The sequence below is a fragment of the Panthera onca genome, chromosome C2 (genome assembly GCF_046562875.1).
Source record: "Panthera onca isolate mPanOnc1 chromosome C2, mPanOnc1 haplotype 2, whole genome shotgun sequence".
NCBI classification, from domain to species: domain Eukaryota; kingdom Metazoa; phylum Chordata; class Mammalia; order Carnivora; family Felidae; genus Panthera; species Panthera onca.
In genome coordinates, this window is record NC_138347.1 from 92,078,210 (window position 1) to 93,216,567 (window position 1,138,358).

General features: G+C 35.6%; 1 protein-coding gene and 1 pseudogene across 7 annotated transcripts; one reads left to right on the top strand and one right to left on the bottom strand.

The window, feature by feature from the left end:
• Positions 1-133,698: 133,698 nt before the first annotated feature.
• NLGN1 (neuroligin 1) lies at positions 133,699-961,124 on the bottom strand. Of its 7 annotated transcripts, none has more exons than XM_060639223.2 (8): positions 960,952-961,124; positions 787,628-788,440; positions 787,126-787,185; positions 594,116-594,175; positions 587,604-587,756; positions 141,456-141,668; positions 137,210-137,999; positions 133,699-136,326 (listed from the first exon to the last, which is right to left on the bottom strand). In XM_060639223.2, the coding sequence occupies exons 2-8, from the start codon at positions 788,118-788,120 to the stop codon at positions 135,504-135,506; spliced, it is 2,592 nt and encodes an 863-aa protein (XP_060495206.1). In that variant the 5' UTR covers positions 788,121-788,440; positions 960,952-961,124; the 3' UTR covers positions 133,699-135,503. The 7 variants fall into 7 exon arrangements, with proteins under 7 accessions (XP_060495206.1, XP_060495205.1, XP_060495203.1 ...); XM_060639222.3 differs by having other exon boundaries at positions 960,490-961,124; XM_060639220.2 differs by lacking the exon at positions 960,952-961,124 and adding an exon at positions 959,132-959,512.
• On the top strand, positions 834,888-835,345 carry LOC145712434 (large ribosomal subunit protein uL15 pseudogene; annotated as a pseudogene).
• Positions 961,125-1,138,358: the final 177,234 nt, after the last annotated feature.

Genomic DNA, 1,138,358 nt, shown 5'->3' on the forward strand with positions numbered 1-1,138,358 from the left:
TCAGGGAAGATGCTCCAATGCTTGCCAGTTCCCAACCAGTGGACAGGGGAGCCTCTGCCCAATTATTTTTAGTATGAGACACAAAGTACTTGTTTTTTTACATCTCCTTAGACAAAACTCTCATGTGGCCACGCTTAACTGCAAGATATCTGGAAACTATAATCTTTACTTGGGCAAATATACAGCCACTTAAAACTTTATTACATGGAAAAAGGAGAATGATAATAACAGACAACTAGAGATTTGCCACAGATCTCAACAAAGCCCCAGGCTTTACCAACACCCAGTTGCTTCTTCATATCAATTATACTTCACAGTTGAAATGCAAGAAACTAAGAAGAAAATGGCAAGAAAGTCATGATTTTTTTTGTTATCTTTTTATCTTTTTTGTATATATTAGATGAAGTAATACATAAAGAGTAGTCTGAAGATTTCCATAGTGGGAGTGCTACATATTATAGCTATTTTTATCAATAGTATTTGTAGTATCAATATTGCAGTAGGTTGAATTATGGTCCCTAGATAACATTTCCTCATCTTTGTAGGAAGATTTTATATGCTTATAATTGCTGCAATTACAGTTGTGAGCTGTGGTGCCTCCATGGGAAGAAAATACACAGCTCCTCCATTCATGTTATGCTTGGTCATGTGACATGTATGTGATATGTACCACATCTAAGCAGAAGCTTTGAGAACCATATGACAACAGCATATTTCAACTAGGGGCTCAGACTCACATCCAATTCAATAATGACCCACAGTTGACATGAAATCCAAGTGACTGATAAACATTTGTTGCTTGTTATAAGCTATTGAAATTGTAGAATCAACCCTTACCTCAAGGGAAAGTTGATAAATATGATCATTATTTTACATGAGTCTGGAGCTTTAGAATACAATATAGAGAAGGGGGAGGTAGAGATGGTATGGAGTAAGATAGTGACTAGAGAGATCGTATAGAATAAGAAGAACACCCATGATCAAAAATATGTAAAGAGTAAACCCTGCAAAGGAGACAGAATGAATGGGCTGAAACATAGGAGGAGGATCAAAATGAATACCAAAGCACTTTTCATGGGAGCTGACTAGTAAGGCTTTGGTCAGAACAACATAAACACCTCTGATTGTGACAATAAGGGAGAGATATTTTAGGAGGACTCAGGTGCATACAAAACTTTTGAAAAGGGGAAAGTCAGAGAAGACCACTACCTCAGGGAAACAGGAAGTTTCTACTGCTACTTGGGTCAGGAACCACAGAGAATTGCTGCAATATTCACAGGTATCCACATGTTTGCAGAAGCCTTTGCATATACCTACTGATTTGAAAAGAAGAATCATTGATTTTTGCTTCTTTTCTGTCTTTCCAATCTTGAACAAATTCTCTTTATCAGAATGTAAATCACTTCAGAACTCTGGTGGGAAGGGAATTTGGGAAATACAGTTTCTGGAGTTTCCAGCTGCAGCAATACAGGGAAAAGAATAAAAAGGAGTGGTGATGAATATTTGATGACAAAAACCGAAAACCTGAAAATAAAACAATTTCTAGCACAAAAACCAATGGAGAGCAGGTTTAAGAAAAAATAAGGGTGCCTGGGTGACTCAGTTCATTAAGGGACCACCTCTTGATTTTGGCTCAGGTCATGATCTGACAGTTTGTGAATTGGAGCCCCACATGGGACTCCGTGCTGACAGCGGAAGCCTGCTTAGGATTCTCTCTCTCTCTCTCTCTCTCTCTCAGCACCTCCCCTGCTCATACATGCTCTCTCTCTCTCAAAATAAATAAATAAACCTAAAAAAAAAAGAAAAGTAAAGGAAGAAAAGTGCCATTGTTGCCAAATAATCTGGAAATGAAATATGACATGAACTGGAAGGTGGCTATTAGAATTATGAACTGGGGGAGGGAGGTATTTGGAAATTTTTTCCAAGATAACAATAGTGAAGAATTACACATAGAAATCTTAGTTCAGTAATTCAATTCTACTTTTTAATGAACTTTGGATAAGGAAAGAAACAAAAGAGGTTGCAAGATGAAGGTAAATGCAGGATCAAGAAAAAATAATTTTAAGATCATAGAGACTCATTTGTGTTTCAGGCATAAAGGAAGTAATAAGTGAGAAGGAAAAGATAAAGTTACCATTGAGAGTATGAAACTTATGTAGCAAGTTCCAGAATAAAATGCATGGGTATAGGAATCATATCATAAACAGAAGGAGAAGAAGGGATACCAACAACTTCTAAGGCTTAAGGGAAGGAGATAAAGAGGCATAATTGTAGATAGCCTTGTAGCTACAAAAAAGAGAGAGAGAGAGAGTTAAAGGAATATATACAGATGTGATGTCTCTTTTTTCAATAAAAAGGAAGATATGGTTATATGCCTATCAAGGGAGTAAAGATGAAAAATGGACAATTCACAGTGCTGGTGAGCATATTTTTAAATGGAAATCTTAACACATTATTGGGAGAGGAATATAAATAATCTATTTTTTCCAGTAATAATATGGCAATTTGGATCAAGGCCCTTATGTAATTTAAATATAACTTGGCCTCTTTGTCGATCTCTGCTCTTACCCTGAATCTGTATTGAGGCCGGTCTAGCACAGTCTTCTTGCTAAGCCAAGAAAGCCAACAAACTAATTCCAAAAGCACTGGTAACACATGCGGGTTGTACTGATGAAGACTGCATCACATTCACACTGAAAAAAATTCCTCCAATTTTTCTGTCTTGGGAAAGGCAAGAAGAACTCTTAGACCACTCTTTTCATGCCTCTTAGATTTATCACAAGTCTTGGGGATTTATAAATATAAAGGAAAGGAAAGCCACACAGTGTTGATTGCTACTTCCCCTACCCTGCTGGAGTCTTCGACTATCTCAAGTTCAAGAGATGGTATATTGTCATCAGATGTCCAATACAATGTCTTCTCTCCATGTTAATAAGCAGATTGTCCAGATAGCTATGACTCTAAAACTTAATGTGCAGCATACCTAGTGGATGCAGAAATTGACCTGAGAATTTTTCTCTTATCAGACAAGTTCACAGTTCTGCTTAAAGGGCTGTGTGGGACAGGCTTTTAAAAAAACAACAATAACAAAGTGCTTACTTTATGTCAGGACCTATCCCAAACACTTTACATGTGTTTAAATCAGCCATTTCCAAAAATAACCCATTGAGATAATTTACTACTATGATCTTCATTCTACAGATGAGGAAATTGCTCCACAGAAATGCTAAGTATCTTGCCCAAAATTGTGTACATAGGAAATGCTGGAGACTGACTTAAAAAGAAAATGAGAAAACTTTCAGCATTAACATTTTAAGTAGCACTCAAAAAAATAGCATAGTAAACTCCTATTTACCATTCACTTTACTTCAAGGACTGCAAATTTTTGACTGCTCTTGTTTTATCTATTTACCCCTACTGGTAATCTTTCTCTTCAGTTCCCTTCTTCCTTTCCCTTCTCTCTTTCCTTTTCTTCCCTCTCTCTTTCCATCCCTTCTCAATTTCTTCCTTCCTTCTTTTTTCTGTATTGGAATATTTTAAAGCCAATCTTAGGTATCATATGCTTTCTCCATTGGAATTCCATACAAATACACTTCACTAGCTGGTGCACCCATCTCAGGTTCTGTGTGTGTTGGCTAATATCTTATAGCTTCTTCCCTCTACTGTAGAATTGCCTTGGACAAAATGAGAGTTACCTTGACAAGGAGACTGTCCCACCCCCTGCCCTGTCCCCCACCCCCACACCTAGGTAGGGGAAAACCTTGGCAGACCCAATGATAAACTGATACATGAGTTCACAAGGTTCTTCAGAACTACCTTGGGCATAAGATGGAAGTTAGTCTCCAGCTAAGACTACATTCTTAGCTAGCTATTTTTCACTGCCCTAGACTGCCTTCCTCATTCTTCTTTAGGCACTCCTCCTTTTCTCAAAAAATCACTTGAACACAAATCATTATTCTAGGCTCTGCTTCTAATCTGAACTAAGATAGTTAACAGCAGCAGTTGTGCTAGGAAGCAGATTCTAAGTCTGGGGTTTGGGGTTGGATTACTCACAGTTCAGTGGCAAAGAGGCCCAAAGATGGATGAGAGGTAGACTATTTTATTTATTTATTTTATTTATTTTAGCAATTGTTAACACTTTCATCTATAGTTAACCAGGATGAGGGAAGGACATGCAATAGATGGTACACTGTCTCAGGAATTTTAGAGGTATGGGGTAAATGGCAGCTCTAAACACTGTGGAACTGTTGGCTATTGCTGAATGCCACTGACATATTGAAGAAAGAAATTAATGTATAGAAAGAGAAAGTGACAGGTTCAAATCTATTAATCAACAACTTAAAACAATTGTGAGAATCAAAGAGCCTTCCTGACGGCATATAAAGAAACCACTCATTTGCAGCTGGACAACAAAGCTGAAGATCAAGAATGAGACTTAATTTTTAAAACTTCAGAAAATGCTAAATTCACTATTTATTTGCATCTCCTACACCAAAGTTGGGGTTTTGATAGAGAAGTGGAACTCTGATACTTGTGGTAGGAGTGTCTGGATAGATGTGATTGAAAGTTTTGAATGCTTAGATCCCTTAGACCCTCTTGGTTTGTCAAATTGGCCCATTCTCCCTTTTGGATGATAGAGCCCACCATCCCCATGCTTAAATACGATGCAGAATGAGGAAGGTGGTTTAACAAGACTGTGCTTACCCTCAGCTGAGGTTAACTCATCAATGTTTAGCATAACCCAGTTGGGGAAGTGTTGGACCTGCTCAGGTAGAAGGGAATTGTGCACCAAAATAGCTACTGGATATGGCTAACATGTAGGGGCAAGTGTGGGGGAAATAAACCTGGGTGTTGTTCCCAGGAACGCTGAATGGGGTGGGAGCCAGGGGCGAGGGTTAGGGATGAGTAACAGAATATAAAACTGGGCAAGTGAGATTTTGTTTATATTGGAGAGCAACCCCATGATACAGGGTTTAATATCCTGGTAAGATCCCCAAATGATGTTCCTAGTTCACTGCTGGGATATCTTCTCAAAGCTTGGAAAAATTAATTCTTCCTAATAAATGAAGTACGTTGAATCTAAAGTACACAAGAATCTAAAGTCTTAAGAAGTGGGCATGTTAGAACACATCAAGTATATAAAGCTAAAAAATATCCACAAGTTAACCATGTTCCTCAGGAGGGAAGTGGAAGACACTGTCTGTCAAGTGGAAAAAGAATGCATGGGTGAAGGGTCACTAGCATTGCTGAGTAGGAGATACGGGGCTTACTAGTATCAATGAAAGCGGGGAGGGTGATAGGTATTGGACTGGTACTTGGGAGGGGCATTTAGCTATCAAAAGCAAGGTAGATTGTAGATTTAATGAGCAGCAAAGTTAGAATATTGTAATGTTAGCTAGTGGGTCTGATCTAAAAGGTTTTATTAAAATGGTTCCGAAAACCTGGTTCCTAGGCAGCCAATTGATTGCCTATTGCTAGGAAGCCAATATGAAGTTACACCTTAATATATATAATCAAAATGTAAATATATAATCAAAGAGATCAAGAATGAGTGAGCAAAGGCCAAGTTTAGCTGATCTCATAGAAAGTTCTAATTTTATTCCCAATTTTCAGACCTTAGCCAGTTCTCAGACCCACAATTCACTTACCTAATAAGAGACCTCTCATGAGGAGTAACTCAATGATATCACAGCAAATGTATATAGTCATAATTCTTGTTATTGAAAATGACCTATGACTATATACTGAGATAAACATACACTAGGGCAAGAGTGTATGGCTAACAGGTCTGAATTTATGCTGGACCCAGAGTCCCATCATGAATCCCACATTTAGAACAGAAGATCTGGCTAAGGTCCATCTTGCAGCTGGTTAAAGAACAAAAATGGTGGTAATATTCCCAGTCCTGAATGTAAAATTAGATTGGATGTACTTAGCAATTGGAAGATTCCATGCATTGGTTCACTGAACTTAAAATAAAAGCTATTGTAATAAGAAATCTTCATCATATCCCTTCCCCCCATTTAATTTACCAGGTTGACTACTGCAAAAACTGGATGAATCATGGCAGATGGCAGTGAACTGCTTCAAAGTTAGTCATGTGGTGACCCTAATTACATCTGCTGCACTAGCTGTGGTATCTTCCCAGGGTAGATTGACAAAGCCTCTAGCACATGGAATGAGTTTCCATTCCCAGCAGAAAGGAGGACCAGATGCAGTATGCATTCATTGAATGGACAACTGTACATTGGTGGTTTTACCTCAAGACCATGCAAATTCACATGCTCTCTGTAATAATATATTGAAGAGGGACCTGGGTCATGTGAACAGAGCACAAAACAATACATTGGTATGTTGGTCACAATGTTGGGGTATCTCTTGTCTTCCAAAGTAATCAGCAAGTTATTACACAACGTACAAATAAGAAAGAAGTACAATGCTTGGTAATTCCATTTGTATTCTAGAAGCAGTGTGTTTTGTACCTGGAACACTACCCAAAATGATTTATAGGATGATGTGGAAGGCTACTAGCTTTAGGACTCAGACTCAGAATAAGAGATGTCCTTAGAGCATGTCCTGGTTGTGGTATAAGTAAATCTATTTGGATCGTATAACCTAGAATATCCAAAGGTATTAGAGTTATCTTTGGCAGAGAAAGACGCTCTGTGGAACCTCTGGCAAGCATGAAAAGCAGAGTCAACATGTAGATCCCTACATTCTGAATCATGGTCATGCTATGTTCGCTAGATTGTCCATCTGTTTACCCTCAGTTCTAAATTCCTACCTTTGTCTGCTCTGTTAAAGTACAGCTGAGCCCTTTAAACAACTTCCTTTTGGAAGCTGGCACCAAAGCCTTGTCAGTTGAAGGTACTGGAGAGACACTGCAATGAAAAAAGGGGTGTGCCTCCTGTGTCTGTCATCCCTGGTAGGCAGGCTCCCGCAGTGCATATAGTGTCCCAGTGCCACTAGGGCATGTGAGGCTTTCTCTAGCACCAGGCTTTTGCAGCCCTTGTAGCTTCTCCAGTTCCTGGCTCCTTCAGTGCACACCGCCCATCATCACCCAGTAGCCAGCAGCTTCCCCTAGTATCCCTTCTTAGGGAGGAAGGTAGGGGTTTGTGGTAAAATGCATCCAGTAAGGAATTTTCCTATTCTGTGCTTTGAGTAATGAAGTCCTCTGTCTTTGATTCTAGAGTCTTGTGTTTTTCTCCAGTGTCTACAAATCTGTTGCAGGCTAACCTGTTAGCCTGCAAGGAGGACAAAATATTAAACCCTTCTCAGTTTTTGACAGAAAGCCTATACCTCCTTGCTGGGGTGGAGTAGTGAGACTCTTCCCTAGGTACTTGATCTCAGGCCCAGGCTATATTGGATGTTCCCTGTATTTGCTGTTGCTATATTCTGTTAAGTTTTCTTACTTCTTACTAACCAATTCCTCATTATTCTAATTCCTTATGGTTGATGATTCTTTACATTAAACTTTTCCTGTTCAAATTATTCTGTCATTTCTTTCTTTTAATAGTACTAAGATGGATATAAGATTTACAAAAGAAAGCTAAGCAGCACTTAAAAACAGGTCCTGGCATACTACTGGACTCAGAAACTGAGCTTCTGACTCAAGAACATCAAATGACCATGTAGTAAAAATGATCTGTCTTGAGTCAGAGCTATCAGGTCGTAACATTGGGCAAGGCTGACAGCAATCTGTTGTAAGATGGAAGTAGTATGCTGAGGTTCAGGCTCAACTAGGTCCAGAGGGCACAAGTAACCTGCAAGAACAGATGGCTTAGACCCTCATGCCAGCTGCAGCCGTTGCATTAACAGCTATCCTTCAGCCTCGTGGGACGGGTGCTCCATTGCCAGCTGTTGGAGAAAGTTTAAGCTTAATTCATGAATGGATTGTCTTGGTATACTGTTGCAAGTTGAAAATAAACTTTTTAAAACTGCATCTCCTCCTCAGGAATGACCCTGAAAGACTGGTAAAGGGAAATCGTCTCAATGGGCAGAACCTCAGCCAGTTCATCTGGTCATTCACTTTGTGTAGAGACAGAAGTGGTCCACAGTCACAGTGTACCTGGAATCATAGGCTTTGGTGAGCAGATCAGCTGTTTGGTCAGAAGTCTGGAAAGAGAAGATTGGGGTCCAGGAGGCCTAGGAAAGAGGCATGTGCTCAGGCCTCTGAGACTGGGTGAGCAGTGTGAGCATCTCTGTATTGCGTGCTAACGACTCTCTCACCCTCTTTTATGTCGTTTTACTCATTAAGGCTGTCAGGTCATTTGGTACTTCAGAATCAGTGTGGTATCAATATGTTCCTCCACACCCATGTTTTTTGCAGTAATCTGGCAATAGATCCGGACTGCATTAAATTCAGCTCTTGCTTCTCTCTCTCTTTTATCAGTAACAAACCACAAAGAGGCGATACGGTGCATACTTCCTATTGTGTCTCACCAAGAACATGATATGATTGTCCACTTTTACTTAGGTTAAGATGGTTCAAATGTCATCCATCCATTAAAAGAAAAAGTCCCATAAATCTTTCATCTAACAGCTTTAACATTTGTTATTTGGTTATAAGTTGCAAAATGGTAATGTTTCAATTCTAATATTCCTCCTGAATTTATTAGTTATTATTCTTTTTTAAAGAAGAACTTCCATCTTTTTTGGGGGGGCAGGTGGGGGGAGATATTCTGAAATACACTTTGAAAAGACAGAATAAATAAATGTTTTTTTTTTCTTTTATTTATAAGGTTCCTATATTAGCAACTATCATAGCTGCCCCATTAGTTTCTTTTTTAATATAATTATGAAGTTAAAGACTTATATATATAAATCTTATATATGGGAGACATTTTTTTTTGGTCTAGTGTAGTCACTACTTTTTTTTAAATGTTTGTTTTATTTTTGAAAGAAAGAGAGCAAGGGGAGAGGCAGAGAGAGAAGAAGACAGAGTATCCCCAAGCTGGCAGCACAGAGCTGATGTGGGGCTCGAACCACAAACCCTGAGATCATAACCTGAGCTGAAATCAAGAGTCAGACACCTAATCAACTAAGCTACCCAGGCGCCCCGCAGTCGTTATCTTTTTATTGCTCATTTTGTTCTATCTTTCGTAAATGCAGCTGAGAAATGAATATTCTTTAATAAATATAGTATAAGTTTTTTATTTATTTTACTAATAAGTTTATTATTTATTTTGCTAATGTATTTAATTTTATACTTGTATGTCTTTTCTGTTGCTTTGAAAAACCTGGTTTCTTAATAATATATTCATTTGCTCTATCATTGTATATATGTATGTAATAGTTTCAAAATAATAATGTCAGTATGCCAAATACCAAAATAATGACACCAACATTACTAACAAGACCACTGAAAACAATCTCAGTATGTTTTTGGTATTGTTTGTTTGTTTTCCTTAGGGTATATCTACTAGTGATGTACAGTCAAAATATTGTTTTCAAGTTAATTTGGAATAATTCTTGTTCATAGAGTTATGATTTTAACCAGATATACATTTAGATTGATGCATTTCAATTTGTTTTCAAACGTTAAGCATGTTTTGTTTTTTTTTTTTTTGTCATCCTTTGATTTATTATTTTTTCAAAAAAAATATGCAGGACGTTACATGATTCTGAATTTTTTAGCTTCTGTCCTAGACTATCTCTCCTGTTCTCTTTTTCCTTGTTTTGGTAAACGTTTAAAATTTATTTTTGTCCTTTCCTTGTTTTGGATTTTGGGTTTGAACCCAAGTAGTCTGGTTCCTCAGTCCATGATCTTAAGCACAATGGTAGATTGAAACTGCCCATCAGAAATTACCAAATCCTTTTTTAACACAGTAGGAGTAGAGGTGGGGATGGGGTTGGGTAGTGATGCTGTTGAAAATTGTATATGTTTGTAACTAGTTCTTAAAATGTAAACTTGGAGAATATCATTCTAGGGTTCTTAATAAGCCCCACTCCCACATGTACCTTCCAAATTCAAAACCACTAGGCAGCAGCTAAAAGCCTCTTTTATGGCTTTTTGTGTTCCAGAAGCTTACAGCCTTAACCCAGATACCTACTTTATAGATTCATAGCATGCAAGCTTTGCAGATATTCTTTTGAAGTTTGCATTTATAAGGCTTTGTGTACCAGCTTCTGTAAATTTCCATGTGACCTGTCTGAACTTCTTGAAGACAGAGTGTGAACAAACATTACAAGCTTTTTGTGAAAGAGAATGTAGGCTCCATATAAAAAGATTTTTCCTAAATCCCATTATATCTCCTTTAACCATCCCTGTTCATTCTTACAAAGTTTAACTACCCCTGGTCACTCTCACATCTCTCTCTTCTACTTTTGCTTCACTCCCCGCTCTGTCTCCTTAACTCTGGGTTTCTCAAAAAGTCTATTCAGTGCACCAAGCCCACTCAACATAATAAAAGGCTGCCAGCATGTGGAATAGCTTTAGACTACAAAAGCACCAAAGGCAGGGTTGTTAGCTATTTCCTTTGTTCTTTATGAATGCCCCTGGGGAGTCCTCAGTTTATCCAGTTACACTTCAAATTTTTTCATGACCTTTGTGACCTTTGACATAGCAACTCTTCTGGGAATCTAGCCCAATAAAGTAATTCAAACTGGTACAAAGATGTTCATTGCAAAAATTGTATAATAAAGTTTGCTACTATTTAAGTGTCCAACAATAGGGGGATGATTAAATGATGCTACTTATTTATCCTAGGCTATTAAGGATTCATTATGCTATAAAGACAGACAACCTTAATAATATAAAAACTCTTAAGATGTACTGTTAAGCAATTAAGTATAAACACAGTAATAGCAGTAATAATCTGAAGAAAATATGACAAACTATTAGCAATGTTTTAAAAACATTAATAATGATAAACAGCATTAATTTCTGTGTTTTCCAAGTTTTCACAAATGCGGATACATTACTTTTATTAATAATACACACCCATATATACACAGACTAACCACAAGGGTATAAACATGGGAGCTGATTGCTCAAGCTTTTTATGTCTATAAAAGACAGATCTGAAGGACAATAGTCCACAGAGAAAAAATGGGCATATAAAGAGTTATAATTTGAAGATGTGGGCTTCAAAGGAAACAGTTTCCAGATAAAGTCAAACAAAGTCAAGATCTGGAAAAGATAATGAGAGACTGCAACTGACATCGTCTGGCCTTATGGAAGCTGGGATAGGAGAAAAGCACAGCACACACTGGAGAAAGTGACACGGAAACTGAAGCTTTCAATGGAAAATTAAGGTAGCACTTCTTAAAATGCAACCATTTGGGATTTTTGTCATCTCTACTTTCTACATAAACTATTATTTTTTCAGTATTTTTCTTTAAATCAACTCACCATCTCTCTCCTTTTTTTAATCAAAAAGTTTCCTTTATTTTTAACCTAATCAATAATATGTCTGCAAAGATGACTCTGATACATATTTTTCTAATACACATTAAAAATGTAATTATTAAAATTAAAATATTTACCCAACAGACACCCTGAAGTAATCTTTGAGGCACTACTTTAGAGCAAGGAGATGAAGAGAACTTTCTCTGAAGAGAATGAGTATGCAGAAAAAAAGTTGCCAAGGACATAAGACTCCAGAGAGCAAAGTGAAAGTTTCTGGATGGCAATCAACAATAAGAAAATGGGAGAGGGGTTGGGATGGGCAGCGTAAATCTTTAAGTGACAGAACAGAGTAATACACCAGGAGAATCTGCATTTTGGATGATGGTACTTGACTATTAAGATGAGAAGCATGAATGAAATTATCTGATCTATAAGCATTCACCTTTGGCTTAAAAAAAGAAAAACAAATAGGGGCACGGAAAGAAGGGAAAATTTGGGCCTCAAACAATAGGATCAACTAGAGGTACCAAGAGTGGACCAAACTAGCAGTGCATGATACATTTATAAAAGAGGAGTATGTTGGCCAACAGGGGCAACACTAGGACCCACAGAGTTGGTCACCCCAGGGAGAGCTAACAGGCTGAAACAGACCTTGCAAGCACTGAATCCAGAGTCACTTTGGGGGAACAGACTTCTAGTTACCAAGGCAAGTACCACTGCTCAGCTGTAAGCTGGTGAGGAAGAACCTGATCTCACACATGGGCAAAGTAAAAAAAATATGTCTAGTCTCAAGTATTTGGGTTTACTTATACATATATCGAAATGAATTTCAACTTTATTACACCTGGGCAACAAATAGATATAGCAATGAAATAATTAAAATAATAAATGCTTTGTTAAACATTGACAGGAACTATTCTGTTTTATTTCGTTCATATCACTGAATATTATTTTACTAATGTCCATAAGATCAGGGAATTTGTATGTTTTGTTTCCTGCTATATCTTAAGTGCCTAAAAAAAGGAACTGACACAGAATAGAAGCTCAATAAATAAATATTTCTTATTTCACTGGTGGAATGAAAGAAGGAAGGAAGGAAGGAATGATGGACAAGTACTCCAAGGACTTGTCTTGAGCATTGGGGGAGGGAGGGATTAAGCAGAATTATTAGAAAAGAGAAAAGGATTCAAGATTCAGGATGGGACCTATGAATCGTAAGGATTCAGAATTCACGAGGGAAACAGTTACCCTGGTTTGTACTTAGGATAAAGAATACTCAGGCAAATCTCCAATAGCAGGGTTCATATATTCCCAATCTCCCAGTCTCATATTGGCAATAAGAGGTAAAGGAAAAGCTTAACCAGTTCTATGAACATATTCAGCTTTCTCCTTTCTGAGGGTCCTCTGATCTGCTATTTTCCCTGATTGTAATGTTGTTCCTTTGCCCCACTTTATTTATTTTCTTAAAGACTTTTTTAAAAAGTTTATTTACTGATTTTGAGAGTGAAAGAGCAGGGGAGAGGCAGAGAGAGAGAATCCCAAACAGGCTCCATTCGCTCAGCATGGAGCAGGACATGGAGCTAGAATTCACAGACTGTGAGATCATAACCTGAGCTGAAATCAATAGTCAGATGGTTAAGTGACTGAGCCACCCAGGCACCCCTCCTTTGCCTCATTTTATAAACATGGTGAACTACTTCCCAACTTTCGACTTTCAGGTCTTAGATTTACGGAAATTCCTTGACCACCATCATCATTATCTCTTCCTGTACCCTGTCTGCTTCATACTGCTATCACCATTTGTAATTGCATGCGTACTTATTTGTTTACTGGGTTATCATCTCTCCCACTAGATTTAAGATCCTTAAGGGCAGTTTCTCTCTTTTGTGTTCCTCTCTCAATACTCAGTGCTTAATACGGTGCTAGGTGCTCTGCAGATGTTCAGGAACTTTGTTGATGGTAGTGAAATGAGATATAATGAGTAGTTCTGGCCACTGCATTCACATGAGTTCATACTATATCCATTTTTCTTAAATGGGGGTGGGGGGTGGGGTGGGGAAGACTAGTTTTGCAACTTAATCTATACATTAGCATCAAAGTTAAGAGAATAGAAAAGTTACACAAGGAAGAATAGGGTGACAGATGGTGTTTGGGAAGTTCTTTGTTAACTGCAGTCGAACAGATATAAAAGGTAGTGTTTTCCCTACACAAAATATAATTATTTAGCTTCTTATGATACAGGGACAGTGGCTAAGTTTAAAGAAAATAAAATTATAGTGAAATAATAATATGTGGTTGAAAAGTTAATATAATTGTGCAGGAAAAATTTTTAGGCATTTTACATTGTATAAAATTGAGTATTAGTGGAATGTTTAATCTAACAGTGTTTCCATATTTTTATACACTTATCTGTTGGTATAATACTACTTATTAGTTTTCCCTTCATATTATTATTTTGAAATGGGGCTGGGGAGGCAGGTAGTAGATAGGAATAAACAGAGAAAATTAAGCCACAGAGGGGAAATTTGCCAAGCTCTTGTGTTCTCAGCCTTTATAACTCTTAGAATACTTTGTACTCTTCACTTTTATCAACAAATAAAAGGAGATTTATCAGTGGTGGTATTAATTTGTCCTAAATTTCCTTATTTTTTCTTGCCTTAATTTATCCAATTCCTAATAATGATGACATGACATACGAGATATTACCAAAAATTCCTGACAGACTGTTAGATAACAAGAGAGAAAATTTTCAGCTAAAGTGTCATATTTATAGGAAAGTTTCTTTTTACTCTGTGTTCTTTGGATGGGAACAAAAAACTGAATAGCAATTGTAGTTCCAGGTCATATCAGGAGCATCTGCCTAAGATTCACATTGTACAATGGGAGCTCTGTAGACAACTCTGTGAGGGTACAAGAGAAGAAACCTGAGTTTGTGTTAAGAAGTCAAGGATAAATACACCTGTCCTTTGCTAAGCAATTTGAATTTTTCCTGAAAACTGTAACACAAAAGCTCTTAAAGAAAGCCATTTTCCATTACTTGAAATAGGAAATGTTATGATGTGTTCTTTCTATCTTATTCCAAGGTAACCAAAGAATATTCATAAATGTAAAAAATTTCAATTAAACAACAAAAACAAGCAAGTATAAATAATTAAAAACTAAAAGTGTTTTCAGTTTGTACTTAAAAAAATTTTTTTTAACGTTTATTTTTGAGACAGAGAGAGACAGAGCATGAACGGGGGAGGGTCAGAGAGAGGGAAGCACAGAATCTGAAACAGGTTCCAGACTCTGAGCTGTCAGCACAGAGCCGACGCGGGGCTCGAACTCACGGACCATGAGATCACCACCTGAGCTGAAGTCGGCCGCTTAACCTACTGAGCCACCCAGGCGCCCCAGTTTGTACTTAAAATTTAACTATGATTTATTACACCTCCCAATAAAGGGAGACAAGACTTGATAAAAGATGGTGACTAGCAGGGCAAAGAGAGAGGGTTGGTGCAAGGGAATCATTCTTTGGCAGGTGTATTTTTTTATTCCATTTTAAACCTTTTTTTTTCAGTCCTTCTGAGGCTCATATATGTTTTATATAAAACTTCACTTTTAGGGCAAACAACTTTAGGGCAAAATAAAGCCAAAATATTCAGGGCTACAAAATAGCCCAAGTGGAAATAGCCCAAGTTCACAATAGGGTGAAAAATCAAAGAAGATTCTACCTCTTCATTCCTCTTGTGTATATCCAAACATAGTGCACAATTCAAATTTTTCATATGATATTCTCTCACTAGAAAATCTTGTGATAAATAAATTGGTGTGTCTTTGCCCAAAACCATAGCGTCAAGATTATCTTTTCATATAGAAAATTTATATTAGGAATTTGGAGATTAAAAAAAGGGTTGTAATACTGAGAAAAAGTAGTTGTCTGAAAAGTAGTGTAACTTTTCAAAGATCTTAATGATGAAAGTAGTTAACTGAACCACTGTGTGGTTAAGGCTGTAGTTTTCTACTAACCTCTTTTCTGGATTCCCATCTGGAGATGAAAGAGCAAAAGACTTTCTGAAGCCATTCCCAGGGCTACTGAAGCTCCTCTGCTCAGATTCTTTGCAGGGAGAAATAGAGGCGTATACTATGAAACGGTCTCTCATCCTGACAAACAGAAACAGATTTTTCTGCAAAGAAAAAACTCAACAAGCAAAAACAGAAACTAGATTTGATAGCGCCAACTACATCTTATGCTCCCATTTAATGTGACAATAGACTTTGCCACGTTTGATTTTGTGGCATCACTTAGGTAGTCTCATCCTCCCCTAAGTTACTCTTTGTGTTAGATATCTATATAATGTTGACTTTCATAGTAAGAATTTCCCTAGACCTAAGCAGGACACTAGGAATTCATATTCCCAATGCTTTTTCATTTAAAAATTATCTTAGTAACCCTGTGCAATTTATCTAACTCTCTGTGCCTAAATTTCCTCATCTATAAAATGAGGATGATAATATGTATTTCCCTCATAGCAGGGGTAAACTGAGAGAATACATCAAAGTTTTAGACCTGTGCCTGGAACAGATAATTATTGTCACATGCTTCTACCACCATAAGAACAATTTTATTTTATTTATTCACAGAAAACTTGACTCTTTTTCCTAACATTTGGACAGTTTAAGTGGCTAAGTTAGACTGGGTTTAACCTCTACCTATAAAAGCATGGTTGTTGGTAGTAGGCAAGACATACAAGAGATAAAAATGATAAGAATTATTGCAAATATTCCCTGAAGACACACCTCAGGCCCTGGATAGAACAAAGCAATTGGGAGTACTGAAGAGACTAATCAGTTTCAAAATGAGAATATTTTATGGGTAAGTAAGTCTCTATTCAGCCCTCTGGCCATCATTATGGATTATTTGTGAAAGTAGAAGATGGTAATGATCAGTCAGAGAGCATCACCAGGCTCTTAACAAGCAGAAAGTGGCTGATGTACAAAATATATCATGATTCTAGGGGTGTCTGGGTGGCTAAGTCAGTTGAGCATCTGACTCTTGATTTCGGCTCAGGTGATGATCACAGGGTCATGGGATTGACACCTGTGTTGTGCTTTGTGCTGTGCATGGAGCCTATTTAAGATTCTCTCTCTCTCTCTCTCTCTCTCTCTCTCTCTCTCTCTTTGTCTCTCTCCAATATCCTCTCCCTAAAACTAAAAAAAAAAAAAAAATTACCAATGGTTCTTAACTTATTGTATACAATGGGTCCTTTTTCTCCCCCCAGTGGATCCCTTTTTAAACAAATATTTTGTAGCACTCTCTTTATCATGCAAAAGTTAAATTTATAGTTTATATAACCTATCTACACAATAATAAAAATCAATCAACATATTTAATGTAATATAAAGGAGGAATGAAAGGAAAACAATTCACAAACTAGTATGTACTTCAATATGTAAATGTTCCATAACTTTAATTACTGCAATATGTAATAAAATGTACAGTTGTTTGCACCTATATGTATAATCACTGTGAATGTTGTAACTATAAATATGGACTGATGAAACATGTTTTAATGCCATATTAAGGATTACAACTAGTATTGTCATTGTGAATTTCAGCAATGGTGAACACTCTTAGCAAAGTCTTCCCTCAGTAATTGCTTTGTTGGAAAATTCAGTGTATGTTAAATTTGTCAGAAATAAATTTTTCAACATATAAAATGAAGTCAGGTCTAATATTAGACTGGGAAACCATCTGGCATATTATAAGGTATTATGGAATGCAGGACAATTTTTGGTTTTGCAGAACATCTAACAGCCCTGTTCTACCCAATGAATACCAGTGTCATCTACTGATCAATGTAACTAACAACACTAATTCTCCCCCTCCCCTGCATATTTCCAAAACATCCCCTAGAGGGTAGTACTATCTTCATGGAAAACCACTGATTTATATCCTGCAGATTTCAACCACACATGCTGTTAGGGGAGTAGAAATCAGACAGACAAGAAATGTTCTCAGCAGACAATAGTGCCAAAAAACACAAGTACATTAAATGGATTAAAGGATCTTCATTTATCCTCACTGCCAAGAAGAAACAATAAGGAACTCCCCGCTTTGTACCTAGATGTCATCTTGGAGTGGTTTCTGGAATGGCAATTAATATCTAAGAAACCAGGACTTTTTACCTAAAGAAAATGACCTAATAATGTGGCTTAAATTATTACATAAGACTAAAATTTCACCCCCATTTCCCATTAGGTGAGGACTTTGATGTTCCAGACATTTTAGCTCTACCCAAGAAATAATTAATCATCAGTAGTGTGAAATGCTTTAGGAAATAACACAAAGGCTAATTAATTGTAATACAGAGGATTCTTGCTAACTTAGGGAGAACAATTTTCATGAAGTTATGTGTTGCCATAGGAGATGTGCTTAGGAGGTGAGGGTATGGAGTCAAGGAAGCCCAGCTATGAAAAGGAAGAAAAAAAAAGTGTTTTCTCTTGCTAATCTGTCTTTTGACGGTTTAATTTGCAGTTCCCAAATACTGAACATAAGAGGGTGGAGAATAAATATTTTCCTACCCTGACAATAGCTATGCCAGCTAGAGGAAGCTGAGAAGCAAAGAGGATTTTTGTTTTGTTTTGTTTTGTTTTTGAAGACGGAAGAAGCTTTAAAAGGCTTACATGCTAAGGGGAAAGTGTCAATATACAGGATATTGTTGAGATAATGGAGAATGGAGCTGATCAATGAGAGTGCATTCCTTGGATACACAGCAGGATGAAATAGTAACCCATGGTAAAGGAATTTCTTTTGAATTACGGGAGGAAGCAGCCATGGGAGTAGAACCGAAGCATTTGGGGATTTGAAATCAATTGAAGGGAAAAGCTTGGGAGTTCTTAAGTTTTACCCAACATATGTAATAATTACATTTGAATTATATTCTGAGTAGGCCTTCGGGGGTTATTAACTTATTAACTAGTTTCAATTAATCCTTACTTAATATTTTATTGAACTTTTAAATAAAGTTTAATATGTTTATGTAAAATTGTATAAATCATAAGATTATAGTTCAATAAGTGTTCATCATTCAGTAAATGAGTAAACCCCTATGATCACATCCAAGTCAAGAGGCAGAATGTTACCAGCACCCCCAGAAACTCCCTCTTACCCTCTTCCAGTCACAATTTCCCCCAGGGGAAACTGCTAATCTGACTTCTAGTTTTGGATATTTTTGAACTTAATGACAGATATGGAATCTTACAATATATACACTTTTTAAAAATCTGACTTCTTGTGCTCAACATGTTTTTAAGATTTATTGTATGTGATTATAGTTTTTTATTCTCATTGCTGCATAGTATTCCGTTGTGTATATATACCCCCAAGTGTATTTATCCATTCCAGTCTCGATTGACATTTGGGTAGTTTCTAGTCTGAAATAATAATGCCACTATGAACATTTGTGGTCTTATTTTTTTGTTTATACACTTACACATTTCTGTTGGGTATACACTTAAGAATAAAAATCTAAAGTAAGTTTGGTATTTTTAACTGCCAAAATTTATTGGTCCATTTTACTAGCATGGAGAAACAGTGACATCTGGTGCATGAAATAATAAATTTCAAGTCTTCGTGTATATTTAAAATTTTTTAAGGAATCTGTTCTTATAAGTAGTATGAAATCTTATAAGAATTCATATGAACTGTGAGCTTATAGTTCCTGTTTCTAATATTTAAATTAACCTAAAATTTATTTACTTTGGACACTTAAAAAATTCGAGAATAAAATTCTTAAACTCTTTTAAATAATCAGTAAAACCAAGTAAGTAAAAAGATAATTCGATTTTTGAAGAAATGTTATTTTGATATGTATAGTATCAATGTATCAATATGATAGTTTTTAATGCAAATTGCTACCCTTAAAGTTGCCACACAGTGAAAGATTTTCAGGGTTTGTGAAGTACAAAATTTCTTATCTAACCTAAGCCACTGAAACCTGAAAAAAATGCACACAAATAATATGCTTCTAAGGTAATAAAAAAGTAAAACTAATTTATATATTGGAATTCTGTAGAATTCAGTTAAGGGAGTTCTCTGCCCTTGAGTAACTTTTCTACTTCTGCTGAAGAAGATATTTTTTATTACATTATATGATTAGGATACATACACATGCATACCACTTTATTTTTATGTTTGTATGTGATTTTGCTATCACACGATACAGGTAGAGGGGTTAGGTATGTCATTTAAGGCATTATTTTGATTGATTTCTACAGTTCTAGAAGGATGATACAGGTTTCTTTCTTGACACTGTGAAGCTCATGGGCAGGATTATCACACTGAAACTTAATGCTTTTCAACATTTATTCCACAAATGTTTATCACAACCTTTTATCCGCTGAGCATATTAGCTAGTGGAGTCCTAGACGAAGCTCTCTTCTCCCACCTGCCCCCTTTAACTCCTTCCTTTCTTCTTCCTTCTCTATTTCTTTCCTCTATTTCTTTTTAATATGAGAAAAACATGAGTAAAGTTAAATTCTGAGAAAAATCTTGATCACTGTCGAGATACTGAAGATACAGGAGAGAGATGGCATGATTAATGTAGGAAAGCAAAGATGAAGGTCATAAACTTTAGTTAGGAGAAAGAATTGTTTTCTAATTGTGTCAGGAGGAAGGAAAAAAGAAAGGGGGAATGTAAAATAAAAAATAGAGTGACAGGAAGTTGAGAAAAATCTAGCTGTTGTTTTCTATCAGGTAATGATTGAGATCGTGTTCTAAAAGTAGCATTAGAAGAGATACCCTGGCAGTATGAAGAAAGAAAACAAAGGTTGTGGTAGTAATTGTTAACGATTGAAGGAAGTGGAAGTAACTAGAGGAAATATACAAGATTCCTGAGTAACACTGAAAGCCCAGCTGAGGGAAAAATCTTGAATTTGTAATGGTGCCAATGATCAGCAGTGCTCATCAAGCAATACTTAGGAAGAAGGAGGACAGGTGAATTGACCTGGGTTGAGTGTTTTAAAGAATATATGTACTAGAAGACAAATGGGCCAGAGAGGTGAGGTCTACAGGATGATTATGGAAATATTTCATGGAGTTGATGTGGATTTCAAAATAATTTTACAGGTAGATTATAGACAGATTTTGACGTACAGAGACAATGTTGATGGTTCTTAAGTACTTGGAAATTAAATGAAGAAAAAGTATTATGGCAATAATGAAGTAAGAAAGTTGAAAGGATGAGAGAGGTTAAGGTCAGAAAAAATTGTGAATTTATGACTTTATGAAGCATTGGCAGCATTTGCAACAATAAGTGATGCAGGAGAGTGTGGCAAAAGTGAAGTGGGGATGGAAGTCACAGGAAGTGAGAAAGTCAATAAAATGACAAAGATGTTAGATAGACATTGATTGATAACCAGAATAATTGCAGAACTTCAGAAAGTCTGAGTGATTTTACAAAGCCTTTAATAAATGAGGGACAGTGATCAGGATGTGAGGAGATGAGAGTAGTATTGGTAAGGATCAAAAATAACTCATTGGAAGACATTAATAATTTTTAATAGAAGAAAATTATCTGATTAATAAGCCTATAAAACAATGTCCAGCTTTACAATTAATAAAATAACTGTAAATTAGAAAGATGGGAAACCATTTATTTTGCGTATGAAATTAGCAGAGATTTAAAAAATCATTGTCAAAAAAAATTTGTCAAGGATGTAATGAAATAGATAATTTAATAATATGAGTGCAAACTATTAAAAAATGGAAAACTATTTAACAATATTTATTAAATTGATCCCAAAAACTTTTGATGAAGCACTTCCAATTCTGGAAAACTATTATAAAGGGATTGTACAAAACCACTGCAGTGCTACTTAAAATAATCAAAACCGAAAAGCATCTGAGTATTTAACAAAGGAGGAAATGCTTTTCATACAATGGTAAGTGGAAAAGTATCTTAACAATGTTTTATATGTAATATGATCAAATTGTTTAAAAGCAAAACCAGTGCATATGTAAAAAGACTGGAAGAAAATATCTAAACAAAAATGAAAATGAATGATTTTATCTTCATTTAAAAATATTTTCTTTTGTGTTTTTCAAGATTTCCCTAATTAGTATTTTATTAAACTATACTGGAAATATAAGACCAAGTTTATTAACACTAAAACTAACCACCAAGAGGACCACCACCAACAAAAATTCTAATGGGCTTAGGCTGCCTGGGTGCCTCAGTCACTTATAAGCATACAACTTTGGCTCAGGTCATGATCTCATGGCTCCTGAGTTCGAGCCTGGCATCAGGCTCTGTGCTGATAGCTCAGAGCCTAGAGCTTGTTTCAGATTCTGTGTCTCTGTCTCTCTGCCCCTCCCCCACTTGCATCCTGTCTCTGTCTCTCAAAAATTAATAAACATTAAAAACAAACTTAAAAAAATTCTAATGGGCTAAAAATATAAAAGAAAATTAAGATAAATGTAAAACATACATACAAATAAAATAAGGAAATAATCTAAATTTACATGCTGATGGTATTTAAAGTAGAATTTGATACATTGACTCTCAAGTTTTTCTTGAAGAGTAAATTAAACAGGAAAATATATATTGTAAAGTTTAATTTGATAAAGCCTATAAGTATCTATAAAAATTTTAAATATTTAGGCCATTGACACAGGAATTCCACTTCTGAGACTTTAACCTATAAAATTGTTAGAACAAATGCAAAAGGTACATTTGTAATTCTATTTATCATCACTTTATTTCTAATATAAAATCCTATAGTTACTTAAATGTCTTTCTATGAAAAGTCTTTAAAATAAATGGAGCAATGTTTGTGTTAGGGAATGCTATGCAGGCCCTAAAAAGAATGAGATGTGGTATGCGACATTGATGCAAAATATCTCTAAGACATATTCCAGGTAAAAATAAATAAGTGTTAGGGTTCTGGATTCTAGTAACAGTCCTCCTGCTGACAACAATTATGAATTGAAATTTGAAAAAGATTGCTCAAAGGCAACTGAAATCATACAGAAACTGGAGGGAGTTTGAACTTTGGAGAAGGGGACCCCAGATAGATTGACATATATTTTTCTCTGTGAACTTCCTTATTCTGAATTCTGAAAATTCGAGCTGCATTTGTCTCAGACCTATCTCCTCAATTCAGTGAGAGTATTGGACTCTTTTTGGGTTTGCCTTCCCTGCATCAAAATCTGGCAATAATTTCCAGTCATATAGCCAAAGCAATGTTTCCTTTCCTTTCTTTTTAAAATAAGCACAGTTTTATATTTGTTTTTTAACTTTTTTTAAAGTTTATTTCTTTATTGAGAGAGAGAGAGAGAGAGAGAGAGAAGGAGAAAGAAAGGCAGAGAGAGACAGAAAGAGAGAGAATCTCAAGCAGGCTCTGTGCTTTCAGCTCAGAGCCCCACACGGGGCTTGATTCCATGGGCTTGAAATCATGACCTGGGCTGAAATCAAGAGTCAGGGGCTTAACCGACTGAGCCACCCAGGCACCCCTCTTTCCTTTTCTTAGGGATCACAGTCCTCTGCTACCTACACTCCCTTATCTGAAAATACTTGTTTTCCATAATTTTTCATTTTCTAGTTGACAGCAAGATGCAATTCTGGACCATCTTATTCCCTCATGACTGTAAATGGAAGTTCCACCTAGCATTTTAGATCCAGCAAAAATATCTTTTGAAAAGGAAAGAAAAAATAATATACTTTCAGAGAAATGGAAGCTAAGAGAACATGTTGCCAGCAGAATATGCCATTGTACAAGAAATGCTAAGGGAATGTCTTCAGGTTGAGAAAATTGATACCAGATGGGAATTCAGATAAAATAGGTAAATATAAAATGTTATCTTTTATTCATTTTCATAAGTTCTTTAAGTCATAGACCATGTATACTGTGGGGTTTATAACACATTTAGAAGTAAATATATGACAAAATATTGCAAAAGATAGGAGGATATCAATGGAATTTTACCGTTGTTTCTTACCTAATCTGTGAAGTTGCACAATCATACCTCAAGAAGGCTTTAATTAATTAAGAATGAATATTGTATCCTCCAGAGGAAACATGGCAAAATGAAAAACCAAAGTAAACAAACAAACAAAAAACGTCCACAAGGCTGTATTAGCTAAATAGCCAATAGAAAAGATAATATGGGATATTAAGATTTTATTAACCCAAAGAAAGAAAGGAAGAACAAGAAAACAGAGCAAACAGAGAATAAATACCATGATGAAGACAGTCTTAATTACAGCAATGATTTGAATTCAAATTTATCAGCCTGTATACAAAAGTGAATCCCAACTATTTTCTGTCTACAAGAGATCCACTGGATATATAATGATAAAGATAGAACACAAGAAATGGAAAAGATACACCAGGCAAACACTAAGAGTATGAAGGCTGGTATGCTATAACAACACCAGACAACACTGACTTCAAGACAAGGAGCATTATCAGATGTAAAATGTGTCATTTTATAATCACAAAAGAGTCAATTCATTGAGAAGACATAACAATCTTAAAGTGAATACATTTAATAATAATATTTTAAAATACACCGAGCAAGGGGCGCCTGGGTGGCTCAGTTGGTAAAGCATGTGACTATTGATCTCTGGGTTGTGAGCTTGTGCCCCATGCAAGGTGTAGAAATTACTTAAAAATAAAATCTTTAAAAAAAAGTACAGGGGCGCCTGGGTGGCTCAGTTGGTTAAGCGTCTGACTTTGGCTCAGGTCATGATCTCACGGTTCGTGAGTTCGAGCCCCGCATCGGGCTCTGTGCTGACAGCTCAGAGCCTGGAGCCTGTTTCGGATTCTGTGTCTCCCTTTCTCTCTCTGACCCTCCCCCGTTCATGCTCTGTCTCTCTCTGTCTCAAAAGTAAATAAACGTTAAAAAAAAAAAAAAAAAAAAAAACTACACCAAGCAAAAAATGGACAGAATTAAAGGGGGAAATAGATAAATTCCCAAAGTTACAGATTTTAATACTTCTCTCAGTAATTGATAGAATAAGTAGACCAAATATCAATATAGATCGTCATAGAAGATTTGAATAACACTATCAATCAACTTGGCATAACTGACATTTACAGAACACTATATCCAGTAACTACAGAAAATACATTCCTCTGAAGAGCACCTGGAACATGCACTAAGATAAATCATGTTGAGTCATAAAACAAATCTTAACAAATTTCAAAGTCTTGACATCACGTTCCCTGTCCACAACCAAATTAAATTTTAAAAAGTAGTAGAACAATATGTACAGTGTAATCCTATTTATGTTAAACAATATTGATCACACAAATCAATATACTATAAATCTACAAAATATGCATATACATGTATTAAAAAAACCTGGCAGAATATAGATCAAAGATCACTTCTTAGGAGAATGAGAATGGAAAAGGGATTGAAGAAGAGCATCCAAGCTTTATTTATACGCATTTCTTTACTGTTGGATTACTTTTATCCGTATGTCACTTGTGTATTTAATATTGATAAAAATAAGTCTTAGAATAAATAATATTTCTGAACAAACCATAAAAGTTTTGAACTAGAGGAATAGTGAAAAAGAACCTGCCCTACACTACTAAAAGGTTTTAAATACTTATGGTACCTTAGGTACAGTTATGGGAAGCAACAAGGCGCTAAGTAGAATAGAGTCCTGTAACAGACTACATACGAGAATTTAGTAGATAATAGAGACGCCACTTAAATTTGCTGGGCAAAGGATGTAATCTTTAATAAGTGGTGTCAGAAAAATTGGCTAAATGCTTGGGGGGAAATTAAACACTATTATTATAGTCATTAGTACTGTCCTTCACATACTTTTAGCTCTCTATTTTGGGGTAGAAAATAAGACTATACTTCATCATTACCTTTGAAGCCAGATGTGCCTAGTGATTTGTTTTGGCCAATGAGATGTAAGCATAAGTAGCAGGTGTCATTTCCAGGTGGAAGTAATGTGTATCTGTTCTAGGCAGTGGATGTGCAATTCACCATTTCCTCTCCTGCTATTGCAGTGATAACTGAAATGCATCTTGAGATAACACCTCCGTAAGGCTGGCTTTCTGAGTGCCATATAAGCAGTACACCCCCTACCTGCCTGCACTGGATAGGATACACAAGGGAAAAGTAAATTTTTATTGTGTTAAGTAACTAGATTTTGGTGAGTTTGCCACCACAGCATAAACTGATTAAAATAAAAATTGTTATCTAGAATTTTAGAGAATTTTATTTTTTTAATTTTACTTAATTTTATTTTATTTTATTTTATTTTATTTTATTTTATTTTATTTTAAAGTAGGCTTCACACCAAGTGCAAAGCCCAACACGGGGCTTGAACTCAGTACCCTGAGATCAAGACCTGAGCTGAAATCGAGTCAGACCCTTAACTGACTGAGCTCACATCCTGGCAGCCCTAGAGATATTTTTTTTTAATTTTTAATTTTCAGAATGTTTATTTATTTATTTTGAGAGACAGAGAAAGTGCATGCGAGTCGGGAGTGGGGCAGAGAGAGAGAGAGGGAGAGAGAGAATTCCAAGCAAGCTCTGTGCTGTTAGCACAGAACCCAACACTGGCCTCTATCTCATGAATGGTGAGGTCCTGACCTGAGCTGAGCAGAAGCCAAGAGTTGGACGCTTAACTGACTGAGCTATCCAGGCGCCCTGCCCTGGAGATACTTTAATAAAAACTCAAACTTCTTGCGTTAGCATTGAGGCTGGAAAGCAGGTGGGAAGAAAATTATTACTGGAGTTGGAATATTTCCCATGTTCTGCAGTAGCAAAACTTATCATAAAACTGTTGCTCACAAGGATGTGGATGATTGATTATATATCTAATGAACTTTTTGTCCTGGGGGAAAAGACTAGAAAACAGAATGATAGTAGCAAGCGTTGGTTGACATAACCTGAGTCTGGCAAAATATTACAAGAAAGTTGCTTCAGATAGAAATTGCCACTTTGCAAGCAGAAATGAAGGGGTATAATGGAATCTAGGAATTTATAGATTTGTAGAGATAGAAAAGGTGATGTCTTCTCAATCTCAAACAATATAAAAATGAAAAGTAATTTAAACTATATGAGCAGCTTAAAACTCAGCCTTGGTTTATTTATAATTGCCAAAAACTGGAAATCATTCAAATACCTCTCAACTATAGAATGAAGAACTCCCACAACTTAAGAGTACACTGTAGTGTATTGATTCAGTAGAATACTACTTAAAAGACACAAATGACTGATACATGCTACCACATGGATGGATCCCAAATGCATTATGCTAAATGAAAGAAGTTAGGTTACATGACATATATACAAAAGCAAAACTACAGGGACAGAAAACAGATTGGTGATTGCCCTAATCTGAGGATGAGGGAAAGACCCAGAGGATTTTGTGGGGTTTTTTGAACCTTATTTTTATTATGGTGGTAGTTTCATGACTGTATACACTTGTTAAAATGATAGGGAAAAATCTGTTATAAGATGGCCGACAGGACTGATAGGGGAATTCCAGTCCCTGCCCAAAGACTTTCTGGGTTTTTCTTCCCACCCCGCTTGCTGAGCTCATAAAGACTATAAATTGCCCCCGCTGCTTATGCTCAGGACTCAGACCTCTGGAGAATGATCTCTGAGCCCACCTGTAAAATAAACCTGCTGCCTCCCAAGATCTCCAAGTGCTGCTTGGTTCTTCTGCCATGTGATCCAGTCCAGTTTCTTGAACAAAAGCTCACAAAGTTGTACTCTAAAAAGGGTAGAACATGTTTGTAAGCCCAAGAGGAACCTGTTTTAATCATTAAAAATCCCAGCATGAGTAGAGGACATTTAAAGATGCAAGAAATTAGCCTTGCCAAAGACACTTTGCAATAACCATTTATTAAGTACCTATGAGGTGCCAACTAGAACCACTCTACTGAGCACACTTACATAGAGAAGTAACTGTATCTCCAATCCTTATAGCTTCCTATGGGAGAAGCATTGTTATTCCCATTTTAAGAAAACTCAGGGTCAGAGAGATTAAATAACTTGCACAGGTTGCTTAGATAGTAAGTAATAGTCCCAGGCAGAGCTGTCTGTTAAGCTCTAGCAGCTTCCTCTCTATAATGTGGAAAATAGAATGAATGATGTTAGAGATTTTCAGGTAGGAAAAAGGAAGGAAGCTGAGGAAATTATAATCAGGGTATGTTATCACAGCAACATTGTAAAATCTGGACATCTGTTGGCAGTGAGGGGATTAATGGGGTAAAGTTGAAGCCTTGAGTAAAGTGGGGAAAACTGAAGGAGGTTGTGATGATTTTGACATTGTTCATTCTACTCTTTGTCCCTGTACCATAAGGAGGAGATACATTCCATTCTTCGTTACATTAGCAGAAAGAAATCCTGAGGCAGGATACAAGAGACCCACAATAGTATTCACTGAGTGCAGATTATCATAAGAATGTGCGACTTGAGAGCCTCTTATTTTGCAAGGACCAATTCTTATCCATTCCCCAAGCCCCATTCATTTCTGTCTTCTGTTTATAAAAAATATGTCATTGAAATTATAGTATATTCCTGAGGGTGTGAGAGAAACTTTCAAGTATAAAAAAGAATCATAACTTATAGATGACTGTCCTACGAATCTCTGATGGGTTGATTAACCTTGATTTCTCCCAAATTCTTTAGGATCTCAAAAAATAACTGGAAAAGATGAAGTGTAAGATCATAACTGCAAACCCACATCTTTACTGTTAATGAAACCTAGGCTGGTTTCAGAGAGATCACTGATAAGGGAGCATAAGGCAAGCTGACAGGCCACAAACACCACCACCCCCACTCCCAACCAGGGGGGATATGTGTGATATTCCTCAGGCACTCCTGGCTGCCCAAGCACAAAGGAAAGTGAAAAAACAAATGGTTAACTGATAGAGATCATATTCCTGCAGGACCTAAATCTCCATCATCCCTCCATAGTGAGGTGGGAAACAAAGGAAGGAGGAAATGGCAGATAGAACTAAATTTACTTATAGCCTGCAGCCCATTGACAAATACCTGAGGCTGGCAGAGTAAAATGTTTCTCCAGGAACTGCCTACAGTCTTAATGTTAATAAGGGAAAAACAACCTCAGCTTGACACTAGCAAGGCCTCCAGTATCCTGTGAGTCTTCTTTAGCATATGAACATCTCACTGGAAACTTCCCCTGGACTTTACCTCCCCCAACACCATAGTATAAAACGAGTCTCTCCTCTTGGTCACAGGCAGCTCTTTCTGCCAGTGGGTCCTGTCCCCGTGCTTTAATAAAATCACCTTTTTGCACCAAAGACATCTTCAAGAATTCTTTCTTGGTCGTCGGCTCTGGACCCCACAAACCTGACTATCACCCCAAAAAACCTCATCAATCACTACATGTCAGTTTCCTTTTCTAAAGGTACATATCATGAAGCCTTGGGTATTTTCATGGTGGATATGATGGATGACATTTAATGTTGAAAGCATTAGGAAAACTTTCATAAAATAAGATCAAGTTGATTCAAATAGTGTTACAACGGAAGCAGCCTTAGAAATCATATAGTTCAATTTCTTCATTTTGCTTGTGAGTAAAATAGTCTGGATGAAGCAATTTTCTCTAAACTCACAAGAATTTGTTAACCAATCATAGCATAACTTTTAAAAAATTTTTGTTACATTTACACATTCTTTTTTGAATCCTTCTTATATTGCACCCACAGGGTGACAGAACTAAGGATTTAAAAATTAAAAGAAAATGTTTCTGAATAGTAATGGATGAAGGTACTTTAAAATATTACTGCATGTATAGAGGAGGTAAAATAAATTGTCCTCTACCCTTCTAGGTTCTTGGCTAAGAAAGTTCTTCCTCCCCCTCCCCCAACACAAATGAAAAGTAAAGTAATAAGAAAAACAAACAGAGCTTTAATAACATGAATACTGCTGAATACACAAGAGATAGCCAGGAAAACTGAGTAACTCCCTGAAATGGCCCACATCACCACCTTAAATATCCTCTCCAGCTAAAGACAAAAGAAAGATGTTGGGTTAGGGGGTAGGGAGTCAGAAAATAAGGTTAAGGTTGTTATGCAAATTTAAGTTGTTGTCTTCCCCACTGCTAAGAGTTTTAGATTTGTTCATCCTTTTCCTGGCACTGAGAGGGAGACATTTTTACAAACAGATTTCCCTTATAAATGTAAATGTCTCTTACAAAAGGGTAACTTCTACTCAGTTTTCTCCTATGTCTGCTGTTTCTTAAAAATAACCAACTCAATGGGGCACCTGGGTGGCTCAGTCGGTTGAGCTTCTGACTTCAGCTCAGGTCAGGTCATGATCTCACGGTCCGTGAGTTCAAGCCCCGTGTCGGGCTCTCTGCTGAGAGCTCAGAGCCTGGAGCCTGCTTCGGATTCTATGTCTCCCTCTCTCTCTGCCCCTCCCCTGCTCATGCTCTGTCTCTCTCTCTGTCAAAAATAAATAAACATTAAAAAAAAATAACCAACTCAAGATAATCCTTATGCCAAAGAGAATATTTTTGGGAGGGGGGGATTATGCTCCTTTTCATATGCATTATATTTTTTTGTCCAGTTTTGTGGTGGCATATGATATTGGAAAGAATGTTGAGTTAGCAGTAAGAAAACAAGAGTTCTAATCCTGCTCACTCTCTTCAGGACACAGTTTCCTCATTTTATGTCCCTGGTGATCCTAGAAAATAAAAATCCTATATGTTTTTAAAAAATACATTAAAATAAATGAGATTTTAAGTGGATAAATAGAAGCCCTTCTTATAAGTTGGATGATTTAAAGAACTTGAAAATTATGAAATACGTGTCCTGGAATATGTTTATGAAGAAAACAAACAACCATCAGTCTGGAATGGCATTGAGATATCTGGAGAAAAATGGATAAATCTGAGTCTCTAGAGATTTCTTCTAGATCTATAGTGTTATGATTATGTCACCAGGGTAGTAGACAAAATAAAGCTTAACACATGAATTCTCATCATTGTAGAGTTTATCTACAGGTTCATGAAATTTTACTGCATTGCCATTGGTTCACACATGTGCCATAGCATCCCAGAGGTGGTATCTAGGCTGTAAATAGATGGTCTTTTGAACTTTTATAAGAAAACAATTTATGTAGAGCAGCCACTGAGTAGCTGATGTTGAGTCTTTACTGTGTGACACCCGGCATACTTGTTAGAAGCAGAGTCCTAAAATCATATTTAAAAGTTTTCAGACAGAGACATCTTCATCTTATCAAATGAAAAAAAAAAAAAAAACCACCTTTAGAAGTAAAAGATTTTTCCTTTACACAGGAATGATAATGACAACACCACTGCTCTTTTACAGTCTCTCTGGGAGTTTTTCTCACCACAGCAGTTATAAGAGAATGAAGGCTTCATGCCTTGGGAAGGCTGCATTTTTATGTCTGGAGCTCTTCCATTAGGTCACACTGTTAACCGCACAGTTCTTTCCTAAGGGAGACCTTCCCTGCTTCATAGCAGCCCCATTTATTCTGCCTGCAGCTTCTCTGTTCCCTTGTACTCCATGCAGACCAACCTTATTAAAACAGGGTGAAAACGATTCTTATGGAAAGTGCATCATTGTTGGCTTAACCAGCTATTATAAATATAAAAAATACAGTTTGAGTTTTGGAAAAAAAAGAAAATACCATACAAGTTGTGTCTGGACATTTCCAGGACATAAAAACAAAAGAAGACTGCTGGCTTCTACACAGCTTATATGTTTGGCTTTCTTTTTCCATGGTGCAAAGGAAAAGTACAAAAAGATGATGCCACACTTCCTAGATGATATGGAGGGAAAAACTCAATGTATCAACTTCATTCTCATGTACCCATTTAGTCAACAATGTCAGGATCCTCCCACAGAAGAAAGAGGGACGAGAAAATAAGATGATTCTGTACTCTTTTTAATTTTCAATTACTCACACTTTTTCTTCTCTTCTTTTTTAGTTGTTGAGGATCCCAAGGTATAAAATACCATCTTGACTTCTTCAGGGGAATGTCAAACGGAGTCTCCCTTAACAGAATGCTAACTCTTTCTCCTTGTATGTAGCTCAGTGATGTAATTCCATCTGACCTTTCCCTTCTTTTTTCTGTTTAACATCTGGGCTCTTTATGAAAGCCTAGAGCAGACTCACAGATATTAAACTTAAAAGCTATGTATATATTCCTTATTATCGAGAAAACAACTTCCTGGATTAAAAAAATATGGTGGAGGCCCTTTATTGATACGTGAAGATGGCAACTTGAACATGTGTCCCAAATCCAAATCAGTAGTATACAACTTTTCTTGAGCCAAACAACTGTTGGACCAACTGACTGGGGGCCTGCTGAGTATGAGCCAGGTCTTATCTCCTCCAGGACAGATGAAAGGAAATGGAAGACCTTTTGACCTTTGTTTTATGATGCCTGTGAAGACCAATCATGGAGAGAGCTGAAATGATGATCAAAATTATTTAAATTCTGGAGAGAGTTTGCCCTGTAGAAACTCACAAAATCCAGGAAGATTTGCCCAGGGGGAAAGATGAAGTTTCCTGGGAAAACCAGTTGGCTTCCAGCAGGGAAGTCAAGCAGATGGTGTGGGTTTTTTTGTAACACTAAGGCTTGCAAAATGCTGGCTTTTGCACAGAAGGACGCTGCAAGCAAAATGAAGTTTTTTGTGATGTTTCCATTTGCAACTGACAGACTGCTGGCTGGTACATGCTAATCTCTTGATATATATACTATGATCCTTGATCCCAGCAACAATGGCATCACTTGGTTGTTTAATAACAATACATAATCTCAGGCATCAACCCAGATCTACTGAATCAGACCAGGATTTGAACAAGATTCCCAGATGACCTATAGACACATTAAAGTCGAGAAGTCTACAGACGCAGAGACAGCTGTATCTCCCCTCACCTATGGTATTATCATCATTAAGTTAGATTAGCAACTATACCCAAATCTTACTGAGAAAACTAAAACTCAACCAATCATGGTTCTTAGCCAAGTAGTGCTGGAGGGGACTAATGAGTACTTCAGGAGATAAATAATGTTCTCTCTCTCTCTCTCTCCTCAGCAGAGAGACTTTGTGTTTGAACTAAAAAGTTAATGATAATTTTAAAGAGAAAATGGTCACTGATAAGACTTGAATAAGTGATCCTGAAGATTAAATAAAATAACATCTTAAAACAAAACAAAATAAACAGATAAAAATGTAAATAATAAAGGAAATCATAAAAGATAAAAATTCAAGAATCCTAAAATTCAAGTACTATGGATTCTAGAAAAAGAAAAAACAATAGACAGAAAAAGAGAAATTATTTAATTGAAGAAAATGTCCTATTCTGAAGCTAGTTGGTAGTCTGTAGATTGAAGGGGTTTAGCAAATTCCACACAGGATTGCGGGGGAAAGAGAGATCAGACATTTCATAATAAAATCCCTGAATTCTGAGAATAAAGAGCATTACACACTACCAATGGAAAGAAAAAAATTGCTTACCAAATGAAACAAATCAAATTGGCATTAAACTTCTCATCAGTAGAAAGCTGGTGGCGTGACCACCGTAGACAACTACAAGTACAGTATGCAATTTAGCCTAGATTGCTAGATTGCGAATAGTACCGAACCATCTCAGTAGAAAGTAGGGATTGGCTGGTCAGGGATGTGTGGTGGGAAGTAAAGGCATGCTAAGTTCTCATCTTTTTTTTTTTTTTTTTAATTTTTTTTAACGTTTATTTATTATTGAGAGACAGAGAGAGACAGAGCATGAGCAGGGGAGGGGCAGAGAGAGGGGAGACACAGAATCTGAAGCAGGCTCCAGGCTTCCAGCTGTCAGCTGTCAGCACAGAGCCCAACTTGGGGTTCGAACCCACAAACTGTGAGATCATGACCTGAGCCGAAGTCAGAGGCTTAACAGATTAAGTCACCCAAGTGTCCCCTAAGTTCCCATCTTATGGGAAGGGAAGAAGAAGTAGTTGAGAATTACAGCATCTTTGTTGAGAATATTTGGTACCTTGTGTTCATATTTCGGGAGAGATATATGTTTGATTATGGATGTCTCTAAAAATATAGTGATAGTTGGTAAATAACTATAGATAAATGAAATAAAACTTTAACTTAGAAAAAAAACAAGTAAAGAAAGAACAGTAACTAAAAAACAAAACAAAAAAAAAATAAGTAGAGGACAGGGAAAAAGAGAAAATAATACACTAGGCAGGAAACAAAGTAAGATGAATAATATTAATTATATCAGTTATTGCCTAAATGTGAGTATACTGAATGTTTTGCCTTCAAGATAGAAATGGCACTAAAAAAACCCCAGAAATTACAGTTAAAAAAAACCAACGAAGGTATATGTTGTTTATAACAAGCAATGATAAAGAAGGTGAAATGTGATAAAGGAATAGCTGAAAACAAAGCCAAAAAACCCCTAAAAACAAGCAAGAAGTATAATAATAATGTCAGTCAATATGGAAATTTAAGTTAAAATGATAAAAGCATATTTTAATGAATGAATATACAGTAAATCTCTATGCATCCAATAATGTTAGCAGCAAAATAAATGAAGCAAAACATTAAAAATGTAATACGGGCCCAACAAAAACAATTATAGTGGAAATTTTTAATATATATATTCTTAGAAACTTTATTAAAAATGCATGGTCATAGAAAAATTGAAGCAGATAATCAACAAACTTGATTACAAATGCATATATGTATACATACATATGTGTATATATACACATACATAAACTTTAGATCCTTTGAAGAAAAAAATTTTGTAAGTCCAAAAAAAAAACTGCAAAAACAAATCTCTCTTTGACCACAAAGGAAACTTTAACACTTTTTTTAGAGAGACAAATTTTTACCTTACATTCTATAATATAATTATAATCCAACAAAATTAGAAATAAATAATAAAAGTTTACCTTAAAACCCTAATTGCTTGGAAATCAAGGAATATATATCTTAATTCTTAGCTCAAGGATAAAACTTAATAAAACTTAACAAAAACTTAATACCAACTATCCAGAAATAAATGAAAAGTTTCAAAACCTATGGAACACTGCAAGAATATTTAAAGGAATATAGTTAGCCTTAAATGTCCTTATAGTTAAAAATATAAAGAAAGGAACTTAGCATCCATCTCAAAGCATTTTTTTATTTAAAAAAATTTTTTATGTTTATTTAATTTTTGAGAGAGAGACAGAGTGTGAACAGGGGAGGGGCAAAGAGAGAGGGAGACAGAATCCAAAACAGGCTCCAGACTCTGAGCTGTCAACACAGAGCTGGATGCGGGGCTCAAACTCACGAACTGAGAGGTCATGACCTGAGCTGAAGTCAGATGCTTAACTGACTGAACCACCCAGGCGCCCCTCAAAGCATTTATAAAAACAGCCTCAAAATCAAAAGAAATAGGTGAAAGGAATGCTTAAAGCTATAAGTTGAATTAATGAAATGGAAAAAAAAATTATAAATAGGATAAATAAGTCCAAAATTTGATTCTTAAAAAGTAAAACAAGTAAATCCTTTAGAAGCTTGAGTAATACATTCCTGATGAAATACTTAATAGTTTTTTAAAGATTAGATAATACGAATTAGAAAGAGAAATTTGAAGACAAAATGTATAACTTAGGCTTTAGAGATAAATTTTTACCCAAGATGGGAAACTCAAAATGTATTAAAGGAAAGGTAGGCATATTTAGCTATATATACATTAAGATACATTGCCTAGAAAAACATATCATCAACAAAGTTTATAGGCAAATTATAGATAACAAAACATAGTTGAAACACACATCATAAATAAAGTTGATGTCTATTACACAAAGAACTCATAAATTGGTAACAAGAAAACAAATGTCCCAACAGAAAAATTATAAGAATTTTTTTTTAATATATGAAATTTATTGTCAAATTGGTTTCCATACTACACCCAGTGCTCATCCCAAAAGGTGCCCTCCTCAATACCCATCACCCACCCTCCCTTCCCTCCCACCCCCCAAGAAAAATTATAAGAATATTAAAATGCAATTCACAAAGGAGGACATCATCTAGATGACTGTTAAACACTAAAAATGTGTTAAACATCCCTAGTAGTAAGGAAAATGCAAATTAAAAAACAATGAACTATGTTATTTTATATCCATCTGATGGTAAACAATAAAAATAGTGTTAAGCTTCAATGTTGGTACGATGGAATAAAGCTATATACATTGCTGACAGAAATGTAAAGTTACATTTTTTTTGGAAATAAATATGGCAATAGACTTTAAATTTTAAAATGTATATACACCTTTGATCTAGCAATTCTACTCTTAGAAATCTGTAGAACTAAAAGAAAGCATTAATGTGTAACTATATATATATGCAAGTATATTACAGCATACTGCTTAATGTTAAAAAACCAGAAGCAAGTGAACGTCCCTTGATATGGGTATGTTTGAATACATTTTTAAAGAGAAAACCTCTTGGGGCGCCTGGGTGACTCAGTCGGTTAAGCGTCCGACTTCGGCTCAGGTCACCATCTTGCGGTCCGTGGGTTCGAGGCCGGCTCGGGCTCTGGGCTGATGGCTCAGATCCTGGAGCCTGCTTCTGATTCTGTCTCCCTCTCTCTCTGCCCCTCCCCCGTTCATGCTCTGTCTCTCTCTGTCTCAAAAATAAATAAAAAGCGTTAAAAAAAATTTAGAGAGAAAACCTCATTATGGAAAAATTGAACATACATAAAAGTAGATAGCATAATACAATGAATCCCTACAAATACATAAAATCATATTTAAAAATTATCAACAATGCTTGCTTCGGCAGCACATATACTAAAAATTATCAACATTTTTTTCCCAATTTTATTTTATGTATCTATCCCTTCGCTTTTTTCTTTCCTGGCATATCAAAATATATCCCAGTATTATATCATTTCACCCATAAACACTTCAAATAAGAATTCTTAAAAAAAAGTAATTACCACAACTTCATTGTATCTATGAAAATTAATAGTAGCTGTTCAATATCTAATATGCATTTGATGTTCACATCTCCTCTTTGATTCAAAAATGCTTTTATACAATTGATTATTTAAATTAGAATCCAAACAAGGTCTACACATTGCATTTTGTTGGTATATTTCTCAAGCATCTTTTAATCTATAAGAGTTTCCTCCTTCTAGATTCTTTATGCAATATGTTTGTTGAAGAAACTTGGTTATTCATTCTGTAGCATTTTCTACATTCTTAATTTAGCTCTTTGTTTCCTTGTGGTTTTATTTAACATTCTCTTTGATTCCTCCCTTCTTTGGAAATGAGTCAATCGTTACAGACTGAAGATCTACCAGGTTTTAGTTAAATTGTCTGGAAAGAAATATGTCATAAGTGGTGCTAAATACTTCCTTCGCATCACATTTGCAAGCATACGATATCTAGTTATTCCACTTTCAATGTTAACATTGATTAATGTATTCAGGTATTGTCTATCTGATGACCAATCTACTCTTTACCTAAAGGGTTTAGCATCCATTGATGATCTTTGCCTAGATTCATTATTTCATTAGAAGTTTTCTGGTTGAATGCATTTTGGTACATCTATACTATGAAGTAATATTTTGCAATTATTGCAAATAATAACACCTAAGCCTTTTAAAAGGCTTACTTTGAGTAATGTACTGTTCTAAGCACTCTCTATATATTTATTATACCTAATAGTAACCCAATGAAGTAGATACTATAATTTTACAGGTGAGAACTCAGGAACAGAATGATTTGCCCAAAGTCAAAGCTACAAAGCGTTGGGTTGGGATTTAAAATTATGAGTGAGATCTATAATAGTTGCAAAGATAGTATCAGAGTTGTACATAATAAAGAGTTGTACATAAGATGATCATATTTTTGCAAAATAAAGAATGATAAATTTATGTACATGCTTTCATGAAAAGGCTAAATATTAAATTCTGAATTGGTTACATTGTGGAGGAGATACATGTAATATTGGGGAAGCATATAGATCGAGTGAGGGAATAGAGGGCAAGAAGGATAGCAAGAAAACCCATGAAAGCAGCTTTATGAAAAGTTGAAGATAAAACAGCATATGTGATAGTATTTCTTTTATATAAAATTATGTATGTTTGTATGTATGTATGTGTACATACATTATGGATGTCCACATACATACAAATGTATACAACTAAATATGCATGTGTGTATAGGTTTATATTCATAAAGAAATGCACGAATACACGATTGCTAAATGATTAATGGTTTTTACCTCAGGCTGGGGATTTTAGATGATGTTTAATTTCATCTTTAACCTTTTATGTATGTCTCAACTATTTTGTAATGATCAAGTATTTATATAACAACAAAAATAGTAAATCTATTTTATTGTGCAACATTTTAAGAGAATTGGTAATGAATATTACCTTCCAAACTACTAATATATCAGTTATATAAACCACAAGTTCACACCCTTTGTAATTGTAATTATTAAATACTTACAGCAATAAATAGTTAACACAGAATTTGGGTCAATAGTAAAACTTCATTTATTAATATTATTTGCTAAGGTTTATCCAGATTCATAAAACCTCTGCATTATAGAATGGCAAAGAAAATAAGTGTCATTTTATAAGCTCCAAGCTATTTGAGTAACAAAATAGAGACAGCATCAGTCCAAGTAAACAATTACATTTATTATTTCACTAGGGTGAAAGATAGATATAGAATGAGACTTACCTTCATGCTAGTGTTTCTCAAAATGCAAATTCCTGCATGTTATCTAAGACTTTCTCAGCCGAACAAAGTTTCTAGGAGATTCTTACATTAAAGAAAGTTTGAGAGTTACTGGTTTGTTTCTCTTTTTGCATCTTTTTAACACTGACAATATTAATTTAATTTAATTTAATTTAATTTAATTTAATTTAATTTAATATAATAAGACAATATTAACTGTCATAGTCCTACCAATCCAGCCTGGAGAGAGATCTGACTGGTTTGTATCATTGTTTATGAAACATACTTCTTTGGGGCACCTGGGTGGCTCAGTAGGTTAAGCGTCAGACTTCAGCTCAGGTCACACGATCTTGCAGTTCCTGAGTTCGAGCTCCGTGTTGGGCTCTGTGCTGACAGCTCAGAGCCTGGAGCCTGCTTCCGATTCTGTCTCCCTCTCTCTCTGCCCCTCCCCTGTTCATGCTCTGTCTCTCTCTGTCCCCAAAATAAATAAACGTTAAAAAAAAATTAAAAACAAAACAAAACATACTTCTTTATTTGTAATCAGACTTTTTAGTCCAACAGTTCAATCAGGCTGTTTTAGCCCAAAAGACTAACCATTCAGAGATAATGTTTCTGGGTCTGAAGAAGTTTCTTCAAATATTGAGTACTTATATAATACCACGTGCTTGAAGCATGCTTAATGCATTATCTTTTACAATGTACATGATACAATTTTTTAAGGTAGTTTTTTTTTTATCTCCACTTAACAGATGGGAAAATGGAGATTTATAGTGGTTAAGTAACTGCTGGAGGAGGTTATCGAGAGGACATGACCACCAGTTGACCTGGGAGCTTGACCCAGGTGGCAGTCAGAAGCTCTTGACCCTGCCTGTACTATTGTTTCCACAGCCTACTTGGTTTGCAAGGACCCCACTTGGAGAGAGCAATGTGTTGAGACCAGGCGAGACCACCTGGACAGCACTTGTGACTGAACAGATTTCTTGAAGGAATAAGAAATAACAGTGCATGTAATGTATAAAAAGCAAAACTCCCAAAATACATTTAGATCTTAATTCATGATAGCAGTCATTAAAATTAAGATTATTGTTTCAGGGTTCTCATTGCCCCCATCAAATTTAAGTAAGTCATTGTATTGCCTTATACTTTCAAGAATCTAACCATAAAAAATTTTTACATGAGATGGCAGAATTTTTTTTTTGATACAGTAGAATTTTTTTTTTAAAGTGTCTTTATTTATTTTGAGAGAGAGACTGCAAGTTGAGACAGAGCAGAGAAAGAGGGAGAAAGAGAATCCCAAGCAGGTTTTGTGCTGTCAATGCAGAGCCCCTTGTGGGGCTCAAACTCATGAACCATGAAATCGTGACCTGACAGACCCTTAACAGACTGAGCCACCCAGGCGCCTCATGAGATGGCAGAAATTTTTATTTTTAATCTATAAGAAGTCCCACATGAAAAATGGAAATACTTCCAGGTTTTCCACTTGAGATAGGACAAGGGTTCTAAGTGAGAGAAGATGGACAAATATTAAAACAAACACAAATTATTTATCTTTGAAGAAACTTTCCTGGTAAGTACCCAAAGAAAGCAGACCCAGAAAAAAATGGTTTAAATGCTTTAATGAAGTTTTCTTGAAATTATTGTGAATATTAATGCTTTTCCAGGTTTATATTAGACTTTCCATTTACAACTAGAAAGAAGCCTTTATTATTAATACTTTAAAATATTAGTAATATTACTTATTAGTAAATGATATGGTTAACATTTAGTAGCATACATTTATTGATTATAGATACAATACCTGGTAGTGGTGTTTTGAAATGACAGAATATATAACTAAGAAAATATATATTACTATATTCTAACCACTCAAAGATGACAGAACACATGTTAATATTTAAAAATATTTATTGGTATGCCAGATATTGTCATTTGGGAAACTATACGTTCAGCTTCTTTTTTTAATGGGATGATATATTTTATTTCATTTATTTATTTATTTTGAGAGAGAGAGAGAATGCCCGAGTGCACTAGCAGGGGAGAAGGGCAGAGGGAAAGAGAGAGAATCTTAAGCAGGCTCCACACCCAGCATGGACACAGGGCTGGGTAGCACAACCCTGGGATCATGACCAGAGCCAAAATCAATAGTCAGTTGCTCAATCAACTGAGCCAGCCAGGTGTCCCACTATATGCTTAGCCTTGGAAGCAATTTAGACCCTTCATAATGTATCTTTGGGAACTTTCTAAATTAATACATGTAGATAAACTTTATTTTTAATAACTACTTAGCATTTTATCATATGGGTGTAATTTATCTAAGCATTTCTATGTTATGGAAAATTAAGACTGTTTGTACAGTTTTACATATTTTTAAATAAGAATGTAAAATCCATGAGGGCAGATACTTTTTATTCTGCACGCCAGCTAAAAATAACACTTGAAACCTAGTAGGCAAAAAATAAATTTATTTAATGAGTATGTTGACTAAATAATATCATACTGAGTATCTTCATATAAAACTCTACCTGGGGGTGGCTGGCTGGCTCAGTCAGTAGAGCACCTGACTCTTAATCTCAGGGTGTGAGTTCAAGTCCCACACTGGGCATAGAACCTACTTTAAAACACACACACACACACACACACACACACACACACACACACACATACACACACTTCTGTCTGTATTTCTGATTATTTACTGAATGTAGAACTTTTTGATCAAATAGTAGGAGCTTATATCCATTCTTCACCACGTGCTTTCCAGTCTCTTTGATTAAAAAAAAAAAAACTAGTCGGAAAAAAAGAAATCACTCACATGGTAAAAAATGTACAGAACAGGACATCATTATATTTCTAAATATAACCATTTGTTTTAAATTTTCTGTTTACACATGAAACTCTAAAAATTACTTACATGATTTATATGTACTTTAAGAGATTTTTTTCTGAAAACTATTTTAAGAAAATAAGTAGAAAATACCAAAAACCAAAACATGAGAGAATTAGCATTAAAACTTCAAGTATCAGTCCAGGAAGAGCAAGACCTAACTAACAGACATACCAGAAAGAGCAAAGGTAGAACATATTAATGAGATAACCTAAACAAAGTTCCCCAATCTGAAGATACTTATGACCCCTACTACCACTTGAAGGCTATTGTTCCAGTCTTTAAATAGTAGTTCCTCCTTTAAAGTTTGTACTATATGAGTGCACAGGGGTGTTCTTAGTACCCTGACTAATACTACCTGAGAGTCCTCCCCCTGTTACTTTTTTCCTCCTCCCATTCCTGCTGCCCTGTGAGAACTGGGTTTTATATCTCCTAGTTTCAGCCACTCTCCACCTTAACCAGAGAGTGATAAGCAGATTCAACTTGAGGATACTGTTCTTCAGGATTTTATCAGCTGGAAGACATGCTATCTGAAAAACATTTCAAAGACCTTACAGTTCTTTTGCTCTATTCCAAGGATATCTGCTTAAATCTACAGCCATAGTTTCCCATTATTTTATCTTCTTCACCTAATGGTTGTTGTACCTCATATCTAGAATTTATATACTGAAGACTAAGCAGAAGTCAGGATTGAACAACAGAGCATACGATTTAGTTCATGGCTCCCAAATTTATATTTTGGGTCTGAACTCTTCACTCAAACCCCAAACTCAAATATTCAATTCCCAGCTATTTATTTTCATCTATTTTAAAATTTTTAATGTGTATTTATTTTGGAGACAGAGCACAAGTGGGGGAGAGGCTGAGAGAAAGAGAGGGAGACACAGAATCCGAAGCAGGCTCCAGGCTGTAAGCTGTCAGGACAGAGCCCTACATGGGGCTGGAACCCACGAACCCCAAGATCATGACCTGACCCTAAGAACGATGCTTAACTGACTGAGCCACCTAGGCGCCCCTCAACTGCCATTTATTTATTAGGCACCTCAAACTTCACGGGTTCAGAAATTGCAAACAAAATTGTAGGGATCATCTCTCTATCCTCTAGCCTCTTTTTGCACCAGTGTCTTCCAGATTCATCATATTCCTGACACACTGACCTTTTATTTATTATTAGAAAACACCAATCTTGTGTTTTCTTGGGCTTTCCACTGTCTGCTCTCTCTGTCCTGAAGACTCTTCCTTGAGATCTGTACATACCTGGCTCTTTCACATATCATTCATGTTTCAGCTGTAATGTCATGTCCTCAGAGGACTCTTCCCTGACAAAATTAAATAAAGCTGTCCCTTCTCATTTTTCTCATTTTTGTCTATCTTACTATGGTTTGTTCATTTTATTCATAGCACTTGCACTATTTGAATTTTTATCTTATTTGTTTATTGTCTGCCCGTCTCCATTATTTACATACTCTGTTACAGTAGATACAAGTTCTTTCTTCTTCACCATGTATCTCTGAGCAACGGAAAATAGTGTGGTGCATTGTAGCTAAACAGTTAAGAACTGTTTTTCAATAAATGGTTGAATGACACAATTTTTCAGTAAATCCAATACAACTTTTTTTTTTTACTTCAGACCCATATTACTATTTCTTGTGTTGAACATTAGAAGTAGTAGTTGGTTTGTTAAAGGCCATGCTGTACAAATAGTATGCATGTTTAATCTAAATTTAGGTTGATAAAATGCAGCATAGGGGATCTGAGGCCTACAAAGGAAAAAGCAGATTCATATCTTCTGTTTCACTCTCCCCCAATGGTTTTTCCAATTATGACTTTAGCCTCACTTTAATTTGTCCTTCCTATAGATAAGATTTACTGAGATACCCAATTACAGAATTATCCCTTCCTTCTGACAGCACGTGATTCATGGCAAAGCCCTACTTCCTTGGATCCTGTCCAAAATCACTCAACCCAAATCCAAATCCTATAATAATTCATTTCCGGCCTTCTCTTACTGAGACACCCCAGGATTCCCCATGATGTGTGTTACTTCTTCTGGAAACCAATAATAAACCCAACTTGTTCAAGTGTTCTTGGGTCTTTGGCTGGAAGACATTATTATACCTGACACCTTGTTACACCTTTTGGCAACTGGTAAAACTTCATCTATACCTAGGTAACTCCATATAAAGGGAAATTCTAGGACTCCCCTTTGGGTTACTTGACGTAGCAGCACGTATCTACATGATACAACTAAGTAGAGAGCTACAGCTGCTAAGATCTGTTGATGGAAATACTGTTCCTTCTTTCCCCAAAAGACCACAACCCTGTGTCTGAGGGCAGTGACACTCAAACTATAATGTGCATATGAATCACCTGGAGATCTTGTTTAAAAAAATAAAAGTTCCTATTCAGTAAGTCTGGGTGGGCTCTGACATTCTGCTTTTCTAACAAGGTCCAGGGTAATATTAAGGAATAAACTTTGAGGAGAAAGTTTTTAAAGGAACTAGAGGCTACAGACTTGAGCTCCTATTTCCCATTTTCCCTCAGATAGGATGCTCAGATGACCACTGCATAGGTAAGATGTGAGTTGTGTCCTGAAATTATAGACTTCTCCTGAACTTCCTTTCTATCTTGGAAGAAGGGATGGGAAAAGATGAAAGGCCTTGCATTAAATTAGACATGTATATATGTTTGTGCTCCTAATCTTTAGGTACAACCAAGAGCAAAAAGATTTTGAGATTGGTTTTTATTTGAATGTCTGTGGATACTCCCAGCAACAAATACTGGGACAAAGATTTGAGATTCAGTAGGAAGGTAGTCCCCGGAAACACCAGTAGGGGAATATGAAAGTGAGGCAGGAGAAAGAAGGAGGCCAAGAGAGAGCAAATTATCAACCAAGTTACCACTGTTGACAACTGGAGCATAATCTCATTGGGGAACTCTGTGCAGACTATGACTTAGAATTATCTCAAGAGGGGCGCCTGGGTGGCGCAGTCGGTTAAGCGTCCGACTTCAGCCAGGTCACGATCTCACGGTCCGTGAGTTCGAGCCCCGCGTCAGGCTCTGGGCTGATGGCTCGGAGCCTGGAGCCTGTTTCCGATTCTGTGTCTCCCTCTCTCTCTGCCCCTCCCCCATTCATGCTCTGTCTCTCTCTGTCCCAAAAATAAATAAAAAACGTTGAAAAAAAAAATTTAAAAAAAAAAAAAAAAAAAAAAAGAATTATCTCAAGAGAGGGATGAGTGTTCCTCTTTGGTTGAGGCCGGCTTCTAAGGAAATTAATTCTTTATCACTTTTGTCCTACCTTGATGGCTGGCCTATTGTGCTACTAAGCCAGAGAAAAAGAAAAGGCAGCTCTTCAGTAAGGAGTCATACTTATTCACAGTAAGCAATCTTCAGCTTAGAGGTAAGCAGTGAGAAGATATATAGGTGAGACATGGACAGCAAATGCTTCCTGAGTTGGGGCCTTTGCTAACACAAGGTGAGAAGTAATTCACCTATTACCCTCAAGAAACTTAGATGTTTCTGATCAAGGGAAGAATATGCCTGAAGCTACTTCTTATCACAAATAACCTTTTTCATTAAGGGGTGACAGCAGGGCCCCTTGAGAGACCCTGAGGTGTCATTGCAGATGGATGAAACCTTGCTCTTCAGATAAAAACTCTCCTCTCTTTATCCTCATCAGCTGGAAATGCTATCGGGGAATACCCACTCTGAAAATCTAACAAGGTGAACTCTAGGTGTTCTTTCCAAGTAGTCTATTGATCACTGTGAGTTCAGCTATTAACAGTATGATAATTCACACACTCAATTTTTTCCAGACTCCTTTCTCACTACAAAAATTGGAGAGGCATATGGGCTATGATTCAGTAATGATCCTGTTAGCCAACAGTTCTTTAACATGATCCCTTAGGTAATTAATCTTTCACAAAGTAATCGTCCTAGATTGTTCTGGAAATGCCCTTGAGTCTAACATGATGGTGTGCTGATCCCCTTGGGCAAATCCCAAGCAACCAGGCAGGCTTGCAGGAGTTGACTTCAATTTTCACCTCAACTCATCTTTATGCTCAAATGCTGAAGATACCACAAAGTGCAGGAAGACTGGGCTCAGGCCATGGGTGTTTCTAGGATCGTGCAAAGGAGGAGGGAACAAAGGATAGTTTTCTTTTCTGGCTTCCACTTTTCTTTTCTGACTTCCTCAAGGCATTGTACTTGAGACATGTTTGGTGTGTTTAAATATCTCCTAGTGCTTGGTGCTGACCATGTGTTCTACAAGCTTTAGAGAGAGTTATCCCTCAACAGATCCATTATTATCGAACTTGGTGAAGCAGGACATATAACGGAGCTACTTACTATTTCTTCTTTTACAGTCTTTTCAGGGAATTTCAATATCATGATAAATGTGCCTCGTAGGACTTGTTCATTACAACCAAATCCAATCTTGGTTGGATCAGATGTTAACTCTAGAAACACCTGAACCTCATATTTTTTAATGTTTATTTATTTTAGAGAGAGAGAAAGAGAGAGAGAGAGACACGGAGCATGAGCGGGGGAGGGGCAGAGAGTGAGAAGGAGACACAGAATCTGAAGCAGGCTCCAGGCTCTGAGCTGTCAGCACAGAGATGGACGTGGGGCTCGAACCCACAAGCTGTGAGATCATGACCTGAGCTAAAGTCAGATGCTTAACTGACTGAGCCACCCAGGTGCCCCCTGAGCATCATATTTATCCAGTTTCGTGTGGCATGGTCTTTCTTCCCTCCTAATTTCTGGATGGTCTACAGTTCCTGAGGGTAAACGTAGCAATTCTGAGTTGAGTCTATCCTTAGGAGGGTTTTCCCTGTTTTTCCACGGTTCCACAGGGTTCTTCCACTGTTAAACTACTGTGGTAACTTTCTGACGTGCTCCCTCTAGTCTCTAGTTCCTGACTGTAAGAAGTAGACTCCCTGGTGTTATTATTGATATTGACTTCACTGAAGTTTTTCTACATCTCTTAGCAGAAGGAAAGGTTCAGAGTGACTTTCTAGGCCTTGTTTCTTTATTTTTGGGGGTGACAGAGGGAAAGAAAGGGGGTTGGGTTGTATTCTAGGGAGAGGGAAGAATACCTGGCCACTCATACTTATAGAAGCCTCTACGCCATAGATTCGTCCCACGATATAGACCTATATCCACAGTGGTAGTTCTTCATTTTTACATTTGGTCCCCAAAACTTCTAAAGTTTCTGCTTTTTCCTTCTTCTCTGGTATGAAATTTATTATTAGTGAAAAATGTGGGAAATGGGTCAGTCCTTTAAGTGTTTCACATACTTTTATGTTTCCAAAGATTTTGAAGCTCAAGTTAGTTCCAAAACTCCTATTTTTGCTGATCTAAATGAGACTATTTTGTCAATTGTAGCTCAGAAAAGAGGTTGTTTATTGCCCATCACAATGTTTTTTCTAGTACAAATGTTGAACTAAATACCTTTTTCCTCACTCTTGGTATTTTAATAAATTAAAGTTCCAGATCCCTCTTATAATGTTCATTCATTTGGTTGACATTGACCCAATCAGCTATAGTCCTAGAGATTTCATAAGGTGGTTCCAGTCACCCATAACACATCAAGTATGGAGACTGAATTCTGAGAAATCTTAGAAGGTGAGGATGTTAACTCCTGCTCTGTCTTTCCCACTCCATACTTTCCCTCTCCTTATGCAGTTGTCCATGCAGAAAATGGAATGACCAAAAGAATTCTTTTTTTGGGTGGCCCATTGACATTTTCTATCTACTTTCAGCTTGACTCCTCCACCCAGTTTTCTAAGAAGATTCTGTTTTCACACAAGTGTAGGTATTGTTATCATTGTTCTTCTTCTTACATATAGAGCTGGTTCCTTCTGTTCCCTTTACTTCGAAAATTTGCCTAACCTGCATCGATTAAGATCTGCTGGAAGCCAAGCTATCCCAACCTGGGTGGCAGGGCCCGGGCTGTGGACGGATTGGTGACTGCAGGGCGGCTCACTGACAGTGAAGCTTCTTGTACTCCCGCTTTTAGGTAATTTGCCTTATTAAAGTACCTGGGGTATAGTCTGTTGGGGAATTGCCCTCGACAGGCCCCCTGGGAGAAGAACCATTAGGGAAGAAAATAAAGTTCCGCAAGAAATTGTGCGGCCTTATGTTTAGCCCTTGCCATCCCCTATGGAGACTCCTCTACTGTAGGAAGGATAGCCTCATACCTTTGCCAGCAAAGAGGGTCTGTAAAGGAGAGACATATGGATTTGAAAGCCCCACTCTGGCAACTAAAGAGTGTATCTCTGGGCACAGGTGACTTCAAACCCTAGGCCCATCTGGCCCCCAGAGGCATTCCAGATGATGACTGAACCTAGTCGGTTAAGCTACAGAATGGTTCATTGGTTCCTAGGTGCATTGTCTCTCTGAGAATGTGTGAGGCATGGGTTTCTAAGGCTTTTTCAGCCCCTTTCTGGCACCTCGGACAGAGGCAAACACATTGTTCTGGCCTCATGTGGTTAGGAGGTCATGTCCCTGTAACTGTTCCACTTGAGGTGTTGAGAAATGGAAAGCCTTTCACGAGAACAGCAAAGCAAATGCTTTGTAGATTATAGATAAATGCAGATGCATAATGGAATAATGTAAGAAATTAATCTATAATCAAAGGGTATGTGGGAAAGTTAGGGGAAAATCACCATGTTATTTCTTAAAAGTTGTTTACACATAGGAACATTTTCAAAATTAGGTAATGTTAGAAAAACACAGATGATGTATGCTACAAGGAAATCACTAGCATATATAATGCCATGGTTACTACAAGAAATGGGCCAGTTCTACACACTGCTGTTGTCTGTGTCCATTTTTATTTTTTATTTTAGTTTTAGTTTTTTATTTTAGTTTTTTATTTTCTAGTTTTTTATTTTAGTTTTGTTTTATTTTCACTGACGCCATTCTTCCTTCGGGAAGCCCTGGTTGCTGGAGCTGGTCTCCAGCAAAGATCCATTGCTGTGTCTTCAATAACATCTACATTTTCATCAAATCTTCCTTTATTCTTTGTAATGTACACTGATTCCTGTCCTTTCCCAACTTCAAATATTGAAACTTAAGGTAGAACTGGTAGGAAAAATGTTAATAAACATTTAATGCAACCTATCATTTCATAGATGAGGATACTGAGGCCCAGAGAAGTTCTGAGTAGGCAAATGGCAAATAACTGGTTAGTAGCAGTACTACGACCTGAATCCAACATACCAGAGTTTCATCAAACATTCTTTCCTCAAAGATGGAAGTCCAGGGACACCTGGGTGGCTCACTTGGTTAAGAATCCGACCCTTGGGGTGCCTGGGTGGCTCAGTTGGTTGGGCGACCGACTTCAGCTCAGGTCATGATCTCACAGTTTGTGAGTTTGAGCCCCACGTCGGGCTCTGTGCTGACAGCTCAGAGCCTGGAGCCTACTTCAGATTCTGTGTCTCTGATCTCTCTGCACCTCCCTTGCTCACGCTCTGAGTCTCTCTGTCTCTCAATAATAATAAATAAACGTTAAAAAAATTAAAAAAAAAAAAAAAGAATCCAACTCTTGATTTCAGCTCAGCTTATGATTTCATGGTTTGTGAGTTTGAGCCTTGAGTTGGGTCCACTGACAGCACAGAACCTGCTTGGGAATCACTCTCTGTCTCTCTCTGCCCCTCCTCTGCTCATGCGCGCGCGCGCACACACACACACACACACACACACACACACACACACACACACTTTCTCTCTAAATAAATAAATAAACTTAAAAAAAGAAAGATGGAAGCCCAGTAGGTTGTAAGCACCTGAATTTTTGTCAGCATATGGCACTTTTCATATTCTCCATTAATTTATCATTATTTGTTTTGTTGTCTTATGTCACTAGTGAGATTTTAAACTTTTTACAGGTGGAGGTTGTGCCTCACTCATCTCTGTATTTCCTTTATTGTTAAGAACAGTACTTTGCCCTGGGAAACAGCTGGTGCTCACTAACTGTTTAACCAGTAAACTATGCATGAACAAATGAGTGAACGCTCTTTTGCTAACAGTTATAAGGCAATACAATTTAATTGGAAGAACTAATGGGTGGCTTGGAATGCCAGTTGTCTTGTACCATGTTACTTAAACAGCTGGTTAATTTAAAAGTAATATGAATCAAACCAATGTTTTGTCATCACATAGACAAAAATTGGCTCATTAACTGGATTGTTCACTTTCCAGTTTGTGGCTATTAGTTCATGTAGATAGAAATTTGTAGTGTTTTGTCTTCTTCCTAGATAAAGCAATATTTAATTGGATGATCTTGACCAAGTAAATTAAAATCTCCCTGGATCTTCTTTTCTCCACCTGCTAAAGAGTATAGTCAATTCTGCCTGTTCATTGCCTCACAAGGAAATTGTCATGCTGACAATTTTATAAAAGAGGATTTTATATAGAGAAAGAAAGGATGAAATGGCTTAGTTCCTATCTCTTCCCAAGGAAGATTTTGTAAATGACTTTATTCTAATTCATCAATCCAGTTTGTGTTAGAATTACGGCAATTGTGAGTCATGAATTCCTCAGCATCACCCTTATTTTCACATCTTTATTCTTTGGTTGATTCACTAAGTAATGTGATTACAAATAAAGACATTTTATGGATATTCTTGTGTTCCTTGGTATGTGTGATTCGTTGGACTCTATCATACACACACACACACACACACACACACACATACACACACAGAGAAAAAGAGAGAGAAAGGGGAGAGAGAGAGAGAGAGAAGAGAGAGATATTTGCTTTAAATATCTTTAAACTCTTTGGTTATTGAATTTTATTTTATTTTTTGACCGAGAAAAAAAAATAGAAAGAAAAAACCCAACTAGTGACTTAAACTGACACATAATCTTTTCTTGTGAGTTTTCAAAAGATTAAGTTCTAAGGTTGAATTCTAAAGGGGATCTATGATCTAAACACCTGACATATTCATACCTAATATACATTGGTCTTTGCTGTTCGTGTCTTTATATCAAGTCTGTTAAGTCTTAGTGTCTTAAGGATTCTCTGCCTCTATTTTCTCCCTCCTCCAAATTATAATGTACATTATTACCAAATCTATCTTCAAAAAACACATCAAGTACCTTCAATCACTTACTATTTGACTACAGCAGGATTTGGAAAACTATGGCATGAGAACCTAATCCAACATACTGTCCATTTTCATAAGTGAAATTTACTGCAACACAGACATGTTTATTCATTTATATATGGTCTACGGCTGCTTTTTTGCTACAATAGCTGAATTAAGTACTTGCCACAGAGACTGGATGCCCCACAAAACTTAAAAATCCATTGTTTTGCCCCCACCCACCTTTTTTTTTTTACACAGAAAAAAAGTTAGCTGACCTCTGGACTACAGGATAAAATAAAAATTCTACAGTCTGGCATCTATGGCCTTTCATAAACTGTAGTTGGAATATAGCAGGTGATCAATAAAAGCATAATCTAGGTAAAAATTTATGTTGGAAATATATCCTACACAATTAATTTCTAGCACAGTCTCCTAGCTTCAGCAGTCTCCTGTCCTGTTGGGAGGGACTGTGCAGCAAACAGTCAGGTGTATGCATAGGATTTTGTCAGACACGCCTGGGTTCAAGTTAAAGTTTTGGCATTTACTAGCTGCGTGGCTTTGAGCAAGTTAGTTTTCTGAATCTTGGTTTTCTCATTTGTAAAATGACTTCATGGGGTTCTAAGAATAAAATCAAGTAATACATTTTAAATACCTAATATAACAGTTCATACTCAAGAAAGCTATTGCATAGTTTCTTGTTTAGTCCAAGGACTAGGATTACTTAGAAGATATGGTCTATCAGTCAGCTTGGACTGCCATTAAAAAAGTATCTCAGACTGGGTGGCTTCAACAACAGAAATTTATTTTCTCACAGTTCTGGAGGCTGGGAAGTGTGAGCTCAAGGTGCTAGACAATTTGGTTTCTGGTGAAAGCTATCTTCCTGGCTTGCTGATGGCTACTTTCTCGCTGTGTCCTCATGTGGTGGAGAGAGAGAACAAGCTCTCTGGTGTCTTTTCTTATAAGACATTAATTCTATGGGGTCGGGGGCTCCCCCATATGACTTTATTTAATGTAATTACCTCCTTTTAAAAAATCTTTTTTATATGAACTTTTAAAATGTTTACTTATTTTTGAGAGAGAGAGAAAGAGCAGGGTGAGGCAGAGAGAGGGAGACAGGATGCAAAGCAGGCCTGATGCAGGACTTGAACTCACAAACTGAGGTCATGACCTGAGTTTAAGTCTGACACTTAACTGACTGAGCCACCCAGGAGCCCCATAACCTAACTGTCTCCTTGTAGGTCCTTTCTCCAAACACAGTCACATTGACGTTAGGACTTTAACGTATGAATTTACTGGGGGACACAATTTAGTTTATAGTACATGACATGCAGAGGGTGATGACTCAATCTATACCTGGTGGATTGATCATTGTATTCCCCACAGAGTGGGTTTGATCTTTAAGTGAGGCAAGCATTTGATTTTCAAACTTTAAAACCATTGTCATCTTATTGGCATAATATGATATTTATATATATTGTTAAGCTGCAAAAGTGTATTACAGGACAACGTATTGTGAGATTACATTTTTTGGTAAAAATACACAGAAAAAAATACACACAAGGGATATATGCCCCCAAAGTAACTGAAGTTATTGCTATTTGATGGAATAATGGACAATTAAAAATGCTTTTCTTTTTTACTTCCTGCTTTTTATATAATGGAAATGAATTGCTTATATAAAAGTGGACATACGAGTAGGGCGATCATAAAACAAACTTAAAAATACATTAAAAACCCCACATATTTTGACAGTGTCTATAACTTTTTAGTTATTTAGTTTTTATTTTAGGTGAAATTCTCATAAAGTTAACATTTAAGAGTGGCATTTAGTACATTAAAATGTTATGCCAACATCACCTCTACCTAGTTCCTGTCCATGACTTTTAAAAACGACTTTGTAAAGGTCTATTTACATATCTTATACTCCTCCATTTAAAATGCACAATTCAAAGAATTCTGCATATTTACAGAGTTACACAACCATTACCACAACTCAGTTCGAGAACATTTCCATCACCCTGATAAGATTCTTTGTGTCCATTTAGATTTTACTCCCATTCTCACTTCTAGCTCCAGGCAAATACTAATCAACTTTTTGTCTCATTAGATTTGTCTTTTCTGGACATTTCACATATGTGGAATCATGTAATTTGTTATCTTTTGTTTTTGGTTCCTTTCATTTTGCATAATATTTTTGAAGTTCATTTATTGCATAGCATGTATCAGTATTTCATTATTTGTTTTTTTCTTTTGCTGAATAAATTGCATTGTAGAAATAAACCACATTTTATTTTTCCATTCACTCATGGACACTTGAGTTGTTTCTATATTTTGCCTATTATGAGTAATTCTGCTCTGAACATTCACCTATTAGTCTTTGTGTGGACATAGGATTTCATTTTCACTGGGTAGGATCTTAAAAGTGGAATTACTAGGTTGTAAACTTATATTTAACTTTCTGTGAAACTGCCACATTGCTTTCTTCATAACTTAGTTTTTCATTTCTATAAGCATCAACAACAACTACATCTTTGAGTTCCATAAATTGTGTAAACTGGGTAAGTTTCTTATGACCTCTTCATCTCTTTTCTCATCTATAAAATGGGGATATCATGGGGTTCATGTAAGCTTTAAAGATAATATACAAAACACTTAATATGTGTGAGTTCTAATTGAGTGCTAGCTGTTATCACAGAGTATGTTCAGAAGATTGGGATACTGACTGGAATTTCTTGCATAGACATAATATAAAGCCGTAATATAAAATCATTTATTATTTACTATTTTCTATGGTTCTTTTCAGTAAAATATCTTTGCAAACTCTTCCTACATTTTTAGAATTTTTTTTGCCAGACCTTTCCATTTCACAGCTTACTCCTTATTTAATGATCTTGATTTAGTTCTTCCCAAAGTATCCAACTTAGCTTTTATGTAAATTAGTCTTCATAGAAACATCAACTCTCATTCTGTACTTATATATTATATTCACACTTCATTATTTTATGCAATTATATGCCTCTATGGTTGGAGCTGAGTGGCTACCTGGACATGAGGATTCATATGCTGGGAATATTACTAAGTTTTACAAGGTTAATGAATACTTCTAGTTAATCTGGCAGCTGATTGAGTAGAACTTGGTAAAGATCTCTTACTTTACATGGCAGTGTCTGTAGGAATTTCTACCAGTTACAAAGTTAAAGAAGAGGAAATAGTAATACAGGTTTATCTCCACATTCTGCAAAACATGAAGCAAACTTGGCATATTCATCATGTAAGATAAATACAGCAAAATTTGTGGGTGATTTTTTAAAACATGGGGAAATATAATATTAAGATTAAAAAGTTGAATACCAGTAAGTCTTGAGGAGGAAACTGTGGCTTTAATAGAATTATAGGTTAATTTTTTCCCCTGCATCTCTATACTTTTCTCTATTAAAAGTAATAATGTGGATAGCTTTGACAAATACATGAAAAGTAAATAGAACTTACGGTTTCCGTTACAATATTTAAAGAGCTTGGAAGTTGCCCTCTTATCCTTACAATAAAAAGGTAAACAAATGGAAAATCAACAACTTCTCTTGAACCTATTAGGTAATTGAGGTCACAGGGCAAACTGCCACCCAGAAATATCTAGAGATGGGTAAATCCAGAGTCATAGTCAAGGCCTGCTTGCCTAAAGTAGAAGCAAGCCATAAACTGGTAGAAATACTTAAAAGGTATTGTTAATGAATTGGTGGAGGTTAAGTATAGACACATAAAACCTATGCATAAATATTTATAGTAGCTTTATTCATAATCACCAAAAACTAGAAAAAATAAAATATCCTTCAATCAATTAATGGATAAAAAGTGGGTGGTACATCCATGTAATGGAATATTATTCAGCAAAAAATAAAAGGAAAGGAATTATCAAGCCACAGAAAAAGATATGGGTGAGTCTTAACTATATATTGCTAAGTTAAAGAAGCCCATGTGAAAAGGCTACATATTATAGGAGTCCAATTAAATACCTTTGGAAAAGACAAAACTGTAGCACCTGTAAAATATCAGTGGTTTTCTTGGGTTCAGTGGTGGAGGGAAATAGGTGAATCACAGAGGGCACATTTAGGGTAGTGAAATTATTTGGTATAAGACTGTAATGATGGGGGCGTCTGGGTGGCTCAGTCGGTTAAGCGCCCGATTTCATCTCAGGTCATGATCTCTCAGTCAGTGAGTTCGAGCCCCGTGTTGGGTTCTGTGCTGACTGCTCAGAGCCTGGAGTCTGCTTCAGATTCTGTGTCTCCCTCTCTCTCTGCTTCTCCCCCACTCACTCTCTGTCTCTGTCTCTCTGTCTCTGAAAAATGAATAAACATTAAAAAAAATTTTTTTAAAAGACTGTAATGATGGATGTGTGACACTATGCATTTGTCAAAACCTGTAGAACTTTATAGCCTAACAAGTGAACCTTAACGTATATAAATTTGATTTTAAAAATTTTAGGTTGCAGTTTCCCAGGAAGGATTGCACACTGTGACAAGAGACTTTAACCACGTTACAAATGTATGAAATAACGCCCTGAAGGGGGTGGGAGGGAAAAGCACTGACCTAAGTACTTTTGGAAATGAGCAGCAAAAGGAACTGCCCATGGCATTGTACTCTAGTTGATCATTTTTTTCCCCCATGAGAGGGTGGGTTAATAATTCTGAAATTTTAGTACATGTATACTGGAAATGAACAACTAAGTAAATGTGTGGTGGGCAGCAGGAGCCAGATGTCTCATTGTTGGAGTAGGAATGTACAGATAAACAAGTGAAGGAGTCTAGAATGATCCATGTGGTAATGGATTAGAGATATCAGTATAAATAAGTTTTAACTTATTTAGTTAAAAGATACAGATGGTTATATATGGAAATGTTTATAGCTTTGTGTGTATATATGGGTTTGTGTACACACGTATATTTCCTTGCTCTGTCAGCTGAGAGGACCTAGAAGCAATGACATGCCTAGAGCTCAGATCTGGTTTCTAATACCATTCTCCAATAAAAGGATCCAGGACTGCTTAGACAAATGGCTGATTTGAGTGCTGGAGGAGGAAATATACAAGATGATCCTGGAGAATCCACTAGTGACAAGATGATCCTGGAGAATCCACTAGTGACAAAAATTTAAAAAAAGGGGCTTAGAAATAAAAATCTATAATAATGAGAGTATGTCAGTGGAACACAGGAACCAATTGAGAGAGCTCTCAAGGGCCAAAACTGAGAACATTTGAGCACCCAAATAAGCAAAGTAGTACTGGATTATAACCCAGAGTAAAGAATAAGTATCCATAAGAACATACTGACATAAATATTAAAAAGTAAATAGATGAAGAATTTGGAATGAAGGAATAGATAAGATAAAGCTATGGTAAAGCCAGTACAAAAATTTCATACTGTTGTTCTCCTGTGCTCTCTCATGAAGGTGGACTGCATATTTCTTCTGAGTTTCCTAGCAGTCAAAGCAGAAAATGAAGCAAGTTAGAAGACTTCTAGTACACATAAGCATATAAAAACAAAACAAAACAAAACAAAAAACCAACAACTACTTGTTCGGGAGAAGGGCAGCTTCTCTTAAAAATGAGATTCAAGAGACCTTGCTTTCTTGGGTTTTCACAACATCCTTACAATAAAGATAATAAGGAATTTAAATAATCTTTCAGTATAGACTAATTAATAGGAAATTTGTTTAATTTATTCCTCATGGCACATGTCTGATAATGTTTAAAGATACTATAATCCATACCCCCATAAAACCTATAATCATAACTTGTTTCTAAAAGAGGAGGTTTTAATCTATTTGAATTCTTGAAACCACAGGTGGCAGAAACTGACAAAAATTATTTAAACATGACTTCAAATTTTATTTTTATAATCCTGACCTTTCCTGATAATTAATAAATTGACATGTGAAAAATACATATTTCCAATTTTAATCCTGAGTTTGACATACATGTATTTTAGAAACAAGACCACAGCTACTGACATTAATCCCCCCTTTTAATTTTATTTCATCCTATTATGGTCACAAACCTTTGCCTATTTCCAGTTACTGACAAAGCTTCATCTAAAAGCCAAAATGGTCCCAGATTTATTTAGAATAGGTTGTTTATGGATTGAAAGAGCTCATCAACTCTGAACTCTTTTTCTAAGATTGGCTTGACTTTCTAACCTACTAGAGGTGTAGAACAAAGCTGTGAGATCACACTGGAAGCAGTCAATTGGTGCCTGACAGTACTCTCTTCCACAAGAAGAGCTAGGAGCCACTGGTAGGGTAGCTTACACAACATTAAGTCTAAATTAAAAAAAAGAAAAATACAACAATGTATATTGATCCCCACTGAAGATTGAAACTAGGAGAGCTAATTTGTTCCACGCGGGGAAGAAACACTGTAGACTCCCTGCTCTAGGCTCTGTGGGTTCTTACCATTTAACTCATCATGGGGTGTCCTACAGAAGCTGACCTGGAATTGTTTTGGAGTGAGACTACAAAGACAGGTATTTGGGATGGTACTCTGTATAAGCATTTCCATCAGATGTCGCATTTAAATTACATTATATTTTAATAGTCCTTCAAGTATTGTTTCTGTAAACAGAGCGGCTGCTTAGTTTGCAACACTTTCATTACTTGTAACATTTTATCCAAAATGAGAGTCTGCATCTAAGGAAATGATTGGCAAGTTGACCGAGACTACTTTTCCTTGTGTTAAAAGACCAAGACCTATACACCCTTCACTGTGTAATTTAGTAGCTTATGATTCTAATTATTGTCATTGATCCAATAATTTTGTCAGGTATTAAACTCCAGTAAAACCCAACATTACCCTCTTGGTGTTTGTCGGTAGGGTATTATTTAATTTAAGATAGTTTTAACAATTCCCCTTTCAAAGCTTCAGCAGATACTTTAACTGAGACATGAATTCTTCAAAGTCTGTCCTTCCATTCGTCCAATGCGATGGTGTGTTTTATTTCCATGGGAATACATTTCTTCTAATGTAATTGTGTTTTTTAAAGTACATTATCCCTTGGGGACATATTTTCTTATTTATTACCTAGAAATCTGAAGAGAACAAGATAAAAATACTAGCTTAATCAACAGAATACTTATATAAAACCTAACTATTTATATTTAAAGCAGGTCCTTTTAAAATATTTATTTATGTGTGGTAAACAGTATGATGCATTGGCACACTAGGATGGTAAAGGGCACTGTGCTACTATCACTTAGGTATAGACTAGGCAAAACAGAGCAGCAAATATAGAAAAGGTCATTATGTAGCTAGAGTGGAAGGAAAACAACAGTTGTATACCTTTGAAAAGTTAAGTGGGAAAAAGTCTCCTGTATTGAAGGGACTTTTACTTATATCGTAATTGGATTCCAGATTTCATTCTCTTTTTCCACTTTTAGCAGTTTGCCTCACTTGCCCTCTTTCTTATATCTTCTACCTCTTCCTCTGCTAGCTACTTCTAAAACTTCCTTAAATGATATTAATTAATAAAAAAAACCAATTTCTTCGGAAACTTTTCCTTCTTATTGTTGCATTGTAACTCTTTTTTCATTCACCTATAAACATGGTGGAACTCTATTCATCTACCGTTCATGTTCATGTTTAAATCCTTCACAATCTGTTGTTTCCAACTGTTTGTGATTCATTATCTTCATATTATCAGATCTCTTTATTTTTTTAAGTCAACTCTACTCTCAAGGTGGGACTCAAACTCACAACCCCAAGATCAAGAGTCACAACCGACTGAGCCAGCCTGGCACCCCTGTCAGATCTCTTTAAATTGTCTTTTGACATGAACTCTATTTCCTATATGTGCCCCATCCTCACTTCCAACATGAACTATCTCCTCTTTCTTGGCTTCCTGGTTAATGCTCTATTTTTTTTCCCCTCACGAAACTGTTTTTGTGGGTTTTTTTTTCTTCTTTATTGCTGTTAATATTGACTTGTGATCTCTGTCTTCAATGTGTCCTCTATTGCCTGACTCTAAAGTGTTGGTTTACTCTCCCTAGACTTCTTCTCAGTTTGTGCTCATTCTGAGTGACTTCATCCATTAGCAGAGCAGCCGCTCCCGTTCATGTGCTGATGAATCCAAAATCTAAATGGATCAGATAAAGAAAAGCTGGACTACTTTGAGAAGAAGAAGTGGACATTCTGAGTAATAAAAGTGGGAAGATAATTTTAAATTATGAAAGGACACTCAATACATTCAATTGCAAAGTAGATTTACAGGCTCTAGCTATTAAAGAGAAAAAGAATTAACCCAAGGCACTAAATTCAGAGATTGTATAAGACCATAGGATGACTAAAATTAAGTTCAAAAAGTCATCATAGTATTTTAGAACTCAAAGATGCTCCCTCTTCTTTGGATAGAGCAGGAACTCTTCGCCTATAGCTTGTACTAAGTAACAGAGAACGTTGTGGTATGGAATTTTCTTGCTGTGGTTACTTGTGAAGTAGGGAGAGGAACTAACAAACAATAATAAACATCAGGATTTCTGAATAGCTATAAAGTATACTTTAACCACATCTCAAAGTGGCAAAATGAGATGAGTAGGCAGGTGAGTTAAGATATTAAGACAAGGGGTGCCTGGGTGGCTCGGTTTGCTAAGCATCCCACTTTTGCTCAGGTCAAGACCTCACCATTCATGAGTTCGAGCCCTGCATTGGGCTCTCTGCTGACAGCTTAGAGCCTGGATCCTGCTTCTGATTCTGTGTTTCCTTCTCTCTCTCTGTCCCTCCCCCACTCAAGCTCTATTACCCTCTTTCTTTAAAATAAATAAGCATTAAAAAATTTAAAAAAGATATTAAGACAAAAAGGTCTTTGTTGCTGATTCATTAGGAGGTATGTCAGCTAAAATGTTGAAAGCAAAGCCCGAAAAAATTGCCTGAGTCAGAAGTGAGTTTTGTGGGATAGCAGTAATGTTGTATGAGTGGATCCATACAGAGTATAGTAATTCTTCATATTTTGAAAATAAAGGAAAAGGAGAACTTCACTGATTCAGCAAAGTCATAGCAAGGGTTTACTAACAGACGTTGTATTAGAATTCAGACTTCTGTCTTACGAGCTGTCATAACTGTCAGCCTCTAAAAAATGAGGAGGGCTTAGAGAAATTTAACGAAATTCTTTGTTTGAAAACCATTTTCACAATGATTTGCCCCAACCAAGTAAACATCAACATTTATTTAAAAATATGTCTTAATTTGCAGGGAAAATGGTAAGTTATCAGGGTGGCTGATGAATGTTTCATTGCTCCTTCTACTATTCTGAGCCCTGGAGCCTGTCCAGCATTGTTGGCTGTACGGACAATTTACTTCTTTCAAAGTTCTCTAAATTTAGAGCTGAGATGCTCAGAAAATCATTCATCACACATAAATAAACAGCCTTATTGTTATTTCCAAAACATTGAAAATCTTGGAAAGGAACAGGAACACAAAGTTTCTTTGAAGAATGAAGTGTCTTTGCTGTGTGGCCCTCACCAGTTTAAGAGGCTACTTGGCTACAGTTTTAGATAACTCACTCCATTTGACACATCAAGTGCATTTTTTCAGTGAGATTATCTTTTTGCAGACTTTTCTTTCTCATTTAGCTTATTAGCAATTTAGAAACATTTACAAATGCTGCAAATGATCCAATTTAATTAAAAATACAATATAGATGAGAGGTATATATAGAATGGGGTTTTGTAATAAAGGAAGTCAATCTTTTTTTTTTTTTTTTTACATAAAGGAAGTCAGTCTTCAATGAGAAAGACCCACTTCAGGGGCACCGGGGTGGCTCAGTCAGTTGGGCATCTGACTTCAGCTCAGGTCATGGTCTCACAGCTCGTGAGTTCGAGCCCCATGTCGGGCTCTGTGCTGACAGCTCAGAGCCTGGAGTCTGCTTCTGATTCTGTGTCTCCCTCTCTCTCTGCCCCTCCCCCACTCATGCTCTGTCTCTCTCTGTCTCAAAAATAAATAAAAACATCAAAAAAAATTAAAAAAAAAAGAGAAAGACCCACTTCATACACAGCCCTTGCATAAATTGACTGCTATTTCTGTCGCTCTATTTTTCCAGCACAGAAAATCAGTGCATGGGTACCATACAAAGACTTGGAGCTTTAATGGATAGGCCACGTTGGTTGGGTTCTGGCAGTTGTTTCTTACTGTATTTTGTTATGCTACCTGAAATTCCTATAATTAGAATATTTGGACTCAAAAAAATTACTCTGATATAATTGCAAACATTTCTGGGAATGGTAAATGGCTTAGAGGCATTGGCATGTAAATATGAGTTCATTTAATCAAGTTACTTTCTTCCTAAACCCAGCTGCCCCTTGGCAATATGAATCTTTGTTTGGAGAAAGGAGAGTCTCCTGAATAAATAAAAGGAGAGTCTCCTGAATAAAGGTTAATATCATAAAGTTGTTTTTAGGGTTTAACACCCCAAAAGAGTTTCTTTCTCTTAAAGAACTAGAAAGTTTTTGTTTTTGTTTTTGTTTTTATTTTTTAGTGAGATAGTAAGAATTTTGTCACTCTTTTGTTCTGGTCTCTAATAAATTCAAATTTGAGGCCTAATCATATTACAAACCTGGCTCTTTTGTTGATTTATATGCCACTCACTTTTAAAAATTATTTTGACTTTCAATTTCTAAATAAGCAACCTAATTATAAGTGGCCTTAACTTTTGTTTTGTTCTGTTTTGTTTTAATATGGTAACCAAGAGAAGGAAGAAGAAACAAAATGTTATGATGTGCTACGTGTTATACATGTATTACCTCACCATTCCTCCCAACGTCCTGTGACATAGGTCTTCTTATCCCATTTTTATAAGTGACGCCGGATTCAAACAGATCTGAAGTGACAGTGTTGATATTCAGACTTCCCTGTATATAACCACTTTATAGAATGAGCAATATTCTGATAGGTCATAACCAGGACGCGGCTTTTTTTTTTTTTTTCCTCCCATGTTTGCATTTGAAAAAGTTTGTGTGTGTGTGTGTGTGTGTGTGTGTGTGTGTGTGTGTTTGTGTGTGTGTGTACACGCGTGCACGCACGCGTCTCTCCCTTACCTGATCAGGGAGATTGCACAGCTTTTAAATCACTTTCAGCTTAAGGATACTTTTGATTTTCAGGTATTCGCAAGTCTAATCCTTTCTAAAACAACTCTCCAAATCTCCATCTAATTCAGAGTTTTCCCCCTGCCTCATGTAAGGCCTGAGATGGGCATCAGAGATTGGAAGTGAAAGAGCTGCTATAGGCCTTTTCACTCCTTCTCCCCACTTAGTCTATAGCTGTCTGCTCCAGAGTTTGGGGGAAGGGGACCTGAGGAGAGGGAGCTGAAGAAAGAAGGAGGGTAACAGGAAAAAGCAATGCCTCTCTTGCAGTAGGCTCTAGTAATTCATCTTCCCGGGTCCTCTTTGATGGCAAGCTTCCAAATGCTGGCTGACACAGGGGATTCACTCTCTGGCTGACTTCGTGAAACTTCACTCCCCCCACAGTAAGGCACATTTCCAGCTTCTTCCTGTGGGATGCCCTTTTGGCTGGGCTTCATCAATATGTTTTACACCCTACCTTCTGAGATATCCTTTGGCATGAGGGAAATTAAAGCGCCTTCTTTCACAAAGCAGTGGAAGTGCAGTTTGCTTCCCACTGCTGCCCTTTCCACTTGCCTTGCCATTTAAATTCACTTAAGGATCTTCCCAGCTTTAGCACTGTCCAGGTGAAAGGCAGGGGACAATCTCTATGTTTGCATAGGCTCTAGGAAGATATGTCAGGTTCTCCCAATAGCCAGCTGGGGTCCAAAGTCCCCTTTCAGACACTGTTAATATTTATGCCAATTCTCCTATTCCTTCTCCTTTGTCTTGATTTGTGTGAAGGGAAATACTTCAACAAGGCTGATAACTCTTTACCCTGATTAACCTCTTTAATAAACCCATTGATAGTGTTCTTTTATATAGCCAGGAAGAAGGGGTCAATTACCGCACTGACATTGCTGCCTTAATTTGGTCCACATACATATAGCTAACACTTTTCTTTAAAGTGTAAGGAGTACCTATCATCCATTTTTCTGAGTCTTCGGGGTTCAGCTGAAATTCAGAGGCAATAGGACAAAACCCATTTAATATCCTGCTATGTTGTTTTTAGAGTTTCTAGTCTTTTCCCTATAACATCCTATTTCTCCAAATTCACCTTATGTGGATCTATTCACATTCTTTAAATACCCCACCTTTAAGACGTTCAATATGACAATAAATATATATGTATATTTTTTTTATTTTTTTTAATTTTTTTTACTTATTTTGAGAGACATAGAGCACAAGTTGGGGAGGAGCAGAGAGAGAGGGAGACACAGAATCGGAAGCAGGCTTCAGGCTCTGAGCCATCAGCCCAGAGCCCGACGTGGGGCTCGAACTCACGGACCGCGAGATCTTGACCTGAGCTGAAGTCGGACGCTTAACCGACTGAGCCACCCAGGCGCCCCTAAATATATATGTATTAAAAAGTAACCAGACTTTATATTGTGAAACTCATTTCTATCTGTTTCTTTTCTGAACACAAGCTATGTGTTATCCTCTACAAATATAATATTGAATTGCAGCTACAGATTATCAAAATGTCAGTATTTGCTAAACACAATAATATTTCTATGGAAATAGTTGCAAGCAAGCATTAAGGAATTTACCATTTTATTCTGCTTTTTTCCCAACATCGCCACTAGTTGGCTGGTTAAAAGTGTCCTGCAAAGAACTGCTAATTGAAAAAAGATATAGATCTTACTTTTGGCCTTAGTACTGCATAGCTGTATGAGCCTGGCAAATATGTTAACCTCTCTTCCACTCAGGGTTCCTATAATTAAAGACTCTTACTAAGTAATCTTTAGAGCCACAAAAGGTTAACCATGCACATAGTGCTTAGATGAACCATTTCAACGAAGCACTGAAATCCTTCTAAATAAAGCCAGAGCCATTGAAGCTGCTGACTAGAAAATAACCCCTGACTGATAATATGTCTGGACAAGCCATTATCCAGGATGGGATGCTTTGATTTCAGTAAAGTGAAGTGCTAATCTAAGCAGTTAGTTCTTCAGAGTTCCCAGAGACTAAAGAGGATACAAACCAATAAAACAAGCATATTTACAGAACATGTTATTTCTTAATGTATAGATACCAATATATAGACAATGTATAGAGTACATGTGTGTCCGTGAGTAAATAAACAATATTCTGACAACATTTTCACAAGTAATAAACTGATTTATATAAATAGGTATGTTTCAAAATATGGATGCATATCCATCAGTTCCAGGGTAAAAATCAAACTCTGTGGCCTGAATTACTAGGACTTCCATGACTGGGCCTCTGCTATTTTCTTTAGTCTTGACTCTGGCCTTTCCCTGACTCCTATTCTGTCTTTTGGCAGTACTCAGCTTCTTGTTCTTGCTTGGAAACACCAGGTTGTTTTTCCCAGGCTGCTCCCATTGTCTGCTACTCTAGTTACCTACTGCTATATTATAAATTATGCCAACACCTAGTGGTGGTCCCGGGAGTCGGCAGGGCTTAACTAGGTGGTTCTTGCTCAGTGAGGTCTGTGATGTAGACGCAATCAGATGATGACTGGAACTGGAATTCTCTGAGACTTGCCAACTCGCATGTCTTATTGCTGGGCTTGAGGGACTTGAACAACTGGTATCCAGAATAGCTGGCTTTTTGGGCATCTTTTTATGTGGTCTTTTGAAATGGTCTCTTCATTATAGAAGCTTCAGGGATTCAGACTTCTTACATGCTGGCTTGGGCCTTCAAAATACGTGCCTCAGTGGAGGAGCAGAGTCAGGCAATAGCTGTATCATCTTTTATATTAGCTTTGAAAGTCAGACACTGAGTCACTAAGGACAGCCCATCTTCAGAAAGAAGGGAATTAGACTCCATCTCTTGACAGAACAAGTGTCAAAAAATGTGGGCATGTTTATAGGCCACCATGCACACATGGCAAATACCTGTTACCTTTCAAGACTCCTCTTGATAATCACCTTCACAATGAAGGCTTTAGGCCAAGTCCTCGCTCCACCTGACTCCTTTCCCTTTCTCAAATTGACCACATTCTCCACTGTATGGAGAATTACTATTTCTATTACTACATGTATGATGTGTTTTTTTGTATACATGTTTATCTGGTATTTATTTATTTATTTATTTAAATTCCATTTAGTTAGCACACAGTGTAATATTAGTTTCAGGTGTACAATACAGTGATTCAATACTTCCATACTATCTGACCTGTTAAAATACACATTTCTTTTTTTTAAAATTTTTTTAATGTTTATTTATTTCTGAGAGAAAGAGAGAGAGAGAGAGAGAGAGAGAGAGAGAGAGAGAGAATGAGCAAGGAAGGGGCAGAGAGAGAGAGAGAGAGAGAATCAGAAGCAGGCTCCAGGCTCTGAGCTGTCAGCACAGAGACCAACGTGAGGCTTAAACTCGTGAACTGTGACTTGAGCCAAAGTCAGACGCCCAACAAACTGAGCCACCCAAGCGCCTTTAAAATACACATTTCTTGAGGGCAGAAATTATTTCTATGTTCTTCTCTTCAGCCCGATTATTTGGCCCAGTGCCTGAAAAAAAAAAAAAAGGAGTAGGGTTACTATTAATTTGATAACTAATGCATTGAATAAAAAATTGAATAAGAAATAAGAGAATATATGTGAAACTTATAAATGCCATAAAATTTGTTACAAAACATTTACTTTTTTTGTTGTTAAAAATATTTTTTTCTTTTAATGTTTATTTATTTATTTTGAGAGAGAGTGAGTGAAGCAGAGAGAGAGGGAGAGAGAGAATCTCAAGCAGGTTCCACATTGTCAGCACATAGCCCGAGGTGGGGCTTGATCCCATTAACAGTAAAATCATGACCTGAGCTGAAATCAAGAGTCTGATTCTTAACCGACGGAGCCACCCAGCAGCCCCCAAAACAGATTTACTTTTAAAATTATAATAACCCATTTCTTCCAATACTAAGAACATTTGGCTTTGGGGATTATGAAAAATTACAATTTGCTTACTCTTTTGTCTACATTGAGGAAAAGGTGACTGAAAACCCTAAACTTATTTTTTCCTTGCTAGAATTATGGTCATTGAAAGCAAAGTGTCATAATGGATGAAAAGCTCATGCTCTTAGTTTTGAAGCACTGAAAAAAATTAGAGTATAATGTCAAATATATTCATCTTCTTTTTCTCAGAACTTCAGTCCACGTTAATCTTGTAGGTCCTCCAGTGCTGATTACTGTGAGAGCCATCAAAGGTCCATAAAAGCCTACTACAATAATGGAAGAAGGAACTTTTCCAAGATGAATTTAAGATATGATGGAATAAAAAATGTAATGGTTAACTTCCTGGCAATTGTGTAATGAATGATAAGCAGAAATTAAGCAATGCACTTCTATTTGCTTTAGATTTATATGTTTGCCTTTTGAATACATGCTGGCCATCGAAATTGACAGCATTAATATTTGGCATCTTTGTTTCATTTCCTACATAAAAGCTGGTTTAAAAAGATGTTGCAACTCTTACACAAATTAGTGAAAGCAAGGTTATTTATATTTAATTTTCCCAAGAGCCATACTTTTTACTTCCTATGTATTCCTATATCAATATTAGCATTTTGTATATTGAGATATTTTTAAATTGAATAGTTTACTGGCATATTTTGGCAACTCAAGATCTCTGCTGCCCACAATTGCAATTGCATGGGGAATGGGTAATTGTTCTTTAATAGTAGAAGAATAGTAGGGGTCACATTTGGCTCAGAGTCATGAGTAGCGTTTTCATTAAATATCGCCGTCTAATCATTACTGCACATTTTAGCAAGACAGCTGATGAGGAAGGACGATAGAACAGGGACATTGCCATCAATAGTCAGGGCACGCACAGGCTCAAGAGTATAATTTGGTTCTACTAGTACTTGGAGACACTTACTGTCACATTATGCCACCCTACAACTAAAAAGAGTTTAGGGAATAAAAACTATTGTTTAGGGAAAATGTGTGGTTGTCTGATGGCACACGCTTCCAACTGTTCGAATAAAAACTAAGACAAAGTGAGAGTCTGCTCATCTTATTGTGTCTTCAATGAAATTTAGGACACTGAATCCCACAATTTTATGTTTCCTCAGGCAATACATGCAATAGTGTCCTTCAGGCAAGTCAAGTGATATAAAATGAGAGAGATTGCCCAATCATTGCACATAAAGCTTGAATATAGGGGCACCTGAGTGGCTTAGTCAGTTAAGCATCCGACTTCGGCTCAGGTCATGATCTCACATGGGTTTGAGCCCTGCATTGGGCTCTGTGCTGACAGCTCAGAGCCTGGAGCCTGCTTCAGATTCTTTGTCTCCCTCTCTCTCTGCCCCTCCCCTGCTCGTGCTCCATCTCTCTCTCTCTCTCAAAAATAAACATTAAAAATGTGTTTTTAAAATGCTTGAATATAGAGGGAGGTAGAAGAGGGGCTTTTTACCTGATTTCTCTGTACCTTTAAACATGATAGAAAGGAAACTTTTACACGGATTCCTGCCATTGTCATTTTATGTGATTTTTCCAGCTTAGAAAGATCACTCAGATTCATCACTCAGATCACTATGATCACTCAGCTTCATTTCCAGATATTTTATTTTGTGTTTATAAAATGAAAAGCAAAACCAGAAATCCCAATGATCCAGGTACACAGGATGTTCAGTGTCAGCACACATGAATGGTTTGAGATGATTTATCCCTTTTACAAACTCTATTGGCCACATTCCACTCCTTGAGCTTCCCCCCGCAAAACACACACTCCAATTAGACAGTGAGAACATATGTTCAACATATCTCTCAGATAAGTCCCTGAACCTCATTCTAGCCAAATTACTTCCCCCAAGTCCTTTCATATAGAAATTCTCAAGTGGCCACAGGTTACATTTTCATTGGAACACCTAGCTCTCAAAAAAACTTCTTACTTCTACCTAGATACTTCCAGAGGATAAGAAAAATAGTAAGTAAGTCTGGATATTAACATTTGTAAGAGTCTATGATTTAAAGTGTGACAAAAAGGTAAAATCAGAATTCTTTGAGATCCCTAAGAGGTCTGGGATAAAAACTATTAAAAAAGAATAAAAGGATGGGTAAGGTCATTTATACGCGACAATACTCACTTGAAGCAATTTTAGAGGGTTTTATAAATTGGGGGGGGTTCTCTTTTACTTCAGGCTTTATGTTTTTACTAGTTGTTTTAAATCTGTATGTTGAGATAGAGTGATCAATATTTGTGTAGGATTCTGGACATTGGCGCTTTCTCTCGCTCTAGATGGGAAAAAAGAATAGGAAACAAGGCAAAAGAGTCATTTCAAAAGAGTGGTCACGATTTGGAAAGTGACAGAGAGCAAACAGACTGTGCCTGTATCATTGTCTTATGTACAGTTGTCCTTATGCTTCTCTTTTTCCTACCTATTGTTTGTTTTTAATTTTACTTTTGCCTTTCAGATGATCTTAGTGGCCTTCTATAATCTCTTTTATTTTCCCTTTATTTTTAAAGTTGTGACATATCTTATATAACACATAAAATGTACTGTTTAAAAAAATAATTATATATACCCTGGATCACTATCTACACCAAATGTTAAATCACATCTAGCTCCAATCTTCAATACATTCACAATTTTAGTGGAAAAGTGGAAACAGTAAATGACAAAATATAATGAAATGTTATAGATATTTTAAAAGACCCATGCCTGCATATAAAGAGTAGACACCCAAAACAGGGCATAGATTAATTGTATTCACTGGAGAGAGGAGGGAAAGAAGAGGGATGGCTTCATAGATGAAATTAGAGGTGAGTCTTAACAGACCAACTGGAAATTGTCAAGAGAACAATCAGGTAATCCAGAATTCTGGGCTGAGAAGGTGCAAACCATCAACATGTAAAAAATCTTGGCATATTTTGAAATCATGAGTGGGATTATGGGGTGTAGTGCAGGGAGACAGCCTTAATACCTTAAATTTTCTCTGGAATACCAATTCTAAAGTTTGAGTGGGACAAGCCTGGAGGCAGAGTGACCCAATAGAGGATGTTTGGGTCATCCAGGAAGAGACTAAGTTAGAGGTTAGGGAATATGGAAATATTCCACAAATTTGAGGACTTTTAAAGAAATATAATTTAAGGGGCACCTGGGCGGCTCAGTTGGTTAAGCGTCCGACTTCGGCTCAGGTCATGATCTCGAGGTCCGTGCGTTCGAGCCCCGCTTTGGGCTCTGTGCTGACAGATCAGAGCCTGGAGCCTGTTTCAGATTCCATGTCTCCCTCTTTCTCCTCCCCTGCTCATGCTCTGTCTTTCTCTTCGCAAAAACAAATAAACGTTAAAAAAAAATTAAAAAAAAAGAAATATAATTTAAAATAAGTACAGTTTTAAAGAAGTATAATTTTCAAGAACTGTTGATTAATGGGATGTAGATAGTAATGAAAGGAGAATGTAAGAATCAGCCCCAAGGTTTTATTGTTTAAAAAATTTTTTTTTTAAGTTTATTTATTTATTTTGAGAGACAATGAGGAGAAAGAGCTGGTACACAAGCCAGGGAGGGGCAGAGAGAGAGAGAGAAGGAGACAGAGACAGAATCCCAATCAGGCTCTGCACTGTCAGCATGGAGCCTGATGTGGGGCTCAAACCCACGAACCGTGAGATCATGACCTGAGTCAAAGTTAAGACTGGGGCACTTGACCAACTGAGTCACCCAGGCACACTCCCCTGCCAGTTTTTATTTTAAGTGATATCATTTAGTTGATGATGATACCTTTAGGCAAGATAGAAAATACAGTAAAATTACCCAATAACACAAATTTGGATACAATTGAATTTATCATTGGGTCTAATTTTCCTTCCAGCCTTAGTTCTCAAACAGGGAGAGATGAGGAGGAAAAAAAAAATACAGAAGGCAGGAATACAGAGCAGGAAGTAATTGGGAAGTAAGTGCCATGTGCTCATTTGAGACTTTCTCAGTGTATGGTCATCTATATTCAATACATGTTTCACTATCTTTACTTTTGTGCCTATTATAATTTTATAGCATGACTTTTTAATTAATCTTGCAATAATGTGACCTTGAATTTTAGCTGACACAATTTTTTGGACCCCACATATAGCATTTTGGTATCCTACTAAATAGGAGGGGGTTAGCATCAAAGATGTTGTAATGAGTTTTAATACTGAGTTTGTGGTGCCCTTATCATGCATGAAAATGGGCTGTATATGAACACATATATTTCAAAATCAAAACTGAGATGGATATGCAGATTTAGTGGCTATCAGTATATATCTGGTACTTGAAATCATGATTATATGTTTTGTGGGAAGCTGACATTTTGGGAATAGGCAGAAAAAGAAACCCACATAGAAAATAAGAGAAAAATCATCGTGATTCAAATACATTTCAAGAAATCTAATGAGTGCAGAGTCATGGAAACTAAAAGAATAGGGAGTTGTTTTGAAAAGAAAGAAATGTGGGGCGCCTGGGTGGCTCAGTCGGTTAAGCGTCCGACTTCGGCTCAGGTCACGATCTCGCCGTCCGTGAGTTCGAGCCCCGCGTCGGGCTCTGTGCTGACAGCTCAGAGCCTGGAGCCTGCTTCCGATTCTGTGTCTCCCTCTCTCTCTGACCCTCCCCCGTTCATGCTCTGTCTCTCTCTGTCTCAAAAATAAATAAACTTAAAAAAAAAAGAAAAGAAAGAAATAAGACAGTAACAAACGACTGGAAATTTCCCCTGCATTTAATAATTAGGAAGCAACCTGTGGCCTTGGTTAGAGCCATTTTAGTAGTATTCTGGAGGTGGAGGGCTGATGGTAATGAGATAAGAAATGAATGAAGCTAACAAAGTGAAGACTGAGCATATGTGTTCAAAATGTTTCAATGAGAAGGGGAATTTTTAGGTAGTTATTCAAGTACACAGGGTCAGGAGGTTTAAGATGGAAGAAAGTTGAGCCTACTTGTGGTGCTAGTATCTAGGGAGAGGTCTAAGCCTCAGGAGAGAGAGAGAAAATAGACCATAGGGCAAAGCTCTTGGATATTGACAAGAATGAGATCACGAATGAGAATGGCACTCTTGGCCTTGAAAAGGAGAAGAAGCACCTTTTTCTCAAAGGTTAGCAGAGAGGAAATTAGATGTTTGTAGATCAGAAGGAATCAGCAGTAAAAACTGACCTTGGCTGATGACCTCTATTCTTTCAAGGAGACAAGAGGGAAGGTTAATGACAAACCATAAAAAATGGCTCTTGAACGTTAGCTAACTAAAATTGAAGGCTGGTTGATGTGTGTTAGTGAGAAAATTACCAAAATGTACCCAAGTGCTTTGTTTTCTTAAGCATTGTTATAAATACACTCATCCTGACTACTAGAAAAAAGTGACGAGAAAGGATGTTGTAAATGGAACACTGGAGACTGACTTCTGATTACAGTCTTGCCATATTTCCAGCTCCATTATATTAGACAAGCCAATTTAACAGATTTCTTATCTGAAAGGGAGATGAACTAAATGACCTCTAAATGTCCTTCCTAATACAAACCCAACTTTATCGGCTTTCATTTCCATAAGGGCAACTAAAAGACCTGAAGAAAGGTTTAAGCCACCCTATTTAACATGTGTGCCCATGCCATGCTGTTGGACACCTGGTAGCAGGAGACTTAAATTAGAGCTTCAGGTTTGGGGTAGAATTTTTAATTTATTTCAGAAATATTTATGGCTTTCTTGCTTTGAGTCAAACACTGTGCTAGGTGTTGTGTGAATAAAAAGATATATTAGATGGGTTTGGGTCCTCTAGGGAGCTTACAAACTAGTAAAAGAATTGAATATACATCTTTCAAATGTTGAAACTATAAAACTGAAGACATGAAGAGACAATAAACATTCCAGGACTGAGCATAACAACATAGATAGTCTTTGTTCCCAGGCTGTTTGTTAATTGCCACAGACATTTGCTGTTAATTGGCCAGGACATTTTCCAGTTCAGTTCATGTGATGTGCTGCTAGATCCCTCTTGTCTACTAAATCTGTTGCCACCATAGCCTGCAGAGATTCTAAAAGTATCATAGAAGACTACAGAAATGTTACCTCCCTGCAGAGGGAATTGGCTTGGGCATGAACCCATGAGCAGTTTAATGTCATTCAGCTTATGTCGTGTGTTATCCTTAAGCTAACTAAACTCCGCCATCAGAATCAGGGCCGCTGCTTGGGGGCCGGGGATTGGGGGTGTTGAGGGGATAGTATTCCATTAAACTTGGCATTAACTCCTCTTCTGCATATCTGCAAACCAAATGAATTTTCAGCACTTCCTCTTTCTCTCCCTCTCCCACCTCTTTTCTTCTCTCTCTTCTTTCCTGTCTCTCTCTCTCTCTCTCTCTCTCCTTTGTTTGCTCATGTAGTTTGTAAATTTTTACCTCAATTTTTACTTGGCCCTGTGCTAGCTGATATGCGTGAAAAGATTAAAAAAATACAGTGTTTTTTTTTTCCTCATAGAACTCATAATCAGGAGAATAATATACAAATCAACAGTAATGATATGCCTTGATAACTGTTTGGAGGGTATTGTGCAATAAAAAGAAAGAGGAGCAATCCATCTGGAGAAGGGAAAGGAAGGGATAAGGGTCAGGGAAGACATTCTGAGTTGAGCCTTGAAACATAGCTGTGTGTAACTATGTGCATGTGTATTTCCTTTCTTGGGAGAAATTACTGCATCTGCACAAATCCTGAAGCAAGAAGGCCGCACATGGAAGAATTTGATGGAGAGCTGAACTTTCTGCCCCTGCTCCAAATTGTGGATGAGAAGTTGAGCCTCAATCCTACCACAAAATTCAAATGCCAAACTAGAGTTTTTCCCTCCTTCTCTCCTCTCTTATCACATCTCTCTACTCTTCAAATGACATTGCATCTAAAGACTTTGTCTCTACATACACCTACAGGCCCTAGGACCTTGTCTTAACCTGTTTGTGCTGCTCAAAAGAAAAAGAAGAAAAGTAACTTTTTCTTTCTTTCTTTCCTTTGTTCTGTAGAGGAAGTGTCTATGTGCTGTCACCCATTTTTACTATTTAGGTTGCTGATAAGAACAGGACAAGGTCATCATTAAGGAAAGTGCCAGTAATTTAGAAGGGCTAGAAGGTACAAAGAGGAAAAGAGCACAAAGTATGAGATTGGAAAGGTAGACAGTGGACAGATCTCAAGATGCCTAGTATGCCTCTCTAAAGAAAAAAGATCTTAGCCTGAAGGTGGTAAGAGCCAATGAATATTCAAGGAGGGAAAAGACACAGTCAGACCTACATTTTATAATGGGAATGATTAATCATATTTTGTAGTGTGTGGCATTGCCCAGAGAGAGGTCTGGCTTTTGCCCTCAGTTTGGGAGTTAATCTCCTCAAACCTGAGAGAACTGTCTTTGTTCAGGGTAGGGAATGACCATACCAGAGCTTAGGGTGGAGCCAGTAACATCTGATAATCTTGTGTGAGGGCTGGGACTAATTCTGTCCAGAGAGGCCAACCATATGATTTAGGGTACAGTATCAGTCAACCCAAAGGCTGAGATCGAGCACATGGACAATCAATCAATCCTGTGTAATGAAACTCCAATAAAAACTCTGAAATCTGATGCTTGAAAAAGCTTCCTGGGGTTGGCAATACTCCATGAGTATTATCCCATGTTGGTGCTGGGAGACTAATACATCCCAGCATGTTGGGGAGTGAACCAAGGAAGATAACATCTGGAATTCCCCTGGACTCTGCCCTATCTGTCTCTTCTGTTGTCTGATTTTAATCTCTATACTTCCCTGTATTAAATTATAACCACGAGTATAATAAATTTCAGTGAGTTTTGAGTTGTTTTACTGAATTATTGAAACCCAGGGTGGGTTTGGGAACCTCCCTGATGCTTGCAATTGCTGTCAAAATTGAGGACAGTCTTGGGGACTGTGCCCTCTAACTTTAAAGTTCACTGGAACTTCTTGCACATAGTAATTAAAAGTACAGGCTTTGGAGTCAGACCTGGATATAAATCCTAGCTTGGTTACTTTGCAGTCTGCGTTACCTCTCAAAAAGCTTTCTTTATGAGAAACAGATGACTTTGGTGCTTTGTGTCACCTCCCCTTGGCTTACCTTGGATTTATCTGCAGCTGTGCTTAATAGTTTCATGTGAGCTCAGGCTCACCTTGCCCTGGTACTGGTCCAGCTCAAATGTGTGCTGTGTATCTTTTCTCTTTTTGTCCCTGGGCTGTGGGAGCCTCTCAATCAATGCAAAATTGGCCCAAGGTCAGTCCTCGAATAAGGGGGTTGCCAGCTGTAGTCATATTTTGAATGGCCATTTCTTGGGGGCATTCTGTTCATTTCTCAGATATTCCAGCTTCTGTTGTTGATAGCAGCAATCATGATAATGCACCTTATTTTAGCTTTTCCTGCCCATTCTCTCACCTCTGCTTTCTACCTAAGACCTTTCTCATGCTCTCTTTTAGAAGCTAAATTAAGACATTATCATACTGTTGCTATGAAGATTGAGATATTTAAAAGAGTTTTAGTACTTCATATATAAAGGCTGCTATTAAGATGGTGAGATATGCTAAGGGATAGTGAGGAATCTGAGATGACTTCCAGAATTCTGACTTTACCATTCTTTGAGAAAGAGACTAGGAGAGAGAGACAGGTTAGTGGTGGGAAGTACTGAAAATCATATTTGACATAAGAAGCTTGGTACTCTTGTGGGTGGACAAATGTGACTGTCCATTATGATATTCTTTCTACATATCTAGAGCTAAAAAGACAGGAGGTCTAAAGAACAAATTACCATTGACCCTGAGCAACCCTTAACATCATCAGAGAAATGTATACCGAATAGAGGTTCCAGATTGGACCCCACAGGCCACACACATAGATGGCTTTTATTTGGTCTGACTACTATTTCCCCATATGTTGGTATTTTTGTTGTTGTTGTTGTTGTTTGTTTTCATTTATTTGGAATAATTTTCTAGCTTATTTTACATAAAAATACAATACTAAGCTTGCATTTATGAATGGCAGCACTCAGATGGGTCTGAAGAGCATGTCAGCTTTAGAAAAGGACAAGCTCTCTCCAACCCAATGCAGGACACACCACCTGCTCTACCTCTAGACTGAGAGTCAGTTGCTCTTTATCATGAATGTATTCGTTAGTTTTCCTTGTAACAGAAGCACATCACTCACTTTTGTTATATATTTGCCTCCTTGTAGGCATTTGTGATTGAAATCTGTGCAGAATAAGGAAGTAAGGGATGAGGCAAACCCTGGGGAAGCATTACATTTTAAGGGGAGGATACTTTGGAAGAAGATCTGAGAAAGGAGACTGTACTGGGGTAAAGGGTGTCCCCTTAAAATTCATGTTCATCTTGAACTTGTGAATGTGATATAATCAAGTCAAGATGTAATCAAGTTAAGATGGCATTATACTGATTGAGAATGGACCCTAAATTGACCGTTACTGGTGTCTGTTTAAAAAGAGGGAACACACACGGACACACACGCACAGACACACAGATACACGGACACACACACACAGACACACACAGACACACACCCCATGTGACAACAGAGGCAGAGATTGGGGTGGTGCATCTGCAAGCCAAGGACTGCCAAGGATTGCCAGCAACCACTAGAAACATTCTCTCTTAGAGTCATCAGAGAAAACATGGCCCGGCTGATGCCTTGCTTTCAGACTTCTAGCCTCCAGAAGTGTAAGAGAATAGTACATTTTTTGTTTCGTTTTGCTGTAAGTCACCTATTTCATGGTACTTTGTGATGGTGTTGCTAGGAAACAAGGGTAAGGATAAGGTGAAGAAGAGAAGGGATCAATGCAGAAAGTCTCTTCAAGAAAAAGGGTGTTGCTATTAAAATGCGGAAAAGTGGTCAAATAAAACAGAGACTGAGATTGTTATAAGTGACAAGTAAGAATTTAGTGCTAACCTTGGGTGGAGCACTTTCAAATGAGTGATGGAAGTATCATCGAGATGGAAGTGGGCAGAGGAACTTCTCCTGGAAGGAGATGAGAATAACAAGAAAGAAAATAGAGGCAACAGAAAATATCATGTTGTTCAGATAACTTTCTTCAAAGATAAATACTTGTGCATTTCTGTAGTCACTAATTGCTGAATGTCACCATAAATCCACTCAGCACCCTTCTCTGGCTATTCTATCAGGAAGATGACATGTAAGAACTGCATCAATGAGCTCTCTTGCCCTCTGACTTCTGATTAGGTTTGATCAGTGGGAGACACAAGCAGAAGATGAAACGTTGTCCACAAGTGAGTTCAAGGTATTTGTTGCTCTGTCTTCCTCCCTGTTTGGGACATGGGTTAGAAGGGCTAAGTTCTACACGGCTTTTGTCTGCTGGTACTCTCCACAGCAATGGGAATCCTGCTTTCTGGTAACTGTACCCTTTTCTTTCTCCTTCAGGCCTATGGGTGGAGAAAAGAGAGCATCACTTTCTTTTGATGATTTCCCTTTACCCTTTACATATTCTCATATGCAATCTCTTCATTAAATGTTTTTCAGTTACTCCATTTCAACACATCACCTATTGGGAAGAAGCCCACGGAAAAGGCAACCCATAAGGACTGAGACCATGATTCATATAGGGAGAGAAATCCTGAGAAGTTGAGAAAATGTGAATTTGGAATTTCTTTCTACTTACAGTCAATTGTTCATATAGGCACCAGAGTGATTCCTTTAATAACAGGAGTCAGATCATATAGCTTCTCTACCCCAAGATCTCCAGGGACTTTCCATGTCACTGGGAATGAATCTACAGCTTCTCCCAGGGCATCCAGGCCTATATGACCCAGTCCTGATCTCATTTTCTTATAGGCTCTCTCTTGTTCTCTCAACTGGCTTCCCTGCTCTTCCTAGAGCAAGACAAGCATGCTTGCTCCTCATAACCTTTGCATTACTCTTCCCTCTATCTAGAATGCCCCCTCTCAGATACGAAAGTGAATTACTTCTTCAATCGATTCATGCCGTTGCCTGACATCCCCTATCAGAGACAACTCTGTGTCCCCTATCAGATGACAGCTCTCTCTCTCTCTCTCTATGTATCTCCAGCCATCACATCTACAGAGTCCAGATGACGATGTACAATATTAAAAAATCCCCAGACTACTCTCAAAATGAATATTGACCCATTTTTTTTTTCAACGTTTTTTTTTTTTTTTTTATTTATTTTTGAGACAGAGAGAGACAGAGCATGAACAGGGGAGGGGCAGAGAGAGAGGGAGACACAGAATCTGAAGCAGGCTCCAGGCTCCAAGCCATCAGCCCAGAGCCCGACGTGGGGCTCGAACTCACGGACCGCGAGATCGTGACCTGGCTGAAGTCGGACGCTTAACCGACTGCGCCACCCAGGCGCCCCAAAATGAATATTGACCCATTTTTATCCAAAATGGCAAGTTCAGGATATTTAAGTTGTGGCCATGAAAATGCCTATCTCAGTTCTCTCACCAGAGAAAGAATTCATGTATGGCCTTAGCGGCAGCTCTCTCAAGTATGACATCACATTTATGACAGCGCAGCATTCTGGGGGCTGCTCCCAGCCCTTGACTGACCTTGACCTTCGTTTCTTCCCTGTCTCTTTTACAAGAGTAGATTTACATTGCAGTCTTTTGGCTCTTCCAAGCTCCCCTAGCCTCCTCCTCATTTTCCCTCATAGACACTCCTTCTTGTAAGTCTTCTCCACATTTAATTCCATCTTGCTGTCTGCTTCTTGAAGGACCTGGACTAACACATAAAGGAATCTTTTCCCCAGGGCCCATGACATTCTCCCTTGCTCAGGTCTTTGCTTTCCTGGAAAGCATTTTGATGACAAGTCCCAAGGTGTTCAGCAATTCACATCCAAATCAATGGGTTCCAAAGAAGAATTTCCTCCCATATTTTCCATTAGTGCCATTATTCTATTTTCTGAACTTTTCCCCACACTTCTCCTATTTCCCTCTTTTTCATTCTAGTTCTTTCCACTGCCAGAGAAGGCAAAGTGCTCCACCATGGTTTTAAGCCATGGAATGTGTCCTGTATGCCTCATTTGAGGGAAATACAACACATCACCAACAAATGATGGTGAACTGTGCACACAGAACCAAAGCTCATTATTGAAAGTATATGTGTGTGCACGTGCATGCACGTGTGGGCATAAAAGGGATTTGTTGGCATTCCAGAAGGCAACAATGGAGAGAAGTTTTACTTAATGTGGTTGAAATGTCAGGTTCTTGGCTTTAGTTCATGCTTTGCTAACAAACAGCATATGACCCCTGATAATTCCAGGTTTAGAGTTTTTCTTCCTTTCTCCAGCATTTTGGGTTCCTTTGTCTTGTCCTTCTAAGGGGTCTGACTTTTAGATCCTTCTTTCCCTCTCATATACAGAATCTGCTGCCTCTTGAAGGAGTTCTTCTCTAAAGCCTATAAGCATGCTTAATTGTCTCCTATCTTAACAAACAAAGAAACAAACAAAACACAAAAGACCATACTTTCTCCACCTACTTCACAGGAATGTTATGGATGGGCATGAAGTTGGCTTGGGTATAAACTCCATGTAAGCAGGGATTCTGTCTACTTTAATCTGTGCTGCATCCCCAGACCATTGCCTATTACCTAGATCGTGACAGAAAAGAAATAAACAATTATTGAACAGATACATGAAATAAGATAATACATGTGCTTTTTGAAAGATAATATGTGTGATTTGAAAGTGGTATTCAGTACAAATATAAAGGCACAGATGATAATTTTTATCTTCCTTTTGAGCAAACTTTTAATCAGCTATAAAACACATGCAGAAAAGTGCGCATATCACAGCACAGTTCAATGGCTTTTGGTAAAGTATTTGTGCTTGTATAGCCAGGACCAAGATCAAGGAAAAAAATATTACTGGCACCCAGCACCCCTAAGTTTCCCTTATTTTTTTGTTTTTGTTTTTGTTTTTGTTGGTTTTTGTTTTTTGGTTTTTTTTTACTACAGGCCTCCATATACCACGTTGCCTTGTATCCAGTTTCACTAACTCAACGCTTGTTTTGGAATTTCATCCATATTATTTTGCATAGTTAATTCATTCCCCCCACTTTGTAACATTCCATTGTATGAATATACTCAAATCTACCAGTTCTACTGTTGATCGATATTAAGGTTATCTCCAGTTTTTGGCTACTGTGATAAGTGCTTCTCTGAACATTTTGAGCATGTCTTATGGTGGATCATATCCAGAGGCTGGAATTCCTAGTTTGTTAAGGCTGTGTATTAAAATGCCTCCTAAAATATCCAATAAGTAATAACAACTCCCTCAAATCCACTCAAATAAGAAGGGTTTTATTGAAAGGCGCACAGGTTCCACAGAATTCAAAAAAATGGGGCATCCATCTGAATTCATAGAGCACAGCACTTGGGTTTGAACAACTTGACATATTTTAATAGATCCAGAAGCATTTCAAATTTTATAACTCAGAAGGCTGCTCATGAGGAGGCCACTAAGTTTTCAAGAACAAATTAAATTGTCAGGGTTCTATCATGTATTTTAGAAAAAAATTTATTGACAAATTAAAATATAATTTAGATCTTAATAAGAAAAATATTCAGTAATGTGGAATATCTTCTATTCTAATCTTGCTTTCCTAAAAAGTCTAAATAGCTGCTGTTTTATTGAGAGGAAAAAACCCCACTATCTTTTTATATAATGAAGAAAAATATGAGGAACACCAAAGTTTATTTTTAGCATATTTCAATTTTATATTCTCATATATTTGAATATACAGTTATACATAGTAACCATTTATTAAATATATTGCTATATTTATAAATTATATAATTATCTTCCATATGATATACATATAACGAAGTAGAAGGGCTTTCATTAACATGTGTTGATTACATGATTATAGAGTTCATATAATATGTGCCACGTAAATTTTATCTCCATGTACCTACATTATTAAAAGTTCTATTGGCCACACAGTTCCTCAAGGTAATGAATTTGTGCTATAATCTTTATTCTGATTTCCACAGTGATATCCCATCTACACCACTGGAGAAGTAATTACTGTTTTCTCTAGGTGCTTACATAGGTGACCTCCTGCTTTGTTATGCAACCTTCACTGAAATGTGTCATGAAGTGCAAGAGAGAACAGGTCTATTATATTATTAGATAAGCATACCTGTCCCCTGGCTAGTTCAAAAGAACATTGTAAGAATTAATGAGATTATATCATTGGAGTACCTTTAAATACTGGAAAAATTCAAACTATGTAAATGGTTATGACTTTGAAATGATCACCAAAGGTATATTTCAGGAGTGTGATTGTATTCCATTCAAAAATTATTAAGTCAATAAATTAGCTTTATAATGTCATTTTTCCTAAATTCAAAGGGTAGAATCTTAAATTAATTTAACTTTTGTGAAAGAGACCTTTTCTATAAGCCAGGTTTCTTTTAGTTGCAACTCTGAAAACCCAGCCCAAAGGAGCTTAACTATTAAAGGGAATTGATTGGCTCAAGTAATTGAAGAGGCTGGGGGGTGGTATACCTTCAGGCAGGACTGGGTGGAGAGTCTCAAAGGATAGAATACTGCAATGATCACTCTGTCTTCTCAGTTCTGCTTTCTCCTAGGTTATTGTTATTGTTGGGCAGATTCTCCTACGTGAGAACAAATTTTGTCAGTAGCAGCTGCAGAGGTTTCTCAACCCATGTGGAAACCCCAGAGGAAAAGGATAGCTTATCTTTCCCAGCAGTTTTATGAAAATCCTCAGACTATTATTGGCCTGCTGTGGCAATGAATTTCCCACTGTGGTCAGTGAAATGCAGCCTCTTTTAGCCAGGACAGGTCACTGGTGTGTCCTGGAGTCAGAGGGTTTAATATTGTCTGATCCAGACCAAGAGGAAAAGTATGATAGGAAAAGATAGGATTCAATAGGCAGAGAGGGAAAGATTAGGACCTGAGCTCCCTGGGTGGGGAAAAGCACGTATTTTGCAACAATGCTGGGAGTGTCTGGCCTCAGCAAAACCCCTCAGGCGTAAGGCTCCTCTTGAGAATGTAACAGACCTCACCTACTTCCCCTCAGGTTTCCCTGAGGAATTTGACACAAGACCATAGGCCATTGGCCACCTCTCATACAATGGAATCCTGCCAGTCAGGAATGGACAACTCAGCACCTAGAGCTATAAAGCAAATAAGGGTAGAACCTGAGAAGGAATGAGAGGGCAGGGGGTGGGGCAGAACCTTATAAAACGAAGACCCTTGCCTACAGTCTGCAGGCATTCACTTTTAAATGTCTCCTCTATGTAAAGAGAGCTTTCCTACTCTTCTTACTTTCTGATTTTGTACTCTAATAAACTTTTACCTGCTGCTCATTTTGCATCCACCTCTTCATTCTTCAAAGTTGGGAGACTCCCGGGTATTGAGATAATAACATCCTGCAACAAAAGGGCTGCCTGCCCAAAGGAAGAAAAGGTGCTGCTACCAAGAGTACACTGCCAAAGGCAAAATCAGCAAAGGACCAAGTACCCTTTTACCAGTGTGCAATGTGTAAATTAGAAAGTTCAAAAAAAAAAAAAAAAAAAAGAGAAATGATTCCAATAAACCCAGTTTTATTTTTAACATTTGTTGAAGATTGACAAAACATTTAACGGTTTGTGTCTAAATGTTCTGCCACTGTAAATTACCTCCTGGGTTTAGCAAAACTACTTGTCGAGATTGTATTGACTCGGTGTTGCAGAGATTCACTGCTACATTTCTCCTCAGCAAGATCACAACTCTACACATGTGAGTCAGGATATTTGGGGCTCATAAGAGAACATTCAGTGAATACATAAGGCAAATTGGATGCCCTTGTCGTGTTTGAACATGTATTAGCTAGGGGCACTGCAAGGTTTGAGAGAGCAAGTGACAGGTTAAAATTCTAATGGTTAGAGGAAAACTAGAAGACCAATCAACTTGATTTTATTTGTAGAAGAGATTCTCTACAAATAAATAATTAAAAAGGAATTTAGAGCCTCAAGGGGAAAATTAAAGGTCTTATAAAATAGTAGGAAAAGTAACAAGGGCAAAGAAAGTCAAATTACAACAGATGTACTTGTTGGTGGGTCATTTGAATTTTGCTGGCGGGGCAACCCCAGCAGGAGGGGTATTTTCACATCGTTTAGCAGAGGCCACAGCAGGGATAAGGAGTTCTAATCACTTTATTAGAATCACAAAGTCGTTAAAGGAGGCACAGGCATGTGGGAACTATTTATGGAAATATTCAATGAAATGCTTGTATGACCACAAGAAATAATGGAAAGTAGATGTTGCTTATGGACACATTAAGAGAAAAAAAATGATTTATTTTGGCTGAATAGATGGACTCATGAGCTTCTCTTTGGTGAGGAAAAGAATTGTTCTGAGAATGAGGCATTTCGCGGGCAGCTTTGATGCACAATCTTGGACCATTGACTCCAATTAAGTCCTTTCGTCCCTTTGCTAAGAGTGATGAAAGTATCAATTTACCTTACAATGTTGATTGTAACATATAAACTTGCTTGGAGTTTTTTAAAAATCACTTCTGATGGGGGAATTTTGAACTATTTGGGATTCTGCTCTTCCTACCAAGGAATTCTTTTCTTTCTTTTTTTTTTTTAATGTTTATTTATTTATTTTGAGAGAGAGACAGAGAGAGACCATGAGTTGGGGTGGGGGGAGACAGAGAGAGAGAGAGAGAGAGAGAGAGAGAGAGAGAGAGAGAGAGAACCCCAGTAGACTCCATGTTCAGCATGGAGCCTGACACGGGGCTCAATCTCATGACCAATCTCAATACCATGAGATCATGACTTGAGCTGAAATCAAGAGTTTGATGCTTAATCAACTAAGCCACCCAGTCACCTCCCAAGGATTTCTTAAAAAAAATTTTTTTTAAACCTAGACACAACAGATCTTGGTGATTCTACAAACCTAGCTCTGCAATGTAAAATCTGCTAGCTCATAACACCAATCTCACTCATTTGCATGGTTCAGGGAAGTAAAAGTGTGCCTAAGACTGGCTATTGTCACCAGCTAAGCCCCAAGATCTGACCTTCACTGCTCAACTACTTATACCCATTGACCTTTGTCCCATATATATATATTTTTTTCTTTTTTTTCCTTTAACCTCTTCTTTCCAACTTATCTTATAACAAAAGACCCTACAGGCATAATATCCCATGATGAAATAAAAAACTACCCCTCAAGCAATAAGGACCTCCCTGAGGAAGAGCTCTGGTGGTCCAGACCACCAGACCAGGTTGAGTCAAACCCCCAACTTGTTCCTGTGCAGATGGGCCATAGAATGACCTCTGGAATGACCCACAATTACCTTTACATCATTATAATACTAAAATCTCTGCCCCAGGAGGAGCACCAGCCTCATTTGCATAACACACATGTATGTATAGCATGTTTACTTAAGGCACATTCATGACTTTGTGCCTACTTCTGCATACAATGTCGAGGCTTCCCTATCTAATTACTCATCCTAACCCTAAATAAAAGGGACCCACTCACCCTTCTGAGGAGAGTCACAGCTTTGGAAGTTATTCCCCGTGATCTCCTGATTTGCTGCAGATAAAGTTTCCACTGTGTGACAACTCATATGGTGTAGTTTCTATCGGTGAGTCACCAACGAGTGAACTCACATTGGTTGGGTTATACTATCACAACAGGCCAGAGGCCCTTTTGGGCTAAGGGAATATGTATTAGTGTTCTATTATTGTGAAACAAATCACCATAAATTTAGCAGCTTAAAACAATACCCATTTGTTAGCCCACATTTTCGTAGTCAGAAATTCAGACATGGGAATGGCTGAATTTTCTGCTCAGGGTCTTGCAAAGCTGAAACCAAAGTGTTGGCCAGCTCTGTTTTCATCTGGGGATTCTGGGAGAAAATTTGTTTCCAAGTTCATTGAGATTGTTTCTTTGTGGGCTGTCACCTGCGGGCTGCTCTCTACTCCTATCCTAAAGATTGTCAGCATATCTTGCCACATGGCCCATGGCTTATCTGCAAACCCAGCAATGGGGAATCTTGTTGAATCTCTTTTGTGTTGAATCTCTGATTTCAGGAAGAGCCCAGTCCCTTTTAAAGGCGTACCTGATTAGGTCAGGCTCACCTAGGATAATCCCTCTTTCTTAAAAGCCACTGTCTCGTATACTATAACCTAATAATGGGAGTAAAATCCATCATATTCACAGTATCATGGGTTATGCAGGTTATTTGCAGTGGGTATCTTGGGGGGGGGTCATCTTAAAATTATGCTTACCACAGGAAGGACAATATCTTTCTTTCACCTAAATGTAGGTGGTTAAGTCTACACTGGTCTATATTTCAAACAAAGAAATTATCACTCTAGTGTTCAACCTGTTTCTACCTATCTATCACTGTCCTCCTGTCCCAACAACCGTGAAAATTGCCAAACTATGACACATTAGGCAGTGGTTCCTGTGAGAAGTAAATGAGACTATTCATTTTCAGAAATATGAAATAAAAGCTGTGCTGTCTAGTTAACAATAGGTTTACAACTTATTGGAAATATGCACAGACCCCTCTCCCCCCAGTGGAGTCCCAAACCCTTAGACACTTCACTTCCTAGTTCTTCTTCCCCTCTCCATTTCGTGGGCTTATTTTTCACAGGCTTTTCAATGAGCATGTGCCAAAGAACTGAAGTCTCTGCAACACCTCAAGGAATGTACATTTATTTGTTCCAAACAGACTACTTTTTGGTCTTACATGGGCACAGGTGACTTCTGGGTAAGGCTCTAACCTCTCTAGTACTCAGCCAATGAGGAATCAGGGGAGGGACTCACACCAGGAGATAATTTGCCTGCTGTGACCACCTCAAGTGTGCCTGTCCATCAGACACCCACTCCTGCAAGAATGTTGAAAGCCTCACTTAACTGTGCTCCAAGTCTCCATGTCCCTCCTTTGTTTGGGTCAGTGGGCTTCTTTCTCACATTCCTGAACTTAAGTGTGCATGAGTCTTCTGGGAAAAATGTTAAATTTGTAGCTTGCTGGCTACCAGTCCTAACAAATTCTGGCTCAGTAGGTCTCAGAGAGAAGTCAGGAATATGCATTTTAAAACTGATTCTGTTGTATGCAATCAACAGAACACAGTTCAAGAAACACTATGGTTTCAGAATCTGTGTAGTGATCCTTGCAGTCTGACGGCATGGCCCCTATTCTACTCATAGCCTGATGTACATAGCATTTTTTAAACTGTAAGATTTCTGAAAGTATTTGAGAACTAAATTTGAGATCTACTTTATCTAGTTCTTGCAAATGGCAAAATGTTTTAATGTAAAGCAACTTTGGATGTGAAACATAAAACAGCCAAAAAACCCAACAAACCACCAAATATTATAGAGAAATTGCTTAAAGAGTTTTAATGTTGTTTGAGTGTCATCATTAAAAATGTCATTTTTTTCCATCTGTGCTATATTTTGCTATGTTTACAGTAGGCATTTTTCACTAAGATGAAGCATCATGAATATTGACTGCATTTTGCTTTCATTCATACATAATGATGATCACGGAGCAAAACATGAAAAAAGTGCGGTAGACTATGCGCTCATGCTGAAATAGACATTGTATTTTGGGATCATCAGTTAAAGTCTAAATGCAGAGTTAGAGTTGATTTATGGAGAGAAATGAGAAATGAAAAATGAAAAATAGCACCATAATAAGCACCACACTTAAAAAGACTGCTTTTTTTATACAACAATTTTTTGGAATTACTCTCAACATTGGATTGTTTCATTTTTTCTTAATTACAGTGACTTCAGTTTATTCATATTTTATTTTTACAGGTCTTTCATCCCATCATTAAATTAAACCCTGTTTGTCTCTGGAAAGTATTAAACACTTTAAAGAAGAAATTTGTGCATTTCAACTAACATTTGCAACCAGGCAGGTAGTGAATTTCCTTCGCGATTATGCCAGTCTTTGAAAAACAATGCAGTAGATACACATTCAAATACTCTCTTTAAGAATTGTAAGCTATATAAAGTGCTTACCTTGTCTTACCTGGTGAAATGCAAATAAATCTTTTCAATTGCCATTTGCAAGCAATGACTGTGGTAATAAATGAATATGGATATCCAGCATCACTTACTTACCCATTCACATAAACCAGGATAACATAAATTGATCACATTTTTATGCCTGCTAATTCTACTATTAGATAAAAATAGTGGCTTTTTAAAACCAGAGTTCCATATGACATCTAAATATTTTATGATATTGTTACTGAATTTACTAATTTCAAAATATATGTGATGATAATATTTAAAGATGACCAAATGAAGTGAATTCGGGAACATTAATTCAGCTAATATGGTTGAAAATGCAGCATATATCAATGTGGGTTTTTTTTCCAAGAAAATAATTTTCCCTTTCTTTTTCTTTCTTTCTTTCTTTCTTTTTCCTTTCTTTCTCTTTCTTTCTCTTTCTTTCCCTTTCTTTCTTTCCTATAACTATTTTATTTTATTTTATTTTTTTCAATATATAAGATTTATTGTCAAATTGGTTTCCATACAACACCCAGTGCTCATCCCAAAATGTGCCCTCCTCAATACCCATTGCCCACCCTACCCTCCCTCCCACCCCCCATCAACCCTCAGTTTGTTCTCAGTTTTTAAGAGTCTCTTATGCTTTGGCTCTCTCCCACTCTAACCTCTTTTTTTTTTTTCCTTCCCCTCCCCCATGGGTTTCTGTTAAGTTTCTCAGGATCCACATAAGAGTGAAAACATATGGTATCTGTCTTTCTCTGTATGACTTATTTCACTTAGCATCACACTCTCCAGTTCCATCCACGTTGCTACAAAGGGCCATATTTCGTTCTTTCTCATTGCCATGTAGTACTCCATTGTGTATATAAACCACAATTTCTTTATCCATTCATCAGTTGATGGACATTTAGGCTCTTTCCACAATTTGGCTATTGTTGAGAGTGCTGCTATAAACATTGGGGTACAAGTGCCCCTATGCATCAGTGCTCCTGTATCCCTTGGGTAAATTCCTAGCAGTGCTATTGCTGGGTCATAGGGTAGGTCTATTTTTAATTTTCTGAGGAAACTCCACACTGTTTTCCTGAGTGGCTGCACCAGTTTGCATTCCCACCAACAGTGCAAGAGGGTTCCCGTTTCTCCACATCCTCTCCAGCATCTATAGTCTCCTGATTTGTTCATTTTGGCCACTCTAACTGGCGTGAGGTGATATCTGAGTGTGGTTTTAATTTGTATTTCCCTGATACGGAGCAACGTTGAGCATCTTTTCATGTGCCTGTTGGCCATCCAAATGTCTTCTTTAGAGAAGTGTCTATTCATGTTTTCTGCCCATTTCTTTACTGGGTTATTTGTTTTTGGGGTGTGGAGTTTGGTGAGCTCTTTATAGATTTTGGATACTAGCCCTTTGTCCGATATGTCATTTGCAAATATCTTTTCCCATTCTGTTGGTTGCCTTTTAGTTTTGTTGGTTGTTTCCTTTGCTGTGCAGAAGCTTTTAATCTTCATAAGGTCCCAGTAATTCATTTTTGCTTTTAATTCCCTTGCCTTTGGGGATGTGTGGAGTAAGAGATTGCTACGGCTGAGGTCAGAGAGGTCTTTTCCTGCTTTCTCCTCTAGGGTTTTGATGGTTTCCTGTCTCACATTCAGGTCCTTTATCCATTTTGAGTTTATTTTTGTGAATGGTGTGAGAAAGTGGTCTAGTTTCAACCTTCTGCATGTTGCTGTCCAGTTCTCCCAGCACCATTTGTTAAAGAGACTGTCTTTTTTCCATTGGATGTTCTTTCCTGCTTTGTCAAAGATTAGTTGGCCATACGTTTGTGGGTCTAGTTCTGGGGTTTCTATTCTATTCCATTGGTCTATGTGTCTGTTTTTGTGCCATCCTATAACTATTTTAATTACATGCTCTAAAGTCATTCCTCAATGGGTTGAAAGGCAGATGTTTTTCCTCAAGTTCAGATCTTCCTTCAATATCTCCCTTTACACACATGTCCCTTTCTTTTCTATATCCTCCCCTCTTTTCCTTCTTGATTTAAATTCCTTTTTGGTCTTGAATTTCACTAAGGTGTTGGAAGATAAAGGTGGTACATTACAAAATTTCCATAATCTTCATCACCTTTCTCATTACCCTTATCACCTAAAGACATGGCATATAATCTTCCTCCTATTTTATTGAGTAAAATCCAAGCTCTCATATATAAACTCCCTCTGATTTTTTTTCTTCTTTGCAACTCAAAGTATATTCACTTAGCATCCTCGGCTTGCCTGACAGTAGGAATGCATTATTATATTAATGCTAATCCCTTTGACTCTGGTCCAGATTCCAAACGATAATGTCTTTTCTGAGAACTATTCTATCACCACCTGCTTCTGGATCTTCAGTGTAACCACTAACTTTTTCTTTTTAGCTTTGTAACAGGGGAAAAATAATTTTCCCTCTACCTTTCAAGAGTTCTTGGCTGAGATGCCCCTGTAATAAAAAACAGATTACCAGTAGAAAAAAATTAATTACATATGTAATGTATGAGAGCCCCACAAAATATGAGACTCAGAAGGCAGCCAGACAATTGAGGCTTATACACCATCCACAGCTAAAGAAAGCTCAGACCCCTATGGGGTCTTTGTGTTCAAAAGGAGGAAGGTAATTTATGGGAAGGTGAGAAGAGGAAATGTTTGGTAAACAAAACTTGCTCTGCCTTGCAGATAAGTTTCTCAGGGTGGATGAGTGGCTTCGGGGGTCCAGGTGGGGTGGAAAAAGTGATCTTTGATAATAACTCTTTTCCTGGTACAGGCCCCTTTTCTAATGTAATTTCCCTCTAATATAAAAGGGGGAATATAAAATAATATATAAAGTATATATAAAAACTCTATTTTCAGAGTTTCTCTTGTGCCTGTTGTTTTTCAAAATAGTTCAAGGTAATCCTAATGCCAATGAGGCATATTTTGGGTTGACACAATCTGCTACTTCAGTTTATAAACACACTCAAGCATCTCCTAATTCTCCCACAAAGAACCAAGATTATCTCAACCTGCTGATTACTCTTCCCAGTGCCAAGTTTCCTTAAAAGGGTAGTCTCCATGAACTTCCCCATTTCTAATAAAAAGCTAACAATCTCTTATATTCTGGCTTTTTTTTTTTTTTTTTTTTGCCTTAAACTCACACTTTCCTTCTGAAACATTTCTCTTTCTGCTCTTTTTCTATTCCATCTCTACTCTTTTTGTTATTAATGATGCCATCTTTTTGGAAATTGTTTTATATAGATCAATATCACTTTGATGATATTCAGCATTTTTATTTTCCTATTATTTTATATCCATCTCTATTGCTATTCTAAGTTAGTCTTCTTTGCTTACTTTTACAATGTATATTCATAATTATCACTGTTATAGTTTCTGTTTCTACATGTTACCTCTTATTCTATTCACTTTCTTTTGGTAATTTCATAATAGATAACTGGAAAATTATTTCCTAATCAGATTTCTCTTGGTCCAACTTCTGCTTTGAATTTCAAGACCACCTTCTCTGTTGTTTTTTTGAATATTTCACAAGGGTGTCCTTTGTGAATCAACATTTTACCTTGTCCAGGACTGCTGCCAGAGTCACACCTGTCACTTTTTCAGAATGGTGCTCCTTCCTGATCATCTTTATTTTCCTAGTGGTTGGCACTGGGAAGGATTCAACATATGTTGAATAAGTTACTCCTTCTCTGTATCAGTGGCTTTTCTATTTTACTTGTTATGTAGGTGTAAGGTCATTTTCTTGAAATTCTTGCTTTTCTTGACCATCAATATAAAGAGGGCTCTGTCAACTCAATCTTTGCAATAACTCTTGCTGTCATAGTCTTCTTTCCTATTGCTTTTTCACTCAGTTGCTTATATGTCAGGGATGATACACTATTTTGTTCACAATTTTAGTACTTGGCATACAGTCAGTATCAATAAATATTTGTTGAATGAAATCAAACGTTCATTGTTTTTTTGCATGGAGTGTTATAATAGACTTGGACTCTCTGCACCCAGTCTTTTCTCTAATCCATCCCACACATTGCTAGTGGTCGCAAACTACTACTCTTTTGTCTACGTATAAAAATTTATCCTGCCTCTTGGTTATCATTGACCAAATTCCTGGTTATTTCCCAACATGTGTCCAGGCTTTGGATGTGCAAAATACATTTTTCTTTTCCATTTCAAATTCTTCCATTACTGTGAATACTTCAGTATCTAAGTGTATGACCATTCTATATCAAATATCACAATTTCTAGTTCACTGTACCAATCTTCCAGAAATTCTTTAGTATCTTTCAATTTGTTGAAAGTTTACAGTCTAAGCCTTTGCTGAGGCATCTCTGTATCTTTTAGTTTGTTCAATGTATGTTTAGAAGTTTTCACCCAATATCAGAAAATAGCCTTGATAGCTTAAATGAGCTTTCATAATACTTTGGTTCCACAAAAACACATTGAATATCCACAAGACTGCCTCTTTCTTTCTGATATGGAAAGCAGTGTGATGAGATCAAGAAACACTGTTTTAATCATATTACAAATTACTATCTTAGTATATTGAGAAGATAATATTCCATAAATGATAGTGCCTGACATTGTAGAAGACTGTGCTCTTATGAATAGCTCTCCTGAGAAAAAGAAATCATTTTCTTTATCTGAGTTGCCAATCCATTTATGTTATACTTTAATCAGATTAGTAAGACTTTATTTCTCATTTTATTCTTTGTGTTATATGTAAATATAATATTATCGTAAAACATCATATTTTGATTTTCTTTATAACTGTGATACACTTTGGTCTTGTTTATACTCTGTATCTGTTTTGGAAAAGATATACATAAAATGAACACCATGATCTACACTCATGTCTGTGTTAATATGTCTTTCATTTCATTCCCATGGAATAAGATTCCTTTGACAACAAGCAGAATATGTTCCTTGGACTCTCCATATTTCAACTATAATTTGCATGATTTTTGGTATCCCACAAGTTACAAAACTTGGGTTGTTACAAAACAACCCAGAGATAATTTTCTTTTCACATTGAGTTATTTTCATTCATTATAATTGAGTAGTTTAAGGTATCACTTTGCCATTGCTTGCATTCTTTTGCAGAAAGTTTGGATTAGAAATGTTATCAATGATACTTTGGAAATGGAGCTCATATAACATTAGTAGCCATTTCTTGTATCACCACAGATGCAACAATCTGCATGGTTTAACACTGATTTGATAGATTAAATAACTACTAAGATGAGTTATTTAACAACTCTAGGTAAGGAAAAAAATTACCCAAATTAAAATCAAGAAAGACCACAAAAAGGATAAAAGTTTTAATAAATTGGAAAACCTTAATCAAATGAATAATTTTCTAGAAAAGTATAAGCTACAAAATTTCAGAATAATTTTAAAAGTATAATTAGTAAAATATAGGGATTTCTGGCCTATATCTGGAGGAAGATGGCTTGTTAGCCAATTATTTAAAACTCCAAAAGACATATAATGCTTATAGTACATAATATGTTACATAGCATAGCAAAAAGGAGAAGACTATCCAAGTTGATTTTATAAATTAGAAAACCTTGGTAGTTTTGGACTTGACAAAAAACACAAAGCAAACTTTAGGTCAATATCTTTAGAAATATGTATGTATAAATTATAAATAAAATATTAGCATGTCAAATTCAACTCTACATTAAAAAATATCATCTATCATGACCAAGTACAGTTTATTCCAGTAAAGTAGAGATGATTCAAGCTTAGGAAATCTATTAACGTAATTCATCACTTCAAACTGTCAAGGAAGAGAAGTCTTATGATCATCCCAATTGAGTCCAAAAATGTTATTTCCTGAGAATATCTCCAAGAAAACTCAGAAAGAAAAATGCTTACTTAAAATCATAAACAATATCTACTTTGACCAATGGCTCATGTCACACTTAATGGTGAAACATTTAGAAGATTGCCTTTAAAAATCATGAACAAGATAAGGATGGCTTCTGGTTGTCATTTCTAAAGGAAATATGGCCAGCATCCCTGAGTTTTCTAATCTCTTCCAATCAGCAGGTGTTGATATATCTACCCTTAGTTTTTACATGTGAGAAATGATAGCCAAATGGATACCTTTTCTTGTATGCTATGGCTTCAATCATGTTATCAGGGAAGATGTGTGAATCTGAAGGATCAAACTTAGCCCCTTGTGTGGTTTATCTACTAGTGAGAAGGGAGTCAGTCGAGCAGGAAGTCCCATCAGTTTCAATGTTATGAAACTATTCACATTAGACAAGGAAGAGAAAAAAGATATACAGAGGACAGAGAAAGAAAAATAATTTGAAATGAGTGGCTTCTCCCAATCCATTTCTACTTATTTAACCTGTTAGTATAGTCTGTTTTACTGTAGTTACACATTAACTCTGAAATCTTAGATACTACAATAACACAAGTTTGTTTCTCATTCATGCTACATGTTTAATGAGAATTAATGTGGGGAATTGTTTCATGTAGTTATTCAGCAACCTAGGCTGCCAGTGGCTTCCCCATCTTGTATCTATATCATATGGCACACATGACCTCCTCATATGGCTTCCCTAGAAAAGATAAAGAATGGTGATTGCTCATGGGCTTTTCATTGCCTCAGTCTAGTAGTAATTAGAGTCAATTTCAATCACATTTCATTGGGTAGAAAATCTTATGACCCTTTAGGAAAGCAAGTGGGATATTTGTTGAACACAAAATGTTGTCTAGCACAAAGATCAAAACCAATTTTCTTTGGTGGCCCTCAGACTCTAATCAGTATATGAAATGAGATCACTGGCTAGGATGGAAAAAGCAAGAAAAATGGAATGACTGTTAGTTCATTTATTCCTTACTCTAAGTAGCTGTGACCTCCCAGGTGTTACCAATAAATTGATTTGAAATGTACATACTAAATATATCCTATAATTGTTCACTTGATCAGTATTCTCTGCTTACAAACAAGCCATATGGGATGTCAACATTATCAGAAAGTTGAAGTGACCCTAGACTCAGAAAGTAATAGTAGCACTATGACAACAACAGGTACTACTTGTATTAATCTTCTGTAGTTGCATAACGAATCACCACAAAGTTTGTGGCTTAAAATAACACAAATCTTTTATCTTGCTATTTCCATGTGTCAGGAGTCTGAGTATGGCTTAACTCGGTAATTTGGTCAAGATCTCACCACAGTGAAATTAAGATATCAGCAAGAGCCGTCACCTGATGTTCGAGGTCCTCTTCCAATCTCATTGGTTATTGGAAGAATTTATTTCCATATATATCTTGTAGGTGCCCATTTTGTTGTTTGTTTTCACCTGGGGACCACTTTCAGTAGCTAGAACTCCTTGTCAGGTGCTTGCCCACAGCCACGTCCTCTCACAAAATGACAGTCCACTTAGTCTTTGAAGCCAGTGGGAGAATCCTCCTAATTCTAAAGACCCACCTGATTATGCCAAACCCAATGGGGATAATATTTCATTTGATTAATTTACAGATAATTGATTAGGAATCTTAAACATGGAAGTGATGCCCCATCATATTCAGTGATTCTTACCACAGTCAAAGGGAAGTGATTAGAGAGGGTGCATACATGAGAAGAAGGAATTTTGGGAACATCTTTGAATTTAGCCTACTACACTCATAACATTTACTGAGTAGATACTTTGTGCCAGGCATTATAATAAGCATTTTACATGCCCTGTTTCACTATTTTATTTCACAAAACCCTATGAAGTAGGTAATATTAGTCTTATTTTAGAGATGAAAAATTGAATGTCCCAGAACAATCTACTCAAAGTGTCAGGGGTAGCTATTGCTGAGCCAGAATTTGAACCTAGGTTTGATGGACCCAAAGTCAGTCTGCTTCACTTCTATACTATATTGTACTTCCTTTTATTGCCATTCACTTAATAGAGCAACTGTTGGATGTGCCCACTATGACTGTCCTAGATATTGTTTGCATTGGTGTTGGATATTTTGTTTTTTCTCTATGCAACATCTATGTCCACATCCCCTTCTTTAAAGCCTTTTATTTATTTATTTATTTAATCTTAGAGAGAGAGAGAGAGAGAGAGAGAGAGAGAGGGAGAGAGAGAGAGAATCTTAAGCAGGCTCCATGTTCAACATGGAGTCCAACTTGGGGCTCGATCCCACAACTGGAAGATCATCACTTCAGCCAAAATAAAGAGTCAGATGCTTTACCAACTGAGCCACCCAGGTACCCCTGTCCACATCCTCTTCTAATGGACATATTCTTTAAGGTTTTATATTAGATTCAAGTGTTGCTGATCCTAGAACTATTCTGTTTCCTTAAGAGAGCTTTAGTTACCTCTGATCTGGTCTATCAGTTTTTAATGTAACTTCTTGAAAGCCTGTTTATTTCATCACATGACAGGTAGTTCCTACAGATACAAAAGTTGCAGAAAGGGACATGATGAGAGACTGAGGACTGGAGAGTCTACTTATAAAAATTTCCAATTTTTCTGACAGGCACTGTTCACTGAGAGAGAAGGATGTCTTTTTAAGTAGAGTTGTTGTTTTTAACCCAAGGCTATTGAAATCTTAATTTCATAATTTATCTCCTTCAGGGGCATATCATCTAAGTGTTATGAAATTTACTTGTGATAGTTTCTGAAGAAATGGCACAAAATGCCTGACACCTGGTGGAATTCAGACCCTGGAGCCTTCTTCATCCCTCTTTAGTGATTGTATGCTCCCCTGATTCACTTAATCACTAATTCTCTGATTTAGTATTCAGAATGCTGATTCTCAGGGTGACAAGGAGTATAAATTTCAACTACAGTGCATTCTTTTTTTTTTTCAATTAAAATTTTTTTTTTCAACTCTTTACATGTGGTTGCGTATCCTAAGAAATACTTTCCTTTAGGGGCACCTGGGTGGCTCAGTTGGTTGAGCGTCCAACTTTCGCTCAGGTCATGATCTCACAGTGAGTGAGTTTGAGCCCTGTGTCAGGCTCTGTGCTGACAGCTCGGAGCCTGGAGCCTGCTTCAGATTCTGTGTCTCCCTCTGTCTGCTCTTCCCCTGCTTACATGCTATCTCTCTCTCAAAAATAAATAAAGGTTAAAAAAATTTAAAAAAAAAGTACTTTCCTTTGTGTACCCTTTGTTCATCTCCATACCCTCAAATCACTGCTGTAATGAGCCACCTTACCAATGGCAGTAGATACTATCCTTTGGATGTATTGATATTGAAAAAGTATTTGAAAATAACTGGACTAGAAATGAGGAACTGCGTTGGAATCTTTTACTCAAATTTGAAAGGAAAATACTATTGTAAAGAGAAATATTGCATAGATTAATAGGTGTTAAAGTTGTTACTTTTGTTCTGGGATTGATTGCATTTTTTAAAGTTTGTGGGTGTGGTGCTGACATATTCTTATGTGACTGACTTTGGAAAACATAAGTTTGATAATAGAGTCTTGGAGCTTAAGTCATGCAATTTTTGGAGGTTGTGGAGGAGTAACCCAGCTGTAGCTGTTGAATGAGAAGTCTAACCAGTGACCCTCTGAGTAGGATTCAAGAGAATAGGAAGAAAATTGGGAGGTTGGTGGTGGTTTATGTACAGTTAGACAATTAAAACATACATTAGGTGATTTCACTGACTTAGAACATCAGATAGAGTTGGAAGCTTTATATTTTATGGAATGGAGTGTCAGACAATTGTATGTTGCATTATTTGGATTGAGATGATACTTTTTGGGGGGCAAAGGTAGCATAGAGGGAAAGCACTCCCTCTTTGGAGCCAGACTTCATGGATTCTAATCCCCTCAGTTAGTGGATGAATTAACTAGAGGTAATTACTCGGCCTATGCATTTGCTAATCTATAAAATTAGAATGGTAGTAGCATCTCCTAAATAGGGTTATGTGAGGATCAAATGGATTAATGTCTGTCAAAGTACTCAGCATAGTGCCCAACATGTAGTAATTAATCAATGTTAGATATAAACAGGGTGCCCTTAGTGCAGTAGGACAATAGAGTCAGTAATATTTTGAGAATTGGGAATAGCATAGGGGTGACTGCTGGACTCAGTATGTAAGGCCACCTGAAATATTTCACTAACAATCAGCATTTACAAATGACTACGGGACTGGAAGGAAAAAACTGGAAATAATTCTCATCAAGATGCAGACCCTTTTTAGGAATAATCCTTAAGAGACAAAAACAACAGCCAGAAAAAACTATACATTTACAAAAACATTGCTTTGACTCAAGGAAAAAACAAACAAACAAACATGATTGAGAGTGTGGGTTACAGGATTTAATCTCTTAGGAGAATTGAAGTATTCCCACCCCTCTTGCTACTTTAGTCCTCAGGAAGAGTAACTGAGATGGGAGACAAATACAAAATGGAAACCTCAATCACATTATCTTAGACCAATGGCTTAGGGCTTGATTTTCTGTGGGAGAAATGTTCATATCACAAGTAAATCTGACTCTACCTTGAATACTTTCTGAAACGGGTTGAGTAAGGAACAAACAGATAACTGTCTCAAATTTAGAAACAAATTAAATGGATTCATTTGATCATTCTCTTACACCCCTCTTTGAGCCCTCTCTAAATCTTTCTTGCACTGTGCTCTTTGATTTCTTTCATTAGCATTTGTGACCCGCGGTAGGATCGGCCTGGGAGAACATGAGAAGTCATGAAAGAGACTGGGTGTGTCCAGAGGAAAGAGTAGTGATGGATGCTCACACCTGGCCCAGCTTTCTTCATCAGAGAAGACATGATGAAGATTTGGATCCAAAGCACCAGATGGAAGTAAAGGACATACAAAGCTTAGGATATAACATATATACTAATGATTTGTAGTTGTAAGTCCTTTGGGTCCTGCTATCTTCCTTTTACATTACAAATACTCACCATTACTAGTATTACCATCATTCTCAAATTTCTCCCCAATGTGTAGAGATAATTCAAACTGGCCCCTCAAAATCCATTTTTTTAAATTTTTTTTAATGTTTTATTTTATCTTTGAGAGACAGAGAGAGACAGAGCATGAGCGGGCAAGGAGCAGAGAGACAGGGAGACACAGAATCCGAAGCAGGCTTCAGGCTCCGAGCTGTCAGCACAGAGCCCAATGCGGGGCTAGAACCCATGAACTGTGAGATCATGACCTGAGCCAAAGTCAGACGCCTAACCGACTGAGTCACCCGGGCACCCCTGAAAATCCATTTCTAATGTATCTCCGGTATAGAGGTTGGAAAGTAAATATCTCTGGCAGAGAAACATGTAATCCAGTGATGTGTTGGCAAAAGTCCCCAGGAGGCCTTCCTTTCATAATGGGAAGCAAAATCTCACCAAAAGAAACTCCTTCATTCCTTCCCGGGATTTCAGTCCTTTCCCTGGGGGGAATGCAGAAGTAATGCCTGAAGGGGGAGCAGCCATCCTGAATGATGAGGTAATACAGGCAACAAGCTGAGCTTTAGAAAAGCAGGAAGAAAACCCAGCTGCTAGGCAGAACTTCCTTCTTCCCAACTTCCTTAGATAAATTCTTAGTTGAAGTATAACAGAGGTAGAAAAGTGTAGACATCACGAGTACAACACACATCTGTGTAATGACTACTTGAATCAAAAAAGAGGATATTATTAGCACCAGAGAAACCCCGCTCATGCCATTTACTTGTCATTAACTCTCTCCCCAAAGGCAATTCACTCTTCTGAAATCCATCATCATGAAATAGTGTTTCTTGTTTTGGAACTTTATATAAATGGAATCACACAGTATATATTTTCTTTTTAAAAAATTAAATAGCAATGTGACCAGTACTTTTCTGGACACACTGGAAATATATTGCTGGGTGGGCGTGGGGGTCAGGAAAGATTATAATTTTAAATCAAGTGATCATGAGAAGGAAGTATTTCAGTGAAGGCTTGGGAAGTTGGCAGGGAGACCTAACCTGGGTGTTTGCCAGACTCCTCTGTTAGAAATAACATTTTTATGTACACTCTTATGAACACATAAGAGTACCAGGTTTTCTGTAAGTCATGGGGATAGGCAACGGTTTCCTCTTCTTACCTTGCTGAGAGCTTCTTCACCAGTCATTCGGACTTTGTTTTGCATAACCAAATGGGAGAATTCCACTAATTAGCAAAAAGTGGGAAAAAATAACAACCCTGAAAAGGCCAAGCTTCACAACATGAAAAAGAATGGAAAAATTGGATTATTAACAAATGGAATATGGGACATGTAATATTGAGCCCTTTATCTTCCCTCCCTGCTTAACAGTGACCACACGCTTGACTATTGTTTCTTTCCAACCATATACAGAGAGTATACCAATTGGATAATGCATTTCTCTCCCTTGTCTCCAAGATGCATTGACTCCAGCAGCCCCAGCTTCACTTTCAATCTAGATTTATTTCAATTCTTCCTTTACAGTAGTGTCAGAGGGTCCTTTCTAAAATCTAAATGTGACCCACTTCTCTCCTGAAACGTCTTCACATAGAAAACTCTCAATATAATTTATAAAGCCCTTCAAGCTTAGTCTGTGCCTACTTTTCAAGCCTCCTGTCTCACACTTCTGCCACATTCCTACCATATGCTAGCTAGATATGTCACCCTTTTGTCTTTCTGCGTGCTATTCTATTTTCTTGGATGTCCTTTCTTCTTCGTCTCCTTCAATGATGGAGGGGAGTGGCTCTGCCATGGCGTGCTGGCAGCCTTGCACATATATACATAGGGCATTCAGGCAGAGGCTTGAACCACAGCTAATCTGAAGCTTGAAAGAATGTCTTCATGATCGATCATTCCAGGACTTGAAAGGATAGGACGCTTGTAAGGAGCTCCTATGAGGTCATCTCTTGCTCACCTCCCTATTTCGCCAGGGAGGCTATTAACAGCTTCTCATCACCCCCGAAGTTCTGATGACCTATGAGGCTTTCTGTCCAGTCTCCTTCGGACGAGAGCTGCAGACCATAACACCACTTAGCAGCAGTCTGGAACTGATTCCTCGGCAATGGGGTGTCCAACAACTCATACTGCAGTCAACCAGAATTTTTGTTTTCATGTCATCCTTTCTTGGTGTGTAGCACAGACTCACGGAGCTGGCACTCTCGTCTATTCTTCCTTTCACTGTTAATGCAAATAATAAGCTCCCTAGATCTAGCCGTGGCTCATTATGTCTTCACCGACTGTGTCCTTTGGCTCTCCTGCTGTTTGATGCTCAACTGGTAACTCCCAGGATTCCGTCAAGTCTCAACTCAGTCTTCTCCGCATTCTGAAGACTTTCCTGTTCAACAGCCTGCCTTAAATACCTTTCTCTCCCCACTCTTTTATATCCTGTACACACCTTCCTCTATCTTAACAATTAGAACATAATCTATTTATACCTCCTCTGTGTGGTATGATAGCCATTAGCCAGATGTGAATATTGAGCACTTGAAGTGGGTGTAAAATAAACACTGAAGTGCAAATATTTAGTATGAAAATAAGCATAAAAATTTTATTAATACCGTAATGATATTGATTACATGTTGAAATATTTGGGATCTATTGAGTATATTATTAAAATTAATTTCACTGATTTTTTTTCTTTTTAAATATAGTTTATATTTTAGAGCAGTTTTAGACTTACAGAAAAGTTTCCCAGAAAATACAGAGACTTTTTCATACCTTTGTCCTTCTCAGTTTTCCCCATTATAAATATCTTGCATTAATTTGGTATATTTGTTAGAACTGATGAACCAATACTGATATATTATTATTAACCAAAGTCCATAGTTTACATTAGGTTCACCTTTGTGTTGTATGTTCGAAGAGTCTTTACAAATGAGTAATGTCAAGTGTCCATCATTTTTTTTTAAATTTTTTTTTTTTTTAACATTTACTTATTTTTGAGACAGAGAGAGACAGAGCATGAACGGGGGAGGGGCAGAGAGAGAGGGAGACACAGAGTCGGAAGCAGGCTCCAGGCTCTGGGCCATCAGCCTAGAGCCCGACGCGGGGCTCGAACTCACGGACCGCGAGATCGTGACCTGAGCTGAAGTCAGATGCTTAACCGACTGAGCCACCCAGGCGCCCCAAGTGTCCATCATTAAATATCATGCAGAATAGTTTCTCTGCCATAAAAATCCCCTGGCCCCACCTATTTATCCTTCCCTTCCAATCTCTGGAAACCACTGATCTTTTTACTCCTTAGTTTTGCCTTTTCAGAGTGTTATATAGTTAGAATCATGCAATATGTAATCTTTTCAGACCGGCTTCTTTCACTTAGCAATATGCATTTAAATTTCTTCCATGGGTTTCTCTGGTTTGCTAGATCATTTCTTTTTAACTTCATCCCATTGTGGTTGCAGAAGATATTTTGTATATTATATTTTTAAAATGTATTGGCTTAATTTGTGGCCTAACAAATGGTCTTTCTTGGAAAATGTCCCATGTGCACTTGAGAAGAATGTACATGTTGTTGTTAGGTAGAGTGCTCCATACGTTGGTTAGATCTAGTTGGTTTCTTGTATTAAGTTTCTATTTCTTCACTTACCTTTTGTCTGGTTGTTCTATCCATTATTGAGAGTGCGAGACTGAAGTCTTCAAATATTTTTGTAGAATTGTCTATTTCTTCCTTCAGTTCTGCCAGGTTTTGCTTCATATATTTGATGGTCTGTCATATTTATGATTGTTACATCTTCTGGCTGTTTTGAACCTTTTATTTTTTAAAATATGTAACTATTTAATATATAATGTCCTTCTTTGTCTCTTGAGAAGGTTTTTGATTTAAAGTATGTTTGACTGATATTAGCAAAGTCACCTATGTTCTCTTTTAGCTACTATTTGCATAGAGTATCTTTTCACCATTTCATTTTCAATCTAGTTGTGTCTTTAGATCTAAAAGTGAGCTCTTCTAAACGGTATGTAGTTGGAGTCTGTATTTTTATCCATTCTACCAATCTCTGTCTTTTCTATTTAACTTATAATTCTACCACATTAGTCCTCAGGAAGAGGAACTGAGATATAAGACAAATACAGTATTAAATCTTCCAATTCATGAACATGAATGTCTTTCCATTTGTTTGTGTCTTGCTAAATTTCTTTCATCAGTGTTCTGTAGTTTTTAGTGGGTGTGTCTTTCCCTTCCTTAGCTAAGCTTATTCTCTGGTATTTTATTCCCTTTGGTACTATTGTAAATGGGATTATGTTCCTCATTTCCATTTCAGATTGTTCACCGTTCATCAGTTGCAGAAATACAATCCATTTTGTATCCTGCCACTTTACTCGATTAACATTTTTTAATAGAGTCTTTAGGATTTTCTCTATATAAGATCATGTCATCTGCAAACAAAGACAATTTTACTTCTTTCTTTATGATTTAGATTCTTTTTATTTCTTTTTCTTGCCTAATGCTCTGGTTAGAACTTCCAGTATGATGGTATATGAAGGTGGTGAGAAGGAATTTCTTTGCCTTGCTCCTGATCTTGGAGGAAGAGCTTTTAGTTTTTCGCCACTGAGTATGATATTAACTGGCGACTTCTTGTATATGGTCTTTTAAACTGGGGTACTTTCCTTCAATTCCTAGTCTATTGAGAGTTTTTATAATGAATGCATGTTGAATTTTGACAGTTTTTATCTATCTATAGAGATCATCATGCAATTTTTATCCATTATTCTGCTAATGTGGGGTATCACATTAGTGATTCGCATATGTTGAACCATCCTTGCATCCCAGGAATAAATCCCACTTTGTCATCATGTATGATTCATTTAATGTACTGTTGAAATAAATTTGTTAGTATTTTGCTGAGGATTTTCACATCTATATTCATCTAGGATATAGGCCAGCAGTTTTCTTTTCTTTTAGTGTCCTTATCTGGCTTTGGTTGCAAGGTGATTCTGGTCTCATAAAATATGAGTTTGAAAGTGTTCCTTCATTTTCAATTTTTGGAAAAGTTTGAGAACAATCGGCATTAATCCTTCTTGGAATGTTTGGTAGAATTAGCCAGTGTGACCATCAAATCTTAGATTTTTTTTTTTGTTGGGATGTTTTTGATTAGTGATTCAATCTCCAAACTAGTTATACATCTATTCAGACTTTCTTTAATTTTTTAAATGTTTCTTTATTTTTGAAAGAGAGAGAGAGTGTGTGTGTGTGAGTGGGGAGAGTGGGAGGGAGACAAAGAATTGGAAGCAGGCTCCAGGCTCTGTACTGTCAGTGCAAAATCTGACGTGGGGCTCAAACCCACAAACCATGAGATCATGACGTGAGCTGAAGTTGAACACTCAACTGACTGAGCCACCCAGGTGCCTTGTGACTTTCTATTTCTTCATGATTCAGTCTTGGTATATTACATATTTTTAGAAATTTATTCATTTCTTCTAGGTTATCTAGTTTGTTGGTTTATACTTATTCATAATAGTCTCTTAGGATCCTTTTTAATCCTCTGGCATCAGTTATAATGTCTCCTCTTTTACTTTAGACTTTATTTGAGTCTTTTTTTTTCTTAATATGTTTAGATAAACATTTATCAATTTATTTATCTTTTCAAAAAAATCAATTCCTAGTTTCATTAAAGTTTCCTATTGTTTTCTATTCTCTATTCCATTTATTTCTGCTTTAATGTTTATTATTTCCTTCCTTTTGCTAACAGGGGTTTAATTTGTTTTACTTTTTCTAGTTCCTGGAGTTATAAAGTTAGGTTCTTTATTTGAGGTCTTTCATCTCTTTTAATGTAGATGTTTAATGCTATAAACTCCTCTCTTAATGCCACTTTTGCTGCATTCCTTAAGTTTGGTATGTTGTGTTTTCATTTTTATTTGTCTCAAGACATTTTCTAATTTCTCTTTTGACTTGTTTTAATCCATTGGTTGTTCAAGAGTGTGTTGTTTAATTTCCACATATTTGTGATGGGCCTTTAAATGAATGTTTTGGAAAGTATATGGCTTTCATGATAATTGTTTTTAATTTGAATGCCTGTGGGATATTTAGCAGCTCTTTTTTTCTCTGCAGCATACTGTATCCATCTCAGTCATTATCCATATCACACTCTATTCTAATAGTTGCTTACTCCATTGTACGCAGCATCCTGGATTGTAACTATGTTGGGGATACATTCTCCTTGTGTCTTCACAGTGCCTACCTCAGTGTCTGGTGGCTTATGGGTACAAGTAAATGTTTCTTGAATCAGTGAACAGATGAATGGGTTTAAATGTTTGCACGTCATGTGTGTTCTAATATCCTTTAGCCAATAAGAGTATGTATGAGAAATAATTGTATGCTATACACGTTGGTTCCGAACTCCAGGACAATTTTGAGAAGAATGAGGTTTTGAAAGGAGAGAGTGGCATGCATGTGTTACCCCAGGAGGCACAAAAAGTAATCCCATGTTTGAAGGCATGAATAACACTTCATGACAAAAGTCAATTTCCTGCCATATCCCTAGAGCAGCTAACACAGGAATTGTCAGTTTTTAACCTATTTGCAACTGCTATATTTTATTTTTCTCTTCAAGGGCAATATGGATTTTAGTAATTTTAGTGCTCTAGAGAAGCAACACATTTGAGCACAAGCCTCTGTTCTAATAAAGCAAGTAGCTGACCCCTTAATTCTCTGAATGTCATATTGTTGTTTTGTTGTTTCGCTTAGTGAAATAAAAGATTTTAGAAATTTTTTACAAAAGCTTTAGGAGTAACAGTAGGCCAGAGGACAAAAGAAAAGGAAGAAATCTGGAAAATTGATAAATGTCAACCACTTACTGCATACCATTCAGCTTATAGCAATCAAAGTATGTCTAAATTTGCAAAACAGATGTGTAATATTGTTTTTTTATTTGATTCAAACAGATGTCAAAGATAATTTGCCTTAATATTAATGTCTAAGTTTTTGCACCTTTCATCTAATATTTATATGCTAAAACCATCATATATTAATTCATATGAAAGGGTTTGTTACCAGAAAAGACATTTGTTTGTACCTGTTTATTCTTTGCTTTATATTTAAGTTTTACATGTCTAATTTGGCAAGGTTTTATTCCTACTAATCACAAATAGAGATTTCAATCTATATCCAAGGTATTTAAATATGTATAACTCTGCTGTAGTTGGCACATGCCATTTTGATGACAAATCATACTGATTATTCACTCTTGAACCTACCAGAATAATAGCATATTTAATAATGTAGGAGAAAATCATGGTGAAACATTGGTTTCATATAGTACCAAAATAATGGCAACTTTTTTTTTTTTGGCTGTTTACAAAAATTTTCCTCTAATAGCTGCAAAATGTTTTCACATGTATTTTTTTTTTCACATGTGTTGTTTAGTCTTCAATTCATGTTATTATTATCCTCATAAGAGGTTCAGAGGTTCAGAGAAGTTAACCAACTTGCCCAGCATCGCTCAGCTCAAAGGTACAGTAGAGGTGCCAGTTGAACTCAGGTCACACTAGGGGACATTTTACAGACAACCTGTTAGGAATGTATCTGTTCCATGCATGTTTTATGAAGCATCTTATTTAGCTTTGAGAAGAAAAACAAATGTCCTACTTCTCAGAACCAACTAACCAATCCTTAACAAGTAACAAATACATCCATGCATAAACAAACTTTATTGCTAGCAGTGAAGTAACTGGCATTTCAGTTTCCTCCAAATATTTTTTTTAGGTTTATTTATTTATTATTTTGACAGAGAGTGTGCAAGTGGGATGGGGAGGAGAGAGAGAGAGAGAGAGAGAGAGAGAGAGAGAGAATCTCAAGCAGGCTCTGCACAAGATCATGACCTGAGCCAAAGTCTGAAGCTTAACTCAGCCACCCAGGCACCCCTCAGTTTCCTCCAAATCTTTTAAGGCTTGTAACAGTAGTAGTAGTGTGTTTCAGTTGATAGTATATGGTGTCTCCTTGCAGGAACATTGTCATCATAGGATCAACTATTTCTTTTAGGACTCTGTTAATCATTTTCAAAGGATCAGCTACTTATCACAATGTTACTTCTGAAAAGTAGTTTTCAAATATTTATGGAGTTCTTGTGTATGTTAGATTTTGTTCAGAATATAAATAGCTTAAATCCCTATTACTTGGAGCAGTAGTTCCCAACATTCTGCCACCAAGGGCTTTTTCTTACAAGTTGTCTGTCTGCTGATGGGTCAGACAAATACTTAATCATCCAAACAAACTGTTTAGAGCAGCTTACCATGGCCTCATTTGGGAGAAATAGGGTTTTTTCTCTAAGGATTTTTAAAATACTTATATTTATTTGAGATTTGTGTGGCTACTTTTTGGCTGCTTGGGTTCAAGAATTCTAGGCTGTCAGGTGCCAAGGTTTGGCTCCTTGGCCAACCTCCACACAGCGAGCAGGCAGAAGCTCCGTAATGAGGCTGGGGTGGTAACCATCTACTCCTCTGCCTGGGCACACTCCCTGCCCTAAAATCCCTGCCTTAAAATGTTCACAATTTCCTTGGGTGAAATGAATCCAGACTCCAGAAGAGTCTTATTTTTTAGTTCAGAAGTAGTTTTAAATGAAAGAATGTTGAGAATTAATGGATTAAAAAAAAAAGTCCTGAGCAAAGAATTGGGGAAAATTGAGAGAACCTGACTACATGAGAGGGGGAAGGATGTGGGAAGGTTAGACTCAGGAGGCTGTGGGAAGCTTGGAGACAATTTGGGAACAGTGACCGAGTTAGATGCTTAGGAGATGTTGTTAAGGAGGTGAGTAGTAACCAAGTGATAACTTGTATCACTAAGCTTAGCCCAGCCCTATGGTAACACAACACATTTTCTTCTCTTTCATTTTAGTAGCCTCCCACTGCAACTACAAATGTAGCATTCTTTAGAAAACATTATTTTTCTCTCTCCTTCTTGCATTTTTTAAAAATTTCTTATTTGGTGTGATATTGGTAGGGTAAGATTTCTCTGATAGCGTTTGGGTTCAAGTTTAACGAATGTTGAGAGTTCTTATTCTATTGAACTGAGTTTGTGGATATTGATTATCAGAAAACATTAAAACCTAACATTAAATGAATTATGTGATATTCAAATAGGATTTATTTTTAGTTGTGATATGATATGGGTACTACTTTTGGCCTCAAAAAACCTATCTCTAGTTTTGTAGTCACATATAAGTCATGTATGCTATCCGAACTTTAGTTTTTGTTCTGTTTAGTCTGGACTGGGGAGTGACTAGGAAGACTTCCAGAAGTCATTTCACCTCATGTTCAGTGAGAGAGCACCAGGTGGCCTTGGTGATTTGAGACCTTACAGAAGACAGGTTAGAGAAACTGACTACGAAATATGAGCAGATATTATGAAAAATATAAACCTGAAAAAAGATTAGATTATAATGGTATTCAAACCACAAAGTTTACTCTGAAATACTAGCTGAATGTAGGATCTTCTAGATTTAACCAGATGCCAGAAATATTGCTTCAGGCACATCTTTATTGAAGAAGTAAAACGATGTACAAAAATGTGTGTGTATATACATACTTGCATTAATATAAATATATACTATATCTTTCTGTACATTATTTTTAATGGTGAAATTAGTATTGGAAATTCTGGTTCAGTTTCTGTTCCAAGTTAGTCAGAACTACGGTTAGCAAAACAGATGTATAAATCACAATCCTTTGGGTAGCTGTTTCATTTAAACATTTTTTAAATTGTACAGTATAATATATATTTAAAAAGGGATAAAACATAAATATATAGTTTAATGAATTATTGTAAATGCAAACACTTGGGTAGGCACCTCTCAGTTCCAAAAAGAGAACGTTGTTAGCGCTCTTCAAGCCCTCAGTGTGCCCCTCAATTATAACTGTCTCCCTCTGAGAAGTAACCACTAATCCAGTTTCTATGGTAATCACTTCTTTGTTTTGCTTTATAATTTTAGCACCAAAGACTGCATTCCTAAACAAAGGAATTTAGTTTTGCTTGTTGACAAAAACAATACATTTTTGGCTAGAAATGACTTAGCATATGTGGAAGACCAGGTCATCACCACTCCGTAGTGATTAAGTCAATATAATCCAATCACCATTTTAGAGACAAAGCATGCTCCCACAAACCAGCCTAGCTATGCCTTTATTAACACGAAGTTAATTGATTTTCAAACAATATTTTCTTCCGTTTAGGTTCTTTTCCTCTTAATTTCTCCTTTTAATCTCCCTGCTCCTTTAAAAATGTTACTGGATGTAAATGTGAAACCATAGTTTCATAATAATGTTTTGTTTGTTTTTGTGTTTTACATCTTGGGCTATTTCTACATTCATGACTGTAGACGGTTCCAACCTTGACATTGATTAAGCTAATTGATTGCTGTTGTCTACATAACAGCATGATTGGCAGAAGCCGGAGATACTGATTAATTCAATCTTGCTGATGTCTATGAAGACTGTTGAGCCATTTGAAAGAAAGTGGCTTGGACAGCTCTTAGTACCATTCTGCGATCTCCTGTGTAGATCAGACTATTGATCTCATAAAACTTATGGATGTACTTCAAATTGTGTTACTTGTACAAACCAATCTAAGAAGAGTTTAGCCCTTTAAAAAGCAGCTGCTGGGCATAGAGAGGCTAAGAGTTCAATGCCTCAGAGTATGTGGGGCTAGTAGAAAAAAATGAAGTTATTTTTCTTCAGATCAAAAAAGACTAAAGGGACAAAGACTCTAACACATTAATAAATGAGACATGACCCTTTACACTGATCCCAGATATTAAAGTTGCTTTTCCAAAGTAAGAGTTTTATTTTTCAAGAGAGACAGGGTCATATGGGAAAGAATAAGATCAGAAAATGAAAGGTGATGTCACATCAGAGTAGTTATAATTAATAAGTGCTACTGAAAACACTGTAAGAAATGTCAAGAAGGTAAAAAAAAATAATTTTAAATGACTATTGTAATTTAGAATATTGTTTTCAAAAGAAAAAATACTTTCAAACACAAATTTATGTGTACTTAATTGGATCAAGGTTAGTTATAGTTAGATTAAATACCAGATATACACTGAATGATTTCAGGGCACATGGAATTGATCTTTCTTAGTTCATCATGTGAAAAAGATAAGTCACCCTATAGCCCATGTCTCTTTCTTATTTGGGGAACCATGTGTAGCAACAAGTTTAAAGACTTTGTAGTATTGAAAATTAATAACATATAAAAATAGAATAAAACTAAAACAGAAACACCCTCCCCCCGCCACACACACAAAAGTAGAATAATAATGGCTCCATATTTCCATCATCCAACTTCAAAATGAGCAACTCGAGGGGCACCTGGGTGGTTCACTTTGTTGAATACCTGACTTTTGATTTTAGCTCAGGTCATGATCCCAGGGTCATGGGATTGAGCCCAGCATGGGGCTCCTGTTGAACATGGAGTCTGCTTAAAATTCTCTTTTTCCTTCTGCCTATCTACCCTGCTTGCACTCATTCTCTCTCTCCCTCAAGTAAAATAAATAAATAAATAAATAAATAAATAAATAAATAAATAATAAATAGAAATAGAAAAAAAAAAAAAAAGCAAAAGTGAGCAACTGGGATCATTGTTGCACTACCAAAACACCATGTTCTTTCATTAGTAAAAAACATTCCAACACTTATCTCCAAATATATGGATGTTTATTGTCATTTTCATAGTTATCTTTGACGTTTTACATTTGTAAAATTTTTTCCCTGAAATAATTACTCCATTTTTTTTCTTCTCTTGCATAACAGTTCTCAAACATCAGTGCAGGTGGGAATTATCAGGAAAGCATCTAGGATAGAGGTCAAGAAATCACATTTTATCTTACTTTATTTTATTTTTATTTTTTAACGATTTTATTTTTGTATAATCTCTACACATAACATGGGGCTCAAACTTACAACCCCAAGATCAAGAGTCACATGTTCTAGCCGGCCAGATGCCCCAGAATGTGCATTTTAAACATACATGCTAAAAATTTTTATACTATTGATCTGTGGATCCCACTTTGAAAAGCATGACTATAGAAATTCATACTAGAGTTTCAAAGTATTTCTGTGAAGTTAAAAAGAATGTGTTTCACGTGAAGGCCACTTTTAAGGTGTTTTCTTTTATTCCCCTCTATGTCCATTGTAAGTACTTAGAATCCATCAGTGTAACACTATTTGCCATTTCCTTTCATGATGATTCTACATTTGTTCTCAGTTTAAATGATTTTTAAGTTTGATGTAAATAAAATCTAGGTGTTATATTCTTACATGAATGGAGGTTTTATCACCTCTTTTAGGAGAGGTTTGCTTTAGAAAACAGTTGTTTCTGATCCTGTCTACATTTGCTATGGGAATTATTATTTAATTTTGTGAATTGTGTAGCTGAAGTACTCTTTGGGAAGGAAGAGTTAAATTTGGGTTTCTCTGAGAAAAAAATAAACAGTAGCTAAATACAAAAAGGCATTCCTCTTATTGGTTAAAGAAAAATTAGAAAATTATTCTTCTGGTGGTGAAATGCTTGGGTGCTCTCATTCCACTTTCTGACTCTGCTCATGAAGAGAGATACAAATGAAGGAAAGATGAGTGGGCAGACTTAAAAGACAAGCTAACCCTTGGCCAAAATTCTTGGAGGAGAAGGATCATTGTGAAGAAAAGCTAAAGACGGCTCCTTTATAAGTTGTAAGTAAGCAGGGTTCTCACTAGAGAGATAAAAGTGTTCCCTGTTCAGGAAGATCTAAACAGACTTTGAAAAACGCTCTCAGCAGGTATCATTAGACATGATTTGGATCTCTATTGACCAGAAGTGGAAATCTGACCAGCAAAGGTGTGCAGTTACCAAACATTCCAAAAGAAAAATGAAAACCAAAGATCAACTTTTCTGTCTGTAAAGCACCATTAAGGATTTGCCCTTGTCTTGGCTGCCCATGTTGGACTCCAGATGAAAGAGCCTTCACAGTGAAGACAAATTTTCAACTTATTTTCCTAAATATCCCAACACTGCACATCCTACCTTTTCTTCCTGGTCTCTTCTCTGGCCTCAGACCAGATCTAGATAAGTCCTTGCTTTCTGCTTGCAGCTAGGCTGTATTTCAGACTCTTGGAATCCCAATTCTGTTGGTCCCTTCCCTTGTGCTGCTTCCTGACTATGTAGTAATAGGAAGGTTGAGGAGGTAACTAGGAAGGACAGCTCAGGGTTCCTATGTTAACCCATATGCCACTTCCCCACATCTTTTCCCAGATAAAACAGAAATCATATTTCTTTATGGAATGTTTTAGTCCTGCATGGGGTGTTCCAAATTGTGGAAGGACATTTTTCCACATTTTCCAAATTGTGGAAGGACAGTTTTACTACTGGTCTTTTAGGAATAACAGTTTGTACCGTTAGGAGAGCACCATTTTCTGGGTAACATAGTAGTTTCTCATCTTGTATCATTCAGTGGGGGCTCTGGAGCCCGGGGTATAAGTACACTTATGGACAATGATATGGATATGCCTGTGGAGGAAAATAAAATGCAATTATTAAGATAGAGGCTTTTATCATCTTTAGTCTCTTCTGCTTTTAGGATAAAGGTAAGTGTGAATGTTGTAGGAAGGCCCAAAGAATATCTCACACCAGGCCCTGGTGCTGCTTAATGTAATTCTTGTACAGTTCCAGGTACATTTGAGATCCTTCTAGGTACATTTGAGATCCTTCTAGGTCACCAGTTGTACAGATCAACTGGAAGTTATTAGTAGATGTAAAAGGCAGATGTGGCACTAAGGGTTGAAGGAAAGCAATGAAAAAGGATCTCAATCTCTGTGGAAGCTAATATGATGGGTAAAGGAATGCAAGGAGCCATATTCAATTACTATGGTGTAATTGATAGTTGTGCTAGGATAGTTGTGCTAGGAATGTGCTAGTAGGCAGTAGAGGAATACAGATCAAGGGATATGCTCCACTAGGCCATGAGTTTAATTTCTAAGTGGGAGATTTGTTAACATAGCCTGTGAGTTCCTTAAACAATGTCACCAAAGCCAGGAGACATTTGGAGAATAATACTCTAATTTTATTTTATTTTACTTTATAATTTATTATTTTATTATTTTATTTTATTTTGTTATTTTATTTTATTTTATTTTGTTATTTTATTTTATTTTATTATTTTATTTTTTGAGAAAGCAATTGAGAGACCATGTATATGTATGAGCACAAACAGAGGTGGGGCAGAGAGAGGGAGAGAGAATCTTAAGCAAGCTTCATACCCAGCATGGAGCCCAACATGGGGCTTGATCTTATGACTTTGGGATCATGACCTGAACTGGAGTCAAGAGTTGGTCACTTAACCAACTGAGCCACCTAGGCACTCCCCTCTCCTTTTTAAGAACACCCTAATTTTAGAGGATATGTGCTTAAGTATTTGTAATGTCATAATATGTGCAACCTACATCCAAATAGTTTAGTCAAAAGAGAAGGATAAAACAAATGTGGCAAAATGTTAACAATCAGTGAATCTCTGTGAAAGGTCCAATTCTCTCAGTGCTTCTGTGGCTTTGAAAATTTTGAAAATAAAAGTTGGAGAGTAAAAGAAATTATATATATGTGTATATATATATATATATATATATGAAGGTAAATGCCATATAAAAGAATCAAACCAGATGAAGTTAATTGTCTCTGGGGAGAAAAATCTAATTATAGTGGCTGACTGTTGTTTTTCCTTATGTGACTTTTAGTACTATTTGGTTTTTAAACCCTCTGAACACATTATTTTGACAAAAATTAAACAATAACTTTATTTTTTTCCTTTTTTAAAAAATTAAATGTTAGTTAACAGTGCAATATTGGTTTCAGGAGTAGAATTAAGTGATTCATCACTTACATACAACATCCAGTGATCAACACTAACTTTAAAAGGAAAAAAAAATATCAAATAGACAAACTGGAACACCAGATTGCCAGGTGCTTCATGGAACTGGAAGCCCATTGATAAATATGCTGGAACAGTTTTATTTACATGTGCAAGAAAACAAACAAACAAACAACATCTTGGTGAAAAATACAGCCACCTCAGGGAGAGGATGATAGCCATAATGAGAGAGAGCAAATCAGAGATGAAACAGAAGGAATCTGTCAGGAGAGGGGACAGTATTCTCCTAGCCACTCAATTCAATCTTCCTTAAGAAGTAATATAAGGGGGCGCCTGGGTGGCTCAGTCGGTTAAGCGTCCGACTTCAGCTCAGGTCACGATCTCGCGGTCCGTGAGTTCGAGCCCCGCGTCGGGCTCTGGGCTGATGGCTCAGAGCCTGGAGCCTGCTTCCGATTCTGTGTCTCCCTCTCTCTCTGCCCCTCCCCCGTTCATGCTCTGTCTCTCTCTGTCTCAAAAATAAATAAAACGTTAAAAAAATTTAAAAAAAAAAAGAAGTAATATAAGGTTATTTATTCATGAACAATTACATGACTTTGGCCATTTCACAGATCAAATGAAATCAGTAGATGTTTTTACTGGGTTACCATGTCTTAAAAGCCATTGTCTATAGAGACCTTAGTTTCATGGATAGATTGTAGGTGCCCTAGAAATCTAATTTACTAACTACCGATTCTTGTTCAAGAGACCAGAGACCTCTATGGGTACAAGAATGCAGGGAGATACTTCTCATTTTATTATTGTAATGGTGAAAGAGCTCACTATTCTGGTGTTTATGTTCAATTTTATTGTTGTTTAACAAAAACACAAGGCCTCCTAAGGGGAGAGGGAATCCTGCTGATACTTCTCCGTATTCCGAGGGTTTTATTAGTGTACTTTTAAATGGCCTTATCCTTGATCTCTAAAGGAAAATGTAGTGAGGTGATAGCCAGAGCAGATACTGGACCCTTGAGTAGCTTGGGCAGTGGGTGGATGATAGGACTAAGTGGTTGAAATGCTCTATACCTATAAATTAATGGGAATAATAATTTCAACAGGAAATAGCCTTACATGACCAAGGTTTGGGCCATTATGCTGCTGGATATTTCTGAATCTTGACACCAGTGAATATGGGCTGTAAGTCTTCTTTCTCTGCTCTGTTATTCCATTCTTATTCTTGGTTGAGGTATAAGAATTGTACTGTCTTATTGGTCACTGATCTTGCCTCATGTCGAAGCTGTAGCCATCTCATTATAGATTGTCACAAACTGCAGTTTAGGGCTGAGCTGCCTGGGAGGCCATGTGATCCAAATGACTTTGCTTCATGATGGAGGAGAGATTCTGACTCACATCAGTCTTTATGAAAAAGAGAATGAAATCTTTATTATGTTAGGCTACCATTGAGACTGAGAATTGGGTGTACCTTTATTATGGCAGCTAAAAATGATTATCCTCATTAAATGCAATATGATTTGAAGAAAGAACTGGAAGATCTCCAGGTCCACAGTGAACCACTACAATGGCATTAGGGACCTCAGAGGCACTTGTGGAATAAGGGTTCTGAGTTCTAAAGTAAGAGAGTAGTTTCTGCATCTGTCATTAGATCATGTTTCCTGGCTGACAGAATTAGGTGGGAGCCTTCAGCAGCTGCCACAGTCAGGCTCTGCAGCAACTCTCAGTTGTTCCTTAACCAGAAAAAAATAAGACACAAATCAGACACTGAAGGACACTGAGAGGCTCATGAGAGATACTACTCCAGGGTGTTCTCGTATGTGGATCCCAGATGTCTTCTTAAGGACCCCTGGAGAGTGGGGTGTGAAAAGTGGATTATGAGAGTCACTTGGTGTTGATCTCACATCCATTTCCAGCCTTCTTTTGCTCTGTTTTGTATCACAAGGGTTTGACTTTGTTGGTTTACATTTGGTTTGGCCAATGGAAGGAACTGGCAGGAAATGGAAGGTAGAGAAGTCAAGTAGCCAAGGTTTTATTCCCTTTACTCTGACTTGGGAGAGATTTAGGGCAATGGCCATGTCTCTTCTTGTGGTACTAGCTTAGCATTCTGTTCTTCCTTCTGTGGTCTCATTTTCTATTGACATCCCTGGCTCCTGGATTCTAATAATTCCATATATATATATATATATATATATATACACACACACACACACACACACACACACACACACACACATATATATGTGTATATATATATGTGTGTGTGTGTGTGTATATATATATATATATATATATATATATATATATTAACCCTTCAACCCAAGGCATGATGTCAGCTTTCTGCTCTTGCTAACCTAGGGGTTCTCTTGTCATCCCTTTGAATTTTACATCTCTTCCAATACTTTAGAATTTATCCCTGTATTTAAGGTCCCTTTTGAACTACCTGTCAAGGGCTCTGTTTTCTTGATTCACCCTGACTCACTTGGGCTATAGACCTTGCTGAGGTTCCAGGAACCAGGTATGGATGAAGTAATGCATAGAAATGGACCTTTAGACTTGGGGAAAAGATAAAGAGTGATGCCATGGGTTTGTGGGGGGAGATTTGGAAAAGATTCTTGGCACAATGGGTCATTAGGGGAGGAAGATATCTTTTATGGGGCGCCCACATTTGAGTCTTTGGTAAGATGGTACATATTCTGCATGCCATTAGTCATGTTTTAGCCTCCCAGTTTTGACTAGGTGTGCTTGGGAAATCCTTAGAGTATCTAACTTTCCTTCTACAAGCTCTTTAGCAGGACCTGAATCTGGGTTTCTTTCCTAATGAATAACTATCCTCACTATCCCTCCTGGTGTTTAGGGGAAGACCTAGACCTCAGTAACATAGAAAAGTTGTTTTGGGGATGCTTAAGCTGTTTTGCTTAGGTCAATTTTATTTTCCATCCAGATGGGTTGCCTTTTGCTGATGATAAGGCCCATATGCAGATTCTGACCCACTTGCTAGGTAAAGGGATTGAACTATGCCAATGCTTAAAACATTTGGATTCAGGTTTACAAATGCAATTATTGAAGTGAAAAATAGAGACTAAAAATAATTAAACTAACAGAATTCTCATTTATTTTCTCAACAGTGAAGTATTATTTAAAAGCTAAATGTAATTAACACTGCATATTAATACAATAAAGGTTTATTTATCAACTTAATTATTGATCAAACATGAAAATGCACTATATTCTATCAAAAGTACTTAATATAGGCTTAGCTTGCATTCATTTATTTTTTGAATCATTTAGTTAGTGTTACAGTATTATCTTTAAGCAGTCACTTAGGAACTACTCTAATTGGTTTCATTACATTTCTACTCAGTTCTTCTAATATTATTTACTATTATTTTTTCTTTAATTAAGTGCATGCATGTATTTGTAAAGAATTAATGATGCCATAAAAATATCCTTAAAAATTCAGGTGTAAGTTCTCAGATTTTCTACCCTTAAGTTCACTATTCACACTGAGTATTAGAGAAAAAGAAAAGAAAAACTGAACGTTAATGCCATGAACTTAAATTTGTTGTAAGCTTTTGGAGAGAAGGTATAAATTGCTAAGGAGGAACCTTTAAAGACCAAACTGAAAAACACTCTATTTTATTGTAGCATGCTTCATTTCATGGTTTTTAAACTTAACCAGGGTGCTATGTACTCATGGTGGCAGAGGTGTTCTAGGATTGTTTCCACAATTCCACTCAGGCAAACTGGGTCAAGCAAGGAGGTATGATTGAAATGACATATCATTCAAGTTCTTTTCAATTCTTTTCTCTATCTAGTCATCTCTAACTTGTCATTGAAGACCAACTCAAGAAATAGATATTGAGCTGTAAAACATTCCACTCATCTCACCACATAGTTTCTGCTAGCTGTGCTCCTCTTCTTTCCTTATTAAGTTTTGTGCAAATTAAGTTGGACAAAAGGATACGTGACATGTGTATGTCAAGCAAGACGTGTGTATAATGAAAAAAATTAACTCTCACATACGTTCAACCACTATGCTCCGATACAGAGTCAGAAAATCCTTTAGATAATAGGCTACTTATGCTCTCATAAAAACTGATCAAAAGAAGTAAAAGAAATAAGAAACTTTGAGGATTGGTGTTCCTGTGATGTCACAAAAATCTTTGTTGGGTGGACTGTAGGAAATAAAATTAAAAGCAATTTCTGAAATTTATGTGCTTCAGATCAGTGCTTATCAAGTTTGTAATGTGTAAATGAGTTACTTGGGGATCTTGTGAAAATGCAGATTCTCATTCAGTAGGTCCCTGGGAGGTCTCCAGGTTTTCCTTCTTTAACAAGCACCCTTGTGTGTGTACGTTGTTTGTCCATGGACCATTCTTTTTTTTTTTTTTTTAATGTTTATTTTTGAGACAGAGAGAGACAGAGCATGAATGGGGGAGGGGCAGAGAGAGAGGGAGACATAGAATCCGAAGCAGGCTCCAGGCTCTGAGCTGTCAGCACAGAGCCCGACACGGGGCTTGAACTCACAGACCGTGAGATCATGACCTGAGCCGAAGTCAGACGCTTACCCGACTGAGCCACCCAGGCGCCCCCATGGACCATTCTTTGAGCAGTAAAGCTTTAGACCATGTTGACCATTTCTGGGTTGCTGAAACACTGATATCTTCTAAATAATTGCTAATATTTGCATTTTGAAAAAAATGCATTGCAAGCAGTAAACAATGTCCAAAAAGTGATGGTTTTATCTGGATTAATGATGGTGGAAGGCCAAATCATGAGTCAAAAGTGAACCTTTTGGGCGAGCTTCAGTCACAGTGAAAGCAGCTTCAGACCTGTTTTAATTCATATGAAGATAGGTCTACGTTGCTTCTCATGTCTGTAAGTGTTGAATTATTCATTTGAATGCTTCAGAGAAGCTTTCTATAAATCAAATGAAGAGAAATGAATTGGGAATTGTAATGGTGAGAAATTCTGAGCGTCTAACCTGATTTACCTGGGCACTCTCTCAGTAATCTTTCTCTTGTTCTGACCAAATCATTCCTGGTGATTTAACAGCACCTAAATTTAGCCCCAGAGACTCTTTCATTATGGTATGTGATTTTTAAGCTCTTGATTTTAAAGCCTTGTCAGATGGATATTAGAGTCAATATTGAAATCTCAAGGTGCCATGTGAGAGAACTTCTAGAGAAAGTTTGCAATGGCTCATCCAATTGCTTTTTCTCTGTCAACCATGTTGGATTAATATGGCTGTCTCATAACAATGGTTAATTGTTAAAAGTTCTTAATCCAACTCTTTTTACAGAAACATTTTGTTATTCCATCTAATAATAGTACAATGTTCTCCCTTCTTCCCCTTAAGACAGTTTGGCATATGTAAGGATTGAAATATTTTATATGGCTGAATTTCATTCATTTCTGTTGATTTTCTATTGATAAATGGCTCCTGAATATTAGAGGCTAGAAATATGACCAAAATCCTAATACTCTGATTAAAGTAGTAAGAAACTGAGCACATGTAAAATTATACATAAAGCTTTAAAAGTAGGTTGAAATAATTGTCAGTATCATACAAGTGATTTATGATGATATAAAAGATGTAAGCTTTTGATAATGCTTTGTCTTACTTGCCTCACAAGATTGCTATGAGGATCAAGTAAGACAGTGTCTTTTGAAAGTGATCCGTAAAGTATAAATGGTATTTTGTCTTAAGTCTCATTTCCTACCAACCTATTTTACATAAGGTCACCAGATTAATCTTCTGAAAGCATCTCTTTGATTACATCATTTCCTGGGTCAAATCCCTTCAGTGCCCATCCCAACCTCCTTCTGATGAATTGAGTTTGACTTCTCTTGGCATTTAAGACACATCATGTTGCTTTTCTGGCCTTATCTTCAGCTATTTTCTTATTTCTCTTATATTCAAAGGCTGTTTGATTAAATCACATATCCTGAGCTTCTGGACCAAATTTTCCATTGTCTCCTGGAGACCTCCATCTGGTCATCCATAATGACCCTAATACCAAACATAACCAAAACTAAGACCATAAGCTTTTTTTAAATATATTTATTATTATTCATTCAGTGGCCTAAGCCAGAAAATGAGGACTTTTTGTTTTGTTTTGTTTTGTTTTGTTTGTTTTTTACTTGCACTTCTAAAGCCCACCTTCAGTTAGTAATGGGGAATTTTTTCTTCACCTACCCTTCTCCCTCAAGCCACCCTCTGTTGCTATCAACATCCATTAATTCTCTGTTATTTTGTAGTGTAATATCTTGTGGTTCTTTTAGTGAACAAATATTTGTGAATCATTTGCCATGTGTTGGCTCTTGTATCAGTTTCACATTATTGCCATAATATATTACCACAACCTGGTGGCTTACAATGGCACATTTATTATTTTGGACTTCTGGATGTCAGAAATCCAAATGGATTTTACTGGGTTAAAATCAAGGTGTAGGAAGAACAGTGTTCCTTCTGGAGGCTCTAGGAGGGAGACTCCATTTCCTGGACTTCTCTGGCTTCTAGAGGCCACCTACATTCCTTGACTTGTATCTTTCTTCCATCCTCAAAGCTACCAGTTATATGTTCCAACCTGTGCCTCTATTGTCATAGCTTCTCTAACTCTTCTGCCTCTCTCTTTTATTTGTAAGGACACTTATGATTATACTTAGGTTCCACCTGGATAATCCAGGATAGTCTCTCCATTTCAAATTTATTGACATAGTCACATTTGCAAAGTCACTTTAGCCACATTAGGCAACATATGTACAGCTTCTGGGGATTAGGACACGGCCATCTTGGGAGAGGCATAATTCTGCCTACCACAGCGATCTTCCTAAGCAGTGTGAACACAAAAGTCAAAATGATGATACAGTCCTTGCCCTCAAGGACATCAGAGACAAAGCAGTTAAATGAGTAGGCAGCTATAATATCCTATAATTACTGCTATGGAATTATAATAAAAGCTATAGGAAATCTTTGGGGATCAGGGAAGGCCTTGGAAATAAGTGATATCTAAGACATGATTAAAATTCTATTTGAGACTCTTGTTACATTTTAAGAGGGAGAATAATGGCACTAAATAAGTTTGGTACAACATTTTAGGCTTTAATAAAATCAGACAATCTGATTCTCTCACTTTTACAGTGGTGAGATTGGCTTAATATAGATATTAGTTATACTCCAAAGTTATAAATGCAGGTACTGTATAAACATATTATATTCATATACATATTCTTTATGTATATGTAATATACCATTCAACACATAAATAAGCAATAGAATCGACAAGTATGAGCAAAATCCTTTTCTACGGGCAAAGGGGAATAGCAAAATCAGGCACAAATTCTGCTCTCTGGATGCTCACACTTTACAAAGGGCACAAGATGTGGGTATAAATATTCACAAAAATATGAGGCAAAAGAAATGACTATCATAAGAGAGATATTTGGTATTGTGTATATATAGAGCTGGAAGGAAATACTTTCAGGTTAGAGATAGCAAGAAAGATTTCAAAAATGATGTCTGGGGTATCTAAAGATGGGTGGTTGGGCTTTGGCAATGAGAGAGACATAAAGAGGGGCAAGTGTTTCACTTCTTAGGTAGAGGAGAAAAAAAGTTCTTGTTGGAGATCTTTGAGTCTTTGAAACATCAGTTGAAGATATGCAAATTCTAATTCCAATTTCACTTCTAGTGAACAGAATTATTCACATGCTTCTATTACTCTCACTGGGTCTTCGGAAGGATTTCTGCTGCAGTCTAGTAAGGAAAATATGTATAAATAAATCACATACTTCCTTGTTAGAATGGGAAAGGGTAAGAAATTTACAAATGGGAAGTATTATTATCAAATATTTTCTGGAGAAAACACAGTAAAGTTTATAGCTTTGGGAAATTATTTCATAATAATTCATTCAGTATATATTAAACCCTGAATGCAAAACTCTGTGATAGATGATATAAGGGATACAAATCTATTAAGACTTAGTTCCTATTTTTAATCCATCTATTTTGGGAGAAAAAAACCAGAGATTGAGTATATTGCAAAGCAATGTGTGATTCATGTTACATGGTTAGAATATAAATCAGATCCATTTTAGTTGGTCTGATTAAGCTAGAGTTCATGAAGAAGAGAATACCTCAATCTGACCTGAAAGAATAAGCAGGGTTACAATAGACCAAGGCATGTACATAGGGCTGGAGGGAGAGTAGATTGGTAGGGATGAGATTCAGGCAAAAAGACAACATGTGAAAAATCACAGAGGTAGGAAAGTCAAGACTTTTTCAGGGACTGTACGTTGCTATTTTTGTCCCCAAATTAGAACTGAGCAGTAAGCACAGAGAATACAACTGCAAGTAAGACAGTCCCTGACTTCAAGGAGCTTATAGCCTTGGGAAGGGAAGAGAGAAACAGACAATTACAGTAAAGTGTGATTTACCTTGTGGCAGAGAGAAAACACAGTGTCCCGTTTTTACCTAGTCTAGAAATCACAAATACCAGAGAGAGCCACCCAGAGGAGGTGGCATGTAAGCTAAGTCCTGAGGGATTACTGAGTTGGCTGAGTGAAGAGAGGGAAGCTGGAAAAGTATGTGCAAAGACCCATAGCAGAGAGCAAGAGCACAATGCATTTGAGGAACTTCAGAAAGATTTTTTTGGTTGGAGTCCAGGATTTATGGGAAGAGGTGAGGAAGCCTATTGATGTAAACAGCAGCTGAGTCATACAGGATTTTGGAGACCAGGTAGGAGTCTGTTTTAACATCGAGATCAGAATGGTTAAGGGTCAAAACTATGAAACGGCAATGAGGATTAATAAGAGAATACAGATGAGATAGACATGAGATACATGAAAGAAGATACCTAGAAACCTGGGTTATTAAGGAGGGGTTTTTACCACAGAAAGTCTCTATGAATGTATCGCTATACAGAAGTGATGAAAACTCGCTTAGGAGTAAAGCCAAGGTGAGAAAGACAAAGGTGGTGCATCTAAGGAGAAAGGATGAAACAAGATCGCAATAAAGGTTAGGGTCATGGGAAGGCAGAAGTGAGGGAAGAACTCAGGAAACTGAGAATCTGCAGTGAACTATTCTTTTTCATAGAAACTAGTATAGACAACCGTAGGTCGAAGGTAGCCTTTGTAATGAAGTCACCTTAGCTGGGTAAATGCAACTTGATGAATCTTTTTCCCTACTGTACAGAAGAGTGGTTAGATGATTTGGCCAAGATATTTAAGGCTAAATCTTCATAAGAAAGAGACAATGTCATGAGCCTCAAATCATCTCTCAACTTTTCTGTTTTGTTGGTTTACATGGCAAAGACAGGATGTCATATTCTCTGGTAGGTGAGCATCGTTCCCTTCATGTCAAATGTATATAAAATCTATAGTTTGATATCTCTTGGTTTTTGGTGAATTTCTTGATTTCGGAAAGGGGAAGAAAATACAGTTTAACACTGGATTTTAACTGTGGAAAATTCAAGAGGAAATTGACAAGACTGACTCTTATCTTGATCATTGCTTCTTTCTTCTTAAGATTTTTCTCTATAAATAATTATTTCAGCTTTAGCTCAATCTTTCCCCATGTTTCCTATGTAGTTTTTACAGCTCTTGAAGCAAATGTATGCGATTATTATTCAAAGAACTTTTTTGTTGCCAGGGGAAAAAGATACTTAGAGTTCCCCCTCCTTAACACATCTGTTCACATCTGCTGGACAGCCCAATTCTTTCCTCCTTCCCTTCCCTCCCCCAAAATGTCTTATTGGAAACTGTGCACATATTGCTAAGCTTTTTTTTTTTTTTTTGTCTCCCATAACACTGTGCAGACTTTGTGCAGAATAGCAACCCGATGTAGACGTAAGATAGATGGATGTTAAGTGTACTTGGACCATCAACTAAAAGATTTCTCTATATACAGCCTTGCTCACATGGTACCCAATTAACCTTGTATCACTTTTTAAAACATACACAGCTTCATGGCATGAGCTCATTCATCTTTGCTAAAAGCCTTCATGGAAATCTGAACAAAAGTAGTTTCCATTAAATTTTCTTCAACTCTAATGTTCAGCCTTTTATTACTTCCTTTTAGTTTTCTCTTCCCTTTTTTTTTTTTATTAATAGCTGTTCTTAGGCTCTTTAAGGTTTAGAGTAAAAAAGTGTAGAAATAAGTCCTGTAGCAAAGTGCAGACCCCAAGAGTCAGTTTCAAAAAAATGATGGCCAGAGAATCAGAAATGCAATAGATGTCTTGGGCAATGGATGAGGAAATTAGGCAGAGTGAAATTAGATTTCTCTTAGTAATGTAGAAAACGTGATCAGAAGACTACTCTACAGCTGTACAATTTGGGAAGAAACCTAAGACAAGAAAGATACCGTAAAGATGCCAAGACAACCATTGTTGTCTTTAAGATACTGTACTCGGTAGAAATCCCTGGCAATACTATGGCAGCATCTACCTAGCATTTGGTTTAGGTCTGTGAGTCCAGGGGCAGGTGGAGGTATACTTCTGTTGTAATTTCTCTTTCCCGACTCAATCTAGACCAAAATACTTACCCATTATAGTTCTTTGCTTGCTGCTGATTTTCTGATAATAGGACTCAGCAAACTTGTTATTCTTAATCTATTTTAAAATTGAATGGCAGTTAGAAAATAAGGTCTTTAGACATGAATATATTTTATAATCCAAAGCCCATAGCAGCACATATAAGCAGACTGGGATTATAAACCAGAGGACTTTCCTTTCACTGGCTGGATAATTTTAAGCTTTTTGGCAGCTTCCTATTTGGAAATAAGATGTCACATAGTAACAGGGCAGGCAGGTTTCAGTCATGGGCATGTAAGAAGACAGGCATAGGTAGTAACAATCCACGTGTGGTTTAGTTAACGTCTTGCTCTTCTATAGTCCTGTAGATTTCAAAATCTGAAAATAAAAAGTTCTTATTTTTACAATAAAATACATTACTTTTACTCAGGTCTGAAATGTATTAAAATCTTGACTTAATCTGGGACAAAATAAAGCTTAACTTCCTCCTTAATCTGTTATGACAATATACATTTCAGATGGAGTAAAGATTTAACTATAAACAATGAGGATGTCAATAAAGAAAAAAATATGATTAGATTAAAAATTTTGGAATAGGGAACATCATTCCAAGCAAGACAGAATCCAGAAAACATAAAGGAAACACTGATACATTTAAATAATAAAATGCAACCATTTCCACCCTACACAAAATAACATAAAATTCAAAGGGAAATTGAGCAAAATTATTTACAACACGTGTGACAAAAAGTACTGATTTTATTCATCTATAGAGTGCTCTTATAATTCCATAAAAGATTAAAAAACAAATAGAAAAAATATACAGAAGAAGACATTTAATATAAAAAGAAATACAATGGCTTATAAGCATAAGAAAAGATGCTTTACTTCAATTTAAAATGCAAATTAATACAATAATGATATCCCATTTATATTAAAATGAAAAGCTAAAAAAGTGCTAATTACAATTTTGGCCATAGTATAGGGAAACAGGCACTCAAATACAGTGTTGGTGGGAGTGTAAATTTGTATACCATATTTGAAAATAAATCAGGAAATAGTAAAAAAAAAAGAAAATATCTTTTGTTCTAAACTTTCTATTTGTAAGAATTATTCCTTAAATGTACTTCTATTCATGTGCACAAATATATGTTCAAGGATTATATTCCATTCTTATAATAATTTTTGCTTTTCTCTCATTAACAATGGTCTTTTTGTTTGTTGCTTAGTTTTGTTTTTTTTTTACATCCTTCCCAAATTCAGCAAAGAAAATACAAAACCCGTACAAATAACTTTTTTCTTTTTGCATAATGAAACACATCAGATACTCTATCACTTTCAATTTTATTCTAGTGACATCTCTACCTGGGTCCCCTGTGTCACACTCTGAAGCTGGATTGGTTGTTCTCTGGCTGCCTGAGCAGACATGTTGGGTGTTCCCTTAACTGTCCTCCTGGATCTATGCCTTCTTGGACTAATAGCACTGCACCAATATTTTGTTTAGATATAAATTCTAGATTGATCATAATTTCCCCTAAACAAATGTGAAGGCCATTATTCAAGGCATCTATTCTTATAGCTTCCAGGACTGGTGTTGAGAACCCCTTTTCTTCCTTTCTGGAAGCTGTAAGAACTTTTCTTTTCATCTGATGTCCTGACATTCCTTGATGGTATGCCTTGATAGGGTGCTTTTTACATCCATTATAGTAGGTGGTTGAAAGGCCTTTTCAATTAATAAACTCGTACCTTTTAAGTTTAAAACATTTTTATGTATTATCTCTTTTATAACAATCCTTTTTATTTAATTATAAAATGTAACACTGGCACAGAAAAAACTTATGAAATAAGTGGTTTGAAACATCATCAGAGCAAAACTCGGGAGAAAAACACCCAGATTAAGAAATACCACTTTGGGGGCGCCTGGGTGGCGCAGTCGGTTAAGCATCCGACTTCAGCCAGGTCACGATCTTGCGGTCTGTGAGTTCGAGCCCCGCGTCAGGCTCTGGGCTGATGGCTCGGAGCCTGGAGCCTGTTTCTGATTCTGTGTCTCCCTCTCTCTCTGCCCCTCCCCCGTTCATGCTCTGTCTCTCTCTGTCCCAAAAATAAATAAAAAACGTTGAAAAAAAAAATTAAAAAAAAAAAATAAAAATAAAAAAAAAAAAAAAAAAAAAAAAAGAAATACCACTTTGGAAATTACCCCAAAATCTTCCACATGCACCATCACAACCACTTCTTCTTTCCTATAAATAATCACCATGTTGAGGGCTTACTACTCACCTTGTTTTTCTTTATAATTTTATCCCCCAAAGGTACTTCCCTAAGCAGTATATTTTTTACATTTTTGTAAGTTTCTTTTAATCTACATGTTATCCCATCATATTTTTTCTTTTAATTATTTGTTGAAGAAATCAAGAAGTTTAATTGATAAAACTTCCTATAGTATGGATTTTGTTGATTTCATCCCCATGGTATATATTGACCTGCTCTTTTGTCCTGTGTATTTCCTGATAGTTGGACCTAGAGACGTCATTAGATACAGGTCCATTTTTGGGTGCAAGACCCCTTCAGAGGTAGTGTTAAGTATTTCCATTCAGGAAGCACATAATGACTGGTTGTTTTTTATGATGATATCAGCCACTGATGCTCAATAGTTAGATGCATTAATTCATTAGGAGTGAGAAAAGGGTGAAATTCTAATATGATGATTCCTTCTTTTATTAGCTGCAATAAATTTTATAAAGTGTACTTCCCTTTATCTGCTATTTGGCTACTTAGTTATATAGTTCACAGAAGAATAGTAGGACAGATTCTTTAATGCTTCCTTTTATTTATCAGTTTCAAAACAATGAGTTGAATTCCAGTTATCCTTCATATGTTCAACTTGATTTATTTCAATTAATGGAGATTATCCTTATTGACGTTCAAACTGTCCCGTATTTACGTAGTCAGATCTTCAAGTTGGCTTTTGAGTCTTTTTCATATAACCATACAAGTCTTTGACAAGATGTTCCTGGTTCATCTTGTATAGTTTCTTCCCCAGCTCTCTCTCTCTTTTACTTTCTGTGTGTGTGTGTGTGTGTGTGTGTACATTTTATCATAGGGAATGTTATTTCAAGATTATAATCTGAGCCCAGAGATGCTCTTTGCTACCGGTTTGGTCATTTTTTTGCATAACATTTTTCATGTTTATTCTGATACTTCCACTTTAAAATCCACACCATGGGGTTTAAACTTAACATCACTTATCCTGCCTCAGAATATCCTTTCTTCCACATTAAGATTGTTCATTCTCAAGACAGTGGAGGTGTCAAAATTAGCATATCACAGTATTCCTCATCTGCTGTAATCCTTGTTACACTGGTAACAGTCTCAGGGTAGCAATAACACTATTACCAAAACCAATATGATGACTGAAGGTAACTACAATTTCTGCATATGATTTACCTACTCTCCTCACATTTTTAAAAATAGTTATAATCTGTATCCATTGTCAAAACATATAACCATTATAGAATGTACTTTCCACCTTGCAAACTTCATTTAGTCGTAGTTCTTTGAGCAAATACATACATATATATATATATATATATATATATATATATATATATTAAGTACCATCACCAGTCCTTGCATCAGTGTCACCTTTATGTTTGTCTGAAGGTCATTGTCTGTTAAATTTCTCAGGAAGTGTTCATAGGAATAGTATTACGTGAGCTCTTGAATGTGGATAATAGTTTCTTGTGGCCTTTATATTTGTTTCCTAAGTAAAGTTAGTTTATGACTTAATATAAAAATCATTGACTCACATTCTCTCTTCTTGAGCATCTTACACACTCAACTCAATTTTCTTCTGGCATAAAGCATTGTTTTCAAAAAGTTGGATGATAATCTATTATATTATGAGAGTCTCCCTTATAAGAGACTTGGTCTTTTTATCTGGATGTGAATGCCTGAAGAATTTTTTCTTTGATATTCAATAATCTTCCTGGAATGTCTTAATGGTTTTCTCAGATACTCAGTGCACCATTTCAAAAATGCAATTTTAAATACTTTTCTGTTGCATTGAGAATGTTGTCTTGAATTCTGGTTTTTATTGTATTTGTTCTGTCCTCTATTTTGATTGTCTTTTCTGAAGACTCCCTATATACATATATTGAGTCTTTTTTTGTCTGTCTTTTTATTAGTCAATTACTCTTGAATTTTTTCTTCTATCTTCTCTTTTCTTTTGGACATGTTCTCCCTTTTACCTTATATTTCTTTTTTGACATTTTTTAAGTCTCTTAAGGCATTCTTTGGTCCTGTGTTTCTTTCAACCCAATCTTCATGTTTTTAAAAAACATGTATATTTATTTATTTTGAGAGAGAGAGAGTGTGTGTGAGTGGGGAAGGGGGTCAGAGAGAGAGGAAGAAAGAAGCCCAAGCAGGTTCCATGCTCAGCATGGAGGCCGATTTGGGGCTCCATCCCACCACCATAAGATCATGACCTGAAGTGAAATCAAGACTTGGGTGCTTAACTGACTGAACCATTCAGGTGCCCCTAATCTTTACTTTTGAAATCATTCTGTCTTTTATTTATAATTCTTTCTTGAGTTCTGTTAAAGCATTTCAACTTTTCTAATTCTGTTTTATGTTATTATTTATAGATTTTATTATTTCCTTAATATTTTAGTTTATTTAATTTTAATCTTCCAAAAACGTTTTAGAACTTCTTAGCTGTTATCTCTTCTTCTATTCTCCTTGTTCTGATAGCCTTATGTAATTTTTTCCCTCTTATATTTTTGTGAGGATTAGGGAGAGGAAAGAAACAAAGACATATTTTCAATCCATAATATTTAATCAGCCTCATTTTTCTTGGGGATTGTCTTTTCTTTGATTTATAGAAGTTTTCTATCCAACTCATTAGTGAATTTTTCATTGCTATACATATTATAAATATTTACTTTTAGTATGTACTTGTCATCATTTAAGTAATCTTGTTAATTAATTTATTGAGATTTTCATTTCAATTTCTTATCCTTTCCTTTATGGTTTATACTGTTTTTTGTCTTCTTTAATAAATTGTTTCCTATTCAGAAGACATGGCAATATTTTCCTATGTGTTCTTCTAAAACATTTAAAATCTGCTTTTCATGTTTATGGATGCAATTTATGTAGGATTAATTTTTGTGTGCAGTAGGACATAGAGATTATTTTCCCTCAAGTACATAGCCATTTTTAGCTGAAGAGTTTGGCATTTCCTCTTGGTTTGTAATGTTTAGCATACACCTAATTGTTCCTTTTTCATAGGTCTCTTTATGAGTTTACTATTATTTTTCATTTCTCTCTCTTTAAATTGATACTACTGTTTTAATTACAATAGCTTAATAGTAACTCTGAAGTGAAGTAGTTGCTCCTTGTTCTTTTGCTTCAAAATGATTTTGGCCATTCTCCACCTTTACCCATCTAAGGTCTAAACACAGACACACACAGAAACATGCTCTGTTACAATTTTGATCAGAAAAGCTTTGGGTTTGTGGATAAATTTGAGACTTATTTTAATGTACTTCAATTTTTTCATAAAGCAGACATGTACTGTGCTTTCATGGAACATGTCCAGATGAATTTAAAAAAGAATACATACATATAATGACCCTTGCACATATACATAGTACACATTTGCATGTTTGTATATGGATGGAATATTGGTAGAGATAGATATACAAATTAGCACCTGTCAATGTCTCTGGGGAAGGGGACTGAGGAATTGGGATCTGATGTGAGTAGGATGTTTACTTTTCACTGTAAAATATTTTATCATATTTGGGTTTTATTAACCTTGTGCATGTATTACCTTTTCTCGTAAGCAATTCCATTTGAAGACTACACTTGACTGACCTACATCAGCATCTTAGTTATGACAGGTGACTGGTATGAGAATTGGGGAAAACATCATAGTAGCAGAACCACATTCTTTTTCCATAATTTCTTTCATTTAATAAGCACCAGCAACTCAGAAATCTCCAAATGGGTCTAAAGTAATCTCAATTTTCTTACTTAGGATGACTATCACATCATTCAAATATTTTAAATGGAAGAAAACAGATTCTTCAAATTTATCTGATAATGTAGCTTGTGCTATGTGTGTAGACCAAATGAAGAATTAGTCAGTTACAAAAGAATAAAGGCTACATTTTATTTCCTTTTCTATCATCAGTAGCTCAGTGACTCACATATAATAATAGATCCTTAATAAATAGGTCTAAAACTATTGATACGTTTTTGAGGGTGGCATGTAGTGGTTTATTGTGGGGTATGATACAGAATCTAGGATATAGTAAGTGCTCAGTAAATGTCAGCTGTTGATTTTCTCAGTAATATACATACTATTTCTATTAACATTACTCCAGAACTTTATCATTAACCTGATTCTGCATAGTATCTTTGTATCACCTGGGTGAAGATAAAAAAGGTATATTTATCACTTTATTGGATGTAATTACTCTGGGGTGGGTAAAAAGATCTTCATAGGCTGGAACAATGTGCCGAATCTAATGAGGTGGAATGTAATAGTGTCCGGTATTCTGACGATGAGATAATCCTCAAATGATCAAGGACAGGATGAAGGCATAATTTGCTTAACAGTAGTACATGTAGAAATTTTAAGGAGTTTTAATAGGGAGTAGGTCTCAATCTGAATTACCAGTGCACTGTGGCCACCAAAGAATATAATGTTATCATGTTATATTAAAAGAATACAGTTTCTACAATGAGGATATTGTTAGTAGTGCTCTATTAGGGATCAGTCTATACTTAAATCATTTGTTATATGCAATTATAGACATCACACATCTTAAGAAATATAAGATTGAGAGAATATTTTTAAAAAAATGATTAAAATGGTGAAGACTAAGCTATTATGTATTGAAAATAGGAAATTTGCTTTGAGAAGAAAATGACTCATGAAAGATGTGATAGTTGTCTTTAAATATTTGAAAGGAAGTCATGTGATGGAGACTTTATGACTTTCAAAAGAAAAAATAGAGTAATAGATCAATTTAAGGAAGAAATTCCAAATGCTCTCAAGAGTAGCCACCTGCTTTAGAATTCTAGACCAATGGTATGCAATAATAAAGTTCACAACCACATGTTAGAACTGTGGTAGAGGATTAAGGAATCAGTTAAGTGGCTGGATTGGATGAACTTTAAGCTGGATATTTCATGTTTGATTTATTTTGGCATAGTATAATGTGGCTTCAGATATTGCTATATTTATCATTGGAAAGGATTGTCACACACCTGCCTTTATGGGTGAACTTGGTCAATAGAATTCAACTAATATGGCTGTGAACTCAGCAAATACTGTTTTATATTTACTACTTTGAGACATTTAAAACAGATAAAACAAAGTATTGTGTAATGATTTGGTACAGTGGAGAGTAGAGAAGGATATCTGAATAGTTTAAGTGTTTAAACCTATTCCAAGGGTGGTAATAGTTGTATTTTATGGGGTAAGTGTTTAACATTCAGGCCACTGTATTTAAAATTCAGCACATTGGCCCATGATGAGCACTATTTGTTGAATAAATGAATGACTAATTCTTCTCATTGCTTGAATGATGTACACTAGCTTCTAACCTGTGTGAGGAACAGAGGAAGCCAATTCCTAAGGCACCATTCATTTGGATCACCTGGACACATTCCCTATAAATTCTACATTCTTGGAGAAGAAGTCATAGATAGTTATGGAAGATGGCGTGGAAATAAAAGCTGCTGGTAGAAAGTAGCTGGTAGGAAGATCTCTAGTGCAGAGGACAACTCAAGAATGAGGCTGAATATTTTTGTGGGAGAGAAAGAAATGTTTTAAAGGGATATTCAAGGAAACTCTCCAGATTTGGGGCAGTAAGAAGAACTGAAAACTTTGTCACTCCATTGGTAAATAGTGTTTTCAAATAAACATTTATGGAATATATTTGGGACTGTTTTTTGAACTCAGAAATAACATTCTGTAACCTACAAGGAAATGTAAAGATGTGGTAAGAATGTAATCATGTAAGACATCAAACCCTACAAAACATCTAAACCCTTTTGTGGAATGTGAAACTCTTTGAACGTCTTTTTGACATTTGGTACTGATGGTTATATGTGGCCCCAGAGACCTGCAAAACAAGACAGTTCTTTTATTTAGCAATTTGGAAATATTGATCTTTAGGGCATATTTTGGGAAATTCTATGATGGCTTATTTGTTTAACTGTATTCTTACCTAAGGTTATATATAGACGAGCAATGCCCATACCTCACTCAGTCTTCTCTATCAAGATCACTATTGATTAAATAGAACATGACTAGAAATATATCACTCTAGATTTTATTTTTATTTGTTTCCAGTGAAACAATTTGACCAAGGCCTGGATTAAGGATTAAATTCATTGTCTCTTCCTAAATCTTATTCTCTAAGGACAGTGGATTATGGTTTAAAGAGATTTATTTAAATTTCTACTCTTCTTTATTAGTTAGCTGTCATTAACCTCTAAAAAATAACTATTTGGAGGTATAAAGTCATTAATCTAAAACTGAGAAGTTTTTCTTCTTTTTTTCTCCCTCATTTCCTTACTCCTTCCCTTTTTCTCCTCCCCCTTTCCTCTTTCTTTTCTGACAAGCTGAGCAATAAGTGTTCAAGTTCCCCAAATTCACTCTCTAGATTCTTCCTCTGCATTCACCAAAGGTGAACAGACCATTGCTCTGTCAAATCAGAACTGTCAGCACATGTGTGGGCAATACAAAGAAGTTGGAAAGGAACATTTATCTTGGAAATGTTTTTGTGTGTGTCACACAGACAAGAAATTATTTCTGAGTTTAAAAATAGTCAACACAACTTGGAAAACATGGTAATATTTATTCATGATAATAAATGTGTTTTAATGAAAGCCATGGATGCCCAAACACAAACTGAATCATGACACCCAATGGCCTTTTTTACAAAAACCATGACATATGTCCCATTAATTTGCTAAATGATATGAGTGCAGAAAAGATGAATCAAAAACACTAAAATTCTTTTGAACATACCATCTAATATAGACAACAACCCTAGACATGGCATTCAAAAATAGTCCCTTTTTTTTAACTTCATCTGCTGTGTTTTTGTTACTGTACCTTTACAAATTTCTTTAAAGCTTTAATTGTTATTGTTCATTTCAACACAAAACTGCTAGCACTTTGGCTTGACCTTCTACAGAAGATTAAATTCTATGACATTAGTACATATGTAGAATGGAATACAAAGTCATTTGAAAATATATGAGTCTGGAAGGACCATCACAAACATCCTATAAACCACATACTATATAGGATATATATACCATGTGGTATATATAATGGTTGACTAGAAAAAGTGATATACTTTCTAACTTATGTTTGTCCCTAATAGCTTCAGACTCCTTTTAAGTTAAATTTACTTATTTGGAAAAAGGCTGAAGTTTGTTAGAGATTTAAGTTTCTACACTTAAATACTATTACATCAGATGCCTAAATAATTATTTGTTATTTTCCAAAAATTCACGTTAATCTTTTGTAGGAGTAGTTTGGACCCATTTGCTGTCATACAAAAATCAAATTAAATGCAACAAAAGATCTTTCTAAATAAAATTTTCTTTTTGGAAATTTATAACATGGTCGTCCTATTGTATCTTTTGAGTTGAATTATCAGGATCTGCAAATTTAAAAAAGACAATAAGAAATAAAACCCTAGGAAGAAAGGCACTTATACCCTGCACATGGTAATTCTAGGCTGTATTCTCCATAATTCTTATCAAATGTAATTGATTTTTGGCCTATATACAAACACACCCAAGTGCCAGAATAAAGAGAATCAAGTTGGCTACCAAATGTTTCACATTAGCAAGATTTTTCTTTAGAGGCTTCTGATGGAAATTTGAAGTGTATGTTATCATATCAAGTGCAGGAGAGGTATAAGGCTGTTGGAGAAATTCCCTTAGTTTTTTGACTAAAAAGCCAAAACAATTGTCGTTAACAGTAAAGCTTGACAAGATAATTAAATGAATGATAACAAAAATCTCAGCAGGGAAATGCCCATTAATTGAATTTATTTGGGAGCATGTTTTCACAAGTATATATAACCAAATTATCTAATTTTCACTCACGTTAAAAACTGATAGTCTATAACAACTAATTACTAGAAATGAAGAAAAAGCCCAGTACTTTAAACCAAAAACACAGAGGAAAACAAACATCAAAGGATTGCCATGATATTTGACAGCTTCCTAAAAATTCCATTCATCATTTTGCCCTGTGAAAATCTTTCAGTGAAACTCGCCAAAGAAAAAACCCCAGTAGTTTTTATGTAGTAGTGCTGTTAAAGCTGAAACATATTTGCCACATTCTTTGTATCTTTTCATGATATTAATATGTGTGTCAGTATGAGTATGTCAATAGGTGAAATCACTGAGAAGAATATGATAAAGATACAACAATCGAGTTTTGGCATTTCTTTTCTGTAAGAAAATTAGTGAGTTGTTTTCCTTTTAAGTATTATATATGGTTAATTATTTTTAAAAATTTGTTGCTGTTTTCACATTGTACAGATCAAAAAATCAAATGAAAGCATCATTATGGTCAACTTTTAAATTTGAAATGAGGAATGAAACAATTTACACTTTACTCAGATTTTCTTCTTTGAGCTGCTAGCATGATCTCTCCAAATTCAAATTGACATTTTTAATGCTTTAGCAAATGACTTTCCAATTTTTATAAAGCTAATGAATCTTAGGACACATCTGTAGTAGCCAACCAGATTGTGTTCAGAGTCAACATATTCAATAGAAATTTAAAACTATGGAAATTATCACTTTCATGTTTCTAATCCCATACTCTAGGACAACTTTAATCTATTGATAAATGTCTGGCAATAATTTTATAGAATAGCAAAACAGTGAAATAAAGTCCATTTTGGCTTAATGTTTGTATAAATTCTAAGCAGCCTTGACTATTTGCAATTTAATCTGAGGGAGGAAAATCTGAATTAATAAGTAATGTCAAAAATATTCTTTTAATTTTGTGACTTACTTCTTTCTAAAGAAGATTATCTAAATAAATACATTTTAAAGATATTGGTTAAAATTTAACAATATCCAAAGTCTTTCTTAGATTTAGAAATTATGTTTCAGCTTTAAAAACAGTTCTTAATATTCTGTTTATTGTGGGAAATCATTTTATGTTCAGAAAACTAGCTGCTGTAATTGTAAAACTAACAACTAACACTCCTTCACAATGACTTTATCACAACTTGAGAACAGTAATAAAACCTAGAAATGCTTCTTATCTTTCACAGAGTTGATACTACATTAATTTAGAAAAAAGAGTAGGACTACGCTTTGTTTTACTAAATCACTTCCCTAAATTAATATAACATAGATGTCAGTTATGGCATATATAGGTAGATTGATAGATTAATTTAGAGCAACAGCTACGTAGGTGGACGTAAATATGGCCATTATTAAGATATAACGGAATGCCTGATTTTGCCAAGTGAAGTAATGCATATGAAAGATTTCACTCATATCTCATTTTGTTACCATTTCTATTTCTGCTTTTTAACCAGTGTATTAAAAGACGGGTTTCTGATTAGCAATATTTCAGATGCTAAGCAATTCGTTTTCTTGGTTTACATTGGCAGTTCACAGCCTAAAAGCATAACCACATCAGGCAAAAACTGCAGGTAGACTGCTCTGGGTTTTGAAGACTTTTTGCTTCTAACAGGGATTTTTATTTGAAGTTATAGAGTAATTTCTACATTTAATTGATAGTTAATAATTGGGAGGGGAAATTACAAGCAAAGAAATTCCTTGATATAGAAGATTTTATCTTTTAGTGTCAGCTTAATGTCTTGCTCAGCACTTTTAAATTCTCTTAGGAAGATAACTTCCTATCCATTACTTTATGATAGCTTAATCACCCTTATATTATGAACCTAGCTATTCTCATTCCATGAAATATTGCACATTTATTTCCAATAGACCTTTTCCTTGACAATGAGAATTGGGACCTGTGTTTCTAATTGAAAACAATTGGCACATTTTATTTCTACAACACTTTCACATAAGAGGTATTTAAAAGTACAAAGCTAATATTTTTCATGAGTTCCTGGGCTTATAAAGTTTCATCAATTTCATCTTAGATGACTCTTGCCTTTAAATACACGGTGTGTTTCCTGTAGAAGTTACCTGTATGTCTTCAAAAACCCTACTGGTCTAGAAAAATGACTCTCTGAGACAGTCATGTTTCTTTTCTTTTCTTTTCCTTTTTTTTAAAAAAAGACAAAACAGCAATAAACATTTTAGCTCTTTAATGAGCAAAGATCATGTCTCTTAGCATTGGACTAATAGTCATTATCCAGATTATCTTTATTTCACGCAATGACCAGTGACATGGCCAAGATGTACAAAGTTGTTTCCATCAAGTAGTATACAATTTTTTTTTTTTTGTATAATAAGCTTTCATTCTTGAAAAAGAGTAACTGAAAAGAAAGGTTTCTGTTACTGCAGTTAGTTTGTCAGAGAAAGTTCTTTGCATTATCTTACAAACTATCAAAATTGCTAGTCATCTGAAAAAATGTAAAAAAAAATCACATAACTTTAGTCTAATAGAAATATAGTACAGGTAAGAGAGAAAGTATTTATCAGGATGTGCTCTTTAAGTCCATCTCAATTTTTTTAATATAAATGTACATCTGATTACATATACAAACATTTGGAAAGGTCTGTGATATACTGTTACTGGTAAACAACAGGGGGATGAAGAGTTTCCTGTGGTCTTAAAGTATTCATTTAAAATCACACATACGTGTAAGACTAAAATCCTCTAGGTGTTGACTCTCCTTCTAGGTTCTGTATCTATGTTGTACTCTACTGAGATTGCGTCAGTAAATTCCAGTGGATGAACCTCAGTGAGAAAGATAAGTGATATGAGGAGGGACATAACTGTATATTGAATTATTAGTAGTAAACATTTTGTCATGCAACATGAGTAAATCAATTAACTGAGAACTGTAATCAGAGTGGTAATTTGGGGCATCCTCATATCATAAAAGACTGTTGCAAGTAACTCTTTGGACACACTTCACCTTACCAAAAGGAACAAAATACAGAATAACAAAAACCACAGAAAATTATAGATCCTGTAGCACATGTCCAAATAGGGCTGTATTTCTATAAATTATTTAGGTTGGCATGAAAATAACATTAAAAACACAGGAATGTTTTTTTTCCTGGGATTCATATCAGCGAGTATTCACCACTATAACTATAGTTTCTTCAAATACCTTTAATAACTAATTCTTCCTATTATCAAAACTACTGTGAATTATTTACTTCTAATTACTTTTGCCCCTTACAAATCTTCTTTAGGTTCTGCCAATTGATAGAGGAAGCTTCTATTAAAGACTCCAATGGGATGAGAAGAATTTTAATTACGGCTTAATCAGCAGCACAGCCACCAAGCATATAAATTATCATGCACATCGTGCTAAAAATATCCAGTTTCCTTTATCCCCACAACTTTATACTGACAGCACTTATGTGATAACGTTGTACCTGCCAGTCTTTAAACTTTGTCTTACTGGCAAATTTCAGCATGAGCCTCCGCTAAGGCCATTAACAGCACTGGTGCTTTGTGTACTTATCCAAATATGTAAATATGGTCTACACAATAAAACAGCTCCAAATAAAAACTGGTGAAAATTATCTGACATTCCATTGGTGTGTCCCTTGTGCATATTCATGGTTGTTTTTTTATTTTTATTTTTTATATTTCAGACATAGTTCTTTCCTGTTTGGTGTTCCACATGCCTAATTCCATTATGTAACATAAATCTTCAAAAAATTAATTCTTGAATATGAATGAAAAAGTATCATTCAGAACAATTGCTTCAAGCAATTGAAATTCATTTTTAAAGTTGATTTGTGTATATATGTACAATTTAATTTTTTCAAAACCCCCAAAGTTCTTGATATGTATATTCACATAATATTCCTCCTTATTTAAATAGTAAGAGTCTTGTAGGTTGAAAGCCAAGGAATCTTCAGTAATCTTTTACTGCAATCCATCAAAAAAATAGAGTTTGTTTCTCTTATCTGGCTATACCCTGGTTGTTGAATGTGAATGGGGGTGGGGATGGGGATGGGGCAGAGTATTGTTCTGTCCTCCGGTAAATGTATTGAATGTGTGTAAGGGTTGAATCCCTGGTATAGTATTGGGAATCATTGTAATGGTGTTGGGTGTCATTAAGGGAACATCATCAGGTGACCTCCTCATAGCTAGTGTGTAATCTGGGGGGCAGGCGGTCCGAAGAACCACCTCATGTGGATGGATGGACTCACATTCATGATCCAAATCAGTGTGCTTCATTTGGAGGGACATGATCTCCTCTTCTTGTGCGTGGGTCAGATCGTTGGTTGTAGTACGCTGAGGGCTGCATCTCCTATGAACGTCATGTCTCCTCTTATCCTTTTTGTAGTACAGGGCTGCAAAGGCAAGGATGTTCAGAAACAGCAGTGATGCTCCAACTGCAATAGTGACGCTCAGCTCTGTGGAGTAGTCCCTTTGATCGACTGAAAATGGACTCGGTTGTTGTTTGGGATCATCCTGCTTGGCAGTGGGAAATGCTGATGTGACAGGTACAGAATTCTTTCTTGTAGGTCTGAAAGTGATGTCAGTTGATGGCACTTTAGTTGTTGTCGAGGTATACTGAGAAATGTCATTGAGATTATGCAGATGAGGTACCAGCTCCAACCAGAGGTTCACTTTATTGGCTCTATAATGTTCTTTAACTCTTGGTTTTAATCCAATATGGAGATAAAGTTGATCTTTCTGGGAATATCTGGTCCATGCTACTTCTTCAAAGCGGTTGGGTTTGGTATGGATGAATTTTGTGTCTTGAGGGACTGGTTGATTTGGGTCACTAGGGGAAGAACAAAAGCGCTCATGAGAACAAAGTTGTTTTTGTTTTTGTTTTTTCTTATTCAAAATAGTACTAGTTTAACATCTAATTGAAGAGGTAACTTGGCAAGTTAGCAAGGCCTTAGATTGTGTTTTAATAACAATTTGGGTCAACTTAGAAATATAGATCCTATCATAGGCAGGTTAAATGGATGATGATGTAATGCGAGTAAGCCTCACAATCTTGCTCTCTCTGGCCATTTAGAGATGGGTTACTGTCTACCCAAAGGTTTTTAAATTCACACACATACACATTGTCTCATAGGCAAACTAGCAAGGACAGCATGGAATAGTGGAAAAAACCTGAGTTTTGGAATTGGCAGGTGAGGCTGTAAGTCCTAGTATTGCTATGTATATCATAGAGCTATGAATATCTATATGAGGCTAGGCTCTCATCACCTCAGTCCCTTATTTACAAAATGGATTAACGATACCTGACCTGCCCACCTAAAAAAGAAGTTGGAAGGATCAAAGGACAAACAATAGTCTAAATTGGAAAGCACTATAAAATAATATTTGTCACTACTAAATAACAAGAATAAGTCCTGTGTAATTAAAAAATAAAATAAATTTATTTATTGAGTAATACAACAGAAATATAAGTCTTTCTTTCTTTCTTTTTCCCCAGAGGTATGTCTTTCTTAATAAACTTCTAAGAAGTAAGAGCTAATAAAGCAATGATTTCTGAAACAGCACAATATACAAGTTTGAATAAAGAGACTTAATGTATTATTGGTATTAATCCATTAAGTTAAATCATTTGGACACAAAGTATGTATTATTTTTAAATGCTTACAAGGATATTTTTATTCAATTATAGGTAACTTTATTACTTAGGTACATACCCAGTTTTAGCAAAATTTGTCCAGTATGTCATTACAACTGCACTCAGCATCACATCATTTTTGGAGAAATTGCAAGGAAATAACTCTGTAGGTCCAATCATGGGGATTCCTAGTACGTAGGGAACTTCATCTCCATGAGCTGCATCAGCCCAAGCTGGAACCTGATCTGTTTGGCAATGATGGTAAAAGGCATAGAAATATGTAGGTGAACCAAAGTTTGAGTGAAGATCTGCTGTAGCTACAGCTGGTGCCACCCACTGATGGTCTGTAAACAAAGCCAATAATGTCTTCCTTCTGGTTTCAGGGTTATGACGGTCAGCCCAGTCAGTATACATGAATTTAATGGTTTCTCTCAAAACATCTTTGCCTTCAGGATATCCATATAAATTATCAACAAAATTGGAAACAGCAAAGTCAAAATCACTAGCTGATATACCGTCATCACTATCTACTATATTTTCAACAAATTTTAACCCTTCCCCTTGATTAACTCCTAACATTATATCATAGTTGAGAAACTCTCCTTGCTCCATCAATATCTGAGGGTCATCTGGTATTACATCACCATCAATCACAGGTCCAAAGGCTATGTGGTATCGTGCTGGTTGAATATCTTGGTCAACAAGTTCTTTGTAAGGCTTCTTCTGTAGGCATTCCACTAACTCTACTGTATCTGAAACATTGCAACCAACTTTTGTGGCCAACATTCTAGCATATTTTGCAGGTTGGAAACTAACAGCCCAGCTGGAAAGGGCTGTTCCACTTTGAGCTATTGCTCGTTGAAAAAGTCCTATAGGAAAAACAACAGAGTTTGAGATGACTTTTGAATAATGTTGTGGTAAAACAATAACATCTGATATTTTAGCTGTGTATATAAAAACCCATATACAACTCAAGAAACAGGAAGATAGAGACATTTTTGCTTAAGAGAAGGTACATAAAGACATCCCCAAGGTATAAGGAGTCAAAGAGGTAAAGTCTTATGCTTTGAGTGGCAACTGCTTTAAGGATCAAGAGGTCTAAATTGTTTAGTGTCTCAAAGAGGCAATAAGCAAGGAGAGATGGAGAACATGTAAATATTAGTGGTAAAAAGTCCCGAGTATTTTTTCACCCAACATGTAAACACCCATGTTATTATGAAAGCCAACCAGGTGGGCTTTCTCCCCCTTAACTCTTCATTAGAATTTGTACTGTTTTTTTTTTTTTTTTTTGAGAATATTTCTTCCAATTTGGCTGCATGTATCTTCTTTCAAAATGGCTCTGTATGCTTGTTTTAATCAGATTTATTAAAAAAAAGAATTGCTGGGAGCTCACACAACTACTGGGGCTGGGGAATTTGCTAATACCCTGGGGATGGCCCAGAAGGCACACAGAACAGAATATCACTTTAGACATACTCTTTCCAGCTCTTCATGTCAGACATAGTGTGCTGAATATTCATCTTTCAGAAGAAGATATAACATTTGAAGTGTTTTCACTAGGTTAAAGAAAAAACCATCAGCAGAAGGATTCAGTGTGTGTTTGTGTGTGTGTGGGGGGTGATTTAACTTTTTCTACTGTTGAATACTCACTGCTATATTTTATCATAAAAGATGAAAAAGTCATGGTCCACTGCTTTTTACTTAATTGCGTTTAAGAATTATAAATCATGGTCCCAAATGCAGTTTGATAAGGGCTGCATCCCATTCAAATTTACAAATGCACTTTATCTACTCATTAAGATATTTTCAAATAAAATTTTTGTTTTTAAAACATAATTTATCTATTTTCTTTAAAAATTACATTTATTATCAATTTCCAAAAATACCTGCATAGTTGTTATTTAAACACATGCTCAATTATTCATATGTGTTAATGAGATAAGAATTATTCTTTTCAAAAAGGTGTTAAAGCAGTGTCTGAATTAGAAGCAAAGTTCTAGATTTTTCTCCAAACATGTACATGTATTCAAAGTGTCTATAATGTGTTCTTAGATAATTCTAAAAATATTCAAAAAATCAAACAGTACCAATTTAAATTTGTTTTGGTTTCTGACTTCTTTATGAACATATTTTTAGTTTATCAGAGCAAAGTATGCCAGAGCAAATGATATAAATACAGATAATTTTTAAAAATTACATAGGCTATGTGTTTGTTAAAAATTGTTCAGAAAAATATTTTACTAATTAAAAACTTTACAACTAAAATAAACTTGGTGATTGTTTCCCATTTCAGGGGCTCATTGAGATTAATTAAATATACCAAAGAAGATTTGAAAAAAATATATATTTCATTGTGGTCTGAAATATGCCATCTAGATAGTATTAGAAAAACCAAATACTTTATCATTAATGAAAATGCTTATTATGTTTATATAAGTTGTGGTTGACTCCTGGTAGATACCAGGAGTATCTGAGCATTGCTGTAACCTTGCTGTTTACAGACTTTAATTCAATGTCTGCACTGGAGATAGAATTAGCTTGATGATTTTAAGGTATCTCCTGGGCATCTCCTGCTAAAAATCATGCAGCCTTTTTGTAGAGATAGGCTTAGGACTAAATAAAATATAAGTCCATTTCTCTGGCCCTGCCATGGACAGTCTTCCTTGAAGAGTGTGATGGAATATTATATTTTCAACTATTGGCATAGACATTGGCCACTGTTCATTAAATCATCAATTGATGAATAGCAATGCTGGCCAACTTACTAATTGGTTCATCTCTTTATCAAATGTTAGTTTTATACTAGGTGATTAGCTTTGGTGCCCATTTTTGCTCTACATTTAGAAAAACTTTTAGAATAAATAGGAAGAAATAATATTTGAGATCAAACGACCCTAAGAAGTCTGAACAGATTGTCTAATGTTAACCTACATAAATATTGGCATTCATATAGTCCTCAGCTAGAACAATCTAATCTCTTCAATGAAAAAACAATAACAACAAAGTTTATTTCAAAATAAGTCACTTCATTATAGACCAAAATCCCTATACACTTGGAAATGTTCTCATATGTGTCATTTTGTCATCTCAAATCAGAACTCTATTAACTCTATAACATAAAGAAGATGTCACATAAACTATATCTATAAATTAAGTCTATGAAAATATATGATTCTCCAAATATATATACTCATTTAGTGATAGGCTGTTCTTTTGAAATTCTACATCAATGTATCTTTGATACTGAAAACACATATTCTATGTCTGATGCTCCATATCATAAAACTCAGTCTTACAGATCAAGATGTTTCATGAATTACACTTGACAGTATATACTTCTTTAATATATATAAAATGACAATAAAAAAAGCAGAAAACATAAAATGGTCTGTGTTGATGTGCCTGCTCTGTCTTCCTCTCTGTTATGTATAATAGAGAAAAAGTATTTGCTTTTGCAGTCTTTTCCAACAAAACACTTCTGTTCTTGTGGATATTTCAAGTTAATAATGCAATTAGAATGAGTGAATTAAACTCATGGTAAAATGGAAATTCATAAAAAAAAAACAACATGATGAGCCTTGGGCAGGCACTTTGGAAAAAGGGTGTCAAGGCATGAAAATGGAGACAAGAAAAATGCTTCATGGGTTTAAGCAGCCTCAGTGCTCCAAGCTGCTTTGCCAAGCTTTACAGGGAAAAAAAATAAACACTTTGGAGGTTGAAAATAGAAAAAGCACAAATTCAAACCTAATATTCCTTTTAATGAAAAGCTCTACTAGTGACCTTGATGCTTTGACAATTTTGGATCATGCATGCAAAATAATCAAACATCCATTCTCTATTCAGACAACAAGTGAAAACCTTGTTTCCAGACAAACCAGCTTGTGACTGCTTCCTTATCTTCCTACTGGTGAAGGGTTTTAAATGCCTATTGTCTTGAAAATAGATAATACACAATCCTTGCATTTAAAAAAAAAAAACACCTGTCTTTGATTTTTGATTACTGAATAAACAGAGATGACAGAACTGTGAACATCTTTGATTTTCCCCAAAATCACCTTTTAGAGGAAAGAAAAGTAACTGTAATGCTAACTATTCTGAAGTGTGCTTGAAAGGGCATCCTTACCAAGCTCCACAGGAGACAAAGAAAAGAGTTTGACAAAAATTTAAACATGCATAGAAAAGCTGAAGAAACAAAAATTTAAACAGTTATTGAGCTCAACCTAACACTCAGTTTCAACAGAGAAATATGTACAGAGCATCACATACTACTGATGGTGGTAGCATGCAGACACCAAAATTGTCAAAATTTGCAACCTGCATAATACCTTTGGTTGAATTGCTCCAACGGTTACCTTCAGAATAATGGGATAAAGTCAGCAGATTGACACATGAACCCCCAGCGCCAGATCCAAAAACAGTGATTCTTAAGGGGTCACCACCAAAGAATCCAATGTTCTCACTAGTCCATCTTAAAGCCTGTATGAGGTCAAGGAGTCCATAGTTTCCTTTTGCAGCCTGATCCCCTGTGCTTAAGAAACCTGGAAGATTGAAATAAAAGAATACCTTAGATCACCTTTTTGAGTTGACATGAATCAAACAGACATTCAATTAAAATATAATTAAAGAGGGGCGCCTGGGTGGCTCAGTAGGTTGGGCGTCCGACTTCGGCTCAGGTCACGATCTCGCGGTCCGTGAGTTCGAGCCCCGCGTCGGGCTCTGGGCTGATGGCTCAGAGCCTGGAGCCTGCTTCCAATTCTGTGTCTCCCTCTCTCTCTGCCCCTCCCCCGTTCATGCTTTGTCTCTCTCTGTCTCAAAAATAAATAAACGTTAAAAAAAATTAAAAAAAAATACAATTAAAGCTTGGGGCGCCTGGGTGGCTCGGTTGGTTAAGCGTCCGACTTCAGCTCAGGTCATGATCTTGTGGTTTGTGAGTTCGAGCCCCACGTCGGGGTCTGTGCTGACAGCTCAGAGCCTGGAGCCTGCTTCAGATTCTGTGTCTCCTTCTCCTTCTACCTCTCCCCTGCTCGCGCTCTGACTCTCTCTATTTTTTAATAATAAATAAACATTAAAAAATACAATTAAAGCTTGTATTCATCAAGGTGAGTACAGTACAAATTCTTTAGTAAAAAATTATTTCCCACCAGAATAGAAGAATATACTTGAGGAAGAATAGTAGACACTGAAATCTGAAAAGTGACATTTATCCTCCCCAAGTTACCCAGGTAATAGGTAACAAGGGGCAGATAAAGAGAATGAAAACATTCTGAAAAACCTCAAGGGAGACATTCTATAGGCCAAGTTACTTGGTGGAGATATTTGAGATAGTATCATGGGGAATATGAGAATGTGCTTTTGCATAAAACACTGTGTCAGTCCTCAAGTTGCTCATGATCTAACATGGTTGGAATTTAAGGAATGTGTAGCACAGGGGCAGGATGTGAGGGTGATGAGCACGGGTATTTTTCTAAGACTTGTGCATAAAATTATATGCAACTCTTTGCATGTAGATATATATGCACATTTTTATCAATGATGGTCCATGTTTAAGAAATAATCACTGTGTTGGGGCGCCTGGGTAGCTCAGTCAGTTAAGTGTCCGACTCTTGATTTCGACTCCAGTCATGATCTCGGTGTCCTGAGATTGAGCCCCATGCTGGGCTCTATGTTGAACATAGAGTCTACTTAATATTCTCTCTTTCTGTCTCTTTCTGCCCCTCCCCTACTTGCACTCACTCTCTCTCTCTCTCAAAATAAAATAAAATATAATCTTTAAAGGAAAAGAATGAATCAGTGTGTTAGAGGTAATTTGAGAACACATTTGGAATACCTTAAATGCTAAACCGAGCATATTTGCTCAATTAGAAAACAACATAGAATAATTGGAGGTTTTTAAAAAGTTCAGACTCATATATCTAGAATGTTTAAAGCTCTGCTTAACAGTAAATCTGATAATGAAGAGGAATATATATTGCATAATACAAAGAAAGGAGGTAGAAGAAAGTTTATAGGGATCTGAATTCACAGATTGGCAAAGACCATTGAAAAAGGGGGATAGAAAAAATATTGTGGCTGTAACAGCTGGCTGAGTAACTTTATATATGAAAGTTTTAGAGAGGAGTCAAAGATAGTACTTTAATAATACTTTAAACATATTCACTCATTTCACCGACTTAATAGCTTTTATATTATGTTTATTACAACTTGTAAAACAAATATCTACTCTCTAATATATTTCCACATTTGCTATAAATGAAAAAGTATAAAGTAATTCATAAAAGAATCCATTTTATAGATTATTCACATATTGTGTAGGAAATATTTAGAGATATATTACACATAAATTGATTATATTTAGGGATATACTTTCCAATCTCACCAAGTGTATAGAACTCATCTTTTTAATTAGATATATTCCCTTATTGCAGACCCATTAGAGGAACTCAACATAAAAAAAAGTAAAAATTACTTTGTTCAATGTGAAATATACCTTTATTTTATAACTGACATTTATACCTGACTTTTATTTATAAGTCAGGAAGTCAGTGATACTTGTGAAAACCAGACTGTGATAACAGTACCTATCAGTTAAGTGAATCAATCCATACCCAAAATGAATAAAGGGACAGGAAATTCTTAGGATCACTGTAGGAAGCAATAGATGAAGACAAATCTTTTTGAATAGTTTTGCAAAAAAAAATATGAGTTAATGTTGATTAGTCATTCTTTTTCTATAAGACCAAAAAATTTAAGAAACAAAAACACAATCTCTAGTCCATTATGCGAGCATATGTGTTCACGTGTGTGCACGTGTGTGTGTGTATGTGTGTGCGTGTGTGTGTAACCACAAAACCAATCACCCTTGATACAGAGGTTAATTTTTAAAAAATAGGATTCAAGGGGCGCCTGGGTGGCGCAGTCAGTTAAGCGTCCGACTTCAGCCAGGTCACGATCTCACGGTCCGTGAGTTCGAGCCCCGCGTCAGGCTCTGGGCTGATGGCTCAGAGCCTGGAGCCTGTTTCCGATTCTGTGTCTCCCTCTCTCTCTGTCCCTCCCCCGTTCATGCTCTGTCTCTCTCTGTCCCACAAATAAATAAACGTTGAAAAAAAAAAATTTAAAAAAAAAAAAAATAGGATTCAAATAAATATATCTTTCTGGACATACTCATTACTTTTTTATTAAATATACATAACAATTTAAGGAAATCTTCATGGTATCTTCTTAACATAAAAGCACTTTTGAATATTCAAAGGTCATATAAATGAGAGCATATTAAAATACAAAACAAAACATGGCAAACAGCTCTTTTAACTTTATTTGCTATTAAGTAAATTTTGGTATAAGATAGAACCATTAGTTTAAGTTCCTGAACGGGTCTGTTACACCTTTTTTTCTATAAACATGGACTGATGTGTGAACTCTGAACACAACCTTATGAAAGGATTACTATGCACTAGATACAAGTGACTCTTGAAGGATAAAGTGACTCTTGAAGGATATAATAAGGTGTGTGTGTGTGTGTGTGTGTGTGTGTGTGTGTGTGTGAAAGAGAGAGACAGAGAGAATAAATGAATGAGAGAATGGGAGTACACTCTAGGTAGTTTATTACCTATAATTTTATATCCAGATAGAAATTAGATTTCTGAATATAGCTTATGCCACTCAGCATAAACCCCAGGATTTGTATTTAATTCCTTTTGAAATAATATTGAATAATTCCAGTATTATTCAAATAAATCTCTATATTCATACAAAATTGACTTCCTAATAAAATAATCATAACTCAATATGTAGCATGTAGAGAACCATAGTAATAATATTATTATCTCTAACTTAACTAAAATATAGGGCCTCTATAATTCCAGTTTTAGTAGCATCATTTTAAGGACTCTGGTAAGTTGGTCAAGTAATTTTGTGTTTATATCATAATACTTGTAAAAGCATGTCAATTGGCCAAAAAGCAAGTTCTAATTTATATATGATTTAGTGAAATCTTATAGCATCATCAAGAAAAAATAAAATAAAGTCAATTCAATTCCAAAGTTGCACTGTTAAGTCATAGCATGGAAAATGGAGTAAATCATCAGATAAAAGATTGTGGTCCTAGGCTTGGAATGCCCAAGCTACTCTGTCAAACTTCATTTTTACCTTTCATTACAGAATTTCCTTTACTATTAATTTTTATTTCATGTGTATGCTGTAGTTTATCTATATCTATCTATCATCTATCTATCTCTCTATCTCTCTATCTATCAATCATCTATCATCCTCTAACTAAAAGCAACTGATCATTAGCATGAATTAGGAAAAAATAATACCTACTGCCTTTATTAAGGTCAGCCAGCCAATCAAAATCATATCTCTTTAGACCTGATAAAGTAATACTACATGCTTTTATGAATTCTTTGATTTCTGATGCTATATTCAAACAAGAGTTTGTGGCTCAGCCAAGAGCAATAAATGAGGAAAGTTAAGTAAATCGCTTCCTCAAAAGAGACACAGTTCGCTAATTACCCAAGTGATTTGCATTGGCAGTATTCTTTATACTTTGCTATCCAGTGAAGTGTCATTTAAAGTTCTTTTTAAAATTGACTTAGCTGCTGTGTCCTTAACAGCAGAATCATTTCAGATGACTCTACTTGGAATTTTACATTGGACTTCTCAACTACAGGCCAGCCATGACAGAACTCAGTTTTGCAAAGATCCCAGTGTTCCTTACCTTCCTGATTACTTTCGAGAAGGTTTTTCCCTTAATGTCACTTAAGTCATTCTTTATAGTCATTCAATTTATCAGGCCTTTCCTGGCTTTCAATTGTAAGCTCCTAGAATGTATGACTAATTATTGTCCTAACACAATTACACATTATTTTGTAATATAGAACAATAATGATTACAAGTTCTTCTTCTTTTTGGGGGAGATAGCAACAGAATTCTCCAGAAAACAATATTTACCTATTTAATTTACTTGACTCATGAGTATAAAACCTGAAAACATTATTACATTTAAACTTAAGGTAAACTTTTCAAATTCATAATTACAAGTATGCCAAGAATTGTTTCAGTGGCTCATGTACACACTAGAATTCTCACCAACTATGTGTTCAAATAGAATTTATTTAATGCCTTTTTTTCCCCACCTAAAAATTAGTCCTACTAAAAAAAAAACAAAAAACAAAAAACAAAAAACTTCTCCAATCATTGTTTTTACTACCTGGACTACTAGTTTTACTGATCTGATTAAATTTACTGAGCAGGGTTTGATGTTTACCTGATCTGGCAACTAGGATTACTTTCAGGTGTTAGAAACCAAGCAAACTGAACATGGGTCCACAGGCCCTTGGAATGGAAAAATCAGATCAGGCATAAAATAAATTGGCAAGGGAGAAATAAATAAAAACAGATAATGGCTGTAACCAGCTGTTGGCTTGGGCTACTGATGCCCACCAAATTCAGACAGACCTGAGAGAGTAGGAGAGAAGCTGAGTTAAGCTGTCTGGCAGCAGCCCTGCAGCTTCTTGGTTGACCCGATCTATATTCAGGTCGCTTACAGTATAACTGTAGAGACAACATATTTCGAATGTAAAACAAAAGGAAAGCAGGGTGCTTCTCAGTAAAAAAGATCTAAACATATTCAAGGAGGACACTGAGAGTAGCAAAAATGCAGACTGTTTACATCTGAGATGACATCTAGATTTTCAGAAATTAAGATGTCAGTGATTCTAGGGGCGCCTAGGTGGCTTAGTTGGTTAAGCATCCGACTTTGGATCGGGTCATGATCTCACAGTTTGGGGGTCAGAGCCCTGGGTCAGGCTCTGTGCTGACAGATGAGAGCCTGGAGCCTGCTTCAGACTCTGTGCCTCTCTTTCTCTCTGCCCACCCCCGCCCCCCGCCCCCTGCTTGTGTTCTCTCTTTCTGTTTACAAATTTGTATAAATAAATAAACTTAAAAAAATAAGATGTTAGTGATTCTATGTTGTAGTTATGCTTTCTTTTTTAAGGGCAGAAGGGCAAATCTGAATGCCTATGCTTATAGTGTTTGATATCTGACAGTGTTAAATATATATATATATATGTATATATATGTATATATATATACATATATATACATATATATATATAGGAGTCCTCAGTATGTGTTCGTGCTATAAAAAAGTAAGAAAGAAATCTTGTCTGTTTATCAATGCTGTTGCCTGGATACAGACGGTTGTGGTTGGTCTTTGAGTCAAATTGATAAGAACTTCAAAATAGAGGCCATACTGAGCATTCAAGAGCCTGCCTTCAAGACATGAGACTTTGAATGATAGCGAGGCATCCTTCTAGGGACTTGGGAATATAGATCAGAAAAATAACTCATTAAGGATTTTGCATCTTAAACATAAAAGGATTTAAAACAGTAGGATTAATATCTCAAAACCTCCCAACTAAAAATCCGACTGAAAATCCCATGTACTAACTTTCCCTGTCTTCTTAGCTGCCAAATCCAGTCTGTTCTTCCTCTGTACTCTGTCTCTATTTCTTGCTTTTCACTCCTGTTCCTGACTTACTCTAGTTCCTCCTCTTTCTTTCTTAGACTCATGAAATTCTTTGAGCTAGTCATTCAACCTCCAAACTTTCAGCAAACAAGTCTACCTTGCATTCTGTCACCAGACTCACTTTTGAAAAATATTCTGTTCTAATGGTGGACATTGTTATATCAAATAAAACCCTTATGTTAACACATATTGGACAGTTTCTCCTCAATTTCTCTTTGAGTCAGGATTGTTTAAAATATGATGGTTTAAAATTCCCCAAATTGGACAATTTGGGGTCTGTGTAGGGAAAAAGAATACACATAATATTATTAATTACTCATCACCTCGAGCTTAACTTCCCTGCTAATGTGTTCTTTTGAGAGCTATCATCTAAATTTTTCTTAGAAAGCAATAAAAGACAAAGTCAAAATAATTCCCTTTTTGTATGTATCCTCCAGAAAAAACTTGCTCTGAAATGGGTGATATCTTAATATCAAATAACTTGGTGGTATTTCCAAACTTTATATCTTGGTACATTTACTATCTATCTATCTATCTATCTATCCATCATCATCTATCATCTACCTATTTTTTTTATTGTGAGGTAATTTGCTTTTTAATGGCTCATGTTTGGGAAAAGCAAACTGAATTACTGGCCACATCTCTTGATTGCTGACAGCTGAGATGGAAAAGGTGAAGGTGACCGCCAGCAGATGTCTGGAAATAAGACACCTGTAGATGTCTCTCTATTTTTCAATCTTCAAATTTCCCATATGTTTGCCATCTCCAAGGTAAACAGGTGAGTTTGGTCTGTCTATATTACAGTCAATGGTAACATTTGTGACTCTTTCCCCCGTAAATAGTAATGAAGAAACAAAGGTTCTGGTTTGCTTGGCTCTGAATTGTGTACACTATTCCCATCTCAAGGATAGCCCAAGATACCAGGGAAAAGGTAACACTCGGTTCCTGATCCCATGCCATCACCTCTATTCTTCACCCCAACCTGAGACTGTTAATGTTCACAGTTCTTGGTCTCCATGTCAAGAAATGCTTATGCAACACTCCTTGAGTTAGGCTTTGTGCATTTTCTGGCTATTTGAATCTGGACAACAGACCTAGTACCAAAACTGATAAAATTCCCATCCTTTCTGAATAACTGTTCTCACAAAGAAGTGAAAAAGGACTCTCCCTTCTAAAAAAGCTATTTAGAGGAAAGAAATCACATTGTTAATTTCTAACTGTTCTGATTATGCAGGAATGTGTCTAATGACTTAAAAGCATAATTTACTTCAAAGCAGGACATTCAAGGAGACACAATGGCTGCCATATAAGAAAAATCTTCAACACCTATATATATAGTTCAGAACTATATAGCTTCAGGAACAGTAAAGACTATAAGAATATTCCAACTATCTGTCTAATGCATATTTTGGTCTTGTTATAATGTGTGTGTGTATTTTGTAATTTATCATTTGTATTTACAATTTGTTCATCTTTATTTCCTCTGAACTGGATGCTCCTTTGTACCTGCCCCCAAATGGCCATTCTGTACATGTTTTCTGAATGAAGGCAGGAATTAACATGTTATAATTCTGTTATAATATGGAGACCAACAATTAAATTCTTTCCAAACAGAAAAGGTCTATGTATCTTTCTTTGATGGCAGCACTGAAGTGAGAAGTTAGGAACCTCTCAGCAGCCAATCTGTTTGGAAATTGCTCTTAAATATAGAGTGGATGGTAGCAACATTAAAGGGGGAAAAGTAGAGCCATACTGGGTAGAGACCTCCTGATGGAAGAAGAGGACATGCCAACCAGCAAACTGGCCCCGATATTGACTCAGATTACCGTCCCAAGGACATAAAGTTAGAAAGGCATTTGAGATTCTCTCAATAGTTAGTGTTGTGAAAAAAGCACAAGGCTTTAATAGGACAACTTTGATGTACAAGCAAGTTGCTGGGTAAGTTAGTCAGCCCCTCTGTGCCTCAGTTTCCTAACAGATAATATTAATAGTAGTACCTACCCTACAGAGTTATCATTATTAAAAGATAATGTCTTGACACACAGGAGGGCTTAATATATGTTAGTTAAAACTGCTTTGGTTTTAATTAACTAATTTGACATTTTCCTCATTTTCACCTGTTTAATTAATTTTTTTTTTCCATTTTGATTGAAAAAATATGAACTTCAAAAGGATTAAAAAGAAAAAAAAATTTGGGGTGCCTGGGTGGCTGAGTCAGTTATGCGTCAGATTCTTGATTTCGGCTCAGATTGTGATCTCATGGTTGGTGGGATTGATCCCTGTGTTGGGCTCTGTGCTGACAGCACGGAGCCTGCTTGGGATTCTCTCTCTCCCTCTCTCTCTCTTCCCCTGCCCTGTTTGAGATCTCTCTCTCTCTCAAAATAAATAAAAAACATTCAAAAAAATTAAGAAAAGAAAAACAAATTTCAGTTACAAAAAGTTAAATGTATGTATATAGACAATAAGGTTAAATTAACCAGAGGTTTTTATTTTATTTTATTTTTTATTTTATTGAAGTATAATTGCCATACAATATTATATTAGTTTCAGGCATACAACATAGTGATTCAACTTCTGTATACATTACAAAATAATCAGTTCAGTAAATCTAGTTATCACTCACCACTATACAAAGCTACTACAGTATTATTTTCTATATTCCCTGTGCTGTACATTATATCCCAATATGACCTATTTATATTTTATAACTATATTTTATTTATTTATTTTGATCCCCTTCACCCATTTTGCCCAACTCCCAACCCCACTTCCCTCTGACAACCACCAGTCTGTTTTCTGTCACAGAGGTATTAAAATTGTTCTACGGGCTGTGGTTGGCAAGACAACTGACAATACATATGTTGCCCTCTAAATTCTAGTCAGGTCGTAAGGATATTTGTTGTGACATAAACACATTTAGGGAATCCTATTAAGCATAGAAAGCATGTTTGTATGCATTGTAGATACATCCTTCGAATTCAACTCAAACATATAATTGGGTTGAATTGTAATGAGAACAGTTTCATAAGCCAAAATACTGTGATGATGACTAAATAGAACACGTGGCATCTTGATTTGCTGATCACTCATTATTTTAGAATAGTCAGCAAAATTGCTGAAACATATTAGTAGTACATTTTTTTATGTAGAAGAAAATAGCAGAAAAAAAAAGATAAGTGATTTTTTTAGTAATTTTGACTATTATAAAACAGGCAACAGTATTCAACTGCACATAGCTGAGACCTGAGAGAGACGGAGGGGTGCTGTGTTCTTCAATCCCACACTAGCTGACCTCTGAGAAAGATACAATTAATTAAAAAAAAAAAAAAAGAAAGAAAGAAAGGTAGGAGATAAGGTCTGGGTAATGAATAAATGTCTGGTAATGAATAAACTTAACTAACTTAAGACAATTTAACTAATTTCATATGAATGTTAACCAAACCAGATTGTTTTATGTATTTTGTTTCTACTATAGTAGGAGTTTTTGAGAAGATAATATTGTCCTAAGGTATGACTAATAAAATTTGATAATCTTTAATGCTGCTTCCATTGTATTCTTCTCTACTAAAAGCTACCCTGATTTACCAATTTAAATTTTTTTTTATTTTTGAAAACTTTCAATATTACCAAACATTTCAAAAAATAGTACACAAATTTACCATGTATTCATCACCCAGATTTCCCACATATTAACATCTTCTTTCCTACCTTCCTTCCTTCCTTCCTACCACTAGTTCTCACTCCCCCTCACACCATCAAATCTAGAATCACATGCTGAATTTAGTTTTCTACTTAATCTCCTTAATTTTGAACAATTTGTTGGTCTTTCTTTGTTTTTCTTAACCTTGAAATTTTTTAAAGAATACAGATCAGATCAGTTATTATGTAGAATGTTCTTCAATTAAGATTTATCTGATGTTTCTTCCTGATTATATTTCCTCAGGTTATCAATTTTTGACAGAAGGTCCATGGAAGTAACGGTGTGTTTATCTCAGTTCATCAAAACAACAGGCACACAATGTTGATTTGTCTCATGACCACTTGGTTAAGGTGGTAATTTTCCATGTTTTTTCACTATTAAGTTACATTTTTTCCCTTCACAGTTAATAAATATAAGGTAGGCAGACTATATTGATACTATGTAAATATCTTGTTTCTCATCACACTGTCATCCACTAACTGGCATCTGTTTATGATTCTTATCTGAAACAAATATTAATTTCATCATTTATTTTATTGTTAGTTGGAATTGGCAGCAAGAAAAAGGCCTTCCCTTCTCTGTACTTTGTTTTCACTCATTTATTTGTATTGTAATGGACTCATGCGTTTTTATTTTATTCTAGGAGTTTGAATCTTTTATCATTTACTTTTATACTTAAATTGTTCCTTATTTGGCCAGTAGGATTCCCTCCAAGCTGGCCCCTGTGTCATTTTGACATGTCCTTATCATCTTCGAGCACATGGTTACTTCTCCTTGAAACAATAAAAATAGTATTTTTGCAAGAAACCTCTAACTACTCTTGGGGTGTTGGACTTCCCTTTGGTTAAAATTTCTGAATACTCTTTTCATATATAAAGCAATTACATTTTTTTTAGTAATTGCAAAATTAATTAAATTTCCAAAGTAATTTAGTAAAGGTAAACTAAGATTATGAAAATCATTTACAAAAATAACAAAAATATTTAGTAATACAAAAAAGCAGAAACTGAAGCTTATTCTTGAATTTTGGAGTATAAGGTATCTCATTTGTGAAAAAGTGTCATACAGTGAGGTTGAAGCCACTACCAACTAGTGTTGGAACAACACTAAATAATTTCACCAACACCACATATAAAATATTAACATACCACCACACACACACACAAACACACAACTACATACCAAACAAAAACAATGGCAGTAACAAATCTATGACTTACCCTAGCTAAAAATATTTTAATGCCTCAAAGTATACAGATTATGGAAAGAACATAGTAATATGGGTTACCTGGAGTGAAAATCTACAATATAAAGTAGTGGAAGCTACAATATGAAGATTACACTCAACTACCTTCCAGTAGTCAGATCTCTGATAAAACTTGAATGATAATCCAAATTTCTCACTCTCCCAAATTTAAAATTACAAAGGTTATTTATTTATTTATTTATTTATTTATTTATTTATTTTTTAAACTAACTTTTCCTAAGAAGTTTCAATTAGTGATTCTTAAAAGGCAAGTTTGTGAACCCTAGATTAGGACCATATGGTATGCCTTTGAGAGCAGCTGCTGAGTGTACATAAAGGCACCAGAAGGGACCCAAAATATCCTGAGGCAAACCAATTCCAGGGACCAATGTAGCAGCACCAGCAGCTAGCCTTGTGTAATCTCATTTACTAACGCCAAAGGGATATATGATAGGTGTTACTTAGATGTTAACAATAAATCCACCTAATCTTGAAAATTGGAATAACTTTTGGGTTTGTACTTGAGCATAAGTAACACAGGGCTATTAGCCCCTGCAATCCATCGGAAGTATGGTCTGAAGCCCCAAATCTATTGCTGTGTTAATCTGTGAAAGCTCACCAAGGAGAAAATTACTCATGTAACTTGGCCTTCAGTTGGAGGAATTTTTCAAAAGTCTTCCTAGACCAGCAATTCCTACAGTAGCTAATATGGATCTTCAGCTCAGAGGGTCATGGAATGCTGTTCAATAGTGAAGGAAATATTGAAACAAGTAGAAGGTCAATTTAGAAGAAGCAGTGATCTGAATCTCCCCCAGGGTGCCCTCACATTAAGCTTGGATTTGTAATTGAAAATAAATCTTTCATGTCTGGGTGACAAGTCTGAGGTCCTGTCCTGGGTACAGTTTTCACTAAGCATTATATTTTCCAGTTTGAAGTCACTGTCCTTTTCAGCTGGTTTGACCTGCAATGCCAGAGTAGGATGTTGGCTGCCAAGTGATTAGCTATTCAAGAAAAAAGTGAAACTAATCTCTGTATTAATATACATGAGGGGAAATGAGAAAGAATCGGAGACTCGAAGGCACGGAGACTGATGTTACAAGCTGTGCAGTGAGGCATACTCCCCCGGATCCAGTAACAGAATCAAACCCCACAGAGGAAGGGTGACATGTGGCAGAGGTGGTGCAAGAGACAGCTGCTGTGGGTTGAAGTGACAGCTTGATTCTCTAGCACTTTAATGGAAAGAGTTACTCCTTTTTCAGAATAAAAAGAGCATCCTGTCATTATGGCACTTAGTAAAATGCATACAAGTGCAGAATTCAATTTTTTCCTTTACATTGAGGATTGGAGAAGTGCGATATTGAAGAGAAGCTATGATTTTTCTTTTTTTAATTTGCTGACCTACAAAGCACTTCTACATCACTTTGTGGCTACCGAGGATCTTTATATAAACAATTTTCCCTCTGTTAGAAATACCCCTTCTTTCTCTTAGAGAATTTGATAATCATGGAGATCAATTAATATCACAAATATGAATCTTTTAATGAAAACAGTTGATTAAATCCACATTCGGTGGGACCTACTCTTTTCCAGGCATTCTGCTAGTTTACCCAATATATGTCATGTCCTCTGTCCTTCAGAAAGTTAGTTTTCGTTTGAATGTTTCTTGAATGTATTCCTTGATTTTCCTGCAATCTCACCATGGAGAGAGTGTGTGAAAAAGATTCTGTGGACTCTACCTGTTTAACCAGAATGTCTGAGAGAAGGGCCCAAAATCTGGGGGTGGAATATGCACTTTGAGCAAGTTCCAAGGTGAGTTTGAAGCATACCAAAATTTGAGAACTCTGATGTCTTAAAGGTAAAGAATGTAGGGAATCCTGACCAAAAATATTAGGGCTGGAAGGAACTTTAGTAACTAGTGCAACCACATATGTTACAGATGAGAACACTGAGGGTTGGAGAGTGAATATAAATTATCTGGTGTCACACAGCTGGTTAGGACCCCAGTTTTCCTGTCTTCTAAGCCCAGTGCTTGCAAAGTAAGAACATTGTTTTGGATTTCTTAACTCAAACAATGCATTGTATATGTTCCCCTCTTGTTTTTTATTTAGTAATCAATTATTTCCATCAACTATGATGACAAAAGTTTGGTATATGAAGCTCTCTAGTCTCCTGACCTTTTCTACAGACTACCCTTCATCCACCCTTAACTATCTAAACAAGCAAGGGTATTGTCCCATGCAAAAATTAGATCTCCTGCAACAAAAAATGATTATGTGAGGCCCTCCTATTCTACATACCTTTATTAATTTTTCTTGCAGTTAAAAATGCTAATTTTTATTTACAAGTTATCCTTTTATTTCCAAAGTAAAGTAAAAACTGGATTTTAAAGTGTGAGGCAATAGGGGTGCCTGAGTGGCTCAGTTGGTTAAGATTCTGACTTTGGCTCAGGTCATGGTCTCAGGGTTTGTGGGTTTGAGCCCCGTGTTGGGCTCTGTGCTGAGAGCTTAGGGCCTAGAGCCTGCTTCGGATTTTGTGTCTCCCTCTCTCTCTGCCCTTCCCCCACTCACTCTCTCTCTTTCTCTCTCTCAAAAGTAAATAAACATTAAAAAATTAAATAAAAATAGAAAAATAAAATGTGAGGCAATAAAATCTTTAATCTTACTTTTAAGGTTCTATCTACCTTGGGGGAAAAAAGTTCTCTTCTAAACTAATTTTATTATTCTCTTTGCTAGGAAATTCTTTTCAGAGTTGAAATATCTATGTAGCTTAAGCCAGTTTCCTTTTGTTCTGTGCTCAGAGAAGATGGAAAACATCTGGCAGTTTCTTTTGGCAGGATATCCAAGGAAAATCTTTACTCTTCAGGCAAAATAATCCAATTCCTTTTTGTCTACATTGTGTGGAACTCCTCTCCAACTCTTATATAAATGGATAAATTGCATAATGGAGATGGATATTTGTTGATCAGAGCCAACTTATAGTAGTTTAATTTGCCATTTCTTTGAATAAAGTTAATTATAACAAAAGCAATGTTAATAAATTCTACAGGAAATAATTTGCTCTTTAGGTTTTTCATCTGTTAGCCATGCCAAAAGAAATATCATTATGCAGCATGTTAAGAATTTTTTTTTTTTTTTTTTTTTTAGCTTATCTAAGAGGAAAGGCTGGCTGGTAGCCTGCATTTGACCAGCCTTTACCAGGTGTCGTAGGGGTGCCTGTAAGCAACTTCATGGTGAGGAAATCATCACGGCACAAGGCTGCAAGGGGCACCTTTTTATCTAATTTACACAAAGGTGCCTTATGAGTTAGTGGCACCTGGCCCGAGGTCCGCCACAAGCTTCCACCAGTTGTTCAGCATTGTATTTGTACAGGTTTAGACTCTTTTCCTAGACATAGAGAGGCCATTCTACCATTCTCACAAAGAAAAAATAAGAATAATATATTGTACACTGCAAATTGGTCCAACATTAAATGAACATCATTCGAAAAGTTTTCATTTTTTAGTAGCCATTTCTGTGAATATTTTAGAGTTCTACAATTAGCAGCTTTCTATTTTGTACATAGCTTCCTTTTTTTTTTTTTTTTAATGGAGTTAGTGGATTTTGCTAGCATCTAAGATGAAAAATTCCACAAAAGCACACTTGGTAGGCTGACTCTAAGTTTGGCAATGGAGCAAAGCTTGATTTCCTACTAAGATGGGCTAGTATAATCACACTGTACTCAGTGGAAAAACAGAAAAGCCCTTTCCTTATTAAAACAGCATGTCAGATTCTGCCCAGAGAAATCTTGCTCACAGGAACAAGTAAGGCTCTGAGGGCAGAAGGGGTGATCAATATTTGATTATCTATACATCCTAGGTCACAGCTGCTTCTCTCCCTGAGCTGGGCCATAGTTCTTAAATTATTTACGATCAGAAGTAAGGAATGTTAACTTCTCAAACTCAGCTTGGAGGCCTACCACCAAGTCTGCTCCACTAATATGACCTCCTTCTCCCTCTCTTTCTTTCAGCCTCTTTGATTCAGCCAGGCATACTTTTATTCCTTTCTTTTCCAGAGTCTTCCTCCAGGCTTTCAGTTATGCCAGTGTCCTTCAACTTGTCTCTCCTTTGCCGTTTTAAAGTTTCTCTGCATCAGATTCTCACTCCTCAAGTGATCATTTTTTTCTTTACCATCTTTTTTCTTGAATACAAATAAACCCCTTATTCCAAGCCAAATAAAATAAAATTTAAATTAAAAAAATATAAAATCTTGTGTGTGTATATATATATATATATATATGTAAAATCCTTCCAGAATATGGACTAATTGTGTGATTTTAATAATTCCTATTCTATTACTATAATAATTAAAAATAATGGTGATTAGTCCTGTGTAATATGACTACAAATTACTGAGAACCTCACATCACTCTAGGCACTTAGTTAAGTACTTTGCATGCCACATTTCATTTAACCTATATAATAACTCTGAATAGTAGATAAGAGTTTGAGGTCATCTAGTGAGTTAATGACAGAGTAAGACTTAAGGATTTGCTCTGAAGAATGGTATACACTTAATATTTTGATAATGAAGTGTGTCTTTACTGTATGATCTTTTTTTAAGCAAAATATTCATCTGCTGTAGCAACATAAAAGACAAACTTTTCCTGGGCTTCTAAGCGTCTCTATTCTGAACACTTAACATTTTCCCCCCTTAACAAATCATCCAGCCTACATAACCTCCTTCTATTCCTTGATAATATAATCTTCTCCTTTCCATAGGTCACACACTGGAACAAATGCATGATCCATTTGTGACAATGAAACACAGCAGCCTCCTTCTTATAATACAAAGGCACAATCAGAGAAGAGAAAAATAGCTAGGCAAAAAAAAGGAAAGTGAGAGAAAAACTACTCTGATTTTAAACATAACTCAATAGAAAATTTGTCTTTCATCAAAAGTATTTCCAGGCTAATGACTTGTGGTTTCTTTAGTCCTCATTTAAGTAGAATAGGACTCACTTTTCATAAAGTAGGTAAGTGGATAAAGTACTCATTCAATTCTACATTAATTTTAAAGGGAATGTGAATTAGCTCCACTTGATATGAGCACTCATCTCAAAGAAAGCAGGTTGTCAGAGTTCCTGGGGACAGAACTGTCTAGTCTTATTTCCAGAAAGGGCCATGTTCCCTGGTCATGCAACTTAAAGAAATGGGCATTGGATCTTTGCCCTAAGTGCTCCATTTTTCATAACTTCTGACCATGTGGTTCTAAGGGGGGTAGGGTGGGGGAAAGAGTGTCCTAATTATATTCAGAATGTATAGTTTAGTTCAATGGAAGATTTATTGGAACATGTGACATGCACAGCACTAGGCACTGAATTTGGAGAGGCATAGAACAATCACATTTTAACGACAATGAAGGAAGAAATGCATTTCTTACTTATTGCTCTCCAAAATGGAGCAGTGCCATAATATGAAAGATGGGATGTGGGGGGAGGGCAGTATTACAATAGGTACGTTTTTAACATGTAGAAAATACGGGGCATCTGGGTGGCTCAGTTGATTAAGCGTCCAACTTCAGCTCAGGTCATGATCCCACGGTTCATGGGTTCGAGCTCAGAGCCTGGAGCTGCTTTGAATTCTCTGTCTCCTTCTCTCTCTGCTCCTCCCTCACTTATGTGCTGTCTCTCTCTCTCTCAAAAATAAATAACCAAATTTCAATAAAATGCAATTCTTTTAAAGGAAAACATGTAGAAAATAAGACTTTGGGTGTGCATTATTTTATTCGGAGTCTAAGGCCATAACATGAAGAGACAAAGATATGGGCACTAACATAATTGTTATATCTCCTTTAGGGTTCCTTACAACTCTCATCTGAAACTTTCAATTGTATATAGTACCATTACAAATCTCCTGGACATGGAATTAAGGGGGCAGAGAAGCAAGGGTGGGGAAAATGACAGTATAGAAGTAGTATAAAATACTCTATAGTGTACATTGTATGTATTGTATACTGTAAATTGTATATTGGATTATAGAGCTTACTTTTGTTTCTAACCTCTCAAACTATTATCTGTGAGATACAATCTTTATATTAGAATTCTTTATTGTATAATACAGTAAGTGCTCCTAGTATACTTTCTAATAAATAATAAATACTCAATTAATGCTTGCTGCATTGGTGACTATACATATTTATTGTGGATAATCCCTTTTTTAAAGTTTTTTTTTTAAATTTATTTGGGGGGGAGGGGGCAGAGAGGGAGAGAGAGAGAGAATCCCAAGCAGGCTCCTTGTTGTCAGCACAGAGCCGGATGTGGGGCTCCAACTCAGGTACCATGAGACCATGACCTGAACCAAAATCAAGAGTCAGATGTTTATCCAACTGAGCCACCCAGGCACCCCAATTGTGGATAATCTTTATAAATAATTATGTGCATGACTTTTTTCCATTTTAGACTACAAACATTTGAAGGAGATTGAGGGAAGAGAAAGAGAATTCATCTTTGTATCCCCTCCCAGACTCTGGCACACAGTAGGCCATATTTTATAGAATGGCAAAATGTGTAATTGAATTTGGGTATCTTTTCTTCTAACCCCAAGTGGGGTCTTGGCTCTGCCAACCCCTTGCTTGTTAATGATCTAGCTGAGCTCCACTTGCAAATCTGAAGGTGGAGCTGGAAGTCTGGCACCTACCAGTTTGGAAGCTGAACTGATCGTGCAGTGATCCACATCACTCGCTTACACAGCCAATATGAATGAATTAGTCATGCCTGGTCTGCTTATTTCTTGTGTACAGACACAAGCTAAAAGCATGTCATGTGGATTATTATTTTTTTCAAGAATCTATAATTTACACACATCTGCAAATTTTCAGGCAGCTTTACAGACACTCTCAGCCCTTATTCAGATGAGGTTAGATATTGAGCAAAGCAGAGCAGTAGCCATCACTATGAAACCTGAACAGGCTAGTCTTTCACAGCCAGGGAGGTTTCCAGCTGGGATGGCTGTTAGTGACTTCCTGAGATAGCGGTAATGGACTGTTGGCTTAGGCTCTCTATCTCTTCTCTGACCTGGGCTGCTTGATTGGTGAATGATGAATGCAAGCTGGTCTAGCTGACAGCTGTCTACTGCTGAGGGGCTATAGATAACTGTAAGTACAGTTAAAAGATGGGAGACTTCTCAGCTGCACTGATAAAATCATTTAGATGAGAAGTCTGAGTAAGAGGTGGAGTCCTGAGATAACCAGGACAAGAAAGACCTGTCACAAGGCCCTCGGTAAAGGTTTTGAGAGACAGACCCTTAACAGAGAAATAAAGGTTGGGTTTTTCTCTCAGACATTGAATATACCTTCTGCCAGATAAGGATGGAGAACTCATGTTAAGAAGACATTCACTGAGTGGTGAGCCTGTTGAGGTCAAGGATTATTTTTACAGTTTCCAAGTGATGTGTATCCCTAGGGCTAACCACAGAATAGGCTCCTAATACCTGTACACAGACTTGAACTAAAATGGCCACAGTACAGTCAAGACTAGAGCATCACCTTCGATGTTGATCTCTAATGCCAAAAAAATAATGACAACCCATACATTTTATTGGCATTAGAAAGAGACATATGCAATCTTTCCTACTGTATGATTCACAATAATTTAGAGAATGCTTAATATGTATCAGTCTTCAGAATTGGAAACATTCCAATTGAATAGGCTTTTGTGGTATTGATTCTTAAGAATTATTTTCTATATACCTATCTGACCCATAACATAACTAGGTTAAGAATCAATGGGCATTTGAGTTGGATGAACTCAATTTACTAGTCACTTTCTTACAGTATACTAACTGTGCTCCCTTTAGTTCTTACTGATCACGTCCATCAGTGTGAACATCTGCTGATTATCAAGAGCCATTTTCACCACTGCAAGGAACTTAACCACCCATTCATTCTTGAGTGTGCTTCCTCTAGGATCCAGAAAAGGGTCTTGTTAAAAATGAAACTAGGGTCATCCCAGTGAGTTTTTTCTAAAGCATACCCCTGCCCGTTTTTCCCACAAAATTTTGTCTGCTTGTAGAGCTGGTTTTACACTGATAACCAGATGGGTGTGGAGATCACATATAGAGCAATCAATACACTGAAAGAACAATGACTTCATTTTCATTAAACACGATTTAGGCAAAATAGATAAACAAGAGTGTGGTGGGAATCTTGACATTGCTGCATTTCTTTTAGATCATTCTGCTTTCTTCTATCCTCTACAGGTATCCAGTGCTATCCAGGGCCAGCATTACCATTCTCAGTCCTAAAATATTTGTTCTGGGACTAGGTAAATAATCTGATGAATGACTTTAGGTATGTAAGGGCTTGCCAAATAATGTGCACCCAATAAATGTACATTGCATTTAATTGATGATAGGCACAACTTTGTCAAGGCTAGAGAACCATGTTTGATGTTAGTCTCCAAGTAATGCCAGTTCGGCTCCATATCAGATACCATATTAGGTTACCATATTGGGTAATATTTTCATGTAATAGGAGGCTCTTGGAGACAACGTTCAGAGCTGGCTATAGGTTTAAGAATGTGAAAAGTAATTGGGCAGGATATTTTAATCAAAACATAAACTGATCAATTTGTTCTTATAGAGAATTTACAATTTGGAAAACACCTAGAGGTATCCTTGATATAAATAGTATTTACTAGTAAAGAGGAAAACTGGGAAGCAATTTCATCAAAACTTTATAGTTTTGTACAGTTAATTGTATCTATATCTGTTCAATTACTGTTGTGTTTAGAGGCCAGGTTTATTGTCTTCATGTTTTTTTTTTAATTTTTTTTTAACGTTTATTTATTTTTGAGACAGAGAGAGACAGAGCATGAACAGGGGAGGGTCAGAGAGAGGGAGACACAGAATCTGAAACAGGCTCCAGGCTCTGAGCTGTTAGCACAGAGCCCAACGCGGGGCTCGAACTCACAGACCGTGAGATCATGACCTGAGCCGAAGTTGGACGCTTAACCGACCGAGCCACCCAGGCGCCCCTGTCTTCATGGTTTTTAATTCCAGGTAAAAACTAATAAACCAAGAATATTTTTCCAAATGATACTGGTTATGATAAAACAGAAGACCATAGTTTTAAATCAGTTACCTATTAATATTCAGCAGCTATTGGTGATATGTTCTTCCAGCTGTTTTTAGAATTGGTAGAGTGGAATGCCTAGTATTGAGTTTGCTTGTGTTGCCCTTCCCCACAAACCAGACAGAAAGCTTAACATGTTTTATATATTAAACAACAGCAGCTATGTAGGAGAATTCATTTAAAAAATAACAGAGGTAGTTGCCTTTTGAATTAAAAATCACAGACTCTAAATGCCACTTTGAAAAAAAAATGAGTGCTATTAATCTACACTTCCCAAATGGAATCTGGGGAGATTAAGCTACTGCTGGCTGCACATCTGTTACACAAAACAGCTGCATCAGAGGGTAGAGATTAAAATAGAAATAGATTGTGTAGATGCTCTTTTGGCTCCAGCACATCCTTATAAAACACCTAGTCACACACAGTCTCCCTCTAATTTTCCAGCAACAATTTAAATAAATACAAGATGTCAGACAATAGTCCCAGTTCAGGGAAAAAAAGGGCTTCAATTCCACCCAAGTTAATTGAGGCGAGAATCATTCCTGCAACATCTATGGCAATTTCACATTGGTGCACTTCAATTAAGGAATAATAAGAGTGCAAAGTAATTTATACTCATAGATTAGATGTCGTCTGTGAAAAATTACCGATTAACTCAAAGGCGGCCTCTGGAGTGCTCACCAAGCATTTTAATGGGGGTCTCTCTGTCACCTCTTGTCCTCATATCTGGTCAGAAACTAGCAACACTCTAAATTTGCCTTTTAAAAGACTCAATATACCTGTTTTACACATCTATGACTTCTCCTTTTTAAAATTCCCTAAACGACAAGTGTTTTGCAGTAATAATCAATTTTAATCATCTCCCATTTTTTTTCTATTATTTTGCTTACACTTTTTTCTTTTATTTCAATTCTGGTTTTACTTAGCATTAAAGGACATTTTCTTCAATAAAGTAACAATAAGAAGACATTTTTTGAATAACATTGTTATTCAAATGTTCTGTATTGTGTTTTCACCTCAATGAACATACATAACTAACTTTCAACAATGTGAAAATGTAGTGTTTGTAGTAAAAAGAAACCAGATTCTTAATTACTGTTTTCCTCAAACTAAAATTTTAAGTCTTAGTAGATGATGATCATCATGAAGAAATTTTTGTGCGTAATATGTTAAACTCTCCTCAAATTAAGCAGGAGGATTATCCTTGATTATCTGTTCTCAAATCAGTACTTAAGTGTCTACAGACATGGCTAAGAAACAGTAAAGAAGAGAAGTAAAAATAGCTTTATTGAAACCATCCCTTTCTATTCTTCAGTTATTATCTGAAGAAAAACAAACTGAAATATAAAGAAAACTCACATTTATTGTATTAAGAAAGAAAATGGTCTACTTAATAACTTACTCGTAGATACAAAAGAGCAGAATTAAACACAAGTGAAACAAGTTGATTTTTCCCCTTTTCCTGTGATGATGGAAGTATCCAGAAGCTTGGACCTAATAAAGTCAGACAATCTGTGTCCTCAAGTGAGTTCTACCACTTACTAGCGGTGTGAATTTTGGGTGGACATTTTGATTTCTGTGGAATGGGATTCTCTGGAGAATGAGATGATAGCTCAGGGGGTTGTTATAAGGACTAAATGGATTAGCATATATTGACTGTGTGTAGTAAGGGCAATTGTCATTTTTGCAGGGTACTTTTCAAATAGGACACCAGGATAATTTCTAAAATGTTTCTGAGAGGGGCTCCTGGGTGGCTCAGTCGGTTAAGCATCTGACTTCGGCTTAGGTCATGATCTCACAGTTTGTGGATTTGGGCCCCACAGCGGCCTCTGGGCTGACACCTCAAAGCCTGAAGCCTGCTTCGGATTTTGTGTCTTCCTCTCTCTGGCCCTCCCCCATTCGTGCTCTGTCTCCCTCTCTCTCAAAATCACATAAATAAATAAGTAAATAAACATTAAAATGTTTCTGAGACATTTCTTTTTCTCTCTGTAGCAAGTATTCTACGGTCCTTTTACTAAGAGGAAGGAATCACATTAATTGTAATTAGTGAGCACCTGTAAAACCACCAACCCAATCTGACTTCTAAAGAACATATTAGGAAGGTTTAAAAAGTTGTTGGGGTAGAAAAGGGGTCACAGAGGTTAATTTTAAGGAGATTTTGAGAAAGGAAAGACCTGGGTAATTTAATATTAGGTAAAAATTTCTGCACCTACAGTCATTAAAATGTGGTTCTATGTTTAGTTTAGAATTCTTGCTTTGTGGCAGCAGTTTATTTATATTGCTGACACTGTTACAGCTGTCATTGCCAAAGTGACTAAGTCCCTGGCCTGCCCACCTGTGAGCCTGAAAAGTCACATTCAGTTATTCTGCAAGCCCTGTATCTGGGAAGATAGACACGTTTGGAAGGACAAATTTAAATATGATCTCTGGTTTTCTTGAAGAAAAGGGTTACCAAAACAATAGGCAAAGGGAATAATTTTTTTGAGAAATTAGAAATGTTTGTAAGTGAATATTTAAATACACCAGTAGCTTGGACCTGCTTAGATATCCTATTCAGCTTTGGAAGATTTTTGATTAAAAATGGCATATGATTTAGCCCCAACATACGTTCTCTCAACTTCCCTCAAATAATAAAAAACACATAGAGAAATTAAAAGCTGGAAATGACAAAGAAGTCAAGGCTGGGAGTTTAGGTATAATAAGCATCTTGGAGGATTTGTAACTGATCATGAAGTTGATCGAGCTAGATTTTATTTCTTTAACATCTGTAGATCACATGTGATGTACAAAGCAATCTAAACAACTTACAAATGTTGACTCATTTGATCCCAATGAATCCTATTAGATCAGTATTTTTTTAATAAATTTTTTAATGTTTATTTTTTGATGTTTTATTTTTCATTTTTGAGAGAGAGAGAGAGAGAAACAGAACAAGCAGGGGACGGGCAGAGAGAGAAGGAGACACAGAATCTGAAGCAGGCTCCAGGCTCCAAACTGTCAACACAGAGCCTGGCGTGGGGCTCGAACCCATGAACTGCGAGATCATGACCTGACCTGAAGTCGGTGCTTAACCGACTAAGCCACCCAGGCGCCCCAGATCAGTTTTATTAACATCGGCTCAAAATCACACAACTGGTTAAGTAGTAGAGCTTGGATTTGAACCCAGATGCTCTAATTCCAAAGCCCTCTCAAAAACATTCCACTCTGCGACTGTGAGATAAAGGATTACTTTGGGGAACAGAGCTGCTGTGCTGTGTTAGCACATGCCCAATTGACAAGAATGTGTATGCAGGTAGGTTTATTGTTTTAGTACCTGTATCCCCCAAAGACACAAGATCCTTCAAGACAAAGGCTATGTTGATTTTGTTGTGTTTTTTTTTTTGTATGTTAAATACCAGAAAATGTTTGAAGAAATTTTTTATTTGTGGATAAGTGTATGCCTGAACAATAGCTAGAAAATTGTTTTCAAGGATTCCTGGCTCCAAAGTCCAAGATCAACAATATCTGATTGGGCATCTCTCTCTTTACTGTATGAGAACAGCTTTTTGAAATTTTAATCATCTATTGTTTCTTTTTAATCATAAAAGCAGTAAACTAAAGAATATTTAAAACCTGAAAAGTAAAACAACAAAAATAAAAATAAATTAGAGAAAAAATAAATTACTCAGTTCTTACTAGACAGACAGGGAAACAACAACTTAGTTTATAAGATAAGAATTTTAAAAAGATATAGAAAGATATGATCAAATTTCCTAATAATTATAATGATTAAAATTGAACTTTATCCACCTCCACTTTTCTAGGAGGGAAAGAAAGGATAAAAAAGCTTTATTCAAGATTTTTTTTATAAAAAAGCATTCAAGATGGTGTGTAGCTGTCAAAACTAAGCTTGTCGTTGTTAGCAAGTATTAGACTAGGACAGCACTTACTATTTTAAGTAGTGACCAAATAAGTCAAGAGAGGCCATTTCAGTTGTTGGGGTGCCTGGGTGGCTCAGTTGGTTAAGTGTCCAACTGGCTCAGGTCATGGTCTTATGACTCATGAGTTTGAGCCCTGCATTGGGCTCTGTGCTGACAGCTCAGAGCCTAGAGCCTGCTTTGAATTCTGTGTCTCCCTCTCTCTTTGCCCCACCCCCCTGCAAATAAACATTAAAAAGAGAGAGAGAGAGAGAGGCCATTTCAGTTGTAACGTTGAAGACAATGCACAAAAAACACCTTTTGGAAATTGATGGGAGTGTGGAGGCAGAAGGGAAACAGCTGAAGAAAATATTAGAGCCCAGTATCTCCCTTGGGTTGTAGAATTCCCTTGACATGGCATAGTCCACCTGGATTCCTGAGTTGGGACCAAAGGTATGAAAAGAGCCATAAGTCCTCTTATAGACTTGTGCTTGAATCCTTACTTTTGTTTCAAGATGAATGCAGGTGTGGTGTATATTGTGAGCCTTTGAATATCTGAGAATAGAATATTATCCTCAGGTCACAATGTTTTTGCCTAAAACTATGGATGCTGCTCTGTCATTTTCTGGAATGACGTTCCAGAGAGGGCTGAGGCCAGTGTGATTTCTTTTTTTTCCTTTCCACAATAGGTATACTATTGTGTGTTAGTTTTGTTGTTTTCTTTGTGGATTTTATTTGCGGTGGGGGTTGGGGTGGCCTGGAAAATGAGAGTACGTGTTTTTCATTCTTTGTAATTAAAAATGTTTTAGGATTTATTTAAATATGGGTATCTTTTTTTAGTCATTGCTTACATTGAAAGCTTTTTCAGTTTGGATACTCGAGCCATTTTTATCAACTCAAGAAAATTCTTCCATAATATATTTCATTATACTTCTATTCCAATATTACATCTTTCTTAGAAAACTCTTCTAAGGTTAACTTTCCATATTTTTAATATCATACCTATTTTTTCTCCCTCCTCATGTCAATGCTATTTTCCTTTTTTTCCCTATATTATGAGTAAGCTTTTAAAGTATGACCTCCACATCAATGAATCGACATCAATCATTTTGGATTTAAAATCTGCCATTATTATTTCATTCTCTTGATATCCTTCCTTATCTCACCACCCATTTTTTAATATCAGCCTGCTGCCTTTTATTTCAATCTGTGTTCTCCAAGTTGATTTATACCTCTGTTTCAAAGGTAATGTATTATATATTCTAGGAAAATGTCAAATTTCTAAAATTATATTCTGGTTTCTACATCATTTTCAGAGGTCTGCTTTTCTTTTTGTATGATGAAATCTTTCTCTTGCTTGATAATATTTTAAAATGGGAAAAATGTATTTTTAATGTTTTCTGGTTTTTTAGTTTTCACCTGGAACATAGTATCCAGACAGGAATTTTGTCAAATTATGAATTTTGACTTGTTCTTACTTCTACTCAGTCAACTTTTCAACTGGTAAAATGCCCTTCTTAGATCTAAGACTGGTTACCTGGTTGATGTCCACTCTCCTTAACCCTGCTTTAGTATCTACAATTTTACGGGCTCTCTTTCTGACATAATAAAATACATGAATATTAATAACTATTGTATTAGTCAGGATTCTTTTATAAAAGGGGAAAACATAAAAATGAATCCAGCAAAAAAGAGCAACAACAATAAAAGGAATTTATTGGGGCATATGATGAAATAACTAAAAAGTAATTGGCATCAGGCATGGTTGCATCCAAGGGTTTAACCCCTACCATCAGGACCTTCTCCTGAATATATAAGTTCTAGATACAAGATCAGTACAGTACTAATGCACACTAAAAGCAAAGATGTAAGTTATCAGATTTAGGCAGCATACCATTCTGCCTTTTACCTATAGGTATGAAATTGGTATCTATGCAGCTCTCAGGGTAGTCAGTGATTGGAGCCATAACCTTCTACCCACACTATTGAGTATAGATGATATTTCATTTGACGATAAGTAAAGAAAATTAAGGACAAATTGAAAGAGAGAAAGAGAATTATCTGTATGACTGAAGATGAGTTTTTATCTCTAAAATTATTTACTACAGAGGTTGGAAAACAAATATAGACAGTACTATTTTGCATTCTCTCTAGGGTACAAAAATATATAGTTTATAAAACTGGATTAGGAATTCATAAGAATAAAATAAAGCTTGATTTGAAAATGGAATCTGTAAGGAGAAAGAAAAACTTAGGAAGCTTCCCTATAATAGAAAATAAAAGGACAAAGATACAAAAACAAAAAGAGAACAGAAATTAGATATTGAGAAAATGGCTATGTAATCTTAGAGTTATAGATATTAATTCCAGAGGAAGACATCATCAGGGCAGTTACAAAGTGGGCAATTAGCAGGTACAAATTATCAAAGCAAAAAGTCAAGTACAGGGATACTTGTACTTGATTGAAAAACAAAACAAAACAAAACAAAACAACTAAGTACTCCGATGATCTAGCATGAAAAGATATGAACATATAGGCATGTAGTAGAACAAAATTTTGGAATCAGAAGGATAATTAATACATCCTACTGTCAACTACACAGGTGAAAAGGCTGTCCACAAAGGAATAAAAGTCTGACTAGCAACTAACTACTTTGAGACATAAAATACCTGGAGATAATAGAAAAGGTGCTACAGAGTGTTCAGGGCAGGATATAAACTTATGGCTTAAAATTGTATACTAATGTAAAAACAATGGAATGATAATTTCAGATATGCTTGGCTCAGCAAGTTATGTCCATTTTGCAAATATTACTTAATGATGCCTTTCACCTGACTGATGAACTAAAACTCGGAATTGAAAAACAGGGAAATTATATCACTAAAGGACTAGTGTGATTTAAAATTGTTAAACATAATTAATATTCTAAGTAATTATAAATTTGGGTGGGCAAATGAATAAAACATAACACATTGCTAAAATAAAACTATAAATAAAAATCACTGTAACTGTTTAGATCTAAACACATAGAATATATTAACAAAGTCTTTAAATTGGGAGGGCAGCAAATAGAGGTGAAGATAAAGTATTTGAAATTCCCAACATTAAATTAGAAAAGCAGAAAGGATTTTATTTACTTGTTCACTTTACCAATGAATTAACTGTAATATAACACTTTTTTTTTTATAATTTCTTAAAAGCAACCCATTAGATTGCAAATTCCATAATTTTTGTATTTTGGCTACTGATATACCTCAACTGCCTACAACATTTCCTAGCACATGGTAGATGCTCAATAAATATCTGTTGAATGAATTAATGAACTTAGAGTTAGAAGCACAGTGTATATATGTATTTGTATTTATTTTTATAGGTTTGAAAATAGTTGTACTCATTGGGAAACTGAAAGCAAACCCCCAGAATCCATATAATAAAAACACAAAAAATGAAGATAACAGCCAGAAATTACAAGCAAGATAAAAAACAAATGAAAACATTTAAAACTAGAATAAGGAGGGCCAAGAAGTGGGGTGCCTGGGTGGCTCAGTTGGATGAGTGTCTGGGTCTTGATTTCTGCTCGGGTCACGATCCTGGGGTCAGGGATCAAGCCCCGCATCAGGCTCTGCGCTGAGCATGGAACCTGCTTAAGATTCTCTCTCTTGCTACCCCCCCTCTCCCCACTCATGCATTCTCTCTCTCTCTCTCTCTAAAAAAAAAAAAAATTAAAAAAAGGAAGATCAAGGAGAGTAGCAATCATAATAAACGCAAATGGGATAAATTCTACTTTTAAAAGATGAAGAATTTCTGACTGGTTAGGATGCAAATTCCAAATAAATGCTGATTGCAAGCAATACATTTAAAAATGTAAAAATCAATGGGTGAACAAGATTTGCAAGGTGATACAAACTAAATGGAAGCACTGAAGGCAGGATTAAATTTAGACAAAGTAAAAGTCAAGAAAGAAAGTAGTAAACAATTTGATTTTTTTTCTTTTTTTTTTTTTAATTTTTTTAATGTTTATTTATTTTTGAGAGAGACAGAGACAGAATGCGAGTGGGTTAGGGGCAGAGAGAGAGGGAGACACAGAAGCAGAAGCAGGCTCCAGGCTCTGAGCTGTCAGCACAGAGCCCGATGCGGGGCTGGAACTCACAAACGGTGAGATCATGACCTGAGCCCAAGTCGGACGCTCAACCGACTGAGCCACCCAGGCATCCCTTGATTTTTTTTTTCTAAAGAGGAACTTTTTTTTGTTTGGACCAGAATTATAACCTGCAATGATAATAGTTGTCATGAATCTTTACATGACAAAGAGAAGAACATTAAAATTTGTAAAATAAGCCTCTTAGAAATATAACAAAAAACAAGGGAAACATTGGTAGAAACACAAAGTTATTTTAGAAGACTTTATGTAACTCTGGGCATTTGACAGATTACATAAAAATAAATATGGGTACAGAGAATTTGAATTACATGATATGAATGCATGTTGTTTGGATTGTAGGTTGAATTAACATGCCTAAATAGGACCACAAGCACCCTATAGAGAATACAAGTTCTTTTCAAGCACCTATGTCATATTTACCAAAATTGATTAGACAACAGACCTCAAACCTTTATAGATATCAAAAAGCATATTAGCCATATTCACTCATTTATTTATTACTATTTATTGAGGGCCAGCACTCAATATTTATGAGCCAGATTTCATCTAAGCATTAGAAATACATCAGTAAACAACACAGAATAAATCCTGCCTTCTTGGATTTTATGTTTAGGTGGGGAAAGACATGAATAAACAAATAAGCCAGTAAATATATTGTATATCAGATGGTGGAGAGTGGTATAGAAATAAATAAAGAAAGGTCAGGGGAACGAGGGATGATGATTTTGGAAGAATTCACTTTAAGTACTTGCTTTTTTGGAGTCATTTTTTCTCAAACCTACTGGAAATTTGGGCTATTCTTTAGTTCTGCTGTTTAAGACAACACTATCCTGTTTAGAATTAAGCCTTTTATAATTTCACATAAGCTATCTGACCATAACAAAGAGGGTAAGTTAACAAATCCACACTTTTAACATGTAAGTAGCAACCATATATCCTGTTTGTACCCACAAAGAACTTAAATCGATAGAAAGAATATCAGCCTATTAAGGAGGATTTTCCATTTTTAATTAAAACAGATTCCTTATTTTTTTTTTTTTTTCTGGGTTTAGGAATCTGACCTTATGATTCATCTGACTAGGATATTATAAAAGTACAACTAGGTGGGGCGCCTGGGTGGCTCAGTCAGTTAAGTGTCTGACTTCGGCTCAGGTCATGACCTCATGGTTTGTGGGTTCGAGCCCCGCATTGGGCTCTGTGCTGAATGCTTGTTCAGAGCCTGGAGCCTGCTTCAGATTCTGTGTCTCCTCTCTCTGCCCCTCCTTCACTCATGCTCTGCCTTGTTCTGTCTCTCAAAAATAAATAAATGTAAATAAAATTTGTTTTTTTAATAATAAAAGAACAATTAGGTGATATGTATTTGAAAAGGTTTGATAAATCACTGAGTTAGAGTCACATTGTCTCCCACAGATACAGAAGAATACCGGAGTGTGAACAAGTAATCATATTAAGAAGTATGTGCTCTCCATTGTTCACTTTTCCTTACACCAGACTCACTCGAGTTAATTATTACCACTCCCCAGGACTGAGGTTTTGGCCCAGAGAAAAAGTTCAAGGAAAGGGCAGGAGAAGGACTGGGGGTTACATATTTTCCATATTCCAAAAAGGGGTAAGAAGGGGACAATGCTTATTGGGCTAAATGTTCTTAAGGGGAGATTTCTAAATGAATTTGGGGGAAGCATACTTAAACTTCAGAACATATGAAATCTGAGTTCTCAGTCCAAGTCAGTGACACAGTTGGAAAAATTCAGGTCAAAGGCTCCACATGTTGATTTCATTATATGTTAATACTAAAACAAAACAAAACAGGAAACAAACAAACCTAGCCATCATTAGATCAATGAGAGGAATAATTTCCTTTTGTTGTTGTTGTTGTTGTTTTACAAAGCCCATAAGGGTGGGTTATAAAAATATGCACCAAAGAGAAGAAATGTGAAGGAAAATTATTTTAAAATTCAAGATATAAGATAATTTGGGGAAGAGAAGATTTTATATATATAAATATTTTTTTAAATTGAAGTTATAAACTGCACAATTTTATTTTACATTAATTTGGTGCTAAAAGCATAACTGAGTGATTTAGTGTGGAAGGGTTAAATGCCATATTCTTTTTATTCATATGGAACTTTAAGTAGGTTACTGAAAAAAAAAAAAACTACAGAAAATTAAAGTTTAAATGCCCACATAAAGAATAAAAGGAAAAAGAAACTGTATGTCAGTATGTCACAGGAACAACCAAAATAAGCTAGAAATTAACATATAATACTGCATATAATAAATACTGAATTTGCATTATTACTAAAGAATTAAATGGCTAGGGTGGTAATGGTGACTACTCTTTAGAGGTTGGTATTCACTAAATGCCATCTTCAGTGCAAAGTTCTCTCTGCTGAAATCTCCAAATTTGTAAATCATTCCTTTGGCTCAAGAGGATACTCATCTAAATTTTCCAGTATCATTGTGCCATAAAAACAAGGAATGTGCAACTTCATGATTTTATAGAGGATTAACCCAGACTTAGATGATGCCATTTCTCCATGTAGCCACCATAAACAGGAGCCTCACAGGTGAGAAAAGAGTCAAGTATGGAGCATGTCAGCATCGGCCAGGCCGACTTGAACGTGGCATCCCAGTTTGGGTTCTGGGATGATAGGAAGGCATGAGAGCCCAAGATTGCGAAGCATGAGTGCAGAGGCACCTGGATTGGGGAAAGCGCTACTTTGCAGAGAAGCACTGTTGGCAAGTGTGTTTGCAAGTCTGCGTATTTTACCACTCTTCTAACACCAGTCCTGTTGGCAGCCGTCAATCCTCAACATTGCAGACACACTCCTTGGAAAACCATGGAAGACTTGTCCAGACCTTTTAGGCTCCCTCACGTCTATCTTCAGCACTTCCTGTTTGTCATGAGCTAGTCCTCCATGTCTTAGACTCAGAAGGCCCTAATTTTTCCCACTTCCCCTTATAAATCATTCCTCAGCAAGTTGACCCATTGGAAAGACTGTGACAAACATCAATCAAAAATTAAATTCTATTGGGGGCACCTGGGTGCCTCAGTTGGTTGAGTGTCCACCTTCGGTTCACGTCATGATCTCACGGTTTTTGAGTTTGAGTCCCTCATCGGGCTCTGTGCTGACAGCTTGGAGTCTAGAGCCTGCTTCAGATTCTGTGTCTCCCTCTCTGTCCCTTCCCCACTCCTTCTCTGTGTCTCTCTTTCTCAAAGATAAATAAACATTAAAGAAATTTTTTAAGTTAAAATCCACTTGAATAAATACATACTTTTGAGCACCTACTCCCAGGCACCCTGGGAATATAAATAAGATCTAGTCTTTTTAGGTCAGTGAGGAACATAATTTGTAATAAAATATAGTATGAAAAATTTGGCAATAAAGAATCTAGAAAACAGACGTGGCACAAAAACCTAGGGAAGCCTTTGAAATGATATAGTTGGTTATTGGAGGATAATAATAACAAAAGCTTGCTTTTATTGAGTATTTTCTGTTTTGGGTAGGAGCCATATTATGAAGGATCATATGTGTCATGCTGAAAATATATCTTCTAATCTTACACCAAAGTTCAGTGCAGGGCTTTAATATGCAGGAGAAAACAAGAGGTTACATGGATTTTCCATCAGTTTGACAGCAACATGGAAAGTACATTGGGGAAGCATAAGGCTAGAGGGAAAAAATTTATTTTAAAGATTATTGGATTATTCTTAGTGTAGAATGATATCAACTAAAACTAAAGCCCTAATAAGAAGGAAAATAGTATATGTTTTTTTGCACATAACAACAGTTCAATCTATTACTCTTTGAGGTTTATTTGTGTAATATCAGGGATTACACCTTCACCAAACCAGGACATTTTTGAGAGTGATAGTGGACATTACTAACAATTATATCTAGAGAAGAGGTGTAAACCAAGACTATTCCAGGTAATCTTTTAAATTAGTTTTTAAGAACTAGTGCTAGACTGACAGAAATCATTTGGGGGTAGAAAGAAGAAACATTTCAGAATGTCCAAAGTACAAGTGGTCAACTTTTAAGAACTTCCCTGCTGAATCCTAACTCAACCTATTTTTTGGAAAGCAGAGGACGGATGTGCATAATTTTTCAGCTATGAGTATCAGACATAAAACCACCCAACATTTAGAGGCTTCCAGACTCATTGTGACAACCAACTTTCCACTGAGGTGATTTCTCAATGTCCTGCCCCTGCCTGTGGCTCTAGTTTGCTCCTCCTTTGGACATTCCCTGATTCTCACTGAGTTCCTGGAGGGACAGAACTAAAGGGGCAGGACGTTCCATTCACCTAGCTGTGCGGTGATTGGGATGTCAGAGAGTTGCACAAATCTCTTCTTTAGAGCTTGAGCAGTACAACTTTTAGCAATGGGGCGGATGTGCTTCTGGGTGTTACTGCTGGACAGCAAATTGACACATAAATGAAAGCAGAGGGTTATGTTTCTTTCTCTTTGGATTCATTAGACAACTTCCTGCCATGTGGATGAGAGTTTAAATTAATTTTCATAAACCAATAATATGCTAATATCTTAATATTCTTTGCTATGTTTTCTAATGTCATTTAAATCAGATTTCTATAGTTTTAAAAGGCATTCAGTGACTATAATACCAGTACATGCCATTGTTGAAGAATTAGAAAAAATAAAACTATAAAAAATTAAATTAATTATCACCCATAATTTCTTCACCTGGGTATCTCCTGTTAATCAAGAGAATTTCTTACATTTATGTATATAGTGTGTATAGCTTTCATGTGGCTTTTTAACTTAAAATTGTATCAGAAATAATTCCCTATATCATTAAAGTCACCTCAAAGTATAATATGTAATAACAAGATAATACTTTGTCTTATAAATCTACTGTAACTTATTAATGATTTCTCTATATTTGTACATATAGATGGATGCCAATAATTCACTAAAACAAATAATGCCAAGGTGAAGGCTTCTGGGCATATATCATTTTTTTTCCATATTCTGATCATCTTTAGCTTTTTAGCAGTGAAATTACTGGGGAGATTTGTACTCATATTTTAAGGTGGATATATACTATGAAATTTCTTTCAAGAAAGTTTATATCACTTCACACACTAATACTATTGAATGTTAGATCCATGTTATTATATCACCCTTAGCACTGGTTATTATAGTTTTTGTAATCATCTTTGATAATTTCATGGGGGAAAAATGGCAGCTCATTTTCTTTTAATTTGTATTTCTTTGATTTTTAGTGAGGCTTAAAATTTTCTCATGTCGTTCACGAATATATTTAAGCTCCTTGATTGAAATTTTCCCAGGAAAATACTCATCTCAATTCTCAGGCATCTTTTGAAGTTGAATGTGGTGTTTTTTCAATTTTATACTTCTTCTCCAATGACAGGGCCTCATAAGGCACCAGGAAGGCACTGTGCGCATAGTGGGTGTTTAATATGTATTGGAGTGAGAACCTTATTTGCATCTCACTATATTGCCATGAATGAACATGTAAGGATTTCACTTGTAGGAAACTCTTCTAGAAAAATGTATCTGAAGACTAAAATGAAATGGGGGGAAATGTTTTGATGAGAAGGAATTTAAGGACTTTTCTGAACTTCCTTTAATTTATGAATTTGAGATGAATATGTTTCTTGTGAAATTAGTATCACACAAGAATTGGAGGCTCCCGCATATTCTGTTCAGACAGAAGTGGGGAGACAGATCTCCGTATGCAAGCAATAAATGGCAACAGGAACAGGTTTATGTAAACCAGACCTAAGAACTCCTTTTAAAAGTGACATTACATAATCATAATTACAATAAAATAGAGACTTATTCTATTCTTTTGATTTCTTCTAGTCGAACACTTCCTTAAATTAATGCACCAAAATTCCAACAATATTTTAAAGATATTTGGCAAATTCTGTAAACAAATATATCTATTAGGTTTTTTTTTTTTTTTTTTTAAACATTCATTTGCAGGAGACTGCTAAAGAAAAGGGCCTGAAAGAAAATCTATTATACTTCAAATTAAGCTACTAAAACAAACTTATCATTTGAATTTTATTAATTTTGGCATTACAAAATCTGATTTTGTCTCAAGTTTGTAAACAGAGTTTGAAGAAAAGTGGTGAGGGAAAAGGGTATGTAAGTATTATAAGCCTGGCTTGATGGGTACCTGAGTCCTATTTTTAGATGAGGAAACTGAGACTCACAAATTTTAGAAAACTTGTACAAGATCTCACAGGTAATAAAATGGCAGATTCATAATTAAAACATGGGCACCAAAGCCCATGTTCCTTCTAGTTAATTTTTTGCCTCCCAGGTAGCTCATTTAATTTTCTTAATACTTCTATATGATAGGAACTATAACTACCTATTTTACTGTGGGGAAATTAACATAGAGAGAGGTAAAGAATTTGCTCAAGGTCACACAGCTAGTAAGCAGCAGGGCTAGGAATCAAATCCAGGTAGTCTGAGACTAGAGTCTGCACACTGGATCACAACACCACACTACCTCTTGACGTGCTGTGGAAATAGATGAAATCAATGATCTTCAGTGAATATATGACATCACAGCCTAATTTCTACCATGTGACACTCTCCAGGAAATCATCAATGTCTGCTTTATCCAATGTCTGGATATAATAGTCTACTTACATAATGAATATTTGTACTACTTCTTGGTTCCCACAGAAACCTGGTAGACTAGAAACACCATGTTATTTTCCCATCAATAGATTTGTACAAAAATGCTTATTTGGAGACAGGGCATATTCAGAAGAAAGCTGTGAAAAGAAAGGGCATATTTCAGGCTATAGTTTGAAATGAAATTTTTTCACCTAATGTAGATAAAGGGCAAATGGAATTTTATTTGCAGGAATGTAATATCAGTGGAATTAAATGCAACTGTATAGTTACTATATAGCATCTATGCCACACTTGTTTTCTAAAAGATATTTTCAAAATGTCCACCTTCCCCTTATATGCACAGTGAAGAAAATACATTGGCATCTCTAGTTTTGTTTCCGTAGCCCCTATCATGTAGTAGTATCCTGCAAATGCATGCCTTTGGGGGATTAAGGTAAATGATTTATGCTAATAGAACCATGATTAGACTCATAATTGAGCCAAATTCTGTTATGTGGAACTGCATGCTATTTGATTTGCAAAAGTTGTTCTATCCGACTTTACGGGAAGATACACTGATGATCTATCATTTTAATTTCTTTCATGAGCACTCACTGGAAAAAAAGTAGCAAATGACAAGGTTGTTTATTTGTTACAGTAGTGTTCCTCCAAAATCAAATGAACAAAGGTAATCTTAATTTCATGAATCAATTATCTTAATAAATACCTAAATAATTAATTAAGGAATTCTCTTTGGGAAAGACAATTGAGAAATGATTTCAATGTAAGGAAGTAGAAAGAGATAAACACAATAATTCTAAGGTAATAATAAACTCCCCCCCCCAAATATGGTATAGAAATTTTCCTAGGCATATGTACAAATATACATCAAATATGACTTAAGTATATATAATGTGCGAATTATATCAGGTTTGATTCTGTTATTTGGGCTTATACAGTGGCCAAGTTTCCAAGCAACTAGCCAAATTATATTTTTAATACACTTGGTATATCTAAGACAAATATGTATCAGATAAGGCTAACATTAATTTCTTTCTCCATCTCTGTACTTGAACTATAATTCCACTGAAATTAACTTAGTAATGCTATTTTATAAACATTTAATAAATTTATTAAAAATATTTATTAACAATTATTAACAATTTTGACAGATTGTTGAAATCTGGGTCCCAACACCAGACACATTTGCCACCAGACATTTATTAATCTTTGACATTTTCTTTACCTGTTGTGGTCACAGTTTTCTCATCTATGAAATAAACGGGTTTAACTAGATGAAATCTAAGGCTTGTTTTCTGTTACAAAAATATACTTTTAAAAATATGACTATACTGATAAATTATGAAATCATTAAAAGTAAAAATAAAATAATTATATTAAGTGGTATGACTACTGTGTGCTTAGAGGAATCAAGAGCAGATTTGTGGTCAAATGCCTGCTGTAACTCTGGTGAGCTTTATGACTTTATACTAACTTCTCTGAGTTTTTGCTTCCTCATCTGTAAAATGAACATGGTAGTAAAAATGTTGTTTTTCCCCAGGAGGTAGCAAAAGCGAATATTCCTCTCAGGTGGCCATATTTTAGTCTTACCATTTCATAGGAATTTGATTAATGTAATGAATCCATAGTATTTATAATTACTTAAGTGTTCAATTAGCTACTTGTAAAGGTAATAAACATGGATTTATGCTTTTCACATAAAGTCTATGTGAACCTGGCAGGTAAGTACAAGGATTGTTCATTTCCATGTATAAATTCAGGTAAAGCCTATGAAATTAATCCTCATTACTCTTAACAACTTGTCTACTATAAAACTTACTAGACCAAGCCTAGAATTAGTTTTAATATTTGAATGACTAAAAGTCCAGGATCCTGGGGTGCCTGGGTGGCTCAGTTGGTTGAGCATATGACTCTTGATTTCGGCTCAGGTCATGCTCTCCTGGTTGCGGGTATGAGCCCTGAGTCAGGCTCTGTGGTTGGGTGTGGAGCCTGCTTTAGATTCTCTCTCTCTTCTCTTTCTCCTCCTCTCCTTTGCTCATGCACTCTCTCTCTCTCTCAAAAATAAAATAAAATAAAATAAAATAAAATAATCAAGGGTCCTATCTCTACTTGTTTTCATTTCTTTTATACCAGCAATAAATAATCAAGTCTTTAACTTCATTAAAACATGTGCTCCTTTGCAGCTAGGATAAATGGAAAAAGTTATCACCCCCTGAAGTGAATAATTCTCTGAACTCCCAATTTGGATAAAATAGCCATAATCAGGGAGCCAAGAAGTAGGGGGAATATTCACAAAGGAATATTTCAGCAAGTCACTTCATTTTAGTGTTGTTTTAAATTTTAGTGGATGGTATATAACCTTTTTTAATTGAGTAACAGACATATAGCACCTGGTTCTTATGTCATAAAATACTTCAGAAGTAGAGGAAGTAACAATAAAATTCAATGCATCATGAGTCTAGTAAAATTTGAGTTAAAGAAAAACGAGCCTAAAAGCATCTTATACATAGATTGTCTTTAATAGCACCCTAATGTTACAGCAATAGAGAAATCTCACACAAACTAGCATTTAAAATTACTACTTCAGTATCATGCTAAGTGAACCAGGAAAAAAAAAAACAACCAAAAACAACTCTAGAGAAAATCCCTCTTAAATCATGACCTGTTTAGGTCTTCATACTATGAGAGATGGATGGTCACAGGTACACCTAGCTAACCAGGGGAGCAGCTAATGGCCCATCTCCCTCTATGACTCAGTATGTGCTTTTAATTAGAAACCATATACTTTCTTGGCATCCACAATCGTTTTCTAGTTTGTATTCATAAAGAACTTCCATGCTTTCTTCATAGCGGAGACAATTCCAGCCATCTGTCTCTTAATCATCTCTTTGAACATATTTTGATGATCCAGGGGATAATGAAGACTTGGAGGCCATTAGTGAGTTTCAATTTTGTTTCACATAGGAAACATGACATTCAGTATAACGGAGAAAACTGTATGGAAAATTGTGATCGTATCTGCACAAATTCTAATAAAATAAGATCCTTCTGTTCTTTTGCTATATTTCATATTGATAGTTCTGCTGTAGAAATCTTCTCCTTGACTTGTTTAATATGCTTTGCTACTCTAGAGTTTAACTGTAATGATACAAAATACAAACAACTCTAAATACCCAAAAAAGTAAAAACACTTCATAGTCCTAATTATAAGCTTTGTTTTTCTCCTTGCTTGTATTTATGGTTTGCAAGGCTAATCTAATAGTACAGGGATAAACCAACAGTACAAGGCATGTTATATCACTTTGGTTATCCATGTTACAAGATGGTTGGACCAGATGCTCATTGTTGAATTTTCTCTTCCCCTTATCTACCACACAAAATGAATGCCCATTAATCCCTAGGGTAGGGATTCTCTACATGGGATCCCTGGAAGTGTTTACTGGGATCTGAAAATCCTTAAAATTCTAGACATTTTTTTTATCTGTAGAAAAAGGCCATATTTTTCATTAAGATTTCAAACAAGGCTCTAAACTCTTGTCTTGAGATTATTTAAAAAGATTATTTTATAACTAACATCTCAGGCTGCACAGATAGGACAGTTGTCTTTTCTGTTCTGGGAGAGAGGAAAGGGGCAGGAGGGACAAGGAAGAGCTTGTACTGAACCCCCCCCCCCCAATGATGGGTTATTAGAAGGTTTGGATCTTCATTTTTTTAAAATATTTATTTATTTTGAGAGAAAGAGAGTGCAAGCAGGGGAAGAGCAGAAAGAGGGGGGGAGATAGAATCCCAAGCAGGCTCTGTGTGGTCTGCACAGACTCATGAACCGTGAGATCAGGACCCGAGTCAAAGTCAATAGTGGGACACTTAACCAACTAAGCAACCCAGGTGCCTCAGATTGACTTAACCCATGAAAACTTCTCTAGATTTATACTTATCAATTGTCTCATTTTGGTCTTGGATTCCTTGTCTCTAAACAGAGTGTGTTGGGTTACATCAGTGTGATGTTCAAAGCACGTTCTTTGATGTCCTAAAGGGCCCGGGGGGTCTGGAGAAGTAGTGCAGTGGCCCTCCCAAGATAAAAAACTAGTGTAAAAAAGCTCAGTTAGCTTCACGCACCTCCTAAAAGGAAAGGTAAAGGTGGTAGATGCCAAGTGAGTACATAGATTTACGTCTTCAAGTTCACCAATTTAAATTATGTTAGGTTGTTCCCTTGGATTCTCACATCAGATCTTTTCGAGATGTTGAAATTGCCCGAACTTCTAGGAGAACATTTTATATGTGGTGTGGTAATTATTAGTTTACAATTTTATTTCCTCCACGGGATTGTTAGTAACTCAGGAGAGGCATTATTTATTGCCCATCTCTATAACCGAGGAAGTAGTTGTTATATAGAAGGAGAAAGGTAAACAGAAGGTGAAGGAAAATAATTTGTGCAGCAGTATGGAAGATGGATTAAATGTTCATGAGACAAATAAGACACAAGCAGAGTGTCAGGACTGTCATGCACTAGTCGTCCATGCAGTGGGATGGAAGGATGGGAGTAAATTTGAGAGACAGTCTAGATGTAGAATGCTTCTGACTTCATGGCCAACATGGCAAGAAAGATGAGGGAGGAGAACCCAAAATAACTTTCAGATTTCTCTATTGGGGTCTCATTAACCAGAAAAGAAAATACAGAAGGAGGAGCGATTTGGGAGGTAATGATGATTTGTTAAATTAAGGTCATGTTATTGGGAGCACCCAGTCAGGTGTCCCTTTTGTATCTCTGGGTATACTTTGTGATTTAAGATGCCAAACGTGTTTATTTCTGTGGGCAGCAGTCACCATAGTTTAAAAAACATTTTTTAAAGAAGTACGCATGAGATATTCAGTTGTCAACAAAGTACTTGTTCTCAATTTAGGATACATATTTAGAAGTTAGCAAAAGACATCTGGCTGTGCAGAATAATTTGAGAGTTGCCAGTGGGCAGGTTAGTTGAAGGCAGGTGAGTGGGTGAGACTGGGTAAAGGAAAAGTGAGAAAGAAGAAACTCTGGAGAATACCAACAGTCAGAGACTGAGGAAAAGGAGACAGGAAAAGATACAAAAAAGTGTCCTGAAAGCTAAGAGAGAAGACCCAGCTCATCAGGGAGCTAATTGCGTCTGATTCTTAGGTTTTGTGCCAAGAAAATTACACAGATTTGAAAATTACACAGATTTCCCTGTAGGAACTTATCATCAAATACCAAGTCGACATTGGCCAGATTAACAATAAATATAAAAAGCAGAATAGGCACACTAATTTGGCACAAAGGGAGAGTTAAGATAGATAAAACACATATTTGGTGAGGAAGCCAAGGGTAGGAGGAGATGTGGGAGGTGATGTGAGGGAGGAATAAGAACAATGTGAAGTTGTCAGTTCTCCTCTGATCAATGTGAGAACCCTGTTAGCAGAAGGGAAAGTATTCTCAGTGATTTGCAGAAGAGATATATAAAACCCCAAAGGAGTTGTGATCAGCTACTCACCTCTCTGGTGGCACAAAACATGCAAGAATCTAAGAAAATAAATCAGATGAAATGTGAGAATTGATTTTGAAAATGTGAAAAAATTAGTGGTACACTTCAAAAAATAAAGTACAACCTTAGAATAGTAAAAGTATAGGGAGAAAAAAAGATGTGTTTTCAAATAAACACTTCCATTTATATCAATTCAACAACTCCATATGGTAAAATAGATGCAAACAGCAGCTAGGATGGTCTAATCAACACCTGGGAAGACATGGATGAAAGAAATGAGCCAGTGGTGTGCAAAAGGAGATTACATTTACATGTGTCTTGTGAACCTGAAAAATGGAAGAGAATTGCAAACCCAGAGAAAACATTGCTTGCCCAAACAGGAATCTTATTTGGCCAGATATATTGACTGAGCTGAATCTAATGAGTTCTTGTGCCAATGCAAAATGGACCCCAAACCTAACCTAGGAACCTTTTATTCTACAAATGATTAAGTGAGAGAGAACCATGTTGATTGTGAAAGAGTAAGTTATTTGCTTTGCAAGCCACATATTACATCTGTTTATACAGTAGTATATGCATTGATTTGGGGAGGGGAGAATGCTCTGGTTTAGAAGTTTTCTAAATTCTAAATTAGATTAACTTTTACCTACTGAGTCTCCACATAGAGCAAAAGAATGAACGCTTAACCCTAGAAGTCTTTTGTTAGTTGAAGTATTTGTAAAATAAAGTTCAAGAAAGAATTATAAAATCTGCTTCTATTATAGCTATCTAAGAGGTTTCAAATAAAATAAATGCTGCATAAGTTAACATACCATAAAATCAAGCAGACTGTGTCCATGTATAATACGTATATGCAATAGCCCATTAATGAAAGACTTATGATTTAAATTATTTGAATACTCATGTCTAGTCAGCTCAAAATATTAAAAGATTTGGGGCTATAAATTTAATTCTCCTCATGAAGGGGGCTGAATAGTGTCTCCTCAAAATTTATGTCCCCCTGGGACCTCAGAATATAAACTTATTTAGGAATATGATCTTTGCAGATATAATTAGTTAAGATAAGGTCATACTACATTAGGGTGGGCCTGAAATCCAATGACTAGCGTCTATAAAAGAAAAGAGAGGGACATTCAGACACAAGCATGCCGGGGGAGAAGCCATGTGATGATGGAGACAGAGACTGGAATGGTGCAGGTATAAGCCAAGAGACACCAAAGACTGCTGGGAGTCATCAGAAGAGGCAAGGCTGGTTCTTCCCTAGAACCTTAAGAGAGTACATGGCCTTAGCAACAACTTGATTTTAAATTTCTAGCCTCCAGAACTTAAAATAAATTTCTGGTGTGTTAAACCACCAGTTCGTGGTAATTTATTATGGGAGCCCAAGGAAAGTAAAATACCCAGTATTTTAGAAAAGGAGATGTTTATGTATGTTTACATAAGTACTGCTTATCCAGAAATCTGACTTTAATGAACTTCAAGCATTGTTTGAGTCCAAGAACTTGGGTGATTTGCTCAAGGTTATTTGGTACATGTGTCTTTGTTTTGTAATTGGAACTCAAGACCACCAACTATTGGGAGTGTTTGCAGTAGTCTCTGTCTCTTGCTGCCTCTGACTTTACAAGCATAATTCTATAGAAAAATGACTCTTGTAAATTCTGCTGTCAGTCAGTGGGAGCTGGCAAAGTGCTGGTGCTGATGGCTTTTGTGATTAGAATGCAGGGCAAACAGTCCCACACTCTGGCTTATAAAACAAGCTAAAGTGTCGCCTGCTTCCTCACCTCATCATTTCCAGAATGGTACTTATCTTTCAAGCCACAAAACAGTGCTGATGCCAAGGCCATAAAAAGTATTATATGGTTCTGCCTGCCATCTTTTCAAGGTGGGCTGGCAAAGCAGAGGACCACAGACAGAAAAATGGAGTAATAAAGTTTAAATAGTAGGCAATAATATTAATCTGCTGTGCTGCAGTGCCGATTAAGAGATTGAACGAACTCCCCGCAGTTCTAATTGGATTTTCCTGTGTTTTCTACAACCCTTAGGGCTCTACCCTGATAAATCCTATTTTTGCTTGCCATTTATTCCCCATGAATGACTCTATATAATGGACTTATCTGTAAAAACACACAAACGTTTGTATTGCCGTAGAATATTTTGTGATTTTCTTTGTAGATTGCTGGCATGCAACTTTCTAAAAAGCAAGTAATTAATACACCAAATTGCTGGACTGATTGCTGTCTAAATATTTCATATGCATTGTAAGATAGAAGGCTATAGCTCAAGTACTGAGAAAGCATGGTCATATGTAAAGTGATGTCCTAGAAAACTGTATTATGCTGAGACTAGCAAAATAGATCCATACTTCGTTATGGATAATATCTGAGGTAATCAAATGTAAAATGAAAGAGGAATAAAGCTTTATATTTACACATGTCAGGGATATTTCTCAAATCTGTGAGATCATTTTCACATGGTCAATTCACTATTATTTTTAATAATGCTATCTTTGTCTAAATTTGTCTTCAAGTATGTGTATGTGTGTAGTCAAAGAATGCTTCGTTAGAATATTCTAGTCACTGCTTAGTTATGATTCCAATTACAACCGTTTAGCTCCAGTTATAAGATATTAATTATGTATTCCTAGGTCTAGATCAGAGATGGAGAGTATGTGAAAGAGGGTCTCAGTAGGTGCATTTCTTCAGAAGACCGCCACGCTGATTTACAACCAAAATTTTGATAGAATAGGTCTGCCCAATTTGTTTAATTTTATCATAGAACTACTGATGTTTCTATTTTCTTTTGGTATGTTTTACTTTCAGTTTAATCTGGTACCCTGAAACTACTTACCTCTGACGATTTGTTCACCAGAAATCTCACAAATTCTCAGACTCAGTTAGTCACCCAAATTTTCTGCTTCAGACTGTATGGACAACATCTCTGCTCTCTAGCTTGTGGTGTTTTGCCCATCAGACTTTGCGGACACCTTAGTCCTGACTGCCAATGAGTACTGCATCATCTCTCTGCCTGGTTCCTTCCTGCTACAGTATCCATTCTATCTTCTACCTTCTTCCTTTCACTGTCTTCCAGATGGCTGCTACTTGTGTGATACTTGCTGGCTGCTCTTCTGCCATAAGGCTGACATCTGGAAAAACTGAACTGCAGTCAACAATCCTGCTTCCTTTCTGATGGTATGTCTTGCTTTTATGCTGTTTCACTTGAACCAAACATTCCTTGACCCTCCTGGTTTTCACCTCCAAGTCTGACCAGTGATTTCTAACCATCCATATCAACAAACATACACTAAGCATTTACTATATGCCAAGGCATTGCATATTGGGGATCCAAGGTGGAACAGAATTTGTCCTTATTTTCAAGGAGCTAATAGCTTGTACAAGATTGCTCTGTTTTGTTGTATTCCTACTATGTAGCAGGAGGGTTACACTTAAATACCACAAATGTGAGTTCTCTAGGCTTGGCAGACTTGGCCATCATCTGGGATGTTTGCAAAAATACCAGAGATCTGCACTGCATTCTAGATTTAGTTATTCAGAATCATCATGAATGGGGTCAAAGAAACTGCCTAAGCAAACAACTCCTATGATTATGTGATTATGTAGTAGATGATCTGAGGACCTTACCTTGAGACATACTGTCATAGCAACTCTATGGACTAGGTTGAATAATCCCCATTTTATGGATAAAGAATCTGGGGAAGAGTGGAAAGTTATGTAAGTTTCCCAATTGAAGAATGGAAGAGGCATGAACCAAACCCAATCTATATGGTTTGAAAACCATTGTCATTTCCACTCTCCTTCACAGAGCATCTTACCTGTGGGTCCCTGATTCACCTTCCAGAGTGGTCTCCCAGACAAACTGTATAATAGCAGTAGCTGGTACTATTGACAGCAGTGATGGTTAATTATATGTGTCAATTTGACTGAGCCATGGGGTGCCCAGACATTTGGCCAAACACTATTTTAGAAGTGTCTTTGAGGGTTTTCTGGACAATACTAACATTTGAATCATACGCTGAGTACAGCAGATTGCTGTCCCTAATGAGGGTGATATTTATCCAATCAACTAAAGACCAGACTAAAACAAAAAGGCTGAGTAACAAGGCTTGATTGTTGAGCTGAGGTTGTTGTTGTCTCCTGGTCTTTGGTCTTGGAAAGAGACATCGGTTCTTTTTGGGTCTTGATCCTGCTGGCTTTTGGACTGGAATTACATGTTAGCTTTTCTGGGTCTCCAGTTTGCAGTTTGCAGATTTTAGGGCTTCTCAGCCACCATAATTGCATGAGCCAACCATATATATCATCTCCCCTGTTGTATTTGTTTCTCTGGGGGACCCTCACTAATAAAATAGCATTTTCTAGCATTTTAGAAAATATGGAACCATTTTTTGGATATCTTGACAAGTTGCCTGAAATAAACCTGGACATTCCATACTTGCTTTAAAGAGGGAAGACTGAGTGTGAACAAATATGGCAGAAAATGTTCTAGGTCAGAATGAGTCACTAGCTGAACATAAACCAGGATTGTTCTGTCAGAACTAGAGCATCATCCCAATGTTGATAAATGGCAATAACAGCCCAGAGGCAATCCTTGCACTTGAGGGGACTGATGAAATGCTCTCAAACAATAGAAAATGGGCTACTGTCAGTTGGATCCCTGAACAGAGTGGGAAACTTGGAGAATGCCAAGAATCAAGAAACTACAATTACAATGTAGCCCAAGGGGGGAAATAAAGCTTGAGAAATGTAGGTTACTTATCTGATACAAGGCTCATTGAGCAATGCCTCAATTATGCTGTTCTGATGCACTTCTCCTCTGAGAGGTCTTATTTTAAAGGGTCATGTTAGCTCCCATCAAGAGTTTTCCAAAGATGAGGATGTCTTGTTTTGAAGGAGGTCCACAGCATGGACCTTGGCTACAATACTATTACAGAGTAAGGTTCTCAAAGACATAGTGCTGTTTACTGAAAAAGTTACTCTATGTTTGTGTCGAAAGGTAAAGAAAAGGAGGAAGGATTTTGGTTAAACTGAGAAAAATCTGTAATTCTGAGTGAAGTAAGGCAGCATTGTACTTAAACCATTTCTGATAATCTCCTTCCTATTCCTTAATCTCCCTCAAGGAGAGATGGTACAGCAATACTGGGGGGGGGGGGGGAACCTGTACTGGGAGCATTTTTATTATCTGTCTTAAATCCTCCCTAATGCAATTTTACCTTATTACTCTCGGGAAGGTAAGGGGTGGTCAATGAATGGCATTAGTCATAGTTTTCTTGGTAAGCTATATTCCCCTGGTGGCAGATTCTATTACCATGAATATTCTCATTTTAACCTTGCTTGATTATTTAAAGGGAACTTAAGTGGTATGGATTCAACTCGTCTAAAGCATTAATTTTTCCCATGAAAAAAATGGTATAAGCCATAAAAGAGCTGTGAGAGGGCCAAAGACAATTTTCTGTGGAAATTATTCATTGACTTAATTTACTTTAAATTGCAAAACTCTGCTTCTAAAGTTCATTTGTCTTCTGGCCCAGGCAAACTTATGAAGTAGGTAAAGTTTGTCTTTTTCAGCCCTCCTCACTCCTTTAGCTGGCATAATCTTGTAGCCACCCCCACCTCGATGCCTCACATACTTATATATGTGGATTCTGGGTTGTTGTTATTATACCTCTCTTGGGCCTGGCATCCTGGCTTCACTCTTTGCTCCTTCACGATGCTGCTATACCCTCCTAACCCCCACTTTCACTTTGTGAGAACTTATTCATGTTGTTTATCATTTTTTAAGGGTTCTTGTTTCCTGCTAGGTGAGGTCTGACAAATCTGGTAAACAACTTAATGTGTGTTACTGGAAACTGTTATGGTTTGAATTATGTCCCCCCAAAAGAGATGTTGAAATCCTAACCCCCATTATCTTAGAATGTGACATTATTTGGAAGTAAGGTCATTACAGATGTAACTAGTTAATGTGAGGTCATACCCTATTGGGGGGGCCCTAAATTCAATATGACTCGGGTCCTCATAAAAAGCAGACACATGAAAAAAAAAAACCACCATAAGATGTCAGAGGCAGAGTGATGTTGTTACAAGCTGAGGAATACCTAAGGCTACCAGAAGCTACAAAAGGATGGAAGCATCTTCATCGACAGGCCCTGGGAAGAACATGACCTTACCAACACCTTGTATTCAGACTTCTAACCTCTAGAACTGTGAGAGAGTAATTTTTGTTGTTTTAACACAGAGTTTATGGCAGGCACAGGACACTAATACGGAGACTAACTCACTAAGATGCTATTTCTGAGTAACTTACATACATGTCTATTTTAATAAGGCCTTCAGTAGACAAAGTCATAGCAGAAGCAATACCACCAATGACCCAACCGGTCAATGAGGAAGGTATTTTGCAGTGGAAAGGGATGTGTGGTATCTACCAAGTGCACATGAGAGATTCTGATTTCTGACCTAGCATCACAACCTAACATCTAAACTATCCCGTGGGGCTTCAGTTCTTAAATGTTGCAATACAAAGAGGAACATGGCAAGGGAGGCAGTTGTCACTGGTTGAGAGTCTAAAGTATTAGGCACTCTGGTACATCCTTGCTCTCCTCCCGCACTTTCCCTTCATGCAGTCTTCTCCGATTCAGGAAGGGGCACTTCCATCTACCCAGTTGTTCAAGGCCAACGTAATATTTTTCTTCCCCTTAAATCCCCAGCTCCTTTCATAATGCATAGGACACAGTATGTATTCAAAAATATTTGAAAGAATGAATGAAATAATCAGTCCAGAAAGTCTGAACTGGTTTATCCTTGGGACAGGGGGGGTCACCATTTGTTGTGATTTCATGGGTGCTTTGCTGGGGGACTCTATGCTCCTTTGTTTATCTCTCTCTTTGTTTCTACAAAGCCTTTATTTTATTTTTTATTATTTTAATTTAACTTATCTATCTATCTATCTATCTATCTATTTATTTATTTGGAGAGAGAATGCAAGCAGGAGAGAGAGGAAGAGGTAGAGAGAGAGAGAGAGAGAGAGAGAGAGAGAGAGAGAGAAAACCTCAACTAGGCTCCAAGCTCAGTGCAGAGCCCAATGTGGGGCTCAATGTGGGGCTCAATCTGGGATCATGACCTGAGCTGAAACCAAGAGTTGGATGCTTAATTGACTGAGCTGCCGAGACCCCTACTCCATGAAGCCTATTTAAAAGAAAATCTGAGAATACAGATCAATTGGCTGATAGCAGCATGTATAGAAGGAAGTATTAGGGAGTCAGTGGGAAGAGTCTGGATTCTGGTCTCAGCTCACCTACTAACTAGATACCCAAAACTGGACAGGGCACAATTTAACAGGAATTATTAACAAACACAGTAATGCAATTGAAACTGGATTGGAAATCCACTAAAATTGGATTTCTAATCTCTGTACTGCCAAAAACTCACCCCGTGGGGTTGTCCTGAATCTCCTCTGGGTCACATTTTTCCCCTCAGGATATTAAGGAGATTTGACTAGTTAAGAGGAAGTAAGCATAAAGCCATTTGGCTCTGTGGGGTGAGGGGCTTTGGAAGGATGAGCTGAACGGAGGGAAGAAGGTTGTCAAGCTGGGAGGCTGCGGTAGAAAAGATAAAAACACCATTTTATTTGGAGCCAGTGATGAGTGTAGAAATAGTTTTCTTTTACCGCCCTCAAGTATATTCATTGGCAACACACTGCCCTTCTGTTAGATTTCCATGGTTTTGTGTGACCTACATTTGCTGTGATGTTTTACTGACTGCTTCATTTGAATTAGCTGCTTTTTTTTACATGCTTCCAAATGCCATTATGAATCACTGAAGCTCAAGACCATCTATCACAGTTACAAGGCATATAAAAGATGACAATCATCAGTCAAATATCTTCACTCTGCCTGAAACAAAATTTTCTCAGTACAAAATAAATACTTTCCCTCCTGCTGGATTAGCTAAGATTTATACTCCTTATATGCAAATAGTCCTTAAAGTTTCAGATGAAGGAAAGCATTCAGTGCCTTGGCTCAATCATAGGCAGGAGCTATCATTTTAAATAGGTATTTCTGCTTTGAAGCTTATCCACAGCTTCTGGGAGTGTCACATTTTTTATTAGTGGGACAGCACGTCGCACTCTGTATGCTTAAATATTTCTCCAAAAAGTTCTTATCTTGTGTCTTGAGCATACCAGGAGCCTATATTAGATAATAGTTAAATCCAACCATAATTTGTTTCTTAGACCAAGAAAGAAATGTTACATAATAGGAAAATATAAATAGCAATGCATTGTAAAATTACTGAATTCGGGAACTGGAAGAAACCAACACATGGTCACTGTTAAATCAGTTGATGATTTGTGACTCAAAGTTTAGAAAGAAATCTCCTAATTAATAATACGTGGACCTGAAATTCAGAAGTCTTGACTTTGATTTGAACTCCCTGTCAATTCCATCAGATTCTAATAAATAATTAATTAAGCATGACAGAAACTGCTCATTGCTACTGAATAATCATTTTTATCTTTTCCTGATATTATTCTCAGCAACAAGGCATCTAGTCCAAAAACTACATTTTCCAGGTAACTTTTAGACAATAACATTTAAGTGTGAGACTTTGGCGCATTTTCTAAGAAGTTGCCATCTTGGACTACAAGATGACTTTCAAGGAACACAGGTTACAATTATAGAATCTTGGGTCCCTAGCAACCACAGATCCATTCTACTTATCATCTGTGAATTTCTTTCACTTGAGAAACAAATAATCACCTATTTTATAAGCTACTGTTATTTTGGGTTTTCTATACTGTATAGAGCTAAGACTAATTCAAACTGTATACTATGCTATTGCTATGCTTGAAACAAAACAAAATGAAAATAGAAAGCTTTCTAAAAACTCAATAACTGAATGTTTTGGAATCTGCCATCTTGGATCAACAAAAGGGCACCTAGGTTTATCTCAGAAAATAACACTAAAATGTATGCCCATAACAATGTTAAGAACTTATTAATACTTTTAATAGGGACCACTGTGGCTGCCTGGCAAAGAAAGCTAAGAAGTCACTAAAAGCAGTCTGTTTTTATAAGATAGTTTCACAGCAATTTACTAAGCATTTCAGAATAGCTAATGCAAATCCAGGTAAATAATTACATAATTCAGAAAATCAGAATGTGGTGAAAATAATGATTTTGAGGAAACGATGAAAATAGTGGGTATGTTTAAATTCTGAGGACATAATAGGCACTGCAAAATTTCATCTCTGGTAATGTGGATTACGATTTGCATCCATTAAAACAAATCACAAATATTCTAAAAGACACAAGCTGTATCTAATAAATTACGGTAACATCAAAAAAGCCCTCTAGAGTAGGTCAAAATCTTCCAAGTAATGAGTAACATTGTCTTAAATGATTTATTGTTAAAGTGCTAAAATATTTTATATATATTAACTTGCTAATCCTTTAAAAATCCCTTTAAGACAAATAATTGTAAATTAGTTATGGTAAAATAGCATCACAAAGCCGGTGCTTTATATATATATATATATATATATATATATATATATATATATGTAATTTGCATACATTATAAATATACATTATTTATATACATTATATATACACATATATTATTTATATACATATATATACTATATATATACATATATGTTTATTTAGTTTTGAGAGAGAGAGCAGGAGCATGAAAGGGGAAGGGACAGAGAGATGGAGACACAGAATCCGAAGCAGGCTCCAGGCTCTGAGCTGTCAGCACAGAGCCCGACACGGGGCTCGAACCCACAAACCATGAGATCATGACCTGAGCTGAGGTCAGACACTTAACTGACTGAGCCACCCAGGCACCCCATTCATTCCTAAATTTAAATCTAAGGGAGATAAACACCATGAACCATCACCTGCAAATGTAGTAGTTTTCAAAGGTAAATTGTAACTTTGAAATTATAACTTTTAACTCAATAGTCCTTTTAGAATTTTATTTATTTTAGTTAAGAAAAATTATCCAAGGTTTAGGAGTAGAGCAGAGTGACTATAATCCTTTCCAGTGTCATTATTTTAATAGGCACACCCAGGAATCAAAAAATTATCTAAGAGAATGAACCTAGATGTTTGATGACAGTGCAGGCATTGTAAATGACATCTTAACTAGTAGATTTCTATTTTATAGAAAAGAATAAATCCAAAGGTTATAATTTTATGGTCATATATGTTTCTTAACATTAGCAAAATCATTTAGCATTTCTTTGATTGATTATATACATCTTAGTTCCTCATATACTCCTTTGAACCAGTCTCATAATCATGGTTCTATTATTAGATGATAAGTGAATAAAATCTTTGACATGTGTTTATTTTAAACTTATATGAGAGTTTTATTTTTAACTTTTGATAAAGTATATTTTAACAGAAAAATGAACTATGGATCTGGGCAACTGCTTCAGCAGAATTTATCAGCACCAAAAATTGCCTACAACTCAAATGGTACCACACACTCCAATGTAAACAAACCATAGTTACTTTGGAAGAGAGAGACTTTTCAAAACATTTTTCATATTGCTTCTTGTAAGATGAATAATGCCCCCAAAGATGTCCATAGCCTATTCCCCAGAATTTGTGAATGTTCTACCTTACATAGGGGAAGGTTGCAAATGGAATTAAGATGGTTAATTAGCTGACCTTCAAATAAGGACATTATCCTGGATTATGCAGTGTGGCTCAGTGTAACTGCAAGGTTCTTAAATGTGGAAGAGGGAGGCAGACCAGAAGGTCAGAGTGTTATGGTGTGAGAAGGATGTGACCATGCGTTGCTGCCTTGAGAGATGGAATGAAGGAAGGGCCATAATCCAAGGAACATGGCTAGCTTCTACAAGCCAGAAAAGGCAAGGAAATGATCACCTGTTAGAGTCTCCAAAAGGGAATACTGTCCTCCTAACACTTTAGTTTCAGCCTAGGGAGACCTGTGTGTGACTTGACACACGTAATTATAATGTAATAACTACATTATTTTAATCCACTACCTTTGAGGTAACTTGGTATATAGCAGCTATGGGAAACTAATAAACTTTTCTATATTTAAAAATGTCATTTGTAATAAAGTGAGTAGGAAAACATAGTTTAGAGCCTCAAGGCAGGGGTTGGAAGGGAGAAGGAAAGCAATACATAATGACTTTGGACTTAGTCTCAGCTCTGCCAATTATTAGCCAAAACACTGAATATCTAATTTTCTTGGGCCTCAAGCTCTTTTCAGCTTTTAAATTCTATGGCATTTCAGGGCCTTCGGAAAATTTGGTCATCAGGGAAAATATGCAGTGGTTCTCCCACTTTCACCTTCGCTGACACCAGTCATGTTTATTAATCCTTTCTGCAATACACTTTGAAGGACACATTAATTTATTCAACAAATATTTGTTGTATACCTACTATGTGCCAGGCACTCCTCAGGGTGCTGGAGTTACAACAGGAGGGGATAGAGACAAGGCCTTTAATCTCATAGATCTCTCACAGTGGAGAAGAGAGAAATACACAGGGTAACAAATATAATAAATAGAATAAATTTATATGGCGACAAGTGAAATGAAGAACACCAAACAAGGGGATGTGACAGGTAAAAACCCATGGTAGTGTGCAAGGAAGGCGTTGGGGAACATAGATGATTTAAGTTTCATGGAAGTCATATATGAGCTTGGATGTAAATATTAGAAGGGAACCTGCCATGTGACGAGTTGGAGGAAGAGGCAACAGAAAGTCCCTCAAATAAGAATGAGCTTAGTGGATCTATAAAGAGAGAGAATTCCAGAGGGTCTGAGAAATGGTGATCTAGGTGGGGGTAGTAGGAGATGAAGGTAGAAATGTTGACAGACAAGCAGTGGAGTAGCCAGAGGGGATGTACCAGTGTGGTCAACTTGGTCTTCCTCCAGAGTGATGATGTGTCTACTCAAACACATATTCTTATCTGACCTAACTACTTTATTAAGCATTTACTTGTAGGAACAAGTCTACACTGTGTGGTGGAGTGATCTACTGGAAAACACAAGAAAAACACTATTTTTATGGTGCCAAGCACTGAAACAATAAACTTTGTGTTGTTCTTCCACACCCTGATCTAAAGTATGTATAATGCACAGTGCTAAAGATCTCAGTAAGAAAGAAACAGAACTGCTGCGGTCACAGGGAAGGATAAAGGATTTAACAAATCATCAAAAGGAGAAGTGTCACAGTTAAAAATGTAGAATTACTACCTGCCTATATCACTACTCCCTGTCTGAAATATACTAAAGACCCTCACAAACTCAGAAGAAGAAAGAAAGATGAGTGTTCAGTTCTTTTAGGTCTGATGCTGATTTCCTATGGGCCTTTGCTGATTGAATTGAGGTTCTAGGCGCTGTGCTTATTTTCTTGGCTCTCATGATTGATAAATTATCATTTCCTTTTTTTCCCTGTAAAGGCATTATGTTGGAATAATGGAACACCTTTGAAGGCAACATATGGATAGGCTGTCAAATTTATAAATGCAGGCTACTTAAGGCCGGCTGTGTGCCCACAATATTAGAGAGGGTTAGGGGACTTTCAGAGAGAGCCCAGACTACCTGATCCCAGACTTAGCTCTCTGAAGTAATGCTGATCAGATTTAAATCAGGTGTTTGAAATGGGGGTCATGTCAGCTATAGTAATGGTGTATCATCTACCTTGACATACCATTTGTTTCCTCTTCTTGTCTGGATAAACTCACTGTTAAGCTGTGGTAGCAAATCAGATGGCCCCCATTTCTGTTCCTTGCTTTGTAGGTTTAGTACAAGCTTTGCAAAGAGCAATAAAATTTAACCTGACTGAATTCAACTGTGTCTCCCCACCTCCTACAGACTACTCTCCTTCGGAAATGAGCATACAAAGTTAGGGTGCTGCTTTCCTTTGGGTGGCCATGCAGGAAACACAAAATTGGAAATGAATGATATTTTCATGATCTAGAAATAATGGGGAGTGGATGCTTTTTTTATATCATTCATTCATGTCCCCCAAAGGCATTCTTAAGAAGTCTCTGTGAAAACAAATTGATTTGCCTTTTGCTAAAGCTTTGTTTTATAATGTGTGAAGGGGTCTGAAAAATATAGGCAGTATTCAAAGAAAGCAAAGCAAACACATGCCCTGTTTGCATTATTTACCAATTAGAATTTGGCAAGCAGCTCTAGTTTGCATATATTTGAATTAAGAGAAATTCACTTGTACATCTCTAACAAGAATATTAATTCAACTTTCACTGAAGGCCTAGAATGTGCAAATTTCTATGCTTGGTACAATGAGGGGTTCAAAGAGGAGAAAGATTATGGTTTGGTGAGGCAGGAAGACATACAACGATTTAATAGTCATGAAAAGTTACAAGTAAACATCTTTGGGGACAGTTATTCTTGGCCATCTTACTTGAAGAATAGAATAAGAAAGGTATCCTGGAATACAAAATATCCTTACAGTTGAAATTTCTCATAGTCAGTGACATCCATGTATAGGAGCCACATACATTTGGACTATAATAAAATCCATTCAGTTTACACACTTAGCTTGGCAAGAGAGGATGAATCAATTTCTTCATAATAGAAAAAAATAATCATTTGATTTCTAAATGAATTGAGAACAGACTGCATTCTGTCTGTATCCTTATGTATTTGCTGGGAAGATATGTATTGAGTGTCTACTACCTGTCAGGCCCTGTGCCTATGGCTGAAGAACCTGTTGGGGTCTCACTGTATGTACGGTCTTGGTAGGGCCGCTACGCTAAGAGATACGATAGAGGAGTGCTCTGGTCACCGAATGTTCTCTTTATTCATTATTAGCACGTACTGTTCCCAGATCTTGCCTTCGTCACAAACGAGCTGAACAAAACAATGTAGAGTCCTCACGTATCCCCTAGATTTCTCAAGTCTAAATACTAACCTACTAGGTCTGAGTATGCACCCAGGCATTTCTTATTTATTGTTCTTTCTACTCTTTTCAGACCCCACTAAATCTTAAAAACATAAGCACCATTCAGTTTTAAAATCTTACCACTCCAGAAGAAGAGGAAAGAGGAAGGCAATTTTTAATATCCTTTTACTATTCTTACAAAAGGCTAACCCAGCAGCCCTTGGAGCTGGGCAGGGTGGTCTTAGCCCTTGGCAAGTCTTTGATGTGTGTGTGCTTCCACTGTAACTTTGTGAGCAGTCCGGGGTCTAGGGAAAGGGATGATAAGGCAAGTATGCAGAAGTCCATACTTCATACTCTCAACCAGAAATAGGCTCATAGGCTCTCTTGGATAATCTAGAAGACTCATGCCAATTGGTATCTCTTTTTTTTTCCAGACTTTGTACTAGGTCTCCGTGGGTAAATAAAGGTACATCTGTGCCTTTTGAAGCTTATCAGTTTCACAAGGATAGGAGCATATGGTGTTGCCTGGGTTCTAGAGTTCTTTTCTCCATTCCACACAGGTCTTCAGAATGCCAGTTATGAAGAGAAGACTAGCAAGCAATTCACACCAATAAAATATTTTTTTAAACATGTGTTTATTTACTTTAGAGAGGAGGGGGGGCAGAGAGAGTGGGAGAGAGAATCCCAAGCAGGCTCCTTGCTGACAGCATGACGACACAAATCATGAGATCATGACCTGAGCTGAAATCAGGAGTCAGCTGCTTAACTGACTGAGCCACCCAAGTGTCCACACAACAAAGACCTTAACCTGCACTATTTACCAGGAGCTGCAAATAAAGCCTGTGAAACTCCATGAAGTTACTCCTATAGAGCACTGACAGGTTTCCAGAACATTTTGAAATGCGAGCAGTAATGGAATGAGTCTACACACAGGATGCTTCTTCCTCATCTGGGAGTGGGAACCTTGTGGAGAGCAGTGATTAGATCTCTTGAGTAAATAAAAAAGGTTTGAGGGGAAGCCTATGAGTCACAAAAAGTCGTGTGAAGTGAAAGAGGGGCTCTCTCCAGAAAGATGGAAAGGTGTACACACTAAAACATGATTCATGATTTTGCCAAGGACTGGCTCTGCTTCTGAGGTGCCTGACCATGCCTCCTTGATCTGGATTTGCCTTCCTGATCTTGGTGGCTTAAAGCTGATGTGAGCCCTGAGCCACCATCTGATTTCTCTCCTCTGGCCACAGACAAAAAGATTAAATAAAGAAAGGAACGTGATGCATCTCTAAGGCCTTTGGAAGTCCCTGCTCAAGTGATGATCTGTGGTTATCTTCTTGATCTGAAATCAAGTCATGTGTTCTTATTTTTGACTCGAAACAAATATGGTCATCACATCTGGAGAGTTTTGGTAGACTCGTGCAGACATTAACAATTGAGATGTGTGCTCAGTTGCTCCATTTGTTTTTTGGGTTCTAGGCTGACCAAATTAACCACACAATTTCCATATCCACTTCTTATGTTGATGAAAATAATAAAAATAATCATGGCCACAATCTGTTGGGCACTGGGTACCAGGAACTGCACTGAGGCACTTTACATGTAACCACCTCGGAAATCTTCACAAGAACCTTCTAAGGTTGAACTTAGAAGTTTGGGGAAACAGTCTTTAAAACAGTCCTTCTCCAGAATATATTGGGGAAACATTAAAATTAAAAGAGCACATTTTCTAACCTGAATTTAAGGGCTTCTGTATTTCTTATTTAAAAATATACAGTCCTTTATCTCCGTAATTTTAAAATGCAAATTCATAGAAATAGAAAACAGACATATCTTCTAATTTATATCTTCCAGTTTATTTAGTTAATTATTTTGCTATTGTGAGAATTAGCTTCCAAATTCCTTTGTTAACACAACTTAAAAAGAAATACAAAAGAACTGTGCACACACAGATACTATGGCTGAAGAGTAAAAGTCCCGAAGAATTGAAAACTTTAAAAATGACTACCATAATAAGCATTAAAATATTATTTTCAGTAACAAAATACAGCTACTTTGACTTTTCAATGCTAAGTGAAGTTTAAATTTTTATTTAGTATTAAAGTTGGAGAGGTATAGAGACTAATTTGAAAGAAGTACTGAAGTCATAGTGAGCAATGGAATTTAAGCGTCTCCATTTTCTTTTTGAAAAATGCAATGATATAATATTTAGCTTTAACCTCAGGCTAATTGTATTCTGAAAAGGGAATATGACAGAATCAATGTTAAATCTTCAAGTGCTTTGTTTTGAATATCTTAGTTTTCTAAAGAGAGAAATTCAGTGGATTCCTAAGGGTAAAATTACCACAACTATGTTTTCAAGTCACTTGAGATATTTGTTGAAGATATAAAATGGTTTTTTATTTTGAATCATATTGAAATTAATAAAAGTCTCATAATAATTTGCTAACTATTGGTGTTAAGCACAGTTACATACATTCTGGTCCCAGAGACTTTGCAACCACATGATCACGTGACTAGTTTGCTAAGTTCCATTTCTGTCAATTCATTGCTGGCTATCACATTTAAATCCTTCTTTAATAAGCCACAGCAGGCTAAAATATGATATCTGGAGGTGGGTAATCCAGAAGGATTTACAGGTGGCATCTAAAAAAAAAAACCTGTTTGAAGTTCAGTTAATATGCACTTTAATGTTTTTCATGCCTACGAATTCAGAAGTTGGAAAGTTGTGGTAGATGACAGGCTAAGCTGTCTTAGAGATAAAGGAGTGCCCACCTTAACAACCGAAGTCTTCATCTCTCAAGCTTTTCTGGGAATTAGTCATGGAAACACCACGATCTTCTACAATTTACCATGCATAGATACAAATCCTGCTAATCAGATTACATTTTTGTTTCTTCATGAGCTTATGCTGTCTCAGAACTTTCACCCCAAACTTCATTATTTAGGGGAAAAAAAGAAAAAAAAATCCTATGCTTAGTAGAGCAAATGCCAACAGAATCTGGCACACTCCACTGAGACCACAGGGGCTTCAGTTACCATTCATAGATGAATTTATCTTATGAACTAAGCCAGTGATTGATCAGCTGGAACATTCAATAAAGAGTTCTTTACATCAGCGGAAACACAATTAATCTATGCTTTTGCTTAATTAAATTTTAAATTAAAAATTTGTTTGATACGTGAAGAATATTTCTCCTTTTGGAAACATGTTAAGAGTGTTGTGGAATGTTAAAATATATTCTGATTCACTGTCCTTGAAGAACAAGAAAACTACTCTGGCATTAGAGGTTATTAAAGACTTTAGCTAATGATATGCTAATTTTATAAAAACAAAACAAGAACCCCCACTGCTGTGAAAAAATTGGAGATTTGGAGAAATAACTCTAATTAATAATTACTAACTGATCTAATTTTACTTATGTAGATACAAGTCTGTTGTCTCTTACGTCTAATAGAAAGATATAAAAATGTATTCTTTTACAAAATGAGTTTCTTTCCCTAAAAATGTTAATATTAATGTTAATATTAATGCTTTGAGAAAAATATCTGTACAACCATTATAATTTTAAAATGGTTCTAATAGAAGTTCTATATTATCTGAATCAAATTATAATATCTATTTAAGAAACCTATTTTGTGTCTGTGTTGCTGTGGAAATGTTTTTTTAATAAACAAGGATTGGATTCAGTGTCTAATAATAATAGAATAGCCACAGCTTTATCATTTGAATCTAGAAATTCTGTAGAAATATTCTTTAAAAATCTGCCTCTTTGAAGATCCTATTCCATTAAGTATAATTCCACAACTGTTAGCCTATATGCATGTAACAGGTCATGTTACGTTTGTGATGCTGGAGCAGAGGTGACGGGAGGGTGTTCTCTGGTCTTTCATCCATTTCCTTCATACATCTGGGTACCCTGGGTGTATCAGATCTATATCTGCCTTCTGCAGCTGAAGCAGCATGGCTGATGATGGAATAACAGTGCCCTGGGCAAGAGAAGAAAGTCCTGAGACAAAACACTACAGGAAAGCATGTTTATGATGGCTTCTTTTTCTCCTAAGATCCATCAGCCTCCAGCTGTCCAAGAACAAATGTGCAACTAACTAATCTGTAGGGGTGAATGCCTACATACTCCCCTCACTTTCTGCCCACCCCAGGACCTTCCAACAAGAATTCTAAACATCTCTCAGTGAAAGAAATCCTTAGTGGCAATTGGAATAGTAACCTTTGCCAGACTGCACAGGGGCAGAAAATTACTCCTCTTGTCTAGGTCACTGCAGCATGAGGAAATTTCTACCAGTCAGGGATGTGAGATGGTGGGTAGACATGGCCAAGAACTCCAATAATCATAGGAGAAGAGATCTTAAGTGTGTGCTTCAGTAAGCAAGCACTTCATACAGATAGATCTGTTCAGTGACATGTTCAAATCTGTCAAAAAAAGCCCATAAAACTTGTAAAGGAAGTGCTTTCTTTTTATAAGAAAAAAAATCCAGAACTTCTAGCAGAAAGTAAGGGCAATTTACTTGACTGACATGTTTCAGCACTCACTGAGGGCTAAAATCCTGCCCTCCACAACTCATGTGCAACTCATTGACTTCTGTGAGTGCTGACCTCTATTATTACTGCTGCAGATATTTATTCTTGAATAACAGATTTTTGGATGAGTCACACTCAGTTCTCCTCTAGTTCTTCCCCACAGTAACACCAGAATTCTTCATTTGCATCTCTGTTGCCATGGAAAAATGAACATTCTGAAAATCAGCAGGCAGGATTATGAGTTTAAGGCAAAGTCTAATAGTAGGGGACAGAGAGAATGCAGGTTGAAAACATGCCCCAGCTAATATTACAGAAAAGTGCCAACTTAAATAATAAGAAAAAGAAAATAGAATTCCATTAAATCTCTGATAAGTAATCTTTTAGATAAAATACTCTGTTTCAAAACTATTCTGCAGGTTTTGTTTGTTTTTTTAGTAGAAAACACCCTCATGTTTAGGAATAAAGTAAGCATGCTATTTTCACCACCTGGTGCAGGGCTGGTAGACATAAAGGCCATTGTACCCCAAACAGCAGATAATTGGATTCCATCTACAATGTGAACCTGCTACATCATTAACAGTCTTTTCGTTTGGAAATAGAAATGGCTCTTTAAGAGGAGCAGCAAACAAAAATGAAATACCAAACACTCTGTGTTTAGCTTCTTGGACAAGAAGATTTGTATTTGGATCAAGGTCATTTTATCTCAAATTCCTCCTGTACTATGGGTATTGTGTATAGAAGACATGTTTCAAGGGGGAGAGATAAGAAAAAAGGCAGAGAGACATCAAGAGATAGGGACATGTCAAGATAGTGAAACAAGAAAAAAGGAATTGATGGACTGTATTAAGTAGAAAAGGAGAAGAAAAAAGAGAAAGGAAGAAATATAGAGAGAACAGGGAAGTGAAAGAAGCATAAAAGAAAGAGAGAGAGAGAGACAGAGAATGATCAAAGAATAAGAAGCAGAGAGAGAAAGATGACTGGAAAGAAATTGGAATGAAAAAGAGAACACAATAGGAAAATTCCCACCTTTAACAAGAAACTTCACCCAAAAGATCTGGGCAAATTAGGTAAAATGGGACCATGGAAAGAAGCAAGTAATGGAATGCTACCATCATCCTACACTCATTATCTTGTCCATCCGAATGAGGCTTCTTTCCTTCACACCCCAGGCACAAGCTTTCCTTGGGAGCAAGTGGCAGTCCCGTTGGGAGACCTTTCTAAATGAGAAACCTCTTTGGATGTTGTCTTCTCCTTTTACATTTAAGTTCTGAGAAGAATTTGACATCTTGATCCCTCTACTTCTGGTTAGAATACATCCATTCAAATGTGCAGTCCCTGGATCTCCAGGCTGCAGGGTTTTGTTTTTTGTTTTTGTTTTTAAATTAATTAATATATTTATTTTTTAATTTACATCCAGGCTGCAGTTTTTAACCCACCTATCCAGGGATGAGCAAGCTGTCAGCGACCTGCCATCGCAGAGGAGAGGTGATACGCTGCAGTAAAGAGAAGGCAGAACTGAGAGTCAGGAGACATGGAATCAATCTCAGCACTGCCACTAACAAAAAGAGACTTTAGGAGAGGCAAGAACAAACTGCAGCCGATTTCTAACCTCAGGACATGCACACGTGTAGATTCTAAGGATGCTATTTCTTTCTTTAGGGGGAGAAGAAAAGGTTGTCAGTGCTTTATACCCCATGTGATTGGAATATGTGTGCTTGATGGCTAAGGAGAATCAGTAGTGAGAGGAGGGCTAAGTGGTCTGTTTAGGATCCAGTAAGGTAAAGTTGCCCAATTTAACGGCTGAGAGGGAGGATGGAGTGAGATTTTAGTCCCAGATAAAAGCTCATATAAAAGGAAGGGTTGTTACTATTACTATCTTGTGACCTTTATTAGTTGAAATTAACCTTTCCTCAACATTTGAAAGGCTTTCTTTGAAATCTATCCTATTGAGGGGCGCCTGGGTGGCTCAGTCGGTTAAGTGTCCGACTTCGGCTCAGGTCATGATCTCGTGGTTCACGAGTTCGAGCCCTGCGTCGGGCTCTGTGCTGACAGCTCGGAGCCTGCTTCCGATTCTGTGTCTCCCTCTCTCTCTGACCCTCCCCCCATTCATGCTCTGTCTCTCTCTGTCTCAAAAATAAATAAACGTTAAAAAAAAATTAAAAAAAGAAATCTATCCTAGTGAAGCATTTACCCCTTTCTACTATGTGAACCAATTATTGATGTTCACACTTCACCTTGTCTGCTAGACTGTAAGGACTTTCAGTGCAGAATCTGTCTGCTTAATCGTAATGCCTTCCACAGCCCCTGGATAGTATCTTGTGCACAGGAAACACTCAGTTTACACTCAGTGCATAAATTGCATAAATCTTAGAAGCAGTGAAGGGGGTCTGTTTCTGGGACAGGATATAAAGACTTAAGTTTTGAGTTTATCTCTAATTTTGTTGCTAATTTTGAGGAAATTGAGCTGAGAACATAGTTATTAATAATAACTATCAATTGCTATTATGTGCTAGGATCTTTAAAGCAGTTACCTTTCCTCCGTGAATTAACATTCCTAGCTAGTTGTTATTATCCTCATTTTGAAGATGAGGAAACAGGGAATTAAGTAATTTGTCCAAGGTGATGTAATGAGTAAAAGGCAGAGGCAGAGAGGCTGAATTCAAATTCAGGGCAGCTGGTGCATTAATATTGGACACATATTGGTCAGATCAGGAATTATAAAAGTTCCCCTGCTAAATCCAGACTGCGTGGAGAGCTCTCTATGCATAGATGATTAAAAAAGGTCACAAGCAAGGAAAAAAAAATGCCAGACAAACTTAACTATAACTGTGGGCTTGGGCAGATATTAAACTCCTATGGCATTTGTTTCCTCCTCTGCAAATAGTATTACTCTGTAAATAACAGTACTTCCTCCACAGCTGTTGAGTATTTTTTTGTATCAGGTTAAAATGAGATGCTTGAAAAACTCGCCTAGAGCAGTACCTTGGCACATGATAGGTACGTCAATGAAGGCCATTTGAATCTGTGTTTCTGCAGAAGTAAAATGGTGGCATTTGTGGTACCACAATGATAATTGTGGAACTCTTTCCCCAACATTTGTAGCACTTTCTCCAAAGTCTATCCTATCGAAGCATTTACCACTTTCTAATGGTAAATTATTGAATGTACCAATTATTGATGTTCACACCTCAATATATTTTCATGGTTCAGAGTGCGTATTTGACACTCCTCCACCTCCAGCCCTAACTCCAAGGCAAATAAATCTCATCTAGCTGTCATTCTCATTCATTGACACAGGTGTCTGCCAAGCAAGAGGACAATCCTGAGAGGAGATCTAGATTTTGAGCTCTACGACAACCTTTCTACCCTGTCCAGACTTGCTCTCTGCGAGTTATTCAGATCAATGAGAATCAGAAAATACTGCTTTTAAGAGAAGATAACCTTGACCACACAATCACCTTCACTGTTCATACTATTACCGCTACTACTACTACTGATAGTAACTAACACTTGTTAACTCATAGTGAGTCACATATTGTCCTAAGCCCTTATGTTTTATTTCATTTAATCCTCAAACAAACCTATGAGATGTGTACTATTCTTTTTTTTTTAAGTTTATTCATTTTTGAGAGAGAGAGACAGAGACAGAGCATGAGTGGGGGAGGGGCAGAGAGAGAGGGAGACACATTCTGTGCCCCTTTGTGTGTAAACTTTGTATATGACAGCTTCTACCCTAAGTACTTTAACTATGTTGACATTATTAATCTTTATAACGACCCTATGAGTAGGGAACAGTTATTATTTCAATTCAGATGAAGAACACTGAAGGTTAAGTAGCTTTCTCAAGGTCATTCAGATTGCAGGTGGAAAAGTAGGAATTAATTCCAGGTGGTCAAGCCCCAGAGTCTGTGTTTTAGTGAATATTTCATTCTGTCTATTTAGAACGAAGTCTTTTGTAACATTTCCTGTTACTAGGGATGCATAGATGGCAAAAAAAATCAATTTCCTGTTTAACCATGACTTTTCCTGAAATATGGGGGAAGCTGTGCCCACAGAAGGTGAGAACATTTTATGTACCCAGTTTTAACAAATAGAGCATAGAATTGAAAAGGCAAGGATAAGTTTCAACAACATAGTGTACGTGTTGTGTTCTAATGATAAACTAAAATTCTTTGTATGTCTTAAAACCAACTTATTAGTGTTATTAACTAATAAGTGAAGTGAGTTTTTATTTAGTCATTTCTTCAAGACTGGATTCAATTACAAGCGAAGTGATCTCTGGTTGCAAGCGGCAGAAGACAACTCTGGCTACCCTAAGCAAAAGGAAATGTATTCAAACAATAGAGGGAGGCCACGGAATCATAGGAAGGCTGGAGAACCAAGCTGGGAAACTAACCGGGACCACGTGATCTTGGTGGAGAAGGAAAGCAGAACTATAGATTCAGTTTACATCAGGTAGAGTGGTCGAGGGAATCATACCAAGATGACAGAATTCCAAATATTTTTGGTTCGTTTAGCTACTCTACTCAAATTCTAGATTCAAAGTATAATAAAGAAGGACTTCAATAACATGATTCTTTCTTGGCTAGAAAAGGAAGGGGACTAGAGTACAATCCTGCTAGACTATGTTCAGTGAGGACAATATGCCTTTCCTGAAGACCATTGAGCTTACTATTAGGAAATGGAAATAGATATGGGCAGTCAAAATTCCACAAATATCCATAGTTGTAACCTTCAAAATAATTACCACTGTCTTGTGTGTCTGTGTTTGTGTGTGTGTGTGTTGGTAGGGGAGAGTGTGGTTTAAAACAATCTATTGAGAAAACTGCTTTAAAATCATATTTAGCTTGAGGCACCTGGGAGGCTTAGTCAGATAAGCGTCCGACTTCGGCTCAGGTCATGATCTCACGGTTCGTGGGTTTGGGCCCCACATCTGGCTCTGTGCTGACAGATCAGAGCCTGGAGCCTGCTTCGAATTCTACGTCTCTCTCTCTCTCTCTCTGTCCCTTCCCCTCTCACGTTCTGCCTCTCTCAAAAATAAATAAATGTTAAAAAATATATTTGCCCTGTTAACTTGTTGAGAACAACATTCCTGAGTTACAACAGCTGCACAGTATCACTTATTTCTATAAGAATTTAATATTCTCTTAATTGCATCTTCGATTGGACACCAAGCAGCTATTTGAAAAGGCAATGTTACTCCAAGAAATTACTAGTCATCAAGTAAGCAAAAAACCCTGTGTAATTGATTGAATTCATTTTTCAAAAATAAACTAAACACGTAAACAAGTTTTCTGTTTAAGATTTTGAATTTTTCAAGATAAAATTCCTTAATGTGTTTCAAAAATCCTATGATAGCGTATCTTTCAAGATTTTTTTTTCAAATAAAGCAATTTTTCCCACCCTCTGACACTGTCAAAAACAAAACATATATGTCTGCTCTGGGTATCCTGCTGTATGGTCAATGCACAACAGCATTTCTGGGGTTTAGGCTCAAGGGAGACTAACTGAAGTGTAAGTGTTACTGACTTTGAATAAACCACAGCCATTTTTGTTTGTTTTAACAAACTTCTGTCAAACAGCATTGACAAGAAATTCTAATGGACTTCATTTGCAGAACTGAATAAGATACCCACTTGAAGCAAATTTTATAGATAAACAAAATGCTTACTCAGATTATTTTATTTGAAGATAGACCTTTGAAACTGAAAAAAAAATCTGAAAATGTATGTTCAAGCTTCAAAGCCTGGGATACCGCATTTAAGTAATCTTAATGATTCCATTTCTCTATGCTTTGTTGCAATTATAATTTTGCTAAGCAGACAACACCTGTCAGCACTTTCTTCATAGCTTGAACAAGGTGGCCTGCTCAAACAAGCATACAAACACTATCAAACAACATGTGATTTATAGTTTCATTTTTGGCAACAGACACACTTCTCACATAATGACAGGTCATAGAGTTGCAAGCCAGCCTCACTTTTTGATCTCTGTCAAGAGCAAAACTGGGGAGCAAAAATAGCTTTGTTCATTTGTCTTTTGCTTATTAGCTGTATGATTTGACTAACTGCTTAAAAGGAAGCATAGCTGTACCACTCCACTATGTACTAATAAAATATATACTTTGATTACTTCATTTCCCATGCATAACAGAGCAGTGGTTGTGACACCACCATTTTTACTTTCTAACAGCAGGTGGAATTTAGCTAGAGCAACAGTATGTTAGGGAGATCACTATACAGGTTTGCTTATTTGCATAAGCAAATTTCCTTACAATAAACTGGTGGAGACCAGAAAATGGATTTCTAAGGAAGACTAGATCCATGAATGAGCCAAACAAGGCTGGCAACTTTGGATTCCTTTCATAATGCATGCGATATTAACTATATGCAAAGTCTTCTCTTACATAGAAGTAAAAATGCAATGTATTGGGTGCATGCAGGAAAATAAAAGACATATATTATTTAAATATATGCATTTATATAAAGTACATAAGTATAAAATATGTAAATATATTGATATATAAATAATATATAAATTTTATATGAGTAATATGTATATCAGTATACAGCCTTATGTGTTTATAAATATAAATATATTTACATATATTATAAATATATTCATATTTTAAATTTAAATATATTTATATACTTTATAAAGTATATAAATATAAATATACATTTATATATCAAGAGGAGAGAATACAATAAAATTTCAGTTATCAGAAATTCCTGCAGCCAATCAAACCCTTAATATTTGCCTTTGGAAAGACAGATTTCTGGATAATTAGTTGCTTTGGCTACATGAAGCATCAAATATGACATTCCCTGATGAGTATGTAAACAGAGCCTGTTTAGACACAAGGAAAGGGATTCCAATTTGTGTGGGTAACACTGAGGTGATGACTACCCGAGGTGGGGACTTACATAATAATTATATGCCGTTAACTAATAAATTGTGTGCACATGTGCAAACCAACAGCTGTGTGTAGCAATTAAGAAAACTCTTAAGTGTGTACACATGCACAAATTAATATCTTAATGATTAGAATATAATGATCTTGGTGAACATAATCTATATTAAAAATGTCTGTTTTTATAATTAAAAACATGTTATTGTTGGGGTACCTGGGTGGCTCAGTCGGTTAAGCATCTGACTTGGCTGAGGTCATGGTCTTGTGGTTCATGAATTCGAGCCCTGCATCAGGCTCTGTGCTGGCAGCTGGGAACCTGGAACCTGCTTCAGATTCTGTGTCTTCCTCTCTCTGCCCCTCCCCCAGTCATGCTCTGTCTCTCTTTCTCTCTCAAAAATAAATACACATTGAAAAAATTAAAATAAAATTTATTGTTAATTTTAAACTGATTTCATAGATATATCACCAAAAACAAATGCCTTTCTCTGAGTACTTTAAAAAGTTACATGTTTTCATTTTTTTCTAAAACTAAAAATTAACCATTTGATGACCTTTTCTAATACTGTGAGTTTCACAATAGGGTGAGTTTCAGCCAATCAGCAGGTTCATTTTCTTTGCTTTTTAAATTGTGCAAAATCCTGGTAGGTGCTATTCTGCACTTGAAATTATCTTTCTTTTAAAAAACATGGAGAAAATGTTGCATTTAAAACCATAAACAAGAGTCTAAAACTCTTATTCTCCACGCTACTTAAATACCACTCAATCAAGTAGGAAATGTGTTTTCTAAATCGAATAATAATGCACTGTTAAAAACTGAGTTGTAGCACAGTGCTCAAGTGTTGTACCTTTCTACTCTTAAGTCTCAAGTGGCATCATGTTCTCATTTATTGAATACTCCTGATAGTCAAGTCACCTAGCTGTAAATTGGCTTTCCTCCCGGCCTAATAACTTGGAGACTTTTTTTTGTAAAACAATTGTAATATTAAAATTCAGGCAAGTGACCCAAAAATGGCCCTAGAGGGCAGGCCTGCAATTTCCTGATTTGCACTTTCCTTATTCCCTCATTTGTTAAGTTTCACAACATCAATTTTTATACTGTTGCTGTTTTATCCTGGCCAAATGGTTGTTGAATTTTAATGAACTGTCTCTTTTGACAAATGAGTTATTGTTTGATATATTACATTAGGGATATAGAGAATAAACTACTTATGGATACTAGATATTTGGATAAAATACATTTACATAATACTAGACTATTAGTGTAATGAGTTCTATTAGTTGTAAAAAAGACAATACACAGCAGATTTTGAAACATGCTGAAGAATGATGGACATATACATAATTTAAATCTCAGCACCTCAAATGAAATGGGAAGTATGTTCACATTACAGAACTTGATTTTTTCCCTTTTGTCATGGTGCTAGAGAAAATTTTGCTTTCATGAAACAGATCTGAAGGATGGGGAAACTTTTTCTGGTTATTAGCAATTACTCAAATAGGGTGGTACTTGATTGTGCTGTTAATGAAATGAAATAGGTGTTGAAGAGTAATTTAAAAGGTTGAAACACTATCGCTAAGCGCCCTTTGTCCCATAATGCTTCCATCTCTCTGAGGAAGAGTGGTATTTTTTCTCTCACGTGAGAGCGTAGGGCTTGGATTGAAAGCACTCTTTGCTCTGTGTCTTCCGTTCAGAGTCGACTTCAAAATAATTTACCCAGACACTGGTACAGGAAAGGAAAATGTTTAAAGCCAACTCCCACATATTCAGAAGCTAAATGGCCCAAAGGTTCAAATACCCACACTTTAAAAATATTATTATGTGCTAACTATGTGTATGATGAAGCACTTCAACATTCTGAAGTACCTTTCTAATCACTGTAGAAAGAGGAAATTCTATTTGGTATGACTTTAATGTTAAGTGTAAGTATGTTATTTTGCTCTAGCTATAGTAAAAACTCACATACTCTGAGTATAATAATTTTCTCCTACCCAGAATATTTGATTACCGTTAATAGATGGTGGTGATTAAGAACATTGCTGTCTCTTAGAAGCACATTTGAGTTCCTTCTCTATTCTAACATTGACTAGCTTTGTGAACATGGGAGAGCAGTCACGATTCTTCAAAACTCAGTTTTCTCATCTGGGAAATAGGATGACCACGTACAACTCCCTATTTCTGTTCTGAGGATAAGTAATACAATGAAGATCCAACACATAGAACATAGGATGAGTTTACAAATACTATTAGTTGTTGTTCTTCTTGTTATTTAGGCCTGGGGAAACATTTAGTGGGGGTGGTGAAGAGTCAGGACTTCAGGGGCAGACAAACTTGGCTTCTGTCCTGGACTTGCTATTTCCTTGTTGTATGATCTTTGACATTCTTTTAAGATTTCGAATTCTGAATTTCCCCCACTATAGCAGGGAGCTTCCAATAGTCTCTATTTCATAGAATTGTTGCAGGGATTAAATAAGATGACACATGAGAAGTATTTACCATATTAGTTGAAACATAGCATGAATGGTAGCTCATATTTTTGATGTTATTGTTGTTCCCAGTTTTATTATTATTGGCTATTATTTTATACCTTTTCATTTCTCCAAACATTCTGGGTAAACATATACTTATTTTATACAAATTCAAATATACTGATTTCATAAATATACAAAATACAAAACTAAAACCATAGAAAATGTCCAAAAGAATTTTAGAAAAGCATAAACTATACAAACGCATGGTGATGTAACCGTGAATGTTACTTTCATTATTAAAATCATTTAGCTGTTGTTAGCTCTGGCTTTAAAGTTTTGTTCTCTTTGATAAGTGCTATTTAAACATACACATTATAGAACTCAAATAGTTATTTAAGAATATTTTCCAAGTCTGTGAATTTTACTCTTGGATAAATACTAGAATATAGTTATTCAATACTATGTTGATTGATTGATTCATTTCTACCATGCAGTAGAAGTTGTGCTTAGTGTGGAGGATACAAAGGTAACTGAAGCACAGTCCCTGGCATGTAAGCAACCCATTGTCCCAGCACACCTACAATATCACTTCTCCCAAGGAGAAAGCCACGGTGGAAGTTAGAGATAGGAAATGATTCTCCCAGGAGACCATCAGGTCAAGTGAGGCTAAGAATAGTTGATGTCATCATTCCTGATTCCTAAGAAACTCTTCAGTTAGAGGCTTTACCCTAACGTATGCAGCACTGGTTGACAAATATAAACCAGACTCCAACCTATCAGAAATGATAAATTGAGTATGCTAGTCAGCCTGCTTGGTCTGAAGCAGAAACATCAGGCAAAACTGCAATCTGTCCCGATTAGTCTTTGATGACATTTTCCCCTTGCATAGTGTTAACCTCTTACTATAAGAAAGTAAAAGAAACTCCATACAGGTCATGAAATATTAAAAGAAAATAGTGAAAGAGCCAAAGTGGTTGAAATTAAATGTAAAACTAAAAGCAATGGGACTGTATAGAACAATAGGTAAGGGACAGGGAGAAAACAGCAATTGTGATTTTGTTTTAGGAAAAGTCTTTGGAAATAACATTTACAGGTTTCTCAAGCACAAGGTGTAAATGCACGTATAAAGCAGGTGTTGCAGAATGTTTACTGATGATCGTTATTTATGGCCTTTGCAATAACTATCTTTCCTTTCTGAACATCCAGTCTGCTAGTTTTATTAAAATAGTTTGTTTTCTGTTTTCTCATTCATTTCACTTATCCAGTAAATATTTATTGAGTGCTTACAGTGTTCTAGGCTTTATATTAGGAACTGCAGATACAGTAGAGATTAGAAGTTTCTGTTCTCAAGGGTGTCACAGCATTGTGCGTGAAGACTTAGATATAATGAAGAGAGTACGCTTTAGGGAGATAAATGTATTATAAAACATAAACAGAGAAATAATATAGAGCATCAGTATTTCAGCAGATTTTTAGTTAGTTTGCATTCTAGGCCACCGTTACCAATAATTTTTTAATGTAAACTCTATTCATGTCACATTATTTTTCCTTCTTATCTTTCCATAGTTAGTTTTATAATAAATGTTTATTCACTTTTGAGAGACAGAGACAGAGAAAGAGAGTGGGGAGAGGTAGAGAGAGAAGGGGACAGAGGATCTGAAGCAGGCTCTGCGCTGAGACAATGAGTCTGATGTGGGGCTCGAATTCACAAACCATGAGATCATGACCTGAGCTGAAGTCAACTCAACTGACTGAGCCACCCAGGTGCCCCAATAGTTATTTTTAAGTGCCCTTAAAATTTGTAACATTTTCATGGGATCTAATATTTATATTCATTACTTTGAATACACATTGGGACCCACTCAGATTAGACCATTCATTTTATTGGATACATACCACAGTTGAATATGCTGAGGGATATGGATGATAATTCTTTCCCCTAAGAAGGTGGAAATGCACTGTCTGATACAGTAGCCACTAACCACATGTGGCAAGTTAAATTTTAATTCAAATCTTTGAAATTCAATAAAATTAAATTAGCTCCTTTATAACATTTGCCACATTTCAAATGCTTGGTAGCCAATGTGGGTAGAGGCTCTTGGACAGTGAGGATGTGTTTTCATCATTACAGAAAGTTCTATTGGACAGTGCTGGTTAGAATATGTGTGGGAGGGTTAGTAGTGAAGTTGGTAGTATGATTAGTTTTTAATTATAACCTATAGAAAGAATTGTTAATAGATGTACAGAGTAGGATGGAAATACGAAGATCTGGAAAGGCTTCCCAGAGGTGATAATGTTTGGGTGTCAAAGGATGGAATCAATGTTTGGGTCTCAGAGAGGCTTGAAACAGCATGTGTTCAGAGAGTTGTTCAGTAGGACCTGTGAATACAGTTAAGCAGGTTGTGCATGTCACAACTTTGAAGGGTTCCATTTGTATCTTAGTTGTACTACAGGTGCCCAGCTGTATGCCATACTCATTCTGGTCTCTGGATCTATGATTATGCCCTTTCCTGAGTCTGGAGACATTTACATCTCCTCACATCTCTTCACTCTGGACTGCGTGTCTGGTTCCTCTTGACATCTTTTTGATCTTTCCATCCCCAACCGTAAGACCATGCCTGAACTGTAGAACTTCTCAACACTGAGTCCCCAAAACAATTTCACTCTGAGCTACATTGTAGAGACCATATACTGGCTTTCACAGTTTCTCACTGTTCCCACTGTTAGGCTTCTGACTACACTTTAATGCCCAGGAAAGTAGACAGAGTCCATGTCCTCTGTTTCTTCTATTTTCCTCAGGTCAGTACTTGGCATATAGGTAGATGCTCAGATTGGTTTATATAGTAACTAATTATAAATCATTTTTATTCCACTTCAATACATACAGAGTTTACAACCCAAGTAGGCACTCTAAAATAGTGGGGATAAAAAAAATGAAAATGAAGGAAGATATGGAAAAGTTCTATAATAATTTGGAGGGGGGACTAAATTATATACGACTGCTATAGAAGAATGATGGGATATAGAGGATTACTGAGGTTAATCCTCATGTAATGTGACACCATGCTTTACAGTGTGAACAATCATCCATTGATGTTTCTATGTAAATTAATTTTTGGTGTAGTGGTTTTTGTTTGGGGTGAGATATAATGAAATTTTAAATCATTTTATTCACTGCCAAATTGCTTTTATTCACGTTAATGATGTAAGATTTCTGAGTAACAACAATTCGTATAATATAATTTGTTCAGGGTAAATGACAGGTAATCTTTCAAACGTTCTGTTTGCTTATCACTTTGTCTAGTGTTTTTTTGACTTTCATATTTTTATATGGAGAATTGGTCTAGAAAAGATGCTAAAGATATCCTTTTTTCTTACAAATATGATCATCTGTGTGGCTTTCTCATGAGTTGCTATGGGACATGATTTTTTTTTCATTCAGGATCATCTTTGAATTGCTCCCTGATATTCAAGGTTGAGCTTTGTTTTCAACTGAAAAATAATAGTTCACAGATGTGTCTATACACACAGATATGCCCTCTCTAAGTAGGAGGAACATTGACTCCTCTTGCCATGAGATTTTTCATTTCAGCTCAGTCTAATATTCAAGACACAATTCACAGGACCTAAGCAAATAATGGAGTACTTTGAAAGGAAGGAGCAGTCACACACTTTTCTGTCTTTTCTGCTGATTTCTGGAGATGGGCTAAAATTAGGTTAGATTTTTTTAAGGCAACTTAATTATGAATGTGTGCACATGTGCAGGGGAGTAGAGACTTAACATGTAAGTTAGAAATATGTTTTCCCCTCGTTGCAGTGTTTCTTAGAATTTTCCTCCTCTATTTTCCCTCTCTTCTGCCCTTTCATCCCAACATTTACGTCCTAAGTAAGTAATTAGTTAGGATTTATTCATTCAGTCATTTTTTTAAGCAATAGTTATTGAAACACCTTCTATATTTTAAACATAACCTTATAAGTAGAGGATGCAAAGAAAGATGAGATTCAGACGCTTCCAAATAGAGGCTTATATGTAAGTGTTGACATCAGTGGAAATAAATAGGTGTTATGTAGTATGGAACTAAAAAGAACACTGAATACTTAACTCTTCCTGGCCAGGTCAAGACAGGCCTCAGGAGGAGGGAAATTACCTCAAAGGATGAGTACACTTTGCCTAATAGACAATGGGGACAGAGCTTTCTGGGCAAAGGCAGCAGCCTGTAAAAAGCAGAGGAAAGAAAGGATGGGTGAGGGGCATCTGGGTGGCTCAGTCAGTTAAGCGTCTGACTCTTGGTTTCAGCTCAGGTCATGGTCTCACAGATTGTGAGCTCAAGCCCTACATCGGGCTCTGCACTGACAGCTCAGGGATTCTCGCTCTGTCCCTCTCCCACTTGCTCTCTTGCTCTCTCTCTCTAAATAAATAAATAAATACATAAACAGAACAAATTAAAAAAATAAGAAAGCATGTGGTGAATGCAGGTTACGTGCACTAGCAGTGGTGGCAGATGAGGTGACAGAACTGGGCAGGGCCAGTGTGGGAAGGGTCTTCAAGTCTGGAATGTATACAGCAAGTGATGGATAGACACTAATGGGCTTTAGGTCTGGGCATGGCACAGTCAGATTTGTATTTTAGAAAGAGCTTTCTGAGTGTACTTTAGAGGGTAAGTAAGAAGAGGGTCAGGAAGAAGGGCAGCAGTGTGACTGTGCCAGGGAGTTTCAGGAAGTCTTTGGGGATAACATGAAAAGTGAGTCAAGCCTTATAGGATTAGGACATAAACTGTCATCTTCTCAGCTTACATTCTTCCCTCAACATGGATAGGTTTTCATTATATCTCCTATTGCGTCCACGAAGCCTGTCTGCCTTTAAAATCTTCACTAGGAAACTACTCTAAGGCACTCAATGGGTTTTAATATCTTTCTATTCAAAGGGTGTTTCATGGTCCAGCAGCACCTGCGTCACCTGGGAACTTGTTAGAAATGCAAAATCTCAGCCGTCACTTAAGACCTGTGGAATCTATATTTTAGCAAGCTCCCTAGGTGACTTGTATGCGTGATGAATAGGAGAAGCACATTTCCTGGTGCTCTATGCCCACATTGTATTTTTGAGGGGAGGGGGGTGTAGAGTGGTAGTTTCTATGCTCTGCTTCGTTTGGCTCCCCCGAAGCACATAATAGTGCATGTGGTAGGTGGGCAGCAAGCACTTCCTAGTTGATTTATTTTCAAAATAAGAGTGTTACTTCAAACAGTTCAACCATTTCAATTTAATAGACATTTATTGCAACTGGGAGACCAGTTAAGAGGTTATTGCAATATTGTCTAGGTGAAAAATGAAGTACTGCATTAAGGCAATGATAGTAGAGGTAAAAAAAAAAAAGAAGTGGCAATAGAGAAGAAATATTTAGAAAGAAAGATTGGTAGGCTTGATAATTAAATATAAAAAGTGAGGGTAAGAGAAAGTACAGGATGTGTGGGTGAGGTGAGGACATCACCTGCTGATTTTATCGGCCAACTGAAGATTGGATGTGATTCCAATTTTATTCAGACATTTTCCCTACATTTTTCTATTTTTCTCTCTAGTCAACAAATATTTATTGAGTTGGTGCCTTCCAGAATGTGGGCTCTCTTCCAGGTGTTATAGATAAAAAGGCTCATCTGATATTATTTGGTCTCTGCCCTCAAGGAATTTACAGTCTAATGGAAGGGAGAGAAAAACAAACTGGCAACTGGAATGGAGTAAAGTACGTGCTGTGACACAGGTAACCCCAACAGGCTACATGGCCCCGGGGAGGAGTCTGAATCTAGATTTGGGGTGGGTGGTTTCAGAAAATGCTTCTCAGAAGAGGGGACTCACACAAGACCCCTCAAACTCAATAAGCAGCCAGACATATGTGCATATATTCAGTGGATAAGAAGAGGGGGTGGGTAGACTTTCGCACACAAAGCAAATCATGTAGGGAAGACCCTGGAGAGAGAGTGTGGATGGTTGATTCAGTAAATTTATGTTGTTCTATGTGGCGGCAGGGCCAAGAGGAGGTTTGCTATACTGAAAAATATAGGTAAAAATAGGTAAAATAATGTAATAAAGTGTCACTGATCTGGTTATTGCAGATCAAAGTACAAAGTAATTTCTTGCAAACCACGTCTCTCATAAGGAAAACACAGCAATTTGGTGTTATCCTTGTTGCTTGTCTGCTATGAAGTAAATCAAATTTAAATCTGTTTTCTCTGCACTCCAATCAGTTGATAGAATCCCACTGATCTTTCAGAATCCATTTAAATACATCTTTTTTTATTTTTTAAAGAAGCTAACCCTATTCTCTCTCCCTTTTCTGTAGTTGCAAAGTTTTTCTAGCTCATTATCCATGGACTGCCCTTTTTCTTTCGTGAGGTCTGAGTCTTCTACTTGCTTGCCAGTGATACAATGTCCTTGGTGTTTTACTCTCCTCTCCCTAATGTGTGCTAACGTGCGCTCACATTTTTGCATTGTGTTTAATTTTTCTTTCATCTCTAACTCTTCTGTGACTCTTTTGCCTCCTTACTAAATTGAAAGAAGGGGCTGCGTTCTTTGGCTATAGAAATGGTAGCAGGGAGCATAAATAGTATTTGACAGCTCTTTTATTTTATTTTATTAAAGAAAAATAGATGGCCTCACTGAATCAGCTTGGGATTATATTGCTATAATTCTGTCACTGTTTTGGAAAGAACGTCCCTCCCAACCCAGGGCACCATAAATGATTAACTATGGGCACAGATCAAAAGCTGTTGCTATATAGGTTCTGTGGAAGGAGGTCACAAGTTAAAACGATGTAGTAGAGGATGGCTTTGCGGATGTTGCTCCTTAGAAATGAATTTCAAATTAAAACTCTATTCTTATAAACTGTGAAAGGCCTTGTGAGAAAGCGGAGATCATCTTTGGATAGCAGCTTTAGGGTAATAACCTCCAGAACTGTTTAATTTCTCTAGAGTTCAAATATACCCATTTTCTAAAGTAGGATATAATACTCTGGTTTTGCAATGAACTATGCATTGTCCTCCTTCCTCTCAAGGGCTGACATGGTGTTCTTTAAAAATATACAAAATAAAAGTTGTAAGTGAAAAATACATTTTTACCATCCTAAACTTTTTTCCTGTCAACATCTAACACATAATATTTAAGGTAATATAATCTCAGTCAGAGACACTAAAAAAAATCTACTTGGTATTTGACCCTGGCTATGTATACATCAGAAACTGAATACTGATGTTTTTCATTATTCTATTGCAAAAACTACAATATATTTCTTTTCCACTGCACCCATCACTTTCTCAAATACACAGCTTCAATTTTACCTATTTTTTCCCCTGCAACTTCTAATATTTCTTAATATTCTTGCAGGTACACATGGACCTTGCAATCTCATTTTGTCTGCCCAATTAAAAACAAACAAGCAGGGTACCTGCTACTAACCAAGAACTCAATTTAATCCTATCTAGGCTTTAAGTTTAAGATGCTCTTGTGAGGCACACGATTCATTTAAAATAAGCATGGTGTTTCCTATGTCATAATCTTGGCCCAGAAATTGTTGGATATTTGAGGAATCTAACGAGACCCTTTGGTTTATCACTATGATTATCATAACCTCCACTGCTATTAATAACCTAGTGACTTAAAAAATAATCTGAAAAACAATGATGTGGTAGTTAAAATGAGTTTGAATTACATATTCTTTATAGTCTTCCCAGATGTATCACAGAATTATTTTATAACCTTGGGAAAGTCACTGAACCTCTCTATACTTCTACTCTCATCTCTTTAAAATAAAGATAATGACTTTGCCTTATTACCTAGTTCAGTGATGAAGGTGTGAAGACTAATAACCATAAAAAGTACATCAGGCTTTCTGCAAGCCAGGCTCAGGATAAATATAAAGTATTTATGAAAGAGAGCACACAAGGAGTTTTTAAATGCAAAGAGAAAGGTTTTATATAAAGCGTCTTGGAAAAAGAAAATACATAGAGCGAATAAATCATCTCGATAGTCATTTTCTGAGGTACTCCTGTGTCCACCATATCCCCTGAACTGTTAGTCAAAATGAAAGACCTGGGGGAATTTATATGTCGTTGCATTTAGCATTCAGCTACGGCTTCCCATTGCTAGGCAGTGAAATACTCATCTTCTACTTTAAGCACCAGATTTACTGCTCCTAATGGGAGATTTGCATTTGTTCTAAGATTACAAATAACAATTATGCCAAAGCAATTACTCTTAACCTCAATTTGTAGCTCTTGCTTGCAGCAGGGCACTTTCATCTGTTCCATTTATTTTCATTCTCATTTTGGCCTGGAGGTATTTCTAAATAAATCAATCACGGTAGATGTTGGAACAGGTCTATTGAATAACACCTAGGCTGACTATACACACTGTGTGGAGAATGGAGAAAATTATAACTATAATTCAAGCATACTTCAGGGGTCAGTTATCTGAATAAATCAAGAGATAAAGCTTTTTGCCCTAGATTAGCTAGTGTGCTCTCCTTTCCACTTATTCTGGTGGGTACAGAGACAGCCTTTTATGTGACAAATATAAAACAAATAATGCACTTCCTGTTTAGAAATAATTTGAATACTTCAAATGGTATAAATGAGTTTCCTTTATCAATAACTATAATTGGTAGAAATCACTAATTATAACTATAATAACTGTTCATCTTTATCCTGAACGTCCCACCGTGTCAGGCACTATTAAGCATTTTACCTCCCTACCCCCATTTTGCAGATGGGAAAACTGGGGCAAGGGGAGATGAAATTCATAAAGCTAGTGAGTGGCAGAACAAACAGTCCATCCTGGGCCTGACTCTAGAGCCTGAGCTCTCACTACTTGGCTCTCCTATCTTCCCATGGTGGAACAAATGTGTCACCAGCAGTACCGTTGTCTGGGTTGTCTTTCCATCATGATTAAAGACCGATTCCAACATGGAGAATAAATCAAAGGTTTATTAATTGTGACTATGCTTTTACTTCTATTCTCAAGACTACTCATATTTCTTGGGAATATAACACAATGAGAGGTCAGCAGTAAATGACTATGTTTTGATTGTAGGCAATTATAATTGAATTTAAAAGTCTTACATTTTTCTATCTATTGAGACTTACTAACCAAAGAATAGTCTTTTATTTGGTGTCCTAAAAATGAAAAGAAACTTGTTGCACAAATTTCAATAATGTTCTCCCTTGCTGAAGACACTGACTTTAATTTGTTATTTCATCATATTTATCATACATGATGTATATGGAAAACCAAGAATGGAGGTTATAAACAAAGGAATCGAGCAGCATTGATCACCAATCATATGGTCATAACTTCAAATCAGAATACTAATTAATGTTAAATTTTTCAGTAAATATTAAAATTTTGTACTTGACAATTTCCTACATAGCTTTTAAAACAAAAAAATATAAGATATGTACTTAGCATAGGAAACTTGGGAGAAAGAAACTGTGAAAAAGGAGAAAAATCACCTATAGGTGATACACTCAGTTGGAGAAAAATAATGCGTTGATTTATTTCCTTCTAAAATATTTTCATGAATATTTTAATAAGGAATTGTTAGTTAGTGAAGCAAAATGTCCATGCAGCCCAAAATTCTGAAATCATTTCCAAATTTTTAGTTTCTTACATAGACAAGGGCACAGTTGAATTATAATAGCATATTGGGGCACCTGGGCGGCTGAATTGGTTAAGCGTTGGACTTCAGCTCAGGTGATGATCTCACGGTTTGTGAATTGGACCCCGCATCAGGCTCTGTGCTGACAGCTCAGAGCCTAGAGCCTGCTTCTGATTCTGTGTCTCCCCTCTCTCTGCCCTTCCCTTGCTCACACTCTGTCTGTCTGTCTGTCTGTCTGTCTCTCTCTCTCAAAAATAAATAAATGTAAAAAAATTATAATCGCATATCTTCTACACTAACTGTTCTACAATAGCATCTTTTTAAGTTAAATATTTATAGCTTGTCAGATTATGAAAATCTCTTACTCTAGGCCTTGACCAGATAGCTATTTGATGTATTACATAAAATTTAGCACCTCACAATCAGTAGCATGCACGGATTAATTCTCAGTTATCAAAACCAAGGCAGTGTTGGGTTGAGGCAAGTCATACACATTACTAGTAGCTCTCTTTTCTGTCAGAATGTAATGTATCTAAATTATGGCCAAATTATATTAGCTGTGACTATATGGGGGTGCCTGTATGATTACGTGCACAGGCTTACATTTAAAGATATACGTTTTTGATCTTTAGGTCTAATTAAAATGATATTACTGGCTTCTGTTCTGTTCTGTTTAGACAGCAATCTATATCACAAAGCCATTACTCACTGTTTCTTCACTGTTCTACACTTGAACACACACAACAACTTACAATCCGCAAAAAAATAATATAAAATAAAATAAAAACAATTCAGAGCACGAAGCTGTAATGGTTCTCTCCTTCCCAAGGAGGCAGACTACTCAGTAGAAAAAAGGAATCTTACATCTGATGACTTGCAGAAAAGCTATTTACTTTAAATGCAAATTTCTGTTGTTCTATACATTAGGGTAGGAACTTTTAAAATGCCACTGGTGATTTATTTCACTTATATCTATGTATAGCTGGAGGTAACAAAAGACAATAAAGTTTTAAACATTTATATGGAGATTTTTACTGTAAAAATCCTGAATGTTTGTGTAGGTAACGGAGTCACGGAGATTCTTATTTGGCCACTTCCTATATTTGATAGAAATGTATTGAATGAGGCTCCATTGGATACTCTAAGGTAAAAAGTGAAGGGTATTTTGCACTAAAAATGTATAATTACGTGTTCCCATTTCCTAATGTGACTCGTAAACGATGTAGTAAAATACATTATTCAACAAAGCTGATACCAGAGACAGAAATCTGACCTGAAAACAGAACTCCTGGATGCGTGGTACAGAAGTCCTCCTAATAATGTATGCTTTGAACTGCTAGTGAATGTGGATTTAATATGGGAAGCATATGCACAGTGGATGAAGGGTAAAAACAACTCTAACATTTTCACCATGGGTGGGAGAAGAGAAATATCCCAAAGACGTCTCAGTGGCAATCTGACCAGTGGCAAGCACAGCAGAGTTGGAAGCATTTGTGATATCTCTAGCATGCAGCCACCCAGGATTGGTGTGGCTCTCTTCACCACACCAGGATTACGGTGGGCAAATCTTTACCCTCCTTTGAGCTTTGTTTTCCTCACTCTGAAAATGGTGAAAAACACTTGTGGTCCTTTAAAATAATTAAATATTGGGACGCTTTATAAATGCTAAAGCCATCTGCACATGAGAGGTGGAGGGGTTAATAGATGCCACAGGTTTCTTGCAATGAAAGTTTAATGATAACTTTCTATGCAAAATGCATGCCATTAAAGTAGGGGGTGGGTATTTAAAGGTCAGGAGAACTTCATAAGAGATATTTAGCATGATAGAGAAGGCTTTGGGAAAAACTCTTGAAATCCAAAGATCCAAAGATCTGAGTGAGCTTAAATTCTACCTAAGAATTACATTGGAATTTGGGGTTTAGCAAATAAATTGGGAAACGTGAGGGAAAGAATTAAAATGTGAGGGAAGAATAAAAAAATTGAATTCATGTGAAACATAAGCATCTCAAGGTCACAAAACTCGGATTGAGAGGTAGAACAATTGGTGATAAGGAGAGAGTCCTGGGACTGTTAAACAAGAAGGTAACTGATGTAACTAAATGCTTCATAGTTTGGGAGTAAAGTAATACCTAAAAATTCAGACTCCCAAAGTATGATATGATTTGTGGTACTGGTATTATGAGAACTCCATGAAAATGCTTATGAACTCATTTTACCCAATTTTATTAGTGGCCTCAGAAGGAAATTAAAGACTTTAATATTTAATTTTTCAACATAAAAGATCTCTCTAAAACACTAAAAGAGTTATTAGAAAAAGATAAAAACTAGTTTTTAAAGCTCATATTCTAGATCAGGTTCTCTGCCAATAGTGTGCCACTATTTATTTTTGAATGGCAAATCCTATCATTGAAAAATGATACAGAGGGGGCATACTCAGGATAATAGATATAACAGGTTTTATTGTCAAATTCATTTTATTCATGATGCTTTTTAATTTAGTAGCAAAGAAGAACAGTTACACAGTAAGTCGTTCAAAGCCCATGTTTTCTGCACTTTTTAATGATTACCAATAGTGACACCTGATTTTAAATTATTTTTCAGATTTGTATGAAATGTTCATTTAATTTGCTTGCAAAAATATTTGACTTGTTACTCTCAAAAACATGACATTGCTATACATTTCAAACTGAACTTTAGAAAAAAATGTTTATTTATTTATTTGAGAGACACGTGGGGAACAGAGAGGCAGAGAGAAAGGGAGAGAGAATCCCAAACAGGCTCTGCACTGTCAGCACAGAGCCCAACACAGGGCTCGAACCCACGACCCGTGAGATCATGACCTGAGCCAAAATCAAGAGTTTGGTGCTTACCTGACTGAGCCACTCAGGGGACCCTGAATTTTTTTTTTTTTTTTAAGGAGAGAAGTGAACTTAGAGGTTTAGTCATGCATTTGTCTATCTATTCCTTCCATAGACTTATTAAAACCCTATGAAATGTCAAGTATTGAGTAAATGGATAACAGGGTTTATGATTGGTCTTCCTAAATAAGAATGCAAATTTTTGTTTCACATTTTGTTTCATGTATAAAAATATGTAAAGAAACATGTAAATAGGTACATTTGACTCCAGAGATAATTCTGTCATCTGATAGGAGTACAAATGTACATGTAATTAATTAAACATTTGGGTTAATAGAGCACCAGAGTACATTATTGAAGAACCACAAGTACGCAGATTAAAAAAACTTATACTGATATTACTTAAATCTTTTCTTTAACTCAGATAATTGATCCAAAGTTCCTTGGACGTTGCCAAACACATGGTCACCGTTAACCAACATTAACTGATATCATACTTTTCAAATGAAAAGAAAATTCTATCTTGTGAACCAAGAAAATCTGGTGCCTGATTTCTCATGTATATAATTCAATATACAGTTGAAAGGTATAGTGAGTTTTCCCACTCATCCATATCCTTTCAAAACTTTTTTTCTTTCATTAGGACTAAAACAATTTACGGAAGAGGTCTGTTTGAAGCACTTTCCTTCCTGTCAGCCCTTGGGCTGATGATGTAATACAACAATCCATCATGGAGCCAGGGAGCCCTGCTGATGGATTAGAGTAGTGGATCATCCGTGTGCCATGTGCTCTGTAATACACTCTTACTGGGGCACAAAACCAAAGTAGCTTTGAAAAAACTGAAAATTCCAGATAAAGCTCTCTATTTTTTTCCATTTTAAAAGACATTACCAAAGGTGGAAAGAGGTGAGAAATGTTGATGGACTAGTTGAACACATTTTTAGGTGACACAGAAGAAAAAACAAAAATTTTTCTAGGTTTCTGATCCAAATGGAAATATACTCTGCATAGTTTAAAAATATTTTTAATGTTTTTTTATGTATTTTGAAGGAGAGAGAGAGAGACAGAGCATGAGCGGGGGAGGAGCAGAGAAAAAGGGAGACACAGAATTCGAAGCAGGCTCCAGGCTCTAAGCTGTCAGCACAGAGCCCGATGCGGGGCTCGAACCCACAAACTGTGAAATCATGACCTGAGCCGAAGCTGGGCACTCAACGGACTGAGCCACCCAGGCGCCCCAACTTTGCATATTTTAAAGAAGCAACACAAGTTTTATTAGAGAGATTGGGTTTAGAAATATCCATGGGTAGTGAATATGATTTCATAAAAGGAGAAAAAAAGAAAAAAAATAACTTTCTAACCAGGAGAAGGTTGATGCTTTTTCTCCCAGTCTAGAAAATATTACAGTCTAGCAGGTAGAGATGTCCTGTAATTAGTAATAACCTTAATATGGACAGTACTTATTAATGAAAAGTCTCTGGGGGCTCCTGGGTGGATCAGTCGGTTAAGCGGCCGACTTCGGCTCAGGTCATGATCTCATGGTCTGTGAGTTTGAGCCCCGCGTCGGGCTCTGTGCTGACAGCTCAGAGCCTGGAGCCTATTTCAGATTCTGTATCTCCCTCTCTCTGACCCTCCCCTGTTCATGCTTTGTCTCTCTCTGTCTCAAAAATAAATAAAAACGTTAAAAAAAAAAAAAAAAAAAGAAAAGTCTCTGTATAGTTTAATCTCATCTGCTCTCCACTTTAAGATATAGATTCAGGGTACTTGCTTGGAATGCATAGCTCTCAAGTGGTGGATAAAAAATGTGAGCCTGTCTCTGGATTTTCAATTCAGTGTGGCAGACTACGAAGAGAATAGATATGTTTATATTTACCTCTTAGTGTCAATAAAAACTGATAATTCATACACTTAGTTCTGTGCCAGACAGAGCAAACACAGCCGTAAAGTGATCTTTTTTCTTTCCTTTCCCTAAGCCTCATTTAATTACATGTTTCTTCCTTGAATTATAGGCTCTCACATTATCGTACATTTGAACCCACAGAGAGCTTGCATTTTCACAAGATGGTAGAATAGCCATAAGGATGCTTTAAATTTGTCCCATTTCTTACTTCAAATCCATAGTCAGTATCCATACTCATTCTCTCACTGGGGGCAATCCAATTGTTTCTTTAGAAAATAGCAAAGTAAGATTTACAAGAACAAATAAAAAAATCTTGACTAAATTCAAGACGTCATTTGTATAGTACAGAATGAGATATAATTCAGTTGATACAGTTTATCTTAAAAAGCAGAACAAAAAATAATGGTTTTATTGATCTCTTTTTTTTCAAAATTACAATCCTTTTCTAATCCTATTGCCCAGGGAGGAGATAATATTAATATTCTCCAGCTTGGGTAAAAATGTGGTCATGTCACCTTCCTCCTGTATTATTAAACCCAGTATCTTCACCCTGGGCCTCGCCCTCCTCCTATCCTTTTGTGGGGTTCATTTACTGAGACTAACAGGGTCATCCACCCTGTCAATCACTTTTTTAATAAATGAAAAAACTATGAGGCGACTGCTTTAGAATTAGAGGAATGGCAACAGTTTATATTAGTGTTTTTATTCCCATCAAATTCAATCCATACCTGGATTACTTGGTATGTCTCTGGATGTTTCATTTTGACAAACTAAAGCATGATGTTAGAGTCTGGAAACCATCTCATGTTAGTTAGAAACAGAAAAACTGACTATATAAATCCAACAAATGGGGGACAAAAATCCCAAGAAGAACATGAGAGGTCTTGTCTTTGTGGGTGAGGGGTACAATGTAGTCATGTTTATATTGCTCAAGAAGTTATAGTGAGTACACATGTGTACAAGATCCTGGGAGACCAGACAGTTCCTCAATTTAGACACTAAATTTTCCAGAAGTAGGTTTGTCTGCTTTTTTATATGACTTATGAGGGGTCAACTGTAATTGTTAAATTAAATGATGGAAGACTCCTGTGTTGGATAGAGATTTGGACCAGCCAGCTAAGGCCCTTCCAACCCTAGAATTCCTGTTTTGTGGAAGCAGATGGAAACTGAGGCTCACAATAATGAAAATAACTGAAACACTTTTTATACAAGTATGTACAAGCACACATATGTATTGAGCACACAGTAGGTACTCTATACATATTTTTCTTCCTTGATTCCTCCAGAAGTTTCTTGTAAACACTAAGCCTATGTGAAGTCCAAACAAAATATTCTTTTCTTTTCTGAGTAAATATTGTGCTTTCTGACATGTGAAACTCCGAGAGTGAGTTATGGTTTTCAGGTGAATTGTTTTGGTTGTTATTGCATTTCTAAGCTATGATCCATTGACTGAATATTATTCATATAGTTTTCCATCACAGATTCAGAGTTGATTTCACAATGTTTTACTCAACTGAGTAGAAAAAGGGAAAGATAAAGAAAACACAAATCTACATTATCAAGGTGTTTAGAAATTGGTCACTATTTTCTTTATGAAAATGGAAGTGACTGTATATAGTGTTACAATTGATGTTTAGTTAAATTAACTCCTGAAGGACACAGTAATTTTCATTGTTGTCACATTGGTTCAAGAACAGAATTATATAGGTAATAAAAAATAGAATATTATCCTGATTACAAACTGGAGATGTTAAAATGTAACATGACCATAATATTCCACAGGGAACTTTATAGTCTACAAAGTACATTCACAAATATTCTCATTTAATGGATAGATAATAAGAGAAATAGATTACAGTCAATAGGAGTATTGGAGTGTGGAGGGCCTTGTTTCCAGTGTTTGGAGGAGGTAACCTGGGAATGTAATTTAGAAAGACTAAATGGGGGAGACATAATATGGTGAGGCCTGGCCCGGGCTGGTGGCGGTAATGACAGGAACACATGCCATTACAAAAGCAGAAATAATCAGATGTATTTGCTAAAGGATAGGAATAGGAATGAGGTGGCAGGGACTGAAAGGAAAGCTGCTTATCATTCTAAAAAATTGAACCTGGATGTTTGGGTGCCTCAGTCAGTAAAGCATCCAACTCTTGATATAGGCTCAGGTTGTGATCTTGTGATCATGAGATCGAGTCCCGGATTTGCCTCTGTGTTGGCAGTATGGAGCCTGCTTTGGATTCTTTCTCTCTCTCTCTCTCTCTCTCTCTTTCTGTCTCTTTCTCTGCTTCTATTCCCCCTCCCTGTGCATGCATGCACGCTCTCTCTCTTGAAGTAAATAAATATTAAAAAAAGAAATTGAATGTATGTGGCTAAGAATATGATATAACCAAGGAGAGCAGTAGGAAAATAACAGAAAGGAAAGATGGTTTTGAAGAATTTTTTGATATAAAAATAATAATAGTAGATCTTATATAATACCACCAAACATTGTTCTTAAGTTCTTTACATTGATGAACACATTCAGTCCTCACAAAAACCTTACATGGTAGATATCCACATTGACATGGTTTCAGTGAAGTTAGGAATGCAAAGATTGTTGTTCTAGAATTTTACATTGGCTAACCAAAATAAACCATTTTCAGTTCTTCAAAACACCATTGTTAAAGCGGTATAGTATATTATACTGGTATGATTGAAAGTTATTTAAGATTGAAATATTTGTAGGGTTAAGCCTGGAATTTAAGAAGGAGGTGGGAATAAATATTTAGAGGAAAAACAGTGTCCAAAGTTTTATGCTTTGCAACCATCTCCTCCAAAACGCTTCACAAAAGGATAAGAATGAATATGAAGAGACGAGATGTCAGTAACTGAAAAATGCTCTTGTGGAAAGAAAAGCCAAAATAAAGATGTTTTTTAACCACTGATTTTATTGTAAATAAGACATTCAGTAGTAGAGGGTGCCAATCAATTTTAATAGTAGAAATAGTCTTAAAATAACTGATTGCTATGGTTAAATATAAAAGAATTTCTTTTCTTTTTCCAGGAGGTGGGAGGAGGGAAAGAAGTATTTAGGAGAAAGAGAAATCAGGATGTACAGGTCTACAAGTTCCTCACAAATGGCTCAGACAAAAATAATAAGAGAGACAAAATGCAAAGGTGGTAAAATACTAACGTTTGAAACATCTCAGTATAATTTTTTGAATAATTCTTATAACTCTTCTTTAAACTTGAAATAATTTTAAAATACAAGTTAAAAAAGGAAAAAAGTAATGGCTTCTGTTTGTAGAGGCTGTGTGTGTGCATGAGTGTATATGTGTGTGTCTATTTGGGGATTCTGGAGCTGGATGAAAGGAAAAGTTCCATGCTAAAAATAAGGGAACAAAATGAATATGTGTTTTGCATGAAAAAGAAAATCCCATAAGAAACTGATTTCATTTGGCCCATTCCAAGTACTTATGAAATGATACTGCTATGATTGTAATGCTGCATCTAAGAATAAAATCAATCCCCCATGGAGGCTGTCATGGTATCTTGTTAAATGCTTACTGAAGGTTAAGCATAATAAGTATAGTTGAATAGTAGTGGCTAGTGGATAATTGCTGAAAAGCTCATTGGAATTTCAAAGGATAGGCATAACAGGTGATAACTTACTTTGATGACTATCCTACAAATAAACTGTGGAATCAGACTAGCAGCCTAACTTAATTAACACATCAACCCCATAGCCTAGGGAACTTGTCTCTTGCTGCCTCTCTAAATTTTTTTCTCTTCTGTGTGATCTTCTCTTTATAAATTTTTTTGTCTCTCCACCTCTTTTAGAAAAGCTTATTCTTTATTGGGCTTTCTTTTTCCTTTCCCTCTCGTTACTTTTCACTAGATCCTGTTTGTCTCCCTCTTATCCATTTCTGTCTTTATAAGCAGAACAAACAGGACTTTATAAAATTGAGTTGTTGCAATTGATGAATACAATGTGTGCCTTACTATTTTATACTTAGATCTGAAGTTTTAAAACTTTTCTTGTAATTAAACTGCCCTCAAATTGCTATTTCCTTGGATTTGGTCCTTTATTGGTTTATTTTTTTGGGGGAGGGTGGTTGTTGGTTGTTGGTTGAGTGACATTTAGTTTTTAAAAATGGATCAAAATTTAACAGCAGTCATATAGGGGTAGATACCAAGAGTAAAAATCTCTCAAATATCCTATTTCATACTTGGCTTTAGACACCATGGGTTCAGAGAACTGTGGATAAAGAAGAAGTCTTGCTTTTATGGTAGCAGATATTCCCTAGGGAGCCAGTCAAGCTATTTCACAATAGATACAATGCTACCCAGTGCATACTGGATGAATATCAGCCTGGCTATTCCTGAGTCGACCCAGTGGTTATTCAGTAAGGAATTCTGCACCCTAGAGAAAAAAATTTTAATATCTTTCACATACATTGTGAAGACTTCAGAAGCAAGATTTTAGAAAGGGAATCTAAAAAAAGATGAGGACACCCAGTAGCTGTGAGCATCTGTTACCATAGCCTGGATTAACATAGAAATTGATGGGAAATGCCTGAAGAATGAAGGAAGTTGGTTCATAAGGTGGTGTTCAGAAGCTCAGATATGAGTCTGATGTCTGTACTAAGCAATCCTTGATAGTTTGGTTAACGGCTTTTTCAAACTTGTACATATATCCTGTCCTGGCTCCCCTCATCCTCTTTCCACCTCCCCAGATCCCTCATCTTATAAAATACGTACACACCCACATAAGAAAAATACTGTTCTATGTAAGTGTTTCTCAGACATTGATGTGCATATAAATTACCTGAGGATATTACAAAAATGCAAATTCTGACTCGGTAGATCTGGGACAGAGTCTGAGATTTTGCATTTGTAACAAGTATCTAAGAGGGCCTAGGGCTTCTAGTGGATACGCCACAGAGTAGCAAGATCTATATCTCAATGACTTTCTGGTGATTTTCTACTTTATATTGTCTCTAATGTTTATATGATTATAAATGTTATGTTATCCTTCCCCCCTCCTTAAATATATAAACTATTTAGGATCTGGTTTCTACTTATATTTTATCACCATATCACCATATAATATATTTTATCATACAGTGAAAATAAATAAAGGAAGCTTTATTAAAAATAGAGCTGGGAAGCCCTGAAGGGAGAGCTTTCACATGCTATTGCTCAGACTCCGAATAGGAAAAAGCTTACTTTACATATCCCAGAAGGAGGAAAAAAGAATTTCTCCTTGTACAGCAACAGCTCAGCCAATGAGAAACTGCCACACTTAGTGAATGAGAGGCCATCACCACCTTGAACTTTTTGAAAGAACCCCTCCCGGCTTCCTCCTTTCCTCCATAAAAGCAAGCCCCTCTCTTCTGTTCTCCTGACTTGCCTATGGTTCACCATACTTTGCTTGTCCTGAATTGCAATTCTCTGCTATTCCCAAATAAACCCATTTTGCTGGCAAAATAGCTGAATCTTTTTTTTCTCCAAAGGTTAATAACCTCGAGTTCCAGATGCACAGTAGGCACTTAATGAATGCATTCTCAAGTAAGTTCCACCTTAAATTTTATCAATTTATCTAATTTTTGAATAAAAATTTTCTTCTTTGCACAGGGGAAACTTATAGGTGAAATTTTGTTGGTTAGTACTCCAAAATAAAGTAGAAAAATGATTATCATGATTTGAGGAGAGAAAACACACTTAACAACGTCAGTAAACACAAAACATACTGCTGTTCTTTGTGTAATCTTAATGCCATAGGGACATAGCACTTTATTTATTACAGATATTCTCTCCCACTTACAACCCTCCAGAAGCCTACAATAGATGGACTAGTCTACTGGAAAAGTGCTTTCTACTTAGGACAGTGGCAAAGAAGTAGTTTTAATGAGTGGCATTACAATCTTAGATTGTTGATTAAGACTAAGGAGTAGTGAAGAAAAATTATGTAGTAATGAATAAGAGAGTTCTGAAGAGAAGGAGAAAAAAAGGATGTATCTAAAAAAAAAGTGTCTATTAACATTTCCTCAAAAATATTTTTCTTCCCTGCCCTCATTCTGTTTTTAATATCCTTTCAGAATTCTGTCTGCTTCTTCCCTGTGCTTGAGGAGATGGCTAGAAATCATGACCACGGCAATCTATTTCCAGGAGGTCGAGGGGTTTGGGTTGGAAGTAAAAGTTATCAGGTAAGAGGTATTTGCAATTATCTAGTCCAAATATGCAAGTAGAAATATGTATAAATGTGCAAGTATATATACTTTATATATATATAAATACCATGCAAATATATAATGTGTATATATATATATATCATGCAACATTTAAAAAGCTTACTCTACTTTCATAATGAATATCTCAACTTTATTGAGTACCACCAATGTATTAAGCATTTGTCTCTTATTTACTTTTTGGGGGGGTGGGGAGAGGGGTTATATCAACTAATGTCTGTGGGGAAATTCAAAGCATATATTTTGAAAGTATATCTGAATTGGGGTGCTTGAGTGTCTCAGTCAGTTAAGCATCTGACTCTCAGTTTGAGCTCAGGTTATGATCTCATGGTTCCTGGAATCAAGCCCCACATTGGGCTCTGCTGACAGTGTGGAGCCTGCTTCGGGTCCTATCTCTCCTCGCTCTCTGCCTCTCCCTCTGCTTGTGCTCTATCTCTCTCTTTCAAAATAAATAAATATTCCACATCCGAAAAACAAATAATCCAGTGAAGAAATGGGCAGAAAACATGAATAGACACTTCTCTAAAGAAGACATCCAGATGGCCAACAGGCACATGAAAAGATGCTCAACATCGCTCCTCATCTGGGAAATACAAATCAAAACCACACTCAGATATCACCTCATGCCAGTCAGAGTGGCCAAAATGAACGAATCAGGAGACTACAGATTCTGGCGAGGATGTGGAGAAATGGGAACCCTCTTGCACTGTTGGTGGGAATGCAAACTGGTGCAGCCACTCTGGAAAACAGTGTGGAGGTTCCACAAAAAATTAAAAATAGACCTACCCTATGACCCAGGAGTAGCACTGCTAGGAATTTACCCAAGGGATACAGGAGTACTGATGCATAGGGGCACTTGTACCCCAATGTTTATAGCAGCACTCTCAACAATAGCCAAATTATGGAAAGAGCCTAAATGTCCATCAACTGATGAATGGATAAAGAAATTGTGGTTTATATACACAATGGAATACTATGTGGCAATGAGAAAGAATGAAATATGGCCCTTTGTAGCAACGTGGATGGAACTGAAGAGTGTTATGCTAAATGAAATAAGCCATACAGAGAAAGACAGATACCATATGTTTTCACTCTTATGTGGATCCTGAGAAACTTAACAGAAACCCATGGGGGAGGGGAAGGAAAAAAAAAAAGAAGCTAGAGTGGGAGAGAGCCAAAGCATAAGAGACTCTTAAAAACTGATAACAAACTGAGGGTTGATGGGGGGTGGGAGACTCTTAAAAACTGATAACAAACTGAGGGTAGGTGATGGGTATTGAAGAGGGCATCTTTTGGGGTGAGCACTGGGTGTTGTATGGAAACCAATTTGACAATAAATTTCATATATTAAAAAAACAAAAAAATAAAAAGAAATGGAAAAAAAGACAAAATAAATAAATAAACATTTAAAAATATATCTGAATTATCTAAATCTATTAATGATAAAGGAATTTTTAGGAAACTTGCATTAATCATATTTAGTAATATTACTTGTAATGCTTTTTAATAAACAAAAGCCTGCATATTATATAAATATGTGCTACATTGTTTATTCTTAATATGTTAATGCACAAAAATATGAAAGAGAAAAGAAAAAGTGTTTTGAGGTTACTGATTACACTTGTCATTGTGTTTATGTTACCCATTAAACAAGCATCTTGTTAAGAAACATCCTTGATCTAAAATCTTCTTCAGAGCACTGTGGTCAAATTGGCTTTTGAGTAAAATAACCATTTTCTCTCCAACACATCTCCAGGTCTACCTCTCACCAAGTGCTTTTGAAGTTCTCATGTTAATGAATGTGTAATTAACATACAGGGCGTTTCCATTTTATTTAAAGAGCATAGAGTTTAATTTTTAAAATCGTATGTTTAAAATTAATCTTTACACATGATAAGGAGATATTTCTATTTCCCATCTCAAGTAGTACTCTAGTATAGAAACAGAGTAGTAATATATATTTATAATTCACTTGGTCAGTTAGCTTTGCAATTTTGTTATTTTTGATGTTTTTATTTTAATTTCGGCATAAATTTTTTTTTGTATAAAACCTAGATTTTGTTAATATTACCAATATCACACTTTTTCAAATTTGTTAATTGGAAATTATATTTACCTCTTAAATATGAGGACCTCCTTAAGTGAGATGTACCCCCTTGTGTTTAAATTTAGACTGCGTTAATTAACATCATTCTTAAGACAATTACCTTTGATGCATAGGTATCAAACTTACGTAACCCATAATTTTGTAGGCAAACCTCACTCTGTTGACAGAGGAGTAATTATATAAAGTCACTGAATGAAAGGGGTTTCTAATTTTCAGTATATGTGCTGCTGAAGTGAGCACTTAAGGAGGTTTCTAAATATTCAATTCAAATTAGATCATCTTATTTTCATTCAGAAAACCAGGAGCATTAAAAGAACGAAAACAACAAAATAGGTTTGAAAAAAAAAAACAAAACAAAAAAAACAAACCCTGGGTGCTATGGACTAAATTGTGTCATTTCTCCAAATTCATATGATGAAGCCCTAACCACCAGTGTGATGGAATTTGGAGAGAGAGCCTTTGGGAGATAATTAGGTTAAGATGAGGTCACCAGGGTAGGGCTCTCATGATGGAATTAGTGTTTTTTAAGGAGACATATCAGATAGCTCTTTTTTCCTTCCCTCCCTGTTTCTCTCTCTCCCTCTCTCCCTTTCTTTCCTCTCTGCTCACCACTCCAGACCTCAGCCATGTGAGAACAGAGTGAGAAGGTGGCCAGCTGAAAGCCAATGACAGGGTCTCATCAGAGGACTAAATTGGCTGTTGACTTGATCTTGGACTTCCCTGCCTCCAGAACTATAAGAATACATGTCTATTGTTTAACCCACATTGTTTAATACATGTGATTATTTGGTTATGGCAGTCTAAGCAGACTAAGATATCAGTCCACAGGGATAAACATATTTCTGGAAACCCAACTGACCCTGATTGAAATATCTCCTAGACAGATTTTCTAGAGAAATAAACTGTTCTGGGAATAGCTGTTAAAAAGGTTTACTATGGTATTAAGGCAGTTGACTGGCTTAAAAGATATTCCTAAAGTCATATCCAGGAAACAATGAGTTTCAGCTGCTATAATGCTATAAAGTCCTTAGAGTAGAAAAAAGCAGAGCATGATGTTAATTATTAAAGGAAAATAACTTTGTACACCAAAACTCTACCACCGCTCTTTATGCCTTGACTGGTTAAAGGTGGTAAATTTTCTTCTCACAGCCAACGTATCACGCTCCTTCAAATAATCAACATGTATCCTAAATTTGGCCTCCTGACAGTTTACCTTATCATGGAAAGGTATTTCAAAGTATTGTAGCTAGATTATAAATGAAGACAGAAACACTTGTAAGGGCAAAAAAAATTAAAGGAGTAACTTTCTTTCTTTTCTGTAAGGCTTATAAAAGGGATTTCTCTAAGATCTACTTTACTCTCTGGAAAACCTGCAAGGCTTTCTTTACATTTAAAAAACAATGTGGGGGCACATGGGTGGCTCAGTCGGTTAAGCCCCCGACTTCGGCTCAGGTCATGATCTCACAGTTGGTGAGTTCGAGCCCCGCGTCGGGCTCTGTGCTGACAGCTCAGCTTCAGATTCTGTGTCTGCCCTCTCTCTCTGCCCCTCCCCTGCTCATGCTCTGTCTCTCTCTGTCTCAAAGCTAAAAAAAAAACATTTAAAAAAATAAAAAAAAATGTGAACACACACACACACACACACACACACTCCAGTTCTTGCCATCCTTATTTCTTTATTCATTTTCATACTTCTTCATTCACTTTGCATGCTCTTGCTTATTTTCATTACAATTTATGCTATATACAACTTCTACAATATAAAGCAACTCCAGCTAGGGAGATGTTTCTTTTGTCTGAAAATGAGAACTAAATGGAAAAAAAAATCCATTACACCCTTAGTAACTATATTATTTGACATATCATTGAAACCTGAAAGACATACCAGTAAGATATTCCTATATTGTTTAATGAAAAGTTTGCAAGCATATTTTCACTGTATATTGTTCACAAATGCTTCATTGTCCCCTGACAAATGGTCTGTAGCAAATCTCTAAAATCTTCTTTTGCAGTACTACAGCTTAAAAGATTCATACCATCAAACACTGTACCTCAAAGGCTAATGTCTACTTTCCAAATTTCAAATACCATAGCCTAATAAAAATTTAAAGAGTCCGAGTTCCTCTCCAGGGAGCAGCTGTCAAGCTTCTCTTGAAAGAAAGAAACATAAACAGCTTCCACCTAGAGTACCAATGTCTTGTCTTTGAGAAAAGACATAGTAAGGGCAAGATTTTTTAATAAAAAAAAATCCAAGTTACGCTATTTGATGTTAAAATGATGGACTTTTGATCTCTCAGTAACCAAGGAACAAAAACATTCCAAATATATCAGATGTATTTAGAAAAAAAAATGAAAAAAATGTATATTATATATATATACACACACATATGTATAAAACATGTATAAAACATATATATGTATACACACATGCACAAACACATATACCAAACATATATACATATCTATTCTATTTGGGGGACATTACAGTTTCTTTTTAACTGCTTTCATCGTCAGTTTTTTCTGCAGTTTGATTTATTGAACTCAAAGCTGTATTTCATTAAGTCATGGCTGCCCTGGAGACAAAACAAAGTTCATTTTAGTTCAGCAGCATTTCACATTTTGCTCTCTTCTCAACACATTTCATCAATTATCCTTCATTTACACTTTCTGGTTCAGTAAAATTCTTTGTAGTAATATTCCTTCATAAAAGCTTGATCTGAAAAATCCTGTGTAGATAGGACCAAACCACTTACTTTATTTCATCTACAGAACAATTTGAGAACAGAGAGCCCTAGATTAGATTGGAAAGATTGCCACTTGCTTCCACAGAAAAGGAACTTCATTTTTCCATTATAGCATTTTAAGGTGTATTTATACCATCACCCCAATAAAGAGATTTATTTAAAATCGGTTTAATAATGAAGTTCTTTATAAAATGAAGCACAAACTATCTCTTTTGTAATCCATATTCTAAGATGCTTTCTGCTGACTTCTGCCTTGAGAGGAAAAAATGCACATCCTAAAAAAGATACTTCTAGATTCTTCTTGGTTCTCTAATAACCTAATATGATTCAGTGAAGAGGGGTTGTCTTCAAAATTTTCCATGGGCATTAACCACCTGCAATTACATATTATACCTACTTTTGTAAATGTCAAAGACAACAGAAAACACTAATAGAAAAAAAAAAAAAATAGGCAGCCACTGTGAATTGGTTAGCATTTGAAAATAATGACTTCTTTAAGGAGAAAAAAATTCACTCAAATCATTTGTATATAAATTCAGTAGTTAAACCATATTCATTCATAGTCTCTTATCCAAATTATTTTGATATTTGATTATATCCAAACATTGTAAGCCATTATAATCTAGTACTGTTTAAAAACAAAAACAAAAACTTTAGAGGCACCTTAGGTGGCTTAGTCAGTTAAGTGCCAACTCTTGATTTTGGCTCAAGTCATGATTTCGTGGTTGTGAGATGCAGCCTATGTCAGGCTCTGCACTGACAGCAGGGAACCTGCTTGGGATTCTCGCTCCCTCTCTCTACCCCTCCCTTGCTTGCTCTCACTTTCTCTGTTTCTCAAATAAATAAATAAACATTAAAAAAAACTTTGAAAATGACCATTTGCTAATTAAAATTCAATTATCAAAATGCAACAATAAAAAATTATAAAACAAGATTTAAGTAAAATTTTAAATCCTGGAGGCTCAAAATGCAGCTGATGTTTTTAAAAATATGCTACAACATATTGTGGCTTTATTCTGTGATGATATGCCAACTTTAACTCAATTTAAATTTAATAGAATCGTAAGATTTGAAATATTTTTTAAATCTTAAGTATAAATATGAATGTTGTTATAAAATGGTAGAGTTGACATTAAAGATGAAGAGAAAAGTTAAGACCTCTAGCCAAACTATATGCTATTTTTGGTACTATTTGCTGAATAGTGTTACACATATCTATACCTATGAGTATTTTAAATGTGTGGGGGAAAGTGAATATCACCATGTTCACTTCCACATTTTTTTTTCAAACGTGAAGGAAATAGAGGTTAAAATTGTCCTTGAAATGTAACCTTGCTTACATTAGCTACACTCATCACACTGACCATTGTTCTATAAAATGCAACTGTCACAATATGTCAAAATGATAAATCGGGGTAAGTTCTATGAAGTGCTGAGGAAGACTAATAAGTTAGTGACATATTAAGGTAAACATCTTCAAGGAAGTGCCATTTAAACTAAGACTTGACGATGAGGAAGTCAGCTAACAGAAGAGTCTAGTTACCCATAAAGAGCACCCAAGCAGGTGTTTAAAGGCTGTCTGGTGCACAGTGAGAGAGGGAGATGAGAGAAACGAGGTAAAGCTGGGAAGGTAGGCTAGGGCTAGACCATACAGAGCTTAGCAGAGACTGAAACAGAATTTTCATTTTATTCTGAATGAATGAAAAGCCAGTGCAGACATAAAAGCAAAAGAGTAAAGTAATTTGATAAATTTTAAGAATTGATAGATCATCCAGGCTTATGCACAGGTAATGGATGGTGGTGATGACATGTGGTACACAGAAGTAAATGGTTCAGGATCTTCAGTTATATTATCTGGATTTCTTAGATGAGTATTAAATAAAAAACAGTTTTCCCACAATATGACAGAACTCACTGGATGCAATGAACACCATGTGCAGGCCTAAATGGTGTATCCTTTAAAGCTAATATATTTGATAGGTAACATACCATTCATCTTTAAATTATTTTGCTTTATTGAAATTGAGAACATCCATCCTCTCCTTCTGGTGAAGAATCCTAAATATACTAAAAGTGATTTGATTGTATATTTATGCATACAGACAGACAGGCAGATAGATAGATAGGTACATTTTATATATAAATCTTGTTATATGAATAACATATGGTACATTTGGGATAAATATAGATGAAAAGCTTAGTTCTATTTTCCTTTAAACATTTTAGAATTTTAGTTAATATTATTTATTTCCCACCATTGTATTTTGCAATTTAGAAGAATACAAAAATGAGACCTATTCTGGTTGGCTGCTTTTTCATGTGATTTGTGGTTAAAGCCTTTCCACAATGTTTTGAGATGAAAACTGATACACAGAGGTGTTTGGGGACTTATATTCTTTCCCTCAGAGCCATTTTCTTTTCTATTCATATTATAAGGTCCCCAAAAATGCTAATAAATGTTCATGAGATATTTTTCCTTAGCCAACTTTTAACTTGGAAATGGATTTTTGAAATATGTATTTTGTCCATCTGTAATGTGAGGATCAGTTAAAGAGCTGAAGAGGAACTCTTGACAGTTCAAATACTGTAGGGATATCTAGATCTTATTTAATACACAAATGGTTCAGGCAGCATATTTGATCTAAATCAGTCAATCAGTCCTTAATGCCAAAACCTTTTTAGAACTAGGTTTCACAAAGGAAATCCATCAACATAACACAATGATCTGAATAAATCCTTACCAAGCTATGCTTGTTTTCTGAAGGCTATGTAAAGGTTTACAAAGAACAAACATTCTAGAGATTCATGGGAATGTAATCTGTCTGTGATAAGTTCTTATGAGAAATTTATTTGGGAACATAAATATGTTCTAACTTAGAGGCCTGAGGACAATTCAACTTTTCAGAGAAATGTAAATGAACATATACTATGACAGAGATGTCAGAGGAATATTTTTAATTATGCACATCACCAGCATATTCAACATGATAGCAACTATTTCAAAAGCCTGCAAAGGTTGTCAGAAGGTGATGAAGGTAGAAAATAAAATTTTAAAGTATTGACAAGTATAGAGTGATCAACCAACAGATAGCAACCTATTTAATAACTTTTCTGTTTAATAAACACCTTTTTCTAAGCTATAGTACAAAAGCAGCTTTTTTAAAGCTTGCATAAATAAGAATGAGGAATTAACTTCTTTTATGTAACTCAATATTTCAAAATGAAGATTGTTTTTGTTGTTTTCTATATGTAAAGGTCATCATTTGTCAGCATATAAAACTGCAGCCTAGCTCTGTCAGACATACACACTTAGATAAAATGAAAGAGGGAATTATGTGAGCAAAAGAGATGTTTCCAGACTTGGAGAAAAACATGTCTATGGCCCAAGGAATTCTAAGACAGAGGAGAGTAACTGCAATGGGGAAAATGCTATTAGAGACAAATGACCTGCTAGGTCAAGTCCCGTTCGTTTGAGAGGACTATGTTAGATGCCATAAGTAATGTGATATGATGGTAACATATGAGGGAATTAATTAAAAAAATTTTTTTTGAGAAAGAGAGAGGGTGAGCGTAGAGTGGGGTAGGGGCAGAGGGAGAGGGAAAGAGAGAATCTTTTTTTTTTTTTAATTTTCTTTTTTTAACATTTTTTTTATTTATTTTTGAGACAGGGAGAGACAGAGCATGAACAGGGGAGGGTCAGAGAGAGGGAGACACAGAATCTGAAACAGGCTCCAGGCTCTGAGCTGTCAGCACAGAGCCCGACGCGGGGCTCGAACTCACAGACCGCGACATCATGACCTGAGTCGAAGTTGGCCGCTTAACCGACTGAGCCACCCAGGCGCCCCAAGAGAGAATCTTAAACATACTGTATCTATGCCAGCGTGGAGCCGGATGCAGGGCTCGATCCAACAATCGTGAAATCATGACCTAAGCCACAATCAAGAGTCAGATGCTCAATGAACAGAGACCCCCAGGTGCCCCAAGAATTAATTTTTATTTAGAATTTTTATTAGCAAGAACTTAACGATTGAATATTTAATCTTTTCTTATGCCATTGCATTCTCCAATATTAGAACTTCCTAATCTCTTTCCACATCTACAGTTTCCACTCCAAATAGAACTAGTGATCTGCCATCTCTACCTATATACGTCTCCTCAATCTCTGTAGATCCTGGCCATATCCCTGAACTGTAGCTTCAATAGCAATTAATATGAGGCTTCAGGATTCACATAGTGTCACATTATGTTAGGTTGTGTGATTTTCCTGGTTCTGGCTTACCTGTAGCCCGTGCTCCCAACATAACCCTGGGACACAGGGTTGGCTTTAGACCAGTGGTTCTTAAAAAAATATAAAAAAAACAGCAAAGCAAAACAAAAAACAGTGGTTCTTAACTAGGAGTGATTTTATCCTACAGGAGACATTTGGCAAGGTTAAGAGACATTTTGGGTTGCCACAAGCGAGAGACTGCAGAGGTCAGGAATGCTATTAAACATCCTGAAATGCATAGAACAGCCCCCTACAACAAATAATTAACTTGATACAAGATGTCAATAGTGCTGAGATTGTGAAGAAACTCTGCTCTAGGGGCATTTGTTTTGTAATCAACTTTGCTGAAACACATGAATCTCAGTATGAAAAAGAAAAGGGGGCAGAATTTGTTTTTGTAAGTGTTCGTAAACATTTATACTTCAAATAATAAGAATTTCTACCACATGGCATGATTTCTGATATTTTAGAGGACTAATTAAGTTTCTATCAATGGATTTTCCAGTCTACATGTAATCCAAGTTACTAGCTGATTCCTTCCTTTACGCTGTTAATTACATTGTGACTATTTGGCTCATCCTCAGTAATAGAGTCTAAGAAGATGAGGAAAATAATGCTTTTAAGTTTTCCTGGTAAAAGAGTAGAGATTATCCGTCAATAAAGATTGAAAGCTACCCATGTATTGGAATGCCATATCTTGAGTTTATTTGCAAGAAAAAAATGAGATTGTAAGTCACTTTTGACAGCAGGCAACATCTGTGTAATTCAGCATGCTTTCCTTTTTCTGCCTAGCTGTTCAGAAGCTCTCAAGCAAATTTATTACCCATCCTCCGTGATCTGCTTATCCAGGTTTCTTGTAGTACCCAATTTTGTTTTCTTTAGTCTCTATTCTCTTTTACTACTATCTATCATACGTTGTTCTAGGTTTCACTTGTAAATCACTTCAAATATCTTCAGAGATCTTTGGGTTAAAATTTTTGAATTTTATTGTTTATCAAATATTTGTTAAGTGCCTGTATCATTTTAAGAAAGTGATAAAAGGGGCGCGTGGGTGGCTCAGTAGGTTAAAAGTCAAATTCTTGATTTCCCGTCAGGTCATGATCTCACAGTTTGTGAGATGGAGCCCCGCACCAGGCTCTGTGCTGACATTGCAGACCCTGCCTGGGATTCTCTGTCTCCCTCTCTCTCTGCCATTACCCCTCCCCCTCCCTCTCTCAAAATAAATAAATAAATAACTTCTAAAAAATGCGCCAAAAGGTTTGAAGGCCATAAAAAATAAGAACCAAACTCCTTACATTGAAGGATGTTTAAAATCTGATAAGTAAATGAAGAGAAGCATGCTAATAACTATTAAGCAAAACAGCAAAAGTAAAGGGGGAGATACGGATAGACTGTTCAAAATACAAGAGTCACTCCTTTTTGGGAAGGAGTATGAAAGCTTCAGGTTAAGGCTGGCTATTGAAATGCAGGCTCTTCACAAGTGGAGATATCAGAGGAAGAAGATATTGCAAAGGAATAGGATGTGAGAAGATGAATATTTAAGAGAAAATAGTTAAGTTCGGGTTACAGTGAGTGTTTGTGGCAGATGCTATTGGTGGATACTTTTGGCTGGAGCATGATGTGACCCGATTCTAGCGAATGGAACCTTGGGGAACATGAGGGGTGGTTTTTCCTCCTTGTTAAATACAAAAGTATGAGAGCTGGACAAGGTCATGACTGCTGGGTGAAGTTATACCTTTAGCACTTCCTTGTTCATTAAGTCCTTGCAAATAAAAGTATTCTAATTTATAATATAATCAGATGTGATAGGATCATTGGCGCACATAGAAAAGTAGGGAATCATGTCAGAAGGAGATTATATACTGTTGCGACAGGTGTACAATGATATACTGTGGCAACTTGTACTTCATTTGGTAGATCTGCAGAAGGTGTATAAACAGAGTAATATAACTATGGAAATGTGTAATACAAGTGATAAATGCTTTACTTTATTGCTGTATTATTTACACTTATGCTAGGGTAAGGCACATAGTAGGTGCTAAGTAAATATATGATGAATAAATGAAGGAATGAAGCCACACAAATAGCTATTATAAAGTCTTCAACAATTCTCAATAGCTTATTGTCTTTTATCCCTGTTTAATGATCCTACTTGAATTTATAACATGTAAAATTTCTTAGAATACACGTACAAGTGTAGATGGTGTCTGTATCAAACAGATCTATATACTTAAGTGGGAGGACATAATTAAACACTAGTAAATTCAGTTATGCTGCTGAGTATTAATTACATGTTACTGAAAATGGATTTAAAGAAACATAGGCAAGAGAGTGGGAAGGAAAGAAAAAAATGTAAATGTAGCTATAAGCTTATGGCAATTTGGCATGTGTTTCCAAATCAGCAAGGTGAAAAGCGTTGCATATTTATATTTATTTATTTATGCACCTGGAGAAGAAGTACCTACCTTTTTGGAACAATTAGTTATATTCTACTTCCACAGGTAATGTGTGGCTTCTATAAGAACATATTATCCAGAACACATTATGTTACTTTTGAATGCAATCTAAACTAGTGAGAATGAATAGAAAACCAACATATTCATAAGTGACACATTTTGCTAAGGCCTTCCTTTTTTTTTTTAAACCAGAAAAAGGATGTAACATTTACAAGTGGGAAAACACCAATACTCTTTAATCAGATTGGAGAAAAGCTGATGTTTGTCACTGACAAAATTAAAAATTCATTGTTCAGTTTAGGAGCTTGAAACCCTGTTATGTCACGTTCTTCACAGAATGACACACATTCTTTTGTAGAAGTGTTCTGCTAAAAGCACACCAGAATGTTGGCAATTGGGGCATGCAAATTTGTTCTGCAACTAGGAACAAGAGGAGGATTTAGAAGCTATTTTAATTTATGTGGTGGTACATTTATGTTTAAAGTACAATAATATTCATGTCATTATCATGTATTATTCATATGCAGTGTTAGAAGTAGAGGTCTTTCCAAATATATTAAGAAACTCTTATTCACAATAATCTAATTAATTCCCACACCTCCCTTCCTCTAGCTTCAGCAAGTGTGAATCTTCAGGCTGAATTATATCACAGGCTATAAACTGGCACCTCATGGGCCAGATCAAGCTAGCCATGCGTTTTGCTCATACAGTGTTTATTTTTTTTTTTAAGTATTTGCCAGAATCTAAAAATAGAAAGCATTCCACAAAAATTCAGATTTTCAGCCCCTTTTGCAATAATCTGCCCTAGCTCAGTAGGCCTCTGAGTAGGGCCCCTACAGTCTGATTTTGTGCAGGCCCTACCGCACGCAACTTGTCTTCCCTTGGCTTAAAGAGGACTTCTGCAGACACTGGGAACATACACGGGTGCTACGTCCTTGCACACAGCCCGATTCAATTTCATTATCTATGGCTTTAGCTATAGTTTGGCAGGAATCAAAAACACTGGTGGCAACTAGAATACTGTTTCTGGAAATGTAGATGAATGGTAAAGCTGATCTCTACTATTAGAGGGGCACCTTGGTTATCTATATCCGTAAGCCATCTTGAAGAGAAAAGTTTTCAGTTCTTCAGTTTTTCACCCTTGTTAAAAGACAGTTTCCATGACATGAATTTTATTTTTCTCATAAACCTGTTTTATATAAACCCTACTAAAGAGAAGGGTGAATTATAGATTATGGACTAGTTTGTTAAAGGCTCACTTTGTAATTCAGGTACACGTCAGCTATTTTATAGATATTTTTATTTGAAACTTTAAACATGCAAAAGTATTTGCTTTTGATTTAAAATTAAAACTACCAACACTTTTACTGATGTCTATCATTTGTTGAGCAATTACTATTTGTTATAAAATTGTACTGATTGCTTTATATGCATTATTTTATTTATTCTCACAAAAACCATATGAAGTATGTGTTATTATCATCCTAATTTTATAACTAGAGATTAAATAACTTTCCCAAGGTCTCAAAGTGGTGAAATCAAGTCTTGAGGACAGTTTTGCTTGATTTCAGAGTCATGTTCTTAACCACTGCAGCAGTGTGAGAAAAGGAAGTAATGAAGAAGGAAAGAAGAAGCAGGGAAGAAATGACAGAGTAGAAGAGAGTAGAATAGAATAGGTTAATATTATTGGTTATATCTAGGTCATGCCTATATTAATGGTAAATTTGATTCTGAAACTTTCCATGCAGTTATAAAGTTTGTGCATGTGTGAGTATGTATATGTTTTCATGTGTGCGTACATCCTAGAAGTGGTATATTTTTCCTTAATGTGAAATCTGATCAAAAAAGTTTAAAGGTGGGGCACCTGGGTGGCTCGGTTGAGCGTCCAACTTCAGCTCAGGTCATGATTTCACGGTTCGTGAGTTTGAGCCCCATGTCGGGCTCTGTGCTGACAGCTCAGAGCCTGGAGCCTGCTTCTGATTCTGTGTCTCCCTCTCTCTCTGGCCCTCCCGCACTCACACTCTGTCTCTTTCTCTTAAAAATAAATAAACATTAAAAAAAAGTTTAAAGGCACTACACTATAACCTAATGTCTTCTCCTATTAGAACTTATAATATTTAATGAAATTATATTCATATTTTAGGTATAGAGTTTAGATTTAAACATCTTTTAAAAACACATTATGTTCCTTTAACATTACAGTGCAAAAAATTACTAAAATGTATTGCAACTTTCCAAATTAAGAATAATGGTTATACCTTAGTCTTTTAGGACATTAACTAGTCTTGTAAAAGGAGAATGTTTTTGGAATTGAATCAATGTGCTATAAAATTCAAGTAGCAATGTCAGAGATTTAAGACTGATGACTCAAAAAAAAAAGTACAATATATGTTTTGCCAGTGCTTTTTTTAAACCATTTTGTCTAACTATTTTATTTTAAACATCTTATTTCTTCTGTGAACACAAGGTAGACACATTAGTTAGGCAACGTTGCTTTATTCGGCTCTGTAGATATTGTTAATGAGTAATTAATTTCTGTTGTGAAGAATTTGTTAACAAATCCTGAACTCATGTTTGATGGAGAAAAATAAACACATTGGAGCCTGAAATAACTGACCATATTTTTATACTTAAGCTGTTTCTCTGGGATTGTACCAAAGGGTGCCTTGTGGGGACAGGCGTTAGACCTCAATAATCTCCAATAGCACCTCACAAAGTTGACCCTAAATAAAGTAAGTTTAATCTAATAGCAGTTTCTTCTGCTGGCTGCTTCATAACCAATTTGCACAACAATGGAGTCCGTTTGGAGCAGAGACATTATTAGAGGGGACATCTTGAGGTAGGTGGATTGATTGCATCATATGTTGGAAGAATAATAATTGTAAGGTTTGGGCCAAACATCAATAATAGTACCTTTGCTTTCCGTGGTTTTCTTCCTTTTGGTTTCATAACTTGGATTTATTTTATAAAACACAGATTTCCCAGTGGCTCATGGTGGCTCTGGTTTTCTCCCTGCTCTATGAAGTCTGTAGCAATTTGTAAATTACACACACACACACAGGCACAGGCACACACACACAATATTGTATTATGTTATAGATTATAAATTACTTTATATCAACATATTATATAGCAATATATGTTGCACATTAATATTATTATATATTAATATATCATCCATATATATTATTGATATAAAAGAAATGTATCTATATTTGAAAGTTACCAACAATTTGGTTTAGTGCAAAAAATCATGTGCTTCTCATCCTGATCACTATTTCAAATGTCTTGCAAGACCTCATCTGATCTGGCCCTTTCCTAAGTTTTAGACCTTTAGCTATATTTGGGCTTCTTGGCCCTTTTTTCTCTTCTTTGAACAACAAAGTTCATCCCACTTTAGGGCTTTTGCTTATATTCTCTTTGTGTAGAATATTCTGCATCCAAAGAGTCTCATTTCCAGTGTGCATAAGTACTGCTACTTGAAAAAACAGAAAATGTATCTAGAAAATTTGAACACTAGCATACGCTGTGACTCAGAAATTCCACATCTAGGCACATATCCATAAAGAAACACATATGTATCAGATTACAAGTATCATAAAAAATGATATGTGAGCTATGTTTGCTGTAACAGCAAACAAAGAAAACAAACATCCTGGAAACAATCCAATATCAATAGAGAGCAGAACGGATAAATATTCTGTAATGAACTCATACACTGAAATTTAATATATAGCATTGAAAATAAATGAGTATGCATCAACAAGGATGGATATCAGAACAAAATGCAGACTCAAAAAAGCCAGTTATAGTAAATAGCTATGATTTCATTTTTATAACATTTTAAACACACAAAACAATATATTTTCAGGTAAGTGTGGTAAAATCATCAGGAAAACTAAGCAAATGGCAAGTACAAACTTTAAATGGTGGCAAATTCTGGATGTAAGGGGTAAGGGAAAAGTTGAGATAGGAAGGGCACATAGAGGCTTCAAATGTTTTATTTGTTAATCTTTAAGAACACTTTAAGAACCTATGTGTTTTAGTTTTACACATGTGGTATATACATGTAATAAATAATATAAATAAGAGTATTAAATAATAACAGCTTTATGTATTTAATATTATAAATTAAAACAATGGACCATCAGTCCTTTTTAAAGTCGCCCTGTTTTATTTTCTCATAATGTATCACTATCTGAAGTTACTATATTCATTTACTGCTGAGGCTTCTAGTCTGTCTCTGTCCCTTTCCCTACTAGACTGCAGGCTTCACAGAAGCTGATACCTGGTTCAAGGCTCAAGGTAGGAGAATGCCTCATACTCAGTAAGCACTACATACACTTATTTCTTATTTTAAGGAGTCCGAGCAGATTTGTTTTACAAATAAACTAACTACAGAGAATTGTGAGGGGGGCATTTTTTTATCATGCCCTTTAGTTGGATTTGTTCAACATTACATATCTTCAGTGAATCAAACCATTTTCTCTTATCAAACTGACTTTATGTCCATGTACCCATTGCTCTTCCTTGGATAGCTGACCACTGACACTTGTGATTTTATTTTCTTCACAGCAGACATACGAATTTTGGCATTTAATGAATCCTAATGTGGTAGGATGAAAGATCAGGAAGTGCTTCGGCAACACTCCTCTCATCTATTCTATCACTGGGTAGGAAAATTAGTCACAAATTTCCTAAAGAATATAATCTTATTCCGGTTAACTGCCTGAAAAATAATTTGCTTGTATTAAAGGAATGTCTTTTTCTTGTTAATTTCTTAATGAAAAACAGTGTAGAAACTATTACTTAAATGGCACGGAAAATCCTGAAGTACTTAATTACCAAGAAAGACCAGAAAAATGTTAAGTGAAGTGTAACAACAATTATAAAATGAGCTGAGAAGCCATTAAACAACACTTAACATATGTATTTTAAAATTTTGCTTTTACTCAAATGGTACCATTTGGGTGTTTAATTATTTTAGAAATAATAATTGATAATACTTTAATGTAGAGATTAAAAATAAATTCCTAACATCATTTTCAAGAATTGAGTCATTAGCTAAGATAAGTTTTTTCCAATCACAGAGTTATACAAAATCATTAAAATTTTGGCTATACAATTTATGAACACTTACAGAAAAAAATAACCTAACTGGGGAGATATGTTCCTCCTCAGCTCTTTCGTCAAAATTTAATCTCTGTAAAAAAAAAGAATGATCTACAAGATAGGAAATGGAAGGAGATACTACTAACCAAGAGCAATCATGAATTTTAATGTTGCAGAGAAGAGGAACATGACCTACAGTAATGAAATGTAATAGACAAATCTAGGTTGTTGGACTATATTGATTTCTTGGGTTTGAATACTACTTCTATCACCCATGTACAAGTTATATAGCCTTCAGAGAGTTACCTTCTCTTTGCCTTGTTTCCTCATCCACAAAATGGGGATAATAATAATAGTTCCTGTCTCATAGGATTTTCAATGTTGAATGAAATAATACATATAAAATATCCGGAACACCCCCAGCATATAGTATAAGTTTACTACTACCTATATAAAACATGGAACTTGAAGTGTAAAGATTAATTTATTTAATGCTTAAGTTCTGTGTGAGAGAAATGATGGGTCCCTTACAAAATATTAACTTAAAGCTAACTCTAGTCAATGAATATGTCTAAAATAAATCTGGAAAATATGTTAGGAATAGTCAATTTAACATATAAATTCATCTGGTAAAAAAAAAACACATGGATCAATTTGATGTTTACAGTCTTATAATAAATCTTGTCTGTCCAAAATCAAATCTGTTTAAAATTGAATAAAATAAATAATTTATGACAAATCACCTTAGAGATATAGCTAATATTTCCACAGAAGAAAAGTATCTGGTCAATAGAAGAAGACAAACCAGAGACTAGGAGAAAATATTTGTAAAAGACATATCTGATAAAGGACTGTTATCCAAAATACAAAAAGGAACACAAAGTTCAACAGTAAGAAAACAAACAACACAATCTAAAAAACAGACAAAAGTTCTGAAGAGCTAAAGAAGATCTATAGATGACAAGTGAGCATATGAAAAGATCAGAGATTTGTACATTACAACAATAATGAGATACCATTATACACTCATCAGAATAGCCAAAATCTGAAACATTGACAACACCACAGGCTGGCAATGATGAGGATCAACACCATTCATTGCTTATGCAAAATGGTAAGCCACTTTGGAGCACAGTGTTACAGTTTCTTACAAAATGAAACTAATCTTCTCATACAATCCATTAATTGTGCTCCTTGATATTTACCAAAGTCAAATGAAAACTTATGTCCACAAAAATACTGCACACAGGTATTTATAGCAGCATTATTCATAATTGCCAAAACTTGGAAGCAACCAAGATGTCTTTCAGAGGAGAACAGATAAATAAACTGTGGTGCATGCAGATAATGGAATATTAGATAATGCTAAAAAGAAATGAGCTATCAAGCCATGAAATGAAAAGATATGGAAGAAACTTAAATGCATATTACTAAATGAAAGAAGCCAATCTGAAAAGGCCACATTTCTTTATGATTCTGAAGGGGAGCAGAATATGCCACCCCAAATATGCCACTTTGGCCTATTGATTATTTTATTATATTTTTTATTTTTTTTTAAATATTTATTTTTAAGAGAGAGAGAGAGCAAGGGAGGGGCAGAGAGAGAGGGAGACACAGAATCTGAAGCAGGCTCCAGGCTCTGAGCTGTCAGCACAGAGCCTGATGTGGGGCTTGAACTTGTGAACTGTGAGATCATGACCTGAGCTGAGTCAGATGCTTAATGGACTAAGCCACCCAGGCACCTCTGATTATTTTCATAATTGAGAAATAGTTGGTGCAAGAAGGACACTCTGTCCTTTGTCCCTCCTGAAAGTAGAAAATAAATCTCCCATGTGAAGGTATCCTCCCTATAACAGGAGAGGAAAAGGCATACTTAATGCCAGAGATAGGGAATTCAAGGCCGAGAAGGCTGTATAAACAAACTTTGTTACTTCCTCACTAATATACTGTCTTAAGCCCAAACCTCTTTGTCTTGTCAATTCTTCACATTTTTTTTTCTTTGCCTAAAAGATATAAAAGTTGCCTGCTTTGGTCACTTCTTGGAACCTCATTCTTTGAGGCTCTCATACATATGAAATTTTTTCTTCTCCTGTTAACCTGTTTTATGTCCATTTAATTACTAGACCAGCCAAAGAATCTAGAAGGGAAGAAAAGTTTTCCACACCTATAATTCTCACTGTGTGACAGTCTGAAAAAGGCAAAATTATGGACACAGTAAAACAGTGGTTGCCAGGGATTAGGAAGGCACAGCACAGAATACTTCGGTGACAGTGAAACTATTGTATATGATAATACAATGTAGATACATGTCACCATACATTCGTCCAAAGCCATACAAAGCACAACGCCAAGAGTTATCCTTAATGTAAACTATGGACTTAGGACAATAATGATGTGTCAAAGTATGGTCATCAATTGTAACAAATGTACCACTCTGGTGCAGGTTGTTGATAGTGGGGAGGTTGTACATGTGTGGAGACAAGGATTAATGGGCACCCTCTGTACTTTCTGTTGGATTTTGTTGGGAATCTTAAACTGTTCTAAAAAAATAAAGTTTATTAATTAAAAAAATATCCAGGTGGCCAACCGACACATGAAAAATGCTCAACCTCACTCATCATCAGGGAAATACAAATCAAAACCACAATGAGATACCACCTTACACCTGTCAGAATGTCTAACATTAACAACTCAGGCAACAACAGATGTTGGCAAGGATGCGGAGAAAGAGGATGTCTTTTGCACTGTTGGTGGGAATGCAAGCTGGTATAGCCACTCTGGAAAACAGTATGGAGGTTCCTCAAAAAACTAAACATAGAACTACCCTACGACCCAGCAATTGCACTACTAGGCATTTATCCAAGGGATACAGGTGTGCTGTTTCAAAGGGACATATGCACCCCCATGTTTGTAGCAGCACTATCAACAATAGCCAAAGTATGGAAAGAGCCCAAATGGCAATCAATGGATGAATGGGTAAAGAAGATGTGGTATACACACACACACACACACACACACACACACACACACACACACACAATGGAGTATTACTCAGCAATCAAAAAGAATGAAATCTTGCTATTTGCAACTACATGGATGGAACTGGAGAGTATTATGCTAAGTGAAATTAGTCAGTCAGAGAAAGACAAATATCATATGACTTCACTCATATGAGGACTTTAAGAGACAAAATAGATGAACAGAAGGGAAGGGAAACAAAAGTAATATAAAAACAGGGAGGGGGACAAAACATAAGAGACTCTTAAATATGGAGAACAAACAGAGGGTTACTGGAGGGTTATGGGAGGGGGGGATGAGCTAAATGGGTAAAGGGCATTAAAGAATCTAGTCCTGAAATCATTGTTGCACTATATGCTAACTAATTTGGATGTAAATTAAAAAAATTAAATTAAAAAAAAAAGTATCTAGCATGTAGATATTGACCAAGCAATATACAATAATATCAGTAGAACATAGAATCTGGGTTTTCTGCACAAAGATTTGAAACTAGGTATTAAAATATATTTAGCCTACATACTCTTTAGCCATAATTATAAAATAACTAGAGAATTAAATTCAAATAAACAAACAAAAATGTCTGTTTCAAATTTACTGCCTGGAATTAACTGATCAACCAGATGATTTAATTTTTTTTTTTTACATTTAGCACCCCGCCCTCCCTATTTGTCTTTTTGTGAACAGCCAAAAATAAGGAACTAAAAATAGATATTTGAAGCAATATACTCATTATTTTAAAAAACATTTAGAATTATATGCAGAATGAAGTAAATCTTAGTTCAAGAGTAGTAGGAAGTACTAATAGTAGTAAATGTAGAATAAATTATAACTTTAAAACAATGGTATCATTCATTTTAAATTACAACTAGAATTATGTCTTGAGAAGACAAAAAGCAACCTTATTAAAAAAGTTTGCATGAATTTTGACAATCAACATTTTTTCCTAGTAACTTGAATTTACTTACCAAGAGAACATTGGAGACTAAGTTTCTATGCCAAATTTCACATAAATGCCATATATATACATTCTACTGAGACCAAACTTGCTGTTAGACTATTTAATATACCCAAATGCCAAGTTATTTATAGCTTATCTTAAGCATTATGCTAGATTTTAGGGGACCGAAAACTTACTAGTGTTTGGGATGATTAATAGAATAGTTAGAACATAGTGCCGATTCTGACTGTGAGTCAAATGGATTAGTAGTGCAACTGGAGTGATCAATTTCTTCTATGCTAACAGTGTTAACAAGTAGAATGACACTTGACCAAATGTGACCAGATGAATGGTTTCCACAATAGTTTGGACACCTTATGTACAAATAAAACCTATTTTTGTCTTTCTAGAAATCAGGAGCTGGTATTACCCCTTTCTGCCCATGAAGACCAGAGGGAATCATTTACTTTTCAACATTTAAGTTCCCCCAGATGTAAGATAGCTGAAATAATTCAGAAGTATATGTATTTTCTTACACCCAAAAATGTCAAAATTAACATGTCTGTACGATTCGTTATGTGTAACAGTCTTCTGTTATCCTAGGGCATTAACTGACACATAGTATTTCTGGTAAAGCATAAAAATAGTCCTTCCATGTAAGAGTTTTTAAAGTTGCTTCATATCCATGACCTCATTTGAGAATTCCAATGATCCAGCAAGGTTGCCAAAATAGATAGTATTCCCATAGAATCAATGAAAAAACTAAGGTTCAGAGTCGATATTGCTTTCCCAAGGTCATATGACAAGTAAGTTAGGTAGAGTCTAGATGAAAACCTAGACTCCTAAACTGATCTTCTTAACTACAAAATAATGTTTTCATTCTTAATATTAAAGTGTTATTTTTAAATAGCCTTAGGGCATTGTATAGTTCATATTTGTTTATAAATTTTTATGTTTTGCTTGTCGGTATATTTCATTTTCTTTTAGATTACACAGAAATATATTCCAGGAGGTATTATTCAAAAAATAAAACTTAAAGCAGTGTTTTCCAAACTGTGTTTAGTGGAACACATTGTGTTCTGTGGGACTAAAGTTAATAAGTATTCTAGAAAAACAAGATTCTAGAGTTAAATTAGTTGGGAAATCTAGTACATTAGCCCCTTTTAAACAGTCAGTGTACTAAGCCCTGCAGTAAAGCTACCTGTTTAACTTTGCTGCATATCTGTTGTATACATAGGAATATAACCTAAATTCAACCTATCATTAGCTTCTTTTCTCATGGAATGTATTAATGTATAATTGACCTTGGAACAATTTCTGAAACATTTCCTTAAAGAAAATGGAATGAAACATAAATTTCTGTAGTTTTCTTTAATTTTACTTTTTCTGGTAAAGGCCTTGAATCCTTTCTAGTGTTAATGACAACATTTTCATAACTTTAGGCACTCAGAGGGCAGGGACTATATGTTACTCATCCTCTTACCTCCTACTAACTAATAATTGCTGGACACATAATGGTAAGCTTTATATGAATACAATTACCAGACATTAAGTTACTATGAATAAAATGCTATTACATTAAGAGTAAAAACAAATTTATGATCACTTTGTACTAATTTTCCTAGTATTGAGTAAATCAATGATGAAAAGGAAAGATTAGAGCTCTAACCTTGAGATTTGTCTCTTCTTTTCATATGAGAATACAAATGCATTCCATTCTGATAGGGAATGAAGAAGAGCAAAAAAGCATATTTCCCCAGTGAGCCCCCAGGCTCAATAGGGGAAAACTGGTTCCACTGTTGATAAGATAAACTAGAATCACACACACACACACACACACACACACACACACACACTTTTTAAGTAAGATGAAATCAGAGGATAATAGCACTGGGGGCAGGGCATTGATTGAAGAGTGCTTTCATGATAGAAAGCAAGTGGATCTTCAAGCATTGATTATAATGTTCTTAACACCATTCACAGAATGGTATGACTAAACTCTAACCCTCATGAGGCCGAGACTGTTTCCTTTGCCACACAGTACCTGGAACTTGACTGAGAGCTGACATAAGGCAAACACTGAATGAGTGTACAATTGATCCGGCTCTTTCCAGTAAAATTTAACTAGATTTTTCATTGGGCCAGAAAGTTAAGAGTATTTTTAGGTGAAAACTCCTACTATTTTCTTTTCATAGTTTGTGTGCACTGAATAAGTTTGAAAAAAAAAACAAAAACACACAAACCTCTCACCAAGACTCGAAAAGCAGTAACTTAATACACAATAATGTGTATTCAATTTAATTCTCAGGCATGCAGTTGCACAGTAAGATAATTGCAGGGATAGATCACTGTAAGCTATGCTAGTGGGAAGTCTGAGCCAGGGCCAAAATGGCCGCTAGGTGCTATTACAATTACGAATGATTGCCCCTCTTTGGTAGTATCTGGCTCTAGAGATAGTTAAGAAGCCTAAAGAGCTCAGCCTAACACAGGATCCCAACTCCTTGCCCTAAAGTCTTATGCAAAGCTGCTACGCAGACCTGCCTGGACCAGACATTGTTTTAAATGGAAGAGAGCTAGTTTATTCATAGTAAACTGAGTTGTTTCTCCTGGACCAAATGAAAAATGTCCGTGTATCTTTTCTGCCTCTAGTAGAATCCCCTCCCAACTTCCTTTGAGCCAGATGGTCTGTTCTTGGTGTGTTTTATTATATTGGGGTAATTTTTACTGTCAGAATAATGTTGCAAAGTTTTCCAAAACGTGCAAAAATTTCCCTGTATCTTATCTGGCTTTGTGGTGTCACAATTCTATGACCAAGTTTTATAATACCGAGACACATAAAAACAGGTTCATGAAGGCAGACTTCAGTCTTCATTTGAGTTGGTACCTTCCTGAACTAGCTGGAAAGTGAAGGTAACAAACACCAATAATACAATATGTATTTCTATGTGCCTTTGTTTTCTTGTTCTGAATATTAATGTGAACATCCATCCCACCAAAACACTGGACATATATTTTTGTAGCTTACAGACATCTGCTATAATCCTGTGTGCTGCAAAATATTCAGTAGTTGAAGACTGTCCCAATCTTGCAATTTTTGGAATTCAAGATTTAGCAGAGATCAAAGCCCTCTACATGTGTGTATAGTGTCAAACATATTAGAATAGAAGCTAAGCTATGTGTGGCAAGAAAACAGAAGGGTAGAATTTTAAATTTTAAAAACAATGGTTTTTAAATAATAGTCACTTTTCACTTTATTGACTTTCAACTTTCAATGATACACTAACAGTTTATTTATTTCACCAGATTTAATCTAGAGCTGAATCTTAGAAATGGCTTTTTCAGAAGCTATTAATTTAAAATATTTCAGAACTACTTACTCAAAATAGTTTATGTTCTGTAATTTTTTGGCTACATACTTAGCACTTAGATAAACTTTAATTTTTATTCTAAATGAAACTAACGCATCAAATGACCACAGTGATGAGTGCATATTTTGAACATCATTCTATTCCACAGAAGATCTGGAAGTGACAGAATATGCTTTTAAAAGTCAAGACTGTTAGAACTTTAAACCCATGTACCTAGAACTAGAGTGAAATAATGAAATTGGGTTATTAATAGAAATCATTAAAACCCGCTGAGAGAAAAATATTTGCTGTAAGCCACATATTCTCTAGGCAACTACCAGCCTTCTCCAAGCATGGTTAACACCGTTTACCTTGAAACACATGTAACACCCCATGTCACCTGCTTATCATTAGGATGTAACAGAAAACAATCCTATTGCATGTTCTAGCTAACTGCTCACAATTTTATTTGTCAAAAAAAAATAAAAATTTTACCTCATTCACTCAGCATTTTCAGACATTTATTTAATAAATGATTTAAAATAAACGTTCTGAGAAATATAATCTGTATGAAATTGCCTCAAAAATGGTTAATTTAGGAAATGCAATGTCTGATTAAGATGCATTAGAAATCTTAAGAAACAATAATGTTACATGTGGGACGATCAGAATGATAGCTATTATAATAAAGACATTAGGGAAATGATTTTAATAATCTCAGAACTTTGGCAGAACTCTAAATTGCCTTTTTCTGTATCAGAAGTAGGTACAATTGCTTCTAAAAAGAAAGAATAAATAGCAGGCTCTTGCAGGGAAGGTGCCATCCACTCCAGGAAAACAGTAGAAGGGCACCGCCCTGGATCTCTCTTGGATACCCTTCAGAGAATTTGTGTGATAGTTGGGAAGGCAGGATCAGACAGACCCTGGCTTTTGCTTTCATCTGGGTACCCAGCTATATCACAACTGGTCAGGTAGCTTTTCACTGTGTATGATAAATTGATCCAGTGTTCACACCCCTGGTGGCATAAGAGTGTTTCCTCAGAATTGCTGGGGCCCACACCATGTAGCTTCAAGTCATTTACTTAGAAACTGCAGCCTCCTTGGGGGCCGTGTGGAAATATTAGGATAATCAGGTTTCTCTTAGTACTTCACACGCCTCAGTCTCTTTGTGTAATATCATGTTGGGCATTCACTGTAGGTAGGGCTGGTTTCTCAGCCTCTCAGTACAGGTCAGGAAGGGGACAGTATATTTCATTCAGGTTTACAAAGGAATATAGATTTTTCATCCTCAAAGCCTCAAATGCAGATATAATTTAAATTATAAAGATTCCCCAAATGATCTATTTATTTATTTGGCTAAGTACATTGCTTTGTATACATGAAAGCATTGAATGGATAACCAAACATGGGCCATGCTGCTTTCCCATTGTTTTCAGCTTTACCCTTAGATTTTGTAAAAATGCTGTTGGTTTTTATCTCACCAACTCCTCATGTTCTCTTCACTCCTTAATGTTTTGCAAATTGGCTTTCCCATCCACCATTTTCTAAAATGGTCTTTTTAATTTTCTTCTTAGTATGTTGACTGCTTAGTCTGTTACTCTCTGATTTCTGATTTCTTTTAACTACAACCATTCCTTCTTGGTCTCATGGTTACAATAAAATATAGTTTGTCCTCTTCCTTCACCTTCAAGATCAAAATTGAGGAGAAGGAAGGCCTTGCCTAAGAACCTACTAAGAACCAGGTCTGTTTCGAATTCTTAAAAAGGCTCAAATAAGAGATGTGTGTGTGTGTGTGTGTGTGCGCATATATGCACGTGTTGTGCATGCACATGCACACACACATGACTGGTATCGTGGGGCAGAGATTTAAAAAAATATCACTGTTTTGTGTGATAACAAGATCCATTCATTCCATTGTGAGAAAGATGGCCTTGCTAATTAAGAAGGCAGGCAGGGAGGGGCACCTGGGTGGCTCAGTTGGTTAAGCATCTGACTTCAGCTCAGGTCATGATCTCACGGTCTGTGAGTTCGAGCCCCGCTTTGGGCTCTGTGCTGACAGCTCAGAGCCTGAAGCCTGCTTCGTATTCTGTGTCTCCCTCTCTCTCTCTGCCCCTCCTCTGCTCATGTTCTGTCTCTCTCTCTCTCTCTGCCAAAAATAAATAAACATTAAAAAATAAATAAATAAATAAACATTAAAAAAATTAAAAAAAAAAAAAAAAGAAGGAGGCAGGCAGGGAAAGGTTTTCTCTCTTGGGACTTGACAATCTGCCTCCAAAAACTTGTTTATCTTTGGGAAGTATGTGAATTAGATCTCATGGTGAGAACAGTAATTAACAATGTTTTCAGGTTACCCTGGAGGGAAGAGTCTCAGGGGGACTAGACTAGAAGATCTTATTCAACAGATACTATTTGGCCTAATTGGGAGTACCAAGGCCTCTTTCCCTATCTCTTTGGTGCCTGCAGTTTTATGATGTATAAGAAATATATATTTTGTTATTCAGATGGCCAAACTTTATTTCACATATGCATTTGGTTTGCCAAGGCTCCTGGCTCACAGCTACTAACACACTTGGAATTTTCTGCCATAAGAGCAATAAAGGTGTCTTCTATTATGTTAATGATGTGGCTTTTATAAATTAGCTCCTGGGTAACCTAAGTGTGGGGGGATGGCTGTCAGGAAAACCAAACTTTTGATTAGAGGGTTGGAGCTTTCAGTCCCACACCCTTCCTTACCTTTGAGGAGGGGGAGAAGGGCTGGAGGTTGAATCTATCCCCAGTGGCCAATGATTTAATCAAGCACGCCCATATAATGAAGCTTCCATAAAAACCTGAAAGGACAGGATTTGGAAATCTTGGGGGTTGATGAGCATGTGGAGATACAGGGAGACTGGAGTACCTGAAGGGGACATGGAAGCTCCAATGCCCTTACTACATACCTTGCCCTATGCATTTTTTTCCATCTGGCTGTTCCTGAGTTATATCCTTCCACAATAAACTGGTGATCTAGTAAGTAAATGCTTCTCTAAGTTCTGTGAGCTGCTCTAGAAAATTGATCAAACCTTAGGAGGAGGTCCTGGGAACCTCTGATCTACAGCCAGTCTGTTAGAAGCACAGGAAACAGCCTGAAGTTTGCCTCATTGGTATCTGAAATGGAGAGTGGGGAAGGCAGTCTCATAGTACTGAACCCTTAACCTGTGGAATCTGATGCCTGCTGGTGTGTCTGGTGGGGTGGGGGAATCTCTGTCTCCCAGTTTGGAATTGGGTCTAGGAACCCTAGAAAAACACTTCTCCACATGTCTCCCCCAAAAAGTAAACATTGTTTTTAATTCAAAGGACAAAACCCTCTAAAAAGTGATTGCCAGGTGACCTATAGCATGGATTTACACTGAATTTCCTAGACTTGGAACTTTCACTGTTGGGGAAAGGGGGATGGGTCCTGAAGGAGAGATTAAATGGATGGAGTTTCCTAGAAGGTCATTGGAAATTTAGATGTTAAAGGTTAGAAAGACATTTTCCCAGAGAGGCTCAACTTGAAGATAAGGAAACAGGATAGAATCTACAATTTTTTATGACCTGTGCAGGTTTTAACTTCTTGGATGCTTTTTCTTTGTTTTACATATGACCCTTTCCTGCATAAATTAATGTTAGAGTAGGCATTTCTTGACTTTAACAGGATTCCTGGAGGCCAGCAAAGGGTCATGGCTAGCTATTGGGAGAAGTTAGAGACCTGTCCTGGCAGCACTCCAAAAGCAAAGCCACTAGAAGCCAGATCAAACTAGACAGGCCCAAGGCAAAGAAGATCAGAGACCCTGATCAAGTAAGGAAGAAAAAGGATGAAACCCTGGTCTCAAAGAAATCCCCTCCCCCAAGTAATAAATACTCTACCCCCTAGTTAACAATTGCCAATAAAAGAGAGAGACCCAAACCCTTGGGTTTGGGTTTGAGGTCTCCTTTGGGCTCACTCACTCTTACATCTCATTTTAATAAACTTTCCTATTTGTACCACTCAACCATTGTGTCTAGTCTATCCCTGAATTCTTTCTTGAGAGGAGACCAAGAGCCTTTGGTTGCATCCTGGGGATGGGCTGGATGGAAGCCTCAGGGCCTAAGGGTCTCCCCAATCTACCTGGCAACATATCTGACCACATGATCTCTGAGAAAATTCTAATAAGTATATAAAATCCTTGTTTTCATATGAGAATCAAGGAATCAAGGAGTGGGGACTGAGCTGCCATGGATAGAATAAGAACCGAATTAATTCACCATCAGATGAGCAGAGTCTGAGATGACCATGAGAATCTATAGCACCCAGGAATTCACAACAACCTTGGGGAGGGCCCTGGACTTTCCAAAAATCATGGAGTAAAGGTTAAGTCTAATTTATCTGCCAAAAGATAGAGTGCTTCTAGTAGATTTTTGAATCCCACACTTAGTTAACATTCCCTACAGTTCTCTCAACCTCTGTGTCCTAAATTTAAGCAAGCTCATCCACTCTCTTGGCAGACAGCACTGAGTCTTATACCTGGGACATATTCAGTCATTTGTTAGATTGAATTTCCCAGTTGAGATCACTTAAAATAATCTCATTACTAGATAAAGAACAGAATCATTTTGCTGACACCTGAGGCACAGTGACTGAGTCCACTCTGAACACTATTAAGCCCACTGTGACTAGTAGAGTGCCTTGATCTCTGGGAAGTGCTTAGTAAATGTTTATTGATGATTAATCCAAAAGGTTCCAGAAGCTTTCCAGGAGGTTATAAACAGACTGAAAAAAATCCATAAATCCCTCAAGCCAGGGCCAGTCTTACAAGAGTATTCAAACTATTTTCTCTGAAGCAGTTTTAGAAGAAAAGAACCATGCAAGGACAATTCTAAATATCCTATCTTTACGACATGTGTTTGCAAGTGCAAGCAGAATGCCAAATATTCATATAAAGGGCTTATCTCCTTTTTTGTTGTTTTAACCTTCCCTTATCCCCCATTTGATTATGAAAAATTTCAAACAGAATGCTCATATGTTTATCATCTAAATTCAACAAGTATTAATATTTTGCCACATTTACATGCTCTCTCTCTTGCTCTCTTCTCATTCTGGGAGAAACATGTCTTTCCCATGAATAATTCAGTATTTGTCTCCTAAATATAAGCATATTTTCCTTTGTAGCCATAATACATCATTATCACACTTAAAAATTTAGCAATTCTGCAATATTATTCAATATCTGATTCACATTCAAATACTGTCAATTGTCCCTAAAATATCTACTATAGCTATTTTTTTTCAGACCAAGATCCAATAAATCTTCCCATATTGCTTTTGTTTGTTTTGTTATGTCTAAAGCATTCTCCCCACCACTTTTTTTCCCCTCATTACATTGACTTTTTGAAAACATCAGGGTAGTTGTTTTGTAGAATGGCCTACAATCTGGATTTCTCATATTGTTTCTTCCTGATGTTAAGTAACCTGTTTCTCTGTCCTCTGCATTTCCTGTGAATTGAAAGTTAGATCTAAAGGCTTGGTTAGATATGTTAAACAATATATATATTTTAAATTTATTCATTCATTTTGAGTGGGGGAGGGGCAGAGAGAGAGAGAGAGAGACAGAGAGACAGAGAGAGAGAGAATCCCAAGCAGGCTCCATGCTGTCAGCCCTGAGCCCAACGCAGGGCTTGATCTCATGAACTATAAGATTATGACCTGAGCCAAAATCAAGAGTCAGATGCTTAACCAACCAACTGAGCCACACAGGCACCCCTTAAATTAAACAGTGTTGACAAAAATACTCTCTAGGCAATAATTTGCACTTCATATTACTTCAGAATGCACATAATATCAGCTTCTCCCACTACTAATGAAGTTAAATTTGATGTCTTGGTTAGTGGTTTCCACCAGATTTTCTATAGTAAAGGTAAGTTTTCCCAGTTGTAATTAACAAGTAATCTATAAGGTAATATTTTGAAACTTTACTATTACTCTGTTAACAACCTAAACTTTCATATAATGGTTTCAGCATCCATTGGTAATCCATTTCTGAATCAATCATTTTACTGGGGATTTCTCAGCACTTTTTATTATTACCATAAACACAAGTTAAGTGATATCTTAGAGGAAATACAAAGAGGAAGCCAAACCATTAATAGAAATGTTTTGTCTTGAACTCATCTGGGAGCCTCCAGATTAGCATATAAATAGATAGCAGATGGGATATGTTGAATATATGGCAGAACATGTTTGTTTCTGTGCAAAAGATACTTCAAAATTAGTTCAAAGATTTAAGGAAGTTTGAAGAAGATATCCTTTATCGTTTGTCATATACACTATGGAGGTCTTCATCCATTGTTGGTTATTTTAAGAGAATCTGGAACAGTTTGATAATAAGCATGTTAGAATAACTTAACAAGAAACAAGAAACAAAGGTGGGGGATAAAAAGTAAATACTTTTGAAGTCTGAATAGTAAGACAGTAAAAGTAACTTAAAAAGACCAACTGATACCTTCAAGAATGGAAAGAATTTCTAAATTCTCTAGTGCAGATCATTTCAACACTATCAAAATCAGAAATTGAATAAGTACAAAGGGCTGGAAGTTCCTTGAGTCATTAAGAAACACAGCTCATCAGGGGCGCCTGGGTGGCGCAGTCGGTTAAGCGTCCGACTTCAGCCAGGTCACGATCTCGCGGTCCGTGAGTTCGAGCCCCGCGTCAGGCTCTGGGCTGATGGCTCGGAGCCTGTTTCCGATTCTGGGTCTCCCTCTCTCTCTGCCCCTCCCCCGTTCATGCTCTGTCTCTCTCTGTCCCAAAAATAAATAAAAAACGTTGAAAAAAAATTAAAAAAAAAAATGAAAAAAAATTAAAAAAAAAAACAAAACACAGCTCATCAGCAAACCTGAGTTTGTGAGTGAGAGTGAGTTTGCTGAGTTTGTGAGTGAGAGTGACCCAAGTGACCCAAGTGGTTTTGTTAGCCTGACTGCACAAGGTGGTTTTCTAGTACTATGATCTGAGATAGAAATAAGTTTGCCTTTATTTTTTTCTGCTTTTATACACACACACACACACACACACACACACACACACATATATATATATATATATACATATATATATATATATTTCTAGGCATCTCATTAGTAAAACATGCAAAATTATAAGAAGAATAATAAAGTTATCCCCTAATTACATTTTCTAGATATATCCTTTTCAAATATTTTAGTGTACATCATTCAAGATTTTTTTCTATACATATATATTTTAAGAAAAATACAATGATGCTATTTCACTGTTTTTTTGTAATATGTTTTTTCATCTAATGTATATTATAGACATCTTTATGTGTCAATAATATAGTTTTATATTATCATTGTAATGGTGGAAATTATTACATTGTATAGATGTACTATAGTTTACTAAATAATAACCTGTTGAAAGTAATAGGACATTACTAGATTTCCCTGTTGTGAAAACTATAACAGTGATCTTTCCTGTATTTCATTTTTTTATATTATCATAATATTTTCTCATATAAAAGTTCTAGAAGTAGAATTGCTAAATCAAAAGATACACACTTAAAAACAACTACTTGTGATACATTTAAATCTATTTGTTGCTGCATATTTAGCTTTCTGCTTAATTTTTTTGTTTAAATTTGACTAATTTTATTTTGCCTAAATTTAGTTTTAGAACATTTTCTTATCACATATTGCTTTAAAAAGTCTACCTATTGCTCTATAAGTCTACCATAAGGCTAGATATGACATCACCTTCAATTGTGTCCTTGTTTCGTAAATATCTTTAGCCTAGTAATCTAAGGCAAGTCGAGTTCTATAGATCTCCAGGCTACCAGGTGTTTATTACAATAACAGCAAATCTTACACCAAATTCTTTTACAAGGATTGATTGGCAAGCAGACACAAACATCATACATCCTTTTCTTGTAAGTTCAAGGGAGGCTTCTCTCTGTCCTGAGAATCTTTAGGAAAAAACTGTGAATGAATTTTCCTTTTCTTTTACATTCTAGGCACTTGCTGCAATGGAAGGACCAGCCAATTTTTGAGCTGGGTCAGGCAACAAAATATTCCATGAAATGGGAATGACATAGTACTACATGGTTGTTCAGACCTGAAACACATTTTTGAAAGTATTGAGCTGTTGGGCTTTTTGAATTCTAATACTTGCTTAGGAAAGGGCAGTGATGTCCTTATCGTCTTTCCAGGCAACAGCGAACTTTAAACATCTGTCATTTCACTACATAGATTTCTAACATCCTTCATACTTATTGGCAAACTTTCTGGTGTAGTTTCATTAATAATATTTGAAGTGTTTACCTTGGAATACGGATTCTTGATCAGAGCTTTTCAAATACTAGGGAATAATTTACATTTAATTTAAATAGTCACATATAGATACATATTACACTGTTTTACCAGAATTTTAAAAAAGTAAGTTATCTCAGGCAGTAAAACAGGTGCTATTATTTCTTGTTTTTGTCATTAATATTATCATTATTATTCCCATTTTATAGATGAGAGAATTGATGCTCAGAGTTTAACTAATTTGCTCTAAATCATACAACTAATATGGAAACAACTCTATGTTCATGTAAATCAAAACTTAGCTCTGGGCTTTCATCTTCCACAATAAAGAGGTAAACACTGCAGTTATGTAATTTTCACAGGTAATCAAAGAACTTGGAGAAAAAACACATATATGTGTGAAAACATAGATATTAATCATTTTGGAGAATATAATAGAGAATACACCTGTTGTTAATAGTTTGAACAATGCAGAGATGTTCCCATATATGATTATTTCCCATATTAGCCTTGGAGAAAGGCCAGGGTATCATGCTACCTACAGGAGGAGTTAAAATGCATGATGATGCTTAAAAGCTTCTTGGTAACCTGGCTTAATATAGAGATGAAGCTTAACAAATGAATGATTAATATATCCATTATACTATTTCACTATTTTTTCTCTTCTTGGGAAGAGGGTATGGTGAATAAGAATCTCATGAAGATCTTTCACAATATATGCCTACATCCCTATGACAATTTTTAAAATATTGTCCCAGTAAGCATTTGGCAGGAATGCCAGACATTACAAAACACAATTTCTAGCAAGTAGTTTCAGAATAAGTATTCTCTGCTGTTGACCGAGGGATGTTCTGCATGCTCTAAACTTTCAGTGTAAAAATCAAATTCCTAAATTGAGTTTTTATTGTCTTTTCTCATTTCTCTTTCTTTTTGTACCCCATTTTTTCTGTCTTCATGAATGACCACAACTCTGTTAACATTCTGTCGTGCCCCTTTGCCTTTATTCTTATTGCCTGCTCCATCTGGCACACCTTCGCCATACTGTGTCCTAGCCACCATCTCCCAGCTTTTTTTTATCTTGTGTCTGTTGTATACCACATTATCAGACATATCACAGGTCCTCAAGACTGTGTGGAATGAATAAAGGCATGAATGTGTATTCATTTTTATTTATTACATTTTGCTTGATCGATTTGGATTTCCCAGGCCTTGCAGATGCCAGGAAAGGAAAAGATTTTGGTTTGGTCACTGGAAAAAGATTTAGAGGCATGTGGTGGGTCTGCAACACCTCAGAGAAGTATCATCTGCACTTTATCCTGATGTTCTATTTCTTACCTTGTGTGCACTGTGGCTGAATTCTGTATTTTAGCAATAGACAGGCCTGAACAGAGGCTGATGATTACATGAGAAGCGTGGATTTAGTGACCAACATAGTAAGATCGGTAATAAATGGAAAGGCATTATTTACTTGAAAATTACACATGAGTTTTCAGTGGCAAATGTATTGGAGCAGACACTGAAAAATTATACGTATGACCCATTTAACTTAAATTTAGGTATCTTATTTTATGAGGCACATTAGCTACTTTATTTTTGCATGATTTTAAGCAATTATTATTAAATACAAATATTTCTTTACCTATATAGTGGTATGGACTGGTATAGTTCCCAGTCCTAGGCTTAAAGATAAAGTTACACTATTTCATTGGCTGGGATACCCCAACTAGCTAGCAGCACAGATGATGTCTAGCCCATACAAGTTTTAAAAATGTCAAAGAACCTAATAAACCCATCTTAATCCAAGTGTCATATGCACCTTGATTGCTAAATTTAACTTTGTGAATTTAGGAAAATTCTTATTTCCTAAGATTATATGCATTTTCAGCTCCAATGAACACTTTTTATTAGATACAGTGGAATTAATGAATGTCTGTGTGTGTGTGTATGTGCGTGTGTGTGTGTGTGTGTGTGTGTGTGTGTGCGTGCGTGTGTGGTATACCTGGTGGGGGAACAGGAGGAATAGGTGGTGTATTGAAACTCATTTATTCATCCATTCCATACCAACTGTCTGGGATTCTTATCTCTTTATATTATAAACCAAAAAATGGATTGTTTGGGCCCTAGTACTTCTAAGTCTTGAAGGTACAGACGATTTCCCTGGCAGCCTGAGACAACTGAAACCAAATGAAGGTTTAATAAGGAGCGAAAAGTCACCCACTTTTATATGATGCCTATCTGCTGATATTAGGTCTTTCATTCCAGATTTGACAGCAGACTAACCACACATGCTTGGACATGTTTGAATTGAGGATTGTTACCTATAATGTCTAGGTAATGACCTCAAACAGATGCAGCATTCTTTTGCTCTTCACAGGACAAGGACGCACTCTGAAAATAAATTTGTCTCTAATTTCCTTTGTTTCCCGTTTCTATTTTGATTTCCTGAGACTGCTGTATTTGGCAGGCAGACACATTTTCCAGATGAGGCCGTGAGAAAAGCAACAATCAGGACATGCTTTATGATGTTCTTTTCAGGTTGCTTTATGCAGCACCGTATCTAAAGAAACCAGCCTTCCTGAATGTCCAGGCAGGTGGCTCCTTTATGAAGCCCACTGAAATAGCTCGTCCCAAAATGGACAAGTTACAAGCTACCAACTGAGCAGGTAAAAGCACTGCACTCTGAGTTCTCTGAGGTCAGTCAGTTTGACTAAATGTACAAAGACGAGAACTACACGAACTTTGGGGCTGCTTTTAAAATGGGTCAATAAATAATCACCATTCAATCAGAGCAACAGTGGAAAGACTGGATGTATTCAACAGCAGTAAAATGGAGTTGAAAGCTACTTTCTTTCCATTTAACTGAGCTGTTGTAAGGATCAAGTGAGAATCCAAATAAAAATGTTTCAGAAAATGTTAAATGTAATTCCTATCTATCCTACACATTATCTTTTCTATTATTATTTTAGTATTTTTTTCATGACTCCAGCTGGAGAGAAGCTAGAAGTAATATCTGAATTGATACCCTTTACAAACTTATTAAAAATGAATGCCCTCTTAAAAAAAAAACAAATATAGGATGGATAGTAAATTACTGGCTCTCAGGTTAAGCTTGTAGTTGTATTTGGTCAGAACAGGCTTTTCATCATAATGGACTTTGTCAGTAGAATTAAAAATTCAGAATGCTTCCAACAGAAATGTTGGGTTTCTCTTCTTTATTGAGAAATTGGGATATCTGGAAGCAATGGGTTCTCATTTAGCATTAATTCAGTCACTCATCCAACAATATTTATTGAGGTTCTACTATGTGCCAGGCACATTTCTAAGCATTAAGAAAATGACAGAACAAAATCTTGCAAAAAGCAGCTAAAAATATCAGGGGCTGCTTCTATGTATAAGCACATGCTGTCTAGTTTTATCACAGCACACCCCCATCCATATTCTGAGTACCAAGCCTACTGTATTCATTTAACTACTTGATTCCTGTAAACATTGCTGTCTGTGATGCCTGCAATGCACTTGCACTTTACCCATATACATCTATGTTCTAGAAAAAGCTATTTAATATACAAAATTTATTCATTCCAAATAGTAGTACATGAGAGGTTAGTTTAGGAGGAAAATTGCTGTTATTAAACTCAACTCAAGCCTCTATCGAGTACCTGCTACATGTGTATTTTTTGAGAGGGTGGTCTGGAAGTTGAGCCTTGAAAGGAGTGGAATTTCCACAGTAGAATGTGTGTGGGGAGGTAAGTGATATGTCTGGAGAAGGTGGTAGAACTGGACTATTCAAAAGTGTTGAAGAGACCAGCGTGGCAGGAGCATGGGACAAGGAGAGGAGAAGCAATATTTCCTAACACTCCGCACAGTCAGAAGGGGCCGATGCTACTGTCACTCTGTTAAAGAACTAGCTATTACAGGTAAACAAATCCTCCAGAAAAGAACAGAAGGATAACATAGAATCAAGTAGCTTTAAAATACTATATTCTTATAATGCCTACATAACAGAACATGAGCACACACTTGGATTATGCAGTTGCTACTATACTTGTAAAGCTTTGAAAAGGGGAAAACTGATAATTGAGTTTTTAAATGTCTACCTTTGGTCCCACATAAATCCCACATACTTGGGCGTGATTGAGCCATTTAAATAAGTTTTCTCACACAGTACTCCAACATATTAAGCTTGATGAGTCATCGGGATGAAAATATTGATTAAGCCCGGCTTCAGTCTAGGAAATAGTTTTATTTAGCTTGTTCATGGGTCAGACATAACCTCTGAAATCATATAACTCCCATGACATTAAAGGGTGGTAAGATGTAGTGTATTGTATGTGCACATAAATGATATATAACTATATTACAAATAGAGCTTAGAGCAGTAGTTAAGGAGTTAGAATGCCATGTTAGCACATGACATTTTGTAGTTCAGGAAAGAAAACTTCTAATGTCTTTAGAGGGCAAGAAATCTCTTCCTCATCAACATCCAATTTATTTACCTTATTTTCGTAAGTACTGTGTAAATACCATGTGCCTGGTGCTAGATTAAGTACAATGGAAATGGCAGCTTAGAGACATCACAGAACTTGTCCTTGAGGAGCTCATGATTTTCAGGGGTCTAGTTTTCCAATGTGGCATTTGCACAGGGTTAAGGGAAAGCAGAGTATCTCATTTTCTATTCTCTTCTCAGTCCCAGGGTAAGCAAGTTTTTGTTAGGAGTTGATTGACTCCTAAACTATATTAGCAATTATGATGGGTACAATTAACGGATGAAGAATTTATTATCACTTAACAGTATCCTAAGAATTAAATCTGATATATATTTCATCTTGTTGTGTAAAGCACACTGGGCAAAGAGGGATACAAAGAAATAATAAAAATCACATCCATTCAACACTTGGCTCATCTGTACCTGTCACTCCACTAGACACTTCATGGACATTATAATTTTTAAACTATGACCCAGGTCTGTCAGGTTGCAAAATCTATTTTCTTTCCCCCCTACACTATGCTCTGGTGCTTGCCCTTAGCGAACTCATAAATCTAGTGGGAAAGGCAAGGCTACTACATCCACCTAGAGCAATAACAGAATAAACAGAATCTAGTTCTGTGCCCTTGATTTTAATGCTAAAGCAAGCAAACAAACAAACAAACAAATAGCAACAAGAGAAACAGCAAAACTAATTCAGGAAAGGGCTAAGTCGTGCAGAGCATGACCATAGGACTCCATCTCTCCTGTGTTATAGACTTAGGTTTGAACCTCAGGTTTTCCCCCACCACTTCTTAATGTGTGACCTTGAACACTGATGCTATTTCCTCATTAGCCCCATGGCAATAAAACCTACTGCACTATGAGAATTACAGTTAGATGTGAGGCACCCTGCATGGTGTATGCCACAAAGAAGAACCTCTGTGTTACTGAATTCAATGGGCATTTTTTTTGTTGCCTCATATTATTTGACCACAGTAATTTTTGACAAGGTAAGTGGTGCTAATTCTCTTGAAACAACCTCATTCCTCAGGGCCTAAGATTCCAGTCTTAAAGGTTTTCTTCTATCTCTTTGGATACACTTTTATTTATTTATTTATTTATTTATTTAGGGCTCAGTGCTAGGCCTTTGCTTATTTCTTTTATCATGGTACACTCTCTTTCTATACAATCTCATGTACAACCAACAGATACATAGATACATGCATTCCAAAAATCCATACAGGACATTTCAGACTTTGACTTCTCTTTTGAGTCTTAAACTGGATTATGCCACTGTGTATTGAATACCTCCACTCAATGATGAATCACTACATTCTATTCCTGAAACGAGTATTCCACTACATGTTAACTAACGAGAATTTAAATAAAAACTAAAAAAATACCCCCCAAACCCTCCACTTGAGTATCCATGTGACCAGTATCCCAATAGGAATATGTCCATATTCCTTGAGCTCCTTATATCACACTGACTCCCGCACTCAACCACCTCTTCCTCTACTCCTGTTTTAGAGAATGACACTACTAACCTCCTAGTTGCTCAAACCAGACAGTCAGGTGTCATCTTTAATAATCATTTCCTTGTCCCCATATCAAATTGATTGTCAAGTTTTTCACAATATATTTTAAATATACTTTTGGGGCGCCTGGGTGGCTCAGTTGGTTGAGCAGCCGACTTGGGCTCAGGTCATGATCTCACAGCTTGTGAGTTCGAGCCCCACGTTGGGCTCTGTGCTGACAGCTCAGAGCCTGGAGCCTGCTTCGGATTCTGTCTCTGTCTATTTCTCTGCCCCTCCCCTGCTCGTTCTCTCTCTTCTCTCTCTCTTTCAAATATAAATAAACATTAAAATTTAAAATAAATAAATAAATAAATATACTTTAAATCAAAACTTCAACTTTTTATCTGCCCTCATTGCACCCTTGTGCAAGCCAACTTTGCCTCCAGACTGAACTATAGAATTTTATATACTTTTTCTTTTTTTGATCCACGTCATCCTACACACAGTCATCAAAAAGTTCTTTTAAAACTGAAAACCTACTTATACGGTACCTCTACTTTAAACCCTTTAATGGCTTTCCATTGTTTTTGAAATAAAGAAAAAATCTTAACCTTTGCCTACATTGTAATCTGCCAATTAAGTATTTCTTCAGCTTCACCTCATATCATTTATTCCACATCATGTTCAATGATCTTCAGCTAGATTATCCTTTGTCAAGTTTTTCAAATGCTCTAAGTCCTTTCCTGGGTCAGGTTTTTTGTACCTCCTCTCCCTTCCTCATCTTTGCCTGGTAAATTCCTCATTAAAATTACAAGTTTTAGTTTAAATTTTCTCATAGAAACCTCCAGGAACCTCCAGACTAAGCTTGGTGTGTGTGTGTGTGTGTGTGTGTGTGTGTGTGTGTGATGCTTTCACAGAACTCTGTGTTTCTACTTCCTATAACTCAGCATATTCATAATATATTTGTTTCTTTTCCATTTTTTCTGCTGAAGATTGATCCAAAGAACAAAAATTATGTTAGTTTTATTCACCAGTGCCAGTATATCCCCACTACTTAGTACAGTGCCTTGTATAAAATAGGTGGTCAATAAATACTTGTTGATAGATTTTTTTTAATGTTCAACAAATGGTAGCAAACAAAAGAAAACAGCCACTTGACTACAAACTCAGCATTGACTACTCATCAGCAGAAATCTTTGACCACTACAGTGGCTACATAGGCTCTTACGTATCTATCTCCTATTAATTCACCAGCAACAAATACCACTGTTCTGCCTACTGAGGTGACCATTACTTTTTCTGTCTTTTATTATTGGTTTCCATTTCCAAAACATACTTACAAATGGTTCTCTATCTTTACTTTGGGATTCCCAGTTGTGAATCCTGATGGGTTGGTATGGTATAGAAATATATTTGGTCCTTGTCCCTGGTTCATGGGACAGAGCTCTTAAAACCTTTGGGATTTTCTGAATGACAGCAGTGTCTTTTGTTATTTGTAAGGAGCTCCTTTTGAGCACATCTGAGTTTATGCTAATGAGGTGACTTGGGATGGGGTTGGTCACCAGAAAGACCTAGTGTTTAGAAGGTAGAGTTCTCAGCCCCACCCACCAACCCTTGGGAAGGAGGTGCAGGCAGAGAAAACTGGAGATTAAGCTCTATAAAAAGTATTGAACCATGGGATTTGATGAGCTTCTAGGTCATGGAAATGGGAGAATGTGGTGCATTCAGAGAGGGCAGGGAATCTCCACACCTCTCTCCTTAAGCTTCGCCCTATGCATCTCTTCCCTCTAGCTGTTTCTGGGTTGTATCCTTTTATAATAAATCACTAAATGTTTCTGTGAGTTCTGTGAGCCATTCTAGCAAATTATCAAACCTGAGGAGGGGATTGTGGGAATCCCAATTTGTTGCTGGTTGGTCAGAAGTATTGGTGAGGACCTAGACTTATGATTGGCATCTGCAATGGGAACAGTCATGTGGGACTGAGCCTCTAACCAGTGGGATCTGAAGCTATCTCCAGGTAGATAGTATCAGAATGAAGTTCAATTAGTAGGACACCCAGTCATTGTCAGCTGAGAAATTGGAGAACTGGTTGGTGTAGGAAAACCCCCACATATCTGATACCAGAATTATCAAGAAGAGAGGAGAAAAGTAGTTTTCCCTTCCAGTTGGAGACTACACTAAAGAGCCTCATGTCAGGTGAATTTACCTTAGATTAGGTATCTGTAGTGCCATTTGCCTACTACCTAAATGCGTAACTGGTAGTGTTTGGTATTCTCATTCTTGGTGTTTCTAAATTGTGCTCAAATTATTAATGGTTATTTGAATACAGTTGACCCTTAAACAACATGGGGGTTAGGGGTGCCAAAAATCCACATATAACTTTTAACTCCCCTAAAATTTAATTTCTAATAGCCTACTGTTGACGGGAAGCCTTACTGGTCACATAAACAGTTGGTTACCATATTTTGGATGTTTATGTATTATATACTATATTCATACAAAAGATAAGCTAGAGAAAAGAAGATGTTATTAAGAAAATCATAAAAAAGAGAAAATATATTTATAGTATTATACTGCATTTCTAAAAAAAAAATTCATATATAATTTAACCTGTGCAGTTCAAACCCTGTTGTTTAAGAGTCAACTGTATATGCTTAGTATCATAAAAAGTTTTCTCCTTATCTCCTTTGAAGGAAGAGACATGCATTTGTTTGTTTATTTATCTATTTATTTATTTGTTTTAAAATAACATGGTGCTGAAACCAATTTTCTTTGTATATCTCTGACTATGAAAGTCTCTGACTATGAAGTGTATACAGGCATGACAGATTCAGCTATGAAAAAAAAAGAAAAGAAAGAAATTTCTCTCCTCTGTTATTTAAAAACCATAAAAGAAGCAAGGCTAGGAATGATTTACCAGGTGAAGGAGAAGCCAGGGCAAGTGATCTTTGCTTTCTGAGATCTAGTTCTAGGTTTTGGCTTAAAAACAATGTCACTGTTAAATCTGAAGGGCAAATTTACCACATGATAATCACAGGGATGTCGTAAATTGCATTCTTTCCTTCTCCCTGAAGAGGTTATTATAGAGCAAGAATTATTTTGAAAATGTCATCAGAGAGGTGGAAAAAAATAATCTTCGCCTCTAGGTAGAAGATAATAAAAGACTAAGGGATCCTGGTGGATTTTCAGCTAACACAGGGCACAAACCTTCTTTCAGTTAAAGCAAGAAAGAACGCAGCAAGGTTACATTTCCATTGTATGACCCTGCTATTTTTATGTTATGGTTATTAAGCCTTCATGCTCAAACTCTTACAGAACATGCAGAAAGCCAGTTTTAAAAATGGGTTAAAACTTTAAGTGAAAAAATTTTGCTCTCAAAGAGGTTACCTCCTAAAAAAGGAAAAATAATCAGTTGCAGGTGGCTTTAAATAACATACAATGTTTTCATGGAGACTCAAAATGGGCAATATCACTCACTGGGCTTGGGAAATATGTTTACTCACTTCTCCTTTCACCTAGTTTCTTAATTCCATAGGACATTTCAAGACAGCATGATCAACAGCTAGTCCAGAGGTGAAGTGATTTCAAAGAAGGGAAAGAGAAGTCTTTGCTTATAAAAGATGGGAAATTTAGATATAAAATATGGTAAAAGAATAGATGCAGGAGCGTGTGAGTGTCATTTAAAAGCAGGAAAGTCTGATTGATGTAGAGAAAAAAATGACAAGTGTAAGAATAGTGAGTTTGGTTTCTCATATTTACATGCACATATAAGTTCAGCTCTATGAAGTAAAGAAATTAGAAACATATGTTCGGGTAGTATATTCCAGTTTTTGTTCCTGTAAAATCCTATGTACCTTAAATGTTGGGTGCTTTAATATATGAGTGTATAGTTCTCATTGTGTAAAATCCTGGAGGTGTAGGAGTTGTTTATATTTGATGAAAAATTCAGTGATGAGAATTGGAGATTGAGCATCCAGAAATGCATCTATTCAGAACTAAATCTCATTCCCCCAGCTAAGGAGAAAAGTTTTATTTTCTTCTTCTTCTTCCTTCACTGTGCTGAAGGTCTACCTTAGAACTAATTTCTAGGGCTACTGGAAGCTCAAGCCCTAATCACTGATTGCATTCATTTCATACACTTGCCAACTTGTCTGGAATACAAATGTGGATCAATGTGGCAGTGTTGCCCTGTGCTCTACACACAGCATTTTCACACAAAGCACAGGTCACCCTATTGGGTGGAAATGTGTCTGGTCAGTGATCTCAAAATAAAATGCTGCTGTAGACAATAGCACTCTCAGGCACACTCATTCCACTTAGGACCTATGGACAGAATGGAGGCCAAGTAAGTTGAAAAGGTCAAGTGGCTCTCAGACAGAACTCACTGCTTTTGTTCTTTCAAATGCTGTCACTAGTCTCTGTTCCAAAACAGCAAAAATAATGAGTATATGTGCTTGGTCTGAACCCTCGATGTTTTACCAACTGTAGGGCACATACAGGGCTAGCCAGTTGACTCTAAAGGTATCATTCAAATTGAACTTGAATATCTGTGGCTCTGAGGTACTTCCTAGTGCATAAGTTACAGGAATTTGAAAGCTTCAGACAATTTAGATTACCAAAGTGAAGAGCTAACATAACAAGGCCTATTGCTGTGCAGATTCAGATATATCTCAGGCCAGATAATGACTGTCGGGCCCTATTTTAGCAAAAGCCAGGAACATAGGCAGCATAGTGGTATTAAGTGAAGCCTAGATTCAGAGTTAAGTAGATGGGAGTTCTAGTCTTGGTTCTAGCACTTTTAAATTATGATACCTTGGCCAACAAGCTTTATATTTTGAGGCTTAAAACTCTACCTCTTGGGGGTTTAACTTTCCTCTATCAATTCAACCTCCACTCTAGATGGATGGATGGAGGAAGAGAGAGAAGGAGAGAGAGAGAGAGACAGGGAGGAAGAGATTTTTCTAAAACTCGAACGTGACCGTGTCATATCCTGCTTTAAAATCTCCAATTATTAAATGCCACGGGATCAAAGTTAAGTTCCTAAAGAAGGAAAGTGTGTTTCTGGTAAATATTTTCTAGAGAGTCAAATTAATAAGTGATCCAATGAGATGATCCGATAGGTAGAACGGATGATGAAAACATTTTTTTGAACACCTGCTATGTGCTGATGTCCTGTTGCATCATATAATCAATTTATTTGATCCTTACAATCACAAACTTCTAATGATATCCCTAGCTCTATTTTTTGTGATATTTGGAATCTAGTTTCTTAATGTTTGTTATTTTTAATGTTAATGGACATTTTGTGAAATACCTAGGCATCTACACCAATGGTTCTCAAACTGTGACTACAGTATTTCATGAGATATCATGATTATTAAAAAAGGTTTAGGGGCACCTGGGTGGCTCAGTTGGTTGAGCGTCCAACTTCGGCTCAGGTCATGATCTCACAGCACGTGAGTTCGAGCCCCGCATCGGGCTCTGTGCTGACAGCTCAGAGCCTGGAGTCTGCTTGGATTCTGTGTCTCCCTCTCTCTCTGCCCCTCCCCCACTCATGGTCTGTCTCTCTCTCTCTCTCAAAAATAAACATTCCAAAAAATATTTTTAAAAAAAGGTTTAGTGTCCATATTAAGAAAAGCTAGATGAAACAAAGATAAATAAGTTTCTTTACTATAGGAATTCCTGACTTTTAATAAAAGTTGGTGCCCCATGAATGTCCCAGGGGTACTGGGATACTATTGTATTATATGCCGAAGGATTCTTCTTGGTTGAACACGTATTGAACTCTATTAGTGCTCGACAGAACACACTTGGAGAAATTCTAATCTAGATAAATCAATCCTAGAATGATGAGTCCTTGGCAAATATACCCAGAGCACTTCCCAAGTCAAAAAGAGCTTGCTACCACCTGAGGGTTTGGCTTCTAAGTAAGTCATACAGCAATCTTGTAGTCATTCTAAGAAGAAATGCTTGTTCTGAAGCAGTTTTAGAGTCCCCAGCCAGAGGGGCTGTCCTATAGAACAGAGGACCTTAATGCAAGTCCACAGAATAATTTGGTACCTGAAAAAGCTTTCATAGATCCATGTGAAATTAGAACACTGTCCAATCTAATGGGATTGCACAAAATTATAACACAAGGAGGACTTAAAAAAAATTATGGTAAATCCAGTCTATGTAGTACTATGAAGTGGTTAAATACAGTGAGGTAGACCTAGGTGTACTTCAGGGGAAATTGTCTATGGCATATTATTAGGTGAGAAAGAAACAAATTGAAGAAAGCACATTCTATAATGATTTTGTTTATAATGTTAAGAAACATGTACATTTAGAAATACATAGAAATAGGTCTGGAAATATGCATACAAAACACTGAATGGTTTCTGCTGAAAAGATGAACTCTGGGGTGAGGGGTTGTGGGTGAAGGAAGACATTCAGTTTTACTCTAATAATCTTAGTATTATTTGAGATTTCGATAGCTGGCATGCATTAATTTTGTAATAATTTTATTTTAATTGAATCATACATATTCTAAGCATGAGGAAAAAAAACCATATTCTGGTGATTTTCTTTTCCTTTGTCTACAGATGGAATATCAATTATTAATGCCTTAAGAATATTGGGAATACATAGGGTTATTTACTATAGACTCTGGAAAACATCAGGCATTGCTCACATGCAACTATGTACCTTATGCAAGCCTAGGGTGTGAGTGGGAAAGTTGCTTTTAGTATGGAACCGAAGGCCCAGTACCTTACTTGCACTCCACACGTATAAAACTTCTTCCCAGATCCTTTCAAATGTTCAGATTTCTTTTCTTTTCTTTTCGACCACATAGGCAGCAAATGTTAGAAACATCCTTCGTTCTACTACCCATCCCACCCCCATGTATTTGTTGACTTCTAAGAATCCTTCAGGAATAACTTCAGAATTTTATTCTTTCATGAAATGTTGCCTGACTTAGCTCCTTCTCCACCACAAGTGAATAAATGATGCTTTTATTTACTATTTATTATAATGCATTGAAATTATTGTCTAACCTTAGCTTTTGTCACTAAATCATATACACTTTAAAATATGTATGTATGTATGTATGTATGTATGTATGTATTTTCAATTCCTGAAATGGATGGCTTGGTGCACCCAGGTGGCTCAGTCAGTTGAGCATCTGACTCTTGATTTTGACTCAGGTCATGATCTGAGGGTCATGGGATTGAACCTTGCATCTGGCTCTGTGCTGAGTGTGGAACCTGCTTGGGATTCTCTATCTCTCTATCTCCCCCCACCCCACCCCATCCCTCGCCTCTGCCCCCTCCCCCATTGTCTGTATCTCTCTAAAAAAATGAAAAGAAAAGAAAAGAAAAGAAAAGAAAAGAAAAGAAAAGAAAAGAAAAAAAATAAAGAAAATGGATGGCTTTGGTCATGAAGTTAGGATGCTATGTGTAAGATGGTATAGTGAGCTCTTTGAGGGCTTGAGGCTTAAGCAGGCTCCTCTAGGAAAATAAGTGAAATGCATACAAATAAGTATGATACTAAGAAGAAAGTGATTAGGGTCATGAGAAGAATTTAGAGAAACTTCTTGCTGTTCTCGCCCCTAAAAACATTGCTGAAAAGTGGTAAATAGTCATTGCTCAAACAATTTATGAATTTTAAAAATAAAAATAAATTAAAAGAAGAAAATCAGCAGTTATAAAAAGAGATGAAAAATCCACCAAAAAATAAGTAATAATGGCATGACCTTAATTATCAGAAAAAAGAGAAAGAAAAAAAAACCCCACTCCTTGTGAAATAGATTTATTCCCTGCATGCAGGATATTTTTTTGTTCTCTGTGAAGCCAGATTAGAATCAATTCCTGAAAGAGAGTGTTGGACTTGAATGTGTGTTAAGATTATGTTAAATAAAGGGCATTTGTAACGGCTAATAAAATAAAATCATCTATGGAAATGAAAGTAATAAAGTTTCCCTCCAGTCTTTGGCTGAATCAATCACATCTTTTGTACGGGTTTCAGAGCTTCCAAGCTGGTGTGTTGCAGAGGTTGCAGGTGTATTAGATGTTGACCTCCTGCAACCCTCATGGTCATTCCTCACCAGCCATAAGCAGGCTGGCTCATTTGTCCTAGTGATTTTCTTTGTGTGCTATGATATAAGAAACTTGAGACACATTGATCTACTGTCATTTGAAATCTTCATTCTTTCATGTGAACCAGCTTTTTGATAAATGCCTATTACAGATGGTAATATAATCGAAGGGAATGGCAGCACAACAAAATAGGATATAAAGTTTAAAAATTGATGATCATTAACAATTCAAAATTATCTGTGTCCTTAAAGAAGTGACCTAACCTCTTTATCCTTAGTTTGCTTATCCATGAAACATACAAAATAATATCTGCCAAACCTATTTTCACGTGACTTTTACAAATATCACATGAAATAATGGATATGAAAGTGCTTTGAGCATTGTGTGTTATTAAATTGTAAGGCTGTCAATGCCAGCTTACACTCCCCCCCCTGTATGGACTAGAAATCACTTAACATACATCATTTTGTTAATTCTTCTAAGAAATGAAAAAATATTGTAAGTGAAAGTCATTCAGTACTAAAATGAAATTTAACTGGAATAAGGTTCAGTTGCCTTGTGTTTCAATTGCCATCATCTATGAATATTTGAATTCTACACTTGTAGCAAGTTAATATCAAAATCCAAAATCAACATTTAGCTTTTTGGCATGTGAGTGTACAGTTTCCAAATTCTATTTTTTGCCTGTGTTTTCCCAAAATATCACATGTCTCAATTCATAGTGCAGTATTCATAAATGTAAGAAGATAGTAATGTTTTGATGATGATGATAGCGGTGGTGGTAAGGATGGGGATGAGGATGATGATGGTAAAAATCTCTTACTTTTGACTCAACCTTTGTCCAAAGCCCTTATGTCATCTAGTGCAGCATTTATAAAAGTGATTTTAGAAATTCCTTAGAAGCTGTTAAGTTTTGAATCTGAGGTGTTAATAATTTTCCTTTTGTACTGCACTTCCTACAGGTTTAATATTTCCTGCAGGTTTTCACTGTACATTTTCAGAGGGTAGATGGCATATACAGAATTCCCCATGGGAACATTTCATTCCCTCACTCCAAAACACCAAGTGGAATATTAACTATTTGGTAGAATATACTTTATGATGCTTTCATCTCATGAATAAATACATAGAACCTTAGTGCTAGAGATGACCACAGTCTCATGTCATCTAGTCCCACATCTTCACTGAACATAAGGGGCTTTGAAGATCAGAGAATTTAAATGACATCTTCTGGGCTACATAGCAAATTAGCGGTAGAGGAGAAAATATAGTCCAAATTTCTCAATCTAGGGCTGTGTCCTTTTCATTACATTAAGTAATGAAATAATAGCCCCAGGCTTCCTTTATCTCTGCCCAGTCTCCAAGTTAACCCTGACAATCCTTTCCCTCATCACCTAGTCCTAGACTCTCATGCTTTTCATTTCTTGGATCAGGGATTCAAAAGTTATCTCCATGACCTCCAGGCTCTCTGGCTTCAAGGACTTCTCTATGAATCATTTATCTTTATTTGGATTCTGTAATATGGTTTTATATATCTGTTTAACAGATGAGGAAAACAATATCCAGAAGATAAGATTTGTTCAAGGTCAGGCAGCAGTTTGTGACATGAAGAACTAGGGTTGAAGCCTAAACAATGCCTGATATCTAAACCTATTTTCCCATAAGCTTTAATTTTTACAAAATAATGGCTATCATTTATGGAATTTAAATGTCAGTCTTTGTGCCTGAGTACTTTAGTTATCTCATTTAATCTTTTCACTGGCAAATGAGTAAACTCAGGGTGGTTAAATTACTCTCCATAGTCCCAGAACTAGCAAGCAGCATTACAGGATTTGAACCCAAATCTAACTTCAGTATACTACTCTGCTGACCACACTTGGCTGACTTTGATTTTTAATTTTCAAATAAGAAAAACCCAAATCATAGGAAATGCTGAGAGAGACAGTCCACAATCTTGGGACCACTTTAAATGTCAGTGTAGTTAATAGTCCTTTGCTAACCGGACAGCATGGATGTTCCCATCAAGGTTTGGAAAACCTAGGTCCTGGTCCAAATTTTGCTTTTTATTGGCTTTCTAATCTTGAATGAATCACTCTGAATCTCAGTTTCCTTGCCTTGAAAAGATGAATAATAATGCTTATGATTTTGTAAAATAGCTCTGAGACTAAGCAATCTGGAGAGTCAGAGATGATAGGGAATCAGGAAACCCTAGCAGGTGAGAGAGGAGACCTAAAAGCTTTGCTGGAAACCTTCCAGTTTGGGTAAAAATGAGCCTAAAGGAAAGCCATGCATTTGCTGGGTACTTCTGTTGAGGTGGACAATGATAACAGCACCTTACAGATTATATAGAAGTACATGGAGACTCTGCAGCATAATACGCATGTGCCAAACATAACTAGAAGCTATGTGAGCAAAATCATGTTTCCCAAATTCAGAATTTAAGAGGAAACAGATTTTGAAAGAAGGGAGTCATAGATTTTGTTTTCTTTCATTTTTGACAGATTAATTATTTTTGTGGCTTGGTCTGGTTGAAACTGAAAGCCTCATTGAGTGAGGCATCAGATAAACTGGTATGAAGCATCCACTTTACAATATTTAGAGTACTCCTGGGAGTTTTGGAATTGTTTATATGCCATTTTAAAATGGAAGATTATGCAAAATGAGAGAAGAGATCATTTTTACAACTTCAGTCATATTACTAGGGGCTTTATGTTGATATTTGTAGATGGGTATTTTAATGAGTTACATAAAGTCTCCCCCTTAATGTTTATGACATATGGTTGTTACTGCAAGCTGTGTTTCTAGGAACTCAAATGCCTAAATACTTCCAGTACCCTAAAAGCCATGTGGGTAAAAACAGATAGGAAACACAGTAGTTAGGATCGCGTGGCATAAAAAATCAAAGCCTGTGGATGCACAACACTGAAAAATTAAACCCAGCACCTCAGTCTAAATAAATATGATGCGGAAATATATTTCTGTTACACAAGAGTAGTTCCATTTAACATATGCTGAATATTTCAAGCTAATATTTGTACCACTTAATCTAAAAATAGAGAAGGAGAGGGAGATAACGTTGGGGAAGAAAGCTGGCAAAATGAAAAATTATCTCTATTAGAGTGGCACTTACCATTGCTGGGTTGTAGTTAAGTTCTGTCTGAGCCAATGCAATAAATCCTGAATTCCAAAGATTTATAGTGTGACTATAAAAGGGGCTGATATAGCCCCTTCAAATTTTCAGCGCTTAAGATTTAAATTGACTCATCCATGTTCAGCTACTGATATATAAACTTAACAGTGTGCTTATCAAAACATCAAATATTTTAAGGATCATTTTATATGTTATATTTCTAAATATTAGCCATGTAAGATCTATACAAGTGATTTTATTAAATCTATACAACAGCTCTATACCATAATTGTTATTTGCATTCACATTTTAAATAATTAAATTGAGGTTCAGAGTAGTTCAGTGATGATTCCAAGTTCGCACAGCTAATATATGGCAAAGCAAGGATAGAAACCTAGCTTGGTTGATTCTTAGCTGCAATTGTTTATGTAGAAGTTAAGCTCATTAATTCTTATTACCAGATCTGAAACAACACAGAGCATCTCCATTTGCTGTCCTTATGACAATAATTGTTACAAAGCCCTTGGGACAAAAGGGTATTTAAATTTATTTTAGCTAAGGAATACAAGAACGATAAGAAAGTTGTACTACCACAAAGTTTTAAATTACCTTTTACTGATACTTTCCCCTAATAAATACTACAGTAGAATATATTTGAATTAAATAGTAAAGATCATGTCTTCTAAAACTTTGTCTCATTTTGAAAATAAAGCCTTTCTTTTTTGTATTGCTTTTACTTTATGATTTTTCTTCAGAAACATTTGAAGCTCAAAATCACTGTATGGTATTGATTCTTGGAAGATCAATTGTTTGAAAGTATATGAAATTAATATCCTAATCTACTGGCACGTGAAGATGTATGTTTGGAGCTTGCATATTGTTGAGAAGCAAATGCTGTTAAGAGGTATGCATCCAAGTGAGGAAAAAAATGTCAAAGCTCTCACTCATGGTATAGAATATAAAAAGTAAACACTAAAAGTGTTTGAGGGGTGGGATTATTTCCATTTTGACTATTCTCATATTCCTTTCTTTACTAATGCTTCTATCCTATGATCACATGAATATTCCTTGAAAATGGGAATGCAGAAATTATAGAGAATACTATGTGGATGTAGGCATATTTGTTTATATGCATATTCTATAAAAAAAATACAAACATACATACATGCTTATGTTTAGCCAAAAAGATTTGTGATTTGTATCAAGTTGTTTTGAGGATCAATTAAAGAATAAAAAGGTCAAACCATCAATTCATTTTTTCACTATTTATTGAGTGCCTACTATATGCTAACCACTGTGCCATATTCATGATTAATCAGTAACAGGCCCTAAATAAAGAATAAATCATATTTGCATTTCAGTCAAAATATCTTAAAAATGTGATATTATTGGCTTATAAATAAGCACTTCTAAATCAATTTATTTTTGTCTTCTGTTTGAATTCATCATTTTAATAGAGAAGCAGGAGTAATGAGTGACATTTTAGAATGACTTTTCAATACAACTGAAGATGTAAAGTACATTCTGCATCCAACTTGGGCTGTTAATCAGTGTCATGGATCTATTGAACAGTGAGAAGACAAGAGTGATATTAGCAAATATCACTGAAAAGGCATTGAGTCAAAAAAAGAGAAATTGGAATTGCAGTGTTAAGTTCAGATTAATAATAATAATAATATTGACTTCTCCCACATTTATTTTAATGACTATATGCACAAAGTTCAAACTCTATTTTGTGAATTAATTCTCAGATTCAAAACAGTCTTCTTAAGTATAGAGTTTTTTTAACTTAAGATATGGTAATAGATTAAAAGAAAGTTTAAATTGATATCAATCTATCTATTTCAATCTCCAGATGACTGTATTTTTCAATTAGATAATTTGTGAAGTTCCTAAGTATGAACTACTTATACATCAAAAGACTTAGTTCTTATACCTCATTTAGAAATCTTTCCAAGCCATTAGAAATTTCCCTAGTTCATGATCTAGTATCAATGGCTTATATATTAATTTGGCAAATGTTCAGATATTACTTTGTGACATTTTTAGGTCATTCTACTAAATTATGTTTTTCTTACACATCAACTTCTCAACTGGATAATAATCATCTTGCTAGCTGGGTCCTTCTTTTAGAACAGTAGTTGAAAATTGGTCATTCCCGGACTAGGTTCACTGGTAGATCTAACAGTACATGTATTTGATGTGGTCTAATATATTTTTATTAGACTAAATATGCACAGAATTTGACCCTTGTTTCATGACATACTTTCCTTGTAGGTTCATGTGTGGCACTCATTTATTTAGTTCTCATTTAATTGATTATTTTTAATAATGTAATAGCTCTCAGGAACCCTTCACTTAAATCATAAGACAGGATCTTACTGATAACCTGTATCCAATAATTCATTCTTTTCCTTCCTCCACCAAATATAAGTACCACATTCTGTATCCCTTGTGTTCATCATTCCATTGCTTTCTTTTTCTAGGGTTTTATTGCATATGTATGTATTTATGAAAGGCTGATTTTAGAACTTTAAAGGTTATTTATTTATTTGGATGGAGAGAGAGAGAGTGAGCAGTGGAGGGGTAAGGAGAGGAAGAGAGAATCCCAAGTAGGACCCACACTATCAGCACAGGCCCAATACAGGACTAGATCTCACAACTGTGAGATCATGACCTGAGCTGAAATCAAGAATCACTTGTTTAACAGACGGAGCCATTCAGGTGCCCCAGATTTTATAACTGTAAACTTTACAAAAATGTAAAAAGACTAAGTGAATCATTTGGGGACTCTATTTTTCACTTAATATATTGTTAAGCTTCATTTTTATTTTGCATATTCCTGTAATTCATTTGTTTTGGTCACAGTGGGTTTAAAAACACATGAAATAGTAGCTCCTGAGTGGCTCAGTCAGTTGAGTGACCCGTTCTTGGTTTTGGCTCAGGTCATAAACTCATGGTTTGTAGGTTTGAGCCCTGAGTCAGGCTCCATTCTGATGATGCAGAGAGCCTGCTTGGGATTCTCCCTCTCTCTCTCTCTCTCTCTGCCCCCTCCCACCTCAAAATAGATAAATTAAAAAAACATGAAATATTTGCCACCATTATTTAAAGACTGGGAGAAATCCAAAGTTCTCTTAAGCAATTTTAAGATCTGGAGATATTTTGTCCCCATTTTTACATATTATAGATCAGAGGTAAGAAGCATTACTTTTGGACTGTGCTTTCCAGACCATACCATATGCTACATTCCACCCCCTGTTGATTTCACCACCTCACCTGGCATACTATGGGATATAAGTTGGTACCTCCTTTCTTAGACTGGCTGGTCAGAAATTGACAAAAGTAATACCTAATAGTTCAGAAAAGCACAGAATCTCAACTCTTTAAAATGACTTTTTTTTGAGGGGGGGGAGAGACAGTGAGAGAGAGAGAGAGAGAGAGAGAACTTTATTTTATTTTATTAAAAAAATTTTTTTTCAACGTTTATTTATTTTTGAGACAGAGAGAGACAGAGCATGAACAGGGGAGGGGCAGAGAGAGAGGGAGACACAGAATCTGAAACAGGCTGCAGGCTCTGAGCAGTCAGCACAGAGCCCGACACGGAGCTCGAACTCACGGGCAGTGAGATCATGACCTGAGCCGAAGTCGGCCGCTTAACCGACCTAGCCACCCAGGCGCCCCGAGAGAGAACTTTAAGTAGGCTCCATGCTGAGTGTGGAGCCTGAGGCAGGACTCATTTCCACGACCCTGGGGTCATTATCTGAGCTGAAATCAAGAGTCAGAAGGTCAATTTACTGAGCCCTAATGTGACTTTTTCTTTTAAAAAAAAATGGTAATTTAAAAAATAGTCTGCTCAGGTTGATCCACAAGAACAAAGTTACTGCTGCTTAGTGCCAGGTGGTACCCAAGTGTGTATAAGAAAGACTGACAATAAATATTTCTCAACACTTGCCTTAGGTGTTGCTGAATGTGACCTTTAAAAAAATAGCAATAACTGTTTACCAAAAGCCAGAAAAGGATTGTTCTCTGGAATAATATATTTCTTGTTTAGTGCTTTAAATTTATTTAACCTATCCACATTTTACCCTGGGTCTCCCTTGGTTAAAAGAAAATGTTCCAAGGCGCTATGTTTATATAGTCAAAATACACTGAAAATTGAAGCATTTGTCCAGATAATTTAAGCAAAGAGTCATGATATTAAGAAAATAATTCTTTGGTCAAAATAACATATCTTGGCAGTCTACATCAACCAAACATTTTAACCCTTACAATTATTCATTTGTTCATACACTGGATATATTTTTCCTGTTTAAAATTATGGTTTTTTAAAAAGTTTTTATTTAAATTCCAGTTAGTTAATATACAGTATAATATTAGTTTCAGGTGGACAATTTGGTGATTCAACGATTCTATACAGCACCCAGTGCTCATCACAAGTGCACTCCTTAACCCCATCACCTATTTCACCCATCCCGACTCACCATCCCTCTGATAACCATCAGTGTGTTTTCTCTAGTTAAAGTCTGTTTCTTGGTTTGCTTCTCTCTCTCTCTCTTTTTCCCCCATGCTTGTTTGTTTTGTTTCTTAAATTCCACATGAGTGAAATCATAGAGTATTTCTCTTTTTCTCTTTTTCTGACTGACTTATTTTACCTAGCATAATACTCTCTAGCTTTATCCATGCCATTGCAAATGTCAATGGAATATTATACATATTAGAATACGTATATATATTGAGTATTATATTTATATATACTGTGTATACACACACACACACACACACACACACACACACACACGTATAGTATCTTCTTTATCCATTGATTAGTTGATGGACCGAGAAGACATTTGGGCTATTTTTATTAGTTTGGCTATTGTAGATAATGCTGATATAAACATCAGGGTGTATGTATCCCTTTGAAATAGTGTTTTTGTATTCTTTAGGTAAATACTTAGTAGTGCAACTGCTGCATCATAGGGTAGTTCTGTTTTAAATTTTTTGAGAAAGCTCCTTACCCTGGATATTTCTTGAGTATTTACTATGTGGTAGGCATTGTCCTTGGGATTGGTGTTGCAATAGCTAACTCTCTTTTGACCATGTTCATTCATTTTTACAAGGTACTTAAACCCAAAGGAAAAATACTTGAAAAGCCAGTTAGTAAAGAATAAAACAGTTTGTTTTCCAGTAGTTTCAGGTTTTTATGCTTTTTTCCCCTACATGTTGGATCCAAACAACAACAGAAATAATATTTAACTTTATCTGAGAAAATGAAAGGAAACAAACATTCCTTTAAAACAGTAAGATAAAAATAAAACCAGGATACAGCAAAAATGCAAGCAACCCAACTGAATGCTGTGATGAGTCCATGTGGGAGGTAGATATGTGGAAAAGAAAGTACAAATCTACAGGGAAATGTAGCACTGTACTCGATGGAATAGAGAATTAAATAACTACAAATCAGGGAAATGTTCGCTAAGGAGAAGCCACCCAAGTGAACATCTGTAGTTTCAGGCTTTAACAAGTCTGGGGAAGTATGTACTGGCAGAATGTTCTAAAAATGACAAATCGAGTGCATACCACTCTGAAAACCGAAAAATGTGAAACACTCCACAGAATTCACTGAAGGCAGTGTTTTAGGTTTTTGTAGTTCTTTAACAAGTTTTTAACTCACAAAAAGGGTTTTTCATTTTCTCCCTGTTCAACTAAGTGAGAAATAGTTTAGCAACTCATGGACAGCTTCTGATTTTACCTCAGACATGAACACTACAGCATCAGCAGACATGAACCCACATTTAAATTTCAAAGGATTTTTTCCTAGAGAGTAACACCAAATGTAACCCTGGAATGGATCTTTAGAGGCTTAAAATATCTTCACATCTTTGCTTATCATAAATATTCTAATAAGGTACAACCCATTAATGGCTAATACTTTTTCCACACTGAATAAAAATTCAAAGAATCCAAAATAAAGAAGGATAAAAGAATATGTTTAATATGTTAGTTTCTTATGGAGTCTTAAGATCAGCAGGGAGAAAAATATCATCAAAGGAGAGGAGAGGTAACTCTTTGACAGTGTAGGACAAATAAAATGTTTATGAAAACTAGGTGGCTTAATGAAATGTGCATGGTCAAAAAAGAGGATGGGCTCTTATAAGTTAGGAATGGAGAATAAAAATTGAGAAGCAACTTCAAAAGGCTATAATGGCCATTTGGCAGCACATAACAGTGACTTTTCAAAACTGGTTAAATCCAAACTAGAAAGTGATGCACAAGAAGTAATGCACAGTCAACGAGAGGCTGCAAATAGATATGGGGGAAAATACTTTTGAAAGATTAAATAAGGGAGTTTATTTATTTACGTATTTATGTATTTATTTATTTAGAGGGAGAGAGAGAGAGAGAGAATGCACAGGGGAGGGGTAGAGCAGGAGAGAGAGAGACAGAGAGAGAGAGAGAGAGAGAGAGCGAGCGCATCCCAAGTAGGCTTCATGCTGTCAGCACAGAGCTCAATGCGAGGGTCAAACTCATGAACTGTGAGATCATGACCTGAGCTGAAATCAAGAGTCTGTCGCTTAACCAGCTGAGCCACCCAGGTGCCCTGGTGGGTTATTATTTTTTAAATTACTCCAGAAGGGTAAGTCACCCCCAAAGTAAGATAATTTAAGATCATTAGAAGATACTTATTTTAAGATTATAAAATTCTATTAGTCATTTTTCATTTCTCCCTTTCCAAATAGACCCATTATTTCTAAAAACTTAGCAAAGAAAAAAAGTCATGTGTACATACACACACACATGCATACACACGCACACACACACACACACACACACACACACAAACCCCTGATGAATCTCTAGAGAATTAATCTGAGTGAAAAATGCCAATCCCAAACCTTAGTTACTACATGATTCCATTTGTATAATGTTCTTGAAATGACAAAATTATAGACTAAGAACAGATTAATGGTTGCCAAGGGATAAGGAGCAAGGAGTGGGTGGAGCTGAAGGGAGTTGGGTGTGGCTAAAAAAGGGCAACATGAGAGTTCCTTGTGGTCATGGAATTGTTCTTTATCTTGGCTGCCATCAATATCAAGATCCTGGTTATGATATTTTACTGTAGTTTCACAATATATTATCACAGCAGAAAATTGGGTAAAGGCAACATGGGATCTCTCTGTGTAATTTCTCACAACTGTATGTGCATCTACAATTATCTCAAGTAAAATTAAGAAAATTTCATTAAGAAATATGGTGTTCCAGAAATCATGGCTATTAATTTCTTTGAATAAGTGAAGTGCAGTAAAATAATTCTCAAAATCCTTATGAAAGACAAGAATATTTTGTTGAGTAAGCCTGAGCATGGATGGCTGGAAGATTTTTGTACATTTGCTCTGGATCCAGGAATATTAAGAGAAAAGATAAGGTAGAAAAATGTTAGCTTTAATTTATAATGGAAAAATGTAACCAATCTTGAATTTTTGAGAAAATACTACATACAAAGAATACTACTAAATTCTTGGTGAAAAAAAGCATATATGAGAGAGCTCCTTAATCTCAAAAAGATATCAGGGCAGTTTACAAACTTTACACTAGGTTTAGATTTTAACATCAGTTAAAATTGTTCTTCCATGACTCTAGTTGTAAGAGTTTGGCCAGATGGTTTAAACTTTTTGAACTTCCTTTTACTCATTTGTAAAAGAAGACTAATGATTCTTATCAAGGATTGAATGAGATATTTGTATGTGTGTATGTGCGCGGGTGCCTTGTATATATCTGGGTTTTTAAAAATCATTTTATTTGAGTATAGTGGACACACAATATTACATTATTTTCAGTTGTACAACATAGTGATTAAACTCCTCTATGTGTTACCTTATGCTCAACGCACATGTAGTCACCACCTGTCATCACACAAAGCTATAATGGTACCATTGACTACATTCCCTATGCTGTGCCTTTCATTCCCATGATTTATTTATTCCATGACTGGAAGCCTGTATTGTCCACTCCCCTTCACCCATTTTGTCCATCCCCCTACCCCCCTTCCCTGTGGCAATAGTCGGTTTGTTCTTTGTATTCATAGGTCTGTTCTGCTTTTTGTTTGTTTATTCATTTGTTTAGTCTTTTAGATTCCACATATGAGAGAAATAATATGGTATTTGTGTTTCTCATTGCAGTATTATTTACAATAGCCAAGATATGGAAGCAACCAAAGTGTCCATCAACAGATGAATGAGATATTTTATGTAAAGATCTCATCACTAGGTCAGATACAATATAATTCCCAATAAATGGTAGTTAATGCATTAATTTCAGGGATTCAAGATCCCAGGTAAAGACTAATCTACCTTCTTCAGCAGATTACCAATGTGCCCCAGACACATTTTGTGGCCATGGGATACTGTACCCATTCATACAATGCTCCAAAACCAACATCACTGATAATATACATTTTCATGGGGTCCCTAGTGTCTTCTGTACTGTTATTTTTTTTATTGGAGAAGTGGCAGGAACTCACCAGGTGAAAATTAAAAAGGTGGGAACAACAGAAGCCAGAGAGTTATATATTTCCGAGGGAAAAACAAAACAAAACAAAACAAAACAAAACAAAACAAAAACAATCTCCTCAATATGGTGAAGACACTTACCCAAAATGAAAATGACCTGGTGTCACTGATTTAAGTGAACAGCAAAATCCTTTAATCGAAACAATCAAGCTAGAAACTCAGTTTCAATTCCTCCCCCTCTGGCACCTTCCACATGAGTCAAAACTTAAGTCTTAGAAATTAGACTTTCTAACCTACTTTTTCGTCTCTCCTTTTTCTCAGCTCTACCCTACTTTCCAAAACATAAGTATATGTTATTTTTTACTCATACTTATGCTGTAGCCTCCTCACCAAAATCTGCGAATCTGCATTCTTTTCCTTTCTTGCTGCTGGTTACAATATGAAGGTACATATGTTGTTCATTATTGCCCACTCTTGCCACAAGCCATACCCTATAAACTCATTTCAAGTCATGTAATTTCCTGATCAGAAGAAATCTTTAGTAGATCCACACTGGCTCCAGAATAATTTCTCAACTCCTCATCATGGCACTTTATACCCTATATGATCTAACCCTAATTTCATGCTACTCATTTAACACAACCTATGATCCTGCCAAAATAAACTATTACCTTTAACTCTGCTGATTTGTATATCTTCACAAATATGAGCATATCTCTCCACTTCTTCATCACTTACAAAAATCCTATTCATTTGCAAGATTGTACTCCTCCCTGAAGCCCTTTTTAATCGGAGTTAGAATAAAAACAAAACCAAACAAAGAACTGCAACTTTTTATGTACATTACAGCCCACAAGATATATATTTATTATTTTATTATTTTTATTTATATTATACCTAATTTTTGTGTGTCTAGCTTGAGTTATATGTCATGTTATATATTGGATTTTTATTTTTATTTTTATTTATTTATTTTTCTAATATGAAATTTATGGTCAAATTGGTTTCCATACAACACCCAGTGCTCATCCCAACAGGTGCCCTCCTCAATGCCCATCACCCACTTTCCCTTCCCCCCCCACCCCCCCCCCATCAACCCTCAGTTTGTTCTCTGTATTTAGGAGTCTCTTATGGTTTGCCTTCTTCCCTCTCTATAACTTTTTTTCCCCCTTCTCCTCCTCCCTGGTCTTCTGTTGAGTTTCTCAGGATCCACATATGAGTGAAAATATATGGTATCCGTCCTTCTCTGATTGACTTATTTCACTCAGCATAATACTCTCCAGTTCCATCCACATTGCTACAAAAGGCCAGATTTCATTCTTTCTCATTGCCAAGTAGTATTCCATCGTATATATAAACCACAACTTCTTTATCCATTCATCAGTTGATGGACATTTAGGCTCTTTCCATAATTTGGCTATTGTTGAATGTGTTGTTATAAACATTGGGGTACAAGTGCCCCTATGCATCAGCACTCCTGTATCCCTTGGGTAAATTCCTAGTAGTGCTATTGCTGGGTCATAGTGTAGTTCTATTTTTAATTTTTTGAGGAACCTCCACACTGTTTTCCAGAGAGGCTGTACCAGTTTGCATTCCCACAACAGTGCAAGAGGGTTCCCGTTTCTCCACGTCCTCTCCAGCATCTATAGTCTCCTGATTTGTTCATTTTAGCCACTCTGGCGTGAGGTGATATCTCAGTGTGGTTTTGATTTGTATTTCCCTGATGAGGAGTGATGTTGAGCATCTTTCATGTGCCTGTTGGCCATCTGGATGTCTTCTTTAGAAAAGTGTCTATTCATGTCTTCTGCCCATTTCTTCACTGGATTATTTGTTTTTTGGGTGTGGAGTTTGGTGAGTTCCTTATAGACTTTGGATACTAGCCCTTTGTCTGATACATCATTTTCAAATATCTTTTCCCATTCCATCAATTGCCTTTTAGTTTTGTTGATTGTTTCCTTTGCAGTGCAGAAGTTTGTTTGTTTGTTTTTTTTTTTTTTTTTTTTTTTTTTTTTTTTTATCTTCATTATGTCCCAATAGTTCATTTTTGCTTTTAATTCCCTTGCCTTTGGAGATGTGTCAAGTAAGAAATTGCTGTGGCTGAGGTCAGAGAGGTTTTTTACTCTTTCTCCTTTAGGGTTTTGATGGTTTCCTGTCTCACATTCAGGTCCGTCATCCATTTTGACTTTATTTTTGTGAATGGTGTAAGAAAGTGGTCTAGTTTCATTCTTCTGCATGTTGCTGTCCAGTTCTCCCAGCACCATTTGTTACAGAACTATCTTTTTTCCATTGGATATTCTTTCCTGCTTTGTCAAAGATTAGTTGGCCAAAGATATTGAATTTTTAAAATAAATATTACAAATACTCAAAGACACAATCTATGCCTAGTAAGATTATCTTTGAATTTCTAGTATCCTCCCTGGTGTTAGGTACATGCAGAGTACTCACATCTAAATGTTCCATAGATATTTTTTGATTAAATGAATGAATAACTACACATATCTGTATCTCTCTACAAATATACCCCAGTGCAATATATCTAGTAAGTGCTCAGTAAAAGCTGAGTAAAATAGCTTTGAGTGAAATATTATTATAACATTCCTAAAATTTATACAGCCAGTTTGATTGAAGTATTAATATAATATTTTTAAAGCTCAAATAATCAAACCATAGAACAGGGATAGAAGGAGAAATAACCAAACCGCTATAGAAGAAATAACGAAATACAGGCTAAAAAAAGATGATATGTAATGCTGAAAGAAGAAATGAGAACCTATTGTGAAAGACTATGAAATGGAAAATTGTATTAAATATATGTGTAAACAAAAGATAAAGTGAAATATCATCACTCTACAAGATGAGAAGAAACAGCCAGGTGTTCTTATGTTTCTGCCTTTACTCAAAACATAAACTAGGAAATGTTACCAATAACCTACATGCAGGAACAACAAAATAATAAATATCAGTTGTGTGAAGTACATAGCATTAGTTATCATGGGAAATGAAAAAAAAAAGATGTTATATTCTGGCCATTTCCCCTCAAAATTGTAGAACGTGTGTATAGAATTTGACAGGTAAATAAATGTACAGCTATGCCATATAGTATAAACTATATTCCAGAACATTGGTAGTGGGGGATTTAGGTGTGATTCTAATAGGTAATAGTATCTTTTATGTTATGTACAGCAGTTCACCATACCACTAATATACTGCAGCATAACAAAAAGCCTATTTTCAAAGGCATGTTTTCTTATAAAATACAGATAGGTTATATTATTTGACTGTATTCTAATAATATATTTGATAATTACCTCTTCACCAGAGCATTTAATTGTCAACTTCCGTCATTGTATTTTAAAATAATATCTTCTCCAGTTCCAAATAGTAAGATGAGAAGATTATCTGGCTATTTGTGATAGTCCTTTCCAACAGTAAATTCTTAATTTGAGGAAAAGGTGGTATTTGGATAAGCAGGAATGAGCCTTTATCTGTAAAATTAACTACTTTGAAATATTTTTGAAAGCATTTTAAAAATGTTAATAGCAATTATTACTCTGTAGAATATTCCCTCTCAAGTCCAAAAATTTTTCAGGAAATTGCTTTTTATCTCTAATCAGTTTTATGCTTAATCAAAACCTTTCTTGAAACATTTCAACAAAGTGACACACTAGGAATTTCTATGTAGAAAAATGAAATGTTACTCACTATGACTAACTTCTAATGCAAATAAACCAAATGTCAAAACAATGTTGAAATTATAAGTACAACAGCAAGCTGCGAAAAAGATTTACAGTTCTTCTCAGTCCCCCATTTATTTTATAGCTGCCATATGAGATTTTATTTCTGGATGAAAGCTGCATTGATAAAGAGGTTTAATTGTCTGTCAGTGTGCCTTATGGTGAAGTTGCTTCATTTACTTCAAGCCTGAATCTCATTACCAGTTCAATTCTCCAGGCTCCTCTTCATCTTAAGGCGGTGCTTAATTAGTGCAGCCGTGACGATGAAGGCAAATACGGTGAATCTAATAGACTATTGATTTTCCATCCTTAAATAGATCAGGCACCATTCAATCATGATATTAGCTGTCCATTAGCTGGAATGCCCCACTCTGATGGGCTGTCAACACCACCAAGGCCACCCAATCAACCAATCAACAACTGGGTAGCACCTGCAAGTGGGGATCTCTTTAAAAACCAGGCCTAAAATGCTGGTCTTTATTTTTTTCTTTAGAGGAGTTTCTATTCCTATCCTCATTTTTCTTATTTAGCATTTGAATAAGGCTTTCATTTCCTAACAACTATACTACTTGGAAAGAGGTGTTTGCTTTTGAAAGGTTGATTGTGTTATCTGCCGACAAGCCATAATTTTACTCAAAACTAATTCTACCCCTTTTCCACATGTGTAATATTTTGAAAATAATCTGACACTATAAACAGTTAGAGCTTGTCAAAGCAAATAGATCCTTCTAATTTTAGAAAAAAGATCTTTATTAATTTCTACTGTGGTTTTAGGAGCTGATTATCATATTAAAAAGCAAAGGGTGGGGGGATGAACATTTCACTTACCCCCACCACTCAAACACATGAACATTCAACAGTAAAACCAAGAGGAAAAGAGCCTGACTTTTGTGATTTTTTAAAAAATTGCATATTGACATAGGAGAAATCACAGCTAGCAACACCTCTGTCATTGAAAAGAATGGCAACCATAAATGCCTTCAGAGGGTAGAAAGTCTGAACTTTTGCATTGATTTAAAAATACTCTTCGTTGTTTTTTAAAGTTATAGTACATGTTATTTACTAAGATTTTTATTGTACAATGAAAATAATGGTGCTCAGGGCCTCTGTCTAAAATGCCATTTCTTCTCACATCTTTCTACATGTTGGAGTTTATTCAAGTACCATTCTCTCTGTGAATACTCCTTAATCACCCCAGTGGACACAAGTGCAATTTCTTCACTACTTACATTATCTTTTATTTCTTAGAGCACTTCTGACGTATACTATGGCTTCTGTAAAAGCACTTTTCTTCCCTTGAGGGCAGGTAATCTACTTCATTCATTCACTCATTCATTCATTCATTCATTCAGTGAGTCAATCATTCTTTTAGTCATTTTTCCATTTCATAAACATTAATTATAAATCTATAATGTGGCAGCAACTGTGCTAGGTCTCAAGGAAAAAATGGATAAAACACAAACACAAATCTGTCTTTAAGAAGTTCACAGTCCAATGAATAGACACTCTTCCAAAGAAGACATCCAGATGGCCAACAGATACATGAAAAGATGCTCAACGTCACTCATCATCAGGGAAATACAAATCAAAACCACACTGAGATACCACCTCACACCGGTCAGAGTGGCTAAAATGAGCAAATCAGGAAACTACAGATGCTGGCAAGGATGTGGAGAAATGGGAACCCTCTTGCACTGTTGCTGGGAATGCAAACTGGTGCAGGCTTTCTGGAAAACAGTGCAGAGATTCCTCAAAAACATTAAAAATAGAACTACACTATGACCCAGGAATAGCACTACTAGAAATTTACCCAAGGGATACAGGAGTGCTGATGTATAGGGGCACATGTACCCCAGTGTTTATAGCAGCGCTCTCAACAATAGCCAAATTATGGAAAGAGCCTAAATGTCCATCAACTGATGAATGGATAAAAAAGATGTGGTTTATTTATACAATGGAATACTATTTGGAAATGAGAAAGAATGAAATCATGCCATTTGCAGCAATGTGGATGGAATTGGAAGGTTTTATGCTGAGTGAAATAAGTCAATCAGAGAAGGACAGATACCATATGTTTTCACTCATATGTGGATCTCGAGAAACTTAACAGAAGGCCATGGGGGAAGGGAAGGGGAAAAATAGTTACAAGCAGAGAGTGAGGGAGGCAAATCTCAAGAGACTTAAATACAGAGAACAAACTGAGGGTGGATGGGGGTGGGGGGGAGAGGGAAAATGGGTGATGGGCATTGAGGAGGGCACTTGTTGGGATGTGCACTGGGTGTTGTATGCAAACCAATTTGACAACAAATTATATTCATAAAAAAGAAATAAACTTAAAAATAATTTTAATACCAATTGCTATTGCCTCAGCAGGGCAAGGTTTGATTGATAAAAAATAAATCTCACAACTATAATGATTCAAGAAAGCTTATCTAATTTATCAATGTCAAAAGAGCAAAAATTATGTGAAAAATTGTTCGTAAAACATATTTTGTAATTTTGCTTAAATGAAAGTAAGGAAAATATTTTTATTAAATAAATGAAAAAAAGAAGTTCGTAGTCCAGGGGCACCTAGGAGGCTCAGTTGGTTAAGCATCTGTCTCTTGATTTCGGCTCAGGTCACGTCATGATCTCATGGTTCGTGGGATTGAAACCCATGTCGGGCTCTGTGCTGACAGTGCAGAGCCTGTTTGATATTCTCTCTCCTCTCTCTCTACCCTTCCTCCACTCACAGCCTCTCTCTCAAAATCAATAATAAAAACTTAAAAAAAAGAAGTTCATAGTCCAGTGAAGGAAGTAACATGTAATTACTACACAGGGCCATTATTAACTTTACAAAAAAGGCTGTAATTTATTGAAAGCCTACAATGCACAAGAACTAAACTGTGAATTTTATATGCATAATTGAATTTAAAATCACAAACCATTAGAAGTAAGCTATCATTGTTCCAATTTTATGGATAAGGAAATCAAGGCCAAACAGAGCTTAGTCAATACCTGCGTTCATATCCTATAGTTGATAGAAGGTGAAAGTGGGGTTTGAAATCAGACCTGGTTGGCTTCAAAATAGTCATGCTCTTGACCTCTTACTTGCTGCACAAGTAAGTGCACTTCTACACAATCTGCAGAAGTGTGATGGCCTTGTAATATATTACCCAAACCTAGAAACCACTATATTGCCAAGTAAAGGGGGTACTACCCAAATGGAATGCTGAGAAAACAGACATAGTTAGGTTTCCTAGTCAACCAGGACAATGGTTGCTCCATCCAGAAGGGGCATCTTTCTTACCCTTTAGAAGGATTTTACAATGCTTTTGGCAGGAGATGACCTCTGAACTGAAATTGGGAGACTCTCGAGAAAGAACACAAAGTGACTTTCAGATATAAACTACGGCCTCAGTAAAGGCCTGGTGGTTTGATGGGGGAACCACTCTTAGAATTCAGTATGATTGGAATCCAGGATGTGAGAGTAAAGAAGTTGGACTGTAAATCAGGTAGGTGAGGCCAGATCCTAAGGAACCTTGTATGCTACGCTAAAGAGGTTATGACTTTATTCAACAACTTTGTGAAGCAGAGCCACTGCAGGACTTAAACTGAGAGACGGGATTAGCTATGCACTTTTGGAAGATGATTTCATCAGGCGGACAAAGCTTAACAGTAGTATGTTAAATATAACCTTCAATAAGAGCTAATAGTGTTACCACACATTTAAATGGAATCTGATGTTAGATCTAATCAACAAATTCAGTGAAGTTGCAAAATATCAAAGTAACATTAAAAAATCAGTAGCACTTCTCATGTCCTACTCATTCAAGTAAAAAAAGTAGTTGGAGAGTTTAACAATATGTAAGTTGTTTTAAAGATAACAATTGATTTTTTTACATAGTGCAACATATTAGCAACCTCGACAAGAGTGGTTTTGGCACAATGTTTGAGAAAAATATTTAGTCTGCAGAAATGATGACAGAATAGGAGGTGCTGAAGAAGAGACGGATCAACATAAAGAAATGTATCTAAAAATTTTGGTGAGAATAAGAGGTTCTAACTGGGTTATAGCTATTGATATATATGGTGTTAAGTGACAGTATTTAACAGGTAATATTTAAATTAAAATTTTTATAATGACCTTTACTACCTATGATTCCACTTGTAATATGATCTAAGAGCCAGGGAAGGGAGAGGTTGGAATACAAGGTAAGGTAGAGTAATTGTTCTTTGTCAGAAGCTGTTATTGGTTGAATTTTGTCCTCTAAAAGATATAACCAAGTTCTAAGTCTCCAGAGCTGTGATATAATAAATTTCTATTGTTTTAAGCAAAAAAGAATGATAATAAAAAATAAAATAAGTTAATTTAGAAAAATAAGAAAGAAATTTAAATTAAAAAAATCAGTAGCACTTCTATACGCTAACAACAGAAGCGTAAGAACAGAAGCGTAAAGAAAAAGAAGTAAAAGAAATTATCCCATTTACAACAGCATCAAAAACAATAAAGTAGGAGTAAATTTAACAGAGGAGGTGAAAGATCACTACATTAAAAACTGTAAGACACTGGGGTGCCTGGGTGGCTCAGTCGGTTAAGCGTCTGACTTCAGCTCAGGTCACGATCTCGCGGTCCATGAGTTCGAGCCCCGCTGTCGGGCTCTGGGCTGATGGCTCAGAGCCTGGAGCCTGTTTCCGACTCTGTGTTTCCCTCTCTCTCTGCCCATCCCCCGTTCATGCTCTGTCTCTCTCTGTCCCAAAAATAAATAAACATTAAAAAAAAAATTAAAAAAAAAAAACCAAAAAAACTGTAAGACACTGATGAAAGAAATAGAAGAAACAAATAGAAAAAGATGTAATGTTCATGGATTGGAATAATTAATTGTGTAAACCATGCCTATACTACCCAAAACCATCTATAGATGCAATTCTTATGAAGAGTCCAATGGCATTTTTACAGAAGTAGAAAAATAATTCAAAAATTTTATGGAACCACACAAGACCCCAAATAGCCAAAGCAATCCTGAGGGAAAAGAAAACGGTGGCGGGGGCAGGAAGGTATCCCATTTCTTGATTTCAAGCTGTATTATAAAGCTAGAGTAATCAAAACATATAGGATTGGCAAAAACAAAAACAAAAACAAAAACAAAAAACAAAAAACAAAAAACAAAAAACAAAAAACAAAAACAAAACCAGACACACAGACCAATGAAACAGAATTAAGAGTCCAGAAATAAACCCCAGAATATATGGTCAACAAATATTTGCCAAGGAGCCAAGAATACTCAATGAAACAAAGACAGACAGTCTCTTCAATAACTGGTGTTGGAAAGATTGGATATTCATATTTAATGGATGAAAGTAAAGCTCTATCTTATACACCACACACAAAAATTAACTGGAAATGGATTAAAGACTTAAAAGTAAGATTGAAAACAATAAAACTCCCAGAAGAAAACATAGAAAAATTCTTTTTGTCCTGGAAATAGTTTTTTTTTGGTTATGACATCTAGAACCGAAGCAATGGAATAAAAAAATAAGTAAGTGGGGCTACATCAAACTAAAAATCTCCTGTACAACAAAGAAACCACCAGCAGAATAAAAAGGCAAACTAAAAATAGGTGAAAATATTTGCAAGTCATATATCTGATAAGAGATTAATAACCAAAATATATGATGAACTCATAAATTCAGTAGCAAAACATAAATAAATAAATAAATAAATAAATAAATAATCCCATAAAAGTGGGCAGAGGACCTGAATTTACACTTTCCCAAAGATATTCAGACAGCCAACAGGTACATGAAAAGGTGTTCCAAGTCACTAGTCAGTAGGTCATTAGGGAAATGCAGATCAAAACTACAATGAGACATCACTTCATGCCTGTTAGAATAGCTAATTTCAAAAAGTCAAGAGATAACTAATGCTGGTGATAATGTGGAGGAAAAAGCTCCCTTCGGTACTGTTGGTGGGCAGGAGTGGATTATAAAGTGGCAATCACTAAGCAAAACGTTATGGAGGTTCCCAAAAAAATTAAATGAAAGGAGAACAAATATACATCCAGTGATGTCAATTCTGTGTGTGTATGTATACATACTCATATATATATATATATATATACACACACACACACACACACACAAACACACACACATATATATAAACATTCATGTATATATACACACATATAATCATATATATACATATATCTATATTCATATGTATATATGAAACAAACTTGCTATTTCGAAGATATATGGCCATATTCATTGCAGCATTATTTAAAATAAACAAGACATGGGGCACCTGGGTGGCTCAGTTGGTGAAACATCCAACTTTAGCTCAGGTCATGATCTCATGGTTCTGAGTTTGAGTGCTGCATCAGGCTCTGCGCTGACAGCTAAGAGCCTACAGCCTGCTTCAGATTCTGTGTCTCCCTCTCTCTCTCTGCCTCCCTGCTCACACTCTGTCTCTCTCTGTCTCTCAAAAATGAATAAGACGTTTAAAAAATTAAAAAAAAAAACCAACAAGATATGCAAACAGCCTACATGTCCATTGACAGAAAAACGGATAAAGCAGAGGTGGTATATATACACAATGGAATACTATCCAGTCATAAAAAAGAAGGGAATTCTGCCATTTGTAACAACATGGATGGACCTTAAGAGTATCATGGTAAGTGAAAGTCAGAGAAAGACAAATATTGTATGACCTAATTTATATGTATGTAGAAACTGTGCGTGCGCGCGAGAGAGGGAAGTCAGATTTGTGATTACCAGAGGTGGGAATGTGAGGAGAAATTGGGTGAAGGTGGTCAAAGGTACACATTTCCAATAAATAAATACTGGGCTGTAAGTTACAACATGATGACTATAGTTAGCAATGCTGTATGATATATTTGAAAGTTGCTAAGAGAGTAAATTCTTAAAGTTCTCATCATAAAGAAAACATTTTTTTTCTTTCTATATGAGATGATGGATGTTAACTAAACTTACCATGGTAATCACTTCAAAATATATATAAGTCAAGTTATTATGCTGTGCACCTTAAACTTTTACAGTGCCACATGTCAATTATTTCTCAATAAACTGAAAGAAACAATCTGAATGAATGAATGAATGAAATCTGAGGTTAAGGAAACTCTAAGCATATCTTTTTAAGGTGAAATCAGGGCATTTAAAAAAGTACACTACCAAATAAAAATGACCACCCTTTCCTTCACATATATTAAAACCTGGAGATTATAAACAAACTTAAACACTACAAATTAGCATATGCTCTAGCATGGCCTATATCATGGTCTGTTGTCTACAGAAGAAAATAATATCTACAACTTAAAACGTGTATTAGGTATAAGTTATAAGTTATTTCCAAATGCATACATGTGAATGACCATATTCACATCTCACTACATATTTATGAGATTTGAGCCAGATGTTTATCATCTTCAATTTGTAGATAAAGAAAGCTGTTTCCATGGCAGAGCTGGGATAAAATGTCTGCTTCATAACTCCTACTGTTTTCCTTTGGACATCACTTTTTGATTTATATAGTTGTTTGTAAGGACTGCTTCCGGTTTTAATAGAAATGTCCAGTTTTAATAAAGCAATTTATCTTTAATACGACTATCAGAATTTCAGAGCAGGGAACCGGACTTAGTTGATACTTTCATTCTGTGGCATTTTCATTCATGTAAAGAGGTCTTACTTATGTTAACAAAGCTAAAATTTCTGATATATGCGTAAGTAGGCTCCTATTGAATTTTCTAATAACTTATGTATTTGGGGGGGTTACTCAAGTTTTTGGGTCTTGGTTATAATACTCATTTGCTTTATGTCCAGTTCTTTAAACTAGATGTGATTCTACCTATTAATAGTTTAATATACTACACTTTTGCTACTCAGAGTATGATTGATTTATGGACCAACAGCCTTTGTGGGATTTGGTTAGAAATGCGGAGACTCAGGCGTCACACCGGACTGACTAAATCAGAATCTGAATTTTAATAAGATGCTCAGGTGATCTGGATACACAGGAAAGTCTGAGAAATACTATTCTGTACTCTACTTAAATAGTGTATCACTGCTGAATAGGATTGCAGAAAGCAGAGACTACCAGACATCCAACATTTACGTATTTTCTTATTGTCTACCGTACTTGAAAAAGCATTTGAGGTAGCACGTTCCCTGAATTTGATAAAAATGTTTGCCACTGCTCTTCCTTTTACCTTCACCAAATAATTTGCTAGGTGGGTGTAGAGACAAATGGTCATGGACGTAAGTATAGTACATAAAGAAAATTTTTATCATGCACATAATTACTCTGAGTTTTCTCATTTTATTATAAAAACAAGTTTTGCAGATTTGCAGAAACTGAATTACAAGATGTGAAATATAGATAATCAAACATACTAAGTACATAGCCATAAATGAAGGAAAAATGTTTGGGGAGGTTAATGAAACTCTCAATGGAAACAGGGCTCAATCCTAGATAATCTCATTAAGAGCTTTACTGCAAGTAGCAACAAATTAGCAACATTATGAAGGCGATTTGTATTTAAATTCCCTTTTTATTTTTCCTGCGAATGTGTTTGCTTTGGTCCAACATTTATGGGGAAATGCTTTGATTTTATCAGATGACTGTTAATACCACTTCAGTGATATGCTGCAGAGAAAGTACTTGGAGGAGAGACAGATAAAACAGCTAATTCAGACACATGCTTAGAGCTACTTTAAACGGTGGGCAGTTTTGCCGGTAACTGCACCACTCACCCACTGACAATGACTCACCACCTCATTAGGGCAAACTGGTGTGGAGTGATAATAAGTGGGTGTCCTTGTCGCTAATTAGAGCTGTGCCATCCCTGACCACTTCCATCAGCACTTGATCTTTCCATGAAACTCCATGAGTTATTTCAGTGACTCTGTAACTGCTTTCTTTGTATTCTCAGAGCAAAGATTTTCTCCATTATATACTATGTTTTTCTTCACAGCTGGATACACTGACTCCAAAACACTACATAATTGTGCCCTATATTCATATCAGTTGAAATAATTTGGGATTTAATGATTGACTATTCAAAAGGTTGAGTGAGTGACTGGCAGAATTATCTGTTTTTAACACAGACTTGATAGAAATGACTCACGAACTTTGTATTAATACATAAAAACAATTCTTTGCAGATCCAAATCCAAACATTTTTAAAAGCTCCCTTTTGGGCAATGAATATTCTATTTGACAATCTACACTGATCAAATAAATTGAACAACTGCCAAGTTTTCACTTTGGTGTTTGGTGCGGAGACCATCCAAAGTGATTCACATCCATTCACTGATTTTTGCTCTGAGGAATAAATATGAATGATTTCTAAAAGTGCTTTGAGTTCTAGGCAGAGCTAGACTTGAAATTCTGAATAGTTACAAAAATGAAATGATTAAGCCTTTGAAATTCCTTGCCATGAATGGAAATTTCCCATCTGCTTATTAAGAAAACATTGAGAAAATTGGATAATTATAATCATTTATATGAAGCTAGCATCTTTCTACAGTGGGGCTCATAGACCCACTGTCTCATTAACCCTCAAATCATTCCCAGAGTGGAGAAATGGAATCCCTTAAAATATGTGGTGGCAAAGCCATTGGTTCAAAAATTACACACACATACACACACACGTGCACAATTTAATTATTTAGTTACTTAATTCACTCCAGGTTATTACTTCCAAAAAGATGTGATTTGCTTTTTAAGGTCACTTATGAAAGTCTCATAGTTTCTAAATACCACTGTCATTGAGGTTTCTAGAAATACAGTTACACTTTTTAAAAATTCAAACAAATATTAATTAAGAAGAATGTTGAGAGTGCCCACCAAAATAATAGAGTTCAATAAGTTTTCTCAAAAATGATCACTCCTAACAAAAACGTAAATAATATAAAGAAGATCAGGTGGTTTTCCATTGTTATAAATTCTGTTATTCAAAAAGTCATAAAGTATTACTAGAAACCTTGTCTTACTCAAGTGTTCATTTTTCATAGTCTAGGTTTCTACCTAGAAGTTTCTACATTTATAATTTATCCACTTTCAAACTGACCTCGTATCTATTTTTGTAAAGTAGACATATAGTCATAATCTCTTGCTATTGTTTTCCATGATCTCTAACATTCCAGGTAGGATTACTCTTGATTAAGCCTTACAGGTAATTTTTGTTTTATTTTATTTTATTTTATTTTATTTTATTTTATTTTATTTTATTTTATTTTATTTTAGAGAGAGAAAGAGTGTGTGAGCAGGGTAGAGGGGCAGAGGGAGACGGAGAGAAAGAATCTTAAGCAGGCTCCACCAAGCCACAGGGTTTGGTGCAATGACCCTGGGATCATGACCTAAGCAGAAATCAAGAGTCCTGTGCTTAACTGACTAAGTCACACAGGAGCCCCCTTACAGGTAACTTTTAAATGCATGTATTCTAAGAATGAAAGAGACCTAGGTATTAAGCTATTCTGTTGCTATTAACACCTACTTATTAATCATTATGTATTAGTCTATCAGATGAGTTGGTTGTCATCTGGATTGTAAAAGAAAAAAAGCAAATCTGGATAAATGAGTGTGATCGTAAGAGGTATTAATGATAGAAGAAATGACTTTATCAGGAGTGGTTCTTAGCACAGACTGGGGGAACTGTACCATCCATTTACCCGTTCTGCCATCAGTATTTGAGGGTGCAGTATCATTTAAAGGAGATGCATAAAAGACTGCTGTCACTTGGTTACAAAAATTTTATTGAGAGGCTTATTTATGAGGAGTGCTATTTGTTGGCACAACTTGAGTTTACCCATTCATAAAAGTAATGTTTCTATATTAATGTAAAATTGAGAGCCCCCAATGAACCAGGGGTTGTGCAAAATGGCTACAGTAACAATATTACATGGTCTCTGCCTTCAAGTATTTGTAGTTCACTGGGGACCCCTAAAAACCACTCATTTCATTCTTTCTCTGTGGGAGTGGAGGTGATGAGAATGAATTCTGACCACCCTCTAGAGTGTGTGTGACCAGCTTTGCCATTTAGACCTTTAAATATTAATAGAAGTTCACTTTGCAAAATTTCCAAAGAACTGCACCCTTAGGTATTTACAAATTAATAGAGCTAAATACACTGAGAAACTTGTAAAAAAATAGGATTCCCTACTTGTATGATTTGGTCTTCTTTGGTCTTCTAATTTGAGACTATTCTAATCTAAAGTTATTGTGAATGTACTGAAGTCTGTCATAACACTTGTGATATTCTTTGTGACCTTTATGATGAGCAGCACGTAGATTGATATGTTTGCTATCCAAGTTCCAGGTGATGGAATTCTAATGTCAAATCCGGAGGAACCACTTGATTTTTAATGCCCATGCCCTCCTAGGAAAATTTATGACAATAAAGTCACTACGAGCCTCGTTTTCTTCAAAACATGTGCCAAATTTCCCTCAAACCCTTCCTGAACTCAACACCTTTTGTGAAAATATTTATTTCATCTCTGATTTGTTGCTGCAAAAATAAGGTAAGAAATATACAGATAATTAATGCTCTATGAAATAATATTTCCTAGGTTACATTAAGTGTGTTTTAGAAAGTTTTACACTATTAAAGTATATTGGCGATATTACCTGTCATTGATTAAATCAGACCAAGTTGCATGAAAGACCATTCGGGGGCCATGATGGGAGATGGGGGAAAGACCAAGTGTGTGGGGTTCCCAATTCTTTTCCATAACTGTTTTAATCATAGTCATTCTATTTTTATCTATTTTATACATTCAAGGTCCATTAAAACTGGCATATGAAAAAACTATTCTACTGTTAAAAATGCTTGAAAACTCACTCCTTGGATTTGGTGCTTATGGTAGTGTCTATATACACTATATATACACTATATATATATGTATATATATATATATATATATACACAACATATATAATGTTTCATATGAAGTTTACTAAGAATTATGGTAACAATGTGTGTGTTTGTGTGTGTGTGTGTGTGTGTGTGTAGACTCTTATATAAGACAGTGACTCCCCTATCATGTGTATACAGTCTGCTTTTGCATTGATCATTGCAATTGCTAGTGACTTTCCAGGAAAGTAATCTATAAGATGGGTGAGGACTGCCCTTATTTGATTTTCATTGACTACCTGTTTGTTACTAAAATTAGGTTTTTCTTCTTAACCTTAATCGAGCTCCATACCCATGTAATTTATTTTTGACAGAACACCTTTATAACTTTTACTTTTGAAACTTCCTCATCAGGTTCGGGATCTATTTGTCCATTTTCAGACCCTGTCAAGTGAGCCTTATACATTTTCTTACATCTGCCATGGTGACTGGGAAGAAACACCCTGACAAGGGTGCTGAGGCAAGAAGGGCCTGTCTGGTTATAAATACACACATGACCCAAAGAAGGTGTCCAGAACATTTGATACAATGGCTGTGTACCTGATTAACTCTTTTTTGCCCTTTTCTGGGGCAGAGAGAAATGGCCAGGTGTTGGATGCCAATCTTTGATCAACCTCAGCCCTGAATTTCCACTCTGATTAGTTTTCAAAAGGAAGGACTATTGCTCACCAAGTCCCCAAAACTGCTGAGATTTTAAGTTATAGGCTTCGTGACTGGCTTACCAAGTTTCCCTTTATTAGCTGAAAATATATGCTCAACTCTTTTTTTTTTTTTTTTTTTTTGCATGGGGCCAAGGAATGTTGAGCAGGGAAGCAATTCATTTTCCCTATAAACACAGAAGGAGAATATTTATAGATGTTTAATAGGGTATAACAAGGGAGTCCTAAAGAATAAATAATAGATACTATTGTTTATACCCTCAGGGCAGATTGCCTGAAAGAGAGGGAAGAATCAGGCTTTACAGGTCTTGTAATGATGATATTTGAACGATTACCAAATTAGAGCTAAATTATGAGACAAAGGATTTGAATATATTTTTTAAAGTAACTTTACCAATATAAGTCATAATTATTAGAAATTATAACTTGGTTTTACAAAGACATGTGTAAATTACTGAATCTCAGGATAACGAAGTGAACTAAGTGGGAATTGACCATGTGTATGTCACTATGTTTGCAACTACAATAACTAAGAGAATACCTGCTCTTAATATTTTTATAATTTAATAGGAGATATTAACATGTAAATAAGGATAGAGGAACAGGAGACATGGACATGGGCCTGATAATGCAGATTTTCAGGTAAGAGACAAATGAACATGAAATAAGAATGAATCTGAAAGACTTTCAGATGGGAAGATCTACTTGGATGTACAGAGTGAGAAGATGAGAGACCTAAACATTATCCCCAAATTTACTCTTAAACTAGGAGGTGGATGGAATCATTACAAGAGATAGGCAGTGCATAAGGATAAGATGCTTTGGTGGAAACTATAGGAAGGAGAGAAATAATGAGCTGAGCTTAAGGCATATTGAGCTGAACTGGAGCAAGAGTTCCATAAGGAGATGATCAGTCAGCAATTAAAACCATCCAATCCAATCTTCTGAGATGGTGTCTCTAAACAAACTGAATGTTCACAAATGTGCTTAAAATGACACTGCTCTATTCTTTATTAATTTATTCATTTAATCAGTAAGTATTTATTGGGTGTCTTCTAGGAATCAGACCCTCTTTTAGGTATATGGAGAGGAACAAAAGAGTCATGGCAATCTTTTCTCATGGAGTTTACAGTCAACTGGAGGAGGCAACAGCAAATAAGGAGATAGAAAGGTCTATAATTACAAAATGAGATCATGTATTGAAGGAAAAGAAAAGGGTAAAATAGGGGGATGTATTTTAGATTCTGTAGTCAGAGACACTCTTTCTGATGAAATAACATCTAATCTGAGACCCAAAGGATAAGAAGGACCTGGATATTCAAAGATTATTTTAGGCAAAAAGAACAGTATATAAATGATAGATAGATAGATAGATAGATTGATTGATCTTGAGGGCCACAAGACCTTGTCAATTTTAGGAATGCAAGAACAACGTGGTATGAGATGAAATTGGTGGATTTGTTAAATTTGCAATGACAGAGACCACTAAATGGAAATGTAAAGTGTGTGCCAAATAGGAAGCCAGTTTTGTCCAATGACCAGAAAGAAGAGGGAAATTTACTAAGAACGAAGACTCCTTTGAAAATATAAACATTTTTCTGATTTGCATTTAACTGACATCACTCTTCCTCCCATTTTGAAGCATCTCAGTTAAATGAAGCAGAACAGGAGTCCAATGAAGAAGACATAAGAGTAATCCTTCAGCAGATAAGCAGATAAGCAGGTGACGTCCACATGAACTTTGTTGTGAGAATAGGGAAGCCATACATTTAGAAATCCTACCCAACAAGGAATGAATATTTTTAAGATAAGCCATTTAAAATGTGAACATAAATTTTTTTTTGCTCTTTATAACACAAAATAAAACTGGTAATAGCAATCTGTAGAATGATATTATTGATAGCCGTATACAGTACAACTTCACAATTTACGAAGTGCTCTCTACACATTCATTTATTTCTTAGACTAATCCAGCGAGGTACATGTTACTATTATAGTTTTTATTTCATCAGAAAGGAAGCTGAGGCTCGGAGAAGAAAATTTCCTAGGACATTATACTTGCAGATGAATAAATCCCAGATATTACTAAAATCCCACCTTTATTCCATGAGACAATTATGCTGCATAATGAAAGCTTCAAGTAGAATTTCTCACAGAGATTTATTGGGGATTAATAGAAAGTGTAATCTTCAAATGTGAACCCAACAAAAACAACACCCAATGGATATCTGATAAATCTTAATGGAAAATGGTATAATAGTAAGCATCAATTACCATATGGGAAAACTAAGGCAAAGTGACATGGAGGGATTTGAGCCACAAGCCACACATGCTTCCAACCAGCTAAAAAATGGCCACTTCACTTTGTAGCCACAGGGCTCAGGAAGAGATAATGAGTCCTTACAATACAAATCCTTAAACATTTTAGATGGAAAACATTTTATATAGGAAATATATACTATTTATATAAAATCTATATTATATATCTATTATATTAGTATTATTAAATATATATTTCATAAAGATGGAAAACTTTATGCTATTTTGAGGATACTATGCTATTTTGAGGATATAGTTAATAAATTGCTTTTTAGACAATCAAATGGTACATCGATGAAATATAAAATGTCTAAAATGTTTTTTTAGTTTTTTTATATTTATTCATTTTTGAGAGAGAGTGACAGAGTGTGAGTGGGGGAGGGGCAGAGAGACAGGGAGACAGAATCTGAAGCAGGCTCCAGGCTCTTAGCTGTCAGCACAGAGCGCATTGCGGGGCTCAAGCTCAAGAACCACTAGATCATGACCTGAGCCGAAGTCAGACGCTCAACCGACTGAGCCACCCAGGTGCCCCTAAAATGTTTTTTTAAGTTTATTTATTTACTTTGAGTAGGGGCAAAGAGTGAGGCAGAGAAAATCCCAAGCAGTCCTTGTGCCATCAGCGCAGAGCCCGACACAGGGCTCGAAATAATGAACCGTGAAATCATGATCTGAACTTAAATCAAGAGTCAGATGATGAACTGACTGAGACACTTGGGTGGCTCCAAGTATCTAAAATGTTTTAAAAATATATAAAATAATCCTGTTACTTCTAGTTCTGTATGGGTTGCTACTAATTTGAATCTAGTCTATATGATACAGAACACTAGGATATAGATTTTTACTTCTTTGGATAATGTTTATATTTATGCATTCCTATAATAAAGACAAATTTCCTCAAGTTAATTTCAATAGAAAACAGAATTTCCTTACTTAAATACCAAGACCATAATAGCAAATTTAATTATATTATCCTCTTCAGAGATATGAGAATACAGACAATAAAGGCCATTAAAGAGAAAAACACATTTATGAAATATTTGTGAGTGGGTATATGTTGGGGGTGAGAAGAAACAAAGATGCTCAATCTTTATATTTATAATAGTGGATATTAACTAAATTATTCTGACATTGGCTACAAGGATTTTCAGATGTAAACCAACTAGCAGAAAACATTATATTTGCGGTGTGGACAATTTAATCATAAAGTCAAACTTGCAAAGCAGGCCATCACAATCAAATGCACACCTTGAATAAATGTTTCCCATGGTTTCATTTATATCAACTAAGCTAATGTGCAGCATTAATTTATTACCAGGCATTAGCATTATTGATGAATTTGTGTGTAACTATTAATTAGTTTGCTTCACAAACTGCTGTTTTAATTTATTTTCTTAACTATACTGAGATCTACCTTTATTTCCTTCCTCGAACCACTATCTCCTGTACAGCTGGGGTATGTATTGCAGCTGTTTAGTTGGAAGCTGTACCTCTAAAATACTCTCATCTTCTAACAGGCTGTGTGGGATGTCACTTATTAAAGAAAGCACTATTCTGAAAACATGTATCTTTATTGCTTGTACTTTTTAGCCATAACTGAATTCTTGTATCTGGTTAAATTTATTTCATATAGGTATCTCAATTCTTCCTTCTCCTTCTCTTCTGCAAAATCCTGTTTGCTGAAAATAAGGCTTCGTGTTGGTACAGTGCCTTTCTGGTTAATGCAAATAAATGGAAGATTGTATTCCTTTAGATCCCTGATGTGCTAGGCAAGGTTAAAGCTTCATTCTCATAAGAAAAGTAAGCCTTTTAAAGCCATCCCAGAGTTTGATTTATTTTTGCATTCACTGTTAGGTATGGTCCCTGGGACTGGCTAGCTCAAGGGAATAACAATGAGCTATGGGGTTGCTCCCTTCTAGAATCCTGGTACAAATCCAGCTCATCTTGATAATGACTTAGAAAATTTAAAGACTTGATGGATTAAAACTTGGGGAAAGGGAGATAGATGACAGATTTGAAGTTAGAATCCATGGACCACATTTGAATTGGCAATTGTCCATAACTTTTGAATAACCATAAAGCTGAATGGTCATGTTCTCTTTAGTGACACCAGGACTGGATTAGCTATATATTTTCATGAGATGACCAGAGTTGCCATGCATTAAAGTATTTATGTGGCAGCAGACGTGGCTCTAGAGACCCACTTTCCTCTCTGAAGTGAAAAAAAAAATAAGAGAAATGTTATAAATCATGTCACCTTTTGGTTTGTCTAAAAAATGTGAAACACAGATCCTATTGTTGGTATCTATTTCATTTAGTTTCTCTAAATTATCAAATGACAACCTATTTCAGTAGTTTTTAATGGGAGGTAAGCACAGCTCTTAGAGCACCTATGGAAGAATGAAATGTATTGATGTACTAAAACTCTCACATAACCTCCCACACAACTTTCTTTTATAATTGCTAAAAAGACAACATACTGTATCTGTTATACCATGGTACCTGTCTTCCATTTTTTGTAAGTTTATTTTCTTTCTCTCTTTTCTTTCGCACTTGTGTATTTTCCTCTGCAGGCCCTCTTGCCTCTGGTTTATCTCATGTATCTTTTTCCAGATCAGAGTTTCTGCATTTCATTTGCTAGCCCACTCTTCTTACGAGCTCAAAAAAGTCATCTGTTTTGGACCTCTTCTCAGAACAACTGCACTTTATACTAAGTATTCATGTGGCTACCAGGTACCTCAGGAGTGCTTTGCACAAAACATATTCATTTTTTTCTTTCTTCATACTTATTTATATTCCATATATTTTTATTCATAATTATAATTTAGGTAAATTTGTCCTTTTATATGAGAGACTTATAAGCTCAGAGATGGATAATTATTTTTCAGCTAATTATCTCGGGACTTCCTTAGTACAGTATTCTTAGATTCAGTGAACTTGGGGGACTTGGCCATTTTTGAGGAGGCTGATAATAGGAGTGATATTATCAAAGTCTAAATGGCAGAAGGAGGCAGAGGAACCACCGGTTAGTAATCAATGGATTAGAAATATCATTCTAGGGGCGCCTGGGTGGCTCAGTCGTTTAAGCGGCCGACTTCGGCTCAGGTCATGATCTCACACTCCGTGAGTTTGAGCCCTGCGTCGGGCTCTGTGCTGACAGCTCAGAGACTGGAGCTTGCTTCAGACTCTGTGTCTCCCTCTCTCTCTGACCCTCCCTCATTCATGCTGTCTCTCTCTGTGTCAAAAATAAATAAACATTAAAAAAATTAAAAAAAAAAGAAATATCATTCTAGGGGCGCCTGGGTGGCTTAGTCGGTTAAGCGTCCCGACTTTGGCTCAAGTCATGATCTTGCAGTTTGTGAGTTCGAGCCCCACTTTGGGCTCTGGGCCAACAGCTCGGAGCCTGGAACCTGCTTCGGATTCTGTGTCTCCCTCTCTCTGTGCCCCTTCCCTGCTTGCACTCATTAATTAATTAGTTAATTTATTTATTTATTTCATAAGTATAACTGGAATCAGGCAGTCTTCATAAGGTTTTATAATATCTTAAATGCAAAAGAACCTCCCCCCAAAACCCACAAACATATTCCTTTTAGAATGGCAAACTGTAACATTTTTACATTTTCCAGTTCCTAAGGAAAGAAAAAATAAATGATTCATCGAGCTATATTAAAGAATGATATTTCTGGATTAAAAATGATAGTAACCGCAGCATGATCTCTTTGCTAGTTTTAAAGAAGAAAACACTGTGAAAGATCAAAGAATAGTTTTGTATCTAGTATGGTCCCTGGCTGAATAGTATACTATGCCAGCTAAGAAAATATTTCTACAATAGGCAAAGTTTGAAGGCAAGCTTATTATTAATGTGAAGTTTCCTTTAAGTAATTGGAAAGTATTTTCTATCATCAGATGTAATTAAACATAATACGCCTAAATAAATTTTTAAAAATTCACAGAGAGGAAATATATTCTATAATTGTTAAATAAATAAAGAAACCACAAGAGGCACCAGTCACCCAAACAGAAAGCTATAAAAACCAAATGCTGTTTTCAAAGGTTTAACTAGAGATGACCACAACTAAATCCCCTGAATCATCCATTTGCCCGATTGATTAGAGAACACCGCAAAGTTCATCTTGGCTTCACAACTTCCTTCAGTTTAATTTCCTTCAGGTACCAGGTCAACCAAGATCAGTCACTGCTCTGGGAAGGACAGAGCTGTCTGGAAAAGAGAAAGTTTACCCCACAGCTTCAGCACTCTACTTCCATAAGGGTACAACAGCTTATGGTCTAACAATGTTGCACCATTATTTACAAAGTGAGAATCAGGAGGAAAATCAAGTATTTTTGAAGGCTAAACCTTACTACTCTAGCTTTAAAGGGAGTGAAAATCACCTGGATGGGTCACACTATGGCAGAGATTAACATTTTCTTTCTTTTTTAATGTTCACTTACTTGAGAGAGAGAGAGAGAGAGAGAGCACAAGCGGGGGAGGGGCAGAGAGAGACACACACACACACACACACACACAGAGTCGGAAGCAGGCTCCAGGCTCTGAGCTGTCAGTACAGAGCCTGATGTGGGGCTCAAACTCACAGACCACGAGATCATGACCTGAGCTGAAGTCAGACGCTCAACCAACTGAGCCACCTAGGCACCCTGAGATTGGCATTTCTAACCAGCTCCCTGGTCTATGCTGCCAATCTGAGGACCACACTTTGAGTAGAAAGGGTCCAAAGATGGCTGATAATCTGGAAAGAAAAATCTTTGCTCTCTTATATCTCCCTGTGCATCATGTTCAAATATTGCCAGTCCTCTGAGTTATCCTTATGTGCCCATATATTCAAACTGAATTCTACTGGTTTCGTGACAGAAAATTCCTTTTTAGTTTGGTTCACAAAAGACTGATACTCCCATTCTGTAGGAATTGATCCAAGTGTTCTTTCCCCCTGAAATATTTTTGTGAGCATTTCTAAAGCTATAAACAATTTTCTTAAGTAATTGTCTATTTTTTTCTTTTTTCTCTTTAAAATTCTAACACAAAATAATTTCATTAAGTATATGGAACACTTTGTTGGTTCTTACACAGAAACCAAATGATTACACATAGGAATGCGTGCTTTTCTTATAACAGGCATGTTGATTTCTCCCTACTTTTACATCTGTTCTATTTTACATGCATAGAATTTTTTCTTTATTCCTCACTTTAGAAATTAATGCATTGAGTGGATGCCTATTTTATGCGACAAATGATGGCTGATTCTTTTTTATTTTTTTAGTTTATTTATTTGTTGAGAGAGAGAGAGGAGGGGAGGGGCAGAGAGAGAAGGAGAGAGAGAATCCCAAGCAGGCTCTGCACTGTGAGCACAGAGAAATGATGGCTGATTCCTAATGAAAAGCACATCTTTATCTATTGAACTGCTTTTTGGGTGATAAAGAGTTAATATAACAGGTCAAATAAAAATAACGATAAATCTAGATATAGTGAATGCACCACCACAAAAACCTGGGTCTACCACATATTATCTTGAAAGAAAAAAAAAAAAAGGTCTGTTCATAAGTCTCTAAGACAAATACTACAAATACTACATAGCATATTTTGCTTCCTGAATGCATTTGTGAATTTGCCATAGAAATCCTGGATGCCTATCAGTGAGAGAATTACTTGAACTTAATTGGATTAAATGGATCTGTTGCATACTCCACATGAATACTTCAGAGCTCTCTTGAATGATTTATTGGTGGCCTCTTCTGTTATAACAAGAATAAAAGTGTTGCTAAACGATCTTCTAGTTTAATATATATTAATTACTTTTTAATTTTTTTAAGTGGAGGCTTCTTTTACCCCAAGGGCTCATAAACACAAAGGATAAGAAATATTTTCAGGTAGTTGGGAAAGACTATGTGCTTACAAAATTGCACATGTTTTTAAACTTAGGAAACTCTGATTACAAATTTCTTAAATCTTTTCTTATTTTTGAACAAGGCTGCAGTTTCTAGGGACTCTGGATGACATGTCCTCAAACCTGAGTCAGAGGCCAAATTTCATGATATTCTGATCAAGTTCTAGTTGAAAGAAGGAAAGCAGTAATGAAGCACAGGCTAGAGGAAGAACCACACACTGAGAATGGTTAGATAAGTTTCCAGGGAAAATATTTTAAGCAAATGGTACTGAAAGCAGGTTATATGTTTATTTATGGGACAAACTTCTACATCTCCCGTTATTCTCTGAAGTGAATGAATGCTGATCATGCTCCAGTCCCTGGAACTATATGCATTTAAATTAAAAATATAGAAAGTACAGTATATACTGAGGTGGGATCTATTGACTGTGTCAGTAATAGGAGCGTTTTCATTTTTCCTTTTGTAATAGAAGTCATTGTGTGTGTTCAGGATGGATTCTTGGTCTTTATTAATCTCAGCAGTGAGAGCACTTGGGATTTTAAAAGCTATTGATTTCTAAAAAAGAGATCGCAGTCTTATTCTGGGTTACCCTCAACTCCTATTTCCAATCTGTCATGAAATGGGTATTCAGTGCAGAGTGTCTGCAACTTGGTGGTGCATTTTAGGCACCCTCTTTAATATGTCCTGAAAGATTTGGATATGAGTTTAAGGAATAAAACAATCTTGTTTTGATTAATGATTTTCCTCCTTCCCCTCCCCATTCCTTTCTTTTGACAATTTGATAAACAAGGTCCTGGATTGTGATAATAAAAGTTGCAAAATGGATACTTTTAATGTGTCCCTCATTTTCATGTTGTCTCAAGGCCTCTAAGTGATCTATTTTCCCTGAAGTCACCTTTTTAACTTTCACTTACCTCTGAATCTTACTGCCTTCTCTCTAGAAGTATCTGAACCTCTGTTGGCCCCTGGAATGAATTGCTTACTCTTCTTCAAATGAACCTTACATTAACTTATGTTATTAATGTCAATATGAAATGAATCTCGAAACAAAATGGGTGTCTTTTTCCATTACTCGATGATATTACTTTATTTTACATCATGACATTATAGGGAAAAACACAAATTGTAACGAATGCTAAATATATATCATGTAGTAAAATCTATTAAAACTCTGCTTGCATTCATAACGATTTAAAAGTCTCTGCCCTGAGCGGTAAATGGTACTAGACTGCAGGAATACAGAAGTAAAGATGACGGTAAAAAATCCTTCTTGAGATGGAGAACACATTTGCTTTCTTTCCCTGTTACATAGCTTGGAATTAAGAGAATTCCATATATCACCACAATTCTCGTTCACAGCTATTCAAATGAGTAAAGCATGTGGCAATGGATTCACTATCAATGATGGAAAGAATGATAAGAATTATAAGAATATGGGCAAATATGAACATACTGGCATCAAATTTGCAGTGACTGTAGGTATAGCAGTGGCATAGAACTTTACATTACATTTAAAGGTCAAGATATATTCTCATTAAAAATCCCAGAGAATGAATGTATGAAAAGATCTAAAACTCATATTTGGGTTTGGATTTTGAGAGTGGAAGAGTAAAGCATATTAGGTAGTGAAATCACCTAAAACTTGGCAACAGTATACTTTATTTTTTTCTTTCACGCTCTCTCTGTGGCTCAAGATAATAAAGGCATTTATACCTTTAGCAATTTATGTATGCATTGGCAGTTTTGTAATTTTACATTTAAAGACCATAGAAAGGTTGATAAGCTTGTTCTTGTTGTGCTAGATATAAAACAAAATGGTCCTAAGGAGATGGGTGCTGCAAACACACTCCCACATGATAGTTGAAGATAAAAACAATGGTTTGTCTATGAAAAGATCATAAATAATATCCTTCAGAAAAGATTTTGTATCACATGCCCAGATTAATCACATTTTGGATGTGAAAAGGTATCCTTAATTTTGTCTTCAGGGATGTGTAACAAGAAAAAAAAAACCTACAAAATGTAAACTTAATTTCATAGAGATTCTACAAAATCTTTTGATTTATAATAAGAAAAATTGATTCCTGTATTATAAATTACTTAATATTGTATTTTTCAAATATTCACTTCAAATAAGGTAATACTTTGAATATTTTGAAAAGTTTTGAACTGTTTTTGGGAGAATAGGAGGGGAAAAAATTTCGTGAATTGTACCACAAAGGTACAGAGACTATTAAAATTTCTGAGCTTTCAATTGGTAATGAAGAAGTAAAACTTATACTATTTGCAGATGGAAAGGTACTGCATATAGAAACTCCAACAGAAAACTGCTAGAACTGATAAATGAATTCACTAAGATCACAGGATAAAAAATCAATGTAAAGCAATATGTTGCATTTCTATACACTAATAACGAAATAGAAGAAAGAGAAATTAAGAAAATAATCCCATTTACGATTGCACAAAAAAAACCAAAAAGATATCTAGGAACAAACTTAACCAGAGAGGTGAAAGACCTGTACTCTGAAAACTATAAAACATTGATGAAAGAAACTAAAGAACAACAGAAAGAAATGAAAAGACATTCCATGCCTATAGGTTGGAAGAACAAATATTGTTAAAATGTCTATACTACCAAAGTAATCTACACATTTAATACAATCCTTATCAAGATACCAACATCATTTTTCACAGAGCTAGAACAAACAATCCTAAAATTTGTATGGAACCACAGAGGAAAAAGAAAAAGAAAAAGAAAAGAAAGAGAAAAAGAAAAGCTGGAGGCATTACAATTCCAGACTTCAAGTTATGTTACAAAACTGTAATAATCAAAGCAGTATGGTATTGGTACAAAAGAGATACATAGATAAATAGAATAGAATACAAAATCCAGAAATAAACCCATAATTACATGGTCAATTAATATTTGGCAAAGCAGGAAAGGATATTCAATAGAAAAAAGTCTCTTCAACAAATGGTGTTGGGAAAACCAACAGTAACAGGCAAAAGAAAGAAGCTGGATCATTTTCTCACACTATACACAAATATAAATTCAAAATAGATTAAAGACCCAAATGTGAGATTTGAAAATTAAAAATTCTAGAAAAGAACAGGTAATAACTTCTCTGACATCAGTTGTAGCAACTTTTTCTAGATAGGTCCCTGGAGGCCAGAGAAACAAAAGCAAAAATGAACTATTGGGATTACATCAAAATAAAAAGCTTCTACACAGTGAAGAAAACAATCAACAAAACTAAAGAGCGACGTAACAAATTGAAGAAGATATTTGCAAATGATATATCTAAATAAAGGGTTACTATCCAAAATATATAAAGAGCTTATAAAACTCAAAAGACAAATAATCCAATTAAAAATGGGCAGAAGACTTAAACAGACATTTCTCCAAAGAAGACATTCAGATGGCTAACAGACACATGAAAGGATGCTCACCATCACTTATCATCAGGGAAATGCAAGTCAGAACTACAATAAGATATCACCACAGTGTGTCAAAATGGCTAAAATAAAAAAACAGAAGAAACAACAGGTATTGTCAAGGATGTGGAGAAAAAGGAATCCTCCCACTGTTGGTAGGAATGCAAACTGGTGCAGCCACTCTGGAAAACAGTATTAAAGTTCCTCAAAAAGTTAAAAACAAAGCTACCCTATAATCCAGCAATTGCACTACTGGGTATTTACCCAAAGAATACAAAACACTATCTCAAGGGACACATGCACCCCTATGTTTATAGCAGGATTATTTACGGTAGCCAAGATATGGAAGCAGCCCAAGTGTTCCTCTATTGATGAATAGACAAAGAAGATGTGGTATATATACAATGGAATGATATTTAGCCACAAAAGAATGAAATCTTACCATTTGCAACTACATGGATGGAGCTAGAAAGTATAATGCTAAGTGAAATAAGTCAGTCAGAGAAAGACAAATACAATGTAATTTCACTCATATGTGGAATTTAAGAAACAAAATAAAAGAGCAAAAGGGGAAACAAAAGAGAGAGAGAAAGGCAAGCCAAGAAACAGACTTCTAACTATAGAGAACAAACTTATGGTTACCAGAGGGGAAGAGAATGGGAGGATGAACGAAATAGGTGATGGGGGTTAAGGAATGTACTTGTCATGATGAGCTTGAGGTGATTAAAATAAAAACATAAAACAAAATAGTTTTGAGTTTTCCTTTCCAGTTATTTTAAGTAAGTGTACTGTTTATATAGTTGTTCATAGAGAGTTATAAAATTTGTATTGCTTTCTGGATTTAGCATTATGCTACATTCACTTCTCTACAGTTCTACTGAGGCTTTTTTCCTATTGTGTTGAAGGCTGTCATGAATATTTTTTACACTTATGACTTCTTTTCTTTAAGAGTGCATATTCGAGTTATTAATAATTAATGTATCAAGATCAGTAAAAACTTAAACATCACTTGTTTAACAATCACATATTAATCCCAAACTGTATGTATGTATACTTATACATGGACATATACATATACATGCTTCATCAAATATTTATGAAAGGAAAAAGTGATTGTGGTTGAGATAGGAGATTGGTGAAATATTTGGTACATTTGGTCAGAAAAGAGTAACTCTTCACTATATGTATACTTTTGTACTATTTTACTTTTTTTTATTAAAATTTTTTTTAACGTTTATTTATTATTGAGAGACAGAGAGACACAGAACTTGAGCAGGGGAGGGGTAGAGAGAGGGGGAGACATAGAATCTGAAGTAGGCTCCAGGCTCTGAGCTGTCAGCACAGAGCCTGATGTGGGGCTCAAACTCACAAACTATGAGATCATGACCTGAGCTGAAGTCAGTAGCTTAACCAACTGAGCCACCCAGGTGCTCTAATACTATTTTACTTTTTAAAAATCATCAATATTAACATTTTTATCCAAAAGTGTATTCATTTTACTAAAAACAATTGACAATTATTATTGTAATGGAAATTAGAAGACTGTTCTAGTGCAGATTGTTCTCAACTCTGGTAGGACCTCAAATTAAGTATGTTAAAAATATGGAATAAATAAATTCATTTGAAACAATTGAACTTAGATTCAGATATATTTTAAAATTGGTTTTCTGCTAACAAACAGGTATACTAGCTATTTCACTTTTCAATAAGTTGTTAACAATAAACCAAAATTAAAATTTTACCAATTAGATGTTTAATTCACGCAATAAAAAATGACCTTTTTCCTCTCTTCCTCAGGCTATCCTTTCTTCCTATTCTGTAATACTCTGCCATTGAGGACAAAATACAAAGAATCTTCCCTCAAAATGTTAGGAATCAGACACAATGACCACAATACAAGGTAGAATCTGGGAGGGACCTTAACAGGGGAAGAGTTGTATGAAACGTTATGAAAATTACTCTACATGAGGTGTTAAGTATCAGGGAAGAAGGAAATTTGAACAAGACCCAAAGGATAAGAGAGAAATTACTTATAGGGTCTATATTGCTCAAGAAATGACTTGGAGTCATACTCAAGATTCATGAGATACAACTTCATGAAAACAGATTCATAAATGAGGGAGGGGTGGCTCAGTCAGTTAAGTGTCTGACTCTTGATTTTGGCCTAGGTCATGATCTCAATCATGGTTATGAGATCAAGCCCTGCATTGGGCTCCATACTGGGCAGGAGCCTGCTTAATTAAGATTCTCTCTCCCTCTCTGCCCCTCCCCTGTGCACATGCAATCTCTGGCACTCTCAATAAATAAATAAATAAATAAATAAATAAACTTTTTTTTTTTTTAAAAAATGAGCGATAATAGATAATTCAGTGAAGCAACTGAAAGTCTAATAAATGTTATTTTTCTTCATTTGAATAAGGTATTTTTAATTACTCTATTCCAAGAAGTATATTTTTCCCAACATTTTGTTTGGAAAAATTTCAAATCCACACCAAAGTCCACAGAATGCAGTAAGCATTCATATAGAAACTACACCTAACATTTTATTATACTTCCTTTATCACATATGTATCCATCTACTCATTCCTAAGAAGCAAATTTTCAGAAATTATTTTTATATTTTTATAATTGCAACTTTCATGATATTGAGTTGCATTTCACAACCAACATATACATTAAATATGATAGTGTTGTTTTTCTTTCAAGGATTGTTTCTAACTTAGTGATGATTCTGATAATACTTAGTAAATGAGGAAATATAGTCTTAGTTTTGACAAAAAAAAAGACAAATTGTAATTCAGTCTTCATATTAAGTTTTTTAAAGAGGTATTTCACATTTTTTAAATATTTGGAGTCAACTTGAGCAAGATTTTAAGACTGAAACTCATCATTCCAGTATTAAAAATATGAATCATGTTTGAATTACAGAATAGACTTTTATGGCATGTAAAAGAGTGAAACAAAGAATTTGGAGCACTAAATGTCAGGTACAGTATTTCTCGGGGAAGTTATTAACAGGTTGACATCCCTATCCGTGTATTTAGGCCAGAGAATCCTTTTCATTATTTTTTAACTTTTGAATGCTGATAAACATAACCATAAGAACTCCGTTATTTTGGTTATCTGGGTTCTTTTATTCTGAATTCTTAGAGAACAAATAATATGAGAATATCATTTATATGTTCAATCTCTGTTGATCTCCCTCTTCATTTTGCACTCTGTATCATCTTTCCAAGAGTAGAAAGAAGACTGCTGAAAAAATAATAAAATAAAATAAAATAAAATAAAATAAAATAAAATAAAATAAATAAGTAAAACCTGGAGAAAAGGCCTATGAAAAGCTATGTAAATTTTTATTATCATCTTCTCATTAATAAATCTTCAAAGACTACCGTTAGTTAAATTAATTGACTATAGCTATAATATACGTGCCTGAACAATCTTAGAAATATATCTGAGAAATTCAAAAGGAGAAAACTTTTAAAAACCTGTGATTTGGAATTTTTGTATTAGTACTCAATTATCCGAAATTGTTAAGGAATCTGCGATTTCATGTAATTATTTCTTCCCACATCCCATCCCACACAAAAGTATTAAATTAAAAAAAATTTCTAAAATGTGTGAAAAAAGTTCATGCTTTATGAAATAGTGAATTCTAATTGCACCTTAATGATAACAACTGAGCAGAAGCATCTCCTTTTTGTATTCACTGTATTGTAAAATACAAAATTATATTTTTCTTTCAGAAGCTGTCCACAGAATGAATGGTTCTCAGGCTTTTTGTTTTACTTTCGTTTTGTTTTGTTTCATAATGTACAGCTGGTATATCTCTGTCCTCCCTATGTGGCGCTTGGCTCTCTGTTTTTTCCTGTTGGAAAGCCTGTTATGAATGGCCACCATCTTTCCATCGGTTTCTTATTTGCTATGCTTATAAGGGGAAAACTGTGACCCAGTATTAGCACTGGGTTGAAAATAAGAACAAATCCTCTGAAGGCTTGAGAATTTTTAAAGAATGAATTACATTAGCATCAGAATATGAACTTTCTGATATTGAATTGTTTAAATATTCAAACCCTTAAAATGCATATTTTTAATTATGTTCCAAATAGTTAAAGATTTTAAGTAAATAACCTCAAAATTTGGGTGTTACCTAATATTATAAATCAAATTCTAAATTTTAACTATGTGTTTTCAGAGAACATCGCATGTTAGGTTGTCCTCAATTTGAAATGTAATTTTAATTACAAATTTAATCATAATAGCTAATACCATTGACTACCAACCTATGTACCAGGCATTATCTTAATTGCTTTATATACAGTAACAAATCTGTTATCACAACAAGACACAGGGGTTAAAAGTCTAAGTATGCACATTTTATAAATTAAGAGGTGGGGATAGAGAGAGTTGAGACAACTTGCTGAGGAGGAATCACCATTTAAGCTCAATCAGTCTTGGTCCACGATCTACATGCTTAACCACTTGGCTATCCTATGCAAGTTCACATTAACATAAGTTTATCTAGATTTGTTACTTTCTTTTAAGAACATAATTTATGTTCATTAAGGAAAACTATAAATAAATAAAAAACAATGTAAAACAAAATGACCAGAAATTCTGCCACACACACGAAAAAAAAACTATTAATATTTTGGTACATTTCCTTATTTTTAAAAAATTTCATAGCACTTTAAAACAAAGCTCCAATCATAGTTGGTATATATTGTATATCCTTTCATTCAATTTACTGCTGTATCATAAACTCTTCCCCAATCTATTATGTAGTCCTTTTGATCATTATTTTAAATGATGGAATAACATGCCAGCAACTACTTTAATACTGGTTTAATTTTAAACCAAAAGTCATAGAAAAATTATTGCTAAAGGTACTATCAGCAAGGCGGATAAAATATCTACCATCTCTCTTTAAATTGCTACTTTTTTAATCAAATGAACGTCTCATTGGCCCAATGATCTGATCTAAACAAGGTCTTAGGTAAATGAATATTTATACTTTGAAAAGAATATTTGGATATATAAAGAGGGAGGGATGGGTAGTCATATCAGGAAAATATTGGTAATATATGGAGAAACAGGTACACAAGTATAATTTGGATAATAAAATCCATTTTTTAGATTCTCATTTTAATGCACACCACGAGTCAAATAATAATAACAATAATAATATTTAAGTAAAAGCCATATATGAAAGGCCCAGAGCTAATGTCCTTAATGGGGAGAGACTGAGAGCTTTCCCCCTATGATCAGGAACAGGACAGGGATGTTCACTCTCACCACTGTTGTTCAACATAGTAGTGGAAGTCCTAGCTTTAGTAAGCAGGCAACAAAGAGAAATAAAAGGCATCCAGATCAGCAAGAAAGAAGTCAAACTTTCACTCTTTACAGATTACATGACTGTACATGGAAAACCCGAAAGAGTCCACTAAAAAACTGCTAGAGCTGATACATGAGTTCTGCAAAGTCACAGGATATAAAATCAATGTACAGAAATCAGTTGCATTTCTATACTCCAATAATGAAGCAGCAGAAAGAGATATCAAGGAATTGATCTCATTTACAATTGCACCAAAAACCATATGATACCTAGGAATACATGTAACCAAAGAGGTAAAAGATCTATAATCTGAAAACTATAGAAGCTTATGAAAGAAATTGAAGATGACACAAAGAAATGAAAAAAATTCCATGCTCATGGATTGGAAGAATAAATATTGTTAAAATGTCAATACTACCCAAAGCAGTCTACACATTCAGTGCAATCCCTATCAAAATGACACCAGCATTCCTCACAGAGCTAGAACAAAACAATCCTAAAATGTGTATGGAACCACAAAAGACCCTGAATAGCCCAAGTAATATTGAAGAAGAAAACCAAAGCAGGAGGCATCACAATCCCAGACTTTAGCCTCTATTACAAAGCTGTAATCAAGACAGATTGGCACAAAAATAGACACACAGACCACTGAAATAGAATAGAGAACCCAGAATTGGACCCACTAATATATGGGCAACTAATCTTTGACAGAGCAGGAAAGAACATCCAATGGAAAAAAGACAGTCTCTTCAGCAAATAGTGCAGGGAGAACTAGACAGCAACATGCCGGAGAATGAAACTAGACCACTTTCTTACACCATACATGAAAATAAAATCAAAATGGATGAAAAACCTAAATGTGAGACAGGAAACCATCAAAATCCTAAAGGAGAAAGCAAGCAGCAATCCCTTTTACCTTGGTAGCAGCAACTTCTTACTAGACATGTCTCTGAAGGCAAGGGAAATAAAAGCAAAAATGAACTATTGGGACTTCATCAAGATAAAAACCTTTTACATAGCAAAGGAAACAATCAACAAAACTAAAAGGCAACCAATGGAATGGGAGAAGATATTTGCAAATGACACATCAGATAAAGGGTTAGTGTCCAAAACCTATAAAGAACTTACCAAACTCAACACCCCAAAAACAAATAATCCAGTGAAGAAATGGGCAGAAGACATGAATAGACACTTTTCCAAAGAAGACATCCAGATGGCTAACGGACACATGAAAAGATGCTCAACATCGCTTATCATCAGGGACATACAAATCAAAACCACAATGAGATACCACCTCACACCTGTCAGAATGGCTAAAACTAACAACTCAGGAAACAACAGTTGTTGGTGGGGATGCAGAGAAAGGGGAACCCTTTGCACTGTTGATGGGAATGGAAACTGGTGTAGCTACTCTGGAAAACAATATGAAGTTTCCTCAAAAAATTAAAAATAGAACAACCCTACAAACCAGCAATGGCATTTATTTATTCAAAGGATATGAAAATGTTGATTTGAAGGGGCACACGCACCCCAATGTTTATAGCAGCACTATTAGCAATAACCAAATTATGGAAAGGGCGCAAATGTCCATCAACTGAAAAATGCACAAAGAAGATGTGGTGTATACATATACACATTGAAATACTACTCAGCTGTCAAAAATAATGAAATCTTGTCATTTGCAACAACATGGATGGAACTAGAGGGTATTATGCTAAGCAAAATAAGTCAGTCAGAGAAAGACAGATATAAGATTTCACTGCATGGAATTTGAGAAACACAACAGACAACATGGGGGAAGGGAAGGAAAAAGAAGATAAAGACAGAAAGAAAGGCAAACCATAAGAGACTACTAAATACAGAGAACAAACTGAAGGTTGCTGGAGGGGAGGTGGGTGGAGGGGATGGGTTAAATGGGTGATGGGCATTAAGGAGGGCACATTTTGGGATGAGCACCGGGTATCATATGTAAGAAATGAATCACTGGGTGTGTGTTAACTAACTTGAATTAAAAATAATAATAATAATAATAATACTGTAGCCATCGTCATTTTTCAATAACAGTCTTGTAACCTAGATGGTTCAAATTAGAACCCTCAATTGCTCTCTGGTATGAGTTAAACTGGGACATAGATGTGCCCTTAAATTTGATTAAGTAATTCAAGGTAAGCTTTTATAATGTCAGTGTCCCCCTTTCCCCCAGGTCATAAAAACATATTACGTGTGTTTTTTTCCCTCTGACACACACCAATATGGAGCAATGCAGACTTTTTCTCATCCAGTTTGCAACTCATAGTTGAGGTATGTAGCAGAAAGTTGCAGCCTACCAACTGATGAAAATGATCTTCAAACTCAGCAGCCTACCCAACACAGCAACCAGATTTCTGGCATTTAATTTCTATAAGAACTATAGGCAAGGGTTAATTTATTGTCTGTTATGATTCAGCATCTCTGTCTTATTGGCTATATATTTTGGATGCAGGCAGTGGCAAAATAGTTGTTATGACAGAAATTATTCCAATAAAGTGGAAAGAATCAGAGGTAATATATGAAGAGCATGCAGTCTAAAGCCAAATGCACTAACATTGCAATATGAGAGAAGGAAGAGCAGTATATTTACCTGTACACACGTGTACACACATAGTTTATACCATGGCATTTTGTTTCACTAAGGTAATATGATCTGCATTTTCAGAAATTAGAAATAAATGTTCTTTAGATTTGTAGGTGGGAAAGGGTTATGCAAGATACAGATAGTTGGGAAGAATGAGATAAAATTTTTCTTGAATTAACACAACCAATATCGCTTGTAATGTAAAACAGCAGTAATCAAATTGCTGGCCCCTTTCTTTTTCAGATACTGTGATGCAGAACAGGGAAAGTAATTTGCATCCTTAAGATCACCTTGTAAAACAAGAACCAGAGTCCTGTTACAAAGGTTTGAAGTGAGGATCAGGATTTAAGTTTTGGTCTTTCTTTTGACCCCAGAAGGTAACTTCTCTCCATCAGGTTATTACATTTTTGTTTGTGTGAAATATCAAGCATTCTTGTGAGAAAGAATCCTATATATACATGAATAGAAAAACAAAATTAAGACAACAGAATTTTAGAGTCGTAAGGGCCTTCGGAAACCATATAGTCTAATTTCCACCAAAACTCTTCCAATGGACAATTGATCACTATTAATTCTTTTAATAAATGCTATGGAATACCTCTCTTTCCTCAATGAGCAAATTGTGCTCATTCAGAACAACCCATTAACAAAATGGGTTTTCACTCTTTTCTCCAAAGGGATGAATCTAACATATGCAATCAGTAAAATAATCTGTTTTCCATATGTTGCTCTCCTTTGAAAACCTCACTGAATAGTAGCTCCTTTTCTAAAAATACAATGAAGTCATCATATAGACTTTTTAAAATACTGTACTTAAGTTTTAACAATCTAAGTTTTTCCCTCTGTACACAAAAGTCTCTATGTAGCTTATACAGCATATACAGCATACATATGTATAGAAATCATATACGGCATGAATGTTTACCTGTTAGGTTTTGTTCCTCCGTTCCCTACCTCATTACATCAGCTTTAGGAAACAGCCTTGTAATTCACTGGAGAGTAGTGGCACATTTGTGAGATTTTTCTGGCTTTCGTTCCCTCTATAGACCAAATGCCTGATATTTTGAGCCATACAAAATATGCCTTCCTTGAATGAATATTGTTAACAAGGAAACTGAGCAATAAAGATAAAAGTCTAAACATACCAACTTTCTCTTTGTTATGTGAATATTTTCCCAACATTTGCAACGGTCTATACAATCAGTTTTCCCCTCTCTATTATCACAAGTGTAGAAAGTAAAGTGCTTCCCTTAAACAGATTCCACTTTAAAACTAAGCTAGTTGAAACTTTTTCACAGATTTCAGTGTTCTAGTAGTGCATTTGACTCTTGTAAGGTTAGTCAGGGTATCTAGGTTGATGCCTTCCAATCTTCATGGAGTAACATTTTGTAAGTGTATAATGCTTCATTTCCTCCCACAATATTTCCTATATGATCTCATTTTAAGAATGGGGATAGATATTTTCAATTGGAAAAGAAATCCATTATTTTTTCTGTAACTTGTCACTTGATGTGCCCATCATAGTGCTGATTTAGCAGCAAAATAGCACACAAAAAACATAAAGTAAACTCTCTCCTGGAAATCAGTTTAAAATGTCATTGTTTGAACAAATTAGCTTTTATTAATACCTGCAGAAAATTCTGTAGACTAATTTTGTTCATAAGCTGGCATACCTAGAGCTGCTTTGGATAAGAGAAATTTGAATTAATTTAGGTATCACTGTCTGTGATTTCCAAGGGTTCCAACAATCTCATAGCCTCCTCAGCCAAATGGTGGCGCTCTTTAAAAGCAACAGGGAGTGCACATAGTCTATTCCTGTATCCAAAATGTACAGCCATGTAGGCAGAGGAAATGTTATTAAACAAGAAATCTTCTTGACTCACATGTTTGATTGTTTTGGTTTAAAATATTCTTTGCCCTCCGCCAGCCTTCTCCCTGGTATTTTCTCAGTGGGTAAGGTAAATATCTTATGCTACGAAAGGTCTTTCTCATCAAAATAGAACCTAGTGGTTCTTCCTTATTGGGTAAGATCAGAAGCTACCTGCTATAAAGAGAGCTGTTAAAGGTACATTAGCACTAAATTGAGAGTCTTTCATAGCTACACTTAGAATTATAAGAGAGAAACAGGCAGAATCTTTTCCTAAAACGTTTTGCTAATAGGATAAATATTCCTAATGGCAGTTACATTATTTTTTGATTACTTGCTTTGATTGCTTAGATATACAAAATATTTTAATTTTTTTAATGTTTATTCATTTTTGAGGAGAGAGAGCATGAGCAGGGGAAGAGCAGAGAAAAAGGGAGACACAGAATCTGAAGCAGGCTCCAGGCTCTAAACTGCACAGCTTAGAGCACAGAGCTCGGTGCGGGGCTTGAACTCAGAGCTGTGAGATTATGACCAGAGCCAAAGCTGGATACTTAACCGACTGAACCACCCAGACATCCCGATATATGACATATTTTAAATATATTATCGCTGATCTTCCCCAAACTCTGCCAGAGAGATACCATTATTTGAATTTCACACATATAGATATAAAAGATTAGAAATTTTAAATTGATTATAGTTACGAGTATACCCTATAGTGAAGGCTAGGTGTGGGACTTGGACTTTGAATTTTGATCTCACTGGCTTTAACATGTATGTTCCTTCCCTACTACAATGTCTTTATTTTTTACTCTTTAGAAACTTCACCTTGCAAAAATTACATATGAACAGAAAACAAGAATAAAACCAAAGACTTTTATAGTTCTAATATGGGGCCTCAGCAGGACCCACTGCTACCCTATTGAATGTAGTGATTACTGCAAACAAATGCCAAACTTGCTTACTAGTCCAGGGCTGGACTCCCCTGCATCTACCTTGCAGTTTCAAAAGAGGAAGTTCTGTGGTGCCTGAAGCTTATATTATTTGGGGCACTTCCCTTAAGAAAAAGAACAAAAATCAAACACTAACTTAGGTAGAAAATAATATCTATTTGGAATAGGAAAATAAGGGGCTCCTGGCTGGCTCAGTTGGAAAAGCATGAGATTCTTGGTCTCGGGGTCGTGAGTTTGAGTCCCACATTGGGTGTAGAGAGTACTCAAATAAATAAATAAAAACTTAAAAAAAAATAGGAAGATAAAACACACAAAATATTTAAATCTTGGAATTCAATATCTTTACTTGAGATATCTACCAACAATTTATATAAGCAAATGATTTATGGACTCAATTGGCCCTCTCAACCTAGAACATTATATACCTTCCAGTAACTCCCAGTATGCCAAGGGGCCTGTGCAAATAAGAGGTCCTGAATATGAAGCTTCTTTAGCATCATGTAAATTACTTTGAGTGTGGATGATTCAAATGGACTTCACTATGACTGCAAGTTATTCCTGGTAACAAAACTTAAATCCACAACCACCAATAGTTTTAGAAACACATACACATGCGAGCATGAACAGAAACACACACTCTCATACTTTCTGGCCTGGGGAGGGGGGGGGGGGCGTGGAAGAAGTAACTCCTGACTCTCCCTGGCAGTTTCAAAAACAGCCAGGACAGGACAATTTAAAGGGACTGCAAAAGTTGTATAAGAATTTGTTAAGCAAAGGAAACATAGAGAAGTATTTCCAGTTGAGATGAAAGCTTTGGTTGAACACGGTGGAATATGCCTGGGTCTTCTCTGACCCATTCTGAATGACTGTAATTTGGTACAGATCTAGCCATTCTGAGCTTTCAGAAAATCTCACTGATGTTCAAATAGAGTGACAGGAAGAAGACTAAAGCTTTATATTTATATGCCCACACAGCAGCTAAATGAATAAAAGAAAATTGAGTCTAAAGATTAAAGATTACATCTTATATGTTCTAAAACTTAGAATAACATTTCCTGTATCATTTCTAAAAACAATATTCAGTTGAAAATAAATTATTCTTAAACTTACAAAGCATCCTGCTTTAAAATTGCTAGTCAAGTTTGGACACAAGATATATATGGTAGACAAATAACATAATGTATAATAGCTATATATAATATAAATTATAATTTAATTGAGTTAATTATAAGCTAGTTCAGTGGTACAGTGTGGGCAGAGATATATAAAATAAAGTGCTGTTTCTTCGTTTAATTACTATCTCAGATGCTGTTACACCCACAGTGATTCTTCATACAACAATGTAAAGTGTACATTCTTAGTATAAATTAGCTATTTCTATGCATGATTTGATACTGATCAAGTTAATTAAAGCAATGAAATTAAGATGCTAATAGCTTATTTTCAGTTCCATGGAGGCTTATATCTAAATATTGATATCCACAAGAATCAATAATCCACATATAGATTATTTCTATGTCCTCTTTATTTTCCTTTTTAGCTCTAATGGTAAAAAATAAATATCTTGAAGTAAACGTTATTTACCCTTAAGATATTCTTTAATACACAAATGCTTTCTAGGCCTAGTGGTAAAAACTGAAGGAAAAGTCATATTAATTTACAGAAATGTCTATTCCTATGTGGTTCCATTCTGCCCTCAATTAGAATGTGTAATTCCTGGGCAAGTTATACTGCTAACATGAGTATCAGAAATAAAATTTGTGACATTTTCAATCATGTCTGGCATTTACTTTAAAGGATCGCTTAATCAAAATTGTGTCTACTCTGGGGGTTCTGATTATCATTTAAATTGATTTGCTGTTTATTGATTGATTAAGAAACATAATCAGCCAATATTATGTGGTTTTAAATCACTGTCATCACATAATAACTTATCTTGACAGTATGCATCCTTAAATAAATTATTGATTATATCTTCAATTTCCTCAGATCCTAGGACATGGAAATATATATATATATATATATATATATAAATATGTATATATTAATATATATATATATATGTATATATTAATATATATATATTTATATATGTATATATTTCAAATATTAGTGGAAACTTTTCAGACAAGTTAAAAATTAAGTTAGACTACTGTAAAAACACCCTTTAAATGCCACTCCCATTTGGGATGAATATTCATGGTAGATTCATGGTAGATACTCTTCTGTCAAATAGGTCCTAGAGCTCATCCAAGGTCTATTAGCTTTACTCCAAGAGATATCTGGGTAGCGAAATTTTGCTCTGGATCTTTAGCACTATATTCAGGAACGTACTTGGTTCAAGTGCGGTAATCTTGGGAAGGCCAAGAGTGCTGGATGAGAAGTTTTTTCAGAACTAAGTGAACAAGGTAACTTTATGCACTTCAATAATAATGTGCATTGTACAATCCTAAGGTTGATCAGAAGCTCCCGGTTTAGGAGTAGATGGTCAAGGGCAAGGCTGCATCTCAGCCTGCTTTAACTGGTGTTTTTCAGCGTGGACTTACAGAAACGATTGAGTTTTCAGAAAGTGTGATGTGACCCTTACTCACTGAGAATCACCCACAACTGTTTCCACTAGTGATGCCACATTGGGGAAGCCCAGGAGCTCATATCAACCTTCATCATAGAATAACGTTGCTGATTATCTGCTGTCAACATTGACTGTGCTGACCTTGCTTTCTATTCCTTAGAAAAGCAAACATTGTATCATTTGCTAAAAGTTAAAGCATGGAGTGAAATCCAGGTCTGATCCTAAACTTTGACTTGCATTTTGTTCCATATTTTCAATATGTTCTCCAAAGAAAACAAGTAATACTCCAGAAATTAAACTCACTTTTAATCTTTTCATTGGTTATCACCCAGAGAGACAGCTTTGAATTAAATATTTCTCTTTTCGTGTCTTATTTTTCTACTACAATAATTACCACTTAAATAGTGTGAAAATTATAATCATGAGCAACACCCAAACCATGGAAGCTTAACCATAAATATTAGCACGTCATCATCTTTGCCAATAGGACATGGGCAGTAACTATGACTCATAAGATCTGCTTAATTCTCTTTATTTTTCTAGGTATTTAAACAGAGCTAGTCTTAAGCAGATGCATGTGAGCGTTATCTTTTGTACCTTCAATCTTCCATTTGGAATCAAGTCTGATTTTGAGATGCTCCTTCTACACTGGACTCAAGCTTATGTTATAAACATTCCCAGGAGAATCCTGTTCCTGACCTTTCCACTGTTTTCAATTTGATTGACACTTTTTCTGCATATTGTATCCATCTCTGCCTTCTGCTAGTTTGTTTGGTAAACCAGCCTTTGATTTTATATTAGGTGGGGCCAACAGTTTACTATTAACTTCATTCTAGGCAACGTTTACATTTTAAGTCAGGATGTTATGAAGACTGTAAAAATAGTGGTTCTTATTTTTCTTCAATTGCTTTATTCTTTCAGCTGTAGATCTTATGTTTGGAAAGATTTTGACTATCACTTTAAATTTTTGTGGAAAGAAGTGATCAAAATCGGCGCTGCGATGACCAGACATGTGATGCAGTTAAGTGTGTCGTCTCCACCAGTCACATCCCAGAGGTTTGTGTGCTATCACTGAAGTTAATCTGAGCTGCTGATTAGCATGAAATTAGGGCTGCTATACTTTCAACCAAATGTGAAGGAGTAAATTATGTTTTCATGAGGATTTCCAAAATATTGAAAATAATCTTTTAGGCTTCACTGCTACCTATGCAGACATCTAGAAGGAAGAGAACTGAAGCAGAGAATAAGGGTCTTAATCCAAAGGAGTGATTTCAAGGTCTAGAATTTTCTACCAGTGGGGGAATTGCTTTTAGGTAACTCTCATCAGCTCTATGCTCACAAGATATGCTCTTAAACATTTATCCTGACAGTATTCAGGTATTCTAAAGTGGCCTTCACGTCTAAGAATTCTGAAATTCTATCTTTTAAAAGTTATTGAAAGCATTTTGAAAGTTATTGAAAGTTATTGAAGTTATTTGCAGCATAAACTTAGTCAATCTTAATGAAATAAAATGCTAAAATATGTAAAAGTTGTATATAAACTACGTAATTTATTAGAACATCATTTGGTATTAAAGGAATGTCCTCGCTACCCCTAGTATAACTTCATTTGTTTGTTTGATTGTTTCATTTGGAAAAAAACCCCAAAGGACTGGATTAATTTTTTTCTAGGTCCAGCCCTGACAATCTATGCTTCTTGACTGCATTAAATCTAAAAATTTTAGTTTTTATTTACTTGTAATTCTCTTGAGAATCTGATTAAATAGCTGAGTTATATATTTTATATTAATATTATATAAACATAACTTAAGGAATTATTTAGGTAATGAAGTCATTTGATACTTGGATAAAGTCCCACACAAGAAGGCAAATTTTATTCACCCACTCACTTTATTAATAACACCCATTACTTTGGGAGCAGCAATGTGTCTTAATGTCATCTTCAGTTTGAGTCATTTATGTTTCAAATACACTTCACCAGAATCCACACTGAATAACAACAATGATTCACTCCTCTGTTCCCCAATTGCTCATATCCCAGTAGCTTCCTCATGGCTACTCTGGTCATGAACTCATTTTGGACTGACTCCATTGTCAGTTCCTTCTGTGGGGTTTCCAAACCAATTCTCGACTCTTTATGCCAAAGCAGCCACACCAATACCCTTCCCTCACCCAAAGTGTCTTCTTTGTTCCTATCCCGGACTACAAACACTGTGGGGAGCTTTACCAATCTGGCAGTATTCACACTGCTGTTGCCCAATTTCAGCTCAGACCTCACCTTTGTAACCCAGTCTTCTATTTTGCCATCAGTGCCCTTGATGTGCCCACTACTTTCATAGTTTTATTATTCTAAGTTGTCAACTATAACTCCTGAGTCTACACTTTCCAATCTTGGTGTGGATGTCGTCGTGTCATCTGTTACATAACAATCTCAGAATAAACTCTTCGTCATCGTTCCAAAGTTAGTTTTTGGCTGGCTCTCTGGTCTGTGTATAACAATACCACCTTTTAGTTCACCCAAGATCAAAACCTCCTTCTCCTTTCCTCCTTTCCACAAGGACATAAAGTTTCTCTTCAGGATTGGGAGTCCTCATATCACACTTTCTGCTTAAGTGATTTTAGACAAATCAAAGATTTTTTGGTTCTCAAATTTCCCATTTGTAGAATGCAAAGAGCAAGCAACTATTATTCAGTGGAACCGTGAAGATTAAATACAATAATATGAAAGCATTTTTCTTACCCTAGACTTAACTTTCCAAAGATACTATAATTGTCCTCTTCTGCAGCCAAATAGCGTAATTATTTTTACTTCTCTGTTCACAACCATGTAGCTCTTCTACCCTTTTATTCATTCAGGTCACTTCCACATAGAAAGCTCTCTATGTTCTGCCAACCAAAGTCTTTCCTGAAGTTATTTCCTTTCCAGTTCCTTCAGAAGGCTTTCCGGATTCTGTAACTACATCTAACCTGTATGTAAGTTACTGAAAAGCAGAAAATTATTTCTATATCCTTGGAAATACTTCGCATTGTTTTTCAAAGGACGCATGTGCTTAATAAATAACTGAATGAACTGAGAACATTTCTTACCTGCTTGCCAGACTTATATTTCCATATGCCCACCTGACACCTCCTTAGGTGGAATAGCCTATTCTTGTCCTAAATTCCATGCAACAAAACTAAAGTCTCATCACCTCCTTCTTAATTGATTATATTTCCCTACATTACTAAATCCTTCCATATTCTATGAACATATCTTTGTCTTCCATGATCAAAAATTCAGTTATCTTGAGGAGCCTGGGTGGCTCAGTTGGTTAAGCATCTGACTTCGGCTCAGGTCATGATCTCGCAGTTCCCGGGGTCGGGCCCTGCAACCGGCTCTGTGTTGACAGCTCAGAGCCTGGAGCCTGATTCATATTCTGTGTGTGTGTGTGTGTGTATCTCTCTCTCTCTGCCCCCTGCACCCCCACTCGCCCTCTGTCTGTCTGGCTCTCTCTCAAAAATAAATAAACATTAAAAAAAATTCAGTTATCTTAAAAATAAATTCTGATCAAATAATACAGTAACAGAAAACTGGAAGATGCCTCAGATTCCTGTGGTCACAAATAAATTAAAACATTTTCCTATTTAGACTTTCATTTTTTAAAAAATTTCGTATCTTAGCCATGTCCTTTACTCTTAATGAGTACAACTTCACAGTAATTTATCAGTTTATATACTTAGCCATTCCTGACACTCTAAGAAAAATAGTTTTAAATTAATGTTCTGATATTTAATATACAAACTTTTATATTAAAATGTCAGGGATTGTGAGGTGCATGTTGTAAATTATCTGGCAAATAATAACTAACTACAATGCATAGTTACAGTGCTTTGTCCTGTATGTAATAAAAAAAAAATCTTAGGCAGAGTATTCTATCTAGGTTCTCTTTAATTCAGCCTTGCACAGTCTTTGTTTTCTTTGAGAGTTGCAGAAAAAGTCAGACTTCCACTTGCTTCTTACCATCTCCCAAGTCATCGGTTTGCTCATTTGTCCATATTACAGCAATATCACACTAAGAACTAATATTTATGTAATGATCAATTACTATATGCCAAACTTTACAGTCAATACTGTACATTAGCTGTCTTATTTCATTCTCTTAATCACCCTACAGGATTACTCTACTGTTTCCATTTTATAGACAAGGATACTGAGATTCAGTGATGTTGAAGTCATTCAGCCCGGGTCATATAAGTAGTAAGTTTTAGAGCTGGAGCTCAAAACCTGGTCTTTCAGCCTCCAAATCCTCTGTTAATAACCACTCTATTCCATACCTTTTTCAGAAATAACAAGACTGAGGTTCAAACAACTTTCCTGTCACTTACCTGGAACACTAAGATGGTTTCTTTATCTTCTCTCAATCTACAGTCCAAAAGCTATCTAGAGAGCTGCACCATCAGTGAGCTGTCTACACTGTCCCCTGTGTGGCCCAGTGTCACGTTTCCACACACTCCTATCAACTAATTGGTTGGGTTTCTCCTCCAATCCAACCTTAAAACACTCACTTGCTTCAGAAGATGTATGTTTAGATAGCAAAGGTTTTATTTTTACCATATATGGGAAGAAAATGTATGATGCACACGTGAGTGGTTACCCTAGGGATATCATAGCCTTCCTCCAAATTTTTCATGTAGAAACATGAAGTCTTATTAATTAATTCTTCAAAATGTCTCCCAGGGTATTCCCTTCTTTTTCATTCCCACTATCACCAGCGGTCTGGTCACTACAATAGCCTTCTTATTTGTCTATCTCATCTGGTCCCTTCTTTTCTTCTTCTTCTTCTTCTTCTTCTTCTTCTTCTTCTTCTTCTCCTTCTTCTTTTTTTTTGTCCCTTCTTTTCTAATCTGCTTATGCACAGCTGTCAGAGCTACATTTCCAAGACACTACTTTGATCATATTATACCCAGGTTCACAACCTTCAGGACATACTTTCAATTATTTAGTCTCGCATCCAAGGCAATTAAGTTCTTCTTAAGTATTTAACCTTACTTCCCCATGAGATTCTGCTACAGATAGCATATTACTTATTCTATACCTTATGCAAAGTTGCACTTATTCTTACTTTAAAAAATTTTTTTTAATGTTTACTTATTTTTTAAAAAGACAGAGTGTGAGCGTGAAGAAGGGCCGAGAGAGAGGGAGACACAGAATCTGAAGCAGGCTCCAGGCTCTGAGTGGTCAGCACAGAGCCCGATGTGGGGCTTAAACCCACGAGCTGTGAGATCATGACCTGACCCGAAGTCGGATGCTTAACCGACAAGCCACCCAGGCACCCCACACTTATTCTTAATTCTATATCATGGGACTTCTCCTTAATTTTTCAGAAACATTAAACCCCATTCTTTCTACTTCTCCAAAGGTTGTACAAGTCTCCTGTCTTCCAATGGGACCTTCGAAACTCCACATCCTCCTTGATCCCATCCCATAGTTTAGCACAGAATTATATACATATGCGTACATATGTATGGCAAGACCTCTTTTCACCCCACCAACTTATTTTTTCTCCATAGCTGGCATGCTATAAGTGTAAGTAAATGCCTAGTATCACACCAACCTATCTCTTCACACCTTAATTTAGAATATACTTGCTATTCAACAAAAAGATTTTAGTTTGATATTTCACATTAAAAATTAAAGATGTGTTTTTACTCAATCTATTACCTTAGATAAATATCATATTAAAAAGTTTAAATGAAGCAGAATTAAGATCCATCAAAGTAAAGTTGTGGTTTGGATCATTTCTATATCAAATATAACTCCAGGTACATCATTTTCTAAATCCATAAAATTAAAAGCAAAAAAAAAACAAAAAAACAAAGAAAGCCTACAAGTAAAGTGAGTGTAAGATAAACATTTGTGATGAGCAAATAATGTTTTGCTAATTCTAAGTGCAAAATGACTTCGGTTCAAATCAAGCACACGTGCTTTTGTAGAGGTCAGAGTAGCTAGCACACCAGGCACATGGTAGCAGCCTGGGACAGAAAAGCTTGCCAACAGATGCCTTTGTATTTCATACAATGTTTGCATTTCGTACAAATTTAACCAATTTTTTCCTAATGTTTATTTATTTTTGAGAGAGAGAGAGATACAGACAGACAGAGTGCAAGCAGGGGAGGGACAGAGAGAGAGGAGACACAGAATCTCAAGCAGGCTCCAGGCTCTGAGCTGTTAGCACAGAGCCCAAGGCGGGGCTCGAACTCAAGAACTTTGAGGTCATGACCTCAGCCGAAGTTTGTTGCTTAAATGACTGAGCCACCCAACCGCCCCTCATTCAATTTTTTTTTTTTTTTTTTTTTTTTTTTTGCTATGCTACCTACCTATCGTCAAGATAAGGCCCTCGAGTACTTAGAGTAACCAGACACTGTATAGTGAACTTAGAGGAGTTTTAAAAGTCCATCCTACTCAGAAACGCTTTTTCTCTCAGCTATTTTCAGTGTCAGAAATAACAAGTTTCCAGTACTTAAAGCAAGAGCCCAGTTAAAATGCAAATGCACATACCTAACTAGAAGGAATGACACAAAGGGGAAAAATACTCAAATCTCACCTACTTCCCTGTTCTGCCTCAAGCCAGCCTGCTGAGAGGAAATCCAATGGAGCTTCAAAGTAAAGAACTAGGGTGTGTTATTCAGGACTTTTGTGTCCTGATTCTCAAGACAATATTCTGTATTTGAACATTCCACATGAACTTTCTTTAAAATTTACGTCCTTTTGAGTTTTTCCCCAAATGCCCCAAACTATTTTCTTCGAATAGATGAATTTGATGATCCCATTTCTAAAAGCGTGTCTGTGTGTAGATACTGGTTTGGGGCGGGGGTGGGGGTGTGGAGTGTGAGGGGAGGTGATACAGAGAGCAACAGATGACTGAAACCAGCAATGGAGCTGGTCTGCACAAATTGATAACAACTTTGCCAAATGAAATTCCCTTGGTAGAACATTGTGTGCCCATTAGAACAGAGGAGACCTGAGAACAATTATTTTCATGGAAATCTATTTAGATTTGCCTACCTTAACCCAATTAAAACTTGATCAAACTCAGTAACGTTACTGAGAAGAAAAGGAAGACTGACTCTTCACATGGACTTTTAAGTCACATTTCCTAAACAAACACCATTGTAAACTTCTAATATAAGACAGAAGAAAATCAATTCTAGATATTGAATGTACAATTATTGATCTGCTATTTCAAAATGCTCAGTAGAAGTAAAAGTTACTATAGTTCAGATTGCCTTGATAGTCAGTAAATGATATACCCTCAAAATATGTTACTTTTACTAAATCCTATTTGCACTATGATTAATTTAATAGGGCTTGGGAGTTAGAAAGGTAGATCTATCAAATTTATTTTATTGTCTCAGCAAAAGAAGAAAAAAGATCAAGATTTGCCAACTTGACAACTTTAAACATAGCATCATTATTTACCTAATTTCTTTTGTGACTGCGTTTTTTTTTTTTTTTCCTTTATCTGAAGGAGTCAGTTAAGGAAACTTCTTTCAGTGAAACAGTGAAATAGTTATAATATTTATTAAGTGAAGAAGTCAGGAATACAGAGAATAAAAGGATTTTAGATTAAGTGTGTCAAATAAGTTTCTTTGTGTTATTATTTTTATGGCCAAGAGCACCACAATCTGAGAAAAACACATTAGTGTCAGTGAGGATATTTGAAAAATTTACTTCCTATCAAATCTCTCCTCAAACACCCAACAGTCATTTGAACAAATTGCTGGCTCTGATCCTTTGTGTATAGGTCATAATTTCCAACATAAACAAATCATTCAGGTATGAAGTCCTGCTAAACACACCTTGCCCCTAGCAAGGACCAATTTAAGTTTATCACCGAAAGGAAAAGTATGTCACAGAGACGTGATTTTACCTTCAGATCATGTAATACATCTTCGCTGACAAGACACTAGTGTTTTCACTACGTTAGAATTAACCATAACCTAAAACAACCAATATTATGGGGTACAGAGAGAGAGAGAGAGAGAGAGAGAGAAAGAGAGAGACCCAAACAGATTTTCTCCATAAGCTCCGTGGCTCATTTGGTTAAGCATCCAACTTTGGCGCAGGTCATGATCTCAGGGTTCTGGAGTTGGAGCTCCGTGTGGGCCTCTGTTCTGACAGCTCAGAGCCTGGAGCCTGCTTCGGATTCTGTGTCTCCCTCTCTCTCTGCCCTTTCCCTGCTCCTGCTGTCTTTCTCTTAAATGTAAATAAAGAGCCTCCTGGGTGGCTGACTCAGTTGAATGTCCGACTTTGTCTCAGGTCGTGATCTTGTAGTCCGTGAGTTCAAGCCCCACGTCCGGCTCTGTGCTGACAGCTCAGAGCCTGTAACCTGCTCCAGATTCTGTGTCTCCTTCTCTGTCTGTCCCTCCCCCACTGACACTCTGTCTCTCTCTCTCTCCCTCTCTCTCAAAAATAAGTAAACGTTAAAAAAATTAAAAACAAGTAAGTAAAAGCTGTATTTAGATGGAGTTGACGTCAGAGTCAATAACAAAAACCAAACTAGAAAAGAAATATTTTAAAAGTATGGAATAAATTGACAGGTTACTTAAACATATTTAAAGTAAATTGACTGGATATCAAATACCCTATCTTGATATACCTTCATTTTTTTCTTTGAGCCAGACGATTCTGGAATTAAAATAAATTGAAAAAAACTGTCCATAATTTTTAAGTTACTTTAGTTACTAGATTATGTATTCCTAATGAGGGGAACAGAAGGAAAAAAACAAAGAATCAACTGCCTCTGCAAATTTCTATTAAGGAGTTCGTGAATAATTAGTATTATGTCTATCTAGCTATTTTTGTCATTTTGCTATCTAGTTATTCAAATTTGCTTTAAAATACAGTATTAAAAGCCCAATTTAAAATTTTGCTTTTTCAATCCACTGTGTATCCTAAAAACAATTCTGTACCTTTATATTGAGATATTTCTTACTATTTTCCATGGTTTTATAGTACTCCATTATATGAATGTATTAGAGTTCATGCACACTGTGTGTCCTAGAAGATTATCCATGCTGCTTTACTTTTCTAATCTATTTGCAGAGTTAGGCAAAGTAGTCTCATGATTTTTCGTTTCTTCTGTTTGAATATACTTACTTCTTTTAATTTTTTATTCTCCTCCTTTTTCTTGATCAAGATAGATAGTGATTTAGTTAATTTGTTGATGTTTCAAAATGCCAACTTTATATGGGTTTATTATATCTACTGTTCTTCCCTTTTCTACTTAATTAACTTCAGTCTCTATTTTTTCCCAGCTTGATTTGTTGTTGTGTTTTTACCTTTCTGGGTCGAAAAATTAACTAATTTATAGGATTCTTTCATCTTTATTGATACAAATATTTAAGGTTATAAATTTTCCTCTGTTCACTACCTTTTTTGTATCACACAGGTTTGAATATGTGGAATATTAGTATTAATCTTTGAAAATTCTGAAATCAGGGTTTGTATTTCCTGTTTTTCTCAAGAGTTGTTTAACAGAGAATTCTAATATTTCCAAGGAGAACGAAGCCTTTTTAAATTATTTTCTAGTTTTGCTATGTATTGATAAAATGTTGATATTATTAAAATTTTATATAGCACACTAAAATTTTCTTTATAGCCTAACAAATGGTCAATTTTTATTAATGTTCCAAGAGAACCTGAGAAGAATGTATATGATCTACTATCATGATGTAAATTTTATTATATATTTACAATATCTACCTGATTATGTTATTCAGTTCTTCTATTTCTATTTCATTTGTCCTTAGAGTAAGACCGTTAATGTTAAAGTCTTCTTTTACTTTGCCATGCCATTTTATTTACTTAGAAGTTTTCTTTTGTTGAGTACAGTCGACACACAATGTTACATTAGTTTCAAATGTACTACATAGTGATTCAGCTTCTCTATAGGTTATGTTACACTCACAAGTGTAGCTACCATCTGTCACCATACAATGCTATTAAATCATTGACTATTTCCTATAATGTGCCTTTTATTCTCATGACTTATTCATTTATAACTGGGAGCCTATACCTCCCTCTCTCCCTTCTCCCATTTCACCTGTTCCCTATCCCCTATCCCCTTTCCCACTGATAACCATCAGTTTCTTCTCTGTACTTATAGGTCTGGTCCTGCTTTCTGTTTGTTTATTCATGTATTCTTTTTTTTTTTTTTTTAAGATTCCATATGAATGAAATCATATGGTATTTGTCCTTCCCAGTCTGACTTCTTTCACTCAGCATAATACCCTCTAGGTCCATCTATGTTGCTGCAAATATTTGTCATACTATTTTAAATGTACAACATTATAAGTTAAATGAAAGAGCTATACCCTTCAGAAGGGTTTGGATGCCCATATGTTAAGGAATTTCATGGTATGATCAACCTGCCTATCCCTTAACTCACTCTCTCCCTGAAATTCATATTCTAATACTAGACTACCTTGCCATGGCTTTTCAGACCACCCTATTGGTATATTTTTTATTCCTGTTCCTTAGATCAACTTCCATTGCCCAGGAAACCCTCTTCTCTATACCAGCTGCTTCTTTGTTTACTTTCTTCCTTCAGTGAAGTCTTCCCAATCCACTAAAGAGGTAATTAGTCCCTGCCCTCCAGGTTGCCAAAAGCATCATACATTGTTTTACTTAAGCACTTATCATACTGGATTGTAATGATTTTATTTCCTCTACTAGTCTATCACCTCCTCTACTTAGCAGTAAACTCTGTGAAGGTGAGAAGCTTGTCTTCTTTACTTTTACATCTCAAGAGTCTCACACAGTGGGTGGCATATAGAAGAGGCTCAATAAATATTTGGTATATGGTGAACCAATTAATTCTAAAAGCCCTGAGTGTTTTCTGAATGCCGTACCCTCAGATTATCACATTTATTCCTCACAATCACCCTGATTTATTCTATATAACAAAGAACCCTTTGATAACTACTCTACTTGCTATACTTATAACTACACATTTCCACTATATACATTACCATGTTGGTCTGTAATTTTCCTAGATATCTGCTTCTTAGCTAGGCTCTTCTCACAGAGGAAACTTTCTATAGCCTAGTGTACAACAATGACTAAGAAATTGTTGGATGAATGAATGAATGAATTAATTAATAAGATAGGCACTATTGCCAAGACAAAGACTTTGGTTGTTATCATCAGTATGTAATGTAATGTCATACTTAGGAGAAAACAAAATAAATATAATAGTTATTATTCATAATTATCAAACAAATCATATGATTAGTAGCTAGCATGTTTTCAGTATATACATTTTAATGGAAAAGGCAGTTTCTAAAGTGATAAAGAAATAACATTAATAAATGATTATGTTTCTGTCATGATAACGGCAGTAATTTTTTCTAAAAAAAATTTATGTATTTTGAGAGAGAGAGAAATCATGAGTGGGGGAGGGGCAGAGAGAGAAGGAGAAAGACAAAATCCCAAGCAGGCTCTGCACTGATAACGCTGATGTGGGGCTTGATCCCATCATGACCATGAGATCATGACTTGAGCCAAAGTCAGATGCTTAGCCAACTGAGCTACCCAGGTGCCCCAAATAAAGGCAGTGATTTCAATGATACTTATATTTTGGAGAAAAAAAAATAGATAGAAAAATAGTGTTCTTCTCTGAACAATGAGACCATTTGAATGAATGATACATATGACATATAGAGATCATTCTAGTTTCAAAGGCCTGTGCTATATAATTCCAGTTCACACAATTATTTATTTCTTCTCAGAAATACTTTCAATACACCAAATTGTATTGTCTTCTTAGATGATATTTAATTTCTGGAAAATAAGAACTTGAGAAATGTTGGGATTGTTATATGTGAACAACAGTAAGAGGTACTCAAACTCCACTTGGCCCAAGGAGGTCATTTAACAAGTGTTGATAAAGAAAAATATCAATTTCTATATAAAATAGGTGCTACTTATTGAAAATAGAGCTATGGGAAGTTCTTCTACCTTATATTATAGGCCTTGATACCTTAACACTTGATACTTACAAAATAAGCTTTTGGATAAAATCATCAGTAATTTCTCATTGTCCCACATTCTCATTTTTTTCTAAAAATTTTAATCATTGAATTTAGGTAGATGGATCTTAATCAAGTTGAAACTCCTAAAACTAGTGTTAATTTTATAAACATATCTTAATGACTCTTTATCCTTCTCTAGAAAAACCTTTCTTATCCCTCCCCTTTCACATGTACTCCTAAAAGTCCATGCATAAATTAAAGAAACACATTGAACTAGTCTTATGGAATATCTAGGCTTCTAATTATTTCCAAGTAAGATTCAGAGTTGACTTAAGTCAACAGATGGTTTGGGGCTTGTTTAAAGAAGAAATTATATCACTCCATATGTACACTTGTGAGATGTGCAATCAACTGCTGCACTTTTGCACATAATTTCTAGAACTCCATTTTAAGAAAATGGATCCACAGAACATTCAATGGAGAACCAGTAATTTTAGAGTTTCTTTCTCTTTTTAGAGTAGCCAAGACCTCATTAGCTTACCTTGCTGGTCCTTACTAAACAAACTGGCTTGAAGCTGCTGCTATTTTGATGCTATTTTTATCTTAAATTCTTTTACTTAATTCTGTCAATAGCTATTTTAAGCATTTTAATTAGCTATACTTGCAACTCTGAACCACTGAAGCTAAAAACAATTCTGTATATCCCTTTAAAGAATTAAAGTAATCACTTATGCAAAGTTCTTCTGAGACAATTGTTTCATATGGGTTGACAATACTTCTTATACTGGCAACCAGGAAAGCTGATATGCTTTATCCCTCTGGTTCTACTCCTCTTTTTGGCTGGCCCATCTACAACGCATTTACCAATTCCACTGGCTTTCCTCTGAGTGTAATGACTTTCCTTGTACTCTGTTAAAAATATATCCCCACAAATCAAGAAGAAGCAGATTCAGACTAAGTGGCTGAGAAGATTTACATTCTATTGCTAACCCAGTTATTACTCTGCTGAAAACCCCACAGCATCAATATAATGAATCCCTCAAATTCTGCAGCAAGCACAATTTTTCTTCCCAACCTCATTGGCTCCCAACTTTCTGCTTGACCTTTTACAATCTGTGTGCAGCAGAACTTCATTACAACCTTTTAATGATGCACAAATGGCACACAACACCAAGGTCACAGAAGATCCCAAGTGAAAACTTTTCAAACACCACGAGAATAGTTATTGAGAACTCATTTAAGAGGCAGAATAACCTTATGGAGAAATCATATCTTAGGATTCAGTATGTCTCCCAAGGGCTTATAATGCAAAATATTGACAATGTGGTAAGTTGAATACCTTCAACAAACCTCTTTTTAGGGGAAAAGAATCTGAATTCTCAAGCCATAAAAGGCTAAGGGATCCTAAATGGCTCCTTTGGTGTCCTATCTCAGTACTGGAAGGATAATAGCTTTAGAATTCCAACCCAGACAGGTTTCATTATGTAATTCACAACACTGATGCAAGCTCAAGAAGCCAACACTTCTATATATTTTTTCTCATCAGTTTGAGCCAGAAAAAAAGCACCTCAAAACCCCATTGTAAAATAAGTTAAGAATGTGAAAAGTACAAAATTACAGCATAGCTCTTTGCATGATTGATTGAAAGTGGAAGAATCTTGAAGGCCTAGGAGCAAGCAAGTTGAATTTAAGGCAGGATGGGATGTGGCAAGAAAGAAGAAGGGAGAGTTTTATTCTGATCAGCAATCTCCTTCAAGAAGAATGAGTATTTGCTTGAGGAAGAAGAGAGTTAAGGGAAAGAGCCTCAAAAAAAAGTTTAGTTCCACTTGCTTTAAACCTTATTGCTCAGAGAGTGAAGGAGAACATGTGATCTGGTTCTTTTTTTTGCAATTTTAAATCACTTCCAGGGTTGGTTTCCATTTTGTCCTTCCCTATTCTACCTCTTCTTCTTCTTTCTCTATTTTTCACATCAATTCAAAAAGCCCAAGTTATACAATTCATGGCTGAGGCTGTGTGAACTGCTAATGTGAGATGGAGAGACGCCTGTCCAGGTTTAGTTGGAAAAAGGGAAACATTCCAATTCACTGCTCCTCCTCCTCCTTTCATCCCCTAACTCAAATTTTTATTATAGAGTATATACTGAGAGCCATGTGAAAACACAAATGAAAAACAAGAAAGTCTCTTAATTGAAGACCTCAAGTCCAATATCGGTGGTACCATGATGACCATCCTCAAATGCCCTTTAAAATGCTAAATAATTTCTATGGGTGCCTCTCCTTCAATTCACACATTAACCATCAGCTTTATGGAGGACAAAGATGAGAATTCAGAAGCCACAGAAACTGGTTCTAAACCCACTGGGGCCTTGAGTGCTAGACGCAGTGTGTACACTGAAATAAGGATGTAGGTTATGCCTCCAAACACAGCCAGGTTCAAATCTGCAGCTCAGGCACTTGTAACCCTGTGAATTCAGCCCAACTACATAACTTCTCTGTGTCTCAGTTCCTTCCTGTCAATTTGTAATAGCATATAGAGCTAATCCATATAGAACTTCTTGCACATAGCTTGCTACTTAACGGATTCCCTTTAAATGGTAATGGCGATCATCATAAAGTATATGACTTGATTCAAATATTGCAAGAACTCATGGATGTTCATTTTCACCAAAAGCCTCAATAACTGTAAAAAACTGCTATCAGCTTAAAGAGTAAGAATAATTTTCCCAAAGTTTTTGCAGAAAAGGCCAACTGATTCAGTTTTGCAAATTGTTTGATAGGGGGTAAAATTGGGAATAGAAGCTGATGTATTTTATATACAACCCCAGAATTTGATTACTTAAGTTTCTCCAATGCTCCCCCAAAACCTTTCTTTTACTGTAGTTTCACTCTTAGCCATTCCTTCCTATTGGCACTGAAAATACTGTTATATGGAATTATAATGTACTATCTTTTCCATGAAGAGTTGCCTTTGAGGCCATAATAACCCATGACTTTCTTTCATAGTCTAAGTCGATGCTGGGGAAAAAGTGATCCTTTGACCGGATTAACTAAGTCCAGCCTGGGAAGAAATACTAGATGGCACCATTTACCCTATCAGGCTCTCTGCCATAGGTTCTGGGTCCTAAGCAGTATGATGGCTGGCAGCTTTGCTAGTGAGCACAGACGGAGATTAATTGAAGTGCCCAGTGAGCACCAGGCACATTGCGAAAGCTCAGGAAAGTACTATACAGCAAGGGGAAACTGTTCACATCCTCTCTTCATACAGCTGTTATACACATTTGTGAATATATTTGTAGGTCAGATTATTCACATTTCATCCTCAAGTCGTCAGCATTAAATGGGAAAGATCTGGCATTTGCTTTAAGAGTTCTCAATATCTTGCCCAAGAAAATGCTGAACCTTTGGCAATAGAAATTATCTATAGAAAAGGTGGTATCAACACATTCATTCTTTATGTATTTCTGCATAGACATTTGCTGCTTTAAAATCTTAAGAAAATGGTATTGATTACTGTAAGTAATAAGTTTTTTTCACAATAACCGTACAAAGCACATGCCTACTTCTAAACTATTTTTACATATTCCAGCAGAGGTAGGTGAGGTAAAATTAAGAATAAGAGATGTATTAAGATTTTTATTAATATTTAAAATACATATGCAAGTTGATTTATGACAACATCTTTAAGTATTTTTTGATTAGTATTCATCTATTCACCCATGAATTCTTAAACAAATATATGGGTATCTACTTTCTGTGGTTTAAGCAATTTGATGGGCCCTGGGCAAGGAAGAAGCAGGATGATATACAAGAATCTCTCCATTAGTACTGTAACATGGCACTCCTAATGCTCTTTTCCAAAATCTGTAAAAGTGAGAGATTCATCTGCAATGAGATGGGAAGTATGTCCAATTCATATACTTTTATCTAATTTAACTGAGACAGGCACTCTTCAGTATAAATGCTTCACTTTGCCATAAAATTTCATTACAGATGGTGTCAAAATGGTGTACAAGAAAATGGAGTTAAAGAAGTTAAATTTTCATAATTCTAAAAAGTCAGCTGTGAAAATAAAAACTGCTTCTCTGGCTAATTCCCCATGCACAGACTGCTTATACATGAATAATAATACAAAAGACTCTGAACTCGTTCACTTGACAAAGGAGGCATAAAAAATACTGGTAAATATATTCTTACCTGCCTTGTTACCACTTGCCATCTGTATTGTTACTGCATTCTACAGTCACTTCACTGCAAATGTAAAGAAATCATCTTAGCTACAACTCTCTCTTCCCTCAAAATCACAATCAATGCCCTGGGATAATGCCAATCCAAATCTTTTACTCTTCTTTCCACATCTGACTTCACAAAGACTTCTTTTCAACATCTAACACTATCTCCTTCTATTGTAAAAGAGGTAGAAGGACTTAGCAAATTAAAGGAAAACTGTTTACCCTCCACAAACAGAGCTAGTTTCATAATGACACTTGGGGAATTCAAGAACTTTGATTCCCTTGCTTGAAAATGATTTCTTCTCTAAATGGGAAGGTCATCCTTTTCGACTGAGTTGTGGGAGGGATGCAGATGGAGAGTTGAAGGTAAAAAAAAGGGACCCCACTTAGCAAGTCAGAGTAGCAGAACCATCTCTGGAAAATACATGGGTAATAGATGTGGTAGCCAGAATGCCCTCCCATCGACATCCACACAAAGACCATGGCAGGATCAATGTTACTTTCAGCCAGAGCTGGCTTCTTGTGGTAATGATAATATATGTGGAAGTTTAGAAAACTTTACAGAGGGGAATTCCTCAAATCTAATTGCCAAGCAACGCATTTCTATGCCTGTGGCTTTGTAAAAGTTTTCACATATATATACAATTATAGTTTCACCTTTCTCCCTGGCCACTCCAAGACCTGGGGCTGGACTGCTAGCATGGGAGTCCCACTGTTGCTTGTCTGAGGCTCATCAGCGTGCCACAGGTGCTGACTTTTTTTTTTTTTTGTCTGCTAAGCATTGGAGTATTAACGCATGTCTAATTGTCAGGAGGTTCCCTCTCCCCTACCAAAAACAGATCAACACCTCTAAATTTTGTTGTGATAAAAAATACCTAAGTTATGACTTACTTCTCTTCTCCTCCACTAATTACAATCTAAGGGCAATTTAAAACCAATTAAGTTCTTAGTTTTTTCCCCAGTCTGCCATTAATAGGCCCTAAATTACAAGAATATAAGAAGCTGTGGAACATCAATCTACAGTCACAATACTTTCAGTAGAATTGTCATGAAATTACGGAAGAATAAGGAAATGATTGGATGTAATTAGGCGGGAGGGAAATAGGACCCAACTCAAGATGTCAATCAGCAAGTAATTAATCTTAAGGTAGAAAAATGGAATATATATATATATATATATATATATATATATATATATGGCTTAAAAGTCATTTTATATAAACTGTATTCCCCAGGGAAATGAAAGCATCCAAGATGAATTAGAAGCTGTATATTATTAATTTGATCAAGTTCATGTTTACCGTAATAAATGACAAGTCTTCTAAATTTATTAAAACCGCCTGAAAGGAGAATGGTTTTCTTAAGTCTGAAATATAGCACTTGAGCTTATTTGCAAATGCCATACAGAAATTTAATGTTTTATTAAATGGTTCATTACAGGAAAATAAAAACAGAAATGGCCATTTATCTTTGAGGAGTGACTATAAAAATCCCATTATATGTACTGGTCTTAGAGAACTTCTATGGTGAGAGTTTTGAATTCTTTTTTGTGCTGGAAGTAAAACCTCCTCCAATGAAAGATTTAAGGTTTACTCATCTTTTAAGAAAATTATAATCCTGAGTTAGTAGGAAAGAGAAGTCAAATAGACAATTTGTTTAAATGACATGTGACTGATAATAATTTTATATTACATACAATTCAATAAAGAGAAAAAAGTTACTCCTAGAAGGAAAAGATGAAAAAATATCTTCCAGCTCAACGTTCCTCCCATCCATATGAACTGCCTTCGGAATCCCCAGAACCTAAATCTGAAAAAGAGGGAGAGCAAACCTGTTCTGATCTTAATAAAAAAAAATACATTAGAAAGAGAACTAAGCATGAAGTATGGGGAAAACACAGACATGAGGAATCACTTAATATACGTCATTATTACTGCAAAATATCTAAATGCATCTCTGGACAAATAGGCTGTAAGATGTCATGGTTAAGGACTTGATTTCTGGAGATAGACCTGTGCTCAAATTCTCTTGGGCAAATTACTTAAATCATTTGAACTCTAGCCTCCTCATCTTTGAAAAGAGGGTAATAATAGTATTTGCTTCATAGGGTTGTGAGGATTGAATAGTAGAGGTAACACATATAAAGCTTTGAGGACAATGTTTGGCATATAATCTGCTCTCAATACATATTAGCACTTACTGAAAAACACAATTTATACTTAAATTCTATTGGGACAGATACAGTTGGTTGTAACCTATTTCTAAAAGAGGCAAACAAAGCAAATTCAGTGTCCAGTGTCAGTGAGTAGATACCTAACATTAAGGATACTGTGAATTTATTGATAAAATTAAGGGAAAAGTCAAGAATGGGAACAATTAATCATTGATAATTTATGGAATGCTTATAATATGCCAAGTGATGTTTTAACTGTTTCACACATGTTAAATTACTTAATTCTCACCAAAAATCTTGAGATAGTTTCCATTGTTGCTTGTCTGACCACTCCACTAACTGTTTGAAAATGCGAATTATGTTTTAGGAGCAGGACAGAACATAGAACATGCCATTCAGTTGTTGCTTAAGAGCTGTGAACTGAACACATGAATGAATCTTTCTAAAATGCCCCAAATCTTTAATGTTTTCACACATCCTACAAGTTAAGTCCAAATGTTTCCTTCTCCAGATTTCTTTCCAGATTTATCTGCCAGAGGCCCACAATTCTAGCTACACAAGACAAGTCACAGTTTCTTGGTCAGATCATAAATTCACGATCAATGCTTATTTTCTTTCTTTCTTTCTTTTTTTGCCCTTGCCATTTCTGCAGCCTGAAATATTCTGCTCCTTCAAATGCCTACCATCTTATTCTTCTTTCTAGGGCTAGTTCGAATACTGCTTCTTTAGTGAAATCTTCTCTACTTCCTTCAACCGGAATTAATACTTCCCTATTCTGTGTTGCCAGAGCTATTTGCATGCTCTTTGGTTCATTTGGTGTTCATTTATTCACAAATTGCATATTAAATGTCAGTGATGACCACCAGGCACTCTCAGACACTGGAAAGAAAAGACAGGCCTTTAAGAAGTTCATACTCAGAAATGTGAACCTACTTGCCCAAATGCATGTGATACATGCAGAGAATAAGCATAGTAATGGGGTTTTGAATCAGAGTCTTGGAAGGCTTTCTGGAAGAGGTAACTTGACAGTCTGAGTTTTGACAGGCAAGTCGGGGATTAGTCAGGGGAGGTCGGCTCATTCCAGGAAGGAGAAACCACAAGTGGAAGGGCAGAGGGTGTCGCACAGTTTGCAAATTGCAACTAATTTAAAAGAGTGTTACTTAAAACTGTGATCCACCACCTCACTGGCAGATTGTGCAAGAGATAAAGTCAGAGATTGAGAGTAAGTGTGTAGAAACATTTATAGAAAGTTGACCCTGCTGTGACATGAAAGCCTTAGTGGACTCATACTTGCCTTGAATATGGTATACATCCAATCTTGTACTGTTGAACTAGCATAAGGAGTCACATGTGGCATGAACAGCGTCCTAATCACTTGTTGTAGGACGGTGTACATGTCCACTTGGATTAGAAATAAAACAAACAAGAGCGACAGATCCTTCAACCCAGTTTGAGAAATACTGATTTAGAACATCTGAATCATAGGAAGGAGGCATGGTGAGAAACTAAGAGGGGACAGGGTGGGTCAGATCCTAAAGGGTTATGTGGATCAACATAATAAGTTTATTACACAACTCATTTAGTCTGTCCCTTTAAGATTATAAAGTTTTTATCAATGACTGATTTGAATTTAGACATCTCTGTATTCCTCACAACTGCCCAGGTTTGTGCTGTCAAGTACTTTTTGAATAAAATTATTTGTGTATGTGTGTGATTTCCTTCATAGTAAGAGGCTAGTTAGGTTCCATGTAGCATTTGAAATTTTCCTGATACATTAGTGTTGTGAAACACTGGCATAGATTTACAACTAATCTGTCAATTTTCCATTTTGTTTAGTGACTCAGAACTCCAAGCTAGGCACTGTGGATCTAGACATGAATAGACATGAATAGACATGAATAGACCCTACTGTCTAGTTGTGTCAGTGGACATAAATGAAGGAGCCAAACCTGTCATTCACAATGAAGCCATATATTGAACAAATAAAAGTTTGGCAAGTTATATGGTCTTAAAAGTTCCAGTGATCTTTTCAAGGCTTCTTAAATGTTAGAAAGCCGTTCAGATTTGTATTGAACATAAAGAAATATTTAAGAAGCTAGGCATAAATATGTCCCCTATATTGAACATTTCAGAATTTTCAATAAGACTACAGAAAGGCAAAACTTTTAAAGTAATAAGTTTTAGTCAGTGTTGTAAATTTTCTTCTCTAGACACTAGATACCAGGCAGAAAATAGTGAAATGAAACAAAGGAGGAATTGAAGAGTAAAAGTTGGGAAAGAAAGACAAGGGTTAAGGAATAGGAAAGGAGAATATAGACAGATGGCTCTAGGGGGAAAAAAAGAAGAAGAAGAAGAAGAAGAAGAAGAAGAAGAAGAAGAAGAAGCAGCAAAGGCCAAAGCCCAAAGGGAAGTAATTGTTAAATGTTAGCACTTGGAACTCAATGATCATTTGGCTTTATCCACTCCTTAATGGTCCTTTTCCGTACATGAACTCATCAAAACATGACTTCAAAAGTGTACAAAGATTTACTTGGAATGGTTTCAAACTAATAGAAGCCCAGTAAAGCTAGCTGAAAAAAGTACAATCAATTAAGTGAGATGTCAAAACTATATGTAAATAATGGAGTCAATTTTAAATGTCATATTTATAGTTAATAAAATTGTGTTAAGATCAATAGAAGCATAGATTTTTCAAAAAATATAACAATGATCATTTGTCTCTGGCCTCACAGTTTACAAAATAACTTTCATCATATTTTATTATCATAACAACACAGATCTGAGTATAACAAGGAATTTTACTCCTATGTTGTTGATGGGCACACTGACACTCAGAGATATTGAGGAAGTGGTCCCTCCCTAATTACATGATCTTAAATCTTGAAGACAAGAGACTCACCCAACTTTTTTTTTAAGTTTATTTATTTTGAGGAAGAGAAAGCACAAGTGGGGAGAGGCAGACTGACAAGGAAGAGAGAGAATCTCAAGCAGGCTCTGCACTGAGCTGAAATCAAGAGTTGGACACTTAACTGACTGAGCCACCTTGGCTCCCCCCAACTTTTTAAATGCCAGTTTCAGAGCACTTTCTTCAATACTCCATCATCCTTCTAAAAAGACAATATTTCTCTGACAGAATGCAGTGACTCTAAAAGTACTATACATGTGCTTTGGGAATTGCACGAAGATAGACATGGAGTACAAATAACCCCATTCCATAATGGTTCTCCCTGGATAAGGTAGCAATTAGTTAGCTATAAAATATTACTGCTATATCCATTTTGTTAGAAGCATTTTTGATAGAGCATTGCTGCTACTCATTCAGAGCATTGGCACTGTGATGTAATCATCTCAACTGATTAACAAAATTGGGGATTTTCTTAGAAGTCTATTGATTGTGAATTTTGCTGTTCAAGTCCACACTACTGAAAGTCTCACAGATCTCTGCATGAATATCAGTGACACAGATGCTAAAACTGTACACCCTCTAATAGAAGCACTCAATTACCTCACCTTTGTCCTATTAAAAACAAATAAGATGAAAATTTAAATAAATGGTACAGTAAAATATTAGCCCCAAGGCTCCCCATCACACAAATTTGGTTAGTTCCATTTGACTTTTATCACCGTATTAAAATATACCTGTATATCACCCTATTTAATGCATTGAAATATATGCTATAAAAATATAGCTATTCAGTAACATGTATTCCAGCTAAAAAAGAGGTCCGAAAGAACTTTGCTTCATGGTTCTTTAAAATGTTGATGCTTATTTATTATAAATTATGCATTCTAAAATATATCCCTTGCTTAATTAAAAGAAAAACTCATCAATTCTCTTGTTAACTCTTCAATAAAGTTTCCAGAGAAAATAATTAATATTCTTTTTGAGAAAAAGGAAGAACAGAACATGTAGAACATGCTATCAAAAGAGCCCAGAATTATGTCAGAGTAAGTCTTACACATGTATTACAAATTAATGCACTGAATAATTTTGCCCCTACCAAACACATGCCCTCCCTTTGCCCCAGCTTAAAATGACAATCTCATTTTACATTTCCCACCTGGCACATTCATAAACTGGTTCACAGGAAGAGAAAAATCCCAGTGACATCTCAATATGAGTGTGAGGCTGCAAGTAAAAGAAGAAATTAACATCTTACTGAAAAATTGCTCGGAGTTTGTGAGCCTTGAGCTAAGTGTTAAAACAGATTATGTTACATGGAAAACTAAATTTCCCCACAGAAAGGAAGAGGATTTTTATTGGCCCTGGAAAGGCAGAGGATTCGAGTGTCTAGAGCTATTACTGTCAAGCACATACATCTACATCTCTTCTCAATAGTATCACGTTGTATCTTTATTCACACAAACAGAAGATTAGATAGAACCAAAACATATGAAGCTCATCTGTCTGCCACGGGTGTACATTCCACCTGTGGGTGGGTGGGATAAAAATTTTAATGATACGAAGCATAATTCCACAGTATTTCTGAAGCTCTCACACAAGTTAATGTCACTCTCAAGGAACATGTTTTATTAGTTTGATCCCATTAGTTCTCCCCATAGCCCCAAGTTCTATAATTACCCTCTTCCTTCAGTTTTTGTGACATGCCCTGGTTTGTAAGCTTTTCAGTTCCATTCATATCCTCCAATCCCTGAAGCATCCTTCAGGCATCCATGTAGAGTTGATTGCCATGCATAAGGGTAAGAGAAAGTCAGAGCCATTCCAAATTGATTGTAAGAAATCTGCCTCTCAGCTAGTTTGTTCTGCTACAGCAAAAACCAATTCACAAAAAGCAAATGGGAGCTTTGGTGTAGATGGCGGCTGACCAGCACACAGAGGAAAGAATGGAATGTCTCATCAGTGAAACCCCAGACTTGGCAACCGTTGAGAGGTGACATGCCAAACCTTCATTTAGTCTGTCTCTTAAATGGGGGCCACGGAAATTGAATCCACTTGGGACTCTACAAATCAGCACAATGACATTGTGGATGGCACCTGGAACTGGAAAGCAACTTTAGGTGAATCACTTTGACTCCCTAAATCCCAGTTACTTTATCTGATAAAACACTTTTTAGAATCTCTTGTTTCCTAACACCTGGAACCCCATTACATGAAACAGGTACAAGCAGAGTTGTTGTGGTAGAATCAGAAGGTGGGAACTGGAGGCCCTCCCACCTGATTTCTTACCTCCTGCACTTGGCCATGAGGGAAGTCTAAGAATATTAGACTCTCACAGAACTCTGAAAACTGTGGACTCGGTGATTTCACACACTCACCAAATTCTAACCTCCTGTGAAATGTCCCTGCAGCTGCTAGTAATTGTACTGACAATGTTCTTACAAGCACTCCTGAAGGCAACCTTTGACAATGTTTCACTTGCTGTAGAATTCTAAGCAGCCCAACCTCTCCCAATATCTGACCTCTCAGCCCAGAGCTCTTTTCTCTGTGGCTAGAGTCCTCATGATCAACTCAGACAAACAGACAGAAGTAACACCTCTAACCCTTAGAGCACTACATAGCTCTAGTCCCCATTTCACCAGTATAGCTTCCCTCCTGTGATTCTAGAATGTTCTTCAACATTCATTAGTTGACTTTAAACATATCACGAGCCGAGAGAAGAAAAAGTTTTAACAAACTTTTGGTGAGGAAAAGACCAAACAGCTGGTCCAATAAAGGTGAGGGAAGGCCCAAGAGACCAACTTCATCTTTCAACCCAAAGCAGAGCCTCCTCTCTGCACCAAGCTACAACATTAGTTGTCCAACTGAGGTACAGCTTATTTTATGCTAAATTATGCACTGTTTTCTAATGGTTTATCACAGACTTTTAAGCTATGATAAGTAGTAGGTCAATCTGATCCATAATCATGCTAGGATAAAGCAAAAAAAAAAGTTTCGAAATCCAAGTTTTACTCAGTGGAAGTTCTTTCTCTTCATGGTCATCAATACAGGTATCGGCTAAAACTATGATCCAAGAGTGATTTTTGTGGGCTCTCTAAGTGTCTATTCTCTAATATTGAGAACATAATAGCCTATAACAGTGCCCATTCTTTTGAATTCTAGTCAAAAATTCTGACCTCTAGAAGTCTAGCAATTGTCTTTAAAATACAATGCTACTCTGCAATGCAGCTTTGCGTAGAAGTAGTGATCATTTTTGGTATAAAATTCAAAATGTACACGTATATACATAATTTTTCTGATCCCTTTTCATAAATGCTACAAATGGCCTCAATTTTATATTTTTAACTTTTTTCTTATAACTCCTTTTTTTAAATTAATTTTTGAGAGAGCATGAGCAGGGGAGGGAAAGGAGAGAGGGAGACAGAGTATCCAAAGGGGTTCTGCATGACAGCAGTGGGATGGATGCAAGGCTCAAACTCAGGAACCATGAGATCATGACATGAGCCAAGGTCAAGAGTCAGATGCTTAACTGACTGAGCCACCCACATGTCCCTCTTATTACTTCTTAACACTGAACTCTAAAATACTCACTTTTTCTCTTGAAATTATTTTTAAAAATTTTTTAAGTTTATTTATTTTGAGAGACAGAGATAGCATGAGTCAGGGAGGGGCAGCAAGAGTGGGGGAGAGAGAATCCCAAGCAGGCACTGCACTGCCAGCACAGAGCCTGATGTGGGGCTCAAAACCACAAGATCATGACTTGAGCCGAAACCAAGAGTCCTATGCTTAACTGACTAAGCCGGCCAAGCACCCCCTCTTGAAATTATTTAAGGTAACATGGTCCTCTTCCATCGTTCCTAACTCCCAAACACATCATCCTCTTCATTTCCCTTTTACTCCATATCCTTCCATCAACGTCTCTAGCCCTCCAAATTCAACACTGTATTGATTTTCTAGCTTCTTCTCCTCTTTATATTCTTAAACAGTTCTCTCGTGTTGGCTTGGCACATCTATCATTCTGTGGCCCCTTTTATACATAATGACTAATTGTATTTACATAGTGTCCAGTTCCAAAGAATTAAAGGACTTTAGATTACTTTGGGGAAATATGTATAATCAATTCTGACAGCATCTCTGAGACAGGTAGAAGCAAAATACCGTAATCCATTTTTACTAAGTAAGAAAGATGGCACTGGAGATAGGGAATTAGCTTAGGTCACACTGTCATTTTCTAGTAGTTACAAACTGACATTCAATCGCTGGCCAAGTTTGCTACTTCTCTCAGTCCTCTTCTTGCCATTCCTTCTGTGACTGTCCTAGTTTGGGACACCTACACTACTGCCATAACTGGACTTCCTACTAAGATCTCCCATCCCAGACTCTATCTGCTCAAATTCTATTCTACTTTGTCATATCCATTACCACCTGATGTGTCTTTCTGAAGAACTTCTCAGATCATACCACTTACTGGTTCATAAACCTTCAATAGCTTCCTATCACTCACCAAATTAAATTAAACTTTTCTTATATCAGCATTTGAGGATGTCAACCTTTTTCAAATATATCAATGACTGCCTTACATATATTCTTACATGCTACTTGACCAATACAGTTATGAGCTCTTCCCTGCAAGCCCCAAACTTTCCCACTTCCAAGTCTTTGCCCATGCCACTTTTTTTTTCCTTTGAGACAGAGACAGAGAGAGTGCAAGTCGAGGAGAGGAGCAAAGGGAGCGAGAGAGCGAGAGAGCAAGAGAAAGAGAGAGATTGAGAGAGAGAAAGAGAGAAAGAGAGAAAGAGAGAGAGAGAGAGAGAGAGAGAGAGAATCTTAAGCAGTCCCCATGCTCACACAGAGTTGAACATAGGGCTCAATCCCACAACCCAGGGATCATGACCTGAGCTGGAACCAAGAGTCAGACACTCAACTGACTGAGCCACCCAGGTGCTCCTGCCTGTGCCACTTCTAATGCTCAGAAACACTTGTCTCCTCGTTTCTGCTAATCCTGTTGCTTTGTTCTTTTTGGGAATCATTTTGAATATTTTACTTCCATGAATTCCATCCTGGATCTGCTAGCCATATGTAACCTATCTTTTTCAAAGATTCAGAAAATTGTACTTGTCTTTTGGCATTTATGATAGTCTAACTTACTTTCTGTGGGTTTTTTAAAATTTATTTTATCACTTTTCATGGAATATAAAATATTTTAAAGCAATAACTATTTGCCTTATATTTTATAAAACCTTCTGTGTTACCTATCATCTACAATTACTTATCTAATAAAAATTCTTCTGTGTATTTAACTTGAATTCATTAATTGTATTTCATCATACTTAATTTATCTTAGCCTCAAGTATGGTTTTTCATTACATCATGAATCATCATCTTCCTGAACTCTCTTTTTCTGTATCCCTATTGTTGGCTCCTCTTTTTTCTCTTAATTCTGGCATTCCTTATGGATTAATACATGCATCCCATGGATTGGTTCTTGACTCTTACCTATATACACCCTCCAGGAGAAATTATTTTTCTCATAACTCTAACTTGTGACACTAACCTGTTAAGATGTTTTGTCTTTTTTTTTCCAGCCCCCTCTGTTGCCTTGTTTCCAAAGGATTCTTTAAAATTTCTGCTGGGATGTCTACTTGTATGTGACCAAACTTAACACCTCCTCCTCCAAGCCTCCTTTCCATCATTGACACAAATGACTTCACTTCTTTTTGGCACACTAAGCTGAAATTTCTTCTCTAAATCATCTAATCCTCAGTGTGCACATGGGGAAACTAAACTAAAACTTAAAAAGGGCAAGTCACTGGTCCAAAATTACACAACACAACTGTTCTTCAGATAAAGTTAATATTAAACCAGGAGCCCATCTGAGGGGATGCCTTAAAACAATCCTATGGAACTTGTGTTTATAACAATATGTTGAGGATGTTGACTCTGCCACAATGTTCTCTTCTTTAAGATAGATAAAAATCATTTCTTCCCTTTCTGAGTTCTGATAATAGATAGGTTGCTTCCTCTGCAATGGCTTTAGCTAAGCTTTCTGCGACAAACTTGAACAGATCTTCCTATTACCTTCTAGAAAGTTCATATTCCAGTTTTTGCCCACATATAGCAAGTGTGTAAGACCTCAGAGCATCTGGTTTGAACCTTAGTGTCCGTTTTGATTTCAAATTACTTTTCCCTACCAATATTTTCCCTTTGCATAAATTTCATCAATTACCATTCAGTCATCTTAAAGAAACAACTTGTAAATTATATCTATTTTTGGACTATGTTGAATATTTTGGGTGAATAGAACAGAATAAAAATATTTAATCATGTAAGGAAAATAGTGATAAGTAGACAGATAAAATAGTAAAATATAGAGATTGAACTAACTACAAGGTCCCTAGACTCCTAGTAGCACGCCATGTCTTTTCTGGCTGTTCTTTATATATTTTGATACATATTGCTGTGTATCTCTGTGTGTGTATGTGTGTATGCATGTGTGTTTAAGATTTACTTGTGTTTTTATATCTGATCAGATTGTAAAATCCCCAAGGACAGAAATTGTCTCAAAAAAAAACTTTTTTTCAACCTTCTCCAGCAAATATAATAGTATGTGCATATGGTAGCAACTCAGTAAGTGGATTTGGATGACTCTCAACCTTGCTAAATCCTAACTCATATCTCAATTCTCAGTCACCATCTCACTTATATATAGAATTGTATGTCTGGCCTTGGCTAAAAGTCTAATACTTTACTTGACAGAATAGATACGTAATCTAAGGGTTTATTGTAAAATAATATTCCGTTAATGGAATTGTGTCTTCTCATTAACATGGGGGAAATGGAAAAATGTGCACTTCATAAAGATATACTTACATAAGGTAGCCAGTATTTAAAATTAGAGCATGATGATAATGTTTAAATGCATGTTAGTATTCAGAATATTGACAATATTGTTTTGTATTTAATGTAGGCTAAAGATTGAAAACATACTAAGTAGAAAGACAAAGAGAATCTCTGATCCAATGGCATCTATTTTATTCTTTCCTTATTATTTCTTTCTCTGTGAAGGTAGAAAAATGTAAAAATTTAGAAATCCCACTTATTTATCATCAATAACTCTCTTAACAATTATATTTTTAAATGCAAGGCAGATTTGTTTTTAACTTTCCAAAAACTTAAAAGAAATTCTTTCAAATATAATGCACAAATTTCATATATACTTACTATTAGCTCCTCAAAATTTGCTGGGTGGATGATGACAGCACTAAATAAAATTAAAAAATAAAAAAACAGTATCTTATTGAGCAGTGGAATCCACACCCCGGTACTTTGCAGAAATACATTAATTCAGAAATTTTGTTTGATTTTCACCTCAATATTATAAAGAAGGCAACATTAATGTAGGGAGCCCCTTATGAAATAAACTAGAAGTCTATATTCCCTAAGACATAATCCTTACGAAACAAATACTTACAAAGTTGCATTGAAATTGTTTTCTTTATTCCATGTAAGCACAAAGAAGTATGTGTTTGTTCAACCTAGTAATATGGGCTCAAACACAGAAACAGGAGGTAACTGGAGTCCAAGAAGTGTCACACTAGGGGCACTGCACCTGTAAGATTACAAGCAAATCCCAGAGCTTCTGCACAGCCTCATTTCCCATGAACTAGTGCAGAGCTACAGGAGGCATAAACAAACAAAGGAAAACAATTAAAAAATTTTTTTGCTTCTATTAGAGCCTATAGTACCTACTCTTATTAAAGCAAGACAAAATATGTTATTCCACCAATGTTCAATTTTCCATTACTATTTAAACCACAAAACTCTTCTATTAGAGTCCATTTGAGGAAATACTATTGTCATATTTTTATGTATAAAAGCAATTTCAACTCACTGCTAAATTATACTTAAGAAAATATAGTATGGAGCCTCAATTTTTCACATGCTTTTGCAAAACAGTAGGCGCAGTTCTTACTAATGTGCTTGCAATAAATCTCACACATATTGAGACAGCACCTTTTTCTTAGGTCATTGTTGAAACACTGAGAGTATAATGGCCAAATATTCTCCAAATAGGATTCAGTTTTTACCCTAGTAATTCTCTAAATCATAATGTATTTTTTCAGACTTCCTGAAACTAAGAAAATATGACTTAATATCAGAACTCTTATTAGAGGGGCGCCTGTGTGGCTCAGTTGGTTGAGTCAGTTGGTTGAGTGACCAACTCTTGATTTTGCTCAGGTCATGATCCCAGGGTGATGGGATTGAGCCCCACATCGTACTCCATGCTGAGTGTGCAGTCTGCTTCATCGTACTCCATGCTGAGTGTGCAGTCTGCTTCAGATTCTCTCTCTCTCTCTCTCTCTCCTTATTCCCCACCTCTCAAATTAAAATAAACAAAAATCCTTTTTTAAAAAAAGAACTCTTGTTTGATAAATCATTTTAGAGGATTGAAAAACTTGCTTTGTTTCAGCTGATAAGAAAAACTGATTTTTAAAAAATTTTTTAATGTTTACTTCATGTTGAGAGAGAGAGAGAGAATGAGACAGAGCGCAACTGGGGAGGGGAGGGGAGGGGGCAGAGAGAGAGGGAGACACAGAATCCGAGGCAGGCTCCAGGCTCTGAGCTGTCAGTACAGAGCCTGATACGGGGCTCGAACTCATGAGCTGTGAGATCATGACCTTAGCTGAAGTAGGATGCTTAACCGACTGAGCCACCCAGGCGCCCCAGAAAAACTGATTTTAAAAGCTCAGCTTTCCATACTTACTCTCTGCTACACAATTTTTAATCACATTTGCAAATAAATTCATTCAAACACTGTCGGTAATATAGGATAAGACATAACGAAAGGATAAAAACAAGTCATTAAACACATCAAGATACCATATAAATAATGCTGGTCTGAATTACAGTTTTCTCAACGTAGTGTGTGGATTCAAATATGCCTGCTTTCTAAATAGTAGAAACAGTGCTGATACTAAATCTCTTCCTAGCAGGTTTAATATATGATTGGCACACTGTTCTTCATTAAGGGGCAATATAACACGTTGGTAAGAGAGCAGTTTAAAGATTCAAACAGACCTAGGGGCAAGTTTCAGTTTTGTCACTTATGAGCTGTGCGACTTTGGCAAATTATTTTACCACTCCAAGTTTGTTTCTTTATTTCTAAGCGGACGTCATATAAAAATTTATTTAATGGAGTTGGTATGAAAACTAAATGAGATAACCTATGCTAAGAAACTTGACCAATAATTTTTTGCTATTTATATTAGCATTTTTTTTTCATTAGCCACAATTTTGGGGGAAATAACCTAAATTATCTTTTTCAGTCAAATGTGAGTGTTGACCGTTGTTTCTTGGTTTACTACCTGTGAAATCTTGGGTAATTTATTTAAAAGTCTCTGAGAAATACCAAAGAAATACAATAGAAAAAGAAAGGTCTTTTCAGCAAAGGGTAATGTAAAACTAGATATCCATATGGAAAAAATAAATTTCAACACCTACTTCAAGCCATAATATAAAAATTAATTTTGAACATTGACCTAATTGTAAAATCTAAACTTCTAAAGCTTTTAGAGAAAAAATACAGGAGACTATACGTATGACTTGCAGCTAGACAAAAGTTTCTTAGATCATAGAAAACAATAATTATAAAATAAAAAGTGACAAATTAAAATACATCAAAATTAAAAACTTTTGCTCATCAAAATATGCCATTAAGAAAATATATAGGTAAGTTACAGAGTGGGAGAAAATGTCTATGAAACATGTCTGATAAAGAACAGGTATCCAGGTTATAAATAATTGTATAATTTAATAATAAAGGTCCAATAACCTAATTTTTTAAATAAGCAAAATATTTGAACAGACTTTCAATAAGAGAAGATATAGGAATGGCAAACAGTACATGAAAAAGTGCTCAAAATCATTAGTCACCAGGAAATGAAAATTAAAACCATGATAAATACTACTACAAATACCTACCAGAGTGACTAATATTAAAAAACTGACCACACCAATTTTGGGAAAGATGTGGAACAATTTTAACTCACATATTGTTTGTAAGAACTTGAAATGGCATAGTCACTTTGGAATAATACCTCATAGCAATTTCATTCCTAGGTATTCACACAAGAAAAAAAGAATATATGTTTAAAATTTTTTTTAATGTTTATTTTTGAGAGACAGAGCTAGAGCATGAGCAGAGGAGAGGAAGAGAGACAGGAGGAGACACAGAATCCGAAGCAGGCTCCAGGCTCTGAGCTGTCGGCAGAGAGCCTGATGCAGGGCTCAAACTCACAAACCCTGAGATCATGACCTGAGCCAAAGTTGGACCGTTAACTGATTGAGCCACCCAAGTGCCACAAGAATATATATTTATATAAAGATTTGTACAATAATGTTCACAGAAGCTTTATTCTTAATAGCCTCAAACTGCAAACAGCCTAGGTGTCCATTAACAGGAAAATGAGGGGCACCTGGCTGGTTCATTCAGTACCACATGCGACTCTAAATCTCAAGGTTATGAGTTCAAGCCCCACTCTGGGCGTGGAGCCTACTTCAAAAACAAAAACAGGAGAATGAATAAATACACTGCTGTATAATGGGATAAAATACTACTCAACAATAAAAAAGGGAAAAATAGTAATAAACCAACAACATGAATAGATCTCAAAATAATTATGTTGAAAAGAAGAAGCCTTACAGGAAAAAGTACATACTCTTTGATTCCATTATAAGAACTTTTAAACAGGTAAAATTAAACTGTTGTGGAAAAATATCAGAACAGTGGTTACCTCCTGGAAGACTCATTTGGGGAATGACTTAGACGGAGCATGAGGTTGATGCCACTGTTCTGTACCCTGAACACAGTTTACTTGCACAGTTGTGTTTGCATTTGTCAAAACTCAGTGAATAAATACTCAAGATTTTGTTTCATTACATTTATGTGTGTGTGCGCATGTATATTATATTAAAAAACTCTATAAGCAAATACTGAATTCTAGTTAGAGCTATGCATGCTGAGGTATTTTGGGAAAAATGTGTTGATGTCTGTGATTTACTTTGAATTGCGTTAAAAGATAAGATGGACTTAAGGCTACGTAGAGGGATGAATAGATGGATAAATATATGGTAAAATAAATAAAATAAAATGTTAATGACAGAATTTAGGTGATAGATATCTGAATGTTTATTCCAAAATTCTTTCAACTTTATTGATGTTTGAAATTTTCCATAAAAAAAAAATTGTTGAAAAGGAGTGCCTGGGTGGCTCAGTCGGTTAAGCGCCGGACTTCAGCTCAGGTCATGATCTCACAGTTCGTGGGTTCAAGCCCTGCATCGGGCTCTGGGCTGACAGCTCGGAGCCTGGAGCCTGCTTCAGATTCTGTGTCTCCCTCTCTCTCTGCCCCATCCCCACTCATGCTCTCTTTCTCTCTCTCTCTCTCTCTCAATAATAAATAAACATTAATTTTTTTTAATGTTGAAAAAATTAAAGCTTTCTGATGTTCTTTCATCTTCTGGAAAGGGTGAATTATAATTACTACCTAAAGAGTTCTTCAGAGATAAAATGAGACAATGACATTTTAGAGATATGTTTTGTAAATATCTTTTCCCACTCTGTGATATCAATTCATTTCCTTATCGGTGTCCTTTGATGAGCAGAAGTTTTACATTTTGATGTAATTTATCAATTTCTCCTTTAGAATGAATGGATGAGGTGGCCCACACAAAGTTGATCTCCGATAAGTGTTGGTTCTTTCATCCCTTACTTCACCTGCATTCCCTTTCGGGGTCACAGCAAGTTTTATCCATAATAGCCTCAAACTGCAAACTCCTCCTTTATGAGTCTAGATTCCACTCAGATTCCTCAACCTTACTTTCAACTCCTCATCCTCCTGCACATGGTTGGCAGTCACTTGCTGAGTTCCTTCTGAAGAGTATCCTTGACAGGATATCTTCTGAAGGGTATCTCATAGTGACAGACTTCCTTTCCCTCCCTTCCCTCACAACACACAGAGTTCCTCAATAGATCCATGTAGACATTCAGGCTTTTTTGGCCCCCAGCCCCTTTTCTCTCAAAAGAGAGAAGAGTAGACAAAAACAAACAGAACTGAAGAATTCAGCAGCCAGGATGTCAAATGAGGGTCTCATGACTGGTTGGGAGCCAGTGTCAAATGCTATGGAAGGTCAGGGAGAATTAGAACAGAAGAAGATGCCTTTGAATTGTGAGGACTGTGAATACTGACCTCAGAAGGATCATTTTCAGGAAAGTGGGTGGAACATCAGAGGATTGGCCTTATTTCTATTCTGGGCTTATCAATAGCTCAAATTCAACAAACTTTCCAGCTACCCTTGCTGTAGGATAAAGGTCCTGCCTATTTTACGTTAGTTTCCCACATTCTTAAGCAGAAAATTGTTACCTCTCAATGTTCCTTATCTTCCTAAGCACAGGCAGTCACAGGCTTACAAAGGCACCATGAACACAAATGATTTCAAGCGTATGGCATGCTCACTGCCAGGAACCCCAGCTATGTTTGTTAGTTCTGGAAAGCACTCTATTGCTGTTTTCATTTTTCGGGTGTATATATTTTGTCCAAAGTTTCACCAGCTTACTCAGGTATATCTTTCTTATCTAATGCATTTTAATGCTTCATCCTCAAGGGAAAAAAAGTCACTTGGAGCCAATGAAAAGACTTTGAAAATACAAATATTAACCTAAGGATCTTAGACAGTCCTTCCTACATGGTCACCTTTTTTGCAGTACAAAACATCTTCCAGATCTTTAGGTTAAAAACCATGAGGTGAATTGTACTGGAGGCTGGATGTCTCCTTCCTAAATGATCTGCTCCTAAGGGATCCTCTCTTGTTTTCTGGTACACGAGGAGTCATCTACCATATGCAACAAGTTCAGTTGAAACTAGAGCTAGCTAAGAGAATTTCATTTACATTCAACAAGCAATTTCTGATGCTCAAGCCTATGTAGGTTGTTTGAAGCCTATAGAAGAAAAATGCCACATGTCCTTTTCCTCAAGACTTATGTACATGAAACAATTAAAGAACAATTCAAAATGCGAAACAATAAGGCATCACGGGCTACTGTGTATATGCACAGAGAAAGATTAAGGGGGCTGGGGTATATTTCCTTAGTTCTTCAAGCTTTCTAGAAAAGGAGAGGAAAAACCTCTTTAAGAATGTGTAGGGTTTATGAAAGGTAACCTGAATGCTCAGGAAAAGAAACATAAGAGATTTAGGACTGCTGCAGAACCAGAACATAATTTTTCTTTTTCCAAAACAAGTTTTTAACTCTTGGTAATAGCTATTTTTAGGTTTTTTTTTTTTTGTTTGTTTTTTTTAAGAAAAGGATTTCCTTAAATTAACCAACAATAGATTCACTACGTATCCTTAGAGGAAATCCTCCATAAGATATGACACACGCAGGAGCAATTGCAACCGTAGTTGTAGAAGAAAGATAAAAGAAGTTTGGCATTGAACTTCATTATTAGTATGCACTACATGATGCAAAGACCATCCTTAGGACAAGTTACAGAAGTGGCTTACTGCTGAGAATCTTTTCTGAAGAAGTGTTTCAGGAAGAGTCTGTTTCCCGTACCACAAGAAGGGCAAAGGATATAGTTTAATTCCTTGCTGATATAGTGAATGAGTTGAAAACTAAGGGAGAGACAAAACAGCTGACATCTCAATGAATCAGCTTAGTACACTGAGTAAACGCACACACACACACACACACACACACACACACACACACCACACAAAACAAAAACAACCTGTCCACTAGCAACAGGGCAATTAGACATTGTATTTAAAAAAATGTCAATTTTGGCTCAAACCTAACAATCCAGTGGGGTAGTGAAGTTCCATGACTTGTTCACAGAAGCCAAATGAGATTTACAGAGTTAAAACCAGATGAGAATTACATTGTCCAGATTCACACTGACTACTAAATTCTCTCTTTATTACCTTATTTTAGTTAATATTCTTCAGGAGGCTTCATGCCTCATAACATTCTTTGAATAATAAACAATTTTCCACATTTGCAAATGTATTTGTGTCATAAAATTCATTCAATATAGTTTTATCATTACTGGAGGCATTAATATCAGGCATCATCTCTGCCCTTACTTTTCACATCAATAATTCCTCCTTCAATCTGTTTAAACCACTGTTCTCATAACACCCTTCTTCAATAATGTTTCATCACACTGTCAATTGTACATTGTTATTGTTGAAATTACTACCCAATTAACGTGCTCAAAACCACTCTCTCAACCTTCATCTATCGCTATTAATTACCCTTTTCATGTGTCACCCCAGAGGAAGCCAAAGTTACAGAAACACAAAAAATAGCATTAGTGACATATTTGCCCCTAAAAAAAATCATTGCCTTAAATTAACACACTAAAATCAAGTTCATCCTTAACTAACAACCTTAGCTAATATCTAACCAGTTTTGCTTCCTATTTCCTCCCAGTGCTTATCAATACAGAGAATTCTGTGGATGGAACTTTCTAAATGTCTTGTTCCATGGACCTCTATGTTATTGCGCCTTTGGCTCAGAGGAACATTGCATTGCTAATGCTTTAATCAACATGGTGAACGCTAACGTCAAGAGAGTTTTCTCAAACTCCATCACACTGGTGGAGATCATTCCACTTGACAGAAAGGTGACACACTTGTTTCTGAATTGAGCGTACAAAGAAAATATCACCAACAATGCTCAGTGTTGAAACATAACAGAGGTGGATGAAAGTTGTGCCTATACAATGTAGGCTATAGCCTAAAACCTCTTTCCATAAATACTAAGTCCAGATAGAATTTGTTTTGGTGTTGCTCCCTAATTTTTCTTCCTCGGAATTCTCAGCTTCCAGATTTACAATTTGATTCAAACTTCCTCATACTTAATCGGAGGTGGGATTATCCTATTAGTCTTTATTTGCATAAAAAGAACATGTTGAAAAAGCCAGCTGAAATGAGGGAAGAAGACTCATACAAAAGGGAGTCTCTAGGAGCTTTGGTTTTTACTTCTTGCCAGTGGGTTAGCCTGCATCAAAACCACTTGGAGAACTTGTGAAATCATGTATTTCTGGATCTCATCCCCAAGGTTTCTGATTCAGTAGGTCTGATGTGGATCATGAAAAATGTGTTTCTGACAAGTTCCCAGGTGATGTTGAGGCCGCCCAGACCATACCTTGAGGACCATTGATATGCTCATCTTTCCCTTACCTGCCACCTTCTTAATCCATGGGATTACTCTCTCATTACCCTTCTCACCACAGGCTTTCTGCTCTCACAGGTTCCTCCTACGGGCCATGTATCTTCAGATCCTATTCATCTCCCTATTGGGGCACCCAGTTCACTCATTCTCAAGCCCAGTTGAAACATCATCTCCCCTGTGAAGCTTTCTCTGCGCTACTTTTCTTTCTAAGCCTCTAAAAATTTTGACTTATCTCCACCTTAGCACACTTAAACATCTATCTTCCCCATTAGACCGAGTTTTTGAAGACAGGTCTCCTTCACTTTGTATTCCCAGAAGACAGCCTTGGACCTAGTTACATAGCTAGTACTTAGTATGTAGCTATTCATAATTTCATTGGCTTCCAGGATAAAGAAATATATTTAAGTAAAGTTTGTTTCATCCAGCTAGATGTTGTGAGGCAATTAAAAAAAAAAAAAGTGGAAACACGTGTCTGCTGTGAAAAGAAAAGGAAGTAAGGAGCTAGGTAGGTACTTACCCCTTAAAGATGCATGGGAAGGAAATGGAAAAGCCAGGTTAGGGACTAGGTTCATCTGACTCCAGAAACTATAGAGTTATATAGTTATATACTGACTCCCCAAGTAATACAATTATTCCAGGATACAAGACAGACTAGAACTTTAGGCTTGTGATCCCCAGCCTGTGGTCTTTTGCCTACACCAGGCTGCCTCACTCATTTGACACTGTTGTTTTAAGTTTATCCAAGGGGGGCCAGTCAGTGTGACTCTCGGAAATATAATTTTTGTCAGATTTTTCCTCTCAACACTGTAAATCTCATTTATCTTCTATGCACAACTCACTAAACTTTACTGTCCTGCTTAATTGTTAGTTTGGGGTCAAAATTGAGCTCCTTTATGCCTTGTCTAGTTCTGCTGCAATCAGGAAACATCTAGGGTGTCCTTATCATGATTTCTTAGAGGGAGTAATAAAATGTTTCCATAAAGCTCACCACTGGGGATACACTACTGTGTGTCTGAGGCTATAACACAGAGATGGTTGTGATCTCAGATTGTGCAGCACCTCTGCCTCATGGAATCTCACTCTGCCCCTTTCTAACTGTGTGACTTTGGTGTGTTACTTCTTCGTCTGTGCCTCTGTCAATATGGGAATGACAATCGTACCTGATTCATGCAGTTGTTACAAGCATTAAATGAGTTCATACTTGTCAAGTACTTAAAAGAGTACTTGGACTATAATAAGCATTATATAAGAGAGTGTTGAAGAAAACTAATATGTATTTAAAAAACCAAACCACAAGTGGAGAGGAGGCCTGCAGCATTAACATCCAGGTTAAACTACTTGCTTATTTGTTTCATTTTGTTTTTGAAGTCTGATCTCAGTTTTATTTGCCAAGGTTCTCTACTTGATTGACAACTTTTGAAAAGAATAACATTTGTAATATAGCATTAATGTTTGGTTTCTTGCATAAGTTGCTGAACTGCCAAGGACACTTAATAACCAAAAGACACCGACCATCTCATTATTGTAAAGATATCCTAAACCATGCCATTTCCCAAATCAGGCCAAATCATATGTTGTCTGCTTTGTAATGGAGAATATGTAAGATTGGTGATCCAAAGGTTCATGTAACCATGAATGAAGTTAGTAACCTGAAATACTGATGTACAGGGCAGTGATAATCAGATGTAGAATTGCCATCACATGACTTTCTAAAGCAGTTTCACCAACAACATCATCAGCCCTTTTTTTTTTTTTTAATGTTTATTTATTTTTGAAGGAGAGAGAGACAGAGTGTGAGTGGGGGAGGGGCAGAGAGAGAGGGAGACACAGAATCTGCAGCAGGCTCCAGGCTCCGAGGTGTCAGATGCAGGGCTCGAACTCACAAACCGTGAGATGATGACCTGAGCCGAAGTGGGACGCCCAACCGACTGAGCCACCCAGGCGACCCCATCAGCCCTTTTTATTGACTAGAATTGCAGATCTCTGGCCAAGAGACCCTGGATTCCAGCCAGCGCAGCCAGGCTGGAGGCACACTCCTTCTGGCTCTGCTCTCTCTGCAGGGTGAGGTGCTTGTGGATGATAAATGGTAGCAGGACACCAACACAGGAGCTGCTGTAAGTGGAGCAAACTCAAACTTGGCAGGCAGATGAAATGTACCAAGCACATATCAAAAACAACATCAAGCTCCCAGGAAACAGTGGAAATTGCCAGCAGAAAGAGTAGCCTATGAGTCAAGATGATCACATATCATATATGACAACAGGCTGGTGTGAAAGTTCTGCTGACCACTCATCTTAGGTCTCTTGCCTAGCTGGGAGCAGTACTACTGTGAGCAGTTTTGAATAGGTTCCCATGACAATTATTAATGTAATACAAGACTAACAAACATAATGGTGTGTTGAGTGCCTGTTTGCAGTTTTCAAATGCTGGTTTCACATTTGCTGTTTCAATGTATTAATATAAGGAAATTGAGGCCATGCTATTTTCTTGCATCTTTATTATCTTTACATTCAAACAGATGCTATCTACCAATTGGATTTTCATGAGCAATGAATGAGGTAATGTAAGTGAAAAAAAATCTGTCATGATGTTAAGACACACAGCAGGTGCTTTATATGTAATAATCCTCTTAAACTTTGACAATCTCCTTGTTCTGAAATTGCCTACTTCTGAAATTAACATTGCTACTCTAGCATTCTTTTGATTATGAGCACGGTATATTTTCCTCCATCCCTTAACTTTTGACCTACTTAAGTCTTTACATTTGTAGTAATTTTCTTTTTCTTATTTTTTTAATTTTTATTTATTTTTGAGAGAGTGTGAGAGAGAGACAGAGTGCAAGTAGGGGAGGGGCAGAGAGAGAGGGAGACACAGAATCTGAAACAGGCCCCAGGCTCTGAGCTCTCAGCACAGAGCCCCATGTGGGGCTTGAGCCCATGAACCATGAGATCATGACCTAAGCTGAAGTAGGATGCTTAACTGACTGAGCCACCCAGGTGCCCCTGAAGTAGTTTTCTTATAGACACTTATATTAGAATCTTGTCTTTCTATCCACTCTCAGAATCTGTCTTTTAATTGCTCTGTTTAGACTATTCACAACTGAAGTAATTATTACTGTTAGATTAATGTCTACCTACCTTTTCTATTTGTTATATTTATTTTTTGTAGCTCTCTGCCCACTTCCCCCCTTCTTTTTTGTGCCTTCTCTGGTTTTAAGCAAGCATTTGGATGCTTGTTTTATACAAATTAACTCATCAATATACAAAACCATTTCCCTTATCCTCAATTTCATAATTCCAAAAAGCTATAAAAATCAAGCTTTTAAAAACTCATTTTACAGCAAAACTTCACTCAATTTGAGTTTATTTGGGGGCAAAACTTGACCTGAACTGACATCTCTATCCCATATAGTATGAATATTCATATGTCTTGTTAGAGAAAAAATAATGTGGGGGCACCTGGGTGGCTCAGTGGGTTAAGTGTCCAACTTCGGCTCAGGTCATCATCTCATGGTTTGTGAGTTCGAGCCCCGCCTCGGGCTCTGCTGACAGCTCAGAGCCTGCAGCCTGCTTTGGATTCTGTGTCTCCCTCTCTCTCTGCCCCTTCCCCAGTCTCTCTCTCTCTCTCTCTCTCTCAAAAATAAATAAACATTAAAAAAATCCTTTAAAAATAATGTAATTGTCATACATTAGTGCATCCCTGTCTCCTTAGTGGTATTTTTTATGTACCATATTTCTTTTAAAAACCTGAAAAATCTGAAATTCTGAAATATTTCTGGCTTCAAAGGGATTGTGGCCCTGTGTAAGTATTTATAACCTTTCCCTCTAAAGCTTACCTGTTAGCTTTGTGTTTTGTTGATTAGGGTTATGAGTACAGCTGAAGAGCTCAAAATGAGAAATGGAAGTAGTTATAATAGGAAGAGGAAAAACTAAAACAAATCCAAAAGTTGGAGAAGAGGGTGTGAGAGAGAAAGATTGGAACTGTTCAAACAGTCCAAGAAGATAAATTTTGGAGGGAGTAATTGTCAGGATGAATAGTTGTTGGGCAGACAACTGGATAAATGGCATTTTTAGGAATTCCTTCTGGGTGTTCCACTATGCAGAAACTTTAGTATAGGCTTGTGTTGCTTTAGAGGTTTAGTGAAAATCAATTTCTGTTTATAGGGGGTTCTTTTTCTTCCATTTTAAAAATGGACCTGGACCTAACTTAGCCAAGTTTTATATGGCTTACCCTTCTAGCTGTATTCTTCTTGAGCATCTAGGACTCACTCAATCAATTTCTTGCACACACATATTGCTTAAAAGTGCTTTTGAAATTTATTTAATAACCCTTATTGCATGAATCTACGTAGTGTGGGGAATATTTAGTATAAAAGGAGTATGCTTTTATAGAAAGCTTTTTATAGAAAGAGGGTAAGATTAGGGACAGAAAGTCTTGCAACCTAGCTTCAAGTTCTGCCTTTGCTGTTAATAAGATATATAACGGAGTGAATTTTGTTTGATTATTGAATCTCAAGTGCAGAGAATTGGGTTAACTATTACTGATAGTTCATGGAACATGGTCATGACAAGTACTCTAAAGCTATTTATTTATTTATTCTTTCCTTTGTCCCTGACCATCTCTTTCATCCAACTTCTCCTATCTCATACTCTATTATGCCTGAAATATGACCTGAGTTATGCTTGCAAAGTATGTAATAGTGTTGTATGTTCATCTGTTCTGTATTTACATGGGTAGTGCTTATGATGTAGTCTACATTTTAGTTGATTTTTTGTTTTTTTCTTAACTTATTATTTTTAAGATTAGCTATGTGGTTGAATGTACACTGGGGTATTAGGGTTGGAAAATTATCTCTGTGTATTTTTTATTCACTTATTCATCTGAAACTATTTATTAGTATCAAATACATTCAGGGCATAATAATGGACATAGTCTTTGGTCCCTGGGAAGACAGGACTAAATATGTAACTATATCTGAAAAAAAATTTCAATTTCTTTATTGGTTTCAATTTCTAGTAAAGGGTTTGAAACCACTGATAAAATTTCTCTCTTATAAGAAAACATGTCCCACAAAATACAAGTTGCTGTCTCTTTATGACTTTTAAAAAATTTTTTTTTAATGTTTATTTATTTTTGAGACAGAGAGAGACAGAGCATGAACGGGGGAGGGTCAGAGAGAGGGAGACACAGAATCTGAAACAGGCTCCAGGCTCCGAGCTGTCAGCACAGAGCCCGACGTGGGGCTCGAACTCACGGACCGCGAGATCATGACCTGAGCCGAAGTCGGCCGCTTAACCGACTGAGCCACCCAGGCACCCCTATGACTTTTTAAATAAAGGAGTTTTACGTAGCTAAATTCTACTGTGTAGCCAGTCATATGGCAGCCTTGTAAAGGCTTCTCTCCAGTGATAACCTTTTCTCCAGAAAGGCCAATCATGTTTACACTCCTATCAACAGTGCCCAAACGTGCCCAGCTACCTACATCCTTAGCAATCCTGACAGTTATTCACCTTTCCAGTTTTTGCCAAACTGATTCATATAAAATAACCAACCATTCACTGTTTTAATTTGCACTTTTGTCTAGTTGTTAGCAAATGTAAACGTCTTTTTACATGTTTATTGTGCGTTTGTGCTTCTCTTTCTGCATTTCCCTTTCCTAAATACTTGGCCCATTTACTCTTGGAGTCCCTGGCATTGTTACTGATTTGAAGGAGTTCCTAGTATATTCTAGATAACAATCCCTTTTACTAGTTTTAAATGCTGAGTATATCTTCTACCACCTTAAGCTGCCGTCTTTACTTTAGCTTTGTGTATAGTATAATATCTTTCATTAAACAGAATATCTTAATTTTCTTGTGTTTGCTTTGTATTTTTGGTTATGCTTTTTGAGTCATGTATAAGTCATACTTATGTAACTCTAAATCAAAAGATTATAAACTTAGTACTTAATGATTCTCAGTAATGGTGCCCTCATTTGGAAAATCTGAGTTTGGCCTATGTACTTGTTAATCAGTTTGTCAAAGTTAAGTTTCTAGAAAAATCTACAGAAATTTGTTATTAGAACTCAGAATGTAGCTAAATGAAATAATACGGGTCAAGCATCTCCAATTTCTGGCCCATAGGAGGCATTATACTAAGTAGCATTTACCATTACTATTAGAAGAGGTATTATTGGCCAGAAAAAAACAGAGAAAAAAACATGTGGTCTCATGAAAAATGATGGGTGTGATTTAAAGATGGGAATTTAATTTTTATTTGTTTACCTTGTGCAATTAAATGCTGATAAAATGGGGGCGCCTGGGTGGCGCAGTCGGTTAAGCGTCCGACTTCAGCCAGGTCACGATCTCGCGGTCCGTGAGTTCGAGCCCTGCGTCAGGCTCTGGGCTGATGGCTCGGAGCCTGGAGCCTGTTTCCGATTCTGTGTCTCCCTCTCTCTCTGCCCCTCCCCCGTTCATGCTCTGTCTCTCTCTGTCCCAAAAATAAATAAAAAACGTTGAAAAAAAAAAATTAAAAAAAAAATAAAAATAAATGCTGATAAAATGAAATGCATTTATTTTCTGTTTTAAAGATTTCTAAGTGAAAGATGCCACAAAACCTAAATGGCATCTCTACAGAGCAACCTATTTAATGACAGCTAGATTAACAGCAGAGTGGTTATCTTATATTGTCAATAAACAGATTTAAAAAATTCCAGAAACCATTGGAGTTTATGAAAGACTTGATTCATGGTGACTTTGGTAGGCAATCTGACTTTCACCAGCCTTTTCACTGTGTGATAGAAGACTTCAGAGTCTTCCATGGCTCTGAATGATAACTAAAATTTTATTTTATTTTATTTTTGCCAGAAATACCCTGGGGTGGTCTACGGAGGGCCAAATACAAATGAGTGTCTTGTGTACAAACAGAAAATTTTTCTCAGTGGGATATAGAAAGTGTAAATCTGTGAGTTGTTATATACGCACCATAAACTTCAAGAATTCCCAATCCTAGCCTCTCTCTCATTCCTGAAAATATAATTAATTCTGCCCAGCAGATTAACCTATTTTCCTGAAGAGAGACATGGTACTCATAATGCTCAGTGCTTGTATTACTCATTTATGGGTTAACATTTACTGGCAGGAATCATGGGATCTCTCTCTATTCCCCCAAGTACCTACCACTCCAATCCTTATACCCACTAGATACTTAAAAAAATATGTGCTGACTTATCAATGATCTATGCTCTACTGTAGCAGTTTACTATGGTCAAGTCCGTGTTATTATTATAGGGATGCCAGGAATACCAGAGAGTGATGATGAACTTCTGCATGTAGTGAACAACAACAACAAAAAAATCCTGGTGCCCTGTTTGGATTTTTGCAATAAAAACTAGTTTTCTCTTCTCTCTACATTAGTATCCACATGTACTAACCTGCACCTTGTGGTGTTAAGAGCGTGTTTTATTTCCCAAGCTTCTACATGTGATGGGTGGTATACAAGGAGTGGAGAGACTCACTGAACCAAACCCCCAAGGTGTTATTGGCAGTTGGCTCTTCCCATTTTCCGGATCAGTCTGCCCTTCGCATAAAATCTGCAGCTGCTGACTGCAGGGCCTGTCACCGTTACCAGTTCTGCCTCTTCATCACACAGTCAGCAGGACTTTCTTGCTCAATCAAACTTACCCCGATTCGGATTGTTCCATTGGAGTGGTCTGGCTGCTGCTGCTGCTATTTCCCAGCTATTAACATAGACATTACAGTGCTCCAACCACTCAAAGACTGCAGCAACACAGTCATCCTGGACGGCAGCCACTTCAGGGAGATCTCAGACAGATGGCTGTTTGCAGAGGGCAGAGAATTTAACAGCAGTGCCTCTCCACACTGCGATGATGAATTTCCACCTCAAAGGAAGTAATGGGCATTAATCCCCTTGAGATTTCATGATACTCATTCTATGTTGTTTTACCCATATCCCATTCCTCACCCTTGCAAACAGCAAGCAGATGCCAGCATTTTGGACGCCTGAAAAGCAGGAGCTCCTAAGATTACCAAAAAGCATTATATATATCCTGGGAGAAGGAGTTTGTCTCTGAGCAGTCCCCTAGCTCCTGCAGATACCAGGTTTGTGATCCTAGAGTCATATAACTTTGCTGAACTCCTTTTTTTTCCACTTGTAAAATGGAGATAATAAATTTGACCCACCAAATTTTGGGGATAACTGAATAGCTATATAACATCTTGCACAGAGCAGATTCCTGGCACTCAGTAGATGCTTAGTAAACGTGAGCTACAGCAGGGAGCCACACTGGGGCAATGGCATGTTGCCTCTCTTACATCTTTTTTTTTCCTTTTCCTCCTTATTTATCAGTGACTCCCTCTCGCAGTAATTTATGTGTGTAATTTTTATGTATCAATTAGAGCTTCCTTGTAGATATTTTTCATTTTTAAGTGAAATTGCACTTAATACACTACATACATAAAAAGCACCCAAATTCTAAGTTATAGCTTACTGAACTTTCACAAAGTGAACACACTTGTGTAACCAACACCCAGATCCAAAACAGACCACTAGCAGCACCTCCAGAAGGCCCTTTTTGCCCCCTTCTAGGTCCTATAAACTTCTGAAGGGCAATAATGAGCAGGAATATACTTAGCAGATACAGTTTTTTATATTCTATATTGTTTATTTCTGCTCTGATCTTTATTATTTCTCTTCTTCTGCTGGGTTTGGGGTGTCTTTGCTGTTCTGCTTCTATTTCCTTTAGGTGTTCTGTTAGATTTTGTATTTGGGATTTTTCTTGTTTCTTGAGATAGGCCTGGATTGCAATGTATTTTCCTCTCAGGACTGCCTTCGCTGCATCCCAAAGCATTTGGATTGTTGTATTTTCATTTGTTACCATATATTTTTTAAATTTCTTCTCTAATTGCCTGGTTGACCCATTCATTCTTTAGTAGGGTGTTCTTTAACCTCCATGCTTTTGGAGGTTTTCCAGACTTTTTCCCGTAGTTGATTTCAAGTTTCATAGCATTGTGGTCTGAAAGTGTGCAGGGTATGATCTCAATTCTTTTATACTTATTAAGGGATGTTTTGTGACCCAGTATGTGATCTATCTTGGAGAATGTTCCATGTGCACTCGAGAAGAAAGTATAATCTGTTGCTTTGGGATGCAGAGTTCTAAGTATATCTGTCAAGTCCATCTGATCCAATGTATCATTCAAGGCCCTTGTTTCTTTATTGATCCTGTGTATAGATGATCTATCCATTGTTGTAAGTGGGGTGTTAAAGTCCCCTGCAATTACCACATTCTTATCAATAAGGTTGCTTATGTTTGTGAGTACTTGTTTTATATATTTGGGGGCTCCCATATTTGGCACATAGACATTTATATCCATCAGGAGTGGTCTTCCTGATGGATAGACCCTGTAATTATTATATAATGCCCTTCTTCATCTCTTGTTACAGCCTTTAATTTAAAGTCTAGTTTGTCTGATATAAGTATGGCTACTCCAGCTTTCTTTTGACTTCCAGCAGGGGACCACTGACGGCAAAGCAAGCTAAGCCTGCCCCTCCTGCCCTGTGGACACCTTGCAGATCCACCCCGGCTAATATGCCAGATCCCATCGAAGCAGCACCACAAGCCTGGCAGTGTGCAAGTAGCCCAGACAGGGGCCACACCACTCCACAGGGAGTCCTGCCCCTGGGAGAGGGGAAGATAAGGTACACACCAGTCTGACTGTGGCCCCAGTGGTGGTTTGGGGGCAGACATCTGGTCTGCCTGAGGCCCTGCCCACCAACACAAGTCACTCTGGACAGCACAGGGAAAGTGTCCTGCAGTTTGGAGCCACTGCAGGGACTACCCAAAATGACAAAACAGAAGAATTCTCCTCAAAAGAAACTCCAGGAAGTAGCGACAGCTAATGAATTGATCAAAAATGATTTAAGCAATATAACGGAACAAGAATTTAGAATAATAGTCATAAAATTAATCACTGGGCTTGAAGAAAGCATAGAGGACAGCAGAGAATCTATTGCTACAGAGATCAAGGGACTAAGAAATAGTCATGAGGAGCTAAAAAATACTATAAATGAGGTGCAAAATAAAATGGAGGTGACCACAGCTCAGATTGCAGAGGCAGAAGAGAGACCAGGTGAATTAGAAGATAAAATTATGGAAAAAGAGGAAGCTGAGAAAAAGAGAGATAAAAAAAACCCAGGAGTATGAGGGGAGAATTAGAGAACTAAGTGATGCAATCAAATGGAACAATATCTGTATCATAAGAATTCCAGAAGAAGAAGAAGAGAGAGAAAGGGGCTGAAGGTGTACTTGAACAAATCATAGCTGAGAACTTCCCTGATCTGGGGAAGGAAAAAGGCATTGAAATCCAAGAGGCACAGAAAACTCCCCTCAGACGTAACTCGAATCGATCTGCAAAACATATCATAGTGAAACTGGCAAAATACAAGGATAAAGAGAAAATTCTGAAAGCAGCTAGGGATAAACAGGCTCTAACTTACAAAGGTAGACACATAAGAGTAGTGGCAGACCTATCTACTGAAACTTGGCAGGCCAGAAAGGAATGGCAGGAAATCTTCAATGTGATGAACAGAAAAAAATATGCAGTCAAGAATCCTTTATTCAGCAAATCTGTCATTCAGAATAGGAGGAGAGATAAAGGTTTTCCCAAACAAATAAAAACTTAAGGAATTCATCACCACTAAACCAGCCCTACAAGAGATCCTAAGGGGGATTCTGTGAGTGAAATGTTTCAAGGACCACAAAGTACCAGAGACATCACTACAAGCATGACACCTACAGATATCACAATGACTCTAAACCCATGTCTTTCTTTTTTTTTTAATTAAAAAAAAAATTTTTTTTATTTGTCTTTTAAGAAACAGAGTGAGACAAAGCGTGAGTGGGGGAGGGGCAGAGAGAGAAGGAGACACAGAATCTGAAGCAGGCTCCAGGCTCTGAGCAAGCGGTCAGCACAGAGCCCGATGTGGGGCTCAAACCCATGAACTGTGAGATCATGACCTGAGCTGAAGTCGGCGCTCAACCAACTGAGCCACCTAGGCACCCCTAAACCCATGTCTTTCAATAATAATACTTAGCAGATACAAAGGATCTTGGGAAATTTTGTACCAGGGACAAATAATGTATCATACACCAAATGAATGTTCTTCCAGAAGAAACTCTGGAGCCACAGTTTTCCCAATCTGTGTCTCACTCTGCCTCAGTACTCTTGGTCAGCAGTGTTTCAGTAATTGACCCAGCTTCCACTCCAGAGATTTCTTTCCTGACTTGTCCAGAGTCCATATTCTTAGCTGTTTTTAAAAGATGACTCTCTCTTTCATCTTCCTACAAGCAATTCCATAAATGGTATCTTAGTGATGAGAAATTCAGCCTTCAAGAGGCAAGATAATCCACTCCTGGCCAAAAATGTTGGCTTAATGGCATTCACTTGATATGCATTCTGATGTGACACTGTTAAAAAATTTAGAAAAAAATGTAAAAATCCCTAACATCAGGATTTAGTCTAAAAACAACTCTAAGATTTTTATGTGGTGTAAACTTGTATTGGTGCAGCCCTAGTAATTCAGTTCTATTCAAGGTATACTCCATAAGAGTAACTGAAAAATTCAAATTTTAATTGTTACTACAAGGCATACATAATTAACAGTCTTATCAAGTAAAGGTACTTCAGAAGATGAGTTTGAATGTTCTAAAAATAGCATATCAATTATTTGCAAGTATATGCAAATTTAAAGTGATTCAAAAATTAAATATTACCTTAATAGTCATGCTTACAGTATTGGTTTTCTCTGTAAAAAACATTTTCCAGGGGCGCCTGGGTGGCTCAGTCCATTGGGTGACCGACTTCAGCTCAGGTCATAATCTCACAGTTCATGAGTTTGAGCCCTCTCAACTGTGCTGACAGCTCAGAGCCTGGAGCCTGCTTCAGATTCTGTGTCTCCCCCCTCTCTCTACCCCTCCCCTGATCACACTCTGTGTCTCTCTGTCTCTCAATAATAAATAAACATTTAAAAAAATTAAAAAAAAACATTTTCCACTTTATGATGGTAAAGATACATCAATTTACAAAAAATTCCCTATCTGACTTATGCAAATTATATACTACTAGAATCTGAATTAAGGAGGATTTATTATTTAATTGACCTTAAAATGAGAGAAATATGAGAACTATATGTCATTAGAAGGGAAGGCAGAAAAAAATGGAAGTAATTCCAGACATATTTCAATAAAGATTTCCAAGATATGATCTCAGAGAAGTAAAGGAAAATACTGTGTTGAAAATCATCAAGTAAGCTCGAATCGCCTTGTTTCTGTATTTATAGCTTTTGAAAAATTACATGTTCATGTATTCCTTCTCACCTTGCAAATGTGGAATCTTCTAGATTATTTTATGTCATGGTAATAAATATATGTTAAATTTTTTTAATGTTTAATTGCTTTTGAGAGTGAGAGAGACAGAGCACAAGAAGGGGAGGGGCAGAGAGAGAGGGAGACACAGAATCTGAAGTAGGCTCCAGGCTCTGAGCTGTCAGCCCAGAGCCCAGACGCAGGGCTGAAACCCACGAACTGTGAGGTCATGACCTGAGCCAATGTCGGTTGCTTAAATGACTGAGCCATCAAGGCATCCCAACATATGTTAAATTTTAACTCAGTTCCAGAGAAAAATGCTGTATAAAGCAAACTGAATAAACAGAGGGAGATGCTTGGTTAGGATTGAGGAGAGACCCTAGGGCTGCCCACCTTATGCTTGACATTAAAAGGAGATCCATTCTGAGTGAAAAGCAACCAAGCATCCATCAAGAAACCTAGAGAGAAAATGGAGCATCAAAAATTTGTCAAAATTGTAGGAGGTGCCCACCACCTACTAGCTATTTTCAGAACACGCAATGGAGCCTGTAGAGGGAGGGGAGAGGAAGGCAGCATGGCAGGCCCCCCTCAGACTTGTGCCACCTAACCCAGGTCTAGATTCTCATTCCCATATCTGCCTGAAGGCACGCTCTTGAAAGAAAATGTTCAAACACCGCTCACATAGAGCTGGAAATTGCCCTTTCCAGAATCTCCACCTGGACATTCTTATTTGCAGGTGACTGAAACCCAACTCAAACTACCGCATTCAAAAAAGGGAATATGTGTATACTATTTCAGGTAACTAAAATCAACAGAAGAGCTGGACTCAGAGATAAGGAACCAGAAATGTGGTGACCACTGGATCCCTCTGTCTTTTTCCTAAGCTCTCTGTCAGCCCCTCTTGCGTGCACTCTCTCTCTCCCTGCTTTTCTCTGCATACAGATTTATTCTCTCAGATCTGCTTTTTCCACAAAGCTAGAACCATCACTGCTGCATTTCCCACGTGTGAATTTTCACCTGAATGCTGAGAGGAACTGTCTTTCTTCTCTTAGCTTCTATTACATTGCTTCCAAGATTATTGTATTTTGCAAAATAGTCAAGTTAAAGTTAAGATATACACATGCACACTTCTAGAAAACCAAGGCAGAATGTCCATTTTGTTGCTTTCCCCAGAAGAGAAAAAAAACAAAACAGAATGAACTTTCTTCTACTAACACTATCATTTCATTAAACAAAAGGACATTTTTAACTCAAAAAAAAAAGGGGTGGGGAGAGTTTTATAATCTCAAAATAAAAGACAGTTCTTTAAATGGAATATATTTAGTTTTATGAAAAATTTATTACAGTGCCCTTATTTTTTTTGACATTTCACCCATGAATGCATTGTCACTGACCAGCATTAGTCCTTGTAAATCACTGTTCAGAGATACCAGGAGATACAGACTACTGTCGCGGGGACCTGCAGGGTTGATGTATTTCTCTCTCCACACAGTCTTGCTTTAAGTTTCTTGTCTTCGCTATTGCCCAGTGCTCTCAATTCATTAGTACCCAGAGACCAGAGCCAAAAGAGATTCATCAAAAGCAAGAAATCAAGGGAAAAGAACAAGAGAGGGGCAACAATTGGGTAAAGAGACACCTCAGGCGGTAAAATCAGTTATGGGAAAGATATGGAGCTTGAAAGAGATCAGGATATGATACCCCAAAAGAAACCACTTTAACATCAGTTTTATTTTGAGCTGAAAACATTTGAGTTCCTGAAATCACTTATCTGCCTAAAAGCAGAGCCTCCCAAAAGAACTCAATTGTCATAAATCCCTTGCCCTGAAGCAGGTCATAGAAATGGTAGGTGCTGAGAGGCCTCTCTGACCTCCTCTTTTCCCCTGAAGCAGGTCAAAAGACCCTCATGGGAGAGGTGTCTTCCCTAGCCCCATATTGCCAAAGATGAAAGCAATCCAAAGGAATCTGAATGAATAAGCCTTGCTGTTTACCCTGGTTTACCACCCTTAGTTCCTACCTTCTGTCCTACCACGGTTTTCCAGGACTTTGCATTCCTCAACAAATCTGGAATAAAAATGCTCAGGTTAACCATTTCTTCAGGTCTTAATTTCCTCATGAAGGCTCCTGTGTCACATAAAACTTACATTAAATAAATTTGTATGCTTTTCTCCTGTTAATCTGTCTTTCTCAGTTTAATTTTCAAACCCAGCCTGGGACTATAAGAAGAAAAGGTATTCCTCCCTACAAACTCTTCTTCCCTTTCTGGAGTATATGCTTTTAAATCCTTTCCTCTCTTCAATTCTGCTACACAATATAAAAACATAGACCACACCCCTAAATCTTTGCTTTTAGCACCAATTAAAGAATACAAAATTGCTTTTGAATTCCAAATATTCATGTAAGAATACAGTATGCTAATTTGCTGGTATTGTTTTATAATTGCATTTTACCCATCCCTCCATATATCCAGAAGCATAATGAGGTCTTTAAACTGAAAGTTTTTCTCCTCTGCTAAAGAGCATAACCCAAACTGCTGTACTGAAATATATCCAGTCATTCAACAACCAGCCAAGCTTTCAAATTAGCATTTGCATTAGTGAATGACTCTGATATAATATAAAATTAATCCTTTACAAATTTATACAGGCTTCCTCAAATTGTTACTGTAATAGATTTCCTTATGAAAGCACATTTAATTACTTCTTTTAGGAAGAGTAGTACATCAAGACCTAGACATCAATGTTTAAAAAATTAGGTAAAATTGCATTTCTAATGAGAAAAAAATAAAAGTAAAAAATAAAACAATACTAAAATTATTTACATAATTTCCAATCTTTAAAAAGAACTGGTATAAATTCCCATCAATCACTTGGAGTCATTTTTGGCAGGGAAAATTTTTTTTTGTCCTTCCAAGGCAATGTAGCTTTCACTCAAACCTCGAGTTATATTTTTTTCTCTTTGACAAAAAAAATCACATCATATTCATTTTACTTCCTCAAGCATTTATTACAGAGTGAATCAATTAACAGTAAAGTTAATTACAAACTATAAAATTGCTAATTGAGACAAATTACACATGATGGCTTTGCAATTTGGGTAAATGACAAGTTCGGATGCATATGTGACCTACAAACTTATATTATCCAAGATATTTGTCTTTTTAACAAAAATTTCAAAAAGACACATGCATTAAAATACCAGAGGAGCACAAGCTACCATAATGCAATATATTCCAGTACAAAATTCAGTAACAGGAAGTCTCCAGCCTAGAAGCTTTATTACTTCAAGTTTTAGAAGCAAGCCATTGAACATTGTTAAACTCAACCTATACAATCTAGGGACACAGACCCTGAGGGCTGAGTTACAGTGTGAATCAAGGTTTATCGTTCAAATGGTTTCTATCATGCTTTCTATTTACCTGTTATTATTATGGTAGCAGTCAATCATTTGTTCTAGTGCATAATCATATAAAGTGTTTAAACCAAATACCAAAAGAAAATAGAGCTCTTTGGAGATTTTTTTCTTTGTGAAAACTAAGTTTTCCCATTCTCCTAGTATGAAGTGATACATACTCATTGTAGAAAACCTAAATGAGTAAGAAGAAAAACAACAATCACTGATAATTCTACCATCCAGGGATACTCACTGTAAAAATGTTGGTGCCTTTCTGTCTACTTATCTCTAGTTGTATTTGCATATTTGAAAGTGTTTACTTTCAACAAAATAGTATCATACTGGACATATAATTTTATAATCTACTTGCATAACATATAGATGCATTGGTAACACATTTTCTTGCTTAAATTCAACTATATATACATGTATATATACACAACTATATATACATATATATACATATATGTGTGTGTGTATATATATTAGTACTGCTTGTATATGGTATATCTGAGTATGTCAATTCATTAATACTCCAGTTTTATGATATTTTGAAGTTCCCTTTTTGGATACTATAAATAGCATTATGGCCATCAACCTTTTAGCTAATATTTGTTTTTTGGGAGTTAATTTTCAGTTCTTCTTTTTCATATACATCTTTACTGATTTAGTCTTATCTTTAAAAAAATGTGTTAAAGTTAACACACACATATACACACACATGCAATGCACATTGTATTGGATCTAAACTGTACTCAGTATTTGAATCCAATCAACATCGCTTAACTCTTTCATTAATGGAGAACCCTATATATAATATGCTTTAAAGGCAATTTTAATTTTGTTTTAAGAATGTTTCTAGATGTATCTATGGACTCTCACTCCTTGAGACATCACGTAGAACATTCTAAATAAATCCATTATGAAATGACTACAAACTGTACCAATATCTATGATTCTACCAAAGAGACAACTGATATGAATGGATCTCAACCAACTAGGATACTTTGACAGGCTGTCAAAGAAATGATTCATTATACACATTCCAGAGATTAAATATACATATATGCATCATAAACCTGGCTTTGAATAAAATGTTCACAGAGCAACCATAGACTTCTGTTAAAGTCCTAGACAGCAATGAAAAATGAACACCTTTTCAAAAAATGAAATAAAATGAACAGCTCTAGACCCAACATTAGCCAAAAGAAGGGTGGAAAAACAAGCTAAATAATGTATTAACACTCTGAGCCCATGCATTAGAGTTTTCCTCTATTCAACTAAATTCATCCTTCAAATAATGAATACCTCCAAATAATACATACAGTTTTGAAGGCCCCTAACAATAGAGTAGCAGATGATGGGGTTCAAGACATGCTACTCCCAAATCTGGCAATGTGGCACATTGAATATTTTAAGCTGAAGGAAATTGAGGAATGGCATGTGAAGAAGGGGTTTTCTGACTTTTCCCTGAAATGGGTCATAAAACCCTCATGTGAGCGGTGCCCTCTCTCTGCTAGAGGAAAAGGGGCATCCTTATCTCTAAGACATGAAGAGGAATATGAACAAACAGGCCTTGCTCTTTTATCCTGTTTAATACAGTTAGCTTTTTTACCCTTTTCTGAATCTCCACTCTTCATCAAAACTAGCACAGAAACACTCAGGTCAACAACTTCTTCGGGTCTCCATTTCCTTATGAAGCCTCCCATGTCATGAAAAACATATTAAAAAACATGTATGTTTTTCTCTTGTTTGTCTTTCTTGTGTTACAGGACCCTGTTCCAAGAGCTTAGTAGAGTGGAGGAAAATGGTATTTTCCTCCCTTATACAGCCTTGATAGAGTTACTTACTTATTCATTAAATTTTGTTTCGTACATATGGTCTTCTTTCTCAGATGTTAGCATTCTGTTGTCAGGAGCTGCTTCTTTATTAAAAAAGTCCATTTATTTAGTTTTGAGCAAGGGGGGCAGAAGGGCAGAGAAAGAGAGACAGAGAATCTCAAGCAGGGGACATGGGACTCAAACCCACAAACTGTGAGATTGTGAACCAAGCCAAAATCAAGAGTAGGATGTTCAACCAACTGAGCCACCCCCAGGTACCCCAAGAACTGCATCCTCTGTTCTCCAGATCATATCAAACATTTCCCTGTCCTTCATACTAAAATAAGTCATTCAATAATATTTTCCTAGCCCCATCTCCTTCCCAACCCTGTCTAATGCTCCTGGTAAAATAAGACTCCAAATGATATTCTTCTTTAGTGGCCTGGGAATTTCTACTGTTCTTTGTGAGGTAATCGTCTTGGCTGCTATGTAGCTTCAGGTGTATTTCCTTCTTTTTTGCTGAGATCTAAAGTGGAGGATATTCTTTGTAGCTTTGTAGCTTTGTAGCTCATCCAAAGGAGCAAGTCAATTATTAGTATCCACAGAGAGTGCAGCCATTTTTTTTCTGGCATCTTCTCTGTCTGCTTATGCCCAATATTGAGGGTGCTGCTGTCTGTGCCAACAGAACCAGCTCTAGTCACAGTTGCCAGCCCCAGGGCTGCTAATGTCTTGTACACTCAATATCCCATGGTCATTTTAATGAGAAAGCTCTTTCTGGGACTTACTTACCCTTTCATTATAGTGTTATGTGAGCAAACCATGACTCCATGGGGAACTGGTTATAACACAATCTCAGTTGCACTTGGACTTGTACCCTTGGACTCTGTCCCATATACTTCTAAGCTCTTTTACTTTAGGATAAGTTATAACCCAGCACTTTCTCTGACTCTCACTCTAAAGGTCTTCTGACAAACCTATATTTCTAGGTTTCCAACTATGTCTCAATCTTAGCATAAACACATTTTGGTTCAAATTGGAGCATCTACTACTTATACAGTTGTTGGTCATTATTCAGAACGCTTGGGGACATATTATTGCGCCCAATACTGTATTCTAATTCCTGGGAGGTCAGGGATGCTGCTGCTTTCTATAGAATACTGTCTCGTGGTCACATATGCTATTCTTTCAAGGTTGCTTTAGGCATTCCAGACATTATTCTCTCCTGTTTTATGATCTCTTGTCACCCCTTTGATGTTCATTCTCAGTCATCTTTCTTCTTCCTCTTCCAAAATTTTCTGTTCTCTTATTTTTTTTTATTTTCACTCTGCATGTGCTTTCTTCATGGTTTGTGAATGTGTCACTTATGTGCTACTTATACACTAAAAACACTAGATGAAGACTCAAAGAACCTGAGTTCTAGTTGTTTTTTTTTTTTTTTATCTGTTATTTGGTGTGAAGACTTTGGATAAGATACCTAACCTATCTTTTGTTTTCTCACTTGTACAAGATGAGATGTTGGATAGATAAAAACTAAGTCCCTTTAAAATCTATAGTTGTATTGAGTTTATGATTAAATACTCGAATGTTTTTAAATACAGCATATACTTTGATAATAGATTCTGTAAGAATATAATGTGTTATTTCTAAACTGATGGCCATAAAATTAAAATAATGGCTTAACATATTTTCATCCAAAGAACTATAGGAATAAAGAGCAAACACGTAGTTTACAACCATGAAACCACCACTTTGAGACACAGACTAAATAAGACCATGCTTTTGTCCTTGTGAGAATTACTCAAATACATGAGTTGGTAGAAATTTTCTCCAGCTACTCAATTTGTTCCCCAGCGCTGCCCCTATTCGCCATTTCCACTTTCACCACTGCTTAGATAGACTTGAAAATGAACTCCCTTCTACTACTCTTTCCTCAAGAATAGTGATCACCATTTATTAAGCCTGTACTCAGGGTTAGGTACTGTGCTAAGTGCTTTACATGGTATCTCACTTGATTGCCATAACAAGCTTAAGAGGTAGGTTAATACCTTCATTTTATAGATGAGCAAACAGAGGGTCTTGCTCTGGGGCATGACACTTGTGAACTAGGATTCAAAATCTTACCTTGTTTGTCTGGCTCCGAAGACTCTATCTTTTATCACATGCTATTGGAGATTAAGGAGAGGATAAAGCATCTTTGGAAACCAGCAATTTAATGAGTGAAGGAAAAGAGCAAAATGCAATCATAAGGTGAGATGGTAATAAGTATTTAATAAAAGAATGCACCAAGTGCATCAGGTGAGGGGGAGGTGATTATTTCTTTTCAAAGTGGTAACATTTAAATAAGGCCTTGAACTGTAAGTAGAATTTTGACAGGTGGTAAAAAGGGAGAAACAATACAGATGGGCTCAAGGACAAGCAACTGCCAGATGTAGCTTAAACCTAAGCAAAACCTGGGATAATCTGACAAGGTAGGTGAGGATGATAGAGTAAAAAGTTTAATATGTTAATAAGATTGGCGTTTATTATGTAGGCCCCAAAAAAAGAATAAATCATATGTTTACACATTTACATAGAACAATGTGGTTTTCCTATTCTGAGATATTTTAATGTTATTATTTTTTTTATTTTTTTACATTTCCCATGGGGCTTGGGTGGCTTTCAATTTTGAGAAACTCTGTTAACTATCTTGATATTTTTTCAACACTTGGAGATTCTTCGATAAAGTTTCACTTCACTTAATACATGTAGCAGTATCAATCATATCTTTAGAACACACCAGTTCAAGATGAAAATAGAAAAATGGATAATTTCTCTGGCTTAAAGAATGTATTTGAGACATCACACATTTCTTGAATTCTGTCTTTTAGTGTGGAATTTTAAGTTCTATTTCAATTACCAAAAATGTTAAACAACCGCTAGATGACCTTGTAGCTAATTAGCAGTTGACATCATTGTATTGAATTTGATCTTCCTAAAGATAAATTCTCACTCACTAATTTAATTGCTTCTGGGTTACTAAAATACTATTATTTTAGCATCTTTAAAAATGGTTTTGGTTAATTTTGAGCATATGGGTGTTAAACTCAATTGTGCTGTTATTTTGAGGGAAAAGAGGTATTTGTAAATCATAGAGCATTAGAAATATTCAAATTCTTCATAATAAGATATTAACAGTGCAAAGTCTGCTGGAAATAGTTTATTGAAGAAGACTCAAAATCCCAAGTGTCTGTTATCATACCCTTGAACTGGTTAAATACCCTTAACCAAGAATTGGACTTATTCAATATGCACTGCTTTGTGGAAAATCTGGAGGTGCTATTTGAAAGACTTCACCTGTCACGTGCATCACAATTTAAAGTTATTCTCATTTCTGAATTTAGTATCCTCTCACATTTTTGCAAAAGCTGCTCTTTATATTTGAAGATGACAATTTTGATGCATTTATTGCCTATGTATGAGTATCAATGCAGTACCTGCTTTTCCAATTCACTATCTGATTCACTTTTACTGATCTAATCTAAACTTTGTGCTCTGTTTGGTAGTTTACACTGAAGATTGTGCTACCCAAAATATGCCACTTTGGCATATGGATTATTTTGAATTGAAAGCAACTGAGAAGAAACAGATGCAAAAGAAATAGTTTTCCGCCTTCCTCCATTTGTCCAGAAGTAGGACATACATTTACACGTAAAAACAGGTGTCTCTCTTCCCCTTTCTACCAAGAAGGACAAAAATTAGTCCGCAGAGAAATCTCAGCTTAGAGAAGGAACCAGAGGAATCTACATAACAAACTTTACTAACTAGCCTTTACCTCTGCTTTATCTCTGCTTAAAACTGCTTTTTTTTGTGCTGTCATTTATCTACAGATTTACCATTCTTTGGCTGTTTGTTGAAGATGCTGTATCCAGTGGAATTCTAAGTCATCTAAGACCCTCATTTCCCCTAGGTATTTCCAATGTTTTCACGTATACTTGTTAATCAACCTGTTTTTCTCTTGTTAATCTGTCTTGCTTTACAGGGGTTTCAACTAAGAACTCAGAACGATAGAGAGGAAATTATTGCCTCCTCTACAGCAGCATATCAAAATCCTTAAAGGACTGAAGAGAGACCTTTGTTAATCGTTAATTGTTATATCTAAATCTAGCATCTGGGGCGCCTGGGTGGCTCAGTCGGTTGAGCGCCGACTTCGGCTCAGGTCACGATCTCGCGGTCTGTGAGTTTGAGCCCCGCATCGGGCCCCTGTGCTGGCAGCTCAGAGCCCGGAGCCTGTTTCAATTCTGTGTCTCCCTCTCTCTCTGACCCTCCCCCGTTCATGCTCTGTCTCTCTCTGTCTCAAAAATAAATAAACGTTAAAAAAAAAAAAAATTTAAATCTAGCATCTCTACTACATACCTTGACACTGGTATCTACAATTTCAACCTCATTACCAAAAAAAAAAAAAAAATTATTGAACATTTATTTACAGGGATCAATAAAAGGGAGTAGACCATCTGTTGTTCTTATCTTAGGTATGAGCTATGACCAAACTTTGACTCTAGTTTCTCTGAAACTATGAGAATGAAGATAGAATTGCAAATCTGTAAGTAGTTGGCTTTGAAGCTAAGAAGCTGGGGCAAGGATGGTGGGAAGAACTCGTAGAACTCCTTCACTGGAGGAGAAGTGGTAAAGAGGATGTGAACTGGACAATAGACACCTGGTAGTGTTAGGAATGAGTGACAGGATACTTTGTTATGTTCTGCTAATTACCCTGCCAGAAACTGAGAGTAAAAGCATGTGTCCTTTGTGTAGGAAAAGGTACTTCCTTTGAAACCCATGAGATTTCCCAGACATTCATACTGGAGAAAAAAGAAAGTGAGAGATAAATTAAGGGATTGAAAATAACAATCAGAGAAATGGAGTTGGGGTAAATTCTTTTCTGTCTACTGGGGATTAGGGCAATGTGGACTTGGTATTCCCTGAGGCTAGGATGTAGGTAAGAGAGGGAGGAGGTGAGGGGCACCTTGGGGGTACAGGGCTGTACCAAGCACAAGTTCAGCAGCACAAGCTAACTGACTTAGTGACCTGAGGAGGGAGAGAAAGGAGACAATTTGAGCAAGTTCTCAGAGCTTACACCAGATGGCTCTTTGGCGGCTCAGAGAAGTGCTGAATGATACTTTGAAGAGAAGCTCTGGTCCTACATCTATCAAAATTTGGCATTTAAAGGAAATGCCATCTCATTTTATAGTCATAGTCTGAAAAGGTCTGGAAATCATTAGCACCTACTCTACACCACAAAATGGCAGTTTTTCTTATATGGTAAAATATAAAGTTCCAGGGGAGAAGAGATTTTTCTAGGTTTTGTTCACTGATGTGATTTGTACTTACGCCAGTGTCTGGCACAATATGGGCTTCAGGGAATACTGTTGAATATGTGTTATTTTATTTCATCCTTATAATAACTCTGAAAGGAAGTTTTAGAATCCCAATTGTACAGATGGGGAAATAAGACCTGGAGAAGATAACAGAACTGCCAGCACCCTACAGTTTCGTGGAGAGAGAGAAGCACAATCTAGACTTGAACCTGGGTCTTTTCATTGCACACAGCTATTCCAGCATAGTTGTGGATCCAAGAAACATAAGCTAAAACTTTAACAATAAATAGAAGCTTTAAACTTGCAAAGCTAGTTTGCATTTTGTGTTTATAGCTACTGTTCTGAATTGAAACTGAATGCAGATACTTTTTTTTTCTCTTAGGGGTACCAAGGAAATTAAAATAAATGGGCCACATTCACTAATGTGAAATTGAAAACATTTTCCCTCTAGTCAGTTAAAAAATGAAGGCACATTATACCATACAGCAAAACAGGATGGCCAAAGGAGGAGAAAAGCCAACAAACACTAAAGCCAATTTATTACTTCAGTTAATGTCAGGGCAGTAATTGTGTGGGATGTGGATTAATACTGAAAAGAATGGATTTGTGTCATTCTTAAAATATAAATATGAATGCTTTTACCATAGAGTTAATAAAAGTATGTTGTCTGCAGTCACTGGTAATTGATGTGAAACAGTTACCTTTACTTTATCCTGTAAATGGCAGACACAAAGCTTCCACTGAGGGGGCTATTCACACGTAAATTGTGTTTAATGGTTTCCTGTTAATGTGTTCTATTTTTATAATGAAAGTCTAGCCAAATTATAGGAGATGCTCTTAACTCCTTTATTGCTATCAAATTGAGCAGTAATTGAATCAGGCAAGAAATCTCTTTTTGACCTTGAAGTCTGAGATTCAGATTTTACGTACTTGCCCATCATCAAATTCGAGGGAGACATGGTATTAATTTTTCTAGTTTTTTATATATTTTTTTACAATAACCTAATGGTACTAAATAAAATGCCCTCGAATGGAAAATGCATGAATCATCAACAAATTCATCCACCTGCATACATAAACAAAAAATTTTGAGGAAGCCCAACTTGATTCACAAATCCAAGTTTTTCATTTAACATTTTATCTGCTATAAAAAAATTAACAATAAGCAGCTTAAAGATTATGCAAAATCTGATATAAGAAAGATTGTGACTACATGTGGGAAGAAATGTGGTATATGAAATAGATAATACTATGTTTAAATGCCTTAATGGAATTATTCCTAAAGCATTTAAACAATATTTAATTCAACTGAAGAGCTTTATGCCTTTGTATTATTATGTTATAAATTTTAAAAATCAAATAATATTTAAAAAAAACAGTGTATGTGGGTTGAACATGTTGAAAGGACTGTCCCTTTATATAACTTCTGTGATTTTCAGGAGAACATGATTTTCATACAATTGGTAAATTACAAGCCACATTAGACAGATCTATCCTCATTTTAAAAAAGTAAATAGCTAATTGAATTCATGCTCATTTGAACTTCAAAGACTGAATTGGCCTTAAGCATCACAGAGTTTGTTTTCAAGGTATTATGTTTTGATTACAAAATTTTTTGAAGTCCTGTTTTTAAGCCATCTTTAAAGCTGTCATACCATATTTCCTATAATACCCATAAAAACATTGATTTAGTGGGGAAGTAGTTCCCATTGACTTCCATAGACATGTTCACATTCCTTTAGTGTAGTCACTAAGGTCCTTTGTGATCCCAACTTCCTCTAACTCACTAGGTACCCTCTTCATGTAGCATCACCCAGATATGTACTCTGTCCTATCCACATGGCCACATCCCTCTGACCTTGCTTGAGTCACAAACGACCTCTGTGTAGGGAATGCCTACTCATCATCCATACTCAGCTGAACCAGTGCCTTCTTGATGAAGAGAACTCTTATGTCTCCCTTCTGTTGCCTGTTGGAATTAATCACTCCTACCTTTCTCTTTTCTTCTATGGAACTTAGCTTACAAATACTACATTTAGTTTTCTACTTTTTATTTAACCTAGATATTTAGAAATTCCTGATTCTACTCATTACCAACTAGATAATAAGATTCCTAAGGAAGTAAACTGTGTATATTCAGTGGTTAGGAGTTTGGGCTAAGAAGTCAGAGACCATGATTCATGCTCTAATTCCACCAATTTCTGGCGAGCAAATATGGCAAAGTTATTAGCCTCTCTAAGCTTTTTTTCTTGTCTACTATGAAACTATAGTATGTATCTCTTAGGATTTTGTAAAGATTTAAAGAAATCATGCAACCTGTAATGCATGTATCTTGGTGACTGACATATAATAAATTCTCAATAGCTGTTAGATATTTTAATTACTGATTATTTAGTATCTTTCATAGTTGAACACAGTAACACAAGGCAGATGCTCAATACTCCTGGATGAATAACTGAATAAATGAACAAAATTAAGTCAATAAAGAAGAAGAAAAGTCTTTAATTTATAAAGGGTTTATCGACTCTTCCTAAGAAACACTGTCTGAACATCTAAAACTGTGAAAGGATCCTAAGTTTTATGGAGAAATTTGTTTCCTTGTTGGGAAGGTGATTATATAGGGAAGCTATATCCCTGCTCCCCTTATATAGGCATGCCCAGCATGTCTGTATAAGCAAACCTGAGTGCCTGGCTAAAGAGCTAAGAGTGAATCACTTTTGCTCTGATGTTAGAGAAAGAGCATAAATGAGGAAAAAATAGAAAAAAATATGGGAAGGAATATGTTGGAAGCAATGGGAATTTAGGATTCTTCTGTACCTCCCTTAATTTTCACATTTTTTGAAGTTAGCTTTATACTCCGAACCACAACCCCAAGGTCAAGAGTTGCATGTTCTACTGACTGAGCCAGTCAGGCACTCCTCATATATTTTCTTCAAAACTGAGTATATATAAGCCCCATTGATAAAGGGATTCTCTATGGGGGGAATATAATTCCCAGACCAGTGCAACCAGTTGCAAGAATGGAGATTTGGGGAATTATTACCACACCATAAACCAACAAACTACAACTGATATAGAACTCATCTGGGATTCATTCTTAGAGCAATTAAATCCTCCTGCAAAACCCCTCAGGAGCTTCCTCTGCCCTTGTCACACACACACACACACACACATACACACCCCAAAAATTAGCCAAGACTAGTCTGGGCCAGCAAAATCAAGGTACTCACTATACTTTCTATTCACTTTGGAAAACTCAGTAGTTAACAACTGCTACACACTTATACAGCATCATTCTGTTTGTGCATGTTCAAACATTAACAAGTATATGTGCATATGTATGTGTACACATTGATTTTATAACTGACTGTATCTCTAGATATGCATTATGAGAAGACCTGACTCCTGCTTTCTAGGACTTACAATATTGATGGAACTTCACATATGAAACCCTGGGAGCATGAATAAGTAGTTATTTCATTACATCAAACACTGGTTTGTCCCACACAGTTAGTGTGCTAAGTATAGAGGATGATGCATACACATAACATCTTGCTAGATGTGGTTTCTGTTATCAAGGAGATTGCCTCCTAGCAATTATATAATATATATATATATATATATATATATATATATATATACCAAATATAGCATATTTATACCCTAGCATAGAGGGTATAAATATGCACATGATCAGCTAGAAACTATCTTAAGATATAAAGTAATATATACCATAAAGGAGGGTGAAACAAAGTGCTCTGGGAGATCATATTCAGGAAAGATTTGAGATGTTCCATGATGAAGTAGCTTTTGAAATTGTTGATTGATGGGAAGAGAGTCATAGCATTTGAGAATGAGTGTATGCTGTGATTAAAATCACAGAATGGGAAATAATAACTCGTTTTGGTTAAAGCATGGGACTCAGAATGACTTAAGAGATGTATATTAGTTTTCTAGGGCTGCCATAACAAATATCACCAATTGGTGGTTTAAACAACATTTTCCCACAGTTCTGGGCTCTAGAAGTCCAAGATGAAGGTTTCAACAGGTTTGGTTTTTCCTAAGGCCGCCTTTTGGGCTTGCCATGGCCACCTTCTCATTTTGTCTTCATTTGATCTTTCTTCTGTACAGATGCATCCATGATATCTCTTTGAATGTCCTTTTCTTATAAGGCCACCAGTTCTATCAGATTGGGGTCCCATCCTAATGACTTCATCTTAATTAATTTAATCACCTCTTTGAAAGACTTAGCTCCAAATACATTCACATTCTCGGATACTGGGAGTTAGGGCTTCAACATATGAATTTTGGGAAGACATAATTCAGTCCATAACAAGGTGAGTAGACTGAATAAAGTAGAGGCTGATTGGCAACTGGGAAGGACTGAAAATTTGTGATCAAGATAAGGACACACAATTAGAATGGTGATTTAGATAGTTCATGTGAGGTTTGTAGGACCAGCACAGATTGGACAGATGTTTTCAAATATAGGCAGCCAATAACCTGGTTAAAGATAATATCACTGGGTGTGGAGGGAAAGGCATACATATGGGAGGAAATGTGAGACAGAATAAATAATGACAACAAAACTATAACTGATTTTATTTTGGTGACCAGATGTTTTGTGGCCAGTTATGGCCACAAAAAGGTAAGAGTCTTGAAGAGAATAGAAATGTAAGTCTTAAAAACAGAGCTAGAGTCCAGAGGGTTGCCTAGATGGCTCAACTGATTGAACGTTCAACTCTTGGTTTTGGCTCAGGTCATAATCTCACAGTTCATAGGTTCAAGGCCTGCATTGGGCTCTGTGCTGACAGCAGAGAGCCTGCTTAAGATTCTCTCTCTTTGCCCCTCTCACAATCTCTCTCTCAAAAATAAATAAATAAACTAAAAAAAGAGAAAGAAATGTAGTCTAGAGAAGTAGAAGGAGATTCTGAAATGAGCTATGAAGTTAGAGGAGGTAATTTTACAATATCAGTAGAGTGTTTAAAACTGTGTATGGGGCAAACAAAAGCACATTCTGAAAAAGGGTGTTAGATTTGGTAACTAGGGAAATATTGGCAACCTTATCAGTCTAGAAGAGAGCAGGGATGAGTTATAGAGGAGATGGAAGTGGAGGCTGGATAGAAGCTTGATTGCACAGCACAAGGGAGTATAAAAACAAGGTCTTAAATATAGTAGAAAATATCATAACGTTAACTTTGTTAACTATTTGGTCATTTAATTTTACAACATCTCATGAGGTAAAAACTATCATAATCCCCAATAAGCAGATGGAGAAGATAAGACATATAGGTAAAATATCATATTTAATGTTATATAGCTAGTAAATCAAAGAGCTAGATCTGACCTTAGGCATCTAACTCCATAATACATATATTTCACTATTGTTATTTTGTTTCTCTACATAAATTTGCTTGATGGTGAAAAGAAATTCATTTCACAAGTTTGTTACACAGCAGAGGGCTTATGTGAGTACTCATCATAAGCAATAAAATGGGAGCAAGTTGAGGGAATAGGTAAAATTTATGTATTTGGACGTTGCAGTATGAGTCATTTCCTAAGTGAAAGAGTCATACATATTACCCTTCATTGGTACATTTATTCAACAAATATTTGTTGAATATCTACTACATTCCAGGCACGTAACACCAGAATCTAAAGATATGATGGAAAAAAACCCCACAGAACTGGTCCCAGGACTTACGGATTTTTCATCTAGTAATGCTTACAGAGACCATCAGCAATTTGATAAAGAATGGAGCTAGCTATTTGGTATCAGAGGTCATAGATTATAATAAACTACCTTCACCATTATCAGGACATACAATTCAAGGAAAGTCATTATACCTTTGATATCCCAGTTTGTCCATCAATAAAACAGAGATAAAATTATAACAGACTTTTATATCTTTGAATAAAAGGTACATTGGAGAGGTGAAGCAATATTAATAAATGAAGATAGCATATAATACTGTTTAATAATAAGAAATCTTCATTTTATTTTCATTAGGGAAATATTAATTATTGGATTTGACCCAGGCAGGCTTGTTATTTCAATAATCTTTAGAGGCTTTTATGGTTTTCCCCAGAAGTAATAAAGCTATAATTTATAAAATCAGAAGTTAATTAAATGAAAAAATCTTACAGTAAGATTGTGTTATGATTGAGATTTAACATGAACATAATTTAAGACATTGTTATGACTCCTCTAGTAACCATACTTCGCCCTCTATGTCTATGTCTATGTCTATTTAATAGACTCTAAGAGTTGGACTGAGTTGTTGTCTGACCAAATACATTAAAGTATTTGCATTTTGAAATCTCGATGAATATTTTTCCATTTTAAAGGTATAGTAGAAATATTTTTTCTTATTGCTTATAAATTAGCACCTGCATGTGGAAAGTAGCAAACTGAACAGAAGAAGCCAGCATAGATCTCATAGAACTTTCTTCTAAATTAATTTTTTAAAGGGTTTCATTTTTTTAAGTTTATTTATTTATTTTGAGAAAAAGAGAGAGAGACAGAGAGAGAGGGAGAAAGACAGCACAGAGGAGGGGCAGAGAGAGAGAGGGAAAGAGAGAATCCCTAGCAGTTTCTGTGCTGTCAGCACAGAGCCTGATCTTCATTCCATGAACCAGGAAATCATGATCTGAACTGAAATCGAGTGGGATGCCTAACCGACTAAGCCACCTAGGCATGTCCAACTCATTTAATTTTAATATAGTTACTATTGGTAAATCAGGGAACAGGATATCTTGACTTTAGTAGAGCACTCCCTTAGATGTGAACATTTTGGTCAGTAATTAAATAAGGAAATAAAAAAGTGTATAAAATGTATAGATGACACCAAACACAGAGGGCTAGCTGTTACGAGAAGTAACAGAATCAAGGTTGAAATTTACCTTCACAAACACTAACAAGGTAATCCTAAACCCAAACTACTGGTGAGGCAGAAATTAGGTTTTCACACAATCAACTGTACAAGCCTAGCTTGGTAGAGAACTTTCTTGCCAAGAATTTATGGGAAAGTTCTAATAGTTTAGATTAACCATAATTTTATTTTTTTAAATTTATTATTATTATTTTTCAATTTAAATCCAAGTTAGTTAACATATAATGTAATAATGGTTTCAGGAGTAGAATTTAGTGATTCATCACTTACATACAACACCTAGTGCCTCATCCCAACAAGTGCCCTCCTTAATACCCATCATCCATTTAGCCCATATCCCCACCCAACACCCACCAGCAACCCTCAGTTTGTTCTCTGTATTTAAGTCTCTTATGGTTTCTCTCTCTCTCTCTCTGTTTTTATCTTATTTCTCCTTTCCTTCCTCTATGTTCATCTGTTTTGTTTCTTAAATTCCACATGCAAGTAAAATCATATGAAATCTGTCTTTTTTTGACTGACTTATTTCACTTAGCATAATACACTCTAGTTCCATCCATGTGGTTGCAAATGTCAAGATTTCATTCTCTTTGATCGCCAAGTAACCCCACACCTTCTTTATCCATTCATCAGTCAATGGACATTGGGCTCTTTCCCTACTTTGGCTATTGTTGATAGTGCTGCTATAAACATTAGGGTGCATGTGCCCCTTTGAATCAGCATTTTTATATTCTTGGGATAAATACCTAGTAGTGCCATTGCTGGGTCATAGGGTAGTTCTATTTTTAATTTTTTGAGGAACCTCCATACTGCTTTCAAGAGTGTGATTGGCCATAGTTTGTAGACAAATGGCCCTGAACAGTGTTAATACAGAAATAATAATAACAAAGCTAACAGGAATCTGTAGGCCACCCAAATCAAACTATAGGTTCCAGATAATAGAGAAGTGATCATTGCTTTGTGGATCTGGTGTTTGATTCAATTCTGAGAAACATAATTTAAGTGACACTGATAATCAAAACCTCATCCACAGAGGAAGAAATTACAGAATTGAATGTGAATTATTTTAGGTCATTTATAAGATCCATTCTAGCATCAAAGTGCTATGATTCCATGAAAAGTGTAAACTGTTGCAGACCATGTTTGTATCAAACAAATCCCATTAAATACTGTACATATAATCCAGTACTTCTTATATACCAGTACTTATATACCAGTACTTCTAAAATCTGAGTTTGCATCAAAATTATTACCTTGATAAATCCCACTGTAAAACAATACCAGCTCTCCTCATATTAACTCAGGGGAAGGCATCTAATCATTTAGGCTTTATAGATAAGATAGGCAAATATGGTTTTTTCTTCAAGAGTCTTATTTTTCATCCAGCTTCTTTTGTAACAAACTCTATTTTTACACTGAAATTTACATAAAGAGATACATTAGATTTAAAAAAATATTCTATGTGCATTTTTGTAGGAAAAGGTATCTATTAGACAAGAAAATCTTTTAAAATTGTGTTTAGGCTAAGCATGAATTGGAATATAAAATAGTTTCCCCAAATCATTTTGTTTTAATATACATCTACTTCATAATTCAAAGCAGTGCTTCTCAAATTTTAATGTGCATATAATACACCTGCAGATCTAGCATAAAACCTCAAATTATGCATTTCTAGCTAGTTCCCAGGTGATATGCTTCTGGTCCACTGACCACTCATTGACTAGCAAGGATTTAAAGAACTGTGCTCTTCTAATATTACCAATTATTCTGAAATAATTCCTGCTAAATATATCATGTAAAATTAAAGAAGTTATCTTCAAAAAGGGAAAAGAACCTTTGCAATTTTCTGTTCCTTGAAAGTCCTTAGCACTTCTGATATGATTCTTCTGAATAATGTCACTCTTTTTCCTTTGAAACATCAAGGCCTACTTCCTACCTCCTCCACCTCAAAGGTGAGGCCCTTCCTTTACATGAGGGCTCACCAACTTGCCTCTCATTCAGTGGTTGCCATTTCAGCTTCACTCCTCCTCAATTCCCTGCTACTCCCTTTGGTTTTATGCTGTACTCTTTCCCATAGGGCTTTGAGGTTGTTATGGACTGAAAGTTTGTGTCCTACCCAAATTCATATGTTGAAATCTTACCCCAAATGTGATGTGTTAGGAGGAGGGGGTGTTTGGGGAGGTGACATGGGTGGAACCTTCATGAGTAGGGTTAGTACTGTTCTAAGAGTTTTGATAGAGCTTGCTTTCTCTGCTCTGCCCTCCATTATATGAGTTTGCAACTGGAAGAGGGACTTCACTTTGCTGGCACCCTGATGTTGGACTTCTAGGCTCCAAGAAATAAGTTTCTGTTATTTAGATACCACCTAGTTTATGGCATTTTGTTAAAGCAGCCTGAGTTAAGACAGAGGTCTTCTATATACTTCTCTAATTTCCTTTTCATAAAGTATTGACATTTTGTGGATATACGAATTACTCAAAAATCTTTATCCCAACCCAACTTAAAATCCTGACCTATATAAAAAAACAAAAAACAAAACTTCTTGCTATGAATAATCATGCTTCTGACCCATACAGGACCATGAATGAGGAAAGCTGGGACAGCACCAACTCCTTTCACATGCCTTCTCTGCTCCTCTAAACTTCTTCCCAGTAGGTGGTGCAGAATGACTTCCTTAGAGGCAGAAAATTTAATGTAAAACTTACTGTGGCCTTTAACACTTGTCTGCTTCTAAGGAAAAAAAAAACCCTCAAGGTCCAGTTTCATACAACCTGCCACCTATTAGTGATTTCATCTAGGCCAGCCGTTCTTAACTTGCAATGCTATTGGAATCACTTGGGAAGCATTAAAAAAACATTGATTCCTGGACCCCAATTCCATTCCAGAGTCCCATTCCATTGGGAGGAGCCTGAGCATTGGTATTTTAAGAAATATGTTTCGGTGATTTTGTTAACTTAACTTACCTCACTTTCATTCCAAACTCCCATTTTTGTTTCTAAGACATCTTTTTTACTCATGTTAAAGCATTTCTTCTTCAAAAGGGTTTTTCAACCTCAGCAGTATGGACATTTGGGACTGGATAAGTCTTTGTTGTGAATCTATGTTGTGGAGGTTCCTCAGAAAATTAAAAATAGAACTAACATATGATCCAGCAATTCTACTTCTGGGTATTCATCTGGAGAAAGCAAAAATACTAATTCAAAAAGATATATGCACCCCTATGTTCACTGCAGCATTATTTATACTAACCAAGACAAGGAAACAACATAAGTGTCCATGGATAAATGAACAGATAAATATATTGGTATATCCACCAATATATAATATAATGGAATATTATTTCATTAAAAAGAATAAAAAAGAATAAAGTTTTGTTATTTGCAGCAACATGGTTGGGCCTTAAAGGCAGTATGCTAAGTAAAATAAGTCAGAAAAAGACAAATACCATATGATTTCACTTATATGTGTATTCTAAAACACACACACACACACACACACACACACACACACACACACATACACTCATAGGTGCAGAGAACAGATTGGTGGTTACCAGAGGTTGGGGGTAGGGGTGAAGAAAAATGATGACCTTTTTAAAATTTAATTATATTGAATAATAATGTATCAAAAAAGAAAATTAAAAGTGTTCCAAAATCAAGTACAGCATGTGCACTTACTAATGATTCCAGTGCAAATTGGTACAGCTTTAAAAAAAAAAAAAAGATAAATCTTTTTAAAACCTGGATTTTTAACTCATTACCTAGCCAGTTCAAATCATTCTATCATAACCTTTAAAGGTAAACCTGAAGATTTTAGGCTGGTAGTTTGAAAGCACATTTTAATTTTGCCTCCATCTGCTTTCTAACTTTATCTTCCATGAAAGATATTGGATTAGTGTGCTTTACAAACACCTTTTGTTGATGAATCCTCAGTACAATTAAATCTTGCATTTAAGCCTGACAAAGTATAATTGAGCTGTGTGTGTGGCAGGGGTGGGGGATGGTGTACAGTAGGCTTAAGTACCACGCAATAAACACTAGAGAGCCAGTCCTTGTCCGGGCTCCCTGGGTCTCCTGGGGTTTGGAAGAGCCCAAGGGAGGACCAGTGACCACCCCATTCACCCCTCGCTCTCATCCCCCACCACTCACAGAGTAATTTAATCCCGGTTTACCAATGAACACATGTGATCTGACGCATGTCTGGATTTGCACATGTTGCCACATTGCCCCGCTCAGGTCAGTTTTGCCTTTTCCCTTCTTCACCTAGAGTATTTAAATTTACTGTCCTTTAAGGTCCACTAAATTCGTGAATTATTCTCTAGTCACTTCCACCCAATGAGATCTCTCTCTTCTTTGCATTCTTACTCTCATTGTGCAACTCTCATATTGGTTGCTTAACATATTTTACCTTATATGAAACACAAAGGCAATTTCTTAATCAATACACTAGAATTTTCTTAACAATCATTTAGCCAACTCCATGGATTAAGCAAACTCTCTGTTACCTTTGTGAAACCTATTGATTGCTCTCTAGCACTTGCAGAATCTCAGAGGCTGTAGGATTTTCTCTGACTCATCCACTTACTTTTGCTTTCACAAGTGGAGTTATTTGCTTAGCAAAATTATTTCATACATTGTTTATGCCAGTTGAATTTGTGTAGGTGTATACGTAAATTCTTTCTCTTAACAATGAAAATGAATGTCAATATAAAGAGTCACTCCTATGAAAACTAACTTAGATGCTTTGAAAAAAATTCAGGTGACTTGTGAATTAGGTGTGGCAGCATAACAATTCAAAATAGCTGCTCATATTGATGAACAACTTTCTTGAAGATTTACTCTGTTTAAGGAAGTGAAAGCTGGGCATTTGCAGTCAGGGTATCATAGATGAGAAAGAATGAAAAGAATTCCCATCAGTGGACCAGGACACAAATGCAAGTTGTTGTTCCTACATCAAAAGACTGGCACAGTAATGTGTATTTACATGTTTAGGGATAAAATATTTAAAGTATTCATGCAATTCTTTATTATGATCCCCTGTTTTAATGGGCTTTTGAAGACTTAGTCATATTATTAAAGAAAACATCTGTTACTTCTTCAAATTAATAACTCTAGAAAGCCTTGTAATTATCACATTATTTAAAGTAAGTTTTACTCTTCTTTTGGAGATGTGATTGTATTTCAAAATGCTTTGCCCTGTGTACTTATTAGTGATACGTTTTCATTATTCAAGGGTGGATTCAATTCTTTGGAATTAGTTAAATGCCAACTGAAACTACTTTTGCGAATAAAATAGTGATCATGCTGGGTAATACCAGCTTCGGGCAAAAAGGAAGTATAACTAGAAAGGAAATTGATCTCTTTGTCTTATAAATTGGCTCAGAAGGCAACTGAAGAGGTAAGTTCCCAAAATGTTATTCGGATCTTAAAATATAAAGTGGTAGTAGGCGAATAAAGATACCCATTAGCTATAACTCTTAGAAAATTTTATATTCTTTTAATCAGTGAGTTTAAAAAAAAAATTTCAAACGTTATGTTCTATAAAACTTGTATTTGCATCATCTAACTCTTAGTAATTTTTTCCATTAATAGTGGAAATTCTATTTCTGGCTATTTACAACATAGATTCAGACATATCGAAGGTAAGATCATCTCTTAGAATCCCTCTAATGTTATCTATGACCAAGTACTTCAAATGAAATGCAGTCCTAGAATTTTTAAAACTTTGCTGGGTAGAAGTTTGGAAAAAAAATGTCATCTAAAAGTTTTTTTTTTTTCAAAACTCTATGAAATCCCTTTTGGGGCAGATTGTTCTTGTGTTCTGGGAAAACTACCAACTAGACTTTCTATTATGAGAATATCAAACAGCCACGCTCTGCTAAAATGGATATAACTAGTCAGTTGTATCTCTAAGGAGTTCAACTATTCCATCAAGTTATTTTATGGGGCACCCAGAGTTGCACTGCATCTCTGGAAATAATGACGCCTATAGAGACAGGTTTGTAAGTATGGAGAAAGCATGCTTTATGTCTAAAGACTGTTGCTGACCCTTAGAGAAGTAATTGTATTTCCTTTACTGGTGTGTACAACTCCTGATAGGAATTTAGAGGCTGAAGACCAGCAGCAGAAGGAACTATTTGCAAGGGACCTTTCACAGGCTGTATAATGAGTAATACCATTTTCAGACTCAGGTGATAGCATTTAGAGTGAGGTTAGAGGGTGCGTGTCCGTGAATGATGTTCTCTTTATCTTTGTCCAGAGCCCAGAATCAGGCCAATATCTCAGAGGGTGACTTCACTGGAAGAACTTAAATCAGCAGGATCGTTGGTGCTCTTAGGGGATCTGTGGTACGACACGAAGCGATTCTCTGATGAGAATGAAACGACGTAGGTAGATTTAATTCTAAACACATGTCAGTGCTCTGGGGACTCTATGAAATAATTGGACTATAGGTAGCTAATCCCTGGTGGGCAGGGAAGGGATGAAATTGTCATAATTTGGGTTCTAATAAAAGTTATATTTTTATTTCACACATAATCAAGTGAAGCCTGACTTTGAGATTACACTTTACCATTTCTTCTTAAGGTATTTTAGCCACCTGCTAAAGAGAAATCATAACACTATTATTTCTTCCACTTAAACACTTAAGGCACGCAGAAGTTTTTTCTAAAGATGTAAGAGTGTGCCTTAAACTTAGATAAATTACATATGAATGGGAAAGCTGCCTGTGAACTAGGAATATTCCAACCAAAGTAACATGACCATAGAGTACCTGGCAAGTGAAATATCAATGGATAAGATAAAAGAGATAAATGCTCTGGAGATAGGCTGTCCTGAGTGGAAAGCCTGCTTGTGCTTCTTACTAAAAAAGTAACACAGGAAAAACTATGTATCCTTGTTGTACTTCACTTCCCTCCTTCATAAAATGAGTATAGAAAGAGTACCTACCAGGAGGTTTTACAGATCCTCTCAACTAATCTCAAGTGTAGCTCAATTCCTAGAGAAATTTGTGCTGATGGTATTATGTTGCCCACCAGGACATTACTTGTCAAAGTATACTTTAAATGGGCAAGATCCTGGCTGAATCGTTATTTAGTGAGAATAGCACTGAACAAACTGTGCATCTCGATTCTAGCTCTGGATCTCCTGCAGCTGTGGAGCCTGGTTCCAGTATTTTACTTGACTGCAATGTAAAAGTCTCCTTTTTAAATTAGGTGTTTGAATTAGATCAGGGTCTTTTAAAAATGATTTATTAGTCCCCCCCCACACACACTTTTTTTGTTGTTTTTAAGGCCCTTATTTTTCTCTTATCTGCAAAGTCCCTTTTGCCATGTGAAATTAACGTTCATTAGTTCCATAGGCTATGAAGTAGGTAACTTTGGAGGCCATTATTCAATCTACTGTAGGAATTAATCACATTACTTTATTTAACGGCAAAGGGGTGGGATAGAAACTGAAGCCATTGGAAGCCATTGGATAGCTACTTGGCAGAAACCCTTCACTATGGAGGTGGGAATAGGAGAGCTAGCTGACTCTGCCACGCTCCTCCCGAGGGTTGTCACAAAAATTGAGATAATATGTGTAAAGATCTTTAACATAGTGCCTTGTTTATGTAAACCTTTGATATGCCATATCTATTATTATTCTGTTTACTTTGTGCTCATTTGCAGTATTCCTCTCTTTGTATACACTCTCTGTTTTACTACTTTGATCTTGACTCTTTTGGGTTAAGGGTTAAAACTTTGGGAAATATTTTCCAAAACAAACTCTTTTTCATTTGTGCTCTGGGATACTTACTATATGAGAGGTATTTATGGTATAATGATTAAGAACACAATCTGGAAATCTGGGCAACTTAAAGTTACCCTGCCTCAGTTTCTTCAATTGAAAAATGGGGGTGGGGCATCTGTGTGGCTCAGTCAGTTAAGCGACTGACTTCAGCTCAGGTCATGATCTCATGGTTCCTGAGTTTGAGCCCTGTGTTGGACTCTGTGATGACAGCTCAAAGCCTGGAGTCTGCTTTGGATTCTGTGCCTCACCCTCTCTCTCTGCCCCTCCCTGAGAGTGCTCTCTCTCTCTCTCTCTCTCTCAAAAATAAATAAAATTTTTTTAAAAATGGGGCTGAATATAATATTACCATCCTCATAGGATAGTTATGAAGAAGAAGAATGCTTAGAACAGTGCTAGAAACATAGTAAGCATTCAAGAAACACAGTTAACTCTAGAATCCATTTGATAGAGAGCTTACTAGAGGTAGGATTAGAGATCAAAAGCCCCACACTCTTGGCCTCCATTTGACAACTCTCAGCAGCCAATGAAACTCTAAGGCACTCTTAAGAGTCTATAAACATAGTTTAAAAGTCACTGTAATAGATGATTCTGGATGTTCTATCCAGCATAAAAGTGCTATGACTTTTGAAACTCTTCAAAGATGCAGAATCTTAATCAATTAACAGGGGTTTACCATGTCTACTCTGTTAGATAACTCATCTCTATGTTCGCTATGGATAGGTTGCTTCTCCATTATAATTTTGCACAAAAGTACCCTAAAGCCTCATTGTAACATAATTCAGTTTTGTTATCATTTATATCTCACCCCCTTCTAAAAATGATTTAATGCAGTTTATTGTGCATTTTTTTAAAATTTTTTTTTCAACGTTTTTTATTTATTTTTGGGACAGAGAGAGACAGAGCATGAACGGGGGAGGGGCAGAGAGAGAGGGAGACACAGAATCGGAAACAGGCTCCAGGCTCTGAGCCATCAGCTCAGAGCCTGACGCGGGGCTCGAACTCACGGACCGTGAGATCGTGACCTGGCTGAAGTCGGACGCTTAACCGACTGCGCCACCCAGGCGCCCCTATTGTGCATTTTTATGACGAGAACTTGTCTTGTGAAACAAGTTTCACAGTATAATTACCTGTGTATAAAATATATTCCATCCTTGGAGCGCCTGAGTGGCTCAGTCGGTTGGGCGACTGACTGGCTCAGGTCATGATCTCGCGGTCCATGAGTTCCAGCCCCATGTCAGGCTCTGTGCTGACAGCTCAGAGCCTGGAGCCTGCTTCTGATTCTGTGTCTCCCTCTCTCTCTCTGCCCCTCCCCCGTTTGGGCTCTGTCTGTCTCTCTCTCTCAAAAATAAATAAACATTAAAAAATTAAAAAAATATATATGTATATATATGCCATCCTGTTCCATCCCCCAAAGATGGATATAACCTTCTAAATTGATTTCACCACTCACTGACATATCACAAGCCACTATTGGGAAAAAACATTGCCTTGCATAAATTTGGGGCCTATATTATACCTTGTTAGGATGTTTTTTTTTTTTGAGGAAATTCCTGGAAGGAATTCTTAGGAACCCATTCCAGACTTACTGAATCAGAAACTCTGGGTGTAAGACTGAGCAGTCTGTGTTTTAACAAACATTCCAGGTGATTCTGATGCACTAGAAAGTTTGAGGAGAACCAATTCAAGAAAGTAGCATTTCTTTGCTGTTACATATGCAATAAGGATCTCAAAATAGAAGTAGAAATAATTTAAGACATGTGGAATGGAAAGAAAGTGCTATGTAAATTGTAGATGCTGAGCCACAACCATTGAATAAAAGCAGGAATTAGAATTTTTCTATTTGACAGCATTTGTGATTCTAAATTTTACTTTAAAAAATGACAATAAAGATACACTAATGCTTAGACTGATACTCTATGCTCTAGGGCATTCAATACATATTTGTTGGTGTTTTGGAACTTATTAAAGTCTGTTGTGATTAAAAACAAAACACAAAACAGTCTACCGTTAATCAGGAGCATTTTGGAAGTCTGATCAATTCACAGTAATCTTTTTCTTAATCCCCACTTCATTCATGGTAGAAGGTTCTCTGCAGTCATTTTGTACAATGGGATGCCACCTGGGCACATTTGATTTGATCAGGAGGAGCACCTGACTTATTCCAGCTCAGATCCTCCATTTCAGGAATTTGGGCTTGGGCTTCATGGAGATTTATTCATTCCATCTTTATGCAGCTAGACTTGAAATATATAAATTCAGGAACTAAGGAGAGGCTAAGTTTTTTTCCCATGTGCCTTTGAAAGAGAGAAATCTGGTCTACAGAAAGAATGGGGAAAGGCACCAAGAGGAGCAGAAAGTTCCCTGAGGCTCTAAGTCATTGGTTGCAGCTCCTTCCTTGAGAATCTTGAAATTCTGGCCTTTGGGTTCATGACTCCTGAATAATCTTCTAATAAAACCTCCTTTCAGCTAAAGTCAGCTCTGGTTAGTTTCTCTCATATGAAACCAAACCCTCAAAACATAGGCTGTTTGGCACGATAATTTTTAACAAACTAGGAAGAGGAAAGATGAATTTTCTGGTGCATGAAAATCCACAGAAGTTCACATGTAATGAATGCAAGATAAACACAAACGTTAGAGACTTTCACTCAAAGTCAGTATTATACTTTTAAAATATCTAATAGTATTTGAAGGTTTGGTGCCCAATTCTGCTAGCTTTAATCTCTCACCTTCTGTTTCCTCTTCACAAGGGTAAAGTTTCAGACATTTCCTCTGGAAAGCTGTTGATGTTGGTCTAGCCTTCTGCTTTGTATTATTACAGTTATTTGACATTTGTGAGGTATTCATGGTGTTCCAAAAACTGTTCAGAATTTTAAAAACAAAAATTTCAGTACCCTTTAAAAAAAGCACTTGTCCCCAATTATAACCTAAAGCCAAGGACTTAGATGCTGGTAAAGAGAAATGAAGGATTTATGCTGTCACTTAATTTTGCCTGTGTCTTTGCCAAACAAAATGTTTCACTGTAAAAGAGGTATGAATCACACATATCTCAACATTTTGCCATCAGATATAAGATAGAGAACTAAATTTTAACAGGTTTTAAAACAGAGTTAATGCATTACTAATTAGGTTTTTTTTTTGCTTTTTCTCAAGGTTAAATATAGAAATTTTCACACCAAAGAAACTCTCACTAAGTAATACCTGCCAATATATCAATTTATGTGTTTTGCAGTTTTAAGTGAAGTATGAAACTTATGTTTTTAATTTATTTTACTTTTTTCATAAAAGTTAAACCTCCAAAGTCCTTTATGGCAATCTACTTACATGGATTGAGGTGAAATATTTACCTACAATAATATGAGGCAAAAAAAACTGTGTTTCTCTTAACTTGATTTGTAGGCATTTATGTGTGTGTGCGTGTGCACACACACACACACACACACACATTTTACTATTAAATTACTGAATGAAAAAGCTGAGCTACTCTTAGTTGTCCCCTGCACTATATACATCTATGGATATTCTGCTTTGAATAAGGTCAAAGCATTAAAAAAAAAAAAAGCAAAACAAAACAAAACAAAACAAAACAAAACTCTTTGGGACCTGCAACTCCATCTACTGACCAAAAGTTACTATAGCATTCTCCAGACACACAGACGTGCACGCGTGCGAGCACACGCACATATAGGCCTTCTCTCTCTCTCTCTCTCTCTCTCTCTCTCTCTCTCTCTCTCTCCCTCTCTCTCTCTGAGAGAGGGAGAGAGAGAGAGGGAGAGAGAGAGAGAGGGAGGGGGGTAGAGGGATTGGGGCAGAGAGAATCTTAAGCAGACTCCACACCCAGTGTGGGGCACGACGTGGGGTCCATCTCACCACTGTGAGATCATGACTGTGAGATCATGACCGGAGCTGAAATCAAGAGTGGAAGGCTTAACCGACTGTGCTACCCAGGCACCCCACTCTCTCTCACTAACGTTTGACCTAACTACTAGTAGCTCTTTTCATTTCATGCTATGATAACTTGTGTCTGCTCTGCAGCAAGTGGCATGAATCATATGTTCAAATTTGATCTGACGTTATGCTGCAAAGACAGCACAGAATGGACCTTTTACTACACACCTGACATATCCTTTATAAACCACAAGTAGCAATATAAATAACTAAATGAGTGAATTGCCTTGGCCACATACAGGTGAACCCATGGAGAACTGATCTTTAAGATGGTTTACATGCTCCACAACAAATTTAATATGTTTTAATGAAAATGTTTTATCACTGAATATAGGATCCAACCATGTATAGACCACTCATTATGAGAGTATTAAACTGTGTCCCAGTGACATCAAAATAATGAAAATGCCTGTAAGGTGTCCCTTTTCTATTTATTTACACATTTTAATCAGAAACAGGAGGAATAATAAATGATAACGAAGAACAATTTATCCCTCAGGAATTGAATAGCTTCTTCTCCTATTATACTACACAATCATTAATTTTAATTGCTTCAGATTTGTAACCCACATGGATAAAATTAAATCCATTCCAACAGGTGAGAAAAATAGACTAAGACTGCTGTAAATAGAAATAACTTCCAGGCTATTTTTTAACAAATAAGCACAAGTACTGCTGAATTATTTGGCTTAAGGATGTAAGATAAATATTTGGGTTCTTATGATAAACAGAATTTTAGATGATATTCATGCCATTAATATATTCTTGTCTCTTTGCATCTATGAAAATGAAAGAATATGTTAAAATCTAACACAACATATTCTAAGAGTGTGTTAAAGCTACACATTTACTGTTCAGCATAAAAGGTCACCACAATATCTATTTCTGGACAAATTCATCATCATATTTTAAAAAGATAAACCTATTTCTTTTCAAAATTTTTTTTGAAGTTTATTCATTCTTGAGAGAGAGAGAAAGAGAGAGAGAGAGAGAGAGATAGAGTGCGAGCAGGGGAAGGGCTGAGAGAGGGAGACACATAATCTGAAGCAGGCTCCATGCTTTGGGCACAGAGCCCGATGCAGGGCTTGAACCCACAAACCATGAGATCATGACCTGAACCAAAGTCAGACACTTAACCAGATGAGACACCCAGGTGCCCCCCAAAAAAGATAAACCTACTTTACTTACAAAAATACTTTCTACATGGGACATTAATGTTTGATGTTTCTGGCAGTTAGACCATAAATATGTATCTTATTCTTGAACCACTTAAAATTAAATAAATAAATAGAGCCACCAGTGCATTTGTTGAATTAGAAATCTCTTAGCTGTGCAGGTGTGCCCACAGCTTAGTGCAGGGTGGAACAAAAAAAGCTTTCTCCACTTCCTGTCTCTATACTTCTGCCCTGAGGTTCTATGAACAGCTTCAGGGCCAGAATCATGACTATCCAGCACAATGCTTTTCCATTTGAGTACTGACACATTATTGAGTCATAACTCATTTTAATGGGTCACCACCAGATTTTTAAAAAATCAAATAGAGAAACATAACTTAAAAGACTAGAATTTCTTGCACTAATAAAAGTAAATATGGCTTTATAACATTTATATATTTTGTATTTATACATATGTATTATATATATTTATGAGTAGTATACAAACATATATAGATATATATACACATGCATATGTATAAACATAATATATAAACAAACATGAATATACATATGTATATTGTGTGTGTGTGTGTTCTGGGAAATGATAACCTTATTTCATACTATTGAAATTGTTGACAAAAAAGTCAAAAATGTTTGAAAGTCACCATTCAAGTGAGAGCAGCCACTGATAGCCAGGAAAGGAAGACCCTATGACAGTGTTTCTCAAAGTGTGATTCTTAGACTACTTGTGTCAGAATCACCTGACCCTAGGCTCCACTGAAAGCCTCCTGGTCAAGTACCTCTGGTGTTGAGCCTGTTCATGCAAAACTGGTTCTCCAGTTAATTCTTCTGTGTCCCAACATTTTTGGTTTATTATTCTAGAGACCATCTCCACACTGAGGGGGGTGTCTAGAGCCTTCAGTATGTACAGAGGAATTATTATCTTCTCTACATTCTACTTCATTCTAGATCTGTGATGTCCAATACAGTAACTACTGGCTACATACAGCTATTTAAGTTTAAATTTAAATTAATTAAAATGTAATAAAGTTGAGGAATCATTTCCCAAGTGACACTAATCACATACCAAGTGCTCAAGATGCATATGCCTAGTGGCTACTTTATTGGGTAGTGAAGATATGGAATATTTTTTATCATCACAGAAAGTTCAATTGGACAGCTCTGCTCTAGAGGTTTACAATGAATTATGGAATTTGGTACACCACGTTTTGACACTGAGTACATTCATACAAATCTAGGATATTGAATCACATACAATTTCTAAAACGTATATAAGTCACAGGGACGATATATTTTTATTGATATTAAAATATTTTCTGTTGGATTATAGCAATTATTAAGATTTTTTAACATTTCAAAAACAACAGGTAGGCAAAGGAGGGATAAATAGAGTATAGAGGATTTTTAAGGAGTGAAACTATTCTGTATAATACTACAATGGTGGACGTATGTCATTGTACATTTGTCCTAACCCACAAATGTACCATACCAAGAATAAACCCTAATGTAAACTTTGGACTTTGGATGATAATGATGTGCCAATATAAGCTCATCAGTTGTAACAAATGTGTCACTCTGGTGGAGTATATAGATAACCGAGAAAGCTATATGTGTGTGGGAGCTGGAAGATCATGGAAAACCTTTATACCTCCTGCTCAGTTTTGCTGCGAACCTAAAACTGCTCTTAAAAATCAAGTCTATTAAAAAAAGAATATATGCTTAGAAAAAATATTTTTTAATGTTTATTTATTTATTTGTTTTGAAGAGAGAGAGAGAGAGTGTGCACAAGTGGGGGAGGGGCAGAAAGAGAGAGAGACGGAGACACAGAATCTGAAGCAGGCACAAGCCTCTGAGCTGTCAGCACAGAGCCTGATGTGGGGCTCGAACCCATGAACTGTGAGATCATGACCTGAGCTGAAGTGGGACACTTAACCGACTAAGCCACGCAGGTGCCCCAGAAAACATATTTTAATAAAAAATTAAAACAGAGTCAAAAAGCATTCTTTATATTCTAATATCATATACCATTTTAAATAAAAAATATATTTGATTAGAATACAATATTTATGAATATTCATAACTATACACACATTTCATATCAAACAGCTGTGAGTTGTTTACTAATTTTCCCTTTAAATTATTGTCTCAAGAAGGCACATACTGCTTGAACTATTATAATCAAGTTGCCAATAGAGTAAACAACTTTCATGATACTAGCTGTGCATCAAATAATATTCAAAATAGATTAAGACCCTCTGAAAAATAAAACTTCAAAGCAATGGAATATTGTAAATTGAAATTGTTATGCAAGTCATAAAAATTTGCATACTCATTTGCAAAAATTTTCAAACCAGTTGCAATCTTAAGTATGTATCAAACAAAATGTATTTCTTTATAAACGTATTGTTGACCTATCCCTTTTAAAATGTGTTCGCTCATGATAGGGAAGTAAAGAAAATAGTCAACAAGTAGAGTCTAAATGAGAGAGAAAGGTAATGTAAGCAATAAGTACATGGAGAAAATTGTTAGGTTTCCTAGCACCCTAAAAACTAGGAAATAAAGGAAGTCACATTTTCCTCAAGTATAACTATATAATCATCCAATGGAGTTTGGTGCGGCTCATTGTTGGTGGCCTATTTAACAGCCATTTTTACTTCTTGCTTGTTAAGCATCCTCCACTCTCATCCTGGGCAATGTGCCCAGCCACTGAGAATGGATCATGATTATTCTAAACCAGTTATGCCAATCCTATTTTTCTATGCCAGTAATTTGTCTAGCTAGAATTGAGCTGGTGATCCAGGTCTGCCCACAGAGAAGTAAAGTGTGACGGGTAGCTTGGACGAGGTGGGGTGCCAGAATGTTTCTGATAAGACAGTGCTCTAAGATTAAAGAGCTTTGTTGTCCTTTCCTTCCTTTCTTGGTTTGTGTGATGTTCTACAAGCACTTGTAGCTGTGAGGATCGTGAGATGCAAAACCAAAACACTGAGCCTGGAGGAAAGGAAGGGTGGGAGAAGAAGGTCTTCGATGAGTTAGTTGAACTGCTTGTTACACTTGCCCTGAGACTACAAATTCTCGCGTTTCTTTTTATTTTTTTTATTTAAAAAAAATTTTTTTAATGTTTATTTATTTTTGAGAGAGACAGAGACAGAATGCAAGTGGCTTAGGGGCAGAGAGAGAGGAAGACAGAATCCAAAGCGGCTCCAGGCCGTCAGCACAGAGCCCGATGCGGGGCTCGAACCCACGAGCTGTGAGATCATGACCTGAGCTGAAGTCGGATGCTCAACTGACTGAGCCACCCAGGCATCCCTCATGTTTCTTTTTAAATGTTTTTATAGTTTAAGCTAAGGTGAATGGAATTTTTGGTTACTTTTGGCTAAACATATTCTAACTGTTATAGCGGGTGAGAGTAAAGGTATGCAAAGTAATATTAAAGTTAAAAAGACTCCTAAATTAGACTATAACTTGACTCAAGTCAATCTAATTTAAAAAAGGATATATCAATCATAAAGGAGGCTGCTCAGGCATGGAGGTATAGAAAAAGAAACAGAGAAAAACATAAACCCTGACCCTTATTCAAGTACTTCACATGGGAGAGAGAATTTTGGCAATAGACTTGAAGTATTATGATCCTGTTGTCAAAGTTATCTTTATAACAGGGTTTTTTCAAACTTTCTTAGCTGAAGATAATTTCTTAGGAAAAATGGACTCAGACTGTTTTGAGTACAGCATGTGACTTCCCATGTAGATTTGCCTAAAGGTAAGGAATGTGTAAGTCACGCTGATGCTGTTACAGCAGTCGATGTGACTGTTGGGGTTCTCATTCTAGGATACCAACTGTCTTATACCCCATGCCCTGAAGGCCTCGTTAATAAGTAGCAACCTGAGAAAGACATGACAGAATGAAGTTAGCTGAACCCAAGCCTGGTGACTTCACCAAATTAAGTGTCACTTCATGAAGATTCTTGCCAATCAGCTGGCTAGTCTCTCCTGCCTTATCTTGCCTTCAGCATTTTAAGTGAGAGAAAACAAAAGTGGATTGGACAACAGAGATGGAACCAGAGAACAAGGTTGAGAGGTGATGAAGTGAGATGATGGGGACGGTGGATGGAAAGGTCAGGGAGGTTAATAAGATGCTTAGGAGAGAGTAATGGTACTGAAGGACAAGAAGAAGAAAAGAGGACGTTGAAGTAGGAAGGACGTTAAAGTAGGGTTGATCAATTAAATTAGAAAGTGAGAGATAAATATTATTTAGGGATTAATAAATTTTCAAAACAGAACTATTGGTATATGGAATTCAGAAAATTTGAGCAGGGAACAAAGAAGGTAGAGAAGAAAAGGTTAATTCCTGCCTGGACGCTGTGCTTGAGAAAGCATTAATAATTACTGGAGCAAATATTAATATTCCTTGGAAGTTGTGACAGGTAGACTTGTGCTAATAAGAAGGTAAAGTATTTCCACCTTGGTTCTCCCAGTTAAAGTCAAAGCAACCTGCTTTTTTTCTTCATCTATCCTAGAATTGGCTGAAAATAATGGCTATGAGAAGCCTTACTAAGAGTCTATGAAACTATATTTCAAAAGTGGGCTTATTCAGTAATTGGGTATCTTTTTACTCGAGGTAGTAGAAAAAAGTGAGCTTTCTCAAAATGAAGCTGTACATCTTTATCGTTGCTCTAGTCACATTAACTGAGTAGAAACTACTAGCTTTAATAAAATGAAAATATACTTTAAATCACTGACATTGATAAGGAAAGGCATTTGGGATATTTGACAGTAAAGCCATGACTAATTGACAATCTCATTAATTCTCAAAGCAAGTGAGAATTAGGAAGTAAGACCTTCCTTTACTGATAAAACCAAAAAGAATTATTAAGTCAATTGTTAAGTCCAACTGAATCACAGTATGGCATATTCTCAATGCAACCATATAATTATAAATAACTACAGGGCAGAGCTGGATCTGCACATTGCCCTTTGCACAGCTGAATAATTGTTTTATTGGTGAAAATAAAGGTAAAGGTGATGATGGTAGTGTTGTAGATGGAATTATTCTACTAAGGTAAGCCGGGTTAACAGATATGGAAAGGAACTATAAACACAGAAACAAAACACGGGAGAAGTCATGGCAATTTTTACAGACTTTTGGATTCAAGCCTTCGTATTTTTCATATAATTCTTGCCATATTTTCGTCAACCCTCTTACGTTGAGATTAGTGCTAAATAGAAATCAAGCGAGGGCATTAAATTCTCCTTTCCAACTGCAAATTACAAATGATCTCATTTTCCCAACTGGTAGCATTTTCATAGTTGATTCCCTCCAACTTGGATTTCTTCAGTCAATGACAGGGCCAAAGTCAATTTGAAATAACATCTGAACTAATTAATGACAAGAACAATTGGACTCTTTCCTTTGTTACAAGTGCCATGTTAAAGCTCTGACCTCTCTCTGTTAGGCTGAAGAGGTAGGAATTGCATTAGACCAATCCCCAAAGAACGTTGGCAGTGGTAGCAGTAATTTCAGGAAGATTCGCTTCAATTTTCTGTATTACCTGCTTCTAACATCCACTTTCAAAATCTAGGCAGTTTTGCCCAAAATGTTGTTTGCTCAACCTTATGGAGCTGTACAAAGTGGGTTTCAAAGTAATTTCATTGCCTTTTATCTTTCCAAATATTTGTAATTTCTGCCAATCTTGGCTTATTTTGACTGAAGCAAAATACACTAGAACAGTAAAGGAAGGCTTTACCGAAATGTCATTAAGGGATCTACTCCAAGACTTGAGCTATACCAGCAGTTCTAAGCACAAGAACTAAAGAACGTGATCTGAGGAAGATTGCTCACTGAGTGGCTCTGTCATGCCCTAGGACCACTCAGACATTTGGTATTCTGGAGGGAGGAATTTGTCTGGCAATAGGATGTGTCCACACAGGACCAAGAGACCTGATTCCAACAGTTACATCCTGTATTACTTTGCTAGGGCTATTGAAACAAAGTACCACAAATTGAGTGGGCTGAAGAACAGAAATTTATTGCTTCACCTGTTTGGAGGCTATTAAGTCTGAAATCAAGGTATTGGTACCGTTGGTTCCTTCTGAGGGACTGTCAGGGCAGCATCTATTCCAGAACTCTCCTGGATTTAAATGGCCACCTTATCCCCATATCCCTTCACATCACCTTCCCTCTGCACATGTGTCCAAATTTCTCCTTTTTATAAGGACACCAGTTATATTAGATTAGCCAATATTTAGCTCACTAGCATTAGAATTTTGCAGCATGGGTTGCTAATGTGGTCTTATTCCCTTGTTTTACATATGCAGAAATATAGACTCTGAGATAAAGTCCTAAAGAGAGAAGTCCTAGAGTCTAAAATCTCTGGTTATTTGGCTGAATAAAGATACATAATAAATCAGCAGAACCAGGACCTAAAGCCAACGTCTTGACCCCAGCCAGTGAACTTCTACACTGCCACAGGGCAGTACTCCATATACCTGAGTACTCTTGGGGGTTTCAGTTAGACTTGATTTGCCTCTGAGAATATTTGCTTACCCAGAAGAACTGGAATCATCACATTGCTTTGTTTTTAATTGAGAAACATCCTAGTCCTAAGACATCCTCTAGTCCCATGCTGTCCAATCTTAAGATCTGTGACAGTAACCTGGGGAGCTTGTTAAAGAATTCAGTCATTTAGTTTACAAGTATTTGTTGGAGCACTTTCTGCAAATATAGCAGTGAACAAAGCAGAGAAACAATCCTGTGTCAGTGGAATTTCAATTTTAGCAGAAACAGATGCTGAATGTTAAAAATAAGTAAAGAAATAAATAATATGTGACACTGCTAAACACTTTGACACACATAAAGCATACTAATGAGTAGAAAAGTCTGTGAGCGTGGTAGCTGACTTTGGATAGTCATTGAACTCTGCTCTATGGAGGTGACAGTGAAACTCGTTGAACTACGACTTGAATGAGGAAAAGTAACCATTGATGGAAAGTGGGAAATGAGAGACTCAAGCAGAAGCAGAGCTGTGCATGGCCTCTGGTGGAGACATACTTGCCATGAGTCAGAGACTAAAAGAAGCTGGAGCATAAGGACCAAGGGATAGGAAAAGAAATGGGCATTGAGATCATATTCCTGGGATCCAGGGAAGATTTTGATTTCTTAGGTCTGGGATAGACCTAGGGATCTGCCTTTCAAACAAAGATCCAAGTGTTTCTGAATCAGGAGGTCCATGCAATAACCTAATGAAATTTTGTACTAATCCTTTGGACGTACACTGGACTCAAAACCGAAATACAGAAACATTTGCTGAGTAAAGAGGAATCACTACTCTCCACTCACAGCCCTATGTTAAGGGAAACTTAGGAACAAATCAACTAATTTAGGGAAATTTAAAGAAAGGGTGCTCTATAGTCATGCTTTATATAAAGTAACTGACTAGTTAGTGTAGTACGTGCCTATTGGCAGTGCATCCTGTCATGCCCATGTAAGACCAAACACAGGTGTCCCTCCTACTTTGTGAAAGTTCAAATTATGTCACTTTGCTTTCATAAAAGACCACTTTTGTACCTGTTTCAACTAACCAAAGAATTTCCAAGCAACTTATGCTTTTATGGAAAAAAGGCAAAAAGTAAAAATAATGTCTGACATCCGTTTTGCAGCAAGCCATTACAGAGGAAGTATGCAGACAGAGTGGTGCCTCCCAACTCTTTCGCCAGGTATTACAGTCAGCATCAAGCTACTGTAGCTTTGAATCGTGACCATGAGCATCTGGGCTTTATCTCAATTTATTTTCTGCATCCATTAGTAAGATGTGTCCCTAAGTTATCAGAAAAGCCTAAGAGAGATTCTTTTTGGGTTTGGGAATGCTAAAAAATTTTTCCATATAAATTAATGGTAATTGCTTCCTTGCTTTATGCTGTTTTGGTTTATGAAAGTTTTCATAGGAATGTTCTACTTTCAGATAGCAGGGGAAATCTGTAAGGTTAGTTGTCCTTCAAATATGAAGGGGAAATAAAGAAAATTGACAATTCTTATGGAAGGCATGCCAAGACACTCACCCAAAATAATAAAGAAAAAAACCCAGAAGAAATCGACTACATATGCTTTTAAACTTAATTATCCTGTATTTGGTTTCTTTTTTTCTTCAGAAGGAACAGGTATAATAGAAATAAAAATGTTTTTATAAGGAAAAAAGTAAAACTCCAATAGTCCATCATTCTAACTCTATCCAGTATCTCTAGATGACTGTACATATATTACTCATTTGGCTAGTGACCAGTACCTTTTTTAAGATGGGTGCCTGGGTATGGAGTGCCATCATGTTGCCATACAACAAAGAAAAGTCTGATGGTGTCAAGGAAATGCAATGCATCATCCCAAACTTGCGAATATATTTTTTCGAGTAAACTGCAATCAAACTTAACTTCAAAAACAGAGTATGATATTTCTGAACTACTTAAATGTTCTAGGTACATGTCAGCACGGTTCTCACCAAAACTCACAGCAGCACTAGAGTAGAAAACTGGACCAACCTTACCAATATGACAGGTAGCAGTTTGACTCAGAAATTGATACAGGGTATGTCTGACTGTGACCATCAATCAATTCATTCACTGCTTATCATTCCTAAACTTATTCTCTAGAATGATCAATAATTCTTCACCTGATAGAATTAACTGCCCTTACTCTAAATTTACTACCCATGACATTCTCTGGCTTTTTACCTGTGGGGTCTTCCTTAGCTCTATGGATCAAGCATTTAAAGATACATGGCAGAATTAGAATGATAGAGAGGCTACTGGATTTCTGTTTTTTCTCTAAAAGCATTTTTCCATTAGCATATTCTTTCTCCTTCAAAAAAAAAAAGGATACGTGTAATAATTAAATATTAAATATATAATTATTCAATTTCTTGTTATTTCTTTATTATTTTAGATAAGACTTCTTAGTATGTGTCTTGGAAAAAAAATACTCATTTTCCTTTGATGCTCAGAAACCTGAGTGTCTCTGGGCAATTACATTTATATCAAACCAAAGAATGGCATGCATGAATGGTTAGGATACAGCTAATGGTTAGGGAGCTGAGCTCTAGTCCTAGTTATTTTACCTCATTTTCATATGATTATACAACATGCCATTTATGTCTTGAAGTCTTAGTTTTCCCATCCATAAATTAAGGACACTAATATCTGTTCTCTATCTTTCACATGTTTGCGGTAAATATCAAACAAAAAAAATTTTAATGTGAGTGTGAGTGTGTTACAAAAATCATAAATGTGGTACAGAGTGTCAGCTATTAAAATCATTTTTCTTGGGGCACCTGGGTGGCTCAGTCGGTTGAGCATCTGACTTGGGCTCAGGTCATGATCTCACAGATTGTGACTTTGAGCCCCGCATCTGGCTCTGTGCTGACAGCTCAGAGCCTGGAGCCTGCTTCAGATTCTGTGTCTCCCTCTCTCTCTGCCCCTCCCCCACTCACACTCTGTGTCTCTCTCCTTAAAAAATAAATAAACATTAAAAAAATTAAATCATTTTACTTAAAGCAAAAAAAAAAAAGCAACATGGCATTTAATTCATTTCTGTATCATGACACTCATATGCGTCTGACTTTAGTCAAACAACATTTATTAATCAAAGAGAAAATGAACGCTTGTAAAATGCTTTGAAAACTATAAAATGCTATATGAATATGTGTGTTATTGCTAGAATGTGATTATATGTAAGAAATTATGCTTGGTATCATGATGAATATGAAGAGGTAGATAATGAAAAGAGCAGACACTATTACATAGATATGTTAATTCTATATCGAAAAAAGGACAAACCCAAGAATGTTAAAATAAATAGCACATCAAACCATGATCTTAGAAAACACTATAAGAAACAGAAGACATTATTCAGCCAATACCATTGGACAGCAGACGTAATCCATTGAATTAAATGAGATCCTTGCTTTAATGTAATATTGAAAGAATTGGAATTATATGGTGTATCAGTGATACCTGTAAACAATGACCTAAACTCTTTAGCAGTTTGAGCTAAAACAACTTCAAATGGAAATATATTTGGTCAGCATTCCCACTAAAGATTTTACCATTCTATATTTTTATTCATGCCATAAAACCATCCAAACACTACCAAATGAAATTCTTGGTGAATCTACAACAGAACGATAAAAGTAAAATAAACTAAAAGAAAAGCAGTTATCTTAACTTGCTTGGTTGATAATCTAAGTCACTGAGTAGCCAAGCCATTAAACATAATTCTTAAGTACTTGATATTTAATCCTCAACTGTTATACTGTAGTATTATCCCCGGATGAGGAAACTCTGAGGTAAGTCATCAGTAGGACAACCAGAGATTCAGAGGTGGGCTTTACTTAAAGTTTTACATGACTACAATCCCTAGAGCCTCAGCCAATAATATCTTCTTTAATGTAGGCTTTAAGTAGAAATTTGATATAAGTATTTAATTAAATATTTTATGTAGAGTTGCATATAACAAACTTAACTGTACTTTAATAACTGGGAAAGTGTGGAGTAGAAAGAATATGTGGATCAAATTATAAGGAATGATTTCTCCAAAAGAAATAACTCAAATAAATTGATAAGGAATAACTGATTTTCCTCAAAATATAAATGAGACAATCATAGTATGCAAATATTGGAGAAATATTCACACTAATATGAAATAAGGCAGAGGTGCCATTTTACATATAATTAACAAAAAATTTATACTTGATGTTGGCAAAGATAAGATGAGTCTAGACCAGTATGGAATTTATACAACCTTTTTTCTGAAAGCACATCAGCATTTGCTTGAATGTCTTTATCTTTTGATCTAGTAATTTCACTCATAGGTACATATCCTAGGAAAACAATCCAATAAGAATGAACTATATTCCCAAAGATGTTCATTAAGGTATAATGAGGAAAAAATAGAAATAAACTAAATGTCAAACAAAAGGGGAATAGCTGAGTAAATTATAATGCATCAACCCAGTGGCATTTTGTGCAGTTATTAAAAATGATAAATATGAAGACTAAATAGCAACATTGAATACTTTTATGATACAATGGAAAGTGAATTGAGATATAACATTTATGATTGAATAATAGAAAATAAGAATTAAAGGTAAAAATAACATGAAAGAAAAGAAGAATGCATGTTCTAAAATACTGTTATTTTGTTCAATGTAGTCTTGTTACTTCTTGTTTAACAGCTATTTGAAATGAGGGATTTATATGTTAAAGCTATATAATAATTTTTCAAATTCACTTTCCAATAATTTAAATTTGGCCAAGAGGCATAACAGGTGATACAACTCACTGTATTTGTATTGAGTAGGTGTGTTTGGATGAGGGGCAACACTACATCTAAGTCTCTATATCATTAAGATACCATGGTTCAACCCAGAAGATGGGATGGAAGTAAATTCATGCTACTGCTGCTACTTGAGAGCTGAAGATCAACTTCAGAGGTACAAATATAGTAGTCATTAAGATGTCCAATGGGAAATCTCATTTCAATCCATTGAACCCACTATAGAGTATTCTTACAGTCAAAAATATTTGGTATGCTTGAAGTGAGTAAAGAAAGGAATAATCTAGGGCCTCATAAACTAGACTCATCTTGACAGATACATAAGCAGTCAATGAAAGGATACGGTGAAAGGACTAGAACAGGGACATAAAAAAAACAGTACCATGTTTGTATAGGAGGATAACGTGTTCCTCCAGTAATCTTGGGCAGAGTTCCAGTCCCGTGCTTATCTTGAAAAATTCTGCATTTCATTTAAGGCTTAGCATGAATTATGCTGTAACAGAACACCTTTGAGATATTGGTATTCAGTTACACTAACCACTGCTGTTGTTTGTCTCATTGGAGTCTTCACATCATTGGTACTTCTTTTTATTTCTTACTCTTTATCTTATCTTCACACCTCTATTCAACCTGGATTCTAGGAGCCATCATTTTAATAAACTCTTACGTTTAATAATCCTCTGACCTTGTACTTGGTACCTGTCTTGTCAAATCTGCACTCTGAATTTCATCCTTTCCCATCTGTTGATATCCCTTTTATTTTATAGACCTTTAGTTTCTTCCTTTCTGTTGGATTAATCCTATCCACATTGAACATGCCTAGGTGTCTCTCTAATCAAACATAATAACTTCTCTGATCCCTCTTTCTCCTTTAGCTACTGCTTTATCTCTTCCTCTATAAAATTAATTATTCTGAAAGACTTATCTGCTTTTATAGTCTAACATCCTTCCTTAGTTCTTGTTTCTCCATTCACTTTTTAATTCACTCCAGTCTAACTTAACCCTCCCCTCTCCACCTGCCTTTGCTCCTAGTTTATCAATGAAACAGCTCCTGATATCACCAGTGTATTTCATTGCTAATTAAAATGTTTGCTTTTGGTTTTCATTTTACTCATCCCCATTTTACTTGCTTCTTGGGAATATTTGCAAGGTTGGCCATTTATTTCCTTTTTCTTGAACGTTTCTATTCCTTTGGCATTGGTGACACCATATTCTTTTGATATTTCCTCTTCCTAACTGCTACTTTTTGTTCTTATTTGGTGGCTCTTTTATCTGCACCTAACCCTTAAATTCTAGAGTCCCACATTGCTGGGTGCGAGGTGCGAGGTGCTAGGCACTCTTCAGTTTCTTTCTGTCTTTGTAGGTAATCCCATGCATTTTCATGACTTTACTTAGCACCTTCTTTTAATTTTAACTGCTTATGCAACACCTGCACTTGGATGTCTCACATATCTCCCAAACTCAACATGCTTATAACTAAACTAAAAGTTTCCTTCCCAAACTATTCTTCCTATGTGTTATTCATCTTAATAATGCCAGTATATGATCAGTTGCACAGCTGGAACCTGGGATCCATGCGCAATATTCCTTTATCTCTCATCCTTCCATCTAATCAATCGAGGATGAAGATAAAGCAAATGTCAAAGAAGGCATGAGGAGACATGTGGTTCTTAGTGAAATTGTCTGATCAAGGCTTGAATAAAGCCTGATCAGTGCCAGACATATGATTACCAGAGGTAATGTATACTTCATTACTCGACTCATGACCTTTTATCCCTTGCTTAGTCTATCATAAACACTGATATTGTTGGTATTTTCTCTCCCCTGGTTTCAACACAATTCTCACTTTGTTTTCCTCTTTTTTTCTCCTTCTTTCTACTCTTTTGGCATGCTCATCCTCCTTCAAGCCACAAGGTGTTGACATTCCACTAAGATTGCGCCTTAGCTCTATCTCCTTTTTTTTGTTTGGTATTTTCTCCCTGTGTGATCTCATCTATCCTCACAGATTCAATTATCATCCAGTCACAACTGATTCATTCAATTATATCTCTAGGCAATAACACTCTTCTGAGTTCCATATTTGTATAGCCAACTGCCTACTTTACATTGCCCCTCGGTATTTCAAAGACATCTCCAACTCAACATGACCAAAATTGATATACACGATTTTCCTTTCCTCACTTTCCCAAAGTCTGGATACTGTCTATTGTTTCCAGTCTCAGTAAATAGCACCACTAGTCTTCCAGGAGCACAAACCAAATCACTAAAGTCATCTTTAATACCTTCATCTTCTAATATGAAAAAATTTAATTCACGCCTCAAAACTTTGGTAGCTGCCTATTTCATTTATAATTAAGAAACTTCTTAATTTGTCGTACACAATCCTGCATGATCCAATCTCCACCCACGTTGTCAACTCAGATAAAGCTCCCCTTTACCCTTTGCACTGCGGTTACACTATTACACTGCTCTTTCGCCTATCCTTTGCCATGATTCCTCCCATCACAGAATCTTTTCACATGTACCACCCCCCTCCTCCATCTCCAGTACCCCCATAGGAAAGCATTCTTCCCTTATTTGTCTAATTACCATCTGGTCATGCTTCAGATTTCAGCTGAAGTGTTATTTTCTCAGAGAAGCCTTCCCTGATGTACTTTGCAATGTCATACAGCACTCTCATAGGTTCACATAGTTTGGATATCTTTCTATTTTAGTGTTCATCACAGATGTAAATACGTGTATGAGTGCAGGTGGGTGGGTGGGTGTTTGAATGTCTCTCCTCCGCTCTGCTTGCCTGGAAACCCTATAAAGGTGGGAAATTGACTATATTTTCTCACCGTTATATCCATAGTACTTGGCATAGCGCCTGGCACACGGTAGATATTCAATATAAATTTGTTAAATGGAAGAATGCATGAAAGAATGAATGAGTGAGTGAATTTCTTTGCTGTAGTGCTCAGAAGACTTTTAGACCACTGTGGTTGAACCCGGATACAAATCAGTAAAATGAAAATATATACACTTAATAAATTAGCAAGTGCCTAAAAAACCAAATTAGTAAGAGGTTGAAAAAGTATTTGTTAGGAAAGATGAAAAGAACTGCCAATGTTTGCTTGAGAAAATGACAGTTAAGAAACATAAAAGGTCATAGATTCCTTAAGGGCACATGTCAGGGAAAGAATCATTGGCTTAGAGAATCACATTCTTCAGTGTAGCCCAGAAAAACTAACTGAAATGAAGAAGATTAGAGAAATTGTATCATAATGAAGCATATTTATCCATGATAGAGAAGCAGTAAGAGAATAACTAAAGTTCATAACCATTTAAAGTAGAAAAAATACTGACTGAGAATCAGGAAATCTGTGTTCTAGTTCTGGCTCTACTATTCTCTCTCAGCTTGCCTGGCTCAATCACTTAAATATACTGACTGTGACTTCTTCATCAGTAATAGTTTTAAAATTCTGATTCTGTAATTCCAGAAGAGTTTTACATGAAATGAGACTATCAACCACTCAAAGGAAGGATCACATCTTACTCATTGCTGCACTCCCCAGGCTCTGGCATGGGATATTGTGCCTAGGGATCTGTGATGTTAACCCAGTTGAATTGTTTGTTCTATAGCATACACTTAAGAATATCTTAAATCAATAAATCTCTTATTAAAATATATGCAAAAATTTATGTGTAGGTTGGAGGTGCATTTTTTCCTGGGGGGAGAAGAGCAGAAGCTTGTATAATATAGTTAAATAAGGGAATAAAGCCCCCAAGTGTAGAGTTATTAAATGTTTATGTCATTTCCATAGCTCTTTTTATACTCAATGTATATTACTCAGTTGGGATCACCCTGATTTATCACCATCTACCCCACTTTCTATAGTAAATAGTCACTTAATAAATATTTCTTTTTTATTTACCAATAGTGTACCAGGAGCTGGGGATACAGCGGTGACAATCAGATTTAGAAACAACAATGAATAAGGCATATTCCTGTCTTTAGGAGACTTAGTTTCCAGTGGAGAGAAACAGTGAATAAATACCCAAATATAAGAAAATAAATCAATGACATGAATATAAAATATCACAAAAAGCAAGATATAGGATAATGTGATGGACAATTATTGTGGGGGGAGGGAGTTGTTAGAGTGGGCAGGGAGAGCTGAAAATTCAGTTTCAGAGTAAAAAGGGCACTGGAATAGGATTCATAAGATACTATCTCTAGATAATAGCTTCTATTAGTTGTACAACCTTCAGTAGGTCAGGTATCCTGTCTGAATCTTCATTTTCTTGTACCTTTAAAAAGGTATCCTATATTTATTTTTCATACATCAAAGAACTATTACCCTTTTAGGTTGTTGTATTAGGATATTCACCTTCCTTGGAAATCAGTAACATTTCCATATGCAACCAATATTATCCCATGGTTTACATAGCAGCAAACTGTCACTTTCTTCTGATCAATAATTCCTGTCTTGTCATTCTTTCCCTCCCACAGCCTCTTTCCCTAGCTAACCACTCTTTACTGATTGGAAAGGGAGGGGGCATATAGGAGTGGAGGAGAAAAGAGGGAGAGATTTGGAGGAGATTCCCATCCATCAAATATCCATGTAAACTCACTCCTTACTTTCCCTGAATCCCCAAATTAATGAGACAAAGTCTAGATTATTTTTAGCCCAAGGTATGTAGGAAGAAGCAATGGCTGTATCTAAAGAAAGTTGAAGCTATAAACACACTCATCTTCAGAAATTGGTACAATACGATGCTAACCCAGCCCTGGAAATGCATAAATCCAATTAGCCAATGTTCTTTATTTTTCTAGAGAAGTGTGAGCTTGGGTCACCACTATTTTTTGAGCTCATTGAACTGAATATTAAATATTCAGGGTGGCCTGTGAGAAGAGCATTATTGGTTCCCGAATGAAACTAACAAAGGAAAGCCTAATATTTATGATTTATGATCTATGGCTTTATTTCTAGTTTCACTTATCTAGGAAGTAAGATGAGACTATAAAATCAAATATGTATACTTGCAGTTATAAAAGAATACACATGGACCAACAAAACATAAAGTAGGGCCTGCTCTGTGGAGTACTGTAAAACATCCCTATCTTTACCACTATGTGTAACAGATTCTTCAAACTTATAAGAATTAGGGAGCAATCCTTAGCTTTCTCTCAAGTCCCCACAAAAGCAATCACTTCTTTTAAACTTTGTAAGTAATTTACCTGTACCTTTCTTAAAGAATTTTCTACTCCATCCACATTGAACCATAAATTTTTAAAACACATTTTAATTCTTCACCGAGCTCTGATTTCAAAGGTCAGGATTTGTGGCTGTTTTACCTCTTCTCAACAGTGTTTTATTTAGATCCTTGCATATAGTAAATGCTTAGTAATTGTTTGTCAGGCGAATGAATGAGTCAGTTTGAGGACTCATTTAAATAAAAATACATGTATTTTATAAAAAAAATATCGATTCAGTATGAAAAGTCTTCAATGCTTCCCAAGCAAAGTTGAAAGAAAAACATACACGGTAATTCACTCCTTTAAAAATTCAATGATCACCAAAACTTCCTTTCAGGAATGAAGTAAATCTTCCATCAAATACCCTCCTAAAACTTTACAATTTTATCTTTCAGCCTCTCTTAATCCTAATCGCACAATAAGACTTTTATTAACTCTAATTGCACTTTGATCAGACTTTTGATTATTTACCCTGGGGCCACATTGTAGAGTCTAAGTTGTTTTGCACAGTTGTAATTACCATATGTTTTCATTAATCTAATTCTGCTAGCTATCTGTTTACTGAGTGGTCTTAGTGTCAATCAATTATCCTGCCAGCCCAAGCATCAAAACAATTAGAATGGGGTTTAGTTCTCAAGGTGTAGTCATTAGGGTATTTTATTACACATTTCCAGCCTATTAGAGGGTAACCAGAAAAAGACAAATAGGAGATTTTCAAATGCAGTTTTATCACTGCTACTAAGTACAGAACTACCAGGCACTCATCTATGTGGCTAACATTATGATCAAAGGATATGGATCTTGGAAAACATTATTAAACCTTTGAAAAATGAAGCCATGTAGATCTAAGTAAATGGAAAAATAATCAGTGCAAACTGACATCTCCTTTCAAATATACTGGAAACTGGGCTTTTCTAGTTAACACAGAAATTGTCCTTCACCATACCACTATATTTGATGGTCTCCCAGCAATATTTCTTCAAAGAAATACTTAAAATGTGTCAAAAAAATCAAAACACAATTTATTCCTCAAAAATTAGTTATCATATAGTTTTTCAAAACCTCTATAGAGTTTGACTACTTCTATATGCATTGCTCTGCATGCATTATTTCACTCTTTCCTACATTACTTCCTCCATTTTTTTCATCAAGCAATCCCTGAGCGCATACCTCATGCCATTAAAGACATTGCACAAAAAGAAAAAAGTGCAAATCTTGGGCTCAGAGTCTGTGGCAAGAGACCGAAAAAATGAGCCTGTACCACTAAGAGGGCAAATGTCACAAAGCACATCGGACTAACAGAACTATCAATTCTTACAGAGGTAATTAGCACTTTATTCTATTTTCCTATAATAACAATTATTGACAGTTTTTGAGCATTTGCAATATACCAGAGACTGGTCTAAAGACTTAAGATGCACTGAGTCATATAGACTTTACAAGAATACTATGAGTTGGTTGTTATTAGATATCCTCATTTTACAGATGAAGAAACTGAGGCACTGAGAGGTTGAATAATTTGCAAAAAAAAAAGGCACTCAATTAATAAGTAACAGTTCTGTGACGTAAGCATAGAGCTTGTACTTTTAAACCAGTCTTCTCCAGTGGTTCTCAAATCCTACAGTGTGCATGAGAATCACCATGCACAGGTGGGTTTGTTAAAACACTTATTGTTAATGCATATATTTGTCCTTAGAGTTTCTGATTCAGGAGATCTGGCTGGGGCCTGAGAATTTGCATTTCTAGCAAGTTCCCAGGAGATGCTGATGCCCCGTCCACAGATCACACTTTGAGAACCATTGCTCTACTGTATTCCAAACCTCTCAGTCTCTTCAAGTCTCCCATCTGCCCACCATCTTACCACTACTCTTAATTCTCAGGAGAGAAACCGACCCCTTCTCAGAGAAAATGAGGCTCAGTAAGTCAAATTTCTCTTATTTTCACTTTCTCTTATTTCTCACTTCCCCCCTCCCCTGCCTCTTCCAATTCAGTCTTATCTTCTTTCATTTATCTCTCTCTTCCACATTTGTGAAAATTTGCTGTTTAAGGTCCATTTTCCCATATGTGGACTCCATCACTCATGCTCCCTTGGGATCACATGTAACAGCATGTCAAATGAACTTGACTTATACACAATTAAAACACAATTTATTTGTATACTCTCATGTCCCTTCACATTTTTTCAGTGGAGGGGTCTCTCCCCTCCACCACCACCACTATAAAAATCCAAACAGTTCCATGAATTTTCTGGTCATGTCTAGGCAGTAAAGAGGGCAGAGCACTTTAAATAACAAACAGAATATCTCTAACTAGACCTAGCAATCCAGTTCTAAATAATAATCAAAACTCTGAACTCATAGCCAAGTAGAAGCTTTTCTTACTGCAGGCAGGCAGATCTCCTGTCATCAAGGAAAGGCATATGTATTTCTTACTGTCTCCTCTCTCACTAGGAAAGGGAAGGTGCAACATTCTTACTTGATTAATGCTGTTGTAAGATGCTTTATCCTCTCTAGTCCTGTTTATATGTTTAAAGCTGATTTTTCTTTCTTCATGGGGACACTTGTAGGTTCTTCAGAAGCTCCTCAGCTGAGCACTTTCCATTGTAACTCTCATGATGTGGCTAATGACTTGCTCCCTTTTTGGCTTCTGGTTTCCTGGAAGACCACTCCCTACAGACCTATCTCATTACCACCCCAGATAGTCCATTTGAGCAAGGGTCAAAATGACAGTATGCCAGTTCTCTGTCTCAGAGGTAATCCTTACACATCCTTGGCCCTGGAAATATAGATATGCACAGGGAGGTCTTAACTTTCTTGGTGTGAGTTGAGTACCAGTCCTCTGTGCCCTGCGACTAGCAGGCACCCATATCATGTCCCCTGGGAAGCCCAAGAAACCTAAACCGGCCTTTCTATAAAGCAATCCACTGTCTCACTTTAGGATTTTACATCTACTGTTTCTCAGTGATTTGGCGGAATTTTTCTTTTTTTTTATTTATTAAAAAAATTTTTAATTATTTTTGAGAGATAGAGAGAGCAAGCACACACAGGGGAGGGGCAGAGAGGGAGGGATAGATGATCCAAAGCAGGCTCTATGCTGACAGCAAAGAGCCTGATGCAGGCTCGAACTCAAGAACTATGAGATCATGACCTGGGCCAAAGTCAGATGCTCAACTGACTGAGCAACCAAGTGTCCTGGGGGAAATTTTAAAGAGAATTATGTTACAAAATTATTCACCACTTTCTTGTGCACTTACACTCCTTAATCAGCTCTTTCTTTGTGGTATGATAATGCACTCAAATTAAAGTGAAATAAAACACATCTTTCACCTCCTCTATCAGCATCATGCCTCTCTCTCTTTCCCTTTTCAGTCAAATCTCTGTACTATTTCTCCATTTATTCATGTTTCAATCACTCCCCGTCCCACTGAAATTTGATTTTAGCCCCTCTCCCTCCCTGAAAGTGGCCAGTGATTTCCTAGTTGCTCTTTTTTATGGGTATCTTTTCAGCCTTTATCAAAGCTGACTTCCATTGGCAATCTGCAGTATAAATAATTACCTTTCTGGAATCTTTCTTTGACTATTGTGGCATCACATTCTCCTAGTTCCCTTTATGGTTTCCTCTTTCTCATTCAAAGGCTTCATTTTCCCCCGGACCATTCCTCAAATATTAGAGCATGTACCCAGGTTTTCATATTTGAATCTTCTTGTCTATATTCTCTTCCTAGGCAATTTCACCATTCACCACATCATTGCCAATAACTCATGAACCAATTTCCACAAGCTCTCAACTTGCCAGCTCAAATTCAACACGTCTAAAACACCAAACTCCAAACACATTGTTCTTCCTGTATTTTCAGTCAGTTCTCCAGTAGCACTCCATTCCTCCATTACCTCTAGTATTCAGTCTTTCTTCCCACTTTTTAAAAAAGAAGTTGCAGCTAGCATCAGCAGCAAAAAAGGTCACTTAGGTTCAGAAGCTGAATAACGGGCCCAAACCACAGAACTCTTAGGTGGCAAGGCCAAGATTTGAACCCAGATCTAGATGGGTCCTCTCAGTCACTATGTTATGTTGTATTCTCTGATAGATCTGGAACTTATCTTTTCTATAAATCCTCGTTTAATTCATGCCTTATAAGCCTCAGATAAAATCCAACTTTCTTTCCATTTTAAGCAAAGTCCTTCATTATCTGGATTTTCTATCCCTTCCTACTTAATCTCTTCCTACTTACCCATAAAACATCTGGACTGTAGCCACATTGAATGTCTTGCATTTGGGTTTGATTCTCATTAAAACGTGGTTCTTTCTATCTCAAGTGCTCATCATCTAACAGATGACTTTCTTCTGTTCTCACAAAGCACCCTGAACATCTCTTCTTATAGAACTTACCACAGAATATTACATTTAATTTGTCTGGTCCTCCACTAAACACAATTGCTCTATTGGTCTTTAGCAAAAAGGACTGTGCTTACCTTATCATAGTTGCTCAATAGACCAGAGTATATTATTTAGAGATGTGTAAGAAAAGACAAACTTAATTGCACCTACTTTTTTAGGTATCAAAATCTATAAAAAATAAAAGAGTTAAAAGAGAAACTCTAACAGTCAGAAATGAAACAAATGATAGGCATTTATTCAATGCATTTCAATGATTGTATGTAGCTCATGTAAAATATTACAGTGATATAATAAAATAGGGCATTAAAAGGTTTTATTTTATAATTAAAATTTTTTAGTACAAATATCCTCATCATGCTTCCTGAAGCAGAACTCTGAGATTTCTAATAAACTATTGGGCAATTACTTGGGATGAGTAAAAACTCTTTTTTGAAACAATTTGTATTTTACCCATAGGCACCTTTCTGTGCAAAAGAGTTAAGAACACAAATCAAGTTCCCAAATTTTCCTAACAACTGTTAGTTCTCTACTGATATACCACGTTTAAAGAATATTGAATGAACATCATAGAATATTGGTATTTCAGAGGCTCATCACTGAATCCAGGCCTGAATTGACTATAGCCTAATTCTAAAACAGGCTCACTTAAATTAAGGATTTTTGAGACAGACTGCTCAAGAGACAGGCTAATTCTTGCTCTAGTTTTCTATTATCCATGTATTAATTTAGAATCTAAACTGTCTAAATTTTAGAAAATACCAAATATATTTACTAGTGGTATTTAATTCTTGGCTTCTCTAAATGACTGATATAAGAATATTTGAAGAAATTCCCCCCTTCTTCTGCAAAATACATCTGCCAATTATGTTACTTAAAAACCCATTGTAAGGCTTTATAGGTTAAACTCCATATAAAATTCAATACTAGGAAATAATCTGTCTTCCAGATGAGCTGGTATGTGTTCATTTATTAAATATTTAACATCATATTGTACAGCATAATGTCCTGTGTCTTTGACTACGAGAAAACCAATATGTCTTATAATTTATTTTATTTTTGGTTCTCTTTGGATGGTCACATTGTAATGTTGATATCATCCTCAATCTTATTTTTGTTTAGATAATAAGTGGGATATAAAAATAAATAAAATAAAAAATATATATCAACAAGTTGACAGTAACAAGACATTTTTTTATTCTCCTTATTTTTTTTTTTTTGCCTTATCCAGCTAACAATCTGATCATGTCAAAAATTATTTTTAAATGATTATAGAGTATTAGAGAAGGGAACAAATCATAATAATTTTTCAGAAAGCTTCATATTCAATAAAACATTCATTGACTACCTTCTGGATATAAAGGTGTGTGTGTGTGTGTGTGTGTGTGTGTGTGTGTGTGTGTCTGGTTAACACACTTTATTACAAGTATCAGGAAATATTGTGTCAAAGAAATAAAAATTGTCACTGACTCATTTTTTAAAACTACTGAAATTATCTAAAGAACTATAACTGTTTGAGAGATACATATAGATACAGAAATAGATATATATATTCTATACCTCATTGTTAAAAGAAATTAGGTTTAATTATATTTGAAAGGCAAAAGTCCAGTAACCATATAGCTTGTGTAACAGGTAAAATGGCAATTCAAAGTTCAGTCAGTATTTAAAAGATTCATTTTCTCTAAGGGGAAATGATGTCCTGGATAGTTCCTAAGCTAGAGTTTAGATATGGTGGACTTGTTAAATGAATATTGTAAGTTATATGACCTATTCTAAAATCATGCAACTGAAAGTCTCCAAGCTGTTTTCAAAGACTGTGGAATTTTTAAAATGTAATTTTACATTTTATTTATTTACTTATTTGTTTGTTTATTCATTCATTTATCGTGAACCACCACAAGCGTGAACCACTCAAGTTTTTTTTTTTTTTAATTTTGTTAATGTTTATCTATTTCTGAGATAATACGAGAGACAGAGTGCAAGCAGTGGAGAGGCAGACAGAGGGAAACAGAATCTGAAGCGGGCTCCAGGCTCTGAGCTGTCAGCCCAGAGCCAATGCGGGGCTCGAACTCACCAACAATGAGATCATGACCTGACCCGAAGTCAGATGCTTAACAGACTGAGCCACTCAGGCGCCCCTTGAACCACTCAAGTTTTAATGTTGAAAGTTAAGGTTGAAAACCACAGCAAGTCTCATGTCATCACATTTGAGTTGTATATTACCGGGCACATGTCACCTACCAGCGAGGCTTGCAGGGCCCTCAACCCAGCCCTCATTAATGGAATAAACTCGAGTACGTTCCAATCAACTTTGCTATTTTTGGAATACTTAATCCTAGGGCTTAGACTTTATGTCAAGTTTCTAAAAAAGTAAAAATAAGTGCTTAGAGAAATGGAAACAAGGATGAAATAAGATGATATGTATTTACTGGACCTCTTGATTTTCTTCTCAGCTCCCGTGAAAGTAAGTGTTCATGGGACTGCCAAGTTTATAGACAGGATAAGACAGAGGGAAATGGGATGAAATATTTTTCAGAAGGATTGAGAATCATAATAGACCTTGAAAGCAAGATATAAACATTATAAAGTACATACCAAAGGGAACAGAAAGCCCGTAAAAATTTCTCAGAAACTGAACTATGTAGTAAGTAATATGAAAACTTAAACAGAGGTTATAGGGAAGTTTGGGGTGACTGCAGAGTGAAATAAGGCACTTTTTTCCTTGGGTGACAAAGGTCAGATTTTGACAAGGACTCTTTTTCAGTGGAAATGTTAGTTGCGTCCAGATCAATACAATAAAGACTGATCTATACTTAAACTATTTCTAAGAGAAAGCATGCCATTACACACCTCTATAGAGTCACCTTATTACAGTTCAGGCAAGAGTCCTAGGGCTTGCAGAGCAGTCACTAGAAGGAAGCCACACAGGTTCTGACTGCTGTGCGCCAGCATGGTCTGTTTGCTGCTATCACCGTCCAGCGGTCAGGAGTTATGCCACATTGCTTAAAGGCCTTAGAGAACTTCTTTTGCCTACTGTGCTTACAATTACTCCATTTCGGCTAGTCTATCAGCTGTTTCGCCACCCTGCTGTTATCCATCTTCCACACATGTCCAACCCAGTATATCTGAATTTCAGTGAGCTTGACTTCTACCCTGATGTCCAAGGATCCTGCTGTTGTTGACCTTGTCTTGCCATTAGATGTTAAGTATGACTTGTAGGCAAAGTTGATGAAACTATTCCAGAAACTGTATGATTTTTTTTAAGATTTTAGTTTTTAATTCATGTACTGGAGAAATTTTGGCATTGTCATCATTTAGTCCTAGACTTTTCTCTTTGAATGAACCTAAATGTTTGGATTACATCATAGTTCCATATACTTACCTTGCAGAATGCATTCTAGTTCATCCAGCCACTTTCAATTTGGGGGTTTATCCATGTTTACTACCAATACTGCAATAGTGGCACTATTTTAAAGGAATATTTCATCTATTTTTATATAGTGTTCTTTTCAACTTTTGTCTTTTTAAATCTATCAGACTATCAAGGCTGATTCTGCTAAGCAAGCAAGTAATACAACTCATAAAGTCTGCTTATTACTAAGCCTGATATATAGCAGATGGAGTCAATGTATGGGATGTACATATCCTTTCAGCAACCAGCTGAGGCATCTTAACATTCTTAAATTGATAACAACAGGTTTCCATGTTCTTTTACATAATGTGAAAAACAGGTGGTACAAATAATTCACATACTGTCTTAGTTTATTATTTAATTATTTTTATGTCCTTTACTTGATAACACAAAAATATCTGTTTCTGATGCTAGCCCCTTTGGACTACCCTTCTACTTCAAAATAGTATTTCAAATCAAAACAAATATATATATATATATATATATATATATATATATATATACACACACACACACATATATATCTTGGCATCTTCAGATTAACTACATGTCATACACTTTTTCATTTAGAAAACCATGTTATAACCTATAAGGTGAATGTACTAAACTGAGCTCTGGACTTTTTACTTGATCAGATGGTAAGTATGGGAAGGAGAGATTTCAGGCAAGAGGTCATTCGCTCTATTGTTACAGAAAGGGACAAGAAACAAAATTCCACTGGAAATAATACTTATCTCAAATGTCGATGCCATCCAAAGCTAAAATATTTCATTCTCATAAAGAAGATAAGGTAAGTATTACTCAATTGTATAAAATTGAAGCATTTGCAAGATTGTAAGCCCAGGTAAAGATTGATAATTATACTGATCTCCCCCTTTCCCCAAAATCTACATACACATATGCACATGTGAATTATATAAAGTATGTATACTTAGAGGTGCCTTGTTGGTTCAGTTGGTAGAGCATGCAAATCTTAAGTTCAGAGTCTTGAGTTCAAGCCCCACATTGGATATAAAACTTACTTAAAATAGATAAATAAATAAATAAAATGTATAAATTATTATTTTTTACAATGTCAGTATTGATAGTATTTACATGTACAACGAAATATGTTTTCCCTTTTGTTGTTTAGCTTAGCAGTTTTTTAGGGCATTAAATGCACCTTTACTTCAGGGCAATATAGACATTTGTGTCCAAAGATGTCTTAAAAACTTGGCTACATAATGAAAGATCCTGAAAAAAAAAATCTAACTTAAGAAAATTTTCTACCAACTAAGGAACACTTCTGTCTTTGGGATGCTAGTAGATGTTCTAGGAAACAAAACAAACTGTGGTCAAACAAGTTTGGAAAATGTTACTCAACAAACCTAATAGGGGTTCTTTACTGCAAGGTTGTTTACGCCTTTAATTCCACATTATACATTTCACATAGGGGATAAGGGAGCGTATACTAAAAGTGTGGCACCATTTAATCATAGACTTATTTATTCAGAGACTACGTATCAGTAACTTAAGAAACACATTTGGAAGACAATAGCTGAAAATATAAACCAAGATACCAGCATGCCACTCTTCAGGGTATGTTCTTACTCAGAATGGCCATGCAGATTTCATATTAAACAATTATCACAAAATCCAAAATTTTCTCTAAATTTGATCCATGCAGTTACCAATCCCCTTCTCACGTACAACTGAAAATGTTTATTGTAACTCAAACAATAGTCTTATTTTTAAAAAACTTAGCATAAAATTCCAAAAGCATAATTATTTGGATTCAAGGACACAAATGTATAAGACCACCATAAAAACCAAACTTTTTTGATTTTACCATGCCCTTTTTTTTTACCATGCCCTTTTAAAAATTTTTTTACCATGCCCTTTTAAAAAATGCATTTAGAAAGAACAATTATTAAAAATTAAAAGTCAGAATTATAGCTGATTCACACAGCTTTCTCAAGTAGGGCAAATTCAGAAAGTAAGAGCAATGTATTTCAAGCCTCCACCTCATATCAGGTGAATTCAATACTCAGGATGCTGTCAAAACGTGCTTTGACATTCTATCACCAAAAGTGCAAGGTTTAGTCTTTGTTTCCTGCTACACTGAAAAGAACATTGAATTGGAAATCAGAAGTGAATCCTGGTCTTGGCTCTCCCTACCTAGTTACCTGACCTTAGGCAAGTTCCACAACCCCCTGAATGTGCTCATATGTAACATGTCCAAGTTGCAGCAGATAACCTTGGGGTCCTCTCACCATTTTATGATTTCAGTATGGTAACGAGATGAACTACAAGACTCTGTGTTGTCACTCACTACTCAGAATACATAAAGTAATGCCAGTGAATGCTAAAGTCTGGGCTGTAACTAGCAAATACTAATTTTTTTCAAATTAGAAAAAAAAAAGATATCTCTTCTGGGAGGGTAAATTGTAAAAGGCTTCCTTTCTGAGAAAACTAAACAGAAAAAGAAGCCACATTTATTGGGACTATTAACAAAAAAGCACCCTTTCTCCATCAGCCATGGCTCACCAAGCAAGACTCAGGCTGGATTTCAGCATCCAGTCTCCTCTCCACTCACGGCCCTACATACCCATCATGTCTCAGGACATCATGTTGACTTATCAAGACCTCATTTTGGTATCATCTCTTTGTTCTATATCTTAATTTTTTCTCTCTCTCTCCAGATAAATGTGTTTAAGTCTAATAAAACTCTTCTCTTGATTTCTAGCTGCTGACCTCTTAATCTGCTTCTCTGAACACCCTGGCTTCTATAAAATTTCCATTTACTTTCTCACCTCATCACCTACCATACATTCCTGAATACTCCAGAGCACTGAGTGCTCAAGCCTGCCTACCTCTACTCTGCTCATTTCAAACTAATAAGCAAACCCTCTAGACAAATTTCAAGCCTTATCTTACTTGACCCCAGAATTTAACATTTTGACCATTTTCTATATCATAAAACCTATCTTCTATTAGCTTTGGTGATAATACCCTGTGCTAATTCTCATATTATCTCTAATTTTTACTGCTCTTTAAATATTACTGTTCACCAGATCCTATCTTTTTTCTTCTTCTCAGTCTACAAAACTCTTTAAAAATACTTTATCCATACCCAAAACTTCAACTTCTATTATCTACTGATGATTTCAAAGCTAACATTCAGACCCCTTTCTTGAACTCCAAACCTCCACATCTAACTAATAGGCAACACCTTCTGGAAATCTATCATGTTAAGCATAACATATGTGAAATGGAATTGGTCATTTTTATTTTCTTCAATGTTTTCCTTTACCGTCCCACACTATCTAAGATGTACCCACATTACTAAAGCAATTTATATAAAACTACAAAAATGTTCTTGTAAGATCTTAAAGTTCTTTAATGAACCCCCTCTTCTAACTGCCCCTTTTAGCCCACCATTCAATTCCTTGACTCCAATCCCTGTGTTAGTTAAAACTATCTTCTTTTTTCACCTCAGCTGCTGTAACTGTAGAATTGAAATGATACTCTCTCACATAGTTGTGGCATGAGTCAGATGAGATAATGCATTTAAAAGGCTTGGAACACAGCAGGAGTGCAATAAATGGTAGAATATTATTATTGCTGGAATTATTATTTTTATTACTATTAGGATTATGAGGTTCCATAAATTGTAACTCGACCATAACTACCACTAACTTTATTTGCTATAGTAATAACAGTTTAGAGTTGAACTTGATCTGATTTACTAAATTAGCGTTTTTCAACTGCTTCATAATAGTGAAAGGAAAGATTATAGACTAACTCAACATAAGAGATCCCAGCTTAATTTAGAATTGGAGACAGATATGGTATACTGAGCATCAGCTTTCAAAATTTTAATTAGAAAGCACCCTTGGCTATTCTATATCAGAAAGATAACTTTGTAGTTAATGAGTCAAATCCAAGAATTTGTTTGTTAGTTAATGAAACTAACACATGCCTTGGTATTAATAGAAAGTTTCCTAGTTTATTGCAGAGAAAATTCTTTACCATTTCAGAACTTTAATCTTTGGGACTAAATTTCCACCTGAAATAAGAAATGACTAGGAAATATTTGAGCCACTCTAGCATGCCTTTCAGAATTCAAAACCATTTTCAAGTGTGTTCAGGTAAAATAAAGCAATAAAACGTCCAGTCTGAAAGCTTTGAATACAATGTGACAGCCCATGGTAGAGCTCTATCCCAAGCACACATCTGGGGTAAGCTCAGTCTGAAAAGTATGTTTGACTTAACATACTGTATTGTAAAAGAGGGAATAAAATGCTCTTTTCATTGGGCTTCCAATGGAAGATTGTACTTGACTAAGAAACTTAGTGACCTACTTACAATGACCTCCAAAATGCCTCCAAAGACACAGAAAACAAAACTCATCTAACATTCAATCTGCTCCTGACATACCGATTGCCTGACTATGGGAGGAACTCCTGCTAACTTTTAATTGAGGTAAATTAAATATAAATATAAATAATGTAGATATAGATATAGAGATAAATATATATTAATTCTGAACTTCATCTTGTTGTAAACCCAGTGTCTTGTGTTTGGTTTTCAAAGTTCAACCTCATTTTAAAAAAGTCTCTTCCCAGTTAAAACTGTTTATGAACTGAGTACAAATGTTCAAGTCTCTTCAAAACAGCTTATTGTTTTTCTGTCTTTGAGTCACTTTCTACTCAGACAAGCAGAAAGTTAAGAAGCAAGAAGCAGAAGAGATAGCTTAAGGAAGATTTCCATATGTGACACAGCAGCTGGGAGTCACTTTTGGGGCTCCAAATAGCTGAGTAAACACTAGGGTCAGCCCTCGCAAGATTTAAGGTAGAAGTGGTTGATGAAGCTTCTCTAACTTGGGTGGCTTGCGTGAATCTATTTTCTCAATTCTCTCAAAGGAGAAGAAGAATCATCATAAGCCTGAATCCTCAGGCCTTCCATTCAACATGGAATATAGCCTTCTCTGTCTGCATACAGAATGTCATCCCCATTTCTGCTGAACTATGAGACCTCTGTCTTGTCATAGGTTTTCCTTAGGTTTATAAAAATTGTACCCACCTTAACATCTGTATCTATATTTAACTTCTAGATCTAATGGCCTTTTTTGTAATCATCTTAAGTGGTACACAAAAGTGAATTAGTCATATGTGTATATATTCCAACTATTACAAATTACTTGTCTACTTTGTAATCTTTTCAAAAATAGTCTATATGTACAAACAATAATTTCATAGAACCCCTAAATTGGCCTTGAGACGGAAGGGGAATCAAATCACAATATGTTGTGACTGGTAAAGTTGTGAGTATATTAAAAGTTTCCCCAAATCCAAGATCTGCTACATATCTTTGGTTTATGTTTTGGGTACTGACACTTTGAGGTTCCCCTTTAATTATTTCCAGCAGATCATATTTCTATTTTCATTCAGAGCTAAAATGTATCAAAAAAAATAAAAACAAGAAGGAATGGGACAGAAGATCGGTTGGAAAAAGTACAGACCTATAGACTGACAGATTGATTCATTGATAGAATTTGCATTCTAGTTCATATAAGTAAACAATGTAAAGCATGTATATGAAACAACAAAGAATCACAAAAATAGAAATTTGGTTATCAAATTTGTTTAAAAGCCAAATCCAAATGCTATCCATAAAGCCACATCTAAAGAATGTGCCATAAGAAGATTAAAAATGAAAAGACAGTTAAGGATAACTCATCTAAATTCAATGAAAAGATAAGGAATGCAATACTATAAATTTAAGTGGTATTTCAGACATTGATATTGCAAAATTGATGATGTGTAAATATATATTAAAGATAGGCCATACATGAGAATTTACAAAATAATATTTTATTTACCTATACAAAGAAAAACAAATTTTATAACTTCAAGAGAAAATGTACAGAAACATTAGAATAGAAGGAAAAACATAACTTGCCTTACTGTCTATTTTAAGTATGAACAGATAAGGATGCAAAGGATGTGAAAAAATTAATACATATATAATATATTTCTCTTTTTATAATTTATAATTAAAGGTATAACCTATTTCTTTGTTTTAAAACTTCATGCAAATGTATTTAAGTGATCATGTATAAGTACCAAAAAATCTAAATAAATCTCTAATGGTAGATAGCTCATAGGCCACATTCTCTAAAACTCAACATGGTAAAAGTTAAAATTAGTTATAAAATTTCAACCTTTCCTAAATCACCTGAAATTAAAACAAAGAAACAAAGAAACAAAAAACACCATAAAATCACTGCTGTGGCCAAACAGATACAATTTTCATTTAGATATTAGTAAAGAAATCACAGTGAAAATACTACACATTAAAAATTTGAGGCATGGTCAAAAAAAAATTTGAGGCATGGTCAAAGGTTTAACCAAAAATCAAACTTTTATCTGCAAATGTTTTATTAGTAAGCAAGAAAAACTAAAAATAAATTGACAAATTAAATATATAAAAGGAAATAAAAACAAGGAAAACAGGCAGAGACATGTTTTGGTAAATAAGTTAATGAATCATAAAGCTGAAAAAATCAGTGAAAATTATTTGACAAAGTAATAAAATAGACAAACTTCTGGCCTTATGTACTGCTGAGAAAAAGAAGAGAAAGAAAAAAAAAACTAAGTGTATAATTTCAGAAAAAAATGTCCAAAATCTGAGAAAAAGCTTAAAAAAGTGATATACAAATCTGTGCAATCTAACATGCAAATCTCAAAGTAAAGATGATTTTCTAGATACATGTCATTAGCCAAAATCAACCACAAACAATAACAACAAGAACGCATTGGAATATCAATAATTATGGAAGAAACCAGAAAAGTTGGCAAAAATGTTGAGGACCAAAGAGGTTCAAAAGCAACTTCTTTCAAACTTTCAAGAAACCAACATTCTTTTTACATATTAATAATGAAGGAGCATAGAAATTATGGAAGATTCTGAAAATTGTACAAATCTAGCATAATTTTGTCATCAAAACATTAAGAAAGAAAAATTTCTAGGCCAATATCACTTTTTTTTTATGTTGATGTAAATAGCCTAAATAAAATAGCACCAAACTGAATTTATTGCAGATTGGAACATGTAGAGTTTGTTTCAAGAATGCAAAATGTTTGCTCCTTGAATATTGGGATTCAATATTTATGTAGTTCCTCTTGCCTTTAGATAAAGAAAAAAACTACATGATCATCTCGATAGATAACAAAAATTTACAAATTAAGGTATAAAAAATAAGAGTGTATTTCTTTTGTATCAGTGTGTAAGCATGGTCAGTCCAAGGCTTGTTTGGTGGCTCTAAGCACCGAAAACCCAGACTCCTTCTCTCTTGTTACTCTGCTGTTCAGTGTTTCCTGCTTCTGATCTGACAAAGATGGTTCACTACTAAATGTCTATCCAGGACCACAGAAGGGAGATAGAAAGAAACTTCTATTTATGTCCCATTAGAGAGAAATTATGCACATGCCCCATTTAAATGGGATTATCTAGGAATCTAAGTAGTACAGCCTTTATTCTGGGCTAAGAATCAGGTGTTTTCCAAGAAAAGAAGCATGCATAATAGGGAAACATAGCAATATATGCTTCAGATCACATGTCTTTTATTTGTCAGTATTTGATTTTAAGCCATGAGTGCAAAAGAATAATATTTCAAAAGTTCCCAATATACTAACAGCTATCTAAAATATAATGAGCTTTGATATTTATATATACATTATGATCTGAAGGCTTTGAGCATCTGTTTGGGGAGAAAATTTTCATAACATTGTCTTTTTTGTCTTAATGCAGACAATGATTAATTAGTATTGGTTTAACCTAAACAATTTATCCATACAAATAAATAACACATTTGCTTCTCTCAGAAAGGCATATACTTTTAATGCTCAGATACTTTAAAATTTGTATTACATAGTATTTGATCCTCATTAAATCACTTTACCCTCCAAATGGTTATTTTTTGGTAATTTTATGGCATTAATCATAGTTTTATATCTGTATCTCTAATATTTTTTGTTATTGATAGCCTTTCATACAGATGCCTAAAATCACCATTTCATGATGCTCACCATATTATCAACTCATTAAAAAATATATAAAGCTCTGTTGGAAAGAGTGAATTCTCTGAAGAAAAGAAAATCTGCCATATGCTCAAATCGGTGGGGAAAATGAATTTTCCCATCCCCATACAAAAATGTAAGCTATTTACCATGCAAGGTTTTACTAATGTTCCTTAGGATTCATAAGTGAGGATTACACACAATGTTATTTATCAATAAGAAGTTTTAGTCATGAACAGTATCATCATGTTTTGTTTGGAATAAAACAAATGCAACGCAATACAACTCTTTAAGTGTATTTAGTATATCATAAATATTCGGAAATATTCAAATATACAGGACCACCTTGTAGGAATTAATGTTTCATAAAATACAATTTAATTGAGAATACATAAAATACATTTTTGTAGGATAACAATAATTACAAATAATATTTAATTTATTTTAAATGATAACATTAATAACTTACAACTAGCTAATTAAAAAAGAAGGAGGAGGAGGAGGAAGACGAGGAGGAAGGGGAAGAAGGAGAGGATGGCAATGATGAAGGACCTTTTGGCCAATTTCAGATACTGTTATTTTCTTTCCTCAGTTCATAAGCTGGTTTCATTTTGTTTCCTTTAATTGTAGAATATTGTTAGAGAAAAAAACTGGATTCTTGTCCCTATTTACCACTAATTTGCTGTGTGACTGTAAGTAAGTCCTTTTGCATTTCTGTACTTAATCTCCTTGTTCTAAGCAGGGCTTGGACAAACCACATGATGTAACAAAGCAAGTCACTGCCCCATCAAATGACTGTTCTATTAAATCCTTATTTACCAAATGGGCAGTGGACTGGATTTGACCTGCTATGTAAGTAAAGCACACAGTTTGTTGACTCTTGATCTTAGTTGAATGATGGTTGACAGATGATCATTTTATTATTTTGTTTCATAATTTTCAAGTATTCTTACATATGAAATATTAGATAATACATTTTAAAATAGATAAAAATATGTCTTGGGATAATTGATTAAATATGAATAAGATCTGTAGATTGGATAATAGTATTGTAACAGTTTTAAAGAAAACTCTACCTAATCAAATTTGAGTGATTTTATTTTAATGTCATTAAGACTTCTATAAGCTCTAGAAAAGCATTTTCTTTGTAGTTTAAAAAAATATTTTTTAATGTTTATTTTTGAGAGAGAGAGACAGACAGACAGAGACAGAGACAGAGCATAAGCAGGGAGGGGCAGAGAAGGAGGGAGACACAGATTCTGAAGCAGGCTCCAGGCTCTGGGCTGTCAGCAAAGAGCCCAACGTGGGGCTTGAACTCACAAACTGTGAGATCATGACCTAAGCTGAAGTCCGATGCTTAACCAACTGAGCCACCAGGTGCCCCATCTATGTAGTTTTAAGTTAAAAAGACAATTAACTTCACTAGTAAAAGTATAACATTAATTCTGTTTTTTACTAATAATTGGCATCAGATTAAATTTGCTCTTTCATATGATAAACCATATTTATTCTTGAGTGTTCGGAATGGTTTCTAATTTTATTAATAGTACTGATATATGTAATAGAAATGTATTCAAATGAATTATTTGACTAAACGTAAATTAAATGATATCAAACATTTCCAAGGTCGTTTCTCTCATCATTAGATCATATCTTGACAGTTACAAAAGAAACAATTTTAGAGTAATTCCTAGTACATTGATATGTTAGTAATATTTTTCTTCAACTATTTTTACCTGAAATCTTAAGTCAAGCAATTATTCTCCAGTTTCCTGTTTATATTCCATATTCCAACCTATCAGTCAAACTGTGATTATGCCCAGACATGATGTCACACCCATCTATAGCATCATTTGATTGGCAAGAAAGCTGGTTACACATGAAACTGACATCATATCCCTGCATGACAAAGCATTCTTTTGACAGCGTATTTGTCATGGACTCTTTATGTAAAAACCAATCAGAAGCTATTGTTTTTATAGACTTTTCCCAGTGGTATAACAATCTGTACTTTTTAAAGGAAGAAAAAAATTTAGCACCACTTTTTAGACATATTACATATACCTTGAGGCACATTTGGAGAAGTTTGTTGAAGGCCACATACAATTCTCTACCATTTTTTTTTGTTTTTAAATTCTGGATCGGACACAGCGTTAATGTTCTATGACAGAGGTCAGCAAACTATGGTTCCAGGCCAAATTCGGCCCATTGACCGTTTTTCTGTGTCCTATGCGTTAAGAATGGTTTTTAAATTCTAAATGGTTGAAACAATTCAAAAGAAGAATTTTATTTCATGATTTGTGAGAATTATATAAAAATCAAATCTCAGTGTCCCCTGAATAAAGTTTTATTAAAATATAGCCACATTCATTGTTAACATTTTAGCTATGGCTGCTTTTGTGCTACAATGGCGGAGTCAAATAGTTGCAGCCCAGATCATCTGACCCATAAAACCTATATTTACTATTTGGCCATTTGCTGAAAAAGTTTGCAAATGCCTTCTCTATGGCAAATGCCTTCTCAAATAACATATACATGTATTATACTAATTTGAATAAACTGAAAAACTACCACAAATTTTCCAAAGAAAATTTTCTTAATATTTATTTTTTCCAGTTAGATGGAAACGTAGTTTCTTTTAAAATCTAGTTATAGAAATAATGCCATGTTTATTTTTTATTATTTGTTATCTCTTAAGAAGAAGTTTGAACATGAATATATTTGTTTAAATTCTCCTTTGCCTAAAATATGTGTATTTAATGAAATTAAATTTACAACATGCACTTAACATTTCAATTCCAGACAATGTTTATAACCATGAAAAAATATTTTACAGTTCACAGTAATTATATTTTTATGTCAGCAAATGTTTACCTAAATATTTATAAATGAGACCAAACAAACTTGGCTACATAAAAGTCTAACATTCACAGAGGCAAAATTTCAAAGTATTTACCAATTTGTTCCATTTGTTCAATGCAGTTTAAAAGTTTAGCATAAATTATTCTATTAACTATTCTTTGGAGCATTTTATAGGTAATAAAGAAAAACAATAACTTTACCAAATTCCCTTAATTTTTTTAGTAACAAAAGGATACCAAGTCTCAATATAAAGTGTTCATATGGTACTAACAGTTGTTTTAGCCACAGTAACGACCCAACAACTATTTGTATCTTACGATTGCTAATACTTAACAAGCACTCCATTGAAGCATTTTCCAGGTCTATAAACAGAAATCACTCCAGAAGCAGATGGTTAAACATCCATCAAAATCAGAGGACAAAATTTATTAGAAGCCACATAAGTAATTGATCCAGAACTGCAAGACAGAATGATTTCCTCCTGACACCTTCCAGTCTAGTAACACTCTGGCAAATCTACTATAATAAATTTTTATAAATTCTAGCTTGATATAATTTTCATTTTAAGATTATTGCACTGTTGTGCTTCACTTTCTGACATAATATTATACAGATATTCTTTAGTATGTTTAACCTGAATGTTTATAGGATGCTTTCATTTTTTAAGACTTGGTTTTACCAACTGAAGACTATTTCACAATTCATCATATTTAGCCTGAAAATAGTAAAGACAAAGTTTCAAAAGCACATTTCAGACGCCTCTTTTACCTCAGAGTATATAAATTGATATTTATGGCATTGGCTATTACAAGGATTTTTCTGAAAATATAAGTAAGCAGGGTAGGACTTACAAAATGCCCCAAGTTATATAGGAAAATAAATCTTTCTAATTATGTTTTATGTATAGTTTTGCTCTTTTCTACCGTGCAGATTAGGAAGTCTTATATTTCTTCAATGTATTATTTCTGTTAGGAGAGGAAAATGACTAAAAGCTGTATCATAATTAAAGCACTTCCCTTTTGGCAGCCAATTATTTAAATAATTAAGAATATACTCAGAAAAATATGTGTATCTTGAAGATTTACAACTACTGTAAAAGACATTTAAAGACATGCTACCCTTATGTAAAAGGAACTGTATGTCTGGAGAGAATGTGCTAGGAGCTGTTTTTCCAAATGCAAACTTCTATTGATTATCTAATTATTTAGCTCTTTTTCTTTCTAAGTACCATTTTTTTTTTCAAGATGGGGAGGGGCAGAGAGAGGGAGAGAGAGAGAATTCAAATCAGGCATTGCACTGGCAGCGAGGGGCCCGAGCTCACGAACCACTGTGAGATCATGTCCTAGGCCTGACCTGAAACCGAGAGTCAGATGCTTAACCGACTGAGAGACCCAGGCGCTCTTGAGTAAGTACCATTTTTTACATGTGTTGACTACAGTGAAAAGAGTGAAGAGAGGTGTCTACACATAAGGCAAATTTTCCCTAGGGTATAAAACTGTGATTTAAAAAATTTAACAAACTATCTTCCATTTTTAAAAAATGTTTTTTTTAAATGCATTAATTATAAATTTTTCCAAATCCCTTTATTTTACCAAGCGTCTTTCTGGATTGCCACTCCATTTCAGTTTATTGTAATTGACTAAAACTTCTAGATAGAGGATCACTTTAAAATAAAACTTTAGGAAGAATCAGGATGGAAAGTATTAATTGTTAACATTCATAAAAATAGGTACTTGAGTTTCAGAGCAGTTTAACACAAATATCATATAAATATTCATGCATCTGTCTGCAGCCACCTTTTGCCTTCCCTCATGTCACAACCGCATAACTGTCCATCCCTCTTCCTGCCTATGGTCCTATCTTCTGGCCCTATTCCCTCCCAACTTTTCAGGGGCTTCCTCCTGGAACTTTTACGTCTCTGCATTTACCACCCATATACTCATGACAAACAGATTGATTTCTCAAACTTAGATCTTTATTCTAAGTTATAGGCAAGCACAATGCCATGTCTTCCCGTCTTCTCCACAATGATGTTCTGCAGATGCCTCAAAGTCACATCTTGACACATCAACAGAACATTTGTTGGATAACCTATCATTGTCCATACAGTAATTAAAATCAACACCTAACATTTAGTTGACTTATGTGCCTGTGTGATGAGTTTGATATTCTTTATCTCACTTAATTTTCACATCAACCTCTCAGGTAAACATCCTCATTTTGTAAATGTAATGAGAGCCTGGAGAATGTAAGCAACACGTCCAGTGCCAACCAACTCTAAGTGGCGGACCTGAGATTTAAGATCGGTTTTACTGAAACACAATATGTGCCCCTCAGCAACCTCTATGCTGCCTCCCCATTGTCTCACAGAGGTATATCTGTTGATGATAACTTTAAAAGTCACTCATGTCCACTTGAAGCCACTCATCAGATGTTGAGAAGCAAATGAACATAGTTAAGTGTTTAAACTCTCAGCTGCTTGTATTTCTTATAGTAACAGACACTACAACTGAGTAAAATGGTGACGCAGTTGTTGTTTTTTTAACTGTCCAGATAGATTGCATCCACTATTCCAGTTTGCTAGATATGTGCTTAATTCTACTTTATTTAATCCGTATATTCCAAATGTAGCAATGAGTATGAACATCGAATACTGGCACTTGATAAGTCAACAATAATTCTATTTCTTATTAACCTATTTTTTAAACATCCATTCTTCTCATAAGTTTGTCTTATGCTAAGCTGAAACAATCTTAAATTGCCACTCACAATATTTAATGTCTATATTTGATATTGTAAAGCAATTTTATGTGGATAATCTGAAGATGGCTTGATAAAATTAATTTCATCCATAACATCAGTCCATGTGCAGTACGCACTATGAGAAAAGCATAATAATTAAATAATAGCAGTCATGAGGGTTTCCTATGAGAGTTAACTATGTACTAAGCATTGTGTTAAATGCTTTATATACACCTTCATGTATACTAAAAGAGTTAACATATATAAAGCACTAAGGACAGTGCCTGGCACATTGTAAGGACTACAGAGATGTTTATATTATTACTATTCTTACTATTATTATATAAGGGAATATATGAATCTTAACAACTAATCCATGAGATGGTTACTACTGTTGTCCACATCATATAGATAAGCTAAGGCAATTGACACAGGCCACATGACTTGGGTGCACTGTTATGGAGCACCAAGACACCTGGTTTTAGGGACTGCTCTCCCAAACACAACACTGAGCTGCTACCTATGTTGAGTTTCCTGTCTAAATTGAAATCACCATTAAACATGTGATAACCGTTTCAGCTCACCAATGTAATTTAACAAAAAAAAATTTTTTTAACATTTATTTATTTTTGAGACAGAGAGAGACAGAGTGTGAGTGGGGAAGGGGCAGAGAGAGAGAGAGAAACACAGAATCCGAAGCAGGATGGGGTCCCTGGGTGGCTCAGTCAGTTAAGCAGAATCTGAAGCAGGCTCCAGGCTCTGAGCTGTCAGCACAGAACCTGACACGGGGCTCAAACTTGCAAACTGTGAGATCATGACCTGAGCCGAAGATGGACGCCCAACCAACTGAGCCACCCAGGCGCCCCTCACCAATGTAAATTTTGAAAAGTATCCATATTTCACCTGTCATGTTGGCAATGATTAAAGTTACAATGTGAGTCTTAGTAAGCAGAAGCTAGTGTACAGGAAGAGTCTTTTGTCCTCCGTGAATGGAAGTATATGAAGAGTTAATCCTTCTGTAGGGCAATTTGTGATAGATAGATCTAGCATGTAAATAATATTTTATCCAGTAATTCCATGTCTAGGAATCTGCCCTAAAAGACAAGATCCAGGAAATGCACAGACGTAATTTATGCATAACAAACATTGAGAAATAAATTAAATAACCGTTAATAGGGAGGTAGGTTATGTAAATTATCACACTGCCACATGAAAGAGTATCATAAAAATCATACTGTAACAATACTTACTGACATGGGAAATGTTCATAAACTATTGTTAAATAAAAATACATGCTACAGGGGTGCCTGGGTGGCTCAGTCAGTTAAGCATCCGACTTCGACTCAGGTCATGATCTCATGGCTGGTGAGTTAGAGCCCATGTGGGGGCTCTGTGCTGACAGCTCAGAGCCTGGAGCCTGCTTCAGATTCTGTTTCCTTCTCTCTCTGCCCCTTCCCCCACTCATACCCTGTCTTTCTCTTAAATATGAATAAATATTAAAAAAATTAAAAAAATATATATGCTACAAAATATTATATGAAATGCTACCTTTTCTGTGAAGAAAATATTAAACGCCTGTATGTAGATACACACATAAATACACACACAAGCATACAAAAGCCCTTACACAGTCGTCAAAAGGAATGCATCAAAATATTAAATTGGTTATCTGTCTGGTGGAATAACAAGTTATTTTGGTTTATTGGCTATAATTTTTTTAACTCCAACCTCTCTTTAGATTGAATGAACATTATTGCTGTTATTAGACTGAAAGAAAAAAATAAATGTTATTTTGAAAATCTAATTTAACAAGAGGAAAACATTGAGTTGGTTCTTTCCTATTCTGTGAAAGTGGGTCTGTGTGAAAGAGGCTGATGACATCTCTCAGGAAAGGGACAGATGACACAGACACATAAATATGTACTCAGCATTGGTTTATGGCACCAGGCAAAAATCATATTGTATTTGACTCAAAGTTGTCATGCCAAGACCCACCCTGACAGCCCAGAGATGCTTCCCTTAAGAAGCACAGTCTACTTTCACAGGGCAACTGCAACTCGTCCTTTCCTTACAAATGCAACATGTAGAGTGGAAGACTGACAGCTTGTTAAAAGCTAATTAGGAAGAGAAGGAAAGAAGCAAGCCTTGCGCAACCAAGTGGGTACATTTTTCTCCCTCAATTATGCTGAAGACTAAACCTCTCATAAATGCAAGTGGGAGAAAAGTACATTTATATACTGAATGTATCATGTTAATATGTGTTAAGAGTCGAAATCCTGGATTCAGAAACATAATATATGTGTAAAATAAACAACTTTTCATTGGCATTGAAAATATGTGCATATTTCTTACCGGGGAAAATGGCATTCCAGCTCATTAAATTATGTCAAGAATCATAGCTGAAACTCAACACAGACTGTCACCAAGCATCACACAAATAATATGGCATGGGCTGGCAGCTGAATACTACAGACTGTGCAAATAATGACAAGGAAAGCCTTTATTCTCAAACCACTTAGTGCAGATTCCAGCCAGCTCTGTATACTCCAGAGGCACTAACATTATGCACAGGGAAATTAGGTTTACATCCACATCAGAAAATGTATTTGTTGGGATAGAGGTGTGGGAGGAGATGCTGCTGGCTGCACAGATGCAAGCAGTGTAACCAGAGAGAGATTTCTGGTTCCTGTTCCCACCATCCCTCCGAAGGGAGCAGAGAGTGGATGGAAAATACCCACCTATTGCAGAATTTCCAAAGCACTCCTGAAATCAAGCAGATGAGCCATAGATTAGTGTCCTTCTATCAGATCACATTATAGACTTTCAAATCAGGTCAAATGAAGCCCAGTTTGGATGAAAGCAATCCAATCAAATTTTCATTTAAGTCCAGGTAAAGGAGGCTTAAGGATCTAAATTATTCAGAAAGTGGCCTCTGTCTCATTTTTACTTTACCATCAAAGTTTGTCAATATAAAGTGACCCAGAGAACTGTTAGAGCAACGGAAAAGCTTTGGTTAAAACTCTTGTCTTTACTATATATTCATTTGTACAAATGATGGTTACTGAATGACAACTCTGGACAACAAATAAGAATTTGGCATGGCCATTTCTTTCAGGAAGCTAACTAACAATCTAGGAGGGTAAACAACAATACAAAACAAATGGCTAAAACATTGTGCATCAAGTTGTCAAGCTAGAAAGCACCGGAAAGGAGAAAGGTACAGTGGGATAGCAGGGGGACTACCTTGCAAGGGAGTTTCACAACTTTCCAGTTAATCTAAATCGATAACAGGAAAGCCAGTGAGACTTGATGGGGGCATCCTCCGTTCTAGCTTGAATCACATCCCACATCCACCTTAGCCTTGCCAGCCAACTCTACCCTTGACAGTGAACACTCTGGGTTTCAGAGGGGGATAATTGACTGCTAACAGGTCATCCCAGTCAACTTTCCCAGGACCAGAGAAGGCTGCCCCTCCCAGTGTCTCTGTGCAGTCCAGCACAGAGAGCATCAGGAGGTGCTTTAGGGAAGGTCTCCATCGACTTCTCACTGCCCGTGTAAACAACACTTCAGACAAAAGTTCAATTTTTGTACTTTTTTAACATGGTATTTTAAGCACATCTTCCATGCGCTCATTCACAATTCGTTTCCATTGGGCTTAGTTTGGAATTATCAAAAATAAAATAGGACCTAATTGCTTCTAAGGCATACAATATTTCCTTCCTGGGCTATTTGTTTGAATTCTCCTTGCACAGAGACCAACAAATTTCTATAATATGTTACTGGACACTTGAAATGAGGTTTTTAAGTAAGAAATGATAAAATGTTTTGGTTCCTTATTTTGTATTTCGTTTTTTCTAATATTAGCTGGCACAATTACATATGTCTGTCAAAGAGTTGCTTAATATCCCCATTTCCTGTCACTTCTTTTGGAAAATATAAGCAAACATACTTATTACTAATAATGTTAGAAAGAGATTGATTTTCCTCTGTTTTACTACTTAGTGAATAATTCTTTAGCAGCTGCAAAACATTAAATGTTAAGTAGAAATACAACATTGATTTCTGAAGTGGTTCTGGAATAACAAAATGTCACAGCTTCACACTTGGAAAGCTTTGTTGGGCTCTCTAAATGCTGTTCTCACTTTTATAGGCAATAATAGTAGGAGATGTGAAAAAATCAGATGGCAGGGAAGGAAATTTGTCTGTAAAACACAAAAGCACAACCCCACCCCCCAAACTAAAAAGTTGAATTCCTCCAAAAGCTTCAATAATTGGTTCATTTTCAAATTCTTAGAGTTCTCTTACAAAGCACAAGACACAAAATGTTACCCAACTAACTCAAGGGGGAGTAAATACTCTAAGTACCTAAGAAAGGAGAAAGAACTCAAATGTAATTGACTGTGAATGGCCTTCCACTGAAGCTAACTTCTAGCCTTAGGTGTCTTCCTGAGATGGCTGGTTTTTCTGGTGCAAGTGATACCCAAAGACCTGTTAAGTTCTGAAAGCCAAAGAAAGAACGCGTGGCTCAGCACGGAGTGTGTTTCAGTTATAAGAAGTACAGAAATGTATAAGGTTCCTTCAAAAAAGTAATAAGGAAACACTTCTAAAGGAAAAATGTGTAAGTATTTTATGTCTTTTATTACCTTCATGGCTACCAGTATGCTAAACTGTCAGTCCAAAAAGAGAAATAAGAGTAAAAACAAAACAAACAACAACAAAACTGTTCTTTTTAATTAAATTAACATATGAAAATTTAGTTTTACCACTAACTCCTATATCTGCATCTTTCATGGTTGTCATGAATATGGCTATTTTTGTGGAAGATTAAGTCCGTCATGCAAGGTAATATTAGACGCTGTAATAAAACATGGGGAGAAACAAGGGAAACAGATACAACACTGATCTCATAGGCATAAGAGTTTCATATCCCTTTGGACTGCATTTTGCTCTTAGCAGTTGAAAACATTTTTCCCCCTCCAAATTGGGAAAAATAAAAAAGCTATGAAACTAACCCTTGAACTATAAAGCTTATGCCACACTTTCTTTCAGTAATTGTTGGTGCTATTCTGAGACCAGAAAATGCTGGAAATACAGTAAAATCTGAACCACATGATAATCACCTGAGTCAACCTGAGGTCTCTCCCCCTCATACTATAATGGCCACTAAGGTAGTCCCCACTGACTAATACACTTCAGGTTTATATTTTGTTTTTTGTTTCAAACCAACACCATGAGAGTGAGTTTCTCTTTCTGGGTAACTTTAATGAGTTAATCAAGCAGATGTGACTAAACTTGACCGATCATAGCTCTTAGCTCTAAAACAGTAGAGCAGCCATTACAGGCTGCCAAAAATACACACATTACTTTACTATATATTATATACTACACACACACACACACACACACGTATGTATATAATAAGCTAGTGTCCCATGGCATCTGTGGGTGTTTGTTGTTTATAAGTAGGATGCTTTTATGATACATAATACACATGTATTATTCATGGCAAGGTGTCAGTTAGAAGCTGACAATGGCATCAAATGAATAGTGAAATAATCAAAATGGGAGAGGCAAAGTCTAAATAATTCATCGAGGGCATAGTTAGCTTCTGAAGGAGCCAAAGATTATTGGAGAAGGACAGTTAGTTCTAACTCCATCTTGTTTTCTCTTGAAATAAACAAAAGAAAAATTGAGAGCCAAGGACACACAAGCCCATACAGATCTTTATCTCATCTATCTATCTATCTATCTATCTATCTATCTATCCATCCATCCATCTATTATCTATCTACCTAATCTCTATCCATCCGTCTAAATAAGCTCTCAAAAGCCTTTGGATTTTGTTTATTTGAACATCTTGCACAATAATACATTTTGATATGCTTAATGTAGAGCGTGAAGTGAAAGTCACCTTTTAAGCCAATTGTTTTGTTTTAGGCTTCAAACCATCAGAAGGAGGGGGTCCAATAGGATGATCTGAGCTGTCATTCTAAAACATTTAGAGATGCCTGATTCTAATTAAGCATATCAAATCTGATGCTTGACTTCAGTGAGACAAAGGGTGCCATCAGTTTGATAAAACTCTGCTAAGCAGGGTTTAAAATTAATTCATAATTTCTTTTATGTTTGTCATGTGTTGTGAAAATGAACTGCCATTCAATTTTTCATAAGCCATGCACAAGCAGAAGATTTAATTTTAGGCAGTGTTCTGGAAGGCCTGGGTAAGTTTGGGGAGCAAATTATGATTCCATACTGTGATCTTAGAGTAATTGGAACAGCAAGCAAAACTTTCTGGCATGCCGATATTGACATTCACTCTCAGAGTCTATATGCATTTATACAGTTAGAGAACCTCCACTGTTTTCTCCCCATAATTACACCCTGACAGATCCTCAAAAGCCCCTTTATCAAACTATACCAAATGTAACATTTAAAACTTTAAAAATTTTCTATAATTACGGAAAATGTAGGGAGAGTTGTGAAGTTTCAGAAGCAGTGAAAGTAAAGGTGACTATTAAAACTAGATAGTCAGTATTCATATAATATAGTATAAGTTGATCTTCTTATAAATGTATAATAATAAGCAGCTGAGTGGCTTCAAGAAGACCTAGCTGACAAATACACATGGAGACTCAATAATGTTAAACTGTTTATGAGAATTATGTGGCTATCAAATATCATCTGGGGAGAAATTATGAGACTACTTTATGAAATAAGAAAATAACAGGATATTATTGGAAGATCTCAAGGAATTTCAGATGAGATATTCTGTCTCCCAAGGCACAGGTGTTCTCAGATGGGTCAGTTTTCTTCATCCTTGTTGTTGGGAGTTGGAGTGAACACTTTATTTTAAAATTTAATTTGTTCAAATCGACTTTTCAAAATGGAACATATCAAATCTACACTTTTAAATAAATGCCAACAGTTTTAGGACAAAACTCAGGAAAGATAAACTCATGTTGATTGAATTAATGGTTTCCATCATTTCCTCCAAGAAGAACTAGGTATAGTATATACTATAGACCAGAATTTACAAGATAAAACTATTAGAATGTGAAACTTTAAAAACTGAGTTTTAATTTATTCATGGCTTTATTTTTTGTTCCTAGACCAGTGCTTGAAACATCAGTTTTAACATATTTTAGTCGATTTCACACAATGTGCTTTATGTTTAAGACCAACTAATCATTTTTAAGTTGAAGATACACTGAACCACTTTTAAAGCCCTAAGATAAATATCATCTAACTTCTTTTAGATGATAAAAGTGACTTGATCAGATGCTATAGGCAACAGCAAGGTAAAAAACAAAAATCAAAACAACCCAGTAACATTCCAAAGGTGACAAAAGGCATGTGTCACGATTATTTGGGCAAAAATTCAAAACAAGAATTGAATTCTCTATTAAAATAAATTTTCTAAAGATTTTTTTTTCATTTTTAATATCATTATAGTTAGACAAGAAAAGTGGATATGAAAGCAAAATGTTAAAAACATTTTTCTGCCAGCTGGAAACCCTTATGTCTGTTTTGACAATCCTATCACACATATACAGACTGTCACAAAGGGAAAATCTTTCAGTTTCCTCTCAGGAAGATCATTATGAGCCTTTTTTATTGATTGCTTCCTGTGGTATGTATAATCCTCCTCGTGGTTGTGTGCTATCCAGGGAACCTGTTGTGTGTAAACAACCACAGGTGATCAGCGATCAATGAATGATTTTAACCTACGAGATAAATGGAATAGAACATGGACCTTCATGTTAAGGGCTGTTTAGTTTTCATTCCCTACAGATTTAACTTGATTCTTTTCAGCTGAAGGGAGAAGAACATGGAAAATCAATGTTGCTGGTTGAGGCCAACACAGTTGAGCTCTGCTCAAAAGAACTGTTAGGTAAACATTTCTGGCTGAAATTTTAAGCTATATTGTGGGCAGTAATTTTTCTAGTATGTGCATATTTGGCATTTTGGGGTATGCTTTTACAAAATATGCTGCTAACAATGCATTTATACAAGCCCATTGTGCACAATACACACAATGCCACTCTAGTGTAAAAAACAGTGAAGTAAGGTGCGGAGAAGATTCAAGATCAAAGTTATTTAATCATCAAGGTTAAATAGATGGTAGTTATATGAAGAACCAGTGACAATGTCACAATTTTATAGTTTTTATGGACATATCTTAGAATCTACAACTCTCAGAACTGAAAGGAATCTTATAGCTCACCAACTGCAGGAGTTTCCAAAATAACTGACTCCTGCATTTACCTGGTCAGCTTTTTAAATATAAATATTTCTGGAGTTTTCTTTCATATATATTCAATCAGAGCCTATGGAGGTCTGGTAATCTGAATTTTCAAAAGGTCCTCAGACGGAGATATATTAAGACGAATAAGCAACAAGTAAAAATAGTATGAAAAATAAACCTATCTTAGCAAAAATAAAACATTAATAATAATAAATAATAAACAATAATAAAAGACTTTCCATGTGCTACACAAATACATAAATACATTGCATATTTCTGGATGCCTAAAAAAACTATTTATACTAATTCTTTCTTGGAGGAAGATTCACAGTCTAGTGAGGGAAGAGATTTATCTTATTAAATCTTTTGGTTTGGCTTGTTTGGTATTGTTTAAAAAAGAAAATTCAACTTTTAAAATTTTTTCCTCAGGCCACTGAATTGACCAATTAGTTTTGGGAAACACTGATACACTCATTTCACCCCCAAATATTATCCCTGACTCAGCTGAAAGGTAAAAGTTGTGTGGGGGCATAGATCACCATCCCTACATTCTACTCTTGCCACCAAAGACATCTGTCATAAATCATTGACTCTGGGAGCTTTTGAGGGCACACTTCTTCTCAGCACCTCTCTCTTTGTAGGAGCCGATCAGATGGGATGCAGAATAGAAAAGGAGAGGTAGGAGACTTCTCCAGTCTGGAAAGTGTTTCTTCTAGTCCTCCTGTCAAACAACAGCATTGGAGAAACCAAGCCAATGACTAATTATTCATTTTATTCTATTTCTTACAAGTTGGAATAGTATGATCAGAACTTCCTTTGTGCTTCCTTGACATTTCATACAAAACAGTAGTTTCAGCCTAGATGGCTAAGTTACACTGCAGTAGAAAAGAACGCTGAAGTCTCAGTGGCTTAACAAAACAAATAAGTATTTTTTGCTCTCTGTACATGTCCAGTGCAGATCACCAAAGCCTTCTCATTCTGGTAACTTGGCCATGGTGGCTAAAGTCCTATGAGGAACACATGCTTCAGGGCTCAGCCTGACATGGGAGCGGAAGGACTGTGGTGACTCATTCTGGCTTATACATTTTATGCGATGGGGAGGAGACACTTGCTGGGGAGACACTTTTGGTTACATTTAATCTGCTAAAACTAGTCAAGTGTACATAACTTCATGGGACTGTGGAGTGTAATTGTACTCTGAACTTACAAAGAGAACCAGATTACATTCAGAACTGGATGCAATTTTTTGGATTCAGAACTGGACGCAATTTTTTGTTTGTTTGTTTCCCATGCTAGAAAGTGAGGTTCTTGAGGACAAGCACCTTCTCTTAATCATCATTGTATCCCACTGTTTGACAAATAATAGGTGCTCAATAAATATTTGATAACATAATTACTGATTTATGTTTAATTGTTTTAAGTGTTATATTTACCTAACATTAACATTAGAAGGGTTATTTTTAACATCAGAGTAACTATATTATTGGATCACATCTACAAATACATTTCAAATTTTTAAATGTTAACAGGGCATTTAGTAGTAACTTTGTAAAATGTAAACACTGACATATATCTTCTTACTTAATTGCTTCACATTATGTGATGGAAGACATTTGCCCCTACTACCCTATCTTGGGCTAACCACATTTTGAGAATACCCCAACATTTTAGAGAGATATAAACAAATAGCTACAGATGATATAAAATCACTTATCAAGGGTATAGTGGCTATTAGTGGTTTATCTCTAACAATTGCTTACTAAGGGATATAGCATAGATAAGAGAAGTCACAGATAATATGCTTTCTCCTGTATATTAGCCCTATCTCTTTCTTTGCATTCTAATTAATTAAAAAAACAACCTTACTAACTTTGGATAGTTAATTCTCAGTAGTAATAAATCAGTTGCAATTTAAAGATCTTATCAAGGTCCACCTGCTGTTTGTAGTACCATTATTGAGTGCTTGTGGATTCTGATAAATCACATCTCCCAATCTAAGACACTATAAAGTTCATAAGGTCTATTGATTTTGTCCTGTGAGCTAGAATCTTTGTTTTATTGTACATATCTCAACACCCCTCATTGGTGGGTGAATTATTTCATAAACTCACTAGTAATGAACTCAGTTTATAATTAATAAACAAAAAAAGGCACCTGAGCCGCTAATGTAGTCACAGTCCATTAACTGAAGATTATGCATTCATAACTAATCGCGTATGCCCTTACTTACAGTCAATGTATCCTAAATTTGCTCTTATTTCTAACAATCTCAATGGTCTTGTGCTCATTATATGGTCTGGGAACTGCATTACAGAATTAGAGGGAGCAGATGGAAAAGGAATAAAGAAAGTTATTAGTTCTATAATCTGAAAGCTTATCTTACAAGTTAATTCAAAAAACTTGCATTATGTTTCTGTGTATGTCCCTGTGTTCACATGAGTCAGATTTTATATGATTTCACATGCTACTGTAATTAAGAAAAAAATTATTTTCTATTACATTTTAAACAATTAAATGTAGTAATCCAAGACAGATCTCGCAAAACTAGAGTCACTTCCAAATGCTCCAATTTGTTAATTTACTCACTGCCTAACATATGATGGTCAATGTTGAAGCAAGAGTACCAATGTTAGAATGAAAACCTGAGGCAAGAGTCTGCCATGGTATAACCATTGTGGTACAACAAAACAAGGCATATAAAGAATAATAGAATCAAAATGCTAATTCATGAAATCTTATGCAAGTCTTGCTTTGAGATTCTTTCTTCGATCTTGTGATACCCTTTCAGCTGAGAATTTCAATTTAAAATTTGTGAAAATGCTGCAGTGAACTGCAATAACAATGCCCATGGTTTGCCATCTGCCATTATAATTCTGGTCATCTACACAGATTCACAATAGTGTCACTGTGCTTAGATGTAATTACCCTTATAATGCCAGAATAAATGAGAGAAATAATTTTTATAGTGTTTATTAACCTGAAATTTCTAAACTCATGGTGTAGGGACCAGAAATAATGCAAATTAAACACACTGTAATAAACATGAAATGCATGGTACTTATCAGGAAGTGTGGGAGGTAGACACCTATACGGCCATGCTTAAGATGAAAAATGGTGCCCTTAAGGAGAAAGCAAATGTAGAGACTGGATTAATAAACTACAAAAGCAGAATAAATGAATGAAACATATAAAAGCAATACAAAATCTGATCACTCACTCCTAGCTTATTTTGTGAGAGCAGTTATATATGATTGTAGATCTACTTTCTGCCTTAAGATGTCAGAAAGCCCACCCAGCATTTGAGTAGACACAGAGAAGGAGGATTAACATGCATTGAATATCTACTACAAAGTTGAAATATTACAAGTTTTCATCTTTGAAACTTGAGTCATTGATACATTTGTACTACACAACAAGGCTATGAAGTTGGTATACATATTAAATATCCTACACAAGATTAAATATCCTACATAAGAATTTGAATCAAAGTTCATATTTTTTTGATTCTAACATATAGTCTGAGGAAAAGCAACTTTTTTTCTTTAAAAATGAGACTTCCAGAATCTTCCTTTCAATAGAGGCATCTGCTTAGAAAATTTACTTGCGAGAAAATGTTCTTATTTTAAGTATTTAATTATCTTTGTAACTGAAGTTGCCAACATTATCGATGTAACAAATATTCTAGGCCTTGAGAGAGACCTGATAAAAGTAAATGAAAAAGGTTTCACATTTTGGAAAAAAGGGAAGCAAATGCCTTTCACATTGAAAGTAAATTTGACAATTTAAAAATCATTGTCTTAGATTAGGATTTGGTACATTTTACTGTAAAAGTCCAGATATTAAATGTTGTTGGCTTTGAGGGCCATCGGGTCTTTTTCCAACTACTCAGTGCTGCCATTATAGGCACAAAACCAGCCATAAGCAATACTTAAATGAACAAACAGGGATATATTCCAATAAAAGTTACTTTATGAACACTGAAATTTGAATTTCAGGTAATTTTTACATGTCTTAAAATATTCTTTTCTTTGATTTTTTTTTCAACCGTATAAACATGTAAAAAGCATTCTTAGTTTGTGGGCCATACAAAAGTAGGCAGCATTCTAGACTTGACCTATGGGCTGTAGTTTGTTGATCCTTATTTTAGATGTCCTACTGTTAAAAAACAATCCTCTGCTAGTTGCAGGTGAAAATAATAAACATTTGAAAAAAACATTAGATAAAAAAGAGGAAACTATTCTCTTTACAGGGTTAATATTAATGTGGGAATTCAAACATTGTTATGAAGTAAATGACAGTTTTGCACAACAGATTCCATGTCTATGAGAAGTTTTGGCAACTAGTTCAATGTTTTCCCTGAGGTATTACTCTTAAAAATATGCTTAAGAAATTTTAACTTGCTCAGAACAACACTTGCTGAAGGCTTTACACTGTCCATGGGGATTGATAAGTCTTTGGAGTCTAAAAATCTACATTAGTCATAACCTTCCCGCATGGTATAATTCAATATTTTCTTTTAGTCTATGAATTCTAATAACTTTTTGTGTCTTGGTTACATCAAAAATACATTGCTTTGAACACTAACAGTTGGTTAAAAGACTTAAAAACACATACACATATACCTAAAACAAAATCTCAAATAAACTAATTGGTCTATCCAAAACTTAGTTTCCGGTTTTAACAGGTGGGGTTTTTTTTGTTGTTGTTTATTTGTTTATTTGTTATTTATTTTTGTCTGAATCAATTTAATGGAAAGTGTGTTTGTGTGTGTGTGTATGTGTGTGTGCATTTGTGAGTACTATATAGACTCCATATTCTCATAACAAATGGAACCTGCCACTTTGAACTTCAAGGGACTAGAACTTGGCTGACTTTGTGGAGGTGTGGCATTATTGGATTTTTTGTTTCTCCTAGGTTCCAATAAACCTAGCATCTTTTGACCTTTAGGGCAGGTACAAAAATCCATATTTTCATGTTGGACTGCATAAAAGAAAAGTTTTAGATTAGACTTTTACTATTGATTCTTGTCCCAAGATTTAACTAAGAATTGTATCTCTCATTCCCTATTGCAGCTAAATCCCATGTCTGATATTTTTTTAGCTGTATAACCTTAGGTGAGTCTCTTAACTTTTTAAGCCTCAGATAGTTTAACTGTAAGTTAGCTGACATAGGCAAGATGAAAGATATGTGCTAGATAACTAGTTTGGATTTGATGCAAAATGATGAGGTAGTGGGATTAAAAAGGAAAAGACTCCAGAGCTCTTAGAAGGAGGGAATTTAGAGAGCAGAATTTAAGAATAATGGCTACTCTGAAAAATTAGCTTTGCTTGTGAATACCCACTAAGCATCACTTCTTCATCCATTTAGTGGCAGTAACAATACTTACCTCACAAGGTTGCTGTGAGCAATGAAATCATGAAAGTAAAACTTAGGACAGGGACTGACAATAAGCCTTCGCTTAATGTTGGCTTTTTTATTGGAAACTTTACCACAAGCATGCACAATCTCTTATCTCTTTAAAGAGATATTCCTGAGTTTTTAAATCATACTCATCAGATAATTAGCGACATGTTGGTGGCAAAGCTATGACCTCAACCCTCCCTGTGATTGGATATTTACCTAAAGGTTAATTTTGTGATCAAGACTGATACATCAAGAGCTTTTTTGAAACAAACAAACAAACAAACAAACAAACAAAAAAGCAGTTTGAGAATACTGATTAAAAACAAGAAAATTGTAGCTTATTTATAGAGTGCTTTTCCAGGGTATAAAAGATTAGGGGAAAAATCTTAATTACCGGGGATAAAGATAAAGAGCACAATGTGATTTCTACTGAAGAAAGGAGTCAAAAAGCTAAGTAGCCAATGAGAAGTGAACAGTTGTTCAAAGTAATTCTTATCCTTCATTAAAAAATAAACTTTTTGAGTTTTATCATAATATTAATTATAACTTATAGTTAGCATGTAATCAATAAAAATATGTGCTTATAATTTAAATGCAAATCTACTATTCATATTGCTATTCAATTTTTCTTTCAACCCTTTCATAAAACAACAAAGTAGAATGAGGAACTTAGATATTCATTGTTTTATTTATCTTCCACAGAATGTAAAACATCTCAACTTTTTCTTTCAAGATTCTGGTAATTGTTATTTTTTTTCTGGTAAATTGTTACTTAAAATTGTCCATTTATATATAGTTGCTTTACTTTACTTATGTATGTGCTTTTTTCTCTAAGGATATTATAAAGTCTTAGAGAGTGACCCAGTGTCCCCTAATACTGAGAACAGTGTTGTGCATTATTCAGGTGTTAAACATTTCTTCTTCAATGAATGAAATATTTGTTTATTATACCACTCTTAGCAAAATATCCTTATTCAATTACAATATATATTTATTACAAGGACTGTGATCTGACAAATATCTTAAGAGAAAGAAAATCTATCAAAAGCAAACTTAGCCTTTGAGATTTGTTGAAATATGTGAGATTAACATTTATGGAGTGCAGTGAGAGTCTGCTTGATGTTATTCAGAACACAGAAATAACCTACTCACTACCTAATGGGATTTGTGTCTACATTAAGGGAAAGTAAATAATATATCACAAGAAAGCTCAGTTGATTTATCTGACAGTCATTATCATCTCATCATATGTTTCTGAAAGAGGAAATAGAAAAGGCCAGAAGGAGCAATAACTAATTATATCAAATCTAACTCCTCCTAAAGTGCTTGGGGTTCTCCCAAGCACCAGTAGGTCTGAGTCACTTGTAATTTTGTGGCAAGTTAAATAAACTGTCTCAAACACCTGTTATCTTTAAACTTTTTTTTACATTTTTATTTTATTTTTGACAGAGTAAGACAAAGCATGAGCAGGGGAGGGGCAGAGAGAGGAGACACAGAATCTGAAGCAGGCTCCAGGCTCTGAGCAAGCGGTCAGCACAGAGCCTGATGCAAGGCTCGAACCCACGAACTGTGAGATCATGACCTGAGCCGAAGTCGGACGCTCAACCGACTGAGCCACCCAGGCACCCCTCAAATGCCTGCTCTCTTTATTGATCATCCAGGACAGCTATTTTTCTACCCCTTCTTATCACTTCCTTTCCAATGCCCTCTCTCTAGAACCCCATCTGTAGTCATCAAGCTCCCTTAATCCACAATTCCTTTTAACTTCTTGTCTTACCTGAAATGTGTTTTATTATAAAGGGTTCTGCTAGTAAGGCTCATTTTTATCTTATTTGTGAGTCCACTGGTGGAAAACATGTCCCTTCTCTTCACAATGTGGCTTCCAAACCACCACAGTGGTGGTTTGGCCCCCTTCTCTTGCCATTTACTTAACTTCTTTTTTAAATTTTTTTAAATGTTTATTTTTGAGAGAGAGAGAGTGAGACAGAATGTGAGTGTGTGTGTGTGTGGGGGGGGGGGGTAAGGGCCAGAGAGAGGGAGACACAGAATCAGAAGCAGGCTCCAGGCTCTGAGCTGTCAGCACAGAGACTGACGCGGGGCTCGAACCACAAACCGTGAGAACATGACCTGAGCCAAAGTTGGACGCCCAACTGATTGAGCCACCCAGGCGCCCACCATTTACTTAACTTCTAAAGAATTCACATCTGATTTGTGGTCATTTCTAATCTAAGTGCTACAATTCCCTGGATGATTCCAATGTCCTTCTGAACGTTTAATTTGTTCCTTCTCATATCTTTGACCATTGATTTCCATATGTTCCATTCAATCATTCAATGACTCCCAAGATACCATATTTTTGCTCAGACCTGGTACCTCTCTTACTGGTCCCTAAGGCTCTCTGAGCTTCCCTGCCACTGTGTTTCTCAAGCTTTTGTTGTTTAGGACTTCTGTGATTCTCTGAGCATCCTTCAAATATATCCCACCCTCACCCATCACACCAGCCACCTTTATGCTTGAGTTGAATTTCCTTGCTTTCAGGTGGCTTCTACCAAAAGAACCTTAGCAAATACTTCCACACTTACATATAAGCTAAAGTTATAACACAGCAGCTCCCTGAGGCAGCCGGTGTCTGGGATGAGTCACATTTACCTGACTCACCCTGCATGCACATCAGTCATCCCCTGGTCCTCAGCCAGTTACCCAGACAGACAGCCTTCAAGAGTGCTAACCTCGTTCATTCTCTTTAGCCTGGAAAAAATGTGATGAAACCAGCATTCTAATCAAAGTTAACAAAGAAAACACATTTTAGGATTTCCATCAGCTTCGTGGCTTAGTCCCCTATCCACCATCACCACATCCCCAAAGAATCTGTTCACACACAAACTACAGTCACCACGGGTAATGCTCCTATCTTAACACTTTTACCAAACAATAATATCACAGTTATTTTTTTTGTTCCTATTCTTCTACCAGACTTAAAAGTGATCACACTTTTTAAATAATAAGCACTTTTCTCTCACAGATTGCCTAGTTGAGGATGAGTTCATTTTCTAACTGAATATAACTCATTGCTCTCCAGTATATTGGAATTAATCAAAACATACAAACATATTTTCCCCATATACCCGTAGTTTAGTAATAAATAACAAACATGATATAGAAAGAGGAGTTATAGCCCAATTTGTTTCTTATGAATCAACTTCAAAACAAAATTAAGGACTAAACTATTGCCACAACAACATAAATCAATTTGAAATACTACCACTTTTTGCTTGATAACAGTAGGAATACAAAAACTCATTACAAATAACTGGAAAAATATAAGCAAGTAACTTGTCTAATATTGACCCCAGATACCCACATGTGCACCCAAACACAAACACACTAAAAAAACAAAATGAAACAAAGCAAAAACAAACCCTGCTTTCCTGTAACAGAAACCAATTCTTCCATTTGCTCAGGTGAAGAAACTTGGAGTTATCCTGACTTCTTCTTCTTCTTTTTTTTTTTAAATTATTTTCTGTCACATCGTTCATCTGAACTTTGAACAAATTATTTTGGCAGTACTTTCAAAGACATCTAGAATCTTAGCACTTCTCCCTATTCTCTGTATTTCTATCCTTCTCCATTTTACCACCGTTTCCTACTTGAATTATTAGAATAACTTCTTAACTGGACATCTAATTCCTCCACAAAGAAGGCACACTGATTCTGTTAGAATATAAGTCTGGTTTTGTCATATGTCCTTTCAAAACTCTCTCTTTCTTCTACTCATGCACAGCAAAAGATAAAATTCCTCAATGACCTAAAAGTCCCTATGATATTTGGCCTCCTACTCTCCAACACTATATTTCTACCCACTCTTTTCCTTATTCACTTCTTTCCAATCCCTCAGGAGTTAGTGATGTTCCTCAAACACCAGGGACATACTTCTGCCACAGGGCCTTTGCATTTGCTGTTTTCTATGCCTGGAATACTCTTTCCTAGATATCAACAGGACTTACTTGCTCACTTACTTCAAAGTGTGTCCTTAAATATTTCCATATTGATGTTTTCCATTGCCTATCTATTTTGAAAATACTGTACCCACTTCCCCTCCATCTCTGCAACCGTGCATACTAAGTATCTCACTTCCATGCTCTATTTTCCTCCAAAGCACTTCTCATCTGTAACAAATTTTATCTGCTATGGAGTTATTATGTTAGTATCTTGTTGACATTCTCTAAATAAAACATAGGCTCTATGCAAGTGGAATATTTTATTTGTTTTATTTGTTGCTTTATCTTGAGCCTCTAAAATGATGCTTGAGATGTAATTGGCTTCCATTTCATATTTATTGATCAAGTATTTGAATTCATTTATTAATTCATCTATTATGAGAGAAAAGAATAGAGGCAATGAATGTAAAAATCTCAGTATAAGTAAGCAATCACAGAGATTGGAACTAAGTTCCACACGTACACTGAAATGAATACTAGGGAATTATAACAATGGATAATTCCATGGTGCATTATCATTTATAAAACTTCTGCAAACATACACTCTCCTTAACAAAACCATGTGAGTGAGGAGTAGCATTATTTTCATTTGACAGGTAGGAAACAGCACCATAGACCTTAGTGACTTACTAGAGGCCACACATATTTTAAGAAGAAAGCTACCTTGAGTGCTTGAAAAATGCTGTTTCCAGCAGCCTGTTTTTTGTTTTTTTTTATACCTCTTCTATAGAAACTCTCTAGACCTTCAAACCATCTCCTCAAGTCATATGATGATAGTATGTTTAAAAACACTTACTTTCTATTATGAAGACTGGACATCAGAAGCCCCAGGATAAATATGACAATTGAATTAACTCTCCATTTTCTTAATTCATAGTTTGGAGTACAAAAGGAGTGGTCTAAACTCAATCTTCCTTTCTTAGATTATCTCATTCTATCCTGTTTCCTTAGCTGAGGTGTAAGAGCTTTTCACTGACTTGCACTGCATTACCTTAAGTACTTAAATTTCATTTTCAATGAAACCCTGTTTAATGAATATTTATGAGTATGTCCCTGCAGTGTTCATTCAATGTGTAGACTTCCCTTCACAGCAGGCTGCGGTTTTACATTTTTCTTTTTATTGCTAAAATGTTAGCCATACAAATCGATGTCGCTTAGGAAATATGAAAATAACAGTTCCTCCTCTAACTGGAACATTTCCACCAGAGTTGCCCAGTGCTGCACTGATGGTGCTCAAAAAATAATAAATAATAATAATTAGAATAATCAGCCCCAACCTGAAGTAATATGCAATTTACATTTTTGATAGATGACATGAAAGTATAAATCTCCCAGGAGGTGCAGAGTTTCCTAGCTAAAACATTCATCATTTCTAAAAACATCAAGTGCAGACGCTGGGATAGATATTCTCTTCTCACCATGAAAGCACCTACTAGTTCTTTTGCCATCAGGTGTCATCAGAGGGAAGTGTAGGGAGGGATTAACTTGAAAGAGCTTACTGGATACACACACACACTTTGATAAGGAGATTTTTCCTCCCAGAAAAGATTTGGGAGACTTTAAGCTGCTCTTTTATTTTTTTTTTTCTTCTCTTTGTGTAAATGACAGTGATCATCTATAAAATATCCCATTATAACTACAGAATCAAAAGTCACATAATTCCCATCCACTCAGCAAAAGGTAACTCCAATTAAGACTCTCAGTGGGTGGTCTGACATCTGATACTGTGTGGGCAAATCTGACAACCTGCCATATACTTTGAATTCCTTTAAGGTGAACATACAACTTAGCTGGTAATTTGCAAAAAGAAAGAATATGCAGGAGTGTAAAATAAATGACACCAACCATATGGCGCTCAGATTGGAAACCCTTGATGACAAGAACATAGCTGATCATCTTGCAACTGTTACAAGTTTTTCTTCCATCTGAAGCCATTGTGAGCCATTGAATTATGCAAGGAGCATTTTGCTCCTTTCAAATCAGAAAAAAAGTAAGCATTTCATGTAACTTTTGTGTATGAAGCATAGAATAAATGGAATGTATCTAATTTGCCAGTTGATATAAAACCTGGTTTTGGTATATAAGACTTGACTTTCGCAAGAAAAACTAGAAGTTTTTTCATACAGAATTCTATAAGGATGAGATTTATAATAATAATTGACCTCTTCTTTTAAAATCCCTCTCAAAAATTACTATACATTATTTATTTTGAGTACCTCTAAATGCCACTTCATTGATAGTAGAGAAAGAGAAACACAAAACAAAACAAATATGAAGTTGAAAATTAAGGCAAAAGTCTTATTATCTGTGAGAATTAATTCAATACAACCAATGTTAAGTGTCTTTCATGTGTCATGCACTATGTAATATAGTCCCTGCCCTTGGGTATTGTACATCTTAATTATTCCAATAAGTCTCAGAGATAGGTATTATTAAGATTATTTTATTTTAACAGATGAGATCATTGAGATTCAAAAAGTTCAAGTGGCTTGTCCATGATCACAGAGGTTGATGTACCACTCAGTAGGGGATCACAGCATTCTTCACAAGGCAAAATGGGAAGTTATCAAAGTTTAACTGCCTTACTGAAACAGGCTATGTGGTGACCCCGAAGAACAAAGGATCAGAAGGCTCTGTCACAAGCGTGTGACACTGGGCAAATTAATTAACCTGAGTCTCAGTTTCCACATATAAGAGAATAAGGACACTATCCAATTCTTAAGGTTAACAGTAGGTAACTTGTAACTAAGGATATCAAATCTGCTTTTACATTAAAATTGTTTAGAATAACTTCTCCTTGGTCACAGTAATAAAAATAAATAATGGAAATCTATCTACACTTGATGTATTCTGGGAAATCTGGGTGTGACCCTGGATATTGGGAATTTCAACAATTCAAGAAAAGGTTTATAGTCCTAATGAATAAGGCACTGTGCTGGACATAACCAGATCTACAGAGAAGTATGAAACTCTTGGCAACTCCTCTTCCTATCACTCTAAAAGCAGGGTACAGGGACATAAGGGGTAGGTTCCCTCAGCAGATGCTCCCTGGCTCAGAAAGAAGAAAGGCTTTGTTCTTCTTGGTGGCATACCGGAATGACTACGTGTGAACATGCATGTCTCTGTGTTTATTTTCATATGTTACATGTGTGTCTTTACACATGTGTGCCTGTGTGTATGAGAATGGGAGGCCAAGGTCCCCTCAATGGTCCCCATTGTCTCCTCTAACTTGAAAATGAAGCCATTCTTGAAAAATGTATAAATTCCAAGGGAGGTATTTCTAACTCCATGCCCTCTCCTGTTCTTCCTCTTCCTCTCCTTTCCCAGCTTGGGAAGAGGAAGCAGCAAATGGACAGAGATGTACAGTAGTAACTGACTGTGTTCCCATCCCCCCTAGAAGTTTCTGAGCCTCAGTCAGGCTCAGAGACAGAGAAGAGAGAATTCAAATTTGATGAGATATTTCAGTTTTGACAGCAGATTATACTAGACTTTAAATACTAAAATTGAGAAAATTCACTAATTCACAGAATGTCTGGAAAAGCTATGAGTTTTTTAATTACGGGGAGAAAGCATTAAGTCGTCAGAGCTTATTAAAAGGGGACATGGGGGGGCGCCTGGGTGGCTTGGTCGGTTAAGCGTCCGACTTCGGCTCAGGTCATGATCTCGCAGTCCGTGAGTTCGAGCCCCGCGTCAGGCTCTGTGCTGACAGCTCAGAGCCTGGAGCCTGTTTCAGATTCTGTGCCTCCCTCTCTCTGTGACCCTCCCCCGTTCATGCTCTGTCTCTCCCTGTCTCAAAAATAAATAAAAACGTTTAAAAAAAAATTAAAAAAAAAAAGGGGGAAGTGGTAAGGGGCGCCTGGGTGGCTCAGCCCATTAAATTGCAGGCTTTTGGTTTTGGCTCTTATGATCTCAGGTTTCATGGGTTCAAGCCCCAAGTTGGGCTCTGGGCTGACAGCACAGAGCCTGCTTGGGATTCTCTCTCTCTCTGTCTCTCTCTCGCTCTCTCTCTCTCCTCTCTTCCCATCCCCTAGTCATGCTGTCTCTATTTCAAAATAAATAAACTTTTTTTAAGAGGGAAGTGGTAAGAAAGATTTAATTGGCTTTTTGCTTATCCCCATCCGAAATCAACCCAGTCAGTAAAACAGTAATACAGCTATAATGACATTTTGAAGATGGTACTGGGTTGCTTTAAGGTTTAGTAACACTAAGTTAAGGCCTATATTAAAGTCAGGACTGATAATGTATCCCGCCCTGCATCTACCCACCTTCCAAACACAGTTTCCTAAAATTTCTAAATTTCATGGAGCAAGTAGCCACATATACATTTGTAAGGTAAAAGAATATTACAAGGGACAACACACAGTAGGCACCAAAGATAGTATGGTTAATAAAACCCTCACGTGAGCAAAGAAATGAAATTCACTACACACTAATCTAGAAAGAGAAATGTTTTATTTTTTAATTAAAAAAATTTGATATTTGTTTATTTTGTGAGAGAGAGAGAGAGAGAGAGAGAGAGAGAGAACAAGCAGGGGAGGAGCAGAGAGAGGGAGAAGGAGAATTCCAAGCAGGCTTCTCTGCTGTCAGTGCAGAGCCCAACACAGGGTTCGAACTCAAGAACCATGAGATTATGCCCTGAGCTAGTATCAAGAGCCAGGTGCTTAACTGACTGAGTCACCCAGACATCCCAAAAGAGAACTGTTTTAATGTGGACAGAATCTAGATGGGTGATAGAGAATGATGGATGTGTGAATATATAAAACAAGTAGGTTTTTTTAAGCAGATTAGTCTCAGAATTTAGTGGAAAATAAGGTGGGGAGACACTGTAGGACCAGACTGTAGGAATCAAAACAGACTCAGGTGATCTTTATTATCTGAGAGCCTACAAATTGTTTTTTGATTTTATGATTAGAAAAGAAAATGATGAAATAAAGTAGCATTATCTAGGGGAAACTAGAGTTGGGAGCATAGCCTTTTTTTTTAAGGTTTCACAATATACTTAAATTACAATTAGTGAAATTAAAATATCTTTTCCAGAATGCAGAGATAACTCTTTTGTAGACAAAATAGTTGTCTTTCATGAGACAGTTCTTTGTTTTTTCAATGATAACATGAAAACAAACAAAAAACCCCACACCATTTAAAAAATGAAATTATATTTTAAAAAAATCTTTAGAACTGAAGATTTAGAAGTATTTCATTGCATAATCACTTAAGGTTTTTCTTAAATGGAATTAGATTATAGTAAGATCTTAACGGTTTTAGTACAGCGTGATTCTAATGAAAATGGCAGCACTAAAATAAGAATGAATGACAGCTAAAGAAGTTTTGAATGACACTTAAAATTTTTGAAAATTTTTGCATCCTAAATGGAAAGGGAAAAATGAGAACAATGACATAGATGCTATTTTTAAAAGAGAAATACATTTTTTAAAGGTACTGTAATGTTCTGTTTCTTAATCTGGACGCTTATTGACTATTAGGTAAACTATGAGTATGTATTTTTCACCCATATCTGTGGTATATTTTTAAATAATAATTTTAAAGATAGAAATGTTTCAAATTTGTCTTTTTAGAATAGATAATGGATCCATGGGGGGTGGGAATCTAATATTATCTCTCCCTATTGTATAGAGATGGGCTTTGCCCTGGAAGCAGTCTCTCAGTTATCATTTGTTCCCCATCAGGCAGGACTGTATGCCCTCCAGCTCTTTAGTTAGCAGCAAGCCGCATTTGGTTCTGGAGGTAGATAGTTAAAGAAAACATGTGGGCAGTAATAGTTCTTACTACTAGGCATTTGTCCAGGTAGATAGATGCCTTTTCAATTGTTCTGAATTAGTGAAATAAAAAGCAGCTGCCTTGGAAATTTCTCTCCTCATTCTTGAAGGCACTGAGCTAGTTTGTCAGTCATGAAGTTCCTACTCTGAATTTTTTACATGAACTATTTTTTTTTCTTCAAAATATTGTTAGTGCAAAACTTGCATCAAAATACCAACATCCCCAAAAGAACCTCAATGGCTTACTTTCATTAGCCACGTAGGCTTTCTGAAATGTCACTTTTTAATTAAGTACTTAAAATGGATTATATTATTAACATTTATAAAAGGGAATTTTGTAGTACACCAAATAGCATTGTAATATCCCTGGCTTCCTCCTCTTCCCCCTACCACCCTCCCACAAAAACTTTCACAGGTCTGGCCTTTTGTGTGTTTCTGCCTGTGCTTATTTCCTTTTCAATTTTTAGGAAGAACATCAAATTTCCAAAGAGAATTTCCACAAAGCAAAAAAATAAATAAAATAAAAACTAGGTCTTTTAAAGATCATAACACTAAATATTTCTAAAGCAATTCTGGATGAGATTCCAAATAAAAGTTTATGAAATACATGAAGTTAGTGTTTCATTTTCAAAATAATGATATCATCTTTGAACCAGATGATTCCTTGAAAGTTTTCACCAGCCAGTGGTTCTTAAGCATTGTTGCCCATATGCCATCTAAAAAAATATCTTAAAAACTATGTACTTTCATACATTTAACATCTAAGATATTTTCTCATAAATTTAACATTTGAAAATATTTAATTCGCAATGTACCATAAATATTGGCAGGTGAAAATAATTGTTTTTAACTTTTATTTGTTTTTAATTGATTCTAAATGTCATATCAACTTAATAAGCACCATCATATATTACAAAGTAAAATACATCAACAAACTCTGCTTAGGTAGTTAAAATATGTTTCATTGTTTCTTTTTCTCTCTGAACTTTTATTTTACCTGTCCTACACCATTACATTTTAGTGGAATAATTTGTTTTTTACATTGGAAGATCTGTATTGATCATCCTCTTATAATTTTCTGCCAAAAAAAGTATATAAATAGAAACTTTAAAAAATTCTCTGATCACGAGAAACTGTTAATATTTTTCTTCAAGATTTAGCCTTTAGTATTATTTTAATAATACACTATTAATAGTATATATTTTTAGTATATAAATATGTATATTATATACTATTAATTATATATGCTAGCATTTTAATACATATTAAACAAATAAATATGCTTGATAGTTATGAAACATAAAAATAAAAATATATTGGAAATTCATTTCTTAATGAGATAAATGACCTTTATTTCTCAATTAGTCCTTATATTCATATCTGAATATTTTTATTGCTATAGTAAGAAAATATTCAACATAAATTTGTTAGTTTTTATTTTTATATATGTCAGCCCTGAGAAAATTAATTCACATATATAACAAAATGAGAATCAAAAGAGTTTTCTTATAAAATATCATTTACTGCTTTGAACTTCTTCCAAGTTATGTGCCAGAAATCACATTGTAATCTATAATAAAAAAATACTGTTAATGATCTCTCAGCTGACAACTCAATTAACATCACCTTCAATTTTTTTGAAAAGAAAGAACTGGAAATTAACTAACTTATAAAAGAATTTTTTACCCAGCCATTTTCTTTCCCAATACAATTACCAATATCCTAAATTTTCTTTGTTTTACGACTGAAGATATTTTTGTTTTAATCCATTTATCAGATGTATACTGAAGATTTCAGGAGCTAGAAAAGGGAGGTTATATCATATCTCACTCAGAAAACCAGATATGTCCTCAAGATTGCTTCATCTTGGAAGATGTTTAATCTGTCCCTGAGATTTTTACATCACAGGGATCAGTAAACCTTAGGAAGCGAGAGAAGGATGCCACCGTTTACGAAGCGCACGCACGAAAGGAGAAAAAAAAAGGAGCACTGTACGATACCTCTGTAGCAAGCATATTCTCAAGCCAATCCATCTTAGCATCATATGTGACCATTTGGGATGCAGAAAGATATCGATTCTTTTAGTAGTATTGATTCTGAAACCTTTGAGGAATCTTGAAATTCCAGAGGTTTGCCAGTTTAGTTTGAAGAACAAAGTTACCATCCAACAGGACCCTCTACTAAAGGGTCCAATCTCTACTGCCAATCTTTCCTCTGCCCTCTCTCATAGACCTTAGCAACCATGGCTTTGAATTGACTTTTTTCCATCTCCAACTTTCTTTTCCTCTTCATTTCTAAGATTCATATAGTTAAATGTTTAAATTATAGTGAGATAAGATTTGAAAATACTGGATGAGGCATCAATCTTGCCTGTTAGCGTCTTAAGTAAGACTCTATTGGAAAACAATAACAAAATGTATGTGAAACCATAATAATGACAAAGATGATGATAGCAAACAGTTATGTAACACTTATTATGCACCCATCATTGTAACTAAAGCTTTTCACACATTAACTTCCTCAAATTTCATTGGCTTGATTAAATTCTTCTGAGGTAGGCACCATTACACTCTCCATTTTACCGACGTGGGAACTGAGGAATGAAGAAGTTAAGTGACTTGCTCATGGTATTTAACCCCAAGTGGTCTGTCTCCTGTGACTGTACACTTACCACTATCCCATAACAAAACCATTTATTGGTCAATGCAATGAATCCCCAGTGAAGATACATAGCTTTACAAAATAAGGCAAAATGAAAAAAAAAAAAAAAAAAAAAAACCAAAAAACAAAATAAGGCAAAATGTGGTTAGTTATTTCCAGTAAAGAACCTCTGGCATCTTTTTTGTTTGTTTGTTTGTTTGTTGTCTAATTACTTTATCCCAAATCTCCCATCTCCTCTATTTGGAAAAGAAATTCCATTGTTTTTTTTGTCTTTTTTTTTTTTTTTTTTTGAAATTCTATAGGTCTTGATGAAGTGTGCAAAATTGACATAAATGAACCAGTGTGGGAAAAATTCAGCCAATGCCCACTTTGGATGAAATTTTAAATAATTCTATGAACATATAACAGCTTTTATAAGACATAATGTTTAATGTCTTTATTTCTAGAATAACTTCTCAATTTTAGAATGTGAACAAATATGGATGCATGAAGAGAAATAGCTTTTTTAAATTTGTGCTTTATTTCTTAATAAAGTCAACATTATTTATGAAATAATTAGCCATGGCAGCTAAATTGTGAGTTGATTGGTTTTAAAGTGAGTGATGGAGTATTTGTAAGATGTTAAATTTTCTTATCAGTTTTAATTGGACTACATTTTCAATTTTAGTATTCACATGGGAATTACAATTAGTTGAAAGTTACAAAAGGAAAGTATTGTGTTTTCATATTGTTAAATGCTCAAAGAAATATATGCAGTTTCTTAATATTTATATTTTGAAGGTATTATTAATATATTAAAAATGTAGTGAATATAACTGCTCAATTAATTATGGTATGAAATCTTCATAAGTCACTATTAGCAGTAACAAAGACTATTTAATATAGCAATATTAATTTTAATGTATCCAAATCCTGATTTTTTTTTATTTTTATTTTTATTTTTTTTTAATTTTTTTTTTAACATTTATTTATTTTTGAGACAGAGAGAGACAGAGCATGAACAGGGGAGGGGCAGAGAGAGAGGGAGACACAGAATCGGAAACAGGCTCCAGGCTCTGAGCCATCTGCCCAGAGCCTGACGCGGGGCTCGAACTCACGGACCGCGAGATCGTGACCTGAGCCGAAGTCGGACGCTTAACCGACTGAGCCACCCAGGTGCCCCCAAATCCTGATTTATTTTATTTTAACATGTCAAATAGTTCTGAAAGATCTGTAGAATATGGTTTGCAAGATGTTTATTGGTCAGAACTTTTTTTCTTGCTCAGTTGTTTCTTTGGTTATGTTATTATGGTTAATATCCATAAACAAAACCAGCAATGATTAAAATAATTAGATAAAATCTGCTACTGTGATAAAATTTATTATATGAAATTAAGTATAAATGAGCCCTTGCCAGATAATACAAGGCTTTGTAATTTATTCATGTTTTGTCAAAGTAAATCATATTGTATTTTTAGTGAATTAAATCCATAGTTTATTTTAAAAGGAAAACAATGTGAAATCAGAAGGGGAAAAGATAGATGTACAAAATCAAAATTTTAAATATAGAAAAAATTAGAATAGTACACATATAATTTTATACAATAGCTATTAGAATATATATTTACATCATTAAAAAAAAAAGTAAAACAATACTTTATGCTGGTAACACAAAAAGGTCTCAAACCCAAATGCCTGTGGTGGCCAGGCCATAGCTAAGTATGAAGTGTGTCAGGTACAGAGTGTGGGGGATGGAGCTTTCATGATATGCCTGAAAGAGGTAGCCATTTCTCAGTTATATATCATTGTTCCCAGAGTTTCCCATTGTGTAATGGAAGACAGAAATATGTATTTTTAAAACATGTAAAATTGTCTGCTTTTCAATATCAGTCATTGACTCCATTTCTTTTTTTTTTTTTTTTTTTTTTTAAATTTTTTTTTTTCAACGTGTTTTATTTATTTTTGGGACAGAGAGAGACAGAGCATGAACGGGGGAGGGGCAGAGAGAGAGGGAGACACAGAATCGGAAACAGGCTCCAGGCTCCGAGCCATCAGCCCAGAGCCTGACGCGGGGCTCGAACTCACAGACCGCGAGATCGTGACCTGGCTGAAGTCGGACGTTTAACCGACTGCGCCACACAGGCGCCCCTACTCCATTTCTTTTTAAATTACCATGTTATCTTACCTCCAAAATGGCTGCTATAAATTCTTTATGCCCGATCTGCACAAGGAATTCCCCCACAGAGAGTTGGTACAAGTGACACTGTGTCAGCTGCAGATTTTTTTTTTTTTTTTTTTTTTTTTTTTTTTTTTGAGAGAGAGCACGCTCCCATGCAAGCTGGGGAGGAGCAGAGAAAGTGGGAGAAAGAGGATCCTAAACTGGTACCTTTCCCAGCGTGCAGCCTCATGCGGGGCTCGATCTCACAACTGTGAGATTACGACCTGAGCTCAAATCAAGAGTCAATAGGACACTTAACTGACTGACCCACCCATGCGCCCCAGCATACATATCTTTTAGTAGAGCCAAGGCCAGCTTCATGGGCATGTGACTGCTTACAGCCACACAGGATCCTGTGCTTCCAAGGGCCTCATGTTTGGCTTAATGGTGTGCTCTCATCATCTTGAAATTTATGATGGTGGAATATGAAGCCCACATTCCATTTTGCACTAGGCTTCACAAATTACATAGCAGGACCTAAATAAGGTTTGTAATCTCTGCCTTCTGGGCTGGCTCCTGGCAAGAAGTCCAAGCTGCTCTGCTGCAGAGGGGCCTCAGAAACAATCACAGAGGCATCTCACATGAGTGAAGAAGCCATTTTAGATGTTAATCCTCCTCAAGTCAAACCAGTCAATCACAGACCCATGAGACAGCTAAAAAATAAATTGTTGTAAGCCACTACGTTCTGGGTAGGGTTGAGATGCAGCAATCAATAATCAGAATAGGCACAATGTTTAATTAGCCTACAGTGAGCCTCAACTTTGTGACCTCTGATCTACTTGGCCTGTAGCCCATTGACCTCCAGGGCTGATCAGCTATCAAGACATTTTTATCAAAATATAATTTTATTTGAGTGTTTTAAATTCTTTTATTATCTTGATTATATTGTTTAAAGTAAGAGTTCAGGAAATAGGTTTTATTTTTCTTTTCTTTTTTTTAATGTTTTATTTTTTTATTTTTGAGAGAGAGAGCCAGGGAGGGGCAGAGAGAAAGGGGACAGAGGATCTGAAGCAGGCTCTGTGTGGACAGCAGCGAGCCCAAAGCGGGGCTCAAACTCACTAACCATGAGATCATGACCTGAGCCGAAGTCAGACGTTTAACTGACTGAGTCACCCAGACACCCTTATTTTTCTTTTCTTCGTACTGAGCTATCTTATCATTTGAACTGATATTAGATAAAAAATTACAATATGAATTAAATCATTAAAAATGCTTACTATAATTTGCTAGTCACTTGATATATATTTGATTAGCACATGTTGCCAATTCAATGTGTTTTTGTTTTTATCTGAAGACAACTTGAATTGATAAATTCAGTTTAAAACCTCTCATTATTCAGCATTCCAAATCTACCTTTCACAAACATATGTCTAACAAGCCATCAAATTCTCCCCTGAGTGCCCAATTTCCCCCTAAAATCTAAAATTATTGTATTTTTCCATGAGACAATTCCTCAAAACCTTTAGGCCATGTACCTTAAATCACTCATTTGAAGATGCCTTGCAAACAAATGATTAAATAATTCTCTCTGAATTTATTTTAGTAAACATGCAACTGGAGGCACAGTGCCTGAACTATATTTATATATTTTTTTTCCTCTATCATGCTTGGCAAATAGCCTAGGGTTGCTTGATCCTTTCCATTTGAAGTCCAAAGAGAGTTTCTTAATGAAAATTGATCAAAAATATAAAAAACCATAAATATTTAGTTCTTCATACAGCTTGGTTTATATTCCAAGTCAGAAAGAAAATCCATTTCTATATTTTTCCCTAAAGATTTCTAGTTGTATTTACTTGGATCAGTGTGGCTGTTTCCTTAAAATATTATTTTGTAAGTGATAAATTTAGCAACTAATGAAGGAACACCATTACAAGACACTTTCAGTAAGTCCAGGAAGTGTGTAGAACCACCTTGGTTGCAGAGGCCCTGAAGTTTGCCTTGCTGTATTTGTTGGTATAATGCATTTGGAATGGCATAGGGAAAAATATTCTGCTTAGGATAGGAAATGAGCATCAAGAAAGAATAGTAATGCCCTAGGGGTTTGTTTCAGTCAATCAAGTGATTCAAATAATCCAACTGCTACAATTAGTAATGATCAACAGCACTTAATTCTTCATGATGTCAATTTCTGATACTTGTATTGTCAAAGTTTTTATGTATAGAAGAAGGAACACCATGGTGAAAATACATACTAGTTGTTAAGAGTCTCCAGTTCCTTTTTTCATTTTGACAGTCACTGTATGATTTGGGACACATCATAAAATTCATTCACACTTTAATTGCTTCCTTTAATGACGATTGTACTTTCCTATTGGAAAAACACCTTGATAATCTCTTAAGTGAACTGAAAATTCATATTTATATATTCAATTAAATTTGAGTTGCTGAGCAATGATTATTTGCTAGAGTAAAATAAATAAGATTTGATCACAATCAAAACAAAAGAAACTTAGCATTTAGAATGATGAAAGAAAACCATTTTGAATGTCTCTAAATGCAATCCCAGTATCAACTGAACTTGAACACAGAAAAAATAAATCACTACAAACAAAACAATAGATTACTAAAGTCAACTGCATTATTTTCCACTGTATGTACATTAAGCATCAAATTGAAAAGAAATCTGTTGCTATGAGCTCCATATGAATTCCAAGTTGTTTTGGGGGATTTTTAAGGTTGAACTCATTTAAATTCTCAAAAGTTGAAAGCATCTTAGTTGAAAAACAAGTCAACAATAAATCTTGAAATTGTAACACATAAGCTGAAATCCAATTCACTTTTATATTATGTTCCTAGAATTTATAATTTAGTATTTGAAACTGCAATCTTCTTTTATTTTTAAATTTTTTAATGTTCATTTATTTTTGAGAAAGAGAGAGATAGAGGGAGAGAGCACAAGTGGGAAGGGGCAGAGAGGAAGACACAGAATCTGAAGCAGGCCCCAGGCTCTGAGCTGTCAGCACAGCTGAGCCCTGATGTGGGGCTCAAACCCACGAACTGTGAGATCATGACCTGAACCGAAGTCGGATGCTTAACCAATTGAGCCATGCAGGTGCCCCTGAAACTATAAGCTTCTCATTTTAAACATGTTTATACATTTGTCAACCAGGTATAAAGTGCTAGAACAACGATTTTCAGATATTTCTCTCTCCCTCCATCTCTCTCTCTCTCTTGTTCAAAACAAACTAAGAACTAAAAAGGAAGGAAGGCTTGGGACACTTAATCCTTCCTTTTCTCAGTAACCTTTCCTCCTTCATTTAGGTGATTCATAAATGAATTCGTGAACAGTTTAAAACCTCTCACTTGGGCTAGAAATTGAATCTTCAAGAAAGTGAAATGAAATAATGGTTCATATTTTGAGTGTAGGAGGGAGTTATAACAAATGAGATGTCAGATATACATTCTTACAAGTTTGAGGATGGCTGAGGATAACAGTAACCAATGAGTAAATTGTTGCCTTTATGGTAGAGCTGTTCCTTTAACCAAGAACAATCTGCACCAGTTACATTGGGTAGCCCTTCTACCAGACTGTGCCTTCTAGTTTTCTTGTATCAAATGATACATGATTTTGCCCAAATTTGAAAAGAATGAAGGGTTAGAGTTTTCAGCTCTAACTTAACTAATCACACTTTTCATTTATTACATGAGTATTCTCAATGACGAAATAATATTTATATTTCATTTCCACTATCTTTCTAATACACCTACTTTAGGAAGTAATGAGTCATTCAATTCAAAGGGTCATGCATTTTGGCACTTAAAATATATATATTAGACTAGTCGCCCATATAGGTGGAGTAGAACATTGAAAATCATTAGTAATAATTCAATATTTTATTTTATTTCCACTTCCCTTAAAGTATTTGTATTTAACCTCTCTTTTCAGACTGGAAGATCAACATTAAAACTGCTAGATTCATAAGTTATAAAGTTTTCTCCTCTTTTCTCAATGTCTCATCCCTACTCTGGGCAGTTCACAATCTAGGGTTCCTCTACAAAACCTTAAAAAATAAATAGCATTTCAGTACACTTGTTTGACTAAATAAAGTTGCAAAGCTCTTCAGCAACCACATTAACGTTTTAAATTTGGATTGAATATCTTCTAAGATTTATGCAAACCTTAGAAAAAAGTATCAATTATCCATCATGAAAGAAAAAATAATCTTTTTAGCAAAAAGACTCTTTTGCTAAATATTTAATAGCTTCATATGTAATAGAGTAATATTTTCTGTTTGCATGTTTTCCATTTTTAGTTTAGTAGAGGATAAACTCACAGGTGAAATGGTTAAGCAATTAGTCATGTAAAATATTATAGGAATCCTTGAAGATTTTATTTATATTTTAGGAATCCTCTTAAACCATTCTGGTGAAGATGTAATGAGTTATATGCAGAGCATGATCTATGCTAAGAATGCAAATTTAAATATGGTTAGGCTTGTTCTAAATTCTTGATTCCACCACCATTTGGGTGACTTTGGACAAACTGTCCTACAAGTCCTGTTTCCTCTTCTGTGAAATAAATGTTAGTAAAGCCAACTAACAAAGTGAGTGTGGCTTAGATAATTTTATGAAATTATGTAAATTACCTTGCACAATTCTGTCACAGGATAAAAATCCAATAAAAGTTTCTTCTGTTATATCCTTTTTTTTTAATATATGAAACTTACTGTCAAATTGGTTTCCATACAACACCCAGTGCTCATCCCAAAAGATGCCCTCTTCAATACCCATCACCTACCCTCTCCTCCCTCCTACCCCCCATCAACCCTCAGTTTGTTCTCAGTTTTTAAGAGTCTCTTATGCTTTGGCTCTATCCTTTTTGATTTACACTTGGAAAGGAGAATATGAACATTAAACTTGAATCTTTTTCATAATATGCCTTTTATGACCTTAAGGAGTAAATAGCCTTTCCTTTAAATTCACCGCAGTAAACAAAATAATGGCTTCCCTAAGATATCCAAGTCCTAATCCCCAGAATCTTGAATAGATAACCTTAACTGACAAAGAAGATCTTGCAGATTTGATTAAATTAAAGATGTTGAGATGGGGAGATTATCCTGGATCCTGTGAATGGAAAAAGTAAAATCACAGGGGTCCTTGTCAGGGAAAGATGGAAGCGGGAGAATGGGAATTGGAAGAGATGTGATGAAGGAGGCAAAAGTCAGAGAGAGGAAATGCAATTTGAAGATGCTAGGCCACTGGTTTTGAAGATGCAAGAAGGGGTCAAAAGACAAGGGACGAAGGTAGCCTCTAGAAGATGGAAAAGGCAAGGAAATACATCCTTTACTGGAGCTTGCAAAAGTCGTGCAACCTTGCCAACACCTTGAGATTTGGACTTCTCATCTCCAAACTGTACGATAATTACTTACATTGTTTTGAGCCTCTAAGTTTGTGGTGATTTGCTACAGCAGCAATCGAAAGCTGATACAATCAGTGAAGGCTAGACATGAATTAAAAGAAGCTATCATTCTATAAATTTTAAAAATTCTGGTGTCTAGTATTTTTGGAGATAGAGAGCAAGCTACAGAGAACTGTGATATCTGATAAGTAGGTCATTTCATGTTGTAATACCTCATGAAGCAGTAAATAAGTACAGTTACAGTCCCATAAAAACATATTTTAAAAGTAATATATATATATATATGTTTTAAAAGTTACAAATCCCACACTTGATATGTAATAATTTATTATTTATATTAATAAATAACTTAAAATTCACTATAATTCACTGTATATTTACTATGTGCCAATAAGATAAGCATTTTACATACAATATTTCATTTAGTTCTGGAAAAAACCTTAGAGAGAAGTATTCATACTATGGTTTTATAAACAAGGGACTAAATTTTTGTTTAACTTGCAAAAAGACAAACAAAAAGAAAGGGAAAGGATTTGAACCATAGTCTGTTGATTTAAAATCCCATGTTATTCACCAAAGATAAATTAAGAGACCAAAACAAAAAAGAACAAAAACAAAAGATTGCTCTGTGAGAATTTTCGAGTGCTTCCCTCCTGACTTCAGATGATAATATTTCAATTTGTCATAGAAATGAGGTTTCTTGAACAAGGTGAAGGTCATCAGGCACCCCACCATTTCTGCCTTACTTTTGCTCTGAACATCTTTTTTTTAATAGGGAGCAATTGACCTACCCATCACTAGAGAACTCAGGACTGGCATTTTAGGTCAGGGCTTAGAAAAATACACAGGTTAAAAAAAAAAGGTGTATTTACTTCTTTCAAATTTTACATAAAATCTGCTTTTTTATTCAACTTATGTTCTAGCTCTTGCTATTTTCTTAAGAGGTGATGCAACTCTGTACAAGAAATAAAAGTAAAATTAAACTAATATTAAATGAATACTGATTTTGTGCCTAGTCTTATGCCAGTCATCATCACATATAATATTTTATGTATTTTAATGTTCCTATTTTTACAAAAGAGGAACCCAAGCCTCACAAAGTTTGTCCATAATTACACAGTTAATTGAATCCCAGGTGGGACAGACTCTCATAGTCATGATAGAGTATCAACTAGGAAGATACAAAGTAATCCAAAAGATTATTCTCTCCTAATAATCTTCCTTTATGATAAAATCCATGAACTTCCTCCTTATATAGGGAGGCAGTATTTGATTTTGCAAATCAGATCTTTCATCTCGAAATTTGGCTCTAGCTTCTGTCATGTGGATTCTCCCTTTGGAGTACACTTACTCAGATTTCTTTGCTAGAACTGGTTTTTAAGCAATGTGTATCTTCTTCCATTGTAAGTTACTCTCATTTAATTAAGCGGCATGCCGGAAATCAGCTTATTCTGCAATTACAGTCTGCGGCTGGGGGGAAAACTGCATCCAGATTGTCACAAAATAAGTCTGCTGTCCTGCCCTCTGCTTCCTTTGACAGTTTGGTCCAATCATTGAAACCATCCAGAACATTCATTTGTTCTTATATTAAAAAAAATTTATGCTGATTAAAGCATTTCAGATTTGTTCTCAGTATTCTCCAGGAGGCAATGAGGCCTCAACCTCACAAGACCAGGATATCCTTTATGGATAAAATGAAACATTCCCTCTTTTTATAATTTGATCAAATTCAAGCACATTTGTGAAAAACCAGCCTCATCTCCATTTTCCATATATTTTGTGTAATTCTCACTAAAATATGTATCTCTTTAGGCTTTACAATAATAAAAAATAGCATTAAAAGAGCCATTCTACTGAAATTGCTGTCTTGAAAGTCACCAGTGATTAACTGGTCATCATATCGAATGGCTTTCATGTAATTCTTTATTGTCACTATTATAACAACACAAAGAAATTTTACATGTATCCAATCATTTCATAGTAAATACAATACAGTTGACCCTTAAACAATACAGGGGTTAAAGGTGCTGACCTCCCACACAGTTGAAAATCCACATATAACTTTTGATTCCCCCAAAACTTAACCACTAATAGTCCACTGTTGACTGGAAGACTTAACTATATAACATGAACAGTAGATTAACACATATTTTTATGTCATACATATTATATACTATATTCTTATAGAGACAAAAGAAAATGTTACTAAGAAAATAATGAGGAGAAAATACATTTACAGTACTCTACTGTATTTATAAAAACAATATTTGTGTATAAGTGGACCCACGTAACTCAAACTCATGCTGTTCAAGGGTCAACTGTAATTAGACTGCATTGTAATTATGTGCTTCTCCTATGTACTTCCTTAAGCCAGAACTTATTATTTCCTTATTCCCAATGTCTCTCCACTTGGGGTATTCAACAGGTGAATGAGTCAATGGATGGACAGCGTATTTCTAGGATGCCACAGGTGTGTTTTACCAGTTGTGTTTAGAGTTCCATAATACAACAGATATGATACCTGCGGTACAATGTTAATATCTTTCAAAGTAGGGGATTTATAATCTTTTTAATGAATTTCATATGGCATCTTAACTGCACTTGTTTATTGCTTCATGATGTGTTGCAACATGAAATGACGTAGCTGTCAGGTATCATTACAGTTCTGAATAGCTTGCTCATCAAACTCAGCAAAAGTGAGGTGGCTGAAAGGCAATTGGATGCAGACCTCTCAATGAGTGATGATCAAAATAAGTAATCACAACCGCACGTACTTTCACTATGTGCTACATGCTTACACAGCATTAGTTTATATAATGCACTGATCTGATCTCATTCGTACAAGAAACCTAAGATATCTAAATGTAAATATCTAAATTATCTAAATTTTATAGATATGAAAACAGGCTCAGAAGAGTTACTTTCACGTGTTGCCTTCCCACACAATCTTGATTTAGCCTAAAATGATATTATAATCCAAAAATGACATCAGAAAAAAAGAAAGATTAGAATAAGTGTCAAATATGAGCATTAATCTGGAAATAAAATCTACATGGACATTGGATGCAAAATAAGACATTATGATTCTCAAAAAAATAAATAAATAAATAAAAGGCTAGTCAAGGGCCAGAATAAAGGAGAAGCAGATTACAAGTTACATGACTGGAGCCTCTAAAACTGTGGTTCCCCATTGCTATTTCTGACACATTTACTCCAATTTACAATAGTATCTGCATGATTTAACAGACAAAATGGGTCTTTTTTACTTTATTACTTTAAATAGAATGTATTACCAATGGTCTAAATAATTCTAGAAGTTACCTGGTTATTAGCAGGAGAATATATACATATATTTTTTTCTTTCTTGAATGCTCTTGGAAAATGTTGAAAAGCTTAATTGGATTTCATTCAAGATCAATAAATTTCCTGCCTACAGATATAGACTTCAGTCTACTGATCTGTCCAGAGTAAACAATGCTTTTAATGTAAATGTGTTTAATCTTGACATCCATGTAGACAGTTGCACTTGAAAATGAATGAATTAATTGTGTCTTCCATATGCAAAGGTGTTGGTTATTCATGAGATGTAGGTCATGAAGTTTGAGTTTTTTCCCAATAGGAAATCAATTTCCATTGATTTGTTCACATACTCTTACAAAATAATCCTTGAGACCAGAAAAATGCATTTATAACTGGTAGGTTGGGGTTAGAAGTATAATCTATAATTATGGAATAGGGTCAGGTTAGCCAGGCCCCAAGAAATTCATGCCCGTGATCTGGACCCTGTTAATATGTCTCCCAAACCAGCTAATCTAAAGGGCCAAAGTTAAATTAAAAGTGTACATGATTTTAAAAAGTTACAATTAATGCTATTAATAATTTCATTGATTATTTTTAAATGCACAAAGATTATATGTCATTCAAAATAAAATCCCATGCCACATCCAAATATAGGCACATCATCTAATGAACATCACCACAAACAAGGTATGGCATTCTTTTAGCTTAAAAAAAAGTCCAAACAAATGAACTTGAAACAGTTATTGATTTATGAAACAGTGTCTCTAGAGCTGACCCAGCATTAGTGTGCAGGGCCTATATCAGGGAACTCAAATCGTTACTCCACTCAACCTGGTGATCTTGCAGTTATTGATTTATGTTTGCTTCAGTCTCTCCCTGTCTCAAAGACTCCACACCTCCATGCTTTCACTTTCACACAGCAATAACAACCACACACACATGCACACACGCACTCACACACATACACAACTTCTTTACTTTGTACTTTGTCTTGGGCCATGAAAGTATGCACCTTATGGATAATACTATTTTTTCTCTCTCACTCTGTATTTTCTCCTTTTTTTCTTTTCTCTATTCTAGTAGCCTCCATGTTTCATTGCTTCTAGAGATATATAAGGCTGACCACGAGGCAGTCTATAAGTCCTACTGGCCTCTGTTTTACAAAAGCCTAATTCCTTTGAAGAAAAGGCAAAGGGATTGGGAAAGGTTGAAGTGGAGCAGAAGTTCCCTCTGACTCGAAAGTCATTTGTCCCAGGATTTGGGGAAGGGGAGAAGTCTGTGGGAATTAGCCACATGTCAGAGAGTGATGAGATCTCAGAGGTGAATCTTGGGGTGAACTAGGAAGGCAGAACCACAGCTTAAAGATATGACACGTTCATTACCGTAAGGAAGAACAGGGCCCCCCAATTTCAAAAGACCACCTTGGCTTGTCAATGAGAATACCAGTGGCAACCACACTTGACCGAGGTTTAGTACCATATCCTTGTTTTGATTATATCATGTAAGTCCACTGGAGTGTGATGTGATTCTGGTCTGGGGAGAGGACCCTAACAATGAATGAGATGGAGTTTTCACTAACCAACAGGAGAGTGTGTTTCAGTCTATAGTTTTAATCTTTTTCAGTATATATTCTTCTGTTTTAAACAGCAGCAACAACAGCAAGTTAACAGAGACTCCTCAGGTAAATTAAGAATCACCTCATGGTTAGAAGCAGAGCAGTCTTGGTAAGAATTCAGTTTAAAAAAAAAAGAGCAAAACATATATATATATATATATATATATATATATATATGGCATCAAGCACTTTTCTTTAGCTATTACTGAGTTCTTCTGTTTGACATACTTTTTGCATGAAGTGAAATGTGGCCTGTCCTTGCCAGAGTAGATAATAGTACCTGGACTCTAGCCAATTTAGTTAGAATGTTGAGAGAGGAGAACATGTCAGCATTCACTGTGAGCCTTACCCAGCTGCCTCTGTCAATGCCTTCTTATCTGTCTTCCTCACTCCTTCCTGGGCTGTCAGCACTGAACCTGGCATTCAATGAACTGCTCTACTGCTACTTAAAAAAATTCAGCTAGAAAATCATGTGGCTCTTAGTTCCTGTGATCATTAGTTTGCGGTTATAATGAACTTTTAGTCCTATGGAAAACTCTAGAATGTGGACTTACAGCTGTTCTTCCCGTATGCCAGGATATCTAGTGTCTAAATTCTAAATTTGAAAGAAAATGCATTCCAAATGCAAACCACACCTTTTAAGCAACCTTGCAAATTGCTTTCACTCTTCCACTAATTCTATCTCCTTGGTACATAAACTGGAATTCTTTCACACATGGATTCTTTCTTATAAATTCTTTTCTGTTTCTCACTTGAAGCAGCACTGCTCTGGGGACATAAAGGAAATATTCAAAAGTGTTGGCAGAACTACATTTTAGTGTCTGCCATAGCTTGGGTGAATGAGTTTTCTTAAATAAAAGAGAAAGAGGAAATTAAGGATGCATTCTGGTTGCTGTAGACTCCTGAAGGGGCTCACCTCACCACTCCAACCTCTACATGCTTTTCTTTCATTATCTTTTTCAATTGAAGAGATAGTAATGTGCCTTAAAGGAGGTGTTCTGTACAAATACAGAAATCACTTATAATCATATAACCCATACTAGTTTCATTTAGCAAATTACCTTCCTCATACATGTATATTGTATATAATGATAGTGTATTACAAAGCCCATAATTCTTCTTCTGCTATTTCTAATACTATTATTTTTTTATTAAGTTTATTTATGTATTTTTGAGAGAGACAGAGAGGGTGAGCGGGGGAGGGACAGAGAGAGAGGGAGAGAGAGAATCCCAAGCAAGCTCAGTGCTGTCACTGCAGAGCCTGACATGAACCATGAGATCATTACCTGAGCTGAAACCAAGAGTCGGACACTTAACCTACTGAACCACCCAGGCGCCCCATGTAATATTGTTATTTTTATATCATAAATGTTCCTCCATAAGTCAGTTTTAAAATTCAAATCTTTTATGATTACATTATATTTAATTCTGTTGATATATCTAATTTAGTAATATAGAATTTACTTACTTCTATTTCTAATTTAGTACCTATGGATTGTTTTTGAGGTTTTGCTTTATAGATGATGCTGCATTGAGAAGAACCACATACTGAGAGCCCTGATAGATACACGAGGCATAGACCAGACACTTAACACATATGATTTATAAGGCTCCCAATCACCGTTCAGGGTGGATACTCTCAAGTCTGTTTTACAAATGAGGGAACTGGAGTCTTATAGAGGTAAAATACTTCCCCAAGGGTATTCAGTGAGCATGTGGCAGAACCAGGATTTGAAATTCATATCTATCTGGCTCCAAATCTCATTCTTTCTCCTCTATGTCATAGAACTCTTTATTTAGTGGAATTTCCCCAAGATAGAATCCCAAGAGTGGAATTGTTGAACCAAAGAGTGTGACTATCTCTGTGGGCCTTGTTACTTACCCATCACTGAAAATAACAGTGAAAAGGAGACAAGAAAAATCATGTGCAAACCTATTGTCTACCCTTCCCAAAGATCTCACGCTCTTTCTGATCAGAGGGGAATGCTGTCAGGCTTCATTTTTTATATGTGAGAAAATTATATGCAGGGAAATTTAGTTATTAGTTCATATTTCATGCAAGCAGATTTCTTGTGATTTTATGAAAAATCTTGGAAAAAATGCTGTTCAAAATTTAGCACGTTGTAAATAAAATATTATTACCATAGAAGATTTAAATATTTGCTTGCAACTCTATTTAGCATGGATGGAATTCTTAGTAAACAGAGAAACACATATTTAATCTGTGACTAAATAAGGGACCTTTGTGTAACAAAAATTAGAGGGGTCCCTTTAACCAGAATAAAAATAAACGTCAAGGAGACAAAGGGACGCTTTCATGGTTTGAGATACACTATTATTATTATGCCTTTTCAACAAGTATCAATGCTCTCTCTTCCCTTTCACTGGAAACAGTGGAACCTTTGCTGAACTGACAGTCAGTTAGAGCCAGTCAACAGAAACTGCTTTGGGGCACGTGGTACCAAGAACTGTTGTTGCCATCGCAACTGCACTATGATAAATTAGCCTGTCGCCACTAAGTATTTGGTTTGCCTACATGCCCTAGAAGGTGCCGTTTTGATATTCTCCTTGACAGTTTTGAGCTCATCTCTGATTCAACCTTTTCAGCAGGCTTGCTAGCATTTACATATATTGGGGGAGAGTTAAAGGAAATTAATATTTTTTCACTCATTAGATACATTGTGTCACTGTATCTGAAGAATTATCATATTTAAGGAGTATTTTTGCATTCTGACGAAGTTTGATCATTCTTTCAGAAGCCATTCTATGCAAGGTTAATAGGGATTTATTTCACCTCTTGGATACTTACGTATTACTGTCACTGAATAATTGAGATAAACTACTAGATATAGTAAAACTAGAGGAAAAACTGTGAGCTATAAAAGCACTGGAGCTTGTAATAGCTTAAATAATTATTTTTCAAAAATTAGCACATTTTTATTGTTTAGGGGATTACTTTCTTAATAAATTCTGTGTTGATACAAATCAACAGTTTATTTTCTTTCCAGAGGTACGATGAGTTTAGCAGGTGTTTCCTTTTTTCTTTACTCCATTTCTTATGCTTAAATTTAATACAGTTCATTGATATTGGCATGTGAAATGTAATAAAATATAATGTGATTTCAGACAATGTACATGAAAATTTAATAATAATTAATATTTAGCAACTATGTAAAATGCTTTCAGTTTTCAAAGTGTTTCACATAAATTTTCTCTTTTCATCTTCAACACCCCTCACTTTATTATCACACCCATTTTACAGATGATTAAGAACAATTAGAGAAGATAAGAAATTTTCCAAAGTTATAATGAAATTAAAACAGCCCAAACTTAAAATCAAGTATCTGACTCCAAATATAGACTCTTTATGCTACATCATTACCAAAATAATTGCTTCTCTTTTTTCCAAACAAGCACATTATATGTACATAATATATACATTAGCTGAAAGCATTATGTATTATTTATAAAAATTCAGTAATTTTAAAATCTCAAATCCAGTTAAATATATATGCTTGAGTTGCATGTAAATCTGTATACCATACATAGAACCTAAATAAAAGAATGTTAAAGAAATACAAACTATTTAAGGAAGTATCTACATCATTATTTCCATATTCTTTCCTGTATGAGGTAAGAAAAGAAGAAAAAAGAAAACCTCAGTAGAGCAGAGTAAAATAGTAGCAAATTTCAAATTTTAGACTTAGAATGATCACTTGAATTACTGCAAGTGGGGGATGAAGGCTGATATTCACATTGTTGTAGGAAAAGACTGCATTTCTCTTTCTATGTCCCTCAGGGTTTGTCTCGTTCCTTAGTCCATGCTTTTCAAAGTATATTCCATGGATAAGCAACGCAACCTATATCATTGGAGGGCATGTTGGAACTGCAGAATCTGAAGCACCACTCCCGATCTACTGAAATAGAATCTGCATTTTAGCAGGATCTCAGGTGATTCATGTGCATTCCAATGTTTGACAAGCACTGCATTTACTGGAATCTCTACCAGTAATCAGGAAGGAAAAGAAGAAAAATACAGAACACCAATGCCAGTGTCTCAAGTGCCTGGGTGAAGACTACACTGACATTAGGGTTTAAAGCTAATAACTCTCTCACACACTGACCTGACAGATGAGACAACAATAGAATCCATAGCAATGATTGGTGCCTTCAAGTGAATTGGTTGCTCAATAGTGCAGACTGAACAAGTGAATCTTGATATGAAATTATAAAGTCTCGGATGCCAGGGACTGTACCTGGCACAAAACACACAGACGCACACACACATACACAATCCCTTTTGAATTAAATTCTGTTAAGGGAAAGTCCCAAAGCATGCAATGCTTTTGTTTGGGAAAGTCTATGATAAAGGATGATCTGTAATGCAGGCCCCTGGGAGCAATTTATCAACAAAAGTATCTGAAAGGGAACAGAAGACCAACAGCCTGTTAGCCTTGTTAGCTAGTCAAGTCCAGGGTTTGCAGTTTTGCATTGTTTTACTTTCTAAGTGCCAGATGCCAAAGCCTGGGGTTCTTCTTTGTCTTAACTAAGTCTCCCTTACTCCCCTCAATCAAATCTTTCTTGCCTTGAATCATTCCATAAGGACTTCCTGACTTAGAAATTAGCTAATATAATAAAATGCATATGCCAGTCATTTCCTAAAAATGAATAATATTAATCTTGGGAGACAATGTCTTAATCCAAATGTGTGCCAGTAATGAAAGAATGATCCATTTTCCTCTTCCACTGATAGGAAGAGATTCTTTGTGACAGTGGAGACAAATGTGATTCTTAAGGCACCGGGCTTAAGGTACTTGAGTCTGGCCAGTTGATGTTATTGCATTTTAATCTTCAGATTAATTAATAAAGCTAAAAAAAATCTCTTTAGCCTGCCAATAGTTCCCATTAAAAATGTTTGTACAGACATTAAAATTATGTTAACAGAATTAAAAATGAAAGAAAAATAATTATTGCACAATTCTACTATTCCTACAAACCAAATCATTCATTTTTTTTTTCTATTTCCTTCTGGTCATTTACATTAAGTGTCTATTTTTTTTAAAATATAATTTCAGTAATGACATCAATACCAATTGTCCCTGACTTTTCAAACCCTGCTAGAGTCCCAGATAATCTGCTACCATTAGGCTGCATTCAGCTGGTCCCAGAGCCAACTCTGCATTACACAGGCTTCCCACCCCACATAGGCAGGTGGTGTTATATTGGTGGGTGTGTGGTGATGGGGAGAGAAATTACTATTGTCCATTAAATATTTAGGCTGTTTAAATTTTGATGTATAATAAATAACTGAACTCTTCTCACGTACCCTCCCCTTATTATGAATTATTTCTTTAGGATAATTTACCATAAGTGGGATTATGAGGTTTGGAGGTGTGAACATTTTTGGAGTCTTTTAAATATTATGAAAATTACTTTCCAGAAGCATGATTTGCTCCATCCCTGAGGATCGGGGGTGGAGATAGAGGGCTGGCATTGGTAAGTCACAAAAACTGCCGACTGGGTTCTAATGTGCAGCCCTAATTTGAGAGCAACTACAGAGTGTCATGTTTTTACTGCAAACTAGTCTGGGTATTAACATTTAAATGCTGTTTTTGTTCTAATTTAGTCAATATAAATATGCCTTTATTTCCTTGTTTTAAGAGCTTTAACTGACACATATCTATCATTTCTATCAAATGTTCCTTGTTTTCTCCTCTTAGCTGTGTAGTTGGTGGAAAGGTGAAAAATAATTGAAGCAACTGTAAGTTACACCTGCTCTAGGATACTCTTCTTTTACTGTCACTCTCAGCTCTTTATATGAAAAAGAAGAGAGAAAATGACTTAGCTTGAGGATAGAAATGTAGGGACGTGGGGTGGGGGGGGAATAGTGTTTGTCCTTGACACTAAAGAAATCTGTGGAATCTGGACTCTGGAAATGCCATGCAGGTCTGTTCTCCAACAACTGGAAGGGAAATACGTATTTTAAATGGTATCTCAAAGTCAGAGGGTATCACCTGACATTATGTTTCAATGTGAAATAACAAGGACTTCCTGGGGAAAACAAACAAAAAACCAAAATAACAACAACAACAAAACCTCTTACACTTAAATATCCTCTCCGAAAGTGATGTGAGAGATGCTGGTGGTGAAGCACAGCTCTAGGCTTTCTGGGTTTTGAATATTTCCTGCTTGCTGAGCCTGACCAGGGATAATAATAAGTGGATAATTCATACCACCAATCCCAGTTCTTTAATTTTAAATGATGATGACGCCCAGACAATGGGAAAGACCTTCAAGTGTCAGGGAGGACAAGTGCCAAAAGCTATAGGAGAAAACAGTTTACAATTTGCTTAGTATTTCAGGCTTTCAAAGACATTTTGTTTCTTTTTTTTTTTTTAACATTTATTTATTTTTGAGACAGAGACACAGCATGAATGGGGGAGGGTCAGAGAGACAGGGAGACACAGAATTTGAAACAGGCTCCAGGCTCTGAGCTGTGAGCACAGAGCCTGAGGCGGGGCTCGAACTCCCAGACCGCGAGATCATGACCTGAGCCGAAGTCGGTCGCTTAACCAACTGAGCCACCCAGGCGCCCCTTAAAGACATTTTCAAGAAGTTATTAATTAATCAAAGAGAGCCTTGGTAAGGTGGATATTTTTTATATTTCATAAAGAGAAGAAAAAAAAGGAAAGAAATACAGTGCTACAGAGGCAGCAGATTTGAAATAGCCCAAAGACCACAGTGACTCTGTGTTGGGAATGATGGAAAATATGGTTATAATTTATCACAAATTTGTTCACAAAAAGTGATAAGTTGTCTAGAAAGATGGCAATGCAGTAATGTTCTGGAACTTTTCAGGGCAGTAGTGATATCTCTTTTATATCTCTAGAGACCATTCACAAAGTAGGTGTACAACAAGTGTTATAAAGCATTGAGTCTTATTAACAATTAACATGAGACATAAATTAGTTTATCATCTGCTTGTGAAATCAAAAGTAGCAGAGATCAGATTTCTGTTGAGTAAGATACACATAAGTGAACTGGATAGTGAAGAAAATGGACGGCGATCCATTTTATGATAATAAAATGGAGAGCAATATGATCTTGTGCATAGACCATATAGGTTTAGGGGCCAAAGTTGGATTCAAGTGTGCTATAAGACTAGCTGTGTGCTCTTAAACACATCACTCAAACTCTCTACTTTTAAGTTTCCTAATCTATAACACAGTCAGTAATAACTAGTGGATAAATACTAGTTTTCTTTCCCCTTGAAATTAAAGAGACCCAATTGGTTAGGGTGCCTCTGTTTCCTCAACTAGAAAACAATAGCAGTGGAATCAGTGACCCTAGCATCCCTTCTCCCTTCAAGAGTTCTTTAATTCTATAATCTATTTACATAGGAGAGTTCAATTTCCTTGGTGTACCACAGGGATACATTCCTTGTGATTAAATTTCAAGGACCTCACACAAACTGATGGAATAAATTTTTATTTCTGTTATGGCAAGAATTTTCAGAACCCCATAAATCCTACCATGTCAATGACATAATTTTGCCTCAAGGAAAGGCTATGCACGGAGACTTCCTTGTAATCATAGAGACAAACCTGCTAGAGAAAGTGTGGCTGTATCCATGTCTTCTGTTATTTTTACCCGACATTTCTGTGCTTGCTTGAAATGCCTCAAGTGTTGTATTTCATATCACATCCATTGTCACTGACAGATCTAGAAATGTAAAGTCACAGCCAACATCCAATAGGCCGATGAATGCCCCAGTGAAGGCCACACAAAAGGTATGTCTTCCTCTCTTTCAAAGATTTAGGATGGGGCGAGGCCAGGGATGGGAAACATCAGGAACACGTGCCATTATTCCCTTCCTTTGCCTATGGAATGTATCCCTGATGGACCAGAGCCCTTTTTCACTGAACCAGAGTGAAGCGTTAGAATTCTCCTTAACATATTGCTCTAAACAGGCAGTACAAATTGGGGTTGGAAGTTAACAAGAAATGTTTGGCTCCCTTCACTTTAGAGTTGTTTTAACAATTGAGCTGAAGTTGCAAATTCAAACTGTACACAATAGGAACAACAACAAAAAATAACCAAGAAATTGGCAGTGTTATTCATCTGTAAAAAATGAACAGTGTTTGAAACCTGTAGGAATAGACCTCAGCAGGCCTGAGGCCTAATTCTGCTATGGCAATGGTCCACTTGGGAAAGAGAGCGTGGGCAAGCATGTAGGGAGATTCTGGAATTGTTACCAATCGCTTGTATCAGGCAGCAGCCAGAACCCGCCTTTATTGCGAGGAGGAGCCAAGGAGGTTAAAAACCTCATGAGACCAGAAAAGGGAGCTTTTCCAAAGTTCTTATGGAATCTTCATCACAAGAAAATGGCAGAAGCAGCAGTATCAGGGACTTTATGGGGACTGGAAAGCAGGGGTGGCCTGGCCTCCTCACTGGGAACACTGCGGTGTCTCCAGCTTTATGCAGTCTGTGTTAGTAAATTATCCTTTACCTACCTGAAAAAGAGGTCACTCTTGTTCTGCATCTGTTGGTATTTTTCTATCAAGTGTTATCACCATCATTTTGGTGACTACTAAGCAAAGCCACAAACGCAAATAAATGTGTCTGTATATGGTCAGATCTGGTCCAAGGCATTCCCTTCCAGAAGGAGAAGTGATCCAGAAAAAGAAATGGAAGGATGTGCCATCCACATCTTCTATCTGCCATGTTGAAGAGGAAAACATTCACTGGGCCCCATGTCACCCATTTGTGCTTGCCTACTTGAAAATTAAATGAAAAAAAAAGCTATAGGGGTGTCTGGGTGGCTCATTCAGTTGAGTGTGTGACTTTTGATTTCGGCTCAGGTCATGATCTCGCAGTTCATGGGATGGAACCCACACAGGGCTCTGCACTGACAGTGTGGAGCCTGCATGGGATTTTCTCTCCCTCTCTCTCTGCCCCTCCCCCGCACATACTCTCTCACCCTCTAAATAAACAAATAAAACATTTTTAAAAAATTATATTCACATATAAACAATGGTCCATTGATGAGGAAAAAAAGGCAGAAAATAAATTAAGCAAGGTATAAAACAAAAAAGGTGAAAGTTAAAAAGAGAGAAGCAGGTGTGATTCTAATCATGTGGCAGTAGGAATAGCTTTTTACTCTCTTCGAGTTTCTAGGGTAAAACAATGCCAAACTCAAAAATAAATATTTGTTGGACTGAAAATGAATAGAAGAAAGGGAGGGATAAGAAGAAAGGAAACAGAAAAAAAATGAGAAGGAGATTTTTACATCATACTTCTTTTATTTAAAAAGGCCTTGCAATAACAAATAATGGGTGGCCCCTAAAGGAACCCACAAGAATTTATATCAGACTAAAAACCTTAGTTTGACTTTTCAAAAAATAAAATTGGCAGCCTAAAGCCACAGAAGTTGAATATATTACAAAGTTCTTAAAGTTCAAATTGGACTGTCATATAGAAGACCTTCAACATTTCTTAGAAAAGTAAATCTCTACTTCAAAAGTAAACTTTGTAGCTCCTTGAAAATGAAAAAAAGAAAAAAAAAAGGATTCTGAGTCTGCATTGGAGAAAAAAAGAAAGACTACAAGTATTTTAAAGCCAACTTCTAGAGGGCACATCAGGATTTGAAAGGATGTAATAAAAGATCTCCTTACAGCTCCCTGAAATATATGACAGTATTTCAAGGAATCTGGCTGAGACTGACACTGGCTCTCATCTGAGACTTTAAACGAGAAGACAAACTGTCCCAGCTTTCAGCAACCGCTTCGTTGTTTCAGGAGGTGTATACCCACAGGTAGAGTTTCCTACCTTCTCTTCTTCCATATCCTTTACCTCCAGTACAGCTGCCTTGATGAGGTAGGCCTGACTTTACCAACAGAGAACTCTCACCTTTTAATCACCTTTTCCCAATCTGCAGCTGCCATGTGTCCCTTCTAGCAAGGAAATATGAAAATGAAGTAATAGAGAGCTTTGCTTGTTAAAGAGTTTAAAGAAACCTGTTTATATTTTATATATTATATATATAAATAGTCAAATAGTGAAATATACAACATAGTCAAATTACAAAGCTTACATCATCTTTATCATGCAAAAGTTTTTAAATATCGGCACACACATTCCTACAGTAAAATCCTCATCCATCCAGGCCATGATTAACTTTGACTCCTCCTATTCCCTCACTATGTCTCACCCCATCGATAGCCAAGTCAATTCTGGTCTGTTCTCTCTCTGAACCATCCTCTTCTCTCCATAGCAATCTCTTTTCCTTAGATCTGATCACCAATCTTGCTGATTATTGCAGATCTGATCTAATAAGGCCATAGCACTCCTAAAAGCCCATCAACGGTGCCCCTTTGTCCCCAGGATAAACCTCCTAATAGAACATAAGATGCCCTTCCTGACCTGGTCACTATTCCACAAGTCTCTTCTCTGTGCTAAACTTGTCTAGACCTTTACACATGACATTCAACTCTGCACAGAATGTCCTGATCCACTAAAGCTCAGTTAGGTGATAAATCCAAGAATTCTCATAGTATATTTATTATAGCACTAACCATAGTCCTGTATTTGTTTTTACCCATGGCCTTACCCATGAAAGCCCTTTAATACAAGTACAGAGACTTGTGTTTTGTTTTTAACACCGGAATAGTGCCTGGCACACAGTAGTCACAAAACACACATTTATTAAATGGCTGCTCCTGATAGCATATTTAGACTTGATGTTATGGGTTCACAAAATAGTTATAGTAGAATGCAATTAAAATCATGTTCTAGATTTTCAGCTGGCCTAGAAACAAGCCAGAAGGTACTATTCCATGCCTGCCCTATGCTTACCTCAATGGAAACAAACAAAAAGTAAAGCTATCTAGTCTGTTGAAATAACTAATGATCAAATATGAAAATATAGCTGCCAGAGGCTTGCCAGCTTAAAAACCGAATAGCCATTGGTTACTGAAAGGTCATTCATAAGAATAAATACAACCTTGAATGTTTCCATCTTTTGAAAAGCTAGTCAATACACAGGTAACTCCTAGGACTCAAGTTGACCTGTAACTTTGAAATATTGTATTTTTCTTTACCCTCATACAAACTCTCTTAAAAGCCACAATTTTTTGAGCCAAGGGTCAAGTCTTTCTATGTCGGTCCTGAAATCCTCACCCACCAAGGAGGGAGATGAAGACATGGGCAAGTCGTGTGTCCATCCCTGTGCGAAGGTTAACACCACAGACAGAAGCTGAAACCCCTAAATGAAGTGTGTCATCGGTCCTAAACAAGAGGAGGAGAAAAACTAAAATTTGGAAAAGTTAAAGAAAAAGCATCCAGGCTATAAGAAGTGAAAGTATGGGATATGGAAGAATGGGAAACATGGGAAGTCTTTTTTAAAAAGTATGAACATGGATTAGGATACTCAAATAATATTCAGTCAAGGGCTATCTGAGTAAGGAACCAAATTTTGGATGCCAAGCAAAGTGCAAACTTGTCAGAATAAGATCTATACCAGAGGATCTGATCATTAGTTTTTATTCTAGCTCGTCATTAAAATGACTTAAATATAAAAGTTGTATTTTAGACAAGCAAAATGTATCTGAAGTTTCAATATATACTGTGTAATGTTGTGAGACAAATGGCTCCATCTCTGACACAGCAACTGCAATACGTCCTTCTGATTCAGCTCAGATTTCTTGAAGGACAGTGCAGTGATTCTCAAAGTAAATCAATAAAACTCCACAGCATTTGAAGGCCGAGTTTTCAAAAAGAAATTAAGCCCCTGTGTAAATTCAGATCATTTCCCAATATAGTTTCCAAAATGAAGTGATCAATTCAAAATGTCTTGAGCACCACGAAGAGAGATTTCATTCTTTCAAACTTCAGTTTTGCAAAATAGAATCCTTTATCGTTTTGCAGGGAATCTTAGAAATAAGGATCTCATTTACCTAAATTTTATATACAGAATATGCAAATCTTGAATAAGAAAAATAAGAAATATTCTTTAGGGGGCAGCTAACAAATAGAATAAACTCCAAAATGAGATTGCAAGCAGATTTAAATGGAATTTCATATTATTCAAATCTAATATGCAATAGCAAGAAATGCCAAGCCCCTGAAAGAAAACACATTCTTTTAAAAAATTCGCACAAACGACAACAAAAATATGGTAACTAGCTTCCAAGTATTTTGTTTCTATTTCTGTTTTCGTTATTGATTTCAGAAGGGGTCTATATATTAACTGCTTCTCCCTTCCCAGTCACACACACCATGGTGGGCCACACACAATACATGTACATGTTAAAGGGAGCACTCACGTGTGAATTCCTAATGTGTTCTTGGTCACAGTGTCATGCTAAACCCTGGAGAAAGGTTTCCTGGGAAGCAAGGGGAAATAAATCTATATTCTAGATTCTGATAGGCCAAATGACATTAACTGAATATTTTAATCAGATGGTCAAAAAGTCCTAAGAGAGAATTTCTAAGGTGCTTTTCTTGAACTTGGCACCATGGAGTTGAAAAGCAATTGTAAAAGATACGAATTTGGAATCAGAAGACAGACTTATGTTAGTTATTGCTTTTGTGACCTTAAAATAGTCACTTTGTAATTACCCAGTTCTCTCTGCCACAATATGGGGAATATATCTCATACTCTCCTATCAGGATAAAATGCTAAGCAAATGATAATTAAACCTGAATTGTTTTACTGATATACCAGGATTACTTTATTGGCCAAAATGAATGTTGCCCTGTCTCAGTGTCAATTCTATCCCTGAATCTTTGTACTTTGCGTGTTTGTCTTCCCCTGAAACTCAGAAGATCTCAAGATAGCTTGAGATTTGGATAGATAATCCTAAGTAAATTTTGCCTCTTAAAAATGAGAACTTAGATTCCCTCTCTTCTACCCATATTTATGAAAACTACACGGAATAGAGACAGAGATAGAATTATTCAAAATCATATTTAGTAATATAAGGAAAGTAATAAAAAGGGATTCATGGGGAGAAATTCATGATTTTTCAAAATCCACTTTTGTCTATATTTGGCTAGCCTTAATCTGGAGATAATTAGTTTTCTTCTTCTGACTGGTTAGCTGCATTTGCAAATAAGTCAAGACAAATGACATTAGGCTATATTCACACCTATGCTGTAACAGATACACTCAAAGCTGTGGCCAGGCTCTCAGAAGGTCCAGATGATTCCAATCATTTGAGGCTGTTGGTGTTAAAAAATGAAATAATACCACAATAGAATTTATAAAACTTGGGCATATTTTAAAAGTATACGTTTGACAAATTAATGCTTACAATATACAGAAAAATAGCACACAATATAGTTACAAGATCTCTTTATTATCTCTGCCTTGAGCATTATCTTCACTGACATTTTTATTTTTTATTTTTTATTTTTTTTTATTTTTATTTTTTTTTAAATTTTTTTTTCAACATTTATTTATTTTGGGACAGAAAGAGACAGAGCATGAACGGGGGAGGGGCAGAGAGAGAGGGAGACACAGAATCGGAAACAGGCTCCAGGCTCTGAGCTGTCAGCACAGAGCCCGACATGGGGCTCGAACTCACGGACTGCAAGATCGTGACCTGGCTGAAGTCGGACGCCCAACCGACTGCGCCACCCAGGCGCCCCTTCACTGACATTTTTAAAAAGACTTCCAAAAACCTTTGCCCTTTTATCCTCTATGCTTTTTTGTGGAAGGAACATGAGTAGAAGATCCACCAGCTGCTTAAAAGCCTTTGACTGGAAACTATTGAGAGGAAATGGAACAGATGATTTGTTATGAACTCAGTGGACTGACTATACATCATCTTATTTCCTTGTTTATATGTTTCATAATTAACTTATGTAGCTATTTGATATCCTTAAGAAAATTGTTGATCTTGTTAATTTGATTCAAGTCAAAAGAATGGAATCAAACACCAAATAAAAAATAAGTGTATTTTACTCCATGCTTAAGCAAATTTTGGTCAAGTGACATTTAGTAAATATTTTAGGCTTTGAAAGCCATGTAATTTCTGTTGCAACTACTAAATTTTGCCATTCTGGTCTAGAAGCAGTCATAAAGACATGTAAAAGAATGGGCATGGCTACGTTCCAATAAAAGTTTATGGAAATTGAAAATTCATATAATTTTCACATGTTAGAAAATGTTCTCTTTTGATTTTTCTCACTTAAAAATGTAAAAATCATGCTTATCTCGGGAGAAATATAAATCACATGGTAAGCCAGATTTGGTCTACCAGTCATAGTTCGTCAGGCCCTGGCTTACCCTGGCTAGTCTAGTTTTGCTAGGAATTGCAAACTAGTGGACAAAGTTCACCTATGTTTCTAATTAAAAGTTTCATAGAAGAAACATTTTAGGTTTATTCTAAATGTTTTTGAAAAAAAAAACATTAAATTATTCTACTAATGCACATCACTCTGAAATTTTTTTTAACCAATTAGTTTGAAAATTTCCAGTGTGTTCATTTCAAATTGCAAAAATGACAAATGCAGACTCTATTCTCACACTGTAGCAAGTTCAGCAAAATTTTGTTGTCTGAGGCTGTCCTTTAGGTTATTTAAGCTATGAGCCTCCCAACCTCTCAAGCTTTCTGCTTCTGCTAAATTAACCGAAACCCACAATTTGATGGAGATTGGAATGAGGCAGTGAAGGAAAAGCAGAAGGAATGGAATTGGCTCCATGTCAATATTATTTGGTTAAAAAATTCAGAGATGTGTGTTTATCATTCCCTCTCTATGCTTAATTATTTTAAGAGTTGGCATTTTCAAATAATTCTATTATTTTGATAAACAACTGACTTCTTACCCCACTGATCAGCTTGACTTTTATTGCTACAATCACTTTTAATGTTCTCTTAAAGCTCTATCTGAATGACCCACAGGACAATTTCATTTTTCCTTTAGGTTCAGTATGCTTAATGTCCTTGGATGACTCTGAAAGTATGTTGATAGTGTGGCTGATAGTATGTTTATTACACTGATTATTTGTAGTTGCTGACTTGTCAGAAGAGTATACAACCCTACTACTAAAAAAGGATCCACAGTGCATAGTGGCAGTTTTACAGCAGAAATGAGTAAGTCCCCAGTTAACTGCAAAACAAACAAAAATAAGCAACAACCCAAAACAAACAAAAATGACACAATGACAGCAACAGTAATAAGAGAAATAAGGAACCAGTACAAGTGTCTCCCTAGATTTAGCAGCTAACTATATTGTTAGAGGAGGCGTATACACACTAATATCAATGGTATGCCGGCTAAGCTTATACCTACCTTTCGGGGAGAACAGCCTTGATTTGTAACATTTGCTGATTTCCATTGTGTGAATACTCCAAACCATGGCCCGTTTTAAGCAACAATGTAACATCTCTGAATGCAGGACTGGAAAGAGTTGCAGGCTATGGAAAGACTAGCTACAGCACAGCACTGTCAGGTGCTATACTAAGAGATTGTGGTACTTTTTCTGCTCATGTCTAAAAGAGCAGCTGAAAAGTGAAAGTCCTTCCAATGTTCACTTAAACAAAATGTAAGGTAAAAATGTAGGTGAAATATAACTGTACAAAATGTATGATAAAAATAAAATCCTCTAAATGATTAAACTGTGGCCAAATACTGGACTTAAAACACATCTTCAAGATAACTTACAAATAAAGGTTTTGACAGTTTACATCTTTTAAAATTGTTATGTATAATGAGAGGGAAATTTAACAGAGAAATGATCATTGATAAATGTCAGCAGAAGCTTCTTTTTTAAGATATAACCTTTTGTTAGATATTTTTCCTTTCTATATTCATGGCAATTCAAGTATAATCTCAAAATGCATTTCTCTTATGTATGACTTTTAAATTCTTTTTTCTCCCCAATATTAGCTTTTTACAGTATACCATGGCTTTTATGAATGCAAATCTGATTGATTGCCATGACTCACGTAGTCTAAAGGGGGCAAGAACACCATGCTATTCTATTAATATTGATTTGTAACATGAGCAGTAGATGTTCATGGCAAGGAGAGAAAAAAATCTATGGTTTCCTTATAGAACTGAGTCCCTAAAGCTTATCCAGTTCAGTGAACAAGGCTTTCCTCTTGTAAGATAATCTATTGTTTATCTTGCCTTCTCTATTAGAGCAAGAATGCTTTACTTGTTTTACATTTAAATGAGGGTATCTGTATATTATACCTAACCTAGACATAATGAGATAGAAATGTAAATTGCCACTTAATTTAAGGTGCACATTCTAAAAGCAAAATTTCTCATTTGCACGAGCCATGCCTGGTGGTGACGGAGATGATACTTGGTCACTAAACAACTTATCCAATCTTAGATGTTCATATTCGAATTCTAATTTCAAGATTCTACAAAGCTGCAGTGGGCCTCAGCAAGGGTGTTTGTTAAACGATAGACTTATAGGAAGGCAGGAGCAATATGGAAAAGTACCCATTGAGGGGAGATTCCAAATCTTACTACCTCAATTTAATGTGATGGTTATTTAGGAAGATAGTGGGTGCTTGAAGATTTTCTTATAAAGGCATCGAGGTGCTACTCAGGTGATGACCTCTACCAGGGCTGCCAGAAGGTAAAGCAGTAGAACTGAATCTTGAGGGATCTTATTATGAGGCAAAAAAGTCAATATAGATGGTAAGGAATTTAAAAATATGTGAAAACTGGAAGAGTAAAAACATACAGGGTCAGTGAATAGCGTCTCAAGAAGGAAGTAGCCAAATGCAGAAGAGAAGTAAGGTACATGCTTCTGGATGAAAGAACCCTGATTCTGACCAAGGAGATCTTTGAAGACCTTGGAAACAGCATCAGAATAAGACATCAGAATAGTTTATTGTGAAGATTTGATGGGATATATTCACCTATAGGTTTGAGAATCAAGCTATAGGTTTGGGAACACCAAGTGACAGTCCAGTTCAAGGAAGAGGAAAAAGGAGTGTGCCAAGGAAGGAAGTATTTATTTGGGTGAAATGGGAATTGAGAGTCACAGTCTCTAGCTGAGGGAGAGGGTGACTAGGTGAGAAGAGGGATTGAAAATTACATTAGATCAAAAGGCTGGATTGAGAGAGCTGGAGATTTTAGGGCCGAGTAGCACCTTATAATGAAGAATGCAATGTCCACTGGGTGGTTGGGAACTGAAACCAAAGACTGGAATGGAAAGGAGAATGAAAAAGTAGAGGTAATGTCAGAGAATGCCTAATAGAGACATACCAACTTTGTCCCACAGGCCTGAGTTTTGTAAATCAAACTAACACATGCCAAATACAATCTTAAATACTAGGGAAGTAAAATGCCTTCCAAGGGCATGAGACACTTACTCAGGCGATCCCAAAACCTTGCTACACTAGAGATGGAAGTCTACCTCTGGTTATTTCAGATACCTCAAAACAAGATGTTCAGAGGACTCAATTATCCTATTTCTCAGAACCAGGGAGATTTTATTCTACATATCAGAAGTCTCCTAGCTTTCAGAAGGATCAGACTGACAGTAATTATTGGGTTCTATACATAGTGGGCAAAACATTCTCCCCCAAAGTGGACCATGCCCAAATCCCAAGAACCCGTGAATATGTTACCTGCATGGTAAAAGGAACTTCACAGGTGTGACAACGAGATGGGCTCAGTCTAATCATATTAGTTCTTCATTAAAAAAATGCTTTTAATGTTTATTTATTTTTGAGAGAGAGAAAAAGACAGAACATGAGCTGGGGAGGGCAGAGAGAGAGAGAGAGAGACACTGAATCCGAAGCAGGCTCTAGACTCAGCTGTCTGTACAGAGCCTGACATGGGGCTCGAACTTGTGAACTGGGAGATTATGACCTGAGCTGAAGTTGGATGCTTAACTGGCTGGGCCACCCAGGCACCCACATATAGTTATTTAAAAGACCTTGGTCAGAGAGATACAAGAGGGAAGCATAAGCAGGAGTGACTCAAAGTGAGAGATTCTAGAAGCTAGGGATGGCACTCAGCTGATGTCCAACTGAGAAACTAAACACCAGCCCTACAACTGCAAGAAACTGAACTCTGTCAACAACCTGAAAAAAAACAAGGAAACAGATTTTACCCTAGAGACTGCAGTAAGGAATGCAATCCTCCTGGCACCTGATTTTAGCCCAGTGAGACCCTCGTCAGACTTAAATTTAAGATAATAAATGTGAATTATTTTAAGCTAGTAAATCTGTGGTAATTTGAATGGCAACAACGGCAAGCTAATATACTATATGACTCTGAAGTATCTATGAGACTGTATCTTTAATGAACATCAAAGAAGAATGAGAATCAATATATATAACCTTCCAGGACAATGAATGAGTTAGGGACTCCTCCTCTGACCCCCAAAACTTGCAGGAGACAGAAGACTTTTCCATCCCTATAAACTTGAGTCTCTGGAAATGAATTACACTTGAAAGCTAACTAGTTTGAATGCCTTCCTTTTTCCTCTTGGTAAGCCAGTATCCTCCATTAGTTCCAACCCAAGGCTTCCACTCAGGTTTCCGGTAAGTGGTGTGCTAGATATTGACATCCAGTAGGACCAGACTAACTGTATAATTGTTATTGTTGTTGAATGGTTACTATTGCACCACCCTGTGAGAGCGTTGTAGTGGAAATCTATACTAAATATAGCACGTCCTACAAGAGAAAGCAACCAGTTTCCTTTCAGGGATTGGGAATGGAAGGAAAGAAGAAGTGGAGGTGCTTTATGGGAATTTAGTGAGTAGGAATTTGAAAGTTGGATAAATTGGCAGGACATTTCGGGCAGAAGTAAGGGTACAAGTGAAGACATGAAGAAGTGAAATGACTTTGGTTCCTTCTCATTCACATTTTGCATAAACGGGAATAAAGGGTGTGAGTGGCAGGAGGCCAAAGATGTGGTTAGATAAATATTCAGGGTCCATATCATGCAAGACTTGCTATGACATAAAAAGGAGTTTGGGATTTATAAACACTAGGCAAGCTACTTCAGAATTCTAAGCAGAGGAAAACAAAATTGTATTTATGCTTCTGGGGCAGCATGAAGGACGAATGGAGGTAGGTTAAGCAAGAAATAAAGACACAGGGGAGGAGCCCTTACAATAATGATTATGCAAAAAATAATTAGAGCTTGAGGTAAAGTGATAGACATAAAGTGAAGATCTGGGGGCGCCTGGGTGGCTCAGTCAGTTGGGTGGCTGACTACAGCTCAGGTCATGATCTCACACTCCGTGAGTTCAAGCCCCGCGTCGGGCTCTGGGCCAATGGCTCAGAGCCTGGAGCCTGCTTCCGATTCTGTGTCTCCCTCTCTCTCTGCCCCTCCCCCATTCATGCTCTGTCTCTCTCTGTCTCAAAAATAAATAAACGTTAAAAAAATTTTTTTAAAAATAAAAAATAAAAAAATAAAAAGTTAAAAATGAAAGATGAATAGCCAAAGGTCAGAATATATTCAGTTTGGAGCATGCTGTGTTTGAAGTACAAGAGACATCTAGGTGGAGAGACAAAGGGCTTTTGGATTTCTGGATCTGATTTCTCAGATACCTGTTTCCTGTCTGATTCTCACGATGCGTCAAAAATTAATGTAACTAGCAGGTATACAAGAGGGAGGAACCCAGGAAATACACAGCTATACTACAGATTAACCTCAGATATTAAAAACCAGGGGCACCTGGGTGGCTCAGTCAGTTAAGTGCCTGACTGGATCAGGTCATGATCTCCTGGTTCCTTGAATTTGAGCCCTGCGTTGGGCTTGGTACTGTCAGGACGGAGCCGGCTTCAGATCCTCTCTCTCTCTCCCTCTCTCTCTCTCTCTCTCTGTCTGTCTCTTTGCCCCCACCCCCAGCCGCTCATCCCCCTCTCTCTCACTCTTTCTCTCTCTCTCAAAAATAGATAAACATTAAAAAATGTTTAAATTAAAAAAAAAAAAAAAGCAAAAACAAAAACAAAGCTTCACCAAATCTCCAAGACAGTATAATATCACCACCTACCATGATGGCTATCAAGGACAACATATCTTGAGTCATTGTAAAACCTATCTGGGGGGTTATGGCTGTACATTTTAGGCACTCTTCATTTCTTCTTTCCCTTTACTGCTGCAGTCACCTTCCTGTGTTGCCTCCTGTTTTCCTGCCCTGTGGCTCCTGAAACATAACTGGGATATAGAGCTAGGGAGGAAACCTTCAAGTGTCCAGCAATTGGAAATCATAGCAAATGTCCCAATTTGTAGTGCTAAATAGACTAATATTATCTCTTATTTTTCATTTCTTAACTGTCATTTTTTTGTTTGCTTTGTCTTTTCCTGTTGCTGACACTTATTAATCTGTGGGAAGTTATAACACTTTTTGATACTTATTTTTCACATCTGTAAGCTGGGGCAGCTAATGTTTACCCAACAGTGCTATTCTGAAGGTTCAAAGAAAATGAGGTACACCAAATATGTATAGGAAAAACTCAATAATATTTTGTTCCTCCCACCTTTCATCTTTACCAACCCACATTTTGAAAGGATACAACATGTCTGGGGAAAAAAGCTGCATAAAATGAAAGCAGAGAACAGAGATGAAGGAAATATTGGAGGATATGACATAGAGACTCAGGCCCAATAGGAAAAGGAAACTAATGTGAATATACATAAAAATTGTGGAATTGAAAAAATATTTATTTAAATATGGTCTTGATGCAAAATATAATTAAAAGAGATAAATACTAATAAACTAAAAATGGATGACTTCTCTCAAATATAAAGCTTCCATGATAAATAAAACCATTTCATTTATGTTTTTAAGTAGAACAGTGATTTAAGTAACTGTTACTTCCCCTCGAAGCCTGCTTCCAAAAAAGTAATTGCTTTGACCTTGGCCGTAGAATATGCATTCTGCCATTTAGTGCACTTTACTGCATATTCATTCATCAAGTATTTATTACTCACTGCAAGGTGTGAGGCAGTGTGCTAGAAGCAATTTTGTCTTTTCTGCATGATGGGCATTATTGTGACTTGATTAGGACAGAGCTGGAGAGTTTATTTAGGGATAGTATAATCGGGTTTCATTTGAGCGTGAGGTATTAGAAAAACTCAACCTTTCTAAATCTGAATGTGTTGGATTTGAGGAGTCCCCAGGACCCTCTGTGGGGGCCACTCACACCCACTGTCCTCGTAAGTTCTGAGACTGTGTTGGGGAGGTTGACAAATGGCCCTGGACACTGGCCAGAAGTAAATCATCCTCACTGTTCAAGGTTTGTGGACATTTCAGCCAGGCAAAATTGGATTTGAGAATTTTAGAGGCAAAAATAAAGGTCAGGCTAGGTATACAGGGGAAGAAGGATGTGCTGGGCAAAGGGCATAGAACACCTGAGAAAGAGAAACTATTTTAGGGTTGGGCTTTGATCAAATGAAATACTCTGGAGGGATTTGAAAACCCTTTGCTCTATAAATATCTGAAATGATTTTCTGATTATTCAGATAACTTGAAAATCCAACAAAATACCACATCAAGTTAAAGAGAATCTAGGGAGGTATTGTTATTAGCCCGCAATGCTCCCAGCTGGGGACTGAGAGATCAAGGTATGTATTTGCTGCTTTCCATTGTTTAGGCCATTGCACCTGATCAATAGTTCAGAGAATGAGCAGCGTACAATATTACTAATGTGTCCAGAGAGTTCACAGTTCTTTGTTGGCTTTACCTGTCAACCTTCCCAACATCTCTGTGTTGTGTGGAACAAGTAGTCTTGCATCATCCTATTTCATCGCAGAACTAAACATGGAGGGAGAAACGGTTGGTTGCAAAACAACTACTTAGCAGTAAAAAATAAACAGAGGGCAGGCCATGTCTGTTAATCCGCACTATTCTCCTCTCCAGTCCATACATTATTCTCTTCAAGATGGACACTGAATGATGAAAGATTCAATATTTAATTTCCTTCTAGTTTTTTCTAAGATCATGTCATTGAACTCTCATTACAGGCGCAACCAATTCTTTTTTAATTTGTAGCCGAAAACTGCCATAGCACACAGATTTCTGACCATATTTTAATGAAGCCTTTTATTAGCAGAGTGGCTTCTATTGCCATGTGTGAAGGAGCTCTCAGATTTCCCATTAGAGGCCATGCTTTGGACGGGTTTATAACTTGGAAGTAAACCTTTTTGTCAGGTTGAGGGAGGGCAAGAAGGTTTTAGCCTTAAGAGTACTTTGTTATTTCATAATAATAAATCAATTTTCCTTCAAGATCAGAGTGCAATAACAATTTTCTTCCAATGCTATCTCCTTGTATTTCTCCAGGTTTATATAAATGACTACCTTTCACACATTTATATCTCCAAAAAGCATTTGTTTAGGGTCAGGAAAAAGGGTTCAAGAGTAAGGCAGGTGAACATTTTGTGCATGATGCTAATGCAATATCCATAAAGGCCAGTTAGATTTTGTGCTGAGAAGAATGTCTGTACCAAAGGCATAGGCTTTATCTCCAATCCAGGCAGCCTTTTCAGAAATGCCTTCTGTTGATCACCCAGGAATTAGACAAACGTGTGTGGGTGGTTCTGAACAAAACTCTCACCATTATCTGAAAAACAACTGAGGGGTAGGTCTTTGAAATGAGTGTTAGTATTATGGTCCGAACACATGAGAGACAGTCCCCTGTGGAAAAGATAATACCATCACTTTTATAAGGGAATTTCCTTTTCCAGTCCAGGTTAGTACATGTATAGTCTTAAATAGAACAGCTTTTGATTGCAGATACCTACACCATACAGCTAAGTGGGGTAACTGAAAATGATTACTGGATCACCAGAAAATGCTACAGAGCCCAAATGAACTCATGTGATTTTACCTAAGCAAACACACATGCGCACGCGCACACACACACACACACACACACACACACAGAGTAAGCCCTTTATTTCAGGCAAAACCTCTACTGACTTCCACAATTTGACACATTCTTTCCCATGTCTATGAGCTTAAAGAATTTAAGTGTTTTTTTGCGAGTCATTCAGCATTGGAACTGGAGATGGTTCCTTTACAGTATAAATTTATACACCATATCTCTTTGGAAGGATGTGTATTTTATTGGATGCATCTGAATTAAACAGCTTTCTCACCCAGTACAACTAGTTCTTATTACTGCTGTTGGCAGCTGAACAACTATCATGGTTGTTGCCAGACCTTATGTTTGCTGTGTTCTTTTATTCCTCTTCATGTATCACTGTCTTTCAGTCTCAACCATCCTAGCTACCTTCTTTAACATAAATTGGACGGGATTTTAAAACATCATTTAACAACAACAAAAAACCTTTTTACTTCTTGACAACCCAGAGAAATGGATCCTTTAAAAGGAAACAGATTGCTTTAAAAACGACATGTCACAACTAAATAGTCGTGCCACCGAGCTTTATAATAAAACGTATTAACCCCTTGGGATTCCTACACTGACCTCTATTTGCTCTCTTTGTCACAGTCTCCAGTAAAGCAATGGCAGGGAGCTGGCTAGAGGCTACAGTTATGCAGAAAGAAAGGGCAGAGAAACAAGATGGCTGCAAAGATGGGTAATCCACCTGTCAGCGATTCACAATCCTCCTCCCCTCATAACCATTATGTCATGCTGCCTACAGGCAAAGCTCCTTTTGCTTATATGCAGCTCTGAAAATTATGCTTATTATTGCCATGATCTCAAAAAGGCAAATTATTATTATTATTCATTCCCATGACCTACTTTCAGACTGAACAATTATGACTTCAGATGAGAAATAACAGTTTCATATCAAAATGCTGCTACATTTATGGAAATACATAGCTGTCATTCTGCATAAAATTAGAAGCCTTCAATTTTAGTTTCAAAATCATTCTGCATGCAAATAGTGAATACAAACAAAAAATTTCTATAGCCGGGTTGAAATGTAGTATTCTATCCTAACAACTGAAAGTTTCCAGCCAAAACAGTTAATTAACAACTAAATCATGATAAGCCTGTCTTTGTACATGTCTTATAAATGGTGACCTGTGAATAGTCCATATGAAAATGACAAAAAAGGTAACAAAAGGAGGACCTTTGAGCCTTGATTTTTATTGGGATGCTGTTGAGTTGAAATACTCCTAAAAATCTCAATGCCCTCTTCAGCATCTAAAAAAAAAATCATGTAGGTATATAATGGAGGAAAAAAAAAAAACATTTCGTGATAAATGTTCTCCAATCTATTATTTTAGATAGAATTTTTGAGGACTCAAATATGCATATTAATAAAATGTCATAATATAATAATATACATTCATTATGCATTCAAAAGATTCACATATATTGAAATGAGCATAGTATAAAAATATTTTCAATACTATTTGGTTTATCTCTGGTGTTCAGAAGCACTTCAGTATCTTATTTTGCTTTAGGATATCTATTATTAAATCAATTATTATTGGACTGAAAGGTTTAGATATGCTTATAATTGAGAGTTTTGGGAATACAATAAAGAGCATATTGTGATTCACAAAAAATGTTATTCCTTGCCTTATGTTTGTGGATCATATATGCCAATGCATTTCACTGTCACTTGCAATATGCATTTTCTATTATGCTAAATATCTGCATTATTTCAAGAAGTGAGATATAGTTAGAATATTAGCAAAAGGTCACTTAGAAAGTTCTAACTGAAGTTCATAAATTATTTCTTTAAAAATAACCCTTATATGGGGGTGCCTGGGTGGCTCTGTCGGCTAAGTGTCTGACTCTTGATTTCGACTCAGGTCATGATCTCACGGTTCGTGGGTTCCAGCCATGAGCTGGGCTCTGTGCTGACAGCATGGAACCTGCTGGGGATTCTCTGTCTCCCTCTCTTTCTACCCCTCCCCTGCTTGCTCGCTCTTTCTGTCTCTCTCAAAATAAGTAAATAAACATTTTTTTAAATACAATAATACATATTTTGGCAATGGTGGTGGTGGTGAAAGTGGTTTTTTGTTTTTGTTTTTTTATGTCATGTTTGTTGTTTTGAATCTTCTGAGTAAAATTTTTAAAATACAGATTGGTAATTTTAAAAACCAGTTATTAAAATAACGATAAAACTTGTTTAAAGACTCAGTTTATAATTTAAGAGCTATAGAAATCTTGAGAACCAGAGAGATTCTTGTACTTGCCACCTGTTGAAAACTCGTCTTTATAAGAAAAATAGTGATTAGTAAAATGATGAAACTATTAAACATGTAGAATTCACAGTAGGGTATCTCTAGTATTAAAGATACACATTTTTTTTTCTTTTTTTCTTTTTATACCTTAACATTTGTTTTTGCATTTAAAAAAGTAATATTCATATAATAGCAAATTTGAGGACTAGAAGAAGGAGGACAAAAATTATTCATGGTGTTTCTTTCATAATGCACATACTCTTACAATAATGAAGTATTTACTTTCATTTTCTTTTTGTAAGTGTCCTTCTTTTAGCTATAGCTTCTTTTAGCTTATAGCTATACTCATACTGTTTTTATAATTTTATATGCTAATATTTAATTTAATAGTATATAATAAACATATTGCTATGACCTTATAGGTTTTGAGTGACCATTATTGTAATGCCAGTCTAAGTGTCTGTGTGGATGTACCATAATTTACCTAAGTATTTTTCTATTGATGAGCCTCTAGGAAGTGTGAAATACTCTGTCTTAAAAAATATTGAAACAAACATCCCCATGTAGGTGTATTTTTTTCACATTTTGGATTCTTTCCAATTAATTCATTCTTTGTCAAGGAAATAATAACAAATAATGTTATCATGTATATGGTTTCTGACACAAACTTCCAATTACTTTCTAAAAAATTTTTACCAGTCAAAATACAACTGAGAATATGGAAGATAGTATTATTGTTTATTAATTGCTAATTTGGGGATTGGAAATAGATCTTTAATGTCATTTCAATTTATAATTCCTTAAATACAAGTAGGGTTAATTAGTTTTTAATAGATTTATTAATTACATGTTTTGTCACGATCACTTCCTGTCTTTGTCTATTTATCTGCTGAATGCTAATATATTTTTAGTATTTATGAATCCTTTAGCAAATAAATATTTGTATTGTTTTTAATGTTTGCTGAAAATGACGTTTCAGATAATTAAAATGTTTTCTTCCCTGCGGTTTATTTCTTCCTTGTGTTTATTCTGTTTCCTTAGCTTTCCTATTCAGCAGTTTAAAAATATTCTAGTGTTTAATTGAGTATTTAGTGAACAGATAATGATGAAGTTATAAATTTTATTTCCTTTAGATATTTATCCCTTAACCATTTATTTAATGGCCTTCTTTTCTATTAGTGATTTACAATGCTATTTATCATATATTTAACATAGTACATATAAGATAGCAAATTCTTATATATAACAGGATCTATTTCTAGACTAACTAATAACACTATGTTAAGTATTTTAGTTTTACAACTAAAATACAACTAGTACAATTTTAGTTTTACAACTAAAATACAACTAGTACAATTTTAGTTTTACAACTAAAATACAACTAGTATTTAGTGTTTCCCTTGTCTTTAAACTCTAATATGGTAGTGACAATGTATGACTTAGTCATTCTTTTCAACTCTGAATCATCTACTGTATCTAGTACAAGTACTTTGAGTTTCATTGTAAAGTACTTCAAGTGAGCTGGATAGACATAATGTATTTACAAAAAAATAACAAAATAGAGAGTATGCTTATTTTTCTAAGATGGGTCGCCTGGGTGGCTCAGTTGGTTAAGCGACCGACTTTAGCTCAGGTCATGATCTCGCAGTTTGTGAGTTCGAGCCCCGCATCAAGCTCTGTGCTGACAGCTCAGAGCCTGGAGCCTGCTTTGGATTCTGTGTCTCCCCCTCTCTCTACCCCTCCCCTGCTCATGCTCTGTGTCTCTTTGTCTCTCAATAATAAATAAATGTTAAAAAAAATTAAAAAATTATGTGTGGGGATGATTACAAAAATTTAATTAAGTAATATAATTGAGGGCAGGGGAAAATGTACAACACAATTTCACAGTGAAACATTAATACTTGCTAGATTCCTCAGGGAACATCCTCAGAATCCACTAACATTGTGACAATTTACCTGAATATTATGGTATTGGTAGATCATATATGTGTTAATCTGATTTTAATTCACACAAGATAAAAATATATATACAGACATAGATAGAAGGTCCTATGTATATGCATATGTAGGGGACCTACATATTTTTCCAAATATGTAGGTTGTTATTAAATAACCTAAATCAATACCTCCCATCTCTCACTGTTAACAATGTATTAGCAGGTAGCACAGAAAGTGTTATATTTATTCTTCTTACATGAAGATCACTATGAACAGATGTAGGGCACGCCATAAATCTGAAACCATCTATATTCTACTGTGCCTCATTAGAAATAGTACGTAAGGATAAAACTTTAAGACTAGGATGGGTGGATTGAGATGTCCAGAAATAGAAATTAGGCGCTAGGAAACATAGTCATAAATAGCAGTTGATCCCTTCTGAGTTTTCTGCCTTATTTTTAATTTTTTAACATTAAAAGTAGTTCTATCTCCTACAGAGAATTCGTACCAATTATAGAATAGACAATTCCTAGCAAAGCAATGTAATTTTTTTTTAAATTTTGATCTAATTTACAAGAAAGAAAACCTTTTCGGATTATCAAACACATTAATAGGTTTAAAAGTGAGCAAGAAAAAAACTATATCTACTTATAGGACATAGCCACAAAGTAGTGAAATTTTAAAAAGTCCAAATAATTTATATGTCCAGTAATGGCCCATCTACAAAATAATACTCTGGCGCTCAAAGCATTTTAAAATACACTTGGGAAATACTCTCAAGAATCAGTTTACATGGAATTATGTTTTTGGTCATGGCCAAGTAGCTCCTGTTGAAGTCTCAAATACAACAACTATAAATTCTGGGCAAAAGACAAAACAATCTGAAGACAGTGGACAATAGCTACAAAGAGGCAGATTCTAGAGGACTATATGCACACCTTTGGAAGAACATAACAGAATCTAGAGTCTCTACACTGTGCTATTCATGAATTACATTAAAAGAAATAAGAAAGCAAGATCCATACTCAATAAAGAGACAACTAATAAAGACCGATTCTGAAGTGACCCTGGTGTTGGAATGAGTAAATGAGGATTTCAAACAGCCATTGCAACAATGCTCAAGGATGTAAGAAAACTATGTTCTGCATTAATGCAATAAAAAATATGTCAGCTGAAAAAACAGGAACTGTCAAAAAATGAACCTTTGGAACTGGACAATGCAATACCTGAAATAAAATTTCACTAGATAGAGTGAACAATAGATTGAAGATACCTAAAGATTAAGTGAACCTGAAGATAGAGAAACAGAAATTATCCAATCTAAGGAATAGACAGAGAAAATATTGAGGAATCAGTTTACCTGGATTCTGAAACATTTCTGATGGGCTTGCACATTGCTATAACTCCTTAGGCAATAATGTGACAAATGGGCCACAAGATATAAACATGCAGAGGGGTGCCTGGGTGGCTCAGTCGGTTGAGCATCCGACCTCGGCCCAGGTCATGATCTCACAGTCCATGAGTTCGAGCCCCATGTTGGGCTCTGTGCTGGCAGCTTGGAACCTGGAGCCTGCTTCAGATTCTGTGTCTCCCTCTCTCTCTGCTCCTCCCCCATTCATGCTGTCTCAAAAATAAATAAACATTAAAAAAAAAGATGTAAACATGCATGTAACTATTGACTCAGCAATTCCATGAGTATCAGGTCCTTCAGGGCAAGAGAAACATTGTTTTGTTCTCTGCTGTATCTCTAGCACTTAGAACAGTGCCTGATACATAGTAGGAAAAATAATATATTTGAATTAATGAATGAGAAAAAGGATGAATAAATACATACATGTATAAATAAAAATGATACAAGAATGTATATACAAGAATGTTCATAGAAGTATTGTTTCTAAAAAAATAAAACCGAATGCCCAAAGACAGATATTTGATTGTATGAAGTCTAATATATTCACAGAAATAAATGTCATTCATATTAAAAATGAGGCAGATGAGTATTTATAGATAAGGAAAATACCCATGATCTAATGTTTACTGAAAAAGTAGGTTGCATATATATGCAGCATGTATATGTCATGTGTTTAACAGACTGAGATGATTAAAACCTTTCCTTTAAAATTTAAAAATAGAACCTATAATAAGACAAAAGACTACTAGAGTCATTCCTATATGACCACACCTTATTTTTTTTATTTCAAGCTACCTAGCTTATTTGGCACTAAATGATTTTTAAAGACCAAACACATTGTCAAAGGACAAAGAATATTTACTTTAGAGTTAAAATCTGGGCTAAGGTCCCAGCTCCACTATTAACTGACCTTATGTATCCTCTTTTCATAGCCTTCTCATCTTGAAAATAACAGCTACAAGGTAATGTTGTAAACATTTTGAGTTAATATATGTAAAGCTTTTAAAGCAGTGCCTAGCACATGTTGCTATGTAAGTGTTAGTCATTATCTTACAATTGCATATGTAAGTTTTGTCATCATAGCTTTTATTTTTTAACTTTTTACGTTGAGATAAATTTAGACTTAATAGAAGAGTTGCAAAAATAGTATAATTACCATATATCCTTCACCCAGTTTCCTCTTATGTTAACATCTTACATAATCATATACCATTTATGAAAACTAAGAAATTAACCTGGGTGCATAATATTCAGTAAAGTACAGAACTTATTCAAGTTTCTCCAATTTTTTTCCTCAGCACTTTTTTCCTGTTCAAGGATCCATTCCAGAACCCTGAATTTTATGTACTTGTGTGTGTTCTTAGTCTCCTCCAATATGTGACAGTTCCTCAGTCTTTCCCTATCTTTTTCTAAATTTTTTTTCATGTTTATTTATTTGAGAGAGAGGGAGAGAGAGAGAATGAGCACAAGCGGGGGAGGGAGGAGAGAGAATTTCAAGTAGGCTCCTCCCTGTTGGCACGCAGCCTGTAGTCCCACAAGGAACTCGGTTTTGCAAACCATTAGATCATGACCTGAGCCGGAAACAAGAGTAGAACGCTTAACCAGCTGAGCCACCCAGGCGCCCCTCCTTGTCTTCTTTGACCTTGACACTTTTGAAGCGTAATGGTCGGTTATTCCATATACTGTCCCATAATTTGGGTCTATCTAATGTTTCCTTATTATTAGATTGAATTTATATGTTATTGGAAAAGATATCAGAGAGGTGATGTGCCCTTCTCAGTGCATCCCATTGGGGTACATCATATTGATGTATATTATCAGTGAAATTAACCTTGATCATTTCGTTAATGTAGTGTCTGTCAGGATTCTTCACTGTGATATTATCTTCCCTTTGTAATTACACATTTGGGGAGGGAGATACTTTGAGACTGCAAATATCCAGTTTTTGTTTCAACCTTTACTCACCAGTTTTAGCATCCCTCAGTGGATCTTGAGTAAAGCAATTACGGCTTTGGTGTTCTAATGAGGATGTCCTATTTCTCTCATTCCTTCTACATTTATTCACTGGAATTCTTACGTAGAAAGAGCTATCATTTCGACTCCATTTATGTATTGATCCACTTATGTATCTGTGTCAGTATGGATTCATAGGTATTTATTTTAGTTCAGGGGCATAATCTAAAAAATCATGTATTTGTTCACTTATGTATTTACTTATGTTATTTATCTCGTTGCTTTCATTGCTTCAGCTTTGGTCACCAGGAGCTCTTTCCATTTAGCTAGTAGGCCTTTTGGATACCACCCACTTTTTAAAGTATTTTTATTTTCTGTTAACACAAGATGCCCCAGGCTCATCTTAAGTTTTCCTGCCCCAGCTCTAGGATTGTACAATAGCTTTTAAATCACACTATTTTTAGCAATGCCTATACATTTTTTTCACAACAATGTAAGCCAACAGTATTCCTCTAAAATTCTCTAATTACTATTGAATTTTAGTTGCCTCATTATTTGATACATGTAGACAAACCCCTGAACATTATTTTAATTAATTAGAAATAATCAATGCTTGCTAATTTTTAAAATTAAATGAAACTCCCCAAATATTTTAAACTATAAGATATAAATATTCAAAGGTTGGGTTATAAAGAAAAAAAGTGTTTTGTAAAAGTGATTTAACCTGTTCTGATGCATAACCACCACAAATGCATTGTCAAAATTACCCACTGCCACAGTCCTCATAACCTACTGTTCAAAAATTATACATCTTGTTTCCTCTAAGAACCCCTACCAACTTGACATTTCTTAATATGTCCCTGCCTTCCAGGGGAATCAATTTGATTTTTCAGCTCTTTATCACTGTTACTATACTTAGAATGTTATCACACTCATCAATCAGTATCTTCAGTTTCAAAATTTTCTCAGACTTTTAAGGCATGTGGTAAGCTTAAAAATTCTTATCTACCACAGCCTGACCTGCATTAAACTCTTTGTACGTGTCGCCTCGGTTCTTACTGGGTAGTTAGATTTCATTTACAAAGACATATCTGACACACTACCTGCTAATCATATGACAATAAAAGTCTGTCATTAGATTAGAAATTGAATTGAAATGATGAACTCTTCTTATAATTTTATAGAGTCAGAAGTTTTCTTACATTTAGGGACTCTATCCTGTTTAATATTATAAAACTTATCAAAAATATAACTCTACAAAAATATAGGCCATTATTAGGAATATATTTGGGTAAAAGAGCTAAAATTAAAGTGCATTCTCATTTAAAAAATAGTGGTGCCTTTTTTGTTTAAAATTGTTTTGGATAAATAAAAAACCTTGCTACATTAATTTTCATTTGCCAGTACAACGTTCAGTATATTTATTTTTATTATCATATTATTACCTTGTATTTACATTGAATTACACAACTTATGATAAATGGATTTTGCATGTATTATTACATCTGATGCTTCAAACAAATCTTTTTAGAAAGCAAAACAGATATTTTTATTATGTGCATGTCTCGCTTAGTGAGAGAAATTCAGTGCACAGTTGAGAGTCAGGACTTGAATACAGACCCTAGGAAATGAGGCTCCAGACACAGATTCTACCTGTGGCAAGTGAGGTTTGGATGAAAGTAAGAAGGAGCTGAAAGTCATGGTCACATGTACAACTAACAATTGCCATGGGCTCACGAATTTCTGTGTTACCTGTCTTAGTGCCTTTGGGCTGCTATAACAAAATAGCATAGACTGGGTATCTTATAAAATGATACATTTATTTGTTACAGTGCTGGGGACTGGAATCCTGAGCTCAGGATACCAATACAGTTGAGAGAGAGCCCTCTTCAAGGTTGCAGACCTCTTTTGTTCTCACATGGAGAAAGGGGCTAGGGAGCCCTGTTGGATCTCTTTTATAAAAGCACTGACCCCATTCATGAGAGCTCCACCCTCATGATCTAATCACCCACCCAAGTCCCCATCTATTAATATTACCATCACGTTTGGGGATTAGGAAACCAGTATGTGAATTTCGCAGGGGTTTGAGGAAACGCAAACATTCAGACCAGAGTACTGCCCCACCAAAGCATACATTCCAGTAGTTGCCAAACACCTTCTGTGTTATTCTTTGCAATGCTCGAGTCCTGGATGTCAAAGTCTGACAGGATGTGAGGAAGTGTGTGAAAAAATTTCTTGCTTTGCCAAGGGAATAAATGAGGGGGAATGGTTTATAGCCTCAATAGTACATTGTCTTTGAAAAACAAATGCCCTAAGACCTGCTGAAGTTATTAGACATAAGTAGTCATATTGCCTGTAGTACACATACTCCCTAAACACTTCAGAACCTATTAATTTAGAAAGGCAACTTTCTTAGGATTCAGGGTTTTTTTTTCCATCTGTAATCAGATTGCTCCCTCCTTTCCATTACCTGTCAAAAACATACCACTAGTGACAAAGGGGAATGACCAAGAGAGATGAGATAAACCTGCAAATTCATTACTCAAAAAGTGCATCTTATTAGGTAGTCTCAAATCCTTACCTTTTTAAGAGTGACATCAGCATCATGACAGAATGAGTCATTCCCTTTGTCTCTCCCCTTTAAGTTACAACCCATAGGACATCCATAGCCCTGCAAAGAGCCCTCTGCACAGAACACCAGGATGCCTGAGAGACTCTTACATCTATACATCTTAAAGTAGGTGGATTGGATGTAATAGAGGTGGTGGAACCAGGAGAGCAGTGGCAGTGCCAGCTCTGGGAGCAGGGGACACATCAGTGACCTTGTCAACCTCAGCAACTGGGACTGACTGTGATACCTGATGACCCTGGCAGTGGTGGCAGCACCTGTGACACACTTACCTCTCTGCACGATGCCAGAGACCCCACGACCTTAGCAATGCCCACCCCCAACCCTGGCAGATGAGGTGGGGGGTGGGAAGTGCAGGTTCCCAAATAGCCACAAGGCAGCTCTGTGAAGAGAAACCAAAAACTTGTGCTATAGTGCCACCTGCTGGAAGGAAGAAGAAAGGCCTCTAATTGCCAACCTGTTGAACTGTTAAAATTAAAGTAAGCAAAAGTTTACCTAAATAAGAAAGGTCTTTGCTATTCAAATGCATGGAAAGAGGCACATCTCATCAAACATCATGAAAAATCATGGCAATACAGTATCATAAAAAGAAAAGAAAATGACAATCCTCCAGCAACCAAACTCAAAGTCATGGAAGATTGGGATTTAAGTGAGAAAATTCAAAGTAGCTGTTTTGAGGAAATTTGATGGGCTACAAGAAAACTCAGAAAGGCAGTTCAATAAACTGAGGAATAAAATTAATGAAGAGGAGTACTCTGCCAAAGAGACTGAAATTCTAAAAAAGAACAAAACAAAAATTCTGACGATGAAGAACTCAATAATGAGATGAAGAATACATTAGAAAGCACAGGAATAGAGCAGATCAGATGGAAGGGACAATACAAGGTCTGTTAGATAGGAATCTAGAAATGATTCAGGTGGAAGAGAAGAGAGTATTAAGATTTTTTAAAAGTGAAGAAACCCTACAAGGGTTATCAGACTCCATTAGGAAAGCCAACACAAGAATAATGGGTATACCAGAAGGAGAAGAGAAGAAGGAGGGAAGAGAGAGGTTATTTAAAGAAATAATAGCTAAGAATTTCTCACACCTGGGGAAATAACCAGACATATAAATCTGTGAAACTAATAGATCCCCTTCCTATCATAATGCAAAAAGACTGTGTCCAAGACATATTATAATTAAGCTATCAAAAGTAAATGATTAAGAAAGAATCCTAAAAGGAGCCGGGGGGGAGGGGAGGGGGGGGAATAGCCAGTAATCTACAAAGGAACCCCATTAGACTATCAGCAGAGTTCTCAGTAGAAACTCTATAGGCCAGGAGAGTGGAATTATGTATTCAAAGTACTGAGAGATAAAACTTGCCAGTCAAAAATAATTTGTCCAGCAAAATTATCCTTCAGAAATAAAGGTGAAATAAAGACAAAAGCTGAGTTTACCACCCACTAGACCTGCCTTACAAGAAATGTTTAAAGGAGCTCTTCTACCTGAAACAAAGAAACAAAAAGCAAAACTACCAAAGCTTTTGAGTAAGGTATTAAATAGAATCAGAAAATTGTAACTGTATTTTAGAATAGGGTGTTGGGCACCTGGGTGGCTCAGTGGGTTAAGCATCCAGCTCTTGATCTCATCTCAGGTAATGATTTCGCAGTTAGTGAGATCAAGCCCCATGTTTGGCTCTGCACCAGCAGTGCAGAGTCTGCTTCGGATTCTCTCTCTCTCTCTCTCTCTCTCTCTCTCTCTCTCTCCCTCTCTGCCCCTCTTCTATATGCATGCACTTGGACACTCCCTCTGTCTCTCAAAATAAATAAAATTAAAAAAAAATGGAATAGGATGTTAAACTCTACAGCATAAAGGTTAAAGAAAAAAGTATTAAAATAACTATAGCTAATGCACTTTGGTAACAATCTCATAGCATAAAAAGGGATAATTTGTGACAACAAAAATATAAAAGTGAAGGAGGAAAACGATGGAACTTGTATAGGCAAATGAAGTTAAGTTGCTATTGGCAGAAAAAGAACTATTTTATCTATAAGGCAGTTTATACAATTCTCATCACGGCAATCACAAGACAAAAATCTAGAGCAAGGACAGGAAACATAAAGAAAAATAAGGAAACAAAACAAATCATCATACAAAATAAAACACCCCCCTTTGCAAAATTTATGATTCTAAAGTCTGCAATCAAAGAAGTAGGGTGTGTACCTGAAAGAAGAAAATACTATGTCTGAAACCAGATGATAACAATTTTATTATTATTATTATTATTATTATTATTATTGAGTATAGTTAACATACGATTTTATATTCGTTTCAACACAATGTACAAAATAGTGATTCAACTCCTCTATACATTATGCTACCATCTGTCAGTATATAACGCTATTAGAATGTCACTAACTATATTCCCCATGCTGTGCCTTTCGTTCCCATGACTAATTCATTCCATAACCGGAAGCCCGTATCTCCTACTCCCCTTCACTCATTTTAGCCATTCCTCCACCCCCTTCCCTCTGGCAACCATCAGTTTGTTCTCTGTATTTATAGGTCTATTATACCTCTGTAGTTATAGATTCTTTTTGTTGGCTTATTTGTTTTGTTTTTTAGATTTCACAATTGAGTGAAATAACACAGTGTTTTTCTTTCTCAGTCTGACTTATTTCCCTTAGCATAATACCCTCTGGGTCTATCCATGTTGTCACAAGATCTTGTGCATGACAAGATCTCATTTTTTATGGCTGTGTAATATTCCTGTGTGTATTCACGTGCATATGTGAGTCTGTGTGTACACCACATCTTTCTTTATCCATTCATCTGTCTATGGACACTTAGGTTCATTCCATATCTTGGCTATTGTAAATAATGTTGCAATAAACATAGCAGTGCATCTATCTTTTTGAATTAGTGTTTTTGTTTTCTTTGGGCAGCTATCCAGCAGTGGAATTACTGGGCCATATGGTATTTCTATTTTTAATTTTTGAGAAACCTCCCATGCAATTTCTACAGTGGCTGCACCAATCCACATTCCCACTGACAGTGCACGAGAGTCCCCTTTTCTCCATATTCTCGCCAATACTTTTTATTTCTTACCTTTTTTAGTTTAGCCATTCTGACAAGTGTGAGGTAATAGCTCATTGTGGCTTTGATTTTTATTTCCCTAATGATTAGTGATGTTGAGCATCTTTTCATGTTGCCCAGGCAGGGCACCGCCCCCCCTGCCCTGAGCATCTTGGGATACCCTGGCTTGTACTCAGGTGAGGGTAATTTTAAAAGATTGGACTTCTATAGATGACCAGGCCATACTGACTCGAATGAAAGACAACTCCAAAAACATTTGCAAAATTTATGCATCTCTTTTACTAAGAAAAAAATTCCACAATGAAACAAAACAAGAATTTTAAATAGTTTCTTGTTCTTGTTTCTTGTTCTTGTATAAATATAGAGCAAAAACATCTAGAATTACAAATAGCTCTGTCTTTTAAATAGTTTATAGGTAAAACTTTGAGCAGTTATAAGTTAATTTTCATTATATTGATAGAAATAAGGTTTTTTTTAAGTTTCTATATTTTGAAAGAGACAAAGACAACATGAGTGAGGGAGGGGCAGAGAGAAAGGAAGAGAGAATCCCAAGCAGGCTCCACTGTCAGTCAGCACAAAGCCGGACATGGGGCTCAAACCCATGAAACCATGAGATCGTGACCTGAGACAAAACCAAGAGTCGGACACTTAACCAACTGAGCCATCCAGCTGCCCCAGTAGAAAGAGGTTTTTAATGCACGTTTTTAGATTAAAAGTACAATATTTTAAGATTCATAACACACGCATTCCTGTATTTACCAAGTTGTTACTGAGTTCCTTCATGTGCTAGGCATTTTTGGCCTGGGGTTTAGGGACATTGCACAGTAGTATGACGTGGGTGACACCATGTCATCAAACTCTAAGAACTGACTCACTTCTTTCACCTACTTTCCTATATCCCCTCTGTCTCGCTCTGCAATAAAGAACAAGGACAAAGCTGCCAGAGGATGAAGGGAAGTTCCAGATGTTATTCAAATGAAAGCCCTTTGTGCAGAGATATAAACTACAGATACTTAGTGAGATTATAAGCTTCAAACTGACATTAAAACTTTACATTTAGAGAAGCCAAATAGAAAGAAAACACTAAAATCCTTGAAGCAAGCTTCAGGGCCTCAGTGGGAAAGAAAAGCAGTCATTCTGATAGCCTTGAAGCCACTTGGGCTCACCCCAAACACTGAAGATTCCTATGCAGTGGGGTTTCTGTTTAGCCTCAGGAAACTAAGGAGCTTCTGGAGGTGCGCATGCGCACACACACACACACACACACACACACACACACACACCCCAGGTGAAAGACGTCTCTACAGTAAAAGTAGCAGAAAAACAAATTCCCTGGTTTGGGGGGGCAGAAAGAACGCAACAATAACAACTTTGTTTTGTTAAGACATCAGACACCATTGGACAAATCCAGGGGTCATTTAGGCATTTTTCCAGAGGCTCTGTCTGCCTGCAGAGATAAAGGAAAGATGGCAGAGATAGTACAGAAGCGATTTGTAACTCCAGATTTTTCACTTCCTTTTCGTTCAACTACACTGCCATCTAAATCATGATCACTCAAATCACCAGCACAGGCCCACACTGGAGACACATTAGAGACCCTTCCATCGTCCACATGCTCAATTTAGAGCATTTTATTTAAACAGCGAGTCAGTCAGTCAAATCAAATTCTCCTCCTGCCTGTTTGGGTAGTCAAGGGGACTGCCTTGGCTACCCCACCCTCTCTCACTCCAATAGAGGGAGGCGACTGCCAATGCCCTTGTGCATGCCTTCCTGTCTTATTACCCAGCCACCCTTTGGAGGCTAGCTCCACCTCACCTCCTGCTGGTGGGTCATCCAAGCAGTCTTCATCTATTTAAATTACAGACCACAGGTGGTATTCAGGAATGTGCTTCTAATGAATTCTAGTTAACTGCTGCAAGTGTTTGAAAACGAAAGGTCCTATAAATAATTAATATTTCAAATTTTATTTGAATGCCTCCGAAGTTTAAAATATTTTACATCCTAAACAATGTCCTAAGGTTTCTGGCTGAATCAAGACAATGATTGTGCATTTCGTACATTAGTACTTTACCTGAAGCAGAGAGGCATGCATGCACCTATGGCCTCTAGACCATTCTACCAGATGAAAAGTAACAAAAGCAGTAATATGCAGGCTTTACCCGGTCAGGAGCTTCTCTGGATACATCATTAAGACTGTGGTCCAGATATGGTCCTATGGTATCACTTCTGGGTTTCAGGTATCATATAGCTCCTAGTAGGGCTATACTACCCTTTGGAGAACTAAAAAGAGTGATCTATTTCCAACTTGATTTTTTTTTAATTTTTTTAACGTTTATTTATTTTTGAGACAGAGAGAGACAGAGCATGAACAGGGGAGGGGCAGAGAGAGAGGGAGACACAGAATCCGAAGCAGGCTCCAGGCTCTGAGCCATCAGCCCAGAGCCCAACGCGGGGCTCAAACTCACGGACCTTGAGATCATGACCTGAGCTGAAGTCGGATGCTTAACTGACCAAGCCACCCAGGCGCCCCACCAACTTGATTTTTAATTGAGATTGAGATATGTCAATTCAAGCAACATTTACTGAGAACCACTTATGTACCATGTATTTTGCTAAATCCTAGGGAAACAAAGATCTTCTTTCCTCTGGTGGCTTTTCAATGTAAAATCCTCACTGAGTAAACATAAAATTTCACACTGTCCTTTTTCATTGAAGGCTAACATAAGAAGCATGAAGACTGTTTCTGTCCCTTTTGAAAAACGATGTTTTCAACTGCATTCCAGGTTGATACATTCTTAAAATTCAGAACCAGGTAAATATCTCATCCTGAGTGCTCTTTTTTTAAGCAGAGCAAAATCAAACCAGTTTCCATTTTGCTGAAACTATCAGAAACTCTGAACTAAATTAAGTACTAAATTTTATCATTAAAAATCAGCTTCTAAATCTTTGTTTTTCTAGTTCAATTTCTCAAACTGCCTCAAACTAAGTAAGGATTCATTCCTTCAACATATAGTCACCGCTATCATGAGATATCTACAAAATTTCTTCAAAAGCTCAGATTTAAAATAAGATTAAAAAATGGCAAAGTATAAACGGCAACTTAGTAACAGGTCTGAAGAGACACATAGTAACGTGTATAATCGTTTCTACAAAAATAAGGATCTCTACTAAAACCTAGGACCCCTTGCTCTGAACAGACTTTATGATAATCTGGCATGCTTCACACACTGAAATGTATTTGTACTGGTCAGCACTTCCTCTCTTCCAGCCTCTGGATCTATTGCCGAACATCACAGCTAGCAATGAAGTCAGCCGTGTCTAGAATAAAAGACTTTCTTTCAAATGTGTGCTCAATTTATCTGAATCAAATGCCTCTGGCTGCTGGAATTCTCGATACAGACTGAAATTGTAATTTGTTCTCTGTTGAGCATCTGATGCAAACAGCAACAAAAACACCAGTCAAAAAGACAATGAATTAGAGCCTTGTTTGTGATATATATGTTATAAATGATAATATAAATTATATTTAATATAAGAATATATGATATAATTAGTGTATATATTTAATTCCATAAGGATCAGTAAAAAAAAAAAATGGGGAATAGAAATAGAAGGAAGTTTTTCTCTCTTGTGCTGATTTGAAGGGTTCTTTTCCCACACCAAGAGGCATGTGTTTTCACTGACATGGTCAGATGAGGTTAATAACCACCAACAAATGTGGCTTCCTACAGACAAATATTTTCATCCATTTCCTATTTAACAAATAGAAAATAGAGTGCCCTCTTAAATGTAGATTCTTGGTATGGATTTATTTTTTTTTTAACGTTTATTTATTTTTGAGACAGAGGGAGACAGAGCATGAACGGGGGGAGGGTCAGAGAGAGGGAGACACGGAATCTGAAACACGCTCCAGGCTCTGAGCAGTCAGCACAGAGCCCGACGTGGGGCTCGAACTCATGGACCGCGAGATCATGACCTGAGCCGAAGTCAGACGCTTAACCAACTGAGCCACCCAGGCGCCCCTCTTGGTATGGATTTAAAGTGAACCTTCACTTTTCCTTATAATAAAGGATTATAGGTTTCTGATGTCCAGGGAATAAAACTAAACAACGTTTTCCATAGGCCATTAGTTAGTATACATATGAAATCCTAAATATGATTATGTCACAAAGTTAAGAATTGATTATAATTTTTATTAAATTTATGGATTTTTAGTACCATTTTTATATGTAGAACTAGTTTTAAAGGCATATATTCATATCTGTGTTGAGACAATAGCTCATTTTCATTAATTATGAGCAATTACTAATTGAAAGGAATTACTTTTATTTCTTCCTAAATCTGATTGCAATTTTAATAGTAGTGCATGATGCTGCCATTTAAACTACAAAGTTCATGTTGAATATTATTCACCATTTATCTGCACTTAAAAAAAATAATGGTGTAGCCAAGTGATATCCTAAGCAGTTGGTATTAACTTTTCTGATCTATTGTTACGTTCCTTAAAAGTTTGAAATATCAGTCAGTAAAAATATGTTTAAAAATATGAAAAATGACATTTAAGTGTAGAAGCCAGTATCATGTGCTCTTTGAGAATATAATGAGAAATTTTGCCTTTCAGTTAAACTGTGGATGTTCCAAGCTTTTTCTTTTATTTCTCTCTTTGCTTTCTTTGTTCTCTCTCTTCCTCCCTCTCTCTCTCTCTCTCTCTCACTCTCTCACATGCTCTCTCTTGCTCTCTTTCTTTCCCACTCCTGTGGGACACCTGTCTTAGATTACCTGAGCTGCTTGTTAAAATGCAAGAGTCATGTCTGAAAAGAACTACTGAATCAGGGTGTTTTTGTTTTTGTTTTTGTTTTGAGATAGGGTCCCAGTAAGTCCACATTGTTACCAATGTTTGATATGCCTGGTGAAGTCTGACAGCCACAGCTCCAGAATTTATGTAGAACTTCTAGACCTGACTGATATCTGGTTGAATCTCTCCTTTCACCACAACTGGAATCATTTTGTTCTCACTCAAAGGTGTGAAAACCACAACTACAAGGGACACAAGATGCCCAAGTGCATTTTCATTCACTAATGAGTGAATGACACTTGGTGTAACTTTACTCTGTGATTTACGGTATTCTAATGACTTGAAAACAACAATCCAAATAAAGTCTATATGATGCAATATATACCAGAATCTCTGGGTAGCTAAAACACAGTATTTCCTAGCCTCTGAATAATACTGATATAGATATAGCTGTTGATTGAATGTATATACACAATTAACATATTACTGACTTCAATATCTTCCCTTAACCTCTTAGTTATCCAACTCCTATAGATTCTCCAATCACCTTATCTACTGCCTATATTCACCCACTTCACTTACTTCTCCCTACACTTAGTAATCAGACCAATAGAGCTCTGTGACTGATGAAAAGTTCACGACTTTCCAACTGTTGTACTTTTACCAACCATTTATCAATTACTGATGTGAATAGAAACCACAAACATGAATTGGCTGGCATTTACAAATGTAATTGGAAAATATTAGAAAGCTACAGTTTCACAATGCACATGGGAAACCTAAGATATGTTCAAGATCTGAACTACTGTCCATGTGAAGATCCAGGCTTCTGGACAGTAAGTAACTTCTTCTTAATGGCAATAGCCACATAAGAATATTCTCTAGGGGTATAGTTGGTATAGTCAAAGCAAGTACAACTCTCAGTTCAAACAATGAATCAGTAGTCCACCTCACTTTGAAACACACAAACACACACGCATTTATGTATTTTTAGTAAGTGAATTTGAAACTTCTCAACCTATCATATGTCCCTATCACTCTGTCTCTTCAGGTGATTTTTTTATGGAGCCAAATGTGTCTATATTATTACAATTGAAAAAGTAATTTAAGTATCCTCCCAGCCACCATTACATAATAATGATAAACCACCTTTGTTCACAATGTTCATTATAAGTAGTTGTCTGATAATCAATATGAACTAATATTTTAATTTACTAACAAGTCATGAGGTTAGAAAATATACCTACATTGTATATTTGTTTAATAGCTCATATAGTCTGTTTAATTTCTGGAAAGTAAAGTCATATTTATATTTTAAAAAGAATTATTCATAGAGTAAATTACCATAAAAATCAATTACCTATTGAAGATAGAAGTCAGAAACATCCTATAAGTGACACATAGTGGCAAGGTCGGTAATCTTGTGCAACGAATTTTAAGTTGGCAAATACAGAAAAATATACTTTTTTTTTTTCATTTCATACAGCCTGTTTAGTAGATGTATGAACTCAAGCTATTGGCCATGATTGCCTCTACTTTGTGGCTAAATACAGGGAATACATTTGTTGGTAAGTTGAAACTAAATTTAAGGGAGACAAATGACTGATTGTTATTCTGAAATGCGATAACATCTCCCTAGATTTGGGTCAGGAGAGGGTTACATTTTAAATTTTATTTGATACTTGCTATATAAATCAGTTTTAAGACAGCTTAATTGATCACCAAATAAATGATCCTTAAAGTCCTGCTCAGATCTTCCTAGTAGTGCAGACAGACTGTACTGTTGGAAGATAGTACTGTGCCTAAACTATCTATAAACATTCAAGAATTACAGTTTGAAACTTACAATTATGAATGGTGTAATTTCCTAAGTTTTAGCTCTTCTCTGTTTTTACCTCTCTCTTCCAAAAATGCTGCACATCTTTCTGGAATGAGCTAAACCCTATGGTGTCTAGGTCCAGGAGGACGACTATCTCCGGAAAGGTGCCATTTAACTAACACCAACACTACATAAATCTCTACTGCCAACCTAATGGATATTCTCAAGTCAGAAATCACTGGCTTTATTGAAAAAGGGGTCTCTTCAGTGGCTATGTGTTAAAACAGGCACTACATCTTCTACAAGATTCCTTTTTACCTAAAACCAACAAATTAATTGGATTCTGCTGAGGTTTCAAATTTGATATTGACTGAAAGTTAGTTAAGAACATAAAGTCAACCATGTAAATCAGTTGCCAAAAATTCAATTTCTAATAGAGTTTTACTCATAATAGATGATAGTAAACATATGGCCAATTTCTCATCAAAACATCATTATGCTCCCTCTCTTTCCCTCTCTCATTACTCATTCACTCATTCATATATAGAGCAACATATATTAGCTCATATCAGTTATATAATGTAAAAAAATAATCATTATCTAATTACTTTCATTACCATTTTCAGCTGCCTGCTTGCATTATCAGAAATTGTCAACACTGGAGCATTTGGCTGGCTCAGTCAGTAGAGCATGAGACTCTTGATCTCAGAGTTGTGAGTTCAAGCCCCATGTTGGGCATGGAGCCTACTTAAGAAAAAAAGAAATTGTCAAAGTAATGATCCGCCTTATTATTTACAAATGAGCTGCTTTATTATTTCACAAAGATATTCTTGCAATCACCCTCTCAAACTATAAAATTACCTTGATGAAAGAAAAGATGCCAGGCCCAAGGGAAAAAAAGGATATGTAGTCAGAGGTGTCTGGTTCCTCTAGGGGGCTCTCTCTACCGTGCCTTTAGACTAATACCAATGCTGTTAGACTAGTCAGCTGAAGAGCAAGTCTGCCACCCCTTACTTCTCAGACCCAGGACCACATGGCTAACAGCACAAGACAACTCTTACACATTTTTTTTTCAACGTTTTTTATTTATTTTTGGGACAGAGAGAGACAGAGCATGAACGGGGGAGGGGCAGAGAGAGAGGGAGACACAGAATCGGAAACAGGCTCCAGGCTCCGAGCCATCAGCCCAGAGCCCGACGCGGGGCTCGAACTCACAGACCACGAGATCGTGACCTGGCTGAAGTCGGACGCTTAACCGACTGCGCCACCCAGGCGCCCCTCTTACACATTTTTCTAATCATAATTGTGAAGTAAGGGTTTTGCTTCCTAAAATTTTAGCATTTAGTTTCTTGTCATATATCTTCCCCCAAAGCCATCTCTCATCCAGTGTTAAACGTATGATCATCAAAGTCTTCTTCCTTGTCATTCACCGAGGTGCATAAATAATGTCTAGTAACCACATTAAAGGGGTATTTCAAATATAAAAGCTCCATGTTTAAGATTCATGACAATGTTTCTAGAGTCAAACTACCTGGATTTAGACCCCAATTTTTCTACTTTTCCACTTCTTAGCTGGGCTACCTTCTTGATCACGTTTCTTCATCTTTCTGTACCTCAGGTTTTTATCTGTAAGCTTGCAAATATAAGAGTACCTCTCTCACAGGGATGCACTCAAGAATAATAATAATTATTATTATAATACTTATAATAATACTGATAATAACAATAATAATAAATACATAAAGCACTTAGAATGGTTCTTGACACATATGTCCAATACATGTTAGTTATTATGATGTATGCATAAGAACTAACCACAGTTGTTGAGGCTAGGGCGTTTTGGAGGTGAGGAAGTGTCTTTCCTAAAGACATCGAAATAACAATACATACATGATCACATAATACACCTGGATTTTAGGACCTTGGGAGATTAAAGAGCTGAAGTTCAAAAAAAGTTCAAAATTGAGGACTTTTTTTTTTTTTTTTGCAAACTGGACTATGTCAAGCAACATCTTTAAGTTTATTTTAAATAAATAATTAAATATAACCTCAATTGTGTTAATTCATTTTTATTCCCCATATTTATTATATTCCTCATATTTATCATGAGGTATAAAAGTGAAGAATTAACATAATTGAGGTTATATGAGGTTATATTTATTTCATTATTTATTTTAAATAGACTTAAAGATGTCACTTAATATGGAGTAGCCCTCAGTGTTGACAAATACCATACTGAACTCACAATCTTACTCTGGAATTAGTGCCAGCCAATTATACCATTAAATTGACAATCCAATCAAAAATAATCTAAACAAGTTTCATTAGTTAAACATCATCTATATACATGCTTTCTGTTATACTTGCAACAGAAGCTGATAGATATCAAATCACATCCAGTCAAAACCATGTCATTTTTTTTTCTCCCTAAAGACAATTCAGACCATCTGACTCTCCTTTTTCCATTTCCCTCCTCCACCACCCATATTCCCAAGTTCCTCTACAAATAACTCCTTACCAGTAGAATTGTTTGCTTTAAAAATCCCTTGATGGGCTAAAGAGATGTTATGTGCCAGTGTTAAACACACGTAGATGATTCCTGCCCTCAGAGCTGACCAGCAATATTTAATTACACCTGCATTTAAGTTTTCATTGTTTACATAAACAAAGCCTAAGTCTACTCAGATTTTTCATGGCATGATTACAAAATTAATGGTAAAGTAATTATATCTTTATAATTTTAAGATAAACAGAAAAAAATATGGACGTTCTTGAAGAGGCAAGTGTGCAAATATCAGTCATTAAAAATAAAATATTTTCTATTCTTTTTTTTAAGACACAAAGTAGTCTGAAAATTCAAAAGTTAAATGATTCCTATAATGGTTTCTCCTTCATGTAACAGTTTTGGTGAAATTGCTTTATGATAAATAAAGATTTTGCTTAAGGGAAAGAAATTTGTCATCCATGATGTAAATAGATTAAAGACAATGGAAGATCACATTCTAATTAAAAAAGTGACAGTAAATGATAATCTACTAAGCAAATTGCCAATATTTGCATCTATTAGCTGTCACATCCATGAACTAGGACAAATTTATAATATGTTACTTATACCTCATTTCTAAAATGGAGACAAGAGGTTATTTTTCCTGTCATATTTAATGCTTATGAAACTAAGGAGTACAATATAGTATTTCATGAATTCAATACTAAATTCTTGCATTTAAACAAGCCATTCAATGGTCTATTATTGGATTGACAACTTTATTTTTACCAAAGCAAATAGTTAAATTTTTCCTTTCTAATCATAATTTTTCCATTTGAGACAGATCATTACTCCTCCAATTTTCCTCTCATCACCATCATCCAAATATCAGAAGCCCTGTCAGGTTGTACTTTGGGTTTGAAGGGAGAATTATCTACTCCCTTTGCAATAGACTGATCACTTTCCCTTCATTAATATAAGATGAAGGCTCAGTGACAGCCGATCAAGTTCTCTTGTGCCCAAAGACTTCCAGGCCTCACCTTGTAGGTTTTAGTAATATGGTCACCGCCATTCTGTGAAGGGCCAGTCCTGCCAGTCCTGCCAGCAGATTGCTTAAAGTGAAGTCAGAGAGGGGTGTCTCCAGCATCTTGAATTTTACTTTAGCTTTCAGCTTGAGTCCAAACCCTGAAGGGAAATGGAAACTCATCCGAAGCCATAGCCATCAAATTAGCCCATGTGCATATTTTCCCTCTTCCTCACTCTGGTCATGACTGAGGTTTATTGTCTATTGGAGATATTCAGAATGCCTTCATTGACACAAGTTCTAGCACATTCACAATGAAATTAATTGAGGAAGGAAATGCCATTATATACTCTTGTACTCAACAGGATTTTATTGTAGATAGGACTTAGAAAAAAGAAGCATTACTCTGCTTATTAGAATTCTGAAACCTAAAAGTAAGCAAAGATTTGCTGCTGCTTTGCTGATATGAAAGATGATAATGAAGAAGCTTTAGGAAATGTATTATCCATTTTGGAGAAATCTGGATTAAATATGAACCACAAAGAAAGACAGGTATATGCCATTGAGAAAAATATAAAGGCACAGATGAGAATGTTTGGTTTTTAATCTTGAGCTGAAACAATCTGGCATTAGCTTTTTTATAGCTTTTTAATGTAAAAAATGGGATGCGTCCAAATAGATAAGTGAAAATCAACAGGCAGGAAAATAATAGAAGAAATGTTTTCCATCACGCTTCACTTACATTGCTATCTGAATGATTTTTAATTTTAATTACTAAAATCTATCAATTCTTAGTGGCTCATATAGACTGACAAAAAGAGCTTTCATCTATTGCATACCTACTATATGTTGCATATTATATTAAGCACTCAGTTTATATTTATTAATTTATTCCAGAAATATTGAAAGGGTTTATATTATGGGTAGGGACTAACTTGGGCTAGCTGCAGGGGTTAGAGCAGTGAGCAAGGCACTGAGAATTTCTGTACCCATAGACCTTAAAACCTGAATTAGAGGCCCAGACTAATGAGGTTAAGTTGGATATCCTACCGACAAAGTTATCTAGGATCTCAATTATTTTTACTATTAAAATTTTATTATATAATCAATGCATTGTAGTAGTGAAAAATTTATATAAGTAATATATGGAATACAAAATAAAACACTACACAAGTAGTCACTGTTATTATTTAATGTGTTTATTTCTGGATATTTTTCATGCATTGATTAATATAAACATATGCATCGTTACCATTTTTAAATGCTCAGGATACATACAATTATATGTATTATATTTTTATTTTACTTATAAATATATTGTACTTCTCTTTCCTTATCAATACATATAGATGTGGCTAATTATTTAACTGAACAGTGTTTGTTTGATTGACTATAGGATATTAAATAAAGTATTATAAGTCATGCCCATGATTAAATATTTTCAACCACCTGGAAGGGTGTAAAATTAAAAGTTTGGTAACACACACACACACACACACACACACACACTCTAGTCCGTCATCTCCGCTATCCTAAAGTTTCTATTTTCAATTGTTCTGTCGGCAATCAAATTTGTATTATTTGTTAAAGATTATAATTATGGTTGTATAATTGTTGTTGTACAGTTAAATTATTATAGTATCTCTACAACTTATACACACATACATGACAATCACTTGACTTACCAACTCCTAACAGTATCTATTCATTAACTAGGCATTATGAAAAATAAGGAATTCAGGAAACTAAACACTATCTCTCCTCTCTGTATCTCTCAACTCTAGATTCTGTTATTTCTTTTATCATTATAATTTCTTTTTAAATCTGTAGTGGTTGCCATAAGGACTTTGAGATTTTTATTCCTTCACTAATTTTTCTTGATTTGTCTAAATAACACATCTATTGACTTTATGTTGTGGAAGACAAGAGGAAATACTTTTCTTTCAAACTCTCCTTTTTATACCATCGAATTTGTGTTACTTTATAATTATTATGATTTTTATATTGTCAAGGTTTAAGCATATGTTTTAAAGTTTGAGATATGATAAAGTTTTCAATTAGCCTTTACAATAGACTAATCAAACAGGGGTTCATGGGTTAATCAGTCATTTAAGCATCTGACTCTTGATTTTGGCACAGGTCACCATCTCAAGGTTTGTGAGTTTGAACCCCCTCACATTGGGCTCTGCACTGACAGCTTGGAGCCTGCTTGGAATTCTCAGTCTCCGTGCTCTCTCTCTGCCCCTCCCCTGCTTGTGCCCTTGAGCATGCACTCTCTCTCTCAAAAATAAACTTAAAAAGAGCGTCCTTGAATACTAAAAAGAAATAAAAACAGATCAATGGTATTAATGTATGAATCATATGCTACGATTGATCTATACAGAAAGAAATATAGGCTTATATTATAAAAATTTAGTCCACTCAAAGAAGATGTCTAACACTCCTTGGCTGTCCATTTATGTTTATTTTGACCAATACAGGCAACTAACATGGATTTCTTTGACAGGCCTATAAGCTTCTATCCCACAGGCCTGTCCCTTAAATGCGCCCTCCTACTTAGATATGTGTACATTTAGGTCATGTCAATGGGCAAGTTCTCCATCATATTTTAATACAGAGCAGAACAGGCAGGCAGACATTAGGGAAGATCCTTCTTTAAGAACAAGGTTATAATTAATTAAAATTATTTACATTTCATCTCCCTAGAGAGCAGTTCTCTTTGTAAGAGAATAGAAAAGGTTGAGTACAAATATCCCTGCCTTTTGGAATTTTTAATGAATCAACCTAATCACATTGCTTACAAGGGGAGTTTCTTTGCCCTTTTAAGTGAATTTTAACTAGTCTATTAATGACACTCACTTTTACTTCTGTGCTATATTTGTATCTGTACCTTGATTTATTAATTTTAGAAAATATTTTTGATTCTAGAATGAAATAGTCTTGTCATAACTATACTGGATGACAACTACACTGGATGATTCTAGAATGAAATAGTCTTGTCATAACTACACTGGATAACTACACTGGATGACTCTTTCACTCAAGAATAAATAAACATTAAAAAAATGAACGATTTATAAAATAACTTTCTAGCAGGATTGATTAAGAAAATAAAGGAGAAGCAAAAATTTTTAAAGATTAGGAATAAGAAGGAGTAAAAGTGATGTAACTATTGGTACAACTGAGATTTGGAAATAATGAGAAAACTGTGAACAACTTTATGCCAAAAATTTAAAAATTTGAATGAAAAGGATGAAGTTTAGTGTATGTGTTCTGTATGACATATTGAACAAAAATTTCATGTATGAAAACTAGGAGACCAGATCTATACATTATTTGTTTCAACGGCCTAAATATACAGATGAGAAAATCAATGGGGAAAAAGCTGCTAAATTAGCTGATTCTATTTACTATATCAATGGATTAAAAAATATTATCAAGTACCTCTTTTATTGTTATCTCCCTAGTTTATATCACATGACAGCATAGCTTCCTAAAGAGTAAAACAGAGCCCTTACTGATGTTTTCCATGACTCCCACTTGCAAGCAGGTCTCTCTGAATACAATGGGTGTGGCTTGCTATGATGCAAAGAAATAGACTAACAGAAAAAGGAGAACAACTTTGCTTGGTCACAGTTACGTACGCTTGGGGGATAAAAAAAATAAAGGAGGCTCAAAGGCAAACTTCTTAGAATACAAACAGGAAGACAGTGACTTTTTAAGGGAAGTACTAGATAGTAAGCTCTTTGAGAGCTATATATAGTTTTCACAGTGTTAGTTATGTAGAAGATACTCAAAATACCCAATATTTTACTGTCAAACTAGATAAAATACAAAATCCCTTGAATTGAGAAGGTTTTATTCCCTTCCTTCCTTCCTTCCTTCTTTTTCTTTCTTTTTTTCTTCTTTCTTTCTTTTTTCTTTCTTTCTTTCATTCTTTCCCTAAAGTATTTCAGACTTCATTGCTGTGCAAAGCAAAGCAAGGCAAGAGCAACGATAAAGGTAAACTAAAACATACTGAAATGGAATATCAAATATACATATTTTAATAAGAAGTGAAACAGCCTTAATATATACTATGATTTTTTTTTTCTCCAATCTAAAACTGTAGACAGTTTTACTGCAGACAAAAGCTGCACAGACATTTTCAAACTAAGACATGATCCACGATTTCAATTAACCACTGACATTACTAGTGTGGTTTCTATGGTTGTGAAGACATGAATAAATGATTTGAAGATCATTTTTAGACCTAGCATAAGTATTTTGCAGAGATGCTGTAGTAATGAAAAATCCAGAGCTACCTGTATGAACTATACATGCAATTTAGTTCTAATGATGAATAAGGAGTCTCATATAAAAATTTCATTTGGGCTCAGTACTTAAAGGTTTGAAACTGGGATTCCAAATGAATAAAATCTAATAATGTATGAGTTAGGAATCATCGAGGGAACGATCTACACTGACTCCTTTTGATATTAAAGTTGTGTGTTTACAATGGGATAACCAATGTTAGAAATCATGACCCATTTTAATCAACCACTATGATAAATAAGAGTGTTCAGAAATTGGAAGCCTATTCAAATGGCAGTGCTCCTTGAAATAAATCAAATCTTAGCATTTTACCAAGGCCTTACATAGGCTTGATTACCAGAATATAATTTTAAAACAGAAGGTAACTGTTTTTCCAGTCCTTGAAAAAGGTATCTGAAATTAAACATTCCAGAACAGGAAATGACAAATCATTCTATCCTTCTGTTTTGTCTGGTGTATGGATATAGGGAAAATATATGACTCTGTCCAAAGCAGAGAAATCTGACAGAGCTCATTTTTCTTCACTCATGCATCTTTTAAAATCCAGCACAGTATTGTCCCCTGGGAATTCAAAATGGAAGAGAAGAGGTTGAAAATCTCTTTCCAGGCTCACTGTGCATGTGGAGATACTAACAAGGAGGAAATTGCAAAATGAGGTCATTGAAATAGCAAGATGTAAAAAAAAGAAAAAATCACAAATAGACATGTTTTTGCATGCAGAATAATACTGAGATTTAACCTTTTATTTTCATATTTTTCCTATTAGGAATCATTGTTGACTTAATTTTTTAAAATGTGCTTGGGATAGGGAATAAAGGGATTCTAAAGTTCTTGGATAGTAAAATAAGAAAATAGTAACATCCTGAAGATATATACAGCTCAATAAACAAAATCTATTTCAGAGGCCCCAGTCTTTAACCATTTTCTCTCTTTTTCCCTTCCAAGATGGCAATACGATATCCCATGATTTTTTTTGTACTGGCGTGTCGCTTTTCAAAGCTTCTTTAATATTGTTATTGCCAATTCCAAAAGTATTTATTTTGTGTCCACTTTGTAGGATGGGGAAGTGGGAGAGTTAGAAGATCAGTTAGGTCAGTCAGGAAAATGGGAACATTGACTTGGGTTTTGAAAAATAAGTGATAAAATCTCAAAGACAGACATAGAGGGAGTTTTAGGTTGAGAAGACTTTCTACAAATCATGAAACTGGGGATTGTTTAGACATCAAGTTGTCTCATCTCTTAGGATATTGGTCACAAATAGTGTGGGAGTCTCAACATCCCAGATATCAAAAGTCAGTGGGTTCAAATTTTATCAACAATAAAATTTGTGTCCAAATTAGCATGACTCTTAGCTTCCATCTGTTTGACCTATGGACCCTCACCCAAGGCTCTCTTCAAAGCCTTTGGTAGTTATTCTTACATGTTTCTAGAATGTTTGCCGGTAATTCTAACATGAAATTCCTTTTGTGCTCAAGAGGGAGTCCTAAATAAGAACATAAGCTGCATGAAGAATATTGTTTCTTTCTTTTCTTTTCTTTCCCCCACTAATGCTCTTGGAAAATGACCAAAGAATCTTTTCTAGATTCCCAAGTCCCCAGTGTTCCAGGAGCCAAGGTCTTGTCAGGTTCTGTGTGGAAGAACAGTGACTCCACCCCCTGCAGTTTGTACTTCCCTGTCAGCTTGGGCCCCTAAGTTCATCTTATCGTGAGTTTCACAAAGCCTATCATGAAATTGTATTTGTCAAGTTCTGGCTTTCAGGTGATATTCATGCCATGTGTTTCACACTCTAGTCTTCTACCACTCTCTTGACCTCCATGTACAAAACAACTCTCATTTTATTCAGACTCTCCTTAGAACAGTCTCCATGCATATGGATTTATGCAAATAGACTCCAGGAAAGATCATCAACCTCTTAGTTTTTGCAGAGCTGGTTTTGAATCCCAGCTTGAACCAAGCTGTCACACCTGCAATATATAATATCACTCTTGCTTTTGCTGGACAATAGCTTCTAGCTACAAAGTTCCTGATGGTAAACACACTTACTAAATATTGAGTTTGTGATCTGTATATAGTCAGGTAGTTTTTACCCTAGAGAAATCTGTCTTATATTCCCATTTCCACTATAGGACTTACATAAAGTTTTTAAGCCTTTTCAAAGTTTAATTATGCTCAGTTGCAAAATAGGAATAACTCCACCTATACCACAGGTAGTTTTAAGGATTAAATGAGATAGCCTGAGCCAAATGCAGGGTACAGTAGATAATGTGTAGCAAAAGGGCTACAAAATGCTACTAATTCCTTATTAGTGATGTTACTGTAACTACTACTGTGATAGCCTGAGTCTGTTGCAACAACACTCCCTAGAGGCAAAGTCTCTCTAACCCTCAGAAAGCAACTTTTGTTTTCTATCCATACTAAAGCAAGAAGACATATATTTGACAACGTACCCCAAGAAGAATGCTTCCAGATCCCCATACTGCACACCACTGAGGAATAGACAGAAATAAAATCTTGGCTTTTTGCTCTTAGTGGATAAATAAGACCTGGTAATGAAGATTCAGGGAGAGGAAAGATTCTCAACAGTACCATTCTTTCATCAAAAAGCAACTAATGTGATGGGGGAATCTGAAATGAAGTGGCTTCTTAAATGATAAAGGTGTAGTAGTATATGGTCCCAATCTACAGCCTGGCCACCATTAATGATATAAATTAGAAAATATTTGGCATATTTATTTATAGAGTTGAATTAGGACATTGCCTGTCTCTACTGGGAGCAAACTGGCAATACTTAGATTATTTAGAATTTCATGTTAAAATTAGTTACAGTATTGCTTGACATTCAAATTATGCATGTCAAATAATAGAAGTTTATTAAAAGTGCTAGTGTTGGCAATTCTCTAAACAGCCGTGGTCATCTTTTACTTTGTTTGTGACATGTCTCTTGGTTTGTGACTCTTAGGAAAGATTCCAAACTATGGCACATCTTGGAAGACTACAAGAATACATTATGTTGCCATAGAGGCATCTAAAATTAATGTTTCAAATATGTAGGGCTTAGTGCATAAAACTCCTTTGCCAAGTACATATTCTCAATTTTAAAAAATCAAGAATATTTTGTTATTAGTTGCCTTCTACTTAATGTACCAAAATTAACATTTATAAGGCAAGAGAGTACAGTTATTTGTAAAAATTTAAATATTTTCATGTTATTTTAACTTATAATTTTATTTTAATTGGACATACACACTTCAGTGACAATATATAAACATCCTGAGAAAAATAACTTGAGCACTGAAAACGTTTTCACATTTGATGTATCGTAATTTTCCTTCAAAAGGGTCAGCTTTAGTCACTAACTTGGTATCACATGCAGATAAGACTAAATTTTAAAATATAAATTTTTAATATCACCACACTTATAAACACTATCATCAATCATTAATAATAATTGGCTTAAAAAAATTCACCCACAGTTTGGCAAATTGTTGTTAAACAATCTAAAGTGACAGACTTTTAGTCCTTCCTTCAAACCGTGAAAAATGTGGAATATTGCATTAATATGTAACAGGCAAGGAGTGATACACTCTGCTCTACCAAAAAAAAAAAAAAATTCTCCATGGATTTGAATAAAATATTTAGTCTCTTTTGTTCAGATTTGTGATCTTATACTTATGGTATAGAAGGAAAAAAAATAGCCTGATGGGGATCCGAGTTGTATTTTTTTTTTTTTTGACTCTTCTAAACACTAGATATAACTAGGGAGGTAACTTAATCTCGCTGCGCTTCATCTTGGCAAAATGGTAACAATGCCTTAATCTGTGTTTCTTTCTATTTTAAAGCTATATATTCTTTGGGACCCAGATTAGGAATCAATTTCTCCTATGTTTTCCCCAAAGGATATCACCTTCAATGGTAATCTACCCCCGAACTTCCATATATTTTTTTTAAATCTGTCAATAATGTTGAATTTCCTATGCAAGCTCTCCTTTGGCTATCATTGAGATAATGAAATAATGAATGCACACATTGATTTTAAAAAAGTTAAATGAGTTATTCATTATCTTGTAGATAAGAAATTAGCTCTGGTTATGATATTTGTGAGTATTATATAGACACAGAAAGTTAGAACAGATTCATACTCACATAACCCACCCTTCTTTCTTTATAATTTTCACTATTTTCATATGTGCTTAAGGAAATGGTCTTCCTGGGAGAAGCCAAAAAATAAAGCTTACAGTTGGCATTCTTGCACTGTTTTGCTTTTTATATATTGAAATGGCAGAGTGGTTATAGGACATTTAATTTAGGTAGCAAATATAATTTGATTGCTTTAATTAAAATGAGTTCCTAAGTAACTATCATTTTTAAAAGCTATACTGATGTATTTTGCAAAAGAAAATGGATATTTGAATTATGGATGGAGGTTTTTTTCCATATTAAAAGTGTACTTTACTTTTAAAAACCTAACATAATATTCCAAAGCATAAACGAGATAAAATGAGAATTTGGATATTTGAATGGTAAAGTTTACTTCCCTTGTTTTTTACATTGCTTAAATATTTGATAAGGATGTTTAAAATTAACTTTCACAGGTACATTAAAGATATAATATTTTACATATTGAGTACAAATATTTGGGGTGTAATACATCAACTATATAAAACGATACATCGCCATCAAAAGTACACACATTTTGATAACTAAATTATAAAATGATTATTTCATTAACTTTAAAATTCTAAAAAGATATCATCATTACTGCTGACCCTGAGTTCCTATCACAACTGGATTGATTATTTTAATATTTAAAATCATAATATTTCTAGGGGTGCCTGGGTGGCTTAGTCAGTAAAGCATCCAACTCTTGGTTTCAGCTCAGATCATGATTCGATGTTCATGGGATTGAGCCACAAGTCAGGCTGTGCACTGACAGTGCAGAGTCTGCTTGGGATTCTCTCTCCCTCTCTCTCTGCCCCTCACCTGTTCTCTCTCTCTCTCTCTCTCTCTCTCAATCTCTCAAAATAAATAAATAAACTTAAAAAAAAAAGATCATGGTATTTCTAAAGGCACTAAAAATCTGCAGAAAGCATGAAGCTTATATACAGTCTGTCTTTTTAAGTAATGAAAGTTTTTAAGATTAGAGTAGTTTGTCAAAAAACATATATTCGGTCCAAGGTAAAAGACAGTAAAAATGCACTTAGTAATAAATACATACAAGAATTGTGCCACTCTAATTCCATCCATTTATGCACTTCAACTACTCATCATGCTGCAGTGTAAATACATAATTTCCCCCATGTTAGACTTTTTGGACACTCTATTGTGTATTTGTTGTATTTATTTTTATATTGGATCTAATGTTAGAACTATTACTTTAAATACAAAAGTACACCTTCTGAAAAGGCAATTGGATTTGGAAGAGAAAGTTATTAAGGCTATTATTTAAAAATGTATTTACCACTGTACAAAAATCAGGTCATACTAGGTTTCCTGACTTTTCAGATGTATTGAAACTATTTTATATGAAGTTAATAATTAAACTCAATTCTTCTCTTTAAGCCCCATAAGCATCAGCAATGGAAGCATTAGGAGTATATGAAAGAGGAATATTTCTCCACTCTACAGATAATTTACTACCTGCCAAACTTATAAAGTATCATTTGTTGCTATCCTGTCTGGGATGGACCACCATGCTGACAACCTACAGCTAAAATCTGGGAAGAAGTCTAGGGCATTGACTAATGAGACAGGTTGCATGTGATTAGGGTAGTGTCTTAAAAGTAGAATAGTGTGCAAACTGAAGAAGATATGGGTATAAATATGTAGAAGACTTGGTACATTTCTCCCAAATCTGTTCTCAGCAATCATATTGAAATAGCAATAATATAGGCCATTTGGAAGAACACAAATAAACTCACTTGAGACTACTGGAAACATCTTTATCCTTATGATTTATCTGCATCAGCATGATGAGATTAAAAACATGACTTTTTTTTTTAACGTTTATTTATTATTGAGAAACAGAGAGAGACAGAGTATGAGCGGGGAGGGGCAAAGAGAGGGGGAGACACAGAATGAGAAGCAGGCTCCAGGCTCTGAGCTGTCAGCAGACAGCCCAATGCAGGGCTGGAACTCACGAACCGTGAGGTCATGACCTGACCCGAAGTCAGACACTCAACCGACTGAGCCAACCAGGCGCCCCCAAAACATGACTTTTTTAAAGGGCTCCTGGGTGGCTCAGTCAGTTGAACATCCGACTTTGGCTCAGATCATGATCTCACAGTTCATGGGTTCGAGCTCCACTCCTGGCTCTCTGCTGACAACACAGAGCCTGCTTCAGTTTCCCTGTCCCTCTCTCTCTCTATTCCTCTCCCCTGCTCTCTCTCTCTCTCAAAAATAAAGAAAAACATTTGAAAAAAAATTTTAATGACTTTTTTCAAAGTAAAATGATATTGTTCTTATTAACAAAAATCCCTTAATAGATCTAGACAGGTTGTTATTGATAATTTCAAGAATATAAAAGACTTTTATAACTTTAAGCAAGAACATTCAGCTCCGCTGGAATATAGAAAATACAGAGAAAGGAAAAGCAATTTATTTGTTTTTACAAAACCAACCTATCATGGAATTAAAAACTCACAACTTCACAAATGTATCTTATAAAGAAATGATTCTGTAAAACAATTTTATATGAATAGTGATACAAAAGCTATAAACGCTTTAATAATAAATAGAAGTAAACAAGATATTTAATGAATAGTATAGAGGCCGCTTTTAGGCAATAAGCTTGAACAGTGGAAATCTGAGTAAGGTAAAAGGGCTCACTGCCACCACCAGGCTGAATGTAAACAGGCCGATTGGGTGACCCAACTCAAAATAGCCATAAGCCTTGGCCGACCAATGGGCTCCAGGCACAGGCTCCAAAAGCGGAAAATTCCATACCTTCCCATACCTCCTCACCCTCCTCCCCTACCTACAGCAATCCCCCTCCCTCCCACCTGCTCCTGGCTGTCTCTCCTTTGCTGTCCTGACTGCTGCTCCCTTGCTGTGTATTCAATAAACTTCAATCTCCTTTGTTCTGCCTCAGGTGAATTCTTTCACCATCCACACCACTGGCCTCTACCCAAACCTGGTGGCCCCACAAACAGTATCTCATGAGCAGCAAGATTCGTTTCAGAAATACAAGGTTTGTTAAATATTAGAATTCTCAATAATTCTCCACAAGATGCAGACTCACTAGGAAAGTGATGAGGCTTTAGATTCGGGATCTTTTACTCCTGAGGGGCCCTCCCACTGCAGCCCTTCTTCTTCCATCCTAAATAACTACTTACTTTCAAGCCCTTCAGTGTGTAAGCTTTGGATCGCCCAAAAACGAGAAACACTCTAATTTACCATAATAATAGATAAAAAGGGGGGGGGAGTGCTAAATGATATCAAATTGCATCTGATAAAATTTTAAATTTATTTTTAATGACTCTGAGCATGGAAGAAATGGGTGCTTGATTCTTAAACTTTTTGACATGAGTGTGTTATTAGCTGACCCAAAGATGGAGTCTGACTTAACCATAGGACTCTTGAAGCGTTCTTGAAATTAGGCACAACAAAGGGTTGATCCCTCTTTTGTTTAAATCCTAAGTAGTACCATGAGATCCAAGTCCTTAATATATTCACAGATGCTTTTTGAGCATCTTCCAGGTAACTGGCATTGTTGATGAAGTGATAATATTGTTAACAAACAGACCTGGATCTGGTCCTCATAGAGTTAACATAAGCAGAGAAAGACAAGGATAACATTAGTAATATTTTCAAATGTCTTGGTTGTTTACATGGGAAATTTAAGTTATTAGAAAAGTTATCAGAAATTATAAGATGATTCTTTAACGTGGCTGGTTATAAATCACTTTAGAAAAACCGTTTGTATCATATAATTTAAACAATAGTCTCAAATATGCCTGTAACCAAAAGCCTGAAAGTCAAGGAATAAATACAACCACAAATTTATACGACCTAGATATATGTGTCTATTGAAATAAACATCAAAGACTCGAAAATAGGAGAGACCTTATTCTTAGAGATGAATGACTGGACATTCTAAAATTGTTTATCTTCATTAACTTAAGGTACACAGTCACTACAGAATTAATGACAGTCCTATTATGAACATTAGGAGATTGGATCTGATGAAATGTTCTGAGACTTGTCAGAAAAAATAACATAGGAAGATGATGAACAAAAATAATGGATATGTGTGTGAAGTGGTCTTGACTCACCAGATATTAAAGCATAATATAAAGCTAAATAATAATACCATGGTATAAGCAATATAAAAGTTTAAAAGATACATAGAACAGAAAAGATAATCTAGAAAGAGAGCCAACTAAATATAAAATGAGACTTCTGGGATATTAATACTCTTGATTATATTTTTTCCTGTGTTATTTGAATTTTCTACATCAAGTATTACAGTTACATGAAGAAATATGTGATGTATGTAATTAAAGCAAATACATTAATATAGAGAAAATATTAAGCTCATATAAATATATTTCATTTTAGTAGTATATATACTCTATTACATTTGAACTCAAATAACTTGGTGGTATCAATGAATCACACTTCTGAAAGAACACATCTATTACGTGGAGATTTTTCATGGTCATAGGATCTGAGAATTCTTTTTTTTTTTAAATTTTAATGTTTATTTATTTTTGAGAGAGAGAGAGAGAGAGACAGTGTGAGCAGGGGAGGGGCAGAGAGAGAGGGAGACACAGAATCCTAAGCAGGCTCCAGGCTCTGAGCTGTTGATACAGAGCCTGAGGCGGGGCTCAGACTCACCAACCGCAAGATCATGACCTGAGCAAAGTCGGACGCTTAACCGACTGAGCCACCCAGGCGTCCTTAGGATCTGAGAATTCTGTCACAATAGAGGAACATAGAAGTTATCTGGTTTAACTGTCATAATTTTATATATGAAGAAAGAACCTCAGGCAGTTGACATGAGTTACCTTAATCCACACTAGAGGCTAAAGCCAGAACAAAGATAATTTCTAAATCGGTGCCATTTTCACTATATCACAGTTTTCCTCCCAAGTTCCCACACTGCCCCATAGTGTTGGACTAGGGACAGGTAATTAGCAATGGCTAAAGCAGTATTTTAATGCTGAATTACTAATCCTAAAAATAACTTCACATTTTGCATAGCACAGATTTTGTGTTAATAAAATAGTATGAATTTTCAAACAAACTTCTAGTAACATGTGACCCCTACTAATGTTGGTAGTTGTTCAAACACATTCAGATGAAGGACCCACTGCCACTCTGCAGTCTCTTGCTTCTCCTGATTTGTCTTGACATTTCAGATGATTAAGTGTCACACAGAGAGGTCTGGTTTCTTGAGAAGGTAACTCGGGTTTGTCAAACATTTTATGCCTTAATGTCTACGAACTTCAGCAGAACTTACAGAAGTGACTAACCAATATGAATTAAAATTAAGTGCCAATCTACCTGGTACCACATACAAAGTCATTCAAATTCAAATAGAAGTATCTATCACGTTGAAGGAAAAAAATGTAATACTTCCCCAAATGCAAAAAAAAAAAAAAGTTCTCTCTTCACTGTATGGCGGTTGCTATAAAGCTTATATAATATTTTTAAAAAATTATCTATAATTCAAGCAGAATTAATGATAAGTTGTATATAAAATCATGGACTCTTCAACTAGTTTCTTATCTCATATGCAATTCTCCTTTCCCCCACAGACCACCCCCACAACACACACCTTATGCCTAGAAAATGTTTTTCAATTCTTTATGAGTTTTGTTTAAAAAGAAATCTATTGCAGGTAATTATGACTAATTTAAATATCAATAAACACTTTTAAACTTTATAACAGCTAGAAAATAAAATAGTTACATCTCATTAAAACTCAATAGGAGGTAAAACAATCCACATAAAGGTAATAAATAAATAAAATATAGTGGTGCCTGGGTGGCTCAGTCAGTTGAGAGTTGGACTTTGGCTCAGGTCATGATCTCATGGTCCTCACTGAACTCAATGCTGTCGGCGTGGAGCAGAGCCTGCTTAGGATCCACTGTCACCCTCTCTCTCTGCCCTCCCCCGCTCTCTCTCCCTCCCTCGAAAATAAATAAACACTAAGAAAAGATTAAATAAAATATCTATTAAAAATAGAACAAAAATATCTGACAAAATCAACACTGTATTCCAGACTGGAAGATGATTGCTTATACTTCAATAAATACAGGCCAATATTCTAAAAAGCCTATTGGTTATTTCAAATCTTCTCTTTCTTAGCAATTCAGGGGAAAATGGCATTTTGTTGTTATTGTTGTTGTTGTTGTTGCTGTTGTTGTTATTTTTAATGCTAAAAGCAATGGAAGAATAAGACATTTTAGCATTCACAAAGATGACATTTGCAGTAGGGGGAAAAACCCAATATAATTTGATATTATTACTGTCTTGTGAGATAAATGACAGGAAGATTTCTAAATATTAAAATTCCTTTGAAAACGAGTGTAAAGACCAGTGGATTTGGGAGTCTGGTGAGTGACATGGGGCTGAATTATTTTCCCTTCTCTAGAATACAACCTTGAGTGAATGGTTTGACTTCTCTAAAGTTCTCTGTCAGAGATTATGTCACTTACCTCATAGATGTGGATGAGGATTCGAGTAATTAATAGCTAATATTGATTTCATGCTTACTGTGTGCTTACCACTCTTCTAGGATCTTTAGCCTCATCATTTTATTAAATTGTCATAACTACATTAGATATTACAATGATCACTATTTTACAGAAAAGGAAAGTGGGATTAAGTATCATGTCCAAGGTCTCACAGCTAGTAACTGGAGAATCTATAATCTGAATCCAGGTGATAACAGCTCAGGAAATCATGTTCTTCCATTAACAAGATAGATGGCATTGAGTAAATTTTCAGTAGACGGGAAACTAACATACATGTTTGTTACTAACTTCCTTCATTAGACTGTGAGCTCACTGTGAACAGAAAACTTTTGTTTATTGAATGACTGTTATTTATTTCTTTGACATTATATTCACTTAACCTGTTTCAAATCCTCCGTATATGTTTTAATTATACAAGTAAATAGCATTGCATGTAAGTTTTTCTCCTATTATTCTTATTGGTTGAAAGAAAATAACATTTATTTGTAAGGGAATAATTGGTATAGTTACCTTTATTGTCATTTCTAAAAATGTACCCATATAGCCAAGGATGAATTTTAGAGAAATGTAGGTTAAGAAAAGGTGAAAGTGGAATAAATTTCATAATATCAGAAAGTTTTACCTTTTTCTCTACATACTTATAATACAATTTTATAATGAATATGCTTTTTAGGAATGCCTAAAATAAAACAATAATATAACCTAAAAAAAAATTCTCATTGGAATAAATGACTCTCTTTAGAGACAGCATTTATAATATAGCTGGTAGCAGTCATTGTGGGAAACATTTATTTGAAGAATTGAAGACTTGATCAAAAAGTCTGTTTTCCCTTTGTGTTTAATTTGCATTTGGTAAGTAATATAAAAACCTTATCATCTTTAAGATGTGAGAAAAATGCATTGAGAGATCTAAGTAATGTACGAACAGTCTTTCTGGCAAAAAAAAAAAAAAAAGAGCAAAACAAAGCTATTCATCAGTTGTCATTTTAGAATGCAATCCCAAGATATCTTTAAACAACCTTCTCATTGCAGTATTTTTTAAGCAAGAACATATTTAACTGTCTTTTGCAAGTGCATCTTTTCAAACAGTTGTTCTCTAAACATTTAATCAGATAAAGAAAGACGTGTAAGAGAGGCACCTTTCATATATTTTTTAAGACAACCACTGTGGAATATTATTAAGCAGCATGGACAACTTAACACTTTCCTTTTTTATGTACACATAGTACGGTAGGAAAGAAAAAAATATTAACCAAAGGAAGCCTTTAAAATTTTTAAATTATTGATACTTCAGGGAGATATTTACTACAGTTGTTCTTAGATTCCTTTAGACATAGGGACAATGTTTACCCACTTTGAAGACAGCTACCAAAGAGAAAAGTTCCCATTTAATTTAATAGCACATAGAGGACAGAGGAATGTATTTGTGTGAGGTCAGTGATACTAACACCTGGAAAGTGGAGTGTCAGATTGGTGTAGAACTCTGAGCACACTTAACTCATTTTACCCTTGAGCAAATGATTTCATCTTCCCATGTCTCAATTTCCTCCTCAATAAAGTAAAATAACATCAGTCTCTCCCCAATAGGATGCTCCATGGTTCAGAACATTCATAGAAATGGGAGAGGATGGCATACAGTGAAGTCAGATTCCCCATCTCTCCAGGTCAGAGTTCTGGATGGAGCATCAAGAGAATTAAGAAACTTGCAAGTTTGGTGGGATCTTAATGAATATTCCTAGGCTTGAGTCCATTGTATGTTCCTTCCATCTTCCCTGATCCCTGACACTCCAGCTAATCCCTATAATCTGTTTTTAACTCCTATTCTAAATTACTTGGGATGCACCCCTCAGAAATGTCCCTGAAATACCAGAGTTACCTTATTGGAAAGCACTGAGCCCTGGGTCATCCACTATTTGCTGAGAGTGCACCCTGCTAGGACACAGAACCTAACCTAGTGGCTTTTCTGTGCAATGAGGCTTTACTTGGTAACACTGGATAGAACTTTACGTGGAGAATTTAAAAATTTGGGATTTAGAAAAGATGGATTCTCTAAAAAAGAAACCATCTTTTAAAAAGAAACTGATGGCTCCTTTTCACTGTATTTCAACTTCTGGCTATCCGTTCACTGTTGTTTCTTTTCACTTATGCTGATCCATCTTTTTTGCTGAGATTCCCTCTATGTCTATAGCGTTTCCAAAGTTTCCACTTTTGTTCTCCAATATTTTGCCTTCAGTAATTTCACTTGCACCCAGGAATTCAGGTATGCTCTCCATGGATGCTATCCCCATGCACATCTTCAATTCAATAGCTCCTCCCAGAACTATAGATCAGTGGTGGGTTTTTTTGTTTTGTTTTTTGTTTTGTTTTGTTTTGTTTTTGTTTTTGTTTTTTTTTTTTTTGGCATCTCCACCTCACTATCTCATTATAAACTTAAATCAGCAAACATGTTAATGACTGAACTCCTCCTTCATCTCCCTGGAACAACCTCCTTCTGTCCTACATAGTTCGTAAATGCCAAGACAATCTTAATTCCATCTATGTCACATGCTAAATTCAAAACTCCCAAAGATGACTTAATGGACAAATATACCCCCATTCAAAAGGAATGCAAATAATGATCCCCTTATAGTATTACAGTAAGCAATTTAGAGACCACCATGAAGTTATCACAACTGATTGGTATTTGATTTGGGAGATACAGATATAACTAAATTGGTCAAGGTTTCAAATATTTCTAAGAACTTTAGAATTGCTTAGACACTCAAAAAAAGTGGGGAATAATAATTATAAACCTAATACCTTTTATGTTCACAGTGTGAAATTGTCTGCATTATTATAATTCTTAGCATGGGGTGACATCTATGATACTCATAGGGATCCTGAAAGAAATGAGGTTATATAGGTAAGTTGAAGCCAAGTTGTGAGAATATTAAAAACTGGGTTGTGCTTATCAAAAAAACAGTTTCATCTTTGGCTCCTCCTTCCTCCATCTATTCTTGAGATGTCCTGTAATGTCTTTCACAAATGACAAAACCCCTCCTTTTCATGCTCACATTCTTAGTGCAACCCTCCTACCTTTCTTTGCAGGAACCTCATATTCTCTTCATCATCGCCCACCATTATGTACCTAGTTATTATCTACCATTATTTTCTTAATAACAGTCCAGGCATATCTTTTTGCTTCAAAAACTGTCACTAGATTTCCAATCTCAATTTGTCTGTCAACATGAGTATAAGAGATGCCCTAACCTAGGTTTTAATTTGTAAAACAGCATGGTAGTTAGGCTGGAATTTGTCTCAAGTTGTCTCTGGGCTCAAATGTCCACATTGACCATTTACTAGCAAAATGAATATTTCAAGTTACCTTTATTTTTCTGTGCCTCAGTTGCCTTATCAATTAGGTGAGGGGAAATAATAGTAGGGCTAGTAGCTATAGTTGTAATAATACATTTCTTGAAGTGATGCACTGGTTTTTCAGTCCATTTAAATTTTCTCCTTTCTGATTGTCACTAATGTTTGGATGATTTAAACATTATCCACACATCCTTAAACCTAGGATTTTGTTAAGAGGGTAGATACCATGTTAAATGTTTTTACTGCAAAACAAACAAACAAACAAACAAACAAACAAAACACACTGGTTTTTAAAGCCTCTCAAAGGGTCTTCAGGGCCTTGTCATGCTGATGACTTGGCCCAGATCATTAGCAGGTGAAAACTCATTGTGTCAGAAGATGACAATTTTATACGCATGCAAATGTTCTAAATTGACTTGAGACTTGAAAAAAATAAAAACAAGTAATGAAATGACAAACAGGGCAGTGACTATTATCTTATATGACTTAAGTTTAATGAATTAAGAAAAGGTTGATGGATTTTTTTTCCCTATTCATATAAACTAAAGGTGAAGTAATTTACTGGCTTGTATCCTAATCTGTTAAAAGAAAAAAGAAATAGCCATCTGATTCAAGAAGTCAAAGAAAGAATAGTGTGAGGGTTTAATTTTCTCTTCAAAATTTGATTCTTGATAATATGAAATTAAACTAAGAAAAATGGTTTCCTGAGCAAAAAATAACACACTCTAACATCTTGAACTGAATGAATATATGCAGAAGAAAAAATATAGTTCAATATCAGTAAGACTTTTCATGTGAAGCATCAGTCAAACTAGACTGCTTGCACATCATATTTTTATTCGCACACTCTCAGGATTCCAAACATAGAGACAATTTCACCCTATGAGTATAGAATCCATTGCCTCAGCAATCATAAGTCCCAATTTTTTTCTCTCTCTCTAAGCAATTCAGAAGTTCTTGGAAATATTCTGAAACTCTACCAACATCATTAGCCACTTAAAAAAAAAAACAACAACAAAAAAACAAGTTCTATGGAAAAGCAACAGTGAATGATTCATTCATTCAACAAATACTTCTTGAGAGGTTCTTGTATGACAGTCAGGAATTTAAGACTGGGATCCAGCATTGAATCAGACAGACAAATCCCCAGTTCATATCAGACATACATTCTAGCCGAATGACTTGGGGCCTAGGGTTGGCAAAAGCTATTTATTGTACTAAACCAAGAACTTAAATTTTGAAGGGTGTACAAAATTATTAAGCAAATTTTTATTTGATAAATGTAGTAACCTAATCAGTATCTGAATAAACCACTACATAAAGGGTAAAAGTTAACTTTCAAAATAAAATATTTCTTAAGTTTGCAGTTGGTCAAACAAAATAAGATAAATGTAAGTTATCCAAAATATAATTGATGTAAATTCTCCAAAACTTGGGGGCCATACCTATTTTATAAAGCTATACACTTGGCTAAATCTGATGTTAACACATAAAAATAAAATTTTATTCCTGTATAGTCTATTACTAAAATATATCTTTTAATTTTTTCCTGTTGAAACAAGCAAGTTAATTAGGTGGTATGCAATTTCAAATGTTCACATTAAGCAAAATGCTCAGGTTAACCAGGCACTGTGTAACAGGTCAAACTTTGACTTAGGAATCAAACAATCTGGTTCTAGACTCAGTTTTGCTTTCACTTCCTATGATTTACCTGTGTAGCATTATTTCTTATTTTGTCAAATCAAAGTCAAAGTGGTAAATTTTTTTCAGTCTAAACCAACATAATATCCATCAATAGATGAATGGATAAAGAAAATGGGAAATATACACATGATCAAGTATTACTCAGTCTTAACAGAGAAGGAAATTCTTTTGCAACAACATGGATGAACCTGGAGGACATTATGCCAAGTGAAATAAGTAAATCACAGAAAGACAAACATTTTATGATTCCACTTATTTGAGGTACCTAAAACAGTTATAAAAGCTGGGAATAGAATTGTGTTACTAGGAATGGGTGGGGAGAGGAGAATGAGGAATTGTTTTTCAATTGATATAAAGTTTCAGTTATGTAAGATGAATTAGTTCTAGATATTTGTGGTATATAGTGCCTATTGCATTTAAAAAATGTATTAGTATGGTAGATCTCATTAAGTGTTCTTACCACAGACAACAACAACGACAATGGAACACAAGGAGACTTTAGGAGGTAATGTATACGGTTGATTGATACCTTGGCTGATACCTTAATTGCAGTGATGGTTTCATGGTTACATGCATACATCCAAACTCATCAAATTGTATACAATAAATATGCCCAGTTTCTAGTATATCAATTATGCCTCAATAAAGCTGCTTAAAAATGTAAGCTGATTTAATTACTTATGAAAGTATATAAAAATTTCAGATCAAGAATACTTACTGTCTTGAGTTTCACATGATCTCCACTCCCTTCCCACCTCCTTCTACTGCATAGAAAGTCATTGTAGCCACACAAACATTTTGGCTAGTTATTCTTTTATATTTTTCTGATTTGCCGCAGTTAAAAAGAAAAATAACTTAAATGTATACTAATGTATGCTGGGAAAATGCTCTGCGGTAGAAAAAAGTAATTAGCACTTCAATATATGGATACAAATGTAGAACATCTTATACAGTGGAATTTGAATTTGAATGTTCAGCATGTCACTGAGTTTGTTTTTCTGTGCTAAGCTCAGATAACCATAGAGTCTACCTCAGGTGACAGCTATTCGTTTTGCTCAACATATTGTACATTAATGAATATCATTATGGAACAAAGGCTTTTCAGAGTCTTCAGACACTTTTATAATAGACATTCTTTTAAAATTCAGATTGCCTCAGAAAGAATGGAGACTTGTCTATGTTTACTGTCCTGAAGCAGAATTTCCTTTGTTCTATAATTTCTATGGTAAGTACATTTAAATATAAGAAACCCTTTTAAAAATTAATAGAAATGTTACTTTAAAGTATAAATATCATTTGACTTAATTTTATATGTATTAAGAACACCCTTTTGTCTTCAAAAAATAAACTAGTTATAGTATGAGCCCGCAAGAAGGTGAATTAAGAATGAAATGGAGTTGTCTTAATTTCCTATTTCTTATCACTTTTATGTATAGTTTAGGGGAAAAGAAGAAAATTGTTTCCTCAACCCACAATTTTTAAATTATTTGGTCCATTATGTAAATATGTAAAAGGGATTCAAAAGTTCCAAAGGAGATGTTAATATCTATATGTAAATATATTTTAGATGATTTTAATAATATACATTATGGTGTTTTCAGAAATAAATATCATATTACTCAGTAGATCAATATAGGGTCTTTAAATCAATCTAGCAAGTGATTATATATTTAAGATTCCTTTCTCCATGTGAGCATTATCACATTGTTGACAGCCTTAGAAAAAATCCAAACCAGAAATGCTCATTTTAACATGAAATTATAGGAAATGCTATAGTGTTCTAACTTTTGATGCCACAGTCTGAATGTAGAAAAATTATGATACAGGGATACTGATAGGGATCAGAAAAATTTTCTTTCTCAGTAATGGAGGAAATGGAAGTCAAATTTCAAAAGTCTAGAAAGTTCTTTCATAAATCATAATACTAGGTTAGGGTATAAAAATTAACAAGGTCAATTGAATTTAAATTTCCTGGGAGAAGTTCCTAAAGAAAATTCCTTAAAACCGTAATTTCTTTCCCCACGTTTATATTTTTCCATTGGTGAGAATATATTGTTGAAATTTAGCCATTTTTCTCTAAAAAGTAAACTTCTAAAATCCTCCAATCCTGCATGTATAGTAAGGACTATAAATCAATAGACCATTATTATCACTGTTATCATTAGTATAATGATTATTACCACAACAGTATTAGTTGAGGTAATAATAGAAATAGCAGTTATGGTAATATGGTACTAATCCCAAAGAATAATTAACTTCATAGAATGGATAACACTTTAAAATTCTAACATATGTCTTATAATAATATTATAAGACTCTTCAGTCCTTATAGAATTGTCACAATGGTTGAGAATTGATACAAAGTCATCGTAAAGTTAGGGTTGTGCTCCAAAACATTCTAGTGTCTTTACTATCCCCTATAGTCATGATGGTATAGGTTTATGTTATGTGTTTATTGTAATCTTATCTTATAAGATTTATTTATCTTATTTTTTTAATGTTTATTTATTTTTGAGAGAGAGAGACAGAGCGTGAGCAGGGGAGGGGCAGAGAGAGAGGGAGACACAGAAACTGAAGCAGACTCCAGGCTCTGAGCTGTCAGCACAGAGCCCAACGCAGGGCTCTAACTCACGAACTGTGATATCACGACCTGATCCGAAGTGGGATGCTCCATCGACTGAGCCACCCAGGCATCCCTTATTTATCTTATTTTGAAGTTACATTTTTATCCTGAGTGAGGATACCTGGTTTCAAGTTCCAGCTCTGGCATGCAATGACTGTAGGTGGAGATATTCTTGCTAACATCACTGAGTCTCAGATATCCCACATACAAAATGCAATTAGGACTTACTTTGCCAACTTTACTGAAATGTTGTAAGGGTCAAATCAGATAAGAACTGTGAAAATAATTCATAGGTGCCAAAGTTATAAATAAATATATTATTTTTATAACTTCTGTAAGCCTATTGAGCTCTATTTATTCTCCAGTTCTAAGTTTCTCATATTCAAGATTCAACAAGTGAAAACTTCTTTCACTCCCAAAAGAAAAATCTCGTGATTCATGACTTTAACTCAATATTAAAAACTTCACGTTTTATGTATCTGTTGCATCCAAATGTTATTTTACATTTTCTTGGAGACAGATGAGGGCATAGGTGAAAGAATGTATGTGTGTGTTTGTAAAATACTGAAAATATTATTTTTTACCTATATATTACATATAATAACACATGTATTATTCAATATAAACTATATTTTTACAAAATTAATAACCAATTGACTTAGATTATTGACAATGAAATGTGTTCCAAAGAAAACATTTGGGACTTAAATTCTGTTGCAAAATTAAATTATCACTCCAGGAAAATTTTAGCAAGGAAAATTTTATCAACTATCAATTACAAATAAACATCTTTTCCTGAGAAGTTTCTCTTTTTATTTGTCTGTACACTATCAATACCTATGATTTCTTGTATGATATAATGATGAAAAAATAACCATATATTAAAGTTCAGAAAATGTTTATGAAAATGTTTTTTTCTGATAAAATATTTACAATATTCAGAGTCGAATGAAAAATCACTACCAACTTCAAGGGAAATTACAATGGTATAAAGAGACAAATATAGTAGGGGAAATTATTAATAATTTATTAATTAGAAATTAATAAGAATTTTATTAATACTTATTATTAATAAGATATATTACTTATTAATAAGTACTTATTAATAAGAAATGTTTCCTCCTGTGATATATTTGAAGAAATTATCAGAAAATTCAGGTAAGCATCCACTGGCAGAATAAGGCGGCCTACGTACATTCATTGTCTACAGAACAATTAGTGACCTTTATTCTGGTTTGACGCTGGTATAATGGAGAGCATAGTGATGCCCCTTTTTTCCAGTGAAATGAACAAATTTATCCTTGGTTACAACTCCTGGCCAGTTTGTAGATATACTTTGTTTGCCTTTTCCTCTCCCTTGATAAGTGAGAAAGATTAAATAGAGATAAATATAGTTTAGCATAGTAAGGACATCATGAGCTTTAAATTCATGTATATTTGTGTTTGATAATCAGTACTGCTTCCTACTTAACTGTGAACATATGTAATTACTTCTCTGATGTTCAACTTCTTCACTTAAGTAAATACATGGTGCAAGAATTAAATGAGACAATATGTTTAAACCTTGTAGCACAGTGTTTGGAAAACACAAGCTCCCTAAGGGGTAATCGTTGTCTTTGTTGTTGTTGTTGCTGCTGCTGCTGTTGTTATAGAATGTAGAAGAACTCCAGGTCATTTGGAAATGTGGAAATTCACTAAAAAAAAAAAAAAGCTCTACTTAAACAAATGGAAAACTACATCTATTTTCTATAGACTAACTCAACATCATGAAAGGTATTCTTAAGTAAATATTTAATGCAATCCCAATAAAAATATGATGAAAATTTAAAACTAGGTGAGCTGATTCAAAAATTCACATAGAAGAAATAAGACACGGAGAAGGTCAGAGTTTTTCTTAAAAATAGAGTAATAATGGACAGGGACTAGCTATGCCCAATATCAAAATGTATTATAAAACTACAATAAATAGTTTTGGTATGACATATAGATATACAGTTAATCTAAAAGATAGAATAGTCTAGAATATGAATGTGTGTGTGATGATAATACAAATTTGGAATATGAAAAGTTGACATTTTAAATAGGGGGAATAGATAATAATAAATGACACTGGGTCCACCATTTGAGGAAAACATGGTTTTGAACGGAAAAGTTTGATCCTTATTTTCCACATTCTAAAGCAAATCTTATTTCCTACATACCAAAATAAATCCTAGAAGACTTATAAGTTAATTGGAAAATAAACTGTAAAAATAATGAAATTTTCAAAAAATTATTTTAAAACTTATTTAAAAAGTAATCTTAGTCTGATTTGAAATTACAAATCAGTTTAGTTTTTGAAGACATAGAAGATGGAAACCATGAAGGAAAAAATGTAAATTTGACTACATAAAAAGAATTTAAAGTCAAAGACTATGAGTCAGGGGTAAAAGGAAACACTCATGTTCATAACTCTTTTCTAATCTTCATTTATTTACTTTTACTACACACTGGTGTTACTTTTAAAATAAAAACTAATTATAATAATATATTTAATGTGGCTTAGAAGTTAACTTTTCATACTTTCCTAATTAATACAATTTAATAACTCCAGAAAATATTAGTTTTGATGAATAGCAAGAGTGGTATTTTATATCCTAAATAATCTTTCTGTTCTTTAAAGGGAGGTAAGTATTTCATACATGTCTTTTAGTTTTTAATGTTTATATAAACTTTTCTAACAAATATTAGTCTCAAACTGAAGGATCTGTTTCTGCAATGGTAAAAATATAAGAATGGTATAACTAAAGAGTAGCATATAATAGAAAATAATAATCTTATATTATGTGGTAGAGAATTAAGGAGAAATGATGTAGTGAAAGGTGAAAAACAAAACAATAAACTGAATAGGCAACATAAAGGAAGTTTTCCAGTTTTAATAGAATGTTTTACATGTGTTGAAAGAAACATGAGAACTTTAGTGATTCAATGGTCAGGAAAAATCACTTTTTTTAAAGAATAAAGTACAACATGGACCAAGCTGTATGAAAATATTAGTAATTAATAATGAGTTGGTCATTCTAAGGTAAATAAGAAAAACAACAAAGATAAAAGGGAATGTAAGTAACATTCCCTTTTGCTGCTGTGATACGCAGCAAAAACCTATAAGTCCCCCAAATTTCTAGACCAAGAGCTGTCAGTTTAAAGATTTAACAAATTTTTAAATATATTTTTAACTGGTATAAAGTGGGCTAGACAGTCACACAATGCGTGGCACTATCCTGCAAAATGAAAATTGCCCCATTTTCCTCATGACAAATAAGAACAACAGTTATGACACTATGTATAGAGTACAAATGTTGTACTTTGTTTTATTTGAAACTTTATCAAAACTTTTATTCTATTTCAGAAAATGGCGTCACCTACAATGCCACTAATGGTGTCTGAGACACCAGCACAACACATCAGTGTCTGTCAGCCTGCCTTCATAGTTGTGTGTTCACAGTGGTGCTACGTACCAGGGAAGACATACGAATATTTCACTATGTCTCCTAGCATGATCCTGAAGCAAAACTTGCACTTTGAAACAAATTTCTTTAAAATTTACTTTTCTTTTATCTCCTCTTTATTTTACAGTAGAAAATGTGGTTGATATATATATTTTTAAATATATGTGTAAGTACGTAATACAATGCTAAACATAATTTTTTTTTTCCTAGGGTAGTTACGGATGGTTACAAACTATTGCTTTTAAGGAAGATATTGGAACTGACCAAGTTGAGAACTATAATAACTCTAGATCAAATCTGAAATGATCTGTCTATTCCTATTAAAGAAGGCCAATGCTCAAATATACTCTTTATTGATGTTACTCTGAATCAGTCTCCTTGAAAGTTCTGAATTTCAATCTTCATGTAGAAATAAGAGTAAATAAATATCTTAGGAATACAAGGTAAATATGGACTAGTTAGTCACATGTTCCTCTTAGAGTATTTGCTATACTGACCAATTTTTATAGACATACATGCATATGACAGTTAATTCATCCTTAATATTATCTCTGTATACAATGCAAATAATATATAAATAATGCTACCATAGATTGCTTTGTGTTCTAGAAAATTACATTTTTCCTAAGTTGTGAAAAGCTAAATATCACAACAATGATTTTTTACACAAAGAATGTGTTCCATTTGTTACATGAATTAGATTTCTTCACTATTTCCTAGTTATATGGTGTCATCATATTTTAAAAAATAATAAAGCAACCATGTGTTCTAAATAGATGAATAATGCCAATCTATTTTGTTGGAAAGGACATAGAAGTGAGATTCATATGATAAGAGCTATATATTTTCAAGAGGTTCATTTCATAAATAACTTGCCTGTTGTGCATTGCAATTGATGCTGTAGGCATATCAAGCACTAACCTATTGTTTATTATAGACCCATTTTGTCATTTTGATGGTACAGATTCAAGTATGGCAATCTTCTTTCCTCTCTCTGCTTCACTAGCTACATGACTTCCCTTGGCTAAAACCATACCGAAACATACACTTGAATGTCATAAGTTATGACAGCCTGGGAGCTGAATGGGAATCCTATTAACTGACCTATGAAATTAGGGAATTATAAATCTTGGTGAGTACAGGTTGGGCTGTATGCATAGCTTACCATATATTAAAAAGATATATTTTAACATGTTCAGATAAGTCCAAGTGAGCACAATTTAAACAGATGGAAACATACTGATAAATTAATTGAATATAAAGACTTTTTTAAGACACACACACACACACATATATATATATGTATGTATATACATAAAACATATGTGTGTGTATGTGTGTGTATGTTGATATATATACCAATCCACTAATTCTATAACTGCTAAAACTGATCTGGAAAATATTATGACCACTCAGCAGGACATTTTGAAACCAATCAACTATTTAGTGCAGGTAAAAAGAAGACATCACAGAAGTTTTTACAAACCATTAGATATATGACATGTTCAAGTCCAATTTAAATAAAAAAGACTGAATATTAACTGTTAGAATACAAGGGGGCAGAAGAATAAATGGAAATCTAAATGAAAGGATTTGAGAAAACAAATCAGTTAAACCCTGCCAGAAAATTCAAACCCTGAAAATCATGATTATTTAGATTATGCAAACCCAATAATTTTCCAAATTTTTCTCTCTCTAGTCCAGACCTCTCCTCTAAACTCCTGACTTGTATATCCAATTACCAAGTAGAAACCTCCACTTTGATACCTAAAAGTCATTTTATAGAATTAAAAAAATTTTTTTTAAGTTTATTTATTTTGAGAGAGAGCGCAAGCAGGGTAGGGACAGAGAGAGAGAGGAGAGAGAAAATCCCAAGCAGTCTGCACTCTCAGTGCAGAGCCCAATGCGGAGCTCAAACTCACCAACCGTGAGATCATGACCTAAGCTGAAACCAAGAGTTGGACACTTAACTGACTGAGCCACTCAGGCATCCCACCTAATAGGCATTTTAAACTTGATATCTAAAACTGATCTCCTGCCTTGCCATCACAAAATTTTTCATGCCATTTTCTCCTTCTCAGAAAAAACCTTGGAATCATCTTGACTTTTCTAATTCATCCCTCAATTCTTGTCAGCTCTGCTTTAAAAACCTGCACAATCTAGGGGCACCTGGGTGGCTCAGTAGGTTAAGCGTCCGACTTCAGCTCAGGTCATGATCTCGCCGTTTGTGAGTTCAAGCCTCACGTCGGGCTCTGTGTTGACAGCTCAGAGCCTGGAACCTGCTTCAGATTCTGTGTCTCCCTTTGTCTCTGCCCCTCCCTTGCTTGTGCTCTGTCTCTCAATAATAAATAAATGTTAAAAAATTTAAATCAATCAATCAATCAGTCAATAAAAACCTGCACAATCTAGTCACTTCTCATATCCTCTACAATTACCACTCCGATCCAAGGAACTACCATACTTTGCCTGGATTATTGTAGTAGCCTCCCACATGGTTTCCTTGCTTATAGTCTTCCTCCCCTCCAATCCATTCTCAAACACAGAAGCCAAAGGATGACAGCTGAAAAGCAATTCAGGTCATTGCATTATTTCTCAAAACTCTTTAGGGTCTTCCCATATTACTAAGGAAAAAAAAAAAAAAAAAAGGAAGGAAGGAAGGCCGTCCAAATTCCTTCCAATGACAGCTCTACATCATTTGCCCTCACCTACTCTCCAGGGCCTATCTGACTCATCTGCAGACCAAGCTGATTTTTTTTTTTTTGAACATTTGAGTCCCTCTCAGCTCATATCCCTTGCTTTTGCTTTTTTCTTTTCCTAAAACACTCTTCTCCCAAGTATCTATTGGTGTAATCTCTCCATCAGGTCTTTATTGAAAGCCTTCTCTGGCTACCCTATCAAAATGCACTCCTCCTTTGCCAAGTTCCCATCTATCTTCTATGATGTATTTTTCTTCTCAGCACCTATCAGTACCTAACATACTCTGTATTTTACTTATATTTTATTTTGTTTATTGCTTTTCTCACTAGGATATGAGGCACAACAGGGAAGAGGATTTTGCCTCTTTGATTTGCTGCTGTGTCTCCAGTATCTAATGGTATCTATCATGGTAGAGTATCCTGTGACTATTAGCTGGATGAATGTTGAAGGACTCTTACTATCTGGGAATCACCTGCCTTTATTACGTATCACGTAAGACCTCTGTTTCTGAACATATACTATTAGCCTTTTATTTATTTTTTTTAAATGCCATATGGTTTTAAAAGGCTTACACAACTGGTTAAGTCCTGAAAAACATGACAGGGTTCATACTGCAGAAAGAAATCTGCAATGTCAAAATTAATAAATGTTTTAAATAAGTGTCTACATGACATGACAGCAACTCAAATCATGCCATTGTATATACACAAAATGAAGAAGCTCCAATCACAGAAATGAAATAAATAATTTTAGCAAACTCAAGTTTATGACAGTTATAAAACATCTTTTAATTTTCTTTTCTTTAGGCAAGCAAAACATTAATGTGGGAAATGGTACAATTTTGTTTATGTTTTTATGGAACACAAAAAGATATGATGGGGGTCTTAAGTTGCTGTCTTTTTGCTGTCCATGCCTCCAAATTCTCAGCACAAGCAGATATATCTTTACTAGTCCATTCCTCCCATTTTCAGCTGTCATAATAATTTTACAGCTTACAGTTCCCTGCATGTACTGACCCCTCCACTTTTCTGGGCAGCTTACTCATATTCTTCTTTAAAATCTTGCTCAGGTATCCTCTATCCCAAATAGTTTTTCTAACTAACCCCCTATCCTACCTAAGATAATAGGACCAATTTGGTGGCCTTAAATAGCCTGCGGTTTATTTACATCTCTTCAATAGAATCCTTACCTCAGTTTACAGTCCCTATGAAATCGGGATTTTGCCTCCATCTCCAAATTCATTCCTTACCACTTTACTCCTGATATATTATTCTCAATGTCACTGGTCAACATTCTGTACACTAACTAATTACAATTGAAGAAACTTGGTCCTTCCTGGTCTTCCCCCCACTAGAATGCTGTATTCTCAGATATTGGAATGGCTGGTTCCTCAGGTCTCAGCGTGAATGGTTCCAGTTTAGGGCATTCTTTCCTGATTACTTAATCTAAAGTAGTTTTTCTAGCTTCATCTCTCAGCATCATAATGTTTTATTTTCCTCACCATACTCATTATTCTCTGATGTAAATTTTGTTTGGTGTGTTTATTCCCTATACACCTTTCCCTACCCTACTCTAAATATAGTCACTAGAAACTAGAAACTTGGTCCTAATCCCTATTTTAAGACCCTTATGGGTGATAAATAAATAATTATTGAATAAATGAGAGAATGTATTTACCAGTATAACTTAAAAATTTATATATCTTTTTCATAAATAAATAAGCTTCTTGAACATAGAAAGACTATGGCGTGGCTTACTCCTTGTCCCCAGTGTCTATCTAGGATAAATTAACCATTTGGTAATTGTTGTTCAAATGGATGGATCATTATTAACACCCTCATCAGAAGCCCTTATTTTCAAAACACTGACAACTAGATTTTACAAAATATTCAGATGGAACCTGAGAATAAATCTCTGAGAAATCAGACACATGAAGTTCAAGTGTTGCCTTAAATGACTAAGGCATTGTGGCAGAAACAGTAATGACACACAACACAGTCTATTGCTTCCTTACATTTATCAGTCCTCTTGTAGTTAGGTGGAACTGTATCACTTGTTCTGGCCAATGGTATTATTCACTTTGAGCTGAGGCAATGTAAAGGCTGTGTGCAATTCTGTGATCTTCCTTTGCTTCAGGAAATGAGGAAGCCATGTATTGAGACGGCAGAGACACAAGATCAAGATCACGGCAGTCTGAGTTACAGAAATGTCTGTCACATGGATGGCTGATCAAGAGAGTTGTCGGTATCTCCAGAAGAATTTGAGTGAGCAAGAAGTTTTGTCATACTAAACCACTAATATTTTGAGTTTATTATCCCTGCATCAGAATTTAGCTTATTCTAAGGGACAAACATCCTTCTATACACACATAATGCACTTTTTGTTGTAAAAAAAATATTACATTTATACTCTAATTTAAATTGTGGGAATTTGTCAGTTCTGTTCATTAATATGTCTCATTGGTTCAAGTATATAAATAAACAAGGAGATGAACATCCACCCTAAGTGAGTTGGGGTAATCTTGCCTATTTCCATGAGGGCTATGACTCAAATCCACTGCATTTTGCTCTACCACAGACCTATTTAAAAAACCAAAATCAGGGGCACCTGGGTGGCTCTGTTGGTTGAGCAACTGACTCTTGGTTTTGGCTCAGGTCATGATCTCACATTCCCTGGGTTCGAGTCCTACATCGGGCTCCAGGCTGACAGTGCAGAGACTGCTTGGGATTCTCTCTCTCTCTCTCTCTCTCTCTCTCCCCCCCCCCACTCACTCACTCTGTCTCTCTCAAAATGAACAAATAAACTTAATAAAATAAAAAAACAAAATCACAGATTAAGATCAGGCTCTCTTAGCTACCTACAGAAAACATATTATAGTAAAAGATTACTAATCTTTCACCTGGGACACCTCAAGCCTTTTTGGATTTGATATAAAAGATCAAAATGAGGAGTATGGTGATTTTAATTTTACCATTATTTAGATCTAACCCTCTCAGATCTATTTCTCATTGGTGGAAAACAGCATATCAAGTACCATGTAAATAAAAATCACATCGAATAGAGATCATCATCCAACTAATTTGGCTGGGAAGTGCCTGAGCTTTGGAGAAGAGGGTGTAAACATTGATTACTTTTGACTAAAGAAGTCTTTATAATTTTTGGAAAAATAGAATAAAGGAAAAAACTTTAAGTACAGAATGCATTTTATTGATATTAGCCATACAAAAATAACAAGGATGAACAAATGATATAAAAACAGCAATCAAATTGAAATAAAAAATGGCATATTTTTACAAAATATGAAAAAATCCCTTTTCTATCACTCATTATCAGCATGGCATTTAAAAATAAATGGTCAGACTTTATTTTATTTTTTATTTTTTTAATGTTTATTCATTTTTGAGAGGCAGAGAGAGACATAGCATGAGCGAAAGAGAGGGAGACACAGAATCTAAAGCAGGCTCCAGACTCTTGAGCTGTCAGTACAGAGCCCAACAAGGGGCTCAAACCCACGAACTATGAGATCATGACTTGAGCCGAAGTTGGACGCTCAACCAACTGAGCCACCCAGGTGCTCCTAAAAATAAATGGTCAGACTTTAAATTTAGTTTTAAAGAATAAATAGTGGCACCTTGGTGGCTCAGTCAGTTAAGTGTCTGATTTCGGCTCAGGTCATGATTTCGCAGTTTGTGGGTTTGAGCCTCACGTTGGGCTCTAGGCTGACAGCTCAGAGCCTGCAGCCTGCTTCAGATTCTGTGTCTCCCTCTCTCTGCCCCTCCCCCCCTCCTGCTCTGTCTCTCTCAAAAATAAACATTAAAAAAAATTCAAATAAATAAAATTTAATCATACTAGCAACATTTTAAAGCATCCTTTAAAATGTTTTCTTTTTTTTTTTTTGCTAAAAAGCTTTCTTAGTCCTTTTCAGCAGAGTAGCATAGTCTGAAATGTAATAAAGCATAATGTGAATTCTTATGAAGTGAATGAAAATGAGGAATATTTTTAAAATAGAGATCTTAATTCCTCCACTCTTACATTTGCTCGTTAGCTGGCACAGTTTTTTGTGCTCTTCTCTTGGGCACAGTTTGAGGAGGTCTAAGTGGCTATTTGGGTCTACTTTAAGACTGCCAGATTGTTGGATGGAGTTTTTATATATTCACAAAGCTGAAAGAACCCATATAAAGTCTTGAATCTGCTTTAAGAATATTATGGTGTTTGAGGGGGTTCCAAGATTGAGGCATAGAAGATCCTGAACTCACCTCCTCCTCCCACAGACATACCAAATCTACAGCTACATATGAATCATTTCCCTCTGAAAAAGATCTGAAAACTAGATGAACTGCTCTTCACAACAAAAGATTAAGGATCACACTGAAAAGGGTATGAGAGGCAGAGACACAGTCTCAGCAAAAATCTTCACGGCTGGCACTGAGGCTTACAATAAGACGAAGTCTCCCCAGACTGGAGTTTCTCTTGCAGGAGCAAGTGGTTGATGCCCCACATCAGCATCCTAACCCTTGGGATCTGCACTGGAGAGGTGAGTTTCCAAAAATGCTCGCAATAGAATATGAATGGGGTTGATATCCTATGGACCCAAAGTGCTATATAAAACTGATTCTCCTTTTAAAAGTCTTACATACACTCTGACTCCCCTGGGAAACCAGAGCAAAAGCACCAGTTTGAAAAGCCCCTAGACTGTGTTTGAAGGAGATTCATTTGTTGATCTGGGGGCATCTGCAGGAAGGGCAGACAAGTGGGGCTCTCTCCAGAGATGGAGGCACTGGTGAATGTCAATTGTGTGCTCTCCACGTACCTTGCTAGTACAGGCAGGTGCACGCAGACAAAGCATGTCCTACTGCCTTGCTACGATGGGTTGGAGCAAAGAGTCATTGTACTGTCCCACTGCCTTGCCACAGCTGGAGAACAGGGACAGTTGCAGTGATGATCCTCTGCTCCCTGGGTGGGGTAGTTGAGCACAAATGGTCGCAAAATTCTCCTGCCCAAAACTGGGGCCAGCACATGCACACAGAAGGAGCACTTGCCAGCAACACTGTTGAAGCTTGTGGGCATGTGCAGCCAAGGCATGTTGCCTTTCTGACGATGATGAGCATGCCTGCTTCCTACACTCACCAGCTGCCCTGCTAAAACCCACAGACATGCATAAACCACACAGGGGATGCCCATTGTTCACCTGGCTCTGGTGTCAAAAGCAGCTGACATTCCTGAGCTATAAGGGACTATAACATTTGCTAAAATGTCTTGGTAAGCCAACACACCCAGGATACTGTACAGACAGCAGACTAAAACGTACCCTCAGTGAGAAAGACCTGGTTACTTATCCTGGAGCTTTAGCCCGACAGACAGGCTTCGGGCTTCCCACCCATCAAGATGGAAAGAGGTAGCTATTTCATCTAATACATAGAAACAGAGTTAGAACAGAGAAATATGTTCCAAATGACAGAATAAGACTAAGCCTCAGAAAAAGATCTTAATGATAAAGATAAATAATCAACCTGATAAAGAATTCAAAGTAATGGTCATAAACACATTCACCAAACTTGGGAGCAGAATGGATGAACACAGTGAAAACTAGCAAAGAGAACACACTTTTTTTAAAGTACCAAACAAAAGTCACAGAACTAAAGAATATAATAATTGAAATAAAAAATACACTAAGCAGACTGGATGAAACAGAAAAATTAATCAGTAAACTGGAAAACAAAACACTGGCATTCACCCAGTCAAAACAGTTAAAAGAAAGAATTTTAAAAAAATTGAAGATAGCTTAAACACTAATAGAAAAACATCAAGCAGAATAACATTCTCATTACAAGGCTCCCAGAAGAAAAAGAGAAAAGGGCAGAAAACTGATTGAAAGAAATAACAGCTGAAAACTTCCCTAATACAGGGAAGGAAACAGACATTCAGGTCCAGAGCATTCCAAATAAAATGAACCCAGATATCTACACCAAGTCACATTATAATTAAAATGTCAAACTTAAAAATAAAGATCTTAACAAGAGAAAAACAAATTGTTGCATACAAGGGAAACCCCTAAGGCTATTATCAAATTTTTAACAGAAACTTTGCAGGCCAGAAGGAAGTGGCATGCCATATTCAAAGTTCTAAAAGAAAACATTTTCACCCAAGAATACTCTACTTAGCAAGATTATTCAGAATTGAAGAAGAGATAAATAATTTTTCAGATAAGTAAAAACTAAATTTTATGAACACTAAACTGGTCATGTTAAAAATATTTAAAGGGACTTCTTTAAGCTGAAAATAAATGGTACTCATTTATTTCTTGTGGTAAGAAAACATACAAAAATAAAAATTTCACTGGAAAAGGTGAATATATAGTAAAGGTGGTGGAGAGGTCACTCAAAGCTAGTATGAAGTTTAAAAGACAAAAGAAATAAAAGTAACTAAAGCTATAATAATTAATTAAGGGATATATAAAACAAAAGGTAAAATGTGACATCAAAAACATAAAATGTAGGGGAGGGGATAAATATGTAGAGTTTTGAAATTTGTTTACATTTAAGTTACTATCTACTTAAAATAGACTGCTATATACATGGAATGTTATATGTGAAACTCACAGTAACCACAAAGCAAAAATTTATAGTAAATACATAAAAGAAAGTGAGAAAGTAATCTAAACACACCACTAAAGAAAAACAAAATACCTCAAAGGAAGAGAAAAAGAGAAGAAAGAAACAGAAAGTAGCTATAAACTAATAATAGTAGGGGCTTTAACATCTCACTTATAGCAATGGGTAGATCATCAAGACAGAAAATCAATACAAAAACATTGGCCTTAAATTACGTGTACTTAATTCCACTAGATGGACTTAATAGATACATACAGAATATTCCATTAAAAAGCAGCAAAATACATATTCTTTTCAAGTGTGCATGGGACATTCTTCCAGATAGATTACATGGTAGGCCACAAAACAAGTACCAATAAATTCAAGAAGACTGAAGCCTTCAGGTATCAAGGATCTGAAGGTATGAAATTAGAAATCAATTGCAAGGAAAAAACTGGAAAACTCACAAAGGTGTAGAGATTAAATAATATGCTACCAACAACTACTGGGTCATTGAAGAAGTCAAAGGAGTAATTTAAAAATAAGTAAAGAAAAATGAAAACAGAAAACCAATGTACCAAAATCTATGGGATGCAGCAAAAGCAGTTCTAAGAGGGAAATACATAGGCCTAACTCAAGGATCAAGAAAATCTCAAACAATCTAACTTTATTTCTAAAGGAACTAGAAAAAGCAGAACAAATGAAGCTCAAAATTACTAGAAGCAAATAATAAAGATTAGAGTAGAAAGAAATGAAATGAGACTAAAAGCACAATAGAAAAGATCAATGAAACTATGAACGGGCTCTTTGAAAAAATAAACAAACTTGACAAAACTTCAGTTTGACTTGCTAAGACAAAAAGAGAGCTCGAATATATAAAATCAGAAATAAAAGAGAAATTACAACTGATATCAAGAAACACAAAGGATTATAAGAGAATGTTATGAGCAACTATACACCAACAAACTGGACAACCTACAAGAAATGGATAAACTTGTAGAAACATACAGTGTTCCAAGATCGAATCAGGAAGAAGTACAAATCTGAATAGACCAATTACTAATATGGAAATTGAATCAGTAATCAAAACTTTCCAACAAACCAAAGTCCAGGAACAGACAGCTTCACTGGTAAATTCTACTAAACATTCAAAGATTTAATACTTTGTCCACAAATTCTTCCGAAAAAAAAATTTTTTTGAAGAAAATCAAATGCTCCCAAACTGATTTTATGAGGCCAGCATTACCCTGATACCAAAACCAGACAAGGACACTACACAGAAAAGAAAATTACAGGCCAATATTCCTAATGATCATAGATGCAAAAACCCTCAGCAGAATATCAGCAAACCAAATTCAACAATACATGAAAAGCAACATATCCATTATATATACTATTCCACAGATGTAAGAATCGTTCAATATTTGCAAATCAATTAACACAATGCACCACATTAACAAAATGAAAGATAAATCTCATATGGTCATTTCAATAGAGGCAGAAAAAGCATTTAACAAATTCAATATCCATTTATGATACTAATTCTCAACAAAGTGGGTATAGAGGGAATGTACTTCAATATGATAAAGGAGATATATGACAAATCCATAGCTAATATCATATTCGATAGTGAAAAGCTAAGAGCTTTTCCTCTAAGATCAGGAACAAGGCAGGAATGCGCACATCCCCACTTTTATGCAACATATTATCAGGACTCCTAGCCCCAGCACTTAGGCAAGAAAAAGAAACAAAAGGCATACAAATTGGAAAGGAAGAAATAAAACTGTCACTATTTGCAGACTGCATGATGTTATACATAGAAAACCCTAGAGACTCCATGATAAAACTGCTAGAACTAATAAATGAATTCAGTAAAATTGCAGGATACAAAATCAATTAATTTTATTTTAAAAATCTGTTGTATTTCTACACACTAATAATGAAATATCAGAAAGACAAGTCTAGAAAACAATTCCATTCACAATTGCATCAAAAAGAACAAAATACCTAGAAATAAATTTAACCAAGAAGGTTAAAGACATATATACTGAAAAGTACAAAGGTATTGATGAAAGAAGTGAAAGAAAAGATATTTCATGCTCATGAATTAGAAGAATTAATATTGTTAAAATACTCATTCTACCCCAAACAATCTATAGCCTACCCATTGCAATCTCTATCAAGATTCCATTGGCATCTTTCACAGAAATATAACAAATAATTCTAAAATTTGTATGAAACACAAAAGACACTGAGCAGCCAAAGGAATCTTGAGAAAGAACAAAGTTGGAGGTATCATGTTCCTGGATTTACAACTATTCTATAAAGTTATTGTAATCAAAATAGTATGATTTGGCATAAAAAGAGACACATAGGTCAATGGAACATAATAGAGAGGCCAGGAATAAACTCATTCATATACAGTTAATTAATATGACATTGAAACCAAAAATATTAATGGGAAAAGGACAATCTCTTCAATAAATGATGTCAGATGTGCATTGGTGGTATAGTGGTAAGCATAGATGTCTTCCAATAAATGGTGTTGGGAAAACTGAACAGCAACTTGCCAAAAAATGAAAATGAACCACTATCTTCTACCATACAGGAATTATCTCAAAATGGATTAAAGACCTGAATTTAAGACCTGAACCATGAAACTCCTAGAAGAAAACATAGGCAATAAGCGGCTTGACATTGGTCTTAGAGATGTTTTTTTGGTCTGACTTTAAAGTTACGGGAAACAAATGTAAAAATAAACAAATGTGCCCACATCAAACTAAAAAGCTTCCATATGGCCAAGGAAACCATCACCAAAATGAAAAGGCAACCTATTGAATGGGAGAAGATATTTGCAAATCTTATCCAATAAGGCATTAATATCTAAAATATATAGAGAACTCATGCAACTTAACAAAAGAAACAAACAATATGATTACAAAATGGACACAGGATCTAAACAGACATTTTTCCAAATAAGAAATACAGAGGGCCAACAGGCATATGAAAATAGGTACAACATCACTAATTGACAGGAAAATTCAAATCAAAACTATAATGAGATATCACCTTACACCAATGGATGGCCATTATCAAAAAGAAACAAATGTCAAGTGTTGTTGTGTACATGCAGAAAGGGAACCCCATGCACTGTTGATGAAAATGAAAACTGCTGCAGCTACTATGGAAAACAGTATGGAGGTTCCTTAAAAAATTAAAATAGAATTACTATATGATCCAGTGAGTCTAGTCCTGGATATTTATCCAAAGAAAATAAAAACACTAACTCAAAAATATATATGTACTCCTATGTTTATCACAGTATTATTTTCAATAGCTAAGATATGGAAGCAATTAAGTGTTCATTGATAGATGAATGGATAAAGAAGTAATGTCACATATATGCAATGGAATACTAAGCCATGAAAAGGAATGACATCTTGTCATTTGCCACAACATGGACGAATCTTAAGGGTATTATGCTAAGTGAAATAAGTTAGACAGAGAAAGACAAATACTGCATGATTTCACTTATATGTGGAATCTAAAAAACAAAACAGACAAACCAAAATAAAACCCAGACTCATTGATACAGAGAACAGATTAATGATTACAGTGGGGAGAAAGAATGGGGAGGGTGAAATGGGTGAAAGGGATCAAGAAACACAAACTTCTATTTATCAAATACATAAGTCATGGGGATGTGATGTACAGACTGGGAAATATAGTTGATAATATGATTTTAACTTTGTGCAATGACAGTGAGAACTAGCCTTATGGAGGTGATCATTTTACAATGTTTGCAAAAATAGAATTATATGGTGTATACCTAAAACTAATATAACATTGTCTGTCAATTATACTTCAATTACATTAAAAAAATAAAAACTATATTCTGGTATTAAATGTTAGTCAATGAAAGATATTTCTAGTCATTTATATTATATACATTGAACCTGCTATCAATGTTCAATAAAAGAAAAATCCTCAAACCAAAGTATCAGCATATAATACCACCAAATCATAATCCTGATGCTAAGGAGCATTTTAACTTATATCAATAGTCTTCATAATGATAAGTGGTTACCCAAGGAAGACACAGTGATCATGATCAGTCATATGATCTGAAGGGGTATGAGAAAAAAACAGGAAAACATGTATTTATATTTATCTTTTATAAAAGCAAAAAGAAATCTAACTTTTCTAACACACAGAATGACACTGAAGCCTTTCTTGGGTATGTAAAAGAAACATGTCATTTAAGTGCACATGTCATATAAACTTGTCATTTACAGTGCATGAGGGCAGGGGGACTGCCTGGCAGCCTGTTATGCCCTTGTTAATTTCATTATTGTAAAGTATGCTGCAGATTACACAAGCCCGCTTGGGTAGATCTATCATTTATGTCATCTAATTTTAATAAAACTAGCACTCACGGGGGGTCAGTGGCTTCAAAAGATTCCTGAAAATTCACCACAGACTGAACACGTTACAGATACCAATAAATCACAAAAAAAGGCAAAGCTGACACTTTCTGTATGTGAATGTGTTAAGAATGAGCTCATAGCCAACTAAATTCCAAGGTAGAAACCATGACAATTCAATCCCACCTGACAAAAATTCAGTCTGCAAAATTGTCAAGACTATCATATGTACTTAAATATATTATGATAACATTGAACTTCTTAAATGTGTAGTTTGTTGCCTTTGTAAACCATCTTTTTCAGTTCTAATAGTCATTACAACTAAATATTAAACTGATTGTAGAAACAATCTTCCAAATATATGGATCACAAAATGTAAAACTAATATCTTAAAAATAATAAAGCCTGTTTATCACATAATTTTAAAGTAAAAAGCTGTTTTTTGGGTTTTTTTTTAAACTTTATTTTTTATTTTTTAAAATTTACATCCAAATTAGCTAGCATATAGTGAAGCAATAATTTCAGGAGTAGATTCCTTAATGCCCCTTACACATTTAGCCCATCCCCCCTCCCACAACCACTCCAGCAACCCTGTTTGTTCTCCATATTTATGAGTCTCTTCTGTTTTGTCCCCCTCCCTGTTTTTATATTATTTTTGTTTCCCTTCCCTTATGTTCATCTGTTTTGTCTTTTAAAAAGCTGTAAACTAATGTAACATTATGTGTCAACTATACTTCAAAAAAAAGAACTTTTTTAAATGAAGATAAAATAACTATTTTTTATTAAAAATTTTTTAAATGTTTATTTAATTTTTAAAGAGCAACAGAATGTGAGCAGGGGAGGAGCAAAGAGAGGGGAGACACAGAATCCAAAGCAGGCTCCAGGCTCTGAGCTGTCAGCACAGAGTTCAACATGGGGCTCAAACTCATGAACCATGAGATCGTGACCTGAGTGGAAGTTGGACACTTAACCGACTGAGCCACCCAGACACCCCAAAATAACTATTATTTTAAAGTGCTGTTTCACCTTCAAGATTTTTATCTTCTGTCTAATTTTGTAATATATAATCCATTAATACCCTGGTATATGAATGTAACTTGTAAATATATTCATGAATTGAGGGTCTTTGCTTCAAAAATTTTACCTAACAGATGAGTATAATCAAAAAAGTAAAGTATCTAATGTCTAGAGCTGCACTGTCCAGTAAGTAGCCACTATCCACATTAGACTATTGAGTACTTAAAATGTGACCTGTGTCACAAAAGAACCATATTTTTTTAATTTTATTTAATTTTAGTTGATTTAAAATTTTAAAAGGGAAGCAGCATCAAATATTGTTTTCTGATACAACTACATTATTTTGGGAAGACTACATTTCACTTTAGCTGTTGGAAATATAGCATCTGAATTTAGATGTTCTAGAAGTATAAAATATTTTAATGAATGAAAATGCATATGTTCCATTAATAATTTTATAGTGATTCCATCTAAAATTGGTAATATTTTAGTTGAATGAAATATTAGGTTCAATGAAATAAAGTTTTTAAAATTAATTTTGTCTCTTTATTTTTCTTTAATGTGGCTACTATAAAATTTAAAATTACATATTTGATTGCATTGTATTTCTATCTGATCCAGAAGCAAAGTAGTGAATAGGGAAGTTTCCAAAAGGAATATTTAAGAGAATAGGTCTTTTATAAAATTCAAGACTAGAATAATAAATCGTTTTAACCTATACAAGGTATACATATACACACAAATTGAACACAATGTGAAGATACTTTTTATTGGGATTTATTGAGCTTAATGCCAATACTGACATATAGAGTTAACTGCCATGAAATTACATTGAAATTAGCCAATTTTAATTGTATTTCAGAAAAACAGCAGATTTTTTGCTTCTATGTAAAAACTAGACCAAAAGCAAAGGACAGGAAAAAGAAGAAAAGGATAAATATAGCAATCTTTTTATCTTTTTAAGAAAATGATAGAAAACAACAAGTATGGGATATGGATCATATGATTCTATTTTTAAAAAGGAAAACTAAGTAAATTATTCTTTCCTCTTAAAAACAGCAGATGATCTGAGCCAGCCACAGAAAAGTCTTTTTTATGAAAACCCACTGACTCAGTCTTCCTATACTAGTGGATTAACAAAGTAAAATAATAGGTAGTTTTCTCATATAAAACAAATATCCAATTAGATTTGCCTATAGAATACACACATACCATGGAAATGCATCTCTGTACATGGCTTTAATTTCTGTCTCCCCGTCCCCTATCTGCTCTGTATCTGAAAGATCCCTCTTGCTGGACTCCAGCAACAAGCAGAGAAAATGTAACTCATAGGCTAGACGATTGCAGGAAATAGAGCATAACAAAGTATGGTGCATGAATAAGCTTAAACAACAGGATTTGGGCTGCTTATTTTTAAGCATTTCATCATAAAGTTCTATTTTTATAATTGCCCCTAACATGAAATCTCACATAAGAAATTTCTTTTGAAAAAATCAGTGCTTAGAATAAATATCTTTGATTTCTCTGAAGAATTGTCATGTTTTACACCCCTTCTGATAATTACAAATAAATAAAACTTGGTAGAGTTCCAGCTCAGAGTGCAAATCATCAACTCAAAAAATGTTCTGAGATTACGTTTTTTTTGTCTTTTCCAGGTCTTCTATTTTCTCTAGACTTGATTCATTATTTACATCTGACTATAATTTTATGTATATACTCTGCATAATCTGTCACAAATACTTTCTAGAAAATGGAAGGGTAAAAACACATAAGTTTACTAAATGTGTGGTTAACTGTCTTTCTAAATATTAAGATTATATAAATTATGATAAAATATTACTAAAGGAATACATGGATAATACGCATTTGAATGCAGAATAGCCTGGGATTAGGGAAAAGTTATACATGCCTGATGTGGTCCCTGTAAACATCTCCCAGAAAATAAACCCAAATATTAATTGTCAACTATAAACTGTCTATTTTGGTAAATATTGCAGATTGGCTTTAAAACAGAAGAGTCAAGGGGCACCAAGGTGACTCGGTTAAGTGTCCATTTTGGCTCAGGTCATGATCTCCCGGTTTGTGAGTTCGAGCCCCGAGTTGGGCTCTGTGCTGACAGCTCAAAGGTTGGAGCCTGCTTCAGATTCTGTGTCTCCCTCTCTCTCTGTCTCACCCCTGCTCACACTCCATCTCTCTCTCTCTCAAAAGTAAATAAAAATTTTTTAAAAAAAGAGAAGAGTCAAAAATACACTCTGAAAAACATATTCTTTGTTGACTTTAAACAGATACAACTGTGGTATATTTCAAGGAAAAACTGTATCTAGTTAAGCATTTTTCTAATTTAGGTTAAAAAGAAAGAATGCATATTTTTTAAAGCTTATTTCATTCAAAGTCAAAAACCTTAATTCTAGCATAATTAAATGACAAAAAATCATTACATATTCTTTTCTGTCAGAAAAAAATGCTGCAAATTATAATGTTACTAACAAATCCTTTTTAATAATTTATTTCTGTTTGAGTATGTTACATAGTCTTTTAAGAGAACTGACTCTTCTAGAAAAGGTACTGCTTTGAAAAGCTCAAATGCAAAAAGCTAACAAACACCAGAACAGAAATTAGTATTTCCCTTGGATATGTCTCGTCTCAAGATTATGCCTCAGCTCTTCAGAAAGGTTTCTAAATGGTGACTTTGTTGATACATAAATCAGTTGAGTAATACAACTTGCCCAGTATTTAGAAATTTTTCTTAAAAAAAAATTAAATGTATTGTCTTCACTGTTCTGTTAGATAAAATGGGTGGGTGTGTGAGTAATCAATAGTTTAAGATCTCTCACCCCAACCTCTGTTTGTGGCAATAATTGAAAACCTGTAATTAAACTCAAAACAGCTGAAGTATCAAAAGGCAAAGAAATTATAATATTGTTTTTACAAAAGAACAACCTTAAACTGGGTTTAAAAACATAAATTTCACAGGCCATTACATACATAAAGTCAATAGTTATCCTTTCTTTAATATTGTATATATTTTAATTCGAAGAGTTGTGTTTCATCACTCTTTTTATGTTTAATCTAATTCTCATGAACACCAACCTTCTCACTCACTATATGTTATGCAGGAAACAATTAATGCAGATTGTAAAGGTATGATAAATTCAGAAATCACTACTCAGTTTAAAATAAATTACTGTTGGGGCGCCTGGGTGGCTCAGTCGGTTAAGCGGCCTACTTCAGCTCAGGTCATGATCTCAAGGTCCGTGGTTTCGAGCCCCGCGTTGGGCTCTGTGCTGACAGCTCAGAGCCTGGAGCCTGTTTCAGATTCTGTGTCTCCCTCTCTCTGACCCTCCCCTGTTCATGCTCTGTCTCTCCCTGTCTCAAAAATAAATAAAACATTTAAAAAATTTTTAAAATAAATTACTGTTGTCATGCATTACAGTTCCAGTACCCAGGGCATTTTTCCAGAGGATCCAGGGGCTTTTCATACTACTGCAATTGGGAGCAAAGTATTGCTACCATCAACAAGACCTCACCTCATTTATGTGGGACAAGACATGAGACCTGGCATGCACATGGTTAGTAGTCTTTACTACCCACATCCTCCACTATCAGCCACTCATTCTATCTGTTCTCTATCCTAAGACACGCATATCATAAGAATAGGACAAAGTGAATTAATTTGCATGCTTACTGATTTTTGGATTATGTATGCAGAACACCCTGCAAGTCTTGAGGATATTGGAAAACCAGATTTCTATTTATTTTGTATGTATTTTCTAGTTTGGGATGCAAGGCATCTACTATATTGAGCAGTTAATATACACAAAGTAACAAGGGGAGTTGGTTTTATGCATGCCAAAATGAAGGGTAGGCTGCCTAAGCTATGGAAGCAGACAGAAGAGATAAATCAGTCTGGCCTGAGATAATTTTGTAGAAGGTAGGGTGATAGCCAGGCTGTGTAGATTGAGCAAGATGACTATATTTGGCAAGTAAGCAATTGGAAATGGTCCTGGTATGCAGTGAGGAGGCTAGCCTGGCTTGAGTGTAAGGGACTTTCCAGAAACTAATAGAAGATAAAGTTTGCTAAGAAGAGAAGCAACACACTTTAACAACCCTAAAATGGAAGGAAAAATCTGGAATGGATTCCAGAGTTAGTGAGAAATATTTAGAAATACAGAGCAGAGAAAAACTAAATAAAACTGGTATTCTGTTATATTTTTAAGGATTATTTAAGGTGAGGTGCCTGGGTGGCTCAGTTGGTTAAGCATCTTGGTTTCAACACAGGTCATGATCTTGTGTTTTGTGAGTTCTTGCCCCGCAATGACACTGTCAGCAGGGACCTGCTTGGAAATCTCTCTCTCCCTCTCTCTGCCCCTCCCCTGCTCACTTTCTCTATCTCTCTTGAAACGAATAAAGTTATTTCTTTTAATTTAAGGTATTTTTAAGGTAATTTGGCATGTAAGTTTGGGTCTGGAGGCTTTAAGTCAGCCGGACAACCTGGTAACCTAAGGTGAGTAGTTAGTAGCAACAGAAATAGAAAAAAGGAGACAAATAGAAGGTATTTTTTAAAATGAACTATGCCAATTAAAAATAGAAAGACAAAGGAAAAGGGAACAATATCCAAGTGTTCATGGAGTAAATTATTCAAGGAAGAACTTTAGAAAGAGAAAGACATTACAAGGTGTTCTGGCAGATGAAATTGCAGTATATTTTTAAGGCAAAGTATTGAAAGTGGATGAAATACCAAGGACCATGGCACTAGATCATGGGAAGGTACGGGGAGTAAGGCCTTAGTTTCTTACTGAGGGATCATCAGAGGTGGGAAAGGATCATTTGAAAGCAAGCTAAACTAAAAAGCAAAATCCGAGCCATCACTTTGTTTGGAACAAAGAGGAAAAACTTGACACTGGGTGAAGAAGATATTTATATTTCCATTTAAAAAATCATTAATGTGACTAACTTACACACTGCATGGCTTTTTTAGTCACAATAGGACAGGTGAGGGAGAAAACCTTCAATTGTCTGTGAAAATTCCTATGATTATACTCTCATTCCATAGACCCAATAGTTAAGGGCTGGTCACTCCCCCCCCCCCCCCCCCCCCCCCCCCCCCCCGGGATCCTTTCCCTGTTTATTGTATTTCACAGACCAATTTTGCTCATTACATTCAAATAGAGAATTTTGCCTGGTTGTTTGTGGGTGGTCTGTTTGTTTGTTTGGATTTTTGCATTTTTACCACAGCTGCTTGTTTAAATGCTTATTTAGCTTCTAAATACATCTTACATCTTTTAAAACTATTTCAAAATATTTTATCTGTCATTTAATACTTCATTTTGTAAATGCATGAGGGGAAAAAACAAACAAACAAAAAAAAACCACAACTAAGCTAGCATGAGAGGTAACAAAAAACAAAACAAAACAAAACAAAACATAATGTTTCCTGAAGCCCTCATTCTACATTTCACTTCCACAAATATTCTTTTTCTTGACATCCTCATCTTTTTGAAAACACAACTTACCAAAATTTGTACGAATAGCTTTGTTGGTTTGTTTCATGTCGATCCGCCTTACATACTTTGAAATCCAGAGAGGAAGGATTGAGTCTGATGTCTGATATATATATTATTTTATATATATTTTTTTGTATTGTGAACACTGACCACCCCAACTGCTGGGAACCTGTAGTGGGCACTTATCAAATACTTGTGAATTAATGAGTGAATAAATGAATGACTGAGTTAAGATGATGACTTCTGCTCTGAAAAGGAAACTAAGTACCTTTTTGCTTATGGTTTGTTAGTTGAAGTCTTTTGAGTACTTGAAAATGGTTGTCCAATTCTGGACCCAGAAGAACACCTTGAGTAGGAATGGGGGAAATTTTTATTCTGTGTTCTTAGGTCTTATTCCAAATGACTGATCTTAATGTCTCAAGAAAATCATAAATCACATACTACCAACTTCCTCCCAGGATTAATAAAAAAAAAAAAAATTCCTTTTTAGGAAGCTAAGAGCTTAAATAAGGAAACATCATAATATAGTAATTTATTACAGTTTCTTATATTGGCCAGTCTCTGGAATAATACAGATCATATTGATTCACACTCCTTCAAAACAGGAATTCAAAAGATCTCTCCATAACACTGGTTTGATTCATTCCATTATTAAAAGATGTAAGAAAATTAGAACCAAAATTAGTCATTTAAATAAGCAGTTGTGGTAAAAATGGAACATGCTGGCTTGATTCATTCCATTATCGTTCATTCCATTATTGGCAAAATGTTTATGTTGCTTTTTGTGTAAAAGACAGATTTCCATACTCACCTGAGTCAGCCAAGGCTTGGCTGGTCCCTCAATTTTCTATGAGCTAAATATTTGCCTTATTCACTGACTTTACCAAGCATCTCACTTTAATGAGGCGCAAGCCGTGTTCTTTGTATCCGTAGCAGATTGTCAACTTTGATCAAAGTCTAGGCCTGCTCAACACACTTTTCGAAATTCAAATCTAATCATGTCATTTATCTGCTCAAGGCCCCATTATTGTTTCTCATTGTTCTTAGAAGTCCTACATCTTTAAAGAGATGCTGCATAGTCCACTGCCTGTTTTCAACCTTACCTGACACCAACTGCTCTGTACTCCAAACATTCCAGCTGGGTTTGCTCAGTCCTTTTAACATGCCAAAATTCTCTCTTCTTCCAGCTTTCACCCAGATTTTCCTCACTGCCTGAAGCTCAGCCTCACCCTCCAGTCAAGGACCACGTTGGATTAACACCTATTGATTCTTCAGATTCACATAAATTCATTCAACAAATATTTTCTCAGCAAATTCATTATGTCAGGGACTATTTCAGATTAGAGACCACCAGACAACAATAAAACAAACAATCCAAATATAAATAGGAGCTAATCAGGTATGATCATTGTAACGCAAAGAATTTTAAAAAGATTACTTGTGATATGGTGGCTCTTGTTAGATTGACTGCACATGGATGGTCTCTCTAAGGAGAAACATTCAAACCAAGATCAGAAGAGCAGGAACAAGTCCCACACAGGTATAGGGAGAGGGAACAGCAAGTATAAAATATCTAAAACGGGAATGAATTTGGGGTATATAAAGAACAAAAGATGGGGGCACCTGGGTGGCTCAGTCCACTGAGCATTGGACTCTTGACCTCAGCTCAAGTCATGATCTCACAGTCTGTGACTTTAAGCCCCATATCAGGGGATCCTGCTTGGAATTCTATCTCTCTCTCTCTCTGCCCTCTCCCCCCTCAAAACAAACAAACAAACCAACAAACAAACAGGAAAAAAGATGACTGGAAATGAGAGGAGCAGCATTTTGAGATGAACTAAGATATAGGTACAAGAGGTACAAACACTAAGAGATACAGATACATGATACAGATTTATGAAAGGTTTTGTCAGGTCAGGGAAGGAGTTTGAATTTTATTCTAAGTGAATAATGGAAAGCCACTAGAGGGTGGTAAGCAGAAAAGTGAGCTGGTACACTTTATGTTGTAAAAAGATAATCTGGTTTTGCTGTATGGAGAATGGATTATAGGTATGGAGCAAAAATGAAAGAAGAAAATAATATAAGAGTTTCAAGGAGACTTAGTTTGGTAAAGGGGGAAAGCGAAAGAAGAAGATAGATCCAGGATGCATGGAATAATTCAGCAAGAGAAGCTGATGAATTGGATGTTGAGCATAAAGGAGAGACAAATCAGGGAAAATCTATAGAGTTTCACTTGATTATCCAGACGGATGGCAGTGCTAATGCCATCAGTACGGTGTTGAAGAGAAGACTGCCTGGGTTAGAAGCCTGGCTCCACCACTTAATGCCATTTGACCTGTCTGACTATAAATAACACACTTAACCTCTCTATTCATTTGTTTCTACACTCATAAAATTGGGAAAATAACAACCCTACCTCACAGGGTTATTGTGGAAATTTAATAATGCAATTAATGTAAACTGCTTAAAATAGCTTTTGGAATATAATAAGTCCTCAATGAGTGTGGCTACTATTGCTATTGTTGCAATTATTATAATAATTGTGGAAGACAATGAAATACACTCATGAGAAAATCAACATATTTTAGCCATGAAGGTTGAAATATTCATTAGATATCTCCATGGAGATGTTAATAGGCAAAAGTATGTAACTGTGAAGTTTTAAGGAATAGGCAGTCCTGAAGATACAGTTTTGGAAGTCTCTTCCATAGAGATGGTATTCAGAGCCATGCATGAGGTTCCCTAGGGAGACATTGTAGAGAGGAAAAGGAAGGGAGCCAACAATTCTGCATAATGGTATTTCAACATTTAGAGATCAGGGTAAGAAAGAGATAGGGAAGGAGACTGAGAAGGAGCAGATAGTGAGATAGGAAGTAACCCTGGGGTGATGCCAAGAAACAGCATACTAAGAAGGGACTAGTTAACTGTCTCCAATGCAATGGAGAGATCAGGTAAGACAAGAACAGAGAAGTGGCCAATGGAATTAACAAAGTGGAGGTGCTTGGGAATCTTGACGAGGGCTTTCTCAGTAGAATATAAGAAATGGAAACTTGAATGTCACCTCCTTTGAGAAACATTTTCTGACTTTCTAGAATAGATTAACACTTGCCATTTCTCTAGTACATATCATCTAGATAATTGTAAAGAAAGTTGACTTCGCACTAAATCATCATCTATGTAAAAGATATCATTTGTATAATTATTCATTTATTTTCTATCTTGCCTAATGGCTAGTAATCTACTGGATAGCAGGGATTACATCTATCATGGTTTTCACATTATTCTCAATAACTAGTAGAATGTTTGATACATAATATTACTCAATTTATAATGAATGAATTAATTAGTTACACTACATGACTGCTTCAAAAACACAATTTTAAAGAAAACAAACTTCTTTTGACTAACACTCACACTAACCGACATGCTTACTTTCAGGCTACTTCCAAATTGTTGGCATAACTAAATAATTGTTTTTATCTCAAGCCACCTGAAATCATTTTGGAGGAAGTAGGTTGAATAAAAATAGTGAACAAATAGTGAAGCTTCTCCTGTGACATTATCTGTCTTATGTCTCTTTATTCCAAAGGACAAACAATATCTCTACTCCAGTAGCTCATTTTAGCATTCAATCTAAAATTGATTGCCATCTCATCCTTATTAAAACTGAGTTGATATAGATATTTGAGAAAAGAAATCTGTGGACCAAGTTAACTGTCCAAGCTGTCAATTGGTTTTTAGCTCTATCCTATTATGAGTGAAATCACCAAATATCTTACTTGAATTGCATTTGATTAGGTCTTTTTATGACACTGTAGAAATTGTGGACATTTATTATTATGTCCTGGCTTTTATAGAGCGTTAATATAAATAATCATATACTGAGACTATATCTGTATCTTTTAAGGACATCAAAACTATCACAGGATTCCAATATTGTTCAGGGTTCCAAATATAAACAAGCTATATGATAAATTTTGCTAGAGTATAGTGTAAGAAAAAGCCGTGTATTTTTTATTAATAAGTATGTTTTCTTTATCTGATTATAACAATTATGAAATACAATCCATTATCCTTTTTACTTTCCTTCTGAAAAATTAAGATATACATTTTATCTTCAATTCTAATACAGATTCATGACCTAAGTTTCTGTATCTTTTCTCTAAAGCATATGTATTCCTATATGATTTTAGCAGCCTATTTACATCTGTGTTTTTGTCACAAATTATCTCCACGTTTTTGAAGTAGAAAGAGTATTAATCAAGAAAAACTGAAAGAAAGACCTTTTCTCTTCCCTTCAGTTAATCCCAGACATGATCTACTTTTCATGATCTTACTCAAATAAAATCAATCTTATGAAGAATTTTTGACTCTTCAAGGACAGCCTGACTCTCTCTTCTACCTTCCAAGAAAATATTTGGATCATCTTATAAAATCTTATATTTTATTATACATTGATCTCAAATATAAGGTCACATGTAAAGATTTTTATTTGTCTGTTTTAGGATTTATAGCCAGACAGAAATAAAAACAACGCAAAAAAAATAAAAATAAAAAGACAAACAAAAACCAAGAATAATGACAAAACATTGTGCCTCTTCAGAAATTAATATGCTTTTCTCTTTTTAAATTTTTTTCCTTTAATGTTTATTTATTTTTGAGAGAGAGAGAGAGCACGAGCAGGGGGCGGGGTGCAGAGAGAGGGAGACACAGAATCCAAAGCAGGTTCCAGGCTCTGAGCTGCCAGCACAAAGCCCAATGTGGGGCTTGAACCCACAAACTGGGACATCATGACCTGAGCCGCAGTCTGTCACCCAATGGACTGAGCCAACCAGGCACCCCAACATGCTTTTCTTTTTAAATCATAAGCATAACTTAGACTTTACCAAATTTCTTTGCTGCTACACTGCTCAGATTCAAATATGAATCTCAATCACTGCATCCATAGGGATCCATGTGATATTCTTTGCTTTTTAAAATTATAATTATAAAAATATTATTATAAATACGAAACAGAATGTCGATTATTGTTCTCTAGTGAATGTTTATTTCTACCCTCTATTAGATTGAAACTGTCTAAAGATAAGTACTATATTGTTCTTACTTTTTATCCCTCATAGAAGATGTATGTTATTGGAGCAAGTACTATATATTTGATAATTGAGCACCACCAAAGTTATAGTTAAAGTTATAGTTCTTTCACTTGTCTAATAATACTTGAAGTATTATCATAAGGTAGAGAATATAGTTATAAGAATCAACAAATTTCATTAGCCATTTCTAATAGAATAAAAATTAATTCAGGTGTTCATTAAAGTTGATATGCAGTAAAGTTAAAAAAAAACTTGTGTTTTAAATGATTTAGCCCTGCATTATAAAGTAAGCTAAGTGTAATTGCATTATATTATTGTGTGATTGCTAAGTGTAATTGCTAAGTTTACATTGCATTAAAAAGTAAGCTAAGTGTAATTCTTCAAATACAAGTATGTACACTTCAAACTTTTTCACCAGACATTAGACTGCTAAAACTTGCCAAATTTCAGATAGATATCGGTACTTCCAAAATCTTTAAAACAATTGTTTTCTAATCTAAATCATATAGGTTAGAATTATGAACACATAATTGCCTCCAAAATATCCATATAAAGATCCAAGTTACATTAAATTTCCATCAGATAAAAATTGTGTTTGCCTAAATTAGATCCTAACAATGGTATAAAGCTTTTTCATTTTCTCTAAAAATAACTCTTAAATTCACTCTAAATTTAAAGAGGCAGTTGAAACACATTTTTAACACTAATTTAGTTGATATGTTTTTTATTTTTGAGATTTGAAAATATATCATTTAGATAGTTTCTATTTTCAAGTGTTAATTGCACAATACCCCATCCTAATTGTGTGAGATTTATTTCATATTTCCTTCCAGTTCTTGTTCATAAGTACATATGTTTATCTTATTTAGAACCATAATATTTAATATTATTTCCCCCTCTAAGGCTTTTAAGGACATATGATCAAAACACTTCTCCCTAAATTTCCATTATGGTACTTTTATTAACTATACACTATAATATTAAAAATAAGTCCATTAAAAATGATTTTAAATGTATTTTAAAAAACTATGCAACAATGTACTAAATAACAGAGGATGATGAGTTAAAGCTGGCTAAGGACAAAGAATGTGTACAACCAGAAGTGAAAGAAAGTCTAAATGTTCACTGGACGGGTGAGACTGAAGAGATAGGGTTGCAGAGAGCTCGAAGACAAAACAGGGGAAGTGAGATTAGCAGGCAGAGCCCTGATCTTTTTTTCAACCTTTCCCCCCCTTCCCTTTTTTTCAAACTTATTATCAGTGTTTCTTATGATCATAATAGTGATAGTCTATGTTACCACTCTAAAGGAAACCCCAAAACGGTCTCGGTTGATAAACTAACTCCCACTTGTTCCTAGCTTCGTTAGAACAATGCTACAATAGGAGATCTTTTTTTCTTCTATGCCACTTTATTTTGCAGTGAACAAAATCTTATTTTCAACATGAAATGCTTTAAACTGGAACCTTGCCTCTAGATAGCTGTATGAATTTTATTACCAAAACATTATCACATTTTTAGTTATTGCTAAAACAAACAAACAAACAAATAAAACCTGTAATATTTCTCCTCTGGGATGGCAAAATCAATCAACACTAATTACATTACCTGTTTCAGACATCTTGATTTTTTTCTGCAAGTCTTCTGAGAGCAATAGTCTTGTAATTAGCTAAATTGTACACTGAACCCCAAAATTCATATTCTTCATACCAAAGCATCCAAACCAAAACACAGATCAAGATTTCCTCTAATGTGGAACCAAATCTTATCTTCTACTTAATTTCCAACACTCCCAAATGCAAACAGCAATAATTTTGGATCCCATACCCAAGAAACCTTGGCTTACCTTGTTACTATTAGACGAATTATTAACAACAAAACCCTATAATCTTTATTGTTGTAGATCACCTGTCAGATGAGCTGTTGATCTGGTTGTAGTATACTACACATGCTAAGTGTACTGAAACGAATGTTTCAATAATTTATTTTTCATGAACTAATTCACTTAAATATATTTTCACAAAGCCCAATACATATTTTAGGAACAAAGTGACCAGAATATACCTGTTCCAGAACTAGTGTCCCAAAAGGCATTTAAAATTGTTCACCAACAGAGTTTTGTGCTTTATCATGTTGAGAGGTCTAGAAAGGACACCTGATTCTTAATGTTGATTATTAGTGAGCAACAAAGGAGCCAACTGAAAGTTAAACCCTAAACTGAAGTACAGCAGAACAAATATTTAGCACTGAGAAAATTATCCATCATCAACACCAACTCTGTTTGCCATTTCACAGACCAAGCAATTTCTTCATTTTTTAGCTGGTTAGTCTACTGTCCTGCATTTCAATCATTCAGAGCATGGCGTTCAGAGATAGGATATGAGCACAAATACCGGATTCAAATTGGACCAAAATCAAGTCCTCATCAATTCTGAATACATTAAAAAAAACAGGCAAAGATTTAGTAACATAACAGCTTGTTTTATGAAATCTTACTTTATGTGTGTACAACTAAACAAAGTGAGGCAACATAAAGTGTGGCCAAAAGATTTTTTTTAATAAAATAAATATATATGATTAAGTGCATGGTGAAGTTCTTGAAAACATTGCTGTCACAATTCGGCATTTAATTTTAAATTTTCAACTGGCAAACTGTTGACTGCTTCAGGATTTTCAATTTGAAAAATTCATAAGAAACTTGAGAATATAAACAACTGAGGTATAAATAATACTTAAAGTTAAATATATTAAAATTTATTAATTAATGTATTAAATAATTAAAATTAAATGTATTAAAATGTTAAAAATTCTTGCATTAAAGTCTTGCATAAAAAACAAATGACAACAATAGGATATTTAAAGTTAAGAAGATGATTATGAACAGCTCTTTATATATCTTTCTAATATACAGTTTCATTGGTGGGAAAACACACATTCCTGCTCACTGAAATTATTAGAACATCCGAAACCATGCCTGATTAGACACTATGGGAAACTAATGTGTATTTGAAAAATGTTACAGAAATATTTTATACCTAAGTTTGCCACGTTATATCTATTGTCCACCATACTCCAAATTCAAAATAGAAAACCAGAAAGAGATCAAGATTTCACTTTGCAGGGCTAAAATATCTCCTTCCCCAAGACATGTAAAATCTATTAAAAAAAATTATTCTTTTTTTATATTTTGAGATTGGCATGAACATAGGCTTATGATTACATAGAAGTAACTAACACTGAAGAGGAAGACAAAACTGATTCTCAATGGCCAAAATATATGATATGAACAATTATTATAAAAGAAAACCTAACTTAAATTGCTTTTTCAAAATCTTTTAAAGAATGAGAGTGAGGTCCTTCTTTTTGTGCAAATAACAGTATAAATTATATACATTTAAAAAATGTATAGTATAAGACTTTAAGAACAATTAATATTAAAAAGATAAAATCTTTTGTGATCAATTGTACTCTTTTAGCAAATACTCTTAACTAATATACCACAATAAAGGTGTTTTATTAAATGATAAAGTAATTTCACTCCTCAGATTGTGGCAATACTATGAAAATATACTTACACAAGTAGAATATCAGGTTTATCTTTTAATAATGGTTTGTTATTACATAAAACAGTATTTCAGAGTGCTTGATAAGTTATTTTGAAAATAGTATTTCCCTATATTTTCTTCAAACCAAGAATCTCCAATTTGATTTTGTTTTACATATATATATATATGTATATACATATATATATATATATATATATATATAAATAATTGACTTGAACTCTTTATCACTTTATGATATCAACACATCTTTTCCAAATCAAATATTTCAATATAAATGCATTGAGACAAATATTTTTAATTCTTATCTGACCAGCTTTTTAAAAACCCAAACCTATACCACAATGACAATCATTCCCCAAAGCCAGTCCATCCACATATTCTCAGAGACTATAAACTTGTTTCTAAGCTCATGTCAAATTTCAGACAATTTTATGGCATTGTAAAAAAGAAAAGTAGAAGGGAAAATTTGTCCAGGGACTAATTTTTCTTTAGAAAGGCCCTGATGTTGTTGCCTTTCACAGTTCTGTAAAGTGAAACCAGGAAATACATTATTCAACAATGTGAATAATTTCAGTACCTTTTACTTTCAAATTTTAAAATCAACCCTGTCTTTCATCACGTAATTTATGAACATACTTATAGAATTTATTAAAAATATCAAAAAATTTGGTTCAAACAAAATCAACAAGCATAGAACAATGAGTGAAACAAAGCAAAGCAAAACAAAATGAGTCAAGAGCAAAACTATCACATACTTCATGGATTAATGGCGAAAAGAAAAGAAGAGACTTCTTACCAAGTACCCCAAGTCGATAGTTGACTGTGATGACGATCACATTGCCATAACTTGCCAAGACACTCCCATCATATAAATTTCCAGTACCTTCCATATATGAGCCTCCATGGATATACACCATCACTGGTTTGGGACCCCCACTGTCCCGAATATCTGAAAAACAAATGGTTGGCAATTGTTCTTATCCTCAAAAAACACACATCATGAAGCAGAGAATAAATTTTCCATTTTAGGGACGAAAGAGTATGATTTTAATATAGTTATTTAAATTGCTGTTTTGTTAAAGTGTTTCTTCAGCAACTCATATAATGAGCTATTGTAAAGGAGAGCAATAGATATCCACTGTTTTCTGATAAGATTCCGTTAAAAATTATAATCTGAATTTCAAAACTTGGACAAATTGAAAATAGGTGCTTTTGATTGATTTCTAAAGTGACAGTAGAACAAAAAGAAAGAATGATAATAGTTCTTAGAACTATTTTTTTTTAATGTTCTGGACCTCATATGGAATTTATGAGCCATATACTAAGGACAATGTTAGCACTGCTATTGTGAATAAAACACTCTGTTTTTTCATTTCTTATTTACTATAAGGATTTTATTAAATGCATAATGATTATATTGAATAATTTATGCTCTAACTTGTGAACATAATTATAACACTGTGTTATAGGTTTCAGGAAGTTTCATTTCACGACTCAAGTATTAACTGGCAAATGAATGTTTGGGTAATAACATCTGTATTTTTGTTGTTGCACTTAGGGGACTGTCACTTAAATGATATTTTTTAGTTAAGTCTGTGTTATCCACCCAATTCACCTACTCTACCCTTTGGAAGAAGAAAACAGACTAAATTATACTTTTCACCTCTTTGTGTAATATTGTACTCTTCTTAATCCCACTTTGGCTCTCTTATTTTGTCTTGTAGACATGAAACAGAATATACCTAAGTCCAGTTGTCAAGTGCAAAATTTAAGATGATGTTAAAATGATTTCTACAGCTCTGGGTTTTAATCAACTGTGTTTGCTTTTCTAAGATACTGTCCCCAAATTTTGTAGTTTTCAGTAAGGATCTAGAAATGATATATAAGGGAACCATAAGATAATTTTAATAGATATTAAAAATGCCCTAATCTCTAGAGAAATACATGCTTACCTTTGTATTGGCACACACGGTGTTAACTATTATATATTGAAATATTATATATGTATGTATATGATTATGAACATTTACATACATACATACATATATAAAACGTTACTATTCTATAATAGCTCATTATCTCTTCTACTTACAATTGAAACAAAATTAGATCAAGTGTATTATCTTCTTGTTAATGCCAATATTAGAAGTGTCATTTAAAATTATAGTTTTGTTCCTTTGCTTTTGACATTTTTTGGTCAAACTTAAATTTCTTATCTTTACAAGTGAGGTTTCTGCTTTCAGAATGGCTAATATAATACCAACTCATTGAAAAATCTGATGATTATTTAGGTGCTGCTTTACATTTCCTGTGAAAAGGATGACTAATATAAATGTGCCCATTTTTCTACTGTAATAACAAAGTGATTTTCTTAAATGAAAAATTCCTTTTAGGATCAGGAATTGCAACTCAACTCGTTTGTCCAGATTTTCAAATTGGGGAAATAAGTTCATTGCAGAATTTAGAGACTTTTTAAAAAGACTATTTTAAATTTGACTTAATACTAGCATATGAATTTACCATAAGCCCACCACTCCCAAGGGCGTACTTGAGAAGAATGTCTTACTTTTAAGTGGTAGAGGAGGATACTTTGACATAGAAACTATCCACTAGACACAGTTCATTTCGAAGAAAAATCTAAATTTATTTTCGCCTTAAATCCTTGGGAAGGAAAATGGTATTCACTCATTTGTAAAGATTTGAGGGCTTGTGGAGATGTTAGGCTTACACAGAGAAAATAATCCTTTGGAAATTTTTAAACTATCCTCCATTTTTAAATGCCTGTTTGCTACATACAGTTTTAGCTTATTTTTCTAGTATGGCTGGCACTGAAGAAGCAATAATAAATTATTAAACTGAAATCATTAACTGACTGTTCACAGCAGACACTGTACTCTGCTAATTGTATGCTTGTAGGTAGCACAGAGGGAGGCTGTTTCAGAATTCTTCTTTAATTAAAATTACATAGAATTACAAAGCACCAACTGTGAACAGTAATGAAATCTTGGTAGAACCATTCTGTTCACCTGGAAAACAATACAGGCACACATTGAGAAGACATGCCACATTTTATACTTAATAACAGAATGAAGTGGACATTGTCAGGAAACACTGAAAATATGACAGTACATCCTAGGAGCCTTTTGAGTGGTGTCTCTTTATTTTTCTTTGAAAATCAGACTTGAAAGAATTACTGATAGTTTGGGCCCATTCTCATTTCCATTTTGTCTTTTCAAACTTCTCAAAGATTTCAGCCTTGTCTAAGAACTTAATATGTTAAGCTCTTTTCCAGAAAGGTACATGAAATTTGAATGCTATGTTCTGAACAGTATTTCTTTTTGTTTGAAGTAATCCTGAAGCTAATTCTATATGGGGTATTAATTAATAAAATAAGTAATATTACTGTATGTAACATCCCTTAAAATTACTGATAGTTTGGAAAGATGCCATATTTCTATTACAGAACAATTGGTATTCTATGATAGTGTGTATACAGAGGTCTACCCTAGACTTTATTTTCTTCATAGTATACAGTCTTTTTGATGCAAATGTAAGTCGTAAATAGTTTAAATAGCATAATAATATAATGATAAATATAAATAGCTTAAATTGTATTTATATTTCCTTTGTTTTTTTTTATACAGAATCTTTATAAGTGAGACTAATATATCACATAGCTTACTATTGAATACTATTTGCTAATGCCATTCTTTTAGTAATAAAATTTTGGGGAGCCATTATGTCTTTCATGCAAATGTATTAGATGTCCTTTGGTAATTGCTAATGAATTTATTAGAGCTAAGTCATCCTTCTAAAACGTGTCTAATATTTTTCTTTATAAATAAGGTAGATTTCACCTAAGATTTCTGACTTTGCCTAAACAGCTGCTACTGACTTTACTAAAATCAAAACCGCTCTCAAAGCCTTAAGCACTAGTTCAGGTCCAGTGAAAAGACCAATGTTCATAACGCATATTTATATTTTCCATTATATGCATTTTTTAAGGCTTTACCAAACATCTAAATCTCTGAAAAGAGTAGGATGGTAAGGGGGAAATACTACACTGAAGGTTATTTTTTATGGTAAGAAAGTATTTAAGTGTTTCAAGTTAAAAAAATTAATAAACTTGGAATCTGAGTAAATATCTCGATTTTAAATTTTAGTAACTATTTTACCTTTCTGATAAAAAGTTTAAGCCAACGTGGCAAGTGCCAATAGTTCTAGAGCAATTAATGGGGATTTATTTGTGCCTGGCAACCATGGTTTTGAAATCACTACTCTCCTTAATGGTCTTAATGAATATTTATTAGTCACATAACTCCTTAAACAAGTTTAGCGGTTTCCTTTTTCTTAAAAAAAACTCATGAAGTTTTTAATTGCCCATAATTTAGAGGTTTTGGCATTTAAAAGTTTTTAAAATGTGGGGTAGTGCCGCAATTAAATTTTTCTCTGATACATTTAAAGATATTTCAAGATATTTTTTGTGCCCCTCTTTACTGAATTTACCAACCTCAGTTACCAACTTCATTCCAAACCAGCAAAAGAATATAGAAGTGTTGACTGAATATAATTCTTAGTTTAAAAGTGTGTAAAAATCTACAAGAGCAATTTTTAAAAGGCTCTATGTAGAATATAAAATTGCATTTGAATACTGAAATATTAATATCAAGGTATTCTTAGCACAATTAAAAACATTTAAACATCTCTTAAATTCCCAAAATAAATTGGTAGAAATCTCGGGTGTTGCTTTGACCCACTTTTATCACTTCAGATTAGTCTTTTTGGAACCATGGAAATAGTCTATGAAATATGTAGTTTTTTGAGGTATTATAAAACACAAATGAAAAGTGATACAATTGTGTCTGGCCTAAAATTAGCAAAAGAATAACGGTAAAGACACAAAGGAGAATAGGAAGTAACAATTATGCTCCACTGAGAAGCATGATTTGGGTTAGTTTAAGTGAATGAGGGGCACACCCCAGTCAATGCCTCTGGTAGCCTCTGAATGCAGTGGCTGTCATAGGAACCTTGAAATCTAGTAAAGGATTTGGGTTATCAGGGAGTAATGGAGAATGGGTAACTAGACTTTTGACTAAAGTAAAAGGAATAATTTATCAAGTAGTTTATATTTGTTTGCTTTATGTCTAGTGATGTTGATTTAACATTTGGAACAAATTAAATGTGAAAGTTGGCCTTGATTTTTATTCACACTCACATCTACAAAATAACTGTAAAAGGAATTGAATAGAAGATGCTCAGACTTTTCTGCAAAGTTTTTTTTTAATCCTAAAAGAAATTGATTTATCTTTCTTGTCTTCTAAACAATTACCCAAAACGACAGCACAGAGGAATAGACTCAACTTGAATTGACTGCTCTTACATTCTACACTTTTGAGCATTTAAAAATATTTATTGATTTGATAACTCTTGTGACTGACTAACTGGCTCAGTACTTAATCTGCCAATTTAAACAGGAGTTTAGTACATTTTTAATGGCTATTTAAAACTGTTAAATGTGCTTCAAAATAGGTCTATAAAATAGATTCACATTGACAGGGCTTAGCTCACTATGGTGGCTCAGAGGTATCTTTTGTAAACATGTAAATGTCTTACTTGATACATTTTACCAAAAGAAAAGAAGTACATTAAGTCACCAATCAAAATATTTTTTTAAATAGGAAAACTATGTGTACTGACCTTGTAAGTACTTTCAGATAATTTGGAGTTTACAAGTCTACACACTAAGAAGTCCTTTATATTTAAGTATTATTTTAGATAACAAATGTCTAAGAGTTAAGAATTTTCAAAGTTAAGAATTTTCTCAACAAATCTCAAAGCCCTTAAGTGGAAGCAGGCTTCTTAGCTGTGAGAACAAAGTCAATAAATGTGTTGAATGTTTAAAAACTTCAGATTTCCAACAGTGTTTTTAAAAATCAAAATTTGCATTTTGACATTATAAGTTTATTCTTAGCAATTTAGCATTCAAAGTGATAACTCTTGGACAGTTTTAGTGATTTATTTCAAATATTAATGACAGCTTTGTGTTTAATCTTTAATCCACTGTTGGGGTTCATAGTAAACATATTTTTAATCAAAGGTCATCAATTTCATTTAATCAAAATATTTCTTGAATGTTATAAAAATATTAAAACACAATAATATTTTTAAGCTTTCAATACTTCACCTTCAATTTTTTACTATGAGGTAGTTTATTAAATATATATGTCAATGAAAATAATTCAAATTGTTTAGTAAGGATGCATTCATTCATAATTGTAACTCATGGAGATAGTATTTCTGCTGGTCTGCTTGTGGATTTATTTTCTTTTGAAAAACCATTCTCCCATATTATTAATATTTTTATGAAATTTAATTTCTAGGGTTCTGGGAGTTACTTTTAAGCCTGGGATTACATTAGTCACTTCTCTGAGAATCGTAACTAGGGTAGCATTAAAAAAAAAAAAAAAGTCCTAATTGGAATGAAGGTGAACTGAAAATATCAGTGGACACTCCACCTAATACCAGATAAAGGGACACACTGGAAGGAGAAATGTCAAATCAATCCAGCAAGTACTTACATTTATAGAGTATATCAGAATTGTACATCGTAAGAAAGTTAGAAAGACAAAACAATTTTGATATTAGCAAAGTAGGAAATATTTTACTGCTTATAGCTGGCAATACTTTGAAAATCAGAACATTTCCATTTGCCGGTCTAGAAATTATCTAAATAGGTGGAATACCTTTATCTATACAATTAAATTTATTTACATAATATTTAAGCAAATCAACAGAAAATAGTCTTTTTGTCTTCTAAATTATATTGCTCAAGAAACACTTTAGTTTTCCTTCATTTTATTGGGTATGGGGTTCTTTTTAAACAAATATCATATGTAAAAATGAAACACATTTTGATATTGGGTAAAATGTTTACATATATTAGAAAACATGCAAAATGGGTACAAAGAGACTACAGGGGAGAGATTGTTAGTTCAAAGAATATGGACAAATTTCAGTCAAAACATGGGATGAAACATATCAAAAGTCAGTTCAAGAAAACAAAAAAAAAAATGCCCCTCTTTCTAAAACATTTCAATGGTTGGCATCAAAATGTAAAACTTAACATTCATTTTGAAAAAAAATTAAAAATGTATATTTATATGTAACAACAAGCAAGAAGACAAAACACATCAAAAACGGGAATTAAAAACAACTCTTCAAAAAAAGACAAGAAGTAAAAAAATAGAAAGGGGTGGAAAAAGTGATTGAGGCCGTTGTCATGCAAATAGATTTGGTGGAAAAAAATACCTTCATCTTCAGCACCGTCATTATCACCTAAATCATCTGTCTGTTTCTTTGTAAGGGGACCTAGGATTGAGAACGGAGAAATGGAGGGAAAAAAAAAAAAGACAATTCAAGAATAAACAAGACTGAGGGGGAAAAAATAAATGTAAATACTAAAATTCTCAAGGGTATTTCCAAAAAGAGCAGGGAAGTGGTTACGTCAAAGTGATTATCTATTTTGTTTAAGGAAAAAAAAAAAAAAAAAGAATCCCTTTCCCCAAAATATCTTATAGAAGATTTGGTTTGTGAATATATCCAGCATAAAAAATACATTATGGTTTGAAACTCAAGTCATAAGCAAAGGAAATGATTTTTTTTTAAATATCTACTGCATATAAAAAAGTAAACAGTTTTAGCTGAAAGAACTTAATTTATTCAGTGTCTTTTCTAATTTGAATTGGTGACAACAATAAAGTAGGCCAAACTCATCTTTAATTTGGGACAATATAATAACATTAGGGAAAACAGAGATATGAACATTTTTATGGTGTTTTTTTTTTCTTTTTTTTCTCCTGTTTTTTCTTATAAGAGCGTTAACACTTGAATTTTACACATTTTTATATCATACATTTTTCGTAACTGTGACTTTTTAAAATTACTTGTCATAAAACAAATATTTCCCCATTTGTTTTAATTAAATATTAGCTGTGGATTTAAGACATTTGCAGCCTGCACAAAAATATGAACAGATAATCTCATCACTCTGTAGAGAAAGCTACTATCATTAGAAGTCAGTGTTTAGTTATTAAGGAAGTTACAGAGTCAGGCCTTATATTTCATAAGCAATTTAGTAATATAACAGAATTGTGCCCTTGTGCAATTTCACGTCCAGTAGAGTTATTTACAATGGAATCATGTTTTAGGATAATAATTGCATTAAAACACTGTGAATGTTTAATAAATGTTTTATTATACTTAACAATACTAATTTGCTAAAATAAAGAAGCACACCAAAGGGGAAGCCAAAGGCCAGGTGAAAGTAATTTTAAGTGTCACATTCTTGACATATTCAGCACAATGAAAAAGCAAGTGAAGCCCCACATTTCTTTTTGTTTCCACAACCATTTAATTTGTATGACATTTCATAATCCTCATGCAAAAAGCAATCATTACAAACACAGGACACTCAAGTTAAAAGACAGCCAAACACAGCAGTAAGCAAGAGAATTTTGTCATGCATAAAATAAGAGTCATAGAAAAAGGAAGGGGGAAAAAGGACTGAAAGTCATGTGTTGATTTCAATAATATAAATAGAAAAAAAGCAGGCATTAACTGTAAGCACACTTCATACGGAAAGATTGTTAAACATTTCGAGAAAGATTTCTGAGTCTTTTCAGTGATTACTGTGCATTATGTTTGTAATTCAAACCATACCTATTATCACAACCCTCAAAGAATGAAAAACACCATCCCAGAAAATGGAAGAAAAAAAAAGAGAGAGAGAGAGAGAGATAATCCAGTTGTTTCATCAGCTCAGAGAAACATCCCTGAAAAATAGTAGTAAGTGGTAAAATCCAAAATTGGAAATGAAGAAATTAACGATGTAACTGAAGGGACCCATTGACTACTCAATTCCAAGGTCATGGTTTCAAGGTCATTCCAAATACGGAGAAGGGGTACACAATAAATTAAGTGATACACTTTTATAGTCACTCTTGCAAGCAATCATTCCATTAAAAGAAAACCTAGATGAAAACAAGTCTATGTTAATTGACACTCAGCTATAAGTTCACAGAAATCTACGTTTCTTTAATATGACCCTGTTTAGTGGAAAAAATACCCTCAATGTTATTGGAAGTCCATGCAACAATGATGCTATGTTTCTGAAAAATAGAGTTTTTTTTAATTTAAATTTAAAAATTACTATATCAAAACCTTTATTTGAAATAGTCCCAATTTTAAAACATCACACAAAATGTTAGGCTCATAAAATTATGTTTTCAAACTTTTTATTTTTCTTTAGCTACCTTAAGCAGTAAATGAACAGACTTCAACAATTATGATTTTTTGCATTTCTATTTTCAAAGATGCTATATAGAAGTTACAGTTTTATTTACTGGTTAACAACACAGATTAAGTGCAATGGTCATTATTTATTGCTGCCAAAACCACTATCTACTTTCCAATTTTTGCCAAACTACTTAATTTGCTTAATTCTTTTTTTTTAAATTTTTTTACTGTTTATTTATTTTTGAGAGAGCAAGAGACAGAGTGGGAGCAGGGGAGGGGCAGAGAGAGAGAGGGAGATGCAGAATCTGAAACAGGCTCCAGGCTCTGAGCTGTCAGCATAGAGCCCGACTCGGGGCTTGAACTCGCGAACCGTGAGATCATGACCTGGGCTGAAGTCGGACGTTTACCGACTGAGCCACCCAGGCGCCCCTTAATTTGCTTAATTCTTGACTCTATTAAGAAACCACTAATATGAGCTCAAAAATTTTTTTTTGCTGAATCATCAATTCACTAACATTTGGATACACATGTAAAACCTGTAACAATTAAATCAAGTCACTGTCTTCATTTTGTGCAGGCTTCTTTTGGATAATTCAGGCGAAGCCGTCCTAGGGTACCCGAGGAAATTTACATGACTTCTTCAGGAAATCATTCAGCTTCTACAGCCAGTTTTACCTACTTTGCACACACACAGAACTGCTGGTTCTTAGGTCTGCATAAGATGCACTATTAAGAGAACCTTCATTAAAACCTGATCTCCCACTTGTTTGCATGTGGGACAGAGTTCTCAGTTTTCTCAGTTGCTAACTGACTCTGGGTCTGCATAAGTAGGGAATCAATGGAAATGATACTGCATATACAATGAGATGACTTTTTCATGGATGAAATGGTTGAACCACCTTTTTTGTTTCATTATTTATTATCACCTTCTCTACTCAGGAAGCTGCACGCCTCTTAACTGATGCAGAATAATGATTACATACATGCACTGTATGCAACATCTTTTACTGTAGTAAATCTGAAGAGTTAAAAACAGATATAGATACTGCTTCAGCATCATAAGTAGATGGTGACATCATTATTGTAGAGAAAGAGTAAGTCAAGTTCTCCCAACTAAAGAATTTCACTTACTGAATACTAAATAAAATCTTATTATCATAGGATATCAAATTGTTACCACACTATGGGTTCCAGCAGTAATTTCATAATTCCAGCATAACTGGGTTTTCTTAACATCAATAATTGTTTACACATCTGATTTTCTAAAGGCTCCCTGGGAAGAAGAGGGCTGATAACAGTTTTTGGCAAAAATGATTATAAGAAAAAAACAAAAAAAATAGAGTTCCTTTATCTCATATGCTTAAAGGCACAGAGAACAAGTATCTGAGAGTGTCCAGGAATGCAAAATAAAAAACTCAATCTTGCTTTCCCCGAGGAAGCCTCAAGTAAACATATACTGTGGATTACAGAAACAGATCCCTACATGATCTCAAGATTCCTTATTCTACGGCTAGAAGGAAAACAGTCTGTTGCCTTAAACTATCTTCTTTTTAGGATATCAGCAACACTGGTTCATTTTTTCTTTTCTCTAAACTGACATAATTTGGTATAATTACTGATGTTAATTTTTTTTTAGTTGAAAGAAAATACAGTAAAAGGTAATTGTCACTAATTGTTTTAGGAAAATTAGACAACCACATTTCAGAGACCACATGCTCCTATAAATTGATCAACATGATTTCCCCAGAAGGTTAAAACATTTATCCTTCAACGAAAACACATAGCAATCATTAACAACAATCCAACCACAGCTTATGCTTCTTTTAAACTACAAACAGTGTATTTTCAATACCAGCAGTTTAAATGGGTATCTTAAAGCATCAAAATATAAAGCGAATGAGTCCTCTACAACCTGGAGAAGTGATTTATTTTACCTTGAAACTCTATCGGATCTGTCCTCCTTGAGGAATGCACACATAACTCTCATTAGAGTTAATAGGAAAGTGGACCTCATGTCATTTTGAAAGGGAGTGAGAGTAATTACTATATTTTATATCTCCTATAGGCAATAAATAGATTCAGTGGTGAAACAACAGGACTAGGAAGGGAAAGGGAACTCCTAACCATGAACTTTCAACTCATTTAAATCCAAAATAGTTCCTTTGCCATTAGTATAAGCATAATTCAAAGCACTGGCCTTTACAAAGGACTTATGATACAGTCTTACATTTTAGGATCTGACCACAGTGCTTTTTATTTTTTAAAAAAAGGAATGAAAATATCAGCATTTCTCTGTAGTTAACTGGAGAATAATTATGAGGCTCCGAAATAATTACTATCCACCCATATTAATGCTGCTTTTTATCATTTTCTTTGATGAAGGGCTAATATACTTTAGGTCTCAAATACATTAGAACTGATTATAAATTCCTTCATTATGGGTTCAATTTAGCAGAAATTATCTGTACTTTGTGTCACACATATCTGCAAAAGGCAAGCAGGTTGAGGGTATTATTAGCTCCTGAGTTAGAAGGCTGGCTATGAGAAATGTGTCCTTCTTAAGAGAAGGAGTCTTTGAAATTTTTAGGATTATTTAGAGCTCCAGGCTCCTGTGAATACAATTGTGATAGATGGAGAGTCCTGGCTAACGACCTTGCTCTATTCTTTCCCCACCAGACTTTGAGGTAAACTGACTCCATGGAACGCCTAAGGCTATTTCCACAGAATGGGGAAATTGAAGAATGTTGCAATTTATTTGGAAATTATATATCTGATAAGAATTTAATATCCAAACTATATAAGGAACTCATACAACTCAAGGCTGCAAAAAAAAAACAAAACAAAACAAACAAAAACCAATAATCTGATTGAAAATGGGCAGAGGGCTTGAAAAGATATTTTTCTAAATAAGACCTATGAATAGCCAATTGATACATAAAAAGATCACGAATCATCAGGGAAATGTAAATCAAAATCACACTGAGATATCACCTCACACCTGGTAAAATGGCCATCATTAAGAAGACAAGATGTTAGGTAGCAGCTAGATATAAGTAGTAGAAAGCATACCCAGAGGCAGAGTCCCAAGTCCTTGAGGGGGAAATAATAGAGACAGGAGTTGGAGGCAGGGATGGTGATAAATAAGCCACACATTAAACACCCAGGGGCACAACATTCTAACCTTGTGACTTCCAAGATCTTGGGTCTGACAGACCCAGAGTCACTTGTGCAGAACACACACTGTCCTCTTCCACCCCAGGCTAACTCCTAGACTCATTAGAATATATTTGCATTGCAGGGGCACCTGGATGGTTCAGTCTGTTGAGCAGTTGAGCTTGGATTTTGGCTCAGGTCATGATCTCAAGGTTCCTGGGTTCAAGTCCACGTGGGGCTCTGTGCTGACAGTTCAGAGCCTGGAGCCTGCTTCAGATTCTGTGTGTCTCTCTCCTTCTCTCTCTCTGCCCCTCCCCTGCTTATGCTCTGTTTCTCTCTCTCTCAAAGATAAATAAACATAAAAAAAAAAAAAAGAATATATTAGCATTGCAGACACAGCTGTTCCTAGGGAGAAAGTCTCCTTTACTGTTTCACTACAAACCTGGTAGGTTTCACATCTCCCCCCCCCCCCCCGCCCCCACCCGCCAGCCTGTGGGAGGAATTCCCCAGGTGATTGGAAGCAGCCCCCATTAGAGACCACCCCACTACAAGTCGTTGCTTCTCCCAGCCCAGAGAGAAGCAACAAATATGTAATCCCAAAACAACCCAGGGCCTGGTCCACCTCCAGGAACCTGCTTGCTCTCCTGCTCTCCCACCGAGAGTGTACTTTCTTAAATTGCTTTGGGCTTGCCAAAAGGAAAAAAAAAAAAAAAAAAGAAAGAAAAGAAAAGAAAAGAAAAAAAAATGTTGCCACTTATTCTGGGACAATTGGAAGCAGTTTAAATCTTTTCAGGAATGTTCATAGTCTTTATAAAACTAGAATCAAAGATGTAAAAATCTAATTATATCTGCTCTTTATGGAAGACAATGCCAGAATTCAGTACTTTATAAATAAAAAGAGCAGTATGTTACTGTATTTGAATTTTTCTAAATTGATAAACATTAAAATACAATGACTTAAAGAAATCAGATATCACAACAGTTGGCGTCATTGCAAAGGTAGTACATTTTACCTATTGAAATTTAGTGGATTTTATAAAACTATGATACATAACTCTTGAGAATATAGAAATGAATGAGATAAACTGATTTGGGATAATACTCATTAATTTGATGTTAGTGTTATTTATTAAAGGTTATTATACTTCTTAAACTATCAATTATATGAATATATAAAGAAATCATAGCTAAAATAGTTTTTTAATTTTTCAATTAAAATAGAGCATTCTTATACAATATCATAAATATGCATTATGATAAAATAAAAATGTAAAGCAAACTTCTGTGATAAGGTATTGGAGGCAAACTTTGGGAGAATTCATAGTTTCTAAAGGATCCATACCTGCGAAAATTTTGGTGGCACTACTATGCCATGTATGATGTTTGAGTATCTTTTAGGAAATCTGCCCGTTTAGGCTAGTCTAGTGGTTCAAGTATGCTATGGAAAGGACCAGGTTACAAGGTTATAAAAGTAGCAGACATGCTCTGTGTTTTATTTTTGCATTAGGAGAGAACACCTACATGTACAAAAAATACATTCCCTCAGACAGTTCTTCAGAGGCAGAGCACAGCTTAAAACATGACTTTTGGGGAAAAGAAAAGTTGATGTTAAGGCCAGGAAAAAGGGAAAGAGAAATCATGGATCCAGTACATTGAGAAGAACTCATTCATATTTATAAGAAAAACAAGTTGTTTTTTCATAAAATTACCTTTGTTACAATACTTTGAAGTCAGAAGAAATCTTGTCTAGAACAAAAGTGATAGGGTCTGGGGAAATTTTTTTTAAGTAGATAAAAAGAAATTTAACTAGGCTAACAATCTGAGCATCACCAAATTTGCACAAGCTTATTATTTTTTTTACATTATATTTGTTTGATTTTTAAAAAATGCACATGCAGTATTTTATAGCATGAAGAATGTCAGAATAATGCTCCCTTCTCATCTGGAGTAATGTGGCTGTATGTTGTATAACCAGTAGTACTTTGTGAAGATATACTCTCCACTGACCTGGTTTTCCACACATTATCCAGAGATGTGCCTAAGTATGGTGAGGACACAAGTGCCACAGATGCCCAGAGCTCTCTGAGCAAGGCTTGAGGATTGGGATGGCATTAATAGCCCAAACTCCTTCACATGGCTTCCAGTATTTACTCATCCAGGCTTTCCAAATATGTGCTATGCTAGGTCCTCAGGATACATGGTGAGCAAAACAGGCAAGACCCTAGCCCTCATGAAAATTAATTTTGTCAGAGAAAGAGACATTCGTCAAATAATCACACACATAAACATATACTCACAGACTGTGTTAAGGAAAAGAATCTTAGTGTTATGAGGGGTTATACAAAGCGACCTAGCTGAGCCTAGGATGTCTTCACTGAATAAGTGCAATGTGGCCTGAGGACTGAAGGTTGGCTCAGTACAAAGGAAGCCAAGAGGCTGGGGATGAGTAGGTAGGGTGGAAAGAAGATTCCAGCCAGAAAGGCCCTACAATGAGAGGAAGCCTGGAGGTCAGTGTGGCTGGCAATGGGGAGCAGAGAGTAGTGGCAGATGAGGATGAGCACACAGCTCCTCCAGCCAGAGGATTTTTGTCTTAACCCTAAAAGCAATAAGGAAAGTCATTTAAAGGGTTTAAGCACACACTGACAAATTCTGGCTTATCTGAATCTTCAACAGAAAATCAGAAAGAGGCAAAGTCACTCCAAATAATATGGCAGAGAATATCTTACATAGAGATCTACATTATGTTCTTATGAGATGAAAGGAGTTTCATTAGAAGAAATCAGACGATGGAAAATGAGTCTATAATTCTCTATTTTCTGCTTGCAAATAAAATGAATATCACCAAAAAGGAAAATCTAAGACTCCAGCACACCTAAAATTTTATGAGTATTTTTATTTTTTTCAGTTTATTTATTTATTTTGAGAGAGAAAGAGGTGGGCATGGACAGAGCAAGAGGGAGAGAAAGGATCCCAACCAGTGTCTGCACTGAGAGCTGGACTCGAACTCACAAATGGTGAGGTCATGATCTGGCTTAACTGACTGAGCCACCCAGGCACCTCTGTGAATATTGTTAAAGTTTTCTATTAAATATGTATTTAAAGTTAAATTTATGTTGCCTAAGAATTAACATAATGAGAATTAACATATCATAACTATTCTAATATTCATACAAAGGCAGATATTCTTTAAGTGATTTCTACTTGGATATCTCACCCCCTTCTCACTACAATAGGAATACCCACAAGGTCCACCTCAAGGCCAGTTGTATCTCCCATACAGGTTTTGCTTTCAGACTTATAACTTCCCTCTGCTTCCAAACTTTAAGCCTGGAGATAGTCATTAACCATTTCCTCTTCCTCCCTCTGGTCTTACCCAGATTTCATCAATTTTCCAATAGAAATTTTATTCTTGTCACACTCTCCCAAAGCTCTCTATTATTGGCCTTGTCTGTAGCCATCATGATCACGTGCCTGAATTCTTGCAGTAGTCTCATAGCTGTTCCCACTGTCATCTAGACTCTAGACTGTCTCCAAGCCATTTTGTATACCATAGGTTTTTGAAGTTGTACATAATAATAGTGGCAAACCCAAAGAGAAAAAGATTTAATCACCACCAGCTAAAATGTATACACATTCAACTCCTTCTAAGACTAAAATTGCAAGCATTCCAAGGGAACAGGAACTCAAAAGCGTATACAAAAAACTTGTACTGTGAGTTTTAAAATAGCTATAACAAGACAGATGAAAACTAAATATAGTTTAACACTCATTTTGATGTTTTAGAAATTCATGAGCAGAAAGATTTTTTTATTCAAAATGGAAACAAGTCATTTCAAATATTTTTTTTAAATGCAGTTCAGATTACTGTTCATTGAAGACCACTTTCATTGTTTCACCACTGTGTTAAAAGTTTTTACTATCTCCTTCTTTCTTATTATTTTAGACTAAATGCCCCAGAATAAACCCTAAGACTCTCCTTATTCTTTCCAGATTTTATCTCTTCATTCCACTGCTTTCCAAAACACATCTTTTCTGAATTCTGCCAAACATTTAAAAAAGAACTAATACCAACATTTCTCAAAGTCTTTCCCCAAACTGAAGAAGATGGAATGCTTCCAAACTCATTTTATGTTACCAGCATTACCCTGATAGCAAAGCCAGATGAGCACACTACAAGAAAAGAAGATTACAGGTCAATATCCCTGATGAACATAGATGCAAAAATACTCAACAAAATATTAGCAAACCAGATACAACAAAACATTCATAGGCTCATATATCATGATGGAGTGGGATGCAAGGATGGTTCAACATTAGCAAATCAATTAATATGACATATCATGTTAACAAAATGAAGGCTAAAAAATCATACAATCATCTCAATAGATGCAGAAAAAGCATGTGACAAAACACATCTATTCATGATAAAAACTGAACAAATTGTATATACAGGAAATGTATCTCAACAGATAATAAAGGTCATATATAATAAGTGCACAGCTAACATCATATCTAATGGTAAAATGCTGACAATGATGCCCATTCTTACCACTTTTATTCAACATAGTACTAGAAGTCTTATTCAAAACAATTAGGCAAGAAAAAGATATGAGATGTATCCAAATTGGTAAGAAAGAAGTAAAATCACCTCTATTTGCAGGTGACATGAAATATCTAGAACGTCCTAAAGACTCCACCTAAGTACTAATAGAACTAATAGACAATTTCAGTAAAGTTGTAGGAGAAAAAAATCAGCACACAAAAATCAGTGGTGTTTTTATAACAATGAAATACAAAAAAACATTAAGAAAAAAATCTCAATCACAATAGAATCAAAAAGGTTAAGTAAGATATTTAGTAATAAATTTAACTAAGAAGGCAAAAGATCTGTACACTGAAAACTATAAGACACTAATGAAAGAAACTGAAGAGGACATAAATAGGTGAAAAGATATTCCATGTTCATAAATTGAAAGAATAATAATGTTAAAATGTCTATATTATTCAAAGTGATCTACAGATGCAATGCAATCTCTCTTAAAATTCTAAGGGTGCTTTTCACAGAAATAGAGCCAACAATCCTAAAATTTGTATGAAACCACAGAACACACAAATAGTCCAAGCACTACTGAGAGAAAACAACAAAGCTGGAGGCATCTCACTTCCTCATTTTAAACTGTATTACAAAGCTATAGTAATCAAATCAGTATGATATTGGTATAAAAAGCAGACACACAGATCAACAGAACAGAATAGAGACCCCAGAAATATACCTAAGCATATGGTCAATCAATTTTCAACAAAGAAGCCAAGAATATAAAATAGGGAAACGATAGTCTCTTCAATAATGGTGCTGAGGAAACTGAACAGCCACATGTAAAAGAATGAAACTAGACCCCCGTACAAAAAGTAATCTCAAAATGTATTAAAGACTTGAATGTAAGACATGAAATCATAAAACTCCTAGAAAAAAACCTAGTAACAAGTGAGCTCCTTGACACTGGCCCTGGTAATATTTTTTTGGCTTTGATACCAAAAGCAAAGGCAACAAAAACAAAAATAAAGGGACTACATTAAACTGAAAAACTCCTACACACCACAGAAAACATCAACAAAATGAAAAGGCAAACTATGGAACAGGAAGAAACAGTTTCAAACCACATATCCAATGAGGAGTTAATAAAATATACAATAAATTCATACAACTCCATATCAAAAACAAAAACAACACACGCACACGCGCGCGCACACACACACACACACACACACACACCAACATACAAACACAACACAAAAAACCTCAAACAACCCAATGAAAAAATTCAGAACCTGAATAGGCATATTTTTTTCCCCAAAGAAGACCTCTATATGACCAATAGGTACATGAAAAGGTGCCCAACATCCATACTCATTAGGGAAGTGCAAATCAAAACCCTGAGATTATCATCTCACCTCTGTTAGAATGTGTTAACAAAAGATAAGAAACAAATGCTGGCAAGAACGTGGAGGAAAGGAAACCCCTGTACACTGTTCATAGGGATGTAAACTGGTGTGGAAAACAGTATGGAGATTTCTCAAGAAGTTAAAAATTGAACTACGATAGATTTAGCAGTCCCACTCTGGCTATATAACCAAAGGAGATGAAATCATTACCTCTAAGAGATGTTTGCACCCCCCATGTTCACAGCAGCATTGTTCACAATAGCCAAGGTATGGAAAAACCTAACTGTCCATAGGCAGATGAATGGATAAAGAAAATGTGGAGTATATATACACAACGGAATACTATTCAAACTTAAAGTTCTTTCATTTTTAGTAACACGGATATACCTGGAGGGCATTATGCTAAGTGAAATAAGCTAGACAGAAAAACAAACTAACAAACAAATACTGCATGGTATCACTTATATGTGGAATCTAAAAAGAGTTACAAATAAGGAAATAAAAGTCAAATTCATGGAAATAGTAGAAAAATGATTGTCAGGGGCTGGAGAGTGGGTGAAATAGGAAGACGTTTAGAGTGAAAGGTAAAAATTTTCAGTTATAAAATAGGTAAAGTCTGAAATTCTTAACATGGTTACCATAGTTGATAACACTATATTGTATAATTGAAATTTGCTCAGGAGTACAGCTTAAATGTTCTGTCATAAACACACACAAAGGTAAATATGTGAGAAAAAAAAATACATCTTTTTCCATTGTGAGTCTTGTCATTGTTGCACAAATGATCTCACATTCACATCTTGTGTGTTTTGTCTCATAGAGTTGATTCCTTAAAGTTCTAATCAACTCACCACAGAGGAGGAAAGAAGGATGATGAGCATAGGCAATCTCCTCTAATATCCCATGTAAAATTTGTTTTCACATTGAAAAAAAAGGGGTACTATTGTATGGTTTGGCTTGAACTGTTGTCTCCAGGATACGAACTAGAGATAGTTCTATATTGCTCAGCAAGACCTGACTGTGAAAATACCTTAATTCCTGTACATTACTAAGTTTTATCTCCATAAGTGAAATAAATAAATTGAGACAGTAATCTTTTTTCTTAGTTTTCACATATTTACTAGTATTTTTGCTAACACTCTGTTCCCTCCCTTCTTCCTTCTTCCTTCTTCCTTCTTCCTTCTTCCTTCTTCCTTCTTCCTTCTTCCTTCTTCCTTCTTCTCTTCTCTTCTCTCTTTTAATATAATTTATTGTCAGGTTAGCTAACACACAGCATATACAGTGTGTTCTTGGCTTCGGGAGTAGATTTGCATGATTCATCACTTACATACAACACCCAGTTGAGCCAGTAATTTTTAAGATCTATTTTCTGAGTGGTGCTCACTGGGAAATAAGTCAGTAAAGACAAGATCTCTACTGTTGAAGTCCCAAAAGAGGTAGATTAACTGTGAGTGTATGTTCCCCTGAAGTGACTTCTTGACAATTTCTAGTCTCACACATGTCCCTCCTGGCTAAATATCTCTTGTCCTCAGTGAAGTTATTTCACTCTTTCCACCTCATGCATTCCATTAGACATGGATTGATTCTCTCTTACCAGGCAATCAGGAGTCTTTTGGGGACACAGTCCTGTGCTCCCTCTTGCCTGATACAATAAATGATAAGCTTACATTTGATAGATAGATATATATATATATATATATATATATATATATATATATATATATATAAAACCCACTTGTGAATCTAGTAATTATATGCCCAGACTCATAGGATGCTAACGCTGGAAAGGACCCTACTGACTACCAAACTCTCTCATTTAACAAGTCCTCAAACAAACAAACAAACAAACAACCATTAACTGATTATGCACAAGCCTCAAAACTAATTAAAAGCAGAGCTCAGTCTAGATCTCAGGTTTCCTATCACTTCTTTATAGTAAGTCACACGGCAATAAAAGATAAGCAGAGAAAAGGAAAAAAAAATTGGGTGTTGAGGTATTGGATGTAGCATAGATACCTTTTAAATAAACCACAAATCAACAGGCAGACCATTATTATAACTATGAAGCCTTTAGTACTCCTCCAACCAACATGTATTTAGATGTCAGTGAGGTCAAACTTTAAATACAAATAAATATTTATAGAAATATTTTCCTTTCTTTAAAAGGAAAAAAAAACAAAAAAAATTTAAAACAAATCAACAGATTTGGAAGGACAAAGATCATAGAGTTTAAACCAAATAAGTAAAATCAGTTAAGAGGTACAATTTCCCAGTATTATTAAACTGAGTGATGTGTAGAATGAATACAGTGTGAAAAAAAATAATCCACTTGACTTAGAAGAAAAGCAATAGCTAGGGGATGTATGGCCCACAGGCCAATGAAATAGTGAAATGCTCTGTACAGGCTAAATGACTACTGTCCAGAACTCTTGAAGTCCCTGTACTCTAGCACCTAAGATGCTTTAGCTCAAACCATTCCTCAGATCCCCTAACTGTAGCATAATTAAGAAACTAAAGGGTTAATGTTTGGTATAGCAGGGGCTCCCATCACCGACCTATAGTGCTATCGACTGATATCCCTTCTAACTAGGTAATGTTAGCATTTTAATATTCCCTCTGGATTACTTTCAAAGACATTTTCAAACCTAGTAGTCTGTGACTCTAATACATTTCCTAAAATATATATTAATACTACTTGAGAGGCACCTGGGTGGCTCAGGTGGTTAAGTGTCCAACTTTGGCTCAAGTTATGATCTCATGGTTTGTGATTTTGAGCTCCACATAGGGCTCTCTGCTGTCAGCACAGAGCCTGCTTCAGATCCTCTGTCCCTACCGCCTCTCTCCCCTGCTCGTTTTCTCTCCCTCTCTCTCTCAAAAATAAATAAACATTAAAAAAAAATAGTACGTGGTATTGTGACTGTGTTCTAATGGGTTTGGAAACAGATACATAAATATACACACACACACACGCATATAATTGTATATATACACACACAGGTTTGGATAGTGGCTCTTTCATGTGCTAGTGGTGTAATCCTGGACATTTTTTTTTAAGTCCATAGCATCTTAGGAACACAGTGCCACCCCATCCTCAATATTGTTATGATATAATTCAAAGTGCCTACTAAAGGGCTTAATGCAGAGAAGTACAGTTAAGTTTTTGTTTGCCCTCCATGTTTCTTTTATTTATTGTCTCAAATCAAATGCTGAACACATACGCACCTGTGTGCCTGTGCACACACACCCCTACACTCACACATATGTCTCCCATTGTAATATATGCTAAAGAAAAAGGACTTTAGTGTTTTATTTATTTTTGACAGAGAGAGAGACAGAGCATGAGAGGGGGAGGGTCAGAGAGAGAGGGAGACACAGAATCTGAAACAGTCTCCAGGCTCTGAGCTGTCAGCACAGAGCTCAACGCAGGGCTCAGGCTCACAGACCGCGAGAACATGACCTGAGTGAAGTCAGATGCTCAACCGACTGAGCCAACCAGGCACCCCAAGAAAAAGGACTTTGGAATTAGGTTGTTCCCACTCAGCTGTCTACTAGCTGTGTGATTTTTATAACTTTCTTAACCTCTGTAGTATTCAGTTTCTTTAAATGTAAACTTGGACAATATCCACCTACCAGGACTATCAAAAGGATTCAAGATCATGGATATGAAATACCTAGTATAGTGTCTAATTTATAAAGACACTATAATAATAATGATAATTATCACTGAATTATCTAAATGCGAGATTAAATTGTATTTAAGATGTACTAATGTCTAATATACACATATGACAACTATTTCCACTGAACTTACAGAATTGACCCAGTCTTCCATTGCTTAATCTACAAACATCTAATTAGAGTCTAATATTGCATCATTCTCCCCAAATAATCTATCAACAGAATATACTGGCAAAAGATGGTTATGGTATCTTACACTCACCTAAAAGTACTGACACGAATTTACCAGAATATTCCTCAGATGGTAATAGTATGTAAGCTTTATGAAGTCTACTGAGCACCAAGCATCCTAGAAGGTGTGTGGCAATAGTTGACTGTATAAACATTATTTTCCACCAGTGACCTCCAGGAAGATTATGTCAAAGTACCTCTTGGTAGTACCTGCCAGGAGCAGTTTTCCTGAAAGTTATACATAGCTCCAGATTTTTACAATGACTGTGGTAGAAAGAAATTTTCTCAATGAGTCAATAATTGAGCATCTACTTTTACACATCTAACATATAATGGATTTTCACATATTTTTAATTATAAAGTCATGCCAAAGAATGGGACACAATAATTAAAATTACAGTTTCTAAAACTATGCTACCCGGTTTCAAATCCCGTCTGTAGTTATAAGCTCTGTGATGCTAATTTCTCTGTCTTCATTTCCTCATTTGTAAAATAAGTATAATTAATAATGGTACCTACTTATGGAGTTACTGTAAGAACTAAATTAGTCAATGTACCAAATTGCTTACTCAATACACTGTAAATGGTGAAGCAAAGTGTTACCTATTGTTATGAGATGGGTAGTGATTATCTTCATTTAATAGAAATTAATGAACTGTTCAAAAAACCTGATGCTATGTTAACTACTCCACAAGAATTATCTTATTGGCTCCTCACAACTATTCCAAATCCCAGGATTCTTATTATTCCATCTGTGGGTGGACTGGGAGGGGAATTTGGGGCTTAGAAAAATTATGTATTTTTCCAATATCTTCCATCTAATAAGTAGGGATGCCAGGATGCAGGACAAGTTCTGTATTATTCTGGAATTCACACAATTAGGCTTCTTCTGTGCTTCCAAAGGGTATCACAAAAGTGTCACAAAACTGCTTTCAGGGAGATTAATAGAATAGCAGTTAAAACTAAGACTGTCTCAATGGGATATCCATACATATGTGTATATATATATATATATATATATATATATATATATATATATAGATACATATATATATATGCACACACATATACACACATAGTTATGTATCTATATGTAGCTATGTATATCATGATATCTACTCATAATATATACATATTTGGATCTCTGCTCAGAGTAAACTTTACTGTTAACTTATTGCATGACATTAGTTTCATTGAAATGATGAAGAGAAAAAGAAATGAAACTTTAAAATGTGGGGAAGTGCAAAATTAGATGTGTTGGGAAACTCTTTTATGGTGTGAGGAAAAAGAAGCAGGGTTGTGTATACAGAATTAATAAAATAAAATAAAATAAAATAAAATAAAATAAAATAAGATGACATGTGAGTACTATGCTGTGCAGAAGGACCAAGTCTTATGAATGGCTTATCCCTAACAGAAACACTGGGTAGGCAGGATGGAGTTCACTTCATGGGAGCAAGACAGTCTAGAAAAAGGCAAGAAATGTTTATTCAAATGGAGAACATCAAAGTTGAACCTGGGTTTGTTACTTAGTCCCAGGGGTGTGGTCCCTAGGCATACTAGGGCCCAGATGGTGAAGCTGTGAGGCAGTCTCTCCCACAGTAACCAGAGGCCCCAACAGCATGAGATGGCTCATTTTAGAATGCCAGCTGCCAAGTTCTCTGGTAAAAGAGTCCAAGATGAGCTATATGATATTGTTCAAGTCACTTCATGTCTCTGAGCCTTCCTTTAGCTGTCAAAAGGAAGACAATATCGTCTAGCCACCTCATGCAATCGTTGTAAATCAAATCACGTGGTGTTTGTGAACACATGGCAAAAGGCTTATCATATGTAATATGAAAGCTTTACATTATTGGCTCTGAACAAGTGGAAATAGTGGGGACTGCTCATTACAAAGGTCATGACTGACACAAAGGACTGGCTGCATCATGTATTCAAAAGAAGAGTATCTACACTATCTTAAAGAAAAAAGTCCATATATACATGTAAACATTTTTTTTTAATTAAAATCCTCTTGCTTCCCTATGTGCCTATCAAAACCACAGGTTCTGGAATCAGATTTTCTGATTCCATCAACCTACCCACTGTCAGACTTCTCGAAAGTCATTTGACAACTCCACACCTCAGTTTGCCCAACTGTAAACTGAGGATAGAAATAACACCAAGCTCATAGCATTGCATCTGAGACTAGAGGTGGTAATATATATGTAGCGCTTAGAACAGTGTCTGGCATATTTTAAGGACACAATGCATATTAAGAATTCGTATTAAAACACAGTAAATACAACATTTAGAAAACTAGATTAATTGTCATTTTACAAGAGGAAAAAAATGGGTATTTTCTGGTGTCTTTAAAAAAGTGAAGGCTCTGAATCTAATTAATAATATGTTTAATATTTAGTCACTACAGGTTTGAAATTGATTATCTGCTAATGAGAATTTTAAAGAGACTTTCTTTTTTGGCACAATATCAGGTCTGAATTTGTAGTATTAGGGGAAAAAAGTGCAGAAAATTTGAAAGCAAAATGCCATAACAGTTCTCTATTTCCATTGTAATAATAGTCATTAAGGAAAGAGTTGACAGGTTTAGGACAAGCTAGAATTCTTAATACTTTATCCAGTTGAAACACCAAGAATTTTTATAGAAAGGCAAAAGTGATATTCTGGGTAGAATTATACTTTAAATTATGTGAATATTAAAATATTTTTTCTAATTCTATTATTTATCAACTTTGATATTCTAGATTTGTTTTCATAATTTGTAGTACTGTTTAAATGTGGTTATGTATGCCAGCACTGCAAGAAATAATTGCTTGCGGGTGACTCCACTCACAATGTGCATTTAAGATGCTCAGTTTAAGAACATCTGCAATAGGAAACATGGCCACCGAAAGCTTACGTTCTATATTGGGCATGATGGTGTTTTGGGAAACCCATGAGCAAAATTAAGGTATTTGATCTTCAAAATATAAACATGCCATCTTAAAAGGGGTTTATCTCTCAAGTATTTAATGGTTGCTGGATTACAAGAATCAATATGGGATAAGAGGCTCCATGTTTTATTGATTTCTCCTTCGCTACATTTTCGTTCTTCCTTTAAGCTATTAAAATGCTTCAGATGAAGCTACTTTTTGTAAGATGGTCCAGAATAATAATATTTATCAAAGATAACATATCTAATACTAATATTTTGCTATTGGCAGTCAAGATTGCCTTTGAAGAAAATATATTTACTTATATCAATATAAAAGCTTTTGAGTTTAGTTGCTAGTATTTTTACAACGAAGGCACTTTTTCCAAATATATAGAGATCACATTTGATTTGTTAAAATATTTCACATTTAGGTAAATAGCCACTTCTTGAATATCACAGAATTTTTATTTTAATATAGAAATCTAGAAATAGCTGTATTAAAATTTAAAGCAATAAAAATATGCAATTGACTTTAGGCAAGAGATGTGTTTTAGAAATTTGCACATGAATCAATGTTTGTAAATTTGGAATACACTAAGAAAGGCTTAGTGTTGGCACCCTGTAGTGAATTATTTGGATAAATAAATTTCTCTTATAAGAGAAGAGCCACCTCAATATGTGTTTTCTAAGTTACCATTCCTATGTATTTTTTTTCCTTTAAATATGGATGCATCTATATTTATTTAGTAGTAAACTCAACTCTTCTGGTTCATGTTAAGAAATAGTATCTAATGTTTTAATTGTTTATAATTAGGGTTCATTTATCTTTTATATTCACCTAAACATAATTTTTCACTGAGAATGAATGATTTCCAACATTACTTTGCTGAAATGGAGTAGAAATTTTCTTCTGCAGTCAGCTTAATTATTGTAGACATTTCTTTTTTTTTAATTTTTTATGTTTATTTATTTTTGAGAAAGAGAGACAGACAGACAGAGTGCGAGTGGGGGGAGGGGCAGAGAGAGAGGGAGACAGAATCCGAAGCAGGCCCCAGGCTCTGAGCTGTTAGCACAGAGCCCGACGAAGGGCTTGAACTCAGGAACCTTGAGATCATGACCTGAGCCAAAGTCGGATGCTTAACCCACTGAGCCACCCAGGTGCTTCTGTAGATCTTTTTTTTTTTTAAGCAGAAGGGCAAAGAGAAAACTCCTAAGAGAACAGGGTGCAAAAAAAGACCAAAATGGTTCTGCGTTAAAAACAAAAGGAAAAGAAAAAAAAAATGAATAGATAGAAATATTCAGGACAATTACATTGTACAAAATTCTCAGGTGGAATCCTTCCCTCACATGACTCTCTCTTTGTATTTGAACATATCTTTCAGATTAATCCCTGTAGGAAAATCAATAAAATTCAGTTCTCTAGACAGTGCTTCTCCTATATGAGTGTACATAAAAGATACCCAGGGATCTTATTAAAAGTGACAATTCCTACTCCCCTTCCCTTTGAGATTGATCAGGGTTCAGTCCAGAGTTCAGCAATGGAATGATGAATGAGGTCTATGGAACACACTTTGAGGAAAGCTTGGGATCTAGACCCTTTTCCTATTTGGGGATTTTGACTCTTATTTTAACTCTCACTAGGAATAAAACAAAAAGATCTACATAAATATATGAAGTTGACAACATTGTGTGCATGTTTAGTTATGACCCACATCAGCTAGAAATATTTCTCTGACTCATATGGTGTCTTCTCTTTGAGAAGAAAATACCCAAAAGAAACAGAGTGGTCTATTCCCAAATAAAGCTTTATTTTTTAGAAAACTTTAGGTGATATATAGATTAGGTAGATATGGATAGATATGTGTATATATGAACATGTATACAAACATATGTATACATATATATAATAATGTATACATGTATACATATATATAATAATACACATATATGTCATTGAAAATATTAAATGTGTCTATTCCTTTGCTTTAGTATTTAGAAATTTAGTCAAGAGATAATCTCCATCTCAAAATATTTCACAACATATTTGTTTAAAATGTACTTAATCCTGACAATAATTTAGATTCTTTGAGGCTCACATATTACTAAGAAAACTCACCTTACTATCTCATGTAATATCATACCAGACCTTAGTAAAACTAAGGCTGGTAGAAAGAAATAAGTTTCAGACAAAGCAATGAGCTCAACCTGAAGTAGTTCAGAACATACTTCTAGGAAAATTAAGGAATGTAACGTAAGGACGATGTAAAATTTCTTAAGAGATATCTAAGGGGTATAAATGTCCAGGAGTGAGGGAAATATGCTCCCTAGAACATAATGAAATAAACAGAAGTATAAAAATACAATAAGAACATAGCACAGCAATCTAAGGGTGGCAGCACCATCGTTGGGGCCCCCCCTCCATCCCCTACTCCTACCCCCCCATCCCCCCACCCCAGTGCAGGAGCCAGGGAAGCTAGGAAGCTTTTGAATTATTATAGTGAGAATTAAAGTCTTATTCTTTTTGTCTTCAAGCTATGAGTAACTAAGTCTCTGCTTATTTCTCTGTGTGTGTCTCTCTCCATGCATGGATGTCACATCTACCCTTGTGTGTGTATTTCTTTGTGTATAAATGTGTGTGAATTTTCCTGTCTAGTTAGGCGCACATTTCATTCCCATGGGGTTACGTGTCATTCACTTTGTCTGAATATATGAGATCTTCCCAATTACATCTTGCTGCTTATTTGCATACTTTGTTCTGCCTTGTGTATCTCTCTGACCAAGTGTGTGCTTTTTCTCCTCTCTGTTGTATATGTGCTTTGTGTCTCCATTTAGAAGACTTCTTCTGCTTCTGAGTGTCGTTGACACCTTGTGTCCCATTCTATCTGTACTTTTGTGTATTTCTCTTTGTATGCCTCCCTGATCATCTCACGGTGTTGGAAGGTTTACAGTGGTTGTCTCTGCCTCTGTGTTTCTGAGGGCACATGTTATTGTTTTTACATATATCCATCTCTATGTGTCTCTCCCTCTCTTCCTTTTTGCGCCTCTGGGTATGGCCTGTATGCGTGTTTTTCTTGCAAGCTTGCTCCCCTTTATGTGGGCACCTCTGAGCATCTCAATGTGTCCTCTTTTCTCTATATGTCTCTCTGTTGAGCATGCCCTGTGGGAGACTAGGCAGACGAGAAGCTCCCATGATATATACCCTCTCTCAAGCCCAGTCTGTCAGTTAAAAGACTCAAGGAAATTATCTAGTCTTTTATTGCCTCCAGACAGAGCTACTGCTAACGTATTCCACAGAGAGATGTTAATAGTCATCTTTCTTACCTTTCCTAATATATTCTGTTTTACACATAGAATATCTATTCCATGACCTAAATGTCTCTAAGCATTATTTCCTCAAGTAAAAATTATGATAAAAAAGCACCTTTTTGTAGGATTGCTGTGAAAATTACAGATGTAAAGTTTCTAGCACATTATCTAGCACATAGTTGGTGCTCCATAATTTTATGACTCTTATCAGGGCACATTTCTAGGCTAAATTTTGTTGAAAAGTTAAATTCCTCTAAGGAAACCTGCTATACAATTAAACAATTTTAAGAGAGATTATTTCATGCAACGTTCCTACCTTTAAAAAATATAGCTAGAAGAACGGTATAAAATGGATCTCGTCTAAGAAATACTATGACAACATTTCGGATGGAAAATATATTAGAACATATGTTTCCATGCCTTCCGTGGCCTATGGCACTAATCCAGTAGCTCCAGATTATGCACAATCTTAGATCAATTAAAATATAACTCATAATGACATCTAAGGTATGAGATCATTTACTGTAACCTCTTCATCTGTAGCAGGTGCGAACACTGAAGCCAGGGAGATTGAGTCTCAGAGACCTGTCCGAAGTTCTAGGCAACAGTGGCAAATGTGCCACAAACCTTCATGCCCCTCAGGTTTATAGTCTATGCTGTTTCCAGTGTGTTTTGCTACCTTCACTATGGATTGAAAACAGTTTTTTTTTTTTCATATAATCACATCGTTTGAATAGATAATTCATTCACAAAGTTAAAAAATCATTCAATAAATACGAAGGGATACTGAAAAGTCATGGTCCATCTCACCTACCCTTAGCTCTCCTGTTCCTGCCTCATCCTTGATCCTGGAGGTAAGCACTCCTCCATTTTGTGTGTGTCCTTTCCATATTCTCTATGCAAATTCGAGGAGATTATTTATATAGACACAGTAGTTATAAACTATATGTATTTTTATTTCTTCTCTTTTTTACATAAAGGATAACATTCTAAATTCACTGTTTTGCCCCTTTCTTTTTTTTACTTAATCGTATATCCGGGAGATCTTTCTATATCAGTATACGAAAAACTTCCTCATCTTTTTTTTTATAGCTCCACAGTGATTTCAGATTTTTTTTTTAAAGAATCTAATTAGTTGTGAATACTTAAACCAAAGGGGAAAAAATGAAGCTTGGTAAAATGATACAAGGCTATATGGAAAAATTCCCACACCAATTTTATTTCATGGGTGGTGAGGAATAATGCAAAGAGAAGGGTCAAGGCGAACTTTGAGCACACAGTAAAAGCCGTCTGGCCACACGTGTTCCCTTTCTTAACCTCCCAAGGGCTGCCTGAGTCATGAAACAAATAGATAAAATGTCTACAGTTATTTTACTTTTTACTCCCAGAAGCAAAAATCCATACAATACAAACATTCATAAAATAGGAGCTCCTAGCAGGACCTGAACGTCCTGAAAATACGCAGTGCTCAAACTACCATTTTAAGTTGTAAACTTACCAAGACAAAAACCCATACACGTACACACAAACTCAGTTTTTTCTTAGAGTAATTTTTTATGGTATTACAGTAAAACAAAGTATCTGGTTGAGAATTTTTTTTACTATAATTCCATTATCCGTTGTCTTTACTACAGTCTAATTAATTCGCTTATCTATATTATTTCAGGGAATTAACATTTTAGTGACTAGAATCCTGTCAGGAATGTTGTTAGGTGTTGTATGTACTTTATCCTAGTGAGCTCTTTCAACACCCCATCTTCCCCAACTGTCCATGGAAACACAGTTAGATCTATGTCTGATTTGCCTTATTCCTCCCTATCCAAAATACACAGTAGATAACAATCTGCAAAGGTAACTAAAAACTTCAGAAGCCTTTCTAACAGGAGAATTGCTTTTGTGGAGTTCACAGTTCACAGTAACACAGTAAGTAGCAAAGAGAGGTAGATTCTCCTATTCTACGTCCTGCCTGTTGCCCAGTGAAATTTCAAACTTCCCTTAAATCTCAGATCAAGTTAAGTCTAAAATAAAATTACCTTAAGTTCTTTGTCCATAACCAAGTCACATAACAAATACTGCCCGGGTTTGAGCTAATAGTTTATTTTATGACTCTACTAAGAGTATGGATGCTAAATCTACATTCCATTTTTAAGATTTCATTTTTTAAAAAAATACTTCAACATATATTGCTTCACTTATTCTAACCACGTTGTAAGTCAAGGGCTGATGTTCCTGTTTTAGAAATATATATATTTTGTAAATCTAATCATAGAAACATTGGAAGATAACCCATCCTATCCAAAGTTACATCACTAACAAGTGGTGGCAACTCTGTTGCTCATGTTTGATCTAATGTTTTTCATGGAAACCATCCTAACCTATCCTCAGATCCAGAAATGAATAATTGGACTTGATAACAATTTAGTCATTTAGTCCCAAGAAAGGAAAGACAAAAAATCAAAATGGCAACTAAAATATCCATCAAAGTTCATCCATCCTTAATGGTGAACAAATTCGGTCTTGTGCACTTGATAAAATGAATTAGATGGATCCATGTTATTATATTAAAGTTATCTAACATACATACTTTTTAAAAAAGGCAAATTTCATAATAACATGAAAAGCATCATCCCATTTGTATACAAAAAATATTACACACACAAATGCTTAACTATACATAGACATTTCATGGAAGGATATCCAATAGTTGTACTCTCTAGAAAGTGAGTATAATATGGGGGCACCTGCTTTGCTCAGTCACTTAAGTGTCCAACTCTTGAATTCAGCTTAGGCCATGATCTCACGATCATAAGATGAAGCCATGACCTGCATTGGGCTCTGCACTGGGCATGGAGCCTGCTTGGGATTTTCTCTATTCCTCTCCCTCTGCCCTTCCCCCGCCTGTGCTCTCTGGCTCTCAATCAATCAATCAATCAATAGAAAGTGAGTATAGTATGTCATATGGAAAAATAGATAGAACTTTTTTTTTACTTTTTCACTTACACTCTTCTCAATGCTTGTAGTTTTTAAAAGCATGACTATATATTATTTTTATCACTTAAAAATATCATATGGTTAGAATTTTTGGGGTGCCTGGGTAGCTCAGTCGGTTGAGCCTTCGACTTCTGCTCAGGTCATGATCTGGTGGTTCACGAGTTCAAGTCCTGCATTAGGCTCTTCGCTGACAGCTCAGAGCTTGGAGCCTGCTTCAGATTCTGTCTCCCTCTCTCTCTGTCCTTCCCCCTCTGGAGCTCTGTCTCTCTCTCTCTCTCAAAAATAAATAAAAACTTAAAAAAAATAATTTAAACTTGCTATTAAACTTGGGACAAATCAAGCAAATACTCTATGCATACCTTTAAATGTCTGCTTCTCTTAGATCATTCATTGAAACTTCGACTTTATTTGTGCCCAAATCTTTATTGACTCTTTAAATGAATATTTAATTTCTCCAATTAATTATAATGCTAGTGGTAAGCTTAAACTACAGGGATAAATGTATTGGAATTTTACCTCATCAATAAAATAGCCACTCAGAATGACATTCTGGTTGGATTAGCAAGACACATGCCACTGTCTGGATGACCAGTGTACATGACATTGAGGGTGCTGATGGGCAATTCAAAAGTGTGTATGTTTCATGAAACATTCTCTGAACCTTTAAAGTCTTCCAGTTATTTTCACTTATCATAGAAATGATTTCAGCAGATAAACTATTGAGTCTGATTTTAGATTCACATTTTAGACCTAAGTGTAACATTTTAGCTCATTCGTGATCCCAGTAAGCATATACATGGACATACATGCATGTGTTTATGTATCCAGAGAGAAACATGTAAGAATCATCACTAAATATATGAACCAAGTGACAGCAGTAGCAATTGTATTAATACATTCTTTAACTCACATTATTATGTAGGGAAGTTAGAAGCACTGCAGCGTGAATTAAGGACAAAGTGTCAACCTTAAGTTTAAATATGGACTTTTCAAATAACAAATGATATATTCCATGGACAGCTGTCTAGAAAATGTGTTGCTTTTTATGCATGCATTTTTGAAATTCTATTCATGTGTTTTAATACCCTGACTCAGAGACCTTGTAGGTAAATGGATAACACTTTTTATCAAAAATAAGAACTGACAGAAATGAAAAAATAGTTTAAGGAAGTTATAAAATGAAGAGTCAAATTATGAACATTTTATATAATCTTGAAAAAATAGTAATTGATGAGAGATAATTAGTAAAACATTTTTCATTATTTTACTCCATATTCTGCCACTCATCCCGAAGGTCTGTTACCTAGTGCTTGGGATCTACAGAGCTGACCAATCTTATCAAAATCTCTTTAACTGAAATTAAATCAGCTTAATTTTATAATTTTTGCAGATTTATCTTATGCCCCATAATAGTAAGTTCAAACCACATTAATCATCCCTGTCACACTGCTTTCAGTTTCTGTAATGCTTATCTGGTTTCTCCAGTAGATTTTGAGCATATGAAGGAGAGATCATGCCAAATTCATCTTTATACCTGAAGTCGCTGTCCACGGTTTGACACATTTCAGAACTAAGTTTCTTAAATAAATAAGGGGGGGGGGGGCAGGGTAACAAATATTCTAAAGACTTTAGTGAATCTCTTCTCTTTATATATATTTACAGGCACCATATACTGTAATTTAAATTGATACTCAGGATGCTGATCCTAATATAAAGGGAAAAATAAAAACAAAACCAAATGTTCTGTCTGCATTCAATACAGTGTACTCATTAAGACAGAACAAGGGGTGCCTGGGTGGCTTAGTTGGATAAGCATCTGACTTCAGCTCAGGTCATGATCTCATGGTTTGTGGATCTGAGCCCTACGTCAGGCTCTGTGCTGGCAGCTCAGAGCCTGGGTCCTGCTTCCAATTCTATGTATCCCTCTCTGTCTCTCTGTCTCTCTCCCGCTCGTACTCTGTCTCTCTCTCTCAAAAATAAATAAACATTATTTTTTTAAAAAATACAGGAAAAACAAATAATATTTTCTAGAAAGATTATTTTTAAAGTGTTAAAAGAAAATGAATTTCTGAACTAATGTCTAATTAACCAGAAAATCCAAATGCAAAGTTTTCCAGCTTATCAAAATCTTATTGTTTCTATAATCTTATCATTTATTTCCACAGAATATTGGTGTAGAATATAGTATGATTAGCTCTTATTTAAAGAATATTATTATTTAAAATATTTGCTATTTTAATGAATAAATCATTAAATGTGATGTTAGCCCACTCATCTTAATTGGTTATTATATCAAGGATGTATTAGACATGCAAATTAAATTGCATAATTTTGCATTACTTTTACCTCATGAGAATAATTTACTATTGTAAATTATTAAACCATAAGTATATCATAATCTTTGATCATATCAACTAATTACCCATATTACTCTTTGTAACAGGTAACCCTAAATTCTACTTTTGTTCTTATATTTAAAGAACATGAAGTGATTTAAGTTGCTTATTGAATAGACATCAACTGCCAGTTAAAATTGATTTTGCCATTCATTTTGGAGCATTAACTTCATTGTTAAGAAAGGGAAGACTAAGAGGCAAAATCCACTCAATAGCAATATGTTATTTTTCCTGCAAGAAACATGGAAGCTAAATATTGTCTTTGTAGGGGTGCCTGGGTGGCTCAGTCGGTTGTGCGTCCAACTTTGGCTCAGGTCATGATCTTGCAGTCTGTGAGTTTAAGGCCCACGTCGGGCTCTACACTGATAGCTCAGAGCCTGGAGTCTGCTTCAGATTCTGTCTCCAGCTCTCTCTGCCCCACCCTCGCTCTCACTGTGTCTCTCTCTCACAAAAATAAAATAAAATATTGCCTTTGTAGAGCAACCTTAAGGTTGCAGATTATATATATATACATATATACATATATATATGTATATATGTGTATATATATACGTATATATATGTATATATGTATACGTATATATATACATATATATATATATATTAGTAGAGAATGATGGCAAAAACTCATTTTTAAGAGCAATATACTATATTATTCATATATTCTTAGGAAAATGATGGCAAATTTATTGGCTTCCCTCTGTCCTTATCCTCTGCCAGAAAGAGCCATCTGTAATAAGATGGAAATATTGGCACACACAAAAAATTCACTTCCGTTTCCTAAAACTATTGCTTAATAAAGTCCAGTGCATATTTTCTAAGGCTCTAGTCTTTTCCATTTTTTAATAGTGATAGGGATAATGAGGTACTTCCTTTGGGCAATTTATAGTCTAATTTCAAACTAAATAAGAGATTCTTAGAACCAGAAAAGATAAAGTGAATCCACATGAACAAGACACTCATATTTTTAGATATAAATGTGAAAAAAAGTGTAAATAAATATGGACACTAAATAAATTGTATGCTATTTTAAAATACACTTTAACAACTCCAGTCTCTATATCAGAAATGGCCTTTTAGGGACCAGGGATGATCTTTAAACCTCAACTGAAAAGTGAATTTGATTAATACTTCATAGGATTATATTTCTTAGGAATATACTAGTACCACTAAAGTGTTGGTTATTTAATGACATGATTATTTTCATTATCAGTCACAAATGTGCTAGATTTTTCACATATGAAATAAATACTTTGGAGAGTTGCATGAATCCTTACAGACCAGCATGGATTTTGGAAAAGAGTTTTGGAAAATGACTTCAAAGCAGTCACTTTCAGGTTCAGGGATAGAGCTTATCACTTATTTACAAATATTTACTCCAGAATCCATTAGACCACTACTTTGGGTATTCAAAGTACAGTTGACTCTTGAACAACAGAAGTTTGAACTGTGTGGGTCCATTTATACATAGATTCTTTTCTGATGCAATATAGTACTGTAAATGCATTTTCTCTTTCTTATGATTTTCTTAATAGCACTTTCTTTTTCTAGTTTACTTTATTGTAAGAGTACAATACATAACAAAGAAGACATACAGATGGCCAATAGACACATGAAAAACTGCTCAATATCACTAATGATCAGGGAAATGCAAATCAAAACACAATAAAATATCTATCAGTCAGAATGGCTAGTATCAAAAAGATAGGAAATAATAAGTGTTCCTAAGGATGTGGAGAAAAGGGAGCAACACCTGTGCACTGTTGGTTAGAATGTAAATTGGTGAAGCCACTAGGGAATACAGTATGGAGGTTCTTCAGTAAACTAAAAGTAAAAATACTATATGACCCAGTTTTTCCACAACTAGGTATTTACCAGAAGAAAACAAAAAACACTAATTCAGAAAGATACACACAGCCCTATATTTATTGCAGCATTGTTTATGATAGCAAAGATATGCAAGCAACTTAAATGTTCATCGATAGATAAATGGATAAAGAAGATGTGATGTATCTATATTTATATATCATACTTCAAATGGAATATTATTCAGCCATAAAAATAATGAAATCTTGCCATTTGTGACAATGTGGATATACCTAGAGGATTTTATACTAAGTGAAATAAGCCAGATGAAGAAAGACAAATACCATATGATTTCACTTATATGTGGAATCTTAAAAATAACAACAACAAAATTAACAAACAAGCAAACAACAATAACAACAAAAAAGACAGAAGTAGACTCATAAATATAGAGAACAAACTAGTAGTTGCCAAAAGGAAGGGAGACAAGGTTGGGCAAATGGGTGAAGGGGATTAAGAGGCACAAACTTGCAGTTATAAAATAGTAAGTCACGGGGATGAAGAGTACAGTATAGGGAATATGGTCAATAATACTGTAAGACACATTGTGGTGAACATTCTGTAATGTACATAATTGTTGAATCACTATGTTGTACACTTGAAACTAACTTAGCACTATATCTCAACTATACTTGCACTAAAAATAATTTTTTTAAAAAGAATACATTATATAACACATATAACGTAGAAAATAGGTGTTTATTGACTTGTATTATCAGCTAGTCTCCTGGTCAACAGTAGGCTATTAGTACTTCAATTTTGAGGGAATCAAATTTATATAGGGATTTATATTGGGAGGGCCTGGTGTCCCTAAACTCTGAATTGTTCAAGGGTCAACTATATAGTCTTGTGGTTGTGATAAAATCTAATAAAGCTAACATTTATTTTCTATTAAATTCTGGGCACTGGGGAAACAACTATGTATGAATGGCCTCATTTCTGACACTCAATAACTCCATGAGGCAGGCACTGTTATTACCCCTATTTCATAGATAAGTAAACTAATACTTCTAAACAAAGTAATTTGCCCAATCCAATGAGTGGAGAACCCAAATTTATAGCAGTGTTACAGAACCTGTAGTGTTTTCTTTGTTCATCTGTTTTGAGTATATTTGACACACAATGTTACATTAGTGTCAGGTGTAGCTTAGTGATTGGCAGGTGTACATGTTAGTTTTAGTCACTATTATTCTTTTCTCAGTTATGTAGATATTCTATTTTGACTGGGTTTTATTTTTGAAAATTTGAATTCATTAGCACTTATACCTGTGTGGACTATACAGTCCACACAGCTTGCTGGATTGGATGACAAGATTAGGGCATTAATAAAGTCAGGGTCACAGGTTTCATTTGTGCTCAGCTCATGTTTCCCTATGAAAGTCTATGCTATTGCTACTGAAACCCATCTATCCAACTTTTCCACAAGAGTTATTTTTCAGTGGATCATAAGAAAGAATCAGAGAAGTATCTGCATCTAGGTTGGCAAAAGCAGTCACTCTCGTTGGAGAATCGCTCTAGAGTCCCCCATATTATTTTTGTGTATAAAGGCAAATAAACACCTAACAGCCAAGTCACTCATATTGCTTCCAGCAAATCTGATATACCATCAGGGGATGATCCCATATGAGGAGATTCTTTTTAATCATTTAATTGGCTTCCTTCTTTCACATTCAAAATACTAAAAATGTGATACTCAAAGGCAATTACTAAGAGTTAGTCAACTAAACAGATTTCTCCACACACATCGCTAGAGTAATCGCAGCTCTATTAAGTTGTCAACACTAGAACAGATTGAACCTGATCATCGATGTCAATTGATTGAATTTATTAACAATAAGGAAACAAAATATCTTCAAATAATTAATATTGTTATTGTTGAATATTAAAAATAAGAGAGGAATAAAGCTGTAATTATTATTTTAAACAAGCCATGATTTCCATAATATATCTTACCAAACTCCTCATATAATCCACATTAATTAAATTTCATTTATTGTCATATTGTTTATATTCAGCTTACGGGCTTCCTAAAACCAGCTGATATAATTTACAAATGGCAAGATATAATAAAACATAATAATCTCTCAGTAAATATTCTTGCTTAGTACCCAAGTATTTGAAGGAAATTACAATTATTTAGAATTTCACTCATTTGATGGTCAAGGAAGAAATTTAGTTAAGAAAAATAAAAGTGTGACCTCTTCATCTGTATGTTTTTGTGAGGAAGTGAAGGAAAATCAAGGAATAAAACTAGTTGGATAGACAAGGTAATGTTGCTGGTAGAAACTGACTACAATTCCCAGTAAAGAACCCCAGCAGAAAATCTGAAGCAGACTGATAAAGGTTGATGTTTTTATATCTGGGTAGTACTGTTTATAATGATTATCCTCATTTAGCTTCAGTGCTGTGCAGCCCTATCTCACAATTGCTGTCCTTCCCTTTATTTTGTAACTATGTAATAGTGGTATACTTTCTTATGTCCTAAGTTAAAAAAAGGTGTTACTCTAGTTCTGTTTTTTCTACTTTGAATTTTTAAAATGTTTTGTTGTTTTTAAAGTACTCCAATGTCCACTCTCACATTTAATTAACCTCAAAATTCTATGCTGTCTGAAATATCAATTTGTTTTTTTGAGATTGTACAACTAATAAATGGTGATGCCAGAATGGAAACCCAACATGCAACCAATAAGGAGAACAATGGTAACAAATGTACTGAGAACCAGGCATTGTGAAAGGAGATTTAAATATGCTACACTGCAAATTATCATGCAGTAGGCATAATTCCAACTTTATGATGAGAAAAATAAGTATTATGGAGATTAGTTTTTTACCCAAGGTCACAGAGTGGCAAAGCTAGGATTCAAATCCAGGTCTGTTCAAATACAAAGACCAAAGTCTTAAGGGAGAGCAGCACATTCCCATTAAAAGATTAAAGAGTACACAAGAAGAAACATATGTATTTTAAAACTGATAATATAAGAGTAACAAAGAATATAAAGATACAAAATAATCTATATAATCTGAATATATAATAACTAATCATATTTTAAAGATTTATGTATTGGCGATTTTACTTTTTGATTATTATAAATTCAATACAGATTTAGAAAACCCAGTAATTCCTATAAGTACTCAGAAAATATAAGCATATTAGATTATGTAAATTTGCATTGTAATGAAAACGAGATGGGAAATTTAGGAAACTAAAAAATATTTCATTGACTCACGGTTGTCTGCAGTAATTTGATACACAGACAAAAGTTTATAAAACATTCTCAATAACTGAAGAAGATACAGTTGTAAAGTATCAAATCTAAAAACTTTTCAAAACTAATAGATACTACATTAAGGTATAGCTAAAAGATTTGAAGTGGTTTATATAGTGCAGCAGTAAGGAAAATCACTCTATGTTAAATCAATATAAGCCATATCATTTGTGTACGTGTGTTTTGGGAGGTTATATTAGAGTTGTTTGAGGTCAAGACTGTTGATTAAACAAAAGCTAGCATCTCTCTCACTCCCCACATATTTAGGTATTCCGGGAAAACAACAGAATAAGACTATCAATGTACTCAGACACATCAAAGCATCCCAGAAAGATAGAGAGCAAATAAGATTGGATCGAACAAAGAAACCACCATCAAAATGATCACCAGAAAACTACCATGGAAAGTGGATTCAACACTAAGCAAGGACTAGAAGTAGAAAGGAGTCCTGAGAAACCATAGTATAGCTATTTGGGATATGACAATTGGAGCAGTTGGGGAATCCTAAACAGACCAGAAACAAGAGTCACTGGTTACTGGATTTTTTTTTTTTTTTTTAATAAGGAGTAGGATGATCAGGTGGCTGAAAATTTAGAGGAAGACTAGGGACTGCCCATGGGCAGAAGGTTGGCTACTGAAGCATCTGGCAGGATGCTCTTCTCTTCTTTGACACACATTTCATACAAGTTCTCTCCATCTCTATACTGATACTTTTGTTTGAGTCACTAACATTTCCTTATTTTGTCTATCTTAATATCCTTATAAATAGGATGATCACACATCAAGGTCTGCTTGTGACAGCTTCAGTTTATACCTTTAGGTCCCTTTCCTGCTTAAAACACTCCAGTTTCTTCCAATCATTTAAAACATAAAGAACAAAACAAAACAAAACAAAAAAAACACTGTTTACCATGGTCCACATGCACTGCTATTTGAATGAAACTACCATTCTCTGCCTTCTTTGTTGTTCTCTAGCTCTACTGCCCTTCTTCCTGTTTCTTAGACATGCAATTATACTGCAACTTTATGACTTTGCATGTGTTACTTTCCCTGATCAGAATGTTTTATTCTCTATTCCTCACATGACAAACTCCATTTTTCTAATTCACCTTCATTGTCACTTCTATAGAGAAGCCTTTCCCCCCACAACTCATCTTATTGCAAACCTTAGTCACTTTGTCATATTACTATGTTTTGTTTATTTCATAGAACTTATCAACTTCTGAAATCATTGTACACATTTATAAATATAATTACCTTTGTGCATTTTAAATTTATGACTCTCTAACTACAATGTGAAACTGAATACCTTCTAACATTCCATTATTCAATATGAGAAAATGTGAAAAAATGATTTTTACTTCATTATAATAAAGTGTTTTCCAAATTAAAAATAATCTCTACTGTACACTATTTAAGGTGAGACTACATGAGTCAAAAACTTTAACATCTACACAAGAAAAAAATGGAAAAGAGCCAGTAATCTTTTAAATCTCTTCATTTCTCCCTTTAATGAAAAAACACAGTTATGTGACTAAAAAATATGCTATGAAGTTTGTTGCCTCTCTGATAAATACTAATGAACAGTATATTAATCAAAGGGAATTACAGAATTTTTCAAAATAATGTTACACTTGGGGTGCCTGGGTGGCTCAGTTGGTTGAGCATCCGACTTCAGCTTAGATCATGATCTCACAGTTCGTAAGTTTGAGCCCAGAGTCGGACTCGCTACTGTCAGCGAGGAGGCTGGAGCCTGCTTCAAATCCTCTGTCCCCTCCTCTCTCTGCTCCTCCTCCACTCACACTCTCTCTCTCAAAAATAAAACAAACATTTAAAAAATATATAAGGTTATGCTTTGTTTTTGTTTAAATTCTAGATTGAAAAGACTGCAAGTTAATTATAGCATTAATGTTAAAGTTAAAATACTCAGCCATTTGAAGATGTACATATAAATATGTATGTATATATACATGCATCTTTAGAATTATAATATTTTGTTTCCCCATCTTCTTCTCGAAAGGATTGTATCTTACAATACTGCACGTACAAAATAAGTTCGCTTATATATCAAAATTGAATTAAATAAAAATCAGGTGTAAACACTGACCAACAAGACTAATGTTGTTATATTTTAACAATATTGAGTTCTTAGTAAAGTCTTAATAATCTTTCAAATTCTAGAGTCCTGCTAAAGGCTCAATAAATATTTGAAGAAAATGAATGGATGAATGAATGAAGCTCCAATTTTCTGTGTTTCCTAGCTTGTTATTTTAAAAATACAATGTCACATACAAACCTTGTACAATTCAAGCCCTCAATTTTCTCCTTGAGTACTTAATCATTCAAGGAGTATTTCTTTTGCTCTGTTAATTAAAAATGAGTTAATTTTGGGGCACCAAGGTGGCTCACTGGTTAAGCATCTGACTTTGGCTCAGGTCAATATCTCGCAGTCCATGAGCTCAAGTCCTGTTGGGCTCTGTGTTGTCATGACAGCTCAGAGCCTAGAGCCTGCTTCAGATTCTATGTCACCCTCTCTCTCTGCCTCTCCCTCTCCCTCTCCCTCCCTCTCTCTCTCTCAAAAAATAAATAAAAACATTTAACAAATTTTTAAAAATGAGGGAATTTATCATTGTTTTCCTATCAAGAAAACTACTTTTTCTACAGTTTTCTGAAATTATAAAATTCCTCAATGCTCAAATACCCTAAATATCACATCTGTTTTTCAGTTTATAGATTTGATTTTAAATGATGGCATATGATTGCAAAATTAAGACAAACCACTAAATTTTTAAAGTTCCTTATTTTATTTTCAATTTCGTTCAACAGACATTTGCTGTAAAAAGAACCTACTATGTGCTAAGCGTTGTGCTAACCATTCCCCATATGCTCAGAGCTCTCATTGTATTAGGGAAAGATAGACAGGTAGACAATTGTAAAATTAAGATTCTCACAATAAGTGATATAAAAGTGATAACAGCAAACCACAATGGGAAGGGAAAGAAATGGGAGATTAGATTTCTGTGTGCAGTCTCAGTGAAGGCTCCTTTGTAGAAGTGCATTTGAGATGAAACTTGAAAAATCAAAGGGCTATTGAGAGGTGAAAAACCACTGTAAGTTGAGGGTACAACTTGAACAAAGGAGTGAGCAAAGGATTTTTACTTTATAAACGGAATGAACTCCAGGTTCAGTTGTAAAGGACTATGTTATTGGCAGTATGTTTTCTGATTCATAAGCTGTACTATAAAGGTTGAAGGGCTTTTCATGACAAAATGACAAAAATAGGAGACATTCTTTTTCATTTTATTGGGTGCTGCTAACTGTTCATTGCATCACAGGCGTATCTTATTTAATCCCCTTAAAAGCCTTATGTAGGAGGAACATTGTCATGCCCATTGCACAGATGAGAAAATTGAGACTTAGAAAGGTCAATTAATTTGTCTGAAGTTGTATTTCTTGCCAGCAGTGGACTAGAGTTGTGATTCCAGTTTTTTTTTAAAACCCAAGCTTGTTCATTATACCATACTCTCTCCCAAAGGAATTAGGAATCCAAGGGAAATAGCACTGAACTAGAATGTTAGATATATTGCAGTAAATATTGATTTAATATTCTACAAAAAAGTAAAACATCAGGAGGTAGCAATAAAGTAGTTAAAATATTTACACATCACTCTATAGATTGCAAAATTTAAAAAACTATTAATTTTAGAAAGAGCAAAAGATAAGAGTTAAGAATGCTCATTTGTACCCTACACTTTAGCTCCATCACCAATTATCTGTGGATGCAACCTTGGGCAAGTGAATCCATACCTCTGTGGGTCCAAGTTCTGTAAATGTTTCACTTGTATACTTATCTTATTATACATCATTATTTATAACTAGACTGTGAGCTCCCTGAAGAGCATGCTTACTCATCTTTGTCCCAGCACCACACATTTTCTTGGCATGTTCAATGATGGAATGGATGATGGATGAATGAGCAAATATTTCTTCATCTGTAAAATAAGGAGTTGCTCTAGTTCTCGTAAGGTTCCCATCATTTTGAGAATTCCCTCTATTAGGGTACACCACTTTCCAGAATTCCAGGAAAACAATATAACTTCCAAACTTGTTGCATCTTTGGAACACAATAAAAACTAGAAAACTCCACTAATTGCCTTGATCTTTGAAAACTGTAGATTCTGTATATGGAAAATATAAACAGCATGAATACTGGATATGTTTCTAGTGTCTTAGAGGGGAAATTCCACCTTTTTTTTTAGATATTTCCAGAGGGGTGGGTGAGGGAAGAGTGTAGCAATAGTCAAAGGACTCTGAACTCTTCTTTTAGGTAGCTGATATCAAAACCAATTTATTAATTGGCATATGAATAAAAAAAGTTAAATAGATGAACTCAACCTTATACTCTTCTATCTTTCCAATCCGCATGTCTCTTAACAGCCTAGAGCCCATCTCTAATCTTGCCCTCTGCTATTTGTGCCAGACACTGGAAGAACTGCTATGAATACAAGATTTCTGAGACACAGTCCTATGTCTCAATGTGCTAAGCACCTAGAAGGACAGACAGCTGCATGCATAGCATATATTACTCCAGACACATACATGTGTTGTCATAGGAACACATCATGAAAGTTTAAAAGAGGTTCTGAGGAGGAGCGTAACTGGCAGAAACACACAGCACTACTATGTGTGTTTGGGAAGAATGTTGGGACGTGAAGTATGGATTGAGAGGCATATAGCTTAGAATTATTTGAGCATACACCAAAACTCAAGGAATGGTGGAAGATCAGGGATGAGCCAGGTCATGGTTGCCCTTGTAAACCATGTTAATTATCTTGGCCTTTCTCCTGGAAGGAACAGTGAACCACTAAAGGATTTTTGGCAAAGGAGTTTTATGGTAAATTTGATATTCTGGCAGTTGCGAAAAGGCTAGATCAAGGGGGCAGGGGGAAGTTCACTATTAATACCTCCACCAAGTCCCTAATTTGGACTTCCTGGTCCTTGTAGATTCTCAAAGTAATGGAGACATACTTAAATCAATCAAAGTGTTAGTTTTGTTTTTGAGGTTGTTGTTTTGCTTTTGTCTAAAATAGTAATTTAGTATTTCTTATTGGCTATTATACATATATGTATGTGTGTGTGTGTGTGTGTGTGTGTGTGTGTGTGTATAAAAGTAAGAAAATTAATTAAAATATAAATACAGTTTGGTAGAATTTTTTTGATAAAAGGTCCTAGGAAGAGCTAATTAAACGGTGACCTTGAAGAAATATTTGGTGTATGTAATATGTAAGGTGTAAGCTGATGAAGAGTGACCATTCCAAGAGTTTGAGTATTTTTTTTAAGTTTATTTATTTACTTTGAGAGAGAGAGAGAGAGAGGGAATGAGCTGGGGAGGGGCAGAGAGAGAGAGAAAGAGAATCCCAAGCAGGCTCCACACTGCCAGAGTGGAGCTCCATGTAGGGCTCAAACTCACAAACCATGAGATCATGACCTGACCCGAAATCTAGAGTTGGACGCTTAACCAACTGAGCCACCTAGGCACCCCGAGCTTCAGTACTTTTTTTAAAAGAGTATTCTTGAGATAAAAATCTTCTGAAGATCCTGAGAAGCAAATCTGCACAAGATTATTTACTAGTATTGGGGGAGGCGACTATTCATCCATTCATTAATAAACTACGTAGTGCATTAGTTGTCTTGCAATTTTTCTGTCACTTCCTGTTGAACCATCATTAGTAGTTGATGAATGATAAGTAAATTCATTCTCAATAAAAGGAAAGCTTTATAGCAAGCATCTCTGCTTTTACATGGTAGCAATCAAATATTCTCTAAAAACTCAGTGAAGTATTGTTGTCTGAGCAATACTTTTCTTTCTTTCTTTCTTTCTTTCTTTCTTTCTTTCTTTCTTTCTTTCTTCCTTTCTCAATCCCAGACACTGGTAAATCAAATTACTTTATTATATATTGGCTACCTAATTTTCAGTTTCTGAATGGATAAATTAAATTTTCTAAGTATTTCATGAATACATATAAACTTGAGAGAGAATTTGAAGTGGGAAAAAATAAAAGTCAATGTAGGAACTTGTTTCTGAGTAGTAACTGTACTTATGTAATGTTGAAATTAACTGACAAGTTTAAATAAAATTAACTTTTAAATGTTCAAAATAAACTGTTAAAAATTATAATTTGAACTACAAAAAATTAATTCTTCAAAGGCATAAAGTGATGATGGATGGAATTGCATCAGCTGTGAAGGTTGTTGAATTTTGACAAATGACTTGATTTTTCTAGACTAGTTTCTAGACTTGAAACTAGCAATTAACTAGAGAAAGTAAAAAAAAAAAGAAACTTTAAAACATAAAATTAGAATATCAATGTGTGCCTGCTTCTTCCAAATTCAGTGTGTCATTATTGTTTACTCTGGGTCCACTCTTACTTAGTAAACAATATACTTACACATACGAAACAAATTACATTACTTAATAAATTAGCTGGATAAAGTAAACCAAATAATAAGTTTATCATGGAGAGATCTTCAAGAGTCAGTATCTGAAACTGTCTGAAGATTTTTTGGTACTCTTATTTTTCATTGATTTTCCAGTAAAAATGCCTATTCTCTTTGCAAATACTTTTTGCACCCTTCATGATTTTGGCCATCATTGCCTGTATACAAGAAAATACTTTTTATTCTAAGTATAAGCCAACTATCAGTCTATGTTATCCATTATTCATTTATTCACTAACATCTGTTGAATGTTAATTTGTGTCAGGTATATACTAGACTCTCCTTATTGAAAGAAGCTATAAATATAATTTGGTCATCAAGTGTAGGAAACCCTTTTAGGTTTATAGTATTGCTTTAAGTACCAATTTCACATTTCTGGTTCAATGTCTGTGAGAGAAAAATGTTCAACATTGAAGTAAAATATGCCAGCCCCTTCTTTTATTTTTCCAGGTTGTTAAGTTATGTCCATATACATATATATTACATATAATAATTACATATTAAACATTTACAGCCTCTTATAGCTGAAGTTTTAAAGTACCCTCTCAAGATAAACTATAATTACTATTTATTTTATCATTGATCTAAAGAATGGAACACCAATGAAGGAGATAATTTTAGGGGGAGATGCAACAGATAACTTTTAATAAAAATTTTAAAATCATTTATTTAAATAAAAATAGTAATAATCATTTTTCAATTAATTAATGAATTCCTGATACTATTTACACAAGATTGAGTTATAAATAACTCTTAGTTTATACCCTGCCTTTGTTTATAAACTAATTTGTAAGTTACACAAATGGAAACTGTTTATTATTTTTTGCATATTGTAAAACATGTTTCCCTTTGTTCTTTTCAGTGTCCTTTGAGACCAGTTCTTAACTTTATAAATTGTGAATTTTTAGCTTCAATAGTAACCTGACTCCTAAAATAATTCCATGCATGGATCTTGTTCTATTGTATAACTTAACCTCTTTTTCCTTTGCTTTACTCCCATAAAATGAAGAAATAATAACATTGTAGGGGCCATTTTTAGGACTATACATAGTGTATGTGAAATTAGAAGCACACAACTAACATGTGGTCTTTGTTCAACAGAAGATAATACTGTTGCTACTGCTACCAGTACAATTACTAATATTGCTACTACTAATAAAAATAGGAGGAGGAGGGAAAATAAGGTGAATGAGAAAACGTATGAGGAAAAGAGAAAGAAAAGACGAATATAATGAAATTATATGAAATTATAATGAAATGAAATGAAATGAAATGAAATTATAATGAATTAAGTGTTTGTGCATGTGCGTATGCATCTATATAATAATATGTATGTAATGATTTAGAAAATAGAAGATTTCCTCCTCCACCAAGTCCTTCTATGCCACTAAAATTCTGAGCATGACCTATCTCCAAAAGAACTAAGTGATGGAACACAAGGATGATGGAAAAGGACCTCTGACAAAATAAGTATATATACGTGCTGAAAGGAAATGGAGGTCATTCTTTTGTTTTCTCATGGAAGCAGATACTGAAAATATGTGAAACAGCTTCTCCTGGTATTCTTACTGCATGATTTAAGTATAGGGATCTGCATGGTACCAGTGGTCATTCCAAACCCTAGGCATTGAAGGAAACTGGAAAAAGGTATAGACACAGACTGGACCAATGGACTTTATGGTTTGAAGAGAGCATGTACAATTCTCTAGAGCAGGATGCCATTCCTATCAAGATGCTTACTGACTATTTTGGGTTCTAGAGAAAGGAGATGGAAATAGGAGGAATGATTCCAACCTAGGAGGACAAGGAATACCAGTTCCTTTTTCTCCTTCCGGTTTTACTGGTATATTTTCTCTTTGTTTTTTTTTTTGTGTGTGACATTTTACCATCTCTCTAGAGACATCACTGGACATAATCTCTTTTTCTCAATTTGCTTAGGCCATAATAAGAAATAGCTCTTGTCTGTCCAATCAATTACTTTTTATCATCAAGCCAAGGGAACTTTCCCTTCACATTATTTTAGATTCTGACAACCCATTGTTCTGTATATCTTTTTTCACTAAGTTAAAGTTTCTCTGCTGCCCCAAACTTCTTGTTGTTGTTGTTGTTGTTATTGTTGTTGTTACTGTTGTTCTTCTTAATCCTCATGAACCAGGAGTAATTCTGCGAGCCAGAAGGAATCTTGTCTTTAAGTAAACAATCTCCCCCATAACAAATGTATGTGTACACACACATCTACATGTGCAATTTCTGGCACATGTCTTCACTTATCCATCTTGAAGCCCTAATGATGGACATAAAGATATTTTTTCTACTGTATAAGACAAAAAAATTCAACAAAAAATATCAGATGGCATCATGTAGTGCTATAAAAATAATATAAATGACTGATGGATTCATTGACATAAGGTAATAAAAATTATTTATTCCAGGAAAACTGTACCAAGATATTTGCTAATAAATGTATCTTTTGATGAAATGGAGAACTCTATATTTCTATTTCCTATTCCTATTCAGAAAATTGTGTTTTAGAGTAGAGACACAGAAATCCATTCATTTAACTACCCACCTGATGACCAAGTCCTTTCAACAAAATTCTTACCAAACAGTTATCCAGATTGCACTAATTATGACCAGAGGTCATTTGGTGTAACCCAATCTATTATTGGCATCTCTATGTATGAGAATATCATCCCTCAAAAAGTGAGCTAGAATATACTTTTTACAGTCTTTCCACTTAACCTTTTGGGGACACACACAAAAAATACCTGCTCCACGAGGCAGCCCTTCAGATAAGTGAAGCTAGTCATGCTACCCTCCCCGGTTCTGCTCTCATTTTGCTTAATCAGCAGTAAAATCCCACGGAGGCAGTTTCTCACTTTTCTAATCATTCCCTCTAAACAAAGTATAGTCTGTCAGCAGCCCTCTGTAGTGACCGCAAAATCTAAGTTGGATCTAGTCAGGTAGAGTAATTATTACCGCTTTGGCAAATTATATTTCCAAAATGCCACTTAAGATCATACCAGTTTCCTTGATGACCACATCCCACAATTTAACCCATATTTAAGACTTGACTGTAATCTCAAGATCTTTCGCATCATGAGTTCCTGTTAAACTTTTCTCCATCCTGAACTGTAGGTGGTTTTTGTTGTTATTGTTCCTTGTTTGTTTGTTTTGTGCTGTTTGTTTGAAACTCATCTGTGGGAACACAAAAATTTTCCAGGCAATTTCAAGGAGTAATGATGCCCAGTGAAAATAAAGTTTAAAAACAATATAAGAATAGTGTTTTGCAATTTCTTAAATGCAGTGTCTCCGACATTTGTTAGAGTATTGGACATAGTAAAGATGTTCTTGTAAATGTGTGGGTATAAATGGTTATTTACCCAAAGGAAACAGTGAGCGGCCATGCTCAATGTGTGAAAAGATAAATGAGTGTGAGTTTGCTTGTCTTTAACATCATTGATTATGTGCTTCCTCTTCTGAATGTCTTTGTCTTTCTTTTACATATTCTTTTTTCCTCCTTTCCATCTCATTTTTTTTCCATTTTCTGTGTTCCCTCTTCAATTTTTATCTTCCTCATATCTCTCCCTTTTCTTGTATCTCTCTGATAGAAGAGAGGACAGTTCATTGGGAAGTTCAGGAAGAACAGAGTTGGAGTCATGGGACAGTTCTATTACCTGTTAACCAATACATGGTTAGCTATACCCTGTATATGGTATACCATGTATGCAAATGAAACGATGAACTTCATAGTATCAAAAGAAAAAAAAACATGTTTCACAGATCTAGGAAAAATTCACAATGAGTGAGAAATAGAAGGTAAGTTAAAATATAATAAGTGCCTTATCAAACCAAAACCGTAATTGTAATTTGAAAAATAAACTCAGGGGGTGCCAAGGTGGCTAAGTAGGTTAAGCGTCCAACTCTTGATTTTGACTTGGGTCATGATCTCACAGTTCCTGAGTTCAAGCTCCACATTAAGCTCTGTGTTGACAGTGTGGCGCTTACTTGGGACTCTCTCTCTCTCCTTCTCTCTCTACCCCTCCCCGCTTATACTGTCTCTCTCTCTCTCAAAATAAATCAATAAACTTAAAAAAATAAATAAACCCAAACCATGAACTTCTCCCTTATTTTCTCATAAATTTCTAATTTTATTCGGAAGGACATGGATATATATCTTATTTTTTCCTTACCCCTTGCGTATTAGCTGGCACATAGTAAATGCATCAATAAATATTTGTTGAAGAAATAAATTCCATCAAACAAGAGAATATGTATTTATACATTCTTAATGGAGGCTGGAACATAAGTGGAAGGGGAGCTTCCTTTACATCATGTTCTGGAATAGCAGTCATTATATAATCAACAGTTAATTATCTCTGTCTTTATTAGCAGTATAGGATGTATAGACACATTTTCTCACCACATAAATTGACCAGATTGGGAGGAAGAGAAAGAAGGAAGGAAGCTCCCCAAAACTTGCCCATTTTCCCCTTTATTTTTTAGCAGTTGTAGCAGGGAATAGGTTGCAGTCTGGAGAAATGTGAAACCACATGCCTCATGCCCATCAAAGATCTGTATGTGTCTATGTGTATTCATGAGTCATATCAGAGACATACTCTCCTATTATTTGTAAAAATCTGTGATAATTATTCAAAGAGATAATCCTAGAGTAGCATAAAAATAGTATTTGGAATTTCTGTTTCAATGAACTTAACCCCTTTCCTTCTTCCTTTTACATTTCTCGACATGCTCCAACCCCACCCCAAACCTTATCCTAATCTTGGCAGAATAAGAGTCAATGAACAAACAATCACTTTTCAATGTCTAAGTTACTCCCTTGTAGTGAGCTAAGCACTTAAAGAGATACATTAACTTTCAGGCCTCTTGGGTGCTATTCAGAGTAATGGTTTATAACAGTTAATAATGTATAACATAACTAGAGAATGCCGAAGGCAGGCTCATTGTGTAGTAAACATAATAAAACAGTTTCTTTTTAGTACCAATTGGAAGTACATTATTTCCCCCACCATTAAGACATAGTAAATGAAGAAAAAGATCACATCATTTGCATATTTTATATAGCTATACTATATTTTATCTCATTTATATTTTAATCACTCGAACCCTTGGCTGTGCACTTCTTTTTATGTATTATCATTTTTAAAAGGTACAAATATTTGTTTGCATCATCACTTTTATGATGGATACCATGTTTGTCAACCCAACGTTATAGTAAACTGCTTTCCATTTTATTAAAAAAAAAAAAAGTGCCTCATTATCAGGGAAGGCAAGTTAGACCCAGCACATTTGCTTGTCAGAGAATATCTTTCTCTGGGGTCTACTTTAACACTGACCTGCTGTTATTTCCCTTCTTTCCAAGGGAGTCACTTTTCTGCCTCTCCTCTAAGCTCACGACCACCCAAGCCACCCTTGGCTTATTTCCTGTCCTGGAGAAATAAAATAATAAGGATTGGATCAGAATAATGCCTCAATATTAGAGACTAGTCCTAAAACTACTAGCAGACCATAAATTCTTGCCCCTCCAATCTCCTCTAATCTGTTTTCTGGTATTACTTCTTTGCTTTGAACTCTGAGAACTAGATATCACTATTGGCCCATTCCAAAGATTTAATCAAAGACTGATATTAGACTGTCCATTCTTGGCTCATTGTTATTAGGTTAGCCTTCTGTCACTGGATTTGTTCCTGGTAAAAAGTCTACATTGTCTACCTCAATTAAGAAGCTTAAATCAGGGGTGCCTGGGTGGCTCAGTCAGTTGAGCATCTGACTCTTGATTTCGGCTCAGGTCATGATCCCAGGGTTGTGGGATCAAGCCCCACATGGGGCTCTGCACTGAGTGTGGAGCCTGCTTAAGAGTCTCTCTCTTTCCCTCTGCCCCTCATCCATAGTTTCTATCTCTCAAATAAATAAATAAATAAATAAATAAATAATAAAAAAGAAACTTAAATCAGAGAAAAAGTGTAAAGGGGATAAAAAGAGCATCCATCGAACGCATACAATGGTGGTCAAAACCTTGTTTGCTCATTTGGCTAATTATGGAGCCATCAGGTTAGAAGAAATAATTCTGAAGGAAATAAAAGCCATAGAAGAAATCTATTAAAACATTAATAATTGGCCCCATGATATCAGAAATGTAATGATCTATTTAATAAGAAATCTCAAAGGGAGCTGCCCAAAATGAAACAAATAGCCACAGTTAAAGATGACAATGTTCCCTTAAGCTTTCCAATTGACTTGCCTCATTAGAACCCCCCAGCTTTTGCCCCAGTGCAACTGCACTTTTGATTCATACTCGATTGTTGACACTGGCTCCCTGGCATCTTACCCATTGCTCCCCGTCTGTCAGTGCTACTATGTGTAGGCTATCTGATCAACCTTTCTTCCTGGTTTGGAACCCCTGCTAACCTGCAGGAAGATAGCTTCTCTCACTCTTCAATAGAAGAGAAAATAATGGGTCACACCAGTGGACTTTGAGTTTCCTATCAGCACAAGCAAATTAGGTTTTGTGGATTTTGTTGTTGATGTTTTGTTTTTTTATCACAAGGACTGCAACTTAGGGATTATCATTACATGTTAATTTGAGTATTAAAAATTATTGTACACAGGTTTATATTCAGTTTATATGCTGAATATAAAGACAGAAAACATGTCAAAAAGGGCAAGATTGAGTCAGCTTTCAACATTTCTCAGTGTATTGCACAAAATGTCTGGGAATGAAGCAGAATTTCCTATTTTACTTTACCCAGAGGCTACCACAAGCATTTCCTCTACAAATTGCTATAGGCCTAGAGTTAAAGCTGCAGATTTTAGGTAGCTGCAGGTAAACATCTGTTAATTGCTCTATTTTGCTGACTTGAATATCATGATTTGTGTAATGCCAACACATTAATGAGTTAGAAATCTGAGTTGCCATAATTGTCATTTGTTACGTATTATGACAAAATTCGCATCTCAAAAGCTGTGATTAAGAAAGTGAATGAATGACTTTTTATATGCTTGTATCTGGTTTGGTTTAATATTATCAAAGTTTTCTGGATCCTGCAGATGTATGAACTCATCTATGTCATTTTATGACTTTAATAAGTAGAAAGATGTAATAAACAAAACTAAATTTAAATGAACTACCTACTAACTGTATATATATTACAAAGAACTATGCTTGATGGAGTAGTCTGGATTTATGTATTGATGAGTGAAACACTGAGAGATTACATAAATGAAATTTCTTTGTTTAATTCCATTCACTGTAGCAAGAACTTCTGAAGTAAAGTAAGAACAAAGACCTGCCACATCTTGTCTAGAATCACTGTCACTGTGAGTTTCTAAAATTGTATGAAATTGCAGCCACTGTGGAAAACAGTATGAAGGTTTCTCAAAAAGTTAAAAACAGAACTGTTCTATGATCCAGTGATTGCACTACTGGGTATATACCCCCAAAACACAAAAACACTAATCCAAAGGGATATATGCACCTGTATGTTTATTGCAACATTATTTACAATAGCCAAATTATGAAAGCAGCCCAAGTGTCTATCAATAGATGAATGGATAAAGAAGATGTGGGATATATGTAATGGAATATTATTCAGCCACGAAAAGGAATGGAATCTTGCCATTTGCCATAATATGGATGGAACTAGAGAGTATAATGCTAAGTGAAATAAGTCAGTCGGAAAAAGAAAAATACCATATGATTTCACTCATATGTGGAATTTAAGACACAAAATAAGCAAAGGAACAAAGAGAGAGAGAGAGAGACCAAGAAACAGACTCTTACCTTAGAGAACAAACTGATGGTTACCACAGGGGAGATGGGTGGGTGAATGAAGGTGAAATGGGTGATGGGGATTAAATGGTACACTTATCAAGGGGACCCTGGGTCCCCCAGTCAGTTAAGTATCCAACTCTTGGTTTCAACTCAGGTCATGATCTCACTGTTCTTGAGTTTGAGCCTTACATTGGGCTCTGTGCTGACAGTATGGAGCCTGCTTGGGATTCTCTCTCTCCCTCTCTCTCTGCCCTTCCCTTACTCATTCTCTCTCTCTCTCTCTCTCTCTCTCTCTCTCAATCTCAAAAATAAACTTTAAAAAAAGAGTACACTTATCATGATGAACACTGAGTAATGTACAGAATTGTTGAATCACTATATTGTATACCTGAAACTAATATAACACTGTATGTTAATTATACTGGAATTAAAATAAAAAACTTAATAAAAAAAAAAGGTACCCATTAAGAAAAAGTAAAACACCTACCCTAAATTTCTTAAGCTTCTACCGCATATGCTGGGGAAGATACTGGAAGCTACTTCAAGAAATTCAGAGTGAAATATTAACCACAAACTGAGTTTGAACCTTGATCATTTTCTCTGGAGGAAGAGGAAAGGAACTGACGTAAACATGTCCCAAGAGTGGTTTTCTTTAGAGCAGAATAAACACTAAGTTACCCCCCCAAAAGTAAATAAAAATTGCATGGAACTCTTATGGTTTTAATAATTTATATTTAGTTATTAGTGTATGCATTCAATAGCTATGTCAGAAGTTTCTAAATCGCTCAAAAAACTGAAGGGTGCAAAGATAATTTAGATGGGGATTTTCCTTTCAGGGATTATAAATGAGATCAAGGAGTCATGTATATAAGCAACTACAATTTGAGGTAGGAAGTGGTAATTGCTTTAAGAGAAGTAAAAATAAAGTGCTATGGGGTCTCAGAACAAGAAGACAGAACTTTCAACTAGTCAGAGAGAAGATTTTATATGCATGTAAAATTTTAAAGCCACTGGCAGAGTAGCACACATGGCTAAGAAATGGATCACAGTATATTGTGGAATATAATGGATCACTGAGGAGGTATTTTAATTCACATGAAAAGAAGGGTCTAATTTAGCAAATGGATATTACAACTGACTTCCATTAGGAGAAGATACATTGGATCCCAGTCTCACCCAATTCCTGTTGATTAAAGGTACAATTATAAAACAATAAAAATCTTACAAGACACTTAAGAGATTACATATACAACCTAGATATTTGAGATTTTGTTAAAAATAAGATAAAAAGCCTAGAAGTTAGGAAACAAGAAATGAATATATTTGCTACAAAAACTTTAAAATTTGCATGTAGATAACCATATTTTAAGAAGTTGATGAATAATAGATTGGGACACAAATACTTGTAATACAGATAATAAAAAAAAAAGTGTTATTGTATTTACTATACTACAAGATTTTAAGACTGGTAACAAAAAGGCTGACATCTCAGTTGAAACATGGGCCAAAGAAGAAGAATAGACAATTTACAGAGCAAAGCAAAATGACTAATCAATACATGGAAGTATGATGAACCACCAAGGGAGTGAGAAAAAATGCAGATGAAAGAAATCTTGAGATAAATTTTTCCTGAGTGGATGGCATATGGTCAAAAGTGTGCTAATGTCTAACATCCTCCCCATGTAAAAGGGTACTCTCATACATTGCTTAAAGAAATGCTAAGTCTCGGGGCGCCTGGGTGGCTTAGTCTGTTGAGCGTCTGACTTCGGCTCAGGTCATTATCGCATAGTTCCTGAGTTCGAGCCCTGCGTCGGGCTCTGTGCTGACAGCTCAGAGCCTGGAGCCTGCTTCGGATTCTGTGTCTCCCTCTCTCTCTGCCCCTTCCCCGCTCATGCTCGGTTGCTCACTCTCTCTCTCTCTCTGTCCCAAAAATAAATAAACGTTAAAAAAAAAAAAAAAAAAAAAAAAAAAAAAAGAAATGCTAGGTCTCACAGGCTTTTCAGAAAGCCACATGAAAGAAAGCATGCGTTCAAGTTAAAACACACATACCAGTGATTTCACTCCCAAGAAGTAAAACTGCTACTATACACAAGAATGTTCATTGATACACTGTGTTGGTAGTAAAACTAGAAAAGAAAAAGTGAACGCCTATCAGTAAGAAAATGGTTAAATAAGTTGTGCTTTATCTTTGCTGAGAAATACTATGAAGTTATTTTTTTTTTAATGAGTCAAATCATCAGCTGATGTGGATGGATTTCTGTAGTGAACTGTTAATTAAAAGCAAGATGCAGAGAAGTATAAATGAAATATTTCTATTTTGTAAGCCAGAGTTGAAACGCGCGCGCGCGCGAGCGTGTGTGTGTGTGTGTGCGCGCGTGTGATTACATGAATGAATTAAAATAATATGGAAGAATGCATACTAACAAGTTAAAACCGAGATCCTGAGGGTGTGCATGAAAAAGTGGGTGGTGGGAAAGGGGAAGAAAATGGGGAAGGTAAAAGAAAAATAACACTTAATATGTATGGTCTGAGCATCTTACACATATCTAAGTGCAAAAGTAAGAACTCAATAAAGGCGTCAAAGCTAGGAAACCACACTGCACCAATGGGGCTCCTAGTGTGACAGCCATGGGAGAGGACCCACTGTTGTCTCAGAAGTAATCCTTGAGTTGCTGATTCGGTATTTACCACTTTCCTAAGAAGGAAAAATTGAGGGCTGATATCAGAATCTACACAAATATTCATTTATTTAGCTGCATATAACTGGGTATAATAACTGTTTAGTTATCTTTCATTTTAATGTAAAAATTGAGCTGAACTAGAAGAATCACTACAAATAAATGGAGAGAGGACATTTTTGATGATGTAAGGTTTCTTTTGGTTGAAATATAAGGATATGTTACAGAGAACAAAAGGAGACATTTCTGAAAAGATTCATTTAGAGCTCAATTATGGGAAAGACTGCCTGGCTAAGCATCTTGGACTTCTCTTGTAGGCTGAAGTACTGTGGATGATACAATAATAGGAAAGCTACCAGGTTGGATAGATGGGGGCAGGGAGCAGAGTCACAAAATCAGAATTTATATAACATTTTATTTCTAGTAACATAGGTGAGAAACTTTCAGCAGCAGATTTTTTTTTAATTTTCAAAATACACAAAATTAGAGAGCCTAATAAATTCCCATATACCCATTGTCTTAGTCTGCTTGAGCTGCTAACAAAATACTGTAGAATGGGTGTCAACAGAAATTTATTTCTCACAGTTTTGGAGGCTAGGAAATCTAAGATCAATCAGCCACCTGATTCAGTTTCTGGTGCAGACTCTCTTCCTGGATTGCAGAGCCATCTTCTTGCTCTGTCCTAATATGGCCCTTTCTTGGTGCATATATGCATGTGGAGAGAGAGATCTCTCTCTCTCTCTTCCTCTTCTTATAAAGTCACCAATCCTATCAGATTAGGATCTCACCCCTAAGACTTCATTGAATCTTAATCACCTCCTAAAAGCCCTATATACAGTCTTGTTGGGAGTTAGGGGTTCAACATGTGAATTTGAAGGAAACACAATTCAGTCCATAGCACCACCCATCATTCGAGTTTGATAAACATTAAATTTTTAAAATTTTTTTTATATTTATTTATTTTTGAGAGACAGAGTGAGACAAAGTGACTCTGGGGGAGGGGCAGAGAGAGAGGGAGACACAGGATTGGAAACAGGCTCCAGGCTCTGAGCTGTCAGCACAGAGCCTGACACGGGGCTTGAACCCACAGACTGTGAGATCATGACCTGAGCCGAAGTCGGACGCTCAACCGACTGAGCCACCTAGGCGCTCCAATAAACATCAAAATTTTTGCCACTCTTTTATCATATATCCTTCTTCTTTTGTTATAAAGTATTTAAAAGGAAGTCTCAGGTATCATATCATGTCATACCTATAAACTTCAGTATATAATTTCAAAATATATGGGGCTTTATTAACATAAACATTTGGATTACACTGATTATCTCTAAAATGATATTTTTTGTTGTTTTGTCTACACCAGAATATAAACAATGTCTCCACATTGTCATTTGTTGTTAATATCTTAAATTTCTTTTATTATAACTGTTTCTCTCACTAACTTCTCTCACTAACTTTCTTTTCTATCATTAGCTTAATTGAGAAAATGAGTTGTACTTCTTTTGGTAGAACGCCATATATTCTTTTTTTTTTTTTTTTTTTTTTTTAGTTTATTTATTTACTTCCAGACAGAGAGAGAGAGAGAGAAAGAGGAGAGGGCAGAGAGAGAGGAGAGAGAATTCCAAGCAGGCTCTGCACTAACAGTGTAGTCCTAACAGCCCCCAATCCTGGGCTTGAACTCAGGAACTGTGAGATCACGACCTGAGCTGAGATCAAGAGTCTGTCACTTAACCAACTGAGCCACCCAGGCGCCGCAGGAATGTCCTATATTTTTAATGCATGCATTTTATTATAATGTCATTTAATTTGTCCCACAATCACCTGCATTTCTTGCAAATCATCACTTAAGTCTAAAGACTTCATTATAGATACAAGTACAACTTTTAATTTTTTTCCAAGAAGATTTCATAAACGATGCTATATAGTTCATTTCTCAGCATATCAGGATGAATGTGTCACATAACGTTGGTTTGTCATACTTCCAGTGATTCTAAGATTGAACTGTAGATCAAGATGGTAACATCTGATTCCCCATTAATCTTTCATCCAATGGTTTTATCTATTGATGATATTACCTAAATCAGTGACTTTGATATTGCAAAAATGTTGATTTTTCCTAGTTATATCATCTTTTACAACTTACTTACAGAACTCTTTTGTAAAAAATAATTTTGTCTCTTCAACTCTTAAATGTTTAAGAAGGTTTGATACTATCTTGGTCTAAGACTTGGATAATGTGTTTGAATATGTATTTTCCTGCATTAGTTGTATTTGTGCCAGAACTATCATTTATTTTCCTACAGATTATTCATTTATTCATCAAATATTTGTTGCATGCTTACTATATACTTAGTCTAGATATATCAGTGCACAGATAGTAAAAACAAATTCTTATACTAACAAAATTATTAATGAGGACACAGATAATAAACCATATAAATAAGTAAATTTCAGAGTATTTTAGATGGTGATACAACCTCTGGAGAAAAAATATAGCAGAGAAAGGATAAGGAGTATTGGAGGAAAGGGGCATTGCTATTTCATATAGCATAGTTAGAAGATGCCTTATGATATGATGACATTTTAGTGAAGACATGGAAAAATTAATAGACCATACCATGCAGATAGTAGAAGGAGAGAATCCCTGTAGAAAGAGCATCAAGGTTTGCAAAGGCCCTGAGGTTAGAGTATGCTGGCTCTGTTTGAGGAAGAGCAAGGGGCTTGTGTAGCTGGAGTATAGTGAGAGAATAGAGAGAAAGTAGACTACTCAGAGAAGTAACAGGACCTAGACTTTGTAAGGCCTTGTAGGCCACTGTGTGGATGTTGGCTTTTATTTTGGGGGAAAAAGGAACCATGGAGGGTTTTGAGGAGAGGAATAATATGATATGACTTATTGCTGAATATAATTACTGTGGCTATTGAGTTGAGAATAGGTCTAGTGGGACAAGGATAGGAAGGAAAGTATAATCCAGATGAGAGATGATGGCGTTTGGTCCAGGGTGCATATAGTAAGAAGAGATTAGGTTTCAGACACAGTTTGAAGGTAGAGCCAACACAATTTACCAGCAGACTAGATATGCGATGTGAGAGGAAAACGAAAGTCAATGGTGACTGCAAATTTTTTGACCTGAGCCACTGGAAGTCTGGAGTTGCTATTAACTAAGATGAGGAAGACCAAGAAGAAAGTATGGAAGGAATAATAGTTGGGGCATGCTAAGTTTGGGATAGATATTGGATACTCAACTAGAGATGGAGAAGCAGAAAAATATTCAAATCTGTGTTGAAGGAGAGGCCTAGAGCAAACATTTAATTTCAGCATTATAAATTCATGGATAGTATTTGAAGCCAAGAGTCTAGATAAAATAAATAAGGGAGGAAGTATAGCTTTACAGAAAAGTTGAAGGATTGGGCCCTGTAGCATGTACACATGATGATGGAAATGATCTAAGAGAGATAAGTGGATGGTGTTGAAAAGGGGGTTGGGTAAGATTTTCTGGAACAATGCCCAGGAGTTGGCAAAAGGATATGGTGTTTAGCATAGAAGTCGAGGGGTTGGCCTTTCTTGGAGTATAAGGGCAGAGACAGGGATAGGTAGTAAGTAGAGGGAGGAGAGTGAACATTCTCTTCTAATTGCTTCTATGGTTTCACTGAAATAGGAAGCAAGGTGATCAACCAAGATTGAAGACTATAGAGGAACTGCTGAAGATTTGAGGGGGTGAGGGGAAGTCATCTAAGGAAGGAGGAAGGAGAATGAACAGAGAACTGTAATATAATTACTGGCAGCTTGGCAACCACTTGAAGTTGGCAGTATATTTAGACTGGCACACCACTCAACATGGTTATGACTTTTCCTGTCATGTTTAACAGAATATGTAAGCTGTCTAAACAGGTAGAAGAAGATATTAATGGGATGAGAAACAGAGAAGAGTTGGTTGAATCAAGAATCATATTGCTGGGTAGGACTGAAGACTATGTCATGTTTGGAGCATTGAGGGGAAAAAAGTAGTTAGTAGTTGGAGAATGGAATGCTTGAAGGCAAGATTATGGAGGGATTTCTGCTTTTGGTGAGGTATAGGGTATGTCTGCACTTGTGAATAGCTGATAAGAAGGTGGAGGGGCAAGAGATGCCTGGGTGGCTGAGTTGGTTAAACCTCCAACTTCGGCTCAGGTTGTGATCTCTGCAGTTTGTGAGTTTGAGCCCCATGTCGGGCTCTGTGCTGACAGCTCAGAGCCTGGAGCCTGCTTCGGATTCTGTGTCTCCCTCTCTCTCTCTGCCCCTCCCCTGCTCACACTCTGTCTCTCTCTCAAAAATAAATAAACAGTAAAAAACCCATTTTTTTAAAAAAAGAAGGTGGAGGGCAAAAAGAAAGAAGGAAAGTTCAGTAGGCCAACAGTTTACATATTAAAAATTGGGTATGTTTTCCATGTAGAGAGAAGTCAATTCAAAAATACAAATCTATATTTTTAAGACACCAGGTAACATTTGTTATTTGCTTCTCAGAAGTCTGGCAGGAGGGGTATTTTGTATCACCATAATCCTGGGACTAGCTTACAGTTACGAATGAAATTTTGAGAATCAGAAAAATACAAATAGAGTGTACATGGTTCCTTAAGGCCTTCACTAGTCCCGTAAACAGATTGTGATTCTATCACTTCTCCCAGAACCCTTTTCTCCAGCTATGCCAAACATTCACATTCACATTCACATTCACATTCACATTCAGACAGTGTTTTAACAGTACAGGCCTTGGAGTGAAAACAGGATTCAAATCACAGCTCCATGATATGTTAGTTGTACCAATTTGGTCAAGTTATTTAACCCCTTAATCCTCAGCTTCTTATCTGCAACATAAGGAGAGTAAACTTAATTTGAAGGATGGTTGTGGGACTCACATTAGAAAACATACATAAAGCTTTTAACATAGTTCTTGGAACAGTGCTTAGAAGCTATTATTATATTTTATTCCCAAATCCCTTGAAATATTCACACTTCTATGACTTTGCTCCTGGTGTTCTCTTTTAAGGATATGGTCTTCCTTGTCTATATACAACAGAATTGTTGATTTGCTTATCTAGACTGTTGATGCCTTGGCTAAAGACTGTCTTATCAGCATCTGATTCTTTGCATATCAGACTTTAACAGAAGTAATTTAGTTAAGGCCTGTTTGAGTGAATCAAATAAATGGATGTGACATGCCTGCATTTAAGGAGATATGATAGCTATGCTCACATGCTTTCATTATTACAAAAACATACAGCAAATAAAGATGGATTGAAGTAAAGCTACTTTGTTAAGTACTAAAAAATTAATAAACAAATGTTGGATTGATTGACAAGTTATGACTATTGCATTTATTTTTTACGTATATTAGATATTGATAAAAATGCTATATGTTTTGTTTCTTTTTTAGTTTATTTATTTGTTTTTGAGAGAGAGAGAGAGAGAGAGCATGAGCAGGGGAGAAGCAGAGAGACAGAGAGCGAGAATCCCAAGCACCATACTGTCAGCATAGAGCCTGATGTGGAGCTCTAGCCATGAACCATGAGATCATGATATGAGCTGAAACCAAGAGTCAGATGCTTAACCCACTGAGCCACCCATGTGCTCCGATAAATATGCTATACAGTTTTATGATCTTTCTTGACAAGCAATAAATGAAAATTCAGAATATTTAGTCCATTTGAAATTTAATCATGTCAGTTATTTTCTGTCCTCGCACTAAACATTATTATAATCTAGTATAGTCCTGTTATAGATATGCCCTATTCTGGTCATCCTGGAATCATATTTTGAAATTCAAAGCTATACTTCCATAGTTTGCAACTAGAATTCACAGTTTCAAGGAACATATTTGTCACATGCTCAAACAATTGGCCTTTCAACTGTGTTTTGAAACATGTTCTTCTGGAACTCATATGCTTACTGTACTTTTTGCCCCAACTCCCATAGTTGAAGTATTTCTAAAGCACTGTTATTTCTCCAGGCAGTTGAGTTGTGCTGAAATGTTCTAATGATCCCAGGGTCAAGTACATTACAAAGAACTTTTTTGGCTTTGAATTTCCTCCACACATCATAACTCTGTTGGAGTTTAGATCTCAATGTAAACTGCAGGAATACCAGCATTTGCATAAAAGGATTATGCACCATCTAAAGAATTAACTACGGGGAAGTTGATTTATCTGCCCTTCTGTCAAAAGAAACCTCTACTAACTGCTATTTCTGCAGTGTACAACAATAATTAGTGTGCATAATGATTCCTTTGAGGCACAGGAGTGCATTTTGAATTCTCAATAGATATAAAATTATTTTGGTACATATCCACTACTGCTTGTACTGTACTGTGTTCTAGTTCTTAGAAAAATCGGCAAATCCCATTCAATCTGCAAGCTAAGGTTTTGTTAAGTTTTATTAAGTACAAAAGATAACATGCTGACTATGCCAAAGAAATTAGTTTTCTATCTTAGTTCAGTAACCTCCAATTTGCAGAGGCGATGCAATCCAGTGAAACACCCTCACTAGAAACTTCATTACCTGAGTTTAAAACAAATTTAGGAAGCACGAGGGTGTTGTCCAAGACATGAGAAAAGTGATATTGTGGTAATAAAGTAACATTAAGTATGGAGCAAAATAAAGTCACAAAGACTGGACAACATGAAATAAGCTTCAGCAGAAAGTCCGAAATAATGAGCAAGGCTCTGAGAGGTAGAAGGAGAGAATAGGTGCTCTTATGTGAAGAAGGGCAATGGATAAGGAAGATCACTTTGGTACAAGACAAATCAGGGCAGGGCAGCTTCCACATTCTGGAAGCTTCTGATGGGATGGCAAAATCAACTCAGTTCAGTCTCCAGAGTTCTAGTTGGACAAACTTCTGACCAGAGCAGAAGAAAGGTACAGGGCTGGGGACAAACTTCATCAAGTTTACTTAGTTTGAGCACTGTTATCCTCAAATGAACATGAATACACAAAAGGTACACAAAATTTACCAAGAATATTTCCACTGTCCAGACAGTTAACTGTAGTTTTTGAAGTTTTTATTATCATATAGTCACCCTTTTACAAAGGGAGTTATTTACAGAAAATCAGATACTGGAGGCATACTTCATTCTATTGTAGTTAATATGTAGTGGTCATCATACACAGTGACAGTAATTCTTAATGGGTTATAATAATCTTTTGTTGGAAGACAAAGGTTTTGAACCTACATGTTACTATCAATTGATTTTTGGAGAAGAAACACTAGTCAAGGGAATGGTGTATTACTCATGGAATAAGGATCTCTGGTATTGTTTCAAACTGGAAGGCTGGGCCTTTATTTTGGAATTCAGGAGGGGTGGGGTCTTTCTAGTTAATTAAATCACAAGTTATTTGTCTACATTAATTAAATTTTTCAGCAAAATGTCAAATTCAAGTCATGTAACACACTATAAAATATATAATGTTACATTTAGAAGGGATCCTTAGTGATCTTTCACCCAGGACAACCTTCTTCTTCTATAGATGAGGAAACTAAACCTAGAAGGACAAACCAATCCACCCAGGGCCACCCAGGGTTCCTAATATCTGTTTGATAGTCTTGAATAAATTATTTGATCATAAAAATTACCATAAATCTAGCAGACTGTAAATCATTTTGTTTTGCACTGTGACTTTATGCCAAGTTTGCTTTCTAAATTCTCACAAAAATATGCTTAGATTAAAAAATGTTTAGATTAAAAAAGATGCTTAGATTAAAAAACTGACTGGGTGGCTCAGTCAGTTAACTGCCCAACTTGGGCTCAGGTCATGATCTCGCGGTTCGTGAGTTCCAGCCCCGAATCTGGCTCTGTGCTGACAGCTCAGAGCCTGGAGCCTGCTTCGGATTCTGTGTCTCCCTCTCTCTCTGCCCCTCCCCTGCTCACACTCGGTCTGTCTCTCTCTCTCTCTCAAAAATAAATAAACATTAAAAAAATTTTTTAAATAAAAAAGTGAGAGAGAGAGAGCAAATGTGAGAAATATTTTTCAAAGATAAGCTGTACTTTTAAGTTATTGGGTTCTCCACCTTATGTTTTCACCTTCTTATTTTACTCTTTGGTTAACTAAAACAAATTAAGCATAAACTAAAATGTAGTCTACCTAAGGTTTGTCTTTCTCAACTATAACATTTTTGGTTTCCTCAAGAAAGAAATGAAACAGAAGGAATGTAAATGAATAAAAGAAAAAGGAAAAAAGGAAAGAAAGCATGCCCAAGAGTGTGACCAGGAAAGGACGACCATAGATCCAATTAGATGTCAAAACAGGGACTGCAGCCAGGAGGAATTAATCCATATACCAGAATCTTGGAGTACAACTGAATGATGTTCAGGTATTCTATTCACTTACATATGATGACATCAACCACACAGATGTTTCATATATGCAAACAAAACATATCCATACATTTAATTTTTTTTAATGTTTATTCATTTTTGAGAGACAGAGACAGAGCATGAGCTAGGAGGGTCAGAGAGAGGGAGACACAGAATCCGAAGCAGGCTCCAGGCTCTGAGCTTGTCAGCACAGAGCCCAATGTGGGTCTCGAAACTCACAAACTAACATAAGCATGCATTTAAACAGATTTGTTTTTTTTCATTCACAATAACTCAATCATGCTATATGCATATCACCACTTCATATATTTTGCAATCACAGGGCCACAAATAACTCAGATTCTATATACCTAAGGGCAGCACCAAGGAGTTACCACCTTATTATCTCAATTAGTCTTTTTGTATCTCAGTTCAAAGTTCTGCAAATAAATAAGCAATCTTATTCAAACAGTAGACTTGAGCCACAAATGTAGCTTTCAGAAGTTACACAAATCTTCCACTCTGTTAACTGTATCACTACCAAAATCCTCTCCTTTATAGAAACTTAGGAGTTTCTCCTCTTTATGAGAACTGTAGAGGTAGGTTAAGTCACATTCATAAACAGTAATGTTTAAGAGAAAGGATCTAGGACTTTGGGCCAATTTGTAGTAGACATGAATTTGGAGTGTATGTGAGAATTCAGGTCCAATAAGCCATTCAGCAATGTATTTATCATAGCAAGATGCAATTTGTTTTAAAGAATGGAATTTTTGAATATGTATAGTATAAAAAATGGCTGCATGTAAAGAGAGGTTTGATCTTTGTCCTGGTTCCTTTAATCTTTCGGAATTTCCTGAGTGATAGGAGCACCTTCATATTTAAGGTGCCCCTCCCCTCATATCTGATAGTTTTCCCTACTAGGTGGCCCACGGAAGGCCCCATGGACCACATCTGATAGTTTATGCTAACAAGGCATCTTAGAATTAAGAGGTAGCCACACTAAAAAGACCAACCACATGGTTTTGTGCCACATATCTTCTCATATCTTTGGGGAGGTTGGAGGTGTAGGAGATTGGGTTCAACTCTGTTGGCAATAATTAAATTGTGGTGATGAAGCCTCAGTAAAATTCTGGATACGAAATGCTCAAGTGAACTGACTAGTAGCAAACGCTCTTTAAGCATTATCACCCATCGATGCCAGAATAGTAACTCATCTGTGAGAATTATGGAAGCTTCTCATTTGGAACTCTCCCAGGCTTTGCTCTATGTGTCTTTTCCTTTGGTTGGCATGTGTGATAGAGGACAATTTAATAAGATACTGCTCTGACCTCTGTGGTGGCTTTGCCTACATTTCTTTTATCAGGCAAGAGAACTTGCCTCAGTTGCTGTGGTTCTTGGCTGCTAATGGTCACAGCTTCCTCTTTATTTGGAGAATTGTCTTTGGGCAAACAGGAGCCACTTTGCCCAAGAGATTAAACATTGTACCCATGGCATGACCGTCCCCCACAATGGACATGGTGGACAAAAGGTTGTCCCTTCTCATTTCAAGATCAGGTCAGCTTTGTGGAGTAATTTGTGCTCCAGGGCTCCTGGTGGGCTCAGACTGCAGCTCAGTTCCCGCTAAGAGCACCTTGCTTATTAGCTTTATCTCCTACCCCATCCTGCTTCCTTCATGCCATTTTTGCATGTGCACTTCCTCTACAAGAATTTTCTACCTCAGGCTCTACTTCTAGATAACTTGAGATACAATGAATAAATTAGCCAATATATAAGATATTATATTTTAAATGATCTTTCTATCTTCTAATCTTACAGTTCATACATTACACTGTGAAGAAACCTATTTGCTATTGCTATAATAATGCTAGCTTCTTCCTTGCCTTTAAACAGAAGACAAGTGAATATATTTTCGTATATTTTAAGTACTGAGTATGGGTCAGATCCTATGCTTGGGCACTCCCACACTGTGTGTGTGCCTGTGTGCATATGCACAAAATCATTTCATCTCTTCCATCATTCCAGGGGGTCAATCACCCTTATTTTATAGAAGAGGTAGAAAGATCCTTAGGGTCACACACATAATGGGTGAGGAGCTGGGGATCAGACACAGGTCTGAGTCCTAAGTTCATCATTTTCCAGGAGCCATTCCCTCACAGGATGATATAAAAGCTAGGAGTTATAGTATAGCACTCTGTAAAAAAAATATAAGCTATAATTCTGTATATAAGCTAAAATTCTGACACTTTTCCAATGCTGCCTCTACTTTGCATGCATCTGCATTTATTTATTTATTTATTTATTTATTTATTTATTTATTCATTCATTCATTTATTCATTTATTTATTTATACTCCACCTTGTTCCACAAAGGCTTTTTAGATAGTTAAGGTTAAACTGCCACATTTTTCTTCATCTATGTGAAAAAAGTATATGTTTCAGCTAACTTTCCAACCCTAAACACTCACATGTAATAACCTAGAAATAGATAGCCCATATATACCTAAGTAAAAGTCATTTTAAGAGTAATAGTTTCAACTTATAATTATTTAATTAAGGGATAGCATTAAATGCTAACAAAAATTATTTCAAGTTAAATATTGGATGCCAACCAAATTTATTAACTAGATAGAAAATCATTAGATATTACTTTACCTGTAACTTTTAAAGTATTTTCAGAGACTGACAGTAACTGATGCCAACAATATGAACTCTAAAAGAGGACAGTATGTGTCTGTGTGTGTGTGTATATATATATATTTTTATATATAGTAAATATTTATATACAGTATAAACAGTAAATATTTAGATACAGTATATATTTAATACATATAAAGTATATATATATAATGTATATGTATAAAGTATATATATAAAGTATAAAGTATATATATATAATGTGCCTTAAATACTAAGAATTACATCAAACTAAACTGCATATACACATTAAATATTTCTAAGCCATGTCAAAATATTTATTATTAGCATTAGCATTTACAACAAGACAAATACTAGTGTTAACAAGGGGCAATCTTAGCAACAGGAGAATCTGAATGCACAATGTGTCTTAAGAGTTCATACGGTAAGTTTCTGAAACTGTTCTATATCTGGTTATATATTTAACAGACATGATTTAGACCCAGAGAATAAGACTTGGCATCTGAAAATCTGGATTTGAGATCCTACTTCAATGTTTATTAACTTTTGTCACTCAATCAGGGTAACTTTCTGATATTTATTTTCACATATTCCAGAGAATTATTGTGAAAATTCAATGAGAAAACATATGTAAAAACACCTGGTAAACCTTCAAAGGTATTTCAAATACAGTTTATCTAGCCATAATAGATTCATACAGAAAATGAATAGATTCATTCATTCATTCATTTCATTCATATTCTACATAATAGATTCATTCATTCATTGAGAAGAATTTGGAACCACCATGAGAATTACTTCTCAGATCTCATGTCAATACCTCAATGTTCTGATATGTCTGTTTTAAATATGTTTTCCAGACTTATGATACAATGGCTACATTTATAGATAAGGAGATGTCTTCACAGCTAAATACTCCAGATGAAAAGTAAAATACATAAGGCCATATCCAAGTATTTTTCAGTAGTTAATGGGTGATCTTCTGGGAAAAGGTATTTTTTAAATATTTTATCTGGATGTTGCGATAATATGTAGACATACTCAGTTGCCATGAGGCTAATTCCTCACATCCATCCTTTCCTCATTCTCTCTCTATCATTTAGATATATGAGAAGGCAAATGGTCAATGTTTATACAAATATGAAAAATTCAACCAGTTTCTTTCACACACATTGAAGAATAAACCTGAAGGAAACTTATTCCACCATGGCACTTTCTTTCCAGAAGTTGCCAGCAAGAATCAAAGATTATTCTGCACATACTAGGTGGATACCATTTCCTTCATTTTTCCATTTGCCCCATGTGACCAGATATAATGTTCTGCCTGTGAAAATAGGAAAGTCAGCAGCAAAAGTCAACTTAAGGAATAAACTCTTTTCTCTCTTCTGCACTTGAAATTTTCTATTACGTGCACCCTTCAAGATGGAATGTTTCTTGATTCTTACAACAAATAGAAAACAATGCAGTTATTTCTAGATTGGTAATATATCAACTAATAATATGCTTTGGGGTTCTTAAATATATGTTTTCAAGAGAAAGAAGATTTTGTTTTATTAACTTCTCATCATACCCCAATGTTTGCACATATCTTAAAGAATATTCCCTAAATGAATACGACTGTGAATAGCTTTGGAACAAAGAGTGTATTATTTGGTTTTGGATACCAGTCCTATTCAGCAGGTAACAAGTTAATCTGTGTCAATGAATGAATGAGTGCATGAAGAAGCATCTCCTAAAGGATTTAGAAGGGATTATGAAAAAAACATACCTTAGAAATTAGAAAGGGACTCTCTCTTGCCAATCAAGCAGAGCACTGACAAGTCAGTCTAAGAGAAATTCATTCATCTATTCAGACATTTGCCATATAATTGTTGATGGCCTCCTGAAGGGTATTTGGATTCAGACTTGAAAATAAGTCAGAAGGAGCTAGTGCAGAGGCAAGAGCATGTGGAAGTCCTACAAAGAGCCAGAGAGAGGGATGAAGATTTCATGGCCAGTGGATAGAGAGGAGTATATTAAAAGATAAATTAAAATTGTAAGAAGGGAAGATTTAGCTGTAGAAGGCCAAGTAGATTCTAGGTTAAGGATTTTAAACTTTATCTTGAGAATAATGAGAAAAAAATTGAAGGATTTTTATGGAGTCTCCTTAACTGGAGATCAACTTTTTTTTTTTTTTTTTTTTTTTTTTCAACGTTTATTTATTTTTGCGACAGAGAGAGACAGAGCATGAACGGGGGAGGGACAGAGAGAGAGGGAGACACAGAATCGGAAACAGGCTCCAGGCTCTGAGCCATCAGCCCAGAGCCTGACGCGGGGCTCGAACTCACGGACCGTGAGATCGTGACCTGGCTGAAGTCGGACGCTTAACCGACTGCGCCACCCAGGCGCCCCTGGAGATCAACTTTTAATGGATGGTATAAACCTTCCATTCCTTCTGCTGGCTAAGAATCAGGAAAACCAGTTTCAATCTTCAGGGAGCAAATTTTATAATTACTTCCATAACCCATTGTCCTAGATGGCATTCAATGATACTAGTTTAGTTTAGTCCAATGCCCTGGTTGCAAATCAGTTTCACACCCTTGGATAACTGATTTCAATATTCTGAGTCTCAGCTTCTCTATCTATGAAGTGAATGTGTCTGATTTATAGTTAGTCTGAGATCTCTTTTAATCTAATAGTTCATAATTCAAATAAGCCTTTGTCAAAATCTAATAAAGACATAGAAATTTGGCTCTCCTCCCCACCCCCCCCATCCCCCCACCCCCCGCTCAGAGTCCTGGTACTAAGTAACTAAGTCACCCAATAACCTTGTTACATTGCATTCAAGCATCTAATGGGATGCTTGAAGAGTCCCATAAATGTCTGCCATGTGATCTTGGGCAAGTCATATAATCTCATCTACAAAACCAGAGGTATGGACTTGATGGTCTTAAAAAATTCCTTTTTAGTCCTTAAATAATGCACATTATTTTCCTCTCTATTTTGATCAGTGATGCAACTCAGGCAGTTCCAAGTTTGGTTGAATTTATGTCTGTTTAAAATAAATAAATACACAAATAACCAACTCCTTCTTGTGAAAAATGCTTTAGATGTACTTATAAGAAAGTAAGATCAGTCATTTATTTAATTAAATTAGCTGATTACTAAATGTTAATCCAATGAAGCATAAACTAAGTAGGATCTCCAAGACTTACTTAAAGAAATGATGTTCAACAACATATTTGGATGAGTACATGAATATAAGAAAGGGAAAAAATTTTCTTTCAGTGCATAAAAAAACTGTTATCTGATCCCCATTTCCCTTTTCCCTTCTTTCAAACTCTAATAAGGTCATTAGTCACAAGCAAGGCATCTCTGAGCACAGAAAACATGATAACTGCTGAATTATCAAGTCACTAAGTTCTAAAGACATTTCACGGTAGATGAAGAGAACCGTCATTGTGTCTGCTCATACATAGGGCTCATCTGCCCTGGTCAGGAATGGGTCATTAAGAATGCACACCACTGATCCAACTGTACCTCCCAGTTTCAATTTAGTGAAAGGAAAGACAGGTGGCCTGTTAACAATGCTGAGAACATCTGGAGTTGGTAATGTGGACAAAGACTGATTGATACGACTCTGCTGGAGGATACAGAGATTTTTTAATTGGTTGGATGGTATGTGCAATAGTGGATGGAGATCTATCAGCCTCATCCCAACAGAGCAATAAAGACAAAAGATTAAGAACAGCCTCTTCAGTACCACCGCTAATGAGTGGCCTCCACAAGGCACCAAAGGCAGGGACATGCATAGAGAAAAGTGGAAAGAAAGACAAGAATGTGAGGCACAGCCACTGCAAAATTCAATGAATTACAAAATTTGGGGTGGGTTTTACTTGTCTGGACAAACAATGAAAAGAAGTTTGTATTTTATAATGGTGATGGTGGTGATGATGATGATGATGGTGATGGCTCTTCACTCACCACTTTGCCAACTTAACTCCTATTTATCTTTTATATCTTAGCTCAATTATTACCCTCTCACAGAAGTCTTCCCAGACCCTCATAACAGGCTCAAATTCTTCTAAAATACACTCTCACCTCTCCCCCCCCTCCTGCAGCAGCTGCTCCAGTGACAGTGTGCTTCTATTTGCATGACTGTTCTTTGTTGTAATTTCTCTCCACTCATTTACACACTCCCTGTGAGCATATAGTACATCTGCTTTTGCCTCTCATTATCTCCTTACCTAAGCACTGTGTCTGGAGACTCAATAAATGTCTGTTTAAAGGAAGAGGGGAATAAAAGGGAAAAACACCTTTGTACATCTAGTGCATAGCATCTATTGTCCTGATGTGTCCTGCATTTCTCACGACAACCCTTCAAGGTGAGTCCTATTATTTCCATTTCATTGAATCTTGGAGAATGAAGTCAATGGCCTTAGGTTCCATAACTAAAATGGGTGGAGCACAGATATAAACCTGATCAGTTAGGCCCTAAATCCATGCATTTTCCACCAACCTTTACTATACCATGTTGCCTCTTTATGTTAAAGAAATTTATCTGAATTCCTAAGTACTCTTAAGTTAAAATAAACTGGTGGTGATGTTACAGTATTCAGAAGCATGACATAGTTGAAAACTGCCTCCTTTGACAGGTTTTACTAGATTAAACTTACAGCAAATGAAATCTGACGGTCTATCTCTGAACATTGGATTCTGCAGGCAGTCAAAGAAATTGTGTAGGCTGAAGTTAAACCTGAAGGAGAGACAGAGAACCTACCCAGATAATCAGAGTCCATTCTTGAACAATTTATTCTCTTTCCTCATCAAATGGCCCAATCAAAAGCCAGCAGCTTGCCATCTCTTTTATTTCAGCCCTGTAACCCAGCAAGGATAAAACATTTTTCCCTAAGACAGAAAACAATGCAGGCAATACTGTGTTTCAAAGCTGGGAAAAAAAATGAAGAGGAAAGTCTAAAGAAAACAAAAGCCCTGTTTTTCTTCTCAAGTCCTGTGTGAAGGAAGCAAAAGATGTGAGTACTTGCTATGATATATTTGATTGTGCAAAGTACTGACATGAGGTATTATGAATAATAAGTAGCAGCTGTTCAAAGAAGGAAATATAACTCAATAGAGTAAATGGTGTATTTGTCCCTCGAGCTGATGAGTACTTAGTCACTACGAAATCATCCTTCCAGAGAACATAATTTAGACTACACTCCAGGACAAGCTACTCAGGATTCTACACATCTCACTACTCCTCGCTAGGTATTTGTGTGATTTTAAATATTAAAGCTGTTATCAAATATTAATGATAAAAATAAATTAAATGTAGACTGCAGAACTCAACTGTTGCCACATATTGCTGAAGTGTGAGTTTATTATGAGTCTTTAAGGGTCAACAGCTTAGAACTTCCATCTGGAGAAATGTCCCAATAATAGTGCTATCCAAATCTTGGTAGACATACCATATACTGAGGGAGCCAAAGGATGCCCTGTAGCAAAGCTGATGCTATTAGAACATAGGTATAGCCAGGCAATTTCTTCATTTAAGCTTTGGGGAAAGATCTATTTAATACAAATATGTTCAAATAATTTTATAGGTGTAATACAAACAACCCACCCCAAATCTAGAGGAATAACTTACTCAAAGTCACATTAAATGTATTTTCTGCTTTTCTAACATCAGAGATGACCAGTGTGAAGAGGTTCCTAAAACATCAACTAAAATGAGGAAACCAGGGATGTCTGGGTGGCTCAGTCAGTTAAGTGTCTGAGTCTTGGTTTCAGCTCAGGTCATGATCTCACAGTTTGTGGGTTTGGGCCCCACGACCCTGCCTTGTGCCATTAGCACCAAGCCTCCTTGGGATTCTCTCTCTCTCTCTCTCTCTGCCTCTCTCTCTGTCAAAATAAATAAACTTAAAAAATAAATAAATAAATAAGGAAACCAGGTGCTACTTGCATGAGAACAAAATCACAACTTTTGCCTTCTAGCAAAGGAATCTGGCACAAGTCAAAAGTAAAGATATGTATACATGACTCAGAATTTGTTGCACCGATATGTCATATAAAAAATTAAATCGTGATTTCCTTATATAGTCCATTATCTTTTATGAAAGAGAATATAAGAGTTTAGAGTTATATCCATAACATACCTAGTTATGAGTCCTTAAAGAAATCTCTTAATTTTTGTGACTACTTTCTTATTTATAAAAAGGGAATGCACTAGCTACCTAAAAAGATCATTGTAAAGATTAAATAAGATGTTGCATATAAAACGTATGTAGCATGTAGTAGACACTTGAAAATATATCTCTCACTTTCTTTCATTAATAAAAACAGTATTTTTGAAAATGCATTAATTACATTTAATCACTTGGGATGTAGAAAACCTCCGTATTTATTACTTGGTACAGTGACATTGGTCCTAATATTATAAGAGAATCTCAGTTCTTCTGTTCCCTACCTCTTCTTCCCCAGTGTCTCTATTGATGATTGCTTGTCTTTAATTTCACTAAAACCATCAGATCCTTTAAAGGGAAAATGTATATACTGTGCATCCCTAAGAAGAGGTAATATAATTGGGGTGCCTGGGTGGCTCAGTCCGTTAAGCATCCGACTTTGGCTCATCTCATGATCTCATGGTTCATGGGATCGAGCCCCACATTTGGGCTCTGTGCTAAAAGTTCAGAGCCTGGAACCTGCTTCAGAGTCTGTGTCTCCCTCTCTCTCTGCCCCTCCCCCACTCACACTCTGTTTCTCTCTGTCTCTCAAAAATAAATAAACATTAAAAGAAAAATTTAAAAAAAAGGAAGAGGTAATATAGTTATGCTTGGAGAGAATGAAATGGAATAAAATTCTGGAAAAGGAGAGAAAAAGAAGAAACAAATCATATTACCGAAAGGATGGAGAACATCATAGAATGAAGACATCTCTGTGACTTGGTTGATGTAAGAGTTGAAGTGAGACCAGCTCTGCTTGCTCACCAGAGGGCCTAGAGGGAATGAGGATGTTGGTTTTGATGAATAGAGCATGAATTAGAGGCATGCAGTACATGGACACACACCAGACTTTCTCAGGGATAGAAGCTTTCTCACTTTTCTCAGCCTTTGTATATTGGGCTTTCTTAGCTGGACCATGACTATATGCTTCCGTGAGTTGGAACATTGTTATAAAAGATCACAGTAGGAGTGCCTGGGTGGCTCAGGGCAACTCAGGTGAGTTGGTTAAGTGTCCAACTTTGGCTCAGGTCACTATCTCATGGATCATGAGTTCAATCCCCACATCAGGCTCTGCACTGATAGCTCAGAGCCTGGAGCCTGCTTTAGAGTCTGTGTCTTCCTCTCTCTCTCTCTCTCTCTCTCTCTCTCTCAAAAACAAATAAACATTGAGAAAAAATAATGGTAAATAGAGTAGATGCTAATGAGCTCATTTATGCCATTTCAAAGACTGTCATCCCCTTGGAACATTGTGTGTCCCTTTTGTCTAGCACATCGTAGACATGTAAGAAATATTTGGTAGTCCAGTAATATCTTCTGCTCCGTGAAGACACTGGCCAGAACTTATTTCTACATCACTCAAGAAGTAGTTATTGATTGCTTGCTATGTGCCAGATATTGTATTGAGTGCAAGAGCACAATTGGTGGCTGTTAATGAAAATCAAGCAGCAAATGAATGGATTATTACTGCATGGATTCTTATGATGTCTAAGAGGCAATACTTATGTACTAATAACTATCTTCATTAGACTCCATTAGTTTATAAAATATTGACTAAGTCAATTTTCTGTGTATTTAGTCCTTCTTGTAACTAACTGCATATCTATATGCTGAGTTTTCATAAATCTACTAGCTTGCTTTTGGATGCTAATAGTACAATATGTGTTTTGTAAGGTCAAAACTTTTTCTGCAGGCCCTCAAAGTGTCACAGAATATAATATAAATCCTTCTTGATTTCATATCTCATTGACTCTTATTTGGCTCTTCTTTGTCAGTGCTGGTCTTTAGCATTTCTGTCTTATGTACAGTTTTTCCAGTTTTTGAGAACAATTTATTATTTCCTTTTCTCTTTTAATTCTAAAACCTGTCATTATCCAAGAATTAAACATACAGATGCTTCCTCATCTATGAACTGTGGTATGAGGCAAAACAAGCACATTTTCATTTTAGACATCACTGCCCATCACCATGACTTTCTTTTCCATGGTCTCCATTTCCTAAACTTAACTTAATTTTCTTTTAACTTCTATTCCTTTCTTTCTTTTCATCTATAACTCATTTTCTTCTCTTTCCAATCAGAATTTCATTGGAAAAGAGAATTGGGTGAAGGATTAGGAAGAAGCTGTGGCCAGGATGCCGATTTTATATTGGCAGGTCCTGACTTCATCGACAGAGCCATGTTCATTCCGTGCCATGTGCAAAAGAGAATCGGTCCTTTAGCTGTTAAACCTACCTATAAGAAGGTTATGAAAATGGAACTCTGGTGTTAAAGAACAGAAAAGTCATACATTCTCAATTACTTCTACTGTATGATTAAGCCAGCATGTTACAAAATCACTGAACTCCTTCCAACTACCTGGTTCCCTTGATGCCCAGCCATTTCAATTGTCTGGCTTCCATGGCACCCCTAGGGGTAGTACGGTGTGTTAATTTACTTACCTTCATGTTTTATGTGTTTATCACAGTGAGTTGGACCCATCACGAGAAATGAATGGTTTTTGAATCACAATACTCTCTTATCAGACTACATAACCAAAAGCCAAAGTAGGTTTTTTACCTTGTGTGTGTGTGTGTGTGTGTGTGTGTGCGCGCGCGTGCGCGTGTGTGTGCATGTATATGTGTGTGTGTGATTTTTTAAAAAATAAACAAACTAAATTAGGGAATAGGCAGGAAGCAGCTACAACTACTTCATCCCCAATATATTTTAAACTGTCCATTAGGAGACAAATCACTATTATATCATTCTGTTCAATTTTCTTCTGATCATCAATCCAGAATGAAAGAATCCCACCCAGAATTCAGAAATTTCTACCAGCATTATCAAGACAAGTAATGCTGAAGTATATTCACTACCCTTGTTTTGTTAACAAATAGTCTATTCACTGAGGCTTCTGGCTTGGAAGTCCAGAACCAGTAGGTAAAAAGTCAGCTTTTTTATAAAGTATAAAAATATTTTGACCAGACATTCATATTTTACAATTTTCCAGTAGAGTCATTATTTTTCCCTCTGCCCTTGCTGTGATGTGACATTTAATTATGGATTCCCCAGAAACCTTTCCCTGAGGTCTTTTACATCAGAAGTACCTTTTCCGGGAGGACTCCAGTGGTGTTTTTCATCATGACAGCAGCTCCCTATGGCTTAGCTTGCTATTAAATCCTGAATTAATATAAGCAAACCTCTTCTATTGACAAGATAAACAATGTTTCCCTTTGTTTTCCAGAAGATCTACTATGCTGATTGTCAAAGCCAGGACCTTTAGTGGGTAGCCTTTTGTATAGGTTAAAACACTTACCCATACACGTGCTTTCCATCTAACCAGATTTTACAACCTCAATCCAAAGACTGCAATGGTTCTGCATCGCCTACCAAGTAAAGGCTAAAAACCTAGAAAATGGCATTTCTCAACAAATATGTTTTAATTTTGTGAGACGTTGAGATACATGATAGATAGATTATAGATGATGATGATGATGATGATGATGATGATGATAGATAGATAGATGATAGATAGATGATACATAATAGATATAAATTGATAAGATATTAGATGATAGTTCTAGATCTGTAATTTTTTCCCCTTACCTCACAATGGAGACAGGGACACCTTTCTGGGGCATAAAGATTCAGATTCAAAATGTTTCTTTCTGGCTACCACCAGATGGTTAGTACTGGCATGATTTTGATATTTTATGTATTTCTTTAGCCATGCCACTAATGTAAAAGGGTGCTAAAAATACCAAACACTTTAAATTTGTATCTCTTCATTTTTGTTGCAGATGCCAAATATGTGGTGGAATAAAAACAAGACAAGTGTGGATGCATGGTCTGTTTATATCTTTTAGCTTGGTTTTTGCAAAGGGTTTGCATTGTAAAAGTGAAGATGCTCTGAAACAACATACTAGCAAGCTATTCCAGCAAAATTTACCACGACCAATTAGGATTTATCCCAAGAATTTAATATTTGTTTTATACTTAATTAATGTAATGCACCATACCAATTAAACAAAGGACAAAAATTGCATGATTGCTTCAATGTATGCAGAAAAAGCATTTGAAAATACCCCATACTTCATGATAAAAACACTAAACAAACTGGAAATGGAAAAGAGCTCCCTCAATCTTACATAAGGTATCTACAAAATACCCAGAACTAATGACATCATTTTAATGGTGAAATACTGAGTGCTTTCCCCATAAGATCAGGAACAAGATAAGCAAATCTGCTCCTCATACTCTATTCATATTGGTCTGGAGGTTTTCACCATTACCATTAGGCAAGATATTAAAATAAAAAGCACCATATTAGAAAAAAATTAAACTCCACCTATTTGTAGATGATATATCTTGTTATATAAAATCTTAAGGAAGCCATTAAAAATTTATTAGAACTAATAAATGAGTTTAGCAATTTTGCAGTCTACAAGATCAACATAAAAATAAACTGTATTTCTGTATACTAGCAGCGACTACTCAAAAAATGAATTAAGAAAACAAGTCCTTTATAATACCATCAAAAATAACTATAAAATATTTAGAAATAGATTTAACAAAGCAGGGGCAAAACTTATACTCTGAAAATTAAAACAAACAAAAATCATTATCAAAATAAATTAAAGGAGACTTAAGTAAAAGGTAAGACCTCATGTTCATGTGTCAAAGTACTTAATATTGTTTAGATGGCAGTGATCTCCAATTGATCTACAGGTTCAATACAATTCTTATAAAAATTCTACCTGTTTTACATAAATTGACAAGTTGCTCCTAAAATTCATATGGAAATTCAAGAGACCCAGAAAAGCCTAAATAATACTGAAAAGGAACAAAGTTGTAGGATTCAAAATTCCCAGTTTCAAAACTTACTACCAAGAAAGATTATGTGGTACTGGCTTAGAACAGAAATATAGGTCAATGGAATAGAATTAAGAATCCAGAAATAAACCCTCAAATTTGCCGTAACTGATTTTTGACAAAGATTCCAAGACAATTCAATGGAGAAAGAACAATTTTTTCAACAAACGATATTGGGTCAACTGGGTATTCACATGTAAAAGAATGAAGTTGGACCCTTTCTTCACACTACACAAAAAATTAACTAAAAATGGGCCATAGACCTAAAGGTAAGAGCAGTCCATAAAACCCTTAGAAGAAAATATATGAGTAAATTTTTGTGACTTTGGTTTGGCAAAGCTCTTTTAGGTATGACACCAAAAGCATAAATAAAAATAAAAATTAGTAAATTGGATTTCATCAAAATTTTAAACTTTTCTGTTGCAAATAATACCATAAAGAAAATAAAAAGCCCACCCACAGAATGGGAGAAAGTATTTACAAAGATCTATCTCACAAGGAACTTGCATCTAGGATATATGAAGTTCTCTCACAACTCAGTAATAAAAATACTAAAAAAAATTAAAATGGACAAAAGATCTAAATGCACCTTTTTCTAAAGAAGATAAGCAAATGGCCAATAAGCAGTGAACCTATGTTCAACAGCATTCACCCTCAGGGAAATGCAAATTGAAACCACCAGGAGATACTACCTCACATTCACTAAGATGATTATAATCAAAATGATTATAATCAAACAACAAAGGTTGGTGAGGACGTAGAAAAGTTGGAATCCTCATGCACTGCTGATAAGAATGTAAAATGGTCCATCCACTTTAGAAAAACAATCTGAATGTATCTCAAAAGGTTAAATGTAGAGTTTCATATGACTCAGCAATTCCACTTTAAGGTATATACTTAAGAGAAATGAAAACATGTATTCCATGAAAACTTGTACACAAATATTTATAGCAGCATTATTTATAATAGCCAAAAGTAGGAGGACCCAAAAGTCCATCTACTAATAGATAAATCAAATGTGGCATATCTATACAATTAAACATTTGGCAATAAAAAGGAATTAAGTACTGATACATACTACAACATGGATGAATCCTGAAAAAAGCTGATAACTGAAAGAAGCCAACAGATGAAATATTGTATGATTCCATTTATATGAGATGTCTAGAACAGGCAGATCTATAGACACAAATTAGATTAGTGGTTGCCTGGGCTAGGGGTTTGGAAGGAAATGGGTAATGACTGTTAATGGGTTTGGGGTTTGGGGGGATAATGAAAATGTCCTAAGGTTCACAGTGTCGATAATTGCAAAACTCTGTGAAAATACTAAAAACCATTGAATCATACACTTTAAAATAGATAAATTGTGTGGCATGCGAATTCTATCTCAATAAAACTGTCAATAGTTTTTTAAATGAGAATATTCAATATTAGCAATCATGGTACAGTACAAAAAATTATCCTTTATTGACTAGTAATAAACTCAGCTAACATGGATCCATACTATTCCTCCAACCAAAAGAAATCTGAGTTTCAGATTCATGGTAGATTTTGGCTTTTGTACTTATGATATGATCTAATAATTCAAATAGGTTTGGTTTAATAATATACCTACAATTTGAAAGATTCTTTGTAAAAATTAGTAAGCATTTTTGAGTTGGCAAAATTAAATCATAAATAGGTCCTCTGATTTACTGCTAGGGATTAAAATTTCAGATAAGCTTTAAAATGAACTATGTGTGCCAACATTGCTCATTATTAAACAAGAGTATTATATAAATGTTTATAGGGTTGATTTATCAATAATGAGCATTTCCAGCCAATACTAAGGTATATATCTACATGGAACATACACAAGTATATTTCTACTTTGAATTCACAATTATATTGTAGATGACTTAAGTTGAGCTTGTAAAGTTATTTTATATTTTAATAAATGGTTTACTAGCATCTCTAAATATTTCATATGCACATGGATTTCCAAGTGAAGACTCATTTTGGTAACCTAATGTCTTCTTTCTCACATTGCAATCCTCCCCAGGGTCCCACACCCCCCTTCTACAAAGAAGGCTCCATGAGAAGTGAGAAAGGAAATACTTTGTTCAGAAATAAAAACAAAGGGGAGAAGGCTTAGTCACAAGTTATAACTATGTTCTAGTCCTTTTCTGGGTTTTTATTTCTCCTCCATTCTTTGATATTGGTTTTGCACACCTGTCTGTAAATCATGTCCCCTGAACATTACGTTTCCCAACATACTAAATATAAAAAATACATAATGAATTAATATACTTTTTCTAAGCTCAGCGATCACATTTGCAGGGTTTTGCAGAGAAGGAAGATGAGGTACAGGATAAATTTCCTCCTTCTTCAGCCATAGACATTAGTGAGAAATTTCATGTCCATGTATGAGAAGGTAGGGAAAAGAAGGAAGAGCAAAAAGAATTGAAGGTAGGTAGAAACCATTCTCATTTCATATATTGTATTAAATAGTGAATATAAAGCCTAAAAATAAATCAAGCTGAGTTTCTTTTTACTCTATTCCCACAATCCTTTTGTTTTGTTTTGTTTTGTTTTGTTTTGTTCTTATTTTAACTCCAGTTAATTAATATATGATGTTAAATTACTTTCAGGTGTACAGTAATTCAATAATTCAATACATGACCCTGTGTTCATCACAAGCGTCCTTCTTAATCCCCATTCGCCTATTCTACCTACCCTCCCCAACCCCTCCCATCTGGTAACCATCAGTTTGTTCTCTATAATTAAAAGTCTGTTTCTTGCTTTGACTCTCTCTCTCTCTCTCTCTCATTTTTTTTCCTTTGCTTATGTGTTTTGCTTCTTAAATTCCACATATCTCTAACCTAGGGTATCCACGCCCTTCAGTCCCTGCCTCTCTTTCAAACATGAAGTGTTCCATCTTTTCTGTGCTTTCTTCTGTTTGGTGTCTGCCTGAGAAAGAAGTTTCTAAGAGCTACTCCAAACACCGAAATCACCCTGAAGGACAGTATGTGTATACAAAGATAAAATATACTTTTATGTATGTGAATGACACACAATACAGGAAAGCATTTTTGAAATGCCACCTGTAATTGGAAAAATAAAATTTCTATGTAAAAGATATTTTTAAAAAATCATGTGGACGTCACCATTCCCCTGTGCAATATGAGTCAGCTGTGGCCCTGAGAGCAACAAGTCCAACTGAATTGTCAATCTTTAATGTTATTTCAAGACCCTAGAGCAGAAAATTATTATACAGCCTCCTGTGAAAAAGGAATAACAAAAATAGCAAAAGCAAATTTCATCCCCAAAGGGACTCTACTCTTCTCAAAACTTATCTCTATGCAGATTTGAGACAGGAGAGTTGGCCTGGTGAGCAAGGAATCGGCCAGCTGAAAACAAGCGTTCGTTCTATGCTGCAGAATCAAAAGTTAAAGATAATTCCTGAACTGGTAAGAAATTTTAGTCCGTCTTATAAACTGGTAAGAGGTGTCTTTTTCTTAATCCTTTAAGTTTGATCCACAGCACTCTGGGACATAAGACAGAATTGTTTCATCAGTATTTTATATTTCTTGTCTCTAGTTCTGTAATAAAATCAAGTAGCCAAAGATGAACTGGGACAGGAGAACATTTGTTTCCAAAGCAAGACCCACACATAGAAAGGATATGAAAATAAGTTCCTGTGTATAAAAACAAGAAAACATTCCATTCCCTGAACCCAAAATTGCTTGGACTTTGGATTTTGGTTATTATTTTTTTTCAATAGCAGTTGGAATTTGAATAAATCATCTTTACATTTTGCATCTAATGTTTGTTCATAATAATAAGAACATGGAAACTGGAATATTCATATGATATGAAACCCAGTGGATCTCACACAGGCAAATAAAATTCACTCCCTTTATCAGAGACCTAGCAGACCCCTATTTGCATAGCCTGATTTATAATTGACAAATACTGTATTAAGTTTAATTCTTAGAGGGAAAAGAAAAATCTTTGCAGAGAAGGATATGATACCATGTTAATCATATAGAAGGAGGTCTGTATATAATCTAAGGAAAGGTCTATTATTTTATTCACTGTACCATTGCTGACACCATCCAGTCTGACTACTTTGAACCAGAGTTCAGAAAGAAACCATTACAATAATTGGTTAAAAATATTAACTCTTGCAGGGAAAATTTCTACTGAGGAAAAACAGGAGAAAATGTTTTCTTTTTTGGGGGAGAAAATAATTTATTCAGATTGCTTATTAAAATGAATTAACTATCCATATAATTGAATTATTATTAATATAATTCACAATGGATTCACAATGGATGGAGAAACAGCACAGGACACCTATTACTTTAAGAATAGAGGGTAGTTATCATCGTAAACTAAAGCATGATGCAAATAAATTAAACTCTAGGACCTCAAAATTATCAATGCTACAAAACAAAATATTATTTAATAAAAGCAACCAATAAAGGGATTGTCTAAAGTTAATAAATACAGTTATAATCTGCTCTCTGATTATTTCTGTGGAGATAATAGACATCTAACACTTCCATAAGATTTAATATTTAATAATTAAAGTGTAATTAGTAAAAGTATACTTGATAGGCGTATGGAAAGAATCAACAACACTAGGTAACCAGCAGTATAATGTCCTTTGTTATTTAGGTTCTATGCTCATTCACTAGAGTTAGTACATCTAAATAAAAAATGCACAATCTATCAAAAAGCAATGATTTTTTATTTCTTCTTGAATTTAGCCAAATGAACAACTCTTCTTTAGTTGTTAGTTCTTTAGTACATAAACACCATCCTTGTACTGTGACAAATGTTGAAGGACATAATTTTGTTACCTTTCAGACCACATGTACTTTGGGGACTTATTTAAGTAAAGTCACTGTGAAGAGCTCTGCATGCTAACAAACACAGGCAAAAAGAGAGAGCAGGCACAAAAGAGTGAACTTATGAAGTAAAGCCGTAAATATGCACCGAGATTTAAAAGTGAAGATAGGAATCTCCCGGAGTCTCTCCCAAGTGAGAGAGTCTTTGCACGTGCCGGCAACATGCCTGCGTCTCTCCCTGTACACCTGACTGTACAAACAGTACCACTCCCACCACCCAGGTGCTCTGCTTTGGAGAAAAGATGTCATCCCTCCTCCCTGAGAGTACAGCTGCAGAAAGCCACTGTAGGACAGGAAACAATGATTCCAGAAAAGCGAAAGAAGGGAGGGAGCAAGAGAATGGAAAGAAGTTAAGCCTATTGATTCTGGTGACAATTCAGAAGCCCAAAATGATATTTTCCCTTCTAAGATATAATGCCCCTTATGAAATATACAAAAACAAGAGCAACCATTCCTGAAGGTTTTGCAGGTTTAAAAAAAAAAAAAAAAATCTCTACTCTAAATGCACTTATAACTTAAGCACCACCTGCTGGTTCAGCACTGGATCTTCCCACTTCCTCAACAACAATTCCAATTTGGTTTGCAGTCACATCAGCCAAGAAGACAATTCAATTTTTCATAGGAAAAAGTAAGGCAAGGAAACTACTGATTTTTAAAATCAGACAACCTAAATTTTGCTAAGATTTAAAACTAGCTTTGTATTTCCATCTCATATTTAAACCCAAACCAACTTTTGGTGAAACATTAAAAATACACTGTTTCAGGAATTGAAAGGTAAGCTGTTAGTGTGAAAGATACAATAACCTATACACATAATAGTGACATTTTATGTCTGTTTTTGTAGTTCAGCATCAAAACTCTGGTGAGTTACTAGGTTACAATGTTGTCTTGCTAGTGATTATTTTTCTCGTAATAATACTTTTATGATAACACATGAATCTTTCAACATCTTAATACAAATAAACTGTGGTCTGTTTTAACCATACAGATGAAGTAAAAATCTAACAATAAAAGACATGACCCAATGAAGAAGCTTACAGAAAGGACTTCCTGTGATTTAGCTAGTTACCTTTTCCACTATTTCAGTCACAAAAAAATTATATTATTGGAGAATGTGTCTTAGAATTAGGTCACTGAATCAATTTTACATTTGTTTAAAAACATTTGCTTTTAGCTCTCTCACAGAAAAAAAACAAACTAAACTGAAATAAAAATAACTGTTTTCAGTGTAACCACTCAAAAAACACAGTTGGATATTTCATTAATCAAAATGAACTCCCCCCACCCAAAAGTGTCACTGTTAAATTCTCCTAATTTATTAAAAAGCAGCTATATGCAGCACTTCCAGGCATGGTCTCAAAGCCTAACTGGTAGCAGCATCTTAGGGCTACATTAACTGTGTATCCTAGGCAACCAAGTAATGGCTAAAGCACCACAGTGTTTGTTTAAAACGTGATGTGGAAAGCAATCAGAGGAGCTTCAGTTCCAGGGAAATTCCTTTTCAATGTAAGCCTCACACTGTATTAGAGTGGTGTTATTTGCACCATTATAATTAAGATTGTGTCACCATATTCATTATTTTCAAGGGTTTGTAACTGAGCTGTAAAAAATTAGTCATAGTAATTAAAAGACGGAAAACATCTAGTTATGCTAAGATGTCCTACTGGGGCATTTAGGGTCCTAGTAAAGGGGATTTAAGCAATTTAAATGACAGACAATATTTTATCTTAACTAGCTTAAAATACTATCCTAACCACTGATAAGTTGGAGGTGTGCATAAGAATGAATGTAAACAGTAATTTAGTCTGTACTTCTCTTGATAAAAACATACATTAGCTATTCTTAAACCATAATGATTATTCTTTTATGATTTTTATTGAGTTAATTCCTCAGTGATTTTTATCTTTTGATTAATCTGTTGGCAAAGAGAAGCCATTTAAAACAATGGTAATTTAAAAAAAACAATTTTTGTTTTTTGACTACTTCGAGCGACCAGTCATGATGTAAGAAACTAATTACATGTTATTTTGCATTTTTTACTTAAACATTTATATACCTACATATATATAGGGACAAGATTTTGTTCTGGATGTAATTTTTTAAACCAAGTTTATTATTTTTTTAACTCAGTTTTCTTAAGAAGGAAAAAAAAGGTTTCATCTACTCTGTTTCACATTGAAGAAAAAAGTTGGTTGTTTTTTTTTCTTTTTTAACAGAAAAATAAGCTGTAATTTGAGATTCAGGGAGAAAGGATAACTAACCTTTATTAAGAGCCTGATGTAATACTCATACATCCTATGTATCATGCATTTATTTCATTCAACCCTCTCAAAAGCTCTGTAGTGAAGGTAATATTGTTCCCATCTCACAATGAGGAAACTCATAACCCTAATGGGACTCAGGATCCAAACCTCCTACATTTTTCACACCATTTGTGCATCTTTGAAGTAAAGATTTAAAACAGAACATAGTCCATCTTATATTTAAATGATTTTACAAAAATTATCAACAAAATTATAAAGTAACTTCATTTCTCTTTTCATTCTCCAGAATTTTTTGCTAGGATTCATTGCCATGTTTAATTAACAAATGTATAAAATTCATCATAACTATAAGCTCATCAAGAATGAAATGAAACTAAGAATTGAAGAAAAAAAAAACCCAACAACCCTATTTCTTCTTAAAGCTGTTTACTAATAGTGCAATCTAAATTATGCATAAAACCGTACTGAATTGTGCCAGAGAAAAACAGAAATTTTCATCTGAGACTCAGTGTGGTAGACACTGGAATGGAAACAGTCACAGGTTATATGTGAAAATTACTCTGCGGGGCTGCTTTAAGAGAGAGAACCCCTCACTTGCTGGCCAGGGATCTCTCAAGGCACGTATCATATGTACCTGAATCCAAATTTATATATGTTTACTTTTTATTTAGATTTCTAAACTTAGAAAATGTTGTTTGCTCAATTATTTTCAAAGAGACTATATCAGAGATTTTATTATCTGTTTTTGATATTGAAATTTTATATTCTTATAAGTAAGCTCTGAACAGTTTTATCTTTACATTTTTAAAAAAGGCCTCTCAATAAATCCACTATTTTGGTTTTATTTTGGAATATTGGAGAAAACCAGAGAGAATATATTTTTATTCTTTTTCATTTGCAGAATGTGGAGCAAAAAAGAAAAAAAAATAGAAAGATATGAATTAAAACCAATGTCCCCATCTTAAACGGAGAAGACAAGGGAAAAAAATCAGGCATTAGATAGGCACTATCTACTATAGTCATCACCAGTCACACATGGCTATTGAAAACCTGAAACGTAATTAGTCTGAACTGGGATGTATTGAATGTGTAAAGTAAGCACTGAACTTCATACCAACACATACACACATGTAAAATCTCAGTGAGAATTTTTACATTACTTGTTGAAATAATAATACTTGGAAATATTGAGTTAAATAAATTGTATGGTGACAATTTACTCCACTTATTTTTCTTTACTTTTTTTCACATGGCTGCTGAAAAATTTTAAGTTATATATGTGGATGAAATGTGTAGCTAATACTGTATTTATTTGGGGCAGCACTGTGTTAGACAAAGCAAGAGGCACGGCAGTTTGTGTCTGAAGTCATATATTATCTACAAGATATTTCCTAAAACAATTTTGTTTTACTCTTTCCCTTATACCCTAATGTATGTTTCTCATATGCTGATAAAATTATGTTATGCATACATATATATAAGCATTTACGTATATTTTACTCTTTGGTTCATTGTTGTATATTCAATACCTAGAATAGCGTCTGGCCAACAGTAGGTGTTCAGTAAATAATCGTGGACTGCATTTTAAACCAATGTGCTTTGCCAGCACTGAATGCAATTTGGAGTTAGAAGGGCAAACAGCCCCACACAGAAATTCTAAGCCCCATAAATGAAATCTTTGAAACAAAGAGACATGCTAATGCAACAAATGAAAAATGTGGCTTTTGAAGCATTTGTAATAATATAGAAATAATACAGAAATTGTAAAATAAATTGTATAAGATCAGATTACAGAACCCACATTTATGAGTGCAACAATGTATACATTTATAATGGGGACAACCTGGAAATTTAAAATGCATTCACCTTTAAAATACACAAATATGGCTATAAAGATATTTGTAAAGCTTCCTATTCAATGTTGTTGATACTTTCCTTCGAAAGACAAAAAGTTCACTTGCCAACATGTACCTTCTACAAACAGCAGAAACTCCAAAGTGCAGATTTGCATTCCATCAAAAACATTAGGGATAAATTAAGAAGAATCATTAGAAAAGCTCAAATATTTTGCATATTGCTACACTGTGACTTCAAGTTTATGGGAGTGTGTGTATTTTAAAACACCCACACAACTTACATCCCTTGGTAAAAAAATTTAAGGATTATAAAAACCGTTAGATACCAAAGTCTGGAGAATTGCAAGAGATGGAAACAGAATGACGTTACTGTAATCCCCAAAGACTCAATGGCCTACAGAAAGCCCAAGAAATCTAAACACATAGATAAGATGTCTTAGCCAGGGCAGGAACCCTTGATCCATTGCTGAACGTGATTACTCAAGAAAAAATGTTTTCCAGAGACTTTTAAACTTTAAAATACATTTGCTAGGAGTTATTCAGAAACTCAAGGAATGGAGGAGAGGTACATTGTTTGGTGAATCTGAGTCCAACTGCTATTTTAAGAATCCTGGCTCCATCAGTTATCAACATATGTCCTTGGTCAAAAACCCTGGAAGCCTCTGTTTGCTTATTTAAAAATAATACAATAATTGTCCCTCCAACACAGGTTTCTGTGAACTCATTTGAATAAAGCACTAAGAACAGTGTCTACAACAAATTACCACAAACTTGGTGGCTTGAAACATGACAATTGTATTCTGTCACAGTTCTGGAGGCTTAAAGTCTGAAGTCAAGCTGCAGGCAGGACCATGCTTCCCTGGGAGGGTCCAGGGAAGAATCACCCCTTGTTTCTTCCTAGTTATCGGTGGCTCCCGGCAACACATGGTGTTCCTTGACTTGTAGCTGCTTCACTCCAAACTCTGCCTCTGTCTTCACATGGGGTTCTTCCCTACATGTGTAGCTCTGTGTAGCACCTCTTTATCCTAAAAGGACACCAGTCAATGGATAAAGGGCCCACCTTAGTCCAGCATAGCTCATTTTAACTAATTACATCTACAAAGATCCTATTTTCAAGTAAGGTCATATTTTCAGGTTCTGGGTAGCCATGAATTTTAGGGTGGCACTGTTCAACCAACTAGAGATATTTAACAAAATCTAAAGCTCATACGGCTTTAAGCAAAATGAGAGAAAAGTCAAAAAACAATTGAGTGTAAAAGAAATAGTCATCTCTGTTACGTATTGTCTTCTTATACATACATACACACAATGTCAACCTAGACCTGCAGTGTGAAAATACAATTTTTCCATTTTCAAAAATGTGTCTTTAAGTGAGCTTCTACTTATGTTTTTGCTTGTTTGTTTTTGGTTTTCTCAGGGCTTATACAGTCTAGCCACATCTTATGCTTTTTCACTTACATCCTGACGCTAGGTCTAGCAATTTTCTTCTACATATCTCTAACACGGATTTTTCTTTCTCACTCTTAATTCTACTTAACCTTAGCACCAGCATGAATATAATCACCTTTAAAGCAACAACTGCCTCAACACTTTTGAATCATAACACAAACCATGAGAGATTAATTTCTTACATTTTTTTCACATTTTTTCATGATCACTAAGCCATCAGTGGCTCCCCATTTTTTTATGGTAGAATCTAAGCTCTTCAGACCAACTGGAAAGACATTTATGATCTGACCTAACCCACTTACCCACTTATACTTTCTTTTTTTTTTTAAGTTTATTTATTTATTTTGAGAGAGACCATGCAAGTGTGGGGGGGGGGGGGACACAGAGAGAGAGACAGAGAGACAGAGAGAGAGAGAGAGAGAGAGAGAGAGAGAGAATCCCAAGCAGACTCTGCACTGTCAGCTTTCTTTTTCAACTAAATGAGAAACCTCATCTTCAGGAAGCCTGGGTCAGTTTTCCTTATTCACTTCTTGCTTGGAAAAGAAAGTAATTATAGAAATTCCCTCTCAGCAACATCAAAAAACGTACAGAATAATTCTGCTTTCATCTCAAAGGGCACTTTTTACTAGTGTTCCAAGGTAGAAAGAGTTTGTAAGTGAATCAGAGTGTTTTCTCTGAATGGAGGATAAAGAGGTTGAATACTTACTTGTGGGCTGAGGCCCGTAACATACACAAGGTGTTGATGCGCTTGTGGAGATAAAGAAGGGAAAGTGGTCGGGCAACAGCTAAGCTGGAAGGTTAGAAATTAGTTTTTACCAAAGTGAATTTCAATTGAGAAAAGAATATCCATTTGGAAATATCCAGCAAATGGTGAAAGGGAAGGCTGAACTGTGTCAATATCATTTCTAGGAGAACAATTAAGATGCCAAAAGGGGATAAAACTCTAGCACAAAGATGACTGGTGACAGGCATAAATGGAAGATATTGGCCAGACTCTATTATTTTAAATGAGTAGAACTGGAAGATGAATTTGATGAAAGTTTTTCCATTTTTTAGATAATTGCAAAATAGATATTGGTCTGTAAATGCCCCCCCCCCCCGTTCCCTGAAAAGTCAGCTTTGTAGATAACTCTGTAAATTATCTTAAATGACCTAGGAATGATCGTTTAAGTTTGTCACTTTGACTAACTGACATGGTGCCATGAAATACTTATGGTACCTGGATTAGTTATGTCCTAACAAAGCTGCTTTCCCCTAATGCTTCACTGTTGTTGTCTCCTCCCTATTATGGATATAGGTCTTCTGGGATTTGAGGAATCAACTCCTCAAGCAAATTCTCAATGCTATTCTCAATAGAGAGATGCCGAATAGGAAAGTTTAAAAGTTTTTTTTTTTTATTTCTTTCTCTCTCTCCTTTAAAAAAAAAAATCCCTTGATAAACCACCAGAAAGTTTTCTGATTTTTTTTATAAGGAAATGGAAACTGAGTTGCTTCCAAAGCAAGGAACATAACTTTTATTATCCCTATTCCCTGTTACTGACTGTTATTAATTTTAAACTTTTGTTGCATTTTTCAGGTAATAAAAAAAGCAATAAAGTAGTCCTTTAGTACAAACTGTGCAACACTTGTGGTTTGTTTTAAAAATCAAACATGCTTTATAAAGGAAGGTAAACGATCTATGGCTCCCAAGATAAACAAAACTAGTTATAAGCCAAATGGAGAAAAACATGGTTGATTCATTCAATAAATATTTGAGAGCTTGCTATGGACAAGGTTTAGAGTGAGGTGAAAGGCTATAAGCCATTTATAACATTGCTATAGACTTTCTGATAGCCAATAAGAGCTCAGAGAACCAAAGTACAGAGAACCAAAGTATAATCGTTATAATAAAGAATAATGTCAACTTACAGTTTTTTTATACTGTTACCATTTTATAGTTCAAAATCAAAATATACATTATTTCATATAATATTCATGAGAGTCCTATGAGAAAAGATGCTGGAAAGAGACTTCCCCATCACTACTTTAAAGATGGGAAAACCAAGGTTCTAACAGATTAGTTACTTTGTCATCTTCACATAATAAAAGTGAAAGTACTAAGAGTAAAGCTCATGACTTTTTCCCTTAGTCTGTGCTATTCTATTTCATAATCAAGATGAAGAACAGAAATCTCACTGTACCACAAGTCCCAGGCTATGGGGAATATTTGGATAAGAAGGAGATAGGCAGAGGGACATACCCTAAAATGACCCGCAGTAAGTCAGGCCCTTATATAAGTCTTCTCCCCTTGAGTATGAACATGAGAAATAACTTCATTCTAAATAGAGTCTGACAAAAGTGATTTTATTCTCTTGATTAAGTTACGCTATACAGCAAAGGTGGCCGGTTGTCATTCTCATAATTGTGTAATGCTATATAAGACTATCTCTTAGCAGACTGAAGTTTCAGAGACTTTCCTGCTGTCCTTGAGGAAGTAAAAGGATTGCTCTAAATTGTTTAGGGAAAGAGTCACATGACAAGGAGCAAGAGGTGGCATCTAGGAGCTGAGAGTAACCCCCAGCCAACAGCCAGCAAGTAAGTGGGGACCTCAGTCCTACAACTTAAAGAGATGAATGCTGCCCACAGCCTGAGGAGATTTGAATTATATCTTTTCCCAGTCGAGCCTCTGATGAGAGTACAGCCATGGTCAACATCTGAATTGTAGCCTAGTGGGATCCTGAAAGAGAAAACTCACCTAAACTGTATCCAGACCTCTCAGGCATCAAAACTGATATAATAAATGTGTGTTGTTTTAAGCTGCAAAGTTTGTGGTGATTAGTTAAGCACCATAGAAAGCTTAACATTAGCACCTATTTCCTTTTCTGTATATAATAGCTTAATCCTTCTACGAAACTGATAAAAATAAATCAAGGAATATTTGGGGGAGGAAGTCTACTTTAATATAAAAACTAACATTTGTTGAGCACTTAATTGTTTTGAGCTAGGCATATGTACATATTACATCAATTAGAGTTCTGTATGTTGAAGCACTCCAAGGCTCAGTCCTGGGAACTCTTCTCTTCTCCATCCTCATTCACACTCTAAGCCAGTGTTTTTCAACCTGAGTAACATGCAGTAACTTTTGGCTTTTGAACAAAAATAAAGGCAGAAACAAACAAACAAACAAACCCCAAAATGTATCATACATGGTAAAGCCCTAGGTGATGTCATCCTGTTTCATAGTACTGAACAGCATCCAAACCAGGATGGAGTCATTTTATGAGTTTTATATCTCTAGACTGTATCTCTTCTCTGAACTCCAGAATCATTTTCTGACAGCTTGCTCAACATTTCCACTTGAATGAATAATAGACAATTCAAATGTATCATGTCCCAAATCAGACTCCTGACCTCTCTATGGATACCAACCCATCTGCCCACAGTCTTCCCCATCTCAAGCCAAAGAGCTGGGGGTCATTTTGATTTCTTTCTTTTCTTATACCCTACATAAAATTATCAGCAACCTTGTAATTTCTGCCCTCAAAATATATCAGAACCTGATCATTTCATACCCTTTCTGAACTACCACTTCAAGTCAAAATGTCCCGTCTGAATTAGTGTTTTTAAAATAAATGTCCTGGCCACTCTCTGCTTCCATCTTTGCTCATTTCACTCAGCCTATTATCATCATGGGTGCAAGAGTGGTTTCTGAATTAAATCATTACCCCCTTTCTCAACATCCTCTTCTGACTTCCTATTTCATTTACACTGCATATTTAATTTACTATAATACACATTTATTTATTTATGTATGAAATTAAGAGGTGTCTTATATTTGCATCCAATGCGGCAGTGGTCATTGCTTGTACATATACAAGCAATAGACATAGTTGTTCATAGTTCATAGTTCATTGTTCATAGTTGTTCATCATGGCATCACTTCAGTTGACTTATAGGCATTGCTGAAACATCTTGAGTTTAAAGTCTTCAAGACATTTTCTCTGAGATTGGTCATTGAGGTTAGAAGTTACTGTACATGCAAAAACTCACAGTGGCAGACAAGCATGGAATATAAAAGAATCTTTGTCTAAATAAGATTAAATGAGCTCTGTAAATAAATACAAAATAAAAAGTTGTATTTGATTAGAAAGTATTGTGTCATTGTTTACATAGAAAAGTTTATTTTTCCTAGTCATACATGGAATAATGATAAAGCTAACACTCAGGAGTGTCTTAAGTTTGATGACATATGGTGTATATGCTGTGCTCTTACCGTCCTGATACCTTTCTAAACTTATCTCTGAAAACTCTCCTCTTTGCTCACGTAGCTGTAGCTGCAATGACCTCCTTGAAGTTTTTTGAATATGCCATGAACACTTGTGTTAAGACCTTTGTCTTTGCTATTCCTTTTGCCTGATGTACTCTTACTGCACATATACCTGTAGGACTCATCTGCTCATTTCTTTTAGGTCTCTGCTTAAATCCCATCTTATTAGGTCTTCCCTACATATCCTATTTAAAATATCTCTGCTTCTCTCAAATTACGTTTTCCATACTCTATACTTTTCTCGTGCTTTTATTTATTGCCTATCTTTCCTCCATTGAAAAACATCATAATGCCTGACACATAGCAGGTGCTCTTAAGAATCTGTTGAGTGAATAAATGAATAAGTAGATCTTCACAAAAATTTTATGATAGTCACTGACATTATCATCCATAGTGATAATATTATCATTCTGCTTAGACTGATGAAGAAAGTGAAGTACAGAGAGATTAAATAATTAGGTCAAGGTCTTACAGGTAGTATAAATGAGAGGTCTTGGGTTTTTATCGTTATTATCGTCTCTCATGGCTTAATATATGAGTGCAGGTCTGAGGCCATTTACGAAGATAAAGAAAGAAAAGCTTGTGTAGGACAATGACTTTCATAAAGCTATCATGGAGCATGCTACTGAGATAGCAAAGTCTACCAACCCAGTTTCAGGCACTCATTTTGGAGCAATTTTGTAGTCAATTCTGGTATTTTACTAATTCATCAGAAGTGCCATTGCATAAGGTATCTTTCCATTCTAGGACATTTGCAATTTTGTAGCAGACTCCAGAAAAATACAAAAGACTCCAAATCCCTAATAATTAAATATCTAACGCAGGTCCATTGGTATCCCTTTTTTGCCCAGCATATATTCATGATGTCCATCAAGTCACAGCAGCTTTATACTCAACTCTAATGCATGCCTGGTACTTTATCCTGGCCAAATGGGGGCCACTTTTCCAATCTGTTAAAATGATTAAATGGCTATGCAGAGTGAAGAGCAAGCCATGCTTTAGTGATTATTATATTGTAGAGATGATACAAAATTATTTTATAATTCCTCTAGCAGCAATAAACATATTTTATTGCTTTTAAAATTCTCTACTCTCTCCAGGCATTCTGTAATAATCTCCATAAATAATTACATCAAATTTATATAGTGTGTTTTGCCTTAGAAAAACCTATTGAGTTGTTGTAAAGATGAAATAAGATAATTCATAAATATACTCAGAGCTGTACTTTGCAGAGAATCAGTACCCTAAACTTATTATTATTAGTAGTAGTAGTAGTATTGTTATTATAATTATTAAATGCTTGTATTTTACTTTAGAGTTCGGTGACCAGAAGTGAAAAATTGGGAAATAGAAAGTAAAGAAATGATTATGTACAACTGAAACTATAGAGTTTAGTTAGAAAATATAAGCTGTGCTGCATATGAACACTCAAAAACACAGTCTTTTAAGAATGAGAGGATATACTCTTCACTCACATTGTCTCTCTGCCTGAAACGCTCTATCTGACCCTTTGCCTGGTCAACTCCCTCCTGTTTATTCTTCAAGACTATGATTAAATATCTTTCCTCAAGGCAGCCTTCCCTGATCCCCAAAGTTAGACCAGACACACTGGTCTTCTTCTTACATACTTCTCCTCCTTACAACTGTACTTAGATGGCATTAAAAATTAATTTCACAAATAGTTATTTCCTTAGCATTATCAAATGCTCCTTGAGAATAGGTACCAAGTCTTTGTTTCTCCATCTCCATATCTTAGCAGTATGCCTGCTATCTAGGAGGTATTCAATAATACTTATGTAAAGAATAAATTTAACTATGTTACCCATGCTTGTAGGGATATTTAAATGGAAAATCTAAATGTCTGGAGTATCCAAAATGTATTGGCATAGAAATATAAACAAAACATTTAGTTTTGTTATATTTTCTCTTTAGTGAAATTAGCTTCCTAATAATGTGTGGTATAATGGAAGTTTTGTTTTGTTTGTTTGTTTGTTTTTTTCTGAAGCTGAAAAAAGATGAAAAAGTTGTCGACTCCTATTTTCTCATTTAAATTTTTTTATCTTCCCTAAGCAAATAATTTATGATATACTGGAGGTTGGCTCTGCCTATTATGGAGGTGAACTTTTGATAAGTAGGTCAGAATTCCCTGGAAGTTTCTGTTGGCTAAACTGTCCTTCCATGTCACACGGGCCCAATGCCCATTCATAACGTAAAAGGAGAAATAAGTAACCTTTGGATCACCAGCATAAAGGGACATTGAAACTTACCTTCAAACAAGCTATCATAGACACTTTTCAACATGAAAAAAATGTTTAAGTATGGGTCTTCAATTTAGCATGCATAGGTATTATTTGAGGGTTTATTTAAATTTATTTTTTTAATGTTTTTATTTATTTTTGAGACAGAGAGAGACAGAGCATGAGCAGGGAGGGGCAGAGAGAGAGGGAGACATAGAATCAGAAGCAGGCTCCAGGCTCCGAGCTGTCAGCACAGAGCCCAAGGCGGGGCTCGAACTCACAGACTGTGAGATCATGACCTGAGCTGAAGTCGGACGTTCAACCGACTGAGCCACCCAGGCACCCCATTTGAGAGTTTATTTAAAGGAAAGATTCCTGGTTGCTATTTTCAGAAATTGTGATTTAACAAGTCTGGACTATAACTCAGAAATAGGAATTTTCTAGAAACACCCCAAAATCTACAACCACAGTTTGAGAAAACCCTATCCTAGACCCTAGAAAGGATATATCATATCATCACATCATATCATATCATATTATGATATGATATTTCTCATTAACCTCTGCCCCCAGCATAAGTCTCAGTGTTTTCTGAGGAGAGTTCAAACATCAACTCCATGAGATTATTTACAGGACATTGATACAGTATTATCTTTTCCCATATCTTTCCCATATCTTTCTGACAGTGCTAGTAAAACCACCATCTAATACGATGACTGTTCCATAAAAATGGTTGACATTTAAACTCTCCTGGAAGCAGTTACACTATAAGTCATTACTGAAATTTCTTCATTCTTTGACATGAATTTTAATTAGTGTGTAACTAAATGGTCTGAGATACTGGGCAGGCATTTTAAATTTTAAAAAGGGAAGGTTGGAAGTTTAGGTAAGCAGGAAAATACAGAAAGGAGTTTCAATCAAATATGAGACCAGAATATGTGTACTTACTAAGGGAATTAAGTCCCAGAAAAATTGAAAGAAAGGAAAACCAGAGATGAAAAGAAAATTTTGCTATTTACAAGTTACCTAGGGCAAGCCTTACTAAAATGGACTCATTCATCCATCCGTCCACTCATTTCTGTTTATAGAAACAACAAAAATCTAACAAGTGCACCAAGTGGTGCTTTCCTTTGTGGACAAAAATGGTCAATAGGCTGAAAGATACTGTCTCTGTCTTTATGAAGTTCCTATGCCCACCTAGTCTACCCTGGGGACAAAGAAAATAACAGTGGTATGAAAAGTGGACCTCATTACCTAAGTTACTTTCAACTGTGGCTAAGCAATATAAGAAATTATTTCATTTTCACGGTTCAAGAAAAGTTTTTCACATTCAGTTCACCAATGTTAATACACATTGCTGTACTTTAACAGAAAGCTTCAGGTATCATTATAAGTATTTTTTTGATAATTAGTGAAATTTTACATCTGAGGTGCCTGGGTAGGTTTAGTGTCTGACTCTTGATTTCAGTTCAGGTCATGATCTCACAGTTCGTGAAATCAAGCCCCTCATCGGACAGCATGGAGCCTGCTTGGGATTCTTTCTCCCTCTCTCTCTGCCCCTCCCTCATTCATGCATGTGCTCTCTCTCAAAATAAATAAATAAACTTAAAATTTTTACATCTTGTTACCTATTTTAGAAACAATTTGCATCAGAGCCATATACTGAACAGGATCACAAAGGCAAGCAATGCATCTATTGGCTTATTCAGGATATTCACTGACTTGAATCTAACATGTGAAAGTCATATCTACATGCATTTTCTACTCAGAGTCATAGATTTTTACGGTTGAAAAGAACTTTTAGAAATTTATTGTCTATCTCCCTCCCTCCAAGTTGTGTAACTTGTGGTCTAGAGCAGGTTTTACAAACTGAGACCTATTCATGGATTGTGAAATCATTGTAATGATCTGTGACCGGCATTTCTTTTTAGTGAAATAGTACACCATAGGATAGAAAATAGAGTCGTACTCTATACAAAGGGCACTATTCTGGGAAACATGTTTTCAATTGTTAACATACGCTGGTATACTGTGTGACCATGGAAAATGTGTTACCTACTATGGATCACAGCCTAAACAGTGTGGAAGCTGCTGGTCAAGAGCTATTACATAGTAAGCTGGAACAAAACTTCTAGATTCCAACCTGGCATGCATTCCCAGTATTATCTGGCTTGACATACTTTTTTTTTTTTTTTTGTAAAAATGGAAATGGGCAACTATCAAGTCACTGTATTTTCTTTAGGTGATCTAAACAGCTTTAAAAACAAAAACTATTTAATTGTATTATTTTTCTGAAATTTTCAATCACATTAAATTCAGACCAAGTTAGATTAAATTCTATAAAAGACTGAAGTTCATGCTCAAATTCCACTAACTCTGAGGATTGCTAGAACATCATCTTACCCAATTGTCTAGCTGAAGTTTCTTTTGTTAGATGTTTCCCTAATGAACTTCTCATGACAATACAGTCCAGGAATGGGCTTAAAAGTGGCTAAAAACCATCTGCTAAGGCTGGAGTCACTTAATAAAAAGTAACTTATTAAAGTTGCTGGAGGCAAAATCAAATACTAGAAATGCATTCAGTACTGGGATCAAAAGTGCAGTTTCATTGATTAATGTGTCAAGATAAACGGTCTGAGGTAGTCCCCTCCTTTCAGTGCATTCAGTGTGCTTCCGTTGCTATGATATCTTCATAAAGAAACATAGCAATTATTCACCTTGGAACAGTGGGCAATAAATGACTATAGAAGAAGGAAAAAATCCTAATTAAAAGGCCAATTTATCAAATAATAATCTAAGTTACATTATACTTCACTCTGATTGCAGCGTTCTCTCTTGGACTTAAGGGATACACTTGGCTCCCAGCAACACTAAAGCTCATTATAATCATCATTAAAATAACACTTTTCTCAAGCCAGCAGGAGTTGGGTGTCTTGCTGAAGCTGTGCATTCAGCCTCTGGAAAGAAGGAGTATCAGGCAATGGATCCCTCAGGATAAACCTGAATGGGCTCTGATGAACTCCAAAGGGGTGTGAACCCAAGGTCTTCTGGAAGGGAAAACCCTGCTGCCTCTTACTTCCTATATATTACTAACACTGATGCTGCTGCTATAAGAGAGACTCTCGAATTTAAATACGTCACTTTCTTACAAATTATATACTGGTGCTTCAGACTGAAATGCAGACATTACGTATGTATGTTATATATTATACATGAACAAAAATTATCCTATTGATAAGCATTCGTATATTTGGGTAAAATGAATACATCTAAAAAATCTGTGACCCCCTTTCTAAAAACTGAGGAATATTTTAGTTAAATTAAGAAATTATAAATATCTGTAAAGATTAATTACTTTAAATCCCTGTTCTTAAACTTCAAAGTCATTGTGTCTACCATTTCTTGTATACAGTCAATTTTTAGAGGAAATGAAGAGAAATGTACACTCACTCAATTTTGTCTGTGAAATAACTTAGAAATCTTATATTAGTGGTAGAACTGTCTTATGAATATCTCTGGCTATTGTAAACATGTTTACTTATTACGTACATTTAAAATCCTTCAAGTAATTTAAAATACAACTCTTATTTTATTTAAATGTTTGTTATTTTGAAGAGCTGAAAAACATTAATCAAAATAGAAGCAAAGAAAAAAATTTTTTAAGCCTGAAACCCTGTTTTTCCTAGTGTCAAGACATAAAAGACACTTTAAACACGACAAAGATTTTATTTTTTTCATTTAAACATTCAAAGGAAGCGGTATATGGACTTGTTTATATATTCTTGGCTAATGAATTTTCCATCTGCAAAAACAATGAATGCAACCTATTTGAGTAATTTCAATTTTTCTATATACTGTTTGGTGGGCAGAAAGTGAGAGAAAACTGAAGTCAAGTTTGTTTGTAATAAAAGAAATTGAAAACCTTTCTCCTGAATAGTTCACCAAGTTCCTTTGTTTGCTGTCTTTATTCTGCAACAGTGCAAAGCAAGACTCGCAAAAGTTAAAGCTCTTCAGTGAGATGATTCACACCAAAAAAATCATTCTGCTATTACTTACTAGGTACGAGTTCCTAGGCAAACATTTCACTTTCTCTAAATTTCAGTTTCCTCATCTGGAGATCTCAGTATAATACCTACACTACACTGTAAGAATTAAGTGAGGGGCCCCTAGGTGGCTCAGTCAGTTAAGCATCCAACTTTGACCCAGGTTGTGACCTCGTGGTTCAAGGGCGGTTCCTGGGTTTGAGCCCTGAGGCAGGGCCCCTGCTGTTAGATTGGCTGGGAGCTTACTTTGTCCTCTGTCCCCCTCTCTCTGCTTCTCCCTCTCTCTCTCTCCTCCTCCCCCATTCCTGCTCTCTCTGTCTCTCAAAAATAAATTTTAAAAAATTAAAGAAAAAGAATTAAGTGAAGTAAAAAATAAAACTAAGTGAACTAGCAACAAACAAAACACTCAATGTAGTGACTAGCATATGTATGTTACATGCCTTATAAATTATTATTAAGAACAGCCATAGAAATGTGTACCTCCTGATCTGTGTTCAGTTCACTTTTAAAAGCTGGCTGAAAGCAGGAACTAAATAACACACTGTGGTTCTTAACAAAAGTGATTCAAAAGTAAAATGACCTGCATTGCTCACAGTTTTCTATTGCTCACTCTCTGACTCAGTTAATGATTGGCCTCGATCTCATTGCCACTCTGAACACTCTGAAGCTGGAAAAAGTATAGTCCCTACCCTTGAGGGGCAGGGGTGCTCAATACATTGGATGGCATTCAAACAGCCTCATAATCAGTCAAGTTCCAGTCTGTATTCTCACCTCCTTGGTAGATGGGCTAGCATTTCAAGGGGACCCAACATCACCTTGGTAGGCCAATTCCAGTAACAAGTATAAGCAACCACCATACTTAGTGGGAACCTCAAAAAACAGGTAAAAGATAAGAATGATGGAGAGAACCACACCAGGCAAAAGAACAAGTTCTCTCAAGCCCCCACTTTTTCTTTTAAGCCTTCGGCTGACCTGACTCTAGAAATACAAAAATAATGAGCCATGCTGCCCTCACACATTACCTTAGGAAACACAGACACGCAGTAAGTGATAGCTGTAACATTTTGTGTTTTGCCAGCGACTTCTTTATGTGCCTTGTTTCAACTTGGGAGATTACCCTCTGCCTCCCTGACCTGAAAACAAATACGTGCTGATTTTTCTCCCACTGTCACCAGAAACAAACTAACAGGCCCACTGTGGTTCTCAACCAGAAAACATCTAAATTGCAGTATCTATAAAATATTATCCTGAATCATTTAAGTCCAAAAAGATGAGCTCAACAAAACTAGGTACCCAACATTAAATCACTACTATTTGATTGTCTGCATCTCACAAGTTTATATTTTTCCTGTTTCTCCAATATGGCAATTTGTGGACCTTCTTGTCTGTGTAGCTAAATATTGAATAATAAATATGTATACTAAATGGGAATCTGAGTTCTAGAATCTCAAACTTGTAGCCAGATACTCAAATTTTGCCCAGGAGAGTGTTTAGTTTCACTGACATAGTATATTTTAAAATATTAGTTCTAAGTTGAATGCTCTTAAGAGGTGTCTATACTCCCAGATCACCACAGGAACTATGAGTTCCTATTTTCTTATGGATTACCCAATTTGTTCTTTTAGGGTACTTGACTGGTTCTTGTCATGTTTTTGTGTTTTCTAAGCCTGAATACATGCCTCCAAAGTATGTATTACCTCCAAAGTGTCTCAGATATAAAGGGACTTTATTGTTAAAAAGGACTCAGTTAACCAAATTTTACAGATGTGATTAAAAATTTAATTATTAAAATTTCATTAACAAAAGCCCTGCCATTTGAGGCATTGCACTTGTGTGCTGTGGGTCATTCAATGGTCGTTGTAGGCATAGATTTAGAGAGCATTCATAAACCAAGTTTTAGAAAATTACATTACTTTTAAGTAATATGACTCACTTTTAGTAGGTAACAATTGGAATAATTCAGAAAAATTGCATTTAAAACTAAGTTTAGATATTTAAATGCTGAAAAATTAGACTGTTGTAGACAGTCAAGTAAGAAGGAAATGAATCCTGGGAAATCTTTGCAGAGAATTTTTATTTATTTATTTTTAATATGAGTAGGAATACAGCTAATAATAGAATATTAGATTAAATGTTAAACATGGCAGTACAGAGATTCCAGAATCTACAGTTCCAAAGAAGTCAAGAAGGTCAAGCTGGGTACCTTGTTGGTCCTTTTCTATTTTATGTATGGCTAATCTTTTCTACCATATCTTTACTATGTCATTTTAATTGTTTTACATTGTCAGATTAGATATATATACACTCATTAAATATTTGAAAAATCCATAATTAGTGGTGTCTACCAAATGTCAAATTTAATTAAAGAGATGTCTATCACCAGTTTGGCATGGCATGAAGGCATAATTAATGCTAGATGGACAAATATTTTAATTTTCAACATGTAAGTATTGCATTAGGTATTGTACTTTTGAATTCCATCACAAAGCCTTAGTTTTAAAAACATTACAAAAGTACTAAAAACACAAAGTTTTAAAATCATAAACTCTACACCCAAGGAAATCATTGTTAACAATGTGGTGCATATGCATCTAATCTTTTTTTTTTTTTTTTTTTTTTTGCTTTTCTAGATATACATTTGTACACTCTACCAGATTAGTTGATTAATTATTGGTCATGTTAGCAAACACCTAGATCTCCTGACGAGTGCATATACCCATGGCTATAGCTATGTCTGTTTCAATTACTTGATACATTTTGTGTCTCTGACACATAGAAACTAGATTTCTCAATAACTACATGCCCTACAAATATGTCAAGAAAGAAACAATAGCACAATACAACAGAAATCATGTTATTGAGAACCCTGCCTTTAAAATAAAATTAATATACTGAGTAACGCATTGGCTTAGATATAAAGCTTTATTTTTTTCTAAAGTGTATATAACTTAAAATCAGTACACTTGACTTCTCATCATTGAGATGTTTGTGCCATTATCTAACTGACATCTCTGAAATATATTCAAAGTCTTCATGTATATGATCATTACCACCGCTAGATCCAGGAAAGGTAGACCCCTAGACCCTGTACTTTATAAGACCTCACTATGGCTCTTACCTTCCTGTACTCATCAGGGGACAAGGAGTATGTAGAGCTGAATGAACATGTCCATCTGCAGTGTACAGGGCCTTCCCTAGACTATTCTCCAGGTATTTAAAACTGACATTTCTTGCCCTAAAGGTCCTGAGCCCAATGCAGGACCTGTGCAGGCCTCTTTCCTATTCCATCTTCCTGGAGGTAGATGCAAGTATGTATCTCCCTAGATCAGAAGGTTGGCCAAGACACAGCCTGTTGGGGATGGGAGTAAGTGTTAAGGTGTTTAGAAGTACGATTCACTAGATATGAAGCACAAAATCTCTTGTGCAGCACTTGAGCTTGGGGTGGAAAGGCAGGCAACAAGTAAGGGGCCTACTCTTTAGCCAAGATCTGATGTGGAAGTTCAAGAGTTGAAGAATTAACCCAACCTGGGATTCTAGGTCATTCTGAAAGTATATCTATCAAGATAGGCCAGTTGGTCAACTTATTTTACAATTTTTATGTATTTTCCCATTCACAATAAAAATTTAAGGGCAAAGCCATACAATTAGTACTCTTAACTTCAATGTAAAACTGTGATGATCAAAACATCATTTCTTATATAACTGCAATACAAATTCCATCTGACGGTGAGGAGCTTTACCTGTCACTGTTAATTAAAACTGTGCTTTGTCACCTGTGATGATCCATTTACTACAATAAAAGTCATTAATTTTTGAACCAATAACAAATCACAAAATGTAATTGCAAGGGCTACTTTATTTCTAAGGATAGGTAGCAAAATTGCCTTAATATTCAAAAATGGTGAGGTAATTTTTAGTGTTACCATATTCTTATCTCACAGTTCACTGAGTTTAGTATTAACAGCAGGCATGGTGTAATTTTTCAGTTTCTTAATTAGATGTAGTCATTAATTTAACTATTCTATCATACAGGAAAGTAAGTTTAACTCTATTTGTGAGCTGATTTTACTTTCTGCTTTTACTAAACAATTTCTGATCAACGCTTATGGTTATGGCATTTACATATGAAATCTTGCTATCTATTTATGTTCTTAAGATTCACATCACTGAGCACACATCAGGAATGGGGGACTCAGTCTTCTTATTTACCTTCAACTGACATAAAAATTCACATCTTAGCTGTAATAATATTTATGTTTACAGAAAGTGTACAAAGCATTTGTCAAACTATTATGTTGCTTATTCTTCATTACTATTTTGTGAAGTATATTGTTATTGCCTTCATTTCACGGATAAATTAAACTGAGGTTCATAGAAGATGAGGAACATCCCCAAAGTCACACAGCAATCAAGTGGCAATTTCTGTGACTCTAAATCCCATGCTCTTTACCAGAACATTATACTTCACAAAAATCATACCTTTTATGGCAGACAACAATGAAAATCTATAAGTACCCAACACTGACTTCCTACCATCCTCAAATCAATAAATATTGCCAGATCATAAGGTATTTGTGGAACATAAAAGGAAAAAGTGTGTGTATATATGTGTGTGTTTGTCTATGTCTACATCTGTATTTGTACCTATATCAATAACTATGTCTACATCTCCATCTATATGATCTAGATCTATAACTACAGGTAAATATCCATATTTATACCTTACATAATACCTGTTAAATCTGAAGGCTGAAAAGACAACTGACCTACTAATAACAAAGGGCAGCAGATTTTAAAAATAATCAGATATATTTTAACCTATCAGAGTAACACAAGAAAAAAAGATAGCTAAAAGCAATGTTACTAAGGGATGTGGAAATCCAAATTTTAAAACACAGATGGTAGGGGTTTAAAATAGTATTAGCTGCCTGAACACCTTTGAACCAGCAAATCTAATTCCAGGAACCGATGCTAAGGAGGTAATTGAACAAGTATGCAAAGATATAGGAATAAGAACATTTATTACAGTAGTGTTTATAATGGGTAAAATTTTGAAAACAATCCAAATCTTAAGCATATGGAATTATTTAAATAAATTACAGTGCATCTATTTCTAAAAATTATAGATCTATATGTATTAACAAATCCTTATTATATTGTTAAGTAAAGAGAGCAAATGATGGAATAGTAAATACAGTGTGCTTGCACTTAGGATGATAAAATAAAGGTATATGTGCATAAAAATATAGAAAGGTCTACATCAAATCATAAGCAGTATTTATCTCTGAAAATAGGACTACAAGGAACTTTCAACTTCTATTTAGCACTAATGCTGTTTGTATTTGCAAGGAGTATGCAAATACTTTCTAATTTAATTATTTTAAGTTTAATTACTATAAGTTATCTTAACTCACAACATGTAAACTCTATTGCATACAAAGGATAAATTACTCAAATAATCCTAACTTTATTTAGATTTTCTTCCTTGGTTATGTTTGACCTTCTGGAGACTACAAAATAACACTACAACTGATTTTCACAAGGCCTACATACCTTGAATACAAAAGAGCTTTTTTGTGGGCAAAATGTCAAAAACTGCATAGGCAGGTTTAAAGGATCACGCTCTCAGTGGAGACTACACTTAAAAATAAGACAAAATAAAAACAGGCTAGGTTTTTTCCATGACAGAATAATTATTCCATTTATTTTTATGACAAAAAAGTCAAATTATTTCAAATAAAACTTTCTATTTAAGTTTATTCTTGAATTTTGTTTTCTTCATCTCTTTTCCATAAAAATATAATACCTCAAATTATCTTTAAATAATATTTTAATTAGCCAATTTCTTATACAACTGTAAACCCCTTGGGATTTCAAAAATCTCAGGCATGCTTCAAAACAACAATATGCATTTTTGCTTGTCTGAAATTCATTACCCAAAATGGAATCTTCCAGGTAATATAAAGCAATTTTCCTGTTTCTTTTTTTATCCAGGGAAAGAATTTGAAAGAAAGAAAAAGAGGAGAGGAGAGAAGGGGTGGAGAGGGGAGGGGAGGGGAGGGGAGGGGAAGGGAAAGGGAAAGGGGAAGGGAAAGGGAAAGGGGAAGGGAAGGGAAGGGAAAGGAAGGGAAGGGAAGAGGCAGGGAAGAAAAAGAAAGAAAGAAAGAAAGAAAGAAAGAAAGAAAGAAAGAAAGAAAGAAAGGAGAAAAGAAAGAAAAAAAAGAAAGAAAAGAAAAAAATAAAGGAAAATAAATGAAATGAAGAGATTCAGAAAATAAACATCTAGGTACCACTGGTTGCTATGAAATATTTTCACAGTGACCTATATATCAAAAATGACAGGCCCACCCAACTCCTCACCAGTATATTTCACTGTGGATTCTGCAAATTTACATGACATTTTCCAAACTTAGCTTTAAGTTTGCTACTAGATTTAGATCACGAATTCATCTGGCTTCCATTATTTCAGTTAAAAAAGTTTCAAAGGATATTAGTTGAAAAATAATATTGAGTTGTACATGTATATGTCTAAGACTGTCAGTGTTGTTTTGGGATTGATAATGCCTGACATCATAGATTTGAGTGAAGATGGCTTGTCAACTGGAATAGTAAAAAGTCTGTGCAAAGTAATTTTTCAGTACAGAAAACTGTCAAGATTGAAAGTACCTTGACTGCTATCGATTATATGGTAGTAGGAGTAGAGTTGCTTGAGCAAACGGTAACTGGCTAACATGTTGAAGACACAGAGAGGACAAAACATTAAGTTCAAGTGAAACAGAACAGTATACATATATTTCACTCCCCCTTGGTGAAAGACTATTGGAAAAATGAATACCTACTGACCACCACTCCTTAACAAATAACTCCAAGGTAACATGCACTTTATAGGGACATTCTAATATAGAAACGACAATGATTTTCATTCTCATTTAATTATGAACAATAATCTCATTGAGTCCTCCTGTGTCATGCAGAAATTAAGTAGGCAAAGTGACCAAAATAATGCAACAAAACTTCCACCACAACACAAGTTTCTCTCCAAAAATCTATTAGAATTGGCAAGATTTTAGATACTACTTCTATCAGATCTCACCAGTGAATTCTCTGACTCATCATATAAATTGATCTCGCTTATAAATGAAATGATTTCTACAACTGTTACAAGCACTTTTGAAAAGTGTCTCTATTATTTACCTCACTGCGCAACAAATAATTCCCAACAACTATGGGAAGCAAATAAATCATTCTCGTTGAACAAATCCATACATACTAAAAGCCTACAGTTTGACCAATTCTGACCATTCTTTTAGACAATAAAATCACTATGTCATTTTAGAGAGTGGATAAAGAATTGCTCTTCTACAGTTGAGGACATAATTATTTTGGGGACAATGTCAGACATCAGGACGCACTGCCATGTGCCAGACTCACAAAACATCTTCTTCATAGCTTTTACCTCCCAAACCAAGTTTTGCATTGGCTAACCATTACTCTGTGTACTCGCAAGTAACTGAAGCTTCTGCATCTGCTACTGCAGGTAAAAAATAAAAAGCAGGCAATAACACAATATGTGTGTGATTTAAGGAACAGTTCTGCCACAGCCTCTAATTGCTCTCAGGATCTGAATTGGCAAAACCATAAGACATTCAACAAAAGGCTCTATGCAGGTAGGCCTATAAAACCTAATTATTTCTCACAAAGCAGACCATTCCATTTAAAATAAAAGAAAGCTATGAGCAATAAAGACCATGCCAATAACAATTAGTCTTCTGCACACATGATTAGACTCAGAAAGATAAGGAAGCCTCTAAATTTAATGACGAATCCCATATTTCTGGCGGGGTTCAATATTCTGTGCTAATTATGTTGAAAGACCTTGTGCTACTTAAAAGTACGTAGACTGCAAAGTACTACGCCATCTCCATGGATTCACTGTTAACACTTAACATTTAACTCTGATATTAAAATATACTTGGATATATAAATTCAGGAATGATTCTTTTTTTGGTTTCTTAAAACTATTTTTAGGAATGGTGTTAAGCTTTTGCCAACTGTAATATTTACTGATATGTATGTAACTCAGCATTTTATAGGACTTAAAAAAAAAAACCACTTTAGTAAGGCAGAGAATCCTATTTTTAAGAGGGATAAAAATGAATTTAAAAAATCCAACCAGTAAATAAAGCCAGTGTAAAAAGGGAATTCAGAGCATGGAATCCTATCTGTTGTTTACCAAATAGTTCTTTAAAAACTTATTTAAAATGAATGATGCAAAGAAGACAGAATGGATGCATCTGAATCCAGGAAACAGATGCTAATGTAGAATTTCTTTATTAAATAGAATTGCCCTGCCTCTTCTAAGTAGAAAAGATTTGTTCTTTCACATGGCTTTGTACTAATTTGGTTCTGTAAAGGGTACTTTCCTACTAGCATGCAAATGTAACTTCAGTTAATATAAACGAAAGTTATCTACACACCACAGCTGTGCAAAATACCAAAGTTGAAGTTTTTGGTAGCTTTTAACGTATAAATTATTATTTAAAAAAAACTGAAGTAATATAACGCCAAGAGAATTCTAGATTTACAAACTATGCAAAGGAAACACTATCTTTGTCATCAGAATGGGATATCAGGAAAGATCTCATTTTCTGTTGGTACTGTATGTAATTTGTAAATGTTTATAATCTTTGCGAAATAAAAGGGAATCTTACTGGCATTGAAGTAATATTGCTTAAAAGAAAACCATTTTAATTTTGTTTCTGAAACTGTTTTAAAGCCACAGGGAAGCGGAGGAGTCTTTTCCCCCTAACTGCACAATAGTTAGTGTCTCCATAGAAACTGATGGCATTGCTGTAAAGTGTCATCAACAAACTTGGGCTTCTAAAATATACACGAGTATGTTTCCAAAGACATTGAACAACACATGTATCCGTTCTTCCCCCAAATAGAAGGCAATTATTAAATATTTGCCAATAACAACAAACAGCTCAAGACTCACATGATAGCCTCTTGATGAAATTAAGTTCTTTTTTGGTCACCATCTTATTGAAAGACATATAGATAAAAGGGAAATTCCTTGGACATTGTGACATTTGTGACATTTGCAGAATCTTTTCCCTTTTAAGTTATTAATGAATTATAATGATACGGGTTTATTTTGCCTTCAAAACTAATAATTAGCAAGAGGGCAGGGGCCACGGCTAATCAGTTCATGACTGTTTGCCTAATCCAGAACTTAATGAGACATATAAATTCTTGTTCTGAAGTAACTCTTCCTCAGCTCTATCCCTTCATTGTCATGCCCACTTTTACCCCTACTCCTTCTCATGACATTGGAAAACACTTCTCAAATGCTGACTTTTTGTATGCAAATGTTTTCATACCATGAAACAGAGGCAATATGATGTAACCCCCAATTTAGTCTCATCTCTTGATAACTAGCTATGTTACCTTAAGCAGGTGATTTATCTCCTCTGGTTTTAGTTACTCAAGTGTAATAAGCTTCTATCACTAAGATTTATTCTACTTCTATTATTTGAAAAGGATGAAGACTATGGCTCAGGGTAGAGTCTGAATCACTGTTCTAAATTTCTTTTTAGTTTTTTAAATGTTTTTTTTTTTAATTTATTTTTGAGAGAGAAGGAGAGAGAGAGAGAGAATATGAATGGGGGAAGGGCAGAGAGAGAGGGAGACATCTGAAGAAGGTTCCAGGCTCTGAGCTGTCAGCACAGAGCCTGACACAGGGCTCCAACTCGTGAACCATGAGATCATGACCGGAGCCAAAAGTTGGACGCTTAACTGACTGAGCCACCCAGGCATCCCTGAATCACTGTGTTCTAATTTGAGCTTCAGAATTCTATATTCTAAAGTTGAAAATCATATTAACAATTGTGTATTAGTTTCCTGTTAACAAGCTACCACAAATTTCAGTGGCTTAAAATGCTAGAAATTCCTTATCTGACAGTTTTGGAGATTAGAAGTCCAAAATCAGTTTCACTGGCCTAAATTAAGGTGGCAGCAAGGGCAGCATTCTTTCTGGAGGCTCTGGGGGGAATCACTCCCTTGACCTTTAAAGCTTCTGGAGGCTACCCTCTTTCCTGTCTCATGGCTACACCACACTGCCTTCTGCTTCCTTCCTCACTCCTCTGACTGGATCTCTCCTGATTCCCTCTCATATGGACCTTTGGGATTACAATGGTTCCACACAGATAAGCCAGTATAACCTCCCCACCTCAAGATACTTAACTTATTCATATCTGCAAGGTGCCTTTTGCCATATGAACATATTCACAAATTCCCTGATTAGACATGGAAACATCATTCTGGCTATATGCTTCAGAAAAACTATAGATAAACTTTAATGGGATTTTCTGGCACCTGTGTGAGGTCTGGATTTTAAGATTTCTATAAGCCACTCCCAAACACACACATTGGCACTCTCCTCTGGCTTCTCAATAATTGGTTTGTCTTGCCATATATCAGTCATAGCTTCTATGGAAATCTTTTGCATGCAAAAAATAAATGTGACAGAAATCTTTGGAGACTAGATTACATTCAGGTAATAGTTACACTTCAAAAACACAAATGAAGGTTTCTGCCTAAAGATGATTCATCAAAGAGGAGAAAACAAGCATTTCATTATGTACAGATGTTATGAAAACTCCATGAAAATATGACAGAAGCTCTGCATTCAACAGAAGAAACTCATTATGAAAACATAAACCACTACTGTTCAGCTTTATTCACACAGTCTTAATAATGGTGGAATTTATTTGTTTCTACCTGTAGAGTACAAGGTGCATTACAGTGGTACAGAGGTCTGGGTATATCTTTTCTCACCTCGAGAAGGTCACTAACAAAGGTTCACATCTATAACAAAGCAGTTTTCTGTAAGAATTAATTAAAATGAACCACTCTGGCTCTTTTGATTGCTTTTCAAATTATCTTGTATTTTTCCAAGAAATGGAATGTTATAAAAAGTAAGGAAAAATAGCACTTCTATAGTAGTGATTAACATGAGTGCATTTACAAGAATTTTTGTAGATATACAATTAACAATAATATTTTAGTATATTTCCCAGGAGCCTGTGGATTTTGGCATTTGGGAGTACATTTCATTTTGCTGATTTACTCCATTGCCCATATCTTACCCAGTTATTTCCCAAAAGATGAATAACTGGCTATGTGGAATCTCATCCTTCAGATGGAAAGAATGTAAATTTTCTCAGTTTGGTGGATGAATTTGCTCTTTTTAGCCACAAAGGTCCACTTAATAAATTATTACTACTAAATGGTACCTCTGTGACCAGCAGAGTTCTTTTTCTTTTTCTTTTTCTTTTCTTATCATCCTCTAACCTTCCATTGGTGGCCAATTTTCTACCCACTGATGGGAGAGGAGAGCTTATTGGGGAGCTTTTTGGGGAGAGACACTTTACAACATCTCTATTAGCCAGTTTTCAAAAAAATTACCTGCTGTTAATCCTACAGCTTCCTACATTATTCTTTTCCTAACATTAGCACATAAAATCTATCATATTACAATTCCTATTTTCATGAATGAAAGCCAAGAAGTCAAAGCCACAGAGGGTACATGGTGACTCAGTATAGGAGGCCAGAACTCAGATCTGTGACTTTAAACGTCTTTCCGTTGCTTAGCTTACTGAGACAGGAAGTTTACATTTATACTCACTGCAAGAGAAAAATATCTCAAATAATCCATGAGAAAGCAGAACAATTTTTACTTCTGCCTTGGAAAAATCAGGCCATCTGGCTGCCCTCATGACACATTTGAATAAGAATATCAGGTTGAAAATTTAGGTCAAAGCAAACCAAGAGAAAAGAGCTTGACAAGAGCAGACTAATGTATTTAATGTCAGCTTGATTTTGGATTTGCCCTAAAATTTATGAATGTACATTTTTAAACTGTATTGGTAATGTTTAGTTTGGTTCACATTTGGTAAATCTTTTGTCTTACGTTCACATTTGGTAAATCGTCATGAAATTTGGGCTTTGAAATGGAAAAATAGATAAGGTAGCCAGAATACAGTATAAAGTTAAGATAGAAGCGATACCTACCATTTTAAGTATCTCCTTTCTCATAGAAAAGTGCTAATTCATATTTAGGGAAATAAAAAACAGAGTACATTACAAAAATTAATAATCAAGCTACTGAAAATATCTACGCATGTACATCTATATGATGCATAAGTTGCCATTAAGTTTTAAATCAGAGTCATACATATATCTGTTTTGAGTTAAGGCATTATGTGGTGTTTTTGTTTTGTTTTGTTTTTAATGAGGCATCCCATACCTCATGTCATATTTTTGGAAGGGAAATGTATTTGAGTATCCACACCATTATTAGTTTTGATTACAACTATGAATGAAAGTAGAAAGGCTAGAAGGGAGCATAAAAAGCATAAATTAAAACCAATATGTTACAGGTTGCAGTAGTGAGGTCATATGTGTTTTATGTATGTAATGCCACTAATCCAAATAAAATAAAATTTAGATTAATTTTAATGTTCATTTATTTTTGAGAGAGAGAGAGAGAGAAACAGAGTGTGAGCAGGGGAGGGGCAGAAAGAGAGGGAGACACAGAATCCAAGGCAGGCTCCAGGCACCCAGCTGTCAGCACAGAGCCTGAGTCAGGGCTCGAACCCACGAACCATGAGATCAAGACCTGAGCTGAAGTTGGACGCCGAACTGACTGAGCCATCCAGATGCCCCTAGATTAATTTCCTATTAAGCTTTTTCAATTAATTATAAGAACATTGTGACAAGTGATATGATAAATCATACTATTATTAAGCTAAGTACACATAGGACAACTGAAATAATTCACAGTTCTAGTCAAAACATATACTTGTCAGCTTCACTGTATAATTAACTCATCTGAAATTGTTATTTAGAACTGGATTAAACAGTCTTTTGCCTTATTTTCTCATTTTTACGCAATAAAACAATGAATAGATGTTCCTAAGATTGACTATTGCAAAGATTTAATCATTGTTATGGTGTGACCAAATAGAATAGTAATCTAAGAAATGGCTTTGTCATGATTAAGGGGATGGCAAAGTTCCTCATTGCTAAGAATTCAGTTTCTAACTGTACTATGTCCAACATTTTCCCCCATTTCATCAGTGGCATTATCCTAACTCCAAAGAGGCAACTACTACCAAGAGAACAAAGTGAAGGCTTTTTGAAACTAATCATTCATTCATTTAGGAATGCTTGCCTTGGGGCGCCTGGGTGGCTCAGTCGGTTAAGCGTCCGACTTTGGCTCAGGTCACGATCTCGCGGTCCGTGAGTTCGAGCCCCGCGTCGGGCTCTGGGCTGATGGCTCGGAGCCTGGAGCCTGCTTCCGATTCTGTGTCTCCCTCTCTCTCTGCCCCTCCCCCATTCATGCTCTGTCTCTCTCTGTCTCAAAAATAAATAAACTTAAAAAAAAAAAAAAAAAGAATGCTTGCCTTGTGTGTGTGGGCAACAGAGTCAGTATTTTAGATATTTTTTCCTATAATATAGGAAAAAAACTAGCAAAAATCTTTCTCTTTGAGGACATACTTCCTTTGTATGTTCTATAGGGCATGGTATAGAACAAGGTATATATTGAGAATTCAATTGAATCTGAGAAGCAACTATCATTTTAAGGCATTCTGCCATCAGTGGGTGAACCCTTAAACATCAAAAGGGAATATGGTTGTTCTCCCATTAGAAAGTGCATGAATACATTAGATGATCAGAAGCTATTTAATGGAATGATTTGGGAGGTCTCTTATTTCTCATCAGTGGAAGAATAGGCATTTGGAAGAACACCTGAGCCCTGATTTTGTTTTCACTGGCATGTGGGGAAAAATCTTCCATTTGATATTTTCATATTGTAATATGTCTTTTTTCCTGAATTTCCATTTCTTGGGAAAACAATAGCACCATTATCATCAAGTAGCATTTATTGATTCTCTAATAGTTGCAGAACAGAGTACAAAGCTCCCCAAATCAGCAAACTTCTGCAACAAAGCAATGATTCTCCTAAGAATGTATGGACCTGATAAACTAACACATGAGGAAGCAGAAAGAAATGAAACATATACAAAAATTTTTTTCTCACTTTTTAAGCCTTATCTTTTTCTTTCTTCCTTCCTTCCTTCCTTCCTTCCTATCTTTCTTTCTTTCTTTCTTTCTTTCTTTCTTTCTTTCTTTTTTAAATGCTTATTCATCCTTGAAAGAGACACAGTGTGAGTGGGGAAGGGCAGAGAGAGGAGACACAGAATCGAAAGCAGGTTGCAGGCTTTGTCAGCACAGAGCCCAAAGCGGGGCTCAAACCCATAACTGTGAGGTCGTGCCCTGAGCCGAAGTTGGCACCTAACCAACTGAGCCACCTAGGTGCCCCTTTAAGACTTATCTTAATGGTTTTAGGCCACTGGTTACCATTCAATGCACTGGAGCACACATTTACAAAATGGCCCCAGTAACCTGAAAAAATAAATAAGCCACTAAAAAGTGAGTAGTTAATCCTCTAATCACAGAAAAGGTCCAACCTGTAAGGGAGAATGGGCATAAAAATTGGATTGAAATCTTTCTCCCTCACCCTGTCTCTCTAACAGACAATATAGACATTTGCACACAGCTCTTTTAACCTTATTTAAAATTTTCATAAAGCAAACAACAACAACAAAAGAAGGGCCATTAACTCATTATAATCACTTCTATCATCACTAACCAATATTGAAATACTATGTGTTGGGGGACTTGGGAGGATCAGTGGGTTAAGTGTCCAACTCTTGATTTCAGTTCAGGTCATGATCTCATGATCATGGAATGGAGCCAGTGTTGAGCTAGGCATGGAACCTACTTAATAAGATTCTCCCTCTATCCTTCCATGACTCATTCATTTCTTTCTTTCAAAAAAAAAAAAATACTGTGTACAAAATACTTTGCCTGCATTTTATATTTAATTCTCACAAAAGATCTTAGGAGGTAAGTACTATTATTATATCTTCACTTTCTTTTTTAACAGATGTAGAAACTGAGGCTTAGAAAAGTAAAATAGGAGTGCCTGGGTGGCTCAGTCAGTTTTTCCCGAGATTGAGTAGTGTGTCGTGAGTTGTGAGTCGTGAGAGAATTCTCTCTCTCCTCTCTCTCTGAGCATGTCCCCTCCCCCTACTTATGCATGTGTGCTCTCTCTCAAAATAAATAAATATTTTTAAAAAGAAAAGTAAAATAAGTGCTTAAGGACACTTAGAACAAAATACTGACTCTCCCTTCCCCCCCCAAAAAAGATTTGATCCCTGCTCTAGCCCACTTCAAATCTTTGTTTCTATTAACTCTCATAAGATTTTCTATGGATATCTATGAATTATATATCTTCTAATTAAAATAGTACATAGTATCCTATAATTAAAATATGTATCTATATGTTGGCAAATAAAAGCATAAAAATTGAAGAGAAACATTTTAATTTCTCCACAGTCAAAACTAGTATAGTAATAATACTTCTGAGTATATATTTTTTTAATTGTATGAAAAGAGTAGCATTGGTAATCACGGTCAGCTACATACGGTGGCTTACTCAGTGGCTAAAGAAGACTGTCCATTTTCAAGATATGTACTGTTTTCCTTCACAATAAACCTCTTCTTATCTGGCAGAATACTTCTGTGAAACACACTACTCTATGTTGGTGTCCACTTCATAATTTATGCAGAGTCCCTTGTAGGTGGGTAAAGATTGTGATGTAATCATGGAAGTCAAGATACAAAGACAAGCCAAAATGAAAGTTCAACAGAGAATGTTTAAATCCTTGGTTGTGGTTATTTCTGATGACCTGTTGCTCCTGTACCATGTCACTATCTTATTGTTCAATATTTTGTTAAAATGTATAATCTGTAGATTTCCATTTTTCTGGTAAATTTAGTTGGAACTTAGTTTCTTTACAGGCACCACAAAGAACTGCAAATAAACAGCTGCCACATATCAAGTATCTCAACATATACTGGACACTGGGCCAGATCCTTCCCAAACTGTCCCTAATGTTCACAGACATCCTATGATACAGGTATTACTGTCTGCATTTTACAGGTAGAAAAACTGGATGAAAGACAATAATTTGCCCAAAGTTTTACTGCAAGAAGTCACAAAGACAAGGTTGAATTAAGCTTAATATGCTTTCCAAAATAGTTGGCTAGAGAAAATCTATTAAGTAGACTGTTGGACTAATAACAGGTATCAGATTTAAAAAACAAAACAAAACAAAAAACAACAACAACAACAACAAAAAACTTTTAGAGGTAGCATACTGGTACAATGGCATTGAAAAATAATAGCATCAAAAGATTTGAAAACAAGGCCCAGTTTTGCCATTAAAACTGTATCAATAATCCAGAACAAAAAAATGGGTGGTAATAAAAGTCCAAGTATGAATGTATCCCTGTGGGTGGACTCTTTTTGAGGAGGATTTTGTGGGTCAGTCTGGGAACCTAACCACCATTTCCTGCATAAAATGTGTTTTTATTGCCAAGCTATTGACTAACAAGTGAATGTTAGAACACTACTCCTTTGAAATTTGGGGACTGACTGTACTAATGATGTTCAATTTGATAGAATACTTAAAATTACAGAATCATATTTTAAAGTACTTCTAGGTACAGACAGTATATATTTGTCTTTTTCTCCCGAAAAAGTAAATTACCTTGAAATGAATTCTTTATTGGTGACTTTATTTAGGCCATAAAATGCATGATTAAAAAAATGACTAAAAAAAATTAGGAGTCCTTGATTATAAGGATCAACGTATGTAGCTAATAGTCTCTGGAAACATCTCAAATAGCCAAGCTAAAAGTCTCAATACCATTAGTTAAAAAGTGAGGACAAGAAAAGATATATATGCAGAATTTATTAGTAGAATCTGATAAATCTAGAAATTTTCAACATATCAGCTATCTGTCTACAGTTCAGTGGAAGGCTGCCCATGGAATACACTTCCATTCTCCACCTTTAGAATTTATTTTTTAATCCTCTGAAGCAATTGATTTTGTATATGCTGCATACGTATTGCATCCTGGTCAATAAAAGACAACACAAAAATGCATATGTAAAAGGAATCTGATCAGGAGCACTGCATAGATATGGTGTGGGCCCTAGGTTAATAAACTTACTTTTCAATTTACAATCAAGGCTTACATCTATCAGGCAAATAATATTTCCAATGGTGCCTATGCAAAAATGTCAGGTTTTCACTGTAGATACCAGAAACTATGCACAAAGGCAATCTTATTTATCCAACCCATCCTCTAACAGAAATTTACCCAATGTTGTTTCTTTTGTAGCACAAAGTAATGTAATAACAAAATGTGTCCTTTTGAATTAATTCATACATCAGTTTATTTGAAGCCCTCAATTATGTACCCATCAATGTGTCCCACATAACAAAACACACTGAGACTTTAAATGGGACCTTTTTCTTATGGGTCACAAGCTTTCAGCACCCCACTTGGCCCCCAAGTGTCCAAATCATTTCCAGTTTGTTTAACACCTGTAACATTATGCATTTTATCCATTATGTAATGTTTTATTTGGTGGTTCATCTTACCATATCTTGTCCTTTCCTGCCCACAATGAATCATTGGCTTAAACACATAGAATAAATATAATTGAGGGGCGCCTGGGTGGCTCAGTCGGTTGGGTGTCCGACTTTGGCTCAGGTTATGATCTCGCGGTCCGTGAGTTCGAGCCCCGCGTCGGGCTCTGTGCTGACAGCTCAGAGCCTGGAGCCTGTTTCGGATTCTGTGTCTCCCTCTCTCTCTGACTCTCCCCTGCTCATGCTCTGTCTCTCTCTGTCTCAAAAATAAATAAAATTTAAAAAAAAAAAAAAAAGAATAAATATAATTGATAATTGATCTGATTTTATTCGAAGCACAAAGAAAAAAAGACCATAAATTTCATAATTCCAACCAGCAGCAACAGGTGTGCATCCCACAAAAGCACTAATAGGGTGGTTCTATCTCACAGCACTCTGGCTGATAATTTAGGATTCAGTTTCCCCTGGGGGCTCCTGGGTGGCTCAGTGGATTAAGCGTCTGACTTTGGCTCAGGTCATGATCTTGCAGTCTGTGAGTTTGAGTCCTGCGTCAGACTCTTGAGACCCATGTCAGGCTCTTGAGATCCATGTTGGGTTCTGCGCTGACAACTCAGGGCCTGGAACCTGCTTTGGATTCTGTGTCTTCCTCTCCCTCTGCCCTTTCCCCGCTTGTGCTCCTTTCTCTCTCTCACAAAAATAAATACACATTAAAAAAAAAAAAAGAATTCAGTTTCCTCTGGACTCTCTCATACTTTTTAAGAGCTGTTTTCTGGGGCGCCTGGATGGCTCAGTCGGTTGAGTGCCGATTTCAGCTCAGGTCATGAACTCACGGTTTGTGGGTTCAAGCCCCGTGTCGGGCTCTGTGCTGACAGCTCAGGGCCTGAAGCCTGCTTCGGATTCTGTGTCTGCCCCTCTCCTGCTTGTGCTCTGTCTCTCTCTTTCTCAAAAATAAAATAAACATAAAAACATTAAAAAAAAAAAGAGCTGTTTTCTTCCCATTATTTTCCTATTCTTGCCAGTGTGTTGTTCTTAATGTGTGTTTTTATGCTTTCTCTACAAATTTCATTCTGTAGCATGGATTAAACTATACCTCCATATTAATAGTTTTCTAATCAATTTTTATCTTCTCCAATTTTTCTCCAAATATTTAACTTTCTCTAAAAATATTTGCTCCTAATACTCCTGAGACCCTAAATAAACTCAAGAAAAATCTTTTTGGGAAAGTTACTTTTTTCTCATTCTTCCTAACTGTATTTTCCTTTTTTTGGTTTGTTCATTATTTTCCATGCCATTTTCTCCCCCCAAACATTGTGATTCTGTTATACAGCTAGTATAAGAGGGAAAATTTTTCTTTAATTCATGCTACTAAAATTCAGAGGCGTAAAGGCTAATATGCATTAAAGTTCTAATAAAACATGAATATAATCAGGCTGTCAATGTGATACTTAGAGAGGGAAATTCTCTTCAATAAATAGATCATTTAATTGATACACATATCAACGTTTTAAGTAACTATCTACATAGTGTTTGAAGTATTGGTCAGGTTTGAGCTTATAGTATAGAATTTCCACTAAATGTTATTTGCTAATTATAGTCAGTATTTCTGGTGAACATTTTGACATATATCAGAGGATTCAGTCTAAAATCCTGCAGCCTGAAATTGGGCCTTCAGATGTTTGCCTTTCTGATGATATGTAAATCGGAGTTGAATACTTGTAGGTGGGTCATTTAGTCTTCATTTTCCCACGTACTCTATTATTCTCCTTTGTTTTCTACTCAGACAAGTTACATATATATGCTACTCAGCTGTCTGTGAAGGAATTTGCAATAATGGCACTTATTTCCCGTAATAGTTAGGTAAATTTTATTTCAGTTCCTCCTTGAATTTCATGATTAAAACATAGTCTCAGACCTTAATAGGACTGACTATGGATGGTTTCATCATCATCCAAAATATTGCCTCCAATGGTGCAAGATCCTCAACATTTCATCTCATTCTGCTTCCAGATGTCAAATCACTCACTCTATTATTTTTCTATAAAATTACCTTAGATATTAAGATACCTTAAATATTCCTTAGCCAGCTTCTCACAACTCTTGTTCTTACTCTCATTTACAGTGTATTCTTGAGGAAATCATCTAACAAAACTCTCTAGGCCACAAATTTGTACCATGCGAAACAGCAAGGTTATTTGATTTGATTGAACTGTCCCACTGGTAGAGAAGATACTTGTGTAATCGGCTCTTTCTGGAATCAGGCACGTACTTTTGACTCCATACAGTAGCTCTTAATGGGAAAGTGACCCCTCTTTATTTCTATCCGTGTCCTTTCCAATGCATTTAACCCTGTTCACAGAGACCATCTTCACAGATGTATTCTGAGGATTAGAGGTAATACAGCTAAAGACTTCTGAGTATCTTGCAAAAAAAAAAAAAAAGTTAGCTCTTAAGAATAAGTATTATCATTTTAGTTCATATTAAATTCAAGCAGCTCATCTTTGCCTTCAGGGCTCTGTAGCTTTCTCTGCACTTCCAAATCTCAGCTATCAAACACATTTCTGAAATACTCAATATAAAAGTTAAACTAGTATATTACCAAGGATTTTCAACACCCACTGCAGATATTTGATAAGTCTAATCTTACCTCTGTACTGCAGAAAAATGTGATTGAAAAAAGTCATATTTTGCACTTATATAGTATTTTACATTTTCAAAGACATAACTGATCACTTGCTTTATTATACAGCAGTCACATGGTATTTGGGGATTGTAGAGATAATTGTCAATTAATCCTTATGCTACAAATGTGAGTATATATCATTGCTCTTTTTTAAAAAAATAATTGAGTAAAAATGAACTTTTTCCATGTACTGAGAAGTGATAACTGCCAAATAAGTTTATAGCTTACTCCTTTTATACCTGAAAAGACAGTGAGTACCCCAGTAAGTGATGTAGTGACATCTACAAGGTTATTATCAGAACAATCTTCTTCAAACACTAAAAGGCTTTAAAACATGTTCATTTTAAGTGAGAATTTCCTGTCTCTAACAACTAAATATAAAGGGAATCATACTGATGCCAGAATTTGTTATAATAGGTATTATATTGAATTTTATTTATACATTGAATGTTATTTACTGATTATTGCCTCCAGAAAAATATTCAAGTAATTTCTGATATATTAAATCCACAGTATGCAAGTTGTTATGTGTACCTAAAAGCAATAAAAGTAATTCTGCATTCAATTACAAAAATATGTACTGTGCTTGACAATCTTGGCTTTCGTATAACTGAAGTCCTTCCACAAATGGGAATATTTAACTTGTATTTAAGTTACTACATAGAAGTCAATAACTTTCTTTCAAAAAATCTTCAATAGTGAAAACATTAGAGGGAGTATTTATTGTTGTTGCTTCATTTAGTTTTGTTTTGGGTCAGAGGAGTATATTCAGAGTCAAGTTTGGTGAGTCTAGCATATGATCAAGCTACATAATACCCCTGAAGGTGAAAAATGTGATACAAACCATTAGTACTGATTTTATATTTGATCCCAACACAAGTTCTGAAGAGGACTCTAAGGTCCCTTCTAATCCTTAAGCTTTATTTATCTTTGAGTTGATACTTGGATCTTAGGTTCTCTCACTTTAAGTTAAAGATACATATTAAATACCCACAAACCTAGATCTAGCTATTTAGAGCATACAAGAACATTATATACAAATCTTGGCTTCAGGGACCTTATTTTTCATATATGTACATGAGTTCTCTGGGCTATTGAATAAGACCATAAGACAAAAAATCTTTTAAAATTCAATTTATAATTAAGAAGAAAGAATTAAGAAGGGTGCTAATTTTGTAGTGAATGCAATAAATACAGAAGGTATGGAGAGGGAGAGAGAATGAGGAAGAGAGAGCGAGAGTTTGAGAAAGAACGTGTTGGCTTGAATCATCAGAAAACCTTCAGAGATAGAAAGACCTGCACTAATCCTTGAGGGAAAAATGAGCTACACAGAGGTTGAGAAAAGAGGAACAGAATTCTTACAGATGGAAAAAGAGCGAGAGTGAAGGACAGGAGAAGGAGCACTACCTAAATGTTATTTCAAGTTCCCCTTCTCAGAGTAGACAATGGCTTCCGATTACCCTTTGAACGTAATTAAGACTCCTAATTACAGGCTTCAAGACTTCCACCCGCCACTCCCTGGATTCTCCAGCTAATACTTACTAGGCATATCAACTTAATAGAGTCTACACAGAACTAATGCTCACCCTTCCACAACTTTTGCAATTTCTACAGCTTCTCTTAAGGCACTTTACCTAAAGTACCATAAACCGCTCAGCTCATACTTCAAAAGTGGTTTAAACTCAAGTCTTTCCATTTTTGTCTTTCTTCACTAACCACACGTGGTTAAGATCTCCTCATATACCAAATGAGTCCCATATCTATTTTTATGCTTCAATGTGCTTTTTATTCTTGCATGCATTCAATGTTGCTGTAAATAGAAGCAGAAACCATGTCCTTTATTAATTAGATTAGATTGTGAGGTTCTTGAATCATTTATGTACTAGGGATTTCTATGGAATCTAGAATCAGAATCATGGGCTTTCATTATATACTTTATGTATTCAAAGCACCATATACATTTACAGTACATAGTATTTGGACCACAAAAAGTTTTCAATTCAGTGGAAAATTGAACTGCAATGCAAGCAGAATGTGAAAAATACCAAAGGAGGTGATTTCAAGAGCTAAGAGATTATTTTTAGATATGTTAGATATGGTAATCAGAGTTGGATTCATAAATAAGGATGTTTCTGAGCTGGAAAATATTACAATGCCTAGAAATAAAGTAAGATGACATTCTAGGGATGAGAAACAAAATGCTTAAAGGAATGGCATATGTAAGTCTGGATTCAGGTGGTCAGGAGCCTTGTTTAATTGGGGCTGAGATTTGGTGAATATTTTATAGCATAGTATTTTATAAAAACCAGTGTGACTTGAAATCATGCCAGAACCATTATTTTATTTTATTATTATGGGTCCACTCAGCAAGGATTCTAGAGTCATGCCTTCACTCATGACTCTTATAGTAACTAAAGGATTGCTATTTGGAAAGTTCCAAGTCTCAGTTTCTTCAACTATAATCAAAAGAATAGAGCCACCCAATTTCTTCAAGCCTCACAATTATTTCCCACTTTAACATTCTGTTTACGTTTTTTGTAACACAAATTCTAATTTATTGTATTTGTATTTATTTATCTTGTACCCATTCTCCAAAAATAGAATAAGGGTAGAGATCATATATACCCTTTCCACCTCTGTATCCCAAATTCTTAGTTTACAGGGTATACGTTTTGAAAATTATTAATGTACTTTTCTAGTGTACATTTTGGAGAACAAGTTTTTTATTATAGTACCTAAATGAATGGGGCAAGGTAATATGGGAGGATTAGAATTTGTTATAGATGGAATGTAAAAAGAAAAACAATCAAGATAAAATTCACCTTTGATACTCAAAATATGACTTTGCAGCACATATGAGGCTCTCAAGTCCGGCCATTATCTTGAAAGATAATTGTCAAAATTCCTTTGGCTCCTCTTTTAGAATAACAAAGGTCAGACTTGGCAGGGCCAATAGGAAAAGACTGTAGAACCAAATTCCACTCTCTTTGTTTTGCCTTAGAGAGTTTTGGGAAGAAGGAAATGAAAGTAGAAGAGTTATTTCAGCAGATGTGTGTCTTGAGTTTCCAGGATTTGTCTGAATACAGGAAGGGGCATCAAGTAAGTAGGAGTAAACTTAAGAGCACACTACCATTACTTTAGTCTCTACAACTTTGGGAGGAAGCCACATCATGGGCTATAATACATACTGTTCTATAATACATCTAACTCTCATACCCTTGGACACAGAAGTTGTCAAGCAAAGAGAGGCTCTTGGGTTTGGTTTTGCCATATTAAAGGCACAATCCTGGAAGGCCAAGATATTGAGCTGAGAACCAACAAGCCTGCTATGTGGTCCACCAGGGTAATATACAGGAATCCAAAGCAGGGTATGGAAGTGAATCAGGGTATAACCTAGGATCTGACTTTCTTGGAACCAAATAGTGCCAAGGCAACCAGGCAGAGCAGATCAACGTCTATCAGAGCAGAATATATATAAATTACACTAGCTGCAGATGTCAGTCATAAGTATTTGGTAAACCCAAGTAGAAGGTGCAGGGATGAAATGAGACAACAGGATAGTGACATGGAGACTAAACTTTCACCATGACTCATATATTACACCTTACCAAATATTCCCTGACATCATTTTAGAGAGATACAAGACCTTAAGAAAAGTTTGTTTCAAAGATTAGCAATTGTGTCCATGAGATCTTGAAGACTAATTCTGAATGCTGATTAAAAAGACTGTTTAGGACAGACTGGACACTTAGTTAATTTCTAACCAGCAGAATAGTTTTCTTACACATCCAGTTAGAGTAAGAACCTGACCATGTGACTTGTCTGTAATATCTTTAATAAAGTAGTGTCTGGCATATGTTTAGTGTTCGATAAAGAGCTTTATTTTAATGACTGAAACAACTAAAGGGCTCTCTAAATAGCTATGATTGTTTGATTCCAGTGTACTGCTAAGATTAAAAAGAAAATGTAAATGACCTTTTAGTTGCTCTCTACTGCCCAGCCATGCAGTACTCAGAGGAAGACAAAGTCCTAAGGAAACAGTATTGTTTTGGGAGGCCAAAATCCAATGCCTAATGAATCATTAACTTTCTTTCAGCTTACTTAAACTTACTACCCCAGGAGAGCAAGTGAATTAAGAGGATCACATTGCCTTCTCAGGAGTCAGTATTTAAAGAAATCTCTACAAGAGCATTGCTAACATTCATAGTTGGCTTAATAGTTCACAAAGCAGGTTCACATAACACTATGTCATGTAGTGTCATTTAACATTTGAAGAAAAGGGTTTTGAAAAGTCAAGCCACATGGTCAGCAGTATCTCATTCAGATTTGGTCTAGATCTACAACCCAAACAAATACATACATGTCTATGTATAAATTGCAGAATGTCCCCAATATCAGGCATTTTAGATGCTAGCATGACTTATTTTACATCCCCTACCATTCTATTTTATCTTAGACCCTTCTTAAAGAATTAATATTTCTTGAAACTTAACCAAGATTTTAAAACCTGGTGCACCAGTATAGAGGAACAGTTCTCAGCTACAGTGGTTGTGTCTGCTATCCTGTGTTTTCATTGTTTGTTTAAGTTGGGAGGCGCTCTCATTGATTGTTGGCCACTACTGGCTAGGTGCTCTTCATTCAAGAGCAATCCTGTAGAACGAAGAATTATCCTACATCTCACACATCTTTCAAGTACCTTGCTGGACATATACAAGTGAGAAAACTATGTATATTCATTGAAGCCCATAACTTGACTCTTTTTTACATATCAATATTTTAACATTTTATTTTTTCAGTTTAACGTAAAAATGCATTCTCCCAAAATACAACTATTTTACAAATGCAGGTAAATTTTCATTTTAGAATATTATCAAGAGTTCAGTTAGCTTATAGGAAAATCAGGTGACTGACAGCAGAGCTGTTCATGGTATGTGAGTCCCCAGCACAGCATACCTGTACCTGCCTGCATTTTAGCCTTTCCATTTTAATAATTCTATGTATAAGCATAAGCACCTAACTACTTGATCTATCTTCTAGTGAAGCCATGCACATACATTTATATAATAAAAGTATATATTATTATTAAATTATTTCTAAAGCTTGCATGTGTAGGTAGAAAATATCAACTCTTAAGTTCATTTCAGTATAATTAAAAGTACATTACAAAAGACTTTATACAAATGAGCTATTGGATCTGATCGTATTGAGAACCACTATTTCAGGAGAATTTATCATGGTTCTACAAGCAAAATGTTAAATCCAAAATCCAAGGAAAACAACCTGTTGTGGATTTCATTTGGAGTTTCTCTGTAATCACAGCAGACCCAACATACATAGACTACCACTGTCCCAGAGCTACACACTTTACCCCTCATAATAATCACTATCCTAGATACAAATCACTATACCACACATACCATTAAGATTTATTACAAGGTCCTTGACTGTCTATTTACATGCAGGATATTGAGGTTATTGATCTCATCTAAAAGGCTGTGAGAAGAATGCATAAAGCAATAGCACACTTCTGATTAGAAATTTGCAGAAATTTACACGGTGGTAAAAACAAAAAATTAACTATCCTTAGGAAATCACCAGAGACCATAATTTGAATTTAAAAATTTTAACAATACAGTAATTCTGACTTAAAGAAATGTGAAATTAAATATAAGTAAAGTTTAGAAAACCTTTTTTTGAAATGAATAAAGGAGGAGAGAAAGTAGAAGGAACTTTTACTCATTATACTGTTGGGGTTATTCTGTTTTGTTTTGTTTTCTGGGGTTTTTTTTCAGACAAATACTTGGTGCTCACTTCCTCATCATGGTACAATATTAAGAGAACTCTGAATTCAGCAAGAATAAGTTAAAATTTCTTCAGCTTCACAGTTATCACTGTATTATTCCACAGTTATGCTGTGAAAAATCAGTTGTATACTGTGACCAAAAGAACAAGTTTCAGCCCTGGGTTAAGTCAATGTATTTCTTTGTAAAATGTTTTAAAATTTGGAGATAACTTGCTAGACGATGACACCTCCACAAGGGAGCATGTTCAACGATTACTGGAATCTGCTATGCTTCTTTTCCTCCTTCTTCCTTTTACCTTCTTATAGCTTGATACAGTGTACTCCCTTCCTCTACAAACACACCTCATGAGTTCAGGTTCTGTTTCTCTCAACCAACTGAGAAGAGTATAAATTAGATTTTAGTCGTATGATGACATCTGAGGCTGTGAAGTAGGAAATGCTCTGTCCATGCTCACATCAAACCTCATCATGGTTACCCATGATGAAAAAGCCCCAGTCTCTGCTTTGGAAGCACCTGTGATCACCCTATCTAGATACAACACTTTCAGGTTGATTTTCTGAATTTCTGGATTTGGGTTCTTTTTAATTTTTTTTTTTTCAACGTTTTTTTATTTATTTTTGGGACAGAGAGAGACAGAGCATGAACGGGGGAGGGGCAGAGAGAGAGGGAGACACAGAATCGGAAACAGGCTCCAGGCTCCGAGCCATCAGCCCAGAGCCTGACGCGGGGCTCGAACTCACAGACCGCGAGATCGTGACCTGGCTGAAGTCGGACGCTTAACTGACTGCGCCACCCAGGCGCCCCTCTGGATTTGGGTTCTTATCTGACACTGCCATCTTCCTGCTCTATGAACTTAGAGCTCACTGTTTTGAATCACTGACTTGAGTCACAGCCTATTTCTGATTATTGGACCCTAATATCCTCTCTTCTTTAGATTTGGCATCTGCCTGGTAGCCCATGTTCTATGCAGGGAGTGAGGGAGGATAGTGATACCTATTAACTTAAGGTTTCAAAAATGGTTGAGAAGGAATCTTGGGAGCATTTTTATCATAGTGTTTAGGACACTTCAAATTATTGATGCATTTAAAATGTGATTAGCACTTAATTTTCATAAGGTATTAATAACCTCATCCCACATAGCTCATAAAACCTAGGAATATGTCCTAACTACACATAAAAAAAATGATTCAAATCTGTTCTCTTCTTGTCCATGGGGTTCTTAATGATTTTGTCTCATAATTAGTAATTACCAATAAGCTTCATTTTGTGTCTATTATAATATTGGGAGCAACTTATTTAAATTGATTTTCAACTGAAGCAACTACTAGGTATCCTCTAATTATCTTTTATGTAACACAAACCATATATTATTAAATGAGTTTCCATTATTAAAGAGAAAGGCCCTTGCATGGTCTAATAATAAGGGCTAACATCATGGAAAGAATCATTTGGCACCATACAGGGACATAGAGGATTAAAATGGTGACACAAATTAAGTTCTATCAGTATGAAATAATATATTATCTATAATTCAAAAGAACTTTATTAAAAAATAGTAACTTCTGAATCATCAGATGTAGGGCAAGGATTATTTACCTTGAAGACTTTAAAACAACATTCCGTTGTTCATTCGATTAAGTTTTAGAATAGCTTAGTTATGATCTTAACTGCTATGATCAGGAAAACACTGAATTGAGATGAATAAATATTCAGTTAAACTACATCCAACTTATAAATTTCAAATATTTTCTCCATGACATATTCGCTTCATGTAAATTCTCAATAGGGAATCTTCAAACAAAGAAGCAAACAATAACCTGATTTAGTAACTGTTATTTCCAGCATGCTTAAATGGGACATCACGGAGCTCAAGGATCTAATGGGAGTACTTCAACACATTAAAAAAGTTGAGTTCTTTGGTCATCACAACTATATTTTCCTTTGGTCTAGTTCTTCAAGGCCCAGATGTGTGGTAAGCTAATAGCCTATAAGTAAATTAGGGCAATTAACATCCTTCACATCCTATCACCCAGGTATGCTTCAGACTTACACCATTGTGGAGACATGGGAAGTACACTATGTAAAATCTGACTTTTAACCTTCACATTTATCTTTGTTAAATGTGCTTCACCTATTTCCTGAACTCAAAGTGAAAAGGACCGGGAGGGGCATATTGATCTAGCCAAAACACATGTTGCTGGAAATCTGTACATGAATGAAATCCTTAAAATACAAATTGGGTCTTAATTGCACTGGAAAAAAAAAAAGTTCTGTTTAAAAAGACACTATTGTATCTTCAAAGCAAAGAATTCTTTTGAAAAGCTAATAATCACACCAAATTATTTTCTGTTTTGGCAGGTTTGAATTTTAACACACTGAGTATAATAAGGTACTCTTGTTATGTAAAATTAAGTAATAATAATAATAATAATATCTTATATTTGCATATTATGATTAAAAAATAAAACCCCCCAGCTTTGGAATCATCTGGATCTTGCTCCATCTCAAACTCTATAAACAATTACTTGCTTGCATCCTTAGCTTCTGTTTCTTCATCTGCAAAATGGTGCCCATAGGCATCTCTTAAGGTTGAAATGCTGATTAAACTTGGAAAACATTTGCAAAGTACAAAGCATAATACTCAACATACCCTTATCAACTTCACAGTTTCTCCTGGGCCTTCATATGTATTGTTTTATTTGATCCCATCAACCAAGTAAAGGGATCTACTATGTCTCAATTGTATGGACAGGATCTAAGACTGAGTAAATAAGCATAAGATATTTGCTCACAGTAAGTGATTAACTGGAAGTTAAGTAATTAAAATTTTTCATTACCACGAAATTAAGGAATGAGAGAAAAAAGGGCAAGGAAATACTATTTTGAGTTGCTACCTCTAGGTTATCAAATCCAGTATTTTCTCTCATTCTTTACCTTTTACAAGCAACAGTTATTGTCTTGTCCCTGGGAGATCCACCCCATCTGGAATTAATTCCATATCCTCAATTGTCACAGACTGAGGGAAATTTCAACTCTATTTCCTGGAAAGATAGGGCCAGCACTCACTAAGGACGGTGTTTTCAAACACACAGTGCCTGAAGCAGTATTAAAGTTATGTGGAACCAAAGAAGGGGAAGGGAAAGAGGACTTGAAATTGTAGGGATGATCATTTCTTCCACTGAGGACACAAGGGGATAAAAACGAAAGAAAAGCAAATCAAATGAAATCTCTGTATTTTAAAAGGAGCAAAAAATAGCTACTTATACATCATTTATAAATACATGCCAGCTGCATATTAATACTAAATGGAAGGAAGCAACATTTAAATTTATTTTTGTAAAACTAACCACAAATATGCATGCAGTATACAGAATGCCCTGTAATGAAAAGCACAGCTTTAATCTCTGTCAACAGTTGCAAGAACAGCAACTTATACAGGATGACAATTTAATAAAAATCTTTAAATATTCTATTATGGTGGAGAAGACTCCTTAAATTACAACAGCTTTGATAGATTTTTTCAACTAAAGAAATATCTATTTTTTAATTATTATTATTATTTTTTATTTTAGAGAGAGAGAGAGAGCAGGGAGAGGGTCAGAGGGAGAGAGAGGGAGGGAGGGAGAGAGAGAGAGAGAAAGAGAGAGAAAGAATCTTAAGCAGGATCCATACCCACCACAAAACTTGATGCAGAGCTCAATCCCACGACCCTTAGGGCTCTATCTCACGACCCTGGGATCATAACCTGAGCTGAAATCGAGTTGGATGCTCAACCAACTGAGCCACACAGGCGCCCCAGGAGATATCTAAATTTGATATGAGCCTCAGGTTTTAACATCCATTACTTTCCAGTATATAATTCATTAACACCTCAGGCAGCAATTTAAGAGATATGATTTCTTAAATATGGAAAGTCATGGCATATGTAGTAATAGCTATTGTTATGCTAGGTGGGAAGAGACAAATTCATAAACAGAATCACTTAATGAAAAATTTCAAAATAATATTAATAATGACAAAAGGTATCATTTCTTGAACTCTCTATATCAATCACTGTGTGAAATGGTACATATACACACTCCTGTCTAATTCTTTCAAAACCCTATGAGGTGGATATTACTATTATTATCACTATAATGACTAAAGAAAGTTTAAACACATTGCCCACAAACACTAGTAAATGGCATAGTCAGGTTCAAATCAGATCTAACAAACTTCATAGTCCATTTTCCTACTAAATAGGGCTTACACTGTCTGTCAATTCTTAGTGAGTTCATTTCACAAACCTCAGAATCCTTTACAATAGTTTTAGAAGTGAGGAGGTTAACTGGAGTAGTTAAGGGAATTTCCAAACATCATAGTTAATACAATATTGAACACTCATTGAGCACTTATTAGCACTGTGCTGAGGGCTTTACATGCCTGATGATTCAATTTGACAATGTCCTTGTGAGATAGGTTACTGTCAATATTCCCATTCTCCGTGTAGGAATCTGGTGTAGAGCTTAAATAACTTGCTCTGATCATTCACCAAGTGGGTAGTTACTCTGCATCCAGAGACAAAGCACTTAATCAGAGCATTCAAATGCTTCTTATTCAGGGAGTAACCCATAAAAACAGTTCCAGAAAAAGTATGCAGGTCTCACCCTGAGAGGTGGGTGCAGAGATGCAAACCTCAAACACATCAGCAAGGGAGGGTTATAGAGGCCAAGGACAGATTCATCATGCAGACTCCAGATGACTGACTGTCACAAAAATACCTACTTACAATTACTGATAACAGCTTGAGCCACGGAAATATATTATTTAGAATGACAGCAAGGAAGCATCAGTGCAAATTCATCCTTGCTTTAGAAGAGTGAGAACAGCTAAGAGTCAATTATTATCCATCAAAACATCAATCTTCTTCTATTTCTCTTTCATATCCAAACACTGACCATAAAGCCATTTTGTTACCTTGTCTTGGAGCAAACATTTCATGTTTCTATTTCCTTACCATATTAAAAAAAATAGTGCTCAGCATATAAAACAACCTCTGCTTATCTCATCTCACAGGACAGAAAATGTTGCAGACAGTTTGAAGAGAGAGTAGTTTGAACATATACAATTACCAGCCAATCCTGTCATGTATTTGATTGCCTAACAAATTTCAAATGAAAATATGTAGCTTAAATCTCTACCGGTAAACATTATTTTCTTGAAAAATATTGTTTTAACATGAAGCAAATGGGCAATCCTTAAGATGAATTTTTCTAGTTGTTTTTGTTTTGTTTTGTTTTTAATGTAGCTTGAAGCAGAAAGAAAATCTGGCCCAGTTTCTCATGTCTCAATTTCCAATTCCAAGGCATCAAATTGCTGAAGTTGGAACCAGAAAAGGTGCATTTGTTTCAGTTCTTGGTTCAGAACATTCTTTAGCCTTATATATATCAAATGTATATGTAATATAAACATATAATATATATTTAATATATATGTGACATACATATTTAACATGCATGATATATATAAGTTCATTTATATTTCAAAGAATTTTCTGATCAACAACTAAAATAAATAATATATATATTATTCAACCCCCAAAGTTTCAGTTTCCTTACCCTAGTGACAGAAGTCTGACTGGATTGTCAACTAATGCCCCCCCTTCAATTCCCCCCTTCAATTACCTGCCATTAACACTTTCAAATGTATGCTGGAAGACTATCCTCGTCATAAAATGGCATTGAGCAAACACAAGGATCCCAACCTTGATACACTTGACATTCAGAGAATTAGAATTTAAAATGAATTTAGTTGCTTAGAATTTTAAAAATTTGCCACCTTCAATGTTCAGAGAACATTAGTCTAAAAACTCATGATTATATTTAAAAGTAACCCAAAGATTACATTATTAACCTTTCACCTTTGCTTTTACTTTTAGGAGTTTTTAGAACTATGACAGCGATGATTTATACTAAAAGTATATCTCTGATTATCCCTAAAATGATCTCTTCTTTTTCAAATCAATGCTAGGTTACTTTTAGACAAATTATTTTATCAATGAGCACTATATAAGTAAAATTTCTAAGAAACCTGCGGTATATTCATATAAATTAGCATAAAAGTCATAACCCTGCTAGGGAAAAACAAAAACAAAACTCTTTTAAAACCTCATTTTCCGTACAGGATAGTCTTTCCATCCTCATCTCCCTTCATTCTAGCCTCAAAATATCTGCTATTCCAAAGTATTTCCCTCTAACTCCTTCTTTTTTCCTCTGGCCAATATCCTATGCACCTTCAAAGTATTAATCCAGTATTTTTTCTTTTGTAGAACATGTCCTGATTTCTTATAACCATAACTATTCCTGGAGCATAGACTTTCCAAAGAAACCCTGTCATAAAGCGTGCCATTGTTTAGGACAGGGAGGAGGTTTCTATGTCTCAGTCATCCATGGTCAGTGTCTAGTCATAGTATTTGTAGAGCTGGTTTCTCATAGTGTAATGATTACAAAGTCAGATGCAGAGGCTACCTAAGGCATTTTCCTGGCTCCTGGCTTCAACTTTAAGAATATAATTAATCTGCTCTTGAAAAATTCCTTCCTCCTTGAAGCCAACATATTTTATTATAGTATCCTTTACTCCTTCCTTGAATCGTTTCTTCTACTGACCTTCAGAACACCCACCTACATTCATAGAAATACAACTCAGCTTACAATCTCCCTCTTCAATCCAACTCATGTAATAATTTTGAGTGATTTCAATACATGGAGATAGCCTATCTAATTTCTTAGGTTCTCACATTTTTTTAAATCTCTTCTCCTATAATAACATTTATCCTTAAATCATGTCAGTAACCCCACTCTATAGGATTCCTTATGACTCAGAATTGTTGTACCTGTAAAAACTTTCAACTATTTTCAGCTCTTTCATTCCCTTATTCTTTCCGAAATCCTGGAAACTCTAATTCCCTAATCTGTATGTTTTCTGCTGATTTATCAGTTTCTTCCTGTTCTTATTCTTTTTTACTAGCTCTGGTGAATCATATTTTTCTCTAATCAAAAACCTCAGTAAACTCAATTGCTACTCATCTTTCCTCAACTCTACATTACTTCTAAAATCTAATCGTATATAATTTGCCACTAGGCTACATAACATAGCAGAATGGAAATCTTTGTACTGACAGACTAGATCAGTACTCATTGGTGGTTTCCAGAGTATTCTCAAACTCACAACACACACAAGCCAAACTTATTTAATTCTCAACTAACCCTTGCTCTACTTAGCTATGTCCTCTTCCACTTAATGGAACCACCCATTTATTACAGACTTTTCAACTCCAACATGTTATAAAACAATACATTCTCCTAAATACAGTAAAACCTTGGTATGTGAGCATAATTCATTCTGGAAACATACTTGTAATCCAAAGCACTCATATAGCAAAGAGAATTTTAAGCACCATTGGCTCAGTTTTGATCATGTGACATTCGGGGTCACGTACTACTCGTATTTCAAGATATCACTCCTTTAGCAAGTTAAAACTTATTAGAAATGTTTGCTCATCGCGTGGAACACTCATAGAACAAGTTACTCGCAATCCAAGGTTTTACCATATCTTGAAAATCTGCCATTTTTCCAAATTCTCTGACAATGCCTTAGTTGAAGGGCCCCAATATTTCTCACCTAGATTAGGTCTGTGATCCCTAATAAGTATTCTGCCTTTAAGTTTGTCTAATCTTTTTTTCCACAATGTTGTTAATGTGACCGTTTTGAAATTCATATCTGACCATATCACTCTTCTGATAAAAAATTAGCCCATGAGTGGTTTTCATTACCACAAGAATGAAAACTAAATCCCTTGGCTAGCGTACAAGGCCCTTTAAAATCTAGCTTCAGCATACCCCTCTAAGCCTCATTTTCAGTCACACCCTCAACTTCTTTATCTATTGTCACTATAGTTAGGACTGGTGAACTATTATAGTATCCCTGCAACCTCCATGGCATGGATCTTTTCATTTGGAATGAGTCTAGACTTTTTCCACCTAACATCTCTACTACTCCTTTAATTCATAGGTCAATAATTACCTTCTTTGTGAAGTCTGCCCTAGTTTTTCTATGGCTTCATAATAACTAAGCAAAGATAAGCTCCTTCTTCTTTGTATAACCAGTGGCTTTTTCTTTTATCTAGATTGCTAATTGCTTTGTGTAGTTATTCTTTCTTATATATTCCTCCTACCAGGTTCCTTAAGAGGAAGGAACCATGTCATTTTCATCTCAGTTTCCCCAATATATGGGAAAAGTACTGATAAAGAGTAGGCATTTAGTATATGTTTGTTGGATAATATATCAGATTTTTAATAGAATGAACTGCTCTTGTCACATTAAAGGTCTGTGGGCACTCAGGTTGACTAGACATATTGTATTTCAATTCAGAAACTGTTTCAATAGCTGATATCATAATTGCTTCCACATACAGAAAGATAAGGGACAAACTGAGGAAATTACAAATACACAATTCCACTTACAGAATGGGACATGAATAAAAAAAAAATTGCACCAGAATCTGTAGATAACTGAAAATTAAATTATACCACCCTAGGTCTTTGGGGGCAGGGGTGGAGTTAAAAACACTTACTGTTACTGAATGAACAGGGTTCTGTAGTCAGCCATCAAATTCAATCCCATCTCAAGTATTTGTGTATGACTTTCAGTCAATTAATGTTTCCAAAGTTCAATTTCTGTACCTAACAAGTGTGGAAATTGATACTCAATGAAGGGACAATTGTTAGGAAGATTATGTGAATGGTTAGCATACAGTGTCTGGCTGATAGTAAAATTGTCCATTTACGGTAGTTCTTTTTTCCCATGTATCTAAATATTTATACATCCATATATATTTCTATCTATCTACATTAATTTTTTGAAGAACATATATTCAGAATCCATAATTTTTATGCACCAGTTATACAGTTATCAAATCTATATGGTGGTCTATGGGCAACAATATTTCTGTCCATCTGTGAAGCAACTGTCCTGGGTCAAAACAAAAAACAATGTTGCTAAGGAAGTCAAAATTAACTTCTCTCTTCAATTTATCAGCAACTTAAAGACTTTAAATGATAAATTTATTAATAAATTAAGGCAAATGAAAATGAAGCAATGAAAGCAGACAAAAAGAATTATGAGGTACGTGGAGTTACAAGCAAGTAAAGCTTAAATGTTGTACATACTTCTGGACTAGGCTGGATACCAGAAAAATATTCCAGCATCTAGCTCCAGCAGATGCAAGATGGCACTATCTTTAGACCTGGTGCAAGACAGTATTCTACATCATTCGCTGGCTTCCTATTTGTATAGCTAGGTGTGAACCTCAGTCTCCAGATCACCCTTCTGGCCTTGATGTCCGTCAGCTGCCTTCACTCTACAGTTGGCTGGACATCTATACACCTTGAGCTAGTCCCTCAACCAAGTCCTTGTTTGATGGCTAACGAAATATTCTTTCTTGGAGTCTCAGGTCTTTTAGTTCTGATTCTGTAGGATTCCTCCTCCCTGGAAATTTCACCTGACCTCTTCTCCTAATTCACTTTTAAATTATTTCAGCAGACATTAATTAAGTGTCATTATTTGCATGATATTATGCTAGACATTTGGGCCTAGGATAAAAAGAAGAAGAGAGACACAAACAAGTGAAGAACTGTTTCACAACTCTAGGACTCAATGTCTAGTTAGGAGAAACACATGAAAACAAATAAATCATAAGAAAGCAGAACAGTTGCTTTGTTTGGAGTATGTTGAGATGTGTGGTGAACATTTAGGCATTCTTAAAACTAAGGATGGATCTTCATTTAATATCTCAGTTTATAGTAACTACTATATAAAATAAAAATAAAAATCTTTTGTGAATTAAATGAATTTTTTAATATGTAAATTTATATGAAAAATATATACACAAAATCAGTTATACATTTACTGTGTTACCTTTATCTAAGAAAAAACACACAAAAATGTTATATTAACTGGAAAAGACAGCATGTGTATTCTCTATACTTTAGCAATTATTGGGGGCTGAATGGCCATTGTAAAGGCCCAGGAAGGGTAGGCTGGCTAAAATTCTTTACATAGGATTTGTACTGATTTGGACTCTGTACTGACTTGAGCAGGGCTCTGGACCCACTGTCCGGCCTTACTGTTAGTTCCAGTTTCCATCTGCACCCTGTTTATGCTCAGTCCTGTTGATCTGCCTGTTAGCCTGATCAGATTGTACAATCTGTCAAAAGCATCACTACCCCAGCTCTCTGGCTGTTCTGAAAGAAGGGAAGACCATCAAGCCCCAAAACTCACTGAAAGTCTCTCTTTCTAGGTTCCCTTTGCTATCCTTTGTAAAATCCAACTTCCTTTTTTTAGATAATTGTAGATTAATGTGCAATTGAAAGAAATGTTGAGAAAGAGCCCACTTACCCTTTATCCAGTTTCCCTCATGGTAACATCTTGCAAAACTATAGCAGATATCACAACCAGGATATTGACATTGGTACAATCCACTGACTTTATTCAGATTTCTCCAGTTTACTTATATTTCTGTGTATGTGTGTATGTTTGTACATGGGAATATGTGGGTGTTGTTAGTGTGTGTGTGTGTGTGTGTAGTTCTATGCATTTTTATCACATTTACAGGTTCATGTATCCTATAGCAGAGTCAAGATTCTGAATTTCATCAATGAAATCATGACCCCTTGTGTTGCTCTTTTTTAACCACATCCACTTCCCTCTTGCCTTTTCCCACATCTGCTCCCTCCCTAACCCTTAGCAACCATTATTCTGTTCTCATTTCAATAGTTTTGTCATATTACAATTTGTCAGTTTTACATAAATGGAATAATGTAGTATGTAATTTTTTGGGATTGGCTTCTTTTTTCCCCATTCAGCATCATTCTTTTGAGTTTCATGGAAGTTGTTGAGCACACAGATAATTCATTACTTTTTATTTCTGAGTAGTATGCCATGGTACCATTGCTATATCTTTTAGCATACTGTATAATGGCATAGTAGAAAAGATCATAGGCTTTTGCATCAGGCAAGCTCAGGGTCAATCCCAACCTATGTAATCTTGGACAAGTTACTTAATCTTTTCCATGTACACACCAACCCCAAATGTTTTGGCAAATATTAAATTAGACATTTATAAAATATCTAGCTTGGCTCCTGACATCAGTAAATGGTAGTTAATAAAGTACTAGCAGCCACCAAGAATAAAATAATTGGTTAAAAACTATTCGGTAAAGTGATACCTCCCTACCTACAACCACTTTTTTCTTATTTACAATGACTTGATTTTCAGAGTTCTTCTATGTAAGAATTTACTGGAGCTTTTTTTGTTGTTGTTTATTTGTTCTAATAAGTTTCTCAGTTTACATCTGTTACTTGAAGCTCCTAAATGTATTAAAATAATCAGGTCTAGAGACAGATTGGGCTGAGTGGTCAATTGGGAGATGTATGTGCAATGAAATGAGCCTGAGATTCTGGCATTTTGCAAATCAGCTACTTAGAAGACCAAAAATGACCAAAAAAAGGTATTCTGTTGATATTTATCCATGTTAGAATAAAAATATTTCATTAAGAAAGATCCACATGGACATCAGTGCAACCATTTCCAACAGGATTTCTTCCCATTTACTCCTCTCCTCCTTTATACCAAATCTAAAACCATATTATTCTTAAAGACTAACAAACACCATATAAATAATCAATGTATTTTACACATTAAAGGTATACTTGAAAAATTGTTCAACATCACTCATTATCAGGGAAATACAAATCAAAACGACAACTCAGGCAACAACAGATGTTGGCAAAGATTCAGAGAAAGGGAAACCCTTTTGCACTGTTGATGGGAACACAAAGTGGTGTAGCCACTCTGGAAAACAGTATGGAGGCTCCTCAAAAAATTAAAAATACAGCTACCCTACAACCCAGCAACTGCACTACTAGGTATTTATCCAAAGGATACAAATGATTACCTGAAGGGGCACATGTACCCCAATGTTTATAGCAGCACTATTGACAATAGCCAAATTCTGGAAAGAGCCCAAATGTCCACTGACTTATGGATAAAGAAGATGTGGTGTATATAATATAATCAATGAAACACTATTCGGCAATGAAAAAGAATGAAATCTTGCCATTTGCAACAACATGGATGGAATTAGAGGGTATTATGCTAAGCGAAATAAGTCAGAGAAAGATAGATATCATAAGATTTCACTCATATGTGGAATTTGAGAAACAGAGCAGATAATATGGAGGAAGGGAAGGAAAAATAAGGTAAAAACAGAGAGGAGGCAAACCATAAGAGACTCTTAAATAGAACAAATGGAGAGTTGCTGGAGGGGAGGTATGTGGGGGGGTGGGTTAAATGAGAGACAGGCATTAAAGAGGACACGTTTTGGGGATGAGCTCTGGGTGTCATCTGTAAGAGATGAATCACTGGGTTCTACTCCTGAAGCCAAGACTAACCTGCATGTTAACCTACTTGAATTAAAAAAATAAAAGGTATATATGTGCTGATCAAAACCTGTGGTCTTGGCAAGATGGTAATTTTATATTACTGTTTTCCCACCACAATTTAATTTTTTTAATAAAAAATACATGAAAATACATACATACATATATGATTAAAAAAAGAGGAGCTCCTTTAGTCAGCATGGAGAAAACAATGCTACCATGTTGATTGAATTTGAGTAAAAAACAAATAAATTTAATCATCATGCAAAACCATGGAAAAATAGTTTTTTATAATAATAAGGCACATCTGAAATCCCTATTACCTTGCAGATTCCTGGGAGTCAGAAAATCTATCCTAATCTGGATCATTTTCTCAAAGTTTACGAACCTGTGTCTCATCCCAACTGGTACTCCCTAAATTCTCTTATTCTGTCTTATTTAACTTAAAGTGGAAAAAAATAACTTTAGAAATGGTCTTTATACTAGAAACTTTAAAAGCTATTCTAATAATTAATGCGCTTAAATCCTTAATATACTATTGTCCTAGTTAACTCACCAGTAATGGTATCTTATGCAGATACAGAGTTACCCATTCATTTCTGAAAGGATAGTCTTTTATTTCTTTAACACATTTTCCTACAGTATTGAATGACATGTCCAAAATTTACCATGTTTTTTTTTTTCCCTACAGGGCTTCCTCTTCAGCCCAAGATATAATATAGTGACTAAGTGCAAAGACTTTGTAGTCATTCAGACATTACTCAATTTTTAGCTTTTCCAAAGCTTTGTCACCTTCAATAAGTTATTTAAACTCCCTAGGCATCAGCTGCCTCATCTGTAAAACTGGGATAATAATACAAATGCATAATTCTTGGTACAAAATAAGGAATCGATTAATATGTTTGATGCAATGAGTAGTAATTCATATGTGAAATAAGTAAATTTCAGATATGACCATTCTGCTATTGATTGTGTTTATATTTTCTTTCATATTTTACAGAAATCTGCCACAAAAAGTTTGTTATTTTGTATACTTTTCATTCACCTCTTGTTACTCCAGAAAATGAAACAAAACTTTAGCAGCTTAACATAGGTCTCCAGATACTAATGATCATTGACTGACTGCATGTAACTGAGAAACAACAACAATAAATAAGGGATATCATAGTCAGATAGAGATTGCATTCTGATGTCTAACTAACTGGTTATGTGACATTAACAAGGGTTTATCCTCTCCAAGCTCCAGTTTCCTCATGTGTCGAATGAGATAATACTATTGAGTTTACAGGGTTCTTCTAAGAACTGAATACAATAATGTAGGTAAGATAGTTGGCACCATGCTTGATACTCCTTTCCTTTTCTGAAAAAGTTTTAGTTTAATATTATTGCAAAAATTATCAATAGGTATGCTAACTTGACAAACCAGACCAGTATTTCAAAAAGAGTAAAACAGACTTATTTTAAAGCCTTTTCTCTTAACGTATACCCTAATGCTCTGATACTGCTTTTAGAATAAATGCACAAGGATCTACCGTAGCAATTGGGAAGATATTATCTTCCTCTATGTGGATGATATGATACATCATTATATGCTAAGGGTGGCATCAGGAGTTAACTAGTACTGGTACCTAATTATTGACAAAGGAATGACTCAATATGAATCACTGAAATCACTGTATTTGGAGACATTCTTCACAATTTGACTGGCCATTATGTGTTTTCAGCATCTTATTTTTCTCAATTACCCAGGGGTACATTTCATAGCAACAAGATAATGCCATTTTGATCATGTACAGTTATTCTATATTGGTCATAAGAGAAGAAATGAAACTGATAATGTAAGTCTTTGAATTACACATTAAATTTCCTAAAATCTCCATTTAATCCTTAAAAAAAACACCTTTATCACAACCAGCTCCCATGTCATACCATAACAATTCTTAAAAATATAACTCAGTCATTTCAAATTCTTTTATTCTGAGATATCAATTCTTTACTGACAAGGATAAAACCAGCAAAACCTAAAGTGAGTCCTACCCGTCTGCCTCCTTCTAAAAATGTCCCCTGAATAATGAGTAATACATAACCGTTTGTGCTGTTATATAGTGGCATTGACCTCTACTTTTCAGCAAGGGTAATAAAACAATACAGTTGAAAGAGGCACACTATAAAAGGTGTTTAAACTCTAGAATAAAACTAAAATATACTTATACATATGGTAATGAGGTAAATAGTAACTAGGTTTGATTGAAGTAACATAACATAAGCTGAAATAATAGTGTATTAGGTGGTGGGGAGAGGAGAGAGAGAGAGAGAAGAAATATGTCTTCTCAAATGTGTCAGGCCTCTGTTTGGCAATTTACACATGTTCTCCCATTCAATCATTAGGTCAACTCTGTCCAAGAGGTATCAGCAACACCCAATTGTACAATGAAGCACAGAGGCTCTCAGAAGTTAAATAATTTGTCCAAAGCTATGGAGAATTTAGCCAGGATTTAACCTTCACCTGTCCAAGGATTTCTACATCATCAGGCATTAGAACAGACCCTTCTGTAAACAGGGACTTTATGCAGGTCACTTAAGTGTTTGGGTCCGTCTTTATTCACCATCATAGACACTCTGTGCTATCTCACAGGTATACATTAATAACACTTGAAAAATACCTCTATTCTCTTTGGAGGAAAGGCAGCCTATAAATCTCAAATGTTAATCTGCTAAAACCATAAAGACCAGTACAACTTCACAGCTCTAAACAAATTCTTTCTCGTTTGAACTCTGCTGTTCTGCATTTAAAATATCATTTTATCTACAATACTCTATAGTGGAGCACTGCCCTCTAGAAGACCCATTTTCTAGTCCCAATCTTTCAAGCATTATCTAGTGCTTGCCCTTGGATCAGATACTAGAAATACCAGAGGCTCAGTTTCCTCACCCATCAAATGGGATTTCCTACCTATTTCATCTGCATCATGGGGAGGAGCAAATGAGTAAAGTATAGGTGAAAGTATTGGGAAATTGAGCAAAACGTCAAATGTAAAGTGGCAGGAGAAATATTGTTACAAATATAGTGAAGCATGGAGGCATGTCTTAGCTCTTCTCTCTTCCAACGTGCTTATGTTAAGGTAAGTTGTCCAATCCCACATTATTTCATTAGAGGTTTTGTGCTAGTTCTTCCACTTGCAAAGAATTTTGTCAGGGAAGCAAAATTATATTTTCCCAAACATATTAACAGTCACATATGTATTTAAGAATAAATGGTATAGGGGAGCCTGGGTGGCTCAGTCGGTTAAGCATCCGACTTCGGCCCAGGTCATGATCTCACGGTTCGTGGGTTTGAGCCCCATGTCAAGCCTAGAACCTGCTTCAGAGTCTGTGTCTCCTGCTCTTTCTGCCCCTCCCCCACCCCCCCCAAAAAGAAATATTAAAAAACTAAAAGAACAAGTGGTATAGGTGTGAAGCATGAACTAACACCACACCATCCCTCAGACAATTTAAAAAGCCAAGGCAAGCCATCCTCTAAGAATAAAATTAAGGAATCTGCCATTATACTCTATAAAGCTGTTTGCTATTTATGGCATTCTTAGCTATTATAGTAAATACTGTAAGTTTGAGCACTTTTAGAGTACTGTGTTTTCTTTTTGTACATTGAGATTTACAGTACAATAGATGCTTAACTCTCGGCCTTTATTTTTATGCTTAGAACTTCTGGCATTTTAAATCTCGACATTTATGATTAACATCTTTGCTTTATGCCAGAAGCTAAAAACTTAGGCCTCTGCATATAGTAACACCTTTCAACAGTCACACACTCCAGCAGTTACTAATTTTCCAACCCAGTACCTGAAGATGACATTTTGATAAATATGCAAAGGACTTTCTGAACTATTTATTAGTTCGGGATATGAAAAAGTACACCTTCAGTAATGACATTTTGTTTCCAAAATAACTTTGTATACTTTGTCCATGTTTTAATTTTAAATTGAGTTACTTAAGGAATTTCTGAAAATATCACAAATAACTCATAATTAACAAACGGCATACTTCTATTTCTCATCTCATCACACTCAAAAAGCACTGTATTTTTTTTTTTGAGTCAAAAAATTGCTTTTCCAGGAAAAAGAATCTGCCATGATACTTTATAATCCACCTGTAAATGAATGAGGTGCATATCACTTTTTCATCCTTACTCTTAGTTAAAATGAACTAAGGAAATTTAAACTTTATGGCTTTCAGGATCAAGAAATGGGCCAATAGTTAAAATAAAAATGAAATGCTCAACATCACTCATCCTCAGGGAAATACAAATCAAAACCACCATGAGATACCACCTTACACCTGTCAGAATGGCTAACATTAACAACTCAGGCAACAACAGATGTTGGTGAGGATGTGGAGAAAGAGGATCTCTTTTGTATTGTTGGTGGGAATGCAAGCTGGTGCAGCCACTCTGGAAAACAGTATGGAGGTTCCTCCAAAAACTAAAGATAGAACTACCCTATGGCCCAGCAATTGCACTACTAGGCATTTATCCAAGGGATACAGGTGTGTTGTTTCGAAGGGACACATGCACCCCCATGTTTATAGCAGTACCATCAACAATAGTCAAAGTATGGAAAGAGCCCAAATGTCCACAGATGGATGAATGGATAAAGAAGATGTAGTATATATATACAATGGAGTATTACTCAGCAATCAAAAAGAATGAAATCTTGCCATTTGCAACTATGTGGATGGAACTGGAGGGTATTATGCTAAGTGAAATCAGTCAGAGAAAGACAAAAATCATATGAGTTCACTCATATGAGGACTTTAAGATAAAAAACAGATGAACATAAGGGAAGGGAAACAAAAATAATTTAAAAACAGAGAGGGGGACAAAACAGGAGAGACTCATAAATATGGAGAACAAACTGAGGGTTACTGGAGGGGTTGTGGGAGGAGGGATGGGCTAAATGGGTAAGGGGCATTAAGGAATCTACTCCTGAAATCATTGTTTCACTATGTGCTAACTAATTTGGATGTAAATTTTAAAAAATAAAAATAAAATTAAAAAATTAAAAAATTAAAAAAAATAAAAATGAAATGGATGCAGTAAAATAACCCTGTACTCTACTCACTTTCCATGTTACATCTGAGGTGTAGAATTAATAGTCACATCACAACACCAAGCATTTTCTAAGCTTCTTCTATGTGCTCAGAATAATGATGATAGCTTTCAATGCATAGAAATCAAGATCTGAGTCAAAACTATCAGGTTTAATAAATCAGCTGATATTTTGGATTTATATGCTTTTGCATATTTATAAGAAAAATCAACAAAAAGATAATTAGAAAAAAATCATAATCTTAGTATCATAATAAAAATAACATTCTTTTTAGCATGTTAAATTTCAGGCATGCATACACATATGCATATTCCTGACATAGTTTTAATCATATCACAAACAAAATTTTGTATTTTGTTTTATTAAAACCTGACACCGCTTAATTTTAAACTACTTGATCCAAGAACTACATGTATCAATAAATAGAAGTTATGGATACCACCCCACACTTGCCCAGTATTTGAATGATGATGCTTGTTTTTGAATAGCGACAATGAGCTGAGACAATTGGTTCTATTACAAAGCTAACATTATAACTAAAAATTAGTTATGAATTCTCACACATAATCATTACCATAATCCTAGAAAACACCTAGAAAGAATCATGTGACCCTAAGGTTAGAAAAAACAATGTTATGGGTTGAATTGTGTCTTCCTAAATTCATATGTTGAAGTCCTAACCCCCAGCACTTCAGAATGTAGTGTTATTTAGAAATAGGGTTGTTGCAGACACAATCTGTTAAGAAGAGGTCATACTGCAGTAGAGTGGGTCCCTAATCCAATATGGCTGGTGTCATTAAAGAAGCCATGTGAAAGACAGACATTGATATAGGGAGAATGCCATAAGTATATTGGAGTTTTCTTGCTATAAACCAAAGAACTACGACAACCTAGAGGGAGCACCTTCAGAGGGAGTGGGACTTTCTTGGCATCTTGATTTCAGATTTCTGACCTCCAGAACTGTGAGAAAATAAATTTCTGGTTGTCTATGCCACCCAGCATATGGTACTCTTTTACAAAGTCCCTAAGAAACTAATACAAACAATGTATTAAAAAATTTCACCTCATTACCCTCTACATACTCAACAAATGTAACACTCTTATAAGAAGTCTTACTGTCTCTTAAGTCCCTTCAAGTCATTACCCAAATTGCTACAATACTGTTCTGTCTTAAATTAAGAATGTGATCATTTCAGGGGTGCCTGGGTAGCTCAGTTGGTTGAGTGTCTGACTCTTGCTTTCAACTCAGGTCACGATCCCAGGGCTGTGGGATCCGAGGGTTGTGGGTTGAACCCTGCATTGCATTCTGCACTGCCAGCCTAGAGCCTGCTTGGGATTCTCTCTCCCTTTCTCTCTGCTTCTCCTCCCCACACTGTCTCTCAAAAATGAAATAAATAAACATTTTTTTTGAAAAAACAGTAGTTTCAGAAATGTAAATGGGTGCAGCCACTATGGAAAACAGTATGTAGCTCCTAAAAAATTAAACATAGAACTACTCTATGATTCAGCAATCCCACTTCTGGGTTTGTAACCTAAAGAAAAGAGAAAGGATATGGAAAAGATATCTGTACTCACATGTTCTCTGCAGCATCAATCACAATAGCCGAGATACCAAAACAACCTGTGTTCATCAATAGATGAATAGATAAAGAAAATGTGGTATGTATAAACACAATGGAATATTACTCAGCCATGAGAAAGAGAGAATCCGGCCATTTGTGACAATGTGGATGGACCTTAAAGGATTATGCTAAATGAAATGAGCCAGACAGAAAAAGACAAAGTCTGTATGGTAACATTTATAAGTAGAGTCTTAAAAAAAAAAAGCGGATTCTAAAAAAAAACCTCAAATTCATAGAAACAGAGTAAAAAGTGTTGCCAGGGGCTGGATGTGGGGAAAGTAAGGAGAGGTTGGTAAAAGGATGAAAACTTTTTTTTTAAAGCTGTGAAATGAAAAGGTGTGAGGATTTATGTATAACATGGGTGACTACAGTTGATATACTGTATTGTAAAGCAGAAATTTTCTCAGAGTAGAACTTAAGTGTTCTTACCAACAAATAAACAAAAAACATAAATACGTAAGGCAATGGATAAAAAAAAGGTGAAATCATTTTTTTCTATTAAACTCAAAATGAAAAAATAAACTATTACCCCATCCCAACATTTTAAAAGGTAATTATTTTACTGCTTAAAATAACTGTAAGGACTTCCTCATGTTGATAGGAAAAAATTAAACACAGCATGCAAATGTAGCAATGACAGCTTTAATATTTATGATAATGTACTATGGGCTATGCATGGGGTTTAGTCACATCTATTATACCCTCATAGCACCCATTTGAACGCAGTAGTAGTGTTCCAATATTAGAGATGAAAGAACCAAGACTTAGTGAGAAAGTGAATTGCCCATGATCACACGGTTAAAGAAGAGCCAAGCCAGGTTTCACCCAGAGTTATCCTCCTTGAGGACACACACAGTTAGCTGCCATGAGGGAACTACAATAGCTGAAAGTCCCTTCCAGATATGGCTTCTATATGTGTTGTACTTCAGTATTATTTCCTGATTCTACAATATCCTTCCCACTACATACCTGCCGTCTCATGCATTCATTTTAGATTATGTGCCTTTAAATTTAACTGTATGTGTCTCTCCTCATTACTTCTACTAATACCTTTTTTTAAAATTTTCTTCTGAAAGCCCAACCAAACTGAGAGCTACTTTCCAATATTTACGATTTGGTAATTATCACTTCCTCTGTGAAGTCTAGTTAGTTTCTCCTTAAGAAAAATCTGATGATCACTGCCTGTTTTCTGAATTCACGATAACTGGAAAGATGCCAATTATAGCATTTAGACAAATATATTACTAGTCACAAGTTTATATCTTTCTTCTAGACTATAAGCTTCTTAAGGAAAGCACATTATATCCCTAGTGCCTACAACAGATGATAAGTATGGATTTGTAGATTATATAAATGAATGAATGAGACATAACATTATTTTTAAGCTTTACTGAGGCATAATTAACAAATAAAAATTGTAAGTATTTAAAGTGTACAACTTGATGATTTGATATGTGTCTATATTGTGAAAGGACTCTCCTCATCAAGTTAACACATCCATCACTTCACATATTGGCCCAGCTTTTTTTTTTTCTTTTTGGTGAAAATATAACATATGATTAAGTTAAGAAGTTTTCATGGTTTCAAGTTTTTGCTATTACACCACAATATTTGTCCTAAAATGTAAATCTTCTTTCTCGTTAATGGATACTCTCTAAAGTCAGAGAATAGAACATTTGCTGGCCCCATCATAACTGCTCAATAAATGAGTTGAATAAATGTTGAATCTTAAGCATATTTCCTAGAACATATGAAATATTATTCAGCAGTTAAAATGAATGAACTAGATCTATATGTATCAACACTGATAAATCTAAAAAATATAATGATAATATTAACAGGTAAAAAGCAAATAGAGAAAGTATATTTAGCTTTATATGTATGATATGGTTTAGATAAAATTTTGATATGCATAATATTTTATAATATTTGTGATCAAATATATATGCACATATGTAATTAAAAATGCATGCAATGGATAAATGCCAACTTCCCAGAGAGGTAAGGAGAGTAAAGGGACAGAAGGGAACTTACCTATATCCATTATGTTTTATTTCTAAAGAAATATCAAAACAAAAAACATGTGCAAAAATAAGAGATCTAAAGCTAATGTTCCAAATGTTACCAGTGTATTAAATCAGGTTGGGAAATGCAGAGATAATTGTTTTACTGTTTTTTTGAATATTTTACTTCTGGAGCATTCCACAATTAAGAATAAAAACAAGTTATTTAAAATGTGTAGCATGAATCTAAAGGGAAAAGAAATTAGAAAAATCACCACTGGGTAAATGCCATTGTAATGATTGTTGCAGACAAGATTCACAAGTGGATGCTAAAACTAGTGGGCAAAAAATGAGGAGAAATAGAAGATTTGCATAATCTCAGTTTCTCCTCCAAGACAGTTATAAATTACAAAGGTAAATATAGCAGATTTACAGTGGAGAAACACAGCAAGCACCATGACATGCACATGTTCAGGGTGGATAACATCACCAGTGATGACACCTGAGGACATCACAAAACCCCTGGTCCTATGCACTGTGAGGGATGCAACGTGATTTCTCCCATATTCTTGCCAAAAATGCATAACTTCATCCAAGTCACGGGAAAACCTCAGACAAACCTAAATTGAGGAACATTCTACAAAATAACTGACCGGTATTCTTCAAAAGGGTCAAAATGATGAGAGACAGGAAAAGACTGAGGAACTGTCACAGACTGGAACATGCTAAAGAGAAATAACTAAAAGTAATGTGGGAGCCCATACATTTCATTTTCTGTGCATTTTCTTAGCACAGAAAAATGAAAGAGAAAACTGGCAAGATTCAGTTAAGGTCTGCAGTTTAGATAATAGTTTCCTACCAATGCAATTGTCTGGTTTTGTTAAGTGTGCTATGGTTACACTACATTAATTTTAAAGGAAGCTGGGTGAGAGGGGTTGGGGAAATCTGTGTATTATTTTTGCCAGGTTTCTGTAAGTTTAAATTAGTTATATTTCCAAATGTAAAAAAAAAGTGTGCATACCTATTAATCTCACAAATTTACCTGTAGGAATTTATTCCAACGAAATAATCAGAAAAGCCCACAAAGCTTTATGGGTGTATGCATGTTTCTGTGTGTGTGCGCAGGCGCGTGTGTGCGTGTGTGAGTGTCTTCCACCATGGCATTATTTAAAAAATTAAATTGGGAATAACCTAAATTCCCAATGAATAATTATGTTGCATCCATAAAAAGCTATATTAAGCCATGCAAATTATAATATTTTCTTTAGATTTACTGACATACAGTGCTGTTTGCAATCTATTGTATAAAAAAGCAGGGTAAAATACAATGTAATTATTATTTTATGTGCATATTTTGTATTTTTAGGGGCGCCTGGGTGGCTCAGTTGGTTAAGCATCCGACTTTGGCTCAGGTCATGGTCTCATGGTTCATGGGTTCGAGCCCCGCATCGGGCTCTGTGCTGACAGCTCAGAGCCTACAGCCTGTTTCAGATTTTGTGTCTCCCTCTCTCTCTGCCCCTTCCCTGCTCACACTCTGTCTCTCTCAACAATAAATAATGTTGTCACTCAACAATAAATAAATATTAAAAAAAATTTTTTAATTGTTTTGTATTTTTAGTCCAAAGAGTTTTTCTGTTTTTGAATATGTGCAAAGGAATGGATCTTGAGTAATATACAATATTAAGATGTGCTTTTTATGAGTCAGGGTAATGAGTTTATTAATATGCATTTTCAATAGTTCATTAATATGCATTTTCAATAGTTCCATTCCAATAGTGCAATTAAAAACTATGTTGTTTTTAAACTTCAAGATGTTTTGGGGTGCCTGGGTGGCTCAGTTGGTTAAGCGTCTGACTTCAGCTCAGGTCATGATCTCACAGGTCTTGAGTTCAAGCCCCACGTCAGGTTAGAGCCTGGAGCCTGTTCCAGATTCTGTCTCTCCCTCTCTCTCTGCTCCTCCCCTGTTAGCACTCTGTCTCTCTCACCCTCAAAAATAAACAAACCCCAAATTTTTAGATTAAAAAAATAAAATTCAAGATGTTTTGGTGATGGATACCATAAAAAGCTACTATTATAAATAAAGTTGCTCATCCTTGTTATAATTTTAGTTATTATTCATTGAAATGTGGACTTTCTTTTAAATTTATCATTGAAGCAGAGTTTTCACCCTCAGGGTAGCAATGAATCTATGACACATCAAAAGAGAACTGGGATCATTTTCAAAGAAAGACTGCATCATCAAGAGAGTTCCTGTTAGGGAATGATTGATCTGTTAATCATATATCTAGGCAGGAGAAAAGATACTTAAACTCTGACATCCTCTGATTAAAACAGTATTGTTTCTAACTTAACACAACTTTCCTCCTAAAACAATAAACTGTTTTAACACGAATACATTAGGCATACTTCCAACTCCCTTCATAGTATAACTTTTAACTCTCATTAATTATGGTTCATTGAAAATGATACACATTTTGGTTGGAGCTTATGGTTTGATCCAGAATTGCACCAGTGTAACCTACTAATAGGAAATTTAATTTTTAAAAAGAGGATATCCTTAGGCTTATGTTTATCTATGTCAGTAAGATATGACTGCCAGAGGGAGAAAAGACTTTATAACTACTGTAATGTTTATTTTACTTATTAGGAACTCAAAGTCAAGAGACATTTAAGAAAAGATTGGGGGATGGTGTTTCCAATCTAGGCATGATGGTTTTCTGAGTATATCACAATTTGCATCCTCAATCATGCACAACAGTATGGTAAAGTATGAATTCACCCATTAACCACCTGCAGGGCTACAAAGATGAATAGTCAGTCTGTGCCCTCCAGGTGCTCATGGAAAAGAGGTCAGGCATATAAACAAAACACTTGGGCAACACTCCATTATCATATTAATGGGAGCTAGAAACTAATACCAATTATGAATCCCAAAGTAAGAAGAATTATAACAAACCTCACATATTATAGAAACAATTTACCAAAAGAATTTGGTCACTACTCTTTTAAACTTAACTACAGTTTATTTTTTCCTTTTGCACATTAGGTAATGCACACACCACACAGGTAAATGTAAATGCTTTCCTTTGAAATACATATCTTTTTATTTTTCTCATATTGTTCTTGACATTATTATTTCTGAATGCGTACTTAAAGGATTTTTTTTGGTAAGGTGACTCAAGTAGACAGAAGTTAAGCACTGTTTACACATGTTAGAGTCTTCAGTGTCAATTATGTAAACCTTGCCACTGCAGTAGAAGTGTAGTATAACTACACATGTATTTAACATTGATCTTCAGAATATCTAAATGCTTTGACAGGTATGCCACTCTACCACCTTTGTTTGACAAATGGGGGAAGAAGCTGTACTTGATGAATGTTTTCAACCTTGGCATCTATTTAACAAATCTTTGTAAGAACCAACCATATGCCAGTCACTAATACTGAATATTTGATGAGCACTAGGATGTGCAAGTCGTGGCTTCTGACATTGAAGAACTCATCTAGCAGTGGAAATTTAAAGCAGTTTGGTAAGTGCTCAAATAGAAACACTATAAAAGAACAATAAATAATGCAAGTAGTGTGATTTCGAGGGAAGGGCATTAAACTTTAGAGACCTTCACATTTGGACTCAAACTCAGACCTACTCACTAGTTGAATTAGCTTACCCTCTCTACAACTCAGTATCCTCATCTATTATATATATGCCATTTGATTGTACTCACCCTGCATGGTGGCTCTGAGAATTCCATGAGAACACATGTGGAGATTTCAGAAAAATGCTGGATGTTCAATGACTGGAAACTTCCTTATCCTTTGCTTTAGGATCACAGGACAGGGAATTACTAATTCTGTCTAGTGCTCATTTTTTTAGACTTTTAATGGTTCCCTTACCCAAGCTGCTCATTTCTTTTTCATAAAAGGGATGATCTGGCCATACTTATTCTTTAAGAGCCTCCATGTACAATAAAGTGATTCTGTATGTCTCAAAAGTAGACATGAATTCTGTTTTAAGTGTTCATTTCCAGAAGGAGGCATCTTAGTAAAAAAAAAAAAAAAAAGAAAGACAAGAGATGGTGGATATAATCTATTCTAAATTAAAGATGTGGTGAGCTTTCAGGGAATTGTTGAAATTTTTCAAAAGTTCATTTTAGGTCTAACTGGGAGAGTCCCCCTTAAAAATGTACTGATAAGGATTTTAAGTAGTTTGTTTTTTGCAAAAAGATATGATTTTTATTATTCAGAAAATACCATTCTCTTCGCTAAGATATGTGCATAATTTAATAGGAATCCAGTCCAATTGTTTCATTTTGTGGAGAAGTACATTTTTTAACCATTCATATTGTTTTGGCACAGAAATAAATTACAGTGCTGAAAAGGCCCAGAATAAATATAATGACAGCACACCTCATGCTGCATACTCCTCCATCTTCCCAACGGTTTGCTAAAGGGGAAAAACACCTAGGAAATACTTCTGCAGTTCTTTCAAACAATGCACTCCTACTCATCAGGCAGGATTCCTTTGGGGAAAAGACTGCTCACATTGGAAAAGAATAGCACTGATTTACAGATTTTAAACGATGATTTTCAAGGAACTTCGCTTTCAGGAGTCCATGAGATCACAGATCTACACTTGAACATGTTCTAGTCAAGGTTACTGACTGGTACAGGACATACTAGCACAGAAGAGACAGAGCGTTTAGAAGATGAGCAGGTCGAAATAGTCCCCAGCTCAACTACCAATAGATTTCAAGCCATCTTTCAACTGCGGCTTTTTTTCTGATTCATTTGTGGGTGGTTTTAATATCTCTAGGAGCTTCTTTTGTTCAGCATAGTTCTTTAGGTATCTTTCCAGTGCCATTTATTTATTTATTTATTTATTTTCTGGCACCAGTGTCTATATATGCAAGTACTTTCTTTTTTTAAAAGTTGTTTTTGTCATATTTTATTCTCTAGTTTCAATGAACAATAGATGCATACCTCAGTGCTTCCTTTCAACTGTAAAACCTTAATAAGTAAGTCAAACGACCGGTGCAAGTTAAAATTGGTCCAGTGAGATACAGTAGTACCCCCTTATCCAGTTTCACTTTGTATGGGCTCAGCTGCCTGTGGTCAACTACAATCAAGAAGTAGATGACCCTCTTGAGTATCCTCAGAAGGTCAATCAATAGTAGCCTAACGCTATGCCATAGCCTAATGCTATGGCACTGTGACATTTAGCTCATCATGCAGGCATCGCACATCATCACAAGAAAAAGAAGGGTGAGGACAATACAATAAAATATTTTGACAGAGAGACCACCTTCACATAACTTTTGTTACAGAAAATTGTCATAATTGTTCTAATAATATTATTATAATTAGTTGTTGTTAATCTCTTACTGTGTCTAATTTATAAATTAAACTATCATAAGTATGTATGTGTGGGAAAAGACAGTATATACAGGTTCGGTATGATCTGCAGATTCAGGCATCCACTAAGGTCTTGGAACGTATCCCCCATGGACAAGGGGGTCTCCTGTATTCTGCCTTTCTTTGACAACCAGATTTTGCCCCTATACCTGTGATATCTGAAACAAGTGCTCCATGGATGTCAATTAACTTTAATGAGTGATTCATTGTACAATGGAAACTACTTTGCATTTCCTCTAGATGCTTTCACTGTGTGGAAAAGATAAAGCTCCATTTAGCTTGGGGCTGACATAGTGAAACATAATTCACCTGCCTCCATTGTTTTCAAGTCATGGAGGTTTCTACAGAATGGCAAGAATAACCACTCATTTTACTAGAACATATGCCACATTTTTCCTTGCTATATACTTAGAACAAGCGACCTACATAAACCAACAGAATGCAAGAGAAGAAAACCTGCTTATCTATCAATTAAATGCAAGAGGAAAGTAAATTCAGAACAAAAATATATGACTTTTAGGCATGATACTTAATCTCCAAGACTAATAGTGAGGTGGGGGCCTACTGTGATAAAGAATTTTGACAAAATACAGGACCACACAAATATATCCTCTAGCTAAAAACAAACACCAGCATGCAAATGATTAAAGCAGTGAAGACAAGACACCCAAAAAAGGCAGACAAACAAACCCAGAAAAGTTACAAATAAACAGCAACAATACACACATCAAGATTTGAAGCCAGCAATGCTCTAAAATGTGTGAATCAGGGATCAAAGCATCACAATGTCCCTTTTATATAATAAACCCAGTATGTTAGCTGGCAAAGAAGACTCTGTGGCCCAAGGCTATTTTTTAAACTGCTGCTCTGGAAGGTTCTAAGTGCTAAATGATCCTGGTCATACTTACTTGCTTTTTAAATGACTCCCACGTGGTTAATATTTCTGACATACCCAGGTAGATGGTTATGTCATGCAGTGATTGTCATTTCAGCTTTCACAGAGTTGACACCAGCAAAAAGAGGAGTCAGCAAATAGAACAGACTTAGAAATCTCCACTTGCTTATTTGAAAAAAAAAATTGCAGCACAAATGCATTTTCTTTAATCTGCTTTGGTTTTAACAGTTTATACATCATCATTAAATATAATATGAGAATACATATATCTTAATTTGGCACTCTTCTGACCTCTAAAGTTTTTCTATATTTGTGTTTTATTTTCACTGGATATTATATTATTATCTTCACTGGTTATTGCTCACAATGACACTAATAGTAAGCCACGGTTCTTTGGTTAAAATATAAAAATAGAGGCAATAGAAGTTAAGGGCTCATCAGTCTAATGAGACAACCTGAGGCTTCAAGTTCCTGGTGTTACGTTTCTCTTTTGGAGTGAAAGAATTACAATAATCATGTGCCTGTCTTCATGGAAGTATCAGATAAGGCTACCTGAGGACATTTATTCTCTTTGAATTACTTTCTAATTTTATAAAATAGTTTTACAAGCACTTTGAGAATGGACCTCCATTCTATGCATGTGTAGACATCATATAAATGTAGTACCTAAAGAGTAGATTACAATGCACATTATAAACCACAGACATATTATGGCCCAGTGGGTCATTGGAGGCCTCCACTTAGATACTACTATTCAATAGCGCTAGAATCAATCCCATGCCTTCATAGCCTGATAGAGGGTCCTAGGGGAGGAGGGGGGGATGGGTAGCAAGATTAAAGCACAAGAAAGTCTTAGTTTAGCAGCATCCTTAGCTTTAAACCAAAGCAAAGTAGGAAAAGGATTTTGATATCTTCTTCACCCTGATTTTTGCCAACTCTGCAGGAGTATACACAACTGAGAGTAGACACATCAAAAGTCATGTGATGGAATAGGATCGTTCTATGCTATTTCCAAAAAAGTTAGAGTAGTCACAATATAGAGATTAGACTAGGATTAACCAAGCATGTAAAAAATTTAGATTATCAGTGCTGTAGGTCACTATCCTGGATTCTACTCTAAAAATGTAGATTGCTTTTCTTATTTCTCATCAAAACTTCTCTGTCCCAAGTGAATTCTCTTTTCCATAAAGTAATTAATGTAATTACACCCAATAGAGAGTCAATAAAAGAGTACATCAAGTCATTATAGCTTCCTAATAGCACACCTGGTAGCAACAGACCTAAGGAAAATGAGAAGCAATGGGGCCTGTGTCAGCAAAGGCCCAAGATGATCCCGATTGCTAACAGTTACATGATGTGGTATCTGGACTTATGGTATAAATATGTACAGCCACAGCATCTACTAATGTAGACATTGCCCCCATATCCACTAAAGTACTTTCACTTAGACATATAAATTATACCACTTTTCTTTCTTTAATTATCTGTTTTATTGGTAAGGTTGATAAACCTAATTTCTTTCAGTCTCCTTTACTAGATTTTGGTGAAAGTGTCCATGTACTTTCAAACTTAGGTTTATCACTCCTATAGTAGATTTAGGAATACTGCTGTCACATTTTTGAGCTTTTATAGGAAAAAAAAACCAACATGAAATCCTAAGAGACTTTTGGGAAGAGCATTGCCAACAAGGATCACCATCCAGTACTTTTCAAAAATATTGACATCCTTTATTCATGGCTCCCTCTTTCAGAAAAGCCTTTTTACGTTTATTTACATACTTCTTTAATGTTACTGAGAGTAAAATGAACGGACCTAGGGCTTTGGAGTGGGTGGGATAATTCTAATATCTTTAGCTGAAAGCAAAACATATGCACCATATTTTCAAACATTCTTAAGATAAGAGTGTAAATAAGGTTTCCAACTAATGAGTTAAGAGAAGGCATTTACACTTTAAAAGAATAAATTCAAAGCAAAAACCGTGTATTAGCACTCCTCACTACTCCCCAACACCCGGTTAAATGATAGTTCAGAGCCTTTGAAAGATGCAAAATCTTATGATAACAAAAGAAGAGAGGGCAGACAATAGTACTATTTTGGAAGCTAAATGCAAAAAATAAAAAACTAAAACACACAAAAAACAAAGAGTAAAGTACTTAGCTAAGAAAGTTGCTAAACTGGCAGTAGAGAAGGTAAAAACCAACCCAACTTGCACTACAGAACTCCAAATGTCCCAGGAATTGGCAACACAAGTAATTCGAAGGGTGGTGAATCCAAGAGTGAAAACAGCAGGATCGTTTGAAAGTCTATGTAAGAAGCAGAAGGATCCCCAGATCCCTTCATCTTCATTATTTAAGGCTCTTACCTAAGATACCATAGTGAGTGGGATTCAGGAGTCACACACCGCAAGATCCCAAAGCCCCCAGGCCATACAACTTCCTTAGTAGTTAGATTATTAAACCACATGTTTTCAATAATAACAATAAAAACTGGCTGTTTTTTAATTTCATGATTTTCAAAACATTTTTACATTTAGTATCTAATGTAATCATCACAGTTCTCTACAGCAGGTGAGACAAAATAAAATGCTTTTCTTTATTTTTACATGAAGAAGAAACAGGAAAAATTAATCAACTCACTAGTTGTAAAACCTTGAATAATGGTTTCCAAAGTCTGTAAATACCAAATGTCTTGTAGCTTAAATTGTCCTTTGATCTCTTCCCATAGCTCTCCCTCTCCAAGTGATTTGCCATCACTGGTGCTCATAACAACCCCTTGAGGAGATTAATTAAAACAACCCAATCCCAAAGATTGATTGAGGAAGACTGAGGTGAGCTCCTAAATAGTTAACAAATAAATAACAAATTATTCAAGTAATTCTAGGCAGGTGGCAAGAGGACCATCTTTTAATAAATGCTTTATTAATTAAGGCATATGTACTTTTCCACTGAGAACCCCTCCCTCACATACACTCACATGAGTCTGAGCTATTTTTAGTTTAATTGTCTTATACATGAATTTTAAAAAAGCTATCTTAAAATCATTTGGGAAGTAGGCAGGGTATAAATTATAAATAAATACATCTGAGAAATATGAAGTAAACAAATTCATGCAGGAATAATTTCAACATGAAAAAAGGACAGGGAGCTAGAGATTTGCTGTGGTAGATTTTTTTCAAAACATAATTCTTTCAGGCACAGTTGGTAAGTACACCTGTCATATATGCTTCCAAAAATGTAGCTCAAAATGATAACATACTGAGAGAAAAACAAATCTTGGGAATACAAAATTCATTTGTTATAACCAGTTTTGCTTACACTCTCTCAAAATAGCCATCTGTGCTAAAGTGTGTACATAACAGAACAACTTGCTACAATACAAAAAGTTCACATATATTTAGACCTTGGAGTTTTCTAAGGAATTAAAAACTTTTCAAAAGCACCTTTCATTTTAGCTATAGAGAGGCTACATGTGCGGGAACAGGAGTTGACCTAAATGAACAGCAGCTGTTTAAATAAATCTGATTATAATGTTGTCAGTTCTATTTCTTTTTTCTTTCTTCCCCTAAGATACTTAGCTATCTATCCCCCTTCTGAGGTCCTCTCTGGCTTTTATTTAACAAATATTTGCTTGATGCTTACTACATGAAGGTAATTTGCTGTGTGCTTTTTAATTTTAGTTCATTTAATCTTCATAGCAAACTATAATGTAGGGAAAATTTCCCCAAATTACAAAGTACTGTGGAAGAGTTGAACGCAAGCAATCTGCTTTCAGCATCTGTGATCACTGCATACTCAGCCGACTCTATGATATATATAAATATATATAATGTATATATAATAAATATATATATATATTTATACAATATATATAACTTATATATTTATACATTAAATATAAATATTTAACATTTATACAAATTTTAATATTTTGTAAATATACAAAAATATATTTAAAAATAATATATAATTTATGTTATATATAATTTATATGTAATATATGTGTGTATAGCTATATATTACATATATGTGTGTAACTTACATGTTATATATTATATATACATATATGGCAATGCCTTAACAAAGAATAATAGTGCCATACATGAATTCCTAACCTCCTATATGAATTGGGATATAAATCCATCTACATTTTCCATTTCAAACAAAATGCCTGAAGAATCTTCTTATAGACACTAGACATCTATAGATGCTTATTTTATTTTGGGAAAAAAAAAAGAAAACGAAATGCTTCACGATGTGTACATGGTTCCTCAACTGTGATGTATTTCTTTGATTTAATAATAGCTTTTGGGGAAGGAAGAAACACTATATTAAACATATATGTCAATCACAAGAAGTATTCAACTTGAGAAACATTAAAATGTTAAAAGAATGAAGCTTAGAACAAAGAAAACAGTATAATAATTTAATCTCTTCTTTTTATAGGTTTCACCTTCTATATTGTTATAACAAGAACCTGACCTATATGTAGCATTTTAAGCACCCTGAATACTTATTTAAAGTAGATAGGATAAAAGTAATAAACAAGTTGCTTTCAACTGTTAGAAAATATTCTGTTAAGATAATCTTATGTTATGCTCTTCAGGATCAATGTTTTATAAGATGTCACTAGTATTGTTGATGTGTTTAAGGTAAAACACTTCCTTAAATCTACTATACTCCCAACAGTTTTTTCAATAAAATAAGGTAGGTAAATTAAAGTGTAAAGAATTTACAACAGCATCTTAGTTCAAGACGTAAAGTTAAAATATTACCTAGTTTAACTCTCCTGAACATAATTGCTCTGGCAATCTACTGCCATGTAATACACTACACTAAATAATAGCAATAACCTTTAGTAATTATTCATTTTCTCCAAAAATCTCCAGTTTGATAGGGCTTAGTGGGGATGATTCATCTCTGCTCCATACAGCATCAGGTGAGGTAACTCAGTATAGAATCTACTTCAAAGAAGAGACACTCAAGTGACTGGCTAGTTGGTAGTGGCTGTCGACTCAGCCAGGGTTGTGGGCCAGAACCTTTGGTTCCTTTCCATGTAGCCACTTCATTGAGCTGTCTGGACTTCCTCACAACACGGTGTCTAGGTCTCAAAAGGTCCCAAGAGACCTGTAAAGTGTCTGTGATGCTTTCTCTGCCCCAGAATTCACATTGTTACATACTGTTAGACAAGCAGGTCACTATGGCCAGCCCAGATTCAAGGAATGGAGAATTAGACTCCACATCTTCTTGTATGAGTAGCAAAGAGTGTTCAGCTATCATTAATCAACCATATCAATATATAAATTGAACACAATATCTATAGAAATGGTTAAGCTCATTTTCTTGAGCTTAACAATTTGATGATCAAATTTATATAAGAAAATAAACATGTAAGAATAGCTAGGAAGTCCCTAGATAAGAATAATAATCAGGTACCAGTTATGAAAACATACTCTACAACCTTAAAATTAAAACTAGATGCTGCTCCAATGGAATAAAATAAATACCTAACATATACTCAAGAATATATGAAAATTTAGTGTATGGCATAAAAATAGTATCTTAAATCAATGAGAAAAAGATGTTTTAAAAAAATTATGTTGAGACAAGTGTGTAGTCACTTTTAAAACAATCATATCAAAGGGTGCTCAAAATTTAACCTAAACTGTGATACTATTCCAAATCTGTCAAATTGGTAAAACTTCATAAGTTTGGCAACACACCCAAAGGCGAGGCTGTGAGAAAATGGTAGTCTACAGATTGCTGGTGGGAGTGTAAAGTACACAACCACATGGAGGGGAAATTGGTAATACCTTCCACAACAAAAGCAATTCCACTTCTAGGAATTCATCCTGAAATAAACCTCCAAAAGTCAAAACCAATACATGCAAAAGGTTATTCATTTTGCCATTATTTGCAAAGGCAAAATAGGGAAACCGTCTAAATGTCATCCTTGGGAAACTGATTTGGGTAAAAAATGATGAAAGAAAAGTATGTAGCGGAAAATGAACGAAAAAGATGTCAATGGACTGAATGTTACATCCCCAGTGTATTAAGTAAAAAAGCAAGCTTCAAGAGAGTAGCTGGATATCACACAATATGCCACCTCTGAAAAAGAAATCAGAAATACAAAATAAGTGTGTGTATACACATATATGCATACACATATATAACAATTTGTTTCTTTTTGTAAAAAGAAATTAAGAAAATAATTTTCTTTCTATGCAGGTGGAGCAAATTATTATGGGACAAAGATTTGAGTATATGTTTTCATATAGTTTTGCCTTTGGGATCATATAGATATATATTAAAAAATTAGAGAGGATGGAAGGGGCAAATCATACAATTCAATCCATGTACAAATAAATGTACTGTACCTATATATCAAATGTATAATTATTACCAAAGAAAACTGAATAATCTAAATAAATTAAACACAGGTTGCTAATTGTACACCTTCAGTGTACCCTAATGAGTATACATCAAAAGGACCAAAAGAATTACAATAAGTCTTTTTTTTTTCACTTTTAAGGTTAAATTATGTTTTATTTTGAAAACTCACACAGATTTCTAATAATTGTTTATGATGCCCATCATTACATTCATTAATTCATTCATCAAATATTTATTGACCACCTCTTGCTTATCAGGCATTGGAAGTATAGAATTAAACTTTTAACTTCTTTGACTTTCTTTTGGTAACAGCGGTATAGATGTGATCCCAAAACTAACTAACTCTGTGTGTGTGTGTGTGTGTGTGTGTGTGTGTGTGTATGCGCGTGCGCGCGCGTGTGTCTGCATGTTGAAAAATAGAATAATGAGTACCTATTCTGATCTTGTAAAGAGCCATTTTTCACTATGAGAGAAGGAAAACACAAACATAGATTCTGGGAAGTCGAGAAAGAATTCTATGGTATTGTGTTTGAATTTGAGATAGTGATGTGAACTCAACATTGTTTTTTAAATGCTTTGTTTAGATATAACTGGCATACAATAAACTGCATATGCTTAAAATGTATAATTTGATCATTTGCATTCATATTGATCACTCCCCACAGTTTTATCATTTTCCTTTGTAATTCTTCTATTTTATCTCTCCTCTCCAGTCCTCCTTCTTGCACTCTTTGCGACCACACACACTCTTTCTGTAATTATAGATTATTTCGCATTTTCTAAATTTTTATATAAACGGAATTATCCAGTATATGCTCTTTTCAATGAGAAGAGTTGGGCTTTTCCATTCAGCATAATTATTTTGAAATTTACTAACGTTCTTCCTTGTATCAATACTTTCTTCTTTACTACTGAGTGATATTCCATCTTATGAATATTCCACAATTAACTTATCTGTTCATCTATTGATGGATATTTGTGCTATTTCAGATTTTTGGCTAATACAAATAAAAATTCCATAAATGTGCACATACAAATCCTTTCATGAACACAGCTTTCTTTTCTCTGGGTTAATTACTAAGGAGTGGGATGATTCGATCAAATAGTAGGTGTCTATGAAGATTTTTAAGAATCTGCTAACCTGTTTTCCAAAGACTTTGTATCTTTTTACATTCCTACCAGCAATACACAGAAGTTTCAATTCTTTCACATCCTCCACTGATTCGGCATGGTCAGTCTTTTTAACTTTTCATTCTAATACATGTGTAGTAGTATCTTATTGTTTTAATTTGAATTTCTCCAGTAAGTAATTATGGTGAGCATCTTCTCATGTGCTTATCCCTAAATCTTCTTAGATGAAGTATTTGTTCAAATACTTTGACCAGCTTTTATTTGTGTTTTGGTTTCTTATTACTGCATTTTCAGACTTCTATTATATATTCAGGATATGTCTTTTATAAAGATATTATTTTTAAATATTTCTCCCAATGTATGGCATTTCTGTTTTCCCTTGACAGTATCTTTTGATGAACAGAATTTTGAATTTTAGTGAAATCCAACTTATCAATTTTTTTTCCTGAAACCAGGTAGTTTCTATTCTTCTACTTTGTTCTCTTTCAAAGTTTTTGGCTCTTCTAGTTTCTTTCCATTTCCCTATAAATTTGAGAATCAGGTGCTAATTTCTTAAAAAAAAAACAAACTAGTGCTATTTTTATTGGCATTACATTGAATCCATCCATCATTAGAGAAAGAACTGACATCTTGACAATAGTGACTCTTTTGACTAATGATTAAGGGATATTGCCATTTATTTCAGTCTTTTTCACTTTCTCTCAGCAATATTTTTCGGTTTTCAGAATGCATGTCTTAAATATCTTTTGGCAGGTTTATCCTTAGGTGTTTTGATGTTAAACATGGGTAGAATTGTCTCCTATTTTTCTGGTTTCATGAAGCGAAAGCTGATGCCATGGGTTTGAGATGGCTCTTCTTTTCTAATATAAGAGTTTATTGTTATAGATATTTCCCTATATCCTGCTTTAGAGGTAGCCCCTAAATTCTGATATACTGATTTTCATTTTCATTCAGTTTAAAATACTTTATAATAGTCATTTTGATTTGCTTTACACATATGTTATTTAGAAGTATATTATTTACTTTTAAATATTTCAGAATTTTCCATAGACTTTCTCTTATTGATTTATAATTTACTTCCATTAAGGTCAGAAACATACTTTGCATTCTTTGCGTACTTTGCATACTTTGTGGCTCAAATATGGTTTGTCTGGGTATATGTTCTGTGTGCACTTGAAAAGAATCTATTCTGCTCTAGGTTAGGTGGAATGTTCTATATATGTCAATTACATCAAGTCGCTTGATAGTGTTACTTGTTGATTTTATGACTACTGGTTTTATCAATTATGGAGAGAAGAATATTGTAACTTCTTAGTTTTTTGAGTATTGTAACTTCTAACTAAGATTTTGAGTTTATCTATGTCTCTTTAAAATTTGATAGGTTTTATGTATTTTTTAAGAACTATTATTAGGGGTCGGAACATTTAGACTTGTTATTTTTTCTAAATGAATTAAGTCCTTTGTATTTTAAAATGAACTTTTTATATAACTCAGGTAATATTCTTTGTTCTCAAATTAACATAGCTTATATAAATATACTAATAAGACATACAAACTTTATTGTAATCGGTGTTACCATGACATGTTTTCCCTATCTTTTTACTTTTAAAGTACTTATATTTAATAATAAAGTGTGTTTCTTTAGGCAGCAAAATTATTTGAATTTCACTTTTTTATACAATCTGACAATCTCTGCCTTTTAAATGAAGATGTCTAAAGCCATTCATCTTTAATGTGATTACTGATATGGTTAGGTTTGGCCCTATCTTATGTATTTTTAATTTTTCCCATGTGTTCTGTATTCCTTTTTGCCTCCTTTTCTGCTTTGATGAAGTGAATGATTTTATAATTCCATTTTATATCTTTTGTTGGCATATTAGACATAACTCAGTTTTGTTATTTTAGTCATTGATTTAGGATTTATAATACACATCTTTCGCTTACCATGATCCACCTTTGAGTAATATTATATAATATTATGTATAAGAATCTTCTAAGAGTGTATTTTCATTTCTCTCTTCCTGGACTTAATGCTACCATTGTCATGCATTTTACTTAACATGTGTTATAAACCCTTCAAGTGTTTTGTTTAAATAGTTATTTTCTCAAGAGATTTAAATTATTTAAAAATCATATGCAAGTACACATGTGGCTTCTATTTCCAATGCTCTTCATTTCCTTTGTGTAGAACCATGTTCTTATCTGGTACTATATTTCTTCTGCTTCAAGAACTTTCTGTATCATTTCGTATAGTGTCTGTCTACTGATGATTAGTTATTTAAGCTGCCATTATTTTGCTATAGTTTTTGAAATATATTTTGTTGAGTATAGAGAATTCTTGGTTGACAGTTTTAAAAACTGCTTTGCAGTGTTTTGCTCACTGTCTTCTTACTTGCATTGTTTCTGATGAAAATTCTACTGGTGTCACTATCTTTTTCTTCTTTTTTATATATTTCTTCTCACTGGGGCTCATTGAGCTTCTCATATCTGTGGCTTTATATTTTTTTACTCCAATTATATACATAGTAAGCCTCTTGAAGTTGTAACACAGATCACTGATATACTGTGCATTTTTCTAAATTCTCTTCTTTATGTATTTCATTTTGAATAGTTTCTATTCTTATGTCTTCAAGTTCATGACTTTTTTTCCTGCAGTGCTTATTTGTCTTTATCTGTCAATGTATTCATCATCTTACATACTGTAGTTTTCATGTTTAGAAGTTAGATTTGGGTCTTCTTTTATATCTTCCATGTCTCCATTTAACTTTATTTAGACATCTAGAATAGAGTTATTGTACCTGTTTTAATCTTTTTCTGCTAATTGTAACATCTTTGCCTACTCAAGTTCAGTGTCAATTGACCTATTTTCCTCCTTAAATGTTACATTTTCCTTTTTTTGCATGCCTGGTAACCTGTTATTGGACACCATACATTTTGAATTTTACCTTTTGGGTACTGGATATGTTTAGAGTCCTATAAATATTCCTGAGCATTGTTCCAGGACTCTGTTAAGTTACTTGGAAACAGTTTTGTCCTTCAAGTCATGCTTTAGGAAGTGTTAGGTAGGTACAGAGCAGTGCTTAATCTAAGGCCAATTATTTTCCACATCTACCAATAGAAGAACTTCCTATATACTCTACACTACACTGTACCTCATGAATTATGAGATTTACCATGCATTGTGTACTGTTCACTTTAATACTTTTGGATAATTCTTTCCCTGGCCTCTGATAGTATCTACACATGCATCTTCTAATCATTGTGCTGAATACCTGAGGTAGGTCTTATGAAGATCTTGGGGCTTCTCTATGTGTGCAGCTTTCTCATCTCTTTACTTTATAGCTGCCTTGACCTCTTGGACTCTATTTCTCCAGGAGCTGGTTAGATTCTATCTGGATTTCCTGTCCCTATGTTATGGTCTGGAAACTCTCTTAAGGCAAGAAGCTGGGACAGTTGCAGGATTCACTTTGCTTGTTCTCAGGGATTGCTCTCCTTTGTTTTTATTGCCTGAAATACATGGTCTTATAACTCCTCGTTTCATATACTTTGTCTGGTGTTATTTTGTTTTGTTTATTTCAGGCAGGAGGTAAATCAAGTCTTTATTACTCCATTTTGGTCAAAGGAGAAGTAAAATCGTGACATTAAAAAATGTATTCCTAAATACACTAAATCCACTAAAAGCATCTAACTCAGAGGTTGGTGCACTTTTTTTTCTGCAAAGGGTCAAATAGTATATATTTTAGGCTTTGAAGTTCATATGGTCTCTGTTGCAAGTACTCTACCATTGTAGTGTGAAAATATCAATAGGTAACATGTCAACAACTGAGCATAGGTGTTCCAATAAAATGTTATTTACTGAGGCACCTGGGTGGCTCAGTCAGTTAAGCATCTGACTTCAGCTCAGGTCATGATCTCATAGTTCGTGAGTTTGAGCCCCATGTCAGGCTCTGTGCTGACAGCTCAGATCCTGGAGCCTGCTTTAGATTCTGTGTCTCCCTCTCTGTCTGACCCCTCTCCTATTCATGCTCTGTCTCTCTCTCAAAAATAAATAAGCATAAAAAAATTTTTTTAACGTTATTTACCAAAACAGGAAGAACACTAGATGTGGCTCACAAGCCCTAGTTTACCAGCTTCCGAGCTGGATCAATGTCTGTCGCCCCAATATCTCAGTGGTGAGCTATAATGAGCATTGTCTTAATCAAGTCTCCAAAAATACAGCATTATCAATAATAAGATACCCTGACATTACTTGCTCCTGATAGGGGTAAGCAACATCACCAAGGTAATATTCTTGCTAAAAATGTCCAAACTAATCTAATTATGAAAAAATAATCGAATATTAAATGTGGGTTATTACAAAGAACACTTGGAGTAGGCCAGAAAGAACATGCTGGCCAGGAAAAGTGTTTATTGATTAGATATTTTATTCTTAATGTCCTGTCCTATTCACATTTAGAGTCAGAAAGCAAATGTAATGAATAAAATTCTGAGTAGGTGAAGTATCTTATACCAAAGTTTCAAGCTCAACAATCCTTCCCCCCCATCCCTACAGCACTCATGATCCTTTCAGTATTCTTGTTTGTCACAAAAAAGACTAGGAATAATATAGAGACATGATAATTACTCATTTTAAAGTTCCTATTTGTTTTTCTATTTTTATAAGAACCTCTCCCTTTATTCAAAAAAACTAAGATCCTATAATTCATTTTATGTGAATAATTCACCTTTGGTAACAGTAAATATGAACATGGTGTAATTTAAAAGTATGGGTGATACCAAACATGGAGCTAAGTTTGGACTTTTCCTTAAATTCTCATTTCTTTGAATTTTTAATATTATAAATATATTTCTCCAATTTATGAAATATTTCCTTCAGTGTGTGGCAATACCTTCCTGTACTACATATTTATATTCTATCAGTTCAGAAAGCAATTAATGCCTGTATTTATTACATGAAAATTAATACATGAAAAAATTCTTCCCTCCAAAGTTTCTCTGGTTACTTCTCACAGTGTTCTCACAGGAGAAATGATATAACCATTAAATTATAAAGCATATTTTAAAAATCAGTATTTCCATAAAGAAGATTTCTTTAGGGGCTCCCGGGTGGCTCGGTCAGTTAGGCGTCTGACTTTGGCTGAGGTCACATTCTCACGGTTCGTGGTTTGAGCCCCACATCGCGCTCTGTGCTGACAGCTCAGAGCCTGGAGCTTGCTTCCGATTCTGTGTCTCCCTCTTTCTGGCCCTCTCCTGCTCACACTCTTTCTCACTCTCTCTTTCAAAAATAAATAAACATTAAAAAATTTTTTTAAATATTTCTTTCATGGAGATTCTATCTCTGATAAAATAATTCATTACATGCAAGCGGTCTCACGTTTTATCAAAATTCTCTCACATTTTATCATCTAATTGCTCATGAATTGTGTAGTAGGTGTCATCATCAATTTACAATTGAGAAATAACAATAGCAGAGGAGTAAAAGACCTAACATCACATATTTAGAGGGTAATGGGAGAGAACTGTGAAAACATAAAAACAAAATATTTAGAAGAATATGATCCCCAATTTTATTTTAAAATTCCTTACTTATATATATATTAATAATGCTCACAAACCTGCAACTTGTCCTTTTAATTTTATAAGGATTTTTGCATAACCTTTTTCTATTAAAGGATAAAATTAACATCTGTCTACTGAAGTTGACTGAACCATCAGACTCATTTCATACCCACTTCATTTCACAAACACAATTACACTTTCTCAGCCTGGAACATCAAAACAGAGGCACAACTAGGCTTTTTCAACTCTATGGCTACATAAAAGAAATATTCTAACAAACGAATTTCCCCATCTATTCATTGGTTTAAGAGAAAGAGAGAGAACTGTACTAATGAACATGAAGTGGCACAAAACCAGAGTTTTATCCTAGATAATATATCTCAAGTTTTAGATCTCTGGAGGATGTAGAGAAAGCAAATATGTCTGCTGAAATCTATCAATGTTCCTACTAGCATATATCTTCAACTGCAGTAAGTGGTTTACCATCAAAGTTTCACAACTTTCCACTTGCAAATGTTGAAAGGCAAAGAATGAAACAGCATCTCTGGTGATTTTTATCTGGGTCCAGAGGACTAAATCCAAAACACAGACACAAAGAAGAAACACCATTGAGATTTATACCCTATGCACATATTATGGTGACTAGGAACAGAAGAAGCCATTTTCATGGTTCTACATACTAATATGTAGATACATATTACTACATACTAATATGTCTTCTCACCCATAACTCAATTCTGTATTTTAAGGCATCATAGAAACCTTCCTGAACTCAGCCACCAAAGAACAAACGCCTACCTGTGCTAAATAGACATGCTTCATAATGTCACAGTATCTCAATATCTCAAAATCTTAACTCAATTATCTCAGCCTATGAAAGCAATAAGGGTCATAAAAGTCAAATTTTGATTGTATCAACAGCCTTAAATAAATATAATGTTATCAGACTCATTTTTAAATATTACTTTCACCATTTACAGTAATAAAACAAACTTACATATGAAGGAATAGTGGTAAAAATAGTTTTCTATATGATTCACACCAAGGGTGAGTCATTCAATTTTCTTGTTATTCAGAGGCCAATTATGGACTATTATGATCATTGTCCTCTTTATGTATTAAAATAGCAAAACAAATGAAAAAGGAGGAAACCAAAAATGATTTTCAATATTTTAAACTGCATATTTCCAAAGATATTTTATAGTAAACTCTTAGATACAGTTATCAAATCATTCCATGAATAATATGCTAAAAAGTCTTTTAATGGTCTTTTTATTATTTTCCTTGACCTTCAGATGATGGAGACAGGTGAGTCCCTACACAGCCAAGTCTTTTCCTTGGGAATAAAGAGCATTCCATATCACCCAATGTCCCCTGTTTAACCAAGATAACAATTTTCTTATGAATTTATCATTAAGGTAACCCCGATTATCTTAATCAGTATTAGACTAATATAAGGAGACAAAAAAAATCCCTAGAATTTACGATATTTCTATTTATTCTTTACATCATGAAGTTAATAACTCAGGTTTTATTTATTTTTTATACGGCTTTAGGCACAGCACTGTCAAGAGACATCCAAATATCTTCTATTGACCTCTCTTCACTAGAAGTTATTTTCAACTTAGTTCTTTAAGACTTTTAATTTTGTTTATTATAACCTTTCCCATTATGCTTATTAATGGCCTCAGTAGTGTGTAAATTCAAGAGAGAAATGAGAGTCACTATGTTATCTAGAAAACAACTTCCATCCATTTTTAAAGTTATATCAATTTAACATTAAATCCCCATAGAACTATTTTCCAGCTAGTTCCAAGAATGAACAAAAAGTTTATAATAATCATATTTTGAAGTTCCAGACCATGAGCCCAATTCTCTTGGCTTAATTTTTTTTTCATTATAAAATACCTAAGAATATCCCTATGTGAAGAGTTAAAAAAAAAGGATACACTAAAGATGAGGAATGAGAGAAATAACATGGATAACTTGTGACTGTAGGGAAGATATTTAATTTCTGAACCTCAGTTTTTCAATCTATACAAATGGGTATAATGCCCTTGAGGGATTTATCACACCTTTTCAACTCCTGCACCTTGAGTCTTTCCTCTGGGGCTCTATATTATCCCTAAGTGTAATAAAACCACTTCACTGTGCTATTAGTTATACAATAGAAAAGGTGGTTGATAGAAAGCATTTTCTCCTCTTCTTTTTCTTTTCTCTTTTGGCACTGGTGGAAGGGCCAAAAAGAAATGACCAAATGTGACTTCTCTGCAGAAATGCAGCAGAGGTAGGGGGGATCACAGATAATCTATATATGATATTTTTTCCCTTATAGTGACTAATTATATTCTAGTAAATGACAAATTGATAAAATACCATTGTTGAGTTCTTTTCTTACTTTTTAGTAGAAGCATAGAAATTAAGGTAAGCAATTTGTGAAATACTAAATTAAAATAATTTAGAAGCTAGGAATAAAATACTGCCACCCTTGATGTCTTTTTGGAAGGCTAGTAAGAAAATTACAGTTCTCCTTTGCTTAGAACTGCACATCAGGAGCCTGTCCAATGTTCTTCTTGATTGCTATCTTCTTCCATACTTATTTATTAAGACTAAAGTGTAAAAGAATTCAATAGAAATGTGAGTCTCTTTTTATTAATATAAAACTCAGTCCTTTCAAAAATATTTTATGCAATTAACTTAACTCCCCACAGACACAGTCTTTAATAATTTTGAGGGAAAATGAATGATATTTCAAGATTTTCATTGATATAAAATGTCTTCTAATTAATAACAGTAATGAGAGAAAATTAAGATAATAAAGGAAAATTATTTCCAAATATAGAAACATCAAAACAAAGAAAGATAATTCAAATTTTAGTCGGTTCCTCGAATGACCTGGTGAGCATTCATTTCCAGAAAAGTGTCTTTTGAAATCATTTTCTTCAGGTAAACATTGTATATTCCTGTTAGCAATACAATTAAGAAACTAGATATTTGTGCTTGCTTTCCTCTTCTAAAAGCAGGGGAAAAAATGAACCCAAACTTTCAATTCAAAACAGAATAGTGGAATAACAGTATTCCAAAGTGGAGCAAAGACTCTACTTCTATGCCATTATGGCTTATTTCATACTTACTAGAGAACTACTGAGAATTGATATAGCAAACAGAGCTCCCTTGTCCTCATCTGCCGAAGCAGTATAACTCCAAAGATAATAACCCCTATAAACTTAAATTACTTAGTACTTCTGAGCTACATAAACAAAATAAAATAGGGACGGCAATGACTGTCTCACAAGACGATGTAGAGAGTGGATTCTATATGTATAAAAAGCAAATGGCAGGTGGGAACATACAATAATCCATAGATATCTGTTATTATTCATGGTATTGTATACTTATTAGTATTTTTAGGCAAAATAAGTGTTCATGGACTCTGTAAAAAGCAAAGCAAAATGTTACTATTAATGACTTATTTTTTTAAGAGTGCTATATATTAGGGGCGCCTGGGTGGCTCAGTCGGTTAAGCATCCGACTTCAGCTCAGGTCATGATCTCACGGTTTGTGGGTTTGAGCCCCACGTCGGGCTCTGTGATGAATGCTTGCTCAGAACCTGGAGCCTGCTTCGGATTCTGTGTCTCCCTCTCTCTCTGCCTCTCTCCCACTTGTGCTCTGTCTCTCTCGCGCGCTCTCTCTCTCTCAAAAATAAATAAAATGCAAAAAAAAAAAAAATTTAAAAAAGTGTTATATTTTAGAGGAGATCCAAAATTAAGTTAATGTATCCATGTGTAACAATAACATTCCTGCATTATGTAGCAAAGCATTGTCTTCTTGTCTCCTCCATGTCTGCTTAAATGCTCTATTGCCATCTTAAGAGCTCCTTCCCTGACTCTGCTTCTTCCATCTCTCAGTGTCAGCCCCTCCTCTGCCCAATCCTGCTCTATCTCTCTACATCTCACATTGGGATCATCACAAGGATAAAAAATATCTTACTGCTCTTCTTGCACACCTACTTTCTCAGTTCCAATTCTTCCTGCATGCCAATGATAGAACAATCTTCCTAAAGCATAGTTCTTGTTAACAATAGTAAATAAGCTGAATTATAAACGCACTACTTAAAATAATACTCAGCATGCATTTAAAAAATTTTTGGGGGGCTCCAAGGTGGCTCATTCAGTTAAGCGTCTGACTCTTGATTTCGGCTCAGGTCATGACCTCACAGTTCGAGAGACCCACACTGGGCTCTGTACTGGCAGCATAGTCTGCTTCAGATTCTCTCTCCCTATGTCCCTCCCCCACCTCTCTCAAAACAAACAAACAAACAAAAAAAAATACAGGATGATTAAATTAACCATGGTGCACTCCTCCTCTTAAATATGTATTAAAAATTAGTAAAAAAATTAAAAAGTATGCATTACTAATGTGGAAAACAATCTATCATTTATTGTTAATTTAAAAAAAGCAAATTGCTAAATAACATCTATTATGTTACCCCATTTTGTAAAAGAGTAAATTATATATTCATATGTTAGATATTTGAAATATGTATGTGAAAGCATATTACATAAGTCATAGTAATATATGTAAATATACTTAGGATTATGAATTTGTTCACAGTGATCATATCTGTGGGATGAGATTGGGAACAATGGAAGAGGAGATTTTATTATTCATTTCTTTTACAAGAGATATGGGCATTTTGTTAAACTTTATTTTTTGTTGTTTTAAACCATATTTTTCATATATACTGTCAACGAATTATGTAGTGAGATTAAAGTAGTCAATAGGAATTTTCACTTGTTGTTTTATCCAACACTGTATTGCTTGTTTTTTTAAGAAACAAAGTACATGTATTTCTTTACTGATTTGAAAAAATTTTAAGCCCATGATATTTTTAATTAAAAATATGGATTTAGGCAAGGTTACCTTTATTGGCAGATAAAGCCTTGAGTAGATTGTCTTTATTCTAGTAAGGAATTACTTAAACAAGTTGTCATTTATCACACCATCTCAAAATTCTATTAAAATGGGCAACAGTACAATGCCTTGCAGTGTTGTTTTGAGTTTAAGCTAATATAAGTGGATTATGCATAAGAGGTTTAACAAGCTATGGGGGATCAGAAAGGGCTATGAGAAAAAAAATACAGCCCAATATATTCTCTTTTGAATACTGTACTGCTAAATGAGAATTATAAGATGAGAATCAGAAAGTTTCTTTTTGTTGTTGGCCTTAGAAGTCTAATTTTCTTCATCTAAAAGACTTCACCAGAAATCCTTTTCTCAGAAAAGGTGTTGCTAAGAGCTCAGTGGACTGGGCTTCCTTTATAGGTGGCAGTTTCCCTGCCTGTCACTGAAGGTGCCCACATAGAACCCATGCTGCCATTTTTGAATGCTATGGTGAATGGCTTGAATTACATACCTCTGAGGTTCCCTCAGTGGGTAAGCTCCTGGGCTACAAAGTTCCTCTTTTCAGGAACTTACAAAATGTCCCATTTCCTATCAGATTAATTATAGACACCCATCTTGTCACTTAATGATATGAAGGGCATATATATGTGACCAAGAGCAAACAACGCAGGAAATTAGGGAAGAGTACATTAACATTGCTTAAAGAAGGACAAAGTGACTGTAGTCCCATTAGCACAGGTGAGTGTGGAAACCAGATAAAGGTAGAAAGGTCGGCAGAGGCCAAACCATGAGTGTATCGTATGAAGACCAAATGAACACTACAGAAGGGTTTTTAACTGGAGTCTATGAAAGGATGATAAAATAACCAGTCTTGTTAAGATGTCATTTTAAGATACCAACTGTGGCTGTCGTGTTAAGAACAGATTGAAAGGAGCCAGCAAAAATCAGTTCATGTCAATCCTTGGAGCACAGCCCTTCCGAGATTCTTCATCTCAAACATAATAAAAGCTAAAATCCTTAAAGCATCCTAAAAGCTTTTCTGTGATCTGACCCCCCATTTCTCAGATTTTCATTCCCACAAATCTCTTTCACATAACAAATATTTCACGGTATCAAAAGTCAAAAGTATTTTAAGAGCAAACTACAAACTTTGGCCACTGAAAAAATTTTCTTGAAGCAAATTAGACTCATATTGCTCTGGGAGCAGTACAAAAGTATTCTCATCCCACTCTTGCTATAGAAGGCAACAACTACAGAAACCAGCCCTCAAGACAAACCCTGTGTGGTTATCCAAAATCCTGTCCGTGTACCGGTGAACCGATAGTGTTAGAGAAACAAGTGTCTGGGGCTGTTTTCCCTGGCTCTTAATCTCAAGAGAGAAAGACTGGATGGTGGAAGCCTAGTCAGCTGATAAGAAAATCCCACCTGCTTGAGGCAGGGCATCCAAATATTCAAGCACCCAGCTTGTATTCAAGAATCTAATAATTGACTGACTGACTTCTCTGACCTTCACCTAAACATGAAGCACAAATGACAGAACTAAAAGTAAAAAAGGTCATTTTTCTCTGCTACAGTTTATGGCAATTCTTTGTGTGTGTATATATAGACCATCAACAAAAGGATCTCTTCAGATAAAATAAGCTCATGATGACTTCAAGCATTTTCCACAAGACTGGGATATACCAAATTTTTGAAAAAGAAGCAAGATGACATTCTTTACTCCTAAGAATTTCAGACCTTTGTTTCCCAGAAATTCTGGGGATAAAATGAAGCAGAACAAATGTTTTCACAACCACCAGCTGGGAAGCCCCATGCTATAACCAAAATATCTAACAAAATTCAAGAAGCATTAAGTGATATGTATAGCATAATAAACCCATTTCCACAGATGCTGACCTCGATAAAATGAATATGTTTGTTTGTTTGTCTCTTTTTTTCTCTAAAAGTAACACACTTCATTTCCTACATCTGAAATGCTCAAGATAGACATTGCAGATGCATCTGAAAACTAACTTCTACGTTATCAGAAAATCATGAAGCTTGAAGGCTGCCTCTTAGCACTGCTAGATTTAAAGTTATGGCAGTATTTCCATTATAAACACCATTTTCCAAGAGTTTATAAACCAGCTGTAAAAAAAATCTGCTCCTGGATCAAGTTTTGTAGGCTTAAGAAAGGAGAAAAATATTAAAGTTTATTATCAAATAAAGAACATTTTAAACTCCATCTTGAAATTGTAAATTACAAAAACATGATTTTTAAGGCTTTTGTGCCACAACTTAATTTTAATACATAATGAAATAAAAATAATGACCAGAAATTTGTGAAATGGAAACCTATTTTCACCTATTCTGAATGCATGTTGGAAAAAAGCTTCAAGTAAATAGCTGTCATTCCAGAGTAGATTTTACTCCTAGTTAGACTGGATTTACTCTTGTTACCATAGTTATAGGTATACATAACTACATAGTTATACATAACTACAAATATGTATTCTTACTGAGTTGTCAAATGATACTATATACTTCAAAAATTACTCAGGATCAAAACCAACAAGTACAAAGGTAAAACTGAAACCCTTGTTCCTGGTAGCGTTTCCTTCTTTCTCACATATATCCATAAATTCATACACTGACACCCCCACACATACACACACATGCATACACATTAACACACAAGTATGTATATGTCAAGCACAAAGTCTTTTGTTGTTTTTGGTTCTTCAAGAATAAAGGAAAGTTAAGCCCCAAAATAAATAAGGGGGGAAAAAAGGAAAATTAAGACTTAATTTTTTTTCTTAATCTACACATACAAAGGATGGACCAATAGTATCATAACCAATCTTTCTCAAAACAAGAAATCTATATTCTCCACATGTGAGAATCCTCTACTTGCTTGCTTAACAGACTATGTCTTACTCGGTGACAATTTAATGTAGATAGTTGCCAATAGTAACGATTTGAACCACACATTTGATTTAAAATAAGCACTTTGAGAATGAACTTGTCTCTCTCCAAACATTTAAATCTACAACTACCTATACGATTACCAATCAGGAATATCACTAGGAAGGCCAACTTGTAATACCACATCTTCATGTCCTGAGAAAGCACCTTAACTATTGGCTCTCATCTTGGAATTTTCTTTGAGGGTCTCCGTCTAAACTAACTTCCACCAAACCATTCTCCCTTAGCACACCTCTCAAGTTTCATTACAAGAGTCTCCTTTTCCAAAGTCCAATACATTAGTATTTGCATACAATGTTGCATAATTGGGGTAACAAAGTCAACAGGCTTATGGCACTTGAAAAAAATTTAAGCAAGGCATGTCAGAAGAATATTGTTCTACATTAAGAAAACATGTTCAAAAGGAACTTTTAAAGAATACTCGTGCCCAGTAAGAGATGTCCTTGAAGAGATAAGAGACCCCACAAAGGACTGAGCTTCCTTCTCTGGAAGAGAAGGAATTCTAAAAGATGATAATATTAAATAAAAATTATGTTGAAGGGGAAAGACGGAGGAAGGAATCTAATTATAAGGGTCAGTAGGATCTACCTGAAAGGAATATACTTGACCACTTGATTTGGAGGGAAATGCAGAACACTGCCAATTCACACATACTTTAATCACGTTTTATTTTTTTTATTTTTAGATTATATTCAGCTTTATTTTGAAATGGCCTTTGGTTTCTATCTTCTTACATATAGTAGACTTACTCCTAAATCGAAGAAAATCAGGTAAGAGTATGAATAATTTCAGTTAGGGATTCTAGAACTTCATATTTATTACTTAAAAACAAGATTACTGTTCACTGTTCATGATGCCAATAGGGGGAAACATTAACTTTGTGCCTTGGAAAGCTTCCTCATACTTTGGACAGCATATCAGTCATTTAAGTGCTTCAGTGAAAATACTTTTCTCCTTGTCTGTGTAGATTTTGTGATACCTTCCAAAATAGCTTTGTTTCCCAATCACAATTGACTGGCTGTGCCTTTGTTCACTTTCCCAGGCAGGTTTCATAACTGAGAAACATAGTTTACTCTAAAGTCATACATTTTTTTTCACTTTTTCTTTGTCTATAAAAAAGAAAATCATTCTCAAATAACTCCTGCCTTCTTTAACCTTCAACATTTTTTAAGTTCTAAATTTTTGGTATGCAGTATTAAAAAAAAAACTTTTCTATAAAGGTTAGAAAAAGAATTGATTGAGTGTTCAAGCTTTTTTAAGCTATAATTATACAAGTCTGATAAAGTCTGAAATGGAGATTGATTTCTTCACTATTTTAACACAGTCAAGACTTTTTTTCTAAGCAATGAAGGTACAGATGTTTAAACCAGCAATATTAAACAAGATGTGAAGGAGTTGGAGATAAGGGATTAGTTACGCGTATATGACTCAAAGGGAGTTGTCTCATAGAAACTTGATATACAATTTGCTAAAATGCCCTTTATCTAAGGATTCCCGAGTTTCAAACAACCTTTCACTGGATGTTTTATAACTTATTGTTACACGGCTCTTCCTTTGAACCTAAATTATTATTTTCCTTTTTAATGACAACTAAAGCTATGTCTTTGAATAAAGAATATTTCTTTTAAATTTGAGAAGTATTTCTTAATTAAAACATAATTGTCTATTGATCATTTTGCTAGTCTGAAAGTCTAATTTTTAGGAACATAGAGATGGTGTTTGCCAACCTAATTAACATTGGATCAACCCCAGTCTGGGAATATGGTCCAAGCACATGCACAAAGAAATAATTAGCTCCTTCTGTTTAGAAGACTTATTAAAAATAAAAAAGCAACAAGATATTCTAAATACAGGTATGTCCCTCACTGTTGTGATCAAATTAAAAATAAAGGATTATAGAAATCTTAATATTGCTTATACGGTAAAAATAGTTATTTATATACTGCTCTACAAAGTGCTTTGACCTCATTGAGTAAGCAATTAAAATATTACATTCAGCTTTTTCAGGACAAAATTTTAAAGTTACATTGGGCCCCAAACAAGTTATTTTCCTAAAAAATGAAGATGTAGCTTAATATATCTCTTAAGAGTCTTCCCAGTTTTATTAGACAAAAACTGTACAGAGTTTTACATATTGATAGAATTTATATTAAAACTTGAATTTTCTTTACGTGCACACTTGCATAGATTTCTTCATTTCTAACCAATCACAAGACTAATAGATTGCTCAGAGCAGTTTGGATGCTCAGTGACTATTGCTTTAAGGTAAAACCTAAGACATTTTCACATGAATTTCTGGCATAAAAAAATCAGTAATAATCACAGAATAAGAGAGGTTGTGTGTGTGTGTGTGTGTGTGTGTGTGTGTTTCCCCACCTGAGTGGCTTACCTTAAGGGTAATGACAAATGACATTCTCATATCTATATACAGGAACAGAAAACAGTCTCTACTACAAAGAACGTGTTATGGAGCAAGGTCATCCCAGAGGTGAGGAATCCAAGCCCTTGCAGATGACGGTGAGGCTCCAGGAAGCTTGTTCACCCCAGAAGGCCAGGCTCACATAGGTAAAAACTTTTACACTGCCTAATTCTTCATGCAAATGATAGAAAATGAAAGCACTATCTGTCAGGAAGAGAAACAAGCATTCACATAAAAGAGAAAAATACAGAGAAAAGAGAGAGGTTCAATGGACAAATACTGGAATCAAGTACGACATCAACAAAAGCCTCACAAAAAGACAGCAGACTTCAGGTAATGCATACAGATTTTCAGGGATGATTTCTTTTGCTGAACAGAAAACAAGAAATTAGAAAGAAAAAGTCTCACCTGGATGAAACGTAGAGCCTTTACATTTGCTTGAATAACTTAAAGCATGAGTCTTTGTGAGAAAAAAGTATACAAAATAAGTGACATGTATCTTCCTAAAGATTAGGAAAAACTCAGTTGCTATCAAGAAAATCATGAATGAAAAAATAATGACCTAAAAGGAGGTAGTTTCATACCAAGAGCTAGAATGAACCCATTTGCTACAAACAAATAAAAAACCCAGTACTAAGTGAGATGATGCAATATGCAAATAATAAATATTTTGACTCTGAGGTTAATATGTTAGAAAATCACAAATTGCAAATGCCTCTATATAATGTGTTCAACTTAAAACCAGAGGAGATGAGAATAAAGAAAGAAAGAGAAAGAAGATACAACTTTTGATGACGTCAGTTTACTCGTGAGCCAGTCTTATGGAAATGTTTTTGTTTCCCAGTCAGTGACTTTCAAGAGGTCCCAAGGGAAATATACCTTTCTTTCCCACTGGGATAGTTTTACTATTTTTGGCAATAGCTAGTTTTCAAAAATAAAGAATAGATTATGAATCATAAGCACAGTCTTAGAAAATGATTTGAAAAGTCAGTGGTTATAATAGTCAATTCAAAACCTCTAAAAACAAACTGCATAGCAAGTTTATAAGCTGATTGTCAAAAAACAGCTAAAAAAAAATATTTCTTAATGATTAAGTCATTTGTGAGAGATGAATTCTAAAATAGCTGGGGCGGTGGGGGGGGCGGGCAGGCGGTATGTGGCCCATCCTGGTGTATATCCTTGGGAGAAAATATTGTATACATTAGTTCCAGAAACAAACAAAATGTTCTTAACTCCATAGATCTCTTAGAAAATATTAGCAAGAACACTTGCTATATATTAAATAATCCTTAATGTAATAAATTGTTCTGAATTACTTTTGTTTTAATTTTGAAAAACTGAGAATTAATTTATTAATTTTTTCAAAAAATTTTTGCAAAGACCTAGTTAAATTTTAGAGTGTTATAAAAAAAATCCCTGAAATTCAAAATAATCATACTTGACACAATGTATTTGAACAAGTTCATTTCTTATAAAAAAATTAGCTACTATCTTCTAAATTCAAAAATTATCACAATATGGAGACTAAGTTTTACTCATATTAGAAAATTGTAGATGATTTTTATCTTTCCTCTGGTGATACTAATATTCATTCTCTAGTTACACTGCCATAAATGGTAACAACTAATGAAAGGTAGCTGCTTAAAATTTAATTTATACTAATAAAAGTTAAACAAAATTAAATAGTTTCTCAGTCACATTAGCCATGTCTTGAGTGTTTAATAGCCACACGTAGCTAGTGGCTACCATTTCAGTCAGAGCAGATATAGAGTATTTCTATGGCTGCAGAAAGTTTTATTAGCACTAACCTATAGGCTATAAACAGAGATGAGATTTCATACATTTGAATGTATTGTTGATATAAAACTAATATAAATTCAATTACCAAAGCTGTATTTCTTAGCTACAAGAAAAATTAATCATGCTAAATTTCAAAGATGTTTCTATCATCTTTTATATTTTGACCAAGTCAGAGTCCTAACAATACGTTTATTTTAATTTTGTACTGAGTTTTTCACACTAGAAACTCTGGTAAAAGTCATCTGATTTGTATCTATGGACCTCTTAAAAAGACTTCTTTTATCGGGGTGCCTGGGTGACTCAGTCAACTAAGTGTCTGACTATTGATTTAGGCTCACATCATGATCTCAGGGTAATGATCTGAGGGTCATGAGATTGAGCCCCATGTTAGAGTCTGTGCTGAGCATGAAGCATGGGAGTGGGGGTGGGGCGTGAATATGTAGGCATATTCTTTCCAGTATCTATAATCACAAAAACCGTGTCCACCCTCTCAGAAAATGGTCCACATTAGCTTATCTCTAAAACCCACATCAAGGATATTTTTCCTAATCTATATAATGTCATTCTTTTACCCAAATTCTTTACCATTCCAGTTAATCTTTCCATTTTTCTGCAAAATTAAAAAAAAGTGGAGGAGTGGTACTTTTAACAGTGGTAGCCTCAGTCCTCTGATGACTCAAACTCTGCTAAAGGCTGTGTAGACATAATAGAGTAAATCCAGAAAGAGTTAATGTCTCTCTAATTAGAATCAGGCAAATGGTAAGTGGGTACAGTCAAGAATATTTGGCTCACCCATTCTCTACACCTGTCTCACCAAATTGACATGTATGAAATCTCTAACAATTACTGTAGAGCTCAAGAAGATTCTCACTGGGGGTGGGGGGGGTGGCACCTGGATGGCTTAGTGGGTTAAGCATCTGACTCTTAATTTCAGTTCAGGTCATGATCCCATGGTTCATGAGATTTACCCCACATTGGCTCCAAGCTGAGCGTGGCTCCTGCTTTGGACTCTCTCTCTGCCCCTCCCCTGCTTGTATTCTGTCTCTCAAAATAAATAAATAAACATTAAAATTCTCACTGGAATATACTGATCATGCTGTCCTCATAAGCCTTTTATAAAACTATATGGAAGCCCCCAGAAAAAAAAAATACAAATAGAGAAAGTGAATAGAATATCAGAATTATAAACCTTATCATTTAGTTAAGAATAATCAGACAACTTATGAGCTATAAATTAGTCTTGGAAACACAACCCCTGGTTCCTTAATACTCTCTACATTCTATTATAATTCATTTAATTAATTAATTAACCCACTGATTGAAATAGTTTCTGTTTGTTCTTACTGCATTTGGTCCTAGCTGTCTTGCATTCGTATTTTTAAAGTATTACAAAGCACATCTAGCTGACTTAAATTATTCCCTATGAAACTAAGATATACCAATATTACATTGTGACTAATTTATTTAAACTGGTATTCCAAGTCTTCTTAAATATAAAGAAGAAAATGCATCCTAATTCGTTGTAAAGACATGGAAGCAGGCATCAGCAAAAGTTTAACTTCTTGGAAACAAGGAAAAACACCAAGAGTTTCACGACAAGAAAACATTAAAGATGGTATTTAAACTGTTGCAACAGGGGCACCTGGGTGGCGCAGTCGGTTAAGCGTCCGACTTCAGCCAGGTCACGATCTCGCGGTCCGTGAGTTCGAGCCCCGCGTCAGGCTCTAGGTTGATGGCTCCGAGCCTGGAGCCTGTTTCCGATTCTGTGTCTCCCTCTCTCTCTGCCCCTCCCCCGTTCATGCTCTGTCTCTCTCTGTCCCAAAAATAAATAAAAAACGTTGAAAAAAAAAAAAAACTGTTGCAACAAATGAATTGAGCTCATGCTAAGTTAAATCCATGCATGAACTGAAATCTTCAACTCCTCCTCCTTACTAGGATTCTTGGGAAGTCAGTGAAATAGGCAGAAGAAAACGAAGACGGACATTAACCCTTTTATCCATTGCAATTCACTTTGTTCCTATAAAGATTCTGAAAATGTGAAAGCTGGAAATGACTCTAGATGTCATGGAGCCTGAACCCTCATTTCACACAAGTGAAAACTGAGACCCAAAGAGGTGTGACTTGCTCAAGGTCACGCAGCAATGCAACGACAGAGCCAGACCAGGAAGCCCTGCGTCCAGCATTCTATCCTGAGCTGATATGCTGACAGAAAGCCAGAGAATCCAGCACATCTCCCCTTTTAACCTTACATACTGGTACTTCTGGCATACTTTTTTTTTCTTTTCTTAGAAAGAAAGAAGGAAGGAAGGAAGGAAGGAAGGAAGGAAGGAAGGGAGGGAGGGAGGAAGGGGGAGGGGAGAAGAGAAAGGGAAGGAGGGAGAGAGAAAGAGAGAGAGAAAGAAGGAAAGAAAAGAAAGAACAAAAGAAAGGAAGAAAGAACAAAAGAAAGAAAGAAAGAACAAAAGAAAGAAAGAATAAAAAAAGAAAGAAAGAAAGAAAGAAAGAAAGAAAGAAAGAAAGAAAGAAAGAAAAGGGAAGGAAGGAAGGAAGGAAGGAAGGAAGGAAGGAAAGAAGAAGGAAGCTAGTAATACTCCTTATTGCCAAATCTTTGGAGCCTTTTAAATAGATATCAGTGGCATGTTAGGAAAATTTAAATATTTATAAGATTTTTTAAATTACTGATCAACTTCTTGTCAGATGACACAATTGTAAAAGTCTATTAACTATTTTTTTCCAAGCACCAGCCCCTTGCAATATCCATCTAACCAAAGACAACTGCCAAACTAATCTTCCTAAAACAGTTTTAATCATGTCACTCTCTTATGCACAAACATCTGCTGGCTCTCCTTTGCCTACCAAATTAAATGTTAAATCCTAACACGAGCATTCAAAGTCCTTCACAAAAGTCCCAATCAATCTTTCCTTCCTGATACTTATTACTTCTTTCCCAGCCCAACTCCACCCATGTGACAGTCACATCTTTGTTCTTTCCCATCTTCACGCCTCCCTTTGCCCATGCTGTTCTCTCTTCCTGAGAGAACAGATCTCTCCTTCCATATCTATCCATCACAAGTCTGCATTATTTCGAGTCACTTTCAGTCCTATCATTTCCTGGTTGTCTACTCTAAACTCATCAAAAACACGTTCATGATTAGGTATCATCCCTCTCTCCTTTAACCCTCCAAAGACTCTGGGTTTTTTTGTCTTTTATGAAAATTAATCATATTCCTTTACATTTACATTATATATGTAACCTGCCCAACTTCCTTTCTCATCAGACTAAGCTTTTTGATGACACAGGTCAATTGTCACCCCTGCTGCCAACATCCACTCAGTATTGTGGACTTCCATGCCAAAGCACTTTAAGGACAGAATACACAAGAAGCATCCAACCTTCACCAATGTTAACCTTCACTGAGGTTTTATATGGAAGTCATGTTAGAGGCCGGCCACCAACAGGGACATGGCTAACAAGGTAGACTGTGAGGAATAAATATCATATGTTGCTGTAGAATAGTGATGAGATAGGATGCTGGCATTTTAAGCTTCAGGAATAGCCTAGTGTAGTTCTTCATTTAGCTTAGCTTCCCTGGGACTCAACATTCCCTTGGGTGTAGAATGCAGTTAGGAGCTCTTTTAACTCTTTCAGCATAATTAGTGCACTGAAGAAGTCATTTGTTCAATGATCTGGAAGGCAGTGTGCAGCTCCCCTAAGGCTTGCATCTGTTATTGGGCAGGAAATATGGCAACTTGCTGTGTTTACTAATTGGGTCAGTTAGTAACTTTGTTCTCTTTTTTATTTTTCAGAAATTCCCTAAATAAGTACTTTGCCTATTTGAATCATAAGAAGAAAAGTGATCCCCATGATCACTCCAGGTGAACTTTTGTTTCTCTAAAATCTCAAAATGAGTTTGGTATTTTTACCTCTCTTTTGCCTGGAACTATTTCTCTTCTTCCAGCAGGTCAGCATCAAAAAGCAATTTGCGCATTCTATCATGCTCTGATCTTGCCAGATGTTCTTGCCATTGCTTTAGACAATTTTCTACTTGATGTCGCACATTCCATATTCTCAGTCTTTCTCTGAGGTTTATGTGGTTTTAATGATCTAGGTGTATAAGTCTCAAGTAAAAGTCTCTCCAGTCCCATCTGTACTTCTCACAGCAAGGTATGTAGCTTTGCTGCTTTCTAGTTCTTTGGGTCCATTCCACTTCCATGCAAATAAACACAGCACTTGATGTGAAGAGTTAAATAGCTGGAAAAACACACTGAGTCTGTGCAATTGGCCTTATATACATCCTTCAATCTTGGCTTGTCAGTGAGAATTATACTCACACACTATGGCAGTGGGTGGCCTTTTCCTGAGAGAAGTATTATGTACCCTACTCATTTCTCTTTTGGAAATCTAGAACTATGCACAGCTCAGAAATGACAGTAATAGAGAAATTTTTGCACAGAAGATGCATCACCTTTTTTCTCTTTTTGGTAAGAAATGAATGTAGGATTTTTTTTCAGAGCATTTGTGTGTGTGTGTGTGTGTGTGTGTGTGCGCATTGATGAAATTAATGAAATTAATGTGCATTGATGTCTGTGTTTTTGCCATCAGTTTCCAATTCTGCTAATTCTGCTTTGAAATGTCTCCCCAATCCATCATCTTTGTATTGCCATTGTCAACCACTTTCCATATGAACTATAAGGCCATTACCTCCTATCTAGTTTTCTTTCCTACAATCGAATTAGTTTCCACCCTAGACAAAAGTTCTCATACCCCTACCTGCTGAGAGTCTTCCAATCCTTCAAAGCTGATCCAGACTATTACCTCTTTTAGGAAACTTTGCTGATTCACACCCATCTTAATGAGTTCCTGTATTTTTATGAAGATTTATAACATTTCATTCCCCTAATGACCTCTCTGGTCTTATAGTACATATATTTGGTTATTTATAATTTGCTTTCATACTACATGTTAAGTACTGAGTTCCGTGTGTGTATGTCTGTGTGCATTACTAATGTGCACAGGCTGGATTTGTATTCCAATACCTAGCATGAAGCATGCCACACAGTAAACACTTCAAAAATACATGTTGAATTCAATCAACATGTATTTTCTGAGTTACTAGTGTTCTGAAAAATTAGGTTCATTTGTTTAGTCATTAATACAAATCTACATAAATTATACACCTGTCTGTTCTTTTTAGCAATTTACATTTTGATAGATGATTTTGCTTTCTTTCCAGTTAACAGTTTGTGATTTGCTGTCTATGTATGTCTTCCTTCTCATTTTCAAGCCTACACCAATCAAAGGTAGGTTACATAGTTACGACTCTTTCCTCTGCCTCATTGCCACACATCCTTGTCACCTGTCTCTGTCTTGTTCTGACATACTTATCTTTTCATCAAGTTCCTTTTTTAAAAGATGGCTCAGTAAAATAAATACATATATGTGGCATTATTTTCAAGAGTTTACCTTAATCTGTCACATGAGAAATTAAAAAAAAACTGTTCAGTATTCCATCTAGTCCTTCCATTTGTTTTCTGGAAATTTTCTCCCCCTTCTCTCTCTCTCCTCTGCAATGGACACTTTCCCATTCTCGGGCTCATTTTTTTACTCTAACTTACTCTCTATACTTTCCTCCCTTCTTGAGTCCTGGTGAAGAAGCTATGTTAAAGAAGGCTTGGTCAAGGGAAAGTGAGAGCAGTAAGTCAAGAAGGAAGGCACCGGGCAGTGAGCCATCCTAGGCTCCATCCCTTCTTCAGCCCTCCTGACAACCAGCCAATACCCCAATCCCATTGAGCTGCCAAAAAAATATCGCTTATCCTTCATTTTCTCCTTTCTACTCTTCCAGCCATTGTCTTTGTGAAGTCCCTCAGGTTCACTGACACACCACTGCCATAATCTTCTACTTGTCTCTACTGTGAGTTTTTATCCTTGGATTCTATCATTTACAATGCTGTTGTAGAGAGTATTCTATAGTTATTATCTGATCATGTCAAGTCTTTGCTTAAAAATTTTAATGACTTGCCATCCCTATATAATACCTTCAAGTTCCTTAGACACAGCATCTGGTTGCTGCCTAGAGCTCCAGGCTTACTTCTCTGCTATCTACCTATCCCAGCCCCTCCCACCTCATCCCAGTACATTCTCTTCCTCAGTGGATGGGCCACTTCCTCATGCTTCGCAGTCCATTTCAAGCAAGATGAATTTGACAAAACCTTCCTCACCAGCCCCCTCCAAGACAGAACCGGTAATTCCCTCCTTTGGGCAGCCTCCTACCATGCATAACCTTTGCCTCCTTCCCTCATAGCACCTCTAACATTTGTTGCACTTAGTGGCTAAGGGCACTAAGTCAACAAAGTTAAGCTACTTGGTTTTAAATCCTGGCTGTGTCACTTTCTAGCTCTGGAATCTGTAGAGTTTATGCGACCTATCTGTGCATCACATTTCTCATCAGTAAAGTAAGGATGTTAATAGTAATAATTTCACAGGGCATTTGTGGGAGGATTAATCACAGGGATTAAGTGAGCTAGTATATAAAACCCTTAAAACAATGGCTAGTCCTTGATAGATATTATACAGTATAGGTACAGTAGGTAGCTACAATAATAAGAATAATTTTTTTATTATCCCTTAAATTCCCCTTGTGGGTAAACACCACGTTTAGTTGTTTTTTTCCTAGTGTTTAACACAGTCTCTAGGACATAGTGGATACTCAATAACCATTTTGTGAGACAATGAACAAATACATAAAAATAGGAATAAGAGAAAAACAGACCTTTTGTTTCCCCAAGTTACCATGTGGTCCCTTTTGTTCCCCTTAAATGTGAATGAGACTGCAAGGGTGCAAACACAAATGTTCTTAGTGTTTAGTTGAGAGTTTTAATCGAACTTTCCAACATGCACAGAGGGTTTCTGTTTTACTATCTCTCAGAATTGTATGAACATCAGTGGGTATGAAGCATGGGGGAAATGCCAGTGAAACAAGGAAGCAGAACTGGCTGTGTAACTTGTGGGGCCCAGTGCCAAATGAAAATGTAGGATCCCTTGTTCAAAAATAAATATGAATTTCAAGATGGTGACAGTGGAACATTTAACTAAGTATGGAGCCTTTCTCAGCACAGGGATCAATATGACTGCACAGATCGCCCTCCCGTGAAGCCAGCCCTGCCAGGAATCTAACATTCTCCTCTCCATCAGCTACGCAATGTGTTTGGAGACACAGATCTAGTCTATATGACTGCCGGATTTGTCTCTTACAACTAAATTAAGAGATTATAAATCTGTAATGCTCTTACTACACCTCTCTACCCTGAACTGTCCAGGATCCAGCCTCCACTGTCCACTACAAAAGCCAATGGCCTCTCCATGTAGCTTAGGAATCTAAGCTGCCGATTATCTGTCATGCTCAAAATGTTCCTTCATTTATCAACCAATTATTGGGCACCAACCATATTTCACAAGCTCTGCCTATGGTGTTATATATACAATAAGGTCTCATTCTCTCATGTGCCCCACTTTATAATGTGATTTCTGGATTTTCCTGGGAAAGCTGGCAGTTGCTAATATCTAATAAAAGAAGAAAATAACAAAACAACCTTCTGGATGCATGCACATGTTAATGGCAATTTGAGACAACTAAAGGCTAAATCATAAGCACAGAGCACTGAAGGAACTATTTCATGCTATATAGAAAATCCCTTAAACAAATCCAGTTAGACCTTTTCTTAGATCCTTTAGTACCCAGATTCTGCCTGTTTAGTAACCTCAAATGACATGCCTTAGAAACACTGGCAAGAAATTCTATCATAGAGGTAGATGGTATAACAAGGACAAAGAAAGTAAAATAATTATAAGAGAAGATATATTTGTAGCAGGGGGGAAATTGGGGTTAGGTAAGAGGAAAAGGAAATTAAATTAGAGGGTGGGAAGGGAAAATGAAGCTTCTGGCCTGGAAAAGGGAAATCATTCTCTGTGCTTCTATTACATAAATGCGTTGTTGGCGTCCTGTATTAAAATATAAATTCAGTGCAGAGGCAATAAGGCTGGCAGTAACGTGCACAGGCAGAGAGCCAAGAGCCTCGGCTGTTGGCAGCCACTCGGCCCCAAGGGCCCTTGCAACAGAGTCCAGGTTATATCTGTCAGACACTGAGCCACTGAACACTGTTATTTCTTAGTTAAGGACTCTGATGTTGGCTTCGAAATTTTCTTCATTTTGGGAGCCATAAACAAACAGTGATTGCAGAGCAGAGAGGAATAGAATATATTCTTACCTGCTATGTCTGGTGAGAAACGATAGCAGGTGTAGTATTACTCAAATAAATGCAGATGGTAGGAGATGAAGGTTCTCTCCAACAAAGTGCATTGTGTCTTAAGGCTGTTTATGTTTTCAGTGAATATTTATTTAATCCCTTGTGAGTACTAGGGATGTAACAGTGAAGAAGAAAAATGTTCTTCTGGGGCAGACAGAGAGTAAATATGTAAGCACATAAATGAACAAGATAATTTCATATGGAGATAAAATGTAATAAAAGAAATAATCCTGGGTATGTAAAAGAATACCTGGGTGAAAAGAGGTTACTTTAACACAGTGCTCAGCAAAGGCTGACAATTTACCAAGACTTGAATTATAAGACTTAGACAAGAAAAGAGGTAGATGCTGTATATTCAAGTTAGAAGGAAGAGCAAGTTCAAGGGTCCTGCGGTAGGATAGAGATCGGTAACCAAAAGGAGATCAACAAGGCCAGACTGTAGAGAGCAAGGGGGAAATATACGGAAGGAGACTGCAGAAGTGGGCAGGAGTCATCACAGAGTCATCATATGAGGAATGGAATTCAGGAGCAGGAATGGAAATGGAAAGACCTGGTATGAGGCTATTACAGTGGTTCAGACAAGTGGCTCCAGGTGAAGGTGAGGGAAGTGGAGAAGAAGGGAAAAGGTGCCCCAGGATGGAAGAATAATGTCTGCAATGTCCTGAGTATCAGAGGTAAGCAATGTCTGTACACATGTCCGAGAGGTGACTTTGTGAAGAGAAAGGGTTGGCTCCTATAGCTTCACAACTAGTGAAGCACAGTCAGCTTCAAAATCAATAGGTGAGGTGTTTGCCTCACGTATTCGGAAGCTACCTCTTCAGCAGCCTCATTTATTCAGAATATGAAATTTAAAAATTATTTTTGAACAAAGCCTACATATATAAGTTGTTATGGACTACTCATAGTGCAGACACTTTTTTTAAGTCTATTTGTTTTTCTTTCACAAACAAGTTTTTTTGTTTGTGTGGTTTTTAAAGTGTGGTTGCTCAGTCTTCCAACCCATGACAGTTTTAATCACCTCAGAAGTGGGCAGGCAGTGTTTCTACAGCCTGGCAAAGTGAGAGCAGTAAAAGGAGACAACCCAGAAAAGAGGAGGAGACACATGGATATACATACATACATACATACATGTCCCCCAACACATACAAACAAACACATTTTAAATAAACACAAACATTTCAATCTGGAGTAACTCAGTACAATGGTCCCACACACCACGCTAGACTAGACGGATGACAATATTTATTCCTGAGTGGTCACATCAGGGACAACTTTCTACCACAGAACATCTCTAAACCACAGACATCTCTCCTATGTGTCCCCATCATGCCCCCTGCTTCCATTCCTCAGGGCACTTACTACTTTGCTATTTTCTGTTTCCGAATCCGCTACCTCCAAGAGTTAGTGAGTGCTTTGAGGGCAGCCCTTTCAGGCCCTTCTTTTATCTCTGTGTGTCTGGGGCCTACCACAGGGCCCTGCGCAGAGAAGACACTCAACAGAAGTGTGGAAAGAACTACAGCGCAGCAGCTGTTAATTTACCTCCAGAAGAGACAGCCTATAGCCCAGTAACTCAGCAGCTGCTATATCAGTAGCCAAAGCATTCTCAAGCTTTCCAGAGATTTGTATAGGTACAGTGCAGTTTTTTGGTTTTTTTTTTTAACAGATGGATAGAAAGTTTTAAAGCACTGCTTCTTGGCAGAGCAACGGAGGTGGGCTCAGGCACAGGGCTGATATAATTATAGTTTTGGTTATGCCTGATGTGTTTTATTCTGATGTGCATATTTTGTGCTCCATACACATTTAAAGATTTAATTAAATGTTTTATTACAGGGAACACAGTGCCAAATATCAGCTTCATTACCTTTTTTTTCCCCCCACAGAAAGAGCCATTTCCTCATTTGGTTTCGAGATTTTAATACAAATAAGGCTTACATTTACTTGGTAATATTGACAGGGCCACCTACAACAATATCAGATTTCTTGTTACTGGTGCGTTCTCACTGCAAAGGAAGCTCCCTGAGGGCGAAGAATAAATCTGTCCTGCCCAACTGAGCCTCCAGTAGTTGGGGACATATATTTTGCCTATGGTAGGCTCAAGAGAGAGACAGAGAATGGCCATGTAGGAAATTTAAGACAGTGCCTTCTGGACACAGAACACAAACTAAACCAAAGCAACATCAATACTACAGAGAGAGACAGAGGGAGGGAGAGAGGGAGAGGGTGAGGCAGAGGGAGACAACAAAAGGAAGAAGGAAAGAGAGAAAGAGAGAGAAGCATCATTCTGATAGTCAAAGACTCTACTTAATGACAATCTGAGGACCCAGCAAACATTTTACAAGGTTTTGTTTGCGCCCCCCCCCCCAAATGCCTTTGCTGAGCTGGACAGGTGGCCAAAGGCTTTCACACTATAGAAACAGAAATAAGCCCAAATATCATCCCTAGCTTTTCAGAGTGAATTAGAATACAAAATATTTTAAATGGTCATTATAGAAAAATTGTTTTCTCTTCAAAATCCAAATTTATAGATATTTTAGTTTCCATGGAAACAAAGTTAATTCCCTAAATAAATGCCAAACTTTTTTTTAATAACAAAAGAAAAAATCTCACTTCCCCCCACTTTTTTTTCTTCTTTTTTTAGAGAAATCTTGGCACTATAGGTGGACTTTCCCTACATGTGTAAGGAATGAAAGCCGAGCTGTCCTGTTGGTGTTGGGATGTGCGGGAGTGTAGGGGTGTGCTATGGTGGGGACTTGGGGGTAGGTCAACAGAGGCACTGTCAGGCTCCTTGGTTACCTAGCTCAAAGGCAGGTCAGAAACCTCAGGCTCTGCCTGGCCTGTAAATTATTGTGCCAAAAGGACAATATTAATCCTTGTGATGAAAACTTAGAGCTACAAACTGAGGCCTGAACTCACTGCCTGCAAAGATGATGAGCTGAGGAAAACGGTGAGTAGGAACTTCGCAGGAATGCAAACTTAGCACGAGCTATAGGCATTCCTCTCCAAAGATCCACTTCACAGGGACATATCTATTCCAGAAAGGCCCAGGAATCCAAATCAGAAGGAGCATATGTGTTCTTAATAATTCTACCTAGGCTTCCCTCCTCCTTTCCTGGGAACAGCTGTATTTACAATTTATATTCATGCTTCTTATCTACCTTTCAGGGTTATATTTGTCCTCATGTCATACCTGTGCTGCACTCATTTATCCTTCTATTCCCTCTCTTCCTCCTTCCACTTCCACTTTGAGGAAGTTGGAAAGACTCTAGAAGAGGAACCCAGAAGTTTTTTGGGGAAACAGAATAGGAACTCTTTTGTGAGAGAAAGAGAAGAGAGGGAAAGTGCTTTTGTATCACCCTCCTAAGACTAGCAGACAACATGTAATTTCTTTTTTGGCCTAACTGTTCCAAAAGTCTTTGCCTCAAAGAAAAGAGATAAAAGGGAGGATGAACTTTTTTTTTTTTTTTTAGTCCTCAAATAAGAAGCAGAAAATTAGGACTGTTGATTAATCAGATTTTATAATTTTCCAAATTACGGCTGCAATGACCCCAACGCCTTTCATTAAGATTTCTTTTCGTAATTGTTTAAAACTGATTCTTGCCACATTTTACATGCTTTAATGAAAATTAAGGACTGTAATTAAATTGCTCTAATGCCATCATTACATAGATACCAGATGAGCAAAATTACAGCAAACAAAGAAATAGTTCTTAAATTTAAAAATCATTTTAAAAAGAACTTTGTTCAACTGCCTAAATATGACAAATGAGATAGTATTGAAAATCAATGCTACTACAATGTTAAATTTATAGGATCTTAATTTTAACTGAAACCATATTTGCATGTAAGTAACCATCTGGATAAAATGTTTAAAATTCAGGGAAAGTTTAAAAAAATCAGAATCATTTTATCACAGATCAAACACTTGCATATTTAAAAGTATCTAAACTAATGCATAGCATCCTCTCTTGATAGAAAAATACTGAAAAAACAAATTAAAGAAACTTCTCAGGAGAGCACAAAGAATCTACAGGTGTTGGAGGGCCTGAATATTACATTTGACTTCTGATTTGCAAAGAAGCCCCAGCTCCTAACTAGCAGCATGTGACCTTGGGTAAGTTATTTAACTTAAACAAGAAACCTATAAAATGGATATAATGATGACCCATTTTGAAATTTTTAGGGGGATTCAGTTTAAAGAAAAGTGGATGTGTGCTTAGTGTCCCTCAAGAATTCATGTCTAACTAGAACCTCAGCATTTCACTTTATAGGCTAAATTGTGCCCCCCCCAAATATGTTGAAGTTCTAACCCTGAGTACCTCAGAAGGTGACCTAACCCTGAGTACCTCAGCAGGTGACCTTATTTGAAAACAAGGTCTCTCTCTCTCTCTATCTATCTATATAAATATAAATATATATATATATATATATATATATATATATATATATATATATTAATTTTGTTAAGATGAGGTCATTAGGGTGGACCCTATCCAATATGATTGGTATCCTTACAAAACAAAAAGTAATTTGACAACTCAATAACAAAAAAACAATCCTATTTAAAAATGGGCAGAGTATCTGAATAGGTATTTTTCCAAAGAAGACATACAAGATGTCCAACAAGCACAAGGAAAGATGTTCAACATCACCTATCATCAGGGAAATATTAATCAAAACCACAATGAGATATCGCGTCACACCTGTCAGAATGGCTATATCAAAAAGACAAGAAATAACAAGTATTGTTGAGGATGTAGAGAAAAGAGAACCATCATGCACTGTTGGTGGTAATGTAAATGGCACAGCTGCCATGGAAAGCAGCAAAAGGGTTCCTTCAAAAATTAAAAATAGAACTACCACACAATCCAGTAATTCCTACTTCTGAGTATTTATCTGAAGCAAATTAAAACACTAATTGGAAAAGGTTTATGCACCCTTATGTTCATCGCAGTATTATTTACAATAGGCAAGATATGGAAACAGCCCAAGTGTCCATCGATGGATAAATGGAAAAAAAATATGTAATAACCCACATGCACGCAGACACACACACACACACACACACACACACACACACACACACACATGCATGCACACACAGGAATACTCTTTAGCCATAAATAAGAATGAAGTTTTGCCATTTGTGACAAATGAATGGATTCTAAGGGCATTATGTTAAGTGAAATAAGTCTGACAGAGAAAGATAAATATTGTATGATCTTACCTATACATGGAATTAAACAAGCAAACCAACAAAAAACAAGCTTATAGATATAAAGAACAGATTGGTGGTTGCCAGAGGTGAGGGTGAGGGGTGGGAAGAATGGATGAAGAAGGTCAAAAGGTACAAACTTTTAGTTATATAATAAGTAAGTCATGGCATGTAATATACAGCTGGTGACTATAGTTAATAATATGGTACTTCACACTTGAAAGTTGTTAAGAGTAAATATTAAAAGTTCTTGTCACTAGAAAAAGAATTTTTGTACTTATGTATGGTGATGACGTTAACTAGACTTAGGTGTGGTGATCAATTCAGAATAAATACAAATATCAAATATTATGTTGTACGTTTGAAATTAATATGTTATATGTCAATTATATGTCAATTTAAAAAAAAAAACAGATTTTAAAAGGGAGTAATTTGAACACAGATATACATACAGGGATAATGCCATGCACAGAGACACAGAGAGAAGACAGCCATCTGTAAGCCCAAGGAGTGAGACCTAGACCAGATTCTTCTTCATAGCCCTCAGAAGGAATCAACCCTCTCGACCCCTTGATCTCAGACTTCCAGCCTCCAGAAATTTGAGACAAAATTTTCCTGTTGTTTAAACCATACAGTTTGTGATACTTTGTTATGGCAGTCCTAGCAAAGTAAGACAATGACCTTATTTGGAAACAGAGGCTTTGAAAATGTAATTAAGATAAGGTCATACTGGATTATGGTGGGCCATAAATCCTGTCATTGGCATCCTATGGAAGGCCATGTGAAGACTCACAGACAACAGGGAGACCCAGGGAAGAAAGCCATGTGACAACAGAGGTAGAATCAGAGAGATGCATCTACAAGCCAAGGAATGCCCGGGAGGTTTGGCAACCACCAGAAGCTCAGAGAGAGGCAGGGAGATTCTTCTTCAGAAGCTCCAGAAATCATCAACCCTGTCACCTCCTTGATTTTGGACTTTTCAACTCCAGAACTGTGAGAAAATAAATATCTGCTATTTTAAGCCCCACAATTTGTGCAATTTGTTACAGCAGTCCCAGGAAACTAATATAGGAAGTGTTACATTAAGTACTCTGTCCTCTTAGAAATGGTTATGAGAAGATTGATGAGTAGAAATTATGTTTCCACATCTAGTCAAGAATTTAAGATGATCAAATCTAGAATGAGTTCATATGATTGCTTCTAGCAAATTTATATACTGGTGTGATTTTTAAAATTGGTCATTTCCTAAACTATTTTAGCACGTACCACCATGATGGGGAGGAAAAAGAAGAGCATTCATAGGAGAAATATTAAAAACCAAAAGATTATCAACAAAATCTGTAATGCCAAGTAATGTAGAAATGAATTAAAGCAACAATTATATCATAATTGTTAAGCTAGTAGCATGTCCCATATGTGAAAACAATACATGAAAGAAAATATATTATTTATTATACATTGGATAGGAGAAAGAAAAGCAGTTTCTACAAAGGATTTATTTTGCGGAATAACTCTTTTTGCTGGTAACATAAGTCTTACATGTTTTCAACTTCAACCCTAGTTTCTATAAGAAAAATAGGTATTTATTCTCTGGAAAAATTGAGTTGGACAACTATAATGGTCTTTTAATCATCCGCTTCAGAAGACTCTCTCTGCCTGTCAGTAAACAATGGAACAATTGATGTTACTCTTTTAAAACTTTACAACGCTTTAGATCTACTTCATTTCAGAGTTCCAACTTAAACTGTTTAGCTTTTAGAAGACAACCACATCTGTCCAAGGCTACTAATTCAAATGTGATCCCAAATCTCTGGTACAATCTGGCTTCCCATTCATCTTTGAACCCCCAAATGAACCAGATGTTGTAATTATTCCAGTATATAATGATTTTTTTTTCTACTGGCCACCAATTTCATTTTCTGTTTGATCTGGGATCCCACATAAACAGGATTGCTGTTGTTGCTGTTGTATTGTTTTGTTCTATTCTGTTCAAAAATAGTCTCCTCAAAGAAAATATAATTGGTCACCAACAAATTACATATTTTAGGACAAGATATTTAACCTCTTTGGTCCTCCATGTCTGCATTTGTAATATGGTAATAAGAATCTCATAAGATTGTTATGATATTAAATTAATGAGGCTAAATTCTAGAACAAATTAAGAGCTTGCCAATGTTAATTCTATTCCCATTCCCTTTAATATTACACACCAAACAAAATAAAAATAATCAGATACGGGGCGCCTGGGTGGCTCAGTCAATTGAGCAGCCGACTTCGGCTCAGGTCATGATCTTGTAGCTCGTGAGTTCGATCCCTGCGTCCAGCTCTGTGCTGACAGCTCAGAGCCTGCAGCCTGCTTCAGATTCTGTGTCTCCCCCTCTTTCTACCCCTCCCGTGCTCAGGCTCTGTCTCTCTCTGTCTCTCGATAATGAATAAACATTAATTTTTTTTAAATACTCGGATGAAAATAGAATCCTACTACCACTTCTACCCATGGAATCCCACTCATGAACTCTTCTTAGTTATTAATGTTAATTTAAATTATCTGCCTATGCTCTTTTTAATCCAAAACCTCCAAATGTGTACTAGATCACATCTTTCTATAAGAATGTTATTTTAGCAGTCCACCATCTTCTATATTTTAAATTGTTCTCTTTCTACTATACAAATATTTCATTCTTTCATCTTAACATACAGCAACAAAATCAACCTCTATTTTCCTTTGTTCCCATTTTTTTCTTCTTTTTTTTTATAGCAAGACTCCTTAAAATAGTTATTTATGCTCAGAGACTCCAAATCTCCCATTTTTTTCTTAGACTCCACTCCAGTACATCAGACTCCACAAAAGTCCATTTGATAGAGTTGATAACTGTGTTTACTCTGATGCGTTTTCTTTACTTAGCTTCTAGGACAGCAACAACAAAATCTTGGCTTACCTTCCATCTCACATGTAACACATTTTCAGTCTCCATTGCTTTCTTTCTCTTCTTCCAGCCCTCTTAATGTTGGAATGTCTCATGGATTGGCCTTTGGTGTCTTTTTCTTTTCTCTATTTTCATTCAATTCCTTTCATTCTCACTCAGCCTCATGACTTTAATTATTTACCTTCTATACACAATGATTCCTAAATGTATTCCTCCTATACCTCTCTCTTGAACTTCAAACTGGTTCCTTTATGTCTGTACTTGAATGTCTAAAAATGATTTCAAATTTAACATGTCCTCTAAACCATTCTACATTCCTTTTTTTTTTTCCATAGTAATTGATGGCAAGTTTATTTATTCTTGTAAGGACTTAGACAAAAAATCTAGGAATCTTCTCTGACTCATTTTCTTTCACAGCCCATAGCAATTTAATGGGGGGAAAATGTGACCTTCAAAATACATCGAGACTATCACGTCCATTGTTATTTCCCTGGACTGAGGCTGGACCAGGCTTCTATGTTGTCTGGACTATAATAGCCTCTTATCTGCTCTCCCGGTTTCCCCACACACTTATACAATCTACTCTCAATTCATCAGCCATAATAACTTTTTCTTCCCCTTTGCTGAATCTTTCATCCCAATGACTTATTCATTCTATAACTGGAATCCTGTACTTCCTCACTCTCCTTCATCCATTTTTGCCCATCCTCTTACCCCTTTCCCTTCTGGTAAACCATCAGTTTGTCCTCTGTATTTATGGGTCTGTTTTATCTTTGTTCATTTATTTGTTTTTTCTTTATTGTTCAGATTCCACACATAAATAAAATCATATACTTGAGCATTTAGGTTGCTTCCATATCTCCATATCCTTAATAGGTTGCTATTATAAATAACGTTAAAACAAACATAGGTGTTATGTATCTTTTTGGATTAGTGGTTTTGTTTCCTTTGGGTAAACACCCAGTAGTGGAATTACTGGATTGTATGGTAGTTTTCTTTTAAATTTTTTGAGGGAACTTCATACTGTTCTCCACAATAGCTATGCCAATTTGCATCCCCACCAACAGTGCACAAGGGTTCCTTTTTCTCTACATTCTTGCCAACACTCATCTTTTCTTGTCTTTTTGATATTAGCCACTCTGACAGGTATAAGATCATACCTTGTTGTGGTTTTGATTTGCATTTCCCTGATGATTGGTGATGTTGAGCATTTTTTTCACATGTCTGCTGGCCATCTGTATCTCTTCTTTGGAAAAATGTCTATTCGGGTCCTTTGCCACTTTTAAATTGTATTATTTGTGGAGCTTTTGTTTTGGTGTTGAGTTGCATAAGCTCTTTATATATTTTGAATATTAACCCTTTATCAGATATATCATCTGCAAGTATTTTTCCCCACTCAGTAGGTTACCTTTTAATTTTGTTCATACTTTCATATGCTGTGCTGGCATTACCTCTTTAATAAAAAAAGTTGGATCATTCTGAATCTCATAGCCTCTCTCTCTCTCCCCTTTCATATATACAATAGTCATAATTGTTCCTTAACTACACAACACAAACTGTCACCTTAATGCCTTTGTACTAGCTCTTTACTCTCCTCTTTCTCCGAATATCCACTTCACCTCCCCAGATAACCACTTCATCTCCTTCAGGTCTTTGCTGGAATGAGGGCTATGCTAAGTATCTCATTTAAAATTACCTTCATCCATCACATCAGCACTCCTGATCCTCCATATTCTGTTGATTTCTCATCTTCTTACACCTTTTAACTTTAACTGTTAATTGTGTTTATTGTCTATAATTTGTCTCCACACACTAGATGTAAGCTCCAGGAGGTCAAGGATTTTTTTATTTTATTTTTATTTATTTTTATTTTTTCACTGATGTAATGTATCTCTGGGTCTTAGAACAGTACTCTAATTGGCACAGAGTAAGGACTCAATAAATATTTGTTAGATGAATAAATTTGTTAAAAATATATGAGGCAAGAAGGAGAGCATTCTGGAATATAATCTCCTTTTAAACACATTAACAATGAAAGGAGTAGTGTTATACATATTTAATTAGGGAAAAATCAGTCTCTATGTACAACAAAGAACCAGATAGACCCTAAATGTGTGGAAAAGACTCTTGAATGAATTCAATGTTATCTCAGGTAATGACTACTAAACGGAGAATGCACAAGTAAAATACTTATGAAAATATGGAATAAAATGCTCAAGGAGTAAACAATTATGCAAGAGTTGTCTATTAAGATTCTAATTTTCTGTACATTAAAAATTGAGGTAAATGAGAAAATTAGGTTAACAATTTCTCACCACTGCAGAAAGGAAAATCAATTCTGTATTCATCTCAGAAGAGCTATGCAAATAACAGTCAAAGTGCTGGAGAAATGCAAAGCTACACAACTCTAGGGTATCCATGAGCCAATCAATTTGTTTGTGGATTCTCTGGGTCCCTTGTTCCTCCTTCTCATGTTTACTGCCTAATATTTGACCACTCTTCTGTTTGTTGGCAACTCTCACAAGACAGCAAACTAAAGAAACAAAATGAAACATAAGCAAATTAAAGCTACTTCTGATAGTAGCCAGGAGAAATATGCTGAGATTTTGGCCTAGACAGTAATAAAATTATGTGTAGGATTGAAGATCTGAGTAACTACAATGGTTACTAGCATGTTTTCTGGAAATCAGTTGCTATCATTGTCTTGACCCAATTCAATTAACGGGAGCATGAAATTTACCTAAAATAGAGTCAACAGGTAGAAAAAAAGAATTCATGACATTTTTGAAAAGAAAAAAAGGAAAGGAAGATCAATAAGGTAGAGAGATATGATATATTACCAAAGCTATAGAAATCTCTAGAGGAGGGGTGCCTGGGTGATTTAGTAGGTTAGGCATCCGACTCTTGATTTCAGCTCCAGTCTTGATCTCAAGAACCGTAAGATGGAGCCCCACATCTGGCTCTGCGACTACATGGAGCCTGCTTGAGATTCTCTCTCTCCCTCTCTCTCTCTGACCTCCCCCCCCCCCGCTTGCTTTCTTTCTTTCTCTCTCAAAATAAATAAATAAACTTAAAATCAAAAGAGAAATCTCTAGAAGAGGTAATTTAACACGATGGAAATGCATCTAATAGAAGCAAGAACTAGAGACAAACCTATCACTTACTGGCAATAGAAATTGGGTCAGAACACTTAACCTCAGAACCTACTTTCTTATTTATATAATAAGGATAGCAGTATCTTTTCTCATAAATTTGTTTGTGATAAATTACATCTGTCCTCTACATCCAAATTCCAGTTTCTGTCACACGTTATCTGCCCATTTGGCCAAGTGTTGACAGCCATCCCATTTTAAGCCCCCATGTTTCACTTTGCAAGGATAAAACCCTGAAGAAACATCTAGAGAGTAATTAACATATGGCTGAAACTATCATGGGAAATATAAAAAGATAGATTGAAAAGTGCAACTAGGACCTGTTTGAAATGAGTGGGAGCCTATTGGTAAAATGTTTTTCCCCCTTCAACTGAACAGGATAATATTACAAAAGCTCTATTTAAAAACTATAGCAAGGGATCTCTTAGACAAAGTAAAAGATCCTGTTATACAGACTAAAGTGGAGAAAATGCTTTGTTCTTTGTATATTTACTTGAATGCAGTAAGTTCTATGAGAAGAAAGATCTTTGTTTCATTCATTACTGACTCCTTTGCATAGTGCATGATTTAAGCAATTAATAAATAGTTTCGGATGAACACAGTATGCACAGATTATAATGTCCTTGGCACAGGGATGGGGGTTCACCCGCCTTGGAAGATGACTACACACAATTTTTTTAAAAAGATAAATAATAACAAACCAAAATATCTTATCACCTATAAAATGCAGCACACCTATTCCTATACTTCCTGAATCATCATTTATAAACATCTAGAATTCTGTTGAAGAACTTAGAGTCCATATGAGGTAAATATTGGCATAGATAGATAGATATTATAAATGACTAATATCTTCTTAAACCAGAATGCTATGATTTCATGAAGTGACCAAAAGAGACTTTCCATGATAGAGAAGGAAAAAAGTTAAAAGTTTGGAAAAAAGAATTCTCCGCTGCTTAAAGTCAAGCTCTAAAATTTAGTTTTATTTAGTTTAAGAAAAGCTATCTATATAGAAAGCTACATTTAAAATCTTTGTTATTTAGACTTTGGAGTAATATACAAACAGCCAATGAATGATCAAAATTTATGTGTTAATAAGATATATTAAATATCAAAGCAAAATAATTGTTTGAACTGCTTAACATAAAAGCACAATAGATTTGGACTATAAACCACACAGACTGAAGTAGGTATCTACAGATTTTGTCCTCAGGCTAATTATAAATGAGTTCAAAGTTGCCAAAGTAAATAGCACAGCCTTACACACCTCTTTGCCAACTCTCTCATACAGCCGATGGAACCGACCATCTAAAGAATGATGAAAAAGAATTTTCTAATGAATTCATTCCCCCCTGAAGTTATATGAGAGGAAAGGTCACTTCTCACTTACTAGCTTACCTTTTTGGTATTTTATCATTTTCTTGATTGTACATATTTTCATGTATTATGCTCTATTTATGCATTCTTTAATAGCATCTTTATTTATGACTTTGTGAATCAACATCTTTGTGACAGGAGGTGAAAGTCACTTAGTTAATTACACGTGCTTGACAAGCTGCATAATAATAACCACTGCAGTATTGTACATTAGTCAAAGATATGTAAATTACTGCAGTTATTCTCATTTGGGGAAAAACAAGAGACTTTGTTTTGGTCATTTAGAACACCTTTGCTGTGTCTGTATCTGTGCTTTTCTCAAGTATACTGTGCTTTTAACCCAAATCATGGCATCAATAATAAAATAGAGGTTAAATCCCATTCTACTAGTATGACCAAAGAAATAAAAAGCAAGCCAAACCAAACCAAAACTCAATTGAATGCGAACACTCTGGTCAGCAGTTGAGAACTTTGTTATATGAAGCTTCTTCCATATAATGCAATCCTCGTAAAACAGAACAGTTTAGACACTCCCTGACCCACCAGGATGTTGTAATGAAATCTGACTTGGTCCAGCCAGATTAGAAGTGCATAGGGAGACAGAATGTACAGCACTGGAATGTTAATATGACTTCTGTATGAAGATTGGAAATTCTACAAAGTTATGAATAAGGTCAAAATAACACTTAGATGATTTACTGCCATAAAAAATCATACTCTCCTATGAGCGATTTACTGGATGTTATATAAAAATGGAGTGTGGACAAGCTACATTCAGATGCAAGCTTGCAGCTGTCAGTGTGTACATGTGCTCAATCTGGCTAGAGGATGATTTGAAGGTTGATTTAATTGTAGCTTCTGAATCATGTTCTTCCCTATGTGTTAAATTGTTTAACATAAATACAAAAATGTTAAAGTAATTTTAAGACTGTAAATATTTAGTATAAAAATCTGTAAAATCTCATTCTTTTCTGGAAGAGTAACTGAAAATATAGACTATCTGGGAAAAAATACCATGACTGAATAATGGTGACTACCAGACAGTTACGGCAAATTTACCCTTATCTGAGAAAGTTCACAGGGCTTTCAGAAGTAGCTGAGAATAAACAAACAAAAAACTAGGTGTGTGACAGAGCTGACCAGTGTTAAGAGGAACAGAAATCTGTATCTGTAGAACAGGGTTCAGAGATAAAGTCGACCAGTTGGTAAGGCAGCATCATTTGTGTTCCTTGCAGGCAATGTCATAGCCTAAACATATCTTGTCCTCTGAACACAAACTCAAAGCAGAGATTCAACTCCTATTGATGCTACCAGCACCAAAACATAAGGCACCACCAATGAGCTTTGTCAATATTATCCACTCAACTACAGCTCTCCTTAATCATCTTTCTATTCCTTGACATGCCTTCATTAAATTCCAAATATCACCTAACCATTTACTTCTCAGCTCAGCAAATCATCCTTAGGGAGAATATCTTCTTCCTCTGTAAGCTTTTTCCCCCATTTTTTTATTTCCACTTTTATACATACCTCCTTTTCTACATATTTTCTTGCCGGGTTTTCTGGCACATTCCTTGGATATTCTTTTTACTGAAAAATGAATAGAAGACTAGAAAATAACATGGCGCTCCATCACAGACCGCCGGAACATGCAACACCACTATCTAACTTAATACGCTCCTGCATTTACTGAGTGCGAAAGATCCCCAATTCGTTGAGCCTGCACATGCAATGGAGAAATGTTGATGCATCTTCTCAGAAGTCATTTGGTAGGAAATGGAAATTAGGAACCCATTTCTACCTAAATATACGTGCTGTGGAGGAAAGAAAATGAGTAGGCACAGGAAAAAATAAGAACAGAAACATTAACACACATAAACAAAAAGAGCAGCATGCAAGCATGTAAAATATGTCTACATGCCAACAGGAAAAGCCATGCATGCTACCAGTACACATGAAACAATATTGTTAGAACTTAGAATAGAAAAGAAAATATAAATTTATCTCCCTGTTTTTCCTGCAGTAAACTCACCATCCTCAGTCGGAACATATATGTTTAAATATAGGCAGTCTTCACTCTGGTCTTGCACATATGACGAAACCACATCCAAGTTATTAGTAAACCACACAGGAAGCATGACTTCTGGCAATCTGCCATCAATGATATTCTGGGGACACACAGGAGCAAACTGAGTTGCATTCCTGATATCTGACCAGGGAGATGGTGGTTCTGGAGGCTGAAAACGATGTTCCCCTGTTGGTGGGGCTGCATATGGAACCCCAAGAAACTGAATAACAGGCCCCAAAATTTCATTATTGAGTTCTTTCTTCATCCCTCTTATCTTGCCGAAGTTGGTAGTGACCAGTGGGTCTGCATCATCCAATTTTTGTGAAAGCACATGGGCAGCCTCAAGTAAACATCCCAACACACAGAGAGTCAATGAGGCACCCAATCCCCTGTGTACCAAGCATGCCATTACTGCTCTCCACACATAATTTGGCCACATGCATCTGGGCAGTGCCATGGTCCCACATTAGTTGTGTAGTTGTCTGGTTACAGTGAGGCAAAGGTATTTGTATCCGCTTTAGAAAGACTGGATAATGGTAGAACGCACCTCCAACTTCTTCAAGGCAAGCTTGTCAAGAAAAGCTCAGAAAGCTCTTTATGCATCCAGTATCTCCCATTGATTTCACATGTATTGAAGTAGCATCTTCAATCATCACTATTTATCAGACCATATCCTATTGACCATTCTGTTTTCCATAGTAGCAATGTGACAAGAGTGGCCATTGACTGTAGATTGCCCTCTTACAAATCAAATCCAGTTAGCAGCAGATCTGCATCCTAAAGAAAATGAAAATAAATCATTAGGATGAACAAGCTGAAATAGAGCAATAACTAGATGTTTTACAAGCTACAGAAATACATAAATAGCGGCTAGAGTCAGTTAAGTTAAATACTACCATAGGAAAATTATGGTTTGATGTGAGGTGAAAGGGGAAATAACTGACTATTAGATTCTTGAAAAACTTGCCTGCTGACTTACACACATTTAAGTGGAAGCGGGCCTTTTCAACATATGTGATTTCAGGAGCATTTCACAGTACACGTTTTTAAAAAAATACTAAAGGCTATATGTAAAATTTCCCCTTTATTGATGGTCTTCAGTCACATCAAGGAACAACAGAAGTAATCAGCAAACACGCTAAAAATTAGAATTAAATAGCAGAAAACCTTTTGAAAATTATTGGTAGGGAATTAGTGGAATGTAAACAAACTATAAGAGTGACTATATATATTTAAAAGCAAACAAACAAAAAGGTGGTCCCCAATATTATGCTACATAGAAAAAACAAAGTTAATGTTAGAGCAAGAAAACTAACACTAGTTCAACTGTGATCATTTAAGTGCAACTACCTTATAAGATCAACCTCCTTGATGTTTCTCAAAAGTTTGCACCAAATCATTGGGTATAGGTCCCTCACCTTAAATTAAGTTTCAAAAATTTTAAAGATAAAATGGCTTCAGACAAATTTGAAAAAGAAACAGAAATTGGCATCTTTTTGAGGACTAAAGTGTTTTTAGTTTTTGGTTTTTTTTTACAATCTAGTTATACTATTTTAAAAATCAGTAAATTCTCAACGTGAAAATTAATTTCTGCATCAAAGTCAATGTATTGTAAGTTACAAGTTTTGTTTTCACTACCTATCAGAGATCAAAGGAACAATAAAAAAAATAAAGTGTAGTAGTTCTGTGAAACAATCATACCTAATCACCACATCTTGCATATTAACACTAACAGAACATCTAACACTGTTTACCCAATTCAACTTAAAACACATCAGGATAAAATGTAACACTCAGTGCAGTGCAATTCACAGCATAATCTTACTTTAACTGCAAGATAGCATACAACTCGGCAAATTCATCTTTTCTTGTTCAAGCAACCTTTTAAAGTGCTTACTTTGAAAAGAATAGTGTTGATTTGTATTACAAATGGTTCTATCCTGTCATATTATGAGAAGATTCCCAAAGAAGTGCTGGTCTGGCAGTGAGGTTGCCCTGACTTTGTGTTACGGAAAAGGAGATTGTACAAACTATATAGGGCAGTAGGAGATTTGATTCAGGCCTGGTGTTCCTTTAGCTCTGAACAATCCATCACAGAAGGCAATAAGGAGATAAATGTCTTTCTTCAAGAGTACTTCTGCCTGTGTTAATTCATAAACCTTTGCTGTGAAAGCTCATTAACATACAAAAGGCAGGCTTAGACCCATCCCATTCCTGTCTCAAAACCGAGCACATACTGAAGATTTAGCTACACGAACCCATTTCTATTAAGAGTACACAGTGTTTATTTTTGTGCAGAATCGTGGTGAGCCACAGCATGGCTGAGTCTTTCCTAGTCACATTTGGTGGTAAAAAGCACCGTATCAACAGATGAAACACAATAGTCAGTCAAGTTAATGGTAGAAAAGCCATTGTAATTATGTCCAGGAGCCCCACAAAGATATGAGACTCCAAAAAGACAGCAAGCAATTGAGCTTTATATGCCATCCTGAGCTAAGGAAAGGGAGAGGGGTGTGGGTGCTTCAAAAGGTAAGAAGGCAGATCACAGGAAGATGAGACAAGGAAATATTTGGTACAGAAAATTTGCCCTGCCACACAGGGCTCCTCCAAGGAACAAATCAAAGTACACCTGGTGGAGGGTCCAAAATATCACTACGAGTAGGGTAATAAAATAACCAAAGTCACAACAACAGAGAGCAAGTAACAATCTCCAGAAAAACACCTCCTGAAGGGCCAGGCCCTGGACAGTGTATGACCCTCCTTTAATATAGTAGTGCTCGCAGGTGCAGAGCACACAACAAGCTTTTAAGACACATAAGGGACAGAAAGCTAGCCAAAATGACGAAATGGAAGAATTCTCTTCAAAAGAAATTCCAGGAAGTAGCGACAGCTAACAAATTGATCAAAACCGATTTAAGCAATATAACTGAACAAGAATTTAGAATAATAGTCATAAAATTAATTGCTGGGCTTGAAAACAGCATAGAGAGGACAGCAGGGAATCTATTGCTACAGAGATCAAGGGGCTAAAAAATAGTCATGATGAATTTAAAAATGCTATAAATGACGTGCAAAGTAAAATGCAGGCTGCCACAGTGCGGACTGAAGAGGCAGAGGAGAGAATAGGTGAATTACAAGGTAAGATTATGGGAGCGTCTGGGTGGCTCAGTGGGTTGAGCGTTTGACTTCGGCTCAGGTCATGATCTTGCAGTTTGTGAGTTTGTGAGTTTGAGCCAATTCAGGCATTGGGCTCTGTGCTGACAGCTCAGAGCCTGGAGCCTGCTTCAGATTCCATGTCTCCCTCCCTCTCTGCCTCTCCCCTACTCATAATCTGCCCACCCCCTCTCTCTCTCTAAAAAATAAACATTAAAGAAAAATTGTTTTAAAAAATTATGGAAAAAGAGGAAGCTAAGAAAAAGAGAGAGAAAACAAAATCCAGGAGTATGAGAGGAGAATTAGAGAAGTTAAGTGATGCAATCAAATGGAACAATATCCGTATCATAGGTATACCAGAAGAAGAAGAAGAGAGAGAAAGGGGCTGAAGGTGTACTTGAACAAATCATAGCTGAGAACTTCCCTGATCTGTGGAAGGAAACAGGCATTGAAATCCAACAGGCACAGAGAACTCCCTTCAGGCGTAACTTGAATTGATCTTCTGCACGATATATCATAGTGAAACGGCAAAATACAAGGATAAAGAGAGAATTCTGAAAGCAGCTAGGGATAAATGGGCCTTAACATACAAAGGTAGATACATAAGGGTAGTAGTAGACCTATCTACTGAAACTTGGCAGGCCAGAAAGGAATGGGAGGAAATCTTCAATGTGATGAACAGGAAAAATATGCAGCCAAGAATCCTTTACCCAGCAAGTCTGTCATTCAAAATAGAAGGAGAAATAAAGGTTTTCTCAAACAAACAAAAACTGAAGGAATTCATCGTCACTAAATGAGCCCTACAATAGATCCTAAGGGGGACTCTGTGAATGAAATGTTGCAAGGACCACAAAGGACCAGAGACACCACTACAAGCATGAAATCTATAGATAACATAATGACTCTAAACCCATATCTTTCAATAATAACACTGAATGTAAATGGACTAAATGTTCCAACCAAAAGACACAGGGTATCAGAATGGATAAAAAAACAAGACCCATCTATTTGCTGTCTACAAGAGACCCATTTTAGACCTGAGGACACCTTCAGATTGCAAGTGAAGGGATGGAGAACTATCTATCATGCTATAGGAAGTCAAAAGAAAGCTGGAGTAGCCATACTTACATCAGACAAACTAGACTTTAAATTAAAGGTTGTAACAAGAGATGAAGAAGGGCATTATATAATAATTACAGGGTCTATCCATCAGGAAGAGCTAACAATTATAAATGTCTATGCACCGAATTCAAAAGCACCCAAATATGTAAAACAATTAATCACAAACATAAGCAACCTTATTGATAAGAATGTGGTCATTGCAGGGGACTTTAACACTCCACTTACAACAATGGATAGATCATCTAGACAGAGAATCAATAAAGAAACAAGGGCCCTGAATGATACATTGGATCGGATGGACTTGACAGATATATTTAGAACTCTGCATCCCAAAGCAAAGAATATACTTTCTTCTCGAGTGCACATGGAACATTCTCCAAGATAGATCACGTACTGGGTCACAAAACAACCCTTAATAAGTATGAAAGAATTGAGATCATACCATGCACATTTTCAGATCACAATGCAATGAAGCTTGAAATCAACCACAGGAAAAAGTCTGGAAAACCTCCAAAAGCATGGAGGTTAAAGAACATCCTACTAAAGAATGAATGGGTCAACCAGGCAATTAGGGACGAAATTAAAAAACACATGGAAACAAATGAAAATGAAAATACAACAATCCAAATGCTTTGGGATGCAGCGAAGGCAGTCCTGAGAGGAAAATACATTGCAATCCAGGCCTATCTCAAGAAACAAGAAAAATCCCAAATAAAAAGCACCATATCGACACCCAAAATACAGAAACTGGGTGGCACGTTAAAAATCTCCATCACCATTTTTTATTCAGCCTTATTTCCAAGTACAGTGATTTCCAAAAGTTCTTCTTTATACACTTGGTACCTTATTAATATTATAAAGTAATTATTTCATTATTAACAAAGAACACTCATTTTTGTATTCACAAGCCCTTAACTGTGTTAAAAATAAAGGGGGTCCTGTTTACCACTGATGTGATACTTTAACACAAGATGTGAAGGATTAGATTTCTGTACACCAGGGTAAATTTTCAAATTCTAATAACATTTTGTTACTGAGGTTACAAAAATGTCCCATTTTACAAGGGCTTACCTGTATGGAGAATTACGGTATTGACCCCAAAGATTTTTTAGAAGTTGGTGTTATATTAATAACAGTTGTCCAAGTCTAACCTAAAAATATGGCTTACTTAAGTTAATGAAATTTTAAATATGTGTGTAAATTAGTCTGTGTGTGTGTGTGCACATACACGTATAGATTACTAAATATAAAGACTCTCAAATTTCTTGGAAGACTTTTTTTCCTATTTATTGGTGCTTTCTTAGCTTTTTTATATGCCAAACCCTTAGCTTTTATGCATTTACATCTCATTTACAATAACCCTATAACATAAGTTCAACAGTTATCCCCTTTTTACTCAGAGGGACTGAGACTTCAAGAGGTTAAATACCCTGACCAAGGTCTCTCAGCTAATCAATAGCAGATCCAGGAGCCCAGTGGAATCTGATTTAAAAGCTGCCCTCTTGATCACTGCACCTGATAACACTCTCACTTCACAATTAACACTTTTTAAAAAATTGATCCTAGTGCACTTAAAATTGAATTGTAAAAGTGTTTTATGTTCCTTCAGAAGGACAGAGTCTAGGTAAATACTCTGACAATTTCATAGGAACAGAAATTTAAATGGATTACCCTGTTCTTATTGGAAATTTCGATTTTATTTTGCTAGATTTCTTCTATTTTACTTTTTTTAACTTTTTTTTTTACATCTATTGCAGTGATCAGTTATTCATATGTGTTTACCTAAGATTATGCTAAAATAATAATGGGTAACAAAAAAATTACAACTTTGTAGCCTAATAGCCTAAATGTCCATTAATAGATATTGATAAATGAATTATGATATATGCATAAATTAGAATTCTATACATCAGTGAAGTAAAGGACCTGGACCTAAATATGTCAACTTAGATAAATCTCAGAAGTTCTAAACAAGCAAATTGCAGATGAGACAAAGTAAAATGTTATTCAAATAAAGTATAAAATATGCAGAGCAAATCTATATATTATTCACAGATTACATAAATATGTAGTAACAGAATATTTGTCATCCCTGGGTAAGGAGGAAAGCATATGAAATTAGTCTAATGGTTAATAATTAACATTATTAATTAATTAATTGGCACTAAGATTGATAACCTGTGGTGAGGTCTTAAAAGACCATAATTAATTGACTACAATAAGTTTTACAAATCTAACATTTGATAGCATTAGGTGATACATACACACACACCTATACATCTTTGTTATGCAATTCTCTGTATTTTTCTATGTGTTTGAAATCTTTTATAATAAATATGTTAAAATAATAAGATCAGCAAGCCTTATTCAGCAGGCCAGGCAAGTAGATGAGTCTATTAATTCATATAGGACTAGCTCCATTGGACTTTGCAGTTAGTGCAGACACTAGCTCAAAAAATTCTTCCCTTTGGGTTAAAGTATGAGTAATTCCACTGAATTATAACATTTTAAAATAAATAACATTTTAAATAACATTTTAAAAGGCATCATAAATGGATATATATTATCTCACTTGCATTAATTCATCATAACTGGTGGAACTAGTTTGTTCCTGAGTAACCCAGATCAAAGAGATGACACTGGAGAGAATAGAGAGAACTTCTTGAAACATTAGATAATCATTCATCCAATCTTCCACTCATTCAATAAACATTTATTGTGTATCTATAATATATAAGCTATTGTGCTAAATGTTATGAGAATTTAAAGACAAGTACAATTGCGTCTTTGCTCCCAAGTAGCTATAATAGTGTAAAGGAGTAAGTCACATTAAAAAAAAATGACTCTAATGTAGGTTGGAATGTGACATGTGTGCAACAAATACACAATGAATGGGGATATGGAACCCAGCAAAAAGTTTCTGATTGATAACTTTACATAGCCTTATATGTCTTTTTTAAAAATATGACCTATTTATTTTCTACCTTGCTCTGTTTTTAATTTGTTTTATTGTTGAACCCAACTCCGCCCTCCTCCCGCTACTGAATTTCTTATTCAAGGGCAAGGATTTTGTTGTTTTTAAATAGTATCTTCATATCCATCATAAACTCTATGTTGACAATCCTTTATATAATGCAGACATGGGTAAAACCTCAGCTCATATGGACTGACTGAATGCTTATCACCAGAGTGGTGTGGAGTCTGCTCACTGCTATACAATTGATTGTTGTTATTCACTGTAGTTATGCTCCATAAAGTCACTGCAAACGTCAAGTTAAGAAACATGGATCCATGCTCCTAGGGAAATAGCTATAAATTACTCACATAGTTATAAATCATAATCTCAATTTCAAATTAAATATTTATAAATCATTCACATAGTTGTAAATTATAATCTTCAACCCTAAAAACAGTTCATCCTAGTAGATTCTATTTTCTTTATTTTACAAAAGAGAAAACAGGGTTCAAAAATGTTAAGTGACTTGTCTGAGGCCATTCCACTAACAGGTGCCAGAGTTGAGATTCAAAGCCCCTTCATCTGGCCCCAACACTGGAGCTTCTTGCACCACACAGCACTATGTCTACCATTTCTGTCCTCCATTCATTTCAGTGTGACAGCTGAAACAAGGAGGGAGAAGATACCCTTGTATAACCTCAGCTGGAAACTATGCTTATAGGAAGACGCAAAGTGTTTGCTGCTCTGTGAATGGCTGCGTATCTGTGAGTATTGACTTTGGGGTTACAAATAAATTTTAGTGAATAGGCAAATTTGAAAACACAGGTCCACGAATAATGATGATTGACTGTATTAACTAAAGATAAATAATATTTTATAACTATGGGTCGATGAGTCATTTTGAGGTCAGAATATATCAGCCTGTCACCAGCCTGTCACTACTAATAACTAGTAATAATCATTGGTTTTAAGAATTGGATTTACTACTAATAATTTAATAATAATTGCATTTAATAATAACTGGTTTTAGTGGAGTACAGCGTTCTCAGCCAGCCGACGCCACCCATGTAACTGGAATGTGCTTATTGTAGCCAGCTCACTATAACAGAATCTGACCACCAGCAGATTTTAGGATTCCTATAGCAAGATGTTTCACATACATGCTGGAGGTGGTTCAAAATTTGGAGATAAGGAGTATCCTGCGTGACCCAGCAGTGGGAAAACAAGGAAGGCTGCATCTGAGATGTCCAGACCCCATTCAATGCATATCCTTCCCCTGTTGTTGCTCTCTGGTACTATTTGCGTGTAACAAAGCTGTCCAAGGAGTATAAACTGTTTGAATCCCATGAGTCCTTTCAGTACCTGAACACTTAAAGTAACTAATGTGTAATTAATTCACACAGTAAGTACTTAGAAATAGGATGAATAAACAAATGAATGCAATTGCACAAAATTCTGTTAGGCTTTAAAGGAAAAGACAGGTCTACCTCTAGGTAATAGATTAGGAAAGAGATTTGAACAAATATTGATGGTCATGGAAGAGATTCCAGGCAGGGGGCACATTCTAGAAACATGGAAAGAATATGTAGTGGACATTGCAGTGCTCAGTCTTCCTGGAAACAGCTCACATTCCAGTGACTGGTCCACATCAGTGTAAGGCCTGGCCTTTTTGCCTCAATGCAGACCAACTCTGAGGGGCTATCCTGGCCCAAAAGCTCCCTACTGTATGGAAAGAGATAGAAGGAGGAGTTGACTATGATTCCTTCACTCCCTCCCATGTGTTTTTCCCAGCGGTGTGCCCTAGTAAATTTCCTGCAGGTAAATCCCCATCTCAGAGTCTTTTTTGTTCCCCCCTGGGAAACCTGACCTATGACAGAAAGGAAAGAAGCAGCAGTGTTTGAGGAGGGCACAGTTTAGTTTGGCAAGAACACAGAGTAAATGAGGTTCAGTACTGAATGAGACTGGAAAGGCAGGTTACAGCCAAATCAAAAGAGCCCTTTCATAAAAGGCTAAAGAGTTTGGATTTTATTCACAGGATGATAAAAAGTCATTAAATATTCCTTGCAGGGGAAGAATATTATCAAATTTATTCAGAAGAAAATTAAACTGGCAGTACTGTGGAGCAGGGATCTCCAAAGCACTGTGCTCATACCCTACTACAAGATGACCAGATGAGAGAAGGAAGGTAATCGTTGAACTATGTATCATAATTTTTATATAAAGCTAGAAGATAGAGAAATTAAGCTTTGTTAATATGAATATATGGTTTAATACCAGTGTCTCCACATGGTTGCATGACGTGTATAGCACTTGAGATATTCTTGGGAAGGTGTACAGTCTAGAACATGGTAGGATTCCCAGCAGTGACAATTTTGCTGTTATTGTTTCTTTCCAACACACAATGATATATTAGAGTTAACATCACTAGATAAGTAGATTTATACTTTTTTTCATCATGTTGTAATTAAAACAACCATCACAAAAAAGAACTACTGAATTAAGTTTTTTCTCGCAAGATAAATAAATGTTAAAGGACATACTAGTAACACAATCATAACAACAAGAAACAAGCAGATATGAAACTTCTAGTTCTGATACAAGCTCTTCAACTATATTGCAAGACTCAAAACTATGGCTATCGAATCATATACAATAATAAGTTAGACAAACATTTTCAAAAAATCAAGAAAGTAACTCAGAATGCAGATTTAGGGGCGCCTGGGTGGCTCAGTCGGTTGAGTGTGCAACTTCAGCTCAGGTCATGATCTCGCGGTCTGTGAGTTCGAGCCCCACATCGGGCTGCCCCACAGCCCACAACAGAGCCTGTTTCGGATTCTGTGTCTCCCTCTCTCTCTGACCCTCCCCTGTTCATGCTCTGTCTCTCTCTGTCTCAAAAATAAATAAATGTTAAAAGAAAAAGAATGCAGATTTATATCCATTTCACTAACTGAACTGTGTCCTTAGGATCTCAGTGGCTTGGTATATTCATGAATGATAGAATGAAGGCGTCAACATTTATAAAATATTAAAAATACTAATTTTATCTTTCTCATCTTTTAATGCCTATTTTTGTGTATGCCTTACAAGTTGATACACAAAGATATTTGTGTAGGAATGTATGCATATATTTATACTTTTTTGGTTTGGTTATCATAAACACAGGATTGCATGATCACAAAAATGTGGAGACCATTACCTTAGTGAATGAAATGGTGGGAAAGAAAGAATAAACAATTTTATTTTTATGTTCAGTTTAAACTATAGGTTAATATACCACATTTATGTGAAAATGACAGCAAATTGACTAATATTATAAATCACCAATTACTCACCAAGCCTTGTCCAAACCATTTACATGTGTCATGTCATTTAGTCCTCACAACCAATTTATAAGCCAAGTACTGGTATTAGAGATGAGGAAAATGAGGATTTGTGTACTTAGGTAACTTTCTTAAGGCAAGGGTAGGAAAAGGCAGACCCAAGAAACAAGCTTGGGACTGCCTAACTCCACAGAATATGCCCTGAACTTTTATGATACATGACATTTTGCTTTGTTCTCCAATGAGACCAACTCCATCAAGTCATATGTTCAGTTTGAGCATTTGAAGAAAGTGAAACACACCAGACACTAATAGGAGGAAAATAAAAAGGCTCTTGATCAGCTTGCCAGGGTTAATTAATAGGCATAGTTTAGAGCAGTTCCAAGCACTGTGATATTGAGACTTCTTCCAGAAACATTCCATAATATAGACTAGAGAGTAATGAAAAAAGTTAGGACTGGCGATAAGCAAGTCAAGAATGTTAGAATTTCAAGAAGCAAAGATTATGAGAAATGGTAATTCCAGTGTTGAATAAACTATATCTAGGTAGAAAGGTAAGCAGTACCTGAAGGGTACAAGGAGAAAAAGTAAGAAATAATTAGAACCAAGGATTATTATGAAAGGTCTACTCTGAGATGGGAATATCAAAATTTGAGATTTTGATCATGCGGAATTTCAAGAGATGCCATGGTCCATATTGTGGCCATACTACCATGGAGCTATTGAGAACTAATGCGGTAACAAGTATATTCTGCCATTACCATCATTAATTAATAACTTGATTAATGGCTTGCTCCAACTGAGCATAGACTGGGGCCAGTGAGCTAACAGCATCATCTCATTTAATTGTCTCTAACTACGATGAAGTAGAGATAGTTACCATCTCCTTGTAACCGATAATTAAATGGAAAATCAGGAACACAAAGCCACTGAAACATTTTTCAATAAAACAAGACCACAGTTTTATTAATATACTGAGTTATAATAAATAAAAGGAGATAAGGCTGAAGAATTAATACACTCTAAAGATAAGCCCTGCCCCCTTCTCAATTTTTTCCAGAGCCTCTTTTTCAGAGAAAAGGGTAGGCAGCCTTCAATAATTTTCAGTTATATACCATCCCCCTCTCTTCTGAAGAAAATGTAAGCAGTTCTATGTTTTCTTTCTCCTTGAGCTACTTCCACTCTAAATGAAGCTCTCCAGTGATGTGAGAAAATATCAGAGAGAAACAATTATTAAGAAGAAAAAGCAAACTAAAATTTGACAGTAATAAAAGAACAAATTTTACGACCAAAATATTTTAAAGATTAGCAAGGAAAAAATCATGAGTATGTTGCCAAGGTTACACCGGGTAACAAAGTATCTTTGCAAAAAAAACAAGACTACTGGAAGGCAGCGCACAGCACGGGGAGCAGGATCCAGTGAATTGGGTCCAACAGTTCACCAACATCTTTCTGTCTAGGAAGTACTCACTTGAGCAGTGTTTGCCTGAAGGAACCCCAGCTAGCATCCTCCAAAGCCTGGCTCAAATATCAGTACTTCCTTCCCAGATCCTTCCAGCCACAAAAATACTCTTTTCCCTCAACTCTCAAAGCACTTGTTACCTTTCTTGTAACTGAATCTGTAGTACATTCTATTAGAGTGATTTATAAACAAAGCTTCCCTCTTCATCTTCTTATATTGTTTAGTGTCAGCCATTGGTGAAGCCCACATGAGCAAAATAGGCATAGTGTTAACTTAATTCTCATGGAGACTAAAATTCCATGGGAAAGACAAACTTTATGTAAATCAATCACACAGACAACTATTTAGTCATAAATGCTTTGCCAAGAAGGATAATGCAGGGTGCTCTGAGGGAAGACTTAATCAGTCTGGAGTGGGATGGATGATCTTCCTGAAGAAGAGATCTATACAGTGGGTTTTGAAGGATGAGTAGAAGTTGGCAGGTGAAGATCAGGGGACAGACAGGCAAGAGAAAGCCCAAATGCTGTGAAGCCTGGGGCTTTGCAAGAACAAAGAGGTAAGTGTAATTTGAGAACAGAGTAGGGCATGGGGCTGGAGAGGAGCGGACAATTCAAGAAAGTCTAAGCCATTTTAGGAATTTAAGATCTTATCCCAAGTATGATGAGAAGAATTACAATCACAATAATGACATAATTAGGGTGGCCATAGTCTTTGAGAGAAACCCATTCATTTATTATATTATTTGCCATCAATTAACCCTACCCTCAGATTTTATCCATCAGTGATGTCTGACCTCTGTGAAGGCATTACTTTAGAGTTACAGCAAGAGAGGGTAATACAGAGAAGAGGTAGAAACAAATTAGAGTACAACAAAAATTCCTCATCATGCAGGAATGTGCATGGATGACCCATGTAGACTAGTAGCTAATTCCACTGCTGTTTGGCAAAAAATGGGATTCTGAAAGGCCATAGCTTTTCTGACAACACAAAGAAAAAGAGACCAAAATGACAGCACTTCCTTCTGTATTCATATCTAAATATTTCTACTATGGCCATCATTACAACTAACAGCTAACTATTAGAGAGCTTCTTGTTTGTTTTGTTTTGGAGAGATGGCTAAAACAGGCTGTTTAACATTTAATTGTATATAATAAGCTTTGCTTTCTGTTTACTCTGAATCTACTTTCAGATAAGATCTCCAAATATTAATTGTTAAATTTAATATCTAACTTAGTAATCTCAACTTCTGAATGAACAAGAAGGTGAAGAAGGTGAGAGGGACAGGAATTCATAAGAGAGGATGCTGAGGAAAAAAAAGCATGGGTAGGTAACACTTTTAATGTATATGTAAAACACTGCAGGACATATTTTTAAAACCAATTGGTGACCCTGTGATCCCCCAAAAGAAAGTGAATAATCAATCACTCAAGAGCTCAGAGAGCCAGCAAGGTAGGGCTGATTACTTCCCTTGATATTAAGTTGATGCTTTTGTCTGAAAGGGGCCACTTTTGGGTCACAAGTCGTTGCTTCCAGATGCAACTTAATTACGGCTGCCGGTATCTTTATAGAGAAGATAGCACAACCTAAGAGCACTGCTACATTCTCAATTCACTGTTTAAGCTTATTTTTGTTTCTAGTGAGCTGCTGTGCCTGGGAAGAGTGGAGAATTGCCATTCCTGGTGCCCTGCTTAATTAAAGTCCTCTTTAAAAAATCCCTTGTTGCCAGAGAATAGCTACAACTTTGGCAGAAGCAGTGCTAAGTTTCTCAGTATGGACTTGTGCCAGGTTGTGTCAATCTTGACCCCTTGGAGGATGATTAGCAGAGAGGGGGTAGTTAAACCTTTGTGCCCATTCAGTCCCAGGCTTCTGCTGGAATTGGCAAACACTATAGTGACTATTGTTTAAGGAGTAACTGTCTAGTAGGAACTGGACTAACACCACCAACTCTTTTCACGTAAGGCACCAAACAACAATAATGGCTTCCTGCCACTCCTGACCTGGCTTAGAGCTCAACCAGTACCCCAAAGGGGAAAGCATATTACACTTGCAATCATCTTCAGATATTCACATCTTTTATTTTCCCTTCATATAACAGTTCTATTAGTACTGACAGTAACAAAATTAAAAACAATGCTCTATTCATGGGCCATTTCTGTAACAGAACATCAATGAATAGATATTTGCAAGAATTTAACATATACATGGAACATAAGTTGCTAAATGAATCCATCATTTAAATGATTTCACCAATTAAATGATTTCACCAACTTTAATAAAATTGAATGGGGGGGCTAGAATTATGAAGTGTTAAAAAATGAAAAAAAAGTGTTTAAGATTATAACCAAAACACCAAACTTTACTGTATTTTAGATCTTATTGTCTATGGTCTAAGTGTTTGTAAGTGTTTGACTAATTTTTAGTCCTTCTGAAGTTCCTTGAGAGACCACATTTTCTTCATGGCAGAAAATAACTCTAATGTATTGTGGTAAATTACAACCAGAAATAATCCTATTATACTTGTAAGTCTTAATAATTTATCAAAATTAAAAACTGTAAAAAATCATTACAAAGTTTCAATTATTATTTTTCTTTGATTAAAATTCAGTCCTTTTAAATATATTCCTTTCTACCTTTGGGATTTGCATATAACTTGAAAATATCTGTCAATTCAAATAACAGCTGATTTATGTTAAGGAAAAAATGGCAAAAATGAAGAGACCATGTATTAAGCAAGAGGTTACATATTTAGTTGTCAACATTCAAGACTAGAACCCAGTGTCCTTATTCACTTAACAAATATTTATTGGTCACCAATAATGTGCCAGGTACAGCTTTGAAACACCAGACAAAAATCCTTGCCATCATAGAAGTTATACAGTTACTACTATATTATTTCAGTGTGTAATATATTTTGCCTTTGTATATTCAATAACTCCTCAGAAGTTATTACTTGAAGACCACAGCTCTAAATAATGAGAACTTTTGGTATCAGCTTCACAGCAACATACATATTTAGAACACTTGGCATTGTTAAAGAGGTAATGAAACTAGTGACTTTTTTACCCATAAGAAAAAGGATAGATAACACTGTCACTTGTGTGTAAAGTTTTAGACAGCTAAGTAATATAGATTTAAATTAAAAATGACAGATGCACTGATTTGAAACATGATGGTTACTGAAGTGAACCTTTATTCCTTGTAGTGTTATGGTTAACTATTAAATGGCTCAAGTACCATTTTTAGGTGTGGGAATATTGTGACAACTGTTGGTCAATGTCATATGCTACAATCATTATTTTCTTGGTTAATTCTATCATAAGAGGAATGGTTATCAGGGCACCTGGGTGGCTCAGTCAGTTAAGCGGTCTGACTCTTGATTTGGGCCCAGCTCATGATCTCACGGTTGTGAGATCAAGCCCTGAGTCTGATTCCATGCTGCTTAGGATTCTCTTTCTGCCCCTCCTCTGCTTGCACATTCGCGCATGCACTCTCTCTCTCCCTCTTAAAACTAAATAAACATTAAAAAAAAAAAAAAGAGGATTGGTTATCTTATAGGAAAAATTTATACTAGTGACAAACCCAAGTTAGTTTTTATCAAATCAATATTCATTGATTTCACGAGGGACCTTGTTGAACTTCCAAGCAAAGTGGGTATTCCATATTACAGTATGAAAGTATTCACCATAACTCTTTTCTTTTAAAGTCAGCAGGAATTTTCAATTCACTTTAAAATGTTACAATTAGGGGCGCCTGGGTGGCTCAGTCAGTTAAGCGTCCGACTTCAGCTCAGGTCATGATCTTGCGGTCCGTGAGTTCAAGCCCCGCATCGGGCTCTGTGCTGACCGCTCAGAGCCTGGAGCCTGTTTCGGATTCTGTGTCTCCCTCTCTCTCTGACCCTCCCCCGTTCATGCTCTGTCTCTCTCTGTCTCAAAAATAAATAAATGTTAAAAAAATAAAAATAAAAAATAAAATAAAATGTTACAATTAATCTCTTTTCTCCTAAAAGGCAGCATTCACTGGGTGTGTTAAGGGAGGATAAAACTCCTATTACATTAAGTGATACCAAAGACCTATACAAAAGAATATTAGTATATCAGTTAGGTGTTTCAAAAAGGGAAGTTGTTGAGGAACACATACAAGACCTTCATATCATTTCCTGACATCTTCGCTCTTTCCAGAGTATAACTGTGTTATTTAGATATAGGCAAAATGTAAGAAAACCATATTCTAAGAAGATATTTGCCCAACATTCCATCTGCTTCCCAACTGCTGCCCTATCTGTCCCCACTGGCATTACCAAATAAACAAATATGGAAGGAAACAAATAAGTAGGTCTACTTATTTTCTAAATTATGCCAAAAATTAAACAGAATTATAGGTGCAGGTAAATCGATAAACAAGCAGTTCTCTTACTGAAGCACCACTTACAGCACACCCAAAGGGATGGCATGGGCTTCATCAGGTACCTCTAATTGCAGGCATATGTGGTGTTAGAGAAGAAGACTACAGAAAAAGAAAAGGTTACTGTGTGGCTCAACTCAAGAGAACTAGTATTATGTTTGAAAAGTGTGGCTGGCTACATAGTTAAAATACTAAACTAAAATGCTACAGAAACCAGAGAAAAGGGAAATCACTGTGAAAAAAATATATATTCTTCCATTTCATACATCAAATCCAAGCTCATGAACTTAAAGGCAGGTCCTAAGATGTCAACTGTACTAAGTAGCTCTAGTCTCAGGCTGGACCCTTTATTTCCGGTGATGTTATCACTGTGGTTTCTGATTTTACATCTGTAGCAGTAACTTAACTTACTTTTGTTCCAAAATGAATTTCATGCTCAACTTGTTTTTCTTAATTAAACTTCCTTTAGCAGTCCCTAATATGTGTATTATTAAAACTCATTAGTCCCATTCACGCTTGCCTGTCATTTTTTGGCTACACATTCATATATTGAAGTGTTCTGTTGCTATATATAGGAAGAAAATTAAATAATAAATATGGGGACTTGAACGTTTTATGAGTGTCAGGATGAGAGACTGCCTGCAAGGCCCATAAGGTTTCACACAAAAGAGGCATTACTGCTAAAGCTAACATGCTGACATGTCTCTGATCTATAAAGTCTGCAGTAATGGCAGCAGTAAAGCGTTTTGCCATTGACTAGAATTTCTCTTACATGCAATGGAAATAGGCACAGAAGAGATTGTACTGACTGTTATAAAACGAATTCATATAAAATCCCCCAAAAGTTTAATGTCTAATAATTTCAAACGCTTGAAGTGATTTACTAGTTTTCTCTAACTTCAGTTAAGCTTAGAGTTGGCAGTCTTTCTCTTTCGTGTAGGTTTACTACCAAATAGGTGGGTTTTTTTTTGGGGGGGGGGGTATTTTAAAGGCAGAAATAATTCATATCCTTTTATAACAACATAGACATATTCTATATTGTTAATGTGATTCCATTAAAAACAAAGCCAAAACAAATTTGTTACTGTTAAGGAATCACTCTTCTTAGAAACAGTTGAGAATGTAGCTACCCCACAAGATTAACAGGTTAGCTACCTCAAAATATTTTCAGTTACCTTTTAAAAGGTATTAAGAAGGACACTCTAGATTCATCATGAATATTCGCTATTTTATTTTTTAAAAATTTTCTGGGCTTTGCAAATTTGAGACATTAAAACATTGAAATTTAAAATGAACTGAAACTTTTGTTGTGTTTTTACATTTCTTGAGAAAGCCAGAGATGGAATATTTGCATCTTTGGATGTCATATGTTAAATTTCAACAAATCATTAAAGAAGTATTTCCCTTTTCATTTTACTTTCAATTAAGAGTGTATAGCAATTTTCTTCTCAAAAATCGATTAATATAGAATAGCATTTAACTGTATTTAATCATCTCAAAATCACAGATGGAAGCTGCAGTAAATATCTTAACTCCCACTGAATGTAAGGTCAATTAGAACAACACATGGGAGGCTTTTGAGGGACAGGTGAAGCTGTCCAGTGAATGCAGCATCAGTTTTTCCACAGTCATAAGCTTTGGGCAACCCAGTGCTATTTCTTATCACATATATCAGGCTCTGTGCTTCCAATTTTTTGGAAGGCTTCCATCCCTTCATCCCAAACTGCCACAGTTTGTGTTATTCTTCAGCAAAATTGGAACAGCTGATCAAGACCACCATGTTCTTTTTAACAATCACAACCCAAGATATGTGTTTGGATAAGGTAGAGCAAAATGTAATTAATTTTCTAAGTGAATGCTTGGGTTTTTCAATTGTTCTTACAGTGATCTACTCTATTAGTAGAGAGTATTTCTGTAACTGGATACCTTGCTCTTATTTTTTGGCTACAGTTTTAAAAAATTTTGTTGTATGCAATTTTATTTTTATTTCCATCACTGTTGACCTTCCAAAGTGGACCCACTACCTGCAAAGGTACTGAAGTTTGGTGCAGGCACTGCTTGTAGAAACCAAAGAGTAGGCCAAAGTTTCCCCTTTTTCTTTTTCACTGATGAAAAGGAATAAAACAAGAGAGTAGAGGGTATTGATTACTCTTGACAGAGAAAAACATTGTCCAGCCATGACAAAGGCACTTTAGGTTGAGTCTTCTGCTTCAGCACCATGGTACGTGCCATGACCACCAGTTCAATGGTTGTGAAATACACAAATTAACTTCTAAAAGAACCTATTTCTCACGTTTCATATTCTCCATCTACCTTTATATCAACATTACATTCTCTACTAGACTGAAAAAGAAAAATTCCAGTTCATCACCCTTTAGCGTTCATTATTTATTTACTATCATCATTTATTATGTTATTTACTGGCTGTCTTTTTTATTAATTTAAACTTTGAAAAAATATGTTAACTATTATTGGACTGTGTGGCTACGATCAGTGGCTAGAATGTACCAATACACAGAACATCCATTCTTCTAGCTCACTCTGCACATGAACCACGTGACTGAGAGCTGCGTAAAAGCAAGGCAAATCTAGCCTCTCAGATATCTCCTTAAAACTAACAGTTGGGCTTATAAAAGCTATATATATATATATATATATATATATATATATATATATATATATATATATATTATTGCTATTTTTGTCACCTTTAGGCAAGCTTACACAAAATCTGCATAAATAAGAAATATTTAACTTTACCACCATAGAATCCATGGGGGACAAAGTTTTATATTTTGCTATTTCATCTTAAAAAAGAAAAAGGGAATGGCATTGTGCTTGTTTCAGAACTTAGATTTAAGAAACACATAGACACACATAAAACCAGGAACAAAGTTTGGCAACACTCCTCGTTTAATACCAGAATGTCTGATGTATTTGGGATTCCTGAAATAAGTAGTGGGATGATGAGTGCTTCAGATGACAGTGAAGAGTTGCCTTTCATGAGTTCACACATAATGGAGAGGCTTCAGTGCTAAAGCCATAAAGGTATCCACATTCATATCATAACCTGTAAACAGAAACCCCTGAAAAAATATTTGGTGCTTTTCTTTAAAGATAAAAGTGTACAAAAAAATTATTTTATATTTTAACAATTACCTATCTTCATTTTATTCTAATGTATTTGGATATCTGAAGGTTTAAAATTTAGTGAATTGGCCTTAAATAGGAAGAACCAACTAAAATTATAGTGCTGAGATGTCAGAAGGTATAAAGGGCTGGGGGATATTCATTAACCTGTTTAACATATCTATATCTATCTATCTATCTATATTTAAATGAATTACTTCTTTATATGTTATTGTTCTGAACCTATGTGTGTTCCATATTCAGAATAATATGCTTTACTGGATTCCAAAGCAACTTTTAGTTTCCAAAGTCAATTAATATTCACTCATTTGAGTGATTAATTTTAATTATATCTGCTGAAATTGATTTTCCTTCTGCAAATAATGATGATCTTTTCTTGAGAGCTAAAAAAATAAATTAAGATAATAAAAAGGGGGAAAAATCCTTGTATGTATTCAGCTGCAAGAAAATGTCTGGGAACGCGCGCGCACCGCTCAGTTGGAAAGAAAAGCCAGTGAGTGGCGAAGCAGCCAGGGCAGGGATGCATCAGAAATGCAGCCGGCTGCCTGGCGCACTCGCCAGTCGGGGCCCTCGGCATAAAGGCTGCAACGCCTTCCTGGACTCTTCCAACTCCAAGAAAGTTACCTCGGACTGTATTATGCAAAGTCGTGCAAGTGAATTACAAGACAACATGTGAGGCCAGTCACCCACCTCTGTGTCTACAGGATGCAGTGACCCTGTAACCCTTTAGCGTTCGGCTGAGAGAACGGGAAGGTGGGAGGGGAAAGGGAAAGAGGGAGGGAGGGAGGGAGAAGAAGATAATAGAAGGGCCAATTCCCCCTGCAAAATTCCCCTAGAAGCCAAGCCAGCCGCCGAAGCCAAGGCTGAGGCAGCAGCGATTTCTACTTGGGTTTTCCTCCTGCACAAGCAGGTTTTCCAAGGCATCACTGCTACCTCTCTTTAAAGTATCACTAGGAGGAAAGCCCTGGATCCAAGAGGGATCTCCTAACTGAGAGGTTTTCAACGCAAAGTTGAGAGCTTGGGGGTTGTTTGGCTTCCCCTCCGACGCCACAAAATAAGGTTTTTAAGCTCGATCTGGGTAGCTCCCTAGCGATCCACCCCGAGATGCGCGACGTGGCTTTATTGCATACCCGCTTCTCTCCCCATTTCACTGGCACCGCGTCCGCAGCACCTACCGCGCAGCGGCACACAAACCCAGGCAGACAGCCCCCTCCCAACAAAGACCCCCAAACTTACCCTCAGTAAGATAAATCCACAGAGGGAGCCCCCTCAACCTTCCCTAGTCCCCTTCCAATCATTCAAGGAGACAGTTTCTACAACACTTCGCCGTCAAATTTAAGCTGAATTGGTCAAAGTATTTATCAGCTTCTAGACGCTTTTTTTTTTTTTTTTTTTTTTTTTGAATCTTGAGCACCGGTAATTCTTGTTTCAGAATTCAAGATGCTTCCTTTATTTATCTTTCTTCTTTAAGCAGCCGCAACCCCAGTTTCGCGCCCCCCCCCCTTTTTTTTATTCACCCACGGACACTTCCAAAACGTGTCGATTGATCCTTTTTTCTCTCCAGATGAAACCACGATCCAGAATCCTCGGGACCCAAAGCCACCTCCATGTAATTCCGACCATCAGGCAAGAAATACAAATGATCAAACAACGTTACTTCTTTCGGCTGCAATCAGATAATCCTACTAATCCAATAGATTTATCTCGATTGGAAATTGACCTCAAAAATGAATCCCTGGCGCTGATGTCCAGTAGAGCGATTTCGTAGCCCTGTTCGGGTGACCGAAGGAACTGTGGTTTCTTTCCTTCTTCTTCTTTTTAAAAAATCTTTTTGAATTCTGGGTGCACTGCTCGCAAAAAATGCCGAGGACCCTGGTTTTCCCCTAATATAGGTTTCTACTCCAAATCGGTGCAGGATGAAAAATGGTACAAAGATACCCCTAGTGGCTCGAAGTGATATTGCAGGGAATCTCACTTTTTTTTTTTTTTAATCCCTTCTCCTCACCTTCCCCCCCCACCATCCCCCGCCCCCCACTAGATAACTGGCTGCTGTAGTAGTTAAATAAGAAGAAGGTGAACCGAGATTAACATGAATAGTATATGACTACTTGAAACGTCGTCTGATCTCTCTTCTTTGTTTTACTTTAAAGACCGAATCTTCTGTGTGTCTATCTCCCCAGTATTGCATCTTTTTTTCAACAGAATTTTCCCCAATGGCATTTAGTAGCTAAAATGCCAGTTTGGAGCAGCTAGTGATTTCAAAGCAAATGTATTTGTTTCCTGAATAACTACAGATACCCAAAGAAACCTCAGTCTTCCTGAGATGCTGCTCTTTGGAAAAAACCTTAATGTTTTGTTTTCTTTAAAAGAATATGATTATGGATACATATTTTTTAGACAAGCTCTTCTCATTTTGGACTTTTGATATTCATTCAGCAGAGCAGATGATGGATGCTGTAAGCCTATGGTCAAAGAGCAAGACCTAAGGGTCATCATATACCACTTCTCAATGTTTATCTGAACCCCGTGCAATTCAATGATCTCAAGATCACTACTAACATTTTTGACAGGTTTTAGAGAAAAAACTGATGCAATCAATGTCAAGACTCCATTTTGGTAAGCAATACTTCACAAACTTCACTGTGCCTACCAAAGACCCAGGAATCTTTTCAAAATGAGGATTCTGTTTTGGTAGCATCAGAGAAGGAATGAGATTCTGCATTTCTAACAAGCCCTCTCACTACACGCTGATTATCAAGGATTAGTAAACTTCGGAAGTTTAATTCACTTTCATGAGTGGGCGCAATGGCTGCAAGAACTCCACCATCTTCATTCTTAACTAACTAAATAATCAAGTCTTTTTAGCATATGAGCTATTAAGGAGTCAAGAGATCTTCTATTACTGGTTTTATTATTAATTGGCTATGTGACCTTGAGCAGTCACTTTTTGGCCCATGGCTAACTTATCTATTAAAATTAAAGAGTAAACCAAAATAAATGAACAAACATATCTGTTACTAGATGGGACACTCAATATTGTAAATTAATTTATAAAATTAATGTAATTATTATTAAAAGCCCAGTATAATTTTTCATGGAACTTGAAAAGTGAATCTTAAAATGTGTTTGCAGGGTTAAAGGATCAAACTTGTCAATACGATTTTATATACAATACAATACAATATAGTACAATACAATTAAGAACAAGGTATGGATAATTTCCATATAAACTTTTATGACTTAATATAAAATGCCAGTAATTGAGACAATGTAGCTTTGGTTCAGGAATAGAAATTAGTCCAGTGGAAGAGAACAGAGGGCTCAGAAACAAATCCCTGAATTTATGGAAACTTGATAAATAACAGGTGGCGTTAGAGAATAGTGAAGGAAAATGAATTATCCAGACAATAGATTAGGCAAATGAAAAAATTATAATGCTAGCTTTCAAATTCACACCTAAATATGCATTTAAGGTAGGATAAAGGCTAAAGATACAGAGCAAAACTTAAAACCTTTTAAAGAGAAATAACTTTGTGATTTTGAGTAGACAAGAAGTGTTTATTAAACATTAAGACATCGAAAAGGAAGTCCAAAAGGAAAAATATTAATTTTGATATATTAAAATTAAAGATGTATGTGTATCAAAAAATCCAAGGCATACACTGAGAGAAGAAATTTGCTATGCATATAACCAAAGAAGGACTAGTATTCTAGTACATAAAGCTTTCTTACAAACTTACAAAGAAAAAAAATATGATAGGAAAAAATGAGCCAAGAAGATGAACAGTCAATTGACAGAAGGGGATTTTCAATATCCAATAAACATCTGAAAAAGATACCCTAGTTATTAGTGAAATGGAAGCTAAAATGGTGAGATATAATTTCACAGGTATGAAATTGGCAAAAATGTGTAAGTCCAGCAATATGAAAGATGGATAAGAATGTGGAGAAACCATGGGAGGTTTATAATAGGACAATTTCAGAGAGCAGTTTAGAGACAGTTGAAGATTCTCATTTCCTAAAATCTAGTCTTTACTCCTATGTACTTCTCTTCACATGTACAGAAAATATCCATTGCAGAATTACTTGAAGGAGAAAAAAAAAAGGAAAAGGAAAAAAAATCTAAACACCTTTAGATAAATAAGTGGACAAGTAATTATGGAATAGTCGCATACTGTGATACTTGAAGCAGAAAAAAAATGCACTATAGCTATTTGAGTTAGCATGGATACCTCTCAAAAATGCGATGTGAAGCAGCCACAATAAATGGAGGCTGCAGAAAGATACTTGTGGGATGATACCATTTATGTATCAAGTTTTAAAACATGCAAAAATAATTATATATATATATATATATATATACACATACATATATATAATTTGAGCATATGTATATGTGACAAAAGTATATAAACATCCATGATAATGATAAACCTGAAATTCTTGGTAGAGGTTATCTCTGGGAAGAATGGAGGTTAATGACACTGGAAAGACATCACAGGGAACTTCAGCTGAATTTTACATGCTTTATTTCTCAGACTAAATCTTGAGTACACATGTGTTTATATTATATATAAATTGTATGTCTTAACTATTTCACTAAAATGAAATATTTAAACTGGATGATTTCCATGAACACTTGACAGTATTAGAATATTTTAAATTAGAACAAATATAATGTAGAAGTGAAAAATTAGTATGAGAGTCTAGAATTTAATAATGTGCTTTTTTTAAAAAATCTGAAGTACTTACTATTTCTAGAAAGTGGAAATGGATCAATGCTTATTTATTTCTACCATAGGTATGAAAATTTCCAGCTGACAAGCAAAAACTACCACCTAAGTGACAAAAATGTGGTTACGTACAAGGAAAATATAATCCTCAACTAGCTCCTTTTTGTATTTTCCTTTGATCTCACATAGAATAACCAGGCTCTGAAACTATGAAACAGGCAATCAATCAATGGATGTTCAATTCTGACCAGTTAACTAGGAACCACCAAAACCAGAGTATCCCTAAACCAAACTATAACATAATTCTTCCATAATATTTAAAATTACACATGTGAATTCAAACAGGGAGGCTTTGTTGATATGAAATATAAGAACTGGAAATCTTGTTTCAAAATCATTAGACAGTATTTTTCATAATTCATAAAAAACTGGAAGATATCATATCAAATATTAGGAAAGAATTTTTTAGAACCCAATGTTAGAAGTAAAAGTGAGTTAAATTAGCAGTTAATACTACTCAACTCACATTGAACTCAGTAAAGATACCTGGACAAATCATCAATCAATTTTCAACCATTCACAACAGCATTCCTGAGCAACAGCCAAAGCAGCTTTGTAATAAAGAGAGAGGGGACAATTTAATATCGTTCAATGATAGAATGAACAAGGGGGAAGAGCAGATGTAGCATTTCCAAAATTTGGAGATGTTGACATATTCTTTCAGCAACCACTTATGGAATACCTCCTGCAAACTGGACATAGTATAAAGTATTCCACAAGAGAGTTAACTTTAAAACAAGTAGCCACCACAAACCCTTAGTTAGCTATTGATAATTGATTCATTCATTCTAAATGGTTAACAGTTATTTTGAATTAATATCTCACCATCTATACTGAAAATGAGATATCAAACACTAATATAGAACTGAAGGTTCATTTTCAGTGTGTTTAAGTACAAACTGATGTGATGGCTTAAGGTAGTCAATGAAGGAGGAAGAATAAAACAAGAAGTAAAAGGATGAGGGTTGTAGAGGAAAGGAAAAGACTGAGGATAAAAATATTAATCAAACTCATTTCTCTACCTGGTGATTTACTTTACAGACAACATAGAAACTTAATCTTTGGATCCCTCAGAGTACAAACGATTAGTGAATGAATGACTTAATGGACCAAAGTGTGAAGCTAGTTGGCACATGAAGAAAACAAATTTATTCTCTATATTGGATAAGCTTGCTAATATCTCTTCAGAAAATGAAATTAATGGAGTAGGGAAGTAAAAGACTACTGTGACTAACAACAATGGGAAATGAAAGGCCAAGATTGGCAAACTTGAGTGCCAATTGGAATATGGGATTCCAATTTGATGGTGTCACTAAGATTTCAGCTCTGCTAAAACTTATAGTAGGATTACAAATCTTATTTTGGTTTTTACACTTCAAACAAGCAAACAAAATGATTGATTAATACCAAATGTATCATGTAAAGAAATGGCATAGTTCTACTAAAAAACAGATGAGAAAGTGTTTAATTGTTGCTTTTAATACAAGAGTCATTATGAAAAGAGGGTTATGATATTTTTTAGATAATTGATATAACAGTACATCTTATGCGACCAAGTCAAATCAATTAAGTTCTGCCTGGTAGTTAACATTTTAAGATGCTATGGAATATTGGTGTTCTATGTCTGAAAAAAAATTAATCTTATAAAGTATTGTAAAACAGATTTTCTAAAGCAAGTCTTGGGAAAATATATTCTTCTACCATCTTCAGAATTCCCCTGATGTACCCTCATTTTACATGCTCAAAACTTGAATCTAAATGAATGGCAACTGGAAATTATGAAAGACATAAAAATAAAAAGTATTGCAACATCACAGGCCTAACTACTGCAAAGGTAGCTGTTTATAAAGAGGTTCTCTCTACAGGGAAGAATGTGCTCAGACAATTCTGCTTAATTAGAAAAGACTACTTAAAACACTTGACCGATACTGAATATTTCAGGTATGTATTGGGAGAACACACCTGCTTGAATGCTAAATTTACCAGATGTGTCTTTATATTTCATGGTTTGAAGACCTGTAATGCAAACCAAGGAAGTAATGATCAAGACTAGATATTTTAGGATGAGACTGTCAAATAAAGAAATGGGGCTTCATCAAGATTAGTTTGAGATTCTAAAACATATTTTCAAAGCTCAAGGGCTTAAGTCAGAACTCTAGATTTTTGAAACAAATTTAAGTCAGTTTGAACTGTTACAATTTCTAAATTTTGGTGACATTATGCTAATAATTAAGAATCTGTTTTGTTTCTTTTTGAAAGAGGTTTTTTAAATCTATGATTTATATTAAATTGGCACAATTATTCTTTACTTAAAAATATGTGAGTTCTCATCTTCAAAGATTTTGGCTGTTAACAGTTTACTACATTATTATTTTACACAGTATTTTAGAGTTTAGATTTTTATATTTTTGAAATTGAATAATATTAATATTATTATATAAATAATAACTTCATAGCAGATTCTCTATTTTAGCTGCTTTTGACTCCATCATACCTTAGTTGATTTTAATCCATTGCAGTGTAGCCTAGAATTAAATGATATAAATGATCTTAAGTATTTCTTTAGTAGTGAATAAAAACAACCAAAAAAACATCCTATTGTACATCATCCATTGAAGTTTATTGTACAATATTACTTTATCTGAGTCAATGTTTCCAGTATTAGTAAAATTTACTATAAACTTTAACTCAATTATGGAAAAGTCACATGAAAATTAATGATCTGTATTTCAATCTAGAAAAGGAAAAATTTTGTTACATGCCAATGACATTACCATCTCATTGGCTTCACATACATGGGTTGGGTACTCTTCCCTCTCTGGATAGAATTTTATGCTAATTACACAATTAGAAGTAAACACTGGCCTGGATTTTCATTATTGTTCAATTAGTGATTTAATGAGCATCATCTACCTGTCCGAAAATATCTAGTTTCATAATTTCCTAAAATATTAAATAAAGGAGACCTTTAAATCACATCTTCAAAAGGAATGATCTCTCTGTCAGTTTTTCTTCCTCTTTCTGCCTCACTCTTTCTCTCTCTCTCCCTATGTGTACATGTGTCTTCATGTCTCTTTCCCTCTGACTCTCTCTGTCTCTCTCTGAGAATCTCTGAACACATAAATCCACCTCCTTAGTTAATTTTTTTATCATTTGGAGAAAACTGTAAATCATGTCACAAACGTTCAAAAGGATGAATTTTCCTAAAATCATTTGTATTTTGTTTAGAGCTTGCTTTTTAATTATATATGAATAAAAATTATTTCTGATGACCTCGAAACAAAAAGTAGAGTGAACTAACCACATTAGAATGATATATTAAAAAGATGATTGTCAAACTATATTAACACTAAATGCATAAGTGGCTCAAACTTCCAACCATCCATTCTCAAAATCATGATTCTCAGCCTAAGCACTATGTTTTTTTCTCTAAAAATTTCCCAAACCTTCTTAGAGTTAAGTATATTATTCAGAGAAAGTAATATTTAAAAAGTTCAAGGAAAGATTTGTTATGTCACCAAGTTGATAGATTACCAGAGTAGATAGTTTACATATTAACAGAAAATTTACCTATTATAAGATCAAACAAGAATATAATTCTTAATTATTTGTAATATATTAAGCCTACTTCACAGTTCACATCCTCATCATGTATAAGTCTGATAAAAGATACATGTCTGAAATTAGTTTCACCATTAAAAATGGTTTTACCATTAAAAAATTAGTTTTACCATTAACTTATCATTAAAGCAAGCAGAGTACATTTGAACTGTGGCCCAAAGAAATGCAGTTTTATAGTCCATGTATAGACTCCATAGATCTCCTTTTGCTAAATAGAAAAAAAAAACCTAAGAAAGCAAATGACTAAAATAACCAAGGTCACACTGAGGTCAATAACATTGCTAGATGAGAAACCACTGCACCATGCCACTTTAGATTTGTTTTTCCTTTGGTTCTTGGTATTAAAGTGTCATTGTTCTTAAAGTATTTGACCACAACCAAGCTTCAAAAATTGCATATTAACAAGCCAAAAAAGCACAACATTAGATATGCTCAATATAGTTAGCAGAATAATGGCCCTCCAAAGATGTCCACATTTTAATCTGTGGAATCTATGGATATGTTACCTCACGTGACATGAAGGACTTTGCAAATATGATTAAGTTAAGGATCTTGAAATGGGCCCAATGTAATCACAAGGTGCCTTATAAAAGGAAGGCAGAAAATTTTGAAGCAGAAATAACAGAAGCAGAAATCAGAGACAGATAAAGAGAGAGAAAGAGATTTGAGGATGCTATACTGTTGCTTTAGAAGAAGAAGGAAAGGGCTATAAGCCCAGGAATGCACGCAGCCTCTAGGAGTCGGATAGTCAAGGAAACGGATTCTCCTCTAGAGCCTTCTAAAAGGAACGCAGCCCTTGCCAACCCACTTTGGACTTCTGACTTGCTAAACTGCAGGTTGACAAATTTCTATTGTCTTAAACCACTAAAGTTGTGGTAAATTGTTACAGCAGCAATAGGAAGCTAATACACTTAACTAAAAATATGTATTAAAATTATTCTGAGACTAATCATTTCTGCCCAATAAAAACATATGCAATATAAGATTTTCTAGTATACACTTTTAAAAAGAAGCAGCTGAAATTAAATTTACTAATATATTTTCTTTAGCCCAATATATAAAAATATAATCATTTTCATATGTAATCACTATTGAAAATGATTAATAAACCATTTTATAATTTTTGTAAAAGTCTTTCAAATCAAATGTATATACTGGATATCTAGGTATCTACAGCACATCTCATTTTGGACTAAGTCCACATCAAGAGCTCAGTTGCTATATATGACAAGCGACTACCATATTGGGTAGCACAGCTTTAAACTATAAGAAGCAAATTAAAAAGAAAAATCCATATATTATTCTATAGATTATTCTAATATTCTCTTACCTATAACAATCTAGGCTAAGAATCACAAAGGCATCTAAAGAAATCAGGATGGTTGTACAGGCAGTTTTCTAATAACCATGTGCTTGAGAAGTGTATTTCAAAAGGGAGATCAGAAAAGGAGCAAAAACAAAAGAATAATGTGAGAGAAGAGTATGATCACTTAATGACAGAGTTGTCTGATGTTTGTGAAAAATGCTAAGGATAATAGAAAAGAAATTTCTCTGGTATTTTCAAAGCAAAAAGATAAACCAAGTAAAAGATAAGAATGACATTGCTTGGGGCCAACTATGTCATATGAACAAATGACCAAGAGAAAAGCAAAACTATTAAACCACAGCTTCCAATTTCTCCACAGAGAAGAATGATGTTTGAACTGGAAAAGAGTTTGATGGTGAGAAAATGATAAGAAAGCCTGAAGGTGATTTAAATTAGTTTTAAGATTCCAGGTCCAAATCAGTTACCTAACAGGATACTAAAAATACTTGAAGATGTGTTTTTGGAATGAATATCTAATATCTTTGAGTCACCATGGAAAAATGCCATGAAAACTGTTAACTGTCCTGGTTTTCAAATAGAATTCCAGAAACTGACATTTACTATTCTTGACATTAACTGAAATTCTAGAACTCATGCTCACATGTGTTCACTAAGTATATGACAAAAAGAATAAAATCTTATTAGAGTTATTGGAATGGCAGATCAAAAATGTGGTTTGAATTGTTTATCTTGACTTCATGCAAGGCCTTTTATAAAAAGACACCACTCATAATTTTCTACTGGACAAAATTATGAAGTATAGGCTGAATGATGTAGTTGAGTAAATCTTTTGAAAGTTGAACAATCATTCTTCTGTAGCATCCACTGAATGTTCTTTGATGTCTACTTCTTTTTTCCCTTTTTGAGAGTTAAAATTTCTAAAAGAATTTGTTTTGTAATCAGGACTTTCCATTAAGCAAATTAGTCTAGTGATGGGTATGAATGAGATGCTTTAGTAGGAGATGGACTTAGACCAGGGACTTTTAAATAGATTACTTAAAACCATTAACTATTTTGGGAATTATACTTTTCAATGATGCTTTTCCAAATTATTTATTAATAGGAGTTTGACATAAAGCATTTAAATAGTAAATTTTAAATTGAATTTTAATTCAATTTAATCAGATTTTGACATCTGGATCCTCTGTGTATCCTCCATTGCAACATAGAAACCAAAGTCTCCTTATTTTTAATTTACTCACTGATATAAATATTTCTATTTAATTAATCAAGCATGTTTTTATCAAAAGGCATTTCTTATTGATAGTATTGAATTGGATTACAAGGAAATTCAGGTTATAAATAGAGTAGTTTTAATAAAAGCTTCAAAATCAATCTAAATTTAAAGTGAATCAATCAAAATACAACTCAATATCAATCTTAATTTTGGCTACATGCATTTCAAGTGAACTCTTATGATATAAAGACATGGAAGTGTTCTTTAATCTTTTTTGATTCCTAATTTTGGCAAAGTCAGATAACCTTTCTCTATCCTCTCTCTCCCCTGATATATCAAGAAATAGATCAAAAAGCAATATAACAGACAAAATAATAATAATAATAATAATAATAATAATAATAATAGTAGTAACTAATAAAAACAGAAAAGAGAATAAAATCTCAATATAGGTTGTTTTCCTCCTCTCATTCTCTTTCCTTCCTTCTACACATCTTGTTTTTAATATACATATTATATTAAATATATGTATGTATATACATCTATAATATATGTATATTTATATATAATATATCAATATACATATCATTAAACATACATAATATACAAATAAAGATATACATATTCCCATGTGGTTATTGCAACGACTAACAGTTTTAACTACTCCTTTGCTCATGAGTGCTTTTAAGACACGAAGATATAATGATCATAATAACAAAAATAATGTCTACTTTCATTTGTTTAATGCATCTTCTGTACTTGGTTCTTATTCTTATGTATGTCTTTCAAGTTTGAATTGTTCATATAATTTTTCCTATTTTTACAGAAAACAGAAACCTCATAACACTAAATGACCTGCTGCCACTATAAATGGATTAAACTAGGATTGCATTCAAATTTAAATCCAAGTTTCTTGTACTTCCTTTTTACTGCAAAGAGAAGTAAACTCACAGGTGAAGAGTATGGGTACTGAAGAAATGACTCAGTGTTCAGGAGTTCATACAAATGGAATGACCCCCAAAATGATAAGGGGTCACCTTTGGGCAAAGGGATGCCCCCATGCACTCAAGAAGCAGGGATAATGCCAGGATTAGGTTAGCTTTACTCACCCTGCCTCACATAGGGCCAATGCTGCCGACTATTTTGAAGAACAGTAGAGGGTAAGGGTATTTCTTGTAGTGAGACACCATGGTGATTTCACCCATTGAGAAGGAAAACTATGTACTTAAGTGAGGGACTACAAGAGGAGAGCATTGCCTAGTGTTCAACTTAGGAGCAGTTGGCAAAATCCTCTTTAAATGACCATCAACTAAGGGAAAACACCAGGCTACCAAAGCCAACACTGCGGTTTGCTAGCAAAAGAGTTGGTTTCCCTGATTATCTTGGAAAGGGTGCTTGCTGCCTATAGACCACAGGCAGGACCAACTTTGAAAGATATAGCCAGATGCACCAAGGAAGCATATTCAGAGTAGACTATGACAGCAGAAGAGTCAACTAAGGTTGGGGAGACAGATCCTAGAGGACCAGGTAACAGCAAGATTCTTCATCAAGGAATTGCAAGTGACACTGGACTTCTTGATGTGGATCCATATACACTCATCCTGCATGGCTGTGCCAGCCTCCTCACTGGCCTCCACTCCCCTCATCTAATTTTTTTTCAATCTGTTCCCCATATGGACACCAAAATAAATTGTTTATAAAATAAATCTAGCTGGGGCACCTGGGGGGCTCAGTCGGTGAAGCATCCGACTTCAGCTCAGGTCATGATCTCGCAGTTCATGGATTCAAGCTTCACTTCAGGCTGTGTGTTGATAGCTCAGAGCCTGGAGCCTGCTTCAGATTCTGTGTCTCCCTCTCTCTCTCTCTGTCCCTCCCCCATTCAAGCTCTGTCTCTCTCTCTTTCTCTCTGTCAAAAATAAACAAACATTAAATTTTTTTAAATAAATCTAGTTGAAACACTTCTGTATTAATTATTACCAGGGTTAGTGGTTCTCACCATAGTTGCCCACTGGAATCACTTAAGGGGAGAGGTTAAAAATACCAGTGCTTAGCCCTACCTCTCTGCCCCCCACAAACCAATTAAATCAGAATCTCTGACTAGGTCATCAACATTTTAAAAACGCTCCCATATAATTCTTATGTATAGCCAGATTTAAGAACACTGACCTAGAGAGTGCATTTTAGATGCCACAGAATGATAACAAAGCTTTCTTAAGTGACATGCACAGGATTTGCTATCAGAAACGCACAGAGCTACGTATCATTTTTTTTCTTTTCAAATCTACCATGCTTTTTATTAAGCATTAAACTTCTGCACATGGTTTTCTCTTTGTCTGCAAAGTTCTCTCTTTGAATGCCTTCCTTCCCAACCTATTCACTTTTCTAACTTCCATAGATCCATCAAACCTTAGCACTGACTCTAAAGACCATTCCTCAACAGCACCCACCCATCCCCCCCCTCACTACCATCCCACCCCACTTCATACCTCTCCCACTCCCAAACTGGGTTAGCTAGTAATGTATCTCTTAAGAACACTTGCACTTTCCCTAATTGCTCTCTGAAGGAGACAGTTTTGACTTTTTCTATGTTTATTAACCAGCATTTTGAACCTATTCAGCATTACAATAAAACAAGAAATACAAGATTGAATCAACGCTATTTTCTAAGTAACTTCTTACAAAGAAGCACAAATGTGGGACAGTGTGGTATATATTCCAGAGAAGTAGGCCTCACTTGAACCTGCTGCATATGCTGTATCATACTGCCAGAAAATAGGACAGCCATGGTCCTCAGCAACTCCTAATTTGCAGCTCTAGAACTTTCCATTACCATGACAGAAAAACCTTGCCAGATACCTATATTAAACAATCTAATCCTTTATTCATAAATTTGAACAGAAAACCATAAACAGCAAGCATTTGAGGAAAACCAATAGCATTAAAGAGGAAGAACAGATAAATAGAAAAAAATATATATGGTGGGGAAACATATTTAAGGAAACAAAGAAATATATATATATATTTTAAAATTTAATGTTTTACTGAGGCTCAAGGGACTGCTATTTTGAGAAAACAAATATAGGCTTCTCTAAAAACATAACTATAAGAAAATAGTTTTTATAAAATTTATTGAAATGAAAACTGTAATAGAAGCCTTGAGTAGCCGAATGCACATGGGCTGCAGATTAATTTATAAGCTGAAAGATGAAGTAAAAATACCTCCTTTAAGAATTCTACAAAACACAGAAACATTTATATGAAGACTCACAATTCCATGTTTTCCCTTGGTTTCTTTTACTTCTGTTGCTTTTAAGGAAAACTTAATAAAACAATTTTATTAAAATTATGTCTAATAAAATATTTTCAAGTTGTACACAATGCTGTCATAAAACTGACTAGATAACCTAGCACATTATTTGTGTAAAAGACTCTTGAAGAATAATTTTACTGTACTTTTCAGGAACCATCAGATTATCGTTGTGCTTTTGCATTTTTCACCTCAGGCAAAAGTACTGAGAAAAGAAACACAGAATGTTGAAAAAATAAATCCTGGAAATTCCTTTTCCTTCTGAAGCTGTATTTATTTCCCTAATTTGTTTTTTTTAAATAATTTTGACTATTCGTGAAATATCTTAAATTGTTATTCGTCACTAATTTAGCTTCAGGATTTTGAGATTAACAGATTTCTTTAGTAAGAAATAAATTATTTCCTTTTTCTTCTATAGGTGTGCTCTGGAGGTGGACCTAAACTAGTGATTTAATTATCTCTTCCATCGATTACCAATAATCCAAAAGAAGACCCACATAGGAAAAGATGTTCCTTTCAAAATAATTTATAATAGCAAAATTAGAAGCAATCAAAATATGCAGAAGTAATACAATATTTAAGTAAAATATAGTAATATACTTGATAAACATTATTAGGAGATTATGTAGCAACATGGAACAATGTTCAGGATAAAATGGAAGTGAAGAAAACTATTCAAAATTAAATCTGTGCCCCTATTCCAATTATATAAAAATGTCAACATTTGAATTTGAAGAATTTTGAAGAACATATACAATTTTCATTTTATTTGAACAAGATTTTTTAAGGGAAAAATAATAGAATTTTTCTTCTATCCTATCAGTATCTCAAATTTAAGAGTACCCTAAAAGAAAAAAGTTGATTCACTTTTGAATTAATAGTAAAATGTATACGTGGTTCATACACTCAACTCTGACATCAAATAAGTATCTTGAAATTGCTAATCTGTCCGCTAATTTATCTCATTTTATCCAAGGTGACCATTTTTAATGTAGAAATAGAAACTTACATGTATACCACTTTATAGTTTTCAAAGTACACACACACACACACACACACACACACACACACACACACACACACACTTGTTCAGTTCTCTTAACCATGAAGCGAGGTTAAAGTAGATAAAGGAAATCGGTACTATAAAAGGAATAGATATTATAGGTATTATCATCTTTTTCAATATATAAGGATTAAGGGGTCAAGTGAATTTAAGGTCCCACAGGGGCACAACATGAAACCCATTTCCAATCCTTTCTTCTACATTAGCATCATCTCATGACCCCACTTAATAACAGATAATTCATTATATGTTTAACTTACAGAGGATAAATTTCTTTTCATTAAGTTTTTAAAATGTAGGAAAATTTTAGTTTAGTTTATTTATTTATTTTTTGAGTATAGTTGACACATGATGTTACATTAGTTTCAGGCACACAACATAGTGGTTCATCAACTCTAAACCTTATGCTATGCTCACCACTAGTGTAGCTACATCTGTCACCATGCAACACTATTACAATATCATTGACTATATTCCATATGCTGAACCTTTTATTCCCATGATTAATTTATCCCATAACTGGAAGCCTATATCTCCCACTCCGCTTCACCCATTTTTCCCATCCCTCTATTTCCCTCCCCTCTGGCAACCGTCAGTTCGTTCTCTGTATTATAGGTCTGATTTTTGCTTTTTGTTTATTTATTCATTTGTTTTTTTAGATTCCACATATAAGTGAAATCAGATGGTGTTTGTTTTTCTCTGGCTTATTTCACTTAGCATTATACCCTCTCAGTCCATCCATGTTGTCACAAATGGCAAGATCTCGTCCTTTTCATGGCTGAGTAATATTCCATTATATATAATATATATGCATATATGTATATTATATACATATATATGCATATTATATGATTATATAATATATATTATATATGCATATGTATTATATGCATATGTGTATATGCATATATATAATATGCATATGTGTATATGCATATATATTATATATGATATATATATATAATATATGTATAATATATATATACACCAAATCTTCTTTATCCATTCATCTGTCAATGGTAAGTTGGGCTGTGTCCATATCTTGGCCATTGTAAATAATGCTGCCATAAACATGGGGTGTGTATATTGTTTTGAATTAGTGTTTTTCTTTTCTTTGGGTAAACAGCCAGTAGTGACATTATTGGATCATATGGTAGTTCTATTTTAATTTTTGTTTAAGTTTATTTATTTATTTATTTATTTTGAGAGAGACAAAGAGCAAGTGGGGCAGGGGCAGAGAGAGGGAGACAGAGAATCCCAAGCAGGCTCCATACCATCAGCATGGAGCCTGACACTGGGCTTGAACTCACAAAATTATGAGATCATGACCTGAACTGAAACCAAGAATCAGATGTTCAACTGATGGAGCCACCCAAGTACCCCTTCTATTTTTAATTTTTTTAGGAATTTCCATTCCTCAAAATACTGATTTCCACTGTAGCTCTACTAATTTACATTCCCACCAGCAGTGCACAAGGGTTTCCTTTTTCTCCACATCCTCACCAACACTTTATTATTTCTTACCTTTTTGATAATAGCCAAAAGGTTATATCTCATTGTGGTTTTGATTTGCATTTCCCTGATGATCAGGGATGTTGAGCATATTTTCATGTGCCTGTTGGCCATCTGTATGTCTTCTCAGGAAAATTTTAATTTTTTACTTTTCACTTGTTCATTCCTATTTTTATGCAATAAAAATTTGAAGACACACAGGCAGTCTACCAAGTGCTAGAGATAAAGAAATGCCCAAGATACCTCCATCCTTAAAGGATTTGCAGTTCAGGAAGGAAGACATCCAAATAAGTAAAGAAGTATGAGTCAATGCAATAACTGTTGAGGCAGAGATACCAATTATATACAAACAAGGAAATGTTGAATCATTTGTGGGATGGGTGTAAAGAGGAATTTGGGGAAAGTATTTGAGAAAGGTCAAATCTGGAGGATAAGTAGCAGTTAATAAGATAAAAGATGGCGCAGAGAGTGATCATATTTTAGAAAGTAAATTCTTTTTCCAAATTAAAGGGTTTCATAGAATTTTGTTAATAGGTATCACTAAAAAATCCAATTTTGCAAGCACTATTTAATTCCCAAATAATTTAGTATTGATTTCATACTGTTTGTTTAACTACACATGTTTTGGTCACCTGCTAACTCATACAATGAAGTAATTTGTCTGAATGCTGTTGAAGTTGAGGTTAGGGAAGGTCAACAATGCCTAACAATTACAAAGCCTAGGGGAGAAGCTAGGATCTGTAGCTTCAATATTCATCTTGAAGTTATTTCCCACTGAAATCATGACTCATGAAACTTGTGCATCAGTTAACCCATTTACTAACCAGACATGTTGGTGGATATTTTCAGGCTCTCTTTAGATTAATTTGAAATAATAAAGTTCTGTTGTGTAATAACTGCCTGACATCAGCCACTCTCAGTGCCATTAATTATAGGCTTATATCTCTCCACTATACCTGAACATTTATAGGCCATTCTTTACATAACACCACTACTCTTAGGTCCTCTTCTTTCTCTATGAATAAATCTGTTTGCTTTGAGTTTGAAGAGGATGAACATAGTGAGGGATTAAACCTCTATTCACAGTTAATGGAAAAAGCAGTTTGATTCAATAAATTCTAATATTCCTAAAACAGTTTTAATGGATATTGTTTTAATTCAATCAAAAGAACTGTTCTTCAATACATACATCTAGAGTCCTAATAAAATTCTCATCATAACATCTGCTTCTCCTTCACTCCAACTATACCTGCTGAATTTGAAACTGTCAAAGCACCTTGGTGGTAGTATAAATCAGTTTATCTTCATGTGGTAGTACATATGACCAGGAAGAAAAGCCATGTCTCAAAACCATGTTTCTGGAACTACTCCTTCTTTGTCTGAGGTGACAGATATCTTACAACGGCCTTCTGTTTCCCTAGGCCAAGTAATAAACCTACCCGTCTGGGGAACTGCTTATGTTTCTTCCCTCACTTTTCAGCACCTACCCTCCTCTGGGCCCGTTATAGTTATTAGAAGTAGGCATCAGCTTTCTGAATGCACTCTAGCCTCAGTGAAGTAGAATGAGTGGGAACTCAGCAGTTCAGGTCCCGGGATTTAGTAGAGTTTGAAAAATATAATTTTGGCGCTCACTCCCAAAGGCTAGTAATTTTCGGGAGATCTCCTTCTTCCCATTTGCATGCTGTCACAAGGCATGGTACTCGCCTTCACCTTCACATCTACTTCACCCTCCATCTGTAAGGCAGCCTATCGTACTCTACTTAGTCTACTTGAGGGAGGTGACTACTCTCTTGTATTCTTCATCTGGCTCTCTGCTCTCTTCCTCATCCTCACGGGGCCCATTTACCAGGACTGGTCCAACTCTCCCCTGTTGCCTTCCAGCCCCACACTGGCTTATAACCTAGCGTGACATCCCTTCCAACTCTGCCCTGCACTCCCTCATCCTCTTCATCCTAGGCTTCCCTTTTGACCCCATAATTCCTTCTGCTCAACACTTGACTCCAACTTCTTTTAGACTGTAAACTACATGAAAACAGGAAATTTTGCTTATGCCTGTATTCCCAGTCTTTTAAAACATAGAAATAGCTAATACATATTAATTGAGTGAAATAATGGATTTTCTTCTTCCATGAATTCCAAATAACTGTCTTACCACTTCATAAGAGATAATTCTGGTAAAACAAGATGGAAGAATTAAACAAGACAATAGTATATCATTCAAAATAATTTAGGTTAGGCTATAATAACAACCTTAAAATTTCAGATTGCTTATAACCATAAAGATTGATTTTTTGTGCATGCATATGTGCAACTTTATTTAATAAGGATTCTCATCTTCACAATCATTGAAGAGTTCTGGGAATGAGGCTGGACCTATCTTGTGAAGCTACCATCTCCTCATGAGTCCAAAATTCACAAAGGGGAAGAAAGCCTGAGAATTGCACACTGGCTCTTAAATGAACAAATAGCGTATCTGTTAACATCTCTTCATATGGACAAAGCAAGTTATATAGTGACAATCAAACTTCAAGAGGATATGGAAGTATAATCCTCCCATGACGCTGGATGAAGAGAACTGAAAATATCGATGAGAACTAGTCATGTTTGACACAATTAATAACAAAGTTTTATATCCTTAAGCACTCATTTGTCAGTAAAATCAGCACAATTCTACTTAAATATCTTTCTACCTAAACAAGGAGGATGAATAGAAATCTGCATTCTTCAGTATCAGTCCTACATCCCTATATATTCTTTTTACTCCGGTCTATAAAGAGCACAGAGGAAAAACAGAGATGTTTAACAGAAACCTATGCCTACAATAAGTGAAAGGTATAACAAAAAAACCCACAAACTTTTAGGGGGAGAAAAACATTCTAGGCAGAGGAAATAACAAGTGCGCTTCTATGTTTACGGGGCAGGAATGAGGAAGTGGGGAGGAAAAGGGATGGGATTCTTCTATATTTTGAAGGTTGATCCAAAACGATTTCCTGAATGTATAAGGGTGTGAGAAAAGGAACTGGCCCACAGATGATACTAAGGTCTGTAACCTTGTTGCATAACATTATCACATTTGCAAAGAGCTCAGTAAAATGTAATCTGTTTGAGAGCAAACAGATACAAGCAGATTGGAGAGAATCAGAAGTCCTGGCAATGCTGGGGATTCCTAATTAGATAAAGTTGTTGCTTTTTTCATCTTTTCAGCAACATAACTTTACTACTTGATGTAAATAAATGTCTCTTGATGGTAAAAATTAAATCATTCCTTGGCTTTTGGTGTACATGTACTTGTGCTTAATTTCCCTTAGTTTTTCCCTACGTATCTAGTTATTTATTCTGAATGTCTCATGCATTGGTTTTTCAGGTAAAGGTAAGGGCATCTCTAAATTGATGATTTTCAACTAACAAGTGCATGTACATTATCAATAATCCCATGTTGTTTGTGAATTTTCACCTAACAATAATTCACTCTGAGCAGGCACGCTGTGTTCTATTATACAATTTTTGATGACTGCAAAGCTGCAGGCTTGTGCTGTAACCAGCTGATGTCCTCAGATGACCCAGATTGGAAACAGGCTTCTCTACCACTGCAACATACCATTCTATAAGCCAGAGTGATTAGAATAGTGGAATCCCTGTCATCTCAGGTGGTGAAAGCTGTGTGTAGAACAGGCTTTTGGTATATGTGTGTGTGCAGGTTGTAAAGAAAAAGATTTTACCTTTGGATGTGTTAGGTAAAGCTTATTAGCTATCATAGAGGACATGTCCAATACGTAGTATGGCTTTGTATCTTTCAATACAAGCCTGGAATTCAGAATTACTTCCAGGAATAGAGATGTAACTTTGAAAATGGCATATAGATGCTATTTTCAGCTACAAGACTGGGTGAAATAACCAAGAGAGTGAGTGTAAACACATAGGATGAGAACCAAGAACGGAACCTCAGGGCACCCAAATGTTAAAATGTCTAGATGAAGAGGAGTAAACAAACCACCAATGGAGACTAAGGAGTGATGAGTGAGGATCACTGCTGGGAAATGTAAGATGACATATAAATGCTCTTCATAAATTGTAAAGTGCCATCAGAGCACAGCCTGCTTGGGATTCTCTCTCTGTCCCACCCCTGTTTGCATGAACTCTCTCTCACTCTCTCACAAACTAAATAAATAAACTTAAGAAAAAAAAAGTCCAACTGTTCTGACCTTCCATGGCCCAACTCCTTCAATCTTTTTGCAATACCATTTTAAAAACTGAACCATTAAAACATTGTTCCGAAATGTTTTATAGCCTTCAGCAGATTATACCTTGTACTATACTTGTTAATGTACATGTTTTATCTCTCCTGCTGGCTGGTTAAATGCTTTATAGACAGATGTCTTAAATAATCTCTGTATTTCTAACAGCATCTAATTTAATCCTTAATATGTCATATGGAGTCTATAAATTTTTAATAATTCAATGAATCAGTCAAAGAATAAAGTAATAAATATATGTTTATCCTGAGCAATGTTTCATTTCTTTTGGAGAGAAAAGTCTTCAACTAATATTTATCTTATGATACAGTATTTGGTCTCTAATTTCAATTGATTTTATATTATTGCCAAACATATTTAATGTCTGCTATTGTGTTTTCTAAGTGGAAAGTGGAAGTCTAGTCCAAAATTTAAAGGCCTGAAGAAAAATTAGCACTGATATAAACATGGTGGGTACTTAAACAATGAAAAAGAAAATCAATCTGTTGATTACTTTAAAATTACAGGAGTAAGTAACAGGTTAGCCCTCCTTCCCCCTTTCTTTCTTTTCTTCTCTGTCTTTCCCTCCCTTCTTCACTTCCCTCTTCCCTCTCTTCTTCCTTTCCTTTGCATTTCTTTTATCTCTCTTTTCTTTTTTCTTTTCTTCTCTCTCTCTCCCTTCCTTTCTTTCCTTTCTTATTTTTATTCAATTTCCTTGTTACAATTATACACTTAGATGGCTAGAAAAAAAGTCATCATGCTCAGATTTACTATAAAGTTGACCCAGACCAAGTAATGTTATCACTGAAGCCAAATTATAAAAAGCTTTAATGTTTTTCATTAATGAAAATGTATTCTCTTCATGACAGAAAATAATATTTCATATACTATTTTAAAATCCATTAATATATATCTTTATTTATATAAAATATATGTAAAAGCATTCTAGAATTTAGAATATAAAACATATATTAAAGTAAAATCTTCCTCTAAAACTATACCAAGTCTCTATCTCTATATATCTCTATCTCTATTTATATCTGCAGGGAGAGAGTTTCATTTAAAGTATTTACTTGCTGGTGGGTTTTCTGCTTCCAAATAGGATGTAGAGGGATCAAAACACCTTTCCTACCATCAAATAATGAGGAAACACTAGATAAATTAAAAATCATAATATTCTGTGTGGTTATTAAAGCCTGGTACATGCTAGGAAACCTTGGTAAAGCAAATTCCAGACAAGAACAAACACTTAATACATGAGCCATAAGCATAGCAGCCACTACACCTTGGGCTAAATAGTTGGTCTGGGCAGACACACAGTGGGTCTGCCACAGAGTTTTCAGGGACAAGGTCAAATCCCCCATGTCTTAGACGACAGCGTGGGAAAGGCAGGTTGTACATGGATCTGAAAGACATCCAAATGCTAAAGCACATTGTTTGAGCCATAATTCTTCCCTGCTAAATTTTTCCCAATCTGTTTTTCCAAAAATGCAGCAGTGCATGAGAAATACGTAGTATTTCCACCACCTTAGATTCTAGGGCTTTGCTAGGGATAAATCCACAAATACACACAAATATCTGAAAGTGCAAACCCTTTCCTCTTCCTGGAAGATAAGGTGAGGGAATACCCTTTCAGCATCTTTGTAGGTTGAGTTGACCTGGTAATATCATTCATATCAATTCATTTTTGGAGCTCTACATAATCCTGATACCAAAACCTGACAGGGATATCACAAGAAAAAATATCCACTAATAATCCTTGTGATCATAGTTACAACAGTCTTTAACAAAATATTAGCTAATGAATTAGCAATACATAGAAAAGATTTAATCTGTAGTGCTTATCCTAGTAATTAAAGGGAAGTTTAACATTTAAAAAATCATTCAATACAATTTATCAATTAAAGGTTAATACATAAACATCTCAACTGATGGAGAAAAATAACTTTACATAATTCCATACCCATCTGTGATTTAAAAATATGTATCAGCAAACCAACAATAACAGGAATTTTTCTTGATCTGATAAAGACTTATACTCAGAATCAACAATACGTAGATAAATCGCACAATTAAAAGTTGTCAAATATTTTAACAGACCACTCCCTAAAGATATATGAACAGCCAATTAGCATAGACAAAGGTGTTCAACATCATTAGTCATCAGAGTAATACAAGTTAAAACCACAAGGAAATACAATTTAAAACAACTACAATAAAAAGGACTAAAAATGCCAAATGTTGGCAAGGACGTGGAGCAACTGGAACTCTCATACGTTGCTTATGGAATGCAGAAAGAGTCAACTATATAAAAAGAATTAGAAGTTCTTTATAATTACACATCTACCCTAATAGCCAGAATTCCACTCCTACTTATACAAAAGAAATTAAAAATTTGTAACAGCTATTTACAGGAGCTAAAAATGTAAAATAAATGTCCATTATCAAGAGAACAAATAAACAGCAGAATGCTATTTGTTAGAATATTCTTCATCAATAAAAGGAACAAATTGCTGATAAAGTCAACAACCTGGATGAATCTTTAAGAACCAAAAAAAAAAAAACCAAACATGTCATTTATATTGAAATGGTATTAGTATTGCCAAATACTAATCTAGACTAATCTATACTGATTAGTATAGATTATATTAATGATCCTATGTAAAAGATTATATTAATCTTTACTGGTTAGTATAGATTACTAATCATGCTAAAGGTTAGAAATACTAATCTATGATCGTTGAAGTATGATAAGATTCAGAAGAGTACTTTCCTGGGATGTGCAGATGTTGGAGACTGACTAGAAAAAAGCACAATAAGAACTTTTGGGGATAGCAGAAATACCCCATTTGGGGATGGTAGAAATATTCCATATGGTATGTTTTTCCCCCATGTGCTGGATTTTCCCTTAAAGTCACCACTACGTCCTGAAAACAGTAGTGAGTTAAACTTCATTGTTGATTCAGTCATAAGCAAACCTACTTCTAAACATTTTGAACCGGAGGAAGAAACTTTAGATGGTTTTCTCTTCTAAAGTAATTTTAAATTATCTTTCATCTTTAGTTTAAGAAACTAACATTACTTAGTTAATTATGCTTTTTGAAGCTTTATAGAATTATAATTCTCAGCCCGGTTTTGGAAATACAGTTGATTTAAGTATTAAAAAATAGGTAAAAGTTATTTGCTGGTGTCACCATATGGCAGCAATTGAATCAACTGCTATAACAAAGATAATAAAAAATAAATTTCTAAGAATCAAACAAGTTGCAGCTCTCATGAGCTATCTTAATTAACTTTTCCCTGCTCTTTCTTAGTACCTCTCTTTCATGTGCAAATACCTACTAATATTATGCCCAAGGAGGAAGTTCAGTCTCCTCTCCGATCTAAAAATCAGTGCTGCCCTGCTTATCAGCCAGCAGAGGGCATAATGAATGAATTCCCAAGTCCTCAGAAAATAGCTAAGAGCACCTCTGTTCTTCGGCTTTGTTAAACATGTAATTTGCCTCTTAAATCTGCATAGGCAGTGTAGCTGATTATTCTTATTAGTTGTTAAACTTAACCACTACTTATGTTCATTCAAACAGTTCTCTTTTCACTTGTCACATATATCCAATTATTCACAGGCATTTTTAGTACCTGAGTGGACAAATCCTAGAATTTTAGAGTTCAAAGTCACCTCCGAGGTTGTTCCTCTGAGATCTTTCATTTTAAACCTCTCACATAAAAGGCTCTTTCAGCAGTGCTCCTGACTAATAACTGGATAGCCTCTTGCTTGTGGAAAGGAGATAAATAGATATCATTTGCGAGAGAATGTATTGCACATATGCACAGTTCGGTGATCTGGCGCCAAAATCTCTTTTGCTGTAAAATCTATTCATTGATCCCAGTAATTCTCTCTGTACCTACATGGAGTTAGTTCAATTCCTCATCTAGTTAGTGGACAGCGCTTCATATATTTACAGCCTCTTATCAATTCTTTGGGTTTTGGTATCAGCCTTGGTAAACAATATGATTTCACACATATCCGTATGCAATTAGTTCTCATTTAATTTAGATTTGTTTCTTAATGTACTAGTTAAATGTGGTGATTCCCATCACTTTGGAAATTTGGAATTGCAAGGCAAATCCTCCAAGTATTTATAATATGGAGGGATAAGGACCTCAGGAATAGCTTTGTGACCTAACCCAATGACTCTCAAACTTTAATGTGTATTGAATTACCTGAAATCTTATTTAAATGTAATATTTGATTCAGTAGTTCTGAGGCAGATCCTGAGAGTATGCATTTTTAACAAGCTACCATGTTACTGGTCCACAGATCACATTTTGAGTAATAGGGTCTAAATAGAATTTCTTATACAGGTTTCATTAAATTCCAAAAATATAATATGCTTTTGTATACTACTGTATTTTATATAAACACATAATTAAGGCAAAACATTAGCACTAGCATATATACACAAAAACACAAGTGATGCTGTTTAATGCAAGAAAATTGTAGAAAAAATAGATTATTACATTAATTCTCCACTGCTAACAATTATTACCTAGTGCATGGGTGGTTTGAGCTATGAAAAAAAAAATTCTCTCAAATTACCTTGGATTGTTTAAAGGACAATGATTGTTCAAAACTTGTGAGGTAATTAAAACACCACAACTTTTCTAACCCTATACCTGTTAATTGAGTGTCTCATTTCCATAGGCTGACTTTCATTCCTCCCTGCTGGCCAGCTCTCACTTTTACCATCAAAAAACCTTGTCTCTATTTTCACAAAGGTGAAAATGAATTTATTCTCCAGGGTATTAGCCACACATACTACAGAAATTTTCTCATGTGTTATGACATGAATTTTCCACAGTGAGTCTATTTCAATATGGAATAATTTTTTTTTCTCTTCTAAGAAAAAAGAATCATCCATTACTTAACAGTCATTGTCTCATGGCTGGATTACAAATAGTATTCTCTGTCATTTTGGATATACTTGTTTTACTTAGTTTTCTACTAACTTATTAATAAGATTTATTATAATTTACAAAATGAAAATTATGTAATTATATAGATTATAATAACTAATAATTTGCTTTGGTACCTAAGAACTATCTACAGAGATTTTATTAATACAACAATAATAAAACAGCTACTACTACAATTTACTGAGCACTTATCTCATGAAAAGTACTATCCTTATTCATGCTTACAGAATTCTAGATAAGTAAGTATAACGGAGAACATTATACAGATGCAGAAATAGAAGTTGATAGATGTGAAATAGCTCGGTTGGGGTCAAATGAGTGTAAATGGTTAAGTTGAGGTTTGGAGCCAAATAACTTTGGCTCCATGATCAGAATGCAACCCTGCCTGCCTTTGAAAAGTATTTCATATTATTCATAATAGCTTTTATCTTGAAGAAAGTATTTATAGCAATCTTTAAGACTGGAAGGTTCCATCAAACTAGATCCAAAGTACATCTAGAAGACAAGAGGATATTCTAAAATGTAGAGTATCCTCAGGGCACAAGAATAAGCTTTCTTAGGATCAGGGATCATAAAAAGAGAATTTTTCAAACACAATGCTTTATTTAAGAACATAAAACAATTAGTCTAACAATTACTTTAAGCTATTCAAATCTCACATATTAACTAAGTGGCAAAGAGCATTCAACCAATTTAATGAACCCATAATATAGACCTTAGCAGAATTAAGCACTCCTGGCTTTAGTTTAAGTTAGCAATGAAGTGGCTTAGCTTTGTGTTTTGTTTTGTTTTATTTTGTTTTCCCCAAGATGCCATGATCCTTAATTTGAATTCCCCCAACTTTTGCTTCTTCTTTTGTAAATCTTTGGGTAAGAACCTGAAAATTACACTGCCTATCACTGGCCTTCCTTCACTTTCGCAGTCATCACATCTGCTCATCTCCACACCTCCAATCCACTCAATCGGTGACTCCTGTACTATAAATGTCATAGATGAGAGCAGGATGAAAGTGCCGGTGATTAGAAGAATTAGAATGACCTTTTTCAGAATAAGTATAGTAAAGTGAAGGAAGAAATCTGATTAGATCCATAGAAATGCTTGAGATGAGGGGCACCTGGGTGGCTCAGTTGGTTAAGCGTCTGACTTCAGCCTAGGTCATGATCTCGCCATTATGAGTTAGAGCCCCACATCAGGCTCTGTGCTGACAGCTTGGAGCCTGGAGCCTGTTTCAGATTCTGTGTCTCCCTCTCTCTGCCCCTTCCCCACTCTCACTCTGTCTCTGTCTCAAAAATAAATAAACATTAAAAAAAAAGAAAAGAAATTCTTGAGATTAGAAAAGAGAAGTTATTTTATGTAGGGAGAAAAATACTGCCAAGGAATTAAAGTAATAATGCATTCCCTACAGAATACAGCTATAATCAACCAAATTATGGTGCATCTTTTAAAGACTCAGAACCTCTCCATATCAAGATGTTTCATGACAGTATCCCAGTTTTCATTCTATTGTTCAAGTCACTGGTCTACTGTTAAGGTCTCTGTTGGTAAAATTAACTTCACTAAATAGCATAATGGTTCCAAAAAGACATTGAGGGCTCTTTTGCCTGGGCTGCCAACAATGCCATCCAGACTGAGGAAGACCAGGAAGCTTCAGGGTCATGTGAGCCATGGCCATGGCCTTACGGGGAAATGTGGGAAGCACCCAAGAGGTAGGAGTAATGCTGGTGGCATGCATCACCACAGGATCAACTTCAACAAAAATCACCCAGGTCACTTTGGAAAAGTTGCTATGAGGCATTATCACTTAAGGAGGAACCAGAACTTCTACTCAACCATCAACCTTTATAAACTGTAGACCTTGGTTAGGGAGCAGACATGGGTAAATGCTGCCAAAACAAGACTGGAGCTGCTCCTATCATTGATGTGGTGTGACTGGGCTACTACAAAGTTCTGAGGAAGGGAAAGCCCTCACAACAGCATATCATCATGAAGACCTAATTCTTTAACAGAAGAGCTGAGAAGATTAAGGGGGGGGGGGGGGTGTTGGGGACAGGGTGCTGTGTCCTGGTAGCCTGAAGCCATGTGGAGGGAGGTTCATTAAATGCTAACAAATGCTTTCCTTTAAAACAAAACAAAAAAAGACACTGAAGGTTACAAATGTTTTTTGTAAACTTTGAGAATTTAGCTAATACTTTCAATATTTCTTTTCAGTAGTTTCAGGAAATATACTAAAATACCAAGTGGCCATCTGATAATTATGAAGACTCCCAGGTTATTTGCAAATTTTGTGTGATGAGTGTGTTGAAGGGAAATGTAAGGTAAATATCTAACATAATTTTTATTGATGAACTCATTTAAGTCCTTTGCTTTAATTTATTCTTTTATTTTACTTGACCTTTAGTCCTCTATGTAGCCTGATGGAGGACATAATAACAATAGAAGATCCTTCCTTAGCACCTTGATATGCATGTGTGCCTAAACATGCTTTTTATCCAAGCATGGCACATATAGGATCCCATACCTTATCAAGGGCAGAAGAGAAAATCATGGATGATTTTTGTTCTAAACTTCTTCATATATTTATTAAAAACAAAATTATTTCCACCTTAATTGTCCAAATAGAATTCATGTCACATTTCATTTGGAAAAAAAATCTGCAAGATTGCTAAAGAGAGGTACCTGGGGGGCTCAGTCAGTTAATCCCCAACTTTGGCTCATGTCATGATCGAGCAGTCTGTGAGCTCGAGCTCCACATTGAGCTCTGTGCTGACAGCTCAGAGCCTGGAGCCTGTTTTGGATTCTGTGTCTCCCTCTCTCTCTGCCTCTCCCCTGCTTGCACTCTGTCTCTCTCTCTCTCTCTCTCTCTCTCAAAAATAAATAAACTTTAAAAACAATTAAAAAAAAAAAGAGGGTCGCCTGGATGGCTTAGTTGGTTAAGTGTCCAACTCTTGACATAGGCTCAGGTCATGATCTTGCAGTTGTGCGATTGAGCCCCACATTGGGCTCTGTGCTGAGTATGGAGACTGCTTGGGATTCCTCTCTCCCTCTCTCTCTGTCCCTCCCCCATTCGTCCTCTCTCTCTCTCTCTCTCTCTCTCTCTCTCTCTCAAGATAAATAAACATTAAAAAAAAAAGATTCCTGGGGCACCAGGGTGGCTTATTTGGCTAAGCCTCTGACTCTTGATTTTGGCTCAGGTCATGATCTCAGGGTTCATGAGATCAAGCCCTGCATCCGGCTCTGTGCTGAGTGTGGAGACTACTTGAGATTCTCTCTCTCTCTCTCTCTCTCTCTCTCTCTCTGCCCCTCCCCCACTCATGCTCTCTCTCTCACAAAGCAAATAAATAAACTTTAAAAAAAAAGCTTGCCAAAGAGAAATTTACAACAAATTGCAATACTGTATAGAAAGATACCATGGATAAGTTCAATTGAGATATTAAAAGTCAAATCTTGACTGAGCCAACAACAGGATTCAGGACTCCTTACCAGCTTTCAGAGTCTAACTCAAGTGACAGATCCTCACAATCTCCTCATCACCTTCTGCATTTTGAATACCATCATCTGCCAGTAACATGCGGAATTTATCATTGAGGTAGAAGATAAGGTTATGTCACCAATAATGGCCCACTGGGAAAGGTTAGCTTTTAGGAAAGACAATGTTACTGACCTCCATAGTAGAGTAAACAATGTTGGTAACTTGCAGGCAGAGGAAATATGAAATAATTTTCATAAATATATTCTAAATATAAGTATAAATATAAAATATATATTCAAAAATAATTTACAAAGGATTGGTTTTTCTCCAAATCCCACGGGTTAATGTTGTCAGCTGGCTAAATTTGGTTCAGAAATATGCACGGTCATCTTTCCACCAGTAATATAAGCATCATAAAGAACTGGTGCAAACAATTTTTATCACAAGCATTGCATGATTTACCATCCTGCCTATAAATAATTTAATCTAATAAAAAAAGAGGAAGCATTCTTTTCATTCAGGGAGAAAGTAAATTTTAGTATAAAATGAGAAGCAACATTTTTATTAACACAGGAATATGGACCAGTAAACAGAGGGGAAAAAAAAAACCTGTATGGCTCACTGGCACTATATTAAAATAGGTATACAAAGTGAAACATATTATATATCACTTTGCTTAACCAAAATTTGAAATGTTTTCTTTTATATTTTGCTAAGTAACATTTAAAGTTTACAAGTATGCTGGAATAATATGTTAGAAAGCAGTCTTTTATTTATTCAGGAAACAGATAAGTAGAAATAAAAGAAAAATCCTTTTAAACACATAATTTATTTGAATTTACTATCTAGTCATGTGAAAGGGAGATAGTTACAGACTATTTAGTTCCATGGTGATGGTGAACATATTTTTAGTCTTCATTCATAAAATGTGGTACCTTTAATCTAATAGAAATTCAGTTAGTGGTTAAAAAAATCTCCAATGTAGAACATGTCTTATCACAAACCTTTTTCTGACATAAAAGCAACTGTGGTAGGAAGGATATAATATAGATTTATATTCACAATTCTCAAGGGGTCACAATAGATCAGTGTTTTTATTAAAATTTTATTTTTAAATAATCTCTACACCCAATGTGGGGCTTGAACTTATAGTCCCAAGATCAAGAGTTGCATACTCTACCAACTGAGCCAGCCAGGAACCCTTAGTGTTTTTCAAACTGTAATGTATGACATTACATGAAATAAATCTAATGGGATGTGGCCAGCTATTTCTTAATGGTACACAGCAGAAGAAAAAAGAATATAATATATTGGAGGGCACTGCAGATAGTAAAGTAACAAACATTTAATAAAATCTCTACATCATATCATTTACATACACATACAAGTATACATATATATATTATATATATATATAATATATATATATGCATACACACATGTATCAGTATGTTGTTATATACTAGATCCTAATATAAAATAATACATTTTTGTAGGCCTGGTAAAAAAAATTTTTTTTGAAAACTGCTTCAATAAATAATATTAAAGCCCAGTCTTTAATCAACAATATTAAATCATATATTATACTTTTTTTCAGAGAATTGTCTTTAAATTAACTGATCATCATTAGCTTTACAGTTAGATTGTATTACATATCATATTAAATCTATAATCAACACAGAACCATCACATGATCTAGAAAGAAAAATTTAGGTTTACTTGAATTTCCTCAATACTTTCTCTTTTGCTTTTTTATTACATTAAAGCATGCAAAAATTTGAAAGTCTAGCTAATATAGGAATCATTTAAGAATTTTATATATATTTTTATATCCTAGCTTGACATAGTCAAATGTGCACAAAGCTTCCTTGATATACTGACCAGACAATTAATTTTAGAGAAGCAGTATATATCTACAGCTCCCATTTGATAAGGTGATGTTATGGGATCCAGAGAAACATCGGGAACAAGATGGTTGCAGATGTTGAGTGAGGGGCCAAAGGTGTTTCTGGTGGGCATTATTTTGGAAAAAGGAAAAATAGAAACAATTTCAAAGAACTTTATGAGTGTTGGAGAAAACAGTAAATGAGTAAGTTAATAAATTAAAGAATTACTATAGTAGAGGAAATGCCTGGGGAGAAGGACTACACTATCCCTACTCCCGGGGATAGAGCTTTTGGGAAAAAAAATTAAAATGTGTTCAGGTTTTGTTTTTATAAGCCATTCAAAGGAAACATCTGCTGTCCTTACCAAGACTTCTGTCTCTGCCCTCTGTAACAGAAATCATGCTCCTTCTTGCTGGCCTGGAATTATAATCAGACCACCTTCATTTTATATAGACCCCAAGAGAGTACTAACAACTTTTGACTACTGATAGTCTGGGAAGAATTCAAACCACTAATCCATTGTCTGTAAGCACTTTATTCTCATACCAATGCCATAAACAATCTAATTCTGTAAAAGCTGACACATAATACCTAGTACGAAGAGAAGAACTTATGTTTAGTAGCAACCTGAGGAAAAATAAGTACATAAAATCAACAAGGAAGCATCAGTATGGTTCATTGGAGATCTGGGACTGCATATCTGGATATAATATTGGATAAATTGAGAAAATTGGGGCAATAATGGATCAAAAGTTATAACACAGCATTTTTGTGCATCACAGAGACCCTTTAGGGAAACCCCTGCTCAACAGTGGGTTCATTTATCAAAGGGATAATGACCCAAAAACATTCTTTTGGAGACAGCGTGGAAACTATCTCCTTTTTAAAAGAAAGGCACCTGTGGAACTAATTAGGATGAAGTACTTCTTTCATAGTATGGGCTATAATCCTGTTGAGTGAATAAAAGATTTACAAGACTATAGTTCAGAACAAGAGAGAACGCAAATGACAGCTGATGGCAGGTGGCTTCTGGTATGAAAATAAGAATATTTGGAAAGATTCAGACTGATATTCACTGAGATATTCACAAGAGAAAATACTAATTGTACCCAAGAACAATTTAAATAATTCAAGTCACTCTAGCCCCAAATTCAATTAACTAGTGCCCCAAAGTAGGTAAGCCTCTCCTGAATGCATATCTTATTATAGATTCAGGGAAAAGTTCTGAAAAGATAGTTCCCTCCAAGGAGTAAGCAAGGGGCTTACGCTAAAAGGTTACATTTTTACTTTATACCTTTTAATTTTGTACTGTTTACTCTTCTTAAAAGCATATGCATGTATTAATTTTAAAATATTATTTATAAAGAAAGAGTATTGCTCATTAAATTACAGAATGTAAGATATTTAATTATTTTCTTCATTCAAGATGCAATAATTTTTTGTTTGCCGATTTGTATGTATTGCTCAACTTTATGTGTATAAGTAAAAGAGTATGTAAAGGAATGATATTGGACATTTGTTATCACTCCATTGTGAGTTAAAAAATAATTCAGAGATTTGATAACATAACCCAACTGTCAAGGCTTATCATACCCATGCATAACACAGAGAGAAAATATAATAGAATCATACAACTGTCACCTGGTAAGAATCAGGGACCTTAGCAATCTAGTGAAATCTAACTTATTTACATTTTCTTTTTATTGTTAGTCTTGTAAGAAGGCCTCAAATTTTAGTTAAAATCAATCTATTTATCAATCTAGTTTAATCTCTATTCTTCCCTGGCAGGGCTTCAGAGAAAGCTAATTCTCATAATACTTCCTTAGTTATAAGTCTCCTGGAATATACATTTGTTTCTATCTCTGCCTTAACACCACCTCCAAGACTTCTCTCCATCTTTGACACTAAAAACTTTGCAGAGCCATCAATGACCATTTTGTAGCAAATCTAAAAGATAACTTATACTCTATCATACATTGGTTTGTCAGGATCATGTCACATTCTGGATTATGCCCTCCCTCCCTCCTGCGTCTCTTTCTTTCCTCGGTTCTGTGACAGTGCTCCTTCCTGGTCTTTCTCCTAACTAAGGCCTTCTAGGTTTCCCCTCTCTTGAAAGTTGGGATTCCTCAGTTTTCTCTGTAGGGACCCTTTCCCTTTTCACTTTAGTCTGTCTCTGGATTGTGTCATGAACTCTAGGGTGTCATTTGCTACCTACATGCTGAAAATTTCCAAGTCTATATATCTAGGTCAAATCTTTTTTTAAACCTATTTTTCTGACTGCCTACTACATACCTCTATCTGGATGTTCCATAACTACTTCAAACTCAATATACCTCAACCTTGCCTCAAGGGATTTCTTCAAACCCAATCCTTTCCATGTATTCCTTTTTTTCAGAGAATGGTACTGATAACCACTTTAGTGCCCAAGAAAATATGGTGCTTCTTGAGTCCTTTTTCCTCATCCATTTTAACCAATAAATTACTAGAATGTACAAATTCTATGACACCTACTTTTTTCTTTGTACTCGTTGCCACTTCCTTATCTCTTACACAAATAAATGATAGCCCTCTGTCTCCCTGCCCTCCTTTGCCGCTTCTCTCTAAATCATTCTCCACACAGCAACCAGAGTAATAAACACACATACACAAAATCATGGCACTTTCCTACTTAAATCAAATAAGTGTCCCCTATTACTTTTCAGATAAAGGCTATGTCCCTATTATGATTTAGCACATCATTATTACTTACCACACGTCACACCCAATCCAACACAATAATTCAGTCACTCAAAATCATTCTGTTACTCAATTATACCATTTTCCCACCCATACTTCGGAACTTTCCACATGTCTTTTTTCTAAACCACACACGTTTGAACTCTCGTGCCTGGTTAATTTCTGTACATCATTTAGATTTCAGCTAAGGCATTATTTCCAATGAGAGGATTACTCTGACCTCCATCTCTCCACCCAAGTCTTTTTTACTGTCACTCATCTATGTTCCCATGACAAGTAATATTTTGTTGCATTTATCACATTGTATTATAATTATCTCTTTACTTGTCTCTAAGCTTCATGTGGGCAATGACTGCATTTATTTTGTTTATCATTTTATTCCTAGCTTCTAATGTAGTGACTGGTACAGATTTGGTGCTCAATAAACATTATTAATTGCATATATAAATTAATGAATCATCACCATCAATCCTATCAATGTCTTATTCTCAGAAATCCAAGATTCTCTTACAAGAATTTCACTTATGATATCTGACTTTATTTAATCAGTTTTAGCCATGTTTCAGAACACAGGATAATAAAATATGTATGCTATCTTCTGACATACTTTCCACTCAAGGAACACTTGTCAAAGTCATCAAACATCTTCAAAACAATTATTCAAGAGCTGGTTTTATCCTAATGGATATGCTCCTAAGTATACATCAGGGGTTCATGTACTACTTTGAAAAGGCAGAATAGTACTGGGAATGAATCATTACCTTGAAGAAGCTCAAAGTTCTTTACTAAGTTGTGCCAGGGAAGCCCCACATTCAGTGACAGATTTCATTACCAGCACATCCGTTTTTGCTATCTTTGTAGAACACTGTTAAGTGTTATGCTAATAGACAAAAGTAGAAAATCAGAACATATGTTATGAAATTAGCTGGAAGCTTTACAAGCAACATTTTTTTTTTCTGGATGAAGAGATTGAGTTCAAAGACATAGTTGCTAACATACTAGTGTGCAAGAAAAGCAACCAATAATGGACATTTTAAACAGAATTAAGAAATCAGACGGAATTAAGCTAGGTGGTATTCTCATCTGACACACCTCAGGGTTGCAAGAGAAATAAATAAAATGCTGCAATTAAATACTGAGTTTTTCTTCAGTACATTCTTCTAGACTACCTACTGCAAATTAAGAGCTAAAGACAAGTCATCTTAGCCTGAGGGAGCAAAGTTAGAGGAAATATTTAGAACTCTAGACACAAATAACAACTATTTAGACAAACGATGTATCCTATGGTTACTGGAATGGAAAGGACAATAGACATGGAGCATGTAATGTCAACTTAGAGTATTAGTTGACATTTGTATCAATGCCATCTTTAAATTAAAGGGCAAGAGTATATAAATAACACTAGGGATTAAGACAAACTAAAAAAATGGGGGTATTGATGAGAGTCTCTAAATAGAAGACCTGAACTAGCAAAATACCTAGTAGTTCATCACTTATCCCAGGTAAAAACAAAAACAAATAACAGAGGGCTCTTCTCTGAAGAAAATATTAAAAGAAATCTCAGCATATGACATTTCCTGTCCCCCAGTATAAAGGCTGGCTTATTGATGTTCACCATAAAGAGAAAGGTAATGATCAGTTCTGCCCACATCCATAGAGCTTCTAGGAAATACCTCATTTCTAACCATTACAGGTAACCAATGATTAATGGACATTTAAGGAAAACAAGTGATGTGGAAAAAAATAAAAGATCAAATTAAGCAAACAGAAAAGTGGACTCTAAAAGAGAAAAAATTTAGAAAACAGAGTAAGATTTTTTTTAATTTTTTAATGTTTATTTATTTTTGAGAGAGAGAGACAGTGTGAGCGGGAGAGGGGCAGAGAGAGAGGGAGACACAGAATCCGAAGCAGACTCCAGGCTCTGGGCTGTCAGCACAGCTCAAATTCACGAACCGCGAGATCATGACCTAAGCCGAAGTCGAACACTTAAGCAACTGAGCCACTCAGGCGCCCCAAGAATAAGATTTTTTTAAATGTTTTAATTAGGGGCACCTGGGCTCAGTTGGTTAAGCATCCTACTTCGGCTCAGGTCACGATCTCCAGGTTCCCGCCCCACATCAGGCTCTACTGAAGCTTTGATAGCCTTACATTTACTTCCACATTTACACCATTAGATCAGTTCCAAACTTTTAAACTTAATAAATATTTTTACTATGATGCTACTGCTGCAAATGTAGTTTATTGCAATCTTGAGTCACATACTAGGATTATATTTCATCCCCTATAAGTCCAATATTTCCACAAGAAAAACACCATCTTGTGTCATTTAGAATGAATTCTCCTTAAATCCTCTACCAAATGCCTTTACCATATTCCTAATTTTGTACAATTTGGAATCATTCTTTATTTTTACAGATTCTTCCTATCTCCCAGAGCCTTCTGTCCAAAGCCTTTGTTCTACTGCTAAGGCAGAGTCTAGTTATTGTAGAGAGATGGCATGTTACTGTGCTTCTAAGTCAAACCCATTCTTTCTGTGATATCATGTATTCATCTTTCTTGGTATACCCTCTTCTCACTATAGTACATCTTTAATTAACTTTCCAAGAAGGCAAGATAATAGGGGGGAAGGATCTGAGCAGGAAGCAAAGAGAAGGTTGATGGTGTGAATGAACTAGACTCTTTTTTCATAGCGGCAAGTCAACACACAATGTATAAGTAGATTTTTTTTAAAGAGAGATATCAACATATCATTTTAAAATAAACATCAGAAGAGCTAAACAGAAACTGAAGTGGTTGTCACTTGAGGGTAGAGCCTGGCAAGAGAGAGGACTTTGATAATCAACATTTGCTTTTCAATATAACTTATAATTATTTACTGATGTTCACCAAATATTCCCAGTTCTCTACCCCCCAAGAATATGGCAGGACTGCACCTCTTGGTCCCTGTGGGGCTGCATGGAAACATATTACTAGTCATGGCTAAGGACTTGTGAGTGAAAGTGGCATGTGTCACTTCTAGGTGGAAGCAATACACAATTCATCACCCTCTCTCTTTTTTTTTTTTTTCTCTGTAACATGAATCAGAAACTTTGGTGCCTAATCATCAGCCTGAGTACCAGAATGAGAATACATGTTTCAGAGCTAGGCCCCAGACAACTTATGATATGCAGCATGGTCTAGAAATCAGCCTTTGTATTATGAGCCACTGAAATTTTGGAGTTACTTGCCACTGCAGCAAAAGTTAGTTAAAGAATGCTATTTGATTTTTTTTCACATGTGCATGATTTATTTTGGTAATAAGATATTTTAAAACATCAGAAGACATGGAAAGATTCTAACTTGTCCTAAATATATAAATATAATGACTTAGTTAATGCCAAATCTATAAGCTTAATAAGATAATTTTAATTCTTTTCAACAAGGTTCTTCCTCTGAACCTCAGAACACAGAAAATTGAGCAATTATTTTCTCCATTCTCCTGGGTTGGTACATAAATGGTATCATTCTAGAGGCATAAGAGAAATTAATTCATTACATATAATAGATGTCTTAAGTCATCAGGGCTTAATTTCTTGTGGAGTCCCAGATGAGGAAATCTACTTGGACTATAGTCCCCATAAGGAATATGGTAATTCATGGAAAGACAGCTAGTCATTCTTTAACATTGCTATACCACAATAAAGCATTAAATAATTAAAACCATAATGATTAAATAAGAATTACTCTTTTGCTATGCTAATTTATATAAGGTACCGGTTCTCAAACTTCAGTGGGTCTGGAGTAGGAACCAGAAATTTGCATTTTATCAGGCACCTGAAGATATTCTGAGATAGGTAATCTTTAGACACACTAAAAATATTGCCTTAATGTTTTACTATATACATATTGAAATTGAAAAGATTGTTTACTTCAGCCCCCAAACATCAGTGAGTGATTAACTCTCTCAATAAACACAGTGATAAAAATGGAAACTAAGAGAAAGTCAAAATCACACTTCAAATAGAATTAAATCCTCATTATCAGGGATGATTAAGCATCTCAAAAATTGACAGTGATTAAAACATAGCAGGAACCTGATGAGGGTTGTGCCTAGTCATCTTTCAGAAGAATTCAGTGATTGATAAGATACCAGCTGGATCAATGGCCATCTTCCTATTCCCACAGACACATCCCAGAGAGGCAGTCAGGCTCAAGGAGGAAGGGATTCACAAAGCCAATCAAATTTCCTAAGGCCCCAACACCACTCAAACAGAGCACTCCAGGAGGCAACTTGGTTTCTATTCTCCCACCTCATAGGGGACCACTGCCTGCTGCGGCCTAGGCACAGAGCCTTGCTTTGTAAAAATTCTGAGATTAGGCTCCTCTTTTTTTTTGTCACATGACTCTGCAAATCAGTAAATCAGTTTCAGATCATAACAGTAGAACTGATGATTGTGAATATATTCCCAGTTCTATTAAAACTCATCTATGCATGCCCTTGGCTATATTAAAATCTTGCCATATTTTGAAACTTAAAAAATGCCATAACCATTTGATCTTCTGGGTTTTTTTCTGGTTATTTTGATGACATAAAACTAAAGGCTAGCAATGATTGCTGGAGAAACACTACTGAAATGTGAACAAATATTAAAAATGATGTATATGAAGTCACTATTGAAAACTGATCTTGTCCATCATCACCAAAAGTGAGTCCACATCTGTGGTGACTGTCCATACTGGCTTACCATTCACTCCAGTTTGGGCCTCTCATAACTTTGGTAACCTAAATACAATCCTATTTACATATCTCCCCTTCATTTTATATCTCATTAAGACACAAAGCACCCTCCTCAGTCCTGTCATTTGGAGCCTGATGTTCAAATACGGTAGAGAACAAGATTGGCTTTTGGTAGAAAGACAGAATACACACTGTTTAATAAGTTTTAAGTTTCACTGAGCTGCTGGGTCTCAAAGTCAAACTTATCAAGTAGCCACTGAAAAAAGTAATGTTGAATGTAATACATATTTTTCACTATGCCAAAACGTGCCTGTGTATGATAAATTTTCCATGGGTGAGCAGTCTTTTCCATATTAGTAACACTAAACTTTATACCTGATTATATTTCCACTTTACTTTGGTGTAAAGAAGATTAGCATTAAATTTACAGTCTTTTCCCACTCACTGCCTAGGATCTTATGATTTGCATCTTTGTAATTAAACCATAACCCTGATATCTATTTTTTCTACCCTTATTTTTCCTTTACTCTAATCTTTTTCATCTGTTCATTGTTATTTTGTTAAATGGCATGTATTTTTATGAGATACCTCAAAACAGAGACAAGCTAAAAAAAAGTGTAAGTAATAGGTAGGCAATAAATGAAGAAGAAAGAGAGATAGAAGGGGAAATGGTATCTTTCATGTAGATGAGCCATGAGGGAAATTCAAGATGGTGGCATTGCAGTTTAGAAAGTAGCTCCTGCCCAGCTGAAACAGAACTTCTTACCATGTCCTGAGATTGGTCTTTTTTTTTTCACTAAGATAGTGGGAGAGAGAAGTATTACTTTCTGTAGTGTTTAAGTTATGAATGCTTTGATACTTTCAGTTCTTATGAGTAACATAAGAGTTGCCTACTGATAAAAATATTAGTGGTTAAGAAAATTTGAATTTATTTATTAATCAAGTAAAAGCATGAATCAAAGCACTTTGCTGAGTATTCAGGGGTGGAGAGTTCCACAGGACGTGGGTAGGATGAAGGCAGGAAATGAGGACAGTGGTTCAGAATTTGAGTTTTAGATAGAGGCAACTTGGATTTGAATCCTTCCTATTGGTGTCACATTGGGTACTCACTGTTTTAGCCTCAATTTCCTTTATCTATAAAACAGGAATAACTTTGTGTCCTTTAGAGATTTACTTGAGATGAAGGCCTTAGAGAACTTAGTACAGAATATGTTTTCCATTCACTTTTGCTTTTTATTTATGACAGCTCCTTTCCTAAAAAACTTGAGATTTATAGAGCAATTAAGTCATGTATTCAAGACTATAGTTGACGGGCATATGTAATAAATACCATGATGGTGGCATATGCAAAGTGTTATGGGGGTAAGAGAAACAAGAGAAAAATGATCAAAGTCAGAGACCCCAGCTGTAGGGTCAGCTTGAAGAAAAGCCTGTAGTTATTTGAATGAAAGGCTACCTAATGTGTTTGAAAACACGTAGCAAAGCTATATCAAGAATTGGGTTGAAGTACAAATTGGAATAGACCGTACAATGTCAAGGTAAAATGAAAATGCTATCAAGAAGAAACTAATAATGAGAACACTGCTTTTGCAAAGGAATCATTCTGTGAAAAGTAACATGCTCGTTATGTTGCCACCAATTAGGATATGTAGCTACATTATAGTTCTTCTCATAACAACTAGCATTCAGTATAGAATTAATATGTTCCAGAAGTCTTTTAGATACATAATAATCAAGCAAGATAAGAATTATCCCCATTTTCCAGAGCAGAAGATGAGGTTTAATAAGCTTAAATACTTTGATTAAAGTCACTTAGTAAATAATGGCATGGAGATGCTTCCTGGCTACAAAGTCCATGTTCCAAAGCCTGTGCCCTTCTCACTATCATCTTTAGCCTCTCTATATAAGTGCATCTTACAGGATCTTTTTTAATGACTGTGTCACAAATGTGGTTTGATTGTTTACATGAAGAGTGAGCCCTTCACATAGGATTTTACATTAATTCTCTGAACAAGTCAAAATGTGAATTTGAATAAATAAGAATACAGGCTTTATCTTCCAGAGAAGCAAGTGACACCAATACCAGCAGTGTCTTATATAAGGAGTGGTTGCCCCCACACTTATGGGGTAACAACTAACTCAGTATTTTCTTTTCTACTAGTAACTATAGCTCTTGACAGTGTGTTAATTGTTTCAAAGTCTCTGCTAAACTGGGAGCACATCTCTGTAGCATTCTGAAAAATAAAAGGTCCTTCAGTTTAAAGGGAGAAAAAAAACAGAAAAACAAAACAATGTATAAGCAAAGAGAATAAGTGATAACCTTCCAGTGTTTGCTTTTCTAAATTTTCAAATACATATTTAATTTGAACTATAACAATTTTACATGACTTGTCCAACAACGACTATGCTCTAATCAGAAACTGAAAATAATTAAAGCTACCTCTAAAGATTAGCTAACAATTATCATTATTCTATAAAAAATAATGGCAGAGTTGCCAATATAGCATTTCCAAATAGCCAACTATAGGAAAACAGATATTGAGGCCACTTTGCAAGTAAGAGACTATTAGAAATGAGAAAAAAACATCAGAAAGAACTTTTCAAAAGATTGTGTAGTATTTATTAGTACCATTCATTGTGTTTTTGACTCTCCATCTTCTGGACACACTTTCTGATGCTATTGTTACCGTGTTGTACCCTGTGACTTTTGCTGGTCAGTGAATCAGAGTATATATGTAAAATGTCATTTCCAAGCTAGATAGAACATTTCATTATTTGTTCAAGACCCTCACAGTTCTCTTTCCCTCGATTACACTGACTGGTTGACTTGGACAGTGGCTGCTCCATCAAGCTGGGTTCAAAAGTGACAGCATATAGAACACAAATTTCAGTCAGCCAGCAACAGACATGGAACATGAGGGAAACTTAGACCTTTGTAGCTGTAAGTCACTAAGATTTTGTGGTGTGACTGTAGTAAATCCTAGCCCAGCACTGTCCAAGAAAAAAAAAAAACATGATCCACATATGAAATTTTATGTTATTTTTTTTTAATGTTCATTTATTTTTGAGAGAGAGAGAGCACGCACATGAGCAAGAGTGGGCAGGGTAGTGGCAAAGACACAGGGAGACAGGATCTGAAGTGGGCTCTGTGCTAAGAGCAGAGGGCCAGACACGGGGCTCAAACTCGCAAACCATCAGATCATAACCTGAGCCAAAGTCGGACATCCAACTGACTGAGCCACCCAGGTGCCCCTGAAATTTTAAGATTTGTATTAGCCACATTTAAAAATGAAAAAGAAACAGGTGAAATTAATCACAGTCGTATTTAAAGTGCTCAATAGCCACAAATGGCCAGTGGCTACTATATTGGACAGAGCAGATTTTGCTTATTATGGTGATACAGACAATATATAGTATTTAATTAATCACTAAGATTTCATCAAGAAGCACACATATATACAGTAGGACAAATGGCTTAGAAATTGGAGAAAGTTGATAAATTATTTGTTTTAACATGGCAACGGTCTATTCTAGTGGATATGTCCTCTGGGCAATGGGAAAATACAGAACAAAGAAAGCACAGAACTTTTGGAATATAAATGTAGTTCCAATTATCCTTCACTTTGCTAGTCCCTGCAAATAGAATAGAGGGCTCAGCTATACCTTGAAAAATCTACAGTTGGTCCTCAAGAGACCAAATAATATAAATGATTTTTTAAAACACTTTGAAAGACATATCTGAAAGACATGACATCAAACATCTAGCACTCATAGGTCCTAGAGCTAAGAAAAAAATATAAGCAATGAATAGAGTTTTGAATATACCTAAAGTAATCAAGAGTAAAAGAAATACAAGAACAGAGTGAAATCTTTGGGTTTTTAACAAGAAATAATTATTAGTGACATTTGGAAGTATGGCTTTGGTGAACTCATGAGTTAAGGGACCAATAAAGAAAATTCAAAAGAAATCTAGTGAAGAGCAAATTCAAGCAATGAATGAAAGGCAATAGTAATAGTAGGAGTAGAAATACACTTCTGTAAAATAGAGCTCCATTTCAGCTGAAGAGCCCAGGGAAACTTAATAAGAGAAAACAGCCATTTGTGGGTCTGTGTGAAGCTAATAATGAAATGCGGGATTTTACAAGGAGATGAGTGGCATGAGGGCAAAAAAGAGCAAAGGACTTAGACAAGGATCAAATACCCTATCTGGAGGCTTAAAGGAATAAAATGTAAGGCAGAGCTTTAGATTGGCTGCCAATCAAAGACAAAATCTTTGATCTATTGAGAATTACATGTTTAAATAATTGGTTACCTCGACTTTGAATGAAAGAAGGCATGGGATTTATAGGTAGTTGTAAGTTTAGCGGGAATAAAGGAAATGAGAACTTGACTGACTAATAACATGATTTCTACAGAAATAGGTATGTATTTTTTTCACACAGGTAAAAATGAATAAAATTCTTAGGGAAAATAAAAATGAATCAAAATCAAGTTTATCGTATGAACTAGAAATAACTCAAAAAGGAAGAAAACTTTAAAAAAATTGAATTTTTTCTTAAAATTGAATACCATAAATGCCTGTGACTTTAAACATTTCAGAAAATGAGCAATAATATGAAATTTCAGAGAGTTTTTAGAACGCCTGTCACAGTACCATGTTATTGTGCTTATATACTGTTTTTCTAAGTTTATACCAAACCAAAATTCTTGAAAAAATCAAGTTCTGCAAGCACTACGCCCCTATATATTCCCCACAAATATCTCTTGATGTTAAGATGTTTAGAAAAATTTATGGAATGTATGTAGGTTTCAAAATTGTCACTATAGTTTAATATATAATTTTTCTAATATGTAACAGTATATGTTAAAAGTAAAGAGCAATGTAAGTCACAGAATTCCAAAAACAACAGCAAGGATTTTGGAAGAAAAAAAAAAGTATTTTGAAAGTTTCAAAAACCTGGAGAACTGGAAGGTTGTGTCAATTAAAGCAAAGCCCAAGATAATAAAAAATACTTTAAGAAACCTAATTTTTCAAAAAGAGCATCAAGCAGTGAAAAGAATTTCAACTAAAACCAAAGAATATTTTAAATATAATTATACAGTAAGCAAATGACAAAAGTGATGACGTGTAAAGAAATAGTCTATGAAATAATTGTTTAGACCCTATCTCCAGAATTAAAGCAAAAGACCAGGCTTTTGCTTATCATCAAATCAGATTTATGAGTAGAAACATGAGAAATTAAAGAACCAGCAGATTAACACCTTAAGTGATAATTAACTCAGTAATGTTTTCTTTGCTGATAAAAGACCAACACTAACAGCTCTTAGTCAAAAGTGCCAAATTAAGTAAAGATGATAGAAATTCTTCATTCATTGAGATGGTTAATATCTGGAAATAATCCTACTGAACTCACCTCTGGAAATTACCCTTACAAATAGCTTTTGTGTGTGAGGGTAATATCTACTACTGCCCAGGCGAGAAGATGTCTCCCTTAGGTAAGTTTAGCTTCTTCCATTCATCCCTCTTCCTTATCCAGGACGACAGTACATTGTCCTTTATTCCTTCCTCTCTTTCATGACCCAGCATGGACGTGTGGAGCTAGATCAGAATGAGGGGTTGGCTCTAGGCACAGCGGGAGAGAGGTAGTATGGGTCTGGGAGTCAAACAGGACTGGGCTTAAATTTTTCCAGATCCACCACCTAGTAGCAAGTTGTTTAACCTATATAATACTTACATTCCCCATTTACCAAGTGAGGATGATAATACCTGCCTCACAGAGTGATGGTGAGAATTAGAGCTAACAATTCAGATAGAGTGCCTACCACATCTTGGCATGTAGAGAGTATTCAACTAGTTAATTTCATTCTGAAGATCTGAGTCTAAATCCTGTTCTGCCACTAGAAGCTCTGGGGCTCAATTCCTGATGATATAGTACCTACCTCATAAAATTACTGTGAGGACTAAATAAGTTAAAATATGTAAAGCACTTAGAATAGTGACAAGCAAATAATAAATGCCACGTAAGTGTTATCATTATTATTACTAGGCTCAGAGTATCTAAGTGAGCTGGGAGTTTCTGGAAATAGCAAAGCCCTAATGTATAGACTTTGTATATGTAACATAGAGGCCAAGCTTTCTATGAAAACAGACACAACTAGGATGATCAGAAACGGGCTAAGAATGAATGACCTTAAAAATTAGTACAGAATAAAAGACCAGCCCATAGGACAGTGCTGATTCTAGGCTTCACCACCTTTTTTGACAGTCACTGCTACATGGAGGTGTCCAATGCTTATAGGCACATCATAGCCACAAGAAGAATTGGGTTCTTACGGATGCAATTTGTGAGGATGAAAGGCTAGTCCCCAGGGAGATCTTACACACTTCTCTGAGTTCCCATAAGTCTCACATTGGCAAGTCGTACATGGGACTGTGATATCAGAAGGCATCACTTCAAGTATGTGGTGTTGTGCTTGATGCTTCTGTTCTCTCACTATATTTCAGAACCAGGCAGGCATGGGTTCTAGTCCTGGCTCTGTCATTTACCAACTTTGTGACCTAAGCATATTCTATAGTGTATCTGATGCTTCACTTATGAAATACCTGTCTCCCAGGGTTGCTGTAAAGTTTGGGGATATTATACATAGGAATGTCTGACATGCATTCAGCAAGTGGTCATTAAGCACCAGCTACACAGTCGCCTTATCTGATTTCTTTCTTTGTCTCACACCATTAGAATGTGTTTATTCTCAATGGTCTCTCTTTATGTAGTGGAGTAATTCTTATCCCTCTCTGGGCTAAATATCCATGATGCGCTAAGACCTCCTTAGGCTCTTGCATACATTGATATCTACTGTGACTTTTTACATCCTGGTTGCTTCTAGTCCAATCTCTCTATTCCTAGCTCTCAGGCTAGAGAAGGATGCTATCAACTAAGGTGGCCATATAAATGAAATGAGTCTTAAGTTTCCTTGCAGCCTTTATATTCAATAATCCTAGTAAACTTAGTTCTATAAAAGCTTACACTTTAAATTCAAGTTGACACTTCTTCCTAGGTATGGGTTACCTGAAACTATCTCTTGGCTTTGTTTCCTAGGAAACTACATCCAGTTGGTGTTCCATGTATATTTCACATCAAACTTTCAGTCTCTAGCATGTCATCATGATTTGAGAATATCCCATGGGCCACCCTCTGTTCTGCATTTCTTTCCTTCCATTTCTCATGCCAAATTTAAACTTGCCCTTCCAAACCAGATCATTTGTCACCACCTGTGATGCCCTCCCCAACTCCCTCAAACATTCCAGGTCCCTGAATTTCCTAGGTTGCAATCAGGTAAAAAAAACTGACCACACTGTATTATGATTTGTTGAATGTTTTTCTCACAATCGGCTATGTGTTGGGATTTGAAGATAGGAATAATGTCCTACTCATTTTCTTAACCCCAATGCACACTACCTTCCTCTAGCATGAGCTTTTATAATGCTTTGTAATTAAATAGATTATCACATCCCTTCAGTGAAATGACCAAGTTTAGTAACAATAAGGTCCCACATTTGCTCATTCCCATCTCAACATAATTTTGTATCTATTCCTATCATATAAGTCTAAGTACAAACAATTCAGCAGCATATCAGAAGACCGAGTAAGATTTGTTCCCAGAAATGTAAGGAAATTTAAATATTAAAAAAGTATCTGTATGGGGCACCTCCTGAGTTGGAGGCTCAGTCAGGTGAGCATCCAATTTTGGTTCAGGTCATCATCCCATGGATCGTGGGTTTAAGCCCTGCCTTGGGCTCTGTGCTGACAGCTCAGAGCCTGGAGCCTGCTTTGAATGTATCCCTCTCTCTCTGCCCCTCCCCAGCTCGTGCTCTGTCTCTCAAAATAAATAAACATTAACAAAAATTGTTTAAAGTATCTGTGTAATTTATCATAATAATAGATCTAAAGTTAAAAAAATCATATGATTACTCATTATTAAGTACAGAGACATTAAATTGTATAGTATACTACATTTTATATAAACCCAAATCCATTCTTGATGGATTCTTGATGAATTACAATTCATATTTTATTAGTATGATAAAATATATTTGCCTAAAATCATAAGCCCACAACACATGTTTAATAAGTTTACACTAGACACATCCCCATTAATGTTATAAACAAGACAGCAATGTCCACTCTTACACATAATTTTTGTCATAGGTAAGGAGGTACTATCCAACGCAATTAGATAAGGAAAAAAATACAAGTTGGAAGGAAGGTGGTGAACATATCATTTGATACTAATATAATTATTTTGTGTGGAAACCCAAAGATAATTAATGACAGTGAAAAATTAATTATAGATATCAATACCTTCAATACATGCATGCACACAAAAAAACCCTAGTTATGTTGAATAATGAAAGAAAATACTCCATTAAATGACAACAAAACACCAAAAATCTAGGAATAAATTATAAGAAACATGTAAGTTCTATATAAGGAAAAAAATTCTAAACCTCTGAGGAACAAATAAAACTATAAGGAATAGAAGCTATATTTTTGCCAAGGAAGATACACATTCATTAAGTTGTTAGTATTCTGTAAATTAATCAATGCAATAAATGTACTTTAATAAAAATATTCAACAGAATATTTTAAAGCACATAGACTATTCTAAAGACAACACAGAATAATCATCATGACTAGCTAGTAAAAAATAAAGAGTAATGAGAAAGAACTATCTTTACCATAATGATATCAAAATATAAGACTATAATAATTAAAAGACTGATGTCTTGGTGGGGAAGTAGAAAGGAAGAGGAATCAAGTCAAATTGAATTGAAACCTTATAATAAACCACAGATGAAAACTTAGCAAATGATCAGTGACATATATGAAAAGAATGGCATTTCAAGTCAGTGAAAAAAATATGTATCATACAATGAATAGTATTGTGACAATCTGGGAAACTATCTGAAAAAAAGTTGGAGGGGCACCTGGGTGGCTCAGTTGGTTGGGCATCCAACTATGGCTTAGGTTGTGATCTCACGGTTTGTGGATTTGAGCCCTGTGTCTGGCTCTGTGTTGACAGCTCAGAGCCTGGAGCCTGCTTTAGATTCTGTGTCTCCCTCTCTCTCTGCCCCTCTCCTGCTTGTGCTCTGTCTCTGTCTCTCTCAAAAATAAATAAACATTAAAAAATTTTTTCTTTGAAAAAAGTTGGATATAACTTAATATTTTATGACAAAATAAAGTTCTGCTGAATCAAATAATAGATGTCTAAATAAATAAATAAAGCAGCAAAAAATTTTTAAAACATAATTTATAATAAGGAATGACTTTCTGAACTATACAAAACTCAGAGGCAATAAAATAAAAACTGCTAAATATGACCTCATAGAATTAAAAGATTTTCCAAAGGGAAAAAAGCTCCATGAACAAAGTCAGAAATTAAAGATAAATGGGGGACATATTTTCAACTCATATCACAGACAATGCACATACATATCTGTATATGTTTGTGACATGCAACTATAACTCTATAACTATATATACAAAACTATAACTCTAGATACAAACATATATAATAATTACAGTTATAGTTGTAAATTCCTAAATATAATTATATGTTATATATGTAAATATTTGTAGCAATATGTAACTTTGATGTAAATCATCATAAGACCCACTCCACTAAAAAATATTGAGCAAAACATATGGACTATTTATAAAAAAAAATCCACAACATATGGCTCTTAAACATAGAAAAGGACACTGCATCTCAGTCATATTAGCAGAAATTTAAATTAAAACTAAAATGAGACATTTTTAACCCATTACTTTGACAAAAATAAACTTGTCTGGCAACATATCGCATTGGTGGCAATGCCTACAAAGGTAGTCGAAAATGCAGCTGGTGGGAATGTAACTAGTATAGCTTCAAAGAAAGGCAGCTTAGTAAGATATTTCAAGATTAAAAATATATCTGCCCTTTGATTGGGCGCGTGGGTAGCTCAGTCGTTTAAGTGTCTGACTTCGGCTCAGGTCATGATCTCGCGGTTTGTGAGTTCGAGCCCCGAGTCGGGCTCTGTGCTGACAGCTCAGAACTTGGATCCTGCTTCGGATTCTGTGTCTCCCTTGCTCCCTGGCCCTTTCCCTCTCAAGCTCTGTCTGTCTGTCTCTCTTTCTCTCTCTCTCTCTTTCTCAAAAAAAAAATAAACATTTAAAAAAATTAATATATATATATATATATATATATATATATATATACACACATATATATATGCCCTTTGATTTAACATTTCTACGTTTAAGTATTATTTATTTTTCATGTGAGTAAAATGATGCTTATATAGGGTATACATTGTGGTGTTCTTCGTTATTACAAAATTGCCCGTCAGTGTGGAGCAGATTAAATAAAATATGGCCCATCCACATAAGGGAACTCCATGAGGTTTAAAAAGAAAAATGTAATGCTATATTACTAATGAGGACATGATAGATAGGTAGGATAGATAGATAACTGCAGGAGCAAAATGGAAAAGAGAAAAGTATGTACTATGCTGCTGGCTCTAAAATACATTTTTAAAATTAACACATATAAACATATAGATGTTTATGAATAATAGGAAAAAGAAAAAGAAAACTGATCATAGTGATTATCCTCAACATTGGGGAAAAGGATGGTTGGGTGACAGGAAACACAGATTAACTTTTTGCTATACATTCTGGGGTACTTTTGCTTTTTTTTTTCAATATATGAAGTTTATTGCCAAATTGGTTTCCATACAACACCCAGTGCTCATCCCAAAAGGTGCCCTCCTCTATACCCATCACCCACCCTCCCCTCCCTCCCACCCCCCATCAATCCTCAGTTTGTTCTCAGTTTTTAAGTCTCTTATGCTTTGGCTCTCTCCTACTCTAACCTCTTTTTATTTTTCCTTCCCCTCCCCCATGGGTTTCTGTTAAGTTTCTCAGGATCCACATAAGAGTGAAACCATATGGTATCTGTCTTTCTCTGTATGGCTTATTTCACTTAGCATCACACTCTCCAGTTCCATCCATGTTGCTACAAAGAGCCATATTTCATTCTTTCTCATTGCCACGTAGTACTCCATTGTGTATATAAACCACAATTTCTTTATCCATTCATCAGTTGATGTACATTTAGGCTCTTTCCACAATTTGGCTATTGTTGAGAGTGCTGCTATAAACATTGGGGCACAAGTGCCCCTATGCATCAGTACTCCTGTATCCCTTGGGTAAATTCCTAGCAGTGCTATTGCTGGGTCATAGGGTAGGTCTATTTATAATTTTTTGAGGAACCTCCACACTGTTTTCCAGAGTGGCTGCACCAATTTGCATCCCCACCAACAGTGCAAGAGGGTTCTCTGGGGTACTTTTGAATTTCGTACCATGGATATATATTAGTTCAAGAAAATAAACAAAACATTTTAACATTTAAAATAAGAGTTATGCTTTCTCTCTAATACTTTTCTTCCTACCTCTTTCCTAAGAAACATCCTCCTGCTGTTCCCCTTCTTTCTCCTTCCTTCCAAGCATCTTCATATGCAGCCTCCCCTTTCTTTCTGTTTAATTACCGCAAACCTTTGTGAGAAGAACTTGAAAAATGCAAACAAACAAATAAAATTCCCTCCAATTATTCATATTGTTTTCTGTCTATTGTTTCAGTTTTATTCCTCCATTAAGAAAATGCTTTTAACTACCTATTCCATGCCAAACACCGTGTTAGATTCCAGGGACACACAACATTGAGAAAGGTCAAGGTCTGTGTTCTCACGGACCTTGCAATTTGTGGAGGAGACAGCTAATCAGACAACTAATGGAAAGGTGTATTAGGTCGTATACTACAGAATATACAAGATGATATAGGAGTTTATAGAAGGGGCCCCTCACACACACTTTGGATGTCCATAAAGTGATTTCCAGAGAAAGTAGCATTTAAGCTACAGAAGAAAGATCACTAAGAGAGAGTTCATCATAAGAATGAGTTCCATTCAGTGAAAACAACCTGAGTGTACACTGATAGGAGAAAAAAACCCACTGTCCTTTTTGAAAGAAGATTAAAGTGGTTGAAATTTCAACAAGAGGTTATAAAGAGTTTGACAGAGGATAGATATTTGAAAGTAGAGAGACTGGAGAGAAGACCAATTAGGAGATAATGATGACAATCCCATTCAAATGTGAAATATGATGATAACACGGATTTGAAAAGACACGGGTAATTGAATATATTCAAAAAAATTTGAGGAGTTCAAATACAAAAATTGGCGATTGAATGGATATTGGAAATGAGAAAGAAAAGAAGTTAGGAATTATTCCAAATTTCTCTGCTAGAGCAACATGATATGGTGATTGACATCATGAACTAAAATAAGGAATAAAGAGAAAGGACTAAAGTTATAAGGAAAATCTTTAAACTCAATATTCTATCCACTGAGTTTAGGGTGTCTGAAAGATTTCCCAGTGGAGTTTTCTAGCAAGCTCTGGTCTGTAGCTTATGGAGGTTGACCTAAACTGAAAGTGTATGGGAAAATCCTAACGATAAAAATTGAAATTTAAGCCACAGATATGAACGTTATTGTCTCAGGAAAGTGCACAAAGGGAGAAAAGATGAATATTTAAAGTAATGTCATAAAGGGAACCATAGTCTACAAGGTAAGACAGGATAAAAGATCTGAAACAGAGGAGTAGGAGAAAAAAGTTAGAGAATAAGGAGATTGTAGCATCACAGAAAGCACAGGAAAAGAATATTTCAAAAGAAGAAAGCAGTCTGTATGTGTTAAATACAGTTGAGGGAACAAATAAGATAAGGACTAAAAATGACCTCATTGGATTTAGAACAAGCAATTTCATCAATATGTGTGCAGAATTAGTAATTGCATTTGGTTGAGGAATAAGTGAGAATGGTGAGTCCAACTAAACCTCCATAGCTCTCCTATTCTAACTCCTGCATTCATTCCTTCCTTGTTACCTCATTCAGGCACTACAAGCTGACAATGGAAGAGCAAGCACAATTATAAGGAATTAAGAGATGTCATACTAATGATAAAGGGGTTAAAACTTCAAGAAGATATATAATTCTTAATGTACATGTGAGTCAAGATACATGAGAGACAAAAACTGATAGAACTACAAAAAGAAATAGAGGAATCCAGTATTATAATTAGAGATGTAACACCCCTCTATCAAAAATGGAAAGACTCAGGGCCACCTGGGTGGCTCAGTCAGTTGATCTTCTGACTTCGGCTTAGGTCATGATATCATAGTTTGTGAGTTCAAGCCCCATGTTGGGCTCTGTGTTGACAGCTGAGAACCTAGAACCTGCTTCGGATTCTGTGTCTCCCTCTCTCTTTGCCCCTCCCCCTTCGTACTCTGTCTCTCTCTGTCTCTCTCTCTCTCTCTCTCTCTCTCTTTTTCCCTCAGAAATAAAATAAACATTAAGACATTTTTTAAAAAAAGAAATGGACAGATTCAGTAGGCAGATAATCAGTAAGGATACAGATGTAAACAGCACCATCAATCGACTGGATATAATTAACAGACATAGACGGTTCATCCAATAATAGTATATTACACATTTTTTCAAGATCACATGGACCATTCACCATGAGAGACTACATTCTGTGCCATAAAACACACCTTAATATATTTAAAAGAATAAAAAACATACAATGTCTGATCTCTGATCACAATAGAAATAAATAACAGAAAGATAGCTGAAAAACTTCCAAAATACTTGAAGATTAAAAAATACATCTCTAGATAAGATATGGGCCAAAGAAAAAAATCTCAAGAGAAATTTTTAAATATTTTGAACTAAATGAAAATGAAGATATAACTTATTAAAATTTATGGGATACCATGAAAACAGAGTTTAGAGAAATTTTACAGCATTGAATACATATATTTAAAAAGAAGAAAGATTTAAAATCAATAATCTAGGCATCCCCTTAATAACTAAAAAGCAACAACAATAACAAAAAGCAAATTAAATCCAAGTAAGCATAAGAAAATAAATAATAAAATTAGAGCCAAAATCAAATAAATTCTAAACAGGAAACCAATAGAAAAAATCAACAAAACCAAAATCTGGTTCTTTGAAAAGATAAAAACTTGATAAAGGATTACTAGAAAACACTGACAACACCAAATGCTGACAAGGAAGTGGAGCAACAGGAACTCTCATTCATCGCTGGTGGGATGCAAAATGGTACAGACACTGTGCAAGTCAGTGGACAGTTTCTTATAAAACTAAACATATTGTATTATTGTCAACCATGCCCCTTAGCATCTACCCAAAAGAGCTAAAAACATGTCCACATTAAAACAAAAAAACCTGTATATGGATGTTTACAGCTCATACTTGTCAAAACTTGAATGTCCTTCAGTAGGTGAATGGAAAAATAAACTGTGGCACACCCAGACAACGAGAAATGAGCTACCGAGCCTTAAAAAGACACGGAGGAAACTTAAATGCATATTATTAAGTCAAAGAAGCCAATCTGAAAAGGTTACATACTTATGATTCTAATGATATGACACTCTGGGAAAGGCAGAACTATAAAGATAGTAATTAGTGGCTGTCAGTGGTTGGGGTGGGAAGGGAGGAATGAATAGGGAGAGTACAGAGGGTTTAGAGTAATGAAACTGTTCTGTATGATACCATAATGGTGATATGTCAAAACAACAGAATAAACACAAGAGTGAACCTAATGCAAACTGTGGACTTTGGGTGATAATGATGTGTTAGTGTAGGTTCATTGACTATAACCAATGTACCACTGTGGTGTGGGGTATCAGTAGTGGGTGACTATGCATGTGTGGGGACAGACCATCAATAATGGGAAAAGCTCTGTCTGTGTGGGATCAAGGCTTATATGAGAACTCTCTGTCCTTTATGCTCAATTTTGCTATGAGCCTATAACTGCTCTAAAAATAAGATTTACTCATTAATTTAAAAAAACAGCAAAACAGCTTATCCAGCTGTAGATTTGGACACATTTTATTTAATGGAAACATAGTATTGTAAAGAAATAAGTTAGTTTTTTCTCTTCAATACACAATGATATAGGTTTGATATCAAATGATTCCCTAAATTTATCATGCATTAGTAGAACAATTATAAAACTGGTATTGTCTTAGCTCTGTTAGAATGTTAAGCTTTCCCTTATATCCAAAGCACACACAAAAGAACATTTGTCTGTGCTAGAACTGATGGCTAGATTTAAAATAATTTAGTATGGGTAAAAGCAGATCTTCGGTTCTATAAATTTGTAATAATCTATCACATATCAACTAGTAGTAACAATGCAAGTTTTATGCTTTGTCCTGGGTTCTTTCCACATTCACTTCCAGACAGGACCCACAGCATACATCCTACATATGATTTGTGAGAGGAAAAACTCTCTGTGCTCTCTCTAGGGCCTTTTCATCTCCTGCCAGGCCAGTGAACAAGATGAGTTTCTTTTTATAACGACAAGGCACAGAGATAATTCATCAACTGGAGAGCACAAACAATCCTTTATTCAGCAGAATGACAAAAGGTTATTTAGCTTCTGGCATCTACTATAGTTCTTGCAAGAACCAGGCCCAAGAGCCAATATGATAATTAATAAATTTCCAACATCTGGGCAGTAAAACAATTTTTTATGAATGTTAAACAATGCCAATGCCAAATTAAAACCTCCCCTTCTTGTATTTATCTATCTGAACTCCTCATTGTACAGCCAAATTTGCCTGTGTTCTGGCTATAAAATGGGGATAGTGATGACATAGTAGGAAGATATTACACAATTTGGGAAATCCATATTACTAAGTGTCATTTAATCATATGGACAGTGATGATATCACCCACTGAGCCTAATGGACAGTAATCCTTGCCAAGAGTAGAGTATCAAGTTAAATGATAGGTGAGTGATATGAATCATCACACTGAATAAAGGAATCAAATTTAAGAGAAGAATTGGAGTCTCAGTTTCTCTAACTGTCTTCCAGCAGCCTTTTTTAATTTTCTTTTTAAAAAAATAAAAAAATAATTTTGGTTATGTGGATATTGCTTGCATAGATCGAGAAAGGCCACTTTCAAGTCCTAAAAGCATTCATAAACTAAGAAGCACCAAATCTTAGAATCAAACTTAACAGATCATCCAGTTCAAGCCTTTTCCCCTACCTTAGACTTCCCAACAAAAACAGTATATGATGATGACTATGGTTATGTACACTATATAATATATGCTATTAGGATTTTTAAGGAGAAATAAATGTAGGCTAAATTATTAAGGACATTTTATGAGGCAGAGTAACTGTAAATCATAAATCCTATGTAGAATATATTATAATTTATGAAAGATTCAATAGATACAAATTAAAACAACATAACCTGGAATAAAAAGTGGCTGTTTTTAATTGCATTAAAATAGATTCACAAAAAGGGGAATTTTCTTGAATGCATGAGGCCTCCCCCTTTGTTGTTTAATTAATGTGTCTATATATAGAAACATATATAATGTGTCTGTACATGAAAAATGTCCCTTTTTATTTATTTATTTTAAATAAATAAATTCACTTTGGTTGAATCTACCATTAAATATTTACCCAGAAATTATATTTTAGATCAAATTATCCAAAATGTATTGATTTTAAAGATTAGTTGTAATAAACTTGGAGTTGTGTGAAAAAATTCAGAAAATTCAGCAGTGAATGATATTTTCCAAAATGGGTTATGCAAACCCCAGGAGATTAATAGATGACGCACAGGATTTCAAGAATACCTTAATATGGTAATAAAATATATGCATATAAGCTATGATAAGAAAACATATTTGGATGTGTCACCTTAAACATGATTTACTAATGGGGTGTGTGACCAAAACAGCTTGGAAAGCAATGTTCTAGAGTGGCAAGAAGGTAGACTGGAAGGTGCACATTCCAGTAAAAGTTCTGGGTATATGATAAAAATCCACAGACTACGAGTTGGAAGAATAATTCATTCATTCATTTCTTCATTCATTCAATGAATTTAGTTTGAACCATCTGACATTATTAGCATTTGATTATATCTGACTCTAGATAAACAGGTCCTTTATATGCAAGGACCATGTTATCTATTGCAAGGAAAACAAAGATAGTTCTGCCACCAAAAGGGCAAATAGATTTATAAAATTTGTATGGAAATAAATATAATATGTTAAACTCCCACACTACTGAGGACAGAAAGAGAATATTGAGGAATGGCACCATTTTGTGTTTATTGTTACTTTCTTTTCTGGATTGAGCCACATGACTTACCAATTTTGTGTGAATTTTCTACTACTGAAGACAATTACTACTTTGTTCATATCCAACAATTAAATGAAGGGAATGGGGGCACTTTTATTAAAGTTCCATGATCACAAAATGGCATGAGCTTTGGCAACTGAGCTAATGGATATGTGAGAGATTCAGAAAGATACTGTGAAACATGGTTTTATTAAAACCTTTTCTCAGTTGGATTTCTAAATATGTCCCCGATAATCCCATAAAACACTCTTAACATCTTACAGAAAAGTAATCTCTATAATAAAAATAAATGTCTTTTCCTAAGCCATTCAAAATCTTTTGGATTTATTCCCTCCAGAAAAATAAATAAATAAAAATTACAACAAAACCTTTCAGATTCAATCAGTTTTGTCACAAACAGCAAACAGTGGCAAGAAAGAGCGACTATATAGTACCTATCTATGTCTAGAAATGTGAAACCATGTTTATCTTGACTAGATAGATTTCTTAAGAGTTTAACACAGTCATTGGGATGAAAGCTATATTTCTTTGAAATAATTATCTAGTTTTAATACAAATCGTAGTGATTCCTAGAAGAACCCTTCAGATGAAGCCACTTCCCTGTTCTCTGACTTGATTTTATATTACTTCCCAAAGTAAAGCCAATGTGATATAAATGCTTATGTGTATTTTTCACTTTTTGTAATTTTTAGATTTTAAATGTTTAATTTTTCCCATTTATCATACTTGAATACAAAAAAAACCAAATCTCTAATAATAACCCATATTAATCACAAGCTATGAGTGGAATTCTAGGTCCAGCACCCAAAAATTTGATTTCATTTTTAGGAATCTGCTATGAAATACAGAAATATTCCTCTCCACACCCAGTTTAAAACTGGCCCTCTGCATACTTGCCAAAGCTCTCATTTCCTTTGCTCTGTATGAGTCAGTTGTCTGTGGATCTCTTTGCCTCAGTAGCTTAGGAGCTAATTCAAGTTCATATCTTATTAATTTCTGTCATTCCATAGAATCTAACAAAGCTTTTTCCAGATTCGGCATGGAATAAATGTTTGTTGAATGAAACTGTGAAACAATGAAGAAAGAAAACGCTTACAACAACAACAAAAAAAAACAGTAAAAAATCCCCACAACCAGACCAAACCAAACAGTAAAACCTATCCTTTACGTAGAGTCACAAAATAAACATTAGGAGCAAACAAAACTAGAAGCTAGTTAAGTCTGCTTTATATTTTGATCCCTTAAGTGAAAAATTTACTTTGCTCCATGGCTTCATATAAATTCCCATTACAACTGATGTGATTCCTATCAAATCTACTCCAATGACTGAGAACCATTCCAGGTACTGAAGCATACTTCCTCAAGCTTATCTCCTTCACAGCATGGGTCATTTGAACATTAAAATTAGATATTTCTCACAGTCTTTTGTTTGTTTGTTTTTGTTTTAGAATGAGAGAGAGAGAGAGCAGTAGAGAGGCAGAGTGAGAGGGAGACAGAGAATCCCAAGCAAGCTCTGCATCCAGTGTGGAGCCCAACAAGGGGCTCAATCCCACAACCCTGAGATCATGACCTGAGTCAAAACCAACAGTCAGACGCACAACCAACTGAGCCAACCAAGCGCCCATCTCACAGCAAATCCATTCTCCTAAGATGAACTTGTTGATTAAAAACACATCAGTGCAATCAGTTCATGAGTTCAGAGGAAAAGAAAGTCTATGATGGTATTTTTGAAATTCAAAAAAAGTTCTACATGAATCTATAATTTCATGTCAGGTATAACTTCTAATGTTCACAAATTTACCTAAAATTTTTAGAACCACTATTACATAGATATGCTGTTTAGTTAGATATGTTGACTTATTGCTTGTTAGTGAAAAGAAATGTATGAAAAATCCATGAATGTAGAAATACTATTTATAATTTAAATATATTTTAAATAGTAAAAATTTGACTAAAAGAAAAGTAAACCCATAAAGACAGGGTAAGAGAAACAATGAATGGCAAAAGCTTCACATAGGATAAAATGACTTTTAAAATCTTTCCTCAAAATATCTAAATGTTGAAACAACAAGATTTGCCAAACTTATTTTTGTAACAGCGTGTTTTAGCTTAGCCAGAGCTGAAGATTATATTAGAATTTTACTTTGTGCCTCATTTGGAGTGGGGGACAAGAGAGGGAAGGGAGCCTAACTATTACAGAATATTTGATGAACTTCCCATCTCGGAATATTCTTAAATATGGGCCTGTGGGAAAGAGATTTGAACCTATTCCAGAAGCATCATCTTTCTGATGGACTTGGAGTGACAGAACTATGAAGTGAGAATGTCGGGAAGATGGCAAGACTCTCCAGGAAAATTGTGAGAAAATGAGTGAGAGTGAAGACATCTGGTGGAAGCAGGATGGTTGACCTAGAGCCACAAGGCCAGGGTGTCAGATGCTGTCTGTTCAAGCATGCAGGTTAGGCTGGGCTCAACCCCCCCAGGACCCATACTGCCTACTTCAACCTCACCCTATACCTGTCTGCCCCAGAGAGAAGAATTTGATATGACTGGAGAACTGTATTCCTGCGAGAGAAACTGAAGAGCTGTGGGCTTCTCTCTTAGTGAGCAGGACAAGAACAGTACGTTGCACAGCTCGGGGACTGACACATGCCCCACAGGTCTGGCACACAGAGAAGCGGAGGGAAGCAGGAGTAGTGTGTTCCAGAGGAGAGGAACTGTACCGCTAAAGGAATCTCTACAGGACAAAGCATGCACCCTACCCAACCCACTATCTTCTGGCACACCTAAAGGTATAAAGATGTCCCCTTAGTTGTGTGACCTGCAGACCTAAGCAACATTTAAGATTACACAGGAAAGCAGACCTGATTATATTTGTTTATTCGTGGTAGTTCCCATAATCTCAAAAGGGACCAAACAGAAAAAGAAAAGCCTCTAGACAATATAAAATCAACAAAGGATCTGTGAGAAAAAAATAATCGCATGCATCATAATATGATTCATTAATTTGTTGATCAAATGTACTGATCCTGTCTATAAAATGACAGAATTGCTGGTCATAACACTAAAAATTATGAACCAAAATTATAGAGAGGAAGAAAAAGCCAAGGCAGGAGCTTTAAGATACAAATACCTTTTCAGCAGTGATATGCTAACCACTAAAAGTACACAAAGCAACATTAGACCAGACCTTTCATAAAGGAAAACAGAGTTTTCAGTTGTCTTGATGATAGACTTTTTTTTATTTTTTTTTAACGTTTATTTATTTTTGAGACAGAGAGAGACAGAGCATGAACGGGGGAGGGACAGAGAGAGAGGGAGACACAGAATCGGAAGCAGGCTCCAGGCTCCAAGCCATCAGCCCAGAGCCCAACGCGAGGCTCGAACTCACGGACCGTGAAATTGTGACCTGAGCTGAAGTAGGACGCTTAACTGACTGAGCCACCCAGGCACCCCAATGATAGACTTTTATAACACACTAATACTGTCACTACCATTTATTAGGTACCAGATATGTACCTCTCAATGTATATCTACTATTTCATTAAATTAATGAGGTAGTATTAACACCCTCTTTTTACAGCTGAGTAAACTGAGCTGTGGCTAAATAAATTGCCCATGTTCACAAAACTACATGCTGAACAGAAGAACCAGAAATCAAGCCCAGCTGTCTTGCTTCAAAGCCAATGTCCTTTCCAATGCCAACACTTGCTGCCATTATTAGTAATCTGAAAATGTCAGAAAAAGTGGACCACAATTACCAGAATGTGATGTTTATGGTCATAATGAAATACTTTTTAGAATGCAGACGTGTGTGTGTGTGTGTGTGTGTGTGTGTGTGTGTGTGTTGTGTGTGTGTGAAAGCAAAGATATAATGCATTTAGAAATAACTTCATCAATAAAATATATGAAACAAAATTTCTACATGTATAAAATAATCAATAATTATTTGTAAAATTCACTAAAACAAATGGTTAATTGCTAGTTTGTTTAAGGCCATTATATATATCATAGTAGAAATACTGAGTGGAACTATACTTTCAATAGCAATCATAGAATTCAACTATGTTATCTCTTCTTGGGTGGTTAAACCATAAAAAATGGAAAATTCAGTTCAAACACCACCAAAATCTAGCTTAAAAGAGAAGGGCAATTGTGCTCTCGTTTTTTCATTTTAATTGGATGGATTTGATTGTCCTTCACCAGGCATGAAAAGGTTCCTACACCACTTCCTCCACTCTCAGTGTGACAGAATGATAAGGATGCTCCTTGCAATCTCCTTCCAGTCAGAAGCATAGATTTGTGTGGCCCAGAATAGAGTGAGCCTGAGGTTAATTCTTTCTCATCAGCAGCAAACATTTATTTATTTCCTACAGTGGAAGTAAAAAATGTAATCCAAAAGAATTTCTTCCATGCAGAAAGGTGTGAAGTAGCAAGTGTTCAGACACCCAACTGCACTTTCAGCCTGAAAGGAGTAGAGTCTGGGTACAAAGCAGAATGGAGATGGAAAAGAATACAGGTTTTACAACCGAACTTGAATGTAGGACCTATGGCATTCTTTTCAATTTTGATCTTTCTTTTGAAGATTGGAATATCCTCCCTCAAGAGTTTTTCTGAATCAACACTAAACCTAATGTATGACACAACTAAAAAAATAGTGTAATACAGGAGTGCTTTACCGTTGATGTGACATGGAACCTTTGGCAATCTGGTAAAACCTATCATCCTCTTCCCAGAATAATGTTTTAAAATTCATTTTAAAAATGCATAGAATTCCAAAGGAACCAATCATATGGTCATCAATACTTTAAATTAATCAAATATATAACATTTTATGTGCATATTAGCACATTAAGTAACAAAATATAGTAGCAGGTCAAAAAACTACCATAATTTCAGAATAAAAATCACTTAAAAATTAAAATGCCACAGCTAGCTTGTAGCAGGGCTGAGATTGAATTCAGGGGCCTTGATTTCATATCTGGAATTCTTTACACTATTTTGAAATGACTGCAACAACTAGAATATGATATGAAATGTTTTTAATTTTGGTAGGTAAAATTAAGTCACAATTAGAGCTAGTACTAGTATGTGTATTGTCTAAATTCATCATCAAAGGAAATGCTACAATTCAGCAGAGGATACTGAATTTGTCCTTGAATGCTTAAGAGTTAAAAAAAAAATCTGGAATAATATAACAAAATAAGTTAAACATAAAAGCTGCAGAAAATTTTATTCAAGCTTACTTTGTTAAAATCTAAAATATGTAGACTCTGACAGGAAGAAACTTCCTAGATATTAAAATGGTAACTATCAGCTTTAATATGTTGACATACAAGAATTCAAAATTATTGTCTCTGAAAAGTAAGCTTTCAAGAAGACAAAAAAAGAAAGAAGGAAAGAAAAGAAAAGAAAAGAAAAGAAAAGAAAAGAAAAGAAAAGAAAGGAAAGGAAAAGAAAAGAAAAGAAAAGAAAAGAAAAGAAAAGAAAAGAAAAGAAAAGACAAGACAAGACACCCAGGTGGCTCAGTTGGTAGAGCATACAACTTTTGATTTCAGGGTCATGAGTTCAAGCCCCATGTGGGGATAGAGCTTACTTAAAAACAACAACAGAAAAAAGAGGACAAAAAAATTCTTTTGCCAAAGAAAAAGATAACAAAATTATTTTTATAATAAAAGATATATTTAATAATCCAGTCAGGATTCAGTGTTTATCAGGAACATTCCTTATTTAAACAAAAATGGCATTTTTAAAATTATATTCCTTGATATATTTATAAACATTTATTAAATACCTACCATGTGCCAGTAGCTTTAGAAATACCTAGTATCAGTTATCATTTAAATGGCAACTTATTTATTTAACCATTCATTAAGTAAATATACATGCAGTGCTTTCAGGCCAAGGTATTATTTGAATGCTGTACAGCAAAGAGCAATATAAATACAGGTTTTTATCCCATAGAGCATATATTATAGCAGGTGAGAAAGACTTCAAACAAGTAGTTTTATTTCAGCCATTAGTTAATAATTGTGCTAAATTCCACAACAGAGAGGAACAGACAACTTATGACCTCTTTATAACAAGAGCATCCTGAATGGTCGCGGAAGGCTTTTGAGAAACTAACATTTTCACCGAGCTTGGAAATATATGTAGTTATTCACTGGTAAAGGGAGATGAGATAAGGGTTCAATGAGTACAGAGAACTTTCATGTCTGAGGGAATGGCATGTGATGAAATCCTGAGACAGAAGGGTGCTTAGTACAGTGAAAGACAGTTAGGAGGAGAACAGCACAAAATAAAGCTAGAAAAGGAGCAAGGATTAAATTCTGTAGGGCATCATGGGTTATATGAAACATGTGATCATTTTCCTAAGAATTATGGTAAGCCACTGCAGAGTTTTAAGTAAGGTAGTGATATGACAGATCTGTTCTTAACAGTTCACTTTGGCCACAGGGTGGTGGCTAGATTAGACGTAGGTTGCTCGGTGAGAATCTGCCAATGCAGAAGCTGACCCAGGCAAAAGATCAGAGTTATGTGAATTCAGGTTATGGCAAGGAAACTGGAAATAGGCAAATCCAAGGTGGATTTTAATTCATAAATAAAAATGATAACTTGATAAAGGGAATGAAAAAGAAATAGATTTCCAGCATGAGTCCCTTTGACTCAAGCAATGGTTGAAAAGAGATACTCTTTACTCAGACTCAGTTCACAAGAGGAAGGCTGGATCTAAAAGGGGCGTGGGGAGGACAGAAGAAAAATACACTTTGTTGTTAGAGACTTATTAAACTTGAGACATCTATGAGACATCAAGCTGGAGATCTCAAGCAGGCTTTTGGATTTCTGAGCCTGCTGCTTAGAATTGGGGCCCTACCCATATATATCTATTTAGGAGTTTTCAGTCTTGAGGAAACCTGACAATAGTCACATTTCAGAGGACAAGCCTGCAGGAAATTCTGAAAGAAAGAAAAAATGAAAGTGGTAGGAATAAAGGATAAGGGAAAGAGGCAGTGGCCAGTCAGGTCAAATGCTGTTGAGAGAGCAAGAATTAGGAGAAATGAAAGATGATGTTTGGTGACATCCAGGTCTGATCAAATCTATTTTGGTGTGGAGTTGATGTGAAGCCAGACTGGAGTGGTTTGAAGAGTGAAAGGAAAAGGAGAAATGGAAACAGTGCAAATAGGTATGTCTTAACCTCAGGCTGAAACTGGCAATAGGCTAGTGTGGAGACCAAATGTGAGGTCGAGATACTTCAAGTGTCCTCATACCGTCAGAACATTTGAACGCACTTTGCAGACTCTTCTTTTTCCTCTTTTTTAGGCTCTATTTTTAATTATTGAAGCAGATGAAGCATTTTAAGTAAATTTCATGCAAAGGAAATTAAAACATTATTTCTGGAAATGCTGAAGCACACATATGAGTGAGCTATCAGCTTAAGAATCTCGGAATGTATTCCACACATTACATCATGAATTCACCCAGTACTTTATACACATGTTCTGTATAATATATAAATAAGAAAATACATGGATTATATTCAATAGCTAGAAACAGTATTCCCTATAGTCTACAGACGAACATTTTGAAGTGGAGTAAAAAAAATGTGCCTATAGTGATTCAATGAAACAGAAGTAAAGTTAGAAACTGCACTGACCATTGATAGTTGTCAAGATCTTCTTGAAAGAGGAATTACTGGTAACTAAAGTTGACTACATTTCTTATCATCAAGATTAATTGGCAGTTTATAACACATATGTGCCATTATAGACCTCCTAATTACCACATTTCTCATGTTGCTATTTTCCTACTTTGTTGCCAATAATTTGAATGTGTTATTTTTTCTCTTCAGTGAACAAAGAAACAAAGTGTCTTCAGTGGGGGATAATAAGTGATGGAGAAAATAACTCCAGCCAGGGCTCCCTTTTAGACATGCATTCAGAATTACCAATGAAAGATATCATAAAGCGAAAATTACCAAGTATCAGATTTACAGTGCTGTTCCCCGTAGCACCTTTGGAAATGGCAGTAAGTATTTCAAGATAATTAGAAACTGGTAAACCAACAAATTAATAAACTATCCCCAGGTGGCCTCGAAAAGATAATGTGGTTCCCACAAAGTGACAAGCATTCCCAGGGACAACAGCAGGAACTAGGAATGTCTGCTTCTCTAACAACTTAGTAGGCCAAATTAATCAACAATCTTAAAATATAAGTGAAAATAAATGGCTTAATTCAAAAAGTAAAATCTTTTACAAATTATTTTATATAAAACGTATTTATAGAAATCTTTCTTATGGACTATTTTACTTTTATAAATTATCAGATGACAAGAATAAGCCTTTGCACATTATCTCATGCTGTTCAGTATTTGGCTTGAAGCCCAGAGAGGGTCATGCCTTTATAATGATGAAAATGCAACTATAAAACAGCCAAGGGGTTTAGAAAGTGTAGCTAAGCAATGAGGAAATGGGGTTCTTTCCTTGTTTTGCACCCAGTAGGCATTCTGCAAATATTTGCAAATGGATTTGTTTTATTTGTTGCCATATTGCTTCTTATATATTTACTATCGACTTTAACCAAGATTCTAAGTATCCAAGAGGTTATATATAGATCTTAATAGCTGTGAGGCCTCAAATTAGTCATCTGATGTTTTTAAGTGTCAATTTTCTCATTTGTAAACTAGGGTTAATTATGCACACACCCATACATATGTGTACATATATAAATATATATGTCACACATACATTATATATGTATATGTATACACACACAAATGCACACGTATCTTTTTGTATTAATTATAAAGAAAAAGGAAATACTACACATGATAAGGCATCACAAGTTGTAAAAGGTCAATAAAATTATATAATTCATAAATATATCGCAACCATATACCATTCAGCTTTAATTTATAAAAATACAACAAATAGTCTCCAAGAACCAGAAGTGCTTTTTTAGCTTCTTTTCCTAGCCTAATCACTGCTTCCTCTAAATGTTTTAACAAGAACCCCCTTTGTGAAGTTCCTATAGGAACTTATAAGGCCTGCCAGGGAACAGGGTCTCAATCAAAATTCAGTGATGTGTGCCATTTGTGATTCCTCTTTCCCAGTTGTTCAACACTTAGTATTTATATGCTGCATCAAATTATTAATACCTCTCTTGCAAGTGACTGACTTCATAGACTAGAAAAAATATCCCTACATACACTTTTCAGTGTAAAGAATTTACTTAAATATTTGGCACAATACACACACACACACAAACACACACACACACACACACACACACACACACACACACTTAAAACATGTCTGCACATGAAGAAAACATTAGCTAAAAAAGTGTGTAGTTCCCTTGTGAAAAACTGAGAATCATGGCAACACCAGAGTAGTGCTTCATATTCCCTGGAAGCATTTATTAAATACATTGCTTGACATGGCACAGACCTCAAATCAACTTAATTTGTGTCATCTAAGAGTTCACACATGAATAAAGGTATCACATTTCATTGAAATTACTCCTCTAGATCTGGAGATTTATTTATATACTTCAGAGATTTGAGACATAAGATACTTTCTTCCCAAGTCTCTAGGAAAATTGCCAAGAACTAGACTTTAATGTTTATGGCCAAAAAAATTAATAATCACTTCAGAACACTGAAGAATTGAAATCCACTCTTGATAATAGAGTTTGATTGCTGTCAAAATGAACTACTCACCACTTGAAATGTTTAAACTTGCAAAAATATTTGTGGAAAAAATTATTACATTATGAGTTAAAATATAAAGTCGTAAATGTCTAACAACCTCAAAGTCTGGGTCGTGACAGGTATTATTAAATCAAGAATGACTGAGAGGATACAATGTTGGGATCTGCCATGGACTTACAAACTGTGGGTACTCAGACACACTGTCTTATTACTGCTAAGGCAAAGACTATACTGAGGTATGTGGGTGCCCTGGGTAGGCTAATAATTTAGAACTCTTCCAACCAATAGTCTTTAAATGATTGTTCAGCATTTATTTAATGAGGTAAGGAGAAACCAACTTTCTTTTGATAAAAATTTTATATCTATATCTATTCTTTACATGATGGTTTTTCTTAAGATGCACTGAACATAAAAATAAATTATTTTAATAAGTTTGGAATTATCTTCCATTATTTCACATGATTTCTCTCCCATTTGTCAAAATGGGAGGTGGTCACAAAACGGTGGTCACATAAATGGAACATAGTAAACAGAACTACTGTAATAGGATAAAGGAGAGGTTCTGCATGAGAAGTGGACTTTAGGTTTTGTTTTATTTATTTGTTTGCTTATTTTCAGAATTTTTTTAAGTTTCTACTATGTAATTTATTACTGGAATCTGTGGAAGTCTGAGAGTAGGTTGTCATGGGATTAAACCCACCCTGGAGAGTTAGAGAAAGACTCTCCATGAAAATGAAGGTTTTTAAAGGAATGGTCCTACTCGGTATTGGGGGGAAGTTTAAGAAAACTGGCACAAATGACTCTGTGGCGTGGGAATTGTAAATTATTGCAAATTTAAAAGGAAGCAAGTTGTTAATCACAGCCAATGCCTTATAAAAAGTGCCTACCTTCAGTCCAACAAGAGTTTTTATTATTAAAATTACCAGATATATCCTTCTATGTATGAAGATATTTATTACAGCATTGTTTATGTAGACTATTTTTAGACACCATAAAATAAAACAAGTGCTATAGTTACTGAAGATCATTATTTTAAAGCAAACATTAAAAAGTTTAGGCTACGTTGGCCTTGAATACAGATTTATTTTTTTTCTCAGACAAATGTTCATTTTATGACTGAATTTTAATAGAATATCAATTTCTAAGTTGTCAAAAGTTCTGATGAGTTCATATTCAAGATTTTTCAAAAGATGAGGAATAATTTGAAAACAATTTTTGTACCTTACAAGTCATTTAGTGACTGTTTAATAAATTTACTGAGTTTAACATTATATTATGAAATAGGTATATATGTATATGGGTATATTTTTAATCCCAAGATTTTCAAGAAAATAAGAGTCTAAATCATCTTGTGAGCAGATACTGCTGGTTTAATGGATATCTGTAGCGGTTTAGTATAGGACATAAATAAGGCTTTCTGAAGAAACAATGACAAAGTCAGAAAACAAACACTCTTTGTCTAAACAAACAAACAAAAAAATGTATTCATGATGATTTGTGAAGAACAGTGCCCTCACATGGCGGTATAACTTTATTTCCCTGCCATTCTAGAAATAATTGGTACTCTTTGCTAACAAAATTAAAGGACGGAATAAGAAAAACTGAAAACAGCTGCTGGTAGAGTAACAGAAACCCAAGCTGTATTTAGATATTTAGGTATTTAGTAATTAATAAAGATTAATAAGACCTCTAGTTAAAACAAGAAGTCATATTTCTTTAAATTTTCCTCTAATTCAGTATATGCTCCGTTTAAACATATGAGTAATATTAACTAGCTATACCAAGATATTTCTTATATTCTCATTAATATATTGTCTATTCTTTCTCTCCATCAGTCACACTTACGTTCATATTCCAAACTCACAACCAAAGCATGTCTGTCAATTATGATGAGATAACCTCAGAAAGCTAAATATTAATGTGCCCCTGATTGAAGAACCATATATTTAGTCTCTCCACTACTCATTAGTTCAATGTATCTCAGATTTTTTTCATGTTTTGATAAAAATATTTCTCTTTAATAATCCAATCACCTAATTATTTCCAATTTTCTGCAAAGTAAAGAAAAAATGAAATTTAGTACATGTATACACACCTTCAAGTTAGTCCTGTTCTCCTATAGTATATGCTGCTTTTTTGATGAATATAAATTTCAATACTTTGTATGCTTACATAACATCACATTTTTATTTTTATTAGATTAAGAAATATTTATTGCTCTAACCTTTATCTCCTCAATATCCCAGAATACTCTAGAACCTTTAAATATGGTTCTTGAACCAGCAGTATAGGTATCACTTAGTAGCCATCATGCAGAAATGCAGACCCATTCCAAACTTCCTGAATTAGAATCTCCTTGTTGATAGGATTTTCATGCAACTCAGACATGCACTAAAGTTTATGAAACACTGTTCTAAGAACCTTGAATACTACTATAAATGAGCAATTAGTAAGATATGTTAAAGCTGTCTCATTCACCAGGTTTTTAATTTTTTTAAGTGGGGGTAGGAGCAGAGGGAGAGGGAAAGAGAGAATCCCAACCAGGCTCCACACTCAGTGCAGAGGTTGGCATCGGGCTTGATCTCACTACTGTGAGATCGTGACCTGAACCAAAATCAAGAGTCAGATTCTTAACCTTAACTGACTAAGCCACCCAGGTGCCCCTCATTCACCATATTTAAGGTAACTATTGATGGACTGATAGGAGTAATGATGATTATGGGTTAAATAAGAAGAAGATTTTAAATAAAATGTTATGATTTGAATAGAGGCTGGGAGTTTAGGCTAGAGATTGAATTTTGCAGAGGTGATAATTTACTACAGCTTTAAAAAGAATATACAGTATAACAAAAGACTTATAAATGAGGGTGCATCTAATTACAGACTCTTTCTATAATAGCTATTCAGTTCAGTGTTGCACTGTTTGTTGCAAGGTGTCAAGTTAGGGATTGACAAAAGTGCTGGAGATGAGGTGTGAAAGAGTGTGAACTCTATCAAAAACAAATACAGGGACTACAGCTTATACATCTTTGCATCCTAGATGCTCAAAACTATACAGACACAAAACGGGCATTCAAAAAAGAATGGACCGAGTGAATATAAGGATGATGAAGACATGGTCTTTGTTCTCAAAGTTGGGTGATGAAGAAGGAATGGAATACTGTTAGGGAAAAACCTAAGAAAGGGCATAGAGATATGAAAACCCAAGTACACTTGGTAACACAAAATACATAGAAGTTGAGAAGAGATGAGAACAAGAGCACAGAGATTAGCCTTGTTAAAAAAAATCTTGAGGGGCGCCTGGGTGGCGCAGTCGGTTAAGCGTCCGACTTCAGCCAGGTCACGATCTCGCGGTCCGTGAGTTCGAGCCCCGCGTCAGGCTCTGGGCTGATGGCTCAGAGCCTGGAGCCTGATTCCGATTCTGTGTCTCCCTCTCTCTCTGCCCCTCCCCCGTTCATGCTCTGTCTCTCTCTGTCCCAAAAATAAATAAAAACTGTTGAAAAAAAATAAAAAATAAAAAAAAAAAAAAAAAAAAAAAGGAAAAAAAAAAAAATCTTGAATGGTGAACTTTCAAGGTATAAGGAAGCAGTTAATTTTGCAGCCAAAATCTTCAATATGAAGAAATAACAAAATGGGCAAAAATTAATAAATAAGTAATGAAACTAAACTGCACTTGAATTATTTGAATTGGAAACAAGAGAGAAAATATAGTGAAGACAAAAATGGAAGGAGCAAGAGAAAAAGAGAAAAAAATAAGTGGGGCTGAACCAACATCAAATTGTGACATGTAAAGAGATATAGAAGGAAAGACACAGGCACATGCAAAACCATCCTAAATCAGGTAGAACAAAAAGAACGGATGAAACATTTTATCAGCTATTATCCAGAGACACGGAAAAATTTGACTTTAGCATTCAGAAAAAGTTAATTGCACACTTAAGTTAAATAGGCAAAATATACTCCATAATCTAAGAAAGTTTTGTTTTGTTTTGCTTGCTTTTGTACCAAGTATGATATTTTATAGGAGCTGTACCTAAGAGTAACTACAGTCTCAGCTATTGCTTTATGTCAGAGATAGCTCTAGTAACAATGATGGAGTGGAATTAGGTTCAATAAGAGCTCTGCTTACTCATAATATCATGCCTTGGCAATTACATTATTTTCAGATAGTATAAAATAACAATCTAAGCAGATGTAGAAATAATCACAACCCACTAGCAAGATGGGTAACTCTACCAGCAGAGTCTCAAAAAACAAGGTACAATTTTAGGTTCTATAGTAGATATAAAGAAGGTGGGGTCTGTGGCAAGGTCTCAATACTTAATTCTCACTATTTCTGGCTGAGTAACTACAGAAAGAACTATAACTGAGTTTCACTAGTGATAAATATGAGAATATACAGACAATGATTCTCCTCCACGATCAGTTGCCAGTTGATAACCTGAGTATCAACTGAGAAAATAATTTTTACTCTGCATTAAAAAAGAAAACCATTTATCAATTCATAATATAGATAAATATCAAATCATTATATTGCACATCTGAAATTAATATAATGTTAGGTCAACTGTACCTCAATAAAAATTTTTTTAAAGAAATAAAAGTTTTAATAAAAGCCATAGTAGTTACTTCTTTTAATTCACACTATAATCATTTTTCAAATATTTCTAATATCATCATCATCACATCATCATCACTATTATTATTGTTATACAAAAATAACAATACTTCACAGGATGATATGAAACTAAAAGACTCTACAACATGACATTTACAATGTCTAGGTTAAATCCCAAATTATTCAGCATATGGAAGATAAATAAATATAACCCATTCTCAAAAAAAATGAAGATCTATACTGGATGATCTTAAGACTGAAATTAGCAGAATTTAATACAGTTATTGTAACCTATACACTGAGATAAAATAACATATGCTCAAGTAAAAATAAAAGAATTCTCAGAAAGAATAAACTACTGAAAATAAATAATACAAAATAAAATAGTAGAATAAAATTGGATAGCAGAATGGAGACAACAGAAAAAGAGTCAGTGGATTTGAAGACAGAATAATAGAAGTTATACAATTTAAGGAACAGAGAAAAAATATTTTTAGAAAGTTACACACACACACACATACACACACACACACGATGAACAGAAAGTCTTCAAAGTAGATAGAGGAAAAGGATATATTACATGCAGGACGGAACAAGGCAAATGACCACTGGGTTCTCATCAGAAGCTATACTGACCAGAAAACTGTGGAAAAACATTTTTAAAGTTCTTTTTAAAAAGACCGTCAACCCAGGATTCACTACCACTTGAAAATATTCTTCAAAGGCAAAAGTGAACTAAGAAGAATTCATTGGCCAATCTACAGTAAAAGCAATACTAAGTAAAGTTGTTCAGGTTAGGGTAATGAGTACCAAAAGGAAATGCGAATCTTCAGGAAAGGATGAAAAGCACTGGCACTCAAAGTATCTAGATAACTACAGAAGACATTTTTTAACTTCTATTTCCTTAAAATACGTAAAGCTAAGTAAAAATTACATTATTATATTGTGTAGTTTACAGTGTGTGTGGATATAATATATATGACAACTATAACTGAAGGGTGAGAGGGTAGGATAGATGGACCAAATGGATTCATGTTTTCTGTTTTATTGGTGAAATGACAAAATATTAACTCTAAGCCGACTGATACATTAAGGAAGTATATATTTGAATCCCTAGAGCCACTACAAGTAATACAAAAAGATTTAGAAAAAACACTAAAAATGACATTAAATTTAAAATCTAAAAATACTTTATATAATCTAGAAGGCCAAAATGAGGGAAAAGAGGATCAAAACAAGAAAAGAAAAACAGAAACATAATAAAATAGTACGCACAGATTCAACCATAACAATAATTACATTAGATAATGGACTAAACTCCCCAATTAAAAGGTAGAGTTTACCTAAATGTATAAAAAAGAGACCCTACTATATGCCAGCCAGAAAAGATACACTTTAAATATAAAGTAGAAGGATACAGAAAAATACACCATGAAAACAAGATAATGGGGATTTTTCTATAATATATCAGATAAAATGGAGTTCAACTCAAAGAGTATTACCATGGATACACTTACTAATGATAAGTGAGTTAATTCTTCAGTAAGACAAAACATTCAAAAAGATATTCAGACCTAATAAGAAATCTTCAAACTACATGAAACAAAAATGACAAAATTAGAGGTGAATATGGTCATTTACACAATAATCGTTAGAGATTTTGATACAATTTTCTCAGATTACATAGAAAAAAGTAGACAAAAACTAAGTATGCTCATAGATGATCCGAACAACATTATTTGTCTTCTGAAAGAGTCTGTGAATACAAAATGTCTCAGTTTATAAGTTTACCTTTAGACTCAAAAATAGATGGGATGTTGTTTTTTAACGATTATATACTTAGAACCAACAATTTCCACTAATTTCAAAGAATCCTCTAAAAGTATTTTTTAAGTAACTGATTTAAGGGACTACAGTATATCTACCAAATTCCATTAAAACATTTATTTTTTTTCAGATTGATTAACATGATTCCTACATAACACAAGCCAATATATTCAATGATGAGCCTTTTCATTAAGTCAGAAATGACCTGAAGTTCTATTTTATATTGATTATCAGTCTATGGATACCGGTATGCATAACTTAAATAAATAATTATTTACCTTAATTATTAAATATTGGAGTTCAATGTAGACAATATGAAAAGATACATGGTCAGAGGCTGAGAGTACAATAGCAGATTTAATATTAAAAGCAGTAAAAAATATGCCATGGGTACTGTCCTTATGACTGGAGATTACTCTTTTTCTATTTTTTAATACAATTCTCGTACACAACTCTATGTTTAAAGTGGATAATTCCCTACTATTCATTTATCTATTTTGATCCCCTTCACCCACTTCTCTGACTCCCCACTTCCTACTGATGGGAACCACCAATCTATTCTCTATACATATGAGCTTGTTTGTGTGTTTTTTGGTTTTTGGAATTTTTTTTTTTTAGATTCCACATAAAAAAGAAATCATATGGTATGCATCTTACCCTATCAAACTTATTTACTTAGAATAATTCCCTCAAGGTCTATCCATGTTGTCACAAACGACAAGATTTCCACTTTATGGCTGAATAATATTCCATTGTATACATAGGCCACATTTTCTTTACCCATATAGCCACTGATGGACAATTAAGTTTTTTCCATATCTTGGCCATCATAAATAATGCTGCAAAAAACATGGAAGTGCTTTTCAATTTCGTGGTTTTGCTTTCTTCAGATAAATATACAAAAGTGGAATTGCTGGATCACAGGGTAGTTCTATTTTTAATTTTTTGAGTAACCTCAGTACTGTTTTCCATAGTGGCTACCAGTTTACATCTGCAAAAATGCACAATGGTTCCCTTTTCTCCACATCCTCACCAAAAGCTGTTATTTGTGGTCTTCTTTATAATAGCCATTCTAACAAATATGAGATTGATAGCTCACTGTGGTTCAGATTTGCATTTCCCTAATTAGTGATGCTGAACATCTTTTCACGTACCTATTGGCAATCTACATGTTTTCTTTGGACAAATATCTATTCAGACCTCCAACTCATTTTTTAATAGAATTTTTGTTTGGTTGGTTGGTTGGTTTTGTTTTTGCTATTGAGTTGTAGGAGTTCCTTATACATTTTGGATTTTAGTCCTCTTATCAGATATGTGATTTGCAAATATCTTCTCCTGTGCAGTAGGCTGACTTTCAATTGTTAATGGTGTCTATTGTTGGGCAGAAGATTTTTAGCATGATGTAGCCCTACTTTTTTGTTTTTGCTTTTATTGTTTTTGCCTTTGGTGTCAAATTTTAAAAAATCATTACCAAAGCCTATGTCAAGGAGTTAACTTGCTATGTTTTCTTCTAGAAGTTTTATGGTTTCAGACATTACATTCAAGTCTTTAATCTATTTTGAGTTAATTTTGTGTGTGTGTTGTAAGATAGTAGTCCACTTTCATTCTTTTACACATGGCTCTCCAGTTTTCCCAACACCATTTATTGAAGAGACTGTCTTTTCCCCATTGTATATTCTTGACTCCTTTGTCATAAATTAATTGACCACATATGAATCGTTTTATTTCTGGACTCTATTCTGTTCCATTGATCTATGTGTCTGTTTTTATGCCATACCATACTGTTTTAATTGCTACAGATTTGTAATATAGTTTGAAATCAGACAGCATGATTCCTCCAGAGTTATTCTTCTTCCTCATGATTTCTTTGGCTACTTGGTGCTTTTTTGTTGTTCCATACAAATTTCAGAATTATTTGTTTTAGTTCTTTTAAAGGTGCCACTGGAATTTTGACAGGAATTACACTGAACCTGTAGATCGTTTTGGATATTATAGACATTTTAACAACATTGATTCTTCCAGTCCATAAGCACAAAATATCTTTCCATTTATTTGTGTCTTCTTCAATTCCTTTCATTAATGTCTTATAGCTTTCAATAAACAAATCTTTCACCTCTGTGGTTAAATTTATTCCTAGGTGTTTTATTCTTTTTGATGCAATTGTAAATGAAATAATGAAATGTTTTGTTAATTTCTCTTTCTGATAATCTGCTATTGGTATATAGAAATGATACCTACTTTATGTTTTAATTTTTTTCCTGCAACCTTTCAGTTTTTAATGGAGTCTTTAAGGTTTTCCATAAATGACATCAGGTCATGGGCACATAGTAACAGCTATATTTCTTCATTTCCCAATTTGGATGCTTTTTTATCTTTTTTCTTGCCTAATTGCTCTGGCAAGGACTTCCAATACTATCTAAATAAAAGTGGTGGGAGTGGGAACCCTTGTCTTGTTACTGTTAGAGTAATGGCTTTCAGCTCTTCATTTAATATATTAATTGTGGGCTTATTATATATAGCTATGATTATGTTGAAGTATGTTCCCTCTACCCCCATTTTATTGAGAGTTTTTAATCATAAATGGATGTTGAATTTTGTCAAATGTTTTTTCTGCATGTATTGAAATGATCATGTGGTTTTCATCCTTCATTTTGTTAATGTGTTATGTCACACTGATTTCCAGATGTTGAATCACCCTTGCATTCTGGAATAAATTCCACTTGATCATGGTGTATGATCCTTTTAACATATTATTGAATTCAGTTGGCTAATATTTTGTTGGGGATTTTTGCATCTATGTTCATCGGTGATATTGGTCTATAATTTTCTTTTCTTGTGGCATCCATGTCTGGTGTTGGCATCAAGGTTATGAGTTTGGAAGAGTTCCCTACTCTTCTATTTTTTTAAGAGCTTGAGAGGATTGATATTAGTTTTTCTTTGAATGTTTGGTAGAATTCACCAATGAAGCTGTCCTAAACCTTTGTCTGTTAGAAGGTTTTTGATTAATGATTCAATCTCTTTACTAGTAATTAGTCTGCTCAGGTTTTCTATTTCATCATGATTCAGTCTTGGTAGGTTTTATTTTTCTAGTAATTTATCCATTTCTTCTAGATTGTCCAATTTTTTCAACTGTAATTGTTCATAGTAATCTTTTATAATCCTTTCTATTTCTGTGGAATCAGTTGTGAAATTTCTGTTAACTTCTGATTTTATTTGAGTCCTCTTTTTTCTTACTGAATTTTGTTTCTCTTTTCAGAGAACCAGGTCTTAGTTTCATTGATTGCCCCTATCATCTTTTTAGTCTCTGTTTCATTTATTTCTGTTCCAGTCTTTGTTATTTTCTTCCTACTTACTTTGGGTTTCATTTGTTCTTCTTTTACTAATTCCTTGAGGCATAAAGTTAACTTATTTATTTGAGACTTTTCTTGTTTCTTGAAGTAGGCATTTATTGTTATTAACTCTCTTCTTAAAATTGCTTTCATTGCATCCCACAGTTTGGTATATTATATTTTCATTTTCATTTGTCTGAAGGATTTTTTATTTCCTTTTGATTTCTTCTTTGACCCACTGGTCATTCAGTAGCATGTTGTTTAATCTCCAAATATTTGTAAGTTTACAGATTTTCCAGGTGTAATCAATTTTTAGTTTCACACCATGTGGTCAGAAGATGCTTGATATGTTTTCAATTTTCTTTTAAGTTATTAAGAGCTGTTTTGTAGCCTAACATATGGTCTTTCCTGGACAGTGCTCCATGTGCACTTGAAAAGAATGCGTACTCTGTTGTGTTGTTGTCGGTGGTGGTGGGTTTTTTGTTGTTGTTGTTGTTTTTATTTAAGTTTATTTATTTATTTTGAAAGAGACAGAGACAGAGCAAGCAGGGGAGGGGCAGAGAAAGGGGGGAGACAGAATCCCAAGCAGGCTCCACACTGCCAGCACAGAGCCTGACATAGGGTCCAAACTCACAAAACTGTGAAATCATGACCTGAGTAGAAACCCAGAGTCAGACGCTTAACCAGCTGAGCCACCCAGATGCCCCTACTCTGTTGTTTTTAAATGGAATATTCTTTATGTATTTGTTAGGCCCATCTGGTCTAACATGCCATTTAAGGCCAAGATTTCCTTATTGGTTTTCTGTCTGGATGACCTATTTATCAATGTAAGTGGGGTATTAAAATCTCCTACTATTACTGTATTGCTAGTCTATTTCTCTCTTTAGGTCTGTTAATATTTGCTTTGTATATTTAGTTGCTTCTATGTTGAGTGCACAAATGTTTCTGTATGTTATATCCTATTGTTGAATTGACCCCTTTACCATTGTGTAAAATACACCTTTGCCTCTCATTTATAGTCTTTGTTTTAAAGTCTGTTTTGTCTGATATAAGCATAGCTACTCCAGCTTTCTTTTGATGCCCATATGCACAGAATATCTTTTACTGTCTCTTCACTATCAGCGCTATGTGTACCATTACATCTAAAGTGAGTCTCTTGTAAGCAGCATACAGATGGGTTTTGGATTTTTTTTATCCATTCAGCTATTCTATGTCTTTTGATCGGAGAATATAGTCCACTTACATTTAAGACAATTATTGATAGGTATGTACTTATTGCCATTTTGTTAATTGTTTACTGTTTTATGGTGCCTCTTTGCTCTTTTCTTTTTATCTTGCTCTCCTCCTTTGTGGTTTGATGACTTTCTTTAGTATTATATTTAAAATCCTTTCTCTTTATGTTTTGTGTATTTACTATAGGCTTTTGCTTTGTGGTTGCCATGAGGCTTACATATAACACCTTCTATCTATAACAGTCCATTTAAGTTAATAACTTCAGTTTGAGCCCATTCTGAAGTTCGAAATTTTATTCTTCTCTCTCCATGTTTTATTTTTTGGTATCACATTTTACATCTTTTTATTTTGTGTATTCCTTAACACACTATGATTGTTATCATAGCTATTTTCACTAATTTTGTCTTTTAACCTTTATATACCTTTACAAGTCATAAATTTACTTTTACTACATATTTACATTTTCAGTGAGATTTATTCTTTCATGTTTTCTTGCTACTAATTAGTGCCTTTTCTGTTTAGCTTAAAAGAGTCCCTTGAACATTTTTTGTAAGTCCAGTTTACTGAGGATGAACTCCTTTAGCTTTACTTGCCTGAAACACTATCTATCTCTCTTTCATTCTGAATAATAATAACTTTGTCCAGTAGAGTATTCCCGGCTGGAAGTTTTGTTTGTTTTGTTTTTGTTTGTTGTTGCTGTTTTTAAGTCAGCACTTTGAATATATTGTGCCACTCCCTCCGGCCTGCAAAATTTCTGCTGAATAATATCCTGATGGTCTTATGGGGTGGGGCTGAAGGTTGTTCCTTCTAGTAACAAGTTTGGGTTTTTTTCTTGACACTTTTAAGATTCTCTCCTTGCCTTTAACTTTTGACATTTTAGTTATTATGTGTCATGGTGTGGGTCTTTTTGGATTCATCTTGTTTGGAACTTTCTGGGATTCCTAGATCTGCATATCTGTTTCCTTTCCCAGGTTAAGGAAATTTTTAGCCATTATTTTTTCAAACAATATTTCAATCAATGTCCCTTTCTCTCTTTTCCTAGGATCCCTATAATGCAAATCCAGATGTTGGTGCATTTGATGTTGTCCTATAAACCCTTTAGCTATCTTCGCATGTTTATGTTCCTTTTTTTCTTTTGACTTATCTGACTGGGTGAAGTCCATCACCATGTATTTGAGTTGACTGATTCTTTCTTCTGTTTCATCTAGTCTGTTGTTGAAACCCTCTAGCATATTTTTCAGTTTAGCTATTGTATTCTTCAGCTCTGTGATTTCTGTTTTGTAGTTTCTTAAACTGTCTATGTCTTTATTGAAGTTCTCACTGTGCTCATCCATTCTTCTCCCAAGTTCAGTGAGCATCTTTATGAACATTACTTTGAACTCTTTATCAGAAATATTGGTTATCTTCATTTCATCAAGGTTTTTCTCTGAGGATTTATCCTGTTTTTTCATTTGAAACACATTCCTCCATTTCTTTATTTTTCTTGATTCCCTCTGTTAGTTTCTTATAGAAGATCAACCATCTCTCCCAATCTTGAGGGGGTGGCCTTAGGTAGGCATTGAACCTTGTCTTTCAACCCTGTTCCAACTCTTTGTTGCCTCTCAAACTTTTGTGTTTATCCAAGCAGCCTATTATTATATTGTTAATGGCTTTCAGTTGTTGAGGATGTGCCAAGACCTGTCAGTGTCCCTAAGGAGGAAATCTCAGCACCTAGATTCATGCTGCTTGTAAGCCAGACCCTCAGTCAGTGGCTCTTAATGCAAATATATACAGTCCTATGGGACTACCAGCATAAGCTCCTCCGGGCAGGTGATTGAGCTGTATTCCCTGGGTGATAGTTACAAAAATGGGGCTCAACCTGCTGCCTTGGAAGTACCTTAGGGTGTATCCTGCCAGAAGTGTCTTTCTGATAGCCATGGTCCTGTAGGACGCAGAAATTTAAACCTACCCCCCCCCCAACCCTGGCCACCATAGCCAGGTGATCAAGGAACATCCCCCAGAAAGCAGCTGCACACACTGGAGCACCAGATGTAAGAACCAGGGTACGAGCCACATATAAGGGTCCCCTCCAGGAGATACTGGTGCTCTGAAATATGGCAGAGGGAAAGTGCAAAGGCAGTGCCTACCCTCCAAGGTCCCTGGAAAAGATTATGGTCAGCCCCTAGATATCTAATTAGAAGCCTTCCCCTCAGGCTTCAGCCATGATGATTAGTTAATAGGTCTCCTTCTCAGAAGAACAAGTTCCTGACTCTGTTGCTTCTTGTTGTGCCCTGGTGGTAGTAGCTATTTAAGAACTCTTTCTCCATTGGTTACAATCTTGTGGGATGGACAGGCATAAGCATCACTGGCTTCCAAAGCCAAATGATACAGAAGTGTACCTTGACAGCAACCATAAAAATTGGAATGCCAAACAGAGGTATGAGCTTCTTTCTGGGTGACACCAATTATTTCAGTCCCATGGGACCAGGAACTCAAGCTCTACTCTGACTTCCAGAGCCAGGCAGTCAAAAGGTGTTCCCCTGGATGGTAATCACAAAGATCACAGCACCAGACAAGTATAAAAGCTTCCTTCCAGGAAATAGTGGTGCTCCAGCAAAGGGAGAGTGTGAAGATGGAACAGTTCCATTTATGATAGCATCATGATATGAACTATAAAGATTTAAATTTAACAAAAAATGTGAAAGACCCATGAAAGACAATGAAAGCCACAAAGCACTGCTGACAGAAATTAAAGAATTTCTAAATAAATGGAGCAATATGACATGTTCATGAATTGAAAGATATCTATCTTCCCAAATTATTCCATAGGTATAATAAAATTATAAAATTTATATGCATATACAAAGAATTTGAACAGCCAAAATGATTGACAAGTTGCTTATAAAACTTATACAAAAATGCAAGGCATCTAGAACAAAGTAATTGAGTAAAAGAACTACATGAGAGGATTTACACTATCTGACTTTGAGAGCTCAAATAATGTTACAGAAATCAAGACTATATGGTAGTGGCATAAGAAGTGAAAAATATATCAGTGAAACAGAATAACAAACCCATATTAAATTTCCACTTATTTAGTCATCTAATATTTGACAAAGATGTAAAGGAACTGAAAAAACAAGGACTAGAAGAACAAGTTGAAAACACACACAAGCCACTAAACAGACAAGTCTGGATTTTTAGAACGGTTTGTAGATCATTATGATATAGCAGAGTACTGTAACTGTTGAAGCGAGGTAGTGACTAAACGGAAGTTTGTTATAGTTATCTTTCAATTTTTATAAATCTTTAGAACTTTCAAAAAATTTTAAAAACAAGAATATTAACCCCAAGGAAAAGTTGGTTTTATATACATTTAAATTAAATCATTCACTATGCATGTTTTAAGACTTTTTTTTTGAGACAGAGTGGTGGAAGAGAGAGAGAGAGAGAGAGAGAGAGAGAGAGAATCACAAGTAGGCTCCACGCTCAGTGCAGAGTCTGACACAGGGCTCAATCTCATGACTGTGAGATCATGACCTGAGCTAAAGAATCAGCCACCAAGGCAGCCCTTACTATGTATGTTTTAAATGTTTTTCTACGTGTATTTGTTTTATAGAGCAGTGGCCTGATGTCTAAATTCTTGTGGTTCACTGCTTGCATTTTAATTCCAATTTTCCATATACTGGTTGGGTGGACCTGGGCAAGAGAATTAACCTCATTATGCTTCAATTTCTTCATCTATAAAATATAAGTAATAAGAGTACCATTTTCATGTGGTTGTTGTAAGCACTGAAAGAGTTTACACATGTAAGGCACTTCTAACTTTGACTGGCACAGGGTAAATACTTAACCGCATTAGCTATTATGATATTATTACATACATACATTAATTCATGTACATCATTCGCTCCTTATATATTTGCAACAGACAAGACTACACACTAAAGTTGTTAAGTAACTGATCTCCATTTTTATTAGCAGGTTCAATTGATTAACACAAATTGCAGTTTGTTATTAGATGCTAAAATTATCCCATTTTATTTTCTTTGGACCAGGGAGCATATAAAAATGAATCCCTTCACTACTTAGGCAAAATATGGCACATATCCAGAAGGCAGAGACTGTGGTTCATACCTCATAAACACGCCTGGATTGAATTCTCAGACAAGTGACTCAACAGCTGTGTAACCTGGGGCATGATATTTAATGTTGCTGAACTTCAATTTCTTCATTCGTAAAATGAGGTTGATAATACCCACAGGCATATATTGGGGAATAAATGAAATTTACTATTTGTAAAACTTTACTACGGAGTATGGCATATAATATAAACTCAATAAGTGGAATTCTTATTTTTTTTACTACTTGAGAAATACGTATTGATGTATAATAATAAGATGCCTCGGGGACTACTAACAATGACCCACAGCTAGAGGATAAGGCAGAAAGATCCAGAAAGTTCCTTCTATTAGGACTTCTAGAAACACACTCAATTTACCATGCTAGAATGTCAGTATTCCAAGTTTTAAGCCCCAAATAGAGGGTTGCATTAACACAATTAAATTTTCAGATATAGAAAATTGCATTTGCATTTTAACTAAGTTACTGTTATAAAACAAACTAAAAAGCTGTGCAAGTAATTTTCAGAGAGGAATATGGAATGGTTAAAAATAAATTCCTGAGAAAAATGGAAGGATTATGCTTAGAACACTATAGTTTATATGAATATTGTTTGGATATTTTATTACTGGAGTTGACATCATCTTCTTAGGTAATTTATTTGCCTCTCCAGAATTTAAAAATGAAGTATATTTATCTGGAGAGATATGAGTATATATATATTTTTAAGTCTGTGCATTTTAATACCAACAACAAATTTGGGAAAATGTCATTCTTGTTGCCTAGTTGCAAAGTGCTGTAAAACCAGTTTATTCATGCAGTCATTTTGTTTAATAATTCAGTGCAAATAATTTAATCAGAAGTTACTTTTTCCTTTATTCTTGGATGTCCTTCCAGTCTATTCCACTTTTCTATTGGCTCTCAGATACAGTGAACTATTATATTTGCAATGAATTCTGATTTAATATGTTTACAAAATCTTCTCTTGCCAATTATATTTCTTATTATGTACTTATGACTAATTCACTGCTATACTCTAATCTCTTTATAATTTAATAATTTTAATAGAAACATGAACCAGATATATGCACACTAATTTTAACCTTGCTTAAAAACATCCAAATATACAGGAAATCCTATGATAAAAAATGCTATCATTTATACATTTCATCTCTTTCTGCACGCAAATATTGCTTTTTTGACTCATAAGTGTACGTGTACCAAAACAAGTTAAAATTCTAAAACAAGTTGAGATAATACATAAAATGGTGAGGTGGTAGTGATTAAAGTTAAATGGTATTCTAAGATTCTTATATTGTTATAAAGAAAAGTGTAGTTGCTATTTAATGTTAGGTACTGTTTTGGCAGGGAAGAATGTTTAAAAATATAAATATAACACTAAAAATTAGCAATAGAATATAAAATGTACAAAATAAGATAAAATGTCATCAAACACAAGACAGGAAAGAAAAATTAAAAAAGGAAACAAAACAAAATAAGACAAAAGGAGAAGAAAAAACAACACACACAGAAAACAACAATAAAATAAAACAAAAATTTGTGATTAAAGAAGAAATTCAAATGGGTCAGTAACCATGATAAATATACATTAAATAAACATATTATTTCAGAGATATAAACCCTTAGAATGTATTTAAAATGACAGCTGTGGCTGTTTAAAAAAGAAACAATCAAAACATATGACAGAGAAAGTATAAAAAAAAGGAACGAAAAAGAAGAAATTAGGCAAATACTCAGAAAACTGGTGCAATTATATTGATCTCAAAGAAGATATATTACATGGAAAAAATATCAGAGGTAAAATGAATAATACAGAGTGATAAGAAAGAATAATTCACTAGAAAGACATAATAATATTTCACCTTTTTGTTCCCAAAAACATTGTTACAAAATATATTAAAAACCTTGAAAGACGTATCAGGAGAAATCAACAAAAATGAAAAGTGAATTTGTCAATTTTAACATAAGTATCTTAACATTTATCAGACAAAACAAACAAAAACAATACTAAGACATGGAGAGTTTAAAAAAGACAAATAATTCTATCTAATGAATAAGTACAAAACTCTAGCCAGAACAATTAGTGAATTAATATTATTTCAAACCCACATAGAACATCTACAAAACTGCCCACAAAGCAGATCTTAACAGACACCAAAGGATTGATATAATACAAATCATACTGCAACAAAACAAAATAAAATAACAAAACTTTTTAATCTCCTAATCCCCTTATCATGATTTGAGAATTTATAAATATACTTTTAAATAATTCACGGGACAAAGAAAAAATCATAAAGGTAATTAGCAAATATATAGATTTGAAATGATAATGAGAACGCTACATACATTTTGTTGAATACATCCACAGCAGTACTAAGAGGCATATTCATAAGCTTAAATGCATATATCCAAAAAGTTTAAAAATAAACTAAATTTCTAACTTAAGCATTAGACATATTTTTAAGAAATATTAATTTGAAATTTTTAAAAGGAAGAAAATTCTGTTTGACCAGAAATTAATGATATATACAAATTAGTTAAAATAGAATAAATCAGACAAAAGTTGATTATTAGAAAAGAAACTGGGAAAACAGAAACCCCAAAACCGAAAAGGACACTCTTGCTCAGGTATGAATCTTCAGCAGGAAACAGCCAGCCACAAGTGTAAGAAGATAAAATAGTGAAGAACAATTAGAATTATATTTTTGCTTCGCTCCTACCACTGACTAGAGCTAAATAATACCTTTCTGAGAGTCACAGTGATTCAGATCTCTAGTTCAGGTATCCAGGAAGTAGCATCGGAGGGTACAGAGCCCTTTGATTTTGGAGGGCTAAAGATAGAAGGGGAATTAACGAGCTTTATGAAGTCTTTTCTCCACAACTTTTGCTCCAAATCCCTAGACTGATAACTACAATCTAAGGTTCTTAGCTTTTGTGTGCAATGAACTCCTTGACAGTCTGGTGAACCTATAAATCTCTTCTCAAAATATCAAAAAATACAGTAAATAAAATAAAGCATTACGAAGGAAAGAAGTTAAATTGAAATTCAACCATATTTTCCAAACTCTTTATATAGCACTATGTGTGCTTTAAAAAAAAAAAAAAAGTATAGCATTAAATATGATAGCTATAGGCTAGTACTTACTGTAATTCCAAAATAATAAGCAGAAATAATATTGGACGTATCTCCAACTATAAATGGCATGAAAATATCTGATATATACTGTAATGTCTACATTCATTATTTAAAGAAACGTTAAATTTCAATTAGATAATAGTAAAAAAAAATGTGATTTTGTTTCATGTGCTCATGGGCCCCCTGATCTGATGTTTTCTCCTAATGCTGCCTCTCCTTAGGGGAAAGAAGTATAGCCTTAACCTGAGGATTTAGTCTGTGGAGCAAGATAGATCTTCTATGAGTGTGTGTTGTTTGGGCTTCACTCTGCTCCCTGTGGTTCACCCCCTACCTCACTGCCTAGCTGACTGGGGCTAACTCGGACTGTCATCTCGGCCATCCCCATAAGGAATGCCAGACAGAGTAAGCCATACTCCCAGGGGAAAAAGGGATGTGGGGAGGGGGAATGAGAGGGAGGAAGAAAACAGTGACTTTCCCTGAGCACTCTATCTGAAACAGCCTCCAAGAGAAACATTAAAACTAAACAGATCTCATTCAAAAAGCCAAGGGATTTAACCCATTTTTTTAATTAAAATTCCTATGTGATATTTTGAGGAAACAAAATTTTTCCTACAATTCACTTGGACAGGAAAGCCCATACAAATATCCAAGTGTATTGATAGTGTATTGAATCTGTAAAGATGTGGGCAGTGAGGGCTAGGAATACAAAAGATTACAAAAACCAGAAGAGACAGGTAAATCCATGTGGAGAAAAAAAAATCAAGTATATTAAACCATTACATTGAATAAGCTAGTAATTTCAAAAGTACTTTGAAAAGAAATGTGAGTTCCTCCTCACACCTTATATAAAAGAAAATTTCAGTTATATTAAAGTTTAATTATAAAAATGAAAATGTAAAACCACCCAGACATGTATACAGATTAATACATTCTAAGAGTAAGAAAGATATTTCCATACACACCATCAGAATGAAAAATAACACATAAGTGTCCACTTGATTTGAATACACACAAGTGAAATGTCATCTAACATCACCAGAAACAAAATGGGGAGACCAATGACAATTTAGAAAGGATGGAAAGGAATTTGAAAAACAAAATCACTATGTTTAAATTAATAAGAAAGAGATAAATAATAAAAGACCTCAGCAATTCATCCAAGAAATAAAAATGACTAACAAACGTTAAAAAAAAAAATGTTTCAAAAAAAGTGTTTAAAGTACCAATGAAATTTAATTTTGTCACTTATCAAAGTGTCAAAGATTTTTAAATCGAAATTTTTCATGCTAATTAGGGTGTGATGATATGAATACTTTCATACTCTGCTGGTGAGAATGTAAACTGGCATAATAATATTACTGTAGAGCAATTTTGGAGTACCTTCCAAAGAGCCTTAAAAATCTTCATGTATTCTAATCGAGCAATTCAACATCTAAGTAACTATCTTTAAATTTTTTTCAAAATACATAACAATGATCATCACATTACTATTTAAGATATTAAAATACTGGACTCATAAAATACCCAACAATAGAATACTAATTTAATATATCATGATACACCCATATGAAAATGTTATATACAGACACATATTGATTTGAAGAACGTGTAATGACATATAAATATATGTGGTTCTCATGAAATGTTAAATGAAAGAAGCAAAGCAAAAAATTTTAAATTTTATCCAAATTTTGTAAAATAAAAAAATTAATTTCATAATAAGAAGGAAAGAACAAAATAGACCCAATCGATAACAGCTGTTGGCTCTGCACAATAGTGTATGTGTAATGTTTAATTTCTTTTTTAACTTTTCCATGATGATTCATATAACCTTACAGTCAGAAAAATAATAAATGTTTTAAAATACTCCACTGCAAATATTTCTTTAGTTGTTATGAATCATTACTGAATCTTAACAATTCTGGAAAAATATGAAATTCTTCATAGAAAACTTTTTTAAAATAGCTTATATATAGAATATAATTATTGCATCATCAGGAGCATGGATTCTGGAGCCAGACTGCCTTGGTTTAAATGTCAGCTTTCATGCCTCGGTTTCCTTATCTAAAAAACCAGAATATGACCACTGCACTAGTAATGGTAACACCAATAACTATCTCAAGGCATGTTTGTGAAATTTAAATGAGCTAATATATGGAAAGTATTTATAAGACTGACACATAATAAACACCATGTCAAGGTTTGGGTCACACAGACACATACATACATGCACACGAGTTCATTGTGCTCATGAAACATTAATTATTTAATTACTCAATTGATCTTATTTTACTTCCCTTGTTATGAACAAACGAACTAAACACTGAAGTTTGGCTGCAGTCTAGGTAGTTTCACAGACTCCATAGTTGCTAAATTCAAGTAACATTTATTGAAAGCGCTTAGAGACCTAGATAAGTGATTGACTAATTAAGTGGAATAATTAAAAAGCAAGAACTATCACCTAGCCAGATTATCTAGAGATTTCTTATTGATAAATAAGAAAATTTACTACATTTGCTGCAAATTTAATCAGACTAAATCCTGTTGATGTCCTTGATTGGGTAATTATGTAATGAGATACATAAAGCAACTGCTATAAATCTGTCTTAGTATCTCTCCAGACTCCATGAGTAACATCTTGGACCTCTTCCTCTTCTTATATTTTCTATCAGTTTATTCAAATCTGAGGGTTTGTGTGTAGAGCATCACCAATATAGTAGGTTCATTTTTAATATATTTTAAAACTGGAGAAGGGAAAGTGAACTTTGGTTTATTTTACATTTTCCATTCAGTGGAAGTTAGATATTAATTTCAAATGGAAACCTATTCTTCATTTCTTTTCCAAGAAGCAAGTCATGCATTTGTCCTCTATATCACTTTAACGTCATTCATCCGATTCTGAGTCTGCAAATCCATAATGTAATACCTAGTTTGCGGTCAGCCTTGGGATTCACATGCTTTGCACATTTCAATTGTATAAATGAAAAATGAAAATAATAGGGGGTCAGAAGAGTTACCTTAACTCATACAAAAATATATGGCAGCACTAAAATATACTCTAATCCCTCTGAACCAAATCTAGTATCTTTTCAACTATCTTACATAATAAACACCCTACAACTTGTCCATCACTTAACAGATCCAGGTCAGATTCCTTTCTAGTTCTCTTCAATTCCAAGTAGAGTTGCAAATTTCCATCACTGCCCCCTACTTGACTCTAATCTGTCTCATTTTTATAATTTCTCTTTCAACCTCACATATACAAAATAACAAATAATAAATATAAATAACAAAAAATAAAAATAAAGATGATTGTGTATTCATTACCTCAATCTTAAGCCCAATCTCAAATTATACCAAATCTTCTTCATTGAGGACAGATTTTTCCCTGTCCCAGATTGTTTTGATGGTTTCTCCCCATCCCAATCCCATCCCCTGTGGTCTTGACTGGGTTGTCAACCACAGTTCCCCACCTCCACCTTGTCTGTAATCTGGGGCAGGCACATGGCCAGGAAAAGTCAAGCACAGAACTCCTCTGGTTTGATATTCAAACATAGGGAGTAGACTCTTCTACATTTGGCATGAGGTTGCCAAAATGAGAGGAGTGGGATCTAGACCTCTCAGTGACCACCAAACTAACGATGTGCCATGAGAGACCATGACTGTCACAGCTGCAGTGACTTTGATCCTTTGGTTCTAGCTCTATGGAAGCCAGTTTGAAACCTGAAACACACAAGTATGCGTCAATAAATTCCCCTTTTTGCTTGTGATATTTTGGGTTAAGATTTTATTATATATATCACTTCCATCTCCTCTTTCTTCCCCTCCCCCACTTTCTCCCTCCTTTATTTTCTTAGTTGCTTCATCTTCACTCTTACCTAAGGCTAGATATATATTGACCTGTATTCTGGATTTCATTCCTTCCATTTCCTGAGGAACTCTGCTTCACCAAATCATTTCCAACCTAGACTTTATTCTCTATGTCTTCAAATGATGCCTTCTATTATGTATTTTTTCTATTGCATGCAAACACATACAATTCCATGACATAATTCTGCTCTATTTACTTCCTTCTCATTCTACATTCCTTTAAAGTAAGCTTCTTGAAAGGATAGCCTATACTTGTTTACTCCACTTTTGAAACTGGTTTTACCCTTGTTTACTCTGTTGAAATACATTATACAACAGTCAAAATAGACATACTATTTCTCAAATCCAATTTTCATTTTTCTGTCTTTGTTTTACTTGGCCTATCTCTAATACATGAATATATTGATTATTAATTCTTTGAAACTTATTCTTCCTTTGTCTTCCATGCTTCCATTCTCTTTGCTTTTTATCTTTTGCTGTCCAAGTGCAGGTCCTTTCAGGGGCTCCCTTCCTATGCTTATCCCTTAAAATGCATCATTATTTAGTGGTTCATTCTTGGTCTCATTTCATTTTCCATGCTTCCTCCTATATGTAAATGACACCCATGTCCACTTTTCCAGTTCAGACCTCTCTCCTGAATTTTGAGCAATATATCCAATTGGCTGACAATGCCCATTCCATGTAGATGTTACACAGATACTCAACCTCAAAAAATAAAAACATTAATCTGCCAAACTCTTTCCCAACCTGTTCTTCCTCTCTTCCTTTTCTCGGTTAGGGTTACCACTATTCATTCCTACAATGAGCTTGACTCAGATAACACTTTACATTCCTCCTTCTTTCTCCAACTCCTAATAGGTACTATGGACTCTACCTTTTATATGCAGATAAATACATTTTCCACCTCTTCTAGAACATTCAATATTTTATTACTGGTCTGTCCCTGGTAAAGTATCCACTCACCCTCCATAGAGATGTCAGAATGACCCTTCAAAATACAACTTTAATTTTTCACTCAACTTTTTTTGAAAAAAATTTTTTAATGTTTATTTTTGACAGAGAGACAGAGCATGAGCGGGGGAGGGGCAGAAAGAGAGGGAGACACAGAATCCAAAGCAGGCTCCAGGCTCTGAGCTATCAGCACAGAGCCCGACGTGGGGCTCAAACTCACAGACTGCAAGATCATGACCTGAGCCAAAGTTGGACACTCAACTGACTGAGCCACCCAGGCACCCCTTCACTCCACTTTAATGATAGATAAAGCACATATTTTTTACTTAGCACACAAGGAACTTTCATCTTCTGGCCCTTCTTACTTCCTTAGTCTCATCCCATCGCCTATGATATAGAGTTATTACACAGTTCCCTAAATGCTGCATGCCTCTAGACCTTTACCCATCGTATTTATTCTTCCTGGAGCCCCAACTCCAGAGTCAAGCAGGTTTAAAACAGCCAAAACCCCCATAGTTTTTAGAATAATTTTTCAAGTACTTGAAAAATAGATTTATAATTATGTATGCAGTTATCTTGCCTAATAATTTTAACTCCTAAAAGCTGCAATGTTAAGCTTATCCAAACCTTTCTTCCATATACAAATTAATAGATGAAAAATCATTTTATATAGTTTATAAAATTTTGACTTTTTCTAATACTTCCCTGGAAACCCATATTCAACTTTTAGTATTACTGCAATCTGTAGAGGACAAAGTGCCTGCTCAGGCTGTGCTCCACTGGTCAAAGGGAGACATCGGCTTGCTTCCAAGTTGAATTATGTCTTCCGGCCACATGGGGTTTTTGTTCTCTTCTTGGCCTTCTCCTTAGGTAATTCTCCAGCTTATCTCACTCTACTCTCAAGTAATCAATATTTATGAGACACTGGAGGCAGAAAACTACAGTCATAAAATATCATAACACTATGTCGACTTCACTAATTTCTCAGAGAAGAAAATGACTCCCTTCCTGCCTTTCATTCCATTAGCTAGACTGAACGCCAATTCTTTTAAAGCACAATGCTTGTTAAGTTAATAAATGGACCCAGTTAACTGATTTCTAACAACACTTAGCAGTTTGTTTATTTTAGAAACTGTTTCTGATACAAAGATTAAAGTATTTACATCACTTCCAAAATTTTATAAATTTACTAAGGCTAATGTGCTTAGTCAAAAAAGTTTAAACATAACTTGAAGAATGACTAGTAATAATTGTTGTTCATTAAGTGAATCAATCATTCATTAATGTGTGCTGCAAGTATCTCATCATATATCAATCATCATGCAAGGATCTGAGGAGTCAATGGTGGACAAGATGTAGTACTTGCTGCCACAAAGTTTTGTTCTAATACGCAGTCAGGTTTAAGCAAAAATTAGCATAGTATATGAGATGTGCTGCTTTTGATCAACTCATTCTAATTCCTACATTTTGTTGGAGATTTGGAAATAAAAACAATAATGAACAACTCTACATATTTAAATGGCAGGTAAGAGAGGTGTGACATCAGATGCTAAGAAGTAGATACATACATACATACATACATATATGCAAAGATTATAACTATGTCACATAAAGGATATTATTAATCAGAAAACAACATCGTAATTCATTTCAGAAAAAAGTTTAAAGCATCAGACACATGTAACTTGTTACATATATAAATAGCACTGACCACACTAACAGTTATTGCAATAACATTACATGAAGTAAATTCTATCTTTCACAACTTTTAATAATTGTAGAGGTGATCACCTGACAGTTTAATTAATGAGTAAAAAATAAAGTGTCATTATTTTCTATTCTTATTTGGAAAATTTATTAGCCAGGGTATAACTTTATTTCAGTAAATTTGATTCTGCATTTAAGATAATGTAAACATTATTTTTTTGGTTTACATATAATGTCAGAATATCAGAAACCATGCTAACTTGCTATGCATAATGTATACCATTTCATGAGAACATATTATAAATTAAATACACATATGTACAACCAAGGAAAACTGTGACAATCAGTATGCATATATTAGTCAAACTGTGTCAGAAAAACTTCTAAAATTTATATTAAGCAAGTGGTTCTCAAGTTTCTCTGTTCTATTCTTAAAAGTAATCTCGAACATTTCATTAAAGTTGTATATTTGTATGTATGGATATATACTTTATATATGTAAGTATTTATATGCTTACATGGAAGTATCTATATCTATGAATATAGACACAGGTATTTTTAAGAAAATTAAATATAATTAACTTTTTTAGGATGATGCAATATTCTGCAGAATATGTGGCACTTTTCCAGTGTATGAATTACAGGATAGTTTGTTGAATAAAGTATTAATTCAGTTTTATTTTTTTTTGTTTTCATGTAAAAGAAGGACAATTCTTTTATAATGCACTAAAGATCCTACCTCATGCTAGTTGAAGGCAAACTAAACTTCAAAATAATAAGATGATCAAGGAGGAGAAGGAGGAGGTGATGAAGAAGAAGAAAAGTTACACAGAGATCTAAACTTTGCTAGAGACTTGGTCTAGGTTAACAACATATTTTACTTCCAGTCTGTTCTAGGTTTGAGTCTAATAGTGGCACGCTTTTTGCTGCTACTAGAAGAATTTTTATAAGGAAAAGGCAACCCTGGCCAAATTACTGCAGAGACCAACATTCTTAATTTTCAGAGGTAAGAAATCTGCCACCTCGTTAAAGGGAGGGCTGTGTTATTAGTCCGCTGGCATCTCAGCAGCTGTAGAGTACACAGCAGGCTTGTCCTCTTGACCAGGAAAAAGATGCTGAGAAGCTGACTTAGGAATGCTTCTTTGGGGACTGACTAGGGAATGCACACATTAAAACAGACTAGGAATTATTGCCTAATGCAAAAAGAAATCTATTGTTTTATTATATAATAGTCCTACTTACAAACGGACAATTGAAAGTGAGGAAATTGAAGGGGAAGAGTAACAGTTTTCTGGAAGACACCATGTTGTATCACTATCTGAAAGGAGTAGTATTCAAGGTTTGGATTCCTTAAGTGGAAATTATTTCACAAAAGTTTCAGACGTATAATTTTTGCTTCCTGGATTCAAGGTCCATATTTGAAGGTCAAGGTAGAAAAAGTGGAATATATTCTAAACACTTTTCTGCAAATCAGCATTTATAGAATTTCAATGCTCATTTTCCACAGTGGAGAATTAATCTCTACTTTTAACCCAATGGCCAACATTCAAAATGAACAGAGAAAGCAATGCCTTCTTTGAAACTTTGCTTCATTATTCTAGAAAGCTCAGGTACTCTTTCTGAGACAGTACAGATTCTCAATTTGCAGTAATGGTCAATACAGCTTTTTAAATATTTCTTTTACTTCGTAATGGCTTAAATTCTCAAACTTTAAGACATTTAAATTTTTCATAGGAGATCTTAACAGAAGGAAGGATAATGGATCTTTCATGGGTTTCAGTTGTGTCCTTATTGGCTCTGGCTATCAAAGATTTTGATTTCTCATTACATGAAAAAATACTTCATACCACACACTTGAAAATAAGCTTTATATAGATTTGGCACATTTGCTTCCTCAGTATATCTGTCTTTTGTGAAATAAATACTAATCTCTGAGATATTGTGTTTTGATGGAATTTACAATCCAACACTGTTTAATTATTCATGATGAGCGATACATCAAGCCAAAAGATTCCTGAGAGGAAAGATAAGAACAACTTGTTATCTTATTTGGGTCAAAAACTCAGAATTGAGTAAAAATGCCTTAACACTATATAAACAATGGATTTTTTTTAAGTTGATGATTGAAAATACTAAGAACAATACCGTAGGCACAGTAATTAAATTCACCAAGAACTTGCGTGCTTGTGACATTTCTTATATGTTCACATTCCAGGTAAGCCTATTCCTTTATTAGTAATAAAAAAGCAAAATATTAATTTTTAGATAAAAATATTGAATAGAAGCTCATTTTAATAAGTCCAACGGGGTTGGAAATATTAATAAATTCTGTCTACCCAAGGCACAATGCTAGATACTGGAAGTTCCTCAAGGTTAACTCAAATATAATTTGCTAAATGAAGCTAATTCTCCATTTTAACTATTTAATATAAATCCTAACTACAAATTTTACTCTTAAATATCCTCTCTGGGCAAAGGACATCATTTCCTGTATAGCTCACATATGAATGTTCTATATAGGGCAAGATTTCAGGATATAAAACAATAAAATCATTCAAAAAGACATTACAAATTAGGACAAAATAATAGAAAAGACAGAGGAGATTTTTTTTCTTTTTAAGGAAAAAGAAACCAGAAAAAAATAGACATGCTTTTAAGTTTATAGTCAAATTGTAAGAGATCTTACCACTGGACACAGTACGAAGCTATGCTTCTTCAAATTTATCTTATACACTAATGTAACCAGCATCCCATCTCTGCTTAGGGACTGACAATGTTATGTTCTTTCTTTTGGATGTAACTATCTTTTCTTAAGAGAAGGATTCTATGTTCCCCAAGTCCCTGAATTCTATGATACCTCCACAGTTCCTCTAAATATTTTACTTTCTTGAGTTTTCTATTAACCCAAAACACTTCTGCATTAATAACCAGATTGAATTTCTGGAAGTTGGAATTCATTACTTTCTTTCTTGGAATGTCAACACTGCTAAAATTTGCAAACCTGCCTGCTTCAGCAAAGTTCAGGTTCATGATCTCTAAGCAATCATAAACCTATCTATTTGGATAGGAAATTTCTCTAGTCCACAGAAATATCAGGTATCATAGATACAAGTTTAGAAACAATAAATGTGTTTACTCTTGGCACTTAAGCTCGGAAAAACAAAATCAAAAACAAGGTCATTGAAGATGCAGTAGAATATAATCAAATACAATGAAATTCTGCCTTTACTGAATTTTAAACATGTTCTTTAATGTCTATTGTTATGGGCTGACCATGTCACTCCAAAATATGTATGTTGGAGTCCTAACTCCCAGGATCTCAGATTGTGACCTTATTTGGAAATAGGGTCTTTGCAGACATGATAAGATGAGGTCAAGTCACACACTAGAGTAGATTGGGGCCCTAATCCAAAATGACTTGTGTCCTTATAAACAGGGAAATCTTAAACATAGTCATGCACATGGAGAGAATACCATGTGAACATGAAGACAGAGAGAGGGGTGATGCATATACAAGCCACCAAGATGTCCAGCAAACCACCAGAAGTTAGAAGAGAGTCATGGAACAAATTCTTCCTCACAGCCCTCAGAAGGGATCAACCCTGCTGACACCTAGATCTCAAACTTCCAGCCTCCAGAACTATGAGACAATAAATTGTTATTTAAGCCACCTGGTTTGCAGTACCTTGTTATGGCAGCCCTAGAAAACTAATATATCTATTAGAGATTTTGACCTTAGTTACTGTCTGATTCTGAAGTGCTACTGGCTTATTGTAAATTTTTATTCTAATGGATGTGTTTTTTGTAGTCTATCTCCTTCATACTTCTGCCACCTTGACTGCACTAGAGTCTTTCCTGAAAATTGCCTTTATTTCCTTGAGGCTGGCCTGAACCAACAGGTGTATCCCAAAGTATAATGTCTTCCCTCAATAAATTGCTGAAACGATAAGGTCTTCTATTTCTTTTTCTGGAGATCAATTGACATACCTATATTTTTTCTAAAATAAATGACAATTCTTATTTGCTCATTATAGATTATATGAGTAGTTATAAGCTAAAGACTCCTCAGTGCAGATCTCGCTTTTATTTTAGGTTGTGTCACCTTGAGATAACTCTTGTAATCTACTCTAAGAAAGGTATTACCTGTAGAATTAGCAGTATTTATTACCCAAGAGTCAACTGTACTGAAGGCTGGGCTGGAGATATGAAGATGAATAAACAAGATTTTAACTATTAAGAAGTTCATAATTTGCCATGGGAGACTGATATATAAACAACTAATCAAAATATATTGAGCTATGTCTGAAAAAACATGCTACAGAATGCTTACTATTTTCCATAGACTATTCCAGACACCTAAAAGTATTATCTCATTTAATCCTGTAACAGCTTCGGGAGGTTGGAACTGTTATTATTCTCACCTTACAGGTGAGCAGTAGAAAAAAGACAAGGAAATTAATAAAACTCACAAGGCTAAAAAGTGACAGAAACTGAATTCAATCAGACAAATCCATGCTTTAGTCCTTACACTGTAAGTGCTAACAGTATTAGGGGTTGGAGAAAGAGGACAGGGAAGTTGTAACAAAAATATTTAAGCTGAGCCATGGATGAATTTGACAATGAGATAAAGAGATGGATATATCTGGAAGAAGAAATCTCCAGAAAAATGATGCAAGACATGGGTAATCAGAAGCAGTTAACTATAGGAGGGGCTGATGACAGATAAGAGAATGGTGGCACCAGACTATGTAGGACACAAGATTGAAGACAGAGTGTGGAGCACTCTGAATGCCCTGTAGAGCGGTTTGTAATTACTCTGTAGAATAAAGGAGTCTTCATTGGATTTTGAGCATATGACAGAAACAGTCAGCCTCATCTATGCTTTAGATGCACCCTTGCTGGCTTGTACAAGAAGGTAAGTCAGTTCTCAAGAAGGCAAATCTGTCCATACCACACAGGTGTCTGAGGGTTACTTTCTTTTTTTTGTTGTTAATATGAAATGTATTCTCAAATTGGTTTCCATACAACACCCAGTACTCATCCCAACAGGTGCCCCCCTCAATACCCATCACCCTGAGGGTTACTTTCAAAATGGTTCAGAAAATAAATTATACCTAGATATATGTATATATAATTATACCTATATATATAAGTATATATATAATTATAAACACATCTATCATTAACATATAATTATAACAATTACATATATAAAGAGGGAAGTAAAAGGGGTAATAAGTTAACAATAGGTGAATCTGGATACAGCATATACAAGTGTCTTTTGTCATAGTTTTACTTGGCAACTTTTTGTAAATTTGAAATTATTTCCAAATAAGAAGTTTTAAGAAGCACAGAATTTAGATTGGTGGTTGCCAGGGTCTGGAGTGGGGGAAGAGAAATGGGGAGAAACCTCTTAGCGGGTAAGAGATTTTTACTTTGGAATAATGAAAATGTTTTGGAACTAGACAGAGGTGGGGGTTACATGACATTGAGACTGTACAAAATGCCAATGAATTCCTTTAAGAAAAAAAAAGAAGTGTTTTGGAGTATATTCACCAACATTTTGAAGACTTAATTCTCTTCACAAACATCCCTCAAATGCCAGTTCCAATCCAACTACACTAAGAATATTCTCCTGAATCTTTAAAGGTTATAGGTACAAGTGCTACAAGCCAAGAAGCATTTGAAATGCCATAGTATTAACTGGCTAACTAAATATATATTAGTCTATGTAATGGTGCTGCTTTCCCAGGAATCATCAGAGAAGGGGAGGCAACCATCAGGGTAAGCGGATGCGGGAGAACTAATTGACAATCAGGGAGGTATTGCTATGTTTCTGTGGGCCAACTCCCAGGCAAAGGCCTAGTTGGATGTTGAAAATATTGCTCTCTTTGAAGAGATATTTTAGAAACTATTTTAAAGGTGCACTATCTATTATAATGTCAGGAATAAATTATTGTAATTTTGTGTAAAATATATCCAAGCAGTTAGAAAAATTAGATGATTAAAAATTAAGAGCTTACAAAAAGTACAAATAGCATATTATTTAATAAAATAGTATTACCTTAAGTTTTGATAACATTTTTCTTTTTTTTAAATTTTTAAAAGTTTATTTATTTTTTAGAGAGAGAGAGTTGGGGAGGAGGGAGAGAGAGACAGAAAGAGAGAGAGAGAGAGAGAGAGAGAGAGAGAGAGAGAGAATCCCAAACAGGTTCCACACTGCCAGTGCACAACCCAATGTGGGCTCAAGCCTACCAACTGTAAGATCAAGATCCTGAACCAAAATCAAGAGTTGGATGTTTAACTGACTGAGCCTCCCAGGCACCCCACACTTTTTATTTCTTCTGACTACTTTGTCTCACCTAAGTCTGACAACCTTATGATGGAGACAGAACACTTTAGTATATTATAAAACACTTTTCAGATTAAAACACCTAGTAGTAGTGGAACCAAAGTAGCTCTTTCTACCATACCTTAGTCATTTGTTCTCTCTTTTTCTTTTAATGTTTACTTATTTTTTAGAGAGAGAAAGAGTGTATAAGTGGGGGGAGGGGCAAAGAGGAAGAGGGAGACACAGAATCCGAAGCATGCTCCAGGCTCCAAGCTGTCAGTGCAGAGCCCTATGTGGGGCTCATACGCACGAACTGTGAGATTATGACCTAAGCCAAAGTTGGACACTCAACTAACTGAGCCACCCAGGCACCCCTACCATATCCTAGTCATACACCAAATAAAATCGGTTCAATTCCAGAATACATAGTGAATTTCCTTATTATATGCTAATTTTTAATTCAATTGCAGTGGACATTTAGAACATATTTTATACCTAGTTTTTTCAACCATAATATGAAATTGCATTGCTTGAACTCACTTATTACAGGTGCACTATACAGCATGGTTACTATAGTTAACTATAATATTGTAATATATACTCGAAAGTTGCTAAGAGAGATTTTAAATGTTCTACACACACACACACACACACACACACACACACACACAAAATAATTATGTGAGGTGATGGAAGTATTAACTAACTCTACTGCAGTAATCACATTTCAATATAAACATGTACCAAATCATCACATTGTACACCTTAACTTTATACAATGTTATATATCAATTATATCTCAATAAAAACAGGATTCTGAGACCCTGAGTAATGGTAGAGCCAACAGATGGAAGAAACCTGGATCTCTGAATGACTACATGGAGCAGATTCTTCATTGATCCATAATGAAATGTGAATAAGAAACTTTTATTGTGTCAACCATAACTGTGACCTAAGTAGCTATTTTATAAATAGTGACTATGTGCCAAGGAATATTCTAGGCACTTTCCCTTTCATTATCTCATTTATCTCACTTACATACACAATGATGACTCTGAGTCATTATACTATGTAGCACATGGCTTGAAAACAATGGCAAAGATAGCAACACTTGCTGATGGCAAGAACATAGAACAATGGGTACTCTCAGACATTTCTTATAGAAATATTAGTTATCAATATCTTTCTGAAGTCAAGGTTTGACCAATTTGTACTAACATTTGACCAACTGCACTAAAAGTCTAAAACAGTATCTTTATCTTTTGACCCACTAATTCCACTTCCAAAAAAATTATTATTAAAATAAAAATCTTCTGGGGGCAAATGGATGGCTGAGTCAGTTAAGTATCCAACTCTTGATTTCGGCTCAGGTTGTGATCCCAAGGTTGTGGGATTGAGTCCCGCTTAAGATTCTCTCTCTCCCTCTTCCTCTGCCCCGCCAGTGCTTATATTCGCATGCATGCACATACACATGAACTCTCTCCTTCTGTCTCAAAGACAAAAAACAAACAAACAAAAAAAAAAACCACTTCTGCACAGTGGAGGAAACATCAAAACTAAAAGGCAACCTATGGAATTGGGAGAAGTTATTTGCTAGTGGCATATCCAATAAGGGGTTAGTATCCAAAATATATAAAGAAGTTCTAAAACTCAACACCCCCAAAAAAACAAATAATCCAATTAAAAAATGCACAGAGGATATGAACAGACATTTCTCCAAAGAAGACATAAAAATGGCCAAGAGACACATGAAAAGATGGTCAACATCACTCAACATCAGGGAAATACAAATCAAAATTACAATGAGATATCACCTCACACCTGTCAGAATGCCTAAAATGAACAACAAAAAGAAACAACAGGTGTTGGCAAGGATGTGGAGAAAAAAATTCTTGCAGTGTTGATAGGAATGCCAACTGGTGCAGCCACTCTGGAAAACAGTATGGAGTTTCTTCAAAAAGCTAAAAATAGAACTACCCTATGATCCAACAATCTCACTACTGGGGATTTACTCAAAAGATACAAAAATACTAATTCAAAGGTCTATATGCACCCCAGTGTTTACAGCAGCATTATCTGCAATAGCCAAAGTATGGAAACAGCCTAAGTGTCCATTGATTGATTAATGGATAAAGAAGAGGTAATACACACTCAAAGACACACACACACACACACACACACACACACACAATGGACTATTACTTAGCCATAAAAAAGAATAAAATCTTGCCATTTGCAACAATGTGGATGCAGCTAGAGTATTGTGCTAAGCACAATCATTAGAGAAAGACAGATACCATATGATTTCACTCATACCTGGAATTTAAGAAACAAAACAAGCAAAGGAGGGGGGAAAGAGAGAGAGAGAGATAGACAAACCAAGAAACATGGTTACCAGAGGGGAGGTGGGTGGGGGATGGGCTAAATAGATGATGGGGATTAAGGAGTGTGCTTTTTGTGATGTGCTGTATGGAAATGTTGTATCACTATATTGTACACCTGAAACTAATATTATGCTGTATTTCAACTAACTGGAATTTAAATAAAAACTTAAAAAAATAGCAATTGACAAGATATATCATCATTCGTGGTAAAAAAATAAAATAAAATTTCATTTAACTAGTAAAAATAAAAAGAAATGTCATAGATCTACACAGAGATATGTGAGGTTATCCACTATAGCATAAACTATAATTATAAAAAAATGAAACAACCTAAATGACTAGCAGTATTCTTATATTTAAAATAATTCTAATATATCTATTTGATGAAATATTATGCAGCCATTAAAAATCATATGTTCTAAGAATAGTTAATGATGTGGGAAAATGTTCACAAATTTATGTGACATATACTAGATACAAAATACTTCGGTTTTTTGAAAATATTAAATTAATGCAAATAATAAGATGTAGAGGAAATAAACCATCATGTTGATATTAATTACCTCTAACGATGGGATTAGAAATATGCTAATATCCTCCTTTATATGTCTCTATTTAAAAATGTTATATAATGATCATGCATTATTTTTTATTCAAAATATATGTTATAAAAATAAAGAAGGCAAGGAATTTGCTAACCCATTTTTGAAAAGTTTCCATACAAACTGGTGCTTAAATCTGTAATTCTATTTAATAGGAAAATTCACTTATGTGAAACAGCTAATTCCCTGATGATGTTAGATAAGTGAGGTGTCATTACAGTATTTCTAAAAGTTGTCTACCATCTGTGAGTTTATTTTTTTAATTTTCTGTGGTTTTCCACAGCTAAATTTAAAATTGTTTTCACATATAATGATCTATGACTTGTGGTGATTTTTTGATAGCTTACATTTCTTTCTCCAGTTTTTGGTTCCACCAAAACTATTCAAAAATAACCTCCTTCCTCATAATAACTTAAAAACATTTTCTCCATTTACAGGCAAATCAAGTAAAGGCAGAGATATGTTAATATATCTAGAACACAAAACAGGACATGGAGACAGCATGGTATCATGTTCTACCTAGAAATTGGCCAACGTGTGAGTATTTACCTGTATCAAGGCTTTTTATTTTTTATCTTTTTTTTTCCTGTTTATTAGCAAACCATGGCATATACATAACTGGATAGTGCTTCTAATGGTGCTCAATTAGCCTAAGTATTCAAAAAAGATGTCAGGCTTCACAGCATAAAGATTTTGGTTCATATTTTTCACTGGTGTATGCCAAGTACCTAGAAGAGTGCCTGTATGCCACAGGTGCTCAATGAATATATGTTCTATGTGTCTAGTAGACAACCTGAGATAATGAAACTTTTCTTTCAAGTCAACTATGCATCATTGTAACCTCATTTATCAGTCTTTTCTAGAACCTTGTCTATTTTCATATCTTTATTTATAATGGTTTTCTTTCCATTAGTTCCTGAAGTTATCATCTTATTTCTATTCTTGTGTATCCTGACGTAGGATCTAGCTCTCACATCAACAACTCACAAGTCACCAATAACTTCCTTATTAACAAGTATGATATTCTTTTCCTTTCTTTAGTCTATCTTCTCTGAAACGTTTTATACTGTTGATGAAATACTCTTTTCCAAAACTTTTTTCTCACTAGACCTTAGAGGCACTTGCATATTCTAATTCCATGTTCTACCACATTTCATTTTCTGCCATTTTTATCTTGTTCCCTCCTTCAGTCTAACATAGGATTTGTACAAGATTTAGCAGTCATCTCTTTAAGCTAGATCTTTATGATTTCCATTAAAAAAAAAGTATGGCTTCAGCTCTCACCGCTAATTTAAAACATTCACTTCTATAAATTCCATCCTGTTCTTTCCCTAAGCTCAGTCAGAAATTTCTGCTTATTCGACATTTCCATTTGAAAGTCTAGCCTTTACATCAAAGTTGGCTGAAACTAAATTTATTACCTTTTTTTACAAATTCCTTTCCCCAGATTAATCCCGTGTTTTTTGTATGCTAGGTTGGGGTATTTCTCTTCTCTCTGCTTCCCTCGTATGTCTTACCTACCAAGATCTTCCCCAGCACAAAGTTTATATAAGGTTGCTACAAGATGAGTCAGTTGTCCTGCAGAGCTCCTTCCTCCAAGAAGTTCTCAGGAACAAATAAAATCAATTATTCATTCTTTTTTTCCCTAAGCATTACGTCTTCAACGTTGGCTCAGTCTACAAAAGCCAGCATCCTCTGTGATGCTGTGTCAGTTTCCTGAGTTGCAGGACACAGCACCCTGCAAGCATGGCAGCAGGCCAGTTAACTGAACAAAGCTTAATTATGCACTGATAACTATGAAAATCTTAATTCTTCTGTGGAGAAATCACTAAGTATATTATCGGGAAATGGAATTATGAAATGTTTCCAGATCAAGTTAAGGATCTACTGGTGAATTAACATAGAATTAAGCTTCAAAAGCTTACTTTAAGTAGAAGTTGAATGAATTGTGTTCATTCTTTGAAATCTATTGATTTGCAAAACCAATACCTCACTGCCTACAGGAGGCAATCCAGACCTGAAAATAATTCAGAGAAAAAAAAATAGTTCTAAAGAGAAATATCATTTGAAGATTGACCTTTGCCATCAATGGCTCCTGAAAAATGGGCTGTCCATATGTATTCAACAATCATTTTGTTCATTAACTCTTTGTGTATGGAGTTGTAACTGGTGGTCCAAGAAGTAGTTTCAGGAATAATAAGCATTTATAAAAAGTAGTGTTAAATAGTAAAAAAATACTAGGAATTTGGGGTCAACCAGCAGTCTTGTTCTACTACTTAGTTTCTGGGAAAACTTGAGGGATTCCTTAATGTCTCTAAATCCCAGTGTCCACATCTGTACAACTAGAATAAGAAAGCTAATTTATAGGTTTATTGGGTGGATTAGAGATAATATATATAACATGACTCTCTATAACACTGTCAGTAAAAGATGTCTATGATTACTTATGAAACTAGGGAGTATGAGCAGATATATAGTAACAAAACATCCCTTACATCTTAATGCTAAAGAAATAGTTTTCAAGGTTTTTGGTCCCTGGACATTTTTAGACCCTTAATAATTGTGGATTATCTCAAAGATATTGTGGGTTCAATTCTGGACCATCACAATAAAATAAACATCACAGTGAAACAATTTTTTTTTGGTTTTCCAGTATATGTAAAAGTTATATTATACTGTAGTCTATTAAGTATGCCATCACATTATGTCTAAAAATAATGTATATATCTTAATTTAAAAATACTTCATTGCTAAAAAATTATAACCATCATCTGAGCTTTCAGTGAATTGTAACCTTTTTGCTGGTGGAGGGTCTTGCCTCAATGTTGATGGCTGCCGACTAATCAGGGTGGTGGTTGCTGAAAGGTGAGGTGGCTGTGGCAACTTTTTAAAATAAGACAACAATGAAGTCTGCCACATTGATTGACTCATCCTTTCACAAACAGTTTATCTGTAGCATGTGAAGCTGTTTGATATCATTTTATTCACAGTAGCACTTGTTTAAAATTAGAGTCAATCCTCTGAAACCCTGCTGCTTTATCAACTAAGTTTATGTAATACTCTAAATCCTTTGCTGTCATTTCAACAATCTTCACAGCATCTTCACCAGGAGTAGTTTCCATCTCAAGAAACCACTTTTCAGCATCTGGGTGGCTCAGTCAGTTGGGTGTCTGGTTCTTGATTTTGGCTCAGGTCATGATCTCGTGATTCGGGAGTTTGAGCCCCACATCAGGCTGTGTGCTGACAGCTCAGAGCCTGGAACCTGCTTCGGATTCTGTGTCTCCCTCTCTCTCTGCCCTTCCCTCGCTTGTGCGCGCTCTCTCTCGCTCTTGCTCTCACTCTCACAAAAAAACGTTAAAAAAAGTTTAAATGGTAAATAAGTATTGGCTTCAACTTAAAGTTAACACCAACTGCATTAGTTCCTAACAAGTGAGTCAGCCTGTCATATGAAGCTTTGAAGCGAGCATACACTTCTCTCTAGCTATGAAATTCCTAGATGGCCTCTTCTTTCAGTAGAAGGCTATTTCATCTACATTGAAAATCTGCTTAGTGTAGCCACCTTCATTTCTTATCTTAGCTAGATCTTTTGAATAACTTGTTGCAGCTTCTACATCAGCACTTGCTCTTCACTTTGAACACTGTGATAGAGATGGCTTCTTTCCTTCAACCTCATGAACCAACCTCTGCTAGCTTTAAACTTTTCCTCTGAAGCTTCCTCAGCTCTCCCAGCCTTCCTAGATTGTAGAGTTAGAGCCTCACTCTGGATTAGGCTTTGGTTTAAGGGAGGGTTATAGCTCGTTTGATCTTCTAACCAGACCACTAAAACTTTCTCCAGATAAGCAGTAAACTCTTTTGCTTCTTTATCATTCATGTGTTTGCTGGAGTAGCACTTTTAATTTCCTTCAAGAACGTTTCCTTTGCATTCACAGTTTGACTAACTGGTACAAGGACCTAGCTTTCCGCCTATCTTAGCTTTCAACACACCTTCCTTACTAAGCTTAATCATTTCTAGAATTTGATTTGAAGTGAGAGATGGATCACTATTCCTTTCACTTGGACACTTAACAGACGATCACACAGTTATTAATTGGCCTAATTTCAATATTGTTGTGTCTCAGTATATAGGAGACCTGTGGAGAGGGAGACAGAGAACAGCCAGTCCATGGTATAGTCAGAACACACACATTTTTCAAGTTTACCTCTTATATGGGCTCCCAAACAAGTACAATAGTAACATCAATGATCACTGATCACTGTTCACCATAACAAATATAATTATGAAAAAGTTTGAAATATTATGAGAATTACCAAATGTGTCAGAGACATGAAGGAAGCAAATGCTGTTGAGAAAATGGTGCAGACTTACCTGATGGAGGGATGCCAAAAACCTTCAATTTGTAAAATATGGAATATCTGCAAAATGCAATAAAGCAAAGTGCAATAAAATGAGGTATACTTCTACTCCAAAGAGTTTTTTTTTTATATTTAGGATAAATCTATGGATATTAACCATAATGGAAAATAAATTTTGAAAATTTTAAAATATTTGTGTATTGCTTCACCTTTAAATAACAATAATGAATCCATTGCCTATTAATATTAACAACATATTTTATATAAAATAATGGTATTTTCAGAAACAAAAATATTCAGTAAGAACATAAGTATTAGTTTATACTTTTTTAAGTGTCTTTAATGCTGGGCTTCATGTAAAACAGCTGTATTGCCCTATATACTTCTGCATTCAGTCTGCTGTGATATGTTGTTTTTCTTGATATGTTAGAAGAAAAGCTGGCCACACATAGATACGCAGTTGAAAGAATATCAGGAACACTGAAGGATTCGATTACCCATTAAAAACTGCTTGCCTGAAGTTAGTCAAGATACTTTCCCCCAGGAAATGAGTCGTAGGTCCATTCAGTGATGATGAAGATGATGATGGCAATAATAATAATGACAATAATCACAAATAAACCCTAATCAGAGAAAAACTATAAGAGAATATTCTAGGCAATGATAACATCTGTGGTTAAAGTTGAAATGTGGAACTGAATGTGCCCAGTGTAAAATATCATGAGAAGATTATATCAGCAGGAGTAATAGATCTGTACTGAAGAGAACAGAGAAAAAAATCAGAGATAAATTAGGAGTTTTAAGGGTGGAGGAAATGTGGAATATGAAAACTTCTGAATGCAATTGGAAAAAAAAACCCATATTTTGATTTATATTTTGCACTGATTTATTTTCAAATTATTTAGAATAAACAATGTGCTACTGAGATTTTTGAGCAAGATAATCCTTATTAGTGAAAGTGGGGTTTTAATTATGTAGAATAGTTAGCAATACCAATGCTTGGGGTACATATAGAGTCACAGACCACCTGGAAAAAATTCTAGCACTCCACAAAGATCTTCAGCTCATAATTTGGGAAATCTAGCTCTCACAGAGCTAGATTTGAGCAAAGAAAATGTCCCAGAGGGATTAAGGCAAGGTGGAGATCATAAAACAATTGTGCATGACCAGAGTTATGAACAATTTTAACACAAAATGTGAGAGATGAATGATGGATGGGTGGAGGAAGCTAAGAGATGGATTTTGAATTCTGAACAGAATATTTAGGTACAAAACTTATTGCTGGAGTTAAAATAAACCTCAGGAGAAAACAAACACCCCATAGAATTTCCTTGGAAACACCAAGTCATCAACTCCTGATAGAAATTTAAGAATGAATGAATGAATGAATGAATGAATAAATAAATATCATTTAAAGCAGAGATGGGGTACTAAAATGGTGGGATAATAACCACTGCATACAAAATAATTTGAAACAGAAATAAAATGATGGTAGAGAGAGCAGTAGGAGGTTGTTACCTTAATCTGGGAGTATAATAACAAGGCTGAAGATTAAAGTCACCTTGGAGGCAGAATTACCTGAGTTGGAGACTGGGTATGGGAAGACACATAACCAAAAGAGGAAGCAGAAAAGGCCAGGACGAGTGATTTGGTGATCACTACTGGAGTGATAAGGAGTGACCTTCTAATGAAATTAACAACTCAAGGTAATTCATGTAAAAAGAGAGTCTCAAATCTGAGAGTTAAATTTTAAAGAATTTTCAAAATAAATGAGCAAGAGCAATAAAGGTGTTGAGGAGGAAGTGGTACAAATCTAATAAGAGAGAAACCTCAGGGAGTAGTTTGGATGACAATGAGCAAGAAAAGTATGAACTAAGAGTGTCATGGGTACCTTGTTTGCTTACAATGGAAATGCAAACACATATGGAGCATTTAATATGCTGGGTACTCTTTTTGGGACTTCACATCAGTGTCATTCAAAATAGGGCCAAAGGACTACTGCCCTTCAGAAAACTATTCTCTATCAGTCTGCAACGAAACCAGTACAAAAATGAGAGTAGGCTTTGAGAAATTTCTACAGCAATTTGACATTTAATTATAATTTTTTTAATTTAATTTTTAATTTAATTTTTCCTTAAGGAAAATACTCCTTCCAAAAACAGTACTTCACCATTGATAGTTTGAGAAACACAACTTTACAGGCTTTATCTAATTTATTTCTCACAGCTATACCATAAAGTAATATTCTTTTTTTTTAATGTTTATTTATTTTTGAGAGAGACAGACAGAATGCATATAGGCAGAGAGAGAGGGAGACACAGAATCAGAAGCAGGCTCCAGGCTCAGAGCTGTCAGCGCAGAGCCAGACGCAGGGCTCGAACTCACAAACTGTGAGATCATGACCTGAGCTGAGGTCGGACGCTCAACCCACTGAGCCACCCAGGCGCTCCTCATAAAGTAATATTCTTATGCCCATTTTACAGAAGAATTGAGGCACTGAGCAAACTCATACACCTATTAGCTATTTAAGTGGTAAGAAATTCATATAGTTTTCAAAAATTTAAAACAATGGGTGAAGAGAAGAAAAGGAGAAGCAAGGGAAGGAGAGAGATTTTTCACACAATATTACAGTACACTTTCAAAATATTAAAAAAATCACATGAGAAGAGAAATTTTCTAGTTTCTTTTGTGAGTGTATGGCTTGTGATTTGATAATATTTGTGGATTAAATCACAAATGTTTATAGAACAATCCTAAAACCAACTTGAAAATGAAAAGAATGATATTAATGTTGACTTCTGAGTTACTACTCTTTTCCTCAAATATGTATTGAAAAACTACTACACGTATGACATAGTGCTATGATGAAAAGCAGGCACTGGGGTCAAGTGATGTTCTAACTGGGTGAAATTAAGTAAGTTAACTTTTCTAAGCCTCAGTTTCCATATCTCTATAATGGTCATGATAGTAGAATCCTCCGCATATGAGAATTAAGTGATGTGGTCCATGTAAAATGCAGCACAATGTCTGGCTAATGCAAGGGCTCAAAAAAAATGAGAATAGAAATAAATGTGTTGTTAGGTACAAGTGCACACAAGTTCATTTTCCAAGTGAACTAGAAACCCATATGGTTAGCTAGAGTGTAAAATTCCCCAAGTACTCACTAAAAGCTCTAACTGAATTTGGTACTTTACCATCCTTTCAATTCAGAATCAAGGATTTCAGCCATGCATAGACAGTTCAATCTGTTTGATTGATTTCCTTACATCAAAGCTCATATAGGTGTTAACTGCTTAGAGTTGACTGAGAGATGTATCTGACTTGCTTATAATGGACCTCTCTGGCACTCAATAATGTCTAGAGTAAACTCCTGTCTCTCCATACTCCTGCCTTTCTCTCTGATTCATCTTGGTGAGGGGATGCTGTCTAGATGTCTCTGGGGAAACATCCTAAAGTCCCTGTCAAACTCAACTCTGTAAGATGGTTACAGAATGGGCTGAATTGTGCTTTAGGTGTAGAAAGAGAGAATTTCTAGACAGCTTTTTACGTTGTGGGAATATCAAAGTCACTTGAGACCAATGTTTATCCCTAAAACTATTTATCCCTGAAAATCTCTCTTTTATTATCATATAGACACCAACAAATCTGATTACAACCAAATTAAAATTTATTTACCCTTTGTAGATTCAACTTTTGTCTGGGACAAGAAAATATAAAGTCCGCAATATAGACTACATCTAACTTTTGGCAAACAGTACAAATATAAAGAGAGAAAGAAAGAAAGAAAGAAAGAAAGAAAGAAAGAAAGAAAGAAAGAAAGAAAGGCAAAGAAAGAAAGAAAGAGAAAAAGAAAGGAAGGAAGGGGGAAGGGAGGGAGGGAGGGAGGGAGGGAGGGAGGGAGGGAGGGAGGAAGGAGAAAGAAAGAAAGAAAGAAAGAAAGAAAGAAAGAAAGAAAGAAAAGAAAGAAAGAGAAAAGGAAAGGAAGGAAGGAAGGGGGAGGGAGGGAGGAAGGAAGGAAGGAAGGAAGGAAGGAAGGAAGGAAGGAAGGAGAAAGAAAGAAAGAAAGAAAGAAAGAAAGAAGAAAGGAAGGAAGGGGAGGAAGGAAGGAAGGAAGGAAGGAAGGAAGGAAGGAAGGAAGGAAGGAAAGAAGGAAGAGAAAGAAAGAAAGAAAGAAAGAAAGAAAGAAAGAAAGAAAGAAAAGAAAGAAAGAAAGAAAGCAAGCACAAACAACCAATTGCTGACCCTACTGGTTAGTACTTCTACCTCTAATGGTTCCCAGGGGGAAAAAAATCAATTAATTGTGCCTTCAGTCCTTGAGCTCTGAGGTAATATTTAGGTCACAACCTCCAACATTTTAATATAATATCAATATTAACTACTTTGAACCAGCACAAGAGGAGGGGATGCCAGTGTTTGAAAAGAAAAAGATTAGAGAATGTTTTCTTTGACTATCCCTTTTTTTTAATCATTTTTATATATGTCTGATCTCTTCAACTAAGCACTAAACCCCCTTAACTTTCTGGAGGCCACACTGATTGTCTTAGTTATGAAACATGTTGGATCCTTTAATTCAATATAATGTGTTTATTTCCTTAAGTCTGCCTTCAGCAAACTTAGGAATATTTCACAAGTAACTAAGAATGTCTATAATAATAAGTCCAAAGGGTAATTACAGCACATAAAAATTCTTACATGATTTATAAAAGTATTCCAACTCTGAGTTTTATAATCAACACTTATTGCCACAGTGCCTGGCTTACATTAGTCGTTTTCTAAATATGTGTTAGTTATTATGTTAATTAATAAATATTGATTTTTAAAATTACTATTTAAGGTATGTATCTAAGAATTCTCATTGCAAAAAATAATTCTGTGTTGCCAATTTTCATACACATACACTAGAAAAATAATTGCTTCTCATGTATTTTTATTTTAAATAAAAGCTCAAAAATTTCCAATAACCCTGGATAACAGCTTTATAAATAAAATCCCTGATTATAATTGCTTTTTAAATAAAATAATACATATGTGACACCTTTACAAAAAGTGCTATTATAGTATTTAACTCCTAATTATTCAAGACTTGCCTCTCACTCAAACCTATTATAAACACTCTTTTGAAATGTATCTGTATATGGGTTATCATTATAGCATAAAATTATCATAAATATAGTAATGGTAATAGTTTTATTTTTCTTCAAGTGCAATCAGACATTAATATTTCTTCAGAATACTTCAGTTATGAGAAAAAAATGTGAGGAAAGAAAACTCTGACATAATTTCCTATGATCTTCTCTTCAATAAGAAATTAAATAATATCTCATTGATCTAGAAGCCACCTATTTGTTAATTTGTTTACCATAACAAATTCAAGAATGAGAAAATTAGCATGTAAGGCTTTGATCAACCAAATAAATGTCACAGAATTTGTGCATTAGTTACAATAGTTGCCAATACTTCTTTCCAAGCCAATTTGCCATGACATTCATCACACACACACACACACACACACACACACACACACACATACATACACACACCTGAAAGGACTTGGGGATCTGCTTAATCCCCAGCAAAGTAGAAACAGAAAATTAGAATTGTGGAAGTAGTTAATTGAAAGACATGAAATTCATTGTTTCACTCATTAAACAACTACGTATTTAACTGAGTTACACAATGAGTTGAGTTTTCAGAATAAAATGGTGAACAAAACAGACACTGCTATAAGATCAAGTAGTTTAGTCATTCATTGGTAATCTAATAAATATACAAACTGATGAAAGGAATAAGATAAAAGTACAGTAAACTATAATACTGAAAGAGGGGGCAGAAGAGAGGAGGTCAGTAGGAGCAAATGAGGAAATCGTTCCTTGATGAAGTGACTTTTGAACTGAAATTGGAAGATAGGCATAAACTAGATGAACGGATGGGAAGAATTCCAGGTAAAGACCAAATTGCATGTAGGAAAGTGCTAAGGTTAGTGTGTGTGTGAAAGAAGATCTGTGTGGCTGAAGGACAGAAATCATGGCAGGGGATCTAGTCATGAAATGCACAGGCTGGTAGGCTAGGTTAGGGATTTAGGTTTATCCTAAGAACAATGGGACACCATTGAGAAGTAGACAATAAGGAAGGAATGCAGACCGTGGTGCTCCTGAATCCAAAGGATGATGCTATTTTCTAAAAAGAAGGGAGGTCAAGTGAAGTAATTGATGTGAAAACTCTTGGTGGAGGGATCTAGTGGAAGCAATATTGGAGTACTGTGGCAGCCAGCATTCTGTTGCCTATCCAGCAATCACTGCCCTCTTCTTTCTTGCCCTCTTGACAGAGCCTGTCTCCCACCAATGAGGCTAAAGATGCTACAGCCCTGCTTTACCAGCCTCCCTTGCAGCTAGAGAACATAGTGTTGGCCAGTGGAACCTGAGTGCCCTCTGCTGGTGGCTTCTTGAAAGGTTTTCCTTTCACGTTTCACTTAAACGTGAAACATTGAGAGATAAAGACATGCCCTATGTGAAAACCTACCCTTAAAGTTGCTAGAGCTGCCTTATACCCATGAGGAAAAACCCAAAAAGATCACAAAGCATCAACACTCCTGAATTGTTGAATTACACATGAAGTCTCTTCTTACACTAAAAAGTAAATCTTCATTTTTAAAAAAAGTCACATTTAGCTGGGCATTTAGTAACTTTCTACCAAAAGAATCACAACTCATTAACTGGATTAAGAACTGCCTGGTTGATAAAGAACTAGAAACTGAGAGTTTACACAGCTCTTGGAAATGACTGAAATACTGAGGGATGGGGAAATTGCTGGATCTGGAGTTTGGGGACAGATTTGCAGTTTTGGGTTTGGTTTGGCTTTTGTTTTTGAGAGAGAAAAGATTTGAATACATTTAAGTGATGATTGCAAGGATCCAATATAGACCAGAAGGTACATGATATAGAAAAAGAATTATCTTCAGGGTAAGCTTCCTGCGACTGAAAGAAGGAGGCAGTATGTCCAGCTCCACAGGACACAGGATACCACTCCATCATTCTTGAAACATTTACATGTCATGAACACTCCTGGTTTCCTTCCTACTTCACCGTCAGCTTCATCTCAAGCTCCTATGCTGTGTACATCTTTGTTGTATCTCTCAACATTGAGGTAGACCCCAGGGGCTCAGCCCTTAATCCTCTTAACTATACTCTGTATAGCTTTAAATACCATTAATATGCTGAAGACACCTAATGTGTATTTGAGGTCTTAATTCACCACTGACTGTGGGACTATCTCCTTAATATGTCTACCTGTTTGTCTCACAGACATATCAGAACTCTTAATCCTACAATTACTATGTGTTACCCCTTCTTACTCCCCCACCCCCTGAAAACACACATGCAAAACACATATATTTCTTCTACTTCCAGGCTTTAACTTTTGGTAAATGCCAATCTCTTATACCTAGTTACTTAAGCCAAAGTCCTGAAATCATCCTTGATTCCTCTTTTTTCATCATCTCCAACCCCCCCCCCATTCACAGTCAATCAGAAAGCCTTATGGGCTTTACTTCCACATATTCGGATTTGATCCACTACTCTCCACTATAGTCTAAGCCACCATCATCTCTCACTGAGTCTACGATGGCAACCTTCCTGCTTCTACACCTGCTTCTACACTTCAATTGTGTTGAAGCTCACAATTCAATCTCCAGGTAGTACCCAAAGTTGTCTTTGATAAATACAGATCAGATCAAGCCACTTTCTCATTGAAAATCCCCAGGGTCTTCCTATTACATGTAAAATAAACTGTGTGGCTGTTAGCATCAGCTATAAGGACCTAGATGACCTGGCCCTGCCTATCTCTCCAGTTGCAACTCTCCTTCCATATACCTTATTTATTTTATTCAAACCACACTTATCTCTCTCCTTTTGTGGACATAGCCTCTAATACCAGCTGTTAGAGTTGTATGGCACAAAATCTGCACAACAACAAGTAGCAACCTTTCTTTGGGGCATTGATGTTCTCTCTTTCTGGCACTATTCCCCTGATCTCTGAATTACCTGACTTCTCAGGTCAAGTATCTGATGATAGCTGACTGCCTACTCTCTGCCCTTCTCTTCCTTACTCTGTGCCTTGGAAGTATGACCTCCACTGACTGCCCCATCTAGCCTCCGTCATCCCCTGAATTCTGGTAGAGTGCCCTGATAATAAGCACTGCTGAAAGGTTAAAGAATAGGAAGAGAGAGGTCAGGGTATTATACACGCTTCCCTTCCCAGCTTCCTCCCTGCCAAGCCACTCATTAGACAGTGGCCAAGTTTCCCTATGACTACAGCACTTGTTGGGGGGGACCCTCTACCATAGATAGCTATTGCATCTTCCCATCATTTCTCTTTGTCTCTCCAGACTTAAAGGTAGTAATTAATGGATTCCCACTGTTGCCATTACCTGAGTGATTTGCCATCTCCTGCTGGTTCCCTTAGCTAAGCCCATACCTCTGTAAATGCCCCCTTCCTCACAACCTCTTCAAATGAACTCTTTTAAGGAGACTAATTGATATTTGCCAGATACAACTGAACATTTCCTATAATCCAAGCACTATTCTAAACTCATTGCATGTATTTAATCTTCACGTTAACCCCATTATAAAGGTCTTGTTAACGTTCCAACTATTTACAAATGAGGAAACTCAGAAACACAGTTTAAGTAACTTGCTTAAGATTATGCAGCTTATAAGTGGTAGAATCCAGATGCCAGGCTATGCCCTAACACCATGCTATATTGCATCACAAAGGCATCTTCCCTTGCCACCCTAGTATGCTGCCTTCTCCCATCCCAGCCACTGTGCTTCCTATCACCTGCTTTATTCTCTTCCTAGAACTTATTTTTTAAATAACCATTTATATTTAACTCCTATATGAGTGTACTGTCTGTCTCTACTATGGAATGATAGCTCCATAAGACCAAGAAACTAGTTTAGTTTTTTCATATGTGTACACAATGTCTAGAACAAAGTTACCTAGCATGAGTATTCAAAAAGGATGACTTTGATTTTAATGCAGGACTAAGAAAATTTGATTGTGAATGCTGGCAAGAAAGTTTACCAATTTTATATCTGATTTCTTCTCTCTATAAAGCAGAAAGAGGGGTCATCTGCTCATAATAAGACACAGAGTGAATAAATCACATGTCTGCTGAAGGTAGAAAAGTTTGAACTTCTCATTACACAGAAGGGGAAACCAGAGAAAGGCAGTAGAATTGCTAGATTGTGCTGAGGGCTCAGCTGTACTTGGTCAGTGCAAATTTAAAGTGTTCCCAAACCTCCCCGTTTTATGATTTCCTCCAACAGTGCTCAGCTGCCCTGGTGCAAGCACAAAGAAAATAAACCCTAGCGGAGTCAACAAGAATGAAGAAGGCTGCTGATCTATAAAAAGCACAATGCAAAGGTTTAGTAATCTGAAGCCATTTAGTGTGAAAGAAAACTATCTAAAATACCTCAGCAGGTTCTAAAAGCATTAGTGTATTAGCGCAAAGGGCAACAACTGACTCACCACATGGGAAGGGCAACAAGCTTAGAACTGGAGTCAGTTTGGGCATTTACTAGCTGTGTGATCATTGGCAAATTACCTAATCTCTCCAAGTCTCGGGTTTTGCTTCTATAATTTGAAACATGTATGCCTTCCTTGAAGAGTTGTTTTGCCTGGGAATTAAGCTCTCATTAACCTGGGAATGTCATACATGTGGAACAGATCATTCTACTCTAGTATCAGATAAAAGAAAGGTACTGATTGACAAAAAAAAAAAAAAAAAAACATGATGGTTCTTCATATGAGCTTTTTATATATTTCTTTATAAAATGAAAATATATATTTCTTTATGGTTTGCATTTCTGAAACAGCAGGATAAGACACCAAAAATACATTTTTATAACTTTAAATAACTATAAAATATAACATATATGTGTATATATGTATATAATGAATTTAATTATCTCACTATGATCCTGCAGCCTATAGTGTGAACATCTAGCCTTTGAAGGCAGGGAGCATAAAGAATACACTAATATGATAAGGGCATTTTCAGAGTTTAACCTTTTTGATCACTATCAATTTTCATCGAAGCAACCAAATTGAAGAAAGTAAAAAAGAATATGTATTTTTTGGTCTTTGATTTTACTTTTACAAAAATGATAAGAATCAGGGGCAGGCAGGTTTTAAGGACCAAAATATAAACATCTGCACTTAAAGTAACTGCTGTAATATCCGGATAATAGGTCAACTATGCAAAAGTTACCTTGTCAGGACTGGAAGAAGAGAATGGCAGAAGTAAAGATGGAATAAATGTATACTGGACTTGCATGAAATTACATCAGTGGCTCATTTAATTCAAGCAGAAGCCTAAGTTTTATCTTCCATTTTATGGATATTAGAACCTATCCATTTTGATGAGTAGCGTTACCTGCTCTCCTTCTGCTGTACAGACAGGTAACCCCAGAAATCTATCAATCATTTTATCTGGGCATGCAACATAATATCAAATATGAAATGGACTCTATAATAACCTTAAAAAAAGCAGACATCTTTCTGAAAAGATGTTTTAAGTCAGAGTTTTATACACAAGAGTGTATTAAAATTTTGAATTTCTACAATTTGAGTGTTGTATTCCTATAATGTTGCCAAGACCTTTAAAAAGGTGCCCGTCGGTGCTATTTTTCAAGCTGCATTTTTTGCAGGTTTTTTCAAGTTAAAAATATATATAGATGTTACCAAAAATAAACTGGAACATAAATTATGAGCAAACAAATACCAATGTCAATACAATCACATATAGCTTTTTACCCAATAAAATATGTTCACTGGTCAGTTAAGTGAGTTGGTATTTACAGAGTGACATGCTGTCAATGAATAAGTATGCGTAGGTACAAATGATCTATTTCAAAATTGCATTACCTGGGAAGAACTTGATCCCTTCTAGTTCTTTATAGCATTACAATTTTCAATACTTAATGGTTATGAGTTTAACTTCCATAATAGTCTTTCCACTGAGAAAATACAATGAAATTGTTTGCTAGAAAAAATTTCTAACCTAACAGTAATGTTTATACTTTTTCCCCCTAAAGCAATGGAAATTCATTAATCGAGAAAAGTAAATACTGAGGAAAGTTGGAAATTAAATATCCAAAGTCCAAGTCTGAAATTAACCTTAAAAGATCTGTTATGAACCAACAAAAATACAGCAGTTCTACAATCAACCATAGAGACTTGATGTCAAATCTTATCGATACTGCAAATACAAATACGTATGACTTTTGTTTTCTCCCTTCTCATTAAATGCTTTCTTAATTAGAAAACAATTTTTAGAAAAACCTCAAGGCAATGGAAATCGTGATAAAATTGTGTCACACAGTATTGGGAGTAAAGTCCATTTTCAAAAAATAATAATTTAGTCACAAAAAGCTTCAATGTCTGTCATGAATACACATATTATTAAAGGGAAAAAACTAAAATTTGGCATTCAATTTTAAATCTTGTGTTTCCACTTTAAAATATACATATAAAATTAATAACACATATATAACAATATAATATAAAACATATAATAATATAATTATAAACCTAATATAATTGCCTCCCCTAGAAATATAAATGATGCCAATGCTTTATTATACACCTACTTCAAACCACCATGTCATTTCTTGTAGACTCCTTATACAGAGTTATAAAATTACATTTTATTAATACTGAAGGTTCCTGGCTTACTCAAAGATATGTATGTGTGTGTGCGTGCATGTGTGTGTATGTGTCTTAAGTTAAGTCTTACTATAATTAATCTGACAGAGTGTAAATTTTAAAAGATATACAACTACTACTACTAGCCAAGTTATTAATATCCTGAGATTCAAGATCTCTAAGTTACACCATCTTCCATGGTATTTATCTCGTAAAACTTGAACAGAATGAATCAAGCACCTTTCAAAAAGAATGTAATTTTTAAAGTTTCAATATAATCATGAAAATAATATTTTATAGTTGTTTTGAGTCTAATGTTAAGACTCAGTAATTACTGAAAATATACGAGAAAACTGAAATGAAATTTAAACACTTTGACACAGACATCTGTACACAGTCATTTATGTGGTAACAAAGTACAGTTATAAAAATTAGTCTGTAGGAGTCTATTCGTCCTTGGATTACACAATTTGAATGCTACACATTATTTTTAGTTGAATACAAGAAAAATGTGGTCTACTTTATTAAAAGGAGGGACTAAACCAAGTCAACACTAGAATGAAAATAATTAGAAAGAATTAGATGGGATAGAATTAGTATTTCAAAGGGAAAAATAACCATTCAACAAACTTTAAATACACATAACTCAATACTCTTCATACATTCAACATCCCCTCTAGTTCTTTACAGTACTACAAATTTCAATATTTAATGATTTTAAAAGCAATAGTAAGTTGACAATGTACTCAGCATAAATCATTGCATGGGGGAAACCCAGTAACAGAATTAAGCTCCCAAATGTTGTTGGCATTTTTCCAACCTACAAGGACACTTTCATTCCTCCAAATTTAAGTTAATCGCTGTTTAGAGATATTTTTACATAATTTGAATGCAAGTGTCGTGATTTTGAATTTAAAAGGGCTAAGATGCACCTTGACTTTCTATAATAAAAATTTCTTGAGGTTTATTTCACAGTACTAAGATTAATGCAGAAGGCATCCAGGCATTTACGTCATGGGCTGATAGTTTAATAGATTTTACACTTCATATACATTATTTTGCAAGTGCATGAAGAATACTTTTAACAGTATAAAATAAACTTCAGGTTCTCCAAATATGTTAAACCAGTATATTTTCCTTTGTGTTTACATCCTGGTACACATATTTCATGTGAATAGAAGCATAAAGCATTCATGCAACCTCAAGGTAATTTCTTTGTATAGTTTTGTACATATTTCTTATTTAATTCTCATTCATCCCTTGGATTAAATTCCACAAGTTCATAATGATTTCTTAATATAATCTTAAAAGTCAACAGTGAGCCTCAACAGGTTTGGAAATTCATTCTCCAGGCTTTAAACCAGTGCTTCCTAAACAGGCCCCTAGAGGAAACTAAAGAATATGATGTGTGCTGACAGTGGGGGAGGAATTCTTCCCTGTGCACATAAACTGTGTTGCCTAAGCATTAAACAGACTTCAACAAGTTCCTACCTTTCCAGGACTTCTCAGAGCCTGCAACATGCTAATGTGTATTGCTAATATCCAAGAAGAGAATATAATATGAAACATTTCCCGAACATCTTTGACCATGGAAACCTTAGAAAAATGAGTATCACTGAAAAACTGTGCTTCTACTGAATGTAATTTGGGAAATGCTGGAAATTTTTTCCAAATAAGTCTACTTTTGAAGAACTTCAGAAAAGAGATTTCTAAAAATGTCCACATAGAAACCATGGCTTTTACTTTTCTTACTAACATATGCTACTCACTGTTCCTTCTTCTTAACATTCAAGGGAAAAAAGGAACATTTAGTGCCCATTAACCCCCTAAAGGCAAGTGTGCCTTCATCTTTTCTTTCCACTGAATAACTCTAATTCCTTTAAGCTTTCTTGAGAGGTCCCATTTTCAAACTTTTGAGTCACCCTTCACTGTTCCTGAATAATCTACAGTTTGTATTTGACTTTCTTAAAGATGGTAACCCTGAACTTTGAAAGTAAAACTATAAAAACAAATAAATTTTTTCTCCATGATTCCTAATTATTAAGAGAGCTCAGGATCATGTTAATTTCATTTTTTAAAATAAACGTTTTATATTATACACCGCCCAAGAAAGATCGCATACTAGATCTGCAATCCCAGAATGGTATAGCCCAGAATTTGGGGAAAATTTTCTGAAGAAAGTTGGCAGGTCTCTCTTTTGGTTCTTTCCTTCATTTCATAGTTTTTTTTTTTATACTTAGGGTTTTTTTTTTATTATTGTGTAATTTGACTTAAATTAATAGTGCCAGAAAAAAAGTGAGGGGAAACTAAACAAAACAACACTGAAGAGCTGATAAGGAGGTTACTTAATTCATCATTTCTCACTAGAATCCCTATAACAAGGAATTATCACAAACTGGAGTTGTAGAAGATAAAGATGTAATTTGTGATAATTTTTATGTAGTTTTAGTAGGAAAGACAACATGTATAAGACTCAGTTTTTTCATCACCTTATTTAAACTCTACTCCTATCTTAACCAGGAAATTGAATTTCTGTTATAGAAACTTTACTGCACAAAACATGTATGAATACAAGGTATAAGATTTTCTCCATTGTCAAATAAATAGGTTTTTAGTTTGGAAATAGAGTCCAAAGGAAGAAAAAAAATTAACACTATTAAAATGAAATTTATCTCATAATAACCAAGTGATCAAAGGTGTATTCCTATTTTCTCAAGAGAACAATATATTCATATGCACCTGCTATAACTGCCAAACTAATGAATCCTTGAGGACTAGGTTCCTCTCTTTATTATAGTAAATCTGAAGTGTTAAAAACAAAGTCCAAAATACCAAACTTCATTATCAATGGGGACTAGATATTTGGGAGCTCAGTTTAAGGGCTGAAATAGAGAAGGAAACAGGCTGTTCAATTGGCATTTGGTGGAAAATACAGAGTTGATGGTGGAGATGATGGTGGCTGCAGGATGGCAGCACAAGTGTGTGTGATGGGGGTGGAGGAAAGTGTGAAGGGGTGGGGATGGTGATGATCAAAGTAAAGGCATTAGCAGAGGCCAAACCAAGGACGATGGATGGTGGCAGGAACAGCACTGGAGAAGACAAAGATGGTAGCTCCTGTGTTACACTTGGCATATTATGGTCTGGGGGTAAGATTTAAAGGGCATCAAAAGTGAGTAGCCAAACAAGAGGAAAGTCCAATACACTAAATGAAGAATCAAATCAGAGCAGGAAAAGCCAGCTACAAGCTGAGAACCAGAGAGCACAACTGGGATTAGAAATAAAGGTTCAACAGTAAGAGGAGTGCTGGATAAATTCCAGCACAAGTTTTATTGCAACTTCAACTGTCATTCATTTATGTTCCTGAAAAAGCCTTATCTTCCCTCATCCCACTTTAAAAGGTTTCTGATCAATGTATGCCATGGGGTCCCCACTATAGGAGTGAAGGTCAAAGAGTAGCTATTGCCACAGTAAGCACGGTGGCATTGGCGGTGACAGGTGATAACCAGCAGCTGAGAAGCTGGTTATCTTAACTGGGAAAGCAGGAGCTGAGAAGCAACACAGAGCAAAACTGAAGCTATTTCAAATATAAGTACTTTCTAGACAGATCACATCTTAAGGATCTTCCTTAGGTTTCCCACTTTATTTCTATATCCAAGAACTTAACAATCAAATGTGTTACACAGTGTTTCTAATTGCTATTACATGCTGTGTCAGTCATTCAGGAACCAGAATCCAAACTAAGATTTTAATGCAGAACCACTGATAGAGTTATGGGCAGGGTGAAGGAAACCAGAAAGGAATGTTGCAGCACCCAGAGAATAGCAGCTGAAAGAGGCATTTCCCTAGGGCACTTGTTGCCCTAGGGAAAGAGGAAGAAAAAAACAAAAACAAAAACAAAAAACAGTGTTACTGGAGTACAGTTAGAGCTGGAGGCATGGACCTATGCCAAGGTCGCAGTCCATAGTCATGGGAGGATACAGGCACTACTAGAAACCATGGCACACGGTGGGAAAGAACGGCGAAAAAATAACCCAAACTCTCTCTCTTACTACCCTCCATTCCTGTCATTGACTTGCCTGTGTTTAAACAGGAAGCTAACTGTCAAGGCAGCTTGGGTAAATGCTCATAGAAGACAAGGTCAGCCTTCTAGGGCACAGAACAAGACAGAGAAAGGCAGAATGTAGATGTGGATAGGGCAGGGTCACAAACAGATAATAAGTAATAGATACATTACAGCATTACTGGGACACAGTTAAACCATCCCTAGAAATGAATTCTCCTGGCCACAAATATAGAGATCTCCCCATTTGTCTTCCCTATAGCATGAAATCCTCAAATTATGAGAGACAGGTCATGAGTGGTAGGAAATCCAGAGTTATTAAAATATATTCCAGAACTCCTATGTGTGCCATGTGTTATTTGCAAAGGAATGGGAGCAGCTAATCACAGCAAAGAGAAAATGTGTAGTGAGTAGCAGTCTTTGTTTGCTTCTAAATACTGTGAAATAATTTGAATATTGGGAAATATATCTAGATGTTTTCATTAGCATTTTGAATAGTAACGATGAAAAATTATTTTGCTTTCAATGAGGGTCATTTTTTTTTAATCTTTAAAACCTTTATTTTTTTAAATATGAAATTTATTGTCAAATTGGTTTCATACAACACCCAGTGCTCATCCCAACAGGTGCCCTCCTCCATGATCATCACCCACCCCCCCTCCCTCCCACCCCCCATCAACCCTCAGTTGTTCTCAGTTTTTAAGAGTCTCTTTTAAGAGTCTCTCCCTCCCTCTCTAACCTTTCTTTCTTTTTTTTTTCCTTACCCTCCCCCATGGTCTTCTGGTAAGTTTCTCAGGCTCCACATATGAGTGAAAACATATGGATGGTATCCGTCTTTCTCTGTATGAGTTATTTCACTTAGCATTAACACTCTCCAGTTCCATCCATGTTGCTACAAAAGGCCATATTTCATTCTTTCTCATTGCCACGTAGTACTCCATTGTGTATATAAACCACAGTTTCTTTATCCATTCATCAGTTGATGCACATTTAGGCTCTTTCCATAATTTGGCTATTATTGAAAGTGCTGCTATAAACATTGGGGTACAAGTGCCCCTATGCATCAGTACTCCTGTATCCCTTGGGTAAATTCCTAGCAGTGCTATTGCTGGGTTATAGGGTAGATCTATTTTTAATTTTTTGAGGAACCTCCACACTGTTTTCCAGAGCGGCTGTACCAGTTTGCATTCTCAATGTGGGTCATTTTTTAGCAAAGGCTATAAAATAATCATTTCTTTTTTTTTTTCTTTTTTTTTTTTGGCGAGTGCTGGATTCACTTGGGATTTGATGAGTTGATTTAAAAGGGGAGTTTTAAACATGCTCAAAAGTAAGAATGACAAAAAAGTAAGAACAATACTGCTAGTAAGGGAGATCATGTGTTGTTTGACTTTGTCTTTGTCTTTTAGGTTTGTCAGTTTCTTAATAATAGTTATAATGAGCAATACCAGTTTGGTACTGGTGTTTCTGTCTAACCCCAAAGCCACTATTTTCTCCTCATAATATCTCTCCCTCATTTAAAACGTTAGCCTCCTTTCTGGACTGAATGCATGGCATGGACTATACATTTCTCCCTAAAAATGACTTTCTTTTATTGAACTGATGCTGAAATATTACAAAATAATGTTTCAGTGAGCATGGGGTTTTTATATGTATCTATACTATTTTAAAAGAGGATCTAACTTTATAACATAAAACACCATATATTTAAAGTGAAAATAACAGCTTAAAAGGCTAAAGAAATTTTTAAAAATAAAATCAACTTTTCTATGGCAGATGATGGGGATAGAAGGAGGAAAAATGTGCGAAATAGTGGCTTACACTCAAAACACCCTTAAAGGATTATGCCAGTTTATGAAAACCATACCATAGATTACATGGAGAAAACTATTAAAATTATCTGACAAAAAAAATCCATGGAACAAAAGACGTAATTCATGAGTAGAGAGGACTGTTAAGAAACAAAACTGCTGCTTTCCGTGGGAGCCTTTGTTGTTACTTTTCTAACACTTCAGTGGCTGAAAGGAAATCAAACTGGGAGAACTTACTGCCAGTCCAGTGAGCCCTGGGGGATTTGTCACAAATTTGGAACCTGAGTGGCCTCAAGCATCACAGCTCTGGTCCTCAGAAGTGACAGAAAGCAAAGGGACCAACAGAGAAAGTGGAGCATTAGTTATGCAGAATTGAACACCAACATATTTGAAATTATTGGGCAAACTTCAGGCCCCCTTTTCAGTTTCACATTAGACCAAACGACCAAATAATTTCCTCCCAAACATGTGCTATACTTAGGAGCTTACAAGGAACAACCACTATTTTGTAGCTATTCACAGGTAATTCTGAACTTACTCTTGCCTGGAAGAAAGCTTCTTAAACACTGAAAATTGGATAAATAACTAAAAGCAGAGTAGCTCTTCAACTCCTTTTAGATGATTTTATATAGTGTCATTTTACTAAAAACCTAAGAAAGGATAGGAACATTCAAGGAACTTAGCTCTTAGTCTCAGAGAAATGAACATCAACAGACTCTTGTGGAAGTAGATTATATAGAGTGCAGTTGACTTCAACCACACGATGCTCTCCAGTCCCTGAATTCTAATCTCCTCACTAGAAAACATGCCTGTTTATCTCCACTTGGAACAAAAGTGAACTAGTTGAAACATTTACTTAAACACTATTTCACTCTAAATCAGTGTTTCTTAAATGAGGCCCATGGACCTGGAATCACCTGGAGTGTTTGATTAAAATGAAAATTCTGGGGCCCCTGGGTGGCTCAGTTGGTTAAGCCTCTGACCTCGGCTGAAGTCATGATTTTGTGGTCTGTGAGTTCAAGCCCCGCGTTGGGCTTTGTGCTGACAGCTCAGAGCCTAGAGCCCGCTTCAGATTCTGTGTCTTCATCTCTCTCTGCCCCTCCCCTGCTCATGCTCTGTCTTTCTGTCTCTCTCAAAAATAAATAAATTTTATTTTTTAAAAAAAAATGCAAATTCCTAGCCCCTATACATAGGTAATTCATACGCATGTTAAAATTTGAAAACCACTAATATACCTAATATACCAAATCCTAATATACCAAAAATTAGATGAAAATAGAAAATAAAATAAATGTTCACAATACAAACAAAAACACAAGATGGCTAAGAATCTAACAAGAAAACTAACAACAAAGTATAAAGTTTACTGAGGGACATAAAAGATCTGACTCTTGGAGCACCTGGGTGGTTCAGTCGGTTAAGCATCTGGCTCTTGATTTGGGCTCAGGTCATGGTCTCATGGTTCGTGAGTTTGAGCCCCACATCCAGCTCTGCACTGACAGTGCAGAGCCGGCTTGGAATTCTACCTCTGTCTCTCTCTGCCCCTACCCTGCTTTCTTTCTCAAAATAAATAAACTTAAAAAAACATAAAACAAATAAAAGATCTCTCTGCCCACTCCCTTATTTTCCTTATTAAACAATTAAGTAATCAGGTAAGGCAGAGGAAAGACAGCATCCTCATGGGGCAAGGAATGAGCCCAAAAGGGCCAAGAGCAAGGTGTCAGACCCTGGCAGGGTGAGGAGGAGTTTAACAGGGATGCAACCCAGTGTGGGGAGTCAGAAGATGAGCAAGGTGAGGAGGGCATCCATAGAGGGGCAAGCCCAGACATGGACTGTCAGGGCCCAAACTGGCTGAGGAGGGTGTCCACACAGCAGGGAGGCTAGTGAGGACTTTCAGAGCCCAGGTGGCATAAGGAGGACATCTATTCAAAGCAAGGAGTACTGGCAGCAATAGGAGATTGGTTTCATGCAGAACACTTGATCAAATGAGTAAATATCTTTAAAATGCTGGGAGACTCTTAAAAACTGAGAACAAACTGAGGGTTGATGGGGGGTGGGAGGGAGGGGAGGGTGGGTGATAGGTATTGAGGAGGGCACCTTTTGGGATGAGCACTGGGTGTTGTATGGAAATCAATTTGACAATAAACTTCATATATTGAAAAATAAAATAAAATAAAATAAAATAAAATAAAATAAAATAAAATAAAATGCTGGGAGCTATGTTCCCAGTAACAGATAACAAATTTGCAAATATGGAAAGGGAGAAAACCAGAATGAATTCTATGCTGTTTGATCAGAATTTGAAGTATTAATGTAAACTCACTGCTTTAAATAGATAGGTAGAAAGATATGGAAATATTTACATAGCTGTGTGTGAACATGTCCATTGAGACATGTCCCAGCTCTGTCCATTGAGAAGTCTAGAAGGAGTCATGCCCCAATAGTAATAATTCACACCCAGATTCTGGCTTTTAAATATTATTTTCCTCTAAAAGGGAACAATCACTCCTGATTACTTTTTAAATACAAGACCAAAGCCACACTCTATGAAACAAATAATTCATTACCTGGACTTCATTAAAATTAAAAACTTCTGCTCTGCAGAACATTCACACTGTCAAAAGAATAAGAAGACAAGCTACAGACTGGGAGAAAATATTTACAGAAGACATATCTTATATAAAGGACTACTATCCAAAATACACAAGGAACTCTTAAAAGTCAACAATAAAAAAACAAACAACTGGGTTACAAAACTGGGCCAAAGACCTTAATAGACACCTGACCAAAGAAGATATGCACATGGCAAATAAACACAGGAAAAGACGCTCCACATAATATATCATCAGAGAAATACAAATTAAAACAACAATGGGATACTACTACATATCTATTAGAAAGTCCAAAATCATTACACTGACAACACCAAGTGTTGTTGAGGATGTGGCACAACAGGAACTCTCACTCTTGGCTGGTGGGAATGCAAAATGATACAGCTACTTCGGAAGACAGTTGGTCAGTTTCTTACAAAACCAAACATGGAAAAGGAAAAACTAAGGAGACAGTAAAATGATCAACAGTTGTCAGAATTCAGCGAGGAGAGAATGATGAATAGACAAAGCACAGAGGGTTTTTAAAGCAGTAAAACTACTCTGTATGATACTACAATGGTGAATATGCATCATCACACATTTGTTAAAACCCACAGAATGTACAAAACCCAGAATTAATCCTAATGTAAACTACGGACTTTGGGGAATAATAATTTATCAATGTAGGTTCATTGAATTGAACAAATGGACCACTCTGGTGGAGGATGTTGAAAATGTGGGAAGTTATATATGTGTGGGGAAAGAGTATATGGGAACTCTCTGTACCTTCCACTGAACTTTCCATTGAAACTAAAACTGCTCTAAAAGTTAAAATACATTTTATATAAAAAAAAATTCATGCAAAAACTATTTACCAAAATGGAAAAAAATCTAACAGATGTTGATTTCATCAGATTTGTCAATAAATGTGCAAATAAAAACATTTATATATATGAAATATTTTGTATATTACAGGTATCCTCCACTTTTCAAAGGTTCATGTTACGGCAATTCACTGTTACGAAACACCATTAGTACTTGTGTTCATTAACCGAAAGGAATCTGAAGAGGATTTTTGCTTTTACGAATAAAAGGAAAGGTGAAAGCTCTCACCTTTTATTCATAAAAGCAAAAGTAACATTCACTGTTTGATTTGCAGTGAGCCATTACAGAAGCCACAGGTCCATAGCAGCAAGAGTAGCCCCACCAAGCTCCTTCCCCAGGAACTACACTCAGCATGAAGCATCACCATGAACTGTGTGAGCATCTGAACATTATCTCAATTTATTTTGTGTATTCATGAGTAAGATGTATCCTAAGGTATCAGAAAAGCCTACAAGAGGTTATTTTCGGGGTCTGGGAACACTAAAAAAATTTTCCACTCCATTAATGGTAATGCTCCTTCACTTAATGCCATTTAGGCTTACAAAAGGTTTCATAGGAACGCTCTACTTTCAGCTAGCAGGGGAAACCTGTATCTATATTGGCTAGATTTGATAAGAAAACTAGCATGACTAAAACCAGATATTAGCTTCCTACTTGCCCCAAAACTGCTCTCTTCCCTAAGGAAACAAAATGAAGTATAAATAACCAAAAGAAGAAAAAGGAAAAGGAGGAGGAGGGAAAGGAGGAGGAGGATCAAAAGGAAACGGGGCTCCTTGGTGAAATGCTTGGTTCCAGGACAGAAGTGAAAATGCAAGATTAACTTGGAACATCTTACTGTGTCAGAAAGCAAGGTATTCCTCCAAGCATGGTAGGGACATGCCATCCACCCTGAAGTGCTCCCACTAATCAAATATGGGAAAACTGATCTGAACACAAAAAGAAAAATGAGAGTCACATAACCTATTAAATAAAAGTGAATATCTTGAGCACTTCCTGATTTTTTAAAAATTAATTAATTAATTAAAAGTTAGCTGGGAATGGAATATTTACAGTGTTAAGGTATCTCCTTCAAAATACTTTTTAATTACAAAGGGGAAAAGAAGAACTCTACAGGGAAGGAGACTGGCAAACATCACTTTAATCAAGTGCCGCCACTGATGATGCAATGGGAAGAGCGCGGCATCACTTCCGTGATATACCTCCCAAAGACGCATGCGCTAAAGCTAAACGCTAAGACCAAACAAACACAAACTAACAGACTACCAAACAACTGCCCTATATTCCTTAAAAGTACCAAGGTTATGAAGTCAAAGAAAGATTGAGAAACTACATCAGGTTGAACAAGGTTAAAGAGACAAGGCAACTAAAAACAGGATTCTAAACTGAACCCTTTTGTTATTTATAAAGGATATTATTGGAACACTGGACAAAAAACTAACAGGGTCTGAGAATTAGATAGAGTCATGTATCAACCTTAATTTCCTGATTTTGATGGCTGTATCATGATTAAAAAGAACAATGTCTGTATTTTTAGGAAATGCACAATAAAGTATGTGATGGGAAGATGGGCAACTTACTTTCACATGGCTTAAGAGAAAAAAAGCCATTCGTATTCTGCTTGCAACTTTTCCATAGTAAGATTGTTTCAAAATAAAAAGTCTTTAGCAAAAATTATTTGAAAAATGTGATAGACTGGGTTCCTGATTCTGAAAATTCAACAGTACAAAGATTATTTAAAATTTGCTTAATAAAATCCAATACTATTACTTTTAACTTATCCTACATTACAACTGAAGAAAGAGTGGACACGATAGTAAGAAAATATTTGAAAAATAAGACTAATACACAGGACCTGTATTGCTCAATATTATAAAGTATGAAAAATTTATAATAAACTAAAACAATGGAGAACTTTTCCAAATAAACAGATTAATGAAACTGAAGAAAAAGTCCAAAAGATGCAAGTACATGTAAGTATTTTGTACATAATAAAGAAAACATTTCAAATTAGTATGGAAAGATGGGCTCATCAATACTGCTATTTAGAATCTTATCTCCTATTTCACAACAAAACAAATTCCAGATGAAATGAAAATTTAGTGGTAAAAAATTCAAAACATAAAGGTATCTAAAGAAAATATAGATTAATATGCATATAACTGACATCACAGAACCTAAGCTTGATGTCAAAGAAAAAACCATAAAGGAGATCTATATTCCCAAAAACAGAATAAACAGACAGTAGATTAGAAAAATTAGGCAAGTCTTAAAATATGGAGTTCATGTGGCAAATAAATATATTTTCAAATGTTTAAATCATTAGTAATCATAGTTCTGCCAATTTAGGCAATGAGAGAAAAGACTACACCTACTGGATTGCTAATATTATAAAGACTGTAATGTTAGTATTGAAGAGGGCACCCTGAATTTTTGCCAGAGGGATTATATATGGCCACCACTATTAGGGAGGACACATTGCGAATATTTATTCAAAGGACTGAAAATGTGCATATCCCTCCAAAAATAAATAAATAAATAATAAATACTTTAAAAATAAAGAAAATGTGCAAATCCTTCACCCAAAAAATTCCCCATCAAGAATTGTTCATAAGGAAATAATCAACTGTGCAATGTATATGCAATGCTTCTTGCTGATAATAGGAGAAAAAGCTAGAAACAATTGTACAAATCAAGTAATTAGGTGTTAAAGTATGTCATTAAAACAACCAGCTAATAATTATGTCATCCAGTATTTGGCATATAATTACAAGAAATGAATGTATGACAGAGCATTAACAGATCATCTTTGTATTTAAAAGTGTGTGTGTGGATACACACACATTTTCAAATGCTGTACACACATAAACTCTCAGAGGGAGAAAATTAGTAAAAGAAAGTCAAAGAAAGAAAATGGATAGGTAAAAGTAGTTATATCAGGGTGACAGGATTCTAGGGTTTTTCTTTCTACCTGTACAACTATTTCTTATCTAATTATGATTAAATGAGCATGTGTTTCTTATTTAATAAAAATAATAAAAGTTATAAAAGTTGTGGGGAATACTTAATCTGAAAATTCATAAGGAGGGAGAAAATTTATCAAAAAAAAAGTTTAATGAAAGAAGAAATGAAACATCTAAAAAATGTAGTTACTTTTTCATATTTCACATTCTTTTCATATTTTGTATTATAATATCTGCCTTGCAATCTCTGTGTAGCTCCATTTAGCTACAAAATAACTATATAACTGATAGAGATCCAACATCACATATTTAAAACTGCAAGTCATTGTTGCAAGCAACCTGTTATAAATTTTTACATTACTCTGTAGTATAAAATATAAAACTAAGCAACCCAAAAGAATTAGCATTAGTATTTGATAAATATTTTCTAAGACAGAATTTAAATCTATATAATGATAAAATATGAATTACTAATTTCATAAAGAGACTGATTGTTTCCATAAAATTAGGAATGCTTCCAGATAATTAAGCAAAATAGGAAAACACTTTTTAAATATAAATAATTTAGAGAATTCAGTTGAATATCATATCAAGAACTATTTTAAATAATTGTAGTGAACTTTTAAATGTCTAATTCTATAGTCTTAAAAGGGAAGAACACCAATCAAAAAAAAAAAAAAATGCATCAGGGACGCCAGGGTGGTTCAGTCACTTAAGTGTCTAACTCACTTTCAGCTCAGGTCATGATCTCATCGTTTGTGAGTTTGAGCCGCACGTGGGGCTCTGCACTGACAGTGAGGAGCCTGCTTGGGGTTCTCTCTCCCTCCCTCTCTCTCTCTTTCTCCTCCTCTCTCTCTCACTTTATATTTATATTTCCACTCTCATTCTCTGTCGGCCCCTCCCCGCCCCCTCAAAATAAATAAATAAATAAACTTTTTTTTTTAAATGCATCAGAAAAATTACTTTTAATTTATTTACTACTGCCACAAACTCTTTTAGACATTTATAGGATATTTAAATGCAATGACATAAGTGACTAATACAAACATAACTTGTGTGGCCACAGGGAATACCTTGTGACATGGAAGAATATGTCCTAATAAATATCTAATACATAGGTTATCTTCTATAAAAAAACAAACAACACAAAGTACTAATTCCAAATAAGGGATTCCCAAGGTCACCAGTGTGTAATCACAAATAATCTTAATTTTACAATTATAATAGCATCCATTGACATGGAAATAGGTGTTAAATTAAAGCAGACAGGTGACAATGTTACAGTTCAACCCATGGTAACAAAAGAATTTATTAGAATTAGAAATCCCAAGAACATATTTGTGGACTTCAAAATAAACACTTGGGTTTTCTTCTATCTCTTTCAAAGTGCATTAGACCCACTTCAACTATATATTTTAAAGTGATATAATCTTTGTGCTTGAACCATGCCAGTATCTATTTAATCATATTAAATTCCAAAGGATATAATTATTATTTGCATCCATGTATCTCCTCACCTCTCATTTCCAATACTGACTCCTACATATCCTGGTATGATATCCAAATAAGGAATAACATATTGTTTTGAAAGTAAATTTTTACATGGCTTTTCCCAGGCAAAGTCTCAAGGGTCCCAAAGACCTGACAAGGGTCTGCTTTGTGATCAAAGGAAATACTCTTTTTTATTTTTTTTAATTTTATTTATTTATTTTGAGAGAGAGACAGAGACAGCCAAGGGGGAGGGGCAGAGAGAGAAGGAGAGAGAATCCCAAGCAGGCTCCTCCCTGTTGGCGTGAAGCCCAATGCGAGGCCTGAACTCAGGAACCCTGAGATCATGACCTGAGCCAAAACCAAGAGTTAGATGCTTAACCGACTAAGCCACCCAGGTGCCCCAACGGCAATAATTTCTTAACTGAAGCAATCATTGAGTAGTTTGGAAAACAGAGGAAGTGTGAGTCAAGGAAGAGACTTTATGGAGAGGAAGAAGCTGTCCCTTGGTGCCTGTTTTTCCTTTGGTTCTTTAATGGCATCTCTGATGTTGGGCTATCGTGGAAAGAACAGAAGGAAATCAAACCAATGAAAGGCCACATATTCTATATCCATTATCTCATTTAATCCTCCCATACTAAGAGGAATATATTTTTATTTCCACTTTACAGATGAAGGATGAGGCTCAGAGGGATAAGGAGCTTACGGAAGGTTCATAAATTCGGGGGACAGAATGTCTATCTTGGGCATTTATCTTTGCTTACTCCTTTGGTGATCTAATCCAGTCTTGGGGATTAAATACTATCTGTATGCCAACAACTCCCCAACTCCAGCCTCAGCTGCTTCCTTGATGCTCACACCAGGCATGTTCTCACTGTAGGAATTTGGCACTGACTGTTGTTCCCTCCACCTGCAATGCTCTTCTCCCCAGTACACCTATGGATTGCTCCTTTACCTCCTTTAAGTCTTTTCCAAACCACCAGTTAATGAAGCTTACTCTGACCATCTGATTTTGAATTCAAACTGATATCTTCCCTCCCCAACATTCCCCACACCCCTCCTCTGCCTTATTATTTTTTCCATGGCACTTATCATCTTTGAGCACATTATACAAATTATTCACTCATATTGTTTATAGTTTATCTCCCCCAAAGTAGGACATGAGTTCCATGAGCATAAGGATTTTTGCCTGTTTAGTTCACTGGTGTAGCCCAAGAGACTAGAACTGAGCCTGGCACCATAAATATCTTTGACAAAATGAATGAATCAATCTAACTTTAGATTCTAGCCAGTTTTCACTATTAATCCTATCTTACCACACTTCTTCCTCCTTGTCTCTTACTAAGGAGGATTTTACACTTCGTTTAAATATCCCTGGATTGATCACCACAAATTCCATAAACATCTGATTATTCAACTGCAATGGAAACTTCATAAAAAACGTGCCATGAGTTAGCCAATCCAAACCAAAATATGAAAATGTATTCATCCTCCACTGAATTTTTATCAGCCATTTTTTCCAGAGATTCCCATCTTGATGTCTAAATTCTTTATCTTATATGAATCTCAAGGAATAAGAATGTATGACCCAAAGAACAAAATAAAAGTAAAGTGGTGAAGTATGAAAAAACCTGCTGAAAAAAATAGTAGAGTGAAAAATAAATGCAAAGATAAACCAGAAAAGTTATTTACAAAGCTTATCAACAAAGATGTATGCCCATGATATGGAAATTAATGTTTCAAGATCTGGATCACGAAAAAAAATCTACAAAACCATGATGAGTAAGAATAAAAGATAAAGGGTAGTAGTCACATCACCAGGAATATTTAGCCTATCAAGTTGCTGGTAAAAGGTATCACAGGGCACCTGGGTGGCTCAGGTGGTTAAGCGTCCAACTTTGGCTCAGGTCATGATCTCACAGTTCGTGGGTTCGAGCCCTGCATTCAGCTCTGTGCTGACAGCTCAGAGCCTGGAGTGTGCTTTAGATTCTGTGTCTCCCTCTCTTTCTGCCCCTCTCCACTCATGTTCTCTCTCTCTCTCTCTCTCTCTCTCTCTCTCTCTGAAAAATAAATAAACACTAAAAAAAAAAAAAAAAAGGTACCAGAAACGTTCCGGGAAAGCATGCCAGTATCTGTCCGTGAAAAGTAGAGTTAAGAATGAAAGGCAATGAACCTTTACTGAGGTATCAATAACATACTGCACATTTAGCAACATATTGATGCTCAAAGAAGTTAGTTAGCAGAGATCATGAAATGGCCAGAAATAGAGAATGAATTAGAAACCATTTCTATCTCATTCTAAAGCTTACTCAGGCAATTCAGAAAGTAATACCTGTTCTCTGCTATAGGCCAAAGCAAAACTTTTTGGAGCCAAATAGCAAAGACAATTGGGGCTTAAGAAGAAAGAAAGAAAAGAAAAGAAAAGGGGGGGGGGGGCGCCTGGGTGGCTCAGTCAGCTGAGCGTCTTGACTTTGGCTCAGGTCATGATCTTACACCTCCTGAGTTCCAGCCCTGCATCGGGCTCTGTGCTGACGGCTCAGAGCCAGGAACCTGCTTCAGATTCTGTGTCTCCCTCTCTCTCTGCCCCTAACCCACTTGTATTCTGTCTCTGTCTCTCTCAAAAATAAACATTTAAAAAAATTTTTTTGAAAAGGAAAGAAAGAAAGAAAGAAAGAAAGAAAGAAAGAAAGAAAGAAAGAAGGGGAGAGAGGGAGGGAGAAAGAAAGAAAGAAAGAAAGAAAGAAAGAAAGAAAGAAAGAAAAGAAAGAAAGAAAGAAAGAAAGAAAGAAAGAAAGAAAGGAAGGAAGGAAGGAAGGAAGGAAGGAAACACTGCATTACCATGCTACAGGTCCAAAAAAATCCATGCTTTTGTCTTAATACCCCATTCCAGGACTCCAATAACTGGTAGACCCCTACTCTTCTTTAGAGACTGAACTGAGGTGCCCCTATCACATTATCACTGATCATCACTGCATAGCATTTACTACCCTGTCTATGCAAACCTACCAGCAGCAGAGGTTGAGAAAGTCTTCCAGTAGAATGGCAACAAACCACCGGGAGAGGCAGTGGAATGGTCCAACAGTCTTTCAAACATTTACTGAGAACCCACCAAGGCTAAGCTCTCAATCTGCTTGATACTAGGAATACAGGGCAAAAAACCACAAGTCCTCCTGTCTTAGTCTATTCAGGCTGCTATAACGAGATACCACAGATTGGGTGGTTTAAAATAACAGAAATTCCTCAGTCTGTAGGCTGGAAATCTGAAATCGGTGTGCCAGATTGGTTCAGTGAGGGCCCTCTTCCAAGTCACAGACTTCCTGAATCCTCACAAGGAAGGGGCAAGTGAGCATTCTGGGGACTCTTCTTAAGTCTCATGATGAATTCACCTCCCAAAGACCCCACTTCCTAATACCATTACACTGGGATTTCAACATACAAATGTTGGGGGTAGGGAAACATAAACATTTGGACTGTTAGAACCTCCCTTTCATGGCATCTGGATAGAATGAGAAAGGGAGATCTCAATGGGCTGCAAAAACTCAGAGCAACATTTGAGAGGGCAGCCTTGGGCATGGCACGTGGCTGGGAGGGACTCAAGGCCAATAAAATATCCAATGCTGGGGCAGACATGGTGACAGGGAAGTTGGAAGATCACAAAGATAAAAAGTTAGCTTGAAGATGGGCTGAGAGCAGGCAGCAAGACCTCAGTCTCTCAGGTAAGGCTCAGGGGCACATGCCCTGACAAAGTATCTATTTACAAGGAACCTGACAGATATCCATTTACCAACTGAAGAACAGTAAAATAAGAACGGGCCTCAGAAGTCAACCAAAGGTCAAATTATCACTTAACTTGTTGCATCCCCAAATTCCCGAGCTCTTATAAACCTATTTTATGCCCTTGTGCCCTCAGGAAGTAAAGTGGGATTTTCTATAGCTACAGCTATAGCTATTCCTATATAGCTATAGCTATAGCTATAGCTATAGCAAAGCTATTGTACATTAGCTTTGGAAAAAAAACAGTAGAGGCTGAGAATTAGGAGGGGTCAACAAAGACAAGGGTAAAAAATAAATTTTTCATTTATTACACTTCTAAGTATTTGTTTGGAAAACTGCCAAGTCATAAGCAACTGTAAGGAAAAAAAACTAATTGGCAAACAATAGTAGGTATTCAAAATGTATAAATAATATTTATAATGGTCTTTAAAAGAAAATTATCTAAGCTAATAATAAAGAAAAGAAGGAGAACAGATAGGGAAAATGTGGATAGGGCCAAGTACAAGGCAGAAAAGAAAAGGAGAAAAGAAAAATAAAAAGCAGATAATAGAGTAGAAAAAGAGAGACAAAGAGAAAAAAGAAACACCTCTTGCCCTTCTTTTTTGTAAACCATCTGTGAACCACTGGACTTTGTGTCCTCATGGCTATAATAAACATGGTTGGGGTCACAGAATGGGAAAGAGGTGTTCTCAGGATTCCTTCCTCTTGAACAAACAGGTCTGTCCATTACATGATGTTCATTGATCCTTCTGATGACAATATGACACAACAGATGAGTGCTGAAGGATGCAGCAATCCACAAAACTAACTAGATAGATAACAGATAGATCCCAATAATGCAATGCTAAATTCTGGGTCACCAAATTATCCAAGTGAAAAAAAGTTAATGTACTTCCTGTACATTGTTAGCTATATAATACACAGATTTCAGTCTTTGATATTTTAAGTTATATACTTAGATAAATTGATGTGAATGTGATATAGAAATACAGTGCTTGGACTTGAAGATCCCTTTCTGTGAAGTTCATGGGTTTATTATTTCCAAGATAAATGAACTCAGTAGAGTCAACCACAATAATCACACCTAGTAATAGCTAATCTTTATTTTACTATGGACTCTCATGTGTCAGGCTCCATACCAAGCACTTTATGTACACTCTCCTTTAGTCTTCATTACTTTGTAGTACACCAAAGGGAGACCTACCCTTATCTTCCTTCATAAATAAGGAAACTGAGGCATAGAGAGGCTAAATAGTTTGATGGTAAAGCTGGAATTCACATGTAGACTCCTCTTACTAAAAGGTCTATGCTCTGATTCCCTCCACTGCCTGTAAGATGGTGCCTTCTGCTCTGTTATATTCAACAGAATCCTATATTTCTATAGAGCTTAATTGTATATAAAATGCCTTTTCAGACTGTGACCCATTCTAGCCTTACAACTATGCTATGAAACAGGCAAAGATACGTTGCCTTTCCCATTTTATAGGTAAAAACATTGAGATTCAGCCGGGTTAAGCAGCTGAATCTCAATGTTTTTTTTCCACCAAATCATCAACACATGGCAAAGTTAGAACTTTTATGTACATCATCCAACTTCAAGTCATGTACACTATCCACTGCATCAAGTTCTTTAACATCCTTCTTCTTCCAGAAACAAGCAAGATTTGTCTTCATACTGCTAAATTACTTGTTGAGGACTAAAAAAATAAGGATCAGAGAAAGAGATATAATGCCTGTCAATGGCCTGAAATAATCATCCTTCCCACCCCTGCCATCTTATTAGATTTAAATAGCAATCCCTATATAATAGAGAGCTATAAATTTGCCTGATTTGCAGACGACAAAGAAGGTTCTCTGAAAGCATTACTTGAATGCCCAGAATTTAACCATATACCACTGAGTTACTATAATTATTTGGAGGACTGTTAAATCTAAGTATTTGAAATCATCCTTTAATCTCAATTATTTTGCAAAACAAATGTGGTTAAGATACTCCAAATGTTCTGACTTTGCTTGATAAACATTGAGCCAAAGACCAAGGAAAAATCTTGCTCACTTTGCATTTTCCTCCCTGGTCTTCTTCTGGATCTTATTGTAAGATCTTATTCCAATTTGTTTGTTTAGAGGTCCCAGATGGACTTATTTGATAGAGGTTTTTCTATGTGGGTCTTAGGGCCTCTCCACTGCTATGTCCCAGGATCTCTTCCCATGTCAGACTGTTTCTTATTGTTTATCTTTTTAGGGCCTACACCTTCAGCCTTCTCAACATCACTCACTCCACTCCTTAGGGTCCTGCTCCAACAAATCTGACTTCATCGTGAGTGGTTGCTCCCTAAATTCTCCTTCTTTGCTCCCGCTAAAGACATAAATGTTGAGGGTGTTTTTCCTTTCAAGGCTTTACTCTTAATCACAAGAAAAGAAAGAGAAGATGGAACTAGTCATGGAGAAATTACACAGCTACACAATGCCCTTCTAATTTCTTATCTAAAACTCCTGATTTCCTTTGAGGAGGCAAACTGAAGCCTCCATGTACCCTCTGCTAATTCTGGGAAGATTACAAACAAAAGACCACTGATCCCTTAAATTTATTGGTATCCTAGCTGCCTGGGGATTGCTCTTTCTCTAGTCCAATCCAAATATAGCCATTTAATCATTCCTGGGTAGGACACTGGATCCTCTATTCACCCTATCCCTCGCCCTTGCCTAGCTTCTCGAGTATTACCAGTAAGAGGACCACTACAGACTGAATGTTTGTGGGCTCCCCACCACAATTCATATGCTGAAACCTAATCCCCAGTGTGATGATATTTGGAAGTGGAAACTTTGGAACGTGATTAGGTTATGAGCGGGGAGCCCTCATGAATTAAATTAGTGCCTTTACAAAAGAGACCCCAGGGAGGTCTCCTTCCCTTTCTGCCATGTGAGGACATAGCAAGAAGATGGCTGTCTATGAGCCAGGAAGTAGGATCTCCCCAGGCACAGAATCTGCTGGTAACTTGATCTTGGGCTTACAGCCTCCAGAAGTATGAGAAAAAAAATTGCTGTTTCAGCTGCCCCTCTTTGGTAATTTTGTTATGGCAGCCCAAGTGGACTAAGGCAAGTAGTATATACTATCTCCTTTGTCACACTCAAATCAATGTTCAGGCATTGCCCCCCTCTTTCTCTTACGCCAGTGATACAGCTACCATGTTGCTGCCAGACATAGCTTGGAGACAACAGTATGAGAACGACCACTTCAGGCCCTACATGCCCCTTTTGTCTGAGGGCTTTCTGTTCGAATATGTCACATCCCAAGGCAATCGAACTATGGAGATGCCACTGAGGCAATGTGGAGGCACCCTCTTTGTGCAAAGCTCACGCCAACCTTTCTATGCCTTTGAGGGTGGCCTTGCACACCACTGCCACTACTGCTTTCTCCCTCACCTTCTTCCCAGAGAGAAGAGGTATTTTTCTACCTTCTTGCCTATGGGGTAGGCAGATCAACTGATATCTTTAGGTACAGGTCTTCCCAACTGACCCACTGTCCTAACACAGCACTTCTCTAGAACATCTGGGGGCTGAGGCTTCCTGAAGAAGTGCTAGTCCTGCGGACTCTTTCCTCAGTAATGGTACCTCTTGCTACACTAAGAAGTACTATTTTAAAAATTAAAATAAAACACACAGATGCAAGGATGGATGAATAAATACACAGAAAGTAGGTAGATAAAACAACCGAAAAATAAACTATATGTGCTCCTTTGCCTCCGAGGCAAATTTGTACACCTGAAGTCCCATAGGCAGGACATTTTGATCAGTCACATTGCATGCCCCTAACTCCCCACCACCCACCACTTCCCTCACAAATAGATTAGATATAGGCAGTTTGTCAGGGGAGCAGTTTGGCTGGGTGGCAATGCAGGAAAAGAATGAAAGGCTGTTATAAGGAAAGAAAGATAAGTACTGCCAGAGTCAAGTGCAACTAATCTTCACTCTCATTTTCTCCTTTCCATCTGTAGCACAAACCACAATAAATACTTTCCTGAAGAGAATGACTGTTATAAGGACAGGAACCTAAGAAAGCATTCTGTATCAATATTATGCACTGCAGACTTTATTGTAATCAGATCAACGAAGTGCCATTACATGAGCTAGTGGAGATCATTTTATTTTATAGAACATTCTTTCTTGTGATTATATATAATGAGATTTAACTGATTCTATCAGAGCTGGGGGGTTGAGGAGTATTAAGCATAAAGCGCTTTTGTTTAAAGAACTACAGCAATTCTGCCTGTCCAGTTTTTTTTTTTTATGATTTGAGTTAGAACTACTAAAGATAAACCAACCAAAGACCTAGCAATCTCCCGTCCAAGAACAGACAGTTGGAATCAATACATTTTCCTGAAATATTCTGTCAGAGTGGTAATTAAGAGACTGTCCCCAAGACTGCATACATTTGACTGCTTCTTTATGAAAAAGGTCAGTGTGCTAATAAAGACACGTGCCTATTTTTCTTTAGGTGTACTAATTTTCTCTTTCCTGCTAGGGGACCCAAAGACACACTTATCTGATGTCTGTACAGCAACACTGCTTCTACTGATTGATAACAAATACTAGAGGAAATATGTACACGTGTGTATGCATGTGTGTCACAAACAGGGCCAGCAGAATGTGTTTGAGCACTGGCATGTGCATCCAAAGAGTTTATTCTTCATTTTTATTTTTGGTAGCATAATTTACATTACAAAAACAGTAAACTGGCATAAGTTTCAAACATACAAACTTGCTAATACTATTCTGTAGAGGGACAATGACAGGATCAGAGAAAATACCTCTTGCTCCAAATACAATTTTACATTTTGAAATATGATTTACTTTCTGGATTGCAGCCAGGCAATTACCATTCACAAATATTTCAAGTGGGAGAAATGAAGTGGTTGCTGCTAGTCCCATAATCTGGAATTGCTGCTAACAGATTTTATATATCATCAACTTTTCTGCCATTCTTTTTAGAAAATACAATAAAAATCATAATATTTCTGCATTTCAACCCTTATAGTTAGCTTTGCTGATGCTTGAGACAAAACTGTGTAAGTGGCTCCCTCTGGTGATGCTACTAATATTCATTGTTGTTTTGTTTTATTTATTCTTTTTTATTCACAACCATAGATATAAACCAGATTAGCTGGGAAAAGTAAGTAAAGTCATGGCCTGCATAACTACAGATGTCTCTTGGGATACAATTCCACTTGGAATCAAATTAGATGAAAGGTGACATCTTTCACAGTATAAGAATAGACACAGGAGAGCCTGGGTGGCCCAGCCAGTTAAGCTTCCAACTCTTGGTTTTGACTCAGGTCAAGGTTCTTGTTAGATCAAGCCCTGAGTCAGGCTCCCTCCCTCTCTCTCTATCTCTCTCCTGCTCATGTGCATGAGCTCACTCTCTCTCTCTCTCTCTCTCTCTCTCTCTCTCTCTCTGTGTGTGTGTTTCTAAATAAATAAATAAATAAACATAAAAAAGAATAGATACAATATCTTCCTTGCCCTTTTTTCTTCATTTAATATAAACCAAAGGAAACTGCAAAAGGTAAAAGAAAAATCATGTTCACTAAACCCTGGCCAAAGTCCCCAAGAAACTACTTAAATAATACTCAAAGATTTCATTTAAAGACTTCTAATGGACCTCCGAGGCCATCAGTCACCAGCCCAAAGCTCCACTTTAACCTATGACCTACATAGCAGTGATTAGAGCAAACATGGGGTCATAAAATGTCCTTTCCAAAAGGCAACCAAAGGCTCCAGAACAGCATTTCTGAATGACAACATCTCCCTCCATGGCTCTGATCCATCATTTTCTCTGACGACTGCTCTTTCAATATTAAGTCCTACCCAAAGACAGCCAATGTTTGAAATCAGGGCTCCCAAGTCAGTCACCACAGTTAAAGCCACAGGGATTTTTCTTAAGGCAATTTGCAGGCTCCTTCATGGTGATCTTGTCCTCCTTTCTGCCCAAGAGGCAGCACATCCTCCCTGATGTACTTCTCTAAAACAGCGTATCCTCTACCACCAGCCAGAATGTTAATGCATTATCACTCTGTACACTGAGAAAACAAGTGACCATATGTAGCCTATGCCAACGGAGCTGTAACTGTGAAGAACAATGGCTCTGAGTCAACAGCAGAATTAAACTACTCCCTCTTATGAAGCTCTTCTGAATATTTTAAGTGTTGCCTTGAAAGTGTGGGATTATGTGCAAGCATAAACATTAGCTTAATGTAATTTTTTGGTTTGGAATATGCCAGAGTTTAAAAATCAGAATTGAAATGCAGAAAATAACTTTGGTATAAATTTAATTTTTTCATGTGTGATTAAAACATGATTGAAGAGGCACACTTTATGTATAATTAAAGTTGCTTTGTAATTAAGAGATTTAAGCATGTATAGAAAATGATACAGCTTAGTTTGGAGATTTTACAAAGGCGCCTATTAAACACTCACTCCCTAGCAAGCCTATGACTCAAATGTTTCCACATCCTAATGCTGATAGAGTCCTTGAATTTTTTTAAAGCTGCCAATTTCACCATTTCTAAATGCTTTATCCTTCCTTCCATGTGTTAATAAAATAAAAACAGCCCTATCTATCTTACATTAGGCAAGCCAGGAATATAGAACATTCTATATCTGAATTTCAAAGGCTCGGGGGGGGGGGGGGGGGGAACAAGTATTCCCAGGACATTTGAGACAAGGTTTGACTTGTCTTTGCTGTCTTCATTGTGACTAGCACTGCACGGCACACAGAAAGTGTGGGATAAATGGTTATTATTGAGTGAGCAGAGAACGTGTTTGTGTACACGTGTGGAGGGTTATCATGATAACAAGAGCACTCAGAGACATTGTTTATGTGCCAAGCAAAGGTACTAAATACATTATTTCACTTAATTCCACAACAGCCCTACGAGGTTGACATTATCAACCCTATTGGACAGATACATAAACAAAATCAAAGAAAACCTGAAGGCTACAAAAAACCACATATTTTAATACTATCGTAGCAACAGGATCACCTTTGGGACTAAGAGCAAGACAGAGGTTTGTTTGCCTCAGTCTTGTTTATTTTATAGTCCTTTTCTCACACCGAAGTTTCTCAATCTCCCACCTTCTCCAGGGATTCCCTCCTGTCCTCCCTTTGGGGCTCTAAAGCATCCTTCTGGTTAACACTTGGCATGAACCAAGGTTCATCTCATTGGCAATGGTCCTGGTTTAAACTAATATTCCTGGCCTTCCCCATAAATGCCTATTTTACATTTCATTCATTTTAGATGAGTATCACATGGGGAAGGAAAGAATTCAGACAAATGTATTCATATAAATAAACATAAACACTTATTATTCATGTAAACATTTTATGTGTAAATATATATATATATAACTGTTTTGCAAGCTTGTGTCTAGCAGAAAATTTAAAGGATATTGCAAACGATGCTCTTTATACTGTCTATATGTCCCTGATAGAATATTCCATTTCAGTGACTGGGACTTCTCTCTGCCCTGTAATAACATCACCTCACTCTTTTGTTATTTTCAGGTTTGCATAGTAGAGAGAGGGCCCCACGAGAGGTAGTTCTGTGGAGTTTCATGCTTCTTTGGAGTTTTAGAGAAGACCAGTGAGGCAATGACATTCTACACTGACTACTAGGACTATTCCCAGTGTATTTCTGACTAGCAGAGTCAAAATGCACCGATTCATGAGAAATTACAACCGTGTTTATGGAGTTGTATAGAAAACATGCTCATGCTTTTCTGATGCATTCTCTGTTCTCCAGCTGCTGGTTATTCTAAGCACTGATTCCTAAAATGAGCTGTTTTTACAAAAAGTGGATTGAAGGAGAGTCGGGAGGGACATGTTGATTTCATGTACAATTTAGTAGAAACAGAGGAATATATCTCACTTGAAATTGCACGTCTTAGGCCTTGGTAATATTATAATCCTTTAAGTAATGATGAGGATGATCTCTGGGTGTTAATAGACAGATTAGCACCAACTAGAACCTCTCTCCCTTAAGCAAATGGGACATTTTGATTGTAAGTGTCCTGTAATCAGAAGTTCTGAAGGGACTGACTAGAGTATTATACTGAATGGGAGCATTGGAAAGATGTTTTGGGTGCACAATGTCTCTAGTACTTTCTGGGGAGAGGCTGCCCAGGTTAGAAAACAGTATCTGGGCAAGTTAGGATAAGAAGAATCTTGTTTGGTGACAACCAATGATCTCAAATTGATTTAGTACTTTTTTTTTCTTCTTTTTCAAATTTTTATTTAAGTTCTAGTTAGTTAACATATAGTGTAATATTGGCTTCAGGAGTAAAATTAGTGATTCATCACTTACATATTCAAATTGATTTAGCATTAACCAGTTATATTACTTGACATATACTCAGAAAGTTATATTTTCCATTTTAAATAATTTAATTTGCTTTCTAGTTTCTTCTGATGTGAGTAATATGAACCAGTTTTCCTGAGGAAACTGATTATCTCAGGGGAAATACATAATTGACATTTCTGATTTGCAGAGGTCCTAAGCCAAACTACTGAACACAGAATGAGATGTACCTTTTCAATAAGCACCTTTCTTTCTCTTCTACAATAGTGCTTCTTAATGTGGGTTGTCTTATTTATTTACTTACTTTACTTTTGAAAAAGCGTAGAACGACCGATTACCTCTGCTACATGTCCTATTCTTAATTTTTTTGCTTTTCTTCAAGCAGTGCTTTGCTCCCTTTTCTCCATTTGTTCATATCTCAATCTCCTTTTTCACAAAACCTTCCTAAAAGTAAAACACCCTTCTTTATAACTTCTGTCAATTATCTCCCTGTATTTACAAACTAATAATTCTATAATCATATATATATACATACACATATATATACGTATATGACACAGATATATGTATTGCTATCTTGTACATAAAACTGATGCATGAAAGTATTACATGAAGATTGGGATGTTTTGGTCCAAGTTCAATCGTTGTATAAACCCAGCAAAACATTATTTATTTTGGCCTGCTTTGTCACTTGCAAACTGAGGAGGCTGGCCTACACTTGTCTAAAAAAACATTATGGCCCTTTCAGCTTCTCAGATGGAAATACCATTGGATATTTATTTTAAAATTTTAAAAAGGAATTATCCTTTTTAACATCATATTTTTCATATTATCTGGGGTCAAAAACTAGGATTTTCCCCTTTAGTCAAAAAATATTTATTGCAATGGGAATATAACCTCAATACCCTAGTTAACGGTCTAAAACTCTAAACCATTAAACATTTTAATCTTAAATACTAGTATTAGTTATCATGGATATTTTTCTAATAGACCAAGTAACCTAAATAGAGGATTAAAATAATTTAATTAATTAAATTCAATAAAAATCTACTTCTTTGCAGCAATATTATGCATTCTATACTTGACTTGTATGAAATGGGAGCTTCAAGAATATCTCGTCAAAAGAAAGGGTTTTCTTCATGCTCTAGAAATCAACTTACTTTTATGGCCAAAAAGATAGGTGAGAGGCCACAGTGTTTTCTTTGTGGTGACTATACTACAATGAGAGAAAGGAGAGTGGCATACCTCTGCAGAGCTTGTTAGTCATCAGAAAGTAAGTACCCAGCTTTCTGACCACTTAGGAGCAGTGGCAATTTTCAAATACAATACAGAGAACAAACACTGTCGCCTGTGCAATTGCACAGTAAGAACTGTCAAGATATTTCCACAAATAGTAGCATCTGACTGATCCAACCCAAGACTACTCTTTCTTTTATTCATATTTTTTTAATCAGTGGTATGCAGTTGAGTAATGATAAAACAAAAAAAAAGTAAAATTCATTTTTACCTGCCAATTTCCTCTTGCTTTTTACTGATGACTCTTTCTCTCTCTCTTTTTTTTTTAATGTTTATTTATTTTTGAGAGGGAGAGAGAGACAGAGCATGAGCTGTGGAGGGGCACAGAGAGAGGGAGACACAGAATTCCAAGGCGGCTCCAGGCTCTGAGCCGTCAGTCCAGAGCCTGACTCAGGGCTTGAACTCAGGAGTTGTGAGATCATGACCTGGGCTGAAGTCAGATGCTTAGCCAACTGCGCCACCCAGGCGCCCTCTGATGACTTTCTTTTTAAGCGGAATATTTATATATAGTGATAGTTAATTCCTTGTGTAAGTTTTCTTTGTTCTTGGTATAAAATGCATTTTCTCCTTGCCTCTTCCCACTTTTTCACTCTTTATTTGGCTTTGGTATATTCAGTAATCTTTTTCATCCAGTATATTTGAGGAGAAGGGTCCTAAATCCTAACTGTTCTGTTGAAACTTCTGTATTGCTTATAGTTGTTTTAGAGAGCAAACAAGATATATGTAAACCTCCAGAAACTGTAAAATCTTAAAGCTATACAATAAATCTTAAGGCTATATAATATCTATTATATATATTAAACTTACTAATTTAAAGGAACACTTATCATTACATGTTTATATAATACCAGCTTAATCATATATTATTATAAACATTCTTTATTACTGATTGTCTTTACCCCAAACAGTTATGAGAGCCAAAAGACACATTAATTTCAATTAGTCTAGCTGTACATTTTAAACATGGAAACTGAGGCCCAGAGAGCTTACATGAATTATAGGAAGTGACAGTTAGTAAGAGTCCACTCTACACACATAGGTTTCTTGATTCCTAGTCTGTGCTTTTCTTCATCCTACCATTCTCTCTTTGGAAGACTAGCTTTGTTTTATATAATACAAGCTGGGAGGATAAGTAGAGAATAAAAGGGGCTAGAATTAGATTCAATCATTCTGTCTAAGAATTATGTAGTAATCTCTCATATCCAAATGCTTAGAGATTAATTAGTTGGTTAATTAATAATCATTACTGCATTAGCTCCCTTAAAAAATGAGGACAGATGTAGCATTAAAGTTGCCACATTTCATTGATTCTGACACATTTTTTGTAACCTTTAACATCTTTGAAATCAGGATGCATTTTAGAATTCCTATAGCCAAGCAGTAGTGGAAGCACAGGTGTCATTGGCTTTGTGTGTAAAAATTGGTTGTGTTCCTCTTGCCATAAACAGACAGCCACGACTTCTGACATTTCAAGACAATTTAAGAAATAAGTATGAGATCTGGTTGTCATCTGAAAATTCTCAGTTGTCACCTTCTAGTAGGATCAACAGAACACCAGCATCAAACTTTTCAGAAGGTATCAGCTGCTTGGAATGAAATGCTGAAGATAATCATGGAGCACTCTTAAGAAATAGCATACCACCAAACACAGAGACTATCATCAGAAAAAAACATGGATATGGATACCTCTGAGTCAAAAGAAAAAAAAAAAAAGATTCAGAAGAGTGAGGATCTAAATAGAACAAATTTTCTTTAATTCTTAAACCAATGTATTTATTAATATTATGCTTCTTATATACTTACAAGACTGATATAGTATAAAACTATATATATATAATATAAAATATATATATTATATATTATAAAATATATATTTTTTATAATATATTATATATATATATATATATATATATATATAATTAACCATTTTATTCCCTGAGAGAAGCTTTATGAACTTGCAATATCTGGGGTCAATTCTGTGCACCATAATTATTTCACAGGGGATGTGTCAAAGTATGAGATACTGCCTGGGTCTAGACAAGAGAATGTCAGATGCTTAGAAAACATGTTCTCTTGGTGGTCTTCATTTGATACAAGAGTGCCCACTAAAACGTGGATCTGTTCAGAACAAAATTTCACTATGGTTCCATTTTTAAACATACCTTCTATTAAAACAAAAAGGAGAAGCATCTGTTTCTGCCCGTAAACACAGATGGAGTTACTAATTATCATTTTAAGTTTGATTCAAATAATAGTTCACCTGGAGGTGAGCAGCCCAGGTCAGAGGTGGTTGCTGTGGCGCAAACGGCTTCAAGCATGGAGCCCAAAAATAGAGCACTGGCAATGGAAAGATGAGATGCTAAAAATGCATTCATTCTAAAATACTGATAGTTAACTCAGGAGATAGATAGCCAATGGCCATCACAACATTTGTTTTAAAACAAAGAGAGATCAAATCCATTCTTTTCTTGCTCATGGTTCTTTTACATGGTGGCTTTGGTGTTAAAGCTTATTTGACCATTTTTATTAGGGAGAAAGTTATTAGATAGGAATGAGATCATAGAAATTCTTATGCTACAGAGGAAAGAAAAGTTGAAAACCCATTTCTATATGACCACAGAGCAAAATACGTGTGATGAGTTCAACTTTTTTACACTTTCTCCACCTACCCTGCCTTAGTTTACCATCAAGCTGTAAACTACAATGTTTATCAAAATGATTCAATCACTGCTGGTATCTCCTTTCCCTGAAATCCTATTGCACATGTTAATGGAAGCATAATTCAGCAGTTTATTGCACACAATATTGTCTAATTTCTGAACATGTATTCATTCAGAAGACACTTACTGAGTGATATATGACAGCACTTGTTTGTACATGCACATATACATATATTCTTCCTCTTTCAGAAAAAATTTGAATCACAGATTATTTATGATAAAAAGCCCAAATACAATAAAATCTTAGAGCAAAGTTTAAGTTAAAAAAATAGATTCAAATAATAAAGCAGGGTAAAAGGAGATGGTTAAAACCCCTTTTCAACTGAACACAAAATTGACTCTATCCTTCCATGAAGTCAGACAAAAGAATGAAAATAAAGCTTTCTTTGTTTTAAAAAAAAGACTCATAATGTTCATTGAGAGAGATACTCCCTGGCATGTAGACTGAAAACCCTCCCCTAGGCCCTCCAAGTAAACAGTTATCAAAAGCAGCAGGGTAGTTTTAATTTGGGCATAACTAATATCAAGTCCTTCATCATGAGAATAATTGGCAAAGGATTCAGTTATTTCTCTCATTATTCCTGAATTATGATTATAAGGTCATGTGACAAACACAGATAATCTATTTAGTAGAAGAGGAAATGCTTTGATTTAACTATGGCTATATTATATAATGAAGGCATAAGTTGAAAAGATAGGGTTTTGTATTTAGACATGTAATGTAGCATAATTTAGTGTTTGTAATTCTTCTATCCAGGGCCCATTCCTACATTTTCTGATTCTCCAGGTAGTATTTTTTTAAATCTCTGGAGCATCATGAAAGAATCATTCTATATCAGAAGCATGCAGCCTGACATGTATTCAGTTTATGTTCATGGATTCAAAGACTGGTTAATGCGTGTGTGTGTTTTCCAATATTGTCATTCCATGCTATAAGAAGTTTGAGGAAGACAGAGCATGATGTTTATGGAATACCCTATTAGGTACCCAAGGTTACAGCTATTGCCTCCTTCCTCCCAGTTAACAAAAGCTCTGATTTTAAGTACGACCTTGCCATGTCCATAGGGAAAGGAGACCTCCCCTCAGCCCTAGGGGAAGGACCATGATTAACCAAAATCAATCATGCACAATGCATTATCTCTTTGCCAGTGATCATTTTAGGAGTAGGATGTGTCATAGTTTTAGTCAATCAAGCATATTCTCATTTCCATAAGACTGCAACTCTTTGCTTTGAGTAGGACTGTTTGGCTCTGTGATAGCCAGCCATATTGTTTTTCTTCTTCCCAAGATGGAAAGCCAAGAGAATAACAGCAAAGTTTATCCTAGAGCCCTGACATCCTTGAACTTCTGAGTTAGCTGGACCAGTATACCTCCAGGATCTTTGTTTTGTGAGATGTCTTCACTGTTAAAGCCTTTAATCGGCTTACTTTATTCTGTTACTTGAAGGCAAAAGTTTCTTAATAAACACCATATTTTATATTTCTATATTCTACATAAAATTGAGCAAAAGTTGGCATTCAAAAGACTCATAAAGAATGAACGACAAGGGTAAGAAGCAGAAAAAAAATTGTAATCAATCAGACAAGATTACTGGCCCATCACAGCAATGTTGATATATCTTTGTAAGGTAGAATTCTCCCCTATAATGATATCCAATAGTACTTCTTTACCACACTGAGGTAAACAACTGAGCAATCTAATTGAAAGCTACTATAGCCCATGCTAACATAGCTGTACAAGAAACCATTATTTTATCTAATGCCATCACTAGCATGTGCTTTCCAAATACAAGCATTAGAAAGTTGTATTAAAACACTAGATCTGCATTTTCATCTTCTCTGACAACATTTCTCACTATTGACCACTAATTTATAAATATGAATAACAAACTTTACTGCTTTCTTCAGTAGATTGAAGGCGATGGAGTGCTGTCACTCACATACACACACACACACACACACACACACACACACACACAATGTTAGGAAGAGCAAAATGCCTCCATTCTGCCCACTTATTTTCCAACTAAATTAGCATCTAGAGGGAGAAAACACAGTATTATCCAAGTCATTTTGTTAAATATTTAGCATGTGAAAAATTTTATCTATCGTCTTTTATTATTGTTTTCCTTTTTTTACTTTTTCTCCTTTTAAAATATTTAGATGAATTTTCCATATTCATTTATTCTGTCATAGCGGTAAACACTTCTAGTTTCCAACTACAAATCCATTTCCCTTTCTTTTTTCAGATTCTGATTTTCTCTGAGGTACTGGTATGCCACACTAAAAATATTGTTTCTGACCTCTCATGTACCTAGAAGTAGCCATTTGACACAGTTCTGGCAGTGATATGAGAATGGAAGTCTACAGGAAGAATGTCCGCATCACAAAAAAAGAGATAAACTGCCCAAGGAGAAGTTTCATTTGGCCTTTTCCTCTCCCCCTTTTTCCTCTTTTCTTTTCTTTCCTTTCATTTCCTTTTCTTTTTTTTTTTTTCTTTCCTTCCTTCCTTCCTCCCTCCCTCTCTCCCTTTGCCCCTCCTTCCCTCCTTTCTTAAGCAATCACATAAAGAGTCCACTACCATTTATTAAGCAAAAACCAAATAGATCCTCACCACCACTACAATGCAAAGAAAAAGAGGAAGTAGTAACCGGGAATTACCTTCCTCTGACTTTGGGAAATCATTGCCAATCCAGGACAATTTTACCTCTAAGGGCATTTGGCAATGTCTGAAATAACTCTTGGTTGTCAAAACTGGATGGGTAGGGTGTGCCACTGGCATCTAGTGAGTAGAAGCCAGAGACACTGCTAAACATCCTAATTTCCCCCCAATGAAGACAAAGGTTTATCTGGCCCAAAATGACAATAGTGCCAGTTGAAAAATCCTAGAGTATTCTCATTATCTTTCTTTGGGCCTAGAAAGCAGACATGATGCCAGAAGCACAGCAGCAATCTTATGACCATGAGAAGAAAAATACCAAGATTATAAAAGAAGTCTAATTCTTTCACCAAATGTTTAAACAACTGTCTTCTTGAGTTTTTATTATATGAAATAAAGAAACCCTTATTTGCTGTTAGCCAAGTTTTCTGTTACCTCATAGCCAAATGGATTTCTAAAGAATACAGTTTTCAATCATTTCAATCATTTTTCAATCATTCAATCAATACAATTTCAATCAATTTCAAATTATTTATTTCATGTTCATACATGGGTCTAAGAATTCTGAATAAAAGGATAAATCAAGTATGGTTTTTCACCTATGGGAACTTGCTATCAACTGAGGAAGCCAAATATCAGGAAGTGTAAAAGGCAGGCTACTCCTGGTATAAAAAACGTGTTGTGGGAGCTCATGTCAGAATTCAGGAATGAAGCAGGATGGTGGAGGAAAGGCCACTCTAAGGAAACAAAATGTTCTCCTATCCTACATTTGGGGTGTGTGTGTGTGTGTGTGTGTGTGTGTGTGTGTGGCAGGTAGGGGATGTGGGAAAGTAGTCCATGGAGAAATATTAGTATAAGTCAAGTACAGAGGCATAAAATGGGGTGGTATTGGGGAATGTAACAAGTTACAGTCTTGTGAATGGAAAGAGGAAAGTGGGGAGGAGTTCTAGGTGGAAGATATTTTAACCTAAAAAGTAAAGTTGGGGAGTAAATTGTGCAAAGAATTAAAAGCCATCTGCATTCTGGACATTAGCATCCATGCTATAAGGAACATTGGCCATTGTTAACAAGAGATCTGCAAGACCAGACCTGCATTCTAGGAAAAAAAATAAGTTTGATGAACTGAACTTGGGTGATTCCATTTACAAATAATTAAAATATAAGTGAGGAATCATATCTTCCTACTTACACTCTAATAAGATGGAAACAGGCTTCAAACTTCACTTCAAAATACTTTAAAATGTGGCAAAAGTGTACTGTTGAACTGCGGTGGTTTCAAATCTTACTGTTAATTCCAATTGTGTTTTGCTTACAAAAACTACAAACTGGCATGTTAGGTAATTCATAAAGTAATTCCTTTGTATAAAAATTTTAAAAAAGGATTACTATGCTTTGCTAAAAATACTCAAAATTATTTGTTTCAACACATGGCAACCCAGAGAGGCATTTGTCAAGCATACCTAAATCTGCATTAATATTATCCCAAAGCTGTCAATAACATTAAAACTTATATGGAAACAAAAAAATTTTTTTTAACTCAGAGAGCTTAGATTTGTATCTGTAGTCTCTAGTTACAGCTATTTAATTATCCTATTTTTAAAAATCCTAACTAATTTAAGGAAATTTGAAGGAAGATGTAGATCCTGTCACTGGATAGCCATGTGAAAATAATAAAAGTGGAAAAAAATATAAAAAGTTCAGAGTTGGAAGAGGCTTTAGGAAGTCAGGGAAGTCACTCAGCCCTGCAAAGAATCACCAAGCCTTCATGCACTCTATGTGCAGCAAATGGAGTTCTCTGCCTACCTTCCATGAGTGTATATTCCAATGTCAATTTCAAAACAAGTCACACATTTTTATTTGAAAATGTTATACCTAGACACATAAGAAAATTTTCACAAATGAAATGACACCATGGGAATAGAGAGAAGACTGACAGAAAGTACTCTGGGGGTGAAGGAAGGGAGACTGAAAAGAAGGGGAACTGAAGAAGAAGGCTTTTCTTTACCCCCACACTGCAGGAACTCTAGGATTGTCTGCTAAAAGATTGACTCCTTCAATTTCTGCTTATGTTAAGAGGATTGGAAAGACTAACTGTAGAATAGCAGGCTTACAGAAAACAGTTACTTATTTTAATCAAACCATGTAATCAGAAGGCCTGAGTAATGATTAACTTCCACTTTCTCTGTAAATCATTCAATCACTCAGCAGTGCAGGTAGCCTTAAATTCATTCTCTGCCAAGGGCACAGTAAACTTAATGTTTTTGTACTTAACATTTAATATCTTAAATGTGTGCATGGCCATTGCTTCTGAGCTCATTTAAAAAGCTGGTGTTCTGCTAGGTTGCAATGGCTGATTGAAATGCCGAGACATTTTATAGCTTTTACACTCAAACACACGTACCCACACCTTTCCTTAGTGATATTTTTATATCTATGTTCTTATTTGTAATTAAGCAAAATTAATTTTGGAGAAATGCATTAGGACCCTGTAATTTTCATACACAGCATAAGAATTTATTTAAGCGAAAATAGTCTACTGTAGTTTCACTATAAGAAAAAGAAAAATGAGAATATTAAGTACCTATAAAATGCAGAGTAACAGATACAGGGTTTGCTATTTGAATTCATGTTTCCTAAATCCTACATGTATCACTATGGCCCTGGAAATGAAAAAGAAATAGTATAATACCTTTGTGGAGGCCGACTGCCCATAATTTAGAATAATCACAAATGAATCGAATGTTAGACACATGATTTCCCTCATCTCTATAACACGCTAACAACCTCCTCTGGAATAAATTATTCCCAACTCAAAACCTCAACCTAAAATAATTTTAAATTCACTGCAGGTGGTTTTTCATTTCTACTCACAAAGCACTGTGCTGGACGGTCAGGAGCCAGGGGAGAACGTTTGCAATGTTTGGACTACCTTGTCTTCCTGGGGGACTTTATTGCCCAATATGCATAATCTATTAGCTGCTCGTCGCGGGGGGATCTAGGGAGTGACATCTTGACTTGCACCACGCAGATCCGAAAAGCTCTTCTCAGGAAATGCGGGGAAGAGCAACTTTCTTATCCCTGTCAAACTAAGAGGCGGAACCACCCCCTGAACTAGCCCGAGGACTGGGGAGAGCAGGGGGCTGAAGGCAGCTCCGCCGCCCTCCGCCAGGGCTTCTGGGCGAGGGATTTCTTTTGGAGGCGGCATTGTTCCTCCATCTGTTCAGCCTCCGTATCTCGCCAGCAAACCCTCCCCGCTCTTTCGTATTTTTTTCCTTATTTCTTTAGTACCTCTCGGCCGATTTCCTGGCTCTTGGTCTCTGTGGTCCCTGGGCACAGCTCTAGGCTGAAAAGCTGCAGTGACTGGGGCGCCGCTCTAAGGCGTTGGAGGCGACTGCACTCGTCCGCACGAGCTCGGGAAGCGTGCGCGCCTCACACTCGCCCTCTCCCTTTTCTCGGCTCCCTCCGGCTCGGACGGGCTCTCCCGGCCTCGCGTCCGCCGACTACGGCTCGCCTTTCCTGCGGTGTCTCCTCACACCAGCTCCGCGCGGCGTCGGCCGCCGGGTCGTCGGCGCACGACACGACGCCCCCCACCCGCCGGCCGGGACTCGGGATTGAAGGGTCAAGGCGCCGCGGGGAGGCGGGGAGGAGGAGCGAGGAGAGCTGGGGCAGGTGGGGAGCGCGGGGGCCAGGGCGGGGGCTGGGGGTGGCGGGGCGGGCAGAGGCGGGAGAGTGAGCCCAAGAAGAGCCAAGATGCATCTGCTCCGAAAGCGCCAATGAAGAGAGGACAGAGGGGGGCAGGAGAGGAGAAGAGCAGAAAACACCCACTGACTGGGGTGGGCAAAACGGGCAATTTGCAAACTGCCGGGGCGAGCGAGGGTGAGCGGAGGGGGAAGGAGGCTGAAGGGAGAGAAGAAACACATAAGGGCAAGTTTCCACCTCTCCCCAGAGGTCGAGTCTGAAAATGCGTCCCCTGGGCAGGGAGTTAAACAGGGACTGGTCATGGTGTCAAGGGTGGATCTGAAAAAGGAATTTAGTATCGTGTAGTTTTTCCTACACTAGACTCCGCTCCATCTCGCTCAACTCTGGTAAACGACCCTCCAAGTAAAATGAATTGGCTTAATGTAAAAACGGAAGCTGAATTTCCTCCACTGTGGACTCCCCCTGAGGTATGGGTTTGTTTTTAAATGAAAATAAGCGTTTGGGAGGTTCCATGAACCCCAGTGCTAAAGAAACCACCCAGTTCATTAAAGTTCATTATTTTTTTTATTGCTTTTATTTTCGTCAGAAGAAAGAGGTGAGGGGTTGGCACCATGAGATGCTTAAAACAGCTATCTAGGTAGCCTTCTTCTTCAAAAAGACAAAATGGGTTTCCTAAAACAGCTAAAGGGGGATTGGGAAACTCGGTTACTCGGCTGGGAAAAGAGAGAGAGAAGCATTTAAACTCTAACAGACGATTAAACCTTCAGCACCCCCTCTCCCCAATCCATCGGAACTGAAAAAGGGTTAAGCGTACCTAAGAGAGTGAGCAGGGCAGGGTTGGTGGAAGGTGGGGAAGAGGAGAAAGAGGCAGGGAAGTAGGAAGTTCTCGGCAATCCCCGGGATTAAGATAAACGCCTGAGGTCGGCGGACGCAGGAAGCTCCCTTACCTTTCTCTCTAAGCCCCGTTTGCACCTGATCTGCAACCATAAATACTTCGTGATGCTTAGTGTGCAGCCAAACGATGGCCGAATGTTAAACAATTCTTCACGCTCCCTCCCCTTTTTTAAAAACAGGCTCAAAAGAATGTTAATACTGTTCTCGTTATCCATCGGCTCCGAAACATTCCGCTTTGTCGGGAAGAAAGACGAAAACCAAGCGCTTGGGCACGCATATATGTATTTACATATTATGCGGTCGGTATATAAACATATATACGTTTTCTGCATATAAATCCAAAAAGAAAAGCACCACAGATGCCTCTGGAGAGGGAGGGGACCGGGAAGAGAAAAACTTGGCAAGCCAAATATATCCAAAGATTTATCAGGAGCCACCTGCTTCAATATGCAGAATTCCCGAGAAGATTTAGAGGGAGAAGAAAAAAATTTTAATAAAATACCCAAAACACACACTTGCAACTGGAAGACGCCTAAGACGCGTGGAAATGGAGAGGATGAGAAGATCTCCTGAGGGTAAAGATCCGCCAGCTAAGTGAGCAATCGCCTCCGAAAATCACAGGCGGGGAGGTGGCTGCAGATCGTCCCCTGCTCCGGTCCCCGCCGCCGCCGCCGCCGCCGCTGCTACCTGTAGACACGCGCACACACGCGCGCACACACACACACAGCACAACCCCCCCCCCCCGCTTCTTCTCCCACCCCCCCCCCCGTGGCGTTGCCAGGTGCAGGAGTCTGAATTAAGCTAGACCCATCTTTCAGACCCCGTCCTGCCCCCTCAGAACCAGGACTCCCCCCCCCGCCCTCCGCCACCCCTTCTTCTCCCGGTTTATTGCTCAGCATCCCCTCCCCTACGCGTCCCCTCCCTCCCCCCGGGCCCGAGCGGCGATCGCAGTGGGGTGGGCTTTCGGGGGTGCGGGTCCGGCGGTAGCTAACGTTTTGCTAGTGGTGGTCCCTCCCTTTACAAGTTCCGCCCTCCCCCCTTCCTCCTCCCGCAGAGACCGAGCCTCCTCCGCCCGCAGCGCGGAAGGCTGCAGGAGGGGTTAAGGACTCCGGGCGTCACGTGTGGCGTTCACCGAACCACTCGGAGGAGCGTGTGAGTGAACAGGCCCGGCCGCCGAGCCGCGAGGCCTCGGACTCGAGGAGTTTCTGTGTTCTCGGCGTCATTGTGCTCCCTTCCAGGCGTTTTCGTCTTGGTAACTGAACGCGCAGAGTTAGAGGCAAGAGCCTCCTAGCGTGCCTCTTCAGTTTTCGTCCCTGTGGTAGAGCTCTTGCTACCAAATTCCCCCTCATTTTGTTTCCACCAGCCAGAGGCAGAGTAAGCTCCGAATTGTAGCGTCTGTTGTAGCCCCATTTGTGGGAATAGTGTAGATAAATGCTACTGCCTTTGGCCTCTCCACCCCCCCCCCCCCCGCCCCCCGGCTGCTCCCACATCTTCTGCCACTGGATAGGTGATATTTAAAAATTCATCATAGCTAACCCGTGTTGGCTTTTGTGACGGGTGTGACTCACTATACCACATCGTTTACCCACCTCTGATCAGCTTCTCTGTGTGAATTTTTGAATGAAAGTGAATTGTGGGACAGGGCCCTGACAACAGAAGCATTAAATTAATCAATTGCAATGTGTCATAATTCAAACAAATAAATCCACCAGTGGGAAATCGCTAGAAGAAATTGTGACACTTAGTGTAGAAAAGTGGTGTTTTTTCTTATTAAGTGCTTGCCTCAAATTTCTCAAACTCGTGTTTTAATGAGATTTAATGAGTATGTTTTCATCTGTAAAATTTAGATAAAAGAAAGGAACTTTTTTTATTTTTAAATATGATTTATTGTCAAATTGACTAACATACAGTGTGTAAAGTGTGCTCTTGGTTTTGGGGTAGGTTCCCGTGGTTCATCGCCTACATACAACACCCATTGCTCATCCCAACAGGTGCCCTCCTCAATGCCCATCACCCACTTTCCCCTCTCCCCCACCCCTCATTCGCCCTCAGTTTGTTCTCTGTGTTTAAGAGTCTCTTATGGTTTGCCCCTCTCCCTCTCTGTAACTATTTTTTCCCCTTCCCTTCCCCCATGGTCTTCTGTTAAGTTTCTCAAGATCCAAGTATGAGTGAAAACATACAGTATCTGTGTTTCTCTGACTGATTTATTTCACTCAGCATAATACCTTCCAGTTCCATCCACTGCAAATGGCATGATTTCATTCTTTCTCGCTGCCAAGTAAAGAAAGGAACTTTAAAATAACCAACATTTAGATTGCAGTTGTCCAGAAGTATTACTCATTAATTAATTAATAACACTAAATAAGAAACCTAAGTTTCTAGAATATATGATCTTTTAAAAAATCATCTTAAATATATCCTTCCTTCTTCTTAGAAGGAATTTAGTTTCACATTTTTCTGACAGTTTTAGAATTTAGTCTATCTTGTCATTTTTTTCTTTTTTTCTTTTAAAGTAACTTTTAGGTGATGTGTTGACAAATAGTAGATCTCAGTATTGCTCCCATAAAAGTGAAATTTCATTCAACTAAAACATGCATCTGATTTTCTTGGTGAAAGATCTGCCTTGCCCAAGTTTGTCTAAATTCTAAATCCTGTGAAAATTCTCGGAAATTTCTAAAATTCACTGGAATTTTCTAGGAAAAATTAGAAATAAGGATCTATTCCAATACCAGTAAAAGTACATAAGTGAATCCTTTCAGCTTTCACGAGACTACACAATTGAGGTAGGCTGATAGAGGACATCGTTATCAAAACTGCAAAATCAAACTTTTAAAAGAGAAATAAGGATAATGTGATAAAGCTATCTATTGTACTTTACAGAGATGAAGTTTTGTATACTTTCTTATAACTCAAGGCTCTGGGACCACTTCCTAAATGCATCAGATGATGTTAATATTAGAACCCTAATGGTAATAATGACTGAATGTTTTTTTTTTATTTCTAATATTTGGTATTTATAGTATGAGATTAATTTTAAGTAGGTTCTATTGTGTTTTTTCATTATTCTTTTCATAGCTGTACTTTATCAACTGGGCACTACTATCTCATTTTTATTAGTTAGTCTTACAAAAAGCCCAAGAATTTTAACAAAATAGAATTACCTTACAAACAGCATTTATCACAATCTGTAAATACAGGCAAATGAGCCACACTCTTCTTGCCCATTTTTCCCACTTTCCCTGTCAAACCCCCTGAGGAAAATAAACCTATCCTATACCATTTGATGAAAGAAAAAAAAAAAAAAGAATGAAAGCAAGAAGTTTTGTTTCTCTTATGTTTTTCTTCTTTTGTTGGTATGTAGTTAAGAGTTGGGACTCTGGTAACAAATTGCCTGAGTTTTAATCCTGGATCTGCACTTAATTTGTTATTGCATGGCTCATGTTACTTAATCTCCCTAAACCTCAAATTCCACCTCTGCAAAATGGAGATAATAACAGTACCTACTTTGTATGAATGTTGTGAGGATTATCCAAAATAATGCATGTAAAGCACTTGGCACATGAGTAAGTAATTTTTCAGCGTTCACTTTATTTTTGGTATCTATGCTATATCTTTCCTCTTCGGGTTCAAACACCAGTATATGTAGTGACATGTGGGGTTAGGGTTAAAAACTGACATGACATTTGGTTGCATGGAAGCCATTAGTGATTAGAGAGTAATTGCTAGACCCTTCCTGCCTTCTCTTTTTCTTATGGTACAATATCTGTCTTCTATTAACTAATTGCAGTGTAAGGGATCATACTAAATGTGTGAAATGAGATAGGAAAGAAAACATTAAACACATGAATAGGTGATGAAGGCATCAATAAAACGTAGGAAGTTGAATTCAATTCACATTGCCAATCATGTGATCTTCTAGATTGTGACATTAACTGCTCAAGTTTGCTGCCTTAAACCAGGTCAGACACTGTTTGGAATGAATTCTGGAACTCTCTGTAAGGTCAAATGCAAATAAAAACCTTGTGAAATTTGCCCAAATGCATCTGCTCATCTGTAGATTGGGAAGGAGATCTTAATATGACACATATGTAAAGTATTAGCATTTTCTGAAAATATTGGCTCAGAAGAGCCAATCTCTCTTGAGTGAGAATGGCAGAAAACATCACTAAAGGAATAGTGAAATCAACTTTGTAAGTATACGTTTATTCCCTAATTGTTGTGATGGTAAAATTTCCTTTCCCAGAAATAAAAAAGAAAATATTGGCAAAGGAAATTAGGCTTGAAGGTAAATATTATAGTGTATTTTCAAATACTCAGTACAGTGGTATATAGACGCAGTTTGCTTTCAGTCCAGAAAGTTATTAAGTGGGAAGATCTTTTCCCCTCAGTAATTATATGTATATATATATATAATTAAATGGCATGTAAAAAAAGAAAGCACGAGTACTACTCATTCTTTGGAAAATCCCAAAGACTCACAGCAGGAGATTAGTACCCCCCCCCTGCTTTTTTTTCTTTTCCAAGGGGCTTCAGAAGGAAAAGTATTAACATCATATCATGCTTAGATGAAATTTTACTGCAACTTTCCTCATAAATCATATGTATATTACTTAAAATGGGTTAAATATAAATAATATACTGAGAACGATTTCATAGGGGCAGTGAAAAGTTCATATTTCAGCTCTGAAAGAAAGAAAAAACAGAGCTGAATAATCTTTCAAGTTATGGCATTTGCCAAGTGTACCACCTGCATAGCTTCCTGGCAGTATTTTGTTATAACCTAGACAAAAGACATACATGTTATTCATACAGAAAAGACAGACCTAACTTCTTGGAGTACCACCATAGTCTAGTTGTATATAGTATCTCTGTGGCCACCATCCACCTGGTCTTCAACTCCAGTCTGTCCACAAACCTCCTCTCCATCCCATGCACTTTGTACAGCATGGCCAATTGATCTGTTTTTAATCTAGCCTTTACCAAGTCAAACCATTTATTTATTTTGAGAGAGAGCATGCAAGTAGGGAAGGGGCAGGGAGAGAGGGAGAGTAGGAGAGAGAGAGGATGCCCAGCAGGGTCTGTGCTCTCAGCACAGAGCCCCTGGACCTCACCAAATGTGAGATCATGACCTGAGCCCAAATCAGGAGTCAGGATGCTTAACAGATTGAGCCACCCAGATGCCCCCTGAGTCAAACCATTTTTGAAAATCCTTAATGAATCTGTAATTCCCATCACATGAAATACACACTTCTTATCCCAGGATCCAAAGCCAACATACTCTCAGTTCCATACATCTTTAGTCAGCTTTCTCTCCCATTACTTTTCTACCGCATCTCTGTTTTTTCCCTAAAAGATATAACTCATTGGTCTCCAAGGACAATTCTCAAAATTTCTTCTCTTGGGCTACCAAATCACCATCCCTGCCTACTGAAAACTCAAAAATACTACCTCAAAGATTCCCTCAGCCAGAAATTATTTTCTCTAGCTCTAAATACAACTGATGTGTACTTCCCATCATGCAATTGTACAGTTTATCCTATCTTGTGTTACCATTATTTCAGATCTTTTGTGTCTAACTTATTTACAGAATACTAAACAATTTCTCACTCCAGGACCTTTGCACTTTCCAATCCTTCTTCCCTGTACTCTCTCTTTCTGATGGCTATATGACTCGCTCTTTCATATAGAACTCTTCTCAGATGTCACTTTCAAAAGATGTCTTCACGGAATATCTAAAACAGCATTCTCCTCCTCATTCACCCTGTCTCCTTAACTTATATTTGCTTCAGTGTTCTTATTATAACCTGATTATATTTATTGTCTGTTGTTTGCTTCTCCTCACCAGAAGGTAAATTCCATGAAATCAGATACTTAGTCTGTTTTGTTCACTGTTCTGTACCAAACACCTAGAAGTATGCCTGTGCATTATAGTGCTCCATACATAGTGAAACAAATGAATGAATGAATGTGGTCAATTTGATTCACTAATAGCAATTTTGGAGGCATGATTACTGACTATCTCTAACTTCAGCCAATAATTGAACATAAAGGCATAAGAATTTGCTCAGATGTTCTTGAAAGACATTTCTTAAAAATATATGTCTTACTTAAAATACATTAAAGCCATAATTACAGAACATAAGCCCACTTTTTAAAAATAATGTTTAGAATGGGTATATATTAGCCCCAAATGTGTTCACAAAGCAATGATACTATATTGTACTACCAAAAATATGCTATTCTTTTGAGAGCCAATGCTACTTTATTATGTATGACTTAGATTCTGCATTTGCTCATTTCCCAGATTTTAATGACTTTAAACTGTGTATCCAGGTAATGTTCTTTATCAAAGGTTCTAAAATTCTTTTTTGTAATTATTTAAAAATTTAAAAAATTTATAAGAGCAGTTATATAAACCCAAAATGACATTTATAGTATACTATGAATTTAGTTCTTAAATAGGTCAAGATTGCTTTGTTATTAAGTAAATGAATTCTCACTCACCCATCCTTTGAGTGCCTACCTGTACCCATTACCTCATTATTGAAGGATCAAAAGAACAAAAGACATGGTCCCTCTCTACCTATACAGTATCTCTGAGGTAAGATCATACCTAAACAATATGATGACTTTGTCCACTATACAAAAAGGCTTTCCAGAGAAGGACATTCCAAGCAAAGAAACAACATATGCAAAGGCATGAGCTCACTTGAGTGCAAAATATATTATTAAAGGCAAGCAGCTCAGGTTAGCTGGAGCATAGAAGATATATAAGGGAATAGCAAAAATGAGCTTGTGTGTAAGTAGGGTCAGATAATGAGGGGACTTGCATTTTAGACAATGAAGTTTGGATCTGACCCTCAGGCAGGGCCAGTGGTGGCAGGGTGATCACATTTGCCTTTAAGAAAAGTCTGTCCAAAGTAGGATGGGTAGTGGCTTGGGAAGCAGAGGTAAAACCAGAGTCAGGGAAGCCAGTTATGAAATTATTGCAATAGTACCCAGGAGAGATGCAGGTGTCTGAACTACATAGCAAAAACTACAACAAGAAATTAAAAGTAGTGCATTAAAAAGCTTAGAAACTGATTGGCTGTGGAACGTGAGAGAAAGTGTAAAATGATTTTTTATTTTTGAGCTGGAGCAACAAAGTAAATGGTAATGTCAATTACATCAGCTTGATGAAATAGTGATTTTTAGTACACTTATTTCAAGATGGAAAACCTCAACCTCAGTGGTAAAATTACTAGATCCAAGTCAAAACAGTTTAAACTTGAAACTGTGTCTTCCGACTCCAAAACCAATTAACTTACCACTATGTCACACTATCCTCCTGAACTTAATAGGAATGAACAGGTATGAGAATATGGCTTTCAAATATTCAAGTTTGTATTTAATATGAGTTCAGGAAGAAACTGTTGAAGCTAGAGATTCCTGGTAAATGTCTGAAATTTAGGTATTCTGTATTGTTAATTAAAAAGAAGTTAATATGTTTGATGTCAAGAACTGTGTAAAACTTCAATAAGCATACAGGAGAGAGGGAAGAGAGAAGAAGGGGAGGCATGGAAAAGCTCAACTGAGGACTGAATTTCTAGTTAGTCTTATAGGATCAATCTGACTTAATTACGTGGAAGAAGCATACAGAGCTAACAGCCTGAATAAATTCACCTTCTAGATAAACAGTAGTATTTTTTTTTAATATGAAGGACTTGTTTCTGGTAATGGCTGAATAACATCTTAGACTAGCCTTCCTGAAGTCAAAAATTTCCATAAACTTTGGGCATAACACAAAAAAAGAGCTACAGAAAAGCACTTTATAGCAAACAGAAGCATGCAGATTCTTTTAGTGAATCAACACACAGAGGAGGAATTGTGCAAAGTGAGTTCTCATTTTTCAGATGTTAGCCTGTGGCCATGAGTCAGCATGGTAGGAAAACCAGTGATACCTTGCTTTGGGGGAATCAGAAGTCTGAAGCCAGGAGAAAATGAAAAATAGTGAAAATCTTGGGGAAGATAAAATAGATGTAAAGGAGATGCTCAGATTCTGTCTGCTTACATCTTTGGTTGACCCCTGAACCACATCCATGAGCACAACATCATAGTAGCTCAGTTAAAGAAAATTTATTTAAGTATTGGAGTCATTGCCCAGTTTGTAGCTAGGTTTCCTGCTAAAGTAAAAGAAATAATACTCTTTAGAGGAAAAACAGTAGAACTCAGAGTTCCCATAACTTAATATTCACAACATTCAAAATGTAATCCAAAATTATCTGACAGACAAAAATTCAGGAAAATAGAATGTGTTCTCAAGAAAAAAGAAAATCAGCTGAGACTAAACACTAGGTTATATAAATGTTAGAATGAGCCAATCAGGATTTCATAACAGCCATTGTAACTACCCTTTATGAAGTAAAAGCATATATACTTGCAGTAAATTAAAAAAATAGGATATTTAAACAGAGAAATATACATGATAAAAAGAAATAAAAGGACAATCGAGAACTAAAAAGTACTATGTATGACATAAAAAATTCATTGGTTGAGGGACACCTGGGACACTCAGTCAGTTAAGCTTTAGACTCTTGATTTTGGCTCAGGTCACTATCTCATGGTTCCAGAGACTGAGCCCCAGAGTCAGGCTCTGTGTGGAGCCTGCTTGGGTTTCTCTCTCTCTCTCTCTCTCTCTCTCTCTCTCTCTCTCTCTCTCTCCCTTTCTCTGTCTGCCCCTCCTCTAATTTTGCTTGCACCTGCGCATGCTCACTCTCTCTCAAAATAAATAAATAAACCAACAAACTTTTTTAAAAAATGTAATCTTCGTATTTATCTTAAAATACGAATCTTAAAGCATTATCATGCTTTAGAAATATTAATCTAATCGCAGAATACATGATAGACTAGAAGGGGAAACGATATGGGCTAAGAAATCTGTCTGGGTCATCAGGTCAAACCTTGTATATGAAATATTTCAAAGGAAGAAACTGATTTTTGGGATACTATTCCCTAAATAAAAGAAAAAATTAAAAGTGCTGTACATGAATGTAAAAATAAGATATGAAAGCATTTACCTAAAATACATTATCAGCATTTACCTGTTGGGACAGAGTGAGAAATTACATGTTTTATTTTCCATACCATATAGCTACCCCACATTAAACATTTTTCGGTCACTCTCCATTTATTATCTTTCTTAATCCTCACAACTAAATTATGAAGTAGGTTTACCAACCCCATTTTATAGATGAGGAAACCGAAGCCCATGTTTAAGTGAATTGTTCAGTGAAGCCAGATTCAAATGCAAGTCTGGCACAAAGCCTATCTTTTTCAGCCTTACACTCTACTGAGAGAATGAATTATCACTGTCATCACACACTGTAATGAAGTCAAGAAAAAAGCAAACTGAGAAAGGACCTTTGAATCTAGCAACAATTTTTCAAGAATCAATTTGAGTAGAAAAAAGAGGAAGACCTCTGGAGTTAAGAAAACTAATCAGAGAACACATAAGTAGAAAGCTGATATAACTGTAATTATCTAATACTTTTATCAGACCTTCAGTGTTCTTCCATCTTTATAGTAAAAACACTGACTACATTTCAATATAATCCACTCTCTTTTTAAGGCAACTGACAGAAACTTAACTCAAGCCCAATAAGTAAAACAAATTCCTGAAAAGCAAAAACACAGTTTATTGTTGTAACTGAGAACTGAGAACTTTAGACTTTACAGAGTTCTCACCATGACTATTTAGAAGCTTAACTGCGGTCCTTAAGTTTTTCTCTTTCGTTTTGTCATTCTTCAGTTTGACGCAGCATTACTTTCTGTCAGCTTCTCTTCACCCCTGGGGCAAGGTGCAACTCCAGATTGCCCTTTCAACCTGGTATCCTCAGGGAAAATTACTTTGTTAACTCTAGAAAGAAATCTTATGAAGACTCCAAGTGGTTTTGCTTGGATGACATGTTCCTTCCTGTGACTGGCAATGGAGTTAATTTGCTTTATCAAGCCCAGGACACATGATTCACCTCTACACCAGGTAAGAGAAGCCACCAAGATGTCCACAGACAGTGGAGGCTGATGTAAGAAAAGCCCTGGGATGGTTACCAAAAGAAGAAAAGTGAAAAACTTTTCTGGGCAAACCTACACTAAGGTCATAATGGTCGTACACTACATACTGCTCTTAGTTTTTCTCCTGTGAGCTCCTTTTCAGTTCTTTTATCTAGCAAAAATGGATTATTAGATGTTGCAAAACCACATCTCATGCTTCCCCATCGCTGAGTCTTTGTTCAGTTTATTTATGCTACTTTGAGTTCCTCCCCTAAATCTGCCTGATTAAATATAAATTCTAGGAACTAATGCATTGCATATATTAGGTGCTTAATGAATGTTCATTGTGGGGAATTGTCTAAGCAATTCATTAGACATTCAGGAGACAAGAAGACACACAGGGTAGAGTCACTAACCTCAAAGAGCTTTTGATTAGAAGGTTATAGAAAACACATATACAAATATCCAAAGTATGAAACAAAACAATGCACTGAATACAAAGAGTAAAGGAAATTCAAAGAAAAGGATGAAGCACATCTGAGAGGAGGGGGATATGGATTCCAGAATAAGCTTTGCTTAAATGAAAGTATTTGATTTAGCTCTTAAAAGTGATTGAAATTCAGTGCATATTTGTTTTGAATTGAATAGATGAACAAATGAATGAGCTGATGTAAATGAACAAACAGATAAAGCATTTAAATTTTCGATCATCTATAAAGAAATATTAGGCTTTTAATTCTAAAAGGTAGTAGAGTCAAGAAAAGATAAGTTTCTTTTTCTTTCTTTCTTTCTTTCTTTCTTTTCCTAATTTAGTAGGGAATTGAACATGTTTCAAGCAGAAAAATATGAAGTGGGATATTTTAAATTCATTAAGAAAAAAATTGGTTAGGTGTAAGATTTTGGCCTAGGAAAGTTGCGAATGAGATATAGAAAATAAATGGAGTTTTAAACAAATCTTTTAAGAAAAAAATAATCTTAAATAGATTTAGGAAACCAAAACCAAACAAGAGAAGTTATAGGAAAATACCTTTCTTTAAATGATAGGCTTAACTTTAAAATAGCAAAAATTAGTTCACAGTGGATTTTCCTGTTTATAATGGATTACTGTGTTTTGTTTTAAATCTGTTCAATTGTAACTTATGGACTACATTAAAGCAAGAAAATACTTCCTCATACAATATCTAGTGCCTATTTCTTAATAATCTACCTCAGCCGATAGTTTAAAAGTGTTCTTCCAGTCATTTATATATAAATAGAGGTGTTAAGTGTCCCTTACAGTATTAGGAAATCAATATAAATATTTAATGTAAAGGAAAGAAGAGATGATTTAAGCATCTTGGGATTCAAGTTGGAGATAATTGCCCTCTCACATTTCTTTCTCGTTTTCTCTGTTTCAGAGAAATAAAAGTGCTATATTTGAAACCTAAAATAATAATTACAATTTTTAAATTCATGAAACAGATTGCAAGCCTGAAGTACCAAGTTCTCATTTATTCTAGTGCTCTCACAATGGAAAATACAGTAAAACTCGATATCTGTGATGTAATTATGAAAAGAAATCTTTTAGGTTTTACCTTACCATATTCGTATATGCCAAGATTTCTGTTTATTTATGTAACAGCCACTTAGAGCTAACTAAAACATTTTGATCACTAGAAGATGCTAGATATTTGCTCCTCCAAGTACAAGGAGGTAATGTAAAGCCTACAAGAATTCCCTAGTAGAAATTTTCCCTTGTAAAGATTGCATGTATGGGGAAGAACCAGGTAAAATGTAATTCTCAAGGTGTTAGACTTGATGAGTAACATGCACTGAAGGGTCATTTCGTTATTCTGGGTCACACCTCATTTTTGCAGAGGCCAGAGGGATCTCTTCCCTCCTTCAATTTGCTAACAATTTCAAATGTGGCCCTCTCCTATCTCTGTATGTTCCTAATAAAATAGAGTGTACAGAGGAGGGAATGTGGAAACAATACACTCCCATGAATCATGTTAAGCATTTATTTCTGAGCTCTTCTAAACATCTTCAAACACCCTGCCTAGTAGCCAGCCAGATTCAGTGATTTGCATACTTGCCCCCCACAGGATTAACTTCATTCTCTTTTCTCCTGCTGGAGCATTCCCCTTCCATGCACTTCCTTCCCTTTATCATTTGCAACTCAAAACTCTCAATACAAAAAATGTGAAGTACAACTCAAATATCCCCTCTTCCATGAAACCTCCTCCCTTCCCACCTCATGATATAATACCCTCCTTGCAGGCATCACTAATTGATTCATTGTGATTTTTATGCATTTCTCATCTACCCTATTGGAAAAGTGCTTTGCAGATTTTTTTTCTTTTTATAAAATTTGTTAGAGTGCCTGGCACATAGGTTATCTTGCACAAATAAATGCTTCATGAGCATTTTGGGATACATAAATATGTGAAAATGAATAACATAATATAATTAATAAATAAGTGGAAAATAAATGTGGTAGAAATAAGAGCAGTTAAAAAGTTATTGCGGTCATTCAGTGGTCACACCTTTCAAAGCAGAATGATGGGAGTATATACACTAGGGTGGTGGCAAGTAGAAATGGATAGAAGTGGAAAATTGTGAAAGGCATTCGGGAAACAGGGCATGGAGAGGAAAGTGAGGGAGAAGGAGAATTCAATATTATTTCCTGATTTCCTGCTTGAAGCAATGAGCAGCTGATTGTACCATTTACCAAGATAGAGAATTCTGAAGAAATAACAGTATCAGGTGAAGAAAAATAATTCCTTTTATTTGGATATCTCAAGTTTTAAGTGCATGTGAAATCCGAGTGGAAAAAAACAACTAGGGATTGATGATGGATCTGAAATCAGGAGAGGAGTGTGGATATGTATTTTGGAATAGCCTGCACACATGCATGGTCATTGAAGCTGTATCAGTGACCGGGAGAGATCACTAAGAAGACTTTGTAAACAGGAAAGAGAAGGGGCTAGAATCAGAGAACAACAGCATTTTAAATTCAGGTGAAAAAGGATTCTGGAGACCTAGTAATGAGTGTCTAAGGGACAGAGAGGTGACAAGCATCAGATCCTGATGAGAGAGATCAGAATGAAAACGAGACAGGGTCCAACTTAGACCATGGTATCTTCAGTGGAAACATTTATTGTGGAATATTCAGAGCAGAAGCCAGACTGAAGTGTGTTTAATAGTTAGAGGAGAGAAAATGAAAACAGCAATTATGGAAAATTCATTCAAGAAGTTTGACTGTAAAAAGGAGGATAAAGATAGATTCCCAGCAGAAGAGGGAAATTTGGTCAAAGGAGGGGCTTTTGTTTTTTGCTTTTAGTTTTTATTATTGGAGAGATTATTTTGAAATGTTGATGGAAAGAAGCTAGTATAGAAGGTCAGGTTCATAACAGAGAAGAGGAAGATTGATAAGGTTCCTAAGAAGGCAGAAGGGCCTGGAAAATAAAGCTAAGAGGAAAGATACCACCCTTCTAACAGGGGGATAAGTACAGATGCAGGTAAACTTACAGATTTCCTGGGAAGTCGAGAAGCTTCTGCCTGATGGTTTTATTTGTTCAGTGACTTAAGATTCAATGACATGTATAAACAGTGTGTGTAAGTGTGTATTGTAGAGTGGTATTGAAGGTTTGAAAGGACCAAACAATCAATATTTTAAATAGCATAAATATATTTAATGGTCATTAAAACTAAAAATTTAACAATATGTCATTAACAGGTGTATTTAAAATTCCCTGTGTGTGTGTGTGTGTGTGTGTGTGTGAATGGACTTGTCCATTTTATGGATCTAGGTTTGTAAGGCTAGCAGGTAAAAAACCTAATGCACAATGTTTGCAATCAAGACAGCTGGGATAAAGAAATTAAAATACAGGGCAAAAAGTCCAAGCCTTTTTGTATGATCTTCACAATAATCCTATCAAATAGGTACTATTTACTATCTCCGCTATATCTGAGGAGAGTGAGGCACTGAGTTTAAAGAACCTGAAAAAATTTCAGAAGTCATGAACTCCCATAGACTTAGTAACTGCTGGGAATGGGATCTGTATCTGTCTCTATTTGTAAATATATGCTCAATATCTTTGTGGTAAAATCCCCTGAATTATTTCCTGTACAAAATTATCCAAGTTGTATTACTGGCCCAAATATTTATTTATGTTGGTAACCATACATTAAATGGAAGTAAAATTGATCTCATCTAGATTTCTGGTCAAAATGGCACTGTGGTGGGGTGCCTAGTGGCTCAGTCAGGTAAGCATCTGACTCTTGATAACAGCTCAGCTCATGATCTCAAATTTCATGAGACTGATACGGAGCCCTGCACTGGGCCCTGTGCCGACAGCACAGAGCCTGCTTGGGATTCTCTCCCTCTCTCTGCCCCTCCCCTGTTTACAGTCTCTCTCCAGCTCTCTCTCAAAATAAATAAATAAATAAACATTAAAATTAATGAAAATAATTTTTTAAAATGGCACCGTGGGTTCAATGTTTAAGTGCTTCTCCCTACATCATATTTATGCCAGTAACAAGTAAAATATATTTTTTAAATGAAATGAAGCAGAGAAATTAATTTTATGTGTTAGCTTGACTGTGCCATGGGATGTCCAGATATTTGGTTAAACATATTTCTAGGTGTATCTATGAGAATGTTTCTGTAAGAAATTAGCATTTGAATCATAAAACAGATTGCCCTCCCCAATGTAAGTGGGCCTCATCAAATCCACTGAAGACCTGAATAAAACAAAAGGGCAGAGTAACAGAGAATTCTTTCTTTACCTGGCTGTCTTTGAGCTGGTACATCAATCTTCTCCTTTCTTCAGATTCTGACTTGGAGTGGAATGTGTATATTAACCTTCTTACTTCTTAGGCCTTCAAACTCAGACTGAAACCATACCATTGGATCTCTGGGGTCGCCAGCAAATCTTGAGAATCCTCGGCCCTCAAAATCATGTGAGTTGACTCCTTATAATATGTCTTTATACATACATATATAGAGAAACAGAACCAATAGAATGTTTCTGTTCTATTTGTTCTGTTTCTCTGGAGAACACTAATACAGTAGTAATACTCAATGACATGGTAAATATCTCCACTACCTCAAAATAGAAGAGAAACACTGTGGTAGGAAGGGTTAAGACCACAGGCTGCTGGCTTCTAGGTCTGGAAGAACTTAGGAAGCCATGAGGAAGTCAATTCCTACAAATAAAAGGGACTAAAAGCATTCCACATACAATCAAGGGCCAGAGCCAGGTTGTGTTGTGACATTAGGAATTAGGAATTAGAACTGGACTTAGGACCCAGGGATAGAGAGACCAATAAAATCACTTGAGAGAGGCAATGGGCACATGCACACACATGCACACACACATACAGAAAAATAAACTACTCAAAAAAGGCTGTAAATTAGTATTCCAAAAAAAAACAATTGAACTATTGTTGAGATACTCAAATAAAAACTATAATCCAAGAAATAAATTGACTAAGAGTAAATTAAAAATACCAGAAATCTAAAAATCACTTTAATCTAAGTATATTTAATATTGTCAATAAGATAAAGGAAGAAATGCCATTCATACATAATAAAGACTAGGAATCAAAAACAATCAGATGAATGAAGAACAGAAAAATATGGAAAATAAGTAGTCTGGAAGAAAATTATAATTACTATAAATAAGTAAAAACTTTAAAAAAAACCCTCCAGACTGGATAAATTCAGAAATAGTATTGAAGACCTCACCCAAAACATAGAAGGGAAAGAGCAAGTAAGCAAATATTAAGTACTGAGAAAAATTAAAGCCTGATGCTTCTGCCTAGAACATAGAAATATGGAGAGTGTTGTTCCTACCCCGAAAACAAGAAAAAGCCTAATAAATTGCAAAATCATAACTTCTGTTGAACCAACAGGCAGGTAAGCTCTCAGGGCACAAAGTAGCATGAACTCAAAGGAAAGCCAGGTATCTCCAAGTAGAGACAGGACATGAACATGCTTCACCTGTGATAGAAAGTGTGAGGAGGAGAGAAAGAAATGGATACCAGGTGCACACAGTGGGTGAGAAGAATTCAGTTATCATGTTCACAAATTGCTAAAGGCAGTTTGTAAGAGAATAGACTCTCTGGGAGTCATAGACACAAGGGGAATTTGCACCCACTTACATGTATCTTCTCCACAGTTTCCAACAAATGCCAGTGAGAAAGATTGCTGGCAGGGTTGGTGACTGGAGAAAGCTTCACTTAGTGGTGCAGGCCTGGAGGAGGGAAGAGGTCTTTCTTGCATGAAAAGCTAGAGGCCCCACCTAGACTCTAGATTCTATGGAACAAAAACCATCAGTCACTTAAGGAAAGGCAGCAAACTATCACCCCCAGAGTACTGCTGAAGGAGACCCATCGCAGCTGGAGATGAATAGCAAAACTAAAACCAAAAAACAAAAACAACCTCTACATTGCAGATGATGCCAGATATAAGTCTGACAGCATACTGGCATTTCTCCCCCTCTAATGTCATATTGTAGATCTTTTGCTCTTTTTTAAAGTAAAGATTTAATAATGCATAAAGCTGAATGACTTCCTGGGCAATGTAATTTAAGTTTAGCTATCAAATAAAGGGCCATATCTTGCCAAGTGATGTTGTTCTTACTCTTTAGACAATCACCTTCCTCGCAGTTGCTGTATAACCCCTTGGGCTTTTACCGCCACTATTTTAAAAAATTATCAGTAATTTTAATGTCAATGACACAATGACCATACTCCTCATTATCAGCCTGCATACTTATCCAAATTTATGTGTTCTTTGATGGGTATGACAATAAAATTTTCCTTATTGTTTCAAAAATTTGCTAGAATGTTTTCAGCAAAGTATATTCTTGAAACATAAAGCCTTTGTCACTCTGTGAAGATGTTGTACTACTGCTGACATGACAGCAGGCCACACTTTTCTTCAGACTCTCCCTAAATCCAACTTTGAGGAGAACCCCAGGCATTGGTGATTACCTCCCCATGCCCTACTCCTGCTGAGAAGAGGTTCATGAGTGCCTGTACTTGTCTCCTGCTTAAACTGTTCTTTTAGCCTTATCATTCAAATGGGTCATGATATATAAATTTCTGGACTGTTTAGGGGTTAAATGAAATGAGGTAAGAATTCAAGGATTGAACTAATACCCTAAACCACCCACAAAAAATTGTATTTAAAGACCATTTTTATCCAAGTTCAATGCCTTCAATAGTTTCTTCAAAGTATTGAACAACTGGGATTACACTTGAAACTTAAGAATCTCAGGAGCCAAATATTTTCCTGCTATGGACTATAGGGAGAATTCACCACAAAACAAAACAAAACAAATCCAAAACCCTAAACCAAACCATGCCTAACCAAAACTGCAGAAGAATTCAAGAATATGCTATCTGCATGAATCTACTAGCCACACCTTTCTAAAATGGCAGCCTCAAAAACTATCATTATAAGTATGTCCCTTCTCACTTTTATCTTTGGCCACTGGACAAACACCAAGACACCATACGAAACTACTTTGTCAGTCCCGTTGTCCACATACAACTCAGTGCTTTATTCTCTTTTGAGTATAGTTGATTTTCTTTTCAATCCATCCTGGTACTCTTTAGAATTCTAGTTCTGTGGTAATCCTATTTATTTACATCTTTTTCACTCAGTGCTTCCTTAAACTTTCTACACTAACCAAAACCAAGTCAGGGCATAGCTTCCCCTATAGCTTCCCCTGAAGACCTGTCAAGTACTGCCTAGTCATAGTCATACGCCTTGGTTCTATGTTACTTCTAAGAGCAAAAGACACTTTGGCAATCTCTTAACTCACCATTGCTGCCTCTAGATATCTTACTTTTTCTCTTGAGTGCAAAATATGTCTTCATTTAATGTGTAATATTTGGAACTACTCTTTTTTGCTACTGTCTGTCACCCATTGACCTTCTGGTTATTTCCCTGTTTGTTGAACATTTCATGAAATGACTCGTGATTTTCCTTACCGTTCCAACCCTGGCCATCATCATAGAAAACTTCAATTTTTGCATGAACAACCTCCAAGATTCTTAAAATTACTTACCATAATAGAAAGTTCTAGAATAATGAATGATATTTGCTCACAATTACCATAGAGTATGGTACTTGGAAGCAAAAATTACATACAAAGAGAGGCGATTACTTTTTCTCTTTAACTATATCCAGACAGACTACTTTAGTCAGCTTCCTAAAACTGTCCGCATTTGGACTGTGCTTCTGCTAAGTGCAGCACACTTACCCAGGAATGAACTTTTTTAAGGTAACCATCTATATGGAAATATGTGAAGAAACAAAAGGGTTACTATAAGCTAACAGAACATGTGGATTTTAGGAAGCTCCATAAACAGTGTTCAAAAAACTACCAACGTAGGGTTGTATACCAAAAATTATAAATGACCACCTTGTGCATGTGTGCTCCCCTTTTGCCAAGGAGGGTAAGGGAAATAGTTCTGTCTCAGGCAATTTGGATTCTCTTCCTCATCATCTAGTGCTGCCATCTGCTGATCTCTTCGGCATGTCACACTTTGTATGTCCCATATTAGATCAGAACCAAGGTTATTAATTTTAATAGCAGAAAATTCTCAAACTCCCTGGAGAGAGCTGCCTTACATTCACTCTTTGGAGGCTTTATCAGTGGTATTTCTATAACCTGTAGCTACTCCATTGTCTGCACAATTCTTGGATTTAAGAAGATTTGCTCTTCTTCCAAAAGCTCTGAAAAATGCCAGCCGCAGCCACTTATTGCCTGGGAATGGCCTTTCTGCTCTGCGTGCTCTCTTCTCTGTGCCTTTTGACTCTCTCTGGGCCCCTCTGAACTGTGCTATGGAAGTAAGAGGCTAGCTTATTAAGCTTTCTGGCAGGAAGAGGGATGTTTGGTCCATTTCTGTTCAACAAAATGTTACTGGGGCTCCCCATTTGAGTCCTGCCTCACAAAGGTTCCTTCTCTGCACAGAAAACATGGAGTCCTGATTACTTGATTGCAACACCTGATATTGCTTCCAGCCTCAGATACCCAGGTTGTACTGTTCAGCTGTTTGTGCTTTCTGTAGACTGCAGGCAGAAATGACTTCGTGGGGGGAAAAAATACCACAAAATCTTAGCGTCGTGCTTTTCCAGATGATTTAAAAGAGCAAAATCTGACTTTCTGAGTTATGTATCTGTTTGAATCACTAAAATATCCTTTCAGAAATCACATGGTTTAGTTAACATGTGTTCTTAAAAATATTTTGCCCTTCTAGTGAGTTTAAGCCAGATCTTCAAATTTGTTCACAAAGAACCATCAATAAAAAGTATGGCTGGGACCAGTGTATTTCAAAGTACGGTCTGGGTCCTGCTTCCATATATCATTCCTGGGCCCCAGTCCAGATCCACTGAGCACGCCTGCTGTGGAGTGGGGCCTGGGTATCTGCATTCCCAAGGTGCTAATTAGTGGTCCTTAGGCATAAAGTTGAAAATCAGTGTGCACATGGAGGCTGCATTAGTAGCTCTATGTTGGTGGTGCATCAGCTTCATCTGCAGAGCTTTTTAAAAATACAAATGCCTAGGGGCGCCTGGGTGGCGCAGTCGGTTAAGCGTCCGACTTCAGCCAGGTCACGATCTCGCGGTCCGTGAGTTCGAGCCCCGGGTCAGGCTCTGGGCTGATGGCTCAGAGCCTGGAGCCTGTTTCCGATTCTGTGTCTCCCTCTCTCTCTGCCCCTCCCCCGTTCATGCTCTGTCTCTCTCTGTCCCAAAAATAAATAAAAAACGTTGAAAAAAAAATACAAATGCCTTTCCCTTACCCTAGACCTGCATTGACTCAGGACCTTCACAGCTAAAGCTTCCAAAAGCTTCTGACAGAGAGCTAAAGAGCGTCTGCATTAGGCAAATACACATTTTATTGGTTAAGAATAACCGCTGTCATTTATTAAATACTTGCTAAGCAAAGTACACGTTAACAAATCATTTAATCCTCACGATGACCCTCTGAGTTTGGTATTGCGATTAAGCAGTTGTCATCGTTGTTTTTCAACATACAACTGAGAGATGCTAAAGAATTCACACAACATTGTAGGAAGGGGATTGGAACCAGTTCTGCCTGACGGTAAGGGCTGGCGGCTCTTCACTATCACACAGGGCCTCTTGCTATCAGGTTTTTTACAGCTACCATTTTAAATGTTAGTACAGATTTTCTTTCCTTGGTTTGCTTTTCTTCTTTTTGGTTTCAAAATTAGCATAATCTTTTTATGTTTTGGCTCTTTATTTTTTCTTTGTAATTGTTGATGTAGAATTAATTCTCTGAGACACCTAACTTGTATGCTGCTTGTGCACAGAACATTTTATGAGAGAGGGAGTCTTACTATAAAGTTTCAGGGCTAAAGCTTGGGGTGCCTGTGTAGCTCAGTTAGTTAAGCGTCCGACTTCAGCTCAGGTCATGATCTCATGGTTCTTGGGTTCGACCCTGGTGCGGAGCCTGGGGCCTGCTTCAGATTCTGTGTCTCCCTCTCTCTGTGTTCCTCCCCCACTCACACTGCCTCTCTCTCTGTCAAAAATAAATAAAAGATTAAAAACATTTTAATAAATAAATAAAGTTAATGGCTAAGCTGGTCACCGGAGAAGTAGTCTTCACCTGCAACAGAATCCTTTTGACTATTACTTTTAGTCCAGTACATCTGGCAAGATGCTCCAAATATGTGTGCATCTAAGAAACTTTCTTTAACTGAGTCTTACCTGTTATATTATTATAATGATATAGTTAGACTGTTCTACCAGACAATCAGCTTCTCAAGGAAGGAGGTATGTCTCTTATTTCCGCACAACCATGGATGATAGACTGAGGGCCTTCAGAATAAAGTATTAAGAAGCAAATAGTTCTGTGTACCACCTCTACCACCATACTTTCACCATGTGTATGTGTACACGTGACTTAATTTTGCAGAGCCCTGACTCCTTTGTTTGTAACACAGGAATAATAATGTCTATTTGTTAGGCTTGCTCAAGAGAGGTAAGACAGAAAATAAACAAATGATAAGTAGCTATACATAACAAATAACATAGCATAGCATGTTAGAAAGTAATGAGTGCAATGGGAATGAAAAATGTAAGGCATATAAGGGGTGGTTAGTGTGATAAAAAGAGTAAGTTAGAATAACATAGGATAATCAGGTTAGGACTCACTAAGATAGTAATATTTGAAGAAAGCTTAAGGAGATGATGGTATTAGCACATAGATACCTGAGAGAGGAGTATTCTAAGCAGAGAGAACAGTCAGTGCAAAGACACTAAAGCAGAAGTGTGCCTGGTTATGTTTTAGGAATAGCTGGAGGCCAGTGTGGTTAGAGCAGAGTGAGTAAGAGAGATGTCAGAAGATCGGTGCTTCTCAAACTTCAATGTGCGTAAGAAATGTCTGCCATGAGGAATGAGATTCTGCATTTCTAATATGCCCCCAGGTAATGAAGATTCTATAGGCCCATACAGCTCTTCTCTGAGTAGCAAGGATTTAGATGACTCCCATTTTGAAGAGTAAGAAGGTAATTATATTACGGAAGTATAATATTATTGTGACATGGTATTAAGGGCTCAGTTGAGGTTGTAGTCATGAATTTAACACAGTGTGATTATGTGTTTTCTTCAGTCACATTCACTGATTCAGAGATAGGCATGAGGCTGGCATAGAGTTTTAACTAGGATTGTAGTTTTGCCATGATGAAGGGAGAGAATTCAATGGAATCAAGCATGTATACAAGTAGTATGATGACTGACCACAGGATTTAATATGGGTAATGACACAGCTGGTGGAAAGTCAGACAGACCTTGTGGCACCTCACAGTTAATAGGGCAATGGTTTTAAGCCATAGTTATTGAACATGTGATCTCACCCTTCATTGCATCCATGGTTCATGTGGTAGGTGGTTTCAACAGTTTAATGGAAACAGCATTCTCAAAGCAACTTGCATTGAAGTGTCAGTGGTGTCAGGAAGTCTGTAGTGTTGATGTGCAGATGCTATTAATGCACACACACACACACACACACACACACACACACACAGTAATATACTATACACTGTTAGAAAATGGAAATTTGAGATTTAGGAATTATCTCATCATATTGCCTTTTTATTTTACCTCTGCTCAGCACTGAGTATCTGCTGTCCATAGCCTTCAATTATTTTATTTATACATAATCATGACTGCAGGTTATTTACCCATCATTGCAAAAACTTCCTGATGACCCCAAAGGAAATCCCAAATGCTGCTGAGTTATAAACTATCACACAGAACTCTTCTCTCCTTTATGTGAGATCTCAGTTTACTTGCATTTCACCTTGCTGGCTGGTTTCAATCCTGGTGTCCATACTGGTTTTGATCTTGGCCTCTAATACTTAGAGATTGAGCATTTTTCCTAATCCTCCACTCATCTTCAGCATCTAACCTTTTCTACTGAAGATCTTCTGAGTTAGTTTGCCCCTCTGGCCTTCCTACATTATTTCTAATTAGGATTCCCTGTATCAATTACAGACCCCTCCTCTCCTCATCTTTATTTTCCCCAACATCAGTAAGAGAAAAGATGCTGTTAATTTCCATTGCTCTCTTCCTTCTTTCTTCTTTTCTCCTTTTTTATCTCATTATTTCCTTTTACATAATATATGCTACCCTTTCTCACACACACAAAAGTCTCATTTTATCTAGACTTTAATCTTCCTTTTTTCCTGTTGAAGAACTAATCAATTACAATATGGGACTGTAATCTTTGAGTCTTCATTTTATCAAGGCTTGTTCATTTGTTTATTTCAGTAGTGTCTACAGGAAACAAGTCTCCATGATAAAAAGGAAATGGGCAGAGGTGATGCTGTGTGTGCATGTTTTCTCCAGTTGTCTTGAGATTTGGACCAAAGCCTGAGGTTTTAGGATGCCTGGTCTCCAGATAGCCAAGCTTTACTGTAATAAGCAAATTGTACATAGAGATTAACGCTAATAGCTACAACGGGAAATAACATTAACTCTGCAATTAGGACAAAAACTTTATATACACAAGGAAATGGAAGGGTTCTTTATGGAATCATAACCATTTCTAGAGCTGGATGACACTGAGAGATCTTTCAGATAAATCCTGAGATGAGAGAAATGAAATATGTTCTTATTGATATATGTTATCACCTCCATCACTTGGAGGAATTTTACTATAAGCCATATTGGAATGATAGAGATGAGATATTCATTAATTCACATGTGTCCATTGATATGACTTTAAAACATTTACATCCCTCTATTTTGTTTCTAGAATGCTTGGTTCACATCTTTACTATTCAAGGCATACCTGGTGGTAGAAGAAATAAGACCCAGGGAAATAAGATTTCCCTGTGTAAGCTGAGACTACTTAAATAACATATAATTGGGGAGACATGTCTCTTTGAAATAGCTAGTTATAGTTTAATCAGTAATAGTAACCCATATAAAGAAAGCATTTTTTTAAAATCAATTTCTTCCAAAGACTCTCTAAGCAATATAGAAGTTACAAGTGTCAATTTTAGAAAAAAACTGGGTTTCAAATCCTGGTTCTTTCAATTCCTGGCCATAAATTAAGCAAATTACTTAAACTCTCTATGTCTCATTATCCCTAGCTGTAAAATGAAGATATTATTTCCTGCTTTATAAGGTTGTGCTGAGGATTAAAGGAGTAAATATGTACCCCAGAGTAAGCTCTATATGTCTTTGATATCATTCTTGATAATTAGAAAGAAGAGTGTCTTAGAAAGGGAATATGAGCATTCTGACCATGGCAAAAGAATATCTTTAGTGATGTATCGATTAGTGTCCAGAATTTAACCATTATTTCCTTGTTTGAGAGGTTGATAATCTCTCCTTATTACATTAATAATGTCCAGTTTCTGGACCTAAAAGGGTGACAAATATACTTTGAATTATAGTAAGTTGGCCCATACCATCCAATCCTGTAAGGTCACTTGCCTACTGATTATGTTCAGGATAGAGCTCTTCCATTTAATGCACATTTTTATTCACTTGTCTGCCTTCCACATTAGATTCTGAGTTCCCCAGGACAAGAACCAAACTTACTTATGTTGGTGTCACCTTTGGGCAGGAGTACTCTTCTTGTATTTCAGTAGAATTTGAATGTTGTTCTCAAATATAAACACCTTGCCGGTAGGGTTTATTATTTATATTTGCAGTGCTTGTTTGTGGTGTAATGCCTAGTTCATAGCAGGCAGTAAATGGATGTTGGCTGAACCTAACTAAATAAATGTTGACGTTCTTTTATGAAATCTAGATACATTCCAAGGTGTATCAGTGTCTCATACTGTTCATTTGGTAAGGGCTCATTGGCACAATCGCTCACAGAAAGAAATTAAATTAATCTTTTTCTTTTTAAATAAAAATGAAAGCCATTATTCACAGATGTCCACTATCTTATTTAAAAAATTAAAAAGATAGAAACAAAATATGCTTTTGTAACCTTTAAAAAAATTTTTTTTAATGTTTATTTTTGAAAGAGACACAGAGCACGAGGTGGGGGAGGGACAGAGAGAGACGGAGACGGAATCCAAAGCAAGTTCCAGGCCCTGAGCTTTCAGCACAGAGCCTGACACGGGGCTCAAACCCAAGAACCATGAGATCATGACCTAAGCTGAAATCAGATGCTTAACTGACTGAGCCATCCAAGCACCCCCTTGTAATCTTTTTTATGAACAAAGTTTCTCACTTGTTTCTATAATAATAAAATGGCCTTTACAAGTCAGTGGTTGCCCAAGAAAATGAAAATAAGGATTAATGAAGTGATATTTTACAAACTTTAAGTGAAGCAAATGTTGGAGCACCAACCAACCCAAAGCAAGCTTTCCTTGTTTCATGTTTTCTATGAAGAAATGTATTTTTGTATAGGCCGGAAGCATAGGGAGAAAGGACAATTCATTTCTTAAATTGAACGCTGTTCCACACCATAGATTTTATTACTCTGATTACTCCCACCCTCAAAATCTTCCAGCTCAAGTTCCATTTTATGATGCAAAATTTAGTAATGTCATCAAGGGTATGAAACTTACTAATCTATTTTTTATATACCATCTGGTGAAGGACTAAAGTCACCTCAGGTCAAGAACTGAGCAGATCCAAGAATCTCAGTGAACACCAGCTTCAATACAAATTTCTGGGATGGACATTTGGAAGAACCAAAATGACCATTCAAGAGTCATGCTTAAGAACAGATGGACTCCTTCCTCAAACCTTGACTAGGTTTTGAAAGGTATGAAGAAAACAAGACCACACTTCAATCTTCACTTCCTGCATGCCCTTCACAGGACTGTGATGTTCAAGCAATTCTTAAAACGCATGTGCTACAGACATACAACTGGGACCCATGCTACGGTTCATCCTCCTTTAGTCTATAATAGTGCTGAAGCAGTTTTCATTGGTGAATGAAAAAGCACTGAAGAAAAGAAAGATTAAAATAATTTACTATGTAAAATTGCTTGACTTGTATTCTCATATTCAATAACTTTCTTCCTAACATTTGAAACAAAGAAAGAAGAGAAAGAATCAGACAGAATTAACATGATTATTTGGGGCCTATTATAACTGGAAAGAATGTTGTTCATGTTTTGCAAATTGCAAGCATGGCTTTTCTTGCAAACTTTGCCACGTACCTTTTGGGGACACATTGCCCCAAATAAGGGATACTGTGAGAGACAGAATAATGATTCCTCCAAAGATATCCACATCCTCATCCCAGAACCTGTTACTGTACATGGAAAAAGAGGCAACACAGATGTGATTAAGTTAAGGATCTTAAAATGGAAAGATTATCCTGGATTATCCAGATGGACCCAATGTAATTACTAGGTCCTAGAGAGAGAAGAGTCAGAGAAGCTGAGGTCAAAGTGATGCAGCCATGACCCAAGGAATGCAGGCAGCCTGTAAGAAGCTAGAAAAAGCAATAACAGATTCTCCCCTAGAGCCTCAACAACAACAACAACAACAACAACAACAACAACAGCTTTTCTGACACCTTGATATTAGCCACAAAAGACCCATTTCAGATTTCTGACCTCCAGAAGTTTAAGACAATAAATTTGTCTTACTTTAAGCCATGAAATTTGTGGTACTTTGTTATAGCAGCACTAGGAAATTAACACAGATACTAAAATTAAAATTTAGTTTTTGGTGAAAATGTAAAACTAGGTTTCTGGGTCCTGAGAGGCCCAGGAAGTCCAGGCAAAATAGGAATACTGAAATGATCACACTGGTATGATGTACCACACAAGGCAACACTAAAATAAAAGTTCACAAGGGACTAAGGAAGGTGCTAAGGACACATTGCCCTAAAAGTAGTTCAAGAGGCATGTGTGAGGAAAGACAAGGGAATGCTTAACTTCAAAATTCATCCAGGTTTCTGGGGTGCCTGGGTGGCTCAGTCGGTTAAGTGTGTCTGACTTCAGCTCCGGTCGTGATCTCCTGGTCCGTGAGTTTGAACCCCACCCCCCACATTGTAAGGCTCTGTGCTGACAGCTTGGAGTCTAGATCCAGCTTCTTGCTTCAGATTCTGTGTCTCCCCCTCTGCCCCTCCCCCTCTCACACTCTCTCTCTGTCTCTCTCTCTCTCTCAAAAATAAATAAACATTAAAAAATAATTTTAAAAAGTTCACCCAGGTTTCTGACTCTTGGTAACAGTAATATATAAATTTTTCTGAGAAACAAGGGAAAAAATGACTATCAGCTAGTATTCTTTGCCTTATATCATATAGTCTAACCCATAAACATTTTGTATCTACAATTTGATTATTGCTCATCAATCTCCATCTTGGTTTGTCTCAAACAATGAATTCCCACTTCATCCTAAAGTTATCCCTTCCTGATTTTACACAAGTTTAAATAAGTACACAAATAGAGCAAAATTGTAGAGTTGGGATCCACCAGGTCAAATATCTCAGGGAAAACAAGACAAAAAATCTTGAATTTTATTTTCAAAGAAACATGTATGAGTGAGTATGCCCACATTATAGTATATTAACCTGGGCCTATGTCTTTTGTTATAGGATTTTCAGATATAAGCATGTTGAGCTTTATTTTGCTTTAATACAGTGATTAAAAGTATATCCTGAGTCAATCAACTTTGACCAATACCTTGCTCATCTGCCCTTGAAATTACTCAACGTCTCTGTGTTTTAGTTTCATGGCTATAAAGTAGTGATAATAATAGTATCCAGCTTAACATGTTGTTGAAGAATTTAATGGAAAACATAGATTTAAAAACTCAGCAGAGAGTTTAAATAACGTTCCATTAAAAGTAGATAATATTAGTATTTTTATTAACTATTTCATGAAGAGGGCTATATCACTAACAACTATTTACTATATTCCAATAATAAATTTGCCAAGCGAACATATCTACAGTACATTTTATCCTAGGAACTTAAGTTATAAACTAAATTTTATACTAAGCTCTGCCAGATCTTTCTTGCCTTTAAACTAATTACCTGTCCAGGTGCAAAACAACAACAACAAAAAAGAATATTTAGAGTGTCTGAATGCTCTTTGGAAAATCAGGAGGTGTTTTTTTTTCAAAGTTCGAACATGTTTTCTTTCTATTCTTTCATCAGTTATTTGGTGATTTGCCAATATGAACCTCATAGGGAATCCACTAGATAGACTTATTCCCTCCCAGTCTGCATTTTTATGGCCCAATTTCATAATTTATTCTAATACTGTTTGCAATGATAGTATTTATAGGTTACTCTCCCCAATTAAACTGTTCCTTGATAGAAGACGCTGTCTTATTTAGCTTGAAATATCTTGTATGTATTTAGTGCTCCAAAATGTTATGTGATTGAGTGAATGAATGAGAATTAGAAAAAAGTCAGTTACTGTATTTGGAGTCGTATCTGCACCTAATTTTCCAATGGTGAATCTATGATTTAAGTTCTCTACACTAACCAGTAATAGATTTTGCATTTTCTAATACTTTTCCAATAAAAGGTATATCAGGGGAACCGACCAATGGCCCAAAACTAAACTAACATACCACTTACTGCAAGTAGTATATAGAAATTAACTGAGAATCAGGAATTCTCATTTTATGTATCTGATTAGCTGACTATATGTTAAGACTACAGGCAATCGATATTTTAATCATCACCCCTATAAAAAGCAAATTAATAGGATTTTTGGAAGTCTATCTCATCCCTCTTCTCAAATAACTTGCCCCTTCACTCCCCACCAATTCTAAATTTTTTTTTAACGTTTATTTACTTTTGAGACAGAGACAGAGCATGAACAGGGGAGGGGCAGAGAGAGGGAGACACAGAATCTGAAATGGGCTCCAGGCTCTGAGCTGTCAGCACAGCCCAGACGCGGGGCTCAAACTCACGGACCGTGAGATCATGACCTGAGCCGAAGTCGGGCACTTAACTGACTGAGCCACCCAGGCGCCCCTAACTCCCCACCAATTCTAACAGACCAGATTTGATTGTATTGCTGTCCATCATTTTGAATGGCCATACTGTTGCTTAGTGGATAATAAATCATACCCTAAAGCTGATAGACTTCCAATAGGCAGGCAACCCAGTGAACAAAGAATACATTTTCAGAAATTGCTCTGTAAAATTATTGGGCTATTGTTTCCAATGACATTACTCATGTAAGCAAATTTATACATATTACAAAGAAAATTAACAAAAAATCTGTCATAATTTATTGTCCAATGCCTATTAAAACACTTCATCATGAAAGGGCTATGTACATTAATTTATCTTTACATGATTTTGCAAAAAGCCCTGGAGCCAGAAGTTTTCAAAACAGAATTATAAGTTACCGATTCGAGTCTATTTTATTTAATCACCTATCTGTAAATTGATGCTTTCGAGAATCAGCAAGCATGCAGCAAACTTGCTAAGTAGGGAGAGAGATTGGAAAGTGAAAACCTTTGCGTAAGTACCTTCATTCTGATACAGACAAGAAAGAAAACCGTGATTGCTACAGGCAAAATACATAAAACTGCACATGGTTGAATGCCTAAGAGACCTTAACAATGCCAGCTATTTAAATAACAACTTTGAAAACATATTAAAAGGTAGCAGAAATAAAAAACTGTTTCCTCCTTTGACAGCTACCTAGACCACACTTTTCTTGTAAAAAACAGTAGAGGATATGCCACCAACTGAAATGAAAGCTTTGTTTCTTCTCTTTTGCATATGGGCTCTCAATTGATGTATAAAATATTTTGGGAAACAAAGCAGAAGAGAGTCAAAATTACCAGGTTGATTTTGCTCTCGAAAACAGTTTCCTTTCACTTTTTGTGTAGTCTGCCAAGCTCATCATACTTTTGGCAGATGTAAGGCACCTCTTTTGAATCAGTTTCATGAAGCTGGTTAATGCTACTAGCAGCCGCTGTTACCTGGCAATACACATCAGACGTTTTTATTATTGCTATTAATCAATGAGGTGAACTGACATTTAGAATGTGCATATAACAGGCCTGGTGACTTTCTCCCTGTAATCAATAGATTTTAAAGGCATTTGGAAGATGATTTATTAAAACAGCCAAAGACTTGGAATCAAAATATCTTAGAAGTGCCTGGGTGGCTCAGTCAGTTAAGCGTTGGACTTTTGATTTCAGCTCAGGTTATGATCTCATAGTTGTTGTGAGATGGAGCCCCAGTGGGGCTCTGCACTGAGCATGAAGCCTGCTTAAGATTCTCTCTCTCACCCTCTGCCTCTCCTCTTGCTTGTGGAGTCTCTCCTTCCTCCCCTCCCCCACCCTTCACTAAACAAACAAACAAAAACATGATGCATTTGGGGCACCTAGGTGGCTCATCTGACTCTTGATTTCAGCTCTGGTCATGGTCTTATGATTCATGGGTTCAAGCCCTATGTCATGCTGTCAGCAAGGAGCCTGCTTGAGATTCTCTCTCCCCCCTCCCCGCCCCTCCCCTGCTTTCTCTCTCTCTTTCTCTCTCTCTCTCCCTTAAAATAAATACTTTAATATATATATTTATATCTTTATATATCTTTATATATATATATCTTTAATATATGTATATATTAATTGTTTTATTTATATTTCAGAAGACAAGTGTTTTCTGTAAAGGGACAGATAATAAATTATTTTTTTAGCTTTGAGTTCCATTTACATCCTCCTCCCCTTGTTATTCCCCCTCTTCCTTTTCTCTTCTTTCTCTCTTGCTAAAATGCTTTAAACTTTAAAAACTTCTTAGCTTGTGAGCTAGATCTGGCCCACAGGTGTCATTTGCTGACACCTGAATTAATTCATTCAGCAACTGTTCTTAAGTGATGAGGTCACCACCCTCATGAAACTAGTTGAAACAGATGAATAAGAAAGAATTGTACCACAGTGTGTCTGGTGCCATGATGTTGTATGGTCTGTCATACCCATTCTAAATGTCAAAGGTGAGGTAATTTGTGATAAAATGATTAGCAGAGGAAGTAGGAGATTAGAAGTGAACAACTCCTGAGGAGAGAGAACAATATGTACAAAATTCCAAAAAAGAGAGAGAGTTGATAAAATTGAGGAATCACATGACTGTGCATGCCCTAGAAGGCTGAGAACACTGGGGAGGAGAATGGGACAGACTTAGAGACAGACCTTGGAAGCCATGTTGGGTTTAATCTTGTAGGAAATGGGAAGGCATTAATTGAATAAGCAATTTAATAAAGGATACAAAGTGAGGAGATTTGGACTTTAGAAATACCCCTTTGGTTGCAAAAGTAGGATTCAACTGGAGAAATTCAAAACAAAACGGAGATCACCACTTAGGAAACAGAAAAGTAGGTAAAGTTGAGTAAGCAACTTGGGAGTCGAGTTGAAATCCCATTTTTAAAATCATTCATTCTCTTGGCATGCACGAAACCGAACTAATGATATTTTCTAGCCTATTTGTCAAGGTTTCCATGGAACTCAACTGAAATGGTGTTTATAAAATGACTAAGCAATTCTGAAGTGCTGTAGCTTCTTACAAGGGTAAAAGTTTTCATTATGATGGTTAAGTTAAAAATTTTTTAACACAAGAACCTTGATAAAATTATAGCTTAAATAAGATTCAAGGAGGTAATGGAAATTTGCAAACCCTACTTTATCTCTTCTCACCTAGATTTAAAGGCTTGTAATTTGCTCCAGCAAAGCCTCCCAGTTGTTTCTGGTCTATCATAAGATGATTCTAGATATCTCATCCCTTTGTAGCCTCCTTAAGTTTACTTTAGAACTGGAAAACTGGAAAATATATGATTATCTAAAAATATGTCCCAGAATTGCTAGGGAGTACTGCCTTTGTTTAGATTAGAAAAGAAATACTGTAACTGTTTGGTATAAATCTTGAGGGTATTCAAAGATCTCACAGCAAAGGGTGGAACTTCTCTGTTTAGGACAGGCAAAGACCATTATTTTTTTCCTCCAGAGAAGTAAGGGAAAAGGAGTATGAGAGGGAAATAGGGGACAGTGCAGAGAGGAAGAAGTAACTAACTGCTGCATGGGGAGGTAGCCAGGAGAGATACCCACAGACCTATGGAAAAGAGATTTCAATCTTAGAGTGTTGACTGCATGAAAAGCAGAGACCACTCCACCCTTTCACATGACTCAGGTTCTGTAACACATCAAGAAATAACTTAGTTGTGCCATATTTGTGGATATTTTGTGAGGTGTGGATGTTGTAGATAGTTGTAGTTGCAGGTGGAAATTGGCAAGGGGAGTTGCATTTTGTAAGACAGTGGCAGGTGGAAATAGGGGGTCAGGTGATAGAAGAGATCATGAAAATGCAAATTCCTTGCAAGTCTGAAGAAATCTTGGGAGAGTTTTGGATTTGCATAAGTCATGGAGTTGAGTTGAGGTCTTGTAGACAGTATATAGAACTCCAAGGAGGAGAGTGCTTCTCAGCTGATACTGTTGGTTGCAGGATTATCATGAATTATCGGGAAGTCTTGTTTCAGGTAACCAAGTCTATGGTTAAGAATGTTTGAAACCACCTATTGATGTGGAGTGTTTAGAGACAACCAGCTATTAATGCAACTGAATTATGAGAATGTATATTCTTCATGCTTTACTGGTAGTAGCACAACCTATTAAATATCCAGATAAACTTCAAGTTTCCTGTGAGCCTATGTTTTGTTTTTGAAAATTATCTATTTTATCTCTTTCTTGATACCTAAAAGTGTAAAATAGAAATATATGGATTTCTTTCCATACGATCGTTTGAAAATTACAAATATGAAGCAACATTTATATGACTTCTGGGAAGAAGATATTACTTTATTCACTATACTGCTGGAGCAATGAAATGAATAAAATATTAATAGCAAATGTAACCCTATGATATTCTAAGAAGTAGTAAACTTCATAGGCCTTTCTTGCACATTATAACTACAACTACACGCTATAACTTTTAGCATGTAGAAGATAGATCACTGGCTTAAATCCCCATAGTGTAATTACCACGTCTATGACTGGGTAGCTATGGGTCCTTTAATAAGTCATTTCACTTCTCTGAATCTCTGTTTTCTCATCTGTAAGATGGATTGTTGAATATAATGATTTTTAAATATCACAATTCTCATTTTTTTGTTTCTTTTATGATTGAAATGAAAAGACCAGAAATAAGCAAGGTGTTTACACTGTTGTCTTAGTGACAATCAGAAATTTCTCTCAACATCATAAATTCATAGTTATATAGATGGAATTACTTTTAACCCTTACAGTTGTAAGATCATAAAATAATAGTTGTAAGGGATCTCTGACTACATTCCATTAAAACTCTACTTTGGCACAATCTGATGAATATATTTCAAAGTGGTCTTAATTTTAGAACATTTCCCATGACAGAGAATTCACTAATATATGACATCTACGTACCTATTTGCTGGCATCAAATCCTATGAGTTGCCTGAGACATTTATTTTGATGTCTGTTTAAAGATGATGATAACTGTTAGAGATTTTACTTTAAAGATAATGAAAGGCCTTCTCCTTGCTCTGTGATTACAGATCCAGAAAAAGGGGGCTATTTTCTCTTTTTTCTCCAATTCATTATCTACCCTATTATTATCCTTTTATTTCTGATTTTCTCTCTCTCTCTCTCTCTCTCTCTCTCTCTCTCTCTCACACACACACACACACACACACATACACACACACACACACACACATTCTTCCCAACAAATAGAAAATATTGTGCACCAGTAAATAGGTCAGTAAGGTCATATAAAGCTAATATGGAAGGAGCTAGCTTCATCTGTACGTAACAATGCATAGGCAGTCAGACCTAAATTCATGATCTTTAATTTTTTTTCACTTCTAATGCAGTAGTAGATAGAAAACAGGTATAGGCATTTTGGTCTTAAGATGACAAAAATCCTTGAAACAGCATATGCATTTGTCTTAAGAAAGGTTTGTAAATAGCATCCTCTAATCTTTACATAGATGGTACCATTTTGAAATGCCAAGCAACCCATTTTTGAGTACAGATTTGGAGGCTTTATTCCTGAAAATATTTCAATAACTATAACTAAATAAAAGGCTTGAAGCTCAGTACTCTCTCTTTCACTCTCTCTTTCACTAACAGAAAAATGTTAGAAGTGGACTCATCGTTCAATATGAGAGAGGTGCCAAATGAGTGAAAGAACTGGTTACAGAGGAAAAACAGTAGAGTCTGGGCAACTTGCCTAAAGGGACACTTAAGTTGACCTTCATATAGGAATTGAAAATGTGAATCATTTTCTTTTCATTTTTTTCCTGGATTCTAACAATGAAGACAGTCTTTAAACTTGTGTTGTTTCTTGTTCTTTTATCAAGGCAGAAAAAGGGAACAAGAGAGCAGGCTTTCGAGTCAGAAAACCCAGCACTTGAATCCAAGGACCACTATTTGTTATATGATCCTTGTGAATATACTTAATCAGTTTAATTTCAGTTTTCTCATCAAGAAATTAGTTATGAAAATAATTATTTTATAATGGTATTATGAGAATTGTACAAAGAAATTACTTATAAATGCTTTACAATGTACGTTGTGCAAAGGCGTTTCTTAATAAAATGTATCTATTATTGTTATTTGAATATATTGAACACATATATTGAATTTGAGTGTATATATTGAGAAACCACTAAATAAAATTGAGAGATTGAACTCTTATTGTTTGACTTTATAAAGCTTCCCCTCTATTTTAAATAATATGAATGAATAAATAGCCAAAATGACTATATATTCAAAATTATGTATGGGAATAAAAACATGTGTAAATGCAGACACTTGTGTATTTTTGGAACTAAGAAGTTGTAGGATGGTTGAGTTTATTACATGTTGCAGTCTTTGGATGCTTAGAGCAGAGGATGAAGCCAAAGAACAATACAACTTATTTACGAGAATAACTTTTTTTAAGTGACTAAGACAAAAATCACATGGGTAATTTATGTTGGACATCCTCTATTTGCCCCATCACATCTTCGTTTTGACATTCCCCACCCTGATCTATAACCCATGAGATAATATTGGTTGTCAGTATTAACTGTTTCTCTTGTTCACTGACTTTGGCTACAGTTCAGCAAATGGGAAGCACCAACAGGAGATCAAAAAGAAGCAGGAAAAAATGATCATGTAAATAATTTAAAATTTGGAAGATTTACAAATCTTGGTATCAAAACATTTTATAAAGCTACCATAATCATGAAAGTGTAGAATTGGTATAGAGACAGACTCAAGATCAACTTAATAGGTTAGAGAGTCCAGAAAATATGTGTAAAATCTACAGACATATGTGAATTTTGCCAATGTATGAAATTACTTCAATTAGAAAAGAAGAGTTTTTTGGGTTTTTTTTTTTTGTTATTTGTTTGTTTGTTTGTTTTAACTAATGGTGCTTGAACAGTTGGAGATTTCTATGAAAAACAAATGGACCTTATTTCACTCTACAAAAATTATTTTAGATGAATCATACACCTCCTGTAAAAGCTAGAATCATAAAATTTCTACCAGAGATTATAGGATAATAGCCTTATGAACTTGTGGTAGGCAAAAATTTCCTTCTTTAAGTGTGAATGGATATATGTATTCAGAATGAAAATAGAAATAAAAATAGATAATAAATTTTAAAATGCCAACAAAGACTACTAGTAAGCATCAAAAATTTCAGGAAACTAACATTGTATAGACCCATCATTAATTATCTTCTTGGCATATTTATACAACACTTTTTCCTAAATATTTTCTAGCTGCAAACAGTGTGATTGCCTTCTTAAAAGACAGTTTTGCAATATTTTCTATAAAGAAAACTCAAAGACCATTTAGACTTTCCTCTCTTATGGTTGATGAAAAACATTTCACTTTTTGACTTTTCCGGAAATTTCTTTCAGCTTCACAAATTGTTATTTGTAATATCCCATAAATTTATAGGATTCTTTTTAAGTTGGGGAAAAAATCTCACTCAGCTTTATTTAAGACCTGTAAGACTTCAGAACATTTCAAATTTTCTTGTTCAACAACTAATCTTAAATATTCTTTAAAATGTTAGCATTAATTAACTGTTTTGTTGTTAAAATTCTCATTATATGCACATAATATGACAATTTTGTATCTTCACTCATCATATTTTATAGAAATGCATAAAATGTATACTTTGATTTAATATTTTGGTGGACATGCATAAAACACATAACTTGTTTCATAGAGGTACCAGCTGTTTATAGTACTGCTGAAGGTTTGGGCTCATAAATACAAGAATTCTTATATATTCTTTGTTCTCCAGCTTTATTGAGGTATAATTGATAAAATCTATATATGTTTAAGATGTACAATGATTCGATATACGTACACATTGTGAAATAACTACCACAGTTGAGTTAACTGAGACAACCATCACCTCACATAGTTACCTTCTTTTTTGGGAGGGGGGGAGAACACTTAAGATCTACCTTCTAGCATATTTCATATATGTAATATAGTATTACTAACTATAGTCATCAGACTGTACATTAGATCCCCAGAACTTATTCATCTCATAACTGAAAGTTCTTTGACCAGTTTCCAATTCCGCCATACCACACCCCAACCATTGGCAACTACCATTCTACTCTCTCTATGAATCTGAGTTTTCTCAATTCCATATATAAGTAAGATCATATGGTATTTGTCTTTCTGTTCTAATTTATTTTACTTAACATATTATCCTCCAAGTTCAATCCATGTGATTACAAATGGCAGGGGTTCTTTCTTTTGTATGGCTGAAAACTATTCGTGTGTGCGTGTGTGTGTGTGTGTGTGCAAGCACCACATTTTCTTTAACCATTCACCCATCAGTGGACACTTAGGTATTTTCAATATCTTGGCTATCATAAATAATGCTGCAATTAACATAAGAGTAAGGTATCTATTTGAAATAGTAATTTTATTTCCTTTAGATACAAACCCAGATGTGGGATTGCTGGATCATTTTAGTATACATATTGATGAAGCGAGCACTGCTGGATCATATGGTAGTTCCATTTTTTTGAAGGACTTCTATACTGTTTTCCATATGTTATATTTGCCATAACACTGTTTATTACAGCTTTCAATTTACATTCCCACCCACAATGTACAAGGGTCCTCACAAACATTCATCATCTATCATCTTTGCTAATAGACATCCTAACAGGTGTGAGGTGATGTTTTATTGTGATTTGATTTTCATATCTTTGATGATTAGGGATGTTGAACACTTTTTTATATACCTATTGGCCATTTATATCTTTGGGAAATGTCTATTCAAATCATTTGCCCACTTTTAAATCTTTTTTTTTTTTTTGCTACTGAGTTAGAGGAGCTCATGCTCTGTTTCTTTCAAAAATCAATAAACATCAAAAAAAATTTTTTTTTCAAAAGCCAATCTACAGATGAGGAAAATATATTTACAAAACACATGTCAGAAAAATAACTCATATCCAAAAAATATAGAAAATTATGTCAATATAATAAAAATATAATTTACTAAAAATAGTCAAAGGGAATGCGAACTAGTACAGCCACTCTAGAAAATAGTATGGTGGTTTCTCAAAAAGTTAAAAATAAAATCATCCTATGATCGAGCAATTTCACTACGAGGTATTTACCCAAAGAATACAAAAACACTGATTCAAAGGGATACATGCACCCCAATGTTTATAGCAGCATTATCTACAATAGCCAGCTTATGGAAACATCTCAAGTGTCCATTAACTGATGAATGGATAAAGAAAAGGTTATATATATATAGATGATAGATAGATAGATAGATAGATGATAGATAGATAACACACACACACAATGGAATATTAGCCATAAAAAACCAATGAAATCTTGCCATTTGTGACCACATAGATGGAACTAGAGAGTATTATGCTAAGCAAAATAAATCAGTCACAGAAAGACAAATACCATATGATTTCACTCATATGTGGAAATTAAGAAACAAAACAAGCCAGCAAAGGGAAAGAGAGAGAGAGAGAGAGAGAGGCAAACCAAGAAAGAGATTCTTAATAGAACAAACTGGTAGTTACCAGAGGGGAGCGGGGTGGAAAGATGGATTAAATAATAGGTGATGGGGATTAAGGAGTGAACTTGTAATGAGCACAGGGTGACTATGGAAGTTTTTTTTTTTTAATGTTTATTTATTTCTGAGACACAGAGAGAAAAAGCATGAGTGGGGGAGGGGCAGAGAGAGAGGGAGACACAGAATCTGAAGCAGGCTCCAAGCTCAGAGCTGTCAGCACAGAGACCGAGGCGGAGCTGGAACTCACAAACCGTGAGATCATGACCTGAGCCAAAGTCGGTTTGACTGAGCCACCCAGGCGCCCCATGGAAGTTTTAAATTACTATACTGTATACCTGAAATTAATATAACACTGTATGTTAGTTAACTGGAGTTAAAAAAAAAAACAAAGGATTTTAATTTTTATTTTACAAAAGAAGATACAAAATGGTCAATAAACACACAGGAAAGGTGTTTACACCATTAATCTTCAGGAAAACACAAATTAAAATCACAATAAAACATCATTTTATGCTTTGTAGTGTAACTAAGATTTAAAAATTTTTAATATAAACGTTGGCAAATTTGTGGAGCAATTAGATCTTTCATTCTTCAATGGTGTGAGTATAAAACGATACAACTGCTTTTGAGAACTGTTTGGAATTTTCTCATGAAGTTGAACATAAGTCTACCCTATGATCCAGCAATTCTACTACTAAATATTTACCTAAGATAAATGAACACATGTGTTATACAAAGACTTACATAAGAATATTGATAGCAGCTTTAGTTATAATAGCTAAAACTACAAAAACTCAAATATCCATCAAGAGGTAAAAAGATAACAAAGTATGATATATTCACAATACAGCACATTCCTCAGGAATAAATATGAACAGAGTACTGATAATTTCAACAACAGGAATAAATCCCAAAAACGTACTTAGTGAAAGCATCCAGACACAAAAAAGTGGATACTATACAATTTCATTTTTATGAAAGCTAAGAACAAGCATCACTAATGTATAGTTTTAGAAAACTTCTTGATTACCTCTCAAACGTATTAAACTGGCCTGAGGTTTCTGGGGTGAAATTATCTCTGTCTTTCCTGGAGTTGTAGCCACACAGGTTTATACAATTATTAAAACTCATTAATCTGGACACAATATTATACACACATCATGCCTCAAAAGTGACAACTTGTTGAAGACTTGGGTTAACTTGAAAAAAGCAACATAGTGCTGGAAATAAAGGAGATAGAAGAGACTTGAAAGAAGGAAATGATGGACAGTCTCACATCTGTGTTAAGGCAAGGAAGACGCATGGAGAAAGGAAGAACTGAGAACATAAGATAAACCATCAGTATGATTAAAAGTACCCACCAGATTAAAAAGAAAAACTGGAAAGATGATGAAATATTGTTGTTAGGTACAAAAAAATTAGAATTAGCAAAATAAAGTAAATGGCAAGTAATGAATAGGCTATAACTTGGAGATTTCGAAACCTGAAACAGGGGCATTATGAGAAAGTTCATATACAGAGGCATAATGTCTATACAGGCATAATGAAGTTCCCAGTAGCCACTTTTCTGACTCATTCTAGCTCCAAAGTTAACACTACTCTAGCTTTGAAATCTGTGCTGAGAGAAGAATCTTTCAATTCTGACATAGAGAAAGAGAGAGGGAATAATTTTCCTTAATTTTACATTTTTCATGTTGTGAATACTCAAATACATTTTTTAGTACTTCTAATTATTTTAAGAAAAAATATTTTGCCTTTTTCCTGCCAATCCCTCAACACAATAAAGTCACTATATGGTTGTTTATGCTAGAATGGATATGTTAATTTACTCATTTGCATCATTTATGATACTCTTCCCAGAAAGTGGAAAACATTTTTACATTTGATTAAACACACCTTGTCTGATTTAATAGCAATCTTTAAACTTATTTTTCATCTTGGTATTATTTTCTTTTTTTTTTTTTTTCAATTTTTTTTTTATTTTTATTTTTTTTAATATATGAAATTTACTGTCAAATTGGTTTCCATACAACACCCAGTGCTCATCCCAAAAGGTGCCCTCCTCAATACCCATCACCCACCCTGCCTTCCCTCCCACCCTGCCCTCCCTCCCACCCCCCATCAACCCTCAGTTTGTTCTCAGTTTTTAACAGTCTCTAATGCTTTGGCTCTCTCCCACTCTAACCTCTTTTTTTTTTTTTTTTTTTTTTTTCCTTCCCCTCCCCCATGGGTTTCTGTTATGTTTCTCAGGATCCACATAAGAGTGAAACCATATGGTATCTGTCTTTCTCTGTATGGCTTATTTCACTTAGCATCACACTCTCCAGTTCCATCCATGTTGCTACAAAAGGCCATATTTCATTTTTTCTCATTGCCACGTAGTATTCCATTGTGTATATAAACCACAATTTCTTTATCCATTCATCAGTTGATGGACATTTAGGCTCTTTCCATAATTTGGCTATTGTTGAGACTGCCGCTATAAACATTGGGGTACAGGTGCCCCTATGCATCAGTACTCCTGTATCCCTTGGATAAATTCCTAGCAGTGCTATTGCTGGGTCATAGGGTAGGTCTATTTTTAATTTTCTGAGGAACCTCCACACTGCTTTCCAGAGCGGCTGCACCAATTTGCATTCCCACCAACAGTGCAAGAGGGTTCCTGTTTCTCCACATCCTCTCCAGCATCTATAGTCTCCTGATTTCTTCATTTTGGCCACTCTGACTGGCGTGAGGTGGTATCTGAGTGTGGTTTTGATTTGTATTTCCCTGATAAGGAGCGACGTTGAACATCTTTTCATGTGCCTGTTGGCCATCCGGATGTCTTCTTTAGAGAAGTGTCTATTCATGTTTTCTGCCCATTTCTTCACTGGGTTATTTGTTTTTCGGGTGTGGAGTTTGATGAGCTCTTTATAGATTTTGGATACTAGCCCTTTGTCCGATGTGTCATTTGCAAATATCTTTTCCCATTCCGTTGGTTGCCTTTTAGTTTTGTTGGTTGTTTCCTTTGCTGTGCAGAAGCTTTTTATCTTCATAAGGTCCCAGTAATTCACTTTTGCTTTTAATTCCCTTGCCTTTGGGGATGTGCCGAGTAAGAGATTGTTACGGCTGAGGTCAGAGAGGTCTTCTCCTGCTTTCTCCTCTAAGGTTTTGATGGTTTCCTGTCTCACATTCAGGTCCTTTATCCATTTTGAGTTTATTTTTGTGAATGGTGTGAGAAAGTGGTCTAGTTTCAACCTTCTGCATGTTGCTGTCCAGTTCTCCCAGCACCATTTGTTAAAGAGACTGTCTTTTTTCCATTGGATGTTCTTTCCTGCTTTGTCAAAGATGAGTTGGCCATACGTTTGTGGGTCTAGTTCTGGGGTTTCTATTCTATTCCATTGGTCTATGTGTCTGTTTTTATGCCAATACCATGCTGTCTTGATGATGACAGCTTTGTAGTAGAGGCTAAAGTCTGGGATTGTGATGCCTCCTGCTTTGGTCTTCTTCTTCAAAATTACTTTGGCTATTCGGGGCCTTTTGTGGTTCCATATGAATTTTAGGATTGCTTGTTCTAGTTTCGAGAAGAATGCTGGTGCAATTTTGATTGGGATTGCATTGAATGTGTAGATAGCTTTGGGTAGTATTGACATTTTGACAATATTTATTCTTCCAATCCATGAGCAGGGAATGTCTTTCCATTTCTTTATATCTTCTTCAATTACCTGCATAAGCTTTCTATAGTTTTCCGCATACAGATCTTTTACATCTTTGGTTAGATTTATTCCTAGGTATTTTATGCTTCTTGGTGCAATTGTGAATGGGATCAGTTTCTTCATTTGTCTTTCTGTTGCTTCATTGTTAGTGTATAAGAATGCAACTGATTTCTGCACATTGATTTTGTATCCTGCAACTTTGCTGAATTCATGTATCAGTTCTAGCAGACTTTTGGTGGAGTCTATCGGATTTTCCATGTATAATATCATGTCATCTGCAAAAAGCGAAAGCTTGACTTCATCTTTGCCAATTTTGATGCCTTTGATTTCCTTTTGTTGTCTGATTGCTGATGCTAGAACTTCCAGCACTATATTAAACAACAGCGGTGACAGTGGGCATCCCTGTCGTGTTCCTGATCTCAGGGAAAAAGCTCTCAGTTTTTCCCCGTTGAGGATGATGTTAGCTGTGGGCTTTTCATAAATGGCCTTTATGATCTTTAAGTATGTTCCTTCTATCCCGACTTTCTCAAGGGTTTTTATTAAGAAAGGGTGCTGGATTTTGTCAAAGGCCTTTTCTGCATCGATTGACAGGATCATATGGTTCTTCTCTTTTTTTTTGTTAATGTGATGTATCACGTTGATCGATTTGCGAATGTTGAACCAGCCCTGCATCCCAGGAATGAATCCCACTTGATCATGGTGAATAATTCTTTTGATATGCTGTTGAATTCGATTTGCTAGTATCTTATTAAGAATTTTTGCATCCATATTCATCAGGGATATTGGCCTGTAGTTCTCTTTTTTTACTGGGTCTCTGTCTGGTTTAGGAATCAAAGTAATACTGGCTTCATAGAATGAGTCTGGAAGTTTTCCTTCCCTTTCTATTTCTTGGAATAGCTTGAGAAGGATAGGTATTATCTCTGCTTTAAATGTCTGGTAGAACTCCCCTGGGAAGCCATCTGGTCCTGGACTCTTATTTGTTGGGAGATTTTTGATAACCGATTCAATTTCTTCGCTGGTTATGGGTCTGTTCAAGCTTTCTATTTCCTCCTGATTGAGTTTTGGAAGAGTGTGGGTGTTTAGGAATTTGTCCATTTCTTCCAGGTTGTCCAATTTGCTGGCATATAATTTTTCATAGTATTCCCTGATAATTGTTTGTATCTCTGAGGGATTGGTTGTAATCATTCCATTTTCATTCATGATTTTATCTATTTGGGTCATCTCCCTTTTCTTTTTGAGAAGCCTGGCTAGAGGTTTGTCAATTTTGTTTATTTTTTCAAAAAACCAACTCTTGGTTTCGTTGATCTGCTCTACAGTTTTTTTAGATTCTATATTGTTTATTTCGGCTCTGATCTTTATTATTTCTCTTCTTCTGCTGGGTTTAGGCTGCCTTTGCTGTTCTGCTTCTATTTCCTTTAGGTGTGCTGTTAGATTTTGTATTTGGGATTTTTCTTGTTTCTTGAGATAGGCCTGGATTGCAATGTATTTTCCTCTCAGGACTGCCTTCACTGCATCCCAAAGCGTTTGGATTGTTGTATTTTCATTTTCGTTTGTTTCCATATATGTTTTAATTTCTTCTCTAATTGCCTGGTTGACCCACTCATTCGTTAGTAGGGTGTTCTTTAACCTCCATGCTTTTGGAGGTTTTCCAGACTTTTTCCTGTGGTTGATTTCAAGCTTCATAGCATTGTGGTCTGAAAGTATGCATGGTATAATTTCAATTCTTGTAAACTTATGAAGGGCTGTTTTGTGACCCAGTATATGATCTATCTTGGAGAATGTTCCATGTGCACTCGAGAAGAAAGTATATTCTGTTGCTTTGGGATGCAGAGTTCTAAATATATCTGTCAAGCCCATCTGATCCAATGTATCATTCAGGGCCCTTGTTTCTTTATTGACTGTGTGTCTAGATGATCTATCCATTTCTGTAAGTGGGGTGTTAAAGTCCCCTGCAATGACCACATTCTTATCAATAAGGTTGCTTATGTTTATGAGTAGTTGTTTTATATATCTGGGGGCTCGGGTATTTGGCGCATAGACATTTATAATAGTTAGCTCTTCCTGGTGGATAGACCCTGTGATTATTATATAATGCCCTTCTTCATCTCTTGTTACAGCCTTTAATTTAAAGTCTAGTTTGTCTGATATAAGTATGGCTACTCCAGCTTTCTTTTGGCTTCCAGGAGCATGATAAATAGTTCTCCATCCCCTCACTCTCAATCTAAAGGTGTCCTCAGATCTAAAATGAGTCTCTTGTAGACAGCAAATAGATGGGTCTTGTTTTTTTATCCATTCTGATACCCTATGTCTTTTAGTTGGCGCATTTAATCCATTTACATTCAGTGTTATTATAGAAAGATATGGGTTTAGAGTCATTGTGATGTCTGTATGTTTTATGCTTGTAGTGATGTCTCTGGTACTTTGTCTCACAGGATCCCCCTTAGGATCTCTTGTAGGGCTGGTTTCGTGGTGACAAATTCCTTCAGTTTTTGTTTGTTTGGGAAGACCTTTATCTCTCCTTCTATTCTAAATGACAGACTTGCTGGATAAAGGATTCTCGGCTGCATATTTTTTCTGTTTAGCACACTGTAGATATCGTGCCAAGCCTTTCTGGCCTGCCAAGTTTCAAAGGAGAGATCAGTCACGAGTCTTATAGGTCTCCCTTTATATGTGAGGGCACGTTTATCCCTTGCTGCTTTCAGAATTTTCTCTTTATCCTTGTATTTTGCCAGTTTCACTATGATATGTCGTGCAGAAGATCGATTCAAGTTACGTCTGAAGGGAGTTCTCTGTGCCTCTTGGATTTCAATGCCTTTTTCCTTCCCCAGTTCAGGGAAGTTCTCAGCTATAATTTGTTCAAGTACCCCTTCAGCACCCTTCCCTCTCTCTTCCTCCTCTGGGATACCAATTATGCGTATATTATTTTTTTTTAGTGTATCACTTAGTTCTCTAATTTTCCCCTCATACTCCTGGATTTTTTTATCTCTCTTTCTTTCAGCTTCCTCTTTCTCCATAACTTTATCTTCTAGTTCACCTATTCTCTCCTCTGCCTCTTCAAGCCGAGCCATCGTGGATTCCATTTTGTTTTGCAATTCATTTAAAGCGTTTTTCAACTCCTCGTGACTGTTCCTTAGTCCCTCGATCTTTGTGGCAAGAGATTCTCTGCTGTCCTGTATACTGTTTTCAAGCCCAGCGATTAATTTTATGACTATTATTCTAAATTCACTTTCTGTTATATTATTTAAATCCTTTTTGATCAGTTCATTAGCTGTTGTTATTTCCTGGAGATTCTTCTGAGGGGAATTCTTCCGTTTGGTCATTTTGGAGAGTCCCTGGCGTGGTGAGGACCTGCAGTGCACTTCCCCTGTGCTGTGGTGTATAACTGGAGTTAGTGGGCGGGGCCACAGTCCGACCCGATGTCTGCCCCCAGCCCACTGCTGGGGCCACAGTCAGACTGGTGTGTGCCTTCTCTTCCCCTCTCCTAGGGGCGGGATTCACTGTGGGGTGGCGTGTCCCGTCTGGGCTACTTGCACACTGCCAGGCTTGTGTTGCTGGGGATCTGGTGTATTAGCTGGGGTGGGTAGGCAAGGTGCACGGGGGCTGGAGGGGCAGGCTTAGCTCGCTTCTCCTTAGGTGATCCACTTCAGGAGGAGCCCTGTGGCAGCGGGAGGGAGTCAGATCCGCTGCCGGAGGTTTGGCTCCGCAGAAGCACCGAGTTGGGTGTTTGCGCGGAGCGAGCAAGTTCCCTGGCAGGAACTGGTTCCCTTTGGGATTTTGGCTGGGGGATGGGCGGGGGAGATGGCGCTGGCGCCTTTGTTCCCCGCCAAGCTGAGCTCTGCCGTCCGGGGGCTCAGCAGCTCTCCCTCCCTTTGTCCTCCAGCCTTCCCGCTTTCCGAGCAGAGCTGTTCACTTATGACCTCCCAGACGCTAAGTCGCGCTTGCTGTGGGAACACAGTCTGTCCGGCCCCTCCGCTTTTGCCAGCCAGACTCGGGGGCTCTGCTTGGCCGGCGAGCTGCCCCTCCGCCCCGGCTCCCTCCCGCCAGTCCGTGGAGCGCGCACCGCCTCGCCGCCCTTCCTACCCTCTTCCGTGGGCCTCTAGTCTGCGCTTGACTCCGGAGACTCCCTTCTGCTAATCCTCTGGCGGTTTTCTGGGTTCTTTAGGCAGGTGTAGGTGGAATCTAAGTGATCGGCAGGACGCGCTGTGAGCCCCGCGTCCTCCTACGCCGCCATCTTCCGGAACCTCATCTTGGTATTATTTTCTAGCAGTTCTGCTGCCCTGACCTCTTGTATGTAAAAAAAGAGCAAAAAAAGATCTTCCACAGCAAGTAAGGAGGACATCTTTATGTTATTGTCATAATGTGTGCATGGGTCAATTGCCAGCTATATAAAAAAAAGTATTTTAAGTAAAAGATTTTTCCACACTGAAACAGTATTCATTGTTTTGGTTTGGCTTTTCTTTAATTATTTAGATTCCACCTTGCCTGTCACTGTATTACTATGATGACTCAACATAAGTCAAAAACATTTATAACATTCACACAAATGTATTCTTTGAACTACATAACTATATGCATTAGCAATTATTTTTGTATTGCCTGTGACATTTCTTGCATTACCCCCTTAAAATTAAATTCTTTGATCCCTGTATTTATTTTTCCTGCTTAAAATATTATTTTCTTTTAACTGATAGTCTCTTCAACAAATTCAGTATTAATAATGGTATATTTTCTAATACCTTAACCCTGAAGATCCTTAATCTCTTCAAAACCAATGACTATCTTTCCTAAGAGTTGCTTTTGTGTAGATTTGGTGCTGATGTTCTCAGGAAGATGAAATACATTTCTTCTCTGTTTCCATTGCATCTTGTATAATACAATGGTAATCATCACACTGTTATAATTAATTATGTATTAGTTTCCACTGTTAAATTCTCAACAACTAGAACTATTTAATGTACAAAAATGCATTTTCTAAAAACCATTTAGACTTTTCCTTTTTTCCCATTTTCCCATTCATTCTAAATTTGTTTTTTGTACTCAGGGTTATAGTTTTTTTCATCTCCCTATTCTTCTCAGCCATACTCCATTTTATTACTACTAGCTAACATTTATTGGGTTTTATAAATTAAATGCACCCAAACTGGTATCTATATCTATGTGAAATCTACATTTACATACATAACTGCAACTATTCTTGTATATAGAACAATGGGCCCAATACTATGGCTGACATAGATATTCTGACGTCCTATTGGTGGGTCTTTTTATGGTGAAAACACTGTAAAGCTGGACATCCTTGATGCTGCTGCTACCAACAATAATAAAACAATCCCTAATCCTTATTTAACATTTTTGTGTGTGCTGGAAACTGTTCTAAGCATTTAACATTTAATCCTCACAAACATTTGATATGATAGTCATAATATTTTCTCTATTTTGTAGACAATGGAACTGAAGCACAGAGAGGTGCATTGTAGTGAACTGGAATTTAAACCCAAAAAGTTTGACTTTAAGTTCCACGTTCTTAATCACTATGTCAAAACATGTTTCAATTAAATATGCTACCTCATCAATTGGATTCAAAATAAGGAAAGGAGACACAAAATATGAGGAATCCATTTTCCTGCTGTAGATTATGGTGAAGACAGTTTGGTTCTGTAGTTAGCACTTCCAGATTTGATATTTCTCTGCAGTAGTAGCAGTTGCTTTCCTATTCAAATAAAAAATGATGTTATACTATGGCCTAAGAATTGCTGCTAGAAGTTCACTGGAGTCTGTTTCTCTAGCACTCTCAATTCTATTGATAACCACCTGGCGATAAATCATTTTTTCCCATAAATAAACAAGAATAGTGTCCATTGCAGCTCATGGTTTTTAACCAATATGATAATTGGTTCCAGAAGCAGCAACGGCAATTGAAAGGAGGCACAATAACAAGAGACAAGATGGGTGTCTTGCCACAGAAATTTTGCAGTATTGCTTAGCAAAAATGAGATTAAGGGTACTGCTTTCCTACCAAATTTGTTCCTAGGTCAAAGCGGCCACCTTCAGTTAAAAAGGGGAACGGAGGACCACAAAAAATGGAAACATTAGATGAAACAATAATGCTGAAAACTACTGGCTATCAGGCAATGAAGGACAATCCCTGACAAAGTAGGAAAAAATGAGTTGTGCTCTACAATTGCTCCACCTTACTGTTATAAAGACATTTCCAGGATATTTCCTTGGGAAAAAGAACTGAGTCAATGCCTGTTGAACTCCCTGAATTGAGGAGATAAAGATGAGAGCCTAGGGAGAGCTTGTGTTACCAGGGAAGACTACCAGAGAGAATAGAGCAACACAAATAGAGAATTCCAGAGATCTTCAGAGAATCCCCATCAAGTATTCTGCTAAGTGCTAATCAGAACATGAATGAGGAAACTATCAATGACTGAGGAAGGTACAACCAAAAGATTAAAAATTAATAGCGCCCAACAGTCATATGGGGCTGGAAATAGTGCTTGTTCTAACAGCCAGATTGGAAAACCTCATCATTCACAGGATATTGCATGGAGTATTCAGAACACCCTTGCCTTAATAATAGAAAATAGTTATCTCTAGACTGAGAACAATCAGAGCTCTGTCTAACAAACCTCTAAAGCAAGACCCAAAGAGATCAAACTCTTTCCAAATAACCTAATTGTGTACCCCCCCAAAATCAACATATTTATAAATTGAAGGAGACACAAATGAATGGAAAGATATTGCATACTCATGATCAGAAGAATTAATATTGTTAAAAAGTCTATATTACCCAAAGCCATATAGAGATTCAATGCAATTCCCATAAAAAAAACCAATGGCATTTTTCACAGAAATAGAAAAAACAATCCTAAAATGTGTATGGAACTACAAAATACCCCAAATAGCCAAAGCAATCTTGAAAAAGAACAAAGCCAGAAACATCACACTTCCTGATTTCAAATTCTATTAAAAGCTATTTTAATCAAAACAGCATGGTAGTAGTATAAAAGCAGATATATAAACCAATGGAATAGAATCAAAAGCCAAGAAATAACACCCCACATACATGGCCAATTATTTTTGACAAGAAAGCCAAGAATTCTCAATAGTAAAAGATAATCTCTTCAATAAATTGTGTTGGGAAAACTGGATATTGAATGAAATTGAACACATATCATATATTATATGCAAAAAATAACTTAAATAGATTAAGGACTTAAATATAAGACTTGAAACTCTAAAATTCCTAAAAGACAGCATAAAGAAAACCTTCTTGACCTTGGTCTTGGCAATCACTTTTTGGACATGACATCAAAAGCACAAGCAACAAAAGCAAAAGTCAACAAGTGGAACCACATCAAACTTAAAAGTTTCTGCACAGCAAAAGAAACCATCAACAAAATGAAAGGCAATTTATGAAATGGAAGAAAATATTTGCAAGTCATATATCTGATAAGGAGTTAATAACTAAAATATATTAAGGACCTCATACAACTCAATAGCAAAACAAAACAAAACAAAACAAAAACAAAATACACAATCCAATTTAAAAGTGGGCAGAAGACTCGAATACACATTTTTTTCAAAGAATACATACAAATGGTCAACAAGTACATGAAAAGATGCTCAACATCCCTAATTCATCAGCTCTGTATCCCTTGCCATCCTTAATCATTACAACAAAATATCACTTTACACCTGTTAGAATGGATATTATCAAAAAGACAAGAGATCACAAATACTGGCAAGGATGTGGAAAAAAAGAAACCCTGGTGCACTGTTGATGGGAATGTAAGTTGGTACAGCCACTCTGGAAAACAGTATGGAGGCTCCTCAAAAAAGTAAAAATAGAACTACCATATGATTCATCAATCTCACTTCTAGGTGTATACCTAAAGGAAATAAAATCACTATCTTGGAGTGATATCTATACTCCCTCATTCATAGCAGCATTATCTACCATAGCCAAGACATGAAAACTACCTAAGTGCCCACCAATGGATTGTTAGAGAAAATGTGACAGATATATTACATGAATAGACTTGGAGGGCATTATGCTAAGTGAAAAAAGTCATGCAGAGAAAGATAAATCCTTCATGGTATCACTTATACATGGAATCTAAAGAAAAAAAAGTTGATTAAAATAGAAACAGGGTAGAATGGTGTTTGCCAGGGGATGGGGTGGATAAATGGGAAGATATTGGTAAAGGGTTACTTTTAGACTTTGAGTTATAAGATGAATAAATTCTGAGAATCTAATGTACAGCCTGTTGACTACAGTTAACAGCACTGTATTGTATATTTGAAAGTGGCTATGAGAGTAAAGCTTTCATATTCTTACCGTTCCAACAACAAAACGGTAATTACATGAGGTGAAGGATGTGTTAACTAATTGCAGTGTGATAATTATGTATTTCACAATATATACATGTATGAAATCATCACATTGTATAGCTTGAATTTATACAGCGTTATATGTCAATTAGATCTCAGTAAATGGGAAAAAAAGACTATTCAGAGTAATACAAAAATATCCAGGAACCAATATGGTAAACTACACTGTGTCTGACATCCTATTAAAAAATTAATTGTGTCCAATTTCCAATAAAAAATTATCAGCCAGGAAAAATAGCAGAAAAATATAACCTATAGTAAGAAAAAGAATTGATCAACATCAAATTACATCTGGCAGAGTTATAACAATTAAATATCTTGATATTTAAACAGTTGTTACAGCTTTATTCCCTATGTTAAAAAACCTATTGGAAAAACTGGGCATGAGAGGAAAAAAAGGATTGAACATGTTAAGCAGAGACATGGAAGAAATAAAAGGGATTTAAATTGAACTTCTAAAAATGAAAACTACAATGGTTGAAGTTAAAAATACACAGTATAGGATTAATTGCAGATTAGACATCGCAGAAGAAAGACTAAGTGAACTTGAAGACAAAGTAATTAAAATTATTGCAAACAAAACAAAAAACAGTGCATAATGAAATTAATGAAGAATTAGTGAATTGCAGAACAACTCCAAACCACCTATTAAATGTGTAATTACAGTCCCTGAGGAAGGTAGGGGGAGAGGTACAAAATAAATATTTGAAGAAATAATGATCAAACATTTTCCAAGTTTAAATAAAAATTAAAAACTTACAGATATAGGAATCTCAATAAGTGGTAACAGAAGCAATATGGTATAAACTTCTATATACCAAAGTATATAAAAATCAAAACCAGTGATAAAAAAGAATTTTTTCTAAGTTGTCAGAGAAAAGATAACACATTATATGTGGAGGAACAAAGATAAGTAAGGAGGCAGACTTCTTGTTGGAAATAACAAACTAGAAAACAAGAGAGAAATAATTTTAAATTACTAAAAGAAATAATCTAGATATTAATCTTTTAATCTTGAATTATATAACCAACGAAAATACCTTTCAAAAATGAAGGAACAGTAAAACTTTTCCAGATGTACAAAAACTGAAGGTTTCCATCACCAGTGACTTATTCTACAGGTATTAGTGACAGTCTTCAGATAAAAGGAAAATGATACTAGATGGAAATCTGAACCTACACAAATAAATGAGAAGCACTGAAAGTGATAACCACATGGATAAATTTATAAATACCTTTTAATTCTGTGTAAATCTCTTTAAAATAAAATTATTTAAACACAAATATTACAGTGAGTGGTTTACGACATATGTGAAACGAAATTACATGATAATACAATAAGGTTCAAGATGAAAGAATGGATATAGTATTGTAAGGTGTTAACACTATGTATTAGGTGGTATAATATCATTCAAGGATATACTGTGATAGGTTAAATCTGTATATTATAAATCTTAAAACAACAACTAACATAAAAAAAAAGAATTATAGTTAGTATTTCAATAAAGGAGATAGAATCATAAGAGCAGGAAATTAATCTACAATGGGACAGAAAATGAAAATGAAGGGAACAAAGGGCACATGACACAAATAGAAAACAAATAGCAAATGATAGATTTAAACCTAACAGCATCAACCAAAAAGCATTTAAAGCAAGTGGTCTAAATATTCCAAATAAAAAACAGAGATTATTATACTGAATAGAAAACAACTCACCACTAAATGTTGCTAACAAGAAATACTCTTTAAATATAATAAAATTAGGTGACAATTTAAAAGATGGAAAAGACATATCCCATGCTAATACTAATTTAAAAAAAATCCTAAAGTGGTTACATTAATACCAAATTATATTTCAAAGCAAGAAATAGCAAGGATAAATAAGGTCATTTCATAATGATAAAAGATTACATTCTTTAAGAGGATTTAACAATCCTGAATACTTAAACATATAATAACAGAGCTTCCAAACACATAAGGCAAGAACTGATAGAACTGCAAGAAAAAATAGACATATCCACAATTATAATCAGACACTTCAATTAACCTCTCACCATAATTAATAGAATTAACAAATAATTATACAGAAACCCTCTTATAATAATTAATATAATTAATAATAAAATGATTATACAGAAAATCAGTAAGAATATAGATTTGAACAATACTAGTACATCTTGACCTATTGACATTTATAGAAAGTACCACATAAATACAAAAGAATACACATTATTTTCAAATGGAAATTTTACAAAAATATATCATATTCTGAGGAATAAAACAGGTATCAACTTGTATGAAGGACTTGAGTCATATAAAGCATGTTCTCTGACCAAAATCAAAGTATTTTCATAATAAAACTTAGGCACTATTTGTCCTTTTTTTTTCACTCTCATTTTCTCATGAGTTTTCAGTGGAGTTTTCCAGAATCTGTATCATAAATGACATTGCAGAAACAGATATGAGAATCCAACTGTCTATTATTAAGCCATGGATTAAAGATATTTTCAAAAATTTAAAATAATACCTACCACTCTACTTGATAATATTTTTCAGAAATGTTTTTTTATAAAATATATTAATTATGTTGATATACAAGACTTGATTGTTGTTTTAAATTATTAAATACTAATTTCTAAAGTTTCTCAGTTTCTAACCTTGTAAATGTTCATAGATAAAACTCCTATAAAGAAAGGTCCTCTTGGGGCGCCTGGGTGGCTCAGTCGGTTATGCTCTGTTCATGCTCTGTCTCTCTCTGTCTCAAAAAAATAAATAAATAAATGTAAAAAAAAAAAAAAAAAAAGAAAGGTCCTCTTTGGAGATTTCAATAATTTTTAAGAGAGCAAAGGAGTTCCAAGACCAAAATCTTTGATAACCATTATATCAAAACACAATGCAAACATGTTGGATGCCAAACTCATCTCATCCTCGCTCCTCCCATCAAATCAGTTCGTTCTTTTGTCATGTGTGTTTTGTTAATGCTCAATTCTCTGAGTCACCTGAACCAGATATAATTTTTCTTTTTGGCCTATCTTTTGGTCTCATTGTTTGGTGTTTGCATTTTGTCAGCTTACTTGATGCATCTACTTACTAGATTCTATGTTCTTTGAGGATAGAGTCCATATATTGATCATCTTTTTTATTTTCCATAATACTGATCGCATACTGAACACCAAAATCTATCAGTGGAATGATTCATAACTGTTGGATTAAAATGACAGCAAATTGGTACTGACAATTTACTGAATATTGTGAACACAATGTCACTTGCATAACCTAGAACATTTACATTATTTTCTGGAATTAATTCATTATTTAATACAAAATTATGAGTCTTGGGGCGCCTGGGTGGCTCAGTCGGTTAAGCGTCCGACTTCGGCTCAGGTCATGATCTCACGGTCCGTGGGTTCGAGCCCCGCGACGGGCTCGGTGCTGACAGCTCAGAGCCTGGAGCCTGTTTCAGATTCTGTGTCTCCCTCTCTCTGACCCTCCCCTGTTCATGCTCTGTCTCTCTCTGTCTCAAAAATAAATAAACGTTAAAAAAAAATATTTAAAAAAAAAACAAAATTATGAGTCTGTTCATGAGCCTCTGGACATAGTTAAATGCAACAATGTGATTTTAATTATCTTTGAATTAGTACCATTATAAAATACCAATATGTTAGGTAGTGATAAAATACCAATATGTTAGTATATGAAAGACCTCAAGATCAGTTTAGAGATAGGCAGAGGATGCACTAGGTGGAAGGAAATGCAATATTGGCAAATAGTGTAGATTCTGCACTTAGCTTTTTGCACCTAAATTTGTGCCCCTAATTAAAATAGCTATGAGTGATGAAAGCTGGGAAATTCATTAAAAAAGGCACCAGTGCCAGGCCCTGGCTTCACTCAAAGTAGAGACATTTCAAACCATATGATAATGATATTTCAGGAGGGTGAGTCATACTGTCATGACTGAGAACTGGAATGGGGTGGGGGGGCAGTTTGACAATATGGCTGCTGACTGACATCTGTTCTTAGGAGATAATGCACGCTCTGGTGGAAATTCTTTGCCCAGGAGTAGAGAAGCCAACAAATGCAGGTTATTTCAGAATGGAATAATATGGGAGGACAAAGGTAAGAGCACTGTGCTGGTGATGAAGAAGCAGTAGGATCTTGATGGCAAATTATCTTCTGTGGGTGTAGCTGAATGACATGCACGATTCCCTCATTAGCTTTACCTTTAAGGAATATCATATTATTGACATTTTGAGATGATTACATCACATTGTTATACTGCTTGTAGACCACAGAAAGTTATATTTACCAGAAGTTATCCGGACAGCTAACGCAATGAGGGGATCACCATTCCTTAGTTGTCTGAACTGATAGGTGAAACAACAAACCTTGAATTATACTACTTTTTAATAACTAATGGCTTTTCCACTTTTGTTTCTGAGCCATTTGCAAATTTAAGATTAGACTTTAAACACCACAGCTATCAACCATGCCTACGGTTACAATCAGTTGTGCTATTTTGACTCCTTTTTTTTTTAAATCAAGCATAGCATGTTAACTTGGACCAGGCATTGATTTGCTTTTGGCTAGGCAATCCAAATAAGTGAATTTTGGAAATTGGTTGAAATTATGAAAATGTAAGAAGAACTTCCTTTTTTTTAGTTTATTAAATTCATATACAAGTAAACCAGCTTAAATTTCTGGACTAGAAAACCCAATCAGGAAGGAAAACACAAGGACTATTTTAATTTAAATTTAGTAATCTTTTGGAGATCTCTTATGTACCAGTGTTTAATATGTAGTATAGAAACATTGCAGGTGGTTGGGAAATGAACTAATCTTTCATTCTATCAACAAACATTTATTGTCTAGTAGGCACCAATTAAAAAGTCGCTACAGAAAATATCCTAGTTGGGGCGCCTGGGTGGCGCAGTCGGTTAAGCGTCCGACTTCAGCCAGGTCACGATCTCGCGGTCCGTGAGTTCGAGCCCCGCGTCAGGCTCTGGGCTGATGGCTCGGAGCCTGGAGCCTGTTTCCGATTCTGTGTCCCCCTCTCTCTCTGACCCTCCCCCGTTCATGCTCTGTCTCTCTCTGTCCCAAAAATAAATAAAAAACGTTGAAAAAAAAAATTAAAAAAAAAAAAAAAAAAAAAGAAAATATCCTAGTTACTTCAATAGAATGTGGCAGAAGTTACTTCTAGAAAAAGTAAATGGTCAATATTCTAGACCACAGGAAAACTGTGGGCCTAACTGTATTCATTTGTTTCTATTACAAAGAGAAATGTTATTAGCAGCAACATGACAGCATCCTTAAAAACAAATAGCTATTTTAGTTCTTTTAAATAAGGACTTAGATAAAAATGATTTCAGAATTTCTCAGTCACTGAAGTATGGATAAATTATTATCAAAAGAAGCAGTTAAATCAAATGTACTCAATTTCAATACAAGTATAGATAAGACAGTGTACAATTAAACTCCATTTTAACCATCATTCCTTCTACCCTAGAGAAATGGAAACAGTTTTCTAGTATGGAGACTAGCTCTTTGTCTCAGTCCATCCCTTCACTTCTTAGTCCCTGGTCTTGCTAACTAAATTGCACTTCTCTTCTTACAGCTTTTTATTTATTTATTTATTTTGCAACAAACTGTGCTATCCCTCTGCAAGTAACTTAATCTTTAGATAGACAAAAATTTCTCGTGTATATTGCTTCTTATTAGATTTCTTTCTTTTTCCATTTTTCTTCCTTTTTGCTTTATGTGCTATTAGACTGTTCTGCTCTTTTCTAATTCCTCTGAACCTTCTGTTCATACTACTGTTGCTTTACTGCTTACCCATATTGTTCTTGGTGTGTTTCTGTGCCTAGGCCCTAAAACTGCCATCTGACCTTTTCTCTCTATGGTTGCTTTTGCTTCGATTATTTGAAAGATAGAAAGAGCTATTTATCTGCCACGTAGAAAATCCCATCATTCTGGTTTGAAGAGAGAAGCTTCCAGGCTGTATCTTCAGAAAGGTACTTACTTGGTACAAGGGAGAAAACACACTCTTTCTGCAACATGCCCATTAGCCTTCATGATAAAGCACCTGCCACTTACCAAGGATTCCAGCTGAATCAAAGACCCTGCAAAATCACCACCTCTATAAATCCACTTTTAATTCATACTTCCTGGGTAAATAAACATATGATGTCAAAAGATTTTTGAGAAACACTGAAAGATTTCTAAAGAAAGATCCTTTTCCTTCTAATTCTAACTCATCATGAATAGATGAGTGTAGTCCAAAAAGTTCTGAGCATTTTTTTTGAGTATAAGCTGGGCCAGCATTTCCTGGAATTGATCTTGATTGGAGGCATCTGGTTTATAATCTTAGCATTACAAAGAGGCTCTGAGACTTCAACTTGAGCTGGCAAATGAGTTCCAGTGAGTCGTGTCTGGAAAAGTCTCTCCTTTTGGGACAACGACTTCCACAGGTTCTTTTAAAATTGAGATGCTTTGTGAAAACTGGCACTGACGTGCTTCAGGGTTCCTTAAATTTCAAAATTCTAAGAACATAAGAGCCAATCTGATAATAATTTTTGTCTATAGACTAAGAAAATTGATAATAGTCACTGTAAAATTCAGAAGTTTTCTACAATAATTAATAGAACTTGGGTCATCATGGTATTCAGTCTTATTAAAAAATGTTCTCATTAGTCATGCTCATGAAATTGACAAGTAGTGTTTATTCCATGAAAAGTCTCTTCTGCTCATTGCACATATCTTTCTCATTGTTCAAATGAGTCATCATAGGCTTGATGTGTTTCAAATATTTGTAGGATATGTTCTGTTTGATCCATTACAGTTGTTTTCCAGTTTTTTTTTTCAGAAGTATACTATATAAAACTGATAAAAATGAAGTTGCCCAAGTCAAAAGAAAAAAAAAAGGAGGAGGAGAGTCTTGTACCCTACTCATATTCATTCTCCCTTCATTTCCTGCCTAACCCCCAAGGCACTTCAGCAGAACCCCTAAAACCATGCAAAGCTCAGACAGAAAATTAGGTTGCTAATCCAAAGCAATCAATCTCTTAGCAAAGTCCTGCACACAACCCCAATTTTCAGCCTCTTGTAAAAATGTTATGTTAGCTGCAACATTTTATAAACTTAATATTTAAAGTTTAGTAAAAATGCAGGAACTTTTACATTTTTAGGAAGTATTTGTACCTGTTGTACGTATATTCATATGTATTTTCACATTTAATTTTTTATAATTTTTGTATCACACAAGTTGTGCATATTACAACAAAGTTGTACACATTGTAGAAAGATCAGAAATCAGAGTACAGCTAAGACAGAGAGGAAAATAGTAACTAATATTTATACAACCATTTGCAGACCTGCCTAGCTCTATTTTAAATGTCTTTACACATAACAATTCATTTCAATCTCTCAACAATTCTAGGATGTTGTTATTATTATTATTCCTAATTTATAGATATGGGAACCAAAGAAGAGAGAGGGTGAAAAACTTGCTCCGTGCTACAGAACTAAAAGAAAGACCTGCATGTGACTTTTTGTGTACATAGATAGCCTCATACCCTATTATTCTTTTCACTTGAAAACATATGTCCATGTTAATAAATATGCTGCTTAATGGTGATTCCACATACATTCATACAAGCCCTATATGTTAAAGTCACTTGAAGAGGAATCAACACACATATTCATTCTCTCTCTCTCTCTCTCTCTCTCTCTCTCTCTCTCTCTCAATCTCTCAATCTCTCTTTCCATGGACTTGATAAGCTGGACTTCACTGAAATCAAAAACTTTCACTTTGCTCCAGACAATGCCATGAGAATAAGAAGACAATTCACAGACAATTCACAGGGAGAAAATACATGCAAAAGGTATATCTGATAAAGGACTATTATCTGAAATATATGAAGAATTCTTAAAACTCAGAAATAAGAAAATAACTCGATTTAAAAAATGGGTTAAAGAGCACTTAAAAAAAGGAGGGGGGTCGCCTGGGTGGCTCAGTCAGTTAAGTGTCAGACTCTTGGTTTCAGCTCGGGTCATAACCTCATGGTTGAGTTCATGAGATTGAGCCCCATGTCAGGCTCTGCATTCAGAACAGGGAGTCTGCTTAGGATTCTTTCTCTCTCCCTCTCTCTTTGCCCCTCACCCACTCACATGCTCATGCTTTCTCCCTTTCAAAATAAATAAATAAACTTAAAAAAATGGACTAAAGAGTTTAACAGACACCTCACCAAGAAGATATAAAGATGACAAATAAGCCTCTGAAAAGATGGCCTATACGGTATGCAATCAGGGAAATACAAATTAAAATAACAGTTATATAATACTACACACCTATTAAAATGACCTAAATCTGGATCACTAACACCAAACATGTCATTATATATTTTTCTAAACTCAGAAAATGTACAACATGAAATGTGAATCCTAATATAAACCATTGACCTGGGTGATAATGATTTGTTGATGTAGGTTCATCAATTATAATAAATACACCACTCAGGTGGGGGATGTTGATAATGGAGGAGATTATGCATGTACAGAAGCAAGGAGTATATGAGACATCTCCCAGTTTCACTCAATTTTGCTGTGAACCTAAAATGGCTCTTAAAAAATAAAATCTATTTTTAAAAATGTAACAATATTTCTGCTTCCAACCATAGTGAAGTAGGAGGGTCTGTACTGAACTTCCTACTGGAAACAACTAGAAAACTGGACAAAATACATCAAACACCTGTTGTCAGATACTGGAAAATACACAGTGTAAAACTGTGATCCCTGAAAAAAAAAAAAAAGGAAAATGATAGAAATGAGCCCTATAAGCATGTGGTTCTCCTTCTGGAGGCACAATCAGGACTCTACTGGAATGAGGACAATCACAAGCAAGGCATGATGATCTCACTGAAAAAAGAAAAAAAAATAGCAGTTCAGAGAGTATAAGTTGACCAGAAGTTGAAAGGCAAAATTCTAGATGAAAAAAAAATTTTTTTCAAAAAGGGAACTTCAGGAATCTTCATAGTAATCCCTTTGAATCTATTGCTAAAACTAAACTGTACATGCATATAGCAAAACTCCATGACACCAGGCGAAAAAAAATGACCAATGTGCTGTAAACTATTCCAAGAGCTCATATAGGGAAGGGAGACATTCAGATTAACCAACTAAGGTGGACTGTCCTTGATAATCCCTAGGGCAGTCAGTAGAGATCCCAGAGAGCCATACCTGAGTAGGAGAACTAGCTTATTCTTAAAGACTAGTCAAATCTTAAAATAAGCCTCAAAAAGATTGAACTGATCCATAATAATTAAACTATCTTCCAGAAAAAGTACAACAATCTTTAAAGAAAGATCACAAAATCTAAGCATTCAACAACATAAAACAGAATACCCAGCAGCTAATCAAAAATAATTAGAAAGGCCAAGAAGTAAACTGTGACACATAACAAAACAGTCAGTCCCATAAATTCTCAGCAACTAAGATTACAAAATAATTTCATCAACCTGGTAGTGGACATCTATCAAATTCTACAACTAATATCTACCTCAGGTTGAAAAACTGAATACATCCCTCAAGCTCAGGAATAAGAAAAGGAGATAGATTCTCACCACTTTATTTAACAAAGAATGAAAAGACTTTCATTTTGGATAGGAAGAGATTAATTCATCTTTATTTCTAGATGACAGGATGGTGTATGTAGCAAATCCTAAGGAATCTTTTTTGATAACAACTCAAAATTATAAGTGATTTTAACAAAGTTACAAGATAAAAAGTAGATATACAAATACCAATTTTCTTATCTTCTATGGCAAGGAATTGGAACTTGAAATTTATTTATTTATTTATTTATTTATTTATTTATTTATTTATTTATTATTTTAGAGAGAGCGAGCATACATGAGTAGGGAAGAGAGGTAGAAGAAGAGAAAGAGTCTTTTTTTAACTTCAATCTTTTTATTTTTTTTAATTTTAATTTTAATTTTTTAAAATTTACATCCAAATTAGTTAGCATATAGTGCAACAATGATTTCAGGAGTGTATTCCTTAGTGCACCTTACCCATTTAGCCCATCCCCCCTCCCACAACCCCTCCAGTAACCCTCAGTTTGTTCTCCATATTTATGAGTCTCTTCTGTTTTGTCCTCCTCCCTGTTTTTATATTATTTTTGTTTCCCTTCCCTTATATACATCTTTTTTGTATCTTATCATTCATATGAGTGAAGTCATATGTTTTGTCTTTCTCTGACTAACTTCACTTAGCATAATACCCACCCTCTAGTTCCATCCACCCAGTTGCAAATGGCAAGATTTCATTTTTTATGATTGCCGAGTAATACTCCGTTGTATATATATACCACATTTTCTTTATCCATTCATCCATCGATGGACGTTTGGGCTCTTTCCATACTTTGGCTATTGTTGATAGTGCTGCTATAAGCATGTGTCCCTTCAAAACAGCACACCTGTATCCCTTGGATAAATACCTAGTAGTGTAATTGCTGGGTCATAGGGTAGTTCTATTTTTAGTTTTTTCAGAGACCTCCATACTGTTTTCCAAAGTGGATGCACCAGCTTGCATTCCCACCAACAATGCAAAAGAGATCCTCTTTCTCCACATCCTCTCCAACATCTGTTGTTGCCTGAGTTGTTAATGTGAGCTATTCTGACAGGTGTAAGGTGGTATCTCATTGTGGTTTTGATTTGTATTTCCCTGATGATGAGTGATGTTGAGCATTTTTTCATGTGTCGGTTGGCCATCTGGATGTCTTCCTTGGAGAAGTGTCTATTCATGTCTTTTGTCCATTTCTTCACTGGATTATTTGTTTTTTGGGTGTTGAGTTTGGTAAGTTCTTTATACATTTTGGATACTAACCTTTTATCTGATATGCCATTGGCAAATATCTTATCCCATTCTGCCCGTTGCCTCTTAGTTTTGCTGATTGTTTCCTTTGCTGTGCAGAAGCTTTTTATTTTGATGAGGTCCCAGTAGTTCATTTTTGCTTTTGTTTCACTTGCCTCTGGAGACGTGTTGAGTAAGAAGTTGCTGTGGCCAAGATCAAACATGCTTTTGCCTGCTTTCACCTCGAAGATTTTGATGGCTTCCTGTCTTACATTTAGGTCTTTCATCCATTTTGAGTTTATTTTTGTGTATGGTGTAAGAAAGTGGTCCAGGTTCATTCTTCTGCATGTTGCTGTCCAGTTTTCCCAGCACCACTTGCTGAAGAGACTGTCTTTATTCCATTGGGTATTCTTTCCTGCTTTGTCAAAGATTAGTTGGCCCATACATTTGTGGGTCCATTTCTGGGTTGTCTATTCTGTTCCATTGATCTGAATGTCTGTTCTTGTGCCGGTGCCATACTATCTTGATGATTACAGTTTGTAGTATAGCTTGATGTCCAGGATTGCGATGCCTCCTGCTTTGGTTTTCTTTTTCAAGATTGCTTTGGCTATTCAGGATCTTTTCTGGTTCCATACAAATATTAGGATTATTTGTTCTAGTTCTATGAAGAATGCTGGTGTTATTTTGATAGGGATTGCATTGAATATGTAGATTGCTTTGGGTAGTATCTACATTTTAATAATATTCGTTCTTCCTATCCAGGAGCATGGAATCTTTTTCCATTTTTTTGTGTCTTCTTCAACTTCTTTCATAAGCTTGCTATAGTTTTCAGTGTATAGATTTTTCACCTCTTTGGTTAGGTTTATCCCTAGGTATTTTATGGTTTTGGTGCAATTGTAAATGGGATTGATTCCTTGATTTATCTTTGTGTTGCTTCATTGTTGGTGTATAGGAATGCAACCAATTTCTGTGTGTTGATTTTATATCCTGCAATTTTGCTGAATTCATGAATCAATTCCAGCAGTTTTGGGTGGAATCTTTTGTGTTTTCCATACAGACTATCATGTCATCTGCAAAGAGTGAAAGTTTGACCTCCTTCTGGCCGATTTGGATGCCTTTTATTTCTTTGTGTTGTCTGATTGCTGAGGCTAAGACTCCCAATACTATGTTGAATAACAGTGGCAAGAGTGGACATCCCTGTATTGTTCCTGACCTTAGGGGGAAAGCTCTCAGTTTTTCCCCATTGAGGATGATATTAGCGTTGGGTCGTTCATATATGCTTTTTATGATCTCGAGGTATGCTCCTTCCATCCCTAGTTTCTTGAGGGTTTTTATCAAGAAAGGATGCTGTATTTTGTCAAATGCTTTCTCTGCATCTATTGAGAGGGTCATATGGTTCTTGTCCTTTCTTTTATTGATGTGATGAATCACACTGATTGTTTTGCAGATATTGAACAAGCCCTGCATCCCAGGTATAAATCCCACTCGGTTGTGGCGAATAATTTTTTTAATGTATTGTTGGATCCAGTTGGCTAATACCTTGTTGAGGATTTTTGGATCCATGTTCTTCGGGGAAATTGGTCTATAGTTCTCCTTTTTCGTGGGGTCTCTGTCTGGTTTTGGAATCAAGGTAATGCTGGCTTTATAGAAAGAGTATGGAAGTTTTCCTTCCATTTCTATTTTTTGGAACAGCTTCAAGAGATTAGGTGTTAAGGGGCGCCTGGGTGGCTCAGTCGGTTGAGTGTCTGGCTTCAGCTCAGGTCATGATCTCACAGTTTGTGGGTTCGAGCCCCGCATCGGGCTCTGTGCTGACAGCTCAGAGCCTGGAGCCTGCTTCGAATTCTGTGTCTCCCTCTCTCTCTGCTCCTCCCCGACTCATGCTCTGTCTCTCTCTTTCAAAAATAAATAAAAACATTAAAAATAATAATAAAAAAAAAGAGATTAGGTGTTAAGTCTTCCTTAAATGTTTGGTAGAATTCCCCTGGAAAGCCATCTGGCCCTGGACTCTTTCTTGTTTTTTGGCATATTTTTTATTACTAATTCAATTTCCTTACTGGTTATGGGTCCATTCAAATTTTCTATTTCTTCCTGTTTCAGTTTTGGTAGTGTATATGTTTCTAGGAATTTGTCCATTTCTTCCAGATTGCCCATTTTATTGACATATAATTGCTCATAATATTCTCTTACTGTTGTTTTTATTTCTGCTGTGTTCATTGTGATCTCTCCTCTTTCATTCTTGATTTTATTTATTTGGGTCCTTTCCTTTTTCTTTTTGATCAAACTGGCTAGTGGTTTATCAATTTTGTTAATTCTTTCAAAGAACCACGTTCTGGTTTCATTGATCTGTTCTACTGTTTGTTTGGTCTCGATAGCATTAATTTCTGCTCTAATCTTTATTATTTCCTCTCTTCTTCTGGTTTTGGGTTTTATTTGTTGTTCTTTTTCCAGCTCCTTAAGGCATAAGATTAGGTTGTTTATCTGACATCTTTCTTCCTTCTTTAGGAAGGCCTGGATTGCTATATACTTTCCTCTTATGACTGCCTTTGCTGCATCCCAGAGGTTTTGGGTTTTGGTGTTATCATTTTCATTGACTTCCATATACTTTTTAATTTCCTCTTTAACTTCTTGGTTACCCCATTCATTCTTTAGTAGGATGTTCTTCAGTCTCCAAGTATTTGTTATCTTTCCAAATTTTTTCTTGTGGTTGATTTTGAGTTTCATAGCATTGTGGTCTGAAAATATGCATGGTATAATCTCAATCTTTTTGTACTTACTTAGTGCTGATTTGTGTCCCAGTATATGGTCTATTCTGGAGAATGTTCCATGTGCACTGGAGAAGAATGTATATTCTGCTGCTTTAGGATGAAACGTTCTGAATATATCTGTTAAGTCCATCTGGTCCAGTGTGTCATTCAAAACCATTGTTTCCTTGTTGATTTTTTGATTAGATGATCTGTCCATTGCTGTGAGTGGGTGTTGAAGTCTCCTACTATTATGGTATTACTATCTATGAGTTTAGTTTGTGATTAATTGATTTATATATTTGGGTGCTGCCACATTTGGTGCATAAATATTTACAATTGTTAGGCCTTCTTGGTGGATAGACAACTTGATTAATATATAATGCCCTTCTGCATCTCTTGATACAGTCTTTATTTTCAAGTCTAGATTGTCTGATATAAGTATGGCTACTCAGCCTTTCTTTTGTTGACCATTAGCATGATAGATGGTTCTCCATCCCCTTACTTTCACTCTGAAGGTGTCTTTAGGTCTAAAGTGGGTCTCTTGTAAACAGCATATAGATGGATATTGTTTTCTTATCCATTCTATTACCTTATGTCTTTTGATTGGAGCATTGAGTCCATTGACGTTTAGATTGAGTACTGAAAGATATGAATTCATTGCCATTATGATGTTTGTAGAGTTGGAGTTTCTGGTGGTGTTCTCTGGTCCTTTCTAATCTTTGTTGCTTTTGGTGTGTGTGTGTATATATATATATATATATATATATATATATATATGTGTGTGTATTTTTTTTCATCTTTTCTTCCCTCAGAGAGTCCCCCTTAAAATTTCTTGCAGGGCTGGTTTCGTGGTCACAAACTCCTTTAATTTTTGTTTGTCTGGGAAACTTTATGTCTCTCCTATTTTGAATGACAGCCTTGCAGGATAAAGAATTCTTGGCTGCATATTTTTCTGATTCGGAACATTGAATATATCCTGCCACTCCTTTCTGGCCTGCCAAATTTCTGTGGATAGGTCTGCTGTAAACCTGATCTGTCTTCCCTTGTAGGTTAGGGACTATTTTTCCCTTGCTGCTTTCATGATTCTCTCCTTGCCTGAGTATTTTGTGAATTTGACTATGACATGCCTTGTTGATGGTCGGTTTTTGTTGAATCTAACAGGGGTCATCTGTGCTTCCTGGATTTTGACGTCTGTGTCTTTCCCCAGGTTAGGAAAGTTTTCCACTATGATTTGCTCACATAACCTTCTACCCCTATTTCTCTCTCTTCCTCTTCTGGGACCCCTATGATTTTAATGTTGTTCTTTTTTAATGAATCACTGATTTCTCCAATTCTGAAATCGTGCTCTTTTGCCTTCATCTCCCTCTTTTTTTCTGCTTCATTATTCTCTATAAGTTTTTCCTCTATATCACTGATTCTCTGTTCTGCCTCATCCATTCTTCCTGCCATCGCATCCATCTGTGATTGCAGTTCAGTTATAGCATTTTTAATTTCATTCTGACGAGTTTTTACTTGTCTTATCTCTGAAGAAAGGGATTCTAATCTATTTTTGACTCCAGCTAGTATTCTTATTATCGTGATTCTGAATTCTGGTTCAGACATCTTGCTTGTATCTGTGTTGGTTAAATACCTGGCTGTCGTTTCTTCATACTCTTTCTTTTGGGGTGAATTCCTTCGTTTTGTCATTTTGAAGAGAGAAAAGGAATTAATGAGGTAATAAAATTAAAAGTAAAAAAATTAAAATTTAAAAAATATTAAAATTAAAAAATTAACATCACATACACACAAAAAAATTGAATAAATGATGCTAGATCCTAGGTATGTTTTGGTCTGAGTGTTAAAAGTGGTTTGACAGATTAGAGAAAAAAAAGGGGGGAGGAAAAAAAAGGAAATCGTTTGAGAATTTGAAAAAATGAATACACTGAAGTAGACTAAAATAGATGATGGGAGTAAAATACAATTTGAAAAAATTTACACAAAAGTAAAGAATATAGTAGAAAAAAATTAAAGAAAAATATTTTAATAAAAATTAAAAATGAATTTTTTCTCTTTCTGTATTCAAGAAAATAAAAAGAAACGAAAAAGAAAAAAGAGAAAAAAAAGAAATCGTTTGAAAATTTGAAAAAGTGAATACACTGTAGTAGACTAAAACAAAATGATGGAAGTAAAATAGAATTTGAAAAAATTTACACAAAAGTAAAAAATATAGTAAAAAAGTTAAAGAAAAATATTTTTAATAAAATTAAAAATAAATATGAATTTTTTCTCTTTCTGTAGTCAAGAAAAAGAAAAGAAGTGAAAAAGAGAAAAAAAAGAAAATTGAATAGATGGACCTGCTAACAGATTGAAATAGGACTAGAATTACTTCGTTTTCCCATAGAAGTCAGACTATGAAGCGCTTTATAGACCATAAACTAAACCGGCGGTAAGACTTGTGTTCTTGAAGAGCGAGGTTGGCCCAGTTGGGCGGGGCTCCGTGTAACGGCTCTGCTCTCCACTAGATGGCGCTGCTAGCCTACTGGGATGGAGTGTTTGGCGTTCATAGGTGAGTATGCGCATGCGCGGGAGTGGTGAAAATGACGTCACCCAGCTACCCAATCTGTTCTCCCAGATCAGCAATCGAGCACCCCTCCTCTGTCTTCAGCTCTCGTCCACTCCCGGCTTTTTCACTGTCCGTGACCAGGCCCCAGGCAGTACCTCTCTCCCGAGTTTTGTCCAGATGCGGCTGTTTTTCCCAGACCCTTACTTCTGAAGGACTGTGGCTTTGACCCGTCCCGCCCCTCTGTGGGAGGGTCTCACCGAGAAATGGCCGAATAAGCAATGGCTGAATGTCGGCTGCACCCAGGAACCCTCGATGGACCCTGCTGCTGCGGGTGCCCCGAGACTGCGGCAAGGTGCCACCCCGCCTCAGAAAAAGTTCGCAAGATAGTGTAGCAGCAGCATTTTGGGGATAATGGAAAACCACAACACACATCTGGCACCAGGCTTCATTCACCCTTAAGGACCTTATTCCAGCTCCAGCGAATGTGGCCGTTCTCTGGGGTGTGCTCGGACCTGGTGACCTCAACAGTCTCTACCAAATGTCCTTCCAGCAGTGGAACTGCTTTTCCCCATGTGGCCCGAGAACCTCCTGGACTCCACTCTGCTCCTGGGGATTCACCTTTCACACCAGAGCACCGCCAGGTATGGAGCTGCGGAGTTGCAGACTTTGTGTTCCCCTTGTTTACAGTCTTAATGGAATTTAAACCCTCTCCTTTCTCCTTTCTCCTTTCTCCTTTCTCCCTTTTTATTTTAGTCCCTGTGGCTGTTTCCAATTTTCCACTTTCTCTCCAGCTGCTTTTGGGGAGGGGTGCTTTTCCTGTATTCTCCCCCCGCCCCCACCGTCTCCATCCTCTCTCTGCCTGCAAAACACCTCCCTTCCCGTGGCTTTTTGCTCCCCAAGTTCACCTCTCTGCGCCGCATACCTGGTGAATTTTGTGGTTCAGGTTGTACAGATTGTTGTGTTAATCCTCCAATCACTTTTCTAGGTGTGCAGGATGGTTTAGTGTTGGTCTGGCTGTATTTCATGGGTGTGAGACACACAAAAAACTTCCCTGCTGTTCTGCCATCTTGGCTCCTCCCCCAAGAGAAAGAGTGTTAAGCAGCACCCTGGAATTTGAAATTTAAAGACCGTCATTTTTAATATCATAATATTATACAAACCTATGAAATACTGAGGACTCTCTTTAACAAGATACATGCAAGAGACTCCTGAGAGAAATTAAAGGTTCTGAAAAAGGCAAGGATTTTTCCCCTCGCCACTTGTATTCAACTTTATACTAGAGGGCACAGGCAGTGAAATTCCTCTGGATAACAGTCAAAAGAATACTGCATTACTATATAGTAGAGGAAATAATTATCATTAAAAATATTTATGAATCTCAAAAAAAGGCAGAACCGAGGAAAGCTTACCACTGAATGGAAGTGGAGAGACAGTGACTAGCAACAGGTGGAAGAAAACGAATAAAGTTCTGTGGTTTGTTCTTTTTGTTTGTTTGTTTTGAAACTAACAGACCTGATAACTTGTTTTCATTCTACTGGTAAAATTCTAGTATTAAAAAGGTAGCTAATATAGTGAGAAGAGGGAACCAAAACCAAATTCGTTGAGCAGGTGGGAGGAGATACAATCCAGTGCACCCAGAAGGATTAGTAGTTGATGGTGAGAAAGACTCTTCCAGAGAACCTATTTACTCCTTAGTACATTAGGAACAGTTTTAGGAGCTCATAAATGGTTTTAGGGCCCCCCCAAAATGTTTTCCTTAATTCTAAAGTCAGAAAGCCATAATGTTCTTCTCTTCCTCCATTGAACCCCAATAAAACTAGTGTGGAAGCAAATCCAGGTTGGTGGACTGATTCAGTGATGGGGATAGCAGAGATCACCCATCTGACCACTTCTATATCCTCTATAGAATATGAGCTTATCTGGCAGCAGTAATGGTTGGTACCTAGGCAGAGATTAAACACACTAAAAGCCAAAAAATATATGATAGACACTTCTGAGAATAGAGTAGTGAGCAGAATAGAGAAATATAGATTCTGATTAGGGTTGGGTGAACATGAATATGCACAGCAATACCTTTTTGTTGGGCTGTGTGATTTACTCTTTCCCCCACTCCACCAAAATAGGTGGCTCACTTCATGTAGTCTCTGAATTGTCCTAGTTGGTTGCCACTTAAGAGGAAAAAGGACAAAAAGAAATCTCTGGCTCTTCTCCTTGGCCTTGGTGTGTCTTTCTCTCTCACCCATATATACATATATCTCCCTAAGCAAAAGGGATTTTTACTTTAAACTTCAGGATAATTTGAAGCTTTTGTAGTAAGCATTTCTCAAACAGGTAAAAAGGAGTAAATATGGCTCCACTCTTGGTTTACAAAATTATAAAAGTCATGGGCTCGGGAAAGTAGGGCAAAATTCGAGATATTCACTGCTGTGCAACCTTGGACAAGATGCTTAATCTCTCTGAGCCTTTATTTTCCTCATCTGCAAAAATAATATGTAACTTATAATGACTTTGATAAAGGTTTATTAAAATGATACACAGCAGTTTTGAACAGTTTTGGTATATAATTATTAATTGAAGGACAAACTCATCAATGAAGGGTATTAGCAAAAATTAAACCAAAATCAAATCTTCATATACTGCCAAAAGTTTTTAATGTGATTTCAAAAGTGACCAGGAAGATGCATATAATAAGACTTCAAAAACATAATATCCTTGGGAAATCATTCATTCATTTTTTCATGCTATTATCCATTTACATATTATATAAATATTTATTTAACATGTACTTCCTGAGTGCCAGGATGCAGTGATGAAATAGGCTTCTGAAGCTATTCAATACATCTGGCCTTTTTTGATTTGACACTGAGTTAAACTCCACATGACTCTTAAAGTTTCATATGCAGAGAATGGGTAATCAACCCAGCTTCAGTTCTCAACTCTGCCCTTCCTTTAGGGAACTATTTTGGTTATTTTGATGGCAGATAACTGCTAACTCACAATGACTTTTCTACATGACTTCTTTTCGTCTCTACTATCATCTGCCATTTGCCTGATATTTCTTTAAAATTAACTTTTCTGACAGAGGAAATTATCTAACTTTTTAGAGTCCTGGTTTTCTCATTTGTAAAACGGGGACCCTGGGTTTTGGGGTTTGGGTTTTTTTTTCTTTTTTTTCTTTCTTTTTTTTTGGAATCCAATGAGATAATATAGTTGACCCTGAAACAACATGGGTTTGAAATATGTGAGTCCACTTACACATGGATTTCTTTTTAATCAATACAGTACAGTACTATAAATGTATTTTCCCTTCCTTATGACTTCTTAATGCCTTTTTCTTTTCTTTACTTTATTTTAAAAATACAATATATAATGCATATAACATGAAAAATATGTGTTAATCAATTGTATGTTATAGGTAAGGCTTTCAGTCAACAGAGTATTTTTTTTCAGTATCTCATTTTATCTCTAATAATGGCTATTTAACTAAGACTCCTTTTTATTATTTTTCTGAGGGTTTTCTTGAAGATTTATAGGCTTAGCACAATTTACCTTCAAGTAATATTACAATATTTCACATATAAGAGGCTTACAACAATATATTACCATTTCCCTCTCCTACCCTTTGTGCTGTTGTTTTCATACATTTTAGCTTTATCTATATTTTGAAGATGAAAATAAATTACTTGTACTTTTGCTTTAAATAGTCAATACCAATATTAAAAAGAGAAAATAAAATATTTTTTATTCCCTGTGTACATCCCAGTTTTCTTCTTGTATTACAAAGACTTTCCTTTGACATTTCTTGTAGTGTAAGTATGTTGGCAATAATTCTCCTGACACTGTGTTTTCCTGAAAAAATTTCTTAACTTTGGTTTTGAAATATGTTTTCTCTGGATATAAAATTCTAGGTGCCCCCCCACCCCCAACAAGCACACACTGCTTCAGCACTTTAACAATGTTAGTTCTTTGTTTTCTGCTTTGCGCAGTTTCTGAAGAAAAGTGCAGTAATTCTCATCTTTGGTCTTATACATTTGATATACCTTTTGTTTACCTGGGTGTTGTGTTATTTTCTTTACTGTTAGTGGTTATCAATTTGATTATCTGTTCTGGCATGAAATTTGTGTGTGTGTTCAAAGAATATCTTGGAAACTCAGTTTATAGTTTTCACTTTCCTTTTTTTTTTTTCACCTTCTTTCAGATGTAATTTCCTCAAATATTTTTTCCTTCATCACACCTCTCTTTCTTCTGGGATTTTAATTAAATATGTGTTATATCACTTGATGTTTCCCCCATGAGTCACTGAGGTTCTGATCACTTCTTTTGCAGTCCTTATTTTCTTCTGCTTCATTTTGGATTGATCCTATTATTATATCTTCAAGTTCACTGATATCTTCTGCAACATCTAATTTGCTTCTAATTACTTCTAATAAAATTGCCATCTTTACTATGCTGAACCTTCTAATTTATGAATACTATATATTTTTCTACCTAGGTTTTTGATTACTTTAATCAAAATTTTGTAATTTTCAGCATACAGGTCTTTCTAGATATTTTGTTACATATATACCTAAGTATATCATTTTGGGGGAATAGTGTAAAGAGTGTTTTTAAGATTGGTTTCCTTTTGTTCATTGCTAGGAAATAGTATTATCGATTTTTTCATGTTGACTTTGTATTTGTGTCATTAGAAACTCATTTATTACTTCTAAGAATTGTGTTTTGTTTCGTTTTCCCACCCTTGGGATTCTATAGACAGACAAGCATGTTATTTGTGAATAGAGAGACTTATTTCTTCTTTTCCAATCTGTATACTATTTATTTGTTTTTCTTTCCTTGTTGCACTGGCTGAGACTTCTTCTATAATGCTAAGCAAAAGTGCTAAGAGTGGATATCCTCAACTTATTCTTTAAGGGAAGAAGCATTAAGAGATCATAAAAGAAGAGCATTCAGTGTTTCACCATTAAGTATTTTGTTAGCTTTAGCTTTTTTGGACATGGCTTTTATGAAATTTCTCAAGTGTATTTCCATTCCTAGTTTTCTAAAAGTGTCAGTCATAAAGAGTTGATTTTGTTAAATAATTTTTCTCCATCAATTGATATGATCATGTAATTTCTCAATATAGTACATTATCTTGATTGATTTTCCATTGAAAGCCATCCTTACATTCACAAGGTAAAAAAAACATTCAGCTTGGTGTGATTCTGTTTTTTTGTTTTGTTTTGTTTTTTACCTGATGTGATCCTTTGAGAGAGAATTTGTGCTTTATTTTAACCAGTGACCCAGAATGCCATAGTATGGCATCTTTTAATGTTAATTTCGCAGGATAGCATTGCCGTGCCAGAATACGTACAAATATTAGGTAAAGAGTATAGTGTTGAACAACAAACCTGCATACAAGTTGGCCTTCAGTTACCATTTTTTAAAATAAAAGTTTTTGGTTTTGATTTTGTTTTCGCTTAGACCCTAAGCCAAGATAGAGAATTCACCTGTCTTCTTACTTTGTTGGTGACTTAGATTTCGTTAGTCTATTCTTTTACTAAGGACAAAACTTATTGAAAATTTCACTTTATTTTTCTTTTATTTTTTTTTAACATTTATCTTTTTGAGAGACAAAACGAGACAGAGAATTAGTGGGGGAGGGACCAAGGGGAAGGGGGAGACACAGAATCCAAAGCAGGCTCCAGGCTATGAGCTGTCAGCACAGAGCCCGACACAGGGCTCGAAGTCATGGACCACGACATCTTGACCTGAGCCGAAGTCGGATGCTTAACCAACTGAGCCACCCAGGTGCCCCTGAAAATTTCACTTTAAATTAAAGATTCAGTTCTAATTCTCACATTACACGGATAAAGGACTTGTCTCCTGTTTGTGCATAGTTAACAAAATGCAGATCTCTTATTTTAGAAGCTACAAAATTGCCCCAGGAGTTTTACAGCTCTAAGATCAATTTATTCCTCTGGATTTCAGCAATTTGGGGTTTTTAAAAATATTTTGTTCATTCTTTAATTTCTTGAATTCTTAGATTGTTGATGGTTTTATTTTATTTGGTTTTATTTTATGTTATTTGTTTTTAACTGGGAAACTTTCAGGATATTTAATAGCTATACAGAGCCAAAAATAAGAGTCTGTATCACTTTCATTTTCATTAAAAAAACAATAAACCTGATTTATTTATTATTCATGTTCAGGGTTCCATGCACTGGTGTGTCATTACTGTCTTGCCTACTATTTTCTCTTTTTTTGTTTTTGTTTACTATTTTTTAAAATAAATAGTCAATGGAAACTTGCAGATATGTATGGCCAAAGCAAATTCTTATAGCAATGCAAAGATAGAACGACAATGCATGATCATGGCTAACCAGCACAGAGATAATACAAGGTCAAATCAAATGTGGATGGTTCTTGTTTCATTATTTTTTTTTTAATTTTTTTTCAATGTTTACTTTTGAGAGAGACAGAGTGCGAGTGGGGAAGGGCAGAGACAGAAATCTGAAGCAGGATCCAGGCTCTGAGGTGGCCAGAAATAGCTCCCCCACTCAGCCCTCAGGAATTGTGAGATCATGACCTGAGGCGAAGTTGGACACATAACTGACTGAGCCACCCAGGTGCCCCAAGGGTGGTTCTTGTTTTAAAGAACCAGTTATTAAAACCAAAAAAATAAAAACAAAAATGGAAAATAACAACAAAAAAAAGTCTTAACCAAAGACTATTAATACAATGAAGAATTTAGGAGAAACCACAAGAGATTCCTGAAACCTCATGACGCTCCCTTTTGGTTTAGAAATGCCCATCGGGATCTGGCAATTCTTATGAATCTGACCTTTCTGTACCTCTTCATTTCTCTGAGACGTATGCTTGTTTTCTATCTCACGTCATTTCCTCAGGGTTCTGCTGTGTGTTAATGAGTTTTAATAAGACGGAAAAATTCATGCTATTGTGTTTGGGTAGCAAATGATTTACCCAGGAAATATAATGCCTTAACCTAATTGAAATGGTTGTCTCCACAAAGCCCTCAAGGGACAATGCTAATTGTAAGATTTTCAGACATTGTGTCAGCTTCTTGGGAATCCTTTTTTGATTGTGAGGGAATTTGGCATCCTTCAAGTTTTACTATCACTGAATGGAAGATCGAGTTAAGCATCCAGTTGATTTATAATGTTTTTATGAAAGTGAAGAAAAATTTATGATACACAATGTAATTTAAAATTTTTTAATTTGTGTCATGTGGACTACAAGAATGTGAAAACAAAATAGTTAAAACTCGACTGGAGAGACTTTTATTAAAACTTAATTTAATATTTATATTTTATTAAAACTGCCTTACACATTAAGACAAATTCTTTAATTTTAATTTAGGAAGTATCTTTTTGTTTCTTTTGCATTTTTAAATTATGGATTAAAATATTTGAATAAGTGACACATTTACATGGTTCAAAATCAAAAATGAGAATTACTACTATATTTTGTAATCAGATATTCTAACCAAGGAAAAATAGCTTTTACCCAATAATTTAGAAGTCATATTAGGAAAAATTGAAACTTCTTACATATAGAAGTATCAAGAAAAACAAAAACAAAATTAATAAAATCTCTGCCTTAAATTTTGAACTTTGAACAATGTCAGACTGAGTGACTAAAATTTTTTGTGCACAAATACACAGATATCCAGCTGATACCTGCATAAGAATGCCTTAGTAAAAAATTGAAAATTATTGCTAAAACCAAAACTGGTCACAAAGAAAAGAGATCTCTAACAGATACATACACTTGGGGTGTTCCAGAAGAGAGAGTTTTCCTCCTTTGGCTAAAGATTTTCACCAATTACACATTACAGAGGAATTAGACATTTCTATCATTAATCAGCATAAATATATATATATGCACACACACACACATATATGTATATATACATATATATACATTTATTATATATAACATATGTGTTTATTATATATGTATGTTTATGTACATATAAATATATATCTATGTGTGTGTGTGTATACATATACGTATGTGTGTGTGTGTGTGTGTATACACACACACACACACACATACATATATATATTTAAAGTTAGAGAAAAAATGACCTATTTTGATACTTGGACTTGTGGCTCTTACCTGACTGTTACAAGCCCAAGATAGAATTTTCAGTTAAACAGCACCCTTTCCAGAAGGTGCTCTATTAAGACACATTTTATAAATCATAAGCTGTTACATTATTTGCACCATGATGTCAATGTTTATAAAATGCAGTAAAATACAAAGCATCCATCAATAGCTTACATTTCCATATAAAGAGGCCAATAGAGAAGATCGTAGAATCATAAAACCTTAGAGCTGCAAGGAACCTAACAACAACAGCTAAATTCAAATAACACTAATTATGTGACAGACACTGTTCTATATACTTCAAATATATTGATTTATTTGATCCTGATAACAACACTATAAGATGGGTACTATTATTATTCCTGTTAAGTGGAGATGCAAACTGAAACACAGAAAGTTTAAGTGAAGTACCCAAGGTCACATAGCTTAACAGTTTATGAGTTGAGCTTTGAAACTGGCTCCATAATCTGTGTTCATGACCATTATAATCTAAAGATCATTCCCAAGTAAATGAAAGTAGACAGTATTACAATGGGGGTAAAAATGTTGGGTTGGAATACATTACAAAATTTATGACCAATGGAAAGAATTTGTTACCTATATTTTTAGTTTTTTTATTGCAATGTGAGTGGATTTAAGAAAAATGAATTTCGCTGTCCTTCTTGATTAGCCTAAGCAATTATATACTTTCCTTTATCTAAAAGGAAAAAAAAAACCTACAAAAGTCTATTAACTCACTATGGATAATAGGACTCGTTTTTTTATGGAAATATAAAGGCTTGAGCCTGCCACTCTTAATCCTCAATGAATGTTTAAAATTTAAGACTATTTTCACTTAATACAAAATGATTTTATTAGAAATAATTGAAGTAATTATTCCCAAATTGATCTATGCTTCCCACTGCTTGAGATTTCTAACTTTTTCTTTTGAGCTTTCAATGTTTCAAATGCTTTAAGACTTTTGTAAAAAGATGTTTTTAAAAATACATGCTGTCAAAGTGTTACTAGTTTCTATAAAACTCAGTTACATCAGACAGTGTACATATTAAAATGTTGAGTGACTCATCTTAGATTCCCTATGTTGCTTGTATGACCTACCCAGAGTCAAATGGTTTTAGAGAAGAAGAGATTGTCAGTACTTTTAGTAAGATGACCTTGGATGAATACGTGAACTAAATTCTGTTTGTTTGTTTTTTTATTTATTCCTAAAGAACATTTTTCTCTCTCTCCATTTTCAACTTGCATGGTCTCTGGGGGACTAAGTGATGTTAAAATCTCAAAAAAAAAAAAAAAAGAAAAAGAAAAAAAGGTCTCAACCACTCTCACATAGATCCTACCTAGAATTCTGGAAATATAAAACAAGAATTGGAAGTTCATTTCTGAAATTAAACAAATGACAGGGCACCTGGGTGGCTCTGTCATTTGAGCGTCCAACTTCAGCTCAGGTCATTTTCTCGCAGTTCATGAATTCGAGCCTTGCATCAGGCTTGCTACTCTCAGTGTATAGCCTGCTTCGGATCTTCTGTACCCCTCTCTCTCTGTCCGTGGCCCGCTTGCGCTCTCTCTCTCTCTCTCTCAAAAATAAATAAAACATTAAAAGAAATTAGACAAATTGAAGAGTTTCTTTCTAAATAAGATTGTTGTTTCTTCAAGTATTGTTTTAAAGTGCTTGGTAAATTCTAATCAGCCTCTTATTTTGAAAGTAAGAACTTTTGTGATATTCAAGGACAAAAACTGCTATTTTATAACTTACAATGTGTCTATAAACATGAAATTTCCTCATATTGGTCTATATGCATGAATCCTAGGAGCCATCTGCGACATTCTCTTACTTGCCCCCCTAAATACCCAGGAATTGAAGGTAATCTGCTGCAAAACCACCTGTGAGTGTGCTGTGCCTCAGGAAGCCGCTGGCGGCTGGGTGCTTCTGGCCATTGTGCACGGCAGGCACTAGCCCGCAAAGAAGCTCCGAGTGCTGCTATAGGAGCATGGTTTTGGAGAAGACCACACATACTTCAAGAACCCACAGAGTGAGTAAGCATGAGACTATTGCCATCTCCAAATAATACAAACACATAAACAGCCATAACATAGAGATAGGCAAAAATGTGTCTAATGCTTCCTAATTAAATATATATAGATAAAAAAGAGAGAAATGATTGCAGAGAGAAAAGGCTATGTGAGGATACAGTGGGAAGGCAGAGAGAGGAGAAATCCAAGGAGACAGACCTGAGACTCCAAAACTGCCAACACCTTGATCTGAGACTTCTTGTATTGTGAGAAAATAAATTTCTCTTATAAGCCACTCAGTTTGTTTTATTTGTTATGGCGGCTCTAGGTGACTAATGCAATCTTACAATATGGTCAAGAAAGCGATAAAATGAATGTTATTAATGAGCACCCACTATGTGCATTGGCCCTAATTCTAGGTTTATTTAAGCTAACTCCTGCCTGTAGATGGTCCTCAAAATAGTTGAACTGCTTTTGTCTATGTCTGATGTCTCTTTGACTTTCCCCAAATCTTCCATTATATTAGTAATAATCAAAAACTGTGTAGTTTTTGTATTTTTTGTGACAGATTCCAAGCCCTTGACTACAATCAACAAGTTTATTAACAATTATCATGAATATGCAGAAAAAGTATAAGCATTCACATTAATACCACAAATGTTAGCACAAACCATACATTCAGAGAAAACTTTACTGTCAACAAGGATGGCAAACTCATTAACTAATATACTAAAAGTACAGCTAACATTAAGATATTGTTTTGTAGTTGTATTTTCTAATCTGTTTACATTTGTCTTGAGTGTTTTCATATCTCAGGGTATTTAAAGAAAAAATTATTTAGAATCATTTAAGGGAACAAAATATCACAAGAGAGACATGAGGTTCAATACTTTAAGTATGAAACTTATCCTTTTTTATCATTTAAAAATTTTGTATATTCACAGAACCATGTTAGACAAAGATAACAACCTTGATTTGTAATGATTTTATGGGTTTAGATGATCAGTTTAATTATATTCAATTTCAACCAGCAGAAGAGAATAAAAATTATCCAAAATAAATTTTAACACATAAAGGGGACAGTGTTCAAATTGACTTATTACATAAATGGACCTAAAATATCATATTATTTTTGGATCAGGACAACATACCAATTAGTTTGTGTCCTTCCTGAAATCACTTGACCACCCACAATCTTAATTTCCTCAAATGTGAAAACAGTGAGGCACTACCAAAGGGTTACTGTGGAGGATCAGTGCAGAAATAGCCTCCAATTTGTTTCAGCCCCCAGTATCCATGTCCTTGGGTAGTTTTTCCCACATTGACTCTGAGTATAACCATGTACTTTGCTTTGGCCGGTGGGACAATAGCAATTGTGATACAAGTAGATTTGAACAGCGCTTGCCCATTTGGACTTGTCCCCTCTTACTGGGCTTAGAACCCTGACATGTGAACAAGCCCAGCTTGTTCAAGAGACATGTCAGCATCCATCCACATGGTCTCAGACTAACTTGCTAACTAACTGCAAGCACAAGGGTGAGCCCAAATGAGTCCAACAGAATTCTGAGTTAAATAAATGAATGTTGTGAAACCATTAAGTTTTGAGTAGTTTATTACACTGATAGGGAATGATACAGTTTTCTAAAGTCTTCTTTAGTGCTGAATGCTATGATTCTTCCATTTCATGTTATAAAATTGCAAAAGCATTATTTGAAGATAGAGAACCTGTCCAAATGTTTTTATTTGAACAAAACTCTGAGCCTCAGTTTTCTACTCACATATACATAGGCAGGACTTCCACCTGGTTGGCCAGGAACAGTCTTAGTTTCCTCTCGTTGTCTTAATGTAATTCTTAATAGCGTGTGTTGTCTCAAAAATATTTCAGTTAAGGGGTGCCTGGGTGGCTCAGTCGGTTAAACATCTGACTTTGGCTCAGGTCATGATCTTACTGTTCATGGGTTCGAGCCCCATGATGGGCTCTGTGCTGACAGCTCAGAGCCTGGAGCCTGCTTCAAATTCTGTGTCTCCCTCTCTCTCTGCCCCTCCCCTGCTTGCACTCTGTGTCTCTCTGTCTCAAAAATAAACGTTAAAAAAAAATTTTTTTTTAAATATTTCAGTTAAGTCAATAAACTACATGGTAATCTTAAGATATATTTCCTAGGTTTGGAGTCAGGAAAAATGAGATTAAAAATAATGGTGATTATTATCATCAATTTTTAATAAGCAATTCATAACTTTATTGGGACCAAATATGCAAAGCTCTATTGCAGGAGTTATGAAGACATAAAGATCAAAAAACATGATCCATGGCTTCAGACATTTACAACCTACTAGTGTTTTGGATGGAATTGTGTACCACAAAATTGATATGTTGAAGTCAATGAAACAGTGTTTGGAGAGAGGATCTTTGGGAAATAATTAGGTTTAGACACTTTCATGAAGTGAACCCCTAATGATGAGATTAGTATTTTTATTTTTTTATTTTTTAAAGTTTATTTTATTGAGAGAGAGAGAGAGAGAATTTGTGATTGTGAGCAGGGTAGGGAGGGGGGCCAGGCAGAGAGAAGAGAATCTCAGCCAGGCTCTACACTGTCAGTGCCAGGCTGAGGCAGGGCTCAGTCCCAGGAACCAGGAAATCTTGACCTGAGCTGAAACCAAGAGACAGACACTTAACCCACTGAGCCACCCAGGCACTCCAGGATTAGTATTTTTATAAGAAGAGATACCCAACAGCTTGCTTTCTCTCTCCCTGCCATCTGAAAACATGGAGAGAAGCTGGTCATTTACAAGCCAGGAAGAAGGCTCTTATCAGAAACCAATCATGCTCATGCCTTCATCTTGATTCACAGCTTCCAGAACTATGAGAAGATAAATTTCTGTTGTTGAAGACAACCAGTCTATGGTATTTTGTTATGGCAGCCTAGGCTATGATGACCATATAATTCCTCTAGAGTACATAAATTTCAGAAAGTCAAACAACCAGTAGGCATGAAATGACTTGTATAGTGAATCTGTACATGGAAACTTATTTATGTACTATGTAAATATAGTAGTTGAGAGGATGATTTTGAAGCCAAGTTGCTTGTGGTCAACTTTTACATGAACATTGTGACTTTCAGTAAAATACTTAGCCCTCTGTACCTCAGGTTTTTCATCTTGAAAATTCACCATATTTTCAGATAACTAATTTTGTGTATACTATCATATTTTATATATATATATACATATATATAAAATATATATATATAAAATAATATTTAGCAATTAGTGCTTTGTTAGCATGAGATATTATTACAGATAAAATAATAAAAGTGCCTTAGTTTTTCCTATAACAACAATAAAATGCATTAATAGAATCTTGAGAATTATATATTTATATGCCATATTACTTAAATATGAACTACCTTTGAACTACAATGGAGTCAAATCTTGGAACTTATACTTATTAAGTGAAATATCAGGTCCTGACACTATTTAAAAATCTCTCACTCAGGGCAGTGATTCAGTCAGTTAAACATCTGACTCTTGATTTCATCTCAGGTCATGATCTCAGTGTTGTCAGGCATGGAGCCTGCTTAGGATTCATTCTCTCTCTGCATCTCCCACTAAATAAATCTCTCACTCTTCTTTTCTGAGTCAGTATAGTTGATTTTGATTAAATTTAATGCAACTATGATATATTTGTACCTCTGTTGTCAAAAGAAAGCAATATTTTGTTTTTTCAAATGATAGGTGCTGCCATTAGTTGTTATTAAGTGATTAGAATAATATACACTAGGGTTAGAATGCTGATAATGTTATGATTATATTTAGTCTTTTGTTTTCCAGACTAATTTAAATGTGCTTTGAGTTGCCAAAAGTACTTATTTAGGACTGGAACAATTCTCATTGGTTAAATGAGTAAATCCCTGGTTTAAGAGAAACTGCATCAGTATAGCACATAATTGAATATCTCAGAGGTGGCTTCTAGGTGTATTATACACAGGGATATAGATAAGTACTTTAAAATTGTTAATGGTGCTCTTCATTACTTATATGTGACTTTAAGGAGTGATATTACATGTTTAATACATGTTATAGAAAACTCCTCTTGCGTTTAGCTATTATTTCTAATTTTCAACCTTGTCTCTGTAAATACATCTTCTTTACCAACTCTTTTCTCAGATCTGGCCTTCATACTAATGACTAGTATGTCCTTTGCTTTTGCCAGCTGTTATTGATTCCAGTGGGTCAGAGCAAATACATAATTTGAATTGTCCTTTATGTTTGATGGCTCTTGTATTTGTGAGTCAATGTAGACATTGTTTCAGATAACTTTCATTGCTAAAATTAACTGACAAATCCTAGAAGGACCACCATTACCAAAAGTGATTCCTTTCACTTGATTATTCCACTGACTTTCAAAATATTCATTTTTGGGGTACCTGGGTGGTTCAGTCGGTTAAGTGTCTGACTCTCAGTTTCGGCTCAGGTCATGGCTTCATAGTTTCATGGGTTTGAGCCCTGCATTAGGCTCTCCACTGACAAAGCGGTGCCTGCTTGGTATTCTGTCTCTCCCTCTCTCTCTACCCCTCCCCCACTCATGCTGTCTCTGTCTCTCTCAAAATAAATAAAACTTAAAAAAAAGTATTTATTTCACTTTGGTTTTACATATAAAGACCGAATTGGCATAAACAAACATTGATATAACTATTCTTAGTTGGGATTTACAAAATTAACAGCACAAACAAAAGAGAAAGTATATACGATTTGAATAAGAGCTCATTAAAAAAAAAAGAGCAAAAACAAACAAACAACAAAAAAATCACATACTTTGATCCAAGTAGAATTCAGAATGAGAAAGAGGTAGCACTAAAACTTTAAAAGTTGTATTTCCCTTCCTAATACTCACTATTTTCACGGCTGGCTTTATATGAGTCTTAAAGGAAAGCACAGAAAGTAAAAGAAATGAAGTTTCCTCAAAATTTTCACCTGATAAAAATGTCAAAGAAGCTATAATTTTAGTCCAAACTAGGCATATATACTTAGCTACAGGTACTCTTTCAAATGTGTAGCACTTTTTATTTGTATTGCAGTGACCTTATTTTTGCTTTTCTTTAAAATGTTCTAACCCACCACAGAGGAGAAAAATTGAAAAAACCACAAATGCAAAGTGAATTTTTTTTTCTGTGACTCCAACCTTAAATTTGGGCACAATAGCTGGTAAAAGTGAATATATGAAAGTAGGAAAGATTACTTGATAGACACAAATTGCCTGTTGAATAGCAATTTCTGGCAGATTTTTGCTTGAGCACCTAACATGTAGAGGATAAGAGCTGTGTACCTTAAGAATAACAGGTAATAGGAAGGTGCAAGGTTTTAGTAAGCAGTAAGCACCATGCATGGAAGCAATAAATATGGTCACTAAAAAGTCTCATAGTATTTTAGGCTATTCTAAGAAACCCAGCAAAATGGAAATTCTTTCTACTTTGTTCTAGACAATTGTGATCAGGTATAGATGTCACACTTAACGCAATGTACATCAATAGCAATGACCAAAGAAGAGAGAAAAGGGTGGTGAAAAAGTTCAAAACAATATGCAGTTGAAAGACCTGTAGGTTCAAGAAAGACACGAGAAGACTCAACAGAGGAAGGATAGGGGTCAATGGCAACATGCAAACACTTGAAGAGAAGTGGACCCCCAATTTTTTCCGAGAGAGAGATTTTGTTTAATAATAAGAACTTTTTAATAGATCAGACTCTTCAAAGAAAGAATAGATCACCTCCAAAGATAATATGTTCCCATTCACTGAAGTATTGATTCAGGTCACACAGATATTTAGCAGAAAAGCTGTAGACTCACTGATATAAGAGTAAATGAGCTATATAATGTTTAATGTTCTTTCCAAACCTAAGACGACTTGATTCCAAGACGTTCAAATGTACAATTAGCTGAGAGAAACTAAAAACTATTTGTCTTTATAATGAAGAGTATACGTGAGTACCCGTGAAAAAGAATCCATCCAACACATAACTCCATAAATTTTGTAGGCAAATTTTTTCCAGAGTGAAAGAGGTCTAAAAGATAGGTATAAACTTGCCTAAGTAAACATGTCCTTGTTTTCCTACCTGAGATTTATTTACAAAGGGATTCAAAAATTTGAAATTGAAATAAGAAAAAATAACAGCAAATGAACAAAATTTTAAGTGGGCACAATGTAGTATTTCCAAGAAATATAAAGATTTTCGTTTTAAATGTGCAGGTTTGTACAAAGAGAAAAAGAAATGTACAGCTTTTTTTTTTTTTTAAGGGAAAGCAGAATGTTCACAGAAAAATGCTATTCTCTGAGTCTTTTAAAATATCCCACATCTATGTGTTCCTAGAAGTTCATAAACTGTTTCTGTTCTCATGGTTTCCCTACTCAAACTGCCTCAGTATATTTTCAAACACACCTCCTTCAGTATCTAGCTATTGTTTGCCCTGGTCTCCTGAACTAGGATGGATTTAATTTCTGACCTGCAGCCTCTCAGACTACATGGTCTCGAACTTTCACTCACTATTCCTTTATCGCAACCCATTTTAGATTCCAAAGAAATGGGAATTGCAATCTTTCTTATCTATATATTCCAGAAGGAGAATACAGTTGCTGCATGCAACTTTAAAATATTCCAAAGGGATATAACTCAATAAAAATTTATTTCCAGTCTTACTTCTCATAGATATCCATGTTACACTGAAGAAAATCAATTTTGAATAATTTTGGAGCTCTGTGAAAGCTTCTTAGAAATTATCCAAAAATGGTTCAAATTCACTGGACCCTAAGGGCCATCCTCATACTGTTCATAAGATGCATACAAAAATCCCACTCCCTTAAATAAGAGTACAAGACATGCCTTAGAAGATTTATTGAATATTAAGTTTTTTATGCTTAGAATTCTTTTTTTTTCCACATGTAATAATCATCAAACACCATTTCACTCAAGTGCTCAAATATGCCACTGGATCTATAAATGGACTCAATTTATGTTTTGTTGGATCAATGCATGAGAATGGAAACCAGAACATTATTAATATTGATATATGGAACTTAAGTAATTAACATATAATCATATCAAGAAATGGCCCAGAAACATGGGATCATTTAATCTTGTCCTTTCTGAGACTGAAGAGTTCACCATGTATAATCTGAGATCCAAGATAAGAGTCACTTCTACAGCATTCCAGACCAAGGGTGGTCCCAGCTAAGGTTGAATGAGTTTGTCCAATGTGCCATAGATACATGTATTTACCTACCTTAGGAGGTATATTCTGAAGCAAATTATGCTGACATACTCATATGGTGCAACTCTATTCACAACTGTAAAGTTTGACAAAGATAACAATAAGCTTCATTTGTAGATGAGGGAGCCTGGGACTAATAGCTATCAGCATTTCCAGGTTGAAATCATCTCTTTTATTCTTTTTGATGCATAGCCCCACAATTTCCATCAAACACTTGACAAGGAACTTGTGTATTTAAAAAGAAAACTTTTTCTGAGGGAAAATTTTCCATGATTATATCTGGAGCAACTTACAGATATAGGTTGTTAGGAATATTTCTTCAACAGTATAGTTGGAATTAGAAATGTTTCTTCAACAATATAAACCATTGGCATTCAGATATGTCAGAAAATGCTTACATAAAATAGCAAAGACTGCAAAAACTATGGCTGGAACAAATGGAAGTTAAGAGGGTATAGTCAAAGAATTAGTGAACACATAGTTCTTTATTATATTTTTAAATTCATTAGATGCCCAGAAAGGAATGTCCTTGGAATGCATTAGTTTAACTCCCTAAAGAAATACCTTCAGTTAATTGCTTCTATGTGATATGCTTTTCATTTTAAGCTAGATGTAAAGATTTAACACTTGAGGTGTTTTTATTTATCTTCTGCAGGTAACGTGTAAAATTGCCTAGTAAAATGCCAGATACATAGTAATGCTTGGTAACAGTACACAAAATGGGGAAGGATTGTACTGGCATCATAGTATTGGCTAATATTTCATTCCAGGTGAACTAAATGCACCAAATCTTTATAGGAATTTCTTTCAGTTAGGCATTCACATCTTCTACATATGTAATTAATCTTTTGTATTTAAATTCATAGCACTCTCTGTTTCTATTTTTAATTATATTCCATTTGTTTTGGTAAAGTATTCCAGCCTCCTGGGATAATTTTAAATCATAGTCCTGAATTACTGAATTTACCATCCTTTCTCGTTTATAGGAAGTTCCCTCTCCTTTCATTCAAACATTGCTGACAATAGTGAATTGTACAGGGCCAAGGACAAAACAATATGATACTCAATGGATACCTTTTCAAGGGCAAAGATTTGTTCTTTAGGGAGAATGACAGTACGGTGATTTAATTCTATTCATGCTTAGAGCAAATGTGGCCATTCAGCATAATATCTTAATTATGATAAAAATGAAAATGTAAAGGAAATTATTTCAGACCAAAGTAAAGGCACATAGAATGAAGATACTGTGTAATCTACTTTATGTCCATGAGAGATTTGGATCTTTTATATTAATCACATTTAATTCTTTGAACATCTCACCTACATCATTTAAAGTCATAATTAGCACTAAATAGCAAGAGAGGATCACCCAGTTGGAGGTCATGGAATAAAGCCAGAGTATTGACATTGGAGTCTACTAACATTTGCTTCATCAAACTCCACAAGTTTGATGGGTACAAAATATGGACATTCAGTCAGTAGCTGTGTGATGAAATGAAGTGGGGTCAATGTGCAGTAGAAACATTTAAAACACACAGGCAACTTGGAATATGGCAAGTACAAGTGAAATGGTACATGTTGAGCAAAATGATGAAACCATAAGGGGAGAGAAAGAATGTCAATCTGCAAAGATGTCTGTAAATAGTGACTCTAGTTGTAAACCAATATGCAGCCTCAGCCTTTTGAGTCATGGTCACAGACACCACTGTCTTTGCTTATATCTTCACAGAACAGGATGAGATCTTGAAGACACATGATTAACATTTGTACTTATATTTGAAATATGTAATTATGACCATTACTAAAAACACAAAGAACAAAACAAAACAGAATTTTTCTGTGTCTGTGTCTGGTTGTGTCTAGAATACTACATCCTGGGGAGTGCCGGAAGATGGCGGCATAGGAGGACGCGGGGCTCACAGCGCGTCCTGCCGATCACTTAGATTCCACCTACACCTGCCTAAAGAACCCAGAAAACCGCCAGAGGATTAGCAGAAGGGAGTCTCCGGAGTCAAGCGCAGACTAGAGGCCCACGGAAGAGGGTAGGAAGGGCGGCGAGGCGGTGCGCGCTCCACGGACTGGCGGGAGGGAGCCGGGGCGGAGGGGCGGCTCGCCGGCCAAGCGGAGCCCCCGAGTCTGGCTGGCAAAAGCGGAGGGGCCGGACGGACTGTGTTCCGACAGCAAGCGCGACTTAGCGTCTGGGAGGTCATTAGTGAACAGCTCTGCTCGGAAAGCGGGAAGGCTGGAGGACAAAGGGAGGGAGAGCTGCTGAGCCACCGGACGGCAGAGCTCAGCTTGGCGGGGAACAAAGGCGCCAGCGCCATCTCCCCCGCCCATCCCCCAGCCAAAATCCCAAAGGGAACCAGTTCCTGCCAGGGAACTTGCTCGCTCCGCGCAAACACCCAACTCGGTGCTTCTGCGGAGCCAAACCTCCGGCAGCGGATCTGACTCCCTCCCGCTGCCACAGGGCTCCTCCTGAAGTGGATCACCTAAGGAGAAGCAAGCTAAGCCTGCCCCTCCAGCCCCCGTGCACCTTGCCTACCCACCCCAGCTAATACGCCAGATCCCCAGCAACACAAGCCTGGCAGTGTGCAAGTAGCCCAGACGGGACACGCCACCCCACAGTGAATCCCGCCCCTAGGAGAGGGGAAGAGAAGGCACACACCAGTCTGACTGTGGCCCCAGCAGTGGGCTGGGGGCAGACATCGGGTCGGACTGCGGCCCCGCCCACTAACTCCAGTTATACACCACAGCACAGGGGAAGTGCCCTGCAGGTCCTCACCACGCCAGGGACTCTCCAAAATGACCAAACGGAAGAATTCCCCTCAGAAGAATCTCCAGGAAATAACAACAGCTAATGAACTGATCAAAAAGGATTTAAATAATATAACAGAAAGTGAATTTAGAATAATAGTCATAAAATTAATCGCTGGGCTTGAAAACAGTATACAGGACAGCAGAGAATCTCTTGCCACAAAGATCGAGGGACTAAGGAACAGTCACGAGGAGTTGAAAAACGCTTTAAACGAATTGCAAAACAAAATGGAATCCACGATGGCTCGGCTTGAAGAGGCAGAGGAGAGAATAGGTGAACTAGAAGATAAAGTTATGGAGAAAGAGGAAGCTGAAAGAAAGAGAGATAAAAAAATCCAGGAGTATGAGGGGAAAATTAGAGAACTAAGTGATACACTAAAAAAAAATAATATACGCATAATTGGTATCCCAGAGGAGGAAGAGAGAGGGAAGGGTGCTGAAGGGGTACTTGAACAAATTATAGCTGAGAACTTCCCTGAACTGGGGAAGGAAAAAGGCATTGAAATCCAAGAGGCACAGAGAACTCCCTTCAGACGTAACTTGAATCGATCTTCTGCACGACATATCATAGTGAAACTGGCAAAATACAAGGATAAAGAGAAAATTCTGAAAGCAGCAAGGGATAAACGTGCCCTCACATATAAAGGGAGACCTATAAGACTCGTGACTGATCTCTCCTTTGAAACTTGGCAGGCCAGAAAGGCTTGGCACGATATCTACAGTGTGCTAAACAGAAAAAATATGCAGCCGAGAATCCTTTATCCAGCAAGTCTGTCATTTAGAATAGAAGGAGAGATAAAGGTCTTCCCAAACAAACAAAAACTGAAGGAATTTGTCACCACGAAACCAGCCCTACAAGAGATCCTAAGGGGGATCCTGTGAGACAAAGTACCAGAGACATCACTACAAGCATAAAACATACAGACATCACAATGACTCTAAACCCGTATCTTTCTATAATAACACTGAATGTAAATGGATTAAATGCGCCAACTAAAAGACATAGGGTATCAGAATGGATAAAAAAACAAGACCCATCTATTTGCTGTCTACAAGAGACTCATTTTAGATCTGAGGACACCTTTAGATTGAGAGTGAGGGGATGGAGAACTATTTATCATGCTCCTGGAAGCCAAAAGAAAGCTGGAGTAGCCATACTTATATCAGACAAACTAGACTTTAAATTAAAGGCTGTAACAAGAGATGAAGAAGGGCATTATATAATAATCACAGGGTCTATCCACCAGGAAGAGCTAACTATTATAAATGTCTATGCGCCAAATACCCGAGCCCCCAGATATATAAAACAATTACTCATAAACATAAGCAACCTTATTGATAAGAATGTGGTCATTGCAGGGGACTTTAACACCCCACTTACAGAAATGGATAGATCATCTAGACACACAGTCAATAAAGAAACAAGGGCCCTGAATGACACATTGGATCAGATGGACTTGACAGATATATTTAGAACTCTGCATCCCAAAGCAACAGAATATACTTTCTTCTCGAGTGCACATGGAACATTCTCCAAGATAGATCATATACTGGGTCACAAAACAGCCCTTCATAAGTTTACAAGAATTGAAATTATACCATGCATACTTTCAGACCACAATGCTATGAAGCTTGAAATCAACCACAGGAAAAAGTCTGGAAAACCTCCAAAAGCATGGAGGTTAAAGAACACCCTACTAACGAATGAGTGGGTCAACCAGGCAATTAGAGAAGAAATTAAAACATATATGGAAACAAACGAAAATGAAAATACAACAATCCAAACGCTCTGGGATGCAGCGAAGGCAGTCCTGAGAGGAAAATACATTGCAATCCAGGCCTATCTCAAGAAACAAGAAAAATCCCAAATACAAAATCTAACAGCACACCTAAAGGAAATAGAAGCAGAACAGCAAAGGCAGCCTAAACCCAGCAGAAGAAGAGAAATAATAAAGATCAGAGCCGAAATAAACAATATAGAATCTAAAAAAACTGTAGAGCAGATCAACGAAACCAAGAGTTGGTTTTTTGAAAAAATAAACAAAATTGACAAACCTCTAGCCAGGCTTCTCAAAAAGAAAAGGGAGATGACCCAAATAGATAAAATCATGAATGAAAATGGAATGATTACAACCAATCCCTCAGAGATACAAACAATTATCAGGGAATACTATGAAAAATTATATGCCAGCAAATTGGACAACCTGGAAGAAATGGACAAATTCCTAAACACCCACACTCTTCCAAAACTCAATCAGGAGGAAATAGAAAGCTTGAACAGACCCATAACCAGCGAAGAAATTGAATCGGTTATCAAAAATCTCCCAACAAATAAGAGTCCAGGACCAGATGGCTTCCCAGGGGAGTTCTACCAGACATTTAAAGCAGAGATAATACCTATCCTTCTCAAGCTATTCCAAGAAATAGAAAGGGAAGGAAAACTTCCAGACTCATTCTATGAAGCCAGTATTACTTTGATTCCTAAACCAGACAGAGACCCAGTAAAAAAAGAGAACTACAGGCCAATATCCCTGATGAATATGGATGCAAAAATTCTTAATAAGATACTAGCAAATCGAATTCAACAGCATATCAAAAGAATTATTCACCATGATCAAGTGGGATTCATTCCTGGGATGCAGGGCTGGTTCAACATTCGCAAATCGATCAACGTGATACATCACATTAACAAAAAAAAAGAGAAGAACCATATGATCCTGTCAATCGATGCAGAAAAGGCCTTTGACAAAATCCAGCACCCTTTCTTAATAAAAACCCTTGAGAAAGTCGGGATAGAAGGAACATACTTAAAGATCATAAAGGCCATTTATGAAAAGCCCACAGCTAACATCATCCTCAATGGGGAAAAACTGAGAGCTTTTTCCCTGAGATCAGGAACACGACAGGGATGCCCACTGTCACCGCTGCTGTTTAATATAGTGCTGGAAGTTCTAGCATCAGCAATCAGACAACAAAAGGAAATCAAAGGCATCAAAATTGGCAAAGATGAAGTCAAGCTTTCGCTTTTTGCAGATGACATGATATTATACATGGAAAATCCGATAGACTCCACCAAAAGTCTGCTAGAACTGATACATGAATTCAGCAAAGTTGCAGGATACAAAATCAATGTGCAGAAATCAGTTGCATTCTTATACACTAACAATGAAGCAACAGAAAGACAAATGAAGAAACTGATCCCATTCACAATTGCACCAAGAAGCATAAAATACCTAGGAATAAATCTAACCAAAGATGTAAAAGATCTGTATGCGGAAAACTATAGAAAGCTTATGCAGGTAATTGAAGAAGATATAAAGAAATGGAAAGACATTCCCTGCTCATGGATTGGAAGAATAAATATTGTCAAAATGTCAATACTACCCAAAGCTATCTACACATTCAATGCAATCCCTATCAAAATTGCACCAGCATTCTTCTCGAAACTAGAACAAGCAATCCTAAAATTCATATGGAACCACAAAAGGCCCCGAATAGCCAAAGTAATTTTGAAGAAGAAGACCAAAGCAGGAGGCATCACAATCCCAGACTTTAGCCTCTACTACAAAGCTGTCATCATCAAGACAGCATGGTATTGGCATAAAAACAGACACATAGACCAATGGAATAGAATAGAAACCCCAGAACTAGACCCACAAACGTATGGCCAACTCATCTTTGACAAAGCAGGAAAGAACATCCAATGGAAAAAAGACAGTCTCTTTAACAAATGGTGCTGGGAGAACTGGACAGCAACATGCAGAAGGTTGAAACTAGACCACTTTCTCACACCATTCACAAAAATAAACTCAAAATGGATAAAGGACCTGAATGTGAGACAGGAAACCATCAAAACCTTAGAGGAGAAAGCAGGAGAAGACCTCTCTGACCTCAGCCGTAACAATCTCTTACTCGGCACATCCCCAAAGGCAAGGGAATTAAAAGCAAAAGTGAATTACTGGGACCTTATGAAGATAAAAAGCTTCTGCACAGCAAAGGAAACAACCAACAAAACTAAAAGGCAACCAACGGAATGGGAAAAGATATTTGCAAATGACACATCGGACAAAGGGCTAGTATCCAAAATCTATAAAGAGCTCATCAAACTCCACACCCGAAAAACAAATAACCCAGTGAAGAAATGGGCAGAAAACATGAATAGACACTTCTCTAAAGAAGACATCCGGATGGCCAACAGGCACATGAAAAGATGTTCAACGTCGCTCCTTATCAGGGAAATACAAATCAAAACCACACTCAGATACCACCTCACGCCAGTCAGAGTGGCCAAAATGAAGAAATCAGGAGACTATAGATGCTGGAGAGGATGTGGAGAAACAGGAACCCTCTTGCACTGTTGGTGGGAATGCAAATTGGTGCAGCCGCTCTGGAAAGCAGTGTGGAGGTTCCTCAGAAAATTAAAAATAGACCTACCCTATGACCCAGCAATAGCACTGCTAGGAATTTATCCAAGGGATACAGGAGTACTGATGCATAGGGGCACCTGTACCCCAATGTTTATAGCGGCACTCTCAACAATAGCCAAATTATGGAAAGAGCCTAAACGTCCATCAACTGATGAATGGATAAAGAAATTGTGGTTTATATACACAATGGAATACTACGTGGCAATGAGGAAAAATGAAATATGGCCTTTTGTAGCAACATGGATGGAACTGGAGAGTGTGATGCTAAGTGAAATAAGCCATACAGAGAAAGACAGATACCATATGGTTTCACTCTTATGTGGATCCTGAGAAACATAACAGAAACCCATGGGGGAGGGGAAGGAAAAAAAAAAAAAAAAAAAAAAAAAAAAAGAGGTTAGAGTGGGAGAGAGCCAAAGCATTAGAGACTGTTAAAAACTGAGAACAAACTGAGGGTTGATGGGGGGTGGGAGGGAGGGCAGGGTGGGTGATGGGTATTGAGGAGGGCACCTTTTGGGATGAGCACTGGGTGTTGTATGGAAACCAATTTGACAGTAAATTTCATATATTAAAAAAAAATAAATAAATAAATAAAAAAAAATAAAATAAAATAAATAAAATAAAATAAAATAATGGTTCTTAAAAAAAAAAAAAAAAAAAAAAAGAATACTACATCCTTATATATTAATAATGTGGAGCAGATTGTGTAACATTTCAAATTATTTTTCATGTTGCATATGTTTTCATTATGAAAGGTAGTGGAAAACTATCGGAAAGCAACCAGTCTTAATTAACATACCAGAATCAACCCACAATGAGGTTCACATTTAACTCCCTCTTTATGCAGGAAGGGCTAGTATTAAGTCAGGCAGCATGAAAAGGAGTCACCAAGTGGCATAATGCTGTGAGAGGCACTTGGCAGAGTGGAAGGCCTGAGCTTTAGAATCAGGAAAGATTTAAGCTGGATCCCTGCGTTGCCTCTCACTTTGCACAGTCACTTAACCTCTCTGAGAGTCAGTTTTCCTACATACACAATGAGGATAATAACACCTGAGATCCCTGTGAAAAGTATTGAGAAAATATAACATACACTAGAGTAGTGGTAGCCACAATTGCCATTTCTCTAGACATATTATACCCATTCCATTTGTTTGGACAAGAAACATCACAAAAATAAAGATACAAGAATCATTTATTTGGGGGTACAAGAAGTAGATTAGATAATTTCTTTATTCTGTAAGACTTTATTTTAGCCTAAAATAATTGACCTCAAAGAATTTCATCTAAAATAACTGGGAATTTGTCTATAATTTTAGACTAAATCAGAAATGTAGTATACCAGGTAGATAACATACCTTAGTGGTTTAAAAATCAAGGTCCAAGTTGGGGTTCCTGGATGGCTCAGTTGGTTACACATCTGACCTTGGCTGAGGTCATGATCTCATGGTTCGTGAGTTCAAGCCCTACATTGGGCTCTCTGCTCTCAGCAGAGAGACTGCTTCAGATCCTCTGTCTCTCTCTTTCTCTGCCCCTCCCCTGCTCACACCCTCTCTCTCAAAAATAAATAAACATTAAAAAAAAATCAAGGTATAAGAACTCTGGAAAGTGTTTTAGCAGTCTCTATTATGCTAAAGCTAAAGACATAATCTATGACCCAGCAATTTCACTCCTAGGTCTATACTGAACAAATACATATACCTGTTCACCAAAAGATGTGTACTAGAATACTCATAGCAGCACTATTCATAACAGCTGCACACTGGAAACTACACAAAAGATCATCAACAGTTGAATAGTTAAATTGTGCTATATTTGCACAAAGGAATAATATTTAACAATAAGAATGAATGGCATATGATTAGAAGTAATAATATGGATGACTCAAAAACAGTGTTAAGCAAAATAAAATGAACACAAAAGAATACACACTATGTGACTCTGTATAAAGTATAAAAACAAAAGAAACTAAACTATGCTGTTAGATATCAGGATAGTGGTTATTCTTGGGATGTAGTAGTAGGAAGGGGGTGCCTCGTGACTAGATGGAAGTAAGGAGAGGTTTTTATGGGGCTGGTAATTTCTTATTGTTTGATCTGTGTACAGTTGCATAGATTTGTGGTTTGAGAAAATTGATTAGCTCTATACTTATATATGTACAATTCTGTATGTGTATTACATTTAATAAACATTAAAAACTTAAAGTGAGCTAGGGGCACCTGGCTGGCTCAGTTGGCTAAGTGCCCAACTCTTGATTTTGGCTTAGGTCATGATCTCCTGGTCATGGGATTGAGCTCCATGTCGACTCTGCACTGAGCATAGAGCCTGCTTGGGATTCTCTCTCTCTCCACCTCTCTCTCTGCCCTTCTCCTGCTTGCACGCGTGCTCTCTCTCCCTCAAAATAAATAAACATTAAAAAAAGAAAAGAGGGGCGCCTGGGTGGCTTGGTCGGTTAAGCGTCCGACTTCGGCTCAGGTCATGATCTCACGGTCCGTGAGTTCGAGCCCCGCATCAGGCTCTGTGCTGACAGCTCAGAGCCTGGAGCCTGCTTCCGATTCTGTCTCCCTCTCTCTCTGACCCTCCCCCATTCATGCTCTGTCTCTCTCTGTCTCAAAAATAAATAAACGTTAAAAAAAAAAAAGAAAGAAAAGGAAAGAAATTAAGGTGGGCTAATCATCAGTGCTTGATTTTAGCATATTCTTTGATCCTTTATTCCATGGTTTTCAGAAGACATCGGTATGTCAACAAGAGAGAGTTCCCAGAAAACTTTTGACCAGAACAAGTTTAGTGTGTTACTCAGTTCTTGAATAAATGCCAGAAAGCACATTGTTTAGAGACATTATTAAAATTCATGCAATTTAAATGTTAATGTTTTAAGCATAACCTTCTGCTAGTGGAAAAATGCTCTATTTGCTATTTGTTTCCAATATGCAAATTTAAAATTTACATAGCTGTATCCTAATATTGTGCTTATAAAAAGTTGAATTAGTATAAGAAAACTCTTTTATATGTCTACTGCATATTTGTATTCAATATTACCATCTGCCCCTTCAACTCATTTCTGGACATAATAAATATATTGCCACCTACTGATAACTCCACCTGTAAGTGCAAATGACATGTGAATCATCAAAAAGATAAATATTGTAAACAAGTATTACTTTATAACTCATATATGTTGACATATAAAATCACATTCACATTTTAATGTTAGTCCTGTGAAGTTTTTCTTTAAATGAAATGCTACTTTGCATATTTAATTCTACTTTATGTATTTGAAATATTACTCTACATAAATGGCTTATATTTATTGAGATGGCTTAGTTTCATTTGGAAAGTACACTCTTCTGTTATCCATTCCTGCTGAGCTAAAAATGACATTGGTTCTGAAAGTTTTAGCAGAACTTGAGTGTATGCAGTCATTTGTTGATGAGATAAACCCCTGGCCTTGTTCAAACATTTTCTTTATACTTTTTGGAAAGTATTTATTTTTATTTATAATAAAATAAAATTAAAGCTAAAATATTTATTTCTATTAAATCAAATGTACTGTTTTCTTTGTGAAAGGCAACCTCACGATGCTTCCGAAAACCACTTGTTTTTATAACTTCCTTCAGTTGGTATTTAGACTTTAGTTTGCAAAAGAATACACTGATTTCCATAATGGATTAATTTGCTTGAGTAATGAACATGTCACATGTACTTTTAGGTCCTTGAATTTCCTCTAAAGCTGGGACTCTAAAGAGATGTTAGTTTGGCCTGAAAACAGCATGCATAAATTTAGCATCAGGTTTAGAGTTCCTGGAACCTTCTCCTCCATTGTCTTTGACTTTCCTGTGTCTTATGGAGAAAACATTCTTGCTCTGACAAAGCCTCCATCCAAAGAAGAATCCTGGACAGTCTCTCAAAGGAAAGAAACTTCCTTTTTTTTTTCCTTCTCCATATTATTTCATGGTATCATATATTTTTGTGGGTCATTGATTTTTGGTTTTCCCCCACTGCCTTGTCTTTACCCATTTCCTACTTTAGAATATACCCTTCACGGTAGTGATATATTTATCCCTCTCCCTCTCTCTCCTCTCTATGCATGGCCCTGTTAGCTGCTAGGGACAAGGGAAGGGTATAAAGGTGATTAAGAGGCAGCCTCTACCCTCAAAAAGCTTACAATTTAATGGCCAGGACTGCCTTTTTTGAGATTAAGAGAATCAGTAGCAAAAGGCTACTAAAAACTGATCGAATGAATATATTTTCCTATAATTGACAAGAGTTAATTTCACTGTGAGACCTGACAATTTCCTCCAAAAACAATGCTCAAATGTATGGTTGTTCTATTCTCCAAATTTCACATTTGCTCATAACTCATTATTGAAGAATGAAGTCTCTATGGCCTCTCTTTAATGGGTGTTGGATTGCAGTCTTTCAATCTAATAGCCATCTCACAAAATAAAGAAATCAGAAGAGTCAGAGAGCAGATGAGGACTATATTTGAAGGGGCAGAGGGCTCTTCAAGTGCTTCTGAAATCACCCCTGTAGGCACCTCATGTCAGCCAGACAGTCTATAGCTAGAAATAATATTAACAATGTAAAATGATGTTCCTGAATATTAGATCTAGATTCGCATTAATGCAAAATACATATGTAGAAATGCTATTATTTCAACTGCAAATTAATTTGGAAGAGTGGTGCAGAATGTTAAATAACTTTACAGAATAAAAGTTATTTTTTTCCTACTGTCTGCGGGAATATTTTATATCTGTAGTCAAGTTGTTGTTGCTGAGATACCTTGGCTTCCTGGTGATTTATAAAAGCAGGAAAAATCTGTGAGCGTTATTGGTATCGTGTGCATGCTGTCTCTAGTTATGTGCCCCTACTGTTCGCTCCAATGTTCCCAAAATTCAGCCATGGTAGGCTAATGTTTCTCTAGCCACAATTATGTAAGGGTAATAATTACAATTAATGAAGTGCCACACAAGAATGGGTAACTTTACCAAGTTATGAACATCTACCAAATACATGCAGAAATAACTTGTATAAAGTTTTCAAAAATATATATTATAATAAAGAGATGTATTGACTTAGGCAATATTTATTTATCATCTATTATTTGTCTTATTTTAGGTTTTTGGTAAGATATGAAATGGTTCCCCCCCTTAAAGGACTTAGTCCCCCAAACGTGACAGACAGATGTGACATACGTGACAAATAAACACTGTGGTGAAGCTGGAGTAGAATATACTGCCTACTGGATCATTATTTCTCAGTCTCTGTTCTTGGCTCCTCCATCATCTTCTCATGTCTTCTTAAAATGGGTGTTCCTTGGTGTTCTTTCCTCCTCATCTCGTTATGCATTATCACTGAGCAAATTCTGCCCTATAATTGGCTTCAATTAGCCCTATGCCAGTGAGTCCCAGATATTTCTTTTCACTCTAGACAGCTCCTTCAATTCTCCTCACAGAGCCTACTGAACATCTCTACTCAGATATCCCAGGCTTGTCTCAAAAGCAACCTATCTGGAACCAAATGCATCAGTTTTCCTTCTCTTCCTTCTCTATGTATTCATCAGAAAAGAAAAGCAAATGGAAAGAGAAGGGAAGGGAAGGGAAGGGGAGGAGAGGAGAGGGGAGGGAAAAGGAAAAGAAAATCAAAGAAAAGAAAAGCAAAAAAAAAAGAAAAAGGAAAAGAAGGAAGGGAAGGGAAGGCAAGAGAGGGAAGAGAAGGGAAGGGAAAAGAAGAGGAGGGGAGGGAAGGGGAGAGGAGGGGAAGGGAAAGAAAGAAGGAAAGGAAAGAAAGAAGGGAAGGAAAAGAAAAGAAAAGAAAAAAAAGAGAAAAGATATCATCATGATGCTCTGTGGCTGGGCCAGAAACCTAGACATTACTCAGATTCTCTTCTTTGTCTGTTTCTCACTATCTAGTGTGTGTGCCCCTGTCGCATGCCCCATGATGCAGCTCGCAGCCTTGCATCTCAGTATGCTCCTTTCCCTTTGCCTCGGTTCAGGCTTCTATTCATCCACATACTCATACATTACTTTAGCAAATATTTCCGAAGCAGCCTCTCCATTTCAGGCCTTCATCTTCTTTTTTTTTTAATTTTTTTTTTTAATGTTTATTTATTTTTGAGACGGAGAGAGACAGAGCATGAATGGGGGAGGGGCAGAGAGAGAGGGAGACACAGAATCGGAAGCAGGCTCCAGGCTCTGAGCCATCAGCCCAGAACCTGATGGGGGGCTCGAACTCACGAACCGTGAGATCGTGACCTGAGCTGAAGTCGGACGCTCAACCGACTGAGTCACCCAGGCGCCCCAGGCCTTCATCTTCTTGATGAATCTCCTGTTTTGTGCCCCTAATATCATCTTGGTAAAACATAGAAGTTTTATAATTTTGCCAAGAGCAATGATTCTAAGATGTAAATCTGGTCCTATAACTTCTCCACGAAATATCTCCCTTGGCTTTTCATGGCCCTGAGACATGGTGTTCACATATTGGGGATGAGACAAGGAGGTGTTAGGAGCTGATTAAAATAATAATAATCTTTTAAGCATCTAATCCTAAAGTAGAATTGATATAAAGCAGACAGAACATGTCAAATCCGCTCCCCTTTCTTCCACACTGTATCAGAGCCCCATTTCAGAATAGCTTTGAATGGCCAGATAACACTAATAATTGATGCCTTCTTTTTTCCTTTCCTCCCGACTAATTTAGAAAAGATAATAAGTATGTTTTCTACTATCTGGTATATGTATATAGGGGTTTTCTAAATGTTTACCAGGGGAAAATGAGGAATCTGGTGGGAGTATATGTTAGATACCAAACCTTTCGGCAGAATATCCCCACCATCCTATCCTTGTGAGATTCTCTCTATTACCCAGTTGGCATCCCTTCCCTTCTTGTTGATATGAGTGGTTGAAATGGTATGAAAAGAGAGAAATGGAATTACCATGGAATACTGTAATACGATAATGGTATCCTTTCCAATGTGTTTGTGAAAACCTCTCTCTCTGTCAGACTTAGCCCCATGACAACATGGCATAAGGAATATAATCTGTCCAATAATGCATTCAAGCCAAATCTATCTGTCTTAATTGCCCCAAGAGACTAGAGGCCATGGAAGTATGGATTCTGGAGTATGTTAACATAAAATCTTTCTTAAAATAAAAGTTCAATATGCCAAACAGATAAATTTGGAGTCGCTCCTGTTGAGGCTAATTTGATCATTGGAACTCTGCTTTCTCCTCTACCTGTCCCTGACCCCAACGCAACATCCTTTGCCCTCCCCCTACTGAAAGCCTCTCCAGCTCCTGCTTTATGCTAAAGAGCCTGATTTTAAATCCACTAGCCTATAAAATAAAGTCTGTGCCCTTTAATACAGCATGCTAAAGCATTCCAGAGTCCTGTTCCTAATATTTTCATTCTGATCTCTTACTTTGCAACACCCTCCCAGCCACCAAATTACCCCTTCCTCCACTCCCTTCCCTAAATCCCCTGCTCTATGCACTCTCTGAAACTGCCTACTGGTTTTGTACCAGGTTACTTTAAGAAAATGATTGTTGCTCACATTATTCCTTCAACATTCGTAACAAGAGTCTTGGTACCCCTTCCTGTTTCCACCCACCCATAGCATCTCATCTTTTAAGGGCAGCTTAGGGATCACCATCCATTGGAAACATTTGCAGGCCCCTCAGAACTGACCACTTCCTAGTATCTTATCCCAGTGCACACTATATACACTTCTGAGGCAGTGTCTATAAAGTTATATTACGTTTATTATCAATTGGCGTCTTTTAAATATGGTGAACTTTAAAAATACAGAAAGGCAAAAGAAGAGAATAACAAGCATTTACATTCCTTCCATCCACAATTTACACTTAAAATGTTATTTATTTTAATCTTCTTGTTTTTGTATTTTTAGAGAAAGTCACCTTTGCTTAAAAGTGAACTGTGCTTATTGTAAATAATTCAGAGAGTGCTGAAAATCAGGAAGATGAAAGTTTAACAAAACTCAGAATTTGATCACCCAGAAATAAACTTCATAATTATTATTCAAGTCGTCATACAAAGCATATGTACAGATACGATGAGGAAGCCAGTTTGGCTGAGACTTTATTAAAAGGAACCATACTGTAGATATTAATTATGTGATTTTAACAAGAGAAAAAGAAACTAAAGAACATCTGAAGGAACTATTTAACCAAGAAAATCAGTCTTCACAGTAACAGATATTTAAAAGACTCTTCTAAGTTTGCAAAGTTTATGAAAAGCATTAAAATTCTGGACTCAGAGTGATTTTCTTTCCCAAAACACATTAAGTGTCAGACAGTATTCATTAACTTCCTGCTATGGAACATGAAAACTCTAATGCCTTTATAATTCTATCTATCTTTTCCTCCTACCTTCCTATTCATTAATTATATTAAAATTTCATATTGTCCAGGTTTTAATATTTACATGATATTTTAAAAAATCTTTTATTCTGGTGTAACTTCAAACATACACAAAAGAAGCAAAAGCAGTACAAGGAATTCTTGTTTACCTTCTACCTAGATTTCCCAAATATTACATTTTACTAAACTTACCTTATCATTGTATATATCTAGAGGGTTTTTTAATGAAATGTTTGAGAGAAAGTTAGACATCACTTCTTTCTACCTCTAAATTCTTTGGTGTGCAGTTTCTAACAGCAGGGAGACTCTCTTATATAAATGCGGTGCAATTATCAAAATCAAGAAATTAACATAGTTATAGTAGTATTATCTAAGTCCAGGCTTGGTTCAGATGTTACCAGTTTTTCCGCTAACATCCTTGTACTGATCTAGGATCAATCCAGGATCATTTATTGACTTTAGTTGTTATGTCATTTTACTCTCCTTTAATCTTTAACAGACCCTCTGTCTTTGTCTTTCATAATCATAACCTTTTTGAAGCTTACAGGCTATTTATTCTGCAGCCTGTCCTACAATGGTTCTGTATGTTAATGGATTACACACAAGATTTTCCAAAGCTTTGCCTTCTTGGCTTCTTCATTTTTGTTGTTGTTGTTGTTCAGGAATGGCTGGATTTCCTGAGTTCCTTTACCTGTGAGATAACACCTTGACTACTTTGGGACTTGGGGGTTACATTTTCTTCCCTTCAGACCGATGGTTTTCAAACCTGGCTGCACGTTGGTATCACCTAGGTAGCTTTCAGGGATGAGAAGTTCTCATCTTTGTAGACTGACAGGAGTAGGGGATAGAGTTCAGCTGAGGTGTAGTCTTTGTTGGACTACTTGGGCTTCACATTCTCTGAGTCTTGTTACATATACTACACACAGTTCACTCTGTCTGCTAGCATCAGAGAGTTCCCTGTCCTTTGCATTATTCCTCCAAGTGGATGTATAGCTGTGGAGTCTTTATTTTTTTGCTTTATTTATTGCTTCTTCAGAAGCATCCAGCCCCAGTCTAGTGTCTCAGTTCTACTTGTTTTTTCCCAAATGCTGTTTTAATTACCCCCCAGTAACAATAATCAAAAGATATGGACACACATTTGTTTCTCCCAACTTTGGGGGTATCCATAATTCAGTACTTTGTTGGTCTACCTATATTGCTCACGGCCTTACTAATGCTCTGCTCCATTCCAGAATCTTATTTCTTTCCATGAGGGCCAATTTTATTGCATGAGTCTATGCTCATTTCCTTATTTGGTTACTGTTGATTATTTTGTTGTTGCAGTTTTCATTTTCTCATATTGTGAGGTGTTGGAGAAGGGGAGAGATTCTGTGATACAATTTCAACCTATCATCTTAACACAGAGCAGCACTTATTTATACGACTGTCCTTTTCTAGTGGACCATAAGCCCCAGAAAGGCAGGTCTTTTTTTTTAGATGACTTAGCCATGGCAGAGTTCCTGGCACATGATAAGCATTCAATAAATGCGTTTTGAGTGAATTTTTAAAAATATAAGAAGAAAACAAACAGAGGGCACTAAAATGTTATTCATTGAATCAAAACCCAGACTTTTCATTCAAAGTGTCTATTGTTATGTGTTTGTACATCAGTTACACACATCATAACTGTATACAGTATCCAATGATTTCTGACCTCATCTCAACATCTGCTGAATATCACTAAAATCTTACCCTTTCCAAACCTTTCTCCCAGGTATTTATTTTTCAGACCAATGGATATAAAGTAGGATTCAACAGACTCACTAATATACCAAGCATCCTTTTTCTCCCATTTCTTTGGTAATTATAGGCACAGAAAGATCCCTTAGAATTCACAATACCGTCACTGCTTCCAAAAACAAATCAAAACAACTTTAGTCCCTAAAGATTATGTAAAACCATCCAACTCCTTTATTTTTGTAATAATTTCTTTCCTGGCAATGTAAAAAACAGGTATTCTTCTCCCTCTGTACCCCATGTCCCTTTGTAAAGCATTACTCATTGTCACAGGATGTTCCTCTATGAATAAACAAAACTACTTGTTCTTTTCCTATATATTGTTGCAGCAAAAAAAAAAGAGAGGCGGGTGGGGCACCTGGGTGGCTCAGTTGGCTGAGCAACTGACCTCCGCTCAGGTCATGATCTCACGGTTTGTGGGTTGGAGCCCCGAGTCCGGCTCTGTGCTGACAGCTCAGAGCCTGCAGCCTGTTTCAGATTCTGTCTCTGCCTCTATCTGCACCTCCTCCACTTGTCCTCTGTCTCTCTCTGTCTCTAAAATAAATAAACATTAAAAAAAATTTTTTTTAAGTGGTCTTTAGGTTTTATGAATGGACATGGAGATGATGTGAGCTTAGAGCCACACTCACTCATGCTACGAGTAGCTCACAGTACCCCTGTCTCTTGTTCTGGGTAAGCTCTCCTGGCTGACAATTATCCCATGACCTCCCACCATTCAGTTGTATATGAATCGAACTGTTTTTTCTTATTTACTTTTTATTGAGCCCTGAAACTCTGTTATACTTTCTGTCGAGCATCTTTTAAAAATACTACTTTCTTATATACATTCAAAATCTTTTAACTAGGGAAGCTTGTTAAAATTAAGTAAATGTATAAAACATGAGGTCTTTAGAAAGAGAGATAGATGTCAAACAATTACACATAAGTATTTATACTATTAAAATTTTTAAAAGAATTGGATGAATATCATCCAATAGAAGATACTTAACAAGGAGGGCAAGTTACAAGGAAATAGTTACAAGGAGGACAAGATAGTAAGGTGGAAGAAGCCCGTTACACCTATTGGGCCATAATATTCGTACACAAGTGGATGAACTGACTTAACTGGTTAATTAATTTACACTTCCAAAAACAATTTTTAAATATTGGTTACAATAACACTATTCAATAGGTGAAAATCAAGGACGGGAAAAATTAGAATGGAGTAGAATAAAATACAAAGAATAGGTTAGGATTTGTGAAAGGTTAAATAATGGCATGACAAATATGTCTACATTCCAATGCCTGAACCTGTAAATATGTTACCTTACATGGCAGATTATGCAGATGTGATTAGGCTAAAGAGTTTGAGATGAGATTATTCTGGATTATCCTGGTGTGTCAAGTGTAACCACAAGATTCTTTTAGAGGTAGGTAAGAGGCTCACAGTGAAAAGAAGACAGCCAGATCAAGGTCTAGGTTGGAGTGAAGCAGCTATGAGTCAAAGAATGCTAGTAGTTTCTAGAAGCTAGAAGCAGCAAAGGGTGGATTCCCTCCCAGAAACTGCAGTAGAACCCGTGCTGCCAATACTTTGACTTCAGTCCAGTGAGACTGATTTTGGACTTCTGACCTGTGGAACTGTAAGATAATAAATTTGTGTTGTTGCCACCAAGTTTGTGGCAATTTATTACAGCAGCAGTAGGAAGGTAATGCAGGATTTTCTTTTTTTTTTTTTTTTTTAATTTTTTTTAATGTTTATTTAGTTTTGAGACAGAGCATGAGTGGGGAAGGGGCAGAGAGATGGAGACACAGAATTCAAAGCAGGCTTCAGGCTCTAAGCTGCCAGCTCAGAGCCCGATGCAAGGCTCAAATCCACAAACTGTGAGATCACCACCTGAGCTGAAGTCAGATGCTTAACTGATGGAACCACCCAGGCGTCCCCATGCAGGATCTTCAATGCCTTCCATAAGGGCCTATAAAATATCTAGAAATAAGCTGCAAGGGCTGTATAATCAAGTCAAAAGTAGAATGTTTTCTTTGTTGCTTTCTTAAAATATGTGATGAAACTATTGCTCATCATCATACTGCCAGGTTTCAGTTGTGTCCAGCTTTTAGTAGAAATGTTTCATATTCCTGTTTAAAGTTCTGTGTGTTGATACACATGAATGTGAAATTCTCCATAGCCTTCTGCAACATAAATTCATTTTGTTGTTGTTTTTTTTCTTTCAATAACACCTCTGATGTAATTACATCTTACTGGCTTTATAAAATAAAGCTCCCTAATTGTGAAAGCAGAGATGTTATTTGAAATGTTAGTCTCTGTGATCAAGATATCTGTGACATCAAGAAAAAGCCACTAATTCCCAGAGCATTTTCACACCTGAAAATTAAACCAATTTGTTTTGCAAATCTGTGTTATGCAAATTACAAAATCAATCACTAAATAGAGATGTCTTAACAAAGGATTTTCCAAAAGGATTAAAGTTTCTCTACAGAGGTCAGTTTCTCAAATGTCCCTCAATAGAAATGTATACATTAACAGTCTATGGTGAGACTAGTTATTTAACTAATGCCATTCTATAGAATATATCTTAAAATATTTGACTGACATGGGACAATGCTCTAGACAATATCATAATATAATTTTCTTTCTTTCTTAAAAGAGTATAGATTTTCTGTTTCTAGAATTCCTTATGTGCATGTCATGGTTAAATGTCTGGGCTGTGAAGCCAGACTGGCTTGAATTCTAGCTCTGCCCTTTGTGACCTGAGGTTAATTACATAATCTCTTTCTGTTTCATCAGGACAATGGGAAAAATAGTAATACCCATTTCTTTCGATTGTTTTGAGTGTTAAATAAGTTAAAGCAGGTAAAATACTTACTGATGGAATGAGGCCTTGTGCCAGTAAGCCCTTAGCGCTTATCATTAAAGTCAGGAAGATAAAATAACTGTCAATCAACCTTATATATACAGATGTAGTTACTTACCATTATGTAGTCAGCAAACATTTATTAGGGTCCACATATTTTAGGCAGTAAAATGTCAGCATGATTTATTACAAAATGAATTTCTTTTAGCCAAACTTTTCACAACTGAGAGCAGAAATTTTAGCAGTCAAAAAAGGACATTTCTTTTCTTTTTACATAACTTTTTTTTCTTTTAGACATCAAAGAAAGGTTAGCCAGAAAGTCAACTCTTCAGCCACATTCATCTGCAAAGGATACAGCATGTTCAACAAGAACATCATGTTCAAATGCAGGCATATATTAGCCTCCCAGAGAAAACCTGGACCATTGTAGTGGCTATTTATTTGCAACTGGGTTGCAAGGAAAAGTCTGGAAATTGAAGGAAAACTTGTAATTGTTTTTTTCTTTGTATCAACCTAAATTTGATTATATCACCCCAGCTGGGGTTCATTATCAGTCCCTCTGAGGCATTTACCCCCAATTTGATCATGACAGGGTGTCAGGGTCTCATACTCAAAGCCCTCCACACTCCACTCCACTATTTGCTATTAATTACTCATGGTCCAAGGCAGGATATATATAGTTCATTGATGTTCTCTGGGTCTGCTGTTTCCTTGCTTGGGGTACAGGAACTTCTGCCTGAAAACCCTCAGGCCTGGCATTCTGTCTATATAGGTGTATTCATTTCTTTCTGAATTTTATAATCCCTTTCCTACTCTAATCAAGTAGAGAACAATGCAGGAATCAGAAGATGACTGTGACAGAGACTTCTGTCTCTTAATATATACTGTTTTTCTTCCTTTCAGTGATAGAATTTTCCAGTGCTAGCACTGGAGAATACACGTGCTAGCTTCTTCCGAGTTAGGTGTGACTGTGTTATATTTTGACCAATGGGAAGTGAAATAGAAGTTATTCCTTAAGTCCAGAGGATGGCAAACAACCAAAAAAAAAGTAACTACCTGCTCATGAGATCACCTAGGAGCTCAGGTTTCTTCTTGCTGATTGTTCCTCTATTCCCTGGTATGTTATCTCTGTCTACATTGTTAAAAATGGTTCACTTCCATGATGCCCATTCACTGCAAGACAGGAAAAATAAGAGTGGAGGGAAAGAAACTTCTTCTGTAATGAAAATACCTAAAAGTTGCAATAATAAATTCTGAAGTAAGTGGAAATGAAAAAACTACATATAAAAATTTGTTGGATGCAGCTAAATCAGTGTTTAGAGGGAAATTTATAGGATTAAATATTTATATTAAAAAATTAAAATGATCTCAAATCAATAATGTAGACAGAATTCCACACAGTAAAACCAAAAATTTTAAAAAAGATGAAGAACAAAACAAACTGAAAGGTAACAAAAATAGACTATAAACCAATGACATTTAAATCAGAAAAAAATATACAAGATCAATTAAAAGGTAGACTTTTGAAAAAGTCAATAAAACTAGTAAAAGTTGATCAAGACTCTCAAAGGATTAAAAAAAAAAAGAAAAAACATAAATTACCAATATCATGAATGAAAAGGGAAATCACTAGTTACTGCCAGCACATTAAAGGGACTTACCAAATAATTTCATGCATGTAAATTTAAACACTTAGATAAAGTGGATCAATTTCTTGAAAACCCAAAACTCTAAAGTCACCTAAGATGAAATTAATAACACAAAATATCCTATACCTGTTAAAACAATTAGATTAACAGTTAAATGTCTTCCAAAAAAGAAATCTCCATGCCCAGCCAGTTTCACTGGTGAATCTGTTTGTGTTCCGATTATCACAAATCTATACATATGTTAAAATTCACAAAGCTATAGACGTATTAAAATTCATAGAAATGAATACAGTGGCTCACATACAAGTTAGACATTTATTTCTCTAATTTCTCTACAGGGCATGTAAGCATCTTGTCTCCATGTCATCCAGGGTCCAGATTCTCTCTTTTTTGTTGTTCTGTGAATCCCTAAAATTTTGGAATGTATGATCACTTCCTGCTGGGGAATATTTGGAGACTAAAGATTTATAGTAAAGGGTGAGTTTGGGCTATGGGTGAAGAGGTAGAGAAATGGGTTTTTCAGGCTGGGGAGGTACTGAGCCAGAATACAAACATATGAAAAACTGGAGCTATCAAAAGAAATAAATTTCCGAGAAATTAATATGTTTTTAGTGTACACAAATTTTCTGAATAAGATATTCAATCTCTCTTCATAGATTCTAAAACTGACTTTTTACTATTCACTTGCATAGCAAAAGGGTCATAATCAGAACCCCAAGTTGTGGACTTATACACAATTATTTATTAGCTTCTATAATTTGTAATTTCCATATATTTAGGAAAGTTTTAAAACAAGATGGTTAGCCTTAAATAAAATCTGGATATAATATTTAATCTTTGATACCTCCAACCTCCTTTTTCCAAACTTTTGTTCTCCCCTTCCACCTCTAAAGTCTATCCTGTGTCTCACTTCTCTCACCTTATAGTCAACTAATTGCTAAACAAACATCAGCAGACTACATTTTAACATGTTATTTCTCCTAGGAATATTTGCATTTCAGTAAGTTCTCTTGTAGGTTAAATCCTCAAGACCCAAAGGAATAAATCTCTAATGATGGAAATGACAGGTCAAGGGGTAAAGCATTTGAGGACCTGGTTTAGCCTTATAAGCCCTCCATGCTCTCTTGTCTACATGCTTTTTCAGGGAAATCCTTTCATTTGGCTCACATGGGAATGAAGTAAAGGAGACAAATAAGGAAATACCCAAAGCTGATACTAGTTACATAAGCTGTTTCTTGATATTCTTTCTAAAAGTTATTACTCAAGCAATTTTACTTTCCTATAAGTAGGGGAAAAGGTGAAACAATTTGCATATAATTTTTATTACTTCATTAACTATAACTGCAATGGTTTGAATTGTAAACTAAGTGTGAACATTTTGAAAGAGTATTTAAAGTATAAAAGAGTGTATCTACATGTATCTATCTACATTTATCATAATAACATTCATATAATCAACAAATTCTGTTTAATGTAAATAAATTATATAATTTTCCTATAGAGTGATTTGATGATTAAATTCAATTATGGTGTTTTTACTAAAAAAAATTATAGTACCTTGTAAAACTAGAACCAAATTATACATATACACATCTATATACACATGTATATATATATGTGTGTGTGTGTGTATTTATATATGAATATAAGAGTGTATTGCAGTTTTAAAAATCACATGTTCATATAATTTTAAATTCCATGTAATAAATGAGTCTATATCTATAATATATATATATATATAATATATATATATTTAATATACACTTCTTTTCACTGAATTACACTTGGAGTGATATCTTTAGCTGGTACTTTTGTTAGGTAGAAGCTAGACAGGAGCAGTGAAAGGAACACCCTGAGGCAGAGTCCTGATTCCTTGAAGGGGAATGATTGAGATGGGAGCTGGAGGTAAGAACAATAATAAACAAGCTACACATTAAAAGCCCCAGGGCACAACATCCTGACCTTGTGGCTTCCAAGAAGTTGGGACTGACAGATTAAGAGCCACAGAGGTGGAGCATGCTATTTCCTCTTCCACCTCTGCACCTCTGCCCCAGGGTAACCCCTAGATTCATTATTATGCATTGAATTGCAGTTACAGCCATTCCCCCCTCCATGACTGTTGGGTACAAACCTTGTAGAGGCAAAAATTCCCCCTTCCAACTTGTGGGGGGAGTTTCCCAAATGCTTGGAAGCAGTTTCCATTAGAGACCACCCCACTGTGGCTCGCAGCTCCTCCCAGCCCACAGAGACCCAATAATATCCAGTTCCAAGACAACCAAGGGGCCATTTCCACCTTGCAGAACCTGCCCACTCTCCCACCATGAGTGTACTTTTTGCTTTAATAAACTGCTTTGTGCTTGCTACTTGCCTTCTGGCTGTCTTTATTGGAGCATGGATCCTCATGTATATCTTTTCATGGGGAATCCAAGAATGGAGACCTCCATTCACACAATACAGACTCTCCCACTGGTAACACTTTCAACCTAGGGACTTTGCCCTTTCTTTTTTGATCATGCTGTTGAAGGAAGAGGCATTAATACTTTTTTGGAATTTACCATCACCCATGATTCTGGATCTTTTTATATTAACACATTCATTTACAGGAAAAATAATTTTCTTCTGTATCCACTTCTGCAACTAGAACCTCAGTCCTTAATCAGGCTAAACTGTTTCGTCCACTGGGTTAGGCATACTGGCTCATGTGAGCCTCTCAGGCAGGGGCATAGTATGGTACTCTATCAAACTGGGATGCTTTAAATATTCATTGACATTTATTCAGAGATAAAATATCACCAGAGAAAAGGATGGAGAAGAAAGAGCACCTTGCTAGTGCTTAGTAATTCTATTTACCAGAAAAATTTAGCTTTGGTGAAAAATTCTCACACCATCATTCAGCAAATTAAAACCTTTTTGGTTAACTGGACTCATCTTCCCCAGAGGCAGTTTATTATCTATTGTAACTCAAGCACAGAGCTTTATTCTCACCTTCAGTGCCAACTAGCTCATCAAAATATTTTCATATGTTTGCATTCTCCCTGTACCAGACCAGTCCCAATAAACAGAATTTTGCCCATTTCATAAGATTTCCATAAGAGTTGTTTCCATACTTCTAATACTTCTTGAAGTTGCTCAGGAGCATTTGATAGTATCCATTCATTTCAGTGTTGCAGGATTTTTTTTTATCACAATACTCGGGATTCGTTGTCTTGCCACTTCAAGGAATGAAGAGGTGAACACAAAATGAGCAACAGGCAAAAGTTAGAATCTTATTAGAAATCTTATTAGGTTATAAGATTAAATCTTATTAGAATATAAGATTATAAAGGAAGAATGGTAGGAAATCTCTCTTTATAGAGAGGGAACATTCAAAAGTGAATGCCTGGGACAATAGCCAAGGGTCCTTGCTTTATAAGATTCCTGTCAGCCCTCACCCTTCCTTTCCCCCTTGTTCCTTCTCAGGTTCTACCCTTATTGGCTTGATAGCTCTAAGTGCTGGGTTGTCCATTCCTGATTGGCTCATTTCCATTGTATGAAGCTTTGTCTATGGCCTATGGTCTTTTGTCAAATTCCTGAGGGAAACCTGAGGGGAAGAAGTTGAGTTCTGTTACATTCTTAAGAGGAACTTTACACTTGAGGGAATTTGTTGTGGTCAGACACTCCCAGCATTGTTCCAAAAAGGTGTTTTTTTCCCCAGCCAGGGACCTCAGGTCCTATCCTTTCCCTCTCTGCCTATTCTATCCTACCTTTCCTATCATATCAGTACCTCCTCTGCCTTCTCTGTGTCGTGTTGTTTGCAGAATACAACCCCAAACCATTGCATTCCACATACATGTATGTGAAACATACATTGTAAATACCAATTTAATCTATGAAATATAATTTACCGTTTAGTATCTCTCGTTCAGGTCTGTGATTTAGAAGACACAGAATAAACATAAAACCTGGTTATTGTCTTCAATGTACAGTCCACCATATGTATTCTTCCAAAGGTAAATTATATTGGGGAAATTTATTCTTTAAAAGTAACAGTGGATGTGCTTTAAATCCACCATGTTCTAGAATATGTTTTGAATTTCTGGGTCTCAAAAGGAACCATAAGTTTTATCTGTAGCTATATACAGAAAACAGAAGATCGGGGCAATGAAATGGACTGCAAAGATGAAAAAAGACTGTCCCTCTTCAATATATTTAGATAAGGGGCAAAAACAAAATAAAACAAACATTTGAAATAGCACAAAGGCCCTCAGTTTATTAGTTTTTTTAGAAGCTTGTTTTTGTAGATGTCATGGTTTTCTGTTTGGAATACAGCCCCAAACCACCACATTCCATTATAATTAACTGGGCTGCATATGACTACTCTACTGATGGGCTGATTTTGAGATGAAAATTTTTGAGGAATCACATCAAATGCTAGAGAATGCACACACATTTAGTATAAAAGAATTGTAATTAAACTTCAGTCATCCTCTCCTACAGAGAACATTGAATTAGAGTCAAAATTGGTTTCTATTATGTTTAAGTCTATCAGAGGCACCGGGGGAAGATCATTAAGACACTAGAGCAAAATGAAATCTGTGGGCAAATGTTCTATTTATTATAAAGTGTGGGTGAATTCAAAGCTGTCCATAGGGCGGGTGCTGAGGGCAACCTCCTTGGAAGGATGCAAATGTAGTCTACAGTGATTCTCTCCAACAAAACCCTGCCACAAGAGCAGAGACTCTGGGCCATTTAGATAAGAAATTCCTCCATGGAGGGCACAGCTTCTGTAGAAAAACCTATGAAGAATCAGGAAAAATATGGAGTCTCCTTGGATTCAAACTTAAGTCTGCTCTACTGTTCTCCCTTCTTCCCACTTAGATTCAGATTAAGTTACCAAAGTCACCCATATCCTTACAAAAAGCTTCTTCCTTCTTATCCTCTCTGTAAGCAGAGTTTCTTGGGGAAAGAGGAAGAAAGACACTTCTCTAATGTTGAGTTGGGAAGAATGAGCCATTCTTCCCATTGCTATGATTCACTCTTGTCAAATACCATCAGCAGAACAAAAGGAGATTTGATGAAAAATGCCAAATTAAGAGTCAAGCTGAGCACAAGCAGGATAAATGCAAAGAAAATCATAGCAAGACACATCATAATTAAATCTTTACCACTCTGTAAACCAAACATTTTCATTATGAAAGCAAAATGTACAGACTATCTCTAACTTGCCATTCAGTTGTATTTTAAAACACATTTTTAGATGACTATTTGAATGCCTCTTGTCAGATTCACAGTAATTTCCATGGTGATATATTCTCAGGTTAACTAGAGAAATAAATTTAACTCAGACTATATACAAGAATATAGAACAAATTATAGGACGTATACATAACAAGAATTCTGTAGAAACTACAGTTACTGATTTTTCAGGAAATGCCTGGAACACACCCCATGTTTGCTCTAGTGGGATAGGAAGCTTTCCTTCCAGCTCCACCCTGACTTACATGGCAGTTAGAATGAACACTATATCAACTTCAAGCTAGTGCAGGAATTTTGGCAGCCAGAGTTGAGGAAAAGTTGGAACTGAAGCCCGTTGATGTTACCATGTCTTGGAAACACTTCTATTGCCATTTGGCAAACATCTTCTTTGTTTTTTCTGGTCAGCCATAAAGATGGGTCAGGTTGTAAGACTTATGATAACATTACCTTTGGATTCTCACTGGGATTTGTCTTCTTTCAAGTCAGCTTAGAGCAACACGGTTTTGCATCTTTCCTCCTATTTGACTTTTCCTAAGATGGACTCAAAAGGACTTTCTGGAGGTGCCTGGGTGGCTCAGTCAGTCTAACGTCTGACTCTTTATTTTGGCTCAGGTTATGACTCTAGTGTCCTGGGATTGAGCCCTTTGTCAGGCTCCGCACTGAATGTGGAACCTCCTTGAGAGTCTCTCTCTCTCCCCCTCTGCCCCTCCCTGCTCATGCACACTCTCTCTCCTTCTAAAATAAAGTAAAAAATAAAAAAAGGATTTCCCAGGTGTTTTGTTTCTTTTGAGTTTTGTCTACTTAAATCAATTCTTACTGCAACTTACAATGCAGAAACAAACAGAATTTCCTATTATGAGCCTCTTGGATTTTTCTTTTTCATGTAGACTCAGTTGTCTTTACACACAGTGTTACAGCAAGCTTGTTTATCAAAATCTGAGTGATGGGGGGCAAATATTTCTGATTAATGACAATTTAATTACCAATGTTTTTATATAACTTTAAAATAAATTATAATAAATTTAAGGTTAGCTTTCTAATAAATGTCTTTTCCTTACATTCTGGTGTGTTTTTGTAAAGCGGAAAAGAACATGACAGGATTGCATATATATAAATTGGGAACTGAACAGTATCTAAATTCTACTTATCAGTGCAAACATGATTCATATGACCTGAGTGACAATGGGCAAAAAATGTTAAGAAACATCTCTGTCAAAAATATGGAATCTTTGTGGACAGAAAGAAGAAAAACATATTCTGAGTTTAATATAAATACTCATGCTTTCTCGGGCATTTGACAAGGTATCTTAAGGTAAAGTCTGAGGTAATACATTAAGTGGCATGTGCCCAGGCTCAGCGTTGCAGTAGGGATAGAGGAGAAATGGCAAAGCATGTTTTACTCTTTCACCACTTCACTCTGAAATCCTGCCTCCTTGAAGTTTATCTTCAATCATATCAGAAGCAAGAGGAGAAGTTGGATGCATCCCTTTCCAATGAGAGTTAAGAGTGTTAAGAGTGAAGTTAAGAGTGAAGTTGGTTCGGGTAAATACAGAAAAGGAGAAAGAACACAAAGAGCAGAAATACGAAGTAAAGTTAAAAGATTTATTATGTTCCCATAAATATGGGAGGGATGTAAAATTTTAAGCCTACCTTTTTATCATGTCCCATATTCAGAGTTACCTTGAGGAGTCGGTGGAAGCATAGTACAATGCACAGATCAGCCAGCTTTTTCTAGAAAGAGTCACATACTAAGTATTTTAAGGTTTACAGGTCATATGGCCTCTGTCACAACTACTCAACTCTGCTATTGTAGCAAGAAAGAAGCCTTAGACGTTATGAAAATGAATGGGTGTGACTGTGTTCTAATAAAACTTTATTTACAAAAACAGGCTGTAGGCCTGATTTGACTTGAGAGCCATAGTTTGTTGACTCTTGCTACAATGAATAAAACACTGGGTTTAGTTCAGCTGTTAACTAATGTAGTCTATAACCTGAATAAGTTTACTTAATCCCCGTCAAGGTCTCCTTTTCCTCAGCTTCCTCATATGTAAAACGGGCATTAAGCTAATTCCGCAATAGTGTATGTATACATGATATACATGTATGCATTTATAGAATATATAGGATAAATTTATATTGTATTTATCAGGGTAAATATTGTAATAGACAAACCTTGAGGCTCAGTGGCATAGCACATTGAAAATTTATTTCTCACTCCCATAAAGCCCAAAGCTGATACTCCTTGTGGGTGGTTCACTGGGGCAGCCCACCTGCAAGCTGTGATTCACAAACCCCAGTTTGCATTGTCTGGGACCACCATTCAAAGACATCTCAGTGTCATCCAGCCAGCAGTTCTAAGGGAAGAGTACACTGGGGATCACATGTCCCACACTTACCTACCTCAGCCTGGAGGTGCACACATTCCATTGGTCACAGGGATACAAGGGAAAGTGCCTGTGGCATGGAGACCCCTAAGGGGCAGCTACAAATGCACTCTACGGCAGGGATGAACAAATCTACAGTAGTCAGCTAGCAATATTTTACAGCCAAACACAAAATATGAAAAAAATGTATGCATCTGTGGGGGTATCCTACCAAAATTTTCATTATGGATATTTGCAGATATTTTCCGGAAATATTAAGACCCCTGTGTAAATTGGATTAGAATGAATAAATATATTTATTGTATTAATGAAGTAACAGACATCAAAAATTTGAGCAATTGCTTAAATTTGCTACAGTAAATCAGTAGTAAAATTCAGGTTCAGGGCTTTGGGTTAAAGCCACTGATTCAGTTTTCTTTGGGTTTTTTGTTTTTTGTTTTTTGTTTTTTTTTATGAACTCTCATGTATAATGAATTCAAATTTCCACAAGCAGCTGGTGTTCACACCTACAAACGTAGAACAATAACGGTTTCCTCCCAAAGTCTAAATGCAATTCTAGTTAGGCAAAGAAAGTTTCAGAGTCTGGAGATGAGCCAAAGCAAAAGAATTAAGCATAGTTAAGCAGATTTTCAAACATAGAAAGCAGTTGAATTTCTTCTTAGGGATTCATAATTATAAGGAGATCATTAGAAGAAGATTTAAAACAGTATTGCTGCCTTGCCTTTGATGCTGCAAAACCATACATCTTTGATGCTTATGCTGCCCCTTATGCTCAGTCACTACAATTAGTTTTAAGCACTATTACAAACTAAGGGAAGCTGTTCATTCATTTGTTTACTCTTTCTGAATACTGAACACAGCACACACTCCTTTCTCAATAAACTAATTATTTAGAAGTGAGGGTATCATCCAGGAAGCCTACCAAACAAATAAAACAACTCTTTGAAGAGCATTATTTTACTCAATATGTATGTAATGTTTCCATGTGCCAAAAATGGTGTTGGAAAAAATAAATAAATAAATAAATAAATAAATAAATAAAATTAAAAAATGCTGTTGGCACAGCATATGCCATGGCACCTGAAACCAATAGTCATAAGCCCTGCCCTCACAGAGCTTAGAGTCTAGTAAGGAAGTAGACATTGAACAAGGAAAGAGACAAATTATAATCCAAAAGAGTAAGCATGAGAAGGAAACAGGCAGAGAATACTACATGTAGGGAATATCCACTTATAAAGGGTATACAGGGACAGTTTGAAAGACATTTATCTTGAGATTTAAGGAAAAGAAAGTACCAGCCAGGGAACTTAAGGCATTTAACTTAAGACTTAAGTAAAAGAAAGCCCCAGGGGAAGAGAATCCAGGGAAGAAAAACAACGATAACAACAACAACAACAACAAAACACTTCACACACACACACACAAAAGCAAGTGAAAAAGATCTAAGGCAGGAAAACCTGGCTTATATAAAAACAGAATGAAGCCAGAGTGAACTCCACTTGGTGAACTAAAGGAGAGAGAGGCCGCAGGAGATGAGCATGGGCCGAATCATGGAAGGTTTTCAGGTTGAGGCATGCGCTTGAAACTTATTTTAAACTGCATGAGGGAGACCACAGATGGTTTTAAAACAGAGACAAGATCTTCATCTGATTTTATAAGAGAGCACTGTGGCTGTTAAGGAGAGAATATATTAGGGTCTGGGCAGGAGAGGAGGAGGCAAAAATAGAGGCCCAAGAACAGAAATTAATTAAATAAAAATCAAAATGAACTTTAATTTTGTTTTCTGTATTTAAAATGGGCAAATCTTCATTTCTCCTGCTATGGGACTAAATAGCTATTTAAATGAAAACCAATCAGGGCTGAAAGTTGAAGAAAAGTTCTAAACAAAATATAGTATACATAAAACTTTATTTGGGAGTGTTGCTCTAGCTCTCAAGGGTATTTTTACACACACACACACACACACACACACACACACACACATTATAAGCTTTTAATATCTTACATCCCTATGTACACACACATTTCACATATATGCATGTGTATGTGCATGTACAATTTAAAACAGTATACCACATATCTGAAGATATTTCTTTAGAATAGTTTTACCAAAGTTGGTGAACAAGAACTATATTGGTGGTAGAGACATGGCTTTAGGTAACATTGGAGGTGGCATTTGATGATAGAACATAGTAAAAAATAACATTCATTCAAATGGCAAGAACATCATTTCCTTTCCTTTCAATATAACAATGTAAAAGAGGAAAACTCAATTTAAGGTTAAAATTACTTAACATCTCTCTGACATGAATTAACCTTTACTTTCCATTTAAAAACTCAGATCTCAAGCTCCCATACTTTAGCAGACAGTGATACCTAGCCGGAATTTAATGATTTTTGCTTGCTTCTGTTACCATAAGCTATGTATGAAAAGAAATATTGCTTTTTCATATTAGTAAGAGGATAAAGACTCCTTAAATCCAGTATTGAAATTAAAATGTGAATTAATTTTAAGAAAAGAAATAGTAAAGATATAGTGGTTTCCAAAATTGTGCAAAAATTGTAAAGGTAGTTCTTAAATTACTGAAGTTGGGAAAACACTGCTTTAGAATAAAGTTTGTTTCAAAGATGAGGAATGACTCCAAAAGTAATAAAAAGTTATGAAATTATCTACAAAAAGACTAGAAAGTTTTCAGAGCATTGCTGACAGCAGGTCTTATAATTGTTAACAAGCCCAGTGAGGATCAAATTAAAGTGGCAATTGTCCAAAGCCATTCAAGTCAATATCTAGCCTTCTCTCTCATGTAAGAGTTATTAAAATGATGAAGAAGATGACAATCTTATTCAATTTTCTATTATTTTTGTGAAAAGAATAAGGTATAAATAAGCAACACAATATATACGATTTATAAATGGGCAATTGCTTTGCCGATCTTTCTTTACAATCAAGGAAAAAAAAATTCAGAAACACCAACTAAATATAATAGACTTATGAAGGTATGGATGATTAAATCTTTTTTGATATTAGATATTTGATTGACTTGGAAGTAAAAAGTAAATGCATTTCCTCAAAGTACTTCAAAATCTCAAGATTATGACATGAGAAATCCGATTTTGGATTCTTCTGCAATATCTTACTGTTTATTAAACACAGTTATCCCCGAAGAAAATGTAATTTTATGTGAAACAAAACATGTCAAACTTTGTATTGTATAAGATAAATATTAAATTTTCCCTCTATTATCCTTATTAAGATATTTATTTTCCTTAAAATACAGAAGAATCGGATCATCTCCTAGAAGCCCATCTAGCTCTGTTATTTAATCATTTTATTAGTCCATTCAGTCATTCATTTTTTCAGCAAACATTTATTAAGCGCTTATTTTATACCCATCACAGTGCTTCATGTTGCAATAAAGAGGCAAATAAAACATGTCTTTGCCCTCAAAGAATTTAGAGTCTAATAGAGGGAAAGGACCATGTAAACTGCTATGAAGAATCAGTAACTATATAAGATGGTTCTTAAAGTTCTGTTTTATGCTTTCTCTCCACTTGGAGCATGCTCTCCAATGATTGCTCCAAATGTAGCCATAGAAGACCATCGATGGGAAAGGTCCTTTCAAGAATAGACCAGGGACACCTGGCTGGCTTAGTCAGCAGAATGTGCTACTCTTGATGTTGGGGTTATAAGTTAGAGCCTCACACTGGGTATACAGATCACTTAAAAATAAAATCTTAAAGAAAAAAAGAATAGATCAAACTAATTGACCCAATCCTTTTCCAGGGCAGTGGTTCTTTGTTATGCCTTTCTAGAAAGATATTATCTATTACATAAATCTAAGATGACCCTTGTGTTTTGTTTCCCATTCACACTTTTATTGTAGTAATCACACTAATTTTCCATCATTTTATATTGAATATTGGAGAATAAATACATTTACCAGTTATCTACATGTAGGAAACCATAAGGATCCAAAATTAGAATTAACTTGGAAGACTAACATATTATTCAGATATTTTTAATTTAGCTTAGATAAGATTTCAGTTGTCTGATTTTTTGGACCGGATGAGAACATTCAGTATAGACATGAACATTTTGAGCACATAGATTAAGACAGATGGATATGTATAGTAAACATGGAATAGTCAATTAGTCAGATAGTAGTGGAAATATGTCATTTTTAGATACCGAAAACCTTTCTATATTTTAATCTCTGTCACCATCAGCCCATGTTCTCCTGCTGGAGATAAGTCTGCCCCCATCCACTGATTGGAACACATAGATCAGTCCTAATTTAATCAGGGGATCACATCTGCTTAATCCTTATGATTTGGTGAAAATGTGACCTAAGTGAGGCCTACCAGAATGAATCTCAGAATAAAAGCTATTGAAAGAGACTTGCATTCTTTTCCACTGGGCCTGAAATTATGAATAAATATAACAAATGGCAGTATAGCAGCCATTTTGTGGCAATGAGGAAAGATCATGGCAGAGAATTAAATCAACAAAAAGTACAAAAACAGAGCTAAGCTCTATGAAGAAATGGAAAGAACTGAGTCCTAGTGAAAAATAAAGTTATCTTAAAATCAGTTGGGCACTAAATTAATACCGTCTTCAGTATTGTTTCCTCTCACTACTTATTTTACAGGTCTCTAGAACAATCTAGAAACTCCCCCTGATTTATAGTTCCTCTTGTGTGTGTGTGTGTGTGTGTGTGTGTGTGTGTGTGTGAGTGTGTGTGTGTATGTGTGTGCACGCATGTGTGTGTGTTTATTTACTGGCTGTAGTTAGTTCCTAAAGAACTAATTACTTAAACTTAGAAAAACTTAGAAACTTAGAAAAATATCATTTGAAACATCCACTTCTCTGTCACATTTAGCCATCCTACAAATATTAGTTCTTTCTCTCTCTTTCCAACCAGGTGTGATAAAATAATTTATATTTCTAAAAATTTCTTACAGAAGCCTTTAAAAAGTACTGGTGGACTTTGACTTAAACAATGTAGTGGAGTAAATAAACTGAAAGAACTTCTAATACAAAATGTCTAGAAATGTTGGATTTAATGTAACAAACATAAATTCATAACTGAGCAAACAAGAAAGCAATGGAATTCACAGAGCCAAAAAACTAGAGTTTGGGGAGGTTATGGGACTGAAAACCAGAATGATAAACTACATTAGTTGATTTCAATAACTGAGAGACCTCACAGAGACAAGAAATATGACAGAGGGTCCACACAAGTTGGGTGATTGGAACTAAAGCCCTCATGTATAAGTTAATCCTCAAAGGCCATATCCTCATGAAAAGTAAGTAAAAAAAAAATAATCCACCTGTCAAAAAAGGTATACACACACACATACACACAAAGACAGAAAAACAGAAAGAACAGAAAAGAAGAGAAAAGAAAGGAAAAAAACAAAAACAAAACAAAACTTCTCTATCTTTACCTAAGATATGCATAAGGTGAAAAATATTGTTTCCTCTTACATAGGTCTGAATTTAACTACTTATGAGATCCAGGTAACTTCATAATATAGAAAAGTTCCATGTTGGTAGAAATCAATTACACCCGAAACGCAACAACAATACATTAGAACAAGCCTAGAGGATTAGACACTTAGAACAAGCCTAGAGGATTGTCATGGATAATGTCTCACTAAATGTGAACTTGCCTTCAAAATTGCATAACTTATGAGGAAATAAATCATTCTTAATGAGAATCCATAGAACTGAAAAAACAGCTAAAACAAGCCTCTAAGAATATTAAATCATAGAATTTTCAGATTTAAAATATACTGTAGGTTTGTTTAAAATGCATAAAATATTTGGGGGCACCAGGGTGGCTCAGTTGGTTAAGCGTCCAACTCTTGGTTTTGGCTCAGGTCGTGATCTCACAGTACATGAGTTCAAGCCCCACATTGGGCTCTGTGCTGACAGTGCAAAGCCTGCCTCAGATTCTCTCTCTCCCTCTCTCTCTCCTCATTCCCCTTCCCTCTCTTTCAAAATAAATAAATAAACTTAAAAAAATATATACAAAGTGTTTAAAATATTATGAAAGGATTACAAAAGAGCATGATACCCTTAAAAATAATATGTAGCAAATTTGAAGAAAACAAAATAGAAATTTCAGAAATGAAAAATATTACGTTGAACATAAAAACTCAGTGAGCAGGTTAAACAGAAGAACAGACATAGGTAAATAGAGATATATTAAGTCAGCAGATAGCTCTAAAGAGGCTAACCAGAAAGTAATAGAAAAAATAAAGAGATAGAAAAGATGAACAAAGTAAGAGATCTGGAAAATAAAATAACAAGGCTCAACATTCATCTAAATGATATTAGAAAAAGAATAGAATGGGTAATAGGCAAAATTAGAAGAAATAATGAGTTAGAATTTGTCAGAACAATAGTTATGAGTGATCTATTCATGAAATACATTACTGGTGTAGATAAAAATAAATACAAACCTAGACATATAATGACAAACTTCAGGTTACCAAAGAGAAAGAGAAGATCCTAGTAGCTGTAGTTAAAAAACAGATAACATATAAAGGAATGACAGGTAGATCAAAAGCCAAAACAAAACAAAACACAACAAAACAATAGAAGACAGCTGAATGGTATCTTGAAAGTATTGAGTGAAAATAATTATCAACCTAGAATTTTGTATCTGATGAAATTGTCTTTGCAAACAGTTGTAAAATAAAGACATTTCCAAGTAGATAAAAATGTTGGGAAACTTTAGCCACAATAGACCCTTAATAATTTAATATCTAAACAACATACTTAAGAAAGAAAGGAACTGAATCAAGGGCCGAAATTACAAAAGAGTAGTTAGTTGTAAGATCTCCACATGGTTTTAGAAGCAGAGATTAACTGGTTAACTGACTCTGAGTTTGTTAAACATCATTTAAAATTTCAAGGGTAGTAACTAAAGGACTGTAAAGAGAGTATATAAATTTTAAATCCTCTCCAGGGAAGGAAATGGAACAAAAACAAAACAAACTGATATATCAAAATATAGACAAGAAAGAAAAACAACTCACAGAAAAAGAAGGATAAATGGAAAACCCACAATATCAGGATTGACAGTAAATGGCAGAAACTGCAAGAACATATTTTTTTAAAAGTTGCCTACAAAATGTACATGTAAAAATGGCAAATAGGCTGCAATTCAAATGTTGAAAATATATAAAAAAATATATAAGAAAATGCCTAGTCAAAAGTAAGTTTTTGTGAAAAAAAATAAGCTTTTGTTTAAGCTAGTATGGCTTTATAGATGCTAAACAGATTCTGAGATCAAAAGAATTTCAATGAATACAGAAATTTACTTCATAATTTTAAAAATGAATCTTGTCAGGAATCTTTTAGAATTCTAAATATGTATGCAATTAATAGTAATTCTCAAAGCTATTAAAACAAAATGACAGAATTTTATAGAAAACAAATCAACAATCATGTGTGAAGTTTTGATACACCTCTTTTGGTAACTAAGAACTCAAGCAAAAAAAAAAGAGAGAGAGAGAGAGAGAGAGACTTGAACAATTACAAAGCTTGACTCATTAGTCTGCTCAGGTTACCATAACAAAATATCATAGTCTGAGTGGTTTAAACAACAGAAATTTATTTCTCCCAGTTCGGAGACTGGCAAGTCCAAGACCAAAGTGCCCTGTGATATGCTTCATTCTGAGACCTTTTCTCATGTCTTGTAGTTGGCCACCATCTCACTATGTGCTCACATGACCTCTTCTTTGTGCACAGGTGGAGAGAGAGAGAGAGAGAGTAAGGGAGAGAAGTGTCTCTTATAAGGCCAGTAGTTCTCTGGGATTAGGCCCCACCCTTATAATTTCATATAACTTTAATTACCTAAGACCCCTATCTCCAAATACAGTAACATTAGGCAGTTAAGGCTTCAACATGGGAATTTTGGAAGGACAAAAGTCAGCCTACAGCACTTGATATGTAGAACCTTGATTCTAGCAATTAAAAAATGCACAAGAACACAGAAAACAGTTATAAAAAATGTCCAATACATTAGGCCATTAAACAATGCTCAATAAATTTAACAAATCTATATTATTCATACCACATTCTCTAATCAAGGTATAATTAAGTTAGAAATAAATAATAAAAAGAAAACTAAAATAAAAATTTCTATACTTTTTCAAATAAAGAATTTTTAAAGTTTTAAATTACTCATGGGTCATAGGGCACCTGGGTGGCTCAGTTGGTTAAGCGTCCAACTTCAGCTTAGGTCATGATATCGCGGTCGATGAGTTTGAGCCCCGGTTTGGGTTCTGTGCTGACAATTCAGAGCCTGGAGCCTGCTTCAGATTTTGTGTCTCCCTTTCTTTCTGCCCCTTCCCTGCTTGCACTGTCTCTCTCTCTCTCTCAAAAAAAAAAAAAAAAAAAAAAAAAAAAAAAAAAAATTAAAAAAATTACTCATGGGTCAAAATATTAATTACAAAGGAAATTAGGAAAACTCTGAACTTGAAAGAGAATGAAAACAGGTTTTTGTGTGCAATATGATATAGATAATGCCTCTGAAACTTTGATTTCTGCAAAATCACCCTCTAAAATTAACAGTGTATCAGAGGAAAGATAGATCCAGTAATAAAACACCTAAAATTTATGTATTTTGTAAAATAATAATCCTAATGAAATAATAATTTACATAGTTAAAAAAAATGTTTATTCTTAAATACTATAGCAAATATGAACTCCCCCGCCCTTTTTTTTTTTTTTTTTTTGAGAGGGAGAGAACGGGGCTTGATGTCGAGACCCTGAGATCATGACCTGAGTGGAAATCAAGAGTCAGACCCTTAACCGACTGAGCCACCCAGGCACCCCACCTTATTATTTTTTTTAAATAGGCAAACATAAGATATAAGGAAGCATTGAGCTAAATTAAAGCAAAGGAGAAATGTACAAAAATGAGAAAAAAATCACACAGTAAGTCATTCTAAGAGGAAGCATGTGACTGAAGTAAGCCAAGGGCAGAAACATGAAGGGAACAGGTAGCATGTACAGTACCATGCTCACTCACAGCTGGCAGCATTTCAGCAGCATTTGTGCACTTTCTATTTTACTGTACTTTCTGTTTTACTGCTATTACTTTTTGTAACATAAAATATTAACACGTTGACATTTTAAAAATGCAGGAATCAAAGGAATGTATGCTTTCTGCTGTCATCATTCTCTTATTTACAAATCACACATGAACTAATTCTTCTTACAGAAACACTTGTTACTGGGGCACCTGGATTGCTCAGTCAGTTAAGCGGGGCTGGAGGCTGCTTTGGAGTCTGTGTCTCCCTCTCTCTGCCCTTCCCCCACTTGTGCTCTGTCTTTCAAAAATAAACATTAAAAAAGTAATTAAAAAAAAGAAAATAAACCCTTGTTGTAGCAGAAGAGTCTTACCATATATAAAACTTCATTATTAGAGGGGAATTAATAGCCTTAGCTCTTCTTATTACAAAACATACTGATATTAAGTTAGTATCTATATAAGCTAGGTCCAATCAGGACAAAGAAATTAGAGAAAATTTTGTATTATTTTGATTTAAAGAATTATTAATTATGATAGGAGAGTTACTGTAAAGATAGAGAATCCTAAAGAGGATCAATCCCATTCCTGAGGGAAAGTGTCCAAGGAAGGACACATCTGAAAGGGTGGTTCAAACCTTGTTAAAGGAGGTGTGGTTGTAGCCAATTAAATTTTTCTTTTCAACGTTTTTTACTTATTTTTGGGACAGAGAGAGACAGAGCATGAACGGGGGGAGGGGCAGAGAGGTAGGGAAACACAGAATCAGAAACAGGCTCCAAGCCATCAGCCCAGAGCCTGACACGGGGCTCGAACTCACGGACCGCAAGATCGCGACCTGGCTGAAGTCGGACGCTTAACCGACTGCGCCACCCAGGCGCCCTGGTTGTAGCCAATTAGATAACAAAGAAGTTTGGCGGATTGCCGAGCCAAAGCTGGTCCACACACACCAGAAAAGCAAGAGCACCTCTTTGGAGCACAAATTGAGGCTGAGGATGAGCAGGTGACAGGTGGCTTTGGGATATCACTGTGGATTTAAGAAATAGAGTGCCGTGCTCACATCAGGAGAGGTACAGGAAATAAACCTCAAAAACACATGTAAGCTGGGCTGACAGGTAGGCAGTTGGAGATTGGTAGAGAGTGGAAAGGGTACAGGTGGGAAGTGAGACTGCTTATGCTACTGGAACCAGGAGCTGGGTAAGCCTCTTTCTGTGGGAATTTGGTGCTCCTCTTGCGTGCAGCTTGACCTGAGTGATTCTGGGCCAGCTGCTGCGGATGAAGGTTGGGCAGTAGTTCCACTAAATGGCAAGCCCATTGAGTCCCCCAACACAGTACCAGTAGGACTGAGGGGAGGGTACAGGGAGCCAGGATGGTGGCTGAGGCACCATACTGTCAGGGCATCCTAGTCCATGCTGTCAGGGGCGCTAGTTACGTTTTTGCTGCCCAAATTAAAAGTTACAGAAAGCACACAGCAGCCAAATGCTGAAGGAAGCTGATTCCTCTAAGTATCTAGCACTAGGGATTCTGTGCAAACCAAGAACCTGGGGGGAAAAAAAAAGTACATCCTCCAGGAATCTGGTGAGCAAGCCCCTTTGGAAGCAGGAATGCCCCTTATGATTTTTCTGGTAGGCAAAGGAGAAATATTTATAAGGCCAAGCTCCTTTTCAAAAAAGCATGAATTTAGAACTGAAAGGCAATAAATGAATGACCACCATATCATTCATCTTGTGAATCTAAAAAAAGATATTTAAAGAAATAAAGAAATATTTAAAGAAATAAAAAATTCAATGAAAGAATCAATAAACCAAAAGAACAGACTCTTGAAATGACAAATAAAAGAGGCAAAACTCTCAGGATTGATCAAGGAAAAAATTGTGAAGGCTCATAAAAAGTTAGGATTAATAAGGAATATGTAGATAGGATTACAGTAGAAGCATACAAAAATAACACTATAACTAAATTTAAGCCAATAAATTTGAAAACTTGGGGAAAAAACCTATCTCCTAGGAAGATATAACTTGCCAAAACTAACTTAAGAAAAAAGGAAAAAATCCAAAACCACCAATGATCATTAAAGAAATTGAATCAGTAGATACAAGTCTACCTTCCAACCCACACAAACCCAAAAAAACAATATCAAAAGGGCAAAGACAAGTAATTCTATCGGCAGTGTATACCAAACTCATGAAAGAAAGAAGAAAGAAAGAAAGAAAGAAAGAAAGAAAGAAAGAAAGAAAAGGAGAAAACCATTCAAGTAATTTTATAAAGTAAGTTTGATCTAGAATAAGAAAAGGACAGCATAAGAAACAATTATAAGCCAATTTCACTTTTGATATAGAGTGAGGCTAGAACAAAAAGGCTTGATTTCAGCCTAAAGACCGCAAAGAATGATGACTGAAATCTAATACACTGTGACCTTCATTTCAGTTTCCCTGTTGAACCAGTAAACAAGTGAAACACAAATATATGAGATAAAGACACAAGTGAGAAAGTGAATACAGTTTCCTAGTTCTTGGCTGGTTTCTTATCAAGGTGCTTCCTAAATTTTGTTTTCAATGAAGAAAGGGCAGGATAAGAAACCCACCACACCAAAAAACTCAAGTCACTAGCTCCCTTCCATTTATGCATTAAAAAAAAAAAAAAAAAAAAAGAGAAGGATCATATCATCATTCAAGAGTCTATCTACTTACTATATTATAAAGCAATTTCTTTTTACATGACAGTGATACAATTTTGTGTCATCAATGCATTGTATTTTTATTGAATTATTGAATCCAAAAGAGGCTTGACCATAGCCTATTAAAAACATGCACAAAATTCCTAAAAAAATATGTATCTGCGCCTTGAAATCTGCAATGTATTTAAAAAAATAAATCATGATCAAGATGGGTATATCTTAGAAGTGTAGGGTTGATGCAGTATTAAAAGCTCTCATAATGTAATACAATACATTAATAAAGGACCAAGAACATTTTTTTTGTCCATGCAAAAACAGCCACATTCTTTTAAATCAACTCCAATTTAAGATTTTTTAAAAACCTTATCAAACCAGAAACAGAGGAGAACTTCCTTAAGTCAAACAAAATGAACTGTGCAAACACTATGGTTTAGTTAATCTAATATACAATTTCAATTTCTTGTCCAATGCTGCCTTTCATGATATAAACTGGAAAGCTTAACACTCACTTTCCCAGAGAGTGAATCTGCCTTGCAAGAGTTTTGGCCTAGGTGGATGAACTTGCAGCAGGCATTTTGAGAGCATGAGGAAAAGGTCTACATCTGGGCCTATTTTTACATGAGAAAAGATAACTTCTATGTGTTTGAGATACTAGATTCTTGTCACATTTTCTGTCACCTTACAAATGAACACATTCATGAGAGATCCAGATTATCTGACAAAAACCTACAGAGATTTCCATAATTAATGTTGAAATTCTAGAAACATTGCCTTTAAAAATTAAAATTAAGACAAAGATGCCTGCCATTACTGCTTCTATTAGCAGCATACTGACTGTTCTTGTCAGTCCGGGATGACAAGAACAAGAGCTAAAATCTATGTGATTTGGGAGGAAAAAAAATTAAAACTGTAATTATCACAGAAAAACACTGATGGGATATACAGGCAAATTATGACAATAATTGGAAGAGTTAAGCAAGAATACTGGATAGAAGATTAATACACAAAACTCAATTGAATTCTGTAATTCAGCAATAGTAAAATGTGGTTTTTCAAAGTAACAGTAACTTTCAGTAACCTAGGAATAGAGGGAAACTTCCTAAACTTGATAAAGTATACCTGCAAAAAAAACCCCACATGTCTAACATCATACTAAATGGTGAGAAATTTGAAACTCTCCCAATAAGATCAGGAATAAAGCAAGTATGTCTCCTCTCACAACACATTTGAAATTATAATGAAAGACCTAGCTAATGCAATAAGAGAAACAAAAGGTACAGATTGAAAAGAGAGAAATAAACCTGTCTTGGTAGGTGACATGATTGTTTATGTAGAAAACTCAAAAGAATCAACAAACTCCGGGAATTAATGAGTGATTATAGCAAAGCTGTAGGACACGAGGTGAATTTATAAAAGTCAATCACTTGCCGACATACCAGCAATGAATAAGTCAACTTGAAATTTAGAACAAGATACCATGTACATTATCATCCCCAAACTGAAATACTTAGGTATAAATCTAACAAAATTTACATATATGAGGAAAACTACAAGGCTGTGTAAAAAAGATATCAAAGAACTAAATAGGTGGAGAGATATTGCATGTTCATGGATAGGAAGACTCAATATTGTAAAGATGTCAGTTCTTCTGAAATTGATCTACAGAGTCAGTGCAATCCCAATCAAATCCCATTGGTTATTTTGTGGATATTGACAAACTGATTTTGAAGCTTATGTGGAAAGGCAAAGACCCATTAGACCCAACACAACATTGAAGAAGAATGATGTTGGAGACCTGACATTACCTGACTTCAAAACTTACTACAAAACCATTGTAACCAGAACAGTGTGGTATTGATAAAAAAAAAAAAAAAAAAAAAATACAAATAAATTAGTGAAACAGAATAGAGAGCCAAGAAAAAGATCCATATAGTCAGCTGATCTTTGACAAAGGAAAAAAGGTAAAAAGTATTTTCAATAAATGTTACTGGAGCAATTGGACATCTATATGGAAAAAACAAAAACAAAAACAAAAATAATCTAGACACAGACCTTACATCCTTCATAAAAATCAACTCAACATGGATCAGACCTAAATGTAAAACAAAAAAAACTATAAAACTCCTAGAAGATAACGTAAAAGAGAAAAACTAAGGGACATTGGGCATGGTGAGGACATACAACACCAAAGTCATGATCCATGAGGGAAATAATTGATAAGCTGGACTTTATTAAAATAACAAATTTCTCCTGTGCTAAAGACAATGTCAAGAGAATGAGAAGACAAGCCATAGACTGGGAAAAAAAAAATATTTGCAAAAGACATCTTCTAAAGGTCTGTTATCCAAAACATACAAAGAATGCTTAAAATTTAACAATACGAAAACAAACAACCTTATTTAAAAACGGGCCAAAGATCTGAAAAGACATCTCACCAAATACTATATACACATTCAAAATAAACATGGGGGGGAAAAAAGTCCTTCAGCTCATATGTCATCAGGGAAATACAAATGAAAACAATGAGATACCACTATACATCTAACAGAATGGCCAACAAGCAAAACAGTGACACCAAATCCTCATGAATTTGTGAAGCAACAAGAACTCACATTCAGGGGTGCCTGGGTGGCTCAGTCGGTTAAGCTTTCAACTTCGGCTCTGGTCATAATCTCACTGTTCGTGGGTTTGAGCCCCGCATCAGGTTCTGTGCTGATAGCTCAGAGCCTGGAGCCTGTTTAGGATTCTGTATCTCCCTCTCTCTCTACCCCTCCCCTGCTTGCTCGCTCTCTCTCTCTCTCTCTCTCTCTCTCGTGTGCACACGTGCTCTAAAGAATAAATAAAAACATTAAAAAAATTAAAAAGAAGAACTCACATTCATTGCTGGTTGCTGGTAGAAATGCAAAAATGGTATAGTCACTTTGGGAGACAATTTGATAATTTCTTACAAAACTAAACATGCTCATACCATATTTCCAATGATCATATTCCTTAGTATTTATCAAAAGGAGCTAAAAATGTATGTCCACATAAAAGTCTGCACATGGATGTTGCTAGCAACTTTATCTACAATTGCCAAAACTTGGAAGCAAACAAAGTGCCCTTCATTCAGTAGATCTGAATGATGAATTGACAAATAAATTGTGATGCATCTAGACAATGTAGTCTTATTTAGCCCTCCAAGGAAATGAGCTATCAAGCCATGAAAAGACATGCATAAAATAAATGCATATTACTAAGTGAAAGAGGCCAGCCTAAAAAGGCTACATACTGTATTATTCCAAATATTTGACATTCTGGAAAAGGCAAAACTATGAAGACAGTAAAAGGATCAGTTGTTGCCAGAGGTTTCTGGGGGAGGGAGGGATAAGTAAGTGGAACATAAAGGATTTTTAGGGCAGTGAAACTACCCTGTCTGATACTATAATGGTGGATACATGTCATGATACTCACAGTCTGTTCAACATCAAGAGTGAATCCTAATGTAAACTATGAACTTTGAGTAATAAGGATATGTCAATGTAGGTTCATCAGTTGTAGCTAATGTATCACGCTGGTGGGGAATATTGATGATGAGGGAGGTTAAGCATGTGTGGGACCAGGAGGTAGATGGGGAATCCCAGTGCCTTCTACTAAATTTGAACCTAAAACTGTTCAAAAAAGAGTCCATTTTTAAAAATACAGCAATAAGTCTGGTGCGCCCAGCCATGATGGAGTAACAGGACTTAGTCTGCACTTAACAAACTGGACAAAATACAGCAAAAACCCATGTTCAGTTCTGGAAAATACACAGGGTAAAACTGTTATCTCTGAAAAAAAGGGAAATGAAAGGAACGTCACAAGCACCATGTCTCTTCTCCTGGAGAAACCATCTGGACTATATATAGTAGAATGAAGAAAATCACAGTCATGGCAGGTCTCACTTATTGAAGAGCAAAATATTTCAGTTTGGTGGGTTTAGGCATCTAGAAGTTGAAAGGCAGAATTCCAGAGGGAAACTAGTCACAACAACAACAACAACAACTACAACAACTCCAGGAATCTGTAGAAAAATCCCTTTGAGTCTATTGCTAAGTATCAAATTGTGCATGCATACTATAAAACTCCATGAGGTCAGATAATAATGGCCAGGGTGCTATAAGTTGCAGAATTATCAGAGCTCACACAGGAAAGAAAGTCATTCCCTGATGATCACCAGGACAGTCAGTGTAGACTAATTTATCCCTAGAGTAAATATCAGTCAATATCTACTCTATCAAACTTTAAAAACAAGTCTAAAAAGGGTCAAATTGATCCATAATAATTAAACTGTCTTCCAGAAAAAGCACAACAATCTTTAAAGGAGGATTATAAAATCTAAACCCTCAATAATATAAAATCATAATGCCCAGCAACCAATCCAAACAAAAGAAAACTATAAAAGTCATGAAGCAGGAAATCGTGACCCATGAGCAAAACAATCAGGTGCATGAATTCTCAGAAACTAAGATTAGAAAGTAATTTCACCAACTTGATAACAGGCATCACAAAATTCCTCAACAAGCATCTACTTCAGATTGAAAACCAGTGTTTCCCTCAAACTCAGAAACAAGAAAAGAGTATCAGGTTTCACCACTTTATTCAACAGTGAATAAAAAGGCATGAATCATGGAAGGAAAGAGATAAGTTTGTCTTCATTTCCAGAATTTTTGCCAACTGTTGGTGGAAGAACAAATTGGTTCAAGAGAGTTTGGAGGTCAATTTGCTAATATTTTATACTTTTAAAGCCATATAGTTTCTAAACTAGCAATTTTGCTGCTATATAATATGACCTAGAAAAGGTCACACATGCCCAAGGAGATAAATACAAAAATATTCATAGTAGCTTTGTTTGCAAGAGCAAACACTTGAAAACAATCATCAACATGAGAATGGAAAAATAATTGTGGTGAAGTCACATAATGCTATATTACAGAGCAGTGAAAATGAATGAACGCGAGTCACATATGGGAAAAATCCTCAAAAACATAATGTTGTGTAAAAAAAAGTAAATTGCCAGAATATATAGAGAGAATATAATGTCATAATATGCAAAATGATGTTATATATTAAACAACACACTCTTAATTGGTAAAAATATGAAACCGTATAGAAGAATAAATGACACTTTAGGATAGTAATTACTTGTAGGCTTGATCTTATGCAATGAAATCATGGGGCCACAAAAAAGAGCTTCATCTATATTTTAATGCTTTCTTTGTTAGGTTGCATAGTAGATACAAGGGAGAATAGTGTGTTATTTTTATATATATTTTTTTGAGGTCGAAGTATATGATAATATAGATGAGTAAGCAAAATAAATAAAACACCATGAAACTATCCAGTTAGATAAGGAAAAAATGTATTGAACGTTATGGCCTAAAGTGATTATGCTGGCTTAGTTAGAACTTAGAATGATAGATCTTAGAAGAATCAATAAAAAGTCTTTCAAGAATAAATAGGGGAAAATGTTATTCACTATTCATGAATCTTCAGCTGTTCTTATTAACCTGCCAGAGGCTCTCTCTGAAGAAGATAGCCAAACAGCTTATCAAAGGAGTATTTTTCTCTAGGTTTCTATACCATATTGATTAAAATCATCTCTTAAAATATTTTTTTTCATCCGTGATAAAACTAAATTTATAGCTAAAGCAACACCTGTCCCATATGTAAGACCAGCCTGGTTTATAGCAACATGCATATTTATAAAATGTGTATCTCATTATCAGACAAAAAAGATATGCGTGTTAAGATATTGACTATCCTCTCTCCAAAGTTGTAAAACAGAAAAGCGTCGAGAGGCAGCTGGGCGGCTCAAGTCGATTAACTGACTTGGACTCAGATCATGGTCTCACGGTTGGTGAGTTCGAGCCCTGCGTTGGGCTCTGTGCTAACAGCTCAGAGCCTGGAGCCTGCCTTAGATTCTGGGTCCCCTCTCTCTTTGCCCCTCTCTTCCACTCACACTCTCTCTGTCTCTCAAAAATAAATAAACATTTAAAAACAATTTTTAAAAAAGGAAAGTGTTGAAACTCGAATATTAGGTTATTCCTCCTCTGGAAGGTACCCCATGGAGCAAGCATGTATTCACTCCCTTAATTCCACTTTTGGGACTTTTGCAATAAAGAAGAATCTGCTACAGTAATAAGGTAATGTGTGCAAAAGAAATGCAGAGCATAGCCAATAGAATTGCCTATTTCTGTGTCATGATTTTGTTGTTTTTCAATATATATATTTCACTCTGATTCTTCTATTATTATTATTTATTATTATTATTAGTTTGATCATGACATGTGGACTCTTTAATGCCTCACCTTCTTTACCCATCCCCCCACCTACCTCGCCTTTGATAACCATGTTTGTTCTCTATGGTTGAGAGTCTGTTTCTTGGTTTCCCTCTCTCTCTCCCTCTCTCTCTCTCTTTTTCCTTTGCTCATTTGTTTTATTTCTTAAGTTCCACATATAAATGAAATCACATGGTATTTGTCTTTCTCTGACTGACTTATTTCACTTAGCATTACATCTCTAGCTCTATCCATGTTACAAATGGCAAGATTTCATTCTTTTTTGTGGCTAATATTCCATTGTATTTGTAAACCACCTCTTCTTTATCCATTCATCTATTGATAGACACTTGGGCTGTTTTCATAAATTGGCTATTGTAAATAATGCTGCAATAAACATAGAGGTGCATATATCTCTATGAATTAGTGTTTTGTATTTTGCACTACACCCAATAGTGTGATTCCTGGATTGTAGGGTAGTTCTATTTTTTATTTTTTGAGTAACCTCCATACTGTTTTCTACAGTGGCTGCACCAGTTTGCATTCTCACCAATAGTACAAGAGGCTTCCCCTTTCTCCTCATCCTCGCCTACATCTGTTCTTTCTTACGTTTTCGATTTTAGCCATTCTGACAGGTGTGAGGTAATATCTCATTGTGGTTTTGATTTGCATTTCCCTGATGATCAGTGATGTTGAGCATATTTTCATGTGTTTGTTAGCCATCTAGATTTCTTTGGAGAAATGTCTGTTCATGTCTTCTGCCCATTTTTAATTGGATTACTTGTTTTGGGGGCATTGAGTTGTTTCAATTCTTTATATATAATTTTTGATAATAACCCTTTCTTTGAGAGGTTTTTTGCAAATATCTTCTCCCACTCCATCAGTTGCCTTTTAGCTTTGTTGATTGTTTCCTTTGATGTGCAGAAAATTTTATTTTGTGATAGTCCCAATAGTTTACTTTTGCTTTTATTTCCCTTGCCTCAGGAGACATATCTGGCCGATGTCAGAGAGATTACTGCCTGTGCTCTCTTAGAGGATTTTTATGTTTTCAGGTCTCACATTTAGGTCTTTGATCCATTTTGGGTTTATTTTTGTGTATGGTATAAGAAAATGGTCCGTTTCATTCTTTTACATGTAGCTGTCCGGTTTTTCCAACACAGTTTGTTGAAGAGACTTTGTCATGTCTTAAGAATATGTCTTCTTTGTGTTTAGAGAGAAAGTCATTTTGATGAGAAATATGCAATTATGCTTCAGAAGATAAATTTTAGCTACATTAAAGTGATGATCTAATATATAGTCCTTTTCACCTATTCTCACACATAAATATATATCATATAGTTCTAATTATAAAGCAGTATATCTGATAGTGAAGCCACATGTAAAAAAATCTGTGTGTATGTGTGTATATAAGAAGGCGGAAAATAAAAGATATATGAACTGTCTACCTTGATCCAACTTGCAGAACTGTGCATGACAAGATAATTTCAGAATTTCTACTTCCTAAAACTGCTTAGATGATACATGATCTAAAAACAACCTAAACAATTAACTCCTACTCATTCTTCAAAATGAAGCTTAGGTAGAACCTCCCTGGGAAAGCTCTTCCTGGCACCTCATTCTTTCCAGAGGCTGAATTAGGCACTCCTTTCAGCAGCTCCATTGTCCCCGGGCCCCCCCTATTGCACCAGTAACATCAGTATTCCTAACAATCCACGTGTGTCCATCTCCCTCATAGAGCGTAGAGCGTAGAGCATGAGCACCTGGGATCTGATTAATTCAGGCACCTCAACTTAGCCTCATGTCTGGCACTTAGGATTTACCCAACAAATGTTTGTTAATCTAACAAATCTAACCTTTTAATGATATCTACTGTGGACCTAAATGCCCATGAATATAAATCTAATTAATATCTTATTTTACCTGGAAAAAGAAAATGTTTCAACTAAAAAAATGTGATCATTTCCTAGCAACATGTTACCATTTTATGTTACCATTTTCTTTTCTTCTGCTTCTCTAGCAGAGGAACCCCTATGGCATAACCAGACACAAACTGACATTCCTTAATAGAAACAATAGTTACTTTTCTACTTTCCAGAACATTGTATTTAAAATCTACTGTAAATGAAGTTGGTGAAAGATGCCAATGATATAAGCTTACCTTGATGCATATCTTAGCCACAGAGAAAGTATTTGATTCAACATGCATTAAAATTTTATACTGGATAATATTTGATATAACTTTTTATAATACACCTGGATTCTTGTCACAGTATGTACAGATACATGCAAGAACTCCGCATCTCAAAAAATGTAATAAGGGATACATTGAATTATGTATTGTATGAAAAGAAGTGACAGATGGTATTATAAAGCACACTGAAACACTGGTATTTATACAATAAGCATTAAATACATTTCTCTAGATAAATGAGGTTATTTGCAGGTATGACGCACCTAACACTCAAATAATGATTTATTTTAGGTTTGAGTGCATCACACAGCTTATTTTAGAGGCTGCATCTGTCAGAATGAAACTGATGTGATGCAGAAATTCAAAAGATACCAGAAAGTACTCCAAGTAAAGCTAGAAATGTGGGAATACGAAAAGATCATAAAACTAAAGTGTAGATTTCTGTGGTGGTGAAAGAAGAATAAAATAAAATATTGAACTTAAAAGAGAACTGAGGAAAAAAGATTTAAATTCATGGATATAAGTTACTTAAACAGCATTCCATGAATAAAGAACTCTACCCTAGTACAAGATATCTAAATGACAGTTGAAAATTTACAGTAATCCATGGAATCAATGCAATTTACAGGAAAATAAATCTCCTGAGGGTGCAAATGCAAAATCACCTTTTGCTTTGCATTTTGAAAATTCATCCTTTAAAAAAGCTGAAGAGGGGTACCTGGGTGGCTCAGTTAGTCTAGTATCCAACTCTTGATTTCGGCTCAGGTCATGATCTCACAGTTCCTGAGATAGAGCCCTGTGTAGGGCTCTGTGCTGACAGTTGGTAGCCTGCTTGGGATTCTCTCTCTCCATGTCTCTCTCTCTCTCTCTCTCTCTCTCTCTCTCTCTCTCTGCCCCTCCCCACTTGTCCACACATGCTCTGTATCTCTCTCAAAATAAATAAATAAACTTTTTTTAAAAAGCTAAGGGAAATGAATGAAATTTTTTCATTATACCCTGTGTCACTCAATTTTTTTCCCTTCGGTGCTTTCAATTTTCTTCAAAATACTGGTTTTCCAGCACCTAGCCGTGAAAAGAATTACCCCCAACTTAGACCAAAGACCATCTTTTTTCTTGAGCCCACCAAAATTTTATTTGAGAATTCATGATTTATTCATGTAGACAGGAAAAAAAATACATGATGAAAGTATATATTTTATCATATTCCTTAAGATTTCTGCATTTTAGGAATAGTTTTCATCAACATAGGGCTTGTTTCGGAGCCAGTCTGGTGTTTCCCTGGCCCTCTGTGCAGCTGCACAATGGACCGCATTCCCATGCTAAACTAAGACTAGGATACTCTCTGCCCTTCACAGATCACTTACTAGTACAGTAAAATGTACCCACTCCTTTTAAAAGAGAATGAAATACTAAACTGAAAGGAAAATACTTATTTTTCACTTGTGAAAATTTTTGATGATGTAAATTTATAAATACCACTGTTTCCTTTTAAATATTAATTCCAGCTTTATAAAATAAGTTTTCAAATGTAACATTGATGATGAATATCTTCAGGACAAAGTAATCATATAAAAATCAACCAGCATGTTGCCAAAGAACAAAAAACTTTTATGTATTCTCTCTGGTTATCCTATTTAAATATATGCTAAATGCTACTTTTGAATACCAGGAATAACCAATATAAAATGGAAAGGACGTAGGTAAATAACAAACATACAATAAAATCTATGTATATTGGACTTAAAAAAAAAGATTATTAATGCCCTGACCAAGCTTCCTCATTTCAACATGTTTCTATTCTTGCTCATGATTTTCTACATAAATTACTGAAAATACTAGTTAGGAATTATATTCCACTTCTGACGTGTACTATTTTCTTCTCCAAATAAAAATGAAGCATTAATTCCACTGAGCAAAAATCTGTATCACACAAATCTTTCTTTTTTCTGTTCACCACCATTGTTTTGTTCTGTTTTAAAGGAAGGAGAAGCAAACTATGTGAAAACTGTATGGTCCAACTGATGTGTTGTAAACCTACTGAATCATTGACACAGGACCAATTACACATATAGCAAATTTATAATCGTAAAGCACCTGATGATTAAGTATGAAGGGTGGAATACTTCTGGAGGACTCCAATAGTAATATAAACTGAGACAGACATAAGTGGCAGGAAAATTCTAAACCACAGGACATCCATCTCTAAATCTGCAAGGAATATACACACATTACATATTGCTCTAAAAGATAATTGATTTGGACTGCCCAGCATTTTACAAAATTGGCTATTTTGTATAATAGTTCATAATTTTGATTGTTCTTGAAAAATCAGAATAGTGATTATACTGGGCCTAAGTCCCGGATGGCAGTGGTTTTCAAACTGTTGTCTGGACTAGCAGTATCAGCATCACCTGTGAACTTGTTAGAAATGAAGATTCTCTGACCCCACACTAGATCTACTAAATCAGAAATGCTAGCGGTGCGGCCGAGAAATCAGTATTTTAACAAGCCCTCTAGGTAATTTGAATCTTATGCTGCAGTTTGACAGCCACTAATCTATGGCAATAAAAGGTAGAGTTTTGCTTTGTTATGTGTTGCTTTGTAATGACAAAAAAAGTGTTATTTTATGCAATCCTTTTATTTCTGCATTTATTGAGATGATCATAAGGTTAGTCTCCTTTAATCTGTTAACAATCTGAACTATTTTATTGTTTACTGCTATTAAACTATCCTTTCATATCTACTTGGTTATTCGAATAGTTTTCTAATTTGGTTTGCCAATAATATTTTATTTGAATATTTCCTCTATGTTATTAAGTGAATCATCTGATAATCTTTCTTCCTTATCTAGTTTTGTTATCAAGCCTAGAAATAAGGTAAGAAGATTTCATTTTTTCCTTTCCCTAGAATAGCTTGTATAAGACAAAGATTATCCATTTGTTGGAAGTTTGGTATAACCTTCCTCTGAAGAAAAATGGGATTTTGTAATTTTTTGGATATACAGTTAATCTCTAGTGTGAGAGAATGCTGTATTTTTGAAACTGCCTAATCGCTAAAATTTACTTGTAACCCCCAAATGACTATTCACAGTGTTTTTGTAGTCATCACAGATTTAAATGGAACTTTAAAAAATCTTGATCACCCAAAGGGAATCTTCCTACCTAAAGTCAAACAAGGTGACATTCTGCCTTCTTGTTCCAGATACCACATTGAACACGGCGTCTTTTTTGTGGTCTGTTCGGTGCCATGTTTTTCACATTTTTGTACTTTTAGTTGATGATTGTACTGTTTAAAATGGCCCCCAGATGTAGTGCTGAAGTGCTGTTTTAATGTTCCTAAGTAACAGAAGGCTGTGATGTGGCTGAGAAAGAAAATGTCTGGGTTAGATAAACTTTGTTCAGGCAGTTATAATATCGTGGGCTGTGAGTTCAATGCTAATGAATAGACATTAAACATTATATTATAAATGGCATCCTTAAGAAAACACACATAAAACAAGACTATGTATTCATTGGTTGGTGAAAATGCTGTGGCCAGAGGCTGGCAGGAATCTAACCTTGTATTTTCCTCTAGGAGTAATGGTTCATATTTCCTCAGTGTTCACAGTCACTTATAGAACAGACATATCTATTGTGAATAATGAGAAGTGACCATGTTAAACTACTAATTCGGTTTCTTTAATGGATACACATTTAGTAGGTTTTCTCTTTCTTTTTTGAGTCTATTGTGCTAATTTAAATTTATCTTGAAAATTATTCATTTCATAAATTTGTTTTGCCGCTGTAAAGATTTTTTTTAATCTGTGGTTATGTCTTTTTTCCTAATTTTGTTCAATTTTGCTCTTTTTTTTCTTGATCAATTTTATCAGATTCTTTGCCTATTTTAAACGTTTTTGTTTGGTTTTATAAAACCTCTATTTTCCTTTGTCTACTTTATTAACTATTTTCTTTTTCCTCTACCTATTTTGATCCTCATGATTTTTCATTTTCTAAGTTTGTGAGTTGAGTATTATTCTTATTTGTCTTTTTTTAATGTTTATTTATTTTTTGAGAGAGAGAGACAGAGCATGAGCGGGGGAGGGGCAGAGAGAGAGAGGGAGACAGAATCAGAAGCAGGCTCCAGGCTCTGAGCTATTAGCACAGAGCTGGATGCATGGCTCAAACTAACAAACAGCAAGATCATGACCTGAGCTGAAGTCAGACGCTCAACCGACTGAGCCACCCCGGAGCCTCTTCTCTTTCTTAACATATGAATTTAAGTGTAAAAATGTTTGTTCTTTATTTTACAAGATTTTACTTTCCTTGTCATTTAATTGTAATTATTTCATAATTGACATTGTAATTTCTTTTTTTGGATGATGAATTTCTTAGAAAAGGTGTTTTTTTGCTTGATTTAGATTCTAATAATATAGAAATTGCAGATTTTTTCTTCCAATTTCTATATTCATTTCTTTGAGATTATAAAATAAGGAATGCATGATTATGATTTTGCAGATACTTATTTTGGGTTCTACTGTGAGTTTGCCCAGTTTTGGTAAATGTTCTATGTATGCTGGAAATGAGTGAGTATTTTCTATGGATGCAAGTTCGTTATATATTCATCATATTAGCTTATTGATTATGCTGTTCAATTTCTAATGTTCCCAATAATTGCTTTGTCTGCTTGATCATTCATCGTCAGAAAGAAATGTGTCAAAATCCACCATTAAGATTAGGAATCTATCCATTTATATTCCTACTTCTGTCCATTAAATATTTTTTTTCAATTAATGTAATTCTATGTTTATAATCATTGTGCTTCTTTTGTAAAAGGAATATTTATTTTATTAGATTTTCTAATTTAGTTAGTTCTATAATCTTATTTCTATAATTAAACTTTATTGATTTCTGTATATATATTAAATTTGTACTTAGCGATCTACTAAATTTTTACTTGTCATAGTTTTCCAAGTGATTCTTTTAGGTTTTCTAAGTAAACAGTCACTTTTCTGTGATAGCAACGATCCTTTCTACATTCTACTTTTGTACCTTTTGCTTTTGTTCTCTTGTCTAATTGCATTGGGTAATAGCTCTATAACAATGTTAAATAACAAAGATGACTGCAGATATCCTTATCTTGTTCCTGCTGCTAGTGCTAAAGCATGGTGCCAGCTTTTGGCTAACACATTACATCACAACTATGAAAGTGTCATCTATTCCAATTTTAAAATATTATGGAAATGTGTGTCACTGGTTTATCATAGTGTGAAGATGTTTATTCACATATTATTACATCGTACAAGTATGCATTGATTCTTATTTTAGATACTAAATGTTACCTAATATTTTTCAGACTTTATGGAGATAATCACATTACTTTTCTCTTTGGATATATTAATTTTAAAGATTTAATAGAATATCATTTTAACACTACATAGTCTTAAGAACTGGGGCTCTAAGGGGTGGGTAGATGTGCATTATTTGCTTTCTAAAAGTTCCTTGTTTTTACCATAGCAACTAGTCTGCTTGGGTTACAGAACTTTACTTGGATTAGTTTTGTAATTTTTATAAATAATCCATATGCATGTGAAAAAGTAGTGTTTTCAAGGTACAGATTTTTACATATACCTTATCATTATGTTTTTTAGCTTGTATGTGGACAGTAACATGTTAAATAAAGTGTCTCATTACTACTGAGTTTCTATTTCACTGTGTATTTCTAGCAGGTTTTTTAACTGTTGTATTTTCCTTCCTAAAATGTTTTTTGAAATTATTTTCCCAGAGACGATTTCATTCATAACATGGAATTAATGTGACTACTGCAACTGTAGTATTCATGGAAATAAGACAAATTTCCTTTCAAAACTTCTGAATTCTTGACAAATGCAAAATCAAGATGCAGATTATAGAGAAATCATTATCTTACAATTGTCCAATAATTGATTTTTTAAAGGGCCTATAACTAATGTCTTGGATTCCAAAAAGAAAGAAGGATTCTAAAGGCCAAGAAATAAAGAAGTTATTATTTTCCTATCTTAGAAATATAGATAATTCTTTTAATAAGTTGTTTATTCTTCATATTCACCCTAGTTCTCCTCAGTGACCATCCCTGAAACAGGATTAGATTTAGTCAACAATAGTGTTTGACTGTGTAAAAGGACCTTAGTTGATTAGCACTTAACTAGAATATATGGCCAAATAATTATGTGTCAATCTGAACCAATAGAATTAGACGGGAAGGCAAAGAAATATTTGGTAATAATATTTGGTAATAATCTGTATTCAGTAAATCTAATTTCCTAGATGAATACACACACACACACACACACACACACACACACACACACACACACACACACAAATAGCTTGGCCCAGAAATTATGTCAGTTGGCATCATCACTAGGCTTCTTATAATCACATCATTCATGTTCTGTGCTCTTATTTCTTTACAGTGAGGCTTATGTTTGATGTTAAATCCTACCTGACTTTTGAGAATGAGAAGTAACCACCTTTTGTCAGCTCCTTGCTACCTCCTGCAATTGCCGTGTTATAAGGGATATCCTCATCCTAGACAGATAGCAGTTACCCTTCTTTTCTTCAATGCCATTGTCTTCCCATAAATCAGCAAGCAGAAGGAACATATGTGACAAAAATTACGTCTTCCCTAAAGCCCAACTGTACCAAACTGCTGTTGCATTTAATTGTCACTGTATGAAAAAATGAAACCCAGAATCTCTCGTCTGTCTCCCTCAGCTATGCCATCGAGCTGCCTGTCAACCTATTTTCAGTCAGGAACTTACAGCGTATCTTGTGAAGATTTCTTTACATAAATATTTTCTAATTTTGTGCCGTATTTTTCTCCTTATTTCTTTTTTTAAATGCTGTTTCTCAAACTGAAAAGCCCGTTCTAGCTTGGCACATGAAAAACAATTCAACAGATGTTGCACCCATCACTGTGTGTTTTCTGTTTCTACACAAGAATAGAAAGTTGGCTGAGAAAGTGAGTCTCTGTTGATCTTTATTTGCTCCCAGTACTATCAATGCCTTGCTCAGAGTGCACCTTCCCTCCTATCAACCTCACTGTAAGCCAGCTGTCGTGAAGATATAAATTACTTCATTCCATGTCACTTTCAGACCCATCTCCTATCTGGTCAAACAGTACAATGGCTGTTCTGTTTCTTTTTCAGTGTGACTGTCTGCAAATATTGTCACTGGCTTTTTTAAACATTTTTTTGTATTCTATATTTTGTAGTATTTTCCTCTAGTGTCTTTCCTGGGCATCTGACTTTTCTGAAAGACAAAACACAGTATCTGAAGAGAAATAATTTCTGATTAAGATTTCCCTACACCAAACTTTTGCAAAAATTTGATAATAGTCTTTATAGGTCACTATGCTTAGGGGCACCTGGGTAGCTCAGTCGGTTAAGCATCCGACTTCAGCTCAGGTCATGATCTCGCGGTTTGTGAGTTCGAGCCCTGCGTCAGGTTCTGTGCTGACAGCTCGGAGCCTGGGAGCCTGCTTCAGATTCTGTGTCTCCTTCTCTCTCTGCTCCTCCCCAACTTGTGCTCTCTCTATGTCTCTCAAAATAAGTAAATAAATAAATAAATAAATAAATGTAAAAAAAAATTTCAAGTCACTATGCTTAGAATTTATATGATTATAATAAAAGCTTGTTTCAATTTAAGAGTCAGTAACAAAGAGTAACTAAACATCTACATAAACATAAATTCAACTTTGCAGATGTTTCATCAGTTCATGTCACTAAACATCCACATGATTACATGAATTATTTTACATCACTCAACACATAATTATTCATTTTCCACTCCTTGCCTTACATTTCTATTAGGCAGTTGAGGAACACAGAACTTCAAGATTCCTGTTCTTCAAGTATCTGGCTTCTAGTCAGTGAGATGTAAATGAATATACTGTAAACAACTGGAGAATAGCCTTTATCTTTGAACATACTCTAAATACAAAATATTTTTATTATAAAGAAGCAAACACTGTAATTTAGTTGCCCAAAGGGTCTATCATCTACCAGTTTCAAGGCTGATGTGTCCTTCAATATAAAAATGTGAAACGTGGGACACCTGGGTGGCTCTGTCAGGTAAGCGTCCGACTCTTGATTTTGGTTCTGGTCATGATCGCACTGTTCGTGGGTTTGAGCCCAGTGCTGAAAAGGTAGAGCCTGCTTGGGATTATTTCTCTCCCTCTTTCTCTGCCCTGCTTGTGCTTAGTCTCTCTCTCTCTCTCTCTCTCTCTCTCTCTCTCCCCCTCTCAAAATAGATAAACTTTAAAAAGAAAAAAAAAAGTGAAATGTAGTGTAAATGCCATTCTTTTGCTACTTTAGTACAATATTTCCACATAATCAATGCTCTATAAAAATTGAATGAAAACTGGTTGAATGAACATTGTTATGATTTAGATATCATTATTCTACTAATCCTCCATAAGAATGTATACAACTGCTACTTACAAAAACTGCTTTAAATATACTAGTTTTACTTTCATTTTTGTTTTGAGCCATTCAACTAAGAACAGCAAAATAGCTCCCTAATTTAAATATTTCATATAATCAGATGCATCATAATCAAAAGGTAGCCTTCTCTTCTAGACAATTCAGTGACTTCAATTTAATAAAACTAGTCTTACACTAGTCCTGAAAGTTCAACAGTTCTTCCCAGATAAAAATACAAGGAAATAGATGCCTTGATTTTCTTATGTGTAAACATGGAAACTACAACCCAGGAGAATTCGTCTATCCTGACCAAAGCTAAGAATGTTGGAAGGAAAAAAAAAGCACATTCTTTAAACTTTCCAACCATTAAATATAATTTGTTTGTGTCATTGATAGAAGTCCCCTCATTTGTCTGCCTTGAATCATTTAAGAGCTTATGATGCTGGTGATGGCTACAAGAATGTAAAACAGCATTTTCCAGCAAAATATAAACAAACCTTGTATATGGGACAGGATTCTGGGTGTGCTCTGGCTACAGGCAAAGCTGGAAGAGGCTTTGTGAGGAAAAATTGCTGAGTTTTAGAACTTTTTAGAAATGAACCTTAAACACGCAAGGAAGTCTTGATTCTAGTGAAACAAATTATAGTATCTTATCATCATAGTGCCTGGTTGGAACTACTGGGCAGGAAGACTCACATGTATTTGTCACTCAAAAAAATGATTTATAATTGAATCCTAATAAAATGTAAAACAAAACCTGACATATTTCCAGGCCATGACTGGATGGCCACCTGCAGGGATGATGACCCCTACCTGGTCAGGCAATGGACTTCTTGGATGATTTCCCAGAGCCTATGGTACTTTGGTTGCTCTCCCTTTCATTAGACATGTATTTGCATAGTTTGAAAGCATGTGAATTTGAACAATATCACTTAGTTTTTCAGATGAATGGTCTGAGGAGCTTTCATACTTAGAAATTGTGTTCCCTGTTACAAATTGTACTCCAAATTCGGAAAATGGCCTTCGAATGTCTTCAGCTAAGATGCCTCCACAAACATCTGTCTGCATTATTGAAAAGCCCACCTACTGTGTCCCAGGACCACAAGTGGACCAATGTCTCCGGAACAAAGGGATCAAAATGGTGAGTTGATACCGGAGAGTAACCAATTCAGAGATGCAACAGGAAACCAGGCTTGTGAGCTATTGAAAGGACCATTGTTTTTATTCTCAGGGTACAGTAAAGCCAGTGTAAGGTTTTGAGAAAAGGAATGACTTGCTATGACTTTTTAAAGGGTCTCTCCAGCTGTTGCACGCAGAAGCAGCTCATTAAAATATCTGTTAATGGACATCAGTACAAATTAAATCCAAAGTTCTCCACCACGCTGTCATTCTCCTTTATCTCTTCACATCACTCATCACATTTGAATATTGTCCAGGACTGGAAGGACACATATAACAAACTCAACCAGCATAGGTAATTGATGGCCATGCATTAAAGGGACTATTCACAGAGTTGTGGGCAAGAGTAAGTGAAACGAACAGTTGGTGGTGAAATCACCCAGAGTTAGAAATAGCAGGGAATTGTTACCACCCTTAGCTCAGAAGGGGAAAGGTGAATGGTGGTTACCTGAACCCAGAAGTGATTTCTGTAGCTGTATGAGAGGATACCTACAAAAGCCACATCTCTAAGCAGAAATGCAGACAATCTGCAGCAAACTGCAGCAAAACTCTTGTTTTGAGAACACATGTTTGTTCCAATGTGATTAATATATTAGGGAACAATTTGAGCATAACTGAATTTGATGTTTGCTTATGCACAATTTCATCCATGAGAAATACCAGGTAAACAGAGAAGACCGCATAGCTGAACTGTGCTGAGTAGGAAAACCCAAAACGTACACATGCACACACCTCAAATATCTACCAGCTACTTCAGTTCACTGTGTGTTATGAGCCTCGTCCATCCACATCTGGTGGTACAGCTTTCCTTCCAATTTCAGATAACCCTCCTTCCACCACTTGATGATAACTCACGTTCTGCAACTTTTCTAATGCCCCCTTCTGCAAGCAAACATCAGGGCTTCTTCAAGGTAAAATGCCATATTTATTGGAAGATGTGTATTTTTTTAACCATTTATGTGCAAAATTGTACTATAGTTTTTTATTAGGTTCCCATCTCTCTCTCTCTCTCTCTCTCTCTCTCTCATTCTGTGTGTGTGTGTGTGTGTGTGTGTGTGTGTGTGTGTGTGACTGACCAAGATTTTGAATGTCCTGTCCCTGATCCCATTTACCCCAAAGCCTTGTGGTTTTAACTGCATGATTTTGTACACTGTGGTGATTTTTTAAGACATCAAATGTTCTGTTTTAGCAAAATAACTGTAAATACCCAGATTTCACTCACTTCTCTCTTTCCAGTTTCAGTCAATTTCTCTTACTGTCCAAAACCAACAGGAAACCCCAGCAAAAAGAAACCTCACTGATGTGCTCCATAAAGGTCAGCCTCTTCAGGCACAACTCCAGGTGAAGAAGGGTGGAAGGTGGATCTGAAAAGGCAAACTGTAAGTGTGGAGCACAGAGACCTTCTTTAGTTTTAAAATCCTCTCTTTTGATTTCTAGTGCCTTGCTGCTCAAAAGGTGGTCCAGGGGTCAGTGACTTCAGCATCTTCTGGGGCGTGTTAGAAATGCAGAGTATCAAGCTTCTCCACAGACCTACTGAATCAAAGTCTGCATTTTAACAAAATCCCTCAGGTGATTTGTATGTACATTAAAGCTTCAGAAACACGGTTCTCAAATCTTATATTGGCTCTTCTATCACATACCTTATTGGCCACTGCCACTTTCAAGGCTGTAATGAACCACAGCTGGCCCATAACCTGAAGAAATTTCAGTGGTGGACCGAACTTGAGCTTCAATGAGAGTATTTCCATCCTTATAGCTAGCTCCAAGAATACCGGAGAAAATGAAATAACACCTGTTCCCCACCCCCACCCCCACCCCCAAAAAAACAGATTAAGATCACTACAGTCCAGCTTAACTAATTCATGCTGACTCGAAAATACCAGATATTATCTATCAGCTTGCAGGAAAAATAACATGAGACCCCTAGGCTGATCAAAATTATGAATCTACAGTTGCTAATAGATATGGATTTTTAAAACGATTTAAAATAGCAAAGCCTAAGAAATTTAGTTGGCTACGAATGCTTCATTGATTAAATTCAGTAAATAACTTTATCTTTACACTTTATTTTCAACACCTGCCAACTGAAAGCAATGTAATCTTCACCTTCCCTCTCCTCTGTCAGTTCCTCCAGAAGTTTCTCCTGGTCACCTACCCTCAAGTGCTTAGAATTAAGTTTGATTTATTTCTTTTTCTTGATCTTACTCTTGGAAGCCAAATAATCCCTGAAACTTAATACTGCTTGTTTCTCAGTACCTCTTATATATTTATCATCCTTGTCATTTCTGTTTCTAATTTTCTGGTTTACATCCTATCACCATTTACTTTGGAACACATGAATGACTTAAGTGGTCTTCCTAAGTTTATTATTTTCTTACAGTAGTTAGTTCTATGCAAATCTCCAGATCATCATTGCTTCCAGGATAAAATTCATGCCTGCCCTAAAATTTATAATTTCTGATAATTTAGTCTCAACCTAGCATTCCAACTTTGTGCTGGAACCTGCATGGTGTTCTTCACATCTCCATCACCAAACATAGGTGAGACCACAAGTCTCTGTGAGTGCATCCCTCCATGTCAGAGCATTTTGGAGAGCTCCTCAACATTGGTCTATTGTGTGCCCATTGAAACTTGTTCCTTTCACCCTCCTTTCCAAAAGGCATTCACTATACTTCATGGTTTTCTGAACTGACCACCTTGATTTTCATTTGTTTTTGTCCTTGGTGTTATTTTTTCAGGAACCTATTGATTCTAGGCTTCAAAGTTATAGATCATACCTGCACCTCTTTCAGATCTCAACCCTGAGAAACCCTAGCTCAAGTCAGTGTACCTGGACACTTTTTTTTTTTTTTGGCTGAGAAAAAGAGATCGAGAAGCCCTATTTCTAGTCCTTTCTACTTCTCTATTCCTCTACCAAATTAGTTTCTTGAACAGATCTTGCCCCATTTTACCCTCCATGAATGGCATACACTCTCCTTTCTTCTGTGAATCCACACATTATATCCACGTTCCAAGAACCTGCTGAATTCCACTTTCTCCATCAGGGACTGAATTCCACATCCCTTCAGCTGCACCAGTTATCCCTTCTTCCTTTACTTTCGGGTACTTTTTTATTTTTTGTATCAGTCTTTATTTTCAGTTAGGACTCCTATGGTTTTATGGCATTGGGTGAACTTTTCCTGAATTGCTTAACTTCTGTTTATGCCTTACCTCCCTAAGAAGGACAGGGACAAAGCATAATTTTCTTTTTATGCCTTACACCTTTTGCTTGTGTTCACTTATATTTGTTGATTGAAGCCATAGAATTTTCTCTTGTTTGTCTAATGGAAGAAGAGGGTTTTTTTTTGTTTTTTTTTTTGTTTTTTTTTACTTAATGGAAAAGATGGAGCTGGGACACTGTGAAGGTGCATTCAAATACTAGAGATACAACCCACATGCTGACAGATTAACAATGTTTTTAAAAGTTGCATTAAAGATCCAATTTAAATCTACCTTTCATTAAATTTTAATCCCATAGCAATTTCCTCTTCCGGTGTCCATTCTCAGTTACATTGTCTCCATAATGCTATTTAACTTTAACCATTAGGAAACAGGGTAAAACAAACCCATAAATTGACACGGCAAAGTTATCCATGCTGCTTTTCAGTGCAAAGCTTTCTATCTTAAATATATTCCATGTGTCTACTGCTTATCTGCTTTACCTAGTTGTTCATAACTTTATTCCACTGAAGCTATCATTTAAATGTACATGAAGATATATGTGTGATTTACATACATGTGTATTTAATTTTATATGATTGGGTAAAATAGATAACTAGGTACTTTTAGTAAGTCACAGTAAATTTTAATATAAGAACTATTTTAAAAGAGTTTCTAATATTTTGAATATTTAGCTTTGAACTTAAACTTGTAATGGGCCTATAACATTGATAAAGTTTGTAGCAAACAAAATATGATTTTTTTATTTAATTAGGAAAATCTTATGTAGTGCTTACTATGGGGCAGACACTATTCTAACTTTACAGGTATTAATTCATGTAATCCTTATTACAATGCCATGAACGAGGTATTACTGTCATATCCACTTTACAGATGGGAAATCAGGCATAGCTAGTTTGTGGCAAAGAAGGTATTCACACCCAGGATTTTGGCTCCTCTGGGCTCTTAACCATTATGCACTGCTGCTTCTCTTGTGAAAGAACAAAGTAATGTTATGGTATATTTTGTGTGCGCATATAAGTTTGAAATGTTCCTATGTCTATATCCAAAGCTATTTTTCCAAATATAGAGAAAGATCTATTAGACTATGTAAACTTGACACTCTTTAGAGCCACATAAACTTGCCTTCATCAACCTAGTGAATCATGTTTCTCCTGTTACAATTCTCAGCATTCCTTTCAAGGAACTTTTGTTTAGATTTTAAAAGTTGTTTTATCAGTAGTGTCTACTCCTGTGTGAATCTGGGCACGTTTTAATTTTTTTAATGTTTACTTATTTTTTTGAGAGAGAGAAAGAGAGAGAGAGCACAAGTGGGGGAGGGCAGAGAGACCCAGAATCCAAAGCAGGCTCCAGGCTCTGAACTGTCAGCAGAGAGTCCAACATGGGGCTCAAACTCAGGGACCATGAGATCATGACCTGGGCCTACGTCAGATGCTTAACATACTGAGACACCCAGGAACCCCTGGGCATGTTTTAATAATGGTTCATTCTTTAAATTTAACTTTTATGTGTATTAAGGTGATATATATACATAATTATAAAAGTCAAATATTTCTATAACATTTTAAAGCCCTTCTACCCCAACCCTTTTCATTCTTTACTTCTATCTCCCAGAAGCAACTATTTTCAATTCATTTTAACTATTTCTTCAGGTGTTTACCTCATTTTTAAGAAACCTGATTAAACTGTAATTTCTTTTTGCTCATTTGTTTTAGGTACTATCTACTGACTACTGTGATAGATGAGAACTCTCTGTGGTGCAGGCTTGGGGAATGGCATGCTTCACTCTAAGGTAATGGCGTAAACTCAGACATCTAATGGGGTTATCACTATAATTAGCATCTACAGTATTATCACTTTTCTATTTTTTTTTTTTTTTTATCCAAGGAAAATCTCCCAATCTCTTATGGGTGGGCAAACTAGGGAATAGAATGAGCATATACACATGAATGGCCACTGGGGGGATGGCAGTTGGAAAGTTGCATTTTCTTTTACTAAATAGAATTTTATTGAATTCTTTCATTTTCAGTACAGTACCAAAATACTCATCTGGCCTAATGTCAAAAATCCCAGACTCTCTCTCTTCCAACCCATCTGGAACATAAATCTCTAGTGTACTGCCAATGTTGAAAGAAGTATGGTCACCTAGTTATGTTGAGAAGCTAAGTGTCTTTGGGAAAGGAAGAAAGTTCCATCACATTTGGAATGAAATCTAAACGTCTCCTTATCAAGGTGGTTTTCTAACCACCCAACCTATAGTAGTCCAACTGAATCTATCATAGAGCTAATCCCTTCCTCCCTTCCTGCTTTCCTTTCTTCCTTCTCTCCTTTACTATTAGGATAGAAATTTGCTAATGTCTCATAAAGCACTCCAGTATCTAGAATAATATTTGATACATAGTTGTCACTCAATAAAAAATTTTGAATGCATGTCAGTAGAAAGAAAACTCACAAATTGAACTTCAACTTCCTTTACCAATGCTTTGCAGGTAATCTTCATCCTTAGCTCAGGGAACCAGCACATTTAATGGGTGATAGTAGGGTCTTTAAAACCAAGGTTTCTAGCTATAACCCAGATGCATGACTTAAGGCCATATGAATCTCTTATCTGTAACGTAGGATGATAGCAATAATACTGGCCTCACATTGCAGTAGGAGGATTAAATAGCTGCTATTCAGAATGCATTTCTCAAATGTCAGCATTCTGCCTTATCCCCCTTGGCTAGGAAAAACTTCATTTCGACTTCCTGTTCCTGTGTATGTTGAAGAGGGCGTGTTCTCAGTCTTCTCTCTCTCTGTTTGCTGGAGGGTCCTGGCTTCACCTGCTCAGTTCCGGATCTTCTCCAGCCATCTAAGGGAAGTTTCTTTTGTTGCCATGTTAGGTTTTTTTTATTTCAGCATTGCAGAATTGGCAAAAAAGTTCAAAACGTATAAAAGCTACAACTGTGCTGGTAGATTGTAGAGAGAAATAAAGTGAAAGTAAAAGAGCAACCATGCTCTGCAGCGGGCTGTGATGCTGAAGGAAGAAGATGACAAGCTGGCTCAAGAGGAATTAGGTTGGGAGGGGAAGTGTGTATTTAGGAGCAGAGAAGGAAAGACATGGAAGGGATAAGAAAGTCATGAAGAACAAAATAGTCTTCTAAGTTAACACTGAAAATTGCTAATGCTTATTGGGTGCTTACCATGAACAAGTTCAACACATATTATTCCTCTTAATAGGAATAGTAGGAGGTAAGTAACTTAGAGGTATAGGGTTTTAGAGAATAGGAGACAATCTGGAATTTTCATAAGCTTTTCTGTGAAACACAACTCCTTCTTTATATTCTCCTAGAGAAATGAAGAAGCAATGAAATTCTTGTTTAGACTATACATCTCTAAAAGAGAGATTACTCTTAGATTGACTCATATAGGTCACAGCTTCAAAGGATGACACATGCAGTCAATTTATACCGATTTCTCATTCCTTGGTATTAGCTATGGATACAACAGACCTTCCCTTTGCTATCCAAGTTTGGAAATTCCTTTACTCAATAAGAGCGAAGGGCCTAATTTTAAAAGCTCTAAAGGCAAAAACATCCAGAGGATTATCTCAAGCAAATTCAAAGAATTAAGCCATGTTCATTCTCTGTGGTAGGTATAAAGATTAAAGTAAACAAAAAGAAAAGTTCATGTTTTTCTTCCTAGTAAGTTGGGAACGTAATTATTAAACATAAATGAAAGACCTCATATTTTAAAGAAAAGCCACACAATTAAAATTCAAATTTTATTTCAAATTATAAATTTTGAAGATCTATAAAATTGGTGTTCAATTAATTTCTCTTTTATTGTGTTTTCCTTGATCCTGAGGAAGGCAAAACTTCACTGATAATAATTATATTTCTTTTAGGAATACTGTGCCCAGATAATGGCATTGGTAAGTGGGTTTGCAATTCCATAAACAAATAAATTTGTCTTCACTTCAGAGAGTCAGAGCATATATTCCAATGTACTCTGTATACTCTTCTAGTGTGGAATTCCTTTGTGCTTTGGCTACCCACAGGTAGCCTTGTTTACAAGCTTCGTTTTCTTTCTTGACTTTAATTGAAGGAATAAAAAGCCTTAAGAATTTTAAGGGCACAGCTCTACTTCAGGCTCATATGTTATCTTATTAGGTTTGGCTTTTAAGTGTGTTTAATTTTCATTTTCATTGCAAAGACAAACTTCTATCTCCTTGGATCTTTAACATCATGGTCTGCATTATTTTAATTCATATAAGTATAAAATAACCTTTTTTACTGCACCATTTTCAGATTATTGAGTATTTTTTTTACCAGTTGTCTTTTCAAAATAGTAACAAAAACAAAAACGTAGATCTGCACAACACTCATGGTTTCAAATCAATTTCATATCCCTTGTCTCATTTTTTTCTTCCAAAGCTTTAAGAGGTATGGAGACTGGTATTATTTTCCACACTTTATAGATAATGAAACTGAGGTGCAGAGAGTTTAATGCACCTGCCCTAGGACATATAGCTAATAAATGATAAAATAGAACTACCACCCAGGACTTCCCTTTTCTGACCCACAAAATAATAAATCACATGTGTTTTTTCAAGCCTTAATTTCTCTTCTAACCAGGCTTTTACTATTAGATTGGAGCAAATGTTTATCTGTTATTATTATAACACACTATATTCTAATGGTAAGCCAAACTTGGGAGACAGATTTGCCTCAATTTTCTTGTTCATAAGAGGGAGATGATGACAGAGTCTAACTCACTGTGTGTTGGAAGAATGACATGACTTAACACAACGAAAGGGGTTAAGCAACCTCCACATGGACCAACAAGGGTTAAAAGCACAGTACTAGCTATGCAAAGCTGGGCCAGTTTCCTCGCCTTTCTGAATCTATAAAGTGCTAATAACAGCCTAGCTTACAGATCCTTGAGAGAATTAACTGATATAATATATGCAAAGAGCCAGTACAGCTCAACTATCAGTTGAGTGGTAGATGCCACTGCTGTTGTTTTCCTAAGTATTAGTCCTTGTCAGTGTCACCACTTGTTTGTTCCACTCTGCTTGTTATTAGTGCTGTGATTCAGGATTTCACTCCATCATTCACTCCACTGATCAACATTATTAGCTACTTTTGGGATAGTTTTTAGTTAAAAGGGCATTTCACTTTTATTCACCTACCTTTATCCCCCATCTTGCCCACTGGAGGTAGTGGGATATTTTTCAGAGGCCTTAATAAAAATAAGCCTAGTCGTCTGCTCCATCCACTGGGTTCCCACAGAACCTAGTTTGTACCTCCATAATAGCACTTGCTTTTTTACAATAAATTTCTGTTTTTACTTCTATCACCTTGAAATCAGATGCCAACAAGCTGAGTGGAACTATGGATCCAGCCAGCTGTGTCCCAGGGAACAGGGTTCTGCCCAGAATTTCAGGACTTTGTGCCCATGCTGGCAGCTAGAAAACCAAGAAGCAGTTACTAGAAACAACACTTTATGTGGGTACGCAGTCGACATTCCAAAACAGGGTGACCTAATCCAAACAGAATAAAGTCAAATGGTGGAAATCAAGATTTTAGCCTGAGTATGTGAGGAACAACTGAATCAAGAATTGACGCAACACAGTCTGATGAATGAGAAAATTTGAAGTTTATGAAAGGAGGGTAAAACTGGAGAAATTCTCTGAGCTAGAATTCAGGTGTATCTGATTCTGATCAGACTTTCTATGTGCCTGCTGGGGGCAGTTACAAGAACTGATGCAAAGAGGAAGTATCTCTGTCCTACTTAATTCTGGTTTTTCCAGTGCTGGACATGAAATGAAAATCCTCCTTCACAGCCATGTCAAGGCCACCCACAGCTTCTTAACCCATCACAGGAGGGTGGTCATGTTAAGTCTTTTCCTCCTGGGTTATTAACAAGATTCTTCCCGGTTGGTGGAGCCTATGATTCTCCTGTGTATCAGTGAGAACAGCACACGGTTTCTTCAAGCAGTCCCCACACCCTGCATAAGAAAATCCTCTTAACTGGGATGAAATTCCCATATGGACAGATTTTCTGTTTGTGCATTTTATTGCTGTTACTGTTTTCTTTTCCATTTTTTATTCTGAGTTACAAACTTCCATTCACAAACTTTTCATTGATTTCCTCTGTTTTATGCCCATCTGACTTACTTCTTCCAACCCGTCTGCAACAATTCACCCTCTTAATAAAAGAACATTTGCCAGAGATTTCCTTTCACCTTTTCCTCCAGCATGGACAGGAACTTGCGTTTGCAGCCCACAGAGCCAACAATCATCCAAAGCAAAAATACATACATCGCACAGAAGCTATAGATCACTGGAACAGATGCCATCATGCTCAAATGTAATGGGTCTCAGGAGTAATTCTTTAGCTCCCCTGATGTATTTCTCCCTATAAATTGTGTGCAAATTGCCTCTTTGCGGCGCCTGTTCCCAGAGAGAAGAGCTACTTCTTACTTACTTAAGACTCATCCTCTCCTACTTGGTAACTTGCAGACCTGCTGTAGATTAGCTGTAAGCAAGATTTTAACCCCGTCTCTAGTACCCTCACCCACAGAGAATATCCAACAGAACCTTGCAACAGATTTCACTCTCTCTCACAGGCTTTTGGTCTGCATAGTAACGCATGCTTCCGTGCTTTCTTACCTCGGTAGCATTTCCTGCTTCTTCGGTGATGTATGGAACTTGAAACTGGAAAAGACTGTCAGCATGAGATAAATAGGTTATGGTTTTCTTGAGTAATTACAAAGGAGAAATGAGCATGATGCAAGTGTCTTCTATGTATTGGAATGTGAGGTTGAGAGAATGGTACTGAAAGTAACTCCAAGGTTTTAACTCAGAAAGACCAAGAGGATATAGCCCACATAATATTAAAATGTTAGACTATTCTGAATTTTTCTAGTCATCTCAAAGTTCTGGAGCCCCTAATACTAGCTGAGAGGTATAGTGTTTTGTGCAGGAAGTCCAGGAGTCTCACTCAGTGGACATAAAAAATGAGCAGTTAAACCCAGTGTAGTTTTTCTGAGGATTTGGAACATTTTTTTTTGTTTTTTGTTTAGCTAATATTATGTCATACTACAGAAAAACCACAACCGACTTATCAATTAGTATGTTGGCGTATATACATATATTTGTGTGTGTGTGTGTGTCTGTGCATGTGTGTGTGTTATATAATCTACAATCTCTGGTTCTGGTTCTACAATCTCTCTGTCTCTCTCTCTCTGTATGTATACATATATATATATATATATATATATATATGTGTGTGTGTGTGTGTGTGTGTATGTACCTGGATGGATATATATTCCTATCTCTAATACTAAAAATTATTTATGTAGTTCGATGTTTGATGACTTTAATTATTTTAAAAACTTGAACATTTCTCCTATAGTCCGACATTTTTAAGTGACAGGCATTAGCATTCCTTCCTTTAGTTCTTTAGATCCTTCTTTTATTCTTTTTTCTTCCTCTTTTCTTCTTTTTCCCATCCAAACCACCCCTCTTCTCCTACTACCAACAACCCCAGTTCAACAAGACAGTGATGTCTTCTCAGCCACAGGCATCCAATTTGAGAATCGCAGCATTTCTGAGCTTCACCATCTCCAAATCAGAGATGCTCATTTTCCTTTCAGGAACTTACATTAGAAAGAAAGAAAAGATTCACTTCTAACTAAAGCTACAATTAACTGAGTGCCAGGGGGGAAAATGCTTCATAAACATTACCAATAATCTATTTCCATAAACTAAAAGGAACAACCATTTTCATATCTAAATAGTCTTATAATCCAAAACTGATGCCAGCTGATGCTATTAAGTTGTTAGCATCTTATTGGGTGCTTGTTCTGTGTCAAGCATTGTGTTAAGCAAAATTCATTATTTTGTTTAATCCTCGGTTTGATGCTATGAGATCAGTGTTAGTAGTAGCACTGTCATTTCTAAAATGAGAAAATTGAGATTTAGGATGGATAAACAACTTACCAACAATCAAATATCTAGTAAAAATGTAGGATTAAAACCCAAGTCAAACTCATTTTAAAACACATGGTTTTAACCCTGGCATTCTAATGCTTACAGGATTTTTTAAAGACTCCAAAATATATCTGAGATAAAGATGAAAATAAAATTCTTGATCAAATAAAAGAATAGACTTTTTTTTTGCCAAATTCTAATTTACAAATGGAGCATATACCTACTCCCTTTCCTTTCAAACAGAAGGAATATTTCAAACAAGAAATATTATAATGATTTGTTTGGTCATATTTTAAAGGAAACTTCTGACATTTTACCATTTCAACTGTTAAATAAATCTGTAAGCGTGTCTGCAAAATATAGACATTTAATCGCATGCTATTATCATACCCAAGAAAATTAATAACTTTCAACATAGAATAGTTGGTCCATTTCCCTATTATTATTATTATTTTTTTTTTTTTTTTTTGGTAGTAGGGGCAGTTCTACCCCTCCCTCTAGTCCTAACAGGAACAGAGGACAAATGGGCTCATTTGCCATATTTAAATATTTAAAATTTTATACTAAATATTTAACCACTAATATTTTTTTTTGAGAGAGAGAGACAGCACAAGTCGGGGAGGGGAAGAGAGAAAAGGAGAAAGAGAGAATCCGTAGCAGGCTCCACACCATCAGGGCAGATGCCGGACCATGAAAGGCAAGATCATGATGTGAGCCAAAACCAAGAGTCAGACCTTTAATCAACTGAGCTACCCAGATGCCCCAATCACTGATTGTTTGATTTACATCAAACTAATAAATTACTAGATATATTACATTTACCCTTCTACCCTGACAAATACACCTTTATATAATAACAAAACCTGAAAAATATGTGCACAATTATAGTTTTTATATGGATGAAACTTTAAAAAAATATCAAAAGATGACTAAATTTAATTATTCCTGCATATGCCTGGGCATTCCTTGGTTAGCTAATAATGTTTAGATATGTAATAAAAAAAGTTATACATAATCCATAAGTATGATATTTATTACATAAATTTTATTTGTCTCTATTTCACTTTAGCAGAAACACTGGCTTTTATCATTCTGATCATATTTTTTAACATAATTTTTTCTCCTGATGGGAATAATTTAAATAAACAAAAGTAATGTTATTTTCAAAAGTATACAAAATTTATATATACTTCATCAAATGCTGTCAAATTTTTAAATCAAAATTATTTTCATGTCTTCTAAAAAGGTTTTTCTTATAAAATAATCTGTCAAGTATTACAATTATAAAAATATAGTAAAATTAATGAATATTTAAAAAACAATGAATATTAAAATGTAAATCCATTGCTTAAGTCTGATGTTTAATTTTTTGAAAATTTAATTAAGTCATTACTTTTTCATAAAACCACAACTATTCTCAATCCTTGCATTCACTGTCTTCTTTTTGCCAACGTAAAAATCTGGTGTCACGATTCACCTCAATTACCTCTACATCTATGTGTATGAAAGTTTCAGAGTAAATAGCAATGATTTCTTATTGTAAAATTTCCTCAGTCATCATGTGCAACTGTTACAAATTTCACACTGTTTCATTAGCACTTCCAAAACCATGAATTAAAATAGAAAAATAAGTAAAATAAGGAAATCTCATCACTACTGAGAAACAATACTTCATTATACTTCAAAATCTATTGCAGTCAAGCTGTCTAGAAGAAAACATTTGACAAGTTAATTAATGTGTCTTTTCTGCCGATAAAGCCCTTCTGCCTCTCAAATCCTTCCTGTACCATAAAGCAGTGTCATTTTCTGATGTTCAAAGGTGTAATCCTTAAATCTTTACCACATTTGGAGGCTGTCTCTTATGATATCTAGGACATGAGGCTAAAGACATGGAGAAGCTTTCCCCTGGAGCCTGAATACAATTGGCCACAAGAACTTTAAGCCATGTTGTACAGTGGTGAGTGCCAGATCTCAGGTAACAGAGGTTGTTTTTGGTTTGTTTTTCTGTCCTGTTTTGTATTTTTATGTATGTTTGTGCTATGCAGAAATATGTAAACTTACCAGCCCAGGGAAGGGGACCATTTTGGGCAGGTCAAGTGTTTAAGGGTCATAGGTCATTTTCAACATCAGAGGAGCATCTGTTGAAGAAGCAGCCAATTCCAAAAGCTTGAAAAAGTGCCTCCATATTGTCTCAAGCTTAATTAAATCAGGGCTTCTATATATGATTTATTTTTGTCCAATTTATTTGGCAATGGTATGTAATATTTCAAACCTCATCTGTACTTAGCTAACCCAGAAGAATAAGTCAGATCTGTAGAGTGTCCGTGGAGTCCCATCTAACACTGCACAATGAGACAAAAATACACTTAAAGTATAAAAAAGAGAAAAGAAAGCTGTTCATCACTGTTTCTATGCAATTTTGTTTTCCATTATACCAAGAAAACTTAAAAATACAAAACCAATAAAAGAGATTTTAGGAATAGGAACTGCTCTGAAGATTTTGCAAACAAGTGCTAGAAAAATGAATTTAAAAAAGACACCCATTCTCCATTCCAAGAATGGAAGATTTACGTTCACCAAAGGAAAACAGATGTGTGTCAAATTGCTACTTAATCCTTGTCCAGACAGAATTCAATCAGGGCAAGGTGCCTGATCAAATTACTGTGATGATCTATTGAAGTTATAAATATGACAATTCCCACAACAGAAAGAAAAATGAGCTATCAATATATATAAGAATATATATGTACATTGAATGGAAGAAACAAGTTACAGAATTTCAGAATCTAGATGATATTAATATAACATGAAACACTTTATGTTGATACAGAAATTCTGTTAAAATGTGTATGTGTGTATTAGTATATATGTATAGTACATGCACATTATACACACACACACACACACACACACACACACACACCATAAATATATTTGGGTATGTTTAGATAGGTCCACCAGAAGTTTTTATATAAACAATATGAATTGTATTCAATAAACAGTGGAAGTCATTAAACAGTTAAGGACACTGATTTATAGGGAAAGACTAAAATAAGTAAATATATGAAGTTCAGAAATAAAAAGATTACTGGCATAATTACATTATGCACTATCTGGAAAAAAAATTGTGGCCATGACTATGAAAGATGTCTTAATTTATAAAGTAAAATAAGAGCAGCATATGAAATTACAGGTCTTCCTTAATTATCAAAAAATATTTCTTGGAAGATTGGGAACTAGGAAATAGAATGCAGGGGAAGATCTTTTGTGAAATGAGTCAGTGACAATTAAGGACCTATATACACCATCACCAGTTCAGAGCACCAAAATATTTCTGCTAAATGTTTCCAAATTTGAATATCAAGAAACCAGAAGGAAAGTATGAGTCATTGAGATGCCCTGATCCAGGATTTCCTCATGTTTTAACTACTACAAAATCCAGTTTGCTAAACTCAAAGAATAAAAACATCTAATTTTCTATAAGCAATGTTTTTAGTAAGAACAGGGACTTGTAATTGTTTGACTGTCTGTATTATGTGTCATTTTCACCTACACCAGAGATTCCTATGCATACCAAGGGCATTTCAAATTAAAAATAATTATAATATAATAAATGGAGTTTCTTTTCCAATCAGATAAGAAAGCTATGAGACTGTTACTCTCACCCAATCAATAATAACAAAAGCCAGATAAACTACAAAAATCATAGCTCTTAAAACTCATTGAAGACTTGGATACACACTGAAACTCAAACAAACTAATATACAGAAAGTGTTGAGTCCTGCATAGAAGAGAAGAGACCATGGCTGCTGAGAAAGAAAATACACCATGAAAGTGAGATACAGTGGGGGTGGGGGTAAATAAGTTGAAATTGGATACAGGTTTAAAGAATTGTTAGCAATAACATGTAGGCTGACATGGCAGATTAGAATTTGGAGGAACCCCACTCACAGGCCAAGTCTGCACCTACCTACCAATTCTTGCTCATAAGTATTCACCAAGTGTAAGGAGTAATACCCTAAAAGCAAGGGATAGTGGTGGCAAAGAATGAGAGCTAAGAGATTGCTCCATTGGGCTGTTCAGGGCCTCTTTCAAGTGCACATTTCCCTCAGAGGAGGGTAACTAGGGATGACAGCAGAGACAAATTCATCATCTGAAAAAGGTTGGAGAGATCAGAGAGCTGAGAGGAACACACACACACACACACACACACACACACACACAAAATGCAATTACAGTTTAATTTTAAATTACCAAAGCTGAAAAAAAATCTCTTTAAGGCATTCTACATCTTCATGGAGTATAGGGCCACAGCGCTCCAAAGGCCAGGAGAGAGGTAACAGGGGTAAAAGATCTCTAAAGAGATCGCCCACAGATTCAGAAACCATTGGGCAAGACTGGAAAAGATAAATCTCCAGACATCTAATAAACTGGAAACCAGGCTGTAAACTACAGAGATATTCCATAGTTTCAAAAGCTGGTGGCTCCCACTTTGAAGCATAGGTAGATCTCTGGAGTCTTGGCAGTACTTTGGCCCCAAGTTCAGCAGAAAGGAAAGCCCTGATTTAATCCTCAAACCTTTTGAAGACAATGAAAAACAAAATAAAACTAACGTTGAAAGAAAGAACAACCCAGGTCAACTAGAACATATTGACTCAGTCCCTTCTCTGGTAGCCTGATTAAAAAATGTGCCCTTTCTAGAAACAAACATAACTTACATCAGTTTCTTCTACCCTTATACAAAATGTCTGGCACACAATGAAAGAGTACAAGACAAACAAAAGGCAAAATATATGAACAATGGATAAGAGAGGAAATAGTCAATAGAAGTAGATCAGAGATAGCTCAAACATTGGAATTATTAAACAGAGAATTTAAAATAACCATGATTTTCAAAAAGTTAAAGAATATAGTAAAAATTGTGGATAATAGGTATGAATAATTGGCAAGTGTGAGCAAAGATATGAATTACAAAATTATAATTATAAAAAAGATCTAAACAGAAATGTTACATGTGAAAAGTTTGATATGAGGTACACTTACAGGCTTCCAGTTATGTAATGAATAAGTCACAGGGATTAAGTGTGCACATAGGAAATATAATTAATGGTATTACAGTAGTGTTGTATGGTGATTGATGGTAGCTACATTTGTGGTGAGCATAGCATAATCTATAGAGTTGTTGAATCACTGTTTTGTACACTTGAAATTAGTGTAACATTGTGTGTCAACTTTATGTCAATTAAAAAAAGATGGATTTAACAGAGGAGTGGACAAAACAGAGAGCAGTATCAGTGAACTAAAGGCAGATCAAAAAAAAAAAGTTTCCTAACAGACACAAAGAGGGAAAAAAAAGTACAAATAGGAATTAAAAAGAACAGAGTATCTGACATATGAGGAATAATATCAAACAGTAGAACATATATATAATTGTCCTTCCGCCAAAAAAAGATGAAAGAAAGGGACAAACTACTAGAAGAGATAATGACTGTTGTTAATATGAGTATGTAAAATGATACCATTACTATGGGGAACTTTTTTGGACTTATTATAATTTGTATACACCATGATCCAGATATTTTACTCCTAAATATTAGCTAGGAGAAATAAAAATATCTGACCACCAAAATATTTCTCTAAGAATTATTATAACCACTTTGCTTACAATAAGCAAAAACTGGAAACAAATCAACAGAATAAATAAACAAATACTGGTATATTTATAGAATGGGATACTACTTAGTAATAATAATAATCATTAATATTGATACATGTAAAAAGATGGATGACACTTAAAATCATTATATTGAGCAAAAGAATCCAGACACAAAAGAGTACCCATTGACTATCTGCATTTATAGGGAAAGCCAAAGGCAAAACTAACCACAGGTAATGATCAGGAAGTGACTTGTTAAAGAAAGGAGAATGGGAAATAGAATTGATGGAGAAAAGACATGTGGAAAATTTCTATGAGTGATGAAAATATTCCATACCTTGTTTTAAAAGGTGGTTACAATGATGAACCCAACTGTCAAAGTAATTAAGTTGAACAATTAAGACATGTGCATTTGATTGTATAATAATTATACCACAATAGAAAAAAGATAAATAAATAAAAAGAAATTTTTTCAGGAACATTATTGTAATCAGTGGGAAACTGGAATTCTTGCAGAAGAAAGAGAAAGTAATTCGACCAATGAATAAAAGGCTTTCAATTAGAGTATTCTAAAATTGTGTTTGATTGCTATTTGCTTAATCCCCAACTGCCTTCATATTCATATCTCCAGAACTACAATAAAATTTAAAATATGCTCAGCAGACAGCCAAAATTTTTTAATGTTCTATCATTCCTAGTGGCTGACACATATTATTTATTCAATAAAAGCTTATTAAGGGCATTTACACTAAAATAAGAAAGGATAAGCCCTACACTAAAACACCTGGGGTTAAAAATAATTCCAGCCCTCAGAAGGTTCTAAAACCATATTTTGCCACCAATAAATTTTAACTTCCATATTTCCCATTATGTGCATTTCCTTTTTCATTGTATATTTTTAATGACTCTGCAAAACATACAAACAAAATTCTTATTTGAGTATCAGTTTCTGTTAATTTCTCTGTCTCATAATTCAAGAAACAAAAAGAAGGAACACGCAAAATAGCAATCCAATACGTTTTTTATTGGCCTTATAAACAGGTATTCAGACACTTGCACACTAGTGATTGAAGAATACTCCCTCGAAGCTGGAAAATTATCCTTTCTCACCTATAGTTAATCTTTAGAAGAGTCATTTGTGGAGCAGTAAGAAAAGAAGGAAAAGCCATTATACACAGCTGGAAAAGTAGAAAGAACTCTGTTGTCTTCACGTTCAATAAGTACTTTTTGACTAATTTGAAAACTATCTATATAGTATTACCCACAGAAAATTTGCTCCAACTTACTCTTATTTTCCATGTAGAACAGAAATTCAGATATCTCAAGTATGAAAGCAGGAATTGCAAATCTCTTCCCTTCCTATGCTTAAGGAAGAGATCAATATTAATCACCATATTCTATCCTGCTGAGCCAGATATGGCTTTAGAATCTTTCTCACCACAGCACCTGAAACAGTCACTACCATCATGGTGAGATGAAACTGTTTGCCATCCTTACTCTGAATCTCCATTCAGTGTGACCTTGCTAGATCCGGATTCGATAGCTATAAACTGAAGAGCATAATATTTATGATTTAAATCAAAGAGTCAGGAGTGTTGTACTAAAACCATCATAGCCTCTTCTAGCTTCAAATGACACAGAGACCATGTGAGTTAAAATGACTTACTATTTTCTAGGCGTTTTGAGTGCATTTGGTGAAATAGGCTGAACATGAACAGTGATGCATTATTATTTTCAAAGCATATTTATTTGTCCACCTTTAGCAAACTGGGGGAAAAAATGCCAGTTTTCTAAAAGGATACATAATTCTGAGATTCTCAAATATCTGGAATCAGATTAAAACAAATCTACTTGTTTATGATATCAAAGAATTCTGTTTTTCAATAACTACTTCTTAAGCACTATTTCTTCCTTGGAGATAGACCTTAATTATGTCCACCCTAAATTTACAATGTTAATATGTACTGCTAATATAGAAAATTCAGCTTTTTGAACAATTTTTTGTTATATGTGTGGCTGATTAATCTTTAGTCTAATCCCTTGCCATTTTATTTTATATTTTATTTTTATTTTATTTTATTTTATTTTATTTAGAGAGAGAAAGAGAGAGAGCAAGGGAGAGGGGCAGAGGGAGAGAAGAGAATCCCAAGCAGGCTTTACTCTCAGAGCTTGACACAGGGTTGATCCCATGACTGTGAGATCATGAACTGAGCTAAAATCAAGAGTAGGATGTTCAACAGACTGAGCCACCCAGGCACCCCTCCTTGCCATTTTAAATTCTATTATCTCTAATTCTATTATCTCTAAGGTGACAAATTTACTAGATTATAATAGCTTTTCAGTCTTCTCAGCTAGAAACAATTCCTTGTTGCAGATCAGTTTACTGATGCCAATAATTGTTAAATAAAAATACAGTGGTAATCTGGGTAAAGTGGAAAAACTAAATGAGAATGATATACAGAAAGCAATAGTCAGAGGAAGGAAGAGGATAATCTGCCATTTTTATACTTTAAAAAATTGTTGCAATGACATCCAGGCAAGAGACTGAGAGAATTTTCCTTCTTTAGCTTCTCTAACAAATATTAACAGAATCCCTTTTGTTAGCTGAAAGTAAACAAGCAATGATATTTTAGCTATAGAATTTAAAATTTAAGACACAGATGTACTAAGATGAGAGAGATTAATATTTCTAGACTTCTCTTGCCCCACTCTCTACAAAGCGAATCGTAACACAATTCAACTCAAATGGAAACCTTTTGTATTTTTGATAGCCCAGTATTTTCTGAAAAATTATTAAGCTTATTAAAAATATACAAAAAAGCTGCCAAGTTTATTTAAAATGCAAGAGACATTAAACTCTGTGGATTTGGGCAGACTACATCATATATTTAGAAACTATCAATGGTGGACTTGTTGCCTTTTAGAAAGGATTTGCCAACTGACTGTAGAAGTCCTCAACTTCTCCCTTTCATTTGGGTATTCCTGACTCATCAACATCAACATTCTCCACTGGACACACAGTCTATATTCTCTACCCTTCTTGTAGTTAGGTGTGTCAAGGCGTCCATCTGTGACCTGTTTGCTCGGAGATAATTCCCCTTTCCCTGATCAGTTCTGCATTGCAGGGTGTTGACCCTTGCAGCCAGCCTTTCTATCTCAGGCTTGCATGAGTGGCTTCTAGCTGGATTTCACAAGTGAGAAATACTGGAGGAATATTAGGGGGTGGGAGGAAGGCAAAAACCAGGAAGGCATTTATACCAGTGGTTACATACCCTGCAGAGCTCTAGACTCTGTAGACAGCCCCACCAGAGAGCCCCACCATGGTTTTTGCTTCCAATATGTAACATGATCTAGAATCTGGTAACCGACCTGCTCCGACTAGACAAAGTAACAGCTTCCTGCTCCTGGGGTATCTATTGTCCCTTATTTAAAAGAGTTCTCAGCTCTTTTATTAGTTGTGTAATTTCCTGTACTAAATTTCTTGAAACGAATTCCTCATTCAGATCCTTAAAGTAGTTTCTATCTGGTAGGGCTCTGACTAATAACACAATTATTTCTGAGTTCTGATCAAGGTAATATGAGCTCAAGAGATGAAAGTCATTGCAAGTAGAACTTCCCATAGGATCCTCACTCCTTTTCCTCTTCTCCTGCTGAATAGAAAGGGCTGCGAAGACTTGCAAGGGAAGAGTCCTTACCCACCAGCACACAGTCTATTTTGACATTAGCAAGAAATTAAACATTTGTTAAGTTTCTGGGTTTTCGGGGTTTATCGATTACAGTAGCTAGCACTGAACTTAATGAATGCAGGTGCCTTCCTGCTTTGTATACACTGTATAATTTTGGGTTTCTATACTCACATGTGGGGTAATTATTATTGTACAATTTTTTTCTGATATCCAAAATTAGAGTTCAGTAACATTTACCAGGTAATGAGATTTTTAAATTAATCCTCAATAACTATCTCAAAGAGAAATCATTTAAAAGGTGGAGTTAGAGTTTAGAATATTTCATCTGTTTTTTAAGGTTAATCCTTCAGACTATTGTGACCCTACCTTATGCTAACATAGCAGTTCTATTTTCTCTTAAAATACATTGACTTCAACAAAACAAAAATTTATTTTTCTTATATATCAGTAAGCACAGATGATCCAATGCTAGTAGGATGAATCAGTGGTGTTAGAACATTTTTCCAGCAATCCCTGGTTTTTGGTCCTTGGGTTCACTGTCAGAGATGGCTTCCACCATATTTACCCTCCAACCTCAGCAAAGAGGGAAAGCAAAAGAAGATAAGGGGACAAAGGTGGAGGAAAAGTTCTTCTTATTCTACATACACAAGCTAAAAATTGCATATATCACTTCCGTTTGCATCACATGAGCAGAACATAGTCACACTGTCAGAGCTCAAGGGAAATGGAAAATGTGTCCAACCAAAATTCCTGTTACTCTAGAAAGGGATAATATATCCAGGGACCAAAGGAATGGAACATCTGTTGCTTCTGTCGTAGAGGCTTGCAAAGCACATTCGATCAGGATTTTAGAAGGTTTTGCACAAAAAAGAATGTGATTCACTCTAAAATAAGGAGGCTAAAAGATTTTACTGAGAAGTAAAGTCATATTATAATACACACATTTTAAAATTATATTTTCTTGACTTTAAAGAGCTATCAGTTCAATAATTATTAGTGCACTACTATCATAACCCCTAAGAAGAAAAGTTCTTTTTGAACCATAGCACAGTGCTTTTTATTATTTAGAATTTTTACTTTATACTCATTGCACTAACTCCTCTAGATTTATTTATATATACATTTCAGCAATTATTCACTGCTCTGTTTCCTGTATTTTTACGCATTTAACTGTTTGTATTATTACTGAATTATAGGGTATTCTTCCTGATGATATTTTAAATACCAATTAAATTCAAAGCATGTAGTACCAACAGTGTGAATCATTTAGTTAAAATGATGATATTATAAGTAGTTGTGGTCAAGTTTTCACATGAACACCACCACTGCCTGGCCAGCAATAGCTATAAGATGCATCCCAAATTTAGAGATGTTCGGATGTTAGGAGCAAAAAGTTCATCTTCAAATAAAGAAAATACAATAATTATATTGTAGTAAATGTACCCTCTCATCCTTCTCCTCAGCTCCACTCATTCCTGTTAGCTATGTGTCTTTCTGAGCAGCACAGGCTTGTGAAGTAAGAGCACACCATTTTCTTTTAAAAGATTCAAATTCACTTTTGTGGTGAACATTTACATAGCTCTGAATTTATATACGTTGACCATTGTTTATATTTTTATATGCTGCCTATAAGCATAAAAAGGAGGACTGATATGTAGTAACAGAACAGAAGGTAAACAGTGATGGCCACAATATAAAGGTGTGGCAATAGGTAATTAAGAATTGGAAGGGCTAAGAAAGGATGGAAGAATATTTAAGGGCACAAAATTCCTTAGTTTACCTTGTGAACATGCAAGCTGTCTAACATTAGACGCTGTCTAACATTAACAGATAATAAAGGATTAGTATATTAAGTGACTCTTGAAATTAAACCAAGAGACTTAAAAGGAAAAGCATGACTAGGGGAAATATAAGGATGGAACAAAGGGACAAGAGAAAGTATAGACCAAGTGAACTGAATTCTTCTTCTTTAATTGTGGGGAATCCATAGACACAGTATAAAGCTGTTCTTTCTAGGAATTAGGGCAGGAAAGGCAGAAAAATCTATTTACTTTTCATTATACAACTTCTGTCGTTTTGAGAAAACATTTTTTAATTTTTAATTTCAATGATTATAATTTTAAAGTTTTTTTCACTCTTTTAGGAATAACTGGTTGTTTTTAATGATCCCTAATTGTTTATTTACATTCCATTTTTATTTCTTTATAAATTCTGTAAACATTTTACTTGTACACTTTATCAATAATTCCAGTCATTAAAGTCCTTGGAAATCTGTATCTCAACATTAATTCCATCTGTGGTTGCTTGTTTCCCTTTTGTTTATTATTGGTTTTATTTTAACTGTGATTAATTTTTAATATAATTTGGAGAGATTACCCTAAAGGCCTGAATAGTGTATACTTCTCCAGGACACTATTGACCCGGAACCATGTTAGCCCCACTGAAGGATCCTTTCTGATCTCCTATCTCGCAGTGAAACCCAATTTCAGTCTCCTATTCCCAGAAATAAGTCAATATTTATCCTAGGATAAGGTTTCCACTCTCAGGTTTTAGTTTATTTCATCCTTGGAAGTATCTCTTATTTTCTGTGATTCTAGTGATTCAAATAACACATTAAAAAGTGTATTTTAGCTTGAGTTGTTGTATCATAGTGGGAGGGTCCTTCATAGTATTCACTTACCTGTACTGGAAGATCTAGAAGAATATGAAATTCTATGAGATTTACTAGTGCCCTAAAACAACAAACATCTATTAGCTCATAGTTTCTAAGCCATGCATAGTTTCTAAGCATGGCTTAGCTGGGTACCTCTGGCTCAAGGTCTCTCACAAAGCTGCACTCAAGGTGTTGGTTGGAGCTTCAGTCATTTCAAGGGCTGGACTGAAGGAGGATATGCTTCCAAACTCACTCACTAAGGTCTCCATTGGCTGTTGGCCAGGGTTATCAGCTCCTTGCCACATGGGCTTTTCTGCAATGTGACAGCTGGTTTGTTTGGAGGAAACAAACAGAAAGAGATCAAGTGAGGACAAGATGAAGCCACAATCTCTTTGTAACCTAATCTTGAAAGTAGCATCCCGTTACTTTGGACTACTCATTAGAAGAATCATTAAGTTTAGCTCACACTCAAGAGGAGGGAAGTACTCAAGGATTAAGAGGCAGAAGTCACTGGGGGACATTTTATAAGCTGTCTATCACAATGACAAAAATACATAAATTTTAAGAGAGTAAATTTGGTATTTATATAAATCACATGTCACTCTTATAGGTGTCTCTTTCCTTGAGTCCTTATTGCTATGTTACTCAACTGAATTGCCCACCATGAATCTCTTTTATTTCATTCTGTATGCCTTTAACATGATCTTTCCTCTACAAACAATGTTTTCATCATGTAATTCCTCTTCAATAAATCTTTCTTTGGCTCTTTATTTGCAACCTCTCCTCTGTTTCTTTGATCTATCATACTACTAATCAACCTTATTTCTTCTTCTCCCTGAGAAGTAGGTTTTTTTTCCTTTAACTGGTCTTTTCCTTGCCACTTCCCTACATTTATTCAGGTTATTTTGCATGTCTTCATGGCTTTCCCTTTATCCAGCTTCCTGACAAATATTCTCATAATCTTTCAAGATCCAGTTTGTCTCATCTCTTCCTTCTAGGCATTCTCTGCCTCCCAGCTCATAGAGTTATGTTTTATTACCTATATCACTCATTTGACAGTTAATCACATACTATTTTGTGACAACTCTTATGTGAATATTATCTTCAACTCCCACTGATATTTAATGTAAATGTAATATTTCCTCAGTTAGATTATTAGTACATCAAAAGCAGGAATTGATTTTCCAGGATACTTACATCATTCAAAATGTGCCTAGCATATAGATGTCACCCAAAAAACCCTCTGAGGGGCACCTGGGTGGCTCAGTCGGTTAAGCATCCAACTCTTGGTTTTGGCTCCGGTTCTGGGATTAAGCCCTGAGTCAGAATCTGCTTTGGATACTCTCCCTCATTCTGTCCCTTCCCTGCTCACGTCTGCATACTCTCTCTCTCAAAATAAATAACTAAACTTAAAATAAAATAAAATAAAATAAAATAAAATAAAATAAAATAAAATAAAATAAAATAAAAAATAAACCATGTGAAACATTGACTTATGCAAAAATAAGCCAAAACGTATACCTTTAAATCTACTTTTCACCTACAACCATCTGAGATCCAACATGCTGTATATATTGATGACTCTTTTGCATTCCAACAAATGAAATTTTTTATTGGATACTCAAATGTATGAAAAATGTGTGTCAAAGCCAAAACACCAATTATAATCAATAATGAGTAAAAATCAATGATGATGATGTTTCAAAGTTCACATGGAATTTTAAAAAACCTTTAGGAAAATCAAATTCAGTGGTCAACCTTTGTGACCTTTGTTTTCACAACCGTGAGTGCCTAATTATCCAAGTGCAGACATTCTTAAAGATACGAGGGGAAAAGCTAGGGGCAGTGATAAAGGACATGGAACATGAGTAGGAAAATAGCCATAGAGAGCTTTAAATTATTTTTTAAAAACCCTTAAAAATGAAAACCAACATTTAATCCTATTCCCACTCATGAAGCAAAAATCAGGTTGAAACGTTGGTAGTCAAGTTCCCAAAGTGCATAGCAAGCCGTTGTTGTAGCCTCAGGGATGTTCGCGGTGGATGGTTCTGCAGGCTGCCCTGTTATAGGATGACCCAACGCAAGGCCATAGAAAAGAAATAATAGGTTAGCCATACTTCAACGTTAAAGATGCCTTTTGAAGAGATCCTCACATGAAGTCTAGAAACCTTTCAATCTTATTTCTGTTACAAATTATGCTTGAACAAATCACAGCAGGACGCCCAGAATCTCAAGTACTTTAAGAAAACAGAGCGACAACACAACGAAAGAAACTAAAGTTTTCTCATTCCAAACACAAGCTACTTTTGAAAAAAGGAAATTTTTACTAGGTTACAACGTGTTAAGTGAGGTGTCCAAGGGCAGAGAATGACTCATGGCAAGGCTAAGAATAAAACATGAGTTTTACACCCTAGAAAACTTTTATTTAAAATAAAAATTTAAAACCTTTGTGTAATTGAAAAAATGTTCTCACGAATTTCTAAGTGTTTCACCGAAAAGTTCCTCTTCTCTGCCTCTCTCTTTCTCTTTAGATTTAAGGTAAGCACTTGCAAAAATATTGTGTTAATAGGATGGCATTAATCTCAGGATATAGAAACTTTAAATACAGAGAGCTGAAAGGGGAAAATGAAAGTGAGGAGGGAGAATTAAATGAAGTTAACTTTTCTATTTTTTGTAATAGCTGGACTACTCTAATAGGCATTTATGTTAGAGGACATTCTCATACAGTGCAAAGAGCATGCATTCTAAGATCAGAAAATCTGAGTTCAGGGGCACCTGGGTGGCTCAGTTGGTTAAGTGCCTGACTTCGGCTCAAGTCATGATCTCACAGTTTGTGAGTTTGAGCCTCACATCTGGCTCTGTGCTGACAGTTCAGAGCCTGACATGTTCTTCGGATTCTGTATCTCCCTCCCTCTCTGCCCCTCCCCCACTCATAATCTGTCTCTGACTTTCTCAAAAATAAATAAACATTAAAAAAAATTAAAAAAGAAAAGAAAAGAAAATCTGAGTTCAAATGCCTGTTCTGCCCTATGAAACCTGGGTAAATCACTTAGTCCAAGCCTCAAGGTCTTTATCTGTAATTTGGGTTACAATTCCGCCCAAAAGAGATATTTTGTAGAAAAAATCCTTTGTAAACTCTAAAGCTTATATAAATATTAAGCCACATTTGGCCCCCAAGATTTTGTCATTTTTCCCCTAATGCACAAAAGGATAGCAGCTAGCTCTAGGCAAAACTGCAAAACAGACTAAATCATATTTCACCACTCTTCTCTTTTCCATGTTTCACCCTCTTCATTATTTCTTACCCATGTCTGCTGCTACTGTGGAAATACAAATGCCCTCCTTCCATCACCTTCTCTCTTTTCCACATCCACCAAGATGAGAAAAAGGTATCTATCCATATCTATATGCACATACCCTTGCATAGGCATGTAAGGATGAGGGCTTTTGGAGGAAGAAAATAAGATCTGCTTCTCCACCTGCTAGCAGTTTATCAGACACCAAAAGACAGTGTCTCCTTCCCATATCCCAGAAAATTTGCTACTGTGATGCAGATCATGGACCATGTGAACAGAAGACGTTGCAGTAGAATAGGAATTTGGGGGGAGAGTAAATATTTGTGCAGCACTACACACAAAATAAGACACCAACCATTGGCCTAAGCCCTACATCTACTTTCTATTTCATTTTTCTAAAGCACTAAAGGTAATTTCTGGGTACATGGCTTTATTTGTAGGGCAATAATTGACCTTAATAGTGTTCAACACTAGAACCAGTAGGTATTTATAAAACAAAGTTGCCCAATATGAATGGTATCTGTTTTTAAACATGGAGCTCCAAGTAGTGTTGGATAACAATTTGGTTTTTATTATTTTTATTTTTATTTTTTTAATGTTTATTCATTTAAAAGAGAGAGATAGAGAGCACAAGCAGAGGAGAGGCAGAGAGAAAAGGAGAGAGAGAATCTCAAGCAGGCTCCACACTGTCAGTGGAGAGCCCAAGCAGGACTCAATCTCACAAACTATGAGATCATGACTGGAGCTGAAATCAAGAGGTGGTCACTTAACCAACTAAGCCACCGAGGCTCTAAATAACAATTTGAAATTAAAATATAGTTTAATCAGATTTACATTCATAAGTTGAATGATTGCCAAAGTATATTTTCCTTTGATTGTTCTGGAGACATTCCAAATATATGAAAAACAATTTTTTCTGCAATATGCAAAAAATTAAGTGAAACATTGAAAAGTAGCCCACTATAATCTGTGTGACTTGATGCTACAAGATTTAAGCAGTTGCAGAGTCACTAGTGCTTTTCTGATTGCCATTTAAAATGCATGTTAGAGCAGCCTGGTTGGCTCAGTCGGTCGAGCATTGACTTCAGCTCAAGTTGTGATCTCACAGGTTTATGAGTTTGAGCCCTATATCAGGCTCACTGCTGTCAGCATGGAGCCCGCCTTTGGATCCTCTGTCCCCCTCTCTCTCTGCTCGTCCCCCACTCATGCTCTATCTCTCAAAAATGAATAAACATTTAATAAATAAATAAATAAATAAATAGAATGCATTTTAGTAAGAATAATTACACATTCCAACTAAGATTTCCATACTATTCTTATACCAAAAAATGTAATAGTAGTAATTACATAGATTCTAGAGGATCCAGTGATTTCTCCCTATTTGATATATATTATTTCCAAAACCACTTGCTTCTAATATGGAATATGCATAATCTTGATATTAGCAAAACTGTTTCAGAAGTGGACTGTTATTAATATTATATATTTTAATTATTATAAATGTGTTTATTTTTATGTGCCATGTGCAATCATACATTTGTCCAACTCCATACATCCTAGTAAATAGTTTTGCTCATAATTGAAGTTTATATATGATAAAGGACTTTACAAATTACATGTAAACAATTATTATTTTTTTTCTAGCTTTCAATAGTTATCTTGTAAAATCCATTTCCTATTGTCTGTAATACATGCTCCTTCCTTGGGAAAGTGCTACATCTATATTCTCAAATATATTTATGCACTATAAATTCCCACTGACATTATGGTAATTTTAATTTTCATTTTCATGTAATAATCCACAATTTTTCTATAGTCATGTTGTATTTCCACCATAGCTATTAACTTATTAATTTATTTCTAATGTTACAAATTTCATTAAGAAAGTCTTGGCAAACACTTATCTTTGCAAACCAAAGTTCTTATGTGGGCGTTTTATTTGAAGATGTTATTTTGCTCTCCATGTCTCTCCATCCTCAACCCTCAATTCTCCATGTCCTTCAATAATCAATTCTTCCTCTGCAGATGCCAGTTTCTTCATCTCCATGGTCCTCAATTCTTCCTCTCTGGCCAGGAGACTTTTGCCATTCATCACACTGCCTGGAACTCCCTAGCCTTAAATCAATTTCATTGCCTCCTTTCTTAGCCTTCACATCACCACTTCTGAGCGCTAATGGAGGAAATCACACAACTGCTCAGATTGACTCCATATTGTTTATGGCTTCCACATCCACTGGGTACTCACACCTGTCTGGTAAACCTTCTGGGTTTCCCTAGGCATCCTCTCTCCCAGTCTCAGATTGGCAATTTCAAATGTTCTCCCTCTCCTCACACCTCCGATCCCATCTCCTGACCTGTCACTCTCAACACAATGAATCTCCTATTCAGAGAGAGAGAGAGCATTGGGAGCCTTCTTGGTGCTGAGCTCTCCCTCCCCCCATGCCTGGCTGGCCTCTGCTGTGTCCTCGACCCCAGATGTCTGCCCTCCTCAGAGAACTTGCTCTCACACTCAGGCCTTCCCCTTCCTACTTCAAAACCCTTCTTCTGCCAACACCTTCCTCCCCCAAGCACCACTCTCCCAAGTCTCACCCACCTTAAAATAAACTCTCCTGACCTTTCCTATGCTAGTTACTTCCATTTACTCTCCTCCCACACATTTCTCAATTTCCTGCATCTTACCCCACCCACAAACTATTAAAACTTCCCTTGCTAATGATCTCTTTTTACCGATCCAATAAATGCTTCCTAATCCTACGCTTACTTGATATTTTGGTTCCGTGTAACACGTTTTATTGGTCTTTTTTCCCCCCAAATTCTCCCTTTTTCGCATCTTCCATGACACTACACTCTCCTGACTTTCCTTGCCCAGTCTCTTTTTTGGGGCTTCAGTCTCTTTTTTAGTCTCCAGTCCCTTTTTGGGGGCTCATCTCTTTAAGGAGGGTATTGAGGTTCCACACTCAGCCTCCTTCTCTTCTTATGTTAAAATATTACCCCTGGGTGATTTAATCTACTGCCATAGATTCATTTACCATCCATATGCTGAAAACTTCCAGAATTACACCCCAGTTTTCTCTGCTGAGACTCAGACCCATGTAAACAACTGCTCATTAGGTATTTCCACTGGGACATGCAGTGGAGTCCTACAACTCCCATGGTCAGAGCATAACTCATTAGGTACTCACATGTAGCCTGTTGCAAATCCTCTCCTGGCACTCTGGAAATTTCTCTGGCTTTAGTACATGGCTTCCCAAACTTTTCTGTTTTATTGAGCCAGAGATGTACGTACATATGTACAAATTAAGAGTGATACATATAGAATTTTTCCTGACATCATTTCACATTAAACACAAAATCCACACAGTTTTTCTTTCTCTATATACCTGAATCTGTCAGTTTCTTTCCATGTCCACTGCTGCTTGCCTAATTCACACCACCATCATGCCAGGGTCAATGCTGGTGAGAGAGAAGCTGTAAGCAGAAGGGGGTGTTGAAGTGGGGAGGGCCTGAGTGTGAGAGCAAGTTCTCTGAGGAGGGCAGACATCTGGGGTCCAGAGCACAGCGGAGACCAGCCAGCATGTGTGGAGGGAGAGCTCAGCACCAAGGAGACTCTTGAGTTCTCTCTTTCTGAATAGGAGAGGTCTTGTGTTGAGAGTGACAGATCAGGAGATGGGATCGGAGGTATGAGGAGAGGGAGAACGTTTGAAATTGCCAATCTGAGAATGGGAGAGAGGGCACCTAGGAAACCCTCTTCTAGATTACTGTTACAGCTTCTAGCTCATCTCTCTTCCTCCTGTGTGGTCCTTCCAACATACTACACCCTGTAGCCAGTGATTTTATTAAACAGATCTCCTTTTTAAATACTTCTGAATGCGACCCACAGTCCCTAGGAATTTCTAAGCTGCTGAGCATGACATCAAGACAATTGCAGTCTGGACCCTGCTCAGCCCTGAATCTCACCCCTTGTCACTGCAAGCTCCTTCACTCACTCTGCCAGTCAAATTGAATCCCTTGAAATGCTCCAAAAGTGTCATGCTCTCTTTCCTCTTGAACCTTAGCACATGCAATACCTGTGTCTAGAGTGCCTGTATCTACCTACTCAGCCTGCCCTCCTCCTCTGTATAATCCCTCCTCCTATTTCTTCAGTCTTAATCTGGAGGTTATCACCTACAGAACACCTTTCAGATGCGCTTTCTGCAAGAAGTTACTTTTGCCCACAGTGGTGCCTCCGTATCTCGTGCTTTAGCCCTTTATTAGCATGTATGCTGCATCATGATTCTCTGTTCACTTATTTTGGCAAGCATTACGGCAAGGCCAGAGGAAATGCTAAGTTAATAATTTTGAGTGAATGAAAAATGAAGTCCACCCACAGCAAGGCATTTGTTGTACAAGTGTTTATACCTTATACACGATTAATTTCCAAAGAAATACGGAAGAGGAGGCAAAAATCTGTGTCCTCCTTAGATGAATACGTATATCCACTTTAAAACAGAAAATCAAACCATGTGAGAATCTCTCAGCATGAGAAGCAGAGTACATATGGAACCTGGATGTGGTTAAACTGTTGTGCTCAGGCAGGTCAGGAGCTGGGGCATCTATTGCTTGCCATCAGTAATAAGGCCTGTCAACTGGTGGGTAGACAATAGAATGTCAGCAGTCACAATACTGCTGTGGCTCCCGTTATCTAGTTAATAAGCTCTACCTACTAAATATGCATTAGACTAATGGAAGAGAGCGATGCAATAATCTTCTGCACAAATGCATGACCGTCGTTTTTTGCAAGCGGCTGAAGATTAAGAAAATACTGGTGCAGCACCCTGATTAAATGTTACACTTATTTAACACTTACTAAAACTTTTCCACTCTTCTATTATTAGTTTTCTTTCTCTGTTTTAAATACAAACTACAAAGTCATTCAATTCCATTCCTGAACCAGACGTAATGCTAATATTTTCTGCTTTAAGTAAAAAGTCTAATCGTTTTTCTTTCATCTTTCCCTTCTTATGGTAACTGATCTTTCCTATCTACAACTCCATGTAGAGTTCTTAGGTCTATTTGGGGATTAGCCTGGTGACTTCTTATGTCAGTACTAAAATGTCACACAGCTTTTTTTTTGTTTTTTTGTTTTTTTTTAAATCACAGAAGTGGTATTACAACCTGGGCAAAAAAAGAAAAAGCAACACCTTCCCCACCCCATGCTGCACCGGTACCAAGTGATTACCCACCTCTGTCTTTACAAACTGATGTTCTGTTCTTTGCTAAAATGCCCTACTTGTCCAGCCCAACTTGTCGAGGCAGATTATGCTGTTATCTGCCATTAGATAGAGTTGCCAGACAAAATACAGAAAAACAGGTTAAATTCGAATTTCAGATAAACAACAAATAATTTTAGTGTAAGCATGTTCTATGTCTTATTTGTAATGGATGGGTACTAAAAATTATTCGTTGATTATCTAAAATTCAAATGTAAGTGAGCATCTTCTAATTTTGATACATCTAGTAACCTTAGCTGTGAGGGCTACAGTCAGAAAGAGTCCATCTCAAAAATCACCTATTTCCTCACTAGCCACATCCCACAACCCTCCAACCCCACCTCATCTTTTTATTACTGTGAAAGTTACCAACTCAGGGATGCAGCAGGAAAGGACCTAGCAATCCAGGTCCAAGTTTAAGCCCCAACCTCCTCATTTTCCATTGAGGAAACAAAGGCTCAGGGTTCAGGACATACAGTAACGCGATAGTAGAGTTGCAAGGAGTTCTGGTTTTGTTGTTGGTGTTGTTGTTGTTCTTGTTGTTGTTGTTTACAAGCCTTCTACTCTAAAGGTGTTAGACAGTGTTTGTTTTTGTTTTTGTTTTTTAAGAAAAGAGGCATTTTCAGGATACCACTAATAAAATACAGCTAAGCTTGGTTGGATGGGACATGCTTATTGATCCTCTCTCAGAAAGTCTAAAAGTCATATAAATATCCATTTAACTAAAATGCATGCAATATAATGCTAAGCAAAACAGTGGCTAAGCCAGAAATAAGGATATGGGTATGGTGGTACAGCAAGAAGACAGAGGTGCAGAAGCTGGAGGTGTCTACATGTCCATGGAAGCAGAGAAGTCCCTGGACACCCTGAGAGTTTCTCCTCAGAACTGTATAGGAGCCTTTAAATCCCCATGATGTGCTATATGTGGCACAGCTAATACTTATCAATGTAAAGGTACATTGGAAAACGATCAACATAAAATGATACATGTACATCTGAACACATTCAACTTACTTATGCACCAAGACATAAGTAAGTTGCCTTTGTGGGGGTCCAAGTCTGGGCCTGCTCTTCCCATGAACTCTCACTGTACTCCCCCACAGATATAACTTCCTCTGTATGACATCTATTATGTTTTACTAAGGTGCAATATAATTTTAATATTGCAAAATCTCAGGCATATGATTCTCAAGATCACACTCCTTTGCCCCCAGCTTCCTGAAGGATACAGTCATCAAAGAAATCAATTGGAAATAATACTCTGAGTAGAGAAAGGCTTCATCATGCATGAAACTCAGAACCTGTCTGCTGTCTGTCCTGAAAGAGACCTAAAAATAATAGAATGCTTTCCTTAAGCAGGAAGAGGGAATTTAGCAAGCAGCCATGTGCTTTGGAACAACAAGGAATAACAGGTACATTGTGCTGGTGGCCAGAGTGATGTGATGTAGAACAGCATGAGAGAAAGGCAGTGGGCATATTAGAGGGACCCAGTGACAATATAGACGATGCAGAAAACCTGGCTTGGAACTAACTAGCCAAACAAGGGAAAAAAATAAAAATAAAAAAGGATTTTGTCTCCTAATAAGTTTAATTCATAAAAAATTAAAGAAGATAGATGGATCATGGGCAAAAAGCCTAGAGATATCTAGGACCGAAACTCAGAAGGTGTCTGTAAAGAAAAACAGACATGGTGTGCTGGAGCCAGCTCTTTACTGGCTTCTGGGAGCCAATTGTACACCTCTCTTCCCAATGCCATGTGCAGTGACCTTGTGGTAGTGGTTTAAAAGAGGCCACTGTAAGGAATATTTATATATGGAAATTGGCACACTGCCAATCAGTGTTTGTGTGTGTGTGTTTGTTTTCCTGAGAGCTGGTTTATAAGCACAGCACTGCCCACTACCTAAAACCCAGCAGAGGAAACACGAGAGGGATGGTATAAGACCAACAGGCTCGGGATGCCTTCAAAGAAGATGGCCTGGGGCCAGAGGATATATTCACTGGGGCAGAGGGAGCAGAACCAGAAGTAGAATTGGAAAGAAGAGTCTGGCATAATTTCCCCAGACCTAGACGCTCTACCTATCCAAATCTAATTCAGAACAGAAATCTAAGAAGTTTATCTCAAATTATGTGGAGGCAGAGAAAAGAGCATGGGAACTTTCAGTAATATGTAGAAACCAATGCTCTGTAAACATGAACATTTTTATTTTTGTTTGCTTCCAGATTTTACTTTTAAAAAATTCAAATCCTGTGTTTGCTATTCTAAGGACTATTATTTCTAAACTTTAGCCTTGAGAGCCCCAAATGAAGTATCTGCAGCTGGCGCCGAGAGCAAGAGATGCCGAAACAGGCAAGAAGGATGTAAAGTTAAACTTCACCCATTTCCAAACAGAAACTAATAGCTATTTGACCAAGTAGGGCTATACCTGGAATTTGCAAAATTGGCTCCAGAGGTTCCACAGGGCTCCCACACCCTGTGAAGGCCCCAAATGTAATAATGAGACTTCAGCATGCATCCTCAAGGGTAGCCCCTGAATTTGCTCAACAATATCAAGCCTGCTCATTAATTTGCTTTTCCCGTAACTTCAAGACAAGGACAAAACTTAAACAATCTGTGTTTGCAAGGGAAAGCACATAATTGCTTTTGCACTTTAGCAGAAGGTAATTGCTAAGCCTATTCCAAAGAACAGGAAACACATTTCTTGTATTTTCCTCACCAAAAATTTTGCCAATCATAATAAAGAATTTTGAAGACAATTCAGATAATGAAATTACACTATATGTGCAAAAGAGAGCATTAATCTCTTTGGCTTTTTTAAGAAATTGTGATATTTACTATTACAAATAGAATAGGTATTTTATAAAGGATATGTAAAAGAATGACCAGGGATAATATCAGAAACAAATATATAACATCCATTCATGATAAAAACCCTCAACAAAGTATGTTCAGAAGGAAGATAAAGTCCATATATAAAAAACGCACAACTATTATCATCCTCAATGAGGGAAATTGATATCTTTTCATCTCCAGTCAGGAACAAGACAGGGATGTCCGCTCTCATCACTGTTATTTAACATAGGACTGGAAGTCTTAGCCTTAGCAATCAGACAACAACAACAAGATAAAAGGCATCTAAATCAGCAAGGAAGAAGTAAAATATTCACTATTTTCAGATGACATGATACTATATATAGAAAATCTTAAAGAGAGGCGCCTGGGTGGCTCAGTCGGTTAAGCGTCCGACTTCGGCTCAGGTCATGATCTCGCGGTCTGTGAGTTCAAGCCCCACGTCGGGCTCTGTGCTGACAGCTCAGAGCCTGGAGCCTGTTTCAGATTCTGTGTTTCCCTCTCTCTGACCCTCCCCCATTCATGCTCTGTCTCTCTCTGTCTCAAAAATAAATAAACGTGAAAAAAAAAAGGAAAAAAAAAAAAGAAAATCTTAAAGCACTAAAAAACTATTAGAACTGATCAACAAATTCAAGAGTCGCAGGATACAAAATCAATGTACAGATATCTGTTGCATTTCTATACACCAATAATGAAGAAGAGGAAAGAGAAATTAAGGAACCAGTCCCATTTATAATTGCACTAAAAACAATAAACTTCTCTGACATCAGCCATAGCAACTTCTTTCTAGAAACGTCTCCTAAGTCAAAGGAAACAAAAGGAAAAATAAACTATTGCTACTACATCAAGATGAAAA

Excerpts from the sequence above, each read along its gene's own strand:
- NLGN1 (XM_060639223.2), bottom strand. The coding sequence starts at position 788,120 with ATGGCACTGCCCAGATGCATGTGGCCAAATTATGTGTGGAGAGCAGTA. Across the intron at positions 587,757-594,115 it reads TGACGGTGCTGAAGATGAAG|ATATTCGGGACAGTGGGGGT; the intron begins GTATTTTTTTCC and ends TTTGTTTTTCAG. Across the intron at positions 141,669-587,603 it reads CTATCGACTTGGGGTACTTG|GTTTCTTAAGCACAGGGGAT; the intron begins GTAAGAAGTCTC and ends TCAATCTTCCAG.